This window comes from Hermetia illucens, chromosome 5 (genome assembly GCF_905115235.1).
Source record: "Hermetia illucens chromosome 5, iHerIll2.2.curated.20191125, whole genome shotgun sequence".
In the NCBI taxonomy this organism is placed as follows: domain Eukaryota; kingdom Metazoa; phylum Arthropoda; class Insecta; order Diptera; family Stratiomyidae; genus Hermetia; species Hermetia illucens.
In genome coordinates this window covers 81192442-82345874 of record NC_051853.1, presented here as the reverse complement: position 1 = coordinate 82345874, position 1153433 = coordinate 81192442, and the positions used below count along the sequence as shown (strand labels likewise).

The window sequence follows — 1153433 nt, the reverse complement described above, 5'->3', positions numbered from 1 at the left end:
ATCCGGTATCGGGTTATTCTCAACGATTATCGCAAGACACACTCTTTTGACCTGGGAGTCTGTATAGGACCATCACAATTCTACGGTATTATGCACAAACAAAGATTTCTGATACAGCCTAAAGGATGGTTTCTACGAACAATCACACGACGTTTAGGTCAGGCTTCCTATAGGCGGCATTGTGATGGTGATCGTGACAAGTGATCTGAATGCCAAGGTAAGATCTGACAACACCTTGTCTCGGAAATGTGGTGAGGAGTTTAGCTACCGTAAGGATAATGGTGAGAGGTTTGCGGACTTCTGCAGCTTCCACCGTCTCGTCATTGTTTGCACATGGCTCGAGCACCGAGCCTCTCATAAAATCAGTTAGGTTTTAACTGACTGTATGAACAATTAGATCGACTACTTCGCACTCAGCAACAGATTTAGGAGTTGTGTCCTGGATGAGCATAGCAAGAGAGGCACTGACATTGGCCTCCAAAGGGATAACCATCTAATGGTCGCTTAAATTCGCATGCATGTTGCGTCCGCCCAAGTCCAATAGGGATCGCTTACATGATCTAATGGTTGCTCGATAGTGAGGTAGTTATATTGCCGGTCGGATGGCGGATAAACTTAGTAACCAGTGCAAGAATAGCAACGAACACCGGACTGCCATCAAATATGTTCTGAACGGTTGAAGGATTGAAGGCTCTATTGATCGCTGCGATTGATGGTGGGGTATTGCACTCGAACTTCGATACAGAGCGAAATCCCGAGAAGTTCAGCATAATGATATTGCACTGCCAGGGAAGCGGAAGACGCCGCAGAACGCTACGGTTTCAGAAGTGTATACCACATGACAAAAGAGCTTGTATGTGGCCGCAAATCTTTCGATGGTCCTGTGAAGAACGCTAATGATGGACTTCTCGTCCACGATGACCAGCAGCTGAACACTTCATCACAATTCTTAACCATGTTAAAATCGGTGAGGTTCCTCCTCTTGTGGATGAAATGGTCAGTCACCGTAACATGCGGATGCGGACTGATCCTCCAAGCAGAAGAGAAATCATTTCAGCCACCAATGCACTCAAATGGATTAAAGCTGGTGGGCTTGACGATTTTCCCCCAAAGTTATTTATCGCTGCATCTGCAGTCACTGCAGATTTGCTACTTTCACTCGCATGGAAATCTTGGGAATCCGAAATCTCTAGCAGTGAGTGGAAAAAGGTGATGGTCGTTAAGATTCCATCCGTTTGCCCCACATAGGGATTTATGGCTACCACATAAAACACAGCTTGTGATTGAATGAAATGTTAGTAGCATCAACGGCTGAGGGTCCTCTCTTTTCACCCTGCTTTAGTTTTCACGCAGTAGTGTTATTACTCCTGCTCTGGAATTGGGTCACAATCCAAATATTAAACCCCACTGGAAGAGATGGGAACAAAGTGGAGTATCCGTCGGCCCTAATGGAGTGACGGTTAGTGAGGGGTCAACTATCTATCGTAGGAAAAAACTGTATAGAATTTCAAAACAGTAAACACACCCCTGGATAGAATCGGGGGCAACGGCAACAACCTGGGCGGTTTTATAGTACCCTACCAAGGGCACATACATTGAATATAAGTTGGTCGGGAGAATACACAAAGGCACGGCAGGAGGACTCCACAAAACAAATAATAACAATGATCTGTGGCTCGTCGAGCTTGCTAGCAGTATCTTGGTATGCTTTCCACATCGAGATATGCAGAAACAGACGTGGGCCCATGGAACCTACAACCAAATAAACTGTGCCTTAATTGAAAAACAGGGGATACAAATAGTGGCTATCTAATAAGAGCAAAATTTTGCTGCCGCATAGTGGAATCTGTCAACTATAGGTAAGAAAAGCAACATACGAGAGCTCCAAGTGGACAACTTGAAAAACGGCTTCATAGTAGCCAAATAAGCGCGAATGCTTACAACACACTTCGAAAATGTCTCCCTGAGGGAGGTGGAACAGCATACGCCGAGAGCTGCGGGGCCAGTCTCTTGGTTTCTAGTATGCGGGCTCAGAATACATTTGGACCTTCAGTTTCAAGTAAGACCCTTACCACGACGGGACACCACTGTAGACATTTTTTCCGGAGTACTCATGTAATCAAGACATGGATTCCAATTTAAAAACCAACAAACTAACGATAGATGAAAAATAGATGTTGATGTCAGTCACATCATCAGAGGACGAGTGCTAATATCTAAGCGGGTGGCAGTAGCCGTCGGGGGCTGTAAAGTCTGTGTCAACTATGGCATCGCTATCCTGAAACCAACAAAATTGAATTTCGGGAACGAAACGGCAGACGGACCAGCGGTTTTCGGCTTGAAAACCACCGTTGCCAAACAGTACGAAATCCACCTACCTTCGCTAAAAGGACTAAAGTTAGAACTTCCCTCCAATGTATCTGGGTGTGTTCTGGAACTCAGAGGGACTGAACGTAGAACTGAACATTAAGAAGGCTTGTATAGCCTTCAGCATCTGCGAGAGGACTTTTTTTATATTAATGGAATTTCTGGCCAAGAATGGTTCTTTGAATGTGCACAACCCTGGTTCGGCCCATCCTTTCTGCTCTATTCTATTCGTTCTATTGCTTGATGGCCGAGGTTAAGCAAGATGTACAATAGAACCAAGCTTAATATAATTCAAGGAACCACACGTGCAGCTACTATGGCACTCTGCAGTACTATTTGGCAAATCACCTCAATGCACTCCTACACCTCCTCCCCATGGATATGCACATTAAATGCGCGTTCGCGTGCAGTACTGCCAGACAGTCCGTGTGTGTTTGTACTGAGGGAGAAGCCTCTTACAGCCTCTGAGCACCCAGAACGTTGTGGACTATTGTACTTGATTCCTCCATCTAACGGAATATCTCGGATTCGTTTATGTATCGCAGGATTTCCGTCAGTTGATGTGATGCTACCCGTCGCACCTTGAGCACATTAGCACCAAAGATCTGATGTCTGATGAGTTCATAGGCGGGGCATTCACATAGAAAAGGCTCCGTGGATTCCGCTTCCTCATTACAAGAGTACGCATCCTTGTGTACAATTCCTATTCTGACCATATTACAAACTAGAGAATTATGGCCTGTTAGAGTACCTACAATTCTTCTGCAAGTCTTCCTACTTTTCGGTAGGATAAACTTTGCGGTAAGCATGTTGTTGTGAAAAAGTTTGGTGTGTCTAGCAGCATTTAGCCTCTGCCAACTGCCATTATGGGAAGCTCAGTTTATGAAGATACCGTTAGCCAGTGCTATTGACACTCCAACTACTGGTTCCGGTCTTAGCATGGGGAAGATCGATCCCTCTTTGGCTATGGCATCCGAAATTTCATTTCCCTTTACACCACAATGACCAGGTACCCAGAGTAGTTTCACCATATTGAATCTAGAAATAGAGTTTCTACATTCCCGAACGATTTTCAAGGCGATCAAAGGACTAATCAACGCCCTCAGAGCTGTCTGGCAATCGCTGCAGATTGCGATGTACCTGAGTTTCAGCCACTCGTCAATCACCCAGTTTTTCGCCCCTGTGAATGCCGGTTGCATATTGTCCCAAAATAAAAGCGCGCTTCTCGTTTTTATTCAAGTAGTAGACTCCTGCTCCAGAACCCTCTTCTCTTTTTGAGCAATCGGTGTAGAAGACCTCCGTGTATTCCGCCACACATTCTTCTGGGACTTCCTAGTCTTCTTTACATTTCAGGGTAACTTCGTATCTTCTATCAACAGATGTATGAAGATCCGAGAACCAGAATACGAGTACATTGTAAGAACTGGATTCAGTTCTGTCAGCAACTCTTCCAATGGGCTGTGTCCCCCACCCATATCCGTTATCTCCCCATTTAAATGAATTGGGCTATGAGCTATTCTCATTGCAGCGCTTTGAATATATATATCCAGGGGCTGCAAATTGACTAATGTATTTAGAGCTGCGCCGGATGTCGTGTTTATTGTACCGGTAATACCTAGACACACAGTTCTTTGCAGTGTGGCTAGATTACAGTGAAAACTTTTTTGGTTCACGTTAATCCTCTGAGTCTCCACCTCTAGGAAAAGGTTCGTCTGCACAACTAATAGGCTGTAAGAGCTCGTTTCAACTTTACCTCCATATGTTAGCTTTTTATCTAGAGTGACTCCCATATATTTCACTTTTTCGGACAATTGAAGGGTTATACCTCTTCTCTGTGGGAGGCAGAGACCATCCAGTTTTCTATTTTTTTGTAAATTATACCTCGGCGCAAAACCGGGATGTCTGGAGTTCCTTATTAAGGCAGGCCTAGACCAGATACCGGTTCTTGTGCCGTTGATGATGATGATGAATACCATTGTGCTTTTATTTGGATTAACTGACAGTCCATGCCTAAGGCACCAACTGTCAATAAAATAAACGGCACGATGTATATTTCCACACACAGTCCCGAGATCCCGGCCAACAGCAACCGCAGCTACGTCTTCAGCATAAACTTGAGTGTGACATTGGGCGGAAAATCTTTGTGCTCCCTCCTCTCGAAAAGATGTAAGCTAAAATAATTCTGGTAAGTTTGATCGACACAAAACAAACTGGTTTCCGCTCCGGATCCTTTAAAATTGGCCACGGATCATTTTGGAACAGTCCGCGTAGTTTAGATCTTCGCTTCACCTCCCCATCATCGATTTCAAGGAAGCTTTGCATTGTATGAATAGGAAGTGTATCTTACGGACTCTACCTAGGAGGGGCATTTGGAAGAAAACTAATAACCATTATCAAGGCGACATATGATGCCGCAAACATTACCTGCTGCACCGGTTTAAAATCTATGAGGATTTTGAGGTCCAAAGTGGAGCTGGCCAGAGTTCCATTTTGTCACCGATATTATTTCTTCTTGATGTCGATGGCGTTTTTCGCGTTGCTTTGCCCTGAGGACGTGGAGGCATTCAATGGAAGCCGTTGATTAATTTCTACATATAGGAGCCATGGTTTCTGCTGGCGGTGGCATCGAACTGTTTGTTGCCCGAAGCATCAACAGCGGTAGATCGCGCTTCGTTACCTTGCCTAAAAACTAGAAAACCAGTTATTTCAACACCAAGGTCAAGCTGAGACTGCTCTACGCTAGTGTTCTTTCCGTGTTGCTACATGGGAGTGAACACGGAAAGTACCGCCGTGAATACTTCATAAACACCTGTCTGCATGGTATCATCGGAGTACCCTGACCTGATATTATTACAAACGAATAACTTGGTCGGGGCACAGATTTGGCACTCGTACATGCTGTAATCGGAAGTGGCAGTATATAGGTTAGGTTAAGCAGGGCGATAATTGGATTGTGCACTCTCTAAAGGCCGACGAGCGAGTCTCTCCAAGGATGCTTGGCAGAGAGCAGCAGAGAGAGAATGCAAGGCTCACAGGAAATTTTGGGGGGAATGAAGCGCATTTCAGATACCCGCGAGCGATGGTGCTCGATTTGGATGAGGGCAATTTGTAAATCTCGGGGTGTTCATCCCGTGATGTCGATATCGTCAGCAGAGCCCACTAGTTTGGTGGACTTGAGAGAATAGTCCCTTTAGCGTTTACATTACTTTTTCCAAGAATAGATTAAAAACGGTAAAGGCCTCCTCCCATTTTGACCTGCGCAAGTCAATCCCATAAAAATTTATTTCAAACAAATCACGAGCTATGCGAAGAACTCAACTCAGAGATATTGACTCAAACTACCCAGGTTACAAAAACGATCACAAAGGCGAAGTTCGAACTGTGACCTATTTGAAGGATTTGATTAATCAAGGCAGCCCCAAAAACAAGGAATTCTTTGCCGAACATAAATATAAAAACGTTTAAAAAATACGGTGACATGCAGACAGTCAGGTTTTCAACCAGTGCGCAATCAACACCATATAACGAGGCGAGCAATGAATTACTAATCAAGGCTCTTCCCGCTACCCCCAAGTTACGAGGGTCTGGGCCATAGAACATTCTCATACTCTTGGCCAAAAAAAGGACTGATTCCGTTGGTGGTATTTAGAATGATATCCTTGGCGTGTCTCCAACAAGTACAGAATGCAGAAGTATCTACCCAAATATGTCATGTTAAATATGGGTCCGCATAGTTATCAGATATTCTAAGCAACATGCACTGAACAATCGCAAGTTTCTGACAACCAGATCAATTCTGAAGATAACTAAATATGAAAACGAAAGAAATGAGATCAACAAAACGAAGCAACAATCTTGCGGTTTATTAAGGACATCATAAAGAGCGCCATCAAAATTACAGCTTACAGTTCGCCTAAGAAAAAAGCAAAACGCACCGTCCTCACCTTGTGAAGGCTCCATGGATGCGCCTGGGGCCAGTGATTTTATAGTGATCTGGGACAGGTGTAGATGCGCCATGTCCATACAACAACGAAGCCAAGTCTGCAGCCACAATAAGTACTAATGACGTTGTTGAATGCATTGTGGAAGGTAATTTGCAACCTAAAGAGGAGTCTCCAGCTGAATTTCAATTGGTAAATCAACACCAGACACGGCGGTAAATATGCACATAAAATCGCGTTATGGAGTGAGTCGTGCGGACAATTATGTACTTTAGTTTTCTATTTGGTGTTGGCTGTTGTAAGATTATGGTGGTATATTTGCACACGGTGTCGTGATACTAATGGATAATTAATTGATTTTAAGGCTTCGCAATGTACTTGAAAGTATTCTAAAAAGAAAGCTTCCGTGTACAACATATGTACAAGTATATTTCGCTATGTCTATGCAGAGCCACACAACAGATAACCGTTAATAAAATTCAGCGAGTTTCTAATTTGATATAAATAGTGAACTGAACAGTTAACTTTGCAAAGCCAGGAGAGCTACACGCTTTTCAACTACAGCAACCCTTACGTAATCCGGCATTAAGCGTCAACTTTATGACCGTAGTATCTCTCTATGGTTCATTTCTTTAGTATTGATACAGAATCAAGCGAGTTCCCCTGTTAAGGTAGGTTAGTCCCATTTTTGATTCTAACTAATGTAAAGAGTCACATGGATATGTACTTTCCTTTACATGGCGTCAATAATAATGTAATGAGTTCAAAAGCAATGATAATACCTGATCTCTGCATAGGGTGGTCCAGTGAAACAAACAAATTTGGATGAAGTACAGAAGGCATGCTCATGGCCATCTTTGACTCGCCAAAAGCCAGTGATGATCTCTGTCTATTAAGGTTTTGTGTGAAACAAAACCGTATTAGAATCGATTCAATGTCTGTCTGTTTTTGGCGATGGAAAGTAAAAAGCTTCAAAAGCTACCGCTGGCTAGTGCCACACGTTTATGGGTGACCTTCACAAATTAAAACCATCTCCTTCTCTTTCCACTTTCCCCGCGGGACTCCGATATGTTATTATGGTATCAGAATTTATTCTGCACTCGACTTCTTCCTGCCTAAGCCTCTTATGGATGACTGCCATCACCCTTTCCACTTTCACTATATTATTGGGTGTAAAGTGCTCCTCGGTTGTAGCTTCCAATGCTGCGTTCTGGGCTGCGAATCTCGGCGAATAAAATAAAACGTGTTCTGCGTCCTCTGCAACATTCGCCCACTTTGGGCAAAATGGTGAATTATCATACCCAAATCGATACAGATATGCTCAACAACCTCCGTGACCACTCAAAAACTGGATTAAGTCAAAACGCTGTGGGGCTGTTCGATCCATTTCTGTATATCCCATATGATTATGTGGGTCCAGCGGCCTTTTTCTGACTCGTCCCACTTCTTCCGCCATTCCGTGAAAACTGCTGCCGATGTACAGAACATTCTCTGGTAAAATACACTCTATAGTTAAGTCGTTTTCCTTCTTGGGCCAGAATCTGAATGGGGATCACTCCTGCTACCACGCAGGCAGATATTGTAGTGTGTTCTATGCGCAACATGTTGGGAGTGCACTGACACGATATGTAGCTCCAATCTTTCTGTTATTTGTTGTATTTTTCAGTGCATCCGCCCACACTGGGGCTGCATACAATGGGATCGAACGGACCACCGTCGAAATAAGAAGTCGACGGTTCGGCCTTTATGATCATCAAGGGCGCAACAGCCGGTATCCGGTCCAGGCCTGCCTTAATAAAGAAACTCCAGACATCCCGGTTTTGTGCCGAGGTCCACCAATACGATATCCCTGAAAGCTGTCTAGCGTCCTGACCTATGCCTTGTCTTCTTTTTCTACCACAGATATCGCTCTTATAGACTTTCCGGGTGGGATCATCCTCATCCATACAGATAAAGTAACCCGCCTACCGTAACCTATTGAGCAGGATTTTATTCACAACCTGACGGTCATGGTATCGCTTATAGATTTCGTCATTGTGTAGGCTACGGAATCGTCCATCCTCATGTAGGGGGCCAAAAATTCTTTACAGGATTCTTCTCTCGAACGCGGCCAAGAGTTCCCAATTTATCTTGCGAAGAACCCAAGTCTCCGAGGAATACATGAAGACTGGCAACATCATAGTCTTGTACAGTAAGAGCTTTGACTTTATGGTAAGACGTTTCGAGCGGAACAGTTTTTGTAACCTGAAATAGGCTCTACTAGCTGCCAACAACCGTGCGCGGGTTTCATCGTCGTAGCTGTTATCGGTTGTGATTTTCGACCCTTGATAGGAGAAATTATCAACGAGTTTAACGAGTGCGGTTTCATTCTGTTCGTTGGTTGGTTTGTGGTTCAGTCGTTGCCACCATATATTTTGTCATGTTTTCATTGATGCACTGCACAAGATTTGGCGCCGCCTGCTCGATCTGGATGAAGGTAGTTTGTACAACTCAGACCGTTCTCGATATCGTCAGCGTAGGGCAGTAGTTGGGTGGACTTAAAGAGGATCGTACCCCTCGCATTTACCTCAGCATCACGGATTACTTTCTCGAGGGCCAGGTTAAAGAGGGCACATGATAGAGCATCTCCTTGACCGTTGTTTATGTCGAATGATCTTGAGAATGATCCTGCTGCTTTTATCTGGCCTCGCACATTGGTCAGGGTCAGTCTTATCAATTCCGTCGGGGTACCGAATTCTCTCATGGCCGTGTACAGTTTCAGCCTGGAAAAGATGGTGCAACTGATGTTCATATTCCGCAGTTTTTCCATCGCTTGCCGCAGAGAGAAAATCTGATCTGTTTCTGATTTGTCTTCTGTAAAGTCTCTTTGGTATGGCCAATGATATTGTGGGCATATGGGGCTATCCGGCCTAGCAAGATAGCAGAGCATATCTTATAGATGATACTCAGCAACGTGGTACCTCTATAATTGCTGCACCGTGTGATATCTGCCTTTTTATGTATGGGACAGAAAATGCTTTTTTGCCGGTCGTCAGACATTGATTCGCTGTCCCACACCTTAAGCACAAGCCGATGAGCCACCTCCATATTTAACCAATTAGGCTGTAGTTTCATCGGCTCCAGGCGACTTATGGCTTTTAAATCGATGAATTGCACGGACTTTTTCTTCAGTATTCGGTGGTGATAGTATTGGTCGGTCGTCTTCAGTTGGGGGGACTTCCAACTCGCCGATGTTCTGCTTGTTCAGTAGTTCACCAAAGTACTCAACCCATCGCTCCAATATGCCCATTCTGTCGGAAATTAAATTTCCCTCATTGTCTAGGCAGGATGAACATGTGTGTAAGGCTTCATCCTGCTGACTTGTTGGTGAAACTTTCGCGCCTGATGCGGTTACTCCCTGTACTTTTCGAGTTTCGCTCATTAGTCATGGTCAACCAAGTCAGTTTTATCAATTTCGTCGGGATACCGAATTCTCCCATGGCTGTCTACAGTTTTACTCTGGCTAAGGTATCAAAGGCGGCCTTAAAGTAAATGGAAAAATGATGCAACTGATGTCCATATTCCAACAGTTTTCCATCGCTTGTCGGCTACACTATGCCCATTCTGTAGGAAATCAGATTTCCCTCTGTGTCTCGGCAGGATGAAAATGGAGGTTTATTAGTCTTCGTTCTGCTGACTTGTTGGTAAAACGCCTTCATCTGGTGCGGTTGCTCCCTGCACTTTTCGAGTTCACAGACCTGTTGGTTCTCCCAGGCTTCCTTTTTCTGTCTGTAAAGTCGCTTCTTCGCTCGCCGGAGCTCGCGATAAGTCTCCGCGCCTGCCCGCGTTCTTTGAGAATGCAACATTACTCGGTATGCGGCATTCTTCCGTTCCATTGTTAGCTTACATTGATCGTCAAACCAGCCATTCCGACTCTTTTTGCGGCTGGGGTCAAGTATGTTTGTGGTCGTATTTATAGTAACGTTCTTCAGGTGATTATGAAGATCATTTGTTAATGCTTCATCTCCAGGATCTCTGTTGAATGCGGGGTTTGCGACGTCCCTCTTCCCTCTTATAGGTGTTGTGGAGGGCTGTGTTAACTCTAACCTGATTGTCAGAGGGGGTCCGAGTCTATATTGGACTCCCTATATGTTTTGACATTCATTAAGGCTGAGAGTTGGCGGCGTTCTTTTAACACGTGGGCAATGTGGTTGAAAGTAGTCCCGTCTGGAGAGACCCACGTTTGTTTGTGGACGGCTTTCCGCGCAAACCAGGTACTTCCAACAACCCTTTCGTGTGAATAATCCGCAGTCCGTTATCATTTGTATTTTGATGTAAGCTATGGGATCGAACGTATCGCCTGAATACGAGCTCCGTCCCTACTTGGTTGTTAAAATCCCCAAGTATGATTTTGATATCATATCTGGGACAGGCTTCGAGGGTTTGTTCTATTGCCTCGTAGAAGGTGTCCTTCTTCGACTCTGCAGTCTCCTCTGTAGTGGCGTGAACGTTAATGAGGCTTATATTTCTAAATTTGCCTCGCAAGCGCAGAGTGCATAGCCGTTCGCCTGTTTTCAAAGACGATAGCAGCAGGTTTCATTCTTTGGCTGACTAAGAAACCTACTCCGAGCGCATTTTTAACTGGATGACCATTATAATATATGGTGTTGCGACTCTTCTCCAGGAAACCGGTCCCTGTCCAACGCACCTCCTGTAACCCTGTTACATCAACTCTATATTGGGATAGGGTATCGGCTAGCTGCTCAGCAGCTTTCAATCTGTACAGGGAGCGCACGTTCCATGAGAAAATACGCAAATCGTTATTCCTTTGTCGTTGTCGGATTCGTCGTTGTATTATCCGTCCAGTCCGAGGCTTCTTCTGTGGCTTCGTAAGGTCGGTTTTCCGTGTAGGGTTGCCAGCCCTACCCAACTCGCAACCTGGAGGACAAGTTGGCAAAATTTGTCTCGATTTTAGGCGGAGGAGGCTCGCTTTCATCCTTCTTCGTCATCACTCATCACTAAGTGGAGCTGGAGATAGGGTTTGGTAGTAGAGCTGTTGGTGTTGTTTTAGCAGCCGTTTGCCAGGTTTTATGCTCCATCGTGGGTACCAATCCACGTTTCGCCCTGGGAACTACACTACCCTTTGACCACCGACCTTGCGCCACCTATATTTCATAGCATGCTCGCAATCAGTGCTCCAATGTTATGTGCACACTCCACATATGATTTGAGGTTTAGTCTCTTGTCCATCATTACCCTCAAATGCTTGAGCGCAGGTTAGGAATGAAGGATTTTTGTCCCAGTTTTGATTTTCATGAACGTGCAGTTTCTCCGGTTAGTAATAAATACAATGTCATAGATTGCTTCATTAGCATAAAGCTCGACTTCTTCGAAGGGCGTGTAACAATCGTCACACCAATGTCGTCCCACATCAGTGGGGAAGTCTAGCGTCAGTACTCCGTTATACATAATAATCCTCAAGAGTGGAGCTAGGGTAGACCCTTGTGGAACTCCCCATGTCGTGTGATAGACCTTCATTCCTTCATCTGATTTGCAGCACAGAAGCCTATCGACCATGAAGTCGGCAACGATACACACCAGGTACTTCACCCTGCCTAAGTTTAGGGACTCAAGTATTTTGCCCCATCTTGCGGAATTGAAGGCGTCCTTCACATCGAGTGTGATCACTGCACTCACATATTTGTCCTGATCAAGTTCGGCTTTAGCTGGGTTATCCACCAGGCTAACTCCATCCGTCCTAGAACTCTTCTTTCGAAAACCGAACTGATGTTCAGAGAGACCAGGATACCGAATGCTCTCTTGGCCGTGTACAGTTTGACTCTGGCTATGTTGTTATAGGTGGCTTTAAAATCGATGAAAAGATGGTACAACTGATGGCCATATTCCAAAAGTTTTTCATCGTTTGCCGCAGAGAGAAAGTCTGATCTGTTGCTGATTTGCCTAAAGTGAAACCACTTTGGTTTGGCCAATTATGTTCTGAGGGTATAGCAAGATAGCGGAGAATATCTTATAGATGGTACTTAGCAACGTGATACCTCTATAATTGCTGCACTGCGTGATATCTCCCTTTTTATGTATGAGACAGATAATGCCTCTTTGCTAGTCATCAGGCATCGATTCGCTGTTCCATACTTTGAGCATCAGTTGAGAACCGCTTGGTGTACTTGGTCACCTCCATCCACTACCTTGCTCTGCATTAATGGTGTTAATAACTTCTTCTGGACAATTTTCAATAGTATTCATGACAATAGAGTTTGTAACTATCGGCAATTCTATTTGCCTTTTTTCTAACATTCTGCCACATCCTGAATGCCAGGGTTTTTCCCACTCCTTTGGGGTGTCAATGTTATTTCCTTTGTTTCTATGGCATCCCGTAATACATCCATCAGCTGATACAGGACGGTTTTAATTGACTGTCATGCCCGGGTACCGTGCAGACATGGATGTGGGGGATTGCATATTAGAACGTCAGTTCTAATATAGTTGTTTATGATTTTCTCCACCGTCTTAAGTAGGAACAATGTCAGGCAGATTGGTCTGAAAGATTTAGGGTGAGAAGAATACTTTTTGTTCGCTTTTGGAATAAAGACCACTATTATCTGTCTCCTTGCCTTTGGTGTATATCCCAAGGCTACGCTGCTCCTTATCACTCTTAGGAGAGATCCTAAGATGACTTCTAGGCTTCTCTGGAGTGATGCTGGGAAAATGCCATCTGCTCGGTTGGTTTGAACGGTTTAAAGGCACCTACTGCCTATCTTACTCTAGCTTCCGATCATACCTCTTTCGCTAGTTTCCAATTCACCTTTTTCCTCTTTCTATCCGTTGTTGGGGAGTCAGGCAGACTGGTATTGGCTTTCGTCGTGGAGTAGAATCCCGGCAAATGCGTTGTGAAAAGCAGTTGTATCCTATCCTCCTCATTCTCGCTAAATGTTCCATCTTCCTTTTTCGGACAGGCAGAGGATATTGCCTTGTCTTTGGCTATAGCTTTATATAGTCTGGTTCTGGGGTTTGTTCTATTCCGCGACTGAATTCCCTGAAGTTGTTTCGTTTTGCTTCCCTGATTGCGTTGCTACACCCAGTCAGTGCCTTTTTGTACCAATGGCAGCCCATGGTTTATTTCGCTCGGCTGAAGAGTTCTCGGACCTCCTTTCTCATTCTGGCAAGGCACCTGCTCCACGAGGGTTCGCCGTTAATGACTTGACTATCTTAGCCTCATATACGTTGTGTGTGTGTGTGTGTGTATGGTGGGGGAGAAGCTACAGCTTCTGAGCACTCAGGCCGTGTTGGCCCATTGTACTCGCCTCCCCCGTCTAACGGAATATTCCGGATTCGTTAACGTATCGCAGGATTTCCGTTAGTGGATGTGATGCTACCCGTCGCAATTGGAGGACATCTTCACCAAAGATCCGATGCCTGATGCGTCCATAGGCGCGGCATTCACATAGGAAATGCTCCGTGGATTCCGCTTCCTCATTACAGGAGGGACACGTATCATCTTCGGTAATTCCTATTCTGAACATATGCCCAGCTAGTGAATTATGGCCTGTCAGAATGCCCACAATACACCTGCAGGTCCTCCTGCTTTTCGACAGGATAAACTTTGGGGTACGTATGTTGGGTTCTGGCAGGAAAAGTTTGGTGTGTCGAGCAGCATTTAAGCTCTGCCATCTGTCGTTATGGTAAACTTGTCCCCAGTTTTTGAAAACAGATTTAGCCAATGCTACTGATATCCCAATTGCTGGCTCCGATCCCGGCATAGGAGAGATTGACCCCTCTTTCGCTAAAGCGTCCGAGATTTCATTTCCCTCTATACCACAGTGACCAGGTACCCAGAGTAGTTCCACCGTATTGAATCTAGACATAGAGTTCAAACGGTTTCTGCATTCCTGAACGATTTTCGAGGTGATCAAAGGACTGCTCAATGCCCTCAGTGCAGCTTGACTGTCACTGCAGATTGCGATGCGCCTGCCCTTCAATCGCTCGTCAATCACCCAGTTTGCCACCCTTAGGATCGCATAAACTTCGGCTTGAAAAACCGTTGCATATTGTCCCAAAGGAAAAGCCCGCTTCTCGTTTTTATTCGAGAGGTAGACTCCGGCTCCAGAACCCTCTTCTGTTTTTGAGCCATCGGTGTAGAAGACTTCCGTATATCCCGCCACGCATTCCTCTGGGTACAGAGGACTGGGAAGCCAGTCCTCTGTACGCTTCAGGGTAACTACATATCTTCTATCAAACAGATGTATGGGGACACGAGAATCGGAAGGCATTGTAAGAACTGGATTCAGTCCTCCCAGTAACTCTTCCAATGCTCTGTGCCCCCCACATCCGTTGTTTTCCCATATATCTAATCGAATTAGCCTATGAGCTGCTCTCATTGCAGTGCTTTGAATAAATATATCCAGGGGCTGAAAATTGAGTAGTGCATTCAGAGCTGCGCCGGATGTCGTGCTCATGGCACCAGTGATACCCAGACAAACAGTTCTTTGCAGTGCGTCTAGTTTACGGTGAAAACCTTTTTGTCTCACCTTAACCCACCACACTACGGTTGCATATACGAACATGGGCCTAATGATGGCAACGTATACCAACATTACCACATGAGGCCTGAGTCCCCATGTCGAGGCAAAGGTCCGTCTGCACAGCCCATAAGCTGTGAGAGCTCGTTTCATCTTTACCTCTACATGTTTGTTCCAAAGAAGTTTTTTATCTAGAGTGACCCCCAGATATTTCACTTCTTCGGAGAGTTGAAGGGTAGTACCCCTCATCTCAGGGAGACAAAGTCCATTCAGTTTTCTCCTTTTTGTGAATAAAACCATTGTGGTTTGATTTGGATTAACTGACAAACCATGTCTAAGGCACCAGCTGTCTATCAAATCAACGGCACGCTGTATATTCCTGCACACCGTTCCAAGATCCCGATCAACAGCAAGTACAGCCACGTCATCAGCATAAACTTGAGCGTGTATTGGCAAATTTTGCAGTTCGCATAGCAGTGAGTCGATCAGCATACTCCACAGAAGCGGCGAAAGCACACCTCCTTGGGGGCAGCCCTTCGTCGCTTCTGTAGTCAGGTAGCGATCGACCCCTACCTCAGCGCACAACAATCTTTGCGTTAGCATAGCATGGATCCACCCGTTCTCTCACCCGTTCCCCCGGGTGGTGTACTTCCTGGAGGGTCTGTATTGAGTCCAGTCTGGAGCTCGTGAAAGTACCGTCGGGTTTTCTAAGAGAATCCAACTTGGCCGACTCATCCCTTTTGAGGACTCTGCACAGCACTCTAAAAGTGCGCCGTTCAGAGTTTTCAATTCATCTTCCGGCATCAAAAGAGTCCTTAGTCGCCTAGGGAACTGTACATTATTGCTAAGAAGTTCATTGAACTTTGCCCAATCCGTTTTCCTAGGGTTCCGTCTTTGTACTGCAGACTGTTCGCCCGCAATAGTCAGATTGAATTCTAGATATCGGTGATCTGACAGTGAGACCTCGTCTAGCACTCACTAGTGTGTAATCAACTCTAACAATTTTGGGGTACAGATTGTTAGGTCAATTACTTCGCTTTTTCTCGGTCCCACGAACGTAGGGGCGCACCCTACGTTTGCAGTCATAAGACCAGCTGAAGTGATGAAATCAAATAGCTTCTCTCCTCTTGGATTGCATTTGCTACTGCCCCAACAAATATGTTGAGCAATCGCATCGCAACCTGTTAAGAGTTCTAGACCACTTTATTCTGCATACGCCACCAGATCCCTAAGTTCTTGCTTCGGTGGAGGATACAAAGAATCATAGGGGAAATAAGCGCAGGCAACTATGATGTTTTTCCTCTCGCCATTTATTTGGTATTGTATGATGACCGTAGCTAAGTCCTGGGAACAATATTGTCTCAGCATAGTTGCCTCTAACCGTCTTGACATCAGGAAGCAAGCTCTCGGTCTTATGGATCTTTCGTCGTAGAAGATCCTAGCCCCCTTTACTGATCCAATGCCACAGATTCTGTTAAATCGAACCGACGGTTCTTGCACCAGAAAGATATAGGGAAAATCCTGCAGCTTTGTCATTCTCACTGCCAACAGGTAGGAGGGAGCTTTGGCATGCTGCAGGTTGATTTGACCAATCTTTATGTTTTTGGACATAAACTTAGTCTATTGTCGCTGACAGAAGAGTCTGGTGCGTCCAGTGTGGATCTTACCGGGGTTTCCAGTTTATCCCCACCTTCCGCCGGAGATTCCGCTTCCTTGTGTCCGATTTCTCTGGGCGTTACCGCGCCTAGTGGTACAGCCACGTCCATGTCCTCATTTCCAAGGTGCTTGATCTTCCTTCGCAGTGTTCTCTTCTGCCGTCGGCTTCGGGCCTTTCCAGGTTCACGGTATCCGGACCGCTTGGATCCATTTCCACATACCGGCGTTAAACCAGTAGCGTCCATGTCACCAGCTTCCCGTTCTTCCGCTCTTCCTGGTAAGGATGAAGGAGAAGGTTCTGACAAGCAGAATTCAGCCGTAGTCGGATTTCCAGTTTCTCCCAATTTGAAAGTTTCCGTACTTTCCTTTCTGGCTAACTTCGCCATAGGCACCAAGTGCAAACTTTCCACTGAGTCGGAAAGCATGCCTTCTACAGATTGATCTGTAGGCGAGTATGAATGTGGTGAGGCCTCCAAAATCCGCGCCTCGGCCGCGACATGATTGCTCATGGTCGCGGGTGAATTCGAAGTCTGTGACTTCTTACCACTTGGAGAGTTTAAATCCATCGTTTCCATATTCATATTTTTGGACACCCTTAGTGTAGTAGTAAACTACTACAGGCTCCCCCACCACGACAAGGTGGTGTCCGAGGGGGAGCTCATATACGTTAATACGGCTCTGTTGCGGTCTTCCACCACTGTTTCTAGCTCTATTTCGCTCCTGATGTCACCGCTTACCTGAAGATGTTGTCACTCAGGTGTCTTCTGTAGGAGACCCAGTCCATTCTCTTGGAATTCCTTATTATTCTATTTACTTCCAAGTTACCCCCAATGTCGAATCTCATTATTCTGCGATCCGACATATACAGCTCATCCAACATCCTCCAATTGTTGACTAAGCCGCTCATCAGAGTGTTCCCCAGAGATATGTCTAGTACCTCTTGTCTGGTAATGATCACGGATGTTGGTGTGTTCCTTACATTACGTGTTTCTAACCTATTACTCAGAATTCATTCCAGAAGGTACTCATCATTTTGATTAATATCGCTGCTTCCCCAGACCCCGGTGTGATGTGGGTGCCGTCTCCTTGGAAGAATCCTGATGCCACGATTGCCCCTTGAGTTCTACCCCCGGCTTCTAATGAGACTTAGACAGCTACGAGGTCTCCAGTTAGAAACTCTGAAAGACATATGTATTTTAATTTTCCTTTGAGAATGATGCAGACCCTTGGTTTTTTACAAGAGGGATCCCAAATTACCTGCATGCTTCCTCCTTGCAAACCGCGAATCTGCCCCCGCTACACACAGGGTTTCTGAGCCAGCATTATTCCAATATTATCCTTTGGAAATTGTCCTAGCAATTACTGCAGATGCAGCTTTTGCATGGTGGAGGTTTACCTAGGCTATTCTAGCGGCCATCGACTCCGTTAGCGCTTGGAATTCTTCTCCAATGTATTATTACAGTATTACCTTCCTCCCCCGATATGGCCTTCCTTGCGTTTCGCTGTCCGACTTGAGCTATCGGAGGCTTAGATCGAGGTCGTTTAGCTTTTCCTTTTCTGTGGGCAGAAGATCCATTTCGTGCACAGGTATGCTGCCAAATGTGTAATTGATAAGCCAGTTACGATGTTTAATTAACTCTAGGGATCGGCCGTCTACCCTGATCGTGAGGAGTTTGCTTTTGCCCTCCTCCTTGCTTCTAAGGACTCTCCATAACCACGTGTGGAGATCCATATTTTGAGTGATGACGAGGCGTAGAAGCTGCTCCGTCCATGTGTGCCCCTGGGATATCATTCCTAGCGCGTGTCAACACTCCTGTTCCTTTTCATCCTGGAAATTTAGGGATTATAGTCCTAAGCTAGTCCGCCGTGTCCTTCCTCCCGCAGTCTACCAGTATAAGACCTGATCGAAAGCGCGCGCGCTCCTTATTCCATTCCTCCCACATCTTCTTGATGACGAGGTCCTTAATTATTTCCTGCTCCTCACGAGTGAGTATTTGCTTTGGAAATACTTTGGGCAGTATGGCCAGTCGCATCAGCATAGCTAACGGCGGGTTTGCTGGCTCCTGCATTCAATCCTGATCGCGTCGAGATTTCCCCTCTCTTGGGCTCGGGTTTAGGTTTCTAGGAAGTCTTTCCATCTTGGGTCCCAGAAGGCGGTATTTCGCATCTTATAGCGACTTTAAATTGGCGTCATACACAATTTTCGAAAGTCATTTTCGTCAAGATACATGGCTGTTGCAAAATTAGAAATACGAAACGCGCCTGTGGAAATAATCAAAATTTATGTTTTTGATGGAATTGTAAAATAACAACAAATTGCGGTTTACCGCAAATCAAGATTCCACTTTGATAGTTAAGACCTTGAGGGTTTAACGTGAGCACCTGTCTTGCAACTTAATCCCACGGTCTTCTTAAGACACGGATTGTGACCACAATGAGAGCCCCGCAGAGACAAGCAACAACGGTACCAGTTTATATGATACCAAATGCATGGCTTAGCATTCATACTGGTGGATGCAAGACATACCTAAATCTCTTCCGAACGAAGGAGTACGGCACCCGTGTTGAAACGCAACACCACGCCGAGGTTCGAAGGTCTCTTCTCGCTTGAGCAAAACCACAACCCCCATGAAACTCCCCCTAGGAGGCCTACCGCAAATAACCGAGCTGTACTCACATACAACGGGAGTTCACCCGAAGTATGAGAGTCCTGCAGCTATCCCGGTTCCCATGGTACCAGCATACTACTGGTTAGGTTTCGTGACCAATTTGCCACTTTAGATGAGTCCCCGTGCAGACTCGGGTCTGATTGCCCTGATTAGGCCTTTGGAGCATTCGCCTACTGCCTCACGGCCGGCAAGCCAAAGTGAGTACAGCGTCTCCCGGTGCCACCACTATGGAGGTTCTCCTCGGCCACTTGGTTTTGGTTTGGCCGACAGGGTTGCTGCTCCGTCTTCCTCACCTCCACCTCTGAGCACCTCCACTTTGATAGTGGAAGCTTTGGTTTTGTTCACGCTAATAGAGTTGAAATAGATTAGTGATTTTTGTAGCTGGTGGAATTTGGTTCACATACTATGCGCGGATCTTCAAGTATCTGAAGGACCATCAATACCCTTGTCCATTTCTGAAAGAAGTTTGCCTAAACGTCTTTTCAGTGCTGATAAATTTATGTACTATAAGTGAAACAGTTGTGTTGTAGATATGATTTTCCGCTATAAGATATTATTGAAGTGTAAGTATGTAAAAGTGAAAATATCTTGCAAAACTTACGGTGTTTTTCCGGAACATAGGATCACTTTCCCAGAACTGTCACGTGTCTGTTTGGGTATATAATATTGTGACATAGTTCCTATTTAGATTAGCTTCAGGCAATAAAATGTAAGTTATTAGGTCCAATATATCTATCTAAATTGCAACCCGCAGGGTCAAAATTACCAATCAAGCAACTCATAATTACATTTCCCAATTACCAAATCCATTACTGGAACAGTGCAAGCGTGAATGCCTCAGCTACCCTGCAACATTGTCAGTTATCAGTTCAAAATTGTATTGAAAATTAAAAGACCTCGACATTCGCTCGTAACTCGCATGTGAGGTCTTTATTTATGAAATTTCTTTCTCGGCCTTCCAGCGATTTAGGCGCGACATTGTCACGTATTTCATTATTATGTGTCGTTAAATTTATCGATGTGAGTAAGTGAAAAATATTTATGTCGATAAGACTAATCTATTAAGAATTTTCGACGCAATTCATTTTATTCGGCTCAGATGCAATCGTGTAAGGAAAGCAGGGACATCGGGGATGAAGGTGTGATAAGCGCATAGTGTGAATTTCATTCATGGTTTCATGCAGAAAAAAATACTAAGATCGTTGTCTTATTTATGTAATTCATTACGCACATGAGTATGATTAGGAAAGATATTCTGTAGATGCCATTTAATCAGAGCAACCACCTCGCAGATCGCAGGAAGCCGAAATCACTGGATTGCCTCTGGCACCTATTTTATTAGGCATTCATCGAAGCTCCTTAATTTTATTTCTCAAATAATGGTCCATCAAACATTCCAGTCTAGTAATTATCCAGCATTTTAATGGAGCCATTCAGAAAATATTGCGTCCAAACCATGCGACATTCAAATAAATCAAAGCCACACCGGTTCAGGCAACAAGCTGCCAATCTACATATAAATGTTAACTTCCGACAAGTCCAAATCCAAAGACAGTTTCCATAAAAGGCTCAAATGACACAACCCATCCAAAAGAGTAGCACATCGCGCGCATTTTTCACCTGACAATCCACTGTTCCTGCCCTTTTTGACGGACAAAGTTGTTTCTAAGCACCTAAACTGAGATTGTCAAGGCGGCAAATAAGGACCCCCGCGGTAATTACAGATTCCGGGCACGTGGCTTCCATGCGGCTCGCGTGTATTTTGAAGCATTCAATAAAAAAGTTAGTTATCCGCTAGATTGATGCCTGGAGACGAACTAATCGAATCGCTTCGCGGGGCTCAACGCTGCATTTTTTCATTGAGTGCGTACTTGTCTGGAATTAATTAGGTGAAATGAAACAAGACTTTGAGCCATTAGCGCGGCTACCATACCACAGATGTGAATGGGTTAGAGGTAAAGGGGTATGGCTATGTTTGTAGGGACAAAATAGGCACAACATATGTAGCTCCAAATAAATCCGTGATATTTGTGGGAGGATAAAGTGAGATAGGGGCACAATCGCCCCTAGTTTTCCTTAGTAAGGACAATTACGTTGGAATATGAGTCAATCTGAACGAAGAACAAACTAATGTATCCCCAAATCTTAGAATATATCAAGCTCCTTCAATAAAATAGTTCAATTCTTTTCATAGGACCTCAGAGATTGGAATAGTTGAGAGTCACTTAACAACATCAGAGTGAAAGATCTAGGCGTCATATGATTTGACCGAATCAACTGAATGCACAGAGACACATATTGATCCCTTGATGCGTCTAAAGTCCTGTCCCGAAAATGAGAAACAATCGAGTTCCCCTTTCAACAACAAATTTTCCATAAAGCTTCAATTGAGCTCGGTATGGAGCCATGTTGATGTTGGCCGGACAGATTAAAAGAGAACCTCGCAAACTTCAAGTGTAAGGCACTCTACGAACCCAGTAGCAAGAAGACGCTTAGTAACTGGGAATCCTTGCCTAATTTATAAGGAATCTTCGACCGCATATTATGTCGGATTCACAGGGTATGCTAAGATTTTTCCAGATGATAGCCACCAGGCAGATGAAGTCTTATACACCTCGAAGCTCATTCTGCCGAGAGACAAAGAGGGAAACCTGATTTCCGACAGAATGGGCATATTGGAGCGAAGGGCTGGGTACTTTGATGAACTACTAAACAACCAGAACATTGGCGAGTTGGAGGCCCCCACAACCGAAGACGACGGACAAATACTGCCACCACCAAGTATCGAAAAAATAGTCCGTGCAATTTATCGGCTTAAATATCATAAGTCGCCAGGAGCCGATAGAATTACAGCCGAATTGGTTAAATATGGAGGCGACCAGTTACACCAAGAGGTTCATCAACTTGTGCTCAAGGTATGGGACAGCGAATCAATGCCTGACGACTGGTAAAATGGCATTATCTCTCTCATACATAAAAAAAGAGATGTGAAGCAATTATAGAGGTATCACGTTGCTGAGTACCATCTACTCGTATAAGATATCCTCTGCTATCTTGCTAGGCCGTATAGCCCCATACGTCCAGAACATCATTGGCCCATACCAAAGAGGCTTCACTCCAGGCAAATCAGCAAAAGATTAGATTTTCTCTCTGCGGCAAGCGATGGAAAAACGGTTGGAATATGGATATCAGTTGCACCATCTATTCATCGACTTTAAAGCCGCCTATGATAGCATAGCCAGAGTAAAACTGTACACGGCCATGAGAGAATTCGGTATCCCCACGAAATTGGTAAAATGTGCGAGGCCAGATAAAACCAGCAGGATGACTTTCGAGGCCATTCGACATCAACAACGGTCTACGACAAGGGGATGCCCCATCGCGCGTCCTCTTTAACCTGGCCCTGGAGAAAGTGATCCGTGATGCTGAGGTAAATGCGAGGGGTACGATCCTCTTCAAGTCCACCCAACTACTGGCCTATGCTGACGATATCAACATCATGGGAAGAACCACCCGAGACATACAAACTGCCTTCATTCGGATCGAACAGGCGGCGTACGATCTTTTGCTGCACATCAATGATGGCAAGACAAAATATATGGTGGCATCCTCAACACCAAAAACCAACCAACCAACAACATAAAACCGCACTGGTCAAACGGGAAGAATAAGGATAGGAGACTACAAATTTGAGACCGTTGATAATTTCTCCTATCTAGGGTCGCTTTTACTGTACAAGACAATGGTCTTGCCAGTTCTCATGTATTCCTCGGAGACTTGGGTTTTTAGCAAGAAAAATTGCGAACTCTTGGCCGCGTTCAAGAGAAGAATCCTCTGAAGTCTATAAGGGCAATATCTACCGTAGAAAAAGAAGACGAGAAAGACCATGCCTGAGGTGGGGGATGGCGTCGGTCGGGGCGCCAGACAGCTTTTGGGGATATCGAATTGGTGGACCTCGGCGCAAAACCGGGATGTCTGGAGTTCCTTATTAAGGCAGGCCTAGATCGGATACCGTTTGTTGCGCCGTTGATAATGATGATGATGATGGGCAGCAGACTTCTGCAGGAATGTTTTGAGTTAGCCTAGCCTCTATGGTCTAAAAGTGGCATAGTTCACCCGCGTTTTGTATACATGCAAGACTCTCCTTGATATGCCCATTGCTAATATAAACGCTCCATCCCAGTGCTGATATGAACACATATAAACATTGAAATATCCAATACAAAGGGACATGATTCAAAAGATCAGGAGTTGATAGCATACACAATTTCTGATTTCATGAGAACTGAGAGAGTTTTGAAAAATCGTTTTGATTATATTTTTGCTGATCCAAATGTCAGCATATAACAACCGATAGCAACTACGATGACGAAAACCGAACACGGTTGTTAGCAACTACATAATAGAACCATTTTCGTTCGAATCGTCTCACAATAGGGTTAAAGCTTTATACTATACAAGACAATGTTCCTGCTAATTCTCATGTATTCTTCCGAGACCTGAGCTCTTACTGGCATTACAGTGGAGAATGCTCCGGAGAATTTCTGTCCCCTACAGGAGGGTAGACGATTCCGTAACTTGTTTAACAACAACGATAGCGTAAAGAAATTTTTGTTCAAGGATATGAAGGATATGAAAGAATCTTCCTTCCTCTCTTTCTGATGAACTGGCCAACTGGCCCCTCTGTTGTGAGTTAGAATCCAAATTAATAGAAAACTAGACGACTTACGGTTTCATCCAGGACAGACGCAACTCATCAGGTGCTGCCTCACCTCTGTTCTGTGAGCAACGTGCCATATATTAAATACGAAATAGTCTTCAGTTCGGCAGCTTGTTGTTTAGGTAATTGCTTTTTCACATTTAGATGGTGCAATACATCACCAGGCATAATGCTGTATGTAGGGTTATCCATGAAAACCTTGCATACAAGCATGGGCTGATCACGAGAGCATGTCCGGTTTACCGATATGAGCCGCAAGCAGTACTTGATAGTCCTGCTTGCAGCATGTATTGGGACCGGCAAGTTCTGACTGATCGCCATACTCCACACAACAAGCCTGACGTACTGTTAGTTGACAAGACAGGTCGCTCCGCGTATATTATTGATGTTGCTATTCCCCATAATAGCAACATTGAACGGAAATACGTGGAGAAGAAGGTGAACTATGAGCCATTGGCTCGGGAAATCAAAGAGATTTGGCATCTCGAGCGGGTGGTTGTAGTTCCCATTATATTGTCAGCTACAGGGATTGTACCTAAATCCCTGACGGCTTCCCTTGATGTCCTGGGACTTTCGCAGAGTCTAGTTCAAACCATGCAGAAGTACACCATTCTGCATACGTGCTCGATGTTGCGGGGAGTACCCGACGGATTCTCCCACTGACCTACCACCGGCCACCACCACCAGTGCCCCTTTAGTTTTTAAGTAGGTAGGATCGTCCGAGCCTAAATGCTTGGCACTTAGTGCTAGTATTAGGTAAAATCCGTCATCTGCCGAGATTGTGATAACTCGGAAATAATATCATAATAATCGTTGGTGCAACAATCCATATTGGATCAGTGTGTTAGAGCACTTCATTCAAGACCGTAACGGTACACTACGGTAGTACACTGTAGGAGGCAATGTGGTCAGCATTGCACTCGCCCAAGATTGTTAGCCTGATTTGACTCAGGGGGGATACGGTACGAACATGTGTGATATCTTTCTTCAGTATAAAAGCAAAACCTGTATTACAGGCAAATGCCTACCTTCTATAGGGTGGCAGAAATCTAGGGTTAGTGACCAGGCGCGGCTCGAGGTGTAGGAATACATTGGGATCATCTACCGGGCAGGACTCCAGAGTCGCGGTAACGCTTATGTTCTTTGGATGCTACTAAGCTTGGCACTATTATATTTTTCGCCAGTCTTCGCATCATATTAAGCTTGGTTCTATGGTATTTCTTGCTTAGCGCCTTCCGCCACACACGAGAACCATACGTTGAAAAGGGAGGAACCAACGAACTGTCTTCGGCCAAAGATCGCTACACAAACCGCCAACCGGTCTTCATGGGGTCTCTGAACGGGTTGAAGAACATTGAAGTGAGTTTTAGACTAAAAAAGTAAAAAGTATCCAACTGTATCCAATTCCTTTAGGATTAACTGAGATCTCCTTCGAACGTTGAAGATTTGTCTGCGCTACCCTCACCAAGATTTGCTTGAATAGGCGGCTCGCTTGTCCCCGTCGAACTGTCAACCTGCATCTCCCCAACATTTCTCCTTCTTAGTAACCACCCGTTCAATCGTTCAAGAGATCCTGGGATTCTGAAAGCGCAAGGATTGAACGGGTTTGTCTTTATCAATGGGGATTTTAGGCAATCAGATTTGAGCGATCAGTCTCCTCGGAATCTTTTCGTGTGGAATTACCGTGAGCTAATCTTAGGGATGCACGAACCGAGAAAGTCCCTGGGGAATTGGTCTTCGTAGGCTGTGACTGAATCCACCGCCACTTGGGTAAATTCAAAGCAAGAATTCAAAGAACCGAATAGGTTATAGGTTTGGCGACAGATGTAGCAGTGCATGGTTAATAATGTGTCGGTGGCAGCATTACATACTTTACCATAGATCATGGTAAATTACATGGTATACTTCGTTGTCCCAAGTGTACCTGGCGGGATAGTGATATCGTTTGGGGCAGAAATAAGTTGTTTTCGTACTAGTTCACCAGATCTTAGAGAAGAAACAGTTGGATACCGTCATATAATTTTCCCAATGTTATTGGCTACAAATTGTAAAGGAACTAAATAACTTTTTAAAATTAATTTCAAACTTTCTCCTTCCTCTTTTGTCAATTAAAGCGCACATTGTTTTTAGGTTTTGTGTGAAATAAAGCCTTATTAAAATCGATTCAATATCTGTCCATCGGTTTTTTATAGTGGGTGGAAAGCTTCAAAAACGATCACTGACTTATACCATACGATTATGTGGGACTTTAACTTACTAAAACCACCTCCTTCAACATTCACTCTCCCCACGGGAGTGTGATCCTCTCCCTCTCTCTCTCTTCCTTTTTAACTCATCCTGCGTTGCATACCGTTCCTAAATCGAACTCAACATATTGTCTACTATGTTTTCCTCTGATAGGTGGATATTTTCCACGGCTTTCCGTTCTGTATGATGCGGACTTTGGACAAAAGAAAAATACATGCTCCGCATACTCCACTACGTACTGGCAAATCGGGCAGTTCGGAGAATCATCAGGACCATGTAGGTATCCTCGATAACCATCATGATAGCCTAGAAACTCTATCAAGTCATAGCCCACATTAGCATGCTTTCGTTTAGTCCAGCTTTTGACGTTTGGTATCAACCTATGAGTCCATCGTCCTTCCTTGATCTCGTCCCATCATTTGTGCCAGTCTTAGATCGCTGGAAGGCTACCTTATAAGCGTGCTCCTTTTGTCCCTGATCGCTTCTTCCTACCGTCCTCTGAGCTGTTCGTCTGGCTCGGGGGCAAGCTGATCGAAGGCCACTTCACTATTCCACCAGTAGTTGGGTCTTTTACTGTCTGTCTGTGTGTTTGTCTGTCACATCCGATTTATTCGGACAAGGCTGAACCGACTCTCAGGAAATTTGGTGGGAGAATGTGGTCTGTGTTCCCTTAACATGCATCATGGCATCATTTTAGGATTAAAGAAGGCTATATGCAAAAGGCGGATCTATTTTTTTACCTAATATAGTCATATTAGGTATTAAATGAAAGAGCTCGATTAGCGCTTCTCGGAACTGATCTTATTTTCTATATTGGCTAAAACGCAAGGGAGTGAGGACTCAAAATGTGTGCTCGAAAAAGTGAAAGCGGTCTCGTTTCCAAACCTATTTAAGCCAAAAATCTGGAAAAAATCACATCAGTCCACATATCCAAGTCCCAAAATACATCTCGTTCCAATATCTACTCAAATAAAGTTAATAATGGTATATTGCCATATTTTAGAAATTTACTTAAGCGGGGATAATTTTATTCCAGAAGTACAGAATGTGGTAGCAGTATAGGTGATGATATAGGACATAATTCCAACTTTCAGTTTGAATGCAATCAAATTATTATTAACAAAATTATAGAAGATCAAAGTTTTCCATTTCTTGGGGATTCTGCACTTTTATAAGCAATGATAAAACAAGTCGCGAAACATTGTTAAACATTTCATTTTCCTTTTATTTTTTATTTTCAATTATTTTTTAGAAAGTGATTCAAATAAATTATTTGATGAAAAGTACTGTATTGACAATTGTCAACCCTTCACACTTGGAGTTTAATATTATTAGAAATTGTGAAAAACTTAACTTAAACAGAATCAAAATCGGGAAACCGGAAACTGGACGCTTTTGTGTATTTCTTATATGAAGACATTTGGGTGTGCGTTTGTCCCATTAGTACGTAATATATGAATATATTATGTGAAAATATCCACTTTCAAGTGATATAGACATTCAAAGTCTTGAATTTGCAAATAAGTGACAATTTTGACCTATTATAAGTTTCTTAGTAATAGTGCGATTTCTACGAAACTTGGTAGGATCATGCCCTATGTTATAATCTACATTAGTGAAACTTTCGCGGTACCACAATGAACTTTAGGGGCGTTTATCCACCCAATTACTAACAATTATAATAATATACTATTATTAACTTTATTTGATAAGAGATAAGAGATAAGGTATGGAGGGTATTTCGGAGCCTAGGCACCATATAGTGGCAGCCTCCTGATTTTTTTCAGATTTTTCGGTTGGGTGGTTTCTGAGAATGGGTCCGTTAAAGAAATGATCACTTTCAACTCCCCGCACTCTCCACCTTTCCAACAAATTTCAAAACTGAGACCGGCTTCGGTTCTAAGTGAGACCTTTCATTTAATCCCCCACATTACTATATTTGTTAAAAAAAGTGTACGCCCCCTTTTTGCATATATGGGGACCCCCCTTAAATTCGACGTAGAATTATGTAACTCACTGTATGCGTGAGCGTTTACAGTTCCCACCTTTTCATCAAATTCGGTGTCAATCGCCACAACCGTTTCCGAGAAAAATGCATGTGACAGACAGACGGAGAGACAGTAAACCGATTTTAAGAAGGTTTTGATCTACACCATCCTTAAAAAGGGCTGAGGAGAAGTAGATTCTACAGGAATGGAATTTTAATATTTCACTTGAATGTCAATTATTTTCGTTAATCATGAAGTCAGCATTTTATTTGAATGGCTTTGCAGTTAATTCGCGCGAAATTGCTAAGTTTGAACTGTTATAACTTTGGGGTTAATAGACATGTTTCCGTGGCACGTGTGTACGAAATATTGTCTTCTATGCTGGTGCGAAATTTGGTGGTCCTAGAATGAATTTAAGGGGAGTTTTCAGTAAATTTTTAAAAGTCGGTAATGTATTATAAACTTATTTGAGCAGATATCGGAATGGGATATTTGAGGCCTAGGTTTCATCTAAGCGCACCTTCCTCATTTTTTTCGGATTTTGGGTTGGATAGTTTCCGAAAATAAATCCTATCACACTTTAAGTGTCTACATTTTAACTCCTTCCTCACGCGCTTTGCAATTCACGTCAAAAATGATATCAGATTCAGAAAGTATAATACTAATCGAGACCTTTCATTTGATAGCCCACATGACAACATTTGATGAAAAAGATTTTTACATCCGCCTTTACATCTATGGGGAGCCCCCTTTAAATTGCACGTAAATTTATGTCACTCATCGTGGGATTCATAGTTCCCCTATGTCCACCAAATATCGTTCGGATCGGTTTAGCCGTTTTAGAGAAAAGTATGTGTGACAGACAGTGAATCGACTTTAATAAAGTTTTATTTTACACAAAGCCTTAGAAATGGGCTCGACTATTTCAACAAGGAAGAGAGTCCTGTACTGACCCATCGAAGAATTAAATTGTGGCAGATAGTGGACGAACTGCTGATTGGCAAAGAATAAGTTGGAAGGATTTTGCATGAAAGTTTGCATATGAAAAAAATTAGTACACGCTGGGTACCGCAAATGCTCACATCGTTCGACAAGGACCGAGGATTGTGATTGTTGATGAAGCTTGGATTCGTCAATATGATCCGGAGTCCAAACAGGCGCGGACAGTGTTGTTTCTGCAAGACATCGCGCCCATTCACACCACTCGGGTTGCGAGGGTCACCCTAAAAGCTACGGGATTCATAGAACTTGACCATTCACCCTACAGACTTTTTATTTTTTGGAATTTAAATGAGTACTCTGACCTATATAATCGAAAACTATATAAAAGTAAACTATATAACTCACATTTCCATTTTAAAAACCATTTCACTATCTATACAACGATTTAAAAATAGTATTTTAAAAATAACGCAATGAATAAACTAAAGTACCTAAAACTAGCACATAGCGACAAGTTCATACTGACCGTTAGGAGGGAGTGTTGTCGGTACGCCCTTTTTATTGTGGCCTTTCCATGGACGTGTGTTTATAAAAACTTTTAGTTTTCAACTTTTGTCCGAGTTTTTGCCTTAAATACTCCTACGTTCGCCGACGATTTCGGGATAGAAGTACTATGACAAGTCGACGGAAGCAGTTTCCAAACTGCAAACCACTAGTCCGTCCCTGCTCTCGATTTCAGTGCAGCGGTGCTATGGATGAAACCGACTGTACAGCTACTACCTCCTGGCAGGATGCCAGCAGCTTATCCTCCGATGATCCCTTTTTCCCCTTCGTTGAGTCCATGTCCCACGAATAATCCGGGAAAAATGTTTACCGTGGCTAACCCGGCGACCAGGGTAAGGGTCTTACCTGAGACTAAAAGGTCTTCAAGGAATCAGAATCCGCCTGAGACTAACCTCCCCTTTCGCAGCGCTTTTTATATACTTTTGTGTATGTTTTTTGACCTTGGCTTGGGGTTCTATTAGTATTTTTTCCAGTGCAGATAGGATGATCACTGCGCTGTTATTTCGGCTCTCCCCCTCCAGATCCGCATGCCAACAGTTTCTCATTAGTGGGATTAGCCTACCCTTAGCCCGGGCATAAACAATCTTAGTCTGTACAAAGATGGTATCCAGCAGCCACTGCGAAAAAGGTCGTGTGAAGACTTATCCAATTTGAAGGCCAGAAATTCATTGCTTTGAAGGGCAAGGGGAAGTGTGGTAGCTGTCTAGTGTCTACCTATGATTTCGGTCCCGCTGCTCCATCAACTCTGTCCTGGATGAAACTGCAAATTGTTTATACAACAATATCATTGAAATTCATACATGAACGACTTTCAGGTATAATACTTATAGGTGGCTCGTATAAAAATCATAGAATAGTGCAATTTTATTGATTTCTCTACTTCATTTCCCTAAAAAACTTCAACGGTTCAACAGTTCAATTACAAAACAATTGTCGCCCTTCTGTTAGTTTCAAATATTTTTTTAAACGAAATTTTTGAATAGAAAACATCGAAAGTTTAAAATATTAAAAATTAATTTCTTTTCACCTTTTCATTTAAATAATATTATATAAAAAAATTCCTCTTATTTGAAAGTCAATACATTGTATCTGCACCGAAGTCAGCCACTCTCCGGTATATGTACGTATAGTGTACAGATTTTGATATCAGATCTCAAGTGGAGCTTAATACGGGCCTACGCTTACGGTGCAACCTACTCATTGAGCAATTCTCCATACTCCACCATATTACAAATTCATTAAGACGAACTTACTGCCATAGGTCTGGCTGGGCTGCAATGGAAATTGGGCAGAACCTAAATATTTTCCCATACTTTCCCAGTGTCCATGTACAGTTGTAATTGAGCAACTCACGTTTACGCGGCTAATAGGTCTTGAGTGAAATTTCAGTTGGCCTTCCCATAAGTGGACTCAAGGGTGCACTCGTCCGACGAATGCACTTGCGTTTTGTCTTTCTCCTTAAAACAATCCACTCAGCCGAATGCACTTGCACTTGTAGAAACAGAGAACAAATTGCCCTGCAAAGTGGCAAAGATTAAGATTTGGATATGCATTTAATTCCCAGTTAGTAATTCGTCCGTTTCAAGTGATTTCGTAGTTAATGTGAGTACCTCTTGGGAAAACAGACCCCGGAATGACTTTGTTGAAATGACGTTCCTGTAAAAAGTGAAAGGAACATTGAGGAAGGCGCATCTTTTAGAAATTAGACAGTCATGCAGACTCTGTCAGCCATTATGCAACCGATAATCATTTGCGATCCTATGGAGTCTGTCATAATAATTTTATTGTACTTTCATGACAGAAACCCAAACTATCGAATATTAATTCTCTGTTCACAATAGGTTGAACCGTTGTGTCACATTAACCCATGCTACAAACTAAACTACAAAAGGATATTATGGATATTGTTGCGACTAATAAATTGTTATTCTGATATCTTCACATTTCTGCCTGAATATGTGGTACAGTCGTCACGTCAGGCTCTATGTTAGCTGCTTCATCGCACCGCTTGGTGTTTCCACATTTCTTAATAATCGCACGGCTTCTGGAAGGAATCCTTAACAGTTACATACGTACGTATTTGCAATGAAAACTAGAGGCACGTACTCAATGTCGATTTCCGGTCATCTTTGTGTTCTTCCGCTACTGTCGGGTTATCGCTTTCATAGCATCATGTGTGGAGATAGATAAGATTGAAGCGTAATCTCAAATCGGTTAGAAGAAAAAATAACAATATTCGCGACTTTTCTCGGTCCTAGGTTTTGTCCGGGTGCAGTCAAAAGCTTATCAAATCACCACCTAGTGTATCGAACCATTTTTGCTTTGGTAGGCTGTTGAGTTGCTTCCCACTAACTTCGACGAAAGACCAATCTTGGTGCGAATGCAATTGAAGATGCCTATTTCACAATTTCTCCACTATGGGCGCAATCTAATATTGATCGCGAATGTTCTCATTTTCATCATCATCAACGGCGCAACAACCGGTATTCTGTCTAGGCCTGCCTAAAAAAAGAACTCCAGATATCCCGGTTTTGCGCCGAGGTCCACCAATTCGGTATCCCTAAAAGCTGTCTCAGGCAAGGTCTGCCTCGTCTTCTTTTCCTACCATAGATCTGGCCCTTATAGGCTTTCCGGGCTGGATCATCCTCATCTATACGGATTAAGTGACCCGCCCACCTTAACCTATTGGGCCGGATTTTATCCACAACTTGACGGTTATGGTATTGCTCATAGATTTCGTCGTTATGTAGGCTACGAAATCGTCCATCCTCATGTAGGGGGCCAAAAATTCTTCGGAGGATTCTTCTCTCGAACGCGGCCTAAGAGCCCAAGTTTCCGAGGAATACAAGACGACTGGCAAGATAATTGTCTTATACAGTAAGAGCTTTGACCCTATGGTGAGACGTTTCGAGCGGAACAGTTTTTATAAGCTGAAGTAGGCTCTGTTGGCTGGCAACAACCGTGCGTGAATTTCATCATCGTAACTGTTATCGGTTGTGATTTTCGACCATAGATAGGAGAAATTATCAACGGTCTCAAAGTTGTATTCTCCTATCTTTATTGTTCCCGTTTGACCAGTGCGGTTTGATGTTGTTGGTTGGTTGGTTTTCGATGCTGACGTTGCCACCATATACTTTGTCTACCTTCATTGATGTCCAGTCTAAGACCTCGCGCCGCCTGCTCGATCTGGACGAAGGTAGTTTGTACGTCTCGGGTCGTTGGGTGGACTTAAAAAGGATCGTATTTCTTGCATTTACCTCAGCATCACGGATCACTTTCTCGAGGGCCAGGTTAAAGAGGACGTATGGTAGGGCATCCCCTTGTCATTGACCGTTGTTGATGTCAAATGGTCTTGAGAGTGATCCTGCTGCTTTTATTTAGCCTCGCATATTGGTTAGAGCCAGCCTAGTCAATCTTATCAATTTAGTCGAGATACTGAATTCCCCCATGGCCGTGTACAGTTTTACCCTGGCTAAGCCATCATAAGTGGCTTTAAAGCCGGCGAAGAGATGGTGCAACTGATAGCCATATTCCAGCAGTTTTTTAATCGCTTGCCGCAGAGAGAAAATCTGATCTGGTATGGGCTAATGATGTTCTGGGCGTATGGGGCTATCCGACCTAGCAAGATAGCGGAGAATATCTTATAGATGGTACTCAGCATCGTCCAATCAGCAGCTGCTGTTACATCAGCCCTATATTAGGACAGGGTATCGGTTAGCTGCTCAGCAGCTTCATCTCTGTATGGGAGCACACGTTCCATCGTTATTCCGTTGCCGTTGTCGGGTTCGTCGTTGTGTAATTCGTCCAGTCCGAGGCTCCTGTTGTGGCTTCGTAACAAGTTGTTTTCAGTGTAGGGTTGTCAGCCCTACCCAGCCCCCAACCAGTTGGCACAATTTGTCCCGTTTTTAGGCGCAGGAGACTCGCTTTCATCCTTCTCCGCCTGCAGCTTTTCGAAAAGAAAGAGCTCCCAGCGGTCACCACGTGGAGGTGGGGATAGTCCTCATTTTGGTCGTGAGAAAAGGGTGTTGCGCCCCAAATTCAACGCAATATCTTCGCCGCCATTAGTGCCAGGCAGTGCTTATCCACTTTCAAACGAATTCTTACAGCTTAGCTATGAAATGCTGAGAAAAAGAATTCTGCGTAGAGCACCATGTACGTCGTCCACCCAGTCGCCCTCTATCGTTTTAGGTGTTAGCCGATTACAAAGGCAATGAACGGCGTGTCGCCGTAATGGGGATGAAGATGTTGCGTTGAGCTGGTAGTACAGGGTGCGGCAGCATAACTTCCTTTTTTAAAATGCGCGCCACTCAGTTAGTTGATGTCATAGTGGAGCGCTAGTGGTCTCGTTCAAGAGGGGATACTGTAAAGTTTTGTCCCGACATGGTTCAGTCGCCATCATGCGTTGGAATAGTGAGGAGCGTGCCTTTGCCGTTGAGGTTTACTTTCCAAGCGGATGTTCGGTTATTGCAACACAGCGTGCATTTCGGAATCGCTTTAATTTAGCCCCGTTGGCTCCCGTCCCAGACCGCAAATCAATTGTTACATGGGTCATTACATTCAGACAAACTGCAAGTGCGACAAAACGAAGAACTGGAGTCCCTCGGCCCGTTAGATCACCTGAGAACATTGAAGCAGTGAGAGCGTCAATGTTGCGATCGCCACGGCGTTCTGCGCGCAAACACGCATCTGCCCTTGGACTATCCGATCGTTCTGTGAGAAGAATTCTTCGTGATGATCTTCATTTTCATCCCTATAAAATGGCGATAGTGCAGGAACTTTCAGAACGTGACTTCAATTCTCGGATGAACGCGTGTGAGCTTCTTCTTGATGTCGTTCCCGAGGGTGCTATTGTTTTTTTTAGCGATGAAGCCCATTTTCATTTGTGTGGGTCGGTTAACAAACAAAGCATTCGCTACTGGGTTGACACCAACCCTCGAGAATTGCATCAAAAGCCTTTGCATTCACCCAAAGTCACAGTGTGGTGTGCAATTTCCTCAGCTGGAATTATTGGTCCCTGGTTTTTTGAGGAAAATGAGGTTACAGTGACAGTGAATTCGGACCGGTATGTAAACATGCTACAGAATTTTTTTTTGCCACGGCTAGAAAATTTCGATTTGGGGGACACTTGGTTCCAACAAGACGGTGCAACAGCAAACACTTCAAGAGCATCGATGGCTGTTTTGAGGGAACACTTTCCAGAGCGCCTTATCTCAATTAGAGGCGATTTGGAATGGCCGGCACGCTCTCCCGATCTGTCCCCTTGTGATTTTTTTCTATGGGGTTTTTTGAAATCCCGTGTTTATGTGAACCGTCCAAGAACCCTACAAGATTTGAAGACCAACATCCAAGAAGAAATTGCCATAACATAACACCTGCTATTCTAACAACAACAACGTCGGAGTTGATGGAAAACGCCCAAAAGGCAGACCGAAACAGCCGTAACTTCATACGCTTGATGGCAATTTGAAAGCCTGACGACTGCGTCCGGATCAGCTCTTCGATAGAACAAAATGGCTCAACCGATCTCAACGAGCCAATCGATTTGTGAACGGAATAAAAGATTTATCCTTGAAGAATGACAAGAATGGAGAGTAGCAGCAAAAGCTGCTGATATAATGGCCATACTTTGAACTTGCGCTTCGAATCCCGGAAAAGCCGCTGGACACATCCCAAGAATGCCTCTGATACCACAAGAGTTTATTTGGCAGACGGTCAAATACTTTATTATAGATGTAAAAATGCAATGTAGACAGGACGATGTTTTTCACTTTGTTTCTCCGTGAGAAATCGCAGAGCGGGCATTGCGTCAAAAGTTCATCACTTTTTCAAATCTCAGTTTGATTCAAGAAAATATAAACGATGTTGTGAAAATTAGTGTTCAAAAAGATGTTAACCGAATGAGACGGTAATTTGAAGGTGGGTTTTCCCTGGACTGGCTTTCTTTTCCAATATTTCATTACCAAGAGGATGGTATTCTGCCAATATTATTATATTCTCAATATCAGCTGAACCCAGCATTTATATCAAATTTAGGCGTCAAAATACATTCTGACCTTTTGCAGAGTTAGTTGCGCATCCTCCCACATATCGTTGATGGAGGAGCAGTACCCGCACGCTCTTTCACCTCAACCTTGGCACAGCCCGTGGGTTACGATTTGTTTGCTGCTCCGAGGGCAGATGCTTCCCCCCAAGACTGTAGCCTCTGCAGGTGGCGCCGATTAGGGGCGGCCAGGAGTGCTGTCAGAAGGGGCCTGCTTCGGTTCGTCCATTAAGAACTGGGTCATCAGATTGGCTTCCTTTGAATAAGTGGCGAATATGAGTCTAGACTCAGGTTCTTCATCGATGAGCTTGGGGTAGCCCCTCCAATAGGGGTTGGATCATCACAACCAAGATTTATGGGGGTAAATAAGTTGATTTCGGAGGAGCCCCTTTTTGTCGAGACAAGGCAAGTTGAAACTGGAGTTCGCCTGGTATCCATAGTTTATCGTTCACGGCCACGTCTTAACCACTGTGACCATTCAGTCTTTGGCGCACTAGTCGCACTTTGGTTTTGGATTTTGATTGCCACTTGGCTTCAGGTGCCACCTCTTCTTTGCTCTGAGCTCCCTCCCTCCCCGTGCTACAAGGGGAGGGGTGTACTCTCAGTATTTTATCGGAGTACCGGAGGGGGGCTAGTCCCTGCTACAAACTCAACAGTGTGTTCTTATTGACCGTGTAAGTCAACCATGATACACTATGCCGCGGGAAATTTTGGTTGTCAGTCCAATCTTCCACTTGGAGCCAGACAGAGAATCCCACCAGACACTTCCAATTGGGACACTACACAATTATAATGATCATAGTAAGAGGTAGATTTGCTGGTAATTAACCATCAACCAAACAATATTGAATAGAGAGGAGGTAAAGAGAACTCTCCAATGCTTACAACCAGAGTGGGACTTAACAGGTAAATGAGTAGTTAGGTCGTTTGAGTAGTGTACGTACTAAGGATAGTAAATTTCTCATTTATTTCAAAAACAGAATTGATCAATTGCACAATTCCGAAATTGAGATTTAACTGGGAGTCGGGACAAGCATTCCTGCGGGTTGCGAGATTTCAGAATGGAATGGAAGGTCAGTTCTCTAGTCTTTCTGCGTTTTACCCACTCCTAGCAGGAGAATAGGCGTTATGATAACACCAGATGTAGAGACCTACTGGGGTGCATACTCCTCCATTCAAGGAATACCAAGAGTCGTGACCCACACTGATAGTAAAAAGCAACCCTGTCTGAAAGCAGTAGATCACTTGTAAGGTGGCTTGGTCGAATGAAGATTGCGCGTTGACCAGCACTTGTAGTTTCACTCTCCTGATTGACAGCGGTTATCCAGAAGTAGGGTTCCCGAAACAGTCCTAAAGATTGTGTAGTCTTGTTGGGCCTAACTCTTCATTACAAGCGGCACTGGTTCAAAAAACAAGTTTGTCTTTGTCACTTTGCCTGCTTGGTGGTTTTCCACAATTGTATAGGATGCATTTCGAAGGGTGATCTTTCTATTTCATTTTGCTTAGTTATGAAGGAAATGGAGTAGGTAATTAGATGCTCGCTCCCTGCTTACTCATTTCGTACTTTTTATCTAAACAGATTCAATTTACTTCCTGCTAACGATTGGCAATAGCGAAAGATCTGTCAGCAGATACCGCCTTGTAGCAAAAAGCTTTCTCCATGTGGTCCACGAATAAAAACAAACTGTTCACCTTTGCCCACAATGTAAACACGCAATTTTCACCGGAAATAATTAATGAGAGCAAATTTTCAGAAAATGAAAATTCGGCGAAATGTTTTGTTTGTTTTGTACGGGACGCTGTTTGCAGTATACGCTTCTAAGTACACTTTCTGAATCAACGTTGAAGAATTGGTGCACTTTGGGTCAATCACTTACGACTGACGCACTTCCGATCGATTTGTGACTGTCTCTGTCGATGTTCCCAAAAGAGTTCGCACTGTTGAAATTGGTTAATTTTGGAGGCTTTCAATTTATTTTCGAATTTTATTTCATTTCCAAATTTGTTTACGTACTGGAGGCGGTGGCTACCTGACCCATTTGTACAACGTGACTGATTCATAAACAATGCGCTGACAGGCTGCTGTTCAATCTCACAATTTCTATTCTAGTTAATGGCTGGGATGACTGCGAATTTGTACCAGTTCCTTGCGATTTCCTATATTTACGTACAACTCACATTACCCAAGCGTAATCTACGTAATTCAGTCACCTGCGTTTATTTATCTTTACGCCAATAACAATATGTTCCATTATATTTCCTCCTATCGATATCCCGGCTGCACTCAAATGGCCGACATGTTGCCGAACCCTTGGAATGGGCTTCAGAACCGGAAGTGTCGGGTCATACCCCGCGGATACAAAAACATTGCAGAATCAACAACAGGAAGTATCTACGTCCGCTAATAGTCACTCTCCGCTTTACTTGAATTTGAGAAGATTAAACATAGGACACACGCGTCCACGCCACTTAGCGACAGGTGATCCCCTGAAACGAGAAGATATCCTCAGGGAGATCATAAAAAATTGGTTCTGTCATTTGAGATTTTAGATGAGAGGTACATAGCCAAGGCGAGATTTCTTTTCGAGGCCAAGAACTTTTTCTATGTTTCAGCTAACGAGCTGCACGTAGCGCTTCCTCTCCTCGATGTGTCGAGGGTCTTCGTCAGAAACTAAAAATAGTTCCCACACCAGAACGGAAATTCGTTCCAGTGAAAACTAGCATCCAGAGGCGAGAAATGCGGAGTGACTTATTTCCGAAAAATATGCAAATGCGAAAAAAAGAGATGTGAGACGAGGTGTTAGACTATTGCTCAATATTTATTTAAATTTAGAGGAAGATGATGCAGATGGTGCAGGCAAATATAGATCGGCGATCTGAAGCGTCTGCAGCAATATCTGTTTCATTTTACGTTTTACAAAGTAGCTCATAATTCTCCAGTTGTTTGGCTAAATCTAGATGAGCTTACCTTAACCTCCTTCGTTTCTTACTTTACTTGAGTATATTATTTAGCACATCCATTTTTCACTTTCTTGCTGTTATGGAGTCAATTTCTCATGCCAACTGCAAGTTTTAATCCTTGAGTGAGAGTAGATAATCTGTAGTTGATGTTCACTTTGTTCAGTTTAACCTTTTTGATAAAGTGCAAATAAAAACCACTTTTATAAGATCCTATAGTTTGCATGGCTCCCTTGCCATTCCTTGACTAGCCACAGGGGGCAATCCCAAAGTTGTATGGAATGAATTCCAATCTTGGTAGAGAGAGTACTCAGCACACGCCTTCTCAATACAAAAGATTCCTACTACTTTACCTGTTGGTTGAGATGGAAGTTCAGATACATCCAACATAACAATTTATAAAGTATAAGGAGTGATATGAATTCATTTGGTACTCCTGGAGTTAGAATTGACAACTGGAAGGAGATGGAAGAACTTATTTTGAATATGTCCATTTGATAAAACAACGTCGACGGATTTCTCTTCATCGAGGTTTCTTGTTCCTGGGGAATCAGGAGCCACTCCATCATGTCCTCGAGCTAAAATTATTAGTGGAATATATCTTTACGTTAACTAGAAGAAAACTAGCATATGAAGGTAAATTTTCAGGTATTTGAAAATTTGAGACATTGATAGATTTCTGAACATTTAAGATTCTACAATTTCTATGATACGTACTAGCGAATTCCAGAATTAGCTGGATGAGTTCTTAGATAAGAGTTCTTTCAATAAGGAGAGTCGTGGTTCCACGTCAACCGTCACCAGACGAGTGGTAAGCCTGAAGCTTAATAGAAGCGGACCTATATTGCAACGCCAGCTCTACTACCGAATTGTACACTTACCTTCGCGGCGTGCCCTGCAGATGAGAGAGAGTATTGGCGAGAGTCATGTGCCGAAAATCAGGGACACATCGAACTCACCACCTAAGTTCAACAGTTGAAGGGCCATTCAATTTCAGTAATTAGGTGTTGCGTAACTCCAGCGTACTTTGCCCTTTATATGTACATCAGCTTGCATTTCAGACAGCTTATTTTGGAACCTCCACTTTTTCCCCGTTTTGCTTTAAAGTCTTCCGTGGAGCAAACTTCTTCCAATATCTTCTGCAGTTTCTGTATTATTATTATTATTCTGTTAAGGGAAAGTCGCACCGCGTCCTTGAAGAACTATTGTGCCCCTCCGCTGTGATGATGTACACTTTTGAGCCCTCAGAGAGGCTTATTACGCACTCGTTTAGCTGGACCACCGTTTGCCTTCCGCTGTTTTCGTGGTGAGGAAACAGAATTGCAACAATCTTTCAGGAGGCTCAGGAAGATCACCTGAGGCGATCTTCATAGCCTTTTCAATACCAACCTCTAGGCCCGAGGGTTTATATCGGCATTGTCGTACAACTGTTTGAGGTAGTGTTTTAACCTCCGAACAGCTTCTTTTAAACGAATATGATAGAACCTCCTTATTCGTTGTGCCCTCAGTCGTCGGGTTGCCTATTGGGGAGCAATCGCCTTCTGGGCATGCTAGTATATATACTGCCGTTAGCCATCGGATGATATGGGTGTCAGGGATATGTCGGGCTTGAATGCCGCGGAAGCTTTCGCCGGTCGCTTAATATAAGTATCGTTCTCACTAACTTGCCAAGCGGTTGTACTGATTAAACTGGCGCTCAAGAATTTCAGGTCCACTATAGACGGTATGAGGTCTAGACTTTTGCGAGTACCATGTTTGGCTCTGCGAATGCTTCGAGCAGAATACATTCATTGTCCGAGAACCACATTCAAGAACCCACGCATTAAAATTCCCCGATATGATTTGCGGTGAACGTTCTCTTGCGACCAGGACGGCTGTCTGTACTCGGCAAGTGTAGGACGGGGACTAAGAGCATAGCAGCTATATATGTGGATAACTTTCACTTTTATTGTGATGAATATACCTTCCGGATGCTTCATCGTTTCCTAGAATTGTTTCCCGCAAGTTCACAGCAGTACTTGGCCCGTTTGATCCTTGAGTCAAATGTCACCACCTACCTGCAATGCACTGATGGCCCACACGCCCCTTCCCTTTGCACAGTTAGCAACACAGTCCTCGCTGATATCACTTTCCGCTTCGCATCTCCTGCACTGCTTCGACCTATCGGTTGAATTTGTGCGTGCCTTCAGTCATCGCTTTACTGCCACCTGCTCCCAGAGTCGACATATAACTCAGCCTTTTCGTACTCTTCTTGCTGCTAACAGTTTGAGTGCTGCCTCAACTGGTAGGCTGATGATGGCGGTTTATATTCCACCGTAAGTTTTCTTTAGTATTTTTACCGCTGACTCTTGTAGTCTGATAAACTCAAATTGCTTTTCCAGGACGCAAACTTCTCCCTTCGTGGAGATTTCATCTACATCCTTGCATCGCCGGCCAACTAGCCTTTCCTGTCCTAATGACTTTCCAATTTAGCTCAGGAATTTGTCTGTGGCTATATTCTTCGATTTCTTGAGCTCCAACATAAGGTCTTTTTTCTGGGACCATCTAATGCAGCTGACATTATCTCCCAAATTAGTTCTGGTTCGCCTTCACTCTGCTGTGAATGTCAGGCTATGACCTTTCACTTGGTTTGAAGGTAATGATAATCTCCGGTCTTATCTTTTTCTAATGTTTCGTTTTTCGAGGCGCCACTTTCTCCAGGCTGCCACATCCTTTTCGAGAGATCCACTACCTTTTCCCGGATTGGCGGTTTCGCCTGCAGCTTCAGTCATCCTCCTCAGCTGCCCCACTTTTTTGGGAGTTGACACCTTTGCGTTTGCTGGTCTGTTGATTGGTTCAATCGGTGTCGCAGTCTCTACAGTTTCTCCTCTCCCATGTTTTTTGAACATTACTTCTGTCAGCTGTCTCACTTTTTCGCTCGATGTCTTCATTCCTCTTTCATCTTGGTCCTTGTCATACGCCAACAGGATACCTCTTATCATGGCCCTTATATTCTGGTGAATATTTCGGCGTTCTTTGAAGAGTTCACAAAGTTCTATGATCTTGTTACTCAATGCGATAAAGTCGTCTCCCGATTGGTCGCTGCATCTTATATCGCTCGGATAATTTGCCGTCAAGCTTTCTTCCTTGTTGTGTTCTAGACCCTCTCCAATTTTTATCCGCTAGACACACGCCAATTTTCATCCACAGGTGGGCGTTTTGTTCTCGCCTTTTCGAGAATCAGTAAATAGGGAAAGATGTATCGCTATTTAAAATTTAAATATAGGCCCAGAATGTCCATTTAACAGTATTCTAACTTTCAGGAATTAATTTACGGTCGATATGGAAATCCTACCCGAAATGTTTTGAAAAAGTGTTTGGCTTACCTGGATAATGGAAAGCATTGTGTCACTTTTGCAGCAGGTACGGGGGCGGTCATGGCGGAAGCAACTGTGCTAACTACTAACGACCATTTGACCATTTGATACAACTTATCTATTGAGGTAAGTTTTATTTTTAAGTTTTGACTTTACTAGTCTTCTATACAGGTACGGTTTTGACAATAATCCAAATTGTAGATCCACATTCAGTTTTTTTCGTAACACTCGGAAAGATTTTAACACGATTCATTCAACAATTTATTTTTTTTAATATGGTCGGCTGCTTCATTTGATTCATCTGGTACCATGAAAGAAGCGAAATAAGGATAGATTTGACCACTGCAGAAATTATTGGCCTTTTCTCCCAGAATAATCTCAGAGGATGGTAGTTCATGGTCCAAGCGGCTTTCAGTCTCATGACAAGCTCTGGTCTGCTTTCCCGAGTGCATGAATGAACTTGGAGGATGTCCCGAGTGCTTGCCAGTCAACGCGTAATTATGAATTGGGCAACACTGCCTCCACATACATTTAAATGTAATCGTGTAAATATGTGGACCATTGGTGCACGCCACAACTTTAGCTGAATGGGAGGCGTTGGGCACAAATTTGTTGCAACGTCTAGACATTTCCATGGGTTCACGATTTCCCCATGCTCTTTCCACTTTGGATCGTATACTAGGATCAGTACCAATTTTCATCGAACATTTAGCTTCAATCGAAATTTTTCAAAATAAAATTTTAATCAAGCCAAATTAAACTGATCTCTCCAGGACTCTATTTTAAGGCCAGGGTCCGTTTAATTCTTCAACAATATTTAATTAAAGTCACGATTTGACTTACTTACTTAGAGACTTGTATGTACCCTCCAACTACGTTTCCCCAGTATGTTCTTAATATCTTCATTCATATCTGAGTGTGTGTTCATTCACTTATTCGACTCTCTGTGAGTAGTACTAACCTAAACTAACTATATTTATACAGCATTCCATGGTCAGCACATTCATGATGACCGAGTAAATTGGTAACCCAATCTTGCCCTGTGAGTTGGACTTTTGCAATACATTCAAAGTCTTGTTTCATCATCATCATCATCTTCAACGGCGCAACAACCGGTATCCGGTATAGGTCTGCCTTAATAAGGAACTCCAGACATCCCGGTTAGCTATAAGCTTGTCACTCGGAAAATCGGGGCTCTGCGGAAGCCCTGCATACTGAGCACCAACCAGATGGACCGCATTGTGCGGGCATTGTTCCCCAGACACCCTGTACGGGTTGATGTAAATAGCGCGGAAAGCGTCGTGGATTGCCCCTTTTTCACAATGGGAGAACTCGAAGAAGCGGTTCTCACTATGAAAAACAGGAAGGTACCAGGTCCTGATGGCATCCCGATGGAAGTTTACAAACTGGTGTTCCACCACCGGCCAGAATTGCTGCTGGAAGTGTTCAACGCGTGCTTGAAGGAGGGAATTTTTCTTTGTCACTGGAAAGTGGCTAGACTGGCGTTGATCAGTAAGGGTAAAGGAGACCCGGAGCTCCCGTCTGCATACCGACCGCTGTGTATGCTTGACATGGCCGGAAAAGTGCTCGAGAAGCTCATCAGGGGTAGACTCGCTGAAGCGATTCGTGCTGCCGGGGAGGCAGGCAGTTCGCATTTAGAACAGGGAAATCTACAGTGGATGCTGTTATGGATGTCGTAGATGCGTTTAATCGAGCAGGGGCACACAGCCGCCGATCTCGACGGATAGTGCTCCTCGTAACGCTTGATGTCAGAAATGCCTTCAATTCCGTAAGATGGACAGATATGCTAGGCACACTAGAGAACTCCTTTCACGTGCCAAGCTATCTCTTGCGGATATTGAGGGATTATCTGAAAGACCGCTCCCTGCTCTATGAGACGCTAGAGGGCCAGAGGAGGATGAAAATCGCGTCGGGAGTAGCGCAGGGATCCATCCTAGGGCCGGACCTCTGGAACGCTTCCTACGATAGTCTGCTGAGACTCGATATGCCCGAAGAGTCGCGTCTGGTCGGTTATGCAGACGACGTTGCGGCACTTGTTGCCGGACGCACTGTTGAACAGGCGCAAAGCAGACTTGGCATATTGATGCGACGGGTAAGCGGATGGATGACTGCTCACGGTTTCAACCTTGCGCTGGAAAAAACCGAAGTAGTCATCCTGACCAGAAGGATAATCCCGACCTTGCGTCCCATATCGATCGGCGAGTTGACTATAGAGTCAACACCAGCGATTAAATACCTTGGTTTAATGCTCGACTCGAAGATGAGCTTCTTCGAGCAAATCAAAGCAGCCGCGGACAGGGCTGCAGCAAGAGTCGCGGCCTTGAGTCGGCTAATGGCGAATGTCGGCGGCCCTATATCAACTAGGAGACGTCTCCTCATGGGAACAACGCAGTCCGTCCTTCTCTATGGTGCGGAGGTATGGGCTGACGCCCTTGGCAAGGAGGTGCATCGTAGACGCCTCGCTCAAGTGCAGAGGCGGGGAGCTTTGCGAGTGGCGTCTGCTTATCGCACCGTCTCCGAACCGGCTGTGATGGTGATTGCGGGAGTGATCCTCGTTGCCCTCCTTGCCAAGGAGCGCAAAGCTATCTATCGCCGTAAGGGCGAAAACTTAAGAGAAGTGGTTACCCGTGAAGAACGTCAACGCACCCTTAGCGAGTGGCAACTTTCTTGGCAAAATGAGCCAAGGGGCAGGTGGACTGCGCGGCTCATCGACAAATTAGACCCATGGTTGAACGGAAAGCACGGTGAGATTGATTACTTCCTTACCCAACTTCTAAGTGAACATGGAGGTTTTCAGTCTTACCTGCACAGGGTTGGGAAGGCGCGATCTCCTGATTGTGTGTTCTGCAATAGAGTGGCGGATGACGCTGAATACACCTTTTTCTCTTGCGAGAGATGGGACGGCCTCCGCCAGCAGCTATATGCAGACACAGGGGAGCTCTCTCCAGAGAACATTGTCAGAGAGATGCTGAAGAGCGCTGGCAGCTGGAATCGTATTGCGCATTATGTTCGGGCTCTTCTTACTACGAAGAAGATTGAACTCGACCGGCGGAGGGATCGGACGGTAAGGGGTTCCCTGAACTAACAACAACTACCTTCCTCCCCTCCCCTCCCGTTGGTGACAGGAATTCCCTGACTTGAAGGCTCCCAAATCCGGGAGAGCGGAAGGGCTGGCCCGAAGTAATGTGTCAAACGGTTCCAGGCCAGTTCTCTGATGACAGGGAGGTGTTTAGTTGGTAGTCCGCCAGCGTGCTGTGCGTAAACGCATTCACCTACCCTACTCCCCAAAAAAAAAGAAGACATCCCGGGTTTGCGCCTAGTTCTACCAATTCGATATCCCTAAAAGCTGTCTGGCGTCCTGACCTACGTCATCGCTCCATCTTAGGCAGGGTCTGCCTCGTCTTCTTTTTCTACCATAGATATTGCCCTTATAGACTTTCCGGGTGGGATTATCCTCATCCATACGGATTAAGTGACCCGCCCACCGTAACCTATTGAGCCGGGTTTTATCCACAACCTGACGGTCATGGAATCGCTCATAGATTTCGTCATTGTGTAGGCTACGGAATCGTCCATCCTCATGTAGGGGGGCCAAAAATTCTTCGCGGTCAAGAGTTTGCAATTTTTCTTGCTAAGAAGCCAAGTTTCCGAGGAATACATGAGAACTGGCAAGATCATAGTTCTTATACAGTAAGAGCTTTGACCCTATGGTGAGACGTTTCGAGTGAAACAGTCTTTGTAAGCTGAAATAGGCTCTGTTGGCTGACAACACCCGTGCGCGGATTTCATCATCGTAGCTGTTATCGGTTGTGATTTTCGACCCTAGATAGGAGAAATTACCAACCGTCTCAAAGTTGTATTGTCCTATCTTTATTCTTCCTATTTGACCAGTGCGGTTTGATGTTGTTGGTTGGTTCGTCTTCGGTGCTGACGTTGCCACCATATATTTTGTCTTCCCTTCATTGATATGTAGCCCAAGATCTCACGCCGCCTGCTCGACCTGGATGAAGGCAGTTTGTGCGTCTCGGGTGGTTCTTCCCATGATGTCGATATCGTCAGCATAGACCAGTAGTTGGGTGGATTTAAAGAGGATCGTACCTCTTGTATTTACCTCAGCATCACGGATCACTTCCTCGAGGGCCAGGTTAAAGAGGACGCATGATAGGGCATCCCCTTGTCGTAGACCGTTGTTGATGTCGAATGGTCTTGAGAGAGATCCTGCTGCTTTTATGTGGCCTCGCACATTGGTCAGGGTCAGCCTAGTCAGTCTTATTAATTTCGTCGGGATACCGAATTCTCTCATGCCCGTGTACAGTTTTACCCCGACTATGCTATCATAGGCGACTTTAAAGTCGATGAATAGATGGTGCAACTATTATCCATATTCCAACAGTTTTTCCAGCGTTTGAGGCAGAGAGAAAATCTGATTTGCCTGGAGTGAAGCCTCTTTGGTATGGGCCAATGATGTTCTGGGCGTATGGGGCTATCCGGCCTAGCAAGATAGTGGAGAATCTTATAGATGGTACTCAGCAACGTGATACCTCTATAATTGCTGCACTCTGTGATATCTCCCTTTTTATGTATGAGACAGATAATGCCTCGTTGCATTGATTCGCTATCCCATACCTTGAGCACAAGTTGATGAACCACTTGGTGTAACTGGTCGCCTCCATATTTAACCAATTCGGCTGTAATTCCATCAGCCCCTGGCGACTTATGATTTTTTAGCCAATGAATTGCACGGACTGTTTCTCCTAAACTTGGTGGTGGTAGTATTTGTCCGTCGTCTTCAGTTGGCGGGACCTCCAACTCGCAGATGTTCTGGTTGTTCAGTAGCTCATCAAAGTACTCAACCCATCGCTCCAATATGCCCATTCTGTCGGAAATCAGATTTCCCTCTTTGTCTCGGCAAGATGAGCATCGAGGTGTATAAGGCTTCATCTTGTTGACTTGTTGGTAAAACTTCCGCGCCTGGTGCGGTTGCTCCCTGTACTTTTCGAGTTCACACACTTGTTGGTTCTACCAGGCTTCCTTTTTCCATCTGTGAAGTCGCTTCTCCGCTCGACGGAGTTCGTGATAATTCTCTGCGCGTGCCCGCGTTATTTGAGAATGCAACATTACTCGGTATGCAGCATTCTTCCTTCCCGCTTGCTAGCTTACATTGATCGTCAAACCAGCCGTTCCGACTCTTTTTGCGGCTGGGACCAAGTATGTTCGTGGCCGTATCCATGATAACGTTCTTCAGGTGGTTGTGAAGATCATTTGTTGATGCTTCATCTCCAGGTCCTCTGTTGACTGCGGTTATTGCGGCATCCATTCCGCGCAAACCAGGTACTTCCAACAACTATTTCGTGTGACCCTGCTAACTGTATAATCCGCAGTCCGTTATCATTTGTCTTTTCGTGTGAGCTATGGGAGCCAACGTATCGCCTGAATACAGGCTCCTTCCCTACTTGGCTGTTAAAATCCCCAAGTACGATTTTGATATCATATCTGGGACAGACTTTGAGGGTTCGTTCTACTGCCTCGTAGAAGGTATCCTTCTCCGACTTTGCAATCTCCTCTGTAGGGGCGTGAGCGTTAATGAGGCTTATATTTCTGAACTTGCCTCACAAGCGCAGAGTGCATAGCCGTTCGGTTATGTTTTCAAAGCTGATAACAACAGGTTTTATTTTTGGGCTGACTAAGAAACCTACTCCGAGCACATGGTTTACTGGATGGCCACTATAATATATGGTGTAGCGGCTCTTCTCCAGAAAACCGGCCCATGTCCAACGCATCTCCTGTAACGCTGTTACATCAGCCCTATATTGGGACAGGGTGTCGGCTAGCTGCTTATTAGCTTCATCTCTGTAGAGGGAGCGCACGTTCCATGAGAAAATGCGCAAATCGTTATTCCGTTGTCGTTGCCGGGTTCATCGTTGTGTATTCCGTCCAGTTCGAGGCTCCTGTTGTGGCTTCGTAACAGCCCTACCCAACCCCCAATCTGGGGGACCAGTTGGTACAATTTACCCCGTTTTTAGGCGCGGGAGACTTGCCTTCATCCTTCTCCGTCTGCAGCTTTTCGTTAAGAAAGAGCTCCCAGCGGTCACCACGTGGAGGTGGAGATAGGGTTTCGTAGTAGAGCTGTTGGTGTTGGTTCAGCAGGCATTTCCCAGGTTTTATGCTCCATCGTGGGTACTAATCCACGTTTCGCCCTAGAACCTATACTACCCTTTGACCACTAAAGTCTTCTTTGCTTGTTGTAAGTGCGACTAAGAGATACAAATTTCTCGGTTAGCAACCTGTAAATTTCGATTATCGAAAACGGACGATGATTGGTTTGTGGAAAGCGCACAAACACCTCGACAACAGTAGCGAGGGTTCTCAGAACTCTCGTTTTCTCCACAAGCAGTTGGAATTCGAGCAGTATAATCTGAAAATTGTGGGTCTAAACGAAGAAAGATGGTAGACTCTGGAGAGTACCCCTCTCCCTCTTGCGGCAATGTACTTTTCTACTCTGGAAAGCCGAGCGGTAGCAGACGCGAATCCACTGTGAGGTTGTTTCTGATGGCTATCGCGAGGCGCATTCTCTTGACCTGGTAGTCGGTTTCTGGCCGACGGACTTCTGACTGCCAGATTACGGTCCAGATTTAGGACCATCATAATTGTACAGTGCTATGTACCAAGAGAGACTTTCAATATAGAAGAGAAGGATGCTGGGAGGTTCGTTGTTTTCTGTAACTTACACCGCCTTATTTGTTTGCACATAAGGCAAGCACAGTGCCTGAAAACAGGTCAGCTAACTTTCATTGGACTCACGAGCAATCAGATGGACCACTTGGCCAACAGTAGTAGATCTAGGAGTTGTCTCCTGGATTTGCAAGAGAGGCTCTCGTGGATATCGGCGTCAAAATGCACCGTTGCGTCCGCTAATTCTAGCAGGGTTGGAAAGCTGCGACCCCCCAAGTTGAACATCCACCGCTTATATGATGTTCAACGTAGTTGTATGTGTTTGTGAGGTAGAAGAGAGGCGAAACCTCTGACTACTCAGACCACAGTGGTCTACTATACCCGATCCCGTCGTCTAATGGAATTCGGATTCGTTTATGTATCGCAGGATTTCCGTAAGCAGATGCAATGCATGGAATGGACAGTCACCATAGCATGGCATATTCCCTTCCCTTCTTCTAAACGGAAGAGAAATCATCTCGGCCATCAACGCACTCAAACTGAGTAAAGTCGTTAAGCTCGACTGTCTTCCCGCAGAGTTACTTATCGCTGCACCTGCAGTTACGTCAGATCTGCTACTTCCACTCGTACGGGAATCTTGGGAATTTGAGAAGGGAATGATCGTTAAGGTTCATAAAAAGGGCAACCGTCTGCAGTCTGGCAATTGGAAGGTTACTGTGTTCTCCCTACCGTCGTAAATAAAATAGCTATAATAACCATGGAACGCATTTAAGAGCATCGCGAAAACTTGATCGAAAGACAAGGCAAGCTGGTTTCCATTCTGGATCCTCCCGCATTAACCTCATCAACAGCAATTCTTTCGGTGTGTCCCTCTTATTTTTCTTTATTGTACCAATCATTGCTATTTTTACTAGATAAATAATTGGCTACATCGTGGTGGTTTCGACATTCCTCGACATCGACATCGACATCGCGAGGTTTCGACATTTTCTAATGAAGAAAGAAGCAAGGCATGGGCAGTAATTCCTCTAGGTTCGTGCACAATTTGTTATGAAACCGTTGTTGGAACGTTTGACGTCGACTTTTCGCCACAAAATAAGAGCCGCATTCGCAAGGAACTTACGAACTTGGACTCTCTGCCACCATGTCATTCCCACTATCATTCAGTTGATTCATTTATTTACCCCAAAACAGTTACAGTCGAAAATACGTTAAGATAATTGAAATAAGCTATTCTTGCGTAAGTACCGCTGAAAACTGTTAGGGTAATTTTAACCCGACAGGACAGACAACAGTCTTATTCATTTTGGAAGCAAAAATGGACACCCTAAATACTGTGCATTCTGCAAACTATTTCAGAATGATGTAGAATGTGCTTATTGAGGATATCAGTCATATCATCAGATTTCAATTCATTTGGATAATATTTAATATTAAAAAAATAGATTTGAGGACGCCTGGGGTTATTTTGACTTCAGAGGATAGACAAAAGGTTCAAGCATTTCCTCTTGCGCCGCTAGATGGCGAGCTTGAGGGATTTGCACCCGCTTTTTGTCCCTTATTGATCCTACTTATGGCTCTCTGAGTCATTTTTCTGCCTCGATGGCAGGCTGATAGAAGGGTGGCCAGTTCATTACTCCACCATAGTTTGGTCTTCTACTGCGGAATGAGAATCTCCTAGGCATGGACGCGTCATATACTTCGGTATTTTGTCAATTGGTCGATGGATTCGGTAGGGGTGACAACGTTATTAGGTTGGTTTAACCACACCTTTATGTAGACCAGGCAAAAATATTTTTCGGTTTCGAGCTTGTTGGTACTCTACGTGGGGCTCTACCTATAATTCAAAGAAGATTGCTCGTTGTGCTGCTCGCCAATGCAGGGCTGACAAAGGCGATTGAGGAGGATCGTTTTTTTGGAAAGGTGTTTACATCAGCTTTGTTAACAAAAAACCGAATCCAACTGCGCAAAAACTTCTAACAACTGCGTTTGCATTTGCTCTTCGACTCCTCCAATCGTGTGCCTAGGCTTTGAAGTCACCCTTGGACTCCGTTCTTTTGCGAGAATAGAATTTTCAAGCATTCCGTCCGCATGGCTGCGTGTTTGTCACATCCATTGTTTTAGAAATGGTTGGTTGAAAGATTGAAGCTGAGAATCCTCTAGCATGCAGTAAGTAACATCAGTCTGCGTTGAGTTCAATGGGAGGGTCCCCATACATGCAAAAGGAGGTGTCAATTTTTTTTACCTTGGTTAGTACTTTACAAAGCTGACCTCAATATCGACATTCAATGCATGAGGAAGAAAGCGGGTACTGGAAAGTGACTAGTTCTTAGAATCTTCTGATCCGAAAAATCTGGAAACATCATGAAGCTGCTACTATATGGTGCCTAGACCGCAAAATACCATCCAAATCGATACGAAATAAAGTTACTTATAATCAATGCGTGATTTGCGGTGTTTCTAGGGAACAGGAACGTAACACCGTCTCCGTCGCTAGTAGTGATTATTTTATTAAGCAAATATCGATATTTCAAGAACAACTTGGAACAAATAATCACTACTAGCGACGGAAACGGTGTTACAACTCTGAAGGAATTTCCTCATAAATTTATATTTTCCTTTGCGGAGGGTTGTTTGAAATAATTTGCTTTGCTTCGCTATACAGCTTGCGTAAAGTTTCTACGAGTTTCCTTGTAAATACGCTCGCTTACCTCCTGGTCAGTCCTACTTGCTGTTCCCTGAGTGCTTTCGTGGCATACTGAAATCCCGACCGAAGCTCAGACAATTCACTGCTCCACCAGCAGTATAACATCGATAAGCCGCATGCGGTCACAGTGCGGTGGTACGTTAGACTTTCTCTGAGGGTTTGCCTGGTACAATGATCCAAGCATCGGTGATTGTTTACTGTTTTGCCTAAGCATCCCCCGGGGTTCGATTATTATAGCCACTTGCAATTTCGACTTGTAAATGGTCTGTGACAGTGAGCTTTGGGCGACACGATAGTGATTAAGATTCTTTTAAGTCATCTTCATTCTCGCTTTTTTAACCCTGGCTCTTTTCCTCGTACTTGAGGAGATATGTTCTCTAGCAAGAGAGATGATCCATCCAATACGACTCTTTCCATCGTTCAGGAGTTTACACGCCACTGCCGCTGCAATTGCCGATTCAATTGCTATGCCCAGGCAGTATAGATTTTCGCTTCAGAAATGATTTAATTTGGGTCCCGGCACTAGATGGAAACCTCATACCTTCAAGCGCCGCGGAACTTTTCCATATACATTTTTTACTTGGTTTCGGAAGCCTTGAACTTTGCTCAAGGGCGACTTTATCAGTTCTAGCTCGAGATCCCCTATTTGGTTCCCATCAGGACAGGGTGGCCCGTTTAGCTCGGTTTCACAACAACTTGAATCGGCGGTTAGAACTAGTAGCTGCGATTGCCTACTTTAGCTAGTTTAAGGTAGGATCATAAGTATGCTCCATAAGGGAGTAGCCCATTGCGAAAACCTTAACTACTAAACCTAGGCTATGTCTAGGCCTCAACAAATTTTCCCTCTAGTATTTCGCGATCCTTGTTTCTAACAGACAGGATTTAGTCTACATTCCCCTTTCCTTAGTGGGTGAAACCTCCTTCTGACAAGTTTTCTTCCTTTTATTATTATATTTTGTAAATTTATTGGAAGCTCTTTTTCAGACCTTCGTAGAAATACAAACCTTAATATAGAGCATTGTACTAAAAAGTTTGGTGGAAATGATACTGCTATTAACAAAGTAATAGTATACCAATTGTTTCGATTGCACGTCGGCTCCCTTATAGCATTTTAGGCCTTATTATGCAAGTTGACTCTTCTCCGTAAGCTCTTTTCCGTGTCAGAGTAACATCGATTCCTGGTTCCCCAACTTACGGGATATTTAGAGAGCTCCTTTGATCCACAGGGGTATGAGTGTATGTCTCTCGCTGCCCTGAATATTGAAAGGGATTTTATAACCGCTGGTGGTTTCAAAAGACCTCGTAACTATTTTGGTTAGCGACCCATGTAATCGCGACACCGCGCGATTCGTGAGAGACGCACCAAATCCAGTGCTGGAATTAAGAAAACAACCCAAATGATCACAACTACCACGAGAGAAGCTTTCGCTGAAAACCGCCCCCTCAAGACGCAGAGGAAGGGAAAAACATCATGGTGGAAGTCGGATTTGGCGAAACAGATGAGAACGACAAGGGTGCTTCTCAACTGAACTCTAAAGTCTGATTAAGCCACTGGTGGGGATCGGTACAAAAAAGCTCAAAAGACTCTAAAGAAGAGCTTAAGGTCGGCTAAACGATCGTCATGGAAACACTTTTGCGAAAAGACCAAGTTTCTTGAGGCAGCTTCAAAGCTGAAGCGAATTCTTGTCAGCTGGATTATCTACTTTTACTGAACGAGAGGTACACAAAGCGATGAAGAAACGGCAAACCATTTGCTTGCAGTACATTTTTCAGGCAACATCCAAACTTTCATCTCCAGGCCGACAGGTGCATACAGCCCCCAATCCAAAGTTTGGCCTCTGTCATGCAAAATAGTATTACTGGAACAAGTGAAATGGGCATTTGACTCGTTCCATAGGTGCAAGTCCGCTGGTAGATGTCCGATAGAGAATACGCCTTAGGCGAATTCATGGATATCGAAGGCGCCTTCAATTATGCCTCATTCGTGGCGATCTACAACGCGGCAAGACAACATGGAATCGATTCGATGTAATTAGTTGGGGTCTTAACAGGCTCGAGTGGATCCACATACTGTTCGTACGGAAGTCTATTGAGGCAGGATGTCTTAGAAGTTGTCCATAGGGAGGAGGATGTATACATCCATAATAAACCCCGTTTTGATATATGCGTATTTTCCCTGGTGGCCGAGATTGAACTGTGCTAACAGCAGCAAGCAGCTGGCGCAGATATAAAGGCTGGATTGTCTAAGCGTCACTAGAGCAATGAGTACTACATAGACCGCGATACTTCCTACCCCTCATTAACTTAGAGCCAGAAGGCAGCTCACAACGGATATAGACTCGTTGTCATTGGTGTGGGGAAAGGAGGCCAGTCATACGGTCATGCGTCCATCTAGAAATTCCTTAACAAACATCTGGTTTCTCTGATGACCGCAGATCACATGGTTTCCAGATTCGTCTTTCAAAAGTCATACTCTGTCGTAATCACCAAAAGAGAAGAATGGTCGATAAATGACCACGAGCCTTGTGGGATTGCAGACTTAATAATCTTCACCGACATCGTGGAAGACGGGTCGTAAGCGAGGGTGTTTTCGGGAAATCCGGTTCGAGCCCTCAGAAAAATTACGTCCATATTCTAGGCGGCGGCCATTTCTGCTACAAAATGGCGGGGTCACACCATTCGAATCCTACAGTCGGACTGCATTATCAGCACTAAACAGCAACGGAATATCAGTAGGTTTGGAATTGTCATCAGGTGCTGCCGAAACTTGGCCAACTGAACGAAACAGTCCCGCTGTGGGTGCTCGCCAAGGTTCTTGATCTATAATGGTGGGGTCCGAACCAGCTTTGGTATCCAGCCATGCAGGAACACGGGGTCCTTAGAGAGGCATTTTTGTTGCCCCTTAAGCAGTGGGGCATAAAAACTCGAGTAGCATTTTTAACGGAAATCTGTTCCTTACACTACCACATGGAAAACAAGTCGGGAAACCGGAAGCTGGACGCTTCCGGTATGGGTATGTGTATTTCCTTTATAAAGACATTTGAGTGTGAATTTGTCTCATTAGTACGTAACACGTAATATACGCATATATTTTGTGAGAATATCCACTTTCGGGTGATATTGACATTCAAAATATCTTCAAAGTTATCACTTCTTTCCAAAGAAATGACAACTTTGACTTATTATAACTTTGTTGGATCAAGCTCCATATTATAGCCTATATCACTGCAAAATTTCGTGCTAGGATCAACTTTAGAAGGGGTTTGCAGTCAAGTACTGAAAATTATAGTAAAATACTATTATTAACTTTATTTGAAGGGATATCGGTATGGAGGATATTTTGGAGCCTAGCTACCAAATAGTGGCAGCCTCTTGATTTTTTTTCAGATTTTTCGGTTGGGCAGTTTCTGAAAATGCCTTCGTTGAATGAATGATCACTTTCGAACCCCCGAACTCCCCACCTTTCCAAAAAATGTCAAAACTAATACCAGCTACTAACCGAGAGCTTTCATTTGATACCCCACATGACTAAATTTGGTGAAAAAAAATGTTATCCCCCTTTTGCATGTATGGGGACCTCCCCCTTCAATTCTACGTAACAGGATCTAACTTACTGTATGCATGAGCGTTCACAGTTTCCACCTTTCCATAAAATTTAGTGTCAATCCCTGCTATAGCTTCCGAGAAAAATGCGTGTGACGGACAGACAGACAGACAGACGGTGAGACAGACAGTTGTGTTACAATTTAGACGATGGATCTAAGACTTATACGACAACCTGCGGGGTTCCACAAGGATCAGTCCTCGATCCTTTCCTGTTTATAATAATGTATGACGGAATTTTAAAGTTGCAACTACCTAAAGTGATAATCATTCGCTTCGCAGACGATATCGGAGTATTTATCGTGGCACAAGATATTGACGAGATCGAGGTACTCACAAAAGAGGCAATCTTTGAAATCAGGTCTTGGCCAGAGAAAACTGGTCTGACACTCCCGGAGCATAAAACCGAGGTAGTCTTGATTACCAAGCGAAGGAAGCAAACGTCGACAAAGATCAGGATTGGTGAACACATCATACAGTCGCAGCCAACGCTTAAATACCTAGGAGTCATGGTTGACCAAAAACTGAAATGCAAGTCCCACCATGAAAATTTTATAATCAAGGCTTCCGAAGTGGCTACATTTTTGGCAAGAATATTACCAAATATAGGTGGTCCTAGGCAAAGCCATCGACTGCTGATCTCGAGAGTTATTAGCTCCATCTTGCTATATGCAATTCAAATCTGGGCACCGTCTTTGAAGGTGAAAGCAAATAGAAGAAAAATCGCAGCCCCATACCGATTGAGTGCATTGCCAACATCATGTGCTTGCCGTACAACTTCAGATCAAGCAACTTATGTGATAGCAGGCATGATCCTCATTGAAATCTTGGCGGACGAGGGACGCCTCTATGACCCATCATATGCAATCGCCGAGTCCTATACCTATCGTCGACAATTGGCGCAAAGTGAATCTATTTTAGAGTGGCAAAAAAGGTGGAATGATTCACCTAAAGGCCGCTAGACACACATGATTATTCCAGATGTCTCTCAATGGATCAAACGAAGGCACTGTGAGGTTATTTACCACCTAGCACAATTCTTAAGCGAAACGGACTGTACCGTGCAAACTTCTATCGCTTCGGGGGTGGCTACTCCCCGTATTGCCCGATATGCGTGATGATTCTGGAAGATGCGGAACATGTTGATTTTAATTGCCCGCGGTTCGCCGCACACAGAGTGAAGGCGGAAATTGACGCCGAGGCACGGTTGACACCCGAAAATATCGTGGAAAACATGCTGGCCTCTGAAACATCTTGGAGGACAGTGGGAAAATTAATGAAGGCGATCCACAATCTGCTGAGGAGGAAGGAGTTTCGGAGTTACAAATAACGACAGAATCCGCAGTTCGTAACTGATCCTGCCCCTTGAGGTACCGAAATGGCAGTCCCGCGGGATAAGCGAACGAGAAGGAGGTGGTTTTAGTTAGTGAAAGTCTCGCATAACCGTATGGCAGGAGCCAGCGGTAGGTTTTGACCATTTCCACCTTCCAACGTATAAAATTAAACAAGTTAGGAAACCGGAAGCTGGGCGCTTCAGGTATGAAAGGTTTTGTTCCCTTCTTCTATAAGTATATTTGAGTGTAGAGCTATCCAATTTGTACGTAGTCCGTTATGTATATGCATTTAGCATGTCAGAATTAGTACTTCAGGTTGTACATTTACACGGTAAAGACAACTTTGAGCTACTGCAACTTTGTTACTAATAGTACCATTTTTATCGATGGAGATAATATGCTTCATATTATATTTTATACTACTACCAACGTCCGGATAGCTGAGTGGTTAGAGCACAAGGCTGTCGTACGGAAGGTCACGGTTCAAATCTCACTGATGGCGGTGGAATTTGTATCGTGATTTGACGTCGGACACCAGTCGACTCAGCTGTGAATGAGTACCTGAGTCAAATCAGGGTAATAATCTCGAGCGAGCGCAATGCTGACCACATTGCCTCCTAGTGTACCGTTACGGTCTTGAATGAAGTGCTCTAACACACTTCAAGGCCCTGATCCAACATGGATTGTTGCGCCAACGATTATTATTATTATTATTACTACCAACTTTTATAACTCTGAGATAAACTCAAGGAGGGCTTTACTTAATTTTCCCAAAAATATAATAATATACTATTATTAACTTAATTTGAACAGATATCAATATAGAGAGTATTTTGAGGCCTGGGCACCGTATAGAGGCAGCTTCATGATTTTTTTCAGATTTTTCGGTTGGGTAGTTTCTGAGAATGGGTCCGTTAAAGAAATCATCACTTTGCACCCCTCCCACTCCCCGCTTTTCCAACAAATCTCAAAACCAAGACCGGCTTCGAAAAGTACTAAGCGATACCTTTCATTTCATACCCCACATGACTATATTTGGAGAAAAAAAAATTTTACACCCCCCTTTTACATATATGGGGACCCCCCTAAAATTTAAACGTAGGAGGATATCACTCACTGCATGTCTGGGGGTCCACAGACATGTTCTCACCAAATTTCGTGTCAATCGGTATAGTCGTGTCTGAGAAAAGTGCCTGTGACAGACAGACGGACGGACAGACAGACAGACAGACATTGAACCGATTTTAATAAGGTTTTGTTTGTAAAAAAAATACAGACAGACAGATAGTAAACCAATTTTAATATTTAGTACTTCGGGTTGTAAATTTACACGGTAAGGCAACTTTGAGCTACTGTAACTTTGCTACTAATATTATATATTATATTTTATACTACTACCAACTTCTATAACTCTGGGATAAACTTAAGGGGGGTTTTACTCAATTTTCCCAAAAATACGGCAATATACTATTATTAACTTAATTTGAAAAGATATCGATATGGAGAGTATTTTGAGGCCTGAGCACCATATAGAGGCAGCTTCATGATTTTTTTCAAATTTTTCGGTTGGGTAGTTTCTGAGAATGGCTCCGTTAAAGAAATCATCACTTTCTACCCCTCCCACTCCCTGCCTTTTTAACAAATCACAAAACTAACGGCTTCAAAAAGTAATAATCGAGACCTTTCATTTGATACCCCACATGACTATATTTGGTGAAAAAAAATTGTACACCCCCCTTTGCGGACGATATCGGGGTAACAATAGTGGCAAAACGCTTAGACGAGATCGAAATCTATGCAAATGAAGCGATATGGGAGATCAATTGCTGGTTGAAAAAGTCCGGTCTATCACTTGCTGAACATAAAACGGAACTAGTGCTAACAGCAAAAGAAGGAAAGTAACGACCGTGAAAATTAAAGTTTGTGAAAAAAACAATTTACTCCCAAGAGTCACTTCAATATTTGGGAGTAATGATTGAGAGTCACTTCAATATTTGGGAGTAATGATTGACAAAAGACTCAACTTTAAAAAACACATTGAGTGCGCTGCAACTAAAGCATCTTCCATCGCTGTAACGATCTCGATACTACCGAACTTTGGTGTACCAAGACAAAGTCGACGTCGTCTTATTTCAAGGGTAGTTAACTAGCACGTCGAGAATCCATCGCAAAATGGCAAAAGAGATGGAACGAGACACAAACTGGCCGTTGGACCTACCGTATCATTCCACATATTCGAAGATGGATGGAAAGGAATCAAGGGGAACTAAGCTACGAGCTAACACAGTTTTTAAGTGGACATGGAGGTTATCGGGCTTATCTTTATCGATTTGGACACGGCGAGTCACCATGGTGCCCAAGATGTGGTAACGTGGCTGAGAATGCGGAGCATGTTGTGTTTGAGTGCCCAAGGTTTACAGCACACCGAACTAGGCTGGAGGATTGCAGGCAGGTGCTTAACACCAGGAAATATAGTGGAGTTTATGTTGGAATCAACGGAGGCTTGGAATCAAGTGGTAATTGAGCTGAAAATGATTCATCAACAGCTAAGGCATGAAGAACTGCGAAGAAAGCAAGAAAGGGAGCGAACAATAATGCGCCGCAGTTAAGAACTGATCCAGCCCCACGATGCAATGCTTATAGGGGGGAGAGTGGAAGAAGAAGGAGGTGGTTTTAGTGAATAGAAGTCTCACATAACTGCAGGAGCCAGCAGTAGGTTTTGAACCTTTCCACCTTCCAACGATGAAAAAAAAGACAGACGGACAGACAGACAGACGGACTGCAGGAGTACCACAGGGCTCAGTGTTGGGTCCTCTCCTGTGGAACGTCATGTACAATGGGGTCCTTGTACTTCCCGTGCCAAAGGAGGCCACGATAATCGGTTTCGCAGATGATCTAGCTGTGGTTGTCGTCGCGAAAGAACCTGAAGACGTTGAAATGTACGCTAACGAAACCATTAGCGCCATAAAAGCGTGGCTGGAGATGGTTCAGCTTGACCTTGCGGAGCAAAAGACGGAGGCGGTCTTGATTACCAATCGTAGGAAGAGGAATACGATTAATATTCGCGTTGGTGGTCACGTCATCACTTCGAAGCCGGTTATCAAATACCTAGGGGTGATGATTGACGCTAAAATAAATTTCAAGGGACATCTGGACTATGCCTGTGAGAAAGCGGCAAATACCAGCGTATCATTAGCGCGGATGATGCCTAACATTGGAGGTCCAAGGTACAGTCGCAGATTACTTGTAGCCGGAGTGGTTCGCTCCACACTATTATACGCGGCACCAGTTTGGGAGGAAGCATTAGCGTGTGAGAGTAATCGTAGGAGAGTGAATATGACTTACCGCTTAGTGGCGCTAAGGGTGTGCAGCGCCTTCAAAACAATATCAGGCGAGGCAGCGTGTGTTATTGCGGGAATGATCCTGATAGACATTCTGGCAAGTGAGACACGCTGCCTGTACGAGACAAGGAAAATGAATCCTCTTGAAAAGGATGCAGAATGCCGAAAGGCGGCAAGGCGAGAGTCGCTGGAGAAATGGCAGAAACGGTGGGATGAGTCGCAGAGGGGTCGCTGGACCCACACTTTGATTCCCCGTATTGAAGAGTGGATCCAGCGACGACACGGTGAGATTAACTACCATCTGACGCAATTCCTGTCAGGACATGGCGGTTGCAGGAAGTACCTGCACCAATTCAAGCTGGATGATTCTCCCTTGTGTCCCGAATGTGGTTGCACACCTGAGTACTCGGAGCATGTTATGTTCCACTGTCTACGATTTCTCTCAGAAAGGAGGAGTCTGGAAGACTGCCTGAAAACCACTCTAAGCCCGCAGAACATCGTCGGGGAAATGTTGAAATCGGAGGGAAACTGGTGTGCGGTGAACACCGCCATCAAACGAATACAAGAGGAACTGGGAAGAGCGGAGCGCGCAAGGAGGACGCAAAGAACGGAAGGCGTGGTCGCGTAAAGCCCAGTCCACCCCGCGAAGTAATGCTTTGCGGCGATCCCGCGGGGAAGGAAAAAGGAGAAAGTGGGGGTGGTTTTAGTGGGTGAGAATCCCACACGCTGCTGCAACCTGGCGCGGCAATGTCTTTCTAAGATTTCCACCTCCATCCATAAAAAAAAAAAAAACAGACGGACTGACAGACAGACAGAGAGACATTGAACTGACTTTAAAAATGGAGTAGTGGTCTCGATTATATCCACCCAATGTAAGAAGGAGGAAGAGACGGCCCTGCCGGCTTCACCAGATCTCAGACGAAGGTACCTTGATAAAGTTTTCTTCTCTTGAGAATGTTTTTAAATTTGCGAAAGCCTGTGAACGCTGTAGGAGAGAGTGCATTGAATAGGCGATCCCCGAGGATAGTACAATGAGCCTAATAAGAGCCTGAGTGCTTGAAGCTGCCGCACCTCCCAGTAAACTAAAATAAACTTAAGAAAGGGGTTTTGTCATCTCCATGGAATGGCTAACAAAGAATTTAAAAACGCGGTGTCGGCAGGTGCTTTGCTGGAACTGCAGTTACGTCTTAATGAGTTTGAGCGGCCCAAATTGGCCCCTTTTATGCATTACTGAATAAGCTCAGCCCTTCTGATTGACAATAGTCTATTCGAAAGTTTCTTTGGAGCGTTGAGGTTGCTCCCGTGTTCACTACAAATTCCTTTTCAGTTCCACTATTTAAGCGACTGCAAATCCATTTATTAAAGCCACGTCTCCCGTGGTAATAGGAATCCTCCGATCGGATGGATTCCATTTGGCCAAATAAAAACTATATTAGCCGCTTGTAATATTTGCATAGCCCCTCTTTAGCTTAAGAACCTACAAACATACATATATAATATCTTCTGCACAAATCTTTTTGAAATATTATCCTAAAATTAAATACAAATCTGTTTCTGTTAAAAGCCTTCATTGTAGTAGGCGGACGTAATACATTTCTTGAGACCAGTTTACCAATCGAATATACGCATTTGAGCATATGATACACATACGAGTATAATAAATAGTATACATAAATCTATCCTTTTTAACGCCTTTTCACCTTTTAGTCGCCCTTCAATGAAATCTTTAACAAAACGCCTACCTGAGCTTCTCTAGAATTATTTTGGCTCTAATTGATTGCTGCGCAGGAGTATCATGTACGACCTCATCCAACCGATTGATATCACCAAGAGCAAATAAAGTGCTAATTTATCATTCTAATCTGGTATTATCACGCGATCAGTGTCAAATTCTCAAATAATCTTGTCAACATTAATAATGCCAACAAGCCTTCTCCGTGTCGATCGCCATTCGAATAATTGGATCGTGTTTTCGTTGATGAGACTTCAAACAGCGACACTCTGATAGGGGCCTCGGAAAACTCCATCCGCTCCGTGAAAAATGTAATTTTAGATATTTGTACTTTTGATGCATGCATGATTGGCATAAATTACCCGTCCCTCGTCAAATTTGAGGACCAACATGTGATGATCACTTCAGTGCCATCCCGGAGATGATGCGACATATTTTTTGAACAATTCCGGCCGGACGGATCTCCAGCCCAAGCTCATTGCCTTGCAAAAGGACCTCGTTGCCTGCAGCGCATTGAGTATGCACATTTGAATGTTACAAACCTACATCATGTGTGATGTTCCCGTACGCCTGCGTCACGAATATGGTTGGGAATACTGCGGGTGTGCAGCTCATATGTTACGTATGGACGTATGGACTGTTGGATGGATGGGCTCATATGGAGACGGAGTGATCGACGCACGCTTGGCAGACTATCGTAGGCTGCGCCGAGCATAGAGTACGCGGTTCTTAGCGCACCGCGTCCAAATCCAAATCCACCCTCTCAGTCGCAAACGAACAATCAGTGTTGAGTTGGACGCGGTCCATGTCGTTTTGATATTTCTGCTTGTGAGTGTGCTGGTTCCTTGGTGCGTTCAGTTCGCGTTCGCGAAGATCCACTTATCGTTATCCTCAGCCGCGGCTTCTTTGAGCCCCAGCGGCTTTTGAAGGTCGCCGAAGTACGCCTGTTTTTGAAACTCGTCTGTGAGGATATTCGGTCTCGGCCCTTCTTGGAGTGGGCGGTTTGAACGAGGTGGTGATGATTGTCTCTGAATAATTTGATGATGGGAAGGTGTGAACGTAATTAGTGAATGATGGGCTATTATACCTGAGGATTACCAGTGATTTGCCAGGTGATATATTCTTTCGAGGAGTTTATTTAAATTAGTTTGTTGATTTGGATCCATTGATTTTTTTGAAATTCATTCGGTGTTAGTGCTTCGTGTTTGGACTAGGAAAATATTTGTGTTGTGCTATTCAACCTTGATATTTTACATTCTGAGAAAATAGAAAGTGTTTACTATCTTTTAGTGGAAAAATCGCAGAAAGAATTTTTTTTTGCGTCTGTTGCTCCTCGCTCTCAGTCAAAACAAGGTTTGTATAAGTTTTGATAGTAGGATTGCTTTAGAAGTAGAAATTTATGTGTTTCAAATTCAAGTTAAGAATTTAGAAAATATATATAAAATGGTTTCAGTATTCTAACTTACTATTCTTACTAAATGTTTGAAATAGCTACAAAAGGACCTTTTTTTTGAACTACCATTTTGCTTACAAAGTGAATATGGAACGCTTTGTATATTATATATTCACAGTTTGTAATCCTCCAAATAGGAGCAATAAAAAATCTCAAAATTTCGTTTTTCTTTGCTAAAAAAGTACATAATTTCGAGAGTGGAAAAAAATTAAGTATTTGATTTTTGCAATTTTTACTTGTTCATTTTTAAGGTTTTGTGTAAAAGAATACCTTATTAAAATCGGTTTACTGTCTGGCTGTCTGTCTATCGGTCACACACATTTTTCTCGGAAACGGTTATAGCGATTTACACCAAATTTGGTAGAAAGGTAGGATCACAGTTCCTACGCTCATACATACAGTGAATTATATCTTTTTATGTCGAATTTAATTCATCAAATATGGTCATATAGGATATCAAATGAAAGGTTTCGGTTAGTGCTTTCCAAAGCCGGTCTTAGTTTTGATATTTATTTGAAAGGTGGGGAGTGCGGAGGGTTGAAAGTGATCATTTCTTTAGCGGACCCATTCTCCGAAACTACCCAACCGAAAAATCTGAAAAAAATCAGGAGTCTGCCGCTATATGGTGCCTAGGCTCCGAAATACTTTCCATACCGATATTTGTTCAAACAAAGTTAATAATAGTACATTACTATAATTTTTAATAATTGGCAGGAAAACGCCACTTAAGTTCATCCTAGAAATTTTAGGCTACAGCATAGAGCATAATCCCACCAAATTTGGTAAAAATCGCACTATTACTAACAGAGTTATAATAGGTCAAAACTATCGATTCTGTGCAAATTTAACACTTTGAATGTCAATATCACTGGAAAGTGGATATTTTCACATAATATATGCATATATTTTATTACGTGCTACGTACTAGTGGGACAAATGCATATTCAAATCTCTTTATAAAAGAAATTTACAAAACCTTTCAAACGAAGCGCCTAGCTTCCGGTTTCCCGACTTGTTATTAAATATTTAACAATTTCTTACTCAATGTCATTATTTAGTGGGGTCATCTTTAACTTTGTTAGGTCCTGTTATTCTTCTTCGCACCTACAAAGATATTTATTAAACAAATGCCGAATTTCGGAAATTAATTGTTCCATTCTTCAATGCTTCCTTGAGTTTCAGGAATCAGTTTTTCCAAGACAAACACTGAAGAAGAAAACAGCTAGTCCCCGAAATACGGTTTTTCAATAAATTCCTCTTTACCCAAAAAAAGGAAACCTGTATTTGAAATAATTAGACTGTTTTTGCTTTTCGGTAGAGTCATTTATTTTATTTGCATATACCGATATTTCGTGAACCACTTGTTCCTTTCATGAGGGCTACACGTCCTTGACGTGCTACTGAAAAAGCAGAAACCGTCTATATTTGAGGTATTTCCCATTAAATCATCTAATCATCAGTTAGGAGAAGAATGATGTTTCGATAGATAGGAGAAGAATGATGTTTGAATAGCTCTGGGCATTTTGAACAGGATTAATGTCGGAAGAATTACCCCGTCAACGTTAAATCGAAATATCGTAGGTTCCCAAAACTTGTTTTAGAAATTTCACATGAAAGTAGACGGTATAGTGATCCATCAGTGTGTTTTCAACTGCAGAGTATCTTAAATAATCAAAATGAGGTATTGAAATGTCGTCCACCGACTAATGATGCTGTGAAATATATAATAGTTCCTTCAACTAGATACAAAAGTGAGCCGACTCCGCTTGTGAACGGGACAAGGGCTGAAGCAAAAGAAGAAGAAGAACTAGATACAGAAGTCCAAGTCCACTGGTCGATATGCAAACGTCTCTTCCTTCGAACGCAATAACTTCAAATTTACACTTGCTATTATGGTAAACACCATCTGACTAAAACGGAAATAGGAAATCCTTTAAAATTATGATGCTGGGTGAAAAATAAATGTAAGAAACTATTTATTAAATGTCCTTTACCTTTCCTGATCAACTGCTATAAAGAAAAACTAGTAAACCTTGGCTCTGTCACCCGGCGAATGAAACTGTCAGTAATACATTTTTCCAAAAGTCGGTTATTGGCCCAGAAAAGAGTGGTCCATGTAATAGGAGAAAGGAGTAACATAAGTTATTCCTCAAAATTATACCGACAGTTTTCGGTCGATATATGTAAGCCAACATCTTATAGCCGCTTTGAGTCAGTGACAAGGCAGCGGCTGATGAGTTTGCCTCTGCCCCGATTTTCTGTAACAATAGTAGGTATAGGACAGATAATTGAATAGGAGCCTGGACATGTCTGGTCTTTTATATTTTTGCCACCAGGCTCATATTTGGTTGGAGGGTTTGGATTGTATTTTTGACCCCTCCTCCAGTAAAACGTCGCGGGTACCCATTAAAGGCCGAGGACCTGTTGGATACTTTCACAGACCGCTTAGGCATATTTTTAATTTGGCCATAACAACTTCGTTACCCATTACCAGTTTGCCGTTGTGTTTTGTTAACTCTCATGACCAATCGACGAGAAATCTTATTTTTCTCAAAGGAATGGACCAATTTTTTTGTTTTTGAAAGAGCATTTACAAATAACTTCTGAAGCACCAATGTCTTCTGTGCCAAATGTATCACACTTAAATGTGTAAAAACATATTTATTAAAATTGTACTAAACACAATGTCTTTCAACAATCTGTCCACCAATAATTTGCAAATACATCTGAAAGAATGAATAGATTGACTTTTTTGAGAATATGCAGAATGCATATTCTTACAATGAAAATTGATAGGAAGCCCATTTTTTTTTAAAGAATTCCAGATGCATCCTTATCCATTGGTAAAAGTTGGTATAAAACTTGATAGTGAAATATGGAAAAAACTCTGAAATGGAAATTCAGAAGTCTCAATTTGAAATGGAAAATTATGAAATTGACTTGTGAAAGTCTGAACTTAGTTTGGAAAGTTTGAATTGAAATTAATTTGGAAAATTCTGAATTTGACTTTCAAAACTTATTTACAAGTGAGAAGGAAATGGCAAAGTAAAGAATACTTCCTACAATGATGGTTGTAGGATGAATCCTAACCTTCGAAAGGGTGGCTTGATTTCCGGACGGAAAACTAGCATCTACTTGCTAAACTAAACCCATATTACAAATGCCTGCTATCCTTCTGTCATTCGTCTTCCGACGGTAGTATTTTTTTAAAGAGGTGGAAGTCTTTAAAAGACCAGCTTCTGCGTTAACGTACGTAGAGGGTATGTGATTTTTACTCACTAAAATCCCATCTTGTTAAGCAATATCTGTGATTTTCTCCATCCTGCAGCTTCCTTTATATATCTCGGGTTTACATCTATAGGTGAAAAGCTTTGTGGACTAGATTCGTAACTTTGTCAATTTTTGGACTTAATTATTCTCATGGAACGTACTCGGGGGCTATGCTTAATTGCATGTTGTTTAATAACCTCATTAACCAACTGTATTTGCGCATCCCTGTACAAACCTTGTTTCAAACGTGTGGATGAACGTTGACTACGCTTGTTAACACTTTGTTTGGAAAAAAAAAATTTAAGTTAATTTTGTTGGCACAACCCCAAGTTAGACTGATCAGCATCATAACACTGACCAGCATCAGTGATTATGTAGAAATCAATGACAAAAGGTGTTTTTGTCACATCAGTCAGCTAATATGTAAGCTTATTGCTGGAGCAGAATTTGCACTTTTGTGTTCCCCGTCTTCATGTAATATTCTGCCTCCATACCCCCAGAATCAGTTTTTCGTGTTTCAGCTAAGTCATATCCTAAAATGAAGGGGCTTTCGAGAACCTCGAAGAATCCAGCAAAGTTTTTCGTTTTATATAATACTAGACCGGAGAGGGCAGTATATTCATGAGGTGTTCACATTTTTATTAGTCATGTTGGTTATGTTATGTTGACAAATCGTCGTGTATTTATTTATGGCAGCCATTGTAATAGTAAGTGCGTTAACTGGTAAAATCACAGGCTCTGTGATGGAGACTACCCTATCGGATATGCTATTTGACCATTGATTTCCTCGTTCAACATTTTCACACCTACTAAAGTAATCGATCTCCTGATACAAATTCGTGAAATCTCTTCATCTGTGCTGTTTATCGGAAACAAACCGACTATCACTAACACTGCGTATCAGATGTTCTTCAAAAGCCTCTAATTATAGTCAGAGCACATATCCTATATAACCGCAAGGGGCTACCTCTGATTCCCTTGCTCGTTAATGCCGCAGTCCATGCAGGAACGGCATAAATCAAAGTCAAACGAATGCCTGGCCTACAATGGTAAAGTTTACTTTGTTTTCGAGCAATACACCTAAGCATTTAATTACATACTTCCTTCTTATGGCCTGGCATCCAACTTATCCTTCGGTGTTTTCTAGACTCTTCCGGTTTGTTACTACTGTTAGTTTCGTGATCCACGGGCAGTCCAGTCGGCTTCGGATCGTCCAGATTGCTTCGTTCGTGGTTATACCAATCTAGTCAAAGTACTTGACTCCAAGATTCGCGGCAAGACAACATAGTACATAATGTTTCACAAGAATGACCCAGCATCGACCCTGAAGGATCCCAAGTGAGACACGGTAGTAATTTGCATCTTCATTGCTCTCGTATTTCAAGTCCTTGTTGATGAAGTTGCTGGTTACTATGTTCGTCAGGTAGAGTGGGCGACTTTTGATGGACGATGGCTTCACTTGGGTGAAGACATACAACATGTTCACTATGTAGTGCTCTCTTGACTCCCAGGACCATCTCTCATCTTCAATACAGCGGTTGTCATATCCACCACCATCTTCATTGCATCAACTATGAAGCGAGCATTCGTGAATCCAAACTGCATATTAGACAGAATTCGTTCACTTTCAGCAACCCCTGGCAATCTGTTGACAATTATTCCTTCTAGGATCTTTTCCATCGTATCCAGATGACTTGCCAATGTCATGAATACGACGAGGGATATTCAGATCGATTGTTTTCTTTTGATAACAAAACCGAACCATCGTAGCATTTTTCCATGGTCGGCATCTCAAATTATGTGTGGGCAGCAAGTGACCTTGCTTTGTTCGGAATACCATTAAGTCCCGGCACTTCGTAGTAGTTTAGCAGTGACTGAAATTTATCTGTATATACACGATGGTTTTCTGTCGCAGTCCTCGTTATACGGCCTTCAACTCTTCTTTTCTTGCACAGTTTAAACCGATCATTCTCAATTTTAAGTTTTTGGTCAAGTGTCTATATGCCAGCCATTTGAACAACTATATAATCAATGTGTGGGTGGGTACGACAGACAACTCAGAGATTTTTATTCCTCCTGCTTCCAAAAGCTTCTTCTGCAGGAAGTACAAGTGGCGCATTTTTTGTACGTTTTTCTAAAAAAATTTGTCTTTAAAGATAATGCTTCTCCGATTTTATAATGATTGCGAATTTCCGTGACTGTGTCCTCCTTCATAGTAATCTCATGGTTGTCCTTGCTATCGATGCGATCGCTTAGGAACATCTATATGTCCGTGTAGAGCTTCGCCGATGGTGCTTCTGAACTTATATATGCTTTCCTCTACTAATTTGGAGACCTTTTAATTTCGTTCACCACTTTGCTAATTCACACCAATTTTAGGACAGTTTTGGCGCTGTGCAGTATATTGACATTCTGAAAGTGTCCTATCCTCTAACCAGAAGAACTCGACTATGATGAATTCTTCAAATATTTTCAACGGACTCAAATATTTAGGCCCACTTATTCACCGTGCTTGCCTGAGTTTACGTAGGGCTACATTACTTTTAGCTAAACGAACGTTTACTGATCGGATATTGGAGATAATGAAATGCGAAATCCCAGTTGACTAGTTTCCAGTACGATTAACATCGGGAGATCAATTGCGTTAGTATACCGCATTTAATTGTGGTTTTTGTGTTTGTCAGAAGATATTATACCTCGCTAGTCTAGTCTGGCTTCCTGCTTTCATAGCTGAAACAAACTACTAATGTATGCCCATGCGTTTACCATACTTCATTTCAATTTCGTCTTCTTAGAAGCAACATTTAAAAATAAAAATGATTTTTTGCGAGGTTTCTATTGATTTGGCTTTGATATTATGGTGTAGTACACCGAGGCAAGAAGAGAGGCGGGTTGGCGGAGTTGGTGGATATTTAACAATTGACGTGACAATTAAAATCTCTTTATTTAAACCAACGGTACATTTACATATTTGGGGAATATTGTGTAAAATTTTAAGTAAATATAGCAATAGAAGTAATTATTCCAAAATCAAATTACGGGGTCCCTCATAAGTCGGTGCTGGATCATCTGAAACCAAAAAATTAAAAATAAAAAAATCAAAAATTACTGACGGTTTCGTCCAGGGCAGAGGCAACTCATCAGACGCTGCCTCACCTCTGCCCTGGGAGCAGCGTGACCGAAAGTGCCAATAGGTGGAAAAACGCTCCCTTTTATCATCGCAAAAACACGACAAGGTTGTGAATTTTATAGGACTAAAACGCCAGTTGTTTTAGTCTAAGCTAGACTAAGGCTAAAGCTAGGTAGTTGTTTAGGATATGCGGGATCCTAAGTCCACATCCACTTGATGGTGGACCGGACTAGATGAGGAGCAACTTACTCCCACGTTTTCTAGTCCATGGATCCCTAGTTTGGAGTATAGCACCCCAAGCATTAAAAATCAAAAAATCAAAAATTACTGACGGTTTCGTCCAGGACAGAGGCAACTCATCAGACGCTGCCTCACATCTGCCCTGGGAGCAGCGTGCCGAAAGTGTCCACGTTTCCTTAAATGTAACTATCTACCCCGAAAAACTCTTCCCATCCTTCTGATATTATTTTCGGTTTTCTTTGAATTTTTATAATTATATAATCTTCTTTTGAGTCATCAACAAAATCGTTCCGAAACCAAAACGATCTTTGATGATTTGACGAACCCTTCTATGGCTAACTTCCACCTTATCAATATCAAGCCGACGGTCAACCTCAGTAAAGTCATGAACTGTAATTAGGCGGTTTTCTGTGGGACAGTATCTCTAACGGCAATCATGACTTACGTGGGTCCTAAAAACAGGACCAGCAAACATTTATGTCGAATTAATATACAATCCTTATAGGTGTACTACATTTAACGCAAATTTCCAATACTTCAAAGCCGTGAGTAAGTAAAAGTTTCAATATAATTCGTTGGGCAACGAGTCGGGAAACACCCTTAACCGACCTGGTTCTTGACTCATTCGTAAGAATCATATTTCCGCTAACTGTCCTCTCCCAATAGAAAAAAAGAATTAAACAAGAAGTTACAAACGTTGCAGATAGGGTTAAACTGTAATATACACTTGAATCAACGATGAAGGTTAATAATTTAATTTCGCTCCATAGACTGCCCACGAGATCAGTTCTAGTCATTCTCATCAGTTCGAGAAAACCTTGCTTCTTTTTATAATTCCATGCAGTCCACTTTCGGCAAGATTGAAAAGGTGTAGAATTACGATAGGCTAGACCCAATTTTATACACATGTAGTAAGCAGGCAACGGGCTATTCCCTTCTTTAGACATTTCCACCAAATGAAGCAACTTCATAACCAAAACTGGAACAATAGTCTTAGGACATTCAAAATATTTTTTGACAACACTCACAGGCAATATAAGACAATATTTTCAATGAATACAACAAACAATTTCTCCCCTAATAAGACCGATACAAAAACCACAATCCAATGCGGAATTGTCAATATCTGTATAGAATAACGAATTGCATCAATAAATTTAAATTGATCATGAAGATCAGCAGATGCAAATTCATTCCAATAGTAACACAACATCATTAATTTATCGACTCAGACACATGAGGATTTGGCATACATGCCAGCATACAGTGTAAATGACTGTACAGTTCTCCCGAATCTCATAGATTATTCTCTGCAAATAGTCTAATAATATTTCATTCAGTGATCGTGGGCTGGTTTTAATCACCCCCAACAAATTGTTTGGAAACATTAGCAAGGAAGGAGGATTGTTGATTTTCGTGTGAAACGTGATTTCAGGGGTTCAAATTGCCGAGCTAAGCAACCAGGAAATGCCAGTGCTTGATCAAACATCAGCAAGAATGTTGAAACCAAAATTGAGTTCCACAGGTTCAAAATGTCAAAGCGTGAATGACGTTGACGGGTGTACACAGGGAGATCGTCATTTTGTCTGTCCCGCTTTTGACAGTCAAGTTAAGCATAAGGTGAAGAAATTGGAATTTTTGTTTTTTTGTTATGCACTTCGTGAACACACTCGAAGTGACAGAATTTTCTAATATTTTGCTTATGGACTTCTGCGAATGACATCATTTTCAACCGGATTTTAAGGGGGCTCACCATACGTATAAAGAGCAGGTGTAAAATCTTTCTTTTTCAGCACATATATTGCCGTGACCAAATTTGTGGCGAATTGGATCATATGAACCAAAAAATGTCAATGAATTTAGTTAGATAACAGTAAAAACTAGTGTTTGATCGAAGTATCTCAGAACTCTAGTCTACTAAGCTTCAAAAAGATCGACTCAGTAGTTTTCGAGAAATTTTGACCACCGGTTTTAAACATGTCATTTGTAGAAAAACGCGTTTAAAACTTCAACGTCAGGTCGTTTTCGGAGCGGATCCTTCTCTGAACTTTTAAGGGCGTATTTTCAGAGAGTTATGGGTTATGGGCTTGACCTTTCGGATAACCGACCGAAAACTTCACAGATTCTTACAACCGGTTGACGAACTACGTCGGAGGGACGATTCACGTTCGCAGAAAGGACGTTAGAAGTGTTAAGAGACGTGAGCGTGTGCAATGAGATCCAATTTCATTCATTAGGGACGGTAAACAAAAAATATTTTCGATAAAGGACGCCAGTAACCTACATCTTCATCAGTGACCTCTACACATTGAGAGAGTAAGAGTATGGCATGGCATATTTTGAACCTGTATTATTAGCCGGATATTGAATGATTATTTCCTGCCAGAGGTGGCACCTTGTGACTATCTTTTATGTGGCTACCAGACAGATAGGCAGACAGAACATGTAGTCATAAAGTTTATCCTAGAAACCACTCCGCAAGAAATTTCAAGAATTCCACCACCCATGCCTGAAAGAGCTATGAACAATTTGGCTACCATGGTTTTGGCATCTCGTGCAGCTGATCATTTAAATTTAATACATAGAAATAGTAAATTTCCAATACAGTGAGAAATAAGTGTGTGATAGTCTTATCAAAATACCATACCTGTTTGCCGGATCAAGTTTTCACAACATTCTGAAAGCACCTGTTTCACGAAGAATATACCATTTATTGTAGACCTTCTAAACCTAAAATCAACGCGAACCCGCGGGAACCCAAGGCAACCATATATTCTTCTCTCTTTGTAGGACAAATGTAGCAGTGATATCATTCTATACTTTTTACATAGCAATTAAACACCTCCCCGTTATCAGAGAACTAGCTTGGATTATTTTGACACATTACTTCAGACTGGCCCTTCCGTTTTTCCGGCTTAGGGAGTCTTCAATTCGATTCATCAAAGGGAAGGAAGATGGTAATTCAAAGAGACCGTTGTCATCCAGTCTTTTCACCGGTCGAGCTCAGTCTTCTTCGCAACAACAAGAACCCGAACATAATGTACAAAGCGACTCCATCTACCAGTGCTCCTCAGCATCTCTTTGAACACGTTGCCTCTAGAGAGCTTCCTCGTTCTTCATAAAAATGCTGACGAAACCAATCGAACTTTCGATCAGAGAAAAAGGTGTGATCGGTGTTGTCCATCACTCCATTGCAGAGCACACAGTTAGTAGATCGTACCTTCCCAGTCTTGTGTAGGTAAGACTGAAAATATTCATGTTCCCTTGGAAGTTGGGTAAGGAAATAATCAAGTTTATCATCGTGTCATTTCATCTATCGATCTAAATTCCCAATGACCCCTGCAGTTTATCTGCCTCTTGACTCATTTTGTCAAGAGAGTTGCCACTCGGTTAGTGCGCGTTGCCGTTTTTCGCGGGCAACTGCCTCTCTTAAGTCTTCTTCTTTGCGGCTGCCGATGGTTAGATGGTTTTACTTTCCTTAGCAAGGAAGGCAACAGGGATTATTCCCGCGATCATCATTAGAAACTTCCCGCCTCTGCACTTTGGCAAAGCGCTTGCGACACACCTCCTTGTCAAGGGTATCCGCCCATACGCACCGGAGATCAGAACAAATTGCGTTGCTCCCATAAGAAGATGTTTACTTGTAGATATAGGGCCCCAACATTCGCCATTAGCCGACTAACTCCAGCGACAAGCTTGTTTTCTACTGCTTTGATTTGCTCAAATCATCAGGACAATGATAACTAATCGAAAGCATCGTAACCGAAATTGGTTTGCAGCTGCTGATGCTCAGCTAGTGCATTCGCAAAAACGCCATCAGTGAGAATTATATTTGACGAAAAGCACCTCATTCAGGTCTAAGCTGATCGGAAAAAATTTCGATTACGAACTCCAGTTTTTTAACATAAGGGGATTTCTTGTATTTTAATGTTGATGCCTCATTACCGTAAGGCCATTTTTATTCGTTTTTATTATACAATGGTTGCATTTGTCTTAATGTAGTACTCGTGCTTTTCTTTCTCTCTACCTAATCTTTGCTCAACTCCGATTCAACTTCCAGGCTATTTCCTTCTCTCGATCCGTGATGACCATTTTATATTTAATTTTTAATTTTTTTAATTTTTACGTGAAAATCACTTAGAACACGTTTTATGTCTTTCGTGGGTAGTGAATTGACTGTTCTTTCTCATCTACTATGTTATATGTGATATTTGTAATATAATATATTGTTGCCATTTACCCATCCGTAATTCAGTCATCTACGCCTACGTGCTATCGTCGACAGTTTGCTAAAATATGTTTCAATCCCCTCCAGGGATTCCCGAGAAGTTTGCAGTCCACCTGAACTGCTCTGCGCCAACACTCGACGGCCATCTTGGGATAGTGAATTGTCTACGCCATACAATGAGTGGTCACTTTTTCTAAATGTATAACCTATCTACTGCCACTTCCGCCATATCATCAACAGATTTACAGGTATCTAAGCTCGATAACACGTAACAAGTGTTGACAGAAGCACGCAGTTTTCGAGCATATGAAAGGCTACTCCCATATAGTAGCACTAAAAGCATTTAGCAATCTCAACTTCATGTTCGTGTTCAGAAAAGTTGCATTCTCACATTTTAGACAAACCACCGCAGGCAGGTCTAACGCCGTTAATGCGTCGAGTGGCATAAAATTCTGTGTGGCGCTATTGGCAGAAACAACGTTTCGTAAACATGCAATTTGAAACTGCCTCTAGTTCACTGGGGTTGCCTTTAGTCAGACAGACCAACTAGATATTTAAAATTTGTCCTTATTCAGGTCGTTTGAACTTACTGTCCATAATAAAAGCTATTGTAAATTCTTTGTTTTCTGAAACTTTTTCATTTTGTACCATAACCTCTTAAACGTATTAAAAATCCAAAAGCATAATCATATCATATCATAAGGGTGAAAATCCGGGCACGGGATAAAAATTATGCCAAAACATCGGGCTCGAGGTGGAAATTATGCGACCTACTATTATTCATTTTTCCATGGAGCTCAAGTCCTTGAGAACTTGCCCGGTAAGATTTGAAAGTTGGCCGATATTGACCGCACCAGTTCGCCGAAAGAAGACGAGGTAGACCCTGCCTGAGATGGAGCGATGAGGTAGGCCAGGACGACAGACAGTTTTTAGGGATATCAAATTGGTGGACCTCGGTGCAAACCGGAATATCTAGAGTTCCTTATTGAGGCAGGCCTAGACCAGATACCGATTGTTGCGTCATTGATGATGTTGAAGTTCGCCGGCGCCTACGTGCAGTTCAAGACCAATGCCTGATCAAGACGCGCTTGCATGCTTCTGTGCTAGCCAGCTTCGGCAATGTGAAATGATCCCTTGCACATTTCAGTCGCTTTTGAATAAGCACAAAAAAAAATCGCGAATAGTAGCAAAACTATCGTCCATTGATAAAGTAAAGCGCCACAGAGCCGGACGACTCGGACCTACCTTCAAACGAAGGATGGAGGGTCAGCAATAGATCGGATCCTCATTGCACTCATTTAGTCTTATTTCTCCTGTCAACACCTTTTGTTAGCATTTCGCAGCCGATATAAAACTTTAGTTGAAATAAGCTTCTTCCGGCAATTAACTAGAAATAAAATAATCGATTCTTGCTGATTTTTCCATGAGTCCAGGAAGCTTCCCAAATACACGAATGACGGGCCGTGAGAAGAAAAAATGGAAGAATGGACTACAAAATATATCGAAAATTTACCACGAGCGATATACAAAATAGGTGAAACATAGATTACAACGATCATTTGAATATCAGTTACTTTTCTGCTATGTACTCTCTCCTTAAAGACGCCCGGTACTTCTAATGACCAATTCCGTTAGAATTGAAATTCGAGACAAAATGGTATCCGATATGTAATTCTAGGCGTTGGTTGGCTCTCTTATAGCAATTGCTTGGCAATGTATCTAAGGTGCTTGCAGGTCGCTTTAACAGTTGAAAGTCGCAAACTTCTACTCCCCTTTAAATCCCAACAAATGGTCAAGAATGCTGCTCATGATGAACTTCTGGAACTATGCCGGTATAATTTCTACAATTCAGTGCCGATGATAACTCAAACTGTTTTTACTTCAAATTGTGTATAGAACAAATAAAAAATATATAAGTACAAAATCCAATGGGATCCTCAGTACTGGTGGAACTCTTCAGCGCTCTAACACTGGTCGCACAATGTCTGGTCTCATTCATCTCCGGCCAAAGAAAAAACCAAACCAACCCAACATCTCGAAGGGAGCATTCCCACCCGGGCGCGGGAAAAAACATTAACGAGGACGATTTGTCAGAAAATTTTCCAATCCAATCCATCTAATCCAATATTAGATATTCGAAAATTTCTAACGTCGAACAATTTTGAAAAAATGTGCACCATATCGCACCGTAAAAAGAAGCTTGAAATAGTTAAAAGAAAAATTATATAACGAAATAAATATACAAAAAATGCTCAAATAAAAGAAATCCGTCAAGCCAATCCTCTCGCGATATTCCGCTCAAGTCAGGGATGACTACATGCTTCCTTAGTATTTCCGTTGGTCCGTTGGTCGTTATTCGTTGAGATCACCGCTTTTGCGAAGATCCAAGTGATTTCTACGGTTGATAAAGATTTCCTCAGCCTCTCGAGTCAAGTGTTTTATAAAGCCTCGCCCCTATTGCGGGTTTATAGCATTTAACGAGTCTGAATGCTTATGATCATTCGCTATTTAGTATCCTTGTTCAACAGAAGAGGGTTTAGCAGTTGATCCCTTTCCAAGTGACTTATGTTACACCATCTTGATCCATGCAATCCAAAACTATCTTAATGCCAGTTATTTTTTAAAAAATTTTAACATTAACAGCTACCTTGCTAGCTAGCAACTATCTTAGTTAGATGTTTCAGCGTATGTAATATCCTATAATTTGTCGTCTCATTTATCCACTTCTAGTCTTCCCGCTGTAAAAAGACTTGATATAACACCCTTTGCACATCTATTCTTATCTAGTGCTGAGGCTTTCATCGGTAGACTGTATTCGAACTATTTCCCGGTTGTTACCATTTGAAAACTCCTTCATTTGGCCGCTTGAAGATCCCCTTTAAGTAAAAGTTTGCAGTTTCGAAGTCCAGAGTTACACCTCTTTGAAAGCTACATATTTCTGCTTCATTTATTATGTATTACGTACTATACTTGTATTAAGTTGTTGCATGTGAAATGGCCGATTTGGCAATCAAGTGAAGTTAGTTGCGATTTTGCTGTATCAAACTACCACCAGTTGGTGCTGTTGGTGCCGGATAATGAAGTATAAATACCCCTACTTTTAATCAAGAAGTCATTTCAGTTTTGATCACCATTGTGATAACAGTGAATAAAAAGAAAAAAAGGATGGAAAAGAGCCAAGAACGTATACTTTTTCTATATGAGTTCAAACTCGGTCTTAAAGCAGCGGAGGTGACCAGGAACGTTAACAGCGCATTTGGAGCTGATACGGTAAGCGAAGGAACCACACGGCGCTGGTTCAAAAAATTCCGGTCAGGCAACGTAAACCTTCAAAGTGAGTCACGTGGACATACAGGGCCATCGATTGACAACTACGATCTGCGTTTGCTAGTCGAATCCGACACATGTCAGTCTTTGAGAAACATTGCACAGGAACTGGTCCTACACTATTCGACAGTTTCCCGGCACTTGCAACAACTTGGAAATGTGCTTCGAATGGAAATTTGCAGTTCTTTACTCTCCCGCAACAGAAGCAATCCCTTTTTGCACAGAATAGTGACATGTAATGAAAGGTGGATATTAGGGGGTTGAGGAAAATGTAATGTCGTATTTGTGATCGAATTTTAACGCTTTATTTAACATACTTAGAATTATCCGATTTAAGTCAAAGATGCGCCGTTTTGTTCGCAAACTTGTTGCTATTTAGAAGGCAACTCCATTATCCCCCTCTTATAAAACCAGTTTTCGCAAGCCTCTTTTGAGGCGAACGCTTCGACCACGATCTTTTTTGCTTGAGATTTTCGTACGTAATCCACTTTTGATCACCAGTCACCATCCAATTCAAAAGTGGGTCGAATTCGTTCCGTTTCTGCAATGCATCGCAGGCGTTGATTCGGTCCAAGAGATTTTTTTCCTTCAACTCGTGTAGCACCCAAACATCCAGCTTTTTTTGGAATCCAATCTTCTGCAAATGGTTCCAAACGGTTTTATGGTCCTTACCCAGTTTCTGGCCAATCGAGCGAATGCTCACATGATGATTTCGACGATTGGCCTACCACTACGGGATGTATCTTCGGCATCCACTACACCAGAACGAAGCCGATTGAACCAACGCTGTGCTGTGCGAATCGTTACAGTATCGGGCCCATAAACAAATTTTTTCGACCGCCTTCGTTGCTTTTTTACCTCCCAGGTAGTAAAAATGTAAAATATGGCGAATTCCTTGGTGTACTCCATCTTTGACGCGCTATAACTTGAGTCTGACTCGACTGGCACCTATTTTGATTAATTAAATAAATTTTTGTAAGCTTTAGAGTCGTTTCAAATTTTAGTACCAAATCGGCAATTTCATGTCCAACAACCTATTAGTTTGTTTGCTTTCGCTGGAATGTTTGCGATTCCCCATTCTCGCATTCAGAGTAGGTCTTAAAACTAATTTTCTTATTTCCTCACCCTAAGTCCTTTAAGGGCAAATCCCACAGATTAGAATCGGTCAAACAAAATACATAATCCACTTCACCAGTGCCCAATGCCATCTTGGATAACTATTTTATGATGTCTTAAAAACTTCTTATGAAGATCAGACCGCAGCGTCGCTTAATAGAATAATTGGCGATTGCCTCAAATGGTCCGGGAACCGAGATTTGCCGGTACCGATGCATCTGTGTCCAACATCTCAACAATTTCATGTACATGTGTACATAGCCTCTCCGTGTTCATACATATTCCAGCTATCAATTAATTTTGATTTCGTTTCAAGACGTTTCTATTTATTTTATTAAGGGCGATTTAGTACTAACTGATGTGTAGTAAGTTGACTTACGTATGTCGGACATAAACTCTGATACTATTATGCACATGCTCCACATTGTTGGTAAACGGATTTGAATTATGTTGGGCATATGATCGGAGAATTTTCTGTTGGAAAACATTTCCTTGGAAATGGATTAATAACCCTATGTTATTGGCTTAATATTTATTCAGTTCCAGGAAGAGTCTCCGACGGAGCACATGTAGTTAATATCAGCAACGTCAGATTGGGGCCGTATCAATACCATGCTTGCCAGCAACATCCGCCTCATCGTCCATATTCAGCAGTACCGGACCATCCGTTAACTCGTCCTAATATGATTAAAAATTTAAACTGATTTTTTCTGGAGACGCATTCATATGGTCCCCGGAAGAAGCAGTAAAAATAGCCAATTATGAATTCTGCAAACAACATCCACATCGAACAGTGGAAGCCATCAGTTAAAATTCGGGCGGATTCCGAGAGCATTCTTGGAATTTCTCCAGTCTTTTTATAATCCTCGCCACCGTTTAAAAACATTCCCAACGCTTCCAAGGGACCACATGTTGATTTATTGGTTGGTGTTTTTTCCCTGGGATTGAAGGCAACTAATTCTGCTTACCCATGGATCACTTTAATTAGAAGCTGCCAACAAACACAGAATTAGAGAAAGGACAACATTTTCAAAACGAAACGATTTTTGTCTTTTACAACGGCAGACGTCACAATGGACGCTACCATATGGTCTGAAGATGTTGAGGTTTGTGACGCACCTAGACACTCTAAGATACCCAAAGATGCTCGGACTGGGTTGAAAAGGGTTGTAAAGCGTGCGTTCATTTCTTACCTTTCCATAAAGAAGACACTGAACTATTGGGTGGTCGACGCGTTACGTACCTAATTGACATTTTTCCCAGCGGTAATTTATAAATTATTCAGTGGGATAAAAATGGCTAAAGTAGTCAGATGCCCTCGTGCTAGTAAGCAAGCCAATGGTGCTGAGCAAGCTTCCTAAATAATTAAGTGCGAAATGACGACTGCTTGGCTGGGTGTCTGCTTGGTATGGTTTCGTGTCGAGAGATATTTTTTATTGTTGGTTGCGTATCTTCTCTACTCTATCTTGATCGAAAACCCACAAATCACATAGCGATGAACGTGGAAATACCATTTATTTAAAAGATTGCACAACGTGCTAATAAAATTAAAACAAAAAGGAAATAATTGTACGCAAATCCGATTGTTCCATTTAACAGGATCATTCAGTCAGCAGGCTACCGCCAATTAATCATTTATTTAAATTTACTGGGAAGATTTTTCATCCTTGAAGTTGGTGAAATATTGAGCTTGGTTTTTATTCATAATGAAATCAAGGTGCTCTCAATGAAAATTGGCATCGAAATAATGATATTAAAAACGATTACAAAAACTCCTAATTAGTGAAAATCTATTCCTAGAACGTGTTGAGGTTTTTTGTCGTATATGAAGCGTAGAGAAAAAACTCTAACCCTCATAAAAGAATATTTAGAAAACCGGAAAGACTCTTTTACTAAGAATAAATTGGATTTGTCGACAAGAGATGATCCTAAAGTTGAATTGAAGTAATTATGTGTAGTTGATTTCAATAGGAGTCGTTATCTTCGAAAAAATCCGAACAAGTACGTTGCCTAGCTTTCCCGGAGCTCATCCTATGACCCCTTAATGGAACTTGGATTTCGTAATGCAGAGGAGAAGGATAAAGGTATTCTTCAACTAAGTTCTGAAGAAAAAGTCAATTGAAGACTGGAGCATAAGATCGACTAAACAATTACATAGAGACGTTTTTGCGAAGAGACGAACTCGCTCGAGACAACCTGAATAAAAAAAAGGATCCTGCTTAAAGACGGTAGCCAGCAACTGGGCAGCCTGTGTTTATAGAGTGGGAGGTATTTTGAAAGCGATGAACAAATGATAGGCCATCTACTTCAAATGAATTATTCGGAGAAAATGAAAGACTGCAACTCTGTGTCAGTAATACTACATACCCCTAAATCCAGAAACGGGTCTTTTTAGTTCAATGAACACTTGGCACAGAACAGTAGAGGAGGAAAGTCGTGGAGGGAAATGAAGGGCATTTCGGGTTACCGCGAATGATGGGGCGTAGGTATGGTTGACGCGCTGAATGGCAACCATGTATAAGTCTGATCCTGGCTGACCAATTCGATTATTGTTCCCGTTTGGGACTTAGAAAACTAGTCATTCATTTCCAAGCGTTTTGGTACTAAAATTTGAAACGACTGCAAAGCTTACAAAAATTTATTTATTTAATCAAAATAGGTGCCAGTCGATTCAAAACACTTCTCACAGCGAGATTCAAGAGCATGTATGCCAGTTTCGTAGAAGTCCAACTGTCGGGTGTTGATAAATTCGTCGAGGGCAATTTTGACAGCCTCTTTGTTCCTAAATTGTTTTTCTGGCACAAAATGATCCAAATGTTTAAAAAAGTGGTGGTCGGTTGGCAAAAATTTGGCGGTACTGCAATTCATTCAACTTTTGAATCGTTGTTCTGGATACATTAGGTCGTGCATTGTCGTGAAAGAGTATCACACCATCTCTGTTGACCAATCTCGGCCGTTGCATATTCAATTTTTGGTGCATTTCCTCGAGTTGTGCACAATATTGCTGTGCATTTATCGTTTCTCCAGGTGCCAAAAGGAATAGTGGATAACTCCAGTTCAATAGTCACCATTACCTTCTTCGGATAGAGGCTCGGTTTCGACATATGCTTCTATGGCTCATCAGTATCTAGCATGTGTGCTGATCGGCGACGATTTCCGTATAATGTCCACTTTTCATAACATGTCACTATTCTGTGCAAAAAGGGATTGCTTCTCTTGCAGGAGAGTAAAGAACTGCATTCGAAGCGCCATGTTGTGCTCCGTAAGGGCATGCGCAACCCATTTGTCGAGCTTTTTCACCTTTCCAATTTGTTGCAAGTGCCGGGAACTGTCGAATAGTGTACGCCCAGTTTCTCAAACGCAGCTCGTCGTTATCAATCGATGGTCCTGGATGTCCACGTGGCTCACTTCGATGGTTTACGTCACCTGACCGGAATTTTTTGAACCACCGTCTCGTGGTTCGTTCGCTTACCGTATCAGCTCTAAATGCGCTGTTAATGTTCCTGGTCACCTCCGCTGCTTTATGACCGAGTTTGAGCTCATTCAGAAAAAGTATACGTTCTTGGCTTTTTTCCATCCTTTTTATCCACTGTTATCACAATGATGGTCAAAACTGAAATGACTCCTTGATTAAAAGTAGGGGTATTTATACTTCATTATCCGACACCAACAGCACCAACTGGTGGTGGTTTGATACAGCAAAATCGCAACTAACTTCACTTGATTGCCAAATCGGTCATTTCACAACCTACTAGAAAGCTACTAGTACAAATTCAAAGGCTCGGTTGCGTAAGCAGTAATAACAATAATAGGCAACGCAACCATTCATATTAAATCAGGGCCTTGAAGTGTGTTAGAGCACTTCATTCAAGACCGCAACGGTATATACAGGATTGCAGTACTCTATAGAAGGCATTATTATTCACAGCTAGTATCCGACGTGTAATCACGATACAAATCCCACTGCCACCAGGGAGATTTAAACCACGACCTTCCGTACGATATTAATAGAACAATGAAATGAGATATGACTGAAGGATTTTTTTTTAACACGATTGCGGACTAATCTCAGTTTTGCCACCAAATTAGAGTCTGTTCTGTCACCAGATCATGATTAAAATCGACGAACTAAAAATGGTGCGAGTGCGTGAACTTTTAAATATCTTTGGTATAAGAAAAAAAATAAGAAAACTAGCAGACTGGCTCGCGGAAGTTCTGTCTCTATAATGGTGGAACTAAAGTCCGCTTTTCACGCCAAACCCAAAGTTAGTTTGTTCTGCCGGGTAAAGTTACATTGGTTCACGCAGCTCAATGGAGGAATTTGAACTCACATGCAACAATGTGGAATCGGAGAAAGTGGCATTTTTATTAGCTAGTAAGGTTTCCAACAAAGCACTGTTTCCAAAATACCACCCTTGATCAAATTAGGAGTCGGCTATCTGTATCAATTGTAAAGAAGAGGAGGAGGTGGCGCAATATTTCATATGCTGGTTATCTACTTCCTCAAGCTTAAAGTGAAAATACTTCGGAAAGGTCTCAAAAAAGAAATCTACGCGCTCTCTGCCGTTTCTTCGTGCCCTCGAAAACTTGATTACCGCGGCTCACATTGCTACTTTGCATCTGTATTCAACATTCAAGGCCTAGACCGGATACCGGTTGATGATGATGATTCAACATTCAAATGCAGTTGCTGCTATCTATTTACATGCAAATCTCGTGGGTTGTCAACATCTGTAGAGTTAGGAATTACTTCTATGGTAGCTAAAGATTTCCACGACCCTGCTTGTGGCACCCCATATGGTTCTTGTCAGGAGCAAAATCGGATCACCTTCACAATTCTCATATGATAAACTTACAACGGACAGCAATCTCGATCGCGTAACTGCTTCATTCCAAGTAACTTATTTTTACGGATTTGACTTAACCAAAAATCCTGGCAATGGTGGCAAAGTCAGCACCGAAAACCAACCAACCAACGACATCAAATCGCATTGGTCAAACGAGAAGAATAAAGAAACATAGGAGACTACAACTTTGAGACCATTGATAATTTCTCCTATCTAGGGTCGAAAATCACAACAACAGCTGCGATGAGTAAATCGGCGCACGGTTGTTGTCAGCCAACAGAACCTATTTCAGCATACAAAAACTGTTCCGCTCGAAACGTCTCACCATAAGGTCAAAGCTCTTACTGTACAAGACAATGATCTTGCCAGTCCTTATGTATTCCTCGGAGACTTGGGTTACTAGCAAGAAGAATTGCGAACTCTTGGCCCCGTTCGAAAGAAGAATCCTCCGAAGAATTTTTAGCCCCCTACATGAGGATGGACGATTCCGTAGCCTACACAATGACGAAATCTATGAGCGATACCATGACCGTCCGGTTGTGGATAAAATCCGGCTGAATAGGTTACGGTAGGGGGGCACTTATTCCGTATGGATGAGGATGATCCAGCCCGGAAGTCTATGGTAGAAAAAGAAGACGAGGCAGACCCTGCCTAAGATGGAGCGATGGCGTAGGTAAGGACGCCAGGTAGCTTTTAGGGATATCGAATCTGTGGACCTCAGCGCAAAACCGGGATGTCTGAAGTTCCATATTAAGGCAGGCCTAGACCGGATACCGGTTGTTGCACCGTTGATGATGATGATGAAAATCTTTCTTTCCCGCCGCAAGGTGTTTTCAATAAATTGTAGAAGCGTAATAATTGGCATGTTAATCTTAAAGCAGCCCGTACTAACAGATTCTTTGTTCACAGTCCGCTTATTGTACCAAATGATCGGGGTTTTAAGACCCAAGTCAGTGGCCTTCAATTTGTCCATGTCGGCTCAACAACATCATATCATCTGTATTTAAGGAAACTGCACTGACGATAAAATATTAAACAAAACATCCATTCTGCGTCAAACCCATCTTCCGCCCCTTTGGCTCCCCTTATGATTGTGTTGCCTAACATGTCCCCCGTCAACTCCGTTCCGTTCATGGTATCTTGTTTATATTCCCGCTGCGCTTGCCCCACTCACCTGTATGAAGAATTATTTAACAATGCGTCTCAACTTCCTGCTGCCCGATTCCCTTCTTTCCCTTTCTTCTTCTGCGGCAAGTTTAACCGATATTCTAATTTCCAATTTCTTCCAACAACCCCTCGATATTCTTTTCTTCTGCTCTCTTCTTTTATGAATACTTGCTTTCTTGGGTGAGTTCCTCATTGATAAACTTAACATTTCTATCCGACTTGTTCCCGATGGGCTTCCTAATTTTTTCTTAGGTGACTATAAATAATTCTTCCCTTTCGCTCAGTGAATAGTTTTCAACAAAAGTCTTGAATAAAGCTACTTTCACCATCTTTGGAATCAGAATCTCGCTAACCATATTCTCAAAGTGGAGACCCTACTCTAGCTGTAAACTACTGTCTTATCTAACTCCTCTCCTCTTGTTCCAAAATGTTTAAGAGGTATGTCAACGACTGGTTGGCCGCACACTTCGTCCACCCTATAGCGGAAGAGCAACATGACTTCATTAAAAATCGACCAACTGCTTCAAATCTTGTTAACTACCAATTTCACATCATTTACACCTATTTCTCCAAAGCCTTTAATTCCGTCAACCACAATATAATCCTCTTCAAACTCTCTCTGCCAACTTTCCCTCCTCAATTGTGTCATAAGCTTATATGCTAGCCAGACTCGCCAAATGGGAGTTTCCATTTGGAATTTTCAGCAAAGCTAGACTTAGGTGCTCGCCAATTTTTAATTAATTTTTTGAGATAGCTCATGGTTCACCATAGTCAACACGAAGGATCATTCTGGCCATTCTCAACTCTAGCACTTATTACAAATGGCGCCCAACGTGGGGTCATACAATCGCTAGGTTTCCAGTCAGTATTCTTACAGAAGATAGATTATTCCAGTTTCCAACTCCATATTGGGGTGTCGGATAGAGATACACTAGTTTCCCAGCTTTGCTTCTAGTTAGGTTTCACATGCACTTACTTGACTTCATCCTCTGAATGAATTACATGCCTTTCCCCTACGAATAAAATGTTTCTAAGCCTGATTACTATGGCTCCAAGAAATTTGTCATTAGTTATGTTCGTTTTAAGACTTCTCATCTTGTAGGTTTCTGCCTTCCAGAGTTCTCTGGACCTACGGACCTTGGCAGCTATATACCGAATGATATTGCCATACAAGCTTCTCATGAGTGTCGTACCCTACCTGTATGCTACATAACATCCTGTTTTTTCAAGTAATCTGAAGGTAACAGCATTGACGAAGGGAACAAGTCGCTTAACTATTTCAAATCTGAAGGATTCTTGGATATTCTCTTTTGTTCTTTGGAGTGAAGGGATTGGTGAAACGACATTTTGGTAGAATACGAGGGCAGTTGGTTCTAGCTATGCCTATTTCATCCTCAATGCTGGTTATTGACTCCAAACGAAGAAGATTGGATTCTTCTAATTTGGTATTCTGCTTGATTTGATTATTTATTCGTAGATGTTATGCGAATCAATTCGTCTCTATTTGCAAATGAAAGGCCTCGGGCATCCTCACTTTTCTGCCTGTCTGCTTCCCCTCTAAATCGGTCCAGATTATCCTAAGAGAACAAAATGACAATAACATAGTCATATTATTGGACACAATACGAGTAACTTTGGTGGAAATTTTACCATTATTAACATGAGCATCACAAGGCCTGAAGTTGCCTGAATCGCCAACCTTCCGGTTTTTGATTTGCTTTTCTTTATGGTTCTGTGTTCCGCAACTTTGCCAGTATCTAATGGCTCTTAGGTTTCACTTCAAATTTAATCGGTTATTTTAAGAACTTAATGTCCTCGACAATAACCGCCTTTTTAAATTCAGGAAACCAACCCTTCAAAACGGGCCTTCGCAAGAGAGTGATAAGGAAGGTAAATGTTCGTGCAAGTATTCCTCAATTAGCAATGATTATCAACGATTTTTTTGCGTTCTGTCCTGCTTGTTACTTTGAAACAACCTGAAACTTTGAGCCATGGAAACTTTTCTATATAATTTCTGGGGAAAATCCCTGTATCCGATGGTTAGCCTGATAAAATCTGGCTACAACGTACTTCAGGAATTCAAGCCTTTCACTTTCTGATCTGAACAGTTTTTCTGTTTATTCATTGGCTTTCCTATGATCGAATTTCCAGACATAAACAATATCAAGATTTTTTTCCACATTTCACACCTCTCCAATCATTAAAAGTTTAATGATTAACTTTCAAAACATATTCGCCGGGATTTTTCATGGAAAGTAAACAGTAATTCAATTAAACAATTCATCTTTTTTCTCAACTTGCTTATTGCTGCTGTTTTCCTTCATGCAGGATCTTCAAAAGAAAAACCAAGTCCGCAGCATCTTTTGAACGGAAACCTCAAGAACAATGGCTGCATTCACCACGAAATCGGAACAAAAAGCAAAGTTTTTCTCCGTTCTACACCCGGATTGATCGATTTACGAACAGCTAATTTTAAAATTCAATATGCGAAATGGACGCACTTTTGTGATTCATTTCTATTTATAAGGTCCATCTGCGTACGTACATACATAAGATTGTAGATACCGAGAATTATAACAATTAAAACATTTAATTTACGATCAGCACGAGCAGCAGCAATTTCAATGAATTTTATGTCATATTGCAATAAAAATGAATCTTTTGTTTGTTTTATGAATGGTGAGGTGAAATATTTTTTTATGTAGGTGTTCAGGGGAGAAAATTTCGCAGATATTTCACAGAAGTTTAATCAAAACGGTTTTATGGTTCATTCATTTTTGATTTATAGATGTTCTCAGCATCATTAAGAGAGGAAATTTTCAACAGGAAAATTTGAAGAAAGGCGCCGTCGTACTCCTACATACTTGCAGATCTTTATAGTGGCGCGAGTATCTTAGATACTTTTCTCTCTATTGATCGTATTATCAATTTACTATCCTACAGATGCATATCGATAGCTCCCTTCTAGCTAGTACACATGAGAAACTGTGTAGCACCCAAAACTGCACTTCCTATTTTTGGATGTTTAGGTTGTTACATTTTATAACACCGAAAGTATATCAAATTGCACTTTGTTAGTGCGTTCTTGAGCATTGTTGCTCACACTTTCACTTAACCGAAAACATCACTTTGCCCGAACATTTTAAATACCAACCTACTATCAAATTTCACCGAATATCTGAGGCGTTTTCAAGAAGAAATGCACACATAGTACGAGTGGCATTAAATAATGTCTTCCTTTTGGAAAAATCAACATGGAAATTCCCTGCGGTGGTTTTTCAGAATATAAACAACATAAATTTGGTGTAATTTAAGATCCTTAAAGTTAAGTGGGAACGGACAGGCTGATCGACTTGGCTACACATAGTTTCAAGTAGATCTGAAATTGAAAACAACCTGTGAAATTTTTGTTTAGGCCGGGCGCAATGCAGCTTTAAGAGGATGTAATCGATGGTCGTGATTTTTGATAGTATTTTAGAAGAGTAGTTTGTGTAATCCTTAGTTGCAGTTAGTATTTATGGAAATGAAAACAAAATTCTGTACGATGCATATATTCTGCCTTACTCGAAACGAGTCGAAGGAATCCATCAATACAAGTGCTGTTCTTTGGGCACGATTTGGATCTGAGCCCTTACAGGACTATACAGAGAGAAATCAAACCCCCTTTTCATCAAATTCATAGTACATTTATCCACTTAATGCATTCCAAGATTCATCCAAAAAAGAAAACGTCATAAATTATCTTTCCCCACTTTTTATCTAAAGATAGGAATATCTAATTCAAGCACCTGTGACCAATCGTTCCCTATGTTTAGAGTCAGAAGTGCACAAGTGTAACCAAACACAGAATAAGATTTATAAAATCCAAAGATCACTCCGATAGGCCAACCCCTGACTATATAAAATTTGAATTTTTCTCCTATTCTGGTTCAGCTTTGATCTTGTTTCCGATTCGGATCTGGTACATTTACTTCACTGTTTACCTTACTCATCATGAGTATATCCTCAATCGATTTGAAATGAAAAGAAAATGTTTTCAAGACCGCGGCATACATACAAAAGCATACATTGGCGATCTTCAGATCTTAGACCAGATGAAAATCATTTTAGGTGAAAATAGCATCGAACAGCGAGTGACCTTTCAATTGGAGGAATCAACTTTTCAGACGATGAATAACAAGATGTTTGCCAAATGGAAATGAGTTGCAAATTACCCCTATAACATGTGCCGTTGCGTAAAGAGAACCCCTGGGGAGTTGGATGAAAACGGTCGATAATACATATCTCCTGGGAAGGCGCTTACCGAATATTTTATAGTAATAGCACTTATATTTTAACAAATCTCATAAATAGCATATGCTTCTCTTTATACACTTGGATAAGCACCTAACTTCACCGTTGATCGATTTAGCTTTATTTATCAGATTGGAAAATAAATTTGTAGAACTCTTCTACAAAATTTTAAGAAATTATAACAATTATAACAACAAATTAACCACTGATACATACTTCTTCATTTTTGCGATCTGTGTTGACTTCTTAACCAATTTTTGACGTTATTTCAGGAAAAAATCAAAAAAGTTTGTGGGCTAGCTCCCTTAAAAAGCCTTGAAAAGTCATATTAGCTAAAAGTGGGGCCTTTTTATATAAGCATGGTAAAGATGAGCCTTGATTAATGTCAGCACATATAATAATAATAATAATAATAATCGTTGGCACAACAATCCATATTGGATCAGGGCCTTGAAGTGTGTTAGAGCACTTCATTCAAGACCGAAACGGTGCACTACAGTATACTGTAGGAGGCAAAGTGGTCAGCATTGCGCTCGCCCGAGATTATTACCCTGATACTCAGGTACTCATTTATAGCTGAGTCGACTGGTATCCGACGTCAAATCACGATACAAATCCCACTGCCACCAGTGAGATTTGAACCGCGACCTTGTGCTCTAACCACTCAGCTATCCGGACACATGTCAGCACATATAGCGGGCAAATATAGACTCAGATCTCGTAGGCATTGTACTCCGGGATCTAATCACCGCCTAGAATCCCCTCTGGGTGGTCAAAGGGTAGTATAGGTCGTAGGGCGAAACGTAAACTGGTACCCATGATGAAGCAGAAAACCTAGAAAACGTCTGCTGAACCAACACAAGCAGCTTTATTACCAAACCCTACCGCCACCTCCAAGTGGTCACCGCTGGGAGCTATTTCTTAAAAAAAGCTGCAGACAGAGAAGGTTGAAGGTGAATCTTCCACGCCTAAAAACAGGACAGATTGTACCAACTGGTCTCCCAGCTTGGGCGTTGGGTAGTGCTGACAATCCGACACAGAAAACCACTTGCTACGAAGCCACAAAAGGAGCCTCGAAAAAGACTGATAATACAGTTGCTAACACTACTCTGTTCCAATATAAGGCTGATGTTGCAGGAGATGTGTTGGACATTGACCGGTTTCCTGGAGAAGAGCCACTACTCCATATATTGTAGTGGTTATCCATGACTAAGAAACCTACTCCGAGCAAATAATTTGCTCAGAATAGGTTTCTTAGTCAGTCAAAAAATGAAACCTGCTGTTATCGGCACTCTGCGCTTACGAGGCACATTTAGAAATATAAGCTTCATCAATTTTCACGCCCCTACAGAGGAGACTGCAGAGTCGGAAAACGATATCTTCTATGAGGCAGTAGAACGAACCTTCGAACCCTGTCCTAGGTATAATATCAAAATCATACTTGGAGATTTTAACAGCCAACTAGGGACGAAGCCCGTATTTAGGCGATACGCTGGCTTCTATATCTTGCATCAAAATACAGATGATAACGGAATGCGGATTATTCAATTAGCAGTGTTACACGAAATGGTTGTTGCAAGTACCTGTTTTGCGCGAAAAACAGTCCACAAACATACGTGGGCCTCTCCAGACGCGAATACTTACCACCAAATTGTCCACGTGTTGATAAAACGCCGCCATCTCTCAGCCTTGATGAATGTCAGAACATATAGGGGGCCAATATTCACTCAGATCGCTTTCTCATTGGCATGGTGATCTGGACTCGAATAACAACACCACCTACAATCCCTTCTGCCAATCATGTGAGAGTTAACACTGAAACCATCCACAACACAGCCTCCGCAACACCTATAAGGTCCGCAGTCAACAGATATCCTGGAGATTAATTTTATGCTTACAAATGATCGTCACAATCACCTGAAGAACATTATCATAAATACGGCCACAAACATACTCGCAAAAAAAGTCGGAATGGCTGGTTCGACGATGAATGTAAGCTAGCAAGCGGAACGCAAGAATGCCGCATACCGAGTAATGTTGCATTCTCAAAGAACGCGGGTACGCGCAGAGACTTATCACGAATTCCGGCGAGTGAAAAAGCGACTTCACAGACAGCAAAAGGCAAAAAGCTTGGGAGAACCAACAAGTCTGTGAACTTGAAAAGTACAGGGAACAATCGCAGCAGGCGGAAGTTTTACCAACAAGTCAGCAGGATGAAGCCTTATACACCTCGATGCTCATCCTGCCGAGACAAAGAGGGAGATCTGATTTCCGGCAGAATGGGCATATTGAAGCGATGGGTTCAGTATTTTGTTATTCCGCCAACTAAAGACGACGGACCAATGCTACCACCACCAAGGATGGAAGAAACAGTTTGTACAATTCATCGGCCTCAAAACCATAAGTCGATGGGGCTAATGGAATGACAGCGGAACAGGTTCAATATGGAAACGACCAACTACACCAAGTGGTTCATCAACTGACGCTCAAGGTGTGCGGCAGCAAATCAATGCCTGACGACTAGATCGAGGCATTATCTGCCCAATACATAATATGTGGATATCACACAGTACAGCAATTATAAAGGTATCACGTTGTATCATCTGTGAGATATTGTCTGCTACCTTACTTGGTCGGATAGCCCCATACGTCCCGGACATCATTCGGCCATACCAAAAAGCTGTACACCAGGCAAATCAGAGATTTCGCTACCCCGATCAAATTGATAAAACTGACTAGGCTAAACCTAGCCAATGTGCGAGGTCAGACGAAAGCAGCAGGCCCTGGAAGTGATCCGAAATACTGATGTAAGTGCGAGAGGAAACGTCTGCACCCAAAAATCAAGGAAGCAACATCAACAAATCGCATTGGTTGAATCAGAACAATGAAGTTAGGAGGCTACAACTTTGAGATCGTTGATAATATCCCCTATCTAGGGTCGCAAATTACATTCAGTAACCCTTTGCTGCGTTCGAGAGAAGAATCCTCCGAAAAATTGTTGGTTCCTTACATTAGAATGAACTATTCCATAGCCTAGATGACGACGAAAATTATGAGCAATACCATGATTGGGCATAAAATTCGGCTCAATTGGATACGGTTGCCTGGGGGTGATCAAACCCGATAGTGTATAAGAGTAATATCTATGGTAGAAAAACAAAATTTGGCAGAACCTGCCTGGCGTAAGCCAGGACGCCAGACATCTTTAAGGGACATCTAATTGGTGGACCCCGTAGGTGAGGGGATGGGGAGGACTCGCAGCTCTCTACCCTCTTAGAAACTCGCCGAAAGTAAGGCGCTTCAATAAACGGCTATTTTCATATCATACATATTGGTCATGCAATTATTCCAGATTGCTGCTTTGTCGCTTTTGTCTGATATAAAAGCACCACTGTGGATAGCTTCGTAATATCCACATATGATGGCCACGTCAATTTTATTTTCTAGCACGCTTTGGGAGAACAGGCTCTCGAATGCCTGGCAATGGTTTAGATTCAGCTGTAGAAACTTCATTTACAAAAAGCTGAAACCGTTTTTTAAACGCCGGGCATTTGTAATTGCTTGTAATAAAGTCAGTGTTACTTTCCTGTGTTTGTCTGCATAGCAAACATTTGGTGATTCCAATTGCACTCTTTGGCAATATGTCCTTCTTCCCCGCGTCTTTGGTACAACTTAGATCTATCGCACTCGCTGAAACAATTTCTGGAAATGTGTCCAAATTCCAGGCATTTGAACCAGCTCTTTGGCGATATATATTTTCGCAGTCAAAAGCTGTCCCGCAAATTTCGCCAACAGCAATAGCTTTTTCCCTAGTTCGAATGGAAAGGCTATTGTGGCTGTCTGAGTACCACCATATGCATTCTGTGCCCTTACCACATTTGACTCAAGGATCGATTCTAGCCCAAGCTGAGTCTTTAAGGCCTCCCAGATCTCCGCTTTTGTGGTCATCACATTTAGGTCCTTGCACTCAATCTGCATTGAGTTCTGGCTCACCTTTACCTGTTTAGCCAAGTCTAGAAGAGAACTATCTATCTTCTCCTGCGAAACAATCCCTCCTCTCCCGCTCCTTCTCATTAGGCCTGTTAGTAGCAAGTAGAACAAGCCATACAATTTGTATAGTCAGGCATTCAGTTGGAAGTCATTTATTTACCTCCTTTAACTTGATATTACGTTTGAAAAAAATTTATCTATATTAGTAAAACCATCACACACAGATTCCTCAAACTAGATACAAATTACAATGTGGGAATGATGCTCCAGTAAATCCCGTTCAAGAACCAACCAAGCAATCTGTTTTATTGCTTTCAATTTCTGGAATAGATAAAATATCATAAAATCCACATTGCTAGAATTCCAATGGATTTCATTGCTCCGTAAACGACTATTATCCTTTCAAATTTCACTTTGAAATCTGCATCTAAAAAGCTTTTACGACCCCTCAAACGCGAGCAGCTCAGAGAACAGTGGCTAGACTAGCCAAAGATCGGCTGACCTAAATCTCAAGATGTTCTACCAGCAATCAATATCGTGGTCGGGGACGAGAATTTTTGCATAAGCACAACGACGCCAATTTGCGAAAACAAGGTCAAGAATGATTTCAAGTAGGAATTGATTTATTGAGAAGAAACTAATTTGATGAGACATGAAGTGAATGCAAACAGGCCAGTGGGCACGATCGTTTTTGATAGAGCCAAGTATAATGTGATTGGTTATGTTCACGGGGCGGCTGCACGTTTGTAGACGCAAAAATATATTCAGGAACTCGCGGTATGCATTCTACATTTGACGTCGTCACACAAGCACGTAATTGACTTTTGATTAAGTTCGTTCGTCAATTCAGACACAGTCATTCACATCCATTACTCACGAATCGAAACGCATTGGTGCTTACAAATCTATTCATTCCAATGGTAGAAGTAGACCGTGGGACGCTCAAGGGCACTTACCTGTTTATTTTTAACACTGGGGCACAAACGGTTAGTAACTACTACATGCTATCATTTGGGGCTTTCCCATCCTATTCGAGATTCTTTTAATAAGATCCTACTCAGCAAGCGCAAATTGCACATGGAGTAAGCTGTAATTGCATCTTGACTAATTTCGCGAATTTTTTATAAAAGATGCATCATCCTCCGACGAAACATGCAGTACTTGTCCTCAACCCTAGCAAAGAATATTTGTTCGGGGCCGAAAAAACTTTTTCCGACATCTGAAAGGATATCTCAGACTTGTGTCTAAAAATGGAACTGCTGTGGTGGATGCGGTATTTCCACATTTATGAGATGGGTTAAAGAATAGATGGCGCATGACGCATCTCCAGCCTCATCTTCGATTCCACTGATTCAGACAAATACAGATGCATAAATTAAATTGATGTGAAAAGCTGCAGAGATGGTTCGTTAAAATTTAAAAACATGCTCCCTTACTCCCTTGCTACACCTCACTAATGCCCGTCCAAATCTTTGAATTGAAACCCCCACGGCTATACCTCACTAACTTCCGAAATTGGAAACGTGGGACTTAGCAGCGTTCCCAAGTGTTTTCTTTACATGAATTCCGCTGAGTTCTTCTCTTGATCGGGCGGACTGTCTCTTCAGGTAACGGACGATCCATAATTGTTGGAGTATAAAGTATCTTTCTGTGCAGATGACACTCCAAATTATCTTATCGATCAACACAAGTCTTATGAAGGAGGACTTAATATTCGCTGAAATTAGAGAGAATTTACGATGTGCCAATTAGCCGAATAAAAGTACAGACTCTGGATGGAGGAGGAAACTTGAAAAATGGAATAAGTGTTGACAAACATCTTAATTTGAAAATCTAATGCACGTGGCAGCTATACGGAAAGTCTGCTTGGGATGCGATGAAGTCATCTGGTCTCATTTGTTAGTTTGCATGAGCGAGGGTGGAAGCAATTTTAATAAGTCGAGCGAATCTTAAAGTTTACCCGTTCATATCAGATCTAGAAAATTAAAATTATAAATTTCAATGGTATGAACAAAAGAGCACTTGGCAACGGAAATAGATACAACCTGGCAAGATTTTTGCAGAAATTTTTAAGACAAAAGACCTTATTAACATCGCTTTCTGAAAAAAATTGACAAACATACGTAGAAAGTGAATGCCGATACATATAGAGAAGGGCATGGTTTTATGTGAGTTTTACGTTTTTATGCAAGCGAAAAAGGGATGTTCATTTTTTTGACCAAATGTAGCTGTGTGAAGTATCAAAGGAAAGATTTTCATTAGTGCTTCAAGAAGTTAGTCTTAGATTTGTCATTGGCTGCGAAGTAGGGTGGTAAAGGATTGAATAGTATAAATTTGAAATGAGGCAGGATTAATTTTGTTAAACGACCTAACAGAAAAATCCATCGATTCCTAGTACTACATTTTCGAAATTTACTAGAATCCTCCCACCCGCCAAATCCTACTAAATTGAACACAATTTTGCAGGAGCGTAAACAGCAATATAGGGGTAATAAGGTATAAGTTGTCTCTCCAAGAAACCCAGTAAACGCTACGGTCCACCATTTTGATGCTGCGAACTACTAAGACTGTAGGTACTGTAGGAGGGACAAGGGTAAAAGGACTTAGTCCTCCGGACTCTTCACCGGGTTTCTGCACCGAAAACAAGGACTTCATAGTGGCTCGGCCGATTATCAGAATGACTATTTTATCGGTTCGGACAATGCTCCCGCTATCGAGGGGTCTCCAGTGTTGCAAGTGCCTCCATTTGGAATACACTAGGCCATCCTGGAAGACTGTGTAATTCGGTTACGCCCTGGGTATCCGAGACTTCTCTCGCTCTGACTGCACAAACCATCCTTCATTCGGTGATAAAGAATACCATGTCATAACCCCGCAACGTATCGCAGATCTTACACTCTATCCAGTTTAGGAGTCCCACTCACAAAGTCTGACAGCACTGTACGATAAACTATGACTTTAATATGAGAGCGAGGCGAGGAGTACCTTCATATTGGCGGTAAATAGCATCAGCTCGATTGTGGTTGGATCTCTCTACTCACAACTCTGGTCAAGGGGTCAACTTGAATTATCCCGGTTCTCAGCATAGATACTATCGATTGCGTAAGACTCCCCTGGAATCCTATCCTGATTAGAGCCTTCTTTATGGCTTTAGTAATCATGTTGTTAAATGCTCCTTCTATATTCTGAAAGACAATAACGGTATGTTGCATATAGTATAAAGTAGTATAGAGGGACAGCATCTCCAACGATTTTAAGTAGTTGTGCTCGGATTTTCAATACAAACGAGGTGGACTAATTGACTGCAAGTCCTTTATCCACAATCGGTATGAAGACCTTTCGCGTATCTCCAGGAGTGCAATCTATATCCCCGCTAAATACAATGTCGATAAATCTCTAAAAGCCACGAAACAAACCTTTCTTTCATTTTTGGCATTATGATGACTCGCCTAGGCCCAGGGATTTGTATGTGGAGAAGCTATTTACAGTCTAGCTGATTTTACCCTCGGTGGTTGCCGATTCAATATTTTAAAACGTATTAACCTGCATAACCCCCACCTCCTCGAGGTACGGGGTAGCGAGGAAATTCCTCTGGGCTAGCAGCTTTTAGGCCCCGCCAGGAAACTCCGCTCAGGAGTGCCCCAATATTTTCCTGCAATTTTACGCGATTCAATTGCGGAATAGTTGATATTTTCGATATTCTCTTGATACTTCGACTATGTCCGCTTCCCCTCCTGTAATAGATATTCAAAACCTCCCTGACCCGCTTGACAGGACTTCGTTCACCGGGTGGCATTGTTCTTGAGCTGCATTTTGCTAGGCAAAAGAATTTAATGCTTGAAATGCTTTCTCTACATCTCCGCTTTCTAAAATCCCTGAAGACGCGGTTGTGATCTGAGAGGGTCTCTGATCAGATACTCTTCAGTTCTCTACTCTAAAATTCCATCACCAGTTAATAGGGCGCGAAACTGGGATGTCTGGAATTCCTTATTAAGGCAGGCCTAGACCGGATACCGGTTGTTGCGCCGTTGATGATGAGGATGGAAGTGATGTTGGTGAAAAGAGGCTCACCTTTTGTATTGATGCGATGTGATTGTAAACTTCCGATATTGCAATTCTTCCAAAGGAACTAATCGGTAGGGAGCCAGGTACGCCGAAGAAATTGACACGTTTTCCGCTTCCGCGGAACACAGCTCCAGTTTGACGAACATGACGAATTAGTTAAGACACCGATCTTCATCCCTTCCATCAGCTCTTTAGCAGCGTCGACTGAGTCCAGGTATCTTCCTGTTTCAAGAGCGAAGCCCTCCTTTTAACTTGTTGGGCTGCATTCCCTGTTCGGCTTTGCTGTGCATATGATTCTCCATAATCAAATGCTTTTACAACCTTCCATTTGCCGCTAGCGGAATTAAAATCTGCTAGCGTCAACTGTCAATGACTGTTAGCCAAATCGCTAAAAGGGTTCTCAGCGCGTGCTCCGTCAACCAGTCATTGCACTTGGCTGTCTGCAGAAATCCGAATCATTGCAAACACTGGTTCTCCTGCTCGACCTCAACATGCGACTAGCTACATTTGAAAGCAGTGTTTTTCACCTTCTGCTAGGTTGCAAAGCGCTTACAACTACATTCATCAAAAATTGCCTAGAATTTAGCGTCGTTATTCTGCTCATCGACAACAAATGCATTTCTATTCTTGGCAATCCTGTTCGAAACATTGACAGTCTTATGATACTAGCTTTTAACCTCCTTTGTCCGCTGCCAGCAACTCTTCTTCTTGTCGGTCCTTCTTCCCAGAGGGATCCCGGCGTAGACGGTTTTGGAGCACGACTAGTACTCGCTATGCCCAGTTACATGGCAAGTGTTTCCAGCTGGAAATCGCAAGACACCGACGAGGATCATTATTTGTCATTATCTCAAGCCTGATTATCTTGACGACATGACGGAAATATGGCGATAAAAGCTTGGAGCTTTCAAGTCAGGGTGCATATTTCGGTATACCAGGTATGAAAGGTTTTTGTATTTCGTTTATAAAGACATTTGAGTGCGCATTTGTCCCATGAGTTCGTCGAACGTAATATATGCATGTATTATGTGAGCATATCCACATTCAGTATTGAATTTGCAAAGAAGTGACAAATGTGTTAGCAATACTGCGATTTCTACCAGACTTGGTGGGATTATGCTCTATTTTTCGGTTCAGTAGTTTCTGAGAATGGATCCGTTAAAGCAATGATCATTTCCGATCCCCCGCACTCCCTACCTTTCCAACAAATATCAAAACTAAGACCAGCTTCGGAAAGTACTAATCGAGACCTTTCATTTGATTTCCTACATGACTATATTTGATGAAAAAAAATGTATACCCCCGTTTTGCATGTTTGGGAACCCGCCCTCAAATTCGAAGTAGAATTATGTAACTCACTGTGTATATGAGCGTTCACAGTTCCCACCTTTCCACTAAGTTTGGTATGAAATCCAAACGCCTCCGAGAAAAATGCGTGTGACGGACAGACAGGCAGACATTAAACTGATTTTAACAAGGTTTTATTTTACACAAGGGCTGGAGAGAGAAGGGATTCTTCATGAATGGAATTTTAATATTTCACGCGAATGTCAATTATTCTCGTTAATTATGATATCTGCATCTTAATATATCTGCATCTGCATCTTAATAAGTTTGAACTGCTATAACTTTGACACTAATGAACAGATTTTCATGAAACTTGGCACGGATATGTGCGATACTGTCCTCTATGGCGGTGCGATTTATTACTCCTAGGATAAGTTTAAGGGGGGTTTTCCAGTCTAATTTCTAAAAGATGATAATATACTATTAGTAACTGAGCACTTTACAATCCACGTGAAAACGAATACCAATATAGTACTAATCGAGACCTTTTATTTGAGACTCCACATGACTGTATCCGGTGAAAAAAATGTACACTCCCGATTTTCAACATTAATCTGCTACATCTGGTCCATAAGCCTTCACTTTCTCCAAAAAAGTAATGTATATATATAGTTGTTTCTCCTCCTCGACCGTGGTAAATGCGCTCTTCATTACGGTGAGCGACATAAACCTGACTTTTGCGAATGACTCGGAATATCGTGAAATAACTTTGCACAGTATTCTATACTATATCTGGATAAAATAAATAGCAAAAGATATGTTTTCTTGGACTCGATACATGGTATGACCACCCTAAAGCCAAGAATCTGCGTCCCCACATTCACATGCACCCGAAATTATTTTCTAGCCCGAAGCCAATCCGAAATAAGCCAAAAGAACAGCTAAGTGCAATTGATTCGCAAGTAATACTCGGCGTCGACATCGCCAACGCCTTTACTACTTTGATGAGCGAGGATGTTTGAGGAAACAGTATTAATACGACCATCATTTGGGAATGTGGTTGTAAAATACGTTACCCCGTGATTTCGAGTAATGCCGTGATGCTAGGTAATGCGGTGATGTTAGGTAATGTTGTAAGGGTGTGCAGAAACCAATTATAAAGCCTGTTAGATAGTCAAAAGTCATGGCCATGAGGTCAGTACTTATCCAAGGATCTCTTGCCATTTCGATAGCAAAGAAAATTTCAAAATATCTAGGCTGCTAGCCCACAAATTTCTACCCATTGAAGTCGCCTTTTACGAGAAGCAAGGAATACTTTGAGGGTATTTTTACACTTCATTTCAACCCTGAAGTAACTAGTACAATTTTGAGATGAGTTAAAAGTGCGGACTCCCCGTAGATGCGAAAGAGGCGTGTAAATGTTTTCTCGGAATATACATCTGGTATCAAATAGGGGTGTCCGATTAGAGCTTTCCGAAACTAGCCAAACTTTTAATATCAGTCGCAACGTCGGGTAATTAGTACCTAAAATGTATGCATTGTAAAACGGAATAATTCTCGTTTTTTTGAGCACCTTTCCAATCCATGATGTGATTCTATCAATTTGTGCCTTATGTGATTGAACTTAAGGAGGGATTTTCAAGTAAATTTCTAAAATATAGTAAAATTCTATTATTAAATACATTTGGGAATGGGATATACTTTGAGGCCTAGATTTCGCATAGAGGAGCGTAGTGGCTTTTTCATATTTTCGGGTTAGATATAGGGACGAACAAACAGACGGATAGGCAGAGGGACGGACGAAAATTCGGACCGGTATTATTAGGTTTTTTTCTACACAAATCCTTCAAAAAATATGATTTTGTACACTCAAAATACGAACAGAATACATACCATATGGCTCGATCACTCTTCTGCAAAAAGTTTATAATAAGTGGATGTTTTCATAGAGTTATTACGAGTAATAAATCTGGATATCCACGTACTGGCAAAAAGCGGCAGATACCAGTTGATCTGAAGTGTTCAACGGTGCCACATGCCCTGACTACCAAATAATTTATATTTTCTGTTAAAATTTCAAAGTGCCCGCAAAGTCAAATATCAATGCAGAGAACATCTAGAAACAATTCCAGAGCAAGGTGGAAATATTTTGAGATGTAATATAATAAATTCCGAACGTTCCAAACTCTTGCATTCACACTCAAATTTACGACCTCTCTATCCGAATTAACAAAAAGCTTGGAAGTAATATAAATACGAAAATATTTCCAACTAACAGTCAGTTCCACAAAATTTGGGAAATTTAGAATTCCAGAAATAAGTTATCTGGCCCGTACTAACTAAAAGCCCCGAGTAAATATTTACCATGGAATTCTTGCTAAACTGCTCCCACATGGAGCAATGGTCTCACCGGGGCGCCTAGATATTTCTGCTATTTTTACCCGTGGATGGTCCCACTCCTCCGAAACATCGGAGCAATGCTCGCGTGCTCTTCCCAAGCAATGTCTCTAGCACCTAATTTTCTTTTGTAAACGCGATCTTAACAAAATAGTACATGCCTAAGAACCATCACTTACCTGTTACTTCGTCTTTGATTTTTATCATTTTTATTTTCAGGGAAAATTAGTCTTTTCGGATCGTCAGCTCCTTGCAAAATCAAATGGAAAATATACGAGTACACCTAGGCGAAATGAAAAAATGGAATCGTTTACGAATGATTAGTTTTTTCGTGAAAACATCAGACAGACAACAATAAATAAATCACTCGTGTGTGCTAACAGGACAGTATAAACATTTAAATCTTCTAATTGTAAAAAAGAAAAGTTCGCTGAATTTCAAAACAAGTAAGTGCTGCCAAAGTGCTGAAAATTTGTCAATTTGTTCATTCGGAAAAATGGGGCCCACCTCGAAAACGACGGTTTCAATGGCGATCAGTTGGATTAGTTTACTTCTAGTATTATTTTTAAATTTAAATTTGGCTGTGGCACGGCGGATACCAACGACAACATATGACGATGTCATCCAAATCAGTTTAGGTGAGTAAAACTTTTTCTATTCTTCTTCAAGTGATTTCAAGATTCCTACTACTCACCTTTATGGCGAGTTTTATCTTTAAGTTTTATATTAGAAGATAGACTAATTTAGGTTACAACCCGAAATGGGAGAAATTACAGGTAGATTGAGAGTTTTGCTACTGGGCAGAGCTGGGAATTCCAGCAAACCAACATTTCTGCAATTTTTTATAAACGTTTTATTGTCTATTGTATGTCTGGCACGGGGTTCTTTGATCGTTCAGTACAATGTCCACCGTTATAAAAAAAAACATTTTCACATAGATGGGAAGATAAATTAGATTTCATCAGCAATTTATGTCATCAACAGTTAATAAAACTATTTTTAGTTTTATAGGATTGAGCATAAAATATAGTTCGGGGCGAAAGAAGTCAGAGCTAAGCTTTTCTACTTTATATCTGGGAAAATCCTCAACCTGACTGAAACACGAAAACAATCAAATATTTTATGCAATCAATTTTATAATCGTGAATACGACTCCCCGCCCACCCACAAACATGCAACAGCTAGGAAGCCATTAATAAATTTCTTCCAGCACACAATAAAGATAAAACAAATCATTACGAAATTTCATATTTCCGTCTGCCACACAATAGCCGCTGATGCACTTTTCATATTCGGATAAAAATAGACCTTTCCGTTGCCCCTAAGATGATGCGCTTCCTTGGTGCCACCAAATATTGTATTCCGTCATATTTCATCAGAATAAAACAACTGGAGATAACCATTTGTTTTCATTATCGCCGCAAGATTAATTAAATTTTTCAGATATTTCGCGGACGAATTTTAAAATTTACAGATAATTTCCTCTCTTTCAACCTAAATGCATTTTCGGGAATATATTGTGCAGATAATGTAGTAAAAATGTGCAAGGCGAACATTGTTTACCCAAAAAGATGCATTATCTTATCCTAATAAAATCTTAATTTTAATTTGCACACGCTTTCAAGATTCATTATTATAAATCCAGTACTTCTCCGTGAACAGAAATTTAAATGCAATTCAATTTGTTCAAGAAAACTTCCTCGAAGCAACATTTATGGCCAGAATGATCATTTCCCAAAATGAGTTGTCCTTTGATATCCTAGAAGAAAGATGACGTCAAACTTTTTGAATGTTTCGCAGAATAATAAAATCTAAAAATAATAATCCCCTTTAGCAGTCGCAATAATGTATAGCATGTTCCTAGCACCCCATAATTGATGGCTTTTAAAAAGTCTATTTGTAAATATTTTTCATTTTGATATTTTGAATGGAAAAATAGTCGCCGATTATTGGTATATTGACGCAAGTCATTGAAAATCTGAATGAAATATTTGGCACACAATTTTAGCATTTTCTGGCCCCGACATGTTCAGAAATTGTTGCAAATGCATTTGGGGTTCCGTGGAACTTTAAACACGTGCAATTTACTCGGAAACAGTTGAATTTATTGCTATGCAATTTTTTGAGAATCTTGATATTACAGGGTATTCCAAAAAAAAAAACAAATAATCCCGGAAAACATATCAAATTGACTAAATAGTGAATATTATATCTAGTAGACTAGTATATGTGATACTAGTCACTTTCGTGTGTTACAAACATTGTATGCTTGATACATTAAGTGGCATTAATTGCGGAGATTTCAATTTTGGTCAATTGTAACTTTGTTACTAATAGTACGGCTTCTGCCAAACTTTCCAGTTTTGTGCATTATGCAATGGCAGCCAAAGCACTATGCTAATATTCTAAAATCAAGACAAACTTTACTTTTTCATGCCGAAGAGTGAGTTTTTTTTATTCTTCATATACCGGTATTTCGAGGACCAATTGTCCTCTTGTTCAGTGAGGAAGAGGACAACTGGTCCAGGATTTTGGAAAAAACAACGAAGGCGCGTTCAGCACTGTTAATACATCGCGCGAAATTAAGTTCGTTACCTTCGTCGGGGGAACATCGCTGCCCAGATACATATATAGAAATTGATTAACGACTTGAATGATCTATTCATTAAAGCAATAGGAAGAGATATTCTCCACTATCTTGCTAGGCCGGATAGCCCCATACGCCCAGAACATCATTGGCCCATACCAAAGAGGCTTCACTCCAGGCAAATCAGCAACAGATCAGATTTTCTCTCTGCGGCAGGCGATGGAAAAACTGTTGGAATATGGACAACAGTTGCACCATCTGTTCATCGACTTTAAAGCCGCCTATGATAGCATAACCAGGGTAAAACTGTACACGGCCATGAGGGAATTCGGTATCCCGACGAAATTAATAAGACTGACTAGGCTGACCCTGACCAATGTGCGAGGCCAGATAAAAGCAGCAGGATCACTCTCAAGGCCATTCGACATCAACAACGGTCTACGACAAGGGGATGCGCTATCATGCGTCCTCTTTAACCTGGCCCTCGAGAAGGTGATCCGTGATGCTGAGGTGAATGCAAGAGGTACGATCCTTTTCAAGTCCACCCAACTACTGGCCTATGCTGACGATATCGACATAATGGGAAGAACCACCCGAGACGTTCAAACTGCCTTCATCCAGATCGAGCAGGCGGCGCGAGATCTTGGGCTGCACATCAATGAAGGCAAGACAAAATACATGGTGGCAACGTCAGCACCGAAGACGAATCAACCAACAACATCAAACCGCACTGGTCAAACACAAGCACGAACAAGAATAAGGATGGGGGAATACAACTTTGAGACCGTTGACAATTTCTCCTATCTAGGGTCGAAAATCACAACCGATAACAACTACGATGATGAAATCTGCGCACGGTTGTTGTCAGTCAACAGAGCCTACTTCAGCTTACAAAGACTGTTCCGCTCGAAACGTCTCACCATAGGGTCAAAGCTCTTACTGTACAAGACTATGATCTTGCCAGTCCTTATGTATTCCTCGGAAACTTGGGTTCTTAGCAAGAAAAATTGCGAACTCTTAGCCGCGTTCGAGAGAAGAATCCTCCGAAGAATTTTTGGCCCCCTACATGAGGATGGACGATTCCGTAGCCTACACAATGACGAAATCTATGAGCGATACCATGACCGTCCGGTTGTGGATAAAATCCGGCTCAATAGGTTACGGTGGGCGGGTCACTTAATCCGTATGGATGAAGATGATCCCACCCGGAAAGTCTATAAGGGCAATATCTATGGTAGGAAAAGAAGACGAGGCAGACCCTGCCTAAGATGGAGCGATGGCGTGGGCCAGGACGCCAGACAGCTTTTAGGGATATCGAATTGGTGGACCTCGGCGCAAAACCGGGATGTCTGGAGTTCCTTATTAAGGCAGGCCTAGACCGGATACCGGTTGTTGCGCCGTTGATGATGATGATGAATAGGAAGAGTGTGATGGCCACTCAGACTGGAAACCCTATTTTATTGGCGTTTATTTGTATCTTTCTGCGAATTCAGAGCCATTTGACTAAGGTCCAACAGCTATCAGTGTAATCTAAGTGCTGGAGGAAAGATGCCATAGTGCATTGTATCGCCTCACACTACCAATAATGTGAGGATATAATATCGACAGGAGGCTACCCAGACGGGCTCCGCTTTCGGCTTGAACATTCTTTGAAATTTTACCTCTACTAGTTTCTCTGAAATGCCCCACCAGTTGCACTTCCTGTTTACCCTGTCGAAAGCTTTCCCAAAATTGATGAAGAGCATGTGAAGAGGAGATTTAAACTCCGAATATCGATCCAAAATGATTCAAAGGGCATTTGAACAGAATTCAAATCAGGAGAATCATCATCATCAACGGCGCAACAACCGGTCTAGGCCTGCCTTAATAAGGAACTCCAGACATCCCGGTTTTGCCCCGGGGTCCACCAATTTGATATTCCTAAAAACTGTCTGGTGTCCTGGCCTACGTCATTGCCCCCAACCTATTGAGCTCGATTTAGAATCAGGATTTGGTAAATTTAGAATTTAAACCAGCTCGTCTGCTTCCAATCGAGTCTACGCAGGGTTCTTTAATACATCCCAAATTTATTTTAGCTATTATTTTTGTGACAGCAGGAAAACACGCAAATGCCCATCTAATTATTTTTTTTTTAAATGCTAACAGTCATGCCCATCTTCCACGCACTGAGAAAGATCTCGGATTCCCAGAGTCTACCTTGGTATTCAGATCAGCCAGCGCGATCATAGTGTCACCTTTAGAAAGGCTTTCCTGGACTGTATTCAATTGCTCACAGAGAGAACCTCCTCTGAGCTGAAGGTCTAGGCCGTTGGTGTGTAATAATGCACTATTGAAATATTCTTCATTCTGCGACTTGCAGTTGTTGTAAGCATTAACCCACCACCGGATTAACACTCAACTCCACCAGGTTTTCCACCTAACTACACAATGGCCGGCCTTTAAATATGGAACTCAAGTTGGTGAAAGCGAGTATTCGAGAGCCCCCGATACGTAATCGAGGAGCGTATACACATTCCAAAAACCAATCCGCCCTTAATGACAAACGAGGAATAATATGCGTGAATTCTTTATCCCCACCAGTCACAATCCCACCTGCTCTCTGGGACGCCTGGATGTTAAACGAAAATTTAGATTATAGTGATTCGTCCTTCCTCCTTTTTCAAAGAGTTTAGGGCAATTTTTTAGGGACGATGGATCCGTTTATATGTAGCTCACTGCCTCTATGTGTTTGATATGTGTCTCGGAATATTCATTTCCATGTTTTATAAACATTTTATATATGCTACCTTAGAAGGTGTTAATTCGGAAAGGAGGCATCTGAGATGCTGTAATTTTGTTTGTAATAGTACGATCTCCATCAAATTTTCCAATTCTAGGTGCTCTGGGTATGAAGGTTTTGTGTTCATCTTATTTGAGAAACTTTCTATACACGTTTTTCCATTCGTATATAACTAAAAATTCAAAATGTTCCTTCATATTTTTTTAAAATCCAAAATATATGCACAGTATTATTACAGACATAGCTATTATGCTCACCCTAAACAAACAAACATTGTCTCTTACCGAATACTTTTTTTTTTGTTTTTATGGGTGGTGGTGGAAATCTTAAAAAGACGCTGCTGCGCCAGGTTGCAGCAGTGTGTAGGATCCGCGTCTACCAAAACCACCCTCACTTCTTCGCCCGCGGGATTGGCGTGAAGTATTACTTTGCGAGGAGGGCTCTGACGTAGTTTCTACAGTTTTCTTTCCGATTTCAGCTTCTCCTCGACGAAATTGTGGGGGACCGATAACTGCGTTGAGAACATCGTTTAACTTTCCTCTTTCATTCGCGAATCTCGGACAATGGAACATAACATACTCCGGGTCCTCGGGTGTATTGGCGCATTTGGGATAATCTGGGGACTCATCCAATCCGAAGCAATGTAAGTTCTTCCTGTATCCACCGTGTCACATACGGAACTGCGTTAGGTGGTAATTCAACTCTCCCTGCTTCCACTTGACTAATCTCTCAATGCAAGGAATCAGTGTATGGGTCCAACGGCCTTTCGGAATTAACTCACCGTTGCTACCATCTCCTGTACAGTTCCTTCCTAGTGGCTCTCCGGACGGCAGCAACCACCTCGGCCGGATTCGCCATACTTCTCCTTTGAAGATAATGTGCCTCATTCGGTATGCCGAGCTTACCCTTCGCTGGGTCACTGTGTTATCCAGTGCGCACGCCCAGACAGGAGCGGCGTATAGCAGGATGGATTTCATCACCCCTGCGATAAGCAGCCGTCGACCAAATTTTGGGTCTCTAATACTAGGCATCAACCGCATCTCCCGCCAGATCCAGTTTGCCTTTTTGGAACCAGGCTTTGGTGGCATGAATAGTTTCACTTCCATACAGTTCCACGTCCTGGAAGTGTTTCGCAACTACTACCACTGCCAGATTGGTTGCAAAACCAATCAATCAGCAGTCTGTTATATATCACCCAGTCCAACATCTTTCCCATAGTGCCTAAAAGACGGAAAAGGATATATGAAGAGGGTGCGCGAGATGGGTTTTATGGCTTCGGTAGCAGAACCAATCTCTGCCTTTTCCACTGAGCGAGAAATATTCATTCCGTCACGCACGGTTCAAATATGCTTATGAATCATGCAGACTTGATTTTAGCAGCCAACTTCAGGGCTTTGTTCGGAATCCCATCCAATCCCGCAGCCTTATTATCCCCAGTTCGTCCGCAAATTCCTCGTAGTTCGTCCTCGGTCACCCCGGGGATTCTGAAGTGGTCCTATTACACCGTTGGTTGAGGACGACTTTCTTCCTGTTGGGGGAAAAAATTGTGATTATTTTGAACAAGAGTGTCGGGCACGTCACTTGGGGTGATTTTTGGCACGAATCTTGTTCATTACAACCTTTCTTACCGAATACTGTACATATGCGTAAATATGTAGGTATATTCGGTATCGCTGGTATTAACGCACAAATATATCTATCTGAATTAAAGCCTACCTACATTCACAATGTTGTTCCGTTTCACCTTCTATTCACATGAGTTCACTTTTTTGAGGTATTGACGATTTGATATACGATGATGACTTCATACACGTTCTAGAATACACTAAATTCAAATAAAACAGGTAATTTTCACCTCGTTAATAATAGTTGGATTTCCTTCAAACTTATCAAAATTATGTTATTATTATCCGCTACACCGTTCTGTACTTCTAGGATAAACTTTTTCTGGGTAAATTACCGAACTGTGGTAAAACATTACCATATTATTTACTTTATTTGTGAAGATATCGTAACGGGATGTATTTGCAGGCCTAGATTTCGATTGATAAAACATTGTGTTTTTCAGATTTTTCCGTTAGATAGCGGTGGAGAACGAGACCTGTTTTAATCTCTTATTCTCCTACGTTTCATCCAGTATCAAATAAACCAATTACCAAGTACTAATTGAGCTCTTTCATTTGAATCCCCGCATCGCCATCTTCTGTGATAAAAAAGGTATACCCTTTTTTCGCATGTATGGTGCCCCCTTTGCATCAGCAGAAAATTGCACTACTTACTACATATAAACGGATTCACCGACCACATGTTTTCACGAATTTTATGACCATAGGTTCAGCCGTTTCCGAATAAATCCAGAGTGACAGACAGACAATCAGACATTGAATCGATTTTAAGAAGATTCACAAACCCACAATACTTGAGGCACGGAGCTTCCCCTTTCCGAGTTGTCTTCTTACATGTATTATTTATTATTCTATAATTGACATGCCCGAACGCCGGGACTTCTGACATCCTGGTGGATACATAGCTGGTTTTCGACAACTTGATCGAACCCTGGACATCGAGGCTTTGTAGTCTTAGATGTTTGTTGCATAATCATGCTAACTAATCGTTGATATTTACTTTGAACTCCAGCTTGGTAGCAAACTTTTTTCATCGGCCGATTTTATTTTGTAGATTGAGACTACTTGTTATCAGTAATGTACTAGTGATTCCTGCAGGCACAATCTACTAAGACTTTTCATTCCTTAAGCGATGAAATCTGCGCACGGTTGTTGGTTGCCAACAGTTTTTGTAAGCTGTACAAAAACTATTTCGCCCACATTTCACAATAAGTTCAACGCTCTTACTATACAAGACTATGATCCTGCCAGTTCTTACGTATTCCTCGGTATTGGCCGCGTTCGAGAGAAGAATCCTCCGAAGAATTTTTGGTTCTCCTACACCGCCTGATTGTGGATAGAATCCGGCTCAACAGGTTGTGGTGGGCAGGCCACCTAATCCGTATGAATGAGGATGATCCAGGCCGGAAAGTCCATAAGGGCAATATCTATGGCATGGGGGATACGAACCCATGCGCACAAAGGATTGCTTAAACCTCATCAAAAAGAACCTCCGAATCATAGTGGGAATTCTCACTGGTCATTGTCGGCTGAACTATCACCTAGGGAAGCTAGGGATATCTACGAACACTGCCTGCAGGTTTTGTGAGGCGGAGGACGAAACCTCTATACACGTCCTGGGACAGTGTCCGGCACTTGTGCAAAGTAGATCGAGACATCTGGGAGAACACTTAATACCAGATGCAAAGCTGAAACATCTGGAAGTGGGGAACATACTAAAGTTCCTAACGGTTACAGGCCTGCTTGAGATATTATGATCAATAGGTACACTATAACCAGTAAAAGGGGCACAATAGTTCTTTAAGGAGGCGATGCGACTTTCCCTTAACAGAATAATAATAATATGGTAAAAAAAAGATGAAGCAGACTCAGCCTTTGATGAAGCGATGACGTAGGTCAGGACGCCAGACAGCTTTTAGGAATAACAAATTGGTGGACCTCAGCGTAAAACCGGGGTGTCTGGAGTTTCTTACTAAGGTACGTTTAGACCAGATACTGGTTGTTGCCCCGTTAATGATAATGATGATCAAAGTCAACGCCTCCCTTACAATGTTTTCCATATCTTTTTTAACAGGGAAATAGTTCAAATCTTGGTCTGAGTTTAGCACTTTAGCGGTAGTAGCTAGTATCTTCGTTCTACCCCAAATTTTAGAAGTAGGGCATCAGTCCCTGTCTTCCGGAAAGCAATGACTTTTACAGTTCGTTTAACTGAATCTTACTCTTTTTTTAAAAAACCTAGGGCGTATGTATCATCATCAACGGCGCAACAACCGGTATCCGGTCTAGGCCTGCCTTAATAAGGAACTCCAAACATCCCGGTTTTGCGCTGAGGTCCACCAATTCGATATCCCTAAAAGCTGTCTGACGTCCTGACCGACGTCATTGCCCCCAACCTATTGAGCTCGATTTAGAATCAGGATTTGGTAAATTTAGAATTTAAACCAGCTCGTCTGCTTCCAATCGAGTCTACGCAGGGTTCTTTAATACATCCCAAATTTATTTTAGCTATTATTTTTGTGACAGCAGGAAAACACGCAAATGCCCATCTAATTATTTATTATTAGAAATTGTCAACCGTCTCAAAGTTGTATTCTCCTATCCTTATTCTTCTTCGTGTTTGACCAGTGCGGTTTGATGTTGTTGGTTGGTTGGTTTTCGGTGCTGACGTTGCCACCATATATTTTGTCTTGCCTTCCTTGATTTGCAGCCCAAGATCTCGCGCCGCCTGCTCGATCTGGATGAAGGCAGTTTGTACATCTCGGGTGGTTCTTCCCATGATGTCGATATCGTCAGCATAGGCCAGTAGTTGGGTGGACTTGAAAAGGATCGTACCTCTTGCATTTACCTCAGCATCACGGACCACTTTCTCGAGGGCCAGGTTAAAGAGGACGCATGATGGGGCATCCCCTTGTCGTAGACCGTTGTTGATGTCGAATGGTCTTGAGAGTGATCCTGCTGCTCTTATGTGGCCTCGCACATTGGTCAGGGTCAGCCTAGTCAGTCTTATTAATTTCGTCGGGATACCGAATTCTCTCAAGACCGTGTACAATTTTACCCTGGCTATGCTATCATAGGCGGCTTTAAAGTCGATGAACAGATGGTGCAACTGTTGTCCATATTCCAACAGTTTTTCCATCGCCTGCCGCAGAGAGAAAATCTGATCTGTTGCTGATTTGCCTGGAGTGAAGCCTCTTTGGTATGGGCCAATGATGTTCTGGGCGTATGGGGCTATCCGGCCTAGCAAGATAGTGGAGAATATCTTATAGATGGTACTCAGCAACGTGATACCTCTATATTTGCTGCACTGTGTGATATCTCCCTTTTTATGTATGAGACAGATAATGCCTCGTTGCCAATCGTCAGGCATTGATTCGCTGTCCCATACCTTGAGCACAAGTTGATGAACCACTTGATGTACTGGTCGCCTCCATATTTAACCAGTTCGGTTGTAATTCCATCGGCTCCTGGCGACTTATGATTTTTTAGACGATGAATTGCACGGACTGTTTTTCCTAAACTTGGTGGTCGCAGTATTGTATCTTCAGTTGGCGGGACCTCCAACTCACCGATGTTTTGGTTGTTCAGTAGCTCATCAAAGTACTCAACCCATCGCTCCAATATGCCCATTTTGTCGGAAATCAGATTTCCCTCTTTGTCTCGGCAGGATGAGCATCGAGGTGTATAAGGTTTCATCCTGCTGACTTGTTGGTAAAACTTGCGCGCCTGGTGCGGTTGCTCCCTGTACTTTTCTAGTTCACACACTTGTTGGTTCTCCCAGGCTTCCTTTTTCCGTCTGTGAAGTCGCTTCTCCGCTCGACGGAGTGCGTGATAAGTCTCCACGCGTGCCCGCGTTCTTTGAGAATGCAACATTACTCGGTATGCGGCATTCTTCCGTTCCGTTGCTAGCTTACATTCACCGTCAAACCAGCCGTTCCGCCTCCTTTTGCGGCTGGGACCAAGTGTGTTTGTGGCCGTATCCATGATAACGTTCTTCAGGTGATTGTGAAGATCATTTATTGATGCGTCATCTCCAGGTCCTCTGTTGACTGCGGTTATTGCGGCATCCATTTCCCTCTTATAGGTGTCGCGGAGGGTTGTGTTGTGGATGCCTTCAGTGTTAACTCTCACCTGATTGTGAGAGGGGATTGTTATTCGAGTTCGGAGCACCATGCCAATGAGACAGTGATCCGAGTCTATATTGGCCTCCCTATATGTTCTGACATTCATCAAGGCTGAGAGGTGGCGGCGTTCGATCAACACACGGTCAATTTGGTTGAAAGTGGCCCCGTCTGGAGAGGCCCACGTATGTTTGTGGACCGTTTTCCGCGCAAACCAGATACTTCCAACAACCATTTCGGGTGACCCTGCTAATTGAATAATCCGCAGTCCGTTATCATTTGTTTTTTCGTGTAAGCTATGGGAGCCAACGTATCGCCTGAATACGGGCTCCTTCCCTACTTGGCTGTTAAAATCGTATGTTGTGCCATTGTTGGTTGCACTCATTTCGTGTTACTTCACCGGTTTTTCTTTCTACTTTTTAGGCGGATTATTTAGCTATTCCCCCTCGTAGAAACCTTCCACCATTTCTCGGATTTTTAGGTAGCTTTTTCACCAGCTCTATATTAATTGTATTAAACCCATTACGGCAGCCGCTACTGGGTCACTTTGTATTGCCCCTCCTCTATTTCCCATGATTTCCGACAAAAGGGGACAATATTAAAAAGCTGTTTGAGTTCGAAGACGAATCTCTGCTTCATCGTTGCAGCCTTCATTTTATGTAGGATTTGCCTATATTTAACTAGCACACAATTCCACCTTTTCCTTCAGGAACTTTTTATTTCTGGGGCCTCTTGCGTTTTTGTGACTGGCTTCGTGTTACTGTGCCATTGGGAAAGGATTTTCAGCTATATTCTTCCTGTGAACATTGTCTGCCGCCTTTGCTTGCGATTTCTGTTAACCAGACCCAATCGGAGATCACCTTATCTTTATGCTATTGTTGAAAATGTTAACATTTTTTTTACTGTCTTTGGTTATATTTTTAGTCATTAGCGAAGCCTGAAAGCAGGTGACACTAGGACTCCGCGTCATGTCCTTTCCTTCTTTCTATAACTATCTTCCAAATACATTTCATGTCACAACCTCAACAACGGACGGAGATGGAGTAGGGACCTAAATTCCGCACACTAATCCGAAGGGTATTAATCTGGCCGGTACAGGAGGATCCCGAATGAAAGCCAGCACCTATCTGCATGTTACAGTGGATTGCCATATCATCCACATTGAGATGGAATTTCACTGGATGTTATACAATCTGTAATCGTGCTGAGATGTTTTTATCCATTTCTTAAGCTGCTTATAATCATGGGGCCATCGAAAGGCTTATGACTGCTTGAAAAATGTATCACTTATGACGAGGCGGTGAAAATTGCAAGAAATTCACATCTATCGCCGTTGTTGTTATGATCACCTTCCCATTACATGATTGATCAAGTTGTTGTCGAAGCCGATCTCGGCATTTAGATCACCTATCACAACGCCATCTTTAGGAAGCCTCTCCTGAATTGCATGTAGTAATTTCCGTTGCGTAGAACTGCATAGAGGACATTGGTCTTTCCAGAGTAGAAAGGCGCAATGCCACAATATGGCCTCGCTTGGGCCCAGAAAATCTACTTTATATTGCGAGATTCTCACTCAACTTGGAAAAAGCAAGCATTGCGGAGTCCTTCAATACCTTTGTCAAGGAGTGTAAGCACATACTAGAAACTAATCAAACACAGTTCTCAATAGTCAAAGGCCAAATCTGAAAAGTCAATTCGAGGCATGTTTGACGTTTCGGTAGCAACATTGTTTCGAAATTTTCAGATTGCTTCCCATGACTTTTTATCCACCCTATTGAGTGCACCCTTAAATCCTGTTGATTTGTTTGGTAGTAGCTATTTCAATCAAAAGAAAATATAGAACCGAATGAACCAAAACCGAGACAAAACCCCCGCTATCTATATTCATATACAATCGCGAGAAATTGACCTTATTTTTGTCGTAAATTTTGTGTTTGTCAAACTCGCGTTTAAAATTAGGAAACAGACAATGAAGCAATGTATCTCTGCTCCACTTTCCAAAGTGGACCATCCATTTTATCCTTCCTTTCCACGTTCATAAATATTTTACAAGGTGGCTGGCTTGCCGCAAACATTCTAAACATCTTCAATTACTTTAGTCTGATGCCAATAGTAATTAATAATTCTAAAAAGTTTTAGACGGAACGCCTACGCTCTACTTGTATGACCTTAAAAATAAATCGTAAAACACGAAGACATTTCTAAATTGTGTGCGAATTTATTTTCGCAGACGTTAACTCACGATTGATTTTCAAAATATCTGAAACGTTGAAGAATTTCAGTTCACAGATTTCGAAAACGCTCTTCAATCGCGTTCGACAAGCGTCTTATGCATATTTTTAGAAGCACATAAAAATTTATTATTGTTGCTAAAACTTAATTAGATGCTGTTGTTCGCCAGATGTTAGCTCGTGTGTTTGTACGTGAAAGTCGAAATTTTGCGCTCAATACAGTGTTTTCAATTTACATGCCCCTAAGGACTCTCTCAAATAAATTAGCCCCCGATAAAACTCGTACAGCGTGGAAGATGGATGACTCCCTGGATTTCTGGCCATGTCGTGTCTAGGCTGTAATGAATACTCTGAAAAAATACGTAGAACTTTTCGGAGAGAGCTCGTCCAGTATTTTCACCGGAAAATTGTTGTTTATAAACATGTTCGGATGGAGTGTGAGGTGCTTGCTTACTTTTGGAAGTAAAAATAGATGCTGGCGATGTTGGCCACCACTGTCGGAAAATTTACGACCGGTATCACGGGAAAAACTTATTTCCTTCACAAATTTGCAAGGAAGACAGCTTAGTATGTTGCAACAGGACTCAAATTTCATATGTCACATGTTCGAAGTTTTCAACTGGGGTTGGTGCGAGTACTTAAAACTTCCCTCGTTATTTTCAATTTTCCAACCATGGTCCTGTGCACTTGTTTCATCACTTAAAGACAGCGTCCCATGTTCGAAATAAAAAACGAGTCATAACATAAATCTGATCCCAAAATTGAACCGATGACTTCTTGAAATGCAACACATCTGCCCCACATATGGTAAATGCATGTTTCGCTGGTACGTGGTTTCTCTTTTTGCTGCATTTTACCATATCGACATATCGACGATATGTGGAACTTTTCGAAAAAAATCGTCTTCTTGGACTTTTCTTGTGAGGGTGGTGACTATGTATATGGAGCGGTGTACATACCTCTCATTAAAACAACTGCTCCACAGCGGCTTGATCTGGTATTGGGTCGGTTGATGATGCAAAAGAGTCTTCTAACACTGACGTGGGGGTAATTTTTGTTGATGCATCGCACATTTCCCTTGTTATTTCGGAACCTCTCTAATCAAGAAATGTTGATGATGACAGCACGTTAAAGATATTTCAAAACGCCAAGACAGCCGAGAACGAAGGTGTTCAACTAGATATCGCGACATTTGGAAGTATCTTGAGGAGTGAAGATGTCAACACAACGGGAATGAGGAGGTTCTCAAAGGCAGAAGGGTGACATATGGGGTATGTATTGTTCCTTAGTTGGGATTTGTTTTTAAATGGTGAAGGTCTAGTATTGTTAAAATATGGAGGTTAAGAGCACGCCAGATTGGAGACAAAAAAGAGGGTAAATCTTACAACTCTAAACTTGGTACTATGTAAACAAACATGTGAATGGAAAAAACAAAGAATCGATTCATTTAACCGCATATGGGGATGGGTGTCCCCTTTGACTTAGCATACAGATCGTAACTGCAATTTATAATAGATTGCGGTATTGAACTATGAGTCAATTGTTAGTCGCAGCATATTCTTTTCTTTCACTTTTTCAGTTTTTAACCAAAGGTTTTTGATCTGCCGGCGTTGCCTTTGAGCCCTTAAGAAAAGCAGATTAGAATTAAAATATAATAGGCAGATACTGTGCCCGAACCGAGAACAATGAATTCGGATCATTCAGGTTCCTCCTGAGGCTAACAATCATGCCTGACAAAAAGTGGGAAAAGCTGTGATTCTTCCTGGAACCGAAGTCTTTTTGGGGCTAATTGGTTCCCACTCCGGATTTTCTGTATATTTTCTTTCCTCAGGCACTGATTTTCTCTCTTCAGCTCTGGGGTTATGTTGCTTATCATTCTAAACAATTAAGATTAATTAATTAATTTTTGTGACCTCCATGGAATTCCTCAGAACCTTATCCCGCCTTCTGAGGTTACAAAGTATGCAAACTTTTCCCGAATAAATTTTCCATTAAAATCGTCAGAGTAGTGTCTTTTCATTGCTAGAAATAAATATTTATTAATTTAATTAACCTGCATACGTTAATCTTTTCGCCATTGACTCGTTGTTTTATCTGGTTTATTGCTCTAACACCAGAACAAAGCGTAATCTCTTTATAGACTTTGTGAGTTGTCAGGAGTTTGTATAAATTAACTTTATAACTGGTTCATGATGGTATGCCTTGCAACTTTCCAGTTAAAGGGCGCTAAGTAGGAGATCGGACGGATCAAAGCTAGCTCAACATCTAAGCGAGAAAAGTGGTGGGAAGATTTTATTCATCATGGATGAGCACTTTTCAGCCAATTCCCGTGAAAAGGGGTAACCTTCTATTTACTCTTTTACCATCGATGGTATCAACCCGGAATGTTGGATAGAAGAAATGTTATTAACCTGTCCGTTGTAGAAAATGAGCGAAGCCCCGCGATAAGCAGCTTATTCTACTTTCAAACTTTCGAAAGTTTGAATTCAGCCTTGGCAACTATCAACTGAGATCTCATCCCTTTAACATGTGACCAGGGTCTCAGCTGCTCTTTTGCAATTCTTCTAACCTGCCTCCTTATTACGTTCCTTTCATCCCCAGATCCTTGCGGTATTACCCATTCTGGCTCATCACTGAGCTTCATAAGGACCTCTAACTAAAATCAACCTTCTAGCTAAAGGGCTGCAAGTGGGCGTCGGCATATCATAAATAATGGTCCGTTATTAATGGACATGACAAATTTAACACAAACCTAACCTAAGAATCCTTAACAGCTAACTTAGTCTAAGGTTATAGCTATAAACCCTAGACTAATAAAATCTCATATAGTTTGTAAGTCAAAGTGGCGGAAAGATTGCAAAAACCTCCAATCGCTGCAGTTGATTTGAATGGTTGGGCTTGAATAGCTGGAAGGAAAGGGATGGAATGGGATTTGGGGATAGACAGGCAGGTGGATTGGGAACAACATCGGCTGTTTGGGTTTGGAGGAGTGGGAATGGGAGTAGCAACCAGCGCACAGAACTCTACCTTCCCGGACGAAAAGACGGTTATCACTATTATAGGGAATGAGAGTTTGTGAAAATTGATTCTTGTAGAGGAAATTTTCCTCACTGATCTCAATCCCCAGGCACTCAGTAACTAGTGCGGTGGGATATGACTGATACCGTTCTTTTGACTACATATCTGGGTTTGATAGCATCGATACGTAACGGTCGGGAAAGGTCATAGAGGATCTAATTGGATATGTACTTCGTACAATCATCCGTTTTAAATACGCCAGTACAGAGATTGCGGATTTTCTTTAAGGTCTTTAAGGCGTAGCCTCTCCATAAATGTTTGGGGGAGATATTTGTCCAGAAGAATCCGAAAGTCATCAAAATTCTGGGTAGTGTAGAAGAAAATTTACACGTTTTGTGGATGGGTGGATTTATTGAAGCAAAGGATAATATATACGCCATTTACACGGTTTTGTACCTTATTAACATAAAAGTACCTTATTAACATAAAAGCTGCATTTACGCATGTGCCGAATTCCTGTTTCAGACAGACTACCGGTTGAAACACCCCCTGGGGCCTCCAGGAATCTAACCCGGAATTATTTGACACTTTACCTTAGGCCAGGTCTATTCAGTATAGGAGCAAAACCTCGTCGATTCAGGGAACCTTAACTACCCTGGCATCTCTCCTATCCATCTGTCTCTTTTTCGCCTTAAGAATGGCTTGATTGTAATGTGCCGCTCGGCTCCACATATCTTTGCTCTGCAGCATGGCCTCAATTATAGTGTCAGGTGACCCGAGACATCCTTCCATTGAAAGGTGATGGCGTTGGCGCTCCCACATTCTGCAGAAGAGAAAGGTGCCGCAGGCATCATCCATCACACCCTTGCAATAGATACAGTCGAGTGACCATGATTTCCCGATTGTATGCAGGTAAGATTAAAAATGCCCTTGTCCGTTGAGCAGTTGGATTAGGTAATAGTCAACTCCATCGTGCCTTCGGTTGAATCACGGCCGCATCCCTTTTAATAGATGCGCGGTCCATCTACCTCTCGTTTCTGTCTCTTGAATGCTAACATGCGCAAAGAACACGGGCTCTCTCTTCAGAAAGGACAGCTTCTTTATTTCGCTCGCCTTTCCTGTGCTATATAAGTCTTCGCTAGACAGAATGAACACCGATCGGAATAACTCCCGCTATCACCATTACAGCTGGCTCCGAGACGGTACATTAAGCGGACGCAACTCACAGAGCTCCTCGTCTTTGTACTTGCGATAGGCGCTTGAGGTACACTTAGAGGGCCCATATTTCGGAATCGTACAGGAGAACGGACTGAACCGCGCTCATCAACAAGCTGCTAGATAAGGGACCTACGATATTGGACATAAGCCGACAAATCGCAAACTTTCTAGCCGCAGCCTTGTCTGCGGTGTTGCTAATCTGCTCACCTTCGTCTCTATCATAGTGCCGAGGTATTTCACCGCTGGTTTCCACAAAACCATGGTTTCACCAACCTGAATAGGGAGAACTGTTGGAACCCTCTCCTTGGTCAGTACAACGACTTCGGTTTTCTCCATGGTCAACCATAAATCTACTTACTCGATGCATCACCCGTGCGTGCGGTATTCGGTGCCGCAATATCGTCTGCGTATTCGACCAGATGCGATTCGCCAGGCATCGCCAGTCATAGAAGGCTATCGTATAAAACGTTCTAAAGGTCCGGACCAAGCATAGATCCCTAAGCCGCCCCGATGTTACCTTCGTTCTGCGCTGTCCTTCCCGGGTCTCGTAGAGTAGGGTGCGGTCCTTTAAATAGTCCCTCAACACCCCCAGTAGGTAGCCTGGAGTATGAAAACGATTTTCCAGAGCCACAAAGCATGTTGCACCACCTCACAGAATTAAAGGTGTTTCTTCGCTTAAGCCATCCTCAATGGCATCAATTGTGTTTTGTCCCACTCTAAAGTCGTATTATGTTGGTGAGTAGTCTCCCGCAGCACATATTGCTGGAGAGGTTGGAGGTGATGGTGGCGCCTTGATACACGATTTGTTCAACCTTAGAAATGAAAATTAAATTAATGAGGAGGAACAAGTACTTGGCGTCGGAAGACACTTTCGGCGTCATCCTCAATCTATGTATTACCGCAGAAAACAATCGTTTCACACTTTTGTGAATTGACGATTAGTTTCCTCCTGGTAAAGTAAAGGCTGTCATACGGAAGGTCGCGGTTCAAATCTCACTGGTGGCAGTGGGGTTTGTATCGTGATTTGACGTCGGATACCAGTCGACTCAGCTGTGAATGAGTACCTAAGTCAAATCATGGTAATAATCTCGGTCGAGCGCGCAATGCTGATCACGTTGCTGTACACTGTAGAAGGCCGTTACAGTCTTGAATGAAGGGCTCTAACACATTTCAAGGCGCTGATCCAATATGGATTGTTGCGCCAACGATTATTATTATTATTAAAGTATCGGTAAAGCTCTTCCAAATATGAATCATGCCCGCATACTGTGTTCTTCGTGCATATTTAAGGATCTTGATGGAATTGTGGAACAGGTTTGAGAATGTCTACTGTGGAGAGCAAGAAGAGGGTTCGAAAAAGGACGAATTTTTGTGGCTGGTATAAGGAGAGACAAGCTGCTACTGAAATTTCACATGGTGTTCCCGATCATCTAGAAAGCTAAAGATTAACTTGCTTAAAGGCTAATCGGTATTGCCATACAGCGTCCACTGCAACGAACCGACTTGACTTCAACAACTTCGTGACTAAATGTCTAAATTCTAATCAGGTAGTGCACTTAATATACACGTATTTTTCTAAGGCTTTTACTCTGTTAATCACACGTACTTTCTTCATACTCGCCTCCTTTCACATGCCTCTGCCACGCATAACATGGCTTACTCCCAACCTCTCTATCCGTTCCTGCAACGTTTCTTTTAATTGTAGTATATCCTGCTCCTTTCCCCCCTTCTCTGATATAACAGAAGGTTCCATTCTGGGTGCACTGCTATTTTTATTCTTCATCGACCTCTTCGATTCTCTCCACATGGGCCCTTGTTTGGTTTTTGCTTACCTGCTTTGCTTCTCATATAAACTGTGTGGTCCTTCAATCCAATTTAGATAGGCTCATTAGTTGGTACTCTATAAATGAGTTAGCACTAAATTTTAGCAAACGTCATTTGATTTACTATTCCCTCAAATCCTCACCAACTCTGTTTTCATGTTTATCGTATCGGAGCTACATCCAATACCTCGGTGCTTGAAACTTCTGACGACAAGTTCGACACCAATTGATGCTACCTAGATATGAGCAACTGCAATTCTAGAATATTCAGCTTCATATTGCGTACGTCCTTTGGCTTTCATGTGTCTAAATTTCTTTCCATTTTCCTCGTTCATAGCATTCTTAAGTATTGGCCCGTGATCCGGTTGCCCTAGAGAAAGTTCAACAGAATTTTCTTAGAAGTGCCATTTTTCCCGATCCTTCCTTTCTAAAAAAAGAAACCTCTTCCGTGTGGATTATTCTACCCCGCCGCACCCTCTTAAACTTCCTTATTTAAAACTACGCAGAACCTTCTCCGATATGTACACCATCTTTAAACTTTGATGGATTGCTCCACGTCAAATGACATCATTTAACGCACGACTTCGTATAGCACGCACAATGCCGAAACCCTCCGCGTGCTTTTCGCGGAGCTCAAACTTTCTTCCCACTTCCCAATTCCGAAGCTAATGCATTAGCATTACAGCTTAGTCCGCTCGACTCTTACTTACACTAGTTTTAAGGATGGGCTAAGTTTTCTTCTGTCTCCTTCTTTTAGGGGAACTATCTAACTGGATTTTTGCTGCTTATTGTCCTGAAATAAACAGATAAATATAGTTGGCAGATTACCCTAAGTTTGGGGTGCGGGCGGCGATATTAAAAAATCCACCTTTTAAAGTCATTCCACTCATTTGCCGAAGTCAAGCCTTGTTAGCTGGTGTTCGCTACCAATTTTTGTACACTTTCCGTTGGCTTTATTAAGACTGACTTATCTGGTATTGATTGAAATATCTTCACTTCTCGAGCCCAACTTGAGAGGGTTTAATCAGGCATAATTGAATCAACACCTCCTTTGCATGGTCCGTTTCACATGCAGAAACTATCAATCCACCAAATACCGAACAAAAACGAAAGTGCCCACATTTAATGAAGACACTGAGACCAATCTGAGGGATACATATCTTACGAATTGGATTAAAGAAAATGAGTTCTTAATTTAGTCTTAAAATAAACCTCTCAGACGGTACTTACTATCCATTTTTGTTGCACTTCTTGCGCGAAAAGATAAACGACAAAGAGTTCAAGTGCATGACAAAGTATTAGCCCCAATGTACACAGCTCCACATATCCATCTTACAACCTACTCATGCACTTGGCCTGGAACCTTTTAGAGATGGCGTCGCGTCGCGTGGATAAGGTACTTTTCTTATTTAATGCATTTTAAAGAAAGAATAACAACAGGATGGATAAAAATGACTAATGCAAAGAGATTCTGGAAAGTATGATGTATGTGAATGTGCCGTCTGGCCTTGTGATTTCTTGCACTATTTCTGGATTTTAGTGAGGAACATCTGCTGGTGACTAGCGCAAAAACGGGGGAAGTGCAATTGGCTTAAATTGCTGAAGCATGTATGGTCTGAAACTGTAGAAAATGCCGACGATTGTCGGTATGCGAAAAGATATGCTTGTATACGAGAAGCTGCTATACAATCTCCAGAAGCACTGAACTATTTGCGGCAGACTTTTTACTCAAAACTTGGAAATCAAAACTGCAAGCAGCGTTCAGCTGGCTTTAAGACTGAGAAATCTAGGTCGCTAATTCACCCACTCCCACATAGGACTCACGATATCTGTGAATTAAACCGCTTTTAGGCTTTGATGCTTCACTGGAAATTGTGATAACCCATGCCGCGTTTCAACTGTTTCTACCGCTTTTCACTGAGTTTAGGGGTAGAACATTTTATTCCACATTTAGCGAAATTTGAGTTGCCAAAATCATTTTCGAAATCGATATTTAAACCCAAACGCAGTAAATCATATGAACTCACTTCTAAGAAAATTCTGTTTTTCTATCTAAATGTTTACGCCAACACTCACTTTCCAAGCTGACCAATTCCTTTCCAACAAAAATATATATTACTCGAAAATTCCATGGAAATTACTCACCCCCTTCCCCAACCTGGCAATTGTTATTCTAACATAATTTACAGCTTGAGAATTCCATTCTTCCATGAGATGTTTATTCCATCTGAAACTTTACACATTTCCGAATACCTGCTATTGCTGGGGTTGCATTGATCCTGGAAGAGCTTGCACCATTATTTTAAGTTTATTGTAAACCTGCTGTTAGAGCTGGTGCTGCTGAGAATATTATAATCTCCAGGAAGATGCTTAGATAAACAAAATTCCTGGGAATTAGCATTTCTCATCAGAATATCGTAAAATTTATTATGGTGCAAATCGCATTACGCGTACGAAGTTGAGAGAGAGTGGGGACCTCTTAATCCGTTCAGATTATGATCATCTACAAGTCTGAGATGAGCAGCTTCGGTTTGTGCGAAATATGAGCAAAAAGATGGGGAAAAAATTAAAAATTTGCATGTGGAGGGTGAGGAGAAAATTCAATTTAGAAGCGATTATTTTTTATATAGAAAAAATGAAATTTTATATCCCGGGAAGCTGCAAATTCGAGGTACAATATGTGCATGAATGGTAAGCGAAATGTGTATATCATTCGATTTTTATTATTCCAGCTAAAAGCAGAAAGTGGAAGCGTTTTTGCAAAGATCGAATGTTTCAAATGTTTTCTGAAATTCCAGTGCTTCAACAATCATCTCAACCTCTCTTAACATTCGACACAAATTCCAGTTTTTAATAACAAAAACTTTTGGAGATGAAATCCCTAACACTTCCTCCATCCTACCACCCTGTATCATGTCTACTGACGACTCCAAGAGGGGGTGGAAATTCACATCCACTTATTTGCAATTCGCATTACAGACGCTAGTAATTGAAACCAGATTCAGACTTGTCTGCAGCTTATCCTCCATCTGAGATATGTAAGCTCCGGCCCGGCAACCTACAGAACAAGATAAATGTAAAATGTGAAAGAGCAGTAGTGGGCTTCCGAGCATGCAGAGGGTTTATAGCTTTAGAGTACGAATAATAAAAGTGAGATAAACATGGCTTTACTTAAACATTACTAGATGTTTTATGTCCGTATCATACACAACCTAATGACTAATTAGCTGTTTGTTCCCGTCAGATTATGAGTAATTGACCGTTTGTAATCCGTCCAAGACGCGTCTTTCGCGCACGTCTGTTTTCAGTCGCCTTCTGTCTGTTCGCGGGGATCGAGAACCAGATGATCTTGTCTAAGTGGTCTTTTAAGGCGTCATGCTTTTCCTCTTCTTTTCCGTTCATTCTTTATTCAATTTGCAAATTAACATGATTTTGCAGATTAAACTTAATGGACTCGAAGGCTTGTGAATTAACCAACGATTAAGCCAAAGGCAGATGGACGAAAACAGTGACAACATTGTTTGATATTAATTCAATTAAGTCATTAAAGCAGATTTATGGTCGACCCTCTTATCATTCGGCGGAAAAATTAAGACCACGCTCTTATAAGTTGCATCAACAAAAAATTCCTTAAGACTTCGTTGGCTATTCAAATTTTACAGGCGGAATATTTCTCAGGCGTATGTACATACATATATGCATTTGTGTATCGAATCCCTTGACGATTCCTATGTGTCAAATGAAGCATCCTCAATCTTTTCCTTATCTTTTATCCATTATCGCAAATAAATGACCTAGATATGGGCCTGAACATTCAGTGCTTAATTTTCTAAGGTAAACGTATCTACTGGTGTCGGTATAGAGAAGTGATAGCCAAGGAGAATCAATAAAATACAATGAAATAAAATTAATATCAACGACCTTACTATGTTATACGGTCCGGAAGCAAGTCCAAAGTCTCAGGATACCGGAACGATCGGATAAGATTTACAACGTTATCTTCCAAACCCGACTCATCTAACTACGTCAAACTTCTCGAATCTTTCGCTGCATTCTTATTTTTATTTCCAACTTATTCCCAATTAGGTCAAATTTATTTATTTATTTATTTAGGCAAGTTTTTCATGGCATTTCAGGCTTAACTCTTTACATGGAAAATATTGAAAAAACTAAAAACATTCTACGTCCATCATCAATGTTGGGGATCATGGGTCCCACAATCCTCGCTTTCTCTAACTTGAGCTAGAATTTCAACGACATATATAGCTTACACAATCTTAGCCTAAGCGAAGGCACCGTGCTTGCGTACTCTTGGAAACGTAGAAGTTTCTACAGTCCATGTCATTCGTGCCCATTGGTCAATGTTCTCCTCCCAACCATCTCGATCAATCGATCGCGCCCTCCATTTTCGAAATCCGAGCAGTAATGCGTTGGCTTCGTCAAAAGAATCTGCTCAACACTTCCGGGGTTCTCCTACCGGTCTTCGTCTTTCTGCTCTTTTTGTAAATACCCTTACGTATTCGAATGTGGTCCACATGTTGTACATGGTCAGCCCAAATGCAACTTCCGAAATTTGATTAATTTGGAGACTCCAGGGTCGTCAAATATTTGATACAACTCATGGTTGTATCTAATTCGTCAATAGGTCATCTTCTCGATTAGCTCCTAGTATCCTCCTCAGAACCCTCCTCCCGAAGGCATGGACCAGTTTTTCGGAAGTTTATGTTAAATGAAAGATTTGACTTTGAAGATATTTTCGTATATTCAGAGCTTTGCTTTCCTGTATATACAGCCTTTAAAATCGGTTCTGTTTACTAGCTGAATTCGGCGTGTTATTTGGTCAGCTTCCTTCCATCATTCGTTAGTTGGGCGTCATTTTTAAGGTTTTGTGTAAAATAAAACCTTATTAAAATCGGTTTACTGTCTGTCTGTCCGTCTGCCTGTCAGTCTATCACACGCATTTTTCTCGGAGACGGTTGTAGCGATTGACACCAAAATTGGTGAAAAGGTGGGAACTGTGAAAGTTCACGCATACAGTGAGTTACATAATTCTAGGGAGGCGGTCCCCATACATGCAAAAGAGGGTGCACATTTTTTTTCATCAAAATATAGTCATGTGGGGTATCAAATGAAAGGTCTCGATTATAACTTTTCGAAACCGGTGTTAGTTTTCCCATTTGTTCGAGAGGTGGGGAGTGCGGGGGATCGAAAGTGATCATTTCTTCTACGGATCCATTCTCTGAAGCTAACTAAACCCAAAAATCTGAAAAAAATTAGGATCATACCGATATCTGTTCAAATAAAATAAATAATAGTATATTACTATAATTTTTAGTAATTGGCTGCAACCCCCTCCCTCCCCTCCTCTTAAGCTCATTCTAGCACCACGAAGTTTTACAGTAATGTAAGCTATAACATAGGGTAATATCAAGTTTGGTGAAAATCGCACTATTGCTAACAAAGTTATAATAAGTTAAATTTGTCGCTTTTTCCCAAATTCAAGATTGTGCATGTCAATATAACCCGAAAGTGAATACTCTCACATAATAATATATATGTATATATTACGTGCTACGTACTAATGGGACGAATAAACACTCAAATATCTTTATATAAGAAATTCACAAAACCTTTCATACCTGAAGCATCCAATTTCCGGTATCCGCACATGCCATAATTGCGTCATAATCTTCGCCTTGTTTTCGTTATTTCGATCCATCTGTCAGACTATTATTGACTGCGACATGCACTGTTGTGTGGGGCATTGTCGTTTTGGTAATACTTACCAGTGTTGCTGGAATTTCCAAATTAAGCATTACTTTGTACAGTACGGTTTGGTCAACACGATCATATGCCTATTTGAAATCAACGAATATTTTATGAACGTCGATGTTGAATCCCCAGCATTTTTCTAGCATCTGTTTGACTATAAATAGCTGGTTAATTATCGGTCTATCCAAAAACCTCGCCGTATTTACCAATCGTTTCATCGGCCTATAATCTAACATATTCTTGCCAAGTACAAGTGGTGAGATTCTCACTTTCTTCTTCTTTTGGATAGGACATATCACCCCAACTTATGTCATCATTTTTTGGCATTTGATTGGAGAACCTATTTCTTTCAATTTTGGCGGTTCAACGTTTTCATTACAATAATAATAATAATCGTTGGAACGACAATCTAATGAGATCTGGGCTTTGAAGCGTGACCACTTCATTTAAGACCGTAACGACGCAGTACAGTACATTGGAGGAGGCGACGTGATTAGCACTGCGCTTGCCCGTCATTATTGCTCTGATTTCACTCAGGCACTCATGCAAAACTGAGTCTACTGATATCCGCTACGGCAGCTTAGTGCTCTAACTGCTAAACTATCCGGACACGTTTCTATGCTTGATTATAAACCTTGGAAGTGCTGGTGAGGTTGAGGAGTTTTTTTAAAATAAAACCTTTCGGGTTTTTACCATGTAGTGGTCCAAGTCACAGTTGGTTTGTCGATATAATCTCACGTCAAGGATGCTGAATGCAGCTTTTGGTGATGAGAACGTTGCCCATTTGGTTTAACGTAACGCCCATATTCTGTTTTGAATGGGTTTGTGTAGAAAACATGTCTGAATTTCTGCTATTTGCAAAGTCAATGGTCGCTGTTATTTTATATATCTTGGAGACGACCCCCCAGTCGTTCTTCGATATGTCTTCTCGTTTCTAACCTTGGCGTTTAAATCTGTATGATAACGAATCGATGACCCCCAAATTCAATGTAAAACTTTTCCCCAAATGTGGCAAAATGTGAATACCTAGCCCGAGAATATTGTTGAATGCCTCTTTGTCTTTGACGTAAGTCAAGTTGTCGGCCACTTCCCAAAAGAATATTACAAGACCTGATTGGCCCGACGTAACGGTCACGCCGAGCAGGATACGCTAACGCTCCGTTAGGCTACTGTAATAACGCTACTGTAAAAAGCCTGCAGGTGGTCGTAAACCTTTCGATAGCCATACAAGGTTCGTTGACAGTAGGCTTCTCATACATGATGACACTCAACTGAAGAGGTGACTCTGAATCGTATTATAACCGGCGCAGTTCCTGTAGATGTGTTGGCAAGTCATATAAAATGCAACGGTGTCCCGTTAAGAGCCCTACTAGTGTTTTCACGTCCCATTTCAAAAATATTTTCGCCTGTCGGCGGAAGTTCAGATTTCTCGATTCGGTTGCGTGAATCCTTTTACCCTTTGGAGTAAACTTGATACTGGATGGCCGGACACAAAAGCTGATTCTGGCTTGATGTGTCGTTACTGTTTGGTACAGATATTCGCATGATGTGACCCCGCCATTTTGTCGCAAACATTCTTCTGCTACCACTGAAATTGCATATATCTCCGCCTAAGATATGGAGGCCTTTTTCGGGGTCGGGCCAGTTCCATAATCAGATTTTCAGAGAACAACCATGCACCCGATCAGTCTTCCATGACATACCCGTAATGGGCATGGATTCACTTCCACTCACTCCATTTTGAAATCCACGTAAGACAGATTGGCGACGTACAAAACAGAACTGAGCGTCCGAGTTACGATCCCTGGGAGACGCATCAATCCATTGTCCTGGCGGCTACTGTTTTCCTAAATATAAAGTATTGCAAATTGGAGTAAGCGGAAACCAAAGCAAACCTAAACCTCACCCTTATCACTATTCTGAAGCGGAGGAATATTTTGACTTTTTCAAAAATTTCAATTATTCGATCGTTTCCGGGATTAAGTTCGCCAATTCTCTCATTGACGAATTCAGTCCGAGTGGAATCAAGTGGTTTTTAGGTTTACCAGGTTAGGTTGACAATTTAAATCTTGAAGCTAAATTTGAACCAGCATTATAGTACGGATGATACGTCTACCAATTTGGGATTTCTTCATTTCGAGTGCGGTCGCAATAAATGATCTCACTAATATATCTCAAAATTTGCATCTCTATAACCGCAAAACGGCGTCCATTGTCTTTTGTAAACATCCAGTGCCATAGTTGATTCGAGATGTCAGGAGTTGCCAGTTGTGAAATATCACTTCGTCCAAGCTCACCCATGCGCGGATCAAATTGATAAGGCCACATTGTTCGATAACACCAAGCCAAGTTACTTAAAGTACGCACTTTTACCACCGCTGTTTCTGACACCGATTGGACACAGGAGGCGTCAGTGGCAATGGCTTACCTGCGGGTTAGGTGCAATATAGCTAACTGGCACATGTGTCGGTGACGCCTAGATAGTTTTTTATGTATGCTTCGCCATCCAATGCATCACATAAAAAACACCAACATTATCAAAATAACGCCCAAAACTCCTCACACTCAAGTGATTGAAGAACGCCGAACAAGCGCAATACTTTCCTCCCACCATAAAAATTCAAACAATGCGCCGGGAGGCGAATCTTTTGTATGTAATCTACTTCGATTGTGCTCATCTTTTCGGGGTCAGTCGTTAAAAACCCCCTTCGATTTGAGTCGTAGGTCGAATTTCATGAAGCGATCACCTCAAATATGGACAAGTTGCACTAGCGGCTAAGGAAACATAAGCTTTGACTGGAATTATTTCATTTCACAAGTAATCTCTAGATCGAGGAAGTTAATCTAAAAACGACGATGTTTCTCCATGAATAACAGTTTGGTGTAAATCTGGTTGATACCGCCATACTACTTGACAGTTCTTGATAGAAATGCGCCGTTCAAGGTTGCGCTCAATTATTTCCTGCAATAAGAAAGCTGCCAATCTGGGCGGCAGTTTCAATAGTTTGCCGATCTGAGTTTTTTCTTCCATATTGTGCATGACTATCTTCTCTTATATAATCCACGCTCAGGCCGCCCTATCATTTACATCTGACTAGGCACAGTTAACGTATTCGGCTGGTCTATTAGTTTGGACTGTTGAAAATAGTTCTAATTGTTGCATAAATAACAATAACATTTATCTCATTAGAACAAAATTAATTAATCAAAAATAACAAATAATAATTTCATCTCTTTACTATATCTTTCTCTTCCGAAGTTTGGTAAGAATGATGCAGCGGGTGGCAAAAACAATTTATATAGAATATCTACAATATCGTGTGGGTGAGCATCCAAGCAAGATCAGTTTTTAAAAAAAGGTGCGCCATATCCGCTTCTATAATAGCTACATTTTGATCAAATTTCAATCACAGAAACTGTGTCGTGAAATATTCATACTTCTTAAGCCTCTGCATGAAAAAATACTTAGAACGGACATCAACTTGAAGCATAAGCTAAAGACAAGTCCCAATTGATTGCAATTACTCAAAAAGGGTCAATTTAGGTTAATTAGTTGAATGCAGAATTTGTTAATCGACGTATCCGTAAATCTATAGACGTTCAATTTGTATTTATGGAACTTTTGAGTTCCATGATGTCTTGGAAAGTTAACTGAACGGATATGAGCGTCCGTTGCCAATCCTGATCTCTGGTTGGATATTTACAAAGTTGAAGTTGTTAAATTCACAAAGACAACTTACTCACATTTAATATGAATCTTAACATTCTAGCTGACATGTATCTGCAATTTGTTTTCAAGAAACAACGAATTCCAGTAATCTCAGCAGATAAAATCAAAGACTGCTCAATTCCATGCACGCGTACGATATTTGCAGCCTTCACATGTCACCATGCATTACATCCAGGACCCATATATCACAATCGTCCTTGTGAGAAAAGGTACACTTTCCCACCGTATATCGGTGGAAAATCAGGCATCCAGCTCAGGTATGGATTCTTCAGAATTCAAGAATCAATCAATCGAATTCTCACTGACCCATCCGCCGTGCGCCCCAGAGTGACTTCTTCTTATGCACGTCACACATTAGGCCAGCAGCAGAAGAAGATGAGGGAGGATATGGCTGCTCTGGGCTCTGTTCTGATCCATGCATCACACAAAGACAAAAATAAGTTGCACCATGTTTATCTATCAATCTTCGGAGGCCCATTTCAACAAACCATGTTCACTGTGATGCGTTTAGCATACCAAAACGGAAAAAGATTAAAATTTTGCCGATGATACTACAATGCGGCATGGGTTTGCCGATATTTCTGCCGTCTTACAAGCGAAGTCAATAAACTGCTGCGTGCACTTTATACTTTGAATGTATGGATATAAGATATCGAACGCCGTCTTAAGAAGCCGCTTCTCCGTGGGCAATTAGAAACATGGCTTGTGCAAGAATTGAATGGAAAGATGGAATATTATTACAAATGTGAGCAGCATAACCGCCACATTCGGCCTATTGCGCTCTCAAGATGTACATGGCTTAGAAACGTAAATGTGAAGGCACACAAAGTTAATCTGCATTCAAGAGGTTGCGCCAATGCTTCTCTTCCTGTTGTATGAAGTCACGTGTTAATTGATTTCCGCCTCCGAAGAAATGCTCGAATGCATTATCAGTTCCTGTTCAAGTCATTAAGTCAATTTCTTCTTTCGAGAAGACAATTGTTCAATAGATCTATGACTTTCTCTTCTTGAAGTTCTTTATTTTAAGATACTTATCGTTTGGAATAACAATTGTTTGAAGAAATCAGGGGATATGTGTAGTCTTTCATACAGGTCACAGGGTACAGGGTGCAGCTAGAACACACTTTCTCGATTTGGTTATGTCGTTTTGTATGTGAACTCGCGTTTCTTTTTAATGCTCTTAATTTATACCTTGTATAGCAAATTTAGCTGTTGTGAATATGATTCCATCAACGATTATATAAATAAAAAGGATAATTTTTTATGAAAAAGCAAGGAATTCAACTATTGTTGATAGATAATACATGGAAACCATCTCCACATTATTATCAAATTAGACGAGCTGATCTCTTTTAGTCTTATTTTGTCGCAGAACGAATATGAAAGCGAAATAGCCTCAACTTGATGCTCGTGCTGAAATTACTGCATTTTCAGATTTTGAACAAAACAGCGAACCATACCGATAATTATACAGACAGGAAGAGCGCAATTGCAATGCATTTCAGAGAGAGACTCTATGTTTTGTCAGTCAGAGTCTCGTTATTCACTTCCCCAAATCCAAAACAACTTGGCAAAAGTTAATAACTCGATATCACCAGCATAGTTGTGGTGCCTGTGAAAAGATACTATCGTCCATTAAACTCTTCCACATCCTTCAGCCAAACCAGCATGGAGAACATCATCGATAACGACCTCAGAGGTTCTACCTACTTTTTGCATACACTCTTCTGGCGCTTTCGAATGCATGGTATATGAACTATGATCTGAACGGTCTGAATGTGGTCAGTGCAGGAGAATACGGGGCGGAAACCATCCTATACTTTCCCGGTTAGGCTCTTTATATGTTTATTAACGAGTTTCGGGATTATTTCTGGTATTACCTTTGCAGTACTAAGGAGCACTTAAATTTCTCCTACTCAAGACCAGTGCCTTTCCGCATGACATTCACGATCATCCCCTTCTTCGAGGATTATTGAACAAAAGAGAGCAGTAGCTATACAGCAGTTGTAGGAACAGTTCTGCAGGAAGACCATCAACGCCAGAGGCTCTGCTTCTTTGTGCGTGTTGCTGACAGGAATTTTATAATTTTCGCTAGCAGGAATAGTGTGTATGTGTATTCTACCATGATTCGTCACTTCACCTACGAGATGCGGAACTTCACCGGATTTTACAAAATTAAAAATTTCTTCCTCCTCTTAATATGCTCACCCTCGTGGAAAAAAGCCTACTGATAATATTCTTTATAGGACAAGCTACCGCCACTTCCAGCCTCCTGGGCCACATGGTATACAGTATAAAAATCATTTCGTAGCTCATTGCGTTCACCACCAACCGCAGCAATCATTAAAGCTCACTGCTCCTTAACAATATTAATAATAAAGGAGATCACAATTTATTATTGAGCAGTCCCAAAATTGGCAGGACATGGCGTACCTCGAGATACTTTAGCGTATATAGCATAGCGTATATCCTCCAGGCATATCTTCCTGAGCATGACCACCCGACATTGTCCCACGATATCTATGAGGGTGTAATTACCTTCCTCGCGAGGTACATGTGCCTCATCTATCCGCAGCTTTCGTAGGTCGCAGTTTAGCCTCTGATGACCTTTGAGGATAGGTTTAAACATTGCTCTGCGCAACATATGAATCAAAGCTTATAAGTTGACCCCTGGCCTCAACTGTTCTTCTTCTTACTTGTATCGCGAAGCACTTTCGAATTTTACAGAGGGGATGCGATGCATATAGCTTTCATATTTGCATAGTAGTAGTCAGGCAGATATTATAGCGCTCTTTTGCGGAAAGACCGACAACTTGACTTGCTTAGTGATAAGATTACTTTTGATCGTGGCCCAATGATTATCAATATTATGGAGCAGGCTGCTCAAGTTTCCTGATAGCACGGTAGTAAAGATTTCCCATTTCTAAATGACAGCCGAAAGTAAATAAGCGACCATCAGATGATAATCTCTTTCAAGGGCGGTGTAGTGCCCCCTTTTGCTAGTAATATCTTCCCTTCAAACCGCGCCTTGGCAACACAGCACCCATTGCCACTTCAGGGACTTTTGGAGTTTCTGCAGAAGTTACTCATAGAAGGCCTCCTTCCCTCCTTTATCGAAAGCCTGTCGTACTTTTTGATCTTAACCAGAATGATATCCTATCTGAAAGCGATACCCAGGACAGGAGGACACCTTAAGCATCAACGCGACACCAGATTTGCATCTATTACCGACAAGTTCATTAGATGATTGCTCTCAATTGTTTCACCACTCTCCGCCAAAATCAACATTGTCCAGCTGATATCGTTGTTCATGTTTGATAACAGAAGGTAATCGTTGAGACTTGTATGTCGCTAATTCACAAAATTGCTCTCCTTTGGTCGCTTTTTATAAGTAGAAAATGAAATGCATTCTAATCCCTAAATCAAAAAGGGGCACTATTTCAGTGGCTTCTTGCTTGCTCAATATAATATGACTTTTAGCTTTAACGAGTGAGATTTACCCCACTTAATTCTTTACACTTCTAGATGTTAAACGGACTTTCGGGATGTAATTACTCCCTCTCCCCTTCTATCTCAAAAGGCCTTGGAACCGTCTATAATGGAATATGTTCTGACAAAAATTACTTTGGAAAACTATGCGACATGAGTTGAAAATTTGTAGTAATGGCCATTAGCAAGGACAGTTAAGTCCTGTTGATTTTACGTGAGTACTTGCCTTGTCGGCATAACCCCAAGATCCTCTGCGAACAAGGATTCATTTGGAGACGACAATCAGACCCCCACCATAGATGACACAGCAGTACAGGTTTGTATGGAGTGCGGGCTCAGCATTCACATTAGTGGATTCAGTGTAGACTTTTTAGTACCAAAAACACTAAATTTAGTACATTTTGAAGTTCATCAGTTCCTTCGTACTTTTTCTGATTTTTTTGGAACTTTTTCAATAAAATAAGTACTTTTCAGTATTTTTCATTAAAAACAAAAACAAACTTGATATTTGGCAATATCACGTTTTATGAAGTGACAAAATTGAATTGGTAACTTTGCGTGGCTGTGGTCACTTCGTGAAATAGGGCCAAATTTTCGTCTCAGAAATAAAGTAACGGGGTTGGTGAATGACAGACATCACATCATAAAAGGTACAAAATAAACCACTAAGTTGGACATAAGACATTGAAAGATGTCACCACATGTACAGGCGGACAGGTTCACTTTTAGAACATACGTCAAGTATTGTGGGTAGCGAAGTTTCATGTTTGCGCGGCCAGAAGAAAATCGTTCATCTCTGAAAATGACAGAGTAAACAGTCTGCTTTTGTGAAAGAACGTGTGAAAGACTTTTGGTATTCAGTTCTGTGGTATGCAGTAAAATCTGGACTTTGTAGGTAAGCCAATACGTTGGGGTTTCAAAGCGATCTGAGTGACTAGATTAGTATTTATTGACTAGAACATAAAAAACAAGGATACTCTAATGTGCTGTGTTTCAATTTGCCACAAAACCCCACCTGAAGCATAGACCTATAGTTTTTCTTCCAAAAGTCAACAACTCCAAATACACTTCTTTCTTGGCACAAGAATGGTTATTGTATAATATTTCACACCGACTCTATATTCTGGCAAATCGGTAAACCTTAATCTAATTTGTAGCATTTGCTCAACTCGGCACATCTCCTCCAAATATGATTTCAAGAAGGTATTCTAGGAAGTCCATCAATGCTACAAGCCTGCTCGCAGATTTCTAGCACTTCGGTATACCCAAGGGTAATAAATTATACTAGCGAGAAGCCAAAGTAAATCTTAATTATTTCTATGTTTGAGCCTACAAGGAGCTCCGTCCGTGTAATGGGCACAACCACCATGAAACTCCCACAAGAGGGTCAACCGCAAATAACTGACCCAATTCTTTTGAAATATATACTTTCAGGAGCCGTAATTGTTCCCATGGCACCAAATAACAGGTTTCGCCGCCGGAGCTACCTCAAATGTCCTTTGCAGACTCGGATCTGATCGCTCTCTTAGCATCAAAGCATTCCTGTACTGTAGTGTTCTCCTTGGCCAGTTGACTAGTGTTGACTCAGTCGACAGGTTTGCTGCCCCGTCTGCATCCTCGCCATCTCTGAGCATCAATTAGCAAGATGAAACAAATTATGTAAAATCATAGTTAGGGAACCTGATTACATATACCCTGCAGAATAATTGTGAATATTCAAGTAGTCAGCCAGCATTGTCCAACAAAGATGGAAGAAATTGAATGAAGAGGAATACTCAGAAGATTATGAGAAGGATAGCACAACTAAGAGAAAGGAATAAAAGAGCAGTTATCGTCAAGAATCTTGGAAAAAAATCGGTGTACTATCTAAATGTAGGTATAATCCTTCATAAATTGAACAACCGAAACTTTCACGGGTCAAGGGAATACCCATTAGCAAGTCAAACTTAAAAACGCAGAGAAAGTAATGTAAAAAATGCGGTGGAATTATAAAAAAATATTCCCTAACCCAACCTTCCCGAAGATTAGATCTCTACCCAAAAAATTCATTCCAGTCCAGGAGGAAAACAAGGCAAATAATTGCCATGTGAAATTCACTAAAAAGAAACTGGTAAAATGATTATTATCGTAACGAAGTACGCTTCGATTTGAAAGCAACCACTTTGTGAAGGATAACGAAGACCTCAGCAACTACATCCGGGAAAATAAAAAAGAAGTTTCAAACAAAAAGTTGCTTTAATATAAGGGAACCAGCGATCAGTCTCCTGTTTCCCGGATTGCTTAAAGTTATTTTTCACAATTTATCTATGTAATTTATCCCCTCAATGATGATATGAATATAGAAAAAGTCACTACAACAGCATGCTTGTTGATAGTGGGCTAAAAAGGATACTATGTATATATTAGGAAGAAATCAGTTCCGATATGACAGCCAGCAAAACATTTTTACGACAAATCAATGAATCTGAAAAGCAAGTAGAAGTCCGCAAACCCCAAATGGTACCTACTGCTGGAGGCAAAATTGTTTATAGATTTTCGAGCAGATATGCTAGTGACCTTAAATACGAAAAGACAAAGCCAAAGTCATAAGAAATAAGAGTATAAATCCATTATTTATCATTCTATTGCTGCCCTTCTCGTTCACTAATTTTATCAACACCCTGCCCTCGTAAGAACTACTTGATTCAAATAAATATTTCACACTCGACACGCTGACGTATGGTACGTTGTATGCCTAGTTTATAGTAAATTTCCCAAAGATTTTTCCGCTCATTCATATATTCTTTCACTTGGAACCACATCTTAAATCAGGGAAACTTTATTTATGGAGGGTCCATGAAAGAAGACAATGTAACAATGAAGTCGTCACGCGGGGCAGTAGAATGTGATTGAAGGAAAAGACCCCTCATACGATCCAAATTTATGCCGACGAAATCTGACTTATCAAATTAACGCACGCACTTGATTGAGAGAACCTACATCCATCTACAACAATAAACGGGAGTTCAGTTTTGGAAGTGCTTGAAGAGAAAAGATATAGAAATGCAAAATACTGGTAGACTTTTGATATTTGAGTGGTGGCCAAGTTCTTACTCTAATTTGGTCAACAATACTTTCGAAAACTAAAGCAAGTAAACAACGAGCGAAACAGCATATTAACTTAATGATAATTTGCATGCATCGCACCATAAAATATTTATAATTTTAATGCAAGCGCAATTCAGATATATTTGCATTCCACTCAAAAAGTGATTGATCAATGTAAACACTACATCAATATCTCAAATAATGTTCTCCTTATATTCTTGTATCTTCCAGAAAACAAAGGTGATATAGAGGAAAAAGTAATAATTTACTCAAGAATAGCGCTCAAATGTGAGTTCGATAATCCATTATGGTTCAAAAATGGAGAGAAACTTCCAGTGGAAATTCGACGAAACAAAATGTAAGTAATGAACGCAATGAATTCTAATGTTTCGAATTAACATAAATATATATTCTTATGACGTCCAACCTCTAAGTACATGATCTAAAGGTTTATTTATAGTTCTTCCTAGGCAATTAGCCAATATCGACTACTTTGAGAATCATTAATCATTGATTCACAGAATAAAAATTAATTCTTGATACACCCCAGCCAGTAAATCACGAGCAACTTCTCAGTGGAGCTTTGCCAGACTTCATGATTTACTGGCTCTCGGGCATTGTAGGCAAGAAACTATCCTGAACAAGCCGAAAACTGAAAGTTCGGCGTTTCAGACTTGACTTCTGTATTCTTTAGGTAAGGATCAGGTCCGTTTGGAGAAAATCCCGCCTGGGCAGAAAATTAGACGAAAAAAGCAGGCCAAGGGTAAAAATTGTCCGGACTCCCCCTATTATCTCCTTTTTCCATTGAAATTCATTTTCCGTTCCTTCAGGCCTGCTATAGGCATTTAGATGCAAGATAGTCCCTCCTCCTTGCTGTAGCTCCTGATGTATTATATATGCGTTTAGTTTACTACACTACTCACGTTAATGTAATATCTTCTTGCATCTTCGAGTCGTACTACAACATTGTTAATAACTTTAACGTTTCCACCAAACTTTCCAGCATCTCTCACCATGCTGTGGCCTATTGTGTTACACAGACCACCTTTATCTACCAGAACCATTCTGGGATGAACATAAGGTGGCGGGGGGGTTTCTGTCAATTTACAAGAAAATTTCATAAAGTAAAGTTTTCTAACTATCCCGGCATATCAGACAATTTTGATTTTTTGATTTTTTATGTTGCTATACTCGCCCCTTTGTTTGTTTGGATGTGAGAGCCGCAAAGGTTAGAAGAATTTCGAGCGTCCTGGCAGTTTTTTACTGTCGAAAAAATGGATTAAGAAGTAAAAAATGGAATTAAATGCTCCAGGACACTTACAATATTGAATAAAAATGATGTTTTGAAGTGGAATAAGTATTGCTAAGGTCGAGAAGATGTTAGAGATCAAGGTCGCTCTGGATAATTCAACACATCAACATCTGATGAAAACATTGAAAAAGTGATGAAAGTAATGTTGAAGGGGAGTTTGTGATGATGTCTGCATCTTATTTGGTTCGCGCTAAGCTATTTTACCGAATGTTTTGGGCATGAGACGCCAGCGAAGTTTGCTCCGAAATTACTTAATTTTAACCAGAAGTGCCGTCGTGTGGGCATCGCTCAGGAGTTGCTTAACGACATCAAAAATGATCCTAATTTATTCAAAAGGAGCGTAACCACGGATTTGGACCGCTATCATTTTTCTCTATTCCCAAAGGTGATAGTTTAGTCTGCGATGACGCTCTTCTTGGGGAGGTTTAAATAATGTTTCGAACGCCTGGGCTCGTATCTCCCATGAGCGACCTAAACTGTTTCATTCTTGGTAAGCTCGCCTGGTAGAGTTCCCTTAGCCGTTCCTCGTTTTTGGGCGCAGTATTAACTCTTTTCCTACTTAATTTTATGATTGTCTAAAATTTTTCGGGTGGTTAGTTTCCCAGAAAGGATCCCTGATTAATAACTTTCCATCCAACTTTTCCATCCCCCCTTTTCAATCTCCGCCTATTTTACTGCCAATTTTAAAACTGTGAGTTACATCGCGACGTATTAATTAAAACCTTCCATTTGAGACGTCAAATAACCCTAATCAGTTAAAATCAATGTATTCTCCCTGTTAAATGTATCGGACCTCCTTAAAATTCAACAAAACATGATGCCATTCATCGATTATGTGAGGGTTCACAATTTCAACCTTTTCAATTAATTTCGCATTGAATTGTATGTGAACAACAGACAGATCGTGTAAATTTCAAAAAAATATTGGCAGCTTATGTAAATCTGCCATCGTAGAAGTATGGAATGTGACATAAATGTGATAAAAATGAAGGAATACGAAAGCCATCTCGGAGTACGGATATCTACTCCAACGCAAATCAAAGATTCCAATAAACAAGCCCACGAGGAATTCAGCTGGTTCGTCCAACACTGCCAAAAGAAATATCGTCGGGGAGAACAACATCCACGACTTTATTACCCTGCAAGAGATATCGCCACAATCAAGGTTAAAATAACAAAATCATAAAAGCATGTCAGAGAACCCGCTGATGACCTAACTTTAATCAACAGACTCAAAAGAAAAAAAATATAAATCGTTTACAAAAAAATTGGCTAATATCGTGGTCGGAGAAGCCGACTGTCATTAGGATCCTAATCAAATCAAGAGAGGACCAGGCGCAGACAGAGGAAAATTAAGAAACGGAAGCAACAAACCTTGATAGTAATAGCAAAAGATGTCTCGTCGTAGGCTGACGCAAGATCTAATGCTGAAGAAGCTACAAAGAATGAAAACGAAGATCTGCCAAAGAACAGGCAAAATTTGGAAAGAAAGCCAACGTCTGCGTAAATCATTCACTGGTCGCGATATAATGCAAAGACCTTGACGAGGTCAACACTAGGGTGGAAATTTGTTCAGCTCTCGAGTATCAACTAGAACAAGAGGTGGGACAGGGTAGTGATGTAAAGACCTTAAGGTAACTATACAGTGCAATGCAAACAACAATGGTTACCATCTCTGAAAAGAGAAAAAGAAAAGCAGTCTCTGCAGGTAAAGCTTCCATCGGATGGATGAGTACGAAAAGAAATACCACTAAAAGGACGCTTTAGATAGCTCGCTGTCGGATACATGGCACCACCAACAGATCGAAGCTGTCTAGAAATGTGGACAGGAAAATCATGCCTGCCTTCTATGCAAAGGAGTGAAAGATCGCGATTGCAATCATATAATGGTACTAAATATCCCGACTTCAGGATAACTTTAAATGAGAGTTGTCCAGCTAAACTCAGCTGTTCAGAACTTCATCAGTGAGGAAAATATGAGCGTATATGGAAACATTAAGCTGTCGGCCTGGGGCGTACGACTTTTTCAATTACCTCAAAATTGACAGATGATTCGCACACGAAACATGACAATACCAGAGTATTATAATATAATAGAGAGGCTAGCGAGAGATGACAAACACCACGAGAAGAGAAAGCATATTTCTTGAAGTCCTCTTCTGTCTAAACAACGCTCTGGTGAATGTCGAAAATGTAAACACGCATAGGCGTGGAAAGCTAGGCTCTGTTGCGGATCTTACTTTCGTCATGTCAGCAAAGAGTATATGCTAAGTGATCATTAGTAGATATACATATATCATGATTCATAAGCTACTGAGAGCAAGAAATCGTATCCTGAAGGGACCTGAAACCTGCTGATCATCAAAATCCCTTGTTGAAGATACATTTCTAGACATATTGCTATGGAGTATCGAGTTTACTGGAACTGCTGCAGATAAAACTTCGCTGATGCGTCATCAAATATAAAATTTCGAATGTATACTTCTACTATGCCAAGATCAGAAGCTCAAACTTAACTGCTCCGGAAATACGGAAGTGGAGTAGTTAAGTATGACAACGACTTCTCGTTGCGATGGACCATCACGAAAAGTAAAAAGGGATACTTCAAGCGCATTTATGAAGAGGTAATTCCAATTCTTGGGGAAGTGCGTACAACTCGATTATGTGCAAATTAATAGGGAAAAAGCAACTTCCTAAATTGCTGTGAGATTGACATTGCTCCACCAACAGCGACAAACCACTTTGTTAGGGATAACAATAAGTTCCGAAGACATCCTTCCAGTAGACGAAGACGAAGTTCTGGCCGCATTGAATAGAGTTCGTAGTAGCACAGCTTGGATATTTATCGAATTCGATACAAGGCACTAAAACAAGTAACAAGTAAGGTTTTCCCGCAGACTTAAAAACTTGTGCTAATCCTGCAGCTGCTGCAAGATTCTCGAGCAGATAATTTATAACCGATCATTCCCAATAATTGATGGCGGTGGTTATTTGTCAAATCAACAGTCGATGTCAGCCATCGCTGAAATACCTGGGACTAACTTTCGATTCGCATCTGGGCTTTAACCCACATCTAAAGCTTGGGCAGAACGCAGTAACCATCATTCTAGAATTAACATTAACATTAAATTGGTACCAAGTGTAGGCGTCCTGAAATAGAGCCAATGATTACTACTATCGCGAATTGCCAACTCAGCGCCCCCAACATCATAGAAAATTGTAAACAACCTCAAGCTGCATAACAGCTAAATGCACTCCGAACATGCTGCTCCTGCCAAACAACATTATGTGAGGCAACATGCGCAGGGATACTTTAGCTGAGGAAGCAAACCGTTCGTAGGAGAAATAACAAGCAAACATATGTAAACAAGCTGCATTGCATGGAAAACAAGAAGAATGAGCGGTGGATACACAAGTTCATCCCGGACATAAATAAAAGGACTGCGCGAAATTACGATGTTTGGACTTGTTTTTGTGTCAGGATCGATAAACAAAAACAGCTCTTTCTGTACACGACAATGATCTTGCCAGTCCTCATGTATTCCTAGGATACTTAGGCTCTTAGAAAGAAAAATTACAGCCGCGTTTCAGAGAAAAATCTTCTGAATCTTCTTCATGAGGATGGATTCTTCCGTAGTCTATATAACGTCGAAATCTAGGAGCTTTACCATTACCGTCTGCTAGTGGACAAAATTCAGCTGAATAGGTTGCGGTGGGTGGGTCACTTAATCAGGATGGATCAGGACAATCCAGCCCGGATAGTTTATAAGGGCGATATATATAGTACAAAAAGAAGGCGTGACATAACAGGCCAGGACGCCAGACGACTTTTAAGGATATCAAATTGGTGGAACTCGGTGCAAAACCGGAACGTCTGGAGTTCCTTATTGAGGGGAGCCTAGACGATTGTTGTGCCGTTGATGATGATGTTGATACAGGAAATACCTCAACAAATTTGATCTGAATGAATAACTTTATTCTCTTAGATGCGAAGACAGAGCCGGATATGAGAAACACGATTTCCCAGTCTACTTGGGTCCAGTTTAATAATGGATAATGTGCTAAACTACATACATAGTGGCGTTCGATACTGCATGGACCACCGTAGATGCAGCGGTGAAACAGATGCGTCAGAAACTAAAGAAACTGAAGTTGCATTGAAGCATAGAATAAAAATTACCGCAAATAACACCACGGTCGTTAGTACTACTAGAATAAGCAGTTAACAACTGAACATTCCAACGAGACAATATCAGAATGGTAGTCCCGCGGGGAGGGCGAGATGAACGTAAGGAGGTCCTAGTCAGTAGAGAGAGAGTCCATCAAGTAAACGCCTGAATACAGATGCGTATTCATTAAAAAGGCCAAACAGACAGTAAATAGATTTTAGTAAGGTTTTGTTTTACATAAAACCTTAAAAAGACAAATCCTAAGAAACGTCGAATTAGATCGAACAAAGATCTTCTGGTGTTAATGCTACATTTCCTCAAGTAACTAAGAAAAACAACAGACCTTACGAAAAAGGTGGGGCAAAGGATGATTCCACGTGACTTGGAATTACTCTCAGTTGTCGGAAACAGAAATTTAAATGAAATTAAGGGATAACAGGGACCGTACAGTTTTCACGCCGGATTTTCTAGATAATTTTTACCTTCGATGCGGATTTTCTCTACGTGCGCCACCGATATTGTAAAATGCATAAACTTTTTTCAGAACTATTTCCCTTAACTTCTTTAATTTTGTCAGAGTAGGACGTTTTTAAAATAGGAAATACCGGAAAGATGATCCATGGACATTTGCCGATACTCTTTTTGTGTACGCCTTAAGAGAGATTGACAAATCTGCCTACGTTGCGATGATAGAAAATATTAGAGATGGGAATTTCCGGTTTTGCCAGAAGGCTGATGTGCTGATGTGAACCGACTATGGTATTTTATTAGAACTTTCCGCTCTCATTTGATGTCCACTAATTGTTCTGATGCTAAATTTCGCCGCAACTAATTTGCAGACATGCTTGCCTTCCACGAGAACTATTCTGAGGCATACGACGATTGGGAGCTCATTTTTTAAGTGTCTTCTAAATTATAGGCACAGAAGAGCATTCTGTATTTCAAGCCTCATCTTTCAGAATCTAAAGCTTACCCCAGAAAATAAATGAAGCCATTTCATCCAGTACTTGTGTACCTCGAGGAAAGACGTTCTAGGAAAACCCACATCCGGGGTAAAAATTATTTCAGTGCTCCTAGACTTAACTTTCTTTAAGCCCTCCTCCCCCTTTTTCTTTCTGTCACAACCGGTCTGACGACGGGAAACAATCTGAATACTTTTGATTAGAACTGACAAGTAACGGCAAATGCGCTGGTTCGACGGGTCCTGAAGCAGGACACTAAGCATTATCACTCGGCTCGGGCTACCGAAGCGGAAGGTCGCGATTCAAATCTCACTGTTGGCAGAGGACGATTATTATTAGTATTACCTGTTTTGTTTTCATACTTAAGCTAACAGGCCAACATGTGGCGAGGAACGCTTGTATTATATCAGTACCCTCCAAACAGAGTCGTAGGTAGAGAATCCGACCACGGAGTGAAAATTATCAGCTGCTCCGGCTGAAATTGAATAATCAATTTAATTTTATTATAATTTCTGCATCTCACGCTTCCCTTTCTAAACCCTCACTTCCTTTCTCTCCCCCCCCCCCTTTAATGAGCCTGCCCCTGCCTGTTTTATTTGAATTAATTAAAATATATATGATATTATTATTTAAAATATGAATCTTTGCAAATAATTGTTACAATATTTTATCTTAAAGCGCTAATCTATTCCTTATTCAACCCTGAAAATATCAAAGAATTTCTTTCTAGATGCCAAAACTTAGGCACATATGTGTGTACGAATATGCAATTTCTTCAGGGAATGAGCTACTCACTAACATTAAATACATACATAAACTTTTGATATTCGTTTTTCACCCTTAAATCCACTCCTAAAATATTTCATTTATCCCACAACAAGATTGAACTAAGTACTTGGGTAAATGCTAACGACCCTTCAGCAAATGCTATAAAAATAGACTCCGTCATTTTACGAGTTCCAAGAAGGACTCTGTGAGCAACGGAAAATCAACTCAAGGGCGTATTACTTTTATTAGATTTTCCTGTACTTGGTAAACATTTCGATTTCATATTGGCGTGGAAAGTTAGGGTCTCTTTTTATGTCTAATTGAAAGTTGAGAATGGGTCCTACTACTGATGCCGTTTCTTTGTCATAATCCATCAAAGCCGCACTTTCCTGCTTTTTTGTTTAGCTCGGAGCCACTTTTTAAATTGATTTTTTTTATTTTCAGAATCAAATTCGATAAAATTAAGAAAACCGACGCTGGCATCTACACTTGTCGATCGGAGGACAATAGATCGTCCAATTTAACACTCAGCGTTCTACCAGGCGGTGAAATTAAGAAAAATTTCAACAGCAATATGAAAGTGTTTTCGCAGGTTGCAGAGAACGTAACAGAACAAAATGAACATTTGGATTTGAATAATGATGACAATGCAGATGATTCGGAGGATTACACTGACAAGGAGCAAACTAAGGTAAGCAACAATTTGGAAGCGAATTATGAGCAAAAAATACATTTTCAAGAACTGACCATCATCGCGATATTGTAATTAAATTAGTATTAGCACTGAGCCTTATCTGGTTGACTATCTCTTTTTTCTGCAGACGCCCAAATATTGTAGAATTTTTCAGAAATCCAGCATAAAGTTAAAAAGGGGAGACCCCTCACCCCCCCCCCCCCCCTCCTCTTCAACCCCGATGAAAATTCGTGGCGGTCAAACCTTCCTCTTTTAAAAAGTTATGTCCTTCCAAAGTATTTTTTTATGCCATAATGGGATAGTATCATTTCCAACACGATTGGAATGGTATGCCGAAGAAGAAGGTCCCTCTTTTCTAGCTCCGCTGAAAGAGTGTAACGATCTGCCCCTTAAAAAGTTATGGCTCCTAAAAATGAGGCGCCATAACTTTTCAAAGAGGGGTGAACGCTACCGATTTTCATTAGTATTGAAGATGGGAGCCCCCCCTCTCATCCTCCATAAACTTCTCACCCTCTTCAACGATGGAGTTGAAAATTCAACCTTTACCAAAACGAGGACCACACTTAATCCCTAAGGGTAGAACATTTAAAATAATAAAGATCGAGTCGTCATAGGTGTTTCTGTCCAAGGGAGTTATGTTATGGACTTTGAGCTTTAAAATGAGCTTCCTCCTGACCAACGGAGCTCAAATGATTTTTTTTTTATATTTTGCCCCCAATCCTTTTTGGATTTTGCATGGGACCGGCCTAGAGAGGCAGTGCCAACAGTATTACATTCGTTGTTGTTGGCTTCTTTGAGCGTGTTTGTCCTCATTTTTGGGGGTTGAATTTGAAGAATGAATGGTGTTTTGAAAACTGATGAACAAGTTATCGTAAGCCTTTCTGAACATTTTCTTGCCACCCGTGATGAATTGAATGGTAAATAGATACTGCTGAATGCTCTGAGTGTGCATCGTCTTTCTGAGGAGCTGGCAGGATATTTCTCGACCACTACCGGCCCGTTGCATAAATATTTTAGAATTGCAAATGCAACTTTGCACTTGTCGTGGAGAGTATTGTGAATGGTTGCAGCCATTGGCGGCGTTTTAGGAACTGAACTTGCCTTCCTGATGGTACAACATACTACACGAACAGAGAAAGATCCCACATGCGTCGAATTAGTCGAACTACAACGCTGCAAACTGATGGCATGGCTGAAATGGAGAAGCATAAGGAATTTTTAGATGTTATTAAGCCGAAAAACCAACCAAACAATCCGCGCACAATTATTGCCAGCCAACAGAGCCTATTTCAGCTTACAAAAACTGTTTTGCTCGAAACGTCTCACCACAGGGTTAAAGCTCTTACTGTACAAACCAGCGATCTTGCCAGTCCTTATGTATTCCTCGGAGGCTTGGGTTCTTAGCAAGAAAAATTGCGAACTCTTGGCCGCGTTCGAAAGGAGAATCCTCCCAAGAATTTTTGGCCACCTATATGAGGATGGATGATTCCGTAGCCTACATAACGACGAAATCTATTAGCGATACCATACGATAATATCTATGGTAGAAAAAGAAGACGAAGCAGACCCTGCCTGAGATGGAGCGATGGCGTAGGTCAGAATGCTAGACAGCTTTTAGGAATATCGAATTGGTGGACCTCGGCGCAAAACCGGGATATGTGGAGTTCCTTATTAAAGTAGGCCTAGACCGGATACCGGTTGTTGCACCGTTGATGACGATGATGACTAAGCCGAAGTAGGTGTAATTGCGAGTTTCATTTGGCCATGCATTGGAGGCTCGTCTTCTTCAGAAATTTACAGGGCTCCAACTCCTCATCCAAACTCTGTATCATTATTCTTGTTCCAGTCTAAAACTTTTCATTTATGCTGAATAATTCTTCAATATTCGGTTTACGCCTGGTATTTTATTTCAGTTTCCTCCTGCGCCTAAACGCAGTTACAGTGAAGTGTCCCTTGAGATACACTTGCACATTTCTTCTGGTGAAGTCTCCCTCTCATATCATATATAAAACTTCACGATGGAGCACGTCCTCATCTAGTGGTTCTCTTGGCTTCGGGTTAGATAAGGTGCGCGCATCCAATTTGGAGAAGCGACTTTATTGAGATCGGCTAGAAAGAGGGAAAATGCAAGCAATTACAATAATGAAAATAAAGGAGAAAAATACAGAAAAAATCTTATAATTAAGACGGGGTTGAAGAACAAGAACAAAAGAGCAGCGCAGAATGTTTGGTTCTACACAATGCGCCTGACATTCTGTTAGTTGGAAATAGTAATGTTGAGTACAAATACACGGAGAAAGTGGTGAACCACAATTAACGTTCAGCACACATAATGTCTAATTTTCTTCATCTTCCTCAGCCATTGTCCAGTTCAGAAGCCGCACCGCCGTCTTGATCGCTGGCGTCATTTTGCTCGGTCAAGGACCTGATCTGGATGCAGCCGCGCGACTCCCAAATCACTATCCAGCGTATCAGGCCATCATTATTTCGACCGCCCTTTTAATTGTTTGCCATTGGCTTCGATGTTCAGACCAATCTTGGAAAGTGAGTTGCCATCAGTATAAATTACATATCCACACCATCGAAGACGCCTCTCTTACATTTTTTCCACGATCGACTCAACCCTATATCGATCGCGGATATCCTTATTTCACATGTGATCATGGGAAAATTTTCGTATCCATTATTGGGAGGAACCCTTCATTATTTATCTTTGTCGGCCAACACTATGTACCATGTGCCAGTATCCATAACAAGAACAAAGAGGAGAGGTGCCAGGTCGCTTCCTTGATAGAACAGGAAGCGAGTTTGATATACCAGCCACATTTCGAACTGTACTCTTCGGATCATGGCAAAGCCATTTAAGCTAGCGCACTAGTTAATCTGTCACTAGATGTTCCTGCAGAGCACTCCAGGTGAGTTTTGTGTGGCACGCGATCTAATGTCTTCTCTAGATCTTGAAATGCAATGTAGAGGAGGCAATGTTTCTCATGGTATTTCTCCGTGAGTATCCGCGGAGAGTGTATTGCGCCAATATTTCTGCAGTTTTTGACAAACGTCCTTATGTGGGTTATTTGAAATGTTCATGGTATGGAACAACAATCGTGCTGGACTACCTTTGTTTTTCAAGATTGGAAGGGTGGTGATTTCTTGCCGGTGGTAGTACTATTCATCATCGTCAACGGCGCAACAACTGGTATTCGGTCTAGGCCTGCCTTAGTAAGGAACTTCAAATATCCCGGGTTTGCGCCGAGATCTTCGAATTCAATATCCCTAAAAGCTATCTGGTGTCCTGCCCTACGCCATCGTTCCATCTGGAGCAAGATATGCCACGTCTTCTTTTTTTACCATAGATATCGCCCTTATAAACTCGCATCCCCTTTAGCCAGATTTTATCCATAACCAAACGCCCGGTGGTATCGCTCATAAGAATCGTCCATCCTCCATATAGGAGGCCAACAATTTTTTGGAGAATTCTTCTTTTGGGCCCGACAAAGAATTCCCAATTTTTCTTGCTAAGAACCAAATCTCGGAAGAATACATGGGGACTGTCAAGGTCACTGTGTTGTACAGTAAGAACTTTGATCCTATGGTAAGACGTTTCCAGCACTTGGTGAGCTATCATCTGAAGCAAAGAAGCCTGTCCGCTTTCTCGGAAGACGACGCTCGAAAAAAGACAGCTGAGGATCAACAAAGAAGCGCAACTCCACACAAATTGCCCAAATTGGTCATTCGTTGGCAATATAATTCTTATGCATCGAGTTTAATTGTTCCCAGTTGTCTTCTAGTTCGAACCTGTTGACAAAAACGAAGACATCCTGGGTAGATAGATGTTCTCCTCCAATCGCTTTTCGATGTTTCTGATACACTGCTTGCAAATGATGCGAAATAGGCTGTTTCTGATAGACAAATTGCTTTATCGCTTTTTCTATTGTCACATGTGTAAATCATCCTCCAGGCTCGATAAATCCTCTGAGAAGAGGGCCTTTAGGTCGAAGGAGACCATGATCTCATTTTGCGAGATGGTGCCTAGTTTACTAATATGTTATACCGCTTCTTTGCTATTTCTTACTGTTTGTTTCGAGTTCCTAGAAAGTATATAATTTTACTAATCAACCACTGAAATGTCCTTTGTATAGGAGAATTAGTGGCTACTATGATTTGTCTGAGCTCATTTCCAAGTTTGTGGATTTTTGGTTAGCAGCGGATCTCTTAGAATCCCTGATCCTGTAACTTTTTAGTGTTATTTAATATTTACGACAGACCCTTAAGAAGCGGATGTCTCCACTGATGCTAGATAAATTTTTTCGAAATTTAGGGAATCCACTGAATGAAAGGAACATTATCGGGTTTATGCATTTGTTGGACTTAATTCTTAAGGTATAATTCCAAATTTCGCTGTGTATCCAAAATATTTTGCTTCGTCACTTATCTTTTGTTTCACCACCATTTTATGATTATATTTTACAGGTTGTCGTTTCCGTATCTTTTTATCAGTTTTTAACAACTTCTCTGGAATTTCAAGTCTCCTACCTCCTTATGTTTGTCTTTCGTCCTAATCTACTTTCCGAGAAAAACTTTCCCTTGCCTGGTATTTTCTACTTACTGAATTCGTCCATATATGCTCCGTTTGCTCCATTATTTTTCCCAACTTCACTCAACATAGTGATGTTAGCTATACACTCCTCTTTAATTAATGCTCCATTTGTTCTTCTAGGAGTCGATTGAAGGCTTCAAACCCGTTTTTAGACTTAAGTCAATGGTGAGGACCATCGTGAAACCATCAGGAAGCTACGTCAAAATTATTTGTTCATTCGATGCGCATCCCACGCCCAATGTTACGTGGACCAAAGAAGGAAAGCCCATAACACGCACCATGGGGGAAGTTCACTACAAAAAGTGGTCAGTGCAAATGGAAGATGTCATTCCAGAGGATTCCGGTCTATACAAATGTGAAGTGTGTAACATATACGGATGCGTCGACTACACAACCAAACTGATTATTCAAGGTAAGTAACTTTTCCGAATGCCTAGGCAACTTAGGACATATATATATCAACCCTTCCGTTATCCACATAAATCAATAAATCAAAATAAAATAGACAGGCTCCGATCACGGCCAATCATAGCGGAAGGATATCCAAAAAACCTGACCCTTTTGGTGAATATGACTGGCAGATTTGAATGCAAGGTACTCACGGATTTGGAGCCTTTTATCACCTGGGTCAAACACGATATAAATGGTCGCAATGACAGTAACATAACATCATCCGAGACTGTAATAAGGACCTCAATTGACGAAATACGTAATCACTCAATCCCAGGATATGTAGTGTGCAAGGTACAAACAACATTGGGTTTTTGTATGGGACATAAAGTTCAGCGGGGCAGGTGGCGGGTTGGACACAAAGGCAAAGGACCTTCTTCCTATCTTGTCGCTCAATTATTTTAATTTTTTCTTCTTTAATGCACTTGGTTGTGGCAATTCGAACTTGTAAATCCAACGGACGAAATTTCCTTTTTTTTCAGATCGGGTAAATCACAAGCCGATCATTAAGAAAGAACTTAGGAATCAAACGGTGTTGGAGCATAAAACTGTAGAGTTTGAATGCGATGTTTTATCGGATTTGCATCATTTAATTCTGTGGATTAAAGGGAAATGTGTTAAATGCAATGACGCTCAAAAAATCAATAAGGTGACGGTTGCATGAGTTTGCATGGTTGTGAATAGCCCCTTGCGTGTTGTCTCCACACGCAAGCAATGTAGATTTTCATATTAAATTTATAATTCTAACAAAATTTTTATATTCTACTAATAATTTTTCTCCTCGATTTACAAATATCGTTTACACTAATCCCCTTGGTAATAAATTTTAGACACTGCATGCCTATCTAACTTCATAAATAAAGTAGTTGTTGCTAAAGCACGTATGTAGTTGGATTGTTTCTAGAAAAAGAATGAAGGCTGGATATTCTATTTATTCAAAAATTAACTCTTCCTTTAACTTCACGTAGACTGATCCAGAAATGCCACATATCCTACGATTAGTGAATGTTACGTACGAGGATGAAGGATGGTATACCTGCGTCGCAGCAAATAGTTTGGGAGCATCAACCGCTAGTGCTTATCTTCATGTAACAGACGGTAAGTTCTTGAATTTCCAGCTAGTTCTCCACGAGCCATAGTACAAATTAGGATTTCAGCACGTTAAATCTAAGGAGAATCAGCAATAAAACTTGTCGATGTCAAACTTTACACTGCGCTACGTTTACTTAAAGCTCATTTTTAATCGACGTCTATATTCGAAACCCTTCTCTTCTTTTTAATTTTTGTCACAATATCACATACGTATTATATTTTGCATTGAGTAGAGTAGGTATAACAGACCCCACCAAAGAGCCCAACAATGCTATGTTATGCCGTTTCGATGACACAAACTCTTGCAGGCGTAGAAGACTATGTAAGCCTTCGCAAACTTCGGTTCTATATTTAGTCTCCAATTTGAATTAAAATCCAGGATCACATGCACACATTTTCCATTGGCGGTGGAATTCGTTGTGTTCGTAGTAAATAGCATCAGCTCCTTTTTTTTTGGATTGATTTCGAGTCTGTATCTTGAAGCACACAGGTGCACCTTTCCCAAAGTTTCTTCCATAAGTTCGTATGCATCCTCGACACAAATATCACTAAGCCGTCGGCCCCGCTCCTGTTCAATATTCGTAGAATTTCCTTCATCATCGTTAACCAGAACAATGGGGAGATAGTGTTAACCTGGGGTGTCCATTTACTCATAGCTCTGGTTAATGGGGTAGCTCCTAGATCAGATTGAATTATCCAAGTTCTTAGCATTGGCACCATTCCTTGCATAAGGCACCCATCCAATCCTATCCTGATTAGAGCCTCCTTGATGGCCTTGGCACTTTAGGTGTTAAATGCCCCCTCTATATTTATTCCTGAAGGCAGCTAGTGTTACAACCGTTCAACTGTGCTAATAATTTATATGCTTTCGTTGTTCTGAGAATACTTCAACCAGGACCGCTTATGCCTCTTCAGACAGTGTATGTATGGCTGTGAGTATATATGCTTCTAGCAGATGTCCCTGGTTAGATACCTCAGACGGGGCAAATCTTCGTTCTACCACAGTAGCAATGTGGCGCGGCGGGATTCGCAGCATTCGAAATTTATTTCGAATGTTGCGAATGCGAACAAATAGATGGCGCGGAACTATCCACTTTGTAGAGCTCGCCACGGGAGTGGAAGACTAGCGAGAAAAGTGTGCCATGAGTTAGGGGCAGAAAAGAAACACATGAAGCGAGATAATTCTCTTCTGCCTCTAACGAGCAAATAGTCACTTCACTTTTTCTTCATTCTTTAAATAAATTAATTAATACATAATAATTAATACGGACATTTGGAACTGCGCTTCCAAATGTATGAACCACATCGGACGCGACCCGCTTCAACTATGCGGTGGTCGGCCTGGATGAAGAGTCGATTCTTCTGGTGTCCGATGTAGTGAAGTCGACATCATACACGCAGCTCAAGAGCGAGTTGATCAGGCGCCTGTCAGCAAGCGAGTCGGCAAAATTAGATCGCGAGCACGCTCCCGGTCTGCCACCCGAAAAGGGCGATCAGGTAGCAGGTCGTCAGGACAGTCCACGGACCGAGGGATTTGCTGGTACCACCGCAGATTCAGGGATAAAGCGACAAGATGTACTCTGCCGTGTAGATTCGCGCCTACCGCAAAAAACTACGTCCGCGGGGGTCTTGGCGACGGCCACCCAGAACGCAGCGCCACGTCGCCTAACTATTTTCGACCCCCTCAGCAGGCGCAACTACCTCATCGATACTGGTGCGGAGGTTTTGGTTCTTCCCGTACCTCGGCAACATCAACTTTTCCCACAACCGCTCAAATTTGCGGCAGCAAATTCCTCCCGCATAAACACATACGGGTATAGGCAAGTGGACGTGAGTCTTGGCTTGCGTAGGACGTTTTCGTGGCGTTTCATCCTGGCGGATGTCAGCTTCCCCATACTAGGCGCAGACTTCCTGTGTCACTATGGATTGCTGGTAGACTTGCAAAACAAGTCTCTTATAGATTCCACGACCAACCTTAATTCGTCGGGACAAATGGTATCTCACCCAGACAATAATCTTTCCGTTCTTTTAGAAGACATTACCGACTCTCGTGTTCGGGCACTTCTCCAAAAGTTCAGCCAGATTACTACCAAGTGTAGTCTCTCCAAACCAGTGAAGCACAATGTGCAGCACCACATTATCACTACTGGTTCCCCGATCTTCTCGAAGGTGCGTCCTCTACCATCCCAGAAACTGGCTATTGCACGGAAAGAGTTTGAACAACTCGTTCAACAGGGTATCTGCAGGCCCTCAAACAGCTTTTGGTCTTCCCCACTGCATATGGTCCCTAAGCCAAACGGCGAATGGCGCCCATGTGGGGATTACAGAAGGCTAAATGCACAGACTGTTCCTGACCGATATCCAATTCCACTCATCCACGACTTTGTGTATCATCTCGCGAATTGCCGCATCTTTTCGACCTTGGACTTAACCAAGGCTTATCACCAAATCCCAGTAGCTCCTGAAGACATTCCAAAGACGGCAATATGCACACCCTTTGGACCCTTCGAGTTCACCCGGATGACTTTCGGATTGTGCAATGCGGCGCAAACCTTTCAAAGGTTCATCCACTCGGTCCTGCGAAACCTCGACTTCTGTTTCGTATATTTGGATGATGTTTTGGTCGCTTCTTCCCCTGAGTCTGAGCACTTAGCCCATCTCGAGTGCATTTTTCAACGTCTCCAAAAACAGGTGAGATTCCTCGGCCATTTCATTTCCCCTGAAGGATTGCAGCCCGACCCAGACAAGGTGCAAGCGATAACAAGCTTCCCGCGTCCAAAGACAGTGAGGGAGTTGAGGAGGTTCTTGGGCATGCTAAACTTCTACCGTCGTTTCCTGCCCAAAGCCGCCCATCACCAGTCCATTTTGAACGCGTACTTGTCTGGCCCCAAAACTGAGGACACACGAGAGATCGTGTGGTCTGAAGAGGCTATCCGCGCGTTTGACAAATCCCGTCAACAACTGGCCGACGCTACACTCTTGGCATTCCCTCTGCAAGATGCACCCCTAGCCGTTTTTGTTGATGCCTCTGACATCGCAGTAGGTGCTGCCCTTCACCAAAAGGTGGATCAAGTTTGGCAGCCGTTGAGCTTCTTCTCGAAGCAGTTGAATTCCGCTCAACGGAACTACAGTACCTACGATCGCGAACTGCTCGCCGCGTACTAGAGCATCAAATACTTCCGTTTCTCCCTAGAAGGCAGGCCGTTCACAGTGTTCACGGACCATAAGCCTCTCACGTATGCTTTGAAACAGAAGCCCGACAAAGCATCCCCTCGTCAGCTTCGACATCTGAGCTTTATAAGCCAGTTTACGTCAGATATCCAGCACGTGTCCAGCAAGGACAACATAGTTGCTGACGCTTTGTCTCGTGTCTCCGAGGTTAACATCCCCGCCTCACTCGATTTCTCGGCTATTGCCAAGGCGCAGGAGGATGACGCAGCACTTCAGAGCCTCAAATCCAACCCCAAATACAAATTTCGGGAGTTGCCCATCTTCGGCTCAAACCTCTCTCTCTGCTGCGAAGACTCGAAAAAGGGACCTCGGCCATACATTCCGGCCACCTTTCGCAAGGAAGTGTTCCACGCAGTTCACGACTTGGCGCATCCAGGCATCAGGACAACAAATCGGCTAGTCACCGAGAAATACTTCTGGCCCTCTATGAATAAGGATGTCAATTCCTGGGCCAGAGAGTGCATCGCATGCCAGAAGTGTAAAGTCTCCAGGCATGTAAGGAAAGAAGTGGGCTCATTCCCCCGCACTACCAAGCGGTTCCACACAATACACCTCGACATAGTAGGGCCTTTGCGAGACTCGCACGGTTATAGGTATTGTCTCACAATCACCGACAGGTTTACGCGGTGGCCTGAGGCGATACCTCTGAAAGACATTACGGACTCTGTCGAGAGTGGATACCTCGCTTTGGCGTCCCTGCAGTGGTCATCACTGACCAGGGAATGCAATTTGAGTCCACCCTTTTCTCCGAGTTAGGCAAACTCCTTGGTTTTAAACGCCAGCGGACTACTGCATACCACCCGCAACCCAATGGGATGCTAGAACGTTGGCACCGGACGCTGAAAGCCGCCATTATGGCACGTGACGATCCGTCCTGGTCCCAAGTCTTGCCTCTCGTCCTACTCGGCCTACGTACAACCCGACGAGAGGAATTTGCTGCCAGCCCCGCAGAGCTGGTATACGGGGAGAACCCAAGACTCCCAAGCGATCCGGTCTTCGACAAGAGATCGGGTCTCACAGAGTCGGGGTTGGTGCGTCTGCTGAGAGACAATCTCCGACGCATAAAAGCCACACCACCCACCCGACATTCGTCCACACCTGCCTGTTCGCCCAAGGAACTGGACACGTGCACGCACGTTCTGGTCAGGACGGATGCCGTCCGGAAGCAGCTGCAGCCTCCATATGAAGGCCCGTACCGCGTTCTCGAGCGGGGAGAACATTTCTTCCAGCTCGAGATCGGTGGACACAGGAAGGCGGTCTCTCTGTCCAGGCTGAAACCCGTGTCCGCCCCGAAGTAGCGTCGTGTCCGTTTTGTGGATTGACGGTGAACGAAGTTCCGGGATCAGTTGCCGAAACCCCTAGGTTTCATCTGGGGGCGGAGTGATGTGGCGCGGCGGGATTCGCAGCATTCGAAATTTAGCAAGATAATTCTCTTCTGCCTCTAACGAGCAAATAGTCACTTCACTTTTTGTTCATTCTTTAAATAAATTAATTAATAAAGTCTAATTGTTAAATCTATCGAGTATTGATTGTAAAAAACCTAGTCTATGTTCCGGTGTACCTAAAAATTGTGGTTTGCAAAGAATTGGACTATTAAAGTTAAAGCAATGTCTTTTTGCTGTATTTTGCGGGACACGAAGCTTTAAAGACAACATCAAACACCTTCTCTAGAACCTTGACCTTTAACTTTAGTTCATCTTTCGAACGGATGTCACCATGGAAAGCACCGGTAAGTTTAGTTCTGATAACCTGACAACGATTTTTAGTCGGTCCTTCTGCGGTCTCTGAAAGGGTGAATATCAAGGACCTCCTCCCAATCGTGACAGTTTCCGAAGCTGTGGAACTAAAAGGTTGGTTTAGTTCCGCTATTACACATCGATAGGTTTATGTTAATAACAAAGTCAAAGAGAGACCAACTTTTTTCGTTGGTCTCCAAACTGTTCGAAAGCATGTTCCTCGCATTGGCATCGCAGCGTATCAACATGTTGGTTTTTTCAATGCGATGGTAAACGTCACGATGTTGTAATTCTTGCGGCAATGCTAATCAGTAGTAATTTTTGGCGCGATAATCCAATTAGAACTTGTCCTTGCAATGTGTTAAAGGACTTCATTTAAAGCAGTAACACTCTAGGAGGTCGTCGTTAACACATTTCAACTCTTTGAATATTATTCTGTAATTTGGTCTCCTTTCCCCAATTGTGACTGCCCGGTCATGAAGCTGTACAACGTAAATTTATCCGACTCCTCTGTTTCAAGAAGAGCTTCATATTTGTCGGGCCTTGTTCTTCAACTCCTGCATCAAAGATTTCTCTACAGAAATACTATGGCTGGTACTCATTATTTTTGGGCAAATCACTACAACCTTCTACATCTGCTAGAGGCCGATGATCTGCCAGCGCTGTAGAGAGAAAAACTGGGTCGCTTGAAAATTACGTAGGGGAGAGAAAACTCCGTGACCATTAGGAATACTCCCGTTTCCACGCCCCTCTCATCCGACCGGCGATCCGTATTTTGCCATACAAGAGGACATGCAGACGAAATTTGGAACAATAAGAGCCCTAATTGAAAGGAATGAAGACACAATTGATTCTGGAAGCGAGACACCCCGCTACATTGAAGAGTCTATTGAAGTCTATTGAAACGTTACTGTTGATAAGCTTTGCGATTTTCTTTTTATCAGGTACAAGCTGCTACTGGCAATAATGTTTTCCATTAATCTTTACTTCTAATGTATGAGCAATTACCCCGAATACCGTTTAGGAAGAATTGCCTGACACCCTTGACATCTAACGTTGCAATTAAGTTTCCTGGTTCCTACCTTTGCTTCTGAACTCCCGAGGACTCTCCCCTCTTGAAATAAAGCTTAAACTTCTTCAGGCCATTCTTACTTTGCAGGCTGATCTCCGCTAGTTCTTTCTTTTCCGACTCTGCTAGCGACGACTACTAGATGCACTCGTTCTTTTTTAAGGTTTCGTGTAAAACATAACCTTATTAAAATCGGTTTACTGCCCGTCTACCTGTCTGTCTATCTTTTTTTTTTTTTTTTTTGAGAAGGTGGAAATCTTTGAAATTCATTGGCCACCACCTTCGGGAGAAGAGTAAGTACATCGTTGTACATGATGTTCCACAGTAGTGAGCCCAATACGGGACTGGGTTCCTTCATCGGTGTCATACCAGAGCCTCCTTTTCGCTAAGTAACTATCCATGATAGCAGCGAGATAGGCGGGAATACCAACCTCCGCTAAGGATTTCCGTATTAGATTCCAATTGGCCCAATTGAATGCATTTTTTTACGTCCAGAGTTACTATTACGCTATATTTGCTGGTACTACCCTTTCCGTGAATTGCATCTTCGGCCAAAGCCAGTAACCAATTTAATGGCATCAATGGTTGATCTGGCTTTACGGAACTCATACTGCTAATCTGAAAGGCCTCCTTGACTCTCAACAACCAGTGTCCAGAAGACATATGGGCCTGTATGAGGATGGTTCACCTGGAAGTTTACCAGCGTTAGGCAGAAGTACCAGCTTCTACTGTTTCCATGCCGCTGGAAATATCCCCTCGGGCATGCACAACTCAGCGGGGGTCTGGATTTCACGACAAGCTTAAAGGCCATATTCGGTACTCCGTCCAGGCAGGGTCTTTGTTATTTCCTATTCTACCGTAGATATCCAGTAGCTCATCTCTGGTGACTGGCAGTATTTGTGTAACATTCCGAAGTCGTTAAAATGTTTCCATGCCCTCCTTTTGCTGCGAGAATAACCCCTGGATGATTTTCAGCAAGAGGATAGGACAAGTGATCTGCGGAGATGAATGACCTCTGAATCGTCCCATCACAATTCTATAAGCAATCCCCCACGGGTCTACGTTCGCGTCTGAACAGAACTTCTTAAAGCATTTCCTCTTGCTACGCTGGATGGCGAGCTTGAGGGTTTTGCGGGCTGCTGTATAGGTGCACTCTTTTTGCCTCTGATGAATTCTACCTACCTCCCTCTGGGCTGGCTCGGTGGCAGGCTGATCAACGGCTGGCCAGTTCTCCATTCCACCAGTAGTTTGGTCTTCTACTGGGAAATGAGCACCTCCTAGGTATGGACGCGTCACATGCTTTGACGAGGCATTCGACCACATAGACAACTCTTTCCATAGGGGCGCCTACTTTATTAGGCTGGTCTAACCACACGTCTATGAAGGTCTGCTCATCCAAAGCTTTTGCAAACGAGCCTGAAATCTATCTCGGTTTCGGGCATGATGGTTCTTTGCCTTGTGGCTTCACACATACCTCAAAGAAGATTGCTTGTTGATCGCTGCGGGTGTAGCGTTCACTACCGCACCAGGACATACCACGGGCCAGTGCAGGGCTAACAAAGGTCAGGTCTACAACGGAGCCAGACCCTCTTTCTGAAATCTGTCTGCCTGTCACACGCATTTTTCTCAGAAACGGTTACAGCGATTGACACCAAATTTGGTGGAGTGAGTTACATCATTCTAGGTCGACTTTAAGGGCGGTATAAATTTTTTTTTAGTAAATATATTCATGTGAACCATCAAGTGAAAGGTCTCGGATAGTACTTTCCAAAGCCGCTCTTAGTTTTGACATTTGTTGGAAAGGTGGAGAGTGCGAGGGGTCGAAAATGATCATTTCTTTCACGGACCCATTCTCAGAAACTAACTACTCCAAAACCTATAACTATTATATAATTTTTAACAATTGACTGCAAAACCCCCCTTAATTTCATTCTAGAATCACAAAATATTGCAGCAATGTAGACTGTAACATACAGCATAAACCTACTACGCTTGGGGTGAATCTCACTATTACTAACAAAGTTATAATAAGTCAAAGTTGTCGCTGCTGTGTAAATTCAAGACTTTGAATTTCATTTCGACGGGAAAATAGATATTCTCACATAATATATGCATATATTACGTCTCCCGACTAGTTTTATTTTGTTTTTGCTACCATATCATTTAGTTCTCATGAGCATGGAGTTTGAGGGTACGCCATGCCATAACCGCCAGTAGCAAAGTAAAGTCAGACCTACTAGCTGAGGCGATCAGTATAACTCCAGACTATCCACTATTCACATAACACCCTGGTTTGGAAAAAGTGTTTTTTTTTTGACGCCCTAGTCTGGCTACATGACGTTCCGCTTAAGTAGGGTCACCTCATATAAGATGGAAAATGAGGTACAAAATTGTTTTTTTTAATATGCTCCCGTGTCGTATCATATTAAAGGGTTAGATTATTACTTTACAAACTCGGTTGCAAATAGAAGAGTGTTTCTAAAACGAACCGCTCGTCGGTTGCTCTGGGATAGTCGATTCTTTGAATGGTATAGCTAGCAATGTGTGATCTTTCCACTGCCACTTTCGCCTACCCACCAACCGTTTTACCGGCACCTAGCCCGTAAGCCAAGGTAGTCCTTTGCTTAAGATTTTGTCGGCCCGAAAGAAAACCAAAGACACGACACAAACAAATGTTGATGAAGTCGTTGGGCTTTTGAGTCACAGTAAATGTACAATAAGCAAATGCAAATAAGAGGGCGAGCATCAGTCAGAGTGAGAAGCTTGTTTTTTCAGTCCGCGCTTGAAATCGACGAAATACAGGCGAAGCAATGATCTAAACTTCGCACACTGCTCCATAATGATCAGATGGATGTTTAAGTTTTCTGTACAGGAGATTATAGAGTGAAAACCTTCTGGCAGGCTGGTTCCACTATCTATCAACTACGCTTTCGAACTGTTCTCTGATGTAATCCAGGATTATGTTTACGACAGCAGGAAACACCAAATAATAATAAGTAAACGTAGCATGTCATCAAAAACTGCAGAAACTACCTTCTTTGGAGGAGCAGTCAATATCCGCATGTTAAGGTATCATCCACAAAGGAGTGGAACTGCTCCGGATGCTATATCCTTCCGCTACTTTTACACAGTGAAGCTGGGTCATTTTGGGCCATCAGCAGGGCTCTCTGTTCCTTACTTTGTTCGGTCTGCCTCCGCGATGATGGTCCCCTTCTTGGAACTTCTCCGGATGGTATATCCTTCCGCTACTTTTACACAGTGAAGGAGCTGGGTCATTTTGGGCCATCAGCAGGGCTCTCTGCCCCTTACTTTGTTCGATCTGTCTCCGCGATGATGGTCCCCCTCCCCCCAATATTTTGAAAACACGTTGGTCCTTCAGTGCTGCGTGCGTACCAAAATAAATTACCACTAACGAACAAGGGAACCAACTGATTATTTACATTTCCTTATGTTCATCCATCCGCCTACATGTTCTCGCAGTCAACCAGGTCGTGTGACGTCCATTTTGAAAATTTGCCAACAACTTCATCTGCGCTACAAATAAAAACATTTCCGGTGTCCGGTTTGTCGTCTATACAGTAATGAAGTGTTTCCACTAGTGAACGACCGCAGAATTGCGAAGATAACCCGTGTTGAATTTGAGGGGCCACGCTCTATTCCCCCGCAAGCAGAAACAGTAAACACCTGCAAGCGAAGGTAAACAATCATCAAATGATGGTTCCTTTCGAGACCAATGTCAATGCCTTTCAATTTGCGTATATTCTGAAAACGATATTCTCTATATCTACCGTTGATCGCGATGTGGTCGGTCTCACTAATTTTTGGCAGACTCTGTTCCCGAATAATGTGCCGCCGATGACGGGGCTATATAACCTTCATTCTGACAATGTTGTTATGGTTCCTAACAAAAGGTGTTGTCAGAACCCATTTTGTTGTGCAGATCCCCCATCAGCATCACAATGTTAACTTTATTAAGCCTCTCCTCTGCGTGCAATTTCTTCATAGAAAGTATTCTTTTTCTCAAAGTTGGAAACTCCTCTTCGTACGCAGCACTGCACAAATGTGATGCTCTTCAACCTGGGCTGGAATCTTAGAGTCCATTTCCTGTCAGAATCCGGCATGCAGAGTGCATCCTGCGGTAACAGTCAACAGCAACAGTCAGACAACGGATTCGTACAACAGCGTACAAAAACACACAAGAGCGTCTCCAGTATTCCACTATCTAACTTCGCTTAGGCCCTGAATGTCCATGTATATTGCCGAAATTCTTGCTAAAGTTGAAGAAAGCAAGCATTCTGTAGGGCCTCAGCACTGCACAGTGAGGATCGTGAACATATTCCGGAAACTAATCATGATCCTTTTCTATAGTCAAAAGTTGTGGCCATAAGGTCAGTTCAGCTTAATAGGCTTACATAAGCAGTGAATTCCCCATATCTTAAGAAATCGCTTTCCGATAGTGTGGTGGTGTTTTGGAAGTTGAACTAAATGATCCCTTGTCATTGCAGAAATCATCGTTAACGAAGCACCATCCGTTGCATCACTGCGGAACCAATGGTTCACTGTCGCCACAGCACTAATAATTCTCCTATGCTTCTTCGGCGCAATAATAATGTTCATGTTGCGAAAGTGGAGGCACGACAAACTTATAAAGCACCGAATGGAAACCGTCCACCAGTGGACAAAGAAAGTTGTCATATATAAACCCAGCCCCGAAGGTGGTACCTCCGACGAAATGATTATGCCCATCATTAAAATCAAGAAGCAAAGGACAACCTTACTGCAGAACAGCAATAGCGATCCAGCTCCATTCAATGAATACGAATTCCCGTTGGACTCTACTTGGGAGATACCGCGACATCAGCTCGTTTTAGGCGATACGCTAGGCGAAGGTGCATTTGGACGGGTAGTTATGGCCGAGGCACTCGGTATTGAAGGTCACGGAAAATCCACAATTGTCGCCGTGAAAATGGTGAAGGAGGGCCACACAGACGCCGATATGGCTTGCTTAGTCCGGGAAATGGAAGTCATGAAAATGATCGGCAAGCACAAGAATATAATTAATCTGTTGGGATGCTGCAGCCAGGATGGTCCGTTGTACGTAATTGTGGAATATGCGCCATACGGAAACCTTAAAGACTTTTTGAAAGCAAATAAAATGTGTCAATTACCGGATGATCTTCGATGCGGAGACGAGAAGGATCAGAAGGTGCTAACGCAAAAGGACTTGATTTCTTTTGCGTATCAAGTGGCTAGAGGAATGGAGTATTTGGCATCGAGACGGGTGAGTAGGCCTTTCGGTGCCATTTCGTTAAGTACTCAAACGTAACTAAACCCCTTTTATCACTTCAGTGCATTCATCGCGATTTAGCTGCTAGGAATGTCCTGGTAAGCGACGATTATGTCATGAAGATTGCCGACTTCGGTCTTGCGCGAGATATCCAAGACACGGACTATTACAGAAAGAATACAAATGGTCGACTTCCAATCAAATGGATGGCTCCGGAATCATTACAGGATAAATTTTACGACACAAAAAGCGATGTGTAAGTGTATTACCAAAGTTTGAGCCGTACAAGTGCTAACAAGATGGAAATTTAGGTGGTCTTTTGGTGTGCTGCTATGGGAAATAATGACCTTCGGTGACCAACCCTACCCGAAGGTTACAGCCGAGGAACTGTACGGCTATTTGTTAGAGGGGAACAGGATGGAGAAGCCATACCGATGCTCGTTGAACATGTAAGTTGATATCTTGCGGCGATCCATCGGCAAAACTTTCAACCGCCCTCAATTTCTTTCCAGATATCTGCTCATGCGACAGTGTTGGAATTTCGATGCCGACGCTCGTCCAAGATTCAGTGAAATAGTCGAGAATTTGGATAAAATTCTAACTTCGACGGCAAACGCTAACGAGGAGTATTTAGATTTAAGTGTGCCCTTGTTAGAAACACCGCCCTCCAGTGGCGATGAATCCGATACTGAAACTTTTAGGGAAACATTACTGCGGTACCACTGAATGTGTCCCTGAATGGTTTCCAAATCCACACGCAAGAATTGTTGAAAGGTTCCTTGGAACGCAGATGGGAAAGTACTCAATAAGACTGTCGAGTAGAATAGTCGTGTATTTGCGTGGTGCGTATGAGTGCCGCCACGGCAATTAATTGTTGATTTGAGAATTTGTAAGTTTGTGTATACCCTCCGGGCTCGCCGATGGGGCGTGACCCGGGGGAACAAGCCCAACTACTTAAGGCACTACACGCGAAACTGTACAAAATTTAGACATAAGGTTCATGAATCACCATTACTTTATATGTAGTACGAATATCCTTACTTTGTTACGAATACAATAATCAATACCAAAAACCTTTAACCGTAAGGATCACTCGTTGTGGCCACCGCAGGAAAATTCTTAGCTCAGCTAGTCAAATATGAGTTTCCAAATATACTTTATAAGAGCAAAGAACTTTTTGGTATTCGTAGCTAATCGCAGGGCGGCAACTTTTGGTTATTTTCATCCGACATTTCCATTTTCAGTTTGATTTTTCATGGATATTTGAGAGTGTAATGTACATAGAAGGTTCGTTGTAAGGGAAGCAGCGGCTCACCTAAGGAGAAATTGTTTATTTGCAGTAGTTTTGACAAACTATCATTTATATTTGTAAAAACAAACGGAACAGCATTTTATGTGTATAGACTTTAACATAATATAGCAATAAAGGAACGAATTTTAAGGATATTTGGCAAAATTTTAACAAAGTGGTATCCACGTTTTTGTCACTATGTAAATTTACGCTAATTATTTGATGCAGGAGTGGCTTTTGCAATTCCAGTTGCTTAGGTTGCTTTTAATAAAGTTATTGACGTAAAATTGCTTTGTATTTTTCATAATATTCCTCTTTTTCAGTACCGTACGAAGTCGTTGTAGTTGAAGAGGAAACTTTTACAAATTGGTATGTGTCAGGGTGATTTTTTTTGTTCCCGAGATCAAACCAAGAGCGGAAAAGACTAAATACAGCTCATGATGTCACTCCGAAAGAACTAATGGCAGGATGTAGACTATACCGGCATCGATATTAACATGACTTTAGGAGAACTCCTTGCGGTGGGTGGGTGGCTAGATATCAGTAGCCGAGTAGCCCAATAAGCGCTGTCGTCTGGTGTTTGGATACCTCAGCTGCCAATCCTGCAATCAGAGATCCCTTTGAGATCCTCAACCAATTGTTTTTCTGGTGTCCGCAGCCCGGTTATAGCTAGCCCTAGGCAATCTCAAAGGAAGTGCTTGAGGGTCTCACCCACCGCTCCGCAAGTACGACCATTACAAATTGTGGGGTATGCCGAGTCTGGGGCCATCCTTTTCGTCAAGTTATTATAGTAATAATAATCGTTCGCAACAATCCAATTGATTCGGGGCTTGAAGTGTGTTAGGACACATCATTCCAGCCAACCGCCATACCACAATCATCATCATCATCATCAACGGCGCAACAACCGGTCTAGGCCTGCCTTAATAAGGAACTCCAGACATCCCAGTTTTGCGCCGAGGTCCACCTATTCGATATCCCTAAAAGCTGTCTGGCGTCCTGACCTACGCCATCACTCCATCTCAGGCAGGATCTGCCTCATCTTCTTTTCCTACCATAGATATTGCCCTTATAAACTTTCCGGGCTTGATCATCCTCATCCATACGGATTAAGTGACCCGCCCACCGTAACCTATTGAGCCGGATTTTATCCACAATCCGACGGTCATGGTATCGCTCATAGATTTCGTCGTTATGTAGGCTACGGAATCGTCCATCCTCATGTAGGGGGCCAAAAATTCTTCGGAGGATTCTTCTCTCGAACGCGGCCAAGAGTTCGCAATTCTTCTCATTCTAGTCATAGTTGGGTGGACTTGAAGACGATGTTGCCTCTCGCATTTACATCGGCATCGTGAATCACTTTCTCCAGGACCAAGTTAAAGAGGACGCATGATAGGGCATCCCCTTGTCTTAGATCGTTGTTGATGCCGAATGGTCTTGAGAATGACCCTGCTGTTTTTATCTGGCCTCGCAGATTGGTCAGGGTCAGCCTAGCAGTCTTATTAATTTCGTTGGGATACCGAATTCTCTCATGGCCGTGTACAGTTTTAACCTGGCTATGCTGTCATAGGCGGCTTTAAAGTCGATGAACAGATGGTGCAACTGATGTCCATATTCCAACAGTTTTTCCATCGCTTGCTGCAGAGACAAAATCTGGATCTTTTGCTGACTGATTTGCCTGGAATGAAGTCTGAACAAAATAGCGGAGAATATCTTATAGATGATACTCAGCAACGTGATACCTCTATAATTGCTGCATTCTGTAATATCGCCTTTTTATGTAGGAGACAGATAATGCCTCTTTGCCAGTGGTCAGACATTGATTGGCTCTCCTACACCTTGAGCACAAGCTGATGAACAACTTGTTGTAATTGTTCGCCTCCATATTTAACCAATTCGGCTGTAATTCCATCGGCTTCTGGCGACTTATGATTTTAAGCCGATAAATTGCACGAACTGCTTCTTCTATACTTGGTAGTGGCAGTATTTCTCCGCAGTCTTCAGTTGGTGAGACCTCCAACTCGCCGATGTTCTGGTTGTTCAGTAGCTCATCAAAGTACTCAACCCATCGCTCCAATATGCCCATTCTGTCGGAAATCAGATTTCCCTCTTTGTCTCGGCAGGATCATCCTGCTGAATTGTTGGTAGAACTTGCGCGCCTGGTGCGGTTACTCCCTGTACTTATCGAGTTCACAGACCTGTTGGTTCTCCAAGGCTTCCTTTTTCCGTCTGTGAAGTCGCTTCTTCGCTCGACGGAGTTCGTGATAAGTCTCTGCGCGTGCCCGCGTCCTTTGAGAATGCAACATTACTCGGTATGCAGTATTCTTCCGTTCCGTAGATAGCTTACTTTCATCGTTAAACCAGCCGTTCCGACTCTTTTTGCGGCTGGGACCAAGTATGTTCGTGGCCGTATTTATGATAACGTTCTTCAGGTGATTGTGAAAATCATTTGTTGATGCTTCATCTCCAGGATCTCTGTTGACTGCGGTTATTGCGGCATCCATTTTGCTCTTATAGGTATTGCGGGGGGATATGGTGTGGATGGCTTCAGTGTTAACTCTCACCTGATTGTCAGAGGGGATTCTGGGCGGTGTTGTTATTCGAGCTCGGGGCACCATGCCAACGAGGTAGTGATCCTAGCCTATATTGGTCCCCCCTATATGTTGTGACATTCATCAAGGTGAAGAGGTGGCGGCGTTCAATTAACACATGGTCAATTTGGTTGAAAGTGGTCCCGTCTGGATAGGTCCACCTATGTTTGTGAACCGCTTTCCGCGGAAACTAGGTACTGCCAACAACCATTTCGTGTGACCCTGCTAATTGAATAATCCGCAGTCCGTTATCATTTGTATTTTAATGTAAGCTATGGGAGCAAACGTATCGCCTGAATACGGGCTCTGTCCCTACTTAGCTGTTAAAATCCCCAAGTATGATTTTGATATCATATCTGGGACAGGTTTCGAGGGTTCGTTCTACAACCTCGTAGAAGGTAACCTTCTCCGACTCGGCAGTCTCCTCTGTAGGGGTGTGAACGTTAATGAGGCTTATATTTCTAAATTTGCCTCGCCGCGCAGAGTGCATAGTCATTTGCTTACGTTTTCAAAGCCGATAACAGCAGGTTTCATTTTTTGGCTGATTAAGAAACTTACTCCGAGCACATGGTTTACTGGATGGCCGCCATAATGTATGGTGTAGCGACTCTTCTCCTGAAAACCGGTCCCTGTCCAACGCATCTCCTGTAACGCTGTTACATCAGCCCTATATTGGGACAGGGTATCCGCTAGCTTCTTGGCAGCTCCATCTTTGTACAGGGAGCGCACGTTCCATGAGAAAATGCGGAAATCGTTATTCCTTTGTCGTTGCGGGTTCGTCATTGTGTTATCTGTCCAATCCGAGGCTCTTGATGTGGCTTCGGAACTTCGATTTTCCATGTAGGGCTGTCAGCCCTACCCAACCCCCAAACAGGAGGACCAATTGGTACAATTTGTCCTGTTTTTAGGCGCGGCTTTTCGTTAAAAAAGAGCTCCTAGCGTTCACCACGTGGAGATGGAGATATGGTTTGGTAGTAGAGCTATTGGTGTCGGTGAGCTGTGGCAGCCGTTTCCCAGGTTTTATGGACCATCCTGGGTACCAATCCACGTTTCGCCCTTGGAGCTATACTACCCTTTGACTGCGTTCATAAAATTGTTGAAATTGTCAACTTAAGTGCCTCTAAACTTTAGCACATAACTGAGAATTTCGTACACATAAATTTATTAGAAAATAAGGACAGAAAGTCGCTAAGGTGGTCGTTGAGTTATCCCAAAAATTAAAACAAAAAACCAACAATCTGCTCTGAAGTTGGCTAGTGAGATTCGTGATGAACTGGGAAAGTCGTGCAGTACTGAAACAGTCCGATCTGTGACCATGCCTGAAACGGCCGAGCAGCTCGCAAGAAACTATGTATTTCAACAACAAACACGAAAAGCCGATTTGCCTTGTCCGGGGGCAATTAGATGTTGATTCTATTTGAAAATACCGTAACTTTTGCGGAACAGTCAAAGTATAATATTTTCGGCTCCTATGGGATGTCTTATGACTGGCACAAAGTAAATACCAAGCTGAACAAAAAGAACCTCAAAACAGCGGCGAAGCAGCATGGGAATGCTGTTGTTATGTTATGGTTTGGGCCTGAATGTCCGCAGCCGGAGTAAATAGTCTAGTTTTTATTAGGGGCACAATGAACTAAATGCATTACTTTGGTTTACTAAAAAAATAATTGCAAAGCGCCGAAAAACTGGGTATCCAGAAAGATTTGTGTTTCTACCAAAATAATGATCCGAAGCGCAAGTAATGTCGGTACAGTCTTCTGATATGAACGTCATCGAGAATTTATGGACAATTTTCGACAACAACCTAAGGAAGTATAAGATTTCCTAGCTGACAGAAAGGCAAAAAATTACTCCTAGTTTTACACAAAAGCTGGTTAACTCAGTGCCAAATAGGCTTCAAGCTATTATTAAAGCGAAAGGATATCAAACTAAATAATACTTATTAGCACATATGTATGTTTTATTTAACAATAATTTGAAACTGTATCAAATAAGCTGTGACCTTAAATATTGTACTTGTTTTGGTTTCCACGTTTCCTGTTGTGAAAAAAAAAATTTCCTAATGAAATAATAAGGCTCAGTTCTGTCAGCAACCCTATTTTCTTTATACACCGCCGATATCCCACTCCAGCACCCTACCAACTCCCCCCAAGCTGTCAAAACCAGACAATACGCTAACGACTTGATTTTCTACACCTCTTCCCGAAGCATACAATCCTCCCAAAACCGCACCAATACCACGATGCTAACGCTCAACAAATTCCTCCGTTCCTGGAAACTTCTCCTCAACCCCAGCAAATATGAAGCCATCGTCTTCTGCGGTAGCGCCACTTTTACCTGTAAGATGCTAGCCAGCACCCGCAACCTCCTATTAAAAGCGGAACATCCACCATTCCTTCCGTCCAATTCACTAAATACCTTGGAATAACCCTTAAACCCGTGCCTCAAGTAAATTTCATCCTTTCCAAAACCTTAGCAGGACTAAAAACTCTATAGCCCATCTTCAAGAAAGACTCAGCCATCCTCCCCAAAGTCAAACTTTTCTACTGTAAGCAGTTTCTCAGTCCCCTAATTAGATACGGATTCGTCGCATGGTGCGACGTCTCCTCAGCTGAAATGGAGCGTCTACGGGTGCGTGAAAAGAGGTTCTTCCGCCTGTCCCTTTCCCAGTCCAATCTCCACTCCAACCAAGCCGTCTACGACGAGATAAATTGTTCCCGCATAGACCAGATCCTCCTTACCTCACTAACCAAATTCCTCATTAAATGCTAATCCCACGAAAATGACCTCATCCAGTTTGTCCACGTGCACAGCTATAACACGAGCCTCTCATGCCGCCACCATTCCCTCCCTTAAGATCTCCTAACCACTGCCACTCATAAAAGCAGCTATCGCGATGGTAAGATGATTATATACAACCGCCCAAACGATCGACACCGCCCTGGCCTCGTTTACTCCATCGCCCAATAACACCGCCGTCCCCTATATGTATTTTTCCTCCATTCGTTCATGTATTCTTACAATTCCTTCGTACAAACAACAATATAAGAAGGGTTTTTCCTGATTTTCCCCTCTATAGCATAAGTCCTAAAATATTAAATATTAAAATTACTTTAAATTAGGTATTAAGCCAAATGTTAGTCACTAGGTAAAGTTAAGCTGTTAGAGATAAGTCTAGTATTAAGTTTAGTCATAAATTATGTATAATCAAATTAAAGAAAAATAAATCGAATGTTATCAAAAAATGAATACATATTGATAAGAGAAGTGATTTTGCTCTTCAAAATCCATCTTTTTTGTACATACAGATAGATTTATCGTGCTCAAAAATAGTTGCTTGTTTGATAACTATGGTTTTCAGCTTTATTTAACTAAAATTATGTGTACATATATTCCCAATTCGTCTGTCCGGAATCGTATCTTTTTAAAATTCGGGAAATCCCCGGTGCGTGAATAAGATAACTGAGTCGAAACCTAGAAAGAAATCTTCAGCTGATTAACATTTTGAGAATCATTGGTATTTGACAACCGGCGCTTCAGAGTTTGTTTTGGTGGGAAGGGCCCTAATTGGACAGATCCAAAGCGTTGTAAACTACGACGTCGTTTGCTAGGTAAGTTTCCATCTAGTTGAAATCTTGAGAACGGGGAAATTCCATAAACACTTCAAAACTCCTTGAGCACATGAGACTATTCTCAATCTATCGAGCATTCAGTGTCTCCGCAATGCTACGAGCAAGACTTGAAGCGCAATTAAAGGCTAACACGTCGCCAGGAGCGGAAAACCGTGGAGTCGGGGTCTCTGGCCACTTCTCGCAACCATTCTGGTCCAAGTTTTACGATATAGAGTGCGAACTGAATGATGAGTTGCGTGGCCTAGATGTGAACGTTCCCTACATCTACAATCCCGTGGAATATGCCGGTGACCTGCACTGCGCCTATTTGCGGAAGTACCTCAAGGGACCGAAGGCTCTCATGTTCGTTGGCATGAATCCTGGACCCAATGGGATGGGCCAAAACGGAGTACGCTAAATAAAATTCACCGCAGTTGGTGTGAATTTATTCTGATTATCTTTTCAGGTTCCGTTTGGAAATATAAAAACGGTCAAGGAGCTGATGGGACTGGAGGGATCGGTTCAGCAGCCACTGAAGGTTCACCCTAAACGTCCTGTTACTGGTCTTGGTTGTACCATTGAAGAACCAAGTGGAGAACGTTTTTGGGGTGTTTTGAATAAGCTTTCGGGCGGACTCGACGTGTTTTCTGTGAACTGTTTTATGCACAATTTCTGTCCACTGGCTTTCTTTGATGCTTCCGGGAAGAACATAACTCCCGGCGAATTGAAGGTGAGTAGATCATTCATGTCAACAACGTGGAAAATCCACTATTAGCTATCGCTTTTATGTTATTAGAAGACTTATTCGTCAGTTTTATCGTTTTCGGGTTTACCTACATGTGATTTGCCTCTGCACACAGGCACAGCATCTTGAAATCTTGGCTCCTACTGTAAAAAGAATAAAATTGAAATGGAATCATAAATAATAAATGGCAAGATATGCTACTCGTCATGCTTGAGTGTGTACCAGACACACCTCGCGATAAAACTATAGGACACGACATCAGAAATGAAATGTCTGATCTGGATGCAATCTCGAGGCTTTTAAATCCCCATCCAGCGTATTAAGCCACCGTTGTTTGGGGCGGTCTTTTGGTCGTTTACCATCGATGTCGATGTTCAGACCAATCTTTTCAAGTGAATTCTTGTTAGCGCGGATTACGTGACCATACCAGCGAAAACGCCTCTCTCGCAATTTTTCAATCCCATATTGATCACGGATATCCTCATTTTTGATCTGATCAAAACGTGTCACGCCACTCGTCCAACGCAATATCGTAGTCTCCATTACCGCAAGACGTCGTTCAATGTTTTTTATAGTCTACCAGCATTCAGAACCATAGAGAGCGACAGGACGGGCGACATTGCGGTGAATTTTAGATTTGAGGCGTTCGTTGATACGTCGATCACAAAGAAAACCAGTTGCAGAACGCCACCTCATACAGGTTGCATTAATGCGTGAAACAATTTCATAACGCAGTTGTCCATTGACTGATATCGTTGACCCGATGCAGTGATTGTGCCTGTTTCATGGGGATCGGTAGTCAAAAATTCAGTTTTATTCAGATTCAATCTGAGACCGTGTTGCATGAGGCGATCATTCAATTTCTGGATAAGTAGCTCGGGATCATTTTTGCTACTAGATGCTAGGAAAATATCATCTGCATAATGCAAAGCACGAGTTGTTCTGGCACTAAGAAGATCTAGATCCAGGAATGGAATGTAAAGAGGACGATGGTTCTCACGGTGTTTCTCCATGAGTAACCGCGCAGCGTGTATTGCGTCAGTATTTCCGCAGTTTTTGACAAATCCGGCTTGATTCACGGTTATTTCAACGATTTCGCGAATACGGTTGTCAAGAATGCGTTCAAAAATCTCCATGGTATGGGAAAGTAATGGGATCGGACGGTAATTTGAACATTCTGCTGGACTACTTTTCTTTTTCCATATTGAAACAGTGGTACTTTCGTGCCAGTCAGAGCTCAGATGCGATGTCGTCAGGTCCTATGGCTTTCCCCGATTTCATTCGTTTTATTGCCTTCTCGACTTCAGTTGTTCCAAATGTCGGCAATGATTGCGGAAGTGGAGGATGAGCCAATTTTTCAGTTGAAATCTGCTCGACGGTTGGTAAGCAAAGTGCCGTTCTTGTCATTAACGCAATAGAAGTGTTAGATATCCTGTGTGCGTTTGTTTCGGCTTTGCCAAGTCGGTACAGATCTTAACATTCTTATAAATTTGCCAATTGACCCGCATTTTATTGTCGAGAAACTTGTGATAGAGGCGTTTCTTTTCACGTCGTCATTCCAAAGCCAAGTATCTCGGTTGATGTACCGTTTACTTTGGTGACCCCGAGGGTTGCAGAGGCCGCTTTATGGATCGTATCTTCTTCCACATTCGTAATGGTTGGTAATAGCATAAGTGAGATTATTTCTTCTTTCTTCTCACGACATCGCCGTCATTTAGTGCGCGGCGGGCCAGTGCCTTTCGCACGCTGTTTTATCGGTGGTTTAATTCGCAGGACGTATTTGTTTTGTTCGTACTAATTTACTTACGTCCTGATGCCGTCCATGCGTCAAAAACCCTTGCCCATTTCTCGACAGGATCGGGGCCCATCCTGCTGCATCGACTGAGGTGGACGCCCTAGCATTTTCCGAGGCTCCTTACTCGATTCGATCATCTTGTTTCTAACAACATTGGATGCATTTTCTTGGTCGGCCTGTCGCGGGAGCTGTCACCAAGTGGAATAACTCCAACTACACTTTATTTATCTCTTTCCGTGATCTCAGCATTTAATTTTTGGTTTACTGAGGATAGTACAAAGTACGTTGCCTCAAACCCTCCTTCTTTACCTGGGCTTGGTGCTAGCCTACTATGTTAATAGCATGACGGAGTTATAAAATATAATATGTAAACATAAGAAATTAAAAAATAAGTCGGGAAATCGGAAGCTGGACGCGGCATATATTCTAAGCGGTCCACAAATATACATGGGCCTCTCCAGACGGGACCACTTCCAACCAAATTGACCACGTGTTGATCGAACGCCGCCACCTCTCAGCCTTGATGGATGTCAGAACATATAGAGGGGCCAATATAGACTCGGATCACTATCTCGTTGCCATGGTGCTCCGAGCTCGAATAACAACACCGCCCAGAATCCCCTCTGACAATCAGGTGAGAGTTAATACTGAAGCCATCCACAACACAGCCCTCCGCAACACCTTTAAGAGGAAAATGGATGCCGCAATAACCGCAGTCAATAGAGGACTTGGAGATGAAGCATCAACAAATGACCTTCACAACCACCTGAAGAATGTTATCATTGATACGGCCACAAACATACTTGGCCTCAGCCGCAAAAGTAGTCGGAACGGCTGGTTCGACGCTAGCAACGGAACGGAAGAATGCTGCATATCAAATAATGTTCCATTCTCAAAGAACGCGGGCACGTGCAGAACTTATCACGAATTCCATCGAACGGAAAAACGACTTCACAGACGGAAAAAGGAAGCCTGGGAGAAACAACAGGTCTGTGAACTAGTAAAGTACAGGGAGCAACCGCACCAGGTGCGGAAGTTTTACCAACAAGTCAGCAGGATGAAGCCTTATACACCTCGATGCTCATCCTCCCGAAACAAAGAGGAAAATCTGATTTCCGACAGGATGAGCATATTGGAACGATGGATTTAGTACTTTGATGAGCTACTGAACAACCAGAACATCAGCGAGTTGGAGGTTCCGCCAACTGAAGACGACGGACAAATACTGCCACCACCAAGTATAGGAGAAATAGTCCGTACAATTCATCGGCTTAAAAATCATTAGTCGCCAGGAGCCGATGGAATTATAGCCGAATTAGTTAAATATAGAGGCGACCAGTTACTCCAAGTGGTTCATCAACTTGTGCTCAAGGTATGGGACAGCGAATCAATGCCTGACGATTGGCAACGAGGCATTATCTGCCTCATACATAAAAAGGGAGATATCACACAGTGCAGCAATTATAGAGGTATCACGTTGCTGAGTACCATCTATAAGATATTCTCCGCTATCTTGCTAGGTCGGAAAGCCCAATACGCCCAGAACATCATTGGCCCATACCAAAGAGGCTTCACTCCAGGCAAAACAGCAGATCAGATTTTCTCTTTGCGGCAAGCGATGGAAAAACTAGGGGAATATGGACACCAGTTGCATCACCTATTCATCGACTAAGCCGCCTATGATAGCATAGCCAGGTTAAAACTGTACACGGCCATGAGAGAATTCGGTATCCCAACGAAATTGATAAGACTGACTAGGCTGACCCTGATCAATGTGCGAGGCCAGATAAAAGCAGCAGGATCACTCTCAAGATCATTCGATATCAACAACGGTCTACGACAAGGGAGATGGCCCTCGAGAAAGTGATCCGTGATGCTGAGGTAAATGCAAGAGGTACGGTCCTCTTTAAGTCCACCCAACTACTGGCCTATGCTGATGATATCGACATCATGGGAAGAACGACCCGAGACGTACAAACTGCCTTCATCCAGACCGAGCAGGCGGCAATCGAGGCGAGATCTTGGGCTGCACATCAATGAAGGCAGGACAAAATATATGGTGGCAACTAACTATTTCAGCTTACAAAAACTGTTCCGCTCGAAACGTCTCACCTTAGGGTCAAAGCTCTTACTGTACAAGGCAATGACCTTGCCAGTCCTCATGTATTCCTCGAAAACTTGAGTTCTTAGCAAAAAAAATTGCGAACTCTTTGACGCGTTCGAGAGAAGAATCCTCCGACGAATTTTTGGCCCCCTACATAACGACGAAATCTATGAGCGATACCATGACCGTCAAGTTGTAGATAAAATCCGGCTCAATAAGGTATGGAGGGCGAGTCACTAAATCTGTATGGATGAGGATGCCCGGAAAGTCTATAAGGGCAATATCTATGGTAGAAAAAGAAGACGAGGCACACCCTGCCTGAGATGGAGCGATGCCCTAGTCAGGACGCCAGACAGCTTTTAGGGATATCGAATTGGTGGACCTTGGCGCAAAACCGGGATGTGTGGAGTTCCTTATAAGGCAGGCCTAGACCGGGTACCGGTTGTTACGCCATTGATGATGATGATCTAACTGAAAAATCTGAAAAATGAGTGTTGTATTTAAACGAAATGTGGGCCTCAAAGTACATCCCGTTCCGACATGTGCACAAATAAAGTTAATAAGGGATTATGTTAGATGTACAAAGCACAATCATAAAGGATAGCACAACAAAGCTATCGAAGGTGAAACTTTTATATTTGATGTGAACTTCGAGCATTCGAAAACGTGTACGACATCGTCATAACAGATCAATTCACATCAAAGTGAGCTCATATGAAGACGGGGTCGCAGGGAAACATTTCGTTTTAGTTTTTTAATCATTCAATATCAACATCAATTACTCCACAGGACATATGTATGTTTTTATATTATACAATATTTATATATACAATAAATGAAGCTTTGGGGTAGTGTCTAATTCAGATAGATATATTTGTATATTGAACAAGCGGCATTCAATATACGTTCTTTATATGTACATATGTATACTTTTTAAGTAAATCATTACAGTATTCGGTAATAGGCCGTGTTTATTTGTTTAGCGGGAGCATAATATCTATGTCTGTAACATGTACTTATTTCTTGTACTTTCAAATAAGTATGAAGGAATATTTTGGGTTTTTGGTCATATACGAATCGAAAAAAACGTAAGTTGAACATAAAACATTTACACCCGAAGCGCCAGCTTCCGGTATTCTGACTTGTTTTCTTTTAGTCTCGTTCAATTTCCTACCATGCCACGCTTTATTATATTTCAAATTTTCAGGAAAACTTTTACGTAGTATTATTTACTCCTTGATCCTCTTCCTAAAGTTGTATATGATAGTAATCGAATCAACGAATAATAAAACACGTTAGTGTCCTACAGTTTTCACGCATCAAGTAATTATCGCAGATCAATCACATTTTACAGTGGACCTGAGACATTTTGAACATATTCATATTTAGTTTTTTTTACTTGCTCGATTTTCCCTCAAATCATTGAAATATGTTCTGTCCTATAATTTTGTCAATACTTTCCTATAAATGTTCCAATACTTTCAGGGTGACAAGAAAAATCTAGTGCGCGATATCTGCCTCAAGTACTTCGAGAAGGAACTACAACTCGTGAATCCTTCAATAGTAGTTGCAGTTGGAACGTACGTTGACGATTGTTTCAAAAACTTATCCAAGCAGTATAAAGACATCAGGTTTCTGAAGCTCGCGCACCCAAGTCCACGCAGTTTAAACAACACAAATTGGCCAGAGAAAGCGGAAATATTTTTCAAGGAGAACGATCTCATGAAGTATCTTCGAAACGAGATCTAAAAACTCAAAAACAAAACAAAGTACAAGAACAATATTCAATCTTTTTTCATACATTATAGTTCTTAAGTTTCTGGTTTTTAAGTTATGGATGAGTTTATGAATGAAGCCTTCACGGAGGCTCGCACCGCCCAAAGTATTGGGGAGGTTCCGGTTGGATGTGTTTTTGTTTACAAGAATCAAATAATCGCGCGAGGAGGGAATTATGTGAATGCGACAAAGAATGCAACAAGGCATGCTGAATTCGTCTGCATCGACCAAACTTTGAAATACTGTTCGGAAAATTGTTTAAGTCGACAAAATGTATTTCCTGAAATTTCCGTTTTTGTGACCGTCGAGCCATGTATAATGTGTGCTAGTGCTCTTTGCAATTTAGGTGTTAAGGAAGTGGTTTATGGATGTGCCAATGACCGTTTTGGGGGGAAAACTATCTTGAATGTTACTGAGATTTTGAAGTGCGATATACCCTTCAAGGGAGGGTATAGAGCGGAAGAAGCTATGGACTTACTCAAGGAATTCTACAAGGGTGTAAACCCTGCGGCTCCAGAGCCTAAAATTAAGAAATCTTAACGAATAATATTCATTTACCGGTTGAAGTTTCAATATTGATTTTTTTTTTTTTTATTTTGTCTTTATAAAAGGCCAATCAATAGGAATAAAAGAAGAATTTTCTATATTTTCCCAGAAATATTTTTTATTTAGCATCGGAGTTTCATCATTTCAGGAATTTTTCTACTACAGCTGATAATCTCAAAAAAAAAATATATCTTTACGAAGTTTGCGGGGAATAAATATAGTTTTGCTTTTATTTAAAAGTTGACTTACTAATAATTCGACAACTAATTTTTATTCCGGGCCTACTAGAGACATTGCAGTGTCTTTCCTTACAAACACGTATTCACCTCATCCTATTCCTTTGAAACACGGAACACGGATGAAGTTCATACAGCTGCGCGATGTAGATGAGGAAGTAGTTCGTGCGACCCAGGAAGGCCCATACTTCCGAAACTGGCGGCAAGATGGACGCTATTTCAGTTGCAGCTGTATATGCAGGATCGGAACTTTGTTTTCGATTATTCGCCTATATTTGATTAGACAAATTTAATACACTCTAAAGCGAATGTGCATGCATGTCTACTATTAGATTGGATTGGATTGGATCTACTATTGATTTGTGTGTGGAACCTTCAAAAGAAGCAGCGCAAACCGGTAATAGTACGATTCGTGCCTACTCGTGCAACCGTCAACTCCTAACCGCGTAGAACTATCGTCAGATATTGACTCTGACAACCCCTTGCTCGGACCTGTAATGGGAAAGCACGGTCTTGGTGAACGAATTGATAATGGTGGGCGGTTTATGGATCTCTCCAGCTTCCACCGCCTCGTCATTGGTGGCACATTGTTCGATCACAGAGGTTGCAGTAAGGTCAATTGGTATTAGGTATTATCAGAACGATATATGATTGCACAAAATTTCGTGTGTCGCATCGGGGTAAAATGTGAATTTGAGATCCAAAGCGGAGTCCGCCAAGGTTGTTTCTTATTACCGATATTACTTCTGGTTATCGGACGTCGAGGAGTTCAACGGGCGGTGGCATTTTTCCTCAAAAACCTTGACTACTCTAATAATATCTGTTTGCTCTTTCATAGGACCAAGTGGCTCTGGATTTGGAAAATTAGGCAAGCAGGGTCGGACTAAAGATAAATACATCATGCAGTGAAACCCACTCTCCCAAAATGGCTGACGAATGGGTCGCTTTAAGAGCACTTAGCGCTGAACAGTAGAGGAGGTTTGCGGCCGTCTCAGGAAGTCATCTTCGTTGACCTATCCTACCGGATCTGCCGTTTGACCGTTGGTGTTTCCCTATCCTTATTGGTGATTTCCACATCGTCTCGACCTAATGAATTTTAAGATCAATACTCCTCCTCTCAAGTCCCAGAACATGTCTGGAGGTTTCATCACTCTCGTCACAGATTCTACAGAAAGTGCCGCTAGAAATCTTTAGCTTCCGCAGGTGATAATTTAGTCTGCAGTGACCGGTGAGCATTCCTTCTATGATCCGGAGGCTCTTCTGGGTGTTATTTATTCAAACCTGAACTGTTTCCCCAGTATAGTTCCCTCAGCTGTTCCTCTTCGTTTTTCAGTGCAGTAACCATGAACCTACTTCCGACTCCACAGAATGACTCTTGCTCGTACAGCGGCGTTCCTGCTCCTTTCTTGGCTAGCTCGTCTGCTGACTCATTGCCTTCTAACCCAGTATGGCCTGTAACGCAGAGTATCTCATACCTGTTTAGAATTCACCTGGTAGAACCTGCCTTAATAACCGCTTAGCTGTTGGTTGAAATAATAATATTGAAGGAAGCACAATTATCTATGGCGTATATTTCTGCCAGAAATGCGCTAGTATGCTTACCCGTTGATGGCACTTATTCCTCTATTGGTGGTTCGTAAATGTCAACGCCACGCTCTCCCCGTTTGCCTTGTTACCCGAACGTGTTTCAAATTTCTTATCGAAATGACGCCTCGTTTTCATATTATCCCTTGGTATCAGTAATTCGAAATACCGCCTAGAAAGAATACCAATCTTTTTTCTTTTGATTCAGGCAACTTCTGAAGAATGCTCTCCTTGCCTGCAATTGTATGTGTAAATTGAGAGGAATCAATCCGAGAAGGATATCTAGGGATGCCTTTGGGCATGTCCTTCTTCTTGTATCTCTGTGTGTAATGTGTTATTAAATGCTCCTTCGATATTCAAAATTATTTCTAATTTCTGATAAGGAGCAGTTTCCGTTGACTGCCTTGTCCAGTAAGCCTCTTAACACTGAGTAGGGGATTGTGCATTAGAACGTTAGTTCTCATATAGTTGCCTATGCAATTGGTCCAAAAGATTTAGGCTGAAGAGGATCCTTTTTACCCGCTTTTGGAAAAAAGACCACTTGTGCCCGTCTCCATACCCTTGGTAAATGTCCCACCCACTCTGTGCTTCTTATTACCCTTAGAAGATTCTAAGATGATTTCCCACTGCCCATCTTACTATATTCCGAGCATACCTTTTTTGCTAGTTTCTAGTTCTCCTTTTTCCCTCTTTTGTTCGTTGTAGGGCTGTCAGACGAAATGCCATTGGCTCCTGCCGTGGGGTAAGACCCCGGGAAATGAGTTCTGAAAAGCAGGTGTATTCTGTCCTCCTCATCTTTGGTAAATGTCCCATCTTCCTTCTTCAATCAGATAGAAGATGTAACCTTGTCTTTGGTCGCAGTTTGGATGCTTCTGTGGGGTGTTCTATCCCTTCACAGAATACTCTGAAATAGTTTTGTTGCTATACGTCGTCAGTGCAATTACGGTTTGTTTCGTCCGGTTGAAGAGTTTGCGGACCTCATATATCGCTCTGATAACATTCTTGGTTAGAGCATTTTATATACACACCCTGTTCACACTATCGAAATTTTTTCAAAATCGGTAAAGAGCAGTTGCAGCGTCGATCCACACGCTGCTTCACAATGATTCGGAGGGTGTTAGCGCGGTTGGCACAGGAGGATCCTAAGCGAAAATTAAACTGCTCTCTGAAGATCAAGATTTCGAGATGTTTCTTGATGCGTTCCAAGATGATTTTAGTTGATATATCTCCGGCAAAAAGAAGCACGCATATATTACTTGAAGGTCTTTTTGTGACGTCACGAAATTTCCACATAATTCGCCAAACGTCTAATATTTGTTTCAAAAGTGTCTCCTTTGCATACTGGGAACAAGTTTTTCCTGATTCATTTCATTGATCAAGCTTTTCTTGAAGGTTTTTGGTTTAAAAATTGGTTTGGATCTAGGACTTCCCGGTAATAAACATAACCACACTGCTCCTCAAACTGTTGATTCCAACCCGAATCAATGAAAGTAAATCAGGTGTGGAGCTTATGTGACACCCCTTTGTTTACTATCACATATGGAAGCGCAACAGGAATCTATAGCTGCTTTGGAGGCCGAAATTCGCGAGCTGCAGGCTTCTCTACAGCGTAAGAAGGATGAACTCCATTCCCTCAAACAATCCACGGTAGTAATTCACTGATCATTTGTTGTTGCGCTTCCTTTTCATCAATTTCGTTTATCTCTAGGTCACAGCGGGAAAGCTAACCAACAATGACATCGCGAGGTATAGCCGGCAAATAATCCTTCCACAGGTTACAGTCGCCGGCCAACTCAAGCTAAAAGCGTCTTCCGTCCTGATAGTTGGTGCCGGTGGTCTTGGTTGCCCTGCAGGACTTTACCTGGCAAGCGCCGGAATTGGGGAGCTGGGCATTGTTGACTATGACACGGTCGAAGTGAATAACTTACATCGCCAGGTCCTCCACAGTGAGCTTACACTGAATTTGCCAAAGGCCCAGTCAGCTCGGGCTGCGCTGCAACAAATAAATTCCCAGTTGAAAGTGAGGACCTACGAGGTCCAGTTGAAGAGCGAAAATGCGCTGGAGATCCTTCAACCTTACGATATTGTCCTGGACTGCACTGACAACGTTGCGACGCGGTATTTGCTGAATGATGCATGCGTTCTGCTGAAAAAGCCTTTGGTGTCGGGGAGCGCGTTACAGGTATTTAGCCCTTTCCTGATTGGTAGATTATAGTCAGTGAAAAATGATAACTTTCTTCCAGTTTGAAGGCCAACTGACAATTTATAATTACAACGGAGGCCCCTGTTATCGGTGCATTTTCCCTACGCCGCCTCCTCCAGAAACAGTGACGAATTGTGGCGATGGCGGGGTCCTTGGAGCAGGTAATTCGCATCCAAATTTTTAAATCAGCAATTGGCACCTCTTAAATAGTTACAGGCGTAATTGGCTCCCTACAAGCCTTGGAAGCGGTTAAAGTTCTACTGAAACTCGATGGCACCCTTGCTGGTCGCTTGCTCATTTTTGATGGTACGGCGTCCTCCTTCCGAAACGTAAAGTTGCGGCCGAGAAGAGAAGACTGTGCTGTCTGCTCAGCCAAAGCAACAATCACAAAACTAATTGACTACGAACAATTTTGTGGAATGCGAGCATCAGATAAGGTAATCTAGGAAACGCTTGAGGCGCCTGTTAAAAGTGCGTTGTTAATGCTTTCCGAAATTACAGGACATGGCACTGAAGGTATTGCAATCCGATGAACGTATTTCTGTGGAAGACTTAAAATCTATTCGTGACTCTCGTAAGCCGCACTTGGTGATCGACGTCCGAAACCCGCTCGAATTTGAAATTTGTCATATTGAGGGCTCCGTCAACATTCCTCTGAAGCAGATTATAGAAGATAAAGGTCTTGACGATCTAAAGCAGCGAACAAGTGGCGGAATTCCAGGTAAGACCGTTTTGAACGTATTTTGAAAGTGACTCAATTTCGTAAATTAGTTTTTGTTTTTTGCCGCCGTGGAAACGATTCCCAATTGGCTGTGAAACACCTGAGAAAAAAATTGGAGGGCGTAGCTGAGGCAAAAGACGTTGTCGGGGGCCTGCATGCTTGGCATTACAGAATAGACAATAACTTTCCTATTTACTGACGAAGTGGTTCTTGATTTAAAATAAATAATTTTCTATTGTAGAATTGTGTATTATGTGTAGGTTTCACAAGGGCAATTAGGCAAATTGGTTTCTTTCGCAGTGATTCCCGCAATCGCTTTTTCCAGTGAATAAAAATCAAACACAGATACAGGATGTAGGAATACAACCAGAGCTGGTCCGAAGCATTTAATTGGGGCGATTGCAAAAGTAACACGTCGGTGCAGCTACATGCGACCACACCCATCCATAGCCATTCAACTTGCTCTTTGTTTGTTTGCTCAGTGGCTATCGTAGCGAAGGAAACCGCAAGCGCTAGTGTCCTAAAATGAAATCCAAATTCTACATTAAGAAGTAGCGACGGTAAGTTACGAGGAACGCTGCAAAGCAAACACTTGTTACACGACAGACTCCCTGACCACGTGCAAGTGCAATGCATCTGGTACCACACAAGTACTCTGGCACCGAGTGGATGTGGCTATGGTGGCCAGCAGATGGGCTGAATGGTTTTTTCTGACTATTTGTTTTTATTTTTAATCACTCTAGTGATTGAATTGTGTTTATAAATTCCGAGACATGGTGTGTTTTGCTCTTGTTTTCTTTACAATCAACAAAAACATTGAATTATTTGTCTGCATTTGAGGCTCCTTGCCTTGATGGAAAGAACCTTATAATATTCCATGAGGACACAAATGGTTTTGTGTATTTTTCAGACGAAAATGAAGTGTAAATGTCTCAAGAAAAATAAATTTACCAGCCAATGAAGTAACGTCCACCAATTCGATGTCCCTAAAAGTTGTCCGTCGTCTACGCCATCGTTCCATCTCAAGCAGGGTCTGCTTCGTCTTCTTCTATCATAGACACTGTCCTTATTGACTTTTCGGGCTGGATCATCTTCTTCCATATGGATTATTCCACAACCTGACGGTCATGGTATCGCTTATAGATTTCGTCGTTGTGTAGGCTACGGAATCGCTTCCCGAGTCCGCTAGCTATAAATGTTATGCAGTCACTCATACGGAAATACATGAGAAGCAGGACCCCTTCCTACATAGCTTTTTTGGGTCTAAACAAGGCGTTTGATCGTGTGCCACGATATGTTTTAGGGGAACACCTACACCCAGAGGAACTTGTGCGCGTCCCGAAGAGTAGAATCCGAAGTGTCGCATGTTCATCAGGGAAATGCCATCTTACATTCCTCTTTGTTCTTGTCATTAACAATGCCACATATCCAAGTTGATCTCGAGTAACTTGTCCAAAAATGAAAGCATCTGAGACTGAATCGGTATATGAGAAATATAAAGTTTTTTAGCCATTATAGGAGAATTTAGTCCTTTTCTGGTTTCCTAAAAATCGTTCACAACAGTAGAGAAGAATCCAAAATGATGGGCAGCTAAAAAGACGTGAGTGATGACGAACGGCAAGTAGATTCGGATTAAAGATAAAAATCAATAAAATCAAGCTTCTTAATCATCGCACTTTTTCTATCTGCATCAATAGCATTGGAGGCGTTGATTTGTACATTTAAGAAGAGTCTAGGCCTCCAGGATAGTAATAATAATAATCGTTGGCGCAACAATCCATATTGGATCAAGGCCTTGAAGTGTATTAGAGCACTTCATTCAAGACCGTAACGGTACACCACAGTACACTGTGGCAGGCAATGTGGTCAGCATTGCGCTCGCCCGAGATTATTACCCTGATTTGACTCAGGTACTCATTCACAGCTGAGTCGACTGGTGTCCGACATCCAATCACGATAACAAATTCCTCTGCCCCCAGCGAGATTTGAACCGCGACCTTCCGCTACGACAGCCCAGCGCTCTAACCACTTGAGCCATCCGGACCTCCAGGATAGAGTTCGTCCAATTATCTCGATCCTTCGATCGCGTCCTCCACTTGGAAAATTTCAGCAGCTCAATCACCTTTTGCGCGGCTTGCCTACTGGGCGACATTCTTCGGGTGTGCTTTTGAATACCCGGCCCACGGCAATTTTCGTTGCTACCGCTGCTGTTGGGTCGTAATAGGGCTGCTACAACTCATGGTTGTATCTAATTCGCCAATCAGCTCCATCTTTTATAGGGTTTAAGTATTCGACGCAGAACTTTCCGTTCGAATGTGCCGATTGATTTTCCTAACACCTGCGTCAGTGTCCACGCTTCACACACTTGTAGACTCGAAGCTTATTTTCCTGTGCACCCTTTTACTTTTTATTATCCGTAGAGTTTAGTAGTATGATTTGTTGGCCATCATTATTCGTCGCTGAACTTCGTCCTTTTTATTACCATCCTTCGTTATGTTTACTCCTAGCTACACAAAATTGTCCACGTTTTCAAAATTAAAGTCGTCCATTGTCCGTTTTGTCGTATTGGCGCCTGTCTTCTTGGTTGGGACATGAATTTTGGTTTTTTTTCATTAATTCTTAGGCCGACTTCTTGTGCTGTTTCATTTAGATGTAGGAATATTTCCCGGGTGTCTGGAATTGAATGTGCCATTATGTTTATGTCGTCCGCAGTTCGTTTCGAAGCATTGCGTTAGCACCTTTACATAGCATTCAGTCTTAGCAATCGTCAGGTCGGTCATTCGTAAAAGTTTTTCTGGTAGACGGAACCTGCGCATGAAACGATGTAGTACTTCTCGTTTGTTTCTATCATACGCTTGAAGGAAGTCAATGAAGAACTGATGCACATCGATATTGAACTAATAGCACTTTTCCAGTAGTTGTTTGACCGTAAAAATTTGCTCCATCGTGGACCGTCCTTTTCGAAAGCCCCTTTTGGAATTCATCAATTAATTTGTCTGTATATCGCTCTAATCTAGCTTGAATGATTTTCGTCAGGATTTGGTAGGACGTGCACAATAATGAAATGCCTAAAATTTCCGTTCAATGTTGCTTTAAGGGGGGATAGCAATCAATATACGCGGAGCGACCCGTCTTGTCAACTAACAGTACGTCAGGCTTGTTATCTGCAGTATGGCCATCAGTCAGAACTTGCCGAACCCAATACATGCTGTAACTATAAGTATTGCTTGCGGCTCATATTGGTAAACTGGACATGTTCCCGTGATCAGCCCATGCTTGTATGCAAGGTTTTGATGGATAACCTTACATACCGCATTATGCCTGATGATGTATTGCACCGGTGTTGCCAAAGACAATTCACGTGTTTACCGCGCATTGCCTTCGCCTTCCATTCATCGATCCGCTCTTGGTCAGACTTCACCCCACTCAGAGGAAAGATCGATCCTTCAAGTTAAGTGAAGACAGTCCACAGCCTGCCTTATAGACAGCCACATGCAAGGAACTCGCCTGCTCTATGCTGTAAAAATAAGCGCGCAGCCAGTCGACTTTGCGATGATGTTGTGACGTCACCTAAAAACGGGACAAATTGTACCAACTGGTCCTCCAGGTTGGGGGTTGGGTAGGGCTGACAACCCTACACGGAAAACAACTTGTTACGAAGCCACAACAGGAGCCTCGGATGGAACGGATTTTAAAACGACGGACCCGGCAACGACAAAGGAACAACGATTTGCGCATTTTCTCATGGAACGTGCGCTCCCTGTACAGAGATGAAGCTGATAAGCAGCTAGCCGATACCCTGTCCCAATATAGGGCTGATGTAACAGCGTTGCAAGAGATGCGATGGACAGGGACCGGTTTCCTGGAGAAGAGCCACTACACCATATATTATAGCGGTCATCCAGTAAACCATGTGCTCGGAGTAGGTTTCTTAGTCAGCCAAAAAATGAAACCTGCTGTTATCGGCTTTGAAAGCATAAGCGAACGGCTATGCACTCTGCGCTTGCGAGGCAAGTTTAGAAATATAAGCCTCATAAACGTTCACGCCCCTACAGAGGAGACTGCAGAGTCGGAGAAGGATACCTTCTATGAGGCAGTAGAAAGAACCCTCGAAGCCTGTCCCAGATATGATATCAAAATCATACTTGGGGATTTTAACAGCCAAGTAGGGAAGGAGCCCGTATTCAGGCGATACGTTGGCTCCCATAGCTTACACGAAAAAAGAAATGATAACGGACTGCGAACTATTCAATTAGCAGGGTCACACGAAATGGTTGTTGGAAGTACCTGGTTTGCGCGGAAAGCGGTCCACAAACATACGTGGGCCTCTCCAGACGGGACCACTTTCAACCAAATTGACCACGTGTTGATCGAACGCCGCCACCTCTCAGCCTTGATGAATGTCAGAACATATAGGGGGGCCAATATAGACTCGGATCACTATCTCGTTGGCATGGTGCTCCGAGCTCGAATAACAATACCACCTAGAATCCCCTCTGACAATCAGGTGAGAGTGAACACTGAAGCCATCCACAACACAACCCTCCGTGACACTTATAAGAGGGAAATGGATGCCGCAATAACCGCAGTCAACAGAGGACCTGGAGATGAAGCATCAGCTAATGATCTTCACAACCACCTGAAGAACGTTATCATGGATACGGCCACAAATATACTTGGCCCCAGCCGCAAAAGGAGTCGGAACGGCTGGTTTGACGATGAATGTAAGCTAGCAACGGAACGGAAGAATGCCGCATAGCGAGTAATGTTGCATTCTCAAAGAACGCGGGCACGCGCAGAGACTTATCACGAACTCCGTCGAGCGGAGAAGCGACTTTACAGACGGAAAAAGGAAGCCTGGGAGAACCAACAAGTCTGTGAACTAGAAAAGTACAGGGAGCAACCGCACCAGGCGCGCAAGTTTTACCAACAAGTCAGCAGGATGAAGCCTTATACACCTCGATGCTCATCCTGCCGAGACAAAGAGGGAAATCTGATTTCCGACAGAATGGGCATATTAGAGCGATGGGTTGAGTACTTTGATGAGCTACTGAACAACCAGAACATCGGCGAGTTGAAGGTCCCGCCAACTGAAGACGGCGGACAAATACTGCCACCACCAAGTTTAGGAGAAACAGTCCGTGCAATTCATCGGCTAAAAAATCATAAGTCGCCAGGAGCCGATGGAATTACAGCTGAATTGGTTAAATATGGAGGCGACCAGTTACACCAAGTGGTTCATCAACTTGTGCTCAAGGTATGGAACAGCGAATCAATGCCTGACGAGTGGCAACGAGGCATAATCTGTCTCATACATAAAAAGGGAGATATCACACAGTGCAGCAATTATAGAGGTATCACGTTGCTGAGTACCATCTATAAGATATTCTCCACTATCTTGCTAGGCCGGATAGCCCCATACGCCCAGAACATCATTGGCCCATACCAAAGAGGCTTCACTCCAGGCAAATCAGCAACAGATCAGATTTTCTCTCTGCGGCAGGCGATGGAAAAACTGTTGGAATATGGACAACAGTTGCACCATCTGTTCATCGACTTTAAAGCCGCCTATGATAGCATAGCCAGGGTAAAACTGTACACGGCTATGAGAGAATTCGGTATCCCGACGAAATTAATAAGACTGACTAGGCTGACCCTGACCAATGTGCGAGGCCAGATAAAAGCAGCAGGATCACTCTCAAGACCATTCGACATCAACAACGGTCTACGACAAGGGGATGCCCTATCATGCGTCCTCTTTAACCTGGCCCTCGAGAAAGTGATCCGTGATGCTGAGGTGAATGCAAGAGGTACGATCCTCTTCAAGTCCACCCAACTACTGGCCTATGCTGACGATATCGACATCATGGGAAGAACCACCCGAGACGTACAAACTGCCTTCATCCAGATCGAGCAGGCGGCGCGAGATCTTGGGCCGCACATCAATGAAGGCAAGACAAAATATATGGTGGCAACGTCAGCACCGAAGACGAATCAACCAACAACATCAAACCGCATTGGTCAAACACAAACACGAACAAGAATAAGGATAGGAGAATACAACTTTGAGACCGTTGACAATTTCTCCTATCTAGGGTCGAAAATCACAACCGATAACAACTACGATGATGAAATCCGCGCACGGTTGTTGTCAGCCAACAGAGCCTATTTCAGCTTACAGAGACTGTTCCGCTCGAAACGTCTCATCATAGGGCCAAAGCTCTTACTGTACAAGACAATGATCTTGCCAGTCCTCATGCATTCCTCGGAGACTTGGGTTCTTAGCAAGAAGAATTGCGAACTCTTGGCCGCGTTCGAGAGAAGATTCCTCCGAAGAATTGTTGCCCCCCTACATGAGGATGGACGATTCCGTAGCCTACACAATGACGAAATCTATGAGCGATACCATGGTCGCCCGGTTGTGGATAAAATCCGGCTCAATAGGTTACGGTGGTCGGGTCACTTAATCCGTATGGATGAAGATGATCCCACCCGGAAAGTCTATAAGGGCAATATCTATGGTAGGAAAAGAAGACGAAGCAGACCCTGCCTAAGATGGAGCGATGGCGTGGGCCAGGACGCCAGGCAGCTTTTAGGGTTATCGAATTGGTGGATCTCGGCGCAAAACCTGGATGTCTGGACTTCCTTATTAAGGCAGGCCTAGACCGGATACCAGTTGTTGCGCCGTTGATGATGATGATGTGACGTCACGTCAACCACGCCTCTACCTCCGATGTCACGAGGCAGGTTCATCCGCTCCACGGCAGATTTTGGATGATGCATTCGGAATTTGGACATAGTTGTCCGTATCCGCACCTGGACGTTTTCCAGATCAGTCTTCGTCCACGGCAATATTCCGAATGCATAAGCCAGTGAAAGGATTGCGACTACATTCAACACGCTTATTTTATTCTTCCCGGAGAGATGCGATTTCAGCACCAGCTTTACACGTCGCAGGAATTCGGACAGCAAAGCATCCTTTAGATCACCAACTCGAGCATGGGTCCTTTGCAGAATTCCTAGGTACTTGTAGAAGTTTTTTTCGGTCATAGCTTCGATGTGTCTGGCATGCGGCTCGTGATGACCTTTGCGAATGGCTGAACTTGTCTATGGGTTCTGAGGTATTAGCACCCTCAGATGTACGCACTGATAGGGTGGTATGCCACCCTTCCATGACTGTCGCCAAAAACTTTATTAGTTTCGGATTAATGCGATACATATGTAGGACTTCGATTAGCCTGGTATGCGGGACGTTGTCGAAAGTCTTGGCATAATCGTTATAGTAACTAAAGAGGTTTCTTTGGCCTCTAGTTGCATGTCCTACAACTACCGAGTCGATAATGAGTTGCTCTTTGCAACCTCTTGATCCAACCCGGCAGCCCTTCTGCTCCTCGGGCAGATTGTTGTTGGTCTCGAGATGCGCATTGACCCTTCCACTAATAATGGACGTTATGAATTTGTAGAGGGTTGGTAAGCAAGTAATCGGTCTTGTGTCTGCGGGGTCCAGCACCGTGTCCTTCCTAGGGATAAGGTAGGTAATCCCCGCTGACTCATGACCTTATTTATACTGTGTGCCAACCGATTGTGTACACTGGTAAATTTCTTATATCAGAAATTCTGCACCCGATTCAAACCTGGGGCCCTCCAGTTCTTCGAACTGTTTACGGTTCGTCGAACTTCCTCTTCGGTAACATCCGCATAATTCATGCCAGGCGAATTGGCATGGCGGGTGCCTTTGGCGGTGATCCACTCAGCATGCTTAGCATGCTGGGCGGGTAACCCCCAAAGTCCATCCGCATACTTTTTCGCTTCTGTCACCGAAAACTGTACTGTCTGGAAGATCTGTTGGGACTCGTTGATAAATCTGAAAAAAGCTCCGCTGGTCTGGAATGATTTTCTCCATACCGTTGTAACCGACTGCACATCACAGAAAGTTTCTGCTTTAGTGTGTTCAGAATTTCAACTACGGGTGTCTCACTAGCGATGGCATAGTTCTGGTAAACCATCTGCACTTTCTTTTATACCGGTCTGCTGGCATTGTCAGTGCTGATCTGAATCATCTAGCAATATCCTGCCTTAGTGAGTCCCGTCGACGTTCCAGACGAATTTTAAATGGTGGATCTCTTCGGTCACTCAAACCCATAACACGAAAGCGAATCTTCTTACCGTGCAATTTGATAGCCGCAACTGCACCACAATACACAAGTAATTGTAGTTGCAGCAGCAACATATCAGCACACAGCCGAGATGCAATCTTATCATTGATTTGAGATAGAATTCCCGGAGTTGCTGGAGATACATAGAGCTTGGGACTACTTGGCCTATGCAAAGGATCCATACCTGAGAATTCTATACACGCTTTTTGGAATTCATCTCGAACCTCAACGGAAACCTCAGCTGGACGGTAGAGAAGAGTGCTTCGGCGAGTCCTGAAACTGTTGCCTGCAGTGCGGCGTAGTGTTGTTGATCGCGCCACCTCTGTCCCCATCGACTGTCGGTCACCAGTTTCCTCGATGACCTCAAGTCGAACACGCTCCCTGAAGGTGGCCGGGATTGTGACGCTGCGAGTAATAAAGCGGTACTGGTCTGCGACTCCCTGCACAGTCACGTGCGCGAATCGCGGGAAACGCTTGACGAATCTTTTTGTGCAAAAAGGAGCGGTAAGATGTTGTACCCGCCCACGCCGTTATTTCGTAGTAGGAGCGGATGATGAAGAGTTTCATTTCTTCAGCCCATTTCATTCGCTGCCTACGCGAAACTGCTGAAGTAGTAGCCACAGATTGTGGCGAAACAGTTGCAGCCGGCGGAGCTATGCTCCTGGTCGTGGCGCCTAGACGTGTTGTCGTGACTGGATGTCGGATACCAGTCGACTTAGCTGTGAATGACTGCCTGACTCTAATCAGGGTAATAATCTCGGGCGAATGTAAGGCTGACTACATTGCCTCCTACAGTGTACTGTAGTTTACCGTTAGGGCCGTGAATAAAGTACTCTAACAGACTTCAAAGCCCTGCAATAACTGGAATGTTGCCATCGTCAATTCGTCAATACCACAACAAAATCAGCTCGTATGAATGGGGGTCGCAGGGAAACGTTTCATTTTAGTTTTTTAATCATTTATATATCAATGTCAGTCGTCAGGTAATTTTTCATTTGTCCAAATTTGTAAAATAAGTTTATGGAGGAGATTGTCCAGGCAATTTCCTCTCTGTAATAGTTCAGCTGGAATACCATCGAATGCCGGAGCCTTGTTCAGCTTCTGGTCGCGCAGGACTGCTTTCATCTCTTCAATAGAAGGAGGTTCGACTGTTGTGTGTTGTTTATAATTTCCAGACCCGTCAAAGCTGTACTTCTCACTGGCGCTTCTACTTGGTTGAGCAGCTTCTTAAAGTTTTCCATCAATCTTTTCTTGATATCGTCGGGGTTACTTAGGATGTTTCCTTGGTGATAACAGAGATACAGAGACTTGTCTTCGGCCTACAGCCTCGTACGAAAACTTTCATCGCGCTGTATGTGGCTCGTACATTTTTATTTTTCATGTGGTTGTCAAATTTTAATATTCTGTCATTGTTGTATTTTCGCGTTTTTTTCCTGCACGTCCGGTTTCGAATAAGTCCGCCATAAGTTTCTTGTTTTCCCCTTGTGGGAGGTTCTACGTATTTACAGTAAGTTTCGTTCTTCTTGTAGATTGTATCACGACATTCCTCGTCGAACCAATCATTACGGGCCAAACGCACCCGTTTGGAAACCGATTGTCTTTTCTGCGGATGTTTTTATTCCATCTTTTAGGTTTGACCACGTTTTTTCTACGTCGAGTTCGGCTAGCGATGTTCTATTGAAGCAATTGGATGGCTCTGTAGTGTATGCAGCCTTTATTCGTCTGTCTCTGAAATTATCAACGTCGAATTTCTGAGACCTGCTCGTGTTCGCGTGATATGTATGTTTTCGTTAGTCAACATCGACATTTCGTCCTTACTTGCATGCGGTCAGAATCACAATTGGCCTTACGTAGTGATCTTACATCCGAATTTATTGCAAGTGGTTAAATACAGTATTTTGTCAAGGGATTTGGCTTACTTTCAATTTATATGAGTTTTTGTTTTCATTGATTTTTATATCAAAAATTCAGGTAATTACATTATTTTGATCATAACTCCTTTATTATTTATCCCACGGACTTCTATCAATCACTTTTCAAGCACTTCAAAAGAGCTTTAGATGAATTTCCACTAAAAGTTACGGAATTTGTGTTATTTGAAAAATATTAATTTTTTTAGAGAACGAATTTACGTTTAACGAGTTATAACTCAGTTCACATTGCACCTACGGAAACAATGGAACGATTCATTCTTTTTGTTATTTCTTCTTTTTCTTCAGCCTTTGTCCCGGGGCTATTTAATATGCTTTATTTCAGCCTTATATCATTTCTCCATGACGCATGATGCACGGTTTTCGAGTTATTTGCCAAAAACCGTTGGAAAACATTTTTTGATTAAAAACGACATGTTTGAACATGAATAACTCGAAAACTACAACTTGTACGAAAAATGTTCTCTAAACATTTTTTGCTTAGAATCGATCATTTAATCGATTTTTGTGGTTATTTCGAAAAAGCATTTCTACTCCTTAGAGGGAGGGGGGATCCACATCCCTCTGGGGCGGAGGCGCACATCGACGCAATATAACTTTTGTTTCTTATGCCACCTTCTACTCAAACCCCAAATTTCACGTCAATCGGTCTTGATTGAAAGAATTCGTCCTATTTGTGCTGTGAATTGGTTCACATAATTTACGCATATAGTGAGAAAGTACGCTCTCAGCTCGTCCTGTTGGTACTCTTGCGGTACATGGATAGCATTGTATATATAAAAAGTTTTTGAGTTGTGCATAGAAGTGGTCTTTATCCCATACTTCGCTGGCTTGGATTTGATGTAAACACAGTTCTCATCAATATTAAAAAACTCGCTTGGTTTATAACTTTTTTGATTGTTTCTTATAAAGTTATCCCAAATGTCCCGAATTGGTGCTAGATCGTCTGTGGCGTGCCTTTCTGCACGCGTAGATTTGTCATCGAATCGGAGACGGCAACTGATAAACTCGAATCGACACTGTGACATTGTTGCCTTCCAGAGTGATGATCCCGTCTTGCCCGATCATACTTCATTCATATATAACAAAGTCAATCTGAATGAAGTATGGACGCCCGAGTTTGGATCATCGCTCTGGAAGGCGGGGTTGTCACAGCGTCGATTTTTTGCACACCGTCGAAGTATAGAACGCCCAGAAAAGCCTTTAATTGGTTTAAAGTAACTACCCCAAATGACACATTATTGTTATTATTGTCATTGTAATATCATAGGTAAATAACTCCTAAATTAGAGAGGTGCACGTGCTGAAACGACTGTATAAGTAGCTCTAAGTAAAATAACAATTATATTTGACCTGCGACCCCGAATTCCCGGAGGGTTGATACACCACTTTTTCTTCATTATCCTCCTGATTTTCGCTCTCCGACGATTATAAGTCAGAGAAACGGATTTCGTAAGCCTAACTTACTTAACTTTTATTAGAAATAGGTGGGGATGCTCGCCCTTCTCATAACCCGGACTCGAAAAACCCCGTTTTACAGACGAAGTTAAAAGTAACCTACTTCTGTCTCCTCTTATCTTTAAGATTCTGCCGGTTTCTTCACAACGACACTTTGAATGACAGAATGAAAAAGTCAAGCGACGACGGCTTTACGGTTTCTTACCAGGGCAGAGGCAAATCGTCAGACGTTGCCTCACCTCTGCCCTGGGAGCAGCGTGACCGTGCCTACGAATTATATTGAGCGCAAATCCGCCTTATTGACCAGAGCTTGGCCAGAGCTGAAATATTCGTTTTGAGAATGAAGAGAATGACTTCTCTAGGAAAATTTTTCCTATTTCCCTTAAAGACTTGTCGTCCAATTGCATCACTAATTTTCGCTCACTATTGAGCAATTCACCAAATTTCCTACTCATTACAGAAAACATTAAAGAAATCGTTTTTCATTTTAGTAAGGTTTTGTGTAAAACAAAACTTTACTAAAATCGATTCACTGTCACACAATGATGACGTTATAAATCATGAGAATATTTGACCTTCGAGTGAAACATTAAAATTTCAGTCATGTATCTACTTCTCCTAAGCCCTTTTTTGTACCTGTTGTATTGAACTCCTAATGAGAAGCGTATGAGGTTGACTACTATCAATACATTATCTCCCAGATCAAATTATTTGTGTAAGTCACTCTTTAAAAATAGAGGACCGTTGAAATTCGAATTATGTACACACGGAACCGTCATGCACTCATCGTTTCTCACATAGGAAACCACGAAACCTTTCATACCTGAAACCTTTAGCTTCCGGTTTTCCGATTTATATTAACTGGTTCGCTGAAAATTGCTTATCATATAGGTCGCACAGCAAGTATTGTATAGAAAACGCATTGTAAGCAATCAAAATTGTGTATTTCATTTATCATCATCAACGGCGCAACAACCGGTATCCGGTCTCGATCTACCTTAATAAGGACCTCCAGACACCCCGGTTTTGCGCCGAGGTCCACCAAATCCATATCTTTAAAAGGTGTTTAGTGTCGTGACCTACGCTATTGTACCACCTCATGCAGGGTCTGCCTCGTTTTCTTTTTCTACCATAGATATTGCCCTTATAGACTTTCCGGGCTGGATCATCCTCATCCATACAGAATAGGTGACCAGCGCAACCTATTGAGCCAGATTTTATCCACAACCAGACGGTCATGGTATCGTTCATAGATTACGTCGTTATGTAGGTTACGGAATCGTCCATCCTCTTGTAGGGGGTCAAAGATTCTTCGAAGGATTCTTCTCTAGAACGCAGTTAATATTTCGCAATTTTTCCTGCTAAGAACCCAGGTTTCCGAATAATACGTACCGACTGACAAGATCATAGTCTTGTACAATAAGAGTTTTGATTCTATGGTGAGACGTTTCGATCCAAACAGTTTTTGTAAGCTGAAATAGGCTCTGTTGGCTGCAAGAACCATGCGCGGATTTAATCGTTATAGCTGTTGTGATTTTCTACCCTAGATAGAAGAAATTTTTAACGATCTCAAAATTGTAGTCTCCTATTTTTATTGTTTTCGTTTGACTAGTGCGATTCGACGTTGTTGGTTCTTTGTTCTTTGGGCCTTGCTCTGCAACCATGTACTTCGTCTTGCGTTAATGTGCATGTCTTGAAAGTGATTCTACCTCTTTTTATCTGGCCTTGCAGCCTAGTCAGACTTATCAATTTCGTCGGGATATTAAATTTTCTCATGGCGGTGTATAGTTTTACCCTGACTATGCTATCATAGGCAACCTTGAAGTCGATGAAAACATGGTGCAACTGATGGCTATATTCCAGTAGTTCTTGCCGCAGAGAGAAAATCTGATCTGTTGCTAATTTGCGTGGAGTGAAGAATCTTTGATGTGGGCCAATGACACTCTGGGCTTATGGGGCTATCCGGCCTAGCAAGATAGCGCAGAATATTCTATAGATGGTACTCAGCAATTGCTGCACTGTCCTCCTTTTTATGTATGGGATCGATAATGCCTCGTTGCCAGTCGTCAGACATTGATTCGCTGCTCTACATCTTGAGCATCAGTTGATGAACCGCTTGGTGTAGTTTGTCGCCTGCATATTTAACCAATTCGGCTGTAATTCCATCGACTCCTGGCGACTTATGATTTTTAAGCCGATGAATTGTAGTTACTGTTTCCTCCATGCTTGATGGTATCAGCATTTGTTCGTTGTCTTGGCGGGATCTCCAGCTCTCCAATATTTTGGTTGTTAAGCAGTTCATCAAAATACTCAACCCATCGCTCTAATATGCCCATTCTATAGGAAGTCAGATTTCCCTGCATACGTTCATTCATGAAGGCGGAGAGGTGGTGGTGTTCAATCAGCACGTGGCAATTTGTTTGAAAGTGGTCCCGTCTGGAGAGGCGCACGTATGTTTGTAGACCGCTTTCTGTTCAAACCAAGTACTTCCAAGAACAATTTCTTACGATACTGTTGACTGAATAATTCGCAGTCCGTTATCATTGGTATTCTCATGTAAATTACGGGAGCCGACGTATCGCCTGAATACGGGCTCCGTCCCAACTTGACCGTTAAAATTTCCAAGTATGATTTTGATATTATACTTAGGACAGGCTTTGAGAACCGGGTCAATTGTCTCGTAAAAGGTATCCTTCTGCGACTCTGAAGTTTCCTCTGTAGTCGCCTGAATGGTAATGAGGCTTATATTCCTAAATTTGCCTGGCAAACGCAGAGTGCATAGTAGTTCGCTTATGTTTTCAAAGCTGATAACAGCAGGTTTCATTTTTTGACTGACTAGGGAGTACATGGTTTACTGGATGGCCGCATTTAACATATTTGGTGCAAATTTCTTATAATATCAGAAAAATTCGTAAAATTGGTCGTTTACGCATACGGATTTTACATAGTGTAGGTAAAATTTCAGTTAAAGGTTAAACCAACCAAATCAGAGCTGTTCTTATAGTTATGAAACACACCGTATCATTATACGGGTTGTCTTGCACCGAAATGACTGCAGCTCATTTGCATGCTATTTCGTCCTTATTTCCCTTCACTCACGAGCACATCTAGATTCCATTGAATAAAAACTGTTATCGGCAGTCATAACGCTTTTGTTTACTTCGAGGGGTTCAATTACGCGCCGACTTGGTTTATCTACATTGCGTCGACTTTTAGAATAATATAGTTATCATATACTTTTAAATCAACATTGGCATAAATAAACCCTACAATGGTGCGTTGTTATCTTGAACTTCATTTGTATACAAACATGTCCGTACGTATTTGCTGCTTTCGCGGAATCAGCTCGACCGCCCGGTTTGAAATCAATGCTGGGATATCACCCTAGCAAACTTGAAAGCTTGCTGAAAGCTACCAGCCTCTCGTACAGCAAAAGCAAGAATAATGGGGAAGTCAAGGTATGTACGTTGTCAGATGTGCATGTCAGATGAACCGAAGGAATTGATATAACCGGATGTAAACTATTTATTGTGGTCAGTTGCTGTGCCGGCAAAATGGGAGGGAGGAAAAAGGTGCATCACGAAAATCCGGGGTTCCGTTTTCCGGTAGTTTATTCAGACCATTATGGTGTCAAGTTTTGTGGACTGCAGAGATTACATCCTTTCGATGCGGCCAAGGGTGCAAATATCATGCGGGTAAGAATATAGCAACATTTCATTTTAGATTGTACGCAATATCTGATTTGAGCCCTTTATTTTTTCAGTTGTTGAAAGAGGGTTCCTTCATGGCAGAGGGCCAAACTCACAAGCCTGAAGAGATTAGCGAAACTGATTTACGCAAAGTACACACAGAGCGTTACTTGGACAGTTTGAAGGTGAGTAGGATACCATTCAATGCAGAACTTATAGATTTTAATTGCTTTCAAACTCTTACATTTAAACTATCTACGGTCAAAATTATTTGAATCGATAAAATTCACTTTAACGTAATCTTTCTCGAATCCATATCAGCTAAAGATACAATGCAGCAATCGTTCTTAATTTTTTGGTATAGTGCCAGACAATATACAATATATTTCGACCTTGAACCCGTGAATGTTGTGAAATATTGAACGTTTTTTCGCAGAGTGGCGCCAAGCAAATGTAGAGCATCTACCTAATATCGAATTAATTTCAAAGGAAAATCTACTCGTCAGAGTATCCGTTTTCAGTGACTAAGGCGTCCTGTTTTCTGTTGAAATCATAGTACTGTTCCTTTAATTTTTTTTTCGCTTTTAATGCATGACATGTTTTAACATGAACTAATCTAGCCAATAGGGCGTCTGAATATAATGGTTCCATATATTGTTTCAAGTGAGTTTTTAAGCAGGAATTGTTAACAAGTTGCGAAATTTTGTGAATATTTGTTTTGTGCCCTTACCGCCATTTGCATATCGTCGGAATAATTTGAAAGATGACTAACTCCGTTTCACCAAAATATACAGTGGCGACAAAAAATATAATATTGCAAGTGAAAGTTAAGTCCATAATGAACTATTCTGCCGCGCTTTGTCAAGTACACTACTAATTCAGATGTGTGCGTGTGTGTATGTTTGCGGTGGGAGAGAAGCTATAGCCTCTGAGCACTAGCCCGTGATGTGCCATTGTACTCGACTCCCCTGTCAAACGGAATACCCCGGATTCGTTGAATGTATCGCAGGATTTACGTTAATGGATGTGATGCTACCTATTCTAACTGAATCACACACACGCTTACAGGAGAGACGCATATCATCTTGTGCAATTCCTATTCTGAACATATGTCTAGCGAGTGAATTATGGCCAGTCAGAATGCCTACAATACTCCTGCAAGTCTTCCTACTTTTCTACCAGATAAACTTTGCGGTATGCATGTTAGGTTCTCACAGGCAAAGTTTGGTGTCTCTAGTAGTATTTAGGCTCTGTCGCCTGTCATTATGGAAAGTTTGTTTCCAGTTTATTAAGACATCTTTAGCCAATGCTACTGATACTGCAATTGCTGATTCTGGTTCCGGGATGGCGGAGAAGGAACCCTCTTTTGCTAAGGCTCCCGAGATTTAATTTCCCTCTACACCACAGTGACCAGGTACCCAGAGTAGTTTCACCGTATTGAATCTACAGATAGAGTTCAAACGGTTTCTGCATTCCTGGACGACATGATGAAAGGACCACTCAACGCCCTCAGTGCAGCCTGGCTACCACTGCAGATTGTGATGCGCCTGTCCTTTAATCACTCGTCAAGCACCTCGTTTGCCGCCCTTAGGATCGCATATACTTCAGCTTGAAAAACCGTTGAATATTGTCCCAAAAGAAAAGCTCGTTTTTATTTGAGAAGTATATTCCGACTCCAGAACCTTTAGAACTTTTTTATTTTTGAAGCATAGGGGTAGAAGGCGTCCGTGTATCCCACCTCGCATTCCAATCCCAGTTCTTTTTGCATTTCAGGGTAACTTCATATCTTCTACCAAACAGGTGTATGGGGACCCGAAAATCAGTAGGCGTTGTAAGAACTGGATTCAGTTCTGTCAGTAATTCTTTCCATGCTCTGTGCCCTCGACGTTTATTGTTCTTCATAGATCTAAGGGAATTAGTCTATGAGCTGCTCTCATTGCAATACGTTGAATAAATGTATCCAGCGGCTGCAAATGGGTAATGCATTTAGAGCTGCGCGGAATGTCGTGCTCATGTTTTTTGCAGTGCGGCTAGTTTCCGGTGAAATCTTCTTTGCCTCACCTTAGCCCACTACACTACAGATGCATAAGCAAACATCGGGTTAATGGTACCAACGTATATCCATATTACCACATCAGGCCTGGGTCCCAATGTTGAGGCAAAGGTCCGTCTGCACAGCCCACAGATTGTCAGAGCTCCTTTCAACTTTACCTCTAAATGTTTCTTCCAAAAAAGCTTTTTATCTAGAGTGACTTCCAGATATTTAACTTCTTCCGTGAGTTAAAGGGTTGTACCCCTCATCTCAGGAAAGCAAAGTCTATCCAGTTTTCTATTTTTTGTATTATGATTTTTGTAGTATGTTATGATATGAAAAGTTCATACTAAAAGTTTCAGACACATTTGGTACGTACCAGTAGAAAAGTACTATCCCGAAACGAGCCCGCGTATAGAGTGAATGAATCTCCCATGCTGCTTCGTTCCGAGGCCTCGCACGTCCATCAGTTCTCACCATGAGCTCCCAAGTTGCAGTACATAATATTAACAATAATATTATGGTTTTATTTGAGTTAAATGAAAGTCCATGCCTGAGGCACCAATTGTCAACTAAATCACACGTATATTTCTTATATATCTTATATGTATATGCTACGTCATCAGCATAAGCTTGATCTTGTATTGGCAAATTTTGTAATTTGCATAATAGTGAGTCGATCAGCATCCTCCATAGAATTGACGATAGCACACCTCCTTGGGGCAGCATTTTGGACAGGCGCACAGCCAAGCATCCTTTCAAAGTCCTCGAACACCCCCATCACATACTCATTCTGCAGAGTAGCATACTCTATCTTTGAAAGCAAAGAATGAAGAGCATACTCACAAGACTTTCCACGCTGATTAGCATGTTAGTGTTTATTTAGTGGTGCGCTTTCCCACAAATGTGAAACAGGTACAATCACTGTCAGCGGCAGTGACCTGCCCAAAACTGAGCGATTTAAACACCTCGTGTTAACGCTATCAGCCAAAGAAGAGCTGCGTTATGAAATTGCTTCACGCATTCACGCAACCTGGATAAAGTGGCGTTCCAGAACAGGTGTTCTTTGTGATCGACGTCTCAAATCTAAAATTTACCACAATGTCGTCCGTTCTGTCGCTCTCTATGGTTCTGAGTGTTAGCCAACTATAAAAGATAATGAACGGCGTCTTGCGGCAATGAGGATGCAGATGTTGCGTGACACGTTTCGATCACATCTGGAATGAGGATATCTGCGATCGTTATGGGGTTGCGTCGATTGTGGAAAATTCGTGCTAACGAGAATTCACTTGCCAAAATTGGTCTGAACATCGAAGTCGATGGTAAACGGTGGATGGATACGCTGGATGGGGACTTAAAAGCCTCAAGATTGCACCCAGATCAGGTGTTCGATAGAGCCAAATGGCAAAAGCGATCGCAACGAGCCGGCCCCGCTTGTGAACGGGACAAAGGCTGAAGAAAAAGAAGAAAAATTAATGTGCGGTAAACAACATACTGATTTTTTCGTTTTAATACCTTTCGTTTCGGGGACGTTGAGTTTGTCATATATTGCTATAAAGCAAGTTTCTGCTAAAAATGTAACAAGAATTGCTTTTTTCAACGGATATGGTAATTGGGCAGGTGAAACTACTATTTTGGCGTGAAAGAACATATAATTATTTTCCAACGGGAGGAGTCCATTTTAAGTATTTGGATCGTTGATAATCTGTTTGGCCAAATGGCTCTAAATTAGGGAAGAGAATAAGTAGTCTGACTGAAGATAAACACCAACAAAACTAAGGTTGTCAGTCTTATGGGTCGTCGCATTTTCCCTATTTGCATTAATGGACATAGGAGGAGAGCTGGCATGAAACGATTTCGAACGAAGGATTTGATCGGCTCACAGGAAGCCCCTGGACAATGTGACTAGAATGGATCAGAAGGGTGACAATTCCATTGCTGGTTACACCATACAGCGGAATCTACTAACTGGGGATGTCGCCCCAAGAGCACATGACGCCGAACAGTAGAAGAAGAATGTAACTGCCTTGGGAAGACTTGAACCAACCAAACTTCGTAGTACGACATGATTACATTAGTGGGCCTGGTTGCATTACTGGGCAGAACATTGAAAACATCTTTCTAGGATGCGTCGTTTATCTTTGGTTTCCCGATTTCTTATAGTTTAGTTTTAACAAAAAAAGTAAAATAATAGTATTTTCAGCTATTCTTAAATGTAAGTCCAGTCATCGTTGCGATAAGAACTAGCTGATATGTACACATCGTTATTTGTTTGACAGTATCAATAAGTGTTTTTATCCTTGGACATACATACTTTTCGTTTCCCCGAACATTTCCAGACAGTTGCATCTTTTTTTTGTAAACTTGAGTATTTGAAGCTGATAAGCAGCACTTAAAAAATCGTCTTGAGATAGCGAATGCAGGTGTGTAGTGGAGAAACTCGAGAGTTATTTTACTTATCTTTAAGCTGAGTTATTTTTAATCATTAAGTCCAGGAAGGCATGTGCTCCAGGTTTCCTGGTCTATGCATTGAGGGCTAAGCGGTTATCATTCAATTCTATAACTTGAATTACCCCAGCGGGGTCAATTGAATAAAATTTAATCTATTGAGTTGGGGTTTGCTCTTATAAGCTTATATAAAGTGAGCAATAAGTACCAAATATTTAGGTTCGGACAATTCTACCTAATTAAAATATATAGGGGTTTTAGTGATGGCGGCCGGGGGTATATCAACATTGGGCACGTTTGCAGAATGGTTTGTTTCTCCATGGTTTGAACCAGACAATGTGAGAGTCCGAGGACATCTAGAGATATGCTGTAAAGGATTTAGGTATAAGCTGTAGCTCACTATATTATGGGAACTACAACCACCTTCTCGAGATGTCAAATTTCTTTGATTTCCCGAGCCAGTAGCTCATAGTTTGACGGTGCAATGGTTGAAGGGGTAGAGCGTCAGCCTCCTAATCTCGCTGCTCTGGGTTTGAATCCTAGTCATCATGGATGCCTGTGTTCGCCTCGTGTTTGTCTCGCTGCTGTGCTTGCAGAGCGTTGAGTGTGGTGATAGCGAAACTTGCACAGTCTGACTGCGTGGATGCCCTATACTTCATCAAGGAGTGAACAAGAAACACTAAGTAGCTTATAGTTCACCTTCTTCTTCATGGATTTCCGTTCAATGTTACTATCAGGGGGGATAACAACATCTATAATATACGTGGAGTATAGTCAAGTAACAGAACGTTAGGCTTGTTATGTGCTATATAACAATCACTTTTGCTGGTTCCAATTTATGCTATAAGTAGAACTATCGAATCCGACTCTTATTGGCAAACGGGACATGCTCTCGCAATCGGACCATTCTAGTATGCAACGTTTTGATAGATCGCCTTTCATACAGCCTTATTCCTGTCCGTATATTGCATCCGCGCTGTAACAATGCAGTCCCTAACGCCGAACCACACATTCTGCATTGATCGTTCTTTACCCGCTCTTTATTATGAGCTTTTTATAAGCGCAGATAGCGATCACGCCATCCTGTATGGCACATATAAATTCCTCAGCCTCATCAAAGAGCTCGCCAGCACACAGCACATTCGACAAATGGAGATGAACAAATGGCTTCTGGGTGAAGTGGACAATAAAGGGCTTATAAACACATTCATTGCGCTTATTTTATTCTTCCCTGGGAGATATGATTTCAGCACCAGCTTTACACGTCGGAGGAGTTCGGACAGCAGAGCACCTTGCAGCATTCCTAGGTATTTTTAGAAGTTTGTCTCAGTCGTAGCTTGGATGTGGAGATCACGAATGCTATATCCGGCATGTGAACATGTCTATTATTCGCATCGGACCTTTTAAGATAGTTATCAGTACCAGCATACAACTTGATGCCATGCATCAAGTGTGTCAGTGCGTAGTTAACCCATATGGTTCATTGGCAATCAAGCTTTCCAGGTGTTTTTAGATGCGCTCGAGAATTATTTCAGTTATTATCTTTGCAACAGCTAGAATAACTCAAGACAGTTCTCACTTTTGACGAATGAGTGGAAGTAATAACTGTGCAGACTGTAGGGTTTGCAAAGAACATTTTCGCTTGGAGATTCTCAAAGGGACAAACATAAAAATCATTTTTTTTCACTCACAAGTGGCATTAATCTCTTAAGGCAAAAGTCAGAGATTTATGATTCGTGACCACAGTGAACTGACTGCCTTCAAGGGGGAATTGGAAGCACTTGGTGGTCAGATACACAGTTAGTAATTCTTGATCGTAGGCGCTGTAATTCGGTTGAGTGTGATTCAACTGCTTTGAGAAGAAACCCAACGGTTGCCAGCTTTCAGCTGGACATCTGATGAAGGGCAGTGCCTACTGCTATGCCTGAGACATCGACGAACACGGCTAGGAGTGCATCCTGCTGAGGGAATGCCAAACGTGTAGCGTCTACCAGCTGTTGTTTGGTGGTTTCAGACGCTTCGACGGTTTCTGGAGACTGCACAACCTTCTGCGATTCTCTGGTCTTAAGAGCAGACAGTAAGGCGTTAAGTAAGGCCTGGTACTGAGCGACTTTGGGCGGGAAACGTTTTACCATACCCGAGAAACGACTCAAGGTTTTTGATCGTCTTTGGTCATTATCAAGGAGGCGTTGAAAAATGTACCCGGGATACGCCAAATGCTCGAACTTTTTTGGAAAGGGGATCAGAATGCCATCCAAATAGACGGAACAGAAGTCCAACTTTCGTAGTACAGACTAAATGAATCTCTGCCAGGTTTGCACCGCAATGCACAGGCTAAAAGCCATTCGTGTGAACTCAAAGAATCTCGAAGGTGCATAAATTGCTATCTTTGGAATACCTTCGCGAGTTACGGGGATTTGGTGATAAGCCTTGATGAGATCCAAGGTCGAGAAAACATGACAGTTTGCTAAATAATGCGCAAAACTTTGGATGAGCGCACGGAGGTACCGATCCGAAATCGTCTGAGCATTCACCTAAGAAAGGTTGTGTTGTCTGTGGTCAGCAGCAGCCCATAGTGGCACAGGAAGTCTGCGCTTAATATGGGGATACTGATGTCAGCTAAAATGAAGCGCTACAAAAAAAAAAACTATGCAAGCCAAGACTGATGTCTACTTGCCCGTAGTCGTAAGTTGATATGGGCGTGAAGTTTGCTGCCCCCGCGACACCTCCGCGACCACGGGCGTGCGTGCACCTTATGAACTTTGTCCGTGGTTGCTGCCAAAATCTATAGATAATCGTCGTCGGCACAAGCTAGTATGACTTGCGTGCCCTCCGGCAGTCGTTAAAGCCACAAGAACTTTAGTAGCTCCGGGCAACCGGCGGTTAGGGCGGTAGAAGGTCCCGCGACCTCCTTATTTTCGCGCGACATTCTTTGTTGAACAAATTACTGTGGGACGCTGTAGCGGAGCAAACTCCTAACCCAATAGAAAAGAAGCAACCTTAATGAATATAAATAAAGACCACGAACCCGGTTTGATGAAAACAAAGTAGCGCTGACTCTTGCGGCATATCGTGTTTATTACAATTCAGTTCGTTTGATTTTAAGTAATGCCTATAGGATTATGCAACTAGGTAGGTAGATTCAGTCGTTTTGAACTCGTCCTTCCTGAACTCCTTTAATGATGTTGATGTAATAAACGCTGTGGTCGCCTAACATCACTCCGTCACAATAAAAAGCATCCTTCTTCTTTATATCAGAACTTTTCGTATGTGTGTGTGTGTGCGGATGGCTCAAATTGAAATCTCACTGGTGGCAGAGGAATTTGCTATCGTGACTGGATGTCAGACACCAGTCGACTCAGCTGTGAATGGGTACCTGAGTCAAATCAGGATCAGATCAGATCTCGGGCGAGCACAATGCTGACCACATTGCCTCCTATAGTGTACTGTAATGTATCGTTACGGTCTTGAATGAAGTGCTCCAACATACTTCAAGGCCTTGGTCCAATTGGATTGTTGCGCCTAACGATTATTATTATTTCATTGGTGTGTAGCACTGCACAATTGTAAAGCTCCTTTTCGTGAACCGGAATTTCGCAGTTGAAATTCTGTCAGAAACTGGTTCATGTGCGGCAGCCATCAGATCAGTCGAACAGTCGCTCAGGTGTAGGATGACCTGCCTATATCGCCGGAATTCTCACTAAAGTTGGTAAAAAGCGAGTATTCTGCTGGCCCTCGAATGGTTGTCGAAAAGCGTTTGCGCATCCCAGAAATCAATCGAAAATTGGTTTCGATAGCCAAAAGTTGAACCAGTGAGGTCAATCCATATCAAAGGCACTATGAAGGAAGTTTTGAAATTTGTCTACAAATTTCTATCCCTTTTAGTCCGTGAAACGCGACAAGCAAGGAATACTTTGAATGTATTCTTAAACCTCTGCTCAATAGGTGAAACCTAATAGTTTCTCATTGATGAAAAGTCGACAAATTTCTTATTGTTATGATCATCGAAATCGTCTTTTCACTTCACTTGTTCGTAGATGTTGCGGTAAAGGCCATACAAACATCCAGTTTTCTAATAACCGCTGTCACCTTTCAAACTATGATACTACATATTCTTGAAAATACCATTTTTCCGAATAGGAAGTCTCCATTAATGCATAACGCTGTGGTGCGCCGTTTTAATGCCAAAACTCCTAAGACTATGACTGCTATAATGAGAATTCACGAACGAAAGCAGCTCTCCCTTCCTGCAGCTAGAGATCTCTCTGAGATCATCAACGAATGGTTTACTTGGTTTCCGTAGCCTGACTCTTGCTAGAGCCAAACCGTCCCGACCACCGTTATTTTATATGCATTTTCACGCATTTGGCACAAGAGCTCTTGCGATCAGGTTTTATTATGAGCGGGCCAAATCTTCCTTGACTTGGCATAGGTGCTAAGCTTACGCCACTTGAGGTCCGCGGCTGCTAAGTAGTGTGAGTAGATTCCATCCTTGACAGTCGCCAGTGGGGCACAGATTGTAACCGCCGAAGAACTGCTAAGAGCAGAGCCCCGCCTGAACAGTCCGTCAGTCCGCTAATTACGCTCTATGTTCCTATGACCGGGAACCCAGCGTGCGACTGTTCAGCGCGTTTCTGCACTGCCCCATCAGCCTGGAGGATGTCGCCGCTGAATAAAAGGCCTTAATGGCCGCTTGACTGTCGGTCAGAATGGCTATGCTACGCTTGGGGCTCGTATCAAGCCCCAGCTATCGACAGGCTTCCAGTATCGCCAGTACTTCCGCTTGGAATACACTGGTGAAAGCTTGGGGACCGTATGACTTGGATTCGAGAAAACTGCCACACCGACTCCACACACCATTTTTGATCCGTCGGTGAAGAATATTGTGTTATAACCTTACGGCGGTGGCGGGTGAAGTTCAGATTCCGTGTGATCTAGTCCATGGGGAATGCCCAAATTTGCCGAGCTACTTCGTCTAGGAGGTTACTATGGTCGTAGGGATTCGCTGTCCAGCATCCGGACTCACGTAGTTTGACAGCACTGCATGCTACAACGTATTTAATGTGAAGGTCTAGGGGAGGAAGTGCAGAGCTCCGGTTGCACTTGCACACGCGGTTTCTTGAATCCTGTTAAGCTTCGTTTTATTGTACTTTTTGCTCAAAACCTGCCACCATTAAAAAATACAGTCCTACGTTAGGATAGGACGCACCACAACTATGTACATCTAGATAACCATTCTCGGCCGGAGACTGCAAGTCTCCGACATAAAAGCTATACAAGCTTCTTTAATCCGCAGTTCTATTCTCAATCTCCAAGTTAGCTACGGATCCATGATTACACTAATCTCTTGGTGGTAAATAGTATCAGTTTAGTTTTAGTTGGATTTATGCACAGTCCCCATCTTGCGGCCCACAGGGACACCATCCCCAACTCCGTTCATAATGGAGGGAAATATCGTTGATACTAATATCACTAAGTCGTCGACTTACCTCATCACCTTCACCCCGCTCCTGTCCAATATCCATAAAATTTAGTCCATCACTATTAAACAGAACACCGGAGAGATGGCGCCACCCTGAGGGTGCCTCCGTTCACAGCTCAGGTGACTACTTCCCAGATCAGACTGAATTGTTCTGGTTTCTAGCATGGATATTATCCAATGCGTAAGATACCCCTCCAATCTAATACTGATCAAGGCTTCCTTGATGGCGTTGGTACTAACGTTGTTGAATGCTTCCTTTATATCTAGGGAGGTAGCTAGAGTATAGTGCTTGTATTACAGTGACTGCTCAACCGTGCAAATTACCCACAGGCAGACCTGATCAGTATATAAATATATACGTTCTCTGCCCCCGCGTGCTTCAATTTGACCACGACAAGGTCGCTGGAACTCAGGTTCGGGCACAGGGAAGCATGCAGACTCTTCCTCGCGGTGATACATGCTTTAGGTCTATCCCGATCAGCGTTCCTCACGCTAAGGAATATATTATAATATTTGCTCACGAGACCTTTGATGGTCGCCTCCGATCCAGGGCTTCTGTACCAGTGCGATGTCGATGTCTTCCTCTAGGAGGAAAACAAGCAGATTAGCCGAGCCACATTTCGAGTGTTGAAGATTTATCTGCGTGGTGGGTTCGTCAGTCCCCGTTGAACCGTCGATCCTCATCTTCTCTAACAGTTCGTTGGCGACATTGATTGGATCCAGATCGTCGTTCGTTTTGAGGAACGGGACACTTTTAGCTTTGCTTTCCGACTCCGAACCGCACTTTGTAGGCTTTTTTTCCAACCACTCTCCGTTTATACGGAGCAAGAAAGGTTGGTTGTTCGTCTGGAATTCATCCTCCTTGATAACTGCCCAGTTGTCCATGGGAATCCTGGGGATTCGAAGGCGCAAGAGTTGGAAGAGCTTGTCCTTATCCATGCGGATCTACGGCAACCAGATGTGATCGACCGGTCTCCTGGGAATCTCGTCGTAGGTGCGTTAGGTGTGGTTGACCTTAGCGACGCACGAACCGAGGAAGCTCCTGGAGAATTGGTTCTCACAAGCTATAACGTGAAACCCACGGACCACTTGAGGAATCGAAGCGGATGTCAATGGAATTTTTGTTGCGTGTACGTAAAATCCCAAAAAGAATCCATCCTTATCCGTGGTCGATGTTTTATTGGCAAGGGTATGGTTGATTTTTTATTAATAGATTGCTAGCCTACACATGTCTATCGCGTTAAGTGTTCTCTTACTACATGCAGGAAACACAGGGCATATTCATCTAATGCGTTTGAAATTATGGAATTATCTTTGGCATTATTATGTTTTATTCCTTGTTATCGCAGCATGGGAATATGATCATGTCCCTAAGTGATATATTATACATGATACCCCCATTGTTCATCATTGCCTGATACGTAGAAGAACGGCAATCGCTTCGAATTTATCAGAGCATTATATGCAAGTTAATAGCCGCATAGATAATACCCGCAATAATTTTCGCCGTAGGATTAAGATATTAAGAACGTTGTTCATTCAGTATTCAGTAGTATCTACACATGCGATAACATAGCATCAAAGACGCAGATTTATGAATAAGGCCTGTTTATTTAATCTATTTAAGGAATGCAATTTTCTTGCTTCATTTCAGCTGAAGAATAACTTGTTGTTCAATTTACAATTAACCATAATCCTTACAAAAAATTTTTAAAAATGCTTCTGATTTTTTATTTACAGTGGAGTTTGAATGTCGCCAAAATTGCCGAGATTCCGCCCTTGGCTGCCGTCCCAAATTATTTTGTACAAAGAGGTTACCTGAGGCCAATGCGTTTCCAAACTGCCGGTTCAATCTTGGCCGGAAAATTGGCTTTACAAGAGGGCTGGGCCATCAACCTTGGAGGCGGTTTTCACCACTGCAGTGCCGATGATGGGGGAGGATTCTGTGCGTACGCTGACATCACCCTCCTCATAAATTTAGTCTTGACCGAAGAAAATTCCGTATCGAAAGTGATGATTGTTGATTTGGATGCCCATCAGGGTAATGGTCATGAACGTGATTTTATGGACGATAATCGCGTATTCATAATGGATATGTATAATGCGATGATTTATCCAAAAGATCACAATGCGAAATTGGCAATCAAGTGCGCGGTCGAATTACAGCCGAAAACACCTGATGAGTCCTATCTAAGGAAATTAAGAATGTAAGTCCAACAATTACTTGGAAGATGTTTAAAGGGTGATAAACGTTTCTTTTGGTGACTAGCAATTTGCAAAACTCTCTGGAAAAATTTAATCCAGATTTAATTGTATTTAATGCGGGGACCGATATATTGGCGAATGATCCATTGGGCTTGCTATCGATATCGCCCGAGGTGAGTGTGAGTTGTTTATTTACTTTGTGGGTTAGTTGATTAACGAGTTTGTTTAGATAATTGATTGTCTGATAAAAAGTTCGAGCGCCATTCAGAACTATAAATACTATTATCGATTAGTTCTAATGTTTGCATATTAACCTCACGTTGAACTGTAAATAAATTTGATTTATAGGCTGGGCTGCAATATGTTGTGCATGGTTTAAATTGAAGACGAAGAGTTATCAAGCCTTCGATTTTTTTAAATTTTTTCGTTTGATTGCAGGGAGCTTTTTGTTATTTTAGCTCTTTTTTATTTAATTTTTAGTGGTTAAATAATTAATTTTTCAATTTAATAAGAAACCTCCATTCCTAACAATACTATCTGAAGTTACAGTATTTTGAACCCGTTCCTAATTTCAGGGAGTGATTGAACGTGATGAATACGTCTTTTCAACGGCGGTATCCAAGCACATTCCCATAGTGATGTTGCTGAGCGGCGGGTATTTGAAGGCTTCAGCTAAAGTAATTGCCGACTCCATAATGAACCTGAAGTTAAAGGGACTGCTTCCTGTTAAAATGTGAGCACAAAATGCTGCAACTTACTGACATTGTATTCGAAAAGACTTCCCTACATTTGCAACTTGCGTTACCTGTATTTGTGAATGCCAAACAACGTGTATTAATACGTGGTAGTTGTATGATATATTCACTTATTTACTGTAGTGTCCTGCATTTATATAGAAATTGACTGTATAAGTATATCGACCAAACAAGCCCCGCTGCATGGAGCTTGCGTCGATTGCAATATTTTTTTTACTGAATCTCGTCGCTGTGAATTGAACAAATGGATATTTGAATAAATAAACTATTTTGACTAGGACGTTGTTTGGAGTGTTTTCATCATAGTGTCAAGGCGTTTTCCGTTTCTGTTTAGTCGTCTGTCGAAATTTATTTCAATATTTGTGACAGATGTACATTCGTCCTTTAACTAGGAGCTGGCATTGTTTGATATATAATTCTGATACAAAATGATGAAATTTAAAATTACAACTGAACAAGATATACGCGAGGCTGCGGCTATTGAGAGGAGGCGTCAAAATGAGGAAGAGCGTAAAGCACGAATCTTCAATGCGAAGCAGAGAATTCTTGGGGTTTGTCAATCATTCATAATGAAAACATGAGAAAGATACATTTGATTTTTATGCAGCTCGACTATCCAGCCTTGGAGAGGCAGATTGCAGAGAAAAATAAACAGAAACAAATAGATGCGGAAAAGGAGAGGCGATACCTAGCCGAGGAGGAACGTAGAATGGAATTGATTAAGTGTAAAGAGAACCAATTAGAGGAGGTGAGATCCGATTGTCAATGTAGCAATATTCATCGTTGTTCGACAGAACACAAGATACTGAAACCCTACTAATTTTTACAATTCGTAAATTTAGGATCCCTATTCCCTTAGATCTTAATGTAAAGATGAGCGAGGAGATGTAGTGAAATGAAGATTTTGTTTGGGAATGAGTTGTCCTGAGCCTACCACCCACTTAATGGCGGGCAGTACTTGTTCGAGAAGCAACTTACTCCTTCTGTTAAGTGCACGGACTACTCTTTTCGTGGGGGAGCGCCAAGTACTTTCAAAAAATTATGTATTTAGCTTTGATGGTTTCGATCGCAGGGCAGAGGCGATCTCATCAAACGCTGCCGCTGATATGTAGTGAACTTAGCACTAGAATTTCTTCGTTTTGTTTGAACTTTGAAATCATCATAGTATAAATAGTAAGGAGCTTGACCCTAGGGTGGGACGGTTGGAGCGGAAGCGTTTTTGTAAGCTAAAATAGACTTCCTGCTAAACTTGCCTGCCAACTACCGTGCGCGGATTTTATCGCCATAGCTGTTATCGGTTGTGATTTGCGACCCTAGGTAGGAGAAATTATCAATGATCTCAAAGCTGTAGTATCCTATCTTCATTGTTTTTATTTGACCAGTGCCATTTGATGGAGTTGGTTCTGTTGTTTTTAGTGTTGACGCTGCTACCATATATATTAGCTTGTCTTTACTGATATGCAGCCCAAGGTCTAGCACCGCGTGCTCGATATGGATGAAGGTAGTTTATACATCTCGGACTGTTCGATGTTGTCCGCATAGATTATTAATTGGGTGAACTTAAAGAGGATGGTGTCTCTCACATTTACCTCAGCACCACGGATCACTTTTTTCAGGCCAGGTTAAAGGGGGTGCACGATATTGTATCTCCCTATGTTAGACCGCTTTTGATGGCGAATGGTCTCGAGAGTGATCCAGTTGCTTTTATCTGGCCTCGCGTCAGCCTAGTCAATCTTACCAATTTCATCGGGAGACCGAATGTTTTCATTGCCGTGTACAGTTTTACAGTGGCTATGCTATCATCGGCGACCTTGAAGTCGATGAAAAATGTTGCAGCTGATGTCCATATTCCAACAGTTTTTCCATTGCTTGCCGCAGAGAGAAAATCTGATTTGTCGCTTTGCCTGAAGTGCTTCTTTGGTATGGGTCGATGATGTTCTGGGCGTATGGTGCTACCTGGCCTAGCAAGATAGTTCAGAATATCTTATAGATAGAACTTAGCAACGTGATACCTGTATTATAGCTGCTCTGAGGGATATCCTTTTTTGTATGGGACAGATAATGCCTCGTCGCCAATCGTCAGGCATTGATTCGCTGTCCCACACCTTGAGAATCAGTTGATGAACTGCTTGGTGTAGTTGGTTTATCCGCTTCCGATGTAATTTCATCGACTCCTGGCGACTTGTGGTTTTTAAGCTTATGAATTGCACGGACTGTTTCTTCTATGCTTGGTGGTGGCAGCATTTCCGTCCGTCGTCTTCAGTTGGCGGGACCTTCAAATCTCCGATGTTTTGGTTGTTGAGCAGTTGATCAAAATACTCAACCCATCGCTCCAATATGCCCATTCTGTCGGAAATCAGATTTCCCTCTTTGTCTCGGTAGAATGGGCATCGAGATGTATAAGGCTTCATCCTGCTGACTTGTTGGAAAAACTTGCGCGTCTGGTGCGGTTGCTACCTGTACTGTTTCAAGTTCACAGACCTGTTGGTTCTTCCAGGCTTTTTCTGTCTGTGAAGTAGCTTCTCTGCTCGATGGAGTTCGTGATAAGTTCCCGGTTGTGCCCGCGTTCTTTGAGAATGCAACATTATTCGTTATGCCGCATTCTTGCGTTCCGTTGCTAGCTTACATTCATCGTCGAATTAGCCGTCCCGTTTTTGCGACGGGGCGAAGTGTGCTTGTGGCCGTATCAATGATAGATGGTAGTGAAGATCATCTTCAGGATCTCTGTTGACTGCAGTTATTGAAGCATCAATTCCCCCTTTATAAGTGTTACGGATGGCTTCAGTATTAACTCTTCCTTGATTGCCAGAGGGGATTCTAGGCGATGTTGTTGATTGTGATTCGCGCCTATATATGGCAACCCTATGTGTTCTGACATTAATCAAAGCTGAAAGGTGGCGGCGTTCAATCAGCACGTGGTCAATTTGGTTGAAAGTGGTCCCGTCTAGAGAGGCCTACGCTTGTTTGTGGGCCGCTTTCCGTGCAAAGTAGATACTTGCAACAACCATTTCGCGCGACACTGCTAATTGAATAATCCGTAGTCCGTTATCAATGATATCCTTAAGTAAGCTATGGGAACCAAGGTTTCGTCCGATGGTTCGTTTTACTGCCCCGTAGAAGGTATCCTCCTCCCACTTTGGTAGTCTCATCTGTAGCGGTGTGAATGTTAATGAGCCTTATATATTTCTAAATTTGCCTCGTAAATGGAGAGTGCATAGCCTTTCGCTTATGTTTTCAAAGCCGATAACAGCTAGTTTCCTCTTTTGGCTGACTAAGGAAGCTATGCGGAGCATATGGTTTATTGGATGGCCACTGTAATATGTGATATAGTGGCTCTTCCCCAGGGAAGTAGTCCCTGTTCAGCGTATCCCTGCGCTGTTACGATGGCCTTATATTGGGACAGGGTATTGGTCAGCTGCTGGGTAGCATTCGATCTGTACAGGGAGCGCACGTTCGATGAGAAAAGGCACAAATCTTTAGTCCCTATTCCCCAACCTGGTGGATGAGCTGGTACAGTTTGTCGCGTTTTTGTGCACGGTAGGCTGACCATCCTTCTCCGTTTGCAAGAAAGAACTACTAGCGGTCACCACGTGGAGATGGAGATAGGGTTTGGTGATAGAGCTGTTGGTGTTGATTTAGCAGGCGTTTCCCAGGTTTTATATTTCATTGTGGGTAGCAATCCACATTATACTACCCTTTGACCATCAATCCATTGAATGGATTATGTAAATTGAGAAAGTTGAAAGTTTCCCATGTTGAACTTATCAATCGACAAAATTTGACTGCTGTCTTTTTATGTAGGCGCTTCAATAGTGTGTTCCTTTCTATTCTTCATCTTGCAATTCTTCCTGCCTTCTATATATCATCTCTGTTGCTGTGTGCTGTTGGACTTAAGATTTGACACGTTATAACATAAATTCATATGGTTTGCGTAGCTAGTAAAGACCGCAATTTGAAATATAAGCCAATCGGTTCTAAACATGCTAAGCACCTGATTGAATTGAATGTGAAAAAACTAGAAAGGAAGAACCCTGGACAAATAAATTAGAACATTCGGTATTTTTATAAATGATAGCTGCAACATTACTTTAAATATTTTTCCCTAGAAAAGCATTCCTGTAGCTAATATCCATAATGCCCACATTTATTTTGAACCGCTTGTCGCATCCTACTAGTCCTAGTGAAAATTAACTTCCTGCAGGTATGTTGGGTTATTTTTCCATTCTTCCTGGACGAAGTTCGACAAATCATCCTTATTCGAAAAATTGCCCTGCATTTTGTAGAAATGCAGTTTCTTTGTTGAACACCAATGTGTTATTATCCATCTGTCCATGAGTGTATACAAGTAGTTGCTATAAGCCCCTATGTGGGGTATACCACATCAGTATACTTATGCACCATCGCTGCTTACTGATGCGTTTTATGTAATTCTAGGGCGAGCAATCCGTCAGCCGTCCTGAGATAGTGGGTTCCCTTGCATAATATAGGAGTTTTTTCCGTTTTTCAATATGTTTTCTATTCATTGCAACTTCCGCCTTCCGATCAACGTGTGCACTGGTCCGCGTGCTGTTTTAGGCAAGAGTACCCCGAAAACACGGGGTACATCTTCTTCCTTAGCCTTTGTCCCGTTCAAAAGTGATCGGTGTTACGCTACTGGTGTAATGGAAAACCTTCGTCTCTATTATCGCGGGGCTACGTTCATTGTCACAAGTATCACAGTATCTTGGAAACCCTCAGTGCGGAGGCTACCAAAATGGGAAGGCTTTTTAACCGCGTTCTCTTCTTCTATGCCGCACATTTTGGTACCATACCATCGAGTTCGGTGTAGAACGCAAATATCAATGCGCTTCTTCTGAAGGGCAAATTCCTCCGTCCTTCCAGAGGGTGTCAATATTTAGCGTGCAGACACGTATTTTTTTGCTCGGAGTAATTTACTTACGTGTCGAGAATCGATCGTCAAGAATCGAATGAGAGGAATGCCCTTGTATTCAACAGATAATTTTTTCAATTTTTAAATTTTAATGACATTGAATGGATTTTCTTGGTCGGTAGGTCGCGGGATCTGTCACCCAGATAGATAAAGATTTAGCATAGGGGAATAACTCCAACTGCACATTATTTATTACTTTCTTTGACCACATCATTTTATTTTTTTTTTACGGGGAATAGTAGAAAGTACGTTGCCTCAAACCTTCCTCCTTTATCAAGGCTTGAGACCAGCATGCTATGTAAATAACATGGCAGACATGTGTTGATAAAAGCTTGTAGCTTTCCGGTAACAATGGTGTAAACTTTTCATGTATTACTCCCATATAGCAGTACAGCGAGGACATTGGCGTGGAAGATCTTCAACTTGATATTAACGTTGAGATAGCTGCATTTGCAGATTTTGAACACACCAGCGAAAATGAATTTGGCGCTGTTAATATGTCGGGATGATGGAAGCAACACTTCTTAGATATATGGACTTTGACGTCCTCGGTATTCTCCAAATTAAAACAAACAGAAATGCAATGATCAGTAAGACGGAGAATCTGGGTTTTGTTGGTGTTTATTTTCAATCCGAATGTGTTTGGCTCCTTTTTCAAATCCGGAGTCAATAAGCCAAGGTCCATAACTTGATGAAAAGGCGAAAAATATCATCAGCGTCTTCCAGCCAAAGTAATATGCAGGACGTCGCCGATAACGATTAATGTAAATTGATCAAAAACAATGAACTGATTTAAAATTGGCATTTGTTTCCCTATTGTTCGACAATGTTTTTCTAAATTCGATCCATCGATACTCCCAAAGTACAGAAGAGTGTTCGTGCATACTTCAAGCAAGCAAGCAAGCTGTGAAGAACTGTCACAGTGTCATGTCCCATTCACTATTATGGATCGTTCTCATGAACCTCCTGCCGATGAAACACTTAATTTATTCATTCTCATAAGACACATGTGATCCCTAGGAGCCGTTTAGCTGGCTTCATGAAGGCATCTGCGGAAAGTATGCATTCGATGGAAGGCTTGCATTTAGTGCCTACGGAAGCGGAAGGCTTGACAAAAGAAAACTTCAGTCGCTAAGGAGGGGGACTACAGGCTAAATCCTGCCTGTCACCCTCTCCTCCACTATTACTAGGAGGAGCGGAAGAAAGGGAAACTGGTGATATGGACACTATTGATATAACGCCGGGAAGACGGCCAGCCGACGGTAGAGGAAAGTATTGCCGAAGAAGGGACATGGACGTGGCTGCACAATGTCCAGAGAATTCGGACCTAAAGAAGCGAAAGGTGCGGACAAACTGGTAACCACACTGAGAACCGCACTGGACGCAGCAGACTTTTTGGTCAGCGGTGATGCGGGCAAGAAGCGTAAGACCAATGCATCTGTTGTAGGTGACACTTTGTTGTGCTCCGCGCTAGGGTCTATATCCACGCTTCTGGCGGGGACTGGTGTGGCGGGAGGAGATCAAATCAGCGAGAGAGATCGTGAACGGAACTAGCTTGATGCCAGTTTGTGGAATCGGATCTGAGCTAACTGGACACCGCGAATTAAAGAAGGCATCGAATGGAAAACAAAAGAATGCTATGAATGAAGAAATGAAACCCCTTGTGGATGAGGTCATTTCCAATGCGGCATTTTTAATGCGCTAATTCTCAATCGATTATAATCGACCTAGTTACACACCGACCGTGATATACACTTCTGTTTTCAATTACATATTAGACTAAGCTAGATCGAGAACAAAGAGAAATAAAAATTAATGTAATTTTTCATAATTTAGGCGCTATCCTAGGGGTCAAAATGAGGGACAGGCGTTCGGGGGTCTTTTGCGCATGGGCCTGTGGATCCTCAATATTGCAAGGGTATCCATTTTCGTCATGTGCTTCCTATTATATGGTAGTATCTGTAGTTTTATCGTGACATTGTAAATTTGGTGAGGTTACTGAGCAATTAATATTTAGTTTACTCTTCTGAAAATTACATACACTTCAAGCTGGTTTGATTTCAGTATCTACTTTGATGAGGAGCACATAAAAATAAGGCTCTGGCGATATTTTCCATAACAGTTAAACGACAGAGTTATTTTTTCTCGTGAAGGGTATTCATCATCACTTTAAGGTTTTGTTGAAAATAAAACCTTATTAAAATCGATTCATTGTCTGTCGTACTTTTCTCAGAAACAACTGTACCGATTGACATGAAATTTGGTGTGAAGGTCGGAACTGTAATGAATTAAATTGGTATACTTTGAACTTAAAGGGGGGGGGGCATATATCTAAAAGATTGATGTAACATTTTTTTATCGAATATTGCCATGTGGGGTATCAATTGGACGCCTCGATTAGTACTTTTCAACGCAAATATTAGTTTTAACACTAGCTGCGAAGGAGAGGGGTGTGTTACTCGAAGGAGCCATTCTCAGAAGCTCCCCAACCCAAAAATCTGAAAAAGATCATGGTAGTTAGTTAATGGACTTGGTATCTAGGCTTCAAAATACTCCGTTACTATATCTGCTCAAATAAAGTTGATAACGGTATATTATTATGTTTTGAAAATTTATAGTAAGCTCCCCATTAATTCATCCTGGATGAGCAAAATTTTTCAGTAGGAAGCATCATATTGGAAAGTTTGGGGGAAATCCTATAATTGTTAACAAGGTTATAGTAGGTCAAAGTTGCTCCTTTCACGTCAAATTACTACTCCCCACGAGAGAAAATGTCAGCACCATATTGAATTGAATATTGGGTATATTCAAGGTGCATACACTACGAGTTATGTATAATTGAAACCATCGTGTACCCAAATTTTCTTACACAAAATATCAACAGAACCTTTCATACCTGAAGCGCCGTATTTCCGGTTTTTTGTTATTAGTTGCAGTAATGTTTGCAGGATAGTCACAGATCATATTTTTTGTCACATTCATGTGTATTGGATATAATATTCCAATAGGCCATTATTTCTAGAATAAATCGAAAGATTCTAGCAATTCGATAGTTTTTATTTGTGGACAACCTTAATATTAAACAATATGATTGGGTGTATGAATTAGATTGAAATCGGTTAGTGCCTTTGCTAATGTTTGTGCCTTCGCTGTCTTCCACTTTTCGTTCCACAATGCAGTGCATTACGTTGTCGTCAGTCATTCTAGGTTCGTCTTTTTCCGTCGACATTGATGAACAGTTGAGTGGAAAATTTCACTTATTTTCTGATTACTCTCACCCATTATACGCTTGTTATTAAAGCAGGATATATTGATAACGAAAGTGGGTCTTAGTCTCCACTAACAATAATGTAATTCCATACAATATGAAACAATTTGGAAAAGGAAGGCTGTGCGTTCAGACGTGACTGGTTTTGTCGTTTTCTTATCTAAGAAAGTTTTCCTGTGGTTAGGAAACCAAATGTAGAGTATTTTCAACACATGCAAAGTGCACCTGTGCTAGTCCCTGTATTGACGGCGATAGTTGAGCATTATTTAACAAGTATATGGAAGTTCACAACTCAAATACTTATGAAGGTAAATGATTATTCACAGAGCACAGCTCTTTTCTTGTTTTTGAAATATCTGAATCTACCATATTTTATAACGGACTTTAAAGGGCTGAAAGCAAAAATAAAATAGCCACCTCTGGCAAAGTATAAGTTTGATGATCGGAGCATGACATATTTTTTTAGACCTCCCTTAAACTTTTTTTTATAAATTTTTTAAAACTGAAGAGTAAAGCAAAACAATATAAACCCCTCTCTACTCTCTAAGTACTCACCATTCTCAATAATGCTGAACACTGGTGACCCAACGAAAGCTTATTTTATAGTTAGCTGGTTTGTATTTTACAACTGACAAGGCCGTAGGTAGATACTATATAGCTACAACCTTGCCCCTCAAAGCAATGAAATCAATGCGAGTATGCATGATTTCAAATTGCTCTAACTTTGAGCATGCGTGAAATATAAGAAAAATCGAAAACAGCTGTTTTTGACAAAACGCACGGGGTTCCCAATGAATTGGTGAGATCGGCACCTTTTTGCATGGAAACGTGAAGGCTATCGTTTTCAAGTATTTGATAACCGGTTGGAAGCAATTATGTAATTGTGATATCCTAATGCTGGCATAATTTCGATTTATGCACTTTCCTTCGCCGTGGCCTCCTCTGGATTCGAAGAATTAAATACATCATTCTACATATTCCACAGTAGTGGGCCCAGTATAAAGCCCTTTTACACACCCGTAGGGGTAACATACTGCCGGGTCCATCATTGGTGTCATGCCAAAATCTCCTTTCTGCTAAATAGCTATCGATAATGGCAGCGAGGTAGGTGGAGGCACCAATTGCTGCTGGCGTATTAAACTTCAACTCGCCCAATTGAACGCATTTCTCACGTCCACCATTACCGCCAAACATTCACCACCTATGTCGATTATTCTGCCCTTTCTGACCTTCCAGCAATAGGGATGACCTTTCATCCCATATCTTCTGCGTCGATGAGATCGGGCCCCTGCTGTTCACATTTTGGCCAAGTGTATTTTTAACTACGACAGAAAAGTTATCAGTTTTGCTAAATTTTGTATAGCTCAAGCATGAGATCACCTTATTATTATTATTATTCTGGACGGAAAGGGGGAAAGGGAAAGTCGTACCGCGCCCTTAAAGAGCTACTGGTTATAGTGTACCTATTGATCATAGTATCTCAAGCAGGCCTATAACCATCAGGAACTTTAGTATGTTCCCTACTTCCAGATCTTTCAGGTTTGCATCTGGTATTGAGTGTTCTCCCAGATGCCTCGTCCTACTTTACACAAGTGCCGGACACTGTCCTAGGACGTGTATAGAGGTTTCATCATACTCCTCAGAAAACCTGCAGGCAGTGTCCGTAGATATAGCTTCCCTAGCTGATAGTTCAGCCGACAATGACCAGTGAGATTTCCTACTATGATTCGGAGGTTCTTTTTGGTGAGGTTTAAGCAATCCTTTTTGCACATGGGTTCGTATCCCCCAATAAGCACCCTGGACTGCTCCATCCCTGGTATAGTTCCCATGAGATCACCTTTCTGGGTCCTTCGGATCTTGCTAATATGTCCACTTATATCAATGAATGCCTGACGATTGGCAACGAGGCATTATCTATTTCATACATACAAACGGATATTACGCATCGCAGCAATTATAGAGGTATCATGTTGCTACATACCATCTATGATATCTTCTCTGCTATCTTGCTAGTTCTAGCCCTATACGCCCAGAACATCATCGGCCCATACCAAAACGTTTCAATCCAGGTAAACCAGAAACAGATCAAATTATTTCTCTCCGCCAAGCGATGAAAAAAGGTTCACTCCCGGGACCATTCAATTTCAATAACACTCTAAGACAAGAAGATACCCTATCATGTATCCTTTATAATCTGGAACTGGAAAGAGTGATCCGCGATGGGGATGATAATGCGAGAACCACCATCCCCACCATCCCCCCGGCTACTGACCCATGCTGATGATATGGACATTATGTGGAGAACAAGCAGAGATGTACAGTATATTTTCATTTAGATCGTTCAGGCGGCGCGAGATCTTGGACTGCATAGTAACGAAGGCAAGACTAACAACATGGTGGTGACATCAGCACCAAAACCCAAAGTACTGTTGTGTGCTTGGACTCGTATATATACAAAGAACGTTTTCATAAAAACTAAAGCATGCCTTTTTTTGGTATAACATTTTCTTTACCAGAACTTAACGTACTTTTTGACATTCTCCTCTAGGTTAACTTTGACGGTTGTTTTCCGATATGGGGAAACAACGCAACGCATCGCAATAACAACGACGTTGTACTGTTGTTAGCCAACAGAGCCTATTTCAGCTTACAAAAATTGTTCCGCTAGAAACGTTTCACCAAAGATGATCAATGATCTTGACAGTCCTCATGTATTCCTCAGAGACGTGGGTTCTTAACAAGCAAAATTGGGAACTGTTAGCACGTTCAAGAGAAGAATCCTCTGGAGAATTTTTGGTCTCCTACATGACAATAGGCGATTCCGTAGTCTATGTATATAACGATGAAATTTATGAGCGGTACAATGAGCATCTGGCTGTGGACATAATCCGGCTGAATAGGTTGCGATGGGCGGGTCACTTAATCCGTATGGGTAAAAATGATTCAGTCGGGAAAGTCTGTAAGCCCTATGATAAAAAAAGGGAGACGAGGTAGACCCTGCCTGAGATGAAGCGATGGCATAGGCCAAGATGCCAAACAACTTTTAGGGATATCGAATTGAACCTCGGATCATGATGGTCTTTTAAACAGAGGTAAGCTTTGGCTTGTTTCAACATCTCCGCGTATGACATATTGCCCTTGCTAGAGATAACAATCGGCTCTTGGCGAATTCTCTTTGCTTTGTTCTTTGACTTTTTATTGTTTATGGCCTTGGTCCATCCACCATTTGCGATCCCTTTGGATTTCGCTTTGATTGCCGGCATCAGCTTACCAGCAGCTTTCCGTACTTTTTGTTTCGTTTTTTTTTCGGAACTGCTAGCATGTTGTCTGTTGCGGAATTTTTACTTGAATGTGTAAACCCTGCTCATTCTGGAGTTTTTTAAATAAGGTAGCAGGGAATATATGCAACGTAAATTAAAGTTGGTTGGCTCTCAGACCCTATGAGAAACCATCTCAGCCTATAAGAAATATGGGCCTCAAATTGCCGGTTCTCCTTGTGAATTGGGCTTAACAATACACTTAAAGTCTTCTCGGCTTATAGTAAGAAGCGACTTAAAGGGATAGAAATTTATGGGATAGCAACCTACAAATTTTGAAACTTTATTGCTATCGAAACGTCAACAACGCCTCGCTGCGATCCCTCAAGTTCAACAGCGACTGCTTGTATGACCCAAGAGTCGCTCGAAAATGGGAGAACTATTTTGCGGATCGTGCGGTATATATACTGAGTAACTCGCCTGAGAATATCGATGAGCATTGGGCCGCCATCAAAAATGCTATTTTCTCGGGTGCTACACAGGCGGTCGGTCATGTCGAGAAGAGGCGTGATAAGATCCGACTGACTGCGGAATTGTGGAAGTGGATCGATGAGCGAAAAAATAGCGCATCACGAAGAAGCTTATATCTGGTTGCAAATCTTTCGATGGTCCTGTGAAGGACGTCAATGGTGAACTTCTCATCCATGATGGTGCACAATTGAAGAAGTGGACAGAACACTTCACAATGGTGCTTAACCGTATCACATTCGGTGAGGTTCCCCTTGTGGATGAAATGGCTAGTCCCTAGGCTAGACTGAGAGAGAGAGAGAGAAGTCATTTCGGTCGTCAATGCACTCAAACGGAGTAGTGCCGCTCGGCTTGACGGCCTCTGCTCCTATCTCGTATGGAAATCTTGGGATTCGGAGGCCTTTGCTAGAGAAAGAAGAAGGAGATGATCGTCAAGATTCTAAAGAAGGGTCTCCGTTTCGAGTGTCACAATCGGAGGATTATCTGCTGGGGTAGCTAAAAAACCCAGAGCGCATCAAAGAACATATTGGAACAGAGCAGGCTGGTTTTCGCTCCGGATCCTCCTGCTGTGACCACATTAACACCTTACAGATCATTTTGGAACGGTGCGGAAAATTTAGACCTTCGCTGCACCTGCTCTTCATAGATTTCGAGAAAGCTTTCGATAGCGTGAACAAAGAGTGTATCTGGAGTGCTCTACGTAGGAGGAGCTTTCCAGAGAAACTAATAGCTGTTATCAGAGCGACATATCATGGTGCAAAATGTCACATGCTGCACTGAGGTCAAATCTGGGAGGATTTTTGGGTCTAAAGCGGAGTCCACCAGGATTGTATCCTGTCACCGATATTATTTCTTTTTGTTGTCGGTGAGTTCTTCATGCTGCCTTATCCGGAGGACATGGAGGAATTCAATGGACGATGATATCTTTCCTCAAACACCTCGACTATGCTGATGACACCTGTTTGCTCTCTCTTAAGTTCATGCACCTTGGCCAAATGGCCCTGGATTTGCAAAGAGAGGCAAGTAGAGTTGGACTGAAGATAAACACAACAAAACCAAAGTTCTCTCTCTCTCTACATAGAAGGTTTGCCACGTCTGGAGGCTCTGCAGGCCGTCGTTATTAGTTTCATAACTGAATTTACGACCGTGTCAATTGCGGTGCCACCGCCCCAGGAGTACCCTCCAGCGCGGCACCTGTTCCAAGAGTTTCGATAAACTTCCCGCTGTTCACTTTCGCGACGTTCCCTGCACTGAAAGATCGTCGGGGTGGCGCACACCGAGAGTTTGTGTCCACCACTTCGAAGAGGATGTATTGGTGGTCACATGCTGAGAAGTCTTCCAGAACTCGCCATCCGCCCACCAGCGACACCAGTGATTCCGACGCGAAGGTTACGTCTGGAATGCTTCCCTCACAGCCCGGGCGGCGAAACGTTGGGGTGGATCCGGTCTTTAGAACTACCAGTCCAGTTCTCGCCGCCATTCGCAGGATACGTTTCCTTGTGTGCATTGAAGTCACCCCCGACTAGGATGCGCCCATCTGTGCCTAAGATAGCGTCCTTCAAAGAATCAAGCCCCCGTCGAAAGTCCGGCATGTCTCATTCGGCGTAAGATAGACTAAAAAACGTTATCCCTAAACACCGAATCGAGACAAAGCCGTCCCCTCCAAATGGCAGCGGTACCTGATATGTTAGGGTGCCATGAAATTGGGTCTTTGCTTTGGTACTGCTTACTGATGAGCACTAATTGATTTCTGCAGCGAGCTACGTTAGCAATTCATGAGCGGTTGCAATCCGGTGCATATTGATTTGTAGGATGCGAAACATGTTGACCGTGTCCTAGCTCTTTCCAATTCTGCTCTGAAAACTGGACACCGCCTCGAGCCCGCAGTGTGCGCAGCGTTCTCATCCGGATATTTGCGTTTGATGGCCTCTTCTACCTCGTTTTTTTTTCTGTGAGACAGTCAAGGTCTCGGATTTCCAAAGATCACGTGGGTTCCAGGCTGGACACCAAAGCTTTTTCTCCCAGAAGCCCCTTGACTGTTTCACAAAACGTAACTTTGTTTATTGCCTTCGGGCCTAGTTCGACGAGGACTCCACCACCCTTCGTTTTACGAAAGGAAGACTCTTCTGCTCCATTATCTTCGGGTTTAATCTTGTAACTGATTTCACTGAGGACTTCCGTCTCGTCTTCAGTCGGCTTAATAAGCAAAGCTGGCGGTCTAGTCCTCCTTTGCCTTTCCACCTTTTCTTCTGGTGCTCCGTCCTTCGTGTCCGCCTTAATTTTAGGCAGAGGTTTTTCCGGTGGCGCGACGTGTTGTTGTCTCCTGTTTCTCTTCGCCTTCTTCTTTTGAACCCTGGAGAGTACCTGAGTGAAGTCTCCTTCAGATGTCCCTTCCTCCTTTCGTTTTTTCCTAAGTTCGCTCTGCAATGGGCTGTCAATGATCCGTTTGGTACTCGTAGTATTCTCGTCGGGAAGCGCGATTGTTTCTGCTTCCTGCGGATTTTCTCTTACTTTCCATGTTCGCCTATAATGTCCAGGAGCTCCTCCAGTTCCATTAGCTCTTTTTTCACCCCCTTGCCGACGTTTTTCTGGAGGAATGTCGCAGGTCGCATGCGCTTCACAACTGCCACGCATTTCTTAGTAAGCCTTTCCTCTTCAGCTTGCGCCAGAGTAGTCGACAGCTTTCCCACTCGGATTATATTCGAAACCATTTGCTTAGTATCGGCAGTTTCCAATGTGCTCCTTTCCGCAATTATAGCTTTGCGTGGTATGGTCTGGTCTCCTGTCTCCGTTGCAGGTGCCGCATGACTTTGCGAGTCGTTCTCTTCGTCCGTGCGTCCCGATGTCTTGTCGGGCATTTCAGCTCTTGTTGCGTCCTTCGCTGTTCCCTAAGGCCTAACCTACGATTAGCTGATCCCAGAACTCACGGACGGATCAGCGTTCGCTCGGGGCAACGCGGTCTACTAATACCAGTTCAATGCACACTACCCGAGCAGGGTTCCGGAGGGTCTGCCTCCTGATACACGCCACAACTACCACCGTGGCAGAGCTAGGCTCACATCACCCCATCGACGTTGACAAGGAGTTGTCGACGGCATCGGGGACTCCCAGTGTGTCCCGGTGTGTATCGGCCATTAGCAGTTCGCTCTTCACCGAGAAACATTCTCGAGGCTTCTACCTAGGACGCAGGTATTATGCCAGCTAGGGGGTCAGAACTACCTGCTCCGGCTCAGGGATGCCACTCCTCGTATCGTAAGCGACCCGTTAAGGATCGTTGACGATCCCTGAAGGCAGCAGTGGATGAATGGCAACCATATAAATTACCGCTTTTTCTATGTTAAGGTTCTCTTTTGCAGTAAGTCTAGGCAATTATCTATTTCCTCGGGTTCTTGCGAGATAGATAGATGGACTTAAGTCATTTAATGAGCCGGAAGAAAAGGAGATTAGGAGGTATATTGTTTTAGATAAATTAGCTACTTTTCAAGAATTGGCGGTAGCCCGAAATTGTGGAGAATTGGACCATGAACTAGATATCAGGGCAATATCAGAATTTATTATACAAATTGACTGGAATTAGAAAGGAACCATGTTTAGAATTATACGTGGCCTTTGTAGCTGTAACGAGTGCTGAGAGGCTTGGAAGCTATTGGCGACCAAACCTATCTCCGCATAAAATATTTAAAGACATCAGTCGTTTTAGCCGGTGAAAGTTCTACTTTCTGCCCTGTAGTCATATGACAGTGTCTTTTGGAAGATTTCTACTTCTATATTCATCATTATCAACGGCGCAACAACCGGTATCCGGTATAGGCCTGCCTTAATAAGGAACTCGAGACATCCCGGTTTTGCGTCGAGGTCCACCAATTCGATATCCCTAAAAGCTGTCTGGCGTCCTGACCCACGCCATCGCTCCATCTTAGGCAGGGTCTGCCTCGTCTTCTTTTTCTACCATAGATATTGCCCTTATAGACTTTCCGGGTGGGATCATCCTCATCCATACGGATTAAGTGATCCGCCCACTGTAACCTATCACGTCATGGTATCGCTCATAGATTTCGTCATTGTGTAGGCTACGGAATCGTCCATCCTCATGTAGGGTGCCAACAATTCTTCGGAAGATTCTTCTCTCGAACGCGGCCAAGAGTTCGCAATTTTTCTTGCTAAGAACCCAAGTTTCCGAGGAATATATGAGGACTGGCAAGATCATAGTCTTGTACAGTAAGAGCTTTGACTCTATGGTGAGACGTTTCGAGCGGAACAGTAAGTTGAAATAGGCTCTGTTGGCTGACAACAACCGTGCGCGGATTTCATCATCGTAGCTGTTATCGGTTGTGATTTTCGACCCTAGATAGGAGAAATTGTCAACGGTCTCAAAGTTGTATTCTCCTATCCTTACTCTTCTTCGTGTTTGACCAGTGCGGTTTGATGTTGTTGGTTGATTCCATTTCCACCATTTTGTCTTACCTTCATTGATGTGCAGCCCAAGATCTCGCACCGCCTGCTCAATCTGAATGAAGGTGGTTTGTACGTCTCGGGTGGTTCTTCCCATGATGTCGATATCGTCAGCATAGGCCAGTAGTTGGGTGGACTTGAAGAGGATCGTACCTCTTGCATTTACATCAGCATCACGGATCACTTTCTCGAGGGCCAGGCTAAAGAGGATGCATGATAGCGCATCCCTTTGTCGTAGACCGTTGTTGATGTCGAATGGTCTTGAGAGTGATCCTGCTGCTTTTATCTGGCCTCGCACATTGGTCAGGGTCAGCCTAGTCAGTCTTATTAATTTTGTCGGGATACCGAATTCTCTCATGGCCGTGTACAGTTTTAACCTGGCTATGCTATCATAGGCGGCTTTAAAGTCGATGAACAGATGGTGCAACTGTTGTCCATATTCCAACAGTTTTTCCATCGCTTGCCGCAGAGAGAAAATCTGATCTGTTGCTGATTTGCCTGGAATGAAGCCTCTTTGGTATGGGCCAATGATGTTCTGGGCGTATGGGGCTATCCGGCCTAGCAAGGTAGTGGAGAATATCTTATAGATGGTACTCAGCAATGTGATACCTCTATAATTGTTGCACTGTGTGATATCTCCCTTTTTATGTATGAGACAGATAATGCCTCGTTGCCAATCGTTAGGCATTGATTCGCTGTCCCATACCTTGAGCACAAGTTGATGAACCACTTGGTGTAACTGGTCGCCTCCATATTTAACCAATTCGGCTGTAATTCTATCGGCTCTTGACGACTTATGATTTTTTAGCCGATGAATTGCACGGACTGTTTCTCTTAAACTTGGTGGTGGCAGTATTTGTCCGTCGTCTTCAGTTGGCGGGACCTCCAACTCGCCGATGTTCTGGTTGTTCAGTAGCTCATCAAAGTACTCAACCCATCGCTCTAATATGCCCATTCTGTCGGAAATCAGATTTCCCTCTTTGTCTCGGCAGGATGAGCACTGAGGCGTATAAGGCTTCATCCTGCTGACTTGTTGGTAAAAATTGCGCGCCTGGTGCGGTTGCTCCCTGTACTTTTCTAGTTCACAAACTTGTTGGTTTTCCTAGGCTTCCTTTTTCCGTCTGTGAAGTCACTTCTCCGCTCGACGGAGTTCGTGATAAGTCCCTGCGCGTGCCCGCGTTCTTTGAGAATGAAACATTACTCGGTATGCGGCATTCTTCCGTTCCGTTGCTAGCTTACATTCATCGTCAAACCAGCCGCTCCGACTCCTTTTGCGGCTGGGGCCAAGTATGCTTGTGGCCGTATCCATGATAACGTTCTTCAGGTGATTGTGAAGATCATTTGTTGATGCTTCATCTCCAGGTCCTCTGTTGACTGGGTTTATTGCGGCATCCATTTTCCTCTTATAGGTATCGCGGAGGGTTGTGTTGTGGATGGCTTCAGTATTCACTCTCACCTGATTGTCAGAGGGGATTCTAGGTGGTATTGTTATTCGAGCTCGGAGCACCATGCCAACGAGACAGTGATCCGAGTCTATATTGGGCCTCCTATATGTTCTGACATTCATCAAGGCTGAGAGGTGGCGGCGTTCGATCAGCACGTGGTCAATTTGGTTGAAAGTGGCCCCGTCTGGAGAGGCCCACGTATGTTTGTGGACCGCTTTCCGCGCAAACTAGGTACTTCCAACAACCATTTCGTGTGACCCTGCTAATTGAATAATCCGCAGTCCGTTATCATTTGTTTTTTTCGTGTAAGCTATGGGAGCCAACGTATCGCCTGAATACGGGCTCCTTCCCTATTTGGCTGTTAAAATCCCAAAGTATGATTTTCATATCATATCTTTGACATGCTTCGAGGATTCGTTCTACTGCCTCGTAGAAGGTATCCTTCTCCGACTCTGCAGTCTCCTCTGTAGGGGCGTGAACGTTTCTGAGGCTTATATTTCTAAACTTGCCTCGCAAGCGCAGAGTGCATAGCCGTTCGCTTATGTTTTCAAAGCCGATAAAGCAGGTTTCATTTTTTGAGTGACTAAGAAACCTACTCCGAGCACATGGTTTACTGGATGACCGCTATAATATATGGTGCAGTGGCTCTTCTCCAGGAAACCGGTCCCTGTCCATCGCATCTCTTGTAACGCTGTTATATCAGCCCTATATTGGGGCAGGGTATCAGCTAGCTGCTCAGCAGCATTCGGTCTGTACAGGGAGCGCACGTTGCATGAGAAAATGCGCAAATCGTTGATCCGTTGTCGTTGCCGGGTCCGTCGTTTTAAAGTCCGTCCTGTCTGAGGTTCCTGCTGTGGCTTCGTAACAAGTTGTTTTCCGTGTAGGGCTGTCAGCCCTACCCAACTCCCAACCTGGAGGACCAGTTGGTACAATTTGGCCTGTTTTTAGGCGCGGGAGACTCGCCTTCATCCTTCTCCGTCTGCAGCTTTTCGTTAAGAAAAAGCTCCCAGCGGTCACCACGTGGAGGTGGAGATAGGGTTTGGTAGTAGAGCTGTTTTTGTTGGTTCAGCAGGCCTTTCCCAGGTTTTATGCTCCATCGTGGCTACCAATCCACGTTTCGCCCTGGGACCTATACTACCCTTTGACCCACCCCATTTCCCCATAAAATATTTAAAGACATCAGTCGTTTCAGCGGGTGAAAGTTCTACTTTCTGCCCTGTAGTCATATGACAGTGTCTTTTGGAAGATTTCTACTTCTATATTCACACATATATTTAAATTTCCTTCGTTTCATTACAGGAACGCAAGAAACGGGATGCTGAAATCAACTTCTACCGTGCCAAATTTCAGCGTAGAGAAAACAGGCGCGAGTATGATTTGAACGACCCCTTCGCCTACAGGAACGCTCAGCCGGCTCGGATTGCAGATGATGACCCACGTTTGGGAATTTCCAGTGCACAAATGTAAATTCCAATATAAATGATTTTCTTAAATGTTGAAAAATGTTATATTCCGGAATTTGCAGATTTTCCGGGGAGGATTTATTGAACGAAGAGCGAAGGAAGAATCAAAGGAACCAACAACGTGCTTGGCTTGAGCAACAAGTAATGTTGAAATGGTAGTTTTCTTGGTAAACAATAAATGATAAAACAATTGCCAGATACATGAAAGAAGACAAGCTGAGGAGAATAAGCTGAAAGCCGATAGATTACTGCAAGAGGCCTTAGTGGCAAGGGATCAACGAGCTATAGAATTGGATTCGTCTGAGAGGAATAATCGCAAGAAAATGCAGGAGGCTATCAGGGAGTATAATAGAAACTTGGTATGCTTTTATTATAGCACAGTGAACTCGAAATACTTTGACTTCATTTTCTAACAAATGAGTTTTGGAAAATGAATTCTCGTCTTTTGTATTGTAATGAAGACTACCTTCAAAATCTTTGCATTCCTAAAGGCATTGCAACAGCAACAAAGGAAGGCAGTTGAGAAACAACAGGAGGAGGAAGACAACTTGGCAGAAATCTATAATGTGCTGACGAGTGACATGTTAACTGAGAATCCTGACGTTGCAAACAGTTGTTTGGGACCTGGCAAGAAAGTAGCCTACCTCTATCGCGGTATGACTCCGGAGGAACTTGAGCAGTTCAGGCGGGAGCAGAAAATTCAAGCTGAAGAAAAAGCGGTGGGGATTAGTCTACAGTCAATAATTTAATATTTTGGTTGCTGCTGAGTGTAATTCTTCCGATTTGCAGAAAATGAAAGCAGAAGAAGTTGCTAAAGATGGAAAGTGGGATCAGTTCACAAGGAACATAACTAGGAGCTTGATTCTAAAGGAATTAGAGGTGGATAAAAGGGCCAAGTAAGTACTAATGTTTTTCTTTCACTATTGCTATAAAATTATTGTTTCTTCAGAGCGGAGGTTGCTGAATTGCATAGACAAAACTTTCTGCTGGCTACCGAACAGAAAGCCAGAAAAGAGGAGCTTGAGAAGTTTACTGCAGCTTCTGATGAATTCTACGCGCAGTTTAACAAGTCGACAAGATAAGATAAATTCGATGAACTTTTTCTACTTATATCAGTAAATCATACCTACGTATATACTTATATTTGTAGTCACTTCACTTTCAAGTAGTTGGGTCGGACTATTTTGATATAGCGTTATAATTGCAATAAATCACTTTGTTTTATGGGAAGTGTTTGTTGTATGAGGCATGCGTGAGTTTTGAACCGAACAGATCTCCTAAGCTTTCTATATAAAACATTGAAGTGCGTATAAAAGGATGTTTTCTTGAGTATCTTGGGAGAAAATTCTGCTGCAGCATTCCAAGACAAAATCTTTAAGGGGAGAGATGCCTGTAAACTGCCAAAAACAAGCGAATTCTAATGACTTTTCTTATAGAAATTTTATATTTAAATATTTTAAATATTAGGTATATTGAATGAAATACAGTGGAACCTCTCTAATTTGGAATTTCGCTTTCGCGAGCCCAATTATTCTCCAACATGAACTTTTTGGCCCTTATTGGCAAATTATTCCAATAATTCTTTTGAGTCGAAAATATTTTGTAACTTTTCGGGAGAAATTTCATTTCGATGGTGAAATCGAAGTGTCGACTCCACGGTGTATCACAAATTTTTATATATTGATGTATATATTATAGGTAACTAAAGGCCGAAACACAACAGCGCAATGAGTGCGTGCGTGCCGAATGAGAGAGCTGTCAAATTACACGGACTTGTATGAAGCAATTTCAATCTCATAACATAAAATATAGGAAGATTCATACACCGATGGCATAAACTTGGTGATTGTATGCAATGCCGTGATTTGGTGCGCGAACAATCGACCTACATGCATATTTTATGTTATTAAAATCATTCAATTGATGCCGCTAAGAGTACACTGGCGGTCAAAAGGTAGTATAGGTCCCAGGGCGAAACGTGGATTGGTACCCACGATGGAGCATAAAACCTGGGAAATGCCTGCTGAACCAACACTAACAGCTCTACTACCAAACCCTATCTCCACCTCCACGTGGTGACCGCTGGGAGCTCTTTCTTAACGAAAAGCTGCAGACGGAGAAGGATGAAGGCGAGTCACCCGCGCATAAAAGCGGGACAAAATGTATCAACTAGTCCTCCCGGTTGGGGGTTGGGTAGGGCTGATAACCCTACACGGAAAACAACTTGTTACGAAGCCACAACAGGAGCCTCGGACAGGAGGGACTTTAAAACGACGGACCCGGCAACGAGAACGGATCAACGATTTGCGCATTTTCTCATGCAACGTGCGCTCCCTGTACAGACCGAATGCTGCTGAGCAGCTAGCCGATACCCTGTCCCAATATAAGGCTGATGTAACAGCGTTGCAAGAAATCCGATGGACAGGGACCGGTTTCCTGGAGAAGAGCCGCTACACCATATATTATAGTGGCCATCCAGTAACCCATGTGCTCGGAGTAGGTTTCTTAGTCAGCCAAAAAATGAAACCAGCTGTTGTCAGTTTTGAAAACATAAGCGAAAGGCTATGCACTCTACGTTTGCGAGGCAAGTTTAGAAATGTAAGCTTCATTAACGTTCACGCCCCTACAGAGGAGACTGCAGAGTCGGAGAAGGATACCTTCTACGAGGCAGTTGAGCGGACTCTCGAAGCCTGTCCCGAGTATGATATCAAAATCATACTTGGAGTCAGTCAAGTAGGAACAGAGCTCGTATTCAGGCGATACGTCGGCTCCCATAGCTTACATAGGGACACCAATGATAACGGATTGCACATTATCCAGTTAGCAGTATCGCACGAAATGGTTGTTGGAAGTACCTGGTTTGCGCGGAAAGCGATTAATAAACATACGTGGGCCTCTCCAGACAGGACCACTTTCAACCAAATTGACCACGTACTGATTAAACGCCGCCACCTCTCAGCCTTGATGAATGTCAGAACGTATAGGGGGGGCAATATAGACTCGGACCACTATCTCGTTGTCACGGTTCTCCGATCTCGAATCACGACACCATCTACAATCCCCTCTGACAATCAGGTGAGAGTGAATACTGAAGCCATCCACAACACAGCCCTCCGCGACACCTATAAGAGGGAAATGGATGCCGCAATAACCGCAGCCAACAGAGGTCCTGGAGATGAAGCATGAACAAATGATCTTCACAACCACCTAAAGAATGTTATCATTGATACGGCCACAAAGATACTTGACCCCAGCCGCAAAAAAGTCGGAACGGGTGGTTTGACGATGAATGTAAACTAGCAACGGAACGAAGAATGCTGCATACCGAGTAATGTTACATTCTCAAAGAACGCGGGCACGCGCGGAGACTTATCACGAACTCCGCCGAGCGAAGAAGCGACTTCACAGACGGAAAAAGGAAGCCTAGAAAAGTACAGGGAGCAACCGCACCAGGCGCGGAAGTTTTACCAACAAGTCAGCAGGATGAATCCTTATACACCTCGATGCTCATTCTGCCGAGACAAAGAGGGAAATCTGATTTCCGACAGAATGGGCATATTGGAGCAATGGATTGAGTAATTTGCTGAACTACTGAACAACCAGAACATCGGCGAGTTGGAGGTCCCGCCAACTGAAGACGACGGACCGATACTGCCCCACCAAGTATAGGAGAAACAGTCCGTGCAATTCATCGGCTTAAAAATCATAAGTCGCCAGGAGCCGATGGAATTACAGCCGAATTAGTTAAATATGGAGGCGACCAGTTACACCAAGTGGTTCATCAACTTGTGCTCAAGGTATGGGACAGCGAATCAATGACTGACGATTGGCAACGAGGCATTATCTGTCTCATACATAAAAAGGGAGATATCACACAGTGCAGCAATTGGATATTGTCCTCATTTAATCATACCAAGGAGGCTTCACTCCAGATCAGATTTTCTCTGTGCGGGAAGCGATGGAAAAACTATTGGAATATGGCCATCAGTTGCCATCTATTCGTCGACTTTAAAGTCGCCTATGATAGCGTAGCCAGGGTAAAACTGACCACGGCCATGAGAGAATTCGGTATCCCGACGAAATTGATAAGACTGATTAGGCTGCCCCTGACCAATGTGTGAGGCCAGATAAAAGCAGCGGGATCTCTCTCAAGACCATTCGACATCAACAACGGTCTACGACAAGGGGAGGCGCTATCATGCGTCCTCTTTAACCTGACCCTCGAGAAAGTGATTTATTTATTTATTTATTTTAATTAACGGACAACAAACAGAGAATTCCAATTAATTATTGTCCTCAGGAGGAGGAGAAAGCAAAAAACTTATCCTACGTTTAAAGCTACTTAAAGTAGGGAAGTTAAAAGGACCAAGCTGTTTTGCATTATAATTTCGGCAAAGCCTGGGAATCGGGGAATGAAAATAGACTTCGAGCTCCGCGAAGGGCACGTTGAAAATATCTGCGTTACGTGTGTTATAAGACGCAGGACGGCAGGTGATCTCGTCAGCGGCGGAGCAGTCCATCAGGCCCGAGGAAAGTTTAAAGAATGTGCATAGATCCAGATAGGATCTACGCTGTTGTAGGAAGGGAAGGTTTAGAAAGCGGAGGCGGGAGGGGTAATCCACACGAGGGAAGCTTTTCTTAAAGAAGAGAGAACGGGTGAATTTACGTTGCACATTTTCAAGGGCAAGACAATCACAGTTACGAGTGGGTGACCAGATCACGGAGCAATACTCGAGGGTATTCCTCACAAGGGAATTGAAGAGAGCTAAGGAGGGTTGGATGGAGTCAAAATCAGAGGAGGAGCGAAGAATGAAGCCTGACAATTTTGCTGCTCGATTGATAACATCGAGGCAATGGGTGTCAAAGCGCAGCTTATTGTCGAAAGTGACTCCGAGGTCTTGAGTGGAATTTAAGCAGGATAAGGAATGTCCGTTAAGCGAGTAGGAGAAAGAAGTCGGTGAGGATTTTAGGGAGTAGCACATAGAGTGACACTTTCTGACGTTTAGCGCTAAACCATTAGTCGAGCACCAACGAACCAGAGTGTCCAGGTTATTCTGAAGGGAAACACAGTCCATAGGCGACGATATAGCGGAAAACAGCTTAAGGTCGTCTGCATAGAGCAAACAGGGACAAGTAAGGAGGGGAGGAAGGTCGTTAATAAAAAATAAAAATAGCAAAGGACCCAGAATAGACCCCTGTGGGACGCCAGAAGAGGGGGAGAAGGAGCGGGAAGTACAGCCGTCAAAAGAGACGCGGCAGGATCGGTTGGAAAGGTAAGAGGCAAGCCATAAAACCAGTGGTATGGGAACATAAGTGATAAGTGATAAGTGATGCTGAGGAAAATGCAAGATGTACGGTCCTCTTTAAGTCCACTCAACTACTGGCTTATGTTGACGATATCGATATCATGGGAAGGAGGAGACTACAACTTTGAGACCGTTGATAATTTCTCCTATCTATGGTCGAAAATCACAACCGATAAAAGCTACGATGATGAAATCCGCGCACGGTTATTGGCAGCCAACAGAGCCTATTTCAGCTTACAAAAACTGTTCCGCTCGAAACGTCTCATCATAGGGCCAAAGCTCTTACTGTACAAGACAATGATCTTGCCAGTTCTCATGCATTCCTCGGAGACTTGGGTTCTTAGCAAGAAGAATTGCGAACTCTTGGACGCGCTCGAGAGAAGAATCCTCCGAAGAATTTTTGGCCCCCTACTTGAGGATGGACGATTCCGTAGCCTACATAACGACGAAATCTATGAGCGATACCATGACCGTCTGGTTGTGGCCGGAAAGTCTATAAGGGCAATATCTATGGTAGAAAAAGAAAACGATGCAGACTTTGCCTAAGAGGGAGCGGTGGCGTAGGTGAGGATGCCAGACAGCTTTTAGGGATATCGAATTGATGGACCTCGGCGCAAAACCGCGATGTCCGCAGTTCCTTATTATGGCAGGGCTAGACCAGATACCGATTGTTGCACCGTTGATGATGATGATGAAGAGTACACTTACCCCCGGCTTAAATTCAATTTTTATCTATGGAATCTTTGGAACTAATGTAAGTGACATTTCTAATTGGGGCCTCGGGCCCAGTTTCTGTGCACGATTTTCACTAAGAAACCGGATTTCAGTGTACGGTGTATGGAATCTGTGCATCTACATACATGATCACCATTTTAGTTTTACGGGGTTTAACAACTTTGACTCTTTCTGCAAAAAAAAAAAACCGATTGAGAAAGATTAGCATCCTAATGTTAAATTTCAAAGTTAAAAACAGAAGGTTTGGAAATGCTAGTTTTAGTGGAAGTGTCAAAAAGGAACAGAGCGTGCAAACACCAAACAATTGATAAAGTTGTTTTCAAATTGTTCAGTTTAGTGTAACATTTGCACTCGAACAAGGTACTCAGAGGTGGCCGGGAGGAAGACGGGGTGCCAACCCTGTCGGCCGAAGCAAAACCAAGTGGCCGAGGATAGCCTCCATAGTGGTGGCACCAGGAGACGCTGTATTGCATTGGCTTGCGGCCGTGATGCAGTAAGCGAATGTTCCAAATGCCTAATTAATCTGAGCCTGCACAGGGACCCCTTTGAAGTGGGAGATAGCCCCTGAATTCACATACTTCAGGTGAACTCCTGTTGCATGTGCGTTCAGCTCGGTTGTTTGGGTTGGCCCCCTAGTGGGAGCTTCATGGAGGTTGTGGTTGCGTTCAAGCGAACAGAGACCTTCGCGTCTCAGGTTGGTGTTGCGTATCAACATGGGTTCCGTATTCCTTAGTTCGGTAGAGATTTAGATAGGTCTTGCATCCACCATCATGAATGCTGAGCAATGCACTCGGTATAGACTGGTACCGTCGTAGCTTGCTGCGGCCGGGCTCTGATTGTGGTTACAAAATCAATCCGTGTGTTAAGAAGACCGTGGGTTTAAGTCCATGAGACAGGTATCCACGGAAAACACCGTGACGTAATTGCACTCGGGCAAACAGGTGCTTCAAATTGCTATCCACTTAGCAGTAATGATATTCAATGAAGGATTTTTGTCCACGTTCCAAATCATGGATGTGTTGGGGATTATATCGGGAGATGTTAACTAAATAAATTAAATGAAAAATTCTTTTGTTTTATCTTTAGTGGTTGCTTTGCAATTAATTCTCAAAAATAGACCTAACATTTATGCTTGACGATAGTTAGTTAATTTAGTTTAGTGGGGGCAGCCGTAGTTCCAAGCGCATGGCCTTTTTGTTAGGCCCTGTGTACTATCACCAAAAATTGGCTATTCAATGGCCTCCCGCCTGCGGTGTTTGAAGACTTTTGCGAATTTGAGAACATCTTCCAAAGGTAGAGAATGCTCTGATTCTTCGTTAAGAAAACCTTACCTAAGTATCTTCGCCTGAGATCCGTACAACTGCCTATGAAGTGCAGAGTCGTCTCTACCCTGTCCTCACATTGGCTGTATATAGCCGAGCTGTCAGCTTTCTCATTACCAACCAACGTTCGAGTGCTTTGGCACTCACCAGTGGGCCAAATTTCAACTGCACCTGGCTTGATATGTCGTTGCCCTTTATTAAAATTGCCCGACTGTTGGAATAAATTCGAATGGTGTGAGGCCGCTATTTTTGCCACAAACATTCTTCTACTGTCAATAAAATGGTATATATCTTTGCCTGGGATGTGGTTGATACTTCGATGTTAGCTTGGAGTCAAGATAATAAATACTTCATTGCTGATATCAGCTGGATAGCCATGGGGAGAGTGTCGCTGCTCCACCTAACGCCTCGAGTGAATATAACTAGTCCAGTCTTTCTAGTGTTAACCGTGAGTTCATTATTCATCAATGCGCCTAAGGCGTATTCTTTTTCAGGCATCGCCTTTTCAATTTTCGCCTTTCTGGTAGGCATATTGCCTGCGGTGGAGTGGTCACCTAGGAATGTATATATCACTTATGGACCAGTTATTTTAGTAGAAAGGAAGTTAGACTCATTGGTCGGAAGCTTTTTACGCTCATGTAGGATGGTTTAAGAATAAATATCATACTAGTTAGAATATAAGCGTGCCATTGACGGTATATATTCTTAATATGTAGACCCACGACTAAAAACGGGACAAGCTTTACCAACTGGTCCTCCAGCTAAGGCTAACAACCCTACAAAGAAAACAATTGTCATGAAGCCACAAAAGGAGAGTTCGATTGGAGGAGTACACAACGACGGGGTTGGCAACGATAACGGACAAACGATTTGCGCATTTTGTTATGGAACGTTCGTTGCCTGTATACTCTAGTTGCTAAGTAGCTAGTCGAAACCCTGCCCTAATATAAGAAGCCACCGTATTACAAAAGATGGGCCGAGCAGGGACCGGTTGCCAGAAGAAGCCCCATTACTCCATATATTATAGCGGCCATCCAGTGAACCAAGTACTTGGAGTAGGTCGAAATGACTGGTTCTCGGTTCGACTGTGTCGAGGGGAGAAGCGACTTCATCAACTGACAAGAAGTCTCGGGAAGTTAATAGGTCTGTGAACTCAAAAAGTACAGTAAGCAACCGCATCAGGTGCGAACGTTTACGATGACGAATTATCGACAACGGTTGTTGGTAGCCAGCAGAACCTATTTCAAATTACAAAAACTGTTCGTAGCGTTCTACAACTGGCGTTCTTTGTGATCGACTTATCAACGAACGTCTCAAAGCCAAAGTTTATCGAAGTGTCGTTCTCTATGGATCTGAGTGTTGGTGAAGTGGAATTTTTGATGAGTTCTTCCTATTATTCATTTACTTTTTAGTCAGTCGATGGGGTAACTACTTTCCCGATTTGTGAATTTTTCCTCTCGCTTGCCAGTTCTGAAATAGCTGACCGATTAACCTTCAGATTATCTGCCATTTGCTGTTGACTCCAAGTGTCGTCTTTGCTCAAAATGGGCTGCAGTTCTGGGTCTTCACACTTCTCTACAGCGGTATCCGCAGAAAATAGAATATTCGTTGCCTCCAACTTAAGCAAGAATTTGACTTTCAAAATTCCAGTAATGGAAAACTTTTTTGCTGCGTAAATGACGCAAATCTAATCAATCCGCCTCGATGATCACGAGACGAGCCACCATCAAAAGTGCTCTTATCCCTGGCGTGGGCGGATTTGCCGGCTGACATCGGAAGACCGGGCTGACTGCGGAAATGGAGGCAAACCGATGAACCTTAGGAGCTGAGAGCTGAGGGGGGGGGGGGGGGGATGAGCGACGGGCTCCATTACCATAAATAAGTAGAGAGAGAGAAGTGCAGCGCAGGCTGCGCGGTGATTCCATCATTGCGCCGTTGAGGGAAGCAGAACATCCACCGCTTATATGATGCAGCTGTCGCTCGACAGTGGGGAAGCTATCTTGCTGATTAGATGGCAGATACCATGTGGAACCTGCGTGAGCTTAAATACCGTGTGAAATCGCCAAAAGTTCAACGTTTATTTTGCGTTGGGCGTAGACAGCAATGATTTCACAAGTGTCCTGTGGGGACTGTTAACAGTCGACTCTTTACCCACGATGATAAACGCTGAAAAGGTGGAAGGAAAATTTCGCCACGCTGCTTAACTGTATCGCATCCGGTGAAGTCCCGCCTCTTGTGGATAAAATGGTTAGTCACCGTAACATGCGGATACGGACAGCTCCTCTAAAAAGAAGAGAAATCATCTCGGCCATCAATACACTCAAATGGAGTAGAGAGTAGAGTAGAGAGTAGAGTAGTCTACCTGCATCCATGGCTGATTTTAGAGTTTTTGCAGATCTGCTACTCATGAGATGATCATTAAAATTCCACAGATGAGTATTGAGTGAAACGATTGGAGGGGTATTTGCATGTCCCCTGCTGTGGGACAGATAAAAGTTAAAATAATCCTGGAACGCATCGAGCTAGCTTCCGATTCCGTAATCTATAGAACGACGAAATGTTTGAGCGATACCATGGCCATGTGGTTCTGAATAAAATCTGGCTGAATAGGTTGTGACAGGCGAGGATGATGCAGCTCGGAAAGTCTATAAGGGCAATATTCATGGTGGAAAAAGAAGACGAAATAGAGCGATGGTGTAGGCCAAGACGTCTGACAATTTTTATGGATGTGAAATTTGTGGATCTCGGGGCAAAACCGGGAGGTAGAAGTCTTCAGTGGACTACAAAACCTTTCCTCAAACGTCTCGATTACTCTGATGACATCTGTTTTATCACTCTTCCAGTCGTGAGTCTTAACAAAATATATCTGGAATTGCAAACAGAAGCAAGTAGAGTCGGAATGATAAAGATTATCTTCCTATGAGTGGGCCCTAAAAGCACTTGGCGCAGAATAGTAGAGGAGTGCGGGTGTTTCAGGAAGTCTTGGAAAGAGTTGAACCGCACTCCGGTGGACCTTGTACGATGGCGCGTTAGCGTGTTTGGCGCACTATACACCACCACATTTAGTGGGGAGAGGAAGGACATGACCGTTAAGGTTCCGAATGCGACAATTGGAGGTTGCAGAGCTAATGGTTAAAATGAAATTGAAACGCATCAAAGGACAGCGCGAAAGCTTGGTCGACGCAGACCGGGCTGGTCTCCGCTAATCTCCATTGATTTTTATGGATTTCGAAAAAGGTTAGTGGGAGCAGGAGGGGTACTGTAGAGAAACTAATGGCTATTATTAGAGGCGCATATGACGGTTGAAAACGCCGTGTATCAATCAAGGTAATATTTGAGTGGAGTTTGAAACCTTTTCTTCTTGTCATCGGTGACGTCTTCCATGTTGTTTGGCTGAGGGTCCACCTTCTCCAGCCAGGGTTTAATGGAGGGTATTATATTTCTTTGGTTGCTCTTACAGAGTCATGGATGTATATACCTACGTGGTGCTGTTTTTCGATTGGTGGTACGGAACTTGCTATTGGTCTACAATCAAGTTGAGACTGTTCCCCGTGAGTGTTCTTTCATGGAAAGTGATCGCCACTGCTACTCGAAACCTCCGAAACGTCGTCAACTCACATCTGCTTCATATCAACGGGGCACTCAGGCATTAGAGTTTAACAAATTAAGAACTTCGTCGGCATACCGACATACTTGCCGAAATGTGATTAGTAGGAGGAAGTAGCAATAAATACGTTACAGATTGAGGAAGGCTACATTTCGTTACTATTTGTCAGTGATGCCATCCAATTGAACCCACTATCCCGGGTTGGCTAACGAGTAGGTCGCCCAAGATTTACATGGCGCAGAGCAGTGGAGAAGGCGAGCAAACTTCTCGAAAGACTATGTGAGGAATTGATGCATATTGCCTGGAACTGACCCTCGACAGGAGGATGGACGATTCTATATCCTATATAATGAAGAAATCTAGGAATGCTATTGCGAATTTTTGGTTTGCATGAAATCCTCTTTCAATAGGGTGTGGTGAGCAGACTATCTAAATCGAATGACCATGATCCAGAGCGAAAACTCTCTCTGTGGCAGAAGAAGGAAACGTGACGGACCCTGCTAATATATGAAGCGATGGTCTAGCCCAGGATGTGAGGCAACTTCTAGGGATCTCGAATTAGTGGTTATCGAGGCTAAATCAGGATGCGACCCACTCACAGTTGGATGCCTTTATGGAAGGATTTTCTCACGTTGAAACTTTCTCAATAAAAGATATAGTTACATAATTGTCTACGTATATTTCAGAGCATTATTAATTATTCACATTCATAGTTTTATTGCTTTTACTATATTTATCCTTAATAATGGCAGACTTGTTTATATTACGAATTTCATGAAATGACAATAAGTTAGTCTAAGAAGATGCATTGACAGTCTATTCAGGTATTTCGCCTAGAATACCTTCTTCTGTTAAGTACTTTTATTGGAATTCCGTTATTTGATAGAAGAACTGACTATTCCATGACTATCACTAAATAAAAATAAATTACGAGTACAAATGAGCTGATTGCTCCAGGAAGGATCTGGAGCGGCGTATAAATAGGACCCAGCACCAAGTATTCCCCATAGTGACAAAACTCCTGCTCAGAATTTTGAGTGTCCAGCTTTACGGTTCTGAGCAACGTTGTCCCAATATTTTTCGATTAAAATAGTAAAAAATGTAAATTCTCTAACTTAGGTTTCTAATATTTAAAGTCAGTTCTAATAGTAAAAGAAGCTACGATGACTGCGGAAGGAAGCCCAATCGACTGGAATGCCGTTGTGCTGGTTGTTCCTGGGCTTAGTGCATCGTCTGTTCGGAGATTCCAATTCGCATCGGCCTGTTGTGATCCAGTAGGAGTACTGGGGTGGGCAGTGGTAGACCATGCCCTCCAACTTATTGGTGATCGGGGAGCGTGTGCACTTGATGTACATATCGCTGCAGATCTCTTCAGTGAAGGGTTGGTTTCCTTCGGCGGGACAGAGAAGTCGGGTCGAGCGAACGGTAATCTGTAATGACAGGGAAACATGAGGTGAGGAAAGGGTTCCTTCAAATTGGTAGAAAGAGAATATGTTTTGTTGTTTTAATAACTTACCGTTGCTCTTCGCTCAATGTTATGTATCGAAGATCGTGCGCCAGATACAGGGCATTTGTTATCGGCAGAGGGTGGCAAGCAACTGTTTTTCTCCTCGCTGTAGATGGTATTGTTGGGGCACTGGAAGGTAGCAATTGAGAAGTCCATACTGTCTGGTGGACTGGTACATTGGTAGAAGGTATCACACTTGTTAGGATATCGCTTGAACCCAGTTGGACAGATGAATAGGCTTTGGTGTGGTTCCACTGGAGGACAAGGTTCCTTACCAGATGAAGGAGTTGTTGGAACGGTTGTGGTTTCGGGTTGAGTTGAGGGTTCTGTGGTTGTTTGCGCTGGAGAGTCAGTTGATGTTGGCATAGTAGAGTCGGTTGTAGTTTGCGCCGTGGAATCAGTCGTGGTTTGTGCTGAAGAGCTTGTGGTGGTAGTATATTCAGGAGGCGTTGTTGTCGTTGTATATGAGGCAGTGGTGGTAGGATATGTAGTGGTTGTCTGTTGGTTGGTGGTTGTTTCTTGCTGAGAAGTTGTGGTTTGTTGCGGAACAGTGGTTGTTTCGGTTGGGTAAGTATTTGTAGTTGTGGGAGAATATGTGGTAGTTTCGGTCGCCCCTCCAGTAGTAGTAGTATCAGTCGTTGATCCGGAACATCTATCCACAAGATTTTCGTAGTTGCAAGTTTGCTGAGATTCGTCCCAGCCTGTGCCTTTACCACACATGTATTCGTGGCGGTTGAGCTTACCATTACCGTCGTCAACGCATCGATAGAATATTCTACAATTTGTAGGGTGAGCCATGAATCCTTCCTGCGTACAAGCCGTACCCGCAGGTTGACTGGGTGCTTGCGTTGGCTGGTCAGTGGTGGTTGCACCTCCTGTAGTGGTACTTTCACCCGGTTGAGTGCTTGATGGCACAGTTGTTGTATCTGGTTGACCTGTTGTAGTTGGCGGGATGTTCGTTGTTGATTGCGATTCCTGGGTTGTGCTTTGAGATTGCTGAGGTGTAGTTTGGGGTTGTTGAGTCGTTGTTTCAGGTTGCCATGTTGTTGTCTGCGTTTGTTGAGTTGTTGTTTCTGGTTGTTGAGTTGTCGTTTGTGGTTGCTGAGTTGTCGTTTGTGGTTGTTGAGTCGTCGATTGTGGCTGTTGTGTAGTTGTTTGCGGTTGTTGGGTGGTGGTAATTTGAGATGATTGTGTAGTCGTCTGTGGTTGGGCTTGAGTAATAGGTTGATTTGTTGTGGTTGGATATTCAGTTGTAGTTCCAGTTGGCGCATTAGTAGTTGATCCTGCTGGTGTTGTATTCGCATCAGTGGTTGTTTCTTGTCCAGATATTGGTGTAGTACTTTCCTGTCCAGTTATTGTGGTAGCAGAAGCGCATTTCCCATCACCTAAAGCTGAAGGGTGATTACAACTATTGGCTGTTGGATCCCAAACAGTGCCCGGTGCACACTTGAATTCGTAGCGATCAAAACCTCCCTTGCCGTTATCTACGCAACGATAAAATTTGCCGCAATCATTGTCATCACCCATGAAACCTTCTCTTTCACAATTTCCATGTGATCCTGCTGGTTGTGGGGGAGCGGTGCTTTCAGGCGATATAGTGGTTGTTTCTCCAGGAACATTTGTTTGAGAAACTGTTGTGGTTTGAATGGTAGTTGATGGTGGTTGGGTTTCCGTTTGGGATGGAACATTTGTCGTTGTTGTAATAGGCTCTGTGGAAGTAGGTGGCTGGGAAGTAGTCGGTGCCTGGGTGGTTGAACCTGAACCAGTTGATCCAGGTGGGGTTGTTGTTGCTGGTTGTGTGCCTGTCGTTGGTTGTGTAGTCGTTGCTTGAGACGATGGAGGAGTGGTACCAGTCATAGCACCAGTGGTACCTCCTTGAGATCCGCCAGTTGTGGGTGCTGGTGTAGGAGATCCGCAATTCTTATCATTTACCGCCCAAGGGTAATTGCAACTGAGTGATTCCTGATCCCAAACAGTACCTTCACCGCATTCAAATGGATACCTGTCAAAACCTCCCTTTCCGTTATTCGCACATCGATAAAATCCTCTGCAGTTGCTTTCATGCTTCATAAATCCTTCTCGCTCGCATTTACCATTTGTGCCTGCTGGTTCCTTTGGAACTTGAGTAGACTCGGTCGATGGTGAAGCTGTTGTGGATTCAGGAGATGAAGAGGTTGTGCCTGTTTGTGTACCTTGAGATTGTGTAGTTTGAGCTGTGGTGGTTTGTGAGGTTGTCGTTTGTACTGGAGCAGTTGTAGTTGGAGGTTGGCTTGTAGTTGCAGGTTGGGCTGGGGTGGTTGCAGGTGCTGTAGTTGATGGTTGGGCAGTAGTAGTTGGTTGGGAAGTAGTTGCTGGTTGAGTTGTCGTAGTTGATTGAGGGGGGGTAGTGGAAGCAGCAGTAGTTTGAGAACCATCTGATGGAGGTGATGTTGTAGTGCCTTGCGATTGCTGTTCTACATTGCTATCAGTTGCATTGCCACACTTTGGATCTTGAACAGCGGATGGGTAGTTACAAGTCTGAACCGTATTATCCCAGACTGTACCATCTCCACATGTGAATTGATAACGCTTGAAAGTACCGTCACCAGAGCTAACACAACGGTAGAATATCTTACAATCATTGCTGTCTCCCATGAATCCTTCTTGTTGGCACGACGGGTTAGAACCACTTGAGCTTTGGTTGCTACCTGAGCCTTGGTTACTTCCGGAACTTTGATTGCTTCCTGAACCTTGGTTGCTTCCGGAACTTTGATTGCTTCCTGAACTTTGATTGCTTCCAGAACTTTGATTGCTTCCTGAACCTTGGTTGCTTCCTGAACCTTGATTACTTCCAGAACTTTGATTGCTTCCTGAGCTTTGGTTGCTTCCTGAACCCTGGTTGCTTTCAGAACCTTGATTGCTTCCAGAACTTTGATTGCTTCCTGAGCTTTGGTTGTTTCCTGAACCCTGGTTGCTTTCGGAACCTTGATTGCTTCCAGAACTTTGATTGCTTCCTGAGCTTTGGTTGCTTCCTGAGCTTTGGTTGCTTCCTCCACTCTGGTTGTTGTTTGATCCTTGATTATTATTTGAAGATTGATTGTTTTCAGAGCCTTGATTGCTGCCGGAGCTTTGATTGCTTCCTGAACTTTGATTACTTCCAGAACTTTGATTGCTGCCCGAACTTTGATTGCTACCGGAACTCTGGTTATTGCCTGAACTCTGGTTATTTCCAGAGCTCTGGTTATTGCTAGAACCTTGATTACTACCAGAACTTTGGTTGCTACTCGAACTTTGATTATTGCTTGAACTTTGATTACTGCCGGAACTCTGGTTACTTCCCGAACTTTGGTTGCTCCCAGAACTTTGATTATTTTCTGAGCCTTGATTGTTTCCGGAACTTTGGTTATTGCCTGAATTTTGATTATTGCTTGAACTTTGGTTAGTTCCAGAACTTTGATTATTGCCTGAACTTTGGTTGCTGCTGGAACTTTGATTACTGCTTGAACTTTGATTACCACTCGAACTCTCATTATTTCCTGAACTTTGATTACTTCCAGAGCTTTGGTTGCTTCCCGAACTTTGATTATTTCCGGAACCTTGACTACTTCCTGAACTTTGACTGCTACTGGAGCTCTGGTTGCTTCCCGATGATTGATTATTGCTGGAACTCTGATTGCTTCCTCCGCTTTGATTATTATTTGAACCTTGGCTGTTTTCAGATCCTTGATTGTTGTTGGAACCTTGATTGCTGCTCGAACTTTGGTTATTGCTTGAGCTTTGATTACTACTTGAGCTCTGATTACTTCCTGAGCTCTGATTACTTCCTGAGCTTTGATTACCACCTGAACTTTGATTATTACTAGAGCCTTGATTGCTGCCGGAACTCTGATTGTTTTCAGAACCTTGGTTACTTCCTGAACTCTGATTGCTGCTTGAGCTTTGGTTACTTCCAGAGCTCTGATTGTTGCTGGAACTTTGATTATTACTTGAACTTTGATTGTTGTTGGATCCCTGATTACTTCCAGAGCTTTGATTGTTGTTTGATCCTTGATTGCTACTTGAACTCTGGTTGCTGCTGGAACTCTGGCTGCTGCTTGAACTTTGGTTACTGCCTGTATTCTGACTGCTTCCCGTATTCTGGTTACCGCCTGAATTTTGATTATTCCCAGAGCTTTGGCTGCTGCTGGAGCTCTGATTACTGCTGGAACTCTGACTACTACTAGACGATTGATTATTGCCACTTGAAGTTTGACTTTCTGATGCCGAATTGTTTGCATTTTCCATTCTACATTTTGGATCTTCGACAACTGAAGGATGATTACATGCGAGTCCATTCTGATCCCAAACAGTACCATCTCCGCAAGAAAATTGAACTTTGTTAAAGCCGCCATGATCGTTTTCAACGCATCTATAGAATTTGTTACAATCGTGTTCGTGCGGAAGATATTCTTCTTTTTTGCACTGTTTTCCACTGTCATTAGATGAGCCTTGATTGTTTTCTTGGTTGTTATTGGAAGATTGATTATTGGATCCGCTCGAACTTGAGCTTGAACTATTGGAACTGCTGGAAGAGCTCTGGCTCGAGGAAGTTTGATTAGATGCGCTTTGATTTGATGAGCCTTGATTAGATGAGCCTTGATTGGATGAACCTTGATTGGATGAGCCTTGATTTGATGAACCTTGGTTAGAGGATTCTTGATTAGAAGATCCTTGGTTGGATGAACCTTGGTTAGAGGATTCTTGATTAGAAGATCCTTGGTTGGATGAACCTTGGTTAGAGGATTCTTGATTAGAAGATCCTTGGTTGGATGAACCTTGATTTGATGAACCTTGGTTAGAGGATTCTTGATTAGAAGATCCTTGGTTGGATGAACCTTGGTTGGAAGAACCTTGATTGGAAGAACTCTGATTAGATGAACTTTGATTGGAAGAGCTCTGATTGGATGAACTTTGATTATTTGAACTTTGATTGGATGAACCTTGGTTTCCTTGATTGTTCGATGAATTGCTTTGATTTGAATTAGACGAACCACTTTGATTTTGCTGGTTATTCTGAGACTGATTGTTGGACGATCCGCTTGATTGGTTATTATTTTGATTTGACGAGGAACCATTGTTTGACGACGACTGATTATTAGAAGATGACTGGTTGCTTGAAGATGATTGATTACTAGAAGATGATTGGTTGTTAGAAGATGATTCATTGCCAGATGAGGACTGATTATTCGAAGATGACTGATTATTATTCTGATTATTGTTCTGGTTATTGGAATTCTGGTTGTTTGCATTATTTTGATTGTTATTAGAAGAAGAGCCTTGGTTCTGAGAATTTGAGGATGAACTTGAAGATGAAGATGAGCTTTGATTTGATGAGCTCTGATTGCTGTTCGAGTTGTTTCCGGACTGATTCTGATTCGATGAACCTCCACTCGATTGATTCCCTTGATTTGAGCTAGAACTGCTGGAACTTTGATTGGACGAATTTGATGAATTTTGATTATTGGACGCATTTTGAGAGTTGGACGAGTTGGAATTTGAAGAGTTCTGGTTGTTTGAATTATTCGAGTTGTTTTGATTATTTGCATTTTGGTTTGAGGAAGAGCTTTGGTTGCTCTGATTTGAGCTGTGATTCTGAGAGTTGTTGTTACTACTACTCGAGGAAGTAGTAGAGGAACTGGAATTTGAAGAGGAAGAGCTCGATGATGAGGACTGCTGTGTAGTTGTACTGTTGCTCCATGATGATGAACTATTGCTTGATGACGAATTTGAAAAAGAATTCGATGAATTAGTCACTGTAGCTGATTCCTGATTAGCTTGACGATTCGGATAGGTAGATGCACATCCCTCTACTGCGTAATCATGATTGCACCCTTGAATGGATTCATCGTATGCAGTTCCTTCTCCGCATTCAAACTCGTACTTTGTGAAACCACCTGAACCGCTTGATACACATCTGTAGAAACGTCTGCAATCAACAGGATCTCTCACAAAACCTTCTTGCGTACATGGGTTAACCGAGTGAGTAGAAACAGCTTTGTGCTCAGAGGCGCTCACCATTTGATCTTGATATTGCATATCGTTGAATTCTACATGATCTGTTTGGTAATCGTTATTTATTTCGTTGATATATTCTGCACATGCTGATCGACCGGACTCCAAGGGATGCACGCACCCTTGCAGATCTTCCGAGTATACTGTTTTCTCAGGGCAAGAAAAGGTGTACGCCCTTAGTTTACCGTTACCCTCATCAACACATCGATGAAAAATTGCACAATTTTGTGGATTTGCATGGAAGCCTTCTGATGGGCAATTGAAGCTGCGAGATACGGCCTTGACGACATTTTCTGGAATAGGAAAAAAAATGATGGGTAAGTTTAAGTAAACAGTGGTGTTACTCAGAGGAAAGTGGATTATCTAACGTGAAATCAGTTCAGAAGGAAGCAAATTTTACAAATCGGTTCTAAGTTCTCAAGTGTGTGGGGTCCAGGAACTGGAACAGTGGCAGATGTTGATTTACTTTTTCCTATACGAAAGGAGACATACCAATTCAGAGTGCAACCCTAAATAAAAGAAACGGCGAATAGGAAAAAGGAGAAGTCCGACGAAGAATCTTTTTATTTGTAGAAAGAAATAAACTTTTCCGCGAAACACTGGAATGAATTGCGATTGCAACGTTTTCACGGTTTCATCAATGTTCCGCTTCTGGTGTGAGTATCTTTTTTTGCAGTACGAGGAGGGAGCTGAACGAATGAACGAGAAATTTCAACGAGAAAGTTTCACGGAAATATGCAATCGCGATAAGTATGGATTCACTGACTGCGTAAGGGTATATGTGTCTGTATATCTTGTAATTTCGTAATAAGAAGGAAATACTTATCTGACGGTTGCTTTTTAGTTAAGATGAATGGTTAAGGAAAGTTTTTTAAGTGGCGTTAAGTGTTGCGCAAATTTGAATCTAATTAATTAATTTAAATTTAAATTATTTCTTTTTAGTCAAAGCGGTTGGAATTGGTTTAGAGCTGCATTTAATTCAGTGAACGCGCTGTCCTTATGGAAATGAATTGGGGCGGAAGAAAAGTCATATGAAAGGAAAGCAATATTTGTAGTTTGGGAAAGCTGATATAAAATTTTAAAGATTTTAGGACATACGTATAATATTATTTATCAACTTATGGATAAATTATTTCATCTTCGATAATTTTGATTCTAATGTGCTTTAGAAAAGTGGAATTTGGATGCAGTTGCGTAAAAGAGAAAACAAAATTTCACCCTTTTTCGCTTTGTTCATTTTCCGCATCTATAAGGTACGTTCAGCTACATTACTTTCACTAGGAACTTAGATTCTGAGATTGTGTCCCCGTAGTCGTTAGGTGATAGGTACACAGAATTGGCCTTTAATGGTTTGTGTTAGCAAAAGTCGTGGCATAAACATGGAGTGTTGATGAAAGTCTGGCGGGACGATTCAGAGGCCACCAGATCTCTGCAGATCGTGTGACTTACCGTCTTGTTAGAAATCAACCAAGGATCATTTCTCCGGCAGTTTCTAGCGGTCATGATATTGCTCATAGATTTCATCACTGTGTAGGCTACGGAATCGTCCATCCTCATGTAGGGGGTCAAAAATTCTTCGGAGGATTCTTCTCTCGAACGCGGCCAAGAGTTTGCAATTTTTCTTGCTAAGCACCCAAGTTTCCGAGGAATACATGAGGCAAGATCATAGTCTTGTACAGTAAGAGCTTTAACCCTATGGTAAGACGTTTCGAGCGGAACAGTCTTTGTAAGCTGAAATAGGCTCTGTTAGCTGGCAACAACCGTGCGCGGATTTCATCATCGTAGCTGTTATCGGTTGTGATTTTCGACCCTAGATAGGAGAAATTGTCAACGGCCTCAAAGTTGTATTCTCCTATCCTTATTCTTCCTGTTTGACCGGTGCGGTTCGATGTTGTTGGTTGGTTCGTCTTCGGAGCTGACGTTGCCACCATACATTTTGTCTTGCCTTCATTGATGTGCAGCCGAAGATCTCGCACTAATAGCCACTCGATCTGGATGAAGGCAGTTTGTACGTCTCGGGTGGTTCTAGAAGATGCTGAGTTATAATTTTTAAAGCGATCAGTGTTGTTAAGCCTTCGTTCAAGAGTTCTAGACTGATACTTGTGGGGGAGAAACCAAGCGTCGTAATTCAAATTTGACTTCATCACTTTCAAACCGATCATCATATACTTGCGATTGATGGTAGACGCGAAGCTCAACTGCAAGTATGGCTTTGGCAACAATGATGCCGAACGTAAGGGGACTACGGTATGTTTCTAGGTTATTTGAAATAGGCAGATTTTTTAGCATTGATGAAGGGAACAAGTGGGTGGGTCCCAAGATATTGGTATTTGCAAAATACAAAAAAAACCACTAGCGAATAGTAAAAACAAGTTTTTATTATTTCAAAAAATGTCATCGCTAGAAATATCGCGTAATTACATTAAGTTTCTAGGTTGTTCATAGTCAGGAGAATGAGCTCGAATTTGCTTTATATAGCCTTAGTTTGGGGAAAGGCATGGAATGCGCTTATAAACTGCATTCAGTTTAAAGGCAAAAAGCCCTAAAGCTAGATTTTCCCAGTCCCTACAAAGGTTCAAATTCAGTCTCAGAGGACCCAGAGCACGCATTTTCCTGCACTGTTCAACATTCGTGGAAAAAGGAGAAACCTAGACGAAGCTCTAGGAGAGGTGCTGGTGGCAGAGAATCTTTTGCAGAGCATGGCAGCATTTTAGGAGGGTTGAAATGCCATCAACTCCATGATCGGATCTATCCAGACTAGTTTACTTTGGAAGTAGATGAGACCAGGAAAACGCGGCTATGGACGCTGAACGCCGAGGATACTAACCTAGCTAACTTCGCCCCGAAATGTAATACCTTATGGCAGTTTATTATCATTTCCCTTCCTGTGTGAATGGCAAATCTAGAGCAGAATTTAATTTCTGATGCTATGAAAAACGAAAAATAGGACCCTATGCCAAGGAAAATTATGAACTACTGGACGGTAAGCCAGAAAAACGAGAACATTTCTATAAGCGCATTCACTATGGGAAAAGCAGTTTTATTTTTCGACCAATGAGAAATCAGACACTATGCTAGTTTCTGCGTAAAAAAGCAGTGGATGCAGAATGGAAAGCATTTCTGTAACCCTGTCTGAAGCCGACGACGATTTTGACGGTGTTTCGTAAACATATTTTAGGTTTGTTTTGTTCTTCCAGGCCATGGTATGAACATCTGAAGTGAGAACAATAGCAGAGAAAAGCTTCATGAAGCTCCATATCCATGAATGATATCCTTCGCAATCAAAGTTTGTCTTGTAATCTTAACTTAGTCTTGGATTTTGACCACTTAGTAATCAATTAGCATAAGTAATTAAGGCTTTCTTCATATTTTGCACATATGTCTTGAAATATTTATTGATGGGTATTCCACACTGTGCTTTATTATCGTTCTCCTGTGCTTAATTTCTTTAGAGGTCAAACATTACGGTCCACCCCACGGATTAAAAGGCTCATTCTTCCCACAGCAGCGCCTTTCACTTTTAACACTAGTATCCCCGCTCTAATTAATAACTGAATTGAATAATAAAAGGATTCCATAACGTTGTTATACACCTGAACGTTAAGCTACCTCTTTTTCCGTAAACTGGTGAAAATAACATTTCCGGGGATTTAGAGGTTGTAAAGGCAGCAAATAGCAAGAATCTTTGAATATTTTACCCGAGTGCTACATAAAACCAAAGCGTTTCCTGGACGTTATGTTAATAATAGCAATATCGAAATAGTTTACTGACAAATTTTTTTAACTATAGCGGCTTCTCCTTCTTGTTTGAGGATTGAGGGAGTCCTGAGTTACCATGCGCTTGTGACCAACCAGATCAATTGGGAAGCAACTTATTTCCATTATGGTTGTCCACAGATCCCTATTTTTTTGATAAATAATCAGGTTATTCAAAAAGTTCACTGATGGCTTTGTCTAGGGCAGAGGCAACTTATCAGACGGTGCTTCACCTTTTTCTTTAGCCTTTGTTCTATTTAGAAGTGGCGTCGACTACAACTACAATTTTTCCATTCTCCATATTCGATTTTAATATCATTGCCAAATTCAGATTAAACCTCCTTGGAGATTTGGCCATCGCTTTTAAAATTTTAATCTAGTATCAAGGTTTCATTCTTATACCTTCCCCCGCTAATAAACGTTTCTATTTTTCGCACAGAAACTAAAAAGCCACTATAATTTCTGAAGGGCAGCAAAACCGTTCTTCTCAGCCGATGATATTTTCAATTACAGGTTGTTATTACCAGATCTTGTCCGGATAGCTCAGTGGTTAGAGCACAAGGCTCTTAGGTAATTTGCCGTCGGATACCAGTCAACTCAGCTGTGAATGAGCACCTGAGTCCAATCAGGATAATAATCTCGGGCGAGCGCAATGCTGCCCACATTGCTTCCTACAGTGTACTGTAGTGTACCGTTATGGTCTTGAATGAAATGCTCTAAAACACTTCAAGGCCCTGATCCTATATGGATTGTTGCGCCATTATTATTACCAGATCTCCGAAAAATCGAAAACTGGTAAAGTTTTTTTCGGGAAAGATTTTAAAATGGCAATGGCAAACTGACTTTCTAACACCTAATTAACAATCGGCTCTCGGTTCCGGGACTAATTATATTAAACAAATCTAGGATGCATGGTAGAGGGGTAACATAGGCAACAGCTACCACAGTGAAATTTTCACCTTTTCTATCACCCAAAGGGCAGAGGCTTTTTGGTGCCGTTTACCTGATGGATGTGCGATTCAAATGTAGTTCCTCATCTGGTCCTAGAATTGATGGTATCAACAATGACATGAAACGCAGCTTCAATAATACTGAAATCTCTATGGATGTAGAAATTGGTGGCACCAGACGGAGGATCATTCATATAGTACCTGTGTCCAAAGAACAACGACGTGACTGGAACCCTTAATGCAATGGTCGAGAATTCGGTTCTACTGCTTTAAGGATTTTATATGTTTTCCAAGCAGATGTCATGCTTACGAAAAGGATAATTGAGCTTTTTTCATACATGGGTTCGGAGAAACAGGGAAAAGTTCATTTACTTTGACATCTGGAATGCCTATGAAAAAATTGATCTGAGCCTTTCGAAATGTAGCTTGGATTTCCATGCAGTTCCTGTAGATATTTTGCCCCTTACTTTACAATTTGTACACTGCTAGCCTTCCATGGTAGACGAACTCAAAAGCAATCTTCCGATTTACGGATGTCTTCCTTATCAATCTAATTGGGTTCAGGCTTGAAAGATGTAGCACATCTTGTCAACAGTTTGAATTTGATTAACAAAAAATTCGACACGTTGGCAGGCCCCAGTTGCGATGATGTGCCAGTCTAGCCTGATCTACTCCAACATGCCATCTTTACCATCACGGACGAACCTGTTTCCAATCACCGAAGAATAATTTTGGTTGCAGTCCTCCTGAGCTTTCCCTTTTCTCTATGAGATTAAACCAGGTCAAATAACTACTAGGTCCATAAAAATCCTCACTAAATTGGATTACAAAAGACCTCCAATTCCGCTCGGCGGCAGCAGAATGTAGCAGATTCATGGAGGAGGTTTCCATGTTCTTTACAGGTGGCACTGGTGAGAGTGAAGTCAGTCTGGAAGAAGTTTCGGGATTCAGGTCAATTGTAACGTTTTTCGCCGTACTAAAGATAAATGTTTAAATGTATGTATACTCGAGTTTTGATTTTGACTTTTTCAAATTTATTTTTCGGAAGAGTACAGTATTATACAGAACTTAATGTACCTACTATCCAACTATGAGGGAAAGTATATTGATGTGGTCACTATATAAAGACCCGGAAAAGAGACTAGCTGATTTTAGGTACCACTTCCACTTCCGCCAATTATTCGTTATTAATTTTGAGAAGATTTCTAATGCCAGAAACCACCCCACAATAATCTGTTTTTAGTGAAATAAATTAGAACGATTTAGCATCTGTGAGCAGAATTGGAATGTGGGCCCTCAAGAGATTTATTTCTGATTCCTTCAACTCCACAAAATTTCTTTTGCTCAACCGTGAAACGGAATCGCCAGCGGGAGTCGGTATACGTAACGAATGTCCCCGATTTATATTCTCAAGTTGCCCGTTTAGTTCAACATAAGAAAGTACGATTCCTCATAGACTGGCACCGTTTATTCGTGTTCCAAAATTCAAGGATATAAAAAGACACAGCCCCAGTTTTTTGCATGGGAATATCAACTGTCACATGCAAGAACGTCAACCTCAGGATCAGCGTTGGCCTCCGCGTGATAATTTAAACAATTTTAGCCTACTATTGATTTCTTCCAGATTTTCGGATTCAACAACTTAGCTTACCTGCCAAGGAGAGGGAGTGAAATGCACATATCGACAACAAGGACAGTTACTGAGTGAATCCCGCCTCATGATATTCCCTAGGGTTTCCAGAAATAGTTCGCATGGGTGGAGCCGTTAAAATGGTGTGTTATTGAAGTAAGCATCATATAGTCATTAGGATAAGACCATTAGTTGCCCTAGAATCTAGAAGAATAACTCTGGATAAGCTAAAAATTAAGGAAAAAATATTCGATGTCTGAATCTAGTTACGATTAACGCATTCATCTAACAGTCCTCGGGCTGTACTATTGCATATTGTACTGTTAGTTGCATATAAGGAGAGTATTGAGTTGATATCATGCAGAGATCATCGCTCATTCAGCCGGATTTGCACAGCAAGTTCTCTCTCAAGCGGACCTGATAACAGGGAATAACCAGATCCTTGAAGCTAAAGAAGATATACCATAACTTAACACCACAGCATCATTTGCGATACATGAATTTTTATTCTACAGATTTAGATTACGGAAGGTAGCGCAACATTTTAAAATAATTTAACCAGATCTCGGTGTTCAAAGAAGATATACCCGATTCTACCACTGCAGCATCATTCGGCTCATATGAATTTCCATTTATAACATTCACCGACAAAATATTAACCTAGATCGATGACATTGCTTCATCGTCACTTGCAGAGCACACCAATCATTTAGGAACTCTTTTTCAACCACCGAAATAATGTGGAATGGTGGTGAACCCAAGCAACATATCCATTTTCTGCCATACCTGATCTCAAAGGGGGGAACAAGTTCCTTGCCAGCCAAAGTCAAAGCAATTCAGTCATACCAGCAACCAATTAACGTAAAGCAGTTCAGAGGATTTTTACACAGGTTACATTTTCGAGGTGGTTCGTACGCAGAACAGGAAGGTACAGGCACCACTCAATGACATTCTCCACGGCAAAGCCTGAGGAAATTAATAAATCAATTGGTCTTGCGAATCGCAGCTGTGAAAATGCGGGCCCGGGTTCAAAATTATCTGGAAAACTGAAACCGAGGTGAACCATATAAGGGGCTGAAGTGAAAATTGTGCGAGCCCACATATTATCGTATTTTTCATTAGAATTCCTATTTCATTTCGGGCGCCCGAGAAAACACTGGACTTGGAGTACTCCACTTCCACCCAGGCCTGTGCAATGTGGCATAAGAAATTTGGCATTTTCTGCATTGCATATGACATCACGATGCCCCAGTTTTCAAATAATGGATCAACTATCTGGGAACTATTGGGCCTCTTTTCAAAGAAACTTGGGCCGGAGGCGTACGAAGGAAATTGCTGGTTATATACCTGGCGATTAAATATTGGTTGAAGTAAGGGTGTTTACCATCCTTAGATATAATCGCTAGCTTTCGTCTTGTCTAGTAAAGACTAGGGCTCAGGATGCCAAATTCGTCATCGAGCTTCTATCGGGCAGCTTACCATCGCTATCCACCGTGCATTCAGTTGAGACAACATCGTTGCGAATTAATCCTTGGGTGAATCGATTACAAATGGAAATTCCTAATTGCCGTTTTCAATTTTAGAATTATTTATTCAAATTACCTCCTATTTTTCCAGGGTTTTGGGTAATTTTTTAATTCCGTGGTAAAATAAAATCGGCAGAAAGGAATCAGAAGAGAACAGTAGACGAAGGATTCTTTAATTAGATAACATTTAAACTGCGTTTTTAAGATATTTTCGAATAGATAGAATATGTGATAATCACAAGTGGTATTCCCACGGAAAGCAAATATCGAAGATTTAGAGCTTTGCATTGTCATGGCAAAGGATCACTTCATGGATTGTCAGGCTCAGGGCGACATGCGTCAGTGATAATACTTGGCGAAGGAAATCTATGAAATCTTATCCTTGATATCTAAAACAACGCGATCTGTACTTTTCTAGATGAAACCCAGATTTGGATTTAATGAGAATTGACCTTCAGACTTACTGTGTTCAGCTGTTGCACTTGCGCTTGAACACCCTTTTTGCCACTTTTTTTCACTCAACGGAAACTCTCTTTTTATCCGACCGAGTTTAGCGTTAATCCTCCGCCGATCTCGCCTTCCGAAATCAAGGCCCAAAATTATTTTACACATTTCATTCTTTGCGAAGTACAGAGTAGATATTTATAAGTACTCAGCCTTCTAGACAATTTTTGTAGCTCCTCAAGAAAAGTATCGATATGTACCCTGTCTCATAAGGGGAGTATCTAACTTCCAAATTTGACCAGTTATATAATGTCGTTTCCTATTGAACTGGTGTATTAACATTTCTATGTTGGGAAGTAGGTAAATATAATAGTTGATTAAATTTCTGTGTATAATCGCAGATTGTATATGGTTCGTTGTTCAGAAAAAAATCTGCAAATCTTTCCAGATAATTTTCGAAACTTCTACTAGACGGAAATGTTTCTCAACAATTATTATCAATTATTTGAGAGCATCTTTGACATGAGCAGCTACATTCCTTGTAAACAAGCATGACCAAACCCAATAAAACGTTTATTATTGTATTTCCACACTAAGCTAACCAAACAACAATAATTTGCTTCTGGTGTGCCATACTAATAACCAGCTCGTAAAACAGGCCTTATTCATCTTCATCATGCATCATGTTTCCAGCACCTACATAAGACCAGGAACGTCAAGATATAAAAGCAACAATATTGTTGGCTATGGTCAAGATCACAACATTCACGAAGCGCCAGCGAACGCCGTTTGCAAGCGTTTTAGACCCTCAACTGGAAATGCCTCAAACGAGTTTATGTCTACTTGACGATATATTCTGGAATGTCATTTTGATGAGACTCATGATAAGTTGGATGAGATCCATCTTGCGGTAAGATAAAAATGTGCAATGTGCAGATATGGTGTGTAGTTAATTCCTAACCTACGCAACTGAATGTTCATTTGAGGAGGAGGAAAGCTGGTTAACAGCTCTCTTCACCAGTCCAAAATGTGTTTTTATGTAGGATTAAATTAATTAAAACTGGTAGATTCAAGTGATAATAATAAGTATCAACAATAAAAATTATCAATTAATTGTCAACCTGTAATTAAATGAAAAGAAAAAAGGTTTTGGTAATATTTGCATTCATTTGTATTGCGAAACGAAAGATTTAAGCGAGCAACTTGATTTGATTGAAAGATTCAAAATAGGTACTTTTTGTTTTCGTGGACTCCGTTTAGCAAGATAGTTGGAATTAGCGGTGATTTTATTTAGAATCTAATATGACTGTGTCAAAAGCGTACCTATCAATGCCAATGACCGTTGAATGGCTTGCGCTTTATGCAATTCATATTGTTTTTTTACTCCAAGATTATTCGATATTTTTCCTCTAAATATTTATTGTTGTTTTGGTTAATTTTCATTTTGACTTTCATAAGCAAGTTATCAGGAACTCAAATCGTCAACAAAGAAAACAACTTTAAAAGATTCGAATAATCATTACTAACAACAAACGTATCAGCTTTCAATGATGAAGGCGACTTTTGCATCAATAAAAGTACATTGGCCAAAATGGCATGATTTGGTCCAGAAAACACCTCAAGAATTGGCAGTTCTTTATTAATGGGGCAGGACTCAATACTCACTACTGTTTGATTTTTGCTGATAAAGGTGTCAAAATGATCCATCATCTAGACCATTGCGGCATGCTAGAGCCTGTAGTATTTTCGCGGGCACTTTTATTATGTAGAAAGGCTACTTCATTAAGCTTTCCATCTCCAGGCAAAAGAAACGCAACACATGAATGAATCGGAAAGGTATTCGCCTGATTATGGCAGGGATAGACCTTATAGAATACACAACCCTCAGTGTCGATTGCACCTCTTGGCGAAAGTTTACTGTTACATGTTCTTTATTTGACATTTCACGGAATCGAGTAGTCGTATTAATTTACTGGGATATTGCAAATGGAATGAAATGGGTTTTTATGGTAGTTGGAACTAATATCAGTATTACTTTAGTTAGGATACCTACGTATGACGCGTAGCTGAAAGTGTGGCATGGGGGATTTTCACGCTCTGAAAACTACTCCCATGTTCCCAATCCTGTGCCATGGTTTCCTTCAATAGCTGGTCTTGTATTTTTATTATTGCAGAGATAACTACAAACCAGTTTTATTTTGACCTGAACATCACTCCAATATATTTCCAAACCATTCCTTTCGTCAACAGTGCTACCTTCAGTATTTTATCTTAGCTTTAAATCTAAGGCAATAGAGCTACAGTTGTTTTGGGTCAGCCTACATGCTACTGCATATGGGATAAAACTGAAAATTATTCCATTCAAAGTGGAGGTGCTGCGTATGACACGCTTCGTGCCTTGAGAGTTGGTTCCTTCATCGTGACTCCAGCCGATTGAATATCTAATATAATTTATGAAGCAGTGTTGGCGTTGGCAGGGGATTCATAATATCCGGTCTGTGAGCGATTATATGCTTCAATTTTTGTTACATGCCTTTGTTATGAGGTTGCTTTCCATGTCAATTACGGTCATATGTGACATCGCAGGAGTCGTCAGCTAGATGGCATTATACCAGTGTCCTAGGTAATATCCTTGAGAAAGCCTCTCGATGCGAACCGCTAATGGCCAATACACGTAGGAACACGCTGGGAGTCTTCTGCGCCGTTGACAATTTTTGGCCGACGTTGCTGGGGTGATGCAAGCCTCTGCCAGGCCATTCGAGGCCTGGTCGTGTAGTGTACATTGAACTGGTATTAGTGGATCGCGTTGCTGTGAGTGGGTGCTAATCTGTTTCTAATCTTCGGGTCAACTAAGTGTTGCTCAGACCTCAGGGAACTAGAGCAAAGGCTTTCTCTCCGAGCTGCACCTATTATTGAATATTACGGCCCGCTCCCTTGCACATGATGCAATGGTAGAACTTTCATGGCGAAAAAATACAAAGCTGATGAGACAGAAAGGACCAAGAAAGTTTTGGCTGCGTTCGACCATAGAGCGAAAATGTGGTGCTCGCCGTAACGCACAGCGAAGGAGGCAGGCATGCCTAATATGCCCGACAAGGTATTGGGATGCACACAGCTAAGTAATGAAAAAGACTCGCAAAGTGCTGCAGCACACGGGACAGGGAAAGCAACCCCAGAACTATACAGTGCAGAACAGAAATTCGCGGTAGTTGTGAACCACACGTGGCTGGCAAAGTTATTCTAGAAAAAAAATCAGTAAAGGCGTGAGAAACGAACTGATGGAGATGGAAGAACTCCTGAATCACATTTCCTTTTCGGGGCACACATTTTGAGGTCTCACTCCTCTACGTTTAAGTCAGTGTCAAAAAGAAGGATCAGTTTCGATCCCTGGAATTTGATGCGCAACATGACCAAATTTTGCGGGAAAAATTGTACATCCCCTTTCGCACCTATAGGGAGCCCCTCCCCCTCTGTATGTAAACAGATTCATAGACCACACGCTCTTACCAAATTTCATGACAAGTGGTTCAGTTGTTTCCGAATAAATCGGGTGTGACGGAAAGACAGAAAGGCAAGGTCTACGACTGATGTAGTTAACCTGGTAGCTAATACAGTTAAGGCCGTACTTGACGAGGATAAATGCTCTGCAGTGGTTACACTTGATGTTGGCTATGCCTTCAACTCAGCGAGATGTTGCAAAATACTTGAGTCTCTAATCAACATGTGTGGACCGAAGACCTAGTGCCTACTCTTGCCGACTTCTTAATTGGGAGGCTATCGCGTTGCGAATCATCTGATGTAATGAAGTCATGTCAACGACATGTGGAGTCCCACAAGGATCCATCCCAGGCGCACAATTGTGGATTATGAGCACTGACACTAGACCTTCCTACTGGTGTGGCCTTTGCGGACAACATTGAGGTGACGGTGGTTGCACGCCTTCTTGAAAAAGCCGGGCGTTGTGCGAAATGAAGCAGTCCATGAGATTATCTCCTGGTTTGAGAATGCGGGGCTATTACTTGCAGAACATAAGACAGAGTATTACTTATTACCAACTGGAGAAATAGCACGTCCATGAAAGTCAAATTTGGAACACAAACAATACATTCCAAGCTACTTAGGGGTTATGATTGACCACTGATTGAATTTCAAATCGCATGCGGAGTGTGCGGCAAAGAGGGCATATAGTACCGGAGCACTGATTGCGAGAATGTTCCCAAATATAGATGGTCCAAGGTTGAGCCGTCGACTCCTTATTTCAAGGGTGGTCAGTTTGATCCTATTATATACAGCCTCAGTGTAGGCAGATGCTCTGAATGCCTTGCGTGATAGCAGGAATGATTCCGATTGAGATTCTGGCGAGAGAACAACGTCTTTACGATTGCGTGCATCTCACCGGAGAAAGTCCTGCCCGTCGGCGGCAATTTGCATGAACTGAAACTATCGATGGATGGCAGGAACGAGTTAGAAAAAGGCCGCTGGACCCATAGCGTCATGTGGGATATTCGAAATTGGATAGTGAGACTACATGGTGGAGTAGATTTCGAGTTAATACATCATGTTATAAATGCTTAAAACATCACGCATTATATGATGAAATCGAACGCGAAATGGGCTAAAGTTGAAATAGCAGCCAACCATAAGAAGCTTAGGCAATAAGAATTCAGCTAGAAGAGTGAACGACAGAGGAGCACGAATGTGAACACAAGTGCTGGATAAGCCCTGATTCATCTTGTGATGTAATACCATATGCAGACTCACGGGGAGAGAAGGAGGTGATTTTAGTGGGTAAGAGTCCCATATAACCATCTGGCAGGAGCCTGCGGTAGCTTTTGAAGCTTTCCACTTTTCTTGGACCAAAAAGAAGACAGACAATTCAGTTTGATTTGATGAGTCTAATAACTGAATATAGCCATGTTAAGTATATAATGCGCGTTACTTAAGGGGGGAGGAGCGTGGGGGTTAAAATGTGGTCACATATTCCAATTACCCTTTTTTCAGAAGTAACAATTCGAAACATGAAAGAATTGTAGTGGCGCTACGCCTCAAGGGGGATGCACCTCGAGGCCTAGCGTTAGTTAGTTCTAGAACGATAACATTTTCTACTTGGCCATAATATGGAGTATCTTCCTGGGAATTTTGGTGGAGATCGTACGATTATCAACGAAGCTATAGGAGGTTAATTTATTTTTCATGTGAGTGAGTGCGCCTTAACACTACACGTACACTGTAACGACTTTTGGTCATGCAGAGCAGAGGTGAGACAGCGTCTGATGAGTTGCCTCTGCCTGGACGGAACCGTTATCCGTCTTTATCGTTTTTAAATGCTTGTGAGCTAAGCTCGAGAAAAGGAATGGCTTCTAAAAAAGTGAGAGTAAGTTCAAATGGTCCGGTCTGACATCAAGTGAATGTTTAGGATACCACATTTACCGAACAAAAAAAGTACCCTATTCTGTTTTCTCTGGAGTATATAGAGAAGTTATATAAGGGAAAAATGCTTCCTTTCAGACCTCGATTACTATATGCTCGATCCCTTAGCAGATTTGTTGAAATATACATAAATATGAAACATAAGTCCAGCTTTATAATCATATAATAGACGAACGTACTCTCTATACCCATCTTTTCTGCCATTCAATTCGATAATTTCATTATACGAGCCTTCAATGCATTCAACTTAGAGATACAGTAACTAGTCCAGTCATTTTCATTAAATCCTGACCACACAACACTGCACGTACTGCAGAGCAATCAAAACAAGTTGTTAGACCAGACATTTTTTCCTGCAAGTTTTCTTCTTGGATCATATCAAGAAGATCAATGAGGTGAATAAATGGACGTCGTCGTAGGCTACCTTCTTCCACGTTGCAACACGCGCGTGATGACTACTCGTTTTAATTTTCTGCACATAATGTGGCGAAATGTGTGCTATAAGTGCGTACCTCCTGCTCGCAAGACGTGTTCTGCCTCACTATAGTCTTGTGCTGTCGACAAAGCAGATGCGATTAAGTTGATTACATCAACTAATTCATGTGCAAGAAGTGCATCTAATCAATTACTCCGTCTTCATTGTAATTACACACATGAAGCTATTTGCACCGATCACTTAAAGACCGCAATTAAGATCATTTGTGATGCTATTATGGGACGGAATGGGAGGTTGTAATTGTCCTGAGGATCTAATTTAACAATAGTTTAGGAGGAATATCTTTTGCTCACGTTATATGTAAATGTTCAGGGTAAAATGCAGATTTGTGGACCGTACGGGTATAACCTCCTAGGGCGGATTGAAGGCAATATTTTTGCATCTATTTATGGCCTACTTGCATAAAGTAGGCAGGAGATTTATTATCATGAAAATTGCCAATAATAAACTGAAGGATTTCACCCCAGATACTTTACTGTATCAAAAGCAATTTTTCCACAATTTCAGAATTGATGGAAGGCGACGGGAGATTATTGAGCTAAGTAGACAAGTGGTTGCAGTAAGGTTGAAGGTCTTTATATTGTCCATTAATGCAATTGTATGACATGTATTCTGCACATCTCTTGCAGTGGCTGGTAACAAAGAGTCAACAGTTTCAGTTCTTGTCATCCAATATTGACTGGACTTCATAAAAGAGAAGCTACTTCGAAGTCTTCATGGTGAAGCCATGCTTATTGCATATACATGGATTTATGTGTATGAGTCAATATAACAGTCTTTTCAGTTTATGATTGGGAATACGTTTTGGATTACTTATTCTTTTTAATTATCACATGAATTGTGATCCGTATTGAATTTTTCGTGGATAACTCGACAGGCCAAGTCGGTTCTTGATCTCAAGTGATTTGATGGATTATATTTGACGTGGAAAAGTTTTAATTAGTTATCTATTAACATAAGACGTCTTTTGCACTTTCTACCTAATCTCGTAGATTAAATTGGTCTGTTCTCCCCTTTGTGGAGAGCATCAACTTAGTCCTTTTCGTATTGCTATTTTCAGCAGTAAGATAGGCGGAAAGGCAATCTGGATTCGAACATTGGGTACAAAATCGAGAGGCTGACGCTTATCTAACTCAACTCAATTCTTTGGCTTTATTTTATTTTTTTATGATTTAGAAGATGCGAAAAAGTTGACCTTGTTTTTGCTGAGTAAATTTGAATTTCTTGAGAACGCTACTGTGAGTCCTTATCTTAATTCACATTTCATTCAATGAGTGGAATAAGCTCAAAAATATGGGCTATTGAAATCAGAACGAATAATTAAATAAATTATAATTATAATAATAAATTAAATAAGTTGGAGTATTTAGTTGTTATAATATTTAACAGCTCATCATTTCCAACTATGTTTGAAGTCAAGGTGGTTTTTGTCAAAGTATGTTGAACATTTCTGGAATTTCTGCAGGGGCCGCGAAAAATAAAAAAGCGCACAGACTTCTTGCTCTAGATCTAAAAATACGAAACGTAATAATAGCAAATATAATAGTATTAGAAACTTGTCCAAGCATGGAATGATTGCAAATGATAAAATACGCAGTGAAATTACTTCACATATCGGACCCGGATTTTCTCTCTATGGCCCAGGGCGGTCCACAATTGGCATCTTTTGCGATCAAGAGGTCAACAATCTTCAAAAACATGAAGCGCCACCTCGCGGCAATGGAGACCAAGATGCTGAAGTAAACTAGAGGTAAAGCAAGTTATGATCATCTTCAAAATAAGATAGTGAGACCATTCGCGATTGACATTAAGCCTACCCCGGCTATTAGAAATGCTCTAGGATGAGAGAAACGGTTTCTAAATATACTGAAACACAAAAACACCAAATCCTACGTACACTAAATTAGCATCAAGGAAACTGCAGTGTTGACGTAGAATCAGTTAGAATCTGCGATTTCAAGAGCCGGGGAGGAAATTATCGGACAAGAAATGAACGGTTTCATCACGGGTGCCACGAAGCATTTATAGGGAAAAACACTGCAGATGAGCAGTATCTGGAAATGGTACCGCAGATAAAATCTGCAAAAAGGGAAAACTCATACATATAAATGACGATATCTGTAGATTGAGCAATAGTTTTAAGACACCTAATTTAAGATTCTCTCACAACTTGGCCGAAAGGATTTCAATCAAGGTCAATCCTAATGCGCGATAGAATCTAAAAGGAACCAAAAAGATTAAAAACAAATAGATTTAATGTTTCGAAAAATAACTAAATACTATGGGACAATCAACCCCTCCTTCGCCAGGCACCCTCGAAGAAATCAAGGATGCTGCTAATGATCCTAAATAACAGCTGCTGTGCCATCTTGACATTAGATGTCAAAAATGCGTTCAACTCACACAAATCGCTTTGCGGATGATATAATTATCTGCAATCCATGCATTAAAAGAGCCTTGATAGGCCATTGAATGAAACTTTCAGATTTCTAGGTTGAATACTTTCTAGGAATGGACGTTTGAAATAAGCGACAACTTTCATACCCCTGTATTTCCCTCTTTTACAAAAGAACTCTTATTTCGAAAAGAAACCTTTCATTTGGAATGTGTATACTAGTCAGACTCAGCTTAAAACGATATCATTCACTGTTTGGTGGAAGTTTGCATTTTCAACATTTCTAAAAGGTAAGACAATTAAGTAATGAGGCTGATTTTATTGCCATGCTTGTGGTAAACCTGCAACCTTCAAATTCCCTTCCCCTTCCCCGGCATCCTTCCTCTCTCCATTGATATATTCACCATCACTTTAGCTTATTTAGTTCGCCTGCTGTGTCGTGTTCAGTAGACGTGTGTTGGTGGTGCTTGTCACGAAAATGGAGTAACGAGCAATGCGTCGTGATAAAGTTTTCCACCAAATTGGGCGAAACAGCTTCGGAAACGTACGCTAAAATTGTAAAAGTGCATGGTGATAGTGCTCTTAGTCGTGCCCAGGTGTTTCGATGGCATAAAGAGTTTGAGGAGGGGCGTGGAAGTGTAGAAGACGAGGCGCGAAGTGGGAGACCAGTCGAGTTGCGGACTGACACGAATGCACCGCGCGTGCGCGCCCTAATCCGTGAAGATCGGCATTTAGCAGTTCGAATGTTGGCCTCGGAACTGGGTATGAACCGTGAAACAGTCAGGCAAATTTTAACAGGCGATTCCGGGATGAAAAAGTTTCGCGCGCAGATGGTTCCAATGAACCTTTCTAAGGAGCAAAAGCAGCATCGAATGACCGTCGCAGAAGACTGTTTGGAACAAGTGGAAAACAATCCCACGCTGCTTAATCGAGTTATTATAGGCGATGAGAGCTGGTTTTTCCAATACAACCCGGAAATCGAACGCCAAAGCTCACAATGGTTGCCTTCGCACGCCCCTCGCGATGATAAATACCTTTTTTGATGGACGTGGAATTGTCCACACAGAATTTGTTCCACCGAGGCAAACCGTAAATCAAGTCTACTATCGCCAAGTACTCGAAAGATTGCAAAAACGAGTCAGCAGGGTGCGCCCAGACATCCCTCGTAACTGGATCCTTCATCACGACAACGCGCTGTGCCACACCGCCCTTAGCGTGTCCTAGTATTTAGCCTCTAAAGGGATCGCCGTGTTGCGCCGCCTTATTCGCCTGATATGTCACCCTGTGACTTTTTTTGTTCCCTAGAACAAAATCGGTGGTCAAAGGAACCCATTTTGAGTCAATTACGGACATCCAGGCGGCCGTAACGAGGGTACTCGCGGGCATCCCAGTCGAAGCGTTCTAGAAATGTTACGAAGAGTGGAAAACGCGCTGGAATCGTTGTATAGCTGCCTAAGGGGACTACTTTGGAGGGCATTGCAGAGTAGTAGAATAATTTTCAAATATATGGTTTTTATGGAGTCGGTCTCATTACTTAATTGTCTAACTTCGTACCAAATCTGATATCAATAGACATAATTGCTTGTGAGAAAAAAACACATTAAGTAAGGCCGTGGTCCGCTTTATACACCTAGGTGCCACAATTACGGGAAATACATAATTTCTCCGGATAGTTCAAGTGTTTAGGGCTTTGGGCGTGGTTCAAACCTCACTGGTCGCGAAGGGATTTGTTATTGTGACTGAATGTTGGATACCAGCCGACTCAGCTGTGAAAGAGGACCTGAGTCAAATCAGGGTAATAATCTCGGGTGAGCGCAATGCTGACCACATTGCCTCCTACAGTGCATTGTAATGTACAGTACCAGTCTTGAATGAAGTGCTCTAACACACTTCAAGGCTCTGATACAAAGCATATAATAACATCAAAGCCACGCACCCTTATCGCTGAAATTAGATAGCAAGCCTTGAGGGTCTTTCTTAGTTGCAAAAAGGTATTTTTCAAGGGTTATCATTTGCCTATTAGTTCATCATCATCATAATTGAGAAGTGGTACCTGAATGCAGTTCAACTGGCACAACACTTACAAGAAATTTGAAAGGCCAGCGGGCAGTAAGAAAGCGTTTAACGCCTTCCAGGTCTGCAAATTGCCCTAGATTGACAAGCTTACTTCCACTTCGCATGGAAACATGTTAATTGGACCATGAAGCAACAAGTGGTAGTCTTATTCTCGGACGAACGCAGGATGGGAACACGTGTATATCGAAGACCTTCAAAGCATATCGCCCGTGACGGATTTTGCTTTTATTACAGGGTGAAGTAGCGGCTGCATATCACGTAGACTTAGTACGCAACGTTTTATCGAAGAGGTTTTGCAAGCACATGTAATGCTTTTAACTGAACTTTTCATAGACTTCGAACCGGTTTGTTTTGAGGTTATTGCAGCTGTGAAAACTTTTACGCATGCAGTTCCTAAGTGTCCAAATTTGAGCTTGGTTTTATTCAATGCAGTTTATAGAATGAACTTGATGGACTAAATCAATAAGTGAAGTGAAGTATTTTTTGCAAACGTAGCAATATTTGGCACAATTGAGGAATATAAAATAACTGATAACTGATTTTTGGAAGGTTAGGTTCAATTCATATGTGCAGCCGTAGCTCTAACCATTGAGGCTTCCTTTATTAGGTCCATTGCACTATTATCTAAAATGTCTATTTAAGTGACCTTGTTAATGTAGTCTCTCACAAATGAAGACAATATGCAGATTCCTCGAGAAAGGAGACCTTCACCTCCTTTAGCCTTGATCTTGTTCGGTAGATTCGTCGTGGAAAAAGGCCCAAGGCATTTTCGTCTAAGATCTGAGGAAATCGGGCCGCTGCATATGGAATGCAGGAGTGTCTTTTCTCCACACACTGCCAGAAAACAGCCAATATATATTTTGAAGTGGACGACTTGACGCTAAAAGCCATCTCTGGTCTTACTATTGTCGACTCATATTATTGGAGAAGCGTTTCGTTAATTCGAGTCGCACCGGTACATGGTGCTCCCGATTACCGCTGTGACTCCGCCAGTTTTGTTGCAGGCATGTTTCAGTTGTAAGTGAGATGGCGTATACCTCCCCGGAAATATGGGCGAAGAGCAGGGCTAGTTTTATAGTCGGATTTGCCAAAAACCATCCTGTTGAGCTCGATCCCACTTCCATAATTGACTCGTTGATCAAAATTATTATGCTCATAATCTCAAACGGCCCGTAGAAACCTGCCAAATTTTTTATTTTTAAGTAATTTTGACAGATTTTGTTTTTTAAAAGCAAATTTATTTAAAGCCACCAATTTATCCTCAATGATTTCCTAATGGAATATGACCGCATGATTGTGTGATCTTTAAGTGGGGGTTAAGTTTAGGGCAGTTTTTAGTGCAGGGGATTCCTTGTTGCTGAACTCGAAAGCCTTTCCGAAATCGATGAAGGTCAGGTGAAGCGGGAATCTGAACTCCTTTCAATATTTTACGATGACCCGAAGGGCGTAAGGGGTAAATGTAGCCAGTCCAGGAGGCTATATACTGAATCAGTTTTTACAGGATTTCCAGGATTTACAGATAGGAGGTTTTAAGGAAGAGGTACACAGGGTAAAGAGAGTAATTTTTCAGGAGAGTAAATAAAGATCTATTTTCTGTCAATGGTCTTTATCAAGGAATATTATGCGAAAAGCATTCGGCAAATGTTCCAAGGATGACTTCATGTGTGTTAGGAAGTTTCCGTTTCAAATAAAATCTGACAAGACAGCGGTGGCAGAGTCTACTTATACACTCCTGATGCTTCCATTTCAGATATTAGATCAACATCAATTGCATGAACTGTATTATAAGTATAAAGTCTAGAAATTTGGAAAAAATTGAGTCACGCATACCAAAGTTTCTCTCGTAAACACAGGGTGAAATTCGGGTCTGAGGCGAAAATTAAGCAGATCCATCCTCCCTTCCTGTGATGTTTATGCTTGGGAAGTATCCAGGGTAGAAAGCTTTTATAGTATGTCGGCCATTCGACAATAAGGTCTTGAATTTTCTGACAAATAGAAAACTAATACTCCCTCAGGAAAATACTTACAATTTGAGCCTTTTCTTTTTGGCGTTTGCACTCCAGAAAATCCAATCACTTTCTACAGTATCCCTTTGTATTCGTATCATTCAGTGTAAGCTACATTCCTGTAACTATTTCCTGAACGGTTCCGAGAAACTTTCCGAACAGAAAACATGTTCGAATAGGAGAGAGAACTTACCCATTCATTTTGCTAATTTGTCTCAAACCTAAATCGAATTTATTCAAATTATAGTCCCCCATATAACCCCGAAAAGTCCAAAAATCCTTGTAACATCTAAATCATATCCTCTCATGTGTAAAATTATCAAAGTTCTCATTCCCAAGTAGACTGTCGCCAAATGGACTTCTACTTATTGACTTGCTTCGCATAAGAATAGGAACGAGTTTCCTTTAGCTGCTCGCCGGACCGTCAGAGGGATGCGGGACAGTGAAAATTGGGCGAGGATATCCTAGCAGACTTCCAACGAAACTAAGTTCCATTCTTGCTTTAGAAATTTGATCTCAATGTAGAGTGAAAAGTTTTCGGAACAAGTGAATCTCATTTGCCATAAATTCATCATTTTATGACTTTCAACTTTTAACGAACGATTCCGATGTGAAGGCGGAAAGGGTTTTCCTTGGGTCCATTTTTCAAAGCGATGTAAAACCAATGTTAAGTGGCAGATCATAGCTAGGACATGGAGACGACAAAGAGTTTTCAATGGAGAGAGATGATAATGACATCATACTTGGGTTTTTGGTTGAGTGGAGCCGACAACTATGATATTGGTGAACTATTGGTGATAAGCTACATACATAGTTGTATCAATTTGGAAGTGTTGTGTATCTTCAGAAATTTATTCAAGGACTTGTGTTTAGGAGGCGCGTTGTGTGTAATATCTAAGAGTGGTAGGCATAAATGTTTCTACTTAAAGTGTGTCAGTGGTTCGGTTTTTGGTCTTTTTATTTGCTGCTACCTGAAATAATGTGCAAGGACATGCAGGGTTAGTTTTCATTTTGGTTTGGATTGCAACGGATGAAATTCTATGATTATTGTGCAGGAGTGGGACGACGGTGGTAGCGTATGCTGACAGCTTGGTGATAATGGTGCCAGGGGTGTTTCTCTCCATTATGAGTGAAATATGGAGGCATACCATTTAAGCAAAACGCAACTTATGATATTTATCGCCAAGGGAAGGGTACTGGAATTTTACTTGCTGCGGCTAAATGGATAAAGATTAACACTTTCTTTCAATGTGTGCTTTCATTAGTTTTAGTTATATCCTTCGAGGACGACCCATCTCTCCCCCTCTTTGCTGATGAGTAATGCATTACGATATTGATCAATGTAAAGATAATAGGGGTACTGAGGTAGAAGGAAATATGTCTTTATCTCTATGGTATGGACACTTTGAGAACTGGACCCTTGTGTCCTTGTGTCTTCTTCAACAATTTCATTTGAGAGAAAATCTAGGTACTACAAGTTAGTCACAACGACCCCAAAAATTAGAATGTATGGCTTATCAGACATTATTAAATGACATACCTATATAATATAGTATAACTCAAATCGCTTTTCCCTTTAAAATAAAAGATTGTCGTTTATATAATTTTTTTAAATTTTTAATTGACATAAAAAGAAAAATGGTTCAAGTTATATCTCATAAGACATGGGTTTTTGAAGGGTATCTTAATTTGCAGAATAAGCTTGAGTGCCATCCCTACATACGCGAGGAGGGCGATCAGACCCAAGCCTGAAATGGGACCCATCTGAAGTGGCACTTACCACGAAGCTTCACCGGAGGTTATCTGGTACAATGCGAACAGGGATGGCCTTCTGAGACCATATTCTCCGGGGGATTTGTTCTTGGCTTGGTTATTTCCGGTTGATCTACTTGTGGAAGTTTCATAATGGTTGTACTCCAATCGCGGGTAGAGCTCCTTGTGAAGTCAAACGTGGAGTAACGCCGGAGCTGCACCCCAGAGGGCAGGCAGAGATAGGCCTTGCATCCATTGGAGTAAATGTTGAGCCTGCACTCAGTATAAACCCGTATCGCTATGGTAGTCATGGTGGGGCTCTGATTATGGTCTGCAAATCAATCTGTATCCAAAGAGGACCGTGGGACTATGCCTACACGGCAGGTACTCACGTTAAACCCCCAGGTTACTCATTTGCAGAATAAGCAAATTAAACGCATTAGATTTCGAATTTTTGCTCTTAACTTTGTGCTCAGAAAATTAAATCTTATGGAAGGCATTGCGAAGACACTCTTAATGTTGTTTTAAAAAGGGAAACGGGAAAATTCCACCTCCAATTATTTCATATATCAATTCCCCCATGACATCTTTGAGTTAGGGATGAAATATTTTCTACTGTTGTAAATAGAATGTTATCCATACTTTGAAGGAAGAAATGTTGGGTTACGATTTTTAGCTTTTGCGTACGAATAATAGAAAGCGATCGTGATGGAAGGCAGCATCATGTTCGAGCACGACAAATGAAAAGACAGGTTTGTGGACAGTAACCATATTGGGGAAAGGTTTGCTTCTGCAACTTTCACTACCTCGCTAATTCAGTAAAATCGGTCTAACTCCGATCCTGCCGTAAGGACTCCAATTGATTTTAATTGAACACAGGATGGGCAGTAGATATAGGAGTTGGATTTTGAAGGTGTGCGACAAAAAGGGACTAACGTGGGCATCGAAGCGACCTTTTTGCTCCAGGTCTCAATCAAGGTTTGCCATGTGTGTTTGTGTTCGTCTTTGTCCTCCCCGTTGATGTTTCATTATCACTCGCATGGCATTGACTGCAATGATAATCAAGGTGAATTGCAGCCACTGCTCAGACGTGACGTCATCAGGTGCTGTTGCTTTCCCCGCTTTCATTCGTTTTATTGCTTCTTCGACTTCAATCATGTTGACAGTTACGTCTCAATGGTTTCACGTGGGTGCCTGTCTTGGGGACTTAATCCTACAGGTCCTGCACGCTTGAACATAACCAACAATCCCCATGAAGCTCCCACTAGGGGGCCAACCGCAACAACCGAGCACACATATAATAGGAATTCTCCTGAAGTATGTGAATTCAGGGGCTGTCCAAGTTCCCATGGTATCAGTATACCCCCTCGTGCAGACTCGGGTCAAATCGCCGTAATTAAGCCTTTGAGGTATTCGCCTACTGCATCACGGCCGGAAAACCAATGTGATACAGCGTTTCCGGTGCCACTACTATGGAGGTTTTCGGCGACCACTTGGTTCTGGTTTGGCCGACAGGATTGCTGCCCCGTCCGACCACCAATGGTGCTGACAGGTGGAGTTGATCCAAATGTGGAAGTTGAGGATGAACTCTTCCTTTGAAATTTGCTGAAAATATTCTTGTCATCTATCCATCGCCACACGTATGTCGGTAAGCAAACTACCGTTCTTGTCATTAACTCAACAATAGTGTTCCGTATTACGTGTGTCGGCTTTTAACAAGTCAGTAGAGATCTTCCTCACCACCCCGGGTGATTAATTTATCGTAAAAACAACGATAGTTTTTCTGCTTCCCAGTTGGCATTCTTTCCAAAACTTTCAGACATCCTTCCTTGCTTTGCTGTTTGGAGCTCTGCGAGCTTCAGTAAAGTGATTAATATTTAAGTTCAGGTAAGTACCGAGGCTGCAATGGCATGCGGAAACTTCAAACCCTTTTATATTACATCTGCAACCTTGTAGAATCCTTTCAATTTCGCAGTGTTTCTTCGGATTCTGTAATTACTTTGGGTTTAGTCTCGATCGCCTTCCTAACCTCTCTGAAAATAAACCAACCAATAGATTTCCCTCCTTCTCTGCATGTTTTTTAATAAGATTCTTGGAGGTTGGCATTGCCCTAGTTTTTGAAAAGATGTTTTTAATATCTCTATACGCTAAAGGGAAATTTCAATCTTGGTATGAATTTTAGGCCCCGTTCACTCGTCTGTTACAGATTCTGTGAGATATGTCAGTTACTGGTCCAAGGCGAGCCTTGTGAAACGTTGGTATTACCAATCTACTAGCCTTTGCCAATTCCATGTCCAAATGTCTAAATTCTCAGCAGAAAGTGCAAGTCATCTACAGAAATTTATATAAGGCTTTGACTTTGTCAATCAAACGATATTTTTACTCAAACTTGTCTCACTTAATATTCACACGTCACTCATTGTATGACTCAATTCATATCTTTCAAATCATCCCTGAAACGTTTTTTTGACGGTTGTTAATCCCGAGTTCTTTTCTAGTTCCTCTGTTGCACTATTGCACTAACAGGAACCATCCTGGGTCCACTATTAATATTTTTATTCTTAATCAACCACTTTCTCTCTCTTATGACTTACGCTTGGCTGCATTACGTCGAAGATCTTAATCTCATTTCTTCTGTAGTTCCTTCACAGTCGAAACCTAGACACTCTGGTTCATTGGTGCTCTAGTAATGAGATGGCACTAAACGCCAGCAATTCTACTCAGTGTGCTACTCTCTCAGATCCTCCCCCACTTCGCTCTGCTACTTTCACGGCGGCATCGCATATAATACTTGAGTGCCAACCAATTTGTTGGTGTAACTATCGACTACAGGCAACCTTGAGTATTGCTCCGTGATATGGGCCCTTTCCTGCAATTGTGATTGTCCTTCTTCTGAGAAGGTTAAATGAAATTCTACCGTATCCTTTTGTTTTAAGAAGAACTACCCTTGTGTAGAACATTCTACTGATCTCCACTCTTTCAATCGTCCTTAACTTAAACTATGCAAAATTTTCCTCGATATGTGTACTCCGTTTAAATTCTCTGCCAGTCTAAGGGACTGATCCGCCTCTATGGATATCATCTACCATAAGGCCTCGTATAACACGTAGAAAGAACTTTTCCGCCTGACACCACCTATATTTCTTTCTAAGTACCCTTCGCGGAACTCTAACTTTATTCCCACTCCTGAATCGTTAGACTATGTCGGTGCATTGCAACCAGGTCTGGTAGACTCTTTCTCTTACTGTAGTTTTAAGCTTAGGCTAAGTTTACTACTTTCTCCACTTTTTGAGGCTAATAGTAAGTGACTCTTCGTCAATTTTTTAATGTTGTGCTCCGAGTTCGAAGCGCGGCTACATCTTGGATTGTATTTGTACTTGTGCTTATCTCGGTGCTGTAGGCACTTGCAAAGTATAATATTCAGCAATGTATGGTATAAACAGGAATAGGAAAAAAACCAAGTCTTCAATTTACATTGCGGATGCATCGATTTTGTATACGAATACTTGCGCTTTTTGCTGTCATGTAAATAACCATAAAATCGAAAATTGATTGCCGACGAATCTAGAGTTCAAAGAAAATGTGACGAATACTCGGCATCCTAACATCGTCGCTGCATAAAACTTGCATCCAGTGCGCTCCGATTCATCTTTATCGGAACAATAGTCAAAGTGTCTTGCTGTCAACGTTATGTGTGCTAATCGATTCAACATCGCAACAATCTTAACGCAATCAATGCATAGTCAAGTTAAAGCATATTCCATGTCCGACATTCCTCTGAACGCACAAATCATCCTTTTGAAGGACGGTCTATTCTCCCCATCGTACCTGGCTTCGAGCCCCAGGAAAAAGAGCAAACGAGGCCATTACAGGTTCATTGCGTGCACAGATAACAAATCTGTACTCTTGTTTCGCATTCAGACAAGGATGGATCGGAACTCTTTGCCTCAGTAATTATTATCGCCCTAATATAGAAACTCCCCATTGAGATTAGCAACGAGTTGAAGTTCGAACAGAGAACTCAATGTGGCACTGCAATAAATTTATGTCTTCTTTAATGTTTTTCCATTAGGGATACTGCACTGTAAAAATATTTATTACAATCGATGTTAAGACGGGGCAGCCTCGGAATCCCAGATCTGGTTTCTGCTTCGGGACCATCTTAATGTAAAGTGCATGTAATCGAGTTTAAAGGACAAGCTACAAGTGACTTCTAGAGTCGGTGATACCTAAATCTCCTTGTTGGGCATTCCCACCTAAAAATAGAATAGACCAGAGGAATGGTCAATAAAGATTATTTATATACGCGGAGTTGGCGGTGGAGATAATTTGATTTCTTATAAGATGCTCAAGTCTGGCCGTGAGATGACACTGTTTTTTATAGGCGGATAAAATGACATTAACTTGAAATAAAATTGTTTTTATGTGGTCACCACTTCTAGAGTGATTAATTTCTACTAGTCTACTTGGCTACTTAACGCTACCTGAAACTATCTTGACATAACTTGCTTTTCATTAAAAGATAAATTTTCGTCATCAGATGCCAAAAGAAAGGGAAAAACTTCAAACGCCAACGCAGGAAATTTGAAGTAAATAACCGTTAAACATTTTATTACCCATATTTAAATTCCTTTCCAATGGATAGTAGTACACCATCTAGATACTATACTGGCGATTTTCGACAAATTATCTAAAGTCGTAAATATCTTTTGCTTTTTTTTGAAAGGAAGTGTTATTTTATGATCGTCATGTGGGTACATTTTCGCATAGAACTATTCATAATTTTATGACTCGTAAAAGACTGAAATTTTAAGCTTCGATTTTTAAAGCAAATTTCTTCGTCTGGGGAAAGGCGGCTAAGAAACGGGATTTTCGACTTAATCCGCTGGTCAGTTAGTTTTGCTTCTGGGTTCATTGTAAAGATAAAAACTGTATTTTTCTTCCAATAATAAAATTAAAATCAATAAAATCGATAAAGGGAAGCATATATTGCCGAAATTATTCGCGAGAAAATTCAAATAATATATAGAACTGGAATGTGAAGAGCGTCCCATATTAGTTTCAAAGCAATCGGTACGATAAGAGCCCTTTAGATATTATGGTTGTCATGGTTCCCGATTTCGTATTTTGGGTGTGTGATTAATGTTGCACTGACACGGCTCTATAGGTTGTGATAGGTTCATGATTCACTAAAAACAAAATTCAATTCAAAAGTCGGCATGCTTACCTAGTATTAACTAATGCGTATAATCAGAAAAGCGTAGCTCAACATCACCTGTAGTGCAACGGCAAGAATTTTGATTGGCAACACGGTGCGTAGAGTTCAACTCCGGCCAATGAAGGTTTATCTCTTTTTATTCGACGAATCAACATGACAACGAGTGAGAACAGTTTGCCTTTGAAGCCGATTCGATCGCGGCTGTAGCCTTGAACAGCTTCACATCCAATCTGTCCAAGATGAGTTCGTTGACTTCCGCCAGCCCACATGGAACATCCGGAAAGAAAAGTGAGGAACAACCTGCAAAACGGCACACGGAAACTAGGATTGATAGGTACATTCTAGTGACCAAAAGGAAATGCAGCCTCCCATCGGCGAATGACGAACAAGTCGGAATACCGGAAGCTGGAGGCTTTGGGTGTAAATGTTTTGCATTTTTTGTATTGAGAAATTTTCTTTTTTAGAAATATAAGCCTCAGAAACGTTCACGCCCCTACAGAGGAGACAGGAGAGTTGGAGAAGGATACCTACTACTAGGCAGCTGACCGGAGTTTCGAAACCTGCACCAAGTATGATATCAAAATCATACTTGGAGATTTCAACAGTCAAGTAGGGACGGGGTCCGTATTCAGGCGATACTTCTGATGCCGTAGCAATGATACCGGACTGCGGATTATTCAGTTAGCAGTATCGCACAAAACGGTTGTCGGAAGTACCTGGCTTGCGTGGAAAGCAGTCCACAAAAATACGTGGGCTTCTCCACTTTCAACCAAATTGACCACGTACTGATTGAACGCCGTCACCTCTCAGCCTTGATGGATTGTATTTGTATAGAACATAAAGGGGGCCAATATAGATTCGGATCACTATCTTGTTGGCATGGTGCTCCGAGCTCGAATTACAACACCATCTACAATCCCCTCTGCCAATCAGGTGAGAGTGAATACTGAAGCCATTCACAACATGACACCTATAAGGGGGAAATGAATGCCGCAATAACCACAGCTAACAGATGTCCTGGATATGGAGCACCAACAAATGATCTTCACAACCACTTGAAGAGCGTTATATACGGCCACAAATATACTTGGCCTCAGCCGGAAAAAAAGTCGGAATGGCTGATTTGATGAAGAATGTAAACTAGCAACAGAATGGAAGAATGCCGCATACCGAGTACTGTTGCATTCTTAAAGAACGAGGGCACGCGCAGAGACCTACAAAAGACGCGATTTCATAGACCGAAAAAGGAAGCCTGGAAGAACCTGCCAACTTGAAAAGTACAAGAAGCAACCGCACCAGCCGTGGAAGTTTTACCAACAAGTCAGCAGGATGGAACCTTACACATGGCGATACTCATCCTGCCGAGACAAAGAGGGAAATTTGATTTCCGACAGAATGGACATATTGGAGCGATGCGTTGAGTACTTTGATGAACTACAGAACAACCAGAACATCGGCGAGTTGGAGGTCCCGCCAACGTAAGACGACGGACAAATACTGCCACCACCAAGTATAGAAGAAACAGTCCATGCAATTTATCGGCTTAAAAATCATAAGTCGCCAGGAGCCGATGGAATTACAGCCGAATTGGTTCAATATGGAGGCAACCAATTACTCCAAGTGGTTCATCAAGTTGTGCTCTAGGTGTGGGACAGCTCATCAATGCCTGACGATTGGCAGCGGGGCATTATCTGTCTCATACATAGAAACGGATATATCATACAGTGGAGCAATTAAAGTGGTATCACATTGCTGAGTACCATCTATAAGATATTCTTCTCTATCTCGCTAGGCCAGATAGCCCTATACGCCCAGAATATCATTGGCCCATGCCAAAGATCAGATTTTCTCTCTGCAGCATGCGATGGAGAAACTGTTGGAATCTGGACATCAGTTGCACCATCTTTTCATCGACTTTAAAGCCGCCTATGACAGCATAGCCAGGGTAAGACTGTACACGGCCATGAGAGAATTCGGTATCCCAACGAAATTGATAAGATTGACCAATGTGCGAGGCCAGATAAAAGCAGCAGGATCACTTTCAAGACCATTGAAGATCAACAACGGTCTAAGACAAGGGGATGCCCTACCATGCGTCCTCTTTAACCCAGCCCTGGAGAAAGTGATTTGTGATGCAGACGTAAATACGAGAGGCATCATCCTCTTCAACTCCAGCCAACTATTGGCCTACGCTGGTGATATTGACATTATGGAAAGAACAACCCGAGATGTGCAGTCTATCTTCATCCAGATCGAGCAGGCGGCGCGAGATTTCGGGCTGCACATTAATGAAGGCAAGACAAAGTATGATAGATGGTGACAACGTCAGCGCCAAAAACCGAAGAACGAACAACATCGAATCGCACTGGTCAAACGAAAACAATAAAGATTGGAGACTAAAAGTTTGAGAACGTTGAAAATTTTTCCTATCTAGGGTCGAAAATCACAGTCGATAGCAGCACGGTTGTTGGCTGCCAACAGACCCTATTTCAGCTTATAAAACCCCGTACCAGATCTTAAATTTCTCCTCATTTTTGCTGGTATATTTTATATTAAGCTGCCAGGTGTGTTGATTCCTTACTGAGTAATCTGCATGATTTCAAAGTTCCTGCGCTTTCGTCACCTCACCCTGAGACGCTGCAGTGGCGTACAACCATTCAGACTGAAGCCTCCTCTTTCTTACGCAACCGCCTCGGGAAAAGCTATTATTATTACTGCTAAGCTAGGTGGAAAAGATCACTATAAGCTTGCTTTCTAATATTGTGGAAAATAGTAAGTGCATTGTTTTCTAGTTGATCAGCAAGTTTTGCTCTGAGATAAGATGGATCCATAGTCGGGTGGGATTCATCGGATAACGGTCGAGAAACTGTACTACATATGTCAGTGAATGTAATTCCCAACAAACTGGTGAAAGTTTCGATCGAAAGGGAACCAAATGTGTATATTTATCGGCGTCCTTATAGCTTGCTTGAAAAAGGGAGTATTTGCGAAGCAGTGGAAAATCTTGTGTCATGCATAACCGTCATCACATTGACCAATATTAAACATATTAAGTGCAAAGAGTTTAGAGCGTATTATTTACAATAGGCTGTTCCTAATTGTGCAGAGCGCAGGCGGGTTCTAAATATGGGTTCAGAGTGCCGCAGTTCTCTGTCGACGAAATCTGCATCGAAGGAGCAGCAGAGAGGGAGATATTATACCAAGAATTATTGTGCATAATGCATGCACTGATGTATAAAAAATATTTGAATTTAGCCAGGTTGAATGACATAGTAAGATAATGTATAAGATAAATTCATTGGCACATTTATTCAGAACTCTGATAGAGAGCTATATTACAATACAAATGAGGACATTGAGAGCTACAGCAAAACGTTGGAGTGGCACAGGAGTCAGTCTTAAGGACATTGTTGTCGAATATTATCTATGATGAGTTTTGCCTATAGTTCAACGGGACGGCAACCGTGATGGGATATGCGAAGGACATAGTGATTGTGACTATCGTATAATACAAGGATGTACAGTGAACAACCAAGGAGCTATAATAGTTCCAATTGCGAAAGAATAACTAAAGACCCCTTGTCTTGTGTGTGATTCCAACTAGCGGACCATTGAACAGCATCGGCCTAAAGGACAAACAACTCATCAGAGAATGTTTAATCTAATTAAAGATAAAAGGCTGGCGCTTAGAAACTACCGCTTGGCGGTGAACGGAAAAATAAAAGAACCAAACGCTGCACTATTGCGCACCATGCCAAATATTGTTGGACCAAAATAACAAAGATTAGGGCTAAAGATCAAAAGTAATTACATCGATATTGTTGTTTGGGGCACCTCTCTGAGTGGAAACCAATAGAGAGACCATCCCATGAAAAATTGTTTGAAGGAAAGTTGGGATAATATCCAAAGAGTACAAGCGATTTAAGGGCTACATTGGAAGCGCAGTTTGTGTGGTGGAATTATATTCAAAGTTTCGTCGTATGAAAGGGACCATGAAGCCCCCTTCTTCGACCCCGATGAAAATCCGCGGCAGCCACCTCCCTATAAAGGGTTATGGGGCCTCAAAGTGTTTATATAGCCATGGTAGATCACCATCAATCATTAGATATGTTCAAATGAACAGATTTATGACTTGTCAATGGTATCAAATTTAAAAAGTAGGATTGCCTACATTCTATCACGCCCATAAGGATTATAAAGAAAAGACTCATGGAATATCAAATTAATTCAAAAACAGATCTCAGATAGGTGTTTCCGAAAGTGGAGTTTCTATTGGCTACCTCAATTACCATGGGAAATGTACGAGTATATACGGTCTTTTGATCAACAATTGATTCGTATCGGATCTCAGTTGTCATACACAATCAATTTTCCTCAGCTTACTGCTACCACATTAAGTATATCAATCTCCGTACTGCATAAGTTTAATACGAACCTTAATTCATGGCTCTCAATCATAACAGAAAATAAACGAATGACCACATAAAATTCTTCATCCCGACTCGCATCCACTAAGAGTTGGTTCAACGGTCGTTTAATAGTTTCCATCTAGGTTTATTAACTTATCAGGAACCTACGTGTGAATCATTAGCGGCCAACAAACGTTGGCTGAGTGCAGATACTGCGACTTGCAATGAGTACATTGTATCGGACGAAACCAAACTAGTATCAGTAATTTGCGACGCGCCTTTGAGTGATCCTATCTCACCTGCGTCTAGCGTGACTACTTGCTGAAGGTGTTAACTGATTCCAGTCGCCTCCTGTACATAGACGATAAAGATGATGGCGCATGATAAGGACACCCATCATAAATTATAACCATTGCCGTTTTATCTCCGCCTGGAATATCTTTAAGAGAGTTTTTATCAAGTAGGATGCAGCTAATGAGGAGGAGGCGGATGTAACCTAAGTGGAAGCGCTCGTTATAACGGACTTTCCTATTTAAAAGGCAATTTCGCTTTAGAATGGTCCTCCTAACTGTTCACAAGATACGCACATCTTATTCGTAATTCAGAAAAGAAAGAACGAGCTCCACATAGTCACGTGAATGAACGTAGACTGGATAATATATGCAAATTCCCATTTTTCAGAATGATATGCCAAAAATGTCAATCATAAACAATTTATTTAATTCTTTGGATAACACACGTGCCTATATATGGGTATCTTATACGGCTTGTGTCGAATTTAATATTGGATAAGAAATTTGAAATTTAACGTGGACAGATTTGCAGATATAATATATCAACGTGTTTATGGCGCTCAGAATTTTTTGTGATTTTTGCTTGATTTTGAGATAATTATGTTTGGTAAACTGACACCTAAAATAGGTGACTGATTTGAGGACCACCGAATATGTGAGTTTATTGTGAAGATAGTTTTGTTTATAGAACTTTATTGTAGTTCTGAAAAAGTAAACGTTCGTTGACTTCTCTCTTTTGTTGACCAGAGCGAATTGCTAATTTGATAAAAGTATCTTTGCGTAGCATTTGTGACGTAGATCTCTGGATTTAGCTAATGGAATTCTTTCGACTTAATTATTATGCTTCGGTGTCAATGGAGCAAACTATTTTAAGTTTTAATATGTTTTTCCTTGTTTGGAAATGGACTTGTTACTCCTACGCCTCAGAGTAATTTCCTGAAATAACAGTAATATTGTAACATTTTATAAAAACTAATTGATATTGGGTTTTTCCTTGGGACAGCGAATTAACCAGCTTTACTAAATTCAATATGTTTAGCCTATTGTATTTCTTGTTTGCCCGATTTTGGAAATGAAACATTTTTTAATTGAACTGTTAACTTTCTACATATTTTTCTATGTATATAAAGATACTTCGGGATTTAGGTGCTTCATCAGCCCAGCTTACAATCAATCAATACAAGATTGTTAATAAAACCTACGTTGAGCGTTTGATCAAATGTTTGGGACACCAATGAGACATGGGAGAGGACGAAAATGGAGGAGCTCAGGGAGAAGCCAGGTTATTATATTATAGCGGACAAATGGGATCCATTTGCTATTTGAGACAAAAGGTACTACGAGAACAGGATAAAGAATAAGCTGGAGAATGGACCTTAGAAAACTTAAGACCCATCCTCTACTATAATTTGTGATACAGGTAGGTATATTTACCAAAGAATGCCACACAATTAATTAATAATTAATTAAAAAACGTTTCAAACCCAGTACTTCATAGGATCAAAGGGCTCCCGAGGATTCATAAGTCCAGCAAAGTGATGAGGAAAATCGTTTTCATAGAAATGTCACCAACGTCTCTCAAATAGCCAAATGGTAAGTGAAGAGATCCCTTACAATGAAAAAAATCGTTGACTGAGGCAGTCAAAAATTCATATGAGTTCTTCCGGATTCTTCAGTTGATTGGGGAACTTGAAAAGGACCAGGGCTTGGTCTTCTTTGACGTCAAGGTAATTTTTCCAGGCAACCCATTTAAAGAAGTGAAGTGAGGATTAGCTACATCAATAACAATGGAAAAATAAGTTATAACAATGAAGCTGGTCAGAATGTACAGAGGAAAAAACTACTTCAATCTTCTGGTACGATTTTGGAAACGATATGTGGACGACATATGCGACATTATAGAAAAAGTCGAAGTCAGAAGTACACGCAACTCTCTCAATAGATTATATTCAAATATGCAATTGACCTTGGAGATGGGGAAAGAAGGACAAATATTATTCTTAGGCCAGGCAGCCAGAAACAAAATATTAGACCTGGTGATCTACATTAAAGCGAGTGATTTCCAGCACGTTGGACCACACTTATCACCACAAACTACCCTCTATCAATGACATGATCCATCCATCGGATGCTAACCTATACATTCTGAATGCATAGTGAAAGAGCCTTGAATGTCGTCAGAATGAGTGGGTATATCGTCCAAACCATCTGTAGTTTAATCAAAACACTTACCAAGTATAATCCCAATTAACAGCCCAAAAGGAGAAGAGCTTTGGAATTTAACTAAATCTTTCTTCCATTGAGACAGAAACTAGGAAGCGTGGTTGAGACACTCTTCTGAAATCAACCAAGGATAGAACAAATCCCATTGCAACAAAATATACATCGGATAGACGAGAAGGGAAGTGGAGATACATCTCGAAAAGTAGCTGCTGAAGACAGAGTTGGCGAGAAAAGAAGGATCTATGGACTTCAGACCGAAGGTAGTAGAGCACATCGTCTCGATGAACCATGACATTCCTAAGGAGCACGCAAGAGTAGAGAAAATTGTGAAAGCGAAAATTTACCGAACCCAGAAAAATGTACTTCCCAATAGGGATCAAGGCATAGAATATTCCTGGCTATTCAAATTGACGAAAATATAATAATAACAACAGTTTCATCGGCAAGGCTAGAAATCCGGAGGAAAGGGATTAATTAATGCCATAACCTACAAACATAAACAGGGAGATTTTAGATTTTTTTAATTTGGACCCTAGTATTGAGGAAGACGACAGGTAGTTCCAAAATATGCATACTTATAAAAAATAGAAGTTTTTAGTAAAAAAAAAGCCAAAAGATATCTCGTTTTTGTTTTAATTAATTGAAGATTCCAAAACTAACCTATGAACGAAGCAGCTCTCGAAATAGTTTAATGTGAAACTGACATTCTATGTATGTGCAGCAAATGTATGGTCACCAAGTAACTTTAAGCTATGTGGCTTTGTTTAAAATAGTAGGATATCCACCAAACTTTAGTAAGAGGCAACGGCCAATGTTTGTTTAGAATGAATGTATTTTTTTGGAAAATCTTAGAAAGATACGCCTTCCCCAGCACCGTTCGGATCGTTGAAGCTACAGCGGGCTCCTGTGAGATTCGTACCTACCAAAAACCAATTCGGCCTCTGTAGCTGACTTTACCTTTAGGCACTCGTCCTTCTGCTCTTTCCTACTTTCCTCCTTCCGCCTCCCCTCCTTTATTTTTTCAATTGCGGGGAAAAGCGTAAGCCAGTTTTTACCCTCGACCCCAGCATCTCAATGCTTGGTTCAGGTTTCTCCTCTCCATTTCGTACGTTGGGCAGTGGAATATTACATGCTTTACCTCCTCCGGTAAATCACTGCCTGTAGAACAATTCGGTGAATCATGCAACCCAAAGTGGTGCAGATACTGCATGTAGCAACCACTGTGTCCCATGACGAACTGCGTAATGAGCGGTCTAACCATGTTTCTGCCTGTGCGTTCGCCGATCCTTCGCAGACTCTAACCTTGCCGCAATCCTGTGTTTTGTGTATCCCTGCATAGCTCTTGCATGGTAAAGCATACTCATTTCTTTCGCCAGAATGTCGGCAGGGATCATGCTCGTCACCACCATTATTGCTTAATGTCATGCGGTTCTAAAAGCATTGCAAACGCTCAAAGCCATCAGCAGGTATACTAAATTCACCTGTTTTCGTGTCTGCGAGTTTACAAACGCTTTTTTCCACACAGTTGGCGAGTAAAGCAGAATGAATCTCATCACTTCGACTAGAAGCAACCTACGACAGTGCAAATATTCGTCAGTATTTTTTTTAAATACAGCTTTGGTACCGACTGTGTTTTGGCATGCATACTCTAGATATTTCCTAAAGCTCAGTTTGGCATCAACTATCACTCCCATGGATTTTAATAGCCGTCTTTGACACGACCGTATATCCGCCGACTTACACTTTTACTGCGGTACCCCTGCCGGGACAATGTACTCTTTGGGGACTTCATCCGTCCCCGTCCCGAGTACTTTCTGTGAGGTAATTTTCGAACAAATTCGCTAAAAATCCGCGATCGTTTATGCCAGCCAACGCCTTTTTAATTCTGTTCCAGTTGGCCGAGTTGAATGAACATACTGACATAGCATGTTTTCCTCATCTATCGGGTGATTTGGGTGATTTTTTTCTGTCCTTGCCATATGTCGGGCTTGAAGGTCGCGGAAAACGTGTTCCTCCAAAAGCTTTCGCTATCCAACCGAGCAACTGATCCGGCATTCATCGAGAGCTCTTTTTGGAGATCTATTCGCCCTGTGAGTATAGTCGTCACTGACTTGCCGAGTGACTGCGCCGCTAAAGCGGTGCCCACATTTGACATACGCAGGCATTGCATTAGGGCCCTTCTACTGAAAGGGTGTGAGGTCCCAACATTGCCGAGCACCACTAGGCTCAATGTATTAATTGTATCTTTGATTTGTACACATGCGTACGAATTTTAAAATACGGGGAAGATTTTTTAGCTTACACAAAGTTTCTTACATTAGAAAACTTAAAACCTTGAATACCTGAAGCATCTGGCTCCCGGATTTCTGACTTGTTTAGATTTTTCGACTGGACGGCTTCTAAGAATCGCTCCTTAATTTGTTTTGAACAAAACTTTAAAAAGAATCTTTTATGGTTGAATAGCATAGAAAGCATAGAAGATTACGGTTACTGGTCATAGCTCAAGGCTAGCAAAAGACTTAATGAAACTGGAGTTCTACTGTGATCAACTAGTAAAAATTTTGACAAATAAAATATGGAGACAATAAGAAGACTATGAGGGAGTCCGCTAAGCTGAACAATAACTATAGGATCACCCGGTTCAGCCAGACTACAGTTCGATAAGATGGGCTCTAGGCAAATGGGGACACTTTCTCTTGCCCCATTCAATGCCTCAGAAATACATGGAATGGCCACTTTTCCTTTATTAGCAAAGTTTCTTCCCACCATTTTTCGCCTGTTATCGTCTCTTTTCCTCCGTTTTCGAACTACGGAATATAGCTTCTGAATGCCTTGATACAAAGAAACCTCATCAATAACTCAAATGGAATAGCATTATTTAACTGCTTCCAATCGTGACTTTTTCTAAGCGCGAACATTATCAATGGAAAAGTTTCGTTATATTTCCACGCCTCAATCCCTCCTTGACTGCTTCCTGCTTCCTTGCAATATATTTCTTTTGCTCTCTATGAAATTGAAGGAAATCTTATCTACTATAATAATAATCGTTGGCGCAACAATCCATATTGGATCAGGGCCGTGATGTGTTGGAAGACTTCATTCAAGACCGTAACGGTACACTACAGGATTACAGCACCTTATAGGACGCAATGTGGTCAGTAATGTGCTCGCCTGAGATGATTACCCTAATTTGACTCAGGTACTGATTCACAGCTGAGTCGACTGGTATCCGACATCCAGTCACGATAACCTAGCCCATCGTCACCAGCGAGATTTGAGCCGCGACCTTTCGCTACGACAGCCCAGTGCTCTAACCGCTTGAGCTATCCGGTCACTATACCCCGTTATAAATCCGGGGACGATTTTCAGCCGGTCAACTAGGACACCTTCAATAGAAATCTATGGACATTTCTGAGTTCCAGGATATCGGACTCTTCTGTTGTGTTTATGATAAGAACAGCTACGATGGACAGACAGCGAGCAGATTTTAACGAAAGAATTTGTTCATCCTCCACTTCCACAAGTACTGAATTTGGAGCAATGCCACTTTTTACATAGCAAAGGAGGAATTAAAGCAACAAGACCTCATGACATCGTTACTGAGCCCTGGAAAGCGAAAAGCTTGGATCCAACGCTGTGGTTCAGTGAGTTCTTGAATTTTGGTATGGAGGAGGGAGGAAGACCATCTGATTGGCAAAAAAACGAAATGATCAAATTACTGTCCGATACGGTTGTTGTCGCATACAATGGAGGTTTTTAATAGCGTTCGTGACGTCGTTTAAATAACCATGTGTCACATAAACTCAGCTGGTATACTCTGCAGCAACGCCTGTTGCCCTGTTCAGAACTAGGCGATTTAAATATTTCGGATCAATGCCATGTTAAAATTATTTCACGTATCGAGTCAACTTGGATGAAGTGGCGTTTCACAGTGGTATTCTTTGCAATGGAAGCATCAACGAACATATCAAAGCCAAAATCTACCGTAATGTGGTCCAAGTTGTCGCCTACTGTGGTTCTGAATGCTGGCCGATTTCAAGGCAATGGATAACGGTCGTGGTAATGAAGATAAAGATATTGCGTTGGACTAATGGGAACGCCCGTGATCGATGGTGAAAAATTGCGAAGTAGACGGTTTTGACGGTATGGAGATGTAATTTGTGCTGACGATCGTTTCAGGATTAGTCTGAGCATTGATGTCGCTGGGAAATGTCCAAAAGCGGACTGAAACCACGTTTGCATGGTGCGTAGGTGATGATTTGGGAACCTCTTGACTCCATCCATATCAGGCCTCAGACCGAGGTGGAATCGATCAAGACAAGGCAACCCCTCTTCTAAATAGGTTGTGGTGAAACTCCTCAGGTCTTGCCTGTAACAGTCCAACATCGCAACAGCAACTTGCAGGATTTCTGTTTGCGGATATGATGCTTCTATGTCCTAAATAGTTGACTGCTTGTACCATCTGGATTTCCACTAGAGATAAGGTGGGTACCATGTAGCTGCCCAACTCAAGCTTCCTGACTAGTCGAGTTTCTTGGTGTTCACCGTTTAGCAGGCCATGCGTAATTTAATTCGTCTATGCGCTTTACGAACAACGTTGATTATCTGCCACTTAACAATTTAATTAGTTGGCATGAATGCAAGCAATGTAACGAGCGATGACGCTAAGACCCAATAAATTGCTAATAATACTAGCAAAACTAACATCCAATTTTATAAATACGGCAAAAGGCGTTTTGAGTCACACACATGCAGCACTTATTTATGGTATTTTTCATTCATAATTTAGATGATAAACTTGTACAACAAAATTGCATAATAAACCGATTGCTGGGCGAATAATCATACTCCAAGAACCTTGTTGCAAATATTCTTCCATCGTTACAAACCTCAGGTGCAATAAACAAGATAATTTAATCAACTAAACTGCAAGAGTCATATCTACTCACCTTCACATGATGCAGTCGCCGTCAATAAAGCGATAAAGGCCCATTTCACCGCCCACTGCATTTGCCGTGGGGATAACATCTTGCGGCTTCGGTGGAGTTTTCAGTCCCTTCAGTCTGCAATAAAGTGGAAAAAGACATTTATTAGTTCTCAGGTAACACAGGCTTATGGCGAATACGTAAAGGCAATATGTATTTATTGGAATGTTGCAATGTCATTAGTATTATCGCGAGGCACTCGTGGTAATTGCATTTTGCTCCTTTGCAGATATAAACCGAAAATAGATAGAAGTAGGTTGACGATTTTGGACGGTCCTACGGCGCTTTATGACTTCAGAAGACAAACATTGAGATAATTATAAAGGGGGCGTCTTTCACGTGCCTTTGATCCAGAACGTTGTAGCGGATGAGGCACGCGAATTGTCTCTTATGTTCTATAAAATAATTAGCGCTTCTTCCTTTTTACTCAATTTGATTATGCAAACATTCATGCATAGCACAACGATCTCCAGTCATCCATTCTTAAAGGCCTCGCAAATATTCTTATGAAAGGAGTCCGTATCGATTTCAAGCAATTTTTTTCAAATCCTTTCACCGACGAAATAAAAGAATTTCAAAAATGGAAAAAAAATGTTCCATTCCATGCCTTGTTGGCATTGTTAAGAGGGCTGAAGTTCCATGGAACCTAACAATGACTGGAAGAATTTGTCCTGTGGACCATGAAATGTTAACAAGCTGCAATTATGAGTTGAGGAGATATGTACAAGTGTGTTGGGTTAGTCCTGGTCCATTCATTGCGGGGGTAGTATGAATTCCTTTGCTCTTTGCCTCTCGTACGTTTTATGGGTTCGTTTTCCTGTCGATCTTTTTGTGCCAATTAAATTCAGAATACTGTTGTGACATGGTAATCTGGGAGATAGACGGGTTATATTCTAAATAGGAGTTTTGGGAGCGGACCTTTTTCATGGCGTTTACCATGTGTAGCGTGCACTGCAATGTGAGAGCATTTGCGCAATGATATGTATAAGGACGTCATGACATCAATGGAAGTCACAAGGTTACATTAACATTGAAATGTTGTAGACAAGTTAATTAGGTTAATGGCAACTTGAAAGGTAATAACAACTTGAAAACGTTGTGTCGTTATCATGATTGTGGAGTAATATTCTTACTAAACGGACAATGATGACTAATTAAATATTGCTGATTTTTGCATTGAGTTCCATCTAGTAAATTAAAAGTGACTAGCTGGGTCCAGGGGATGAAATGAAAATTAATGGTCAAGAGCTTGAGTCCCATTTTCCAGAGTCAATATGGTTCGGGTGAAGTGCTGAGAATTCTTCAATGTAAGCTTCATACATAATAAATTTCTTGAGAAATAAGTCAGAAGTTATTGTACACCATACTTGTTGACAGAATTTTTTTGGGGGGGGGGGGGGGGGGGGTGGTTTACTGGATGGCTGATTAAACTTATATCTTTCGGGTGTAAGAGCCCTGGGCTCGATTCAATTGACTTTGATACGAGATGAGCTGAAAAGGCCGTAGGTTAACATAGAAAAAAATTTGTTTTTGCTAAAATTTGATTTTACTCCTCAATATAGTTACTTTCGAGAGCGATACAACGATGATATCGGTTATACAATTTTTCCATACTATTTTTATAGTCCGGTTTGTTTTTAGCCTCAAAATAAGCCTCAATTTCGGCGATCACCTTTGAGAACAGTAAAAGGTCACTAGGAGTCAGATCTGGAGAAAACGGCAGGTGCGGAAGCACACAGCACAAACACTTCAATAACGCTATGTGATAGTCGCTGTTGATGGATTTTTCCTTCTCAAGATAGTCGATGCATATTATGCGCAAAAATTCTTCGGAGGATTCTTCTCTCGAACGTGACCAAAAGTTCGCAATTCTTCTAGCTAAGAACCCAAGTCTCCGAGGAATGCATGAGGACTGGCAAAATCATTGTCTTGTACAGTAAGAGCTTTGACCCTATGATGAGACGTTTCGAGCGGAACAGTTTTTGTAAGCTGAAATAGGCTCTGTTGGCTGCCAACAACCGTGCGCGGATTTCATCATCGTAGCTTTTATCGGTTGTGATTTTCGACCCTAGATAGGAGAAATTATCAACGGTCTCAAAGTTGTAGTCTCCTATCTTTATTCTTCCCAATTCACCAGTGCGGTTTGATGTTGTAGGTTGGTTGGTTTTTGGTGCTGACGTTGCCACCATATATTTTCATTCATTACATTCTCGAGGGCCAGTATAAAGAGGACGCATGATAGGGCATCCCCTTGTTGTAGATAGTTGTTGATGTCGAATGGTCTTGAGAGTGATCCTGCTGCTTTTATCTGGCCTCGCACATTGGTCAGGGTCAGCCTAGTCAGTCTTATCAATTTCGTTGGGATACAGAATTCTCTCATGCCCGTGTACAGTTTTACCCTGGCTATGCTATCATAGTCGGTTTTAAAGTCGATGAAAAGATGGTGCAACTGTTGAAAATCTGATGTGTTGCTGATTTGTCTGGAGTGAAGCCTATTTGGTATGGGCCAATGATATTCTGGGACTATGGGGCTATCCGGCCTAACAAGATAGCGAAGAATACCTTATAGATGGTACTCAGCAACGTGATATCTCTATAATTGCTGCACTGTGTGATATCTCCCTTTTTATATTTTTTATGCCATGTATATCCCAAAATAATGATGCCACAGCCTTGCCAGCCGACTGGTTGCGTCTTTGCAAGCTTTAGAGTCGGTTCACCATGTGCAGCCCACTCAGATGAAGATCTCCTTGATTCTAGTGTAAAATAATATAGCCATGTTTCGTCCATTGTCACATAAGGAAGTATAAAATCGGGTTTTTTTTTATGGTGGAAGAACTTCAAACACTGCTTAGAATCGTCAACTTCTTGTTGTTTTTGGTCGATTTTGATTTTGGTCGCGGCACCAACTTTGAACAGAGCTTCAGCTATCTCGATCAAATTCGTCGAAAATTATTTTGTGGAATTTTTTCTTATGTTTTCGCCAGTAACAACTTTGAGGCGTCCACTGCGTGCATGGTCCTCGGTGCTGATTTCGCCTCGTTTAAACTAAGCTAATCAGTTCTCAACGGCTGATTTTCCTGGATCAAAGTCCGAGTGATGTTTATCAAGCTAAGCCTTGGTATAAACGGTATTTTTTCTCGCCAAAAAGTAAAGCTTCCCTTTTATCTATTTTCTTCAAATTAGCAAAAGTTGGCAAAAACTAACTATGCTGAAACTATTCTATGCTCAGAACCAAGCTACGATAAGGTTGCAATACCAGATTGATGGTGTCATATTATAGTTGACATTGTGCATCTACCTCACGTTTTTCTTTGTCTTCTGCCGCTTCAACAACTAAGAGATTTAGTAACGTATGTGGAATATAGCGCTCTCGAACTCACGCTCCATATATTTATTAGGGAAGTAGCAAATGACATCTATGGGGAGAAGCTACTTGATTTCATCACTTCAGCTGGTTTTATCACTGTGAAGATGGGATGTGCCCCAATGTTAGTTGGATCAAGCAGAGTGGAAGTAATTGATCCAGCAATTTGTACTTCAAAAGTGTTAGAGTTGATTACAAAGTGGGGAGTGCTACTCGAAGTCTCATTGTCACTGTCAGGCGAACTGACTTCAATACAAGGACGGAATCCAAGATAGATAAATTCGGGGGAAAATTCAAGAAAACAGCTGGGCAATAAACTATAGTTTCTTATAGGATTAAAGACGCGGTAGAACTGTAATTGAACATTCGGAATAGTACATTTGTAGAGCGCTTTGAAGAGGTAAAGAACTGTAAAATTCAAGAAATTAAACTAACAACTTTGGAATCGCGCTTTTTGAAGAAATAAGAATGAATGCTGTTTAAACTCCAGTGTAAATATAAGAGACCTATAACAAGTTTTAATGAGATTTCCATCAAGGAACTGCAGAGCGAACGAGAGACCTGAAGACTGTGAAGGGCCCTTAAGAGGGATGAATCTGGCTGGTTGACTACCTTAGAAAACTAGAAATTACTTTCACAAACTTCTCCATAGTTGATTTCGTGCAGGTTTTCTTGGAAGTACTTCGTCCGGGAGAAGAGGTGTTAGTCATTTGGGTTTATTTAGGAATGTAGATTTGATGCAGCTTGTTCACTTTGGGAAGTGGAATTTGAGTCACGTACTCTTAACTGTTTAGAAAAGATTGCATCAGCTTTCTTCTTGCATGACATTTTCCTAAAAATAAGGTCCGGTCCGGTCCAGTTGTTACCTTAATCAGCGTGGGGGATTTTTAATCTTTGGGCTTATTATTACTATATTATTATAATATAGGTATTTTTTTTGCTCCACTTCTACTCAATTATAATGCCTATACATTTTTAGGCAGAGGAAGGCCGAAGATGTAATAGTTTCGAATCATTTATTTATGTTGGCAATATCTATGGCAGAAAAGGAATACGCGGTACACCTTGCCTCAGATGGAGCAGTACCCAGATAGTTTTTAGGGATATCAATCTGGTGGATCTCGGCACAAAACTGCGGAGTTTCTTACTAAGGTAGGCCGATACCAGTTTTTGGGCCGTTGATGATACATATGTCTCTCTTTTGTTTGACAGCTTTGTGGTTTATGTGCATTTGTTTCAAGTGTACAACAATTTAATAAATCACCTTTTTTTAAATTATTTTTAAAGTTTTGTTGAAAACGAAATCTTATTAAATTTGATTCACTGTCGGTCTGTCTGTCTGTCACACGCACTTTTCTCAGAAGCGACTGCACTGATTTACATGAAATTTGGTGAGAGGAGGAATTGTGAATCTGCGCACATATGTTGGATTATATTGCTGCAGAACTTATGGGGGTCCCTATACCTAGAAAGTGGGTGTACAATTTTTTTCATCGAATATTGCCATGTGGGGTAACAAATGAAAGGCCTCGACAAGTACTTTTCAAAGCAAATATCAGTTTTGACATTGGTTATAAAGGCGTGGAGTGCGAGGGCCTGAAAGTGGTCAATTACATGAAGGACCTATTCTCAGAATATACCCAGTCGAAAAATTTGATAAAAATTATAGTGGTCCATGCACTTTGTATCCATGTAAAATTTACCTACTTCGCGTCACATTTCTATTCTTTCATTATCAATTCTCTAATCCAATTGAATATCGGGTGTATTCAATTTCAATTTTCAAATCATTGTTCTTTTCTGAATTTCTTATACATGGTTGAAAGTTACCCCTGAATCAAAGTTACTGGAACCAGTATAAAGTTAGAGAAGAAATAAAAAAATATAATGGTAAGGACAGGCACTTGGAGTCGTGAAATTTGAGATTCATATGTCGCGATGGAAAAGGAAAGATTTCAGCGCATCCCCTCTTCTCTTTACATTGGAATGGAGAGTCAGTATGATTAAGTCAACTAACATGACCAGTTGAAGTCGGCACAAACAATCAAGGAAAGGGGTAACCAGGACACCATGTAAGCATGGGTATGTTGAAGTTGCCGCAAATAAACAGGGGAGGCAGGAGGAGAAGTGACTTTAAAGACTCTAAGTAGAAATGACAGTAGCTGGCGCAGCAAAAATATACACTGGGAGCAACTGGAGGACAGATGAGACAAAAATTAATTTAACGCGATTAAGATATATCTGTTAGTGAATTTCCCTAAGGTTTTTTGATCTCTGGCATAGGAAGAAACATGAAGACCACAGAGATGAATACTTTTTCACTATGCAAGTTCCAGTCCTTCAGGGAACATGATGCCGGGATGCGAATCGGTTCTGATACGTCTTCCCTTTCGCCCACTAATAATATATGTTAACAAATGATGAGAGAAAGCCCACAAATGATGTGAGGAAGCCCAGCCAGAGAGCGCCCTCAAAGTGATCAAGAATTACGAAATTTAACTACTATTGCATTCTGGGCGCAAATACCCCACTCATAGTGAATAGTGGTTCCATACAGGAGATAACTTCGTCTAAGCACAAATAATAATAACAATAATCGTTGGCGCAACAATCCATGTTGGATCAGGGCCTTGAAGTGTGTTAGAGCACTCCATTCAACACCGTAACGGTACACTAGGAGGCAATGTGGTCAGCATTACGCTCGCCCGAGATTATTACCCTGATTTGACTCAGGTACTCATTCACAGCTGAGTCGACTGGTGTCCGACGTCAAATCGCGGTACAAATCCCACTGCCACCAGCGAGATTTGAACCGCGACCTTCCGTACGACAGCCTTGCGCTCTAACCACTCAGCTATCCGGACAAGCACAAATCCCCTCCAATATTAGTTAAGAGTGAAATCAGCAATACACTAATTGGAAAACTTATTAGCTTAATAGGATAAGGTAATTTTTAAAGGGTCAAACTACGCAAGGGCAACATCAAGGAAACAGAAAATGCAGGTTCAAGAGAAAGCTAAATACTGCCAGATGACCAGATGACGGCAAGTAATGGCATGGAAAGTGGCCTGGTGAGATAATTCTTCAGGTTAGAGTTGTGTGGTCGTGTGTTATAGGCAAGCGGATTTGGTGGGAAAAGGACTAAAACAACAGTCTGAGGATCGTCCTCTCTTCTCTGGGAGGTGCCAATATGAGCCCAAACCCAACCTACGCCGAGGGCTGCGTGGCGCCAATTGGGATATTGCTCTTTGGCGGATCCTCAATACATTGGGCATTCAGTTTCAAGTGAGAATTTTACGCTGGTCGCCGGGCTAGTCAGGGTGAACATTTTTCCCGGATTACTTGTGTAACCAAGACATAGTTAAAAAAAACATGAAATGAACGATAAAGGAAGAAAGGATGGTGATGCCAGGCGCATTGTCGGAGGACAAGCTGTTGGCATTCAGCCAGGAGACAGTAACCGTAGAAGGCATTACAGTTGATGCAGTTGTAGCACTTCTGTTCCGAATCCTAGAATAGGAACCCCTGGGAAGGGGCGGTAGATGAACTAGCTTGGAAGCCACTGTCCTCAAATTGCAAGGTTGCAAACAGGGGAGCAGAGTGTGAAGGGGCACGAACAAAAACCTTCAGCGATGTGGCTGGGAAGTACTTACGTGTGGTGCTAGCGAATGGTAATTATGCTGGCGGTAAACTGGCGCATGAAGTGTGAGCCAGTGTTGAGGCGAGGTTGTCAGAGGTGGGCATTGAGCATCCACTGGACGGCAAAGGGAAACATTGGGGATTCATCCCTTGCTTTGATCCGTCAGGTGGTCCGTGGATTCCATGTCGTACCTTGCAAGGATCAATTCTCCAGGAACATTCTCAGTTCGTGTGTCGCTAAGATCAGCGAAGGCTAGAAGAGGTGAAATTTCGAGGTCATCTTGCATGCCCAGATCTCCGGGAGACCGGTCGCTCGCACCTGGTTGCGAAGATCAGCATAGATAAGTGGTTATCAAGGAATAGGAACCCCCGGTGAACAGCCAGCCTTTTCTGCTCTGCATAAATGGGAAGTTTCGAGTGGCATTGGAAAAAGGTATGTTATAGAGTGCGGTTCAGAGTCAGGAACGCAAAGGTGAAAGCATTCTGCTCCGCGAAACCGAACGACGACCTGGATCTAGTCGTCAATGAGCTGATGAAAAGGTTAAAGTCGGATGGGAACTGACAAATCCTCTTTGCAAGTAGACCATGCTGAGGGTAGCTTGGGTAAATCCTTCGCACTCGAAGTGGGTGTGTGCTATCGTTGAAAGGAAACATCTTTTTATTCAGTTTGGATAAAAATCTTCATTTGCTTAAGTAGTAAGTAGAAATAATAATTTTAACTGTAAAAGGAAAGAACTGTGTGTAAGGAAACATTGGTAGCAATCAATGGAATTTATGGAATGAACGGAACGGAAATTCTTGCCGAAGAGATTAATGCTGGCAATGCACAAAGCACAGGTACCATCCTCAACGCAATTATCTGCAAATTACTTAGCAATTCACGTAATTTATATAATGGAGCAGAAGAAAAATGACTTTGCAAATTAACGTGGAGCGATCATTAGCATATCAAATGCAAGAGGCAAGTTTATCGTGGACAAACCGCAACATAAATTGCAACAAACCAGAAACGCACTGCAGCCTCTAAGAGCACCCACCGGTGCAGGTTGGCACCTTTCATGCCGGCATGCCATAAATCCATTCAAACCGAAACGGGTTACTCGTATCTAGTAGGTAAAAAAACCGCTGAAAGTACTCGTTCATGTGGTAGGCAACATCTAGAGGTTGCTCTACGGCCTTGACTTTGACTCGCGCCAACGGCCAAGAAAATCGGAAGGCAAAGACGTTCACGATTAGATAATCCATCCATCCGCTGGCGTTAAGTTAACCCATGCATGACTGCCGGTGACATCAACTGAAACCTGCAGTTGCACGCGTAGGTATCGGAGGTGCTACCTTCCCCTTTGTACCTGCCTAAAGCGCTGCACGTGTAGAACACACTTTTCATAAGCGCAACCATCTGTAACTGTGAACATTTGTTGAATGCGTTTTTCGATGATTTGCATACGCACGATGCAGTGCGTGAGCGATAAAGTGCCATTTCAACGCTGTGTAATTCGCTTGTCGGCACGTCGGCCTAACAGCGGACATGCAACAATTATAGCCTCGCGTGGAGCACTACCGCTTCGTGGTATGACTTTTTATTTTGTGTTCAGCTTTCACTCTTGTTAGCACCTGCTTCCAAGGTGAGTGGTTTGAATGGGCTGAAGCATACACTGCGAGTGCATAGGAGGCAACCTTTCACGTGGTTATGTAAATTGGTTGCGCCTTTTGTGGTCGATGGAATTAATAAGGTGTGAATTATCCATATTTATGTGTACTTTAATCAGATTGCTGCAGCGTGGTTGACACTTTCAATGGCAACCGCTTTCCATTTCAACTACTTCATTTTGAGGCTGCTAAAAGATTCATCATTGTAATGTAATGTGTACAATTTGGACCAAGTTCAATGTCAGCTAAACGTGGTGCAGTAAGTTGTTCAGTATCTTAATGGGGGTACCTGTAAGTAGCAGGTAACCAAGGGTTACCACCAGTTGGCTGATATTGGATGCTGTTAGTAGCGTTTGTTTTACTTCATGGCAGATGATATGGAAGTAAACTGAATAGTAAGATGGAGAAAGAAAGAAATATGGACTTTTTTTGCTTGGTTAGAATTGTGCCGAATTGATTAATATTGTAAGAAAAGATCGGGATCAGGGCACCATCACCATCCGTCTTTTATTCAGCGCATTTGGAAAATTAGTTGCCAATCATATGTCTACGTGGAAAATATGGTTAGTAAGTTGTTGATAGTCTGAAACATGACTTTCTTGCTGGTTATCTCAAAATAAATTCAGAGGTTGGATTTTGAAATCTCTGAAAAGGGAATAGAAAACTTGCAGTGCATATCGTGAGGATTGAGGTTGTCTTGAATCCGTATCTAGTTTATTGAGTTGAAATTAATGTCCATGTTTTTTTTACAGTTGATATATAAGTTGAAAAAAGAACTAGGGTTTTTCCTTATCTTGTAAATATTTTTATTTTTTCCTGCATACGGAGACCACGTGCCTCCTTAGGTACTAGCAGTGAATGACATTTTGCCAATTTTTTTGACAACTTAGTAAGTCAAAAAGGAAGGAAAGAGTTGACTGACGATTTCGTCCAGGGCACAGGCAACTCATCAGACGCTGCCTCACCTCTGCCCTGGGAGCAGCGTGACCGAAAGTAACGACAGATGATAATTGGTCCACTTAAATATAATCGCAAACGCGTATTGGGTACGAATTAAATTCAAGTGAAAACCATCATAAGTCCAGACCTAAACCAGACCGAAATAAATTTTTTGTTGTTTTGTTTTCCGACTTTAAATTTAAATTGTTTTTCTTTTTTTTTAAATAAATTGAAATTCCTCCGTTCGGCGAATACCTATTATCATAATATAGAATATATATACGGTAGAAATTTGGTGGTGATTAGACCAGATTTCACCGCAAAGGCACTTTCAAGTTTGTGTTTTTCATTTCAAAAATTAAATTTAACTTTATTAACATCGTCGTCGATTCCAGGACCATACATTACTCCTTCTGCAGACTCCAAAAAGTCGATTTGATGCTGGCTACAAGCCATTATAACTTCTTTTGTGGCTGCAACTGCAAGCAGTATATACGGCGGTGAAATTTCAAAAGTCGAAGCACAACTACGCTGGAGCAATGAGGTGGTTCGTTATAAATTGCTATAACTTTGGACCTAATGCTATGATTGTTATTAAATTTGGTGTGAATATTCTTGAGATAATGTGCTCTCGGCCATCACAACTGTATATAACCCCATAACAGACGAAATTCCTTTTTTTAATTTTCTTCAAACTAACAAAAGTTGCGTAATTCAAAATGCTCCATCCCACAAACTAATAATCCAACAGCTGTCAAATTTGTCCACCGGTCTTTTGGGCGTTAGGTTTAACTAAAAATTATTTGGATTTAATAGAAGTAACCCTATCTGTGTGTTTTCAGCTTAACTAGTATATGGAGCTTGAGACACCGGACAAGAATCTCAAGCTTCCTGGTTTGCGTTGCAATCCCAGTGAGGACTCTACAGCATCTGAATGATCCATTCAAAAATAAGTTAGCTTACTATAACTGCTTCTATATTCGGCCCAATTAGTTGGTTACTCCCGACCGTAATGAGGCTACGGATTGAAATCCAGCGTTTCGAGATCGGTTGGAAAAGGACTTATCAAAAATATTTATAAAGGGTTATAAATCCACGTTGAAGTGAACCTAGCTCCAAAGATGAAAAAACGTGACGTAACGTAACTGGTGAAGGTTATGCCGCATCTACAGTCATTGGAAAGTCAATGAATGTTCCACCACCAGCAAAGGAAACCTAAGTTCAAACGCATGCACCACTTCCAAGCCCAAAGTGGAGAGTATAGTGCTCCTTACGGAGCTGTATTCGAACGTGCGGAAAAAGCTAAGGATATGTCCCATAAAATTTACGGCGTATATCGATTCTGAAGTGGTTTTGTAAAATTAGCAACAATGGGTTAGCTTAACGCAGCGTCACCGCGGCATAAATTCACTATAGACTTAACTGGGCTGATTGTGCGTGTGTAAACTTTGTAGCTTGCGAATTATGGTTCAAAGAGGCGGCTATGGGTAGTCCAGGCGATGAAACAATGATACACTTAGTAGAAATTAATAAAGAACCTACAAAGTCATTTAGCGGTTTTCAAGTTTGCCTCGGCTGATAAACACCATCGCGATGCCTTCGATAGAGAAGTAAAAATTCAGGTTCCTACTCAGTTTCGCAGCAAAAACAACCCTTCGGGAGCCAGATAGACATGGTACAGAAAGGAGAACCCGTTAGAAAACATCATTGCATGTCAACACTTAACCGATTCCTAGGTGAAGCAACTGAAGTTCTTTGCGTGTTAGGAAGATTAGAGCAGGCAATATTATATTGTTCTAGGGAAGTTACATTTAGTTGTCTGATAAGTAAACACTATGCCTTAAAAGGAAAATTGTGAAATATACGGGTTTTCTTTTCCTTAGCCTAGTTACTCGAGGAATGGTTCAGTTCATTTATAGTAAAAACAAATTGGAAACTTTGGAAATTGGAAATTCTAGCAGTTGAAAAAGCCGAAGCGAATGGCCAAAAGCAACCGATACCTGGCGGGGGCTCACCTCCGCTAAATCTCCAGGTCGAAGGGGTTGTGGTGCAAGCTTGCCGTATGATACTCGAGGAAACTTCTTAAAAGAGTGAAATCGGGGAAAAAATAGGAAAAATATGAGCAGGAGTAGCTTCCACAGGAGTTTGGACTATGGACAGAGCATAGGATTTAGTGAAAGGCAGTATCAATGCCAAGATGTGGGTAGGTAGGCCACAAAGCAAAGATTTGGAACGAAAAGGCTTGTTGCGTTTTCTGCAGGGAATGTGTCAAGACTGGTCAGAGCGTTGCAGATTTTCGACGAGAAATTGATTCTATGGAAGACTCTGTAGTGGACACAGAGAAGTGGATTCTCGTCGAGGTAAATTTTAGTTTAATGTAGATAATCGCTATTGGGAACTGTAGAGCTTTATCGTTCCCGGGAGTAGCAATAATAAAAAGCCTTCTACATATTGGAAGACGAAGGAAATTGCTGAGTTTCGAATATCATTCCGCTGTTTCGCATAGAATTCTAAAGATCTGAAAAACTTGGATCCGTAAGACGGAGTAGAGATAACTTAAATGAAGACTCCGCAAAGCGATAACTTAAATTAAAGCCCGCTGCTGGCAAGAAATTTGGCTCTGCGAAAACCCTGTTCATTTAATGCCGAACAGATGAACCGGATTGTACCAGAATAGCGTGAAAGGGCTCAATGAATTGACTACTTTTCATCATGAACGAGGTGGAAGGGACGTACCTCTTAAAAAAATAAGACAGCACCAGGACTTGGCAGTATCCTGTTAGAAATACACAAATCGAATGTTTGTTGTATTCAACAATTTCTTATGAGAAAGCGTGCTTGCAAAACTTATCAGGAGAAGAATCGCCGAGAGGCTAGCCAGTGTATTACGAGGAGCTGGAGAGCCTCAGGAGGATTAAAATCCCATCGAGGAGAATTCAGTGGTTTATCCTAAGATCTCTTGAACACTTCCTACTAGAGTCTGCAACGAGTTAATATGCTAGAACAAACATACGTGGTTGGATTTGTAGGCGTTGTTGACGGATAAACTGGCGTGTAGATGCGAAGGGTGCATTAAATATGTGCCAAATAGACAATTATGACTTACTTTGGCTCCCTTTATGAGGCTTGTGAGCGTATATCCACGCAAGATTGCAGATGCCGTGTTAGCGAACCTGCACAGTCATCTTTCGTATTTTTTCTGTTTTTTCATTCTCACCTTTCATTTTCATGACAAGCCCTTAGGACAGCGGGAATCAACTATTAGACCTAACAACTCTAAAATCCCGTCCACCGCTATTGCCCAAAGGGCTACTATTGGCTTAGTGTAAAAATTCTACATTGCTGTAACTGCAATCAAACTTTTGCTTTAACTTCAATAATCTTAGGAAATATGCGTTGACTAAGTTGTGGATGAATGTCTGAGTCAAATTAGGGTGATAGTATCGGCCAGGCACAATGCCGATCGTCAAGTTGTTAATCATTGCGAGCGGAGTGCGAAAAGTGCAGTTTAGCTTATGCCTTGACAAAAGGAATTCCACAACTGATCAGGGAAGCAAAAGCTGCTACACGCAGCAATGATTTTGTCATGTATATTACAATACGAAAGAGCTGATTATAAGCCTTTCAATGGCCATGTTGGAGTCATTAACTGTAGGCCAGTGAAGTTCCCCTCCCGTAAATGGTAGGGTAGCCCACCGTAAGATGCGGATGTTGATTGTTAGATCAGGGCTATGAACAGTGAGCACTTCATTCAAGACCGTAACGGTACTAGCCAGCTTTGTGCTGTGGATTGCTCCTCTAAATAAAATCATCCCCACCAGTAATGCGCTCAAGTGAAGCAAAATTGCCAGGCTTGATATTGTTGTAGCAAAATTTGCTGTTTTCGACAAGGATTACCAGATGAATGTGAGTGTTAAGATTTTGTTGTTTTGATAGGGTTGGTTGCGATGGAGTGGACAGCTTTCCTCCTGGATGATCTTAATGAATTTAGAGTAGTGCATTTTTCCACCAACTTTTTTTTAACTCCTCCTCTACTCCTCACTATCTTCTGGCACGCATTAATTTACGAGAATTTGGAACATTGGACCATGAAATTCCCTGATGAGCTGACACTTCGAAGCCTACGCTTGATTCTATCCGAGGCAAGAATGATATATATTAGTCTATATACAGTTCATAGTAGATGTTTCCTGAAATGGTTCCGTTGTTGTCTATTCAGCCCAATGTTCGGATCATCAAACGCGATTAAATTGACATTGTTTTTCTTAATTTGTCGATTCCAAAAACGGTCCCAACCCTGTTTGAAAAAGGAGGAGGGACGAGTCAGTATATGTTGTCTGGAAGGCTGTGTAACATTCAAGCGTCTCAGGCAGTAGGTGGGGTTCTCAATGTTTCCTTTCTTCAATTTCAGCGTAAGTTTTAGCGTAGCAGGCTAGACATTTTGGGATTCAGTGTGACTAGAAGGTGTTACTATGGGGTATGCGGTACTTTGGAAAGATTGTGGGAAGTAAGCGTGAATCCGGTGTCGGATTAATGACAGCGCAAAGGAGTGTATTATCAGAGCGAAACATGATGTCGCGTACTGTTTCGAAGGTAAATTCATTGAAGAGTTTTAGGTCGAAAGCGTTGCTCGTCAGGGTTGCATCGATATTGGAGGCAGGGTGGGGAGCTTCATCATATTACAAATACATGAACTATGCTCATGACATCTGTTTGCTCTCTGGTAGGGTCATTGACCTTGACCGAGTGGTTCTGGATTTGCAAAGAGGAGTAGGTAGAGTCGGACTGAATATAAATACTATTAAATCAATGTTCCCAGTCTGAGGATCATCGGACTCTCCTTATTTGCATTAACGGGGAGTTGTTCACCAATTACGGACAAAGAGTTCAACCTCTTCATCGTAATTGAACGGTTTAACCTTCAAGAGTTCCCTAAAGAAGCAATTTTGTCGACGGTAAGGCGCCCGTCTTCCTATAATAGCTCCGTAACTGCACGGATGTTTTCGCCTGTGATGGTTCGAGGACGCTGATCGTCACTCTGTGATTTTCCACCATTTCTTGAGGGCTTTGTAGACAGTTTCAGTCTCGAATTGCGCCCGTAAACGTATTAATATTTCTTTCTCGTCAAAATCTTTATAATAATCTGTTTCTTAACACACTCATTGCTCTAATATAGAGTGAATAGGTATAATATTAGTAGTGTGGGATGGACGATGGAATCCGTGGAAAAAAATCAGTGCCTTCCGACTCTCTTCTCTCTCTTCAACAACTCTTCATAGCCAAATTCCCGTTTATATTTGGCCGACCCTTCTTTCGACGGTGGTGCCGAACTGGATGTCGCTGGGCGGATTAACATAACCAAAGAAGTACTTCGCCTTCGCTGCCCTGTTTACATTTTGTAAATGCTGTTATCTCAATACCGACATTAAGTCAGTTGGTTCTGTGCTAATGTTGCTGTGACCACCACTTTTACCTAAAAGCTCCAAGTTCTCGTTAACTATTGTCAACATGTCACCGGGGTGTGTGCGTATGTGTGTGTTTGAGGTGGGGAAGAGGTCCATTGTACTCGATTCCCCCGTCTAACGGAATATCCCATAGTAGTTGGAGCACATCAGCACCTAAAATCTGATGTCTGATTCGTCCGTAAGCGGGCCACTCACACAGAAAATGTTCCATAGACTCCGCTTTCTCATTACAGGATGGACACGTATCATCTTGGATAATTCCTATTCTGAATATATGCCTAGCTAGTGAATTATGACCAGCCAGAATGCCCACAATACTTCTGCAAGTTCTCCTGATTTTCGACAGGATAAACTTTGCAGTATGTTTGTTTGGTTCTGACAGGAAGAGTTCGCCATTTCTACCGACACCCCAGTTGCTGGTTCCGGTCCGGGCATGGGGAAAGGTAAAGCCTCTTTTGCTAATGCATCCGAAATTTCATTTCCCTCTACTGCACAATGACCAGGTACCCCGAGTAAATCCACCATATTGAATCTGGAAACAGAATTCAATCGGTTTTTACATTCCTGAACGATTTTTAAACTGATCAAAGTACTACTCAACGCCCTCAATGCAGATTGACTATCGCTACAGATTGCGATGCGTCTGCCCTTCAACCGCTCGTCAATCATCCAGGCTGCAGCCTTTAGGATCGCATACACTTCAGCCTGAAAAACCGTTGTGTATTGTCCCAAGGGAAAAGCCCACTTCTCGTTTTTATTTGTGAGGTAGAATCCGGCTCCAGAACCATTTTCTATCTTTGAGCCATCGGTGTAGAAGACGTCAGTATATCCTGACACGCATTCTTCTGGTTTGTCTGGTGTGATCTACCAAACAGATGTATGGGGAGAGAATCGGAAGGCATCGCGAAAACTAGATTCGGTTCTCCCAATGACTCTTCCAATGCTTTTTTGCACCTCACGTCCATTGTTTTCCCATAGATCTAATTGAATTAGTCTATGAGCCGTTCTCATTGTAGTGCTCTGAATAAACAAATCCAAGGGCTGCAAATTGAGTAATGCATTCAGAGCTACGCCGGATGTGGTGCTTAAGGCACCGGTAATACCCAGACATACAGTTCTTTGTAGTGTGGCTAGTTTACAGCGGAAACTCTTCTGTTTCACTTTAACCCACCACACTACGCATGCATAAGTGAACATCGGCCTAATAATCGCAACATATATCTACATTACTACCTGAGGCTTAAGTCCCCATGTCGAAGCAAAGGTCCGCCTACACAGCCCATAAGCTGTGAGAGCTCGTTTCATCTTTTCCTCTACATGTTTGTTCCAAAGAAGCTTTTTGTCAAGAATAACTCCCAGATGTTTCACTTCTTCGGAGAGTTGAAGGGTTGTACTCCTTATCTCTGGAAGGAAAGTTCATTCAGTTTCCTCCTTTTTGTAAATAATACCATTGTGGTTTTATTTGGATTTACTGAAAGTCCATGCCTGAGACACCAACTGTTGTCAATCAAATCAACGGCGCGTTGTGTATTTCTACACACCATTCCGAGATCTCGACCCACAGCCAGTACAGCCACGTCATCCGCATAAGCTTGAAGGTGTATCGGCAGATACTACAGTTAGCATAGTAGTGAGTTGATCAGCAAACTCCACAGAAGTGGCGATAACACACTTCCTTGAGGGCAACCTTTCGTCGCTTCGGTTGTTAGGTAGCGATCAACACCCACTTCAGCACACAACAATATCTGCGTTAGCATAGCGTAGATCCACTTTATGAGAGTTTCGCTAACACCATGCAATCTGGCGGCATCACAGAGCTTTTGGAAGGAAATACAATCAAGAGCCCCTTCAATGTCCGCGAACACCCCCATCGCGTACTCACCCTTCAGAGTTGCATCCTCTATCTTTGAAACCAAAGAATGAAGAGCAGACTCACAAGGACTTTCCATGTTGGTTTTCATTTAAGGGGTTGTGCGACTTTAGCGCCTTCCCGCGAATGTGACGCTCAACCAATCTCTCCAGACATTTAAGCGAAAATGATGTTAGGCTGATTTGTTTGAAGTTCTTTGTATTAGAATAGTCATCTTTTCCAAGCTTTGGTATGAAGACTACCTTCACCTTCTGCAAAGAGGAAGGCACGTAGCCCAGAGCAAGACATCCTCGAAAAATATTTCTTAGAAGTTTCTCTAAGTGCTCTATACCCTCCGTTAGCATCGCTGGGTAGATGGCATCCATACCAGGTGTTTTGAAATGTTCAAATGATAGTATAGCAGCTCTCGCTTTTTCATTGGTAACTACCGCTCTCGCAGCGTTCCAATTCCCTTTGCAACACCTTCGTGTTGAAGGGTTTACAGAAATTGCCAATTCTCTTCTTCCCACTTCTGAGACCTGTTCTCCCGGGTGGTGTACTTCCAAGAGAGTCTGTATAGATTCACCTCTGGAATTCGTGAAAGTACCATCCGATTTTCTAAGAGAGTCCAACTTGGCCGACTCATCCTTATTAAAGACTCTGTACAACCTGGAAGTCTCCCTTTCACTTTCAAGTTCCTCACAGTATGCTTTAAAATAGTCTTGTTTCGAACGTTTTCCGATCCTCTTATATTCAGGCTGTGAGTTCCGGAAGTTTAGCCAGTTTCCATCTTTGTTGCTTTTGCAAGCACGATTTAGTCTCTGCAGTTCTCGGTTCCACCATGGAACCATTTTACCACTTTGGCCTCGGGAAATAGGACAAGCCTCTTCAAAGCACTCTAAAAGTGTGCTATTCAGAGGTTTCAATTGATCTTCTATCACCAAAGGAGTCCTTAGTCGCCTAGGGAGCTCAACTTTGTCGCCAAGAAGTTCACTGAACTTTGTCCAATCCGTTTTCCTAGGATTTCGTCCTTGTATTACAGGCTGTTCGTCAGTAATAGTTAGACTTAATTCTAAGTAACGGTGATCTGAGAGTGGGACTTCATCTAGTACTCGCCTGTTTCTAATGAATTCTAACAACTTTGAAGTGCAGGTTGTTAGGTCAATTACTTCACTTCTTCTTGACCCACGGTCTCGAGGATCCTTCATCGAAGAACATCCTGGTCCCCTTGACTGATCTAATGTCACAGATTCTGTTAAAATGAACCCATGGCTCTTGAACCAGAAATATATAAGGGCAGTCCTGCAACTTTGCCAGCTTTGTCGCCAGTAGATAGGAAGAAGCTTTGGCATGCTGCAGGTTGATGCCATCGGGGTACTTGAATGGCAAGTGGGTCACCCCACGGACGCATAGGGCAGAACAGTGGAGGAGGAGTGGAATCGTCTCGGGAAGTCCTGAACAGCACTGAAGCTAATTTAGTTAGTTCTTACGAGCTTATCAAATTCGGTCTACAGGTGAGTGCTTTTAAGGGCTCCTTTGCACTGTGTTAGTGAACTTCTCTGGTTATGAATGGATTCACGTACATTAGGTCATTATTTTCTTCTAATTGACATTTAGTTGATTTAAGTTAACATATTCAATTTTAGAGAAAATCTCTTAATAGCTCAGTATTATTTGCTTGTTGAGCATGGATGCTAGTTCTCAGTTTCATCAAAGTTTATGGTATCCAATCTTCCAAGGATTTGCATTTGTTAATATAATTTCTTGAGATAAAAAAAAAGAAAAACTCAATCAATTATTATATTTCTTTAAGAAGAGGAACCCATTATTAATTATTCAAAATTTAATCGATGTATCTACATGCGTAAGTAGGCCCCACTGCTTTATCATACACTTCACAGCATATAACTCATTTTCATTAATATGATTATGATAATTGATCTAATAGTCCGGCCGGATGCACCTTTAATGTGTTACTGATATATTCAATCAATAAATTGCAAACATTCTCATAAATATTTGATTTTTGCGCCATTGGAGGCGTCAAAATCCCCATCCATTCCATTCTAATCATATACCACCTGTTGGGTGAATTTTCTCTTCTCCGTCTTTGAATAAAAAAAATATTTTCAATTTCAAATTCATATTTGGGATGTGAGGAATAATCTGGGAAAAATATGAAATCAAAAAGAGATATAGATGCAGAAATCAAGGTCAGCTTTTTGTGGGATGTTGTGCGAAATTTGATTAACAAAATGAATAGGAATGAAATGACTCAAATGAAATGAAATTTCCCACGGATGTTGAGGGATCTTTTGTTGATTTGCGGCGTTTGTTTCCAGAATGGTTATGGTAGTCTGAGGGGCGTTTGAATTATTATATTGAGACAAATATCTTTTAAGTGGCTTTAAACGGAAGCCGTATTCCAAAAGTGAATTAAAAGCAAACGTATTTAAAGAATTTAAAGAGCTTGTGCATTTTTGAAACGTAATTTAGCTGATGCTTTGTTTGTTTTTGAGTAAGTCTAGAAGCTGATGTACTTTTTGCTTCAATTGAATAGATTTGTTTTTGAAAGAATTAACATCCTCTAAAAATGGAAGATTTCAAAGGTAGTCACCCTAGGGAACAATTATTTGCGGTTTCACCATACAGTGATAACTATGCAAATCTATACAAAGAAAATCCCTAAGCAACTTAACTACTTTCAGTAAGCACTAAACTGCAAAAATTAATCTAAAGTTACACAGCCCTTGACAAATTAATAGCCAGCACACAGTAAAGACACCATTCCGAGAGACAATTAACGACTTCACGGTGATATTTCATCTAATCTTCTTTGTGATATTCAAATTAAGTACATATAAGTCGTTAAAGTGTCGGCGGCAGGTGATGTCATTTGCATAATTGGATTCCAGCTATTATGAATAAATTGAAACATGCAGTGATATCAGGGTTTGCTGTGTGACTTTATTCTTAGGATTAGGTTTTTATGAACACACAAAATAGTTGGTCATTTCATAAATAAGGATTTTGTCTTGTTTGCAGATTATGAATGTGAAGTGATATGGAGGAAAAGACGGGAAAATTATAAGTTATTGTCCATTTTGTTTAGTGCAACTTGAGCAAAAATCCTCTATATGGACTGTAATATTTATATATTGGGTCGTAACAGAAGTAATGTCGTTTCTTATAGCATTTATTATATACTAAACAAGTTCTAACTTTTCTCTTTGATTTTCTTTCAATTTTTGATATTTAAAGCGGTGTATCGAATTTTCGAAACTGGGTATTCTTTGCCCCTAATCGAGATTAAAAAGCAACTAAATCGGTTCCATTTCCATGGTCTATAGTCAATATGAACATTAAGGCGGATTGGCATTGTTTTTAGAAATTTGGGAGCGGTAATTAAGATTTCGAAGTTGTGTTTCGCTCGGCTCAACAAAGAATTTTCGGAGGTTCATTATCATAACTTTGGTTAATGGGAAACGTGCAAAAAATCAGAGTTTGGTTTGGACACTGAACTGAATTGAAAACTGAAGAAAAAGAGGCTGTTGCATTGGCGGATACTCGCGGAAAATAAAACCTTAGGAAAATTTCTTAACGGTGCACAAATGCTGTCACTTAATGAGGCCAAAAAGGTGAAAAATCCCTAATACGAAATGGCACACAGTGGTACTCTTCAAAGCTCTGTACTTATCATACTCTCTGGACCTGGTGCTAAGAGGTGGCGGTGAGGAAGACGGGGCGGCAACCCTGTCGACTGAACCAAAAACAAGTGGCCGAGGGTAACATCCAAAGTGGTGGCACCGGGAGACACTGTATCAATTTGGCTTGCCGGCCGTGATGCAGTAGGCGAATGCTCCAAAGGCCTAATCAGGGCGATCAGACCCGAGTCTGCACGGGGACTCATCTGAAGTGACAATTGGTCACGAAACCTTACCAGGGGTATACTGGTAGCATGAGAAGCGGGATAGCCCTTGGACTCTCATACTTCGGGTGAACTCCCGTTGTATGCGAGTACAGCTCGGTTGTTTGTGGTTGGCCCCCTAGTGGGAGCTTCATGGGGGTTATAGTGATGCTCAAGTGAGAAGAGGCCTTCGGGCCTCGGCATGGTGTTGCGTTTAAACACGGGAGCCGGACTCCTTAGTTCGGTAGAGATTTAGGTAGGTCTTGCCTCCACCAGTATGAATGCTAAATCATGCACTTGGTATAAGCTGTTACCGTTGTTGCTTGTCATAGCAGGGCTCTGATTGTGGTCACAAAATCAATCCGTGTCCTAAGAAGACCGTAGAATTAAGTCTTCCAGACAGGTGCTTACGTGAAACCCCAAGGACTTAATTTTTTGGACCTTGCGCTCAGCGCCTTGTATACTGAGCTGGTTGTGATAAGAATTTGCTTGGTTTTGATAAGCATGGTTCAATAACAGACAGATAATTGACAACCAATGGTTTCGTTCAGGGTAAAAGCAACTTATCAGACGTTACCTCACCTCTGAAAGGGAGCAGCGTAACAGACAGCGATATTAAATGGAAATCGCCCCCTTTTTATACATATAATGGCAAAAACGATGTGGGTGCGAATTATATTCAACTTAAAATCGCGAATAGTTAAATCTCGAGTTAGTCCAAAGTTAAATTCATGTTTGGGATTTGAGGGATCCTAAGTTCACATCTACTTGATTCCGGACCTGACCAAATAGAAAGCAATTTACATACGCTCACGTTTGTTAGCCTACGGACCCCACGTTTCAGGTTTCGCATTCAAGTATTCAAACAGACGAGGAACGGTTTCCTACAGGGCAGAGGCAACTCATCAGACGCTACCTTAGGGATGACACGGTAGAAGAAACTGCGGTCGCCTGTCTTTTTCAAGTTTGGGTATATAGAGACGTACATGGACCAGAAAAGATGGGGAAAGTTTCTCGCCAATTGATATGGTCCGTCATCGATTGCATGGCGGATCTAGGACCCTCGCAATTCCAAAAACAAATAACTCGAAAATACAGTTTTTCAAAAATGCGTTCTGTTACCGATGAATTTCCTTTTCCGTCATATTTTTCATGTTACTCAGGCGGGAGAATGTGGAGAAAAACAATAGACCTAAACCTAGACCACACCACCGTAACACCACCACACCAAATACCTCAACTGATATTCTTGCTTGCCTTCCTCCTCTCATCGATTTTAGACGAATGTATTTATATTAAACGTCAACAATGATTGCTCCGCCCTTTATATCGCAAAGAATTTTATCATATCTGGGTAGTGAAAGAGGTGGATATATACTTCGCTTTGTTTTGTAATATATTAACTGAAACCGGCAAACGTTGTCCTGACAAAAACTGCGGATTTTCTTCGGGTACTGGAAGAAGTGAACCAATCTGATGATGCACTTGCCCTTGCACTTTCAACTCGTTGGGGGGTGCGGTCCCTACGTCTTCGAGGAAGGTTTACTGACCTGATGTGGCTCTTCCCACGATGCCTCACCGGAGGTTATCTGGTACGAGGGGAACCGGGATGGCCCTTTGAGAACATATGCTCGAGAAGAATTCTAAGGGCACGTGTTCTCGGCCAATTTATTTGCGATTGACCCCCTTTTGGGAATTTCATGCTGGTTGTGGTTGCACTGATGTCTCGGGCAAATCTTCTGGTGGGCTCACGCATGAAGTTGTGCTGTACAACTCGGGTTTTTAGTTACAGTAGAGGTGTTAGATAAGCTTCCATCACTGGTATGAATACTGAGCCTGCGCTCAGTATAAACCAGTTTCGCAGTGCTATTCTTGGTAAGGCTCTGATTGTGGTTTCCAAATCAACCTATGTCCGAAGAGGATCCTGGGATTAAGCTTACACACCAAGTATTCACGATAAGTACCCTTCAAATCCTTGCGCTTTGAACGTAGGTAGTGAAGTTACCATATTTTACAATATTCACCGCTTTAAACGATACCATTTAAGAGTATAAATTGTATTTGTGGATGTGCTGTAAAAATTATTTGGATTCCTGAGAAGCTTCAACAATAAAAGTTAGAATTAGCTCTGCCAGCTCAGTCACTGGTGGCAAATTAACTTTTCGTGGAATAACATACACCAGGCATTTATTTCGGAAATTTTAAGTAAACTAATGGACCTTTCTCGAGGCATTTTGTACTCGCAGTTTTTATCACAATTGAATGTTGCTTTATTGGAATCGACTCTAATTCCTGACGTGTTTTACTTTTCGGGTGCTGCAGTACCTCTCAAAGTTGACATTCTTGCAATTCGTACGAGGCACGTTCAGGAAGTAAGTGCACTCAATTCGTGCAGGCTTCAAAGAAATTTAATTGAAAATCAAGTCGAAAATCGGTAGCTAAGCGTTTCAGGTATGAAACGTTTTGTTCACTTTTTATGTATTATAAGAACATTTGGCTACACGACCGTTCGCATTAGGTATTTATATTTTCTGGCTTTAAAATAACATAACGTATGACGGCGCTGATTTCACAGTTGGCGGGAAATTGGATTGATACTTTTCGTAAAAGATGATTCCGGATCAAGAGTTTTCAACTTACCAACCTCGAATTGGTCTCACTTTCAAGAAGACGAGCTAAAGCTGTGAGAATACCAGTACCCTTGTTTTCTCGACTTGTTTCGCAGCTGTAGTTGTTGTTGTAGTAGAAGCTTGTATAAGTTGATCGGTTGCAGCGTTACCTAGCGAAAAATTGCAATCCCTTCCACCCATTGCCATCAGCCCTGGGTTCTTCAACAAGGATTTTCGCCTGCCGGAAAGATTTCGAATTCCTCCATTCGATTGGGTAAATTCTTGCAATTTCACCCTTTAGAGTTGGCTTGACAGTGAATGGCCGGATACCAAAAACTGGTACTGGCCTCACCATTGTGGATTCAAACTCTTGGCCGGTCAGTCTGTTAGCTTGCTCATTACCCTTGGTACCCACATCAGGAATGTTTCGTTTGGTAGGCCAAGTTTTAGCAACACCTGGTGGCAACTCCACACCAATATTGTCGGAACAAAAATTGAAGGCATCTTCGATGTCCATAACATCACATTTTTAGTTTTTGCCGTCCCCTCATTGATTGCTGTCTCAGTGGATTTGCTTTCGTGGTAGGTGTGTTGTCTATAGTGATAGACGTTAGACTGGGAAGCTCTTAGCGTCCGCGTCGATGAATTTCCCTGGCTTATAAATAAATTTTTCCTTCACATCACGCAATAGAAATATAAGAATCTGCTAGGTATGCACGGCATATATTCCGAATATGTAGACTCAGGGCATCCATTCCAAGCTATTAAAGCTCTAGGCTCCGAAATATAATTTTGGATGCTGGCTGGGAAATACACTTCAAGCAATAGTTTGCACTCTGTAAATGTAGATAACTCAGTTTCTGGCTACGTTATTTGACGCGGATCAGCTTCAGCTTTGAGGTTGCCTCAAGAGAGTCAGACTATTCGCAAAAGCATCTTCATGTAGATGGTTTAACCGATCATCTGCTCTTCATTTGAGTTTTCTGTGCCTCTTTACACCAATTCCAGTGAGCGGTTGAATCAGACTTCAGAGCAAGATTGAGGAGTACCCTTGTCGTTCTTCTCTGTTTTGCCAAATCCGAGTTCCACCTTGGTGTTTTGCCTTTCTTTGGCATCTTGAGTGGACAGCTTTCTTCGAAAGCAATCTGGCTTCCGCGGATTCCGAAATAGAAGTGCGAAATGAGAGTGTAATCTTCAACAATAGATTGAGGATTTACAGGTAGGTTCCTATTAGATACTCTAATAGTCTCGATCCTTGTTGCTGTTACTTTTGGTGTGCTGGATAGCTCTGATGAATGTTCAACTGTGAACTCCTTCTGCGTCATAGGGAAAATGTGCAGAGCACCATGGAATCTCCCTACCTCCGTATTGACTTTTATGGTTAGTTTGGCCGCCATTACATAGGTCGTTAAACAAATTACCCTAGAGGTCTTTTGAGGGCACCCTACCTTAAGCGGGATTTATTTCTTCCATTGGCATACAACAGATCAGCTTGCCGGAAGTTTAAGAACCTGGCAAAGTCATCAAAAACTTATGATTTCTTTATGAGGTACAGAGATGCCTTACAGCTTTAAAATGCTACAGATTTATTTGAGAAAAATGGCACCTCTTCTACGCTTCAGATGAAGATGCGGTGGGTTGCATGTCCCCTTTAATGGTTTTAGGAGTGGACACTTATAAGGTGACGGTTCCAAATCCGTAGTAGAGCCCGTTTGTTCCTGAATCTTCTTAACATCTGGTTCGGGAACGTCGATAGTAAGGCAAATCCCCGGTCTATTGGCTCTCTCTCCTGCTTTGCTATCCACCAGCATGGAGGTGGAAGTTTTGAGGTTGCTCTGAACCCAAAGTTGTTCCCAAACTTGTGGAACCCAGAGGAAGCACTTTTTGAAAGACGACAGTTCAGAGACCCTTTTTAGGGTTAGTCCCGCACCCTCCCACACATCGTTGAGGGAGGAGTAGTACTGCCTACTCATTATAATAATAATCATTAGCGCCACAATCGGATTGGGACAGGGTTTTGAACTGTGAAAGAGCAGTTCACTTCATTCAAGACTGTAACGGTACACTACAGGATTACAGTACCCTATAGGAGGGAGAGTGGTCAGCATTACGCTCGTCTCTAACCTAAACTATCATAGTGAACTTAAATCGATGTCAAATAAAACTAAAAAACCTAAATTAGACTGTCAGAGTTTTATTCTGGCTACCAGCCTGTGACGACAAGGATTAGCTAGTGCCACATGTAGGCTGTTGGTACTTTTTTTGCATTCAAGACAATAATCGGACATGGGAAATCTCAACATATAAAGACAATCCTGCCTCTCTTCCTGGAAATAAGTTAAGACTTAGGGGGAAGAACAAAAATAGGAAAATTGAAGGTGCAATTTGTTGGTCAGAACGTCTGACGTCTGTTTGATGAAGTATATCTTATTTTAGAACACACAAATTGTACCATAGTTGTCCGGTTGATTGTTCTTAGAGTAGGGCTATGGGCATGGACGGGCTTGGTAATTTTCAAGCTCTAACCCTCTATATCGTAATACATTGAAATATTTTGTTTTTCGTTTTTTTTTTGTTGCTTAGTGAATTGTTAAGCCCGCCATCCACGTTCGGTCTTTCAGTTACACCGGAAGAGTCCGCAATGCACTCTGTCGCCAGATGAACTGTAAGTGCCATCCACGTACCGACAAGCCGCAACATCATTAGCTCAACTTTAGATGTGGAAGGAAGGATTTGAGATATTTTTGTGTGTTAACATTTATCAAAAATGTTTACCAGTGATAAAGATGCCCATTTTAATTCTTGCTCACAGTCTAAACAATCATGTCTGGCCGGTTGGAATCATTTTCCATTCGGCCACCGGCCCCTTGAAGAGTCTAAACTGATATGCCAGAGCCTCCCATCTACTACGACGCAACTGACAGGCCTAGCTGAACGCGGATGGCTGGCTTTAGATGCATTGTGTCCAGTATGTTGAAAGCATCAGTTGCTGTACTTAATGAGTACAGAAACGCGTTGGTTTTCTTAAAATTGGATGAAGTCTAGCTATTGTTTCCTTGAAGATCTGCAGCTGCAGAGGAAACGTTTCCATAAAAAACACTTGTTGCGCAATGCAAGTGCAACGTACGGTTTATTTATAATAATTTAATTAGCAACGGCCAAGTACCAAGATTGTTCTAATCTTATCTGGGCGTTGTTTAAGTACCTTTTGCAGGAAATTGGGAAGATGGAGTATGATAAACGACCCTGGACTAGCTCACTTTCGGCAGCTAGGGCTTTAAATTATAGTGCTCTCAAGTATGTGTTGACTGGTCTTGCAATTTATTAGTTACAAATATACGGTTTTTAGTCGGCACACCTAAGACCTTTTAGACTGATGTCAAACATATTTTTCTAAAGTGAATTTTGTCAGATCATCAACATTTGATTCTATGTGGCACCGGTTATATCCAACATTTGCTTTAGATGGGGAAATATCATGAGAAATATCACCCTCTCACCATTGCACTTCTTATCTAGAGAAGGCTTTTGGCCGCGCATCACAGAAAGCCATGTGTTAACACCTAACACAAAACCGCTTCCTACTTCTATTGGGGTTTTTGTTATGGGCACTGTCGCACGGGACATCCAACGTCCAGCGCACTATACACTGCTCTATATAGATGATGTTTCCTTAGCGTCTCATATTAACCTTGATCTTGAGTTGAAATGATCGACTCATGTGGTCTGAGACTGGATCAGAATTTTTGATGACCGACCGTGATAGTGACCTACTAAGAACTGAGCGATTTAGTTATCTGGGATCAATGCCATCAATCAACGATTAACAGCGTATTAGCGTAACGTGGATGCAGTGGCGTTCCACAATTGGCATTCTTAGTGATCGATGCATCAAAGATCGCCTCAAATTTTGCTCTCCCGCCATCCAAGGTTATGAGTGCTGGCCTTCTATCAAAGGCAATGAATAGCACCTCGCGGGAGAGAGAACGAATAAATTGCGTTGTACCAGTGGCATAGCGTGGCATGATCACATCCGAAATGAGAGCACCCGCGATCAATATGGAATTGGACCTATCATGATGAGATTGCGAGAGAGGCGTCTTTGGTGGTAGGTAATTCGCCCCAATGGAAACTAATTTTTTTCACATGAGCGTCGAAGTCGATGGGAAACGGCTAAAAGGCCTACCAGAATAAGGATGGCTTGATACGCCGGATGGTGGTTTGAGTACCTCTTCACCTCTTCTGGACTAAGCTTATGACCGAGAAATATTGCACATTCGCTCATGATGAACTGAATCCACTACTAAATGGGACAACGTCTAAAGAAAAGGAAGAAGAGAATTAATTGATTTGTATGGGATAAATCTGATTCTTTAGGCTAGATCTGAATATTCAAATAATTATATTTAAAAATCTTCATCATATGTGAAAACTCTAAATTTCATCTTTAATCTTACCAAATTTGTACGAATTCGTCAAAACCTATTTTTCCGTCATCTAATTTTGGATTTAATTTAATTTAATTCTCAAAAATCCATCCTTTTATTATAATTCCTTCTTTAAATCCCGTTTCTGCCTACAGAGCTTCTCATAATGAAATCTTTGTTCTACGAAAAATAAGGATATGCCAAGCAAATCAAAAGTCTTCGTCGTATACATGCATAAGTACACATGATGTCAGAATTGGATCTTAATTGTAAATTTAAAATTTATTCAGGCATGTAATATAAATTTCCAATTCAGTTATTTTGATTCATGCCATATTTGTGTGCCATGCCTCCCACTTTTGAGAATTTTTTCTCTTATTCGACGAATACCCTCGAGCGAATTAGACTGAAATCCCAATAACGCGCTTTGAGAGCATTTTTCGATGAAATGAAGGACATGTGGGTTTTCATATGCTGATACGAAGCTGGAAATTCTTATGAGCTCTTTAGTGTGCCTCAATATTGGAACAATTCTCCTTTGTAGAAAGTTGTAAGTTCAGGGATTGGGGAGTGTATAGAAAACGAGAAGTCCCGAGGGTAGAACTCTACCCCTGACGCTGCTTTCTTGGGATCGTTAATATCAAAATAATTCGGAAAAATTAGCGTTTCAATTAGAAAACAGGTAACTTGTCACGAAAACGAGGACTCTCTGAACAATTCCCTGCTTGAATTGCTCCCAAGACGTCGCCGGCACGGACACAGGAAAGCATGAATACGTTTCCTTAAATGGTCCGTTAAATGCCATCCACAACACCGTCGATTAACCGCATGCCTGCCACGAGACCACATTATTGCACCTAGTAATCAAGAGCGCTACGATCATTACCTCAACGATAAGCAAATAAAACATCTTAATCAGCTCTTCAAATCGTCTTATGGTCGTGCCAAGCTCAGGAGCTTGGGAGCTCCTGAACTCGGGCCAGCAATTAAGCCTATTCCCTATGCTAATCTAACGTCCGAGCGACAAGGACGAGGACGGGGGAGGAATTCTGGAATACGGAGCAGAATAATTGCCGGCACTTTACAAAAAGCAATTATGTAGGAAAAGCCTCTCCCCGAGGCCGAGCACTATGCAAGGAGCATTAGCAATTTATGTTGATGCCCCGGCCCCAAGTCGTTGATTAAATAATGCCCGGGTAGTTTTGCAAAATGCCATGTAATGCCTTGTAATGATGGTGTTTTGTAAATACGTAGATGTTTGCATGTGTGTGCAGTGTTTCCGGTTCAAGTAATCAATATTTGGTTAAGATGACGAAAGTGAGATGGAATTAATCCCGGCCGGGATAACTCAATTGTGGCTTTAATTCATGAGTTGACCGGCTGGGGAGACCATGGTCAGTCTTTTCTAGGTTCGGTCATGAATTGCTAGTATCCTTTGTTCAGTTTCGCACAAAAACGAGGACTAGTCATTTTGAACGTCAGATATAGGATTTGATTATCAAGGGCAAATGCTATGAGTATACAAGGATAGGAAATAAGGAGCCATCATTAGCTGCTTAATCGGCCTTGATAAAAACGCTCTTGTGCGAATGGCTTTGCCACTTAAATTTAGGATAAAAACAATACTCTTCGATAAATATGGTTACGTGATAGGGAAATTTTTGTCTTTAATGAATATTCACCTAACTGTCTTAATAAGTAGCAATCTAGTCATAAAGAGTTTTTTCCTTTGCCAAAAATAGTAAGCTCAAGCGTAGACCCACTTATTGGGCACCTCTTGCCTTATTCTATCTTCAATTGGGGTTGATTAAGATGGTCGTAATTTGGTGCTATCTAAAGTCCAAAGAAGAGTGCTTTAATATTCCGCCATCATGAATGTAGATATGGTAAACGAAGCCTTTTATAGATGAAATTTTAAGTTTTTGGAAAGGTAAAAGACGTCAGTTCTCTGAATTCGAATCCCAGTCGCCATGGATGTCTGTGTTTGTCCCGCTGCTGTCTTCAGCTTAGAAAATATTGAAATAGAGTCGAATTCTTACGTTATCACTAAAAGGGAATACTCACTTTGTTCAAGGTTATGGACTATAGTTTAGTAACCCCAAGAGTCTTCCTGGTTATTCGTCAAGGACAGTCTGAAGTCCATCTAGGAACGGAAGGGTCATTGTAGGCTGAATAGCTTGCAAACTTTTTCAATAGTAAGTACTGATCATCCAATGCATCGTATTACCCATTGAGGTAGTGATTCCTCTATAAATTTACTAAAAATATTTTTATTGTTTTTTGAGAGTAAGGGTCCCCAGAATGTTCTCTTTCTTTAACTTGAGCGAGAATTCTAGTGCTACAGATTTGGTATTCTGGGATTAAGCGAAATATGATAGTAGGACTTGGAGGAATCCTGCCTTTCCCTTTCACTGTGGCAAAATTGTTCAATACCACAATGGAAAGTCATTGTGATATAGTACCCCCATAACCTGAAAACTGTGTTACGCCCTGATAGAGACTTTTGATACAGAAAAAAAGAAGGTTTCATACGAGAAATTGAAAGTCCAGGAAAGGCTTTTTAAAGATAAAATTATGATCGTAATAGGCACTCTGAGTTCTGATAAGACTGCGCTTGGATTTTTTTTCGGTTTTTGCAGCTTCCAATATTTTTCAATTTGTGCACATTTCCTGAACATAGAGGCTGTCATTATGTCAGTTAGATTTTAACTGACGCGCAGGATTCACCTAATCAGATTAACTGTTTTATGGTTGCTAGTAGACTCAACAAGTCGGGAAACCGGAAGCTGAACGCATATTTGGGTGGACATTTGTCCATTAGAGCGTAGTACGTAATATTATGCATATATTAGGTTGTTGCACATAAAATGGCCCATTTGGCAATCAAGTAAAGTTAGTTGCGATTTTGCTGTATCAAACTACCACCAGTTGATGCTGTTGGTGTCGGATAATGAAGTATAAATACCCCTACTTTTAATCAAGGAGTCATTTCAGTTTTGCCCATTATTGTGATAACAGTGAATAGAAAGGAAAAAGGATGGAAAAGAGCCAAGAACGTATACTTTTTCTGTATGAGTTCAAACTCGGTCATAAAGCAGCGGAGGCAATCAAGAATATTAACCGCGCATTTGGAGCTGATACGTTAAGCGAAGGAACCACAGGGCGGTGGTTCGAAAAATTCCGGTCAGGCAACGTAAAACTTCAAAGTGAGCCACGTGAACTTCCAGGATCATCGACTGATAATGACAAGCTATGTTTGCTAGTCGAATCCGACACACGTCAGTCTGTGAGAAACATTGCAGAGAAACTGGGCCTATACTATTCGACAGTTTGCTGGCACTTGCAACAATTTGGAAAGGTGAAAAAGCTCGACAAATGGGTTCCGCATGCCCTTACGGAGCAAAACATGGCGCTTCGAATGGAAATTTGCAGTTCTTTACTCACCGGCAACAGAAGCGATCCCTTTTTGCACAGAATAGTGACATGTGATGAAAAGTGGATATTATACGACAATCGTCGCCGATCAGCACAATGGCTAGATGCTGATGAGCCACCGAAGCATATGTGGAAACCGAGCCTTCATCTGAAGAAGGTAATGGTAACTGTTTGGTGGTCTACAACTGGAGTTATTCACTGTTCTTTTTTGGAACCTGGAGAAACGATAAATGCACAGAAATACTGTGCCCAACTCGAGGAAATGCACCAAAAATTGAGTATTCAACGGCCGAGATTGGTCAACAGAGATGGTGTGATACTCCTTCACGACAATGCATGACCTCATGTATCCAGAACAACAGTTCAAAAGCTGAACGAATGGCAGTATGAGACGCTGCCTCATCCACCATATTAATCAGACCTTTCGCCAACCCACTACCATTTTTTTAAGCATTTGGATATTTTTTGGCGGAAAACAATTTAGGAATGAAGAGGCTGTCAAAATTGCCTTCGACGAATTTATCAACACCCGACAGTTGGACTTCTACGAAACTGGCATAAATGCTCTTGAATCTCGCTGGGAGAAGGGCACCTAGTTTAATTAAATAAATAAATTTTTGTAAACTTTACAGTCGTTTCAAATTTTAGTACCAAAACAGCCATTTCATTTGCAACAACCTAATATTATGTGAGAATATCCACTTTCGCGTGATATTGACATTCGAACTCTTGAATTTACACAGAAGCGACAACTTTGACCTATTAAAACTTTGTTAATAATTGTGCGATTTGTAGGTTGGTACGATCATGCTGTATATTATAGCCTATATTGCTGCAATTTCGTGATTCTAGAATGATCTTAACGGGGTTCTGCAATCAATTAACAAAAATTATAGTAATATACCATTATTAACTTTATTTGAACAGATATCGGTATGGAGGTTATTTCGGAGCCTAGGCACTATATTGCCAGCTTCCTGATTTTTTTCAGATTTTTGGTTTAGGTGGTTTCTGAGAATGGGTCCGTGAAAGAAATGATGATGACCTTTAATTCGACGGAGAATGATGCAGTTCATCGTATGCGTAAACGTTCACAGTTTCCATCTTTCCACCAAATTTGGCGTCAATCGTTATAACCCTTTCCGAGAAAAATGAATGGGACGGATAAGCCTGCGGCCTGCGAAAAATACAAAAGTCTCTAGCAAGGACTTTGGGACTTTGGAGATAGAAGCAGAAAGGCTTGTGGTAACCGAGCCTTTCAGCAAGCAATGAAGCATCACGAACACGGTTTTGTTATGGTTAAGATCAATAGCCTCTACATTTACAGCTGTTATGCCGCTCCAAGTATGACAATACCAGAGTAGTGCGATATGCTAGTTAGACTCGCGAGAGGCGCCAAAGATCGCAACCCCAAAATTATTGCTGGCGATTTCAACGCTTGGGCAATGGAGTGGAGAAGCCGGAAAACAAATGAAAGGGGAAGAATCCAATTCGAAGATTTCTCCTGTCTAAACGTCACCCTAATCAATATCGGAAGTGTAAACACTTTTAGGCGTGGGGAGCTAGGCTCCGTCGTGGGTCTTATTTTCGTGAGCGATTCTATTGGTGGAATGTCGCAGCCCCGACATTGATCGAATCCCTAACAAGGCGTTGAAACTGGCAATGAGAATGGCATAAAGCATGTTCGCACAGGTATTTACAGACCGCCTAAAAGAAGGGTCCTTCCTCGCAAGATAGAAAATACAAAAGCTAGTACTGATCCCGAAGATAGGTACATCGATAGGTGAAATAACATTCTATAGAGCTTTCTGTCTTCTGAATACAATAGGCAAGGTTCTTGAGCGGGTAATCTATAACCGGCTATATCCAATAATTGATAGCGACGGTTATTTATCAAATAGTCAGTTTGGCTTCGGGAGGCTCGGTCCGAGGTTGATGCTACCAAACTGGTTTTGGAGCTAGCCAGACAAGACTGCGATGAAGGGAAATACTGCACACTGGTGACTCTCGACATCAAAAACGCGTTCAATTCTGCCAGATGGAACTATATTATCGAAACGCTCATCGCTGCACAAACGCCAAAATATTAATTAAATATAATCTTCGACTACTTCCGATAGCGAAAGCTACTCCATGATTCGGACGAAGCGTCGAAGATGTATGTAATAACGGCATGAGTTCCGTAGAGGTTTGACTGGGTCCTCTACTACGGAACTTATTGTATAATGGTGTATCTAACAAGCCGTTGTCATTGGATTCGCAGATGACTTTGGAGTGGTCATAATATCCAATCACTCCGACGAAGTACAGATACATGTGAATGAAACTATATGAACGATCAAGCCTTGACTTAAACACCAGGGGCTGGAGCTAGTCTAACACACGATGGGGTTGGTTCTGTTTACAATACGGCAGAAACAAAAACTATTGAAATTTGCATCGGAACGCATGTTATTAGCTCTCAGCCATCGCTGAAATACTTAGGAGTAACATTCCTCCATTTGTGAATTTTAAAAAAATCCATTTTGGATTGTATTCTTTGAAGTATAATAAGTTCTAAAATTTGAAATCCTCGACTGTTTTTTAGTGAAAAATCGAACCATTAAATTTGATTGTTCGACATTTTGTGAAAAATGCATATGTTTTTAAATCCGATCGATCAAACACTAGCTTTTCCTGTTAGTAAATAAAATCCTTCGACATTTTTTGGTTCACATGATCCAGTTCGCCACAATTTAGGTCAGCACAAAATATAAAAATAAAAATACAATTTTTTGACAGCCGTTTGTAACACAACTCTTAAATATTTTTCAATAATAAAATTACTAAAAATGGTTCAATGTATGTACTATAATGATACGACGATTTTTCAAAAAAGTTTCGAGGTATTTAAAAAAAAAGTTGAACTCCCCCTTAAAATCCTGAAGAAAGACATCTTGGGTGTAATAATTAGAGTTATATTTGCCTCAGGATGTTGATGCAAAAATAGTAGCTCAAATAATCCTGTATCACATCAAACAGACGCTTAACAGTTGAATTACAGGGAGTGGTCTGGTTTCATTGTAGAAAAATGAACGGAACTTAAACCATTCATTGACTTCAAGAAAGGTTTCGACAGCATCACAGAAAGTGTCTTTGGAGTACTCTAGACAGGAGCAGAATTACGGAGAAACTAATATCTTTTATCCGAGTGAAAAAGAACACCATGTCACGTGTTGCATCGAGGTGAAGTTTCGGAGAGATCTGAAGTCCCAGGCAGAGGCTGACAAAGTTATCAGTCGTCGATACAATTTCCTCTAAAATTATAGGTGACGCTCTTTATACTGCCTTAGCTGAAGGACGCAGCGCATTCAATGGACTATGCCATTTTTCCTTGAACACCTTGACAATGAGTTTATTCGAATGGCTTTGAATTTGGATAAGCTACCATGGAGAGCTAGATTAAGTATAAATTCCAGCAGCTCTCAAGGTTAATCACATTCTTTGTGTATTTACGCATCTGCCGACCACGGCACCGAAATTCGTCTTTCCGTCTTAAATCTGCAAATGCAGATACTGATCAGCAAAATTATGTTGAAGTTCCACCATATCAGTATCCCCTTTGTTCTGCTACATGCTATCAGACCACTGAAAGTAACTACCACTTTTGCTCGAAAAGTACTATTGACAGCTGTCTCAATTAGGCCATTACGATATTCTATCTTTGGCGTACATTTGATCTTTCCCGTATCTTGAAATCATTCTCAACTCTCAAATCCTGGAAGGCCTAGGATAGGAACTAAACCATGGAATGGTGTTCAATAATTGGGCCACGTTTTTGGGTGCGATCTCTAGAAGCTCCTTTAACATTTTTCCTTGGATGCGATTACGAATTGGATCCTTTTGCGGTAAATAGGTGAAAGTACATTCCCAAATTTCGTCTGATTCAGACGAGGAAGAAAAACTCCACTTGGAATGTGACAGTGCAAGGATCGTAAAACCTTCTACCTCTTTAATTTTGCATACCTCAGAGTCCACTTCGATAATAGGGTAAGTGTATGATCAACGTATCAACGCGGCAATAATATTAGCTAGTCCTTCCCACAATCAAGTTCAGGAAGGTACATCCTTAAATGAGAAAGTCCATATAGGTTTCGGTAACCCATAATGGAAGGTACAGAATAAAGAATATGTTAGTTGTATGGCTGATCCTGACCTGTAGCCTCCTGTAAATTAAAAAGGTGCAGCAGCCCATCTGAAAAGAAATTAGCACTTATAGCATATGAGCAAGGTCCACCGGAAAAATCGAAAAAGCTTTGGGAAAATTTTGTCGATAATGACAAGTTATCCATACAAGAACTGTCATGGTTGTTCGATTTGTGATGCTTCGCTTTCCTCGTAGAGGACCTCTATGGAAAGGGGAATAGTTTATCATTTATGCGGCTTGTGGTCGTTATCCACTGTCTCCTATGCCTAATCTGGACGTCCTGTGTGCTTTGATTAATAATTACTTGTTATATCGATTATGCCAAGACTTCCAACAGCGTCCCGTATACCTGGCTGATCGATATCCTACATTTGTATCGCACTAACGAATAAAGTTTTTGGCGACAGTCATGGAAGGGTGGCACACCACCTCAACAGAGCATTCATTTGAGAGTGGTAATACCTCAGAGCTCATCCATATAGGGAGAGGCATCTTCCAGGGGTATTTTTGAGTCCCCTTTGATTGTGCATGGCCCTTAACCCCCTTTCATGGCTACTGAATGATGCTAGAGGGCATGGTTTTGCAATAAAGTATGACGTACGTGCTAAGTGCGAATTGACACACTTACTTAGATGACATCAAGTTGTATGCTGGTACTGACGATCACCTTAGAAGCCTGTTGCGAACAGCACATGGACCATTGGTGACCTCCACATCCAAGCTACGACCTAGATAGACTTCTACAAGTACCTAGGAGTTCTGCAAGGAACCTATGCTCGAGTTGGTGATCTGAAGGAGGTGGTGCTGAAATCGTATCTTTTGGAGAAGAATAAAGTAAGCGCATTGAATGCAATTGCTATCCCTTCTTTGGCTTATGCATTTGAAGTATTGCCGGGGATGAAGACCGATCTGGAAAACGTCCAGCGGCGGATACGGACTACTATGTCGAAATTCCGAATGCATCATTCAAACTCTGCTGTGGAGCGGATGAACTTGCCTCGTGACATCGGAGGCAGGGGCGTGGTTGACGTGGCGGCACAACATCACCGCCAAGTCGACTCACTGCACGCTTATTTTTACAGCAAAGAGCCACTCGAACTTATAAAAAGCTTATAATGAAAGAACGGGTGGAGGGCTACCAGTGCAGAATGTGTGGTTCGGCGTTAGAGAAGCCAGTTCTGGCTGCACTGTTATGGCACCGGTGCAATAAACCACCAGACATAATATTGTATGTAAGGTAATCCATCAAAACCTTGTATAAAAGCATGGTTTGATTACGGAAACATTTCATGTTTACTGATATGAGCCGAGAACAGTGCTTGAAAGTTCTGCTTACAACATGTATTTAGACCGGAAAATTCTAACTGATTGGCACATACCACACAAAAAACTTGACGTACTGTTAATTGACAAGACGGGTCGCTCCACGTACATATATTATTGATGTTACTGCTCCCCATAATAGCAACATTAAATGGAAATACGTGAAGAAGAAGGTGAACCATGAACCACTGGCTCGGGAAGTCAAAGAAATTTAGCATCTCGTGCGGGTGCTTGTAGTTCCCATAATATATTATCAGCTACAGGTATTGTACCTAAATCCCTCGTGGCTTCCCTTGATGTCCTGGGACGCTCACACAGTCTGGTTCACACCATGCGGAAATATACGATCCTGCATACGTGCTCGATGTTGCGGGGAGTTCTCGACTGATTCTCCCATTGACCTACAACCGGCCATCAGCAGCAGTGCCCCTTCATAACTTTTAATTTAAGTGGTTAGAATCATTCGAGCCTAAAATGGTATTTACTTCTAGTATTAGGTAAAATCCGGCATCTGCCGAGATTGACAACCCGGGAAAAGAATAATCGTTGGCACAGCAATCAATGTTGGATCAGAGCCTTGAAGTGTGTTAGAGTACTTCATTCAAGACCGTAATGGTGCGCTACAGTACACTGTAGGGGGCAACATTTTCAGCATTACGCTCGCCCGAGATTATTATCCTGAGTTGACTTAGGTATTCATTCACAGTTGAGCCGACAGGTACCCGACACCCAGTCACGATAACAAGTCACTCCATTGCCACTGAGATTTGAACCGCGACCTTCCGCCACGACAGCTCAGCGCTCTAACCACTTGACCCATTTGGACACTGTGTGCTTTGATTAGTGTTTTAAAAACGAATGATTACCAGGTCACCTCTCGGTCGTTTTTCTTTTCATGTTTGATCTAATTCCATGCGATTCCCCAAAAAGAAAACCTAATACACAGATATAATACTTCCTTGCAGAGTTGTGGAATCCCTAGAATTCAATAAAAAGGAGAGCGGGATCGAACATTATCAAATCCCTGTAGCAGTAAAAATCTACCATAGAAACTGTCTATTTCTTTATTTGGTAAAGTAAAGCAACTTCCTCAAGTTCAATGCTTCTAAGGATGGTCCAGAACTGATGAATTTTTTCTCCTTTGTAAGCTAAGTGTAATACAAAACCCATCGTAGACCAGTTAATAAATCATGGAATGTTATTCTGTGAAAGCACATACAAGCACGACTCAGTGACTCTAGGTTCCATATGAATGTGAAAATACGTCATATGATGATTTGCAGAGAGCTGTCCAATGATAAGTTACTCAGGTTTCTTCCTTTTGTTCAGGCAACAAACAGGTTTTATCGCATTCCTTATGTTTGAGTACTGCAACTTCAGAGCCCTTATGTTCTGTTAAGCTTAATAGTGCGGAAACTGAACTATTGATACTTAAATCAGCCACTGGTATTTTTGGTCTCAAAATATGATGACAGCAGTGAGAGTTCTGAGTCCATATCCGTATGACTGCATAAATTGACGGAAACGTTTCTTTATGAATATTTCCTAAACGAAGCGGAGCCAAATGACCGAAATTTGAAATAACGCGTCCACATGAGAGGCACTTCGTTACAAGCTGCGCCATCTCTGCCCTAAGTGTAGTGTGACTGAAAGTGTAAGTCAGGGGCGTCAGTCGGGCAATCGCGTATCAGGAGTTGGAATCCGGGTTAGGTCATGAATATTTGTTTTCGACTTTGTGCTTATTCTCTTTCTGTAGGCTTAGCATTTGCACAACATTAACAGTGAGAATAGCGCAATTGAAACATAGTTTTATCGAAAATGAGTTAGGAAAATAAAGAGTAAGACGAAAATATAGGTTGTGTGGATACCCTAAAAATTACAAAGGAGTAAACAGGAATATACAAAGTGAAGCATTGCCTTTGCGTTGGATTCAGTAGTAGGTCATGCATCTGCAGTCAATTATGGTACGCAGTTTGTTGAAAATGCCATAACCATAGCCATTTTTTCTGCTTGACAAGCGAATATACTATTATTTTACAATGATGACTAAATTCATTTTCACCCTTAATCCAAAGTGGAATCTACCTATATTTTTTTATGTATAACTTTCCGCATAATCCCTCATTCGTTATGTTTTCCTGTTTTCTCCTATATTGAAACTGCAGTAACTGAAGTATCTTTGCAACTCCCAGAGAATTAGTTAACCAAATAATATCGCTTCTCCCCACAATTGCAGTCACTTAACGGAATCCGACAACATTATCCTTTAACTTTTACTAAATCGTCTGGTAAATCCCCACAAGTGTATTTATCCGTACATTTGGAGAGGGTGACTATGGTTTGCTGTCTTCTTTTATTGCACCACGTCAATGGAGTTATTTCGTTGGTGGGCAGGATTGAGAAGGTTTATTTTATTTGTGTTCGCTTAATGATGCGAATGCTAGGATTTTTTTTCTGTGCTCCTTGATTGCCAGTGGATTTACGAAGGTAGGAATGACACGAACATTTGTTTGTTCTGATATTAGACGAACATGTATGCCTAGTTAATTGACAACGACAAATGCATGTACTGAAGTCCATCTTTTCGTTGCTTAATTCTGCAAGAGCTTCAGGGGGCGTATTTGCGAAGTTTTTCTGTTGTTGTTCTTGAAATAAGTCCTTGGGGTTTTAGGCTTTTTAAACTCAACTGAACAAGGTTTATCTGTGACACGTTTTTCACTCTGTAGCTATCAAACTTGCGGTTTGTTTTGGGAGCATGGACATTTTTAAGCATTAGTATCCAGTAATATAATTGTGAATAATTCCGGGGAAGAACTCAAATGAAAAAAATACTTTTTACATTTACATATATATTAATGAAGAATAGCCAATCAGCTTTCTATCTTTTAGGTAAGTCTTAGATATTAGGCAAGAAATAATGAAAGCAGTGGTTTTACTTTTCATGATTTTCACATAGAATATCGCTCGTTATTTAAGACGGCTGTTGCACTTAAGACGGGTGCTCTTTGTTTTACACAAAACCTTATTAAAATCGATTTACTATCTGTGCGTCTGTCTGTCTGCCAGTGTGTCTGGCTGTCCGTCATAATTTTTGTGGGGTATCAAATGAAAAGTCTCGATTAGTCCTTTTCGAAGTCGGTCGTAGTTTTGACATTTGGAGAGGTGGGGAGTGCGGCGGGTCGCAAGTAATTATTTCTTTAACGGACCCATTCTCAGAAACTATTCACACAAAAATCAGAAAGCTGCCACTATATGGTACCTAGGCTCGAAAATACCTTCCACATCGATATCTGATCAAATAAAATTAATAATAGTATATTATTACAACTTTTAGTAACTGATTGCAAAACTCCCATAAGTTTATCTTAGAACCACGAAATTTTGCAGGCTATAACATAGAACATGATCCTACCAAGTTTGGTGGAAAGTTATAATACGTCAAAATTGTAGCTTCTTTGCAAATTCTAGACTATGAATATCAATATCACCCGAAAGTGAATACTCTCACATAATATATGTATATATTACGTGCTACGTATTAATGGGACAAATGTACAATCAAATGTCTTTACATAAGAAATATACCTGAAGCGTCCAGCTTTTGGTTTCCCGAATTGTTTTCTACTCATCGGGAAAGATTTCCGATTTCCAACACTTACCCATGTGTGGAAGCACCGAATGATGTCTGGTCCGGTTTTACACGTACGAGGAGAGGGTTGGAAGCGGTACGTACGAAGATTGCACTCCGGGCTGCCCCGATTTAAATCCATTCCAATCCATCCAATCTAAATGAACTGTTGAACGATTAGTATCATTCGACGTAGAGGCTTTGTTTCCAAGCATCCCGGTAAAGGAGTCGCTTCTTTATCTGAAGGAGTGGCTCCTAAGTAAAAATCGTACATCCTTGACGTGAAATAGACTTGGCGGAATATACATGAAAAATATTTAAGAGGCAAGTTTTACAAAAGAAAACAGAGGGGTGGAGACGAAGAACGTCCATCGCCCTTTTTGGGTGATATATTCCTGGACAAGATTGATAATTGATAGATAACAATTTCACCATTGTCTATGAAGACAAAGGGGAAGAGAAGTCCTAAAAAAGATACATCGGAATCTAAGATTCACAATGGAGAACACTCCTCCATGTTTGACCCGACATCAAATATTGAACCAGTTTCGAAAGTACTAATTGAGACCTTTCATTTGATACCCCACATGGCTACATTCTGTGAAAAAAAATTTGAACCCTCCATTCACATGTCTGGGGAGCCCACCTTAAACTTAACACAAGATGGCGCCACTTACTGCATGTAAAGGGAACACCAGATTACATACTCTCACCAATTTTCGTGACAATCGGTCCAGCCGTTTCCGAATAAATCGGGTGTGGCAGACAGACAGACAGACAGACATACAGACAGACAAACAGATACTGTCCGAGATTTGTGGAAGAAAGGAGGAACCTAGAGGAGACTCAAGGAGAGGTGTTGGTACCAGAAAATCTGGTGCCGAAAATGCTAGCACATCAAGAGAATTGGGATGCGGTCAACTCCATGATCGCATCAATTCAAGATAAATTGCGAAAGGCAGAGGAAAGGAGAAAAACGCGGTCACGTGCGCCGCGTATAGAAGAAATGGGATTAAGCTAGAGTGAGCTGACTCTGCCCCGTGATGTAATACCTTATGGTGGTTCCGCGGGGCAGGGAGGGAGTCGGGGGTGGTTTTAGTGGGTAAAAATCCCACACGCTGGTGTGTCCAGACCAGTGTCTTTTGAAGATTTCCACCTCCTCAAAAAAAAAAAAAAAAACCAGACAGACGGACAGACAGACACCGTCTCGATTCTAATAAGGTTTTGTTTCACACAAAACCTTAAAAAGGGTTCACACACTCTCTGGACATATAAAGTCACATGTCTAGATTGTGAGAAGTGATACATAGGACAAACGAAAAGAAGCGGAAACGGTCGGGGAAAAAAAGAAGAGCACAACGCTGAAATCCATGACAGCGCGGCACATTATTGAGGAGAGACATGCCAAAACATGGGACAACATAGAGGTTATCAAGGAATGGGAGAACAATAGGAAGTTGGACGCACAAGAGAGTCTGGCGATCCTAAAGGAATCAGAAGGGAATAGATTGAACCATGACACGAGCAACGTGCAATTGATGTTCTGAGAGAGGTAGAAAGTGAGACACCGGGCAACATTACTGTCAGGTACTCAGGAAGGCACAACTTGTGCCCGATGTACATAGTTCCCAACAAATAACTTTCTATTCTATTTCGCTGCTGTGAAAATATGCAAGTCAAGGTTAGTGGCTACCAAATATTGGCCCCTTTCTTGGCCGATATCAGCAGCTTTAGGAAACTTCTCCTCAACATCGTGTATTTTCTTAAAGAAAGCATCTTCCTATTTTGTATTGGAAATTACCTTGACTGTGAGGAATCACGCAGTCAGTATTTTGTGTTAATCCGGCTCCTAGGTACCTGCTATCAACGCAGCTAAGCAAAGTCAAAAGTCAGTGTTTCATGCATGTCTTCCCATTCATTGGGCGATTTAGCGATAAAGTTGGTAAGTTCCAATTAGTTAGTTATTGTTGATCGCCCCCTTTGAAACTCAAGCTGCTCCTTTGCAGTGAGATAACCGAAGGAAGATGAAAGGCAGTTTTTGGCATACTTCTTGAGAATGTTAAGCATGGAGCAAAGGAGTGATATTGGCTGATATTAGCAAATGAGGCATCCTATTTTGTAAGGGGATGATATTTGCCTCTTTCCACTTATTGGAAAAGGACCTTCAGATAAAATTTTGTAGAAAATAAACGAAAGTGGAAAGGAAATACGGTATTCACATTATAAAAGATTAAGAAGACCGTCAGCACTACAACAACCATTATAAGCAATATTCATCATCATCAACGGCGCAACAACCGGTATCCGGTCTAGGCCTGCCTTAATAAGGAACTCCAGAGATCCCGGTTTTGCGCCGAGGTCCACCAATTCGATATCCCTAAAAGCTGTCTGGCGTCCTAACCTACGCCATCGCTCCATCTTAGGCAGGGTCTGCCTCGTCTTCTTTTCTTCCATAGATATTGCCCTTATAGACTTTCCGGGCGGGATCATCCTCATCCATACGAATTAAGTGACTCGCCCATCCTAACCTATTGAGCCGGATTTTATCCACAACCGGACGGTCATGGTATCGCTCATAGATTTCGTCATTATGTAGGCTACGGAATCGTCCATCCTCATGTAGGGGACCAAAAATTGTTCGGAGGATTCTTCTCTCGAACGCGGCCAAGAGTTCGCAATTGTTCTTGCTAAGAACCTAAGTCTCCGAGGAATACGTGAGGACTGGCAAGATCATTGTCTTGTACAGTAAGAGCTTTGACCTTATGGTGAGACGTTTTGAGCGGAACAGTTTTTGTAACCTGAAATAGGCTCTGTTGGCTGACAACAACCGTGCGTGGATTTCATCATCGTAGCTGTTATCGGTTGTGGTTGGATAGGAGAAATTGTCAACGGTCTCAAAGTTATATTCTCCTATCCTTATTCTTCCAGTTTGACCAGTGCAGTTTGATGTTGTTAGTTGGTTCGTTTTCGGTGCTTACGTTGCCATCATATATTTTGTCTTGTCTTCATTGATGTGCAGCCCAAGATCTCGCGCGGATGGCTCGATCTGGATGAAGGCAGTTTGTACGTCTCGGGTGGTTCTTCCCATGACGATATCGTCAGCATAGGCCAGTACTTTGGTGCACTTAAAGAGGATCGTAGCTCTTGCATTACCGTTGGAAAATTTGACAATTTTCAAAGAGGCTTCAATAATTAACCGACATATTGTCTGTTCTGAAAGCAATAGGGCCTACTTACTTACGGGCGGTTTATCCCCGAGCAGTGATGCTTCTAATCGATTTTTTTCTCGGGAATAGAAGAAAGGCTGGAGGGATCAAGTCAGGGTAGCGTTGCTATCTTTTAGTGCGGAAGATACTCCAATACGCGGAACACTTTGTGATTAGGCGCGCTGTCATGTTTGTTAGGGCTTCACCATAAAAAACACCATTAACTCTAACAACTCTTTGTGGATGACTTCATGTTGATGTTTGCTTTCCGATTCGTAGTCAAACACCCATGTCTCGTTACCAGCTGCTTCATCCGCCCATTCGCCTTGAAGGCCAGTCCTACGACTTTCAAATCAGATCCTAAATTTCGAATGGGTTTTTTAGTTAAGGTTTTGGTAGGCGAACATGGGGTTTTGAAGTTAGCTTGCTTCTAGTAGTTGTTGGGCAAGCTCAATGAACTAGGAGAACTAGAGTTTCGAAGATCCGAGGGCGATTATTAAGGAAAAATCCCATATCCTTGATATAGTAAAGGGAAATCGGGATGACAATGAAACTTACCCGGAAATGCATGGCAGATAGATGGGGAATTGCTTAAGAGAAGTGGCAATGAGGAGCTTGTTACACTTCTTGGGTATCCTATTTATGATTAGGATGGAGAGTTACCTACAGTTCATAGGATTACTTCCATAAATCTGAACAAAATTTGTAGATAACTTACTTAGTTACTTATAACCCTGGTCCAAAATAATATAGTGGACGAGATGTTGGAGACTGGACAAAAAAGTCGTTTGGGGGCATGTTAACACTGAACTGACTTTAAAATCCCCATGAGAGGGTCGCTGATATAATGACAAAGAATCAGAAAAAGCTATTTTCTTGTCAGTAAGTAATGCAATATCCATGCTCATTGTTGCCCACAATGCGCTATAGGTGGATTTGTTACTAGACATTTTTTTACGTGCAGTCTGCAGGACCGATAGCAGAAGAATTCAATGTAACTAGTAGTGGATTAATTTAACTTGCCGACTTGCTTGATTCATGTTAAGCCGTAAGATGTCCGGGGGAAGATAATGTATTTGTCGAGCGTGACACTTTGGATACAGAATTAATGCTACGAACCATATTTTCTTGAATTTTTGAATTCCTGAAGGATAGTCTGGACAGTAGCAGACAATTCTGTAGAAGAAGCTGTAGAAGAAGTTTTCCTAAAGGGCTGGCTGGGATGACAGCGAGTGTCGCAGCCTGCTGATGTAATAGTTTTTGGGCATGTTTAGATATCACTGGATTAATATTTCAAAAGGAAAGAAGGAAGCAGTATTCGCTACAAAATATCATAAAGGAATCATATGTTCTGTATTAATAAAGTTGCACTGGATTAGAGCTATAGCTCAAAAGTTATCGGTACTTTTAATTTATAATTCTGGATAAAAAGTATGTTCATTCTCGCTGAAAGGGAAGGGTTGTATAAATGTAGTATAGGAAACCGGAAATAGCACTCCCACTTGCTTCAAAAAGGTTCATGCATAAACTTTGATATATGCGTAAATTAAGGAGTTTCTTTTTGCTGCTTTGAATCTGATGAATAGCTTGAGAAAGTTTAATGATTACCTCTCATCCTACTATCACTTCGTTTCTTGACCGATTTCAATGTACCGTTGCATTTTTTGATAAAATTTAAAAACTTTATGAGAAAAAACAGGCGACTTTAACGCAATTAACTAATCATATATGCGAAAAACACCTTTTGCAATCCCATAAAAGTGCCATAAAACTAACCTTTTCGGTAGCCCGAGACTGACTTATGAGTTAAATAAAAGACGATATTGCTCTTCTCCTTCATCTTTATCAGTCATTAATCTTAGGTGGATTTTTGTTTGATATAAGATCAATCACCCGATGCTTGATATGGCTATTACTATAGAGAAGTAAGAGGTGCAATGAATGCATATTTTAGTAGATAAAACATAAATTTTGAAAATGTAAATGACAGAAAGCGCAGAAAATTCTAGGGCAATTAATGAGTTTTTTTCATTGAGGAAACGGACGTCAATAGCTAACGGCAATGGTATAATAACTGTTATTCCACGAAATAGTTTGGGATTAAATTAAGTTCGGGTTGCGCTCCTAGATAGCTTTGTAGGTCCCTCAATGGTTTTACATGGATCCTATGTAGAGTAGTGTGAAAATCTTTCTTATATCGACTGATAAAAGATATTTATATACCATTAGCATTAATGCTTTGCCTAGGCGAAAAAAACCTTCAATTCTAGATGGAAGGTTTCTATGCTCCTAGCAATAAGACTACATAGTTTTTTTGATTCCTAGATTATAATCTGGTCATCTTCGGAGTTTCAAAGATTCTTCGTAAATTGAATGACATGTGAATTAATTGCGCAGGTCAACTATTGCTGGTACTCTTTTGCAGGTCCTGTAAGAGTGTTAGGTAACACGACACGTGTGCTTCTTTTTAGATTAGTTAAAAAAAATAAGGGCAGCATTTTTAGTTATATTTTTTCGATCTCTTGAAATGTATTAAATCTGTTGATACAAAAATCGCATATTAGAAACGGGGATCCTCAACTATAATATACTTAGATATCAAACATTGAAAATCATAATTTGCACTCACTGTCGTATGCAGAAGTAAGTTCACTAATCCTTAAATTTTAACAACCTTATGTCTTACCTGCAATAAAAGAAAAAAAAAAATGAATTAGTAAAAATAAATTACATAAATGAATAAAGAATAACCACTATTAATGGCATCCATTTTAATGATAAATTAATTGATGAAGTACAGAATATGGACCACAGAATTGACACTACCACGTTTAAATTTCATTATCTTCCTGACACGAATTCGGTGATCAGAAGGAAATATTTAATAGAAGGATAGGAGACGAATATGGGGCAATTTATTAAATAAAATTGAGCTCCAATAATAATATTTGTATATAATCTAATTTGGGCAAAAGCATTACTATTGATTTAGTTATCGACGGCCCGCCAAAGTCTGATCAAAAATTGTCCTGACGCAAAAGGAACTACTGTACTCTGGTGGATGCTTGTGAGTATCACAAGTTTTAGAACGTCTCCTTTCCACACATATTTTCTACAAAAGTACTTCTGATCAAATAATCCATCGCTTCGATAACTCACAATGATACACACTCGAGCCAGAACTGATAAAGCTGTAAGTCTGCAATTACATTTTCCTGGTCCTAGGTTCGATTTAACAAAATCTGTGGCATTGGATCAGTTAAGTAAGCTTGTATCTTTTACGATGACAGATCCATAAGGTCGAGAGACTGTGCCCTGATGTTAAAACTGGAACTATGCTAGGAAAATTCCAATCCCAGGACCTAGTTATGGCCATCTTACATTTTGGCGAGAGAAAAGACGGCATAGTTACATTTGTTTACTTGCCTTGTGATTCTTTATGTCCTCTACTGGCATAAAAATATGGAATCTGATAGTGTTTGGAGAATCAAGTGGTCTAGAACTCTAAATAGATTGTGCTGCGAACGTTCAACATCTTGTGTCAGTATCAAATACAATCTTAGATGAGAGAAAGTATTTGATTTTAATATTATCTCTTCATCTGGTCTAATCACTGCGAACATAGAATGCGCTTTAAAAAGAAATGTGGTGATTAAGTATGAACTGGCGGGTACCAAACTAAGTCTCACTACCAGACCACCGACGTCGAATTCAATTTGATTATTGGGGGCGGACGTACTACAATATGCGAACGGATTTCCCGGAAAATGGATTGGACAAAGTTAAATGAATTTTTAGGGAATAAAGTGCAGCTCCTTAGGCGACTTAAGACGTCTTTGGCTATCGAATATCGACTGGGGACTGTGAATCGCACACTTTTAGAGTGCTTTGTAAAGGCTTTTTCCATAACCCAAGGGAGACGCGATTTTCCGAAAATTAGGACATCAATTAAACGACTTCCTCATCGTGTTTGTAGAAGCAATAAGATTGAAAACCTGCAAAACTTTCAGAACTATAAGAGGTTTGTTAGGTGCTTGAAAAAAGACTCTTTGTGAACGTGCTGTGACGAACTGGTAGTGAAAGAGAGAATTCAACGCTATATAGAGTCCTTAAAAGGGAGGAGTCTGCCAAGTTGGACTCTCTTAAAAAACGAATGGAAATTTCACGAACTCCGGAATTGAGTCTGTACATACTCTCTTGGAAGTATACCATCCGGGAGTGGGTGGTTACCAAAGAAAAAGTGACTGATGCCATACTGTCCTCCGATCACTTCAAAGCACCTGGCATGGGAGACATATATCCAACGTTATTAAAGGAGGGTATAGAATTTGGAATTTGAATCTGATGAAATTTTAATCAGGTGGATATATTGCTGTGTGTTGAAGTGGGTATTGATCGTTACCTCGCAACAGACGGCCACTCGAAGGAGGTGTGCAATCGTCAATTTTGTGGAGAATATTGATCAACTCACTATTATGCGAATTGCCAAATTTGCTAATACACGTTCAAGTTTATGCTGGTGACTGCTGGTGACATAGCTGTGCTAGCTGTTGATCGAAATCCCGGAACGCTGCGAAACCACGATGTTGCTGTTTACAAAAAGGAAGGAGATGAATGATATTTTCTTTCCATACAACCTTTCAACTCTCCGAAGAAGTGAAACATCTGGGAATTGTTCTAGCTAAGAAACTTCTTTGAAACAAACGAGGCAAAGATGAATCGAGTTCTCAAAGCCTTTGCTTGGACATGGGGACTTAGGCCTGATGTGATAATGAGAATATACATGTCGATGTTCGCTTGTGCATAACCAGTGTGATGGGTTGAGGTGGTATAAGATCGTTTTCGCTGCAAAAATGGCACTGCAAGGAACTGTGCATCTGGATATTATCTATCCCATGATTACGACATCCCCCGAAGCTCTAGATCCATTGGTCAATTTGCAGCACTGTAATGCAACTTATCGACTAATTCGTAGACCTAATCTATGAATAAAAGCGACGGACGTGGGAGGCATAGAACAATGGAAGTGTTATTAGAGGAACCGAGTCCAGTTTTTGTTATGCGTTCAGTTTCTCGGACTCCCATACGTCCGTTTGGTAGAAGATATGAAGTTATCCTGCAAAGCAGAGAAAACTGGGACGAACCAGGGATTTCTCTTTTCTCTTCAATTCAATACGGTAAGACTACTCTGGATACCTTTCTCGCTGTAGTGTATGTCAAAGGGAAATGCGGATGCCTCGCAAAGGACGGTTAAATCTACCGATGGTACAATCTCCAAAGCCTTTGCCTCTGTAAATCTTACGTTCCTTCTACTTTGGCATTCCCTTGTTATTCATTACCCGATTGCCTTTTCTCCTCTCTAACCGATCCTAGGTCTACTATTTTTACTATTCAATGGCAACCTTCACTTTCTTCTCATGTTCCCTTGCTTGCTTTACTCCGACGACATTAAGTTCTGCGTAGCTTCTTCAGTAGACTGTGTATTTTCACAGTCGAATTTATACATAGTTTAATTTATTCACTCCTGCTTTGTACATGTGTATCCACTCAAAGTCAGCAATTGCCACTCCATGTGTTACTATCTGAAATTCTCTCTGACTCTACTTCCCTGCTCTCTTGTTGGATACATTTCATTCTTCCAAGATCTCGGTGTAATTTTCGATAAAAAGTTCTGCCTCGACAGCTGCCTTAGTGTCACTAATCGTGCTTCTGGCCCCATATTGCATTTCTCTTCTGACTTTGACTTTTTTCAATCCTTCTTAATACTCTTTGGCTCTATCGTTAGAAGATGTTTCGATTATTGCCTCATGCTTCCCGACTTTTTCTTCTTTTTCTTTAGTCTTTGTCCCGTCCACAAGCGGGGTCGGCTCGTCGTGGTCGGTTTCGCCATTTGGCTCTATCGAATGTCTGATCTGGGTGCAATCCCTGTAGGCTTTTAATTTCCCATCCATCGTATCAAGCCACCGTTGTTTAGGCCTTTTGGTCGTTTACCATCGACTTCGATGTTCAGACCAATCTTTGCAAGTGAATTCTCGTCAGCACGAATTGCGTGACCTTACCATCGAAGACGCCTCTCTCGCAATTTTTCCACGTTCGGTGCAACCCCATAACGATCGCGTATATCCACATTTCGGATGTGATCAAAATGTGTCACGCCACTAGTCCAACGTAACATCTTCGTCTCCATTATCGCAAGACGCGGTTCATTGCCTTTTATAGTTGGCCAACACTCAGAACCATAGAGAGCGACAGGACGGACAATATTGCGGTAAATTTTAGATTTGAGACGTTCGTTGATGTGTCGATCACAAAGAACACAAGTTGTGGAACGCCACTTCATCCAGGTTGCGTTAATGCGTGAATCAAATGCATAACGCAGTTCTCCATTGGCTGATTGCAATGACCCGAGGTATTTAAATCGCTCAGTTCTGGGCAGATCATTGCCGCTGACAGTGATTGTGCCTATTTCATGGGGATCGATCGTCAAAAATTCAGTTTTGTTTAGATTCAATCTGAGACCGTGTTACATAAGGCGATCATTCCGTTTTTGGACAGGTTGCTCGAGATCATTTTTGCTATCAGCTGCTAGGAAAACATCATCTGCATAAAGCAGTGTATAGGGCGCTGGACGTTGGATATCTTGTGTGACGATGTCCATAACAAGAACAAAGAGGAGTGATGAGATGGCGCTTCCTTGATGAACACCAACAGAGACACGAAGCGATTTTGATACACCCGCTATTGTATTTCCCCTGAAAAAGTTCAATACAAATCCATTTTTGAAGTGCCCTCTGCAGTGTGCAAACTGTGTTGCTTTTTCTCGATTCAGAGACCATATCAGTATTTTTTTGGTAGGGTAAGTGAATGCGTTCATGCATAGAGTGTTAAATTCTTGCACCGGTCCGCCGTTGATTACCAATGAAACATCTCCCCCAACGGTTGGGGAAAGAAGCATGGGAACTGTAAGTTCAAGGAAAATCGTGCCATCCAGCCTTTCCGGCGGTCAAACTGTATCATCTTCGCAAGAAAGAAGGCCCAAACGTAATGCGCAACATGACTCCATCTATTTGCACTCCTTACCGTCCTTCCGACAATGTCATCTGGAGAGAGTTGTCCAATGTCTGCATATTTCAAAAACCAGAAAAATGTGTAATCGACGCCGTCAACAATGCCATTACAGAATACATAGGCAGGAGATCATCTAATCCCAATTTTGTGTAGATAAGACTGAAAACTTCCGTTGCAACTTAGAACCTGTCCATCTCACCAGGACGCGGTTTCTCAGATAATCCCTCAATATCCATAAGGGATAATCCGGCATGTGCAATGAATTATCTAGTCTGCTTCGCGTGTCCGGAACGTAATAAATTCATTTCTCATATCAAACTTTACGAGGAGCACCAACTATCCAGATTGACAGCTCGTGAGGTGCGGGAGCTTGATGAACCGCATCCACGGCTGGCATGACGGATGGATCTTCCTAATCTAAAACCAAACTATCTTGGTGAGAAGTCCCCGGTAGCATGTATTTTTTGAGCGCTTTCCAACTAGAGGTTGGTCGATATGCAGCCTTTTCCTTTTTCTAAACAGCGCAACAATTGCAACCCTCCAGCCGGAAGGAAAGATTAAGGTTTCATGCTGAAATTCCTAATTCTTCAAGAACATGATTACCAACCTTTATGAGCGGTTCCTATAGAAGTCAGCCTTGAGGTGGCGTTTTGATAAACTCTTTCCTACCTTTTTGACATAGCAACTACTTCGTTGATTTGTGTACGTTGTTCGAGCAGTTCCGTAACTGCTGATACCACATACTGCAACACATTCTGCAATAAACGCAATAAAGATACTTTTGAAGAGCCATGCATGCGGCTGGCAATTTTCGAATATTTTCCGGCCCGCTTGATGCATTAGATATAGATAATATCTTTAGCAATATTCTGCGGCATTTAATTACGCAATGAATCTGGCATTGCTCTTTAAATTCACTCAATACCACACACTTTCCCTAAAGTTCTGAATAGTTTGCACAATCTTTATTCTTTCCGAAAAAATCAAAAAAAAAAACCTATGAACTGCGCATAAATGAAATTGAGGAGATTCCTTCAAGTTATTCGCACTGCTTTAAGATACTTTAAGTTATTTATATTATATGCGGCTAAGTGCTTTCCACGCTACCTCCATCCCTAAGTCCCCGATCCGCTATCCACCCATAAAGTTATGCCGCAAAGGGTTCAAGTTACATTAGGGACACAGCTGCTAGACAGACGATGCTGAAATAGAACTTGTTCCAAACAAGAATTTTAGGTTTCACTCTAGAAAATACTAAATATGCCTGCCAGCCGGCGGCGACATTAATTACGAAAGAAACTTGTGACAATGAGGTTATTTCTTATTTCCAGCGATAAGAGAAAGGAATTGCGTCCATTCTTCAGGTCCTGTTTGTTATAAGCGCGGTGTTAGTTCCTGAAACTTGGGCGGATAGAGTGGCGGAAGGAGAAGGCGGGTTACTTCACGGCTCCTCCGAGAAGGCAGTCATCAATTGTCTACAGTTGAGTTAACTCGATTTAAATCTTGGCTTAGATTAATGGCCGGCCTGTCCGCTTTAGATGTGAAGCGTGAACGTGGTTCTGTCAACACAAGAGAAAACGCCTGAGTATATTTACTTCTTGCCAACGTTCATTCTTATTCCCGCTCCAAAGTACACTTCCTTGCACGTAGTTTACTTTGGTTTGATTTTATGCTGGAGGATACAAGCCAAGGTCAGTTGCTTATTAGCAGGGCGTCTCCTTGACTGACAATACGGATAATTGCAAATACAGGAAGAATTTATCACTACTGAACTGTCGCTTATGATTCCCCTATTACATTAATCAGATAAGGAAATTAGATGCTGCGCGAAAAAGAAATCTGGAAGCTCATTGAATTATAGGTAGGAGTACAGTTCTGATTGTTCGCGTCCGACACGTGGCCAGGAAATTGAATTAAATTTGTCGGAAGGACGTATTCAGCATCCAAACCAACAATTTGAAGAATAGGTTTTGAATTTTATCTTTTTAATCAATGAATATGCTTCCGTGGAGCCCATACCCATGTCGTGACAAGGTAGTGAGAATTCTTCAGTTAGACGACGTCTTTTATCTCGAGATATTATCTAAATAATTAAATAAGACGAGAGACGCTTTTAAATCGAATGGACTACTTATGCTCGAAATTTAAAGGAAATTGTAATGAATAGTTAAGTACTAAAGTAGAATATCGGGCACACCTACAAGGGTGATTGGTGAAACAGAACTGACTGAAAGGTAATCAGCATTTACACAATGGAATCCAAGAAACCAATTAAATTGTGAAGATAATCACGCTCCAATGCAATTCGTCCTTTTAATGCAATATAGTGCATGGGAATATACTACACTCCAGCTCTTCCTTGAACTTGAAACCAAGTGAATTGCAAGATTGTAATGATCCGTATGGAGCTAGGAGATCAAGTCGATCCCTTGAGTGGCCGATAACGACCTAGAGGGCAGAGCTATCCCAAAAAAACTAAACAATTTGGCAAAATTTGACCGTGAAGGTCCGCCCACGAAGATTGCAGCTTTATCAAAGCTCTCGGTCGACACGTTCTTGCACGCCTCTGTGCTAGCCAGGCTCGGGAATGTGGGGGGGTCCTTTGAGCGCTTTGATCCCTCACGCTTCATTACTAAAAATAACGTGTCTTTACCGGTGCGTGGGTCCGCACCGGATTTTAAAATCGATCTCATGTAGGAATTCGCGACGGCCTATCGAATAAAACCAGAACGCGAGCTAAATTGGAAAATAAAAAAAAACGGCTCGACCGCGCGCGTGGAGCCGTTTGTCTCCGGACCCGAGTGCCGCGATCAAGTATTGGAAAATCTACGACGGATCACCTTCCCGATTGCCGTCCCTTCCGCCTCAGATCTTGGACGAGGCGCGGCCGGTGAGGTTCCCACCCTTCCTCGACATCCTCCGGCCAGTTATTCTTTTAGAGGATGTCCCTTCTGTAAGGGGGGGGGGCCCCACGTTGGGCGCCATTTGTAATGATCCGTATGGAGCTAGGAGATCAAGTCGATCCCTTGAGTGGCCGATAACGACCTAGAGGGCAGAGCTATCCCAAAAAAACTAAACAATTTGGCAAAATTTGACCGTGAAGGTCCGCCCACGAAGATTGCAGCTCTATCAAAGCTCTCGGTCGACACGTTCTTGCACGCCTCTGTGCTAGCCCGGCTAGCTCAGTCGGTAGAGCATGAGACTCTTAATCTCAGGGTCGTGGGTTCGTGCCCCACGTTGGGCGCCATTTGTAATGATAATAGTGGAGATAGGAGATCCAGTCGATCCCTTGAGTGGCCGATAACGACCTAGAGGGCAGAGCTATCCCAAAAAAAAACTAAACAATTTGGCAAAATTTGACCGTGAAGGTCCGCCCATGAAGATTGCAGCTCTACCCACGCACCGGTAAAGACACGTTATTTTTAGTAATGAAGCGTGAGGGATCAAAGCGCTCAAAGGACCCCCCCACATTCCCGAGCCTGGCTAGCACAGAGGCGTGCAAGAACGTGTCGACCGAGAGCTTTGATAGAGCTGCAATCTTCATGGGCGGACCTTCACGGTCAAATTTTGCCAAATTGTTTAGTTTTTTTTGGGATAGCTCTGCCCTCTAGGTCGTTATCGGCCACTCAAGGGATCGACTGGATCTCCTATCTCCACTATTATCATTACAAGATATCAAATATAAATAAAAGACCAGTATTTCCAATTGTTGTAATTATCAACTTAAGATAACAAGGAACAGCATACAATCGTTTGACAGCGAATCGATTTCATAAGAGGAAATTTAATGAAGTCCTTGAGTGCTCTAACTCTATCACGGGAAAGCTTTCTGCCATCGGCTTGATTCCTCCTTGCTGCATTTCGGATCCACCAAAAGAAATTAATTAAATTCTGGGAAATTTTTGAAAATATCTCTTCATGTTGGTATTTTCATTATAATTTTAGCTGATCATCTTCAGTTTTGTTTTGAACGAGTATCTTATCCACTTTATGTTTCGATACTTTAATTACAAAATCTTCTGTATCTGGAAATTGAATTCAGTTCCATGGTTGCATGAACTGAATTAGCGATATAAAGAGGAGAAGCTATAAACGTTTATATTTACACTATGTCTCCTCAATAATGTTCGTATATTTTGTTAACTCTCGTTCGAAAAATATTTGGGTATAAGTTCCGGCGTCATACAATACGAAGATATGTCAACTGGTGACATTCGAAGTTAGCATATGTTTTTGAGGAGTTGCCTCAATTTCGACCCAAAGTGGATCTAAGAGCCAGTTGATTTTTTTGCACAATGCAGCGCAACTATATTGTGTTGTGTATACTGTTGTATGCAAATATAACGTCGTAGTGCAGTAATGAATAAGCCTAAGCCTGAAGCCAGGGCAAAATCTCTTTCAGAATAATCTGGATAAAGCAAGGGCACTCTCGTAACCTAGACCCCAAAAACGATTCGAATATACATTTCAAACATGAAGGTCCTGGGCGTTTTACTTGAGTACCTGCCGTGTAAGTATAATCCCTAGGTCGGAACGACAATTACAATGCAGTCTCATCATTCATACTGGTCGATGCGAGGTATATCTAAAAAATCTGCAGTAACTAAGGGGTACGGCGCGCGAGTTGTACAGCGCACCTCTTGTTTGAGCCCAAAAGGAACTCTGCCTGCGATATGGCCACAACCGCAAGCACCATGAAACTACCACAAGGAGGCAACCGCAGATAACAGAGCCTAGAATATGTCCTCCAAGTAGTTGTAACTTCCGGTGAGGTTTCGTGGCAAGAGTCCTGCTCTGTACCGCCATCGCAAAATCAATCAACGGAGGGGATCCGTATGTAGAACATGGAAGAAAGAGTTCCAAATATATGGATCTACCAACTCTTCTGCTTAGATTCCACTCACACCTTATCACACACTTCAACATTCATACAAATTTGGTTGATCGGGTCATTCCAATTGGATCTGGACTAAGAAGAGTGTCAGAGAATTTCATTCAAGACCGTAGCGGTGCACTATATTAGAACATTACCCTATAGGGACCAATGTGGTCAGCATTACGCTCGCCCGTGAGTATTACCCTGATTTAACTCAGGCACTCATTCATAACTGAGTCGACTGGCATTCGACATCCAGTCACGATACAAGTCCCACTGCCTACAGTCTGACAGTCTAGCTTTCTAACCACTGAACAATCTGGACACATACTCCATTAAGCAATATAGGAAGAGCATTAAAACGAAGCAGTCTCAACTTGACTTTGGTGTTGAGATGAAAGCGGATCTAGCGCTGTTAGTGCGATGGGCAACATCCAGTTTGGTGCCACTCTCGGCCGAAACCTCGTTTCCTGCATATGCCGCTCTGCAATTCATACAGTTAGGGAGAGTTCGATGACCCGTCAGAGTGAGAACTTTAGTTTTGTTGATATTTATCTTCAGTTTGACTCGTTTCAAATCCAGAAACATTTGCCCAAGGTCCGATGAGAGGGCAAACGGACCTCATCAGCGTAGCACATGACATTTTGCATCATCATATCTCACTCTGATAATATCTATTAGCTTCTCGGAATGCCCTTCGTCAGTTACACCCCTATTCGCACTATAGAAAGTTTTCTCGAAATCGGTGAAGAGCAGTTGGCGTGAAGATTTGAATTCCGCGCACTGTTCTAAAATGATCCATAGCGTGGATTCGAAACGGAAATCGGTCTAGTCTTTGTCGATCAAACTCTTGAGATGTTCGTAGATGCGTTCCAGGATTATTTTAGCTATTATTTTTGGGACTGCAGGGAACACGCAGATTCCTCTGCAATTGTCACACTCGAAACGATGTATTTCTTCGCAATCTTAATAAACATCCTCTTTTTCAACTCTCTGGGAAAAGTCTCGGATTTACTAAAATTTTCGTACGAGTGGAAGAAATAGATCTGCAGTAACTGCAGGCGATAAGTTATTCTGCGGAACGTCCGTCCAGTAGTATTACAAGGTTTGAGTGCATTGATTGCCGAAATGATTTCTCTTCTGGTTAGGGGAACAATCTTTATCCACATGTTACGGTGGCTAGCCATTTCATCCACAAGAAGAGGTACTTTATGGGACGTCATATGGTTACAAACCGTGGTGGAGTGTTTTTTCCATCTCTTCAGTTGTTCGTTATCGTGTATGAAGACTCGAACCCCAAAGTCCTTCACAGGATAATCAAAAGAATTGTAATTATATTCAAGCTCTTCCGTGATGCGGTATAGGCATGCGTTCTGTGGTATCTTCCGCTTCTCTGACTAGCGCAATAGCAAATCCCCTTGCATCATGATGCACACTACGCTGAACCTCCAGCGATTTCCCTCGTCATCGGAGTTCGAGTGCGCATACCTGCACCAGTCGTAGCGACACACAATGCTCATCGACATTTTCAGGCGGGCGGCAAGATAGCTCTTCCACTATTGAGTGACAGCTGGATCGTACAAATAGTCGATGTTGAACTTCGGGAGTTGCACCTCTCCAACCCTCCGAGAAGTGCCCAGCCACAACACGTAAACGAAGGTCAGCGGCCATCAGATGTTGATCCCCTGTCGAAGCCAATGTCGGTGCCTTTTTAATTAAGCTCTTCCAGGAGACGTTATCCAATCCAACTGACCACATGGAAAGCTCTCCTCGAATAATATGCCATCAATCAGGAGGCGGTAAAAGCCATAGAAATCCTCAAACCATAATCTTTACGTGCTTTCTCATCACATATCCGAGCAAGAAGTTGTTAGAGCCTACCTTGGCATTCACATCATCCATAAGAATAATAATGTCACATTTAGCCTCTCCTGAGCCGCCTGTAATGATTCATGGAAAGCACCCTTCCCCACTATATTGGATGTCTCCGTTGGTTTCGTTTCGGTAGCAGTAAAGTTTCTAAATTTGCAGGTTCCCAACCCACGAATTTCTATCTCTTTTAGTCGCTTTTTATTATAAGAAAGGAAGACTTTATGAGTATTCTTAACCCCAAGTTTATAAGACACCCGAATTCAACAGATGGCACATCTAGTGGGTTGCTCCCTGCAACAAGAAGCAGCGCATTCTTGTAGGCAGTCGCGCTCCACATAAAACAAGCTCACTGACAACGAAAATAAAAGTTTCCTACAGTAGAAGTAGCTCTTCTACAGAGTTATAGCAACCAGACTCACAAAGTTTTGACAACACATGCGGTTAACTGAAGTAATCTAATGCGTCTTTCAAGTCTATGAAGATTTCATGCACGTATTTGTTAGCAGATGCATTAAAGTCTAAACAGTGGACCTGCTAGTTAAGAAGCCGCACTACCTGCCGGACACCAGACGCGACGTGTTCACTCCAGTCGTTGGATCATAGTCCTCTCCAGGGCCTTGACAAGGTTCAGGAGACGTGATGTGGCCTGTATGGCCGAGAATTACTCCTATCATTCTCTGTTAACTTTAGGAGCGCAGGAATTCTGGTAGCTTTCTGGAAACTAAGGAAGTACCCCCGTCGACAGCTTTGAGCACCTCGGCAGTTATCCCATCCTAATCAGGTGATTTTCGGAACTTGAGCTCCTTTCCTTCCTTCCTTCAACTTGATCAGCGCGAGGCACCAAAGGCTCGGATCTCGGAAACAGTTCACCCACAGCATAGGTTCTCTGTTCACCTTAATGTTGGCAATGTTTTAACTTCGTTTCCCTTTACTTACGCGGTAGACCCTTCCACAAGAGTCATGCCAATGCTCACCGAAGAGATACCTCCAATCATTTTCCTTACACTCCCTCATCAACTCCTTGTAAGGGGATATACCTTGCCCGTAACCGAGCCAAAATTGCTGGACATCAACAAGACACACATTGCAGTGCACCCTTTGGAGTCTTTTTCGCAGGCGACTGACTTGCCTCCGGTTACTGCGGAGAGTATTCGTCCATCACGTGACCTGCTTCGGTATCCTCTGTATATCATTGTTCACGGAACACTTCCACTGATTCACCAATTCAAAAGCACACATTCAGAGAATAGAGAGGGCCGGGTAACTCCTCCATCTTCGCAATATATTGCAATCACGCATATTTTAACGAATCGGCGTAAATGAGGGATTAACATTCACACTCCTATTGACCAGAGCGAAATCAATAGAACTGTGGTTACTGACGTTACACTCATCCAACAAGAGCGGACAGACACCTTTGTTGTAACCTTCGCGGACGTAATGTCGATATACCTGCCGCCTGGTTGCCCGTGAAGAACGTCCACGCACCCTTACCGAGTCGCAGCTTTCTTCGCAAAATAAGCCAAGGTGCAGATGGACTGCGCGGCTCGTTGACAAATTAGACCCGTGTTTGAACAGAACGCACGGTGATATTGATTACTTCCTTACCCATCTTCTAAGTGGGCATGGTTTTCAGTCTTACCTGCACAGGATTGGGAAGGCGCGATCTCCTGATTGTGTGTTCTGCAATGGAGTGGCGGACGACGCTGAACACACCTTTTTCTCTTGGGAGAGGTGGCACGGTTTTCGTAAGCAGCTTTATGCAGACACAGAGGAGCTCTCTCCAGACAAGATTGTCAAAGAGATGCTGAAGACCGCTGGCAGCTGGAATCGTATTGCGCATTATGTTCGGGCTCTTCTTATTGCAAAGAAGATTGAACTCGACCAGCGGAGGGATCGGACGGTAAGGGGCTCCTTGAAATAACAACAACTCCCTTCCTCCCCTTCCCTCCCGTTTGTGAAAGGAATTGTCTGACTTTAAGGCTCCCAAAGCCGGGAGAGCGGGAGGGCTAGCCCGAAGTAATATGTCAAACGGTTCCAGGTTAGTTTTCTGATGACAAGGAGGTGTTTAGTTGGTAGTCCACCAGCGTGCTGTTGCGGGAGTCCAACACTCTGTGCGTAAATGTCCTTACCCTACTTCCAAAAAGAAATCATATATGTGGACGATATAAACATCATGATGCGGTCTCTCACATTAGCAAAGGAATTGGTCTACGAATTACCGAAAACAAAACGAAAATTAAAATGACAAAAAATGACGCGCACCAAACAAAATATAACGAGTGCATTTCATCAAATGTAGACAACTATATATACTTAGGTGTATAACTGGCGAAAGATGGAAATCAAGTTGACGAGGTTAAACGACGAATTCAGTTCTCAAACAGAGCCTTCTACTAGGTCCTGCCGAGTTTAAAAGATAGCTGCATATACAGGAAAGCAAAGATCCGAGTATACAAAACGTTAATAAGATCTTTGCTGTGATGTTGCTGTGAAATATTTATCCTAAAACAAACTTCTGAAAAACTGATCAAAGCCTTCGACAGGAGGGTTCTGGGGAGAATAGTAGGAACGAGAGGACGAACAATGACGAACCAGATACACCCATGAGTTGTACCAAATATTCGATGACCCTGAAGTGTCCAAATTAATTTAATTTCGGAAGTTGCAATGGACGGTACGGTTAATGCATGGACGGTACTCGGGTACCTAAAAGGGTATTCAAAGTGGGAGGATAAGAACGAAGACCGGTAGGGAAACCTCGAAACCGCTGGGCAGATTCTATTGACGAAGGAGATCCTTGCTGCTCGGATTTCGAAATTGGAGGACACGAACGATGGGTTGAAATAGTTGGAGGAAGGTAATCCTGAAGGCCAACGCCCGAAATGAGCTGTAGAATCTCGACGACGACGGCAAAAATAGATTATGATATGAGTGTAGACATGGAACGTGCCGTACAATAATTCGAAACTGATACACTTAATACTTTTTAAGAGGACATTGGAGCTTGAAAACGAACTATGTCTAGAGTTAGGTTGCTCGACGAATGTCTGACCTTGGTGCGTGTCATTCACATTTTCTGCTAAGAAGTAACTAGAATATCTTCAGAACGAATCTCCTGTTTACTATTCCGTGTGAATCGATGTGAAAACTCACTCTCTTTGCATATATTTGACGCAGTTATTGCCGTCATCACTTACAATCCAGAAGCAGGCATACTTCTTTACGACCCAACGAATATGACAGCTAAGGTTTGAATTTTTCACCGAGGTGGTGATATGCGACAGAAGCTTCCATAAATCTCGCCCAACTACATGTTCTGAATGCCACCATCCATCGAAAGACCATTAACTACTAGCCTAATTGCAAAACATTTGCAAAATATCTAATTGTAAAAAGATACACGTTCCACGGAACATTGCCACGCCGCATGTAAACGCTAACCGAGTTTAACTTTTGTGGCCATTTGAATATTCACGGATGCTATTTTCATTCCCGCCATCATCCATTAGGTGCTTGGCGCATCAATGGGGCTCCAGCCAATACCCCATGGTCTGCTGGTTCCCCAACAACGATGACATGCTGAAGTGCTGCCCATCTGGCAACTGACGCCGTGGAACCACCCGGGGGGCGGAAGGTCGAACACGAGTTCGGCGGCTAGCAATCCAGTGGCACAAGCGGAAGATGCACGAAAAAGTCAAAACAAAGCGGGCAAAATAGCTCACATTCTAATTCCATGTTAACAAGATTCCACGACATGATGCGGTCGCCAATGAACAGGTTGCAGGCAATGGGCGAAGGCAAACCAAATGATATCAGCAATCTGTAACTGTTCATTGTGTGACTAATATGGTCGCAATTTAGAAGTTGTTTAGGTACCTGTACATATGCATGTACTCGTACGTCCGCGATATTTGGGCTTATCTCCGCGACAATTTGTATTTATATCAGGTTCGACTTTCTGCCAATATTTTGATTTCATGGTTTGTTTTCGCCTACTTACGAGTGATAAAATCCCGAACGCTTGATACTGGGACCATTTGGGAGTGAGAGACTTCTTTTGTGAAAGTTGACATAAAACTGTGACATACTTAGCTCCAACAATAGCGAATTACCTCATAGTCAAGTAGAGAGCCTGATAAAATGAGGGAATCAGTGACGTTGTTCAAGTTTGCTTTCGTGATTCTTCCTAAATGATAAAAATAGTCCTTCGGAAATTGAAGATAAGAACATAATAAATAAAGACAGCAGGAACAGGCCTGACGAGAAGTGAAGAAAAGTGGGCATTCCTCCCGGGCCCGGAGTTTTCTCGACAGCCACGATTGACACTAACAAAATTAGATATACACTCGGCCTCCTCGGCCAGAATTTTGTCTCTACGGTTCGCAGTTAATGGAATCATGCAAAAGGGTATTGATTGGTCTGTTTAGTCGAGAATTTATAGGAATAAAGGACATATCGCCAAGGAATATGACACGGCCCAATCCCGTCTTGTGGAGAGGAAAGAATGGTTTACACAATTGTACGGGCCCTTGAGGAAAAAGCTGGGCTTGGGGTGAAAATTATGCGAAAAACTGGGCCCGGGGCGAAAAAAAAAACAAAATTTTTTTAAAATAATATTTTCATTCTTCGACTGTTTAGGACATCACAAATTTAAAAATACTTAACCTAAGAAACCATAGCAGCTTACTTCATCTAAAGTTATAACTGTGGAATTAAATTAAAAAGATCTGCTTACGTAGCTAAGGTACAGCTAATGCGCTGCACTTGGAGGAAAGATTACAAAAAACCTCCAAACTTTGTAGATCGTTTATTTAAGTGGGGGTTGAGGAGGTGGAGTCTAAGAGTTGGGAATCGTTTGGAAGTGGATCAGGAACAGCCGGAGCCATTTTGTTTGGGATATGTACCTCCATATTGAGAATGAGAATAGCGACCGGTGTAGAGGACTATTCAACCTCCTTTGTCGAACAGTCGATTATCATTGTTATAGGAAATAAGGAGCTGTGGGAACTGGTTCTCATGGGGCAAATATTTTTCGTCGATCTTGATCTACAGACACTCGAAAACTAAGGGAATACCACTATCTGGTCATCACGGCATCGATACGCGGCGTATGGGAGGAAACAGAGAGAATTTGGTTTGATATGTACTTCGTACCATCGTCCTTTTTAAATACCTCGGTACAGATATCATTTTCGGAGTCATCCTCATTCTATTCACGTGGAAGACAACCATTTGACACTTTTGAGGATTCACAGCTACTTTCCCCTTGGCAAAGCATCGGTAAAGCTCCAAATATGACTTCATACAAGGTTGCCCACAGACTATTTCCTTCGTAGATGTGTAAATTATGGTCACCGGCGGTCTTGAATGAAGTGCTCTAACACACTTCAAGGCCTTGATCCAATAGGGATTGTTGCGCCAACGATTATTATTATTATGGTCATCGGCATATTGTAGGATCTTGATAGGACTGCGGTAAGGAGCGGGCTAGGAAGTGTCCACTGTGGAGAGCGAGAAGAGGGTTGTGGAAAGAATGGAACCTTGTGGGATTCCTGCAGGGCTGGTATAGGGCGAAGGGAATTCTTTTTTAGAAAGCTAAAGATTAACTTGCGGAGGTGCGGGTGGAAATTACGGATGCTGTTGAGCTTATAGACTAGTTCTTATTGCCATACAGATTCGACAGCTTTATTTATATCCAGGGAGCAGAATATTGTGGGTGTTTTGCTGTTAGTCCTAAGTAAGATATCGGTTTTGAGAATTAAAAGGGCGTGTTCAGTGGAATGATCAGTTCGGTTGGCGAACTGGAAATTTGGGATAGTATTATTCTTATCACAGTGCTTATCGATGATCAATTTGATGGTTCGCTCAAAAAGTTTGGCAGAAGTTGAAACGACGAAGACAGACCTGCAGTTACCAGGAAGGACAGAATTTTTATGTTTCTTTGGGATAGAAGTGGTTAATGAGACAAACTAGGAAGGGACTGATGGTTGTAGAACATTTTTTGATAATAATGGTTGGAGTTTTATGAAGCCTAGTCAACGTTGTAGTATTAGTTGTAGTAATAGTTGGAGACGTTGCGACCGTTTGGTCGCAACGGGGGTCGTAATGGGGGAGATGAAGTCAGTGAGTCTGGCTGCGAACAGTGGATGCTCGAATAGACTGGATTGGTTGCTTATTTGTAGTATAATGATGTGGATTTAACCAATTGCATAATTGGCGTATAAACTTCGGTTTTGAATCATTGGTCACGCATGTGGAGTGTGGTATGATGGGGGACGTTTGCTTTCTCAAGGGAAGTGTTTTGCGGCAGGATGTCATTGCGACTGACAGACAAAGTTCGTAGGTCTCGTTCTTCAGAAAGGAATACTGCGGAGAATATCCATTTCTAAATAATTTCCGCCATAGGGTTTTCTTGTAATGTATATTTTGAAGGATGTCGTTCGGGAGGGAGATAAGGGTACGGGCTGTCACAAGCTCGTCGCATACTTCCTGAATAGACTCAGTATACTGACAAATCATGCTATCAATGATATCATTTGAGACTCGATTCTCTTGAGGAAATTGGATTTGTTGTTTTTGGGGGGGGGGTTAATGAGTCGCCAGTTAGCGTTGTTGAAATCAGGTGCTATTAAAGGCGGTAGGCGGATGACTCTATCAGGAAGTTGAATATCAAGGATAATGGCATCGCGGTTACTGATGCCAGGTATGGTTTCCAGAAATGGAAACGTATTCGGGTTCGGATTTATGTTGACGTTGCTGCTAATCAGGAGGTGGTCCAGGTATAAGTGGCAGTTCCTTACGTTGTAAGCAGGGAGTGCCGGGGTAAAGTGTGAAATGCTACGTGCAGCAAGCTTTAATGTCAGGCAGCAGGGAAACTGACGATCATTGTTGTTTATATAGGAGTTAAATCAGGAATTAATTCTGGCGCTTAAGTCACCTCCCAAGACTAGGAATGCCTCAACTGGAAGACCTCCAGATTTTCCAGTTAAGCCATATTGGTTCTCACAGAAGGATATAATGTTGGCGAGATCGTTCGGTTCAAAGAGCTGATTGGGATGATATAGGGATACGATGTATACGAAGTTGGACGTGGCAGGGAATTTGTCGGAGACTAGTATTGCAATGCCTGCGGCAGGGTGTGTGATTGATTGGCTAGGATGGAGTCTGTCGGTCCGGAAAAGGTTAAAATTGAGAAATGAGGGCTTATGGCGGTAGTTGAGCCTGGTTTCATACAAAAGAACTATCTGAAGATTGTGTTCACCGAGGAATGACTTATAGACAGGAGCTCGGCTGGCTATAGAATGGATGTTCAGCTCAATGATTCTAACATCCATGTTTAGATGTCAGAAGGTTGATGATTGTGTTGAACATCATCACGAACTGCTGTGGCGAACTGAAGGAGATATGGGGTAAATTGGCTTGGCGAAGCTTGTGGAGTTGAAGGAATTGAGTTTCTGTTGCGTAGCGCTTCAACGAATGAGATGGCCGAGTGGAAAATGGCGTTGAGAGGTTTGTTCGGTTGGATCGTGTTAATCCGGGATGGAGGGGCTTCCTTTGGGCGTTCCTCCTCACCATAATTTTGGCGCAGCGATATTGAAGATGTTAGTTCAGTGCCCCATGGCTGACTCGCTGCCAGTTTTTGCACTGCAGAATGTGTTGTTCATGATCTGTTCAAAGCGGTCAAAGTGCGGTTTATCGCCTGTGAGATTGTCGATCTCGTGAGCCATAGGCTCATTCTACGGCCCTTTCTTCGCTTTCGTTATGACGAAGGGTTCAACGGAAAGCACGCTGGATATGCTGCTTTTCAGATTCTCAGCGATCTCTCGTGCGGAGTAAGTGTGATCAAGGCCACGAATAACCAGGGATGTGGTTTTCTACACGTGGAGAGTATAGGTGAAGAATTTCTCTTGGTGTTTGATGAGAAGGTTTTTGCTGCGTAATCCTCTTTATTGGTGAGGAGAATCTGATGATTAGAACTCGCTGATTTCTTAACCAGGAACTCTTTGGTGACGGAATTTGTAATGGAGCTTTGCGTAGCCTTAAAATCCTCTAGCGGTTCAACGACAACAATCGGAGAAATTTTGGTAATCACCTGTTTCTTCCCAGGCACCTACAGTGGTTCCTGTTGCGGTTTGATTGGCACTGGAGCCTGCTGTTTGTTGGCAGATTTGGTTGGAGTAGTGGCAATGGGCTGCCGATTCAGCCTTCTAAAGACTTACTTGCATCAAGAGCTTCCTCAAGCTTTGTAAAGAGAGGCAGGTTTTGTTTTTCTAGGAGAGGAATCTTCTCATTTACAGATTTGCCATAGCGTGCCGCAGAATCCATGTCTTTAGACGTGATTGATTCCGCCGCTGAGGCATCCTAGTATTCTGACTGCATTTCTTCAGGAGCCATTATTTTTTGACGTTTCTTCGCCGGCACCACTTGGGACGTGCCGGTGAAGCTATTTTTTTAGTCTCTTCGCAACGTTTTCTTCCACGTTGCAACACTTTTTTCCGTACAGCTTTGGTTTTCGAAATTCTACTAGGGGACATTTTTCGTTACATATTTTCGTTGCATCAACAGCAATGCTAGTTTAATTACTTTTTTATTCCCTTGATGTTTATTATGATGGAATTTTGTTTTTCTTTTTTGTTCCGTCCGATCACTTGTTTATACGTGAGAACGGCGGCACACCGTATCCAGTGCACCGCAAATCTTCGTGTACACTGACTCACACACGGTGTAGATTGGTAGAATATTAAGATCTGAAGGTCGCAGTGGGTAGGCCATGTAAAGCGTATGGACAACAGAAACAGGCGCCCACTCAAAATCTAGATGGAAAATAAATTATCACCTGAGAAGCCCGAAAACAGCTGGTAGGAGTTAGTGGAAAACGCAAGTTGCACGCGGACATAGTCTTTGGGTCGAGAAGCGGGGAGACGAACACTTTTGGGGGCCAAGAAAAGAAGGGTAGGCTCGTTAAGATTTCAAGAAAGGGCCTCCGTTTTAAGTGTGACAATCAATAGGATGTCTGCGTGCTCCCTGCCACCGTAAAAATGATAGCTAACGTAATCCTAGGATGCATCAAGGAACAACTCGAAAGCTTGACCGATAGAAAGCAGGCTGGTTTCCGTTGCGGATCCTCCTTAATTGACTATAGAAACACTCTGAGGATCACTTTGGCTCGGTATGCGTAGTTTAGATCTTTACCGATTCCGGAAGTGCGAATAAGGAGTGTTTTTGGTGTGCTCTGTGAAGGACGGGCATTACGAGGAATCTTATAACTATGTCATGTATTGCATCGAGGTCAACTTTCAGAGGAGTTTGAGGTCCAAAGTAGCCTCCTCCAAAATTGTATCTCGTCACCGATATTATTTCTTTTGCGACTTGAATGGGGTACGCTGGCCTGATTTTTGATTAGCAAAGAATTTTGTCAATATAAAGGTAATTTACCTTAGGCTGGTGTAGTCAGAAGGCGGAAGTAGCAATTGATAGGTCACTCATTAAGGAGGGGCTACGCCATGTAGTGTAACTTCTTAAGATGGCTGACGAGCGAGTCGCACCAAGAGAATTTGGCGCAGTGCGCTGGAGGAGAAGTACGGGGATCTTAGGAGGAGGGGTGGATGGCAACTAGATCCATATGTAATGAATAGATCCTCTTCTCACTAATTTTTGTCTCTTTAAGCTTTTGTTTGCAAAATCGGTTCAATATCTGCCTGTTTGCCCGTCTGCCTGTCTGTTTCTTTGCGTCACTGTCTTACGTAATTTTCTGAGAAATGTCTACACAGATTGACATGAAAATTGGTGAGAAGTTGGGAACTGTGAACGTCCATACATGTTGTAAGTTACATCTTTCTGCGTTGTGTTTGGGGGGGGGGGGGGTCCTCATAAATGCACCGAATAAAATTATGTTGGGTATCAAATGAAAGGACTCCATTAGTACTTTTTGACGCCAGTCTTAGTTTTGACATTTGTTGGAAAGGTGGGGAGTGCGAAGAGTCAAAAGTGATGATTTCTTTAACAAACGAAGTCTCAGAAACTTCCCAACCAGAAGATCTGAAAAAAATCACGAAGCTACCTCTACACGATGTCCAGGTCTCAAAATACTCTCCATATAAATATCTACTCACAAAACCTTTCGTACCTGAAGCGTCTAGAGTCCGGTTCCCGACTTGCTTGATTATGCTAGTGTTTTAATTACAATAGCATTTACCATCTTCTAAAATGCGGCGGGACATGATACTGTTCATCTTGAAATTATATTTTAAAGTCGGGAGTCCTTACAATGAACCTGCTGTAGCTTCAACAAACAAATTTACACCCACCTGTGCACTCGTGCGTTCTTTCATCAATAGCTGCAAACTGTTGAACTGAATCGATTTTGATCCTGTGTACTTTTAGGTATGTATCGTTGTGTTCGTATATATAAGGGGCCAATGCAAATGAAAAGATAAACTTAAACCCAAAGAGTTTTCAATATTTATCTAATTGACAGAAAAAAATTATTACCATAAAATACAATGTCAGGGAGCTAATAACTTGTCTAAGGTGTCAACGATTTCCATTGAATCTCAATCATCGCAACTTCTCACCAATTATAATGCTTGATATCGTAGGTATCCATGCGTAAGAATATTTGTGATTATTTCGAAGATGACGAGGAAGTAAAAATTGCTTTTAACTGAAACATTTCACACATCAGCGAGTTACCAATGGCTTGGTGACCTTCAATTACTCCAACAATGTTTGCATACATTACCTCTGAGCTACTCCTTCAATTTAGATACAATAGAACTTAATATTTTTTTTTTAATTTTTCATTTTGTTACGAACATTTGTAGGGAAAAAATGAAAGATTAATTCAGTTGACGTGGTAGTTTTGTTTTTGGAATTATTTCTTTTTTTGGATTATTTACAAAAAATACTGATTCACTGTTCGTAGAGCAACGGATTAATGGCGAAATTTTGCTTCTGTTTTAGTTCACAGTTGAAACTTTGAATATGATGTTGCGGATGTGCTACTTTTATTTAATATTTCGTCGTAACAAGACAAGCATTATACAAAGTAAATAAGAAGATCAGTTCGCTCGAAAGGTCGGTCACTATGCAATTATTGCTGCACGGAAATAAGCAGATTTAAAACATTACTGAGTAGTAAGAGTTCATTCCTTGAATTGGAGAAGTCCCAGAAAAGTGTCCATAACAGGAGGTAAACTTTAGGAACGGTTCGCTTATTCTGCATTTGTTACTATGATTTTCACATAACTTTGGTTTTATTCGGATAGATTGAACTTCGTTCTTTAGTTTCATCGTGTAAATGCTTACCTTTTTGAAGACCAAAACACAAAAGCTTCATTCTGATGATATAATCGGTAGGCTTGTTGAACATCCACTTTATTTTTGATTGTATTTAGAGAATTCACAATCAAATATACTGTTTCAATATAAAGTCATAGGCTGCAGTCCCCTTTTCAGAGGAATAGAAAGCATCAGGAAACCAATCCCCACTAAACCCCTGCCGCCCCGCTTTCTCGTGAATCCACCGAGCATTATTTTCTCAGTGATGATGTTGCCATTATATAGGTTTCAACCGATAACAAAATTTACAAAAAAGAGAACATGTAATCTACCAAAAGTGTCAAAAAGACTTCCTGACACAGCAGGGTAGAGCTGCAATCATCGGATAGTGCGCTCAACAGCAATTTACCACAAACGATAAACAATATCCCTTTTGATGTATTTTTGTAGCCGGGTTGAGAGTTTTTCTAAACCCATGGCATGTTTGTGGTCAAAGGGTAGTATTGGTCCCAGGGCGAAACGTAGATTGGTACCCACGAAACGCATGCTGAACCAACACCAACCATTCTACTACCAAACCCTATCTCCACCTCCACATAGTGGCCGCTAGGAGCCCTTTCTTAACGAAAAACTGTAAACGGAGAAGTAAGAACGCAAATCTCTCATGCCTTACAACGGGACCAATTGTACCGACTGGTCCTCCTGGTTCGAGGTTGGGTAGAGCTGATAACCCTACACGGAAAACAACTTGTTACGAAACCACAAAAGGAGCCTCGGACTGGATTGACAACATAACGACAAACCCGGGAACGACAACTGAATGATGATCTGCGCATTTTTACATGGGACGTGCGCTCCTTGTACATATAAAGAGCTGCCAAGCAGCTTGGTGATACCGTCTCTCAATATAGGGTTGATACAACAGGGTTGTAGGAGATGCGTTCGACAGGGACAGGTTTCCTCTAGAAAAGCGACTAAACCATATATTATAGTGGCCATTCAGTAAGCCATGTGTGCGCAGTAGGACAAAAAAATTAAACCTGCTGTTATCGACTTTGAGAAGACTGCATAGTCGGAGAAGGATACCTTCTATGAAGCAATTGAATGGATCATCGAGACCTGTCTCAAGTATGATATCAACATCATACTTGGGGATTTTAACAGTCAAGTAGGGACGGAGGCCATACTCAGGCGCTAAGTTGGCTCCCACAGCTCATATAAGGATACCAATTATAACGGACTGCGGATTATTCAATTAGTAGTGTCACGCGAAATGATGGTTGGAAGTACTTTCAACCAAATTGACCACGTGTGGATCGAACGCCCACACCTCTCAGCCTTGATGAATACCAAAATGTGTAGGGGAGCCAATATAGACTCGAATCACTATCTCGATGGCATGGTGCTCCGGGTCAAATAACAACACTATCTAGAATACTTTTTGACAATCAGGTGAGAGTTAACACTGAAGCCAGACACAGCACAGCCCTCAGTAACATCTATATGGGGGAAATGGATGTCGCAATAAGCGCATTCAACAGAGATCCTGGAGATGAAGCATCAATGGATGATCTTCACAACCACCTGAAGAACGTTATCATTGATACGGCCACAAACATAGTTGGCTCCAGTCGCTAAATAGTCGGAATGGCTAGTTTGACTGTGAATGTAAGCTAGCAACTGAACTCGGTCTCCGGGGGAGACTTATCATGAACCAATATCCATTGAGCGGAGAAACAACTTGACAGACAGAAAAAAGAAGCTTCGCAGAACAAACACGTCTATGAACTAAGAAAGTGCACGGAACATTCACACCACGCGCAGAAGTTTTATCAACATATCAGCAGGGTGCAGCCTTATACACCTCGATGCTCATCCTGTCAAGACAAAGACAGAATTCTGATTTCCGACAGAATGGGCATATTGAAGCGATGGGTTGAGTACTTTGGTGAGCTATAACCAGAACATCGGCGAGTTGGAAGTCTCGCGAACTGAAGACGACGGACAAATACTGCCACCATCAAGTATAGGAGAAACAGTCTGTGCAATTGATCGGCTTAAAAATCATAAGTCGCCAGGAGCCGATGAAATTACAGCCGAATTGGTTAAATATGGAGGCGACCAGTTACATCAAGTTGTTCATCAACTTGTGCTCAAGGTATGGAACAGCGAATCAATACTTGACGATTGGCAACGAGGCATTATCTGTCTCATACATAAAAAGGGAGATATCACACAGTGCAGCAATTATAGAGGTGTCACGTTGCTGAGTACCATCTATAAGATATTCTCCACTATCTTGCTAGGCCAGATAGCCCCATACGCCCAGAACATCATTGGCCCCTACCAAGGAGGCTTCACTCCAGATCAGATTTTCTCTGTGCGGGAAGCGATGGAAAAACTATTGGAATATGGCCATTAGTTGCACCATCTATTCATCGACTTTAAAGCCGCCTATGATAGCATAGCCAGGGTGAAACTGACCACGGCCATGACAGAATTCGGTATCCCGACGAAATTGATAAGACTAATTAGGCTGCCCCTGACCAATGTGTGAGGCCAGATAAAAGCAGCAGGATCTCTCTCAAGACCAATCAACAATGGTCAAGAACGGTCTACGACAAGGGGATGTCCTATCATGCGTCTTCTTTAACCTGACCCTCGAGAAAGTGATCCGTGGTGCTGAGGTAAATGCAAGAGGTACGATCCTCTTTAAGTCCATCCAACTACTTGCCTATGCTGACGATATCGACATCATGGGAAGAACCACCCGAGACGTAAAAACTGCCTTCATTCAGATCGAGCAGGCGGCGCGAGATTTTGGGCTGCACATCAATGAAGGGAAAACAAAATATATGGTGGTAACCTCAGCACCGAAAACCAGCCAACCAACCGCATCAAATCGCAATGGTCAAACAGGAAGAATAAAAAAAGGAGACTACAACTTTGAGACCGTTGATAATTTCTCCTATCTATGGTCGAAAATCACAACCGGTAACAGCTACGATGATGAAATCCGCGCACGGTTGTTGCCAGCAACAGAGCCTATTTCAGCTTACAAAAACTGTTCCGTTCGAAATGTCTCACCATGGGGTCCAAGCTCTTAGTGTACAAGACAATGATCTTGCCAGTCCTCATATATTCCTCGGAGACTTGGGTTCTTAGCAAGAAAAATAGCGAACTAATGGCCGCGTTCGAGAGAAGAATTTTTGGCCCCTTACATGATAATGGACAGTTCCGTGGCTTATGAGCGATGCCGTGGCCGTCAGTGTGTATATAATATGGCTCAATAAGTTGCGATGTGTAACGTATGGCTGAGGACTATCTAGCCCGGAAAGTCTATAAGGGTAATATTTATGGTAGAAAAAGAAGACGAGGCAGACCCTACCTGAGATGGAACGATGGCATAGGTCAGAACGCTAGACAGCTTTTAGGGATATCGAATTGGCGGACCTGGGCGCAAAACCGGGATGTCCAGAGTTCCTTATTAAGGCAGGCCTACACCGGATATCGCTTGTTGCGTCGTTGATGATGATGATATATTCCTGCATTATCTATGAAAGGTACCTCCAAACAGCACCAAAAATAAAAAAAAGTCAGGAACTGCTGTAATTATGGGTGAAGCTGCGTTTGCAGATTTGAGGAGGATGTAAATCCCATAAAGTCTTAAAGATAAAAGAAAAGAAAGATGAAAATAAAAAAAATGGAATGACTAAATCAAAACTATCCACGGGAACCGGTAAGCTATGGTGAAAAATGCGTACTTAAATCAAAGAACCACTCTCTGAAATTACTCAACCCAAAAATTGGAAAATAAGAAGGTGATGGAAAGATGACTAACTGCTTCGCCCATGACAGAGGCAACTCATCAGATGCTGCCTCACCACTGTTCTGGTAACAGCCTGACCGAAAGTGGCAACAGATGGAAGTCGCTCCTTTTTGAATATCGCAGGCACGCAAAAGAAAATTCGTGATAATATCCAGGTATCTAGTTATACTCTTATTTCCAATTTCTTCCAATGCAATGTATACCGAGATATGGGGCACGCTTTTTGTGCACCAATGGTGCAATAGCTTTTTCAAAAATGCTTCCTCATTGCACGAATTCATTATTTTATGAAGACCTATGAGATGCTATTTTGGCTTTAATGACGTGTTAATAATACTTTGTCTCGAGTGAATCCCAATAGTTCTAATTTCCTACCACCATTTCTCACCCCTTTTTTCTACATCTTTCATGAATAAGTCACGTCTCTACTGACGCAGCCAAACTTTCAAGGTGAATGAATTTAACTTTCGAGACAGTCCCTAAGTATTATGATCTTAGTCAAGAGCTATATAGTTGAGCATAACTGCTCTTGCGGATCTATGTATGTACGGCTGGGTAAGTGCATTCACCGCCGACAAAGTTCAAACTTTCATTGTAGTGCTCGTAAAATTTACAATTCATTTGCTTGCATTTTAACGAGTGAGTGGCTATGACTTGCAAACCACAGAAGTCATATGAGCAACGACTATGTGTATACGTGAAGAGCTAAGAGGTTACTATTAGTGCGGGCGGACTTCCATGACTAACTCCATAGATCCCATTAAAAAGAATTCTGCAAAGAATGTCGGTACATGCTGCAGGGTTGAAGAAGTTGGAAGAAACAAACAACTTCGAAAGCTCGTAAACGCGGAGACTCACATAAACCTCTATTAAAATTCCAATTCCTTGTAACCCACTTCTTGGCTCCATTCCGCAGAGTGAAGACTCTTACAAATTCTATACCAATTCGCGATTCCATTACATCTTATTAAACGCAGCGGCGGATTCTTGTTTACTCCTCCACCGCATCCACAGCGTGTGCAGGTTTATCGCGGGGTCGCGGTTAACAACCGTTCAGCCTTTCTTTTGCATCGTTTTTCCCTAAAACGTCGCAATCGCATTTACAATGCAATTTAATTCCTTATTGTGTTGCACCGTATCCCCAGTACTTTAACCGAACTGCGGGGAGTCCTCCCCGGGTTGGGCATGCATGTATGCAGTTTGCACTCGGTCGTAAAGTTGCAGAGCTTTCTGATCTTCTTTTTTGTGACCCTCATAAAACACAAGTGGCGTTCACTCCACATCATGTACTTTATATAATATTTGGCGTTGGTATCTTCTTTCTCCAAATTGCAGGTGTTGGTACGGAATGGATTTTGCAAATATCTGGCGTGCATGTGCGAGGAGGGTTGCCAAATGGATGAAACCCGAGAAAAGGACTCCTGCCCATCAGCTAATTGACTTGGGTTTAATTTCCTTGGCCACTTTGGGAGCAGGCTCGTAACGATTCATCTGAAATCGATTTTAAAATGGTTCTGTTGAAAATATTCAATAATTTCCTTGAAGTATTCCAAGGAAGCAAAAGTTATGGGAGACAACAAATTGTACAAGACTACGAAAATCTTAATTGAATTACTGCATATTGAGCAAATACAGGCTTTTATGGGTGCATTCATCTCAATTCAGATTTTGAAATATATTTCAAGCTTCAGATGAGATCATCTTTTGTCCTGCAAAAGATAATCTCTGAATAGAGCTCTTCAAATTTTGAAATATTTTGTCATATCATCACCGCGGGACATTGAGAAAAATTTCGTCGTTGCATAAGTTTGGTGGTGACATTAATTTGTGATATCGCTATATGTGTGGCTGTTTAAATTCAATGACCTTTCACCTTGAATCCCCAATTATAAAAGTTTAATTCTTCAAAATTAATTTTGAGGAAAATAGTAAACGGAGCCAGTTCTCGATTAAATTATTTTTTATCGCCTTCGCCATCATCATCAACTGCATAACGATCGGTATTCGGTCTTGGCCTGCCTTAATAAGGAACTCCAGGCATCCCAGTTTTGACCTCAGGTCTACTAATTCGATATCTCTAAAAGTTGTCTGCTTTCCTGGCCTACGCCGCCGATCCATCTGAGGCAGTAGGTTAAGTGACCCGGCCATCGCAACCTATTGAGCCGGATTTTATTTGCCATGGTATCGATCATAGATTTCGTGGTTATATACGCTACGGAATCGTCCATTCTCTTATAGGGAGTCGAAAATTCTTCTGAGAATTCATCTCTCAAATGCGTCCCCAATTTTTCTTGATAAGAACTCAAGCCTCCGATGAATCCTAGGAATACATAAGGACTTGTGTTGAGCTTGTTAGAGCTTTGATCCTATGGAGAGACGTTTCGACCGTGCGCGGATTTCACCATTGTAACTGTTATCGGTTGTGATTTCCGAACTTAGGTAAGAGAAATTATCAACGGTCTCAAAGTTGTAGCCTGCAATCTTGATTTTTCTCATGTGGCCAGTGCGATTTGATGTTGCTGCTTCTTTCCTTTGGTACTGACGATGCCACAATGTACTTCCTCGTACGTTCATATCTCTGAATGAAGGTAAATTGTATATCACGGGCTGTTCTTCCCATAACGTCAATATCGTCAGTATAAGTCAGTAGTTGCATGGACATGAAGAGGATGGTGCCCCTGATGGGCACCTCCCTGTCTTAGATGGTCAATGGTCTCGATAGTGATCCTGTAGCTTTTATCTAGCCTCGCATATAGTCCCTATAAGTAGGGACCAGGCTTGTCAGCATTTTCAATTTGGTTTCTCATGGTCGCATAAAGTTTTATCCCGACAATGGTTTTTCTTTTTTTGTAATTACCTTTACATGGTGTGCAGCCTCTTTTTCAATGAATGAAGTTTCACATCTTTTCTTTATTTTTTCCATTAAATTTTTGGCCAAACATGAATAATAAAGACTTTAAGATCGTTAATAACCTCTCCTATCTAGGGTCGGAAATCACAACCGATAACAGCTACAAAGATGAAATCTGCTCACTGTTTTGGCAGCCAACAAAGCTCTTACTGTACAAGATAACAATCTTGCCAGTTCTCAGTCTAGTCTATTAGGTCAGGACGCCAGAGCTTTTAGAAATATCGAATTGGTGGACCTCCAAAATCGGAATGTGTGGACTTCTTTATTAAGGCAGGCCTAGACCGGATACCGGTTGTTGCTCCGTTGATGATGATGGTGATTAAATTTTTGGCACAGCCATCACATAACTGTCTTCATATTTTTTTGGATGTTTTTCCACATGTTGTGAGCTCTTAATAATTTTCCTTTTAACTTTTTAGCATCATAAGTGCCCAAAACTTTTGCATTGGATTGGCATCCAGAGTTTGAGCCAGCCAATCTAATTTGAAATTTCAATAGTTCTCTTCCCAACGAGTACACAATCTGCTACGATATTTCGGATCGTTACCCTTAGACAAAATCCATCCGACCTAATTCGGTAAACCTCAAGAATACTTTATTGTATAATTTCACTATAAACTTTACATTGAGGCATTTGGTGAATCTATAAAGTATTCCGAATTCTTGATGGGAGAAGCATCCGTAAACGGGAAGCTTTGCTGCTGCAAAATCGTTTCTCATGTTTTTTATCAAAGTGGTCGTAAAATTCGTTTGCTCCAATCTTGGACGACATTTCCTTGTTTCAATTTAGACGGTTTTCAAAGCGAAAGTTCTCTCGTTGACTCTTCTCAAAAGCATTAGATTCTCGAAACCTTCCTTTACTTGATTGTGTTCTTCTTTTTCCACTGTTCTTAAGTTCTTAAAATTGGAGGAGACGATCCCAAGCCCCAATTCCCTGTAACTATAATCTGAATGTGTCCAACACTCACTCTGCATCTGGCTCAGCGGACAATGTGTTCTTTTTGGAGGTTGGCAAAAATGAAGAGGTTTGCCATCAACCTATACCCGTGCGTACACAGGGGGAATTCCCTCCGGTAACAATCGACAAAAGCTGTCGGAGGAGAAAAAGGTTTTAACACCGGCGGACATCGCGACTCGCACTGAGTACAGTGTTGACTAATTTTCATAATTAAGTTTTCCTGTTTTTAAAGACAATTCCAGGGAATGAGCACAGTTGAATCGCTCTAAGCGTCACAAAACAAGAAAGGGCGGCGTCCGACTTATCAATGATGTTTCCCAGGGTGTACGGTCGAGGTTACTCCCCGGAGTTACCGATGACGAAAGTAACAATAATTTCGATTCAAATGCCTGGGGAGACCAATGAGCACATATAAATTCGAAATAAGTGTGACACTCTGGTTCAGCAAAATGAAGATCGAAAAGCTGAAGTCGAACTGCTGACAAAAACGTCACCAGGAAGTCACTGCCATCTATTCTGACAGCAATATACCAGCAGCCCTGATGAAATAACCGAAAGGAGTAACTGACTTTCCTCCATTGCTTGAGCCACGTCAAGAAAGGACTTCTTCACGGGACGGGCCGGCAATTGAATCAAAACAGGCACTCGAAGCGGTGAAAATGTGCCTTGGGGTTGGACTAACAAAAAACCCGTTCAAGTTCGTTTGTCTGGAAAACAACAAAAAGTAACAGGTGATCCTTAAAATGTTAGTACTCCTAGAGGCCAAGTGTCAGTGCGTTTGCTACTTCCACTGTGTACCCCAAAGTCCAAAAAGAAAAAAAAGTCCTCCAATTGCAGCATATAATATTAGTGTCCCGAAGCTACAGAAACCGTTGAAAGACAAAGACCCGAAGGCGACCCTAAAACACACGAGGGGCGATAGAAACTTTATTTTACCGCCCCTACAAGGACCGCTCCATCCCTTATAATTGAACCCATCATTATCCAGGGAATCTGCCAAAGCCCGCAAGGCAACTGAGGAACCTTTAGTCAAGCAATCGGTGACTCAATTGTCACAGACTTTGACCAACCCAAGCGTGGCATATGATCAAGCCTCTAGAAGGTCTCTAGTAAACAGGTAAACATTAATTTTTAAGTAAGTAAAATGCAATCCTTCGGGCAATGTTTTGAAATAAAGCTAGAGTTTGGTAAAAAAACGAAACGTTTAACATTTACGCGTTACAAAGGGTAAATTTCCGTCGCTGTATTTACTACTAAACCGGGAAATCGATGTTCAGCCTCCTATGAGCAGCGGAGTTAGAATTGGCTTATAGTATTCCCTTTTTGTTGTAAAAAGCGATTAAAAAAAGTAAAGATTTATGAATTAGCAACCCCTTAATCCTGAATCTTCATCAAAAATTATGACGTAGCATAGAAAAACGATTGCAGCTGAATAAAATATCACACCTTATTTTCTTCTCTAGCCTTTCTCTCAGTCGATAGTAGATTCAGAAATTTAAATTCCAACTGATTGGATTTCTACAGTTCTAAGTTTTTACAAAGTGCTTTAAATTTATCGCCCCACATGCACGTCTGTCAACTTTTTGTCGATTTTTCTCAAATGTAGTATGTGGTACAGTAGGACTTGAAAAACGCTTTAAATAATGCACCTGCCGCAACATGTTAACTGAGTTGGCAATGTCATCTTCTTCTTTCGCATTTGTTCGGTTCGGTCTGTCTATTTTCAGGTTCTTCGTTTTTTTCGGCTGTGCGCTTGTCGAGCATAACAATCCCTTGTTATTTCGGTCGGCCTTTGACTTCAATGTTTAGGCCAATCCTAGCTAATCTGTTCTGATCAGAACGACTTACATAGCTATACAATCGAAGACGTACCAGAGGCTCGTCGTAAGTAGCACTGGATTATACTGAGTGCAGGGTCGCTATTCATACCTGTAGATGCAGTAAGGAGTACGATCCCCTAACAATAATAAAATAAAGCGCAACTCCACTCGTTTATTGTGCAAGGAGCTCTGCCTGCCATATAATTGTAACCATAACTACCATAGAATTTCCAAGAAAAGGCCAATCAAAGTTAGCCAGGCCGAAAGCATGTCCTCACGAAATTCTATTGGAGCATGCACTCGATTTCCATGATACCGATAACCTTCGATCATAATTCGTGCAAAGAGCCACTTCGGATGAGTTCCTTGCCGACTCTGTTTGGCCTAGAATAACACTTCACTTTTCGGCAAGCATCCTTTTTCGTCGGCTGCGAGTCGAAAGACGAAGTGAACAATGCGGGGCCTGCAAGTCGTGCTGCACCCCACCATGAAATATTCGGGTAACAATGAAAGCGCCAAGACAATTTGTTGCTTCCTCTCACGCTTTGGAACTACAACATGGAACTGTCAACAACCGTGGTGGTTCAAATAAAAGTCGGGAAACGCACAAAATCGCTGATACAGCAGGTACAAGATAAGCCCAGCAAACTATAAGTTCTATGTCGCAAATGGTTCAGAGATCTAGAAGTATAAATAAAAACCGCTTAAGGTCAATCTAGGACTTCGGCGCGTTTTAACTGGAAATTGTGGGTAGCAAATGTATCGGAACCAATAATAGGCGCAGGTTTTATTATCGGTTGATTTGAAAAACAAAAAAATTGTTCGCCCTTTAAATGAAACAGGAATATCGATAATCTGCGGAACCAGTAAATTCCACGACCTGGTAACCTGGCCCTAAAACACAGCCGCAATCAATACAAAGCGGAACTAAGCGATGCAGCATCACATAATTGCACGAGGTCCCTCGGTATATAAACGAACACGCCGATTGGCGCCAGATAAATTGAAAATCTCACAACAAGAGTTCAGGTTCATGCGTTCTTCCAACGCAAGCTACGGAAAAACTTGAAGCGTTTGTTGTAGGGAGCCTCTCGCCATTCACGACCACATCAAATACTTCAGAAATTACCTGCAGGGGAGAAATTTTTCAGTCCAGATGAATCACAAGCTCCTTACGTATGCATTCCAGAAGAAAACAGGAAAAACCACACCGCGACAAATCCGGCAGCTAAGCTTCATCTCGGAGTTCACCAACAATATAAAACATATTCAGGGTGACAAAAACAAAGTGGCTGATGCATTATTGAGGATAAAAACAATCAGCTTGCCTGCCGCAATCGATGCTGAGGAATTTATCAGGGAACAACAAGCGGATCCTGAACTCCAGGTGCTCAAACAAAAAGGTTGCTGATGCTCGAAAGCCTTTCATGCGGTGATTGGAGAATGATAGTACTCAAGATGGTGCGAAGCAGTACTACTCCCGCACTACTGCAGCAGTTTTTTATTCGACTTGGATTTCCTGGTTCGCGTCCCACGCACAGTGGCCACGGATCAGGGGACACAATTTGAGTTCACTTCCTTTCAAGCTGTAACAAAGCAAATGAGCAATGAAAATAGCCACACAACCCCCTATCACCACGCAGTGAACGGAATATTGGAACGCTGGCATCGGTCTTTTAAGGCTTCCATAATGTACCACGAGCAGAACTCAGCGTGGACGGATGTAGTCAAAACAGTTTTGCTTGGATCACGAAATAGTCACAAGGACGAGATCGGAGAATCCAGGGCGGAGATGGGGATAGGATGGGAAAACGCTTAGGCTTCCAAAGGAGTTCATAGCGTCCGAAGATAAACACATTGAGCCAAACGCATTCAGCGGGTAACTTCGAGAAACAATGCCAACACTTCGAACGATGCAAGCAGCACATCATTGTCAACGTAAAGTTTTTTTTAAAGTAAAAGTTGGGAAACCTGCGCTCACATTTTTCTTCTAGTGGACTCGGTCGCAAATCACTAGTACAACCATACTTCGGACCTCACAAAATCCTGAGCAGAATATCCAAGTCGTATATAAAATTGATTTCAGTGGAAACGAAATCAACGTTTTTATGGAACAGCTGCAGACTGCATTCCTCGAGGCTGCAGTATTCGAAGGAAACAACATATTGACATCGTGAAGCCAGTCGACAATCGCACCAACTCAGAGGATTACAAATGACAGGGCGATTCGATGGACTCCAATGGACATACCTCTAAAACATATCGCTCGAACTTATCCACCAGCCGTGGAAGCGAATAAAAGACAGGGCGGACTTCCTCACTGAGGGGAGAATACTGTGGGAACTCAGCTGAACAAATCCAGTTGGCTTCGAACTTTGCCACGAGAGGCAGCAGCATTGGTAAAGAGAGGGATCGAGACGTCAGCCACAACATTGTGTAAACTTCTAGTTTAGTTTTAGCATTCTCAAATGGAATAGCGTGGTTTGTATTTAGAAATCCCTCCTTGTGTCACCATTATGGAGAAAGGCGTACACGTGGCGATGAACCCGTACACTATAGGTTATTTTTAGACCATTGAAGGTCGTAACTAGACTAGCAAATAAAATTGCACTCGTAGAAGGGACTGATGCCAAGTAATTATAAATACACTATTTACAGAGTCCTACAAGATTACGTAAGGACATAAAGCGACTACCACTGGGCACTCGAGCCTGAGTCTGTGCCCGGTAATCGCTCGATTCTATAATGATAAAATATAAAGGAACACGAATTTCGATTTTATAAAATAATTAAGCTAGTGATCAATGCAATGAGAAAACAATCAATTCTGAAAACCATCTAATGTTGTTTCCTCCCTAAGTTCCAAAAGTCATTAGTCACCAAGAGGAAAGCTTTTGCGATGGTGGAAAGTAGGCTGGCTTAAGAAGCAAATAGAGAAGAATCTTTTGTTGAGCTCAGATTTTGAGGACAATTTTGAATATATTTTGAATATCGGATACTCTTATTGGCAACATAGAAACAAAATCTAATATTCTATGTGGTCAAAAAGTCGAAATGCTAGACTATGGTAACTGTTTGTTGTATTTAGGATAGTTCCGCATACGGTCTATCTATCTGAACGTACGTTTCTGTAGAATGAAAGTATGAAGTTTAGATTCAAATTAATATATAAGTACGATGTTACATTTTTAACGATGGTAATGTTTCAAACTTTTCATAGAAAATAATAAACTATGTGAGCCTTCGAGGTCATCATTCAATCACCAATCTCATCTAAACGAAATTACCCATAACATATCTAAAAGGAAGTTATCAGTGCCAATTAGCCCCACGACCACCACAAGGACCTTTACAGATCCACCATACAAATGGTAACACCAGCTCCCATCTGCAGCTCATCGCTCCGGAAAGAGGCTGCGGTATGTGAGAAGATTACACACCTATCCGCACTTTCAACACGCTCTTTCTGTTACTTTTTTCTGGGTCAAAGACAGGACAAAAAGCTTCCGTCACGTGAAGTTATGTGAGAAGTGAGATGTGATATGTCAACGGGGATACGGTTTACTTTTACTGAATCCGAAATTTCATTCACGTAGCAGCATAAAAGCAAAAATTCCGCTGGTAAACAGCAAGAATAACAAGAACAACAATAGCCAGCGAAATATTGAAATTAAGGTCTTCCTTGGGTTGAGCCTCCTCGCGTTCGTGGGCTTCTTCGATGAGATGACAGCGTTCGAAATGAATATGTGTATTTTGCTGAAATGGTTTTTTTGTTGGCTCAGAGCCGACTTCCTTACACATGTACATTTGGAAGTCTTCCTCCTGTTGGGTGCGCGTAGGCGAGAAGGCTCAGCGAGGTTTGTAGGTCGTGCAGACTTTCGGATTGAAATTTATGGACAGGCTGTCGTGCGGCGGAACAAGCGCCGAATTAGCTGTAGGTTGTTCAGTTACCGAGCTGAGCTCTTCATGCAATCTCCACACACCGCATAATTAAGGAGCGCTCCTGTGTAATATAATTCAGGAGCACGGAACGATTTTTAAATTAATTAAAGTCATGCGAAAGTTGGATAGAAAGGATGTTTTAAGGACATTACAGCTCATTAAACTTCTAACAAATTGACTTTGCAGTCATGCCACTGATGTGACGCACTCGTTCGGAGAGGAGGGTTTATTGACCACGACGCTGCAAAGTTCTAATTAAGGATAATTTCATTGTGGATGGTCTTGGGCGAAATATTGCGTTATCATACTGCGAGAAATGTAATTAGGACTAAGTGAAGTGATTGCAATCTGCTTTTTGTAAAGGAACAGTTTTGGGGATGTCAAATGGTTTCTGGAAACGATAAACTTTTGAGAAAACCCTTGTTTCCATGCACGTACGCAACAACGAAAATCCTCAGAAGAGAAAATTCCGTGCATGTTGAGTAGAACTGCAAAATGTGACTTGAAGGTATTTTGACTTTTTTCGGCGACAAAAAGATTTTTGTGTTGAAACGTTGAAAACTTTTCCTATTGTGTAATGGGCGATTTGAGTAAAGGGAGAAAAGTGGTTTCGAGAATTAGAAAGAATGATGATTCGGTTTATTTTAAAAATTTGACACAAGTTTTGTTCAAGGATGTGAGGGAGTTCTCAGTCTGCCTTCTTCCTTTGTTTCAGGGGCCATAGGGCCCCTTTGTTCGGTGTTAGAATTAAAATTTGTATAAAACGTAGACAACTCGTGGTTGGACACTCTTTATTTGCATACTTGGCTCCTTTTTGAAAGTAGTTTTTTAAGAAGGAAAGCAGCTAATGTTTCCTTCCCATTAAATATGATATTTGCTTCGTAGATTGGATTTAGATATCAGTCAACCAAGCTGTGAATGAGCACCTGAGTCAAGTCAGGGTAATAATCACAAACGTTTTAGTAAGAAGAAAACTAAAATAAAAATACTAAATTCCCAGGGCCAGTTGTAACTTCTTGCTACTGAAATGTTAGTAGCGTCTCGAATAGGCACTGACTTCTCGGCTGTGATTTTCGGCTATTGGAAATGGGTTTGGAGTGTGTCCAGGACGAAAACAGTATCAAAACCCGCCAGAATACTCCCTTCTCCAGTTTGAACATTAGAAATTTTGAATCTAAATGAAGTGAGACTCTGAAACGTACTCTTCTCCCTGTTGCGGTACTTTGCTTTTGTATCCTCTAAAACCTTGTGAATACGTTGTTGGACTCTTGCTAACAGCTACCCTTAGGTGCACTTTTCTGACATGGGACCCCCTTTTCCTTTTCTATGCGCAACTACACGGCAATACCTTGTTCGGGCATGTGATGGGACTTATGGTTTTCATCATCATCAACGGCGCAATAACCGGTATCCGGTCTAGGCCTGCCTTAATAAGGAACTCCAGACATCCCGGTTTTGCGCCGAGGTCCACCAATTCGATATCCCTAAAAGCTGTCTGGCATCCTGACCTACGCCATCGCTCCATCTTAGGCAGGGTCTGCCTCGTCTTCTTTTTCTTATGGTTTTGGTGACCCTTAAAACTGAAATATTTGCAGGTTTTTGTAATTTTCACCAACTTATCATCAGCACCACACTTCGAAAGCGTCAGTAGCATTTCGGTTAGTCGGCAATGAATATGTAAAAAAAATTGACCACATCGGGATAAGCATTAGATTCAGGGGCTATATTCTGATTATTTCTAACAAAAGGGATACTAATATTTGCCTCGAAAGGGACCACCATTTATTTTATTTTAAATAAACGTTCCAATAAACGGAGGGAAATCCAATGGTATGTTGCAACACAAGTCCAAGTAAAATTTACAATACAGCCATAATCTTTTCTTTAAAAGAGGCAAAGGATCAAGATGCAAGCAATTGTAATCGCAAAGTAACACAAGAGCTCTTCTCTCGGTACCTTAAAAACACTAAGGGTCAGAAAGTTATAACATGATTTATGGCCCCGTATCTTGGAGGCTATTGAAAAGTCCGTCATGCTGTCGAAAAGCTTGAACTGGATGCACTTGGGAAGCAACTTATTTGCTCTCTTGTGGTCCACGGACTCCTCTTTTTGGTTAAGCACTAAAATTGTCCAAAAAAGTTGACTGACGGTTTCCTCCCGGGCAGAGGCAACTTATCAGATGCTGCCTCATCCCTGCCCTGGGAGCAGTTGATGGAAGGCCATACAATTGGAGTTTTGCTAGCGTAGAGTAGAGAATGGGCAAAGGCTTTGGAGAAGTAAGTATAGATTGTATGAACATCTTTCCACCATTCAGAGACATAACAACAAAATTAGCAAATTAGTGGCGCTTTAATTGAAATCCGGGAGGTCCCTTCACAATAAAGTGTCCAAACGTACCTCTCGAGAATTTGGGAGATTGAGGAAAGATTAATATGGCTTTTTTTGTATGAGGTATGATACGAGCTTTCATTTGTCAGATCGATCAAACTCTGTGAGGCTTACATTTTTTAAAGAAAATATTTATCGGGCCGTCAGGACTACAACTGTCATTAACATTAAAACCCCGATAAGAAATTCGACAATAAAAGGATCTAGAAATGATATTTTAGATGTAGTAGCTATACAAACCTCACCTATTTCGTAAAAGGAGTGCAATGAAGGAGTGGAAGTATAAATTCAAGAAAAATGATCGGGGAGAAGCTTGCATGTAGAAGAATTTATAGAAAAATCGGCGAGTTTTCTAGTAGCAATGGAAGGAGAAAATGAGGAATGTGAAGTGTGGATATGTGACTAGAATGGCCTAAATTCACAACCCTCAAGTGAGTCTTCAATCCTTGCTATGTACTCTCATTGCGCTTTTTAAGGTTTTGTGCAAAGCAAAACCTTATCAAAATCGGTTTACTCTCTGTCTGTCTGTCAGAGACATTTTCCTCGGAGACTGTAGCAGCGATTGACACCAAATTTGGTGAAAAGGTGGAAACTGTGAACGCCTACGCCTGCAGTTACATCCTTTTACGTTGAATTTAAGGGGGGGGGGGTCCCCATACATGCAAAAGGGGGGTTTAAATTGTTTTTTCACCAAATATAGTTACGTGGGGTATCAAATGAAAGGTCTCGATTAGGACTTTTCAAAGTTGGTCTTAGTTTTGACATATGGTGCCTAGGGTCCGAAATACCCTCCATACCGATATCCCTTCAAATAAAGTTAATAATATTACATTACTATATTTTCCAGTAATTGGCTGCAGAATTCCCCTTAGGTTTACCTTAGCATCACGGAGCAGTAATGTAAGCTATAATATAGAGCTTGATCCTACCAGAGCTACGCCGCACAGAGCAGTTGAAGAGAAATGCAAACAAATAGCGCTCTTCCCTACCCAGGAGTTTATTAAAAATTAAAATTATGATAACGCTTAATAGAGTGTGTCCGGATAGCTGAGTGGTTAGAGCAGAAGGCTGTCGTACGGAAGGTCGCGGTTCAAATCTCGCTGGCGGCAGTGGGATTTGTATCGTGATTTGACGTCGAATACCAGTTAACCCAGCTGTGAATGAGTACCTAAGTCAAATCAGGGTAATAATCTCGGGCGAGCGTAATGCTGACCGCATTGCCTCCTACAATGTTCTCTAGTATACCGTTACGGTCTTGAATGAAGTGCTTTAAGGTGCTCAAGGCCCTGATCCAATATGGATTGTTGTGTCAAGGATTGAACTTGCGGAGGTACATCGGAGAATCAATACTGTTCTGAATAGTGCTCTTAAGCTCGCTGTTAAAGCCAGATCCAATGGTTTATCAGTGTATTTGAAGTAAGTATGGTAGAAGCTTTCTGTGTTCGGTAGATGCGACAAAAACTAGTTTTTTTTATCGTAACTATTCATCATCATATCGGGGGAGGGTTCAGTTCAGCCAACTTGGGGTGGATAAAAAGCTCATTAGCTATAGTGGGTGTCCTTAGTCACTTGACTAAGCTACTTGAAAGGTACCCTTCCGAAAGGACACTTTGGTAGGACCCAGTGTGGTTTCTCCCCTGTGGGATAAGGTGTACAATGGGATCTTTGTCCGGTGCATGGTAAAGGAGAGCACGATAATCGGCTTTGCGAATGATCTAGCCGTGGTTTTCGTCGCGAAATAACATATAATATAAAAGCGTGGCTCGATATGGCTCAGCTTAACCTTGCGGAACAAAAGGCTGAAACGGTCTTGATTATCAACAAAAGGAAAAGACGATGAGTGAACTATCATTTCAAAACCAGTTATCAACTACCTAGTGTGATGATTGACGGGAAGATCAATTTCAAGGAACATCTGTTAGAAATCGGAAAGTACGAGCATATCGTTTGTACGGATGTTGGCTAACATTATAGGTACAAGATACAGCTTGCGGCGGGTGTAGTTTGCCTCACACTATTATACGCAGCGACTGACATTAGCGTGTAACAGAAATTAGAGGATGAAAAACATGATCTAGCGCTTAGTGACGCTAAGGTTATACACCGCCTTACGAACAATCTCATGCAAAACAGATGGCTTTCTTACAGGAATGGTCCCGATGGACATTTTGGCAAGTGAAGCATGCTGGCTGTACGGGAACTGAAGAATGAATCTACATGAAAAGAATGCAGAATATAGAAGTGCGGCTGGGCGAAATTTGCTCGAAAAATGACAGCAACGGTGGGATGAATCGCAAAGGGGTAATTGGACCCACACACTGTTTCCATGTATTGTAAAGTGGCTTCAGAAACACTAAGATTAAATAAAATTTGGCCCAGTTTCTGTGAGACCGTGATGGATACAGGTATTTGCATCGATTTAGGTTGCATGATTTTGTTTGCCCTCAATGTAGCTAAAAACCAGAAGACTGGGAGCACGCCCTGTTCTACTGTCCATGACTTTGTTCGGGGAGGAGCCTCGAAGACTATCTGAAAATCAGCATAGCAGCATCAGCATTCATAATTAAAGAATTCAGACCGAGCTTGGGAGAGCGCGCTAGAGGCGCAAAGGGCGTAAGGCTTGGTGGCTTAAAGTGCAGTCAACCGAGTCAAGCAATGCGCCGGGGGGTTTCTTGGAGACGGAACTAGGCGACCCACATACTGCTTGAACCTAGCGCGGCAGTGCATTTCCAAGATTTAAAAAGGAAGATAAACAGACGGAGAGTGAACCGATTTTAATTAAATTTGCTTTCCACAAAACATTGGAAAATTATTTGAATTTCGTCCAGAAAAATCAATCTATTTTCTCCAATAAGGCGAACCAAAAGAAATATGCGCAACTTGTAAAGGTGGAAAGACTACGCAACTATTTGAAATAATAAAAACTTGTTGTTTCTTTTTCGTTCGTGTGAATATTTATTCTTGCAAATACCGAAAAAGAAACAACAAGTTTTTATTATTTTAAATAATTAATCGTTGGAAACACCACATAATTTCACTCAGACTACGCAACTATATTTCTGGATGTGATAATCAAAGTTTAGCACGAAAGACTTATCTATCAAATCGAATAGTTCGCAGTTTTTCTTTGCTCACCATAGGGTTTCAATAGAGTACAAAAGTTTCACGTCTCGGGATTATCATATTTGAACAGGATTCTTTCCTAGTAATGCAGTACGCCCCTTGTGCTCCCTGATTTTCCATTAGATATAGAAACAGCCATCAGCGCAACAACTTCCGCACTGACAATACGACAATGCTGAGCACATCCCTGAATCCAGAGGTCTCAACACAACTAAAGATTCTCCTGAGGAAAATCGAATAAAGGGAATGGGAATTCATATATCCAGGAACACGTCAAAGTGAATAAAGTGCATGTCTTGGCTACTTCGATGAAGCTCTAGATACCAATCTTAAAATCCACGTGGACTGGAAGGTCAACTCTGAAGGAGAGAACGTAATACTACAAATGGGATGAATCAAATATCTTACATCCTGTTAGGTTGTCTCTAATCAGCTAAGGCTTATCAAAAAGGGTTCATCTGATTTTGTGTAAAACAAAATTTTATTTATAGTTAGTATATCTGATACGGTATTTCGCGAGGTATTTATTTCAAAATTCAGTCATAAATAAAAACCTAAAATGATGTTATTGTAACTGGTCAAAGTAAGTAACAATATACATACATATAATACAACATGTAGTAATTTACATTTTTGTGAATCTGCCTGTCAAAATATTGACAAAATCTGAAGTTGAAAAGCGAATAAGAATATTTTTAGAGGTTTCAAATTTTTGATTATTAAAATAAAAAAAAAACATTGTTCTTTAACAAATGAGTTGATGGAAACCAATTAAAAACCTGAATAAAGCCTGATTCGCAACGGTACATCGTTATCCTACATCTTTTATGAAAATTACAATAAACAATCATAATTTGTTGGGTTCATTGGCATATATTTAGCGAGCGCTTACGTAGATTCCTAAAAGCGTAATAAATTATTAATAGAAAACGCTTGGATTCCATGAGTATATTTCCGTCTAGTCCGTATGCGAATTTGCGCCCTAAAAATACGCTCATGAATGGGCATTTACTCCACTAATCTACGTGGACTACACCTGTCTGAGAGCCAGTCCAATACCACATATCGTAACACGAGACTTTATCAACAAAGAATGCTATTAGTGTCACCGTGGACACAATAACTCTCTGCCTAATAGAGTATCATCTTTCAATAGCTCAGATAAAGTTTGTCAACCCAAGCACTGGTCGCGTGTTAGTCCACTTAGTCAGCGATCAGTTATTGAACCTGTGTCAATCTCCTGGGACTTGCAGAGTTGGTTTGATGGCAGCGAGATCGTGGTTGGGAGAACTGACATAACTGGTTCGCATGTCCACCGAAGGGAAGGCCTCAGGCAGTTTTCTTCTGCGGTTTAGGTTACAAAAATAAATGTGAAATTTCATGCTAGAATAAAAGTATTATATATTAAAATACATCTCTCGGAAATGTACTTTAGTTTTATAAGTGTCTCACACATTCTTGGCTGGCATGATCAGTGGAACTGGTATCAAATTTCACCAAACGAATGGAATCGATTGCGGTTTCAGTCATATTTATGGCCTAGGAAGATGCAAGTAACTTGCAAGCCAGAGCAGCTGGATACGTAGTTAAAGTCAATCTCTATGTCCTAGCAGGTTTGCTGCTAATATGACATGCACTACACTTCCATGCATATGCATATTCAGGTATGCTAATTAAGTGATATCAAAAAGCTGAAACATCTAAGCGACCTAACGAAATTCTTAGTAGTCTCCCATTACAGCCTTTTGCGGATGCCATGAATGCATGCCATTGATATCTAGATTCTAATTCAAGTCACTCCTGAATTTATTTCCAGACTGGACAATGTTTGCTATGCCAATAAACTATCACCTGATAGAGAGATTCCGATTGACATGGCATTGTAACCTGGGGGCTCCTTCCAACACATGTTCTCTGCCTCATTGACTTGGAATGGTGTTTAACGAACTGCTAACAAATTCAGTCGTCGGTGTTTTCCCAACTTTATATGTAAATGGTCAATAAACTTTGGGAGGTTGTCTTTCCCTCCAGTGACTAAGAGAGCAAAAATCAAAAGGCCCCAAAAAGTTTTAGATGATTAATGAGTTTTTGCTTTCGTTTTAATGACCATGTCTTTGTGGTGCAGGCAAACTTATTGATATGGTAATTAGGGCTGTTAAATTCCTCCACGATTACTTTAGAGACTGGCAGAAAATATGGCTATGCGTTGCCTGGATATTTATAGGTGAGGGAACTATGAGATTTCAAATCATTGACTTTCTTTCGCAAATTTAGGAGCTTTGATTGAAACGTTGGGAAATATTTTTTTGATCGAAAATTGAATGTTGATATCAACTAATCTCGCTAATCCTATAATGGAAACATCAATTTATTCAAACCAAAATCAAAGAAAGCTTTTCTTTGCAAGAAGAGTTGAACGGATTCGGATGAAATCTGAATATAGAAGAGTGACGCTTTGAGTTCGTTGAAATTACTGTGATCGTCTCTGTCTCAGATCGCGATTATAAATTGGAATCACTATTTTTCTATTTATTCAAATTGAATGCCAATCCTTCGTGAAGAGCCTTATCATTTAATGTTGTCAAAAAATAAATTTTACGTCTTCTATGGAAACTATAAGTTTACATTATTACCGCATTATTGATTCCTTAGCTAGAGACAAACAATGAATTTATAATCAGATCACTGAGGTCTTTTATTGATATTTTATTCAATTTCTTGGAAAAATTCAGATATTTGCATACCTGTAATATTTTCCGTTGTAATACTGACCACTTTATAGGGAGCTGGGCGTTACCTGTAAATGAAAAAATAGATATTAATCTTAGTTAATTAACGGTTCAGTGAAAGATGAGAAATATATTACAAATAAGCACCTTTGCAAACCCTATTCCATAAATAATGAAGACTAGAAGACAATATGTTTGTGTTTAAATTGTTTACGGGAAAGTTACCATACGATAGGGACAGTTTATTCAATCCAGTGCCTTTAGCTTTACGGTAAATTTTATTTATAACTTCCTGCTATTAACCTAAGGGCAATGACATGTACCAGAGGTAAATACCATCCTTTTTACACTGTAAAACATTTCACCTGATGTCGGAGCTGTGGAATTCCAGGGATACCCTTTGACCCGGTGCTCCTGAAGGATCTCAAGTCCCAAATCAATGCATAACGAAAAGAAATAACATCGGTGGCGGAGTCTAACTCTGCACACTCGTTTTGAAATTCAAATGTCTCTGAGGTTCTACCTCGTTTCGGCAACTGACACTTTGGGCCTTCATAGGTATGTTGTTTTGATACTAACTGCTAATGGTTTTAGAATACCGTTCATGCTTAGACTCTTTCAGATACATTTTCAGTTTACGTTGTCCAAACCCTTCTCGAAATCAGTGAAGAGCAGGTAAATTGAAGATCTGAACTCCGCACACCGCCCCAAAATAATGGACATAGTGTTGATGTGGTCAGCGTAAGACAGTTCAGAGCAGAAGCCAAGAAGGCTAAACACAGGAGGAGCAAATCAAGGGTCTAGGGGGCACGGATCCTTGCGCTTCATATACTGGTGTGTCGATGGCGTCTAGATGTGTATTCCTCCATCGTGTGTGGCAAACCATAAACAGCTGCTCTCGCAGCCATGTGCTTGCAACTAACTACATAGTTGCATACCAATGTACCGCACCACATACATGGCATTAATACCAGAGCTAATTCGGAAATTTTTCTCGAGCACGTACCGAAGAAACATGCGCAATGAGTTTTTTCTACCATACAGCTTCAAGAAATGCACCGGGGCACGAATCTCTTGTGCGGAGTCTTATTGGGAGAAGCCATCCTGTGTGCCGATCAAGCTTTCGAGGCGTTCTTGAATGCGTTACAGGACTATTTTCGCTATTCGCTATTCTTTGCGACGGCAATTAAAACCCAAATACCAGGAATTTTGCAGTTAAGACGGATGTACTTCTTATAGATATTAACCGTTACTCCCTTCTTCCACTCCTTGGAGAAGATCTAGGATTCCCAATATATTCGAATGTGGAGAATCAGCAGCTTAGTAGCGACAGTGGGGCTGCCACAAACAGTTGCACAGGGAGATCGTTAAGCGCGGTAGTTTGCTTTGTTTGAGCGCATTAAGGCTGCGATAATTTCCCTTTTATTTGGGAAAGCAGCACATGACAGCATACTGCGGTGAGTAATTATTTTATTTACCGAAAGTGAAATTTCACCGGATGTTGTACACTTGCGAATCGTAATGAAAAGACTACCATTCACATCCCTTATTGAACTTTCGAGCTGTGACTAGATAAGAGTTCCTTTCTGATCCGGTATACAGTTTTCAAATCTTTATTATTTTCGTCAATTATTTTTTTCCTAGCTAGTACAATTGTAAATGTTCCTTTGTCATGACTCATTTCTGAGGTTTATCAAGTTATTGGAGTTCTAGTTTGTCACTCACTTGCAGCAAATAGTATAGCCTTCAAATTTTCATGTTTGTTGATTTGATCCTATTCCGCAGTCAACCAATCCTTATGACACGCATTTTTGCGTCATGGTGGACATATCCACTAGCGTCAGGGATCACTTCGTCCAGAGAAATCAACAAAATCGAATTTCTGTTCAATGAGTACCCGAAGGTAAAATTAACTCCACAGAAGGCGACGCTCTCCAGTGAGCTGCTCTGTGCGAGGTGTAGAAATAAGAACCTTTCAATACGACTCAGTTCCGTGATTATAACCCGCGCGTATCAGCAGACTTGCGATTGGCTGTGGGCTATGGTACCGCCCATCATACCATAGAAGTAGCTATATCATTCTCCGGATCGGAAAGGGCAGGAGCTTGATACGAATAAATTAGTCGGTTAGATAGCATTCCACTTACCAACCTGAAAAGCTGAGACATGGGACTTAAGAGCTGAGAGTAGACCGCCGTTTTTTTTCAAACGGAAAAGGGATAGATTTGTCGTTAAGCCCGCCATTCACGATTCGACAGGCTTGTCAGGCATGCTTGAAGAGTGTTCAGTTCATCCGGCCACCTATTATTCTGAAAACACCATCCATGTACCGGCAAGCTAGGTGGCACCACCTGGCCACGAAAGACGTTGAGATGCAAATTTGAAATATTTTTGTGTTTGATCATTCATAAAAAACGTTTACCAGTGATGGAAATACGCATAAAATTCTTGCTTACTGTCTAAACGGCCGAGGCGGTGACTGCCAGAAGTACGCTTTAATGCACACACGTATCAGTTTGCCTTATATTCTTTTCGGCCGATCGAATGGCCGAGTTAATTTTTAATCAATCACAAGTTCAGTCCAAACTGATAGGCCAGCCGGATCCCAACTACACTCCGGTCGTCGGTCAACTGTGGAATGCTCAGGTGCAACTGACAGGCCGGCCTCATCGTGGATGGCGTGGAGTGGTAATCTCAAAAGCGTTAAATCTACAGAGTGGAAAGTTTATCCTGTTTTTTTTTTCACGCCTTCATAGACAACCGATCAATGAAAACTGAAGGTAGATGAGTTAAATAGATATAGTCAAGCTGCAATTGCAGCAATTAGCCGTCTAATCAAAACCGACGGTCTAAACATATTATTTCCGAAATGTAGAAAGCAAGTTAATATATATCTCCTGACAATGCTAAATTCAAATAATACTATTAAATAACTTTATCTCGAGGGTATTTGAAGCTCTAGCGATAATAGCGAGGGAAGGGGTTGAGCCTACTTTTTGGTTGAAGCACATGCTGATCATAACGGAGGTTGAGATCCTGATGACCTTCTGAGAGGCATATGATAATAATAGTAGTCATTGGCGTGACAATCCAATTAGGTCGTGGCCGCATTGCGCTTGCCGGTGGTTATTACCCTAATTTGGCTCAGGGACTCATTCACACCTGAATCGGTATGGTAAATGGTATCGGACATCCAGTCAATATACAAATCCCTCTGCCACTAGCGGGATAGCCTCGTGCTTTAATCGCTGAGCTATTCGGACAAAGAGGGGCCCATAACCTCCAGGTAATGTATGGTACAGACACTGATGCGCGTCATATACCATATGAAATTCCTCCGAAGTCCAATGAAGTTATATGTTTGATCTACTACTTCTTTTTAAATCTTTATCTTGTTCAGAAGCGGGATCGGCTCGTCTTGATCGGTTACGCCAATTTGTTCCGTCAAAGGCCTGATTTAGATACAGTTGCGAGATTTTCAAACCATCATCAAGACACCGGTGCTTCAGCTGGCTTTCTGGCCGTTTCTCATGTACTTCGATGTTTAGACCCCAGATCGAACACTTCTCTCTCGCACAATCGGTGCAACCCGATATCGATCGCGAATATCCTCATTTCGGACACGGTCATGCCATGTTACGGCACTGGTCCAATATATATTTTGGTCTCTATTATTTCGAGACGGTAAAAGTCTGGTGAATCTATCAACCCAAGTAATAGAAACTGGGAGTACTACATACTATGGAAGCCTGAGAATTTAGAGAAAAAAAATAAACAGGTTATTTAAATCGACACAACTTGAAGGGGTTTCCCATTTTTCTTATGAGAATAGTTAAAGGGTCGACAAGGAAGAGTCAGCCAGGTAAAAGTAGTTGATGTCAACCTATAGTAGAAAACATGTCCACTATTTAATGTGGCAAGCAGAGCTAGAGGTAATGCTACAGAAATCCGGCGGAACATACAGCATTGGTATGGGATGGAAGCGAGTTATGTTGGACCCCTTAGCAAAGCCAGGGTGATTAAAATCCAAAGTTTTTGAGCTAATCAGTCTGATCTTCGTCCTCGTTGAACTGGAAAAGTGGCACATGTAGTACATGGACATGGCTGGTTATCCATGAGACTACGGTCCTAACTCTGGAAATGTTCAGTGATTCAATGATTTCATAGCTCTGCCGACATTCCGGGGCCTGAATTGTTAGGCTGAATTAGAATTGCACGAGGGATAGCCATCTGAGAAGCCAGATACTTGCAAATACGGTTGTCTCTAGAATAGGAGATAGAACGGGAATACCTAGAGTGAATCCGAACGAAGTCATGTGAGCATAACAACACGCTACTGTTTTTCAAGTAGAGAAATATGTGTTAAAATCCAATTCTACTCTGATAGCCAAGCAGCATTAAAAGCTATTACATCACCTAAAACCAGATTTATATTTAGGTTTTAATGCCAGCGAAATCTTAAAACCTTGACAACTGAAAACAAAGTAACTCTAACATTGAAGTTCCTAACAGGACACGAATGCATTGAAGGTAATAAGGGAAGGGATGCACTAGAAAATGAAATATCCCAACCACTATCTGTAGGACAAAACCTACTTGGTGGAGCCCTTGTTTCGCACATCCAAGAAACAATTCTTAAATCTACATTCGGGTTTTCTTTCGCAAGGAATGCCAGAATTTGAAAGCATACTTTCGAAAAAGGGGGAGAAGCACACTTCGTAGAACCTTAATCGTATTTCGTGCAGACATAAAATATAGTGGATACCTCTAAAATTCTCACTCAGTATACGATACCCTTATCGAGGGGTGACTGGACTTTCTAAAAACTATTCAGACTCCGTGTTCAATTGCCAAGAGCGCAGGAAACCATTAGCTGTGAAAATCTTAAGGGACTGGAAAATACAAAAGTAGTCCATCTACGCAAACAGAGCTGACCTTTCCTCTTTCCATCAACTCATATTGGAAGAACATGCTAATTGGTCAGAATGAAAACTTTAGATTTGTAAGGTATTTATCTTCGGCCCTACTCTTTTTACCTCTTCAGCAAAGCTCAATATGATTTAAAGGTCCTCTTTGTGAGGTTTAAAGTATCCTTGCACTACTTAGTTTCATATTCTTTCCCCATGTTCTAATTCTGATAAGTTGGCACAGTATAGTTCCCTCAAACATTCCTCTTCATTCCCTAGTGTAATGTATATAAACCCGTGTCGATCACGCTAATCGCTTTCGCACTATATCGCCTCGTTCCGCTTCTTTCTTTGGAAACTCATCACATTCCCTTTCAGCCCATTATGGTCCGAAACCAAAAGAGTCTAGACCGTATTATGCCAAGAAAATTTATTCAACTTATTAACGCATTCTCATACCAGCTTCGAGTACATTTGATTGAACCTAAGGGCTTTTATAGTTGTCTGGCTGTCGGATAGAATTACAGTATTCTACCCATTGTAGTTCCTATGGAGGTCGAAGAAAGGACACCTATCTATGACCTATATTCTCGACTTCTGAATCGAAGTATGTTTCCATTGAACCAAAGATCCCGTGCGCTCACCCCCTCTGCCGTAAGGTACCCTTCAGTGTATCAGGTAATCAGTTGGTGGTATAATCCCATAGGTCACCGTCACTCTCACTCAGTTTGTCCTGTTGCTTCATGGAGTCTGAAACTTTCGGTTGAAATTTTATCTTATTTATTTATTTTATTTATTTAATTTACAGACAACAAACAGAGAAAATTCCAATTAATTATTGTCCTCAGGAGGAGGAGAAAGCAAAAAACATTCTACGTTTAAAACTACTTAAAATAGGGAAGTTAAAAGGACCAAGTTGTTTTGCATTATAATTTCGGCAAAGTCTGGGAAACGGGGAATGAAAGTAGACTTCGAGCTCTGCGAAGGGCACGTTGAAAATGTCTGCGCTACGTGTGTTATAAGACGCAGGACGGCTAGTGATCTCGTCAGCGGCGGAGCAGTCCATCAGACCCGAGGGAAGTTTAAAGAATGTGCATAGATTCAGATAGGATCTAGGCTGTTATAGGAAGGTTCAGAAAGCGGAGGCGGGAGGGGTAATCCACACGAGGTAAGCTTTTCTTAAAGAAGTAACAGGTGTATTTACGTTGCACATTTTCAAGGGCAAGGCAATCACAGTTACGGGAGGGTGACTAGATCACGGAGCAATACTCGAGGGTATTCCTCACGAGGGAATTGAAGAGAGCTAAGGAGGGTTGGATGGAGTCAAAATCAGAGGAGGAGCGAAGTATAAAGCCTGACAATTTTGCTGCTCGATTGATGACATCGAGGCAATGGGTGTCAAAGCGGAGCTTATTGTCGAAAGTGACTCCGAGGTCTTGAGTGGAATTTAAACAGGATAAGGAATGTCCGTTAAGAGAGTAGGAGAAAGAAGTGGGTGAGGATTTTAGGGAGTAGCACATAGATTGACACTTTCTGACGTTTAGCGCTAAACCATTAGTCGAGCACCACCGAACCGAGTGTCCAGGTTAAACTGAAGGGAAACACAGTCCATAGGCGACGATATAGCGGAAAACAGCTTAAGGTCGTCTGCATAGAGCAAACAGGGACAAGTAAGGAGGGGAGGAAGGTCGTTAATGGAAAATAAAAATAGCAAAGGCCCAGAATAGGCCCCTGTGGGACGCCAGAAGGGGGGGAGAAGGAGCGGGAAGTACAGCCGTCGAAAGAAACGCGGTAGGATAGGTTGGAAAGGTAAGAGACAAGCCATAAAACAAGTGGTATGGGAATGTTTAGGAACGAGAGTTTGGATAGAAGTATCTTGTGATTTACAGTGTCGAAGGCTTTCGCGAAGTCAATGTAAATGGTATGCAGGAGGGAACGTAATAAGGAAGAAGATCAGATAAGTAGTATAGAAAGTATTGAGTGTTTAGTCACACGTAAATAGAGAGAGGAGGGGGACCCAGTTGATTGACGCCAAGGCTGAATTCAGACCTTCGAAGTTCGCCTTACGAAAGTTGAACTTGGTAGGCTTGCGAGCGAGAGGAGAGTGGAGTCGGGATATCTGAACATCGAACTCGAAGACGGAGCATGAAGGGATTGGGAAAGATAACGTACAGGATGGTTAGAGAGGACCAGGTCAAGAGTGCGATCTAAGTGGTTTCTAGAGAGGTTAAACTGGAGGGCGCCACAGGTGTACATGAAAGTGGATAGAGGAAGGGAAGGGTGGGTCCAGTTAATAGGGAGGGAGGGAAGGCCAGGAGTAATGGGAGAGGATGAAAAGAAATGAGGGATACAAACGATTAGGACCTCTGATAATCTGTCGAAGAAATCATCGTACAGAGAAGGCGGGCTTAGGCAGGGAAAATATATACACCATATGATAAAGGGACATACGTTTGGCGGGGGACGCGTATGGTAACAGAATCGTAGGAGGAGGAGGAGGAGGAAAAGATGATTTCGGCACGGAGAGGGGACTTAACAGCTATTAGCGCACCTCCGCCAGTTGTCTTGCCAAGCGCAACGCAGCCAGGTTTCAGAAATGCAGATGACATGATGTTGGAATGCTAAGGCAGACAGTTTGAAATCCGACAGCTTGTTCCTTAGACCCCTTACATTTTGATAAAATAGCGTATAGTTATTGGAATCATTCAAGTTCGGCGCGGCAGGCGGGCGGGCCGGAAATGAAATTTTATGCCGCCGAGAGAGAATATTAATCTTCTTTCGATTGAGGCAACTCTCCACCTTGGTGGCATTCCCGGACATTATAAGGATTGCTTTCCTTGCTTGAATCTATATGTGAAGATGTATAGAGTCAATAACAGAAGGATCAGCCACGTTTACATGGAATAGATGATTTTACTGTACGGTATAGCTAGCTTAGAATGTGGCCCTTTTCTTCTCGAAACAGTTCCCAAATAAGGAATCAGAATTAGGGGTCAGCAAGTCAGTCACTCCGAATCAAGTTGAGTACTTGCCCAGTTAAGGGTGATTATAAACTGATATAATCCTTTCTGTCCCACCTGCATTACTTTCATTCACAAAAACATCAAATATTCCTAATGCCCAACTTTTATTCATCGAAATTTCATCCAGTAGCAACATGGGTGCCCATTATCCCAACTACATAAATCCATTCTATTCTTCCATCACAAATGGCATATATTTTAAAAAGTGAACGAATAACTTCACATTATTTCTGGTTCAGTGAATAGCATTGTCTCGTATTCACACCACTTCACATGAAGTGGATCAACTTGGATTATAATGGGAACTTGTTGAGCTTTTTTCGTCCCGACCTTGGTGGATTTCAATTACAATGGCTACTACATTCGAGCATTTCTAATCACGTCCTTACTTTCGAAGAACACCAATTGAACTTTAGTGACCTATTCAACACCACCATGTAGCCATGCTGAAATTCGTTTCGGTCTCCTTTGTGGTTGACTTTTCTTCCAGAACGTTCATTAGAATCGCTTTTATTGCTGGAATGGCCGGGAGAAATCCTGAATTGATTGTAATTTTGAGGTGATTTGTGGCAATTGTTGAGATGGGATGGAAGAAAAAACTTTGCCCACTCTTTGGCATACTTATGAGGCCATTTTTCTGCTCAATTTTGCAGCCTTTGGAACTGACGGGGCTAATTTTATCCGACGTTTAGCCGCTTGTGGGAATTCACAAATGAAAAAAATCATACTTCTGTAGCTTGAGGAACCTTCAATGTATTTAGTTTTATATTTAAAACCCACAGACAACAGTCCTCGCACATTAAGGCTGTTTCCTCCAAAACCCACCAGAAATAGAATATTTTGAGAAAATTAACAAACCCTCCATCAAATCAAAGGCAATGTGATTAAAATACAAGAAAATGTACAAAACTTATCGCTTTATGTATGCCGTTATTTATCTTTGTTCAATTTCTCTATTTATTTGAAAGTTTTTAATTTTAAGTTTACTTTTTGCACTAAGACTATCTAAAGTTTGCTAAGGTTTTTTCCACATTCAATTGCAGGCCTTGAAGTTCGGCCTCTACTCCGAAATGATACAAGCGCCCATTTTATATGATATATACGTTTTTGATGGATACTTTGAGTTCTTTGTTTCATCTTGATTCCAGCCATTCGCTAGTACAAGTTTTGCGAAAACCTGCAACCATGTACACCGAGTTCATTAGAGAAGATAAAACTCTTGCGTCTCGAATTCCAACCTGCCCTCATTAAAAGGTCTTTCCCCGGTGAAGTTTCACTTTATATGAGCAAGTTACATGCTAGAACTTCTTCCCCCGAGCCGCAGGCATGGAATTCGTAGGTGGAAGTTGCCAAGTAGTCTCCTCTTCTCCATATTAGCAAATTAACGTTTCCGAGTCATTAAATTCAGTTATTTCGCTAAATTCGCTTATGTGACTTGCGCTTAGTTGTTGAATTTTACTGCTCACTTAAAGTTTTTCTGCTCCTAGAGAATGTAATTGTTCTGCAAAGTTCGTCTGCGGAACATAAAAGAACAACTCAGGAAACGTACAAAATTAATAAAACGTCGCAAATGACCATAAATGGCGGAGAAATGGTACGCGTACTTTCCCAGCAAATGTTTAATGGTTGACAAATATTTGATATAAATTTTACTCTCTTCCTGATTTCCGCTACCAAATCAAACCGAGCAGAACACATTTTCTGTAAAAATGAAAATTTCGAATGAGCCCATTACAACGGAGGATCAGTTCTGTGCAGAAGCGAGTTGGACCAGCCAATGTAATAAACAAAGATATGGTCAAGAATTTATGGCTGCTGGAGGAACCTCACCGCGTCTTCAATTTCACGAAACAATGAGCTGACCGCGGAAGGAGTTTCGCAATCGCGAAATGAAGTCCATAGATTGTGCGGCTGTTCATGTGTACTTGGAGGGCCACGGGGATCACTGGGTGTACTGATCAGCAATACACGTACAAATTATGCTTCCACTAAGTACATGCTTTTCGGGGATCCCTCTCCGCGCTAGGCTAACTGGCAAGCAGTGACCTAAACAATCTCATCGAAATTCCTTATTTGCATATTTAGCTTCCAATCGTTTTCATAAATATACTCGTGGCTTGCGAACCATGTATGAATGCAAGTAGACAGAGCAGGGTTGCGATTTTACTGTAATTATGGTTAAGTTTGAATGTTGGGACCTTAGGCTGGGTCCGATACTTTCTTGAATGGAGACTATACAAAAAGGAAAGCTTGGCGAATTTTCAGAGACAGTACATTCGTGCCCTTCGTTACAAGTAACCGCAGCATTGTATTAGTTACTCGCGATTTACGCCAATGCATTGCCAATTATGAATGAATACCATCGTTATTGGCTCCTTTTAGGTTTCAGATTTATCTAACTCACTTATTTGATATAGTAAAAGGAAAAGGTGGTCAAAGGGTAGTATAGGTCCCAGGGAGAAACGTAGATTGGTACCCACGATGGAGCACAAACCTTGGAAATGCCTGCTGCACCACCACCAACAGCTCGACTACCAAACCCTGTCTCCACCTCCACGTAGTAAACGCTGGGAGCTATTTGTTAACGAAAATCTGCAGAAGGAGACGGCGATTCTCCCGCGCCTAAAAGCGGGGCAAATTGTACCAACTGGTCCTCGTCGGCTGACGTGCGCTCCCTGTACAGAGATGACGCTGCTAAGCAGCTAGCCGATACCTTGTCCCAACATAGGCGTTACAGGAGATGCGTTGGACAGGGACCGGTTTCCTGGATAAGAGTTGCTACACCATATATTATAGTGGCCATCAAGTAAACCATGTGCTCGGAGTAGGTTTCTTAGTCAGCCAAAAAATGAAACCTGCTGTTATCGGCTTTGAACACATAAGCGAACGGCTATGCACTTTGCGCTTACGAGGCAAGTTTCGAAATATAAGCCTCATGAACGTTCACGCCCCTACAGAGGAGACTGCAGAGTCGGAGAAGGATACCTTCTACGAGGCAGTAGAACGAACCCTCGTAGCTTGTCCCAGATATGATATCAAAATCATACTTTGGGATTTTAACAGCCAAGTAGGGAAGGAGCCCGTATTCAGGCGATACGTTGGCTCATATTGCTTACACCAAAATTTAAATGATAACGGACTGCGGATTATTCAATTAGCAGGGTCACATGAAATGGTTGTTGGAAGTACCTGGTTTGCGCGGAAAGCGGTCCACAAACATACATGGATCTCTCCAGACAGGACCACTTTCAACCAAATTGACCACGTGTTTACTGAACGCCGCCACCTCTCAGCCTTGATGAATGTGAGAACATATAGGAGGGCCAACATAGACTTGGATCACAATCTCGTTGGCATGGTGCTCCGAACTCGAATAACAACACCACCCAGAATCCACTCCTACAATCAGGTGAGAATTAACACTGAAGCCATCCATAACGTAGTCCTCCGCGACACCTATAATAGGGAAATTGATGCCGCAATAACCGCAGTGAACAGAGGACCTGGAGATGAAGTATCAACAAATAATCTTCACAACCACCTGAAGAATGTTACCATTGATACGGCCACAAACATACTTGGCCCCAGCCGCAAAAGGAGTCGGAACGGCTGTTTTGACGATGAATGTAAACTAGCAACGGAACGGAAGAACGCTGCATACCGAATAATGTTGCATTCTCAAAGGACGCGGGCACGCGCGGAGACTTCACAGACTTGCGGAGAAGCGACTTTGCAGACGGAAAAAGGAAACCTGGGAAACCAACAAATCTGTGACCTCGAAAAGTACAGGGAGCAACCGCACCAGGCACGGAAGTTTTACCAACAAGTCAGCAGGATAAAGACTTATACACTTCGATGCTCATCCTGCCGAGACAAAGAGGGGAATCTGATTTGCGACAGAATGAGCATATTGGAGCAATGTGCTGAGTACTTTTTTTTTACTGAACAACCAGAGCATCGGTGAGTCGGAGGTCCTGCCAACTGAAGACGACGGACAAATACTGCCACCATCAAGTATAGGAGAAACAGTCCATGCAATTCATCGGCTAAAAATCATAAGTTGCCATCCGTGATTCTGATGTAAATGCAAGAGGTACGAACCTCTTTAAGTCCACCCAACTACTGGCCTACGCTGATGATATCGACATCATGCGAAGAACCACCCGAGACGTACAAACTGTCTTCATCCAGATCGAGCAGGCGGCGAATGGCGCGAGATCTTGGGCAGCACATCAATGAAGGCAAGACAAAGTATATGGTAGCAACGTCAGCAACGAAAACCAACCAACCAACAACATCAAACTGCACTGGTCAAACGTGAAGAATAAAGATAGAAGAATACAACTTTGAGACCGTTGATAATTTCTCCTATCTAGGGTCGAAAATCACAACTGATAACAACTACGATGATGAAATCCGCGCACGGTTGTTGTCAGCCAACAGAGCCTATTTCAGCTTACAAAAACTGTTCCGCTCGGAACGTCTCACCATAGGATCAAAGCTCTTACTGTACAAGACAATGATCTTACCAGTCCTCATGTATTCCTCGGAGACTTCTTGGCAAAAAAAATTGCGAACTCTTGGCCGCGTTCCTCCGAAGAATTGTTGGCCCCCTACATGAGGGTGGACGATTCCATAGCCTACATAACGACGAAATCTATGAGCGATTCCATGATCGTCCGGTTGTGGATAACATCCGGCTCAATAGGTTACGGTGGGCGGATCACTTAATCCGTATGGATCAGGATGACCCAGCCCGGAAAATAGAAAAAGAAGACGAGGCAGGCCCTGCCTAAGATGGAGCGATGGCGTAGGTCAGGACGCCAGGCAGCTTTTAGGAATATCGAATTGGTGGACCTCGGCGCAAAACCGGGATGTCTGGAGTTCCTTACTGTGGCAGACCTAGACCGGATACCGGTTGTTGCGCCGTTGATGATGATGAAAGGAAATAAATTATTTTTGAACGAAATTGTAGGTTTTATTTAACATACTAACAATGATCCGCTTTGGAATAAATATACGACGTTTTGTTTGACTACTTTTCGTCATTTTGAAGGTCTCTTTCATAGAAGCTCTCGTACCCATTGGAAAAAGCCGGTCAGTCAATTTTTGCAAGCAACTCCCGAGGGGAATACCAACCATCAACCAACATGAAGAGAAGAACGCCATAATCACTTGGTCACGGATGTATAAAAGCCTATCTACCAAATTTTTGAAGCTTTTGGCTAGTTACTATCGATGTGAGTGGCCTAGTGCCACCTTGAAGCGCAATTGCTTACGCCAGACGGTCTAGTCGTTGACAACACACAATAGATAATTACATATAAATTCCACCAAATACTCAGCAATATCTTCCTTGGCTTGAGTACCATTTCCGGAGGCAAACCGCGATGCGGCTACGACAAAAATGGGTCAATTTTATTGCTTTTCATAATCACGAACGACGCACTAAGTGGTATACGGTATAGGTATACCTTAGCAAGGAACTCCACATTCCGGTTTTGCGCTGAGGTCCACCAATCCGATATCCCTACGCCCTCACCCCATCTGAGGCAAGGACAGCCACGTATTTTTTCTACATATATACTGCCCTTGTAAACTTTCCTGGCTGGATTATCCTCACCCATTCAGAACCTCAACTTATTGAGCCAGATTTTATCCACTGCTAGACGGTCGTGGTATCGCTCGTAAATTTCGTTGTTATATAGGCTTTGGAATTGTCTTGCCTTCCAGACCGTTATATATTTTTCTCATCGGAATTACTGGACTGATATCGGCGAAACAAAAATTGGGCGACTAAACCGAAATTCACTTATGCAAGGGGATAATCCCAGCTAATAGGAAAAACAATGGAAATCTATTTACTGCACCTAACATATTGTTTCCGTTCATCTCTTAATGGGGCGTAACGCATCAACCACGGCTACGTGCCATCGTTTAGGGTTTATTGAGATGCGTTTAACCTTGGACTTACTCGTCGGCCAGTAGAAATTCTGTTACGTATTTCATACAAAGCACATCAGTTCTAGCAATACTAGAACCTTGCAAAGTTAAAGTTATGTTTTCTTCTCATGTCCTAACTCCGGTATGAAACTTATGTAATGAAAATAAACTAGGTTTCGACGAAAGACTACATATCGTTCCTGATCATTATGCCCATGGGTGATAGTTCATAGTACCATTGGAAATATTACCTTCTTACAAATTAAATTATTAGAGACTGGTTAACTCAGCATATAATTCATCGAACCTTTCAAAACCACGTATTGTAATCAACTTCCTGATCAATCCAACCCTCCACCAGTCCTAGTCTCCTTACTAAACGCAATCCTGAAAAATTATTGTACAATCATCATCGCGACAATTTCTATTAAAAGGAATAGAAGGGAGTTACTGGAGGTATTTAGTATGGGATAGAAAGCTGGTGGGAAGATATTACATCATCCACCAAAAACAGACCGGATTAATGGAACAGAGGACCATTGCGTCAAAATATGCCTTGAATCAAAATCCAAGCCTCGTTGTTGTTGTTGTTTTTTGTTTGTCTTTGGGACTCGGCAGGCTAATAGAACTAAATAGGACCTGACACCACCAACGAAGAACATCAACAGGACTGATGGCAGGCACTTAGCCTATGTTGCCAGGAACAATGCATCATTAAGTTTTAGTATATAGAAGGATGAAATCCGGGAAAAAGAGGATGCATTGTAGAATAGAGGGTGGTTGAAGTCCGGAAAACCAAAATTCAGTGTTCCTTCGAGTGAATTGGAAGGTTGTTGCTTCTCCGCAACTCTACTAACTATTGCAGACCATTGCAGCGCCGAAGAGAAACTATCTGTATTTTAGTCTCACTCTAGCCACCTTAAAGAAATAAAAGGACATCAATCATGCAAGGACATCAATCATGCAAGGACCTCTACTCAAAAATATTTTGAAGGTTAAACAACTTATTATACCATCTATATTTAACTTCAAACCAGGCATAATCCTTACACTCAAAGATTACGTGTTCGTTAATTTCTGTAACCACGCAAGTATTACATTTGTCCAAATCTATGTTTCCAAACCTTTTGAGAAAAACCTTTAGTATGTGTAATTGGTCTGAAGACGATTCAGTAATTTTTCTTCGGAAACTAACTTCGTAACTTCCGGTTGAATTATGGGTAGAGCAGCGTGAATGTAATAGAAAAATGGTCCTTTGGCACGTGATATCGCCAAAAAGTCATCCTTTCACTCTCTATAAGAGGATTCTTGAACTGTCTTGAGAACATCTACAGTGGAGGATTCGACCCGTGTATGCGGGGCGCTGCCTGAAGCACAGCGAAAGGTTCAGCCGTCAGAATCGAACTGACATCCGAGGAAAAACGTGAGAGTTGCGTCCAATCTGCACGAACCACCGCACGGAGAGACCCACCACCCATGAAAGCAGCATCGGATGCCAAGGCCAGAAAACTCCTTGATTTGAGGCCCTCCACTGCCCTGCCAAGCCTCAATTATGAAGAAATAGGAAAGTTTGACAGGTGTCTAAGTTGCACGTGCGCATTTTATAGCCGGTCTGGCTAGTGTAAATAGTAGTAAGAGGGGCATTTCATAGATGTGTATATTCCTCAGCAGTAGAAATGAAAATTACGGCTTCAGTGAATATTATCTGGAGAAGAGGGAGAAGGGGTGAAATTTATGCTGGTCCTCTATTCCAATTGTTTCATTGAGCTTTCTATTCCAGGCCACCGAAAAAACTCCGGGCTTAGAGGAATTACCCCTTCCCTTCCCCTTTATCTAGATCTGTTCAGGAGTAGCCGATATTGCCATCCTTTCAGATTCTAGTGTTTACAAAAATTAGCGCCAACTCACGGAGGTATTTAGACCAGTCACTCAACACATGCTAATATTCCAAAATGCATTAATCGCTTGGGTATCTGGAAGGAACGCTGCAAGCATGAGGAAATACCTTCAAAGTTACCAGGCTGGTTTTCGCAATCTCGAGTTCCAAACAAGCAGTTCGATTCTTTGAAAAGAATATGAAAATTCAAAGAATTTCTACCTTTAGACAGCATTCCTGCAGAAAAGGTATCAGCTGCTCACATCAATCAAATCGCAATAGTCATTTCGAAACTAGGCTGTCACCATTCCAATAGAGATTGTACGATTCTAGCTTGTGACACTTTTAGAAAACTAGAAAACCTGCTAACGAAAGAAGTTAACTTACAAACCAGAAGTAGCTATATCAGAATCGTTTGCTATATGTTGAATCTACAAAATATGGCAAGAAAACTCTTCGATTCAAAACTTGTAAGGACAATACCTCAGGTAAAAGCAAGTCTCAGCTAGGTTATTAAGGACAGCGACAGGTTCCTTCCCCAGCCAAGGTAGGAAAATGGTTCTACTTCGTGCTCCACCAAGGTCTCAGTAGCGATAATTCTACCCAATGCGAAAGTTGCAGTGAGCAAGCTATCCTACATTTGACGTGAGAGCAGGGACTGAATTGATTCTGGAAGCGGAAGCGTTTAAGCATGTTAGCAGGAAGAATCATTTGTTGACCCTCGAAACGAAGTGAGGGTGAATGTACTTAGGGAAGGTGCGGCTTAAATCGACAAAGATTAAGGTGGTCTCATCAAACCTATCAACAGTAGACAATCACAACCTTCTCTAGCAATTCTTCGATGCAGATAATCAGCATAACAATGTGGTATAAAAAAAAAATATACGATATATTAGCCAAGGTTCTTTCTTAGGAAGGAAAGGGATCATGAACAGCAGAAACATTCAAAGAGTTTACTACAGTTTAAGATGGAACTTTATTCAAATCCAAGACCTTTTCTAGCATTCTGCAATAATTTCGACCATTTTGAGATCATTTTTTGGTTAAGGATCAGTGGAAGGTGATGGCAGGGCACAGAGCATAGTAAGACCTATATAAAGCACCAATACCATTTGTAAACTCAAGCCAATTGGGATAAGGGAATTTTCAAGATGAAGCCTGACCAACTCATTCTCATTAAGGAACAGAAAACTCTGCCCTGAAAATGCTTGCTGGCTCGTATTAGCGTTGTTCACTGTGGATGCGATGAAAAAGTACGAACCGTGCGATATTATATGACACACCACCAAACTAGCCCGAAAATTGATTTTTCGCAGTGATAAATAAATTCAACAATTAAAAGACAAGTTTCAAACTACCCAGCATTGACGCCGAACACAAACTGTGAGGTAAAAAAATAGTAGAAACGCTTTGAACCCCGTGGTAGCAAAACATACCTCTAGAAAGCAGGTAGAATGAAGAATATCCCTGGATGGTAGCCCCTACTATCGTTGAGAATATTACTTTCGTACCTAGTCACTTATTCTTAAGTGTAAGGTACGTCTGTCATAAGTTAATTAATTGTACATTTAAAAATGTTTTTGTTCATCAGTCAAGAAAATTTCGTATATGGAAACAATATGCCATGATTATAAGCAGGAATCACAGTTATGACATAATGTAGTTTAAATTGATAGGTTTGGTTCAAATAACAGCCTTTTTAGCCTCTGCCCCGATCGGTAGCAGTCTGGGTCCATCTTGATCTAACTCGTCCTTTTTCTCACAAATCTATATCTATCGTATCAAGCAGTCAGCTTCGATCGATTTGTTCAGACAACACATTGTAATTACATACCGGTATGAACAACACCCATAGTAGTTTCTGCAAGTTTCCTCTCTAGAAACACTCCACTGTCATTTGTGTGATTTGTTTACTTCCCTATCTCTTGAATTGGCTAGATTAGGACAGTCTAGAAGATTTTGAGATTTCAAAATGCATCCAGAGACTAGAGATATGTCCCAAAGGCAAAATGACTGACCAATATTCATCCTCTTTTCAGATAGGATTAAGATTCGTGTGACTAAGTTTAATCCAGCTGCAATTTCTAGAGACAGCTGGATTTGCAGTCAGATGCGAACTTTCATCAGCATCTGAGGCTAATAGCGATAGTGGCGATAGTTTTAAGTATTTTAGTATTCGGTGGATTCTATTTATGGTGAATTAGAACCTGAACCAGATATGGTATACATTGTCCCTAATATGAATGATTAAAAGAGGATGAAGGCAGCTCATAGTTTCGTATCCTGACAGAGGCAACTCATAAGACACTGCTTCACCCCTGCCTTGGAAGTAGTGTGACCGAAGAGTAACACTGGTGAAGGGAACAAGTGGTTCCCGAAATATCGGTATTTGCAATGTAAACAAATATTACTAGCGAAAACAAATGGATGAAGTATGATATTATGAGCATTCTTAAAGTAGGTGAAAAAAATTCCAACACTATTTCCAGCGACACTCGCATAGAGAAAATCTAATTTGTAGTTAATTTGACGGAAGTGAAGCCTCTTTGTTATGGACCGGTGATATTTTGGGCGAATGGCGACCATATTGAATGCGATATTTCAAGGAGACCAGCGGCCACTTTCTGCTCCAAATATCAAGTGAAGTTCTCTCCACTATCGAATAGAATTTTTCAGTTTGATAAAATATAATCTAAACGAGTCCTAAGTCCGCATCCACTTGATGTCAGACCGGACCAACTTGTTCTCACTCTTTACGTTCGACGGACTCTTCTTTTTGGGTTTAACATCCGAGGGTCAAAAATTAAACTTGGGGCGGATTTACGTTGAATATAATTTGCACCCTTTTCGTGTTTTGCGAATTATAAATGGGATCGTATAACATCTGCGATCTGTTTCGGTCATGCTGCCCTCAGCGCAGAGGTGAGGCAGCGTCTGATGAGTTAGCTCTGTCTTGGTATGAAACCGTTGCCGTTTTCGTCCCTCTTTTAATCTTATCATTGACCATGTACTTTGATGATTTCAAACTGGAAATTAACTTCCTAGATACTCGCTCGAGGATCGGCAGGCATTTTGAAATACAAAAAAATATAATTTTCTAATTGAATTCATTAACAATGGCAGTAACTTATTAATATTCCTACATCTTCCGCCTTGGAAGTATTTTTTGGCTAAGTTTCAATTGATCGTATATTCTAGAGCTGCCAGATTTCGGGAACGTTCTATTTATGCGTAGGGAAAGGCATAAGGAATTAACCCCACTTGTTGTGTAAAAAATGGTCATTTTCATGATTTCTTCTCAAGAAAACTACGAAAATGTTTTAAGCGTTCATACATACATTGAACAATTTTGAGTAATTTTTTTATTGAAAAATATTTCACAGCTATGTTTCAAATGGCCGTCAAAAAATCTTTTTATAAGTTTCTTCGGTGAGTGTGGCGAGCTTCATCATCATCGAACGATTAAATACTACATTGTTAAGGTTTTGTGTAAAACAAAATTGACTCACTGTCTGTATGTCTGTCTGTCAGTTTCACCTGGTGCTCAGAGGTGGCGGTGAGGAAGACGAGGCGGCAACACTGTCGGCCAAACCAAAACCAATTGGCCGAGGAGAACCTCCATAGTGGTGGCATCGGGAGACGCTGTACTCACTTTGGTTTTCCGGCCGTGAGGGAGTAGCCGAATGCTCCAAAGGCCTAATTAGGGCGATCAGACCCGAGTCTGCACGGGGACTCATTTGAAGTGGTAATTGGCCACGAAACCTTTCGAGGGGTATACTGGTACCATTTGAACCGGGATAGTTCCTGGACTCTCATACTGCGGGTGAACTCCCGTTGTATGTGAGTACAGCTCGGTTATTTGCGGTAGGCCCACTACTGGGAGTTTCATGGGGGTTGTAGTTCTGCTCAAGCGAGAAGAGACTTTCGGGCGTGGTGTTGCGTTTCAACACGGGTGCCGTACTCCTTAGTTCGGTAGAGATTTAGGTAGGTCTTGCATCCACCAGTATGAATGCTAAGCCATGCACTTGGTATAGACTGGTACCGTCGTTGCTTGTCTCAGCGGAGCTCTGATTGTGGTCACAAAATCAATCCGTGTCTTAAGAAGACCGTGGAATTAAGTCGTCAAGACAGGTGCTCACGTTAAACCCTCAAGGACTTAACTGGGGGGATTTCTCCAAATATGTAAAGGGGCATGTCTAATTTTTTTTTCACTGAAGGGGGGTATCAAATAAACGTCTTGATTTACTTTCCGAAACTGATATTGGGTTTGACGTGAATTGGAAAGTGCGGGAACAATGGGTCAAAATGTGCACATTTAAAGTGAGATAGGACTTATTTTCGGGCAATACCCAACCAAAAAATCAGGGTGACGCGCTTTAATCAAATCTGGACCTCAAAATATGTTATATTTCGATATCCGCTCAAAAAACTTACCAATAGTATACATTGGACTTTTAGAAATTGATCAAACACCCGCTTAAGTTCATCCTAGGCGTACTACTGTACCTGAATAGAGGACACTATCGCATACCCATGCCAAGTTTCATGGAAATTCGGTATTATATAATCGATTTCGGGCGAATTTATTGCATCTTAAGCCATACATGACCTTAAGCCATGCTGACGTCACAATTAACGAGAATAATTGACATTCGAGTGAAATATTAAAATTCCATGCACGAAAAATTTGCTCTTTGGATCTGTTGTAGGTTAATTTCTTCACATTTGCTAGTAATATTGAATTCCTAGTGTGAAGCGTATGAGGTTAACTATTATCAACGCACTGCTTTGCAGATCAAATTATTTGTGTAAATGCCTTTTTAAAATAGAGAGCAATGGAATTTTTAAATAAGAGTACGCAGAACTATCGTATATTTATCGTTCCTTGCATAGTGAAACACAAAACCTTTGATACATGAACTGTCTGGCTTCCGGTTTCTAGACTTGTTATGTATTTAATAAGTCTGCCATATTTCAAAAAGATCGGTTCAGCAGTTTTCAAGAATTTTCTTATTTAAAAAAATTCAGTGGAAAAAAAACCGATTTAAATTGTTTAAATTGTTACTAAGAAAGCTGAGAGTCTCTGGAGGATAACATCATTGCTTGGTCCTGCCGCTCCGAGTACACATAACGATAATAAAACTTCGAAAGTTGCAATGGGTAGGCCACGTTTAGCGTATAGATGACATTTTTAAAGGGTATTCGGAAAACGAAGACCGGTTGGAGAACCCTGAAAGCGCTCGAGACATTCTGTTGACGGCATCCTAAAGGCCAAATGGGCTGTAGAGCCTCGACGACGATTAATTGTTGATACCAATTCTCCACACAGTATTATTGATTCATAGAGTCTTATGTGACTTAGTATCGGTAACCTCTCCGGTATAAAACCAGGTTTCCATAATACCAAGTTAGGAAATGATACTTGCCTCTTAATATAGGAGACCAGTTGACTCCATGGTTCAGATCACGGAAACGTGTTTGTAATAATAAGTATTGAAAAGTAAGGGGGTATACGATTCATCATTGTTGTTAAGGTTGATTATGCCTTGTCTTGCTTTATTTTGGAATCCAATTTAGCACTTATATCCTCTAAAAAATCACAATTTTAATTAAGGATCCTTCTTTAAGGTTGCTTTACAAATTTTTCTAGGAAATCAACTAAGCTTCATTGTGATGTTCTTTAGTACACTACTGCATTTTTCATTTCTTTTTTTTGGGACACTATTTGGTTTGAGTTTGGCAAATCCAAAAGTGCATACTAGACTTCGCAAATCTAAGCCAACAATCATTTTCCAGGGCAAGTCCGATTGCTAAACTTAATATAAGAATGGCTGATATTTTTGATTACTCACACACGCCTCTTTCCTCCACAAATCAATTTGCTGATTCGTTTTTTGACCAGAGATACAAGCTCGCCCCAGTGGTATTATTTTATAAAAAAGTATAAACAAAAGGAACAAATTTGGAGAAAATTTCCGTTATTGGATAATATTTTCGTACTGATGAAGTTGGCTCCCGAACCTTTCTTAATTTATTTCTTTTCGTGAATCGCAAATGAATGTCCTTCAAATTCCAATTGTAACTAGGTACATTTTTGGAATATTACCCTTGCTGGACAGGCAGGGTCATTTTACCAGGATTAAGAAAGGTATATAGTACCCATATCAACCAACTAGTTTGATGCTGTTTGATGAAGTCGAGTCATAAGAGAATAAATGTTCAGCTTTCCAAAAAAAAAAGGAAAATCAGGTCGGGTGAGAAAGAGAGATGCGGCAGCGGATATCCTGAAGCTCGGGGTTTTCTCGATTTACCAGAATAATAGACAAAACAGGATAATAGGCAGTCCCGTCTAATTGTAACTCTGGGCCCTTTTCTTCCGCATAAATTCCACTCCGGGTATGGACTTCCCTTTTATAGTCCCGTGTTTCAAAGAGTTTGACATACCGATTTTTTCAAAGAGTTCGACATACCGATTGAGTATGATGTAGCGAATGAGAGGCTACCAAGGCGTCCTTACTTTAAAAATGGATTTCATCAATTATGTAAGTACCGACTTTACAATTTTACGCTATTTTTCTTAATTTTTTACTTTTTCATTGGCAATAAATTAAGAATTTCACTAGAGGAAAATCTCCATTAAAACTACCGCTGAAATTCAGTTGGAATTCTGCAGAAAACTGAATGCTTAATGGGCCTCTGTCTCTCTAATCCACTGCGAAAAGCAATACCTACGAACTTATTTAAATGTATGAATATGGGCTTCGAAACCAGACGGTATTTCTCATTGAATATTCAAAGTGAAACCCATTGATTTATTCATCGCTGTCAAATAATCAAGTAAGCCTACCAGAATATTTCATCAAAGTACGGGTTCGAATAACGCTTCCAATCACATTAGTCACATATAGAAAGCAATGAGTTTAGATTCATCCATAAATTAGGTTGGTCAATTTAGTTCAAAATATAGATAATCTCCAAAAAAAGCACTTCATATTTCGATGATTTTCGCTGAACAAGCAACCCTGCGGACATACCTTCTATATATGTTCATACGAGTATGTTCCCTCTATGCTCCCATCTTGACCAAAACAATCTTGGTACCCCCAATTCCACAGCGATCACTGAATCACTTGAGTACCGTTAAACAGCCCATTATGGTAAACTCTGTATCGATTGAGTATCTGAGCCCGTGGCTTGTCGCGGCCTTGTTGGCGTGCATCCGACCTGGAGTTGGCCCCCATAACATAACGTACTAAATTTACCCAAGAAACGATCGCAATAACATGCGAACAAATCGTAAACAATATTTGGCAATTTTGTTGATTCCAGTGTCTGGGCGTTGAGGTATGACAGGTGTATTGGCGGTTTACCTGTTCATCGATAGCGGATTAAACGTCGTCGTTGGAATCAGTGTGTAAGCTGGACAAAAATTTATGAACGTAGGTTCCTGAGAAAGCAACAGGGGGTCGCGCATCGACTGCAAGTCGGCATCCAGGCTGACTTGGGGATGTGTGTAAATTACTGAATGACGCCTTTTTGTTGATCGAATTTTGGGATATAAATAATTGCAGGAACCTGTCGTCGGTGGTAAATTGGGGAATCAATGACTGGGTCATAAAGTCGGACATAAGTGCAATGGGGTCGTTGGCTTTGTGAAGCTTAAGATCCCTGGCTTCCACTGAGGTTGTTCGTTTTTCCTTATATGCACATAGTTAAGCGTCTTAGTTCTTCCCGTTAAATTACCTTCATTAAATAGGGTAATGAGATGCTGAGTTTGCATTGCAGAAGGAAGGTTAGGTAATTTGGGAGATATTTGGAGTCCGAATGTGTGAATATAAAAACTTAGATGGTAATAAAGTAGCAAAGAGCATTGGTATGACTCTTTTCCAACGCTTCTATATTAATGTGGCTAGTCAAACACAGAAAACAGACGTATGGAATCTTTGTCTGTTGTTTGAAATAAAAGAGATTTCCTAGAAGTGCTTTCTCAGTGATTAAGCATTGTTTCATTCAGTCAAGAGCTACATAATCATATCATACTAAATTCGAACATATGTACCTGCACAGTGCTAACATTAATTTGAGTAGCCTTGATGCCCTGTGCAAAATGAGCATGATGCGATCAAGTTTGCTGTGCACCCACGATTTGACGATAAGCTCCAGTGTTCTTTCTTTGGCTGTACCAAATGCATTGTCACCTACCCTTCCTTTTCAATATCTGACTATTCTTTGTGTTCGGCTTCCTTAACCCTTAACAGTTTGGTAGCTCTTTTTTAATTACTCTCAAATCTTGCGGCCTACCATCAGATAAGGTAAAGCAAAAAAACAATTCAGTGAACTTATCTTGCTAGTAAACTAGCCCCTAGCCGTTTGGTATGCCGTTTTCCAGCTTTTTTCCTAGTAATACCATATGTAACTTTAGTGATTTTCGAAAAGGACCCTTGAATTGTTTTCAGTAGAATGATAAAAATTAAATAAGAAACAACAATCGATATCAGGCATGCTACCACCTCACTGAGAAGCCCAAGGGCTTAGCTGTAATATCCACCGAAAATAATTCATTAGCGAATCAACCACTATGATTTACACTGAAGAGTATATATGTTTTAAATGGTTTTAAGTTTGCGAATAAAATAAGAATAATCTCTTTTCTGTACTATCAAGCACTGCTCACACTTTGGGAAGTATCAGTTAAATTGAATGAGTTGCCGGCAGAAATTTACTAAAATCCTTTAAATAAGGTACGAAGGTATCGGTGACCACTTCAATGATCCCTATTAGCGCCGTGTTCGCCGTTTTGATGTCACAAGACCATGACTAATGTGGGAAAAGGAGCAGATCCCCGAAACGAGCCCGTAGCGTTAACGAAGGATGACAACCAGGAACCGTTTTGAATTGTTTACCTAATCTCCAGGGTGTGGCCCTAGCTAGAGCTGGACAATCGCAAAAGGAGTGCCTGAAGGCTTTTCCGTCCTTTCCATAACTTCGAAAACGTAATTTGCAGAGTACTCTGAGTCTGGCAATAAGGTCGCCTATAGGACAGTGCCCCGTTTAAGTGATTGCAAGGAAATTATGATGATACAGCTGCTCCTGTCATGATGCTAGTTTTTGATTTGTGGTGTCGTTATTATTGATTTTCTAGTAGGCTATATATCTGGCCCTTCTACGGGATTTTGTTTCATTCCCAACTGCAGGTTGCTGAACGGGAGCTTAGCCATTTATCGGGATGTTTATCCTAGGGGTGGAGATTACAATGATGGTTCCTTGGTGTTGGCCCGAGGTCGAGTTCCATTTGATCATAGCGTGAGCAGGTTTGATCCAATCAACACTTTGTTGTTATATCTGGCAAGTTCAACTTTAAAAAATTGGTTTTACTGAAAATAAAATATAGATCTTGGTACGTTTGTTAGATCGCCTTAAACGTGCTTTTAATGGACACTCTGGTAATCGCCGTGGGAGCACTGATTACCAAAATCAAGATAGCGGCATCGTTTGTGGATTTACTTTGCAACCTCCGTTATTGAACCGATTGTTAAGATTTTATTAAGATATATTATTAAATTTCGCACCATCAGGTGCCAATTGCTTGCAAATTTTAACCACGAAAATGAAATACTGATGTTGGTTTTGTATGGCTGGAACCGTCTCTTTTTATATGGTTCTTTGTATTTCTAGGGCACATAAATACGTGTATCGGAACCAATGCCAATAGGCAACAATGTCTTCTTATCTTTGGTAGCAAGAAACAGGCGGAAGAAAGAGGATGGAGCTTTCTGAAGTCCAGCTACGCTGTTCATGGATTTGAATTGGAAAGGGACCAAGAGTCATATTCTGCAGGGACAAGTAAGAGAATCATATTGCGCAAACCTAGCGGGAACGGAATACTCTAAGATACTTCCGGACATATACAACAAACAACCATGCTCCTACATAGATAGTTTAAATTTAACAAAAAAGTGTATCAAAACCATTCTCACAGATTACTATAACTCGATTTATCTTTCCTTAAGCTGCGTTATCTGAGGATACTACCTGTATATTCTGTAGGGAGGTATGTAGAATTTTTAAACAGATTCTAGGGTATTCGCAAGCACTCATGCATCGAAAGAAACTATACCAAGGAGATTATTATATTGCAGTTATAATAGGCAAACTGTAACTAACCAAATGAGGGAAAATATATAGTTGGGGAATAGTGCTATACCTATAGATGGGAACTCACACAGGGGAGATCGGATAAAAAATGATAGTAAAGACGTTTGGAACTCGAGAAGTCGGTAAAGTTCTCATGAACATCTTATCATCCTTTCAGAGATTTTGTGTGAAAATTCTAGGTGGCCACAGTTGTAAACAAAAACCAATGCTGGTAAAACGACTAGTCTTTGAGTTCTAGTAAAAGAGAAAATTAAGATACTGTGTGCTAATTTTGACTAGCGTAACGTTATCTTTTTATTCACCTTTCATTCATAAACCGACGATTGCATTGGTGTACATACCGCAGTGGCCCTTTCCAGTGCATGTCCAAAATTTGGTACCACCAAAACGTATTGTACACTTTCTAGTGTGTGCGTAATCTGCGGTGAGAACCGCCAGTTCTTTGAACCAAAAATTAAAAGGATCTTACAGCCAGAAAATGCAGTAATTGTGGGCGAAACCATACTACCAATTATAGGGATGCGAAGTCAACAAAGCTTTCAAACAGAACACGCTTTTTTTTCAAATATGCGAACAAAGCAAATGAACTCAAACATCATCTGGCTTTGTAACTTTCCAACTTAAACTATTCGTCATGGAATGCAATTCGCTGAAGTAATAAAAACACAAGATCGAAAAGAAACTGTAACTGAATGTTGATAGCCACAACTAGCTTCGATTTTCACTACAATTTCCAATAATATGAAGCAACACAATTAGCACCCTTATCGAGGAGCTAATAAAAAACTCATATTTTGTTGCAGATCCTTTTAAATAAAAATAAATACCATCAGGATTGCACACTTCTTAAAATTGATATTGATTTATTTTTAATATCACAAAATTACTTCGCGAAAAAAAAAAATAAAAGTTCAATGTTCTCGACTACATATTTTAGGATGCACACACTCTAGAAAGAAAGTCGGATCAGCTATTTTGAATAAACGACAGCTTAAACACTATCCACTGGTAGTACCCAGTAAGGGACCTTGCTATGCCTGCAGATGTGGTCAGGAGAACTTACTACATCCTCATTTTTTGGCCCCTGAGACATAAAATAACTCGGGAATAAATCCATCGGTGCTGGAGAATACAATGCGAAGCACATCCACTGGGCTCAAGGTTAGTCTCATCTAAGAGTAAAGAATTGTATGAGGAAAACTTAGGAAGAAAACTTGACTACATGTTAGCAGGTCAGCCTACTTACGACTTTGGAGTCGCAAAAAGAAGACCATGACAATGAACAATGACACAATCTACGAGCTGTCATCGGACCATTCTCCCGTGATCATCACGATATACAAATAGCCAAAGTACATTTCTTCACAAACTGGGCTGACGAACAAATCCTCAAATTGCTGAACATACAGACAGGAAATCAATAACAGTGTGTAGTTAGACATTAGATTGAAGAGCAAATCTGATATTGACGAACTGCTTGTGCGTTTGAACGAAATTATATTTTAAGTCGCCTCTACAGCAACTCCAAAACTTTCAAAAGAGAGCCGATTTCAAAGATGTCTATTCGTCGATAATCCTAAAGCTTTTGCGCAACAAAAGACGAGTACGGAGATAATTACAATTATACAGGTCCCCACGAGCGAAAAACAAACTCAGCGTAACCACAAAACTACTTAAATCGGCGCTGTTCGAAGTCCAAGAATCTGTTATAAACCGATATCTGGGTGGACTGTCTGCTACTATGTGTAATACTACTATTCCTTGTGGCAAGTATCCACAAAAATCAAGAGACCAGACTTCATGGAGTCATGGTTAAGAACTGTCACAGACATTTGGGCAAAATACAATGAGGACAAAGCCGGAGCACTCTCAGCGCATATGGAAAGAGTATTCAAACCAATCGATCAGCAAATGCCAGTTGAACTTTCCAGATGTCAAATTCGCACCAACCAGAGCTACCTGTAAATATCCTCTAAAATTGAACACCAGAAAGACTCCAGGGTATGAGCAGCCAGTAAAAGCTCTCAAATTGCTGTGCTATATCTTCAATACATAATCGGAAATTTCCCGAATTGTTGCAAGATTGCAATCGTAACAAATGATTCCAAAGCCTGGAAAGGATGCCACTCAAATCAAATCATACAGACCGATAAGACTTCTTTCTACAATATCGAAACTTCAGATGCTATTGCCCATCCTAGCAGATAGGAAAGGATAGGAGAGGATATATAGATATAGGAATGAGATAGCTGATCAGCAATTCGGATTTAGGAAACAACACAACACAATAGAACTAGTCCACTGGATTGTATCAGAAATAAGCAATGCTCTCGAAGGAAAGCATTGCAGAGCAGTATTATTTGTGATACAAGCATTTGAAAAGGTTTGGTATGCAGGTCTTATTAATAAAATCGAACGACTACTTCCTTATTGGTTCCACAATTTGTTAATATCGTATACAATGAAACGGAGATTCCAGGTGAAATACAAGGACATTCCCAGTGAATAACATAATATCAGAGCAGAAGTTCCCCTGGGGAATGTACTCGGCCCTGTACTGTACTTTATCCACACAACCAAAGCTACCTTTACCAACGATACCGCAATTTTAAATTTACATGCATCCTCCAAACTAGCTTCTCTACACCTAGTATTGCATCTAAAGGAAATAGAACGAGTCGGGAAACCGGAAACTGGACACTTCAGGTATGAAAGGTTTTGTGTATTCCTTTTATAAATACATTTGGGTGTGCATTTGTTCCATTAGTACATAGCACGTTATATATGCGTATATTATGTGAAAATATCCACTTTCAAATGATATTGATATTCGAAGTCTTAAATTTGCAAGGAAGCTGGAACTTTGACCTATTATAACTTTGTTAATAATATCGAGATTTCTACCAAATTTGGTAGGATCATGTTCTATGTTATAGCCTACATTATTGCAATTTTTGTGGTGCTGGGATGAACTACTACTAAAAATTACAGTAATATACTGTTATTAACTTTATACACCGATATCGTTTTATTATCGGAATGGAGGATATTTCGGAGCCTAGGCACTATATAGTGGCAGCCTCCTGATTTTTTTCAGATTTTTCGTTTGGGTAGTTTCTGAGAATGGGTCCGTTATTGAGATGATCAATATCAACCCCCCGTACTTCCCACCTTTCCAGCAAAAGTCAAAACTAAGACCAGCTTCGGAAAGTACTAATCTTGACCTTTCATTTGATACTCCACACCCCACACTATGGGCTCTTCCAAAGCATCTAACATTCATCTGCTTCAGCGGTCTCAGTTTAAAATTCTGAGATGTATATCCGGCGCTTCTTGGTATTTCCGGAACGTTGATTTCCATAAAGACTAGGAGACCAGGACAATAGTAGAAGAAATTGCTTATTTCGCTTATAAACACTTAGCCAGATTGAAGAGTCATTCCAACACAATGGCTAAAAGAATTTCGTCTCATTGGAAAATCAAACGGCTGAAAAGAGTTAACCCCTTGGACCTCGGAAAGGTGTTTAAATAAGCATCAATTTAAAAAAATGTCGCTCCTTTTTTAAATCATCAATATTGATTAAAACTCTACAAATTTGGGTTTAGATTCATTTAAATTAGGGCAAAAATGTAAAAAAATATATAGTTAATGTCAAAACATAAAACTTCCAGGATTGGCATGGGCTTATGTAAATAATTTACAAGTCTCAAGATTTGAAAAGTATTTGAAGCCTCCAATGTATGGGTGGAATCAAAGAATAAATATCTATAATATTATATCTAAATTAGCTGTTACAAGAGCGTGGGCGCACATTCCGATCAGAGGACATTTAAATCTTAGGCGGTTTTTAATAAATAGTTAACTGGAATGTCTGACTTTTGTTTACCACGAAATGTTTACTGTTTCTAGAAAATATGTAAATTTATCTCTTACTTGTATAGAGTAGATAGTGCTGTGCTAATTTCCTCTCTTAGCTATTTTTCATATATCCAAAAAGACAACTTCTTAGACGTCTATCTATAATAGTTATTGATAAATGGGTGTCTTCCATTTCTCGTTAAACTATGGCGATTGATTTATTTCCACTGGCATAATAGAGCAATAATGAAGTTTAAATGACTAAAAACACGAAATATTGTCAACTTAAAATAACATTCAGATAAATCAACAACCGCTGGGGAGTTTTCTCTATAAATAAATGTGTAGAATAGATCGGCAGAGTTTGTCTGGATTTGTTATTTGTAAATATGTAAAATGTAGAACCCAAATGCAAAATTACCCAACAAGTTCAAATTGTTTACAATTGATTTACATATTCCGAGCGTGTACCGTTAAAACAATATCTCGTCATCGTCATTAGTGTGTCAATTAGTTAACATGTGCCTATGACTCGGTAACTTAATGATAGTAGCCATACGACATATGCACTGAGTACGCAACAAATGACCGTGAATACCTTTGGGGTGACTGTTGGTCAGCAATATCGATTTATCATTCATCCATCTTATTTTATACAAACTTCGTAGCTGCAGCAGCTTTTTAAAGGTGCTTCAAGCTAAATTTGGTAACGATTGGATGCTTGAGTCTCACAAACCGCAAAGGTAGGACATTTTGAGCTAAAATCCACGTAAAATCGACCTTGCCCAAGCCGTAGTGTGAATACGTGCACGTATTGCTACTTATATTATAACAATTATTATTGTCATTAGCATTTGGGATTTAAATAAAACCACCTCGAAATACCTGTGAATAGGAACGGCCGAATTTTCGATTTGGACATTCCTGGCAGTGAACAATAGGACTCATCAGCTTTCAGGTGGGGTGCTATCAAGAGTGCTTTGTTTCTCCACACATTGTACCGCCGCCCAGAAAACAATTAACATGATAGCAATGTGTTATTGAGATCATCGAACAATGAAGAATTCAGATTTGCATGAGGCGGTATTAACCGAGAGAGTGATAAAAATAGCCGGCAGCCATGCGAGACACACGCTAGGAAAGATAAGGACCAAGTCGGTCCAAATCCGAGAAATTTCTTGGACCTCACCTTCAGTTTTTTCCTTTCTAGCATTCTTTAAATGATCACTAATGAATTCCAGAGTCGATTAAGTTGCTCACAATAATCGGAACAACAATTATAAGTTTGAGATTATATGTCTACATAAATTGAAGGTAAGATGATGGGACAAAAAAATCCGCGCTTCCATTGAAGCGATGAATCAGAAACTGTCGATTACTGACTGGGGAGTTACTAAGTACCAGTAACATCATAGGATCGCCTTGAGGGCATTCTTCGTAGCTGGATAAGAAGGCAAAAACGTCTCATGAAATAGCTTCAATCAATTATCCGATATTATGTTGACGTGATATTGACGAAAAGATGACAAGCGTTACACAGTGATTATGCGACACGAATCCTCAGTTTTGATTTGTACAGGTTAAGATATTGAGTTGCTTTTTTAAATCGACAATGTTTTTTTTGATAAGATATTACAAATGCGGCATACATATTAAGAATCTTCGGAATTATGATTACAGTACCGGGGAATCATGTTCATCCAGTAAGGAATAACAAATTCTGCGTTTTTAGTCAAGGAAGGACTAACACTAATTGTCAAGATAACATGACGTTTTGACAGAAAAATTAAGATGATTGCTGACTCAGATGCAGAACTAGCGTACTAAGAATGTTCTATAATAGTACCTTGAAATCTTTTCTGCGAACTACGTCAAAGGGGTCCAAAGATTTGAAACTATTTTGTCCGATTCCGTCAAAAACAACATCTTCGCTCTATCTATTTGCATACTTCATCAGGAAGAGAATGTGCAATCACATACAAATACTTGCGAAATTACACCTTTTGATTAGCGAAAATAATTGTGCTAAAAGCGAAATCGACATGTTCCGCGACGAGATGTAAACGAATCTATAAACTTTGTACTCTAAGTTTCTCGCAGCGAAAAGTATCTAGGCCGAATTATTTAACAATTTGCAAATATTACTGGTAGGTATGTGGGAACATATTTGCTAATTGCATATTCTATTATTAGGAATTAGGTAAAAATGATTTTTCTGGGTTTTTTTTCGTCTGGAATCTAATTGACATCTCCAGGCGGAAAGTCGATTATTTTGGAAAATGGTGACTATTTCGAAAAGAATGGTGTCTTTACTTCTTGCTTAATAATAGTCGTGGTTGCTCCACCCTAATGAATTATTTCTTACAAAAGTTTTAAGAAATTAAAATCAGAAGAAGCAGAATCAGAGTTTTGTTTTGTATTTAATAATAAGTAGCGTAGATTGAACACCTTGGGCGATAAAAAACAGGCATTAATCTGCTTCTCCATTAGCAGTTTTGCTCACCTGAAATTAAGTTTCTGAAAGGTACCTATAATGGATTTGAAATCGCCTAGTAGAGAGATATTGAAGGGAAGCGGTCAATATTCGGATGATAGATGTCAATTAAGGGTAAAAAGTTTTGCTGACGCTTAGAATAGTGAAGAACCATTGAAAAATATTTTATCGAGAAAATATCTTCAGATAAATCACAGGTAATTTATAGGATATTACAATGAGTTCTACTATCCATTAAATCCTGTGTGGAATTGCCAATTGTTTCACCAACTGCGTACCTTTGTGTGATAGGGAAATGTTCGCCTGAGTATGCTTATGCGAAAGCCGGGTAAGTGGGGATAAAACGCTCACCGTGGATAAAAGCTAGATATGGGGCAATGAACCAAATATGGAAGAGGAGAAAACGACGCTCTTTACTCCGTTCATACCCAGCGATCATAAAGTCACAGGGATACTTGCTCGCTGTGGGATGTAGTACTACGAACGATAATAGTGGAATAGAAATAAGATTCACTTCAATTTTTTTTCGGAAGAGTTCGAAGTTTGGAGATCACAGCCGAACACAATGTTGCCTCTCGGCAGTCGAGATTTGTGGCAGGACTCGGCACGAGCACTTTTGGTGCAAAAGGTGAACGTAGAAGGCGGCAAACTGGAAAAGTATTTTTTTCATTGGAAGAACATACAAAAAAGTGTTGTGAGCTGATTAAGGCGTGGTGGAATACTACCAAAATGCGACGCGTTCATAAGTGATAGTACCAATGTATTTTTTGCATTATTTCTTAGAACTCTTAGAAGAAACGTTCAATTACGTTGATTTCGGCACTTCATGAGAGGGGCCTATCAGATTTTTGGTTGGCTCCAAAGCTCACGGATCGTTAAAATCTTCTGGTCGCCTGCAAGCCCTAAGTTATCGTGGAAAGCAGAAAATTTTGAACGCAGTGTTAAATGTTACAAAGGGGTGTCGCAGACCCCGTAGCGAATTCGTACCTAATGTTGGATCAGTGATAGTTTCGAAGACTCTCAAAGAATCATAGAACCTCCGTCATATACGAAAGCTGAAAGCACTGATTGTGATGCCAAAATATTACGAAATTAGGACACGTAAACAAGTTCCAATGTGTAACCTTATTATTTAAATTTACTTTATAATATAGATGATTTTACAAAGTTTGTTGGAAATCGCTCGATTACTAAGGAAGTTGTAGTAGGTCAAATTTGTCGCTTCAGTGCAATTTTTTTCTTTGAATGTTCGTAACAACCAGAAGTGGATATTCCGATATAAAATATGCAAATACCTGGAGCGTTTTCGGCATTCAATAAGTCAGCACTGGAGTTCACCTGTATCGAATTCGAAGGCTTTCTAGAAATTTTGAACCATAATTTGTTACTGTATTTGATGCGGTTTCAGAGGGCTAAACTAATTTTTATGCATGGTAACATGGCAGTTCATACATCGTTGTCTCCAAAACTGACCTTCATATTTTCCTGACTTAGACCTAATATAAAATCTATGGGGTATCATGGTTTAAAACATTTACAATAATTGTCACCATTTTAAAAATATTCAAGATTTGAAAACGGCAACCAAGAACTGTGTTTCTTGCCTGAAAAAGCCAATCAACTAAGTTATCGAGAACGGTTGAAAGGCAATTCAATATTAATAGTAAATGTCATTTTCTGCATTTGAAATTCAGTAAAATTTCAAAAAAATAAGTAGTTTTATCACTTATGAATGATCGAAAAAAGATACAATTTGAAATAAATGAATGTTGCTAGTGGTACGATTAATAAATTAAAACAAAAAATAGGATGAATGCATTATCTATGGAAGTACTTTCAGAAAAAAATGTCAAGGTAATTGGAGACTTTTAAAAGTATTTATAAGAAATATTCGGAAAAAAGTACAATGGTTCTATCATTTATGCACGCACTGTATCCAGATCCTGATGAGGCGCATTAAATTTTTCTAGGGTACTCGAGAGTTAAAACAAGTGACCGGGTGACTTCGTCACTTGACATATGAGTGACAACCCCGCAGGTGAGGTAGGTGATTTAATTAGTAAATGAGCCTGACCAAGCGGGGAAAAAGGAAAAAGCCTCTCCGTTGAGCACAGTTGAGCTGGCGACGAAAGTTGGCAATTTCTCGATTGTGGTCTCAGTACCGGTAATTCACAGCCAAGGGGAGAACATGCAAGGAGGTCAAACGAGGTTAAAGCAGAAAGAAGCAGTAGAATGCAAAAACCTAGACGAGATTGCTTCCTGAAAAGATATCTGTGTTACGCTAAAAGAATAATTTTTTCTTAGCTGAATCGAATAGAATACCATCAAAACTATAAGGGGGTTTAAAGATCGCTGCTTTTTCTTTGTCGGCGGAATCAGCCCAATAATAAATTTATTTATTTATAGCGACACAAGGAGCAGTATCTCTAAAGAAAAGCTTTAGATGCCTCAATTTCGGTCATTTCCCAGGAGTATGCACCAGTCACTATGGTAAATCGAAAAATCATGTGGAGTGCGGAGAAGAGGGCCATCTCGTTAAAGATTTTCCTGGAGATCCTCGATGCAAGGAGAAGAGAGGCTGGCACGTTGTAAGTGACGGAACCTGTCCGCCCTATAGGAAAGAGTTCAATTGGATTGTTAAATAAGGTTGATACAGACGGTTGGTCTGGTTGGGTGACTACCCGATCATTTTTCCCACATTGGAAATAGTGGAGGCGGCAATTGAGGATGTATTGGTGGTAAAAAAATATGATGTTTGGCTGGTCTTCTAGGGTTTTTGACGAAGAAATATTCTTGGTGGCATTAGAAGAAAGTCATGTTCCGTCAGAAATTGTGTTGGGAATGTGGTTTAACTTGGTCAATGTGCAACTGAGGCATGAATCGGTAGAATATGATACGAACCGGAGAGACGCTGCTTACAAAGTTGACGTGAACAAGATACTTAGGCAAAAATCTTTCCAACTGACGTGCTTGCGACTCTTGTTAAAAATGCATCCTTCCCCAACGGGGAGAAACTGCTCATAAGCCAACCCTTTAACAGGACTCCTGCTCGATTTCAGTTGATACCGAAGAAAACAGTAGGAAATTCGTGGATTAATTGAAGATAAGACGGCATTGGAATTAGACGGGATACCAAACAAAGTTCGGTGCTAAGACCAAAACTAAGCGGTTCACAAGTATATCTGAAGCATGGCTATGCAAGGATTGTTTTTGGCCCAGTATAAGAGGCAGATGCGATGGACAGGGACCGGTTTCCTGGAGAAGAGCCACTACACCATATATTATAGCGGTCCTCCAGTAAACCATGTGCTCGGAGTAGGTTTCTTAGTCAGCCAAAAAATGAAACCTGCTGTTATCGGCTTTGAAAGTATAAGCGAACGGCTATGCACTCTGCGCTTGCGAGGCAAGTTTAGAAATATAAGCCTAATAAACGTTCACGCCCCTACAGAGGAGACTGCAGAGTCGGAGAAGGATACCTTCTACGAGGCAGTAGAAAGAACCCTCGAAGCCTGTCACAGATATGATATCAAAATCATACTTGGGGATTTTAACAGCCAAGTAGGGAAGGAGTCCGTATTCAGGCGATACGTTGGCTCCCATAGCTTACACGAAAAAACAAATGATAACGGACTGCGGACTATTCAATTAGCAGGGTCACACGAAATGGTTGTTGGAAGTACCTGGTTTGCGCGGAAAGCGGTCCACAAACATACGTGGGCCTCTCCAGACGGGACCACTTTCAACCAAATTGACCACGTGTTGATCGAACGCCGCGACCTCTCAGCCTGGTTGAATATCAGAACATATAGGGGGGCCAATATAGACTCGGATCACTATCTCGTTGGCATGGTGCTCCGAGCTCGAATAACAATACCACCTAGAATCCCCTCTGACAATCAGGTGAGAGTGAACACTGAAGCCATCCATAACACAACCCTCCGCGACACCTATAAGAGGGAAATGGATGCCGCAATAGCCGCAGTCAATAGAGGACCTGGAGATGAAGCATCAACTAATGATCTTCACAACCACCTGAAGAACGTTATCATGGATACGGCCACAAATATACTTGGCCCCAGCCGCAAAAGGAGTCGGAACGGCTGGTTTGACGATGAGTGTAAGCTAGCAACGGAACGGAAGAATGCCGCATACCGAGTAATGTTGCATTCTCAAAGAACGAGCACGCGCAGAGACTTATCACGAACTCCGTCGAGCGGAGAAGCGACTTCACAGACGGAAAAAGGAAGCCTGGGAGAACCAACAAGTCTGTGAACTAGAAAAGTACAGGGAGCAACCGCACCAGGCGCGCAAGTTTTACCAACAAGTCAGCAGGATGAAGCCTTATACACCTCGATGCTCATCCTGCCGAGACAAAGAGGGAAATCTGATTTCCGACAGAATGGGCATATTAGAGCGATGGGTTGAGTACTTTGATGAGCTACTGAACAACCAGAACATCGGCGAGTTGGAGGTCCCGCCAACTGAAGACGACGGACAAATACCGCCACCACCAAGTTTAGGAGAAACAGTCCGTGCAATTCATCGGCTAAAAAATCATAAGTCGCCAGGAGTCGATGGAATTACAGCCGAATTGGTTAAATATGGAGGCGACCAGTTACACCAAGTGGTTCATCAACTTGTGCTCAAGGTATGGGACAGCGAATCAATGCCTGACGATTGGCAACGAGGCATAATCTGTCTCATACATAAAAAGGGAGATATCACACAGTGCAGCAATTATAGAGGTATCACGTTGCTGAGTACCATCTATAAGATATTCTCCACTATCTTGCTAGGCCGGATAGCCCCATACGCCCAGAACATCATTGGCCCATACCAAAGAGGCTTCACTCCAGGCAAATCAGCAACAGATCAGATTTTCTCTCTGCGGCAGGCGATGGAAAAACTGTTGGAATATGGACAACAGTTGCACCATCTGTTCATCGACTTTAAAGCCGCCTATGATAGCATAGCCAGGGTAAAACTGTACACGGCCATGAGAGAATTCGGTATCCTGACGAAATTAATAAGACTGACTAGGCTGACCCTGACCAATGTGCGAGGCCAGATAAAAGCAGCAGGATCACTCTCAAGACCATTCGACATCAACAACGGTCTACGACAAGGGGATGCGCTATCATGCGTCCTCTTTAACCTGGCCCTCGAGAAAGTGATCCGTGATGCTGAGGTGAATGCAAGAGGTGCGATCCTCTTCAAGTCCACCCAACTACTGGCCTATGCTGACGATATCGACATCATGGGAAGAACGACCCGAGACGTACAAACTGCCTTCATCCAGATCGAGCAGGCGGCGCGAGATCTTGGGCTGCACATCAATGAAGGCAAGACAAAATATATGGTGGCAACGTCAGCACCGAAAACGAATCAACCAACAACATCAAACCGCACTGGTCAAACACAAGCACGAACAAGAATAAGGATAGGGGAATACAACTTTGAGACCGTTGACAATTTCTCCTATCTAGGGTCGAAAATCACAACCGATAACAACTACGATGATGAAATCCTCGCACGGTTGTTGTCAGCCAACAGAGCCTATTTCAGCTTACAAAAACTGTTCCGCTCGAAACGTCTCACCATAGGGTCAAAGCTCTTACTGTACAAGACTATGATCCTGCCAGTCCTCATGTATTCCTCGGAAACTTGGGTTCTTAGCAAGAAAAATTGCGAACTCTTGACCGCGTTCGAGAGAAGAATCCTCCGAAGAATTTTTGGCCCCCTACATGAGGATGGACGATTCCGTAGCCTACACAATGACGAAATCTATGAGCGATACCATGACCGTCCGGTTGTGGATAAAATCCGGCTCAATAGGTTACGGTGGGCGGGTCACTTAATCCGTATGGATGAAGATGATCCCACCCGGAAAGTCTATAAGGGCAATATCTATGGTAGGAAAAGAAGACGAGGCAGACCCTGCCTAAGATGGAGCGATGGCGTGGGCCAGGACGCCAGACAGCTTTTAGGGATATCGAATCGGTGGACCTCGGCGCAAAACCGGGATGTCTGGAGTTCCTTATTAAGGCAGGCCTAGACCGGATACCGGTTGTTGCGCCGTTGATGATGATGATGATAAGAGGCAGAAGTTAGTTCTGTTGCCGAATTTCCAAGAACCATTCAGTGTGCATCGCTCTATCAGTTTTCTAGACCATATAGGGAAGATGTTGGAGAGGCTGACATACGACGTGCTATGTGCTGTTGACGCTAGATACCAGAAATGTCTTTTATTCCACTAAAAAAGTTTGAGTAAAGACCACCCTGGTTGAACTGTTTGTCCTGGGCTACTTACCTAGGGTTAATCGAAAGTTTCCTCTAGGAGAGGCTTCTCTCAGCAAGCTAAAAAAGTACATTGAAATTGTAACAGGTGCTTTCAAATGGTATTCAGAAATGGCTCCAACAAACATATAGAGTACAACACTTGGCGCATTTTCTGGCAGGACACTGTGGTAACAGAAAGAATTTATATTCCTTCCTATGATGAAAGTAACTCACTACATGTGTCATATGTGAAGTTAGATCTAAACGCAATTGTCAGGAGGAAAATTTTTTGTCGTTGTATTATGGAACTCAAAGGCATTTTTTTGATTGCCTTCCTTGATGATAGTCGAACTGTCCATTTCTGGATAAAATAAAAGCTGCAAATCGAATCATGGGCATCAACTGATCCGAATTAAACACCACCCAGATTTGGATCAGACCGACTACTAGTCTTTGAATCCAAAAACCTATTCGTGTCGTGGAAGCATTCGATGTTCTTCGGATTGAATAAGGTACAGAATGACACTGAAACCAAGGTACAATTGACAACTTTTTGGGTTGATTCAAGTTAAGATTGTTCTGCACCTATGCCTCTTTTGTGCTTTTGTATAGGAGTAACCCCGGGGGACCAACTGCTCTAAAATTCCGAGCGTCTAGCAACAGTGGTGGAGAAGAGGGGGGGGGGGGGGGCTATTCGGGCAGGACACAATCTTCTTGTTTGGGCCAAATATCAGAGATATTGTTTCGAAAGTGACAGCAGGAGTTTTTCACATTAAGAACGAGTGCCTACCCCGTTGGTGGCTGCACCGACGAATGAGGACACAGTCAAATTCGTTATTAGGTAAGCGTTTATTAAATGAAGTCTCAGGTAGCGTTTTGTGAGGATAATTATTTCGTTTTCAAATCCAGGCCAAAGACAAGTGCTTAATCATCACCGTATGTTTTAAATTGCCCACGCTGGGCGCTATTTGTGGGGAATGTGATATATCAGTAAATTATGAAAGTTCTCTTGAATTGGTGCATTTGCAATTTGTCGCATGAATTAGGGCGGAAAGCGGTTGCTGCTTTTCAAGTGCTGCGAACGAGTTTGAAAGCGCTCACCCATCTAAGTTGATACCATGGAGTTTGAACTATTTGGTCGCCTTTCATTTCTTTGATTGCAGGAAAGTTGCTGAAAGAATGTCAGTAATATTACAGTAAACCCTCATCTAACACAGGGCAATTAGGAAACAAAATATATCTGAAATAGCTACCGTTTTGGCTATAACAGCAAATACTTCCTAGAACTCTGAAAAGGAAACGCAAACCATAAGCGAGGAAGTGCTCCAACGGTATGGTATTCTACTTAGTATCAAAGCGAAGAACCGAACATTGGCCGAAAATAAACAAAGTGAGAAGCGAATAGAGACAAAGCAATTCAACAATCTCACAGATACCGTCAAGGCAAGCTATGCAACAATTTATACGATCTACTAACTGGGGGTGAGAGGGATTGGCCCTGCCTTCAAACTTTAACTTTCCAAAAGAAAAGCACGAAACTGGCTGACTTTCAGTCGGGAGCTAGAAAACCTCGAATTAGCGAGTGATACCTGCATAATCGATCAAAAGAAAAGAACACTAGAATCCAGTGATTTCAAAAGTATTTTGATAATAACATCCTTTAAATTAGAGAGATAAAATCCGGCTCAACAGGTTGCGGTGGGCGGGTCACTTAATCCGTATGGATGAGGATGATTCAGCCCGGAAAGTCTATAAGGGCAGCATTTATGGTAGAAAAAGAAGACGAGGCAGACCCTGCTTGAGATGGAGCGATGGCGTAGGTCAGGACGCCAGACAGCTTTTAGGGATATCGAATTGCTGTGCCTCGGCGCAAAACCGGAGTGTCTGGAGTTCCTTATTCTGGCAGGCCTAGACCAGATACTGGTTGTTGCATCGTTGGTGATGATTGATAAGTTTAACAATGGCTTCCAAAATACCTGCTTGGAACACGGCTGATGCCTTCATCTTTTTTTCGCAGAAATGCATGTTAAGACACCATCCTCGCAAACCGTCACTGAGGCGAGGGCTGACTTTATTGAACCCTTATTATTAGTTTCAAGGCTTCTTCTGACGATTGGGTATAAACTCTGTAATTCTGCTTATTAAAAGACTCCGCTACGATGACATTTTTTAGTCAGAAAAAGAGGATCGTTTGTTTCTTGTTGCCTGCATAGTCTTTTGATTAGGCTCTTCGTCAGCATATGTTCCGTACGTCTTTTGTAAGCTGCTAGTCTTAAGCCATCCTTGATTATAGGATACGTTGAATTGACCGATATTTTCACTTCATGGGCCCACATGACTGACATTAGCCTAACTGTCAAAATTTCACAGCTATAAAATTTCAATAAATTTAGAACTTTTTTACTGGTGGAGTACTGGGTAGTATTAACCACATGTATTATTTGCAAGTCTTTATCCGCGAGAAGAAGGAGTTTTGCTTGGGTGACGATTTCAATAGAATAATGCCTAATAAAGTCTATGAACAGTATTTACTCTTCTATAAAAAAACGTTCGAATCTTTCCTCTGCAGTCGAAACTCATAAGATTCCGATAAACTTTACCAGTTTCAGCAAGAACTACTATCACAAATCAAAAATTCACTTAGTGGTCAACTATACAACCGCAGGGAGTCAAAGATAGCATTCGATTCCTTTGATATGATGTTATAAGAAAAGTAGGTTTAACGCAGAATATCTCACGGTCATATACAAATTCATAGGAATTGTCCACAGAAAAACAAAATAAAAATAAAAAAAAAATGCTTTAAAATATGAAAGTATCCAGCGTAGACTTAGAAGCACAATCCTCCTGGACCGTAATGTCTCAAAGGACCATCCCAATTCCCATGGTACCAGATATTCTCCATTGAGGCTTCGAGCCAAAATTTATTTGGGATGAACCTGTTTCGGGCCCGCCCTTTTCGAGTATGTGGGGACGATTATATGTTTTTGTATGCTATTGTTTGTTGTTTATTGTCTAAATATTCTGGATAAAACGAATCCTGAGAAAATCTTGGGAATACATGAGTTAGGTCAAATTAAACTTTGATGGTTTTTAGTCAAAGATGGGTGGAACGACGTTTTTGGGGAATATCTACCAGCGTCAGCTCGTACTGTACAAAATATTGTGCGGAGTTGAAGTACCAGCACAATTGATTAGATACTAATTCAAGACTGAAATGAGGCAATCAAATTTGAATTGAATTGAAAAACTGCACTGAAATAGGGTTAAAGGTTTGCCATAATATAATATGTATAACAACATGTTCAAACATATAATTTGTTGTTAAACAAGTTGTTGCTAATGAATGGAGCCAGTTATGTAGCATGGTTAAAAGTCGCCATCAATAATGCACCATAACGAATAAATGAAAAAAAAATCCAAAACAAACAAGTTTAATGCAGAGATCGGGAATTATCTGCTTCCTAAGTTAAAAGGATTTTTGGGCAACACCGATTCGATTTGTTAGCTCTGGTTAACCGCTGCACAAAAAGTGTTAAAATTTTTACAAAGTGTAAGCCGCTATATGGAGGAATCTTGCGGTAAATTGTACCATTTTAAACAAGTTAAACTTTTCATAAAACAATTATAAGATTTCCACCAAACTTGGTGGGATTATGCTCTATGTTATAGCCTAATGTGCTGCTTTTGTGATGCTAGGATGAGCTAAAGGGTGGTTTTGCAGCCAATTAGTAAAAATTATAATAATATGCTATTATTAACTTCATTTAAACAAGCCTAGGCACCACGTAGTGGCAGCCTCTTGATTTTTTTTTCTAAATTTTCAGACCCCCCGCACTCCTCACCTTTCGGAAAGTACTAACGAAAACCTTTCATTTGATACCCCGCATGACTATATTTGATGAAAGAAAATTACACCCCCTTTTACATATATGGGGACTCCGCCTTAAACTCAACTCAGATGGATGTAATTCACTGTATGCGTGAATGTTCATGGTGGCCACCTTTTCGCCAAATTTCGCTATAATCGTCTCCGAGAAAAATGAGTGTGACAGAAAGATGGACAGACAAACAGACAGACTGTATACCGATTTTAATAAGGTTTTGTTTTACACAAAACCTTAATAAAAATGAAGCCCTCAAAAAATATTGAATTCAAAGGAAACATGTGTGAAAAATCTTGATGAAAAATGATGCCATTCTTTCTAGGCTAGAAGCGTTGGTATTTTCTTCGTTCTATTGGAAGCGCCCTTGGTTTTCTTTGAAAGCAAAGCTGATCAAACATAATCGTTTTTACAACGTACTTGACAGCCGATCTAGTTGCACAAAAAATAACATTACTATTCATGTCTCAGCTTGAAACACTTGGGTAGTTTAGGTATGAACGGTGATACAGTTTCATTTCGAGGGAATCCTGTTGACTATCCACAGGATATTTTGTAGTAACAACCGTATCTCACAAGCATCAGCAGATGTTCAGAAATCGTAGACTAAAGTAAAAGGTATACAGTTTAGCAGGATTTTTAAACAACTTCCTAATTCTATTGTTCATATTATCCTTCATTCTCAAGCCCAACCAAATTTAAGGGAACTCCTCAGAATTAAGTCTATTTTTTAAAGCTTAACATATCATTCTATTGCGTCTCGAACAGTATTCTTAAGTGGGATTATCGACAAGTTGAGTCCTTTCGTCTGATACCAGATATCCTTTACCTAGAGAAATATTATTTCTAAGAATAAGCCATCATTTCATGAAAATATGTTGTGCTATTTTCAGGTATATACGACTAAGACAGACAGGTGCAACAAAAAGCATAAAAAAAATGGATTTAGAAAAACCTTAAATACTTAGTTAAAAAGGGATATTTGGTAATATTAGAAGATTTTTTAAAGTGAGTAAAGCCCACTTGATTTGAAGGTTTTACAATCGAATATCGAATATCTTTTTTCAGGAGATAATAATATAACAGTAATTCGCTGAAAACTTTAGGTGAATGAAAGAGGACGAATATAATCAAAAAAAATCAAACTGGAAAGTAACCCTTTTCTCCGATTTCTTGCATTGACAGAAGTTAAATATTTCTTTTGCCAGAATATATAATTGTCTGAAATTTAAAATTAAATTCCGTAAACAAAATTGTTCGACAGACAAAAATATGAAAAATAAATTTTTTGGCTGTCTACTTTTTGTTTCAACACAATTTGCTAAATTTTCCATAAATTTCAATCAATCCTGACTGCTTTATATGGATATTGCGACCGCGATCCAATCCTGACTGCTTTATATGAATATTGCGACCGCGATGCACAGACTTTCCTAATTCAAAATTTATGTTTTTAGTCCTTTTTCAAAAGCAGAACAAATTTGCCTGATTACTTTTCACATTTTCCGGCCCCAAAACCATAAATAAGACTTTCCTCCTGATTCCAGTTGAGTTCATAATTTTTCACGACACTGTGCTATCACCGTAAAAAACTAAACATCTCTTCACCTTTACTATCTGACACCATAAGATAGAATTATTTAATCTTATGGCTAACGTCCTAGTGAAAATTCTTTAAGAGATCACTTCGAGCCATTGTTGTTGTTAGCGAAACCATTCAAATTTATGACATGCAAATTTATTGTAATCTGAATTTATGAAAGTCACGTACCTTTTTAAAATAGTTCACGAAGCACACACTCTTGAAGGAGGATGGCGGTGGTCCACGATCTCTAGTATCTGGAGTAAAGGAGCTCCGTTCGCGGTGGTGCGAATGAGCAGTCGTCACACGTTAGCACTGGAGTAATCACACACGAGTTATTTATCACAAGAACACACTTCAAAAGGGTCACGAACGTGTCAATTGTGGGATGTTTTACACGCAATTTATCAAAAGGAACAGAATACCATCGTATGGCACTGGAATTCTAGTTTAAGATGCACTTGCAATTTCTGCTCATAAATTCTTCCTGAATTTTTAATAAAATTGCACTTTATGCCGAGGGTAAATGCAGGGCTAATTGGCCCGATGTGTCCTTTGTCCTTGGAGGGAGTCCTCGGGGTGATACCTTAAGATGCACTCTGATTGACTTTTTATTGACTACTACATCGCGGCTCTGTCCGGCCAGAAGTATTGCTCAACCGCGGATTGCGCCAGGTTCTTATATACCTTTTTGGCCACCTTAGGCGCTTTGGGCTCGTCTCTCCAGACTTCGCGGGCACCTGAGCCGTTGTTCTGATTATGATAGCTTCTTCTGCTTCGCGAGCTGGAGACCTCAACTTGGTCTTTTCTTCGATCGCTTCTTCGCTATAATTTTAATGTTCTTTCATTATTTGCCGATTCTTTGCAGAAACACTGAGCGGGCGGACGGGTGTGTGCACTTACTCTAGTCGGCTTGAGGGCTGACGTTGACCGCTACGGGGAGGTGCGGGAGCTGCAGATCATCTGTGGATTGTCTTCAATTGGACATGACTTTCTTGAGATAGGTACTTCTGCTTCGGTAGCTTTAATCGCGTCCAAACTAATGAAATGGGTCCCAGCACTTTGGCGTACAACTTGATCTAGGCATGTTATAACCATGTAAGTAAATTTCTGTTCTGTTGAGCTGGTTTCCGAGCGGATCTTCTTGAGAGATCGGCGCAGTCGCGCGTATCTTTAGTTGCATGCAGATGTGATAACAAGTTGCTAAGTATTTAATGGAATTAGCGATAAATTAATGGGATTCACCTGAATGAGATCAGTCGCTGGCGGGTATGCAACTATTGTTTGGTTAGGTGTAAATAACTTGGTCACTGCTCCAAAAATATTTTGGAATTATGGTAATCTGATTGTTGGCCGGCCTTGACACTTTTATGGGTGCTGATCAGAAAACGAATGTAAAATTGGGGGTGATTTAAATATGCAACAACAATATGTTTTTTCGATGCGGATCTAATATCGTTCACGGCTGATTAATTCTAATTTCACCTTGAAATACTTAGAAAATTGACTCTGCTAATTCAATTTATTCAACCTAAATTTTAAAATATTTTCCAGGAAGTATCTAAGCTCATATATTAAACTCCGGCTGTTCAAATTAAACCAATTCTGAATGTAAATAGGAGTGGTACTGAGAAATGAAAAAAATATCGAATCTAGTACAGTTTATAGCTCTAAAATTTAGCAACTAAAATAATTGTATGAAAGGGGTACCATCAAGTGTATGGCAGGCTCAGGACTCTCTCAATTGTCAAACAGAAAAATTGATTTCTGCTTCGGCTTAGGTCTGAACTTATTAGGCGGATTTTTGTTTTATATAATTCGCACTCGTACCATGTTTGCGAATTTATATAAAGTAGCTGATCTTATGAGCTGCCTCTGCCCTGGACGAAAACGCAAGTCGTCCCTTTCAGTGAATTATTCAGCGGCATTAGCACTGCCTGTAGAGAAGTTTCAGCTTACTTTAGACAGAGTTGACTAGGGGTTGGTAAAAAATGCACACAAAAGGGGACAATTTTCCACCGCAGACAAGGAGAAGGTTTTATTGTGCATCGAAATAAAACCTTATTAAAATTGGCTTATTATTTGTCTACCTATTTGTTTGATATACTCCTTTTACTCAAGAAGGGTTAAAGCTATTTTCACGAAATTTGGAGGAAGGATGCAGGTTTTGCGTGGAGTCATCTGTATACAACAACTGGCAGGATTTCCCGTTGAGTTTAATGAAGAAGGGGTTCCTCACACATTCAAAAGGTAGGTGGTATAGTCTTTCTTAAGACTCTATGATCATGGGGGTACAATATGTGAGGATTCAGTTAGTAGCTGTTGGAATTTAAATGTCGGTTGAAAAATGAAGACGCCACATATAAATTAACCTAATTTGATAGGTGTCCGGATAGCTGAGCGGTTAGAGCGCAATGCTATCGTACGGAAGGCCGCGGTTCAAATCTCGCTGGTGGCAGTGGGATTTGTATCGTGGTCGAATACCAGTTGACTCAGCTGTGAATGAGTACCTGAGTCAAATCAGGGTAATAACCTCGGCCGAGCGCACTGCTGACCACATTGCCTCCTATAGTGTACTACTGTAGTGTACCGGTACGGTTTTGAATGAAGTGCTCCAACACACTTCAAGGCCCTAATCCAATTGGATTGTAACGCCAACGATTATTATTTTTGATTTGATAGCTGGTCACAAAGATTAAGCGTTATTAGGAATCATTAGCATTTATAAGGAAGGTAAGATAAAAGTATCGCTTTTTTTAGTTAAAATGAAAATTCTAGTATGAATAAAGAAGTTATAGTAGGTCAAAGTTGTTTGCGTGTGAGTTCAATACAGTTTTTATTAGTGGCTGTGAACATCTAGCTTTCTAGATTCAGTGGTGTGTTTATGTAGGGAATCAGGAAGAGAAAGTAAGTCATTGTCATGATTCCGTGGATTTCGTTCCCTAGTTATAGGATGGACATGTATCATCGTGTAGAATTTGTACTCTGAATATATGTCCACAATCCTTCTGTAGCGAACATGTCTACGTTCGTAACTAGCATCAAGCTAGAGGTACTAGACATAATCCTCGGGAATGCTCTTATGACTGGACTGGTGAAGAATTGGAGGCTGTCAAATGAACCTTCTATGTCAGATTACAAAATAATAATATTCGCTGGGGCCCCTAAATAAGGCACCTGAGCAACAACGTTGTTCATCTACATCAGGAATGAACTGAAAGTGAACGCAGTGATGGAAGACCTCAACAGAACCACCATCGATGCATATGAGGTCAGCTGTTTGCCTAAGACAATCAAGACATTTAAGAATGTACCTTGGTGAGACACGAACTGCGAACAAAGGTCCCAGAAATCTTCAACCGAACGAAACAAATAAGGAGCTGGGCGAGGTACAAAACGTACTGGAAATATACAGCAGTTCTACCAAGTAAGCAAAGCGGGAATTTATGTGAAAGGATTGAGTAAATCACACTAGGATCGACGCTGTACAAAGCTGTAGCCGAAGGTAAAGCGATACCCTCTATCTCGCATTTTTCCAGCATTCCTTGATATGGACCTAGAAACCATCTTGAGATAGAGAGGAGTAAGAGTCAGCATAGTGGTGGGATATATATCAACGGTATAGAAGCGGAAAAAAGTGACTTATATTCCGAAAATGGGGCAAATTGATTCATTCCATCTTAAATTCTTCAGAACAGTGAGACGGTGTTAGACAGCTATATTAGAACCAAAGTTCTAATGCATAATCCCCTACGTCGATGTCGACATGCAGACGCATAACGCGATAGAAACGAAATAGCACTGTGTGCATTTTAGAACTTCGAAGAAGCTTTCAGCAACACCTCGCATGCAGAGATGTGGTTCTGTGTGTGTGGGGAAGACGCAAAGCCTCTGAGCACTCACGCCGTGGTGGCCCATTGTACTCGACTTCCCCGTCTAACGTTTCCGTATCTCAGGATTTACGTTAGTGGATATGATGCTAGCCGCTACAGCTGGAGCACAGCGGTACTAAAAATCTGATGTCTAATACTTAAATAGGCGGAGCTCCGCTTCCTCATTACAGGATAGACACGTATCACCTTGTGCAATTCCTATTCTGAACATATGTGCAGCTAATGAATCATCCTCAGAATGCAAGTCTTCTTGCCTTTCGACAGGATAAACTTTGTGGTATAAGTGTTAGGTTCTGGCGGGGAAAGTTTTGTATGTCTACTAGCATTTCGGCTGCCTGTCATTATAGGAGCTTTGTTACCATTTTGAGAAGGCACCCTTAGCCAATGTTACTGATATTCCAATTGCTGGTTCCGGTCTGGGAGATTGAATCCCCTTTTGCTAACGCATCCGAGATTTGATTTGCCTCTACACCACAGTGTCCATGTACCCAGAAAAGTGGAAAAAAAAAATAGAATAAGCTGGAAAAGGTCTATTCATCTCTACATCTACCTGTTTCTTCCAAAGAAGCTTCTTGCTTAGAATAATTCGCAGATATTCCGTTTCTTCAGAAAGTTGAAGGATTGTACCCCTCATCTCTGGAAGGTAAAGACCATGCACTTTGTAAATAATACTATTATGGCTTTATTTGCATTTACTGGAAGTCCATGCCTGATGTACCGACTATCAATCAAACCAGCGACGCGTTGTGTATTTCTACACACCCTTCCGAGATCTTGACCGTGTTTCATCTGCATAAGCTGGAGCGTGTCTTGACAGATTTTCCAGTTCGCATTGTAGTAAGTCAATCAGCACACTCCACAGAAGCGGCGACAGTAGACCACCTTGGGGAAGCCTTGGGTCGCTTTCTTTGTTAGGTACCGATCAACACGCACTTCAGCACACAGTAATCCCTGTATTAGCTTAGCATAGATACATCTAATTAAAGTTTCACCAACATCATTCTCTTTGACGGCATCATAGAGCTTTTGGAAAAGCGTACAGTTAAACGTCCCTTCAATGTCCACGAACACCCTATCGGATACTCTACTTTTAGAGTTGCGTCTTCTTTCTTTGAAAGCGAAGGGTGAAGAGCAGACTCACATTACTTTTCACATTAGTAAGCATATTGGTTTTCATTTAGTGGGTGCGACCCTAGTCTCTTCTCGTAAATGTGACGCCCAGCCAGTCTCTCAAAACATTCCAGCGAAAATTATGTTAGACTGATTTGTCTGAAGTTCTTTGGATTTGAATAATCTACCTTTACCTTTTTGCCAAAAGATGGGTACGCAGCCCAGAGTAGAACATTTTCGAAAGCTTCTCTATGTTGCTGTGCTCTATTGCCTCCTTTAGCATCGTTGGATAGATGCCATCTATGCCATGTGCTTTGAGGTGTTCAAAGAATAGTGTAGCATCTCTTGCTTTTTCATTGGTAATCTTGGCCCTCACTGTGTTCCGATTCCCCTTTCAATACTTTCGTCTCCTACTATTGTTACCTGTTCTCCCGGATGATATATTTCAAAAAGTCCATATAATGTTTTCTAAGAAAGTCCAACTTGGCTGATTTATCCCTTTCAGGAACTCGTCAATATGTAATCTCTTTTTCGAGTTCCACTTCTTCGCAGTAGGTTTAAAAAGAGTTTTGGTTCGAGCATTTTCCAAGTTTCTGATATTCTGGATGTGAGTTATGGAACTTCTTTATTCTTGTCGCTTTTACAAGCACGATTCAAAAGTCATCTGGTAAAGTTCGTGAGTTTTATCAGATCTCGGTTCCATCGGGTATCAGTATTACCACGTTTGGCTATTGCCAAAGGAATCCTTACTCTCTTATGGAGCTGGACCTCACTCCCAAGATGTGCTTTGAACTTTCTCTAATCCAATTTATATTTGCTACTCCCTCGGCAAATGTGTTGAGCGTTCGAGTCAAAGCCTATTAAGCATTCAACACCATTTCATTCTGATAAGATCTATTTCCACATACTAGTATTAGATCAGTTGCATTCACATCGCCAGCTCTTCCTTCTTTTGGTTCCAATAGGCAAGATTAGCCTTTAGTGTTCCTATTTTGTAACTCAAGTTTCCTTTGCCGTGTTTTAATTTTCCATTTCCTTCAAGATATAAGCAACAATGTCATGGATGGACGGACCGTAGTTGGGTTTTCAGTTCCTTACATTATGGGAGTGCTGTACTCTACTTTCTGGCTGAAGCCGGTGCGTGGTAGAAGTGAAAAGCGTGTCTTTCACAGATTTTTTCGTAGAGTAACATGCACTTAATAGAGCTTCCAAAATCCAAAGTGGCGAGTATATTTGAAGTTTGTGGCACATGGTTACTTAGAGGATCAACACTCTTAGCATAGATACTGGAAAAATTCGACTACATATTCTAGGGGTACTTAGGATCGAGTTTTTAGGTTTTTCATTTCTAAAAGCGTCTTATAGTTCAAACACAATTTTCCTTAGTTCTGGCTTCAGCGGATTTTCCAGAAATTGATTATTTGTTTTATATACTTCTAAAGCAGAATATGTTGGAAATATTCTGCAGGAAAGTTTGGACCGAAATTCCAGAAATTTACCAAGTTACAGCAAATTGAAGAGGACACTCCGTGTGTATGTGCGTAGAAAACGTTTAAATAGAGTTTATCTAAGCTAATTGAATGATACCGTAAAGCTATTTTAAGCCGTTTGGCTCGAAGAAACTCGTTCGGGATCAAATCGTTCAATTGAGTACACGAAATTATACACAACACCGGTTAAATCAACTCTAAACCCTAAACTCTCTGCAAACTTAACGTATGGAAAAAGAATCTAAAGACTTGTATTCGCACTTAAATTCTATGCCAACGCAGGAGATGCGGAGGTGGAGGCCATATAGCGAAGGACTGCGACAAAGTACTATCACGTATGTTCTGTAATAAAGAGCCGACAAAAGACGCTAGCCACATAGCTGGCAGTAATAAATGCTCGGTGTTCAGGAGGGCCTTGTTTACTACGAAATTAACATCAAGGTAATGCAGATAAATGTAAATCACTAAGAGGTGGCTCTCGATCTCCTGGTACAAATTTTACAGCTGCTATGCTAGACCAAGTTGGACAATAGAAGAATTCCTCACAATGGTAGAAAATGTGGCGACAGACACAAACACTAAAGGACCAGAATCTCAAACTGACAGGTCCAAAATTGAAGGATAACCTCTTTGATAAAGATGCGTTTGGCTTGGGGATGAATTCCGCCAGTTTGAACGAAGGATTAGCAGAAACTTGAACAACAGGTAATTCAGTCTGTTGTTACCGTGCACAATGCTGCAATGCTGAGAAGAGTTTCCGGCAGAAGGAGCTCAGCCATGCTATTGATGGAGTGAGACAATAAAGACGCTGAGGGCAAAATGCCTGCAAGCCCGAAGAATCGTCCAACATTCGAGGAGAAGGCTGAACTTCGAAGAGCAGCTCTCATAATTTACACAATTGGCACACTATTAAAAGAAGGCTATCAAACAATGCAGAAACAGAAGCCTTAAAAGCTGCAACGAAGCTCTGCATCCCCTGGGGCATAGCTTATAAGGTAGTGATGTCTAAAATGAAGGGAAAAATATCGACGGAGGGATACACTCTAAAAAATGGAAATAGCAGTGTTTAGTTTTTCTTGCCAAAGCAAGAACCATAAGAAGCAAGTAGGGGGTAAGAAACTTAGGTGTAATACTCGACAATAGACTCAAATTCAAAGTGCATGTAGAGCATGTCAGAAAACAGGGAGCACTGTTGCAGGCAGCACTCTCGCGAATGCTGCAAAATATTGGCGGACCCAGATATATCAGTAGAGTGTTGCGCAGTCTTGTTTTATGTTTAAGGAAACCAGGGTAAGCCTTTTGTGCTCGTACGGACTATATCGCACGACGCGGTGTTAGTTACGGCGGGACTGTTGCCGGAAAACATCTTAGCTGAAAAGACATCATGAATCTACATGTCGAGAACGACAACGCAAGACGTTGCGTAATTGATCAAGAGTGAGCAAAGGGCAAAATTAATGGTCAGATGGAAGACTCGATGTTAGAGTTCAACGAAATGCCGATGGACGCATAAGCTAATTTCGATCATCCCTATGTGGGTTAATCGTCACCACGGAACCTGTAGTTACCAGCAAATGCAGTTCCTATCTGGTCGTGGTGGGTACCGCAAATATCCACACAGATTTGGGCATGACGATTCGTCAGCATGCCAAACCTGCCCTGGCAAGGAAGTAAACGTACAGCATGCAATATTCTAATGCAATCTCTAGGTGGCGTGGAGCACCAACATTCCCCGTAAATGATAGAAATTAGCGCGCAAAAAGAGCTCCGTGTAGCAGTAAGGGAAAGACGAGCGACACCCATATAGGAATGACGGAATAATTGCTAACCGGCCCCGTGAAGTAAAATCCAAAGGCAGTTCGCGGTGTGAGCTACTGAAGGCTGCACGAGTGTGGTTTCGTACGGAAGTGCGGATTTACGTCCAGGAATCATGCACGTCAGCGGTTCCTGCTTAAATCTTTGGAAGATTCCACATTCTGGCTCAGTCGATTGACGTCGGCATACTGACACATTAATAACCACAAGGGCCAAGCGCTAGTTACCTACCTCATACAAAGTTATTTTGAGGGTTTTATGGAAGGCAGAAGCAAATCATCAGACACACCTCTCTTTGGGAGCAACATGACCGAAATTGTCGATAGGTGGTAATCGCTCCATTTATATATAATCACAATCACGACATGAGAGCGAATTATATTCAAGTGAAATCCGTCGGCACCTATCGTCGCTTTTCCTAGGGCAGAGGTGAGGTAGCGCCTGATTAGTTGCTTCTGGCCTGGTTGAAACCGTCAGCCAATTTTTTTGAATAACGTGGGTGTTTAACCCAAAAAGAGGGGTCCATTTACTACAAGAGAGGGAGTAAGATGCTTCCTAAATAATCCGGTCCCTCATCAAGTCGATGTATACTGATGCCTGCCTTAATTCTCAAACGAAAACTTGATTTTCTTCTGCTGTATTTAGTTTTCATACCCTGAGCTACCATTCTACCATACGAAGGACCTTTCGTAGTTATTGAACAAGTGAAAATTGAAAGTTATCCTGAAATGACATTTGTGACTATGCGTAAGAAGGGAGTATATAGAGGCATTATCATGATTATTACCGCAATAACCGGTATCCGGACTAGGCCTACCTTAATAACAAACTCCAGGCATTCCAGCTTTGAGCCGCCTGGGCCCATCAATTCGATATTACTAAATGGTGGTTGGCTTCTGGCGTACCGCATCGTTCCATCTGAGGCAGCCTCTCTCTTTCTTTCTTCCAGACTTCCCGGGTTGGATTATCCTTAGTTATCAGAATTAAGTTACGGCGGTGAGGCAGTTCTAGCTTACCTCTAGAGGGTATTATATACATAATATTAGCATCAAACGAATACATTGCTTTCATCAAGGGCTTTTACTGAAAGTACTCTTCTTCGTAAAATTGTAGACAAATTTCGTAGAATAGGGAAACACTCTTCAGAGTATTGCGAAAATAGAATTTGAGGATATCCCACAAACCCTATTTATCAAATTCGGAAGAGTTCATTCAAATTTAATTAAATGGCTTCCAATTAGAAGGGTTTCGTATTTTTTCAGAAACAAGAGCACACCATTTTTCCCAAATCTGTGACTCAAAATTCCTTTTTAAGTAAACGAGCCTTTTATTGCTGAATCGATTAACAGTTATGGGGAGTTCCATTCCATAAGAGAGCAGCAAGTCGAAGATACATAGGAGTATATCGCCTTAGCCTTTTATCATTTTTACATTAATCATCATTTGATATCTGACGTTAATGTCTTCAATGCCATTGTGGGTTCCAGATAATGCCGATAAAGAGATTTCCCGAAAATCAACAAATAATGAAGTTTTATTCGCTGTTTCGAAATCAGATAATTTACGAGTGCGTACTCATTTCTGCACAAGGCTCATAAATTTCCGATGTGTATGTTTGTGCGACCAAGGGACTCCCAATTTGGGAAGACAAATCATCTGCGCTGAAGCTAATTGTAAGTACCGTTTGCACACACCTTTTGCCCTACATGTATCAAGTATCTTCTGGAATCGGCGTACTTTGGCGTTATTGTGGAGAATTTGCGGGAATGCAGTAACAAGTTTGATGGTATCAGTTTTAATTTTTAATGAGCTCTCTTTGCACCTCTCGCTAATTAGCGATTATGCCCGAGCCCGTCTGTGAAATCGCACGCATGATGTGTATCTCAAAGGAGAGATGCTTTCTGCTTGTTGTGGATACATGTAATTTTGTGTTCTTAGAAGCAAAGATTAATTTATTTTTAATTGATATACTCAGGCAAAAGATTTTATTTCGCTATATTTCTGAATGAAATGTTGCCAGAGCACCAGATCACAAAATAACGAGGAAAATGCCGGTGGGCTCAGATTAAGTTGCAAATAACCTGTGTAGCGTTATAACAATCTTTGTCAGCTTTAAGTCCATGGTGTAAAATTTAGCTCTGAACTTCATGATTAAAAATGTTTTTTTATGAACTATCTGTTAGTGTAGACTCCACAAAATTTATTTAAAAAATAAAGATGCAGTTGGTGAAGTACGGGATCAGTTTTTAATGTCTGTCTCAAAACAGTGTACGCCAATTCCTTTGCTTTTTTTCCACCTCCCGTTTCAACCCTTCAGTCCACCTGCTGAACAGATGCTAATCTGAAGGCGCGAAGTCAGTGGAATATGGAAGTGCTTCAAAACGGCCCATTCAAAGAAGCCTAGGCGTTGGCTATGTGAGGTCTCACATTGTCGTGAAGGAAGGCAGACTCCTATTGTCAGCATTCTCTTTCATTTCCCCCCTTTTCATTTTTTAAGGTTTTATGTAAAACAAATCGGTTTACTGTCTGTCTGTTAAACGCATTTTTCTCGGATACGGTTGTTGCAATTGACACCAAATTTAGTGGAAAGGTGGGAACTGTACATTTTTTTCACTAAATATAATCATGTGAGATATCAAATGAAGGGTCTCGGTTAGTACTTTCTGAAGCTTTTGTTGGAAAAGTGGTAATTAACTCCTCCCCTCTCCCCGGAAAACCCCCCTTTAGATCGCCCTAGGATCACGAAATTTTGCAGCAATGTAGGCTATGAGAGCATGATCCCGCCAGTTCTGGTAGAAATCGCACAACTACTAACAAAGTTATAATAGGTCGAAGTTTTCATTTCTATTCAAATTCAATATCACGCGGAAGTCGATATTCTCACATAACATATGCATATATTACGTGCTAGGTTTTAATGTGACAAATGTCCTCTCAAATGTTTTTATAAAAGAAATACACAAAACCTTTTATACCTAGAGCGTCGGTTTCCGGACTTGTTTAGGATTTCACAGGGTTTCCGCGTTAATATTCAATGGAAATTATGCTTTTTAACCCCAAAATATGGAAGCCATGATTTTTCTGACTGAAATCGAGGTTTTGAAATTTTACGGAGGCTGAAAAAGTGCAGTCACACTCTCATCACCAGTAACGGTCGAATTGAGAAAATCATCGCCTACGAGTTTATATAGCCCTCCTTAAACTCTTTGGAACTCTGCATTCGATTTAACTTGTATTTGTTCAGTTAGCTGTTTTGGGTCCCTTATTGTAAACAGTTTCTTCAATCTGAGGGCTTCTGTTATTGCTTCATGCAGCAAATGTCAAAGTCTGGAGAGAGAGAGAGAACTTCATCCATCTGATTCTCGCGAACCGCATTCTTGATTTTTGATCTCACAATAACACGTCAGATACAATGGATAGTCTGCTGCTCCTTTTGAAAAGGACGTTTTTAAAGTCACGACATTACCTGTAAACATTTGCACAATTTATTATAAAAAGTTTTGACTCCATTAAAAAACTTAACTGCTGTTTTTTCCTTTACAACGAGGTAAGCGGCTGACGGAGCGGATTTCGCAATTGTCGGGTAAATAGATCGACATTTTTTGAATGAGATGCTGGTCTGCCTCAAGAGTTTTCATCATATCAACCTCGAATTGATCTCGTTTTGAAAGGGGGAGCCAGACTATTTGGCAGTGCGCCCGTAAGCGCTTCATCACATTTACTTTCAGAAAGTGGCTTGTATGTTGGCTTTAAATGCCGAAATTTCGACGGTGCCACCAGAAAAAAATATGAAGCACATGTTTATTTAGAAGATACCATACACTTTGCAATTACATATTGTTCTCGAGTAAAGCCTACCAAATAACTACTTCTATGAACCAACTTGTACAGACAGAATCTTGCGACAAAAACAGACATTTTGGAAACCTGATTGACGGTATTTACGATGTGGCAGTGGAAACGAAGCTTGCCGTCGGAAAAGTAATCCCCGAATGGTTTGGTTTGATTCTTTGTCACAACCTCAGTGCTGGATGCCGTACGTCCATATGGGCCTTTGGATCTGCTTATAAGTAAGCAGATTAAAATTGATAGACAAGTAGCTTCCTCCAAACTACAAATTTTTAGTTTTCAATGTAGATATATATTTCGGGAGCAACTTACCCCCTCCATCAGTACAAAGCTACAGCTTGTTGCCGATGGCCAGCTAGGAATTTCATTCCAATAGGCAGTACATCTGTTTGCATATGGCATTTTAAGTTATTGAGAAATTCTTCTGGGAGGTCCGTTTGCAGCTGACCCTGGTGCCACAAAAATATGGTTGAGCACACCAATGATTTCCTTTAGTCTTTTAAACAGATGCCTTTCATATAGCTTGGCTGTAGTAGGAAATGTCTATTAGAGCGACATATAATGTATCGAGGAAAAATCTTCAACCTGCAGCTGGTAACTGACCTTATCAGAACGAGAAGGGGGCGGTTTTAGACGTGTAAGGGTCTCACATAATCCTATGGTATGTAATGACTTTTTTTAGGATAAACTTAAGGGAGGGCGGACGGGTGCCTAGCAAATTTCTAAAAAATTTACTTATTATAAATATATGATAAAATACTATTGTTAACTGAATTTAAACAGATATCAATATGGAAATTATTTTGAGGCCTAAATACCATGTGCGTGGACCATTATATTTCTTTTTAGATATCTGAGTTAGGTAGTTTCTGAAAATGGGTCCTTGTAGTAACTGACCCTTTTCGAACCTTCGCACTCCTCCTGAAAGTACTAACCGAGACCTTTAACTTGATGCATGTATGGGAACCCCCCCTTAAATTCACCGTGGGATTATATTGCTCACTGCATACAAAAGATTCACGTGGGACATTTTAAACAAATTTCGTAAAAATAGGGGCAACCGTTTCTGAGATAATAGGCTTGACAGACAGACAGATAGACAGTAAACCTATTTTAATAAGGTTTGGTTACCTTAAAACCTAACCGTGAAAATAATATCCATGGAAAGGAACAAGCAGAATCTGTTGATCATACACTTCATAATATACGGGTTGGGGACATTCCCCACTTCTAAAAATCATATAAATAGTAAAAGAATCACCAAAATAAACCAAACTAAACTGTGGAAATAACCAAGCAGGCAATTCAAAGAATTGCTTCGTACACTAAAATTTAACAACCTTTGTGGGGATAGGCGTAGTCCCTGTGCACTCAAACCGTAGTAGGCCATTGTAGTGGAGTTTATATATGAGGACGACAAATCCTCACCGCGCATCTACGCGGCGCCCAACTCAAACAAAGAGCAGTTTGCTAATGTAGCATATTAAGTGCATTACGGTGAGGTGGTTGAGGGGGTAGAGCGTCAGCCTCCCAATCTCGCTGCTCCGGGTGCGAATGTTAGTCACCATGAGTGTTTGTATTTGTCTTGTGTTTATCTCGTTGCTGTGAGCCTATGACGTACACAGCATTAAGTATGATGATGAGGAAACTGAAGCATAATCTGACTGTGGACGTTCTATACTCGACCAAGGAATGAACAGGAAACACTAATACTAAATGGATAGGAGTCTCCTTCTACTGTTCAACAAAGACAGAAAAAAGGTCTTTACAGCATGGGTACACTCTGGTACACAAAATATGATGCAAGAAATACCAGCCGAATATATTGTAAACCCTACTGTTTCTAAAACAAAAATGGTTCAAATCTACTATTGGAACACGAGCGATATTATTCGTCACACTCCATGGAGTGGACCTGGACTGGTCTATTACTGGTAGATGATAGTTCCTTCAGCCATTTCTCTTCATTTTTCAGTATTGTAACCATGAATTCTTTTCCGATTCCACAGAAGAGTTCCGGTCCATGTAGAGGTGAGCCTGCTCCTTTCCTGGTGAGTTCGTCCAATGTCTCATTGCCTTTTAAGCCAACATGGCTCGGAACCCAAAAGTATTCAGGCCTTATTGAACGTGCGGAGCGTGTTCAGTATGTTTACGCGTTCCCGTACCAATTTGGAGATAACCTAGTTTGACCTATGTCCCTTGATTGCCGATTGGCTGTCGGCCAGCAATTTTATTGTTGGCATGGCATCCCGGGATACATCCGTCAGCGTAAAAGGCAGTTTCGGTTGACTGTCCTACTTGGTAAGCATGGATGTATAGGAACTAGAACGTTAGTTCTAATGTATAATATTTCTCTATGACCTTCTTTATCATATTTAGTGCTACCGATGTTAACGATGTACTCTGTCCTGGTAAGGGAGCTTGTGGTAATTTACTATTACACTAAGGGTGTCCTAAAACACATGAAGATGACAACAAAGGATTGTATCTCTCCAGGTGGTAAGAAGTCACAGACTTCGATTCCACTGGCGGCCCCCACGGAAAAATCTGTGGAAGATAAGCTCTCCACTTCAGAGGAAAACCTACACCCGGTGTTTACGGCGCAGTCAGCTTAAAAGGATAGTACAGCAACTTCTTTAATGAGAGGATCTGGAATTCTGACTACGGCCGGCCTGTTGGTGACACTGTTGCTTAACTTTTTTAAAATACAGGGGGGAAGGCTCGGCAGAACTATAGCCGCAAAGGAGAAGGGACTACAAGCTTGTCTATCAGAACCTTCTCCTCTACTTGTACCCGAAAAAACGGAAAAAATAAAAGCTGGTAATGTGGACACAACTGAAAACTGAAAACAGATCCATGCAGCCCGGACTTTGTGAGCCTGGGAGGGCTTCTAACCGATGACAATGAAAGGCACTGCGAAAGAGGGCTTGAGAATGAGGACATGGACGTTGTAACACCACCAAGTGTGGCAATATCCAGAGAAATCGGACGCAAAAAAGCGGAACTTTCGGCGACACACATTAAACGCAGCAGACTTTTCAGTTAGCAGTGCTCTTCATATTAGAATGCACTTATGGCTACAAACTTAAGAGTTAGTCAAATCAACCTGCAGCATGCCAAAGCCTTTTTCTATCTACTGGCGGCAAAGCTGGTAAAGTTGCAGGACTGTCCTTATATATTTCTGGTTCAAGAGCCATGGGTTCGTTTTAACGGAATCTGTGGTATTGGATCAGTCAAGGAGACTAGCATCTTCCTCGAGACCGAGGGCCTGCGTTCTGATGTTAAAATTTTTAGAGGCAACCATGCTGGGACAACTCTGTTCCCAGCACGTTGTTGCGGTCAACTTACAATACCAGGTTAATGGTAAGAGTAGAAACGTCATAGTTGCCTCTGCTTGTTGACCGTGTGATTCTTTGTGCCCTCCTCGGACGCAAGAACTAAGGGATCTGGTAGTGTATTCAGAATCAAGTGGCCTTGAACTTTTAATGGGTTGTGATGCAAATGCTCAACATATTTGTTGGGCAATAGCAAACGCAATTCTAGAGGAGAGAAGCTATTTGATTTTATCACTTCAGCTGGTCTGATGACCGCGAATGTAGGGTGGGCCCGGAAGAAGTGAAGCCATTAATCTGTACTTGTTAGAGTTGATTAGAAGCTGGCGAGTTCTAGATGAAGTCTCACTATCAATGGGAAATGGAAATGGATTGGACAAAGTTCAATGAGCTTCTTCGCGACAAAGTTGAGCTCCCTAGGCGATTAAGGACTTCTTTGGCGAGAATTGTCCTTGGCAGACTGGCTAAACTACCGGAACTCACAGGGTGTATATATAATAATAATAATCGTTGGCGCAACAATCCATATTGGATCAGGGCCTTGAAGTGTGTTAGAGCACTTCATTCAGGTACAGTATACTGTAGGAGGCAGTGTGGTCAGCATTGCGCTCGTGTATATATAAGGGGCTCGTAAAACGTTCGAAACGAGATTCTTTTAGAGTATACTGTGAGGAACTGGAAGATGAAACGGAGACTTACAGGCTGTGCAGGTTTCTTAACAAGGATGAGTTTACCAAGCTGGACTCTCTTAGAAAACCAAAGTTGACCAATGAAAGGCGGGAGCTGCTATTCTATCATTTGAACATTTCAAAGCACCTGGCATAGATGGCATCATCTACCCAGTGATGCTAATGGAGGGTGTAGAGCACTTAAGTCAACTTCTAAGAAATATTTTTCAAGGATGTGTTGCTCTGGGCTTCGTGCTTTCCTCTTGGCAGAAGGTGAAGGTAGCCTTCCTACCAAAGCCTGGGAAAGATGACTATTCTAATCCAAAGAACTTCAGGCAAATCAGCCTAACATCGTTTTCGCGAGAAGACGCTAAATGCGCACCCCATAAATGAAAACCAACATGCTTACCAACGTGGAAAGTCCGGTGAGTTTTGGTTTCAAAGATGGAGGATGGAACTCTGAAGGGTGAGTATGCAATGGGGGTGTTCGTGGACATTAAAGTGACGAAAGGTTCCCCTCAAGGAGGTGTACTATGGCCAGTTCTGTGGAGTATGCTGATCTACTCACTACTATACCAAATACGTAATTTGCCAGTACGAGAAGTGGGTTTTTCATTTGCGATAATACACAAGGGCTTTTCAGGCTGAAGTGTAAGCGATCCTAAGGATGGCAACCTGAATGGTTGACCAGCGGTTGAAGGGCAGGCGCATCGCAATCTGTAGCGATAGTCAAGCTGCATTCAGGGTGTTGAGTAGTACTTTGATCACTTCAAAAATCATTCAGGAATGTAGAAACCGATTGAATTCTCTTTCTAAATTCAATACGGTGGATTTAGTCTGGGTACCTGGTCATTGTGGTGTAGAGAGAAATGAAATGTCCAATGCTTTAGCAAAAGAGGCTTCAACTTTCCCCATGCCCGGACCGGAACCAGCAATTATGGTATCAGTAGCGTTGGCTGATGCTGCTATCAAAAGCCGGGAACAAGCTTCCTATAATGTAAGGTGGCAAAGCCTAAATGCTGCTAGACAGACCAAACTTTTCCTGTCAGAACCAAACAAAGATACTGCAAAGTTTATCCAGTCGAAAAGCAGGAAGACTTGCAGAAGTTTTGCGGGCATTCTGACTGGAATTTCTATATTTAATTTCGCTTAGGCCCTTTGTTATCACACAACGAATTTTTTAACTTTTCAACTTCAAAAGCAGAAATTGAAGGAAAAATTCAGTGAAATATGAGCCAACTTCTCCTAAATATTCTGCTAACGAATACATAATTCACAAACTGCCCGAATTTCGCGTATGCCTACACAGTAAATGATTCTTGTTTGGCTTCATCTTAAAAACGAACGAATTCCCAAACGTTAGAAAATTAGGAAAAATTATTAGAACAGGAAGCTGCGCGGTCAACATGTATGTAGGTGTAAATCAGAGATATTTTCCGGTGAAGGTGCATCAATATTCTCTGATTACCGCTCGGGTATGATCTTATTTTTCCCACGAATCGCTACCTCGCTAACTTTTCCCTGGGAAATCTCCACAATTTAGCCCCAATTTATACATATTTAGAGTGAACCCCAGACTAGCACAGTACCGGCGAAGAAAAGAAAATGTAAACATCCTAATTATGTATTCTGCCGGAAGATATGGCCCTGATTCGTGAATTTTCCCTACGTAGAAGTTAAATGGGATGACCTAATAATTCCGCACCTGTTTACCACCACGAAAAGATTTTCGGACTAATTTGCATAAAAATAACCTCTTGGCGACTCTTAGCCATATCTAAGTGAAAAATTCGCAGATACACTGCCGTTAGGCAAATGACGACCTGTCATAAAACTTAAGACAAGCGGAAAACCGCTACAGAAACCACTGAAGAAATTCAGATTGAGTCTGGAATTATGTACGTAGACATGAATCTGAATGGAGCATTTAAGATTGAATGATCGTCTGAGATGATTACTGCTCAGTGAGACGTCAACAAGATTGTGGCCACATGGAACTTGAACTTGAGCAGATTTGAGGTGTACCTATGCCTACGCAAGTGTAAAAATAGTATCTAAACTGCAGCGGTGCATACTATTAACATACATTGCGCACATTAATAACAAGGAGCTATATTTTCGTATGGTTATGGATATTTTAAAATTCCCCTTAATGCGCGTAGTAAAGATTGAGCAAAAATAAAATAATTTTTTTTTACAGCACCGTTTGTGAGGACAAGGATGTAATTTTGATCAAAGTTTACAGCCTATCTACTCAAAACATATCCTAGACTCATTCACGTTGCCATCAAGGTCAGGGTTTGTTCCAGGATCTTTCTTTCAAAAAATGGACCACTTTACAGTAATAACCAAGAGAGTTACAGACGAACATCCCGCATATAAGAAGGCGTTCATTATTAGTGATAAATAGGCCTAATTCAAAGCAGATCTTGCCAGTCGCTCAAAAGCGAAATGTTGTAATAATTTTTCATGGAGAGCGTAATTATGTGAACACCAGTGATTAAGAGACCATGCAAGGAATCATGTCCTTTTTTGGCGCCAGTTTTGAAGGGCAAAAATAAATGGTTTTCGCCCCTACAGGTACCTGTCTGCGGATAGGTGTTCCTGCCACCTCTTTAGTTGTTCATGGTCGTGGATCAAAAGCTTACAGTTAAATTGTTTTGTTAAACTACGGAAAAATGATTGAAATAATTTGCTCCAGCGAAAAAATAGTCTTCTTATCTGCATAAGATCCGCTCCCCCCCCAAGATGCCAAGAAATATCTTTCACAGATAATGTCTCAGGCCACCGTGTGAACCTATCGATGATTGTGAGGCGATATCTGGAAACGTGCAAGTTTTGCGAAAGGCCAATTAAGTAGAGATGGATTGTGGGAAAGCGTTTGCTGGATCGACGGAACACGCCTACCTCTTTCCTCACACGTTTTGTGCACTTGTGGCATGCGATGCACTGTCTGGTCCAAGAAGTAATGTCCTTCTTCATAGACGACCGTGATAACGCGTTCCAAACTACGTTGTTTTTTGCAGATACTTGTTGAATGTCGGATACTGGCTAATAAAATTCAGGTGGCTAAGTTGGCGAAGGAACGCTTAGTTGAGCTTCTATTTTAAAGGAAAGCTCAGTGGATTATGGTTCGTGAATTCTGTGAGCGGCCAGACTCGACCGCTGCCGTACCGGACTCGATACACAGTGAATCCTCGACTTGTAAACAGGGTGCATTTGTTCTCCCCCACCCAACTCTGACCGCAGCAGATTTTTTCGTTCAGTAGCGTGCGGATACACGGTGTATTGTAAAAAAAAATGGCAACCGAATTTTCTGAATATTTTTTTCATGCACGATATGATTACATTAAGCAAATATAACCGTCAGTTTTGGTTTGAGAGCTTTTTTTCTCTTGCGCTATAGGGGGTAATCAATTAATTAGGTTCCACTGTCAACGTGTTAACAGGTTTAACAAGAACCTTCTCGTTTCATAGCGCCGAGTTAGCGAATCTCTGAAAGATTTCTGCCGCATTACACATTCTAAATTTCACCCTACTGAACTCGACGAGTCCGAACTTGTGTATATTTCCATTTTCAGAATGTCTTCAGGAGCTAGAGGGATTTGCTTGATAAGTCAACAAAATGCAGCAGTCCAAGATGAGAGCGCAAAGCCATGGATAAGTGGAATGGAGTATCGGTATGGAATTGTTTGAACATTTAGGCATCTCTAATCGCCATTGGTTTTAGGAACTACGTGAGGTGGTGAAGACCAACAGCTATTTGGAGCTCTGATGTTGATGTGGTTGAGCAAATCATGCTTAAAGAGTTCAGAGAGACTATGCCCGATGGTGACGCTAGAGTATTTTGGAGGAAGTGTGTAAATACGTGGGTCGGCAACGGTTTCATGTCTATCTAGCTGTAGCCATAAGTACGAATTATGGAGGAGGTCCGAGAAACGGGGAGAATCGAGATTTAAGTGCTTGAACGACAAGGGAGTGACACCAGGTCAAGGGGTTATACATTATCAGGTTGTATTTTGGGTTGTACTTGTCCGAGCTCCCGGTAAGTCAAGTTTTTTGAAAAGGTGTTGGAGCTCGCCTTTTCCGCAAAGCTTTGATGATACTAACATGATCAGGCATCTTGTCAGCTCCTGACGACCAATAACCCTGCAATTTCCAGAAGGCGAATTTAGACCGTGATCTAGCCCTACTTATCAAAAAATACGAATTGTTTTCGCCAATTCAAGAACGGTAGCTATAAACATTGCACTCGTCTACAGCAGCTGATCTCGTTTGTCGTATCTCGAGAGACATCGCTAAATACTTTCACCCTGTGGATTTTATCCACGGAGGCGAACTCGCACATGTTAAGCTGAATCCACATAGTTTCCGCTTGCCGCAAAACTCCAAACCTTTACAAATATTTATCTTGATTCTGCGTATCAACTACCGCCATTGTTTGCAAATGCGCTATACTGCCCACAAACGCGTGTGAGCTAGTTACGGTTGCTGCAACCTGATCGACCAACTACTCTTAGTTCACAGACGTGCAATCTGACATCAACCGTAACTAGGTTTCACATCTGTGCCTAGTATTAAGCCTTCTCCACATCTTTTCCGGTTGCCGCAAACTTCAAATCTCAAAAAACGTGCGACATGAGCTGTAACTCGCTTGAACTGTAATGTAAAATGAACATTCCACGTCAGCGAAGCTCTTTCTAAGTCGGCAAGGTTCGTTCACACGACTCCTTCATCCAGCATATTGATGCATCGCAAGTGCTCCGGAAAATGCTCTCTCTCTCGGTGCTCGATCGAATTGGCGGCAAGCGCTAACTAACCTGCAAAACCAAGCATCACTCTATTCACACGTTTGTGTTTACGATGGTTTGTTGAGGTTTAGAAAGTATGTGGTGGTGCCAAATCGCCCACAAGTGCTACACAAGTGCTTCACAAACCAAGCCAAATGACCTATCCACACGTTTGCGTTTGCGACCGTTTGTTAAGGGTTAGCAAACATGTGGATGCGCTTTTAGGATGGCATGTGTGCTCTCCGAACTCTCCTACTTCTCCACTTCGTGCAGCAATTGCATTGGGTACGGTCACCAAGCATTACTTCTGTGAGTAATTGATTTAGCTTGGTCGTTTCACTTACTGACAAGCGTTTAATGCCGCTCGTCCGTTCTGTCCGTGGAGATTCTATGGCGAAACGAAGCAACCCACAAGGACAACTGACACACCGAACAGAAGCCTCTCCCGTCTCTTCTATCGTTTTCTTTCTAATTTTGTCTACTATACAAACTAACTATTATATTTCAATACGTAATGATTGCTGTTGAAATTCCTAGTCCGGGCGTTTTTTTGCAAATTGTCCCCACCGACAGCCGCAGTTGGTGCCGACACACGTCCAAAGACTTCACTTTCCATGTCTATGTCACAAGCACTTTTATGGATAACGAATATATTCATTGACACGAAGTTTAGTGGGAAGGTTGGAACTGCATATGCAGTGCGAAACATAGCTCTTGATTGAATTTTAAGGGGGGAGGATTGTGCCCTCCTCACAAAAAGAGGAGGCCAATTTTTTTTCACAGAATATAGTCATGTGGGATATCAAATGAAAGGTCTCGATTAGCACTTTCCGAAACCGGTAGTTTTGACATTAGTTCTAAGGGGGGAGTATGTTGGGCTGGAAGTGAATCACTTATTTGGCGGAGCTATTCCCAGAGTACCCGATATAGGAATTTTAAAAAAAGAGACAAAGTTGGTGGGGGGAGGGAGCTGCAAATAACCTCCTTACTGATATCTTCTCAACTAAAGTTAATATCGGCACATTTCGACATTGTTTAGAGGTTGAGTGGAAACGCCCTTTAAATTCATCCTAGAATTAGAAATATGTAGTATAGGCTGTCATATAAGACATGATACTATGAGGTTTGATGAAAATCTTACTTTTACTGACAACGTTACAGTAGCTGAATATTGTTTTTTTTTTTGTGTAAATTAACTGCATTCCATATCAATATCGCAGAAGTAGCGTAAGTTGCGAGCTACTTCTACTTAGAAACGGATGTTACAGGGGCTGGAGCGGTTTCCGAAATTTTGTTGTTAGAGATTGACTGCTTGATGTGTGTGCTGGGGGTTTCTGCCTTTAGATGACATTGTATTTCTATTACCGCTGATTAGCCTGCAAAAGTTTTATTTTTCATAATGTTGTTTGATAGTGACCATACAGGATATGATGCAATATGTAGGACATGATGGTCTCTGGAGAAAGTTTGCCGTTAAACGTAGGCAGTGGTACTTTGTCTTTGTTTATTACATTGTAAATGCTGAAAAGGCGTAATTTTGCTGCTCTAGAGATTGTAGATTAAAGAAAAGATATTCATGAATTGATAAATGGAACGAAGAATTAAACCAGACACTGAAACAGGCACTCGACTAAAAATATTGACATAATGAAAATGGCACCATCAGAGAAGTAACAGAGAGGAAATCTTTAGTGATTAACATCATGAGCGGTATTCCCTTACATCTCCCTCCCCCCGCCTGTTCCGAGCTTACTGCCTAATTTTGATAGGTTTGAACGAAGAGTGCTCTGATCAGGAGGCGAACCAGCATAAGTTTTAATACTTCCGCATATAAATGACTACTTCGCGAAATAAGGAAGAAAGATCATTTAAGAAAATTGAAAAGATAGGATATAGCCCCATGGCATCCCCGACAAGCTATGGTAGCATCTTCACCAGCATCTGAAGAATCTTATCATTGACACGGCCACAGACATATTTGGCACCAGTCGCGAAAAGGTGGGAACCGCTGGTTTTACGATGAATGCAACTTAGTAACACAAAGGAAAAATGCTACAATGCATCACCCGAATTGGTTGAATATGAAGGCTGAATTGCAATAAAAAGTTCATCAACTTATGTTCAAGTGTGGGGGACACTGAATTAATGCCTGATGCCCGGAAAATAGGCATTATCTGACCCATATTTAAAAATGGGCTTATTACGTATTGCAGCAATTATACAATTATAAGTTATTCTCCGTTATTCTGGTATTTGGTACCCCGACTAAATTGATAAGACTGAATAAGCTGACCCTGACTAATATGCAAGGTGAGTTAAAAGCAGCGGAAAGATTTTTGATACCATTCCGCATCAACAATAGTCTAAGACAACCTTATGCAACCTTTCCAACCTGGCACTCGAAAAAGTGATCCGTGATGCTGAGGTAAATGGGAGAGGTACCATCTTCTTTAAGTTGATCCAAATACTGGCCTATGCTAACGATATTGACATTATGGGAAGAATCACCAGAGATGAACAAACCGCCTTCATCCAAACTGAGCAGGCGTCAATGGTATGAGATCTTGGGCTACACATTAATGAAGGGAAGACGCTATATATGTGCCAATGTCAGCACCGAAAACCAAAGAAGCAATAACGAGAAATGACACTGGTTAAATGGGAACAATTGGGATAGGAGACTAAAACTTTGAAACCGTTGATAAGTTCTCCTATCTAAGCCCGAAAATCACAATCCATAACAACTACGGCGATGAAATCTGTTGTTATTGTTGGCTGCGAATAGAGCCTATTTCAAATGGTCAAATGTCTTACTGTACAAGCTAATGATCTTGCCAGTCTTCATGTATTCTTCGGAGACTTGGATTCTTAGGGAGAACTGTTCACTGCGCTCAAAAGAAGAATTTGTGGGCCCCTAAAGATTTGTCCCAGGCAAGACAAGTTCAATGCGATATTGGGTATCTGTTTAGTTCTTGGCAAGTTATGAACAATGCAGCTAATCACTTTGCATTAACATATGCGTATGTATATACCTTTATGATTTTGGTACTGAAATTCAGCTTAGTTTTGAAGCTAGATTGTTCTGGTAATGTATAGGGCTTTCCAGCGCAAATAACCACAGATGGACATTGACAGAAATTAAATTTGTACTACTTCGGGATTATTTTTCAAACAGACTCAACTCTTCCAAAATCTAAATTGTTATAGCCCAGCTAAATTAGCTTGCATTCCCCAGACACTTTGAAAAGTTTACTATTTAGAGAAACACTATTAACTCTAATTACCAAAATTTACAGAGAACTCAACCAGGAAGTAGTTACCTGCATTCAATTCGACAGTAATAGAGGTAAGAGACTTGACTTCATTCCTTTCTTCCTAAATTAAAAGTCAGTTCCCTGAAAACGTAAATTCACCCCGTGCTGAATCGTTCCAGAATAAAAACGTAGCTGGATGGGACGAGAACGCTCTTTCCTGCTTCGTGCTCATTTCAAGCTCCAGCGGCATAAAAAGCGAATAACCGCTTAACAACCAAACCTCTTCTGTGTTTTAATATAAACATTTTTTTTAATTTTGTAAAACTTATGAGCACTGAGCTCCGAGTAGATGGTACCAATTTGTTCGCGAATCAAATTTCGAGATTTTATTAATGAGAAGTATCACTTGAGTTTTATGCCGCACTAATTTAATGATTATTTTATGGCTGGTACCTTTCTACCCAGAAGGTTACTTGCTGAACTGTGATGCAAGACGAGATAAAGTCGACACGGTAGCGTACGTACGAGAGTGATATGTGAAAATGTGTTTTGGAATTTAACTCATTCGATTATTACATAGCTTAATGGTGACAATCACTGCTTTGCCAACATTGGGAATTTCTTAGTTAATTGGCTTTCTTTTGCATGTTGAACTTTAATTATGCAATTCCGAGATTCTAGCCCTGTTTTGCTTAACAAGGGTCATGTCCTGTGTCTGACAAAAGGAATACTGACGTGGACATCAAAAGAGAACGTCATCTGATTGTCGCTTACCTTCGCTACCCTGTCGTTACTGCATCTGCTTGCAGAAGAATAGATCGTCGATCACCGCAATCCAATACGAGCCATCTCCGTGATCCGGTAGCCGTTCAATAGTGGGAAAACCTTCTTGCTACCAACCGACATAAACTTTGAACAAGAAGCTCCTAGAGTCTTTGCAGGGGTGTTACCTTCATTAATTTGTTTAGGCTGGCAAACTGAGATATTTCCCGGTAAGTGGGAGAAGACGATGAAAATTCCAAAGAAGAGGACCTATTTTGTAAGTTGCAATTAGAGGAGTATTTGCATGTTTCCTTCTATCGCTCATAGATTTGGTCGTTATGTAGGCTACGGAATCGTCCATCCTCATATAGGCCAAGAATTCCTCGGAGGATTCTTCTCTCGAACGGGGCCAAGAGTTCGCAGTTCGCAGATTTCGGTTAAAAAGGACGCATGATAGGGCATCCCCTCGTCGTGACCGTTGTTGATGTCGAATGGTCTTGAGAGTGATCCTTTTTTTTCCTGCTTTTATCTGGCCCCGCACATTGGTCAGGGTCAGCCTAGTCAGTCTTACCAATTTCGTCGGGATATCGAATTCTCTCATGGCCATGTACAATTTACCCTGGCTATGCTATCATAGGCGGCTTTAAAGTCGAAGAATAGATGATGCAACGTCGATATTCTATCAGTTTTTCCATCGCTTGTCACAGAAAGAAAATCTGATCTGATGCTGGTTTGCCCGGAGTGAAGCCTCTTCGGTATGGACCAATGATGTTCTGGCCGTATGGGGCTATTCAGCCTAGCAAGATAGAGGAGAATATCTTATAGATGGTACTCAGCAACATGATAATTGCTGTACTGTGTGATATCTCCGTTTTTATGTGTGAGACAGATAATGCCTCTTTGCCAGTCGTCAGCCATTGATTCGCTGTCCCATACCTTGAGCACAAGTTGATCAACCACTTGGTGTAACTGGTTACCTCCATATTTAACCAATTCGGCTGTAATTCCATCGGCCCCCGGCCACTTATGATTTTTAACCCGATGAATTGCACGGACTGTTTCTTCTATACTTGGTGGTGGCAGTATTTGTCCGTCGTTTTCAGTTGGCGGGACCTCCAACTCGCCCATGTTCTGGTTGTTCAGTAGCACTCAACCCATCGCTCCAATTTGCCCATTGTATTGGAAATCAGATTTTCCTTTTTGTCTCGGCAGGATGAGCATCGAGGTATATAAGACTCCATCCTGCTGACTTGTTGGTAAAACTTGCGCGCCTGGTGCGGTTGCTCCCTGTACTTTTCTAGTTCACGGACGTGTTGGTTCTCCCAGGCTTCCTTTTTCCGTCTGTGAAGTCGCTTCTCCGCTCGTCGGAGTTCGTGATAAGTCTCCGTGCGTGCCCGCGTTCTTTGAGAATGCAGCATTACTCGGTATGCGGCATTCTTCCGTTCCGTTGCTAGCTTTCATTCATCGTCAAACCAGCGATTCCGACTCTTTTTGCGGCGGGGGCCAAGTATCTTTGTGGCCGTATTTATAATAACGTTCTTCATGTGATTGTGATGATCATTTGTTGATGCTTCACCTCCAGGATCTCTGTTGACTGCGGTTATTGTGGCATCCATTTCCCTCTTATAGTTGTCGTTGAGGGCTGTGTTGTGGAAGGTTTCAGTGTTAACTCTCACCTAATTGTAGGAGGGGTGGTGTTGTTATTCGAGCTCGGAGCACCATGCCAACGAGATAGTGATCCGAATCTATATTGGCCCCCCTATATGCTCTGACATTCTTCATGGTTGAGAGGTGGCGGCGTTCGATCAACACGTGGTCAATTTGGTGGAAAGTGGCCCCTTCTGGAGAGACCCACGTTTGTTTGTGGACCGCTTTCCGCGCAAACCAGGTACTTCCAACAACCATTTCGTGTGGCACTGCTAATTGAATAATCCGCAGTCCGTTATCATTTGTATTTTCATGTAAGCTATGTGAGCCGACCTGTCGCCTGAATACGGGCTCCTTCCCTACTTGGCTGTTAAAATCCCTAAGTATGATTTCGATATCATATTTGGGATAGACTTCGAGGGTTTGGTCCACTGCCTCGTAGAAAGTATCCTTCTTCGACTCTGCAGTCTCCTCTGTAGGGGCGTGAACGTTAATGAGGCTTATATTTCTAAACTTGCCTCGCAAGTGCAGAGTGCATAGCCTTTCGCTTATGTGTTCAAAACCGATAACAGCAGGTTTCATTTTCTGGCAGACTAAGAAACCTACTCCGAGCACATGGTTTACTGGATGGCCACTATAATATATGGTGTAGCGACTCTTCTCTGGGAAACCGGTCCCTGACCATCGCATCTCCTGTAACGCTGTTACATTAGCCCTATATTGGGACAGCTGCTTGGCAATTCCATCTCTGTGCAGGGAGTGCACAGTGCATGAGAAAATGCGCAAATCGTTATTCCTCTGTCGTTGCCGGGTTCGTTGTTATGTGATCCGTCCAGTCCAAGACGACGGTTTTTATTACTGTCTGTATATATATTGCTATAAACCTATATGTGGAGCATAACGTCTCCACTTTACGCACGCGCCATTGTTGTTGGTTCCAGGCTCACCTCCCAATTTTATGAAAAGTTGTCATTTTTTGTTCTATGTCACGTATCTCTAGGGCGACCTACTCCACGGGTATCCTACAGCTAGCTCTTTCTTAAGGTGTCCACTGCCAATTCCGCGTTTTCATCAATCTTTTGTTATGTAAGTAGGCTAGCAAATTTCTATCTGTTATTATCTGGTTAAGAAAGAGTAGTCCTCATAGGTACCTTTATTTTGAAAGCTAGCTATGTTTATTTCCAGGTGTTGTCATTATTTTGGCTATTATATTTAAAATTTCGAGATTGAGCACGTTTAGCAATGAAAGTGATGACATCCATGGATAAACGTGAAGTCCATCATCGAATAAAATAAATATCATAGTTTTGAATGTACTAGTGGATATAGTATTTCTTGGAACGAGAGCTGGGCAATCGCAAAGGAAGTGCTAGAGGTTTTCTCCCTTCTCTTCGTAGCTCCGCCAATGTGATTTGTAGGGTATACCGAGACTGGTGGGATAGTCCTTTGTAGACCAGTTACCCGTGCAGACCACCGTAATCTGCGTATGCATTTCCACGCGTCTGGTTCAAGCGGTCCTGAGATTCGGTATTGGTTCCATTGTACTTTTTGCTCAGCGCCTGCAACCACACAATAGAACCGCGCGTTAGGATGAATTTTTCACTACTCTGTATATCGACGACGTGCTCATGCAGGTGTTGAACACAATGCAGGTCTTCTTAAGCCGTGGTTCTATGTTTTGATTAGACTTCAACATTCCTGACACCAACCTCACTACGTCGCCTGCATACGCCACCATCTCCACCAGTATGCGTAGAATATCGTCCATTACTCTCAATTAGAAAACCGGAAAGATGGTGCCAATCTGGGCCGTACACCTGCTCATAGCTCTGGTCAAGTGGCTACCTCCCAGATCAGGCTGGATTGTACTAGTTCTGAGCATGGATATAATCAAATGCGTGAGATGCCCCTTCAATCAATGGATACTGGTTCAGACTTCTTTGATGGTTCTAACTTTGTTGAATCCAGCACGGCAGCCAGAGTATAATGCTTGTTCTGTAATGGCTGCTCAACTGTGCTAATAACCTCGTGGAGAGCAGTTTCTGTAGATTTGGTTTGAGGTAAGTATTCTGAGATCTTCCGCAGGAAGCAGATGAGTCTGATTGGTAAAAAGTCCTTTGTGGACTCACGGCCGCGTCTGCCTGGTTTCCGTATGAAAACTATCCGCGCGCATCTCCAAGAGTGTGGCACGTATCTCCATGAGATACAGCTTCGGTAAATTTCTACAAAGTACGTCATAACCTTGTTGTTTTTGCAGCATGACTGGCATTATGCCATCTGGGCCAGGAGATTTGTATGCGGAGAAACTATTTATAGCGCAGCCTATTCTGCCCTCTGTAATTATCGGTTTGATAGTCTTCTAGGCGCTAGGGCTACATACCCTCGGGGAAGTGCTTCTGAAGCAGCAGCTACGAAGGTTTCACCAGAAGATTCCGTCTTCTTCTTAAGAAAGAATGGGTTCCTATCTTCCTTGGATAGAAGGTTACTGAGTCTTGTAGGTTCGGTGATGCTTTCACTGTTCTCCTCTTGGCAGTCTAGATGGCCAACTTGTACTTCTGGCAGTACTTGTATGGCTGCCAATATTTTTCCCGGTAATAGAGGCTGAAAACCTCCCTCTTGAGCTGATAGAACTGATAGAATTTTTTTGGTGCGCAGTGACATTGTCCTCTTGCAGTATTTAGCAGGGCGCAAAACTTTCAAGGCCGCTCCGAATGCCTTCTCTAGAGCCACGACCTTTGACTCCAAACTATCTTGTCAATGTTATCAATTTGCGTAATGAAGAGTTTATTCTTGACAACTTGATAAAGCTTCCTGTAGCCAATCCTCCTGAAAGGATAGGAGACCTCTGAGGCAAGATCTATACTGAAAAGTATGCAACTGAGATAAGAGAAACATCTCTGCTCAGACAGGTTTTACTTCTCTACCCTAACAATCCCATTTTCAGTTAGTAGGGTGATATCAAGGAATGGCACACCTCTTCTCTGATTTCCGAGCTACCACAAAGCGTATGCCTTGGATTGGTGTCGAAACTTATTAACAGCTTGCCCTTTTTGCTGTACTGGTGGACGTTGAATGTAGCAGTTCATCTGGTGGAGCTGATGTGAGGAAGCACATTCTCTCGCTCCGGCCTCTTCAATTTGACCAAGTGGATTGGACGAGCTTGTCTTATCATCGTCATCAACGGCGCAACAACCGGTATCCGGTCTAGGCCTGCCTTAATAAGGAACTCCAGACATCCCGGTTTTGCGTCGAGGTCCACCAATTCGATATCCCTAAAAGCTGTCTGGCGTCCTGGCCCACGCCATCGCTCCATCTTAGGCAGGGTCTGCCTCGTCTTCTTTTATTACCATAGATATTGCCCTTATAGACTTTCCCGGTGGGATCGTCTTCATCCATACGGATTAAGTGACCCGCCAACCGTAACCTATTGAGCCGGATTTTATCCACAACCGGACGGTCATGGTATCGCTCATAGATTTCGTCATTGTGTAGGCTACGGAATCGTCCATCCTCATGTCTGCCTCGTCTTCTTTTCCTACCATAGATATTGCCCTTATAGACTTTCCCGGTGGGATCGTCTTCATCCATACGGATTAAGTGACCCGCCCACCGTAACCTATTGAGCCGGATTTTATCCACAACCGGACGGTCATGATATCGCTCATAGATTTCGTCATTGTGTAGGCTACGGAATCGTCCATCCTCATGTAGGGGGCCAAAAATTCTTCGGAGGATTCTTCTCTCGAACGCGGCCAAGAGTTCGCAATTTTTCTTGGTAAGAACCCAAGTTTCCGAGGAATACATGAGGACTGGCAAGATCATAGTCTTGTACAGTAAGAGCTTTGACCCTATGGTGAGACGTTTCGAGCGGAACAGTCTTTGTAAGCTGAAGTAGGCTCTGTTGGCTGACAACAACCGTGCGCGGATTTCATCATCGTAGTTGTTATCGGTTGTGATTTTCGACCCTAGATAGGAGAAATTGTCAACGGTCTCAAAGTTGTATTCCCCTATCCTTATTCTTGTTCGTGCTTGTGTTTGACCAGTGCGGTTTGATGTTATTGGTTGATTCGTCTTCGGTGCTGGCGTTGCCACCATGTATTTTGTCTTGCCTTCATTGATGTGCAGTCCAAGATCTCGCGCCGCCTGCTCGATCTGGATGAAGGCAGTTTGAACGTCTCGGGTGGTTCTTCCCATGATGTCGATATCGTCAGCATAGGCCAGTAGTTGGGTGGACTTGAAGAGGATCGTACCCCTTGCATTCACCTCAGCATCACGGATCACTTTCTCGAGGGCCAGGTTAAAGAGGACGCATGATAGCGCATCCCCTTGTCGTAGACCGTTGTTGATGTCGAATGGTCTTGAGAGTGATCCTGCTGCTTTTATCTCGCCTCGCACATTGGTCAGGGTCAGCCTAGTCAGTCTTATTAATTTCGTCGGGATACCGAATTCTCTCATGGCCGTGTACAGTTTTACCCTGGCTATGCTATCATAGGCGGCTTTAAAGTCGATGAACAGATGGTGCAACTGTTGTCCATATTCCAACAGTTTTTCCATCGCCTGCCGCAGAGAGAAAATCTGATCTGTTGCTGATTTGCCTGGAGTGAAGCCTCTTTGGTATGGGCCAATGATGTTCTGGGCGTATGGGGCTATCCGGCCTAGCAAGATAGTGGAGAATATCTTATAGATGGTACTCAGCAACGTGATACCTCTATAATTGCTGCACTGTGTGATATCTCCCTTTTTATGTATGAGACAGATTATGCCTCGTTGCCAATCGTCAGGCATTGATTCCCTGTCCCATACCTTGAGCACAAGTTGATGAACCACTTGGTGTAACTGGTCGCCTCCATATTTAACTAATTCGGCTGCAATTCCATCGGCTCCTGGCGACTTATGATTTTTTAGCCGATGAATTGCACGGACTCTTTCTCCTAAACTTGGTGGTGGCAGTATTTGTCCGTCGTCTTCAGTTGGCGGGACCTCCAACTCGCCCATGTTCTGGTTGTTCAGTAGCTCATCAAAGTACTCAACCCATCGCTCTAATATGCCCATTCTATCGGAAATCAGATTTCCCTCTTTGTCGCGGCAGGATGAGCATCGAGGTGTATAAGCCTTCATCCTGCTGACTTGTTGGTAAAACTTCCGCGCCTGGTGCGGTTGCTCCCTGTACTTTTCTAGTTCACAGACTTGTTGGTTCTCTCAGGCTTCCTTTTTCCGTCTGTAAAGTCGCTTCTCCGCTCGACGGAGTTCGTGATAAGTCTCTGCGCGTGCCTGCGTTCTTTGAGAATGCAACATTACTCGGTATGCGGCATTCTTCCGTTCCGTTGCTAGCTTACATTCATCGTCAAACCAGCCGTTCCGACTCCTTTCGCGGCTGGGGCCAAGTATATTTGTGGCCGTATCCATGATAACGTTCTTCAGGTGGTTGTGAAGATCATTAGTTGATGCTTCATCTCCAGGTCCTCTGTTGACTTGCGGTTATTGCGGCATCCATTTCCCTCTTATAGGTGTCGCGGAGGGTTGTGTTGTGGATGGCTTCAGTGTTCGCTCTCACCTGATTGTCAGAGGGGATTCTAGGTGGTATTGTTATTCGAGCTCGGAGCACCATGCCAACGAGATAGTGATCCGAGTCTATATTGGCCCTCCTATATGTTCTGACATTCATCAAGGCTGAGAGGTGGCGGCGTTCTATCAACACGTGGTCAATTTGGTTGAAAGTGGTCCCGTCTGGAGAGGCCCACGTATGTTTGTGGACCGCTTTCCGCGCAAACCAGGTACTTCCAACAACCATTTCGTGTGACCCTGCTAATTGAATAGTCCGCAGTCCGTTATCATTTGTTTTTTCGTGTAAGCTAAGGGAGCTGTTAAAATCCCCAAGTATGATTTTGATATCATATCTGGGACAGGCTTCGAGGGTTCTTTCTACTGCCTCGTAGAAGGTATCCTTCTTCGACTCTGCAGTCTCCTCTGTAGGAGCGTGAACGTTTATGAGGCTTATATTTCTAAACTTGCCTCGCAAACGCAGAGTGCATAGCCGTTCGCTTATGTTTTCAAAGCCGATAACAGCAGGTTTCATTTTTTGGCTGACTAAGAAACCTACTCCGAGCACATGGTTTACTGGATGGCCGCTATAATATATGGTGTAGTGGCTCTTCTCTAGGAAACCGGTCCCTGTCCATCGCATCTCTTGCAACGCTGTTACATCAGCCCTATATTGGGACAGGGTATCGGCTAGCTGCTTATCAGCTTCATCTCTGTACAGGGAGCGCACGTTCCATGAGAAAATGCGCAAATCGTTGTTCCTTTGTCGTTGCCGGGTCCGTCTTGTCTTAGCCATGCATGAACCGAGAAAGACCCTGGAGGATTGGTACTCGTGTGGTATAACAAAAACTCATGGACCACCTGAGAAGAACCGTAGCGAAGGATAAATCACGTCTATTCCCTTTTGCAGTCCAGCAGATATTCGATAGCCTGGCCTCATAGCTCCGCCAGCGTCTGGTGATTTCGAGTTTCCCAATTCGTGATTTGTCGGCAGGTCGCTACTGCTTACCTGTTTGCAGATGTTGTTTGCGCTCCGACCCCTCGCACATACTGCTCCGCTTGTTTTGTTGTTCGACCTTGTCTTGTGATCGATGGCCTATGAAGGTGGTTGGCTTCACCTTCTCTTGGTTTGCCACGCGTGCATTAATCTCCCTATTTTTCACAATTTTGCTCCAAAATAAGTATAACCTTCTGGTGCTGACAGCAGGACTCCTGGCCTTCGCTTTTTTAAAGTTTTCTAGTGGCCGACATTCTTGTCAGCAGTTACTTGTGCGCAAACCTCTGTCTCTCTCACTCTCTGGAAACTACTAGTCCTTCTCAGCCCTCGACGTAAGTCTTTTCTAGTGCAGGGAGGGTTATCCCTACTCCCAGTCTGGCTCGAGTGACCACCGTGAGAAGGTCGTGTGAGGACCAGTCCAATTATGCAACCTTAGCCTGAAGCATAATCAAACCAGGCCGCCTAAAGACAAAAATAAAAAGAAGGCAAAAATTCAAACAAATACTTTTAACAATTTTTAGAAATGTACTTCTCTTATTGCAATTAATTATTGCTTTTCCTCAAAATTTTAAAGTTAGTAATGTTCCTCGAAGGAATCTCTTCGTCTTGCAGGCCACTAGTACTGGATCTTTCAGAAATTTGGTATCTAATTTGCCTAGTTTTATGAAGTGAACACATGAGGAATTAACATAATACTCGTATTCAACGAATTCATAGCACGCGCAAGTTATATTGCAAATGTGAAAAACATATCGCTCGGTGTAAATATCATACTCAGATTCCAGCTAAAGCAGAATTTCAGAAAATTCGTGCAACTTCAAAAGCTTATGCAGTCTTTCACAAACTTGCGGTTGATCAGCGATCTCAAAAGGCCGGTAAGAAAGAAAATCTTACGCCGTTGAATCTCTTTGAAAAGATAAATCTGGCCGTTTGTCACGGCTTTACTTATTCAAGTAATTGTTCTCTCAAACAATTATTACACAAATTCGCGGAAATTTGAAGGACCATCAGTGGAGCACGTGAGTCATCCTCTTGATTATAAATTGAGCAAAACATAAGAACCACCTTCGGTCACTGACTTTATCTGAAATTGGAATTTCTATCTCTGGAACGCAACTAACATAAACAGAATCAGCCATACAAGCTTAAGAATTTCCGCTTACGGTTCTGTGTATGAAATATATATCTGACCTGGTATCTTCTGACCAAGGGTATAAATCGAGAAGGAATCCCATAATAACTGCCAAAAGTTCATATTTTAAAATGTTAGCTGCCGGCAATTATAACAGTTTTGGTTGCAATCATCGCGTTGGCTGAACGTATCCAAAATGTTGCAGATATACTTTATAAGCAGATTCTGTTAAACGTTTCCACCTACTGAATGTGATTTAAAGTCTGGTTTAAGTCCATTAAAAAATATTATTGTCCACATATTTCAAAATAAATTGTGTGAAAAGCAGCGTGACGCATGTTGTCGTGCGGGAAATGCAGGTTTTTGCAATTGCAAACGTTTTGTTTCCCAAAATTAGCATCATATCACGATGGCGATCTTTTACACATCTATTGTAAGTGTGAGGTTGCATCAGGAATAAGTGAATTCTCGAATCACCGTAATGAAAATCTGAGATAACTATCTTTCGTATAAACCATTATTTAATACTTTTTTACAACAGAAATCAACATGTATCCTACTTAATCTTGGATTAAGAGGGTATCTGAAGAAGATGAACATTTTTTGAAAGATAACGCAATCCAGTCACTTATTGCCAATTTGACACACCTTTGTCAACCGCTTACAGAGAATATTTCTTCCTATTCATCGCTACTTTTTTCATTGAAATTACAACGAATGGTTGTCAGAAACAATTCATGTGTATACCGTGCGTTGTATTCGACTTCCACTCCTCGGTCTTCTCCTGATCCAATTTCATGTCACTCAGATGACTGAAAGATCAATCCTTCAAGTTAAGTGGAGTCAGCTTGCAACTTGCCTTACAAACAGTCGAATGTAAGGGACTCGCCTGCTCCTTACTGTGAAAATAAACGCAAAACTAGTCGGCTTAATGTTGAGGTTGTGAAGCAATGTCAACCACATCCCTTCCCGGTTCCAAGAGCGGGCTCTCGTTCCACAAATCTATGTTTGGATGCAGTGAATGTGAACAAACATGTCCTGTCATAACTTTTTAGTAAAAGTGGAATTCCCAATAAAGCTTCAACGTCCAACGGTATATAATGTTGAAAACGTCTAAAATGGGTCTATGAAGTTTTTGAAGCAAGGAGATCACCTCTGAATAAAGAATTTCCAAAGAACATGAAAAAGTTCTACTTTACTCTGTTTGGGGTTTAAATTGTCGAACTACCTGAGCTTGTGAAAGACAAGCACCACGCAATTTAGAACATGGTAGGAGCAATCAGTGCGCTATGTAAAAAGCAATATCGGTGACATCCAATCTTACACCTGCCGATGTTCAGACAACCTAAAAATGAGGAAAGCAAGTAGAAATTTTCAACCAAACAACAGGTTACTAATGAACAAAAAGGCCGGCCACTTTCAGAAAAGGGGTACAGCTTAGAAAGTTGGAAATCTATCGGCCAAGGAAGGTATACTAACTGTAGTGACAGCTGCTATCCATCTTAAAGGTCTGTAGGAAATAGCGACATGATCGTGAGGAACCAAAGTTATCGTTCTTATTGGCACTGAAAGGCCCCAGCGAAAGGAAGGCTGCAAAGATTCAGACTTTCTTTTTAGACATATGAAAACTTTGGCGAAAATCTACAGTACCTTAGTGGAGGAGTTCAACGGTAGGACTTACAGAAAGCCTTTGTTGCAGTATCAGGTAGGTGTATGATTTTCAGTAAACCAGTACCATTCGACTAACAACGGAGGCAGTGCACCACCTCGCTGATGTAAGGTAAGTCTTTATTGGATAGTTTGACTGCCAATTTAAACAACAAACTTTTTGAAGAAATGCTTCAAATAGCTCTTGTAGAGAATCTTACGGGGAGTAGTGTTATTGACCGGTTCCGCCTATGCAGAAGGAAGTGGGAAATATATTGAATTGACAAGGAGGGAATGAGGAGAAGTCTTGCATATCAGGCACACTATAAGTGGAAGGTATCTGAAGTGTGAAAATGATATTGATTCAATTCACCTTTAATCATTGTGGAGTTGTTCAAGAATTGCTCTAGCAGACCATTTAGTAGACGGAACTTAATAGGCAAATCTTTATAGAAACCTTGGGAATACTATAACGTGCGGATTATGTGAAAATTATCGAAATCATAAGCTCCGCTATGTTATTTGTTTGTTTGTTGTTAAAATCAAAATGATAGGATTAATAACGCGCCTTGGAGAAATGCTAGGGTGGTCATCTTACTCGACGCGGCTGGTCAACCCCTGGTCCTGTCGAGAAATGAGCAAGGGTTCTTGACGCAAGGACGGCATTAGGAAGTAAGTTAATCGGAACAAAACAAATATGCGTCTGCACGGTAAATATTGGCATCCTGACTGGAAAGATCGAGAAACTCCCAAGAGTCCTTCGGAAAATACGCATTGATATCTGCCCTCTACAAGAAACCCGATGGTCATGTGCTAAAAACTGCGAAGTGACTAGAAACTTCTCTACTTTGGTAGCCCATAAATTCAATAAGGTGTTGGCATTGCCACCTCAGAGGGTTTCCATGATGCCATTAAAAAAGTCAAGCGATTTAATGAGCGGCTGATGAAGCATTATATCAGCTGATCATATTATTCACTTCCTCATTGCCTCTGCACCACAGACAGGTCGATCTGATGTCGGGAAAGATGCCTTCCGTAAGTTTTCGATTCAAAGACCGGTAACGTGCCTGCTGATGACTATATTATTATTGTCGGCTACCTTAATGGTCGTGCGGGTGAAAAGAATGACCATGGGGGATAGGGCTTTGGAGCGCGTAATGATGGTGGTGAGCGTATAGTATATTTTGTGGCGGACCTATGACCTTGTACTTATGAATACACAGTTCATCAAACGATTGTCTCATTTTCTTATATTTTGTAATGGGAGTAGTAAAATACAATTAGAATATATTCCTGTAAGACGCCGACATTTTAACACCCCGGCTGATTGCAAAGCCGTTCCCTATGGGACCATCGCATATCAACATCGACCATTGATTGCCATATTCCGAATAAAGCCACTGATAACTGATTGACAGATCTAATTGCGTGGCGTCATCAACGGTTATTTTGCAATCACAATCTTGACCGACGCCGGATTTTACTTAATACTAGCACTAAGTGCCAAGCATTTAAACTTAGACGATCCTCCCTACTTAAAATAAACGGAGACTCTGGTGGTAGCGGCCGGGGATAGGTTCATCAGAGAATCTGAAAAGAACTCCCCGCAACATCGGACACATTTGCGCAATGGTGTATATTTAATCCAGACTGTGTGAGAGTCATAGGATTTAGGTGCAATTCCTGTAGCTAACAATATTTTAGGATTTGCAATCAACCAGTCAAAATGCAAAATTTCTTTGATTTTCCGATCCAGTGACTAATAGGTCACTTTCTTCTCCACGTATTTCCGTTCAATCTTACTATTATGGAGGATAGCAACATTAATAATACACGTGGAGCGATCCGTCTGTCAACTAACAGTATGTCAGGCTTGTCATGCGGTATATGGCGTCAGTCAGAATTTGACAGTCTCAACATATGCTGTCGAATATTGCCTGCTGTACACATTGGCAAATTGATCATGTTTCCTTGACCAGTCTGGTATGCAAGGTTACACACGGCATTATATCTGCTCGTGTATTGCACCGAAACTATGTATAACAGTACACCCAGAAATGAGATGGTCCAACGTCTCTAACGCCGAATCACACATTCTGCACTGGCTGTTATCCACCCGCTCATTCATTATGAGCCTTATATAAGCGAGATTTGAACATAGTATTTTGTATCTTTGGCTGGCCGTTTTCCAGAAAAGTCTTCATTCACGACAACATTCCGAATATTTGCCAGTTATGAGATCAATCAATCAATTCAGTTATTGTGCTTATTTTACTTCCCCCGAGAGATGTGAGGTCAGCACCAGCTTGACACTTCGCTTGAATTCGGACAGCAGAGCATCCTCAGAATCACTTGTTTCCGTCGCAACTTGGATGTGGGAGGAACGCTGTCAAAAACCTTGGTGTAATCGATATAGCAAATGAAGGTTTTTGTTGTTCGGTGGGAGCGAAGGTGAGCGCGACGCGCTAGAGTTGCCGTGGAAGAAATTCAACATTTTATACGCCGACAAAAGGAGTACCCCCATTATGTTGATGGGGGATTTCAGCATTGCAAGATTATTCTAAATTGTATAACATTCAATGAAGTAGCACTTCACTCCTTCGAGTGATATAGCAAGCCACAGTAACATGAGGATGCGGACTGCTGCATTTTCTGTGTTGTTACTTACACTCATCTGCAATTGCTGAAAATATGAAAACTTCCAAGTGGGAGAAGTCCGTCAGGATCGTATTTTGCCACCGATACTTTTTTTATGGGTAACATTCTGCATACTGCTCTGACTGGAGAACATAAAGGGATTCAATGGACTATATCATCTTCCTCAAACACCGCGACTATGCTGATGACATCTGGTTGCTCTCCCACCGAGTCATGGACTTTATTCAAAAGGTTTTAGAAGCGCAATACCAGCAACCAGGAGCAGGCCCGTTGATGTGGATGACGCTCTATACCCTATATAAAACCGATCAATTATAAACTTCATCAAATTGGTTACTGACTTTGCTAAAAATGGACTGCATGAGAAGGGTAATGACACGAAAATATTGCGCACTGGTTAACCTGGGTGTGCTGCATGCATCAAATTTGACTATAGAAGTAAGGTGGTAAGGCGGCAGAGTTAACACTTTTGTTTGACATACGTGGCGAACCCAACGAGTAGGTTCCTTTCGCAGGTGTTTACAGGATATAATAAATATAATTTATACGGAAATTCTTGACACTCCAGTTGCTGAGGATGCAGGAGTACTTAGCTATCCCGTCGACACTTCATCACATCCTGGATTTATGTATAAAATGGAGATTCTGGAAGAAATATTGGGGACAGTTTGAGAAATAAAATTCTACTCCCTGATAACATACGGGGCAGTGTCCTTTGAGAAACTCTATTTCCGAAAACAAAACCAAATAGAAGGCGAAATGGGAACTGATTTCACTTCTTTTTTACGGAAAATTCTAAACTGAGTCTCAGGAACCTGACTAAAAAGATGGATTTGGTGATAGAATCCCAATATCGGGAATTGAGTTTTTGAGAAACTGTGACAGAATTTGGTTTCTAGTCGCGTGTACCACAAATCAACGAAATTTTTTTTATGAGGGGGAGAAAGTGGAAGATTTTAAATTATCTGTATTTCGTCCTCAAACCTGGTAGCAGAACAGAACTTAAAAAACAGTTTCCACCTATGGAGGAAAACAAACCGGGGACTGGCAAAGGTACAAAAATGCACTGACTGCGTATAGCAACGCGATCAGGAAAGCAAAACGGAACAGCTTCAGGGAGTTATGTGAAGGGATCCAACAGATCACAGAAGCAATCAGGCTTTACAAGGCTGTAGCTGAAGACGGGGCACCGGGGCACTATCCTCTGTCTGTTCGAAGAAGAAAGATGGGACCTTTGCCGAGAATGAGGGGGATAGGGTACACCTGCTTCTCAGAACTCATTTCCCGGGGTCCTACCCCAAGGTAGCAGGCGACAACATTCTGCCTGACACCCCAACAACGGATAAAAGGGGAAGAAAGGAGAACTGGAAACTAGCAAAATGCCCAGAAGCTAGCCTAAGGTGGGCAGTGGGAACTTTGCATTTTCCCAGCACTAATTCAGAAAGGCCTAGGAATCATAGCACTGGGATATATACCAAGAGCATGGAGACCGGCAAAAGGGGTCTTGCGGGAAACGCCCTGGCATTCTGGATGGACAAAATGCAAATAGAATTACCGACAGGTAGAAATTCTATTGACATGAAAACTACTCAAGGGCGGGGGCGGGGCACTATCGCCGCTTATGTGGAATATGGTAGTGGACGAACTCCTGGACGTGTTAACAAATACTGGAATACAAGTCCAGGGTTACGCGGACGACATTGTATTCATCTATAGGGCAAATATGAAGATATCCCATGCGATAGAATCCAAACTGGACTAAGGGTTACTAGTGCCTGGTACAGGAAGGTGGGACTCAATCCAGCCAAAACCACCATAGTACCATACACTAGGAGACGTAAGCTTGAGCAGCCCAGAGCCATAAAGTTGCATGATATGGAGGTTAAACGAGAAACAGAAGTTAAATATTTGGGAATTACGCTAGACCAAAAATTACTCTGGAATGTCGGAAACACTTGTGCATACCACGAAAAAAATGGGGTTGCAGCCTAAAGATACTAGTTTGAATATATACTGCAATAGTAAGGCGAATGATTACCTATGGAGCTGTAATCTGGGCAGAAAGAACCGAACTCAGCACACAAGCCAAGGAACTACACAAGCTTGCGTACGTATCAGTGGGGCAATGAGGACATGCCCAACGGCATCCCTGGAGGTCCTTCTGGGATTAACGCCTCTCCATCTGCACATACAGATTCAGTCAAGGAGGGCACTATTCAGAATGGCCGGAAGTACCAGTGAGGCGGGGAGCTGCCTAAACCGAAGGAAGATTGATATTTGGGGGGGGGGGGGGTATGGGTATGGGGTATGTACACTAGCATATTCCAGGCAGAAATATATGCCATAGACAGATGTGCCTCCTTTAACTACAGGGGGTAAAACACTGCTATTATGAGTGACAGCCAAGTCGCGATCAAGGCACTTAGCTTTAACCAGGTGAACTCTAAACTGGCATAGGAATGCTTTGAGAGACTGAATACGCTCGGCTTGTCCAACAAGGCCTGGATACTCTGGGTTCTAGGCCATGCTGGGTTGGAAGGCAACGAGGCAGCGGATGAACTAACCAAGAAGGGAGCAGGGACGCCTTTACACGGGCCAGAACCCTTCTGCGAAATCGGAAACGGTTTCATGGCTATGACATTAAGGAATGAAGAGGAACGTTTCAGGGAACTATACTGGGCAGGTCTACCAGGGATGGAGCAGTCCAGGGTGCTAACTAGGGGACACGAACCCATGCGCACAAAGGATTGCTTAAACCTCATCAAAAATAACCTTCGAATCATAGTGGGAATTCTCACTGGTCACTGCCGATTAAACTATCACCTTGGGAAGCTAGGGATATCTACGGACACTACCTGCAGGTTTTGTGTGGAGTGTGACGAAACCTCTATACACATCCTGGGACAGTGTCCAGCACTTGTACAAAGTAAGTTGAGGCATCTGGGAGAACACTTAATACCAGATGTAAAGTTGAAAGCTCTGGAAGTAAGGAATATATTAAAGTTCCTGACGATTATAAGCTTGCTTGAGATACTATGATTAATAGGCACACTATAACCAGCGAAAGCAGCACAATAGGTTTTTAAGGACGCGGTGCGACTTTCCCTTAACAGAATAATAATAATGGGGTAAAGATATTTTTCCTCGAATAAAACCGAATAGAAATCAGAGCTCCATTGATATTTAAGTATTGAATCTCCTCTTTTTGTTAGACTGCGGGCTACCAAGTAGAGATTTTTGATGTTATCAGTTGTAGTGCGATGTTCATTTTGATATAGACATGTAACGGCACATTCTTTGTTTGAGTCCACCTAGTCTTAACAATATTTGAATTATGTGCACAAATACTTTCAGCAGAAATAATGCGGATAAGTAGTCAAAGGAATTTATGCAAATGTTTGAACAATTTAAATAATAAGACATTCCGTGCAAGCGAGCTTACGTCCCAGCATCGATTTATTGTCAGTCATGATTGCAACCGTTGGTGGAGGAACTGCTAGATTGCCGCATTTATCAGATACATGAAGCCGTGAGTCAGACAAATGCCCAATGAGCCGAACATTAAACCTGTTTGTCGGTGTTTCACATTAGCCTAGGGCTATCGTCCCCATATGACTATGTTTGTTCAGTGCTACGTGTTTTGTCGCCAATGCTAATTTGGAAGTGTAATCTCACGTGGAATTCTGTGATAGTAACGGTCAACGCCACATCTCGCAACAAGTGCACTTCATCTGATTGCCGACATCTGCCACGGGGTGTGTGACGAACGTCCCCAATTAGGTCATATAATTGAACGGTTGGAGCGTTCACCTCTGGTGATTTCAGGAATCATAGCAACAATTATTCTGGATTGACGAGTCTGTTTGCCTATCGTTTCGGCTAATGAGCGTCGAGGATGCCTTTTTCGCGGATTGTGCAAATGCCAAAAATTTCACTTATTTGTTGTCTGTCTGATGTCGTCGAGGTAATGCACCCCGACTTGATATCGCAGCAGTCTGGGGCTAATGGCATTAGTAAATCACACATTTGAAGTTTTGAAACTGATTTCAAGAATGCCAAGCGTAGGTATACATATATAGTTTAAAAGAAGGCACCATCAGTGAAGTTTAACGAACTCAACGTAAACTTATAAAACATTATGCAGGCCATGGATCATATTTGTGATTATCCTCTCAAAGTGCGACATCATATTTGAAGGTCAGTTTATCACGGGTTCAATGAAAGTAAACTGGTCAAATCGTCTACAGATGGTTGAGTAAATGAAACTATCTTTAAACTACGACTGCCCACAAATGTAGATCTATAATACGTAATTAGCCTACCTAGAAACAAGAAGATTACTCACAAATAATAACGACATGTGGAGTGAAACTGGGACAAAGTAATCACAAACGATAAGCAGTAATTTTTGGAACGTGGCTACTTAATGATTTTTAACTTCCAAAATTAGATGCTGGTCGTAGATCAGCTATTGAACTGTTAAAACTGGGTTCGAAAAATGATAATAGAACTTCGAGAATTGCACTACAGAACCCCTTTGAACTGTTGTGAAGAGTGAAACGACCAACATTTATCCATTTTGCTGAAGCCGTTGACTTGAAGTATCATATGTTCAATTATATAATTGACATTTCCGAGTTGTCACAATCTCAGCAGATACCGCATTTAGGCTCGGACGATCCTACCGACTTAACAGATAAAGAGGCGGCCGGTGGTAGACTAATGGGAAAATCCGTCGAGAACTCCCCGCAAAATTGAGCACGCATTCAAAATGGTGTACTTTGCCATGGTTTGCATCAGACTGTGTGAAAGCCTCAGGACATCAAGGGAAGCTATGAGGGATTTCGGTACAATGCCTCTAGCTGATAATATTGTAGGAACTATACACAACCACTTTTTTAAGATTTCTTTGATTTCACGTTCTTCTCCACGTATTTCCGTTCAATGGTGCTATTATGGAGGATAGTAACATCAATAATATATCGACTTCCATTCATCGATCCGGTCCTGGTCTGATTATATCCCACTCAGGGGATTGATAGATCGATCCTTCAAGTTAAGTGGAGTCAGCCCGCAATTTTCCTTACAACGAGCAGAATATTAGGGCTGCGCCTGCTCTCTGCTGTAAGAATAAACACATAGCGAGTTGACTTGGCGGTAATATTGTGCCGCCACGTCAACCACGGTAACGGTACCTCCGATGTCACAAAGTGGTTCATCCGTTCCACGGCAGAGTTTGGATGATGTACTCCGAATTTGGACACAGTGGTCCATATGCTCCGTTGAACGTTTTCAAGATCGGTTTTCTTCAACGTCAATATTTAGAACCATAAGCTAGTGAAGGGATAGCATATATATTCAATGTGCTTATTTTATGCTTCTACAGAAGATCCGATTTCAGCACCAACTTTATCTGGAAATCATCCACTCGCGCTATGATTCCTTGCAGAATTCCTAGGTACGTGTAGAAGTCTTCCTCGATCAAAGTTTGTATGTGGAGGTCACCAATGCTATCTCTGGCATGTGGCTCGTGATAAATTTTGCGGATGTCTTGGATTCGAATATCACGGCTAAACGAATCTACTATTCGCAACACACTTCTAATATGGTCATCAGTACCAACAAACAGCTTGATGTCATCTAAGTACATCAAGTGTGTCAATTCGCACTTCGCACGTAGACCGTACTTTATTGCGAAAGCATACCCTCTAACATCATTCAGTAAAACCAAAGAGGACTCAATGAATCCCCTTAGTAGATGCCTCTCCGTATATGGATAAGGTCTGAGGTATTGGTAGCCTCAGAGGAATGCACTGATGAGGTGGTATGCTACCTTTCACGACTGCCGCCAAAAACTTGGTTTCGAATCAATTCGGCACAGCTATGGGACATCGATTAGCTAGGTGTGCGAGGCATAATCGATATAACAACTAAATAGATTTTTTTGTCCTCTAGTTTCTTGTCTACAACTACCGAGTCGATAATGAGTTGCTCTTTGCTACCTCTTGGTCAAACTCGGAAATCCTTCTATTCCTCAGACTACTCCGTCCACTAACAATAGGCATTATGAATGTGTTGAGGGTTGGTAAGCAAGTAATCGGTCTTCTGTCTGCGGGGTCCTGCACCGTGTCCTTCTTGCATTCTGAACACGTCTGAAGTGACTTTTGCCACACCGTCGCATCCGATTGCACACGACAGAAAGTTTCTGTTCACACTTATTCTTCACTCGTCTGCTAGTATTGCCACAGTCGATTTCAATCAGCCTAGAAATGTCATGCGTTAATGAGCCACGCCGACGTTCCAGACGAATTTTCCAGTCTATAATCGGAAAAGGCGCTACCAGGGGCGAGGCGGTTGTAGGAGTTTGATTAATTATTTGATGAGCTACCAGAATCTACATTGTCCATTGATCGCGACCTGCACTGAGCTGATCATATAGAATGAATACTTCAAGACGGGCTCCCGACACGAATTTTAAAAGACGCACCTCAGCGAAAGCAATTAGAGGAAAAGCAATAGGAATAATGAGCTCACCTCATCGATTGATGAATGCAGTGAGATTAGATCCGAGACATCGTTTTAAAGATGCACCTCGTTGATGCTAACCAACGTGGATAACAGATTCCTTGTAAGGTTTTTGAATTGAATCCTACCCTTATTAGACTCAAACACGGAGGCCAAGGCTCGATACGAGGTGCATCATTGATACACAGATAAAATTGTAGATAAAGTTTCCGTCATAGGAAAGTATAATATTTTATTTGGAGGAGCAACGTCATCTCGCGTCGGGAGCCCTGAGAAGAGGTACCTAAATATATATGTGGATTCCTTTCGCTTTCGCTCTGATGAATCCATCCTCCAGGGTGTTGCATTATTTCCTAGTAGTTTAATTCCCTGCAAGGTTAGAACACTGCTCTGCCCGTTTGATTTTTTACCTTTCCTTTGCGCAGTAGACAATTTGGGTTAGCTCTACAGTTCTTGCTGGTATGAAGCCACTGTATCTAAACCACCGTTTCAGTGCCACTTTCTCTCTAAGCCGATACAACACCCAACCTGCTTTTACTCTCACCGCTACCTATAGTTTGCGGTGTGTGATTCTCCATAAGTTTTCCATAGCGTTTGTGCCGCTGACTTTTGAGGTCCCGTTTATATTCTTGCAGGCTATGTCATCTCTGACCTGGTAGCTGTTATGTTTGCCCCCTGTGCTAAGTACTTTCTAATTTGGCTGAAAAATTTATCCGCGATTACATCCTTGAGTTTCTTGGCCTTCAATATTATGCAGCCAAAGTCAATGAGTTCTGGTTCAGCCTTCTTCCTACTGGGAATGCCAACATAGGACCCTTCATCTGGTTTGGAGGTGATGATAACCTTCGGTCGTTTCCTCCTCCAATCTTTCTTATTCCTAGGTTTCTCGAGACTTCTATATCCTTTTCGCAGAATCGCGGCTCCGTGAGTTTCGCCGGCATCTTCAGCTGGTCTTTTCACAAGCTTAACTTTTTTGAGGTGTTGGCCTATTTTTTTCTTGATCGTCTGCTGCCCAGTTGATTTGTTTAACCTTTTGCATAGTCTCTCCTCTGTTTCTTCTCTCCCGTGTTTTGATTGGGCGGCAATTGCGCCGTCTGGCTCACTTTTTCGCCCGATACCATCTTTCAACCAGCGCCTTGCCGCCCGCCAACCGAATGCCTCATGGCTGGTGCGATAAAGGTAGCTAACGACTAATCGCTGCATCGTACATCGTTTGGCTGATTAAACGTAGAAGTTCCTTTTTTGCATACCCTTATGTTACGCACTCCTTCCTTGGGGGGAAGGAGGTTTGCCTGCATCGAGTTTCTTTTGAATGGGTGCGCTGTTGGCACCTGTTCTAATATATCCTGTGCATTTGTGGCATAAGATGCCACAGTAACCAAGGTTCCCTTACTGTGGCACTCTGATCATTAAATCACGATTACTATCCAGTGGTGGTGCCTTCCATTCTCACCTATTCCTATGCTCATAAGTATGCCCATACACATATTTTGACTATTTGAATAATAAGAATCAAACTGCAGATCCTTAACTTGGGCAATGAATGCACTCACATTTACAGAGTAGGAAGTATGCCAGAAAGCACAGCTCGGATCGAAACGCGATATGTAACACTCATCCTAGAGACTAGACTTTCGAATCCCAAATAGCGGTTGGTGTTTTGTTGCCAACGGTTACTGCTAAAAGTTTGACATCTGAAGGCAATATTTTTGATGTAGGTTACCTTGGAAGCCGGGGAAGAAATCAAGAGGCAGTCATGACATCAAGATACTTTGGAGGAGGCATTACCCGGTTAGATTGGCTAGAGGGAGGTGCCACTATTCCTTTCCGGCTGCGATGTCAACGTTCACCATGAGGTCTGGGGAAGCAGTGACATTAATCGAAGAGGTGAGCACCTTGTGGAATTTATACTCAGTAACAAGTTAGAAATACATAACATAGGGTACACTCCAACATTCGTGGCCAACACCGGCAAGAACTACCAGACATAACTCTAGGAAAGAAGATGGGCGTCGGATGAGCTTTCTAAATCGGATCATATACTAATCAGATTCGACGTTGACGGTAATTCGGAAGTAGGTAGAATAATAAAGAATTCCAGGAGAACAATAAGGTGAAACACCTCAAACAAGTCGTTACTGACGTATACGAGGGCAGCTATCCGGCTAAGACAGTCAAGTTATCATGGGACTTACCCTGTCGTAATGATAAAGGAGGTGCCAAAACTCGTCAAGAATGAAGAATGTTTTTCAAAAGTCATTTCCCTTGTCCAACCCCATTGTGGAAGGCAATTAAATTCTGCCTGATACCCCAGCAATGGACAAAAATGTAAGAAAGAAGGACTGGAAACCAACGAAAGAAGTATGCTCGGCAGGTAGAATAAGATGGGCAGTGGAAACCCTTAAAACACTGAAATTACCCGGTGTAGACGGCATCTGTCCAGCACTATCACTGAGAGGCCTTGAAATAATCTTAGAATCTCTCCTAAGAGTGGAAAAGGATAGCGTAGCTTTTGGGCATGGATACGGATGAAAGCGAAAGCGGGTAAAAAGGATCTTTTTCACTTCTTTCAGATTAAATTGCATAACATCGTCCGTTCTTAAAACGGCGGAAAAGCTTATTGACAACTATATTGGAATTAACGTTCTGCTGTGTAATCCCCTACATCGATGTCAATACGCTTGCCGAGCAAGACGGTCAACCGAAATTACCCCGTGTCAGCTGACGGAGGTAGTAGGGGATGCCATAGTAATAAAGCAAATAGCACTGTGTGCGCTTTTGGTGCGTTCGATAACACATGGCACATAGAGATATAATATGTCCTAATCCACAAGGAAGTGGGAAACAGCCTGGCCTTCTGGATGAACAGAATGTTAGAGAGTAGGCAAATAGAAGTGCCAACAGGTACAAATTCTATTGTCATGAACACTAACCTTGAGTCCACAAGCTAGGGTAAAATCACCATTAATGTGGAGCTTGGAAATTGATTAACTCATGGGAGAGCTACCAAAAACTGGAATACAAGAACAGGGTTACGCTAATATTATTGTTTTATTCTGTAGGGGCAAAAATGAGGACACCCTGTGTGACAGAATCCAAACCTAACTGCGAATCAATAGTGTCTGGTGTATGAAGGCGGGACTGAGGATTAACCGAGCCAGGGTCAATATAGCGCCATTCGCTAGGAAACGCTTGATCACCTGAGAGCCGTATTACTTGGCATGGAGGTGAAACTAGTAACCGAGGTCAAATATATTGTAATTGCACCAGACTAAAAACTACTATGGAAGACACATGTTGAAAACATATTCCGGAAAGCAATGAAGGCTCTGATGATACCCCGCAAATGCTGTAGTGGATATATTTGCAATAGTAAGCCCAATGATTACTTATGGAGCGGTAATCGGGGCAGACAGAACGGAACTCAACTTCAAAGATTGGCTTCCGTGTATATCACTGGGTCAATGAGAACTTGCCTAACGGTACCTGTACATTTACAGTACTTCTGGGATTAACTGCTCTTCATCTACACATTCAAACGCAGACAGGGAGGGCGATTTTCAGCATATATGGGAGTTCCAATAAAGCGAGAAGCTGCCTAAATTGATATTCATTCTAGACGGCATCTCGAATTACTGATAGCAAGGGAAGACATGACAACGAGGTTTCACTTCGGTAAGAAATGCGAAACATGTTGGAGCAACATGGCAAACTGGCAGAGTGTGGCATTGGCATACGATTTGAACCAGCAACTGATTACATGGAACGCTGACAAATGACTTACGGCAGATAGAGCAGGTGCGGGATCATTGGCTGAAGGAAAACGCACTTTGGGCGAGCACATCAGCATATTTCAGGAGGAAATATGCGCCATAGACAGATGTGTCACTTTCAACCTCGAAGGGAACTATATGGGGCAGAACAGTGCACTTTCTAACCGATAGTCAAGCTGCTATTAGGGCACTTAGGAGGTATCAGTTAAATTCCAAACCGGTATGGAAATGCTTTAACGAACTGAACACGGTCGGTTCATTCAATGAGGTCTGGATACTCTGCTGACCAGGAAAGGAGCACCGACGCCGTTATAAGGGCGTGGTCAGGGTTCATGACCACGACCTTGAAAAATGAAGAGGAACGGCTGAGGGAACTTTACTGGGTGAACTTAATAGAAATGGAACAGTCCAGGATCCGAATGAGGAGATAAGAATTCAAGCGCTGGAAAGATGAAATCTCGACAAGAAGAGCCTCCGAATCATAGTGGGCTAAAATATCACCTGGGGACGCTAGGAAGTGAAGAGTGAAATTGCAAGGGTTCGCGCAGTCGAATGGAAAGATTTGAGTCTTTGCTGACATGCGACAGTTTTTGTGAAAGAATCTGGTAGAGACTCCAATGGACACATTTATTTTCCTTAAGAATGAGAATATGTTTGTGAGACATGACTCTTAAAACGCTCACATGGAGAAAATCGAGGTGATAATCTCGGTTATACTATATATACCCAATATAAGAAAGAGGAGGAGACTGCTCTTAATTTCATATGTAGTTGCCCGGCCTTCTATAGGATTAGACGAAGATACTGAGAAAATACTTTTTTCAATGAAGAATCGGCGCACTCTCCGCTTTAAAAAGAGGATTTCAGATTCGCAAAAACCTGTGACTGCCATAGTCTAACTAGCCCTATGTATCTTATTGAGTACACCCAGATGCCAATCATCCTTAATTACATTTGTGTCCTATAGAACAATAGACTTAGGTATCCGAAGTTACCATGGTGTCTGTATATAATACGGCTTTCCACTAGGTCCCTTCAGAGCAGAAGAGTAAATAATGCATTGTTTTTTATGGAAAAAATGAAATATCATCGGATTACCATGGGAAAATCGGACCTGGCCTAATATTTCGCAAGGTAATCCTTTAATTAATTTCGGGGATTTAAAATGAAATCCATCTAGGTCTATTGTTATTCCACTGCATTTTAATTATAGAATACTTTGTAGAAAACTTCATGATTACAACCGATAAGTTTAATACCGGGAAAATATATTTGCAGCCATGCTTAGCCACCCGCAATAACACTGTGGCTACCCTCTTGGGGAAATCCCCAGCATATTCTCCCTAGAACAACTCATTAATGCAAAATTATTATTTTATGCACATTACAATATTATCTGATGTAATCAGATATCTGGCTTAATAGTGTGTATTCATGAGCTTAACGACGAGAAAGTCCACAAGTTTGAGGTTCGCCGAAACTGATAGCTCGAGTCTTCGGATCCCATTTCTATTCCGCATATGTTACACTCACGTCAGCAGGAACACGTTCCGCGTTTTACTCGCTAATAAATACAAATAACAATAACAATGTGCGCCAAGTATAAAACACCATATGAACATGAATACCAATTTCACTAGATGAAATTCAAAATATGTGATGGAATACGTAGGTAGGTACCGGGCTGGCATTGTCAGGAAGGCAGGCGAATTTCAATTGTGGAGCAACTGTGCGAATTTGTGTCATGTGAAACTGTTAAATTTTTACTATTCCCCCTTAACTGGGTCATACTGATTTCGAATTCGTCAACCGGTGGACGCTTTCGCAGATGGTTCTCGAGAATATTTCTATCAAGTGAAGGTAAACAATATGTTTGATGAATTATGCAGATGACATTGGCCGAAGATGCAGAAGCGCACCTGCAGGGAATACGAAACAGAAGAGGTTGTTGAAAACACATAAATCCGAAATAAATTGGGTTTATGAGATACTTGACCTTCACTGAAGGTCCTTTTGGAAGTTAGGAATGCTGACCCACTCACTCACACTCCTGCTAATCTTCCATACAGATTGTCGGCTTGATAACTTTTGGAACTACATCAACCTTGAGAATAAAGCGTCAGCTAAGGATTACCAATTCTCAACTCTTGTTTCTCCTTAAGTAGCTCTGAAAAACAGAATCACTTAGTCTGGGTTTATTTTAAGACATATCTCATTACGGCTTCCATATCCGCGTGCACAACTGAGGTGCCTTAATTTACTCTAATATGTCACATCCCATCTTTCTGATCATACGTTACCTGCGTGGAATATCTGCACACCTAACTGATGTTGATGGATACATGCCCACGCGTGCATGCGTGCTTCTCTACCTTGAAAGGTTCCTTCGCACATCATGATTGATAGGTGGACTCGAGCTCTTCCGGAACCTTTATTGGCACTCATGTCTGCATTCGAAGTTCGATGAGTATCACCCACCAATTAATATTCTGATTGTGGTTCTTGATGACTTGTGTAGTTTATGTAAGTGCATCGGTTACACGTTCTTTCAATTTTCAACTAGCCCGAGAACCTTTGCAGAATAGTAATTCAATTAGCTCCTGTAGATGTAACGTCTGGCGGCTAGCACTCAGAAAAATTGAGATATTGAAGGCGATTTATACCAATGCGGACATCGGAATATTAAAATTGGAATGATATGTATCTGAGATTATCTGAAAATTATATGGAACTCCTATCTTTAATCTGGTCGGCAGTTTATGTTTTCCTCTAAAGGTTCAGTTCAGAAGATCCTTGGAAACATAAGACACTGGCATATTGAAATGTCTTAAGCGCCGCTTTCTTGTCACTTTTCAAGCCACCCAAGAAAGATGACAACGATTCTATCCAAAATAGAATCGTGGAATACGTAGGTACATGGAAATTTTAAGTAATTGAAATATATACCATATTGTAAGCAAATCAGATCGTTTTGAATTATCCTCTACGTAAAAATAATGACTACAATAATCCTGGAACGCATCAAAGGACATCTCACAAAGTTGATCGCCAGAGAGCAATTGGATTCCGCTCTGGATTTTCTTCCATTGAACAAATCAAAACTCTTTGGATCATTTTAGAACAGTGCCCGGGGTCCAGATCACCGCTCTTCATCAATTACGAAAAAGCCTTTAACAGCGTCAACAGAGTTACTCTATTTAGGAGCGGTATTTCAGAAAAGCCAATAGCTATTTTCAGGGTCAAATATGATGATGTCGAATGTCGCGTGCTTTATTCAATTTGAGGTCCAAAACGAACCCCGATATTCCCATAATCGGTGACTTTCTTCATGTTGCCTTCTCCATAATACGTCGAAGGCTACACCTACCCTTGAACACATTGACTAGACTGATGACATCTGCTTGCTTCTTCACTGAGTCATGAAACTTGGCCAAATGAATTGAGATTTCAAAAAGTTGACAAGTACAGTTGAACTGACATACACCAACAAAACCAAGATTCTCAGTCAACGGCTCATCGCATTCTTATTATTTGCATTAATGGCGAGATTATCGAAAGCGCTGATTGCTTTGTATATCTTAGAAGTCTCACCTTCTCTCTATTAACAGCGCTAAATCCGTTTTCGCTCTCAAAATCTGAAACGCACTTATTTCAAAAGCAGCATCAAGTTGAAACTGCTTCGTGTTAATGTTTTTCCTTCACTATTTATGGAACTAGCACATGGGAAACAACCCCTACTATTACCTGGAACTTCAAGCCTTCGTCAATACTTGTCTGCGACGCTTCATTCGAATACTCTGCCCTGATCCCATTTCCCCCGTAGACGTGTTGATGAGAAGTTGGAAGTGGCAGTAGATAGGCCCCACATTGAGGAAGGGCGACAATATTCTATTAACGATTACGGCATGCAGCGCATATGGTGGAGAATAGCGGAGGAGTGGAGCGAGCGCTCATTTCAGTGACGGTCTCTCCAACATCAACCCATTTCGATATTATTTCGCGGGGTGGGTTCGCCTTTACGCACTTTTGATTCCGCTTCTTCTTGCTTTCTTACCTCAGTAACTCCTTCTTTAGGGGTTAGATATTATCTTCTATTTGTAGTTAAATCTAAAATTTATTTTATTTTATAGTGCATATATATATTTCGGGAGCAACTTAGTAAGTTGCTAATAAAATTGTAGTTTGGAGTAAGCTACTGTTCTATCAACTCCTTCTTTATTTTAACGAAACCGTGAATCAGTTCTCTTCTCGAATTGACCATCTGCGTAACTGTATTGCTTGGTTGGATTCTTCCCATCAATTGCACCTTGAGTACTGAAAAATCACATGCTGTGGATCATCCGGTAGCCAGCGCATCTAGGGGGGTTCAGTGAATCATCCAATCTAAAGCGGTGCAAACACTGCCTAAAGTAACCACAATGTCCCATGAAGAACTGGCTAATGGGTTAGTTGGTTTCCTCATGTTTCCTTCCAAACCGCACTCTAATATTGAGAATGAGCCTATGCGTTTATCCCATCTATGTTGCCAGCGATCATTCGACTGGTCCTCCATACATCTTGCATGGTACAGCACACCCATTTCTTTCGTTGACAGCGATCATGCTCGCCACCGCCAGTACTGCCTCATCTGATGTCGTTCTTAAAGCACTCCAAATCCGCAAAGCCGTCAGCCGGTTAACAGAATTCACTTGCTTCTTTCTCTAAGAGTTGGCTTATATGTAACAACGACAACGAGAAGAGAAATCAACTCATTGTAATGATATTTCACAACAAAGGATCTAGCATTGATCACTGTGGTACCGCCGCTGGGACAGTGTACTCTTTAGAATCCTCATTTGTTTCCGACCAGATAGCCCTCTCTGAGAGATAATTTTCAACCAGATTCGCTGAATACCGGAAAACACCTATGTCAGCCAAAGCCTCTTTAATTCTATTCCATTTGGCAGAGTCGGATGCACTTTTCTAATGTCAATACGGCATAGCAGTCGAGAGAAATCAGATGTACGACCACGCTTATTATACCCATCGTAGAGTGGTTTTTTGGAAGCCAAATTAGCGCTCCGACAGCCCATTTCTGTTTTCGACGATAAGTACATGCCTGTTAAAGATAGCTCTTTCCATCGTCTCCTCCTTATTGTACCCCGCAGGCAGGGGGGCAATATAATGCTGGATCTTCAGGTGAATTATTGGGTTTGGAAAAGATCACAAACTTATGTTTCTTACTGCGCAAGGAATATTAATGGTGACATAATAGAGTGGCAACAAAATTCTTCAGAAGGGACGTGCAGGTCACCTAAGTCAATCTTTCCAGCCTTTTCATTGCCACCCTGGAGGCCCCACTCCAAGAGTTTATATCAGAAAGGTCGCGCAACTGTTTAAACCAGTTTTTTTTTAGTTCTTCGAATGGCTCCTTTAAGGCCGCCACCTAGTTCTCTGTATTTCATCTCTCGACTATATCTACCGGGTTTTTTTGCTGAGCATCTGATAAACCCTCATTGCCGGGAACATGTGACTCGCAAACATACAATTTCGCTTTTCCACCGGTAGTCCAATTGTCTACTCATGAGCAGTGGTGTTTTGGGAATAGTGACATCGTGTTCTCCGTCACTTATTGAGTGATTTGCGCACTTTGTCGCCTGGCCCTACCATCCAGGGATTTCTCGGGTTTGAGCGCCGCAGGAAGCATGTCCCCCTCAAAAGCTTTCTCTGTCCACCCGGGAACACCACCCATCATTTTCCATGAGTATTTTTCCAAGCTCGCTATTGATATCCATGCAGATCGTCTGGTGGTCACTGTGAGTATAGTCCTCATTGACTTGCCGAGCAACTCTATTAACTAAAGCGATGCCCATATATGTCAAGTCCATTATACTTACGCTTCCTTTGAAAGTGTACGAGGTCCCGACAATCGCAAGTCCCTGTCTACCTGTCTCCGCGAATGATTCGAGTAGAACATATGCTTGAACATTCGCTTTTCCTCTGATCCATTCGAGAGTCCACGAATTAAAGTTCCTTGCTATGATTTTCGGCTAGCATCCTGTTACGTCCAGAACCAAGGCTCGTACTCGGCAGGTATAGGGCTGTGTTAAACAAAGCAGCTTTATATGCGAACTCTTTTCACTTTGCCATCTTCCTGATGCTACATTACTTTTTATCCGCAAGCCCATAACGTTGCTGGGCATGCCTAGTCTTTAACCTAAATACCATCTCCGTTACGGCTTACTAATTATGGCCACATTGATGTTTTTCTCGCAGATGGTTTACGAGAATAGGTCCTGCACCGCGTGGCGGTGGTTAGGGTTGATTTATACCAACCTCATCTGCGATTCGCGATGAGTGTATTCCAGGAACCTGCTGCTGCCTGAAATGTGATAATAGTCCACCCACTTCTATCTTTTGCACAGTAAGCATTTGGGTCCACTTCACAGTTTTTACTGATATAGCCTTCCGTTCAGCATCTCCAGAATTGGTTGGACCTGTCATTTGAACTGGTGCATAACTTCCGCATGTGACCGAAGCCAAAGCATCGCTCCCTAAGTTGCACATAATCCAGTCCGTTCTTTCTTTCCTCACAGCCAACAGTTTAACTGCTGCTTCCAGTGCTAGGCTGATGATGGCGGTTTGTGCTCCATCGCTGCAGCAGGAGCTGTAGAGGTTAGAGGTTTTGTTTAAGCAAGTTAATGGGGTGATGGGATAATATCACTTCGATTTGGAAGAAAAGGCCTCATTTGCTTATTAGGAAGACTTGTCATTATCATCCACAACAGGCTTCGTCCCAGTGGTTTTGCATGACGTCCCGCTATGGAGGCCTAACCCTACGGTCTTCTTAAGACAGTTGACCTGTCAGTTTTGAGTGGTCTTGCTCGGCAACGTATTGACATCGATGTAGGGGACACACTTCTTCTTCTTTTTCTTCAGCATTTGTCCCGTTCACAAACGAGGTCGGCTCGTTATGATTGGTTTCGCCATTTGGCTCTATCGAATGCCTGATCTGGGTGCAATCTCGAGGCTTTTAAATTCCCATCCAGCATATCAATCTACCTTTGTTTCGGCCTGCCTTTTGGCCGTTTACCATCGACTTCGATGTTCAGACTAATCTTGGCAAGTGAATTCCCGTTAGCACGAATTGCGTGAAGACGCCTCTCTCTCAATTTTTCCACGATCGGTGCAACCCCATAACGATCGCGGATATCCTCATTTCGGATGTAATCAAAACATGTCTGCTGGTGAATATTTTTCATAAATGCTCTCAAACTAAAGTATCTCAAATTCTCGTCTCAAGGCTTTTCACGTCCATAGTTGAACTAATTATGTTGCGGCTTGCCGGTACGTGGATGGTGCTTTTCGTCCAATTGGAGGGCGGGTGCATTTCGAACTTTTTCGGGGTAACTGACAACTCAAACTGAACGAGGATGGCGGGTTTTATGCCCCAAAGGGTAGATGAAATTGATAAAACCCTGAGGTTGGGTTGCATCTTCAGGATCATCTCGAGAAAAGACCTTTATGATTTTAGCTACGGTTTCGGTGCCCTCGAAAGGCGTTCGATCCACAGACTAACTCGCAATGTCAATTTCTAGAAGCAGACAAGGCAAGAAGGTATTAACTGTAACTTCATTCATTTTCTCAGTTGGTATGGGGACAGTGTAAAGACAGTCTTTGAATCACTGAGGCAAATATGCTAAAAAGGACTCTATAGGTTAAAGTTAGAGAAGCAACGTAGGGAGTTCATCTTTATAGGGATAAATCTGTTTTAATAAATTAGAGGACATAATTGAAAGTGAAATCATCGACAAACATATGTTATTTCATAAAAACAGCTTTAGTTATTTAAGCAAATTTTTAAAGTTTCTACAATATCTTCTGGAATCACAAAAACAGATCTTTATGTTCCGAATCATAGCCTTGTGAAAAAATAAACAACCGTTGAAAGGGGGAATCATTATTTGGCTTGGATTATTATTTCGATATAATTTTCAGTGGTTTGACTCTACATTGATTAAATCGGGTAAGGACCAATTGCCTCTCTATGATCTCTCCCACAATTCGTAGAATTTTCAAAGAGCCCCACAAATTTCTGGATTTTACTCCACTAATTGGATAGGCAATTAGTCAAGAGGGGAACTGCCTGCCTTTGGTAGTGGGTGCTGCTCACTAGCCTATCTGATGGCGGAGACCTCTCAATAAATACCAAAAACAAAGCAATATTGCGGTTGTCAACCCTACTTGTATCTTTTGAAAACTTTTCAGTTCGTTGCTCTCAGAGTTCTATGAAATCGGATCGCTATTACAAAGCAGAATATTTGCGGGAAAATGCAATTCGCTGCGCCATTTAACAAAGTCTCAACATCCTCGAGCATCTCGTCAGATAAAATCAAATTTATTATTTTGAAAAATCAGACCAGAATGAATTCCTCAAATATTGTTAAAATTATGCAAACGATATAGAAACAGCTTGACGAGGGTCCATACCTCCGATTGAAATAGAAATGCATCTAATTCGATTCCTAATTAGGAGTTTGTCAAAATAACAGATACAGATTGACTCCTCATGCTAAACTGCCGTCATTAGTTTTCCAAATTATGTTCTCAAGAATTAATCTTGACGGGGCTGGTGCTGGGAAGTGGCAAGAACACTGGAGATCTCCTCATAGATTGCCAGCACCGGCTCTTTATTTGCAATTTGTCAACAATCTAATGGACCCCGGTCGGTTGTTCGCATGTCATCACTTCTCATTTAAATGTTTCAGCAATTCAATTAATCAATTTGACGGTGGTGTGGGCTGGGAAGCTGGAGCTGCGACTTTTTTCCCCGATGGCTGTGTTGTCTGAACAAGCGGCCCCGGCTTCTGTTGGCAATAACTCAATTAACAGTTAAACAATTCCAGGATGAGTGAAAGAAAGTATACAAAGAATGATTAAATTAATATTTTAGGTTGTCCGAAAATATATTATTCAAATAAATAAACGTTTCGAGGAGTTCGTGGAAACGTACTCGACGCTTGGAGAAATCGGTCAATCGATGCAGAAGTGAGATATGGACGGACTGGCTTTGTTAAGTGGTTGGAGAGGTTCGAAGAAACGTTCTCAAAGATTTTTGATTTGCGATCGAAATGATTCATGGAGTAGGAAGTTTATGTTATAGCACGAAAGCGCCGTTTGCGTCGACATGGTCAATACCAAATGAGAGATTAATTTCTTTTTATAGGCCATTTAGCGGAGTCTATGTTTTCTAATTCGGAAAATATGTTTCCACTATTGGTTATTGGTTGATAAAATCGGCATATCATTTTGGGCTTCAAAGGTTTATAATTATAACTTTGGATAAAATAGTGTTGTTAAGGCAGATTTTTGTCCCTATTGGTGGAGAGACTTTCTTGTGGTGGTATTGGAAAGTTGAACAATAGCGTTTGTTAGTTAGAAATATGAAAGCGTAAAACCATTTGCTAATATCAGTAATTTTCCGTCCTAGTGAATATACCTTTTAATATTTTACTATATTGAAGTTTGATTAAACATTGTACACAGTGTTCCAAATTTCAAGACAATGCAAATTTACGTTTTCATCACATAGAAATTACAGTTGCAGAGGTAATAAGTGAGAAACCCTATTGATATAAGGCCGTGACAAGCGAAGTGACTTTTGTTACCGGATTTCTTCATATTTTCTGACGAAATGAGTTTATTTAATACGGCGCCCAATGTGGGACCTAAGTGGTCTCTTCCTTGTTTTTATTTGGTCCGAAATCTAATGAACTATGCAAATTAAGCAATATACATATCTCCCCAGATAGACTATTGCTAATCACAGGGAGCAGAAATAAGGATCATAATTATAGGGATATCACTTATAATTGATAATCGGTAAATAATAACCGATCTATCTACAAACAATTCCACAAAAGTAATTACCTCCTAGGCTTGAACTTGCCTGCCAGTTTTTTGAAAAACTCTCTACAGTTTTGTGACGTTGCAATCATTGGGTACCGGAATCTTTTCTCCAATGTTCGATTGTGAGCTATAAATCTACTCTGCGATGATCTTTTATAATATTCCATATTCAACTAGAAATAATGAAGAGTTTCCTGAAGTGAGGACCATTTGGTTTAATATATATTAAACCAAATGTTGTTCGATGATTCAAGAAGGTAAGAAATCAACTGCTCAGAATGTAGATATATTATCCTCACCCTAAACAAACGAATACTGTACATATATATGCACGTACTATATATAACGTACCCATATTTCCGATTTACTTCGTGCACAAAGGCATACATATGTACATATATAGTACGCATTTTAAATACGGCTGGTTTAATGTACAAAAATATCTATCTGAAGTAAACACTATTCGCAAACTTCAGTAGCCCGCATATACTAAATACTTATATACACACATGTCTGTTTGGAGTAATTGATATTCATATGCAAATGACTAAAAAACTAAAACAAAATAATGCTTTCCAACCCCATTCATATGAACTTATTTCGTTGTGGTATTGACGAACTGATATGGGATGATGACGTCATACAATCTGTATGACGAAATTCACATGAAATGGCAAAGTTTCACCACCTATAACTTGGTTAATAATAGTTGGATTTTCTTTAAACTTGGTCAAATTGTGCCCTTTGTTATGCCTTTTACCCATAGAATGGACATAAGGGGGTTGCCGGGTAAAAATGTGGAAATATCCTATTATTAACTTTATTATTAACTTTATTTGTGCAGATATCAGAACCGGATGTATTTTGAGGCCTAGATTTCGTAGAGATGCACTACTGTGATTTTTTTTTCAGATTTTCCGGTTGGATAGAACGAGACCTGTTACACTTTTTGATGGCCATACTTTGAGCCCTCACTCCCCTATGTTGCATCAGATATCAAATATGGGACCAGTTTCGAAAAGTACTAATCGAGCCCTTTAATTTGATAGTATATGAGGAGGAAATCGATGTTGCTATTGTCTGCGAGCAATACAAAAGCCTCCATCATGGCGTCTGGGAAACAGACGTAGGTGGAAAGCTGCGGTGTGGGCTTGCGGCAATCGAGCCTTACAGCAAGCAATGAAGCACCGCGAAAACGATTTAGTAAGGGTGAAGATCGATGACCTCTACATATACAGCTGTTATGCCGCTCCAAATATGACAATACCAGAGTATAGCAACATGCTAGATTGGCTGGCGAGAGACGCCAAAAATCGCAACCCCAAAATTATTGCTGCCACTTCAACGCTTGGACAATGGAGTGGGGAAGACAGAAAACAAGTGAAAGGGGAAGAATCCTACTCGAGGTTTTCTCCTGCCTAAACGTCACTCTGGCAAACATCGGAAGCGCAAATACCTTTAGGCGTGGAGAGCTAGGCTCTGTTGTAGATCTTACTTTTGTAAGTAATTCGTTGGTCAAGCATTTATACTGGCATTTTAGCGAAGATTGCACGTATGGCGACCACCAGGCGATATATATTACTATTGAAAAGGAACCCGGAACAATAAATCCTCACCTGAAGAAACCAGAAACAGGTTGGTCAAAGATACATTTTTCGAGTTATTGCAGTGGAACACCGAGTATACTAGAACAGCCATAGAAAAAGCATCGCAGCTGCACCAACAGATATACCGAACATGCGACGCTTCTATGCCAAGACGTGCGTACTTTCGGAAGCGTAACCCTAACTACTGGTGGAACGCTGAAATAGCGAAGTGTCGTACGGAATGCTTGAAGGGCAGAAGGCGGAGCCAACGCCGAAGAAACATGACAATATATGAGACACGGTACCTTGAATATAAACAGGGACGAAAAAAATTGCAATGGGCCGTCACGAAAAGTAACAAGTCGGGAAACCGGAAGCTGGACGCTTCAGGTACGAAAGGTTTTGTGTATTTCTTAGTACGCAGCACGTAATATATCCATATATTATATGAGTGTATCCACTTTCGCGTGATATTGACATTCATAGCCTTCAATTTTCAAAGAACCAACAAATTTGAGGTATTATAACTTTGTTAGTAATAGTGCAATTTTCACCAAACCTGGTAAGAACATGCTCAATATTATAGCCTCTATCACTGCAAAATTTCATGGTACTAGGATGAACTTAAGGGGGGTTTCTAACCAATTACAAAAAATTCTAGTAATATACTATTATTAACTTTATTTAAACAGATATCGGCATGGAAGGTATTTCGGAGCCCAGGCACCATATAGTAGCAGCCTCCTGATTTTTTTCAGATTTTTCGGTTTGGTAGTTTCTGAGAATGGCCCCCTTAAAGAAGTGATCACTTTCAACTCCCCGCGCTCCCGACCCTTCCAACGAATGTCAAAACTAAGATCGGCTTTGAAAAGTACTAATCGAGACCTTTAATTTGATACCCCACATGACTACATTTGATGAAAAAAAATTTTACTCCCCCCTTTTACATGTATGGGGACCCCCCCTTAAATTCGACGTAAAAGAATGTAATTCACTGTATGCGCGAGCGTTCACAGTTCCCACCTTTCTACCAAATTTGGTGTCAATCGCTATAACCGTCTCCGAGAAAAATGCGTGTGACGGACAGACAGACAGACAGACAGACAGACAGACGAGGATACTACCGAACATTGGTGGGCCAAGACAAAGTCGACGTCTTCTGCTCTCCAGGGTAGTCAGCTCCGTGCTACTCTACGCAGCTCCAGTTTGGGCAACTGCTCTGAATAACAAAGTGAACTGCCGAAAATTGGGAATGGCGTATCGGTTAAGTGCACTCCGGGTATGCAGTGCATATCGGGCAACATCAGGAGAAGCGGCATATGTACTAGCAGGGATGCTCCCCATAGACATCTTGGCGAAGGAAAGTCGGCGACTCTACGACAAAACGTATGCAGCTGGAGAGTCTAGCGCATTTCGACGGCAGCTGGCACGGTGGGAATCTATCGAACGGTGGCAACAGCGATGGGACGAGTCCCAAAATGCTCGTTGGACATACCGCATCATTCCGGATATTCGGAGATGGTTTGAACGAAACCATGGGGAATTAAGCCACGAGCTAACACAATTCTTGAGTGGACATGGAGGTTATCGTGCTTATTTACATCGATTTGGTCACGACGAATCACCATGCTGCCCAAGATGTGGTAACGTGGCTGAGAATGCGGAGCATGTCATATTTGATTGCCCCAGGTTCACCGCGCACCGAACAAGAATGGAAGCGGTCGCAGACAGGCGTTTAACACCCGAAAACATTGTGGAGTTTATGCTGGAGTCAACGGATGCCTGGAATCAGGTTGTAAGGGAACTACAAGCTATTCACCAACAGCTTAGGCAGGAAGAACTACGACGAAAACAAGGAAGGGAGAGAACCATAATGAGCCGCAGCTAAAAGCTGATCCAGCCCCGCGATGCAATACTTGATAGGAGTTCCGTGGGGAGAGTGGAATGAGAAGGAGGTGGTTTTAGTGAGTAGAAGTCTCACATAACTGCGTGGCAGGAGCCTGCAGTAGGTTTTGAACCTTTCCACCTTCCAACGCCGAAAAAAAAAAAAAAAAAAAAAAAAAAAGACAGACAGACGGACAGACAGACAGACAGACAGACAGACAGACAGACGGTAAACCGATTTTAATAAGGTTTTGTGTTTACACAAAACCTTAAAAATGATTGCTTCAAGCGACTCTGTGATGAGGCAGACTCAAATCCATGGGGAGGAGCGTACAAGTCCGTCATGTCAGCAATAAAAGGCAAAAGGTCCCCTTCTATTATGTGCCCTAGATTATTGTGGGAGATAGTTTCGACATTGTTCCCCCAACATCCGGAAAGAATCTTCCCAATGATACCATTGACCGGCCAAGACATTCCTCCAGTAACCAAGTCTTTGAAGAAGTGAAAAGGGTCCGGGATGCCGCAGCCCCCGGGATGGATCGAATCCCCAATAAGGCGCTGAAATTGGCAATGAGAATGGCACACAGCATGTTTGCGCGGGTATTTGCAGACTGCCTAAAAGAAGGGTCCTTCCCCGCAGAATGGAAAATACAAAAGCTTGTATTGATCCCGAAGATAGGTAAGCCGATAGGTGAACCAACATCATATAGACCTGTCTGTCTTCTGAATTCAATAGGCAAGAAGTATGCTATGGAACTTAATGTATAATGGCGTTTTACGGCTTCCAGTAGCTTAACAAGTCGTTGTCGTCCGATTCGCAGATGACGTTGGAGTGGTCATAACATCCAATCACCCCGACGAAGTACAGATATATGCGAACGAGACTATACGGACGATCAAGTTCTGGCTTAAAAACCTCGGGCTGGAGCTTGCCGAATACAATACGGAAACAGACAACTGTTGAAATTTGTATCGGGTCGCATGTTTTTAGCTCTCAGCCATCGCTGAAATACCTGGCAGTAATATTCGACTCCAACTCTACCTAAAGCTTACTGGGCGGAAAACGACGACAATCAGCTCAATACAGGCTAGGATGCTTTCAAATGTAGGCGGCCGGAAGCACAGTCGACGATTACTCTTATCGCGAGTCGTCAGCACTGTACTTTTATACGCGGTACCAGTATGACGATGAGGCAAATCGTCTCTACGAAAATCAGGAAGCAAGCCTAAACAAGCAAAGTGAGCGTTTGCGGTCACTGGCTGCATGGCAAACAGCATGGGAAAATGCAGAACACGTTTTCTTCGCCTGCCCGAGATTTAAAAGCTCATGGAGAAAGCTTAAATCAGAGCTAAATACCCGTTTAACAGTGGAAAATCTGATAAGGTACATGGTGCAATCAAATACAACATGGGACGCAGTAGTTGCAATTGTGAAACGGATCCACCAGCAACTAAAATCAGCAGAAGTATAGCGGAGACATAGGAGGGAAGCTATTGCAATTAACGCAACGCAAAGCGGTAGCAGCTCGTTTAGAGTGAACAGCTAAGAACTGAACAGCCCCGCGAAGCAATACCGAAACGGTTGGCCCGCGGGGAGAGTGTGGACAAAATATGAGAGGTTTTAGTCGGTAAGAGTCCGGCATGCGTGTCCTAGATTGTAGATGCGTATCCATGATGGATTTCTCCCAGCCAAAAAAAAAGACAAACGAACAGACAGACAGACGGACAGACAGATATCGAATCGATTTTAATAAGGTTTTGTTTCACACAAAACCTTAAAAATAGTTAATTTCTTCCTAAAATAGAATAGTTATTTATTTGTAAATACGTATTTCGGGTAAACGTTCCGCCTTTCCTCAGTGCCTGATCAACTAAGATATTATGTTGCATTCTGGTCTCCTATTTAAAACTCATGAGAGAGATTGAGGGAAGAAAAGGGGATATGACCGGGACTGTACGCAAGATCTAGAGGGCCTTTCGATTCGAAAAGGCATGGAAATGGGTAACCCTAGGGAAAAAGTTAAACCATTTGATGCAAACTTCGGCGAGAAGGTTAATCCAGATAGAACAGCTATACTTCAAGACATCGTAGTAAATAAATCTTAGCAGGTCTTCAACAAAGACCAAGAAGAACTAACTTTGCGCTCCAACAGCCACGTCTGCAGAAGAAACAGATCGTCATCGACATTGAGCCAGACATTTCATTTCAAGTTAACGAGTTAAAAAAAAACGAAAAAAACCTAAGGAACTACGAATAGCGCAAAGACAAGGAAAGGTCAACCCAAAATAAAAACCGCTATTTTATTTAAAAGTGAATGTTCGAAAAACTTCGAAGGGGAGAATACTTTGATTTGAGGAAAGACTCTTTGTCGGAAAAAGGATTAAAAAAATGCCATCACATAATTCAGAATTCAGCTAAACTTCAAATGCCCAACCTCGTACTGCCACGAATAAAGGGTCTACCTAATAGGACCCATACACTTTCAAACAAATTGCGCAACGTGGTGCAATTGCATTGCCCATACACTTAGTGAAATTTGTTTAGATAAAGATAACTTTTCTCTTCTAAAAATCATCCCTATTCTGTCAACTTGGCCGTCATGCTATAAAACCAACCCCCTCTTTGCGTCAAAACAGGCCACGAGTTTTTATCGAATTTGAAAGAGAGACACCACCTCCTTCTTCCTCCATAAACTTTCCACTCCCTTTGGGAATGGAGTTGAAATTTACATCTTCACCGAAGTTATAATTTAGCCGAAAATATCGCGCAATAAAGCGCAATATGCCCGTACATAACACAACTTGTTGCGGAAAAGTCTCCATGCTGCTGTTTGAAATTCGTCAAACATTTGTGCAACGCATCAAATACGCCCACACTTTGGCATATTATTGCGCAACAGCGTTGCGCAATTTGATAGTGTTTGGGCCCTATAAGGTCCACAAACCTGGCAACGAATTTCGGGATAATTACCCGCCACAAACTCGCTCACACAAAATATCGTCAATTACTTGCTGAGTAGGTTTAAAGAAATAGGGGGACTACCCGCTTGAAAAACAGCAGCAAGAACCTGATGAACGGCTGGTGTCACTCGATGTAAAGATCTGTTTCCAAGCATCCCGGCGAAAGAGGCGCTTCTCTATCTGGAAAAGTGGCTACTAAGTAAAAATCCCACAGCCTTGGCGTGGAAAAGAGAAACAGGGATGCTTATGAAACTTTCGGGGGTATGCATGACGACAGAGAGACCATAAAGGAACCAGAGGGGTGGCAATGGGGGAACCTCCTATCGCCCCTTTTTGAGTGACATATTCATGGACAAGATTGACTATGGATGGGTCAGGGCCTTGAAGTGTATTAAAGCACTTCATTCAAGACCGCATCCGTACACTACAGAATTACAGCACCCTGTAGGAGGCAATGTGGTCAGCATTTCACTCATCATCATCATCATCAATGCGCAACAACCGTTATCCGGTCTAGGCCTGCCTTAATAAGGAACTCCAGACATCCCGGTTTTGCGCCGAGGTCCACCAGTTCGATATCCCTAAAAGCTGTCTGGCGTCCTGACCCACGCCATCGCTCCATCTTAGGCAGGGTCTGCCTGGTGGGATCATCCTCATCCCTACGGTTTAAGTGACCCGCCCACCGTAACCTATTGAGCCGGATTTCATCCACAACCGGACGGTCATGGTATCGCTCATAGATTTCGTCATTGTGTAGGCTACGGAATCGTCCATCCTCATGTAGGGGGCCAAAAATTCTTCGGAGGATTCTTCTCTCGAACGCGGCCAAGAGTTCACAATTTTTCTTGCTAAGAACCCAAGTTTCCGAGGAAAACATGAGGACTGGCAAGATCATAGTCTTGTACAGTAAGAGCTATGGTGAGACGTTTCGAGCGGAACAGTCTTTGTAAACTGAAATAGGCTCTGTTGGCTGACAACAACCGTGCGCGGATTTCATCATCGTAGTTGTTATCGGTTGTGATTTTCGACCCTAGATAGGAGAAATTGTCAACGGTCTCAAAGTTGTATTCTCCTATCCTTATTCTTGTTCGTGTTTGTGTTTGACCAGTGCGGTTTGATGTTGTTGGTTGATTCGTCTTCGGTGCTGACGTTTCCACCATATATTTTGTCTTGCCTTCATTGATGTGCAACCCAAGATCTCGCGCCGCCTGCTCGATCTGGATGAAGGCAGTTTGTACATCTCGGGTGGTTCTTCCCATGATGTCGATATCGTCAGCATAGGCCAGTAGTTGGGTGGACTTGAAGAGGATCGTACCTCTTGCATTTACCTCAGCATCAAGGATCACTTTCTCGAGGGCCAGGTTAAAGAGGACGCATGATAGCGCATCCCCTTGTCGTAGACGGTTGTTGATGTCGAATGGTCTTGAGAGTGATCCTGCTGCTTTTATCTGGACTCGCACATTGGTCAGGGTCAGCCTAGTCAGTCTTATTAATTTCGTCGGGATACCGAATTCTCCCATGGCCGTGTACAGTTTTACCCTGGCTGTGCTATCATAGGCGGCTTTAAAGTCGATGAACAGATGGTGCAACTGTTGTCCATATTCCAACAGTTTTTTGATCGCCTGTCGCAGAGAGAAAATCTGATCTGTTGCTGATTTGCCTGGAGCGAAGCCTCTTTGGTATGGGCCAATGATGTTCTGGGCGTATGGGGCTATCCGGCCTAGCAAGATAGTGGAGCATATCTTATAGATGGTACTCAGCAACGTGATACCTCTATAATTGCTGCACTGTGTGATATTTCCCTTTTTATGTATGAGACAGATAATGCCTCGTTGCCAATCGTCAGGCATTGATTCGCTGTCCCATACCTTGAGCACAAGTTGATGAACCACTTGGTGTAACTGGTCGCCTCCATATTTAACCAATTCGGCTGTAATTCCATCGGCTCCTGGCGCCTTATGATTTTTTAGCCGATGAATTGCACGGACTGTTTCTTCTAAACTTGGTGGTGGTAGTATTTGTCCGTCGTCTTCAGTTGGCGGGACCTCCAACTCGCCGAAGTTCTGGTTGTTCAGTAGCTCATCAAAGTACTCGACCCATCGCTCTAATATGTCCATTCTGTCGGAAATCAGATTTCCCTCTTTGTCTCGGCAGGATGAGCATCGAGGTGTACAAGGTTTCATCCTGCTGACTTGTTGGTAAAACTTCCGCGCCTGGTGCGGTTGCTCCCTGTTCTTTTCTAGTTCACAGACTTGTTGGTTCTCCCAGGCTTCGTTTTTCCGTCTGTGAAGTCGCGTCTCCGCTCGACGGAGTTCGTGATAAGTCCCTGCGCGTGCCCGCGTTCTTTGAGAATGCAACATTACTCGGTATGCGGCATTCTTCCGTTCCGTTGCTAGCTTACATTCATCGTCAAACCAGCCGTTCCGACTCCTTTTGCGGCTGGGACCAAGTATGTTTGTGGCCGTATCCATGATAACGTTCTTCAGGTGATTGTGAAGATCATTTGTTGATGCTTCATCTCCAGGTCCTCTGTTGACTTCTGTTATTGCGGCATCCATTTCCCTCTTATAGGTGTCGCGGAGGGTTGTGTTGTGGATGGCTTCAGTGTTCACTCTCACCTGATTGTCAGAGGGGATTCTAGGTGATATTGTTATTCGAGCTTGGAGCACCATGCCAACGAGATAGTGATCCGAGTCTATATTGGCCCCCCTATATGTTCTGACATTCATCAAGGCTGAGAGGTGGCGGCGTTCGATCAACACGTGGTCAATTTGGTTGAAAGTGGTCCCGTCTGGAGAGGCCCACGTATGTTTGTGGACCCCTTTCCGCGCAAACCAGGTACTTCCAACAACCATTTCGTGTGACCCTGCTAATTGAATAGTCCGCAGTCCGTTATCATTTGTATTTTCGTGTAAGCTATGGGAGCCAACGTATCGCCTGAATACGGGCTCCTTCCCTCCTTGGCTGTTAAAAAGTATGATTTTGATATCATATCTGGGACAGGCTTTGAGGGTTCGTTCTACTGCCTCGTAGAAGGTATCCTTCTCCGACTCTGCAGTCTCCTCTGTAGAGGCGTGAACGTTTATGAGGCTTATATTTCTAAACTTACCTCGGAAGCGCAGAGTGCATAGCCGTTCGCTTATGTTTTCAAAGCCGATAACAGCAGGTTTCATTTTTTGGCTGACTAAGAAACCTACTCCGAGCACATGGTTTACTGGATGACCGCTATAATATATGGTGTAGTGGCTCTTCTCCAGGAAACCGGTCCCTGTCCATCGCATCTCTTGCAACGCTGTTATATCAGCCCTATATTGGGACAGGGTATCGGCTAGCTGCTCGTCAGCTTCATCTCTGTACTGGGAGCGCACGTTCCATGAGAAAATGCGCAAATCGTTATTCCGTGTTCTTTGCCGGGTCCGTCGTTTTAAAATCCGTCCTGTCCGAGGCTTCTGTTGTGGCTTCGTAACAAGTTGTTTTCCGTGTAGGGTTGTCAGCCCTACCCAACCCCCAACCTGGAGGACCAGTTGGTACAATTTGTCTCGTTTTTAGGCGCGAGAGACTCGCCTTCATCCTTCTCCGTCTGCAGCTTTTCGTTAAGAAAGAGCTCCCAGCAGTCACTACGTGGAGGTGGAGATAGGGTTTGGTAGTAGAGCTGTTGGTGTTGGTTCAGCAGGCCTTTCCCAGGTATTATGCTCCATCGTGGGTACCAATCCGCGTTTCACCCTGGGACCTATACTACCCTTTGACCACCACTCACCCGAGATTATTACCCTGATTTGACCCATTCATAGCTGAGTCAGCTGGTATTCGACATCAAATCATGATACAAATTCCACTGCCACCAGTGAGTTTTGCACCGCGACCTTCCGTATGACAGCCTTGTGCTCTAACCACTCAGCTATCCGGACACAGAAGTCCTGAATAAGGAACCGAAAATTGACAATTGAGATAGAGGACAATGGAGAACTCCGGTTTCTTGATTTGAAAGTCTACACGCACGCAGCGAAGAATTCCGGAAAATTCGAACCACTTTCATTCTCATAAAATGGCTCCTTTCCATGCAATAATTCGATTTTTTATCGTACCCCTCAGCGCTTAAGGAATGCAAAGGGGTATATTGTCGACACCGGAGTGAAGAACACACTCTGCGGCTTTGTCGAAACTTATAAAAACAATGAAAGAGGTAGATATTGACATATTGCCATCAAGTAGGATTCACCAGCTCAAAAGCAGGCTAACGTCCTCCAAGGACCACAAATTAAAACACAAATTCAACTGGATATATAAAGTGGCATGTCCAGATTGTGAGAAGTGTTACATAGGACAAACGAAAAGATTGACCTCAATAAGCCGAAAAGAACACGAGAGAGAAGCGGGGACCGCCAGGAGAAGGAAAAGGAGGAGCATAACGTTGAAATTTTTAATAACACGGCACCTCATTGAGGAGAGACATATCACCACATGGGACAACGTAGAGATCATCAAGGGCTGCGGAAACGGTAGAAAGTTGGACCCGCAATAGAGCTTGTCGATCCTAAGGGAACCAGAAGGGAATAGACTCAATCACGACACGGGCAACGTGCAATCGAGAGAGGTGGTAAGTGAGACACCGGGCAACATTAGCGCAGCGGAAGAAGATTGGAAATCAATCAACAAATCGGTCGAAAAATCCTAAACGTTTATCATGAAGAAATCCTTAATCAATAGTCCGGTATTTGCTGAAGACCCACTTGTTCATGTGCTGGAAAATTGCTTAAGTCACGTCTGTCCCGTAACTAAACGAAAATAATCACAGATGGCATGTTTGTGGACCAGTTGCTGAGAATCTGTCCTTAAAATGACTATTTCTTAACCATGCCCGTTTATAATCAATGCCAAAATTAAGCCCTGGTTCGAAAAGTACTAATCGAAACCTTTCATGTGATACCCCGCTTTTTATATTTGGTGAAAAAACATTTGCACCCGCCTCTTGCCTGTATGCTCCCATACGGTTCATCGTGGACCGATGTATGGACTGTATGCATGGGAGTTTAGAGCTCCAAACCTTCTACCGAATTCGATATATTGTTGTAATCGTTTGAAATTATGAGATTTCCTCCAGTATTCAAAGCGGTAAGAGACCTGATCCAAAGGTGCCCCGTACAGGTTCCCCGAACAAGAATGGAGGTCACTGTGGAGAAAACCTACAGATTCTAAGCACTCAGGTCACGTTGGCCCATTGTACTCGCCACCCCCGTAAATTCTGGGGTAACCCGATGACATAGTAATTGTTATTGCAAAACATCCGCGGATGTGGAGCTGTGTTCAGCCAGAGCAAACACTGCTACAAAGAATTGTTTCAAAGATTCAGTTCTTACACTCGCAGGCCGCTTTAAGAGTGTGATGTGGCTTTAGAACCATCTGTGATAAAGAGGGCTGCACGGTAACTGGAATGATTCCGGTCGATAATTTGGGCGATAAGATGATGCTCATCTATCACATGCCGGGTTCTTCCTCCCGTTCACCAAAACGGAAGAATCGTTGAGCATTGCGGGTGGAAAAGATTGATTCCCAATATCAAGGTATCTACGCAGAGAAAGCACGGTTAGGTAAACTATGATCTCGCGCAGTTTTTCATGGCGCATATGGGATACCGTAAATACCTTCACAGACTATCCAGCTACGAGGGTTTTGTTTGTTTGTATGTTTTCTTCCATTGCCCCGAGATTCGCAGAAGAAAGGAAGAGTCTAGGGTAGAGCATGAGCACCAATGTCTACGGGAGAGTACCACCTTCGTAAAAAAAGCAGACATACAGATAGTGACCCAAATTTGATAACGTTTTGTTTTCCAGAAATCGTGGTGAAATTTTTAGCAAGATGCCTGTTGCATCTCAAATACTGAATCGCCCAGAGTGTGGGAAGTAAAAACAGCGAGGGAGACTTTATCAGTTAGAGCCAGCTCCCGAAACTTCTCATTCCCTGCAACAGTCTGTTGAATTGTGATCCCATGTCTAATAGGTCCATTCATCGAACATGACGGCCCAACCCGCTTCTAAAGCATCACCTAATCCAAGTATGCGTCAAATGTGTTAATAAAATATTCCTTTGTGAACATTACTACAAATTAATTTTAAACAATCAAGTTCTCTTCTTTCTTCAAGTTCCTTCCTGTTGCTTGTGGTCAGTACCTTCAAGATACTACAGGTGTTGGGGCTTTATAAACTTCCGCCAAATTTTGTGAATTCAAAGGAATCTCTTTCTCGTTCCACTCTAGGATGCAAAAGGATTTGTACTGTAATATAATAGAAAACTGGCTGACGGAGAGTTCTTTATCAGGAGTAGTGCTTTATGCCTACATATACATATTTGTTTGCTGATTCGTGATTCAGTGTGGCTTTAATGATTTTCTTCACAGAAAATTTGAGTTGAAACGTTCATTGTGAAGAACGACATGCAATGGTGATCTTCAAATACCTGCCTCCTTTGTCCCCGCAATAAAAGTCTTAAGGCCTATCCTTCCCCCAAAAAGCTCCCAAAGGATAGCACTTCCTATATGCGCCAATTTAACTTATACACCAAAATGACCAAGATGTGTATATTATCAATAAATAACTTGCCTCGGTCGCTTGGTCAATGCTAACGTATCAAAGCATTACCTGGCCATCCTGAAAAAATTGGATGATACGTTTGTCCCCATTGCAATTTCGGTTACGAATTTCGCTTCATAATAGGAACAGACGTGCCTTTCCAATCGTATCTTTAACAACTCCATCAGATATTCGTTACTCGCCGCCCCTTCCTCCATTTTCACGTGTATTCCAGTAGTTCATGTCAGGAATTACGATTTACAAAATGTTCATAATTTTTCCTGTCTTCACGTTTATTTATACACATTCATATATACGCGAATGTGCGGGACATTGTGGAAAAATAACGGTGCCTCGGATGTATGACCACTGTTCTACGGCGTTTGCATCACCGGCTATAAGTCACGGAACCCACCTGCGAAAGTAAATCAACGGAGAATACAATGAGGCAGAACAACCTAAAAAGTCCAGTGCAACCACACAAGGCCATTAAGTTCATTTTCTTCCTTTTCTTCCCGGTTGCCTACATTCGGAAGAGCACTCGTGAAAAAGATTGTTCGCCTGGACGACGTCTTATTTCAGGAACCGCCACAGCCTATACGGGAAAGTAGTCTGTTTGGGGCTTCTCTTGCAATTAAAAACGCATCGTTCAAAAGGAACGTGAAGGAGGAATTCACCCATTTTTTACTGCAGCGTTAATTACCGCATTTGTATATTCGGAAGGAAGGAAATGAGATGGCACACTACAGCGAAATATGGAACCAGGACTATAAGAAGCAATAGCAAGAACTTATTTACAAACTAACCACGACGCCGCTCCGCTAAATTGCCACGGAGATGTCCCGTAAAGTGGGTCCAGTCTCTTGATTTTCCGCAATCTCTTTTTTCCTCGTATCCACGCTGGAGCCTCAGAATGGGGCCATTCAACCAAAAAGAGAATAATTGATGGCCGAAGGCAAAGGGTTGTCCTTACGCAGGTCCAGAAACTGGTTCCAAATATTTGGGATTCTCGGCGTGCGTGGCTTTCGGAGCCTTTCGTAGGTCATGAATTATGTAATTTTGATTAATGGGTGAAGGTAACTGTAGATGGAAACCGGGACAGGTAAAGGTAGCATCGGATAATGGATGTGCGGCTCCGAGTCGAAGAAGAAAAGGCTGCTAGGTCAATGGAACAGCAATTTTGACGACCATTATCGGTGACGACATTACTCGCCTAATAAGGCTTTGTTCAGTTTCAGGCAGAATATGTGTGTACACACTTTTCTTGATGGATTTGTTTCCATCTCGAGACAGGTTTTGTCTTATCAAACGAGATTGTGGTAAATAATTGACCAATATTTGTTGGTTACATTCTGTCCGATAATTGATACATGGAGCAATTGACCTCGATTTTCCAGGAAAGGAAACACGAAATTTCTTTGGTGCTGTTCAGAATTTTGTGGAAATTTTTACGAACATTCTCGAATGGGATGCCTTGTTCTTATCTGACATTTTCGACAACAAATTAATTTACCCTTGAATGGAGGCTTTTTGTAGCCTTTGTGATCCGTACAGAGAAGGTGTTGATGCCATTGATTTAAATCAAATAACTGGTTGGTGATTAAGAAAAGCGATTGTAGTTAATGTGGCTCCGGGAGGATATCAAGTCATCACAGGAAAATATGGTGCTTTACCTGAGCATTTAACATTACTGCGCAGAATGGACAAACAAACAAGTTGCAGTGTGGTGTAGAGAAGATGGAGGTTTTTAATTTTATTAATCTCCTGCATGTGCAAATAATCTCTACAGTAAAGCTGTTTTTAATCAAACCGAGGAAGTATGTAAGGGGCTAGTATGGCGTGTTGCGCTTGGCGCGTTTGTATTGACTGAATTCATTCAAAAAATAAACAAACAAATCCAAATTCGCTTTTAAGTCAATAAGGTTCTTATAATTCACCGACGACGTATTTCGGCAGCGACTAGTTGCTTTCTTCAGGGGAACAAACCCAGAAGTATCCTTAGCTAACTATATATTAACTTTTTCTTTTTCTTCAGCCTTTGTCCTGTTCACAAGCGGGGTCGGCTTCGCTATTTGGCTCTATCGAATGCCTGATCTGGGTGCAATCTCGAGGCTTTCAGATCCCCATCCAGCGTATTAAGCCACCGTTGTTTAGGTCTGCCTTTTGGTCGTTTTCCATCGACTTCAATGTTCAGACCAATCTTGGCAAGTGAATTCTCGTTTGCACGAATTGCGTGACCATACCATCGAAGATGCCTCTCTCGCAACTTTTCCACGATCGGTCCAACCCCATAACGATCGCGGATATCCTCATTTCGGATGTGATCTAAATGTGTGACGCCACTAATCCAACGTAGCATCTTCGTCTCCATTACCGCAAGACGCCGTTCGTTGTCTTTTATGGTTGGCCAACACTCAGAACCATAGAGAGCGACTGGACAGACGACATTGCAGTAAATTTTAGATTTGAGACGTTCGTTGATACGTCGATCACAAAGAACACCAGTTGTGAAACGCCACTTCATCCAGGTTGCGTTAATGCGTGAAGCAGTTTCATAACGCAGTTCTCCATTGGCTGATAGCGTTGACCCGAGGTATTTAAATCGCCCAGTTCTGGGCAGATCACTGCCGCTGACGTCGTCATAAATTCGGTTTTGTTTAAATTCAATCTGAGACCGTGTTGCATGAGGCGGTCATTCTATTTTTGAACAAGTTGCTCGAGATCATTTTTGCTATCAAATGCTAGGAAAACATCATCTGCATAAAGCAGTGTGTAGGGCGCTGGACGTTGGATATCCCGTGTGACGGTGTCCATAACAAGGACAAAGAGGAGTGGTGAGTGGGCACTTCCGTGATGAACACCAACAAAGACACGAAGCGGTTTTGATACACCCGCCATACTTCGAACTTTTCGGATCGTGGTAGAGCAATTGAACCCAGCGCACGAATTCTTCTGGCACGAAGTGTTGTCGTAAAGCATACCAGATGAGTTCGTGTGGTACACGGTCAAACGCTTTCTCTAGATCCAGAAAGGCAATGTAAAGAGGGCGATGCTTCTCACGGTGTTTCTCCATGAGTAACCGCGCAGCGTGTATTGCGTCAGTAGTTCCGCAGTTCTTGACAAATCCGGCTTGATTCACGGTTATTTCAACGACTTCGCGAATACGGTTGTCAAGAATGCGTTCAAAGATCTTCATGGTATGGGAAAGTAACCGGACCGGACGGTAATTTGAACATTCTGCTGGATTGCCTTTCTTTTTCCATATTGGAACAGTGGTAATTTCTTGCCAGTCAGATAGTGTTCTTCCTTCCTGAATAACCCGGTTAAAGAATTCACTGAGCCACAGTGTTGGGTCCCAGCTCTTCGCTTTCCAGAGCTCAGATGCGATGTCGTCAGGTCCTGTGGCTTTCCCCGATTTCATTTGTTTTATTGCCTCCTCGACTTCAGTTGCGCTGACTGGTGGAACTGCTCCAAATGTCGGCAATGATTGTGGTAGTGGAGGATGAGCAAATTCAGTTGAAATCTGCTCGAAGTATTCTCGCCATCTATCCGTTGCGGTTCGACGGTTGGTAAGCAAAGTACCGTTCTTGTCATTAACACAACAGAAGTGTTCGATATCCTGTGTGCGTTCATCACGGCTTTTAGCAAGTCGATACAGATGTCTCTCGCCATCCCGAGTGTCCAGTTTATCGTAAAGATTTTTGAAATGGTTCGCTCGGGTGACAGCGACCGCTTTCTTTGCTTCCCGGTTGGCATTCTTATAAATTTGCCAATTAGCAGGCGTTTTATCGTCGAGAAATTTGTGGTAGAGGCGTTTCTTTTCACGGACCTTCATTTCAACATCATCATTCCAAAGTCAAGTGTCTCGGTTGATGTACCGCTTACCCGGCTTGGTGACCTCGAGGGTTGCAGAGGCCGCTTTGAGGATCGTGTCTTTCATTTGGTTCCATGATTCTTCCACATTCGTAATGGTTGGCAATCGTATGAGTGAGACCGTTCCTTCTTTCTTCTCACCAAATCGCCACCATTTAATGCTCGGCGGGCCAGTGCGTTCCTCATGCTGTTTTATCGGTGGCTTAATTCGCAGGACGGCAATCAACGGCCGATGTTGAGGTGCGATGGTCTCGTAGGGAATGACTTTGCAATCAGTGACAGTGGTAAAATGTTGGCGTCTTATGAGAATATAGTCGATTTGCGTTTTACTGTTCCCACTATAAAAAGTGGGAAGATGAGACAATCGTTTGATGAACCATGTATTCATAAGTACCAGGCCATGGGTGTCCGCAAAATCAATTATACGCTCGCCACCCTCATTGCGTGCTCCGAACCCCTTTCCCCCATGGCGCTTGTTACCGTCTGCCTTTTCACCCACATGACCATTAAGGTCGCCGGCAATGATTATATAATCGTCAGCAGGCACGTGACAAGTCTTTTCATCGAGAAGTTGCCAGAAGGTATCTTTCTCGGCATCAGGTCGAACTGTCTGTGGTGCACACGCGGTGAAGAAGTGAATAGTGCGATCAGCTGATATAATGGTGAGCTTCATCAGCCGATCATCAAATCCTTCGACTTCTTTAATGGCATCACGGAAACCCTCTGAAATGGCAATACCAACGCCATATTGAGGGTGTGGGTTACCAAAATAGAGAAGTTTGTAGCCATTTTTACCGCGTTCGCGTTCAATGTAGCAGCTTTTGGCACCAGACCATCGGGTTTCTTGCAGGGCGCAGATATCAATGCGCCTTTTCCGAAGGGCTCTTGCGTGTTCCTCGGTCTTTCCTGTTAGGGTACCAACATTTAGCGTGCAGACACGTATTTGTTTTGTTCGTTGTATGCGTACTAACTTGCTTAGTCCTTTCTCGACAGGACCGGGGCCCCTCCTGCCGCGTCGACTGAGGTGGGCGCCCTAGCATGTCTCAGAGGCTTGTGACTCAATCCGATCATCATGTTTGTAACGACATTGTATGCATTTTCTTGGTCGACCTGTCGCGGGGCCTGTCACCAAGAGAGATCAGGTAGGTTTTAGCATAGTAGAATAACCCCAACTATACTCTATTTATCTCTTTCCCTGATCTCAGCATTTTATTTTTGTTTTACTAAGGATAGTACAGAGTACGTTGCCTCAAACCCTCCTCCTTTACCTGGGCTTGGGACCAGCATACTATGTTAATAGCATGGCGGAGTAAACTATATATTAACTATCATATATTAATCTAATTATCTTAATATAATTATCTTAATGACCCGGCCTTAATCATATTTTAGTTGACATATCCTCCCCTTGTATTCAAGCGGTGCTCCTGAGGCTCTTTTCCGATGAAGAAACTCTTGTAGTGGTCCAATTTGTTGTGTTTGACCTCGTTAAGCACCGTCACCTTCTCCATTTTATGACAAATGTTCCACAATATGCCGTGCAACTGAAAAATTGATGTCTTTTTCTGCCCCGTTTTACGAGTTCAGTTTCAGCTCAGTACTGATCGGATATCCAGTCAAAATAACAAATCCATCTGCCACCAGTGGATTTAAACCGCGGCTTCCCGCTACAACAGCCCAGCGCTCTAACTACTTGAGCCATCTGAACACTATATAAAACAAAATCTTATTAAAATCGATTCAAGGTCTGTCTGTCACACGTACTCACTCAAAAAAGGCTACACCGATTCACACGAAAGATGGGAACTGTCAACGCCCACACATGCAGTAAGTTACATCTTTCTATGTTGAGTTTAAAAGGGAGACCTCATATTTGCAAAAGAGTTTTTTACACCGAATGTTGTCATCTTGGGTACCAAATGAAAGGTCTCGATTAGTACCCGGTGTTTACTTTGATATGTTTTGGAAAGGCCGGGAGTGCGCGGGTTCGAAAGTGATGATTTCGTTGACGGACCCATTCTCAGAAACAACACAACCTATCTTCCTATATCATACAGGGTCCAGGCCTCAAAATACTCTCTGTGTCGATATCTGCTGCTAATAGCAGTATATTGCTATGTTTTTGGAAAATTGACTAGAAACCCTCTTTAAGCCTATTTTAGACTAGAGTAAGATGCATGGTATCCCCAAGTTTGATCAAAATCGTACTATTATTGATGCAGTAGCTCAGAGTTGCTTTTTTCATGTAAATTTACAGCAACCCAAAATAATAAATATCAATCAAGTCTGAGTAGTTCAACTCGTGAACGAACGTGTTAAAAGTTGCTATAAATTTCTCTATTTCGTTAGCCCATATACTCAATTCGGTGTTGGCATTGCCACCACAGAAGGCTTTCGTGACGCCACTAAACACTGGCACTATTGACTTCTTCACCTCGTATACACCAGAAACAAATCGACCTGATGTCGAGAAAGATACCTTCTTTTCTTTGGAATGACGATACCCAAATGAAGGTCCGCGAAAGGAAACGCCTCTACCATATGTTTCTCGACGATAAACTGCTCGCCAATTGGCAAATTATAAGAATGCCAACTGAGAAGCAAAGAATGCGATCGCTGCCGCCCGAGTGGCCCATTACAAAGATCCCTATGATAAACTGGACACTCGAGATGGCGAGAGAGATCTGCATTAACTTGCCAAACGCAGCGACGGATAGGTAGTGATGTTCATCCTCCGCACTCCAACCACTGCCGACATTTGGAGTAGATCCACTTATCAGCGCAAAGCAAATTGGGGAAAACAACAGAACCTGACGCTATCGCATCTGAGCTCTGAAAAACGAAGAGGTGGGACCCAACACTGTGCTCAATGAATTCTTTAATCGGATTTCACAGTTCCAATATGGAAAAAGAAAGGTAATCTAGCAGAATGTTCAAATTACCGTCCGATCCAGTTACTTTACTATACTATCAAGATGTTTGAACGCATTCTTGTAAATGCACACTCAAATGTCTTTATTTAAGAAATACACAAAACCTTTCATACCTGAAGCGTCCAGCTTCCGGTTTCCCGACTTGTTATGGTTTTGTGAAAAACAAAACAAAATCTTAGGAGTAGTTTTTCAGCAGTAGTAGTAGTAGTAGTTCAGCAGAGGACAGTATCGCGCATAATATATATAAGTTTCAGGGTAAAACTTAAACGGCCATGAGAGAACTCGATATCCCAACGAAATTGAAGTGGCTCTCCCACGAAGCCTCACCGGATGTTATCTGGTACCATGGAAACCGGGATGGCCCTCTGAGAGCATATGCTCCAGGAGAATACCTGGAGGATGTGTTCTCAACCCGTTTATTTGCGGTTGGCCCCCTAGTGGGAGTTTCATGGTGGTTGTGCCTACATCGCGGGCAGAGCTCCTCGGAGCTCAAGTGTGGAGTCGCGCTGTACAAGTCGGGCGCCGTACCCCTTAGTTGCGGCAGAGGCGTTAGATAGGCCTCCCGTCAATTGGTATGAATGCTGAGCCTGCACTCAGTATAAACGAGTACTGCTGCGCTAGTCATGGCGGGGCTCTGATTGTGGTCACAAAGTCATTCCATGTCCGAAGACGACCGTGGGATTATGCCTACACTGTATGAGGATGGTTCACCTGAAGGTATACCAGGCTTAGACAGAAGTACCAACTTCTGCCGCTTCCATGCCGCTGGAAATATCCCCTCGGACATGCACGCTCCGAACAACTCAGTGAACATGTTCGGTCTGCATTTTACTGCCAGCTTAAGGGCCTAATTCGGTACTAGGTCCAGGCCTGGTATTTTATTGTCTTCTACTCTACCGCAGATCTCCAGCAGCTCGTCTCTGGTGACTGGCGGAGTTGCCGTTACATTCAGAAGTGGTTGGAATGTGTCGGCACCCTTCTTTTGCTGGGAGAATAACCCTTCGATGATTTTCAGCAAGAGAATAGGACACGTGATCTGCGGAGAGGAATAGCCTCTGAATCGTCCCATCACGATTCTATAAGCACTCACTCCCCCACGGGTTTACGTTCGCTTCTGAGCAAAGCTCCTTAAAACTTCGCTGGATGGCGAGCACCTTATACGCGCGCTCTTTTTGCTCCTGATCGACTCTACCTACTGCCCTTTGAGCTGCTCTCCTGCCTCGGTGGCAGGCTGATCGAAGGCCGGTCAATTCATCATTCCACCAGTAGTTTGGTCTTCTACTGGGGAATGAGCACCACCTAGGCATGGACGCCTCACATGCTTTGGCGATGCATTGAGCCAGATGGACGGCTCTTTCCGTAGAGGCGCCTGCTTGATCAGGTTGATCTAACCACACCTCTTTGAAGGTCTGCTCATCCAAAGCTTTTGCAGACTAGCCTGAAATCTTTGCCGGTTTCGGGCATGATGGGTCTTTGCCCCCAGCCCATCTAATCTGAACTTCTCCGACCACCAACAACTTCTACCCTGCCTCTGCTGGTGCTTGTATTTTGGCCGTTTGAGTACCGCCATAGGCTTTTCGTAAACCCACAACAGACTCCTCGTAAGTTCTTCCAACTTGAATTGCTCCTTAGAGTAGTACAAATTTCTCCTTTCGATGTCACTTCATCGAGATGCTTACATTGTATGTTGATCTCATGTTTTTGGGCACGCACTGTGGCATTCTCCCCAAGTGAATCACTTGAGTGCACTTGAGTGCGAAAGTCATCAGTTTTGTTAAAGCTGGATCTTTTCAGCTCGAAGATGCGGGTAACTTTAGACCATCCATTGTTTTCGTTCGTCTTGGGCTTCGCAACGCTGGTCTCCTTTCCTACATTCGCTGTATGCTTTCTTCCTTCTGAACTCTCGGTGCTGGTTTTGAGAATGCCCTGTCCCCCTTTTTCTTCTCTTAGGCGCCTGCTGATAAATTAGAGGTTCCCCTTTTTTCCACGTACTCGTTTATTTCGCCGTGATTCGACGGTAGTACGGTTAGGCGTCCCTTGGGTCGCTTGTGACACTGTTGGCACAGCGGGGTTCCGTGCATCCTTAGTAGGGGTGTGTACATTTTGGTCCACCAAATATAGTCATGTGGGGTATCAAATGAAAGGTCTCGATTAGTACTTTCCAAAGCCGATCTTAAAAATTTATTAGAAAGGTGGGGAGTGCAGGGGGTTGAAAGTGATCATTTCTTTAACGGGTCCATCCTCAGAAACTACCCAACCGAAAAATCTGAAAAAATCAAGAAGCTATGTGGCGCCTTGGCTCCGAAATATTCTCCATACCGATATCCTTTGAAATAAAGTTAGTAATAATATATTTGCAGTAATATAGACTATAACATAGAGCATTTACCAAGTTTGATGGAAATCCCATTATTATTAATAAACGAAAATTTAAATTATTTTGTAGCCAACCCAATTTTCATTAAGGAGGAAGCATGGGTAATATGTAGCAATTCCACATTTACTGTCAAACCCCTGAAACATCGACTAACATTGAATAATGCTTCTGACTCGTTTTGCCGATAACGTATTTTAACGATGCTTACTTTTTCTGCAGAATTTTCGTTATTACGTGAAAATTTCTCATCCTTCGCCTTCTACTTCTAACTCCAATAAAGAGATGCTATTTCAGCTACCCTATCGGATGTAGAGAACTCAGATCCTCTGCTCCCTGTTTTTTTTTAAAACCACTCAGAACACTATGTGAATGCATTCATAACGGGGCATATGCATATGCATTACTCTCTGGGATTCCCACTTTGCAAAATGTCTATCGGCGCTTACACGATATTCATGCTGGGAACCACCATAAATGCTGGTTGATTTTATCTGCTCAAAAGCTCAAACCCACGTAAATTCGATTTACCAAAATAGAAAACATAAACCAAATAATGTCGAGAACGGTCTAAAATTTAAATCATATGAGGTTCACTCAACTAGCCCAATTCCGCTTATCTGCAAATCATGCAACACCCTCGCTAAATTTCTTCTCATGGGCGCCCAAAAATCTATTCCCAAATTAAGTGTTGAGTCATGTGAGTACGAGCAGCAGGTGACACTGTCCAAGATATTTCCAGAGTACCGTTGCCATCTATGACTGGCTTAAGCTTAAAAGGCAGATTACGCCCCAAGACGAATGATCAAATTCTTGCCAAGCTCAGCCGAAATCCCAGTAGAATTCCAAGCGGAGAAATTGATGGCCTTAAGATAAGGCCCGGCAGCGTCAAGGAAGCGGCCCGAAGTGGAGCACCGGCACTAATGGGTTAACCAATAACGAGGAAAGTGTAACACTGGAACAACATTGTCTTAGGTTAACACCCGAAATTTGGAATTCTGCGTGCGTCCGCGTCTACTGTTTGTACAGGTAAGTTGCAGAAAACAAAAAGTGACGCAACGAGTCTTGGTACAGGTAAATGGGGAGCCTCGGTGGAGCAATGCGCTTTGATGCGAAGTTTCCTCAACCACTTGAGAGGCGCACAGGTATCCAGCGCAAGAACTGATTTACTTTCGGTTGGACAATATATTGTTTTCGGTCTAAGACTGGACATTTTGATGAAATGTTATGTGGCGGAGGAGATGCAAGTGTCCACAGTATCTGGAAGGCGATACATTTGCATATAATTTAGTAAAATTTATGCACCATTGTCAGTCATAGAGAACTCAGTGCGAGGAAGATTTACGGATGGCCACGGGGGTCTATCGGTGAACCGATGAATGGAAAATAATAACATATGCCGTCCATGTTTGTGGCCATGGTTGAATCTCCTCACGTATTATTCTGCCAGAACTAGTTTATGACATTGAAAGTCAAAATTAATAGAGAATAATCGATTGCCCTGCCTTTGTCTATTGTGGCAACGATTCAGCAAACAACTTTGAATTGCTGAAAATGTTTGCACTGGCCCCGAAAGGCTTTCTCTGCAATATGTGGAATATACATACATATTTGATAGCCTGTTTGGGATGCCTATCAAGCATTCTTCAGGCCTTCGGTTATTTGCGTTAAATTACCACAGAATGAGGTTGCTTACCGTTGCCCGTAATTATGCGAAACCAGCAGACAGCATCCCCATTTTGAGATTACTCTGCCAGTGAATGATTCGCCCCAAGTTCCAGGTTAGAGCATTTGCATGTGGTTTCTTGATTTGATTGTAATGCAGCGTAATTTATACGAACCAACAGGGAAACTTATTGGAATTGGAAAGTTGGTAATAGGGCTGATGCTGATCTCCTTCCATGGCAATTTTGCACGAATTTCTTAATGCGATACTAGGCCCACAATGTAACTTTAACACCTGCCGGCTCAGTTCTTGTTTTAATATTTGATTGACCCGAGTCCTGACGCCATCTGGCATCAATACAAACAATGGAAAATAAAACTGTGTATTCCGGGTGTATTTTATTCTCTGAAGGCAGGAACATATTGAAAGTTTATAAAGGGAACCTGAAAAATGAGTACAGATATAACTCAGTACCCTTCGTTTCAAAAATTGAGAGACAAGGTATCGGTAGGTAGCATTGACCGCTCCGAAGAGCCCAATTAGCGCTGTCTTGCTCCGTTTTGATGCCCCTAGCGTTTCTGTCGAATACCAGCTGTGTGTGTGGGTTTGAGGTGGGGGAGAGGGAAAGCACCTAAGCACTCAGACTCTAGTGGTCCATTTTACTAGATTCACTCGTCTAACGGGATACATCGGAATCGTTTATCTATCGCGGGACTTCCGTTAGTGAATGTGATGCTACTTCCTGAGTTCTAGCACATCGGCACCAAAAATCTAATGTCTAATGCGCCGATGGGCGAGGCACTTACATGCAAAATGTTCCGTCGATTTCACTTTCCCATTACAGGATGAACACGTACCGTCTTGAAGAATTCCTATTCTGAACATATGCCCCGCTAGTGCATTATGGCCAGACAGAATGCCCACAATATTTCTGCAAGTCTTTCTGCTTTTCGACAAGATACCTTTGGCGTATGTTTGTTTGATTTTGACAGGAAAGGTTTAGTATTTTTAAAAATATTAAGGCTCTGCCACCTCCCATTATGGGAAGCTAGTTCCCAGTTTTTGATAGCAGCATTAGCTAATGCTGTTGGCACCCCAATTGCTCTTGTGCTAAAGCATTCGAGAGAATTTCCACCGTATTGAATCTGGGAAGAGAGGTCTATCGATTTCTTCCTCCGTAAACGATTTTTGAAGTAATCAAAGGACTTCTCATCATCCCGAATGCAGCTTGACTATCGCTACAGATTTCAATGCCATTCAATAGCTCAGCAATCATCTAGGCTGCCGCCAACTCTTCAGCCTGAAAGATAGTTACATATTGTCTCAAGGAAAAACCCACTTTTTGTTTTTATTCGAGAGGTAGACTCTTGTTCCATCTGTTTTTGAGCCATCGGTGTGCTCTATGCCCCCTTGAGTATTTCTGGATGGATGCCATCTATGCCAAGTGCTTTGAAGAGTTCAAAGGACAGTATGCCAACTCTCACTTTTTCATCGGTAATAACCGCTCTCATAGTGTTTCAATTCTAATTTTGTGTTGAATTGTAAGGGAATCAAAATTCTCCCTCTTCCACTTATGTCACCTGATCTCCTGGACGGTGAACTTCCAAGAGAGTCTATACTGATTAAAGTGTGGAGTTCGTTAAAGTACCATGCAGTTTTCTAAGAGAGCCCAACTTGACTGACTCACCCCTTTTAAGGGCTCTACATAGTCTTGAAGTCTCTCATTCACATTCCACTTCCTCACAGTATGAAGAGTTGAAGATTATTTAATTCTGCATTCTCTATCAGACCCCTTAATTTAATATGTTCAGCATTAAGGCTCTACCATCTGCCATTACGAGAAGATTGTCCCCAGATTTCGATAGGAACATATTAATACTGACACTTCAATTACTGGTTTCGCTCCTAGCATGGGGAAAATTGAATTTTCTTTTGCAAAAGCATCCGAGATTTTATTTTCCTCTGAACCATAGTAGCCAAGTACCCAAAGTGGTTTCACCGCACTGAATCTGGAAATAGAGTTTAGTCTACATCAAGGATTTTTGAAGTGATCAAAGCACTCCTCAACGCCCTTAGTGCAGCTCAACTATTGCAACAGATTGTGATTAAGAACTTATGGTCAGGTGTTTTGAAGTGTTCAAGGGACAGTATAGCGGCTGTTATTTTTTCATTGGTCACCACCACTCTGGCACTGATTCATTTCCCCTTACAACACTTTCGTGTTAAAAGGTTTACAGAAATTGGCAGTTCTCTCGCTTCCAATTTCATCATCTGGATGGTCAGAGAGTCTGTACAGACCCAGCTTTCGAATTTGTGAAAATTCTGTCTGGTTTTCTAGGAGAGTCCTCGATTGATGAACTTTAAGTAACGGTAACTAAAACAACATTAAAGTGAGGATTTTAAGGTTAATTACTACACTTCTTCTTGACCCTACGAACTTAGGGGCATACTCTACTTTCGCAGCCAGATACCTTAGTTCTTGCATCGGTGAAGAATACAGAGAATCATTGGGTAAGGAAGCAGAGGCACACGCCAGTAATCTGTTATTGCACGATAAGTTTTGGGAACAGGAATATCTCAGTATATTAAAAGAGGGACGAAGATGGCTTACGGTTTCGTACCAGGAAAGAGGCAATTCACCTCTCCCCTGGGAGTAGCGTAATCATTGTGGTTGGCAGGTGCTATACGTCTTTTGTTTATAATTCGCAAGACTCGCTTGACCGCAGCTTGACTACTTTTACTTAGGGATTGAAGAGTCCTAAGTCTTAGGACTCCTCAATCCCTTAACAAAAATGTCAGTGTAGTTTCTTCTTACAATTTTGACATCAAGGCGCAGGTTTTCAAGATCTCTCATCGAAGAAAACCCCAGGCCGTTTTGCTGACCCAATGTTCTAGATTTTGTTAAACCGAACCTTTGACTCATGTATCAGATATATTTTAAGGTAGTTTTTCGCAGCACCTTTCATTTCATCGGTTGATATCTTTCCCGTGTTCACGGTGTTTATGCTGCATGAGTCTATTTGCATATACCGGCATTAGACCAGTTGCGTTCATATCACTAACTTTAAAGTACAGGTGGAAAATTGTGGTCTGACAGGCAAGATTTAGCCTGTAGTCCTCCTTTGTGGCTCAGGTGACCTTCTATCGAGTCTTCTTTTCCTTTTTTTTAGAAGAATTACGCAACAGTCACTGACAAACCGGCTATAGTTCCTTGCATTATGGAAGCTACTGTACTGCCCTTTCCGGCTGATCGTGTCGTAGACCTTTCAAATCAGCTTGGAAACCTCTATGACGGAGAGAGACGTCGCAATTGCTTTGCAGATTGTTCGCTTGGGTAGGATCGGAGAAGTAGGGCTGTTACACTTGGTGTGTATATTTCAAGTCCTAATTCCTGGGGGTTTCACTCGATATTGTAAGTCATACCATGTACCATTCTTTGCGGACAAAAGTTTCTGGCTTCCTTTCGCATGTATGGTACTATTTTTCAGACATTGATTAGTGCGCCTTTTTAGCCTTCACGGGGATTTCCCTAAATTTTTATTATTTAAAATTGTTGTGTGACTCCCTAACCGCTCCGCGTTAAATTTTGTATATGACGTGTGAGGGAATGGTCCAAAAGGACTCCATAATACTATCGGTCCTGACTAGCAAAGAAACCTTGAAGCGAGTGTCAACGAAACAATTTAGTGCAGCTGGACAGAGGTGCTGACGGACTTTCAGGGTCGCCTTTCGTCATTTTTTCGGTTTTTCGAGTAGTTCCCGTCTCGTAGTTAACTATCTGCAAACTCAAAATATTTAGGTTTTTCAACTGGACGATATCCGCATTACTCTTCTAGTCGATTTCTCATTTTTCGCGGAACCCTAAAATTACTTTTGTATAGATTGAAGCCACTTTGAGCTTGCAATAAAATAAGACTCGTTGCCGCTTCCATTGCGCTGCTCTAAATAATTCATATTTAATAATGAACTCTTTAATGTCCTATAAAAGTTAAACGAAGACACTCCCAACATGAACTGAAAATGTTATTGCTGAGCATTTGAATCCGCTTGTGTGGTTTCTTTTGTGCGTATGTGAACCTATTCAGCATTGGCATACATACGAGTATTTAGAAAAATGTTAATGTCGTCTGTCGGTCTAGTTTCTATTGCTCGAATTGCCAGATTAGTATCTGTATGCAAACCCATAGACAGATCGCAAACCGCAAACCTCACCATTATCTCTCCCAAAATCATAAGCCATTAAGAACAGTCATACCTGCAAAAGTATATGCATATTATGGAGCGCTCTCCACACGTCGTTTGCGAGGTGCTCCATTTCACTCCACTACTGAGCAATGTTTCCGAAAGGTACCAAGTTGGCATTTAAATTCTAATTCTGCAAGCGGAATTCTGTTATCTCAGCAGCTTTGGCCTTGCATTGTTATTTGCACACTTCAAACACGTAGAAGACCTGCTCGGACATCCAATCCTTTTCCACGTATCAGATCCTCAGTGGGAGAATGATAAAGTTCCGAGGGCGAAATTGAAATAGATACGGAATCGATTACCGCATTTGAATATCTTCATCAAGTAGCCTTGTAAGGTTGCCCGTCCACGGGGGCCATCGGGCTATTGAGCCAACTAATTGCACGTTACGTGGCTTCCCATCTGCAATTTGGAAGTCAAAGAGCTGCCCATTTCTTTCTGCTGGGTAATTATTTGGGCGCCTAAAGACTCTGAAATTAAGATATCGGCGTGATCCCATTCATCGATTGCCGGGGTCGACGGGGTGGAGGAAGCAGAGAAGAGCTTCATTACGTATTCTGTGTAAATTCTATTTCCACTTGAGTTCCGCTGCAGATGCCTGGACATGCTTCCTGCTGGAGAAATGTATCTGCTTTGGGATGGCGTGAACTCAGAGGAATTCAAATTAGTTGATGTAGCACAAGCTTTCGCCGGAGAGATAGCAGGATGTGCAAACGATTGTCAGTGTAATAAAACGTAGGAATCTGCAAAGAAAACACTTTTGGAGGTGATACGAGCGTTTAGATCTATTGCTGGGAAAGTTGCTGGTAATGAGGGAAAGAATTGAAAGGAGCCGAACGCGGAGCAGGGTCGAGAGAAGATAAGCAAATATGTTCCTCAGTAATCATTTCAAAGCGTTAAAAGCTAAATAACTAAATAAATTTCGCTAATTATCGTTAATTCCGGCACAGGTGAATGTATTGTGTTCGCTCCAATCTATTATTTGTGTAAATCTCAAACCTAATCATGTTCTTACGCTAATGTTAGCCATTGTCCAGCCCTTGTGAGTTCCATATCAGGCGTGGTGAGGTGATACATAAATAGTAGTTGAGCTAAGTAAACCCAACGCGCATTGTGGTCCGGGTCATTATACCTTGGGAGCGTGTAATGAGTGTTATTAGCAACAAAACATTGTGTCGACCGTTACGTGGAGACATTCCCAAAAGCCGGCTAAGCTTGTCACCAGATGGGCGCTCACATATGCCAAAAATTTACGTATGTAGAACGGTTGTCGATATTATTGGCCATTCATAAGCGATATGGCTGGAAGCTGGCTTCTCTTGCACACCAAGCTCAACGGACAACCTTGTTTGCAGAAGACCGGCCCGGGCCGGGTTCGCAATCGCGCAAATTTATGAGGTAACCGTGTTACATGAATAACATGCGTTACATGCATAGTATCGATTGTTTGCTGGACAAACACTTATTTCATACACATCACAGGGAAAGGCCATTTCCTGAATGAATGATGTCTAATATATTTTGTAGTTGATTATTTAGAGCTTTCCATGCAGAATATCCATATCGGCCAATGGCCACTGGACACTTTCCATTCGGAATTTAGGGAGAGAATGCGAGTTTAGACGAGGCATTTGTCAATTTCTCGGTATGAACTTCACAGGAAATGGATTTGGTTTATTTCCACTGCTGCTGAACTACATACATAGATGCAATATTGTGAAAATATGGGAATAGAATCATTTATCAGACAATGATGTTTGCCCGGAGGGACATACATTTTTGGGGTCATTGGGGAGGAAATAATACATGAGTATCTCATGAACGTGGCTGCTGCTCAGTGTGGGCTTTGAATTGAATATTTTGAATGAACAATTTTCAGATTAGTTTTAATTAAATTATAGGTTGTGAATATTTTCACCTGACAAGCTCGTGGTTGATGCTGGTTATCATGTGAGCTTATAATTGCAATTGTCAGTTCCATGGATTGACGCGCTTCCAGTTTTGCCTGCCTCTTTTTCTATAGTGATGTAATCGGATTTGAACCTTGATTTTCGAAACCTATTATTGGATTTTTCTAGGGAACTTGTATCGTTTCTTACGTAACGAACTTTTAGTTAGTACATATGTTCAACTGATTTATCAGCTTTATTTTTAAGGTTGTGTGTGAAATAAAACTTTATTAAAAGCGATTCAATGTCGGTCTGCTCGTCTGTCTGTCTGTCATACCCGATATACTCGAAAATGGTTGAACCAATTATCATGAAATTTGGGAGAAAGTGTGGTCTGTGAACCCTTTTACATATGGCAAGTGGCACCATTTTGCATTGAATTTGAAGGGGAGCTTTCCACGGGGTGTAAATTTTCTTTTCATAGAATATGGTCATGTGGGGGAGCAAATGAAAGGAGAGGATTAGTACTTTCCGAAGCTTATTTCTGATATTGGGTGAAACATAGGGGAATAAGGGTGTGCCCCAAAATGGCAAGCGGATTTCGTTCTCAGAACCAACTCTACTTTAAAATACATCCCATTTCAATATCTGTTCAATTAAAGTTAATCATACCATATTACTATAAATTAGAAATTAAGAAGGGATGTTGGAATGAAATCCAACTATTATTATCAAAGTTATTGGCGCTGAAACTTTTGCGTTGCCCTGTATGAGGTGTATGAAATCATTATCATATAAAGTGAAGTGAAGTTATATTAACCGTGGGATCAATGGAGACATTTTAATTTTCCTTTTTTAGGTTTTGTGTAAAACAAAATCTTATTAAAATCGGTTACACGCATTTTTCTCCAAAATGGCTAAAACGATTCGAACAAAATTTGGTGGACAGATGGGAACTATGAAATCGCACGCATACAACAAGTGATATAAATTAAGGTAGAGTTTGAAGGGGGTCTCGCCATACATGCAAAGGGGGATTTACAAAATTTTTTCACCGGATATAGTCATGTGTCATCAAATGAAAGGTTAATACTTTCCGAAATTGATATTAATTTTGGCGCGCGAGGAAGGAGTCAAAATGTACACACTTCAAGTTAGACAGGACTCATTTTCGGAAACTACCAGTCCCGCAAAAAATCAGGAAAGTGCGCTTAGATGAAATCTATTCCTCAAAATATGTCCCATTCCGATATCTGCTCAAATAAGCTTACTAATAGTACTTTTAAATTTAAATTTAGATTTACTGAATCGTTGATCGTGATTTATCGTTCTTCGTTGAGATTAAGGGGGTCCCCATACATGCAAAAGCGGGTGTCAATTTTTTTCCATCGAATATAGTCATGTTGGGTATCTTTAGCACATGTGAGGAAATGGAAAGTGAAAGAGGGACTTCCAGGCTGTGCAGAGTTGGCTAAGTTGGACTCACTTAGAAAACCAGATGGTACTTTCACGAACTACAGAGTTGAGTCGATAGAGACTCTCTTGGATGCACATCATCCGTGAGAACCGGTATCAAAAGTGGGAAGAAAAGAATTGGCCATTTTTGCAAATCTTTCAATAAGAAGAAAGAAGGGGAAAAACGGGGATTGGGATACTGCAAGAGCGGTTGTTACCAATGAAAAGACGAAAACTGCTATACTATCCTTTGAACACTTCAAAGCATCTGAAATGGATGGCATCTATCTAGCGAAGCTAAAGGCGGTTATAGAGCACTTAAAGCAACTTCTAAGAAATATTTTTCAATCATGTCTTGCTTTGGGCTACGTGCCTGCATCTTGGCAGAGGGTTAAGGTTGTCTTTATACCTAAGCTGGGGTAGATGACCATTCAAATCCAGAGAACTTCAGACAAATCAACTTAGCATTATTTTCGCTGAAATATTTAGAGAAACTGGTTGAGCATGACATTCGTGAGAAGCCGCAAGATCGCACCCACGTCGAGAAAACTGGGATGAATCAGACGAATGCGTGTCAATATATGCTAACGTCTTCTACACCGATGGCTCAAAAACAGAACAGAGTTCTGGAGCAGGAGTCTACCTCTCGAATAAAAACGAGTCGTGGGCTTTTCCCTTGGGACAATATGCAACCTTCTTGCACGCTGAAGTATATACGATCCTAAGGGCGCCAACTTGGATGCTTGACGAGAGATTGAAGGCCAGGCGCATCGCAATCTGTAGCGATAGTTAGACTTTGATCACTTCAAAAATCGTTCACAAATGTAGAAATCATTTGAACTTCGTTTCTAGGTTCAATACAATGGAACTTCTCTGGATATCCGGTCATTGTAGTATAGAAGCAAATAACGGATGCTTTAGCAAAAGAAGCATCAATTTCAATTTCACCTGGACCGGAACAAGCAATTAGGTAAGTGGCGTTGGATAATTCTGCGTTCAAAAACTGCAAACGAACTTCCCAAAAGGGCCGGTGGTTGAGCCGTAATGTTGCTAAACACACCAAACTTTTCCTGTCAGTCCGAAACAAACATACGGCAAAGTTTATTCTGTTGAAAAGTAGGAAGACTGGTAGAAGTATTGTGCGCATTCAGACTGGCCATAATTCACTAGCTGGACATATGCTGAAAATAGGAATTCCCCAAGATGATACATGTTCTTTCTGTAATGAGGAAGCGGCGTCCACGGAGCGTTTTCTATGTAAGTGCCCTGCCTATGAACGTATCAGGCATCAGATTTTCGGCGCTGATGTGCTTCAGCTGCAACGGGTAGCATCAAATCCTCAAACGGAAATCCTACGATTCGTAAACGAATCCGGGATATTACGTTAGACGGGGGAATCGAATGCAATGGATCACTAGTGTCTGAGTGCTCAGAGGCTTTGCAACTCCTCCACTTCAAACACATACAGACACAGGGCACCAGGGGTGAAATGGAAAGCTAAGTAATAATGAAAAACAAGGTGCACCTACCCCCAGGTATTTCCCCAGCAAAATACCAGCCATGGCAAATAATCACTAAAAACAAAAAAACAGATGAGCCTAGCAAGCCACTTCTGGCAGCATTTTTAACGCCGGCTTCTAATCGGCACCATTTTGTGAGGCCTGCGAGTAAGTTTTTATTGCCAAACAAAAAACCTACTGCGGAAAAATTGTCTTTTAATGCTTTCGGGGAAATCGACTTCGAGCAATTTTCGTTCCAAAACGGAACCGTTCTTGGGGATAGTGTTCAGAGTCGACTCGTTGAGTTTGTGAAAATATGATGAGGTTTTGTGAGACTTGGCCGACTTATCCTGTAGAGTACTTCAAGTTGCTCTTCATCGAGTTTGTCTCAAGTATAAGAGAAAGCCTCGTCAAATCTCTCAATGAAATTCTCTCTTCAAAAGATTCCTTTCTTGCCAAGGGAGCTGTATTTTATTGTTAATGAGTTCACTGAACTTTGCCCAGTTCTGTTTCCTAGAATTCCGACTTTGTATTACATTCTGTCCACCCGTAATAGTTTAACTAAATTCTAAGTAACGGCGGTGCCAGTATATCATCTACTCTAACATATTTGAAGTTCAGGTTATAAGGTCAATTATGTCTGAAATGATGAGATCAAATAGTTTCTTTTCTTTAAGATTACAACTGCTATTTCCGCAAAAAAATCCAATGCTTGAATACTAGAAGTTTTGTTGGAGCAAACTCAAGGCTCTTGCACCATAAAGATAGAATTGCAGTCCTACGACTGTATCAGCCTCGCCGTGGTACCAGTGAAACAGAAAAGACTTTGACATGGAGTAAGTTAACTTCACCAACCTTGGTAAAGTTAACTTGTATGCACTTTTCCTTCCCTGCATTCATCTTCTATGGAAATTACTAAACCTAGTGATGCAACAACGCCCATACCTTCATTCCCCCAAAATTTCGCATTCTTATGCGGTGCCTTCCTCTGCGGTCTACTGGGAGCATTCTCAGACTCACGGTGTCCGGTGTCAGGTCAATCATATTAATTGTGTCCACGTTACCTTCCTTTCCTTCCACTTTTCCTGGCAGACGCGAAGGAGAAGACACCATTTAGCTTGTTGTCCATCTCCTGGAATATGCTTGTGCACTGCCTTCCTTTTCCGTTTCTAGAAAGATTTGGGCAATAACGCCTCGAACATGAGAGAGGCTGAAGTGCCCAAAGAACTTGCCTACCTTCTTGAATTGGGTAGCGAAGGGGCAAACAAGTGTATAACAACGGAAACTTCAATGCATTGAAGTAATGATGGACCACTTGTTTCAGTATGAAAAAATTCGCTGTGTTATTCCAGTTTGATAGATAGGTCTGTGTCTGACAATATTCAAGTTTGGCGGTCTTTTTGGCCATCTTACACAAATCATTTCCTGATGACAACTATATCTGTCATACACTGGTTTAAAGATTTCAGTCCTTATAATAAATAAAATTATTTTTTTTCTACTGAAAGCCCGGCGTTCGGTAATTATCCTGGACCTAACTATCCTTATTATGAATATTTACACATTTTTTGATGCACATTCTTCTCAAGCACGGAATACTATGTATCATAACTGGCGTACAGTCCAATTAAAACAGGTGCGCTTCTGAGAAGTGTAATGATATCTAGGATGGGATAGGCTTACGTTATAGTATGGATAATGCAACTGCAGAAATTACACTTCCAGGACGTACTTATTGCTTCAAGTGAATTTCATATAAATTGAACCTATAGGTGACACCTTGACCGGAGCAATTAGCAAGCGCTGACTTATTTGTAAATTTGTTGTCCAAAAGTAAACCGTTATACATTCCACATACTGACACTGAGTATGTAACTGAAACTATGCAATGCAAAAACAATTGAAATTCTACAGAACTTTACATGAAGACAGGACAAAACTTTGTTTGCACGCACCACGTTTTGTTTACACGACCATATAAACATATCCCCAGACCAGATGCGGGTGTTCCCAGAATTTGCATCCGTTCTCCACTTGAGAATATTTGAATCTCTGGTTTATTTTCAGGATTTAGATAAGGATTATAGAACTAGTGATATTGTCGTGCTATAATTTCCCAAACTTTGGGAAATGTCTTCCTTATACATGGCCCTATAGGAGCTTAGCGAAAATATCTTGAAACATTCCGGGGTTTGTTGGTATTTGTGCAAGCTTGAGGTTTCTCAAGTAGCTGCTCATGGGGATGATAGTTAACGTTACGGGCTAGTATAGTCATGGCGGAATTAGGATGTAACATGCACTCAACATTTGAAAATCCTTGTTCATGTGAGAAAATGCAAATGCCGGGATACTTAAGTGCTGCATTTTTAAATAGCTTAGAAGATGGTTTTTATTTCGACGTCATCATATAAGTAGCGTAAATTATCGCTGCAGTTACAGTTGAGAACAGTAAAATTTATAAGGAGCCAGTATGAAGGGAAATATCAGAAAGGGTTCTTCGGCGCTATCGGCGCTTTACCCCTTAAGTGGTTGATTAGTTTGTCAGCTGGAGGTAGATATATGTATTTATGAACGAAAGGTTGTGGATGGTAGCTCTAGGTTAAAATATTTTGTTTCTTGCGGAAATAACGAACGGGTGCGTTCGTCATGGCATACCTACCTTTTGTCTGCAATTTTACTGACACTGACTGGGATTATTAGAATTGTGCGTTCAGCCTAAATTTTTTTGTTTCGCCTCAATACTCTTCCATCCTGACTAAAATAAGGTCTGATTAGACGTGTGATACGAGGTATTGGTATTGAAAAGGAGATTCAATCTGCCAATGCGGAAGGAAGATTAGTTTTCTGGAAATAAAGTTTTTCGAAAATGCTTGTGAAATTTGTTATTTTAAATTATAATGCGCGTGGAAATTTCATCATTTATGGTGATGCCAACTAGGACACTACACCTATCATCTTAACTGATTCCTATTCAGAACATATGCCCAGCTAGTGAATTATGGCCTGTCAGAATGCCCTCAATACACCTGCAAGTCCTCCTGCTTTTCGACAGGATAAACTTTGCGGTACGCATGTTCGGTTCTGCCAGGAAAAGTTTGGTGTGTCGCGCAGCATTTATGCTCTGCCACCTGTCACTGTGGGAAGCTTGTTCCTAGTTTTTGAAAAACGACTTAGGCAATGCTACTGATACTCCAATTGCTGGTTCCGGTCCCGCCATATGGGAGATTGACCCCTCTTCCGCTAAAGCATCCGAGATTTCATTTCTCTCTACGCCACAGTGACCGGGTACCCAGAGGAGTTCCAGTCCAACCATCTAGAGTAGAGTTCAAAAGGTTTCTGCATTCCTGAACGATTTTCGAAGTGATTAAAGGACTACTCAGCGCCCTCAATGCAGCTTGGCTGTCACTGCAGATTGCGATGCGCCTGCCCTTGAACCGCTAGTCAATCACCCAGTTTGCCGCCCTTAGGATCGTATAAACTTCAGCTTGAAAAACCCTGGCGTATTGTCCCAAAGGAAATTCCCACTTCTCGTTTTTATTCGGGGAGGTAAACTTCGGCTACAGAACCCTCTTCTGTTTTTGAGCCATTGGTGTAGAAGACTTCCGTATATCCCGCCAAGCATTCCTCTCGGACTTCTCAGTTCTCTCTACGCTCCAGGGTAACTTCATATCTTCTACTAAACAGCTGTATGTGGACACGAGAATCGAAAGCATTGTAAGAACTGGATTCAATCCTCCCAGAGACTCTTCCAATGCTCTGTGCCCTTCACATCCGTTATTTCCCCATATATCTAATCGAACTAGTCTATGAGCTGCTCTCATTGCAGTGCTTTGAATAAATATATCAAATGCCTGCAAACTGAGAAGTGCATTCAAAGCTGTTGTGCTGATGGCACCAGTGATACCCACACAGTTCTTTGCAGTGCGGCTAGTTTACGGTGAAAACCTTGTTGCCTCACCTTAACCCACCAAACTACCGATGCATATACGAACATCGGCCTAATGATGGCCAGCGTTAACATAGCATGGATCCACTTAATTAAAGCATCATCAACACAATGCTCTCTGGCGGCATCACAAAGTTTTTGAAAAGGCGCACAGTCAAAAGCCCCTTCAATGTCGACGAACACATCCATCGCCTACTCACCATTCAAAGTTGCATCCTCTATTTTTATGACTAAAGAATGTAGAGCAGTCTCATAGGAGTTTGCACGCTGGTAAGCATGTTGGTTTTCATTAAGTGGGTGCGACTTAAGTGCGTTTCCAGGAATGTGATGCTCCACCAGTCTCTCCACACTTTTCAGCAAGAATGAAGTCGAACTGATCTGGTTTCGGTATGAAGACTACCTTAACCTTTTGCCAAGAGGAAGGCACGTAGCCCAGAGCAAGATATTCTCGAAAAGTATTCCTTAGAGGTTACTCTAAGTGCTCCATACCCCCCTCCTCGCCAAGTGCTTTGAAATGTACAAAGGACAGTATGGCAGCTCTCACCTTTTCATGAGTAACAACCGCTTTCGCAGTGTTCCAGTTCCCCTTGCAGCACTTGCGTGTTGAAGGGGTTGCAAGAACCGTCAAATCTCTACCTGCCACTTCTCTCATCCGTTCTCCCGGATGGTGTACTTCCACGAGGGTCTGCACTGAATCCAGTCTGGAGCTCGTGAAAGTGGTGTCGAGTTTTCTAAGAGGGTCCAAGTCTCTCTTTCGCTTTCCAGTACGCGCTAAAGGAGTCTCGTTTCGAACACCTAACGAGCCTCTTATATTCACGCTGTGAGCTCCTGAAATTTAACCAGTCTTCCTTCTTATTACTTTTTCAAGCCCCGTTCAGAAGTTGCCTGGTTGATTTCCTGAGTTTTTGCAGTTCCCGGTTCCACCAAAGAACTATTTTACCGCTTTGGCTTCGGGAAATAGGACAAGCCTCTTCATAGCACTCTAAAAGTGTGCAGTTCAGAGTTCTTAATTCATCTTCCGGCACCAAAGGAGTCCTTAGTCGCCTAGGGAAGTGTACTTTATTGCCAAGAAGATCATTGAATTTTGTCCGATCCGTTTTTCTATGGTTGCGTCTTTGTACTGCAGACTGTTCGCCCGCAATAGTCAGATTGGTGGTATCGGTGATCTGACAGTGTGTAATCAACTCTAACAATTTTGAGGTACAGATTGTTAGGTAAATTACTTCGCTCTTTCGCGGTTCCACGAATGTAGGGGCGCACCCTGCGTTTGCAGTCATAAGACGAGCTGAAGTCATGAAATCAAATAGCTTCTCTCCTCTTGGATTGCATTTGCTACTGCCCCAAAAAATACGTTGACCATTCGCATGGCAACCTATTAAGAGCTGGAGACCACTTAATTCTGCATACGCCACCAGATCCTTAAGCTCTTGCGTCGGTGGAGGATACAAAGAATCATAGGGTAAAGAAGCGGAGGCAACTATGATGTTTTTCCTTTCGCCATTTATCTGGTATTTTATGATTACCGTAGCTAAGTTCTGCGAGCAGTATTGTCTCAGCATAGTTGGCCTCTAACCGTCTTGACATCAGGACGCAAGCTCTCGGTCTTATGGATCTTTAGTAAATGACTTTTTCCGCACTTGTAGGAGACTGACCGATGGAGCCCTGAAACTCTTCAGACTTTTATCAAACAGAATTTTTCACACTTCACGAGGCGGAATCGAAAATTGTCCGTTCGCACGACAAGCTCGCTCTTGTGAGATGCCCGGGGAATTTTCGTTGTAACTTTCGGGTGTCGAGGACAGTAAATAGAAAAGTCGAGATCGGAGCGAAAGCAAAGAAAAGGTTGGACTTGTAATGATTTGACTTGATTTACTTTAACTATTTAACTCTTACTTTTTTTGATTATAATATTTTTTTATGATCGCGCTGAAGTGTTCCGTGTCGCGGTTGGGAACAGAAGAGACCGACTTATTTCCATGCGGTCCTTACTGTCCCAACCAACGGCACTTTTTTACCGCTGGCTCTCCACTTCCCCGGTGCGTTCTGAAAACGCGTGAGTGGAGAGTTTCCACGTTCAGCGCCATCTACCCGTCCGTATCCGCAACATCCGAAATAAATTTCGAATGCTGCAGATCCTGCCGCGCCACATCACTCCGCCCCCGACGAAACCTAGGGGGTTTCGGCGACGGATCCCCGAACTTCGTTCGCCGTTAATCCACAAAGCGGACACGACGTTGCTTCGGGGCGCACACGGGTTTCAGCCTGGACAAAGAGACCGCCTTTTTGTGACCACCGATCTCGAGCTGGAAGAAATGTTCTCCCCGCTCGAGAACGCGGTACGGGCCCTCATATGGAGGCTGCAGCGGCTTCCGGACGGCATCCGTCCTGATCAGCACGTGCGTGCATGTGTCCAGTTCCTTGGGCGAACAAGCAGGTATGGACGAGTGTCGAGTGGGTGGTGGCGCTTTGATGCGTCGGAGATTGTCCCTCAGCAGACGCACCAACCCCGACTCCGTGAGACCCGATCTCTTGTCGAAGACCGGATCACTTGGGAGTCTTGGGTTCTCCCCGTAAACCAGCTCCGCGGGGCTGGCAGCAAATTCCTCTCGGCGGGTTGTACGAAGGCCGAGAAGGACGAGAGGCAAGACTTGAGTCCAGGACGGGTCGTCGCGTGCCATAATGGCGGCTTTCAGCGTCCGGTGCCAACGTTCTAGCATCCCATTGGACTGCGGGTGGTATGCAGTAGTCCGCTGGCGTTTAAAACCCAGGAGTTTGCCTAACTCGGAGAAAAGGGTGGACTCAAATTGCATTCCCTGGTCAGTGACGATCACTGCAGGGACGCCAAAGCGAGGTATCCACTCTCGGCAGAGGGCTTCGGCACAAGATTGCGCCGTAATGTCCTTCAGAGGTATTGCCTCAGGCCACCGCGTGAACCTGTCGATGATTGTGAGGCAATACTTGTAACCGTGCGAGTCTCGCAAAGGCCCTATTATGTCGAGGTGTATGGTGTGGAAACGCTTGGTAGTGCGGGGAAATGAGCCCACTTCTTTCCTTACATGCCTGGAGACTTTACACTTATGGCATGCGATGCACTCTCTGGCCCAGGAATTGATATCCTTGTTCATGGAGGGCCAGAAGTATTTTCCGGTGACTAACCGGTTTGTTGTCCTGATGCCGGGGTGCGCCAAGTCGTGAACTGCGTGGAACACTTCCTTGCGAAATGTGGCCGGAATGTATGGCCGAGGTCCCTTTTCCGAGTCTTCGCAGCAGAGCGAGAGGTTTGAGCCGAAGATGGGCAACTCCCGAAATTTGTATTTGGGGTTGGACTTGAGGCTCTGAAGTGCTGCGTCATCCACTTGCGCCTTGGCAATAGCCGAGAAATCGAGTGAGGCGGGGATGTTAACTTCGGAGACACGAGACAAAGCGTCAGCAACAATGTTGTCCTTCCCGGACACGTGCTGGATGTCTGACGTGAACTGGCTTATGAAGCTCAGGTGTCGAAGCTGACGAGGGGACGCTTTGTCGGGCTTCTGTTTCAAAGCGAACGTGAGAGGCTTATGGTCCGTGAACACTGTGAACGGCCTGCCTTCTAGGGAGAAACGGAAGTATTTGATGGACAGGTATGCGGCGAGCAGTTCGCGATCGTAGGTGCTGTAGTTCCGTTGAGCGGGATTCAACTGCTTCGAGAAGAAGCTCAACGGCTGCCAAACTTGGTCCACCTTTTGGTGAAGGGCAGCACCTACTGCGATGTCAGAGGCATCAACAAAAACGGCTAGGGGTGCATCTTGATGAGGAAATGCCAAAAGTGTAGCATCAGCCAGTTGCTGTCTGGATTTATTGAACGCGCAGACAGCCTCTTCAGACCACACAATCTCTCGTGTGTCTTTTGTTTTGGGGCCAGACAAGTACGCGTTCAAAACGGACTGGTGATGGGCGGCCTTGGGCAGGAAACGACGGTAAAAGTTTAGCATGCCCAAGAACCTCCTCAACTCCTTCACTGTTTTTGGACGCGGGAAGCTTGTTATTGCTTGCACCTTGTCTGGGTCGGGCTGTATTCCTTCAGAGGAAATGGAGTGGCCGAGGAATCTCACCTGTTTTTGAAGGAATTTGCACTTCTCAACGTTTAAGACTAAACCGGCCTCAAGGAGACGTTGAAAAATGCACTCGAGATGGGCTAAGTGCTCAGACTCAGTAGAAGAAGCGACCAAAACATCATCCAAATAGACGAAACAGAAATCGAGGTTTCGCAGGACTGAGTGAATGAACCTTTGAAAGGTTTGCGCCGCATTGCACAATCCGAAAGTCATTCGGGTGAACTCGAAGAGTCCAAAGGGTGTGCATATTGCCGTCTTTGGAATGTCTTCAGGAGCTACTGGGATTTGGTGGTATGCCTTGGCTAAGTCCAAGGTCGAAAAGATGCGGCAATTCGCGAGGTGATGCGCAAAGTCGTGGATGAGTGGAATTGGATATCGGTCAGGAACAGTCTGTGCGTTTAGCCTTCTGTAATCCCCACAGGGACGCCATTCGCCATTTGGCTTAGGGACCATATGTAAAGGGGAAGACCAACAGCTGTTTGAGGGCCTGCAGATACCCTGTTGAACAAGTTGTTCAAATTCTTTCCGCGCGATAGCCAGTTTCTGGGGTGGTAGAGGACGCACCTTTGAGAAAATCGGGGAACCAGTAGTATTTATGTGGTGCTGCGCATTGTGCTCCACTGGTTTCTAGAGAGTACACTCGGTAGTTATCTGGCTGAACTTTTGGAGGAGTGTCCGAACACGAGAGTCGGAGATGTCTTCCAAAAGAACGGAAAGGTTATTGTCAGCGTGAGATACCATTTGGCCCGACGAATTTAGTTTGGTTGTGGGATCTATAAGGGACTTATTTTGCAAGTCCACCAGCAACCCATAGTGACACAAGAAGTCTGCGCCTAATATGGGGAAGCTGACATCCGCCAGGATGAAACGCCACGGAAACGTCCTACGCAAGCCAAGACTCACGTCCACTTGCCTGTACCCGTATGTATTGATGCGGGATGAATTTGCTGCCGCCAGTTTGAGGGGTTGTGGATATAGTCGATGATGCTGGGGTACGGGAAGAACCGAAACCTCCGCACCCGTGTCGACGAGGTAGTTGCGCCTGCTGAGGGGGTCGAAAATAGTTAGGCGACGTGGCGCTGCGCTCTGGGTGGCCGTCGCCAAGACCCCCCGCGGACCTAGTTTTTTGTGGTAGGCGCGAATTTGCAAGGTAGCGTACATCTTGTCGCTTTATCTCCGAAGTTACGATGATACCAGCAAATACCCTGGTCCGCAGGCTGTCTTGACGACCTGCTACCCGAACGCCCTTTTCGTGTGGCAGACCGTGAGCGAGCTCGCGGCCTGGCACTCGAACGCTGAGCGTCCAACGTCGCCCGCATCTCGGCCACGCTGGCAGTTGAGGCCGCGATCTCGCGCCGTAAGTCGCTGACCTCGTCCGACGGTGTTTGAACGGCCGCTATGGTTGGGCGAACGTACACCTCCTGTACTTGATCGGCCGTTGCTGCTAGTTCCTCCAAGGAACCGGAGACGCAGGCTAGGATCGCCTGGGTGCCCTCCGGGAGCCGACGCAGCCAGAGCGACTTGATCAGGTCGTCGCCGATCTTGCTCCCACCCAATTGCCTCATTTCACGAAGTAATTGGCTGGGAGTTCGATCACCCAACGTTAAACCCGCCAGCAAGTGGTCTAATTTTGCCGACTCGCTTGCCGACAGGCGCCTGATCAACTCGCTCTTGAGCTGAGCGTACGATGCCGACTTCACTACGTCGGACACCAGAAGTATGGACTCTTCGTCCAGGCCGACCACCGCGTAGTTGAAACGGGTCGCGTCCGATGTGATGCCGGACATTTGGAACTGTGCTTCCAAATGCACGAACCACAGCTCGGGGTTCCGACGCCAAAACGGAGGAACGCGTACGGCGAGGGCGGTCACTTGTGGATCCGATGGGCCTGCCGCGTCTTTATTTTCAAACGACATTTTTCCTACCGAGAAGTACGAGATTGTGATGCAGACGCGGTGAGTTTATACTGAAACGCGGTGAAATTTACACCGACACGGCAGGCCGTACCCACAAATGCACGCACGAAACGAGAAAAAAGAAAACGACGACCGAAGCGGACGCTCTCCAGCGCAGACCAAAAACACCGGGAAAACAGAGAACTTGCGATTTGAAACACCTCAACGCCGTCTCTTGCAGCGGCTTTAATTTTATTGATTTCCTTTTTTTTATATTTACAATATTTAAATTAATTTGTTGTAACAATGTATGCACGAAATCACTTAATTTAGCAAATAGTAGTAAATGTAGTATAGTAGTAAATAGTAATTTAGTAAATGACCTAATTGTCCGCTGTGGTAGCGGTGGCTACGGCGTCTGCAGCGGCTACGACGTCTGCGGTGGCAACGATGGTGGCTATGTCTGAAGAGACGAGGACGACGATGATGATGATGATGAAAGTGTTGGCGGTCAGGTTGTTAGAGATGTCGATGCTGATGATGTAGAATTCTGCTGCTCTAGATACTTCGGCGGCTTCCAACAGTGTAGTTCCTGGGGACGTCCGTTTGCTGCACAATGACGACGGCAATGACGCGGCCACTGACGGCGAGGAGACCGGGCGGTTGTTCAACTTATCCTTTCCGAACGCTGCAGCGCCCAATTGCTCTGAACCTGATCGCGGGCTGGGCACGGACTCGGAACAGCTGCGAGCGACACAGCCACAATTCAAAGCGATAAGCAAAAATGTCTGGCGTTTACAGGAATGCAATGTGGAGATCTCGTCGACACTTTCTTTTTGTTGACGAACGTCGTCAGATTTTTACGCCCTTAATCCGCACACACACATTGGGAACACTTCTGAAGCGCGGATAGTATTTCCTGCAATAATTGTCGGAATCTCGTGGCAATGATGGCTGGTCCGGTGTGTGAAAGGCGTTTGAAAGTTCTATTTCTGCCGTGTTGCTCGGACGAATTTTGTCGTCAATAGAACTTCACCAATGGCGGCGATGGCGGATAATTTGTTACTTGTTCTTTATCGGGGTCACCACTTTAGTAAATGACTTTTTCCGCACTTGTAGGAGACTGACCGATGGAGCCCTGAAACTCTTCAGACTTTTATCAAACAGAATTTTTCACACTTCACGAGGCGGAATCGAAAATTGTCCGTTCGCACGACAAGCTCGCTCTTGTGAGATGCCCGGGGAATTTTCGTTGTAACTTTCGGGTGTCGAGGACAGTAAATAGAAAAGTCGAGATCGGAGCGAAAGCAAAGAAAAGGTTGGACTTGTAATGATTTGACTTGATTTACTTTAACTATTTAACTCTTACTTTTTTTGATTATAATATTTTTTTATGATCGCGCTGAAGTGTTCCGTGTCGCGGTTGGGAACAGAAGAGACCGACTTATTTCCATGCGGTCCTTACTGTCCCAACCAACGGCACTTTTTTACCGCTGGCTCTCCACTTCCCCGGTGCGTTCTGAAAACGCGTGAGTGGAGAGTTTCCACGTTCAGCGCCATCTACCCGTCCGCATCCGCAACATCCGAAATAAATTTCGAATGCTGCAGATCCTGCCGCGCCACAGATCTTTCATCGTAGAAGATCGTAGCTCCTTTTACTGATCCAATGCCAGAAATTCTGTTAAATGGAACCCATGGCTCTTTCACCAGAAAGATGTAGGGAAAATCCTGCGGCTTTGTCATTCTCGCTGCCAACAAGCAGAAGGGAGCTTGGGCATGCTGCAGGTTGATTTGACCAATCTTTATATTTTTCGACATAAACTTAGTCTATTGTGTTATAGAAAACAGTTAGAAGCGTATGCAGCAATCCGTATGTGACGGGGTCTCCCCCACACCGTACCGTCAGAGACTCGATACCCTCGTATTTGATTTCTCTGAGAAAAGCCGCACTTGAATGTACGCTGTTTCCATGTCCTCATCCACGAAAAATCTCGTCTAATCCCGCAGCGCATTCGTCTGTTTTCCACTTAGCACCTTGATTGTTTTGCGGTGTCCGGTTTGCATAGATTCGATCACTCGAACTGGCATCAAGTCAGTTTCGTTCACGTTTACGGCTTCCCTTTCTTCCGCCTGTTCCTTGGAAGGTGTAGGAGAAGTTACTAGCAGGCAGGATTCACTCTGTAGTCCCTTCATCAGTGCGAGCCCCCTATGGGGGTTTCGCCTCTGTATGTACAATCCTCCGCGCGCAGCTCCATTGTGGGAGAGCTCACCGAAGATGCTGCATTTTTCTCTATATTGTGTAAGTCGAAGACCATCATCGTTTTTCGCTCTCAAAATGGAGATGATGCCCTACAGTTTCCTGATATGACTGAATTTCAGTCCATCAAGGAAAAAGTTGGTCCTCTGAGCACATTCAGGCTCTTTTGATCCAGTTCGAATATCAAGTTGAAACCCTCCACGTTTGTAAATTTGTCCTTCCTGACATTCATAAACTTTACCCTTCAGTGTCCAAAGTCCATGCCCGGGCTCTGTTCACCCAGCATGCGGATGATGTCCTCTGCCTTCCTTCGAGGGCCCGGTAGCCAACATCCGACATGTTCAGTCCTGCGTAGATCGGTATCCACAATAGTAAATTTGGGCCGAACGCCGGAACTCAGAGCCGGGATTGCCTGCTGAAGCCACTTTAAGACAACCTCGTAAGTGCACTCCAAATGGAGAAGCCCATCGTGAAAACCTTGATTGTTAAATCGTTACTTCGTTCCAGGCTCCAACATTTTTTCCACAGCCATTCCCGGAGGATGGTAAATTTTCATTCGGACGGCGTATGGATGAGGATAATCCAGCCCAAAAAGAATATAAGGGCAATATCTGTAGTAGAAAAAGAAGATGAGGCAGAACCTGTCTGAGATGGAACGATAGCGTACACCAGAACGCCAGGCAGCTTTTATGGATATCGAATTGGTAGACCTCGGCGCAAAACCGGGATGTTTGGAGTTTCTTATTAGAGGCAGGTCCGTTGATGATGATAACAATTCTACTGGTGGCCATACGCTGGCATTCCATATCCCTAAACGGTCGACTAGTGACCCGCCTCGGGAACACTTCGAGCGCGAAAGTATAGGTGGAATGTATGTAGGGCTCTCGAGAGATCGTAGGGCGAGTGAAAGCGTATTACAGCGAAATGTGAACGACGGCACTTAGACGCAACCATATACGTGAAAGAATGATTCATCTAGAAACGTCGCGGTATAGGATTCGGGAGATAAGCTATAAAAAAAATAAAGGCATTTCCGTGCACCTGGCTTTGCCAACGTATGAGCCTTGGAGTGGAGAAGCCAACTGATCCCAAGACACAAGGGGTCAAATCCTACTTGAAAATTTTGCGGAGCTGGAGATTGTACTAGACGGAGCTGGATGTTTCCCGAGGTAGAGAGTTAGGTGCGACAGTTGATCTGATCTGATACCGCAGCAGTTGTTTGATGAGAGAGATGGTTTGGCGGGTGAGTGAACCCTACAGCCTCAATGAAGGTGAAAGACTAGAATAGCTGGCTGGCCCACTGTAGCTTTTGAGGAGGAGAAATTTCTCCCGGCTTTAGGAGGAAGTAATGACGTAAAGGTAATGGTGCTGGAGAAGGTATGTCAGTTGGGCTAACGTGCAACTGGGGCATGTAGTGTTATAATAATTTCACCAGATTCTTCTATACAAGGTATCAGAGCATTGCTCTCTTTTTGAAATTTGTCAACTTCTTAATCCTTGAAATTCATTGTCACAATCCATTAGACACTTTCAAAAGCAAATAAGCGCAGAACTTTGCCCTTTTTTTAAACGTAACAAAAAACATGCACATGTCCTTTTACAGCATTTTCATTTTATTTCCAAATATTTTCATACACATATACAAGACAATAACGTGATAAGCATTAAATTCATTTATTTCATTTCTTTCTTTCTGGAATTATCACTAAGTTTATCCTTTGCATTTTCATCGTGCATTAAAATGTTACTCCATAATTTCAACGGAAGGATTGGGGACAAATTCTGGACTTAGCCACAATGAGTCGTTCCTTTAATATTATGTTTTATGCCTTAAGTGCTTATTCTGTAGAAACCTCTATGCCTCTACTTTCTCTTCGTGAAATTTTGTGTTGGTGAAAGGATGTTGCGAATTACGTGAAATTAAAAGTCGGTTTGAGTATTGAAAAAGATTCCTTTGTTGTCAAAGCAGTAAAGTTACGTATTTATAATAACATAACTGTGTTTTGCCTGTGATTGAAAAGGGGTTCGAAACAAAGCTGAAGGACAAAAATTGATAGAAAATTGCGACATTGTTTAATTCATATACGGTGGAGGATATTAGTGCCTGGGAAGGAGCAGGTGTATGAGGCTTGCGTGTACTCGAATTGTAGAACTTTATGGAATTAGAAATTTGACAGCCGCGTTCCGCATTTTGTGAGTGCACATGCAAATGTGCAGGCAATATAACGTATGCATTTGTCCAATGGTTCCTGACTATCAAATATTCATGGACTTTCGAAAATTATGGAATTAATGTGATGCCAAGTTTCGAAACTAGAAATATGATCTCAAAGGGTTGCGTTAAATATAAATGCGTAACTGAATGTGGTAAACAAGAAAATGATTTCCTCATGAATCTCATTCTTGCAGGATCAACATTTCCCAACAGACAGGACCCGCTTCCGAGTTCCGTGTCTCTACGGATTCTTAGAACAAATACCTTTCGGCTGCACGAACTTAATGGACTTCTTACTCCGTAAATTTAATTTCCATACCTACACCTACTGATTTATATTATGCTATAATTTACTTTAACGGCATTCGTATAAATGCTATTTTCTATTTCCACTTTTTCCCACTTAACCCTTTCATATTTGCAGTAAAAACTTAATAGTTACCGGTACTCGAATAATTGTTATATCCCTTGGGGAAAATGAAATGAAATTTGATTTTCAGCCAAATAAATACAAATTCTCCTTTAACAAATACATAATTAATAACGGTCCAACTTTGTATTCGACTATCTGGAACTGTGATGGATGAAGTGCTGCACGAAAGTGGAAATTAAACTTGCAACGGTTGCCGCCACCACCAAGTCCGAAGTGTGAGGTGTAAAGTTGGTTGACCGCAGCGAGTGCAGACCTAACCTGGTCGCTCCGGATGAGGTCACTGTGGAGAAAGAGAATAGTCGTTAGTAGAATTGGGGGTGGGTTGATTAACAGAAGTGAAATGGGGGAGTGAAGAAAGCGAAATAGCAAGCCACCAGGTATTTACTTGACGCATTCAAAGGTTTTCAATTTAAGGGTGGAAGACGCCGCTCCTTTGAAAATGAATGAAATGACGATGCCCAACGCTTGCATTTATGTTCAACTAGAATTTGTAGAGGGTAAGGTGCGGATAGGGGCGACTTTGCAATAAACTGGGCTTCTTAATTAAAATAATAGCAAGAAATAATTTGTTTGAACTAAAGACTGCATTTATAAAGTACGAAGGTCTCAGTTGGTAATTTCATGAAACTGTTCTCTCTTTGATCCACCCTAGTGTATTTTTTCTAACTGTATTCTTATTAAAATCAATTTGCTATCTTCCTATCGATTTCCATTTGGTTGTTGGTTTGTCACCCCGCATTTTGCTCTGAAACAATTGCATTTATTAATAGATTCGGTGAATGCCTAGGAACGGTGAACCCTCCCTCATGCGGTCAAGAACATCATTCCACGTTCAGTTTAAAGGACATGGAATCCGAATGTATGGTCTTAGTGAGTACTTTCGGAGCGAGATCTTAATTTTAACATCTGCTCCAAAGCGAGGGAACTTGGGGTTTAGAAAGAGATCCCTTAAATAAGGGTCCATAATCAAAAACCACCAAACCAAAGAAATATTCAAAAACATGATAACGTACAGGACCCTATTCATCATCCCTATCTACTTACCTGTTCCTAGACATTGGTATTGAAATCCTCCAGAATGGCCACTTTTTCCAACCCGAGCGAGAATTCAGGTGGTTGAGTTGCGCGCTCTTAGTCTAAGTGAAATGAGAGGGTGGGTCTTCGGGGAGTACTCCTTTCCCTCTTGCCGCAGTTATTGCACTGTGCTTTCCTCTGCTGTCTGGCATCGCGACCTACGCCATCGCTCCATCTCAGGCAGGGTCTGCCTCGTCTTCTTTTTCTACCATAGATTTTGCCCTCATAGACTTTTCGGGCTGAATCATCCTCATCCATACGGATTAAGTGTCCCGCCCACCGTAACCTGTTGAGCCAGATTTTATCCACAACCGGACGGTCATGGTATCGCTCATAGATTTCGTCGTTATGTAGGCTACGGAATCGTCCATCCTCATGTAGGGGGCCAAAAATTCTTCGGAGGATTCTTCTCTCGAACAGGGCCAAGAGTTCGAAATTTTTTTTGCTAAGAATCCAGGTCTATGAGGAAGGAAAGATCACTGTGTTGTATAATAAGAGCTTTGACCCTAGGTTGAGAAGTTTCGGGCGGAATAGTTTTTGTAAGCTGAAATAGGCTCTGTTCGCAGCCAACAACCGTGCGCGGATTTCGTCATCGTAGCTGTTATCGGTTGTGATTTTCAACCCTAAATAGGAGAAATCATCAACAGTCTCAAAGTTGTAGATTTGACTTGATGTTGTTGGTTGGCTTTTCGTGCTGATGTTGCCAGCATATATTTCATCTTGCCTTCATTAATCTGCAGCCCAAGATCTCACGCCATCTGGTCGATCTGGATGAAGGCAATTTGTACGTATCGGGCTGTTCTTCCCAGGATGCCGATATTGTCAGCATAGCCCAATAGTTGGGTGGAATTAAAGAGGTCGTGCCCCCCACCTCAGCTCAGTATCAGGGATCACTTTCTCGAGACCCAGGTTAAAGAGGACGCGTAATAGGGCTTCTCCTTGTCTTAGGCCGTTATTGCTGTCGAATGGCCTCCAGAGTGATCCTGCTGCTTTTATCTAGCCTCGCATATTGCTCAGAGTCAGCCTAGTCACTGTTATCAATTTCGTCGGGATATCGAATTCTCTCACAGCCGTGTACAGTTTTACCCTGGCTATGCGATAGGCGGCCTTAAAGTCGATGAAAAGATGGTGCAACTGATGTCCATATTCCAACAGTTTTTGCATTGCTTGCCGCGCAAAAATGAAGCTTTTTTTTGTATGGCCTATTGATGTTCTGGGCGTATGGGGCTATCGGATCTAGCAAGAAAGCGGAGAATATCTTATAGAAGGTACTAAGTAACGTGATATCTCAATAATTGCTGCACTTCGTGATATCTCCCTTTTTATGTATGAGACAGATAATGCCTCGTTGCCAATCGTCAGGCATTAATTCGGTGTCCCACATCTTGACCATAAGTTGATGAACCGCTTGGTGCAATAGGTCGCCTCCATATTTAATCAATTCGACTGTAATTCCATCGGCCCCGGCGACTTATGATTTTTAAACCGGTGGATTGCACGGACTACTTCTTCCATACTTGGTGGTGGCAGTATTTGTCCGTTGTCTTCAGAAGGCGGGACCTCCAACTCGCCCATTTTCTAGTTGTTGAGCAGTTCATCAAAATACTCAAGCCATTACTTCAATATGTCCATTCTGCCAAAAATCAGATTCTCCTCTTTCTCTCGGTAGGATGAGCATCGAGGTGTATAAGGCCTCATCCTGCTGACTTCTTGGTGAAATTTCTGCATGTGGTGCGGTTGCTCCCTGTACTTTTCGAGTTCACAGACCTGTTGGTTCCCTCGGTTTCCTTTTTCCGTCTGTTAAGTTATTTGTCTGCTCGCCGGAATTTGAGATAAGTCTCCGCGCGAGCCCGCGCCCATTCAGAATGCAACATTACTTTCCATTGCTAAGTTATATTCATCGACGAAGCACCCGTTCCGACTTTTCTTGCGCCCGGGTCTAAGAATCAATAATAGTGTCCTTCAGGTGGTTATGAAGATCATTTGTTAATGCTTCATCTCCAGGATCTCTGTTGACTGCGGTTATTACGGTATCCATTTCCCCCTTATATGTGTTGCGGAGGTCTGTCCTGTGGATGATTTCACTCTCAACTCTTGCCTGATTGGCAGAGAGTATTCGAGGTGTTAATTTGAGCCCGAAGCACCATGCCAACAATGGTGATCCGAGTCTATATTGGCCCCCCTATATGTTCTGACATTTATCAAGGCAGCGAGATGCACACGTTCAATCAACACACGGTCAATTTTGTTGAAAGTAGTCCCGTCTGGAGAGGCTTACGTTTGTTTGTGGACCGCTTTCCGCGCAAACCAAGTACTTCCAACAACCATTTCATGTTAATTCACTAGTCCGTTATCATTTGTATTTTGAGGTAAGCTATGAAAGCCAACGTATCGCCTGAATACGGGCTTCGTGCTTACTTGACTGTTAAAAACTTTTAAAAGTATGATTTTGATATCATATCTGGGACAGGCTTCGAGATATCCTTCTTCGACTCTGCAATCTCCTCTGTAGGGGTGTGAACGTTAATGAAGGTTATATTTGTAAATTTGCCTCACAAGCGCAGAGTGCATAGCCTTTCGCTTATGTTTTCAAAGCCGATAACAGCATATTGAGGAAGGCTATAGGCCAGCTGCTTGTTAGCTCCATCTCTACCCAGGGAGCGCACGTTCCATGAGAAAATGCGCAAATCGTTATTTCGCTTATGTTGCCAGGTTCGAATTTGTGTTGTGTGTTGTGTGTCCAGTCCGAGGCTCTTTTGTCGTTTGATTTCCGAGCAGGGTTGTTAGCCCTATCCAACCGCCAAGCTGGAGGATCAGTTTTTACAATTTGTCCGGTTTGTAGGCGCGGGAGAGTCGCCTTCATCCTTCTCCTTCTAGAGCTTTTCGTTAAAAAGTAGCTCCCTACGATCACTACTTGGAGGTGGAGATAGGGTTGGGTAGTAGAGCTGTTGGTGTTGGTTCAACAGGCGTTTCTCAGGTTTTATGCTCCATTGTGGGTACCAATCAACGTTTCGCCGTTGGACTTATACTACCTTTGCCCACTCTTTTACATTACAGTTATGTAGTGCTAACCACCAGCAGATATGTCCATCTGAGTGTAATTATGTGGTGTTTCCAACGATAAATTATTTGAAATAATAAAAAAATTGTTTTTTCTTATTCGCTAGTGTTGATATTTTTGTTTTTGCAAATTCCGATATTTCGGGAACCACTTGTTCCCTTCATCAGTGCTAACAAGTCTTGTTAGCACTGATGATAATCGTTGGCGCAACAATCTATATAGGATCAAGGCCTTGAAGTGGGTTAGAGCATTTTCTTCAAGACCGTAACGGTACAGTACAGTATACTGTAGGAGGCAATGTGGTCAGCATTGCGCTCACCGGAGATTATTAACCTGATTTGACTCAGGTGCTCATTCACAGCTGAGTCGACTATCACCAGTGAGATTTGAATCGCGACCTTCCATTCCACGATAACCTTGTGTTCTGACCACTCAGCTATCCGGACAGAGGAAAAGAATACTTTCTACAAGTAATCATATGCAGTTCAAGAGAGGTTTCCTAAATGTGACATTGTGATCGTGTTGGGTGATCTGAATGCAAGGGTGCTCGCCGACTACACCATTCTCTGCCACATGTTGGTGCTGGCAACGGCAAGAGACCATCATCTAATTATCGCTTAACTTCGTTTGTCGGTTGCTCCTGCATCTGATCTTAGACACACAGAGCGTCGGCACCGAAAATCAAAAGCATCCGTTTCCACAGTCAGGCTGTTGTCCATGAGTGGGAAAATGCACTATTGCATAAAAAAATTCTAAACAACCCACTAAAAAATGTTGATGATCACTAGTCCGTATCTTTAAACTCGTTTCCCGTGGCACTATCGCACAGTGTAGGACAGTAACATTCTGCATGGCACTCTAATACTAAACTGAGGTGGTCTTCAAGGTATTTGACTTGGCCAGTAAAAAAGGAAGGAACCGCTACACAGACTAGAATACTTCTGTGGAATCGGAAAAGAGTTTTTAGCTAAGACCATAAGAAATGAAACGAAAGGGATTAGAAAAGTATTTTGTGTGAACTTAACAGGAATAGAACTCTTCAGGGTATTTACAGGGAAATTCTTTAAAACTCACCAAGCTTCGGCCTCAGGGGCCGTCAGCGACCTTTAACGGGTAAGTAATTCTCACCCCCTAGGTGCCAGTAGACCCGCGTCTTAGGTAGTAGCCTCAAGAAAGCTTCTCGGCGAAGAGCGAACCGCGAATGACCGGTACACGTCGGACACGCTGGGAACCGCCGACAGCTCTCCGCCAACGTCGATGGGGTGATATAAGCCTAGTTCTGCAAAGGTAGTAGTTGTGACGTACATCAGGAGCCAGCGCCGTCGAGACTGCTCGGGTAGTGTGCATTGAATCGGTGTTAGTAGACCGCGTTGCCCCGAGCGAGAGCTGATTCGTCCGTGAATCCCGGTATTAGCTAAGCGTAGATCAGGCCTCAGGGAACTGGGGGGTGGCTGTATCCCTGAGGGTACATTCGTTTCTGACTACTGCAGCCCGCATCTTTGCACACGATGCGCTGGTTAATTTTCCACGAAAAATAAACCTAAACCAACGAAAAAAATATCGACGGAATAGCAAGGCAGACGGAAGAGCTGAGTGATTTTGGGTGCAGCACCAAAATGCGTCGTTCACCGCAGCTATCAGCAAAAGAGGCAGCGAGGCCTGGCATACCCGATGTGACAGCGGGACGCCCAAATAACGAGGAAGCCCGACCAAGTGGCGCGACTGACGTTGCGTGGATGCCATTCCAATACCCAGTAGTGCCCCTGTTCTGAAAAAAAGCCCAGCCAGAATCGCTAGTCCCGAGCAAGTGGATTCGGGAACGATCCGAGTGAAACTGCAGTCGACTGCCCTAGCTAGAGCCGAAGAGGAAAGCTTCATCAGGAAATCCGCGGCGGTGGTGAAGCGTATGCGGTCAGCAACATTCCTCTAGAGGAACGCCAGCAAAGCCGTCAAATTCAGCTGATGGAACTGGATGAACTATTTGATCGCATCTTCTTCTACAGGCGAACGTGAAGACCAGCGCAAGACGATTAGAAAGCAAAAACAGCCGCACTCCCTGCTCAGAACGCTGCTTGCGCAGATAGCCCTCTGCAAAGTGAATTAAGGAAAAGCGGAAAGACGACGTGTCTGAACGGGGCTTTATCCAAGTAGTTTCCAGGGACCAAAAAAAAAAGAAGGCGAAGACGGGTAAAAGGAAACAAACTACTACGCTGCTATATACCCGTCTGTTGAAAGAAGACTAGATCGTGGTGGAAGTACCCGAGCAATATGCGAAGAAACCCAGCGGCGGGAAAATCAAAATTGCATGAGTAGTATGCAGGGTACAAATGCGGATAGTCCCCACCAAGCACTACAGGTGTTGGGACTATGGACACAGATCAGCAACTTGCAAGGGAACGGACAGAAAGACAGCTTGCCGGAGATGCGGCCAGGTAAGTCACCAAGCGAAAACATGTAGTGAAAGCGAAAATTACGTTCTTTGCAGGTATCGTGGCGCGTGTGGAGAGAGCGTCGCACGGGCTTAGCACGCTAGGGCGCGATTGGCATGATCCGCATTTTAAAAATTAACATGCACCAGAATTGCTCACCAGTGGCAAGCGCAGTTCGCTGCGGAGGTAAATGCTGAGCTTGTGCTAATCAGCGAGCAATACCGAAACAGGGACTCGATTTCATCGGATCTCGACTTATCGGGCATCGCCGCATGTGGGTTCGGAACGACGTTAGACTTCGTGTTCTTGCCGAAAGCCGAAGGAGTGAGTTTGTCTGGAATCGGTGTTTAGGGATAATGTTCTTTAGTGTTTATCTGACCCCGAATGAAACGATGCCGAACTTTCGATATCGGGTTGATGCTGTGGAGACGGCGCCCACGTTGTGAAGGAAACATTCCTGACATCACTTTCGCGTCGAAATATCAGGCATCATCGGTGCTTGTTATTTTTCTTTGTGAAACTTCTTCAGACCAATTTTGGCGCTTGTGCGCTTGGTCCAGCAAAGTTCGAAGTGTGGCGGATGTATCAAAACCGCTTCATGCCTCTGTCGTTGTTCACCGAAGAAGTGCCCTCTCACCACTTCTCCTTGTTCTAGTTATGGACACTGTCACATGGGACATACAAAGTCCAGTGTCATATACACTGCTTTATGTAGATGTTGACATCCTAGCGTGCAATATAAAAGATGATCTTGAGCAACTTGTCCAAAAATGGAATGATCAACTCATGGAATACGGTCTCAAATGCAATCTGAATAAAACTGAATTTTTGACGACCGATCCCAGTGAAACAGCCACAATCACTGTCAATGGTAGTGTCCTGCCCAGAACTGAGCGATTGCTATCAGCCAATGGAGAACTGCGTTGTGAATTCGCTTCGAGCATTAGCGCAACCTAGATGAGGTGGCGTTCCAAAACTAGTGTTCTTTTTGATCAATGTATCAACGAATATTTCATATCTAAAATTTACCGCAATGTCGTCCGCCCTGTCGCTCTCTATGGTTCTGTGTGTTGGCCGATCGATATGGGGTTGCACCGAAGGTGGAAAAGTTGCGAGAGGGGCGTCTTCGATGCAATGGTCATGTAAAGACCAGCCGAAACAATGGTTTTTCGAAATGCTAGATGGGGATTTGAAAGCCTCACGATTGCATCCAGATCAGGCATTTGATAAAATAAAATAACGAAGCGGATCACGACGAGCTGACTCCGCTTGTGAACCGGACAAAGATTGAAGAAAAAGAAGAAGATTTTGTTATCCACAAAACCTTAGAGGTGATATAAACATATTGTAGCAGACACCCTCTTAATAAATTTGATTATGGTTTCATCCAGATCAGAGACAACGTGTCAGGTCCTGCTTCACCTTTGCCCTTGGACCAACTGTTGTCAAATTTTTTAAAAAAACTCCACATTGACGAAAAGAATTCATTTTTGATATTCTGATGTTTAGCGCCTTTACTGACTTTGACTAGACTATTTACTGCAAATGTACGAGAAAGGTTCATAGTTTTTTTTTGGGAAAGAGCTTCCTCGGTTGGGTCATTCATGTGACCTTGCCTTCTTACATTTTCAATCATATTAAGGATAGATTATAATGTTCGAAAAGTTTGGAATTCCTTTCGCACGTTTTGACATGGCTTACTTGAAATATATAGGCTTGATGGAACGATGATCAACAAACATGAAAGGATCATGGCGCAATATTACAATTTGAAACAGAATCTTTCTAACGCATATTGAACTTATACATATTCTTTCAAATTGAAATTTTCCGGGCTGATAATCAGATAGTATGTGCCGAGGCAACCAATCCCCGAGTTACGTACTTCAAAGTTTACACTCCACTGAGAAGAGCAATTATTCAGCTGAAAAAATCATACATCCACTTCCCAACTAAGATAGGAAAGAATATAATAAAATCAGAAGTGTGCGTGCCCATGCTTCATAAATAGCGGGATAAGATTGTATATAATGGAAACATATCCGTCGTAGAAATCACAACACGAACGTGCTCCTTTCTCTCCAATCGGGCCACAATAGCTCTGAATTCCAGGACAATATTCTCAATTTACTGTTCTGACTCGTATTCAATTTATTACTCTTTATGACTTGTTCCTGACCAGGGTTCGAAGTTCCGTATTCTGTTGCGCAGCTAGAATTATTTATAGATTCAGAATGTAGAAACATTTAGCTGAGCCCAGGACAATTTTTCATTATGGAATTCTTACTTTGAAGAATGCGTTCCTCAGTGTTTTTGCTGAAAGGATGTGGGAGAGCTGTATCCTTCGGGCCCATTGTGTGGATGGGTAGCGAACAATGTGGTAGGAACAGAGGCTCTGTTCACAGGTCTCTGGCAACAGTCCTTTTAGGATGGCCACGTTCTGGAAACATAGGTTTCACATCAAGTGAAATAGAGACATCAGGAACTCACTTCCTGCGTGTATTTGCGATGAGGGTCCTAATCTTTCTTGGGAAAATATCTTACTCATGGAATGTATTCTCTTGCGAGCACTCTCCCCTACCGTATTGTACTTGAATCAAATACCTTACAATTCATTGAGCACCCATTGTTCTGCACTTGAGAGTGGGAATAAAAAAGGGTCTGATTGGGATTTGTAGTGAAGTGATTTGGGAGTTTTTACTTATTCATTCAATCTACCCAGTACTCTAGTATGCTCTCCTACCCAGTGACTCCTGGAGCCTGTATTTATACTTGAATCTCATGTATTGTACACACAACACCCTCACGTGTGTGCTGCAACTTTCACAATGTCTTCCACATTGCTACGGGATCACCCTAATGAAGAACGTGACTTCGTAATTTATTATCCATGACATGTATGATGCCGGTACTCGTGAATAATAGAACCGATCGTTAGCTCCCGTGTATTCTCGAATAGGAGCACATATTGAACGAATAATTTGGATCTAGTCGGCATTTCCTGATTCAGGTTCAACCATTTCTGTACTTTATGACTAAAATTGCATACGTGAGAAGCCTTCCTTAAACAAACACTCTCATTTCAAACTAATATTTGGTTACTTTTTCTGAAAACTCAATGCATGGCAAATTAGGTTTTTCTTTTTCATTTTGGAATTAAATACACGTAAATCAGTTATAATAAATAGAAGACTGGTCCTTTGGGTTGGGTAAAAGGTTGCGTATATTTCTTTTGCAAACATATCTGGGTTCACGGCAATTCTATTCATACGTAGCTCGTAATGTATATGCATTTCGTATGCCACAATATTTCCTATAGTGTGATGTTGACATTCTGTGTCTGGCATTACAGGAAAATTACACGAACGGACAGCTTTACACCGTTGTTAATAATAATCGAATTTCCACAAAACTTTCCAGTATCAGACTTCATATTATTTTTATTTTCTGTTCCTAGGATGACCTTAAGTTTCCAGTCGATTTCCAAATATCAACCAACTTTAATTGGACATAGATCTCTATGGAGGGTATTTTTGACGCCTAGACATCACCTAGACTTTTCGGCTGGACAGTTTCCGGAAATGGGTCCGTGATTCATAATAACACTCACTCTCCCAAACGCCTTTCTTTTCCTTATAATTTTGTATAGTAAAGTATCACTCGAGACCCCTCATTTGATACCCCACATGACTAAATGTATTTTGGGAAGAACATTTTGCATCCCCCTTGCGCGTGTATGGAGATGCTCTTGAAACTGCTCGTCAGATGATGTGATTCACCATATATGCGAGCCTTCATAATTCCAATTTTTTTATTAAATTTCGTGGCAACGACAGGTAGTCAGAGGGGCTGCCAGGCAAACAGACGGACTGCCAGAGTGTGAACTTTAATTGCATTGGTTGCAAGCTGTGAGCTGTCAACAAAAGTTCCAGGGAATATCAGATATCGTTTCCCCTTCTTCTGCTACTCTCATAGTTATGTTCTGCAATCCATGTTCTGCATAACAGTCCTTATTAGGTTTTCTTTTAAGCGCAGAGCGCGAACTTCCAGTAGCTTTTTGTGACTACTGTGGGTGCGACTATTTTCTTCTAAGTTTATAATGGTAATGAAGATTCCTCCTTTGCTCAGGCGATAATCCTTGAATGGTGATGAAATGAGTGCACATGGTCCCTCGTATAGCTTTCGTGTGACCAAAACCTTATATCCGATATAGAGAAGAGCCTTTTTAAGAGTTTTTTTACTTCAGTAACTACTAACATTCTTCAGATTCGTGTTTCTTCATATGATTATTCTTTATCTTTTAATAAGTGGCGCCCTGTGAGTTGGGTCTTAACAATACACTCAAAGTGTTCCCCGCTTGTCGTAACAGGCGTCTAAAAGGGAAAGAAATTTGTGGGCAAGCAACCTGAAAATTTTGAAACTTTATTGTTATCGAAACGCCTGACCTCATGACTATGACCTTTTTCCTACCGAAAACGGAAAACAATTGGTTTCTGAAATGTGCGCATGCTCCTCGACAACGATAGTGAGGGTCCTCCGAATGCTCGCTTTCTCCAACTTAAGCGAGTATTCCAACGATAAGCGAAGTAAGATGGTGGGACTCTGGGGAGTACTTCTCTCCCTCTTTTGTACTCTGGAAGGTCAAGTAGTAGTAGACGCGAGTCCGGTGTCGGGTTGCTTCTGACTCTTGACCTGGGAACCGGTTTCTGACAGACTTCTAACTGCAAGATTTCGCTTCAGATTAAAGAGCGTCACAATTGTATAATACTACACACCAACGAAGACTTCCGATGTAGTAGAGAAGGATGCTTTCTACGAGCAATTAAACACAGTTCAGGGAAAACTTCCGAAAAGTGGCATTCTAATCATGATGGATGATGGAATCATGAGGAACGTGATAAGATCTATCTGACTGCGGAATCAAGGAAGCAGATCGATGAACGGAAGGGATTGAAGGCTCTACTGGCCGCTGTAAGTAATGGCGGGTGTGAAGCGCCCGAACTCCGATGCCGAGCGAACTCCCCAGTACAAAAAGTATTTTCTATTCCGCTGGTCAGGGAAGTGGAAGATGCCCCAGGTCGCAATGATTTCAGAACTGTATATCGCATCACGTAAGAACTTGCATGTGGTCGCAAATCTTTCAATGGTCCTATGAAGAACATTAATGGTGGACCCCTAATCCACAATGATGAACAACTGGAGAGGTGGAAATCACACTTCACCACGAGTCTTACCCATATCACATACGATGAGGTTCCTCTTCTTTTGGATGAAATGGCTCATCACGGTAATATGCGGATACGGACTCTTCTTCGAAGCAGAAGAGGAATCATTTTAGCCACTAATGCGCTCAAACAGAGCTGAGTTTGACGGTCTCCCCGAAAAGTTATTTACTGCTGCACCTACAGCTGCTACAGGTCTGCTGCTTCCATTCGTACGGAAATCTTGGGAACCCGAGACCCCAGACAGTGGAAGAAGGAGACCATCGTTAAAATTTCAAAGAAGGGCATTCGGTCTGAGTGTGACAATTGGAGGGGTATATTCGTGTTTCCTACCGTCGCAAGGATAATAACTAAAATAATCCTGGATGTATCAAAGAAAATCTCGAAAACTTGATCGACAGAGAGCAGGCTGGTTTCCGCTCCGGCTCCACTTGCATTGATCATATCAACGCCCTACGGACCATTTTGGAACAGCCTGCGATTTAGATCTTTGCTACATTTGTTGTTCAACGATTCCGAAAAGGATTTTCGCAGCGTGAACAGAAAGTGTATCTAGAGTGCTCAATTAAGGAGGGGCATTCCAGAGAAACTAATAGTGATTATCAGGGCGACATATGATGGCGCATGAGTTATGTATAACCAGACATCCGGTCCCATTAATTCCTATGATATCGAAATTCTGTTAGATCAGGTAAAACTGCACATGCCGGAAATGCAATCGCAAGCATAATATGCAGGTGTAAAGTGCAGACGTTACCATTGCAACGAATTAGAAATTGATGTAAGTTATTTGAGTAAAACGCGGAGTTTTCTCTTTTTTTTTTATCCGCTCGGCTATCTAACTACAAAACTCGTGTGGCACCGCGGTAAAATCTCAAAGGATTTTAGGTCCGAAGCGGAGACTAAAAACAAACCAAATTGTACCAACTGGTCCTCCAGGTTGGGTGTTGAATAAGGCCCTACCCGGAAAACAACCTCTAACGAACTCACAAAAGTAGCCTCGGACTGGATTGACTATACAGCGACGAACCCGGCAACGAAAACCGAATAACGATTTGGCATTTTCTCATGGAAGCGGCACTCGACAGTACAGAGTTGGAGCTACCAAGTAGCTAGCCGATACCCTACCTCTAACAACGTTGAAGGAGATGCGTTGGACAGGGAGCATTTTCCTGGTGAAGGGTCACTACATTATATATTATAGTAGCCATCCAGTAAACCATGTGCTCGGAGTGTTAGTCAGCCAGAAAATGAAACCTACTGTTATCGGCTTTGAAAATATAAGGGAACGGCTATGCACTCTACGATTGCGAGACAAATTTAGAAATATAAGCCTCATTAGCGTTTACGCCCCCACAGAGGAGACTCCAGAGTCGGAGAAGGATACCTTCTACGAGGCAGTGATCGAACTGTCGAAACCTGTCCCAGGTATGATATCAAAATCATACTTGGGGATTTTAACAGCCAAGTAGATAACGGGATGATAACGGACTACGGATTGTTCAATTAGCAGGGTCATACGAAATGGTTGTTGGAAGTACCTGGTTTACGCGGAAAGCGGTCCACAGAAAAACGTGGGCCTCTCCAAATGGGGCCACTTTCAACCAAATTGAGCACATGTTGATCGAACGCCGCCACTTTTCAGCTTTGATGAATGCCAGAACGTATAGGGGCCAATATAGACTCGGATCACTATCTCGTTGGCATACTGCTCTGAGCTCGAATAACAACACCGGCTAGAGTCCCGTCTGACAACCAGGTGAGAGTTAACACTGAAGCCATCCACAACACAGACCTCCGAAACACCTATAAGGGGAAATGGATGCCGCAATAATTGCAATCAACAGAAATCCTGGAGATGAAGCATCAACAAATGATCTACATAATCACCTGAAGAATGTTATCATAAATACGGACACAAACATACTTGGCCCAGCCGCAAAAGGAGTCGGAAAAGCTGGCTGGGCGATGAATGTAAGCTACCAATGGAACGGAGGGATGCAGCGTACCGAGTAGTGTTGCATTCTCAAAGGAAACGGGCTCGCACAGAGACTTATCACGAACTCCGGCGAGCGGATAAATGACTTCACAGACGGAAAAAGAAAACTTGCGAGAACCAGCAGGTCTCTCAACTCGAAAAGTACAGAGAGCAGGACGAAGCCTTACGCACCTCGATGTTCATCCTGACAAGACAAAGAAGCAAATTTGATTTCTGATAAAATGGTCATATTGGATCGATGTGTTGAGTACTTTGATGAACTGCTGAGTAACCAGAACATCGGCGCGTTGGAGGTGCCGCCAACTGAAGCCAACGAAGAAATACTGCCACCACAAAGTATAGAAGAAACAGTTCGTACAATTCAGCCGCTTAAAAATCATAAGTCGCCAGGAGCCGATGAAATTACAGTCGAATTCGTTAAATATGGAGGCGACCAATTCGACCAAGTGGTTCATCATCTTATGCTCAAGGTGTGGGACAGCGAATCAATGCCGGGCAACAAAGTTTGTCCCATACATAAAAAGGGAGATATCATGTAGTGTAGCAATTATAGAGGTATCATGTTCCTGAGTACCATCTATAAGTCTCCGCTCTCTTGCTAGACGGGATAGCTCCATAGGCCCAGAACATCATTGGCCCATACCAGGCAAATCAGCAAAAGATCAGAATTTCTCTCTGCTGCATGCGATGGAAAAACTATTGAAATATGGACTGACAGATAAAAACAACAGGATCACTTTCGAGATCATTCGACATCAACAACGGTCTAAGAAAAAATGATCCGTGATACTGTGTTAAATGTGAGAGGTACAATCCTCTTTAAGTCCACCCAGCTACTGGCCTATGCCAGGTCGATAGTATCACCTTCATCCAGATCGAGCAGGCGGCGCGAGATCTTGGGCTGCACATCAATTAAAGCAAGACAAAGTATATGGTGGCAACCTGAGCACCAAAAACCAGCCAACCAACAACATCAAACCGCACTGGTCAAACTGAAAGAATAAAGATAGGAGACTACAACTTTGAGATCGTTGATAATTTCTCCTATAGGAAATGACAAGCGATAACAACTACCATGATGAAATCCGCGCACAGTTGTTGTCAGCCAACAGAGCCTATTTCAGTTCCTAGCAAGAAAAATTGCGAACTCTTGGCCGCGTTCGAGAGAAAAATCCTCTGAAGAATTTTTGGCTCCCTACATGAGGATGGACCATTCCGTAGTCTACATAACGACGAAATCCATGAACGATGCCATGACCGTTAGGCTGTGCATTAAATCCGGCTCAATAGGTTACGGTGGGCGGGTCACTTAATCCGTATGAATGAGGTTGATCCAGCCCAAAAAGTCTATAAGGGCAACATCTATGGTAGAAAAACAAGACGAGGCAGATGCTGAGATGGAACGATGACCTAGGCCAGGACGCCAGGCAGCTTTTAGGGACATTGAATTGGTGGACCTCGATGTAAAATCGGGATGTCTGAAGTTCCTTATTAAGGCAGGCCTAGACCAGACACCGGCAGTTGCGCCGTTGATGATGATGATGATCGGTAACGTTTCTCGTGCTGTCTTCCCCGGAGGACGCGCAGAGTTTAATAAACAATGATATATTTCCTCAAACACCTCGATTGCGTTGATGTTTTCTGTTTGCTTTCACACCGGGATATGACAATATCCAAATGGCTCTGGGTTTTGAAAGAGAGGCAAGTAGGCTTGGACTGAAGATGAACACCAACAAAACCAAGGTTTTCAGCCTAGCGGGTTATCACACTCTCCCTACCTCAACTATTGGGCTAAAATCTGGGAATGCAATTATCTCAACAACAAGATCAAGTTGGGAATGTTCTCTGCTAGTGTTCTTTCTGTGTTGCTATTTGGGAGCAACACATGCAAAGTTATTTCCAATGTTCCTCATCGGCTACAAACTTTCGTCAATACCTGTCTGCGTCGCATCATTGGAGTACGCTGGCCTAGCACTATCTCAAACGAAGTCAGTGGCAGTAGATAGGTCACAAATTAAGGAGGGGCGACAATTGAATTTTAGGATCCCAAGATAACCGAAAAGTGCTTCGCCCCAAGTGCACTGGGCGAAGAACAGTAGAGGACGGGTGCCAGCGGCTCGAGAAGTCGCGGGGAGAGCTGAAGGCATTGCAGGTAACCGCGAACGATGATATGATTAACGGGCTAAACCCCACAAAGGGGTCAATGGTAACCATATAAATATTGATCAATACTAGTTGGCTGTCGTACGGAAGGTCGCGGTTCAAATCTCGCTGGTGGCAGTGGGATTTGTGTCATGATTGTACGTCGGATGCCAGTCGACTCAGCTGTGAATAAGTTCCTGAGTCAAACCAGGGTAATGTAATGCCTAGCTCAGCCTTCGCCTCGGTTTTAGAAACTCAGCTAAAGCCCTGAAACAGCCTAATCGGCAAAGAAGTCTTGGATAGACCTTGAAGCATCTGCCAAACTAGGGGTCCGGTGACCAAGAGAGTCGTCCTCAAGTGGATGAGGGCTAAGGATGCTCTCAATTCCAAAAAGAAATTGCTTCCAGAATTTCATAAATTTCGAACTATTGTTGTGATTTGCTAATGTTTACCGCTTTCACCAATTTTCCGTACGATGCCTCTAATTTTTACCATCGTATTTCTAGTTTTATGAGATTTCTTAGTGTAATTAAAAAGTATCGAATCACTCCACACCACATTTGTATCTTTGCTTCCATGTTATTTGTCCAAATCGAAAATCTATGCTCACAATATTCTGGACTCCGCTTTACCACAATATTGGATAGTATGTTCGTAAGTATTTTGTAATTGTACATGAGGAGATTGGAGAAGAAAATTGTGTTTTAAATTCATTCCATTCTGGATTGGGAGGGAACTTGGATCACCAATCCCACTTCACTTCCTACTGAAATTTTCACCTCTTTCTCGATGGCTTTGCTTTTGAAAATACACCACAAACGTGCAAATAACTTGGAAGATTAAAATTAGAATTTCTCATCTTTCGAAGCGACCAAACTTACCTCGAGCTGGAATCGGATCCCGTTGGGGTACCCCCAACTCAATTTCACTGTACTCCTGGTACAAATTCCCAATCTGTGCGGTGCACCTTAGAACTAACCCTCCGTTCACGCTGATACTATTTGAAAGCTGTCCGTAGCCCATGTGGTGATTTCTGAAGTGGGAACTTTGTAATTGGAGCTTGAGACTAATCCTTGTTGCATAAAGTCCTTCCGGCGTGAAAATATTCTGGACATCGGTCGGTTGAATCTGGAAAAAAATAAAAATATAATGAGAACGAATATTTGTATTTGAAAAGAGTGTAAGAATTATTTAGAGCGAAAATACATTTTTAGATCAGATAAGAACGCACCATTTTATTTCTGTGAAAATCTATTTCGACTACACTTTTTAAAAAGGCATGAATAGTTGCCTTGAGAGTGTATCTCGATTTTATTGTATTGTCCACGATTTCTACACATCTGAGCGCTACCAGATGAAAAGAATTGAATACATTCGAATTGGAATGGTTTATTTTTAATGTTTGTTTTTTTTTCCTGCGTAACAAAAAGGAGTCTGCAGACAATTCCATAGAAAATAGACTAAGGATTTTCGCAGCTTTACACAGCCCAGACGTAGTGTATTTGCTCAAAACTTAACTACTGTCTGTTCTATCTGATCGTGCTCAACACATAATTCGGTCACGTTTTCGACCAGGACCAGGGAAAGCATATGCTCCTACTAAGTATACTTTCCGTTTAACTATAAATATCTATTCCTTATGACTTGCAAACTATAACCAGAAATAGTGGACATTGGTGTTAGTGTTCAAAACTTCTATTGACAAGCGGCCTTTAACTGTCAAAGATAAAGATACAGGAATATCTGAGTCGATTAGATAGACCCGTCTTTAGGAACATCGAATTTGCTTCCATATTTGGTGGAATTGTAAATCAGAACAAATTAGTTGTTGTTAATTTATCTGCTGCAGAATAATACTACATTATACAGCTAGATACAGGGTGGTACTAGTTTATCCTTTGGCTATTTATCAGGTTGTAGCTAATCGTCTACCCTTCCGAAATCATAGATAACATGTATGTCACAGCTGTGAAAGGAATTGTGTTTCTTTTCTTAATGCATGTCCTATCCACTATTATTTCTAACCAACCCCGGGGTACTCCGGTGCTTTCAGATTATCCCAATGACTCCATTCCTAATTCACGCCGGAAAGCAGATGGAATAGGAGTCTGGTTCACATGAATTGAAGGGTGTTGAAATGGTCAGATAGAAGGTTCCAGAAGCGAAACTAGTCTGCTCTTTGTCAATTTATATTATACCTCTTCAATAACTCCGTCTTGTCTTTTAGATAGCATACCGCCACCAAACCCAGGTAAACGAGGTGGATTTGAGGTAACATAACTTGTGCTATCTTCAGTAAAACAAAAATAAAATGCTGAAATCAGGGAAAGAACTAAAGTATAGTTGGAGTTATTCGACTATTCTAAATCCTACCTGAACCCTCTTGGTGACAGGTCCCGCCACAGGCCGACCAAGAAAATGCATCCAATGTCGTTAAGAACAAAATGATCGGATTGAGTAACAATGAGTCTCGGAGAAATGCTAGCGCGTCCACTTCAGTTGCGGGGAGGACGGCCCACGGTCCTGTCGAGAAATGGGCAGGCGCCGTCCATGCGTCAAAACGTAAGTAAATTAGTGCTTGCGCTCTGTGATAAACTCGGTGGCATGGTGCCAAAAGATGAAGAACGAATCCGCTAAGAATGGCTATAAGCTTCTCCATTTTCGTAGTCCACGCACTCAACATTGCCATCTCGGAGAGCTCCTGGGATGCCACTAAAGAAGTCGAGCGATTTAATGATGAGCTCTCAATTATATCAGGTAATCGTGCGATTCATTTCTTCACCCCATACGTATCACAGAAGAGAAAGACACCTTCTGGCAGCTACTTGATATCGAGACCGGTAACGTGCCTGCTGATGACTGTATCGCCATTGCGGGCGACCTTACTGGTTATGTGAATGAAAAAGCCTCGGACAGGATGGATCTTACAACGACGAACCCGGCAACGACATCGGATTAACGATTTGGGCATTGTCTCATGCAACGTGCGCTCCCTGTACAGACCGAATGCTGCTGAGCAGCTAGCCCATACCCTGTCCCAATATAAGGCTAATGTAACAGCGTTGCAAGAGATGCGATGGACAGGAACCGTTTTCCTGAAGAAGAGCCGCTACACCATATATTATAGTGGCCATCCAGTAAACCATGTGCTCGGATTAGGTTTCTTAGTCAGCCAAAAAATGAAACCTGCTGTTATCGGCTTTGAAAATATAAGCGAGAAGCTATGCACTCATAAACGTCTACACCCCTACAGAGGACACTGCAGAGTCTTAGAAGGATACCTTCTACGAGGCAGTAGAGCGGACTCTTGAAGCCTGTCCCAAGTATGATATCAAAATCTTACTTGGAGATTTCAACAGTCAAATAGGGAAGGAGCCCGTATTCAGGCGATACGTTGGCTCCGATAGCTTACATAAGGATACCAATGATAAAGGACTGCGCATTATCCAGTTTGCAGTATCGCACGAAATGCTTGTTGGAAGTACCTGCTTTGCACGGAAAGCGGTTCACAAATATACTTGGCCTCTCCAGACGGTACCACTTTCAACCAAATTGACCATGTGCTGATTGAGCGCCGCCACTTGATGAATGTCAGAACATGTAGGGGGGCCAATATAGATTCGGACCACTATCTCGTTGGCATGGTGCTCCGAGCTCGAATTACGACACCACCTACAATCCCCTCTGACAATCAGGTGAGATTGAATACTGCAGCCATCCACAACACAGTCCTCCGCGATACCTATAAGAGAGAAATGGATACCGCAATAACCGCAGTCGACAGAGATTCTGGAGATGAAGCATCAATAAATGATCTTCACAACCACCTGAAGAACGTTATCATGGATACGGCCACAAACATACTTGGCCCCAGCCGCAAAAAAAGGCGCAGCGGGTGGTTTGACGATGAATGTAAGCTAGCTACGAGACGGAAGAATGCCGCATACCGAGTAATGTTGCATTCCCAAAGAACGCGGGCACTCGCGGAGATTACCACGAACTCCATCGAGGGGAGAAGCGACTTCACAGATGGGAAAAGGAAGCCTAGGAGAACCAACAAGTGTGTGAATTAGAGAAGTACAGGGAGGAACGGCACCAGGCGCGGAAGTTTTACCAACAACTCAGCAGGATGAAGCCTTATGCACCTCGATACTTATCCTGCCGAGACAAAGAGGGAAATCTGATTTCCGACAGAATGGGTATATTGGAGCGATGAATTGAGTGCTTTGATGAACTACTGAACAACCAGAACATCGGCGAGTTGGAGGTCCCGCCAACTGAAGACGACGGACAGCCAACAGAGCCTTTTTTAGCTTACAAAAATTGTTCCGCTCGAAAGGTCTCACCAGAGGGCAAAGCTCTTACTGTACAACACAATGATCTTGCCAGTGCTCATGTATTCCTCGGAAAGTTGGGCTCTTAGCAAGAAAAATTGCAAACTCTTGGCCCTATTCGAGAGAAGAATCCTCAGAAGAATTTTTAGCCCCCTACATGAGGATGGACGATTCCGTAACCTACCTAACGACGAAATCTGGGAGTGACAACATGACCATCAAGTTGGGGATAAAATCCGGCTCAATAGCTTATGGTGGGCGGGTCACTTAATCCGTATGGACGAGAATGATCCAGCCCGGAAAGTCTATAAGGGCAATATCTATGGTACGAAAAGAAGACGAGGCAGACCCTGCCTGAGATGGAGCGATGGCGTAGGTCAGGACCTCGGCGCAAAACCGGGATGTCTGGAGTTCCTTATTAAGGCAGGCCTAGACCGGATACCGGTTGCTGCACCATTGATGATGATGATAGGTGAAAAAGCAGACGGTAAGAAGTGCCATGGGGGAAACGGAGTTTAGAGCATTTCCGCACACTCACAACCTGGTACCCATAAATACATGGTTCGTCAAACGATTGTCTTATCTTCCTATATTTTATAGTTGGAATAGTAAAACGCAAATTGACTATATTCTAATAAGACCCCGAAATTTTACCACCGTCACTGACTGCAAAGCTGTTCCCTTCCCTATGAAGCCATCACACCTCAACACCGCCCATTGATTGCGGTCTTGCGAATCAACCCACCGATAAAACAATATGGGGAACTTACTGGCCCGTCGCGCATTAAATGGTGGCAGTTTCGTAAGGAAAAGGAATGCAATTACCAACGAATGTGGTAGAATCCGGGAACCAAGGTAAAGATACGACTCATAAAGAGGCCTATGCAACCCTAAGGCTCACCAAGCTTGGTAAGCGGTTCATCAACCGAGATACTTGGTTTTGGAATGACGATGTTGAAATGAAGGTCTGTGAAAAGAAACGCCTCTACTACAAGTAATAATAATAATAATAATCGTTGGCGCAACAATCCATATTGGATCTAGGCCTTGAAGTGTGTTAGAGCACTTCATTCAAGACCGTAACGGTACACTACAGTATACTGTAGGAGGCAAAGTGGTCAGCATTGCGCTCGCCCGAGATTATTACCCTGATTTGACTCAGGTACTCATTCACAGCTGAGTCGACTGGTATCCGACGTCAAATCACGATACAAATTCTACTGTCACCAGTGAGATTTGAACCGCGACCTTCCGCACGACAGCCTTGTGCTCTAACCACTCAGCTATCCGGACACTACAAGTGTCTAGACAATAAAACGGTGCCCAATTATAAGAAGAAGATTATAAGGATGCCAACCGGGAAGCAAAGAAAACGCTCGCTGTCGCCCGAGCGGTGCATTACAACAATTTTTACGATAAACTGGACACTCGGGATGGCGAGAGAAATTTGTATCGATTTGCCAAAAGCCGAAACGTATGTGCGGATATCAAATACTTTTGTTACGTTAATCATAATAATAGTACTTTGCTTACCAACCGATGAGTCGCGACAGATAGAAGGCGAGAATATTTTTTACCGGAAGCTGCTCTACGCTTGTCAACGAGTGGCGTTATTAGGGTGTCTTCCTGTATGTAGCACGATTTCGAGCGACGCCATGCCGGTCACGCTAGGTGTTCCTCCTCTTGATTAGTAGGTAGTCCAGTGTACCACGGCCTACAGGATTAGAAGGAGCGTATCTTTCCTGTAAGCCGATTTAGTGAGAGCGAAGTTCTTTCGTGGGCTTTCTCCTGACGGGGCATGATAGCTTGAACGAGTTTCTCTCCTCGCGAAACCTTGCCTCTAGTGAGAGTTGTCGAGCAGACTCAGAGGACTGGTTTCATGTCCTCTGTGTCTGTCCAGCGTACTGTGACATCCGTAATCTAGACTACATGGGCGTTCACGTAGAGAACAGTGCCTATGATTTTAATCAGTGCTAGCAGTGATACGGTTTGATGCGCTAATGCATACTCTTCTGACGAAGGAGGGAGTTCCCTAACGCTGCTTCATCTGCAGTATAATGGACGAATGGCCATAGTGGCGTGGTGGACAGATACCAGTCTCGTGCGTTTCATGTTAGTGTTATCTTGTAATGTCCTATATGTTATGTTGTACGCAGAGCAGTATTTGATTGATGGAAAGGTTTCTTTGCGGTTCTCCGCACCAATTAGATTCAACCCGTTGGGGAGTGTCGCCTCTAGGTACTCGAAGAGATCGATTAGACCCGAGTGTGCATCTGAAGCGGCTCTTGCCACGAAACCTTACCAGAGGTTATCTGGTACCATGGAAACCGAGATGGGCCTCTGAGAGCAAATGTTCTAGGAAAATTCTGAGAGGCTGTGCTCTCGGTGCTTTGCGGTTGGTCCCCCTGGGGGAGTTCTATGGTGGTTGTGCCCTTATCGTTGGCAGAGCCACTCAATCGCTGAGTTACACTGTACAATTCGGGAGCCATACCGCTTATTTGCGGCGTAGGTGTTAGATAGGCCTCACATCACAAAATCTTCAAATTACCACGAATCAAGTCGCGCTTGTCAAGAACTATGGAACTACCCACATAATATACGCTCCATCTTTATGCAAACGATGTTTTCCTAGTGTTTCATTGAGGAAGTTGTTCAAAAATGTAGTGATGCCGCATGCAACACCGTCTCAGATTGAACCTAAATAGAACAGAATATTTGATGACCGATCCTAATTGAATAGATACTATCGTTGTAGAAAGTACCGAAAGACCGGGCGAACCAACGGTGGCATGATACGTGGAACGGCGATCTGGAAGCCTCAAGACTGCATCCAAATCAGGCCTTTGACGGAACAAAATGGCACAAGCCGACACCACTTCCGAACGGGCCAAAGGCTGAAGAGGAAGAACCGACATTAGGTACCTCTGCACTGAAAACTGTGGTCTGAGCACCTGGTACGAGCCCAGATGCATGATAAATCTGAAGCTTTGCTAGAAGGTCAACTCCAAAGCCAACTTCAAGGCTACCTTCAACCCAAAATTAGTCTAGACAACGTCGGGATCAACCCCAAGATTAGTATCAGGGTTAGACAGGTAACTAAACCACCAGAGATAGAACCCCTGCAGGATATTTAAGACGCATTTGATTAAAAAGATCTCGATTAGTTCCCAGTTATGTCAAGTTCTTCTTTTTTATTAGTTCCATATTCCAATATATTATAATGTATGCCACTCTCCAGGAGGAATTGAAGAATTTTAATTGTTATTATGAGTATGTCTGCCATAAAGCCTTATGTGAAGTATATCGCGTCAATCATGCCCACACGCTATCGTTACGGATTTCTGACTAATGGACTTGTGACGAGGTAAGTAAATTTCATCAATCTAGTTTAAGTGTTTAAATAAAGATGAGAAGATGGGAAATATGGTTCATAGAAGTCTTCCTTGTTCTCCGACCAAGACAGCATGAATGAAATCATTGGTAATAAAAAAAGGTAGTATCGATGAGAGAACGAACTCCTATCGAGCTCTGCCGTGGACTTCTATTTCCTCCAAAATGTTGCCTCGATGTAGCACGTGTCATTTTGCGTCTCCATATCTGGTTCTTCTAAAACAGCTATTAAGTTCTCAAGAATGTCCCTACTGCGAAAAAGTTTTCAGATACAACCTGCCGGAAGGCTTCTTGAACTTGATAAAGGCCAGGTTGAGCGAACCCCGCAGATTACAACATATTGATGCGAAGGGTACTTAGATGATTAGTGGAAAAGGATTCAGGGCGCATTCAGGAAATCTTTTATTCATTTCAGGATTATTTTGTAACGCCTGCAGCAAATACTCTTCATATTATCGCACCAAAAATGGGTCGGCTTTTTCGAGATCTTCACAATCACCCACTAAGTGAGCTAAGACTATTAGGGGTCTTATAAAGTAACTAAGGTTGGAAAAATATGCAGGTAACAGTATGATGATAATAGTCCAATCATTCAAGCTAAAAATCTGATGCGACCTCCGTATTCCTTCAGTTAAGACAAGCAATTTGGGGGAGGGGGAGGAAAAAAGGATGACATAAGAAACAAAAGTTATATAGCGCCGATGTGCGCTTCCCTTCCGAGGGGGTGTGCTACCCTTCCCGCGGGTGTACATTTTTTTTTCAAATGACTGCAGAAATCAATTAAATGGCCAAGTCTAAGAATATGAAAATTGTTCGTAGAAGTAGTAGTTTTCGAGGTATGATTTTAATAGCAAAAAGAATGAACCTTTTATTTTTTTATAAGTACAATATGGGCTAGATTATAACTCGCCAAATATAAGTTCGTAATTGTTAAACAAAAAAAGAAATATTTTCAGAGTCAAATAACGTTAAACCAGTAGCTTTTTAATGGAAATTAAATAAATGCTTTTTTGAAGTGCTAAAGGGCCGGAGGTATGACAGAAGTTAGTGGGGCAAATAATAAGCGAGCTATGATCAAAATAATGCAATTACCGGAATTTTTATATAAACATCAGAAAAACAAACCCCGGTTTTCTTATACAAATGGAGAGTAAGCCAAATTCCCTGAGAATCTACTGTATTTCAGCGCTCAAAATAAATTCTGAAAGTTTGGATATAGAGTGCGTCGTTTTGGAAAAAGTGTGATTTACCCTAAATATTTTTTTACAGTTTTTTAGAGGAAACTGTTTTTTAAATATAAAAAAAAATAAAAATAGAAAAGAAAGTGAAAAATGTTGCCTTTTTCTAGCTTAAAGATTATGTTAGCAGCTTACCCCACTGACTTGTATGACCTCATTTTAAAGGTCTTTTCATGCACTTCGAAAAAGCTGGTTTTGCGTTGACACGCACATCGCCGCTATATAAATTTTGTTTCTTATGCCACCCTCTACTCCCACCCCCAAATTTCGTGCCAATTTGTCTTGACTGGAAGGACAACTGGACTATTGAATCGACTTTTACGAAAAATTCGCCTATCCAAACATCATCGTGAGAACATCTTCCATCCATCCAGACTGGCTTCTTGAAATCCCACACGGAATGAACAAAATTAAGAAAACACCTTAAGAAAATAATAAGATAATAATGTCTTCTTTTGGGTTTTATGGAGAGCACATGTACGAGTATAGTATGCCCAAATGACTACATTACACACAAAGTAATGCCAAACCAGGTGATACCAGTCATATTCAAAACCCCTATGTATATGCAATTGGAAATGCGGTCGTTTAGTAGATATCCCGACCACTGTTCGGATAAATTCTGGAGCCTACTGTTAACCCATTATTAGTATCGCAATTAACAGTTGATCAGTTGTTAAAAGCGAACCATTCTTTGGTAAAACTTTACTCCTGGATATGGTCTCCAACACGTGTATGGCGTTGAAACCACGTGAACGGGGGTGTATCTGTAGTTTGAAAATGCGTGAAGGAATATTTGAAATGTTTAGCTATGTACAAAAAGAAAAGCGTGATCAAGCGTGAGAATCGTCCTTCTGATATTCGGACTTGTTCTAAGTATTGAACTATGTCTGTGGCTTTCGTATTTTAGATTAGATGAGATTATATTTGTGCGAAAATGGCCAAGGGGAGGTAGAGTTAGGAGGATCATTAAATGATATTTGTTTGCATACAAATTTAGAAAAAGTGTAGCGGAAAGAAAAATGCCAGTACTGAAGTGGTAATGGACATTCCAACGATGCTGGTAAATAGAGTATAGTCCGCATCTTGGAAGAAGAACTAAGGCGGTAACGAAAAGCCTTTATCGCGGAATAAATACAATATTCTTAGATTTTGCAGGCCGATTTATGGGCTAGACTGAAATATCGCAGATAACAACTGTTTCAATATTATTGAATTGACCAAAGTAGAGAGGAACAACTGAGTTATGTAGGATCAACAAGTAAAAGTAATTGTCGAATTCAACAAAAGTACGTTAAGACTTGTGGACAGTACTCTCTTTGGATTCAAAAAGGATCCCATTTTGGTTCAAATGAACGAAGGACAATGTTGATCCCTCTCAAATTTTATATCAATAGTAGTAATCGTTTCTTGAAAAAAAATGCGTATTACAAACAGACAGATAGACAGTGAGCCGACTTTAACAAAGCTTAGCTTTACATAAAACCTCATAAAGCAAGCTGATATAATAGTAATGACCAAAGTAAGGGAAAAGCAGAAGATGTCGCAACTGCACAACCAATACACGACCCGCTAAATGTAACTGCAAAAAACGTAACAAACTAATTTTCTAACGCGTATAAATATAGTTTCAGTAATGACGGGGATAGAGTTATATATCTGTCGCATCATCCTATAAGGTATGAGTCTGCATTCTAAATGGTAAAACTCCAATTTATTAAGTCTTTAAGTCCTTTCGAGTAAGGTCGATAAACCCAAGCATTTCCATTATCTAAGCGATAATAGATAGTAGCGGAATCTTTTTCTCCTTCAGCCTTTGTCACATTAAGAAGCGGGGTTGGCTCGTCTTAATCGGTTGTGCCATTTTCTTCTGTCGAAGGTTCGATCTGGATGCAGTCGCGAGGCTTTCAGAGAGGCCTCTTTTGCAATTTTTCCACGATCAGTGAAACCCCATATCGATCGCGCATACCCTCGCCTCGGATGTGATCATGGTGTGTTACGCCACTAGTCCAACGCAACATCCTTTCCATTATCGCGAGACGACGTTCATTGTTGTTTATAAACGGCCAACATCCAGAACCATAGAGGGGGCAGGGCGGACGATACTGCAGTAAATTTTCGACTTGAAACTTTCGTTGATAGGTGGTCGGTCACAAAGAACAGCAGTTATATGACGCCACGTCATCCAGGTTGCGCTGATGGGTGAAGCAATTTCATAACGTAGTTCTCCATTGGCTGATAGCATTGACCCGATCTATTTAAATCACTCAGTTCTGCACAGATTTCACCCAGTGATAGTGATTGTGCTTGTTTAAGGGTATCGGCCGACAAAAAGATTGTTTTACTCATATTCAATCTGAGAATGTTTTACATGAGCCGATCATTTTATTTTTGGACAAGTTGCTCAAAAATTGACGATTGAAAAATTCACTAAACACAGTGCTGGGTTCGAGCCCTTCGCTCTTCAGAGCTCAGATGCGATGTCGCCAGGTCCTCTTGCTTTCCCCGATTTCATTTGTTTAATTGCTTCCTCGACTTCAGTCGCGTCGATAGGTGGAATTGCTCCAAATATTGACGGTGCTTGCGGAAGTGAAGGATGAACAGATGAAATATCCCGTCAATTTAATTTTTGCTGCTTGTCGATCGGTAAGGAAAGTACCGTTTTTATCATTACCGCAACAGAAGTGTTCGATATCCTGTGTGCATTGATGTCGCCGGTGGTCGCTTTCTTTGCTTCCCGATTAGCATTATCGTAAGTTTGCTAATTGACAATCTTCAAGAAACTTATGGTAGAAGCGTTTGTTTTCACGGACCTTCGTTTTGACATCCTGTAAACACAAAACCTTATTAAAATCGGTTTGCTGTCTGTCTGTCTGTCCGTCACACGCATTTTTCTAGGAGACAGTTACAGCGATTGACATCAAATTTGGTAGAAAGGTGGGAACTGTGAACGCTCACGCATACATCTTTTTGGGTCGAATTTGAGGGAGGTACATACAAAAGGGTGGTGTAAATTTTTTTTCCATCAAATATAGTCATGTGGGGTATCAAATTAAATGTCTCGGTTAATACTTTTCAAAGCCGATTTTAGTTTTGCCATTTGTTGGATGTTGGAAAGATAGGGAGTGCGGGGGGGGGGGGAAAGTCCAACGACGGATACGGGCTACTATGTCCAAATTTCGAATGTATCATCCAAATTTTGACAGCGAATGAACCTCCCGACGTACATCGGAGGCAGGGGCATGGTTGACTTGGCGGCACAACACCACTACCAAGTCGATTCACTGCGCGCTTTTTTCTACAGCAAAGAGCTGGTGAGTCTCTTATATGCGGCTGGTTGTAAGGCAGACTGTGAGCTGACTCCACAGTTTGATTTAAATCATGCAGAAATACGTGGTCGATGTTGCTGGGAGTTCTCAACGGACATCACCGCCAGAGCCCCTTTATCTTTTGAGTAGGAAAGGTCGTCCAAGCCGATTGCGACAACTAGGAAAATAAATAAATGGAGAAAATGTGGTCAGCATTGCTTTCGCCCGTGATTATTACTTTGATTTGACTTAGGTATTCATTCATAGCTGAGCTGACCAATCACGATAGAAATCCCTATCCCACGAGTGAAAGTCGAAACGCAACCTTACTTACATCGGCCTAACACTCTAACCACTGAGCCATCCGGGCATCACTTGGCTTCCCTTAATCGGTCAGTATCGTGTAGTATCCTGTCGGATAATATGAGAATAGAGGTGATGATGTGGCGGTGCAGTGGCTTCCTAGGGTCGTCCATCCTGTTGGGGACCTGGTCGCACGTCCCGCCACGCGACATCGGAGGTCAACACCCCCTAGCGATCTTAAGATACTACCCAACACGACTTGTGACAATAAATAAACAATACTTTTCTTGATGACGTAATGACCTTGTTTAATATGACGTGCCATGTCTAATATCACCCCTTATACGCAAGCGGATTAGAGATACACGCGCTTATGTTTTGCCGTCTCATGTCGGGTCCAACAACAAAACTTTTTTATTTTATTTTCATTTCTGTTAACAATGAACTTTGAGAAGTAACACAACACATGGTTGAATCAGTAGAATTGCCCCTTGCCCCTTTCAAGTGCAATACAATTTAAGTGAGCTCGAAGACTTCAGTATAAATACGTGATCCCAAAAGTTCTTCTGCCTCACACTATTGAAGAGAATATGCCAAGGTTACTCTGTCAAATGAGATTACCTGTGTGTCAGGCTCTATTCTTAACCTCTATTCTTTGCCTCTACGTTACGCTTTCATCATCATATTCTCTACCATCAGGTACTCTCACCATATCACAACCCCTAATTCAAGCGCAAACATCACTCAAATGCCCGAACAATCACATCTCCCAATTCACAATAATAAACAATGCGGCCATAAATCAGTTCGTATCCTGAGAAGCAGGAAATTACTTCTACTTCCTATTTAGGGCCTGTACATGACTGGAAAGCGTGAACAAATACTCTTCGTCCCGATCCCTCCAGAAGGGTTGGATAACTTCGTAGCGAAAAGTGGATACTTGAACATTCGCCAAAAGTGATTTTAGTCATTGCATTTCGAATGGCATCCGAGCTTTTGCCTGATTGCAATTACAGTAATGAGTTTTGGAATGGTGTTAATTACAATAACGGCGGTTTTTTCAACTTTTGTCCTTTCTCCTAAAAGGGTTTGTCTGTTTTATCGTATTTTTTAAGGGAAAATCAGCTGGATTTCTTGGACGATGAAATTCATGTTCTAGCCATCTTTCGGTGCCAACTTGGTGTTGCTCCTTTAACTGATCAGGAACGAATAAATCCAATCCTCGAAGTCCTTGATGCAAATTGATTGCATTAGAAAGAAAATTAATTGAAAGAAATTGAATTAAGGAGATTCGAAAAGTTAAACGAAAGGTACGCAGCGTTTTTGAAATTACCGTGGTATATTCTGAAAAATGCACCTGGCAGTTGTCATCCTGTAGAGTTTTACCCCTCCATGGCGGGTGAAAATGTTCGTTGAGTGCTCTTGGAAATGCAGTTTTGTTGAAATGTCTACACCTAAGCTCCTTCCCTACCTTCCCTCAGGAAAACTGCGAGCCGGGGTAGACTTTTCATTGACTTCTTTGTACAAGAACTGGAAGGCGAATATTATGCTATGACTCTCATTCAATTCGTTGAACTACGATTCAAGAGAGGTAAATGAAATTACCTGCCTTCGCAGCATGTGGATACGAAATGCAGCTCCAAACAAAAATGAAATCATTTGAGCCACGAATACGCTATCCCCAATAGACCTTTTCTGCTTCCCCACCTTGCAAGGTATTTTCTCATAGTATGGAAGAAGGGAGTGTTGGTTTCGCGAAATTTTTAGTGAATTATATCGGTACCTTGACATCGCAGGTTATAACATGCCGAACTAGTTCCAAAACAGGCCCAAGAGCGAAGCTATGGATTGGTTCCCACGATTGAGCACAAGACCTAGAAAGCGCTTGCTTAATCAACACTATCAACATATCTATCAAACGCTATCTACACGTGCTGGTTGCTGGGAGTTCTTTCTTAATAAAATGCAGAAGGGAAGGATGAAAGTGAGTTTCCTGCGCCTAGAAACGTCAAAAACTTTACCAACTGGTCATCTAGGTTGGTGGTTGCCTAAGGCTGACAGTCCTTCATGGTAAAAGACAGGCTACGAACCCAAAGAGGAGGTTTCCAACTCGGCAAAGGAAAATGATTTCCACATTTTCTCGTGGAACGTGTGCTCCCGGTATTGATGGAAAGTTGCTCACTAGCTAGTCAATAATCTGTCCCAATGTAAGCATAATGCAACGGATTGCAAAAAATGCGTTGTATAGTAGCCACCCAGCAAACCACTTGCCCGGAGTAGGTTTCCTAGTTAGTTACAAAAGGAAACCTTCTGGTTTCAGCTTTGAGAGCGAACGGCTATGCACTCTGGAATTCAGGTTCACGCCCCTACAGGGGGAATTGTAATTACAGGAGACGAGTACCATCTATGAGGCCATTAAATGGAAACTTTGAAGCCTGCCCTAAGTCTGATAACAAGTTCATAAGCGGAGATACGTTGGTTCCCATAGATTGAAGATTACTAGTGGCAACGGCAACGAGTTATTCAAGCAATAGTGTCACACCAAATTTTTGAGGGAAGTATCTGGTTTAGAAGATACCAGAAGAATTGACTACATGCTAATCGAACGCCGCCACCTCTCAGTCTTGATGAATGTCAAAGCATGTAGAGGGGCCCATATAGATTCGGCTCACTCTATATTTGGCATGGTGTTTCGGGCTCGAATAACAACACCACCCCGAATCCCCTTTGACAATCAGATAGTGAACGCTGAAACAATTGGTAACAAAAATCCCCCGTAACATCTATAAAAGGAAATGAATTACTAGCAGCAGGATGAATGATGAGAAGCTGCTGATCCTGCCGAAATAAGGAGGACAATCTGATTTTAACACATATGGGCATATTGGACGGCTGGTTTTAGTATTTTGGGTGATAACAAAATATCGACGAGTTGGAGGTTCTGATAACTGAAATGAACGGATAAATGCCGCTAAGCATGAAAGAAGCGGTCCATGCAATTCATCGGCTTAAAAATTAGTCGCCAGTAGCCGATGGAGTTATAACCGAACTGTTTAAATATGGAGGCGACCAACACCAAGCGATTTATCAATTTAGGCTCAAGGTGTGGGAAAGCGAATCAATGCCTAATGATTCTTACTAAGGTGGTATTATCTGTTCAATACATATAAACGGGATATAGAGGTGGTACGTTGCTGCATACCATCTAGAAGATACGACATTCTCCACTATCTTGCTAGGTGGGATAGCTCCATACGACCAAGACATTTTCGGTCCATACCAAGAGGTTTCACTCCAGGCAAATCAGCAACAGATCAGATTTTCTCTCTGCAACAAACGATGGATAAACTGTTGAAATATGACTATCAGTTGACTTCAATTCCGGCCGTGATGCAACATTCACATTGGACATCTCAATACATTTAATAAGACTGACGATTGACTGTGGGCAATATGCACAACACTCCGCATAAGAATTTACCTTAGCAATCGAAAACGGTCTATGATTGATTTCTGAAATGTGCTTCCGTTCCTCGACAACGGCAGCGAGGGTCCTAGGAATGCTTGCTTTCCCTAACTCCGGTGAGAATGTCAAAGATAGAAGGTGAACATTTTGGACCTAAGCAAATTAATATGGTGGGACTCTGGCGAGTAGAAACAGACGCGGAGCCGGTGTCAGGTTGTTTCTGACAGCACATAAGACGTATTCTCCAGTTTCTCCAGACATCGGTCTCGAAAGGGATCATCATCTGATGGTTGCTTACATTCCCTGGAGTGCACTTCCTGTAGAGTTAGTAGCTGCATCCTCCAAGTTCCACATCGACCCTTTATGTGATTCCACTATCGCTCGACCGTGGCAGTGCCATCTTGCTGATCGGACGACAGATACACTCAGTAATCCTTCTATCCTCAGGATAGCATTAGACCGCCATCACAAATGCGAGTGATGGCGGGAGTGAGGGTATCTGCGTGCTCCCTGGCGTTGAAGATCTCGAAATCGTGGTTGAGAGAGAGCAGACTGGTTCCGCCCTTCATGCTCTCGCATTCAGCACATCAACCCGGAGTTTAGATCGTCGCTTCACCTTCAACGATTTCAGGAAAGCTTTCGGCTGCTTTCATGCTCCACGCACAGAAGTAAAAAAGAATTCAAATTCCAAAGTGCAGTCCGCCTGGGTTGCATATCGCCATCGGTGTTATTTCTTCTTGTTACCGGTGATGTTCTCCATGTTGTCCTGTCGGAGGACATGGATGACTTCAATCGACGAGGACATCTTTCCTCAAACACCTCGACTACTCTCTTACTGGGTTATGGACCTTGGTCGAATGTAACCCCCAATGTCATCCAAAGGCTCCAAACCTTCGTTAACACCTGGCTGTGCAATATCATCGGAGTACAATCGCCCGATACTATTCAAACTGCAGAACTTGTTCAGCGCACCAGCCCGGTATCCATATGCGATGTGATCGGAAGGCAAAAGTGGTAGTGGAAAGGTCACACAACCAGGAGAAGCGACGGTTACACTGCTGGCTTTGTCATGCAGTGGAATTCACTTTCCCTAGATAGCCGACGAGTCGGTCGCCCCAAGAGTATTTGGCGCAGAATAGTAGAGGAGGAGTCCAGGCGAAGTCGTGGCTGGAACTGAAGGGCATTTCAGATACCTGGGGAAAGGGCGTGTAGGTGTGGTTAACGCGCTATATGCCACCAAGGGGAGAATGTCAAACATATATACTAGAAAATGGGAGCCGTGATGCTGATGTAAATGCGAGAAGCACCATCCTCTTCAAGTCTAGCCAATTATCGGTCTTTGCTGACAATATTTACATAATGAGAAAAATTGCTCGATATATGCAAACTGACTTTAGCTAAATCGAGCAGGCAGCGCGTGATTTCGGGTAGCCCATTAGTGAAACCAACACGAAATACATGATGGCAACGCTAGTACCAAAACCTAAACTAAAGAAGTAACAACATCAAATAGCACTTATCAACTGAGACAGGAGAATTTCGACACCGTTGATAATTAATCCGCAGCAAGCAGGCCCTATTTCAGCTTACAAAAACTGTTCTGCTCAAAACTTCTCACCATAGTACTTTCCAAGACAATGATTCCGCTAGCACTCATGTATTCCTCAGAGAGCTGGGTTCTTAGCAAGAACAATTCTAAAACCGGAGAATTTTTGGCTTCCTACAGGACGATGGATGATTTCGTAGCCTATATAACGAAGAAATTTCTGACGGCTGTGTGGTTGTGGATAAAATCCGGCTAAATAGGTTGCAGTGGGCGGGTGAGGGAAGATGATTCAGCCCGGAAAGCGGGAATATGTATGGTATGAAAAAGAAGGCGTAGCAGACTCTGTATCAGATGGACTGATGGCATGGGGCGGGGAGGTAGATAGTTGCTAGAGATACTTAATTGGTGGACGTCGGTGAAAAATCGGGACATCTGGAGTTCCTTATTAAGGAAGGTCGAGATTGAACACCGGTTGTTGCCCAATCAATGACGATGAAGATAATTTCGCGGTTCTCGATTTACTATTCAATGCTGGCTTCTTTGGTAGTAGATTGTATCCCCTGTCAACATCTTATAAATTAGGAAAATATAATATCTTAATTGATTTTCCAGATTTAAATATAAATAAGATAAATTTAATAATCAATAGCGCAAAATTCAAATGTTTAACCTAGGGTTTGAAAAGTGTTAGAATATTTCTACCCTTTCGAACGATACGTTAGAATGAAATATGATAACGCTCACTCAATCTTATAATGATGGGACAGACAAATGAGTCGACTGATATCTGACATCCAATTTATTGTAAAAATACCGCTACCTTTCGAGCAATTCCTTACAATTCGGAAATGTAACAAATCGGCAATTGCAAGCTTTCTCTGTTTCTTTTGTAAGAATAAACAACACACTTTAGGCACTTTTTAGTTTGTTTACTTTGACAAAAAAAAACAACTTTATAAAGTTCCCATTATTTCTTTGAAAATCGTCAGAAACTTGTTATTTAAGGTCAGCATAAGTGCAGGGAAACCTATACATAAAATTATGCCTCTACCCTTCCCAAAACCCCATTATATTTGCTATTATTAAAATGCCAGTCAGTCGCGATGGGAATTTCATCAACTAAATTTTGAATGACAGCTTTTATTAAAACTGAAATGTAAAGTCCACGAAGGATATTGAGAAGGAACACTTTTTCCTCGTCAAATAAAATATAAAATGTCGAGTGACTGTCGGGCTGTTTGCCGACCGCAAGAAGGAAAAAAATCCTAAAAGACTAGAAAAATACTGGGCGGAAAAATCAGCTTATCCGAAGCAATATTCTGGATTGGTACGGGGTGGACTTCAAGCAACTTTGCAAAGTGACAGGAACAGTGTGGGAAGGACAATAAGGCAACGCCAGTTTGGTGTAGACTGGTTGACGATAGATGAAAATTCTTTCCAATTTTTTTCCTATTTGATGCAATAATCATTTTACTTGGCATCAGCGGTAAGTGAATTTGGTTCAAAGTAGGGGGGACTAAGATATGATGGCGAAAGTGGTTACCTTGCCGATTTGTTCTAACTGAATAAAGATTAGGCAGGAAACACGGTTCTCTAGAAACGAATATATTTCGTAATAGGCACAGAAATGCATCTCTGTTTATTTTATCTACAGGATAGGAGCATCTGATAAATTTGAAAAAGCTTTCTGGCATATGTGTTTGTATAACTTGGGTTAGGTAGCAACATTTGAATTCAACGGCATTGCCGAGAGTTAGCTCTTGTCTGCGTTGTTTGGAAATTTCTCGGTTATTACCAAATGCTGAAGTAAAAAAAACACAGTTTAAATCAAATCTAACTATGTATTATCCTTAGTAGGAGAAAACAGTCAAAAAAGACTCAAAGAAACAGTCAAAATTCTGTCTTCATGAGTGTTGTAAAGAAAAATTTAGCCAAGCACGAAATGTTAACAAAGGTAAAGCTGCAAAGGTGAGGAGAAGAATAAATCGAGTGGGACTTTTCGACATCGATGAAAAATCCCTGTTAACAGAAATTGCAATCCACCTTTCACAGACGACAACCTATTATCCGCTTTATGGATTTGTGGCTTATCCTGGAAAATTCAAAATGTTGAACCAACAAAAACGCGTTCATCTTTAAGCAAATAATGAAAGGCATCACTCAAAGGGTCCCCGTACAAACAACGTTACAAGCAACATTTTTTCCCCTAATATAGCCGTGTGGGATATTAAATGAAAGTCTCGATTAGTATTTTAAGATATTTTTGACATCAGTTGCAAAGGAGTGAGGGATCAAGTACATATTGGAAGGGAGACAAGAGTCGCCCTTAGAAACTGACCAACCGAAAAATCCGACAAAATCACGAATGCAGAAGCGCAAAGCATGTTATTGGAAGATTCCATGTGCAACTCCCATATAGCAACACAGAAAGAACACTATCACAGAACAGTCTCAACTTGATCTTAGTGTGCAGGATGTGATGCTACCCGGTGCTAACCGTCGCAAATGAAGAACATCGGCACTGAAAACCTGATATCTGATGCGTCCACAGGCGGTACATTCACATAGAAAATGCTCCGTGGATTCCGCTTCCTCATTACAAGAGAGACACGTATCATCTTGACTAATTCATATTCTGAACATATGTCCAGCTAGTAAATTATGACCTGCCAGAATGCCCACAATACTACTGCAAGTTCTCTTTTGTTTCGACAGGATAAACTTTGCGGTAAGCATGTTTGGCTCTGAGAGGAAAAGTTTGGTATGTCTAGCGGTATCTTAATTTTGCACCTGTCTTTATGGGAAATTTGTTCCCAGTTTTTGGAGATAGCCTTAGCCAATGCTACTGATACTCCAATTGCTGGTTCCGGTTCCGGCATGGAGGAGATCGAACCCTCTTTTGCTAAAGCATCCGAGGTTTCATTTTCCTCTACTCCACCGTGACCAGGTACCCAGAGTAGTTCCACCGTGTTGAATCTAGAAATAAAGTTCAAACAGTTTCTGCATTCCTGAACGAGGAAAAGCCCACTTCCCGTTTTTATTAGAGAGGTAAACTTCGGGTCCAGAGTCCTGTTCTATGTTTGAGCCATCGATGTAGAAGACTTCCGTATATCCCGCCACGCATTGTTCTGAGACTTCCCAGTTCTCTCTACGTTTCAGGGTAACTTAATATCTTCTACCAAACAGATGTATGGGACCCGAGAATTGGAAGGTATTGTAAGAACTGGATTCAGTACTCCCAATAACTTTTCCAATGCTCTGCACGCTCCACGTTTATTGTTTCCCCATAAATTGAATCCAATTAGTCTATAAACTGCTCTCATTGCAGTGCTTTGAATAAATTTATGCAGGGGCTGCCAGTTGAGTAATACATTTAGAGCTGTACTGGATGTCATGCTCATGGCACTGGTAATACCCAGACACATAGGTCTTTGCAGTGCGGCTAGTTTACGGTGAAAACCTTTTTGTCTCACTATGGATGTATGCCTAATGATAGCAGTCTATAGTATATCCATAATACCAAATGATGCCTGTTTCCGCATGTCGAGGCAAAGGTCCATTTGCACAGCCCAGTGGGTGGGCAGTGGTAGTTCGTTTCAACTATACCTCAACATGTTTGTCCCAAAGAAGTTTTTATCTAGAGTGACTTCTAGATATTTCACTTCTTCGGAGAGTTGAGAAGTTGTACCCTTCATTTCTGAAAGGTAAAGCCCATCCAATTTGCCATGAATAATACCATTGTGGTTATATTTGGAATAACTGAAAATCAACGCCTGAGGGACCAACTGTCTATCAAATCAACGGCACGCTGTATATTTCTATAATCCGTTCCAAGATCCCGATCAACAGGAAGCACATCCACCTTGTCAACATAACCTTGAGCGTGTATTGGCAGATTTTGCAGTTCGCATAGTAGTGAGTCGATCAGCATACTCCACAGAAGTGGCGATAGCGGACTTCCTTGTGGGCAGGCTTTGGTTGCTTCTGCTGTTAGGTAGCGATCGACACCCACTTCAGTACATGGCAATCTCTGCATTAGCATAGCATTACTTCATTTAATTAATCAATCAATCAATTCAATTTAATCAATACGATGAGCTCTGGCGGCATCACAAAGTTTTTGAAAAATCACACAGTCAAACGCCTCTTCGATGTCCACGAAAACCCCATCGCGTATCTACTCTTCAAGCAGTCTCCCCAAACCTTTCAGCAAGAATAAAGTCAAGCTGATCTGTCTGAAGTTCTTTGCATTAGAATAGTCATCTTTCTAAGGCTTCGGTAAGACTTGCCAAGAGGTAGGCACATAGCCCAAAGCAAGACATGTTAGAAAAATATTTCTTAGTAATCGCTCTAAGTGCTCCATACCTTCCTTGAGCATTGCTGGATAGATGTCATCCATTCCAAGTGCTTTGAAATGTTGAAAGGACAGTATGGTAGCTTACACCTTTTCATGAGTAACAACCGCTTTCGCAGTGTTCCAGCTCGCCTTGCAACACGTGGGTGTTAAAAGGGTTGCAAGAAACGTCAAGCCTCCCCCTACCACTTCTCTCATCTGTTCTCCCGGATGGTGTGCTTCCAGGAGGGTCTGTACTGATTCCAGTCTGCAGTTCTTGAAAGTACCATCGGGTTTTCTAAGAGAGTGCAGCTTGGCCGACTATTCGCTTTTAAGAACTCTGCACAGCCTTGAAGTCTCTCTTTCGCCTTTCAGTTCCTCGTAGAACTTGGAAGATTCTCGTTTCGAACAGTTAACGAGCCTCTTATATTCACGCTGTGAGTTTCACAAGTTTAACCAGTCTTCATTCTTATTACTTTTACAAGCACGGTTTAGAATTCGTCTGGTTGATTTCGTGATTCTGCATACGCTAATCAGGTATTGTATGATGACTGTAACTAAGTCCTGGGAACAGAACTGTCTCAGCATGGTTGCCTCTATCCTTGTTGATGCTGATATCAGGACACAAGCTCCCGGTCTTGTGGATCTTTGATCGTAGAAGATTCTATCCCCCTTTACTGATCCAATGCCAAACATTCTATTAAATCGAGCCCATGACTCTTGCACCAGAAAAATGTAGGGGTAACCCTGCTTTGCCAGCCTTGCTGCCAGTAGGAGGAGGCTTGGAATGCTGCAGGCTAATTTGACAAATCTTTATGTTTTTCGACATAAACTTAGTCTAATGTGTAATGGAAAACTGTTGGAAGCGTTTGCCGCGATCCGCGTGTGACGGGGTTTCCGCCACATCGTGCAGCCAGAGGCTCGATTCCCTCGTGTTTGATTTCGCTGAGAACACAGAATACAGCGTTCCCATGTCCGCATCCATTAAAGGTCTGGTGTCGTCGCGCAGAACATTCTTCTGTGTTCCACTTAACACCTTCGCTAATAGAAAATTAAATTTAAGTACTTAGAATAGCAAATAACCTTTTTGTGTAACAATATACTGACATTTTATTCGGCTGTAATTTTATGCCCAATAGATAACTTTAACCGATTTAACAATGATAGGATTTCCACCAAACTGGCATACATTATCATTTGATGATTCTAGGATGACGGTAAGGGGGTTTTGCAGGAAGCACAACTTCGCCATGCTATTAACACAGCATGATGCTCCCAAGTCCAGATAAAGGAGGAAGCTTTGAGGCAACGTAGTTGGAACTATCCTTCGTAAAACAATATAAAATGTTGAAATCAGGGAAAGAGATAAATAAGGTATAGTTGGAATTATTCCACTATGCCGAATCCTATATGGTCTCTCTTGGTGACTCTTGGTCCCGTAACAGGCTGACTAAAAAAATGCATTCAATATGGTTAGAAACAAAATGATCAGATCAAGTATCAAGCCTCGGAAAAATGCTAGTGCGTTAATCTCAGTCGACGCGGCAGACCGGTCCCGGTTCTGTCGAGAAATGGGCAACGGTTCTTGGCGCACGGAGGGAGTTAAGACGTAAGTAAGTTAGTTCCAGCAATACAAATACGTGTCTGCACGCTAAATGTTGGTACCCTAACTAGAAAGACCGAGGAACTCGCAAGAGCCCTTCGGAAAAGGCGGATTGATATCTGTGCTCTGCAAGAAACCCGATGGACTGGTGCAAAAGTTCTGACTTAGAACATGAACGCGGTAAAAATGGCTATAAAATTCTCTATTTTGGTAGCCCACACACTCAATACGGTGTTGGAATTGCCTTCTCCGAGGGTTTCCGTGATGCCATTACAGAAGTCGCATGATTTGATGACCAGCTGATGAAGCTTACCATTATAGCTGACTTGTCACGTACCTGCTGATGGCTATATCGTCATTGCCAAGGAGGAAAAGGATTCGGAGCGCGTAATGAGAGTGGCGAGCGTATAATTCATTTTTCGGACACCCTGTACTTATCAGTATGTGGTTCATCAAACGATCGTCTCATCTTGCTAAATTTAATAGTGGGGATAGTAAAACGCAAATCGACTACATTACCATAAGACCCCGACATTTTGCCACCGTCGCAAAGCCGTTCCCTATGAGACCATCTCACCTCAGTACATGGCTGATAATTGCCGTCCTGCAAATTAAGCCAACGATAAAACAGCGTGAGGAACGCCCGCATTAAATGGTGGCGATCTCAGGAGAAGATAGAAGAAATGTTCTCACTTAGGCGATTAGCAACCATTATGAATGTAGAAGAATCGTGGAACCAAATTAAAGACACGATCCACAAAGCGGCCTCTGTATCCTCGCAGTCACCAAGCCTGGGAACCGGTGTACTTGGCTCCGCAATGACGATGTCGAAATGAAGGTCCGTGAAAAAAAAACCCCTCTACCAAAACTTTCTCGACGATAAAACGCTCTCCAATTGGCAAATTTATAAGAATGCCAATCAGTAAGCAAAGAAAGCGATCACTGTCACCCGAGAGGTACATTAAAAAAATCTTTACGATAAACTGGACACTCGGGATGGCAAGAGAGGTCTCTACCGACTTGCCAAAAGCCGACACGAACGCACACAGGAAGTCGAACACTTCTATTGCGTAAATGACAATAACGGTACTTTGCTTACCAACGGTCGAGCCACGACGAATAACTGGCGAAAATACTTCGAGCAGATTTCAACGGAAGAATTTACTCATCCTCCACGTCCACAATCATTGTCGACATTTCAAATCGAGCAAGCAATAAAACGAATGAAATCGGGGAAAGTTACACGACCTGACGACATCGCATCTGACCTCTGGAAAGCGAAGAGCTGGGACCCTACATTATGGCTCAGTGAATTCTTTAATCGGGTTATTCCTGAAGGAAAACCACCATCTGACTGGCAAGAAAGTACCACAGTTCCAATATAGAAAAAGAAAGGTAGTCCATGAGGATTTCTAAACGCATTCTTCGTCGAAATAACCCTGAATAAAGCCAGATTTTTCAAGAACAACAGAACCGCTGACGCAACAGACGCTGCGCGGTTACTCATGGAGAGATACTGTGAGAAGCATCGTCTTCTTTACATTGCATTTCGGAATCTGGAGAAAGCGTTTGACGGTACGCCGCATGAAATCATCTGGTATGTTCTACGGTAACACTTAGTGCTAGAAAAACTCGTGCGCTGGGTTCGATTGCTCCATAAGGATCCGAAAAGTAAAGTTCGAAGTCTGGCGCGTGTATTTCTGTTGGTGTTCATCAAGGAAGCGCCCTCTCACCACTCCTCTTCATTCTTGTTATGGGCCGTCATACGATACAACCAACGTTCAGCGCCCTATACACTGCTTTATGCAGATGATGTTTGTCTAGCGTCAAATAGCAAAAATGGTCTCGAGAAACTTGTGCAAAAATGGAATTATTGCCTCATTCAACACGGTCTCCAATTGAATGTAAATAAAACATGAATTTTTGACCACTGATCCCCATGAAACAGGCCTAATCACTGTCAGCGGCAGTGACGCGCCCAAAACTGAGAAATTTAAATATGTCATATCAATATTATCAGTCAATGGAGAATTGCGTTTGAAATTGCTTGATGCATTAACGCAACCTGGATGAAGTGATGTCAACTGGTGTTCTTTGTGATCGACGTAGCAACGAACGTCTCAAATCTAAAATTTACCGCACTGTCGTCTGTCCTGTCAATTTTTATGTTTCTGAGTGTTGGCCGACTATAAAAGACAATGAACGGCGTCTTGCGGTAATGGAGACGAAGATGTTGTGTTGAACTACTGGCGTAACACGTTTTAATCACATCCGAAATGGGATTTATGCGATCGATATGAGGCTGCACCGATAGCGGGAAAATTGCGAGAGAAGCATCTTGGTAATTCACGCTAACGAGAATTCCCCTGCTAAGATTGGCCTGAACATCGAAATCGATGGTAAGCGATCAAAAAGCGGGCCGAAACAAAGGTGGTTTGATGCGCTGGATGGGAATTTGAAAGCCTCGCGGCTTTTAGTAGATCCAAATGGCGAAATCCATCACGAGGAGCCGACCCCGCTTGTAAGCGGGACGAAGGCCGAATAAAAAGAAGATTCGTTAATCAACTAACTGCCTTCGGTTTGGCATGCACTTTTTACAGTTTATTGGATTCTGGCTGGCCTTTGCATTAACGAAATATTTTCGATCATTGGCTGGAGAAGCGTTATCAACAATAATGTGATCCTTTCCGAAATCCAAGATGGAGGCCCTATGTACAATAGTTGCAGATTTTGTGCTTTCCCCTCCCTAATGTGTGCCACAAAATTTACTTCTACATCAATTTCATCGAGTATGAAATAAGATTCTGATGTCATCTTGAAACCAATTCAATTGAAATCAACGCAATGTTTGTCAAAAACCGTCATTTTCGAAAAATTGATAGGAAAACAAGATCATCATCAAATCCATTGTAAGCCAACTGGACACATTAATAGCTCCCAGAGCTAAATTGAATGTTTGTTCACTTATGTCAAGCAACGATACCGAAACGACAACATTAAGCCCGCATTTCGTAATTTTCGAAAACAAATCCATTCTGCAAGTATTCCTGGTCATTACAGTCACCGCTGGACCGGTTTGTAATCATCAATAACAAGTCCATGAACGTATCTCAAGAAAAATTACTGAATCGGATACCCTGCGTCCTGAACGTCACTCGCATTTTCGCCCAATAAACGACTGCTTCGGATGAACGATGTTAGACGTCCTTCGATTTTCATTCCCATAATTGAGTTTTGCCGTCGTCCTGAAGTGTGACTGGCAGATTCTGACACAATTTAAAATTGATCGAATTCTGAGAAAGCTTCAAATTGAATAAAACTAATACCTCCCATGTTGATCCAATTTTAAGGATCCAAAATATTTTGCCGGGGACAGAGGAAGTTCAAAGAATGTCAATTAGGTGATGCTACACGAGCTGGCAGCGAATAATACACCATGAGTAGCCATGAACCATGAGAACAATGAGTGAATTTAGGGGATTACAATGAAAACGAGTGTCCTTTGAGGCGGCAGCTTGTAACGTTGGGTCCGTTGGCAGAATTTGATACAGGAATATTGGTTCAATGGTGAAGTGTATAATGATTCCCATTATTCATGGTGTAATTCTGTTTTGCTCGACGGCGGAATAAATTTCGTGTTCGTTGACAGGACACGCGTAATTACACTTTGAAAATAATTACTAACTGGTAGATCAACAAGCTTTTGCCAGGACTCCATAGTAAAACTGTAAAGCAGGTAATATTCTGGATATGAACTGCATAAATGCATATAAAGTAACGGTTTGACTTTAGAAAGTAGTATCTGATGGTCCATTGAGCTAGGGGTCAGTTAGAATGGTTGTGGTAGACTAGGGTTTATTGAAGCTATGCTGCTCTTTTCCAATCAAGTGACCAAGGTAGATCAGGCACTCATATTTTCTAACCATTTGAAAGGATGAGAAGAGGGAAATATGTGACGGTAATTTCAATAAAGAGAGGTATTTCTGCTTTTATAGAATAGAAATCTTCAGTTAATCTTACCAAAGAACGAAAAAATTATTTGTATTATAAATGTGCGACCCAACGTTGTTTTTTTTATCAATAATAAATTAAAATTGGAGTATGAAAAAATAAATGACAGGAGAGAAACTACCAATTGGTTACGAAAATTCTGGTGTCTGAAAATGTTCTCGCTGTTTGAGCAAGTTCAAGGGAAATGCAACTGGATTGGACAGAAGGAGCACATGTGTCTAAGAAACTTTAAACGTGCATTGCTCTAGGAATCGTTTGTAGTTTACTTTATTGTCGTGTGACTGGTGGTTGTACGCAGTATCCCATTTTGCTGCTACAAACCTTTTTTTATCACTTCAAATTTCCCATTTCCTGTATCCTCGCCGACTTCACACCCTTAAAAATAGTGTTTTACTAAAACCATTTAACATTAGAATCACCACCGTAAATCCTATTTAATAATTATTTTATATTATAACTAAGGCAACATAGAAATATTGGCGTTGCACTATTCGCGTATTGGTATGAAGTGCAGCTTGGGCCTCTGTTCTCGGAGTTCGCTCTGCCATGGTGAATGTTTAGGGAAAGAAAGTACAGCTCCCGCAGCGCTCATGAGCATATCATCTACTTCCTAGCGTGCCTCTTTTGACCAAAAGATGGCTGCGGCACCGATATTTGGATCAGATTAGCGATCCGACAGAAACGGCAATTGTTTTCAGGCTCATTATGGTAATAGCCGCGCCTCATCGACACCCAATTAAACTAGTTCGAGCAAAACAAATACGCTAACTATTGGTACCTTCATTGGAAAAATTTGAGGAACTCGCTAGAGCCCTTCGCAAAAGGCGCATTAATATCTGCGCTATACAAGAAACCCGATGGTCTGGTCTTAAAAGCTACGACGCGAATGGGGCAAAATAGCTCTATTTTGGTAACCCATAAACTTAATAAGGTGTTTGCATTGCTATCTCTGAGGGTTTCCGCGATGCCATTAAAGAAATCGAACGATTTGATGATCGGCTGATGATGTTCGCAATTATATTGATTGATCGCACTATTCACTTCTTTACCACAAAGGCACCACAGGCACGTCAACCTGATGCCAAGCCTTCTAGCAACTTCTCAGTGCAAAAACCTGAGACTTTAGTGGCCATGTGGGTTACAGATGGTGGCCTTTGAAACCCTCGGTACCACCAAGCCTGGTAAGCAGTTTATTTATTGATATACTTGGCTTTAGGATGGTAATGTTCATAAGAAGATCCGTGAAAAGAGAGGTCTCTACCATAAGTTTCTCAATGATAAAACGCCCCCCTATTGGCAAATTTACAAGAACGCAACCGGGAGACGAAGATAAACTGGATACTCGATATAGTAAGAGAGATCTGTATCGGCTAGTCAAAAGCGGAAACTAACACACAAAGGATATCGAGCACTTCTGTTACGTTTATGACAAGAACGGTACTTTGCTTTCCAACCGACGAGCCGCAACGGATAGATGGCGAGAATTTTTTGAGACAATTTTAAGGAACAAATTTGTTCATCCTCTACTTCTACAAGCACTGCCGACATTTGGAATAGTACTTCCTGGTGGTGCTCAGAAGTGTCGGCGAGGAAGATGGGGTGGCAACCCTGTCGGCTGAACCAAGTGGTCGAGGAGAACCTCCATAGTGATGGCACCGGGAGACGCTATATCGCAGTAGGCGAATGCTTCAAAGGCCTAATCAGGGCAATCAGACCCGAGTCTGCACGGGGCTCATCTGAAGTAGAAATTGGTCACGAAATCTTCTCAGGGGTACACTGATACCATACGAACCAGGATAGCCCCTGGACTCACATACTTCAGGAAAATTCCTGTTGTATCTGAATAAACTCGGCTCGTCCAACAAGGTCTGGATACTTTGGATTCCAGGCCATGTTGAAAGGCAACGAGGCAGCGGACGAACTAGCCAAGAAAGGAGCAGGGACGGCTTTACACGGGCCAGAACCCTTCTGTGAAATCGGAAACGGTTGCCCATACGCACAAAGGATTGCTTAAACCTCACCAAAAGGAACCTCCGAATCATAGTTGGAATTCTCATTGGTCATTGTCGGCTGAACTATCACCTAGGGAAGCTAGGGATATCTACGGACACTGCCCGCAGGTTTTTTGAGGAGGATGATGAAACCTCTATTCACGACCTGGGACAGTGTCCAGCAGTTGTGCAAAGTAGGTTGAGGCATCTGGGAGAACACTTAATACCAGATGCAAAGCTAAAAGATCTAGAAGTAGGGAACATACTAAAGTTCCTAACGGTTATAGGCCTGCTTGAGATACTATGATCAATAGGTACACTATAACCAGTAAAAGGGGCACAATAGTTCTTCAAGGATGCGGTGCGACTTTCCCTTAATAGAATAATAATAATAAGGATGGCAGGAGAGTAGGAAGTGGTCAACTCCACATCGCAGGAAACCGCGGTTAAAAATGCCGTGTTGAGAAGAAAAGAGACATTGTTAGAATAACTCCATGCTGTGTTAGATAAGCATTGAGCGATTCCATGATGCAGAGGAGGTCTTTAGCGGCTTGAGTAGGTGACAATAGCACAGACTGAGAACCCAGGTCAGTGTTTGAAGGTTTCCGCCACCTTAAAAAAGGGCAGATAGGCAAGTTACATTAAAAGGTAGAGATACCATAGAATATTGTTTTTAGCCGGAGTAGTGGGATCCATTCGGTCTTACGTGTCAGCTGTGCTTGTAAACTCTCAGAGAAGGAAGCACCTGAATTCAGTTTAATGGTTGATGGCTCTGAAGGTTTTAAACTCTCTTAAACTCACATCCCGTGGGGAAATACTGGCCGTGGGTGTGCTGTATTATGCAAGAATTACGGAAGAACAAACGGCAAGGTCAGAGTCGTGTTATTTCTGGCAGCGCACATTCTTAATATTTGGTTCGAGCAAAAACTTGAAAAGAACAACTACCAAATCACCCTGTTCCTCACAGGAAACAATGCTTGCTGCAGGCAGTGCCCGTAACAACTGCAGTTACCAGAACCAGCAACTTTCCATCTGAAGAAAATTTTCATTGTTAAGGCAACAAATATGTTTTTCCTCTGTCAAATTGAAACGATTGGTTCAAGTTTGAACTTAGCAAGCAACGGGTCTTAAGAATATTGCATAATGCGTAATGATGCACTCTCAAAAAACCCGGGCACGCATAAAGATCTATCAAAAACTCCATTGCGTTGAGTGGGGGAAGCCAGGGAGAACTTGGGGTTAGTAAATCCGAAAAGTACAGGGAGCAACAACACCCGCCGCGGAAATTGGTCTAAGACAGACGAGCAGGCAGCGCGAGGTCTTGTGCTGCACAATAATGAAGGCAAGACGAAATATATGGAGCCATTGAAAACGAAAGAAACCACAACAAATAGTACTGCTTCACTGAGAACCATAAAGATAGGAGAGGACAACTTGGAAATCGTTGGTAATTTGTGACAATAACCACAGTCGCAATCGATAACAATGATGAAATCCGCGCACGGTTGTTTACAATCAACAGAGTCTATTTCAGTTTTCAAAATTGTTCTGCTCAAAATGTCTCATCATAGGATTAGAGCTTTTGCTATGCAAGACAGTGAAATTGACAGTCCTCATATGTTCCTCGGAGACTTGGGATCTTATCAACAAAAACTGCGAATTCTTAGCTGCACTTCGAGGAAAGAATCCACCGAATAACTTCTGGCCCTTACAAGAGGATTCACAATTTCGTAGCCCCTGATTATGGATCAAATCTGGCCCAATATGTTGCGGTGGGCGTGTCACCTGATCTGCATGCGGAAGGACGATTCAGACCGGAGCGATAGCGTAGTCCAGGATGCCAGAAAAGTTTTAGGGATATCGAATTGGAGGACCTTCTCGCAAAATCGGGATATCTGGAGTTCCCTATTAAGGCAGGCTTAGACCAGATACTGGTTGTTGCCGTTGATAATGAATATCTGCACCGCGTTGTGCGTAATGACTTGCCGAATTGCCCTGCATGCAGTGCCAAAATGCGGGGTTCGGAGCATGTGTTGTCTTATTGTCCAAGGTGGACGATGGAGAGAAGGAACCTAAATCAAGCGCTTTGAAAGAGCGTGAGCGGTTATAGTGACAGATTATAGTGTGGTTGAAGAGAATTGATTTATGGTTTTATTGATATTCACAAAAATATAGATCGAGTTGATGAAGGAAGGATCTTTTTGGTGGAGAGAAGGTGAAAGGACGAGAGACACCATTACCTAAATACAAACCCACCCCGCGAATTAATTCTTAAATTGCTTGGGACTTGGGCCTGGGGTGGTTTTTATTGTGTGTAAATCTCTGGCATTCTTACACCTAGCTGTCCGAACAGAAAAGGAGATCAGTCACACCCTGCTTAAATGACATACATATTCTATAGTTGCTACCCCTTCGGTTGGGAGGACTGAATCCAGTTCTTACAATGCCTTCCGATTCTCGTGTCCCCATACATCTGTTTGGTAGAAGATATGTAGTTACCCTGAAGCGTAGAGAGGACTGGGAAGACCCAGAGGAATGCGTGGAGGGATATACGGAAGTCTTCTACACGGATGGCTCAAAAACAGAAGAGGGTTCTGGAGCCGGAGTCTACCTCTCGAATAAAAACGAGAAGTGGGCTTTCCCTTTGGGACAATATGCAACGGTTTTTCAAGCCGAAGTTTATGCGATCCTAAGGGTGGCAAACTGGGTGATTGAGGAGCGGTTGAAGGGCAGGCGCATCGCAATCTGCAGTGACAGTCAAGCTGCACTGAGGGCATTGAGCAGTCCTTTGATCACCTCGAAAATCGTTCAGGAATGCAGAAACCGTTTGAATTCTATGTCTAGATTCAATATGGTGGAACTACTCTGGGTACCTGGTCACTGTGGCATAGAAGGAAATGAAATCTCGGACGCTTTAGCGAAAGAGGGGTCAATCTCCCCTATGCCGGGACCGGAGCCAGCAATTGGGGTATCAGTAGCATTGGCTAAATCTGTTTTCAAAAACTGGGAACAAGTTTCCCATAATGACAGGTGGCAGAGCCTAAATGCTGCTCGACAGACCAAACTTTTCCTGCCAGAACCCAACATACGTACCGCAAAGTTTATCCTGTCGAAAAGCAGGAGGACTTGCAGGTGTATTGTGGGCATTCTGACAGGCCATAATTCACTAGCTGGGCATATGTTCAGAATAGGAATTACCGAAGATGATACGTGTCCCTCCTGTAATGAGGAAGCGGAATCCACGGAGCATTTCCTATGTGAATGCCCCGCCTATGGACGCATCAGGCATCAAATCTTTGGTGCCGATGTTCTCCAATTACGACGGGTAGCATCACATCCACTAACGGAAATCCTACGATACGTTAACGAATCCGGAATATTCCGTTAGACGGGGGACGCGAGTACAATGGGCCAACACGGCCTGAGTGCTCGGAAGCTGTAGCTTCTCCCCACCACACACACACACACACACCCCTTCGGTAATTACAGCGCGTTTCTAGAAATGCTTGTCCATTCTGACTAGTTTGCCGACAAATGGCTAACGTATTTCTTATGTATAATATTTAGACTCCAATCTATATACCGTTTTGTAGACCTTTTTGGCCTCGTTCCTATTTCAAGTCACCTGTGGGCAAATTATAGTTGGAAAATTGAATCAAGACTGGAAGCACATCCAGATTACATAATCAAATTCTAGTTTCTAAATACAAAGAAGTTTTCGATTTCTTGACAAAGCGATGAAGCACTCCGGGTCCATTAGGCGGTGATGTATAATTTCATCGATTGGGATAATGAAGGACATCAACTGGAATCTTGTAAATTAGAGCAAGCAATTTCTCAAAGTCTTGACAACGGTAAATTGCCTTTAATCTAAAGCTCGTTGCTTTCCGAACGACAATAAGAGCCAGTTTGCGTGGCCATGGTTGTAACTAATTAACAATTATTTCGGGTCCCCGGTATAGGAAGTTTTGTTTAGCAGGGAAACCTCCCCATACCCGATTGCGCCCTTGGAAGTGTCTACAAAATATATCATAGGAGGGAAACTTTTCCGGATAAATTTTCCCGTGTCATGTACCGAGTGAAACTGAATTGACTTCTACTACGAAGTCATGATATCATAAATATTTTGATGCCAAGGTTGTAATAGGCTTAGTCAGAAACAAAACTTTGTTTACTGGCGCAATCTTGGTATGTCTCGCCATTGTAGTGCCTTTATGGATGAATTACTACAGTAAGGACACCACTACAGTTTCATAAACAACCTTTAAGCTACTTCACATTTTCAATACAGTACAATAAAATAATTGCGCACTATTGCCAGACTCATCTAAATATATTTGTCTGAAGTTTTTCAAGATTATATTTACTCTCTGTTTCCCCATTTTCTTTCGAGCGTGAAAACACCCAACAAGTACTCCTCAAAAAAGTGCAATGAGTTATCTGATTGAAAGAGTCTACATCACCACCGGCACCAAGAGCTCCAGGCCAAGCGTCCATTGTTGAAAGTTTTCAGCAATCAGTAACACCAACATGGATAGAAATAACGAGGGGTCATTTGATAAAGAGCGAATGCAGTTTTGCTCTTATCCTGTATAGAAGGCAAAACCCGACGTGACTTCTTCTTCTGTGTTGCAATCTAATGAATGCATTACTGTCTCAAAGCGCTTCCCTAACGCCATTACTCGGGTAAAAAGCAGCTCTTACACACGACTGAAGACAAAAGAATTCCCACTAAATATCAAGCACATTACGTAATGCAGACGACATTAATTCCATGACGGTACGTAGCTTCGAGGCTGAGAAAAAAACTATTTTATTTGGAAAAGGAAACTCAAAGACAAACGCCTTCGACCGCTGAAAAAGTGGAGGCAGAAACCTCGTAACTCAAGAGTTGCACGAGAAACAGCACAAGGAAAAAAGTAGAAAGGAGACAACAAGAAAGACTGAATTTATGGCCAGGGGATGTGGGATATGGGTTAAAGCTGTTAAGTGTTACAATGGTCCATTGCACCGAAGATGTACAGCTTCACAGGGAGACGTCAGGACAACGCCAGTGTAATAATATCAGGACAGGACGCCAGGATGTATCGTCGATGCAGAGGCAAGATGCAGGCGAAGCAATTCATCTGCACTCTAAACTTTCGCTCCTAGAACTCTCGACGATTCTGTTGTACACATTCTAGTCTTTGAGTGGAGCCTTGGTCCTGGAGATAGGTTACAGAAGGCGTCAAACATAGTTCTTGTGCCAAGTCTGGAGGGCTCTTAAGGGACACGCTATTTCTCACTGAAAAATAAATTATCGATGGAATCAATGAGGGGCTAGGGACCAAGGAGAAGTTATTTTCCTTGAAAGTTAGAAAGCTGTGCGAGTGATATTGAAATTGAGTTTGTAAACGGAATCAAATATGCTTTTGATTTATGCCTACAGATCGTTGTGGATCCCTGACTTTGGATACAGTTCGAGTTTTCGAATTTCTTAAATGTTTGTATCAAAGCGATACTGACTTTGATTGTATGTAGTTCCGTAGGATAAACTGATTTTTTTAAGGAAACTTTTCATGCATTTCCTCTGCCAGACATATCAACTTGGAGTACAACTCTCAATATGTCTAGTAAGGCTTTGAGGAATAGCTAATTGATGATTCAGAATGGGCGCTAGGTAGAATCGTGCCAGGTTAATCTCGGTCTAATTCGACCTATGTATCTGGAGATTTTAACGAAAAAGCTGTAATGTCGGATGGAGTATTCAAGGTGGGTACTACAAATTTCGATGAGATAGGTCTTTCAAGAATTGATCAAGTAGAAAAATGTTATAAATTGACCATGTAGGTGGGTTAGGTAATACATCGACTGCTTCTGTTCTTCTTGTATTTGAGACGTGTGGAGGCTTATCATGTAAAGAAAGCATTCATCAGTGCCTTCCTTTTTTAAAGGGGAAGTGTCACTCAATTCTAAGTTGATACATATATTTTTGCTTGTATTGCTCCCATCAGCACAGGGAGGGCCGAAATAGCCTCAACTTAATGTTGGTGTCAAGATAGTTACACTTTTAGATTTTGAATAAAACAGCGAAAGCACATTTAGCTCTGTAGAGCAACATTAAGCGTAGAGTCGTCATCAAAAGATGCAATGCTACTTAGGTACACAATTTGCTTGACACCTTTGATTTTCTGCATTAATGTAGAAAGGAAGAGTGTGATAACCTAGATTTTGTTCAATATTATTTTCACTTTGGATTTATTTGTGCTGACGAAGGCTTGGTATTTTTGAATAACATAGGAACGCAGAAGCAACAGTTTCGCCTTGATTTTGATATATACATTTCCAGATTTTGAACAAAGCAGCGAAAGCGGATTAAGTGCCGCTAATGCGTTGAGAGACATCAACTTCGGTGCCACCGTCAGCAGAAACGACGCTTCCTAGATGCACAAACTTATCAACGCCTCTTGCATTAATATCTGCATCGGGAATCACTTTCTTCAGGGCCAGACTGAAGAGGACACATGATAGGGCATCCCCTTGTCTTAAACCGTTGTTAGCATTGAATGGTCTCGAGAGTGATCCTGCTGCTTTTATCTGGCCTCGCACATTGGTCAGGATCAGCCTAACTAGTCTTGTCAATTCCGCCGGGATACCGAATCCTTTCATGGCCGTGTACAGTTTTACCCGGGCTATGCCGTCGTAGGTGGCCTTGAAGTCGATGAAAAGATGGTGCAACTGATGGTCATATTGTTGGAGTTTTCCCATCGCTTAACGCAGAGAAAAAATCTGATCTGCTGGCGATTTGCCCGGAGTGAAGCTTTTTTGACATGAGTCAGTTATGTTCTGAACGTATGAGGATATCCGGCTTAGTAAGGTAGCAGAGAATATTTTATAGATGGTTCTCCACAACGTGATACATCTATCATTTCTGCACTGTGTCATATTTCCCTTTTTATCTATATGGCGGATAATACTTCGTTGTCAATCGTCAGGCATTGATTCGCTTTCCACGCCTTAGGCATCAGTTTATAAACCACTTGGTGTAGTTGGTCGCCTCTATATTTAATCAATTCGGCTCTAATTCCATCGGCTTCTGGCGACTTATGATTGAGAGTGATAAACTCTATAATCCTCAATGCAGCAGTTTGGGGAATTACTTAGTCCACCACCACATGCAATGTTTAAAATATGAGTACACTTACAAGGCTCATCTCAAATCATGCGGCACACACGATAGCTAGAACGATGTCGAACGTAATTCTGTGAACCACATCTGTGATGGACGCGCTTCATTCTTTGGTTTACACATAAAAAATACTGAAAGGGAGGAATCGTTAAGCAGATGGCAATAAAAATGGAAGCTGGCTGAAAAGAATCGATGGTTGTTGATTACCAATATTAATTCCTTCCTGGACATGGTGAATATCATAGATATCTGTATAGGATTAAACTAAAAAGTTTCTCCTAACAGTCACAGCTGCAACAGCGGGAACCACAAGCACATCTTCTTATAAATCCTAGATTCACTGAGGAAAGAGACTGTCTGAGAAATTAAAAAGGACCGTAGCACCGGAAAGCCCAACTGGGTAAATGCTTGGGTGGTAGAAAAAGTAGAATGCTGGAGCGGATACAATATAGGGACAGAATTAGCAAGGAATTGACTGCCATGAATGCAATCGATAGGCGAAGGGGGTAGGTAAAATTATGTTCACTTCTTCACGTAGAACTTTGCGGAGATTCTGCGAGGAAGAGGACAACAGTTAGGGAGTAATAAATAACGCTAATAATCCATGTCCCCCTGTCTTTCATAGATCCTTCTCTAGGAAAAAATGCAGGGAGCAGCCAGCCTAGCCCTTAGAGTCGGATTGAAATAAGGTTTTGTTTTAGACAAAATATGAAAAAGGACGATACGAAATGAATATCGAACCAGAAACACTCTCTAGGATACCATTCCAGGATGTCGTCTTGGCTGATAAGCACAGAAATTCCTGTAAAAGTATCACTTATACCATGATTCCTTAACTATCGAGTGCCATGGGAATGAAATCAGCGAGAAAGATATTCACCTCTCGAATGAATTTCCACAAAGGCTCCTTTGCTACAGAAAAAGCAACTGTATTTTTGACAGGGAAAGTAGGTAAAGTGCTTTTTACACAGGGAACTATTTTACCCCATTCATACAAAGGACCACACTGCGTTTTAATCTCCATTTTCCATCATTAGTCACCAGTGCATCCTTAACCTTATCATTCCTCCCATCCATACCTACTTTAGAATACATCGACAATTTATGTTAGAGGATTTTGTCATCTTTGATCCAGATGTTCATTATCTATAACCAATGAAGTATTATTCGACCGCAAAGTCCAAATTTCAGAATTACAAAAGAGCAAACTTCGGGGCGGAACTTTTTCTAGCAGAAGCTTGATGGATTTTCTATGAGCTATGTTTCACAGTCAGACTCCCAACAGTTCGGCATCAGTCTTTGTCCATTATAAGCATGGCATTAGTCAATCTCACCTTACCATGTAGGTAGATAGGTAGTTATCAGTGGTCACTCCGAAGAGCCCAATCAGCGCTGCTGATGCTACAAACTCTTTAAGGCTGTGACTGTTGTGGGAAGGGCGTGGGAAGCAGAATTCAGTGGCTCAGGTATTCACAGTTAGCTCGTGGCGGTTGCGAAAAATAACAGCTCCCCCACTTCCCAACTAGAGTTTTCTTTGGGGTCCGTAAAGAATTGTTTATTTGTGTGTGCAGTCTGGCTCTAGCTGGCGTTGGGTAATCGCAAAAGAAATGGCCGTGAGTTTTCCTTCTTTCGGCAACTTAGATGATGTGAATTGTAGGATACTACGAATCTGGCGTGATAGTTTCCTTCAGGGCAGTAGTCTAAAAGCTTTCACGATCGAGTCTTGTTTTAGGAAAACAAGATTCTCCTTAGTTTGGTTCAAGTCGTGGGCCTTCCTCATTAAATTCAATTGATATGTAACGTGTGCGCCCACCGAGGGACTATCAGGAGCTGAATCTCCCTGGCCAGTCCATCGGCTCGCTTATTCATTTCTATGGTCCAATGATCGCTAATCCAGAAGAAAGCGTCATTAAGCATACCACTTAGACTGTTCAGCGCGTTTCTACAAAGTCCATCAACCTAAAGAATATCGCCAGTGGGCAAAGAGCCTTAATGGCTTCTTGGCAATATTACGCCTGGACCTCGCATGAAGTTTCGGTCGTCGACATTCTTTCAGTATCATCCGACTCCACAGTTTATCTTTAATCTATCCATCAAGAATATTCTGGCTCAACCTCACAAAATAGAGCCAGTCTTCCCGTTGAAGCGTTTGCGTTTGCGTGTGTCATAGTACGTATTTCCTGTAGAGATTCAGGGAAAGAGGTGAAGGAGGATACCATCCATCGCGTAAGTCACCTTTCCTCTCTCTTATTTTGAATAAAGCCCCCTTGATGGCCCTATAGTAACGTTGTTGAATGCTACCTCTATATCCAGTTAGTTAGTTAAGGCATATTGCTTGAAGTGTAACCGTCACTCTTCGTCCTAATTACCTAATCGATATTTCTGTGCATTTTCTTTGGAGGTAGGCGTGTTAAGATTTCGAGAAGGGCGATCTCTCTATGATCATCCTTAAGTGGATGTCCAGTACGCCCCTAAAAGCCTTTAGAGGGAAATAGGTGAGACTGATTAGGACAACTCGGATAAATCTCTACAAGCAGGGGCAGGATCCTTTCTTCTTGTTTCTGGAGCCGGACTGGCATTATACCGTTTGCACTCGGAGACTTATATAGACTGTTTATAGCTTAGTGGAATCGATACTCCCAAACGACTGGGGGTTCATAAGCTCTAGGCGGGGTTCTGCTGACAGAAGTTTTTCGAAAATATGGGAAACTGACTGTATAACGGGCCTCTATAAAAAATTTAGCAATACGTCACTGATCTATTCAGGTTGGTGTGGATTCAAATCTTCTTAAGACACATAGCTTGGTAACATGACGGGTCTGCAGAGATCAGCAAATGAATCAATGTTTCGATAATTGATGTTGATCCTTTCTGACCCGCAACTTCCGTCTTGATCCTTGCTTATATAAAAGTCTATATTGAAAAAGTCTCGTATGTTACATAGTTACGTACACAAGCTATGCACACGGCGTTATGATAAATTCCTACTCAGGAGCTTGGGCACTCCACGTTCTGGGCCATTCATATTCAACAAGTTCAATTCACATACTATCAGACATAATATTTCTCTACAAAAAATTTACTGCTTTAATTTCCTCCTTCTTTATCACGGGAACGTCGAATTACTCCTGCCTCATTCAAATGCATGCAATAATTTTGAAAATGTGCACAGTGCATTGAAGCTCCGCATAATACCAGCTTGACCTGAAACGAAAACGAAGCAATCAAAGTCATCTTACAATGTGGACCTTTGCAGTTTACTTGCATGAGTGCAATGAATGAATAAGCAGCATTCCTTGGCAAACACGGAAAATGGAGATTACGCGTAAAGTATACTCCTTCGCGGTCCTTCCGTGAATGCAGGCGGAAAGGATAGTACACTCATCCGCTGCAAGCTCTTGCGGATTAGTCCCGGTCCTTGAGTTCTGTTCGAGGACTCTTTTATGTGACTGTATATGTGACTCGTATATCAAGGATATCGTGGGTTACTGCTAACTGAGTTGGTTGCATCGCTTTGTAGTTGTTGCGTGCGGGGAATACGAGTACGTAGAATAAATGTGCACGGATTGGGTTTATGGGGCAGTGTAAATACGGAAATAAGCTAAAATTAAAAACATGAGCTGGGTTGAACGGTGGCATCCCAAATGCCGTTTAATGGCTCCACGCTCGCAAGGCTAGGGCGAAAGTACCACTTTCCATTCAAAGCAGAAGTTTTCTCTCTGATTTCATATGTAAAGTGGTCATGAATGGTCCTGGAATAAATGTTATTATATTGTTCGTTATAACTAGATTGGCGGAGGATTTTGGTAAGCAGCATTGAGACCTGAACCAGTTGATTTGCAGATAGCAATGGTGAAGATGGTCGAGGAAAGTCGATCCTAATTTCGTTTCAAACCATATAATTGACTGTACCCCAGTCCGCGAAATAGTAGGCAAGCTTGGTAGAGTTGGATAAATTGAATTTTGATGGAAAAATTAATTAATCGAGCCCGTTTACAGGGCAATGTATTGTACCCAAATAGTTTTATAAGTAGGGAAATTCCAAAAAGTCACATTTACAGAATTCCATGGTACAGCCTGCTTCCTTCTTGCCAGGCGTAGAAAAACATCAACCGCATAGCGCAATGCGTACAAAGCTCGACCTTCAATGTCCCGCGTGGCGGCAACTATGAAGAGAGTAGAGAGAAATGACAAACGATCGCTTCCCGATGAACATCGGTGGTGAGGCAGAACGGTTTTGATGTATCAGTCACCGCTGTGCATACCCAATATATATGTGTGGCATGCAGTCGAACGCTTCCACTCAATCGAAGAAAGCACTATAGATTTAGTTTTATTTCTCACTGTCGGTGGTTCATCTAAAATCTCATTAAATCCCTCATTGTCCTTTAGGTTACTATCTTCTAAAAAGGTAGATTTAGCCGCAAAAGATTGGCTGGCTTATCTCTTAATAATTATGAAAATCTTCGACTTTCTTTTTGTAAATTATTCTCACCTTAGTAGGAAGAGTTAACTGAGAACTTCTTTCATTCGTTTTCGACTTTTAACGGTTTATCACATAGGTATCAGTAACAAGCGCAAATGCCGTAGATTACCAGAATGGCTCTTCGAAATGGTTAAACACGCGGGCAGAGCCATCCTATAAATAGTGCAACTCGCGCAAGATGACCAACCAAAGTATCGCATTAACGCGCACGTCTCTGTACTAGCCAGGATCGAGGATGTTCATTTCCATTTACGTCATTTGCGAAACTTTAAGTGTCACAAACATGATGCTTTATGATAATATCAGAATCTAAAATAACAACTTAGGAAAATTCGTGGGAAATTCCATCAATGGAGTTGTTGTCTTTCCACAATGTACGACCTGTTCACTATCACTTCGAATGTCTGATCAACGCGTCTACGAATTGTGTTCGTGAAGAGAACCCTGGGTTCATGGGACAAGTAAGTATGACGAAGGCTTCTAGCTCAAAATGACTTCTTTGCTTCGTTTGCCTTCAGTGCGAATTTACTTGCCCTGTCTTCAAATCCACAGCCATGAGCCGGCGGGAGAATAGGCAGATATTAGCGTTACCGAGGTATTTGAGGAAAGACGTCATGGTTCATTGATGCCCTAAACATCGTATGGACAAGGCGGCTTGAAGAACGTTACTGATCTTTTTTTCTTTAGTCTTTATCCCGCTTCCAAGTGAGGGGTCGTTTCGTCATGGTTAGTTGCGCAATTTTGGTCATTTGCCTTGATCTGGATACATTTGCAAGAATATCAACTCCTATCCAACACTTCAAGCCACTGTTGTTTCGGTCGATCTTTTAGTTGCTTACCATCTACTTCGATATTCAGACCAATCTTGGCAAGTAAATTCTCGTTAGCGCCAATTACGTGACCATACTTTCGAAGATACCTCTCTCGCATATCCTTATTTCCGATGTGATCAAAGCGTGTCGCGCCACTTGTCAGATTCAACATCTTCGTCTCCATTACTGCAAAACGCTCTTCATTCTTTTATAGTCAACCAACAGTCAGAGCCATAAGGGGCGACAAGGCAGACGACATTGCGGTAAATTTTAGATTTGAGATGTTAGTTTTAGATTTTAATTTCTTAGCACTGATGAAGGGAACAAGTGGTTCCCGAAATATCGGTATTTGCAAGAATAAATATCTACACCAGCGAAAAAGAAAAAACAAGTTCTTGCTGCTGGAAACACCGCATAATTACACTCAGGTTGAGACGTTCGTTGATACGTCGACAGCAAGGAACACCAGTTGTGAAACTTTATCCAAGTTGCGTGTGTGATTTTATAACGCAGTTCTCCATTGGCAGATAGCATAGACCGGGGATATTTAAATCGCTCAGTTTTTGGCAGATTGCTGCCATTGACGGTGATGGGACCTGTTTCATGGTGATTGGACGTCAAAAATTTAGTTTTACTCACATTCACTTTGAGACCGTGTTGCAAGAGGCGATCATTCCATTTTCATTTTGGGACAAGTTGCTCGAGATCATCTTTGCTATTAGACATAAAGCAGTGTATAGGGCGCTGGACTTTGAATGTCCCGTGTGACAATGTCGATAACAAGAACAAAGAGTGGTGAAATGGCGAGTCCTTGTTGGACACCGACAGAGACACCCACCACATTTCCAACCGTAGTTGCTCGCAGATGTTAAATGCTCGTTTATATAATTCGTAGAACACGGCTTTACGGTTTCTTATAATATAAACGAGCATTTAACATCTACGAGCCGCTACGGTCACGCTGCTCCTAGGGCAGAGGTGAGGCAGCGTCTGACGATTTGCCTCTGCCCTGGTAAGAAACCGTAAAGCCGTCATCGCTTGATATTTCTGTGAAGTTTGGGTGCAAGCCCTAAGCGAGGGGTCCGTGGACCAGGAAAGAGGGAGTAAGTTACTCCCCATTTTGTCCGGTCCACCATTAAGTTGATGCGAACTTAGGATCCCATCATTCTCAAAATACTATGATTCAATGTCGTCAGTTTCTGTTGCTTTTCGAGATTTCTTTCATTTTATAGCTTCCTACACTTCAGTGGTGCTAGAATAGCTCCAAATGTCGGCATTGCTTGCGGAAGCGGAGAATGATCACGATCTTCCGTTGAAATCTGCTCAAAATATTCTCAGTATCTATCCATCGCGACTCGTGGTCAGCAAGCAAAGTACCGTTTCTCCCATTAACGCAACAGAAGTGTTCCTGTTTGGTTGTCGGCTCTTGACAAGTCGATGCAGATCTCTCTCAACAGATACAGATCTCTCCACTTCGGGCTCTTCAAGCCAGCATATATGGAGGTGCCCCTCTAGTATGTGAATTCCTTTACATACCGTACCCATCAATGTAGTTGTCGTTCATTCTCAATGTACGATCTGTTCGCTTCCACTTCGGCGAATAAAAAGAGTTGAAGTTCAAGATGCTGTTAAAGATTTGGGATTGTAACTAGAGAAATGTTGAGATGAAGATGGAGGAGGATGAACCTGAACACGCACCGTATGCATCATGCATCACACCAGTCGCCTGCCTCAATTCGTACAGTGTATTCGACCGGCGAACGTCTGGACTATGACCATTCTTCTTTTTCTTCTTCGCCACTAGGATACCAAGTGAGATCACTTAATGTCGTCTTAGTGGATCGTGTCTACAATACATTGTGTCTTGGTAGTTAGTTTGTGATCGCGCTCCAACATCTATACCAATCAACCAGTTTGTCTTCTTTGTGGAAGCATCGGGCATCTTTAAACAAACAGCGCCCAACGTGGGATGCTGAATGTATATAACTTTATCATTGAGCGAACAATCTTCCTTGCTGCTATTGTTATCAAAGGCACGAAATTTCAAATATAAATTGGCCTCCATTACCACTTCCATTGTCTCGAGACCTCAAATTTCAAAATTTCAACAGTGATTTGCTGCCTGCTTCGATTGTGCCGCGTTGGTGCTCGGGTTTTTATGGATTCCCTGGGACCTCTTCCCGGCATTCAAATCAAATGAACCGGTTGAACCTAATCCTCCCGTTTACGCCTTTTTTATTAGTCCAAATATCGCACGTAGTTATAAGTTCGAGCCCTGCGGGTCATATTCATAAATGTGTCATTCTATCCTGCCTCTTTCGATTTCATCTTTGGACAAAATAAAGCACGTTCTTTGAATGGCATTGGGGCTTGACAGTGGCCTAGATTTCTTTTAGGTGCACCAACGAAAAAAGTGCTAATCAAAGTACTTTATTTGATACTCAACGCAGCCGTACATGGCAAGAACAATCTTATACGCTTATACGCAAGTGCTTGCCAAGGGATATCTGATGCTATTAATGGCATGGAACCAGCCACAAAACTTAAACGGCAAACAGCCGAGGGCGCAGATTGAAATAGGGTAGAAATGGAAGGATCTGAGGCAAGGCAGACCCGGAGCTCCTAGCCAACAAAATCCGGGAGACCTTAAAAGAAATTAAAAGTAAACAAAGTGCTTTAACAAAGATGAGAAAAACCTGGAAAGGGGCAGTATCCCCAAGAGCTTAAGAAGAAAAAGAAACTAACTGATCACAGCGGTTTGATGAGTCAATTGAGAGCAAATATCTCAATAAAATCATTACAAACCAGACCGTTTGAAGCAAACTTACCCAGGATTTTTACATATTCGAAGCCAAAAATGGGTCGCGAGGAGCACATTTGTGGAAGGTACATGGCAAGTAATAATAATATAATAATCGTTGGCGCAACAATCCATATTAGATCAGCGCCTTGGAGTGTGTTAGAGGTCTTCATTCAATACCGTAACGGTACACTACAGAACACTGTAGGAGGCAATGTGGTCAGCATTGCGCTCGCCCGGGATTATTACCCGGATTTGACTCAGGTACTCATTCATAGCTGAGTCGACTGGTATCCGACGTCAAGTCACGATACAAATCCTACTGCCACCAGCGAGATTTGAAGCGCGGCCTTCCGTATGACAACCCAGTGCTCTAACAACTGAGCTATCCGGCAAGTAGCTGCCAAAATTATGATAAATTAGGGTACCAGGAGGAGTCTCCTTTTTGTTTGCTTCAATTAGCTGGAAAATGACCATATGGCCAAATGTTGCAAGATGCAAACGGTGCGGAAAAGAAGGGCACCTAGTAAAAAGTTGTGATAGAGGCCTTCAATGCTTGCTCTGCAAAGAAAGTGGCTTGAGTAAGAAGAAGTAATCGCGGGAAGTAGAAGATCCCGCCTTTTAAATCTGAACCACTGCGACCTGGATCGGGACTATACCAGTTTGCTAACAGACCCGATGTGGATGTTGCACAGCTGGAAGGTACCCATGATTTTGGCTGAGGGCATGCAATAACGACGCCCGTATCCGCAGCGCATACGATCCACTAAATACGAAATTGTGAAGAACGGTTGATTTTTATGCGAGCGGTCCGAGGGTCCGATGCTCTATTATGATCGTGAGGGATTCAATAGGATAGAAACTTTTGAAATAGCTGAGGACTGACGTCACTGGGCGCTACCTGACTGCTGAATATTAACATATGTTTGCTAACGTCGGAAGTACTGCATTTTTATGATAGTTAGAGAGAAGAAGATAATCATAAGAAGAAAACCTGTTGGTGAGTCAGTGCACATTCCGCTGACAGGAATCATCAAAATAAATTGTTTAGGGAAATGCAAAAAGAAAGATTATCTCGATAAACATAACACCATGTTGGAAGAAGTAATGGAGCTTAAAACAGTTTAAAGAAAGAGGAAATAGTATTCGCTCAAACAGCTATGTGAAGTAACTTACATCAACCCGTAGGAAGAAGCATATAATTGAAATCACGGAAGTCACCTCAGATCAAGCCCCCAGTATTATTATGAAGGATATCGGTTCGTCATACTCGCCAAAAAGTGTTCCAATAGTTAGTGGAGTAGTCTGATTGGAAGACCCAAAGTACTTAAAAAGTGATAAATGAGCTGGATTAGATTATTTCTGTTTTCTCACATTGTTTTGTTTGTCCCACCCGGAGAGTCATCCTCACGGGAGGATTTGCAGAAGAGTCTGCGAAACAATAAACTGAAAAGACTCTCTTGCTAGCTTGCGATTAGAAAGATCTTCTATGGTGTAGTGGTAGACCTAGTTGAATCTGAAGTAAATTACTATAAAAATCTGTACTTCATCTCTCACTTTTAAGCGTCATCCGCCGCATCCCAACTATCTCGAATTAGTAGTTTAGGCGTGTGAACCATTAGCCAGAGGTAGCAAGGCATAACCGATTGAAATTGGTGGAGCATAAGAGAGACATACATATATCAGATTGCAGGCAGAAAAAGAAACAAAACCAGAACTTTTCACCGGGACGATCATATGATAGAGTTCAAAATAAACATAATCAACTGTGTTACGTGGTTGACAAAGCAAAGCAAAAAGAATGAATGCAACACTTGCTGGAAAAACATCCAACATTTTGAAACATGAAGCAGCGTTCCCAGTTAATAGGATGATGTCGATCAGCATTCTGGCAGAGGAGATATAAGACGAAAGGATAGGAGGCAAGAACGCGCACCATAACCATGTGTTGGGGACGCTGAGAAGACTCTTATTTTGAATAATGCGATATTCGGCAACAGCTGATACAGTTTTCAACTGGTCAAAGCGGACACTGTCAATACCACCATCATTTTTTGCTTTGAATGTCCAATTCAATATGAAGATCCAGAAAAAGTACTAGAGGCTTCTTCCTTTCCTTCTTCTATTATTCCTATTCAGTTTATATTAGAGCAATGAGTAAGTGGTTCCTAGTTCTATTGTGCAAAGGACTATCATGAAGCTTCAAAAGCGTGAGAATGATGAATTCTTCTTTGCAGGTTCAATTCGGGGCTGAAACTCTCTTATCTGAAGGATGGGATGCACCAATAAGGGCGAAAACGCGATTGTATGCAGGGAAAATGCTTGCCACCATGTTTAGAGATTTTTTTTAGCTAATTTCGGGCGTATTTATCGATCCAAATGACGTTCGAATGACTTCGCTAAACGGAGAAGAATTGAAGCCAAGGCTGTACATGTGTTTCTTGAAGAAACCTAAGGGTTATGGGTTAGGTATAGCAGGTTACTGGACAGTTAAGGTTTTATGGCTAAAAGTCGCATTCAAATGTGTTTTCCTCGAAACCGCATGTGGAAAATCGGCTGCCACCACAGCCCAAAATCTATCCAACGAAATTCTTTGAAATTCTCACGACTTATTCAGAACATATTTCTACGGTCCTCAAACTAGGATAATTGCGATTCATTCAATAGTTTTCTTTTTATTCATTGAAGAAGTCATGAAAAAACACCAAAATTCACAAAAAAAAGTTTAACACGAAACCAACAATTTAGCTTTTAATATTTTTTAACAATCCTAGTTAGCGGACTGTAGTTAAATGTTGAATGTGTCTGTACTTTAAAATTCCTTTTACTTTTTTCTTTAAGATGGCTGCAGCGCCCTCTAGCGTGGCAGTAGAAAAACACCTTTTTTGGAGATGGGTGTATAAATTGTTTTGTATTTCAATAACGAACTATGCGATCGGGCTGGAAAAATTACTATGCACGGTTAAGATATTAATAAATCTATGGTGAAAAATTCGTATTTGTACCTTATTGAGTTGAGTTGAGTCCCAAAAAAAATCTAAAACAAGCCAAAAAAACGGCCTTCACATGAGATGACCCCCTTAAGCATCATTCCATGTGGTATTTACACTTGGTCTGACAGAGAGTATTAATTTAACCTGAAAGAGACAACTTGAACCTACTACAACATGGTTAATAATAGTTGGGTTTCCACCAAACTTTCCAGTATAACGCTCCATATTGAAACCCATCTTATTGCAATTTTACGAATCTAGGATGAAATTAGGGGGTTCGCAATCAATTTTCAAAATATAAGGATATACTATCATTAACCTTATTTGAGAGGATATTTAAGTAATTAACATTACTTATATTTTATTAAAATATTTCAGTGAACATTTATTATTAATGGTTTTACATATTAATCGTCCTAATTCTAGTCAGCGAACTCAACACCAATTCTAGTCAGCGAACTCAACTCCAATTCTATTTTCCAAGTCAAAAAGACTTCAGTGTTCTTTTTTCAATTCCAAACTTAATATTCAAAATCAGTGACATTTCTGAAAAACATAATTACTGCGATCTTCCACTCCCTTGGCGTGCTACGCAAAGTGGATAGATCCGCGCCATCTATTCGCTCGCACTCGCAAGACTTGAGTCCAGGACCGGTCGTCGCGTGCCATAATGGCGGCTTTCAGCGTCCGGTGCCAACGTTCTAGCATTCCATTGGATTGCGGGTGGTATGCAGTAGTCCGCTGGCGTTTAAAACCAAGGAGTTTGCCTAACTCGGAGAAAAGGGTGGATTCAAATTGCATTCCCTGGTCAGTGATGACCACTGCAGGGACGCCAAAGCGAGGTATCCACTCTCGACAGAGGGCTTCAGCACATGATTGCGCCGTAATGTCTTTCAGAGGTATTGCCTCAGGCCACCGCGTGAACCTGTCGATGATTGTGAGGCAATACTTATAACCGTGCGAGTCTCGCAAAGGCCCTATTATGTCGAGGTGTATGGTGTGGAAACGCTTGGTAGTGCGGGGGAATGAGCCCACTTCTTTCCTTACATGCCTGGAGACTTTACACTTTTGGCATGCGATGCACTCTCTGGCCCAGGAATTGATATCCTTGTTCATGGAGGGCCAGAAGTATTTTCCGGTGACTAACCGGTTTGTTGTCCTGATGCCGGGGTGCGCCAAGTCGTGAACTGCGTGGAACACTTCCTTGCGAAATGTGGCCGGAATGTATGGCCGAGGTCGCTTTTCCGAGTCTTCGCAGCAGAGCGAGAGGTTTGAGCCGAAGATGGGCAACTCCCGAAATATGTATTTGGGGTTGGACTTGAGGCTCTGAAGTGCTGCGTCATCCACTTGCGCCTTGGCAATAGCCGAGAAATCGAGTGAGGCGGGGACGTTAACTTCGGAGACACGAGACAAAGCGTCAGCAACAATGTTGTCCTTCCCGGACACGTGCTGGATGTCCGACGTAAACTGGCTTATGAAGCTCAGGTGTCGAAGCTGACGAGGGGACGCTTTGTCGGGCTTCTGTTTCAAAGCGAACGTGAGAGGCTTATGGTCCGTGAACACTGTGAACGGCCTGCCTTCTAGGGAGAAACGGAAGTATTTGATGGACAGGTATGCGGCGAGCAGTTCGCGATCGTAGGTGCTGTAGTTCCGTTGAGCGGGATTCAACTGCTTCGAGAAGAAGCTCAACGGCTGCCAAACTTGGTCCACCTTTTGGTGAAGGGCAGCACCTACTGCGATGTCAGAGGCATCAACAAAAACGGCTAGGGGTGCATCTTGCAGAGGGAATGCCAAGAGTGTAGCGTCAGCCAGTTGTTGACGAGATTTGTCAAACGCGCAGATAGCCTCTTCAGACCACACGATCTCTCGTGTGTCCTTAGTTTTGGGGCCAGACAAGTACGCGTTCAAAATGGACTGGAGATGGGCGGCCTTGGGCAGGAAACGACGGTAGAAGTTCAGCATGCCCAAGAACCTCCTCAACTCCCTCACTGTCTTTGGACGCGGGAAGCTTGTTATCGCTTGCACCTTGTCTGGGTCGGGCTGTATTCCTTCAGGGGAAATGAAATGGCCGAGGAATCTCACCTGTTGTTGAAGGAATTTGCATTTCTCAACGTTTAGGACTAAACCGGCCTCAAGGAGACGTTGAAAAATGCACTCGAGATGGGCTAAGTGCTCAGACTCAGTGGAAGAAGCGACCAAAACATCATCCAAATATACGAAACAGAACTCGAGGTTTCGCAGGACTGAGTGAATGAACCTTTGAAAGGTTTGCGCCGCATTGCACAATCCGAAAGTCATCCGGGTGAACTCGAAGAGTCCAAAGGGTGTGCATATTGCCGTCTTTGGAATGTCTTCAGGAGCTACTGGGATTTGGTGATAAGCCTTGGTTAAGTCCAAGGTCGAAAAGATGCGGCAATTCGCGAGGTGATGCGCAAAGTCGTGGATGAGTGGAATTGGATATCGGTCAGGAACAGTCTGTGCATTTAGCCTTCTGTAATCCCCACATGGGCGCCATTCGCCGTTTGGCTTAGGGACCATATGCAGTGGGGAAGACCAACAGCTGTTTGAGGGCCTGCAGATACCCTGTTGAACGAGTTGTTCAAACTCTTTCCGTGCAATTGCCAGTTTCTGAGATGGTAGAGGACGCACCTTCGAGAAGATCGGGGAACCAGTAGTGATAATGTGGTGCTGCACATTGTGCTTCACTGGTTTGGAGAGACTACAGTTGGTAGTAATCTGGCTGAACTTTTGGAGAAGTGCCCGAACACGAGAGTCGGTAATGTCTTCTAAAAGAACGGAAAGATTATTGCCTGGGTGAGATACCATATGTCCCGACGAATTAAGGTTGGTCGTGGAATCTATAAGAGACTTGTTTTGCAAGTCCACCAGCAATCCATAGTGACACAGGAAGTCTGCGCCTAGTATGGGGAAGCTGACATCCGCCAGGATGAAACGCCACGAAAACGTCCTACGCAAGCCAAGACTCACGTCCACTTGCCTATACCCGTACGTGTTTATGCGGGAGGAATTTGCTGCCGCAAGTTTGAGCGGTTGAGGGAAAAGTTGATGATGCTGGGGTACGGGAAGAACCGAAACCTCCGCACCCGTGTCGACGAGGTAGTTGCGCCTGCTGAGGGGGTCGAAAATAGTTAGGCGACGTGGCGCTGCGTTCTGGGTGGCCGCCGCCAAGACCCCCCGCGGACCTAGTTTTTTGCGGTAGGAGAGAATCTACACGGTAGCGTACATCTTGTCGCTTTATCCCCGAATCTGCGGTGGTACCAGCAAATCCCTGGGTCCGTGGACTGTCTTGACGACCTGCTACCTGATCGCCCTTTTCGGATGGCAGACCGCGAGCGTGCTCGCGATCTGGCGCCCGAACGCTGAGCGTCCAACGTCGCCCGCATCTCGGCCATACTGGCTGTTAAAGCAGCAATCTCGCGCCTCAATTCACCCACCTCATCCGACGGTGGTTGAACGGCCGCCAAGGTTGGGCGTACGTACACCTCCTGGACCTGGTCGGCCGTCGCTGCCAGTTCCTCCAAGGAACCGGAGACGCAAGCGAGGATCGCCTGGGTGCCCTCCGGGAGCCGACGCTGCCAGAGCGACTTGATCAGGTCGTCGCCGATCTTGCTCCCACCCAATTGCCTCATTTCACGAAGCAATTGGCTGGGAGTTCGATCACCCAATGTTAAACCTGCCAGCAAGTGGTCTAATTTTGCCGACTCGCTTGCCGACAGGCGCCTGATCAACTCGCTCTTGAGCTGCACGTACGATGTCGACTTCACCACGTCGGACACCAGAAGTATGGACTCTTCGTCCAGGCCGACCACCGCGTAGTTGAAACGGGTCGCGTCCGATGTGATGCCGGACATTTGGAACTGTGCTTCCAAATGCACGAACCACAGTTCGGGGTTCCGCCGCCAAAACGGAGGAACGCGTACGGCGAGGGCGGTCACTTGCGGGTCCGATGGGCCTGCCGTGTCTTTATTGTCAAAAGACATTTTTCTTACAGAGAAGTACGAGATTGAGATGTAAACGCGGTGAGTTTATACTGAAACGCGGTGAACTTTACACCGACACGGCAGGCCGCACCCACAAATGCACGCACGAAACGAGAAAAAACGAAGCGGACGCTATCCAGCGCAGACCAAAAACACCACCAATGACAATGGAGAACTCGCGATGCTAAACACCTGCACGCCGTCTCTTGCAGCGATTTCAATTTTTTATTACTATTTTTTTTTAACTGAATAAATAAATAAATATTATATATAAATGAATAATAATTTCACTTAAGTATAACTCCTCGACGGCGGCGCTGGTCGAACTTGTCGGCTGTAGCTGCGGCGTTGGCGGTGCTGGGGACGTCCGTTTGTTGCTGTTGTTGATCGTTGTGGCAATGATGACTAGTCCGGTGCGTGAAAGGTGTTGTGCAGGAGGGCGTGCGTACGGGAAGTCGCGTGAAAATCTACTTCTGTTGAGGGTCCGACGTGTGTCGCGCAGTACACTGTGTAGAGAAGGTTTTCTCGCGTTTTTCTTTCTTGCCTCTGCTCCGACTCGGGATGTGGAGATGTGACACGTTTTCGTGATGTTTACAACGGCACTCCACACTCAACTGTAGATGCGAACGCGTGAAAATCGCTTGCGGTACGGTCTACTGATGTTTTGGATGGATTTCTCAGTCTTTGGAAGTTCTATTTCTGCCGTGTTGCTCGGACGAATTTTTGTCGTTAATAGAACTTCACCAATGTCGGCGATGGTGGGCAATTTATCACCTGCTGAGGAGGCGGCGATGGTGGCGGAGCCTTCGGCTCCTGCTGCGATAGCGATGGTTGCGGCGGTGATATTGGTGTCGGCTGCGACGGTAGCGGCTACGGCGGTGACGGCGGCGGCTTCGACCTCTGCGGCGATGGTGGAGTTGAGTGCGGCGGCGAAAGTGGCTGCGGCAGCGATGGCGGCTGCGGCTGCGGAACTCTTACTTATCTCCAAGCGGTTGTTGCGGCTGCCTGCTGGGCGATTGTGCTTGCGCAGACTGCGATTTGTTGATGGGGATGATGATGTGCTTGTACAGTTGGGTGGAATTTTAACGGTCGTTGGCATTGGCTTAAACAAATTCGAGCTGCAATGCAGCTTGCTGCGGAGCACCGCTACTGCTGTTCATTGTCCTTTTTGTTGAGTTTTTCAATTTTGCAGGTTTTGGGAATTCGGGATCTTAGTTGTTGATGCTGTTGGTGCGAGTTCCGGGGTCACCAATTAAGTAATTAACATTACTTATATTTTATTAAAATATTTCAGTGAACATTTATTATTAATGGTTTTACATATTAATCGTCCTAATTCTAGTCAGCGAACTCAACACCAATTCTAGTCAGCGAACTCAACTCCAATTCTATTTTCCAAGTCAAAAAGACTTCAGTGTTCTTTTTTCAATTCCAAACTTAATATTCAAAATCAGTGACATTTCTGAAAAACATAATTACTGCGATCTTCCACTCCCTTGGCGTGCTACGCAAAGTGGATAGATCCGCGCTAGTACTTTTGTTCGTGGATAATTCGAAGCCCATTTGGATAATTCGAAATAGTTCAACTTGGATTTGTTTGTATTTCGTACGAAAAGGATCTCAAAAAATTCGAAAAACTAGACTCTTACCAGATTTTTTGGTTCAAATATTCACTTCCTTTTAAAAAAAATTGAGGGTTGTGCGTTTGTCCTGATGCGATCAGGTTATAGAACTCTAACTTGAGATTCATGCGGTAGAAGGACGGAAAAAGAGTCCGTGAAAATATTAAAGACGAGAATATTTTGAAAGGTGTGAGAATACAGAGGACCGCTTAGCTGTAGAACGCAGACGAGAGTTATGGCGTTCGATAAACCTCATGACAACATAAACTATTCGACGTTCTCTACTTTATATCAAGGGTAAGTGCGATAAGCGTGAAAAACAGACTAAAAAATGTTCATACTTTAGAAAAGTGTAATTACAATAAAGCTAAGAATCCAACATCAACTGGATGCGGACTTGGGACGGTCTCAATCTTCAAACAAGATAAAGTTAAAAATATAAATTATTATGTCGTTAGTGACATTATCTATCACCAGTAATCTGAAAAATTAAAAGAGGGACGAAGACGGCTACGGTTTCGCCAGGGCAATGGCGACTCATCAGACGCCGCCTCACCTCTGCCCTGGGAGCATGGTGACCGAAGCGGCTCGCAGGTGTTGTACGCTCCCTTTTATAAATCGTAAAACAACATTTGGTCTGGTCCGACATAAAATAGATGCGGACTTAGGACTCCTCAATCCCTAAAAAGAAACAGTAATTTGAATTTCGGATAATCCCTCCTTAAAGCAATTGACCCCTTTTGGACCGCCTCACTTCTCCCTTTTACATAGGATATCAAATATAATATTTGTTTCGAAAAGTGTTAATCGAGGCCTTTCATTTGATGCCACACGTGGCTATATTCGGTAAAAAATATGCAATCATCTTTTACCTCCCCTTAAGTTAAACATGAAACAGTATAATTCACTACCTGTGCGGGCGTTCTAATCTTTCTACCAAATTTCGTGACAACAAACGTAATCGTTTCCGAAAAGTGCGTGTGACAGAGAGACAGTGATTTTAATAAGGTTTTGTTTTCATTAAAAATCATTTTGAAAAAATCCCGCTTATGTTTGACTGATCTTTGTACGTACGTAAAATTCCAGTTGTCAAAGGGTAGTATAGGTCACAGGGCGAAACGTGGATTGGTACCCACGATGGAGTATAAAACCTGGGAAATGCCTGCTGAATCAACACCAACAGCTCTACTACCAAACCCTATCTCCACCTCCACGTGGTGATCGCTGGGAGCTCTTTCTTAACGAAAAGGCGCAGACGGAGAAGGAAGAAGGCGAGTCTCCCGCGTCTAAAAACGGGATAAACTGTATCAACTGGTCCACGAGGTTGGGGGTTGGGTAGGGCTGACAACCCCACACGGAAAACCGATGTTACGAAGCCACGAAAGGAGCCCCGGACGGGATGGACTTTACAACCACGAACTCGGCAACGACAACGGATTAACGATTTGCGCATTTTCTCATGGAACGTGCGCTCCCTGTACATAGATAAAGCTGATGAGCAGCTAGCCGATACCCTGTCCCAATATGGGGCTGATATAACAGCGTTACAACAGATGCGATGGACAGGGACAGGTTTCTTGGAGAACAGCCGCTACAATATATCTTATAGTGGCCATCCAGTAAATCATGCGCTCGGATTAGGTTTCTTAGTCAGCCAAAAAATGAAACCTGCTGTTATCGGCTTTGAAAACATAAGCGACCAGCTATGCACTCTGCGCTTGCGAGGCAAGTTTAGTAATATAAGCCTCATTAACATTCACGCCCCTACAGAGGAGACTGCAGAGTCGGAGAAGGATACCTTCTACGAGGCAGTAGAACGAACCTTCGAAGCCTGCCCCAGATATGATATTAAAATCACACTTCGGGATTTTAACAGCCAAGTAGGGAAGGAGCCGTTATTCAGGCGATACGTTGGCTCCCATAGCTTACACGAAAAAACAAATGATAACAGACTCCCGATTATTCAATTAGCAGGATCACACGAAATGGTTGTTGGAAATATCTGGTTTGCGCGGAAAGCGGTCCACAAACATACATAGGCCTCTCCAGACGGGACCACTTTCAACCAAATTGACCACGTCTTGATCGAACGCCGCCACCTCTCAGCCTTGATGAATGTTAGAACATATAGGGGGGTCAATATAGACTCGGATCACTATCTCATTGGCATGATGCTCCGAGCTCGAATAACAATACCACCTAGAATCCCCTCTGACAATCAGGTGAGAGTTAACACTGAAACCATCCACAAGACAGCCCTCCGCGACACCTATAAGAGGGAAATGGATGCCGCAATAACCGCAGTCAACAGAGGACCTGGAGATGAAGCATCAACAAATGATATTCACAACCACCTGAAGAACGTTATCATGGATACGGCCACAAACATACTTGGTCCCAGCCGCAAAAGGAGTCGGAACGGCTGGTTTGACGATAAATGTAAGCTAGCAACGGAACGGAAGAATGTCGCATACCGAGTAATGTTGCACTCCCAAAGAACGTGGGCACGCGCAGAGACTAATCACGACCTCCGTCGAGTGGAGAAGCGACTTCACAGACGGAAAAAGGAGGCCTGAACCAACAAGTCTGTGCACTAGAAAAGTACAGGGAGCAACCGCACCAGGCGCGGAAGTTTTACCAACAAATCAGCAGGATGAAGCCTTATACACCTCGATGCTCATCCTGCCGAGACAAAGAGGGAAATCTGATTTTCGACAGAATGGGATATTGGAGCGATGGGTTGAGTACTTTGATGAGCTACTGAACAACCAGGGCATCGGCGAGTTGGAGGTCCCGCCAACTGAAGACGGCGGACAATTACTGCCGCCAGGAGAATCAGTCCGTGCAATTTATCGGCTAAAAAATCATAAGTCACCAGGTGCCGATGGAATTATAGCCGAATTGGTTAAATATGGACGCGATCTGTTACACCAAGAGGTTCATCAACTTGTGCCCAATGTATGGGACAGCAAATCAATACCTGACGATTGGCAACGAGACATTATCTGTCTAATACGTAAAAAGGGAGATATCACACAGTGCAGCAATTATAGAGGTATCACGTTGCTGAGTACCATCTATAAGATATTCTCCGCTATCTTGGTAGCGCCATACGCCCAGAACATCATTGGCCCATACCAAAGAGGCTTCACTCCAGGCAAATCAGCAACAGATCAGATTTTCTCTCTGTGGCAAGCGATGGAAAAACTGTTGGAATATGCACAACAGTTGCACCATCTGTTCATCGACTTTAAAGCCGCCTATGATAGCATAGCCAAGGTAAAATTGTACACGGCCATGAGAGAATTCGGTGTCCCGACGAAAATGATAAGACTGACTAGGCTGACCCTGACCAATGTGCGAGGCCAGATAAAAGCAGCAGGCTTACTCTCAAGACCATTCGACATCAACGGCGGTCTACGACAAGGGGATGCCCTATCATGCGTCCTCTTTAACCTGGCCCTCGAGAAAGGGTTCCGTGATGCTGAGGTAAATGCAAGAGGTGCGATCCTCTTCAAGTCCACCCAACTACTGGCCTATGTTGGCGATATAGACATCATGGGAAGAACCACCCGAGACGTACAAACTGCCTTCATCCAGATCGAGCAGGCGATAATCGATGCGGGATCTTGGGCTGCACATCAATGAAGGCAAGACAAAATATATGGTGGCAACGTCAGCACCGAAGACGAATCAACCAACAACATCAAACAGATCAAACAGGATGAATAAGGATAGGAGAATATCACAACCGATAACCGCTATGATGGTGAAATCCGCGCACAGTTGTTGTCAGCCAACAGAGCCTATTTCAGCTTACAAAGACTGTTCCGCTCGAAACGTCTCACCATAGGGTCAAAGCTCTTACTGTAGAAGACTATGATCTTGCCAGTCCTAATGCATTCCTCGGAAACTTGGGTTCTTAGCAAGAAAAATTGCGAACTCTTGGCCGCGTTCGAGAGAAGAATCCTCCGAAGAATTTTTGGCCCCCTACATGAGGATGGACGATTCCGTAGCCTATACAATGACGAAATCTATGAGCGATACCATGACCGTCCGGTTGTGAATAAAATCCGGCTCAATAGGTTACGGTGGGCGGGTCACTTAATCCGTATGGATGAGGATGATCCCACCCGGAAAGTCTATAAGGGCAATATCTATGGTAGAAAAAGAAGACGAGGCAGACCCTGCCTAAGATGAAGCGATGGCGTAGGTCAAGACGCCAGACAGCTTTTAGGGATATCGAATTGGTGGACCTCGGCGCAAAACCGGGATGTCGGGAGTTCCTTATTACCGGACCGGATATCGATTGTTGTGCCGTTGATGATGATGATAATGAAAATTCCTGTGGGGAAGATTTGCTACGGACAGGAAGCTACGTGAGCTGATGATAAGGCGCCCATGAGCATCAAAATGCTTATTCCAGTCCGGAAAATGTTGGAGATGCAGTAAGTGGGAGAATAACCTGCATCCAGGCTGAATATTGAAGTAAAGAATCTCTACCAAAAGCAAGAGAGACATAAATATAATATTCTTGCCCTCTGCGTGAGCTCATAGGACCTTAACTCTCTCCCTTTGGATTTTTCTCTCACAATTGATGATATTGTAGTTTAGGCGACCTTAAGTCGGTTTGCTTTGACGGACTAAATCAAATTCGTGGAGAATAATAAGGAGCTCTTTATCTAGTAAATATATGCTTGTTGCGATTGCAATTACGAGTACATGAGTCTGAAAATACTTGGTAGAGAACTGTTTCCAAGGTTCCAACTGACACTTCTTGAACCTCACTCAAGAAGCATACCCTGTGTCGAAAACAACTTATGGTTACTTTAGAAACTTAATTCGTGCGAAAAATAAATGCAAGTGCAATCATTCACGCCATACAACCACTACAGAAACACACCAGACAAACACGATAAAGCTGAATTCATTTAATAAAAGACGAGGAGGTGAGTGACTCTTCCCACAAAAGAAAAGGATCCATAAAAAGTTTGTCTTGGAAGCAACGAAATGATCTAGTAATTATATGTAAAGTGCTTTATTACACACTTTATGGTCTGTGACGACCTGCTTCACGACTCAAGAGCTTTCCCCGCCGCTTCGTTGACGACCCCGTCTAATCCTCCCTCGTCGTGATCCTTTGTGTCCTGCTAGCTAGTGGGACGACGTAATAACTTATGACTATTGTCGCTGCATGGAAAACAAGAACTGTGGAATTGCTCTTATATTTCTCGTCCGTCTTTCTGCAGAAAAAACCGCTTCTCTATGATGTAATTTGCATATTTTAGTTGGGGATTTTCGGCTTAGCCGTGACTGAGTTTATGACTGTGCAACTTGTTTCAGTTTCAGGAAGGCAGCGAGTCGAAAGGGCGTCTGACGTACTTCACAATGAATCTCATTCGCAGGCAGTGGAAAACGGAATTGAATATGGAGAGTGGTGTGACGAAATTCCGAAGCAACCCAACGGGAGGACATTCGCGGGGTAGAGTTAATCCATCTTTGCATATCAAGCGATTGAAATGGAGCAATGAGAATATTTAGTTTTAATTTGCAATCGCAAAGAGAGATTCTTGAAATGAGAGAGGATTCATCAGCAGGACTTGAAAAGGATATCCAATGCATATTTAGCAGGGACGTCGTTTACATTTATTTTCAATGTGACGACAGAGGAAAGAATTTAACATGAGCGAGCTCAAATGAAATCCTACCGATAGCTCTCAACACCGTTAGAAAAAGAGGTTTGACATTTAGGTTCTTACTCGCCTGCATAGTCCTTTTCGAAATATTACAATTCCCGCAGCATCTGGTGTGGTTTGTGGACTTATAAATGAACAAAATTTAGGATATTGCAAATACGAAATGAGAGACGACGTTACTGAAAATATAAAGTCTTTATATCAATGGGGGTTCATTTCAATTACGTTTGACTTTAAAACATACCAAACACGAATTGACAAAATTGTCTTAAAAATATAAAGCATGATAAGCACTATGAATATCAGCTGCTCATAATCCACCTGGAAAGAGAAACGTGGCGAGTAAAAGCAAATATCAGGAATTTCTTAAAACGACGATGAAATCCAACCACTATCCTGAAATAGATTAAATAACTTTTTGAGAATGTCCTTCATGCAGGATAAAGAAAGGCATTTCAGACAAACCAAGTCTACAGTCTCAACCTGGAAAATCACATCAAGACATCCTTCTTCGAGGCCGTAATATAACCTAATTTTAGCGCAACTTCGAAAGACGGGGCCTGCAAACAATACCGCCTCCAGATGTTCTTGTCGTAGGTTTGGTATACCTCGAATGAATCTGATAAGGCGAAATATTTTAGTTATGATGATACTTATGAATTTTCACGAAAAGTGGACGAAGAGGAAGCAGTATTGTTAGGATAATAATTAAGCGTATCATCAAAGGTTATTATATACAGAATTGAGAGTAACTATGACAGCATGTACGAGTACGAATATAACTCCGTTTTAAATTAATCATGTCAAAGAGGAAACCTTTAAGTTGCAGGTGTTTTGTTCACGGGAAGCAATAAATATTAAATCTATTTTTTCATCTTCTTCCTGTTTCTGGGTTATCTGCAAGCAGTAGATATTGTAATTCTCTTTGAAAGTAAATTATATATGTATGTATGTATACATCTGGTTCGTCAAAATGTCTGTTCGGAAAAGGACTTGTTTCGTTATCTCGTCTTTTGAAAATATATTAATAAATTAAACCCCTTATTAGGAGACCGTCATGCGCTTTCCACCGACGTCCGAACTGAATGCGTGTTGCCCATACTCGAGGATCTTATAAGGATGCTCTGGTAGCATCAGTCCATAGCAGAACATTGGTACAGAGTTCAAGCTCCATAGCGATGTAGACCGCTAGTTACGCGTGACGAAATGGCAGAGGCGGCTTCACTTTAAGAACGGCTTCCCGTAGCAGGCGCAACAACTTGGCGTTTATAAGCGTATTTCTCCTGTCGAGGACCAGTTCGCTCGGGTTTGCAGGTTCTCCCCGCACATCAGGTCAGCAGAGCTGACTCTCCACGGACGGCTAAACCTTACGTTCTGCTTGGAAGACCTGCGACAAGGACGGCACGTTGCGCGCCACAATGGCTTCCTTCAGCGTCCGATACCAACGTTTTAGCATACTATTGGAGTACAGATGGTATGCGGTTGTCCTCTGACGTTTGAATCCAAGTAGCTTTCCGACGTCTGAGAAGAGAGTAGATTCGAACTGCATTCCCTAGCCTGTGATATTTACGGTGGGACCACCAAAGCGCGGCAACCACTCTCGACAGATGTGTGCTGTAATGTCCTTTAAGTGTATTACCTCAGGCCCCTGTGAAAACCGATTAATGATCGTAAGGCAATTCTTGTAACCGTGCGTGCCTTACAAAAGGGCCTACAGGGTAGAAATGTATGGTGTAGAACCGCTTTGCTGATTTAAGGAATACACCTACTTCTTTCCTGGCATGCCTAATGGCCTTAAGACTTTTGGCATGCGATACACTCACGTACTTGCTCACCAACGACCAGAACTATTTGCTGGAGACTAACCGGTTCGTTGTCTGAATGCCATGATGCTCAAAATCGTTCACCGAGCGAAACATTTCTTTCCAGAATGCGGCCGGCATTTATAGCCTAGGTTCCTAGGTAGGTTCCTCACAGTAGATAGAGGAAGGTGAACCGAAGAATGGGAACTCCTCAAACTTGTATTTGGACCAGAGTGATTGTTGAAAAATCGACTTCCGTTGGGATGTTTATCTCGAAAACCTGAGACAAAATATCAGCGACAAAGTGTTCTTCACCAAAGACAGGCTGAATATCCGATGTTTACTGGGACGCTTTGCCTTAAGGCAAAAATTAGAAACTTCTGATCCGTCAACGCAGTGAACGGCCTGCCGGGAATATCGGAAGTGCTTTATGCTCAGATCCGCGGCTAATAGCAAGTCTAGACGTTGCGATTCTGTTGAGCAGAATACTACAATTTGGAGATGAAACTTAACGCTTGCCAAATTTGGTTCAGCAGGTGAAGGACAGTACCTGATGCTATGTTTGAGGCATTCTGTTGTAAGGCCTGCATATACTTTGCTTAGTTAATTTGTTGAGCTTCTTGGGCAGTAAAGATCATGCTTAACTTGCAGAGATTCAATATTTTTGAGGGATGTGCGAATACGTTGGTAGGCAACGTCCTCAAAAATGGTGGGCAGAGTGTTGCTCGCGTAGACTGTAATTTTTTGTGACGACCTAAGAGAGGTCGTGAAGACTGTCAGGGATCTATTCTGCATATCCGACAGGTCACTGATGTCAGCTAAAATGAAACTTCACGAAAAAATCCTAAGCAACTTCCCTGTAATCATAATATAAGTTTTAATGGGCGTGGAGTTTGATGCCACTTATTTTAGCTGCTGAGGAAAAAGTTTGCACATTGGCTGAGTTTAAGGACGTGGTGCACAACCGAAAGTCATTGACGATGACTTTAATGATCACAGAATGGGGAAGTTCACTGACGAATGGAAAGTAGCATAGCCATCTGGGAGCCTTTGCGTGCCTAGGCATTATATTGGCTAACAGAGATAAAATTAGTACCTACCAGAAAGAGAGAGGGGAAGCGCGATTCAAATATAAAAGCGACTTTCGTTGATCTTTCATTAGCTCGCCATAGGTCTTGGAAAATCACAATGTACAATGGGCGACGATTCATTTATGGAAATGTACCTTTGGAGGAGACCCTTAATATAATGAAGTGCATTGCGATGGAATATGATTTATCGTTGCCAAGACCATATATAGTCGCTAGAAGAAGGCCCAATTGCTAATAGAATGATGTTTAATTCGACTTGACACCCTACTAAACGAATAACCAAGAGAGCAATAGACAAAACTGACGAGGAGACTAAGAAACGCACCTACAAGGAAATTGGCAAGAAACCCCAAGCTATCTATTCTACACAGCAAAAAGGTAAGTTCCAGATAGCTCTATGCATAAGCCCGGCGGAAAGAGTCTAGACAGTTTTTATTGCTAGATTCAACTATCACGCATTACCGCGAGTCACATGCCCCGACTCCTCGGAAGGACAGGCATGGCGACTCCTCAAGCAGCCTTTAGACGTAAAAGAGATACCTACAGTGAGAGAGGGTGGAAGTCTTAGAAATTTTCTGTTGAATTTAATCCTTTGTGGACTATAGGGCATACACATTGTTCAGGTGTCAATGAGACTGTGCGTCAATTTCATTATCATCACTGTGCAGCGTACTGTGATAAACGTATAGCAGCGAAACAATATAAATATAAACGAAAACCTCCAAGACGGCCGGTAATCAAACTCTAGGTAATGATATCGAAAGGCCCCGTGAGCCGGAGCTAATTGCCAAACATCGAAAGGAGAGATCGACTCATACCAGAATGAAAGCATTAATTTATTACTTCCAAACTGAGTATTAAATACCTTCGAGATAGAAGAAAGACGTTAGATGAGCTGCAGCTTCAACATATTTCCGCTTAGACCAGAATTACTTGGCAAGGATGACGTGTATGTCGAAAGTTAGCGAAGTATCCGTATGTTGTTCAAGCCAGAGTGGTGAATTTCACCCTCTTATGCGAAGTGTCAGTCTAATCAGTTGCACTCCATACTACAAGCAATTCATAAAAAAAATCAGTGCAGTCAATAGGAGGACCGCACTAAGAGTGAGTTGTGATTTCAAGATGACCTCAGACTTCATTTCATGAACACCGACAGAGGCACGAAGCGGCCACCTGCCACACTTCGAACTTTACTTTTTGGATCGTGGTAGAGCTATTTAACCCAGTTCTTGACAAATCTGGCTCGATTCCCAGTTATTTAAACGATTTTGCGAATACGGTTGGCAAGAATGGTCCGTATTACGCTCGCTCCTGATGATTACCCAGACTTGACCCAGGTACTGATACACAGCTGAGTCGACTGGAATCCAACATCCAGTCAAGGGAGGAATCATTGGGCAGATGGCAATAACGATGGAGATAATAGAATAGAGTCTTTGGGACCACAGATTGATTCCCAATATCAGTTTACTTATAAAGAGGCTAAAGGAGGCATGGGGTAATACTGTCAAGGCAAGTTATGCTTCGTCCTGGAAGAACTACTATCCCCTTAACATTGGGTAAGTTGGCAGCATCCGTAGAATTTACGACATACTAGGGCGCACATAAAGTAGGTTGTAGGAAGCAGAAGAGCTCTAGAAGGCGGAGTTGCAAGAGGAATTGATGGAAGAGAAGAGAAATAGTTAGATCTAAATTCGCCCCCGGTGTAATACTTTCCGTTTGCTCTGCGAGGAAAGGTAAAAATCGACAGAGGAACTTAGTCCGTAAGACTCGCACCGTAACATACGGAGATTAGTATCTACGTCTTTCTATTTCCAGAAAAAACATATTTAGAATATGTAAAGCAAAAGGAGAGAATAAACAAGGAGAGATAAATTAAATTTACAAATGGCTCAGGGTCTCCTAATTCCAGCAAATAGCAGGTTCATTTTGGCGATATTTCACATACCCAGAATTTGTCCACATGGCACTTGTCTGCATCGGTGTCTCTGATAAGTCAAAGAGATCCAAGAAATGTGGAAGAGAAACTCACACACTCAACAAGTGCAACCATGAATGTATGCTCTGCAAGGAAAAGCAGGGTATTGACTGTTTGAATGCCGAAATCAGGGAAGGATGCATAATATTTAGGAAATATAATAAACAAATGAAGTTGACAATTACGAAGCGGTGCAATCCAAAACAAATCGGGAAACTGGACCTAGGCGCTTCAGGTATCAAAGGTTTTGTTTACTTCTTCTGTGAGTATATTTGAGTGTAGAACTATCCCATTTGTACGTAGCCCGTTATGTATATGCATTTAGCATGTCTGACTACCCGTATTCACACTCAATTTCCCCAAGAATATGGTAATATACTATTATTAACTTAATTTCAACGGATATCGATATCGAGAGTATTTTGAAGCCTGGGCATCATATAGAAGCAGCTTCATAATTTTTTTCAGATCTTTCAGTTGGGTAGTTTCTGAGAATTTTCCACCCCTCCCACTCCCCGCCTTCTAACAAATCCTAAAAATAAGACTGGCTCGAAAAGTAAAAAAAATGTTACACCCCCCTTTTACATGTATGGGGACCTCCCTTAATCTCAACGTAGGAAAGTATCACTTTCTACATGTCTGGGCGTTCACAGTTCCCAGCTTCTCACCAAATTTCGTGTCAATCCAGAGAAAAATGCATGTGACAGACATCTAGACGGACAGACAGGCAGACAGAGAGCCATTGAACCGGTTTTCATAAGGTTTTGATTTCCAAACATGCATTGCATGATGGGGTTCCCGAAGTGGAGATTCATTGGCGTAAAAATAGCTGACGTTCATTTGAAAAGTCGCTATACTTCTTGTAATGCGACCATGGCCCTTAAGGAGTTTTTGACGTTTGGCAAGCTGCATCTAGCTCTAGTTTTTCGAACTCAAAAGTCAATGCGACTTATTTGATTGTTTGAGTACCACATAACTATATAAGTGTGGAAGATCATCTACTGTGTTAATGAGCGTTATACATCGTCGAGATCCGGATAGCTGAGTGGTTGGAGCAGAAGGCTGTCGTACGGAAGGTCGCAGTTCAAATTTCTGGTGGCAATGGGATTTGTATCATGATTTGACGTGGGATACTAGTCGACTAAGCTGTAAATGAGTATCTGAATCAAATCAGGGTAATAATCTTGGGCGAACGCAATGCTGACCACATTGTCTCCTATAGAGTACTGTAATCCTGTAGTGTACCGGTACGATCTTAAATGAAGCGATTGAACATACTTTAAGGCCCTGATCCAATTGGATTGTTGCGCAACGATTATTATTATAATCGGCGACCAGGTGGCTTATCGCCAGAGCAAAAATACGACATGCGATAGAGGACAGGGCGGAACTATCGGTGGATAGAAGAAGACCAAATTTCGGCAAGGAGCGGAAGTATCAAAAGTAGCTCATATTAGCCAAATATTTTACTCAAAAGCAAACAAGAATCCCTTGGGGTTAGCGTAGAGAATTGTCATGAAAAAGCTGAAGCACTTGTTCGCACCCTTTACTTAATTTATTGAAGATCCCTTCAGTAAAGGGTAAATAAAGTAGCGCTAGATGCCTTCCACCTTACTCTAATGGGGAGGAATTTTCAAACATTTGTAAGAAACACATACATATATAAAAAGACCCGTGATTAAGATCCCATTTCTAATAGAGCTTAAGTTTACTGTTTAGATCAGGTTCGACTAATTAATCAGCGTATTTTCAGCACTTAAGTTTAGATAGATGTCTGATAGACATAGGTTAGTTTTAAAATATGAAATAAACAGGATAAGGCCATAGACTTTTGTCAACGATGTATTTTACAGTATTCAGAAGGATGGCCTGGACACATACGGCACAATGCTCAATTCAGTAATTTTTATGACAAACCATATGCATCGGTCCTTATGAAATTACCAAAATTTTTGTGAGCTTAACACTTACAAATATTCCAGGGCCGTAAATTACAAGAAAGAATTGTTCTAGAGGGAAATATCCCAGACGAGTACAACACAAAAAGGTGGAAAAACTCGATTGACGTGGACAGAAAGTCGCTTTTGAAATTGTCCAACTGTGGAACACGGTAGTTAAACCAAGAAGATTGGAAGGAAAATACCCTGGGGCCCAAGCAACGATTTCATCGAACGAGTCAAGAAAGAATATATACCACATGACTGGTATATCTAGATACTATTCTATTAGCAAACATTACCAGGAAGAATGTAGAGAATAAACCGCGCATCTGCCAAAAAAGGAAATATCTCCTAAATGTTAGACCACCTCATATGGAGCCTGTCTTATGTAGGACTTCTTGCTTGCAACAATTAAGAGGAAGAGAATAAAACTAGAATACGCCGGTAACTATTGAGACGTTACGTCGTATTGTTTACTGTTCACAAGCTGGACGTTAAAACGGGACGAAATTACTCCGCGCCAATTAACTTCGTCGTCAAATTGAATAAATGAGTTGTAGCACTTAACGTGAATACAGAATCAACTCCGCTTCGAGTGGACATACTGAATTGACCAAATAAAAACTTTAATGGTTGAGTTTAGTTGTAGTCCCGAAATGACCCCAACGACTGACAGAAGTCACTAAAAATTGCCGACATCTACAATCTGGCAAGCTTTTATTCACGTTTAGACTGTTTACAGACAAACAGCGTAATCTGCCTAGATATGAATTTCATTTTATTAGCCGTCAATCAGAAATACTTGGCCATAGGTTCCGATCTGCTCAAACCAATGAAACATTCAGGAACATAAAAAATATCAGCATCTCCTGTAACTTTATACGCAAAAACAAATTACAAATCCAGGACAATGGGATGAAACAGAATCCAACCAACTTTGTCGTACTTAATGTTTTTCTTTCCACGTAGGACACAATAATATCAATAGCCTGAGCAGCAGGTTCTTGACATAAAGCATTTCTTGTCAATTATCTCAGCGATTTTTGGAGCAGAAAACTCAAGATGTCTTATGTCTGCCATGTATCGCTCACATGCTGTTTCTTTCTTTTCCTTTCCATTTTCCTACCTAATCCATGACAAATACAAAGGCTATTTACGATTCCTGGAACAGTTGTTAGCGCCATCATAGTTGTCGTCCTTTTTATAAGTGATAAAAGCATGACAGTCAGAACATTTTCCGGCAAATATTACATTACATCCCCCACTCTCGGTTGCTCTCACACCCACTCGAATAGCCGTGACGTGACTATCCTGAAATGTACTTTGATGGAAGCAAAAGAGGTGACAAAACTTTCTTAGTTGGAGCATCCGAAAAAAAAAGAAACCGAAGCACACACACAGCATAAGAAGGAAAAGGGATCAGAACATCAATCTTTGTTATTCCCATCAAGGATTCGAATTCGTGTACTTCCTGCCTCCTGTTGCCTATTTCAAGGAGTGTCCCAACAGGCGTTCCAATTTGATATTCTTCGGAGACTTCCTCCCTTTTATAGATTTACGCTGTTCACTTCGTACGGACACAAAAATCGAACCTTTCTCGTACTTATTGCATTGCCATGAAAGGATATATTTTATAATGCCGGGCGTAAACTTAGAAAGTAATCGGTTGCATACAAATGCGTTAGCTTTTTTGGAGATACATGCTCATACTTACGAGTATACAGGGACGTGAAGATGTATGAATTTATAGTACGTGCGGCGTGGTACATCATGCCTGCGATTATATTTTAAAGTACTACCAGATCGACAGTACGTCAATTATTCAAAGGCACGGAGTGGAGAACACGTTCGGGGATATCAAAGCGTAGCAGCTCCGTGTATTCGAGAAACTACTCAGTAACAATACGCATTTCGATCCATCTCCTGGAAAACATCTGGGATGTCGTCGAATGTTCCGCGTGTGCTATTTTCAGAAAGAAAGGTTCATCGATGCATGCTTTAAGGAGAAATATTTCTAGAAAGTCCTCAGAGAGTTCTTTTCAAGGTTTTATTTTGTTGGAAGTGGTTAATATTTAGATAGAGATCGACTTGGGGACATTTTACTTCTTTTTTAGGCTTTTAAAGATTTTATATAAAAGAAAGCTTGGTATTGGTTTGTAGCTCAAGTAAATAACCGGTGAACAGGAGCTTGCTTAATTGCTAGCCAGCTAAAGGGGTGCATTATGCTCAACTGCGAACAAAAACAGTCTTAAGCGGAATATAAACAAATCACAAACCAGAAACTTTATGTTTCATGTAAGGAAACTTTTATGTATAATATTTTTCTATTTGGGGGTGTAATGGTTCCATTTATACGCAGTAATCAGTGTATATTCGTTAAATACACCAAACTATTGATTGTGATACTAATGTTCAACACGGAATGTCCTAGGCTTCGGGCGTAGCAAAATTATGCAAGGAAGAGTGATCTTATACCATAATTTCGCTATTAGAGTCCCAAAAAACGCTCCAATATCATCTACGCTGCTTCCCTTGGTTCTACAATGGTTTTGTTTTATAAAAAAGGATAAATGAATTTATCGCACGCATAGAGCCCAACATCTCGCTACTAGAATACCACCATCGAAAGGAAGAAAATCCACAATGGAGATATGCAAGATTCCTGTCCAAGTTAAGGAGCGTCAGAATAATACAATGCAATGCAGCAACGGAGACTTCCGATATGGTAGAGAAGGACGCTTTCTATGAGCGATTAGACGCATTTCAGAAGAAACTCACTGTAGGTGACATTATGATCATGATGATGATCTGACCGTAATGAGAATGGTGGCAGATTTATGGATTCCTGTAACTTCCACCGCCTCATCCTTGGAGGCATATTTTTGTAGCACAGAGCCTGCCATAATGTCAGTTGGGTTTGAATTGACCAACACGACATGAAGAATCAGAGTGACGACTTCGCGATCAACAGTAGATTCAGGAGTTGTGTTGTTGATGTCTGTAATCAAGAGGCGCTGACATTGACCTCGAAAGGGATCACCATCTGATGGTCACTTACGTTCGCGTCCACCACTTTTCGCAGGATTGGAGAGCTGCAATCCCCCAAGTTCAACATCGCCCGCTTATATCATCCAGCTACTGTTTGATGGTGGGAGAGCTATCTTACTGATCGGGCGATAGAGACACTCGCCTGAAAATCAAGATGAGTATTGCGCCACACTTGAAAATGCTCATTTCTTGGGTACTACATAGGATTTCCATTAGTGGATGTGGTGCTATCTTTTGCAGTTTTAGCAGATCAAAGCCAAAATTCTGATGATGCGCCCATATACGGGGCACTCATATAGAACATGTTCCATGGATCTCCGCTTCCTCATTACTAGATTGGCAGGTATCATCTTGGAGAATTTCTATTCTGAACATATGCCCAGATAGCGAGTTCCGGCCACCAACTTCAACGTATTGTGTGCAGTAACAAAAGGGAATTTGTTGTTTCGCTAGTCCGGTAAGCAGAAGATACAACGCAATTATTTAAGAAGTGTATACCGCATCACGAAAAAAACTTGTGTGTGGTCATAAATTTTCGGTAGTCCTGTAAAGAGCGTTAACAGTTGACTCCTCATCTACGATGAACTGAAAAGATGGAAGGAACACTTCACCACGGCTCTTATCCAGTGAAATTCCTTACATCCGGTGAAATTCCGTCTTTTGTGGATGAACTAGTTGGTTATCGTAATATACGAAAATAAAGTGCTCCTCCAAATAGAAAAGAAATCAATTCGGCCATCAACGCAGTTTCTGCAGAGCTGCTACTTCTATTTATTTAGAAATCCTTCGAATCAGAGATATTTGACGGAGAATGGAAGAGGGGGATGGTCAAAAGATTCCGCCAATTAAAGGGGTATCTATGTGCTCATTGTCGGTGCGAAGGTAATGACTGAGGGAATATTGGAACGAATCATGGAGGCTTGGTCGATAGAAAGCAAGCTGGTTTCGATTCTGAATCAGACCCTTGAATCAGCACCATGTGGATTATTCTGGAGCAGTGTGCAAATTTCAAATAATGGCGGTGAAAGGGTAGTGTAGGTCACGGCGAAACATGAGTTCATTTCGATGACTCCACCGCTCAGAACATCATTAGCCCACACCGAAGAAGCTTCACTTCCGGCAAATTAGCAACAAATCAGAATTTCTCTGGATGGAAAAACTGTTGGAATATGGCCATCAGTTGCACCACCTTTTTATCGACGCTACCAGACGCCTATGATAGCATAGGCAAGGCAAAACTGTACATGGGCATGAGAGAATTCAGTATCCCGGTAAAATTGATAAGACTGACTAGACTGACCTTTACCATACGCGATACTAGATAAAAAATTAAATTTTGGCCGAGTTCGAGAAATGAATCCTCTGAAGAATTTTTGGTTCCTTACATGAGAAACGACGAAATGTAGCATTAGCGATACCACGGCCTTTTGGTTGTGGATAAAATTCGGTTCAATAGGTAGCGGTAGGAGTTTCACTTAATCCGAATGGGTAAGGATCATCGGGCCTGGAAAGTCTATAAGGGCAATATCTATGGAAAAAAAGAAGACGTGGCAGACCTTGCTTCAAATGGAGGGATGATGTAAGCCAGAAGCCAGGACGCAAAGTTACAGGGAAATCGAATTGGTGGACCTCGGTGCAAAACCGAGGTGTCTGGAGTTTCTTATTAAGGCAGATCTAAACGGGAAACCGGTTATTGCGCCGTTGATGATGATGATGAAAGTACCATGGCCCAACATATCAACGGGAAAATGAGGTAGAATATCAAAACAAAAAGAAGTTTAAAGTTAACCCCAGCAAATTGCGTTCTGTCATTGATACTACTCCTTCTTGTTCTGCTCTTCTTTATGTAGTCTTTTCCGAAGGACGTGCAAGACTTTAATAGACCGTGATATTTTGCCACAAGTACCTCCGCTACTCTGATGACATCTGTCTGCTCTCTCGTATATATAACTTTACCAATGTTTTTTTTAACTATGTTCTTTTATTAGTTAATCTTTCCTTTACAGAAAATTAAGCTCGCATTAATTAAACAAATCTTTAATGCCCATATCCAATGATCGAGGTATGTACGATTGATAGAATAGAATAGAATAGAATGTGATATTTTCATCAGAAATTAATATTCTTGGATCCTCCTTTTAAATATTGGAAGTCATCGAATTTTGAACTTTGGCAATAGATCTAGATCATTTTGTACATCTATTTGCTGGTATAGGCTGCAATCTGATGCAAGACTGTGGGTATCTGAAGATCTCTGTGAAGCTGACTATTTTTCACAAACCAAGGTGCTTCTGTAGTTGTACGCAAAATCTGGGGAAATTTGGAATGATTGGAGGTAGGTTTCCCAACGAAGCGTGAATGTTATATGAGTGCATTTCAACTCGGGTTTGATCTTTCAGGTGGTTAGCCATTCCTTGATCCGATTTAAATGCCGCTGGAGGACGCAGGATGCAAATGTAGATGTGACGATATGACTGCTAGTTGGTATGTCTCATATGTAGATAGGATACCGTAACGGCTCTAGTAGGCTTTTCTGCGGTACACCATAGTTGATGTTGTGTCACGCGTGATATAACCTTTGAATCGAATTCAAAACTGATTGGCCATCTCTTTGGGAAGTAACCAGGCTGAATAACCCTGTTGAATAACTGGCTTAGATACTTGACAGCGATAGGTGGCAAATCTTTGACCATTTTGCCGGTTTTTCTTCTTCGTATTGCAAACCTTAAAGAAGACTCAGTCTGTACCGGTCGCTTCAGCTTTTTGGTTACCCTCCATAGAGAGTAGTCGTTCATCTGATAGGAAGAAACACTGCTCGCAAAGTGTTGGAAGTCACTTTCTGTTTCTGCATTCCTTAACTTCTTGGGGACTATTATGAGCTCCTGCTTCAGTCTCACGCTGTCCCTGCCATTCCCGCCTAAGATTTCGTTTAGTCCTTCTCAGCTGTTGGATACTTGTCGACGATATTTTCCTGAATCCACCACTACTATACAGCTCTCAAGCTACTGCGGCGATGCATTCATTGAATTGCTCGATAGCATTGTGGTTGTTGTGGCCGGTTTTCAGTGGAACTTTGATATGGGCGCTGATGTATTTCTTGTACTTCAACCAGTTTGTCCCCTTGGCTGATGACAGTAATTATAATAGGGAGTGATCGGAAGATAAGTCAAAGTTGGCTGTGGCGCAAATCTGGTCTCGACGAATGTTTTCTGTAACACCAAAGTGGTGCTCTGAGGTGGCGGAGAGGAAGACGGGGCGGTAACCCTGTCGGCTGAACCAAAACCAAGTGGCCCAGGAGAACCTCCACGTGGTGGCAGCGGGAGACGCTGTATCGCACTGGCTTGCCGGCCGTGATGCAGTAGGCGCATCCTCCGAGGCCTAGCAAGAGCGATCAGACCCGAGTCTGCACGGGGACCCATCTGAAGTGGCTTCGGTCACGAAACCTTACTAGGGGTATACTGGTACCATGAGAACCGAGGTAGCCCCTGGACTCTTATACTTCAGAAGAATTCCTGTCGTATCTGAGTACAGCTCGGTTGGTTGCGGTTGGCCCCCTTGTGGGAGTTTCATGGGGGCTGTGGTTGTGCTCAAGCGAGAAGAGACCTTCGGGCCTCGATGTGGTGTTGCGTATCAACACGGGTGCCGTACTCCATAGTGCGATAGAGATTTAGGTGATGCTTGCATCCACCAGTGTGAATGCCAAGCCGTGCACCTGACATAGACTGGTACCATTCTGCTTGTCTAACGGGGCTCTGATTGTGGTCACAAAATCAATCCGTGCCTGAAGAGGGCCGTAGGATTAAGTCTCAAGACAGGTACCTACGTTAAACACCGAGGACTTCACTGTAACACCAAAGTCGATAACATCAGGAATAGCGCAGGCGTACCAATACACCGGCTATTCTGAAGAAATAATATCTACCATGAGCCTTCTCATCTGGATATTTGGTGTGGTAGAATATGTATCCTTGCATCTGGAAGTGGTTGTTTTGTGTAAGATGCGTTTCAGAGACCACCAACATGTCTATTAAAAATCTGTACAGCTCAAGTATGTGTTGACTGGTGTCATTTGAATTCCAATGACAAATTTTCAGCTCGATAATTTGCTACCGATGATTGCTTGCAGAATATCTGATTGGTGTCGCATAATTTCCTGGAACATGCTCTGCATTGATGCAATGAATTGTGTTATAGTTTACCTCCCTCCCTTTTCCAAATGGTTCTGGATTTGTAAAGAGACCCAAACGTATTGGAATACCACTAACAAAACCAAGGGTCCCAGTTTGACTGGTCATTATACTCTTCCTATCTGCATAAACGACCAGAATATCGAAGGTGTCGAATTTGTCTATCTTGACAGTGTCTCTCCGACACTGGGAACAATACATCGTTACTCAAAAGTTACTAGCCTCCATTACCTTCTGTAGCAGGGGATACGCTTTAAAGAAGGCGACGAAGGGTAATATACTTTCCCAGAATGACCTACAAGTGGGACACTACAGAATCAAATGGCGGAGGACAATAGGGGAAGAGTGCAGGCTTCTCGAGAACACCCGGAAGCGATCACGCGTTGCGAACGCACTATGCCCCATTTAGAAGGTATTAACCGCCACATATATAATTTAGCACAAATTTCATGCTCGAATATAAATAAAAAAGGTCACGTTTGAATGGAAAACTATGAGTTGATAATAATTAACAAAATGAGGGAAATTTTATTTTTTTTGCAATTGGACACTAAGCTTTTTCCCTCCGGAACAGTGTAAAATATTTATAAAATCTACGGTTAGAATGCGTTCAAAGGCACTAGATACTTTCCAGGATCAAACTTCCTCCTTTTCTCCGAAAAAATTCAAAAAATTTTATTCACTGTTTGCAATTTATTTCAGAAGGACTCTATCCTTACATGGTGCTTTTCAGTGCCATTATAGATTGGTGAAGCAACCGGGCGATGTTTAAGCTCTCAGAACTGCACTTTTGAGTGCCTCCAACTACAAGCCACAGTTACACGAACAAACTTTCCGGGGCTAATCGAAAATTGTTTCTAAAAGGATTTATTCGAGGTGCAGATGTTTTGCTGTGAACGGGAGAAGATCGATCCGAAGGTTAACCACATTCAGGCGACCACCATCAGGTTTCCTAAAATTTATATAAAAACTTTTTTCCTGAATATTTGGTCGAAATTGCCTTAAGGGATTCATTCCATTTTCCACTCAGGACCTTCTTCGAAAAACACGTTGGGTTCCGAGAGAAGGGCGCAGTGAAAATCATCCGTTACCTATCGTGGAGTAATGGCTGAGACGATGATATTTCTTCCTAACTTCGAAGCTCTCGCCTCTCAGCATGCAGTGGAGACCAAGCTCACAAGCTCCACGATAAGGACGAAATTTATAATCTTAAATGAAAACTTGAGGACGCTCGACCAGGATTCTCTCACACTCGAGCTATTTTCGTATTTTCGTCGTTATCCAATGGATCCTTATATTCAATGAATTGTTGTTTATTTCTCTAAGTGAATCCTGCGGGGATTTAACTTATTCCTTACTTATTTCTTTGGTCAGCTTAGGCGTACGATTTATCACACTTTAGATACACTCCTACGTTACGGGTTGAGCAGGGAAGTAAGATAATTTGGGTGGTCACTGGGCTGATGTGTTTTTCAGCTAAGTTGTGTTTAATGGAGATTAAAGGATAATGAGATAGATATTCCTTTAGCAGATTATTTGCGTAGAAGGGAATAATAAGTCGACCGAAAGCAGCCAATGCTAGAATTATCTGTAACACCGAAATGAGAATCAAATAATCGTCCAGTATCCAATAATCTGGGGCAGACTATTTGTTTTCAAGGTTATACGGTGGTTTCGGAGAATGCGATATGCAAAAGTTTGTCGAAGTTCGGATTGACGACACTTTTGATAACATTTTAATGTCTGTCAATTGTATCGTATTTCTATATCTGTTTGAAGTAACTTCTCCAACCCCACGGGGGGCTACGGACCATACTTCACTGTGAGATTCTCTTGCTTAAAGTTTTCGAGACCAGCTGCCGGGAAACTTTCCCAGGTTAGGGGAACAATACAATAAGTTATCAACAATCTGATAGAAGATGTGCTTGGAATTTATCTACGTTTCTAGCACAAAAGGTCTGTCCGGCAGTGGGTGCGGATATACGTGTGCGTTAGGTTATAATCTCCCTGGTAAGAATGCAAAATTTTTTATTCTGCTGCTGGCCTTCATGAAATATTCAGAAAAAGAAAATTACGTCCTTTACGTGAACGGTTCCCGTGAGCCGCAGAGCTTAGTATGCCCCACAGAAAAACAACACGGGTTTCCTACCTTTTTCACAGCAAGCGAAAACCTGTTACTATAAACTTTACCCACATAATAATATCGTTTCTTTAAAAATCTCATTATAAAGTATTCCACAGGACATTAACTGGATATTAAAAGGGACCGGTGAAGCAGGCAGCTGAAAGCCTGAGAGAAAGTTTCAGAATGATGGAAGAAAGGGATACCAAGGATAATTGTGGCAAAATGTCATTCATAAATTAAACATGAGCTCTCAGCAATAGGATTTGCGAGAGAGGGAATGAAATTTGGTGTAAGGAATTGGTATTTACTGAAGTGACTTCACATTGGGTCAGTTCTAATCCTCATTTTGGAGTGACATATTTGGATCGGTGCTCCCAAGGTAATATATATGACGAACAGAAATAGCAATTCGAAGTGGTTGTCATCAGAAGAACGGACGGATCCTATAATGTGAGAAGTACCGCGGAAGATAATGACGATTTAGCGTAGTAGGCGGACAGTCCCTACAGCGTTTGAATACATAAGCTAACTTATCTTTATCGATCCCTGCTATGTTCATCGATTCATACCAAGACTGCCTCTGTCTGTAAAGTTGATTCCACTGGAATCTAACTAAACCGAAGAAGCTGCCCCTCCTTAGCATATTACCCATATATTAACCCTCCTAGAAAAGGTTACTTTTGAATGCTTACATACTGCGACAGGCTCATTTGTAATTAGAATAATTTGGTGGTCAAAGGGTAGTATAGGTCCCAGGGCGAAACGTGGATTGGTACCCACGATGGAGCATAAAACCTGGGAAATGCCTGCTGAACCAACACCAACAGCTCTAATACCAAACCCCATCTCCACCTCCACGTGGTGACCGCTGGGAGCTCTTTCTTAACGAAAAGCTGCAGACGGAGAAGGATGAAGGCGAGTCTCCCGCGCCTAAAAACGGGACAAATTGTACCAACTGGTCCTCCAGGTTGGGGGTTGGGTAGGGCTGACAACCCTACACGGAAAACAACTTGTTACGAAACCACATGGAACGTGCGCTCCCTGTACAGAGATGAAGCTGATGAGCAGCTAGCCGATACCCTGTCCCACTATAAGGCTGATATAACAGCCTTACAAGAGATGCGATGGACAGGGAGCGGTTTCCTGGAGAAGAGCCACTACATCATATATTATAGCGGTCATTCAGTAAACCATGTGCTGGGAGTAGGTTTCTTAGTCAGCCAAAAAATGAAACCTGCTGTTATCGAATTTGAAAACATAAGCGAACGGCTATGCATTCTGCGCTCGCGAGGCAAGTTTAGAAATATAAGCCTCATACAGAGGAGACTGCAGGGTCGGAGAAGGATTCCTTCTACGAAGCAGTAGAACGAACTCTCGAAGCCTGTGCCAGATATGATATCAAAATCATACTCGGGGATTTTAACAGCCAAGTAGGGAAGAAGCCCGTATTCAGGCGATACGTTGGCTCCCATAGCTTACACGAAAAAACAAATGATATCGGACTGCGGATTATTCAATTAGCAGGGTCACACGAAATGGTTGCTGGAAGTACCTGGTTTGCGCGGAAAGCGGTCCACAAACATACATAGGCCTCTCAAGACGGGACCACTTTCAACCAAATTGACCACGTGTTGATCGAACGCCGCCACCTCTCAGCCTTGATGAATGTCAGAACATATAGGGGGGCCAATATAGACTCGGATCATTATCTCGTCGGCATGGTGCTCCGAGCTCGAATAACAATACCACCTAGAATCCCCTCTGACAATCAGGTGAGAGTGAACACTGAAGCCATCCACAACACAACCCTCCGCGACACCCATAAGAGGGAAATGGATGCCGTAATAACCGCACTGAACAGAGGACCTGGAGATGAAGCATCAACAAATGATCTTCACAATCACCTGAAGAACGTTATCATGGATACGGCCACAAGCATACTTGGCCCCAGCCGCAAAAGAAGTCGGAACAGCTAGTTTGAGGATGAATGTAAGCTAGCTACGGAACGGAAGAATGCCGCATACCGAGTAATGTTGCATTCTCAAAGAACGCGGGGACGTGCAGAGACTTAGCACGGACTCCGTCGAGCGGAGAAGCGACTTCACAGACGGAAAACCAGGCACGGAAGTCTTACCAACAAGTCAGCAGGATGAAGCCTTATACACCTCGATGCTCATCTGCCGAGACAAAGAGGGAAATCTGATTTCCGACAGAATGGGCATATTAGAGCGATGGGTTGAGTACTTTGATGAGCTACTGAACAACCAGAACATCGGCGAGTTGGAGGTCCCGCCAACTGAGGACGACGGACAAATATTGCCACCACCAAGTTCAGGAGAAACAGTCCGTGCAATTCATCGGCTAAAAAATCATAAGTCGCCAGGAGCCGATGGAATTACAGCCGAATTGGTTAAGTACGGAGGCGACCAGTTACACCAAGTGGTTCATCAACTTGTGCTCAAGGTATGGGACAGCCAATCAATGCCTGACGATTGTTAACGAGGCATTATCTGTCTCATACATAAAAAGGGAGATATCGCACAGTGCAGCAATTATAGAGGTATCGCGTTGCTGAGTACCATCTATAAGATATTCTCCACTATCTTGCTAGGCCGGATAGCCCCATACGCCCAGAAGATCATTGGCCCATACCAAAAAGGCTTCACTCCAGGCAAATCAGCAACAGATCAGATTTTCTCTCTGTGACAAGCGATGGAAAAACTGTTGGAATATGGACAAAAGTTGCACCATCTGTTCATCGACTTTAAAGCCGCCGATGATAGCATAGCCAGACGATCATGGGAAGAACCACCCGAGACGTAGAAACTGCCTTCATCCAGATCGAGCAGGCGGCGCGAGATCTTGGGCTGCACATCAATGAAGGCAAGACAAAATATATGGTGGCAACGTCAGCACCGAAGACGAATCAACCAACAACATCAAACCGCACTGGTCAAACACGAAGAAGAATAAGGATAGGAGAATACAACTTTGACACCGTTGACAATTTCTCCTATCTAGGGTCGAAAATCACAACCGATAACAGCTACGATGATGAAATCCGCGCACGGTTGTTGTCAGCCAACAGAACCTATTTCAGTTTACAAAGACTGTTCCGCTCGAAACGTCTCACCATAGGGTTAAAGCTTTTGCTGTACAAGACTATGACTTGCCAGTCCTCATGTATTCCTCGGAAACGGTTCTTAGCAAGAAAAATTGCGAACTCTTGGCCGCGTTCGAGAGAAGAATCCTCCGAAGAATTTTTGGCCCCCTACGTGAGGATGGACGATTCCGTAGCCTATACAATGACGAAATCTATGAGCGATACCATGACCGTCCGGTTGTGGATAAAATCCGGCTCAATAGGTTACGGTGGGCGGGTGACTTAATCCGTATGGATGAGGATGATTCCACCCGGAAAGTCTATAAGGGCAATATCTATGGTAGGAAAAGAAGATGAGGCAGACCCTGCCTAAGACGGAGCGATGGCGTAGGTCAGGACGCCAGACAGCTTTTAGGGATATCGAATTGGTGGACCTCGGCGCAAAACCGGGATGTCTGGAGTTCCTTATTAAGACAGGCCTAGACCAGATACCGGTTGTTGCGCCGTTGATGATGATGATGATGATGATGATGACAGGCTCATTTGTAATTAGAATAATTTCCAAGAAAGACAGACAACGGGCGGTAGAAGCAAGACAACCTAAATATAGGTATAGATGGACGCCTTCGATGTTTTGCCCCTTAATAAAGACAGGAAGACTCCGATAACAAGCCTGACTGAGAACCTCGTTGTTCTTCTTGTTTACCATCAGTTCGAGACCGCTTTCCTCCTACTTCAGTCCATACCCATCTGATCAAGGTCCACGATACGGTGAGGAAGCAAGCAAATGTTATCAGTATATTCAAAGAGAGCGTGTAGAGCATTCCAAAATAATACCTGTTGATGCTTTCGAAAGCTTGCCGGAAATGAAGGAATTATCTTCATGCGGTCGCTACAGAAGGAATCCGACGAAACCAGCCTGTTCAACGTCGATGAAGTTTTCGAGGTATTCCTAAATGTATTTGAGGATGATTTTAGCTAGTGTCATAGTGACAGCACACACCCCGGAATTTCAACCAAATCCCCTTGTTCTACTTATAAGGGGAGATTCCGAAACTTCATAATTGAAGGTTGAGTGAAAGTCGCATTAGGGAGGCCGACGGTCCGTAACACCGTAACCTTGCGAACAGACGCATTTGCGATGCGGAAGCGAAAATAAGTTACTTTCAAACGATGGTCCCTTTCATGATCGATGTTAGCATTTCTTAATCATGCTATCTACGTTCGAATGAGAACTTCTAAATCAGCTGGTGGTGGCGACATGGTGGATATCATAGTTATTTGCTACCAGTCAGTTAAAGCCTTGTGGTGATAAGGTAGTAGTCGTTATTTTTGCGATAATCACGTCCATGGCTCCCCATTGTCTGCCCGTGCAAGCAGTGTTCAGAGCACATCCTGGAATTTTGATCACTCAGGATGAGAATTACATCAGGGATTGAACAGGGATCCATCATAAGACTGGATTTCCTACGATAGTCTGCTAAAGCTGAACATACTCGAAAGGTCATGCTCGGTGGCACATGAGACCAGTAGATGCTTTGCTGGATTGACGCAAAGTACAGTCGGTATACAGTTAAAGAGTAATCAAATGCCCATGATTACAGCCGCGAACTAGAAAGAACGGAGCGACACGCTTCATTGAAAAGAAAATCTCGACCGTGGATCTTATGTGGACCGTCGAGGCGATTAAACAGTCAAAACCTTTGGCTAATAACCTTGAATAAGGGTGCAGTAGGGGTATTTGTCTTAAGTCGACTAATAGCAAACGTTGGAGGTCCCACCGTTAAATTCATTCGACAGCCTTTTGCTCCAACCACTGAGCTATCCGGACACGGACATATGAAGTAAGCGGAGCTAAAATGAATCAAAGATCCCCCAGATTCCCGAGCCTGTCTAGCGCGGAACAATCCAAGGTCGTCTCGAAAGGATGCTTCAGTCAAACTGCACCTAGGTGCTGGCGGACCTGAACAGTTGCCATTTTCCTAAAGTTCTATTTAAAACAAAATCTTATTAAAATCGGTTCTCTACCGAATGTAGTCCTGTAGGGTATCAAATGGAAAGTTTCGATTTGTAGTTTCCAAAACTCCTATACTCATCTCTGACAAGCCAATAATGCATTAACTTTCATTATTACTATCTTTCGGCACTGTTTCCAATAATACATTCGCGCCCTCACCAACGAGGTATTCCCATCTTTTCATGTGTATAGGGCATTGAATCTAGCGCATCTCAACCCTTCCCCGAATTTTGAAACACTATTCATTCAGTGAATCTGAATAAAAGTGCACATCAAAGACACGCCCCTAGTTTGTATAATATGCCATGATTTATCCCAAGAGATGGGTCAGGTTTTTAAATGTAGGTCATTGAAGTTGTTGAAACTTTGTATATTGCATTGGAATCAAACAGATGGAAATTGACTGACAATAGGCACCACCTTTAATTTAATTAAGAAAAATGAAAGAAAAATTTACTAACAAGTTGTTTGTTCAGGAATTTGCCTTACTTAATTAGGAGGTGCAGATAAATAAGATATGAAGAGAGAAAAAGGCATAAAAGAAGGACGACGTTGGGATGTGAGTATGCAGAGAATTTTGACTAATTTGACCATGGTGATAATAAAAGAAGGGCGCAGAGGGAGGCAGGGGAGGAGAGGCAAAATAAAGCAAAAGATTAAAGCTGGCATCAGTAAAGGAAAGCAATGTGTTACTCTATTTTAACTTCTCCACTGAATTTTCGCCCCTCTTCTCTCCACGGTGGAGATCTGGAAGAAGTTCTCCGAGTTGAATTGCAGGCATTTTTTTCTTCGAACTCCACCACCAATTGAGTGTGCTCGCGGTAATTTGTGAAAATTAGTAACTGCACAACAAATCAAAGTTCGAATCAAACTAATTGAAACTAACTAATACGTATTGGCATTTTAAGATGTGCCGAAGATTTTCACGAGATGCATCTAAAATGAATAGAAACGGTTCATGCAAAGTGCCAGTTTTCATATATTCGCAATTACTAAAGAAGAAAAATTTAAGGTGAAATTACAAGTCAGTTCAGGACTATCATCTGATAACCGATGAATTCAAAATGATACTGACGAGGTAAGGTTTGTCAAGACAGGGGTGAAATTTTCTCATTCTGGGCTGCTGTCACCACCAAGAATAGAAACAGTCGGTGGAATTCATCGGCTTAAAAGTTATAAGTCGCCAGGATGGAATTACAGCCGAATTGGTTAAACAAGGAGGCAACCAAATACACCAAGTGGTTCGTCAACTGATGCTGAAGGTGTGGGATACCGGATCATTGTCTGACAACTGGCAACGAGGCATTATCTGTCTCATACATAAAAAGGGAGATATCACGCAGTGCAGCAATTATAGAGGTATAGAGGTTGAGTATCATCTATAAGATATTCTCCGCTTTCTTGCTACGTCGGATAGCCCCATACGTCCAGAACATGATTAGCCTATACCAAAGAGGCAAGCCAGCAACAGATCAGATTTTCTCTCTGCGGCAAGCGATGGAAAAACTGTTGGAATATGGACATCAGTTGCACCATCTTTCCATCGACTTTAAAACCGCCTAGGATAGCATAGCCAGGGTAAAACTGTACACGGCCATGAAAGAATTCGGTATCCCGAGGAAATTGATAAGATTGACTAGGCTGATCATGACCAATATGCGAGGCCAGATAAAAGCAGTCGGATCACTCCTGAGACCATTTAATACACACAGCGGTCTAAGACAAGGAGATACCATGTCATGTGTCCTCTTTAACGTGGCCCCGGAGAAAGTGATTCGCGATGACTGGTCAAACGAAAACAATAAGGAGACTAAAACTTTGAGACCGTTGAAAATTTCTCCTATCTAGGGTCGAAAATCACAACCTATAACATACAGTACTTTAAAGCGATGAGGAAATGACTTAATGTTGAGCAGTCAAAATCATAAGCCAGAGCTGACAGCCATATACAGCTGTCAAGCTAGGGAATGGACCTTAGCATCCAAAATAGTTGCGTGGGAGAATTAAAGGAGCATCCTATTGACCTAGTCTTATTAATAGGGAAAATAAATGCTTTGAGTCTGCAGTATCCGAAAACAATTACGCGTTGGACGAAATTTTTGAAAATGAAAGCGATTTGCATTACGGCAAGAGGCTATAGAATCAACCCGGAGATCAACATTATGGTCAGACAGGAGTCTATTGATGCAAAAGGTCGTAGGAACTGTCCTCACCATTAGCCCCATGTCGCTTTTCATGTATTCTGGAAATGGACACCTTACTATTGGTTCTATAAGCTTTACTCCTAGTAGGTATCGACAAGTTGCGGAGACAGCATGTGGCCGAACGAGCAAAGCTCTGAAGGTTATCCACAGTTGCTGCCTTCGTTACGGACCTACGGTAAACATTAGAAAAGCGTAAGTAGTTATGTTCCCTAGGAACATTAGGTGGGACAACTATAAGCTGCTCCCTTCATAAGGGGTAGAAAGCCACCGGATACAAATATTATGGTACGACTCCAAGTTTTCATGGGAGCATAATATTCAGGAAGAATATTAGAAATCGTACAGACTATTTTGGTGCTCTAGGAGTGCGAAAGATAAGATCTAGGGATTTTTACTAAAACGAGTTCACAGGGCATACACATCCATAATAAAGTCCTTTTTCTAGCATCGTCTCGTGGCTCGGTTGGCTAAGCATTACCAGAGCGATGAAAACTACGCAGTCCAGATGACGTGAAGTTATCTTTAGTCTATTAACTATTTTCAGGTATGGACATGATGGTCTCCGAGTTTTCTAGCTCCGAAGGTAACTCACAATGGCACAATGTTTGAATGCTTTGGAAGAAGCAATCACCAGAATGATAGAGTACAGATCAGCGAAAATTAGACTCTGAAGCGAAATAAACAAAAGCAATGCTCGTTCCTGATGTGACTTAGTCGACAAAGTGAATTAGGACTCGTGGGAACTTGGTAGAAACTTGTCATCGAGAAAATTGACGCTCTATGGAAGCGTTGCTTACTTAATGCTAGATAGATTTACCGCACTGCAGGGGCATTGTCCCATACTTGTTAATCGCAACAGCGTGCAAGGTGCGCAGGGCTGCTGTTTTTCTATTTTTTCTCTCTCTATGAAAAATAAGGAGATGTGAAGATTAACCTACCCACCATCCATCATTGGCCAGAAGCACTGCACGGCGCATCCAACGATTGCTTGAAGGACGGTATTTTTCCTTACTGCAGGAGTATAGCGAGGGTTGCGTTGATCACCAAAGGGAAAAAGATCATGAACTGTCATCTGCACACCGATAACTCTGTACGGAGAGTCCCCAAAAAGCTTGACTTATTCCCAAGGTGGATGAATACTGACATGAAGGCAGTGAATGCAGCTCATCCAGCTGCTGCCGCCGATGACATTCTAGAAACGACTTCAAATTCCTTAAATAGGATAATACACATGATAATGTGATGGAGAAACAGGATCTTGGTGACCGCAATGACAATACTGTGGGATTGTTCGCTTTCTAGAGGTGCCACTGTTTCGTCATTGGCGGGATAATGCTCCAGCACAGAGCCTACAATAAAGCCAGTTGGGTTTTAGCGACTGATTTAAAAGTTGTTTTTTGGATGTGCGAAACAAGAGAAGTGCTAACATTGGTCTCGAGCGAAATCATCATTTGTATATTCTGTTAGCATCTTCCTTCATGGAAGCGAAGCAACAGCGACCAATGTTCAATATGGTTTGTTTTCCGAACCCGGCCTCTGTTCAGCGGTGGGAAAACTATCTTGCAGACCGGACGGCAGACCTTTTGAATAGTTCATCAGAGAATACAGATGAGCATTTGACCGCCATCAAAACTGCTTTTTTTTCGGCGCAAGTAAATTTGTTCACCACATCTCATAGGATTGCCTTAAGATTAGGGTGAATCCTGGGACACGGAGGCAAATCCAGGCGAGCAGGAAACTTACTGCCGCTGCGGGTGGGCTTAATATGGCGTGCTTGAGCTAGGGAAGTGCAGTGTGCCATATCGTCACCGTATACGGCATCTTGAAAGAATTTGTAGGTGGTCGCACGCTTGTCAATGGATGAAATGGCGGATGGCAAACAAAAGTAAAATCATCTCCGTCATTGAGGCACTCATGAAGGCGGAAGTAGCTAGGTTTGGTGGTCTCTCCGCAAATTTGTTCTTCGCAGCTTCTACTATCTTCGCAGAGCTCATCTGTAAATTCTAGCAATCTTATTTGTTTAGTCAAATGGCTCTCGATTTACAAAAAGAGACAAGCATTGTTGGACTGAAAATAAACGCCAAGAAAACCAAGGTTGTCAGTTTGACAGGTCAACGCAGTCTTACTTTCTGCATTAATGGGCAGACCATTAAAGGCGGGTATCAATTTGTATATTTACGTAGCGTGATCTGATCATGGCCCCGTACTTGATGTCGCTAATGCATTAACAGTGCTAGATCCGCCGGTATCTTGTCTAAAATCTGGATATGCAAATATCTTAGGACCAATATCAAATAGAGGTTGGTCTGCACCAATATTCCCTATGCGCTATTTTACGGAAACAGCAAAGTAACCACCATTGCCACTGGCTTTGAATGAAGACTTCAGTGACTTCAAACCGACCCGGTGCCGGTATATGTATTGATTAAAGAACGGAAGCGGGAGTGGATAGGTCATTATTTAAGGAAAGACGGCCACTCCTTTGCTCACTACACCATGAAATCGAATCCACTATCTCAGAGTCGTCGACGAGTGGGTTGCTCTAGAAACGCATGGTGTAGAACAGCAGAGGAGGAGTGCAAGCTGCTCGTGTAGACTTGCGGTGGCGCATAGGCATGGTGGATGCACTATGCTCCATTTAAGGGGCATCGGCCATCAAATATCAAGCTAGTTGATGCAGAGCTGCTATCAGTTGTTCCCGAGCTTGGCCGATTGAACGATGTGGGTGCTAGAACATTCGAACATCGCTGGTGTTGAGGAGGCTTCCAAAATGCTCGTCCGGAATATGGCTCTAGGCAAGAGACAGTGTTCGGGCAGATACTGTCAAGTGGGAATTTCAGCGTAGTGTTCGCCGTGACAAAAAGGAACTTGTTATTGTGCTGGTGTATAAGGTGAACGAATCTACAGAACATAATGATTTCAGAAGTGTATACCTCATCACGAAAAAGCATGCGTGTGGTCGCAAATTTTTCGGTGGTCCTATAAATGACGTTAACGGCCGACTTCTCATCCCCATTGACAAGCAACTGAAGAGGTGAAAAGAAAACTTTACCATGTCTCTTAACTCCTGGGAGGTGCTTCCATCCTGTGGATGAAACGACTAGTCACCGTAATATGCGAATACAGCCTGTTCTGCAAACAGAAGTGAAATCATTTTGGCCATCAATGCATTTAAGCCGAGTAAAGCTGTGCCGAGCTTAGAGAGTAGAAGGGGGGTTGATCGTTAAGATTCCAAAAAGGCCACCCCTTTGCGTGCTTCTTGCTGGCGCAAAAATAACACCTAAAATACTCCTGGAACATATCAAAGAACATCTTGGGAGTTTGATCACCAGATCACCGAATCCTCCTCCTACATTTACCATATCAACATCCTATGGATTATTTTAGAACAGTGCAAAGATTTTAGGTCTCCCCTTCATCGAGCTTTCGATAGCATGAAAAGGGAGCGTATCTGGAGTAGTCTCTATTTTTTTAATAAGCGACACATTATGGGGCAAAATTTCACATGCTGCACTAAGGAAAAATCTCAGAAGAAGAAAAGGGGAGTCAGGGTAGTATCCTATCATCGATATTATTTTTTCTTGTTATCAATGACGTTCTTCGTGCTGCTTTATCCGGATACGTGGAGGAACTCAATGGATTATGATATCTTTTATTAAACACCTCGACTATGCTGATAAAAGCTGTTTGCTCTTTCACCGGATCATTGGCCTTGGCTAAAGTAAATGTTGCCCAACGCATTAATAGTACTATATCTGCTTTATAAAATCTGTAAATGCAGTTATTCCAATACCAAGATCAGGGTCAACCTCACTCTGTGCTAGTATTTTTTCTATGTTGCTATATGAGAGGGTAGGTTACACACTTAAAGAGGGGCGACAATTGCATTGTTGGCTACGCCACGCAGTGGAATGCCATCTCCCAAGATGGCCGACGAATGGATTTCCCCAGGAATACTTGGCCCAGAATAGTAGAAGAAGTGCAGGCGTCTTGGTAAAACCTAGGGGAACTTGAAGCGCATTTCAGTTAATCGCAAACGATGGCCCGCAAGCGTGGTTGACGCGCTATACCTCACCAAGTGAAAATTGACTGATGATGCTAATTAGGATCTCTCTGCTTTTTACAATGTCTTACCCCTGAATGTGATCGGAATAAATAGAGTAACTGCTTGCGCCTAATGCTATGACACCTGAGCCACATACTTTGTGTCTTCTAAGATTTAGAAAGCTATATTTTTATCTGTGATTAATGAATGAAGTTCATTCCAACTATCTTTCGGAAATACTCGGTTGCTCTGTTTGATTCCTGTCAAGAGTTATATTGTTCGCAGTTTTTTCCTGCATTTTTAACAACTCCGAAACTGAAGTTATTGTTGACGGAAAGGTTTCATTTCATTGAAAGCATCGCGCGACTATTGTGCAGTATATTTTCTCGACGAAAATGTTCAGTATTCCTGGCGATTCTCACGTAAACCAATATGTTCAGTAAAAAGAAAAACATAAAAATAAACCTATAACTATGAATTGATTCAACAATGAAAAAGAATCCTTTTATCACTGGAAACAATCTTGGTAAACTCGATGCTAGTATGTACATCATCCAAATAATAGTTTATCCGATGCTAAGAGGGTTTCTATCGCTTATCAAAATATGTGAATTTTTATTTCCCCATTAGTTGGAATTTCATTTCTTTCTCAACCGAAACATTCTGCTCCATCAATCTATTTCGCAAAACCCTCCCCAATATTCAACACCATCACCCACTGCCAAAATCATATTGGATAAATACAGCGTTCAGGTCGAAAACGCTTCAGCATATGTACATAGTGTCCTTCCGGGAAGCAGGAGCCAACTGATGTGTTGAAGAGTGGGGATGGAAGGGAAGTATTTTTCCTGAAACAGACGTGTTCCATTTCGCCCGAAGCGTTGTCGCTAGTGACTGCCTAAATTCTCAGATAAAATTCACCAGAGAACTATAAGTGCCGTCGCTATCAGCTTCTGATCCCCACAACAGTATGTATCTTAGTTCCGGAATAGATGAGAGATGGTAGATAGCACGTAGGAGCTACATGCTTGCTAAATATGTTTTTGGGGTCGAGGAGTTACTTTTTCTCGTCGGGCGGGAGGAGTCTATAAATAATACGCTTAATACAGTGCTGTGACAAATAGTAAATGGAGGATCTAAAAATAGATATGGGAGTTAGTGATGAATATTGGTGTGGTAAAATGTTTGGAATTCACTTGCCTTCCATAATACTTTCCGCTTTCGGAGGATTGAATCCTATCTTTAAATAGATCTGAGGATTCGTACAGCCCAAAGAATTACCATGCAACAATATTCTCCAATAAACCCTAGCCAAAAGAAGGATGTATAATAAAAATAATCGTATTCGCCTTTGAAGCAATGCCGGTTTTCGGACTCTTAAAATAAAAGGGTAACAAATTGAGTAAGTTCAGCAAACATTTTCCCACAAGTTTTTGGGGTGAATAACCACATCAAATCCGAATTAATAAGCAGTTTTTATGGAAATGTGGTACACAGTGATTGTTCAGGGTTCTTCATTGTTTTCAATTCAATTTCGTTACGTCAAACAGTGGATGGAGACATTTTTCAGGATTTGGGTCTTCTTCTGTGAAGCCATTATGATTTTCTGCCCTCAAAACAGAAATGGTGCAAGAGAGCTGAGTCGCATTTCAAGCACCTATGCGTTTCAAAAGAAAAACGCTGTCCATATGCGGAAACATCCCTTTTTTGTATAACAGAATGTTATCACTGCATACCTTAGGTACAACCGGAATCAATCTAAGGCGGATTTAATTTGCATCTCTCAAGTTCCTCGGAAAGCAATCCATATGCTTTGTAAAATTAAAATGAAGCGAAATTACAAATTCCACCCATTCCAAGCTCAAAGGTGTAGTGCGCATCCTAAAATATCGTTTGTAATACTTCGAACGAATTTCATTTCCATTAGTACTCTTTCCTGGGAAGATGATAAGAGCACGACTTCATCCACTCAGGTAAATCCGTCTGAGGATAATTGAAATGATGCGTCCATAGAAACGCCATGGGAAGGTGGAGAAAATGTGGAAACGTAATCATTTAGAAGGACGAAGAGCCCCTCTTTGGGAGAAAGCATTCATGAATACACCTGCCGCAGCTTCCATGACATCCAATTTTCACCAACGTAAAATAATATTGATTGACTCATATCAAAGAGTTTGTGGGAAGTTATTGCTTCACTACGTTGATACGCAATCTGTCCTTCCGATCCTTTCAACAAGTCACAAAGCTGGAGCCGCATCATACGATGCATTTTAAGTCGTTTCCAGATGGCGAATGCAATGTTACTTTTCAATTTTCCTTATTGGCACGCTTCAAAATGCCAGGAGGATTTCAGATTGCAAATGGGATGCAGAAGGATTATTTGCATTCGTTTTATCTTAACAAAAAACGCGATTATAAAACAGGGTTCAATTCCAGCAGAGCTCCTTCGGTGAAAGCGAACTGTTATGGTGAATTCATCATCACATCAGAAGACAAATTGAGTTTTTGCATACCGGGTACAAACTCATTAAAATGAAAATTCAATTCCTTGAACCTTTAAATTCAAGTCTCGCTCAAATTGAGCGACTTTAAGGTGCCTTAGTTGATCATGGATAACAGCATATTCTGAATATGAACATTCTGGGCCGAGCGAAGTGATTCTGGTTAAGGACTATCGCAAATGCGCAGCGCAATGTAGTACGTCGATATAAAAGAGGGTGCTCTATATGATCAACCGCACGCAGTTTAGGAGACTATCCTGATTGTGATCATGATGGATGGTATGAATTCTAAGATGGATTCAAGTAGCTCCTTACTCGCGTATGTAATGGGGAGACATGGGCCTGTAAGAGCAGCAATGAAAAGCGAAAAATACCAACACCATATGCCGCTTTTCCGCTTGCATGTAGCGACTATTCGCAATAGCACAGACTGTTCTCCACCCGAATTCAACCCGCGAATTTCAAAACTCTACGCCTACCAAAACGTCAAGACTACCTCGAAGAGGGACTGCACGGCTTCAATCCTTGGATGTCGAGGACAGACTATGAATAGTTTCCGTAATGTGCACACGCTCCAAAGAATAAGTAAGCGAAGTAAGGTGGTGAGATTCTGGAATGTATTCCTCTCTAGCTTTTGCCTTCCAGTCTAGTTTTAGCAAACGGAAATTCGATATCTGATTGCAAGCTTCCAGTCTAGGTTAATGATAATCATAATTTTCGCAAGTGGAGCTTTTTAAAGGTAACATTGTGGTCGTGATGGGTAGTAATCTGAGTGTCAAAGTGGGCTCTGACAACATGCTGCTCGGACATGTAATGAGATATAAAGGCCCTGGCAACCGTAACGAAAATTGTGAGAGGTTTCTGGATTCTTGTGATTAGTGGCATATCGCTCTAGCGTAGAGTTTGCCATTAGGCCACCTGAGTTTCAACTGACAGATACCGTAGGAGCAATCAAAATAGTTACTTTGCGATCAGCTCGACCTCTCAATTTCAACATCGACCGTTTTTAAGGTCCATTTGTTGCTCGACAGTGGGGGATCTATCGTTGCGTGTAAATATTTCTGGGCATTTAGCCGTCATCCAGAATGTTCTTTCCTTGGATACTACACCTCCAGAGAAGGCGCCACAAAATCTAACTGACCGTGCAATTATGGAAGCACATCGTATCGAAGGATTTGTTGATGCGGATGCAAACTATTCCTCCAAACAGAAGAGAAAACATTTCGGCCATAAATGCATCTCAACGAAGGAAAGCCGCTGAGATTGACTATCTTGCCGTAGAGCTACTCATCACTGCTTTCTGCACATTTACTTCTTGAAGAAGCACATTTGCTCCTTCAAGAAGCAGTTGAAGGGATACCTGGGCGCTTCCTGAAATCGTAAAGATAATAATAACAATAATCGTTGGCGTAACAATCCAATTGGATCAGGACCTTGATGTGTATTAGAGCACTTCATTCAAGACCGTAAAGATAAAATAATGTCAAAATAACTCAAGAACGCATCGAGGAACATGTCGAAAGCTTAATCAACAGAGAGCAGTCGGGTTTCTGCCTCTCTATTGATCACATCAAGACCCTTCACATCATTTTAGAACAGTATGCGGAATTCAGATCTCCGCTTCATCTGGTCTTCATCGTGAACAGGGAGCAGACTGTACTACACAGGAGGGGCATTTTTGAGAAAGTAATCTGTTATCAGAGCTCAAAATGTCATTTGTTGCACCGGGGTAAAATCCCAAAAAGATTTGCAATCCTAAACAGCGCCACCTATATTATTCCTTCTCATTATCGGTGATGTTCTCCATGCTGCCATGTCTGAATGACATCTTTTCCCAAAAACCCCTTGACTATGCTGATAACATCTGTTTGCTCTGGATTTGAAAACAGAAGCCACATTCGGACTGAAGATGAACACCAACAAGATCAAGGTTTTCAGTCTAATCGATCACCGCCTTCTCCCTACTTGCATTAATGGGCGAAAGACGTTGATCAATTTTTATGTCTAGGAAGCTTGTCTCTGCTGAAGATGGTACAGACCTAGATATCGCTCGACGCATTAGCAGCACTAGGTTGCGTTCCCTACTTTGTCTAAAATCTGAAAATGCAGTTATCTCAATACCAACATCTAGTTCAGTTTGTTCTGTGCTGATGTTCTTTGCGTGGTAGTAGGGATAGTAAGTGGAAAGTGATCACCACTGCTTCTCAGAAACTTAAGTCCTTTTTAACAGTTGTCTGTGACGTGTCATTGTCACACTACCGAGATGGAAGAAAACCATAGATGAGGGGTTTTTGGAAAATCTTGCAAGAAACCGAAGCGCATTTCAGCAGATAATGCCGGGCACTCGGGTTTCGCGTGCTGTGTCTTCCCTCCACCAAGAAGCGAATGGCAACCATATACTATACAATGCGTACTTTATCATGCGAGTTTCCCGTAATGGGAATCGTCGTGAATACAATGTGTTGCACTGCGAAAGAGATATTTATTATATTTCATATTCCGTAGCTTAATCTAGTTTATATAATTTGCTTACTTGCGAAAGAGAAACGACATTAGAAGTTATTATTCCACTCCTCACCAGCTGTGTTTGGCAACTCCAAATCTTCAAAATCCAGTCAGTTCTAAAAGGAATGAGGTATACCGTACTCCTTCCATACATATAAAAATTCGGATGGAAGAACAGAAGGCACAGCGTGCGGCAGTGACAAAGTGAAAACCGCCACGGAACATGAGTTATAAGTAGGACCCCTGAAAAAATGCGTGAAAGTTCCGATTTCATTGGCACACTGACCAGCCTCCAAAGCCGTACAAGGTTTACATGAATGAATAAGTATCGTATCAAAAACATCTCATCATCTTCTTTGATGCAAAGGAATTTTAACCAGAGGGAGAGACTGTTACCGGGAAGTTCTTCACCGACGTGTTTTGGCGTTTCAAAAATTGAGTCTGCCGGGTCGGTCCGGAGATCACAGCCGATTAGATCATTCATCACGGCAACGCATAAAGCCACACGTCGCTATTGAGGCTTTGCTTGGCCAGAAATATGATTGAATCGTTATCGTACCTTCGGTGCAATCCTGATGTGTGACCTCCGACTTTTTCTTGTTTTCCCTGATGAAAATGAACATGAAAGGGACGGCGATCTTTTGGAATTACCAAGTTCCAGGGGTTTTGACACACTTTAAAGAATACTAAGTTAGACTAACAAAATGGTCAGTAAATTTGCTGCATTTTTTTAGATCAGTCCCGATATTTTTGGAATGTACCATGTATAGCCAGATACCATAGCATGCGAGTACGAACTGCTCCTCCAAGTAGAACAAAGTCGTCTTATTTCTTGATCTCCCCGTGAAAATGTTCATTGCAGCCCCCATATTTTGTGAGAAGGCCCGATTCCCGCTTATACGGATTCCTGGTAAGCTGAGATCTTTTTTAGGGAATGAAAGAAGAACATAATTTAGATTTCGAAAAGTGACGCCCGCCTTGAATGACAATTTGAGAGTTATTTTTATGCTTCCTGCCACCGAAAGTGTATTAGCTGGGATCATTCTGAAATGCTCCAAAGAACAACTTGACCATTTGATCGAACTGCAGCAGGCTAGATCCAGATCTGAATCCTCTTGCATTGGCCACATCAATACGGTTCGGATCATCTGGAGCAGTTTGCTGAATTTAGATACCAGCTCTTTCTGCCTTTTCAGATTTCGAGATGACCTTCGATAGCGTGAATGGAATCAATACTTTCAGGAATAGGAAGGATTTATGATGGCCGAGCTTCTTCTCTTTTGAGTTTTGTCCGGATCTGCACGGAAAGACTGTAAGTTTCGGTTCTTTAAGTTCAACCATCGGTAAAGTCCTAAAAGGACTCCATACGATCTGAGTAAGCACGAAAACGTAGACGTGGTTTATGCACCTTTCATCGATGTGAACTGGTTGGAAAACTGACACGCAACAACAATTGTGATAGAATGAAATCGACTATTCTGTTAGTTGTTACCAAACAAGTTTAACTACTATTATTTTCGCTACCGTTTGTATAAAATTCAGAGAAGTTTGGATATTTTCCAGGAAGAGAGAAATTACGAGGAAAGGGCCATTACAACCAATCATAGGCCCTTCAAAAAGCATACAAATAAATTCTAAATTTGATGAGACCAAAATATCACCCATGTTTAAGAACAAGGGATTACCTCCGCACACAAAACAGCAAATTTTGTCTTAAAACCTCGAATGACAGGCGTATAAATTTAGTAGTAGGCAGGGAGGGGGATACAAACTGGTAATGACCCCCCGATTTCTGACCCCTAGAAGCCACTTCACATTCATCGCCATCATTGCAAGGAAGGGGAAAACACTATGATAGAACTAAGATTCATAAAAAAACAGAGAAAACCAGCCAAGACTGGAAACAAAGCGATCAGGCTCAAAGCGCTCAGCAAGAAGAGTAGGATCAACTAAGCGATTATCATGGAAACGCTTTTGCGAACAGACAAAGTCGTTCAAAGCAGCTTCGAAGTTAAAGCGAATCATACAGCAGAGCCAAAATCTGGGTCAACTACGTGATGTGTTATGTGAATGTGTGCGAATTTACAGTTAAATACCTCCCTACATTTGACTCATCAAATGTGGTCGCTATGTCAGCAGTTAAAAACAGTTAACAAAATGTGGTCAAACTATATTTCGTTTGTCCGAGTCCGGCCACTCTACTTTGAATACATTTTAGGACTAAGCAATTCAGATAATTTTTAATAAAACTTCCGCTCCAATTAAATCCACCCCACCCACTTTTGATCTACCAGAGAAAATTATGATCTTGCACTACACCCTGGAAAGCTATGTCGCAGAAAAGGTTCATTTTATGTCCAGTTTACCTGTAATGTAATCCTTGGATGTGAAGAAACTGCTCTTGGTAACAAATTCAAAATATTACAATTGTTATTAGGCTTAGCTGTCCAGTTTCTTGATTGTGAATGTACCTAATATAAAGATCAGGTGGAAGTGGATGCAGCATTACGTTAAGGACTCTGCTGGGCAGCACCAAAAAGACTACATACAGTTGATTCGTCTTGTACTGTGTAAGCACCGATTTATTCGGAAACGGCTGAGGCTATTATCACATTTGATGAGAACATGTGGTCTGTCAAACCTCTTTACATATAGCAAGTGGCCAAATTGTCAGTTGAGTTTATGGAGGGAGTGACTCCCCATACAAGGGAAAAGTGTTTTTTCCACAGAATATGATCGTGTGGGGTGTCAAATGGATTGGCTTGGATAGCACTAGTTTCGAAACTTATATTATTTCTGAAATCAGATGAAACATAGAAACAGACCATAGTCATCCAAGTAGACCGAAGTGTGAGCATTCGCTCGATTGGCCAGGAACTGGGTATAGACCATAAAATCGTTTGGAACCATTTGTAGAAGATTGGATTCCAAAAAACGCTGGATGTTTGGGTGCCACACGAGTTGACGCAAAAAAATCTCTTGGGCCGAATCAACGCCTGCGACGCACTGCTGAAATGGAAGTGGTGATGAAAAATGAATCCCGTAGGCCAACTTCAAGTGAAAAAGATCGTGGTCGAAGCGCGGCGACCCGGCCCAAACCATCGTTAAGCCCGGATTGACGGCCAGGAAGGTTTTGCTGTATGTTTGATGGGATTGGAAGGGAATCATTCACTATGAGCTGCTCAACTATGGCCAGACCCCCAATTCTGTCCTCTACTGTGAGCAACTCGACCGTTTGAAGCAGACGATTGACCAGAAGCGGCCAGAATTGGTCAATAGGAATGGTGTCGTGTTCCACCGGGACAACGCTCGGCCTCACACATCTTTCATGACCCGCCAGAAGCTACACTCCTCGTATAGTCCGGACCTGACACCAGGTGATTATCATCTCTTCTGGTCCATGCAAAACGCTCTTGGTGCTACTAAGTTGGCCTCAAAAGAAGTTTGCGAAAACTGGCTGTCTGAGTTTTTTGCAAATAAGGAGGAGGGGTTTTATAAAGGGGATAATGATGTTGCCTTCTAAATGGCAACAAGTTTGTGAACAAAACGGCGCGTATTTGACCTAAATCGGATAATTCTAAGTATGCTAAATAAAGCGTCAAATTTCGATCACAAATACGACATTTCTTTTTCCTCAACCCAATATAATCTGAGAGAGATAAAATATGCTATTGTCAATTACTGAGAGACTGCCCATCTATCACAATTTCCTAAGTTTTAAAAGTAGAAGCCTGGTATGTTAGTCAGATTGATGCTAGTAATAAATTCAAAAGGAGTTTCAGCATGATAGGTTAGTAGTTTTCAATGTGGTGATAAATGGCCAATAATAAATATAGCTTTAGCTCCTTTGGCGGTGCTGATCGATCGTCAGCCTTGTAATTTATGGAGATATATAAGTGATCCTACTGAGTCCAGTTGAACTATGTTTGCTTATTTCCAGTTTACTCCTTTTTTGGAGTACAGGTCATCCAGACAGTGAGACTGTGCTTCAGTTTCATTATCATTACACTTAATGCTGTGCAAGTGTTAAGCACACGGCATGAAGTTCATCTATGATTAGAACTTAAACAGAATACAGTGAAGCTTATTATATGGTCCCCGGCTAAAATACAGGCTCCAGACCTATCCTGATCCTTATAATTTGGGTTCTTCAATATACATACATTGTAAGGGGAAAGGCGGCAAGTCCGCAGCGTTAAATTTGGAGTAGAGTAATTGGGGCTATCCTCATTATTATCTGTTGTAATACCTCGTTAACAGTAGCGTTGGGGGGAAACACTCTAATTTTTTCGCTTCCTATGTTACACAGTATTTTAATACACTTTTCCTTCCGATCGCTATAAATTTATGAAAGAATGGCGCTCTTTTACCCAAATCAATTTCTGTTAATATTTTTCGTCAATTCCATTTCACCATTTCTTCAGATTTTTAGGGAAGCTCTACCCTCTACCCTTAGTCGACTTCCACCAACTCGGCGTGATCTTATAAATAATTACACTTTGATTTTTTTTTAATTTACTGCTCGATTTAACTAGGAACGTAATTTTCATCCCGTGTGTTCATTTTGATGATTACTTTCCCCGTATCGGATACTATCGTTGGTTTCAATACATACGCGTTGCTTCTTGTGCAACTTTCTCCAAATAAGCAGCTTATTATCCAGTGATGTGCCTGACATCACCTACTCTGCTACCAACGTTGTTTGTGGTTAGAAAATAGGCTCCGTATGCGAGTTCCCATGATGGCGAATCCATCCATCTAGTTTAACAACTTGGTAGAAGCCGAAAGTGTATATGGCATTCGGAGCCTACCTACCCAACACCGAACTTCCCCTTGGCCCCGCCGTTTTTTAAGTATGCTGTTCCACCTTGGCTTTTAGAGCTTCTATGATGATGATAAATGGGGCCACATGAGAGGTACTTTTGCCAATAATTTCGGTTGAGGATGCAAGGAGTCCTGAGTCGGCATCCACTTGGCGACGGACCAGACCATTTGGGAAGCAATTTACTTCTTCTCTTGTGGTAGGGTAGAGATGAGGCAGCATCTGATAAGTTGCCTCTTTTCCTCTATCGGCCGAGCTCGAAGATACAAGTTCGAGTTATTTCTCGGTGAGCACAAACCTCATATACTTCTCCTGTGTGAAACTAGGTTGAACTCTAGATACACACCGTGCTTCCCCAATTTCAACTTCTTCCGGACTGGCCGAACACATGTCAAACCTCAGGGCCACAACACCTGCTGTGGAACAGGAGTTCTCATTACTGACAAATTCCCAGCTACGCAAATATATCCACCTCCCAACACCTTCAAATCAATTGAAGCAACCCTCATCTGTTTCGAATCCCAATCAATCACGATCTTTGTCGCCTCCGTCTACTACCCTAAACAATCCATCGACACACGTAATTTCATTCGTATCAAATCACTCTGCGCCCCTCAACCCCGTCCTCTCGGAAATCAGTGGTTCTTAATTATCGGTGGAGAACTCAACGCAAGACACCCGTCCTGGTTCGATGCACGGTCAACGTCATTTCCCTCCATAATGATATCATAAACGGCAGGTCCATCCGCGAAAGACTCGTAACCCTCTACACCAAATATCTCCACAGCCGCCTTTCGAACACAGAACTAAACCCTGATACATACAGGGAGCTCAACAAAACCTGCCAGCATTTAAGCAAATCAGTCCAACAAAGCGCAATTCTACCCCAAATATTCCCCCCACAGAATGTCCTTGCAGACCACTTCCTTCAAGCACACCACTGCGACCTCCACTTACGTGGACCACGTTTTGACAACGAGGTAAGCGGAAAAATCTTCCAACTTCTTCCCTCCCTCACTTCCACATCTCCCAACCTGGCTAAAATCTCTTCAACCAAACAATCGCCGACCCAAGTCAGCGTGAAATTACCTTCCCCATCCACTTTGTTAGTGCAGACTCCATCATGGCGTCTATCCCCTCCTCCAAAAATAAAAAATCGGTTGTGATTGACAAAATCCCCTTCACCGTCGTAAAAAAACGCGCTCCAAGCATTACTCTCATCATGTACTCTATGATCAACCACTGCCTAATCAATGTCTACTTCCCAATAGATTTTAAGAGTGCTCGGATAGTTTCCATCTCATTCCCCCAAAAAGAAACCAGAATCCTCTAAATCTCGATAGCTACAGGCCTATCTCCATCCTATCATTCTCCGCCAAGATTTTCGAGCGAGTCATAAAAGCAATCCCGACTTTCAATTCGCCAACCTACTCAAACACTCGGTTGAGCAGGCACTCCACATGCTTAAATCGGACGTTCTTCTGGGCCTCAACCGGAAGTCGCCTGTCTCCTCGACATAAAGAAGGCTTTTGACTCCGCATGGCAGTACGGACTAATTTATAAGTTTTCCGAAGTCCTCCATTTTCATTCGTACTTCTGCAAGCTAATTCTTAACCTTCTTGACGGGCGGAAATCCCGAGTTCAACTCCAGTAGCACTTTTCTTCTCCCTACTCAAGTCCGGCTGGAGCTCCTCAAGGATCAGTACCCTCCGCTACCCTCTTCTCCCTGTTCACCGCAGACCTACCCAAGCCAACCCCACACACAAACTCAACCCGAATCTTCCAATACGCGGATGACCTCATCCTTTACACCTCCACCAAAAACGTCCCGGCCGGTGAAGCCTGACTAAATTGCTATTTGGACGAGCTTTACCGGTACTTCATCCATTGGAAACTCTCCCTAGACCCACAGAAATGCGGAACTATTGTATTCTGCGGTAAATAAGGATAACGCTGAAAATGAGAAGTGGTATATCAACCCTATCCCTTAAAATTCACAACGCCTCAATCGCAACCGTAAATGAAGTCACCTACCTTGGGGTGACTATTGCACTTCCCACATATCACGAAGTCACTAAGCCGTAAAACTGGTGCCTTCAAATCCCTTTACCTTATCCTGAAACACAATATCCCAACACCTCTGAAGGTGAAGCTGTTTTGCTACAAACAGCTTATCCATCCCATCATTTTGAGCTTCATTTTCTGGTCCGAAAGCTCTCCTACCCAGATCGAACGACTCCGACTCAAAGAGTGCAGAACCCTACTCCACTGCTCCAACACTTACAAAAACGAAGATCGCTCGAAATACATCTCCAAACACATCTTCTACGACACCTGCCAAACATCCCGCATTGACGCCGTCCTAGCCCGTCAGGCCCTCAACTTCCTCACGAAATGTCAAACCCATCATAACTTCCTTATCTCCCAGGCAATGCAAATCGAGATCGCAGAAGAGAATCCTCTATGAACTCATCTGTTCCCTCAAATCCTTTTCATACCCAAAACCTCCTTTTTGCCCCCGACGGTAGAGTAGTCTTCTATACGGGTAAATAAACATCATCCCAATTTTCAAAATCCAGGTGTAAACACAAAACCTTATTAAAATCGGTTTACTGTCTGTCGGTCTGTCCGTCTGTCCGTCTGTCCGTCTGTCTGTCTGTCTTTTTTTTTTTTTTATGGATGGAGGTGGAAATCTTAGAAAGACACTGCCGCGCCAGGTTGCAGCAGCGTGTGGGATTCTCACCCACTAAAACCACCCCCACTTTCTCCTTTTTCCTTCCCCGGGGGACCGCCGCAAAGCATTACTTCGCGGGGTGGACTGCGCTTTACGTGACCACGCCTTCCGTTCTTCGCGTCCTCCTTGCGCGCACCGCTCTTTCCAGTTCCTCTTGTATTCGTTTGATGGCGGTGTTCACCGCACACCAGTTTCCCTCCGATTTCAGTCTGTCTGACCGTCACACGCAGCACCGGAGACAGTTGTAGCGATTGGCACCAAATTTGGTAGAAAGGTGGGAACTGCGAACGCTCACGCATATAGTGAATTACATCCTTTTACGTCGAATTTAAAGGGGGGTCCCCATACATGCAAAGGGGGGGTGTACATTTTTTTTTCTTCAAATATAGTCATGTGGGGTATCAAATTAAAGGTCTCGATTAGTACTTTCAGAAGCCAGTCTTAGTTTTGACATTTGTTGAAAAGATGGGGGGTGCGGAGGGTTGAAAGTGGTCATTTTTTTAACGAACCCATTTTCAGAAACTACCCAACCGAAAAATCTGAAAAAAATCAAGGGGCTGTCACTAGATGGTGCCTAGGCTCCGAAATACCCTCCATACCGACACCTGTTCAAATAAAGCTAATAATAGTACATTACTATAATTTTTAGTAATTGACAGGAAAACCCCCTTTAAGTTCCCCCTAGAATCACAAAATTTTGCAACAATATAGGCTACAGCACTATTACTAACAAAGTAATACTAGGTCAAAACTGTCGCTTCTCTACAAATTCGAGACTATGAATGTCAATATCACTTGAAAGTGGAAATTTTTACATAATATATGCATATTTTACGTGCTACATGCTAATGGGACAAATGCACACTCAACTCTCTTTATAAAGAAATACACAAAACCTTTCATACCTGAAGCCTCTGGCTTCCGGTTTCCCGACTTGTTATCTGTTTGGAACTCATGAGAAAAGATTCGAACATTTCGTCTTAGGTTCCCTCTTTTCTACTCCGAAAAGTTACTGCTATTAGCACTCCTTTTCCTAAAAGTTGTCGCTGGAGTATACTCCACCGCCTTGAAGTATCAACTGGTTATGTTGAAACTTGTCATTTTAGTGCATCTCAAATAACTTATGTAACTAGGTATCAGATAATCCTTGCCCATATAGTCAACTTTGAGCGCAATTGACTCATTGCGGCTTTTTCATAGTTTACTTTGGTTTAAGCAGGCATAGAACTTGCCTTATAGGATATGGATAGTCTGCACGGTAAATTTAAAACAAATTATTAGATCAACAACAGATAGAAAGTAGAAACGCTACTAAATTTTAATTTCACACAAGTTGATTGATAGATGCTTAGGATTGAAATTATCTCATCTAAGTATCTAACACACCCAAAATACAGAGCACATACAAGAATAATTTATAATTCCTGTAATCTGGAATACTTGAAGAAGCAGACATTTTCCTGAAATCTCAACTGTAAGATTACTTTAGAATTTGATTTATGAATTCCTTGTAGTCTCAGTTCCAACACACTTCCTCCATTTAACTGCCATTAAAATTATTAAAGTCCTTTCAAGGCGAACATAATATGGGCTGAAAAGACTGTGGGCTTGCCAATCCTCTCGATGCCGTTGCCGAAAAATATCTTTTTAGTATAAAATGTTCATCACGATTTGAGGAGCAGCCGTTCGAAGGCAAGTTGCCTTGCCTTGCACATTGTATCCACGTCCTTTTTAACAATAGACGTGGATTTTCTATTTGGAATTTTAAAGATACAATGAAATGAGAAGATGGAAGAGGAGTATCAAATCGGCCAAAGAGGAAATCCCTTGCCCATGTTAGAGCGATGGAGGAAACTGAAAATTGAGGAGCAAATGAGGAGCGGCTTCAAAACGTACGAACAACCCTAACACAATATCATGTCTGATTTCTATTTAAAATTTATTTCGCATTCCCCGAAGGATGTGAAATGTAAGATACCACCTTGTGCCGCATTTGCAGGAATCCTAGCAAGCAGAACTGCGACCAGAATATTGTCTTCAGTTTCCATTTTCTTATTCGTATTTTCTCATGCATGAAAGGATTCGTTTAAGAGAGATTTCGAGCTGTAGAAAGTAGGAATTGTGAAAGCTGACGAGGGATGGGCAAGTGTGAAATGAAACAGCAAAAGGATGACACAGTAAAAAACGTTTTAACGAAACAGTGTGAAAAAAATCCACCAGGGAAGTATTCTGCTCAATCTAACTCATATGCACGCACAATGGACTGTTAAATCCCTTCCGAATGGTTAGATAACCACGACAAATTTTGAATTTGGTTGTCCCAAAGGGAATGAGAAGAAGGGATTAAAATCATCAAAATATATGGGGAATATGTAGGGTAGAAGCGTTTGTGGATCTAACGAGTTCATTAATACTTGCTTGCTAAACTTGAGGCATTATAATGTATACAATCTTGTGGAGAATAAAATCTTTTCCAGCCCATTTTTGGGTCTCTTAAGATGCAATGCAAAAAATGTCGACTAGCAACCTGCCAATTTCGAACTTATTCTTCTAACAAGAAGAACCTAACTGAAATGGTGGGACCCCAAGGAGAACCACTGTTCCTCTTGCGGCACTGTGTTTTTGTACCCGCGTATCAAGAATGGAATTGTGAGCTTGCTTCTAACAGAATTTGCAATGTGGGATTCAGGTCCAAGTTAAGGAGCATTAAAATTATATAGTGCCACACATTAACGAAGATTTCTGATATAGCGGAGAAGGCTGCTTTCTACGAACAATTACCCCAGACTAAAACAACTTGGGAAATCGGAAGCTGGACGTTTCAGGCATGAAAGGTTTTGTGTATTCCTTACATATAAATATTGACATAGTTTCTTAGAAAAGTGCGTGTGACAGATAGACAATAAACCAATTTTGATAAGTTTTTGTTTTACACAATAACTCGAAAAGCTTCCTATCGGTTACATTTTTATGGTATGATCTGATTGCTAAAGTGACTTCTGACAGCACCCTACTCAGGTACGTGATGTGGAGGTATATGTAGTCTCCAAGATCGGAGCAGAAATAGTAAAAAGCTCGTAGATTTTCTGCCAGTTTCAATGCCTGTTTATGGAGAAGGGTTTCCAAAGGTCATCACACAGTTGTAATTGACAGTTGTAGTATAACTGCGCATAACAAAAAGACTATCGACATAGGTCATGATAGGGACAGTAATCTACCTTCACTTACGTGCTGCAGCTGAGCCTCCTTGTCTAAACACAGTGCCTCCGCCCCGAATACTGAAAACTTTTTTAAGGTTTCGTGGAGAATCGCACCTCAGCCCTGTTCGTCTGTCCTCCTATCCGTCTGCCTACTCGTCTATCTCTCCATCTGCCACACGATATTTACTCCAAAACGGGTGGAGCTCACGAAAATTGATGAAAATATGTGGGCTGTAAACCGCTACACGTACAATGAGACGCATCATTTTATGTTTAAGGGGATGCGTAAAGGTATAGCAACATTTTTTTCACAGAATAATTTTTTCGGAGAAAAAGACAACTGGGATATCAAATGGAAAGGCTCAATTAGTACTTTTCGAAAATGATTTCTGATATTAAGTGGGCCACAATGCGGTGAAGACTCAAAATATGTGCCCCAAAAAGTGAAATAAGTTTCATTCTCAAATCATATTCACCAAAAAAATTTGGTCTGAAAAAAAAATCACAGTGATGCATCTATACAAAATCTCGGTCTCAAAATACAGTTAAGCATTGTTTCTGCTCAAATAAAGTTCATAATTGCACCGAAACTCCACCTTAGATTCATTCTAAGAATAGAAAACTTGGTATCAGTAGAGGTATTCACAAAGTTATGGAAAGTCAAAGTTTTTTATTCGACCGCCATGAAACAGGCACAATCACTATCAGCGGTAGTCACCTGCCCAGAACTGACCAATTTAAATACCTCGGGTCAATGTCTTCAGCCAATGGAGAACTGCGCTTTACGTATTAACGCAACCTGGATCAAGTGGCGCTCCACAAATGGTGTTCTTTATGATCGACGTATCAACGAACGTCTCAAATCTAAAATTGGCCGCAATATCGTCCGTCTTGTCGCCTACTATGGTTCTGAGTGTTTTCCAACTGTAAAAGACAATGAACGGCGTCTTACGTTAATGCAAACGAAGATGTTGCGTTGGACTAGCGGCGTGACATATTTTGATCACATTCGAAATGAGAATATCCGCGATCGATAAGAGGTTGCACCGATCGTGGAAAAACTGCGAGAGAGGGGTCTTCGATGGTATGCTCACGTAATTCGAGCCAACGAGAATTGACTTGCCAAGATTGGTCTGAACATCGCAGTCAATGGGAAAGAACCAAATGCCGGCCGAAACAATGGTGGCTAGATACGTTAGATGGGGATTTAAAAACCTCAAGATTGCATCCAGATCAGGCATTTGATAGAGCTTAATGGCGAAACCGATCACGACGAGCCGACCCCGCGTGGCTGTCAGGAGCTGGATGTTTCGTTGATTATTTGTAACGGTCCACGGCTTAAGCGCAATGTTTGTCAGGATGCGAAAACATCCTGGTTTTGCGTGAGAGTCTACTAATTCGATATCCCTAGCTGTCTGGCGTCCTAGCCTACGCCATAGCTCCATCAGGGGCAGGGTCTGCCACATCTTTTTCTTCTACCAGAGATATTGTCCTTATAAACTTTCCGGGCTGGATCATTATTATTCATATGTATTAAGTGTCTCGGCCACTACAATCGGATTTTATCCACAACCAACGGTCATGATACTCCTCATAAATTTCGTGGTTATGTAGACTATGGAATTGTCCATCCTCCTGTCACGCTTTTATGTGAATTTGAAGGAGGGGCTCCCCATTTAGCCAAGTATGAATTTATATGAAATCGAGACCTCAAATAACATACACCCGCTTTCAATACCTACTAAAAGAAGTGCGAAGTTTGGCGTTGATAATATAGGGCATAATATTGGAAAGTTTGTTAGAAATCCAAACAGTATCAAAAAAGTTATAGAAAGGCAAACTTTTTTCTCGGGAGATTTTACCAATTCTAAGGCATTATCCATTCAATATACTTATTTTATCCATACTGGTGTGCATACATTGTATATCAGCATTATAATAAGCTGGATAGCGGCAGGAACGAAAAGCCCATATACGCATGTGTACGGAGATTTCTTGGGAATTCATGTTATTACCTTTTTAGTCTTTTAAGTCTTTGTGCAAGGTCGGTTCATTGACTGTCTATGTATCCGTCCGCCATACACCTTTTTCTTAGAAATTGCCCTCTAGTAACTTTGCTACGCGTTCAAGGAAACCCCGAGAATCGGATATTTTTCAAGCCATTGAGAAAATGCAATTGTGGCAATGATTACAAAGCCTATAAATAAGGCTGTTCAAATCAAATCTCCTACCCCGACAAGCGTTCTTCCTATCATATTGAAAGGATTGCACGATGTTCCAAGGTCATTGGAGTTCAAATGTAACTAAGAAACCAGATTTATCCCTAAAAATAGAAATAGCAAACTTCATCCCGACCCCCCTCCATATTTGCGAGCTTGACTAGCACTGAAGCATACAAGCGAGTGTCAGCCGTTTCTTTAGGTTTCTTAGGATAGCTCCGCTTTTTTGGTTAACTTCTGCCAACTAGTTTTTATCCATCGTACAATCCGACAATTCATTAGAAATTGGTGTCAGAAGTGGGAGGTATGGTCACTTCTGCAGGTGGATTTACGAAGGCCAGTCGAGAAAAGACAGCCGAAGACTAAGATAATGATTTATACTTTGCGGTTTTTCACATGAGCCATTGTGACTATCCAAGCCCTGTGGCAGCCGCGTCGATTTTGGTCTTCAGTTGAATTCCAAGTTGCCCTGTAGTATCCCTTATTTTACAGATTGCCGATCACTTCATTTTTCAATTGCCCCGCACAGAGATGACGAGAAGATCTATTTGGTTGCATGCAACATTTTTCCTTTCCCCGTATCTAATATCACCTCATTATTCCTCATCCGAATTCTTTATTCACATCCCGAAAAATTACTGTATTTAAATCTCAGCTTTCATTTTAATTCTCTTTTGAAATTTTTATCGCAAAAGCCCTTAAATTTTGAAATAATGAAAAATTACTATCCACCTTCCCTGTTGTTGTTATCCCTATAAATGCATGGCAAGGCCATATACATGCCCATGCTGTGTGCTACCAAATATTTTGTGTATAGCGCCATATCTCGGGCGAATGTGAAAAATTTAGTTGTGGGAGAATTATTGACGATACGGCGTGGGGTCCAGAAAGATTTTTGTGGACTTGTGATGAAAGAAGCGCTGGGGTTTTTCTTTATTCTTTGGTGTTTTTTAGGCGAGTGAGGAGTTAACGCTGACATGAAGGTGGAAATAGAGGCTAGTGGAAACGATGTTTGTTTTTTGAATTGGTTTGATGGCGCATGGAGGCCGGACTCAATCAGCATGAAAAGTAAGCTTTGAAGCAATCAAAGTGAAATATACAATCAATGTTCAAACGGCATTGAAACAATTTGGGCAGCTCATAATGCTGTCATATTAAAACCTCTTTGAATAAATCACCTCTGATATGCTGGTATAGTCCTGATCTCGTCACGATCAAAAAGGCAACAATCACAACTTTGTTCAAACAAATTTTTGCTAGTTTTCCAATTGCATTAGTTCCTGGTGAAAAACACTTTCGAATAAATAGAATTAAGTTACAAATAATAACATGTTTTTGATTTTGTTTGTTCTGTGAGCTCCCGGCAAGCTAACTATTCAATGCTGTGTCGTATCGATCCGACTTACGATGAATCCCAACAGAAACGGAATGGCAGACTGTTGCCTATTATGCCAACTGATCATCCTCCGGGGAGTCACCAGATGCTATAATTAGGTAGTCATCAGCGTATTGAAAAATTCCAACTTTGCTGGAACATTTTGTGTGAAGGGCGATCGTATAAACGTTGAAGATTACTGGGCTTAGCCCACACACTGTTGGAGAATGCCATTGTTTATCAGGACATGATAGGACTGTATGATTACCTTCCTATTGCCCATGATGTTCCATGTCCATAGGATGATGTCAGAGGGAAGATTCATGTCAACCATGATTCCTACGAGGAGGGACAGGTCCACCCTCTCGTAGGCTTTACTGATAGGCCAATAACATGTTTTTGTGGCTCTTCTCAGTGGCGATATACTTCACACCATAGCAAGTGATTGAGACAAACGGAGGTGACCTGTGACTCCTGTATGCAAAGCTTGCCTCTGGGAGCTGGCGGAGATGCTCAAAAGAAACGACAAGTCTGGATTTAACCATGACATTTGTTAATTTAGAGAAAATGTTGAGGAGGGAGGTCGGTCTAACATTGTTGGGGTCTTTTTGAGATTTGCCTTTCTTAGGGAAAGGGACTAGTTTCACTTCACGTCAATCATCTGGTGTATCCTGGGGTAGCCATACATTATTTAACGCTTCCAAAAGAACTTCTGGTGCCGATTGGTTCAACCACTGGACATAGGTATAGATGATCCTGTCCGTGCCTGGCGTATAGCACCTTTTGTGTCTGTCAAGGACCTCCTGGAACCCTTGCAAGGAAAAGGCTGGGAGGCGAAGGAGATTGCGTGAACCAAAGGGAAGGGTACGAAGCTATTAATTTAGTGCCCTTTTATAACGCACTTAGTGCCATCTCGATCATCGAAGTGCTCCTTTGGAGCCTGAAGGGTTTTGAGCCAGTTGACTTGAGTCAGAAATCTTTAGCAGATTTCAGTTTGAGATATTCATTCTCATGATATGCCAGGATTTCCTCTTGGCCTGCCTCACAGCTCGGAACCAGTTATTTTTTGCCTCCTTAAAGGTTTTGAAGTTTTCCTGATTCGCTATTGTTTTAGAGTTCCTGAAAGTTTGTTGTTTTATCCAGAAAAGAAATTTCAGGTCAGTAGATTACCAGTGCCTCTGAACTGATCCTCTACCGTTCGACTTAAAAGTAGAAAGAGTGGGTTAATTTATGATAATTTTAGCTATTTTTTGATGTTAGGGAGAAGGGTTACGTTTAAGAGTCTGAGATGGCTGCTTGAGATCTACTCCTCCTGAGAGTCTCACTACCAGTTGGTTTCTACTGCCTTTGAAATTGTAATGTCAGGGACAGAGCCTGTGGGATTTAGGCCCGCAAGGGATTTGAAAAAGGTAGGTTTACCATTGTTGAGCAGTTGTTAATGATCTCCTCGAGGAAACGGCCTGTGGCTGAAGTGTAATGTTCACCAGCAGTGTTTGAGCGAGCATTGAAGTTCCCAGTAACAGGGACATTATGCCTGTCAGCAAGGAAGCTGATCAGCATGTTAAACTCCGTTTTAAAAACTTTTCTGTCTGTCGAATGGGGAAAATGTACCAAAACAATCATCGTATTAGGTTTTAGGTTGGATGTTTACGAAAACGGATAGTCTTGCCAAACGCAGTGGCGACTCAACCGTATCCATCATTCCTGGATTTTGCTATGAGATTGTATCCTGACAGACAAGTGAGACGGGAGTGAGGGTTGATTACAAAAGTATCTCACAGGGTGAGGATCCCAATGTTTAAGTTAACAAAAAATTCAGGAGCCCACATTTGCAGCATATCCACGGGCACGCAGGTGTAGCCAAACACAATGTGTTCTGGAAGGTGGGATCCATGAAAGGCTAATTTTACGGTAGTTGAAGGGATAAATTCCTGGGAATTATCAGAATTTCTTCTGTTCTCTCTTGTAACCCAGGTAATTTTGATCTCCCTCAGGATCTCTTTATCAGTGAAAGCTATATGCACTCCTTTTATGATGCCAAATATGTATACATAGTTTTATGGGATAAAATCGTTAACTTTAGTGTTTTGGACAAACAAATTCACGTAATCTGCCTTGTCAAACAGCACTTTCTACGGTAAAGCCTGATTTTTTAAGATATAGTATGCCTTTGATATTATTGTTAATTCGAAAAACTTCAAGCCGTCATTCTATCATATTATTTTCCAGAAAAATTCCATGAACTAGAACAGGAAAGTTTTTCTGCTCGTATCTAGGTCGTAGAGGGTGATTTCGAGTGTACTATTAGCTAGGACCTTGAGAAAATTGCCCTTAAGTATGGGGTGGGCCAATGTGGGATTGGGTTTTTGTGGCTTCCCGTTTGGAGAGATATATCGGTCCCTGATGGATCTACTTTCTTTTTTTGTTAATTTTACTTTTAGGTTTCACGTTGATGAAATCGGTTTCGGGGCGGGGAAATTTACTCCAACCTCGTACATCCGCATGTCCTGTGGTATCCCCCGTGGGGGCCCTTAGTCAAGACAACGTAGAAAAACAAGAAAACACCAGTGCGAAAAACACGCAGGCAGGAGGAAGTCCGAACTCAATGACGATCTGCACGAAATAATTTTGACAATTTTGAGACGAGACGATGATCATTTAATTGTTTCCCGGGGTTATTGCTCAGTCCCCAAAATTCATAGGTTCTGGAATCGCCTCATTGATTGTGAAGTTGTTTAGAACTACTCACAGTTGGAAATGTAGTTCCCCAAAAAAGCAAAGGTTCGTAGCTGGAAAGACACGGGAACTATTATCACAGATAGAGTAATTTGCTGGGGCGCTTACCCCAGCCTCTTCGAAGCCCTATGCATTTAGCAATGAGAAAGAAACTAAACTCCCATTTTTCAGCTTCAGATATCTTCGTTTTGTATTTCAGGATCTGGTGCGGTCCACCATCCATGAAAAGTCCGGATAGCTACCTGGTTAGAGCACAAGGCTGTCGTACGGAAGGCCGCGATTCGAATCTTACTGGTGGCAGTGAGATTAGTATCGTGATTTGAGATCGGATACCAGTTGACTCAGCTGTAAATGAGTACCTGAGTCAAATCAGCGTAATAATCTCGGGCGAACACAATGCTAACCACATTGCTTCCTACAGTATACTGTAGTGTACCGTTACAGTCTTGAATGAAGTGCTCTAACACACTTCAAGGCCATCCAATATGGATTCTTCCGCCAACGATTATATTATTATTAGTGATGTGAAAAGGACTGAAGTGTTCAAAAGAGCCCCTGCCATATTCCTGAGCCTAACTGGCACCAAGGCGTTCAAGCGCATGTCGATGAAAAACTTCATGGCAAATTTCTCCATTTTTTTGAGTTCTTCTTCTTAGTTCGCTTCAGCCAATTTGATTGGGCTTTGTTCATGATGCGCTCCCATAAGTTATTGCAGTATTGAGGGCTTTATCTACAGTAGAAAAAGAAGATGTAACAGGCCCTGTCCCAGATGCAGCAATAGCGTAGACCAGGACGGAGCTTTTAGGGATATCGAATCGATGGAATTCGGCACAAAGGCGCGAAGTCTGGAGTTCCTTATTAAAGCAGGCTTAGACCGGATACCAGTTGTTGTACCGTTGATGATGATCGTAGGAATAGTGCCCTGAGATTGTGAAGTGTTCTTTCTCCTGTAATCGCTATGCCTTTTAAACCAATCCACTATGTAGCTGCCAGCAGGAAACTTATCAGTTCGAAAGTGTTATTGGGTTCCTTATCATATATTTCCAATTTTCGATTTATATTAGGAGATTCATTAATGTAGTCTTTGTACTACTTCCAAACCGGCAACGTACGGAAGAATTCAATATGCATTTCCTTCCAGAGTTAATCTAAATCAAATTTATAGTCTGATGATTTGTGTCCACACTTCACCTCTCTTCCAGACAATTAGCTTACAATCTCTGAAAACTTTCACAATCGAAATTTAAATTGAATTTTCTCCACAAGCTCTTCTATCTCCAGTACAGCATTTTCATAGAATAACCAGACAACTTTGTAAGTTTCGAACTGTATTTAAAGTTGCAGCTCAAAGAAAATTCATCCCTTTGCCGTCGTGGTTCGCTGAGCGAATGTGTTCACCTCAAGCGGTTTCAGTTCACCCCTCGTGCCACAATATCCTTCGCACTTGGTGAAAAACCACGACAACCAGTGCAAGAGCGAACGAACACTATCAGTTCACCCTCAGCTCCTCGAACTATGATCCAACTCTGACAGAGATAATGTTAACAGAATCATTAGACGAATGGATTTTCTCTGAGGGACTTGTTAGACTGAAAGTTAGGCAACTATCCATGCAGGAAGTGAAGTTGTCTTGGGGTCGAATAAATTCCTCAACGGATTGCTAATAGTTCCAAACGCTCAGACTGCTTTGCGAGGAAGCGATGGAGATGGAGGAACGAATCTAAAGGGATGCGGATGGTTGCAGGCAAATGTTTTGAAAAGCAACACCAACAGACCTGCATTGAGCTGCAATCGTCCTTTGGTGGCTATGACTGCACTTTCAAAGAGTATGCGGATAGCCCATTGCCTGGTCCGATTTCAAAAACAAGCGTTTCACTAATGCAAACCGTAAATAGTTCAGTGTTGCGTAAACTTGTTCGCTTCTGAGCCTTTTGCATAATAAACATATCCTGGCAGCAGTTCTACATGGGCAAAGAATTTAACTCTCCTAAAACAACTGTTCGTACCATTGCCGTGAACTAAAGTGGATACACTAAGTACTTTCATTTGTGCTTTATCGGATTTCTAGCTTTAACATTTTTGCCAATCCCGGGCATGCAGTCATGCACGTTTACACAATTTCGATTGGCTTATGTAATGAACAGCAAATATGTCTGAAATATCCACAAACAACTGTGCAACTCGAGTTGGGATCCCTTCAAAGGCTCAACTGTTAGGCGACGGTTTATTATATCAATGAAAACCAATGGAATACATATCTTACATTTTGGAATGACATCCAACCTTTTGACGTGACTGCAGACTTTGGAGGATACGACAATTTCGGGAATTTCGGAATTTGATGTCGGTATAGTAGGTGAAACCAATTTGAAACGAAGACAATCTTTACAAATGTGAAGCGGGGATTGCGGAATCATGACAAAGTAACAGCTTCTTCCTATCCTCCCTAAGAGAAGGCAGTTAGGCATATAGAAGAACGGGAGCGGTGTCGGTTAATTCAATTTTTGAAATATATCCCCATGTAGAATCATGAAAATGCGTCACAGCGAACTAGCTACCGTTAGCTAGGCAGTTAGAAAGGATCGTAGGTCTGAGCTGAAGGCAGGTTCATTTAAAGCAGTCACCCTCAGTAACAGGAATTTTAAAAATATTAACAAAGAAATTTGGGGTAAGCGACCGTTGCTGATGAGACTTCGACTGCTGTCATAACCAGTACCCGAACCCAAAGCATTCACTGTATTGTCGTCATAGAAAGTTAGTTTCTCAACCAATTCTTTGAAATTGCATATGAACAACTCTTAGAGGTTTCCTATTTTGCTGTATTTGTTAATTCTGTAAATACCGAAGCAGTGGAGCGAACAGTTAAGTTACATTTGGGCCAAAGCTTTAGGAACTGGAAGCAGGAAACATTTGGAGGTGATGTTAATTATTACCGAATAACACAGACAAAGTTCCTATCAGTTTGTCAGTGGTTGTTACATTTTTGAAGCTTGTATTTTTACCAAAAGTAATTGTGAAGGTAGAAGTCGAGATGTTCCTCGCTGGTTCTTGAAGAAAATGGGACGGAATTTACAAGCATTTACGAATAAATAACTACAAAGCTATTTTAAAAGTAATTGTGAAAACAGACCATCTAAAAAAATAAGCCATCATCTATGTTAAATGGTAAAAAACCAATGCAAAAAAAGTGACCTTTCGTTGGTGAAAACGGAACTTTTCTAAAAGAGTAAAAGTAATTTACGGGATTAGGTGGGATTATCTAATGTAGAACCACGAGAGACCATAAAAGGACCATGCAGTGTGTCGGAACAGAGAAACCGATTTTTAGTAGGATATAGTGTAGAATATTTAGGCAAAGTGATTTTTTGATATTCGGAGTCATTCGGAAATTACAGTGTTAAATAAGTAAGATGTCATCATCATCATCATCATCAACGGCGCAACAACCGGTATCCGGTCTAGGCCTGGAGGTCTGGAGTTCCTACCTAAAGCTGCCTGGCATCCTGACCTACGCCATCGCTCTATCTTAAGCAGGGTCTGCCTCGTCTTATTTTTCTACCATAGATATTGCCCTTATAGACTTTCCGAGTGGGATCATCCTCATCCATACGGATTAAGTGACCCGTCCACCGTGGGGGCCAAAAATTCTTCGGAGGATTCTTCTCTCGAACGCGGCCAAGAGTTCGCAATTTTTCTTGCTAAGATTCCAAGTTTCCGAGGAATACATGAAGACTGGCAAGATCATAGTCTTGTACAGTGAGAGCTTTGTCCCTATGGTGAGACGTTTCGAGCGGAACAGTCTTTGTAAGCTGAAATAGGCTCTGTTGGCTGACAACAACCGTGCGCGGATTTCATCATCGTAGTTGTTATCGGTTGTGATTTTCGACCCTAGATAGGAGAAATTCTCCTATCCTTATTCTTCTTCGTGTTTGACCAGCGCGGTTTGATGTTGTTGGTTAATTCGTCTTCGGTGCTGTCGTTGCCACCATATATTTTGTCTTGCCTTCATTGATGTGCAGCCCAAGATTTCACGCCGATTACCGCCTGCTCGATCTGGATGAAGGCAGTTTGTACGTCTCAGGTGGTTCTTCCCATGATGTCGATATCGTCAGCATAGGCCAGTAGTTGGGTGGACTTGAAGAGGATCGTACCTCTTGCATTTACCTCAGCATCACGGGGGCCAGGTTAAAGAGGACGCATGATAGGGCATCTCCTTGTCGTAGACCGTTGTTGATGTCGAAAGGTCTTGAGAGTCATCCTGCTGCTTTTATCTGGCCTCGCACATTGGTCAGGGTCAGCCTAGTCAGTCTTATTAATTTCGTCGGGATACCGACTCGCATGGCTGTGTACAGTTTTACCCTGGCTATGCTTTCATAGACGGCTTTAAAGTCGATGAATAGATGGTGCAACTGTTGTCCATATTCCAACAGTTTTTCCATCGCTTGCCGCAGAGAGAAAATCTGATCTGTTGCTGATTTGCCTGGAGTGAAGCCTCTTTGGTATGGGTCAATGATGTTCTGGGCGTATGGGGCTATTTGGCCTAGCAAGATAGTGGAGAATATCTTATAGATGGTACTCAGCAACGTGATACCTCTATAATTGCTGCACTGTGTGATATCTCCCTTTTTATGTATGAGACAGATAATGCCTCGTTGCCAATCGTCAGGCATTGATTCGCTGTCCCATACCGCCTCTGGTACACCTAGGGTTTCTTGCAGTAGCACTATTCCAATGTTATCCTTGGAACCTGCCCTTGCAATTGGTGTTGATGCAGCTTTGGTATCTCTTCTGTACTTGCGATTCACTGTCCCACTTGAGCCCAAGACGATCCAGGTCAAGGTCGTCCAGCTTCTCCACTATACAAACATGCATTTACGACATTTAAATGCTTCCAGGGATCAGTCGTCTGCCCCGATAGTGAGGCGTCTACTTTTGCTATCCTCTTTGCTTCTAAAAAGTTTCCATAACCGTGTTTGGAGATCCATGTTTGAATGATAGAGAAGCGCAGAATCTTCCCGGACTCAATCGCCTGGGCTTTGAGAAGGTAGATCGTCATCACATATGCCCTGATATATCAGCCTCAGCACATGCCGACATATTTTTTTCATGATAGAGGGGTCCTAAGTCCGCAACCACTTGATGTTGGACCGGACCAAATGGGGAGCAACTTACTCCCTCTTTTCTTTGGTCCACGGACCCCTCGTTTAGGGCTTAGCATTCAAACATAAAAAATATCAGGCGAAGACGGTTTTTGCGATTTCTTACCAGGACAGAGGCAAATCGTCAGACGCTGCCTCACCCCTGCCGTGGGAGCAGCGTGACAAAAGCGGATCGCAGATGTTAAATCCTCCTTTATATATAATCAATGTGTGATACGGGGTGTTTCTAGCAAACAGGTTTAAGGAAATTAAAACGTAACGCCGAACGATCGTATATCGATATTTTGGGAACAACTTCATCACTACTAGCGACAGAGACGTGTTACGTTTTAATTTCCTGCCTTATATTATTCGCAGGAAACAATACAACTGCGAATTGTATTATATTTTTTTAAGGATTGAGGGGTCCATAGTCAGTATCCACTGGATGTGGGTTGGGTTGATGGTCTAGTTTGGGAGTCGGTTAGGGCTGGCAACCCTAAACGGAAAAACGACGTTTTACAACCACAGGAAAGATTTCGAACGGGATGGACTTTACAACGACGAACCCGATAACGGCAGCGGAGTAACGATTTGGGAATTTTCTCAACGTGCACAGAGATGGAGCTGCCAAGCAGCTAATCGATATCCCGTCCCAATATAGGGCTGATGTAACAGCGTTGCAAGAGATGCGATGGACAGGCACCGTTTTCCTGGAGAAGAGCCGGTACACTATATATTATAGCGGCCATCCAGTAAATCATCTCCTTAGTGTAGGTTTCTTAGTCAGCCAAAAAATGAAACTCTGCTGTTATCGGCTTTGAAAATATAAGTGAAAGGCTATTCACTCTGCCTTTGCGAGGCAAATTTAGAAATATAACCCTCAGAAACGTTCACACCCCTACAGAGGAGACTGCAGAGTCGGAGAAGGATACTTTCTACGAGGCAGTTGAGCGGAGCCTCGAAGCCTGTCCCAGGTATGATATTAAAATCATACTTGGACATTTTAACAGTCGGGTAGGGAAGGAACCCGTATTCAAGCGATACGCCGGCCCCCATAGCTTACATAAGGATACCAATGATAACGCACTGTGGATTATTCAGTTAGCAATGTCACACAAAATGGTTGTTGGAAGTGCCTAGTTTGTGCGGGAAGCGGTCCACAAACATAGCCTGATAGAACCAACGGGTCTATGCGCTCGAAAAGTACAGGGAGCAACCGCACCAGGCGCCGAAGTTTTAACAACAAGTCAGCAGGATGAAATCTCGATGCTCATCTAGCCGAGACAAAGATGGAAATCTGATTTCGGACAGAATGGGCATATTGGAGCGATGGATTTAGTATTTTGATGAACTGCTCAGCGAACATAATATTGGCGAGTTAGAGGTCCCGCCACCACCAAGCATGGAAGAAACAGTAAGTGCAATTCATCGGCTTAGAAACAATAAGTCGCCAGGAGCCGATGGAATTACAGCTGAATAGGTTAAATATGGTGGCGACAAACTACACCAAGTGCTAAAGGTATGGGACAGGGGGATATTACGCAATGCAGCAACTATAGAGGCATCACATTGCTGAGTTTCACCTATAAGATATTCTCCGCTATCTCTCCGCGGATAGCCCCATACGCCCAGAACATCATCGGCCCATACCAAAGAGGCTTCACTCTGTGGAAAGCGATGGAGAAACTGTTGGAATATGAACATCAGTTGCACCATATTTTCATAGCATAGCCAAGGTAAAACTGTACACGGCTACGAGAGACGTCGATATCCCAACGAAATTAATAAAACTGACTAGACTGACCCAGACCATAGGAGACTACAACTTTGAGAGCGTTGAAAATTTTTCCTATTTGGGGTTGAATCACAACTGATAACAGCTATGACGCGCACGGTTGTTGGCAGGCATTAGGACCTATTTCAGCTAACAAAAACTGTTTCGATGATCTTGTCAATCCTTATATATTCCTCAAAGACTTGGATGCGTAGTAAGAAAAATTGCAAACTCTTGGCCACGTTCGAGAGAAGAATCCTCCGAAAAATTGTTGGCCCCCTACATGAGGATGGACGATTCCGTAGCCTATATAACGACGAAATCTATGGACGATGTTACAACCGTCTGGTTGTGGACAAAATGCGGCTCAATAGGTTGCAGTAGGCGGGCCATCTAATCCGTATGGATGAGAATGATCCAGCCAACAGTCTATAAGGGAAATATATATGACAGGAAAAGAAGACGAAGCAGAAGCTGCCCAAGATAGAGCGATAGCGTAGGTTAGGACGCCAGATAGCTTTTAGGGATATCGAATTGGTGGACTTCGGCGGAAGCTGGGGTGTATGAAGTTCCTTACTAAAGCAGGCCTAGACCAGATATCGGTTGTTGCGCCGTTGATAATGAAGTGTATTTTATTTTAACGCGCGTATACGTCCAACGTATAGCACTGAAGAAGAGAACACGTGGTTTCCAAAATGGCAGTATATGTGTATATAAATAAAATACTAGAAAAAGAAACCACTTTCTCTAGGGAAAGTGTAGTTGGCGCTATTTCACCGTGTTACATCTTACCTTATTTCTCTTAGTAACAGGTCTTGAGGTAGGCTGATCAAGAAAGCCATTTCATAATATCAAGCCTAAAAAAAAATATTATCGCGACCACGTTAGTCGACTCGACGTGTGGGTGCCGACCTTGTTGAGAAATGAGTGAAAGTTCTCGGCGCCAAGACGTAAAAATCTAGCCTCAGACCACGTCAGTAAGATGGAGGAAGCTGCAAAATCCCCGAAAGGAATGCATCAATATTTACGCTTTGTAAGAAATTTAGCAGCGAGGTGAAAAGCGCTGTAGCATATAACATGAACTCAGTAAACCTGGTTATAAACTCCTCAGCTTTAGTAGTTCATATGCAATATCGTGTCGGCATTGCAATTGACGAGACTTTCTGTGACACGGTTCCTAACAAACTCATCTAATATGCATTACGACAACAAATTTTTACATCAGGGTCTGAAGAGCAAAGCTCGAAGTGTCGGAGATATATTGAGACTTCTCTGTGTCTCTGTGGTGTTCATCATGGAAGTGCCGTCTCACCAATCCTCTTTGTTCTTGCCAAGGACACAGTCACGCAGAAAATCCAACGTTCAGTACCGTGCACATTTCTCTATGCAGATTATGTTTTCCTAGGCTGTCTCAAAAAAACTTATCCAAAAGTGGAACTATCACCCGATAGAGCGGTCTGTGACTGAATCTGAAAAAAAGTGGTTGTCGATAATAAACCCCAAAGTACAAGCACTATCACCATCAGTAGAAACAACCAACCCAGAACTCAGCGATTTAAGTCACGCGTAAATGCTATATGCCAATGTTGAATTAGTTGAAGTTCAATTCAATCCCGCAACTAGTGACCTTGTGATTGACGTATTAACAAACGTTGCAAATCTAAACTCAACTGCAATGCCATTCGCCTTGGCGCCTTCCATGGTTTCCAGTATTCGCCGGCTACCAAAACGTCAGACGAAGATGTTGCGTTGAATTTTTGGTGCAATATGTTATCCCAATGTTTGAAAAAAAATTATCCGTGATCGATTTAACCCTATATCGACCTTCCGAATGAAAATTACGGGAGAGGCGTCTTTAATTGTATAATTATCACATTAGCGCTTAACAGAACTCACTAGCTAAGGACAGCCTGAATATCCAAATGCCTCAGGTCGACCTAAAGACTTGATACACTAGATGGTGATTTGAGGGCAACTCGACCCGCCCCGGGCAATGCCTATGACCTATGGGAAAAGCAATATTCACAATGACTTTCTGGTTGTGATGCAGTAGGCTGGTGCTGGTGCGATCACACCCCAGTCTGCGAGTGGAAGCGAAGACTCAACAGGAATTATTTAGTAGCATGGGGACCGGGGAAGACCTCTGAGTTCATGTGTCTCAGGGGAATTCTTGGGCATCGTTGGCCCCCTAGTGAGAGTTTCATGGATACAAATTGTGGACCTTCGCACCTGAAGTGTGGAATTACGCTTGCAACTCGGGTACGGTACTCCTTAGTTCGGTAGAGGTTTAGGCATGTCTAGCAGTCAGCTGTATGAATGCTGAGTTTTGCACCCAATGTATACTGGTACCGCTTCTGCTTGTCACAGCTGGAGATCTGAATACCTGGGGTGGAATTAACCGGTGGGAGCTCAAGTTTAACTGTAACTGTATGGAGAGCAATCTCTTCCCTTTGTTTGCATAAATATTGATGTGCCTCCAGCTTTTTAAGGTTGGCTGCTCAAGTGGAACTGAAATGGAAAAATTCAAAAGTTAATCAAAGTTAAGTTTCACATTTTCTACGCCAGTTTCTGCTATACTAATCATATCCCCCCCCCACGCTATGAAATCTAGGATTTAGAAATTCAAGATGAGGTTGAGGCTGTTGTGCATCTATGTTCTCCCTGTGCCGATATTAGCCTTCAAACTTCCATCGGCATTTATTATTGAGGTGAAATTATGGGGTTCACTAGGCTGATATCATTTCAAGCAAACACTACGACAATGTTCTGGGTAGAATCACACGGATAAATTGATGAAAAACAGAAGTAGTAGAGGATAATGGGCCACGCATTGAAGAAAGGGCGACAATTTTGTTGCTAGCAACCCATACAGTCAAACACGCTATCCCCAGACGCCCTGAAAATACATGGCATCGAATCTTTGGTAAAAATGCAAGCCAATTGACAAAAACTGGTCGCGATGACAGGTAGACATGGCTAACATGCGGCCATATTGGATTGGGAGAATTCAGATGTCTATACCACTCTCTTTCGGCATATCTCCTTTCAATATTATCTTCTTTGATAGCCTGCTGGAGTTACAAGAGGAAATGTCGTTTCTAATTTAGCTAATTAAGCTTCACTAGTTTGAAGGTCTTATATTTGACTTAACTGTATCTTATTAGCCTTTAACAAATCAAAAGATGGAATAAGACTGAGGCCCACTATGATGAAATTCCGTTTTCAGTTTAACCCTGCACAGACCGGGAATATTGTGGCTGTAATTTCTATATGTATATAATCCCAAATCCGCAGTTGTACCATTCAATCAAACAATGAAGGTAAATTGCGAATATCTAATATTACCCTCTAATTAACTGTAAATACAGCAATCCTTGCCTCTGAGGTCAGCAATAGTCAGTATGGATTCCTAATTGATTCAAATGTTGTATATAAATTTCTACTTATGTCAGACCTCTGCCATACATTGAAACATATCACGCTAGCTACATCCTACATAGTTCGTGTCTAACATATAAATTAAGACTTTCGCATGGTCGCATGGCCTTCGTTTTTCGCTTTATCTAATTATCAATCAAGAGACACCCTCCCGAAATTGATTTCGAACTGTAGAAAGCTGCTTTGTATAAAGCCTTCACAGAGGAGTCCACCCGGCTCCTAGCTAAGCAAATATACTAGAAATCACACAGAACTGAGTAGACTATGCGAATGAGATACGTCCGTTGGGCAGATTCACTTTGATTTATGGAAATTGTTGCTTGTTGGGGATTCTAGATTAAGGCTCGTGATTATGGTGAATTTTGGGAATTACTTACTTTCCCCAATCACGTAGGGATTAGTTTCCATTGTTTGCTATAAAGGGAATTGCGAATACTTTAACCCGCTATGTATTATAGATAAGACCATTACACGCTGATTTCACTTTTGATATTTAGTTGGTTTTGCAATAATCTATTAAAGTGCATCTGGAATTTCAGCAATTATTCTTCAAGATCGGCTGAAACAATTTTTAGCTGTTTTCCAATTTGAAAATTTCTGCTGGGTATGAGGCTTTGAATTTCTGTCCGCCTCGGATTTATTTTCGTTCTACCTTCAAAGGAAGACGGGGGTAGGATATGTATATATATATATATTTCTCTCTGAAAAATAAAACTCTAAAAATAATTTGATCAGTGGTTCCAAATTCTTCCCTGAAGTCAAGCGACTACTCCAACAAGTTTACAAAAAACATGTCTTAATATTTTTCAATTCTTGGGGACTATTGCTATTTAATTGCAGGGAGGGGGTGCATTTGGTGGACGTCAGCAGACTGATAATACTCTTCCACCATAAAGCTCAGTATTCAGGAAGCTTTGAACGTTTCTGAAAGTACATTGATTAACACTACACATTCCGACATTACGCCAGTTTTTTTCCATATCTCCTCAAGACACTTCTGGCCCCCATTGAGAGCACCGTTAAGGTTATCTAAAACTTTTGTGCAATAGGTTCATCAGTACGTTTTCTGACAGGTGGCACCATGGCCAAGATGGTTAAGTCATTATCAGTAGTTTTGAGTTTATCGCTCTCACAGTCCCACTGCATTCATCATCATCAATGGCGCAACAACCGGTATCGGTCTAGACCTGCCTTAATAAGGAACTCCCGGTTTTGCGCCGAAGTCGACCAATTCGATATCCCTAAAAGCTGTCTGGCGTCCTGACCTAGGCCATCGCTCCATCTTAGGCAGGGTCTGCCTCGTCTTCTTTTCCTACCATAGATGGGCCATCTTTCATCTTATTGTTGTTTATTTCCCCATTTTCAGGATTTTCATTTACACCTATGCGCCACCGTTGGTGTTTCGCTGGAATGTACTTCAGTTTCTGCCACTGCATGGCGTAGCCAGCAATGCAATTGTCGCCCCTTCTTAATATGTAGTCTGTTTGCTGCCACATCCGGTTCTGATCATATCGCAGGTGTTGGCGCATTAGAGCTTTCGGATGACAGCCTTCATCATTTTCTTTGTGGTACGCCTATATAACGAGGCGTGTCTCGAGGATCATCCAGTTCTGACTCCGTATGGCAACATGGACTCACGTATAAGCTTTCCGAAATCCTCAATTTCCATCCGCACCTCTGTAAGCTAATTCTTAGCTTTTTAGATGGGCGGAAATCCTTAGTCAACATACAGCAGCACCGTTCCTTATCCTATGCTTGCCCCGCCGGCATTCCTCAGGGTTGAGTCCTTTCTGTCCACCTAAACCCGTCCCTAAACCAGTTCCTCACCCGTGCCCTATTCGGATCCTCCAATACGCGGATGACCTAATCCTTTATACCGCCACCAAAGACATCTGTCGCCCAGATAGCTGAGTGGTTAGAGCACAAGGCTGTCGTACGGAAGGTCGTGGTTCAAATCTCGCTGGTGGCAGTGGTATTTGTATCGTGATTTGACGGCGGATACCAGTCGACTCAGCTGTGAATAACTACCTGAGTCAAATCAGGGTAATAATCTCGGGCGAGCACAATGCTGACCACATTGCCTCTTACAGGCTAATGTAATCCTGTAGTGTACCGTTACGGTCTTAAATGAAGTGCACTAACACACTTCAGGGCCCTGATCCAATATGGATTGTTGTGCAAACGATTATCATAAAAGACATCTCCCGCGGTGAAGCGCGTCTGAATGCTTATTTAGACGAACTTTACCATTATTTCACCCGTTGGAAACTCTCCTTATATCCCGACAAATGCGAGACCATTGTCTTCCATGGAAACATGAGAATGACGCCAAAAATGTGGGGTGACATTAGATGTTTGTCACTTACAATCAACAACGATCCCATTCGTATTGTAAAAGAAGTCACTTACCTCGGAGTGAAAATGAATTCACGCCTCCCCCACGTCCCTCATATAACGAAGGCACTAGGCCGTGCAACTGATGCCTTCATGTTCTTGTTTCCTATCCTTAAATACAATATCCCTACTTCAAAAAGGATTAAGCTGTTTTGCTCTAAGTAGCTTACCCGCCCACTCCTCATTTTCGGCTTCATTTTCTGGTCTGATTGCTCCCCATCCCAAATGGAACGACACCGCCTCAACGAGCGCAGAATCTTTCGTCACTGCGCCAACATTTCTAAAAACGAAGACGGCTCCATTTCCAACCAGATCCTCTACGAATCCTGCCAAACTCCACACGTTGATCATTTCCTTGCCCGTCGTGCCCTCAACTTCCTGGTCAAGCGGGGCGTGATATCTTTCGCCATTATATTATTAGTTAGTCTTTAGTTGCACTGGAATAAAGCAACCCCCCACTCCCGCGTAGACCACGCCAGACACACCTTCCTTTTCCGCTGGCGAAAGCTTTCACGAAATCAATAAAGAACAGGTAAAGCGAAGATCTAAACTTCGCGCACTGCTCCAAAATGACCCGTCGGGTATTAATGTGTTCAATTCAGGAGGATCCAGAGCGGAAACTTCCGCCTTTTGTCGATCAAGATGTTGTTCGATGCGCTCCAGGATAATTTTAGCTGATAACAGAATCAAAACTTCGGAATCTTCGGAATCTTAATGGTATCGGTGAAAAGTCTCGAATTCCCAGGATTTCCATACTAGCGTAAGTAGCGGATCTGCAATAACTGAGACAGTGAAGCCCAGCGGTTTCACTCTGTTTGAGTGCATCGATGCCGCTCTGATTTCTTTTCAGCTTCGAGGAACAGTCTGTTTCTGTATGTTACGGTGACTAACCATTTCATCCACAAGAAGCAGAACTACACCGGATGTCATACAAATTAGAATCGTGCTGAAGTGCACTTTCCGCCTCTACTGCTTCTTTTCACCGGGGAAGAGGAGTCGACCGTTAACGTCCTTCATAGGACCATCGAAAGATATGCGACCTCCTGGAAGTTCCTTTGTTTTGTGGTATACACTTCTGAAATCATTGGGTTCTGCGGCATCTTCTACTTAGCTCAGTAGCGCAATAACAAATCCAGCTTTAGGTAGCTTTCAATAGCGCCTTTAACCTCTTCCGCTCATTATTCCCTTCCACGATTCCGCAGCCAGTTAGATCTTATGGTGCTCTTTCGGGATGTGGGAGAAAAATGCATAATCACAATGAAGTTACTCAGTGTATCCGCGGCCGATCAGCAAAATAGCTCGCCCACTATCGAGCGATAGCTGGATCATACATCATACAAGCGGTAGCGGACGAAATACACAAACAAACGTAAGCAACCATAAGATGGTGATCCGCTTTTATACCAATGTCAGCGCATCTTTTTTTTAAATTTACGATTCATTGTAAAGTGGTCAATCTGATTACTTGTACGGTGTCGGTCAGTTAAGATCCAACTAACTCTATGGAAAGCTTTATGCTCGAACAATGTTCACCAATGACGAGGCGGTAAAAGCTAATAAATCCACACACCTACCATCATTATCGTTACGGTCGCCATGGCTGGGTTTCCCCATCACAAGTCTGAGTAAGGTGTAGCTAAAGCCCACCTTTCCATTCAGATCGCCCATCTGGTTGCTGGCACTAAATTTCCATCGGTTAGAGACACCTTTTACAGGCAGCAGGAAAAACTTAGTCTACATAACGACGAAATCTATGAGCGATACCATGACAGTCAGGTTGTGGATAAAATCCGGCTCAATAGATTACGGTGGGCGGGTCACTTAATCCGTATGGATGAGGATGATCCAGCCCGGAAAGTCTATAAGGGCAATATCTATGGTAGAAAAGAAGACGAGGCAGACCCTGCCTAAGATGGCGTAGGTCAAGATGCCAGACAGCTTTTAGGGATATCGAATTGGTGGACCTCGGCGCAAAACCGGGGATGTCTGGAGTTCCTAATTAAGGCAGGCCTAGACCGGATACCGGTTGTTGCACCGTTGATGATGATGAGGGAAAACTTCTGAGTGTATTCTTAAGCCCTGACTAACAGGGAATTTTGTTATCATAACACAATGTTGTGTCACTGATAGCAGAGACAATTTTATAGCCAAATACAAACATCCATGCCGCTGGAATTCAAACTTGGTGCAGGCACTGGAGGGGCTGGCACTCGACTTGCCAATGAAATATGGTACCTAATTTTTCATAACCATCTGGTAGCTAGTATGTTGACGACTATCTAGATTATATCAACCTGACAACGTTTTGTTGTAGCGGCCACCAAGTTGTAACCGAAGAGTATAATCAATCCGGAGTCCCAGTAAACATGGAATACTTTTAGATTTTGAAACACGTTTCAGCGAACTAGAACGATGGCACGTAGGGCCATTGACAACAATATATTGAAACGATGCAAGGAGTTCATGAATGAACAAAATATAACGGAAATCACAAGAGGAAATACCCATTAAAAGATGTATGTATGTACATTAATTTAATCTCTAGCGAGCCTCAACCAATCAAAAGTACCTTAATACGATTTTTTCACTAAAACTGCAGTCATTTTGTCAATCCTACCCGTACAGCATGCTTTGTAGCATAAACTTTGATGTCTGATGTTTTCAGGAGAATGTATATATTTAACATATGTAACTCCATTTAAGACCTAAGCCTCTTTTAAACGGAGGAGAAATGAGTTGCTATTATATAATCTGAAACGTCAAGAAACAAACTTAGGCGAAAGCGGCAAGGGAAACATACACATCATTAATAGTAGACGAGAAAATCAAAAGAAAAAAATTGTGTGATAGAGATATAAAAATTTACATACGTTTGGCCAATGAAAGAAGGGCGCTCACGTTAACGCTGAAAGAGGCCATCAATTAATTGATGATAACTTTCTTATAACCGTATTGCATCCGTGCCTCAATAAAGGCAAGATGAAGTACATGGTGGCAGCGTCAGTATAAGAAACCAAAGAGCCAACAGTATCAAATGGCACTGGTCAAACAATAAACAATAAAGGTAGGAGACTAAAACTTTCAGACCATTGATAATTTTCCCTATCCGTGGTCGAAAATCAGCATCGATAATAGTTATAATGACCGTTATTAGCAGCCAGCCAATAAAGCCTAGAGCTTACAAAAACGGTTTCGTTCGAAACGTCACACCATAGGGTCAAAACTCTAACTGTAAAAGACAATGATCTTGGCAGTCCTCATGTATTCCACAGAGACTTGGGTTCTCAGCAAAAAAATTTGCGAATTATTTTCCGTGTTCGAGAGAGGAATCCTCGGAAGAATTTTTGGCCTCCTACATGATGATGGACGATTCCGTAGCTTTTATAACGATGAAATCTATGCGCCGCACCGTTTGTTCCAGCCCGAAAAGTAGGGGCAATATTTATTGTAGAAAAAGAAGGCGTGCGTAGGACAGGACACCAGACAACTTCAAGGGTATCGAATTGGTGGACCTCGGTCCAAAATCAGTGTGTCTGAAGTTCTTTACTGAGGCAGGACTAGACCGGATACCGGTTGTTTTGCCGTTGATAATGGTGGTTTACATAGCACCACAACATAAGGACATAAAGCGATTACCTTCTGGGTACTCGAGTCTGAGTCTGTAGCCAATAATTCCATAATTCAACGCTCATAAAATCTAGAGGAGCACGAATTTCGCTTGGAAATTTGTACAGTGTATTCTGGGATAGCTAAGTTAATGATCTGTCCAATTGAAAACTTCGATTCTGAAAACCTCCCAATGTGGTTCCTCCCTTTAAATGCATTGATAGCCATATATTGAGGTAAAGGTTCAATATATATCTTGAGAGACGTCTTCAGGTGGGGTGTGTTAGCTACGACATTCTGGTCTGGACTGAATAGTGACATAATAGCACAATGCTTCGCATTAATTCAGGTTTCCGATACAGACGAGAAGCAGGCTTTCTACGGGATACTGAACTCTGGGTAGAAGAAGTTTCCCTAAGGTGGCACTGAGATCGAAATGGATGTTTTGTACACTAAATTGAGCTCTGATAACATCACCCATACCCAGGCATGTAATGGGGAAACACGATATCTGCGGCTATGATAACATAGAGAGGTTTGTGTATTTTTCCAGCTTCCCCCGCTTTGTGATCGGTGGCACATTGGATCAGTTGAAATTCAGTCGACTGACAATCAGCAGTTTTGGAACTATCTCTAGGGTTTGCGAAATAAGAAGCGCACTCAAACTAACGTCGAAAGAGGTCATCACTTGATGATTATTTTATTAAAATCGTATTGCGTTCGCGCCTACCAGCAGGTGGTGAAAATTTCAATCGCCAAGTCCACTCCCCCCTTACATTCGGCAGATTATTAAATTCGCTTTTGAATTGAAATTAAATTTAATATTATCAAAAACCAACATTAATGTTGTTACCTGACTATAGTACTTACGTTACAAGAGCGATATATTTGAATGGAATTAATAGCTCACCTGTAAAGTAGAAAAAAATATATTAATAAAAAGTGCCACAATAGTAGTTAAAAAAATGTTAAGGTAACTCAAATGTCAATTAAACATGACTATTCATCAGACGATGTCTCACGTGTGGGCGGTGAGTAATGAGACTGAATATGTTTGCGTGCTTTACCCTAAAAGTGGGAGGCGATGAGCGCCCAAAGTTTTTTACACATTTTTCTCGGAGACTGTAGCAGCGATTAACACCAAATGTGGCGGAAAGGGGGGAACTGTGAACGCTCAGGCATACCGTAAGTTACATACATGCAAAAGGGGGTGTAATTTTTTTTCACCAAATATAGTCTCAGCTAGTACTTTCCGAAGCTGGTCTTAGTTTTAACATTTGTTGGAAAGGCGGGGAATGATCATTTATTTAACGAGCCCATTCTCAGAAACTGCTTAACTGAAAAATGTGAAAAAAAATCAAGAGGCTGCCACTATATGGTGGCTAGGCCCCGAAATACCTTCCATACCGATATCCCTTAAAATAAAGCTAATAATTGTATATTATTATAGTTTTCAGTAACTGGCTGCAGAGCCCTCCTTAGGTTCATTCAAGCACCGCGAAATTTTGCAACAATGTAGGCTATAATAGATAGCTTGAACCTACCAATGACCTTGATGGATCGCACAATTGCTAATAAAGTTATGATAGTCTTTGGAAATTCAATATTTTGAATATCAATATCACCCGAAAGTGGATACTCTCACATAATATATGCATATATTACGTGCTACGTACTAATGGGATAAATTCACCCTGAAGTGTCTTTATAAAGGAAACACACAAAGCCTTTCATACCTGAAGCGTCCAGCTTCCGGTTTCCCGACTTGTTAATTCTGAAATGCAGCCACCCCCTTCTACTTTGACCCCGGAATTTCAACTTGCGGAACTGCTTGTAGCTTGCAGAATATTTGAGAATTCAGTACAATTCAAAAATAGATGCTATTTTCCTACCATTTTGCTCCACAATCCATAGCTCCATATTCATGGGACAAAATAAATTAATATTTGAGAATAAATACCAGAATATGAGTAGCATTAATGCTGCTACCTTCTTACTCGTAAACTGGTAACCGTAGCAACTCAATGGTTCCACCCTAGCCCTTGGCCAGTATCTGACCTGCCATTAGCGCAATTCTTTTACAGACCAAAATTAACTGTGGAGTACTTTCTTAGAATTCCTATATGGTTCCAGAAGAATGTTTGCAAAAATATGTCTTTACCTTGATATAATTACATTATCATGTATCTCGCTGGTAGGCTTTGTATTAATACAGATGGAAACATAGGAATGGCTACCTTAATCTGTTTTTGAGATTGTTCTTGGCAACAAGCAGAGTATATGTTTCCTTGACCGTATTAATCCAATATTAAGCAAGTCATTTATTTCAAAACATGAATATTTTCGACGTTGAACTTGCCCTGCAATGACATTTCAGATTATAGCATTTCAATACGCTCAAAGATGGAGAACTGGATCAACAACGGGCCAAACATAAGATATCATCCCACTTAAGCTGTTTTAAATAAAGCGATGGCATGATTGCATAAAACTTTCTTAATCAAGCTTTTCTATATCATAAAATCTTAGAAATATCCTGCTAATCCCGCTTTATTAAGTAGAAAGCACTCGATAGCGATAAACGCGAAATTGGAAACAAGTTGCTACATCCGCTACTTTCCGAAGCGTTATGCCATCATAACGGATACGGAACGGAAGGATGCTCTGAAGTTAATCGCCATAAATGAGATCCACTCGAATGGTCCAATGGCTTAAATGTCGTCCCATCCTCCCTGCCATTCTTAATTCTGCCAGGAATGCAGAAAAGTATAAAAAAGTGATGACTTGGCTAACTTCAGTCATTCGTGGACACAAGATTATTATGAAATTAGGAAGCGAAGGAGGAAGGTAATTTCATGGCGGAGAGTTCTATTTGTTTGAATGGAATTCCTTGAGCAGTACGTGCGTTTGACAGTATGCAAACTTTTGCGAAGTCCAGGCAGTGGTGGAGTTCTGCAGGGCGGATTTAATTAAATTTCACTTAGCCACAGTTCTCTCTAATTACTGCAGAGAGTGTGTTACGAACGTATAATGATGTTTGGAATTAGACTTGTGACCATATTGAGGATGAAGTTTAAGCTCGGTGATCCTTGCAGCCCATTTTTTTCTCTGGGTTTGTTCGACGAAGTGTCGTTACTCCTTATTGCATTACGGAGCGCCCATCGACATATTTAGGTAATTGAAAAACTTGCGACTGTCGTATCCTCCGCCGGCGTCACAAGATTTCACCCATTTTCGGAGCAAGCAGAAAGAATTAGGTTAACATTCCCTTATCTCCGACAGGACCCGACGAGCACTTTCCACTCACATTCGCGAAATTACAGATTGAAGCTGTGTAGATACTGAAGGCACTGCTCCACCTACCAGCAACTTCTGCGGTTCACAGGATAATTTGTGTTTTCAAAAGGCCACCGGGCAAAATATTTTCACAGATAATAAAGACAATATTTCTTTGCCAATTACATCCGAACGAAGCTTGAAGTGCAGTCAGCGTCCTCAGGAAGGATGTCAAGAGGCTGGTGGAGACGGGAGGCGAAACAAAGCAAAATAAACACGGGCGAACCTGGAGGAATATTTTATTGGGGCAACACTTCGTGCCGTTATTGTTCTCTGAAAAAGTCAAAACAAGGCTGCTCCCCCTTCGCGAGGAGTCCTTGTCGTCGCTGTCGTCTTACGATTTGCAAAGAATTCATTTTTAACGACGAATGTTCACTACTATCGTTCGCTTCTATTTTTAGGTTTCGTTGGGCTTCGTCGATGGCTTCCGTTTCCCGCGAAATTTTCACATTTTCCACTGGGGCTTTTGTTCAGTCGAAAGTTTTGTGAAATTTTTATTTTATTGCTTCAGAAGCGAAGAACTCTTAGACATTTTAATGAATGTTTTGCCCACTGTTTGCCCTTTACGACTCTTATTGTTGGCTTTTGAAAACAAAAACACACGTGTGGCTCTGCAAACTCTCCGAAAGAATCAGCACAGCTAGCGGTTTGTTTTTTGGTTCCCCAATTTTCTCGAGAATTCAATGAAAGAAAAGGGAAAGTTTATAAATGACCACAGAGAGCAGGAAATTAATTTTCTTTTGGTGAGTTCGACATTTAAAAGGCTTTAGATTCGAGGGTGAGTGGGTCAGCTTGCGTTCCTTTACGGTTGAACTGTAGAACCGGAAAATTGATAAAAATAAAGGTTCGGTAAAATCCCGATTAACTCCAATTGCGAGCAACTAGTAAGTCACTGGAATCATTCGATTTTACCTGTGAAAATGAATTGAATAGAAAAAGATTCATTCCGCACCATTAGGGGTGCTCGAGCAAAAGGGAACCAGTGGAGCCACACATGCAATGCAGCAGATTGTGGGCTGCAAAATTCACAGGATATTTCAATTATCAATCCAGTAAAATAAACCTTCTAAAATCAACAGAGCAAAGATGAAGTGGAAATTATTAAGGATAAAACTGCAAGTGAGATGTAATACGGAAGCGACTAAAAGTTACTGGCATAGTTCAGTTTTTGGAAAAGTTTGAAGTATATCTATCTACCTATTTAGCAGATTTCCGGGCTGGATGATTTCACCTGCTCACCGCAACCGTATCTTATCATCCATCCTGGGATAGCGCTGGGATAGTTAGTTTTCGGACGATGTTTTCTCAAACCTGCCAAAAATTCACAAATATGTTTGCCAAGACCCTAACTTGTTATTGTTTTCCATTGCCCAATACTGTTGGATGTAGTTGCCTTCGCTCCTGATGCTAGCGTTATGACCATGTATTTTGTCTTGCCATCGTTAATTTGCAGACCAAAATCTCTCGTTGGGCGTCGCCTGTTCGATCTGGATGATGGCAGTTTGTCCATGTCTGGCATCTTAGGCCAGGTTTAAGGGAATGCCTGATTGAGCTTGCTTCTGCCTTAGACTACAATTACTGACGATCGGGATATTTTGATCACCGGATTTTTAGCTGGCCTTGATCTTATAAGTTTTGTTGGCATATCGCATTTCTTCATCGGCCTGCAGGATCTTGTCCTGGCATTATAGGCAGCCTTGAAGTCGATAAAAAGGTGGCGCTTGCCACAGGGAGAAAATCTGATATGGTGTGATTTACTTGCACATATGGTGCTTCTCCGATCACTTGATGCAATAAACATTTTCCAAACATAATTTGCGTTTTCCATATTCCACCAGCGCCCTATGAGTTGGAGTTTAGGAATACACTAAAAGTCTTCCTGCTTGTCAGAAAAGACGACTAAAATTGATAGAAACTTGTGGGATAGCAACTTGCAAATTTCGAAAATTTTTTGTTGCCGAAACATCAACAACGCCTTGGATAGCGACTAAACTCACGGCCACGACCTTTAACTACCGAAAACGGACAATGATTGGTTTTCGGAATGGGGGCACGTTCCTTGACAATGGTATCGAGGGTCCCCAGAATGCACACTTTCACCAAATGAACTGAGAATTCCAACGATATAAGCTGGGCCTCACCGTAATAAGATGGTGGGATCTTCTGACAACGTGCTTTTGTCTTCTCGAAAGCCGAATGGCTGCAGATACGAATTCAGGGGCAAGTTGCTCCTGGTGGCTACTGTTAGGTGCTCTTTTGACCAGGCTTGTGACAGACTTCTGACTACAAAACTCCGGTCCAGGTTAAGGAGCATCAAAATTGTACAATGCTATGCACAAACGGAGATTTCCGATATAGTGGAGGATGATGCTCTCTCAAGAAATTGCACGGAATTGCAAGGTGACAAGGTGGGCGTTGACAACACGTTGCTCGGTCACGCGGCCGTATTATGGGGAAAGCCGGTATTTCCGACTGTAACAATAATGTTGCGAGGTTTGCGGATTTGTGCAGCTTCTCCTAATTCGTCATTCGTGGCATATTGTTCGGGCACATAGCCTGCCATAAAGTTAGTTGTATTTCAGCTGACCGGTACCGTACGAAGAATCAGATTGGCCACTTCGCGGTCAGAATATCGATCAGCATTGGGCCTCATCAAAAATGCTCTTTTCTCCGGTGCAACGAAAGTTATCTGCCACGTGCTGTAGGAGTGCGATAAGATCTGCAGGATCGTGAAAGTGGATCGAAAAATAAAAGGGGTGAAGGCTCAATTGACTGCTTCGAGAGATAACGAGAGCCACGTGCTCGAACTCCGATCCAGTGTGAAGTCCACGTGAAAAGTTCAACGCCGTGTGTGCCATTACAAAAGGGAATTTGTTATTGTGCAGGTTAGGGATGCGGAAGATGCCGCTAAACCCAGTGATTTCAGAAGGGTATACCGCGTCACGAAAGATCTTGTATGTGGTTCCAAATCTGTCAATGCTTCTGTGAGAGGCATTAACACTTGTTAGATGAAAGAATCGTTTCACCACGGCTCTCAGCCCTATCAAATATAATTATATTTGATCGCGTGTGTATGAAATTGTAAATCCCGTAGCATGTGGATGCTCGCATAATACTGAATGGTACCAAGGAACATCTCGAACGCTAGATCCAAAGAGAAGTTGTCGCTTTGAATTTTCTTGCATTGACCACATCAACGCCCTGTGGACCAGTTTGGGAACAGTGCGCTAGATTCAGATCTCTTCATCGATTTCAGGAAAACTACCGACAGCGTGAGCGTGTATTTAGAGTGCTCTACACAAGATGGACATTCCCAAGAAACTAATTATTATCATATCGACATATGATGTCGAAACTCAGATGAATTTGAGGTCCAAAGCAGTCACGATTGCATCTTGTCTCCGATGGTCTCGATTACGCTGTATCTGTCTGCTCTCTCGCCGAGTCATGAAGTTCGGAAAAGCCACAAACCTTCTATAACATTTATTTGCGATGTTACATCGGGGTACGCAGCTCTGAAACAATTTCGAGCGGTGAACTCGTCGGCGCACAGGCCAAATATCCAAGGAGGTGTTAACAAGATAACAGAAGTGGCGTTGTGTGAGTCGAACGTTAAGGAAGGGCGACAATTACAGGCAGTGGAATACATGATGCCAAAATGGCCGACCGGTGGGTCTCCCTTTAAATAATGGCGCAGAACAGTGGAGGAGTAGTGAAAGGGTTTTGGGAAGTCCTGGAAGGAGCTGAGGCGCAGTTCATCAAACCGTGACTGGTGCCCTGCGGCATTATACCACGTTAGGTGGTGATTGACAACCAGATATACAGATATGCAATACCAAGCAATGCCATAAATCTGCTATTTAATGCAAATGTTGGTCATCCCAACATTTTACATTCTTATCAGCTTTCCGAAGTCAATTAGCACCAAGAAAGTCGACTTGTTAACTTTGCTGGAATAGCAGCTTCTACCGTGGGAAATGAAATGATCGCTCTCTTTGAATGTACTTATATTTATATATGTATTTATAAATTTATTTTATTTATTTTATTTATTTATGTATTTATAAAATTTACGATAAACAGAATATATCACATCAACAACGAGGAAAAAATAAAACAAATTGCAAACCGGAAGCTCGGCAATTCAGGTAAGAAAGGTTTTCACAGAAGCGACAATTTTGATCTATTATAACTTTGATTCCCACCAAATTTGGTAGCATCATGCTCTGTATTGAAGCCTATATTATTGAAATTTCGTGATTCTAGGATGAACTTAAGGGGGACTTTAGTAGATTCATTTAAACAGATATCGATGTAGGAGGTATTTTGATACCTAAACAACGTACAATGGCAGTTTGCTGATTCTTTTCACATTTTTCTGCAAACGAGAGAAATTATCACGTTCCAGTGTCCTTTTTGCATTAAATGTAAAAAAAAATGAGATTTGTATTAAGTATTAATGGAGACCTTTCAGTTTATACCCGACATGGCTATATTCGGTGAAAAAATGACATTGCCATTACAAATCTAGCCACGTACACTAACACGGTGACGCAAATGAAAGGCAATCACAATGAAAATGTGCATAATGCAACTGCCATCTTGACTGCCCACCGGATATTACCTTTTTTGTTCCGTAAAAATTAAAAGCTTATCTAGGCAGTTCCATCTCCTGTGTATAGTCTTCTTGCCCCGCTTAAAAACTATATCATTTTTGTTGGAATGTGTTTTAGGTCCTCTAGATTCGCGGGAGGTAACCTAGCACGTAATATATGCATATATTATGTGAGAATATCCACTTTCGCGTGATGTTTACATTCAAAGTTTAAATTTGCACAGAAACAGCAACTTTGACCTGTTATAACTTTGTTAGTAATAGTGCGATTTCTTCCAAACCAATTACAGTCCATACTATAGCCTATATTACTGCATTCGTGATTTTAGGATGAACTTAAGGGCAGTTTCGCAGCCAATTACTGAAAATTATGGTAATATACTATTATTAACTTTAGTTGACTAGTTATCGGTATGGAAGGTATTTCGGAGCCTAGGCATCATATAGTTGCAACCTCCTGATGTTTTTCAGATTTTTCGGTTGGACAGTTCCTGAGAATGGCCCGTTAAAGAAATGATCACTTTCAACCCACCGTACCCCACTTTTGTAACAAATGTCAAAACTAATATCAGCTTCAGAAAGTACTAACCGAGACCTTTCATTTGATACCCCTCATGACTATATTTGGTGAAAAAAAATGTACACCCCCCTTTTGCATGTAAGGAGACCTCTCCCCCCCTCTTAAATTCGACGTAGAAGAAAATAAATTTCTGTATGCGCGTGCGTCCACAGTTTCCATCTTTCCACCAAACTTGGCGTTAATCGCTACAGCCATTTCCGAGAAAAATGCGTGTGACGGACAGACCGAAAGACAGACAGACAAACAATAACCCGATTTTAGTAAGGTTTTGTGTTTACACAAAACCTTAAAAAGGAAACTCGAGGTCGTTGGTATAAAGGAAGCAACAGCACAGGTGGAGGGAATCCTAGGTGCAATTCACTACTAGAAGGGATAAATATTCAACTATTAAAGAAAATGCTCCAGGATCGTTAAGAAAGAAGAAAGAAATACCAGCCATGTAATCTGCACCACTTCGCCAAGGTCTTGCTTCAAGTGCTGTTGGAGTGGCCCACTCTTCGGCCATCTTGGGTTAGTATATTCCACTGTATAACGTAGCAACCAAAGCAATTGTCACCCCTCGTTAATGTGTGACCTAGCCACTTTCGTCTTCCGATCACATGGCGTATAGGTGCCCAAGTTCTTCGTTTGTTATAGTGGGATGCCAGCGTACTCCAATGATACGTTACAGACAATTGTTGACGAAGGCTTGGAGCCTTTGAGTGATAGTCACCTTCCATGTGCTGCTCTAGAAACAACACTAGCACAGATAGATTTAGATTTAGGTATGGTGATAACGGCATTTTCAGATTTTAGGCAAGGCAGATCGCTGTTATTGTGTCGAGCAACATAACAAGTTGATGAACACTTTCAATACTACTTCACTATTGCAGGTAGGAAGCATACGATGAACCATCAAACTGAACGTAGAACCTAGGTTTTGTTGGAGCTTGTATTCAGTACAATTCTACCTACCTCTCCTTCTCAATCCAGGGTCATTTGGCCAAGGTCCATGACCCGATGAGGGAGCAAACAGGTGTGGTCAGTGCAGTCTAGATGGTTATGGAAGTATGTCATGGTCCACGTCCTCCGAACAAGGCAGCATGGAGAACGCCACCAGTAACAGGAAGAGATTAAAATCGGCGACAAAATGCAAGCTTGACGGATTCAGCTCTCGGCACTTGACATTTAGCTATGAGATTCACTCCCTGTTCACACTGTCGAAAGCCGAAATCAATGAAAAGCCTGTAGCAAAGATCTAAATTCCGCGCACTATTCGAAAATATTCGGTAAGATGTTGATGTTCTCAATGTAGGAAGATGCGGAGAGGAAAACAGTCTGCTCTCATTCGATCAAGCCTTCAAGGTATTCACGATATATGTTTCGGGATTATTTTATTTATCAACTTTGCGACGGCAGGGAGCATGCAGATACCCCCACCTCCTAATTATTACACCCAAAATGAGTGCCCCTCTTTGAAATCTTTACGATCATCCCCTTCTTCCACTCTCTGAGAAAGGTCTAGGATTTCCAGGATATCTGCTTAAGTTGAAGTAGTAGGCGTTATTTTCATAGCATAATCGCTACGATCACGCCCGAAGCGAGAACTTCCTTAATCGATATGGGGTTGCACTCATCGCGGTAAGGCGAGACGGGCATTTTCGATGATGTTGTCATGTAGCCGCAGCTGACGAAATCTGAGTAGGTAAGATTGCCTTCAACATTAGAATCAACGGGAAACGGCCCAAAGGCCAAACGAAACAACAATGCTTTGATGCGCTAGATGATGATTTGAAAGTCTTTCGGCTCCATCCAAAACAAGCCGAGATGAGTTGCCTCGCGACCGAATGAAACAATTTCTAAAGAAGAACAAGATGTCGAAATAATACGCATTTCGTAGGAGGGTCAAAGTTTTGCACGTGCTTATTGTTAGGTGGCAGAGTCAAATGAAGTATATACGGGAATTGAAATTACATGTCATCGCCTACCAATTAAAATTTTTGCACAGGGTACGTGTATGATTAATATTTATAATCTTAATTTATAATTACGGAGAAAATCCCCACTACTACTACTACCATACAATGTCCGAATAACGTCAATAGCAGATTTAAATAATTCTCGAAGATACTTTTCCAATGGTTGCCCTAAAAGTCAACATTTTCTGAAACTTAGTGAAGGCATATTCAATTCTCTCGAAACAATGATTTATTAATATCAAGCTACAAATTTCAGCACCTGGTCAAAGCATTCATTTTTTCTCCCGTAAGGATGTGTAAGAGTATATAAAGTTCGTGGGCGAAGAATGCAATTAGCCCCCTTAAATCACTTGAACGTAAACTTTTCTTTTCAAAGGAAGCAATCGCCCTTTTCCCTAACATCCATCACAGAACGGAAAAATGAGGGAATTTCATTTATCCGGCAGAAATTTTCAAGAAGTTAAAATATTACGGTACTAATAAAAGATGAAGAACTTCCACTTGCTAGATAAATGCCTGGAAATTTAAAACACTTCCGTGTGCATGAGAGGCAAAGTCCCTCGCATTCATCTTTCAATCACTTTTGATTAACAGGAATAAATCAAAATCGTGCCAACGATATGTCTTTACACGAAAGGGAAATTACACTTTTCGATAAAAAAGGTACATCCGATTGACGGGGAATTTAAGATTAAACGGGAAGGGTTGCCAAGAAATTGGTCTTGGTTTTGCTACTTTGAATCCTTACTACTCCTGAAAGGAGTGCAAAGCTTATTGCATGATATTATTATCTGGATTTCTATTTATCTTGTAAACTGTATCCTTTGTAACGCCATTAGAAAAAAGCGGCGGAACATGTCCAGTTTCAGTTACACACTAGATTACTTTCGCAGGATAGCATCGACAATCCGTGATTTTTAGTAGGTGGTAGGAGTAACCCTTCGCGACAATTAACCTGCTACTGACTTATAATTATTCAATCCTATGAAGTTACTGAACCGAGGAGAGCCCCTGTTCGAAGGCAGTGAGTTCCATTTCGAGATGTGGATGGATTATTTGAATTCCAATATGAGTGCTGACAACATCTCGCTTCCATGATGGAAGGACATGGTTTGGTAACAGTAGTAGGACTGATGAAAGGTTCATTTGCTTCTGTACATCGTTCGAGCACGGAGTTTGGCATAAAGCCGGTTGAGTCTCATCGGACAAGGAACGCGCATCTAATAGATTAGATTTTCGATTGCTACTTGTAGTCCAGCCTAAAATTAATAGGCAACGAGTAGCTTTCTCTAAATTACAATCTTTTGCTTTAAAATCGCATCTAATCAAATCGCCAAATGGCTGGATTTAAAGAAGGAGATCAGCGAAGTCAGACTGAAAATTCATTACTAACAAAACCGAAATGTTCAGCTTAACGAATGAAGATCCACGACGATTTATAGACCAAGTACCCATGAATGTACTAATAAGAAACTTGAAAGGGGTGATGGATTCTTCACATGTAGGGCAACGACTGGTTCGCCTACATGTAAGTGGTGCAAAATAATACAGGAGGTGTCTATGAAATGGTGTGGTTATTATCGTTTATTGTTTTATATTGTAAAGATAGGCAAAGCCCAGGATCTACACGGTTGTCAATTGAACTTAAATTGATGCTTTCATGAGTGGATATCAATAGAAAGCCTGTTTCTTCCATGGTTGTTAGTGGCAACATTTGTCCATCGTCTTTGATTGGCGGGACCACCAACTCGCCGATATTTTGGCTGATGAACAGCTGTTCATCAGAATATTGAACCCATCATTCCAATATGCCTATTCCGTCAGAAACCAGACTTCCCTCTTTATTTCGGTACGATGAGCATCAAGATGTATAAGGCTTCATCCAGCTGACTTGCTGGTAGAACTGCTGTGCCTGGTACAGTTGCTTCCTCATTTCTCGAGTTCGCAGACTTATTGGTTATTGGTGGTTCCAAGTTAATGATAGATCGCCACGCGTGCTGCGTTCTTTAAGAGTGCAGTATTACCCGGTATGCACCATTCTTTCGTTGCGCTGCTAGCTTACATTTATTGTCAAACCGGTCGTTCAAAATTGTTTTGCGAGTTGGGCCTCTTTATGACCATATCAATTGTAACGTTCTTCTAGCGGTTGTGAAGATCGTTTGTCGATTCTTAATCTCCAGGACACCGGTTAGCTGCCGTTAATGCGGCATTCATTCCCCTTTATAGGTGTTACGGAGGGGATTGTTGAGGATGGCTTCAGTATTCATTCTCACCTGATTTTCAGATGGGGTCTTAAGTTGTAATTGGGGCCCGGATCGGTATGCCAAGAAGATTATAATACGAGCTTATATTGGCCCCTATATATTCTGACACTCATCAAGGCTGAGGGTTGGCAGCTTTCAATTAACCCGTGGTCAATTTGGTTGAAAGTGGTCCCATATGATGAGGTCCATGTATGCTTCTGATGTGTTTTCCAGGGGAACTAGGTATTTTCAACAATTATTTACTTGGAGCAGGCTTCAAGGGTCCGCTCGACTGCCTCGTAGAAAGTATCCTCTTTCGACTCTGCGGTTTCCTCTGTAGGGTTGTGAACGTTAATGAAACTTATATTTCGAAACTAGCCTCACAAACGCAGATTGCATAGCCTTTCGTTTATGTTTTCAAAGCCAATAGCAGTAGGTTTCATTTTTTGGCTAACTAGGAAACCTACTCCGAGGACATGGTTCACTAGGTGGCCGTTATATTATATCATGTAAGGGCTCTTCTCTAGGAAGTCGGTCCTTGTCCAGCACATCTCTTGCAACACCTTTAAGAGGAGCACATGTTCCATGGGAGAGTGTGCAAATCATTCGTCCGTTTTTGTTACCGAGTCCGTTGTTGTAAAATCCATCCAGTCCGAGGCTAGCTTCGTTGATTTGTAACTTCGATTTTGCATGTAGTGTTGCCAGCTTTGTACAGTCCCCAATTTGGAGGAAAAGCTGGCAGAATTTGTCCCCGTTTTTAGCTGCGGAAAACTTGTCTTCATTCTTCTCGGTTTCCATTTTTTTCAATAAAAAAGGTAGTTTTGGTGGTAGAACTATTGGTGTATTCCCTGCTTGTCGTAAAAGATAACTAAAAGGCATATAAATTTGTAAGCTAGCAACTTCTAAACTTCCAAGGTTGAAATAGAAAATTATCTACGCTTCATACAGGACGAAATTATCGGATATGACCTGCGTCAATTCTGCAGGGCCACGATTTGGTTTTCTGGAATGTACGTACGCTCGTCAGCGACGATATCAAAGGCCAAGATTCTCGCTATCTGCTACTTAACCCAGAGTTCTAACGTTACAAGCTGGATATTCTTCGATTAAGTGCGGTTACATGATGGAACTTAGGAGGGCACTCCTGTCCCACTTCTAATACTGTTACTAAATTATTGCACACCGGAAAAATAGAAGTAAGCGTCAATACTCTGTCAAACTAATGCTTATTATTATATAAATGCAGTCTAGGATATATATTGCAATCACGAGTGAGACCTGAATGCTGATAACAACTTGGTTGAACATACGATGGGAGGATGCCTTGGTAATCGTAACGGTAAAAGTGACATTTCTGCAAACAGCTCCCGCCACCTAGTTATTGCCGACACACTCATCGATCACAAGGCAGCCAAATGGAGTCAATTTCGATTGATCAGCAACAAGATTTCGATTAATCAGCAAAAAAAATCTAATTAGATCGACCACATTGAATGAAAGATGTGCTGATTTCGGTTTAAAAAGGAATTATCATCTCATGGATAGTTCGGTCTATTCGCAGGGAAGGGGGATGTCCCTAAATTCAGTGCGAGCCGTTTTTCGATCCGGGTGATATCCAGTGGTGGACATATGTGATACACCGATGGTAGGAGTTTGAGCCTGCTTGAGAATATTGATATCAATAGGGCAATCATCACAAGTTCATTCACTTCCGCCACTGAATAAGTTGCCAATTATGTCCAAAAAGGATGTCATAAGAGCTAGCTGAGTATAGAGACGGCGAGGCTAATCAATAAATGAAAGAAAGACTCCATTACCGTGGCATAATACATAAAGTGTAGCATAATGTTCGCTATAGCACCACTCCACCATCGTATTGGCCAGGAAAGAACAATCTTTGGCAAACGACAATGATTTCATTACCTTATTTCGTACCACATTAAAGTTTGCAGGTGATCATGAACCTTTCGATGGTCCTATGAAGGACGCCAAAGATCTCCTAATATAGAATAATGGATAACACTCGGATCGGGATTCAGGGGACATTCTGCTCTTCAGATGACAATTCTATTTTAAACCGTTGTCAGCACCCCTTTCATTGCCCAAGTTAAGAAGAAACTCCTAAATATACTGCTGATCGTAATATAATAATAATCGTTGGCGCAACAATCCATATTGGATCAGGGCCTTGAAGTGTGTTAGAGCACTTCATTCAAGACCGTAACGGTACACTACAGGATACCGTGTAGGAGGCAATGTGATCAGCATTATGCTCGCCCGAGATTGTTACCCTGATTTGACTCAGGTACTCATTCACAGCTCGACTGGTATCCGACGTCAAATCACGATACAAATTCCACTGCCACCAGTGAGATTTTAACCGCGACCTTCCGTACGACAGTCTTGTGCTCTAACCACTCTGCTATCCGGATCGCAATATGGTCAATCTAATCAGATGTACGCTGCTGGTTCACTCACTTTAATGTACACAAGGTGTACCCCGGAGCTGGTAATGTGGTTGTTAGCGGAACTACCCCAATTCTCCGGAGATTAGCATTCTTTGTCTAACGGGCAGCGATTCAGATATGGTATGAAAACGAACATGCTTGGAAGTGCACAGTATGATTTAATGTTTCGAAATTCTTCTCAATTAAGAAATCTTTACAGCTCCTTATCCTTCGATTATGGAATTAACTGGTTTGGAATTATTATGCTCGCGTAAGTAGTTTACCGAAGGCTTGGATACCTTAACATCCTCAAAAGAATATCATTGCGGAGGATGCCGAATCGGTTCTGCAAGTTCTGGCATTGCTTTGCCAGTATTTTCTGTGCTTTTTCCTTTGATAGACTCAGGAATTCTCGTGCATTTGGAGGTCACTATCTGACTCTCTTTAGACTACTCAAGTAGTCTCCGCCAGTCCTTATTTATACCTTAGAGGAAGACTCAATACAGGCCTGATCATTGGGTCCTCGATTACCACAAGCACTTAATATCGGCATATTTTGACCCCCTTAGTATTTCGCTTGGGTAGTTTAAATATGAAGCTGGGCACTGAATCGAGTGTGGTAAGGTGTCAAAAAAATGACAACACTAAACATTTTAACGGCTGAACTTAAGGGGTTTTAGCAGTAATTTTTGAAAATATGATAACATATTATTAGTAACGTTATTTAAGTAGATATCGAAGCGCGGCGTATCTTGAGACCTAGATCCGCATGCTCAGCCAACAATATTTTTCCCCATATGCTGGGTGGTTTTCTTAGAACAGATCCTTCAAACAATTGACCCTTCTCGGACCCCCGTATTCTTCGCCTTTCCAATCAAAGTGCGAAAAGTGCTAAGCGAGGCCTTTAAATTGAAAACTCACATGACTATATTCGATGAAAAAAAATGACACCCCCTTTTGCGTCTAGGGCCCTCCCCCGCTCAAACTCAATGCACTGCTTGCAAGGGGATTCATAGTTTCCACCTGGGAGGTCCAAATGGGTGTGACAGACGGAGCGACTGGCAGACGGTAAGCCGATTTTAATGATGTTTTATTTCCAAGAAAACCTTAAAACCGTTCGAACACGCGCCTGAAGCCGGAAAAATTGTGAATCAATTGCTACAATCGAGGAGGAAATATCTACAACGCATCGCATCCTTATCGCATGTTTCTCCTGCCTCAGCTGTAAATGAGGCGCGAATTTTGGGCTTCCTCCCTTGCCAGGTTTGGCAAATTATCGCTGCTTCTTCAGTCGAGTTGACGTAATCTAATGCAGAAACTAATTTAATACGCATTCCCCATTTCCTATTAACAAAGCATTTTTAAAATTTTTAGTAAAGCAAAACCTTATTAAAATCTCAGAGCGGCTAAACTTAATGGCAGAGAATTAGGTGTAAAGGTGGGAATTCTAAATTTCACATGCAGTAGCATCGTTCTACATTGAGTTTAAGAGGGGATCCCATACCGTCCTCTGTAACCTGGGCCTCGAAGAAGTGATCCGTGATGATAAAGTAAATGCGAGGAGTACGATCCTCTTTAAGTCCATCCAACTACTGGCCTATGCTGACGATATCGACATCATGGGAAGAACAACCCGAGATGTACAAACTGCTTTCGTCCAGATCAAACAGCGGCGCGGGATCCTGTGCTGCATATCAATGAAGGCAAGATAACATATATCGCAACTGATAACAGCTACGACGATAAAATTCGCGCACGGTTGTTGGCAGCCAACAGAGTCTATTTCAGCTTACAAAAACTGTTCCGCTCGAAACGTCTCACCATAGAGTCAAAGCTCTTACTGTACAAAAAAATGATCTTGCCAATCCTCATGTATTCATCGGAGACTTGGGATCTTAGCAAAAAAAATTGTGAACTACTGGCCGCGTTCGAGAGAAGAATCCTCCGAAGAATTTTTAGTCCCCTACATGTAGATGGACGACTCAGTAGCCTACATAACGACAAAATCGATGAACGATAACACGACCATCAGGTTGTGGATAAAATCGGGCTCATTAGGTTGTGGTGGGCGGGTCATTTAATCCGTATGGATGAAGATGACTCAGCCCGGAAAGTCTGTAGTGGCAATATCTATGGTAAAAAAAGAAGACGAGGCAGACCCTGAGATGGAACAATGGCATAGGCCAGGGCGCCAGGCAGCTTTTAGGGATATCGAATTGGCGGACCTCGGCGCAAAACCGCGATGTCGGGAGTTCCTTATTAAGGCAGGCCTAGATCCGATACCGGTTACTGCACCGTCGATGATAATGATCCCCATACATGTAAAAGGAGGTGTTACTTTTTTTACTGAATATAATCATGTGGGTCATCAAATGAAAGACCTTGATTAGCACGTTTGAAGCTGGCCACAGTTCTGACATTTCATGCAAAACGAGGTAGAGCAGGGGTTTAGGGAAGCTGTTCAACGAAAAAAGAACAAAAAGCTGCTACTATACGGTGTCTAGGCTTTTAAATTCCCTTCATACCGATATCTGCTAAAATAATGTTACTAATAGTATGTTACTATAATATATTTTTTAGAAACTGTCTGGAAACTTCGTTAGATTCACCCCAGAATTATAAAGCAATATAGGTTACAATGCAGAATTGATCATTAAATGTTGCGGTACAGACGTTTTGGACTTGAGACGAGAAATTTTCTGGGCTAAAGAGAAGACAATCGTAGTAGGAATTCCATTAACATCCTGAAGAAATGTTCAATTGGCGATAATATACCACTTAATAGAAATTACGTCCTAAATGCGTTTTCGTAAAATTGGTAAAAGTTGAATTTTCAACCGTATCCTCGGAGGGGATCCGATGAAAACTTGTGGCAATCACTTCCTCCTTAAGGAGTTATGGCGCCTTAAAATGGTTTTTTATATCATCATGGTAAAGTTTGAACCCTACCCCGTGAGGGGAGAAGATAGATAATTTTAATTGGGTTAAAGAACTGCAGCGGCCACTCCCCATAAGCCATAGCGCCTCGAACTGAGAACAATTTTTATGTCAAAACGTTAGGAAATCGTGGATCATCAAGGCTTGCATGTTCTCGCAGTTTGTGTGGTGGCAACAATTGTCCTGGAAGACGGAGTTAGTTGGAGTGCTTAGCTGAATGATGCGTGGTACTGTAGTACAGATTTGTTGTGGAGTAAATTTCGGGGAAGCGAAGCTTTTGAAAGAATACTGACATGCAAGTTTGTTTTTCTTTTCTCTTTCATGGGGCCAGTATGCTGTCTGTAATTTCATTTCAATTTTCATTATTTTATCTTATTTTATTGTCACCATATACTAATTTCAATTTAATTGTTTAATTCTATTTTTACTTACTTTTTTTAGTTACTTTTTTATTTTTATTTGCCCAAGTTTCTTCCATTTAAACATGTTGAAAACAAAACCCTTTTAAAATCAGTTAACTGTCTGTCGGTTTATCATATGCACACGAAATTCGGTCCAAAGCTGGAGGTTCACCCATACATGAACTGAAGTACATTGCGGCGCTGAGAACTTAAGGGGGGGGGGGGGAGTGACCATTTATCTAGAAGGTCTCGGGAAATAACGTCTGGAGCAGATATTATTTTTGCCATTGGTTGCAAAAGCGGAGAAGTGCGGGGATCTGAAAAGGGTCAGTCAAAAGCTGCCTAACCCAAAAATTTGAAAAAAAATATGCTACTATACCTTAGTCAAGCCGGGTGAGCATTTATTTAATTCGTAACCCTTATGAGGGACTAAATTTTTAGTTTTTAAATAAAACATTAAATAATTGAAAATGTAGAGTAGCAATTTACTGTACGTAGATGGAATCAAATTTCAACGCAGAGTGTTTTATTTTTCGCACGCCACCTTATCGATAAAAGCTCCTCAAGGAAGGACGTGAATAAAGCAACAGAAATGGGCCATCTTTTACTACCAAACTCCACGAGTGCGAAGGCGGAAAAAGCCAAGAGAAGAATTTTAGAAGCTGTGGAAGGATAACATTAAGAATTAATATAGTATTGAGAGCTTCAGATCTCCGGAAACCTCCTTGGCATTTGCATATCAAGCGGCATCGCACTCGAGGTGTAGTACCTTTTTATTTACTCTCGAGAGGCGAACGACGAAGGGGCCGCGTGTATTCAAGACGACGAAATTGATACTTGAAGCACTGAATTCATTCAATTGTGTCCTTATTTCTACAATATCTGCATATTTATTCAGGCGAAAGCTGACGAAATTGACTTAATGCCAGATTTATCATACCCTGCTTCCGCCGCCTTAAAGAATTTCAGATTTGTCTAAAGGTTCGTTAAAGACAGGTAAATTCATTTTTCGCGAGTACTAGAATTAATGCAAATGTATGTAAATGCGGTTGGGGGTTGAAGGGTTTCGAACGGAGCACGGAAAGTGGGAAATGTTTGTCTGAATTTATATTTGATGAAGGGAAACAATGTCCCCAGCTGGAGTTCCTGTTAAATATTTTGTCGAAGCTGTTACTTTCGCTCATTTGGATTAACACCATAGAATTTTAGGTGAATTCCACGCATTTATGTGACTCGAAGTCCTTTCAGGGTTTATAGAGAGGAATCCGGCGGAGATTTGCCACTTAACTGATTAACTGATTTTGATGCAGCATTCAAATATGAGATAATCAGTAACCGCAATTTATCAAATCTTTTGCTCACTACGCAACTGCGCCCTGTCATCTTCACTAGTTGCAATTTTCAGTTTAATTAGATAAATTTGCAAGAAAATCGCTTATTATATTTTCCTTTCGCCTTCACTCGCAGTCATCGAAGCATTGAATAATTATGCACATCATAAATTCACCCTTCCTCGCTGCCTTCTCCTTGTTATGAGCTAACTATTTTCACTTTAAACGACGACGGACAGCATCCGTTTATTTACGTCATTACTAACTGATGACGAGAGCTATTATTTAAAATTCGTTAGAAAGACAAGAATAGAGCGGAATCGTGAAGGTTGTAGGGAAGCTTGTCCTTAAATCTGTTGTGTTTTAGCAAGGACTTGAGAGCCATTACCCGAAAGTTTCCCTTCGTTCCACTTGAACATCAAAGTTAACTCGACACCAAGACATGATTTAGCGATGAACAGAAAGGACATCCTTAGATTAGACCATAAGGATTTTATGCTGGAGAGCGGTGTTGTCATGTTTGAAAATTAGTCAATTACCATCGTCGTTTTGTTAAATTTCCTTATTTGTCAAGGAGTCATTTATCTAGGTTTGCTTTCTTATGTAGGGAAATTTTCGGAGTCGTTCAAAATCCTTCATAAAATGTTGTTCCTCAGCACTTTTATGATCTAACTTTGATTGAGCAATCTACAAAGAAGGAAGAAGGCTTTTACAAATCGGACAATAAATAAATGTACCTCAATCTCGTATTATATAGTCCAACAAAAGAGATTTTTTGTATTGTTCTGTGATTCCTTAGGAGCAGCATAGAATATCGATGCTGATATTCTGTGTACATGTGAGCCTTATGGTGTAGTAAATTTACGGGAAAAAGGTGAAAAATTTGGAACTACTGAAACTTTGTTAATAATAGTAGGATTTCCACTATTCCACATCGTAATATAATATTATTAACTTTATTTGAGGAGATATCGTCATGGAGCATATTTTGGTTCCTAAACGTCGTATAGAGGCACCACTACATTTTTTTTGGATCTTTCGGTTGGGTAGTTTCTGAGAATAAATAAAAATAAATGACTTCTTTCTGGCCATGAGGACCTACGGAAGTATCACTAGGTGGTCATTACGGCGGTCAAAATAAGAACCGATTAGTGATAACCGAATATTATTCCGGTATATATGAGACCTTGGAGTCCAGTTAAGGCTACGGCTAATGAGTAAGGCTAATATGCTATGACTTAAGAAGGCACCCTGGAGCGCGTAGATAAGTCCTTTTTCGAAGCATCGAAAAACGTGATAGCAGCAGGAAAAATAGGTATTGGATGGGTGATCTGTCAGATATGAAAACATAATCCAGTGCATAAATGCTTTAAGCGCTGGCAGCTTGGCCGCATAGCGAAAACTTGTACAAGTTGGCAAGACAAATTCAATCTGTGCCGCAAATATAGGGAAAAAGGTCATTTTACAAAGAGCTGGAACGGAAAACTCAAAAACAGCAAAATAAGTTCAAATATCAGAATGTGGAAGGCAAACGAAAAAAAACAAGCAGCGATATGGAAGATGTAAAAAAACATCCCGAGAAAGGATTCACAAGTTAGGTATATACATCTACGTATAACTGTTACACAGCATTGAGGCTCACAGTAGAGAAATTGAGGTCACAACTGGAGAAACTATCCTTTGAAGCAAGTGCTTCAATTTTAAAGTAATAGACGGTGCCTTCAACGCCTACTATTGGAGACATTTCCGCACTTGAATATGGTACTTCCGAACTCTGCCTAAGGAGGTACTTCTGGTAGACACATTGTTATCGGCAGGTGCACGAGAAAAGTTTCACATGATGCCTTTATGTCTCTGGCAAAGCGCTACTCTACCAAGCCAAAATTCCAAATTCTGGTGGCGTTCAGAAATAGTACAATGTCGGAAAAAGTGCCTCAAATTAAGGAAAAGCTCCCAGTGCAGAAGAAATCGAGTTGAATTCGCGGAGTAAATACGCGAAGAAAAAATTACAAGTAGCTATCAAGAGGAGCAAAACAGAATGTACACCGAAGTCGACCCTTATACATTGGGTGGCGCATATAGCTCGGTGATGTCATTCCTAAAACACAAACGCTCTCCACTGTGAATACTCTCTTCCCAGGAGATGTGAACTTTAGTAGGGTTCCACAGTGTATATAAAGCCCAACGAGGTCCCTGTAGTGGTAGGTGAGGAAGTTCTAAAGGTAGCAAGAAAACTCGGTGAAAATAAGATCCTAGGGCCGGATTGAATCGTCAATATTGTCCAAGTTTTTAGGGCGTGTTTTAGAGAAGAAAAATTCCCGGAACCATAGAAGCTATAAAACTGATAACCATTTCGAAACCAGATAAATCATTGAGTGATCCCTCCTCATATAGAGTGATACGTATGGTCATTGGTAACAATTTGAACGGCTAATATAATATATTATACAAAAGGACGCTATTGCGGAAAGGAACGAGGCCATTCTGACATGGAATTCGGATTTAATAAGATAAGACTGATTCAGGATGCGCTATAAGGCAAATGTTGCGCAGAGGTAACCTAATATGTAAAAAATGCGTTCAACATTGCAAAATTGAAGAAAATCAGCCCTAACCAAACTCCGAAGTATAACGTACGGGTTGTTGTCAAATTTCCTTTGAGAAGAAGACTGACTGGAACAATGGGCAGAATATATTCCCGACGTCTTACGTGGTGCCACAGGTTGCGTGTTAGGTGTTGACACTCTGCCTTTCTACAAGCGTGAAATAGTTACAAAACGCCTAAACAAGATCTACGCAAATAAAGCGATTTAGGAATTCAATTTCTAGTTGGAAAATTCTGGCCTATCACTTGCTGAACATCAAATATAAGTACATAGTAATCAGCAAGGGAAGAGGAGAAGAAAATTAAAACTGGGAATAAATAATTTACTCACAACCAGCGTCTAAATACTTGGGAGTAATGGTTGACAGACTGATTAATTTCATAAGGCAAATTGACTGTTCAGTGTCTTCCATCGCTGTAACGATCTCCAAAATACTACTGAGAATTGGCGGGCCAAGACAAATCTGAGGATAACTAATTCGGTGCTACTCCACACAGCTCCGATTTGGACAACTGTCCCGGAAAATGAATTAAGTTGTAGAAAACTTATAATGGCCCATCGGCTGAGTGCACTCCGGACATGGAGTGATTATGGAAAATATCCGAAGCAGCAGCATATGTATTAGCAGGAATGTCTCCCATGGACCGGTGAATGCGGGCCCCCGTCTCTACGGCTAAATCTATGCAATCGGGGTGTCTAGCGTATGTCGATGGCAACTGGCATGGGGGGAATCGCAGAATGGCAAAAGAGAAGGGATGAGCCACAAACTGGTCATTGAACATACCGGATCATTCCGGACATTCAAAAGATGGATTGAATGAAGCCATAGGGGGTTTTTAAGAGAACATGGATCGACGTGGCCGCGACGAGTCACCATGCTCTCCCGTAACGTAGCAGTAGCATGTTGTATTTGATTGCCTCAGGATTATCGCGCATCTAACAAAATTGAAGCAGTTACAGGCAGGCACTTACCACCAGAAAATATTGTTGAGTTATTGCTAGAGTCAATAGAGGCTTAAAACCAAGTCGTAAAGAAGCTGGACTGGCATTTCCAGCAGAAAAGATGGAAACGCCGCAAGAAAAATTGCGTTCGTATTAGAAGTGATATTATCACTTACAAACTGGTACAACTCAATTTTAAACAGCACATAAAGCAGCCTCGTGAAAAATATCTACTACCAGTGTGGGCTATCAAGAATGGCGCTGAATGGAGGAAGACCGCGGCATCCATGCAGGCTGCTTATATACAGGACTATGAGTTTGGTTCTGCTGTATGCGAAAGGGAACCTTAGAAAAGAAGAAAATTGTATACTAGAGACAGTTTCACAAAAGTGGATTCCGAAAACTATCATACAAGCCAATCGGCATCTTGGTATTGAAGAAATAAAAGATTTTGTGGGTTGCTTATATAACAATAAAACATATGATATCTTAGCGACGATGACTACTTTATGATGAAGTGATATGTCTACTGGCCTAGCTAAAAAATATTGTTATTATACTTACTCCGGAGGATTGCCTTGGAGATAAACTAAAGGGTCCCTTATACTGATAAATTTTGAGTTCTTTGAGTATTTTACCAATATTTAAGTTATTTAATTTGTGGGCCAACAACCTACAAATTTTGAAACTTTACTGCTACCGAAACTTCAACATCGCTTCAGATAGGGATTGACCTCACAGACACGACCTCTGACTATCGATAACGGGCTGGAATGTACGCATGCTTCCCCACGAACGTCCCCAAAATGTTCGCTTCTTCCAACTCGCACGAGAATTCCTACCATATAAGGTGGACATTATGGGCAAAAGCGAAGTAAAATGGTCGGACTCTGAAAAGAATTCCTCTCCTTTTTACGGCAATGTACTACACTCTGGAAAGTCGAGCGGTAGTAGACTCAAATCTTATGTAGGGTTGTTACTGATGGCTACCGCAGGACATGCTCTCCTGACGTAGGAGCCGATTTCTGACAGACCTAAGGAGCACCGCAATTGTACAATGCTATATACCAACGAAATTTCCAATATAGTGGAGAAGGATGTTTTGTACGAGCAATTAAAAATAAATCGGGGGAAATTTGTTAAAGGTGACGAATGCAAGGTGGGCTTGACAACACTTTTTTCGGACTTGTAATGGGAAAAACACACACAACATACGCGCCACGGTTGGTGGCACATGGCTCGAGCACAGATCCTGCCAGAGGGTTAGTTGGGTTTCAAGTGACCGACACCGTACGAGTAAACAGATTCATCATTTTGCCATCAGCAGAAAATTTAGGAATGTGCGTAAGAGGGGAGCTACTGACATCGGCCCATAAAGGGATCGTCAACTGATGGGCGCTTGGAGACCTGGAACCGCACAACTTCAACATCGACCCGATCGAAATCCCTGCTCAAGGAAGCGGAAGATGCCGCAGATTACAATGATTTCATAAGTGTACAGCACATCACGAAAGAGCCTGCATATAGTTGTAAATCTTTCGATGGTCCTCTATATAATGGGAATGGTCAACTTCTCATCCACGATAATGAGGAACTGAAGACGTGGAAAGAACACCACGGTTCATAACCGTATCACATTCGGTGAAGTCTTTCCTTTTGTAAATTAAAAGGACTGTTCCTCCAAGAAGAAGAGAAATCATTACAGTAGCAGTGCGCAAACACGGAAAAAAGCCTTAAGGTGTGCCGTTTTCACTGAATAATTATTTAATCATGCATTTACATTAACTGCAAATTTTCTAATTCCACCCGTACGGAAATTTTAGAAATTTAGGGCTTTCCTCAAACTGGAAGAAGTGATTAATTAGGAAGACTTCAAAGTATGGCACTTGCTTTAAGTGTGACAATTGGAGAATTCTGGAGCGCATCAAAGAACGCCTTAAAAGGTGGATCGACAGAGAGCAGCAAGGTTTTCGCTCCTACGGGTCTTTTTGGAACAGTAACCGAAATCTCGATCTTTGCTTCACCTGCTCTTCATTGATTTCGAAAAATGTTCCGATGGCGTGAACCGAGAGTGGATCTGGTGTGCTCTACGTAGGAGGGGCATTCCCGAGGAACCAATATCAGAGGGACACATGATTTCGTAGAATTTTACGTTGTGCATCGAAATAGAATATCAGAGGAACTTGAGTTTCTAAGCGTATTTCTTCTTGTTATCGGGAACGTTCTTCATGCTGCCTTGTTAGAAGGACATGGAATGGTTCAGTGGGCAATGACATCTTTATTCAAATACCTTTACTCTGATGATATCGGTTTGCTCTTTCACCAGGTCATGGACCTTGACCGAATGGCTCTGGATTTGGAAAGAGAGGCTAACAGAGTTGGACTGAAGACGAACAACGACTAAACCAAGGTTTTAAGTTTGACTGGTCATCGCATTCTTTTTATCTGCATTAATGGTTAGAGCATTGAAGGCATCAATTAATTTCTATATCTAGGAAGCACGGTTTGTGCTGGTGGTGGCGCAGAAATGGAGATCGCTCGATACATTAACAGCGCTAGATCTGCTTTTGTTGCCTTGTCTATAAACTGAAAACGCAGTTACCTCAATACCAAAATCAAATTAAGGCTGTTCTATGTTAGTGTTCTTTCTGGGTGGAAAGTGACCCCCACTAGCACTCAAAAGTTGTAAGTTTTCGTCAGTGTTGGTCTGCGAAGTATCATCGGATTACGCTGACCTCTTGCTATGTCGAACAAATGTCTTGGTTGATGCGCAGAACCGTTACTCGTGGGCGATGTAATTAGAAGGCGTAAGTAGAAATTGATAGATCATAGATAAACCTATCAAGGGGGCGACCATTGCATTGCTGGCTAAGCCATCCAGTGTAATCCCCTATTCCAATACGACCGACGAGTGGGTTGCCGCAAGAGCACAGCAGAGGGTATTTCGGGAAGTCCTAGAGACAGCTGAAGTGCACTCCAATGGAGTGTGTACAATGGCGATTGGGTGTGGTTGATGCGCTATGACCCACCAGGGAGAGAATAACCTTATATACAAAGCGTTGGTGCTGTGGAAGTCTTTTAAATTTATAAATCGCAAAATCTATAGGAATCGCTCAAGACAGTGGTTGTAGAGATCATACTGGTCTAGGAGTACAGAGGCAATGCGTTAGATAGTCAAGATTCGTTAGTGTAGATTTGATATGTGTAACTTGGAAACTTATTGCAGATATGCATTCAGAGTAAGACCTACTTTGATCCCACGTTGGGCGCCATTTTAAATTGATAAGGGGAAGAAATAATAGCTCTTTCAGCCAAGTGTGGGAGGCGATTACAATTAGAGGGAATCGCAGAGATGTGATTTGGGAGCGAAAACGACTTCTGCTATGTTACGTGTTTCATTCACAAAGAACTTTCCTATCTTGCGTTGCCAGTAGTCACTACAAAACTGCTGTTCACTTTACACTTTAACCAAGAAACCTTTCTTTATTCACCAAATAATTAACTTATTTAGAAGGATCTATCCTATGAGAAGATTGACTATGAAAACATGTTCCCAAATTGATAGCATTGAAGAAGAGGTGAATTATGATGAGTTCCCGAAAAGACCAGAGAGATGGCAACTCCCGCTTCATATGACAGCGAATTGTACGAATGAAAGAACTGAATAAGCTAAATAAGGAGGTTAATCCCAGAAGAATGTCTTCCCAAATCACTCTAAGCAAGTTCACTTGTTCCGATGCTCAGCTTAAATTCCCGCCATCATTTCGGAAAATCCCAAAGTCACCAATTCAAGGAGCACTCATCCAATAGAATGGAACAGAATACAAGAGGCTCACAGCGTGGCTGACTGCTTATTTTCGGGTGATCGTTAATTTCGCGAGGATTATGTAAATAAATTCCCGTTTTGATTCTAATCAACTTAAATGCTCAATTATTTATGTCCTTTGAAGCGATTCAATGGACTCAGCCATTTGAGAGAAGAAAATTCGCTTTTGTAGAGAAATTCAATTTGTTAATGCAGCGACAGGTATGGGTAGACGAAAAACGCGAAATGTGGAGGGCAGTCGCGAGGAGCGAGGATGGACGGAGCTTCCTTGTGATGGATAATGAAATCATATTTGGGATGAGATTAGTCTAGGATGAGAATGTGAGATTTCGTGTCTGTGCAAAAGTACAAGGACGGGAGCTTAAACCTTAACGTAATTCAGTGTTTGATCAAAAGAATTACGAAAATATCATTAAGAAAGAACGAATCCTCGTTAATTTAGCTGTCGTGCCGAGGCGTCTCAGACTACACTTTTATCCGAATTGGATAATCAATTAGGTGAGCGGCAAATTTGTTCAGACGGTAAAATATTTATTTATGGAACCCTAAATACCTGGACCACCCCCAAAAAATATATGCTACTCAAAAGTGAAGCAAACACCCCAAGAGCAATTTGATTTTGTAACGAACCTCGACACGAGAACTTTCAGTTTGCAGCGATATATATAATAAAAGATTCAGAACCGTGAATTTATAAGCTGATTTCGGAGCTGGGGCAAACCAACATATTTCGGAATACACCAGAACTGATTCCCAACTTCTGAACTTATTAAACAAAACGAATACAATCAATAGCGATAACTTGCTATATTTGGCCTCATTATTGTGTGATGTTTATTTTTGTCATACTTTTCAGTTCACAACTTGGGGGTATTAAATGTTGCCAAATGTGGGTAGGAAGAGCGTTTATTATTTTTCATTTGGAGGTAGGTACATCGGAACAGATAGCAAAGCAAATGGTGGTACTATGCCCTTCCCCAGCCAAGTCACCTCATACCAATCACTTTCAACTAAAACCGATATATTTATAAGGCATTCATGGATGCCGATATTTCATAGATACTTTCAAGAGTGGATAATGGATAGGAGGATCAACAAATTACCATCCGATTCGAAAATTGCCAGACCTTTATCATTCAGATCCATCCCCACCGGCTTCATCACCTCATTCGTGATTGCCTCCTTGCAAGACTATTTGGGAATGCTACTTGAGTCCTTGGGAATTCATTTCCTCAAAAAGAAGAACTTTGAAACCCTACAAATTACTAACAGAGGAAGCTATCGCACACAGAGCAGTCAGCAAATGCATACCTATTAAATAGGAAGAAAGATATATTTGAAATTTCATACAAATAACCCGCGCAGTTAGAGTTACTTACCTGTTTTGTGATTGAGTCTAAACCACTAATCGCGGGTTTGTTCTACGTGTAAGGAACACGATGCCACAACCTATGGCGACCCATTAAGCAAACCTGCTTATGCACCGGATAAAATGGACCCATAAAATGGAGCCCTTTTTAAGGTTTTTTGTAAAAAAACCTTATTAAAATCGGTTTACTGTCTGTCTGTCTGTTTTTTTTTTTTTGAGGAGGTGGAAGTCTTTAAAAGACAATGATCTGGACACACCACTGTGTTGGATTTTTACCCACAAAAACCACCCGCGACTCCCTCCCTGCCCCGCGGAATCACCCTAAAGTATTACATCACGGAGCGGAGTCAGCTCATTCTATGATAACTTAATCACCTTTCTTCTACACGCGGCGTACGTGAACGCACTGTTCTTCTCTCCTCTGCCTTTCGCAGTTTATTTTGGATAGATGTGGTCATGCAGTTGAACACATCCCAATGATCTTGTTGTGCTGCCATTTTCGCTACTAGATTTTCTTATATCAGTACCTCTCCTAAAGTCTTCTCTAGATTCCCCCTTTCTTCCACAAATCTCGGACAGTGGAAGAATACATGCTCTGGGTCCTCTGGGAATCCATCGCAATTTGGACAATCGGGTGAGGTCTGCAATTTAAACCTGTGCAGGTATTGGCGATATCCTCCATGTCCCGTGGGAAACTGGGTAAGATTATAATTAATCTTACTGTGTCGTCTCTCCAACCACTCCTTGATGGCAGGAATGGGCCTGTGAGTCCACCGACCCTTTCCCGAGCGTTCGCACCACTCTTGCCATTTATTTATGGATCTCTCCCTATCAGCGTTCTTCGTCGTCCATAAGAGAGAGATAGGCTTCGCATTGTATATATTCTGTCAAGATGTCAATCGGCATCATTCCAGAGATGATGAATGCTGCATCATCTGAGACAGTCCTGAAGGCAGGGCATACCCTCAGGGCTGCCCTCCTGTGGACTGCACTCAGTTTGTTAGTGTCAACTGACATCCACAACGCCTGCTTCCAAGCTGGGGTCGCATAGAGCATGATTGAGGTTACCACCCTGGCTATAAGCAACCTAGAAGTATGCCGTGACCCTCCCACGTTCGGCATCATTCTCGCCAGGGCCATACTAGCAGTGGATGATTTATCGCAAACGCACTGCACGTGTTGCTTATAGCTGAGCTTCCTGTCTATCCATCCCAAATATTTCATGGCCGGCTTGGAAGTGATGATATGATTCCCGATTCTAATACAGACGTAATTTTTCTTCTGGCGATTAGCGATAAGGACCGCTTCTATTTTTTCCTTGGGAAGTGTCAGACCAGAGCTCTCTAGCCAACTTTTAGTAGCATTGATTGCCTCGCTTGAGTATAGCTCAGCATCTTTAAGATGCTGTGCGACATCAACCAGCGCCATGTCGTCAACGTAACCCACCTGTGGTTTCCCTTGGAAGGGGAATATGAAATATATCATCGTACATGGTATTCCACAGTAGTGGGCCCATCAGTGTCCGTCATCAGTGTTGTACCAGAGCCTCCTTTCAGTTAAATAACTATCGACGATAGCAGCGAGATACGCGGGAACATCAACCTTCGCTAGGGATTTCCGTATTAGACTCCAATTGGCCGAATTGAATGCATTTGTCACATCGAGGGTTACTATCACGGAATATTTGCTGTTACTACCCTTTCCGTGATTTGCATCGTCAAACCAGTAACCAATTTGATGGCATCAATGGTTGATCTGGCTTTACGGAATCCATACTGCCGATATGAAAGGCCGCCTTGGCTCCTAACAACCGGGAGTAATCTATTATAGATTATCCGCTCTAACATTTTTCCCACTGTGTCCAAAAGACATATGGTCCTGTATGTGGATGGTTCACCTGGAGGTTACCAGGCTTAAGCAAAGGTACCAACTTCAACCGCTTTCATGCCGCAGGAAATATTCCCTCAGACATGCACGCTTCGAATAACTCAGCGAACAAGTCCCGCCTGGATTTCACCGCAAGCTTAAGGGCCTTATTCGATACTCGGTCCAGGCCTGGCGCTTTGTTGTCTCCTATTCTACCGCAGATCTCCAACACCAACGTCTTTGGTGACGGAATTGCCGTCAGATTCGGAGGTGGCTCGAATGTTTCGGTGGGAATAACCCCTGGATGATTTTCAGTAAGAGGGAGGGGCACGTGATCTGCGGAGACGAACGCCTCTGAATCATCCCACCACGATTCTATAAGCACTCCCCCACGGGTTTACGTCCGCTTCTGAGCGGATCTCCTTAAAGCATTTCCTCTTGCTTCGCTGGATGGCGAGCTTGAGGGCGCACTTTTTCTGCCCCTGATCGATTCTACCCACCGACCTCTGAGTCGCTCTTCTGCCTCGGTGGCAGGCTGATCGAAAGTCGGTCAGTTCATCATTCCACCAGTAGTTGGATCTTCTACTCGGCAATGAACACCTCCTAGGCATGGACGCGTCACATGCTGTGGCGATCCATTGAGCCAGGTGGACGGCTCTTTCCGTAGAGGCGCCTGCTTTATCAGGTTGATCTAACCAGACTTCTATGAAGGTCTGCTCATCCAAAGATTTTGCAGAATAGCCTGAAATATTTTTCGATTTCGGGCATGATAGTTCTATGCCCTGTGGCTCGACGCACGTCTCAAAGAAGATTGCCTGTCCGTCTGCCTGTCTGTCTCGTATCTGTGTCACACGTATTTTTTTGGAGATGGTTGTAGCGATTCACACCAAATTTGGTGGAAAGGTGGGAACATAATTCTACATTGGCTTTAAGAGGGCGTCTCCATAGATGCAAAAGGGGGTGTACAATTTTTTTTTATCAAATATAGTCATGTGGGGTATCAAATAGAAGGTCTCGGTTAGTACTTTTCGTAACTGGCCTTAATAGACATCCGTTGGAAAGGTTCTGAGTGGGGGGGGGGGGGGGGGTCGAAATTGGTCATTTCTTTAGCGGACCCATTTTCAGAAACTAACAAATCGAAAAATCTGAAAAAAATGAACAGGCTGCCACCATATAGCGTCTAGGCTTCGAAATACCATACATACCGATATCTGTTCAAATAAAGTTACTAATACTGCAAAACCCCCTTTAAGTGCTTCCTCCTTCACGAAATTTTGCAATAATATAGGGTATAACAAGAAGCATGGTCTTACCAAGTTTGGCGGAAATTTCACTATTACTAACAAAGTTATAATAGGTCAATGTTGTCGCTTCTTTGCAAATTCAAGATTTTGGATGTCAATATCACCTAAATGTGGATATTCGCACATAACAAATGCATATATTACGTGCTACGTACTAATGGGAAAAATGGACACTCAAATGTCCTTATAAAAGAAATACACAAATCCTTTCATACCTGACGCGTCCAGATTCCGGTTTCTGGACTTGTTATCCGTTACTACGGGGAACTCGCAAGTACAACACAACCCCTTATTGTACCAAAGATTTACCAATCGTTACCCACACACGCGCATGTGACTGAGCGGCGGATTTCAGACTGTTCCACTTTATTACTGCCCTTCATCAGAGCATTCTTCAGGACCACCACCCTGAAGTTACTGCTGAGATTCAGAAGGAATTCCAGGAGCGTGTATTGGAACTTTCGAAGATAGATCTATTGCATGAACCAAGCATTCCTTGGCCCCGTGCATTTCTTGCAACCCTAAGAATTCTACCCCAAACCAATTACGAGATTCCACCTCCACTGTGCTGCTATTATAGTCACTTGCGTATTGCGTTTGCAATATTGGATGGTTCGATCGGTTTTCGGGTTATTTGCCTGAGTGACCGAAGAGGTGCACTACGGAAGATTCTTTTGGTAGGCCCGGCTCTTTGCGACAGGACATTACTAAACTAACTCAAATCAGGCCGCCAACAAACCGGTAGAAAAAAGACAAAATCGATAGGTATAACCAAAACTATCCATCCCAGTGATGCTCCCATAGTTTAAATTCTGGATACGAAGAAAACATCCAGCTGTGGATACAGATTATTGGTCCAAATTCGGTATGCATCACTCAAATTCTACTCTAGAGCGAACGGACCTCGTCACAGTGGGGGGTATTTTTGAAGTTACGGGCTTACATTTACAACAAAGATCAGGCGAGTCCCTTACGACTGTTTCTAAGGCAAATTGCAGGCTGATTCCATTTAAGGGGTTAACCTCATTTGTTGCGCAAAAAATAGATCATTTTTTAAAGAAAACTACGAAACCTTTTTGAACGATCATTATGACATCTTAATCTCTTCCAGTAATTTTTTTGTAATTTCTATTATTACATTAGTTAATGTTATTTGACTCATTGGTCCAAGGAAAATGTACTTTGAGCCAATGGGCAAATACACTAGCATATTCCAGGCGGAAATATACGCCATAGACCTGTGCCTCCTTTAATCTGCAAAGGAGCTAGGGCAAAACATACTCTCACCGATAGCCAAGCAGCGATCAAGGCACTTAGGTCCAACCAGGTGAACTCTAAACTGGTATGGGAATGCCTTGAGAGACTGAATACACTCGGCTTGTCCAACAAGGTCTGGATGCTTTGGATTCCAGGCCATGCTGGGTTGGAAGGCGACTAGGTAGCGGACGAACTAGCTTAGAGGGGAGCAGGGACGCCTTTACACGGGCCAGAACCCTTCTACGGAATCGGAAACGGTTTCATGGCTATGAATCTAAGAAATGAAGAGGAACGGTAGAGGGAACTATATTGGGCGGGCCTACCAGGGATGGAGCAGTCCGGGGTGCTTATTGGGGGATACGAACTTATACGCACAAAGGATTGTTTAAACCTCACCAAAAAGAACCTCCGAATCATAGTGGGAATTCTCACTGGTCATTGTCGGCTGAACTATCACCTAGGGAAGCTAGGGATATCTACGGACACTGCTTGCAGGTTTTGTGAGAAGGATGACGAAACCTCTATACACGTCCTGGGACAGTGTCCGGCACTTGTGCAAATTAGGTCGAGGCATCTGGGAGAACACTTAGTACCAGATGCAAAGCTGAAAGATCTGGAAGTAGGGAACATACTAAAGTTCCTAACGTTTAGGGCCTGCTTGAGATACTATGACCAATAGGTACACTATAACCAGTAAAAGGGGCAAAATAGTTCTTCAAGGACGCTGTGCGATTTTCCCTTAACAGAATAATAATAATGTTATTTGGATCCACTTGACATCTTAAGGATGTATTCTTAGGTGGCGACATTTTAAAAAAAAGCAATAAAAGAATCGTTTTTTGTTTTCACAGTTACAAGTGGGGTTAAGCGCTGAATTTTCAATCATCTGACTATGATATATTCTGTTCAATCTTTACTTAGACGGAGGGATTCAGATGTGTGATGTAGAACGGCGCTCTTATAGAAATTATATTCAGAAGGAGCGGCTAGAGAATGTTCCTCGTGATAGCAATATCGAACATACGCAGAGACAAAGGTGAAATATGAATCAGTATCTTAATGAATCCAAGAGGTTTAGCATGAACAGTTCGCACGCTTGGAATCTACCCTGGAAGGTATAGAGCACTGAGAGCGACTTCTAAGAAACATTTTTCGTTGATGTCTTACTCTAGGGTACGTTCCTTCCTCTTGGCAGAAAGTTAAGATGGTCTTCATTCAAATCCAAAGAACTACAAGAAGGAAGAAGTCAAATATCTGGGATTTATTCTAGACAACAAATTTCTTTGAAACCAACATGTTAGAGGTAAAGATGAAACGAGCTCTCACAGCTTATGGACTGTGTAGGCGACCCTTTTCCTCTACAAGGGGACTTAGGCCTCAGGTAGTGATGTGGATGTATGTTTCCCCCATACTCGCACCGGAACCAGTAACTGAGATGTCAGTAGCATTGGCTAATGCTGCTTTCAAAAACTGGGAGCAAGCTTCTCATAATGACAGGGGGCTGAGCCGGAATGCTACTAAATACACTAAACTTTTCCGGCCAGAACCAAACAAACATACTGCAAAGTTTATCCTGTCGAAGATTTGTAGAAGTATTTTACGCATTCTGACTAGCTATAATTCCGTAGCTGGGCATATGTTCAGAATAGGAATTCTCCAAGGTGATACGTGTCTCTCTTATAATAAGGAAGCGGAATCCACGGAGCATTTTCTTTGTGAGTGCCCCGCCTATGGATGCATCAGACAGATTTTTGGCGCTGATGTGTTGCAACTGCAGTGGATAGCATCACATCTACTAACGGAAATCCTGCGATACGAAAACGAATCCGGGATATTCCGTTGGACGCAGAAATCGAGTACAATGGGCCACTAGAGTCTGAGTGCACAGAGGCTTTGCTTCTCCCCCACCTTAAAAACACAGGTCCTAAATGTCATCCCAAAGAGGAGTCTGCGAGTCATTAAGATGGAAGAAAGTTTATTCTCAATTTGTTCCACTAGATCCGGACTTAGAACTTCCTCAATCCTCAAACAAAATAACCGACAGGTTCATTCACTAGTTGGGAGCTATGTCTTTCAGGGGAAGTCGCCCGAAAAAACTGAATAGTATAATAGCAACTAACAAATTGGTAGTATCTTTTGGGATTACTCGGTTAACGTGAGGAGCAGGATATATTGAGGTATTACGCGAGCACGGCCCAGCAGGCATTGCACTTGTAGATGTCCAACGAAGTGAAAATGTCCCTATGGTAGAGAAAAAAACATCCTTCATATTAATTCAACATAGTTACTTCACTTCCAAGTCCCAGACTACACAGTTGCAAAATGGATACTATCCAGTACATATTTTTTGCAGAATGTTTATAAAATTTTGCATCAAAATCAAAGTTGAATTGTGCAGTGTAGCAAATGGTCATACTTGTTACGATCAGAGAATTGATAACAATAGGGCGGTTCTAGTTCTGCAGTTCAGGAAAAAACGAGCGTGTTTCGTCATCGGTGTAGCCATATTGTTGGACCCGATATGGAATACTGCAGGAAAACAGCAAATTTTAGCACTTCTCCAAATCCAGCGTGCTTTACAACCCGTGCCCAATGGGTAGTTTGCAGTGGGATTAATTGATACAGGCCCAATAGTTCCTGGTTGGCTCAGTGAATAAGAATTAACCCTACCGTGCTACAGTGAGCTGTCACACGGTGGAACACGTAACTCGTAAATTTATATCCAGGTGACTACACCCAAGAAGGGAAAAATTGGAAAGTCAGTATGCAGCCTAATTCAATATCGCCCTACTGTGACCGCAACCAACTAAGGTCCTTGATGAGAAGGCAACGACCAGCAAAAGTACGCCTGAGGTCAGCACATACGCAATACTTCAGCAACGAAGCCAAATAAAAGGGGAGTAGTGGAGATCGCCCACAGGAGGGGAATGCTATTCAGAAATCTAAAATCGAACACGAGAAGAAGAAAAGGGGGGGGGGTCAGGTGGAGTAGGAACCGGAAACTTTGCTACATACCGCGCTAAGGTGAAAAGAACCCGACTGCCGTTCTACGTAAGTCATTTCGGTAGCAAATACTCACTCTTGGGCAGTAGAAAATTATTGAAGACTTTGTCATCAAGCAGATGTAGAAAAGACCTTGTTTTCACTGGCATATACTCTCAGCCAGGTTTTATAATAGCAGACTTGCGTGACGGAGGATACGGTAGAATAGTTTAGGATCGGTAGCAGAAATGGTGACAGCCTTCTTTCTAAAAGTCACAGAAATTGAATTGCTTAATCGTTTAAAATAAAGACCGACCCATGTTTACGGCGAATATTTAGAAGCAAACTGAAGGGCGAAGGCATATATCGATCCCTGGAGGCACCAAAACTCATAAATGCCGCATCAATTACTGATTCGATAGAATCCTGGTACATGTACACAAGGCGAAGCCAAAGGTGTGAGAAGATGCTTAAGAAGATACATCAGTAAGTAATCGTGGAGGTTTCGGTAGCCGAAAAAGGAGAATCGAGTAAAGAAGGGAATTAGTTAGGAGAAATTAGACGATCTAGACTTTGATTTCCCAAGGCCCAAGTTGGATTCAGACAGACAGGTATAGGAAATTATCATGTTGGAGGAAGTAGATAATGCTCCGACTTTTCAAATGGGATGCAAGCATTAAAGGAGCCAATGGTCATCTTAATGCTGACAATTGGCTCCTTTAATGCTTAGAGCCCAGGTAATCCTCCACCGTACGAACTTTGCATCTACAGTAATTACCAGGGCAATTTACAAGGACGATATTAGAATAGTGTTGACTCAACAATCCTAGTTGTGCTGAGGGCAGATTCGTGGTTTGTAAGAAAAACGCATGACCTTCTCATGTGGAAAGCTTAGAACTTGGATCGTTTTTAAATCCGAACTAAAATAGATAGACTTTTCAGAGTTTCTGATTAGAGATTTCGTGGCTCTCTACATTTCATTAAAAGCCGTCTGGTTCAGTAGGACAGGACGGGACAGGACCAATGATTACCTTGGGGGAGGTAAACCGGGAAGGCAGAAGCAGACTTGGCACAACACGCAGACTCCCCTCTGTTTGTATGCTATTTTCGGAATGGCGAAATTAACAGCGAGGCGGAGACGTATCCCGAATTACCGATAACAGGGAATACCGTGATAATGAATTTTAATCTCGCAAAAAATTTGAAACACAATGACATCTACAGTTGAAACCAGGAACTGATTACTTGGAATATTTTTTTTAAAAGTTTTTTTTTAAGAATTGCGGGGTCCTAAATCTGCATCCACTTGATATCGGGCAGGACCAAATGGGGAGCAGCTTACTCCCTATTTTTTTGGTTCACGGACCCCTCGTTTAGGGCTTAGCACCCAAACTGTTTGCTGATGGGCGGCTTAGAGCAGAAGGAACAAAAGGAAAGCTAAGCTGGTCAGAAAAGTTGTGTAAATGCCCCTATACGAACCGGAACCCTTTTTTTGAATCGGGAAGGGATTTATGGCTTTCACACTAATGAATGAAGAGAAACAATTGAGGGCGGTATGTTGAGGGAACTTATCAGGAATGGAACAATCCACGTTGGCCAAGGGGGGATATGAACCAAAGTGCTCGCAGGACCGTTTAAACCTTTAATGCACAATAGTGCTTTCAGGACGCAGCGGAACTTCCCATAATACGATTATTATTAGGGTGAGAAGCTAGTTAAGAATTTTACTCTATATAGAGATATGTACAAACATATCCCAATATATGATTATATAATAATCAAAGTTTTTTCTATAAAAACAGATGGCTAAAAGAGGACTTAGTTATTACTGATCTCAACACAACATACCATAGTAAAACGGGCTAATAGAAGTTCTCCTTAGAAAGTGTATTTTCACCTAATTACTAGAATTTACTAATTTCAGGAATTGGAGGTAAAACATTGCTTTCAATTAGATGGCTACAGGTGACATCATTTGCTGTTTTAAGAGGTGGGCTGTGTGTAAGCAAGACAGAAAGCCTTCTAAATAATTGTCAAGGCAATCAGCCCTAACTGAGCAACTTCCTCTTCATGGAGTTAAATCAGGCATAATAACTCTATTCAATCGGCTGTAGTTTCGTCTACTCCTCAAATTAATTACTGTCGTGAATCGGAAAATGCTTTTATCAAGGCTCAGAGTAAGAAGGTTCTGTTTGATGTCTACATTAGAAATTCAACTTGCAGGAATCCAATCCTAATTGGCAATCAATCCTGACAGTGATTAAAACTATGTGACGCTCTGCTATTTTCCATATTAAACTGCTTCCCTATTCCTAAGTTTGGCAGACGGTTTTTAGTTTGAAAATAGCTCACATATAATACGTAGATATATATGTATCTACAAAATGCGCCTTTGAACTCTATCCGGTTGTGAAATATCGAACTATCAGATCACTTCCTTTTTTCCAGCTGCAATTAAAACGGATTAAAAATATGAACCGGAGTATAAAATGTGATATCCCATTTACTCCACCTCCTGATTTTTTTCCAATAGAAACAAAACGTCCGAAATATGAATTTCCAATTTGCTGGTAGAAAAAACGTGAACCGAACGCAGCCCAGTAGTAATACTCCGTAAAGTCAAAAGGTTCAACCTATATACTTGCCGGTCACACGGTGTCATTTGCAATAAAACATTTTTTTCCAATCCACTTCCCATCGAAAGTGGTACAATTATATAAAGTGAAATGCAGAGCCACATCATTCGGTCACGGATTACCGATCGTTGATGTGGAAAATTGGGCTTTCCACATTACACGGGCGAAATTCAGCTGAAAGCGTGTTATTTTTTTGTGTTTTTCCCGAGCCCAACGCTCCTGAATACCCATCTCAGCATAGCGTAAACACACCCACCCGCATATCAACCTGCAAAACTATACGATATGCGCCCGAATCAAATTCTGTAAAGTTTTCCCGAACAGAATTTTTCATGGATTCGCTGATTCGCATTGAATATTTTATGTAATAGAAAATTTTCATGGCAAATAAAATTTGTTTGACCGATTTAATTTACAGTGCAGGTTTTGGAAACGTTTTGGATAAAGGGTTGGTATCAGTAGTGAGCCGCAGAGGTTACTCTTGTCACGGACTGTGGAGTTTTTCATCAGTGGGGGTTGTTTGTGGAGATACCGTAACAATTTGTGTAATTGCTGGAGTTGTTTCCATTCATCAGTTACAATCGCTAAATCCGCAAGCAATCCATTGCACCTGAATTTATGGATGTCAAGCAGAAAGCATATAATTAGAGCGGCTAACATTCCATTCAATTTCCTATCGCCGTTGGAGGTCTGCTTACTGCTTATTTCTCTGTTCAAACAAAAATATGAAATAAAATGAAAAATTCAGCCTGGTCTTTAATACGACTTTCCACTGTACATAGGTATGCTCAGTATGCTTCATCTTCCCTAACAATATTGTTACGTGGATGCCGAAACTTACTACCTTTGTGTAAAATTTTGAGACTTCCAAAACCCCTTTTACGTCAATCGGCCGGCACGTTGCAGGAGGCAGTAGGTGTCCAGCATATATGAGGGTGCTGAATCGAAAGGTTAAATGAGGTTGATACAACTCAGCCTCAACTATTGCGAGGCACTTCAAGACCTGCTCTAGGGGTGGGTGAAAGACTCATCTAGAACCGCGGGATATGCACATGCGGAAGGCAGGCCATATAAGAAATAATAGCTTTCCCAGGAGCCGGCTTTGTAAGGCTAAACACCAAAAATCAATATCTGCTGCTGTTATACTCCTTCAAGGGCAACAATAGCGGAATATTAGGAAATACTAGAGAGTTTAGTGATGAACGTTTGAGACCAGTACAAAGAAATCGAAGCTCAGCCAACGGTTCAATTGGACGTCATCTCGATTCGCGAGGTTACCGTCGAAGTAGAGTAAGAAATCTATGCACGTATTGGGGATAATAAGGCTCCAAGATACCAGCATATAGGGCAATATCTATGGTAGAAAAAGAAGACGAAGGCAGACCCTGCCTGCCTGAGATGGAGCGATGGAGTAGGTCAGAACGCCAGACAGCTTTTGGGGATATCGAGTTGGTGGACCTCGGCGCAAAACCGGGATGTCTGGAGTTCCTTATTAAGGCAGGCATAGACCGGATACCGGTTGTTGCGCCGTTGATGATGGTGATGAAGATAGAACGTGGATTCTAAACAAAGCCCTGGAATTGGCTCCGAAAATTAGGCCCAGACGTTTCATACGCACAGATGAATCTAACCGCGAGCAATAGAGGAAGGTTCGCCAGAAGGACACATTAGCCATTAAGAACCGGGAACTGAATCTTGCAGTCAGAACCTTCTCCTTCGCCGTAACTTTAAAGAATGGAAAAAAGGGAAGGTGATAACGTGGGTGCTGCTGGTTTAACGCGGGTATGTAAAAATGGAGCCAAGCGGCCGGACAACGTGAACCTCGGAAGTTCCTTGGGAATGATGACATGATCAAATTAGCGAAGCTGGTCTCTCAAATCATGGTAGAAATTCTACCGTCATCCGCAAGATTTGAACTGCGACCTTCCGCATGACAGCCTTGTGGTCTAACCGCTCAGTTATCCGGGCAGATAGATGATCAATTGGCAACTCTAAATCACAGACTTGCAGTGCTATGAAAGAACTTGCCTTCTTTCCCGGGGAAAATGCGAAACCGAGAACTGTGAAAATTCAGGAAATCAACCAGACGACTTCTGAATTGTGCCTGCAAAAGCAATAAAAATGAATACTACAGAAAATTTCCGGATCTCACAGCGTGAATATAAAAGACCTTTTGAGTGTTCGAAAAGACGCTTCTTTAGAGGATCAGAAAGCTAAAAGAGATTCTGACAAATTGGGGTCCCTTAGAAAATCGGATGGTTCATGAACTGCAGGATAGATTCAGTTCAGATTCTTTTTGAAGTACTTTGCCCAGGAGAACAGATGACAGAAGTGGAAAGGGGGAGTTTGGGTTACAGCAAACCCTGTAACATGAAAATGTTATTGAATTGGAATACACTGAGAGCGGCTGTTAAAAATGAAAATATGAGAACTGCCATACTACCTTTTGAATATTCCAAAGCGCGTACCATAGAAGGGTTCCTATTGAAGGATGCTAAACGAAGGTATGTTTCTCGACTTATAACTATTCGAACTGTAAAATCAGCCAATACTCGCGCAGGCTTCTGTTAATGACATCGCTGTGCTTATTTTGCTTCAAACATAGAATAGGGATTTGGAGTCGGACTCTCTCTCGAGTAAAAACAAGAAATAACTTTTTCCCTCGCGATAATATGCAACGATTTTTCAGGCTGAAATGTAAGTATGTAAGGGCACAGCCTGCGTGATTGACTGTCAGCCGCATCGCAATTTGCAGGAATAGTCACGGAGAAGGAATTTTGTTTCTACATTCAATACGCTGGACAGTATTGTGTAGAGGAAAATGATATTTTGGATGCTCTACCAAAAGAGGGTTCAATTTCGCACATGCTCAAACTGGAACCAGCAATTTTAGTGTTAGTAGCACTGGCTAAGGCTGCTATCAAAAGTTATGAAGAAACTTCCCATAACAAGAGGTGGTAAAGCCTAAATGCTCAGGATAGACACATATCACCTGGGGGAATCCCTATTCTGATTTTGTGTTCAGCTAGTGAATTACGTCAGTCAGAAAGTCCACCATACTTCTGCAAGTCTTTCAGCTTTTCGACGGGATAAGTTCTGTAATATGTTTTTTTTTAGGTTCTAACAAGAAAAGTTTGGTGTAGCTAGCAGCATTTAGGTTTTTTTTAACCCAAAAAAAGCCACACAGAGTCGAAATGAGCCCAGATGGAAATACAAACAAGAATGCTACCGGAAGATATTCCTTGAAGCAAATACCAACCCGCTAATGCGGGCCTATTAGTGTATTACAACCAAGTTGTTAAAGGAAGAAGTCCACTGCACTTACTAAATATAATAACATTCCTTTTAGCGCAGCAAGAAGATGATAGAGTTGAGGTGTCCAAAAGGAGCTTTTTTAACACCTGCGAATGTTCACTCAGAGTTAGGATAAATCTCACCAGCGGGTGTGTTGCAAGCGATAACATTTCAAGATTAGCTGGCATTCCGAATGGTATTTTCAAGCCGGTCGTTAAAGACCCAAACACAACAGCGGAGAGACTGCGTACGTGCGGAATGAGAGAACTATCAAATGAAGTTCATTACAAGGGCATGTATGAGGCAATATACAACAAGTCAAATTCGCAATATAGCACGCAATATGGCGGTGCTTTTTGTTTTCGACAGTTAGTGTTGAATGAATTTGTTTTAAGAACTACGGAAGGCGCTATTTGCCTTGCAAGTGCTAATTATTAATGTCACTTGCATTAGTTCCATAGCTTCAACTCATAAAAAATTAATTTAAGCTGGAGGTAGGTGCACTCTTAGTGGCATTTAATTGTATGAATTTCATAATTAAAATATAGAAAGATACATATGCTAATTCTAGGGACTTTATGTGCCATGCCGCGATTTTGTGCGCGACCATCAACTTGCATGCATATTTTATGTTAAGAAAATCATACAATTAAATGCCACTAAGAGTGGACATACCTCCGGCTTAAATTCAATTTTTATGAATGCAACGCAAATAGTGCCTTCTGCAGTTCTCAAAACGAATTCATTCAAATTAATTACGTTCAAAAGTAGCAGCCGGAAACGAAAAGTGCCGCCAAATTGCAAATGGCGTAATCTGTCATCAGAACGAACTTTGCCGACGTGGAGTGAATTTTAATGGTAATAATCGTTGGCGCAACAATCCATATTGGATCAGAGCCTTGAAGTGTGTTAGAGCACTTCATTTAAGACCTCACTGCCACCAGTAAGATTCTAACCGGGAGCTTCCGTATGACAGCCTTGTGCTTTAACCGCTCAGCTATCCGGACACTCCCGAACTTTACCGACCTGAAAACTTCATTGTACATTGAAGCTGCGTACAGTAGAGATTTAGGTAGGTCTTGCATCCACCAGTATGAATGCTAAGCCATGCACTTGGTATAGACTGGTACCGTTGATGCTTATCTCAGCGGGGCTTTGATTGTGGTCACAAAATCAATCCGTGTCCTAAGAAGACCGGATTAAGTCTTCCTGGCAGGTGCTCACGTAAATCCTCAAGGACTTAACCACGGAGCAAGTCATCGGCCCGTGCGTGTGGCCCAAGACAAAGTCTGAGGAAGTTTCTTTCCAATCAGTACGGTCCATCAACAAATTGATTGTCGGACCCAGATCTACCTCAATTGTATAACAAAAATTAAATATTTTACGTGTTGTTTAGAAAGTCAAAGTGGTAGTGGATAATCCATACTTTAAGAAAAGGCGACAAACCCTCTGATAGCTACACCAAACAATTGAGTCCGCTATTCCTGGATTGCCAATAAAACGATCGTCCTAAAAACGAATAAGACAGAAGTTCAGGGGAAAAATGAAACACATTGGCGTAACGATAACAATTAGGGATAAATGCCAAATATATGGTATACATTTACTGCAAGTTTTTATTCATAAATCCTGAAGGGACTCGCCAGAAGAAACCCAGTTTTTTGTTGACGATGGTGAATATTTGCACTAAGTAGTAAACTTTACTTTAAGGATTTTCCCTAAAAAAAAGCTGTACGGTGCTTTAAATTGGATGGCACTTGGAAACAGAAAACATGTTTTTAATTTAAATTCAATAAGTATTAACGTTTGTCTAATAAATATTCAATCGATTAAGCTGCCTCCATCAATTTGTACATTGTTTGACCAGCAACTACTTGCTTTATTTTTGGAAATTTTGAAGGTATAAGTGTGTGTAAGTGACAATAAATGAAACACAGCCACATAGAGCCAGCCAAAAACCTAAATTCTTTAGGAACATGTAGTGAATATATGCTTGTCTCACGAATTTTAAATTGACTACTTTAATAATGCTTTGCAGTCGCCCTAAAATTGCATTTCCACTAATGCAATCCACGTCCCAATTCCTTCCCTGGCGTTGTACAATAATATAACAAAAAACTCGTATGAGGAATAGAAAAATACTTCACAAAGCATATACTTCCCGCTCTCATTTACGTAACGAGCTCTCTACTGCTAAACGCAGTGGTTTCACAATTTAGGAAACTTTCTTCCTCTGCTCACAGCCTTTCCCCAAACTTGTCGGAATTCAAACTTCGCCAACCCTAAATTATACTTCGTACTACAATACTTCAAGCATTGAGCGTATGTATGCTTTTTTCAAGTGTCACAGAGTCCTTGGCACATCTCTAGCGCACATTTGTCCCATTCATTGTACGTAAAGCTCTCATTAAGGCATTAGTGAGAAACACAAAGGAAATTACGACTAATCCTTTATCTAAAACTTATTTCGAAAGCTTAACTCTTCTCGGGAGTTGATGTTGAAAAAATTGTAATGAATGGATCTCAACTCAAGTGTCTTATCCTATCTCAGACTTGCCTTTATCCTGGTGCCTCCGACGTGTTCATGCATGAATACGTAAAGATCTCCCAGGATCAAGTCAGTTCGTTATTGATATCCTGCCTAAAGCAAACATCTCCTTGAATTCTATCATAATGGGAGTCGACGCCTATCCAGTAGACTACTTCTCAGCCATGGATAGGCCTCCTTGTGCTCCCTCTTTCTTTGGAATATAATACGCCACATAAGTCCACGTCAGAAACAGTTGAATATGTTTCCATTTCCATCCAGCATACATCACTGGCATTAATTGTTAATTAACGGAGAATGATGAATTGTTCGGTATCACCTTCGAAATTGTTTTCCCACCTGTGCCTTTTCAACACGAGCCCGGCGATGTGTACGAAGGTGGAAATGTATGTATGTAAAATCGATTGATATCCCTCAGTGGAGGAGGAGAAAAGGTTGACTTTCTACATAATGAGAAATGGGCTCAAACTCTATCCTTCTTAATTCGTCGGTGCATAAGAGGGTAAGATTCGAAAGAACGTTGGATTCTGGTGATAGCATTCGCAACACTAATCTCTCCAGGATCGTGTTACATTTTTGCTGGACGCAAAATTATTTCAATCACAGCATGAATGGTCGTCATGCTGCTGATGTTGCTCCCAATTTTCCCAAAATATATGCATGAAAGGGCCATCCCCAGACCACTTTGTAATATGTTTGCGAGCATCTACTGGAAACAATACAAACATTTCTGCCTGATAATTACAATTTATCCGCTCTTGAAATTCCATTTAGCTTCAATTATGCAGCTTTGCTCTTGAATGTATTTCATTATCCAGTCGGAATCACCAGGATTACGAAGCTGTCAGTTCAAGAGCCCAAGGCGCCTTTTGGATGAGGAGGACTGACTCGCAATATTGTAGCCATCCAGTCAGCAACAATACCACCCTGGAAGAGCCATTGGTTTAGAATTGAATATTAATTGAATTTCTGCATACAAATAAATTCTCCAAGCCTGGAAGCTTATGGACTAGGCTGGATGACGAACATGGCGTATTGCATAATTAAATTGAGGTAAACCCTGATCAGTTGCAATTTATTTACAAATACTGCAAAATGATGGAACCTGGATTATTGATGGACGCTGCTTCGTAGCCGATGATAGAATATCATAATGGTAACTTGTTAAATGTTTAAGTTACGTATCCATGAATGGATGTTTGACAAAGATCGCCAAAGGGGATTTATTACCTGTCCTGAATACATAGATGAGGACCAATTTTTCAGTGATGCTGAAGAATAGTGCATAAGTCATAAGTGAAACGTCTCCACTATATAATGTATAGAGTCAAAGGACAACGAATTCGAACATCATAGAGTCCTGCCTTACTTTATGAATGTTTAAACGCATGCCTGCTTATAAGATTGCAATCAGCTTTCATGTAGTATGCAAAGTGTAAATACAAGACGTTAAAGTCATAACTTTTCATTTAATCGTTATAGTCCTTAATTTAAATAGCAGATAAGGTGGATAGTTTTTCCAAATCTAGGTATTTCTAATTGGAGAGCAAGAAGAAAGCAAAAGGTGTACATAATGTGTAAACATGAAGATAGAGTCTTTTTCTTCAGCCTTTGTCCCGTTCACAAGCGGGTCGGCTCGTCGTGATCGGTTTCGCCATTTGGCTCTATTGAATGCCTGATCTGGGTGCAATCTCGAGGCTTTCAAATCTCCATCTAGCGTATCAAGCCACCGTTGTTTAGGTCTGCCTTTTGGTCGATTACCATCGACTTCGATGTTCAGATCAATCTTGGCAAGTGAATTCTCGTTTGCACGAATTGCGTGACCATACCATCGAAGACGCCTCTCTCGCAACTTTCCACGATCGGTGCAACACCATAACGATCGCGGGTATCCTCATTTCGGATGTGATCAAAACGTGTCACGCCACCAGACCAACGTAGCATCTTCGTCTCCATTACCGCAAGACGTTCATTGTCTTTTATGGTCGGCCAACACTCAGAACCATAGAGAGCGACTGGACGGACGACATTGCGGCAAATTTTAGATTTGAGACGTTCGTTGATAAGTCGATCACAAAGAACACCAGTTGTGGAACGCCACTTCATCCAGGTTGCGTTAATGCGTGAAGCAATTTCATAATGCAGTTCTCCATTGGCCGATAGCGTTGACCCGAGGTATTTAAATCGCTCAGTTCTGGGCAGATCACTGCCGCTGACAGTGATTGTGCCTGTTTCATGGGGATCGGTCGTCAAAAATTCAGTTTTGTTTAAATTCAATCTGAGACCGTGTTGCTCGAGATCATTTTTGCTATCAGATGCTAGGAAAACATCATATGCATAAAGCAGAGTGTAAGGCGCTGGACGTTGGATATCCCGTGTGACGGTGTCCATAACAAGGACAAAGAGGAGTGGTGAGTGGGCGCTTCCTTGACACGAAGCGGTTTTGATACACCCGCCATACTTCGAACTTTTCGGATCGTGGTAGAGCAATTGAACCCAGCGCACGAATTCTTCTGGCACGAAGTGTTGTCGTAAAGCATACCAGATGAGTTCGTGTGGTACACGGTCAACCGCTTTCTCTAGATCCAAAAAGGCAATGTAAAGAGGGCGATGCTTCTCACGGTATTTCTCCATGAGTAACCGCGCAGCGTGTATTGCGTCAGTTCCGCAGTTCTTGACAAATCCGGCTTGATTCACGGTTACTTCAACGATTTCGCGAATACGGTTGTCAAGAATGCGTTCAAAAATCTTCATGCTATGGGAAAGTAACCGGATCGGACGGTAATTTGAACATTCTGCTGGGCTACCTTTCTTTTTCCATATTGGAACAGTGGTACTTTCTTGACAGTCAGATGGTGTTCTTCCTTCCTGAATAACCCAGTTAAAGAATTCACTCAGCCACGGTGTTGGGTCCCAGCTCTTTGCTTTCCAGAGCTCAGATGCGATGTCGTCAGGTCCTGTTGCTTTCCCCCATTTCATTTGTTTTATTGCCTCCTCGACTTCAGTTGCGCTGACTGGTGGAACTGCTCCAAATGTCGGCAATGATTGTGGAAGTGGAGGATGAGCAAATTCTTCAGTTGAAATCTGCTCGAAGTATTCTCGCCATCTATCCGTCGCGGCTCGACGATCAGTAAGCAAAGTACCGTTCTTGTCATTAACACAACAGAAGTGTTCGATATCCTGTGTGCGTTCGTCACGGCTTTGAGCAAGTCGGTACAGATCTCTCTCGCCATCCCAAGTGTCCAGTTTATCGTAAAGATTTTTGAAATGGTTCGCTCGAGTGACAGCGACCGCTTTCTTTGCTTCCCGGTTGGCATTCTTATAAGTTTGCCAATTGGCAGGCGTTTTATTGTCGAGAAATTTGTGGTAGAGGCGTTTCTTTTCACGGACCTTCATTTCAACATCATCATTCCAAAGCCAAGTATCTCGGTTGATGTACCGCTTACCCGGCTTGGTGACCCCGAGGGTTGCAGAGGACGCTTTGTGGATCGTGTCTTTCATTTGGTTCCATGATTCTTCACATTCGTAATGATCGGCAATCGTATGAGTAAGACCGTTTCTTCTTTCTTCTCACCAAATCGCCACCATTTAATGCGCGGTGGGCCAGTGCGTTCCTCACGCTGTTTTATCGGTGGCTTAATTTGCAGGACGGCAATCAACGGCCGATGCTGAGGTACGATGGTCTCATAGGGAATGACTTTGCAATCAGTGACAGTGGTAAAATGTTGGCGTCTTATGAAAATATAGTCGATTTGCGTTTTACTGTTCCCACTATAAAATGTGGGAAGATGAGACAATCGTTTGATGAACCATGTATTCATAAGTACAAGGTCATGGGTGTCCGCAAAATCGATTATACGCTCGCCACCCTCATTGTGCGCTCCGAACCCCTTTCCCTCATGGCACCTTTTCACACACATGACCATTAAGGTCGCCGGCAATGACTATATGATCGTCAGCAGGCACGTGACAAGTCTTTTCATCGAGAAGTTGCCAGAAGGCATCTTTCTCGGCATCAGGTCGACCTGTTTGTGGTGCATACGCGGTGAAGAAGTGAATAGTGCGATCAGCTGATATAATAGTGAGCTTCATCAGCCGATCATCAAATCGTTCGACTTCTTTAATGGCATCACGGAAACCCTCTGAGATGGCAATTCCAACACGATATTGAGTGTGTGGGTTACCAAAATAGAGAAGTTTGTAGCCATTTTTACCACGTTCGCGTTCAATGTCGCAGCTTTTGGCACCAGACCATCGGGTTTCTTGCAGAGCGCAGATATCAATGCGCCTTTTCCGAAGGGCTCTTGCAGGTTCCTCGGTCTTTCCAGTTAGGGTACCAACATTTAGTGTGCAGGCACGTATTTGTTTTGTTCGTTGTGTGCGGACTAACTTGCTTACGTCCTTCGTCGTCCATGCGTCAAGAACCCTTGCCCATTTCTCGACCGGACCGGGGCCCGTCCTGCCGCGTCGACTGAGGTGGACGCCCTAGCATTTCTCCAAGGCTTGTGACTCAATCCGATCATCTTGTTTGTAACGACATTGTATGCATTTTCTTGGTCGACCTGTCGCGGGGCCTGTCACCAAATGAAGATAGAGTAAGAAGCGATAAGGTAGTTAACGCTTCTTACTCTACGCCATATCAGTCAACAAAATAGCTATTTACATTAAAGATCTTATTAAAATTTCTACATAAATGCAATGAAAGTATTTTCAAGCTTAGAGTATCTACCGCCCATTAATAGTTGTCGACTTATTCTACGCCTAAACTTTCAAGAATCAAAACCGGATAGAGTTCATTTTGCATGTACACATATATCGGGCACTAGTTGTGGCATTCTTCAGTATACTTTCAACTACCTACATATGTATATTCGGTCTGACTTACGCTATGATGCACCACTTCAACAATCAATGTAAACCAAGAATGGAAAGAGAGGAAGGAGGAAGGCTAAATCCTGCCCCTCAAAACCCTCTCCACCATTCTTGTCAATAGAAGACAGGCAAGCTGGCGATGTGGATTGGAATGAAAATTGAGCCATGTTGGGAAGACATCATCAACCTGAGAAGGCTTCCAGTCAGTGGCAGAGGTGAAGCTCCTTGGGAATGGAATTTAAACACCATTTTTTAATTTAAACAACTTGCTTTCTTTACTTTCTTTTTTATTCCTTCTAGAAACTTCAATTCCATTGAACTAATTAAGTTTTACTAAATTAAATTAAATGTTAGATCAGATCAGTCAGTCAATCAGATTTCAATGACAAGCCAAATATTATTCTTTCCTTTTTTAAAACGGAAAGACGTCCGTCCTCGTTGATCGCTGTACTGACCACTTAGTCGAAATAAATAATTCACCCCACTTGAAAGTTACAAGTCAACTCGAATATAGCTTCACCACTGCACTTCGCACCAGCTGAAACCGAGCGGTTTCGGCGAGAGAACCCATGGTGGAGCTAATCGGCCGCAGTCCACTGCCGGGCGCCAAAATGTGCGCGATGTTTACGCTTCCTGTTAGCGCCGTCTGCTTTCTGAAAGGAAGGTTTCAGCCTGTGGAATGAAGTCGTCTTGGACTGGCCACTGACGTCCAGACTAAACGTGTGCTCCCCACGCTTGAGGGCCTTATAGGAACCCTCATATGTTAAATGCAGTGGCCTTCGTGAGGCATCAGTCCTTACTAGAACATGTGGGTGTGTGGACCGCTGGCTGCGGCTTCAATCCGGTCTCTCCACACTCAGGGGGACCAGTTAGCTGGCGAGTCGTAGGTTCTCCCAGGACGGTCAGGAAAACCCAGGCGATGCAGAACGAAAGGCAACAACCGCCACTTAGACAGCTTGTCGCGCACCATAATGGCTGCCTTCAGCGGATAGATTCGAACTGCATGCGATGATTACAGCGGAAACACCAAAGCGTGGAATCCACTCTCGATAGAGGGCCTCAGAATATGATTGTGCTCCAATATTCTCGCGAGATACATATAAGGTGATACTTGTAACCGTGGTAGCCTTGTAAAGGGCCTACAATATCCAGGTATATGGTGTGGAAGCACTTTGTTGACTTAGGGAATATATCCAAATCCTTCTTAGCATGCCTAGTGACCTTATACTTTTGGCATGCGACGTACTCTCTGGCTCAAGAATTCATGCCCTTATTCATGGGCGGCCAGAAATATTTACAAGAGGCTAGCCAGACTTGTCCGAATGATAGGGTGTGCAAGATCGACCGAGCGAAACATTTACCTACGGAATGTCGTCGAAATATCTGGCCTAAGTCCGTCCTCAGAGATCTCGCAGTAGATAGAGAAACTTGTATTAGTCATCCTTCAGAGCAAGAGCGATTGCCGAAAAACTAACTGCGGTTGGGATGTTGACGTCGGAGATCCGTAAGAAAGCCTCAGCGATTCTTTATCGACCGATGTTAAAACTTAGCTCTAAACTAGATGAGGTAGGCTAAGTGTCGAAATTGGAAAGAGAAGCTTTATCGGGCTTCCGCCTTAAGGCAAAAGTTAGGGGCTTATGGTCCGTGAACATGGTGAACTCCTGACTTTAAGGGAAAATGGAAGTACTAGATACTCAAATGCTAATATTTGACCATCGCAGACGCTATAATTCCCTTGAGTTCAAGAAGTCAACTGTTTTGAGAATCCAACGGTTGCCCATCACCTGGTGAAGACCAACGACAACTACGATGTTTTGGGCATCAACGAACATCGAACATGGCTAAGGGTACATCCTGTTGCGGGAATGTCAAAAGCGTAGCGGATACCAGCTGCTGCTTGCTGGTTTCAAACTCTTAGACGGTTATTGTAGACTACACAAGCTCCGATTCTTTGGTTTTATGAAGTAAGGCCAGGTGATGAGCGATTTCCGACAAGAAATAAGGTTAGAAGTTTACCATACCCAGGAATCATCTAAGGCCTTTGACCATCCTTGGCAGCGGAAAGTTCGCATTCGTTTGTGTGGATGGGGTTGGGTAGGTGGGGGCGGAAGGGAGGGGGTCGTATGCCCTGACGGTGAAGGAATGGACTATAAATTTCACAAGCTACTAGAGAAATCTGCACTTTTCAACATTAAGGATTGAGCTATTGTCAAGGAGGTGTTTAAAATGCGCTCGAGATGTGCCAAACGTTCGGACTCGGTGGACGAAGCGACAAAATGTCATCCAAGCAGACGAAATGAAACAATCCGCGGGCATGATTGCATCACCTGGTATGGTAATGTCCATAGCACCGGTGAGCTAGGATATGTTCAAACTACCGAGACAGATTTCAATTAAATTGTTCGTTCTTATAGAAATACTAATACCAAAGTGGAGAAAACATGTGCGGAGACAGCAGTCTCATTTCTCACTGATTGCGGTGGGAGTTTCCTCTAACAATGGCAAAATGTCAAAGGGATAATATGCGATCCTCCGATGACCACCGAGCGACACCATGGTTTAATAATAAAAGTTTACGAGAAGGGCTCCCCCATTTACAGTACGCCAATAAGGCTTCCCATGCACATGCACATGCATTCTCAGCTTTTGGTTCTGGCGAGTGGTCACCATTTTGAAAACCAAGCTGAGTAGTGCAGAGCATGTCGGATTTTGCATCTCGCAAACAAAACAGAGGACATCATTCGCATGTCAGGTGAACAGAACCTGAGGAATGATCGCAGTTTATGTTCGGTTTGGACCGAAAAAATATAAATGAGCTCCCCATATGATGCTACATATGAAAAATTAGAAACCATTACATGTAAATGTTTTGTGTGCCACGATGTTCGTGAGATCAAGAAACCTCAATACTTTTAAAATTGAGGAGACTCGTGTTTGATGGATGAAGCTTAACTTTTACCACTGTTAGTTAGAATTTAGCCGCACTATTGCGGCCGAACATACTAAAACCCAATCTTAGGAGCAACTGAGCTATAAAAAGTCAATTTTAAAGTGCTTCGAAAAGGTTTGTCCTATTATTCGAGACGGATGCATTTAACTGTTCTCTTGTTCAATCGGGAAATGAAAAAGTTCAGAACATCAACTAGACGACTTCTGAATCCTGCTTTCCAAAGCTATAAGAGTGACCTCTGATTAAACTTCTGGAGCTTCAAAGAAATTCGAAACAAGACGTCTTTAGAACATGCTGTAAGGAACTGAAAGGGGAAAGGGAGACTTGAAAGGTTGACCAGGCCGGAGCCTCTTAGCAAACGGAATGACATTTTCACAAATTGAAATTGCAACCTCCTCTGAAATTATACCATTCGAGGAGACAGTGGAAAGAAGTGAGGAGAGAATTACTGGTTTTTGTAAATATGGTACTTGAACGAAAAACAAGAGGCTGTAATATTGTATTTTGAGCACTGTAAAGCATCTGGCACAGATCCTATCTATTCAGCGACAAATGGAAGGTGGAGGCTTGAGCATCAAAGAAAAAGCGACCCTGAGTTGCCGTGTGTATACCAGCCACTTGGTATGCTTTACACGGCCGGCAAAGTACTCGAAAAACTCATTGGGAGTAGACTCGGTGGAGCAATACGTGCTGCCGGAGACTTATCCCCAGGAAGTTCGATTTTAAAACAGGGAGATGCAAAGGAGATACTTTCATACAAGTCGTAGATACGGTTCATCTAGCGGAGGTACACAGCAGCCAAGCTCGACGGGGAGCACGCAACGCTTGATTTTTTTTTATATCAAGCGTTACGCTTCTCATTCCGTAAGATAGAAAGACATTCCAGGCGCACTAATCCAGACATTTCACGAGCCCAACTATATCTACCGGATATTCAGGGAGATAACGTCGAGAGTAGTGCAGGGACCCATCCTAGGGCCGGACCTCTGTAACACTTCCTACGATAATCTACTAACATTTGGCATGCCAGAAGAGTCGCGCCGCAATATTGAACAAACGCAAAGCAGGCTTAGCATGGTTTCTGCCTTGCGCACCAAAAAATCGAAGTGGTCAGCCGGACCAAAAGGGAATCCTGACCTTGCATCCTATATCAATCGGCATATCAAAACCAATGGCTAAGTACGTCGGATTGACGCTTCACTCACGGTTGAGTTTTTTCCAGCATCTCAAAAAAGCAACGGACAAAGCTGCTGCTAGAGTTTCGGCCTTAAATGGACTAATGGAAAACATCCAGCAGGGAACGTCTTCTAATAAGTGCAGCACAGTTTATTCTGCTCTTCGGAGCGTGGGTGTGAGCTGATTTTTTCTCAGGAACATAAGACCGTTTACAAGCGCAAGCTAAAAGACTCAAGGGAGATGTTTGCTAGTGAAGAACGGCAACTAAACGAGTGGCAACTCTCTCTGCGAAACGAGATAGTAACCAGATGAACCGCGCGGTTCATTGGCAATCCAAACTCCCAAGCTGGCACGGAATTTTTCAGGGCAGCTCTTTCTAGATAAGATTGTCAGGCAGATGCATTTCGTTCGAGTCCTCCTCGTTGCAAAGAAGATAGAGCTTGACCGATAAAAGAGTCGGATAGCAGAGGGTTCTTTCAACTAGCAATTCCTTTCCTCCTCTCTCCTCTCGTTGGACACAGAAATTCCCTGATTTGTAGGCTCCCCAAAGCGAGAAATTGGTATGTCTAACATGAAGTAATGTAACAAACGGTTCTAGGCTAGTTGTCTGACGATGGAGAGGTATTTGGTTGATAGTCTGTGTTGTACCGCTGCGGGAGGCAAACACTGTCATTCACCTACCCTACTTAAAAATTTATATACATATATATATGTTCAGCGATATTAGTGGAGAGTGCAGAGCACTCTGACCGACCTCTAGGAAATATTTTTCTAAGACGCTTTGCTCTGGCCTACGTGCCTACCTTTTGGCAAGGTGGAAGCCAGAAGGTAATGCTGATTACATTCATCTATCATTCAAAACCGGTTCATGTTTCTGTCGGTGTTCACCAAAGAAGCGCCTTCTCGCCACTCCTGTGTGTCGCCCTCTATGGTTGTGCGTGTTAGCCGACCATAAAAGCTAATGAACGGCACCTAGTGATAACAGAGAATTTAGTGATAATAAAGAGGAAGATGTTACCTTGGACTAATGGTGTAACACGCCTTGAGTAGATCTAAAATGAGAATTTCCGCGATCGGAATGAGGTTGCAGCGATCGTGATCGGGACGTCTGGAGCATAATACTTGGAAAACGCCTGCTGAACCAACACCAAGAGCTCTACTACCAAACCCTATCTCCACCTCCACGTGGTGATCGCTGGGAGTTTTTTTTTAATGAAAAACTGCAGACTCCCGCCCCTTAAAACGGGACCAAATGTACCAACTGGTCCTCCAGGTTGGAGGGTGGGCAGGGCTGACAACCCTACACGGAAAACCGATGTTACCATGCCACGAAAGGAGCTTCGGAAAGGATGGATCTTACAACGACGAACCCGGCAATGACAACGGATTAACGATTTGCGCATTTTCTCATGGAACGTGCGCTCCCTGTACAAACCGCATGCTGCTGAGCAACTAGCCGATACCCTGTCCCAATATAGGGCTGCTGTAACAGCGTTACAAGAGATGCAATGGACAGGGACCGTTTCCTGGAGAAGAGTCGCTACACCATATATTATACCGGCCATGCAGTAAACCATGCGCTCGGAGTAGGTTTCTAAGTCACCCAAAAAATGAAATCTGCTGTTATCGGCTTTGCAAACATAAGCGAAAGGCTATGCCTCATAAACGTTCACGCCCCTACAGAGGAGACTGCAGAGTCGGAGAAGGTTACTTTCTACGAGGCAATTGAGCGGACCCTCGAAGCCTGTCCCAAGTATGATATCAAAATCATACTTGGAGATTGGACCAGTCAAGTAGGGACGGAGCCAGCATTCAGGCGATACGTTGGCTCCCATAGCTTAGATAGCGATACAAATGATAACGGATTGCGCATTATCCAGTTAGCAGCATCACACGAAATGATTGTTGGAAGTACCTGTTTTGCACGGAAAGCGGTTCACAAACATACGTGGGCCTCTTCACACGGGACCACTTTCAACCAAATTGACCACGTGCTGATTGAACACCACCACCTCTCAGCCTTGATGAATGTCACAATATATAGGGGGGCCAATATAGACTCGGATCACTATCTCACTGGCATGGTGTTCCGAGCTCCACCTAGAATCTCCTCTGACAATCAGGTGAGAGTGAACACTGAAGCCATCTACAACACAACCCTCCGCGACACCCATAAGAGGGAAATGGATGCCGCAATAACCGCAATCAACAGAGGTCCTTGAGATGAAGCATCAACAAATGATCTTCACAACCACCTGAAGAACGTTATCATTGATACGGCCACAAAGATACTTGGCCCCAGCCGCGAAAGGAGTCGGAACGGCTGGTTTGACGATGAATGTAAGCTAGCAACGGAACGGAAGAATGCCGCATACCGAGTAATGTTGCATTCTCGAAGAACGCGGGCACGCACGGAGACTTATCACGAACTCCGTCGAGCGGAGAAGCGACTTCACAGACGGAAAAAGGAAGCCTGAAAGAACCAGCAAATCTGTGAAGCCGAAAAGTACAGGGAGCAACCGCACCAGGCGCGCAAGTTTTACCAACAAGCCAGCAGGATGAAGCCTTATACACCTCGATACTCATCCTGCCGAGACAAAGAGGAAAATCTGATTTCCCACAGAACGGGCATATTGGAGCGATGGGTTGAGTACTTTGATGAGCTACTGAACAACCAGAACATCGGCGAGTTGGAGGTCCCGCCAACTGAAGACGACGAACAAATACTGCCACCACCAAGTATAAGAGAAACAGTCCGTACAATTCATCGGCTTAAAAATCATAAGTCGCCAGGAGCCGATGGAATTACAGCCGAATTAGTTAAATATGGAGGCGAACAGTTACACCAAGTTGTTCACCAACTTGTGCTCAAGGAATGGGACAACGAATCAATGCCTGGCAATCGGCAATGAGGCATTATCTGTCTTATACATAAAAAGGGAAATATCACATAGTGCAGCAATTATAGAGGTATCACGTAGTAGTATAAGATATTCTCCGCTATCTTGCTAGGTCCCATTGGCCCATACCAAAGAGGCTTCACTAAAGGCGAATCAGCAACAGATTAGATGTTCTCTCTGCGGCAAGCGATGGAAAAACTGTTGGAATATGGACAACAGTTGCACCATCTATTCATCGACTTTAAAGCCGCCTATGATAGCATAGCCAAGGCAAAACTGTACACGGCCATGAGAGAATTCGGTATCCCAACGAAATTGATAAGACTGACTAGGCTGACCCCGACCAATGTGCGAGGCCAGATAAAAGCGGCAGGATCACTCTCAAGACCATTCGACATCAACAACGGTCTACGACAAGGGGATGCTCCATCATGCGTCCTCTTTAACTTGGCGCTGGAGAAAGTGATCCGTGATGCTGAGGTTAGTGCAAGAGGTACGATCCTTTTTAAGTCCACCCAACTACTGGCCTATGCTGATGATATCGACATCGTGGGAAGAATCACCCGAGACGTACAAACTACCTTCATCCAGATCGAGCAAGAGGCGCGAGATCTTGGGCTGCATATCAATGAAGGCAAAACAAAGTATATGGTGGCAATGTCAGCATCGAAAACCAACCAACCAACATCAAACCGCATTGGTCAAACAGGAAGAATAACGATAGGAGAATACAACTTTGAGACCGTTGACAATTTCTCCTATCTAGGGTCGAAAATCACAACTGATAACAGTTACGATTGAGAAATCAGCGCATGGTTGTTGTCAGCCAACAGAGCCTATTTCAGCTTACAAAAACTGTTCCACTCGAAACGTCTCACCATAGGGTCAAAGCGCTAGGCAATGATCTTGCCAGTCCTCATGTATTTCTCAGAGACATGGGTTCTTAGCAAAAAGAATTGAAAACTCTTGGCCGCATTCGAGAGAAGAATCCTTCGAAACGTTTTTGGCCCCCTACATGATGATGGACGATTCCGTAGCCTATATAACGACGAAATCTGTGAGCAATACCATCACCGTCGGGTTGTGGATAAAATCCGCCTCAATAGGTTAGGGCGGGCGGGTCACTTAATCCGTATGGATGCGGATGATCCCACCCGGAAAGTCTATAAGGGCAATATATATGGTAGAAAAAGAAGACGAGGCAGACCCTGCCTAAGATGGAGCGATGGCGTAGGTCAGGAAGCTAGGGGGATATCGAATTGGTGGAGCTCGGGGCAAAACCGGGATGTCTGAAGTTCCTTATTAAGGCAGGCCTAGACCGGATACCGGTTGTTGCGCTGTTGATGATGATGATGAATGTGGAAAAACTGGCGTTCCCTATTTGGGGTTCGTTTTTTCGAGAGCCTTCTGTGATAAATATGTATAACGTCAGGCGTGTTAAGGGAAATAAATCGCTGACACAGGTAACTTCGGGCAATGATATCGGATTACGAATGTTGTTTATTACTTTTAAAAGTAGACATCTACGTGTTTAAAGCTTTCTATATATGGTTAGAAGCACACATTAAATGTTTATTAAAAGAGCGCAGTTCTTCACAGAATGCGAAGGCAGCTATTAATTGCACATGTACCGCTTTGCACTGGAACATCTTCCGAACTAACTTAGACATGGTAGCAGTTGGACACCGGAGAAACCAGGGCACACGTTATTTAATTGTCCCAAATTCGTTTACTTGATTTCGAGACTAGTAAGATCGGTACAGGAGTCATCAGTAACCATTTTATCCATTCGGATGCTCATATACTCGGAACCCACAAACTTTTATAACCACAAGCTGCAAAGTCAGAGTCAAATTAATTTTCCATCCCCCATGATAGCGTTCCTATGTCTACCAGCTTACTGTACGTTACTACTCAAATATTTCAAGACAGCAAGCATTTCCTAGATAAACAGATCATAAAATAAACCATCTTATTGGTTTTAAGGGAAGAACATTTTTCCCGCAATTCATGCCCAAAGTGTGTAAATTCGAAACCTTTAAGCATTTTTCGAATCAGTAAATTGAATATTACACGAAACAAACGATTACTGCGGAAAGCCCACGCCGACCGCCTTCATGGTTGCAGGCTAACATTGTGGGAGGCAGCACGCTCCTCCGGTTACATATTTTCCTTTCACGACTAAATTCACTTCACTCCCAATAGCGAAATTTTGCGAAGCAATTAGTAGACTAAATTGCTTGTGAAAATCCTTGTCTTTATGTAATTAATAAGCCAGGGTACAAACTGACGAGGCAGCCGGCGAACAATAAGCCCCACACAAACGTATGGGTTCATTTCTTATGACAACGCTGACAACACGAGGGCCGACTTCATAGGGAAATGGAGTGCGGGTTCAGAGTGAAAATTGAAAGGAGTTCAGAACAATGTTGGGAACGCTCAAACATGAATGCAAGGCACAACTCCCGGCGCCTTGGTACTTCTCGTTTATTTCGCCTTTTGCTTTCTTTGCAGGTCGTCATTTTCTTTTTGCCTGGCTTTTATGCGTTCCACTACTGCTGGGGTGGATGCAGGAAGCACAAGTTTCCTTAGAGCAAGTCTTTTAATTCCCAGGAAGTAATGAAAGATAGCAGCAACATCAACGACACAGGCAATTGCTTTTGTGTCTACGTGAATTCCCGGCTCCTGGCTTCCAGCTCCTTCGTAATGGAGTAATGTTTAACTTTGTTAGTTATAATGTAACTCTTTCGCAACTACTTCCATTTCGAATCATTTTATGGGAGACATAAAATTTTATTAGGACCAAATGTTAGACATTTATACTTATGAGTTGGTTCGGAATATTCGGCGAATTCTTTCGGTGGGAAAACAAGCATTTGGACAGTTTTATATTTTAAAATGGATGAGAAGACCAGAAATATTGATGCTGTCACCCATGGTATATCTATATTTTATGTATATTCCAGGAAGTAGAAAATCATGTACATATTTATTACGAAAAATTGAGAGAGCACTTGCGTCCTCTTTCAAGGAAGATGCTAATTTAAAAGCTTAATATTTGACGAAATATGGAAAAGTTGCTAACTCTCCACATACAGGAGTCGTCTTTCTAACGAAATTTCTTTATAATTGGTTATACCATACTACAGCATTCAAATCACAGTAGTACGAAATCCGCCTTCACCATTCTTTTGCCTTCAGAGTATATTTTGAATATTCATCTTTAGATTGAAGCTAATCAACCTTTTACTTAGGATGAAATCAGACAGGATGCTTCAGGGATGAAAGATTTTGTGATCTTCTATCTGAGGAACTTTGGGAGCATAACAATTCTATTTGAATATATTATGCATTATTTTGCTAGGTCCGAGAACGAAAAGAAGCTGGACGGTAAGAAATGTATCTTATATGTAAAACTTCAGCTCTACGGCTGGTCTATTTGTACGTAACTTAAAATTCAAGTGTGTGCTAGTTTTCTAGACCCATTGCTAGGACAAGTTCGTTCACAAAGTACTGTGTCGAGAACAATCAAGATGCATTATCAACTGCCTCCATGTCACGAATTGAGAATCCAATAAATAATGAACAGAAGTTTTAGAAGTTTACAATCCAAATAGTTACAAAAAATTAAAAGGAAAAAGTATCAACTTTATTTATTCTTCTAATCTTACCTACGTTTTAACAAAACCTTATTAAAATTGGTTTACAGACAGACAGTAAATCAATCTGTCTATCAGAGTCTGTCCGTTTGTCTGCATTTTCCTCGGAGACGGTTATAGACACCAAATTTGGTGGAAATGTTGGAACTGTAAACACTCACGCATACAGCGAGTTACATCATTCTACGTCAAATTCAGGGGGAGGGTCCCATACATGCAGAAGAAGGTGTAATTTATTTTCCCCAAATATAGCCACGTGGGGTCAGTCCTAGGGGTTTTACGTGAGCACCTGTCATGTAGACTTAATCCCTCGGTCTTCTTAAGACACTGATTGATTTTGTGACCACAATCAGAGCCCCACCGAAGCAAGTTACTACGGTACCAGTCTATACCGAGTGCATGGCTCAGCATTCATACTAGTGGATGCAAAACCTACCTAAATCTCTACCGAACTAAGGAGTACGCCACCCGCTATTCCGGTTCCCATGGTACCAGAATACCCCTGGTAAGGTTTCGTGTTCCCAATTGCCACTTCAGATGAGTCCCCGTGCAGACTCGGGTCTGATCGCCTTGATTAGGCCTTTGGAGTATTCGCCTACTGCATCACGGCCGGCAAGCCAATGCGACACAGTGTCTCCCGGTGCCATCAGTATGAAGGTTCTCCTCGGCTACTTGGTTTTGGTTCAGCCGACAGGGTTGCCGCCACATCTTCGCTCAGAGGTGGCGAGCACCAGTGATGTGGGGTAACAAATGAAAGATCTCAGCTAGTATTTTTCAAAGCTGGTCTTTTTGGAAAATCTGAGAAAAAAAACAGAAGGCTGCCACTATATGGTGCCTAGGCTTTGAAATACCCTCCATTCCGATATCTGTTCAAATAAAGTTAATAAAATTATATTACTATAATGTTTAGTAATTGACTGAACGAAAAGAATCACGAAATGTTTAAATGTGTATAATATAGAGCATGTTCCTCCCAAGGTTAGTGAAAATCGGATTCTTATTAACAAAGTTATAAATAATAATATGAATAATATCAGTGAATATTCTGACATAACATATGCATATAATAAGTGGTAGGTACTAATAGGACAAATTTCCACTGAAATGCTTTTATAAAAGAAACACACAAAACCTTTCATAGCTTCCAATTCCGATTAGTAACGAAAACTAGTAAAATGAAAATGAAGTGGGGTTGCACTAACCACTTCCAATAAGGCTTAACCTCGGGGATTGAATGGGAACCAGTTTTTCGTTGGCCAATCTCCAAGGTCAATTAAACATAATGCTACGTAGTTAATGCTTTTGGCATTGATTAATAACTTAACTCAAGTGAAGCTCTAGAGAAGTTGTTGATTAATTTACAACTACTCTCGTCCCATAGACAGTACAGTACAGGATATGTAAAACTATTCAAGGACAACATTGTAATGGCGCTGACTCAAGAGCTCTGGCTGTACCAGGGGCAGATAATTTGGGAAATCAGGCTAGCGACTCTTATAAGGGGCAAAAGTGGTGTTTATTGTGAAAGTGATAAAAAAGGGATCCTTTTTACTCTAAATCTTTCAGACTAATTTGCCTAACATCGTTTGCACTCAACGCGGTGGTGAAGGTCATAGACAACTACATTAGAGCTAATATTCTGATGCGTAATCCCCTGCGTCAGTGTAAACACATTCACCGGGGAGGACGGTTAACCGAAACTGCCTTGTATTATCTGACGATCGTATTATGGGATGCCCTAAAAACCAAAAAAAATAGCACTGTGTGCGTTTATAGACATCGAAGGACTGTTCGATAACACATTGCTCAGTGTGCTCAGAAACCCTGATTCGCAAGAAAGAAAGAAACCCTCTGGCTAGCTGAATGGGCGAAATGTTAGACGGTAGGTACAAACTCCATTCTCATGAATACTACTCTAGTTTTCCAATAGGATGGGGTACTATCACCGCTTATGTGTATTGGAGGTCATTCTAGGATTAACTCGTCTCCATCCACACATACAGATGCAAGATGCAGGCAAAGAGTACAATCTTCAAGATGGCTGGAAATGTCGGTGAAGAAGGGAGCTAACTTAATCGAATTAACATTGATATTGTTTCTAGGCGGTATCCCAAATTTCTCATACCAAAGAATAAAATGACAACAAGGTTTCATTTCGATTCGAAGTTTCAAACACGTTGGGGTCTCAGGGCAAACCAGGATAACGTGGCTGTGACATACGGCTTAAACCAGCAACTGATTACCTGGTGTACTGACAAATCTCTGAAAGCAGAGGGTACGAGGCCGGGGTCATTGTCTAAGGAAAACGTGCTTTGAACCAATGGATTAGCACACTAGTATATTCTATATATCCCATAGACAGATGTGTCTCCTTCAAACTCCAAGATGTTATAGGGAGCAGAACATTGCTATTTTGATCGAAAGTCAAGCAGCGATGAAAGCAATTAGATCCAACTGGGTGAGATTTGCGCTCGGCTCGCGTAATAAGGTCTGGATACTCTGGCTTCTAGACTATGTTGAACCAGGGACGCTTCTACACGGGCCGGAACCCTTTTGTGGAATCGGAAGCAGATTCGTGGCTATGACATTAAAAAATGTAGAGAAACGGTTGAGGGAACTATATTGTCCGAACTTACCAGGAATGGAGCAGTCCAGAATGCTTATGGGGGGATATGAACCCAAGCGCTCCAAGGATAGTCATCAAGAAGAGCTTCCGGATTATAGTGTAAATACTCACAGACCGTTGCCGACTGAACTATCAAATGGGGAAACTAGAGATATCTACAAATATTGCCTGCAGGTTCTGTGCGGAAGATGACAAAAACACCCCGTTCTGGGACAGCGTCCGACACTTGTAGTAGATTGAAACATCTGGGGTACGAAATATATTAAAATTCCTGCCTGTTATATTCTTATTTGATACGCTATAATTAACAGGCACAACATAACCAGTAACAAGGGCAATAGTTCTTTTAGGACGCAGTGCTACTTTCCTTAACAGAATAATAATGAAAAACAGTAAGAAAACAAAAAGCAAAAATATTTTTTGTTGATCCCCCATCTAAGTAACCGGTTCCAAGTAGGTTTGTGAAAAGAGATGGGATGAATAGTCTGAATGAAATTATGCGGTGTTTCCAACGATTAATTATCTGAAATAATAAAAACTTTACTTAATCTTGCAAATACCGATATTTCGGGAACCACTTGTTGCCTTCATCAGTGTTAACAAGTTTCCTTGTTAGCACAAGTGGTTCCCGAAATTTCAGTATTTGCAAGATTAAATATTCACACCAACGAAAAAGAAACAAAAAGTTTTTGTTATTTCAGGGATGAATAGCTTCAGTCTGAAAGGGTAGTTAGAAAAATGCGAAAACTTTATGGTGTTGCAAAATACTCACTGAAGAAGGCAGCATCAGCCCTGTCAGTTAGGTATAAAGTGCAAATCGAATCCATAAAGAGAACAAGCAATCTAAGATCTAGGGCGGATAACCGAGGAGAATCGTTTGATTTGGTGACTGGGGCTCCCGTAATGGACAGCAAGGCGTCAAAACCGAGAATCATGGGGCCGTTCGATATCTAAGTGTCAAGAGGATCAGGAGCGTGGCTCCGCCTATTATAGCTACATACCGTGAGAGCACTTCAGTAGGTTCGCGTAAAAAGCGAATGAAGTTATCTGAATAAATGAGCCTCTTTGCAGGGCCAATATTTTGCCGCTTCTTGCATCAAAGATTCGTCGAGCTTTTCCAGTAATACGCGCACGTCGCTGTGCAGCGGGTGTCAAACCAGCGTCGTTGTATTATGTGCAGTATCATAATCATCAGAAAGCTTAATGGATTTGAGATCATAACGGATACAGTGACCAAGCTTCGATGGAGGTAGAAACGCACTGCAGAAACGGCATATTGAAGGACTTCATTGATTAATAAACCAAAGGTCAAAGCTTAGTTTGAAATAGAATTGAACGGACAGGGATCTCAGGAAATGCCAGATTCTCCAATATCGAGTTTCTGTAGGGGACACAATCGAAGATACTAAGAGCGGTAAAAGATACGCCATGGTAAATTAAAAATAAAAACTTGAATATGCCTTCGATATACTCGAGCTCAGAAAATAATATTATATAAATAGATTACTAATCATACTAACGTACTAGCCAAAATCCTTTTAGAACAAGAAAATATCCATGGTTTTGAAAAGGCACGATATTCTGTGAGCTAGATATTGTGCAAATATAGTATATGTATGATTCTAAATCTTACTCCGATCGTTGGCAAGGAGTGATTTCCAGAGCAGAGCCGATTTTGTAGTTTATTATTAGGTCTCTCAGGCATATTGAGAAAGAAAGTACATGGGAAATAGTATATGGAAAAGTAACACAACGTCCACAGTTCGATGAAATAGGCCTTAGTTCTCTCCAGATCGTGGAGAGCAGCCTATACTCCTCCTCTGCAGTCATGCACCATGCGGTTCTCTCTTTGCTCTCGTCGAGCGCTGTTATCCGTTCTCTTATGTCGATCCACAAACACGCATGTCGTGTTCGATGAAAACAACCAAAGTAAAACTAACAGGGTCTGACTTTGTTAAATTGGGTGCTTAGCCCAAAAGATGGATTCAGTGGGCCAAAAAGAGGTAGAAAGTTTCTCTCCAATTGGTCTAGTGCGTCAGGAGTCCCTCAATACTAAAACAGAAAAAAAACCATTTGCTATGTTCATTGCTTAGGAGTAAAAGATTTATTGAAAGAATTGGGGAAGGCCATATCTGATTATAAAAGTTGTTATGGGGTATTGAATTCACTTTTCTATCCATTTAGGCAGCTAAAAATTAGCTTAGAACGTCACAGAAGAAAATGATAGATTTTGCCATACACAGTGAAAGGCTTTCTTGGAGATCCAAGACGCAGACTACGGTTGGTACCCAGAAGAATGTCTGTTTGACAAACAAGTCAATAACAGATTTAGTTATGTGCTCGAAAATTCTAACTGATGAAGATAGGGTTTAGTAATTGATGACAAAGTGCTAGAAGTGGAAAAAGCACATTTTTCGGGTCATTGAAAGGATTTTATTAAGACTAGGAACATTTTTGTTTGGCGATGTCACGATCGACACCGCGTGTTCAAATTTTCAATATTTCTTTTCTAGTTGACAAGTTTATCTGCTGGTTAACTAGTGTTAACCATTTGGCAGAAAGTACTGCAACATCCTTTAAAAAAAATCGAAAGTGAATGAAATTAAATTGAACCTGTTTAAGATTAATTTTGTAACTCAAGCGCAATTACTATAAAAACTAATACTGGTGAATCTTGGATTCTAACAACACGTCCTCAATCCAATTATCTTTTCCCAAATCTCCAAAAAATTGCAAAATTTAGGAATCTTCAGACCAAATCAAATTAAAACGACTCCCATTGTTATATTTGTACGTACTCTGTCCTGTTAAATGAGACGTCACTTTGAAGGCAAATGATTAATGACCAAATTTTCAGATTGAACTCTAAACTCCAACGAAATGTTAAGTATCCATGAGCTGATTCCGAGTAGATAATGTCGTTTCATTAAAAAGTAATTAAACTGCAGAAGAGAACGGGCTGCAGATAAAGTAGCGACCAGTCGTCAGTCATCAACCCACCGCCGCCCGGCTGAAAGAGATAAATCCTTATCTGCTAATTGAAGTCGACGTTTGACTACATTCGACTTCGATGATTGACGGAACTTGTTGCACCATCCTTTTGTAGGTTGTTCAGTGACAACATAAAATGGGGAAACTTTTGGAGATTTCGCTAGTTTACACCGTTTTATAGATTTCTACATGAAATTAAACTCATCGAGTACTGTAAATTGAATTATATCACATAGGGGAAATAGGAACGTGGGGAATACTCTCCCTGGTCTTGTGGTCAAATATTCTAACTAATGTGTCCGGCATATGGTATATACAATGGATTGAAAAAAGGGAATACTAAAGGAGTGCTGCGAAAACTATATTTGCAACTGCAACAAAACACAACTCCAAGACAAGCGAAGCGGCAAAAATTATTACCAGCAGCCTGAAAGCTAAATGGTTCGGGTCCTTTACGGTCCTTAGCAAATCGCTTACGATGCAGTCAGTGGCCACCACGAGTCGCTCGAATAAGTAGTTCTGATCCCCTAGCTGGCATTATACCTGCGCCCTTTGTAGTGGCCTCGAACAAAATTTCCAATGAAGAGCGAATTGTTAATGGTCAATACACGTCTGGACAACCTGGAAGTCCCTGGAACCGTCGACAAACCCGAATTTGGTGGGCTGATGTCCGCAAAGCTCTACCAAGCTGGTAGGTGTGCCATGTATCAGGAACCAACTCCTTCGGGACCTTGGTCGGGTAGTGTATATTGAATTGGTATACATAGACCGCGTAGCCTCGAGGGAGCGCTGATCCATCCCTAGTTCCGGGATCATCCAAGGGTAAGTTAGACCTCAGGGATCTGAGGTAGGAGTTTCATCTCCGAGGGTATACCAAATATTGCGGCACGCTGCCATTGCACACGATGCGCAAGTAATTTTTTTTTACGCAGAAGAAAGTTATAAAACTGAGAAGACAGGAATTGAATAAGATGTTGCTGCGTTTGTGCATTGCACGCAAATGCGCCCCTCGCCGCAGCGCACAGCATAGCGAAGGAGACAGCAAGGGCAGAAATACCAAACGAGACATCGTGATGCGCACAGCCAAATATATCAGACTAGCAAAGTGATGTAACGCCTGGGGTGGGGACGGCAACCGCATTACTATGGAATCCTGCTGATCCAAGAAGGCACAGAGGAGGCATCGCAGGCTTATCAGAAAATGTAAGGCAGTTGTAAACAACAACATACAGCGCCCTCAGAAAACCCTCAGTCTAAATTTAAAACCGTCACTAAAAGTGGGGCACAAGTTCTGCTTTTTAATTCAACGGGAGACAAGATCAAGCCTGAAGACAGTGCTTGCATTCCGAAAACGAGAGGTGGTGGTTCCTCGTCGAATTAGGTTCGAAGACGTGAAGAGGTCAAGGGGCTATTGGTAGAGGAAACTCTGGTTACAAGCTTAGAATCCACATGCTTTCTGGAAATCTGAGATCCAGATTACCTCACAGTAGAATCACAGTAGAAGAGGCCATCAGGCTTGAATATCCAGAGGTAACCAATGTCCGAATTTGTATCACCTCTGCGAATTCTTGGGGACACAAATTCTCTCTGGTGGAATTTGCCAAGCAATATGTGAGGAGACTTCTTAATATGCGGGAAAATAAAAATTGACTGGGTGTATGGAGGATACGAATTCGGGGCATCTTCAAGAAGTGCGTGCTTCAGAGACCGAAACTATAGGCTCACGTTTGCAACTTATCGGGGACCTGGCAAGAGGGCATCTGGCCAGATACAGCCAGATAGGAGATAAATCGACTACCTGCAATGAAGAGAACAGGTGCGTTCTGTAAAGGGATCGTGGCTTAACGTTGATAACATCGAGGGTAGCATAGAGATCCATCCAAGGGGCAGAGCTCTGGAACGCTGCCTACCAAAATCTGCTAAGACATGCCAGAAGAGTCGCTCCTGGTTGGTTATGTAAATGATGTCGCGACACTTTTTGCCAGGCGCACTATTGAAGGCGAAGCATAAGCGGATGGATCACTGCTCATGGTTTCTCTCTCGCGCTGGGAAAAACCGAAGTAGTCATTCTGACTAAAAAACCAATCCTGACCCTGCATCCCATTTCGATCGTCGTTCGATGATCATTACCTTCGGGTTCTCCTGGAAAAAATTGGTGTGAAAAATTTCATAATGAATTGCATTCGGCTAAGAACCTAACAGGCAGACAGAAATCTGGTGTTTGAATTGATAAGATCCAGTTTGGGAAAAACTGATGGCGTTCACAACTAGGATTCAAACCCTAACACATGAGACCTGCAAGGGTCCGCATGAGAATGTCTGGAGAAAAAATATGCACTGTCTTGAGGGAAGAATTCAAGCTGGAGAAACTAGAAGTAGAATCTATTGTGAGTCTCGGAAAGACCTAGAGTTGTAATCAAACAGCCAGGATAGGACCACAAGGAAAAAATATTGTTGTCCCACCGCAATTATCGGCCAACCAGAATATCATCAGGAAGGTTTACTTTCGATGGATTGTCTGGTATCAGAGAAAATAAACTAAAGAGTTGCTTCAAATGCCCGAAGTTCTTGCCGGAGTCCAAATTTCCCATATGATTTTCACCACAGGCGCGACATTTCTTTTTATAGCTCTGGTGTTAAGTCGTCTTCCATTTCAAACCATTTCATAGAATTTAAGCAATCAAATCCCCCAAATCTCTATAATTTCTCAGAACCTTCCTTAGCCTGTGGGGTTACAAGGTTACCAAATTTTTCAGAATAATTTCTTCAGTTTAACTGGAAATATCTAGATGATCCTTCATTTGCTTACGTTAATTTTTCCAACAAAGCAGCCGAATGTGGTACGCTTTGAAATTGGTCCCATACTAAAAGGAAATACTAGACTCTTCATAGCATCTTGTGCTTTGTCGGGAGTTTGCGAAACTGTGACCTGCCAGTCAGAAAGGAGGATATCCTCTGCATGCTTACTTAGTGTACTGTTATGTAGGTTTTTTGCCCTAAATGTATAACTGTTCTCCACCTTTTTACGACAAAGAGAGGATATCGTTTTATTTGTTCCTCTGTATCAAACGTATCCACTCGGGGAAGAAGGAAAGTTCAAGTTATACCCTCTATTGTTGTCACGTCTATTGAACTGGATAATCGAAACGTAGCAAGCCAGTGAACAAGCAGGTTATTTTTGAGTCCCTATGTCTTATTTCCATTGAAAGAGTTCTTTGCTTTGATCGATTAAAAGTTATAATAAAAATCTGCCTTCGCATTTTCATATTTCACTAACTCAGAAATTTTATGTTATCATCGCCAGAGGCATCATCTGCAATAACGTCAAACCTGGGATAACCTTCAGATCTATCCGGTCAACTCGAACCGACAGTCGAATTTAAGTCGAAGACTGACAAGGAAAATACGTTCAGCGAGACGGTCCAGAGCATTCTAGGCACGAAAGCAATGGTCTTTAGCCTAGAACCCATGTACACACCCGAAATAATGGATTCGAACAAAAAAGAAAAGGAGGGAGCGATGAAAAGGGATTTACCAGTATGCTTCAAGGGGCTCATCTGTCAACTCCAGTAATGAAGTAATCCAGATGCCTGATGAATCGCATTTAGTTGGATACCTCTGGAAAAAACTGCAATGATCACCCTGATCAAGGAGAGAGTTCCCACATCACCAAAGACGTGCAACCGTAATTCAATTGAAAGCACGGTGAGTTTGACTATTATCTAACTCAGCCGTTTTGCGCGCTCGGATTTTTCTAGCCTTACCTGTGCATTATCGGGAAATCGCGGTCGCCGGGACGAGGGGGAATGCCAACTGTCTCAGCACACCATAATTCAGGTCATACTGCAGAGCGAGATCACGTCAAATATACTGACAGGAGAGGTGAATAGGAGAGGCGGGAGGATGTCTACTCCATGGCGATCACAACGAAACTGAAACACACTCTCACCCAATGGAAGAAAATGAATACAAAACAACATGGGGAATTCGTCGATGCCCTATCCTTAGAATCTTCTTTCAAGGGAGTCGAACTGACAAAATTGACCCACTTCTATCTTCAGATGGAAAGCCACTTCAAAAATTGACTACAAAACGCTAAATAAGTTTTCTCCGTAGTAATGTAGTTTAGTTAGTAGTAAAAGTAATTTTAGAAGAACTAGTCGTAAAAAGGAAATAATTGGTTCCTTCCAGAACTGCTTTTGCTTTTCAGTTTCGGATTACCAAATAACAAATTACTTCATATTTGAATTATGGTAAAGTTCCTTTCCTAGTTGAATTCCTTTGAATATCAATGTTCTGCACCAAAGTGTTGCATATTATTGTAGAAAATATCCCCGAGTGGCGCTCGTTGAAGCAAATATTTCAATTATTTACTATCTGTCGATTATAAAAAATTAAAAAAGTTTCTCGTTTCCTTTGGTTTTTGTCTAACCCTTCCAACTCTACTATCTTCACCTTATATTATAATATGCAGTTCTTCTAGGAGAAACAATCGATTGTGGCGTGATTCCTCCCCATTGATAATCGATAGAGCCAGCAGAAAAATGTTGATATCTCTTAGGAGAGTCATTTTTCTTCTTCCACCACGTCAGCCAGGGCTGATATCTCTCGAACATTCGCCTTTATGTACGTGAAAATCTAAAGCGAGAAAATATAAGAGACCCAGGGGTTTGTTCGTGCAATGAACGAGTATTTAATTTCTTCCCTCTAAACTTTTCCATTTGACAAATGATCCATGCAACGCGTGCCACCTTTCACTTTTTCCTTCCCAGGCTTCCGCGGCAGTTGACAAGTAGATTTATATGCGCAGTCTTTAGCGCGGTACATCGGAAGCTGTGAGGAAACTTAGGAAGTATCCACCGCGGAGACATCCCGGCAGCACCAGCAAAGTACAAAGAGCAATCCCACTTAGATACCTCCACCTCGCCCCATGGCGTCAACTAATTAAAATTCGATTGCAGTGAAAATTTCACATAGGCCTGGTGTCTTTTCTAACATATGAGACGCTGGCGTATTTCGACGGCGGTGTCGTGTTGATGGATGGCATTCCTTATTTCAACATCTTTGAGTAATTGAGATGGTTGTTAATCGAAGTGGATTAGACAACGTTGAGATTGAATTAACACGAGATCAGGCGAAACGTTGACACAATTTATCACTGGAAGAGGGAGAGGCTGCGTGGAAACTCAGATGCTAATGAGAGGGTATTAGCAACACTTGAAGGGACTTATTAATCCGATGAACCTTAACCTTAATTGGAAGTTTGAAATTAGAGCTTTGTTTAGAAGAGTCAAGACTACGAAGCAATAACGGCGTGGGTTGAGAAAACAGAAGCCTAAATTTACTTGTAATCTCGAAAGAACATTCACCCACATAAAAAGTGGAAGTTATGGAAATATTTCTCCAACCTCCCTCACGTATATTGCGTATTGATATCATATTCATATCGTCGACATAAAAATACACCAATCGGGGAGCGTGTTCTCACTTCCATTTCAGCAGGAAGCTTTTAAGATTTGTTATCTTTCCGTTCCGGCTTTAAATTTCAAATATCAAATCTTTAAAAGGCAAGAAGTCACCACGTGGTAACTGGGAGTAACTTTGGTTCTGAGATAATAATCGGTTCATTCATTTACACTTCAGAATGTTCTACGTACTTCGGCTTCTATGGGGACGAATGAAAGTATTTGCAACACGCCCTAAATGTAATAGAAAACGCCATTCAACGGTTTTTAGTCTACAAAGTTTAAAAGAAATGTTAAGAAGATTTTTTCATTATCAACGACGAGTTGCAGTTCAAAAATATACACAAAATATTCCTTGCTTATTATAAAATGCAATTCGAAAGGATAGATAGGATAGGATGTCAGGTTAAGGACTAATAAAATTGTCTGCACTACGCACCAACGAAGATTTTCGATAAAAAAGAGGAAGATATTTTGGGCAACTACACACAGTTCAGAGGAGGCTTCCTCAAGGTTAGATTGCGACCGTGTTGGGTGATCTGAATGCCGAGGTGAGTTCTGATAACCCGAAGGTGCACTGCGCTGGGTTTTGACTGACTGGGTCCTAACATCTAATTAGATCGACCATAGCGCGACAGGCAGTAGATCTAGAAGTTGTCTTCTTAGTGTACATGATAAAAGAGGTACTGATATTTCCTTCAATCTGATGATCGGCTGAATTTTTGCATTGATATTCAGCAAACACCCACAAACAGAGAAAAAAAATTATCGGAAGACCAGGTAGAAGATGAAGAGTTGGCAGAAGGCTTAAAGTTGTCGGGTATACCTGTATTGTAACCATACGTATTCAGATGTAGCTGGTCTCAAAAACTAGTCCCATTCATGAGAGTTTTTGTTCATTAAACTACGAAAGTATTCTACTAATTCCCAATAATCTTTCGGTTCGTTGGACTGTGAGTAATAAGCACTGGTCTATAGTATTATAATTTCTAAAAATTTACCAATGCTTTTGAACAGTTTACTGAGAAATTTGGCCCCTTGATTAGTTACCAGTTGTTGCAGTTCTATCACCGATCACGATTTGATCCAAATATGCCTTTGCTACCGTCTCAGTTTCTACATTTGGAATTGCGTAGCAGTCTATTAATATAGTTTGATTTCCTGGAAAGTAAAAATGAATTGACTCCCAGCAGTGGTGATCCCTAGTATCTAGATACTTTTTGTCAAAGGTCCCTCTGCTTTATCTCTTATTACCATTGGTATCTTAACAGGCATCTCAACATTACTTGGCACTTGCGATGTTTTTTATGTGCATTTTAATATAGTTCAACAGATTTTCTCCTTACATGCTTTTTCATTTTCATTATCCTTTGGGAAAATCGGGGAGTTCGCACAGCACTCTAATGATTTACTTTGGCTCTCTCAACACTTCGATTTGATACTCTTTTCGATCATTCTCGCTTTCGAGTACCGCAATCAGCTCCAGATATTCTACTTGTCTTCGTTGCTGCTGATCACGGGCTTTCGCTCGTATTACCCTATAATGAGCGCATATACTTAACTGCTCATTTTCTTTTACTTGTGCATGTTTGCCGTCCTCCCCCTCGCTATCCTTATGAAAAGAGATTGGACTCAAAGTGTCCAGATTCCCATTATAGTTTCCAGGTTTATTTTCTATCGTATATGATGAAAGCACAGCAACCTCGTGGTAGGATCCTGTAGGTTGAAAATTCCCTTGAGTAGCTTAAGGTTTACGTATACCGTGAACTTTCTGTCCAGCAAGTGGCATCGGAAGTTCTACACGACCCAGATAATAGCCAACAGTTTCCTCTGGTGAAGCAATTGCATCCCGTTTTGTCCAATTCTCTACTGACGTAGGCTATGAACTGTTCGTTGCTTATGGGTCGTTGGGAAAGAACCGCGCCTACGGCTTCGCTGCTGCTGTCAGTTGGCAAACTGAATAGACTTGGAAAGTCCCAATAACGCATATTAGTTAATATTAATATCGTCCATATGAACTTGATGTTGATTTGTGAATTTCCTTCATAATTAGCTAGTCTAGAAATTACTGAAATTGTTTCTCGGAAATTGTCGGACGCTGGCCTGATTTTTCGCTTCCCTCTGAATGCATGCGATCTAGGTATATCACTTCCTCGCAAGGCAGCTTATATTTTTCCGGTTGTAGTTTTAGATTAATAATCGTTGGCGCAACAATCCATATTGGATCAGGGACTTGATGTGTGTTATTATAGAATACTTCATTCAAGACCGTAACAGTACAATACATTAACACTGTAGGAGGCAATGTGGTCAGCATTGCGCTTGCCCGAGATTATTACCCTGATTTGACTCAGGTACTCATCCACAGCTGAGTCGACTGGTATCCGACGACAAATCACGATACAAATTCCACTGCCACCAGTAAGATTTGAACCGCGATCTTTCGTACGACAGCCTGGTGCTAGCTATCCGGACACTTTAGATTCCTTTCCATAACCTGACAAATATAATAGATTTCAATTTTCTGTTATAGGTCTCAAGATTTCTTACATATATCGCTATGTCATCTAAATAAACAAAAGAATAATCTATGAAATGTTACTAGAGCCCCTTTCAAGTGGAGCGGCACATGTCTAAATTCACAGTGCCCGTAGTTCTGTCAGTGGATCCTTTGTTCTACCAACATTCGTAATTAGCTCTTCCTGTTTGTCTACTACATGGTTACTTTTCTCACTGACATTTTGATATTCCCCACTGTTCTTTGTGGTAACCTTACCATATACACTAGCCAGCACTTCCTTCCGAAGAATTCACTTGCTGATTAGAGTTTCGTGGTAGTTGTGCACCCCTTTGAGTCACCTGCCCCGATTACAAATGCCCTCTTCCTGATTCTAAATGCTATCTTAGTGTTAGCCAGATATTCGATCTCCAATAAGTCCTGGGGAAAAGCTTGTGAACCCGATTTGAATGAGTCGACCCTGTTACCAAACGAGAAAACGATAAACAAGTCGGAATCCGAAAGCTCGGCGCTTCAGAAATGAAAGGTTTTGTTGATCTTTGGTGCGTTTGTGTTTATGTTCATTGGTGCTACTCAATATTGCCTTCTTACATGTTTCAGGTGGTCTTTTCCATATGTCACGAAATTCATCGTCGCCACCTACGCTTGGCTTAGTAAGGAACTCCAAACATCCCGGTTTCGCTCCGAGATCTACCAATTCTTTACCTAGTCACCGATATGGATTAAGTAACCCCTCCACGGCAACCTAATCAGTCGGATTTTATCCACAACTAGACGGTCGTGGTATCGCTCATAAATATTATTGTTATGTAGATCACAGAATTGTAGGGGACAAAAAATCCTTCGATGGCTTTTTGTCTCAAACCCGCCTAAGAGTTCGCCTTTTTTTTTTGTTAAGACCCCAAATCTTCGAAGAATACAGGAGGACTGGCAAGATCATTGTCTTATACAGTAAGAGCTGAAAATATTCTCTGTCGGCAGCCAATATCCATCATAGCTGTTATCGTGTGTGATTTTGGACCCTAGATAGGAGAAATTATCAACGGTCTCAAAGTCGTAGTCTTCTATCTTCATTGTCCTAATTTGACCAGTGCCATTTCCTGGTGTCGGATCTTTGGTTTTTTAGTGGCGACGTTACCACCAAGTACTTCGACTTGCTTTTATTAATGTGCAGCCCAAGATATTTCCGATTGTCGCCTGCTCGATCTGAATAAAGGTAGACTGTATATCTCGGGTTATTATTCTCATGATGCCAACATCGGCAACAGAGATCATAGTTGGATGGACTTGAAGAAGATGGTTCCTCTAGCATTAACATCAGCATCGCAGATCACTTCCAGTGCCTGGTTGACTAGGGAGCATGATAGGGCAAAGCCTTACTTTAGACCGCTGTTGGTTTTGAATGCTTCGATCGTAGGCCTTCCAATAGTACTGTGAGAGATATTAACATTAGGGTCCCCTTCCATTATGATGCGCTACTGAAATATGGAAGGAGCACTCCACCACAATTTTGAATCAGGTGAAGTTCCAATTCATGCGGGTGGTTTGGCAAATCGCCGTAATATGCTTTTCAAAACGAAAGCAAAATATTCCATCAACTCGCTCAAATCGAATAAGGTCGCCTTGCCGATATAACTGTAGAACTTTCCTGTGCAGGTCCTGCAGTCTCTGCTGTGTTACTATTTCCATTAATTCGTAAAACCTGTCAATCTGAAATCTTTTCCAGTAAGTGGACAAGCGGATCATTAAGATTTGGAAGAAGGGCACCCATCTTGAGTTAGCTAAATTTATCCTGGAGCCCATCAAGAAATGCCTCGAAAGCTCGGTCTATAGAGAGCAGTCAAGTTTCTAATCTGGACCCTCCTGTACCTATTAGGAGGAGTAGTATATGAATAGTAAATCATGGCCTCATCTGGTCACTATCGATTTCGCGAAAGCTTTCGATAGTATGAAGGGGTGTGTCTGCAATGATCTACGCGGAGAGGCATTGCTGAGAAATTAATAGGTATCATAAAGGCGATATATGTATGTTGGCGGCAAAATACCACGTGTCGCATCGAAATAAATTTTCAGAGAAATTGAAAATAGAAATCGGAATCCCTTAGGATTAATAATTCGTAGGCATGTCGTGTCAATATAATTCGTAGGCATGTCGTGTTCTACGAATTATATAAAGGAGCATTCAACATCTGCGAGCCGCTACGGTCACGCTGCTCCCAGGACAGAGGTGAGGCAGCGTCTGACGATTTGCCTCTGCCCTGGTAAGAAACCGTAAAGCCGTCGTCGCTTGACTTTTTTTAGGATTTCATCTTTTCAGCGATACTTTTTCTTCTCGTTATCCATTAAATTCTTCGTGCTGTCTTGACTGGAGGGACTGGGGGAATTCAATGGACGATGCCTTTTTTCCTCAAATACCTATGGTGGTTACATCTACTTGCTTGCTTGGCATCTACTGCTACTGCTACATTGTCTCCTATTGCATCTTTACAGTCCAGAAATAATCACACCAAGGCCAAGATTCAAATCGAAACCACCGCACCTGGAAGATGCCTTCTTTGATGGAAGAAAGTTTGGTACGACTAGGAAATCGGAAAATCTACTCGGAAAACTGCATGCGACAAAGGATTAGCTAATAGTACTTGATAGGGTGCAAACCTTGAAGAGATAAGTAGAGTCAAATCTGTCTTGCATGTAAAACCCAGAGGTAGCTCTACGAAAGAAGGAATAGGAATCTGGGATCGGATTTATTAGGTAAAAATCTGTCACGCTATGGCTTTTTAAAAATTTCCATTTCCAGAAAAAAATATCAAAGATCAGGCCGACTTTAATATGGTCTAATATTACACACAAATTTTAAAAGATTTTGAATTGTCAGTCGCAAAATGGACCATTATGCTACAATATGTTGATTATAAGACGAATATCGCAAGAATATTGTTTGTAAATTTCAAGTCGATCGGAACAAAATTGACGTATTTATGACTATTTCTATACCTGTTGGGTTTTCCTACCTCAAGGGCGCTATTGTCGCTATTGGCATGCGTACAGGCCGAGCAGAGGAGGAAGTTGAAAAATAAACAAAAGAAGGCAGGATTCATCGTACACAGAAGCGAAAAGATGCTTTAGACATCATAGATGATTGCAACATCCTTTATGGACCTGACATCGATGATTCAGTGTTAAGTAAGCCGACAGGACTCGCTTATGAACGTTTAATCCGAAATTTTGTAGTGTTGAAAACTTGAAAGCATTTTTTCCACAACTCACGTTTTCAAAGAGGATGCCGCTCATAAATTCAAAACTACTGCATCAATCGTTTTGAAATTTTGAACACTATTTCTACACATAATTTATGAGGTAAAGCTGGAGAGTTTTTTCAAATTTGTAAATATTTTTCATATTAAAATAACAATTTTTTTCGCAAAAAGTCGGGTTTTTTTCCTTCAAAGTGTTCCCAAAAAGTGAAACATTGAAATTTTTAAACAACCTCAGCCCCCACCCCAAAGTTACCTAGGCGAAACGATTATCTGACGATATAAATTCGATTTTTTGATTTCGATGATCCAGCACCGAGCTATGAGGGACACCACAATTCAACTTTTTTCCGAAACGCTCCAGAGAAATTGTTGCCATTGCCGCATTTTTTAATATTTCCCCATGAAAATTTAGCAGGATATTCTTCCATTGTCATACCATAATGTATCATTGGTTTTTAAAAATAGATTGTCACTGTTTCTTTGAATTAACCCTACTCCCCCCTTAAGTAACATGACTCTGGTGATTATGAACGCAGCGGATCACAGGATAAAGGAAGCTAAGATACCTACATACATGGCAGTTTTTACTTTAATGAATTTCTACAAACAACCCACTATCACTATGGATAACATATTTTCCACCATGCTGTCATGCAGGAAAGTAATATAAGGGTTGCTCATCATCTAGGATTTGCAACAACAGAAGAGTTTCTGATGACAAATTACGACAGCCTGGATGCGAGTCCGGGGTAAAGCGTTTCGTTGAAAAATCTTATTGAATATGAAATATACAGACCGCAAAGAACGAAAACAAAGCGAATCTCTCTGAATAGGATCAATCCCCGTAAACTTATCACACAGAATTCTTTTGCAGTACCTTAGTATAAACAATTGAAAGAGGCGCAATTTAATTCTGTTAAAATGTATATTAACTGGGTTGGATATTAAAATTAAAGATCTATCCGCTTCCTGGAAAAAGACAACTTAGATGCGTCAAAATAGGAGGAAGGAAAGGTGCGGGAAAAAGCTAAGGCAAATATCGTCAAGGTTCAGCCGAGAAAATTAGTTAACGAGTTGAACACCTTCATCATTGTAAAAAAACCCCTAATCTCTATAAAAGGAACCAAATCGAAAGATAAACTTCTGGAACCTTGTAAACTGAAGAAGGGGAAAAATGATTTCCAAAATGTCCATATATGGAAAATCGTCTTATCATTTCAAAATGTAGAAGGGTTTTTCAGCCCACTAGAACATGGTAGCGACTTCGCGACTTCGACACGCTTTATTCAGAAATTTTTTGTGAAGAACTAGATAAAGGTACAAATGCGATAATAATATTTTCAGTCCGATAGCATAGTTCATTACTGAAATACAGAGCAACTTATACACCCATCTCCAAAATGGTGTTTTCCTGTTGCCACGCTAGAGGGCAAACTAGGATTATTAAAAAATATTGAAAGCTAAATTTTTGGTGCCTTGTTAAACTTTTTTTTTGTGAATTTTGGCGTTTTTTCAAGGCTTGTTTAATGAATAAAAAACTACTAAATGAATCGCAATTATCCTAGTTTGCGGACCGTAGAAATATGTTCTGAATAAGTCGGGAAAAGAATTTCGTTGGATAGATCTCCCGATTTTTAAAATTTTTCGGTTGGACAGTTTTTGAGAATGGGCCCGTTAAAGAAATGATCACTTTCGACCCCGCTCACCCCCGACTTTTTCATCAAATGTCAAAACTAAGATCAGCTTCGTACTAAAGTACTAGTACTAATCGAGACCTTTCATTTGATACCCCACATGACTATATTTGGTGGAAAAAAAAATTACACCCCCCTTTTGCATGTATCTGGACCCCCCCTTAAATTCAATGTAAATGTAACTTACTATACGCGCGTGCGTTCAGAGTTTCCATCTTTCCACCAAATTTGGTGTTAATGGCTATAGCCATTTCCGAGAAAAATGCGTGTGACGAACAAACAGACAGATAGACAGACAGTAAACCGATTTTAGTGAGGTTTTATGTTTCCACAAAACCTTAAAAAGGACTGGGGGAAGTAGATTCTTTGGAAATGGAATTTTAATACTTCACTCAAATGACAATTATTCTCGTTAACAATGACGTCAGCATCTTATTTGTAAGGCTTAGGATGCGGTAAATTCGCCCGAAATTGATAAGTTTGAATTGCTGTAACTTTGACACTGATAGCCGGATTTCCATGAAACTTGGCATGTATATGCACGATACTGTCTTCTATCCCTGCGCAATGGGGGACGAACTTAAGGGCGGGGGGGGGGGGGTTCAGTCAATTTCTAAAAGGTGGTAATATGCTCTTAGTAAGTTTGGGTAGATATCGGAATGGCCAATCTTCCGAGGTTTAGATTTCACAGAAGTGCTTTACTCAAAACCTTAAAACCTTAAAAAGAGCTGGGAGAAGTAGGTTCCTCATAAATGCGACTTTAATGTTGCACGCGAATGTCAATTATTCTCGTTAATTATGATGTCAGCATTTTATTTGGATGGCTTTAGAAGCAGTAAATTCGCGCGATAGTTTGAACTACTATAACTTTGGCATTAATGATCAAATTTTGATGGAGTTTGACTTCCATATGCAAGATATTGCTCTCTAGCTTTTGCAGGTTGCACTTGGTATTCCTAGGATGAGCTTAAGGACGTTTATCAGTGAATTTCTAAAAGTTGGTAATATGCTATTAGTAAGTTTATTTGAGCAGATATAGATATGGCAGATATTTTGAGACAGTGAATCGATTTTAATATGGTTTTGTTTTACACAATTTCTACACAAAACCTTAAGATGCGGTGCGACTTTCCCTTAACAGAATAATTATGCTACTAGTGGGTCGCCCAAGAAGCACGGGGTACAGAACGGTGAAGGGGGAGTGCAGGTTTTGTAGGAAGTCCTGGTAAAAACTAAAATATACTTCAGCAACCCGTTATATACTTTTGCACGCTTGAATGTTTCCCCTTTTTGGAGGTAAAGTTGAAAATAATATTTTCGAAATCGAAAGATCAACAAATTAGAGAAATGTGGGAACGTATGATGCCTTTTTCACTAGTTGAAATTAACGTAAAGTAAATCACGAAAGCAAAGGGCTAGGTTTTAGGCCCGATTTCCAATAATATGCAAAGAAACAGCTGAATGCCGCTTTGCACACAAAATGTAAAAATTATTACTGGAATTCCACCCATATCATAATAAATGAAAAGTTAAATGCTAACTGTAGTGTTACATACATCTGAATCAACTCGACATACTTTCTCGAAAACAACAAACACATTTGCTCGAATAAAAGTCATTTATAGGAGTATAAAGGGTTTGATTGATTTAACTCCGAATACACATGTGAGAAGAGGCTGCCCACGTCGTACACAACTGGATGAAACCATAAATCCGAAGACTTGTTGTGGTCCGTGATTTTATTATTGTTTAGTCTTCATCACGTGACGCAAAATGACGTAATTGAGCTAAGAGAAAGGAATCTCCCGCTTTAGCGATTCAAAGCATGCCCCCGCATCCATTCCTTGCCAACCCAAGCAGTCATCCCCCCACTCCTCAACAAAAGGCCACTTCCAACTCCGGATTCACCATTTCGGGTACATCAATGAACTGTTTTGTATTTTGCGTTTACATAAATAGATAGATGGTTGCCTTTTATACCCGAACACCCATTCAGTCCCAGTGACAGATCTAAGTATCATTTTTTCTCGTCCACTCTCCTTTCCGCTCAAGGACTTAAATATGCCTGGAATACACTGGAGATGTTGGGATTTTTATATATTTATTTTAAGGCAGCCGTTCGACCATAAATCTTTATCGGAATAGAAAGGAACATCCTGTTTTATTTGTCTCTATTTTACGGGGATGATCCGGCATTGAAGGGTTATCGTTCCGGATAATGATGGATTTTTCATAAAGGAAGAAAAAAAAGTGTTGGACATTTTCCAGGATTTTATTTTTCTGTTTGACTTTTATGTTATGAACGGCATAAATTCGGTTATCAAACATTTTTTCCGTTGCTTTTGAAAATACAAATCCGCAAATTTAGCATTTTTATGGGTTTTTAAGTTTCCTCCTACGGAGGAGGTTTTCTTCCTGATAGAGAAACGACTGGGATGGAAAGTTTATGGAGACGAGTGTGGTAGAGAAAAAGGAAAAGATTTGCAACCGATGGTGTGCCGATAATGTGGCATGTGTTTTTATGGTGTGGACGTAAAATTATAACAATATTATTCCTCTGTGAGATGGTTTTGATTTTCGGGATTCTTTTCTGAATGTTTAATATTTCATTTTATGGGAGCGATTAATGGGATTCCTAAAGCATTTTTATTTCTTGTCACTGCGCCCTAATGCTTTTCAAATCGGAAATCGCTTTGTTCTGAAGAAGATTCTTCTCACTTTTATAGAGGGAGTCGTTTGGCATTTATAGAAAGATTTCATGAAAAGACAGATTAACAAACATTCCCTTACGACCATTTTATTAAAAGCGACAAGCCATTTTTAGTCTTGCAGCTAATATATAATCGCCTGATTTATAACATATTTTATGGCCCAAAATATTCTTCGGAAGATATTGTTGACGTTTTTTTTCAGAAATGTTTTTTTTTAAATCTTAACCGAGGAAAATACTCATGAAAATCCATTCACTCAGTTACCGGAAAACCCCTTTTTATTTGGACTCTGTCTGATCTCCAATACTCAGCGAACAACAGATTTCAATCCACCCCATCAACCGTGGGACCATAAATCCAATCAACGTTTAATGAAATCACTTTCCAAGGATTTTCCCAGATCAACAGTGCCATTAATCTCATCATCACTTCCGCATCCGTTAGAGACCAACAGATTGATTTCAAATTTATCCCCGCAAGTTCTGGTTTTATCGTTGCTCCAAAACTCGCAAAGATAAATGGAAAAACTTTATTTTAACACTCTGAAAACGAACGGCGGAAAGTAACTGAAAAACTTTTCGTGAAACACCCTCCCCGAGGGCCACTTGAATTTATCGCTGCTCAAAAGAGCCAGAGCTACCAGAATGCTTGCATTCTATGGGATTATGGATTGCGGCAGAATGAATCCTTTTCCGAAATTTCGAAATATGCAAAAAGCATACAACTTGTTTCCAAAAATTTGTTTTACCTTAGTTCGTTGTCGGTGGAATTAGGACGTGAGCAAGAATAATGGTTTCCTGAAGGAACGTTAAGTTTTTCAAGAAGTTCCAACCCGCCGACATCTACAATGGTGCACATAAATAAAGCGAGTTACAAATTAGCTCCTGAGAGTTGTTTTGGGTATGTAGCATTTGTAACCACGAGCAAAACCAGCTGTCTGGAATAAGCATTCTGTTGAAATAGATTATATAAATACATGCTGAGGTTTTCTGATGGCCAATAAGATGATGGTTGTAGATGCAGGTACCAAAATATAGAAGTTCGGCTTTTAATACCACAAACAAGTTCCTGGCTAACCTATTGGAAAGTTTTGAAAATGATACTTATGTAAAAGGTGACCAGCTGAATAAGACAGATTTTCTTGTTCGAAATATTTCCGATGTCAAAATTTGGTGCTTGCTTGGTGGACAAATATTAGCTCTGATCATCAAAGAAGTATGCCATGAATGACGCGTTTGCAATGGTCTTGAAAGAGATTTTCACTTATGATGTCTTCATGATTCTACTGCCAGTTGGCTGCGTAAAGGTCAGCTGCTCCGGGGGGACCATTTTTCCATACATTTGGCATCATAATTCTATGTACCGACCCATGCTAGCGTACAATTACATGCACTTCAGCGAAGTTTTTCCTCTCAAGCTATCGAGCGAAATTTATGTAAGTAGTGTTATGAAATCGTAAATGCTCAATGCCCTGACTAGTTAGTATAGAGCGTGGGCACTCGTTACTCGAGCACGTCAAATGTAGCGTAGGCCCAGCTGGTGCCTCGAAAGGAATATAACTACTGCACCATCCTGGGTGATTACTCGATCAGTAGTTTAAGATGGTGAAGGATTAGGGAAGACGGTTTTCAGAAGTGGGGAGGAACGGACCATGAAGGCGATCGATAGAACCCGGGTCCATCTTTGGCAGGAAAATGCTTGGTGCACTGCAAGATTATTTCTGTGGCGTGAGTAAGTCAAAGTAGATCGTTGTGCGAGGTATGTATGTTTCTAATATTAGCAATGAAAAAGGGGGTGCAATTCCAGTTTCTACCATTAGTAATGAAAAATGGGGGTGCAATTCCAAAATGTCGACAAGAATTATCGGCCCTTATTGTGCTGGTTTGAATTATCTGCGGAAAGAACCAAGCAAGTTTTGTACAGCAATTTATTTTGATAGTAGCATTTAGAGGACCACAGAATCACAACGTCAGGAACAGCCTCATAAAGCCACCCGAATTCACATTTCAGAAAACGGACTTACTTCATTCAAGACGAAAGAAGGAATTAATCGAGAGAATTTTTATAGAAGAAGGCGTGTTCCTTAAGTCTAATCGGGCCGTCGCGTCGCTTATTGGGTCCTGATAAGGTTGGTAATCTGATAATACTTGGTAAACGCGTCAACATATTATTTTTCATTGGGTACGTTTTAGCCAAACTCCTCCGGAATGATGAATCGTCTTCTTAAATCCGGCATGCCTTTTCGTTTCAAGCTTCTTTCATGCAAACGACTAAATTCCATATTACTGTCGGTCCAAAGCGTGAAATTGGCCTGCGGATTTTCTAATGTCATTGACACCTATAAAACTAAGATACTAATAGAATTCCCCAATCATGGAATTTAGTATAAATAAAAAGAAATAATTCGGGAAACCGGAAGCAAGAAGGATTTGTGAATTTCTTTTATAGAGGAATTTGGGTATGCATTTGTCCCATTAGCATGTAGCACGTAAAATATGCATATATTATGTGAAAATATCCACTTTCAAGTGATATACATTCAAAGTCTTGAAGTTGCACAGAAGCGAGAGCTTTGACGTAGTATAACTTTGTCAGTAATAGTGCAATTTTCACAAAATCAGGATCATGCTCTATGCTGTAGCTTCCATTGCTGCAAAATTTCGTAATTCTAGGGTGAACTTAAGGGGGGTTTTACTTTCAATTATTAAATATTATAGTAATGTACTATTATTAACTTTATTTGAACAGGACTCAGTATGGAAGGTATTTGGAAACTAAGGCACCATATAGTATCATTCTCTTGATTTTTTTCAGATTTTTCGGTTGGGTAGTTTCTGAGAATGGGTTCCATAAGGAAATGATTACTTTCAACCCCGCACCCCCATCTTTCCAACAAATATCAAAACTAAGACCGGTTTCAAAAAGTACTAAACCCCCCTTTTGCATGTATGGGCACCCCCCCCCCTTAAATTCAACGTAAAATGATATAACTCACTCTATGCGCGAGTGCAGTTCTCACCTTTCTACGAAATTTGGTGTCAATCGCTACAACCGTCTCCCAGAAAAATGTGCGTGACAGACAGACAGATTTTAACGGATTTTAATAAGGTTTTGTCCAAAATGTCAAAACAAAAATAAGTAATTTAGTGACTTTTACACTAGGTATGATGTACTTTGGACCACCTCCTTCTTCTCCATGGAAATAAATTAAGGTGTTCAAAATAACCCTGCGCACCTCCGAGTCTGGCTAGCACAGAAGCGTAGAGTACATAGGTCTTCATTCACTGGTATGAATGCTAAGCCTAGACTCAGAATGCACTAGTATCATTGTGCAAATCACGGTGGGGTCCGACTGTGGACACCAAATCAATCAAGAGAGGACGGTGGGATTGTACCTAGGTGCCAATTACTCACGCTACATCTCTAGGATTTACATGTTCTTGTGATAGCTCTGCCCTAGCGATTGGCCCTAGCCAATTTAGATACACATTCTGGCTTTTACTTATCTGTTCGTTACAGATTCCTATTTTATCTGGTGCTATGGATACTCCTCTTCATCGATTGGTTTAGTTCATACAACTTGAATTTTCCTTAAACTATGTGTTGCGCACTTTTCTCCTTTTTAATTTGCATCGAGAAATAAGAACCTGGTCGCTTCGGGATTCAAAGTTTCGTATTTTTCATAGAAGGAACTGGGCGAATTTTGACTATGCAATAGTTTTCAGGACACTTTTTCCAGACAAGTTTGTTTTGGAGATTATTTTATTAGGAATAGTTCACTTGCGTTTTCACCTACATCCACAAAGAATGATATGCATCTGTTCTGGAATTAACTACAAAAGTTGTTGGTTTTGTGTATTTTATATGTGGATTGTATATATGTATTTTATCCGAAGCACGATTTTTATATCCTAGTAGGTCTTAGAAAACGCAGTTTTAATATGTCTGACTATTCACAGTATAGAGTAAATGCAGACGAGCTTGTGACAACAGACTCAAAGGCCCGGTTGCCTAGTGTCAGTGGATCAGTGAGTAACTACTCACAGTGCGGCAATCAAAGTTATCCTAAACCTACCCCTGATTCATTTGGAGACGAAACGGAACGTATAAAGGCAAGCTACCATTTCCGCGTGGAGATGTCCATTTGAAAATGCATTGGAGAATATCAGGTGGCTCAGTATCTACTAATCAGATAGTCCCCAGATTTGTATTTGAAAAGACATTCTTCGCCGTAACCACCAAAAAGGAAGAATGGTCGACAAATACCGACGAGTCTTTTGCGATTGCAAGCTTCATACTCTTCACCAACAGTTCATGAAAGACAAACAGGACCCAGGGATGATCCAGGAAAAGCCGATTAAAGAACTAGCTGTTTGTTTGCGATAAAAATAGTAGGGGCGCATCATTTCCATTTCGACAGTCATGCAGCGTTAGCAGCACTACTCAGCAAGAGAATACCAAGGAAGTTGGAGTGGAATTGCCATCAGACGCTGCTGAAACTTGACCGACAGAATGTTTTATTCTGTCGGGGGGTGAAGTGGGTGCAAAGGTAAAATTGAATTTCTACAGGCAGGCGAATATTTTTATGAAGGAACCTGGGAGCTTCGAAGTGACATTTTTACTGTCCTTGAAGAAGTGGAACATGAGAACCCTGGCATGGATTTTAAGGGGGCGGTTGTCTCAATTATATGCAGCCAATGTTAGGAGAAGAGTGCGGCCTGCTTAGATCTTAGACGAAGATACACCGTTCACTTCAATGAAGAATCTACACACTCGGCTTTGAATTCGGCAAACGAACCCACGGATTCACGCAATTTTCTTAGTTTAGCACAACTCGCCTCCCTGACCATAAACCTAACCGAAAAAGTCAGCGGGATATGACGGGATTTCAAACTTCATCATAACAAACTTCCCCGCCGTCTTCAGTTGCTACTTGCTACAACAATGGTATAGATAAGAGTTATTTCCCAACCACCTAGAAAATAGCTAAAATTATTGCCATTAGGAAAGAGAGCGTTAGAGGCCTATTATCTTACTTTCTAACTTGGGCAAACTATATCAAAGTGCATAGAGAATCGAGTTGGCCCAGCATTGGAATAACATAATTCCTGACCATCCGTTTGGATTCCGATTCAAACACTCTACCCAGCAGTCTCTAAGCTATTTTCACGATACCGGAGTCCCCGACTAAACGTCAATAACAAACCTATGGTAGCCTGTACTCTTGACTAAGAAAAGGCGTTTGACTTCGCGAGGTAAACGGAGTCAATTATAAATTGCTTGAAAATCAGTTCCCTACTCCGATTATAAAACTGGCTATCAGCTTCTACGAAGATACTCGAAGACATTTCTCTGTCCAAATTTCCAACCTCTTGCCGGTAACATCTGGAGTGCCACAAGCATCGGTTTTTGGTCGAACCATGGTGACATTTCCAGTCTCCTGACTTGATTCAGTTTGCCAATGACATATTAATCTATTCGACGATGAACTATATTATCAGAAATGGGCAATAGAAATAAGTGAGAAAAAGACGCAAGTATGCATCCTTCAGAGAAAATCGAGATACCCTATTTTTAGTTCCATGCACAAGAATGCTAGACGTTAAAGCTTAAAGTCGAAAACACTACAGTGAGCAGTACTTAAAAATTCAACTCGAAGAATTCAAAAAATACAATCCTCACCTTAAGTTTGCTATCAGTAAGGCACGCGATGCACTGAGTAGAATTTACTTCCTTCTTCGTGATAAGGTAGGTAGGCCCCACGTAAATCGCACGTTCATCGGAAGCCATGGAAAAGTGTATGACTGTCGAACGCCTGATAATAACACACTGTACTGGACAGTCTTATAATTGGAAAACCAAAAAGGACGGCCGGAATGCCGAAGAATAGCGACGAGAAAATGTAGAAACACATGGAGAATTTCTTCTCAAACTCTCTTGATTTTTCAAAAAAAAAAACGGAATACCATCCAAATCGAAACACACTCTATTCGGCTTACCAAATAGTAAGCTCTACTGGTTAATCCCAAAATTTTCCCTCCTTCACACTCCATGCCTGGTACTGGGAAATACATAAAAAATAAGCACAAAAAATCGAACATGCTAGTTGTAGATAATAGTTGTTAAATGGTCATGTAAAGTTACGTTAGATTAAGTTAGCGTAAATATAGTAGCAGTTTTAAACCTTCTCGCTTCTTAGGTATAGGATGCAGTTTGGTGAGGTACAGTGCGTCAACCATACATATGCACCATCGTTTGCAGTTACGTGAAATGCCCTTCACGACTTCCCGAGACGCTCGCGCTTCTCCTCTACTATTCTGCGCCAAGTGCTGCTGGGAAGAATCACTCGTCAACTATCTTGTGAAAGTGGATTCCATTGCATTTAGTAGCCCGCAACGCAATTGTCGCCCCTCCTTAAAGTGCCACCTATCCACCGCCACTTCCATTTTTTGTTCACAGTGCGTACGAGTGCCAGGCCTGTGCGCCGATCAAGTTCTTCGTTTAAGATAGTGTCAGGTCAGCGTACTTCAATTATATGACGCAGACAGGTGTTAACGAAGGCTTGGAGCTTTTGAGTAAGAGTGGAGATCACTTCCATGTGCTACTCCTATAATGCAACAGAGAAAGGACATTAACACACTACAGTCCCAACTTAATCTTGGTGTTGAGATAACTGCATTTCCAGATTTAGACAGGGCAGCGAAGGCGGATCAGCGCTGTTAATGTGTCAGTCAACGTCCAATTCGGTGCCACCGTTTGCAAAAACCACACTTCGTAGATATACAGATTGATTGACGATGACTAATGCAGATAGGTAAAGTGCGATGACCCGTCAGACCGGTGTTGGTGTTTATATTCAGTCCAACTCTACTTGCCTCTTTTCAAATCCAGAACCATTTGACCAAGGTAGTCGAGGTGTGAAAAATGTCTTCGTCCATTGAAATCCTCCACGTCTCCGGACAAGGTAGCATGAAGAACGTCACGGATAACAAGACGAAATAATTTCGGTGACAGGATGCAACCCTGACGGGTTCCGCGTTGATGCAGAACGTGACATTTTGCGCCATCATACATATGACGCTTTGATGATAGCTACTAGTTTCTCGTGAATTCTCCTCCTGCATAAAGCACTCCAGATACACTCTCTGTTCACGCTATCGAAAGCTTCCCGAAATCAATGAAGAACAGGTGCATCGAAGATCTAAACTCTGCGCACTATTCCAAAGTGATCCGAAGGGTATTGATGTGGTTAATGCAGGAGGATCCCGAGCAAAAACCAGCCTCTGTCAATCAAGTCTTCAAGATGTTCATTGATACGACGGTAGAGAACACGCAGATACCACGCCAATTGTCAAACTCAAAACAGGTGTCCTTCTTTGGAATCCTAATCATTACCCCTTTCTTCGACTCTGCAGGGGCAGCGATACAAAACTCTGTGGGGAAACCGTCGGGCCCAGCGGCTTTACTTCGCGTGATTGTATTGATCCCCGAAATGATTTCATGTATATTACAATGACTAGCCATTGTAATATTGTGTGATACGGCTAAGAACCATAATGAAGTGTTCTTTCCAGCTCTTCTGTTGCTCGTCATCGTGCATGAAAAGTCGACCGTTGACGTCCCTCCCATGACCAGCAAACGCTTTGCGACCAAATGCAAGCTATTTCGTGATAGCGTATACACTTCATCATTGCGATCTGCGATATTTTCCGCTTCCCTGAGCAGCGCGATAAAAAATTCTCTCTTGTCACGGCGTAAACTACGCTGAACTTCCCGAGATTTCGGTCGCCATCGGAATGCAGTCAGTAGAGTCCTCAACCCCTCTCGTTTATCGGTCCCTTTTCAATGCTTCCGCAGTCAATCAGATCTTATGATGGTACTTCGGGATGTGGCCGACGACCTGTGTAGCACCCGAGAAAAGAGCAAATTTGATGGCAGTCCAAATGTCGTCCATATTTTCAGGCGAGTAACTCAGTATATCTGCCACCCTATCAACAAGTAACGACAGTTCGATGAAGTGAAGTGAAGTTTCAAAATTTGCTGGTTACTACCGTACAAATTTCTGTCCTTTTAATCACTTCTTGCGAGCAGCAGGGAAGACTTTGACTTTGACTGTCCCAACTCACAGGGCTAAGTCTTTTTAAATAAAAAAAAAAAAACAAAAAATGTTAAGATCGATGAAATGAGCACACAAAAAGTAAAACAAACTAAAGAGAAGGTCGGGTTGGTCAAACAAATATAATAGCCGCCTATTTGAGATAAATTAAGGGATTTTTTTGTAATCCTAAACTTAAGATAAGATAAACCTCCATAAAAAAATAGAAACATAACGTAAAGTCCTTAGATGAGAAAAAACAAAACCTTAAATATCTGAAGCGTCCAGCTTCCGGTTCCCCAACTTGTTTTTAGATTTTTTCGATTTGATAGTTTTTGAGAATGGGTTCATGATTGAGGTATCTACTTTTGACAATCTCATTCGCCCCCCAGATGATACTTATCAAGTCTTTCACTTAATATCCCATATATTCGGTGAAAAAAAATTCAGACTACTATTGGGTCCGTAGATTGATGAAACCCGTTTCATACGTGAGTTTCATTTGAATATGGATAACCGTTTCCAAATAAAATGCGTGTGACAAAGAAACGGACAAACAAACAGTAAACCCATTTTAATAAGGTTTCGTTTTACACGGCTTAAGACCTTAAAAAGTAATGAAAATTAGAGATAGAAAACTGTCTTTAGGGAAACTTTTGAAAGAAGTCACTTTAAACTAGTGGTTGTTAAAAAGTTACCATGAATACAAGGAGAAGGACGATGCCTCTTTTTCAAGTGACTTTCATTCTATAATTAAGAGCCAACGGTGTAGAATGTTTTCTGAAAAAAATAGTTAGGTCCTCCTTTGAATGGCTAACTTTATGGATATTTGCATTTTTCGTGCTTAAATTGCAGCCTATACTTCCGCTTCATCTTATTAAAACATCAAATCATCAACAAAATCTATGCAAAGTATCACGGCTACTAGGGCTCCCGACACATAAAATACCAAACAAAAGTTCCCCTTCAATTTTTGTGCAGGAAAAACAGGGAATTCCTCCCGAATGGAAGGCATTCTTCGGCACACTCTTAAAATTTCATGATACAATATAAACATTTCATGACCTTACCAAAATTTTATGAAACTTCTTTTTGTTGGAAGGAAAACACTTCACGTTTGCTACTTAACTTTTTTTATTTGCTCTTCATGCCTGGAATGTTGGCTGCCCCTCTCTCTCGGGACTCCAGTGCCCTTAACTACCTGATAAGGAACACGTCCTATGAAGCTCCTGTTACAAACACAAAATTAGGCAATAAACACACTCGAATGAGTAATAAAAGATGAAATTCAAATTAAATAGGGGAAATTGATGTTCGTGAGCTCAGCAAGTAGCAAATACTCAGGGAAGGACGACTCGAGAGCTGAGCACAAATTAGAAGTGGCTAAATGCTATTTCGACCTATATTAAACCCAATAAATCAGAAAGTCCTCAAATTTTAAGAGAGAAGCTATTAAAATTAATATGCCCTTAAAAACTACGGGGCTTTCCTGGACCAGCTGGAGGCTACAGTAATTAATCGTCGCTCTTCAGAGGTTATCAGACAATGCTATTGCATTTATTGGTCCCCCAAATTGCTCGGGGGTGGTGGCATGGCATATTTTCCAGTGCACTCCACTTTTTCCACTATTTACATAACAATACACTTTTTATTTTCACCACCAGGAAGTCTGCACAATTTTTCAAGCATAATGTGAAAAGTAGGATTAACAAAGTGCCAAGTTTCGAACAATGGGATTCGTTAGCTCCAGCGTAATTGCTTTGTTCTAAGAGGGGAAAACTGGGAAACCAAAACTTGCAACGAAGTGGTAGATTCATACGGGACTGAACTTCATTCACGAATATGTTAAGCTGAAAATATGTGAGCCCCGGCCGGAGAGCACTTCAATTAAAACTTTGCATCCACGAGCACACGCATCCAACGTTTCTTCGCTTGAACTTGCACTCCAGCATGCAACTGCACCTGCATTCGAAAATTAACATTTTAATCATCGAGTCTGCACAGGCACTTTAGGTGTAATGCATTTTTCAGTGAAGTTTCGGCCCGCAATTGCCAGGGTTGATTGTTGCATTACTCCTATAAGTGTTCCGAAAGGGGATGAAAGGCTTAGAACTCATAAGTTCACATTTTATAACGACTTTAAAATAACCATAAGACACCATTATCAACCCGAATGTGCTTTTTGTAACTACTTTGTAGCATCGAGATGGCTCTGTTCGTCTATCGTCTTCCTAATCCTTCCATATCCCACGAACCACTCATCCGGCTCTAATTAATCCAGTCAATTTGCATTCAAATTAAAGTAAATTCATCAACTGCTAAATAGTGTTGGTCCTTTGAAATTTCAACGTTTTCGAAATCCTTTTCACTAATCCCGAATGGTATTTTCGTTTGACCGTTCATCCTCTTGGCAGATAAAGTCCGTTTCATTTCACTTCCATTTCTTCCTGTTAATATTTTATAGTGCCATCTTAACACTTGGTATTGTGCTCATGTTATTGTTGATGGAATGGTCTCTACTATAGTCGTATTGTTGCTGATCTCTTGGTCGAGATACTTTAAAACCGATTCACCAAACAAATCTACTCAGCTCTTCTTCTTGTCGCCTAATGGCGTCTACCAAGCTTTTTGAGTTGTCCATTTTCACTGCTATCTCAACTAGACAACTTGAGGCAGGACGTACTCAACAAATTGTTGGGGTTGCCGAAATGGCAGACAATAGATTGCTCCACCAAACTGTAAGGATATTTTTTGTAGCAATCTTTCGGTGCTTATAAATCACCAGCAATTGTGAGTTTGCTACGAATCAACAAAAAGCAGCTTTATAGTAAGATATGAAACTAACCCTAGAACAAAGCCAGGTCCTTCCATTCAGAACGGGGTAAAATAGTGCAAAATGAATTAGGAGTCATAACCATGGCCATAACGCGCTATTGAGTTCAATATTCACAGAAGAATAGAAGAGGAATCTGAATTCTACTATTCCAACAAATTCAGCACGATAAACATGATTTTTTAGGTCCACGTAAAACGGGGTTCCACTTAATTTTAAAAAAAGTCGTAAGAAATGGCAAAAGACATTGACCTTAAGGTTAAGGAACCTTAGAGAAACAGGTTGAGAGGATTTCCTAGGCCAGTCAAAGTGTAATATAGGTCTCAGGGCGAAACGTGGACTAGAACCGGTGATGGTTCATAAAACATGGGAAACGCCTGCAGAAGCAATTAATTCTGTTACCAAATTTTATCTTCATCTCCACGTGGTGATCGCTGGGAGTTCTTTCTTGATGAAAAACTGCAGACGTAGAAAGACCACCTTAAAACCACCTTAAAACGGGGCAAATTGTAACAACTGGTCCATCAGTTTGGGGGTTGAATAAGAATGACAACTCTACACGGGGAGCCACGATAGGATCCTCGTACAGGATGGATGGCAAAGAAAACGGAATAACGTTGCGCGTTTTCCCATGAAACGTACGATCCCTGTGAAGTTCGAAGCTCACCGATACCCTGTCACAATATAACGGTGATGTAGCATCGTTACAAGAGATGCGCTGCCCAGGGAGTGTTTTTCAGGAAAGGAGTCATTACACCGGCCATACAGTAAACCATGTATTCGGAGTAGTTTTCCTAGTTAGGCAAAAAATTAAACATGCTGCTATTGGCTTTGAAAACGCAAAAGACTATATACTCTGCGTCACGTTCACACCCTACAAAGGAGAAGTGTACCTATATATGCTGCAGTAGAGCAAACTCTCGTAGTCTGTCTCAAGCGTGATATTGAAATCATACTTCGAAATTTCAGCAGCCAAATAGGGACGAAACTCGTACTCACACAATACGCCGGCTTCCACATTAATAATCGTTGGCGCAACAATCGATTTTGGATCAGGGCCTTGAAGTGTGTTAGAGAACTTCATTCAAGACCGTAACGGTGCACTACAGTATACTGTAGGAGGCAATGTGGTCAGCATTGCGCTCGCCCGAGATTATTACCCTGATTTGACTCAGGTACTCATTCACAGCTGAGTCAAAGGGGGACTCGCCGTCAAATCACGCTACAAATCCCACTGCCGGCTTCAACTGGTGACATAAAAACACCAATGATGACGTACTGGTTATTGGAAGTACCTGGTTTGCGTAAAAAGCGGTACTTAAACAAACGTGAGCCTACCCAACCTGGATCGCTTTGAATCGGATCGATTTCGTTTTAATTGAACGCCGGAACTCTCAGACTTAATGAAGGTTACAATATACAAGGGGGCCAATATAGACTCGGGTTACCATCTCGTTGGCATAGTTCTCCGGGCTCGGATTACAGCACTGCCTGGAATCCTCTATGGTAATCAGGTGAGGACAAATTTTGAAGCCATCGACAATAAAGCTCTCCATAACACCTATAAGGGGGAACTGGCGCCGCAGTTAACAAAGTTCTTGGAGATCAACTATCCACAAATGATTTTCACAACCACCTGAAGAACATCGCAAAAAAGTCCGACCGATTGTTCGACAATGAATGTAAGCTAGTAACGAAACGGAACACTCGTAGAGGCCTATTAAGTGAGTCGAATAGAGAAGCCACTTCACAGACAGAAAAAGGAATTCTAGGAGAACCAACAATAGCTACAGCACAAAAACGTTTTACCAATAACTCAGCAGAATGAAACCTTATGCACCTCGATGTTCATCACTTCGATGAATCGCTCAACAACTAAAATGTCGACGAGTTGGAGGTTCCGCCAATTGAAGACAACGCTTTAATACCGCCACCACCAAACATAGAAGAAACAGTCCGTGCAATCCATCGGCTTAAAAACCAGTGGCCAGGGGCCGATAGAATTACAACCGAATTGGTTAAATATGGAGGCGACTAACTACAACTACGGTTCATCAACTGATGCTGATGCTGTACCACATGTACAGCGAATCAATGCTTCTTGCAAAGAGGCAAAACCTGTCCCATACATAAAAAGGGTGATATCATGCAGAGCAGCAATTAAAGTGTTATCACATTACTAATTACCATCTACAAGATATTCTTCCCTATTGTGCGAGCCCAAATGACCACATATGCCCAGAACATAATCTACTCACACCAAAAAGGTTTTGCTCCAAGCAAATCACCAACAGCTCAGATTTCCTCCCCAGCAAGCTATGGAAAAACTGTTGGATTATGGCGTCATTTGCAGTATCTTTTCATCGACCTCAAGATCGCTTATGATAGCATAGGCAAGGTAAACTGTACACACCCATGAGAGAATTCGGTATCCCAACGAAATTGATAAGACTGACTAGGCGGTCCCTGACTGATGCGCGAGGCCAAATAAAAGCAGTAGGATAACCCCTCAAGATCATTCTTACTAATGCAGGGCTGCGGGCGCGGGCGAATACCAGTTCTTGCGCCGTCGACGACGAAGAAGTGGGAAGGGATCACAAACTTCGAATCAATCTAGTAATTAAACCAATGAACCGACGACTGAGGCATGCATACTCAGCAAGTTCGTGTTTCGCGATGGAGATAACTTCAGTGGAAAGCTTGCACTCAGTGTCTACGGCACGGTGGGGAATTGAGGACCAAATTACGGTCCGTCGGTGATACTGTTGCCTATTTCTTCCAGGAGGGAAGAAAGCTTGGCAGAAGAAAACTTCAACCGCAGAGGAGAGGGTACATAGGAACATAATAAATCTTGCTTGTCAATACATTATCTTTCGCCTTCGCCAGGAAAAGAGGAAGAAACTGTTGATATGAACGCAACCGATATAATACCGGAATGTGGAAATGGATCCATGCAGCCCAGACATCGTGAAAATGGGAGGGCTCCCAGCTGACGACAGCAAAGGGTGCTGCGAAAAAAAAGTGTTGCTGTACCACTTAGTTTGATAATATTCAGAGAAATTGGATACAAGGAAGCGAAACCTTTGACGAAAGGAGAGACGGCGTTGCCTCTGCCCTGGACGAGGAAGTGAACACTTTTTCTTCTTCCTTTTTAACTTTTTAAGAAAGTAGTCGCTGAAAGCACCAAACAATCTGCAAGATTCAATAACATTCTGGTCAAGGAAGATAGAAGCCCATCCTTTATTAAAAAGGTGGAAGTCTCTTAGATGGAATCTTCTGACAAAAACCTGGAGCTGCTAGTTCTGATGCACTTTCTGGCTGGGCTACAAACCGCTTCTTGGCATATAAATCTCCAGGACCAGATGACATAATGTCAGTCATAGTACAGAGGCAACAAGAAAGGGTCGAGATTTGCAGGAGCTGTATATGTTTGGGTTACATACTATACTTTTCAAGAATCACCCACGTAGTTTCCATTCCGAAAGCCAGCAGTCACGGATTGAAGGCCTATCTTACGCCTTGAATAATATTCGCACTAATATTTAAGATAATCCATCGTGACTTAGGAGGTGGCCACTTGACCGGAGCTGTGAGCAGACGTATGCCCCAGGGTGGCGAAATCCCTCCAATGCTCTGGTTGATAGTGATGGATGAAATTGTACGCATATTTGATAGGAGTTGGGTGAAAGTGGTGGCGTATGCCGGCGACTTTGTGATATTGGTGCCAGGGATGTTTCTTTCCATTATATGTGAAATCGTGAAAAGGTCGTTGCGAAAAATATGCCTGTGAGCTGCAAAATGCGGACTCGTCATGAGTCCAACCAAAATGGAGGTTATGCTATTCACAAACATTGGTCCTTTCCTCCAATTTACACTTTTTGGGTGTAATCCTGAATGTTAAATTAAGTTAAAAATAGAACATAAAACTTAGAGTTAAGAAGGTTCGCATAGTCTACTATGCCTGCAAGGGGATCTTTGTCAGGAAATGGGGTTTTCGGTCGAAGACGGTTCTCTGCATACACACATACCAACGTATGTTTTTATTGTGCGGTGGTAGGCGCTGCGCAAAAAGTACAATAGACAGGAGTTTAGTAAGATCCAAAACACCGCGTGTGTAGGTGCTATGGAGGCTTTGCGATCCTGCCCGGTAGATACTCCTTCCCCTGGACCTCCACATTAAATAAGCTGTAGCGTACAGTGATGGCAGGTAACGGAGCCCTACGACCATAGTAACATCCTAAAGGAAATCACTCGTAAACTCTCGGAGTTCCCAGTGTACTACGCAACACGCAAGTCAAGCTCCAGAAGAAACTTTGAAGTGGGCTTTTTAACCAGAGTGAAGAGTGGGCGACGTGTCGCAAGACTATGACACATCTCACACTTCACTGACGGATCAAAGATGGTCTGCGCAGTAGTTACTGGAGTTTTCTCGGAAACACACAGCAGAATCCAGTAGTACGACTTCCCAGCATTCCCTAGTGTATTCTAAGCGAAAGTACTGGTGACACTGCAGGCCGAAAACCTCTCAATGGATAGAGCATACTCCGAACCCCAAGCATAACACATTTTATTCTGACCGACAGCCAAGCAACCATTAAGACTTTGTACACAGTGACGGTATTCTCCCGGCTGATGGAGCAGTGCAGGGATACGCTGAACAGTCTGGGTGACACGATAAAAGTCACCCTCCTCTGGGTTCTTGATCAAAGAAATATAGAGAGCTAATAGACTGGCCAGGCGGAGCTCTGCTTTTGGTAGTTCATCGGTGGGGATAGTCAGGGCCCCACTAGTGACTGTTAAGGGTGGAATCTAGTCGCACTACTTAGCTGACTTCAGTTGGCGAAGGCTCGCTATCTGTGCTAAGCCAAAGAAGATTTGGCTCGCTTATAACAAAACTCGACCGTGAGAGATTTTGGGTAAGACGCGTGAAAATGCATATAAGAATACGGCAGTATTCACGGAGCATTGATATATAGGCAACTATGACGCAAGACGCGGGCAAACCTTACAACTTGCCTTGCCGACGCAACGGAGAAGAGGAAAAAACTGTGAGGCACTTCTTTTGGGATTGCCCACTTTTAGCTGGGTTAGCAAACTTATGATTGTTCACATAGTGGTAATTAGAAACTTTTAAAATGTAATATAGCCTACAAGAGTTGACTAACGAGTGAATTAAAAGTGCAGGACGACCATCACGACTGAGTGCCGGAATGAAGGTCGAGGGCTCTCTGATTATCGAGAGGGAAACAGTCTCTACTGTTCGCATTACTAAAGAGATTTCTTTTCCAAAACATACCGCTCCCTTTGAAAGAAAAATGTTGATACTTTTTCTCAATACATCTTCAAAATTCGCAAATAAATATATTCAAAATTTACGGGTTTCTTTTCGACGTTATTTAGTTTAATAGTTCCTAAAATATTATAATGAATTGACAACTCTAAAACTATTATATCTTCTCAAAATCCTTTAATGCCAACATTAAAAACACTAACCCAGTATTTATCTCAAAAACATTTCACATGAGATACAAGTCCCAGAGGATACCTCTAGGTGACACTAAAGAATGGCGAATGTATATATATATGTACTTTTCTAGGCTAGTTGTGCCCTGGCTCATCTATGTGTCCATCGGCCAAGATATCCTCGTATGCTGGTCTATCCATTCCATGGCATTACATTTTTGCACTTTATTCGGTATTACAGGCCAGCCTCTGCAGAAGATCTTGATATACCTGTCACATTATGTATCCGTGAGTGTACTTTAGACTACCCGCTAGGATGTAGGGAATCCTGTGCTCAGTACAGTGGAAATTATGCAATTCTTATGGAGGGCTGCAGGCAGCGTATGGAAGATAAGTTAAGGAAATAGAGACCATTTTAAATGACTTGGTTGGAGGGCAATAAATGACTGTTATGTATTTTGGCACTATTGTGGTCGAGCCAATTGTACTTGGCTGAATTATCTTATGCCCCTGATAAGCGTTTGCCTTACTGTGCCGTATCTTCTGTCCAGAGATATTTCAGGCGTACTTCGTAGATTGTGAACGGTTATTACCTGTATAATATGTACATAAGTAAAGGAACAGACACATTTATCGGAAGCAAAGTCTATTAAACAATGAAGCTTAGATACATTTTCCGGACTTCAAGCAATTATGAAAATTACAATAAATGCTTTCGGAAAGCCACAATCAAAGTAAAATTTTATTTATGACGGCGAAATTAGTAATTCTGATAAATTACTATGATAGTAGGTTTTTGACCCTAGCGCACTAACTAAAAAATATTCAAATCACCACTGAAAGCCGTTATCAACTCAATGATTTACTTTGGAAACTTTAGATATACTCCTTGTAGCGTTCGCGAAACTTTCTTGCTCAAACTGGAAAATAATATCATCGCGATCTTCATTAAAGTTAACAAGCAAAATATTATCCATTCATCCAAACTCCAGAAGTACTTCCCAAACTCGAAGCTTGTCGGTGTGTTCCCTGTTTTAATATGCAAATTGTAACCTCTAACGACGACTCTCCTTTCTCGCGAGAATGTTGCTCACAATGTCTAACACAATTTTCAAGATTTTTTTATATTCGACGTCCCCAAGGCATCACTATAACTTTTTTTCATTTAAAAGCAATCCAAGTATCACGAAAAGCAAAAATTATGTAAAGGAATAATTGAAATTAGACTATTTATCATATTCGTTGGCTTGCGACTTTGAAGGACATGTTTTTTTCCTCATGACGAGATTTCGGAAAATTGGGTAGATCTTATGAGAAAAGTTTTCCTTTTGTTAGACTTTTGGCAATAAAAATGCAAATATTGTTCTTGTCTTCCCTTTGACAGCATGAAATCGTTACGACAGCACATTACGCCTCAATTTTGTTTGTTTTCAAAAATTTATATGCTCCGGCCTAGGCCATAGATGACAAAATAATACGCTCCATGGGATCTCAGTTCTTCTGTTTTTATTTTATTTCAATTCCGACGGAAGGACTCAGAACGAGAAATCTCCAAGAATTTGTATTCTGATACTACTTCCGATTTTAGATGTCCTTATTTAGGTATCGATTTTTTCTGGCTGTCATTGGATAGGATTCAAGTAGTCGATTCATGGTTCGTGAATTTATCCTAATCTAATAGAAATTGGAGTTTATTTCGGATACATTTCATGGCCACTATCTTATTCGATGCAGTGTGGGTGTATATGGCGAATATGAGATAGAATTGTACTTAATTAAAATAATTCATGGTTCTCAATACTTAAAATTCAGGACACAAATACCATCTTAAAAATGGTTAAGCAAACATGTCGTTACAATTTTTGGTATTGGAGAAAAATTCTATAAAAATCCCATGTATCGCAACAAAGTAAAGTAATTTAATATATTATATGTAATAATATAAATTATTCAGAAACCGAAAGCCTAGTGCTTCTGGCATGAAATGTGTTCGGCGGATTTGTTATGTCAGAATATTTGAGTGCATGCTGCCTCCATTTATATATGGCTCGTAGTGTATGTCTATGCATTAAGTATGTCCAAATATTGACTTTAATGTGGTACTGAAAAATTACGCTTGGGAGTGCAGTAATTGCATGAGGAAGAGTTTTATAAGATAGATTACTCCAATCTATTAAAAATTTGTTAATAATTATATGATTTCCACAAAACTTTCCCAAGTTATGCTCCTTACCATAGTGCTGCCCTCGGACACTTCTTTGTCGTGGTGAATTAGCTTCTTATAATCCTCCACTACGCGAAGGGTGTTCAAAACACGAACATCAAAGCTGACATTCACTGTCCAAGTGGTAAGAAGTGATAGAATTCAAATCCACCTGCTGCTTTTAGCAATCAAGTCGCGGTCAGGCGCAAATTTCGGAGTCCTCATTAAATTCATGTTCCCCGACGAGAAGTCTATGGAAGGCACTTCAGCGGAAAACATGCACTTAGGTCTTAGTGCGCAGTTAACTAGAAAGGGGAGTACAGCAATTGCGACTATCGGAGAAGCTGAAAACTGGACTGCACTGTGTCCTAAGTCTTCCAAGAGCATTAATAGGCACGCATGACAGAGAAAAGAAAGAAAAAAAAAAGCATGACTAGCCAAGAAACGGGGACAACGGGCGAAATTCACTAGAAGCCTTCATTAAAACAAACCGGAAGAAAGGAAAGTTGATGAGGGCATGAATGGCCTAATAGCCCAATGTAGAAACATAGAATCCATGCGAACTGGATACCATGAACCTGGGAAGGCTTCCAGCTGACGGCCGCAGAAGACACTGCAAAGGAAGGCGAAGCTCTTTGGGAAAGAGGGCTTGGGTACTGCTGTATCACAAAGTGTCGTAGCATCCAGAGAAATCGAACCAAGGGGGCGGACCACTTAGCGGAAAGTAGTAACCCTAGTGAGGCCCCAGGATGCAGCAAACTCTTTAGTTATCAACGCTTTTACCTCATATATATATTTTTTTTTTTTTTTTTTTTAATGGCTGGAGGTGGAAATCCTAGAAAGACACTGCTGCGCCAGGTTGCAGCACGGGATCAATGTATGGGTCCACCTGTCCCTGTCGGAGTTATCCCACCGTTGTTGCCACTTGCCACACAACCCCCTCCTGATGGCTTTTCGGAAATCCGCATTCACCTCGGCTGGATTTGCCTTCCGTTTTTCGTAGAGCCAGTGTGCCTCGCTCGCTAGAAGATCTATAGGGATCATTCCTGCGATAACACACACTGCCTCCGTCGACGCCGTCCTAAATGCGCTACACACCCTTAGCGCAATTGGCCGGTATGCCGAACATATCTTTCTCCGGTTGACAGCGTGGTTCAACGCTCCCGCCCAGACAGGGGCCGCGTATAGCAGGATCGACCTCACCACTCCCGCGATGAGTAGCCTGCGACTATACTTCGGCCCTCACACGTTAGGCATCATCCTTGCAAGGGATGAGCTGGCGTTTGCTGCCTTCTCTCGCGCATAATCCAAGTGTCCCTTGAAACTCAGCTTGGCATCGATCATCACCCCCAGGTATTTGACAACCGATTTTGAGACGACCTCACGATTACCAACCGTGGTGGTAACCGTGTTGTTCTTCCTACGGTTGGTAATGAGGACCGCCTCCGTCTTTTCGTCCGCCAGGTCCAGCTTGACCATTCGTAACCATGACTTGATGGTATGAATGGCTTCATTTGCATAAAGCTCCACGTCCTCGGGATGCTTTGCAATTGCAACTACCGCCAAGTCGTCCGCAAAACCAATCAGCGTTGTCTCCTCCGGCACGCGAAGGCCAAGCACTCCGTCGTACATTATGTTCCACAGCAGCGGTACCAATACAGAACCTTGAGGCACACCTGCTGTCACAATGTACTCCTTCGGCATGTCGTCCGTCTCGTACCAGAGAAGTCTATCCGAAAAGTAACTCTCGATGAGCCGAGCCAAGTAGCTAGGAACACCCAGTTTGGCCAAAACGCCCTTAATCCAGCCCCAGTTGGCTGAGTTAAAAGCATTTTTGACGTCCAGCGTCACCAGAGCACAGCATTTGCCCATGGCCATCGCATTTCGAACCAATTCCACGACCTTTGCTACTGCATCGACCGTAGAACGGGCTCGCCGAAACCCATATTGCCGCTCTGAAAGACCACCCGCAAGCTCGATGAACGGGAGCAGCCTGTTGAATATCACCCTCTCCAACATCTTCCCCATGGTGTCTAAGAGACAAATAGGGCGATATGAAGAGGGCACGCCGGGTGGTTTTCGAGGCTTCGGTAGCAAGACCAGTTTCTGCCTCTTCCACAGGGCGGGAAACACTCCTTGCGCCATGCACGATTCGAATGCGCTTGCGAACCACCTTGGTCTGGCCTTGATCGCCACCTTCAGAGCCCTGTTCGGAATTCCGTCCAATCCCGGAGCCTTGCTGTCCCCAATACGTCTGCAGATTTCCCAAAGTTCCTCTTCGGTAACATCAGGGATCGAGAAGACGTCCTGCTGAGCTGCCAGTTGGGGTTCTCTTTCGTCCTGCTCCTGCTGCGGGAAAAGAGTTGCAATTATTTGCAACAAGAGCCGTGGGCATGTCACCTGAGGTGATTTTCGCCCGCGGATCTTCTTCATTACAACTTGGTAGGCTGTACCCCACGGATTCGTATTAGCCTCCATGCAGAGCTTCTGGTAGCATGACCGCTTGCTCCTCCGAATGGCCTTCTTAAGGTTGCTTCGCATATCCCTGTATTCCTCCTCACGCTCCTGGTGCTCCGGCCTTCCTCTTGTCCTGTGGGAAAGTCTCCTCGCTCGGAGACAAGAGGATCTCAAGGCAGCGATCTCCGTGTTCCACCAGTAGTTTGGCCTCTTGCCGTGGTGCAAACGTCGTCGTGGCATCGTAGCGTCGCATGCTTCGGTTACACGCTGAGACAGCTGTGTGACCCTTTCCACCGCTGTTCCATCCGGATCATGGGCTCCCTCCAATGCGGCCAGGAATGTCTCCTCGTCGAAAGCTCCGATAGACCAGCCAACCGCCTTAGCCTTTCCACCTCCAGAGCGTCGTTGGCTGCTTCCCCGGTTCCCGATGTGGAGGAAGATGGCCTGGTGGTCACTGTGGATGTAGTGCTCACTCACTTGCCAAGTCATCCCCCTCACCAGTGAAGTGCTAACAAATGTCAGGTCAACGATCGAACCCGACCCTCTTCCTCGAAAGGTGGGCACGCATCCAACGTTGGCCAGCACGATGTCCAGCTCCGCAAATGACTCCAACAGAATTTGACCTCTGGTGTTCGTCGATCGGCTTCCCCACTCCAGGGCCCACGCGTTGAAATCGCCCGCAATGATTTTAGGGCTGCGGTCTCTAGCATCCAACACCAGACTGTCTAACATCTCCTCATATTGTGCTAAGGTTGCACTAGGAGGAGCGTAGCAGCTGTAAATATGGACACCGTTGACCTTCGTCCTTATAAAACCGGCTGCCGGAAGGGGCCATGACTTCCTGAATGGCCTGTCTTCCGCACGCCCAGATTGCCGCGTTGCCAGATGCATCCACCGCCCAAGTCGCACCGCCGTAGTTTCTGTACGGCTCGCAAATAACCGCGACATCGACATTCGACTCTCGAATGGTTTGCGAGAGCAGGTCCTGAGCTGCCTCACAGTGATTGAGATTGATTTGTATCAATCTCATTTTCCTGTGCGGTTCAGCTCCCTCCTATATACCGGACATCTGCTGCTTCTCGCAATATGCCGGCCGTCCACGCCCTCTTTCCCACTACATAACATACACCGTGGATCTCCGGTGCAATCTTTGATGAGGTGGCCCTCTTCCCCACACTTCCTGCAACTCCTCCACCTATCATGCTGGCTAGTGCATGCCGCCGCAAAATGGCCGAAATCGAGGCATCTGAAGCATCTCTTTAGAGAGATTTGTTCCCTGAGCCTGCACACGACCCAACCTACTCTTACCTTGCCCGCGGTAATCAACTTAATAGCTGATTCCGCCGGCAAACTAATAATAGCGGTCTGTGTGCCACCATATGCCTTCTTCATCCTTTTTATGGCACTCTGGTCTATATCGCCAAGGTTGAACTGCTGCTTTAGCGCAGCACAGATGTCCTCCCGTGAGGTGACTTCATCTAGGTCCTTGCACTCAACCACTATCTCCTGTTTCCGAGCTCTTACCTCAGCTTCCTCTCCAAGTACACTTTCCACCTTCCCGCGGAAGTTATCGGCCGACTTGTCGGCGGACTTACTTAACTCCAGCATCAGATCCCCTTTCTGTGTTCGCCTAATACGGCTCACATTATCCCCCAAATCCTTCAATTCCGGGTCTGACTTCACCTTTCGGAGGATGTCGGCATAGGACATATTTCCCTTCTTGGAAATAATTATTATTTCCGGGCGGAGCTTCTTTTTGTCCTTTTGCCTCTTGTTGTCCTTAGTCCATTGTTCGGGCCTCCGGGCGTTGGTTTTTTCCCCTTTTGTAGGTGTTGTGGCTGCAATCGTGAGATTACCGACTTTCGCCGGTACTCTCGCCGGCTCCGCCTTCTATGGTGAAGAGGCTTTTTTCTTCTTCGGGACTTGCTGTGGTCCAAGAGGCTCGCTGGTACCGTCTCTAACCCGTTTTCCTGTCTTCCCGCCTGCTTTATCACGGGGAGGCGTCACCTGCGTTTCCCTGGTGACCTTGCCAACTGACGCTTGGGAATTCTTTTCTTCGAGTGCCCTGATATAAGACAATTTAATGCCTCTTATCAAGGCTCGAATATTTTGGTGGATATTCCGTCTCTCCTTGATGAACTCGCACAGTTCATTTATTCGTTCCCCGAGTGTAACGAACGCCATTCCGGTATGTTCCCGTTTGCTTTCGCGCCTTGCGCCACAAGGAATGATCTCGATTAAGGGACTATTTGTATTTCTTTCAGAGTCCCGCGACGAATCTCGACTGCCAAAAAGAACCATTGTTCTCGGTGGTGATCTCCCAAGCTTCGAACTCCTCCTAAAGGGATCCGGTGTGGACCTAATTTCCACTCCACCATTATCTCTTGTAGCATTAGATGCCACAGTAGCCAAGTTTCCCACTACTGAGGCACTGCGGTCGTTGGATATCGACGGCCGGGAGCCTGCTTGCTCACTCCCAAAAACCGCCGGCACTGGGTTTCCGAAGCCCTGCACCGTAAAAAAACTACTTTTCTCCCCTTCCATATTTGGTTTAATTTCTGGGTGTCCTTCCCATAGCCAATTTTTATCCACGGGTGGGCGTTTACTTCCCACCTACCCGGCCTGCGCATAAGCATGCCCATACACGCACATCTCATATATAAGACACTATTTATATATGTATGTCTAAAAAGATAAACGTTAGTCACATTAACAGTATCCTACAGCCTTTCTCTTTCTACTAGCAGCAATGTCGGCCAAGTTGCAGGACAGAAATTTACCCTTTGGTCCAAAAGTTCGGTTTAATCAAATCTGTAGTATTGGAGCAATGAAGGAAGCTACGATCTCCTACGATGAAAGATTCACAAGGACTGATATCACATTTTTTACAAGAAAGAATTCTGTGCCCAGGATCTAGTCATCTGGCAATACAGGATTAATGGTAATAATTTCGTCAAGGAATGCCGCACTGCGTCCTAAAAGAACTATTGTGCCCCTTTACTTGTTATAGTACACCTATAAACTATAGTATATCGTTTAAACCTATAACCGACAGAAACTTTATTATGCTCCCTACTTCCAAGTGTTTCAACTTAGCCTCTGGTATTAAGTATTCTCCTAGGTGCCTGGACTTACTTTGCACAAGTACCGGACATTGTCCCAGAATATGTGTGGAGGTTTCATCACTCTTCACACAAAAGCTGCAGATAGTGCCCGCATATATCCCTGCCTTCCCCAGGTGGTAGTTTAGCCTGCACTGACCAGTGAATATTCCCACTATGGTCCGGAGGACTTTCTTGATGAGGCTTGAAAAATCTTTCAAGCGCTTGGGTTTGTATCCCTCAATGAGCACTCGCTGCTAGTTTAAGCCATATGTAAATGCAACGCTCTGCCAATTTGTCCTGTTACTCCAAACTTCTCATTGAAGTGAAACCTGTTGTCTTGATATCAGTAATTCGGAATTTTGCCTAGAAAGAATATTAATTTTCCTTCGATTTAAGTAGCTCCCCGTCTGACTGGCGCTCCCGGACATTCGGAAGATCGCCCTCCTTGCCTGCATCTGTATGTGCAGATAAAGAGAACTCAATCCCAGAAGGACATCCAGGGATGTCCTTGGACAAGTTCTAATTGTGCCGCTGAGATGCACGCAAGCCAGTCCTTCAAGTTGTGAGTTCAGTTTTGTCTGCCGAAATCACCCCATAGGTGGTAGTATATATCCATTGCAGCATTTTCGGGGTGCGTTCCCCTTTTTTCCCGACTATAGACTTGCAAGTTGTCAAAGCCCTTGTGACTTTCAGACATATGTTTTGTTTGGTCTAATGCGATTCCCAAATACTTGACGTATGTTACTCGTTTCACCTCCATGCCATGTATCCTAGTGGTTCTCGGGCGATTACTCGAGCTTGCGCTTCCTAATGAGTGGTATTTTATTGTCTTTTGCTGGTCGTGGCCCTGTCTTTTTGCACCAATCACTAGTGATTCGCAGTCCGGTTTGAATTCCGTCACATAGGGTCTCCTCCGGGTTAATGGTAAGAGCAAAAGTGTAACAGCTTTTTGGCAATAGAGTCCTGCTTTCTGCTTACTAAGGACCCCCCCCCCCCCCTTTTCAATCAAATCAATTACTTTGAAGAGGCGTGTTCTATTGCCCAAGGCGAACACTGTAAATCGATTTCCTGATGGACACGGAAACAGCAAAAACAACAACAAAATCAAACAGAGGACTTTTGAAACGCGCTTGTAAAAGTAGTAACAATGAAGACAGGTTAAACCATAGGTCCTAAAGGTGAATATAAGAAACTCTTTCAAGAAAGATGTAGAGACAAATATGAAGCCAGCTTCTACAGCCGATGGGGATTAAGGTCTCATGTTTTAATTAGGCCGATGTTCCCTTAGGCATCCGTAGTGTGAGGAATTAAGCTGAAACGAGAAAGTTTTCGCTGCAAGCCAGACTCACTGCACATAACTTTACGTTCGTATATTACTGGTGCTATTCGTATATTCGGTGCTATTTTGCATGCACTCTTCAATCTGCAGTCTCAGAATATACATGTAGGAAGGAAAATTGGGTTGGATAAGGTAGTAACTCTCCATGTCATCCTGTTCAGCATTCACAGTTTCAATTGGCAGGTTGATGTGCAGCTTGCAAGCATGGAGTTGTACTGTAAAACTCGGCCGCCGGACCCCTTGATTGTAACAACGCCTCACATTCACTGGTATGAATGGTGATCCTGCACTCAGTATAAACTAGCGCTGTGTCAATCACGGCGGAGCTCTACTTATCGCTTCCAAATCAATTAAGAGAATCGACGGATTATGTCATCATAGCAGGTACTCATGGTAAGCCCCCAGGAACTTCATGAACAATGTTCTGCAAAAGGAGAAAATTCGGAGAAAGATAATGAATAATAACATGACAACGCCCAGGCGTGAACGAAGGAAAGGAATATGGGTTTAGCAAGTAAGTTTCAGATATTCGTATGGAAGGAGTCATAGGCGGGTTTTGGACCGCTCCACTTTCTAACGATTTAAAAGAATAAATATAAAACGAATAAACGAACAGATCGTTTTCTTTTCCACAAGGAACTAAAATCATGAAAGACGTTTCATTAAAATTTCGTTAAAATAAAGTAATGGTAAAGGTACTATATCTTCAGATGTAATGTCCCTTGCCTGATCCCATCGATTCTATTATTTTGAAAAGAAAAGGATGTGGTGAATTTAAGACAAAATTTAAAAGGATTTCGTGAATTTTAGGAATTGTGAAACGTTTCGTGCGAACAAAGAAATGACATTAAACATTAGGTCGCAAATCATAAAGGAATGACTATAAAGATTAAAATTGGTACACAGCCATTTATTCGCAGCCCATTCTAAAGTGTTCAGGTGTCAAGATCGACCGGAAGCTAAATTTAAAAGTACATATAGGGTAAACAGCAACCAAGGCATATATGTAATAGGTGGCCATGTATCCTTATTTGATGGGTGGTTATCTCGATCCTACAATATACACGTACCCGGGGTTCGGAATCAACGATCGAAAAATTGCAACACCACTCATCACCGCATTACCAAGCATCACCCCATTACCTAGCAATACCACCTTACCTAGCATCATCTCATTACAAAATTGATGTTGTAATATAGCATCACCTAACATTAGCGCTCTTCGTAGTACAAGTCGCGGACGTAATTGTCGATGTCCACGCCGAGTATGGGGGTGACTTTGAGTTTACTTTGGGTTGACTATGGGCTTACTTTGGGCTGGCCTCCGGCTCACTTTTCGACTGGTTTCGAACTGGCTTTAGATTTGCTGGTTGGTTTCGAGCTGGCTTTTGGACTGTTTTTGGGTTGGCTGTGGGCTTGCTAGGTTGGTTTCGCGCTGACTTCGGACTAGCTTCGAACTGACTTTTGGAATAGTTTCGAGCTAAGGTTGGGGTAGAAAATGATTTCAGGTGTATGCACATATGGAAATGAAGATTTTTGGCTTTTAGTTATGGATTGGCGGTAATTTACGTAATATTTTCTAGTTAAAGCGGCCGAGGCGACTATCGAGTGCAGACATGCTGATAATAACCCAAGGAGAGATAACATCTAAGTAAAGTAATGCTTGTTCCCAAAAATCACGATTCCCTGTGTATATTACCTTATATCCGTATAGGATCTTTTCTTTTCTCTCCTCTTACTTGAAAGGTTGGTTCCTTCTTTAATGATACTTATTTGGTGCAGTCGTATCCTTTACGTTTTGAATGTAATAAATGCATCCAAAATTATTCTAGTAATAAATATAGGTATTTGGTACTATGAGCTGCTGAATGTTAATATTGATGATATAACATCAGATGTACGGTTAATGAAAAGTGATATTCGTGATATTACTTTGTAATGTAACCTTTTTCAAAAAATGATATGTTTTCACATTACCTACTAAGTTACTCCCCTCTAATTCTCATGCAGTTTGGCGCTTAACACTGTATGGCATTCTAACGGCGACAATGAAAAGGTCATTTTAGTGAATAAAAGTTCTACATAGGCTGGTTGATTTTTTTGAACGCTCTCCCTTAACAATCTGTCACACACAATTTTAGAAGAGACGAGGAGGAGGAGAGAGAAGACTGGATTTTTTTAATAAAAAGTAGCTAGATGGGATATCAAATTGAAGGTCAAGATTACCATTTTCCAAAGCAAGTCTTAGTTTTCACATCAGTTGTCTATTGGCGGGAATGGGGGATTAGAGAGAGGTTAGATAAATCTAGGGACCGCCTTCAAAAGAATAGTTAATCATAGTTTATCAATATATTTTGTAACTTTACTGCAATCCCCAAGGAATTACACAGGTTCGCAATAATATCACCTATCATATGGAACATGCTACTGGAAAGTTTGGGGGAAATTCTACCACTATTGACACACTTGTAGGTCAATTTTATCCCAATTTTTGACTCGTATAGAACCTTGTGGAGTATCGATGAACTCCCCGACAAAGACGTAACTGAAAAGTTCAATATTTCTGGTATGAACATTTTCTTGTGAATCTATCAATTTGAAAGGTGGTAAATATGAAGCAGTTAATGGGTAAATTTTTTTGTTACCCCGTCAAGTGAAATGGTAAAGTAAACAAAAAGGAAAGCAAAGAAAATCAAAAGATTTATCACTATAAATTAATCTGTAGCATCAATTCTGTGAATATTAGTCAGTTAAATCTGGTCAAAATGTTGGTTTATAAGGAGAGACAACTGCAAGTAACTCCATTCATTCCAATCGACTACATACAAATACCCCCGATATCATGAGTTCGAAACTAGACCACAAATAAGAGAGATGCTTGACTAATTAGTTTAATTAGCAACCAGTGAATAAAACAATAGTGAATAATAACCTTTCCGATGTCAAATATCGGCGATATTCTCGATAAATTAGTCGAACTGCGAAAACTTTTACGAACTTTTACGAACAAAAAGTTCCACCGACAAGGACAGATTTTTTTAAAGCAATTTGATTACGGAATTTAAGCTAAAGAATAAAAATTACTGTAATTATTGTTTTTACTTACCACAATATTATTCAGCGTGAACTTCAACTCAGTCCTGGGTCTTGAAGGAGGCGAACTGCAATTTGCTCGCAGAACATCACCTGGCTCATAGCGGTCCTGATCAGCCCATAAATATGGCCTCTTTTCAGGATATTCTGTAATTGAAAGTAATAATTTTATGCACTCGTTGATGATGGGAAAGGAAGTAATAAAACACTCTATCATTATCCATCTAATATGGTCCCACTAGAAAGTTGAGCCTGTTAAGTGCAGTCAGTAGTAAATATTTCCGTGCGTCAATTTGTACCAAAATTATTTGAAGGTCTCTATAATTTTGACTATAGAAAAATGAGCTGAAATTACTTCCTTACTAGAAGTAATCTAGTTAGCGCTCCCTGCTAAATGATAAGTAGAAATAATAAATACGTCGTAAGCAAGTAAGTCTTGCCCCGACTTTACAATCAGAGGGAGTAAAGAACTCTTAGAAACAATTCCATTTTTTTGCTTTCTGAGAGTCAGCCGTAATGTTCATCAGAACCAGTCACTTTTCCTGGCTTCATTCTATATATTTCCTCTTAGGCTTCTGTGGCGGATGAGACATTTATTTTTTTGGTATCTCCTCCTTTGCGGTTCAAGCAAGTTAACATTCAATAATTAATGCACCGAACATGCCTGAGTGGATTAATGTGAACTTTTGACTAGTCAGCATGCTTTCTTTCTTCAGCCTTTGTCCCATTCACAAGCGGGGTCGGCTCGTCGTGATTGGCTTCGGCATTTAGTTTTATCAAATGCCTAATCTGAATGCAATCGTGAGGCTTTTAAATCCCCTTCCAGCGTATTAAGCCACCGTCGTTTCGGCCGGCCTTTTGGTCTTTTAACATCGACTTCGATGTTCAGACCAACCTTGGCAAGTGAACTCTCATTAGTGCAAATTACGGGACCATACCATCGAAGACGCCTCTCTCGCAGTTTTTCCCGCGATCGGTGCAACCCCATAACGATCGCGAATATCCTCATTTCGGTTGTGATCAAAATGTGTCACCCCACTAGTCCAACGCAACAGCTTCGTTTCCATTACCGCAAGACGCATTGTCTTTTATAGTCGGCCAACACTCAGACCCATAGAGACCGACAGGAAGGACAACTTTCCGGTAAATTTTAGATTTGAGTCGAACACAAAGAAGACCGGTTGTGAAACGCCACTTCATCCAGGTTACGTTAATGCAATATGAGTGCAAATTATAACCACGGTAAAAATTGCCTCGTTAAACGTTAAACTTTGCCGAAGCCTTATAAACTATGACAATGAAACCTTGCATTTACCTAAAGGAAAGTCATGAGGTCAGCGGCATCTTGTTCAAATATATGCAATCCCAACAAAAACTACCAGAGACCACCAAATTACCATTTTACAGTTACAAACAAGAAGGCCTAAATTCTCAGTCAGCAAACCCAATGATAATGGACCTGAATAACATAACTAACGACAGAAAGGTAATGATGAAGAAAACGAGGAGAAACATAAGACTGGACAGGACTGCGAATGCCACAACTCACCTGCCTGCATCTTTTCTTCGATATAAATAAGTGTTGGATACCTTCATCATACCTACAGAAACTGAGGAGAAACTTACAGCGATATTCCAGAGAATCGGTATTGTCACCGCTCCTGGTATGGATGCCGTTCCTAATAGAGCCCTTAAACTTACTTTCAAGGTCAGACTCGAGCACATTGGAAGCTAGAAAGAATTTTTCTCCTTGGTAGAAGAAACAGAAGGTAACTTTGCTACCGAAGCCCAATAAACAACCAGGAGCCCCATCAACATGTTACCGTTACTTCTCTTTATCGCTGAATGTAGGGATGGCCTATCGGAGCAAGAGTTTGGTTTTCGCGAAGCTTATTCAACGGTCGACAACATAGATGCGGTTTTGAAGCTTGCGATTCGTGTTCTCCAATGAACGCTGAGCTATGGTAACACTGGACCATTCAATTCAAAGCTCATTGGCTAAAACGATTATCTTTAGTTACTATACTAAGCTATCTCCTGGAAAGGACATTGCACCCGAACAAGAGGCCTAAGCAGCACACCGTCACGGCAAGGCTTATCATTAGGTTCCCATCTGTTGGACGTGATGTACAATGTGGTCCTTCTCATTTCCATAAGAGAAGCTACAATAGTCGATCTTGAAGATGATGAAGATATGATTGTTGTCGCGAAATGTCCTGAAGATGTCGGCAAAGATGCCAATGAAACCATCAGCGCCATAAAAGTGTAGCTGGGATGGTCTAATTTGGTTGCCAACCATAAGAAAAGGCATACGATTAGTGTTTACATTGGTGGCCATACCATCACTTTAAAAATGGTTGTCAAATGCCTGGTGGTGATTCCTGTCAGGGAATAGTAGTAATAAGAAGTGCCAATACCGATTCAGGTTGAGAAATTTTCCTGTTTGTCCTGAATATGGTTGCACACACACCCACAAAATGTCATTTTCTACTGTCTGCAATGTTGCCCACGGAGGACTCTCAAAAAATCAGTCTAAACCCAACAAACATCATCAGGATAACTGGGGCGCAATGACCTCAGCTACAAGAACGATTCAAACGATTCAACGGAACTTGATTGCTTAATGCAGTTCTAAATTTTCACATCTAGACATAAAGAGAAAGACAGTAAACCGATTTTAATACATGCGCGATGAATGAGGAGGGAGAGTGTCAGCCTCCGAATCTTGTTGCTCTAGTTTCGAATCCCAGTCGTCATGGGTGTCTATATCCATCCTGTGTTTGTCTCGCTGCTATGAACTTACTACTTACACAATGTGAAGTGTGATAGTAATGAAGCTGAAGCACAGTCTAACTGTGGAGATTCCCTATACTTCACTAAGGAGTGAATAGAAAACACTATCAGCCATCGACCAACTTGGGATAATGGTTTCCATTACACAGCATAACTCGGGGTTATGTTACAGTCACTCCGACTTTCTGATCAAAATGTTCGCGAGTATCATACACTAGTGAACCGACTCATTTGTTATTGCCTTCAGCCAGAGTACTCACTAATAGTGGTAGTCAGTTTTTATGTGTTCCACCCATTTAGTAGCATAGGGAGAACTTACGCGTAGATCAACTTCAACGTAGTGTTGGCATTTAGGGATCGAAGTTGGTGCAGTTAATACGTCGATTAAGATCGAGTTGGTTGCTGTTGGTGTCCGCCGGTAGAATAAACGTTTCCTAGATGTAAAAACTATGCAGCGTCCTTGACAGTTTTCCCATTACTGCGAATGCAAACAGTTCGACTGTGCTTGTTTCCTCCTCTAAATCTAGAATAATTTCTTCGCGGAACATTGCTCGATGAAAGAGCAAGCATATGTCATAAGTGGTTGTCCACCAGCTAAAACGATCCGAAGGGTGTCAACGATAACGAGCGGAGAAAGTATCGACAACAGCATGCACCTTCGGCGGAATTTGCATTTTACTCCAAATTTTTCTAAAAAATTTAAGAATGAGTTGAAGTTGCAACTCCGCAGGGACAACAAGTAACAATTCTTCAGGGAGAAGATCATTAAGGCCAGCGGTTTCACTCCCTTTGAGTGCACTAATAGCAGAGGTATACTGTAATGGTGGCTTGTTACATAATTTATATCAGGTAGAGAACCACACGCTATTACGCAATTTGAAGTAGCAATATATATATACAGGGTTGCCTTTTCGCCTTCGGTGGGGCATATGGCGATTAACTGAAATGTCCCTCAGCACCTACCATAACTTCCCGAAATGCACGCAGTTCTCCTCCACTGTTCTGCGACAAGTGCCTCTGGGGAGACCCACTTGTCGGCCATCTTAATGTGTGGCCTATCCGCTGCCACTTCCGTTTTCCGATCACAATGAGTACGAGCACCAGGCCTTACTTAGTTTACTTTCCTTGTGCTACTCCCATATAGCGATACAGGAGGAACACTAGTACTGAACATTCTCAACTTGATCTTGTTGTTCAAATAACTGCATTTCCCGATTTTAGACAAGGCAGCGAAGGCGGATCTAGCACTATAAATGCGTCGGGACAACCACAAACCACGCTTCCTACATATAAAAATTGATCGTCACCTCCTGAGAAAGGGATGTCATCAGCGTGGTTGTAGATGTTTGAGGAAGGATGTCATAGTCCACGTCCTCCGGACAAGGAAGCATGGAGAACGTCATCGATAACAAGAAGTAATAATAATGGTGACAGGATGCAATTCTGTCGGACCCAAATTTTGACCTCATAACCCTCCAAGATTTTACCTCTGTGCAGCACGTGACATTTTGTGCCATCATATGTCACTCTGATAATGGCTGTTAGTTTCTTCGGAATGCCCCTTCCTCCTAGAGCAGCCCACGCTACCGAAAGCATGTTGACGTGGTCCGGGGGATCCGGAGTGGTAATCCGCCTGTTCTCTTTCGATCAAATTTTTAAGATATTCTTTGATGCGTTCCAATATTATTAGAGACCGTCAACTCCAGCGGATTTAGTCTATTTGAGAACATTGACGGCGTGGAGGAACAGGCCGTATCTGTATATTACGGTGACTAGGCATTTCATCAACAAGAAGAGGAATTTAATCGGATGTGATACTGTTCAAGATCAATCTTAAAGGTGCATCCATTTTCAGCTGAGAAACACGAAAACCATATAGGCGACGTCAACACACCGACACACCAATACAATAACCGCATGGTTCAGGGGCCAGTTAGCTACGCCGTATACCTTTACCGCTGCATTTGATATTCCTGTGTACACTCTTCTTGGTGCAGCCCATGATTTTGCACAGCCTGCTCGATCTGGAAGAAGACAGTTTGTACATCTATGGTCGTTCTTCTAGTGACGTCTATATTCCCAGCATAGGCCAATAGTTGGGTGGATTTTGCATTAACTTTAGCATCGTCGATCACTTTTTCCAGGGCCAGATTAAAGAAGATGCATGCACAACTGATGTTCTTTGTGACTGACGTATCAACGAATGAGGGCATCCCCTTATCTTAGACCGTTGTTGTTGTTAAATGGTCTCGAAAGGTATCCTGCTGCCTTTTTCTGGCCTAGCAGTCAGTCTAGTTAGTCCTATCAATTAAGTCCGGATACCGAATTTTCTCATGGCCGTGTAGAGTTTTACCCTGGCAAATCCATGAAAAAATGGTACAATTAATGGCCATATTCCAACAGTTTTTCCATCGCTGCCGCACAGAGAACATCTGATCTTTTCTGATTTGCCCGGAATCAAGCCTTTTTGGTATGGGCCAATGTTGCTCAGTGGGTGTGGAACTATCCGGTCTGGCAAGACAGCGGAAAATATCGGGTACTCTGCACGTAATACATCTATAATTGCTGAACTGCGTGATAACCCCCTTTTTATATATGAGACGGATAAAGTTCCATCGACAGTCGTTGGGTATTGATTCGTTGTCCAACACCTTGAGCATCAGTTGACGAACCGCCTGCACATTTAACCAGTTCTGCTACAATTCCATCGGCGATGAATTGCACGGACTATCTGTTTCATACTTGTTAGTGGCAACATTTTTCCGTCGGCTTCAATTGGCGAGACCATAAACACGCCGATATTTTAGTTCAGCAGTTCATCAAAATACTCAAACCATCGCGCCAATATGCCCGTTGTGTCGGAAACCAGATTTCCCTGTTAATCTCGACAGAATGACTATCGCAGTATATAAGGCTTCATCCTCCTAACTTGTTGCTAAAAATTCCCGGTACTTTTCAAGTTGACGGACTAGTTGGTTCTCCCAGGCTTCCTTTCTTCGTCACTTCTCCGCGCGACGGAATTCGTGATAAGTCTCTGCCTGCGTTCTTTAAGAAAGCAGCATTCTTTCATTCCATTGATAGCTTATATTCATCATCGAGTCAGTTGTTCCGACTATTTCTGCGGCTAAGCATGTTTGTGGTCGTATTGATAATAATATTCTTCAGGTGATTGTGAAGATCGTTTGTCGAACCTCTGCTGACTATTAACTTTATGACATTATTGTAATGACATCGATTTCCCCCTTATAGGTGTCACAGATGTCTTCGTTGTGCATACCTTCAGTAGTCCCTCTAACTTGATTGTCGGATGGATTTCTAGGTGATATTGTAGTCCGATTCCAGAGCACTATGCCAACGATATAGGCCCTAGTCTATATTGGCCCTTTTATATGTGCTAACATTCATCAAGGCTGGAAGGAAGGTCGCCACGTTCAGTCAACACATTTAAAGCGCACATGGTTGTTTGATGACTGCTTTCCGTGCAAACCAGGTTATTCAACAACCATTTTGTGCGATATCCATCATCATCAATGGCGCAACAACCGGTATCGGGTATAGGCCTGCCTTAATAAAGAACTCCAGACATCCCGGTTTTACATCGAGGTCGACCAATTCGACATCCCTAAAAGCTGTCTGGCGGGCTGGCCTACGCCATCGCTCCATCTTAGGCAGGGTTTGCCTCGTCTTCTTTTTCTACCATACATATTCCCCTTATAGACTTTCCGGGCGGAATTATCCTCATCCATACGGATTAAGTGACCCGCTTAACCTATTGACCCGGATTTTTTCCACTACCGGACGGTCATGGTATCGCTCATAGATTTCGTCGTAATGTGGGCTACGGAATCGTCCATCCTCATGTAGGAGGCCAAAAATTCTTCGGAGGAGGAGCCTCCGAACGCGGCCAAGAGTTCTCAATTCTTCTTGCTAAGAACCCAAGCCTCCGAGGAATATATGAGGACTGACAAGATCATTGTCTTGTACAGTAAGAGCTTTGACCCTATGAAGAGACGTTTCGAGCGATATTGCTAACTAAATATTCTGTTAAGGGAAAGTCGCACCGCTAACTAAATAACCCATAGTTCGTTATCATTGGTATTTTTATGTAGCTTACATAACGCCTGAAAAAGGCCTCCGTTCTGGCTATTAAAGTCTCCATATTGATATCATACTTGGGACAAGCCTTCCTGATTACCTGACTGTAAAACCTACTCCGAGCGCACGGTTTACTGGATAGCCACTATAATATATGGCGTAGTGGCTCTTCTCCAGGAAACAGGTCCTATCAACCTCTTGGTATCGGCTAGTTGTGGGGCAGCATTCGATCTGTACATGCGTAGATCGTTCGTCCTTTTCGTGGCTCCGAAACTTTCAATTTTCCATTTGGGGTTGTCAGCTCTACCCAATCTCCAACCTGGAGAACGGGTTATCCCATTTTTAAGCGTGGAAGATTCGCCATCATCCTTCTACGTCTGCGGTCTTCCATCGAGGAAAAACTCCCCCGCGTGGAAATGGGGATAGAATTTGGTAGTGGAGCTATTGGTTTTTTGGTTTTATGCTCCATGCTGCCGTTTCGTCCTGAGACCTATACTACCCTCTGATTGCCCACTATCTCGGATTGATAAGCGCGAGTATTTTCCAGAGAAATCAATGCTCGAAGTCATCGACTGATTTTTCCAGGGTCGTCTCCTAAACTTTACACATAAACGAAATGATTCACATACTACCATTAGATACGCACGAAATCGCAAGGCTTTATTTTAATTTTAAGGGGATCCGGTCATTTTCATCGAATATAGCAATGTGAGGTATTAATTAAAAAGTATTTCCGATACAGGTCTTCTTTTTGATGTTTGTAATAATGACGGAGGGTAGCGCGAAAGTAGCGCCCATTTCACGAGCACCATCTGGAAAAAATAGTGTTGCCTTAGATAACATATAGGTCCCAAAAGTTCCTCATTGTTATATCAGACTAAATAGAGGATAAATGTTATGTTTTCAGAGGGGGGGGGGGGGGAAGACAAGGGTACGCAGGAGGAAGCGGAAAGTCCCCTAATCCCGTTGAAAACTAATAAAATGTATATCCGACTTTTTTCCAGCGATTAAATAAGACAAGTCAGGAAACCGGAAGCTCAGCGCTTCAGGTATAAAAGGTTTTGTGTATTTCTTTTATAAAGAGATTTGAGTGTGCATTTGTCTCATTAGCATGTAGCACGTAAAATATATTATTATGTAAAAATGTCCACTTTCAAGTAATATTTACTCGTACATTCATAATCTTGAATTTGCAGAGAAGCGACAGTTTGGACCTAGTATAACTTTGTTAGTAATAGTGTAATTTTCACCAAATTTGGCAGGATCGTGCTCTATGTTGTAGCCAACATTGCTGATTCTAAAGTGAACTTAAGGGGGGTTTTTCTGTCAATTACTAAAAAATCTAGTAATGTACTATTATGAACTTTATTTTAACAGGTATCGGTATGGAGGGTATTTCGGAGCCTAGGCACCATATAGTGGCAGCCCCGTGATTTTTTTCAGATTTTTCGGTTAGGTAGTTTTTGAGAATGGGTTCATCAAAGAAATGACCACTTTCAACACCCCGCACTCCCCACCTTTCAACAAAACCTTAAAAAAGATGATTTTTTCAATTCGCGTGTAAGTGGACGTACAGCTCTAAAGAAGGGAATAAGTTACTCCCGAAATATGGGTATATACGAACTTGAAAATACCAGGGAACAGAAAAGTTCGTGCTATTGTTGAAAAATTGCGAAGCTTACCTAGCTCAAAAAGTTAAAGCGCCTCAATTGGGCTATTTTGATTTCATAATAGCTGGGTTTAATTTTCAACCCCATCACTAGCGTTGGTGAGGAGAGTATGGAGTTCTATATTAATATTGCTACGGAATACGTGGACTCGTCGTGAACCCACATATTTTTACATAAGAAATCAATCAAATCGTTCTTACTTTACCTTTCTTACCTTTTGTACTTAGGGCCTGTGAGCTGAAAATGTGCTTCGTTATTAAAGACCACTTTAACGAAATGGAGCAAAGCGATGTGAAATTTCAATCTAAAGTACTCCCAGGTGAGTCTGTGCTTTTTATTACACGCATTAAATTCCCTATCCATTATTCCATACGTATTTCGATTTACGGACAAAAATGTTTACTTGACCTTCGTGAATTTTTTCTTGGTAAGAAATGTACTTAGACATAATAAAAGTCTACTCTCCTTTCGGAAAATTGGCGTCCCTATAATAGCTAACGAAGGAAAATGCACGTTTGGGAATTTTCCAGTATAAATCGAATGTTTTCCAAAAAATGTTCTATAATGGTAGCACTTGCCAACCCTGTATACATATGCATATTAAATTTCCCCATATCCCCAAATAAGCAATCATTTCAAAAGGCCCTTCCGTCGACATTTGTCGAATTCCTGCGAAAAAAACCTTTAAAATCCATTCCTTCAAATGCTCCTGCAGGATTTTTGTCATATTTTATAAATCCCAACATTAACCTTTTTTTTGGACGCCAGAGAGAAATACGAGTCGTAAATGGAATGGAACATTTATCTATGCATGAAAAATTCGCAGGAGCTACTGCTATATCCAAAAATAACACATAGCGATTTATGTATGTTTGAGCAATAAAAGATTAGCTTTTTTAAAGGGATGCTCAGCGCAGACTAAATATTTCATCATGTTTATTTTCCGTCCCTGTAATTTTTCACGTTTTTCTTGGTGAAGGTTTATGGAGACGTTTACCCAAGAATAGGTGGATGAAAACAGGAGGAGATTTTTTACCAACTGCGGTAAGTTGGAAGGACGGTGTCATAATCTGGACTAATCTACTTTATGCCAACTTCAGTGCATTTGGTAGCTTTTGTATTTTTAGAAAACACGTTAAGCTTGTAGAGAACCCCGAAAATAATAATTCCTAAGAAGCAACAAGCAAATACGGTGAAAAGTAAGCTTGCTTGCCCGAGGACTATTCCTAAATGTATATTTACGGAAATGTTTGAAATTCTGAAATTTGTTTCTTTCCTTTGAAAAGATGAGGAAAGACAACCGTTTGTCTGTGACAGTAGGTCTATGGAAATTGTCTCCTGTCTTAATATTTTCGGCGAAAATATTTTTCAAAGAAATCACTTTTACACAAGAATACCTGGAGAATTCTTTAATTGACCAGTACCTTTTTTTCACCCACAGATATTTTTCCCAGCATTATTTAGTTTGAGCGACATTGCCGTAAATAATTCTTTATACTTTCTCATTAATTAATCTTTAATCTTTCTTCTTTTGACCTCATTTTGTAATGAGCGCGTGGTTCTAACCACCATGGACCATGGTCTCAATACGAAATTACACTCAATGTGGAGTCTGAAAACGAAAGACACTAAAGTGCGATTCTTGTAGATTTTGGCTTCAAACTTTTTGAGGCTGCAAAATGGAAATGACATTTTATTTAAGAAAACTTTGTATTTGGCTAGGCTTCTGATGCATTTGGCTCCTCGCTGCGATAATAATTCTAAACAGGCTTGGCTTCTCATACTGTACATGTCATCCCGCCTTTTACAGTTTCTTATCCCTTCCTGTATAGCATTTGTCTTGACGGTTTAGATTTCTATTGGGTTGTTGCACATGAAATGGCTGATTTGGTACTAAAATTTGACACGACTGTAAAGCCTACAAAAATTTATTTAATTAATCAAAACAGGTGCCAGTCGATTCAAGACACTTCCCCCAGCGATGTATGCCAGTTTCGTAGAAGTCCAATTTTCGGGTGTTTATAAACTCGTCGACGGCAATTTTGATGGCTACTTCATTCCTAAATTGTTTTTACGCCAGAAAATGATCCAAATGCTTGAAAAAGTGGTAGTCGGTTGCCGAAGGGTCCGGTGAATATCGTGGATGAGACAGAGTCTCATACTGCAATTCGTTCAATTTTTGAACCGTTGTTCTGGAAACATGAGGTCGTGCATTGTCGTCAATGAGTATCACACCATCTCTGTTGACTAATCTCGACCGTTGAATACTCAATTTTTAGTGCATTTCCTCGAGTTGGGCACAGCATTTCTGTGCATTTATAATTTCTTCAGGTGCCAAAAAAAGAATAGTGGATAACTCCTGCTAAACACCACCAAACAGTCTCCATTACCTTCTTTGGATGGAGGCGCGGTTTCGGCATATGCTTTCGTGGCTCATCAGCATCTAGCCATTGTACTGACCGGCGACGATTGTCGTATAATATCCACTTCTAATCACGTGTCACTATTCTGTGTAAAAAGGGATGGCTTCTGTTGTGGGAGTGTAAAGAACTGTAAATTTTCATTCGAAGCACCATGTTTTGCCCCGTAAGGGCATGCGGAACCCATTTGTCGAGCTTTTCCACCTTTCCAAGTTGTTGCAAGTGGCGGGAAACTGTCGAATAGTGTACGATCCGTTTCACTGCAATGTCTCTCACAGACTGACGTGTGTCGGATTCGACTAGCAAACGCAGCTGGTCGTTGTCAATCGATGGTCCCGGATGTCCACGTGGCTCATTTTGAAGGTTTACGTCGCCTGACCGAAATTTTTCAAACCAGCGCCGTGTGGTTCGTTCGCTTACCGTATCAACTCTAAATGCGCTGTTAATGTTCCTGGTCGCATCCACTGCTTTATGACCGAGTTAGAACTAACACAGAAAAAAATATACGTTCTTGGCTCCTTTTCATCTTTTTCCCCCTTTTATGCACTGTTATCACAACGATGGTCAAAACTGAGTTGACACCTTGATGCCAAATCGGCCATTTCATGTGCAACAGCCTAATAGAAGTCTTTTAGAAGTTTCTGGGAATTCGAGTCTCATATGAGTCTGTTGTCCGAACGTCTGATTTCTTCCTGTCACACGTGAATCAAACTCATCAGTATTGCCGGAAATAAGGAGTTTAATAATGTACTAGTTCATCCACAATGTTACATTCCCATATTGATTTCGAAGGTCAAACAAGAATGAATTACGTTGGTTTCATTGATATTGCTCTTCAATACAAAGTATGTATGCTCTTCCAAGATTCGTTGACAGGCTGCACCATTGACTGTTCCATCAATTAATGAAAGTCCTTCCTCACCAAAAACCGAAAAGCAGCCCCAGATCACCCTGCTCACCGGCTGTTGTTCTATGGTCTGAATAGACTCCCCACTGAATCGCTCACCTGATCTTCTCCAAACATGGTGCATCCCATCCGACCCAAAAATATTAAATTGGAATTCATCGGAGAATATTACAGTTTACCATTGTTTTAAAGTCCAATTTTCGTGGTCCTTTGCCCATAAATAGCGTTGCTTTCGCATGCTTCCATTTAAAAAAGTCTTCTTTGCGGTACGTAGGACATGAAACCAGCCCTCTCTGAGACTCCGACGAACCGTTGATGCATTAATTTCTGTCCCAATGGCACCCTTGAGCTCATTTTCAATGTCTGATGAACTTTTCAACCGGTCCCGCAGACAGAATCTCCGCATTAGTCTGTCTTCGGCTGATGTAGTCTTTCTCGGCCTTCCAGAACCCTGTTTCCGGGCAGATCACCCAGTGGCTCGCATTTTTTCTAAAAAGTCAGCCACAGAGGACTGACAAAAGCCCACAACGACCGATATTTGTCGTGTGCTATATGTTTTATGAAATAAGGTAATTATTTCTCCTCGGTCGATATCACTCATTTTTCGTGTTTTTGCCATTTTTTTTCAATAAACGCACTTCAAAAACTTACCACTGTGAGAAACTACAATCTAACGGTACAAATACAACTACCATCTAACGGTACAAATACTTTCTTCGCATTTGTATTTATCAGTTTTTTTTCGTCTTAGAATTTTATAGTAAATAATAAATAATGGATAAAAACATAGATAAACTATAAAAAAGCATTAGGCGATGACGGCTTTACGGTTTCTTACCAGGGCAGAGGCAAATTGTCAGACGCTGCCTTACCTCTGCTCTGAGAGCAGCGCGACCAAAGCGTTCCTTTATATAATTCGCAGAACACAAAATGACTACGATTTACCGGACCGGCATTAAGTTTATGCGGGCTTAGGACACCGCAATTAAAAAAAAAAACAAAAAAGGATGTAATTTCGCATTATACATTAAACGCGAAACTTTGAAACAATGAATGTGAAAAAGCCTGGAACATTTAACGTATGTTCAAAGCTTGGTTCAGTTGTTAAATATAGTTACTTTCCTCACTTATATTAAGATAAGGATCACTTCAATAAAAAATGATTATAATCAAACAAAAAAAAAGAAAAAAATATGAATGTATATTTATTTGCCCTTTATTCATTTTAGATCCAGTAACAAAATTTTGAATCTGATTAGGCGTGCGAAATAGTTTCTGGGCCGTGAATTAAAATCTGATGTACAGTCGGGCTTACGTAGTTCCATGGATATAATCGTCGTAAGGTAGTATAGGTCCCAGAGCGAAACGTGAATTGGTTCCTACGATCTAGCATAGAACCTGCGAAACGCCTGCTCAACCAACACCAACAGCTCTACTACCAAACCCTATTTCCACCTCCACGTGATGTCCGCTGCAAGCTCTTTCTTATCGAAAAACTGCAGACGGAGAAGGTTGAAGACAAGTATCCCGCGCCTAAAAACCGCACAAATTATACCAATTGATCCTCCAGGTTAGGGGTTGGGTAGGGCTGACAACCCAACACGGAAAACAACTTGTTACGAAGCCACAACAGGAGCCTCGGACTGGACGCATAACACAGTGACGAATCCGGCAACGACAACGGAATAACGATTTGCGCATTTTCTCATGGAACGTGCGCTCCCTGTACAGATATGAAGCTGATGAGCAGCTAGCCCATACCCTGTCCCAATATAGGGCTGATGAAACAGCGTTACTGGAGATGCGATGGACAAGATGCGTTTCCTGGAAAAGAGTCACTACACCATATATTATAGCGGTCATCCAGTAAACCATGTGCTCAGAGTAGTTTTCTTCGTCAGCCAAAAAATTAAACCTGCTGTTATCGGCTTTGAAAACATAAGCGAAAGGCTATGCACTCTGCGCTTGCGAGGCAAATTTAGAAATATGACCCTCAGTAACGTTCGCACCCCTACAGAGGAGACTGAAGAGTCGGAGAAGGATACCTTCTGCGAAGCAGTAGAACGAACCCTCGAAGTCTGTCCCAGATATGATATCAAAATCATATTCGGGGAATTTAAGAGCCAAGTAGGGAGGAACCCCGTGTTCAGGCGATACTTTGGCTCCCATAGCTTAACATACACCAAGATACAAATGATTACGAACTGCCGATTATTCAATTAGCAGTACCACACGAAATGGTTCTTGGAAGTACCTGGTTTGCGCGGAAAGCGGTCCATAAACATACGTGGGCCTCTCCAGACGAGACCACTTTCAACCAAATTGACCACGTGCTGATCGAACGCCGCCACCTCTCAGCCTTGATGAATGCTAGAACATACAGGGGGGCCAATATAGACTCGGACCACTATCTCGTTGGCATGGTGTTCCGAGCTCGAATAAAAACGCCACTCAGAATCCTCTCTGGCAATCAGGTGAGAGTGAATACTGAAACCATCCACAACACAGCCCTCCGCAACACCTACAAGAGGAAAATGAATGCTGCAATAACCGCAGTAAACACAGATCCTGGAGATGAAGCATCAACAAATGATATTCACAATCAACTGAAGAACGTTATCATAAATACAGTCACAAACATACTTGACCCCAGCCGCAAAAGGAGTCCGAGCGGCTGGTTTGACGAAGAATATAAGCTAGCAACTGAACGGAAGAATGCTGCATACCGAGTAATGTTGCATTCTCAAAGAACGCGGGCACGCGCAGAAAAGTCATTACGAACTCCGGCCAGCGGAAAAGCGACTTTACAGACTGAAATAGGAGAACCAACAGGTCTGCGAACTCGAAAAGTACAGGGAGCAACCGCACTAGAGGCGCAAGCTTTACCAACAAGTCATCAGGATGAAGCCTTACACCCCTCGAGGTTCATCCTGTCGAGACAAAGAGGGCAATCTGATTTCCGACAGAATTTGCATTTTAGAGCGATGGCTTGAGTACTTTGATGAACTACTGAATAACCAGAATATCAGCGAGTTGGATGTCCCGTCAACTGAAGACGACGGACAAACACTGCCACCACCAAGTATAGAGAAACAAGTCTGTGCAATTCATCAGCTTAAAAATCATAAGTCGCCAGGAGTCGATGGAATTACAGCCGAATTGGTTAAATATGGAGGCAACCAATTACACCAAGTGGTTCATCAACCACCAGCAGCGAATCATTGCCTGACAACTGGCAAAGAGGCATTATCTCTCTCATACATAAAAAGGGAAATATCACACAGTGCAGCAATCATAGAGGTATCATTTTGCTGAGTACCATCTATAAGATATTCTCCGCTATCCTGCTAGGCCGGATAGCCCCATACGCCCAAAACATCATTGGCCCATACCAAAGACGCTTCACTCCAGGCAAATCAGCAACAGATCAGATTTTCTCTCTGTGGCAAGCGATGGAAAAACTGTAGGAATATGGACAAAAGTTGCACCATCTGTTTATCGACTTTAAAGCCGCCTATGATAGCATAGCCAGGGTAACACTGTACACGGCCATGAGAGAATTCAGTATCCCGACGAAATTAATAAGACTGACTAGGCTGACCCTGACCAATGTGCGAGGCCAGATAAAAGCAGCAGGATCACTCTCAAGACCATTCGACATCAGCAACGGTCTACGTCAAGGGGATGCCCTATCATGCGTCCTCTTTAACCTGGCCCTCGAGAAAGTGATCCGTGATGCTGAGGTAAATGCAAGAGGTACGATCCTCTTCAAGTCCACCCAACTACTGACCTATGCTGATGATATCGACATCACGGGAAGAACCCCCGAGAAGTACAAATTGCCTTCATCCAGATCAAGCAGGCGGCGCGAGATCTAGGGCTGCACATCAATGAAGGCAAGACAAAATATATGGTGGGAACGTCAGCACCGAAGACGAATCAACCAACAACATCAAACCGCACTGGTCAAACAAGAAGAATAAAGATAGGAGAATACAACTTTGAGACCGTTGACAATTTCTCCTATCTAGGGTCGAAAACCACACCCGATAATAGCTACGATGATGAAATCCGCGCACGGTTGTTGTCAGTCAACAGAGCCTATTTCAGCTTACAAAGACTGTTCCGCTCGAAACATCTCACCATAGGGTCAAAGCTCTTACTGTACAAGACTATGATCTTGACAGTCCTCATGTATTCCTTGGAAACTTGGGTTCTTAACACGAAAAATTGCCAAGTCTTAGCCGCGTTCGAGAGAAGAATCCTCCGAAGAATTTTTGGCCCCCTACATGAGGATGGACGATTCCGTAGCCTACACAGTGACGAAATCTATGAGCGATACCATGACCGTCCGGTTGTGGATAAAATCCGGTTCAATAGGTTACGGTGGGCGTATCGCGAGGGCCAGGTTAAAGAGGACGCATGATAGGGCATCCCCTTGTGATAGATCGTTGTTGATGTCGAATGGTCTTGAGAGTGATCCTGCTGCTTTTATCTGGCCTCGCACATTGGTCAGGTTCAGCCTAATCAGTTTTATCAGTTTCGTCGGGATACCGAATTCTCTCATGGGCGTGTACAGTTTTACCCTGCCTATGTTTTCATAGGCGGCTTTAAAGTCGATGAATAGATGGTGCAACTGTTGTCCATATTCCAACAGTTCTGAGCCTGATACCTCTATAATTGCTGCACTCCATTATATCGCCTCCGACCTCAATTAATGTCTCATTGCCAGTCACTGGGCATCGGTTCAGTGTCCCAGATATTGGGCATCAATTGATGAACCGTGTGGTCTAGTTGGTCGCTGCAATATTTAACGAGTTCCGTTAAAATCCCATCAGCTCCTAACTACTTATCTTTTTTAAGTCGATGAATTGCCCGACTGTTTCTTCCATGCTTGGCAGTAGTAGCATTTGTCCGCCGTCTTCAGTTGGAGTAAGCTCCAACTCGCCCATAATTTGGTTGTTAGGCAGTTCATCAAAATACTCAAACCTGTGCCAGAGCCCATATGGTCGGAAATCTGATTTCCTTGTTGTATAAAAGTGTAAATCTTCATCTTGCACAATGATCTATCGAGTGGTGAAGCAAAAATGTTAAATGGTAAGGGATTGGTACTGCCGGAAGCCTTCCTGCCGCTACTTATTGCGCTTGATAATATAGGGAGAACCTATACCTTCCACAAAGGGAAGGCGTTTTTAGATAGCACCTTTGTAAACGGTGTGCTGAAGGAGGAAGTCATCTCGCGAATTAGTGAACACCACACATATAGTAGTCATCAAGCTATACCGTTTACTGTAAAGGAAGGCAGAAGAATTGTTTGCCCGAAGTTCACTGTGATGTTTACGAAAACCTCAATGATGCATGCACTGCACCGGAACAAATTTACAATCTTGTGCTACTAATCCAAATTCCGTGGCACGCCGCGTTAACTATCTATACTGATGAGATCGCAATTGTGCCTGGAAATGTGAAACATTGGTCAGACTGATCATTGAATGGCTAGTTTCATATAGGTTAGTGTTGATGGAATAAAAGACTGAGCCGTTATTAGTCTCCAGTTGCAACTTGTAAGGTTCCTGCGGGATAGCATCTGATAGAGAAGATAGAGCTAGAGAAGCTGTACACCTAGTATCACGGTGTTATGCTGGATTATTGGTTCAATTTCAAAGAAAACTTTACAGAAGCGAAAGAATTGGTAACTAACTAGAATAACACCCAAAATTGAAGGGCTCAATCGACCGAAGAAGCTACTTTGAGCCAGAATACGAGTATAAACATCAATTTGTGATAACTCGATCGTATTCTGAACAACGTCAGCCGGAGCCCGGTTTGCGGGGATAATAGCTATTGCCATTGTGGTTGAAGTGACATAATCATTGTACAATTAGGAGGCACGCGATAACTTCAATCCCATAAAATGAGAGGAAAACAGGAAATCACGAACACGGCAATGATGCACCAAAGGGAAGCAGGGAAGAACACATAGACTGATTCCAAATACTCACCTTTGGATTATGAATAGTTATAGGGATATTGTATGTGAATACCGCCAGAATTACATCGTTTTGGAACTAAAAATTCCCCCTTTTGTCCTGAATACCAAAATGAATATGAAGATCCAGAACGCGTACTGCTTTTCTGTCAACAGAGAATTGGATGTTTCATAGTGGGTTGTGGACGGATACAAGCCCCATACTGTATCAGGTTCACAAGTAAACAGCTAGACAGCAAACCAGCTTTAGCAAGGTTTTGTTTTTCACAAAACCTTAACAACGTGCACAAATTGGCTTTAATAAAAGATACCCTACACTACCACTTTTATAGATTTAAGGACCCTTTCACTTATGGCAAAATTATGTCGTCCAGTAAACCTTGGTATTTCTAGCAGTAATTTACACGGTTGGTGGTCAAAGGGTAGTATAGGTCACAGGGCGAAACGTGGATTGGTACATTAAACCTGGGTGGTGGATTGGGAGCATTAAACCTGGGAAATGCCTGCTGAACCAACACCAACAGCTCTACTACCAAAGCCTATCTCCACCTCCACGTGATGACAGCCAGGAGCTCTTTCTTAACGAGAAGCTGCAGACGGAGGAGGATGAAGGCGAGTCTCCCGCGCCTAAAGACGGGACAAAAAAAACGGGAAACCAACTGGTTCTCCAGGTTGGGGGTTGGGTAGGGCGGACCAACCTACACGGAAAACAACTTGTTACGAAGCCACAACAGGAGTCTCGCACTGGGTGGATTATACAACGACGAACCCGGCAACGACAAATGAAGAACGATTTGCGCATTTTCTCATGGAACGTGAGCCCATAGCCCATACCCTGCCCCAATATAGGGCTGATGAAACAGCGTTACAGGAGATGCGTTGGACAGGGACCGGTTTCCTGGAGAAGACAATATAGACTCGGATCACTATCTCGTTGGCACGGTGCTTCGAGCTCGAATAAAAACACTACCTAGAATCCCCTCTGACAATCAGGTGGGAGTTAACAATGAAACCATCCACAATACAGCCCTCCGCGACACCTATAAGAGGGAAATGGATGCCGCAATAACCGCAGTCAACAGAGGACCTAGAGATGAAGCATCAACAAATGATCTTCACAACCACCTGAAGAACATTATCATTGACACGGCCACAAACATACTTGGCCCCAGCCGCAAAAGGAGTCGGAACGGCTGGTTTGACGATGAATGTAAGCTGGCAACGGAACGGAAGAATGCTGCATACCGAGTAATGTTGCATTTTCAAAGAACGCGGGCACGCGCAGAGACTTATCACGAACTCCGTCGAGCGGAGAAGCGACTTCACAGACGGAAAAAGGAAGCCTGGGAGAACCAACAAGTCTGTGAATTCGAAAAGTACAGGAAGCAACCGCGCGCAAGTTTTACCACCAAATCAGCAGGATGAAGCCTTATACACCTCGATGCTCATCCTGCCCAGACAAAGAGGGAAATTTAATTTCCGACAAAATGGGCAAATTGGAGTAATGGGTTGAGTACTTTGATGAGCTGGTGAACAACCAGAACATTGGCGAGTTGGAGGTCCCGCCAACTAAAGACGACGGAGAAATACTAACTCGCCAGGAGCTGATTGAATTACAGCCTCTATGCGGCAAGCGATGGAAAAACTGTTGGAATATGGACGACAATTGCACTGTCTATCCATCGACTTGAAAGCCGCCTATGATAGCATAGCCAGGGTAAAACTGTACACGGTCATGAGAGAATTCGGTATCCCGACGAAATTAATAAGACTGACTAGGCTGACCCTGACCAATGTGCAAGGCCAGATAAAAGCAGTAGGATCACTCTCAAGACCGTTCGGCATCAACAGCGACCTACGTCAAGGGGATGCCCTATCATGCGTCCTCTTTAGCCTGGCCCTCGAGAAAGTGATCCGTAATGCTGATGTAAATGCAAGATGTACGATCCTCTTCAAGTCCACCCAATTACTGGCCTATGCTGACGATATCGACATCATGGGAAGAACCACCCGCTGGAGCAGGCGACAATTGGCGCTAGATCTTGGGCTGCACATCAATGAAGGCAAGAAAAAATATATGGTGGCAACGTCAACACCGAAAAACAACCAACCAACAACATCAAGCCCCACTGGTCAAACGGGAAGAATAAAGATAGGAGAATACAACTTTGAAACCGTTGACAATTTCTCCTATCTAGGGTCGAAAACCACACCCGATAACAGTTACGATGATGAAATCCGCACACGGTTGTTGTCAGCCAACAGAGCCTATTTCAGCTTACAAAAACTCTTCCGCTCGAAACGTCTCACCATAGGGTCAAAGCTCTTAATGTACAAGACTATGATCTTGCCTGTCCTCATGTATTCCTCGGAAACTTGGGTTCTTAGCAAGAAAAATTGCCAAGTCTTAGCCGCGTTCGAGAGAAGAATCCTCCGAAGAATTTTTGGCCCCCCACATGAGGATGGACGATTCCGTAGCCTGCATATAGATGTAGTATGGATGAGGATGATCCAGCTCGGAAAGTCTACAAGGGCGATATCTAAGGTAGAAAAAGAAGACGAGGCAGACCCTGCCTAAGATGGAGCGATGCCAGACAGCTTTTAGGGATATCGAATTGGTGGACCTCGGCGCAAAACTGGGAGCTCCTTATTAAGGCAGGCCTAGACCGGATACCGGTTGTTGCGTCGTTGATGATGATGATAGACTATTTCACGCATTGGAATCAAACTGGGTCTTGATGGTTCCCATCTGCTTGACAGACGAAATTATATGTGCCAGACAGACAAATAGACAACCGGCAAATATATAGAAAAGGCCCGGTAAGAAAAACTTTAGCAAAATTCGACAATTCGAAACAAAGTGACGTCTGAACGTGACTTCAGATGCTCAAAAAATATGTGAAGGATACGCGAATATTTGTTTTTGACTCTGCAGAAAATAATTACGCCCTCGTTCTGTACCAGATAAATTCTTGAGCTTCACACAAAACTTGCATGAACAATATTTTATCCTTGGTATGTTTTATAATAAGTGAAATATTCAACCCTCTTCCCTCAAATAGCAGCCACTAGACAACAATTTAAATGGTTGTCACTTGTCCCCAAAAACAAATGTACACCACCCACAGCAGTTCTCTGCTCTCTTATATAAACACAAGGACGTCTTTAATTGCCTCAAAACATTAACACCTTACAAGCTGTCAACATCAGAAATGTCAGCACGTATGCATATTGTATACTCATTCAATAAGACACTTCAAGAATTAGCGCGTCGACGCTTCAGGGAGCGAAACGCAAGGGTGTCATTCGTGGAGACATTAGAAGACAAGCACATATGGGTTATGTATGTTGTCTTGGAACTTAAGCATATTCTTTAGTTACGGTCTGGAACAAACCACATGACATTTGACATCGCATTGCAACAGCATTTGTGATTTTTGGTAAATAGAGGGTAAATGGAGCGTCAAGCACACTACAAGGGTGAAAATGCTGTTCAACTGTATCCCTTGAACCCTTGAATCCTTTCTAGACTAGAACTAATAGCGAAGGTGGTTATCAAGTTGATACATACTAGGCTGTGTTCTCAGGAAGCCAAAGTAAAGCGGTGATAAAAACAAGTGAGTATGACTTTAGGGTTGTACGATTGCTGAGTTCCAACCTTAGAATCAGATAGATTGCCAATGAATCAGTCTGACAAACTACCACTTCGACTTTTTCAGGCCTGCGAAATTCTTCGAATAAATTGCTTCACTGCACAAAACAGGCTCATCTTAGTCGAGTCATTATGTCTGTTTATAGCTACCATACACTGTAACCAAAGCTCCATTGAAAATGGCTCCCACAATGGGGGAAGGGTAGTAAGCCACTTGAGAACAAGTATTTAAACGTGTCACTTCCGCAGTCACTCCAAACAATGAAACAGGAAAATGTGTGACGAGGACATAACATTCGTTTCATGTAAATTTCAAATTTCCTGTCCCGACCTTGTCATCGCGTTCATCCTTTAAACGTTTCAAGAGGTCCCCCAAAACATATGTAGTCATGTCGTCTTGACACATTTCTTAAGCAAGTGCGGAATTCCGTACGAGACTAGCATGTCATTCACAGTCTCTGTGTAGGTTCGCATCTTAGTTTCAGCGGATATCGTCAGGAGCAGGTGTTTGTGTACTCCCATTCGCCATCGTTTTCCAAATATGGGATCACCAGGGAAAAAGCCGGCATGCCATTACTCAGCATGAATTTATGACGACACAATGACTTTTTATTGTGGGCGTATTTGTAGAATGGGAAAATGTGGAGAACCAAAACGAAGTGATTAGAAAAAATTATCTTCCAAATGAATGAGGTTTCTGTGCAGAAATCTCGAATTCTGCTACCAAATGTAGCAGAAAGATAGCTGAAGGGAAACACGGAAAATTGATAGCTAAAAGTGTTAACAGATTGGATGTCAGGCCAGTATCCATGAATAATCAGAAGCAGCAGGTGAAAAGGAACGTTCTGGAGGCTAAGGATCAAAGTGGAATATATTCTGATGTCCACTTTTTAATCTAATGACAAATGATTCGGAATAACACAATTCCGCTAGAATGCATTACTTTCCTCCCCTGCCCCTGTCTTCTATATGTTAACAAATTGAGGTGAAGCTGACATCCTGGTCTAGACTAGAAAAACACATCCCCAAGCCTGTGGCAGTTGCAAGTGTGGGAAATAAGTATGACAGTTTCTAATGCATAAATTCAGTATATAAGGTGCACCAAAAAATATCAACTATTTTACTTTTACAGTCCAAGATTTCTGTAGTTTGGCCATGTTCAGTTTCTTGCTTAATTTATTTTACTGATTTAATTGAGTTAAAAAACAATAAGAGATAAAAGTAAGTTTCTAATTACGTGTTGTCCTCAGAAGGAAATAAGAAACTTAACAGAGTCAAAGGGCCGAAACTGCAGGCCAGTATAGTACCGCGGAATCGGAGAGCGAAAGTAATTATCAAGCTCCGCGAATTGGACTGCAAAAATGTCTGCACTACGTAGTATTCGAAAAGGCAGAGCAGTTCATCAGATAATGAAAGAGTTTGGAAAGGGCACACATATTAAAAAAATTAGACATGAAGGATCGCTAGAAGAACGTGACAGTCACAGTAGCAGAAGGAAGACCAAACTCCAAGTATGCAAATTATTCAAGAGGGCTAGATTTACATAAAGTTGGATGAGGATCGCAAGGATAAAACCAGCCATTTTAGAAACGCGGTTGATATGATGACACTTAGGTCATGAAAGTAGGTCAGTGAGAGAGTAGGGAAGGAATGCCGGTAGGGTTTAAACCAGTAGCACATCGCATGGCATTTGCTTAAATTCAGTGTCAGGTTTTTAACGAACACCAATCGATCAGAGTGTCTTGGCGGGACTGCAACAGAGCACAATCCAGCGGAAAAGAAAGAGAGATAAATAACTTAAGGTTCTCTGCGTAAAGCAAGCTCAGCCAGATGAGGATAGAGGAAGGTCAAGAAAATACGATTAATATAGAGCTTTCCGGAACATCAGAAGGAGGAGGAAGAGGAAATCTGCAGGAGAACCATGGGGTGATTGAGGAGTAGAAGTTCAGTAGAGAAAGATTTCAGCGGAGAATATTGTGGTTAACGGAATTAAAGGCTTTAGAAATATCCACGTAAATAGGGTATACCCTCTGTCCTGAATTAAAGCAATTAGCAACGAAGTGGTCAAAGTCCAGAAGGTTTGAAGCAATAGATCGATGTTTCACAAAACCGTACTGCTTTTACGCTAAGAGGTGCGTAGTCAACCAGTCGTTCACGTATCTCTCGAAAATTCTGGAACAATAATAAGGGAAAGAGGAAGGGCGGTGGTCCACAGTTATGGTATGGTATCCGCTTTAAGGACAAGAATGTCAAAAAGAGTTTTATGTAGGAGAAGATGATGAGGAATGCGCATCTTCCAGAGTTTTGTTAAAAATTATATACAGAGGAGGAAGATGGGATAATTTAAGAAACTCATCAAGTCCTGATCCGCCATTGATGTTAAGTCCACCAATGAGGAACACAACCAAAGAAGGAGTTACGAGAGGAAAGCCGCGCGACTCGAAGCAGTCTGCACCTAGGAAGATCCCAGTGGCAGAGGAGGTGAACAGAAGCAAGAATAGAGAACGTCTTTGGGTCATTGTAAAATTTTGCCAGTGCAGTCAGGAGAATTAATGTAGCAATTCCCCTAGCCAGCGTCACTGAAGTCGATGAAGCAATAAAACGGATGAAATTGAAGCAAGCAACAGGGCCTGACGAAATCAGTCAGAAAAATTAGTAGAGCAATTCCCCTAGCCAACGTCACTGAAATCGAGGAAGCAATAAAACTAATGAAATCACATCTGACCTCTGAAAAGCGAAAACCTGGGAACCAATACTGTGGCTATGTAAATTCTTTAGTCGAGGTATTGAGGAAGGTCTCCATTTGATTGGCAAAAGAGTATCTCAGTTCAAATCTCGAAAAAGAAAGCAGGATGTTCACATTACCATCCCATCCGGCTACTGTCCCATACCATGAAGATTTCTAATGCATCCTTGACAACCGTATTCGTGAAGTCGTTCAAATAACCGTAAATCAAATCAGATTTGTCAAGAATTGAGGAACTACCGACGCGATACAGCTGCGCACCGTGATAAACATCGCCCTCTTTACATTGCATTTTTAGATTTAGAGAAAACGTTTGACTGTGTGCCCCATGGACTTATCCAGTATGCTCTACAACAGCACCTAGTACCACAGGAACCCGTGCGCTGGGTTCAATATGGCAGATGTATCAAAACCACTTCGTATCTCCGTCGATGTTCATCAAGGAAGTATCTTCTAATCACTCCTCCTCCTTCTTGTTATCGGCACTGTCACACGAGACGTCCAAGGTCCAGTGCTCTATACTCTGCTTTATGCAGATGATATTTTCCTGGTGCCTCATAGCCAAAATGATCTCGAGCAACTTGTCTAGAAATGGAATGATCACCCCATGCAACACGATCTCAGATTGAATCTGAATAAAACTGAATTTTTGACGACCGATCCCCATGATAGAGGTAGTCAGTGGCCATGACCTGACCGGAACTGAGCGATTTAAATATATCGGGTCAATTCTATCAGCCAAAGGAAAACTGCATTACGAAATTGCTTGCCGCATTAACGCAACGTGGATGAAGTGCGGTACACAACTGGCATTCCTTGTGATCGACGTTTCAACAAACGCCTCAAACCTAAAATTTATCGCAATGTCGTCAGCGTTTTCGCTCTCTATGGGTCTGAGTATCAAATGGCGTGACACGTCTTGATCACATCCGAAATGGGGATATCCATCATCGACTCTCATAAAGTACCGATTATGCTCAAGTGTCGATTTAACAAATGAACGCATAGCTTTGAAATGATCAAGGTCGGTGATATTCTGGAAACCCAGAAACTTTTTCCGCAGCGTTACCACTATCAGTAATAATGGCATGTCGGTAACTGCAGCATTTAAATATGCGGAATCAATGCTCTGGGCTAATGGTGAACTACGTCAGAAATTACCTTACGTATGAGTGCAACCTGACGTGGTTTATGATTGACCCATCATCGAAAGTCTTAAAGCCAAAATCTATCGCAGTGCCATTCGCTCTGTTTTGAAAATTCTAGCCGACTACCAAAAACCAATGAACACAGCCTCGCAGTATTGGAGGTAAAGTAGTTGATTTGGAGTAGCGTAATTCTGGAACACATAAACAATCCCACGAAAGTTTGATTAACAGAGAGCGGATTCTGTTCCGAATCATCCTGTACCGGCTACATGAATACGCTCAAAATTATTCTGGAGTTTAGAACCCCGCTCTATCTTGCTAACAGGAAGTTTACCTGTAGTAGAAACTAACGACTAATATTAGCGTGACATATGCCGTTCTAAAATGTCTTGCATAGTATCTAGGTAACATCTCAAAGGAATTTAAGCCAAAATCGGCGTTCGACAGGGTTGCATTCTATCACAGATAATTTTTTTTGTCGCCATTGGTGACATCCATGCTGCATGCTGCATGACGATGCCATGTTTCCTCAAACACCTCCTGGATAAACTGGATAATGCAAAAAATAATCTCCTCACACATCTGACTTGGCTACGGATGTATATTGCCAATGAGCCGCGCAGTACATTTGCCTCTTGACTCATTTTGCAAAGAGTTGTCACTCATTTAGTATACGCTCCTGTTTTCCCTTGAGTCTTCACTCTTCCGCTTGTATACACCTTTATATTCTTTAACCAGGAGGGCAACGGGGATGACTTCTATAATCACTATCAGCAAGTGTTGGGACAGTGTGACAAGCAAACGCCACCTTGCAAGGACATCAGCCCATACTTCCCCGCCGTAACGGACTTGCATTCATAAGCAAACATCTCCTGTACTACCCACGTGATTAGCCGGTTTAAGGCCGAAACTCTAGCTTCTTCTTTATCCAGAGCCATTTTGATTTTCCTGGCAAAAGTTACTTTCGGGTCGAGCCACAACCCAAGATGATTAACCTTATTCATTATTCTTCCCGGTTTTGACTCTATAATCAACTTGCCGATCGATATTGGATGCTTCGGTTTTTATCTATTGTAGAAGGTGAATTAATTAATTTTTTAGTGTGGTTAGCATATCTATCCGCCTTACAGAATTGAATGTCTTTTTGATATCAGACGTTACGAGGAGCACTACCCACTGAAATCGACGTCTGTGTGCCTTAGCTCGATAAACCAAGCCTTGAGGACCAATCTCCGGCAGTATGTATCGGTTCACTTTCCCGGCCGTGTCAAGTATACACAATGGTCGGTATTCAGACGCTAACTCAGGGTCTCTTTTCATTCAATCGAAGAGCGCAACCCTCAACATCTTCCAAGAGGGGCGAGAAACACCTTGTTTCAAGCAAGCGTTAGATGCGTTCTCTCCGATGGTCAAACACTAGTTTATATACTTCTACTGAGGTTCCGACGCAAAGTTTACATCTGGGGTGCTTCCTTCGCAGCCAGGGTGTCGGGACTTTGCCGTACAGACCAGTATTTAAAACTACGAGCCCTGTTCTGCGATATTCGTTTCCATCTGTACTCTGAATGAACATATCCCAAACGCATTGGCATTGAAGTCACCCGCAACCAGGATCCGTGGCTCCGTGCCGAAAACGGCGTCCAGCAGAGCATTATTCTTCCTGGACCTAAATATCGTCAACTCTAGCGGGAAGCTTAAGTTCGGAATATACCGTAAACCTACAGCAACGCGGAGAACGATACCAGCAACTTCGCACCAGACATTTTCCCAAAAAATGGGTGCCTATAATTGCATGATTCACCGACTGATCACATACCCTCTTTCAGAATACGGTTTCAATAAGGAACGACAGTATATTACTGACACCGCTATTAAGAATGGATATAATCCTCAGACTATTGAGAAATTGATTGGAGGGAAGGTCAAGATCGGCTTTTACCTACGCTAGCAACTCGTGAGCGATTGCACTCCGGTGAATGTTAATTTGTAGGATGCGGATCATTTTTGCCACATACCAGCCCTTTCCCATTTCGCCCTGTAGAATTGATATTGCCTCGAGCACACAGATCCCAGCAGACGCATCGCGATCGCTGCAGAGAACGCAACTCGCCTCGTGCAACTCTTTTTTTTCGCGCCCTACCCAGCCGCATCCATGTCACCCTGCCTTGCTTGCACATCCCCGACAGATTATTGACCTGTGCCCATAATCTAAGCACTGTAACACGCATACGCACCCTACATACTACACAACCAGTTCTGATTTTTCGCTTTTAAGTAGTTTTTTCACCTCCTTTTAAGCCTAAATAATTTGCATCCGAGCGTTGGTTATCTCTGAACATTTCTGTTTGATGATATCTTCCACTGCAACCTTTTCTTTGAGACATCCAATGTTTCAGATTACCAGAGAGCACGTAGGCTCTAAACTAAACTACAACGTCTTTTCTCTCAGTGGCCCGTTCTTTGTTGACTTCGGACCTAATTCGACTCCTCGTTGAATCATCACCATTCGTTTTATGTATAGGGAACGCTTCTGCTCCGCTGTCTCCGATCTCAATGAGAATTTCGGAAATGTCTTGCCTTCCTTTTGATTAAAGATGGCGGTCTAGTCTTCGATCGTTATCACGCCGTTTTCGATGTTCACTTTAGGCAGACGGTTTTCGAACTTTTCGGGGTGTTGTTTCCTCTTGTCATTTTGAGCCTTGAAAATTAATATCGTTGGCGCAACAATTTAATAGAATCAGGGCCTTGGAGTGTATTAGAGCACTTCATTCAAGACCGTAACGGTACACCACCGGATTACAGTACCCCAGGCGATGTGGTTGGCATTGCGTTCGCTCGAGATCATTACTCTGATTTGACTCAAGTACTCATTCACAACTGAGTCGATACAAATCCTACTGCCAACAAACGACTGTGGCTTACTCTCGGAACATGACCACTGCAGGGTATTCACCGATTCACGGAATTTGGCCAAACGGAGAAGAAAGCAATCAAGATTCTCAGTCTAACGGGTCGTCGTACCCTTCCTTTTTACAAGAAAATGCCTCGAACAGTTTAAGTATCTATGGAGCGTTGTCCCTACCAACAGCTGCACCGAATGTCGACAGCGTATTCCGGCCTGATGCAATAACAAATGAAAAACTTCACCGGCCTAAAAGACAAATAACCGTGGCATCGTTACAAAGCGGAAAAGGCAACCGATAAGCCACACATTGAGGAAAGCTGGCAACTCTATCGCGCATGATGCAGTGCAATGAAATCTACTATCCAAGGATGACCCACGAGTGGGTTCCCTTAGACCTATGTATATCGAGGGAGACTGTAAACTTCTCCGCCAGGAATCGGTAACAATCAATAGGATAATAGAAGCCTTATGCCCCACATGGGGGCTTATGACAGTCTTATATCAATTTATAGTGAAATTGTGTTTTCGATTTCGATCATTCTGGCTGGAGCCTGAACATTTGAACAATCTGACATACATTTGGGCTTCTGGCTATGTCCGCTACATAAAAATGGCAAATAGATCATGTCTGATATTACTTTCAATAATAACTACCGCAGTCTGTATATGCTCAGCAAATTGGGTTAGTTTCAGTTCACCTAATTCATATATTTTAGAGATATACTAAAATGTATATACGCCCTGGTTACGTAGAGTTAGTCCGAATTAAATCGAAGGCTCAAGATAAAACTCCAACATTGGTAATCAAATATTCCACCAGGTAGGCCACATTACTACTTCGAGAACCAAACGTATGTTACAGGCCATTTCAGCGTGCAGGACATCAACCTAAATTTGGGTCATCGATAAACCTTACGCCTGCAGAAACTTAACTCTCCCCAAATAACATACAAATAGAAAACTCACCGACAACCTGCAACTGAACTGCTGCCGTAGCCGTCGAAAAATATGGAGCATCAGCTGTCACTTCACATGAGAAATTTCCAGATAGTCCAAATCCAACATTTCGAATAACCACTTGGCTTGCATTCGACTGCGATTTCTGCATGAGTCCATCATCGTTGCGTGCGTAAATCCAGGACGAGAGAGCCAAAAAACATGAAACGGAAAAAGTATCCATTTTAAGATTAGCATCAGAAGGCTTTTAACATGTGGGGATCTACTAGGGGAAGCTAATAAATCATCCACACGAGCCAGTTTACACTTACGTCCACGTTGATGCCAGGAAAGGCAAAAATTTTATTGGCAGGTTCCTCTGAAGGTGAGTATCGATAGAACTCCCTTAAGCCTCGGTAGAATTTTATCGAGTATAAGGGGGCGCTACCCAAATCGTATAGGCAACGTAGGGTGGCGTGCTGACCCTTTCGCACCGCAGGCGGCTCTACAATTAAATTGACTTTAAGAGCACCACCGTTCGCGATTCCTGAAATAAAATGGAGAAATTGGAGGATTTTAAAATTGGGTTGAAATCAAAGAATTATATATGCGAAGTGATTAAAATTTATAATGGCATTACTCCTTGATCCTTTCTAGTACTCTTCGCACATAATGCATTTAAACGAATTTTCGAAAATATTCAGATCGAATCCTTCAAATATTCATTTCTCTTTGGAAGGGACTAGTATCGTTAATTCAGACTTTCGAGAGAATATGTCGCCAAACAAAAGGACACATTTTCTTTCTCAGGGTTTAACAACTTATCCTTTGTCTAGCATTTAATGCCCAATTAAGCGTGGCTGCAGACTCTTCCAGAACAAGGCCCATTAAGTGGCATCTCATCTGTTATTCGCTTTTTCCAAAGAGCAAGACTGCAAAAAGTAAAACGGAGAAAGTTTGCTCATAGGGACGAATACAACGACAATGTTATTTTAGATTGAACAAACGCGTGGCTAAAGTCCTTTGATACTGAAAGCATTTGCTTGTTACTTTTGCTTGAAAATTGGATTGTTTCAGTCACACATTCTCGTGGAGTTACGCTCGGCAAAGAGACGAACAAGGTTAGGGGCCGGCACATGTTTAAAGTACGCCTTAAAAATGTAAGCATCATGTAATGTCTTTGGGTTCCTGCCTGTCCTGTTTTGGAATAACAGGATCTGAATAACATGTCTAATTTGGAGCATCCTCCGGGCGTAGGTGTTCGATTTTCGAGAAATTTTGTCATACGATTCACAAGTTGTGGGTTGGGTGGAGTCTGTGAGTCTGTGAAGACAATTTAATGAACATTGTGTCTTTTGATGGTTTCTGCAAAAGGACGAAGCAATATTCAGCCTATGATATGGCTTTAGATGACTTGTATAAAAAAGGGTCAAAAAGTACCCGCATTTGAAATGAAATTTTTTCCAATATAGTCCCTTTTCAGGACAATACACTCGTATAAACCGCTAACAATTTTTTAACCTCTAAAAATACAACTTATGATATTTCTTGGAGCTCATTTCTGAGATACTACCGGTTCCTCGCTAAGTACGGCCTCATGCTAGGAGAGAGAAAGTAGCCGCAAGGAACTACGTCAGGCAAGTAAAAACCTCCCCAGAGTTCTAGTATCCCGGGTGCAATTTCATCAGTTTTCCAGCTGTTCCGTCGCTGTTTCATCTTAAAAAGAATAATAAGAAACAATATTATGTGAGTGTCCTATGCTCCCCCAACAGCTAGGAAACATACAAGTTTCAGACAGGAGCTACACTTTAATTTTATAAACTGAGTTGAATAGAATTTCAAAACTCCAGAACAACGTGTTGAAGACTTTTGTTTTTTTCAGATGACCTTACTGTTAAAACATGATTTCCACGACGCAATGCTTTTTGGCAATAACTTAATGAGAAAGTACAATGATGGTGGCTTTACCAATATATGGTTGCTATTTACCCGTTGGTGGGGTATAACATATAAACTGTAGCCCGCGGTTACTCGAAATACGCTTCAGTTTCCCCCATGACTTCCCGGAATGATATGTGGTAATATCAGGCCAGCGTACCCCGATCATACGACGCATACATGTGTCAACTTATACGAGGAGTTTAAAGGAGTCACTGCATATACATTGCCCATCCCCGTTATTTAGAATATTTCTTTCTCTGCAAAGAGACTGCGAATGGGGATTTAAAAGCTTGTTCAAAGGTTGCACCCAGAGAAACTTGATCTTATTTTCCATTACATTCTCAGATATCGAAAAATGTTAAGAGAATCAGGTAGCCTCTTTAATTAGAAACAGTAGGTACACCGATATTCGGCGTTGGTAAGAGGTCGACATTATGACTGAGCGGCTGCCTGAAAATATAGGGGTGTATTCTGCACACATATATGTATACGAAGAGGATGGTATTTTCCCAGTACTACTTCAGAAGGTCATAGAAATCATTTTAGGTTTTTTCGTCAGGGTAATAAGGAGCAGCATAGCCTTCGGATATACACCAAGGACATAAAGGCCGACAAAAGTTGTCCTTGTTCCGAAAGGAAGCATTTGCCTCACATTATGACCTAGCATGAAAACCGCAGAAAAGGAATTGGACAACGGCATTATAACTAACATTTTAACGCGTCGACATGCTCACCTTGCAGGATTTTTACATGCCCTACATCAGCCGATCGACGTATTATTCGGTGATCTAAATACCCAAGAAGTAGCCCTGTACGCGCTTTTCGATGTACAGAGTGTTTCGACAACACGTCGCATGCAGAGATACGACATGTACTTAACCAAATGGCCGTCGAAAACAGGCAAATAGAAGTAGCAAGAAGTAACATTTCTGTTGTCATGAATACAGCTCAAAGTTTCCTACAGGGCTACTAACAGAGCTATTGCGGAATATACTAGTCGGTGAATTCCAAGGAGAGCTAACATATGCCGGAATCCAGAAGCACGGTTACGCTGACGTTATTGCATTAATCTGTAGTGGCGAATATGAGGAGAGCCTACGTGAAAGAATCTAATCATCTGCCGAACTGGGCCTCAATCCAACTAAAGGCACCATAGTTTCTAGCTACTTTGAAAAACGTATGTTGAGGACATAAAAGAGGTGGGACAGCTACAAGGGCTTTGATGATTTACAAGTCAATAGCAGGGGAGAAATGGGAACGTATCCCGGAAACACTGCTTTGAGAATATGCTGCGAATTTCCAAAGAAGTAGTGTCGTTAACGCCATTAAACGGGATATTCCTTTCCTCCCTATAAGATCCTTATGCGTCCGTCCCTATGACACCTTTATTGTTTTTATTAGTATTACGAACTAAATTCTTCTCATAGCAGCTTGTGTGCGCTTTCCATGTTCATGCCCAACTTTCAGCGTCGATAATTCAGACCATGATGAAATCCGCGTTGTCAGCCAACAGAGCCTATTTGTGCTTATAAAAACTGTTCCGCTCGAACCGTCTCACCATACGATCAAAGCTCTTACTATACAAGATAATGATTTTGCCAGTCCCCATATATTTCTCGGAGACGAGACGGAGAAATGCGCATATTGTTGAATTTCTTATTGACTTTTTTGTGGACCTGAAGACCTGCGAATCTTGTCTTGAAAAATGTAAGCCTCACATTGTTCTTCCTCTTTCTATTAATTTTAATAAGATTTTAACGGAGGATTTCGTTTCGGACAGGTGATCCTCCTACAGGACAGAGCTGCTTTCAATGAAATCTCGACACCTCTGTGGTGCGTTCAAAATATGTTAGCACTGAATGTAAGCAAACGAAACACGGTGGAGTAAATTGAGAGAACGTGACAGTAACCTACGGCTTAAACCAACAACTGATAATCTACGAATGGGTAAGCACAACAGTGTATTCAAGGCAGAAAAATAAGCCACATATAGGTGTGTCCCCTTCAGCCTCCAAAGGAAAGAAGGGCAGTACAGCTAGTGGACTATGAAGACACTTAGATCCCGCCAGGTGAATTCTAAACTGTCATGGGAATGCTTAAATAAATTGAATATATTGGGCTAGCAGAATAATATCTGGATACTTTGCGCTCCAGACCATATTAGGTTAAAAGGCAATGAGGCAACAGATGAGCTGGCCAAAACAAGAGGAAAACGCTATATAACCCAAAAACTTTTTAATGGAATCGGGAAAGAATTCATGACCATGACGCTAAGGAGTGAAAGGTGACGGTTGAGGAAACTATTCTGGGCGAACTTACCAGGAATGGGACAGTCCAGAGTGCTCATGGAGGATACGAACCCAAGCGTTCGTAGGGCTGTTCAAACCTCACTAAGAAGTACGTTGGGATCATAGTAGGAATGATCACTGGTTATTGGAGATTCTGTGTCGAGAATGATGACACCTACCACATTTGCAAGCTTAAATCCGCTATTTGCTCACAGATGGTGACAGTGAGCGTATCGAGTTGCTGTGAGTACGCCATATATTTCTTTTTAGTTCGACATTTGTCAACAGTTGTCAGTGCATATCATCAGCAATTTCATGCAAAAACATCTTTTTTCTCTTCAATAATCATGTCCAGTTTTGTTCCCGGAAAGAAGCATTTGCGCGAGGCTGTGCTTTATTGCTTCAATTTGAAGAAATCAGCCGCTGAATTGCATAAAATGCTTGTGGAAACCTCCGGCGACAGTGCTCTATCGATTCTATGGTTCCGTCGGCCCAAAGATGGCGATTACGATCTGAGCGACAAGGAGCGTGAAAATCGGCCTGGGGAAGTTAAGCACCACGAATTGGAGGCTCTTTTGGACGAGGATGATACTCAAACGCAGAAAATGCTCGCCAAGCAATTAGGTGTCTCTTAACAACCTGTTTCCATGCATCTACGTGCAGTAGGTAAGGTTCGAAAGATCGGAAAATGGGTGCTGCATGAATTGAACGATACATATACATAAAAAATCTTGCTTACCAGACACAGAAAAGATGTTTTTGAATCGGATTATGACTGGCGACAAAAAATGGATTTATTTTGAGAACCATAAACGAAAAAAATCGTTGGTTGATGCTGGCCAACCAGCGACATCTTCTGCAAGACCAAATCGCTTCGGACGAAAGACGATGCTATGCGTTTGGTGGGACCAGCGGCGTATTGTCTACTATGAATTGTTGGTGCTCAGAGGTGGCGGCGAGGAAGATGGGGCGGTAATCCTATCGGCCAAACCAAAACCAAGTGGCCGAGGAGAACCTCTATAGTGGTGGCACCGGGAGACACTGTAATCACTTTGGTTTGCCGGCCGTGATTCAGTAGGCGAATGCTCGAAAGGCCTAATCAGGGCGATCAGACAAACGAAAAAAATCGTTGGTTGATGCTGGCCAACCAGCGACATCTTCTGCAAGACCAAATCGCTTCGGACGAAAGACGATGCTATGCGTTTGGTGGGACCAGCGGCGTATTGTCTACTATGAATTGTTGGTGCTCAGAGGTGGCGGCGAGGAAGATGGGGCGGTAATCCTATCGGCCAAACCAAAACCAAGTGGCCGAGGAGAACCTCTATAGTGGTGGCACCGGGAGACACTGTAATCACTTTGGTTTGCCGGCCGTGATTCAGTAGGCGAATGCTCGAAAGGCCTAATCAGGGCGATCAGACCCGAGTCTGCACGGGGACTCATCTGAAGTGGCAAATTGGTCACGAAACCTTACCAGGGGTATACTGGTACCATGGGAACCGGCAAAGCCCCTGGACTCACATACTTCGGGTGAACTCCCGTTGTATGTGAGGACAGCTCGGTTATTTGCGGTTGGCCCCCCTAGTGGGAGTTTCATGGTGGTTGTGGTTATGCTCAAGCGAGAAGAGACCTTCGGGCCTCGACGTGGTGTTGCGTATCAACACGGGTGCCGTACTCTTTAGTTCGGTAGAGATTTAGGTAATTCTTGCATCCACCAGTATGAATGCTAAGACATGCACTTGGTATAGACTGGTACCGTTGTTGCTTCTCTCAGCGGGGCTCTGATTGTGGTCACAAAATCAATCCGTGTCTTAAGAGGACCGTAGATGCCTACCATTATCACCAATAACTCATCAAATTGCATCGTGCTCTGGATGAAAACCGGCCGAAACAACAAAGACATGAAAAGCTGATTTTTCTCCACGATAATGCTCCGTCGCATACGTCGAAAAAAGTTCGAAACTACTTAGAAACGCTTAACTGGGAGATACTACCCCACTCCGCTTATTCACCAGACCTTGCCCCATCCACCTATCATCTGTTTTCATCGATGGGCCACTCGCTCGTTGGGCAGCACTCCGATTTTTATGCAAACTTCCGAAAATGGCATGATGGTGTGGTTTGCCTCGAAAGATCAACAATTTTATTGGCATGGTATCCATAAATTAACCGAGAGGTGGAAAAAATGTGTAGATAGCAAGGGCCAGCATTTTGAATAAATTTTCTTTGCTTCCTATAGAAAAACGTGTTTTTCTTGAAAAGAAAACAGCAGATTTAAGCTAGATGCATATTCTCGGACAATGTCCGACACTTTTCCAAAATAGGTTAAGGCAACTCATTCAGTGGAATATTTTTTTTTATGTCAAATTTATCACATAACCCGACAAACATGATTGATACATACTTAGTCGCCACTGAAAGTTTCTCCATAACAAGCGGGAATTAGGCTGGTAGTTTGCGACTGACCGATATCTCTTGAAGAAATTCCGTGTACCCTTTGATTGACATCCTTCAAAGGCTACCCACTTGCGAGAACCGCTATAAGATGCCAAAGATATTTGAATATTTTAGATAGACCTCGTTGTGAATCTTCACTCCTCGATTTCGACATTTCTATAACGGGCTCAAAACTCCAAGAGCCGATATTATCTCCACTTTCCTCGACGTTCATTTTCTGGAACTTTAAATGAATTCACCAAATACTTGTTTGTGATTACGGTATGACTTCAAACTAACGTGAAAGGGGTTGAGGTGATTAAAATAATCCCTATTAGGTACTGGCGGACCCGCACTGCTGTTCACAACTTTTTCTATTTTTAGGTTAGCTTTGCCCGTAGTCGGCCCGGATAGTCATTTTGGCCATCTTCAGCAATACTCATCACAACATCCTCTCACGTTTGATAACAGTCCTCCCCTTTGAAAGAAACTGTTACCTAGAATATGCGGGTGCAATGGAGTAGGGAATTATGTCGCAGCCATCGAAATGTTTTCAGTATCGTCAGTATCTCCGCTTGTAATATACTGGTGAATCCTGATACTACGACTCAGTTACACTGTCTAAACTACGGACCCCAGTAGCATCTGCATTCGCGGATCGACGGTATTTTCTATGCTAACTTGGGTAGAGAACATCAAGAGCTTCAGTAGATCACGATATCTTTCCCAAAATACCCCTGATGACACATTTTTGTTCTCTCATCAAGTTTTCCACTTCAATTTGATTGCTGGATTGAAAATGGAGGGATGGAAACTCGGACTGCAGATACATTTCTTTTCAATGAATACAGAATTCCAGGCGTCCTCTAATTTGTAATTTTGGTACTGTTATTGCGGCCGACGCGATGTTGGCACCCAACCCGATGTAACTTTAAATTGGCCTTTGCTCTTTTCTCCAAATGCAGGTACCTCAATACCAACGACTATTCCAAGTAGAAGTGCTGCTATATGGGACTAGCATGTAGAAAATGACCGCCGCCATTACTTACAAGCTTCTTTACCACCTGTTTCCAACATTGTGGTACTCTAACTCTACTCAAAACATCTGCACAGGAACACTTATGTCTCTCCCAGACGTGAATGGTCGGCTATTGACTATTTCGATTCATATGCATTCAAATACAAGTCCCTATGTCCCGATGTGAATGGCCAACAACCTTTTCTTCTTCTTCGTAGTTGGCAATAGGCAATTGGGTGGAAGTAGTAGTGAATAGGGCACATATAAAGAAAGGGAACACTGCTGCTGACTATACTATGCATGGGAAATGCTTTTACCAGGATTGAGGACAAATGGTCGTCTTAGAGGCATGCACTGTAATGGAGGAGTGCAGATTTGACGAGTAGACCTGCAGTGAGCTCAGGCATTTCTCCATCTCCATCTTTCGGGTAGGGACGAAGTAGGTAAGTGGTGTTAGAACCATGCAGTTAAAGAATTAGTGAATCAGTGTGTTGATGTCACCTAGTGATTCCATTAAGGTCAATTACGATTAATCAGAAATGAATATTTAAGGAAGTTTTGCCTTTGGTTCCTGCTGGGAGGTGTGAAGCCGTAAACAGCTATACAATATTTATTATTATGACAGATGTTGCCACCTACTCGCAGCAACTCACAAAACACTTGGGTACACACCAATGCATTGCATCACATACACGGGAATGCGCAGAATTTTGATCGCGCAACTCCCTTCGCGTTCAAAAATGTGCATGTCATCAATGAATTCAAACAGAATAATGCCACTGAGTTTGACGGAGTTACTATCTTCACTTGTACGATCCTGGCAATCGGAGATATTTGCGTGCTCCCTGCCCTCGTAAGGATAATAGCTAAAATAATCTTAGATGATGTTAGATGATGAGATGTTTCTCGAAAGCTTAATCGACAGAGAGCAGTCTAGTTTCTGCTTTGAATCTACATGCACTGAGCATATCGATTCCATTCAGATAGCTTTGGAAAAGTATGCGAAGTTTAAATCTCCGCTTCATCTACTCCTCATCAATTTCTAGAAAATTTTCAACAGAATCAGCAGGGATAATAATAGCTATTAGCAGCGCGATGTATGATGGCGCAAAATATCATGTTCTACACCGAGGTGAAATCTCAGACGGGAGGTCCGAAATGGAGTCCGCCGGTGTTGCATCCTATCCCCGATATTATCGCTCCTTGCAGTCATTCTTCTTGATATCTAGTCCGAAGGACATGGAAGTTTTCAATGGATTATGATATTTTTTATCACTGTTTGATGGCATCTCCTTGCTCAGTCACCGAGCCATGGAATTTATCCAAAAGACTTTGGATTTGTGAAAGGAGGCAAGCTGAACCGGACTAAAGACAAATATCGATATCACCAAGGGTCTCAGTCTATCGGGTTATCACACTCTTCTTACTTGCATTAATGGGCAGAATATCGAAGGTGTTGATGAATTTACATGTCTTTCTGTCGACGGCATCCCTAACTTTATGTCGCTGCACGCATTGAAGGCACTAGTTCCGACTTCGCTGCTTTGTCTAAAATCTGGAAATGCAGGTATCTCAACATCAAAATCAAGTTCAGACTGCTCTGACCTAATGTGCTTTCTCTATTGCTATATGGAAGCAGCAGATGAAGAGCGACTGACAGTGCACAAACGCTCCAAGCCTTCCTCAATATTTTTCTGCGACGTGTCATCGAGATTCTGGTCTGATAAAATTTCGAATGACAAGCTTCATCAACAGGCGCAGAATGGTGAAGGAGGGATGCAAGCTTCTCGAGAAGTCCTGGGGGCAGCTCAAACACCCTCCTTTAAATCGATGGTCCGTAACTAGCCACTTAGATGTCGAAAACAGTGAAGGAAGTCCGGGACAACTAAGGTTCTTATGCGCTATACATTATACCTATGTTAACATGCACACGCTCTCCATACATGTAAAAGGGGGGTGTAAAATTTTTTTCCATCAAATATAGTCGTGTCGATTAGTACTCCTCGAAGCCGATCTTAGTTTTAAGATTTGCTAAAAAGGCGGGGAGTGTGAGGGGTGCAAAGTGATGATTTCTTTAACGGACCCATTCTCAGAAACTACTTAACCGAAAAATCTGATAAAAATCATGAAGCTGCCTCTATACGGTGCCCAGGCCTCAAAATACTCTCCATATCGATATCGATATTTTCGGGAAAATTGAGTAAAACCCCCCTTAAGTTTATCTCAGAGTTATAAAAGTTGGAAGTAGTAAATATAATATGAAGCATATTATTTCCAAGTTTGATCAAAATCATACTATTAGTAACAAAGTTACAGTAGCTCAAATTTGTCTTTACCGTGTAAATTTACAACCCGCAGTACTAAATTTGATATGCTAAATACATATTCTTAAAAGGCTACACACAAATGGAATAGTTCTACACTCAAATATACTCACACAAGAAGCAAACAAAACCTTTCATGCCTGAAGCGCCCAGCTTCCGGTTTCCCGACTTGTTTTGTATTGAAATGTTAGTATTTGCCTAGATAGCCAATAGTAGCGCGTTAGTGATCTGATCATTTTGTCCGTATGTATGGTGAAGTCCGACTTAATCTACAATAAAAAAATTAAAACGCTTAGACGCGGGTGCAGAGGGTTAATCTAAAAGGACTAATACCAGGGTCACTCTAACAAAGCTTTGATGATTTGCGTGTATACCGCGATGGTACGAGCGATGATTATCTGTGGCGGGGTAATTTGGACGAACAGAAGAAGCCCCAGTGCGGTATAACAGATAAGGAGCTATGCAAGCTCCTCAACGTCAAGACTACCCTCCGTTGGCATCACTGGCAAAATGATAACTTATCCAACAGCATTCTCAAAGGCCCTTCTTCGATTGACTCCTTTCCCTTCCCCTTTCTTCTAATAAAATGCAGATCAAAAGGACAATCTTCGAAATACCCGAGGATATCAGTGTGTCGGAAGTTCAATCGAGAGAACCTCACTGTTCTTTTTAGCCATTCTCTCAAAATGCTGATGATAGTGGGAGATAGTATATATGACAGCGAAATTTCATTTAAATAAACGATTTTAGATAATAACGAGCGAGAAAGTAACTAATAAATAATAAAAAATGGCACGTACTGATTAGTACCTTATAGCGAGAGGAGCAGATACAGGAGTTTTGGCACCAAAAATGTTTCATGCTTTGAGCTAAGCGGAATTATGCTTGAAAGGCAGGTCCTCTTATTTCAGCTGTCAAAAAGACTGTATGAAGCAAACTATTGCACTTCTAGTCGGCAGACAGACTGCCATAAAATCACTCAAATTGTGCTGATACCCCGGTGAGAGGTAGGCAATGAATTAGGTCAGAGAGCAAACAGTCAATGCTTTTCAAGAAAACCTTAGACAGGAAATTGACAGCCGATGACGAATAAAAGACAGCAGTGACTTGTGCTTTTTATAGGACTAGAAGTCACCATTCTTATTTAAATTTAGAAGCTCCGGTGGGCAGTCCATGTAGAGTTTATTCATGACAGAAGAGTTTTCAGCAAGTAATCAAATCCAAGGTGGAAAGTAAACAACCACCTGAATGGACAACCCGCTACGCAGTTTTTGGAGGACGCTCAACAAAAAAGAATGGTGACGAAGGCTTCCAGAGGCCAAGGACCGACATTGGACTGTAAACGCCATAGAAAAATAAGTTCTGGGAAATGGAAAAAGATTTAACAAACACGACACTCATATTGTCGGAGCTCAACAGGAAGAACCGAAGCATTCACAATGTTTTTTAAACGTCTAGAATTAGACGATATCCTACAATTTTTGTCGGTTGTAAGATTGATCAACATAATCTATCTCTATCAAAGGCAAGGTCGTTTTCAAGACGTAGAGAAAATCCTCCTAATTATGACTATTACCAAATAGCCTTCAATGCTTAGGACAAATACATAACACTCTTGTTTCTTCCGCAGACAACCAAAATATCGACCGTTTCTAACGCTTTCTATAACACTGGAAATTTTAAGCAGCGCATTACCAAAAGTCATCCTCCTAAGTACAAGGAGTTTCTACCTCTTCCTGTATTTTTGATGTTTCCTCTCCACGACTTGTAGTTTTACAAATTTAATTAAAACAAGTGAGGATAATCTTCGAAATTACTGTAAATATTTTCCTAATTTAATCTTACAACTTCGGCAAAGTTCACAGTACGCTCCGAAACTACTTCACAAACATCACTTTAAATGATTAAAATTTAATAAGCATCATGTCTTCCTCTCTTTGGGCCAGGAATAATTCCATGTCGAAATTTTCTGAAATCACATCTACTCCCTAATGCGATTTTAATTAAACTCTTCATGGGAATTTGGGAAAACAGAGGAATATAGAGTGAATTGGTAGTAAGTACAGAGGAGCCTCTTAAAAGCCGGCTAGTTGCTTGCAGCATGGTGGGCCAGTCATGTATACGTACGCTAAGTCGCCAGAAAGGATACTTGCAAAAGCTATCTGAACTAGACACTTTTCCAGGGAATAGAAGGTGATGTGGAAATGGAAAACTTTTGGTAGAGTGGCGTTGTTATAACTACAATTATACTTGCAGAATTCAGAAAGAATTATGCGGGTTTGAAGTGGAGTTAGAAGTTTTGAATTGTTTGTTTCCACCGAAAGCATGTAAAACAATTGGAGGATAATGTAATTGAGTTCTTCAAAACTTTTTTATGTTTGGAATTCATTCATTAGCTTCTACACTATCCCTCTTCATATATTACCGAAAAGCGAACAATGTGACTTGGACACGGTTTATAGCGTCCTTATCTCTTCTTTGATAGATGCTCCAGATTTTAACAACCTCTGAAACCTTCAAGCAACTGGAAGGTGTCTCGTATTACCAACGCTTTTCGCCGGCGTAAACGTGATATCCCAAGGAGAAAAAGTCTAATTATATGAGTGAGGAATCGAGAAATGATAGAAAATTAGATCTGATAATTCTAGGGTTACCAGACAATTCCCTGAGTCCAATAAAAGTTCCAATAAACATTTTGGCTTCAAGTCCTTTCGGGATCTCAGTTTCGCTCCCATCTCTGAAACGACTAACATGTAAGTCTCTCCCCAAATAACTTGGTCAAGCGGAGGCAGCAATACTCAAACCCCAATATTAATTCTGTAGAACACCGATTTCACGTTTGAATGAATTTTTACTGGTAACTCGCCTGAGGAAAAGTCTGAAAGCAATTCGCGCCCAATTGAGCAGCTACTTTAGGTCGAAAGGACCATCAGGAACGTGACCAATCAAATATTTATTCGATTTGAGCTTTTCGCTAAAACGAATTTCTCCCTCGGATCCACTTATCTACCTCCCGCCCAACCACCCTAGCAGACAGCTAAGAAGGCCGTTGTCCCATTATCCTGTAAAAACATTATTTGAAATATATATTTATGGAGCGAGGAAATGCGTTTTTGGTACCCTGGCCGAGACCACAGCCATATCCTATCGATTCTGCCACTCGTTTTTTTCCATATTTTTATCACATTTTGATTTCGTAATGACATTTTTATGATAATGTCGGAGATGATGGCAAATAGCTATTGAAAATATGACATTAAGGATAATTTAGGAGCGCATCGGGCTCACATGTGAACGAGAGGTCGGTCGTTCGGTGCCTGACTCCGAAAGCGGAGAGGGAACATATTATGCACGTTCACATTTCATTTGAATCGATTTATTGAGCTGCTGAAATGTTTCAATTTCAATTTCATTTTGACCGTCTGTCTGGGAAAACGATAATGCGATTTAGTCATACCAGCTATTACGGGCGTGCCTGAATGCGGAGCAGAGTTGGCGCGGAGGTGACGGTGACGGCAACAGCTATGGCGTTCATGCAGATTTGCTTTACCACACCATTAAGTTGATTTGTTGGATCATTTTGTCGATGAACATTCGGAAAATGCGCCAAGCACCGACTTGAAATCGATAGTGGCAAAAAGGGAATTTTGGCAAGTGAAATCCTGATGACAAACTCCATTCAATGATAAATCGTCGAATATAAACGTGCATGTTTCAGTGACGCAGTAAGAGGATTTGCTTTTCAATTAAATTTTGAGCAGCGCTGCTTAATCTGGGACAAGCAATCGAGGTCACCGCGAAGTTTAAATACACGCCGTCGCCATTGAGAAATAATTGAATTTGGATGAATTTATCGTCATATCCTTCCAAGGATGCTTACGAAAAGAGGGAATAGGAAGGTAACTCCTTCCTCAAGTAAAACTAAATAACCACTCAACATTTAAGTTTCCAGTCGCGAAGAACAACGAAAACCTTTCTGAACGCCAAACAGCAAGTCGGGATCTCGAAGCAATACGCTTCAGGCATGAAAGGTTTTGTTGTTTCCTATGTGAAAACCTTAAGGTACCTACTTATAAATTTAATTATGTGGCGAACTAAAGAGTAAAAATTAAAAGGAATACCAATTTAGAAATTTCGCAAATCTATTACTACCGTAATGCCGACAGCCCTTCGGATAGGAACTGACTTGGTGGCTATGGCTACGAATTATGCTTATTAAAATTCATTTATGATTGGTTTCCGAAAAGTGCGCACGCTCTTTGACAATGGTGTCAAAGCTCCACAATGTTCGCTTTCTCCAACTTGAAAGAGAATCCCGGAATTAAAAGCTAGACATTCTGAGTCCAAGCGAAGTGGAATGGTGGAACCGGACTCTTAGCACTGTGGTTCCGTACTCTGATTAGTTTAATGGTAGGAGAAAGGAATTCGGTGTCAGATATCCGACCACTGCAGGGACCGCGCTCTCATGACTTGGGAACCGGTTTCTCTCAGCTTAAGTCGAGGTTAAGGAACGCCATATACGTGCAGTGCTACATACCAGCAGAGTTTTCCGATCTAGAGAAGAGGTATTAGCAGATGCACGCAGTTCAGGAAATTCCTTTGAAAGACGTCACGTTCGGCTATAAAAAGAACAGTGAAAAGTTCCTAAATTTCGGCAACTTTAACCGCCTCATCATCGTTCGAGAAACTTACCAGCAAAGAACATCTAGTTAGATGGACTGTATGGCGATCAGTAGTAGAATGGAATTGTCAAAACAAGAGGTGCACTACTGTGTCTGCTGGCCGGGAATCAGAGGGTTAGCCCTCCAAATTCAATATGAGGCATCACCACGAGCCAACTCGAGAATATGTTGAGCACTGGGGCGCTTTTGATAGTGTCATTATCTCAGGCATGAACGGGTTAGCGACGACTTTCCAAAAGAAGGTTACTAGGCCTGACTGGCTACCGTGACTTAGAGGCCAGTGGTTGGAGATAGTGGTCTGAAGCCGCTGTTGATAGTTAAGGTCTGTTACAGCCGGGTTCCGTTGGATACTCGTCGTGTCGTCCTAACACCACTGCCCTCTTTGGACCCGGATTGATTTAAAGACCATAACCATCGTTTTGCCTGCAATGAATGGTGACCTTGAATTCACTAGTGGGAGTGAGAGTCTAATATCTCTGTTGATGGCTACAAGTGGGAGCCAGAGCGACGCTGTGAAGTTATGTTACAATTAAGTCCTGGTAACGTTACATGAGTACTCGCGAAGTCTGCCCAAGGCCAAAGTCCTCCTCGGATACGGATTGATTTGGAGATCAGAATCAGAGTCCCACTGCGACTAGCACGGCAATAACGGTTTATACTTAAGGATGGCTCAGCATTCAGATTGTTGAATGCGCGATCTACCAAGCGCCTCTTCCGCTACGGTGCGGTACGGTATCCGAGTTACACAGCGGAACTCCACCTTTGAGTCCAGAAGAAGGTCTGCCCACAATGTAGATACAACCGCATTTAACCGGGCCCAGAACACTTCCCCAGAAATTCTCCTAAGACATATGACCTGGAAGTGCTATCTCGGTTCACATGGTGACAGACTTCATACAGGAAAGACTTCAGATGAATCCCGTGCTAAGGCTGGTCAGTATTGATCCACAGCATAACGACCTGTACCCCAACTTAAAGGTTCTGGCCAACTTTTATTGTTGACTTAGCTGGGAGGTTTCCTGGCCCGTCTGCCTCCTCTACACCTCTGAGAAGCATTTCTACTACAAAAGTATTTCGTAGTGTACACCGTAACAAAAGAAATTTCAGCCTTTCTCAGGAAAGTAGAAACTTCCACAAATAGCAACGTATATTGCAATACAAAAGAACTTGGAAGTTAACAGTAAGCTTCTTAACTACGTGGATAAGCAGCTGAAAAGGTGGAGGGACCACTTCACCACTATTCTCAACCGGCTAAAGCTCCACCCCTCGTGGATGATATGGCAAGTCACTGTGCCGCACGAATATGGACTACTCCTCCAAACTGAAGCAAAATAATTTTTGATATCAACAAGGGAAATAAAGACGTAGGCCCTGTGCGGGAGTAGAAAACGGAATCCGTGAACTCCCCCATTTTGGCTTGGCTAATGGATGTGATGATAGCTCTGTATTTTGCTTCCTTCTTTTCAATCGCTGAAAACACCGCGGATATAAATTTGCGCAGATACCTCTACCAAGCAAATTACTTCTGGTTGCTCTCTCATCGGCTACTATACTTACGATAAAAGCCAAAAAAATCAACATTACCAATCTATGATAAATCATCATTATTCTTCATATTTGTATTAATGAGCAGAATATCGAAAGTGTAGACCGGTGGCAACGATATTTTTTGACATATTAGCAGTTCGCTGTTTTATCCAAAAAGGGCCAAGAATAATCCCAAGCCCTTTGAAAGAGGAGGAGGGAATGACTATAGTCCGCATGTAACACCCAGGTATCTCTAGGAGTAGGTGAAGTCATCCTAAAAGGTGCATCTTTATTCAATAGAGATTGTGACTTAATTTTAGGGTGTAGATTAAAATTCACACACAGTATTCCCTACTTGTCGCAAGATTCTTCTGAAAGGGACAGAAATCTCACGACTAGTAACCCGCAGATTTCGAATTTTTAATTTGCTATGGGAAGGTTATCCATTCCTCAGATAAGGGCAGACTAACCGGTGACGACCAATAGTCATTATCTTAGGACATGAATTGGTTTTCGAATATACTCCTCAATAACACCAAGGGTATCCAGAAACCCCGCTTGCTCCAACTTAAGTGAGAGTTACAGCACTACAAGCTGAATATTCCGCTTGCCCCTATTTCCTAATTTGGCGCCGGTAAGATCGCCAATAAGTGCCGTGAGCGTAGTTGATGTCATCGAGGAAAGATGAGAGAGAGAGGAGTATGCGAACGTCGCCGATAGTAAGAAGGGATAGTATCGGCAACAGAGAACACAGAATAGAATATAACCATTTCGGATTTGAAATTGGTCTGAAATTCTGCACCGAGTTAGAATGGGACATTTTTCACTACCATATGTCCCTCTGACAATGCCTGTAAGCTTCCACGGAATCGCCCTCTTGCGTAAAGAATTCAGGCCCATGCGGTCGAAAGTCTTCCTGGCAATTCGCTAAAGAGCAGGTGAGTGGAACGCTTCAAAATGATCCTGGCATCCTATATAATGTAAACAGTTCAGAAAATCTAGAACAGACTTCAACCTGCTCACCGTCGATCAAGCTTTCGACCAGTTCTTTAAGGCGTTACAGGATAACATAGCTGTAATTTTTGCGGCAGCAGTGAGCACACATCTACCCCCGTAATTGTTGCGCTAAAAGTGGATTCCTTTTTTTCGAGATATTTACAATAATCGCTTTCCTTCCTTCACTGGGAAAGATATAAAAAAAGTAGAAGAAACGGTCTGCAATGAGAACCGGAGCCGCAATGAAAAGCTCCGCGAGGAGATCTTCAAACCAGTAGCTTTTCCTTGCTCGAGCGCATTATGGTCAAGATAATTTCCTTTCTATTTGGAGAATTAGTCCATAAAGATAATCCATAAAAGGTCAAATTTTACCTCATTTTGTACAATTAGGAGCAATGGTGAAATATTAACTCCACCGGTTAAGCATTTCCTTGACGTAGATGGATCGACGGTTTTCGCCCCTGCGACCAGTTGCAGTTGCATTAGTGAAATTGTTGTTACACGGGACAGCTTTTGCTTCTCTAACTAGCGCTATAAAAAAAATCCCTTCTGTCACGGCGCCCACAACGCTGAACTTCCCGCAATTTGCCGCGGTCTCGTAATACAAGCAAATCATTCACCCCTTCTTCTCGCGACAGGACTTCTGTATGTTCCTTGATCCGCTTTGAAGTCCCTGGAGTCAGCCACATTCGGAGCTCCCTTAGCGCTTAACTAGCAACTCACTTGCGGCTGGGGAAGGAATACTTTGAGAGTGGCTCAACTTTCATCAATATTTTTCAGCGAGCTATTTAGGATGTCTCCCATCTAGCCAGCAGGATGTCGGATTGAGCTAAAAGTCATTGTGTCTTTTACATGTTCTTAGAATTTTTTGGTTGGTAAATGTTTGCCATCTTTCTTTCATCTTGTCGTGATGTAACACGTCTTTCACGATTGAAGAGCTCTGGGAGTTTCTGGTGACGAGAATACTCTTCCAAACTGTTCGTTCAGTTCCTTAAAAAACACTACACCCTTCCGATCACTCCTCACTGACAGCATAACTTCCTTTGATGAAGTTTTTCTTTTGAAGTTGTTTGAAGCGCTATGCGAATTTAGTCAAAATCAATCTCGGGAGGTTGTCCTGACGGAGGAGCAGTTTTAATATCAAAATTCCCAGCGCAGAATTTCTTAACTAATTTTGGCGTTTTTTTGGGACACTGTCGCTGTAAGCTTCATACATTTTAATTTGTGTGGATCCTTTATGGAAGTTAAAAAGGTAAAATACGGTCAAAATGTACAGTTTGGACTTCCAATATCAGCTTGTTTCAAAATCTCTAAAACTCATCGAAATCGCGAAACTTCTTCTAAAGCAAGAAGGTCAAACCGAAAGTGAACCCACTTTCCGCTCCCGTGAGAAGATGCGAACGCCGTATGCAGGCAACCAACAAATAATGATCTCGACCGATCCCGATATCAGCTCTTTGTTGTTTCGAACATCCAGACGACGACCTCTAAATTCACTACTGATTGCAATGTGGTGGATTCATTTGTCGATCAGCAGAAACTCAACTGACCTTACAGCAGGTTCTATAATTGAGCAATATGCCATCATTTACGAGGTGATGCAAGCTATTCAAAGCCACACACCCCTATCTATTCTCGTTATGGTCCCCAAGGCTGTTTCTGTTATAGACTGTTCGAGAAAAGTATTATCAGAACCCACCTTGATATTCACATCATCAGTCATGATCGCAATATCAGCTTTGTGCATAGTTTGACGGCAGCGTGTTACACGGTCCCTCTCCCTCCTTTTCTCTCATCCGGGCTTGAATTCGTCTATGGCCATATATTCTTGTGGATTAGATTACGCGCGTCAATGATGTGAAATCCAGTTTCTCTGGTTGATATGGAAAGACCAACAGAAGCAGGAATTGACAGAGAGGTGGCGACAGTAATTGAGAGGTTCAGCACTTTAAATAGTACGTTATACATAAACATTGCCGCCGCTGTGCAATTTAGGCCTTCGTCAGTTAGGAACTCCAAACATCCCTAGCTCGCGATGAGTTCTACTAATCCGACATTCTCAGTAGATATCTGCGTCCTGGATAACGTCATCGTTCCATCTAAAACAAAGTCTGCCACGTATTCTTTATGTCCCATACGGATGAGATGACCTGCAGCACCGGACCGAAAATTCTTGAGCGGATTCCAGTCTCACACGCGGCTGAGCGTGCAATTTTGGTTGCTAAAAATCCATCGAATTGGTGTGTCTCGGGACAAACCCAGAATGACTGGAGTTCCTTACTAAGGTACATAGGATACCAGTTGTTGCGTCGTTGACAATGAAACACCCATTTTTCCAGGGAATACGTGAGGAGCAGAAGCTTAACCCAACTGAAACTGCTTTTCCCAAAATGAACTGGGCTCTAGCAATCCTGCGCGGATTTGGTCATCATAGCTGTTATCGGTTGTGATTTTGAGCCTAGATAGAACAAATTTCGAACGTCGTTAAAGTTGTACCTAATCCCTGTATTGTTGTCAATTAGATAGTGTTATTGGATGTTATCACTGTTAGTGTTCTGATGATTATCTGCCAGGGATGAGAATTTGATACGAGCTGATGATATGTTGGTCGTTTTGGAACTATACGGTTTAACAATATCTTATAGACGGTACTGAGGAACAAGATATGTACTTCCATAATTGCACTAGGCGATATTTCCTTCTTTACGTATGGAGCAGGTAATGCCTCGTTGACAGTCATAACGCATTGATCATCTGTCCCTAACTTTAAGCATAAATTAGAGAATTACTTAGTGTAGTTGATCGTTTCCATACTTTACCTTCAGTTCCAGACTACTAACAGTGTCTTCGCTACAGTTATCGTAGCATTCATTCCCTCTGTATATGTTACGGAGGACTTTGTTATGGATCCCTTGAGTGTTTATTCTCACCTGATTGTCAGAGTGGATTCGAGATGGTACGTTTAGGGGTTTTCTCCAGTCCATCGTAGAAGCCCTATAGAGCAGACCCTAATTGCCCACTGCGCCAAGGAAAGGAGGGTGTAGTCCATTGGCACATTGCAGGCAACAGGAAATGCCCGAAATTCAGAAGACCCTTCCACGCAATGATGAGTTTCATACAAACCAACGTAAATCACTGCCAGGCGGTACAGGATCTACTCTCACAAACTATTCGCGAGAAAGTTAACGATGTGGCCAGAAATAGTGAGCCATATCAACATATCAGCTGCTATGACGTTAGCCCGTGGCCCCGTGGAATGGGGCAACTGGACAGCGAATGCGAAAGAACGTGTATTGCCTGAAGCATTCGCGGAGGTATACTTGGTGCACGGCCTGGTTAGGAACTCATGCGCTTTCAGAGGGAAGGGTTTGGGGTCTAAAGCGGACGTACAATACATGAGTGCTACTTTAGTGCGAAGAGTTGCTTGGCGATTTTCTGAGGGCTAGACTTATAGTAGACACCGGGCAATCTGTGTGAAGTGGCCTGGATCTGCATGGGGCTCCAAAAACAGCTATCATAGAATGCCAAATTGGTTGCCGAGTTGGGCGGCGAAAGCTTTCGAGAGTGGTATCTGCTGCACTTGGATCTGATATATCCCTGAATGATAAGAGCGTAGAAAAAGTCATCTAAATCATCCAATGGGTGGCATACGCGTCCGATGCTATTATGCCCAGAAGGCGACTGCATCAACAACTAGTGGAACAACGAAATCACAGCTTTGCGAACCACATACTTCCCTTAAAGGAGGCTTTGCGAACCACATACTTCCCTTAAAGGAGGCTTTGCCAACCTCATTGGGTGAATTGTCCAATTCTTCTGAAAAAATTGTTTTCTTTCAGTTTCCTCACCACTAAAACAACGAAAGCCAAATGGTGGTCTAGGTTAACGAGCGCGTGTTATTTCCAGTTACCGACGAAAAGTTGCGGGTAAAATTTGATGCTGCTGGTGAAAATAAGCACGGTAGTGAGCTTGGCAGAGACGCTATGATTCCTGGGAGCTGCTATGGTGTTATGTCCACAGGGCTCTGTACTGGGCCTCTCGCTGTGAAATATCATGTATTCTGCGTTGCTTGTTCTTTCCATCCTAGAGCAGGCTACGGCTATAGGCTTTGTCAATGACTTGACTGTAGTAGTTTGCACCACAGAGACGGTGAGAGTGAGACCTGGCTGGAAAAGACTGGGTTCACCCGAGAGGAAAGAAAACGAAAACGGTTTTAATAACCAGTCGTTGAAAGAAAAATCCGATGCGGGTGACATTGGGAGGACGTATGGCGGTCTTCAAGCTGGCTATCAAGTTCCTGGCGGTGACAATTGAGACCAAGCTGAGCTGAGGATAACCTAAAGTAAGCATACCAAAAGGAATTCAGTGCCATGGCACTTGCAAGATTGCCGCGAATATTGGTGGGCTGAAATACTATCGGAGATTGGTTTTTGCCAGAGTGGTGCGAACTATTCAGCTTTACGCATCATGTGTGGAGGCGGAGGCACTTGCAATCTCTCTCTCTCTCTCTCTCTCTCTTGAACGAGACTTCGAAGGGTTGATGGAAGTAAAAACTCAATATTAGGGTGCGGTTTCAGCGGAAGCGGGAAATTGGTTGTTACAGGCAATATCTGTCCCGATTTGGGCTGGATAATTCGATAAATTGTCCTGTATGGAGAGGCACCCCGAAGAATCTAGAGCATGTGATGTTTCACTGCCCAAGCTTCGCGATGGTGCGTCGACGGATGTGCTGAGATCGAAGAGAAACTGGTTTACGGCTAAATATGGAACGAACTGATCAAAGGAAGAATGCCTAAAGGCAAAGCCACCCTGGGAAATCACACCTACATGGTACTCTCGGATGGCTAGGACTGGAGATGTGGATTTTATTAAGTGCGAATATCACACGCGCCCGCTCTAGTTCAGATACTTGTGCGGCAGAGCTGGAAGAAACGTATCTTTCTAAGATTTTTACACCTCCGTGTACGCATAAACAAGTCGGGAAACTGGAAGCTGGGCACTTCAGGTATGAAAGGTTTTGTTTGCTTCTGCTGCAAGTATATTTAAGTGTAGAACTATCCCATTTGTACGTAGCCCGTTATGTATATGCATTTATCATGTCTGACTACCCACTTTAGTGTGATATTGATATTCATTCGCAGTAAATTTACACGGTAAAGTCAACTTTGAGCTACTGCAACTTTGTTACTAATAGTATGATTTTGATTAAACTATGCTTCATATTATATTTTAACTACTACCAACTTTTATAACTATGGGATACACTTAAGGGGGGTTTTACTCAATTTCCCCAAAAATATGGTAATATACTATTATTAACTTAATTTGAACGGATATCGATATGTAGAGTATTTTGAGGCCTGGGCACCATACAGAGGCAACTTCATTATTTTTTTCAGATTTTTCGGTTGGGTAGTTTCTGAGAATGGGTCCGTTAAAGAAATCATCACTTTCGACCCCTCCCACTCTCCGCCTTTCTAATAAATCTCAAAATTAAGACTGGCTTCGAAAAGTACTGGTCGAGACCTTTCATTTGATACCCCACATTACTATATTCAGTGAAAAAAAATTTACAACCTCCTTTTACATGTATGGGGAACCCCCTTCAATCACAATGTCGAAGGATATCACTCACGCATGCCTGGGGTCCACAGTTCCCCCCTTCTCACCAAAGTTCGTGCTAATCGGTATAGCCGTTTCTGAGAAAAGTGCGTGTGGCAGACAGGCAGACAGACAGACCGGGGCCATACTGGGCCCACTGCTGTGGAACATCATGCAGAACGATGTTTTTAATCTTCCCCTTCCGGAGGAATGCACGATGGTGGGCTACACCGATAATATAGCGCTGGTTGTTGTCGCAAAGCATCTCGGAGATGCTGAGTTATACTCATGTGAAGCGATCAGTGCTGTTAAGGGTTGGCTAGAGAGTTCTGATCTGACACTTGCGGAGGAAAAAACGGAAGCGATCCTCATCACCAAGCGCCGTAAAAGAAATTTTGCCCGTATTCAAATTGGGAATCACATCATCATTTCTAAGCCTGCCATCAAATACTTGGGAGCTATAAGGTACACGTGCAGTAGGTCTATGACAAAGCATCCACTGTAAGTGTGGCTCTGGCAAAAATGACGCCGAACGGGAGAGGGCCACGGCATGCTTCCAGGTTGCTTATAGCTAGGGTAGTGTAGTAACGAACTGAGTTCAGTCTACAGAAGAACAGCCCTAAGGGTGTGCTCGGCATTCAGGATTGTCTCAGATGATGCAGCATTCGTCATTCGGCTTGGAGCCAGTACTTGTTCAGGTTTAAACTAGATACCTCACCCGATTGTCCAAACTTCAATGGAGTCCCAGAGGACCCAGAGCATGTATTCTTCCACTGTTCAAGGTTTGTGGAGGCTAGAAGAGACTCTAGGAGAGGTGCTCGTACCAGAGAATCTGGTGTGAAGAAGGCTAGCATGTCAGGAAGACTGGGATGCGATCAACTGCATGGTCGTATTTATCAAGAGCAAACTGCGAAAGGCAGAGGAGACCAGAAAAGCGCGGTTACGTACGCCGCGTAGATACAAAAGGGGAGCAAGCTAAAATGAGCTGACTCCGTCCCGTGATGTAATACCGTACGGTGGTTGCACGGGGCTTGGGGGGGAGTCGGGGTGGGGTTTTAGTGGGTAAGAATCCCACACGCTGGCGTGTGCAGGCCAGTGTCTTTTAAAATTTCCACCTCCTCAATAAAAAAAGAAAACAAGTCGGAATACCGGAAGCTCGCGCTTCGGGTATAAAGGTTTTGTGTTCATCTTACGTAAGAGACGCACATTTCTCTGTCCGTATATAGCTACAAATCCAACATAATCCTTCATATTTTTCCAAACTACGAGACATACGTACATATTAGAGCCATAGATATCACGCTCACCCTAAACAAACAAACTGCCTATTACCTGCTGTACACATATATGCACATATCTAAATTTATCGTACCCATATTTCCGATTTACGTCTTATATCTATCTGAATTAGGCACTAGCCGCAAAGTTCATTAGCACGCATATATTATATACCTACATATACACATGTCTGGTTGACAAATAACTAAAAAACTAAAACAAAATAATTGTCTGGGACCCAATTCATAAGAATTCATTTCGTTGTGGTATTGACGAACTGATATGTGATGATGACGTCATGCGGGTTGTAGAGTGCACGAAATTCACAAAAAATTGTAAAGTTTCACCCCCAATAACTTTGTTAATAATAGTTGGATTTTCTTCAAACTTGACCAAACTGTGCATTATATTCTTCGTTACACTCATGCCAAATTTTGTATTTCTGGGATGAACATAAGGGGGGGTGCCGGGTAAATTTCTAAAATGTGGAAATATACTATTATTAACTTTATTTGTGCAGATATCGAAACCGGATATATTTTGAGGCCTAGATTTCGTAGAGATGCACCACTGTGATTTTTTCCAGATTTTTCGGTTGGATAGGTTCTGAGAACGAGACCTGTTACACTTTTTGTGGGTCATATTTTCAACCCTTACTCCCCTATGTTGCATCTAATATCAAATATTGAACCAGATTCGAAAAGTACTAATTGAGACCTTTCATTTGATACCCTACTTGGCTACATTCTGTGAAAAAAAAATTTGCACCCTCCATTCACATGTACGGAGAGCCCCCCCTTAAACTTAACGCAAGATGGCGCCACTTACTGCATGTAAAGGGATCACCAGATTACATACTCTCACCAATTTTCGTGACAATCGGTCTAGCCGTTTCCGAATAAATCGGGTGTGACAGACAGACAGACAGACAGACAGACAGACAGACAGACAGACAGACAGACAGACGGACAGACGGACAGACAGACACCGTCACCATTCTAATAAGGTTTTGTTTCACACAAAACCTTAAAAAAAGACAGACAGGCAGACAGACAGACATTAAACTGATTTTAATAAGGTTTTGTTTTGCAAACAAAACCTTAAAAAGGCTAAAAACGTGTGGTATCAAACCTGCTTCATTGGTTTTTCCCAAGTTTCGTGTTTCATGACACCTTCATAATAGCTGCGCAGATGTACTACCCTTCGACCATTAAAAGCTATGCCAAATAGTCCATGGTCTGCAGCTTCCTATCATACATTACAAGCCATGGCCTCCGTGGTTACTATATTATGATGATACATGGACTTGAAAGGCATTTTCTTTCCGAAAATAAAGTCGGCATTATTGCTGATTAATTTTTGATAATTAAAAAAAAAATTAAAGGTTTTTCATTTCATTCGAAAATTTTAACTCTATGGTGAGACATCCCGTATACGCATTCAAGGGCTCTACAAGCAGTTTCGAACGGATTTTCATGGGTTCCAGCTGTACAATTCTATCGGTTGCGCTATGCAATTAAAACGTTTTGTAAATTTCACAAATTTCTGATGAAAAGCGATCCAATTAATGCGAAAAATAATCAAAATCAGTTTACATTGGAATGAGTATGAGCAACATTTTCGTTTATATTTGGTAGTTTTTACATTTTCGATTAATGCTGCTATTGATAATGGTCCCTTCAATTTACATTCATTCAAATTTCCCCTCAATTAATGTTGATGATGTACTTCTCTACCTTTATACAAAGCGGTCTCATCCTTACCGTGTTTTCAACCCTCCCAGGTATCCCGAGGATACCAATGTATTCGTGTGTAATTAATTTTATTGGGACCAAAAATTAAATTATGTGAAATTTTCCTAAGGCCGGATTTAGGAGTTTTAATAAAACCACTCGGAATTGGTTGAATACATTGGTCGATGTGGTTTCCCATATTTCAATTAATATTTAATGAGAGTAAAGCATAAAGTAAATGAGAAATACTACGTCCTCAGTTGGGAATAAATAATTCAATTATTTTTTCTGAATGGTATTAATTTTCTGTAGTTCAATGATGTGATCAATCCGATTATTCGGATTATTCATTAGCTGGGATGATGTGGGTTGATGAAAGCGAACCCGGATGAACCAGTTTTTCTGTACTCTCCCAAATTGCGAACTTAAGGGTCATGAAGTGGAAGTAACACAGTATGCAAATAAATGAACCAATTTTCAAAGAATCTTCACGAATATTGAAAATGAAACAAAATATACATTTGCAATTAGGAATTTTTCCTACTTGATCATCACCATCAATACCACACCTCAATTAAGGTGTTGTTCTTGTCTCGGCCGTTTTGTTAAGATAAATAAAATCCAGATCAACATCCTGCGATAAATGGATCATCTATACTGTATGGGAGAAGATGATCTAGCTCTGAGATCTATCTGAAAAAGAAGCCATGGCATGTAGAGCGGTGGCGTTTACCAGGATATCGAGTAACTGCTAGGGTTGTCGAATTGGTGGACCCCGGCGGGAATCGGGGCTATTTGAAGTTCTTTATCAAGGCAATCGTAGAACAGGGTAGACAACAAGTCAATAAATGAGGATAAAACGCGACTCAAAAGGTCACTTATAATCTTACCAATGCGCACTTAAATACTGTAGTGACCGCGACTTCAGGACGAGAGTGGAAACTCATTCACCTCTTTCTGAATTAATTTGCTGAAGTAATGCATTTCATAATGTGCAATTACCCTAATGTTCGCCGCAGATTGCACATTATTGAATGCATTCGGGCGAATTAATCTTGACAGAGGCGAATGATTTGCCGCATCCGCAGGCGCATGCGCATGTTGCCGCAACATGAACTGAACAGGGTTCAAGGCAACGTAGCGGGAAGTGATGCGGTGCTGGGTTGGGGGCGAGGAGAGAGGTCGAAGGCCTGAAGAGTTTAATTTTTGGCGAGTGGAAAGGAGAGGAAAAATTGAAGCGGGAATCGTTAGGAGGAAGGAATTAAGAAGTGAAAGACAGTGGCAGTCTCAGAAAGAAAAAGAGTGAAAGGATCCCAAACTTGTGACAGATAAAGGAGATTGTCAAATGTGTGCGCTTGGTTGAGTTTTTCCTGGAAAGTTTTTCAAATATCTAGCGAAGAAGCAGCCAATCAAATAAATAGGAAAAACACTCAAATCAGGGAAAATTGAAAAATAAAAGGACATGAACATCGCGAACCCTTTGTCGTCTCCGTTCCAGACAAAACAAACCTCCGATTCGTGGTTTAAATTAATATTGACGGTAGAAAATTATAACATTCGTGCAAATAAATTGTTACAACAGAAAACAGCGAAAGGCGAGGAGGCGGCTGCAATTGACGTAAAATTTTCGAGGAGGCTTGCACGCGACCTACCATTCATCTGGCCGGGTTTGGTAGTATGTTTTCGCATTCCGACCGCGAAAATCCCCGTGCACAGCATTTGCAGAAGTCAACGAACCCAAAGGGGTTTTCATTTTATTATAAAAAATCATCCACCACGCCGAGCTCGGAGCAAATGCAAATGTAAAGTTTTTCAAATTTCTTTTTTCTTGGTTTGGGAGTTCATTGTTTTCCTGAGTTCTTTAATTTAATTTAATTTTGTTTTATGTTTTTATGGTTATTTTTATATATTTGTTTTTTTTTTTGTGAATAAGATTACATTATGAATTCTGAATAATTTTTGAGTGATTTGAGGACTTCCTCCCTTTCTCTTCCTCCTTGTTCCCGCAAAACCTGTATAGGGACATCCTCAGAAAAACAAAATGGTCTGAGGATGTCAAGGAAGGGTGGGAACCTCAGGGGGGTCCCAGGGGCCTCATTCAAGATCTGAGGCAGAAAAAGCAATAATCGGGACTGTGATCCGTCGTGGATCTTCCTCCCCTTGATCGCGGCACTCGGGACCTTCACGGTCAACTTCGCCAACTTTTTAGGTTTCTGGGATAACTCTCCCCTCTAGGTCGTTGTCGGCCACTTAGGATGATCGTCTGATCCTCCTAATGCCATCAAGTTCATTACAATACTTTTACGACTGGATCATTAGCCAAGAGTGCTTTATACTTGCATCATCATGAACGGCGCAACAACCGGTATACGGTCTAGGTCTGCCTTAATAAAGAACTCCAGACATCCCGATTTTGCGCCGAGGTCCACCAAGTCGATATCACTAAAAGCTGTCTGGCGTCCTGGCCGACGCCATCGCTCCATATTAGGCAGGGTCTGCCTCGTCTTCTTTTTCTACCATAGCTATTGCCCTCATAGACTTTCGGGGCTGGATCATCCTCATAATAATAACCATTGGCGCAACAATCCATGTTGGATCAGGGCCTTGAAGTGTTTTAGAGCACTTCATTCAAGACCGTAACGGTACACTAGGAGGCAATGTGGTCAGCATTGCGCTCGACCGAGATTATTACCCTGATTTGACTCAGGTACCCACAGCTGAGTCGACTGGTGTCCGACGTCAAATCACGATACAAATCCCACTGCCACCAGCAAGATTTGAACCGCGACCTTCCGTACGACAGCCTTGCGTTCAAACCTCATCCTCATCCATACGGATTAAGTGACCCGCCCATCGTAACCTATTGAGCCGGATTTTATCCCCAACCTGATGGTCATGGTATCGTTCATAGATTTCGTCGTTATGTAGGCTACGGAATCGTCCAACCTCGTGTAGGGGGCCAAGAATTCTTCGGAGGATTTTTCTCTCGAACGCAACCAAGATTTTACAATTCTTCTAGCTAAGAACCCAAGTCCCCGAGGAATACATACTTTATACTTTACATGCAGTAAAGTATTAAATAGAAAAGGCTTCAGTTTGCACAACGCTGCCAATTGGTCTCCTATCTAAACTGCAGCTCTTCACAGCGAAGCTCAACTTTCAAGCTCACGAACCATTTTCTTTCCTCATATTTGATTGACTGATTTAGTTGACTGTTCAAGTGGTCAATTGAGTGCAAACCACTTTTTTAACCCTGCCCTTTACTAATTAGTTGAGAATCATAATTTTTCTTCTAAATTCTTGAGAACTAAAGTCGAACCTTTTTAGTTTTCAAGAATTCCTTTTCCTTTTATTTATCGAATACTCTCTGACTAGGTATGAGCCTCGAGCTTGCGACATTAGTCACTATAATGTAAGACTGACAACTCACAAAAAATAGACGATTTTGACACCATTTAACTGTATCAATAAAAGTGTTATAATTGCGGTCTACAGTATGATAGATAGTATAGTATAACTTCTATAACTGCATAGATTTTCCAGTATATTTCCAAAACGTAATAACATACTATTTTTAACTTTAGTGTGTAGATGGGTTGTAGTTTGAGGTACTGCGAACTTTTTGGAAAAGTTGCATCATAGAAGCACCTCAAATTTCCGACCGCATGTGCAAATTGGAATGATGGGTTGAGAATTTTGACTAACTGATGAGCACCCAGAATATCAGCGGCTTGGAGATCCATTATCAGAACATGGCGGCCAAATTCGAGGAAACGTTCCGTTGAATTCATCGACGGAATTGGGCTAACTACTGCAAGCGGTTTAAAAACTTCTCTTCAAGACTTGGGATAACAATTCAATGTTTGATCGCTGGCAACAAGAGATAATGCCTTGTTGTCCAACGCATAAAGCAGGAGGTAGCACTCATTGCAGCAATTTGCTAATCCGGATGCTTAACTCTAGAGAAACAGCAACAGATTTTCTTTCAACGGCATCCGGTGGGAAAACCCTTTTCATCGATGTCAAAGCCTCATGATATGATAGAATAGTCAAGGCTAAAGTGTAAACGGCCACGACAAAATTCAGTATACCATCAAATTTAATAAGACTGAGTAGGCTGATAGGGTAGGTATGATATCAAAATCATACTTAGAGATTTCAACAGTCAAGTAGGGATGGAGTCCGTATTCAGGCGATGTATTGGCTCCCATAGCCTATATCAAAATACAATTGATAACGGACTGCGGATTATTCAACAAGCACACGAAATGGTTGTTGGAAGTACCTGGTTTACGCGAAACAAACAAGGGCCTCTCCAGACGGGACCGCCTTCAACCAAATTGGCCACGTATTGATCGCACCCCGCCACCTCTCAGCCGTGATAAATGTCAGAACATATAGGGGCAATATAGACTCGGATAACTATCTCGTTGGCATGGTGCTTCGAGCTGGAATAGCAACACCACCCAAAATCCCCTCTGACAATTAGGTGAGAAGCCATTCAAAACAAAGCCCTCCGCAGCACCTATAAGAGGGAAATGGATGCCGCAATAACCGCAGTCTACAAATGTCCTGGAGATGATGCATCAACAAATGATCTTCACAACCACCTGAAGAACGTTATTATTGATACGGCCACAAATATACTTGGCTCCAGTCGCAAGAAAAGTCGCAATGACTGGTTTGACGATGAATGTAAGCTAGCTACGGAACGGAAAAATGTTACATATCGAGTAATGTTGCATTCTCAAAGAAGGTGGGCATGCGCGGGGACTTATCACGAACTGCGAGGTGCGGAGAAGCAACTTCACAGATGGAAAAAGGAAGCCTGGAAAAACCAACAAAACTGTGAACTAGAAAAGTACAGGGAGCAGCCGCACCAGGCGCGCAAGTTTTCCCATCATGTAAGCAGCATGAAGTCTTATAAACCTCGATGCTCATCCTGCCCAGACAAAGAGGGAAATCTGATTTCCGACGGAATGGACATATTAGAGCGATGAGTTAAGTACTTTGATGAACCACTGAGCAACCAGAACATCGGCGAGTTGGAGGTCCCGCCAACGGAAGACAACGGACAAATACTACCACCACCAAATATAGGAGAAACAGTCCGTGCAATTCATCGGCTAAAAAATCATAAGTCGCCAGGAACCAATGGAATTACAACCGAGTTAGTTAAATATGGAGGCAACCAATTACACCAAGTGGTTCATCAACTTATGCTCAAGGTGTGGGACAGCGAACCAATGCCTGATGACTGGCAAAGAGGCATTATCTGTCTAATATATAAAAAGGGATATATCACACAGTGCAGCAACTACAGAGGTATCACGTTGCTGAGTATTATCTATACGATATTCTCCGCTATCTTGCTAAGTTGGATAGCCCCATACGCCCAGAATATCATTGGCCCATACCAAAGAGGCTTCACTCCAGACAAATCAGAAACAGGTCAGATTTTCTCTCTGCGGGAAGCGATGGAAAAGCTGCTGGAATATGGACATCAGTTGCGCCATCTAGCTACCAACTAAACACCTCCCCATCATCAGAGAACTAGTCTGGAACCGTTTGACACTTTTCTTCGGACTAGCCCGCTCTCTCGGCTTTGGGAGCCTTCAAGTCAGGGAATTCCGGTCACCAACGGGAGAGGAGGGAGGAAGGGAGTTGTTAGTTCAGGGAACCTCTTACCGTCCGATCACTCCGCCGGTCGAGTTCATAATGCACAATACGATTCCAGCTGCCAGCGCTCTTCAGCATCTCTCTGACAATGTTGTCTGAAGAGAGCTCCCCTGTGCCTGCATAAAGCTGCTGACGAAAGCCGTCCCACCTCTCACAAGAAAAAAAATTGAGTTCAGCGCCGTTCGCCACTCCATTGCAGAACACACAATCCAACCCGGTGCAGGTAAGACTGAAAACTCTCGTGCCCACTTAGAAGTTGGGTAAGGAAGTAATCAATCTCACCATGTGTTCTGTTCAACAACGGGTCTAATTTGTCGATAAGCCGCGCAGTCCATCTGCCTCTTGGCTGATTTTGCGTTTTTCACGCGCAACCACCTCTCTTAAGTTTTGGCCCTTACGGCGGTAGATAGCTTTGTGCTGCTTGGCAAGGAGGGCAACGGGGATCACTCCCGCTATCACCATCACAGTCGATTCGGAGACGGTGCGACAAGCATACGCCACTCGCAAAGCTCCCTGCATCTGCACTTGAGCAAGGCGTTTAGGATGCACCTCCTAGAGGAAAACCGACTGCGTTACTCCCATAAGGAGACGTCTCCTAGTTGATGTAGGGCCCCGACATTCACCATTAGCCGACTCAAGGCCGCGACTCCAACTGCAGCCCTGTCCGCAGCCGCTTTGATTTGCTCGAAGAAGCTCATCTTCGAGTCGAACATTAAACCAAGGTATTTAACCATTAGTTTTGACTCTATAGTCAACTCGCCGGTCGATATGGGACGCAGGGTCGGGATTCTCCTTCTGGCCAAGATGACTACTTCGGTTTTTTTCTGTTTTCTGTTCAACAATGCGTCCGGCAATAAGTGCCGCAACGTCGTCTGCATAATCGACCAGGAGCGACTTTTCGGGCATATCGAGTCTCAGCAGACTATCGCAGGAAGCGTTCCAGAGGTGCGGCCCTAGGATGGATCCCTCTGCTACTCCCGAGGTGATTTCCATCTTCCTCTAGCTCTCTAGCATGTCATAGAGCTGGGAGCGGTCTTTCAGATAATCCCTCACTATCCACAATAGATAGCTTGGCACGTGAAATTAGTTTTCTAGTGTGCATTTCTGACATCAAGCGTTATGAGGAGCACTATCCGTCGAGACCGGCGGCTGTGTGCCTCAGCTCGATGAATCGCATCTACGACCTCCATAACAACATCCACCCGAACTGCATTGGGGATAAGTTCCCGGCAGCGTGGATCGCTTCAGCGAATCTACTCCTAGTGAGCTTCTCGAGCACTTTTCCGGCCGTGTCAAGCATACACAGCTGTCGGTATGCAGACGGAAGCTCCGGGTCTCCTTTACCCTTACTGATCAACGCGAGTCTGCGAGTCTGGAACACTAGTTTGTAAACTCCCGTCGGGAACGGGAACGGAAGAACGCCGCATACCGAGTGATGTTGCATTCTCAAAGAACGCGGGCACGAGCAGAAACTTATCACAAACTCCGACCAACGGAGAAGCGACTTCACATACGGAAAAAGGAAGCCTGGGAGAACCAACAAGTCTGTGAACTAGAAAAGTAGAGGGAGCAACCGCACCAGGCGCGCAAGTTTTACCAACAAGTCAGCGGGATGAAGCCTTATACACCTCGATGCTCATCCTGCCGAGACAAAGAGGGAAATCTTATTTCCGACAGAATGGGCATATTAGAGCGATGAGTTGAGTATTTTTATGAGCTACTGAACAACCAGAACATCGGCGAGTTGGAGGTCCCCCCCAACTGAAGACCACGGACAAATACTGCCACCACCAAGTTTAGGAGAAACGGTCCGTCTCGGCTAAAAAATCATAAGTCGCCAGGAACCGATGGAAGTACAACCGAGGTAGTTAAATATGGAAGCGAGGTGGTTCATCAACTTGTGCTCAAGGTATGGGACAGCGAATCAATACCTGATGATTGGCAACGAGGTTATTATCTGTCTCATACATAAAAAGGGAGATATCACACAGTACAGCAATTATAGAGGTATCACGTTGCTGAGTACCATCTATAAGATATTCTTCGCTATCTTGCTAAGCCGGATAGCCCCATACGCCCAGAACATCATTGGCCCTTACCAAAGAGGCTTCACTCCAGGCAAATCAGCAACAGATCAGATTTTCTCTCTGCGGCAAGCGATGGAAAACTGTTGGAATATGGACAACAGTTGCACCATCGGTTCATTGACTTTAAAGCCGCCTATGATAGCATAGCCAGGGTGAAACTGTACACGGCCATGAGAGAATTCGGTATCTGGACGAAATTGATAAGAATGACTAGGCTAACCCTGACAAATGTCCGAGGCCAGAAAAAAGCATCAGTATCGCTCTCAAGACCATTCGACATCAACAATGGTCTAAGACAAGGGGATGCCCTATCATGTGTCCTCTTTATCCTAGCCCCGGAGAAAGTGATCCATGATGCTGAGGTAAATATTATACAAGAGGTACTATTCTCTCATGGGAAGAACGACCCGAGACGTACAAACTGCCTTCATCCAGATCGTGGGCTGCACATCAATGAAGGCAGGACAGCCAAATTTGAGAAACAAGCACAAAGGCTGTTCTTTGTAGATGACCAGAAAACCATCGTAATCCTATTGTAATTATGTAATTAAATCAAGTAAATCTACAAATTTACTCGCAAAAAAAAGACACAAAGATATTGAAAGAAACAAAAAAGCCGAAATCATCGCGGCGAGAAGTGTATCAATCGTTCGTAAATATTTCCAAGAGCCTTCCTATGTCACGGTGTCTATACAAGACGACTATCATATGATGTTCCTCTTCTCCCACTAAATCGTCTTGAACTACTTTTAGAGGAAAACCCGTAAGCATTTTCGTTCCTTACGTTTCTGCATAGTAAATGTCCTGCTTTAATCTTGCACCCTACGGAGAAAACTTAATCTTGTCAACTCGCAAGCAAAAACTTGAACTTGCTTTCAACAAATTAACCTCCACACCGTCGATGCTAAGAATTTAACCTTCCACCCTTGCGCTCGTTCACCTCATCAGATTATTATCATTATTTTAATCATTTTCATGCAAACGAGGTCCCAAGAAAACATAATTTTATTCCCTGGGAAGCCTCTAAATAAAAATGACAAAGTGCCCGAGTCGATTTAATTTTCAGGGTGGAAAAAATATGTTTCACAGCTCCGCAAAATTAACAACGTACGCACTCCAGTTTGAATGTATTTGCATTAATAACAAGATTAAATTTCTTTTACCTAAAAAAAATGGAAGCTTTCAGCAAATTTCGCAGTCGAGATACAAGCGGGGGGTGGAAGGCAAATTCGAGGTCAGAACCATTTAACCACTGGGGTGCGGTCCCGTTTTAACATCAGGTGGTTGGCTACCTGTGTAGGAAAGTACTTTGAAAACAAGAAAAATGTGTTGGAAAAATCTTTTTCATGAACATCATGAACTGTGAACCAGATTTTCAATTCAATGGAAAATTTTATTGCTAGATTTGTGCTTTCGCGAAGAAGGCTCATTACTACTTCTTCATCCATTTCATCAATACCTATGAATTGTTGCCGACTCACAGGCTAAGGGAGCTCTCCAAAAACTCACCAGCATTAAACACAAGTCATTAGCAAGTTACATAGAAAATTTGTTATTTCATTACAGCATAGAAAGCTGGCTCAACCCCTGTGTGAAATCACCAAGGGGAGTGCCCAAAATAATTTCTCATGACGAGTCTGTCCGCTTTCACTTTCCCGCCCATAGGGTTGGTCATAGCACAGCCAACATCACGACATTCGAATATATTTTATATTCCTTATTATCTGCAGGATACAGGGCCAGGACTATTCACTTTTGTCACGCTTTCAGCATGACCCATAAAATACATCCCGCAATTATGAAATTCTTCTCATGATAATAAATTCAGGGCGCAGTAATATCAAATAATATTTTGCAGAAATTCGCGACAAAGTAGAATTTTTCCCTAAATCTTGTTGAGCAAGGCATGTCCCTCGATGGCGGAGAATCCGCCCGAGATGGCACGGGCCAATTAGCTCCAAGTGCACTGAAAAATGTTTTCGATTTTAATACGTGCAAACCTCACGTGCGATTCGCGAGGAGACTTTCTCCCCCATAAAGACCAGAAATTTATTGCGCTAATGTTAAATTTTATTATTGAATTTAGTAACATGGCTCATTTAGCGTTTTTATTGAGGCCATAAATTCTATCTTGTTTTTCGAACATGCTTTTGTCTTCCTCAGGATGAAAAAGTTAGGTGTGCTCCATTCTAGGACAAATAATGGACTAGGGTTGGTTTTGGTAATAAACGTGAGGAAATGGGAACGATTCTTTCCAAGGAAGTTCTCGAAAATATTAGACTGTTAGAAAGGAGGGCTATTTGGGAGTAGCATGAGCAAACACATCCCTGGTATTAACTATTAATTGGGAACATTTTATAAGACCTGCAGACTTCCCAATATAGAGTTTGCACGGAGACAGACTCTATCAACCAGAAAGCCCGTAGAAACCTATCCTGAAGCAGGTCCTCAATTTCTATCGATTCGACTTCATAGTCTGCCACGCTTACATCAATAAATTCTACTCTTCAGCAAATGAAGTATTCGTTGGAGAGTAAATTTCTGCAAAATGAATTACTAAAGATTTATAAGGAACCTATCCCTCCTCCCTACTTCTGGAATCACTTACACGAGAAAACCAATGGAGCATTGCTAGCAATAAAATCTTACAAAAAAATAAATTAAACACTCAAGGAAATTGTTAAAAAGTCTCCCGTTCTGAAGCGAGTGGAAAATATCAGGAAAAACTAGAAAAGAACGACCTTCAGGTACCACAGCAATCCACGTATAAATTGTCCGAAATTTATCTTCGCCAAAAATATATCCTAGCTAGGCCTCGATGTATTTTTCTTCTTAATTGCAGGTTTATGGAGGATCAAGGAAAATTGTAGGGCAAGGTATATGCCCTAATTTGTAGTGGCGAAGGTGTTTTTTCTTGCTAGCGCTGCCGTTGAGGATAGACTTTTCTTTGCTACAATTATAATGAAATATACAGATATTAGCAAATATAAATTGGTTTGGCTTTACTTAATGGGGGCTGAGAGAAGTGAATGCATTTTTCAGGGAAGCAAACGGGCAATAAGTGTGTTTAATGGTATAACGGAGGAATTTGCTGCCTCAAGTAATGAGATTTTTTTCAATTGTAGAACTGCGCTACCGATTTGGACAAGACTCAGTGCGATATTATTACCACCTGATACAGACGTAGTAATGATACATTCTTTAGGTCATATGTATAATATCAGTTTTCCGCTCATCCATTTATGGAGCCAGCGGGGCTATATAATTTCCTTTATTGTTATTTTACCCCTTTTTACTTTGAATGCCCAGATTCTGTGAGTTGGGGTTTAAGAATACACACAAAGTTTTCCTCGGTTGTCGTAAAAGGCGACTAAAAGAGAAAGGAATTTGTGGACTGACAACCCACACCCGGAATAGGCGCACCCTCCTTTAGAACGGCAGCTAAGGTTCTCAGAATGTTCGCTTTCTCCAACTGAAGCGAGAGTCCTAACGAAACTGAACATTCTGAGCCTAAGCGAAGTAAGATGGTGGGGCTTTAGAGAGTACTCCTCTCCCTGCTACGTTGAATTACTACTGTACTCAGGAAAGGCAAGTGATAGCAGATGTGAATCCTGTGCAAGGTTGTTTCTGACAGTCACCGCAGGGCATGCTCTGTTGACCTGGGAGCCGGTTTCTGACAGACTTCTGACTGCAAAATTCCGGACCAGGATAAGGAGTGTGACAATTGTATAAGTGCTAGGTTTTGGATTTTTGCAACTTCCAGCGTGCTGTTCGAGCACAGATCTTGCTGCTAGTTGTACCGGGAATCAGATTGACACTTCGCGATCAGTAATAATAATATATCTCCGGGATCTGGGCAACAAGAGTGATATTGACATCGGTATCAAAACAAAACACATCAAACGCTTACGTTCACTTGCGTATTGCCTCCGTCACTTCACGCAGGGTTGAAGAGCTGCGTCCCCGCAACCTCCAAGTCGACCATTTCCATGATCCAGCTGTTGCTCTACAGTGAGAGAGTCATATTGCTGATCTGATATCAGATACACTTCGTAATCCGCCTGAGAATAAAAATTAGCGTTACGTGGCCATCAAAAATGCAGTTTCCTCGGGTGATACTTAGGGCGCCATTCATGTCCCGCAGGGGCCTCATAACACCTGGGTGACCACGAATTCGTGGAAGCCGGTCAATAAACGGAAAGAGATGCTAGTACTATTGACTACCGCGAGTGATTGTGGGGCGGAACGATACCGAACGAGATCTCAGGAAATTCAACGTAGTCGGTGCCGTGACAAAAGGGAATTTGCTGCTGCGCTCGTCAAAAGTGTATACCGCGTCACGACGTCAGACACCACCTTGTCATGGTGTGGCAGCCCGTAGTAGTTTACTACTACACTAAGGGTGTCCAAAACACATTAAAATGGAAGGAATGGATTGTAACTATCCAATTGGCAAAGAATCGAAGGCTTCGAATCCACTATGCTAAATCCTACCTGATCTCTCTTGGTGACAGGCCCCGCGATAGGCCGACCAAGAAAATGCATATAATGTCGTTAAAAACATGATGCTAGAAATGCTAGGGCGTCCACCCCAGTCGACGCGGCAGGACGGGCCCCGGTCTTGTCGAGAAATGGGCAAGGATTCTTGACGCATGGACGGCGTCAGGACGTAAGCAAGTTAGTCCGCACACAACGAACAAAACAAATACGTGTCTGCACGCTAAATGTTGGTACCCTAACTGGAAAAACGGAGGAACTCGCAAGAGCCCTTCGGAAAAGGTGAATTGATATCTGCCCTCTGCAAGAAACCCGATGGTCTGGTGCCAAAAACTGCGGCAATGAACGCGAACGCGGTAAAAATGGCTATAAACTTCTCTATTTTGGTAGCCCACACACTCAATATGGTGTTGGCATTGCCATCTCAGAGGGTTTCCGTGATGCCACTAAAGAAGTCGAACGATTTGATGATCGGCTGATGAAGCTCACCATTATATCAGCTGCTCGCGCTATTCACTTCTTCACCGCGTACGCACCACAGACAGGTCGACCTGATGCCGAGAAAGATGCCTTCTGGCAACTTCTCGATGAAAAGACTTGTCACGTGCCTGCTGACGACTATATTACTATTGCCGGCGACCTTAATGGTCCAGGTGCCATGGGGGAAAGGGGTTCGGAGCGCGCAATGAGGGTGGCGAGCGTATAATCGATTTTGCGGACACCCATGATCTTCTAATTACTAATACATGGTTCATCAAACGATTGTCTCATCTTCCTACACTTTATAGTGGGAACAGTAGAACGCAAATCGATTATATTCTCATAAGACGCCGACATTTTACCACCGTCACTGATTGCAAAGTCGTTCCTTATGAGAACATCGCACCTCAACATCGACCGTTGATTGCCGTCCTGCGAATTAAGCCAACGATAAAACAGCGTGAGGAACGCCCTGGCTCATGATGCATCAAATGGTGGTGATTTGGTGAGAAGAAAGAAGAAACGATCTCACTCATACGATTGCCGACCATTACGAATGCGGAAGAATCGTAGAACTAAATGAAAGACACGATCCACAAAGCGGCCTCTGCAACCCTCGGGGTCATCAAGCCGGGTAAGCGGTACATCAACCAAGATACTTGACTTTGGAATGATGATGTTGAAATGAATGTCCATGAAAAGAAACGCCTCTACCATAAATTTCTCGACGATAAAACGCCTGCTAATTGGCAAATTTATAAGAATGCCAACCGGGAAGCAAAGAAAGCGGTCGCTGTCACCCGAGCGAACCATTACAAAAATCTTTACGATAAACTGGACACTCGGGATGGCGAGAGAGATCTGTATCGACTTGCTAAAAGCCATAACGAACGTACACATGATATCGAGCACTTCTGTTGCGTTAATGACAAGAACGGTACTTTGCTTACCAACGGTCGAGCCGCAACAGATAGGTGGCGAGAATATTTCGAGCAGATTTCAACTGAAGAATTTGCTCATCCTCCCCATCGTGGGTTGATGCCGGCCCACCAGCGACATCTTCTGCAAGACCAAATCGCTTCGGAAGGAAGACGATGGTATGCGTTTGGTAGAATCAGCGGGGTATTGTCTACAATGAATTGTTGATGCTCAGAGGTGACAGTGAGGAAGACGGGGCGGCAACCCTGTCGTCCAAACCAAAACCAAATGGCCGAGGAGATCCTCCATAGTGGAGGCACCGGGAGACGCTGTAATCACTTTGGTTTGCCGGTCGTGATGCAGTTGACGAATGCTCCAAAGGCCTAATTAGGGCGATCAGACCCGAGTCTGCACGGGGACTCATCTGAAGTGGCAAATTGGTCACGAAACCTTACCAGGGGTATACTGGTACCATGGGAACCGGGATAGCCCCTGCACTCTCATACTTCGGGTGAACTCCCGTTGTATGTGAGGACAGCTCGGTTATTTGCGTTAGGCCCCCTAGTGGGAGTTTCATGGGGGTTGTGGTTATGCTCAAGTGAGAAGAGACCTTCGGGCCTCGGCGTGGTGTTGCGTTTCAACACGGGTGCCGTACTCCTTAGTTCAGTAGAGATTTAGGTAATTCTTGCATCCACCAGTATGAATACTGAGCCATGCACTTGTTATAGACTGGTACTGTTGTTGCTTGTCTCAGCGGGGCTCTGATTGTGGTCACAAAATCAATCCGTGTCTGAAGAGGACCGTAGAATTAAGTCTGCACAACAAGTACCTATGTTAAACACCGAAGGGCTTAACTGTCAGCGCAACTGAAATCGAGGAGGCAATAAAACGAATGAAATCGGGGAAAGCCACAGGACCTGATGACATCGCATCTGAGTTCTGGAAAGCGAAGAGCTGGGACCCAACACTGTGGCTCAGTGAATTCTGTAACCGGGTTATTCGGGAAGGAAGAACATCATCTGACTGGCAAGAAAGTACTACAGTTCTAATATGAAAAAAGAAAGGTAGCCCAGCAGAATGTTCAAATTACCGTCCGATCCGATTACTTTCCCATACCATGAAGATTTTTGAAGGCATTCTTGACAACCGTATTCGTGAGATCGTTGAAATAACCGTGAATCAAGCCGGATTTATCAAAAACTGCGGAACTACTGACACTATACGCGCTGCGCGGTTACTCATGGAGAAACACCATGAAAAGCATCGCCCTCTTTACATTGCATTTCTGTATCTAGAGAAAGCCTTTGCCCGTGTGCCACACGAACTCTGGTATGCTTTACGACAACACTTAGTACCAAAAGAACTCGTGCGTTGGGTTCAATTGCTCTACCACGATCCGAAAAGTAAAGTTCGAAGTATGGCGGGTATATCAAAACCGCTTCGTGTTCATCAAGGAAGCGTCCTCTCGCCACTCCTCTTTGTTCTTGTTATGGATACCGCCACACGAGATATCCAACGTCCAGCGCCCAACACATTGCTTTATGTAGATGATGTTTTCCTAGAATCTGATAGCAAAAATGATCTCGAGCAATTTGTCCAAAAATGGAATGATCGCCTCATGAAACATGGTCTCAGATTGAATCTAAACAAAACTGAATTTTGGACGACCGATCCCCATGATGCAGGCACAATCACTGTCAGCGGCAGTGATCTGCACAGAACTGAGCGATTTAAATATCTCGGGTCAACGCTATCAGTCAATGGAGAACTGCGTTATGAAATAGCTTCACGCATTAACGCAACCTGGATGGAGTGGCGTTCCACAACTGGTGTTCTTTGTGATCGACATATCAACGAACGTCTCAAATCTAAAATTTACCGTAATGTTGTCCGTCCTGCCGCTCTCTATGGTTCTGAGTGTTGGCCAATTATAAAAGACAATGAACGGCGTCTTGCGGTAATGGAGACGAAGATGTTACGTTGGACTAGTGGCGTGAGAAGTTTTGATCACATCCGAAATGAGGATACCCGCGATCGTTATGGGGTTGCACCGATCGTGGAAAGTTGCGAGAGAGGCGTCTTCGATGGTATGGTCACGCAATTCGTGCTAACGAGAATTCACTTGCCAAGATGGGTCTGAACATCGAAGTCAATGGTAAACGACCAAAAGGCAGGCCTAAACAACGGTGGCTTGATACGCTGGATGGGAATTTAAAAGCCTCGAGATTGCATCCAGATCAGGCATTCGATAGAGCTAAATGGCGAAACCGGTCACGACGAGCCGACCCCGCTTATGAACGGGACAAAGGCTGAAGAAAAAGCAGAAGGTCGTAGCCAAGGCAAAAATTTTGGAGGCCTTATCAGATTCATTTTCTCCCACGGAGAAATCTGGGAAAGACACGCTCTCCACTTCAGTGGAAAATCTACATTCAGTGCCTACGGCGCAGGCGGTTCAGAAAAGATAGTATAGTAACTCCTTTAATGGGAGAAACTGGAAACATGACTACGGCCGACCTGTCCATGACACTGCTCCGCAGAACTAAACGTCGGCCGCCTGTCCTGTTAGGAATATCGGTATGTGGAAACAGACCCACGCAGGCCGGACACCATCCACCTGGGACGGCTTCCAGCCAACGACAATGGGAGGTGCTGTGAAATAAGGCGAAGTTCCTTGGCGACAAAATGTTGTTCCTGATCAACTTACAATATCAGGTTAATGGCAAGAGGAAAAATGTCACAGTTTTCTCCGCTTACATACGCTAGGATTCGTTTTGTTCCTCGCCGATGCAAGAGCTAAGGGGTCTGGTAGTATATGTAGAATCAAGTGGTCTTGAATTTTTAATAAGTTGTGATGCGAACGCTCGACATATTTGGTGGGGAAGTAGCAAATGCAATCCTAAAGGAAAGAAGCTTTTTGATTTTATCACTTCAGCTGATCTGATCGCGAACGTAGGGTGCACCCCTACTTTTCTGGGGCCAAGAACAAGTGAAGTAAATTACCTAACAATCTGTACTACAAACTTATTAGCGTTGATTAGAGGCTGGTGAGTGCTCTCAGGTCACAGTCACGAACAGTTTGCAATACAAAGACGGCATCCTAGAATTGCAGCACATGCAGCTCCCTAGGCGACTAAAAGCTACTTTGGCGATAGAAGCTCAATTTGAAATTCTGAATCGCATACTTTTAGAGTGCTTTGATAAGGCTTGTCTTATTTCCCCAAAGCGGTAAAATCGTTTCATGCTAGAACCAGGAAATCAACCAGACAACATCTGAATCGTGGTTATCAATAAGCAATAAAAATGAAAACTGTTTAAACTTCCGCAGCTCATAGCGCATATATAAGAGGTCCATAAAAAGTTCAAAGCGAGACTCCTTTAGAGCATACTGCGAAGAAGTAGAACGAAAAAAGGAGACTTCTAGACTGTGTAGAGTCCTTAAAAAGTCGGCTAAGTCGGACTCTCTTAGAAAATCGGATGGAACTCTGACGGACTCCATAGTTGAGTCTATCCAGACACTTAGAAGTATGCCATACGGGAGAGCAGGTGACAGAAGTGGGAGGGAGAGAATTGGTGATTTAGGCGAAACGTCAGCACGAAAATGTTGGAAGGTGAATTGGCACACTGCGAGAACGGTTGTTACTAATGAAAAGGCGAGAACTTCTATACTATCTTTGGAAAACTTCAAAGCACCTGGCATGGGCATGGATGGCATCAATTGTGCCTGGGAAAGATGACTATTCCAAATCCAAAGAACACCAAGGAAGAAAATGTGAATTATTTGGGAGTTATTCCAGACAGAAGGTCTCTTTGGAACAAACATGTAGAGGTAAAGATGAAATGAGCTTTCATATCGCCAAATCCGTTTTCGCTGCCTTGTCTAGAATTTAAAAATACAGTTGCTTCAACACCAGCATCAAGTTAAGACTCTTCGGTGCTAGTGTTTTTTCTGTGTTGCTATATGGGAGGGGGCTCCACGGTCGTATCGTCGGAGTACGGCGGCGGTCGGCGTATAGGTCTCACAGGCGTACGTGATATGATCGGGAAACGGGAATGACAAGGAGTAAGTCGCATATTAAAAGGGGGGACAATTCCTAGATAATGTGTCAGGGTTTCGCTGGAACCTACACTAACTTGTCTGCATATTTGTTAAAAGACTAGAATAGGTAAATAAGGAAGGCAGATCCTTCATGAAAACTGAAAGCGTATGGGACCCTTTGGGCTTTCTCGATGAGAGTACAAATGGAGACGAGATGTAACCATTCAAGAAGACACGATTTACTCTAAATAAGTTTTTAACCAGGAGAGAACGCTTGGTGGAAATCAATACGATTGGAGTCCCGTGAGAAATAAGGAGTGATCAATAGTATGGAAAACATTGGGGAAGACAATAAAGCACCCTTGGATTGGATGACACACACAATGACAAACTGGGCGACGAAAATGGACTAATGATTTGCATATTTCCTAATGGGATGTGGGTTATGTGCGTTCCCTGTATAGATCGAATACTGTCCAGCCCCTGTTCCAATGTAACAGCGTTACAAGAGATGCACCGGACAGGCACCAGCTTCGTCATACTATATATTATAGCAGCCATCCAGCTTACCATGTGCACGGAGTAGGTTTCTTAGTCAGACAAAAAATGAAACCTGCTATTATCAGCTTTGAAAAGATAACCGAAAGCGAGGTAAATTCAAAAATAGAATCCACATTAAGGCCCACGCGCCAAAAGACGAGACTGCAGAGTTGGAGAAGGATAAATTCTACGATGCAGCAGAACGAAACCTGGAAGCCTGTCCCAGGTATAATATCAAAATCATACTTATAGATTTTAACAGGCATGTAGGGATGAACCCCTTATTCAGGCCGTATGTTGGCTCTCATAGCTTACATAAGGATACCAATGATGACGAGCTGCTGATTGTTCAATTGGCAGTGTGGTAAGAAATGGTTGTTCAAAGTTGTTGGTTTGCGCGGAAAGCGGTCCCCAAACATATATGAGCCTTTCTAGATGGGACCACTTTCAACCAAATTGACCACGTGTTGATCGAACGCTACCACCTCTAAGCATTGACGAATGTCTGAACAAAGAACGCGGGCACGCGCGGATACTTATCATGGACTCTGTCGAGCGGAGAAGTGACTTCATAGATTGAAAAAGGAAGCCTGCGAGAACCAACAGGTCTTTGTACTGGAAAAGTACAAGCAAGATGAAGCCTTGTTCACCTCGATGTTCAACCCGCCGAGACAAAGAGAAAAATCTGATTTCCGACAGAATGAGTATATTGGAGCCATGGGTTGAGTATTTTGATGAACTGCTCAACAACCAAAATATAGATGAATTGAATGTCCCGCTAGCTGAAGGCGAGTGACGAATGCGGCCACCACAGAGTGTATAAGGAACAGTCCGCACAATCCGACGGCTTCAGAATCATAATTTGCCAGTCGCCAGAGTCGATGGAATTACAGCCGAACTGATTAAATATGGAGGCGGTTCATCAACTGATGGTCCGGGTGTGGGGAAGCGAATCGATTCCCAACGACAGGCAATGAGCCATTATTTGTCCCATGTATAAAAAGGAAGATATCACGCAGTGAATTATAGAGATATCACGTTGCTGGGTACCATTTATAAGATATTTCCTATCCCGCCAAGCCGAATAACGGCAAACGATGAAAAAATAGTTAGAATATGTTTATATCTTTCCATCGACTTCAAGACCGCTTATGACAGCATAGTCTGGATAAAACTGAGATAGATCCCGACGAAATTTCTAAGAATGACTAGAATGACCCTGACCAGTGTGCGAGGCCCCATAAAAACAGAAGGGTCATTTGCTGTCCAACCGGATAAATGTAGATGTTTATCTATCAGCGAATAAGTCAATGTCAAATTCTGTGAAAATGCACACTTTAAACGGCTTTGTTTTTATTAATACTGATTACAGGTTTTAATTATATTTATACACAATTATTTCGGAGATAAAGTGAAGTGTGTCCTGTTGGATCGGTTTGGAAAGAACTACGTGCACGTCGCACGGCGGCTGGAGCAGGAGAGACCGGTTCTAGTCCATGCGGTCCCTCCGTCTCCAAACTAGCGGAACTTTTTCACCGCCGCCTCTCCACTCCTATGGCGAGTTCTAAAGTGCGTGGAGACCGCCGGTGCGCCATCTACCCGCTCGTATTCACAACATTCGAAATGAATTTCGAATGCCGCGAATCCTGCTCCGCCACAGTCACTTTCGATACCACTCAACATCAACAACAGTATAAGACAAGGGGAAGCCCTATCATGCGTTCACTGGCCCTGAAAAAATAATTCACAATGCAGATTTTAGTGCAAGAGGCACTATCCCCTTTAAGTCCAACTTACTAACATCATAGGAAGAACAATCCGAAATGTACAAAGTGCTTTCATCCAGATCGAGCAGGCGGCCCGATATTGGGTTGCACATCAATGAAGGCAAGACGAAGTACATGGTGGCAACTTCAAAACCAAAAAACCAAAGAGGCATAAATACCAAATAGTACTGGCAAAAGAATTTTGGCCGCCTAAAAAAGGATGGACGATTCCGTAGCCTACATAACGACGAAATCTATGAGCGCTGTGGACTAAATCCCGCTCATTAGATTGCGATGGAGGACTAATTTAATCCGTATGGAAGAGGATGATCCAGCTGGGAAGTCTACAAAGGCAATATCTATGGAAGAAAAAGAAGAGGAGGCAGACCCTACCCCAAATGTAGCGGCGGCGCAGGCAGGACACCAAACAGCTTTTAGGGATATTGAATTGGTGAACCTCGGCGCAAAACCGGGATATATGGTGCTCCTAATTAAGGTAGGCCAAGACTGGATACCAGCTGTTGCGCCGTTGATGAGTATTGGTTGTATGTACATCGTTTCTTATATTTAGAGGCTTCGCAATAAAGTTGCTGAATTCCAACAAATCGGTCACAGTCAAGCAAGCGTGTTACAACCAATACTGCTCTTTCACAATGGAATTATCGAAACGAGATGAAAGACTTTTACGTATCCTTGACAAATTTTGAAAAACCAGAAAAATATGGATATATGGTTTCCGGTCCTTCTGCATATCCGGGAAAACACCTTCGGACAAGCTCTTATCATGCATTATCATACGATATAATAACGGCGTATTTTTAGGAGGAGAAATTAGGGTAATGAACATCTCATAAGGAGAAGCACTTAAAGATAAAATAGGGGTAATAGAGAGATGCTGCCGAACGACAATTAAAAACCCACCCCCGGTGAATTTACCTGGTAATTCGCGATCGCAACGAAGATTAGAGTAACCAAAACAATTTAGTGAATACATTGACTAAAGGACAAATTAAAAAAAGTATAAAATCCTAACGTGAGAATAAAATGAAAACTAGAGAGTCAAAGATACTAAAATCAATTTTGCTGACATTAAATCAAGTCCAAATTATGCCAAGTGGTCAAAACCAACAAACCGCAAATCAATGAGAGAATATACGTGTTCAGTAAGGAAGCCTTGCTCGGCACTGAACTTTCACTTGACCATAGTATCCATCGCATACTAGAATCACCCCCTAAGAAGAAATATTATTACAACTACTAAAACGATAATATACTGTAATTACAAACAAACCCGATTTCCTACAGTTCTAGCCAAATGCCATTGCCACTTACCGCAAGATACCTCAGGAGGGCTTCTCGTTTTATCGTCTCCTGACTGCACACAACAGCCAGATCACGGACTTACTAGGAAAATAAAGTTTGCAGCACATTTAAAACCTTTAAGTAACTCAATTTCAGCATACAAATATTGGATATCCTGAAATATTTATTTTCGCAGTCATTCCCACTCCCTGCTATGAATATAACCACCAATGTACAAAAACCAGACGCTAGTTCTTGGTAGAAGTTCCTGTACGAAACAGCCACCACGTTACGTGTTCGCCCCTAGCTATCTGGGCGACATGTTGACAGATGAAATCCAAATCAAGAGGACGACATACGTTTAAGTGTTATTTAAATTTCATTTTATTCACGGCAGGATATAAAGGAAGAGGGATGTGTGCAGGGATTCGGATGCAATGGAGCGCAGCATATCGAACGGAGGCTTGAGCTATGTAGAGTGACTTCTAGATAAAAAGCAAGATCCATTCAAATCTCGAATAGAGAAGTCTGAAGAGGAACTTTTCCTGCGGAAACACAGATAGGACACGAACAGTTCTAACCACACGACAAAGCCGGAAATATCTTTTCGTTTTAATCAATTGTTTGACGTTCTTACGTGCATTATTTACACCATGAGAATGCAAGTTCATTGGACTTTCAAGTAACCTAATTGGCTTGAACATTTAGATAAAATCGGGCTCTTGTCTGAAATTGTAGGCTGTGGAGCAGGAAACTTCCTAGATAAATGAAGAGGGTATCAGCCAAACCAGGCAATGTTCGACGTCTTCACATAAAGGACTCATACTATCTACCCTTTGGTTGAAAGCTAAGATAATAATGTGCCACAAATGTAAATCGTTCATGACGTGTGGCAGCCTACGACATGTGCTTGTGTCCACATATTATTTTCGTTTAATGAAATTCAAGATAAAACAAACAACTATTGAAATGTAAGTGTAGATTGCTCAATATGCCTAATAGGCTTGCGTTTAAGATTGCCGAAAAGCAATACCTGGAGGCGTTGAAGTCACCTGCTCTCATTGCGAATTGTGACGGTGTAAATAAAAACTACCCTGACAAGTTTCAAATTTTGCTTTGCATTCCTAACCAAGATAGTAATCGGTCTCTCACAAAATTAGGACACGAACTTCCCATCTCCGTAATAATACCTTGACGCTAGGTGCAAACTATCAATTTATATGCGAATTGAAATCATATGTTAATACCGGTCGATGCTCATCCTTAAAAAAATACTGCGCTGATCCGAAGCTTACGGCTGAAATTGTCTGTTGTGTTTTGGGGTTCTATTCTTCAGAAGAATTTGGAGGTCATATGACTCTGGGTTGGCATAATTTTTTGTGGGAGACAGATCCTTTGAAGCACCCTATTGAACTTTAACTGAAGCAAATTTGGTCATTAAATTAAATTCTAAAATATTTTCACATCTTAATTTTTTTATCGGAAGTATATTCACTTTCTTTCAAATGTTTTTAAGTACGTGTTCACAGTCACTTCTGTGGATCTGGACGAGGAGCTTCTACACCAAAACTAGGTCCTGACAAATTCTTGCGTCATTTTGCTTTGCTGTTTTTAAAGTTTAAGTAGGAATTGGAACATTTGTTCTTTGTCATATTCCAGGGGTTAGCGGTAGAAACCCTAGTCTTAAATTTTTTTTCAAAATCAGATATCTGCATGACTTTGGTATCATCAGGAACGACATAATTTTCGGTAGCATATCAAAAATCAACTAGCTGAAGGAGTACTACTCTGTGGTGTCACCTGGAAATCCTTTTTAAAATGACTTGCAAACCAGGACTACCATATGAAAATTCCAAGGGCAAATACAATCTTCAGCGTGTATTAGTGTTATATGACTACTAAATATCAACAACGGGAGTATACGAAGAGGAAGTAACGCCAAAACACCCAAGCCATATAAGATGCAGCGACTAATCAACGGTAGAAGCGTTAAAAAAAATCTACGGTGGAACACAAAGCGCCATCATCAGCCTAGCAGTCGAGATAAATCAAACTGTTGGCAAAATGGAGAGTAAGAATAGACACTGAAGTGATGCTTGAAATGCCTTAGTTTAAATTACATTGGGAAGGCATGCTCTAGCTCAAATGACAGGTCGAAGCAATGCAGGAGATGGCCATTCAAGAACTATGGAACAGACCCAAATTTCTTACTGTGCAAAGGAAAGTAAGGTGTGGACCATCAGGACATTGCAGGCAGCAGCAAGTACCCGGAACACAGGAGAACTCTTGCAAATCAGGTTGATGTAACTCAACCTCAACCGGGCATCGTAGGATTTACTCTTGCAAACCATTCACGAAAAAACATCGACGTGACTATAATTAGTGAGCCATAAAGAAATCATGGCAGTCGCATTTGGGCCAAGGATCCATCGTGATAAACAGCGGTAAGGGTTTTGCGGAGATCAAACCTTCCAGTAAGTAATGGAATACCCGAAGGATGGATTCATCAGAGTAGAAGTGAAAAGAACGCACATATATATTTGCTATGCTCCAACCAACGCTATGCTTGCCGACCAGGAGCAGATGCTGAGCGCTCTAGTTCTGGACGAAAAAGGACGTTGACCGAAAATCATAGCGAGGGATTTTAAGGAGTGGTGCCTTGAATAGGATCAAGGTATACGAGAAGGCCTGTTCTGCTCGAAGTATTCAAGGAACTGGACGTGTTACTCGCAAATGTTAGGACCCCATACACCTTTAGAAGAAAAATTTTGGAATCTTAAGTGGACATGACATACGCAAGCACTACTGTAGCCAGTAGAGTGGATTGGCAAGTCAGTGAAGACTATACTCACAGCGACTACTGGGCAATGTGCATGGAAATCAAGGTCAGATTGAGTTCAAAAAGAGCTCTCGAAGAATGGAGCGTAGTTTACCCGAAAGAACGCCGGAAATTTTTGACGGAGACACGTTTCCGTGGCGCTGAATCCCAACATCTCCCTGATCAGAGAAAAAATGACACAAATCAATCAATTAGTGAGCAGGCAATCCAACTACTGGTGGGGCTACGAAATTGCAAGTTTCCAAGAAATAAGACTTTACCAAAGGTTTAGAGGAAAGCCTGGTTCCGACAGTCGAGTAGAGAGACACAGAAAACTGCGTGGCCGTTTAAACGGGGCCATTCGGAGGAGCGAAAATAATTGATTCAACCCATTGCCATACCTACATAAACCCTTGAGGTGGGACCTAAAGAGCGGTATTGAAAAGTCTGCGAAGATCGCCTCAGATGGCCTGCCCGCGCTTCCTCAAGGAGATTTTTGCTGAAGTACCAACAATATGTGAAGGTCTACATGGCGGGCGAGAAAACGGACACGATCTTAACATGGGATCAAAGAAAGAAGAACTCCGTGAAAATGGAAGTCGGTGGATATATGGTCGTCTCAAAGCTGGCTATCAAATACGTGGGGCGATGGGTGATGCCAAACTGTCTATTGGGTAAGAGGGTCGAGGAGACTTGATAAAGGAATGGACTGGATAGAATGATATGAAGCTTGTTCAGACTTTGACCGCACGTTCAGTACATGAAGATCCTAGTTAATAATCACCAGGGCAAAATTCAGTCTACAGAGAATTAAACTGAACTAATTTAATGGCGAAGTTAAGTGCTAGATGATGGTTATCAGGAACGATAGTAGAAAGACCAAGTGGACCACTTTTAAAAGGCTAAGAGATAATACGGCCTCGAAAATATTCGCACAAGAGAGCCATTCGTGCCGTGTGAGCTGTGGTGCCGTCTTGTTGGAACTACACATCCTTCCGATCCATTTCTTCAAGTTTGAAAAGGAAAAATCATCGGGATGTAACGGTCAGAAGTAACTTTAATTGCCTTGTCGTTTCCTCAGCCGCTGTGTGGCGCGGACATAATAATGAAGATGCCCAAGAAACTGAGCTAGGGTCTCATTTAACTATGGAACTACCAGAAATAAAACACCGAAAAGTAACACCATATCGATAGTCAAACGGAGAGAAGAATGAGAACCGGTATGGTTCAGTATGCGATTATAGATGATTATAGATGGCAGATAATAAACCGATTTTAATAAAATTTTGCTTTTATAGAAAACCTTAATTACGTTACTTTTTCGTCTACATAGAAAACGAGTTGATACGGACTGCAAAAGACTATCCGATTATTCTAAATAAATTACGTACACTAAGCCTGCTTCAACCTATTTTATATACAATAACTTGACATCATGGCATGTGCTGATGGACATATTTACGTACATAGGTCTAACCACAACAAAAAACTGCTTTTCTTCAAAAACCACCCTTTGTCCTCGGTGTACATTTCTGCAATATGACTCTCACAGGTGGCAGCTCAAAAGTATTTACAGTTGTGTGCACAAAAACAACACGGGGCGGAAAATATATGCATATGAAGTGGTAGCCTGGCGTACACACATACAACGAAGCATAATCATATATGGAAAAAGATTCCATCACAAAACACAGTATATTATATGAATTCTTTGCCCTTTTATTTTCCTCAAAGGATTCCATAAATACTTGTGCTGGGTAAAAAATTCACTGAATCCATTTTCTGGGAATGTCTTTTTTTAGAAAACGATTTTCAAAGCTTTCACATGTTTACAACCTCACTACAGCGTTAGTCCTGTGAGGGTTGAGAAGGCTTAGAAAGTTTCATGCGTGAATTAGTCCCTTTAAGGTTACTTTTAAGAAACAGCAAGCTTTTGTTGATAATAAATTTCAGCGGGTTTTTGAACTTACGTAATTCTAAGCATCAAGAAATACAAGACGAGTTTCTAGAATGAAACGGGGTAAGTAAAGTTAAAATGCATAAAAAGATTTAGATTCTGAATTTTAATGCTTTTCAAGTGACTTATTATACCAGCCACTCCTTTGTCTGTTGCGAAAAGCTGCTCAATCCTCTGCTTACAATAAAAGGCATAAAAAGCTGTAGTTACTCTTCTTTTTTTTAAATAGAATCAGTTGACAGTATTGACCTTAATGACAATTCCTGTAATAAAGATATTTCGGATTGAAAGCCCAAGGAATTCAAGTTTTAATCAGAGTTTCGCCGTGACAGCAGTACTGGTTTATACTGAGTGGAGACTCAGCATTCATACTGCCGCAACTAAGGGATAGGTTTGAGCACACAATAAGTTCAGCCTGCGATGGACACAATCATAACCACCAAGAAACTCCCACAAGGGTCAACAACAAATAGTCAGACCGAAAAAATTTTCCCCCAAAAATTCCCCCGGAAAATATGCCCTCTGAGGGCTAACTCGGTTCCCATGGATAATCTCTGGTGAGGCTTTGTGACAAGAGAAACTTCAAATGAGTGCTGTGCAGCTCGGCTCTGATCACCCTCCTCAAATATGTGAGGACCGCACTCCCCAATCACTAGGCTGTAACCAGCCTGGTGGGGGTAACTGCAATAAAACCTTTCTATGAATCAACTACCACTGTGCGTACAATGCAGTACATAAGACGTTACAAGACAACACTAACACAAATCACCGCCCATCATACTGCAGACGAATTAGCGTCAAGGAATTCCCTCCGCCGCCGAAAGACGCCATGCGCGTCTGCATTAGCGCATTGAAATATATCACCGCTAGCCTGGTACTAGCTAAAATCAAAAATATCGTTTACTGCCTACCCCAGAGGATGTGAAACCAGCCCTCTGAATCTACCCCACACAGAAAAAGAACTCCTAATGGAGACAAGGTTCCGCGAGAAGAGAGACTCATTCAAGATACCATGCCCCGTCATAGCAAACCCATCTCAAGCTCGAAATTCACGATAGAGCTTCCCTGGCAGTTACACTTTTCACGTGCTTACATATGACCCGACCTTTCCCACTACCGTTCCATCTAAGCTGCCACTTAGATGTTACACTCTCATCAAAAAGCCTTATGTTGTTTACGCGATAGCTGGAATCATGCTGATCGCCATTTTGGGTGACCAATTCATCGTTTGATCGGCACGTGAAACATACCGAAAGAAAGAAATCGGGGGCCCACGTATTGATTCCCAACATAAAGGTCTGAAGGCAGAAAAGGCACGAAGCGATACAATTTCACGGGGTATGGCGGATACATCAAATACTATATATGTGTAAGTTTAAACTTACCGGTCCACCTAACATCCCCAACTGTGACAGAATTTCGTAGGATCCGAAGGGTGTCTTCTTCCAATTTCATAAAGCTTGGATAAACCATTCCAAAGGACCGCATGCCACGAAAACTGGAATGCAGTTAACCGCATAGTGGTGTGGATTCCATAAGGAATAGGAGAAGTAGAAAAGGCTATTAAAGCGCGGTGTAGGTGTAGGTGGAGTTGGGAGATAGAGCTTTGTCCAGCCGGCGGGCAATGACATACTTTCTGGTAATTCCGATGGAAAAGAGACTGGAATTAAGGGGCGGTTTTAGTCGGTTCAAATCACACTCGCTGGTAACATGACATATGCACCCGCGGCTTCTGAGATTTCCAACTCGGTGAGCTAGGACTTTTTTTTCAATAAAATCTTCAAAAACACTGCAACTATCAGAGTGCGAAGTATTTTTTTAGGTCGTGATGCATATTTCTTTGATTCAATAATGATAAGACTTCGTAAATTTAAGTTAATGTCCACTAAACTGGGAATGCACACTTGTCTTCAGCTTGGCATCTTACAACTTAATAATATAAAATCATCGACTAAATTTCAAAAATTTCTATTACCAAAATAATCCTAGAACTTTCCAAAAAACTCCTTCTCTAGCAATTGGGGGAAACCCGCATAAAGTGCTTTAAATTTACCACAAAACATATTTTCATTGCAGAGAAGACGAAGTGGTTAAATGCGAGGACAACGAAATCATAATAGTCACTTAGCCCGACCCGTAGGTAATGCATTCACCCCCAAAAGTGCACATTGCGGTAATTAAAACTTCCATTGAAAACAATAACATCCTAGAGTAATCAGTTCAGTACGCTGACTAGGATGCTTGAAAGTTGCCAGACTCCCAACATTTCATCTCTCCTTCCAGTTCTATCTGAAATTCTCGACCACACACAAAATTAAATTAGTCCAGCAACTGTAAACAAACTTGGTATAACCGCAAAGCGAGCAGGCAACGTAGGAACAATCACTTCAGGAATAGGAAGGTAGCGGAGATGGAAAGTGGAAGTTTATTAAAAATTAGCAAGACTTCCTTCGTAATTAATTGCATCCTGAATGTTTTAATTGCAAAATGTGAAAATAAAAGACTGCTCAGGGTGCATATACCTAAGTCAGGTTGATAACTATGTGCCCAACAATTCATTAAAGCCACTGGGTATAATGAAGGGGCAGTAAATGGAATTCGCAGTTCATAGAAAGGATAATTGCTAGCAGAGGCGTAAGCATAATGAAATGTCCAGATCCATTTCCCTCCGTTTCACAACCAGCACTTGAGCAACATTTCACGCTTTCATGGCGATATTCCGACTATAAAATGACATAAAAAACTCAACTTGGTCGATTACAACGCAAATTGGACCGGCTTCCCCGAAGCAACAAACGAAAATATTAAATCAAAACTCCACCTCAGTTGCGACGAAATTCTATTCCCCGTGATCCTTGATGGATCCCAGATCACTGTCTGCTGGTCGCACAGTTCATAAATATTCAATACACAGATTCCTTTGAGTGAAAAAGGATAAACTCGTTTTTAATAAATTAATCTCATATTTTGTACTGGTGGCAGGCGAGACGGCTACGAGAAACTTTTCCTTAGTCCTGATCCGACGAAAACCCTTTCTGCATAACTTTTTCAATCATATTGTAAATAATAAAAAAATCCCAAAAGGAACTTAGACGTACTTCATCTTTATTCTTTCACTTCTTAGTGTGCCTGCAACTTTGGAATTTAATCAAAATCAGGAAAGATCAAAGCGTGTAGTTAGTCCTTTGAATGATGATGATTTGACGGAGATTTTTCCTTTGATTAGATAGTCAGAAATGCTTTTACAAGGAAACTGTTCATAACTTCGATTTCTGCCTTTCTATCAAGGAAAGAATATTGAAGTTTCAAATGTTCTGTTGCGAACCAAAGGATACTACCCTTTCCACTATGAAAGTGACATTTTTAAGTGGAAAAAATGTAGAACCTCCCATGCGGATATCCGGGGCCTTCCACAACATTCTCTATGATTGGATTTACTGAGTGAAATTTCAATACTGTTCAATATTCGATTTTAAAACGTGTCACAGGAATCTCGATTAAAAAGTGTTTCTTTTAGTTACCGTGTCGAATATTTGTTGTGAAACTATGTCAAAACCTTGTATAACAAGAGACTGAAAAAATCATTTGGGATATAGGGTGAACTGAAGCCTTAATAGGACGCTTTCTATCCCTTAATTGAAGGCAGATATCTAACAAGTATAAACATCTAATGCTGATGAAAAATAATTTTTTTTTTCTATTTTTGATTCATTCGGTATCTTTCTTTATCCTCACAACTCACCGAGTTCAAAATGACCAACCTATAAAACTGATCTACAATTGAGTATGAGTACCAAAAGAAATATAGATAAAATGTTGCAGACCTCAAGGAACGTGCACCCCCCGCCAAAACGAAAATTGCTCAGCAGCTAACCGAAAACCCAACACTGGTGGGCGCATTGCACCTCAACCACGCCTACATGACGCCGTACACCGGTCACCGAAATGCAGTTCGACTCACCTCAGGACTTCCCGCAACGCCCGCACTCCCTATGTGCCAAGTGCTCTTGGGGCGATCCACTCTTCGGCCATCTTTGGGTTCCACTGCATCTGGCGCCTGTACGCCCCCAAGTTCTTTGTTTGAAATAGGACGAAGTCAGCGGAGGCTTGGACCTGTACTACTTGCAGACAGCAACGCAGAAAGAACACTAGCACGGAACAGTCTCAACTGGATCTTGATATTGAGATACCTGTCTAAGAGCAAAATGCTTTATCTTTTTATGATATTAAATTATATTTAGCACTTAATTATATACGACATGAAACTAAATTAATATTAACTGCCACAATAGCCAATCTCGAAGACAGAAGACTCTCTATTCTTTTCTTTTTTCGTCCTGTCGTCAAGTCATGGCACTCTGCTATCCACTCCTGTGGCGAGGTCTAAACAGAGTGGAGAGCGCCAGTGGCGTCATCTGTCCGATCGAAATAAATTTCGAATGCCGCAAATCCTGCCGCGCCACACTTGCATCTTCAAACTTTAGACAAGGCAACGAAGGAGGATCTAGTGCTGTTAATGCATCAAGCGACATCCAATTCAATGCCATCGTCGGCAGAAACCACTCTCCCGCGATGCTCCCCTGCCTAGTAATTAATACCGACAGCGAGAGCGCAATGCGCAAACCATGGTTTAATTATTTTGAGTCCAACTCTATTTACCTCTGTTTCGGCTTTGGCTTCACATTCCACCGAGATTTTACCTCGGTACACAAGTGACATTTTACGCAATTATATAGTATGTCGCTCTGACAATAGTTATTAGCTTCTCTGGAATGCCCCTTCGCGTAGAGCAAGCCAAATGTAGAAATCCGCAAACCTCCTAACATTATCGTTACCGTATTTTTAAAGCCAAATTAGTCAAACCTTTTGATAATTTATAGGTAGTGAAGATACGTTAAATCAAACACATCAATTCGTCGAATTTGAAAAAATGCGTTACAATTGCCGAGTGTTATGGTAATGAAGGGTTGAATGCTGACTTAAAATTGCCGTCCATCTAAGGAACTAAGGATAAACTTGCAAAGGCAGGGAGCGGTTTCAGAAAACTTAAAAAATGAATCTGCATTGCCAAGGGAAGGCGAAAGTTTTCTAAGTCTAGGAGACAGGCTATGCTTGGAGTCCTCGGTGGATACCGACAAAAATCGCTCTTTGAAGGACTTAAGTCGATTGAAGAACTGGAAATAGAGAAGCGCACAATTGCAGCTACAGGCCCCCGGAGTTATTATCCTCTCGAAGATCTTGGAGGAGGAAGATTAGATGAAGATAGGCCTACAGTTATTGGGTTTTTTTAGGAATGGAAGAATGGGAATTATGCGAACACTCTTCTAGTAGGAAGGAAACTGGCATTGAGAAGGCCGTAGCCGGTTCAAAGCCCAGTTGTGAAAGAAGGAGGGATATATAGCTTCAGTATGAATGGTTGTACACCACCGCAGCGTCTCGGGTTGTAGGTGAGGAAAGTGCAGGAACTTTACAGTGTTGGAAATTACTCACTGAGAAAGCAATTGCAACACCTGGCAGTTAGGTATAAAATGCAAATCTGACTTGGTGACTGGGTTCGAAACCGCTAATCGTCGGGCGGTTCGACGTCTAGGCGCAACGATGACCAGGAGCATGACTCCGCTTACTGCAGCTATTTTCGCACAATCTGTGGCGATCACTTCAGCAGGTTCGCGTAGACAGCGAACGAAGTGGAGTGCGGATATGAACCCCTTTATCATCGGCTTCTCCATGTCCCCCCTTGTTGCATAAGAGATATGCGCCGGCGACTGTGCAGTATCGCTTCATTACACGTAGCAACACAATCCTGGCCATCATCAGGGAACGTGTTCGACTTGAGGTCATCACGGAAACTGTCGACCAAGAACCGATGAGGGCAAGGACGGGTGCATCAATAGCACCAAGTCGTACTGCGGGCAACAGTTTCAGTATTCGCGGAAGTCCCCGATGAGATTCGGAACAAATTCCAAAAGCGTAGAATTCTGAAAATTGGATCCTTTGTAGTTACGGCTGTCAGATTGCACGGCCAGAAGATTCGCTTTCGTGTTATTGGTTTGAGTGACCGAATAGATCCATCATAGAAAATTCGTCTGAAAAGTCGACGTAGCTCACTAAGGCAGGGCATTGCTAGGTTGACTCGAATAACCTCAAGCAGTGCCAGCAGACGGGTTCAGAATAAAGACACCTACAGTCGAAATTCAGAAACATGCTGCCTATGCCGGTCATGAATTTTACGGATATTACCGAAGAGGAGGTTCAACTAGCCATAACCAGCTCGGATAGCTGGAGTGGTCTTTATCGGGTGCAGAACTTTGTACAAAAAGTTCACCAGTATACATAGTAGTACATGGCATAAATCAAGCCACTGTGGCCTACCTGCCTACCTTTAGTTGCTATACCGATTATGCCAACGCTTTTGACAGTGTCCCGGATAAAAGGCGAATCGATGTCCAACGTCTGTCCCGCACTGATCTCAAACTAAAGCTTATGGCTACAATCAAGAAAAGGTTGGATACCACCTTATCAGTGCATTTATCTAAAGATTGCACACCGCAGGGCCCATTCGCATGCGAAGAGGCTTTTCCAGGGGGACTCATTTAGTCCTCATTGGTTTTGTACGGGACTGAACTCCCTTTCATGACTACTGAATGATGGTAGAGGAGATGGTTTCGCAATAAAGTATCATCTACGAACTAGCTGACACACTTGATGTACTTCATCAAAGTGTATGCTGGTACTGCCGACAACCTTGCAAATAGTAGGCATGTTTAGCTGTAATATTCGAATGGAATTTGGATTAAACAAGTTTCAAAATCAATCATGACCCGCATGCCGGACATAGCATTAGCGACCTCCACATCCTAGCTATGACCGAGATAGACTGCTAAAAGTACCTAGGAACTCTGCAAGGAGTCCATGCTCGAGTTAGTGATCTAAAGGATGTTCTGCTATCTAACTACTAGCCCCGGCCACCACCACCAGCGACGGCTCATCTTTTAAGTAGATAGGAATGCTTGGCATAAGTAAAATCCGGCATCTGCCCGAGGAATAATAATCGTTGGCACAACGGTATCGCTCATAGATTTCGTCATTGTGTAGGCTACGGAATCGTCCATCCTCATGTAGGGGGCCAAAAATTCTTCGGAGGATTCTTCTCTCGAACGCGGCCAAGAGTTCGCAATTTTTCTTGCTAAGAACCCAAGTTTCCGTTGATAGCATTAACTCGAGATATTTAAATCTCTCAGTTCTAGCAATGGCAGTAGCCTGCCCAGAACTGAGCGATTTAAATATCTCGGGTCAATGCAATCAGCCAATGAGAACTGCGTAATAAAATTGGTTCACGCATTAACGTAACCTGGATGAAGTGACATTCCATAACTGTTGGTTCTTTGTGATCGACGTATCAGCGCTCGTCTCAAATCTAAAATTTACCGCAATGTCGACCGTCTACCGCTCTCTATAGTTCTGAGTGTTGCCCGACTATAGAAGACGATGAACGGCGTCTTGCGGTAATGGAGACGAAGATGGTGGCAGGACATGTTTTGATCACGTTCGAAATGAGGATATCCGCGATCGATATGGGGTTACACCGATCGTGGAAAAACTATTAGTGAGGCGTTTTCGATGGTGTGGTCGCGTAATTCACGGTAACGAGAATTCACTTACCAATATTGGCCTGAACATCGAAGTTAATGGTAAGCAACCAAAAAGCCGGCAGAAGCAACAATGGCTTGATACGCTGGATGGGGATTTAAAAGCCTCGCGATTACATCCTGATCAGGCATTTGATAAAATAAAATGGCGAAACCGATCACGACGAGCCGACCCATAACTAAAAATTCCATTACCCTCTACTCATGTAACTTGGCATGTATATGAACGAGTATGTCCTCTATGTCGATTTAGTACACCTAGGCTGAACTTGAGGGAAGTTTTCAGTCAATTTCTAAAAGTTGGTGATATACTATTGTAAGTTTATTTGAACAGATATAGGAATGGGACATCTAAGCTCACTCACACTCGCTGTATGCGTGGGATTTCCTAGTTTTCATCTGTCCACCAAATTTCGTTCGGATCGGTTTAACCGTTTTGGAAAAAAGTGCGTTTAACAGACAGACAGACATATAGTGAATTGATTTTAATAAGGTTTTGTTTTACACAAAACGTTAAAAATGCCTACCTTCATTTGATCCGAATTCAGGAAATCAATTGTGCTGTTGGCTCTTAAATAGACTCGAAAATGTGTATATGCAACGATATAATTAGAGGCATATTCACGGGGAATATGATAGAAACTTTAATGATTTGATAATGATTTGAATGCGGCTGATGAGATATGAACCCATCATTAATTAAAATTACCCGGAAAATGAGGGCTATGCACTTCTGCGAATATTTCCATAAATATTCCTGTGGAAATTCAATCATGATGATATATGCCAAACCAAAACACATGATTAGCACCTTTAGGCAATCCAAGTGCGCGTAATTCAATATCAAACTAACGTTTATATTTACCTACCTAAGAACGTATCGACTGAGGTGGAATATTCATTTATGAAAAACATTTCACGTGAATTATTATACTACGTTTACCAAAATACACTGGAATTTTAGTAATTTAGCTTATCAGTCATTAATATGAAAAAGGTTAAATTGATTTAACCGCCCCGCAATAACGCAAAAGTAACGAAATTGCTCAATGAACCGTGTCGCTTTCTAATGCATATTACACCCTGAGGTTACCATTTTCTTTTTTTTACACTTTATTGGTTTTAATTACAAGAGTAGGTCCGTGGCCAACCTCTCACTTGCATTATTGCAACTCTCAAGCCTTCTCAACTCTTCTCCTCCTGCCATTGCAGTAAGAGTTTCAGGAACAATTGGTGCATGCTGTGGTAGTTTAAAAAACAGTTATTTTACAATATTTTTTAATGGGGGGAGGTGGAAATCTTAAAAAGATGCCACACTTCTCCGCCCATCTCCTTGCGAGACCACCGTGAAGTATTACTTCGCAAGGAGGGCTCTGATTTACACAAGCGCAACTAAGTCACGCGTCTGACTTCCGAGCTCGCCCCAGTTTCATCAGCTTCTCCTGTATCGCAGTTCAGTTTGCTGCGGACCTCAGAGTCTCCTCCACGAAATTATGGAGTCCGATAATTGAGTTGAGGGCTTCGTTTAACCTCCTTCTTTCATACGCGAATTTCGGACAGTGGAACATAACATGCTTCGGGTCCTCGTGTGTAGCGGCACATTCGGAACAGTCTGGAGACTCATCCAATTCGAATCGATGCAAGTACTTCCTGTATCCATCGTATTCCGTGAGGAACTGCGTTAGGTGGTCATTTCATTCTCCGTGCTTGCGTTCGAACCATCTCTCAATACACGGAATCAGTGTACGGGTCCAGCGCTCCTTTTCGAAATTATCCCACCGTTGCTGCCATCTCCTGTACAGCTCCTTCCTAGTGGCTTTTAGAAGCCCGCAGCCACTTCAGCGGGATACACCCTGCTTCTCCGGTAGAGACAGTGTGCCTCATTAGCCAGAAGATCCAAGGCAATTATTCCCACGATGACACACACTGCCTCACCAGATACCGTTCTATACGCCCTGCACGCCCTCAGCGCGATTGGCCGGTATGCTGAACTTACCCTTCTCTGATTCGCTGTGTTATCGAGTGCGCACGCTCAGACAGAAGCCGCGCATAGCAGGATTGATTTTACCACCCCTACGATATTTCACGTCATCCTGGCTAAAGATGTACTAGCCTTTGCTGCGTTTTCATGCACTTAGTACAGATGTGGCCGTTGAAACTCAACTTGGCATCGATCATTGCCCTCAGGTATCTAATAATGGATTTTGAAACGACCTTGTGATTACCAACGCGGATTTTAACAATGTTGTTTTTCTTGCCATTGGTGCCGTCTTATCCTCCGCCAGGTCCAATTTCACCATTTGGAGCTTTCATAGCATGAAAGGTTTCGCTTGCATACAGTTCCACATCCTGGTTGCCCTTCGCAACTACTACCATCACTGCAAGACCAATCAATGGTACCTCCCTTGGCACACGAAGGCCGAGCACTCCGTCATACATTATGTTCCTCAGCAGGGACCCCAGTATAGGGATTTGGATAATACCTATATATATATATATATATATAATATATTCCTTCAAGCCGGATTTGTCAAGAACTGCAGAACTACTGACGCAATACACGCTGCTCGGTTACTCATGGAGAAACACCGTGAACGGGACAAAGGCTGAAAAAAAAGAAGAATATATTCCTTTGGTCCGTCGTCCGTCTGATACTAAAGAAGTCTCTCCGAAAGATAACTCTCGATTATCCGAGCTAACTAACCAGGAGCACCCATTTTAGCCAGGGTGCCCATAATTCAACCTCAGTTGGCTGAGTTAAAGGCATGCCTGACATCCAGCGTTACCACCACGGCCCAGCGGCCGACGCCTCCCGGGCTGGGTCCACGACCGTTGCAATGGCATCAACCTTGCACCGCGCTCTACGAAACCCATACTGCCGCTCCGATAGACCACCCGCTAGCTCGACGAATGGAAGCAGCCTGTTGTATATCACCCCCTCCAACACCTTCACCATAGTGTCTAACATACAGGTAGGGGCGGGTGATTTTTGGGGTTTCGGTAGCAGAACCAACCTCTGCCTCTTCCACTGAGCGGGAAATACTCCTTCAACCATGCATAATTCAAATGCACTTATGAACCATGCGGACCTGATTTTAGAGGCCAACTTCAGGGCTTTGTTCGGAATCCCGTTCAATCCCGGAGCCTTATTGTCCCCAATTCACCCACAGAACTCCAGTAGCTTCTCCTCGGTCACCCCGGGGATTGTGAAGACGTCCTGTTGAACCATTGGATGAGGTCCGGTTTCTTTTTGCTGTGGGAAAAGGATTGCGATTATTTTGAACAAGTGTCGCGGGCACATCACTTGGGGTGATTTTTGTCCACGAATCTTATTCATTACAACCTTGTAAGCAGCGCCCCACGAGTTCGTATTTGCTTCAAGGCACAACTGCTTGTAGCAGTTCTTCTTACTTTCTCGTATAGCCTTCTTAAGGCTACTTCGAAGATCGCGGTATTCTTTCACCGACTGCTGATGTTTTGGCTTCCCTCTGGTCTTTTGGCAAAGCCTCCTCGCTGCATCGTGCTTGCTGCTCTCAACAGGGCGATTTCTTGGTTCCATCAGTAGTTCGGTTTCCTACTGTGATGGAAATTGCTTTGCGGTATTGTGAAGTCGCAAGCCTCAGTTATCCGTTGACATAACTCACTTTTTCCAGTGCCATCCCCTTCCGGTCGAGACCTCCTTCTAAAGCCGCCAGGAATGCCTCTTCCTCGAAAGCTCTACTAGACCACCCAGCGGTGACTGATTTTTCCGCTTCTGATGCTCACTCGACTGTCGCCTCCCCCGTTCCTGATGTCGAGAAAGATAGCCTGATGTTCCCTGTGGGTATAGTGCCCCCTCCCCAACAACACCATCCCTCTCGCCAACGAGGTATTGAGGTAGGTTAGATCGACGATTGAGCCTAGCCCTCTGCCTCGGAAGGTGCGCACGCATCCAACGTTGGCGAGTACGATGCCCAGCTCCGTGGTTTCAAGCAAGATTTGGCCCCTGGTGTTCGTCACTCGATTTCCCCAGTCTAAAACCCCCGCGTTGAAATCGCCGGCAAGGTTTTTGGGGCTGTGGCCTCAAGCCGTCTAGCTTTTCCTCATATTGCGCTAATGTTGCACTAAGAGGAGCACAGCAGCTTTAAAAATGGAGGCCGTTGACTTTCGCCCGTTCAAAGCCGGCTCCCGGGAATGCCATTGTTTCTTGAATGATCGCCCCGTTTCCCGATGAGTCTCTCACCCACGTAGCACGTAATTTCGGGACGGTTCACATATTACCAACACGTCCATATTCGACTCTCAAATGGTTTGCAAGAGCAAGTCTTGAACTGCCTCGGTTGAGGTTGATTTGTATCGACCTCATCTAGTCTTACGAATCAGTTTCCTCCTATATGCCAGGCACCTGCCACGACCTGCAACGTGCCCGTCATCTTCTCCCTTCGCACAACATGCATCGTGGATTTCTAGTGCAGCCTTTGATAAGGTGGCCGTCTTCACCACACTTCCTGCACCTTCGCGACCTATCGTACTCGTTAGTACATGCTGCTGCAAAGAGACCGAAATCGAGACATCTGAAGCATCTCTTCAGAGATATTTGCTCCCTAATAGCGGTCTGTGTACCTCCATATGCCTTCTTCACCCGTTGGATGGCACTGTCTTCTAGGTCGCTAAGGTTGAATTGTTGAATGTTTTTGGCCGATTTATTTGAACAGTGCTAATATTGGCATAACATTGTATTGTCCTATTGTTACGTAGCGAGGTGCCCCAAGTAATGATCTAATTATTTTTGTTTGGATTTGCTGAATTATTGCAAGATTTGACTTTCTGGCTGATCTCCAATCTCATAAGACCAAATCTTCTATTTATAAGCCAATAAAGTTTACTGAATGCAAGTTTGTCTTGGTCCCTTTTCTACTGAATATTCAACTTTCTATCCAGGTGTATTCCTAGATACCTCAATATTTTCACCTGCTTTACTGCTTTATTGTTGATGCTAATTGGTCTGCAATTGTGCTTCCATAGAGTAAATACAATTTGCACTGTTTTACCCTCTGTGTCCAGATAGCTTAGTGGTTAGAGCGCAAGGCTGTGATACGGATGGTCAGCGTTGCAGCGTTGAGTGTCTTTTTGGGAGCTAGGAAATCTATATTTGAGCCAATCTTCTTTGGCTTTTCCTTTCGTTCGAGGGAGTCGCAGAACTGTGCAATTGTAATGCTTATAAATTTTGGTTTAGTTATTGTGCGCTATTGGGGTGGCTAATTCTTCAATTGTCCCTACGAGATAGTCTATCGTGTTGTCTATATCCTCGTTGGTTTTTAATCTACTTTTCAGGCAGAAAGTGTTTTCGAAGCTGTTGCGATATTTGTTTCCATTTGTCGTAATGTTCACTAGAAACTATCCTGCGGATGTGTACTGATGCTGACTCTGATTCATGGGGTGGCGCATACATGTCAGTAACGCTATGATTGAAAGGTAAGCCCCCCCCACCGAGTTAGAGCATGTAAACTATACATGTCCTCCCTGCAATACATGCAAGTTTAGACGAAATACCTGCAAGATCCCACGGCCAGGGCAGCACCAGATATGCTTGTCCAAGTGATGCGGCATGCCTTACAGAAGGAGGATTCCCCGAGCTACAAAAGCTGATACTTATTCCAAAGTCAGGTAAACCATGGGATGACCCCTCCTCATATCAACCGATAGGTTTGATCAATACCATTCGCAAACTATTTGAACGAATAATATACAATAGATTGCTCGCTATTGCAAAAAGGCCTCTCCGACAAACAATTCGGGCTTCATAAGGGCGTTGATCGAAAGATGGACTCAAATAATTGCTGATAACCTGCGGGATGCCACAGGGTTCTGTGTTAGGCGCTTATTGTGGTTAATCATGTACGATAGAGTGTTGACGCTACGCTTTCTTAACGCGATATGGGAGAGCAATTCCTTGTTTAAAGGTTCCAGCCTATCACTTGCTGGACATAATGCGCAGGAGGCGTTAATCAGCAAGAGAAAAAAGGACACAGCGGGGAGAGTTAAAGTTGGCTGGCAAACAATTCACTCCCAACCATCATTTAGATACTTGACAGTAATGATTGACAGAAGGTTCAACTTCCAAAAAAAAATTGATTGTGCTTACATCGCTATAACGATCGCGATGATACTACGAAGCATTGGTGGGGCAAGACAAAGATGCTACTATATACAGCTCCATTTTGGGCAACCGTTCTGGAAAACAAATCAAACTGCGAACAACTGGGAATGGCGTATCGACGAAGTGCACTCCGGATATGGAATGCTTATCGGACATCAGGAGAACCATCGTATGTATTAATAGGGATAATTCCTACAGACATCTTGGTGAATGACAAAATGTATGCAAAATGTATTACCAATGTGCAGGGTCAAATAAAAGCAGGAGACCTTCCATCATCAACAACGGTCTAAGACAAGCGTATGTCTCTTCATCCATTCATTTCTCGATGGCTTGGGTTCATAGCAAAAGAAAACTGCTCCTAGAGGATGATAGTCGAATCCTATATAATGATGAGGCTTATGAGCAACACAGCGACTGTGTAATTATCGTTAAAATCCAGTCCAGTAGACTTCAGTGGGGAAGTCCTTAATCCGCGTGGGTTAGAATGATTGAAGTTTATAGGGACATTACATCTGTGGTAAAAAAAGAAGGCGATCAAAGGGTAGTATAGGTCCCAGGGCGAAACGTGGAATCGTACCCATGATGAAGCATAAGACCTGGGAAACGCATGCTCAACCAACACCAACAGCTCTGCTACCAAACCCTACCTCCACCTCCACGTGGTGATCGCTGGGAGTTCTTTTTTATGAAAAACTGCAGACGGAGAAGGAAGAAGGGCAAAATGCATCAACTGGTCCTCCAAGTTGGGGGTTAGATAGGGCTGACAACCCGGTACGGAAAATCGCTGTAACGAAGCCACGAAAGGAATCTCGAACAGGATGGATTTTATAACGACGAACCCGGCAACGACAACGGATTAACGATTTGAGCGATTTTTTCATCGAACGTGCGCTCCCTGTCCCAATATAAGGCTGATGTAGCAGCGTTGAAAGAGATGCGATGGGCAGGGACCGGTTTCCTGGAGAAGAGTCACTACACCATATATTATAGCGGCCATGCAGTAAACCGTGCGCTCGGAGTAGATTTCTTAGTCCGCCAAAAAAACGAAACCTGCTGTTATCGGCTTACATATGAGCGAAAGGCTATCCACTCTGCGTTTGTGAGGCAAATTGAGAAATATAAGCCTCATAAAGGTTCACGCCCCTACAGAGGAGGCTGCAGAGTCGGAGATGGATACCTTCCACGAGGCAGTTGAGCGGATCCTCGAAGCCTGTCCCAAGTATGATATCAAAATAATACTTGGAGATTATAACAGCCAAGTAGGGACGGAGCCCGTATTCAGGCGATACGTTGGCTCCCATAGCTTGTAAGCGATACCAATGATAACGGACTGCGGATTATTCAGTTAGCAGTATCGCAACAAATGGTTGTTGGAAGTACCTGGTTTGCGCGGAAAGCGTTGCACAAACATCCATGGACCTCTCCAGACGAGACCACATTCAACCAAATTGACCACGTGCTGATTGAACGCCCTCACCTCTCAGTCTTGATGAATGTCAGAACATATAGGGGGGTCAATATAGGTCCGGACGACTATCTCGTTGGCATGGTGCTCCTGCCTCGAATTACGACACCACCTACAATTCCCTCTGACAATCAGGTGAGAGTGAATACTGAAGCCAATCACAACACAGCCCTGCGCGACACCTATAAGAGGAAAAAGGATGCCGCAATAACCGTAGTCAAGAGAGGTCCTGGAGATGAAGCATCCACAAACGATCTTCACAACCACCCGAAGAACGTTATCATTGATACGGGCACAAAGATTCTTGGCCCAGCTACAAAAAAAGTCGGGACGGCTGTATGTAAGCTAGCAATGGAACGGAAAAATGCCGGACACCGAGTAATATTATACTTTCAAAGAACGCGGGCACGCACAGAGACTTATCACGAACTCCGTCGAGCGGAGAAGTGACTTCACAGACGGAAAAAAGGAAGCCTGGGACAACCAACAAGTCTGTGAACTCGATAAGTACAGGGAGCAACCGTACCAGGCGCGGAAGTTTCACCAACAAGTCAGATGAAGCCTTATACACCTCGATGCTCATCCTGTCGAGACAAAGAGGGAAATCTGATTTCTGACAGAATGGGTATATTAGAGCGATGGGTTGAGTTCTTTCATGAGATACTGAACAACCAGAACATCGGCGAGTTGGAGGTCCCACCAACTGAAGACGACGGACAAATACTGCCACCACCAAGTATAGGAGAAAAGGGCCCGTGCAATTCATAGGCTAAAATATCATAATTCGCCAGGGACCGATGGAATTACAGCCGAATTAGTTGAATATGGAGGCGACCAGTTACACCAAGTAGTTCATCAACTGATGCTCAAGGTATGGGACAACGAATCAATGTCTGTCGATTGGCAACGAGGCTCATGCATAAAAAGGGAGAAATCACACAGTGCAGCAATTGTAGAGGTATCACGTTGATGAGTACCATCTATAAGATATTCTCCACTATCTTGCTAGGCCGGATAGCCCCATACGCCCAAAACATCATTGGCCCATACCAAAGAGGCTTCGCTCCAGGCAAATCAGCAACAGATCAGATTTTCTCTATGCGGCATGCGATGGAACAGCTGTTGGAATATGGGCAACAGTTGCACCGCCTATTATAGCATAGCCAGGGTAAAACTGTACACGGCCATGAGAGAATTCGGTATCCCGACAAAACTGATAAGACTGACTAGGCTGATCATGACCAATGTCCGAGGCCAGATGAAAGCAGCAGGATCACCTTCAAGACCAGTCGACATAAAGAACGGTCTACGACAACGGGATGCCCTATCATGCGTCCTCTTTAACCTGGCCCTCGAGAAAGTGATCCGTGATGCTGAGGTAAATGCAAGAGGTACCATCCTCTTTAAGTCCATCCCACTACTGGCCTATATTGACGATATCGACATCATGGAAAGGACCACCCGAAACGTACAAACTGCCTTCATCCAGCTCGAGCAGGCGATAATCGGCGCGAGATCTTGAACTGCACATCAATGAAAGCAAACCGAAGTATATGGTGGCAACGGCAGCACCGAAGACGAACCAACCAACAACATCACACCGCACTGGTCAAACGGGAAGAATAAGGACAGGAGAATACAACTTTGAGATCCTTGATAATTTTTCCTATCTAGGGTCGAAAATCACAACCGATAATAGCTACGATGATGAAATCTGCGCACAGTTGTTGTCAGCCAACAGAGCCTATTTCAGCTTACAAAAACTGTTCCGCTCAAAACGTCTCACCATAGGGTCAAAGCTCTTACTGTACAAGACTATGATCTTGCCAGTCCTCATGTATTCCTCGGAGACTTGGGTTCTTGGCAAGAAGAATTGCGAACTCTTGACCGCGTTCGAGAGAAGAATCCTCCGAAGAATTTTTGGCCCCCTACATGAGGATGAACGATTCCGTAACCTATACAACGACGAAATCTATGAGTGATACCATGACCGTCCGGTTGTGGAATAAATCCGGCTCAACAGATTGCGGTGAGTGGGTGACTTTATCCTTATAGATAAGGATGATCCCACCCGAAAAGTCTATAAGGGCAATATCTATGGTAGAAAAAGAAGACAAGGCAGACCCTGCCTGAAATGGAACGGTGGCGTCGGTCAGGACGTCGGACAGCTTTTAGGGATATCGAATTGGTGGACCTCGGCGCAAAAACGGGATGTCTGGAGTTCCTTATTAAGGCAGGTCTATACCGGGTACCGGTTGTTGCGCCGTTGATGATGAAATGAAAGGACGACCAATGGCGAACCAGATACAACCATGTGTTGTACCAAATATTTGCCGACTCTGAAGTTCGGAAACTGTGTGGACACCACTTTGATATTTAAGAGGGTATTCGAAGAGAGAGCAGAAGGATGAAAATCGGTAGGAAAACCCCAAAAGCGCTTTACAGATTCTATTGAGGAAGACAATGTATCACAGCTCAGATTTCGAAATTGTAGAAGGTGATCGATGGATGGAGATAGTTGGAGGAAGGGCATCCTGAAGACCAAGAATAAAAAGGGCTGCAGAACCTTGATGGCGACGATGAAACTAGGTAAAATTACCACCAACGAAGAAAAAAGTTAGATATAATAAAATATTTAGACACGACTGTTGATAGTTGCCACAAACAACAAGTTCATATATACAAGAAAAAGGAAGGACTAGATGTCAGCTTCAGACAAATAGAATGGCTTATATGCAAGGATCCCTAGTTTTCTGCCAACAATAAGAACAAGGCGACTATAAAATCAATTTGGACGTGCGGCTTTTTGCACACTTCAAGTGTTCGGGTTACAGGCCTCGTCAAATATTTGCTAATGACCTGAGAGGGACCGAAATGTGCAAAAGGATCCCACCGCATTACCGAACGCGTCAGTATTCTTTCTGCTATATGGTTTGCAGCCCTGTCAGTCCTTTTTCCTCAATCTGTTTCTCCGCCATATCATTAGAGTACTCTAGCCAACCGCAATGTCCAACGAGATATTATGTTGGTATACGGGCCAAATGTCTGTAAACGCTTTGTGCTGATGGCCAAAGTAGCAGTGGACAGAACAGTGCAGGGAGAACGTAAACTTATCTAGATGTCCTAGAAGAAGTAAAAATACATTTCCAGAATCGGACCCACGAATCTAATTGGATAATTCAGGCATTTAGAAAGAGTCTACCATATTTTTAAAAAAAAAAACTAGGGGTTGTAAATAGCAAATACCCTTGTTGTTTGTGATTCTTTTCACTGTTTAATAAACAAGTTGTAGATGTAGACGACCAGCAGCAACCATTAAATTTGAATAGCACGTTGTACAAAACGAAGGACTATTCAACCTAAATTCTTCAAAGCCATTAGTTGTAAGCATCGGACTGCCGGTATACCTTATAATCAATTCGGAACGGTTTTAATTAATTAGCGGAATCACATATCTTGCCAAGACATTCGCTGTTTGATTAAGGTGTACATTCGAAATTCGAGACAGTATATGAAGCCCTAAGCGGAACTTCCTTAATGTACCTTAATCACGCGATTTTACGTCTTCTACTACTTCTGAACAAAAACTTGACCCACCATAAAATCCGCTTCCACTGCTGGAAGCGTTATTCGAAGAAGTTACTAAATTTACGATAGGATCGCAGCAAATGTCCATTATATGCACATAAGTCATTATTAGGTGTTAAAGCTGTATCGTCTGAACCCACATCCGCGAAGAAGGATCCAATCTACACACCTGACTCCGCGTCCCTCGTCGTAACATGTCGACACACCATTTCCCCCATTGTTCATATAAATATCCAACGACTATTTACCCCGGCAAAAAGTCACACCCACATATTTCCGGGTAGCGACCGGCATTTTCGGTTTTGCTTTTTTCATGAAAGCGTGGAAATAGTGGCGTCATAAATTTTATTACAACTTTCGAGGTGGTGAGTGCTCTTTTATGCAGCGGATTTAATTTTAATCAAGTAATGTATACTACTGGCTGAAATCCCAGCCCGTGCCCGTCGCCGACATTTGTTCTTCGGGTAAACGGTTCTTTTCTCTTGTACAACCCTTTTAGCGAGGCAAAAACCAGCCCCGAAGAAGGAAGGGTATTTTACATTCATTCTCTTTTGAATACGCTACAAAGCTATTTTACGTGAGTCAGAGACAACAAACCAAAAAATCTCGTCCGGCCCGAGTGCGGCCTTGTGTGCCTTTTATTGTGTTTTATATCCTGCCCAGGGATATTTATGTTCTTTCCGGTATTACACTCGCAGAGTCCCTTTTCGGAGTACATTGTCGAACGAAGTATGTAGATGGGGCTGAAATCACGAAAGTAGGACAATGCAGTGTAAAATCGTAATCCAGAGCTTTCGTGTTGGAATTTCGCAGGATCCTGTCCATCTGGGTATGATGCAATTAGGCCTGCTGTATGAATTGTTAAATGTGAGTGCTTTCATGGGGCTATTTGGAGCAGGCCAGGAATTTTAGCATACGGTATTTCGTGCAACACTCCTAACTGTAGTCCACAAAAAGGGGATCGGCTGGAGGCTCTGGGAAAACTCTCCTCTCCAGACTATTGTTCTTGAAAACTTTCACCAACAGCGAAATGACCCATCACACTCTAACGCTTTCATTCAAAATTTCGTCCCATGTTACCCTAGCCATCCAAGTAGGAACCGATGGAACTGTACCTTCATCCATTTAGGTTTCACTACAGGGTTGGCTGGTACCAAATGCAACAAGTCTATCTGATACCTTCGCTAGTGTTTTATTGAGATGAAATTGTTGTTATTCCCATATTGTATGTATCTCGTATATTACACGCTGGGGGTATAAACAGGTTTTTCATTTCATATTAGATACCAGTTTCCCTGCGAACAATAGCTACTTTATCGTGCTTTTAGTGTCTACATGCTTGATTAGAGCACTACGGCGGTGGAAAGCTAGTCGGTTTATTGAAAGTTTTCGGTTCACAAGTGAATTTGGTTGAGCGTTGAAAATATGGCCTCATTGTCAGGATAATATTATCAAATTTCATCGCACATTTCTATTTGGCAGTGTTTTGTTGATGCGATGATTCCTAATCTGATTACTTTTGAGGCAGGTCTGAGTCTTCGTTGTTCGTTCCGACCGGTAATAAAGACGAAGTTTGAGGATAGTCAAACGATTGTTTCGAGTTGCTTCAACAGGGGGCGATAGAGGAGGAAAGGTCTCTAAAATTAAACTGTCCAATCAATCATTTAGAAAACATCTCAATAAAAATTATACTAACAAATCTAAGAAAAAGAAATACAAAAACATAAGCTACCAAGTGCAAATAAAAAAATAACAAAATAATATAAGAATAAAAGAAAATCTAATACAAGGAAGTTCTCATTCCCTAACTCTGCTTTGTTTAACGAAAGGTGGGTTGATGGCAGTTACAAATGAGTCTGCTGCTCATTCTGCGCTGAGAACACTTACGTAGCTCCTAATAAGAACATGCATGCAGCTGGACTCATACACATCCCTGCGTGGGAACCATCAACATGACCGAAGTCGACGATGTGCATCTAATTCCCCATAGTATCAACAATAGCACAACAACAACAACACGCATATCGAAGCATACACTTCTTTAATAGTGTAAAATATTGGGGGGTAATAAAACTAGAGAAGTGTTTAAAAAGATTTTGGAATTATATTAGGGGGAAAAACACAAAGGCTCATTTTGCTAACTATTTATTTAGGTGCTGAGTTGAGAAAATCTGGATCTGATTTGAAGGGGATGGAAATAGATAAGAACATAGATGTACTTTTCAAGTGAAAACGGGCATGGACCTTTTTTGGACAGCGAAAGACGAACACAACAAACCATCATTTTATGAAATCTTAAATCCTAAAAGGCCAACAATAAGAGAGCTTGCGTGGGTACCCTTTTTTCTAGATAACAGGGGACACATACTGCTATGTCCAGAAAGTAAGACCAGTTTTCAATTTAAATCGCGCGGGTAAACCACACATCAAATTTTTTTTCTAAGTGAGAAGCATTGTGACAGACATCTGTGACAAATATCATGCTAGAGCATTCATAACTTTTGGGTTTACTTTATTTCTGCAATGTCTCATTATATTGAGCAATCAAGTTCTAGTTTTTATCGACGAAATAAAACGTCGGCTGCAGAAAAACTTGCGATGTTACGAAAATCATTCGGGGACGATGCTTTGCCGGAAAGAAATGGTTACAAGTGGTATAAACCCTTTAAAGAAGGTCGTGAAAATATTGAAGAAGAAGTGGGTTCCGGCCTACCACCAACCTCTACCGATGAAAAACGATATCAACAAAATCGAGCTGCTTGTGTTTGTCAATCATCGAATGACTCTTAAAGACTTTACTGATATTGTTGTTGATGAGAGGGGAGAGAGGAGAGTGGAGAGAGGAGAGAGGAGAGAGGAGAGACGAGAAACGAGTGACGAGAGAGGAGAGAGGAGAGATTTCGAACCCCATTCGTTATAGATGAATCTATCCTTTTTGTGTTAGTCTCTCTGCTGTGACACTAAAGCACAGCCTCAATAAAAATGGAGAGAACTGAAGAAGAACAAAGAGACTACATCAATAAAACTCGCGCGATAGTAAAGTTTCTCATTAATACATAAGGCAATCAGTAACTGGTTTTATCTGGGCAAAGTAGGCATTGATATATCATCGCGGCGAGGTCAACCTCAGGCGGGGTCTGCCTCGTCTACTTTTTTCGACCATAGACATTGACCTTATAGACTTTCCGGGCTGGATCATCCTCATCTATACGGATTAAGTGACCCACCCACCGTAACCTAAGGAGCCGGATTTTACCGACAACCAGACGGTCCCGATATCGTTCATAAATTTCATCGGTATAAAGGCTATGGAATCGTCCATCCCCATGTATGGAACATAAAATTCTTCGAAGGTTTCTTTTCTCAAACGCGGAAAAGAATTCGCAATTTTTTTTGCTAAGAACAGGAATACATGAGGACTGGCAAGATCATTATTGTCTTGTATAGTAAGAGCTTTGATCCTATGGTGAGACGTTTCGAGCGGAACAGTTTTTATAAGCTGAAATAGGCTCTGTTGGCTGCCAACAACCGTGCGCAGATTTCATCGTCATAACTGTTATCGGTTGGGATTTTCGACCCTAGATGGCAGAAATATTCAACGATCTCAAAGTTTTAGTCTCATATCTTCTTATTTTCACTTGACCAGTGCGTTTCGATGTCATTCGTTCTTTGGTTTTTGGCACTGGCGTTGCCACCATGTACTTCGTTTCGCCTTTATTACTGTACCCGAGATTTCGCGCCGCCTGCTCGATTTGGATGAAGATAGACTGTACATCTCGGGTTGCTCTTCCCATAACCACAGTAGATCTACTATAGGCAGTACCCACACTAAAATGACCCCACTTGCGAATGTGCTGCAAAAGCTTATCTCTACACATCATATACACACATACACATATTCTGGTACTATGGCGTGCTCACCCATATAGCAAAAAGTTGTTTCACGTATTCACTTATACATAAGCAAAAACTTGCCGATCACACCAATACATTGGCAAGTCCGGGCGGTATGTCAAACACAGCTGATCGGATTTTCGTTACATCTCGCTCATGCTCAAGGGCAAAACAATTTGAAATCGTGCCTACTCGCACTGATTTCCCCCCTTGCGGGGCAAAGGGGAGTGTGGTAGCTGTCTAGTATCTAACTGTGCCCATAACGTCAATATTGTCAGCACAGGTCAGTAGTTGGGTGGACTTGAAGAGCAGTTGCGTTTGCATCGCAAGTCACTTTCTCGAGAGGACTCATGATAGACCATTATCTTAGACCGTTGTTGATGTTGAATGGCCTCGAGAGTGACCCTGCTGCTTTTATCTGGCCACGCACATTGGTTAGAGTCAGCCTAGTCAGTCTTACTAACTTCGTCGAGATACCGAATTCTCTCATAGGCGGCTTTAAAGTCGATGAAAACATGGTGCAACTAACGTCCATATTCCAACAGTTTTTCCATCACTTGCCGCACAGAGGAAATCTGATCTGTTGCTTATTTGCCTGGAGTGGAGCCTATTTGGTATGGACCAATGATGTTCTGAGATAGTCAAATAACGGCCTAGCCAGATGACAAAGAATATCTAATAGATGATACTAATCAACGTGATACCTCTATAAATACTCCACTCCGTTATATCCCCCTTTTTATGTATGGGAAAAATAATGCCTCGTTGCCAGTCGTCAGGCATTGATTCGCTGTCCCACACCTTGAGCCATCAATTGATGAACCACTTGGTGTAATTGGTCGCCTCCATATTTAACCAATTCGACTGTAATTTCATCGGCTCCTGGCAGCTTATGGTTTTTAAGCCGATGGATTGCACGAACTCTTTCTTCCATGTTTGGTGGTGGCAGTATTTATCAGTGTTCAGTTGGCGGGACCTCCAACTCGCCGATGTTCTGTTTGTTCAGTAGTTCATCAAAGTACTCAACCCATCGCTCCAATATGCCCATTCTATCGGAAATCAGATTTCCCTCTTTGTCTCGGCAGGATGAGCATCGAGGTGTATAAACTTGCGCGCCTGGTGCGGTTGCTCCCCGTACTTTTCGAGTTCCGAGACCTGTTGGTTCTCCGAGGCGTCCTTTTTCCCTCTGTAAAGTAGCTTCTCCGTTTTACAGAGTTCTCGGTATGTCTCTGCGCATGATATATACATATGTATAGAATCTAGGCCCTTTATCAATTCATCCATTCAAGAACACGCTTGTTAGCGTGTAGCTCATAATTACTACGATAGAAGGTTGTAATTTATTAAAAAATGCCACACAGTTGGAGATAGCACTGGCCTAAAAAAAAACCGAAATTGAATCAACTGTAACTGACGGCCTGATCAATGATCGTGTAAATTAACCTTTGTTAAAAGTACGCGAACGTACACTTTGTTCACTACCCCGATCAGGCAATCATCTCTTACTGGAAAATCGAAAAGATACAACTGGTCTAAGGACAAAATGGATGACCAAACTTTTATCTATGATTACCATAGTCCCACAGCGCCATCGGTTTCTGGCAATGCAACAACTCTTCCCACTCCCCCTCCATAGTCCAACGCCATGTAGTTCTAGAGCGATCCACTCGCCAATCATCCTGGGTTAGTAGGTTACATTGCATGGCATACCCTGAAAACGGACTTCTTGGCCTTCCTTAATACCGCTTTTCGTTTACAAAGTTTTTCGCTAGTTATCAGCTCAGGCCAGAATACTCGATGACACTATGCAAATATCAACTGCTTACAGCTCACTTCCATATACCGCTCCAACATAATAGTACAGAAATCACGGGTGCGGAATAGCCTCAAGTTGAGGTTAGTACTGAGATAATTGTATCTTCATATGCTATTAATACGTCGAGCATGCAAAAAAACCTTTCTTTAATAGGGAGAGTGCGATGTCCACCCAGATTGAGAACCTTGATTTTATTGGTACATGCATTCAGTTCAACTCTGCTGGTCCCCATTTCCACATCTAGAGCCATTTGAGCAAGGCCCATGTTTCAGTCAATGATTAAGCAGTGTGATCCAGGGGTTTGAGAAAAGATAGCATAAGCCATTGAATTCGTCTACGTCCTCCAAATAAGTTGTTGGGTGGCGGCTTTAGCTTTGGCGTTACGTCCTTGAAGAGACGCAACAGACCGGCAGCGCTGAGTCTCGAACTGGTTCAAGAACAGAGTCGCTGAGGGGCTCTACGAGACTTACAGCAAATTCCTCGCGATTGGCTGTTCGCAAGCCAAGAAGAAGGAGAGGCACCACCTGCGATCAAGAAGGGTCTTCTTGGGCCATGATAGCGTCCAATGCCACCTTTCGAGCATCCCATTGCCGCCAGTTGCCCGGTGGCACTTAAAGTTGAGAAGTTTGCCCAACTCTGAGAAAAGGAAGGACTCAAACTGCATTGCCTGTCGGTGATTATAATTCCCAGCGCACCAAATAGTGGAATCCATTTTCGAGAGAGGCCCTCTGAACAAGAATGCTACCGCGCGAACCTATCGATGATTGTGAGGTAATACCTGAAACAGTGCGAGTCTCGCGAAGGGCCAATGATGTCGAGATGGACTGTGTGGAAACGCTTGGTTGGACGAGGGAACACTCCTACCTTTTTCCTCACTTAATTTGTAGTTTTGTACTTTTGGCTTCAATGTATATGTGGAGTTGGTCCTCAAGCTCTGAGGAACTGCGCCGTCCTTCTGCGCCGCGACGATTGCCGAAAAATCGACGCTAGCGGGGATCTTGACCTCTGCAGCACGCTTACGATACAGACATAATCCTAAAAACAACCCAAGATGTATAAACTTCCTCCGATCAGATCGAAAATATACCTCAGTCTGTTCTTCAATCCGATTATTGAAGAGACCATCATCTGACTGGCGAGAAACACCACTGTTCCAATATGAAGAAAGAAAAGTAATCTAGCGGAATATTCAACCGTTACCGTCTGATTCGGTTGCTGCCCCGAACCGTGAAGATTACTGAATGCATTCTTGACAACCATATTCGGGAAATCATTCAAATCCGGCACGAATTGCGATCCTAATGATGCATTAGGAAATTGCTTCTGAGTGCTGGCCGACTATAAAAAAACAATGAACAGTACTTCGTAGTAACGGAGAGGAAGATGCTGTGTTGGTATAGTGACCCAACATAACATAACATCTGCAAATGAGGATACCCGCGATTGATATAGAGTTGCATCGATCGTGCAAAAATTGAGAGAGGCGGTTTGGATAGCATGGCCACATAATTCACGCTAACGAAAATTCACTTGCCAAGATTAAACTGAATATAGACGCGGATGGGAAACAAACAAAAGGTCGGGAAAACAACAGTGACTTTATACGATGAATAGTGATTTGAAAGCCTCGTGACTACATCCAGTTCAGGCTTTTGACCGAACAAAATGACGCTGCTTCTGAACGGGACAATGGTTAAAGCAGAGGAAGGAATTTCGACAAAGCTGATTAAATTTAACAATCAACTAGGAGATTACAATTTTGAAATCGTTTTTAATAGTCAAATCTGCGAATCGGTGAGCTTATTTCAGTTTAAAAAACTGCTTCACTGGGCACGTTTCAAGATACTATCAAGGCTGCTAATCAACAAGCCACTGCCAGTCAAGCATTCTTTAGACACTAGGATTCTTAGTAAGGAAAGTTACGAGTTCTTAGCCTCCTTCGAGAAGAGAATTTCACGAAGAATTCTTGACCACCCTACGGAATTCTGTAGTCTATGTAACGAACGATGTTGTGATGATATATTAGTTGTGGATAAAGTCAGGCTCAATAGGTTACAATCGGTTGGCCATCATATGGATAATATGATGAAACCCAGGTAATATCTGTGGTGGAAATAGTGCAAGCTCCTGCCGCAGGTGGGGCAACATCGTAGGCCAGAATATTAGGCAGCTGACAGAATTATCAAAATGATGAACGTCAGTGCAAAACTGAAGTTGCAGTTCTTGGCTAAAACGAGCCAAGCCAAACACGGATGATATGTGAATGTATCACCTCAAAAAATACAAAATTTCACTAGCGAAATATCCGAAATTCGTTGGAAATATGGACAAAGGTGACAGCTAGCAACAGCATATATAATACTTTGATTGAAAGAGCTACATGTATATCTCGCATTTCTTCATACGAAAAGATGTAAAAATGACCTAGCTTGATTTTCCCACTCTGATAAAATTTTGACTGCGAGACTCTAATTCAAATTAAAGAGCGTCCCAATTGTATATTCTTATCTACCAAAAGAGATTTCCGATATGAAGGAAAATGATACTTTCTTTAAGAAATTGTAACATATTCGATGAAATTCTACTTCTAATGGATGAGGCCCTGTAACATGCGGATGTGGACTACCCCCAAATGAAAACAAAATCGTTTCATGCCATCTATGTCCATTTATAAGTGTCAAAGACACTCCGAACACCACGATCTCCTTGTGGGGTTGGGACTTGCAGTTCCTGTAGTTTCAGCAGAACTACTACTTCTGGAATATATCAAATCCGGGGAACCCCACTTTTTTTCATGTAGTAGTAGAAGGGAGTGGCCGTTAAGATCCTAAAGACAGGCAGTCACCTTGCGAGCGGTTATTTGGCTGCTCTCCGAATTCCAAAAAAAAAATAAGTATACCTTGAGAGCCTAATGGACTAGCATTTGCATTCTAGAAACACCGCTACCAAATACCTTAAGATCCTTTGAATTATGGATGAATATGAGGAGTAAGGAATTGTTTTTCTTAAATTTTTAAAGGGTCTACGAAGGCATCAAATGGAAGTGAATCCGAAGCACCCTATGTAGGAGAACATTGGGGAGAAATTAACAGATATTATCAAAACGACCTATGCTGCAAAATGTGATATCCTGCTAAGTAAAACTTCATCGGAATTCGAAATTCAAAGCAAAGTGCACCAGAATTATATGGCGTGACCGATTCTTTCTCTTCTCATTATCAATGCCTTCCTCCATTCTGCTTGGATGAAGGGCTTGTAAATTTTCAATGTCAGTCATCTATCCTCTCTTCTGGTAGATATCGAAACCAAGGTTTTTCAGTCTATCGAGGGCGTCGAAGAGTTGGTCAAATTTGACTCTTCTCCTTAACGGCGCTATATCTACACGCGCTTCTTTTGTCTAAAACATTTAGCAATCTCAGCCCCAACATCATATCGTACCTGCTGCACGTCACTGCACTCTCTGCGTTATTACATGCAAGCGGCAGTAAGAAAACTAACGACAATAAATGGTAGTGAATACGTCACACATTTCAAAAACGAAAACTTCATCTCATGGCATTGCATGACATGAAACCCACGAACGGGTCTATCTTAAGCCACGTGGTGCAGTCCAGTGAAAGAAGAATATAAGTTACACGAAAGGCCTAAGGGAGGTAAAACAAATGCCAAATACCGACAACAATAGAACATAAATGCGCTTAAGGCGCTATGTCACCACATAAGCACTTATACCGACCATGGATTGATAATAACAATCTAAAGGGCGTGACCATATGCCACAATAACCCATCTGTTGTGCCCTATGACAGCACCTAGTCCCTCGTGCGCTGGGTTCAATTGCTCTACCCCAATCCTAAAAGTAAAGTTCGAAGTGTAGCAGGTGTATCAAAATCACTTCGTATTTCCGTCGGTGGTCATCAAGGAAGTTGCTATTCACTGTTTTATGTAAATGTTTCCTAGCGTCTAATGTGCGATCGACGTATCAACGAACTTCTCAATTGAAGTAATAAAAACTTGTTGTTTCTTTTACGTTGGTGACCCACACCAACGAAAAAGAAACAAGTTTTTATTACTTCAATTAATTAATCGTTGAAAACACCGCATAATTTCACTCTGAACTTCTCAAATCTAAAATCATCATCTTTATGGTTTTGAGTGCCGGCCAACTGTAAAAGACAATGAACAGCATCTCGCCGCAATGGAGACGAAGATATTGTCTTGGACGATTAGCGTCTGATTCAGCCTTGATCACATCCGAAATAAGGATATCCGCGATCGATATAGGATTGCACCGGTCGTGAAAATTTTACGAGAGAGGCTCCTTCAATGGTATGGTAACGTAATTCGCACTAACGAGAAATCACCTCATCTATACAAGATTAGTCTGAACGTGGAAGTCGATGGTAAGCGACTAAAAGGCCGACCGAAGCAATTGTGACTTGAACGCTGGATATTGATTTGAAAACTTCGCGACTTCATCCAGATAGGACTTTGACAAAACAAAATAGCACAACCGATCACGACCAGCTGACCCCACTCGTGAACGACACAAAGGCTGAAGAAAAAGAATAATGCGGAAGTCCCCAGTATATTCTGCCATGCATTCTCTGCATCTGTTTACAGAATCAGAGGACATTGCAAAAACTGGATTTAGTTCGTCCAATAAATCTTCCAATGGTCTGTGCTCCTCATGTGTATTGTTTCCCATTGCAGTGTTTTGAATATATACGTATATATCTAACGGCTACAAATTGAATAATACATTTAATAATGAACCGGATGTCGTACTCATAGCACCGGCAATACCTAAACACACTTCTGTACAGTGCGCTAGTTAACAATAAAAATTCTTTTGCTTCACCTCACCCCACCACACTATTAACGCATAAGTAAAGGCGGGCGTAATGCTAGCAACGTATATCCACTTTATTACCTGAAGCCAGCACTCCCCTTGCACAGCCCCTTTACCTCTACATGTTGGTTCCGAGGAAGAATATAGTATAGAATAACTCCCAGATATTTGACTGCTAGAGGGAGTTCGGATAGAGGTTGAACCCCTGATCACTTGCAGGCAGAGACCATCCTCCTTTCTGGAAATTATACCATTGTCGGTATTTTTGGATTTACTGAAAGTCCGTGTCTGAGACACCAACTGTCAATCAAATCAACGGCGCGTTGTTTATTTCTACGCATGCTTTCGAGGCTTTTAGCAGTTAACACAGCTCCGCCACCCACGTAAACTTGGGCGTGTATTGGTAGATTTTGCAGTTCGCATAGTGGTGAGTTGATCAATATATTCCATAGAAGAAGCAAAAGTACACCTTCTTGGTAGCACTCAATACCCACTTTAGCCTCTCCAGATATTTCAACGAAAAGAATGTTAAGTTGATTTGTATGAAATTCTTTGAATTGGATAGTCCTCTTTCCCAAGCTTAGCTATAAAGACATCCTCCGTAAATACTTCTTAGAAGTTATCCAAATTGCTCTATACTATCACGTAGCATCACTCGACATATACCATCCATACCAGATGCTTTGAAGTGTTTGAAGAACATTATAGCAGTTCTAGCTTTCTCATTGGTAAAGACCGCTATCGCAATCTTCGAATTTATTTCGTGTTTAAAGGTGTACAGAAACTGTGAATTCTGTCCCTAATACTTCCGTCACCTGTTCTCCCAGATGGTACAATTCCAAGAAAGTTTGTACAAATTCAACTTTGGAGTTCATGAAAGTTCCATCTGGCTTTTCGGAGAGTCTAACTTGCCGCACTAATCCCTTTGAAGGACTGCAGCTTCAGAGTGCCCTTTCGCCTCCACTGTTCCCCACAGTATACTCTAATGGAGTCTCACTTCGAACGTTCTACGAGCTTCTTATATTCACGCTGTGAGTTCCGGAAGTTTAGCCAGTCTTCATTCTTCTTGCCTTTCCAAGCACGATTCAGAAGCCATCTGTTTGATTTCGTGGGTTTTTGCGGTCCTCAATTCCACGATGGAACCTTTTCACCCTTCATAGCACACTTCTAGTATACGATTCAAAGTCTCCAACTGATCGTCTATCATCGAAAGAGTCCCTAATCACCTAGGGAGCTGTACTTTGTTGCCAACAATTTCATTGAACTTTGTCAAAACCGGTTTTTTAGAATGTTACCTTTGTATTACAGTCTATTCGGCTTCATCTAGCACCTGCCAGTCTCCAATCAACTCTAATAACTTCGAAGTCCAGATTGTTAGGTGAATTACATCACTTTTTGTTGACCTAAAAACGTAGGGGCACACCCTATGTTCGCGGCCCATCAGACCAGCTGAAGTGATAAAATCAAATAACTTCTTTCCTCTCGGACTACTTTTACGATTTCTCGAATCAATATTTTGAGAGTTCGCATGAGAACCTATTGTGAGGTCAAGGGCAATTGGCTCGCAGACTCTATCAGACCCCTTAATTCTTGCGTTGGCAGAGAACACAAAGAATCATGGGGTATGTAAGTGGGTAAACTGGGGTTATAAGTTGACCGCAACTAGGTCCTGGGATCAAAATTGTATCAGAATGGTTGCCTTTAAAGATTTTGATATCCGAACGTAGATTCTCAGTCTCAAGAATCTCTCATCAGAGAAGATCCTAGTCCCCTTTACTAATCCAATACCACAGATTTTGTAAAGACGAACCCATGGCTCTTGTACCATAAATATACAGGGGCAACTTTGCCAGCCTTGCAGCTAGTAGATAAGAAGAAGCTTTGGCATGCTGCAGGTTGATTGCCAAATCAAATATTATCATCTGCAAATATAAAGGTTAGTCAAAACCTTTATATTTGCAGATATAAATGTAGTTAATAGAAGCGTCCTTGTCCCCACCCTCCGATGAAAGTTCGGTAGACTAATGCAACATTTCACAGACCACTCACAAGAATATCACAAGTACAAACCACGGAATACCAAACAACCAACAAAGATCGTACCACATTGCTATACGTAGCCCCTATGTTTAGGATCTTCAGTATGTACGCTACGTAATCCTCCCAAAATAGATTCTCCTCAATGAATTTACTTCAGATTCAGGTTGCATTCCGACCGAAGGCAGATCCTCCAGTTCCCATTCAGACGAATTGAAACTCCTTATGGTTAGAATTGCATAAAACTCATTAAATTCGAAATAGTTGGTTTGAAAGACTGAGCCTCGAAACCCTTCACAATCCGCTGGCTTATTGCGACCTCCATAGAAATTCCAAACATAGATCGAAGCAATTTGTTGACTTTTACCTGCAAAAATTCTCTATTTGATTGAGATTGCCGACTACTCTAAATTCATGCATTCTCCATTGCAATTTGCGATTGCACAGTCCTGAAAAGTAGACCCAGCAAGGCGGAATTCCGCCGCAGTACAGCATCTAACCGGCCAAACTGATTTTCAGCCATCAGCGAGCGTTAAGTGCATGTTCAATCTGTACTGGTCGCGCTAGTGCACAGAATTGTGCAAATTTCAAAGGACGCATATACACACAACCCATCGCGAACAGGACCTCAACCTACACGCATTGTTATGGCAATCTATATGGAAATTCATTTCACTCGCTGGCGCTTCACCAATGCATAAATTTCCTGCTTGCGTTGATTGAATATTCACTCGCTTCCTGATTGACTGCCATCGCGGTATCTGATTCAGGGAAATTTTCAATATGAGGTCAGATGAGTTTTTGCTGTATTTTGCGCACTCCTGCATGTTTTCGCTGTTTCCATGCGATGTGCTTCAGGAGAATGACGTTAGAGGAATATCAATCTTCAGTAGGCTCTGTCAATATAACTCTTCCACGGTTGAATTCCAGTCATTTCGGGGGAGTGTTTGCACATTTTTGGTACAGAAAATGTAAATGTAACGAATTGGTAACTTCAAACATTATCGATTCTGCCGTAGTATCAACTCTTCCGAAGAAGTTCAGTGGAAGAGCGCCAGCAACTGATCCTTATTGAACTCGTTAAAACAGCGAATGGTCACTTCGAGGACCATTTAATACCTTCAGGCCACTAAATTCCCACATTGTAGAGTCGATGTGTCGAAATTGATTTAGTTAAGATCCACATTTGACGAAACATCGATATTCCCCGATACCCAACCGACCGTGACGTCTAATGCATTTCAATGTTTTACTGCACATAAATCCCCCATAAAACTTCATATATAGCAAAGAGTGCCATAAAGTCCCAGCGTACATTTCAGGAGCTATTAAAACTACTTCTGTTTATTCATGCTGGACATGTTTACATTCCGGAAGCTTGTAACACGTAGACGACGTAACCACCGGCCAAAGCCATCATGAAAGCTGAAACGAAACGATGGTCCGCCATGCTTCTGCTGCTAATGACTGCACGGCGAGGCTCCCTCGCTGATTCCTCTTTATTGTAGCGGCTGACTTGGCCGCTAAATGCAACATGTAACAGAATGTACGAGGACATTGCATCCACGGACAATGTGATCCAGATGATTGAGATAGGGGTGCTGACGGAAAGGGTGGAGTCAACTTCGCAAAACTTTATCCTTTTGCATTGCTGATTCGATTGGACTTGCTTTCACCCCCCTGGCCTTTCGGGATCATGCCAATTTTAATTAGAAAAGAAAGCAAATTGAGAAAACTTATTGTTTGTTGTGTGAGTGCTAGAAAAACGGAAAAACTTTCGTCATTAGTTTAGAAGTTTTCCAGATTGTTGCAAAGAAGTTTTCAATTGGGGATGAAGGTGACATTTTTTGTTGCGAAAGAATATCCGGTGCCAAGAGATAAAGGTGATGAGATAAAACTAACTAATGAAGAGAACAATCGAAAGAAACTGGGAGTGGAAAGTTTCAAATGAATGAACGCACTCAGTGACTTATACAACTCCTATTCCCGCACTCTTGTTAGAGTTCCGCGAAATCGGGCGGGTGAATAAATTAACAGATATGACGGTCATTAGCAAACTAACCTAATTCGGCGGCAAGGATGTAGAAAGGTTAGTTTAGTAAAAGGGATGATTTTCAGTTTACGTTAAAAGGGGGTTGACTGACTGACTATGAAAGAGGGTGTATCCTTTAAATGCAAGCTTGTGGGGTGTTAATGAAAAAATCTTAAATACCATAGCTATTTGCGCACCGTTTACTTCTCTACAAATTGTTTTGCAGAGAGAGGAGTGCCAAGGCGAACCAGATGACACATTTCACTCAAAGTAATGCTATCATACAAGAACTAAGCCTCAGGGTATATTTGATAAAGTTACTAATAACTTTCTTCTCCTCTTTGGACGACAGATAATAACCTCCTGTCAATGTATCTTAGGAATTCAACTTCGCCCGCAAAAGCATAATGTAAGCAATATAGATGGAAAGTTTGTTACATTAGTCAGTAGTGCGTAACTCCTTTAGAGCATACTGTGAGAAATTGGAAGGCGTAAGGGAGACTTTCGACCTATGCAGAGTCCTTAATAACGATGATTCGGTCAGGCTGAACTTTCTAGGAAAACTCGATAGTACTTTCACGAACTACAGAGTGGAGTCTATACAGACTATCTTGAAAGTACACCCCCCGGGAGAAGAGGTCTTAGAAGTGGGAGGAAGGAAATTGACGATTTCTACAAACTGGTCAGCACAAAGCTGCTGCAAGGCGATAGCTGGCATGAATAACATCTATCTAGCTATGCTAAAGGAGGATATAGAGCACTTAGAGCAACTTCAAAGAAATATTTTTCGAAAATGTTTTGTTCTGGGCTACTTGGCAGAAGGTTAAGGTAGTCTTTATACCTAAGCGGGGGAAAGATGACTATTCAAATGCAAAGAACTTCAGGCAAATCAGCTTAACATCATTTTCGCTGAAATACCTGGAGAGACTGTTTGAGCGTCACATTCGCGGGAAGGAGTTAAGGTCGCATCCGCTAAATGAAAACCAACAGAGTGTGAGCCTGCTTTTCACTTTTTGGTTTCAAAGATAGAGGACGCAATTCTGAAAGGCAAGTACGCGAATGTTCGTAGACATTGAAGGGACGTTTGACTGTGTGCCAAAAAATCTGTCATGCCACTAGAGAGCATTGTGTTGATGAAACTTTAATCTACGCTATGCTAACGCAGAGATTGCTATGTTCTGGGGTGTGTATTGATCGCTATCTAACAACAGAATCGACGACATGCCGCCCTATCGCCACTTCTGTAGGGTAGTTTGATCAATTCAAAACGATGAGAACTGGACAACTTGCCAATACACACGCAAGCTTATGCGGATGAAGTAGTTATGCTAGTTGTTGGTCGAGACCTTGGAACGGTGTGTAGAAATACATAACGTGCCATTGATTTGATTGACATTTGGGGCACTTAGGCATGGACTTTCAGTAAATCCAAATAAAACCGCAATCGTATTATTTGCAGAAACGAAGAAACTGAGTGGTCTTTGACTTCTAGAAGTGGGGTACAACCCTTCAACTCTACGAAAATTTGCAGCCCTTGCATTTGTTTATTCAGAGCAATGCACTGAGAGTAGCTCCTAAAGTAGTCCGATTAGATCTATGGGTGAAAATGGACGTAGGGGCACAGAGCATTGAGAGAGTTATTGGGAGAATTGAATGAGTAATCCTTTGACCACTTCAAAAATTGTTCACGAACGTAGAAATCAATTGAACTCTCTCTCTCTTTCTAGGTTCAATACGGTGCAACTACTCTGAAATCTCGGATGCTTTAACAAAAGAGGGTTAAATTTCCCCCATTCCCAAATCGGAACCAGCAATTGGGGTGTTAGTAGCACGCTGCTATCAAAAACTGGAAACAAGCTTGCCAAAAGGGCAGGTGGCTGAACCTTAATGCCGCTAAACACACCAAACTTTTCCTGCCAGAAACAAACAAACACACTGCAAAGTTTATCCTGTCAAAAAGCCAAGAACACTTGTAGGAGTATTATGGGCATTCAGACTGTCCATAATTCACTAGCTGGGCATATATTCAGGATAGAAATTCTCCACGATTATACGTTTTCATCCTGCAATGAGGAAGCGGAAGTCGCGGAACATTTTTTATGAGAGAGTCCCGCATATGAACGCATTAGACATCAGATTTTTGGTGCTGATATACTATACTACAATTGCAGCTGATAGCATCATCCTGCCATACATAAACTAATCGGAAATATTCCGTTAGACGGGGTAATTGAGTACAATTAACCATGAGGGTCTGAGTGTTCAAAGGCTTTACCTCTCCCCACCTCAAACACAAGCACACACACAGTGCGTAATTAATGTAATTATTTTAAGGGGTTAGGCCTCTGTAGTGGCCTAATAAACGTATTTTCGAATTTAATAGTAAGGAACACAGGCCGTGATCGGCTGCATAGCTAGCAGAAATCATGGAAATGTCTCTTGTATTTTAATATCTACAGCTTCGCTATCTCCACGACTTCCACGCGGTGACCACTGGATGTCTGGCCATCAAACAGAAGACAGAAGAGGGTGAGCTTTCCTTTCTCCTGATAGAGGGTTGTGCAAATCGCTGCCAACGTTTCCTCGAAATAAATCAACGTATCCAGGAACCCAGAATACAGCCTCAGATCAAATGGCAAGAGTTCAGCAACATAAAGCGCACTGCGCGAGCTTCTCTAGGAAGTATCCCGTAACAACATTAGCATCCTCGCGCTCAAGAAACGAAATGACTCCGGAAAGAAGTAAATAATCAGGGACCTTACCCAATATTTACCTGCAGCAAAAAGCGAGGAAGCAGAGAACTCGGTGCCGCCTTTGTCATAAACAACACATTTAGGCAACTGGTAACTGATTTCAAACCGATTAGTTAATGAACCTGCTTAACCTCCTTGAAGATTAAGTTTCTCAAGTACGCTAGCCTTGTGCTTTAACCACTCAACTAGCCGCACATATATATATATATATATATATAGACATGGAGATGCAAAAAGCGGTTATCCTTACAACTTGTGCTATGGTTCGAAGAGTCTTGTCCGGAAACAATCTGACCTAATGGGTTTCAGTCTTGATCCGCACTGTCTTCGATATAAGATCCATGTTTCTGTAGTGTAGAACCACCGCGTCATTGGCTGAAATGTTTGCGACAATCGGGATGTAGTAATACATTTTCGCATGGTCGCACACACTTTGCGTTAAAACGCATCATCGCTGTGATGCGGGCCTTTGGATGTTGCCTTCAGCCCATCCTTAGGTTGGTCGCCCCTCGGTCCGGTTGGGCGGGAAGAGGGTCCGTGGGCATTTTTACTATATATGATATATAATATACAATTACTATTTCTTAAATTACTTCGACTCTTTAAAAGTTTTTCCTTCCTTTCCCTTTCAACTGTTTCGTTGACTCCATCTGTCAAAACTATTATTATTTTTCTATGAAATCATTCCCAACTGACTCATTCCAGGGCGTTTACAATTGAGTAAGTTCGTCACGCAAATTGCTCCACTCCCAGCTGAAACTAGATGCATGACTCATTCGGTTCGGCAGCCGGATTTGAAAATGGACTTGGGCACCACTCTTTCCCGCCTGCGCTTTCCTCCGGAAGAAGAAGCTTTATACAGGCCAAGGAAACTTCCATGCCTCCATGTTTTCGATAGCTAATTGTCATAGCCGTGAAGTCAGTCCATATCCGAGGCGTTGTTGATGTATCTGTCGCAGGAAGATTCCAAAATTTGCAGGTTGCCAGCAAACAAAATTCTACTCCTTTAGGTCTCCTCTTACGACAGGAGGGGATGACTTCGAACGTATTCTTAAGCCCCAATTCACAGGGAAATCTATGTAGAAATGTCTTTCAAGAGTAGCGCCTCAGGCCACCGCATGAACCTATCGATAATTGTAACGCAATATCTGAAATCGTACCAATCGCGTAATGGGCCAAGTACATCCAAATTGACTGTGGAAGCGCTTGGTGGATCAAGAAAGCACGCCAACCACCTTCCACACATGTTTTGTAGTTTTGCACGTCTGACATGCAATCCACTGTCTTTCGCAAGAATTAATGGCTTTGTTCATAGACATAGGCAAATTTCAGTCGTACCTTGGCAGGAGGAGGTTTTAGTAGGTAAAAATCCCGTACTCTAAGGGAGCATGAACCCTGGGGTTAGTCTTTTGAAGATTTCCATCTCTCAAAAACAAAAATAATATGCATATATTATGTGAAAATATCCACTTTCAAGTGATATTGACATTCAAAGTGTTGAATTTGCACAGAAGCGACAGCTTCGACCTATTATAAATTTGTTAGTAATAGTGCGATTTTCACCAAATTTGGTAGGATCATGCTCCATACTATAGCTTACACTGCTCCACAATTGTGCGTGATCCTAGGATAAACTTAAGGGGGTTTTCCTGTCAACTACTAAAAATTATAGCAATGTACTAGTATTAACTTTATTTGAACAGGTGTCGATATGGAGGGTACTTCGGAACCTAGGCACCATATAGTAGCAGCCTCCTGATTTGAATGAATGTCAAAACTAAGCCCAGTTTCGAAAAGCACTAACCGAGGATTTAATTTGATACCACACATGACTATATTTGATGAAAAAAATGTACACCCCCCTTTTGCATATGTGGATACCCCCCCCCCCCCCCTTAAATTCGACGAAAAAGGATGTAGCCCACTAAATGCGTGAGCGTTCACAGCTCCTACATTTCTACCAACACGCTACAACCGTTTCCGAGAAAAATGCGTGTGACAGACAGACAGACAGTAAACCGATTTTACCAAAACTTTAAAAAACCAAAGGAGTTTGCCGCAGTTATACTGTCTACGCTGACGCTAATTAGTGACTTTCGAAAGATATGGAACAACGCAGTTTTAGTTGCAGCCAGTTTGTTGCCACTAGGCAACTTGGTTGATGAACCCATACCAGCCGACGATCATCCAAGACGGTGTGAAAGGAAAGGGAAGAAGGACATCATTAGTCAAATGGTAAACTCGATGGGATAGCTGAATATGTTTTAGTTTCATTGTCATCAAACACAGCGAGAGAACACTAATTGAACACAATCGTCACGAATCATAATTCCAATTCAGGATAACAATATTAAATTTGGTACTCAACTATTTGGACTATCGCACTGCCAAACCGCTACTGAACAAGGAAATATGCATATAATTGACTAAGTATGCATGCATATCATATAACCTATCTAAATATCAGGAATCAATCTAAACAGAAATCGTTACCGTAAACGTTCAGTGATATCCCACTTTGAAAAGCGTAAATGTAAGTCATTCTCTCGGTACTAGTTCACATTTCCCTGCTACGAATCTTTCAATTATTTATAAATCAATTAGCGCGCAACAACATCTCCCCTAAATAAATGAAGTAACAACATAACACCAAACTCACCCCTGTTGAAATAAACGCAGCAATACCGATAACACTCCGAAAGCTGTTTGTGTTTTTAACTTATAATGAACAACACCCGGAGGGGATTGCTTACCGATTGAAAAATATATTCAACGTCGGATATTTTCTATGAACTGAATTCACGAGATGGAACGTGGTCAGAATTCGAATCCTGAGATCATGACTTGACATCAACCGCCATCATAACCCTTCAAGGTAGAGAAATGCATGTACCGAGACCGTAGCCGTAACTCCGACATTCAGTGAACTCCCCTAAATGTTTGTCTGCAAATCGCTTGTTATGGGGATGATTTGAATGGAGCTACCATTTCCAATAAAGGGGGTATGTGTTCAGTAAATATTGAATTAATAGAAAGTTTCAGGGAATATTTTATCTGAAAATGAAAACGGGTCCAGCAAGAATTTAACACTCGATTCTGGATGGATTTCTTTCATGTTCAGTAAGCAGATTTGCCACACTTTATGGAAAAGCTTTTGTTGCAAGATAATGACCGGAACCACTATTACGTATTCCAGGAAAATGGAAACCCCGACTTCAAACCCTCAGATACATTGTTTCTCCTTTTCCGCTAGAATGTGCTTGGTACTAAAGGGAGGCGCACCCCTGCTGGAATTCATTAAATACTGTGCATGAATGGGCTGTCGGCCCATTGACTACCACTGAAATATGATATTCCATTAATTTACACAGGACTAATTTTAATGGATCCCCCGATGATGGTTAATTAAATTGTCATTTAATATTTATTCTGCAATAACAGCGCAATACACGTACTGCCATGCAATGCTGGATTTTCCATTACAATCAATACCCATTTGCATAATTTTTCTTTCCTTGTAATAAAATGGATTAAATGCTTTTATTTGTCGAATGAATATAAATGATTGAATGAATATCAATAAACTCCGTAATATTAACAGTGGACACAGGTGCAATTTTTCGCCGGGCATTCCAACAAAAATATAAAAACAATAACCTTCGGAAAAATATGCATAATTATTATCGTAAATGTCTTATTTGAGATTGGGTAAATCAAAAACTGCATTTTTACCAAATATTTTTGGTGCAATTTTAAAAAAGTAAATGTGCAAGCGTGCACAAGAGATTCAATCCAATCCTAGTGGATTCATGCTTCGGGAAAAAGGCATCCTTTTCTTCCTTGACTGAACGAAGTAACGTAATGAAATAGACAATGACTTTGGTTGCTTTTTCCTAAAACCAAAGAAACCATTGGCGTTATTTCTATAGACGTCCAGCTCTGAGGATGGAAATAAGTGATTCCCGACATATCAATGTTTTCAATTCAAAGTAGTAAACAGACTAGCTAAAGGGAATCGATGCATATGGTCTTACCTACAGCCTACCTAGGTATTTCTGGGTTCAGTCTATCGGGTTGGCGAAAAAGAAATGTCGTATTTGTGATCGAAATTTGACGCTTTATTTAACATACTTAGAATTATCCAATTTAAGTCAAATATGTGCCGTTTTGTTCGCAAACGTGTTGCCATTTAAGAGGCAACTTCATTATCTCCCTCTTATAAAACCCCCCAGTTTTCGCAATCCTCTTTTGAGGCCAACTCAACAGCAAGAGCGTTTTGTATGGACCGGAAAAGATGGTAAACACTTAGTGCATCTCAACCGAGCTCCCGAAGCTTCTGGCGGGTCATCAAAGATTTGTGAGGCCGAGCGTTGTCCTGGTGGAACACAACACCATTCCTATTAATCAATTCTGGCCGCACCTGGTCAATCGCCTGCTTCAAACGGTCGAGTTGCTCACAGTAGAGGACCGAGTTGAGGATCTGGCCAAGTTGAGCAGCTCATAGTGGATAATTCCCTTCTAATCCCACCAAACACACAGCAAAACCTTCCTGGCCGTCAAGTCAGGCTTGGCGATGATTTGGGCCGACTCGTCGCGTTTCGACCACCATCTTTTTCGCTTGAGGTTGTCCTACGTGATCCACTTTTCATCACCAGTCACCATCCGCTTCAAAAATGGGTCGAATTCGTTCCATTTCAGCAGTGCATTGCAGGCGTTAATTCGGTCCAAGAGATTTTTTTCCGTCATCTCGTGTGGCACCCAAACTTGTAGCACAGATTGTCGTCTACAAATCGCCGTATAGTATGACCCGATGCGATAAGTACAACACAAGATATGTATATGTGTCGCCATCTATTGACGAAATACGACATTTCTTTTCCCCCAACCAAATATTTGTGCAACAATTTTTCTTCTTCTAAGCCGATGTAATAAAAATTTTGTCGTCGTATTTTCTATTACAGCTGTGCAATTCTGTTTTGTCATCACCCAAAGTATCAAGCCACAGTTTTTTCGGTAGACCTTCAGTAGTTTATCACCAGTAGCGGAACGCCACTTAATCCAGGTTGCACTAATGCGTGAAGCAATAGGCTAATTCCAAATCCCTAGTCACTAAAAACTGTTGGGCATTATCATAAACCTTTCTCACCATAATACCTCAAAAATTTTCAATTGGATTCACATCGGCCGAAACATATATGCCATAGTTGACTCGCAGCAGTGAACTGCTTCATTGTTCTGCAAAAAATTTTCTGGTTGACTCAAAAACGCTTGAAGTATGATTTTGAATGTTCTTGTAAAACACAAGAAAGCCCATTGGTGACGCCTAATATGACCTAAAACGCGCTATCCAAACAACAGCAAAAGAAGTTGTTGGATATGAATCCCGGTCCCGTTTGATAAAACAAGGCAAGATGAAATATTAAGGCAAAAGGAACGAAAACATTCTGACGAGGAATTAAAGAAAATCAAGGACAATAGTGCGAACAATCACATAAGACAAACCTACGAAGTAGTGAAAAGTCTGAGGTCCCAAACCACACTTTGTAAAAACAAAAATAGGGAAATCCTTCCCGCCCCATTTCAAACAACTCCTCAACTGCTTCCATGCAACTCAATTGGCAGGGCCTACCGAATTATGGTCGGTCCTAATGGCAACATTGAACCGCCAACATTGGAAGAAATAGTGTCGGCCATCAAATGCCCAAAAAAGTAAACAAAGCGTTGAGCGTAGGTTACATCCTCGCCAAGCTCATCAAATCAACCGGTCCATAAACCATGAAAGATACCCAAGATTAAGTTCTCTCTGTGTGGTACCACGAACAGATTCCCCAAAAGTGTTCAAAGTTTATGATATGCCCTATCCACAAAACAGATGACAAACTGTCATGTGAAAATTATAGAAGCATCTCACTATATTGTACACGCTGATAGGACGATTGGTAAATATCAAGAACGCTTGGGACTGGAAGATCGGCAATTGACAAGCTATTTACGGTTAAGCAAATATTAGAAAAATTTTGGGAATTCAACATTCAACATCGACATATATTAAATATTCGTTGACTTAAAGCAGGTATATGGCAGTATCGACCGAAATTTACTGCACAAAGTAATGACTGACTTGGGAATTCCAGCTAAACTAGTAAGCTTTACAAGATTGTTGATGCCCCAGACAACAGCGTAAGTCAGAGCGTTTGAGTCAAATGTCGGATTAAAGCAAGTAGATATCCTGACACCTCTACTGTTCAATCTGACATGGGAGCAGGTTATACGAAAGTTACCTCATCATCATCATCAACGGCGCAACAACCGGTATCCGGTCTAGGCCTGCCTTAATAAGGAACTCCAGACATCCCGGTTTTGCGCTGAGGTCCACCAATTCGATGTCCCTAAAAAGCTGTCTCGCGTCCTGGCCCACGCCATCGCTCCAACTTAGGCAGGGTCTGCCTCGTCTTCTTTTCCTACCATAGATATTGCCCTTATAGACTTTCCGGGTGGGATCATCTTCATCCATACGGATTAAGTGACCCGCCCACCGTAACCTATTGAACCGGATTTTATCCACAACCGGACGGTCATGGTATCGCCCATAGATTTCGTCATTGTGTAGGCTACGGAATCGTCCATCCTCATGTAGGGGGCCAAAAATTCTTCGGAGGATTCTTTTCTCGAACGCGGCCAAGAGTTCGCAATTTTTCTTGCTAAGAACCCAAGTTTCCGAGGAATACATGAGGACTGGCAAGATCATAGTCTTCTACAGTAAGAGCTTTGACCCTATGGTGAGACGTTTCGAGCGGAACAGTCTTTGTAAGCTGAAATAGGCTCTGTTGGCTGATAACAACCGTGCGCGGATTTCATCATCGTAGTTGTTATCGGTTGTGATTTTCGACCCTAGATAGGAGAAATTGTCAACGGTCTCAAAGTTGTATTCCCCTATCCTTATTCTTGTTCGTGTTTGTGTTTGACCAGTGCGGTTTGATGTTGTTGGTTGATTCGTCTTCGGTGCTGACGTTGCCACCATAGATTTTGTCTTGCCTTCATTGATGTGCAGCCCAAGATCTCGCGCCGCCTGCTCGATCTGGATGAAGGCAGTTTGTACGTCTCGGGTGGTTCTTCCCATGATGTCGATATCGTCAGCATAGGCCAGTACTTGGGTGGACTTGAAGAGGATCGTACCTCTTGCATTCACCTCAGCATCACGGATCACTTTCTCGAGGGCCAGGTTAAAGAGGACGCATGATAGCGCATCCCCTTGTCGTAGACCGTTGTTGATGTCGAATGGTCTTGAGAGTGATCCTGCTGCTTTTATCTGGCCTCGCACATTGGTCAGGGTCAGCCTAGTCAGTCTTATTAATTTCGTCGGGATACCGAATTCTCTCATGGCCGTGTACAGTTTTACCCTGGCTGTGCTATCATAGGCGGCTTTAAAGTCGATGAACAGATGGTGCAATTGTTGTCCATATTCCAACAGTTTTTCCATCGCCTGCCGCAGAGAGAAAATCTGATCTGTTGCTGATTTGCCTGGAGTGAAGCCTCTTTGGTATGGGCCAATGATGTTCTGTGCGTATGGGGCTATCCGGCCCAGCAAGATAGTGGAGAATATTTTATAGATGGCACTCAGCAACGTGATACCTCTATAATTGCTGCACCGTGTGATATCTCCCTTTTTATGTATGAGACAGATTATGCCTCTTCGCCAATCGTCAGGCATTGATTCGCTGTCCCATACCTTGAGCACAAGTTGATGAACCACTTGGTGTAACTGGTCGCCTCCATATTTAACCAATTCGGCTGTAATTCCATCGGCTCCTAGCGACTTATGATTTTTTAGCCGATGAATGGCACGGACTGTTTCTCCTAAACTTGGTGGTGGCAGTATTTGTCCGTCGTCTTCAGTTGGCGGGACCTCCAACTCGCCGATGTTCTGGTTGTTCAGTAGCTCATCAAAGTACTCAACCTATCGCTCAAATATGCCCATTCTGTCGGAAATCAGATTTCCCTCTTTGTCTCGGCAGGATGAGCATCGAGGTGTATAAGGCTTCATCCTGCTGACTTGTTGGTAAAACTTCCGCGCCTGGTGCGGTTGCTCCCTGTACTTTTCTAGTTCACAGACTTGTTGGTTCTCCCAGGCTTCCTTTTTCCGTCTGTGAAGTCGCTTTTCCGCTCGACGGAGTTCGTGATAAGTCTCTGCGCGTGCCCGCGTTCTTTGAGAATGCAACATTACTCGGTATGCGGCATTCTTCCGTTCCGTTGCTAGCTTACATTCATCGTCAGACCAGCCGTTCCGACTCCTTTTGCGGCTGGGGCCAAGTATATTTGTGGCCGTATCCATGATAACGTTCTTCAGGTGGTTGTGAAGATCATTAGTTGATGCTTCATCTCCAGGTCCTCTATTGACTACGGTTATTGCGGCATCCATTTCCCTCTTATAGGTGTCGCGGAGGGTTGTGTTGTGGATGGCTTCAGTGTTCACTCTCACCTGATTGTCTGAGGGGATTCTAGGTGGTATTGTTATTCGAGCTCGGAGCACCATGCCAACGAGATAGTGATCCGAGTCTATATTGACCCCCCTATATGTTCTGACATTCATCAAGGCTGAGAGGTGGCGGCGTTCGATCAACACGTGGTCAATTTGGTTGAAAGTGGTCCCGTCTGGAGAGGCCCACGTATGTTTGTGGACCGCTTTCCGCGCAAACCAGGTACTTCCAACAACCATTTCGTGTGACCCTGCTAATTGAATAGTTCGCAGTACGTTATCATTTGTTTTTTCGTGTAAGCTATGGGAGCCAACGTATCGCCTGAATACGGGCTCCTTCCCTACTTGGCTGTTAAAATCCCCAAGTATGATTTTGATATCATATCTGGGACAGGCTTCGAGGGTTCTTTCTACTGCCTCGTAGAAGGTATCCTTCTCCGACTCTGCAGTCTCCTCTGTAGGGGCGTGAACGTTTATGAGGCTTATATTTCTAAACTTGCCTCGCAAGCGCAGAGTGCATAGCCGTTCGCTTATGTTTTCAAAGCCGATAACAGCAGGTTTCATTTTTTGGGTGACTAAGAAACCTACTCCGAGCACATGGTTTACTGGATGACCGCTATAATATATGGTGTAGTGACTCTTCTCCAGGAAACCGGTCCCTGTCCATCGCATCTCTTGCAACGCTGTTACATCAGCCCTATATTGGGACAGGGTATCGGCTAGCTGCTTATCAGCTTCATCTCTGTACAAGGAGCGCACGTTCCATGAGAAAATGCGCAAATCGTTGTTCCTTTGTCGTTGCCGGGTCCGTCGTTTTAAAATCCGTCCTATCCGAGGCTCCTGTTGTGGCTTTGTAACAGGTTGTTTTCCGTGTAGGGTTGTCAGCCCTACCCTACGAAAGTTACCTGTGGACACCAAATGCACGTTGTTCTATAAGTCCTGCTAATTTTTCGCATATGTGGACAAGTTAATCGTCATGGCGCGATATTTGACATCAGCAAAGGAGATTTTTATAAACCTCGACCAAATTGCGAATGAAGTTGGTCTACGAATTAACGAAAATTCTGAGGCAACGAGAAAAGTTATGCTCACCACATAGAAATGTAGACAACCTTATATAATTAAATACACAACTGACGAAAGATGAAATGCAGTTGACAAAATAAAACACCGAATTCAACTCGCTAACAGAGCCTTCTACTTGATCCTGTCGATTTAAAAAGACAGCTTTCATACACAGGAAAGCAAAGCTCCAACTATATAAAACGATAATAGGGCCTGTGCTACGGATGTTAAACATGGATCCAGATACAAATTTACGTAAAACTGGTTTTGGGAACTTGGGGACAATAATAAGAGAGGACGATGACAAATCACATACAATCACGAGTTGCATCAAATATTTAGCTGGCCGCGTACGCATGTGGATGACGATCGGATACCTAAAAGGGTATTCGACGGAAAAACAGAAGGACCAAGACTGGCTAGAAAGCCCCGAAATCTCTGGGCAGATTCTATTGGCGAAGACAACGCATCACTGCTAGGATTTCGAACTAGGAGAACGCGATCGATAGATCGATATGGTTAGAGGAAGGACATCCTGAATGTGAAGCACCGTAAAGCCTCGAGAAAGATTGTCAAGTGCACTTTCAATTTCCGTACGCTATCTTTTCTTTGTAAAAAAAAAGTTTATAACCTTTTTTCAGTTATTCAGCAGATGAAACGAGAGCCGAAACTAAATTTCTCGAAGCACAATTTCAGAGAGGTACATTTCGATAGATATTTTAAAGGTAGCCCGAAATTCAAATTCAGACGGAAGTGGAAGCAAGACAATCCTGCAGACGTCATGATAGATGCTGTGAAGGAGGGGTGTCAAGTTACTGGCTGAGGATTGGTAAGCTCGTCCTGGTTTTTTCAAATCACTTGAAGTGAAAAATCCATAATACACTGTCCCTTCGATCTCTTGTAAATACCAATCACAATAAAACCATCCACCAAATTTGTTCCGAGAGTGGCCAAATGCCATGTCTGGCAATTTTGTTTTTCTGGCACGGAATGCAGTAGTAATCCTATTGGTAATTATAATTAGTAATAGTTATTTAGAAATTTATGGTTACCAGTAACCCCTGAATTGGACATAACGCGCAAACGTTGATGGTTTTCCAAAATGTTTTTCAGCTTTATCAAGCCAATGCTCATCGATTACACATCGTACGCAAATGAAGCTTTCGGGTAACAGTGTGCTATTCTCCCTTAGCAGCACAGAATAATCTCAACTTGATGTTCAGATAACTACATTTACAGATTTTAACAAAAGTGGATTTAGTGCTCTTAATGCGTCGAGCGACATTCAGTTTGGTGTCATCGTCGGCAAAAATGACGCTTCCGAGATATATATATAATAGAAATTGAGGTAGGATTACGATGATTAGTTAGATTAGGAACTTTGATTTTGATGGTATGCGTCTTCAGTCGGACTCTTCTTGATCCTTTTTCCAAATCCAGAGTCATTTTGCAAAAGGCTTCTACTCGGAGAGAGAGCTAATACATGTCATCAGCGTAGTCGAGATGTTTGAGTACAGATATTAAGGTCCATTGAAGACCCCCTCGTCCTCTGGATAAGGCAGCATAAAGAACGTCCTCGATAGGAAAAGTAAATAATATAGGTGGTGGGATGCAATCCTGACGAACTCCGGCTTGAATTCTTCTTATATCTCGGATCATTGAGCGGCTAAAATCCGTTCAAGTGCATTGATGACCAAGATGATTTCACTTCTATTCCGAGGAGTAGTCCGAATCCGCATGTTATAGGGACTATCCATTTTATCCACAAGAGACGGAACTTCACCGGATATAATACGGTTGTGAACCGTGATGAAGTATTCTCCCACCTCTTCAGCTGCACATCATCGCAAATGAGAAAGCGAGCGCAGTAACACTCTCTTCTGGACATATCCGACGACCAGAGCAACGCCCGAAAAAAGCGTTTTTAAGATTTTGTGTAAAACAAAACTTGATTGAAATCGATTTACTGTCTGTCTCTTTGCCCGTTAGTTTGCCTGTCCGTTACATTCATTTTTCTCAGAAACAGCTATACCGATTGGCGTGACATTTGGTGGGGAGCTGGGAACTGTGAAAGCTAACGCATACAGTGAGTTACATCGTTCTACGTGGAAGTTGAAAGGGATGCATCGAGACCCCTTTCAACTTCGACGAAAGCGTATTGTAATTTTTTTACCGAATCTAGTCACGTGTAGTATCAAATGCAAGGTCTCGATTAGAAGAGCTGAAGCTGAAAAATTGTCATTGCTTTCACCAGCCTATTCTTAAAACCTATCCTCCCCAAAAAATCTGAAGAAAATGACTGGCAACTTCGTTATTTGGCTTACCTCGACTACATAATACCTTCTATGTAATGTTATGACATGATATATGTTCAAATAAAGTGAATAATTGTCACTTAATATCATTTTTAGTAATTGGCTGCCTGTGTGGAGTTGCCAAATCTCCCATCAGGCGCGTCCCTTCGTGCGGATAAGGGAATGCTCGGCGAATGTGTCATGGGCATGCACATGCACGCATCCGGAGATGTGCGTGTATGGGCATGCTTATGCGCAGGCCGGGTAGGTGGGAAGTAAACGCCCACCCGTGGATAAAAATTGGCTATGGGAAGGACACCCAGAAATTAAACCAAATATGGAAGAGGAGAAAAGTAGTCTTTTTACGGTGCAGGGCTTCGGAAACCCAGTGCCGGCGGTTTTTGGGAGTGAGCAAGCGGGCTCCCGGCCGTCGATATCCAACGACCGCAGTGCCTCAGTAGTGGGAAACTTGGCTACTGTGGCATCTAATGCTACAAGAGATAATGGTGGAGTGGAAATTAGGTCCACACCGGATCCCTTTAGGAGGAGTTCGAAGCTTGGGAGATCACCACCGAGAACAATGGTTCTTTTTGGTAGTCGAGATTCGTCGCGGGACTCTGAAAGAAATACGAATAGTCCCTTAATCGAGATCATTCCTTGTGGCGCAAGGCGCGAAAGCAAACGGGAACATACCGGAATGGCGTTCGTTACACTCGGGGAAAGAATAAATGAACTGTGCGAGTTCATCAAGGAGAGGCGGAATATCCACCAAAATATTCGAGCCTTGATAAGAGGCATTAAATTGTCTTATATCAGGGTACTCGAAGAAAAGAATTCCCAAGCGTCAGTTGGCAAGGTCACAAGGGAAACGCAGGTGACGCCTCCCAGTGATAAAGCAGGCGGGAAGACAGGAAAACGGGCTAGAGACGGTACCAGCGAGCCTGTTGGACCACAGCAAGTCCCGAAGAAGAAAAAAGCCTCTTCACCAAAGAAGGCGGAGCCGGCGAGAGTACCCGCGAAAGTCGGTAATCTCACGATTGCAGCCACAACACCTACAAAAGTGGAAAAAACCAACGCCCGGAGGCCCGAACAATGGACTAAGGTGAGCAATAAGAGGCAAAGGGACAAAAAGAAGCTCCGCCCGGAAATAATAATTATTTCCAAGAAGGGAAATATGTCCTATGCCGACATCCTCCGAAAGGTGAAGTCAGACCCGCAATTGAAGGATTTGGGGGATAATGTGAGCCGTATTAGGCGAACACAGAAAGGGGATCTGATGCTGGAGTTAAATAAATCCGCCGACAAGTCGGCCGATAACTTCCGCGGGAAGGTGGAAAGTGTACTTGGAGAGGAAGCTGAGGTAAGAGCTCGGAAACAGGAGATAGTGGTTGAGTGCAAGGACCTAGATGAAGTCACCTCACGGGAGGACATCTGTGCTGCGCTAAAGCAGCAGTTCAACCTTGGCGATATAGACCAGAGTGCCATAAAAAGGATGAAGAAGGCATATGGTGGCACACAGACCGCTATTATTGGTTTGCCGGCGGAATCAGCTATTAAGTTGATTACCGCGGGCAAGGTAAGAGTAGGTTGGGTCGTGTGCAGGCTCAGGGAACAAATCTCTCTAAAGAGATGCTTCAGATGCCTCGATTTTGGCCATTTTGCGGCGGCATGCACTAGCCAGCATGATAGGTCGAGGAGTTGCAGGAAGTGTGGGGAAGAGGGCCATCTCATCAAAGATTGCACCCGAGATCCACGGTGTATGTTATGTAGTGGGAAAGAGGGCGTGGACGGCCGGCATATTGCGGGAAGCAGCAGATGTCCGGTATATAGGAGGGAGCTGAACCGCACAGGAAAATGAGATTGATACAAATCAATCTCAATCACTGTGAGGCAGCTCAGGACCTGCTCTCGCAAACCATTCGAGAGTCGAATGTCGATGTCGCGGTTATTTGCGAGCCGTACAGAAACTACGGCGGTGCGACTTGGGCGGTGGATGCGTCTGGTAACGCGGCAATCTGGGCGTGCGGAAGACAGGCCATTCAGGAAGTCATGGCCCCCCCGGCAGCCGGTTTTATAAGGACGAAGGTCAACGGTGTCCATATTTACAGCTGCTACGCTCCTCCTAGTGCAACCTTAGCACAATATGAGGAGATGTTAGACAGTCTGGTGTTGGATGCTAGAGACCGCAGCCCTAAAATCATTGCGGGCGATTTCAACGCGTGGGCCCTGGAGTGGGGAAGCCGATCGACGAACACCAGAGGTCAAATTCTGTTGGAGTCATTTGCGGAGCTGGACATCGTGCTGGCCAACGTTGGATGCGTTCCCACATTGGGAACCGGGGAAGCAGTCAACGACGCTCTGGAGGTGGAAAGGCTAAGGCCGTTGGCTGGTCTATCGGAGCTTTCGACGAGGAGACATTCCTGGCCGCATTGGAGGGAGCCCATGATCCGGATGGAACAGCGGTGGAAAGGGTCACACAGCTGTCTCAGCGTGTAACCGAAGCATGCGACGCTACGATGCCACGACGACGTTTGCACCACGGCAAGAGGCCAAACTACTGGTGGAACACGGAGATCGCTGCCCTGAGATCCTCTTGTCTCCGAGCGAGGAGACTTTCCCACAGGACAAGAGGAAGGCCAGAGCACCAGGAGCGTGAGGAGGAATACAGGGATATGCGAAGCAACCTTAAGAAGGCCATTCGGAGAAGCAAGCGGGAATGCTACCAGAAGCTCTGCGTGGAGGCTAATACGAATCCGTGGGGTACAGCCTACCAAGTTGTAATGAAGAAGATCCGCGGGCGAAAATCACCTTAGGTGACATGCCCACGGCTCTTGTTGCAAATAATTACAACTCTTTTCCCGCAGCAGGAGCAGGACGAAAGAGAACCCCAACTGGCAGCTCAGCAGGACGTCTTCTCGATCCCTGATGTTACCGAAGAGGAACTTTGGGAAATCTGCAGACGTATTGGGGACAGCAAGGCTCCGGGATTGGACGGAATTCCGAACAGGGCTCTGAAGGTGGCGGTCAAGGCCAGACCAAGGTGGTTCGCAAGCACATTCGAATCGTGCATGGCGGAAGGAGTGTTTCCCGCCCAATGGAAGAGGCAGAAACTCGTCTTGCTACCGAAGCCTCGAAAACCACCCGGCGTGCCCTCTTCATATCGCCCTATTTGTCTCTTAGACACCATGGGGAAGATGTTGGAGAGGGTGATATACAACAGGCTGCTCCCGTTCATCGAGCTTGCGGGTGGTCTTTCAGAGCGGCAATATGGGTTTCGGCGAGCCCGTTCTACGGTCGATGCAGTAGCAAAGGTCGTGGAATTGGCTCGAAATGCGATGGCCATGGGCAAATGCTGTGCTCTGGTGACGCTGGACGTCAAAAATGCTTTTAACTCAGCCAACTGGGGCTGGATTAAGGGCGTTTTGGCCAAACTGGGTGTTCCTAGCTACTTGGCTCGGCTCATCGAAAGTTACTTTTCGGATAGACTTCTCTGGTACGAGACGGACGACGGGCCGAAGGAGTACATTGTGACAGCAGGTGTGCCTCAAGGTTCTGTATTGGGACCGCTGCTGTGGAACATAATGTACGACGGAGTGCTTGGCCTTCGCGTGCCGGAGGAGACAACGCTGATTGGTTTTGCGGACGACTTGGCGGTAGTTGCAATTGCAAAGCATCCCGAGGACGTGGAGCTTTATGCAAATGAAGCCATTCATACCATCAAGTCATGGTTACGAATGGTCAAGCTGGACCTGGCCGACGAAAAGACGGAGGCGGTCCTCATTACCAACCGTAGGAAGAACAACACGGTTACCATCCGGGTTGGTAATCGTGAGGTCGTCTCAAAATCGGTTGTCAAATACCTGGGGGTGATGATCGATGCCAAGCTGAGTTTCAAGGGACACTTGGACTATGCGCGAGAAAAGGCAGCATATGCCAGCTCATCCCTTGCAAGGATGATGCCTAACGTGGGAGGGCCGAAGTATAGTCGCAGGCTACTCATCGCGGGAGTGGTGAGGTCGATCCTGCTATACGCGGCCCCTGTCTGGGCGGGAGCGTTGAACCACGCTGTCAACCGGAAGAAGATATGTTCGGCATACCGGCCAATTGCGCTAAGGGTGTGCAGCGCATTGAGGACAGCGTCGACGGAGGCAGTGTGTGTTATCGCAGGAATGATCCCTATAGATCTTCTAGCGAGCGAGGCACACTGGCTCTACGAAAAACGGAAGGCAAATCCAGCCGAAGTGAATGCGGATTTCCGAAAAGCCATCAGGAGAGAGTTGTGTGGCAAGTGGCAACAACGATGGGATAACTCCGACAAGGGCAGGTGGACCCATACATTGATCCCGTGTATCGAGAAATGGGTCAACCGAAAGCACGGAGAATTGAATTACCACCTGACACAATTCCTTACGGGACACGGTGGCTATAGGAAGTACTTGCATCGCTTCGAGTTGGACGAGTCTCCCAACTGTCCTGAATGCGGTGCTACATTCGAGGACCCGGAGCACGTTATGTTCCATTGTCCCAGATTTCTGCAGCAGAAAAGGAGGTTGAACAGCATCTTAGGGGCGGACATCGAGCCCTCCAACCTGGTGGAAGAGATGTTGAAGTCGGAGGAAAACTGGATGGCGGTAAATGAGGCAGTAGCCGTGGTGCAGACAAAACTCCTGGAGTTGGATCGAGCTCGGAAGACGGCGCGACGGAGACGTAACATGGACGAGCTGGTATAGCGAACCAGAGCCTCCCCCGCGAAGTAATACTTCACGGTGGTCCCGCGGGGAGGGGCGGAAGAGTGGGGGTGGTTTTAGTGGGTGTGAATCCCACACACTGCTGCAACCTGGCGCAGCAGCGTCTTTCTAAGATTTCCACCTCCATCCAAAAAAAAAAAAAAAAAAAAAAAAGTAATTGGCTGCAAAACCTCCCTTAAATTCATCCTTGAATGATAAAATTACAATAATATAGGCTATAATATAAAGCATGATGCTACCAGCTTTGGTGGAAATCGTCCTACTACTAACAAAGTTCTAATAGGCGAGAGTTGCGTTTCAGTGCAAATTCTAAGACTTTGAATGTCAGCAGCACGCGAAAGTAAAATAATGTATACATATATATTACGTGCAAGGTACTACCGGGACAAATGTCCACTCAAATGTCTTTATATAAGAAATACACAAAACCTTTCATAAGCTCCAGCTTCTGGTTTTCCGAGGATCCGTTTTAAAGCCGATGTGGGCGTGTCTATTGTTACGCACATGAAACTATTCAATCTGATTGCTCGTACGTTGTCGGTCAGTTCAAACCTAAATAACCTAATGGAAAGCTCTGTGCTCGAACGATGTGCCACAAATAACAAGGAAGTGGAAGGTGCAGAAATTCACAAACCTCCCCCTCCCCCCATTACCACTGCGGCCACCAAGATCATGTTTGAGCTAGGTGTTGTCAGATCCCACTTTGGCATTCAAATCACCCATCGCGTTATGTTACCTTTAGGAAGCATCGCCAGGACTGCATTCAATTCTTCTCAGAAAGCATCTTCTCGTCCTTAATAATTCGTGGATAGTATTATCGTCTCCGTTAGTGCACAGTATTATCGAAATGTCTTTCATTCTGGATCGGAATATCGCAGTCACTATCCGAGAGAAACTGGTTACCTAAGCTGGTTGCTGTAAGCATTAATACCGGAATTTGTAGGACTTTCCAATATACAAGAGCGCAGTGCCGCATGATGGAAAGTCTGCTCTCCAAATTTCCATTATCAAACCTCACTTAACCCGGGAATGGTCGTTACCGGTAAGTCCGCTCTTAACCGAAAATTGGATAATATTTCTGACATATTTTGAAATCTGCATTATGCTAACCCTTAAACATAAATTCGGTAAAATCGATTCAACCTAATTTGTGGAGATATTCAGCGAATAAGTCCTGAAAATCACTTCTTCATATTTTCCAAAACAACCTAAATTTTCTTCTTTGTTTATTATTTATTTATTATGTACGATCAATGGAATTAAAGCTTCAGTGAAAATAGACATTATTTCCACAGATTTTTCTGCTTAAGTATTACTTCCTAACAAACATAAAAAACTTTGTTTAACGATTTATAAGGATGTAATTAACTGAAATGCTTCAAAGGACTCCCACGTTTAAAATCTACTCTACTTAGGCCTAAATTCACAAAGCAAGTTCGTACTATCTTCTTATGCTTTCAAACAGATACAAAATCTAAGTCAATTATTCTGGAAATCCTTCAAAGTTTCCACTGTTAATTAAAGTACAAACAAACAACGAAATTCCAAAGTTTATCAATTTATTTCTCGAATGACTCAGAATCAAACGCTAGAAAAGTCCTTCTGGAAATATTTTTCTGGCGAAAAGGCACATCAAGTGGTTACATTCCCGTCAATACGCAATACGCTGGAGCTGGACATCCATTATTATAGAATTGTATTTATTGTATTGGATTTCAAGTGGAAAATTATTTGATTGCATCCATTCGTAGTGTCTCCATGGTGTTCTCAAATCATTGAAAACTGAGTATGTATTAAGTCCGTTTTATCCTGTTGACGACTCAATGATTAATTTATTTGGATCATACATATTTACACCCCAGAACACGTCAGGAACTGAATTTAGAGATGCTAGAATGCAATCTGAAAAGTATCTAAACTTAAACGGAGACGCTAACGCTCCTGCATGCCTTCACCAGAAATTGGAATTTCATCTTGACAAATTGCATGGGCGTGTTCTTATTATACTCAATGCGAAACTCGGAAGCTAAGGTACTTTTTTCTTTCTAAGAAAAGAATGTATCAAATAGGTAAATGTATTTTTCATGTTGGTGCAGTCTCGCAATTGCCAAAACTTCGGGTATGTCGTCCAAAAATTCCTCGATAATGCACAGATGCGTTAAATGCATAAATATCCACCCACATGGGGAATGCTCAAGATCTACGATGGAAGTTAAAGATCTCGCTCCTGCGATCGGCAACGGGGAGGGTCAAATCACCACAATTAAACTTATCTTAACTTATAGAGTTAAGTATTTTCATATTTAACTCCACGATCCTGATCCCACACGTCCAGCATGCCACCGCAATTGTTAACCGAAGATAGACTTGTACTATATTTCGGAGGCTCACCTTAAAAGGAGGCATAACGTAAACTTCACAACCACCTGAAGAACGTTATCATTGATACGGCCACAAAGATACTTGGCCCCAGCCGCAAAAGGAGTCGGAACGGCTGGTTTAACGATGAATGTAAGCTAGCTACGGAACGGAAGAATGTCGCATACCGAATAATGTTGCCCTCTCAAAGAACGAAGTACGGGCACAAATATATTTGGCCCCAGCCGCAAAGAGAGTCGGAACGGTTGGTTTGATGATGAATGTAAGCTAGCAATGGAACGGAAGAATGCCGCATACCGAGTAATGTTGCATTCCCAAAGGGTGCGGGCGCGTGCAGAGACTTATCACGAACTCCGTCGAGTGGAGAAGCGACTTCACAGACGGAAAAAGGAAGCCTGGGAGAACCAAACTTCCGTGAACTAGAAAAGAAGCAACCGCACTAGGCGCGGAAGTTTTACCAACAAGTTAGAAGGATGAAGCCTTATACACCTCGATGCTCATCCTGCCGAGACAATGAGGGAAATCTGGTTTCCGACAGAATGGGCATATTGGAGCGATGGGTTGAGTACTTTGATGAGCTACTGAACAACCAGAGCATCGGCGAGTTGGAGGTCCCGCCAACTGAAGACAACGGACAAATACTGCCACCAGCAAGTTTAGGAGAAACAGTCCGTGCAATTCATCGACTAAAAAATCATAAGTCGCCAGGAACCGATGGATTTACAGCCGAATTGGTTAAATATGGAGGCGACCATTTACATCAAGTGGTTCATCAACTCGTGCTGAAGGTATGGGACAGCGAATCAATGCCTGACGATTGGCAACAAGGCATTAACTGTCCCATACATAAAAAGAGAGGTATCACACAGTGCAGCAATTATAGATGTATCACGTTACTGGGTACCATCTATAAGATATTCTCCGCTATCTTGCTAGGCCGGATAGCCCCATACGCCCAGAACATCATTGGCCCATACCAAAGAGGCTTCACTCCAGGCAAATCAGTAACAGATCAGATTTTCTCTATGCGGCAAGCGATGGAAAAACTGTTGGAATATGGACACCAGTTGCACCATCTATTCATCGACTTTAAAGCCGCCTATAATAGCATTGCCAGGGTAAAACTGTACACAGCCATGAGAGAATTCGATACCCCAATGAAATTAATAAGACTGACGAGGCTGACCCTGACCAATGTGCAAGGCCAGATAAAAGCAGCAGGATCACTCTCAAGACCATTCGACATCAACTTTAAGTCCACCCAACTACTGGCCTATGCTGACGATATCGACATCATGGGAAGAACCACCCAAGACGTACAAACTGCCTTCATCCAGATCGAGCAGGCGCTAATCGGCGCGAGATCTTTGGCTGCACATCAATGAAGGCAAAACAAAATATATGGTGGCAACGTCAGCACCAAAAACCAACCAACCAACAACATCAAACCACACTGGTCAAACGGGAAGAATAAAGATAGGAGAATACAACTTTGAGATCGTTGACAATTTCTCCTATCTAGGGTCGAAAATCACAACCGATAACAACTACGATGTTGAAATCCGCGCACGGTTGTTGTCAGCCAACAGAGCCTATTTCAGCTTGCAAAAACTGTTTCGCTCGAAACATCTCACCATAGGGTCAAAGCTGTTATCGTACAGGACAATGATCTTGCCAGTCCTCATATATTCCTGGGAGACTTGGGTTCTTAGCGACAAGAATTGCGACCTCTTGGCCGCGTTCGAGAGAAGAATCCTCCGAGAAATTTTTGGCCCCCCACATGAGGATGGATGATTCCGTAACCTACATAACGACGAAATCTATGAGTGATACCAGACCGTCCGGTTAAGGATAAAATCCCGCTCAATAGGTTACGGTGGGCGGGTCACTTAATCCGTACAGATGAGAATGATCCAACACGGAAAGTCTATAAAGACAATATCTATGGTAGAAAAAGGGGACGAGACAAACCCTGCCTAAGATGGAGCAATGGCGTAGGCCAGGATGTCAGACAGCTTTTAGGAATATCGAATTGGTGGACATCGGCGCCAAACCGGGATGTCTATAGTTCCTTATTAAGGCAGGCCTAGACCGGCTACCGGTTGTTGCGCTTTGATGGTGATGATAACGTAAACTTTATCGGGTATAACAATATTCGGAACGATAAAAATTCAGAAGGTGCCCTCCTAGTCCGAAAAAACTATTTTGGGTAGGTCTCCATCGAGAACCTGCAAACTTCTTCCGCTGAAGCGGCAATAGTTAAAACTACCGATGGTAGACGGATCTTAGTAGTCTCTGTCAACATTAAATTCCCGCTTCTGGTGGTGATTTCAACTAGCTCTGCTGGCGGCAAGGTAGTCAATAATGATTAAACTTGCGGAAATGGACCCCCCCTCCTCTTTTTCACTCATCAATATTAAGATGATTTTGCCAGATATACCGACAAACCCCGGTATTTAATCTATGCTGGTTTCGTCAGACAGCAGGAAGTTGTCTCGTCGTCAAATACAAACTAATCGAAAATAACTTCTTAATTCCGATTGTCAAGATCAGCATGGGTAGTTACTTCCAAGATAGGCTTTTCTATGTCATCGTGGGAAAAGAATAATGTTTTCCGGATGTTCCTATTTCAGGGGCCAGCACTGATATTACCCAATATGCCGATGACACCCTGATCCTCACGTCAAACTTCCGCCCCAACATGAATAATAGTTGCTCCCCAGCAAGAAATCGAAATTAACGTTAATATTAATATTATATATTGAGGACTTTCAAAGTAGTTGGAGATCTACAAAGAACCGAGTCTTGAGGCAAAAAGAAACCTATGGGGCTTTGCCTACAAAGTTATTATGAAAAAGGTAAGTAGGCAAAAATTGCTTGAAGTGGCATGTCACAGCTTTTGGTGAAAGTAGTAGTAAACATTTTTCCACAGTAAGGGGAGAACGAACCTCAGGTTCTAATTTAACAGGATGTTTTCCTAACACCTTCAGTTACTGGGCACGAATGAAGGGAAGTTTCCCGTACCTAAAAACGGGATAACTTATATCAATTTGTCCTTTAGCATGAGACTAACAATCCAACTCGGAAAACAATTTGTTACAAGACTACAAACTAAGCCTCGGGCTAGATTACATTCAACGACGAAGCCGGCAACAAAAACTGACTAACGACTTGCACATTTTTTCATGGAACATGCACTCCCTGTAGATAAAAGGAGCCAGCTGATAGCCTGTACCAATATAAGGCAAATGCCAGCCCACCAGAATACAGAGTTAGAGAAGGATACCTTCCACGAGGCAGTAGAGAGAACACCCGAAGCCTGCCACAGGTACAATATAAAAATCATATTTGGGAGGTTTTAAAAACCAAGGAGCAACGGAACCCTTATTCAGGCGATACGTTGGCTCCCAAAGCATTCATAAAAACACCAATGATAACAGACTACGGATTATTCAATAAGCAGTGTCACACGAAATGGTTGTTTGAGGCGCGGAAAGCGCAAACGTGAGCCATTCCAGGTGGGGCCAAATTGATCATGTGTTAATTGAACTCCCCCACCTATCATCCGTAATGACTGTCAGAACATACATATGGGGGGAGGGCAACATAGACTCGGATCATGACCTCATAGGTATGTTGCTACGAGATCGAAAAATAACACCACCTAGAATCCCCTCTGACAGTCAGGTGTGAGTAATACTGAAGCCATTCATAACAAAGTCCGCCATAACACCTACAAAGGGAAATGGATGCCGCCATAACTGCAATCAAGAGAGGTCCTAAAGAGGAAGCATCGATAAATAAGCTTGACAAGCGATATCATTGATATTTTTCCCCAGTCGGAGAAAAGTCAGAACGTCTTTTTCGACGATGAATCTAAGCTAGCGACGGCGAAATGGAAAGATGCTACATACCGGGCCATGCTGCACTCTCAGAGAACGCGGGCACGCGGAGAGACCTACGACAAACATCGTTAAGCGGAGATACGGCTTTACAAACAGGGAAAACTAAAAGTCTATGAACTCAAAGTTAAAGGGGCCAACCGCACCAGGCGCGAAAGTTTTACCAACAAGTGAGCAGGATGAAGTCTTATACACCTCGATGCTCACCCTGCCGAAACAAAGCAGGTAATCTGCTAAACAACCAGAATATCATCAAGTTAGAGGTTCCGCCGATTAAAAACGACCGAAAATTACTGCCACCACCAAGCCGCAGGAAGAAGTAAGAAACAGGCCTAGGCCACAGCATCAAATCGCGCTGGTCAAATGCGAATAAAAATAGGAAAATGTAACTTTAAAACCGGAAATAGACACCGGTTGTCGCCCCGCTGATGTGATGAACTTACAACGGAATGCCGGGCCTTCGCGTTTTAATGGAAGCAAAGGTTATTAATTTTATTGACCACTTTTTGTTGTTTTGTCTAGTTAAGAAACATACTGTTGATATCCGCGTCGGAAACAACAAGACCATCTTGAAACACCACCGTATCATCTTCAACAACATCAAGACAACGTCATGATTGAGGCGTGGTGGTTTGAGAAAAGGAGAACAAATGAAAAAGCTAGTAGGGCGACAACAACCCTAGGAGAATTGCAGGGTCCTAAGTCCGCATCAACTTGATGCCAGACCGGACCAAATAGGGAGCCATTTATTCCCTCTTTTCTGGTCCACGGACCCCTCGTTTAGGGCTTATATGGTGAAGACTGCGTATTCAGGTTGTGCTTTGCGAATTCTATAAAAGGGCACTTAATATCTTCAAGCCGCTTCGGTCACGATGCTCCCAGGGCAGAGATGAGGCAGCGTCTAACGATTTGGCTCTGCCCTGGTAAGAAAGTTTAAAGTTTGGGTGCTAAGCCCTAAACGAGGGGTCCTTGGACCAAAAAAAAGAGGGAATAAGTTGCTCCCCATTTGGTCCGGTCTGGCATCAAGTTGATGCGGACTTGCGGGGTCCTAAGTCTGGAATAAAATTAGAAAAGTAAATTATCACGTGGCAGATTTCTTTACGGGACCCGATGTTTATAGAAGGTATTCGCATCGCTTTTGGACGGATGAACTTCGGAACTGTTCTGAATCGATTGCTACAACGGTGGGTCCAAATACGTCGTGGTAAATGCGTACAGGTTATATGAGAAGTAGTAAACCATGGTAGATGCAACAGTTGCGGCACAGCGAGGTAGATTGCTACCATAGCTGTCCTAAGCCAAACCAGCGCACTTTCCCTCCTTACAAGGTGCTATCAGAGCGACAGATTCAAGCTGCACGGGTAAAACGGCTTCCAACAAAAGATCAACTAGTTTTCGGATGTTAGAAACACCCGCAGAATTGAATGACACGTCATTTACTACCGAGGATTGGAAAACGTTCCTCGTAATTACCATTATCATTTCCCCTCAAATATTAATGCCAAACATTTTCAAAAATACATATCGATGAAAATATTAACATAGCTATATGCCAAAAATGCGTAACAAACCGGGATTATACCGCTCAAATTCTCCATCTAATTTTTCAAATCGTTTTGAGTTCGAATTACTGTACAATCATATCCAACTGCTTTCTTGTGTAATTCATGTTTAAGGGGAGAAATACCTTTAAAAATCTTTTTAAAAAAATCTATTTTTTTGCATATTTCTAATGTATGATATCCTAAGAGGATAATTGCATATAGTTTAGAACGACAGCATTTGCGGTCCTCTGTTTAAGCATTCATAATGTTAAATTCTCATAATATGAAGGATTCAAAAGTATTTGCAGTATTTAGAAGAATTAAAATGGATTTATATTTGAATCAATACTGTATGCGCCCGACATATCAGTAGAGTCAATAGTTTTTATCTTTAAACGCGATTATCTTAAAACTAATTTTTCAAAAACTTCTAGGTAAAATGGTTTCCAAATTTTCAATTTTGCAGTTTTTTTATTACTTTATAGGTATATCCTTCCGTTTAATATGTCAGTAAACGAATAACATTTATTTCTTCTTTTTCGGATCAAAAAAAAAAAAAATTAGGGCTGCAGCACTTTTTGATGTCGCGAGAAACAAGCGTCTGAATTCTACTCTTAACGTCGCCATTTTGTAGGACTTCTCGAGAAAAACTAGTTTTTTTATGAGTTTGAAGTTAGAATAAACTTGTGTTTTTATTTTAAAATGATCTGACTACTTTATCCCCTCTAAAAAAATTCCCGAAAAACGCGTATTTTTCACGCTTCTGAAGGTGTTTCTCCCCTTAAATAAGTTTATGTCTCACCTCAATCAGAATGCAATTAACTACGAGAAACGAAGATAATTTCGAAAAATTTTTATGTCTTGACATTTATATATGTTTGCCCATATATGTATATATGTATACGCGTACATACCTTCGTATCTTTCTTTCCAATTTAGTCCTGAAGATTGAAAAGAAAAAGGACTAATTTGTTAGGAAAGTTCTTCTCATTTAAATTGCGACTTCAATTCGATTTCATTAAGGGAAATTTCCTCCTCACAGTTTTCTTATCAAAAGAAACAAATTATTCCAAAAGGTGGATGACGACCGCACGGGCAACCTATGCGCACATACATTGTCAAGTCTCCTTGACATTAGCATTTCTCCCCGTACTCCCTGTCAGTTGGCACAGAATATTGAGCGTTAATACCTGGCAACCGCTTTAGAACGTGCATGTCTTCCAATCTACGGATATCAATTTTCTGCTCTAAGGCGCTGTAAATTTTCTTATTACACATACGCACGTGTCGGTGGTTCCCCTTTCAAAAGATATTGCGGTGTGAATTGTCGAAATAATTGACTTTAGGCTGAAACGAAAAGATAAATTGGTACCGTTCGCTACAGGTCCTGGCAGGTGAGGTGCAATTTTTGTTTCATCAAAGAGATGAGATTATTATTAGAAATATATGTTACAGTTACCTAGTAACCTTGTGGCGCGGCAGGATCTGCAGCATTCGAAATTTATTTCGGATGTTGCGGATGCGGACGGGTAGATGGCGCTGAACGTGGAAACTCTCCACTCACGCGTTTTCAGAACGCACCGGGGAAGTGGAGAGCCAGCGGTAAAAAAGTGCCGTTGGTTGGGACAGTAAGGACCGCATGGAAATAAGTCGGTCTCTTCTGTTCCCAACCGCGACACGGAACACTTCGTTTGTTCTTGCTTCTTAAATACTAAATATTATTTCCTTGTGGATTATACCAAAAATAGATTATTTGCTTCCCGTGCATTAATTTAATTAAAACAAATAAAGTTTGATAAATACTAAAATATTATCTCCTTGTGGATTATACCGAAAATAGATTATTTGCTTCCCGTGCATTAATTTAATTAAAACAAATAAAATTGGATAATACCAAAGTGGTGACCCCGATAAGGAACTTTCAAACGCCTTTCACACACCGGACCAGCCATCATTGCCACGAGATTCCGACAATCTTTGCAGGAAATACTATCCGCGCTTCAGAAGTGTTCCCAATGGTGTGTGCGAATTAAGGGCGTAAAAATCTGACGACGTTCGTCAACAAAAAGAAAGTGTCGACGAGATCTCCACATTGAATTCCTGTAAACGCCAAACATTTTCGCTTATCGCTTTGAATTGTGGCTGTGTCGCTCGCAGCTGTTCCGAGTCCGTGCCCAGCCCGCGATCAGGTGCAGAGCAATTGGGCGCTGCAGCGTTCGGAAAGGATAAGTTGGACAACCGCCCGGTCTCCTCGCCGTCAGTGGCCGCGTCATTGCCGTCGTCATTGAGCAGCAGAATTCTACATCATCAGCATCGACATCTCTAACAACCGGACCGCCAACACTTTCATCATCATCATCATCGTCGTCCTCGTCTCGTCAGACACAGCCACCAACGTTGCCACCGCAGACGTCGTAGCCGCTGCAGACGCCGTAGCCACCGCTACCACAGCGGACAATTAGGTCATTTACAAAAGTTTATTTATTCATTTACTAAATTACTATTTACTACTATACTACATTTACTACTATTTGCTAAATTAAGTGACTTCGTGCATACATTGTAAATATAAAAAAAAGGAAATTAATAAAATTAAAGCCGCTGCAAGAGACGGCGTGGAAGTGTTTCAAATCGCAAGTTCTCTGTTTTCCCGGTGTTTTTGGTCTGCGCTGGAGAGCGTCCGCTTCGGTTGTCGTTTTCTTTTTTCTCGTTTCGTGCGTGCATTTGTGGGTGCGGCCTGCCGTGTCGGTGTAAATTTCACCGCGTTTCAGTATAAACTCACCGCGTCTGCATCACAATCTCGTACTTCTCGGTAGGAAAATGTCGTTTGACAATAAAGACGCGGCAGGCCCATCGGACCCACAAGTGACCGCCCTCGCCGTACGCGTTCCTCCGTTTTGGCGTCGGAACCCCGAGCTGTGGTTCGTGCATTTGGAAGCACAGTTCCAAATGTCCGGTATCACATCGGACGCGACCCGGTTCAACTACGCGGTGGTCGGCCTGGACGAAGAGTCCATACTTCTGGTGTCTGACGTGGTGAAGTCGGCATCGTACGCTCAGCTCAAGAGCGAGTTGATCAGGCGCCTGTCGGCAAGCGAGTCGGCAAAATTAGACCACTTGCTGGCGGGTTTAACGTTGGGTGATCGAACTCCCAGCCAATTGCTTCGTGAAATGAGGCAATTGGGTGGGAGCAAGATCGGCGACGACCTGATCAAGTCGCTCTGGCTGCGTCGGCTCCCGGAGCGCACCCAGGCGATCCTAGCATGCGTCTCCGGTTCCTTGGAGGAACTAGCAGCAACGGCCGATCAAGTACAGGAGGTGTACGTTCGCCCAACCATAGCGGCCGTTCAACCACCGTCGGATGAGGTCGGCGACTTACGGCGCGAGATCGCGGCCTTAACTGCCAGCGTGGCCGAGATGCGGGCGACGTTGGACGCTCAGCGTTCGAGTGCCAGGCCGCGAGCTCGCTCACGGTCTGCCACACGAAAAGGGCGTTCGGGTAGCAGGTCGTCAAGACAGCCTGCGGACCAGGGTATTTGCTGGTATCATCGTAACTTCGGAGATAAAGCGACAAGATGTACGCTACCTTGCAAATTCGCGCCTACCACAAAAAACTAGGTCCGCGGGGGGTCTTGGCGACGGCCACCCAGAGCGCAGCGCCACGTCGCCTAACTATTTTCGACCCCCTCAGCAGGCGCAACTACCTCGTCGACACGGGTGCGGAGGTTTCGGTTCTTCCCGTACCCCAGCATCATCGACTATATCCACAACCCCTCAAACTGGCGGCAGCAAATTCCTCCCGCATCAATACATACGGGTACAGGCAAGTGGACGTGAGTCTTGGCTTGCGTAGGACGTTTCCGTGGCGTTTCATCCTGGCGGATGTCAGCTTCCCCATATTAGGCGCAGACTTCTTGTGTCACTATGGGTTGCTGGTGGACTTGCAACATAAGTCCCTTATAGACCCCACAACCAAACTAAATTCGTCGGGCCAAATGGTATCTCACGCTGACAATAACCTTTCCGTTCTTTTGGAAGACATCTCCGACTCTCGTGTTCGGACACTCCTCCAAAAGTTCAGCCAGATAACTACCGAATGTAGTCTCTCGAAACCAGTAAAGCACAATGTGCAGCACCACATAAATACTACTGGTTCCCCGATTTTCTCAAAGGTGCGTCCTCTACCACCCCAGAAACTGGCTATCGCGCGGAAAGAATTTGAACAACTTGTTCAACAGGGTATCTGCAGGCCCTCAAACAGCTGTTGGTCTTCCCCTTTACATATGGTCCCTAAGCCAAATGGCGAATGGCGTCCCTGTGGGGATTACAGAAGGCTAAACGCACAGACTGTTCCTGACCGATATCCGATTCCACTCATCCACGACTTTGCGCATCACCTCGCGAATTGCCGCATCTTTTCGACCTTGGACTTAGCCAAGGCATACCACCAAATCCCAGTAGCTCCTGAAGACATTCCAAAGACGGCAATATGCACACCCTTTGGACTCTTCGAGTTCACCCGAATGACTTTCGGATTGTGCAATGCGGCGCAAACCTTTCAAAGGTTCATTCACTCAGTCCTGCGAAACCTCGATTTCTGTTTCGTCTATTTGGATGATGTTTTGGTCGCTTCTTCTACTGAGTCTGAGCACTTAGCCCATCTCGAGTGCATTTTTCAACGTCTCCTTGAGGCCGGTTTAGTCTTAAACGTTGAGAAGTGCAAATTCCTTCAAAAACAGGTGAGATTCCTCGGCCACTCCATTTCCTCTGAAGGAATACAGCCCGACCCAGACAAGGTGCAAGCAATAACAAGCTTCCCGCGTCCAAAAACAGTGAGGGAGTTGAGGAGGTTCTTGGGCATGCTAAACTTTTATCGTCGTTTCCTGCCCAAGGCCGCCCATCACCAGTCCGTTTTGAACGCGTACTTGTCTGGCCCCAAAACAAAAGACACACGAGAGATTGTGTGGTCTGAAGAGGCTGTCTGCGCGTTCAATAAATCCAGACAGCAACTGGCTGATGCTACACTTTTGGCATTTCCTCATCAAGATGCACCCCTAGCCGTTTTTGTTGATGCCTCTGACATCGCAGTAGGTGCTGCCCTTCACCAAAAGGTGGACCAAGTTTGGCAGCCGTTGAGCTTCTTCTCGAAGCAGTTGAATCCCGCTCAACGGAACTACAGCACCTACGATCGCGAACTGCTCGCCGCATACCTGTCCATCAAATACTTCCGTTTCTCCCTAGAAGGCAGGCCGTTCACAGTGTTCACGGACCATAAGCCTCTCACGTTCGCTTTGAAACAGAAGCCCGACAAAGCGTCCCCTCGTCAGCTTCGACACCTGAGCTTCATAAGCCAGTTCACGTCAGACATCCAGCACGTGTCCGGGAAGGACAACATTGTTGCTGACGCTTTGTCTCGTGTCTCCGAAGTCAACATCCCCGCCTCACTCGATTTCTCGGCTATCGCCAAGGCGCAAGTGGATGACGCAGCACTTCAGAGCCTCAAGTCCAACCCCAAATACAAATTTCGGGAGTTGCCCATCTTCGGCTCAAACCTCTCGCTCTGCTGCGAAGACTCGGAAAAGGGACCTCGGCCATACATTCCGGCCACATTTCGCAAGGAAGTGTTCCACGCAGTTCACGACTTGGCGCATCCCGGCATCAGGACAACAAACCGGTTAGTCACCGGAAAATACTTCTGGCCCTCCATGAACAAGGATATCAATTCCTGGGCCAGAGAGTGCATCGCATGCCAGAAGTGTAAAGTCTCCAGGCATGTAAGGAAAGAAGTGGGCTCATTCCCCCGCACTACCAAGCGTTTCCACACAATACACCTCGACATAATAGGGCCTTTGCGAGACTCGCACGGTTACAAGTATTGCCTCACAATCATCGACAGGTTCACGCGGTGGCCTGAGGCAATACCTCTGAAGGACATTACGGCGCAATCTTGTGCCGAAGCCCTCTGCCGAGAGTGGATACCTCGCTTTGGTGTCCCTGCAGTGATCATCACTGACCAGGGAATGCAATTTGAGTCCACCCTTTTCTCCGAGTTAGGCAAACTCCTGGGTTTTAAACGCCAGCGGACTACTGCATACCACCCGCAGTCCAATGGGATGCTAGAACGTTGGCACCGGACGCTGAAAGCCGCCATTATGGCACGCGACGACCCGTCCTGGACTCAAGTCTTGCCTCTCGTCCTTCTCGGCCTTCGTACAACCCGCCGAGAGGAATTTGCTGCCAGCCCCGCGGAGCTGGTTTACGGGGAGAACCCAAGACTCCCAAGCGATCCGGTCTTCGACAAGAGATCGGGTCTTACGGAGTCGGGGTTGGTGCGTCTGCTGAGGGACAATCTCCGTCGCATCAAAGCGCCACCACCCACTCGACACTCGTCCATACCTGCTTGTTCGCCCAAGGAACTGGACACATGCACGCACGTGCTGATCAGGACGGATGCCGTCCGGAAGCCGCTGCAGCCTCCATATGAGGGCCCGTACCGCGTTCTCGAGCGGGGAGAACATTTCTTCCAGCTCGAGATCGGTGGTCACAAAAAGGCGGTCTCTTTGTCCAGGCTGAAACCCGTGTGCGCCCCGAAGCAACGTCGTGTCCGCTTTGTGGATTAACGGCGAACGAAGTTCGGGGATCCGTCGCCGAAACCCCTAGGTTTCGTCTGGGGGCGGAGTGATATGGCGCGGCAGGATCTGCAGCATTCGAAATTTATTTCGGATGTTGCGGATGCGGACGGGTAGATGGCGCTGAACGTGGAAACTCTCCACTCACGCGTTTTCAGAACGCACCGGGGAAGTGGAGAGCCAGCGGTAAAAAAGTGCCGTTGGTTGGGACAGTAAGGACCGCATGGAAATAAGTCGGTCTCTTCTGTTCCCAACCGCGACACGGAACACTTCGTTTGTTCTTGCTTCTTAAATACTAAATATTATTTCCTTGTGGATTATACCAAAAATAGATTATTTGCTTCCCGTGCATTAATTTAATTAAAACAAATAAAGTTTGATAAATACTAAAATATTATCTCCTTGTGGATTATACCGAAAATAGATTATTTGCTTCCCGTGCATTAATTTAATTAAAACAAATAAAATTGGATAATACCAAAACCTTATTTTATGAAATGAAAGCTGCAGATCTAAGTAGAGCTATAAACGTACGCAAATGGAAGAAGCCATTCTATTACTTGCATCACTTGCCCTTATCGAGATATATCATAGTAAATGGATGGTAGGAGGAGCGGGTGAGAATATATTTTGGAAATATAGAAAACTTGGGAATGGAAAACGTGAAATCTTAGCTTGAATATCAACCGCCGCGATTTGATCGTATGCTTTCTGAAGTAGAGAAATACAAAGCAAATATAAAATTATGAGAGTATGTTAGGTATCGAATTTCCAGCGACTGTTTAATAGAACCTTTTCCAGCTATAATATAATATTATATTATCTTAGATGGCGTATGTAAGAGAGACGTAATCAATATTGCTCATCCTGTTCAAGTACTTCATAGGAGCCGTAAAAGCGGTGATAATTTTGAAAGTGGCGAAAGGTGAAAAACGAAGGGTTCATTGGTTTTACCAAATCGCAGCAGTCCATAGGAACCTGTAACAACAATTTCACAAGCAAAGTTTCAGCATCATTTCTTATTCGAGGTCTTTCATAGAGTACTTGTGAGAGAATGGAACATTATGTGAAAAGCATGGAAGTAATGAGGGGGGGGGGGGGGGGGGGGGGGGAATAGCCATTTTATTTTTTTTTTCTAATTTTAATTGATTCCCGAGTACTCGCAGCTTATAAAATACATTCCACAGTTTAAACAATGAAAACACACTTATTACGCTTGGTCTTCCATCTAAATACCAATCACTACCAACAATGCTTAACTTGAGATATCCTTCGAGTTCAAAGTTGGCTGACTTTCTCTACAATTGTTAATGCAATGTTATATTATTCATGCATGTTAACTGTAACTTTCGCACACCTTGAGAAATGCTAGCAATCTACTAAGGAGTATAAAGGGTAAATAGTTTTCAATCCTACAAACGAATTAACAGCATGGCAGGTTGGTCATTATAATATTTTGCAAAAACTCAAGATGTGTGCTTCCTTAATATAGCCCGACAAGAATTAACGTAAGGAAGCTCTTCAGGAAACTGAACAAGAAGATTAGATCCCCTCAACGATAATTCTGGGGAAGCTTTTGTCAAGAGGCTAACTCGCTAAAGGCAACGTTAAAATTAAACTGAATCCCAATTAGAAATTTTACTTGGGAACTGGACAGGTCTAGGTTTACGAAAACTGAAACTGAAACTGAAAGCGATCAGAAAACAACCATTTGTTTAAAAGCCACTTCTCTTACTACATCCAAAACCACACAGTCCTCGAATTTTGCATCCATTGTAGTTGTTTAGGATAGTGAGGAATCCTAAGTCCACATCCATTTGATGTTGGACCGGACCAAACTTGCCTCTGCCCTGGACGAAACCGTTAGTCCCTGTTTTTGAATGCTTGGGTGCCATGCACCAAACAACGCATCCAAGAAACGTGAAAGTAAGTTACTCTCCATTGGGTCCGGTCCAACATCAAGTGGATGTGGATTTAAGATCCCTCACTATCCTAAACAATAATTTAGCTTTAGTCCAGCTTAGGCTCAAACTATTGTCGGTTTCACTTGGATATAATTCGCACCCTTGGTGTGTTTTGCGAATGTATAAAGGAGCGTTTTCCATCTGTTGTCACTTACGGTCACCCTGCTCCCAGGGCAGAGGTGAGGCGGCGTCTGCTAAGTTGCCCTGGACGAAACCGTTAGTCCCTGTTTTTATCCATTGTAGTGTTTCTCGAGTGGAGTAAAGGACAGCTTGTTAAGATGATTTCCACAAACAGTTGTAGCCTTACGGTGAAAATAATGACTAGATTTACTCACTAAGAACATTATGTAGAACAGCTACACGCTAACGGTTTTACCGGAGCTAAACATTCAATTTGCCCAAAATAATCAAATTTTTAGGAGTTCATCGCAAAATTATCGCAAAATTATCGCAAAAACAACACCCCAAACAATATCGGAAGTCCGATAGATTTCTCTGATACTGCAGAAAAACCCAAGTTCAACACCCACGACTTCATACGACGTCTAATGGCCAAAAAGATAAGTAATAAGAGGAATTGCTAACACAAATCCAAAGGCTTGATTCCTTATGCTTAATATCCGTTAAATCGTAAGTTGTATTCGTCCTTTTCAAATATACTTGGGTACTAAGCTCAAAAGAGGGATCTGTGGGGCAAAGAGGGAGAAGCAAATTGCTCGTCTTTTAGTCCGGTCCTACATCAAATGGATGCGAACTTAAGATCCACAATGCCTAAACAAGGGTAGGGCTATATGAATTTATGTTCGATATAATTTGCACTCTGAGTGGTTAGAGCACAAAGTTGTTGAACGGAAGGTCGCGGTTCAAATCTCACTGATAGCAGCGGAATTTGTATCGTGATTGATACCAATCGACTCAACTGTGAATAGGTACCTGAGTCAAATCAAAAGGTTCTGTCGGACAAAGCACAAAGCACATTTCAAGGGTGACATCATGCCTCACGTCTTCAGCTCTTAGCAGTCATCTAATAGACAGTAATACTGGCCTTATTTCTTGTGGTCGAACAAGCAAGGTCCAAGCCCCTACAATACTCATAGAGCAGAAAACAGCCAATTTAAAAAGATCCTGGACGTTTCTAATTTTTGTTAAAAAACCAAGTCCCACATTTGGTCGAACAGGTGATTGAAACGGTCCTTTGTGTGTGTGAATGATGGAGTAACGCAACTGTCAATCTTCTAACAACTATAAGTACTTCCTCAGTAAAACTTCTCTAGCACGTGGCATCGGCCCTACCTCCCTAAGAATTTCAGATGCATGGTCTCCCGTATACGGGGATCAAAACCACAAGAAGGCTAAAGGAACGCCGGCATAAGACATTAAAAAGTACCTTCATGACTTAGTCAAGAAGACCAGTCTGGGATCACCATTTACACACTACTCTCAAAAGCGAAAAGTGGAACGGCACCACCGATGTACTACACCGATACTTCAAAACGTGGGGATTGCACGACTTCTTTACTAAGTCAGACATCGAAATATATAAGCAACCATTTCTAAAAATCCTTAAATCGTCTATAAAAAAATGACAATTGTGGAATTTAACCACCCTACTGGCTAGATTCGCCTACCACGAGATCTAATGACATGCACACACGCTTTCATCCATTCGGGTCTAGAAACGATTTTAAAGCCTCCCTATGGTCGTCCTTTCTCTCACCTGACACCACCAATTGCACAGAATTCACTGGCCATAAAAATTGCCAACTTTCTTTCTTTGATATAATAATAATAATAATAATAATCGTTGGCGCAACAATCCACATTGGATCAAGGCCTTGAAGTGTGTTAGAGCACTTCATTCAAGACCGTAACGGTACACCACAGTATACTGTGGGAGGCAATGTGGTCAGCATTGCGCTCGCCCGAGATTATTACCCTGATTTGACCCAGGTACTCATTCACAGCTGAGTCGACTGGTGTCCGACATCCAATCACGATAACAAATTCCTCTGCCCCCAGCGAGATTTGAACCGCGACCTTCCGCTACGACAGCCCAGCGCTCTAACCACTTGAGCCATCCGGACACTTTGATATAGTAACCATAAAACTGTTTCGAATCAATCAACGTTTTGGGAATGACAACCAAAGAATTATTAGAAATTATACCAGAAAAAAAAAAAACAGAATATAAGTAAGCCCAAATCGATGGAGGTATTGGTGATCCAAGCCTCACTACAGATCCCCCGACCAGCAGAAGAAGTTGATTTCGCCGTGCGGTCACTGAAATCAAACAGAGCGCCGGGCGCGGACGAGATTCCAGCCAAGCTGTTAAAATCTGGTGAAACGGGTCTACTAAATGCGATACACCAACTACTACTAAGAACCTGGAAGGACGAAAAGATCCCAGACGACTGGTACTGGAGCATCATCCGTTCCATTCACAAAAAGGGAGGTAGATTGCGTTACGAAAACTATAGAGGCATTTCACTAGTCTGTTCGTCCTACTACAAATAACTAACGTAAATTCTGGAAAATAGAATGGCAGGTGAGGCTGAGAAAGTAACGTTGATGTGTATCAAATCTTTGTCGATTTCAAGCAGGTGGAGTACTAGAGAACATAATGCAGCAATTTGGTATACCAATTAAAATAGTACGACTGACGAAGATTTCTACGACCAACTCCATGTAACAGGATGTTCTGGATCCTGTCCGACGGACTGGCACCAACGCTCTTCAACCTAGCACTCGAATACGCTATCCGAGCAATGGGTGCCAACACCAGCGGGAGACTCACGAGGTGAAGAGGCGGATACAATTACCGAATAAGACTTTCTCCTCGGTCGTTCCCATAATAAAATCGAAGCATGCGCACAGAAACAGGAAGTTACGCGTATACAAAACCATCATACGAACTGTGCAATGCTATCGGTGCGTAACCTGGACCCTAACCCAAGTCTCCGAAAATTTGCTAAACACATTCAAAACGAAAGTCCGTCGGCGAATTTTCGGAGCTCTTGGCGACCGCGGTGTATCGCGCATCCGTTTCAATTATGAGTTGTCTGAACTCTACGATGCGCTAGAAGCCTCGAAATTCGTTAAACTACAACGCCTTCAGTGGGTCCAACGAATGAGCGACGATCACAGCCTAAAAAGGTTAGAATTCCAGCATGTAATCTACATAACTAGCAGGCTACTAAGCCCGAAAAAAATGTTCAAATCGGGTACATAAATAAATAAAGTATAATTGCAGTTACTCCATTATATTAGATCGTACCACATATTGGTACGCTCATTGGTAAAAAAAGGAATTTTCAAAATCCTTATGAAAGAACTCGAAATAAGGCGTGAAGGCGGCCAAAATGGCAAAAAAAATATCAACTTCTTTACTGTGTGGCATGGTCATTGCTTAGGGTTTTGGAACGATAATACGATGACGGGGTGGTAAAGCTCACTATTATCTCAGCTAACTTCAGAATTGATTCTTTCGTCGCATATCACTATAGACAGGTTAACCCTTCTGGCCACTATTTAATAGAAAGTCTGTAATAGGTCTGCCAACGACGTCATTGAGGGTGATTTTAATAGTCAAATTGCGAAAATGCAGATACCAAGAGTGGGTAACGGTTTTAGCACGGCAATAAAGATGCCAAGCGTATCGTCCAGCTAAGATTCGTGACCTTGTACTGCTTAATACATGGTGTATTAAACATTTATCTGATTATGATTATTAACTTTATCTGAACAGATATCGTAAGGGAGAGTATTTTGAAGCCCTGATACGATGAGCATGGACCACCATATTTTTTCGGATTTTTTGATTGGGTAATTTCCGGGAACGGGACACTGAAGTAATTGACTTCTTTTGGACCCCCGCGCTCTTTCCCTTTGCAACCAGTGTCAAAACTAACATCTGCTTCGAAATGCTCTAAATGAAACCTTTCACTTGCTAACCCACCTGGGAAAAGTAACTCACAAATCGACCATATTCTCATAAGATGCAGCAATTTTCTTACCATTACAACAAAGCCATTACTTACGGGACTATCACACTTCAACTTCGCTCGTTAATTACTCCCAACGTAGCAGCCCACCTTTGAAAAACGGCAGAGGTGCAGTGACCCACCGCGAATCAAATGGTAGCGCTTTTCAGAAAAAAAAGAAACGAAATGATCTCACTTACGTAATTTCTGACCATCAAAAGCTTCGAAGGAGCGTGAAATAAAACCAAAGATGCGGAGATGTTTTGCTTTGAAATATCGGAAGAAAGGTCTGTATCGTAAGTCAGTAAAACGATGACCAATTGGCAAACTGACAAGAACACCGTTCAACTTCTTCATTGCGTCTCGTCGATCAGAGCCGCGATACACAGATGGCCAGAAAGCCTCGAACAAATTTCAGTGGTAGAATTAGATCACCTGATTCTTCCACAAACAAAACTGAACTTTGGAACAATTTAATCTGTCAACGCTATGCAAATTTAAGAGGCAGTCAAACAAATCTGGGATAGTAACAGCAGCTTTGGAAAGCGAAGAGCGAAAACCCAACACCCTGGTTCACTGAGTTCATTCTCCAAGTTATTAAGGAGAACCGAGCCGGATTGAGAAGAAAGCGCAACCGTTCCATAAAAAAAAATTGGCCGAATGTTCAAATAACCGCTTGTTCAAATTACCAAGAATTACCATGAAGCTTGGACTGCGGAACTACTGACGCAACACACCCTGCGAGGTTATTTATGGAGAAACAATGATCACTCTGCATCCCATTTTCCATTAGCTACAAATGATTAGCCTTAGAGCTCATCCTTCAGGAATTCTCCTGGAGCAAATGCTCCTAGATGGACCGGTGATACTTTGTGGTAAAAGCTATTTCAGATTAGTATCATTCCAGACTCGAGTCTGATTGCCCTTCTAGAGTATGGTGGACTTGCCTGGAATAACGAAGCCTTTCCACCAGGCAGAATATGTGTAATTGGTGGCCATCCCCCCCAGTTATTCGTCCATCACTTTCCACATGAGGCAGCGTCGAGGAACTTCCGCCGCGGGAAGATAGTACCCGCATACGCATTAGCGCATCGAAGCGTATGACTGTTAGTAAGGCACTGGTTAAAATAAGGTACCGTTTACTACCTGAGGGACCATGTCGTCTAGATTGTCGATGGTACAGTAAGATAGGCAGGCACAGGGACCATGAAACCAGTTAGAAAACAACCCTTACTAGAAACAAGGTTGCGCGAAAAGAGAAACTCATTCAAACTAGCATGCGCCATCAGAAGAAATCCCATTTCTCGCCCGAAGTTCCCGACAGAACCTCCTCAGTAGACACAATCTTCACGTATTAATATGTGACCCAACATTTCCAACTGTCGTTTCGTTTTATCTGTAGCTCAAATACTCCACACTCGTCTCAACTTGTCTCAACTGCAAGAGGTTCTAACTCCACCATCTGATTCAAACTAACTTTGCACTTTGCATTAAAGTTACCGTTTTCATGAGCCTATGGGCCGTAGCACGCCGAATCAAGAGAGGGAATACCCAGCACTAGCATGGAGTCGGTCAAAACGGTGCGATATACAGGAGAACACTCTAAAAACGTTCTAGGGGTAAAGCAGTTTTCTGCCCTGTAGTCTCCTTACACACTTATACAGCAGAGGGGACCCGTACATAGGACATGAAAGAAAGAGTCCCATATATGGATCTAGTAGCTGTCCTGATTTGACCCCCTTCATACCTCTTCACATAACCCAGCATATACACCAATTTATTTGATCGCGTCCTAAGCTCAAACAGGTGTGGGTATGAATACATAAGTTCCATGATTGTAACTCTCAAGTACATTCTATACGCTCCATTAAGTAAACCAAAGGTGGACGACAAAATTTAGCAACATCGCGACGATTTTTTTTATTAAGATCACGACATCAACTTCAAGAGACCACGCATAAGCGATGCGCATATACTAAGTACTCGACTGCTCGAGCTCAAATCGGCTGTTCCCCTCAACAAGAATGATGAAATCATCCCCATAAGTAACACATTTAACTCCCGATCTAAGCTCACACAACAGTTCCTCCATCATCAGGTTCTACATAAATAAACCTGCGATTGACACCCTCTTTACTGACACCTTGGACAAACGCTCTTCTTCCATGCAAATAGATCTTCCACAAAACTTATTCCTGGTAGTCACACTCATAAAATTTCGAAAACATAAACGCGCCTTTGTAATCTCTAAAGATTTTAAGGATATATTTCCTAATACAATGAACAATAAACCTTTCTACATGCACTAAAGCTCCGTCGGTGGATCTACCAGCTCGAAAATCGTACCGCCTGTTCGATACCAGATGAGATGTTTGCAAGCCCAATTACTATAATCCCTATCATAATCCTCTTTAGAACCTTGCCAAAGTCCGACGACTATTCCTATCCTTCGCTGATGACTTCAGGGGCACAACAACGCTGAAAGTCATCCGGAAAGCAGGGAAATAGCCTCTTAGACTTTGCACATTTCTCCAGTCATCCCATTCCAGCTAGTTAACTTCCGTGACCTGAGCTTCGCCATGCTTTCCTCGATTTTGGCACATTCCAAAGGACCCCCCCCCCCCCCCTCCATTTTTCAGCATGATCAATGAGGAGACACCGAAGAGCCGAACCTCGGAAAAAGTTCATCCTTAATGTTGGATTAACCGCACATTGATGGCGCACCGTTTGGAATCTGTTGCTCAGGCGACGGGTTTCCCCCCCATTAACTGCGAAGAGCACTCAAGAACTCAACTTTCCTATACACTGACAGTACCACAAACCCAAGGAGGGGAGAACGGCCGGCTAACTCCTCCATTCAAGAAACATGTTCCACCCTGTTACAACTACGCTACGAAGCAGGTACTGTCACAATGAACGCCAATCATCTGCCGAGAACTAAGCCAATTAAGTATATTGGATCAATGCAATCAATTGTTTCATGTATCAGTGCAATTTGGATGAAGAAGCGCTCCCCAACTGCGTTGTGATCGATGCATTAACAAACTCGAAAATCCAAAAACTACTGCAAGGACAATAAGCCGCCCCCGCAAGGGAGTATCGCTATATAGCCTTGGTCACCCCTTAACGACGACGGGTACGAGTGCATGCATTTAACAGCTCTCGGCATGTACCCTTCTCCAGTATCCCACGTGGAAGCAATGGACAGAACATCTGGAAAAGTACCATCAATTACCATACTTTCATGCTTGGAAAGCGCCCAGGATATAATTCCGTGCTTTCATGTCACCAGAATTCCAATAAATTCAACTTTTCACCGTATTCATATTTTCGCAAGTATAATGGCGGCAAAGTATTATAATCTAGTTGCCATTACTACTTGCATCTCTGAACCGTTCTACAAATTAACCAGATAATCCCAACAAGTGTCCAAAGTGAGACTAGCCAGACGACATCGTCATTTCCAAGCGCATAAATATTAATTTGCTTCCTTCCATGCACTCTACCCTGATTATCTGCGAATTATTTTATTCAGAAACTAAACAGGACAAGATACTTACCGCAATTGACGACAATCTGTAGCAGCAGCAACACGCAAATAGATCTGCGGATCATCTCATCACCGATGGCCTGCAACCTTCTGCAGTTCTTCAAATCTGCCATCGCGCCCATCCTCGTGACTACCATCTTTGACTTGGAAGCGCGCCTCGTTTCCGCCAAGCACTCCGATAGTAATTAGTGGAACTTAATTAACAAGATATTTGAATATGTGCAAATCATATGAAGATTATGAGCGATGGTGGGTTCTCGTAGTGCATTAATTACGGCCACATTCGTGAATGAGGGTGATGCGGGCACGAGCACGGACGACGTCACAGCCACGGAAAGTGCTTTCGCAGCACATCTCATAATTCATTCTGGAGCTACGTAGCTCCCACGACCGAAAGCCTGTGGAGGGGCCTCCCCCCGATCCGGCATAAGAGGGCACTAATTACGAAACACACACGTGCAAATTACATTCACTGATGCGGTCACACACGTTGGGTCCTTTGCTCGGCAATAATGGCAGCTGGAGCAGCCAGGCTGGTGATGAGGTCGACGACGGGCACTCAGCTGAAATATGTCAATGTGTCAAAACTTGTCTTTTTGCAAGGATTAAAACATGTTAAGTAGTGAATGATTTAAAGGGTATGAATGCTGGAAGAGTACTCGTAATTCTATATATGCGGAGTCCCGACACTCAGGCATGCTTAATGATGGGAGGAACAATTGACTGATTGGAATGGGGAATCCTCCCCCGAGTTTTCAGGTCGGAAAATTGCTTCAAACTTGTACGAGTGTGTTTGGTAAGCAATAAAGCACTATACTAAGCTCAACCCATGACATATGGATTCTGTTTACTCTGCTTAGAAGCTAGCAATAATGTTAACATAACGCGTCTGCAAAACTTTATTGGTTCGAAAAGGAAAACTTAATCTATTAGCTATTAATGCAATTGGAAGCCTAACCAGATTCATGTTCCACCACAGGAAAGTCGATCGAAGACATGTTTTCCACTTCAGTGGAAAATCAAGAGAACTTGTCTACGATCTGTCTTTCGATGACTCTGTTCCTTCCAGAAAACGGGAAAGGAAGGCTCAGCAGAAGGAGAATTCTGCCATAAAGAAGAGGGCACATTAGACTACGTTTATCTCTACAATATAAAATGACCTGCAGCATGCAGCCTTTACATATTTCTGGTAAAAGTAGCATGGGTAGATAGGTGGGTATCAGCGCCCGGTGTGAAAAGCGAAATTAGCGCTGTGGAGCGTTGTTTTGATGCCACAAACTTCTTAGATGATGGTTGCTTTTAATGAAGGGAAGCAAGCAGAGTCCAACTGGCTCAGATCTTCAAAGTCAGCCCGTAGCATTCACGAAAGAAAACATCTCTACCACCTTGCAGTTAGAGATATCTGTCAGGTCCTCAAAGAATGGTGTCACTAGTGTTCGTAGCTATAGCTGAGCAATCGCAAAGGAAGTGCCTGATGGTTTCTCCCTTTTCTGCGCAGCCTCGACAATGCGAATTCTGCATACGGAGTCTGCGGCATGATCCCCTGTAGACCAGTGTCCCGCGCAGACGTGCCTGGTAAAAGATCTCTTGCGATTTGATTTTGTTATAGGCGAGCTAAATCCTCCTTGATTTGGCACAGGTTGTGAGCCTTCGTAGTGCGCCCTTGACGATCACCAGCGGTGCAGACTGCACCCGCCAAAAGTATGGGAAGAGCAAAGCCCCACCTGGCCCGTCCGTCAGCCCGCTCATTGCCCTCAATGTTCATATGACCAGAAACCCAGAACAGGCTGACTTTGAGCGTGCCGCCCAGACTGTTCAGCGCGTTTCTACACTACCTCACCGGTCTTAAGGATGTCGCCACAGAGTACAAGGCCGTAATGGCCACTTCGCTGTCGGTCAGAATGGCTATACTACACTTGAGGCTTGGATCATGCTCCAGCCATCGACAGGCTTCCAATACCGCCAATACTTCTGTTTGGAATTCACTGGCGATACCTGGGAGACCGTGCGACTCGGATACTCGAGAAGTGATGTACTCCAATATTGACAGAATCTGATGGACAAGACTGCAGAGCTCCGGTGGCAACTGCCCACACGGTTCGTTGAATCATATTAAGCCCCATTTTATTGTACCTTTTGTTCAAACCCTGCTCCCACACAATAAAGTCGTACAGCTCTGTACATCCTTGAGCAGAGACCCGGTTGGCACAACCTTTTCTTGCAGCTTCTGAAGCATGACTTGCCATCGGAGATTTATACGTCCAGAAACTGTTTATAGCCCAGATGATCTTATCCTCGGTAATTAACAATTTTATAGTCTTGCACGGTTAGGGCGGCTGCAATTCTCCAAAAAAGCAAGAAACACGGTCCTCCAGCCAGCCAACTGTTACGAAGCCACAACAGGAGCCTCGGATTGGATGGATTTTACAACGACGAACTCGGCAACGAAAAATGAATAGCGATTTGCCCATTTTCTCATGGAACGTGCGCTCCCTGTACAGAAATGGATCTGCCTAACAACTAGCCGGTACCAAGTCCCAATATAAGCCTGATGTAACAACGTTGCAGGAGATGCGTTGGACAGGGACAGGGAGAAAAGTCGTTACACCATATAGCGGCCATCCAGTAAACCATGTGTTCGGAGTAGGTTTCTTAGTCAACCAAAAAATAAAACCTGCTGTTATCGGCTTTGAGAACATAAGCGAATGGCTATGCACTCTGCGCTTGCGAGGCAAGTTTAGAAATATAAGCCTCACGTTCACGCCCCGACAGAGGAGACTGCAGAGTCGGAGAAGGATACCTTCTACGAGGCAGTAGAACGAACCCTTGAAGCCTGTCCCAGATATGATATAAAAACCATACTTGGGGATTTTAACAGTCAAGTAGGGACGGAGCCCGTAGGCGATACGTTGGCTCCCATAGCTTACATCAAAACGCAAATAATAACGGACTAGGGATTATTCAATTAGCAGTGTCACACGAAATGGTTGTTGGAAGTACCTGGTTTATGCGGAAAGCGGTCAACAAGCAATCGTGGGCCTCTACGGACGAAATCAACCAAATTGATCACGTGCTGATCGAACGCCGTCACCTCTCTGATGAATGTCAGAACATATAGGAGGGCCAATATAGACTCGGATCACTATCTCGTTGGCATAATGCTCCGAGCTCGAATAACACCACCCAGAATCCCCTCTAATTGTTGGTGGCTGACGATATCGATATCATGGGAAGAACGACCTGAATCGTACAAACTGCCTTCATCCAGATCGAGCAGGTGCCGCGAGATCTTGGACTGCACATCAATGAAGGCAAGACAAAATATATGGGTAACGTCAGCACCGAAGACGAATCAACCAACAACATCAAACTGCACTGATCAAACACGAAGAGGAATAAGGATAGGAGAATACAACTTTGAGACCGTTGACAATTTCTCCTTTCTAGGGTCGAATATCACAACCGATAACAGTTATGACCATGATATCCGCGCACGGTCGTTGGCATCCAACAGAGCCTATTCCAGTTTACAAAAACTGCTCCGTTCGAAACGTCTTACCATAGGATCAAACCTCTGACTATACAAGACAATGATCATGTCAGTCCTCATGTATTCCTCCCAATTTTGCGAACTATTGGTCGCGTTTGAGAGAAGAATGTTTCGAAAAATTGTTGACCCCCTACATGACCATGGATATTCCGTAGCCTACATAACGACGAAATCTATAAGCGATACCATGATCGTCTTGTTGTGGATAAAATCCGGCTCAATGGGCGGGTGACTTAATCCATATAGATGAGGTGATAGATAGAAAAAGAAGCCAAGGCAGACCCTACCTGAGATGGAGCGATGGCGTAGGTCAGAATGCCAGACAGCTTTCAGGGATATAGAATTGGTGGACCTCGGCGCAAAACTGGGATGGCCGAAGTTCCTTATTAAGGCAGGCCTAGACCGGATACCGGTTGTTGCGTTGTTGATGATGATGATGAAATGGGGCTGAGTTTATTGTAGAAGGTAGAACACCATTTGACTGCCAAAAAAGCAACTATAGAAAAAGAGCGGTATCCCGGCAGAGTGTTCAAATAACCGTCTGATCTGGTTGCTGTTCATACTATACCATGAACACTTTTGAATGCATTTTAATAACCATATTCCCGGCATCGTTCAAGTAACTATGCATCGAGTCGGGTTTGTCAAGAACTGCGAAAATACTGACGGAACACACGCTGCATGGTTACTCGTGAAAAACACCGTGAAAAGCATCACCCTCTTTACATTGCATTCCCAAATGTAGCGCAACGACTGACGTTCTTTATGATCGACGCGTAAACGAACGTCTCAAATCTAAAGTTTACCGCAGTGTCATTTGCCCTGTCGTCTTCTACAATTCCGAATGTTTCCCGAATACAAAAGAAAATGAATGTTGCTTCGCAGTAATTGAGATGAAGATGTTACGTTGGATTAGTGACGCAACACGTGGTACTGCCCTCACTGCAAAGAATTGTATGTCCGAGGTAACTCTAACTGCATTACTCAATTTGAAGCCTTTGGATTTATAAATTCGAAACAATGCAATGAGAGCTACAATACTAATTCGTTTAGATCTATCGGGAAGTAACGAACGAGGGGGAAGAAGCCTCGGAACATTGGAAGAGTTATTGGAGAAACGAAATTTAGTTTTTGCAATACTTTCTAATTTTCGGATCCCCATAAATCCTTTTGGTAGAAGATATGGGGTTAATCTCAAATAGAGAAAAATGTGATACGAAGCCGAAGAATGTGTGGCAGAATATACTAACGTCTCCTACACAAATGCTTCAAGTTAAGTTCATCAAGGAAGCGGTAAGTAACGGCCCGAAACATAAGACCATCAGTTACAGCGCACATAGGTGAAGAAGGCCATTCCATTCAACGTGAAAATCCTCAGCTCTTGCACCATGCAAACCTTCGACCTTTGGAAAAGTTGTAGATTTGGAGACAGAGGTGTTCAGAAAAAGCACAACTCAACCGGAAACACCAATAACAAAGGCAAAGAATGATGGACTGGATGGGGATTGCTGGCCGAAGGAGGCGATACCCACCGCAACTGTTCAATGGATACTCCAGGACCAAGAAATGAGCCCATTCATGAAAGCATAGTAAATGAAAGAGTGTATAAAAAGAGTAATCTGACCAAGGCTTACCAAGAACCGAGCCCTGATCCAGAAGAACTTCTTTTCATTAAGCTTGGAGCTAAAATAGTTGAGCTGTCCAAATTAATCTAAGGCAAGCAGAACGTGCACCAAGGATATCGAGAGAACCACTAGGTGCTTTATAATAGATCAATGGAGAAAGAATAAAGGTGTAAGAAAAAACCGAAACCTGCGGTCCTAACAGTGTCACAAGCGACCCCCGTGACACTTGAATTGACCTCCATCCGAGTGAAGCAGTGCGCGATAAAGAGGAGAAATCGGTAAGAAATCAACAGGCGCCTAAAAGGAAGCAAGTCTAGCAAGCTACAGGTTTGAAAGGTTTTGTGTATTTCTTATATAAAAACATTTGGGTGTGCATTTGTTTCATTAGTACGAAGTACGTAATATAAATCCATATATTATATGAGAATATCCACTCTCGGGTGATGTTGACATTCAAAGTCTTGAATTTGCAATGAAGTGATAACTTTGACCTATTATAACTTTGTTAGTAATAGTGCGATTGCTGCATGCTCTATATTATAGCCTACATATTGGTGCATTTCTTAGTGGTAGGATGAACTTAAGGGGGGTTCTGCAGCCAATTACTGTTTTACACAAATCCTTAAAAAAGCATTCTGATCAGTCTAGCAAACGCAACTAAAAGTTCAGAACGGAGAAAACATGTAGCTCAAGTGTGAACGTCGGTTAGCGAAGTGAAATTCAAGGCAAATAAAATCGGAAGAGAGTCCAAGATCTCGAATAGAAAGATGAAGACGAAAACGAACGTGTTAATTCACCCAGAGGCAACCATTATCTCCAGGAAGAGAAATTTATCATACACGAAGTCAACAAAATCCAAAGGACTCAGAAAGGAGATCTCATGTTTGAGCTGAAAAAATCCTGCATGGGAAGAACTGACGGCTTTCGTAACCAAGCTATGAACTCGCTTGGCGAGAATGTCGCTATGCAAGGCCCTCGATGAAGGAAGAAATCTGCACTACCTTGAAAAAACAATTCAAGAAGAATCCATCGTCTGATGCCAATTCTGCCGGTCACGAGAGACGAGCTGCTAGATAACTCCAGCAGAATAACTGACAGTGAAGTCTCAGTTCAAGACGGCATACCGAGTAAAACCCTAAAGCTTGCCGTAGGTTCGCAGAGTTGTTCGAAGCGTGCATCTCTGAGGGGATATTTCTTACAGGACGCATTTTTTAATATAAATACATTTCAATTCTTCAGTTCACAGTGACTACACCTGGTGGGGAGATGTGGTAGGAACTAGTGCTTGATACATTTAAGAAAAGGTCGCAGATTCTGCGAATACCCCCTCCCACTGAATTTAACGTGAAGTGAAGTCCCCATTAAAATCGAAAGCAGGGTCAACTTGAAAGAGAAGTGGAAATTATGCGAATGATTCTTTGGATCCTCGAAGTACACGGAAAGGCAAACAGATGTCATCAAGCGCTGCTATAGATGCCTTGATCAACAAGCGTCAAAATGCATTGATGCCTCTGATAGGTCAAAGAAGAGCAGAGAAGAGAGGATTATATATTCAGAGAGTGTAAGGCTGACCCTGAATGTATGCTTTGCAAGGAAAAAACGCGTCGACTATCTGCACGTTGTAGACAGTAGCAAGTGCTCGGTTTTTAGGCGAGCCTTGGATGCAGTATAGAAATGAGGTTGATACAAATTAACTTCAACCACTGCGAGACAGCGCAAGAATTACTCTCACATGAGAATGGAGTTGAAGTGGCCAACAACAAGGGGCTACAAATGTAACTGGCAAGGCAATTATATAGGCGTGTGGAAATCAACATCACACCATCCAAGAAGTGGTGGAGTTTCCGGAGTTTGGATTCATCGGGGCGAAATAACTGGTACTTACATATACCCAGCGCGACGAAGGCAAAATACAATACAAATATATGCTAGTTTTGCATGCAAGAAATCAAAACCTCAAAATACTATTGGATGATTTCAACGGGTGGGCTGTGAATTGGGAAAGAAGCCATATTTTACTCGATACTTTCGCGAAGCTAGACTTGGTCCTTGGTCCACTAAAAATGTAGCCACTTTTCGAAGGATTGGCTCCAGGTTCAATAGTTGATTTGAAATATGTAAGTACCAAACTGGCGAGAAAAATGGTCGGGTCTGACAGTAAAACCAATCTGAATCTGAAGAGTTGCACAACCGATATAAAAAGGCGAGGCAAGAGCTGCAAGCAGCCATCTCTGAATATAAAACTGAACACTTCAAGAGATTTTGCAAGGAAGCCGATTCCGACCCGTGAGGAGATGCATACAAGACAGGCATAATATCAATCAAGGCTAAACGCTCACCACCGGTCAACAACTCTGATTTGATGAGGGTTAGTGGTAGTCAGTACACTCTTCCCACAAGTTTTGAGTGAATGGAACCTACGCACTTTCCAGATAGATCTTGATGAAATCCCCAAGGAAACCACTGAAGATGTCTTGGAAGTCACGAAGAAGATTGCCGAAAATAAATCCCCAAGCTTAGACGGCATTCCGAATAAAGCTCTAACAATGGCCGTCACAACAAGGTGGTTCGTAAAAACATTTACTGCGTGTCTCAAAGAAGCGATTTTCCCGGAAAAGTGGAGAAAACAGAAGCTTTTGCTAAACTCGAAACCAAATAGACCTTTGGGTGATCTTTCGTTTTATAGCCTATCAAAGGCATCCACAAACTTTCCCAACGCAGAAAGGGAGATTGGTCTCTTAGATAGGCAGCTCAGATTCCGAAAGGCAAGATCTACTGTCAATGCGATCAGTACGGTAAAGGAAACTATGAAGATAGGCGGAGACCAATAAATCTTGTGCGGTAGTAACTATCGAAATGAAAAATGCCTTCAATACTGCAGAATGGAGCAAATTTATTGCGACTTTAGCCAAATTAGACGCTCCCAAATACCTAGTGCACACTATCATGGAATTTCTCCAGAAGAGGATATTAAGTTACGATTCAGTCGATGGACCTAAGACGTATAGAATAACCTGCGAGGTTATACAAAACCAGTCCTCAGATCTCTTCTGTGGATAATAGTGTATGACGCAATTTTAAGCCCAAAGGACTAATAATCTGGCTTCGCAGACGACATCGGAGTGACTATCGCAGCACAAGATATTGATCAGATCGAGGTACTCACAAACGAGACAATCAGATCTTGGCTAGAAAAAGCTAGCCTGACACTAGCAGAGTATAGTTTCGATCGCCAAGCAAAGGGAACAAAGGTTGATAAAGATTGGGAATGGTGAACATATCATATCTTCGCAGCCAAAGCATAAATACATTGGAGTCGTGGTTGATCAAAGACTATCTCAAGGATTTTCACCACCATCTTGCTTTATGCAGCTCCAGTAAGGGTATCATCATTGATATTAGAAGCATATAGAAAAAAAATCGCATTCCCATATCGATTGAGAGCACTGCGAACGTCGTGCATTTACCGTACAACATCAGACGAAGCAGGTTGTGTGACGGCAGGCACGGCCCCATCGACATCTCGGCGAACGAGTATCGACACCTCCATGACTCATCATAAGCAATCGGCGGATCCTGTACCTATCGTCGGCAATTAGCACAAAGTGTACCTATTTTGGAATGATAAAAAAGATGGGATAATTCACCTAGAGGACACTGGATTCACAAAATTATTCCAGGATGGATCAAACGAAGGTAAACGAAGGCTACGACGTAAATCAATTCATAAGTGGACAAGGAGGGTAATGTGCATACCTTTTTCGCTTCGAGCTTAACGACTGCCCGACATATGAAATCAGGATGCGAAGCATGTTGCTTTTTATTGCCCGAGGTTCGCCACAAACCTAAAAATCGAAAACCGCCTACCTCAACTGCCTTACTGAACAAAGGCCGACTGAAATGTTTTTCGATGCGTTTCTATATACTATTTCGAATAAAACTGAGAAATATCTTCTATAGAAACAGCCAACAGAAGGAAAATTTCAAAAATTTTCTCACAGCTCACAGTACGTAAAGGATTTAATTGTTTGCATAAAATGAATTGAAAGATTCAAACTTGCACCCCTTTCTATAATTGTTTCCATCAACTGTCTCCCAACTCTGTTACGAATACTCTTCCTCGTCCTTTTGTTTATACTCACCCACTTGTTCACGCACTTGCAGTATCAAACGATCCTCGACCTAAACCGTTCGTTTGCCCGAACAAAGCGCTGCACAGCTTCCTTTCGGTTTCCGCTAACATGTGGTGAAGCCGCGGCATATGCAGCCAAATGTTTCCGTTTCGAACGAGACGTCTTTGAGACAATCGACAGAAGATGCAGCGCGTCTACATCAACCACGACCCCGACGACACGACACTCGATTCACAAAAGCGCATAATAAATAAACACGGCAGACGTATGTATCTAGTCCCTATTATTATTCGACAGCACGACTCCTTTTGTTTCTCCAAGAACGTTCGAGGATGATTTAACCGTGTCTATCTTAAGATTTCCCTCGTCTATTTATATTTTAGTACTTTTCGTAGCAAACAAGCCGCGTAATTGCTTGTTTATACTTTACGATTGCCACCATAAACACTTGGGCGGGAGGACCCCGTGAAGACATGCAGTTCAACGGGGCCAAACAAATAATAGTGCACACCGGAATATCAGAAGGGACTTTTGTCTATTTTTGCCATTAATAACCGCCGCTAACTAACACACCATGCCACCCTCTCAGCGCATCGAAATCCGCGTTGAATCCGTTAAATTGCTCAATAAAAATCCTAAACACACGCGGCACGGACACGCATTAGCTCCGGATGTTGCTTTGATCAGCCACTCCAGACATCTCAGATTAATTATTGCCAATAACTCTTCACGATTGCTCGTTCGTCTTTCCAATTTGGAATCTGAAAATAAGAAAGTAAAAAGATTATGGATGAGTAAATTATGATAACAAATGAATTAGGGGCGGAATTGGGGGTTATTTACAATTTCGTTATATTCATGATAAAAGGGATATCTGCTGTGTTTAGAGGGGTTTCTGGGCCTCGAAGGAAAGGAAAAGATACGTCAAATGTATATGCAGATTGCGCCTAATAGATTCCAAGTATCTGAATAAAAGGCTCATCACATGCGCCTTACCCTTTTAAACAGAAGCTGCGGCGTCTAATTAAGAAAGCAAAAATAACCACCCAACATTCTGAAGCGACTTGACAAAACCTACATCAAAGCCCAGAGTCGTCCATGTTAATCAATTATTCTGAATTACTAAAACGTAATTTGCTCTTTGCTGCCCTAGGGTGGAAGCGCTCGTGCGCTAACTCAATAATTATCGGAACTAGGAAGAAACAATAACTGATCGATTGTGTAATAAATTCAGATACATAAATCGTTATCTCCTTCAATTAATTGCATAATGTTATCATCCATGGGTACATCTCCTCCCATATGTATCTAGATACGTCAGGGTAGGACGCATGGATCAACATTTCAAATTTCACTTACACAAGCAAATTACATTAACGTTAAGTTTCTATGTTGCCTCGTTTCCCGTGAAAATGGAATTCTCCAAATGGACATTTCGCAAAGTGCGGATTACTCTAAAAGGTAGATTTCGTTATTACCATATTATTGAGCAATTAACGAAGAAAAGGGACTTTTCACGTTTTACCTTAATTACTTTTATCTGTAGAAGGATTTTAAATGGATTTCCATCCGTTCACTATAAGAGGGGAGCGAGGAAAGTCCAAGAAGGATATGAGAATGACAACAAAAAGGTGTTCCCTTTTCGGGCCAGCCGTTCTACAATAATCACTTTGCTAGTTTAATAAATGTGTCTATCCCAAAATGTTGGGACCAAAACGTGGGCATAAAGTGTATACCATATAACCCTAATTTGCGAGGGAAATCTTTAATTTCTGTTAAATGTCTTGTTGAGATGTTACTCGGGAGTTAAAGTCTGGTTTCTGTTGGGATATTGAGGAGATCAGGCTGGGGATTAATTGGAAAAATTGCAAGTTTCAATTACTTCCCGCGGCCGTAAGTGCTTGAATGAAAGTATGCAACCCTTCAGAAACCACGTTGAGAATCTTTAGATATTTTCCTACATTTTTTGTTTTATGAAATAAAGTTCCATTTTGAAAAGTTTCGGGGGACGAGGCTGGGCCTTTCTTATGCGACATTAATAGTGGGAAGCATTGACATGAATGCCTCAATTAAGCAAGTAAGATATGGATTCCCCAAGTAATTAAAAATTGCAATTATGGTATACTATGCTTTCGCTTCTACATCATCATCATCAACGGCCGGTTGTTGCGCCGGTCTAGGCCTGCCTTAATAAGGAACTCCAGACCTCCCGGTTTTGCACCGAGGTCCACCAATTCGATGTCCCTAAAAGCTGTCTGGCGTCCTGACCTACGCCATCGCTCCATCTCAGGCAGGGTCTGCCTCGTCTTCTTTTTCCACCATAGATGTTGCCCTTATAGACTTTCTGGGCTGGATCATCCTCATCCATCCATCCCAGTAGTTGGGTGGACTTAAAGAGGATCTTACCTCTCGCATTTTCCTCAGCATCACGGATCACTTTCTCAAGGGCCAGGTTAAAGACGACGCATGATAGGGCATCCCCTTGTCGTAGACCGTTGTTAATGTCGAATAGTCTTGAGGGTGATCCTGATGCTTTTATCTGGCCTCGCATATTAGTCAGGGTCAGCCTAGTCAGTCTTACCAATTTAGTCGTGATACAGAATTCTCTCATGACCGTGTACAGTTTTACCCTGGCTATGCTATCATAGGCGGCCTTAAAGTGGATGAATACATGGTGCAACTGATGTCTATATTCTAACAGTTTTTCCCTCGCTTCCCGCAGAGAGAAAATCCAATCAGTTGCTGATTTGCCTGGAATGAAGCCTCTTTGGTATGGGCCACTGTGTTCTGAGCGTAAGGAGCTATTCGGCCTAGCAAGATCCCACACCTTGAGCACAAGATGATGAACCACTTGGTGTAAATGGTCGCCTCCATATTTAACGGCTGTAATTCCATCGGCTCCTGGCGACTTATCTTTTTTTAGCCGTTGAATTGTACGTACTGTCCTTCTATACTTGGTGGTGGCAGTATTTATCCGTAGTCTTAAGTTGGCGGGACCTCTAACTCGCCGATGTTCTGGTTGTTCAGTAATTCATCAAAGTACTCAACCCATCGCTCCAATATGCCCATTCTGTCGGAAATCAGATTTCCCTCTTTGTCTCGGCAGGATGAGCATCGAGGTGCGTAAGGCTTCATCCTGCTGACTTGTTGGTAAAACTTCCGCGCCTGGTGCGGTTGCTCCCTGTACTGTTCGAGTTCACAGATCTGTTGGTTCTCACAGGCTACTCTTTTCCGTCTGTGAAGTCGCTTCTCCTCTCGCCGGAGTTCGTGATAAGTCTCCGCGCGTGCCCGCACCCTTTGGGAATGCAACATTACTCGGTATGCGGCATTCTTCCGTTCCATTGCTAGCTTACATTCATCATCAAACCAACCGTTCCGACTCTCTTTGCGGCTGGGGCCAAGTATATTTGTGGCCGTACTTATGATAACGTTCTTCGGATGATTGTGAAGATCATTTATTGATGCTTCATCTCCAGGATCTCTGTGGACTGCGGTTATTGCGGCATCCATTTCCCTCTTATAGGTCTTGCGGAGGGCTGTGTTGTGAATGGCTTCAATGTTAACTCTCACCTGATGGCTAGAGGAGATTTTGGGTGTTGTTGTTATTCAATCTCGGAGCAGTGATAGTGATCCGAGTCTATATTGGCCCCCCTATATATTCTGACATTCTAACAACCATTTCGTGTGACAATGCTAATTAAATAATCCGCAGTCCGTTATCATTTGTATTTTGGTGTAAGCTATGGGAGCCAACGCCTGAATACGGGCTCCTTCCCTACTTGGCTGTTAAAATCCCCAAGTATGATTTTGATATCATATCTGGGACAGGCTTCTAAGAAACCTACTCCGACGACATGGTTCACTGGATTGCCGCTATACTACTCTTATATATATGACTCTACTCCAGGAAACCGGTCCCTGTCCAACGCATCTCATGTAACGCTGTTACATCAGCCCTATATTGAAACAGGTTGTCGGCTAGCTGCTTGGTAGCTTCATATCTGTACAGGGAGCGCACGTTCCGTGAGAAAATGCGCAAATCGTTATTCCGTCGTCGATGCCGGGTTCGTCTTTCTATTATCCGTCCAATCCGAGGCTCCGTTGTGGCTCCGTAACTTTCGGTTCCCTACCTAACCCCCAACCTGGAGGACCAGTTGGTACAATTTGTGCGGTTTTTAGGCGCCGGAGACTCACCTTCATCCTTCTCCGTCTGCAGCTTTTCGTTAAGAAAGAGCTCCCAGCGGTCACCATGTGGAGGTGGTGATAGGGTTTGGTAATAGAGCGGTTGGTTCAGCAGGCGTTTCCCAAGTTATATGCTCGATCGTGTGTATCAATCCACGTTTCGCCCAGGGACCTATACTACCCTTTGACCACCCGCTTCTTATAAGCCAGATAAAATCATAATTATTTGTGGACTAGGCTCAGTATTGTGTGAAGTTTAGCTCAACCCTGTATTTGTACATATATGGTTGCAATGTACTCTAAACGGAGCATAGCGTGTTAGTCATAGCTACGCGCCATCAATCTCAGTATATTTTCATGTGCTTCAACACCCTTCAGATAGGCATACACTCCTCCTAAACTGTTTTGCCGGAAGTGTTCCCAGAGCAACCCACTCGGAATTCAGAGAAAAAACGTGTTTACGCTCTGTCGAGCAAGCTTTCTAGATGTTCTTTTATGTGTTTCAGTATTACTATTACTATTATCTTTACAACACAAATATCCCAAGAATTGCCGCACTCAAGGCGGATGCCTTTTTCGTAATATTAACGGTCATCCACTCCTTCCACTTCCACTCCAAAAGGTCTCGGATTTCCAGACATTTCCAAATGTGTAGAACTGAAACTGTTTCTTGCATCCCCTGCACAGTTTAAACTCTGCAGGGGATGTAAGAAACAGTTTCGCTAGGAGCGGCGGTATCTGCACTTTATTGTAAGTTATTTTAGATACTTAAAATTTATTAGTTTGATTATTACTTGTGTTTTTAAGACACTTTGATTGTTCATTTCTTTGAGTATTTTCTTATTTACGACTCAGGGATATTATTCCTTAGCACACATGGAGGTTTTTGATGAAATTGTATTTTTCTCTGCTCCCAACAGGTCGTGGTGAGTTGCGCTACTTTGGTGTGTAGCTCGGATGAATCTCCACTGCAGCGCCTCCACGCTACCCCACCCCCACCTGATACTGGGTTTCAGCGACGAAACCCGACTCCTGGTCCGCCAATCGAATCTCACGCGCCGTGCGCCTTTCTTCCCCGAGACCTCAGCCAGGGGGACAAAAGTTTTCCGCCTAGACACGGCGACGTTCTTGGGCCTGCCGTTGACATCAAGGCTAAGGAAGTGCTCCCCTCTGTTCAATACTTCATAGGGGCCCTCATATGGTGGCTGCAAGGACGTCCAGGCCCTTGGGGGTGTTGGCCTTCGTCGAAGATTGACGGGATGGCGGTGTGGTTTTCAAAGTTTTAAAAGTCTTGCAGAGTATTTTGAAGATTGAACCAAAAAGTAATTTGTATTTGGGGTTGTCTCTGAGGCTCTGAAGCATTGCGTCATCCTTCTGTGCCTCGCGTAACAAAGCGTCAGCAACTACATTGTCCTTGCCGGACACATGCTGGCTGTTTGAAGTGAACTGGCTTATGAAGTTCAGGTGCCAAAGTTGACGAGGGAACGTTTTGTTGGGTTTCTGCTTAAACGCGAAGGTAAGAGGCTTGTCGTCCGTGAACACTGTGAACGACCTGCTTTCTAGGGAATATCGGAAGTATTTGATTGCCATGTACGCAGCTAAGAGCTCACGATCGTAGGCGCTACAGTTTTGTTATATATATTTCCTGGAAGAGAAGTTCAATGACTGCCAGATTTGGTTCACCTTTGGTGAAGGGCAGCACCAACTGCGAGGTCTGCAGCAACGACGAATACGGCTAGGGGCGCATCTTGCTGAGAGAATTCCAGAAGTTTAGGATTCATCAGCTGTTGCTTGGTGGTCTCAAACGCCTAAATAGCCTCTGGGAACTACACCATCAGACGGGAATCTTTGGTTTTTGACCTAGACAAGAAGGTGTTGGAGATCGGTTGATGGTGGGCGGCCTTGGGCAAGAAACGGCGATAGAAGTTTAACAAACCCAAGATCCTTCTGAGATCCTGAACAGTTTTTGGAAGCGAGAAGGTCGAAATGGGTTCCACCTTGACTGGGTCCGGATGGATGCCTTCAAGGATAATCAGGTAGCCGAGAAATCTCACCTGCGATTGTAGGAATTTCCACTTTTCAAAGTTAAGTACTAGAATGGCTTGAAGGAGACTTAAAAAAATGCCTTCGAGGTATTCCAAACGATTGGACTCAGGCGAAGACGCGACCAGAACATCATCCAAATCTACGACAGAGAAGTCGAGATTTCCCAGCATAGAGTGGATGAATTTCTGAAAGGTTTGCGCCACGTTGCACAATCCAATTCGATTGAACTCGAAGAATCCGAAAGGTGTGCAAATCGGCGTTTTCGGAATGTCTTCTGGAGCTACAAGAATCTGGTGATATGTCTTGACTGAGTCCAACGTCGAGAGAATACGACAGTTTGGAATAGAGTGCGCTAAATCGTGGATGAGTGAGACGGGGTATCGGTCTGGAATCGTCTGAGCGTGTGGACGTCTGTAGTTGCCATTGGCTTTAGGGACCATGTGAAGCGGCGAAGAACAATAACGGTATGAAGGTCTGCAAATATTGTGCTTCAAACTCTTTCCGAGCAACTGCGAGCTTCTGCGGTGGTAATGGAATAATGGGGAGCCAATAGTGTTGATGTGGTAATGAACATCATGCTTAACGGGCTCACAAAAGCTACCCTCGGTAGTGATATTGCGGTATTTTTGAAGAAATGCGCGAATGCGTGCGTCGGCAACGTCTTCAAAAACGATGCAAAGAGTGCTGGGTGAGCAGGATGAGATTTTTCCTGATGACCTACAGGAAGTTGTGGGGTCAATGAGGGATCTATTATGTATATCCAACAGTAACCCATAGTGGCCTAGAAAGTCTGTGCCTAATATTAGACTGCTGATATCTGCTGCAATAAAACACCGTGGAAACGTTCGTCGAAGTTCTAGACTTACGTCTATTTGCCTGTAGCTATAGGTGTGTATGGTAGAGAAGTTTGCCGCCGCTAACGTGAGTTGTTGCGGAATCAGTTTGTGATGCCGATACCGGGAGAACTGAGAAATCTGTGACTGTATTGACTAAGTAGTGACGCTTGCTCAAAGGATCATATATTGTTAGGCGACGTGGAGCTGCTTTCTGGGTAGCCGGCGCTGGCGCTTCCAAAGAGTTCAGTGTTTTGAAGCCGTGAACGTGCACCGGGTGGTACATTTATTTGCCTTGTCGGCAAACATGCGCAATCAGCAAATTGAGGACTCGTTGAGGTCCCCGACGCGCGAATACCCGATCGCCCATTTGAGTTTGCTTATGCGAACGAGTTCGGGACCTACCTCCCGAACGCAAACCTCCTACTGTTGCCGTCGCTTAGCAACGGTAGCCGCAAGGGTTGCCAGCGTCTGCTGAAGCTCGGAAGTTCAGCCCGTGGCCTCCCGCGACAGTTCACTGACTACGGGGCGCGTATGCACCTCGTGGATTTTGCCAGTGGTGTTCCCTAACACCTCCAAAGATCCGGAGTCCGCACGGGTTCTCTGGGAGTCCCTGCAATCAGAGCGACTTCAGAAGCTCAACCCCGACCTTATACCCGCCTAACTGCTTCATAGCAGTTGGCTCGGAGGGCGGTCGCCTAAGGTGAGCTCCGCTTTGCTGACTCACTTATCGAAAGTCGCTTGATGAGGGTGCCCTTCAATTTTGAGTAGGAGCACTCCTCGAACACGTCGGCGGCGAGCTTAATCGATTCTTCGTGCAAGCCCACAAACGGATGAGTAAATCGCATGACACCAGCAGTGATGCCCGCGAGCGGGAACTACGCCGCCAAAGCAGTGGCGCCCGCACCGCCACTGCGACCACGGCAAATGCGGAGATGCTGGAAGCGCATTGACGACAGAGATGATTCCACTGTTGTTTGGAGAAATAGCTTTTATGGTGACTTGGCCAGTTTATCGCCAGATGTACTTAGTACGGCTGAGAACCGTGATGGCGTGTGTGTATTTGAACCTCTGAGCACTCAGGCCATAGTGACCCATTGTAATTGACTCCCCGTTGAACGAAATATCCCACATATGTTCATGTATCGCAGGATTTCCTTTAGAGGATGAGATGTTACCCACTGTAACGGATTATATCATCACCGATAGGTCCATAGGTGGAAAATTCATAACAGAATAGACACGTTTCATCTTGTACAATATGTCCAGCTAGTGAATTATGGCCAATCAGAATGCCCACAACACTTCTGCAAAGTCTTCCTGATTTCTAACGGGATAAACAGTACGGTGTAGAAGACTTCCATATATTCCGGCACCCATTCTTCTGTGACTCGTCAGTTTTCTTTACGTGTCAGCATAACTTCGTATCTTCTACCAAATAGATAGATGAGGATCCGAGAATCAGAAGGCACTGTAAAAAGTAGATTCAGTTCTCCTAATAGCTATTCCAATGTTCTGTGCTCCTTACGTCTGTTGGTTGAGTTGCTATCATTTCAGGCACACAGTGTTTTAGAGTTAGTTTACAGCGAAAACTCTTTTGTTTCACCTTAACCCACCACACTACGAATGGACAACCGAACATCGGCCTAATGATAACAACATTACTAACCGGGACCCAAGTCCCCATGTCGAGACAAATGTGGGCGTACATAGCCCACAAGCTGTGAGAGTTCGTTTTATCTTTACCTCTACATTCTTATTCCAAAAAAACTTTTTGTCTAGAATAACTCCCACCTATCTTACTTCTTCGGAGAGTGGAAGGGTTGTATTCCCATCTCTGGAAGACAAGGGCCATTCAGTTTCCACCTTTTCGTAAATAATGCCATCGTGGTTTTATTTAGATTTAATGTAAGTCCATGAATCAACGACGCGTTTTATATCCCTATGGCACACACCGTTTCGAGATTTCGACCAACAACTAGCACAGCTACGTGATCCGCATAAACGTGTATTGGTAGATATTTCAGGTTGCATAGTAGTGAGTCGATCAACATACTCTACAGAAGCGGCGATGGCATACCACCTCGGGGGCAACCTTTTGTCGCTTGTTTTTAGGCACCGATCAACACCCACTTCAGTATACAGCAACCTGAGCGTCAGCATAGCAGAGATCCACTTTATTAAAGTTTCATCAACGCAATGCTCTCAGGCACACAATCTAACGCCCCTTCAATATCCACCCCACGCGTACCTACCTTTCAGAGACGCATCCTCTATCTTTGAAACCAAAGAATGAAGAGCAGACTCCCAGAACTTTCAACGTTAGTAAACATGTTGGATGCGACCTTAGCGCCTTCCCACGAATGTAACGCTCAACCAGGTCAGGGTGTAACCAGGTTTCCTTCACACCCTACCGCCAGAGGCTAAAACCTCTCATGTTCGATTTTTTGAGAATTCCGCCACTGTATGTACTATTCTCCGGGCGCAGTTCCATTGTTGGAAAGCACAACGAAGACACTACGATTTGACCTCTTTCATATGAGTGGAAGACAATCACTGCTCTTCTCTAGTAAAATGAAGATGATTCTCCACAGTTGCCTGAGATGATTAAAGTTCAATCTATGCATGAAAAGGTGAAACATCATATCGTGACTATTCCTGAGGACATTCAGAAACTTTTAGTCTAATTCGAACACCAAGTTGAAAATCTCCACGTTTGTAGACTTGTCCTTGCTAGCATTCATTAACTTTACCATTCAGTGCCCGAAGTCAACGCCTGCATTCTGTTCACCCAGCATACGGACAATGTACCCCGCCTTCCTTCGGCCAGGTATCCAACATCCGACAGGTTCTGCTCCGTATTCAGATTTGGGAACTTAATCCAACCGCTAGAACTCAAAGATCATCAGTCATCAGCCTCATCAGTGCACTCCAAGTGGAGGAGCCGATCGCAAAATCCTTAATTATTAAATCATATTTTCGTTTTAGGCTCTAACATTTCTTTTCCACAGGCACTCCCGGAGGATGGTAAATTGCTTCTTTGATATTTAGCCATACTTGAAAAAATTCCCCGGTAACGGAGAACGGGGCTTGCGCATATGCTCTCTTCTTTCCCGTCTGTGTTCACATTCCTATGGAAAGGATCAGCTTTTGCTGAAATCTCTCTCGCTGATTTGATCACCTCCTGGCGCATCGATGCTACTCCTCACGGGAAGCGCGAATATAGACTGTAGTGCGGAGCACAATAAATCGTTGCCCACTAGAGATGTGTGTCTTAAGCTTCTTGCCCGCATTACCGCTGGCAGAAGAATTTGCTACGGCCAGTGCGGGTCTCACCGGCATTATCAACTTGTCCCCACCTGCTGTCGAAAATATCGGTTTTTCGTCCAATTTCTCTAGACATTATCGCACCTGGCGGTGCAGCTAGGTCCATTTCCTCATTCCCAAGGTGCTTCACCTTCTTCCAGTGCCTTCCTCTGCTGCCGGATTGGAGCCTCCCCAGGATCACAGAATTCTGCCCGCTTGGCTCGAATTTCACATACCGGCGTTTAACCAGTAGCATTCACAACACCCGTGTCCGGATAGCTAAGTGGTTAGAGCGCAAGGCTGTCGTACGGAAGGTCGCGGTTCAAATCTCGCTGGCAGCAGTGGGATTTGTATCGTGATTTGACGTCGGATACCAGTCGACTCAGCTCGGCTCAGGCGAGCGTAATGCTGACCACATTGCCTCCTACAGTGTTCTGTAGTGTACCGTTACGGTCTTGATTGAAGTGCTCTAACACACTCCAAGGCGCTGATCCAATATGGATTGTTGTGCCAACGATTATTATTATTATCTTCACAACACCAGCTTCCCTTTTTTCCCCACTTCCGGTTAAGGGTGAAGGAGAAGGTTTTGACACGCAGGATTTGGCCTTGCTGGCTGAAGTTTTCTTTTACCGAGGCACCCTCTTCCGCTTTTGAGTAGATTTAGGCAGCAGTACTGCGTATAGAAGACTTGAAAGTAATCTCGAATTCCCCGCTCATTAAATTATAGACAAATTCAACCGGAACCCATTCCTTAACGGGCGAGCCAAACCAGATCCCCTCTGACCGCGGGATCAAGGCGAATCTAAGAATAAATCGAAGTACTAGCGGTCCCAACTCCTCGGCCAAAAGGGTGGTAAAAAGGGGTCCGGCATCAGCTTAATTTTCATTTACAGTCAAGGTTATCAAAGCCGATGGATGGGTCTTATACAACGACACCAATCCATCCGGTTACGATAGTAAATGGTGCGAACAACTTTGAAGAAAACTCCTCCTAGCTGTGAAGACTGCATCATCGCCAAACATTAAGCTTTGCTTTGAGTCGGTAGGTGTATTCCGTAAGGTATTACCGCTGAGGCTGCCTACGAAACAGGGCTCAAACAATATTACTCCTTCCTCAAATATATGATATAAGTGAGGGGGCGCAACTAGGCCCTATATGAAGGTCCCGACTGTCGACGCATTCAGACATTTTTTGCGGACATAATTTAGTTACAGCGGGTAGTATTATATCTGCTGCGAAAATCATAGATTTCTAGACGAGTCTCCGTTAGGCGAGGATGTCGAGTATAGTGTATCAAAATGAAGCTCCTTTAACTGAATACTATGTAAATATAAACCTAATGGAGACCGAAGCCGCTATTATCGACTTCGTGAATGACGGTCAGCCAAATTGAAGGATTAAGCATTGAAGTCAGTAATGGTTTTCGTTGCCTAGCAATTAAATCAGGAGAAGATTTGGACATCTTGGTGTTATAACCGCCCAAGTTAACAGTTCAATGAATTTAACTCCAGAAAAATAAACTGCGGCTAGACATGGGTTTAATTCCTTGTCAGACGCATGAAGCTTGATTTCCCACATTGGATGCGACTTTTCATTTTCTTATTTATTTGGGCACAAAGGTTAAGTTAACATTTGCACAGAAAATCGGTTTAAAAGGTCAAGATACTTTCTTTTGATCTATAATTATAATCTAGTGAGTTTGAATCAGAGGATTAGAACAAAGACTATAACACAAAAGAGATACCGAGTCCGCAGTGGGCGGAAGAGATAGAAATTCAGTTACTTTTCCTTTGAAATGAAAAGAAATGCTGGAAACAAATCAGCCAACCCTCAGCAAACAGAAATGGATGTTCCCATAGTGACACCACCCCGCCCCCACCTCATCAAGAACAGAAGGTTTTTCCTACCCCCGCGCCTTGTGAAATTAAACATACACTTCACAGTAGCTACCACCTACGTTCTCGGATTTCAGCCAAACCACCCCAAAATCAAATCTACCAGCATTTTACCTGATTAGTCATTTACTTTGACATAAAATTAAATTTACCTTCGTCACTGGGAAAATCTCCAAAAACCAAAGCAACCCAACAGCAGACGCTTGTACAAATCTCACGCCATTAGATCTAGCGTAACGGAAAGTAATTTCCCCCAAAAGATATTCCCGGGGATGTAGCGCGGATGTCATCTGAAGAGCCTGACTATAAGCTCAGCAAAACCGTGTAAACATGCCGCATTTACGATTAATCATCCAAAATATAAACACAAATCAACGCAACTAGAAGCGAGCAAATGTTTAATTAAATTTCCTCGAAACACATTCATAATTATATAATTCTCTAGGAAATGTGATGCTATGTTGTCCCAGTTTACCCCCCACCAGAGCACCCTCTGGGTAAGCTGATTGCAGCCCTGGCGCGACAACGTGCGTTTAAGGACGGGAGGAGGGTCGTCTGACGCTGGGTGTTCCGAATCGGCTTCTGTAAACAACTCGTTAGCTTCTGATTGTAAAGCAGCAAACGAAGCCAGCCAAAAGCATCACAACGAACGCAATTTTCAGTTTTCCATAACTTTATTTTCTCCACGCAAAATTAGAAAGGTGCCGTTATGCAGTGACGACGCCATCAACTATCCTCGCTCCACGTTGAACTCCTGTTCATGGCACTTGTGGAGTTTATGCTTTTTATTCAATTTGCTAGAAAGCTTAATGGATGAAAGTATTTAACTTTATTGAGTTTATTCTGTGGAAAGTTTTGGCAAGATAACGATATTGAAAACAGACAATATGAGCATACATTATGGCATGCCTTTCGTAGTAAATTTCAGCATGCCTGAACTTTTTTGAAATCATCCCCAACCGTTTTCCGGAAGTATTCGGTTTCAAAGCAGAGGATGCTTTGTTCACCTCCACAGACTCAAAAACCACCCTTGGCCGCTACTTATTGTGAAAATATATAAACACTAATGTCAATGCCTGATTAGGTTTCAAGGTGACACCCTCATTTACCCATGGGCCAAACCGGAAAAAAACAATTTGGGGCGCGGCAAGACAGCATGAAATCCCCCGTTAATCAGTTGAAACCCTCACATGCTGAGGCAAGACGTCTTAGGGGTTGCCCAGATGGAGGAGTTCTCTCCTCTCTGTTATGGCTCCTGGACATCTTGATATGACACCTGGAGGACAAAAAGATCTTCATGCAAGCATTTGCGAAGGATCTAGTCATTGTAATTACCGGTTAGCTTACGGTCACAGCCCGTTTGAATTAAACTCTGCATGAAATCTACAGTTGGTGCCTCTATTTATACGCCACCTAGCTTAGCAGGGGTGGAAATCTAGGTATACAAACAGTCAAATATTTAGGAATACATCTCAACTCCAAACTAATGTGGAAGCTCCATATCCAGAAACAATTTTAAAAATCTTGCAGATTACTCTGGTACTATGAGACTAGGATAGGTAAGACCTGGGCACTTTCACCAGAAAGGATTCATTAAATATATACATCCCCATTAAAACCCAATTTGATGTATACATGCACCATCTGCTGGTCGAAACTGAAGCTGCTAAAGCAGATTCTCAGGCGCGGTTGCCTAAGTATTACTGGAGCAAGTAGTACGTTAACCGCGGCCACCACAAAGCTACCCCCATTCCTTTGGGGGTGAAACGGAAAGCAGCCATCGACGCATGTAGACTCGATACCATTAACGTGTAGAAAGGTGGTCAATCATACGGTTATGCGTCCATCCGAAAATTCCATGACAAACATTCGGTAGCACTGATATCACCCATATGGTCAACCTGATTGTTCATACGGTGTCGATTAACTGAAATCCAACTGACCCTCTGGCAATCTCAGTCCTCAAACAATTTGCCACTAATCATGAAACGGTGGAAGCTGAGAAAATCCACGAACTTCCCACCATTATCGTTAACGTCGCCAAGACCATGTTTCCCCTGACATATTCGAGCCATATGTTGTACTATTCTGATCACTCATCACGATCACAATGCCCGCCTTAGGAAACCTCTCCTGAACAGAGTGTAATTACCCGAAGAAAGCATCCTTCTTCACTATATCGGAAGTCTCCATTGCTGTGCAGAACCTTACAAATGCGATGCTCCTTAACCTGGATCGGAATCTTACAGTCAGAAGTCTGCCAGAAATCAAATCTCAGCTATCACAGTATCTCAGCTGTCTTGCAGTAGCTGTCAGACACAACCTGGCGCCGAATCCGCGCCTGCTACCACATGGCTTTTCAGAGTACAAAACTACACTGCTATTAATGTGACAAGAGAGATAGAAGTACTCTATTGAGTCCCACCATCTGACTTCGCTTAGGCCCAGAATGTCCAACTTATATCGTCAGAATTTTCGCTCGAGTTAACCAAAGCGACCACTCTGTGGACCCTCGATACCGTCGTCGAGAAGCATGCGCACATTTCAGAAACCAATCATTGTCCCTTTTCGATAGCCAAAGGTTGTAGTTGTGAGGTAAATCCCTATCGAAGACGTTGTTGACATTTCGATAGTAATAAATTTTGAAAATTTTCTTAAGGGAAGCATGAAAAACTTTGAGTGTAATCTTAGGCCTCAACTCACAGTGTCAGAGGCCAACGTTAATTTAGTGGCACTTTAGGAGGGTTTGATAATTTCACCTTCATGTTTTACTGAAAGAACCTTCATGGACCTCCATGCTCCAATGTTATAATGTTATAAGTAATTTGACATATGTATGATCGAAAATTGGCTAATCCGGATTTCTTGGAACGGAATCCCGCTTAACTCGAGAGTTCCTTCACCCTGTTTCCCTCTAGGCCTTATGATGGATCAGGGCAGTTCTGCTGGTAGTGATATTCACTGCAAGTGGCTGAGTTAATACTTTCAACATCCCCACCAAAAAGGAAAGCTAGAGACAGATTTGTCTCTATGTATGAACTATTGACATCACTTTAGGTCATAGCCAGGAGTGCCAGGAGAAAGTGAACTAACTCCGACAAGTAATCTGGACTAGTCGGCTTTAAAGATTTTAACTTCTTTTAAAAAAGCATTTGTTCTACAAAACTCCCAAAATGGTACTTCCGCGCATGAATACGGCTTCGACAGGAAAAAAGAACGGATTTCCTTCATAAGAACTACTTTGACCAACTTCATTAGCATTTACCTACTGCACCGTAAACCTCAAGAGAGGAGGTTGAAAGTTTGGTTTTAGTCTGAATAGCCATCTAACACCAAAATGTGTCAAGTGAAGTAAACCTTACTCCTACTAATAGTATTCATTATAAAGTTTGCCTGAAAAAGTGTCTCTCCTCCCTATTTTAGGATACTAAAAAAGATAGGCAGGGGCCAAAAAGTAGCATAAGTACCCAAGATGGAGCATAAGACCTGGCAAACGCCTGCTGAACTAACACGAACAGCTCTACTGCCCAACCCTGTCTCCCCCTCCACGTGGTGACTGCTAGAAACTATTCTTAACGAAACGCTGCAGACGGAAAAGGATGAAAGCGAGTCTCCCCCGCCTGAAAACCAGGGGCGGTTTCTTGAAGAAGAGCCACTACACCATAAATTACAGTGGCCATCCAGTAAACCATATGCTCAGAGTAGGTTTCTTAGTCAGCCAAAAAATGAAACCTACTCTTACTGGCTTTGAAAATATAAGCAAACGGCTATACACTCTACTTTAGCGAGGCAAATTTAGAAATATAAGCCTCACTAATGTTCACGCCTCTACAGAGTAGACTGCAGAGCCGGAGAAGAATACCCTCTACGACGTAATAGAATGAACCCTCAAAGCCTGACGCAGATATGATATCAAAATCATACTTTTAACGATTTTAACAGTCAAGTAGGGGCGGAACCCGTATTCAAGCGATACGTTGGCTCCCATAGCCTACATCAAAATACAAATCATACCGGACTGCGGATTATTCAATTAGCAGGGTCACATGAAATGGTTGTAGGAAGTACCTGGTTTGCGCGGAAAGCGGTCCACAAACAAACGTCGGCCTCTTCAGACCACTTTCAACCAAATTGATCACGTGCTGATCGCAGTCAAAAGAGATCTTCACAATCACCTGAAGAACGTTACGTTACAGCCACAAACATAATTGACCCCAGCCGCAAAAGGAGTCGTAACGGGTAGTTTGATGATGAATATAAGGGGGAGGGGGTTGGGTGTGGAGCGGTGACAGCGAATCAATGCCTGACGACTGGCAACAGGGCATTATCTATCCCATGCATAAAAAGGAAAATATCACACAGTGCAACAATTATAGAGGCATCACATATTTATAAGATATTCCCCGCTATCTTGTTAGGTTGGATAGCCCCACACGCTCAGCACATCATTGGCCCATATCAAAGAGGCTTCACTCCAAGCAAATCAGCAGCAGATCAGATTTTCTCTCTGCGGCAAGCGATCGAAAAACTGTTATATAGACATCAGTTGCAAATTCGGTATCCCGACGAAATTATTAAGACTAACTACATTGACCCTGAGGCCAGATAAAAGCAGCAGGATCACTGTCAAGACCATTCGACATCAACAACGATCTAAGACAAGGGGATGCCCTATCATGCGTCCTCTTTACCATGACCCTGAAAAAGAGATCCCTGATGCAAAGGTGAATGCGAGGAGTATGATCCTCCTTAAGTCCACCCAACTACTGGCCTATGCTGATGATATCGACATCAGAACGACCGAGACGTACAAACTGCCTTCATCCAGATCGAGCAAACGGCGCGAGATCTTGGGGTGCACATCAATGAAGGCAAGAAAAGAAATATGGTGGTAACGTCAGCACCAAAAACCAAAGAGCGAAGAACATCAAAGAAGATAGGAGACTACAACTTTGAGACCGTTGATAATTTCTCCTATCTAGGGTCGAAAATCACAACCGATAACAGCTCAATAGGTTGCAGTGAGCGAGTCACTTAATCCGGGCAATAAAGACAATGTCTATGGTCTAGAGAAAGAAGACGAGGCAGACCCTGCCTGAGATGGAGCGATAGCATATGCCAGGACGTCAGGCAGGCCGAATTGGTGGACCTCGGCCCAAAACCGGGATGTCTGGAGTTCCTTATTAAGGCAATACTAAAGCGGATACCGGTTGTTGCCCCATTGATGTTAATAATAGTAATAATCGTTGACGTTGACAGCAATCCAATTGGATCAGGGCCTGAAGTGTATTAGAGCACTTCATTCAAGATCGTAACGGTACACTACAGGATTACAGTACCCTGTAAGAGGCAATGCGGTCAGCATTGCGCTCGCCCGAGATTATTATTGGTATCCGACAAACCCCACTGCCTCCCACCAGTGAGATTTGAACCACGGCCTTCCCTACGACAGCTTTGTGCTCTAAGCACTTAGCTATCCGGATACCGCGCCGTTGATGATGATGAAAAAGGATAGACATTTATTGACTAGCATGTTACAAATCTCGAATCTTATTATGTTTGGGAAATGTCTACCATACCGCGAAGGACGATCTGGAATAACGCGGACTCCTCGACGACGATAACCAAACCTCCAGTTTAACGCTAATTGAGAATCGGTGTCAGGGAAAATGCTGATTGGAAGATGCCGGTCCAGAATGAGGAACACCTCAATGATACACCTGTACCCAGGAGCAGCTGCAGGGAAAAATACAAACTCAGTGCAGTCCAAACAACTTTTCTTGAGATGCAACAGACCGCCAACGTACATTGAATCAAATCAACCACATCGCTGCCAACAATGTCTTTAGGAATTGTCGAATGAATGTACGCAACAAAAAGGCGTTGGCGTAGTTCTTGAAACAGACCATCATTGTATTGCGCCCGCACTTATATGCACGCAAGCAGAGCTTTGACCCCCCGAGTTTCACACAGACTATCTTCGCTGTCAGGGAAACTATCCGAATAAGATATCTTCCGAAGCCTGAGGAAACGTGTCTCCGCAGCAAATAATAACGATTTCAGAACCGTGCAGGGAATCACGAAAGAGCTAACAAGTGGTTGCAAATTTTTTGGTGGTCCTGTCTAGAAAGTTACTGGTCGCCCCGCAATTGTGAGCAAGGAGCATCAAAGATCTTGAAACTTTGATCGACAGGGAGCCGTCCGATTTTCCTTCTGTATCCTAATATACTGACCATAACACCACACTAACCATAGTGGGACCTAGTGAGGGGCTTAACTCTCCACTTCAACTTTACCGATTTGATATGGCATGCAGCATTTTGGAGAAACTAATATTACTACATATGATGGCGGAAAATGTCACGTACTAGGCGGAGATAAAATTTTGGAGGAGCTTGAGGTATCCGCTAGATTTGCATTCTGTCACCTATGTCCTCCATGATGTGTTGGCCGAAGGGCGTAAAGGGTTTAATAGACTATGTTATCTTTCTTTAAATACCTAGACTACGCCGATGGGACGGCATCTCCTGGTAAAATTTCAGAAAAATTTGTAGCCCAAAGTGAAATCCACGAAGGGCGTATGCGGGGTTGACGTTGCCCATATTACCTTTTTGGCCACATGGAGCGACTCAACGGATTAAGCCATTTTTCTTTCAATACCTTGACTAAGCTGATGCATACCATCCGTCTTTCATGAACGATTTTCATCCAGGGCAGAGGCAACTCATCCGACGCTGGTCCGGTAAAACATCAAGTAGATGTGGACTTAGAATCCCTCATATCCCAAAACAAGTCGGGAAACCGGAAGCTGAACGATTCGGGTATGAAAGGTTTAGTACGTAGCACGTGATATATGCATATATTATGTTAGAATATTCACTTTCGCGTGCTACTGACATTCAAAGTATTTAATTTGTATAGAAGCGACAATTTTAACTCATTATAACTTTTTTAGTAATAGTATGATTTCCACCAAGCTTGGCATGGTCAGATTTTATGTTATAGCACATTTCGTGATTCTAGGTGAATTTAAGGAGCGTTTTGCAGTTAATTACAGTAATATAAAGTTGTTATTATTTGAACAGATATTGGTATAGAGGGTCTTTCGGAGCCTAGGCATCATATAGTGGCAGTTTCTTGATGGACCATCACGTCAAGCAACTCTGTGGTGAGGCAGACTACGACCCATGGGGAGGAGCGTACAAGTCGGTTATGTCATCAATAAAAGGCAAAAGGTCCCCTCCTATTATGTACCCTAGATTATTGTGGGAGATAGTTTCGACATTGTTTCGCCAACATCCGTGAACAATTTTCCCAATGATACCAATGAGCGCCGAATACATCCCTCCCGTAACCACAGACGAAGTCTTGGACGGAGCGAAAAGGGTCCGGGATACCGCAGCATCCAGCATTGATCGAATCTTCAACAAGGCGCTGTAACCGGCAATGAAAATCGCACAAAGCATGTTCGTACAGGTATTTACAGACTGTCTAAAAGGAGGGTTCTGAGTTATGTATCTAGAGCTGCGCCAGTAGTCGTGCTCATGGCACCGCTAATATCCAGCTGTACAGTCCTTTGGAGTGAGGCTAGTTGACAGTGAAAACCTTTCAGTTCACCTTAACCCCCCACAGTACGGATCCATAAGTAAACGTTCACCTAATGATAGCAACATACCCGCATTACAAAATGAAGCCTAAGTCCTCATGTCTAAGCAAAAGTCCGCTTGCAAGGCCCATAGGCTCTGAAAGCGGGTTTCATCTACGCTTCAGCTTGTTTTCTCCGAAGAAACTTTAAGAAGCTAAGTCTAAAATGGCTCGCTGATATTCCGGTTCTTCGGAAAATTGAAAGGTTAGGCTGTTCGGCCTAGCAAGATGACACATCAGCAACTTGGCATCTCAATAATTGAATGATATCTTCTTTATTATTTATGCAACTGATATTGCCTCTTTGCCAGTCATAAAACATTAATATGCGATGCCAAACCTTGAGTCTATATTGGCCCCCTTATATTTTGACATTAATCAAACCTGAGAAGTGGCGGCATTCGATTAGTGCGTGGTAAATTTAGTTGAAATGAAATTTGCTACAGCTAAAAAAGACAACTCTTTGTTTGCGGATCTCTTTGCACACAAACCATGCACTTGCAACAACCATTAAGCTCCATTCTAGGTACCAGTCTACCTCCCAGGAGTCGCTTACGATACGGGGAGTGGCCTCCCCGAATTCCCTCAGCATGTATAACTGACGTGACCTACGGGCATTATACCTGCTCCCTACGTAGTAGCCTTGAGAAAATTTCTCAACTAAGAGCGAACTGTTGATAGCCGATACACTTCAGGACACACGGGGAGTTCCTGAAGCTTGAACCCTTGCCGACATCGATAGGATGATGTGAACCTAACTTTGCCAAAGTGCTAGTTACGGCGTGTCCCTTCCGGGCTCAGATCGGGCAATATGCATCGAATCGGTGTTAGTGGGGTTGAGCGCTGATCTGTCTGTAAATTCCGGGATCAGCTAAGCGTAGGTAAGGGCTCAGGGAACTGATGTAGAAGCTTGGTTCCCGAGGATACACCCGCTCCTGACTATTGCTTGCATACGATGTGCTGGTAAAGCTTCCGTAAAGAGCAAAAGTTAAATAAGCTAAGGGGCAGAAGAAAACTCGGAAAATGAAACGGCACCCAGGTCAAAGACAGCAACCCTGGTACCACGCAATACTATTGTTCAGCAGAGAGGCACGGTGGAAATCGCAGGAACTGAGCAGATGACCCTAAGCGAAAGCCGAAGAGGAAAGGTTTATCAAGAAATACACGGCAGTTGTGAGCGCATGCCATCTGGAGCGTTTCACCAGAAACAAAGTCAGCAAACGCGTTGAAAACGGGGGAATGAAACTGGAAGAACTTCTGGATTGTACTTCGTATTACAAGCAATAGAAGATACTCGAAAAGTAAAAGCAACCACGTCATCAGTGAACAGTACTCTCCCCGATATATCAGGTACCGTTGCCATATGGCTTCGGGAGGGCACTCACCTTAGGATTTTTGCTGCGGCTGTGCCCGAATTCGGCTTTTAGGAATAACATGTTTCAATGTCTCTCTAACATGAATGAAACAACACGGGACTTTCGACGCACGCTCGATGCTGTGGAGGTCCTTGCGTTGGGCACGCCGGCGCATACTGGTCTGGAATGACTTCAACCCCCGGGCACTTGAATAGGACATGCCCACCGAGACTTCAGAGGGAAACAAATTCTCGAAATGGTACAAGAGCAGGACACGTAGTTTTAAAGGCGCCCTGCCGATGAGGAAAGCATTCCTTACATAACCTTTGCGTCAGAATCACTGGTATCGCAGGTCGACGTGTGCCGAGTTCTGAAAGACATCTTGGAAAGCAACCATCAATACATTGCCTTCAAAGTGGTGTTGTTTAAACGACCGAAAGGAACCACAACGATAAAGTACCGATCAGCTAAAAAAGGACTCCGCAATGCAATAAACAGAAAAAACTAGTTGCTGGTAGCACCTGATCGACGAGATGAATGGATTCGGATAGAAACTGTTAACCCACTTAAGATCAAGCATATCGACCACTTTGCATATTTGACATGGCCAGGAAAGTGATCGAAAAGCACATCCGAACTAGACTCGTTGAAGCCATACGTACTGCCAAAGACTTGTCCCCACGGCAGTTCGGTTTTAGAGTAAGGAGATCTACAGTAGATGCAGCCATCCAAGCCATGGACGCGGTTTATCGAGGGAATGCATACATCCGCCGAGCTCGATTCATCTTAGGGCTGAAACTCTGGAGCGTTTCATATAATAGTCTGCTAAGACTCGACATACCAGAGGAGTTGTCGAAGGCAACTAGCGGTCTTGGCATATCGATACAACGGATATGCGGACGGATGACTGCTTATAGTTTCAACCTTGCCCTGCCAGGCAGTCATGCTGACTAAACAGAAAATCCGGATTCTGCCACCGTCATCAATCGATGGGTTGAAAATCCAGTCAAAATCAACGGTTGGGTACCTTGAACTAACTCGACTGAAACAAACTAAAGCAGCAGTGGAAGAGGCTGCAACTGGAATTTTGGCCTTAAGTCGGCTAATGGCAAATATGTACTAGAGTTCTACGTCTAGCAAGGGACATCTAATGAGTACGACGGAGGCTGTTCTGCTATACGCACGGAAGTATTGGCTGATGCTCTTGGCAAGGAAGTATATCGTAAGTGCCTTGCACAAATACGGACGCGTCTGCCTACCGCACCGCCTTTGGACCGGCCATGAAAATGATTGCGGGAGGGACTTCCATTGCCATTCTTGCCAAGGAGCGTAGAGTATACAGGCGGAAGAGAGTGGTTGCTCATGAAAAGGGGCAATGTACACTAAATGGGTGGTAGCCATCTTGGCAAAATGAGATGAAAGGAGAATGGACTTCGAAGTTCATCGACAATGTCCTGATCCAGCTCCTAAGTGCGCATGGAAGTTTTTAGTCTTACTTGCGCATGATCTGATTGGGTCTAGCATCTTCCAAATCGGGAGGTTGTCCAAAGGTTTTTGATTGTCAGCATCAGAGTAAAAACGAAAATTGAAAGGTAGATTTACACTTTTAATCAACTATACGAAGCTCTTACACTGCAAACCGGTTTGGAAACAATCACGTTTTATATATACAGCTGATGATATGAATGAATTTAGCGATGCGCTTTCGAGAAAAATGGAATAACCGTCTTCGAAATAGAGAATTTCTGCATGACATGGTGAAATCTATATTAGTGCAGCGACAGTACCAAAAATTACATTTTAACCTAGATATGGAATGGGCCGAAATACAAAGTCGTAATCATGCATGCCGACATCCCTTAGAAGCTTCAAAAATAGCCACTTCCATGGTCAAATCTCAGTCTAAGGAAACATTGGATAAGTTCTTATTTTTTGAAACCAACTTATATACATATTTATGTATACGAATCTATTTGAAATATATTCCTTGAAGATATTTTATTCAGCATCCTTTTGAAACTAAGCAGAAGGAGAACATTTTGTCGAATATAAATTTCGCCCTAATAGAATCAACTGCAAATTTAAATCACCAATTCGAAGTCCCTATTATGTCCACTTTGAAAGACGCATGCATATGTAGATGTGAATGTGTATCCTTGCATGCATTCGAGAAGAATGGTTTTTGCGGTTTCTGGCCAAAAATTTAGACACTAGCATCCAGCCATGAAGATGAAACTTGTGCATTTTAGCTTCCGAGAACAATTGGAATTGTGCAAAAGGATAAAGTGGTCTGGTTTCGAACTCGTCCCGATTGAAATTCAATTGATTTTCGCTTTTGGATAGTCTCCGTGTCTGTTCGCTCTCCTTCAAGATATAATTTCAATCTGTATTCGATGCGGAATGTTGAATCCTTTTATTTATCCAATAACCCTCTTAACGTTATATTCGGCAAACGATAGATTCGCCCAAGCTCGTGTGTATGTTTGCGGGGAGTTTGTGGATCCGAATCATGTGTGTACTGTGTGCCATGTACATCACAGACAGACGAAGCCCGAAATGATTCCCAGAGACGATTTTCAACACATTGTTTGTTTAGGCAAGAATGCCGAGCTCATGTAAACATTGTGAAGTGGCCCATAACCAACTCCCCATATGGTCACATATGGTGCAAAGTATCCTTGCGGATATCTTTATAGGCTGCCAGCCCGACTCTTAAGTACGACATTCAGTGGCATCTTGTTAACACACTTTATTGATTCACGCAAATTTCAAATTTCCTCGCCAATCGCCGCCCACGCTTTGCACGCCTCCTCGACCGAGCTTCCAACATTTTCGCAATGGCACACCCGCCAGAATGGGGTAGTTTCCACTGAATGGAGCACTTCTGTTTATATGAAGTGTAATGCCATCAATCATTTTCGGTTTAATCATTCTTGAAGAGGAAACATTTATTTGATATCCTCATAAAATTGGTGATTCGTATGCGACGAGGCAGCCATTCCAGGCCGTCAATATTTGTGTAAAGTTTTCAATAGACTCGTGCGAATGTAATAAAACGAGGCTAATTTAATTGGTTTATTTACTGTGGATGAAATTTTTGACTCCGTTCAACAGGAGAGTAGGCGGTTTGATCCAGATACAGTTTTATATGGGGAAGTCTGCATGCATGGACGGCTTGGATGCCTCCGTGGTGGACACATCGATATTCTCAGGGGGAAGCATACCTTATTGAGAATGTATCTCATAGCCACAAGTAAAGTCTTCATTAATATGTTTGACCTGCTTCATCAAAGGATTCAACATGTTCAGATTGACACGAAGACACATCAAAACAACTCCATCTATTTCTTCAGATCATATCACCGAGCAATCACTGAAATCACCTCAAATATTTACGAACAAATGTCCGATTCGTTTACAGAAAAAGCACAAATGCCTCCAGGCGCAATGCCTCATCTCTTCTGGAATGGTGCCAGATATTTATAACAAGGAACGGATGGATATGAAAAGAATTATAGCTATTTGTGTCTTCCATTCAGAGCGATTTCAGCCGTGACATTGAGGAATTTTGAGGAGACATAGTGAAAGTATCTCGTCCGCTTTCTAAAATTATTATCGCTGTCATGACAGGGAACTTATAGGGTCTAGGAAACACGATCTTTTCGTTGTTTAGGCAGTTGACTTCGGGGCAATTCATTATGACCTGGAATTCCAAGTGATAGGTATTCCCTCCATGATTGACAAAATATACGAGGCAACGATAACTGGATATGTAATCTCGTTTTTAATGGCTTATCCAATTCATTCATGATTTATGAAGGGACGATTAAGAAGGTGCAAAGAAATTTGTGGATTTTAGCGTCAGTTATTTTGTAATAGAGTGAAAATTAAATATCGTTATATATCACGAAAATTTCCTAATCTTTGGTGTCAGTCTGGCAAAATATTTCAATTAACAGATCGAGAAACCGAAAGCTGGGCGTTTTAGGTATGAACGGTTTCGTATATTTATTATGTACATAAGGACGTTGCGGTAAACTCCACCATTATTTATATAACACACTTGTCCCAAGCCCAGTACTGTCCTCAGTAAACCAAAAACAAAATGCTGAAATCAGGGAAAAAGATAAATATAGTTGGAGCCGGATTTTTCTTGATGACAGGTCCCACGACAGACCGACCAAGAAAACGAATTAAACGTCAAATTCGGAACCCGGACCTGGACGTTTCAGGTATGAAAAGTTTTGTGTATTTCTCATAAAAACATTGTTGAGTGGGTATTTGACATATTTGTAGTCCCCGCAACATCACGCACGTATGCAGAATGATATATTTCTGCATAGTTCGAACCAGAATGTGTGAGAGTCCCAGGACATCAAGGGAAGCCGTGAGGGACTTAGGTACAATATCCGTAGCTGACAATATTATGGAAACTACAATCACCCGCTCGAGACGCCAAATTTTTTTGATTTTTCGAGCCAGTGGCTCATAGTTCACATTCTTCTCCACGTATTTCCGTTCAATTTTGCTATTATGGGGAATAGCAATATCAATAATATACGCGGAGCAATATTCCGAATGTATAAGCCTGTGAAGAGATAGGGAATACTTTCAATGTGCTTATTTTTATTCTTGCAACAGTACCAGCTTTATATCTCGCATCCTTCAGATCACCAACTCGAGCAAGGGTTCCTTGCTGAATTCCGAGGTACTTGTAGAAGTCCGCCTCGGATATGGAGGTCCACAATGCTATGTCCGGCATGCGCCTGGTGGTGACTTTTGCAGATGGCTTGGATTCGACACTTGTCCATCATGGCTGAACATGTCTACTATTCGCAACAGACTTCTAAGGTGATCATCAACAACAGCATACAGCTTGATGTCATCTTAGTATATCAAGTGTGTCAGTTCGCATTTACAAAACCAAAGGGGATTCACTCAATACCCCTGGAAAATGTCTCTCCGTATATGGATAGACTCTGAGGTACAGTGTGCCACCGTTTAATGACCGTTGCCAAAAACTTTATTAACTTACAATCAATGCAATACAGACGTAGGACATCGATTAACCAGGTATCAAAAGCCTGAGCATAATCGATATAGCAAGTAAAGAGGTTTCTTAGGCCTCTAGTTGCTTGTTCTAGAACTACCGAGGCTCTTTGCAACAGCTTGAACCGACTCGGCAGCCCCTCTACTCCTCTGATGAATATTATTTGTCTCGAGGTGCGCCTTAACCCTTCCACTAATACTAAACGTTATGGATTTGTAAAGGGTTGGTTGCTTACCAAAGACGAGTAGTCCGTCTTGTGTCTGAAAAGGTCTTCCGTGTCATTTTTAGGGATAAGGTTGGTAATTCCCTCAGTGAGGAAGAGTGAAAATTTCTCTGCCGACTAATGACCTGATTTATGTCATGTGCCAACCGACTGTCTATACCGGTAAATTTCTTATACCAAAAATTCTGCTCCCGATCCAGACTTGACCCCCTCCAGTTCTTCGAACTGTTTATGGCTTGTCAAACTTCTTCTTCTGTAACATCCGCAAAATTCATACCAGGCATAGTGGCATGGCGGGCACCTTCGGCAGTCATCCAATCAGCACCCCAAAGTCCACCCGAATATTCTTTCGCTTCCGTCACCGAAAACTGTACTGTCTGGATGCTCTGTTGGAATTCTCTGAGTAATCTGAAAGAACTCCGTTGGTTCCTTGCGTATGTTGCATTCTGGACACGGCTGAAGTGACTTTCGCCATACCGTCGTAACCGACTGCATTCAACAGAAAGTTTCTGCTTTAGTGTATACAGAATTGGAACTACGGGTGTTTCACTAGGGACGTCAAAGTTCCTGTAAATCCTCTGCACTTTATTTCTCACCGACGTTCCAGACGAATTTTCCATGGTAAAGCTTTTCGGTCACTCAAACCAATAATGCGAAAGCAAATCTGACCGTGCAATCTGACAGCCGCAACTGCACCACAATACACAAGTGATTGTAGTTGCAACTGCGACATACCAGCACACGGACGAGATGCAACCTCATCATTTATTTGTAATAAGTTGTTGGAGATGCATAGAGCCTGGGAATTCTTGATGTATGCAAGGGAACCATTTCCGAGAATTCTATACCCACTTTTTGGAATTCGTCCCGAACCTCAGCGGCTTTAATGAGTACTGAAAATGTTGCTTGCAGTGCGGCGTGGTGTTGTTGATGCATCCGCCTCTGACCCCATTGACTCTTGGTTACCAGTTTCCGCGAAGACCTCAACTCAAACGTGCTCCGCGATGATGGCCGCGATTGTGTCGCTGCGAGTAATAAAGCGGTACTGGTCTTCGACTCGCTACACAGCGCACACGCGTGCACGGTGCGCAAATTGCGGGAAACGCTAGACGAATCTCTCGTGCAACAAGGGGTGGTAAGATGTTGTACCCGCCCCTACCGTTATTTCGTAGTAGGGGCGTCCACTTCATCCGCTGCCCATGCGAATCTGTCAAAGTGGTCGCCGTAGATTGTGGCGAAGCAGCTGCAGCAAGCGCAGCAATGCTCCTGGTCATCGTGGCACCTAGACGTCGAACCGCCCCACGATTAGCGATTTCGACGCTGTCCATTACGGGAGCCCGACCCAGTCACCAAGCCAAACGACTCCCGCCGCTTATCCGTACCTGATCTAAAACGTATTTTTCTCCTCATCTAATGGATTTGCATTCTATCCCTAACTACCAGATGTAGTAGTAGATAGATAGTAGATGTAGGAGTAGATAGGCTCCTTAGTGCTCCTGCAAAGTTCCTGCACTTTCCTCACTTACCCCCTGAGAACAGCCATTCAAACTGAAGCTATCTATCCCTCCTTCTTACACAAACGGGCTTGGAACCGGCTACGGCGGAATAATTTGAATTTTATTTCATTAATTTTATTTTAACAGATATCAGTATTTTATTTATTTGAACAGATATCAGTATCGAGTGTATTTCGAAACCTAAGCATGATATAGTGGCAGCTTTGTGATTTCTCGGATTTTTTCGGTTAGGTGGGTTCTGAGAATCAGTCTGTGAAAGAGCACTTTCCCCTACCCTTCCCTTTTTCCCGTTTTGAGAACTGATACCTGCTTTGAAAAGTACTAATCAAGATGTTTCATTTAATACCCTACATGACTATATCCAATGGAAAAAAATTTACACCCCCCTTTCGCATGTATGGAGACTCCACCTTGAGTTCCACGTAGAATAATGTTACTCACTATCTGTGTGTCAACGTTTACAGTTCCCATCTTCCTACCAAATTCGGTGTCAATTACTACAACCGTTTCTGAGAAAAGTATTTATGGCAAACAAACAGAAAGCTACAGTAGAAGTAGCAACACAAAAGTCCTCAAAATCCAAACGCCCGATAGGAATTCGGACTAGAGTTTCTAACCTGGTAGTGAAATGAAAAGAAAATATTAGAGGGCCCGCACGGCATAGAGACACTAATAGAGAATCTCCAGAAAAGACTCCAAAGCGCAAGAAGGGTAAAACGCAACAGGTGCAATAGGCAAACTTACCCGATGAAAGTCTACCGAATTATCAAGAGACAAGCGTCAATCTCTCAACTTGGACTAAAGTAGAGAAAAAGGAAGGTCGCAAAAGAAGTCGCGGCCGGATGCCCAGCTTGTAAAATCAACAAGTGCGGATATTTTGCGGAAAGTGAAGACAGGCACTTCCCTCCTGGATCTTACTACATCGGTATAATTTTGTTGGCCGAAAAGGTTTGAAATTTCAAATTTGAGTCCTCAAGCTTCGGTCACGGGCTGGGAGTAGCTTAAGTGTGTGGCTGCCCTGCTCTACTTTGCCGCGCTACAAGGCTGGGGAATTGGCTTCTGGAGAAAAGAAGATGAGGAGAGGAAGAACGAGTGTTGTAAAGTGGTTTGTGAACGCCACGTCGCGGTCCAGGTATGCATTTCTTTTATGTTTTTCGCTTGTCATCCAGGATCAAGCCGTTAGTGGTAGTGGATGAAGGTAATATGAATAAAATATATTATAATATATATAATAAGAAAGACGAGGGCCACTCATCGCGCAGCTGCTAGAATCGGCTCAGAGCTTACCCTTCCCCGTCCATTCCGCGTGTGTGAGTTTTTCGTTATTTAGTCTCCTCCCTTATTAAGCCGTTTGGCAGTTTAGCCCCTTTGAGTATAAAATCTTCGATGGCATGAATCCGTCTCAAGACTTCATGTCTCTATTAGAGTAGTTTACCCCGAATGGCTTTGTTGACCCCTGAGACAAGGTACGTGAGCAAATCGCTGTGTCCTGACAGGGAGATAATATTGGAGAACCAAGAACCACAGCCCTCATCTACCCGAACTGCTAGCATTCGGTTTAGCTCCAGCACATGTCGTCCGGTTCCATATATTATCTCGCGTAGTCGATGTGCACAGCTGATAAATCCGTTAGGAGGGTTTAGTTGGTTGACAGACTTGGGGACTGTGTTAGTGCCAAAGTGATGTCACCACAGTAGATCTACTATAGGCAGTACCCTTACAAAAATGACCCCACTTGCAAATGTGCTTGCAGAAGCTTATCTGTACACATCAGAGACGCTAAACAAGGAAAAGGCATAATCTTCGTCAAATCGTATTGGTAAGAGAGAGATCGGTGAGCTTCTGCTATTCTGGTACTACGGCGTGCTCTCCCATATAGCAAAAAGTTGTTTCACGTATTCACTTATACATAAGCAAAAACTTGCCAATCTCACCAATACATTGGCAAGTCCGGGCGGTATGTCAAACACAGCTGATCGGGCTTTCGGTGCATCTCGCTCATGCTCAAGGGCAAAACAATTTGAAATCGTGTGTACTCGCACTGATTTCCCCCCTTGAGGGGCAAGGGGGAGTGAGGTAGCTGTCTAGTATCTAACTGTGGATGTCACGTTGGACGCTCACTAACAAAGTTGGCACCCAAGGTGGGGTGTTGCGCACGTAACAGACTTGACGCCCAACGTGAAGCCCGAAAAATCGCATTTCCGCTATCCTTTAGGGTTTACACACATCGGGCTTATTAGTATTAGGGACAGAGCTTCTTTCGTTTGCAAATACTCTGATGCCTGAACCACCTAAGGAGAATTTTGTTCACCTGGAGAACTAGATCCTGTAAATTCAAACTTGACGCTCAAAACAGGGCTCTTCAGCGGATTCCAAGGTGCCTGAGTGGAGGATGTAGAAAAAAGTAGAATAGACCTTGTCCATTCACTGATAATAATCGTTGACGCAACAATCCATATTGGATCAGGGCCTTGAAGTGTGTTAGAACACTTCATTCAACGTAACGGTACACTACAGTATACCGTAGGAGGCAATGTGGTCCGCATTGCGCTCGCCTAAGATTATTACCCTGATTTGACAGCTGAGTCGACTGGTATCCGATGTCAAATCACGATACAAATTCCACTGCCACCAGTGAGATTTGAACCGCGACCTTCCGTACGACAGCGTTGTGCTCTAACCACTCAGCTTGCCATTCACTTGCCCGTCCGAAACTCACGTGCTCCACCTTCTAATTGTTTGCCGAAGGGTTAGCTCAATTTATTGACTCAACATATTAAAATTAAAGTTCATTGACACGTTTTTGTTGACTTTGTGGGTGTCTGGTTTGAATCATAGCTTTGAGTTTCAACCAGAATAGTCACAGTTGGGAGGATGGCCTGCATTAGAATAATATTGGCGTTATCGGCTGAGGACTGCCCTGGAATCTGCTTTGCGACGAACTGTCAGAGTGGTTCGGTCAGCCTGCTTCCGATGGAGATATCCAGAGGGTCCTGAGCAGTCGATTTCAGGGAGAGGGCAAACTTTTCGACGAGTATCTCCAGGCCACTCTGGAAAACTAGAATTCCTGGAGAACTAGAATTCCTGGATAGGGAGGAACGATGGTCTCTCTCTCAAACCCATCTTGAGCGGCGTCTCCAGCGATTCGGAATTTCCACGTTCAAGCGAACACGTGAGCTGAACAACAAGCACGCAGAAAGGATATTTACTCCTTGAGCTTAGACCTGCGACGAGAAAATCCCACGATCTCTATAAGAAGATCGAGTCGTCGCTGGACAAGCAGCAGAGGTAAAGGTAAGCTAGGACTGAATGCTGATTGAATGCAAGGAGCTAGATAAGATTACCACAAAAGCGAAGATCTGCGAGGCTAGATTCGATCCTTAAATCCAATGTGATAAGGCTACGTAATACATATGGTGGCCCTGGAGACGGCCACAATAGCCTTGCATTCGAAGCAACGAAAAAGCTATTACTGTTGGTGAAATTCAGGTCGGTTGGGTCAGCTATCGACTGCGAAAACAGATATCGCCGAAAATGTGTTTCAGATCCCTGGAATTTCGAGACATTTCGAGAAACTGTTCAAGCAAGTAAGATAGATCTAAGTTGCGCCAAAGATACGGAGAAGAAAGGTATAAAGAGCGCAATGGTAATCTCAAATGGCTGATTATGCAGAAAAACACAGGAGAGTTACAACGATCATATCACAGGCAGTTAGAGATGTCTGATGTGCAAAAAGGCTATTTCAACTTTTCGTAAATGGAGTTCCTACAGCTGAAGTTAAAGCCTTCCCAGTCTACTCAACTCCCTCAAAGCGTGTGACAGACAGACAGACAAACAGTGAATCGATTTTAATAAAGTTTTATTTTCAACAAATGTCAACCCCAACCAGAACCCGCCCCTCTGTGCTCAAACTAGAACTTTTAGAGCATCAAGCCCGCATGGAAATTCCGACATAGTCACTTTTGGTGTTAGATAGATGAACTTTATCTGTAGATAACGAATCCAGAAAATGCCATCCCCTCGGCCTCGAGTAGGAACTCTAAGGACCCATATGGCAGCGATTCTTGATAAGTCAAGATGATATACAGTTGGGGGTCCGGAACTGTTTGCTGATTTGCACTACGTCGGTTTTGGTTTCCATAGCAAAATACGCTAGCAAATCATGAGTAGTTGCACTGCGATGCATGTTGGTCTATAGAGTGCAGATCCTCTCTCCAATTCCGACCGAAAATCGGACAGCGTCTGGAGCCCGCAGTATATGTAACACTCCCACTAACGCAATACAATTCCTGCAGAAAATGCAGCTCTCCTTTTGGTCAAAAGTATTCGCTTTGTAACCTACCTGGCTGCAACCGTGACATGCTACTCTCCTGCCACGCCCCTACCAGGTTGCAGATATGTCCCCATAATCTAAGCGTCTGTAATACTACTAAGATATTCTTACCTTCCTACTAATAAGAAGTTTCTTTGCACATTGCTGGGAAACTTTTAACACAGCGAGTTTTTAGCCTGGAGGAATCACAGTAGTGTTACTTATTCGAATATTGCTTACCACCATATTCATGTCAGACAATTAGATCTCGGATTTCCACAGAGAACATGGGTTTTAGACTGGAAACCAGAGCCTCATCTCACAGTAGCCTGATGGCTGTCCCACAGAGCGTCAGTATGGAAGGCACGTCAGCTCCACTGTCTTTGAGCTTGATCTTGCTGGCACTCACCAGACCTGACGGTTTCCTTCGTCTCCCCATCTTTTGTTTTAGTGCTCTACAAGTCGAGTCTGAGTGCTCAACTTTAGAAAGACAGTTTTCTAACGATACTACGTGTTGTTTCTTTTTGTCCCCCAGACCCCATGCGCTTCACAACTGCCACGCATTCCCTGGTAAGCCTTTCCTCCTCGGCTTTGGTAAGGAGAGTTGACTGCACTCCCACTTAGCTTATATGCAAGACCATCTGCACAGTTTCAGCGATTTCTTCTGTACTCCTTTCCGGAATAGCAGCACTGTGTAGGAAACCTCCAACCCCTGCCCACATCATTTTGCGAGTCGCAGCAGGCAGCGACGCATGCTGTTCCCAAAAGCAACCAACTCTTTCTCCGTCCCTACTAATTTTCGTTTATATATTTTTTTTGTTTTTGATAGAAATTGTTCCATCACCTCGCAGAAACCGACGCCAAGACTCTAAGGTAGGCTAGTTTTTGAGCAACAAAAAGAATCTATAGAAAAGCCTACATAACGACAAAATCTATAAGCGATACCATGACCGTCTGGTTGTGGATCAAATCCAGCTCAATAGAATACGGTAGGCATAGGGCATAGGGCATATAGGGCAATATCTATGGTAGAACAAGAAGACGAGACACACCCTGCCTGAGATGGAGCGATGGCGTAAGTCAGGACGCCAGACAGCTTTTAGGGATATCGAATTGGTGGACCTCGGCGCAAAACCGGGTGAGGCATGAACAACGATTGATGCCCAGAAGCGGGTACTTAGTTAAGAAGACGATAGGGCCCACAAAAATATGATATTCCGCTAGGAGTTTACCCGACCCCGAACCAGGGTAACGCAATCGTAAGGAAGAATTGTTTACACATCGAGAAGCTTGAATTAAAGATTCAGTTTCAGCAACCCAGGTCACATCATGAATCACAGATGTAGCGGATATTTTGTGATTTTATAAACGACATTGAAAGTTAAGCCAATCTGAAAACTTGTAACTGAACTCTCTTTTTGATACTCCAAGCCATGTTCTAGAAAAACAAGGCGGAATACCGGAAGCCCGACGCTTCATGTGTAAAGGTTTTATGTGAAATTTCCTATGCACATTTTTTTATTTCTACAAAGCCAAAAATTCAAAATATTCCTTGATATATACAACTTCACCGTTCATATGGGTTCATGATGTCAAACACGTCTTAGGTTGTCTATATACAAAAAGATTCAGAGACCACATGTTTCCGAATAAATCGGGTGTGACAGACAGACAGGCAGATGACGGATGCTTATGAACGTGCACATGTGCGCATTAGGAGGTGTACGTGCATGGGCATGTTTATGCGTAGGTCGGGTAAGTGGGAGAAAAACTCGCCCGTGAACAAAAATGGCTATGGGAAGGACATCCAGAACAAGAAACCAATATGCGGGATGAAAGGGGACAACAATTTGCGGCTTTTGGGAGTGAGCAAGCAGAATCCCGGCCATCGATAACCCTCGACTGCAGTGTCTCGGTGGTGGATCAAATAGCCACCGTTGCATCGAATACTACAATTAATGGGAGCAACAGGCATTTAAAAGGTGTGCATCACTCCCGAGAACGCCTGTTCCAAAAGCACTGAAAGATGCTTCACAGATTGGTTATTCATAAGCTCACAGCTGGGTGACTACACTTAGTCGGGAGATGTCGCAAGAACTAATGTTTGACCCATTTCGGCGAAGCTCGACAATCCTGCGATCTAAACCGAAGTCGGGGAAGCTCCAGGAGGGGCAAGTAGGAAGTGCACAGTAGGAAAAAAATAACAAAGTTGTGAATTCATAAAGGATAAACACAATGTGCACCAGACCATCAAAAACATGGTCAGAGCCATTCGTGTACTACAAAATAGTGCCAAGGATGAAAATAGATCTGGAAGAAAGCAAATGTCACTCAGCCAATACAAGTAACAAGTCTTTTGGATCTTCGCAGGGTGCAAAAAGGCAAAGAGGCCTCGCACCGACAAAGGGAAAGGCCAACAAAGTGCCCAAAATCGTGGAAACTGCACCGACGGCTCCAATCGGCCCAAGGGAAGTAAAGCCCCAAAAAGGGGCCAAGGAAGCATAGACCAGCAGAAAGAATGTGCGACACACGAAAGAAAATTATTTCGAAAAAACGTGATATGATATGATAATTGATCCGGAGCTAATAGACCTTGGAGAAAGCCGAATCAGGCGATCCCACAAAGAAGATTTAATGCTGGAGCTAAAGAAGTCTCCGGCCAAAACTGCTGAAAATTTCCTCGGCAAGATACGTACGAGAAGAGGCACAAGTACGGGCTAAAGAGCAGGAGATTGTGATACAATGTAAAGACATTGATGAAATAATGACCACGAGCCCCTGGAAAAACAGCTACGACCACTCGGATTACAAGATTTCGTAATCAGAGGACTTATGGAAGCACGCACACAGCAACTAGATTACCAAGATGATTACCAGCTGAAGCAGCGTTGAAACTACTGGCGGCTGGTAAAGTAAAAATAGGTTTAGTCCTTTCCCGACTCAGGGAGCAAGTGCATCTCAAGAGCTGCAATAGATACCTTGAATTTGGCCACATAGCGATGAAATACTCTACAATAGACTTCTTCCTTTCACAGAATATACGGATGGCCTATGGCAGCAAAAATTTGGATTTCGACAAGCCCACTCAACGATCGACGCCGTAGACATGAGTTTCAAGTTGACTTGAGACGTGATGTCGCCTAATAAATGCTGTGCCGTAGTGACGTTGAATGTCCAAAAAGCACTCAATTCAGTCAGCTGGGAGTGAATAAAGAGCTCAATGGCTAAAACGTCTCTAGTCCCTGTCCCTAGTCACTTGCCTAAGCTCCTCGAAAGTAAGAAGTTGGTAAGATACGGATGAGGGACCCAAATAGTACACCGCTACAGCACAGGGTCCAGTATTGGGTCTTCTTCTTTGGAACGTGATGTACAATGGGATCATTGTCCTCCCGTGCCAAAGGAAGTTCTGATCATCGGCTTCGCAGATGATCTAGCCTTGGCTGTCGTCGCGAAAAAACCTGAAGATGGTGAAGTGAATGCTAACGAAATCATTAGCGCCATAAAAGCGTGGCTGGAGATGGTTCAGCTTGACCTTTCGGAACAAAGCAGGGAGGCGCTTTTGATTACCATCCGTAGAAAAGGTGGTGCCCACATCATCACTTCAAAGCCAGTTATCAAATATCTGGGGGTGATAACTGACATTAAAATCAATTTCAAGGGACACCTGCACTATGCCTGTGAGAAACCGGTAAACACCGTATCGTTAGCACGGATGCTGCCTAACATTAGAAGCCCAGGATGCGGTCACATATTCCTTGGGGCCGGAGCGGTTCACTCTCCTCTACTATATACAGTATCAGTTTAGGAAGAAGCACTAGCGTGTGAGGAAAATCGGAGGAGAGTAAACATGACTTACCCCTTTGTGTCGCTAAGGGTGTGCAACGCCTTCAGAACAATCTCAGACGAAGTAGCGTGCGGGAATGCTCCCGATGGACATTCTAACGCGCACGCTGTCCGTACGAGAAAAGGAGAATGAATCCACCCGAAAAGGGCACACATTACCGATATGCAGCAAGGAGGCGGAAGGTGGGGTAACTCGCAGAGGAAGCATCTGCCCCAATTCAGGTTGGATATTCTCCCTTTTGCTGTGAATGCGGTTGTACACCTGAGGACCCGGTGCATGTCATATTCTACAGTCCACGATTTCGCTCCGTGAGAGGGAGCCTGGTGGACTCTCTGAAAATCAACATAAGCCCTCAGAACATCGTCAAGCAAATGCTGGAGTCATAAGCAAATTGATGCGCGGTGAACTTTGCGATCAAGAGGATTCAAGTGGAACTTGGAAAAGTTCCACGCCTAGGGCTCAACACCAAATTATATCACTCGCTGCATACACATATGTTTCCTGTTCACTTCCTTGTGAAGTACGTGGCATTCGCACTGTTATGAGTCTCAACAGATGTTTAAATATTAGCTTACTATCCACTTTTCACGGCAAAAAAATTACACAAATAACTAATTTTTTGTAATATTTGTTCACACTTTTTGCGAGAAGTCTCCCGAATTAATTTAAACTCTCACTTTTAATAGCCTCCTTGAAGGTAGCAATTCATATAATCTAAGCCTAAATACTACATACTTATCAGATCAGAAAATGAGATGATTTTATGACGAAGCTTTATCCATAAATAAATAACAGAAATTGAGGAAATCCACTTCAATTAAAATTCAAATCTTCGTTTATATTGAGTCCGATAATTAACTTCCTTATTATTTGGCATATTCGTAAATGCAATGAATGGTCCCTTCCGTACAACCAATTCAAAGAACAGCTTCTCAGAACATAAATTGGCTACAAACGTTAATTATTGAGTCGATTTCCAATTTATTCCTATATTGTGGACTTCTGCATCAAGCATTCCAACTTAGCTGCAACAAACCAACAACAAACTTGTTTGCCCAAGGGACAGCAATTACCTCTCTACAGGATACGAACTCCAGGGTGCAGTATCCGAACATCTCATATTGGCTGCACTTAATTGTACTACTTCCTCAAAGAAAGCTAATAACTCGCTATGATTATGATGCATTCCGTTCGTTAAACAGTTCGAATCCTGTCGGAGCGACTGGGACAAGGATTCGTAGTATCAGAACACGGTGGAAATTACACGCCCTGCATTTGTGTGCCTTCTCTACCTCCAAATAGATCAATATGATGTTTGCCTTCCGATGTGATTTGGAGCGAGTCAGCTGTGGCTTGCTCAGGGGGCGCAAGTGCTCCGTGAATTTTCTAACACCAAATAGGAGGAAGAAAATCAAGGACCGATGCTTCCCTAGTGCGCTTTTAACCGCTTTGGAATGCATAGCGAAATATCGTATTTGTGTTATCAGTAAACATCTCAATTTCCGAACCAAACTTCGTTAACTCACATGCGAAGTTTCCTTACATAGTGTGCATACCTAGCTGTTAGTCTAACCGTACACCTTTCAGTCTGCATTGAGTGCCAGCTTCGCAAAGCGAAGTATCATCTCACGGTAATGGCTAGAAAACCAAGAAACTTTCCAGCCAAGACGATTATTGCTAAGCGACAAGCGAGCTAATCCTATTACTTCCTGAATACATTGAGATGCGACGAATGAATGTGCTAATTACCGAGAATCTTGAAAGTTTGGGAACTTGTCAATTCAGCTTAACCAACAATCAAAGTACCAACTTACAATCAGTCCGTAATTCTATTTGAGAAACTTCGAAGTGGCTACCCTGAATTGCGACTGCATCCTTGCTGGATCACGGAAAGTAAACTTACTGAACACGAGTCTGAGCGAGCGTACATAGGCAACGAATGCAGTCAACACGGATTCCATGTGAATTTCAAATACAAACTCTTCAAGGAAATGCAACCAGATAAATGAGACTAAGCAAGTGCATCCTTCGATTATTTTCGCTGCTCGGTTTCCTCACGTGCGCTTGACTGATTGTGCACGTAACAACTAACTACACACATGACTTGCTTCGCTTTGATCAACTGGAATTCCTAGTTTCAATTCACATATGATAAGACCAGAAATCTATTAGCAAAGAAATCCGAAACCTAGAAACTGCTGCAGATACTCGATATAGTTTAGGGTCATGACCCAGGAGATACGTGTGTATGAATGGTTATCCACAAGGAGGTATTAAAGTGCATTTAGCTATTGCAATAAATTCTAGGAAAGACACGAAATGTTTTCCCCGGAGTTTCACCTACCACAAGCAAAAAAGAAAAAGATTGTTTTAGAATGTGCAAGAGTGAACTTTAAGAACGAGTAGATAACCGTAAAATAAGAGCAGATTTTGAACTTCTCATTTGCAAACGATGCTAGCTTACCTATACATATATCCTCCTGCTCGAAGTTGTTCAGTAAGTTGCAGATGTTTTTGATTTTTTGTTTCGCTACAGGAAATTGCGTGCCAACATCTCAAAAACTTCGAAACAATCCCCTTTGCCCTATGACAGGTCTTGAGCAACTTATATGTCAGCCTTATTAGTGAAAAGGATGGTTTTGCATATTATGGTCTTGCCTTGAATCCCTCTCGGAGTTCTTCATCCCAAATTATGTGTAGCAATCATTGGAAGATGATTACCCTTAAGGGAACTTTTTCTTATCCAGCTCCTTTGCTGTTGAGTTTGGTAATTCATTACAATTCAATTCGATATATCCAAACGACAGTACTTTAGTGACACCCTTCGGTCGTGAAGTGTTTCCTAACCCTCATGATTGAACTTAGTTCCTCCATGTAACTCCTTCTTCAACAAATTTACTGCATAAATGTGCCAGGATCTACACTTCAGTCTTTTCAGTTGTTATCTTTGTGTGTATGTTCTGTCCGTAATACAGAGAAAGCACATTTTGTTTCCGACTTGTTGCTTTTCAGTCGGACTTCAGAGTAAACAGATGAGTACAAGAATTCGGCGAATTGTTGTAGGAGAACCATTTAAAAATTAAGAACAAAGAGTTCTATAGGCGACAATGGACCTTATAATGAAGAACCTGCCGAAGAAGAAAGGAGAAGGAGAAAAATTCCCCAATATTCTTGGTCTAAACCACAATTACTCCACTCATAGTGAATTCCTTCGCCACAACGAAGGCGAAGGAAGGAGGCCGTAGAATGAGCATATGGCTAGTAAGTTTTCGCCCCTCTATGTGTGTGTGAATGTTTTGATCTTGTCCCCAGGACCCCGGGGAAGCAACAGTAAAAAAAACTAGATACAGTACACGATGGACTTCTGAAGGGCTAATGACAGGCTGCTGCCTAAGGCATCATCGAGATAGACACTGTAGGACAACCGCTGGGATCATCAACTATCCTTAACGAGTCGTTGAAGGCCAGCGCCAAACGGATCGCAGACAGCCCATTGCAAAGCGAACTGTGAAAAAACGAAAAAAGGAAGGGCATCTAAAACAGACTTCATTCAGGGCTCAAAAAAAGAAGGCAAAGAGGGACAAGAGACAACAACGCGCTTCGTCAACAGAAAAACATCTGCTTAAAAGTAAGGCTGACACGAAGGATGGAGCACTGAAAGAAAAGGTGGGAAGACAAAGAAGGACTAGACCGCCAGCTCTGTTTATTAAACCCACGAAAAAGAAGACCTTTACGGAAGTCCACGGCGAAATCCGTTACAAGATCAAGCCCAAAGATAGCGGAGTAGAAGTTTCTTCCATTCAAAAAACGAAGGGTGGTGGAGTCCTTGAGAAATTAGGCCCAAGACAACCAATGAAGGTGCATTCTGCGAAACAATCTGGGAGAGAAAGTTTTGGTTTCTAGCCTGGAACATGCTCTCTGGAAATCAGAGACCTTGACTGCCTCACAGAAAAAAACGAGGTAGAAGAGGCCATCAAACGCGAATGTCCGGAGGTAGCTAATGTCCGAATTAGTATCACCCCTGCAAGCTCCCGAGGCCAAAAACTCACTATGGTGGAAGTTGTGGAGCATTCCATGAGGAAGCTACTAAATAGCGGGAAAATCAGGATTGGTTGGATAACGTGTAGAATACGAATCCAGGCCGCTCCAACCAAATGTTACAGATGTTTGGATTATAGGCACACGTCTGTAAACTCTCCGAATCATGACAGAAGGCCAACATGCCGCAAATGCGGTCAGGCAGGCCATAGAGTGAACACCTGCAAAGAAAAGGAGTGTTGCATCCTATGCAGGGACCGTGGCGCATCTGATGAGAACTTTGCGCACACTGCGGATTCGGGGTGCTGTCCAGTCTTCAGGGCAGAACTGGAAAGAACTAAGAACCAGTCAACATGATTCGCATCCTACAATATGCACCGGAGTGCAACCGCTCACGAGTTGCAAGTGCAGTTCGTTGCAGAGACCAAAGTTGATTTAGTATTCATCAGTGAGCAGTACTGAAGCGAGGACCCAGTTTCATGGCACCCTAACACATCAGGTACCGCTGCCGTCTAGGGCACGCACGGGACGGCATCCACAGTAGAGTTTTTGCCCAAGACCGAGGGGACGGCTTTGTGTGGATTCGGTGTTTAGAGGTAACGTTTTTCGGTGACTATCTAACGTTGAATGAGACAATGACGGACCTTCGACGCAGTCTTGATGTTCTGGAGGACGCTATCTTGGCACAAAGGCGCGGATCCTGCGATTAATCCTTTCTTACCCTTTAAAATTAATATTTGACTGCTCAACACCCTCTTCCCCGCGAGGTATCAATCATCATCAATCAATCCTCTCAACTCTTGCTAACATTGCCGAGCAAACCATCAAATTGATCATCAATGAACTCTGTGATAGAAACAGTACCCTCTTCATTATTATAACTTATGTTGCTTGATGTTAACCGCAGTATAACCGCAATAGCCAACCTTTTTGTACGGACTAGCCAAGAAGCTAAATAGAATTCTAAATTTCTCCTGGTGCCCCTGTAAGCTTATGTTTCGCTTTCTATGGGAGATTATCCTCTCTTGGAGGTCAGGCCCTAGACATGTGAGATTATCGAATCGGTAATGATAAAATCAGCTAGACTATAAACAACAACTCCCTAAATAAATCTCCGGGCCCCGATCTCCTCCCCTCACACCTCTACATTAAATACTCTGCAGCGTGCAGTTACATCCTAGACCAAGTACCTCGGGAACTCTGGGCATTCCAACGGAGCTAGGAAAGGAATTTTTTCGTCAGTTTTCCAATCACCACAGAGTGGAAAGCCGCTGAGTTTGGCAATCTTACGATTCAGTATTATTGAACAAGGGGCTACAGATAATCCGTGGGGTCTGTGAGGGAGTTTCCTCGAATACGAACAGTGTAGCCAAGTTATACGATCTTCCAGGTTTCGAAAGTGGAGGCCGATGGCAAAGACGATCCGAGCGCCATGCGCAACATAGTCATTTTGGCCATGGGCCAAGCGGCCATTAAAATCTTGTAGTCAGTGATGACATACTCCAGGCTAGACGGCAATGCAAGAAAGCGCTAAAAGTTCTGGCTAGCATAGAATTAACGGCAGACTAGTCGGGCGGGGCTCCTATCTTAACGATTCCTCAGTTGAATGCAGTGTATGTCCCGCTGCGACTGTTAAAGGTGGAATCTATTTGCACTACTTAACAGCTGCTCATTTCAGATAGCGGGGACTTACCACAATGTTGAGAAACAAGGGACAGCACCCAAGAAAGGAATCAAACAATGGGGCCAGGTCCTAAGTAGGCTCACTGCGAAGACTGAATCGCAAGAGCCTTTGAGCGAGACGAGCACAAACACAGGGTTAAACTGATATACCACGATCCGAAGAATAAAACTCGAACCGTGATATCTATATGAAAACCAGTCCGTATGTGTCAGTGTTCATTAAGGAAACACCCTCCCGTCATTCCTCTTCATGCTTGTCACGAACACTCTCAAGCGGAACATCAAATTTCCAGTAGATTATAAACTATACTAAATAAAACAGCTCTCAGCCAAAACTGAACTAAATGGGCCACAATTAGCGTCCATTGCGATCGAAAGATAAAAATTCCCAAACTAAAATTCTTCTGCAGCGTCCCTGACGTGGTTGCCGTTCATGGTTCTAAGTGCTGGCCGGCTGCGGTAGACAGTGAATGCCGACTCGCGGTAATGACAAAAAAATTACATTAGATAAGTAGCCACTTTCCATGCAAACTAGAATCATACCCCGCAAGGTTATGGCAGAATAGACGCTCCAAAATCCTCGAAATTAATATGCGGAGCCGGCGACATTGATTCCATTAGATTTATAACTAGAAGAATTGAGGGACCCTTCCCCGTTCCCGCATGATTTCGCAAAGATTTACCAAACGATGTCAGATAAAGCAGATAGAGCAAGGAGTTCAACATAGTGTGAAAATCATACTTTGAGAGAAGAGCTGAGTGTGTGTTAAGTAAAAAAAATAAAGGTACCCCGATTTGAACCTTCGAAAGATCGCTCAGGGTCCATGGAAAATGGCCTGGAAGGTAAATTCTATTTCCCAGAGACGCTGCAGGCCTTTTTGATAATATATGAATGACAGATTAGGCAGGTACAATAATTCATTCTTAGCTTTTTGATTTTTATTTATGGATAATACTCATTAAATTGCTAAGACATATTATGCTATAACGCAGTACTAACAATGACAGCCCCAAATTTGGTTCAGATACTTTTTTTCGGTAGTTATTTATATCACCTTCATTGCCCATTTGGCAATGCATTACTATATACCGTGTTTCAGCAGCTGGTCATCTGACCAATGAAGTTCATATAAATACTTACCGGAAAGGGAAATCCGCTGCATATAAGGGACTGACACTATATAGCGTTGCGCTGGTGCTGAACAAAAGTGTGGTTAAATTGGTGAGAGTTTTGTACAAAATACGTCCTAATGACGAGATTATGCACACACATGTTTAGTAAGATTGAAATGGGGAAGCAAAGCTTTGTTTGCTCAGTTTTATGGAGCAGTTTTATGTGTTGCGGGGAGGTCTTTCCAGTATTATGTGAGAAGCAGAAGTTTATGTTAATACCGAAAGCTAGTAAACCGACGAGCTACCATTTTATAGTTTCATACATCTTTCATACAGTATTGAAGAAGTGCTGGTGCGGATAATAACCTCCCTGGGTTATTGATAGCTACAAAACCTTTCAGTTTTATAGCTGACATCCGTAACGCGATCACACTGTTGAAACCATAGAATTGATTACCAGCTTAGTTGAAAATAAGTGACTATGCAACCAAAATGGGAGGTCTCTAATGACAATTGATATTTCCAATTATCTAGCTGTCATTGCTGACCGGGTCAAGTTGTGGACTACAAGGTATTGTGGAAACCATGACCATTGGATAGTTTGCAGCCAAGAGTAAATGACAGTATTCAATCGAAGCTTTGCTGATACTTAGTCACCTACATGAGTCAGCTTGACTTTACCACGCTGCGGGGGCTAGTACAAAAACTAAAAGCATAGAAAAGAAAAACAGCAAACAAGCGGGACTTCATAACTAACAAACTGGTCCATCAGAGGGAAGCACATCTCCACCATACTGAGAGCCAGGTAACTACACCCAAAAAGAAAGTAGTTTGGAAGTCAAACAATGGAGCTAGGTCGCACTACGAAGAATACAGTCCTTAATCGGAACATAGGAAGTAACAAGAGTACGCCTGAAGTCAGTATATTCAGGCCTCACTGGCGCGTTCACTAAATGATATCTCTGCTACCTGAAGAAAGTGTTGGAATCAAAAAAGATCCTCGAAAAGGCTTCAGCAGCGGAAGCAAATAAAAGCGGACCAGTGGAGATTCACCACGGGAATGGAATGCTCCCAAGAAACCGAAATTCGAACCCAAGAGGGGGAAAATCCCGGGTAAGCCAGGCGTCAGGCCCACCGCTAGAAAGATGAAAAATTTATCGAGAGTGAGGAGCACTAGGTATATTTGCTTGCCAAACCTCATTTCCCAGGGTCTTACTCGACGGCAGAAGGCAACTTCATTTTGCCTGGCAATTGGAAACTAGCAAAAGAGATATGTTGGGGGACTAGAGTAAGATGAGCAGTGGGAATCTCTAAGCCACTGAAATCATCCTAAGGGTAATAAGGGCAACATAATCTTGAGATATACACCAGGGGCATGGAGGAGAGCAAAATTGGTCTTTATTCCACAGGTAAGCAAGTGAAAAGAATCCTTCCATACAAATTGTATTCAAAACAGTAGAGACGGTCTTAAAAAACAACATTAGAACTGGCTTTCTATGTAATCCCCTACACCGAAGTCAACACGCCTACCGAGCAAGACAAATAATTGGAATTACCCTGGATTAGTTAAAAGGTATATTACACAATGCCAAAGAAACTAAACAAATAGCACTGCATGCGTTTTTGGACATGGATGGAGCGTTCGACAACACATCGCATCCAGAGGTACGAGTTTTTTGGTTGGGCAGGATATTAGCGAGCCGACAAATAGAAGTGCCGATAGGCCCAAACTCTATTTTCGTGAACGCTCCTCAAGATTGTCAGGGTCGGGCACTATCACCGCCAATGCAGTTGATGAAGAGCTAAACAAAGAGAGCTCACAAATACTGGAAAGCAGGTGCGTGATTAACCAGACGATATTGTAGTAATCTGTAGAGGGAAATATGAGGATACCATATGTGAATCCAAACTAGATTAAGAATTACGAGTACCTGAAACAATGGAAGTATATCAAAGGAAGATTGGCATTCTTTCATGGCGGTATCACTGATTACTGACAAAATGGAATAGCAAGAAAATGAGGTTTTATTTCGACATGGAATTTGGAACACGATGGAGTAATATTAAAATTGGGACAGCATAGCTGCAAATTACGGTTTGAACCAGCAACTGATTACCTGATTTATTGATGGGTCTATCACAACAGAGAGAAGGGAGGCAAGGACCATTGATCTAAAGAAAATGTACTTTGAGCCCAAAGTTATGTAAGCATACTAGTAAATTGGAGGCGGAAATGTAGGCCATAGATAAATGGACCTCCATCAGGCTCGAGGTCAAAAAGCAGTATAGGTCCCAGGGCGAAACGTGGATTTGTATCCACGATACAGTATAAAACCTGGGAAAAGCCTGCTGCACCGACACCAACAGTTCCCTATTTCCACCTCCACATGATGACCGCTGGGAGCTCTTTCTTCACGAAAAGCTGCAGACGGAGGAGGATGAAGGCGAGTCTCCCGCGCCTGAAAACGGGACAAACTGTACCAACTGGTCCTCCAAGTTGGGGTTGGGTAGGGCTAACAAATCTACACGGAAAACAACTTGTCACGAAGCCACAACAGCAGCCTCGGACTGGACGGATTAACGTTCGCGCCCCTACAGAGGAGACTGCAGAGTCGGAGAAGGATACCTTCTACTAGGCAGTAGAACGAACCCTCGAAGCCTGTCCCAAATATGATATCAAAATCATACTTGGGGATTTTAACCCGCCCGTATTCAGGCGATACGCTGGCTCTCATAGCCAGCTCCCATCAAAATCAAAATGATAACCAATTAGCAGTGTCACACGAAATGGTTGTTGGAAGTATCTGATTTGCCCACAAACATACATGGGCCTCTCCAGACGGGGCTAATTTCAACCATATTGACCACGTGTCGATCAAACGCCACCATCTCTCAGTCTTGATGAATGTCAGAACATATAATTGGTCCAATATAGACTCGGATCACTATCTCGTTGGCATGTTGCTCCGAGCTCGAATAAAAACACCACCCAGAATCCCCTCTGACAATTAGGTGAGAGTGAACACTGAAGCCATCCACAACACAGCCCTCTGCGACACCTATAAGAGGGAAATGGATTCCGCAATAACCGCAGTCAACAGAGGACCTAGAGATGAAGCATCAACAAATGATCTTCACAACCACCTAAAGAACGTTATCATTGATACAACCACACGCATGCTTGGCACCAGCCGCAAAAGGAGTCGGAACGACTTTACGGTTTGAACGGTTTGACGATGAATGTAAGCTAGCAACGGAACGGCAGAATGCCTCATACCGAGTAATGTTGCATTCTCAAAGAACGCGGGCACGCGCGGGGAATTAGCACGAACTCCGACGAGCAGAGAAGCGACTTCACAGACGGAAAAGGAAGCCTGGGAGAACCAACAAGTCCGTGAACTAGAAAAGTACAGGGAGCAACCGCACCAGGCGCGCAAGTTTTACCAACAAGTAAGCAAGATGAAGCCTTATCCACCTCGATGCTCATCCTGCTAAGACAAAGAGGGAAATTTGATTTCCGACAGAATGGGCATATTGGAGCGATGAGTTGAGCACTTTGATGAGCTATTGAACAACCAGAACATCGGCGAGTTGGAGGTCCCACCAACTGAAGACGACGGACAAATACTGCCACCACCAGCTTTAGGAGAAACCGTCCGTGCAACTCATCGGCTAAAAAAAGATAAGTCGCCAGGAGCCGATGGAATTACAGCCGCATTGGTTAAATATGAAGGCGGTCAGATACACCAAGTGGTTCATCAACTTATGCTCAAGGTATGGGACAGCGAATCACTGCCTGACGACTGGCAAAGAGGCATTATCTGTCTCATACATAAAAAAGGAGATATCACATAGTGCAGCAACTATAGAGGTATCACGTTGCTGAGTACCATCTATAAGATATTCTCCGCTATCTTGCTAGGCCGGATAGCCCCATACGCCCAGAACATCACTTGCCCATACCAAAGGGCTTCACTCCAGGCAAATCAGCAACAGATCAGATTTTCTCTGTGTGGCAAGCGATCGAAAAACTGTTGGAATATGGACACCAGTTGCAGCATCTATTCATCGACTTTAAAGCCGCCTATGACAGCATAGCCAGGGTAAAACTGTACACAGCCATGAGAGAATTCGGTATCCCGACGAAATTGATAAGAATGACTAGGCTGACCCTGACAAATGTCCGAGGCCAGATAAAAGCATCAGGATCACTCTCAAGACCATTCGACATCAACAACGGTCTAAGACAAGGGGATGCCCTATCATGTGTCCTCTTTATCCTAGCCCCGGAGAAAGTGATCCATGATGCTGAGATAAATGCAAGAGGTACTATCCTCTCATGGGAAGAACGACCCGAGACGTACAAACTGCCTTCATCCAGATCAAGCAGGAGGCGCGAGATCGTGGGCTGCACATCAATGAAGGCAGGACAGAATATATGCTGGCGACGTCAGCACCGAAAACCAACCAACCAACAACATCAAACCGCACTGGTCCACCAGGAAGAATAAGGATAGGAGAATACAACTTTGAGACCGTAGACAATTTCTCCTATCTAGGGTCGAAAATCACAACCGATAACAGCAACGATGATGAAATCTGCGCACGGTTGCTGGCAGCCAACAGAGCCTATTTCAGTTTCCAAAAACTGTTCCACTCGAAACGTCTCACCATAAGGTCAAAGCTCTTACTGTACAAGACAATGATCTTGCCAGTCCTCATGTATTCCTAGGAGACATGGGTTCTTAGCAAGAAGAATTGGGAACTCTTGGCCGCATCCGAGAGACGAATCCTCCGAAGAATTTTTAGCCCCCTACATGAGGATGGACGATTCCGTAGCCTTCATAACAACGAAACCTATGAGCAATACCATGATCGTCAGGTTGTGGATAAAATCCGGCTCAATAGGTTACGGTGGGCGGGTCAGTTAATCCGTCTGGATGAGGATTATCCAGCCCGGAAAGTCGCTAAGGGCAATATCTATGGTAGAAAAAGAAGGCGAGGCAGACCCTGCCTAAGATGGAACGATGATGTAGGTCAGGACAGCTTTCAGGGATATCGAATTGGTGGACCTCGGCGCAAAACCGGGATATGTGGAGTTCCTTGTAAAGGCAGGCCTAGACCGGATAACGATTGTTGCGCCGTTGATGATGATGATGATCAGGCTACAAAGAAACTATAGGGAGCAGGCACTTAGGTCCAACCAGATAAACTACTGGGCGGTACTCATGAGAGATTACGAACCCAACCGCGCGAAGGATCGTTTCAACTGCATCAAGAAGTGCCTTAGGATAATAGAAGGAATACTCCCTGCTCATTGCAAGGTCATAGAAAACATCTTAGTCTTGACTGCTTCTAGTGCGAAACTATAAATTTTTGAACACGCTACCCCCAAGAGATTTAAACTGATGCCTTGCAACATTCACGCTTTGGAATCTCTTGTAGAGAACAAACTTAATTGATACTACATATATACAGGTCCAGATACGCCATTGGAACCCTCCAGAGATGACCTTTTTCTCAAGTTAGTGGTTGTCTCTAAGCTCCATTCTCATTCTCAGTGAGACCTCAATTCCAAAGCTGGGGTAGCCTTATTGATGTTACTCTAATGAAATCACTTTGTAATTTCGTCAATTTTGGCTGCATTTGCGGCACATCATATCACCTTCGAGTGCAGGGCGATGCGCGTATCCTACGCCAACGAGCACATAATCAACTTTACATATTCCCAAATAAAATAGCCGAGGGAAATCTTCCTTGGAATTCCGCGCAAGCAAAAATTCAATCCATTATTTGGCCGAAGAGCCCGAACAAGCGGAAGCGGAGCATAATTATGATGATTTTGATAAATTTCATGATACCAGGGCATATCTCATTTGGAGGCTCTTCTCCGGGCTCCGTTCCAACCACATGCCATTATAATTTGAATAAAAATGATTTTAATTTCGCTGGAAAGCAACTCATAAGTGGCAAACTGTCTGTTTGTCTGTTTGTACTCCATCTTTGCACAGTTGCGAATTCCCTCGTTCACTTATTCACTTTTCTCTCAAGTGGATTTTATCATAACATTTTCGTTGGCTTCGCTACTTGTTGGAGATAGTACATGTGTTGGAGGCCGATGTAATCTACTGTATTAGGGAAATGTTGAGCTCCACAAAAAGACAAAAACACCGGGGGATAGAGTGCCGAAAGAATTGCCACCATTAAGATGATATCTTGGAGCCTGCAATGGGCATGATATTCTGTTTTGTTTGTGTAAGTCGCATTTGTTGGGCCTCCATTCCCTTTAGATCCCTCGCCTCGTACTGTAACCGTGTTGCGACGACGACTGATTCCTAACGAGCGTGGATGAGGGATATCCTGCCTTTTTCTTTTGTTGTGGAAATGTTCAAGTTCTTCTGAGAGAATAGCTGTTTGTGGAAGTTTTCCACTTTATTTGTCTTTTATTTTATTTCCTTTCTTGTTCATCTTTAAGACCTCTGTTTAGTGAATAATAACTTCTTTTCAACATGGAAGACATCCTTCGAGGGAAACTTAATGGAAAATAGCAATGTCTCGTGATTCAACATCTTTCACCCATTTCCTTTCGCTTGAACAATACCAAACACCGCTCGGCACATGAAAAGTTTCTGATTTGATTCATGAATTCATGGCGTTGATCTATTGATGCCATACATCCTTTATTTATTGGACTTTTATTACATGACGGATATTTAAAAACAATCTAGGCAACTTGATGAAAGTTTCTTTCTGGGCCATCGCACCAGCATATAAATCAGAGAAAAAAACTAGGAATGGAGCTGTGGGTGTTACCGTCTAGTCGCTATCAAAATGGAACTAAACCGAAACTTTGTAAAGACTGTCTCAAGAAAACTTCACACAAGATTTTCATCTCCTGACGCATTGCTTGAATTTATATGGTAGAAGAAAAGTATTGCGCATGTTCGACTTTCTTCAAACACGTGTATTTAATGCATGGGATAGGGAAACATACACAAGAAAACCATCTTGCCATCATCGTCACACGCGTTAGTTGGCTATCTCTTACCTTCTTTTTCTTCAGCCTTTGTCCCGTTCACAAGCGGGGTCGGCTCGTCGTGATCGGTTTCGCCATTTGGCTCTATCGAATGCCTGATCTGGGTGCAATCTCGAGGCTTTCAAATCCCCATCCACCGTATCAAGCCACCGTTGCTTAGGGCTGCCTTTTGGTCGTTTACCATCGACTTCGATGTTCAGATCAATCTTTGCAAGTGAATTCTCGTTTGCACGAATTGCGTGACCATACCATCGAAGACGCCTCTCTCGCAACTTTTCCACGATCGGTGCAACCCCATAACGATTGCGGATATCCTCATTTCGGATGTGATCTAAACGTGTGACGCTACTAGTCCAACGTAGCATCTTCGTCTCCATTACCGCGAGACGCCGTTCATTGTCTTTTATGGTCGGCCAACACTCAGAACCATAGAGAGCGACGACGACGACATTGCGGTAAATTTTAGATTTGAGACGTTTGTTGATACGTCGATCACAAAGAACACCAGTTGTGGAACGCCACTTCATCCAGGTTGCGTCAATGCGTGAAGCAGTTTCATAACGCAGTTCTCCATTGGCTGAGAGCGTTGACCCAAGGTATTTAAATCGCCCAGTTCTGGGCAGATCACTGCCGCTGACAGTGATTGCGTCTGTTTCATGGGGATCGGTCGTCAAAAATTCAGTTTTGTTTAAATTCAATCTGAGACCGTGTTGCATGAGGCGATCATTCTATTTTTGAACAAGTTGCTCGAGATCATTTTTGCTATCAAATGCTAGGAAAACATCATCTCCATAAAGCAGTGTGTAGGGCGCTGGACGTTGGATATCCCGTGTGACGGTGTCCATAACGAGGACAAAGAGGAGTGGTGAGAGGGCACTTCCCTGATGAACTCCAACAGAGATACGAAGCGGTTTTGATACACCCGCCATACTTCGAACTTTACTTTTCGGATCGTGGTAGAGCAATTGAACCCAGTCTATCTCTTACCTAACCCGCATATATGCAATGACATTCCTTGCCGCTTAGAAACTTGATTTGCTGCTCCTCTATGTAGTCTTCTTACACTGTTCCTTCAGTGTTCCTTCAGATTTCAAAATTATCCGGAACTGGTAGAAAATTAAAGTCGCATAAAATATAGTCGCTGGGCATCAACTCAGATATCAAAGATTTTATAGATTTGTATGTAAGAATATTTGGATTTATGATGGTTGAATTTATGCATATAATGAAGTGTATATTCTTTAAATATGCTCGATATTCAAATCGATGCCATACTGAAATTTGATCTCTTATCTCTTGAGCAGTAATTCAAAGTGAAAGGGCAGCTTCGCGAGTCTATAATTTCATTAATGATGGTAGGATTTCCGAAAACTTTCCAGTATGATGATCCATACTAAAAGCCATATAACTATAAAATTCTATGATCTAGGATGAACGAATAGTCGGCCAACACTAAGAACCTTAGAAGGCGACAGGGCGGATGACATTGGGGTAAGTTTTAGATTTGAGATGTTCGTTGATACGTCGATCATAAGGAACGCGAGTTGTTGCACGCCACTTCATCCGGGTCGCGTTAATGGGTGAGCAATTTCATAACGCAGTTCTCCATTCGCTGATAGCATTCACCCAACATATTTAAATCGCTCAGTTCTGAGCAGGTCAATACATTGACAATGAAACTACCTTTTTTATGGGGATCGGTCCTCAAAAATGGAGTTTTATTCAATCCTCCGTGTTGCATAAGGCGATTATTCCATTTTTTGGACAAGTTGCTCGAGATCATTTTTGCTATAAGACACCAGGAAAACATTATCTGCATAAAGCAGTGTATAGGGCCCTGGACGTTGTCCCTTGTGACAGTGTCCATAACAGGAACAAAGAGGATTGGTCAGAGGACGCTTCCTTGATGAGCACCGACAGAGACACGAAGCGATTTTAATATACCCGCCAAACTTCCAAATTTACTTCTTGGATCATGGTTGCGCAGACCACATTAGTTCATACAGCACACGGTCAAATGCTTTCTCCAACTCTAGAAATGCAAATTAAAGAAGACGATGTTTCACACGATATCTCTCAACAAGTAACCACGCAGCGTGTATTGCGTCAGTAGTTCCGCAGTTCTTAACAAATCCCACTTGATTCACGGTTATTTCAATGATTTCCTGAACACGGTTGTCAAGAATGCGTTGATGGTATGGGACAGCAATCGAATCGGACGATAATTTGAATATTCCGCTGGACCACTCTTCCTTTTCCATACTGGAACTGTGGTACTTTCTTGCCAGTCTGTTCTGTCTTCCTTAATAATCCGATTGAAGAACTCACTGCGCCGCAGAGTTGGGTCCCAGCTCTTCGCTTTCCATAACTCAGATGCGATGTCGTCAGGTCCTGTTGCTTTCCCCAATTTCATTCGTTTTATCGCTTCCTCGGCCTCAGTGGCGCTGACATGGAATGGAATGGAATGGCTCCAAATGTCGACAATGATTGTGGAAGTGGAGGATGAATAAATTTTTCAGTCGAATTTTTTTCCGTGACAGAAGTGCTCGATATTCTGAATGCGTTCGTGTTGGCTTTTGACAAGTCGATACAGATCTCTTTCGCCGTTCTGAGTGTTTACTTTATCTTAATGGTCTTTGTTGATCGCGTTGACTTTCTTCGCTTCCAGGTTAGCATTCTTATAAATTTGCAACTGGCGAGCGTTTTACCGTCGGGAAACTTGTGGTAGAGGGGTTTATTTTCACGGACCTTTGTTGCGACACCGTCATTCCAATGACAGGCATCTCGGTTGATGAGCCGCTTGTTGACCCCGAGGGCTGCATAGGCCGCTTTGTGGCTCGTGTCACATCCGTAATGGTTGGTAATCTCTCAAATAAGATCATTTCTTCTTTCTTCTCACGAAATTGCCACCATTTAATGTGCGTCGAGTCAATGCGTTCCTCACGCTGTTTTATCGGTGGCTTGATTCGCAAGACCGCAATCAACGGTCGATGTTGAGGTGCGATGGTCTCGTAAGGAACGGCTTTGCAGTCAGTAACCGTACTAGAATGTCGACGTCTTATGAGAATATAATCGATTTGCGTTTTACTTTTCCCACTATAAAATGTGGGAAGATAAGACAATCGTTTGATGAACCATGTATTCATAATTACAAGGTCATGGATCAACTACACGCTCGCGACCTTTATTGCGCGCCCCATATCCTTTTCCCGCATGGCACCTGATGCAGTTTGCTTTTTCACTCGCATGACCATTAAGGTCGCCTGCTTACAGGTTTTTGCATCGAGAAGTTGCCAGAAGGCATCTTTCTCGACATCATCTCATGGCCGTGTACAGTTTTACCCTGGCTATGCTATCATAGGCGGCTTTAAAGTCGATGAATAGATGGTGCAACTGTTCTCCATATTCCAACAGTTTTTCCAACGCTTGCCGCAGAGAGAAAATCTGATCTGTTGCTAATTTGCCTGGAGTGAAGCCTCTTTGGTATGGGCCAATGATGTTCTGAGCGTATGGGGCTATTCGGCTGACTACAAGTGTCAGAGGTAAAAATGATAAGATAAGCTTTCGGTGGAACAGTGGAGCGTTCGCTGAAACAGCACTCAAAATTTTGGCCACAGAGAAAGCAAGCATAGATTGGATTAAGGGTCGGATAAGGAACTAGGTGGCACTAAAACGACACATTGACAGTAGGTGCTAAGAATATAGGAGAACCGCCAACGCAAATTGTAGATGAGGTTGATAAAATTAATCATTTCGTCAGAGTAAGAAAATGAATCCACATATATAGCTGCTGTACTCGTTCCACTGGGTATGAGCAGATGCTGAGCGTACTAGTTCTGGACACAATAAGACTTAAAGCAAGGGATTTTAACGCGTGGGCACTCTCTCTGGAACAGATAAGGAATATAGTAATGAAAAGGCTGCAACCTCTTAAAAGAGACTGGTTGTCGTTCTGTTTCCTCACCATCAAAATAGTAGAAGCCACAAATTGTTCCAGCTCAATTATTGCGTAATACCTTCAGTAACCAAGAAGGAGCTGTGACAAACATGTGGTAAAAAAGATAACAACATAGCATCTCCAACAGAGTTTTGATGCTGGCAGTGAAGGCTAGAACCAACCATTACGGTAACACCTTCAAAGTTTCAAACAATATTCAGTGGAAAAGCAAAAGATCCAGCATAGCACCTGATCTATCGGTTGATAAAACGAGGAAAATGGTGGATGGAGTCATCTACAGGATACTGTTTCCCATCGTCAAAAGTGGCAATAGCCTGTCACAAGGCTTCGACCCGATCATCAATGGTGAATGCAATAAGCATGGTGGTGAATCTGGCAAGAAGCGCGTTGGTTTCTGGCGACTGCTATGCGTTTTGGCATTAAATCTCCACAATGCATTCAACTTCCCTAACTGGAACCAATTAAAGAAGCGGGATATTTAGCGTGTCTGGTCGAAAATTACCTCTCAGAGACGATCCTCTGGTATGGGACAGATTGGGGCCCCAAAGAGTGCATTACAGCGGACGTACCACAAGTTCGGTACGTGGACCCAGTGCTGCGGAATGTCATGTATAATAGGGGTCTCAGAAGAGACTATTATTATCGGCTTCGTGGATGATGCGGCTATGCTCTCGACAAGGTCAACACATTCCCTTAGTGTTTTCTCCACTCTTTTGATCGACTCTGGTAGAAGAAGAAGTCAACGCTATCAGTGACTATCGAAGCAAATATGCCGTAAAAAACAGCTTTTAGGTGGTCGAGAAGCTGATGAATGCTAGAATTAGGCAACATGAAATGCTAGTTTCGTTTGATGTGAAAACACTTTTTCCGAGTATACCCGTCAAACAGGCCGTACACAACCTCGAAACATGGCTCAACAAACACCGTGCCTCAACCAAGGAAAAGAGGAAGAATCGCCAATATACAGAGTTCCACAGCATAGTATATAAAATACTAAACATCCCCTTAACCAGATCTAGATATATCAAAGAACTGGCTTATATAAAAGACACCGCGAGAAAGAACGGGTACAGCACCGACAATAACAGGAAACCACGTCGTGGCTAGGCATCAATGGCAAGACAACAGTGAGATCGAGCATTACATATACCTCTTTATGGCCCAGGGTCAATATTGCGCTTAAAGAATTTAAAATAGAGGCTGTCCCAACAAGTAGGCATGCACAACTTAAACTTCCAGGTAATTAGTTATCACGTTAATTAGTCTAATAGGTTGGGGTATATAAGGCTATAGAGTTAAGTGAAATAAATTATTACAAAACCAGCACTGAAGAAGGACACATGTTGTATCCGAAATACGCATCTGCTATCTTTAAATAAATAAAATCTATAGTTAAACTGGAAACTTTTCCTTTTAATAGTAAAACTATTAAAAAGAACTATAGTAAACAAAAGGAACAATTTTTGTAAAACTTACAAATAAATATCGCTATTGTCAAACCACAGGCTACAAGTGTGCCTCCGATAGCATGACAGCTACCACGTGAATTCAAATACAGAAAATGAAAGGTTGCTATACTTGCAAAGCATAAACTTTCGCGGTTTGAATTTCGAGTAGATCATTATTTGACAAAAACAAAAAAGTTTATTTAAATAAAATCTAATGCTGACGATGGTATCAAGATCGGTCAACATCTTTCATATGGTAAATTCCAGGAAATATTGCAATTAAGATTACTAAAGACATCATTATTATACTCGTATTTCTATTAGCTTGATACTTACCAAAAAAAACAGGAGCGAGATGAAGCTATGTTGAAGTCAGCATAACATAAGAACCTAAAATAAATTAAAAAATCAAGTTTAGTCCAGGCGTTTAGGGTAAAAGCGATGAAGTCAAGAATGTCGAAAATCAAACAACTGACAATAGAAGGTTGGGGTATACCAATATGTATATGGAAGGTTACTTTTTATCCGGGAAATTTAAGTTAAATGTGGACGTAAACAGTTCATGCTTATATGATTGCCATTTACCCCTTGGTAGGGTGTAGCGCCCCGACCTCACCTACATTCGCGGTTACCTGAAATGCCCTTCAGCACCTTCAAAAATTCCCGAAACGTTCGCACTCCTCCGCTACTGTGGATGCCACTGTCAGCAGAAACATTACAACCGAAATATACAAATTGATCATTACTAATACGAATAGACAGAGTTCGATGTTCCGTCAGAATGAGAACCTTGGTTTCGATAGCATTTATCTTCAGCCATCTTTCTGCTTACATTTCCATGTGGACTCAATGAAAAACCAACCAGATGTCATAAAAATAATAGAAGCTGTCAAAAAGAGTCATAGTCCTCTACGTCCTCCGGGCAAGGCAGCATGAAGAATCTCATCGATAACGAGAAGAAAAAGCCATGATGCAACCATGGCAGACTCCGTTTTGGACTTCAGATTCCTCTGAGATTTTACTTCGATAAAACACATGGCATTTTGCGCCGTCGAAGATCGCTATGACAGTAACTGTTAACTTCTCTCGAATGCCTGGGTGGAGTACTCCAAATGCACTCCCTGTTCACTCTGTCGAATCCAGGAAGAGCAGGTGAAGCGGAGATGTAAATTCCTCGCACTCTTCAAATATAATCCGCAAGGTATAGTAAATGCAGGAGGATTCAGAACGAATACCAGCCTGCTCTTTCCAGGTATTCCTTGGTGCGTTATAAGATTATTTTAGCTATTTTCTTTGTAACTGCAGAGGCGACGCAGAAACCTCTCGAACTATTGCCCTCAACACGGGTGCCCGTCTTCGGAAATTTAACAATCAGGCCATTTTTCCATTCTCTGAGAAAGGTTTGGAATGCCAGGATTTCTATATAGGTGGAAGTAGCAGATCTGCAGAGGTTACAGGAGCACCGATGGATAGTTCTGCGGAAAGGCCATCAAACTCGGTTTCTTTAATCTGTTTAAATGCCTTGATAGCCGAGATGATTTCTCTTCTGCTGAAAGGAGCAATCTATATCTGCATGTTGCGGTGACTAGCCATTTCATCGATGAGAGGTGGAACTTCAAAGGATGTGATAGAGTTGAGAACTGTCATGAAATTCTTCATCTTCAACTGCTCATTATCGAAAGTGAAGGGCCGATTTTAACATCCCTCACAGGACTATCGAAGAATTTTCAACCACCCAAAGTTCCTTTGGGATGCGGTACTAGGTTCTGAAATCATTGCAATCTGCGATAGTTTCTGCTTTTCTGGTCAATGTTGTAATAAGTTCCCTTTTGTCACAGCTCACGTTACGATTAATCTACCGAGATTTTCGACGGTATCGAATCTCGCCATCGCTCGCAGTGATCAATAGAGGCTTTGATCAGCTCCGAGTAGTCAATGTAAAGAACACTCAAGGTGTCTGTCGCCCAATTAACAATATAGGTCTGCGACTATGGGTATCGAAGTAGGGGTCAGAGCTCTTCAATCATTCGAGAAGCGGCGGATGCAACGCACAAACGAAGGCAAGCGACCATAAGATGATAATCTCTTTCGAGGCCGATATCAGGGCCTCTCTTGTCACGCACATACAGAAGAAACTAACATATCTACTGCTGATCGCAAAGTGGTCAATCAATTTAAACCCAGCCTCCTAGCGAATTTTGTGATCGAATAATGTGCACCAATGTTGAATCTCGCAGTCAGTATCCTGTCCGAAACTGGCTTCCAAATAATGAGGACGCATCACAGACATAAGCGCGGCGATCATCAATTAAACACGAATATCACACTTACTTCCGCCAGCTTTCCACAGCATAATAGTATAATGCCTCAAGAGAGAGAAAATCGAGCCCCACCTTGCTTAACCCCTTGCTGCAATATGTGTGTGTGAAGCCAAGCTTTGTTAAAATCGATTCTGTGTCTATCTGCCCGTTTGTCAATTTAATAAAAAATTTAATAAAAAACTGTAGACAGAGAAGGATGAAGACGAGTTTCCCGCGCCTAAAAACGGGACAAATTGTCCAACTGTTGGGGGTTGGGTAGGGCTGACAACCCTACACAGAAAACCGATGTTACGAAGCCACAGAAGGAGCCTCGGACAGGATGGACTTTACGATTTGCGCATTTTCTCATGGAACGTGCGCTTCCGAAACTCTAGCTAACCGATACCGGACAGGGATCAGTTTCCTAAAGAAGAGCCATTACACCATATATTACAGCGGCCATCCAGTAAACCATGTCCTCGAAGTAGGTGCCACCCAAAAAGTAAAACCTGCTGTTATCGACTTTGCAAATATAAGCGAAAGGCTATGTACTCTGCGTTTGCAAGGCAAATTTAGAAATATAAGCCTCACAAACGTTCAAACCCCCACAGCGTCGGAGAAGGATACCTTCTATGAGGCAATTGAGTGGGCCTGTCCCAAGTATGATATCAAAATCATATTTGGAGATTTCAGCAGTGAAGTACGAACGGATACCGTATTCAGGCGATATGTCGGCTCCCATAGCTAACATAATAATAATAATAATCGTTGACGCAACAATCCATATTGGATCAGGGCCTTGAAGTGTGTTAGAGCACTTCATTCAAGACCGTAACGGTACACTACAGCACACTGTAGGAGGCAATGTGGTCAGCACTGTGCTCGCCCGAGATTATTACCCTGATTTGACTCAGGTACTCATTAACAGCTGAGTCGACTGGTGTCCGACGTCAAATCACGATACAAATCCCACTACCTTCCGTACGACAGCCTTGTGCTCTAACCACTCAGCTATCATTTAGCAGTATCGCACGAAATAGTTGTTGGAAATACCTGGTTTGCACGGAGAGCGGTCCACAGACATACGTGGGTCTCTCTAGATAAGAACACTTTCAACCAAATTGACAACGTGCTGATTAAATGCAGCTACCTCTCAGACTTGATAAATGTCAGAACATATAGGGGGACCAATATAGACTCGGATCACTATCTCGTTGGCATAGTGCTCAGGCCTACGACACCACCTACAATCCCCTCTGACATTCAGGTGAGAGTGAATAGCGAAGTCATTCACAACATAGCCCTCCGTAACACCTAAAATGGGGAACTGGGTGCTGCAATAACCGCAGCTAGCAGATGTTCTGGAGAGGAAGCTTCAGCAAATGACCTTCACAATCACCTGAAGAACGTTATCATGGATACAGCCATAAAGATACTTGGCCCCAGCCGCAAGAAAAGTCAGAATGGCTGGTTCGACGATGAACGTAAGCTAGCAACGGAACGGAAGAATGCTGCATACCAAGTAATGTTGTATTCTCAAAGAACGCGGGCACGCGCAGAGACTCATCACGAACTCCGTCGAGCGAAGAAGCGATTCACACAAGGAAAAAAGAAGCCTGGGAGAACTAACAAGTCTGTGAACTCGAAAAGTTGATATACTTCGATGCTCGTCCTGCCTAGACAAAGAGGAAAATCTGATTTCGGACAGAATGGAAATATTGCAGCGTTGGGTTAAGTATTTTGATGAACTGCTCAGCAACCAAAATATCGGCGAGTTGGAAGTCGCGCCAACTGAAGACGACGGGTAAACGCTGCCACCACCAAGTGTAGAAGAAACAGTCTGTGCAATCCATCGGCTTAGAAATCATAAGTCGCCAGGAGCCGATGGAATTACAGCAGAACTGATTAAATATGAAGGCGACAAACTACATCAAACCAAACCAATGCCTAACGACTGGCAAAGAGGCATTATCTGTCTCATACATCACGTTGCTGAGTACCATCTATCATGTTTCAACGTGACCCTGGAGAAAGTGATTCGCGATGCGGATGTAAACGAGAGAGGCTCCATGCTCTTCAAGTCCACCCAACTACTAGCCTACGCTGACGATTTTTACGTTATGGGAAGAACAACCCGAGATGTACAGTCTACCTTCATCCAGATCGAGCAGACGAAGTACATGGTGGCAACATTAGAGGAGATTGCAACTTTGAGACCATTGAAAGTTTCTTCTATCTAGGGTCGACAATCACAAACGTTAACAGCTATGACGATGAAATCCGCGTACGATTGTTCACTGCCAACAGAGCCTATTTCAGCTTACAAAAATTGTTTCGCTCGAGATGTCGAGACAGACAAAATGTTTGCCCCTACCTGAGGATGGACAATTCCGTAGCCTTCATAACGACAAAATCTATGAGCGATACCATGACCGTCTGGTTGTGGATAAAATCCGGCTCAACAGGTTGTGGTGGGCGGGTCCGCGTGGATAAGGATGATCCAGTCCGCAAAAGTCTATAAAGGCAATATCTATGGTAGTAAAAGAAGACGAGATAGACCCTGCCTCAGACGGAACGATGGCGTAATTGGTGAACCTTGGCGGAAAAGCGGGCTGTCTGGAATTCTTTACTAAGGCAGACCTAGACCAGACACCGGTTGTTGAACTTTCGCGTGATACTGATAGTCAAAGTCTCGAATTTGCACAGAAGCGACAACTTTGACCTATTATAACTTTGTTACTAACAGTGTGATCTCCATCAAACTTAGTAAGATCATATTTTATGTTAACACCTACATTGATGCGGGATTGTAGGATGAACTTAAGGGTGGTTTTCCAGTCAATTACAAAAAATTATAGTAATGAACTATTATTAATTTTGTTCGAGCATATATCGGAATGGACGGTATTTCGGAGCCTGAGCACCATATAGTCGCAACCTCTTGCTTTGTTTCAGATTTTTCGATTGGGTATTTTCCGAGAATGGGTCCGTCAAGGCAATGATCACTTTCCACCCCTCGCACTACCCACCTGTCCAACAAATGTTTCGGAAAATACAAACCAAGACCATTCATTTGATACATATAATTTACACCCCCTTTTGCATGTATGGGGACCCTCCTTTAAGATCGACGTAGAATGATGTAACTTACTGTATGCGTGAGTTCCCTCCTCCCCGCAAAAATGCGTGTTTACATTTGAACTCCGCTTTCGCTTTAGTTGGTCAGGTAGAAGAAAAAAAGCTGTTCAGAAATTTCTTTTTCAAGGTACTCAAAATTTACATTGACTTCTTTCTATGATCAAAGTCTTATTGAAAACCATAACTCTGAATAATAACTCAAGTAGTAAAGTTGCAGTTATTGCCATACAATTGCACATCCCAAGTAACTTCTCGGTCAATGAAACTGCACTAGATAGTTCGCTGCAACGTATTCCTGAATTGATGCATTCGAGACCTCATTAAATGTTGCTGCGAAAACCTCCAGAAAGTATCTAAATTCATTAAGCAACCCAGTGAGTGAAAACTCCCAAATCTAATTCTGTTGGTAACACTACTAACAAGGACACTCTATCGACCTAATTCCACCACGCTTCGTTGATTTTCTCACAACTGCGAATGGACCTCATTTTCTACACACTGATCATATGAATTGTTTCGATTTCAATAGAAAGTTAGTAGTTCCTTCTCGAAAAAAGTTTCCCTCTGAATACCTTATAATAGACCTTGAAAATAACTTTCTCGTCTATTCAGGATCCACTCCTCTTCATTCTCTGGCAACATCGATTCCCATAGCGGCGTCAAGTTTCCTTTACACGTCAGAACTTTGCTAACTTCCGACTTCAGTAAATGAACAACAACGGCAGCGTCAATGGAAGTAAACTTCGGCACGCATCACGCAGCCAACAGGGACGTTGAATATCCTTAATAAGACGACGAATCTCGCTGAGATCTAAGCAAAAGACAAACGTGGTTCTGGCCAAGAACAGAACTCCGTAATTACCACTCGTGATTTATTGTATTAATTATAACGCGGGTGATGCGCCCAAGCAAAAGGAATAATTTTCTGATTCATGGATGGATGGAAGGGTATACACAAGGAAACATTTCTGCGGAAAAGATAATATTCTAGGGAAGCTGCCGAAGCGGACGGAAATTTTCCGGGTATCACAGAGTATGCCTACGTAGCCTAGATACTGATTTAAACTGAGCCCAAAGAAAAAAGTTAAATTACAATTCAAACTTCTTTAATATGGTAATGCTTTTTATGCGTCTTACGTGCCTTTCTCTGGGAAACCGTGATGTAATTTCGATTTTTCCCTGCGTAAGAAACAAGTGAAATGAAAACACGTAGGTTTTCTTTTCCATTTTTTGCTGGCGGAGGCTATAGTAGGTGCGAGTAATCACCGACATCATAATCATATAAAATACATCCCTATGCTTTGGGAGCGTGGTTTGCCTTTTAAGTATTTACGTAGGACTTGTGGAAATGACAATAATTCAGAGAACTCTATTTGAAAGCAAGGAAGCATTCTGTTTGGGAGATTGAATGAAAGTATTCGTACCTCGCGGACTTATCGCACTAATTTCAGCGGTCGGTAATCCCTCAGCTTTCCTTCAGTTTCAGTAAAGCTAGGGGAGAGTAATGCAATTACTGCTGAGGTATAGTAGAAAGGTGTGCATCCATAAATGTATTTCAAAGATAATACCAAATACTTTGGGGCAGAATAATTTGATTTTAGCTTTTTATCCACTTCAAGATTTTCTGATTGGGATGATGGCGAAAGCCTCAATGCTAGTTGCAAGGACAAAAAGTCATGAAGGCGTTTCGAAAAACATGTGGGCTTGGGATTGAAACTAACTTTATTATTTGTTTTTATAACTTTAACTTTTAAAGGTTTTTTGTAAAATATAGCCTTATTAAAATCGGCTTACAGTCTGTCTATGTGTCACTTCTCCCAGAAACGGTTTTACATTTTTTTACCGATTATAGTCAGTCATGAAAGATCTTGATTAGTACTTTTCAATGCAGGTCTCAGTTCTGACATTTAATGCAGAAGGGAGAGACCACGGGCTGAAAAGAGGTCCTGTCGTTCACAGACCCATTCTCAGACTGAAAAATATAAAAAAAATCAAGAAGGTGCCACGATATGGTGCCTAGGCCCCGATACCCTCCATACCGATGTCTGTTCAAATACGGTTGATAATAGTATATTACGATACTTTTCAATAATTTACCGGAAAACCCCCTTCATCAACTTCTTCAACTTCATCCTAGAATCATTAAATTTGACAGTAATATAGGCTACAATATAAGGCATGATTCTACCTAGTTTGGAAGAAATGACAATGCAAAGACTTTGGATATCAGTAGAACGCGAAATTGAATGTACTGAAGATGAACTCAGGGGAAGAGAGGTTGACGTCGATTACTAAAAATGATAGTAACATACTATTACTAACTTCACTTGGGTAGATATTTGTAAGGAAGGTTACTTTGGGGCCTAAACAACGTTTAGTGATAGCTTGGTGATTTTTTTTCCAATTTTTTGGGTTTGGTAGTTTCTGAAAATTGTGCCATGAAAGAAATGATCACTTTGTCACCCACACACTCCCCAACCTTCACAGCTAATGTTGACCCTCCTGCATAATGGAGAGCCTCTCTATAAGAAGAGACTTGAAGTGGTTATAGACAACGAGCATTATCGCTACAGATATAACTGGCAAGGAAGCAATATGGTTTAGAAATCAATCGCTTCAATCGCTCCACCAAGCGCGATGATAACACAAAACAAGGAAATGCTAAATATAATAATGTATCCAGCACCAAGCAAATTTACCAACCCACCGACTCATAGGTAATGAATATTGAAGAAGCTACTGATAAAAGCATCCCATTGAAGAGAAATAAGTCCAAAATAAGGCAGTTCCAACAGGCACACTCCCGGCGTGCAATAGTCACCTCATTTACTCTAGTACACATTAGGAAGAACCGATAGCTGTTAATTTTGAGACTAATCGATATGCCACGTGCTCGTTTAGCAACCTTTTGAATGAACTGACATTGCATCAAAGGACAAACAAAGTACCTCCCAATGCAGATTTGCCTGCTCAGTTTTATGCAAACCCACGGAAATCTTCGTTGTCTTCAAAAAGATAACAAGTCCGAAAACCGGAAGCTTGGCGCTTCAGGTATGAAAGGTTTTGTGTTTCCCTATATAAGGAACATAACACAGTTCTCCATTGGCTGATAGCATTGACTTGAGATATTTAAATCGCTCACTTCTGTTAGCGATGGTGACCTGCCCAGAACTGGGCGATCAGTCAATGGAGAACTACATCATGAAACTGGTTCACGCATTAACTCAACCTGGATTAAGTGGCATTCCACAACTGGTGTTCTTTGTGATCGATGTATCAACGAATATCTCAAATCTAAAATCTACCGCAATGTCGTCCATCCTGTCGCTCTCTATGGTTCTAAGTGTTGGCCGACCATAAAAGACAATAAACGGCATCTTGCTGTAATGGTAAAGATGATGTACTTCCGTTGGACTAGAAACGCGACACTTTTTGATAACATCCGAAATGAAGATATCCGCGATTGATATGGGGTTGCACCGATCGCGGAAAAACTGCGAGAGAGGAGTTTTCGCTAGTATGGTCACGTAATTCGCGCTAACGAAAAGTCGCTGGTATCGATGGTAAGCGACCAGGGATTTAAAAGCCTCCGATTACATCCAGATCAGACATTTGATAAACTAAAATGGCAAAACCGATCACGACGAGCCGACCCTCGTTTGTGAATGGGATAAAGGCTGAAGAAAAAGAACAAGATGTGAGAAACAATGAGTGCATGACAATTCCGTGTCACATAGTTTAAAATGCCATTGCCCTCTAGTTTTTAGGAAGCGATTTAAATAAATCATTTGATGGAAAGCACTGTATTGATAAAAGTCAACCTCAGACGCTTCACACTCGGAGTTTAATATTATTAGCAAATGTGAAGAAGTTAACCTACAACAGACCAATAAGTCGGGAAACCGGAAGCTAGACGCTTCAGGTAGAGAGGTTTTGTGTTTCTCTATGTGACCATAGTTAAAAATTAAGTTGCCCTCTACTTTTTAAAAAGCCATTTACACAAAAACTTTTATCTGTATAGCACTAGATTCATAGATATCAATCTCATACGCTTCACACAAGAAGCCCGGTGTTAATAACAAATGTGAAGAAGACAACCTACAACAGATTCGAAACAAGTCGCGAAACCGAAAGCTGGACGCTTCAGGTACGAAAGGTTTTGTGTATTTCTTAGTACGTAGCACGTAATATATCCATATATTATGTGAGAGTATCCACTTTCGGGTGATATTGACATTCATAGTCTTCAATTTTCAAAGAAGCAACAAATTTGAGGTATTATAACTGTGTTAGTAATAGTACAATTTCCACCAAACTTGGTAAGATCATGCTCTATATTATAGCCTATATCACTGCATGGTACTAGGATGAACTTAAGGGGGGTTTCTAACCAATTACAAAAAATTGTAGTAATATACTATTATTAACTTTATTTAGACAGATATCGGCATGGAAGGTATTTCAGAGCCCAGGCACCATATAGTGGCAGCCCTGATTTTTTTCAGATTTTTCGGTTTGATAGTTTCTGAGAATGGCCCCCTTAAAGAAATGATCACTCTCAACCCCCCGCGCTCCCCACCCTTCCAATGAATGTAAAAACTAAGATCGGCTTTGAAAAGTACTAATCGAGACATTTAATTTGATACCCCACATGACTATATTTGATGAAAAAACATTTTTCACCCCCCTTTTGCATGTATTGGGACCCCCCTTAAATTCGACGTAAAAGGATGTAATTCACTGTATGCGTGAGCGTTCACAGTTCCCACCTTTCTACCAAATTTGGTGTCAATCGCTATAACCGTCTCCGAGAAAAATGCGTGTGACGGACAGCCAGACAGACAGACAGTAAACCGATTTTACACAAAACCTTAAAAAGGCTGGGGAGAAGTGGATTCTTCATGAATGGAATTTTAATATTTCACTCGAATATCAATTATTCGCGATAACTATGATGTCAGCATCTTATTTGTATGGTTTAGTATGCGGTAAATTCGCACAAAGTTGAAGTGCTGTAACGTTAACACTAATAGCCGGATTTGGTAGTCGTTGGATGAATTTAACTTTATTTGAACAGATATCGGAATGGGACATATTTTGAGGTATAGATTTCATCCAAGCGCACTTTCCGGATTTATTTTCGGATTTTTGGGTGGGTAATTTCCGAAAATGAATCCTATTTTGACTCTCACGCACTTTGCAATTTACGTCAAATCTAATATCAAATTCGGAAAGTACTAATTAAGACCTTTCATTTGAAACCTCACATGACTATATTCGATAAAAACAGTTTTACACATCCCCCTTAAATGTATGGTAAGCCCCCCTTTCAACTGCACGTAAATTTATGTCACTCACTGTATGCGTAGGATTACATAGTTCCCATATGTCCACCAAATTTCATTCGAATCGGTTTAGCCGTTTTGAAGAATAGTGTATGTGACAGACAGACAGTGAATCGATTTTAATAAGGTTTTGTTTTACACAAAACCTTAAGAAGGGGTTGGAAAGAAGTAGATTCTTGATGAATGGACTTTTAATATTGCACTCGAATTTCAATTATTCTCGACGTCAGCATCTTATTTGTATGGCTTAGGATACGGTAAATTCGCACTAAATTGATATGTTTGAGCTGCTGTAACTTTGACACTAACCGGATGAATTTAAGGGGGTTTTTAGTCAATTTCTTAAAGTTGGTAATATACTGTTAGTAAGCTTGTTTGAGCAAATATCGGAATGAGATATATTTTGAGGCCTAAATTTCATCTAAGCGCAACTTCCTGGTTTTTTTTCAGATTTTTGAGTTAGGTAGTTTCCGAAAATCAGTCCCATATCACTTTAAGTGTGTACATTTTGACTCCTTACTCGCGCACTTTACATTTCACAAAACTAATATTACTTTCAGAAAGTACTAACCGAAACCTTTAATTTGATACCCAATACGACTATATCCGGTAAACATTTTTTTAAATCCCCCATTTGCATGTATGGGGAGCCCCCTTTAAATTTCACCCCGCTGTATGCGTGGGATTTCATAGTTCCCATCTGTCCACCAAATTTCATTCGGATCGGTTTAGCCGATATTATATTTCCATATAATAATGAAACATTTGAACAATCTGAGTGTAATTATGCAGTATTTCTAGCGATTATTATATACAACAAGACTTGTCAGCGCTGATGAAGGGAACAAGTGGTTCCCGAAATATCGCGAATAGCAAAAACAAGTTTTTATTATTTCAAAATTGAGCAATATTTCCTGAAATTTCTATTGCACTTCAGGAAATAGGCGTTTTGCGGGGTACCAGGTGGACTGAGAAGTTCGTTAGCACACAGATGACGCTACTAGTATAAAATCTGTATGACTTTTTGTTATCCCTAATTTTCAAAACACAAATGTACAAATTAGTTTGTGGGACAGAACATTTTGAGCGAAGCGCCCAAAGAGATTATTATCGACGAAAACATCAAAAAAGTCAACAAAATTATTTTGGATGGGCACAAAGTGAAGTTGATCGAGATAGCTGAGGATCTGTAAATATCAAAGGAATGTGAACAACGAGTTGACGATTCTGAGCAGTGTTTGAAGCTATAATAAAAAACCCGAATTTATTCATCGATATGTGACAAAGGCCGAAATGTGGCTTCATTATTTCACAAGAGAATCAAAGCGATCGTCATCTGCGTGAACTAGACGTGGTGAACCGACTCCAATGCTTGCAAAAACGCGACAGTTGGCTCACAAGGCTATAGCATCAGTATTTTGGGGTGCCCTTCGTATAATATTCATTGACTATCTTGAGAAGGGAAAAACTCTTAAGAGCAACTATTACATAGAATATTGGAGCGCTTGAAGGATGAAATCGATGAGAAACGGCCTCATTCGAAAAAAGGAAAGATCTGTTTCCGCAACTTGCCACAAATCCAAGAAATTTTATAAAAAAAATGTTTTCTATGTTATCCTACGAACTTTTCAGTACACACAGTACAAGATATCTCAGTACAGGTACAGTAGATTTTCAGTTTCAAAAGTAGTAAGTTTCAAAAAAGTGATTTAAAGTTTTGCACACAAAAAAACCAAGCCTGAAGCAAAGCAAGAACTTTAACTAACCAGGACATGTATCATCATACCGCCCGATTTCTAATATAAACACGGTAAACAAAATTGTTAAAAGGATCTACGCTCAACAATCGACGCCGTAGACATGGTTTCGATATGGTTACGATGTCCTCTAATAAGTGCTACACCGTGGTTTGGACATCAAAAATACTTTCAATTCGGCCAGCTAGGAGTGGACAAAAACATGGAAAGAATACCGCAGTGCTCAGTGCTGGGTCCTCTCCTGTGGAACGTGGCGTACAATGGAGTCCTTGTTCTTCCCGCGCCAAAAGGGGTCATGATAATCAGTTGATGATCTAGCCGTAAATACCAGCGTATCGTTAGCACGCATGATGGCTAACTTCCTGCCTAGTGGCGTTAAGAGTGTCCAGCGCCTTCAAAACAATCTCAGGATGTGTATTCCAAGATCCTGAGGGACATTTTGGCAAGTCAAGTAAGCTATCAGTGCGCAAAAAGAATAAATCGACGTGGAAAGGATACAGAATACCGAAAGGGAATAAGGCGGGAGTCGATGAAAAAGTGACAACAACCGTGGGATGACTCGGGGTCGCTGAACCCAGACTTTGATTCTCTGCATTGAAGATTGGGTTCACGACATGGCGAGATTAACTACCACCATCAATTCCTGTCAGAGGACAGTAATTACATGCACCAACTCAGGTTGGATCTTTTGAAAGACTGAAGGCTCCGCTACAAGCGATAGCGAGCGTAACGCGCTCGAACGCCGATACCATATGAAATCAGAAAATGCCGCAGAACGCAATCGTATTAGAAGTGTACACCGCATTATGCAAGAACTTGCATGTGATCGCGAACATTTCGATGGTCCTGTGAGAAACGATAGCTATCGATTGCACATGCACAATGACGAGCAGTTAAAGAGTAAAGAGAAAAACCACGATTCTTAACCGTATCACATTCGGTGGAGTGACGATCCCTGTGGATAAGGTGACTAGTCACCATAGCAGGCGGGTAGGGACTGCTTCCTCTAATAGAAGAGAAATCATCGCAACCATTAACTCGCTAAAAATTATTAGAACCGTTAGGCGTAACGGCCTCCTGCAAAACCATTCATCGCTGCTCCTGCAGTTTGTGTGGATTTGGTACTTCGACAATCACCCGTTCTCAATGTGCCCATTGGATGACATATGCACGCACCCCACTGTGACAAAGATAATAACTAAAATAATCCTAGAATGCATCAAGGAACATCTCGAAAGCTTTACCGGCAGGGAGCAAGCGTTTTTTCTCAGCGTTCTCCTGCATTGACTACATCAACATCCTTTGTATCAACTTGGGACAGTGTGCAAGGTTTAAATCTCCGCTTCTTTCTTTTTTCTTCAGTCTTTGTTCCCGTTCACAAGCAGAGACGCCTCGTCGTGATCGGTTTCGCCATTTGGCTTTATCAAATGCCTGATCTGGATACAATCGCGAGGCTTTTAAATCCCCATCCAGCGTATCAAGCCACCGTTGTTTCGACCTGCCTTGTGGTTGCTTACCATCGACTTTAATATTCAAGTGAATTTTCGTTAGCGCGAATGGCGTAACCATTCCATCGAAAACGATCGCGAATATTCTCAGTTCAGATGTGATCAAAACGTGTCACAACACTAGTCCAACGTAACATCTTCGTCTCCATTACCGCAAGACTCCATTCATTGTTTTCATAGTCGGCCAACACTCAGAATTATAGAGAGCGACAGGACGGACGACATTACGGTAAATATTAAATTGAAAACGTTCGTCGATACGTCGATTACAAAGAACACCAACTGTGGTATGCCACTTCATCCAGGTTGCGTTCATGCGTGAAGCAATTTCATAACGCAGTTCTCCATTGACTGATAGTATTTATTTAAATCGCCCAGTTCTGGGCAGGTCACTGCCGCTGACAGTGATTTTGCCCGTTACATGGGGATCGGTCGTCAAAAATTCAGTTTTGTTTAGATTCAATCTGAGACCGTGTTACATGAAGTGATCATTCCATTTTTGGACAAGTTGCTCGAGATCATTTTTGCTATCAGTTGCTAGGAAAACATCATCTGCATAAAGCAGTGTGTAGGGCGCTGGACGTTGGATATTCCGTGTGACGGTGTCCATAACAAGGATAGAAGAGAGTGGTGAGAGGGCGCTTCTTTGATGAACACCAACAGAGAGACGAAGCGGGTTTGATACACCCGCCATACTTCGAACTTTACTTTTCGGATCGTGGTAGAGCAATTGAGATGAGTTCATGTGGCACACGGTCAAACGCTTTCTCTAGATCCAGAAATGCAATGTAAGGAGCGCAATGCTTCTCACGGTGTTTCTCCATGAGTAACCGCCCAGCGTGTATTGCGTCAGTAGTTTCGCAGTTCTTGACAAATCCGGCTTGATTCACGGTTATTTCAACGATTTCGCGAATACGTTCAAAAATCGTCATGGTATGGGAAAGTAACCGGAACGGACGGCAATTTAAACATTCTGCTGGACTAGCTTTCTTTTTCCATATTGGAACAGTGGTACTTTCTTGCCAATCAGATGGTGTCCTACCTTCCTGAATAACCCGATTAAAGAATTCACTAAGCCACAGCGTTTTATTGCTCCCTCGACTTCAGTTGAGGAACTGCTCCAAATGTCGTCAATGATTGCGAATGTGGAGGATGAGCAAATTCTGCAGTTGAAATGCTCGAAATATCCTCCCAATCTATCCGTACGACGGTTGGTGGGCAAAGTACCGTTCTAAGAGGGCTTTCGACAGCGTCAACAGGAGGTGTATCTGTGGTGCTCAACGCAGGAGGAACGCTCCGGAGAAACTAAAGGCTATTATCAGATCGAGACATGATAGCGCAAAATGCCTCATGCTGCTCCAAGGTAAAATCTTAGAGAAATTTCAAGTGCAGCAGAGCCCGCTAGAGTTACAACTCATTGCTGATATTGCATCTTCTCGTTATCAATGATGTCCTTCATGCTACCTTAACCGAAGTACTCACGTGACTTCAATGAAATATGATATCTTTCCTCAAACACTTAGACTTCGCTGACGACATCTGTTTGCTCTATCAGCGGGTCGAGGACTTTCACCAAATAGCTCTCTAACACAATGTACCTGGAAACTGCTCATAGACACAGCGATGAGCTCTTTAGAGCATGCTGTAGTTTCAGAGAAGATGAAATTCAAACTCATCCAGTGCGTGGGGGTGGCACCTGACCAACACAATAACAAATTCCCTTGTTTCTCATGCTTGTGATACGGTGCACACTAGCCTGCGCTTGAAAAAGTTTACCACTGCACAGGAAGCCTCTTAAAAGCAACAAACCTCCAGCCAGAGAAACCATGTAGTGATAATCGCGCTCGAATTCGGCGCATCTCTAGTTTTACGAGAAAATAACTCTTATGATGGCGATGTGGTCGACTGGATTAGATTTACGTTGCCAGTTGGTATTATAACAGACTCTGTGTTCGAACAATATGCCTTCAATGACGGAGGCTTGGAAACTGTAGAATGTCACAAATCTCTCATCATTTTCATCGCGGTCCCCACCGCCGTGTTTCCCCAACTCATGTGCGAGCAATGATACCATTGTCATTTCTGAATCTAATCTAATGCAGTCTGTTTTAATATTATTTTATTGTCACTTTAATGAAAATGAATTGTGCACAATATTCATGTACTTATTTAAAAACAAAAATATCGTCACCATCATCAAAAGCACAACAATCGGTATACGGTCTAATCCTGCCTTAATATGTAACTTCAGACATCCCGGTTTTGCGCCGAGGTCCACCAATTCGATATCCCTAAAACTGTCTTGTGTATTGGCCTACGCTATCGTTCCATCTCAGGCAGGGTCTTACACGTCTTCTTTTCCTAGCATAGATATTGCCCTTACTAACTCTCCCGGCTGAATCAGCCCAATCCATATGGATTGATTGACCCACTCACCGCAACTTATTGAGCCGGATCCACAACCAGACGGTCATGGTATCGCTCATAGATTTCATCATTGTTTAGGCTACGGATTTGTCCATCCTCATGTGGGGTCCCAAACATTTTTCGGAGGATTCTTCTCCCAGGCGCGGCCAAGAGTTCGCAATTTTTCTTGCTAAGAAGCCAAGTCTCCGACAAATACATGAGGACTGGCAAGATCATTGTCTTTTACAGTAAGAGCTTTGACCCTATGGTGAGACATTTTGAACGGAACAGTTTTTGTGATTTTCGAACCTTAATAGAAGAAGCTATCAACGGTCTCAAAGTTGTTGTCTCCTATCTTTATTATCCTCGTTGGACAAGTGCGATTTGATATTCTTGGTTAGTCATATATTTCGTCTTGTCTTCATTAATGTGGTGTCTAAGATCTCGCGCCGCTGCTCGATCTGGCTGAAGGCAGTTTGCATATCTCGGTTTGTTCTTCCCATGATGTCGATATCATCAGCATAGGTCAGTGGTTGGATGGATGGCAGATGGTGCCTCTCGAATTTACCTCAGAATCACGGACCAATTTTCCAGGGCTAAGCTGAAAAGGGTGCACGACAATGAATCAAAATAGACCGTTGTTGATGTCGAATTGTCCTGGTAAAAGTACCTGGCCTCGCATATTGTTCTGTATCAGCGTAGTCAGTCTTATGAATTTCGTCGGGGTGCCAATTTCTCTCATGGCCGTGTATAGCTTTATTCTGACTATGCTATCATAGGCCTGATGGCCACATTCCAACAGTTTTTCCGTCACTTCCTATTGTTGATTTACCTAGAGTGAAACCTCTTTCGTATGGTCCAATGATGTTCTGAGCGTGTGGGGCTATCCGACCTAGTAAGATAGCGGAGAATATCTTATAGATGGTACTCAGCAACGTGTTACCTCTATAATTACGAAAACGAAAATACACCCTACATATATACGCCTAACTCTCCCAGCAACAAACTCCAAAACATAGCCCGTATGGCGCTGCTCTATCCAACATCAATATCAAGCTGAATCGGATATCCTCTCTCTGCCATGGTGCTCGAAGGCTCCAAGCATTCGTTACCACCTGTCTGTATAATTGAATGTTGAGGACTATATAACTAACTACAAAATTGGCTAAAAGCTGTCCGACCCTGTTTATAAATTAAAATAATCTTTCAGAAAACAGGCATTCAAAACGGTTCGTTTTCGCTAGCAAATCAACGAATCTCTGAAGGTGAATCAATGATAACACTTAGTGTTATCCCCTGAGCAATGCTTATCAAAATCAGCCTAGCCTGATTCGTCTTCCAGCATCAGATCACTCGTCACACAGGAACCTCGTTATTGGATAATTCTATACGTCACCCACATGGATCACAGTTTTCAAACTTCTCCCATACCAAGAGTCAAAATCAATATCATCCACACATTGCATGGATGATTCACAGAAAGGAATGGAACTTATAACTTTCGCGGAACAAATTTCCAAGCAAATTATCCTGTTTACAGCCCTTTGAATGTGCACCAAAGCACCCAATGTATCTATTTGAATTTTTACGCTAATGGAAGCATAATCGAGTCTTAATATGTCAAAGACGCTCCGTAGGATGTAAACAGAACAATCATGGATACAATTCGGTCCTATTCACTGAACAAATTAGCATCAAAAAGATATTTAATCAACCCTCGTTGCCTCCATTTTTTCTCTATCTGAGCCGTTCATGTTGTCATTCGTCAGGGATGTTCTTTGTCAATAACTTTTCGTAAGTTTCAAGCCATAACAACAACAATAAATTGGAGTCAGTGGTTATAAGAAACTTCTAAGGACTTTCCAGGCTACATGATAAGAGAAGGGCAACTGCCTGACTCTATTTAGAGCATTGTTCCCGCCAATGTGTATAACGAATAAGGAGGTATTCTCGTCTTTGAGCTTGGAGCAGTGCCCAACTTTGTGGTCGCATGTTTCGTTGGCATATTGCCTTCAAATTTATGGGAGAATATCCTCGGTTTTTCCAATCCATTTCACACTCGTTTTAAAACCCCCTGCAACAGCACTGTCTTGTCACGGCGCAAAAAAATTCTCACGCTCCCGCATAAACTTTGTGTATTAATGAGAAGCTTCTCCCCAGGTGGAAGAGGTAAAATCAAAGTCAATGCTGCGGCGAACGAATTATAAACCCCAATATTGTAAAATCAGTTCAACCAACCCGTGTGGAAGACTTCTAAGGCGAGTTATTATTAAATCGCGTCCTTGCGATTATAGCATTTAATTGGAATTCACAACTTTGGAGGAAATGACTTGGAAAACTTTCGCGTTGAAGTCCTTAGCACAACCGAGGGACCCGAAAGGACCGACTGATTTCGAAAACCTCAATGAATCAGCAACTTAACCAATATTAAAGTGGAAGAATGTTGCCGCAAAGGAGTAATGGTTCAACCAACCAACTTGAAATTTTCGAATGGATATTCCAGCAGACGTTTTTGCTTCTTTAATTAATTTGCTGATTGAAACGATAAGGAAATATAATTGCAAATCATTATCCACGGAGAAGTGAACTTGTTTGCTTCCAAGTTCTACGGAAATTCCGGAAGTAATTGATTTTCTTTATACTGGTAAAAGAATATCGTAGGGACTTTTCAGCAGTGTGATGACCAAACAAACTCCGCCGAGAGGATTTTAGGCAAGGTATTTAGTACAATCCTCAGTAATAGAAGCAGTGATCAGGGAAAGTGGAAAAAAGTAGAGGTGGACGCCAAGTTTAGTTGGGATAAATTCGCAATACTGCATCCTACCTTATCACACCCCTTTTTCAAGAGGGTCTAACTCAATTGACCTGATCCTCCAAGTAGGGCATTCAGTCCGATGGGCCTACAACCCATCATCTACTAAAAAAATCAAACATCATGTCCAGAAACAGGATGAACAACCTGAGCAGCAAGTACAAGGTCAGGGTTCTAGCAATGCGGAAAACAAATTGGAATCGTTGCGAGGTAACCGGCATGAGGTCTGGCAAAATCTTCAAAAATTATCAGCGAAAAGTAAGTTCGGTGTCGTTTACATCGCCGAAAGCATTGACTGCATACACGGAAGAGTGTGTAGACTTCACATCAAAGCATCGGAGGGAGGGGAAGGGGAGGGTTGTCAGTAGTCATTACTCATGCCCCAATTGAAAAAAGGGATGATTGATGATCAAATACCAAAAGCCAACACCCCATGGACTTGCAACTAGCAGAAATTTAGTTATAAAATCGAGATGCTTTGCAGGTAAGCACATTCACGAAAGCGCATGGGCGTCTCCAGATGCCATTACCTTCAACCAGGTAAACGACGTTCTCATTACCAAAAATGGTCAACCAACATCCATGTCGAAAATGTAAAAAGTGCCTACAAGTGCCGAGTTTCAAAGACCTGCGGAATATAAACCGGAAAATTTGATGTGGGAAAGCCTTAAAACGGTCTAGCTAGAAAATACACGGTAAAACTGGAGGAAAGATTAGGTCCTATGGTCCGGAATCTCACAGGGAAGTCCATACATGACACTTGGTATAACCTAAAACACACTTTCAAAACAACAGCATAAGAAGTAGTTGTATATGAATCCCGGCGAAAAAAAAAATAATTGGTTTGACGATCAATGCCAGGATGCGTTTGACAAGAAAAACGAGCCATACAGACAACATATAAGGCCAAAAGCAAAGGGGGAAAACTACGAAAATTTCCGATAAGTGGTTTATAAAATATTAAGGCAAAAGAATATTTGGGCAACGAATTGAGGAAAGTTGTCGACATCACCTAAGCAACAATACAAGCCAAACGTAAGTGAAGAGCCTTAGGCTTAGATATCAATCCAAAACCATCCTCTATAAAAACAAAAACGCAACTATCATCGGGGATGAAAGTGAATCACGTGAGACATGGGCACCTTGTTTCAAAGGAATCCCCAACCCCTCACACACAAGTCAATAACCAGAACTCACAAAAAATATGACCGAATAAGGCGCCGGGCATTGATGATATCCTTGCTAAACAGATCACGCAAGAGCGAAAAAAGGCATGATAAGTCCTATGCGCAGAAAAGTAACAAATTGACATGTGACAATTACAGAAATATCTCACTTCTTATAGGCCTACTCATAAAATCTTTACAAAAACTCTAGAGAGAAAAATTAGGTTTTCGGACTGGAAGATCCACCACTGATCAACTATTTACGATCATTCTAGGAATTTAACATCGACTTCCATCAAATATTCGTGAACTTCAAGGCATATAACAGTGGCGGTGAAAGGGTAGTATAGGTCCTAGAGCGAAACGTGGATTGGTACCCACGATGCAGCATACAACCTGGGAAATGCCTGCTGAACCAACACCAACAGCTCCACTACCAAACCCTATCTCCACCTCCACGTGGTGATCGCTGGGAGTTCTTTCTTTATGAAAAACTGCAAACGAAGAGGGATGATGGCGCTCCCTCGACGATTGCCTACCTTGTCGTGGTGAGGGAGCTCAGTAAGGAAGATGCTCCAGGAAACGGGAGGTGACACCTGAAGCCAAGCGGTAATTAAAACCCCAAGTCAAGGTGTGACTACCGTGCCGAGGGCTGAATGGTCACAGGGGTTAAGATGTGGCCGTAAACGGTGAACTCTGGGTACCAGGCGACCCCCAGTTTCAACTAGCCTTGTCTCGGCAAAAAGGGGCTCTGCCTAGATCGACTTACTTTCCCCGGAAAAATTGAGGCCATGACAGCCAACTATGAAAAAACAAAAAAACAAAAACATAAACCCTGAGTTCGTCGATGGGGAACCTGAGTCTAGACTCAAATCCATTGCTGGAATTGAGAAGACAACCCAGATGATCACAACTAGCATGAGAGAAGCTTTCGAAGAAAGCTGTCTACTCAAGATGCCGAAGAAGGGTAAAACACCATGGCGGAGCTCGGATTTGACAAAACAGAGGAGAACAACAAGGATGCTCCTTAATCGTACTCTGAAGGGTGAATCAGGCACTAGCTGGAATCGCTATAAAGAGGCACAGAAGGCTATAAAGAAGAGCATAAAATCGGCTAAACGATCATCTTGGAGACGCTTTTGCGAAGAGACCAACTCTCTTGAAGCAACCTCAAAGCTGAAGCGAGTGCTGGTCAAAGAACGTCGCCGGAAACTGGGTTATTTACGTTTACAGAATGGGAAGTATACAGAAAGCGATGAAGAAACGGCAAACCATTTGCTTGAAGTGCACTTCTCAGGAAGCATCCAAAATTTAATCTCGGGGCCCACAGGTGCATTCAGCCTTCAACCAAGAGACTGGAATCTGGCATACAAAGTAATATCACTGGAGCGAGTGAAATGGACATTTAACTCGTTCCATAGATACAAATCTGCAGGTCCGGATGGCATCATCCCTGCGCTAGTAATATAGGGAATGGATGCCCTGGGTCTACACATTCGGAATATATGATATATCCACAATGGTGGGGCCAGAACCAGCTCTTGGAATCCGACCATCTACTGTAAAGTCTACTCTGAAGGATGAAATTGCAAGGATTCACGCAACCGAGTGGAGAAATTTGGACTCTTGCCGGCAAGCGAAAATCCTTGTGAAAGAGCCTGTTTTCCCTCAAGAAGTGGGACATGAAAACCCTAGTAGGGCTTTTGACGGGACACTGCTCCTTAAACTACCATATGGAAAAGATTGAGGTAGTGGTTTCGGCTATGTGCAGCCAACGTGAGGAGGAGGAGGAAATGGCCCTGCACTTTTTATGCAGCTGCCCGGCATCCTCAGATCTCAAACGAAGACACTTTGTAAGGTTTTCTTCAATGAAGAATCTGTACACTCTCTGCCTGTGGAGAATGTTCTCAGATTCGCTAAAGCCTGCGAACACCGTAGGCAGGAAGCCATTGAATAGGCAACTTACGGGGATAGTACAATGCGCATAACAATGGCCTGAGTGCTTGGAGCTGCGGCTCCCCCCAGTTAACTAACCTAACTAAGGGTGATGGCGAGTCTCCAGCGCCTAAAAACAGGACAAAATGTACCAATTGGTCCTCCAGGTTGGGAGTTGGGTAGCGCTGACAACCCTACACGGAAAACCGATATTGCGAAGCCAAGAAAGGAGCATCGGACAGGATGGATCTTACAACGACGAACCCGGCAACGACAACGGATTAACAATTTGCGCATTTTCTCATGGAACGTGCGCTCCAATAGCCGCGGCCGCTAGCCGATAGCCCAGCGTTACAAGAGATGCGATGGACAGGTAAGGATTTCCTGGGGTAGAGCCACTACACCATATATTATAGTCGCCATCCAGTAAACCATGTGCTCGGAGTAGGTTTCTTAGTCAGTCGTTATCCGCTTTAAAAATATAAGCGAAAGGCTACGCACTCTGCGTTTGCGAGGCAAGTTTAGAAATATAAGCCTCATAAACGTTCACGCTCCTACAGAGAAGACTGCAGAGTCGGAGAAGGATGCTTTCTGCGAGGCAGTTGAGCGGACCCTCGAAGCCTGTCCCAAGTATGATATCAAAATTACAATTCGAGATTGCAGCAGTCAAGTAGGGACGGAGCCCGCATTCAGACGATACGTCAGCTCCCATAGCTTACATAGGGACACCAATGATAACGGATTGCGCAAATCCAGTTAGCAATATCACACGAAATGGTTGTTGGAAGCACCTGGTTTACGCGGAAAGCAGTTCACAAACGTACGTGGGCCTCTCCAAACGGGTCCACTTTCAGCCAAATTGACCATGTGCTGATTGAACGCCGCCACCTCTCAGCCTTGATGAATGTCAGAACATATAGGTCAATATAGACTCGGACCACTATCTCGTTGACATGGTGCTCCGAGCTCGAATTACGGCACCACCCAGAATCCCCTCTGACAATCAGGTGAGAGTGAGTACTGAAGCCATCCACAACACAGCCCTCCGCGACGCCTATAAGAGGGAAATGTTTTCCGCAATAACCACAGTCAACAGAGGTCCTGGAGAACAAGCATCCACAAATGATCTTCACAATCACCTGAAGAACGTTATCATAAATACGGCCACAGAGATACTTGGCCCCAGCCGCAAAAAAATTCGGAACGGCTGGTTCGACAATGAATGTAAGCTAGCAACGGAACGGAAGAATGATGCATACCGAGTAATGTTGCATTCTCAAAGAACGCGGACAAGCGCAGAAACTTATCAAGAACTCCGTCGAGCGCAGAAGCGACTTCACAAATGAAAAAGAAAGCCTAGGAGAACCAGCAAGTCTGTGAACCAGAAAAGTACAGGGAGCAACGGCAGCGGGCGCGGAAGTTTTACCAACAAGTCAGCAGGAAGAAAGCTTTATACACCATGATGCTCATCCTGCCGAGACAAAGAGGGCAATCTGATTTCCGACAAAATGGGCATATTGGAGCGATGGGTTGAATACTTTACTGAACTACAGAACAACCAGAACATCGGCGAGTTGGAGGTTCCGCCAACTGAGGACGGCGGACAAATACTGCCACCACCAAGTATTAGAGAAATTCATCGGCTTAAAAGTCATAAGTCGTCAGGAGTCCATGAAATTACAGCCGACTTAGTTAAACATGGAGGCGACCAGTTACAAAAAGTGGTTCATCAGCTTGTGCTCAAGGTATAGGACAGCGAATCAATGCCTGACGATTGCAACGAATCAATGCCTGTCTCATACATAAAGAGGGAGATATCACACAGTGCAGCAATTATAGAGGTATCACGGTGCTGAATACCATCTATAAGACGCCCAGAACATCATTGGCCCATACCAAAGAGGCTTCACTCCACGCAAATCAGCAACAGATCAGATTTTCTCTCCGCGGCAAGCGATGGAAAAACTGTTGGAATATGGACAACAGTTGCACCATCTATTCATCGACTTTAAAGCCGGCAGCCAGCCAGGGTAAAACTGTGAACGGCTATGAGAGAATTCGGTATCCCGATGAAATTGATAAGACTGACTAAGCTGACCCTAACCAATGTGCGAGGCCAGATAAAAGCAGCAGGATCACTCTCAAGACCATTCGCCATTAACAACGGTCTATGACAAGGGGCTGCCCTATCATGCGTCCTCTTTAACCTGGCCCTCGAGAAAGTGTACGATCCTCTTTAAGTCCATCCAACTACTGGCCTATGCTGCCGACATCCTGGGAAGAACCACCCGAAACGTACAAACTGCCTTCATCCAGATCGAGCAGGTGGCGCTAGATCTTGGGTTGCACGTCAATGAAGGCAAGACATGTGCGGGATCTTCGGTTGCACATCAATGAAAGCAAGACAAAGTATATAGTGGCAACGTCAGCAAGAAGACGAACCAACCAACAACATCAAACCGCACTGGTCAAACAGGAAGAATAGGAGGATACAACTTTGAGACCGTTGACAATTTCTCCTATCTAGGGTCGAAAATCACAACCAATAACAGCTTCGATGATGAAATCCGCGCACGGTTTCTGTCCAACAGAGCCTATTTCAGCTTATAACTCTCACCATAGGGTCAAAGCACTTACTATACAAGACTATGATCTTGCCAGTCCTCATGTATTCCTCGAAGATTTAGGTTCTTAGCTAGGAGAATTGCGAACTCTTGGACGCATTCGAGAGAAAAATCCTCCGAAAAATTTATGGCCCCCTACATGAGGATGGACGATTCCGTTGCCTAAATAACGACGAAATCTATGAGTGATACCATGACCGTCCGGTTGTGGATCAAATCCGGCTCAATAGGTTACGGTGGGCGGGTTAGTTAATCCGTATGGATGAGGATGATCTAACCCGAAAAGTCTATAAGGGCAATATCTATGGTAGAAAAAGAAGACCAGGCAGACCCTGCCTAAGATGGCGTAGGTCAGGACGCCAGACGGCTTTTAGGGATATCGAATTGGTGGACCTCGGCGCAAAACCGGGATGTCTGGAGTTCCTTATTAAGGCAGGCCTAGACCGGATACCGGTTGTTGCGCCGTTGATGATGATGATATAACAGTATTGATCGAAATGTGCTGTACAAAGTAATAGTTGACTTGGGAGTACCTTCGAAACTGACAAAGTCAATAAAAGGCTGATAGACGCGTTTGACCCAGACGTCGTCGGTTGAAAACAAAGAGATGGAGTGGCATCTTTACTATTCAATCTGTCGCTGGAGCCCGTTATAAGAAAGTTGCCTGTAGACACAAAAGGCACGCTGCTGTTTTGTCAAATTGTCGCATATGAGCACCGCTGGGCAGATGTTATTGACGAAGATGTAGCATATCACTGCTAGGATTGCAAAATTAAATAATACGATAGATAGGCTGAGATGGTTGGAGGAGGATTATCCTGAAGGGCAAGGTCCGAAATTAGCTGTAGTTCCTCGACGGCACAATGGCGACAATGGTTAAACGCCAACCTCTTGAATCTTGCGTCATGAGTTCGAATACTGGTTGCGGTATATCTTCATCTTTGTGTTTGTTTCGATAATAATAATAATCGTTGGCGCAACAATCCATATTACATCGGGGCCTTGAAGTGTGTTAGAGCACTTCATTCAGGACCGTAACGGTACACTATAGGATAACAGTAACCTATGGGATGCAATGTGGTCAGCATTGCGCTCGACCGAGATTATTGCCCTGATTTGACTCAGGTACTCATTCACAGCTGGGTCAACTAGTATCCGACGTCAGATCACGTCTACAAACATAGTCCAAAGTGCTAAGTACGGAGCGTGAAACATTGGGGAAAATATCGTTTCCATGGATATTGCGCGGATTGTCATGTTTTCATTTGATATTTTTAAGAATGTAAGAATCTAGTGGGATGCTGGCCGTCCCTGAAACTGATATATTGACACTCATAATCATAAATCCAACGTGAGTAGTAAAAACTAAACTTTGCTTTCAATACGAACTGAAGTCAGGCCCCTTAATAGATGCTTATCGTGGGCCGATAAACGCACTAGTGAAGATTTATCTTCAGGGATGAATAAGGGCTGCTTATAGGGTTTTCTTCCTGAAAGTTGCCAATCGATTCGTAACTCGAGACATCTGCATAGTTGATTTTTGACTTCATTTCAAAATTGATGATCGCTAGTGAAGCTTATGCCACGAAATTAAATGCCTAAGATACTTTTTGAGGTGCCGTTCACGCAAATACTATTTACAACAATAAATAATATTATATCACTATAAACCAAGCCTAAAGCTCTGAAAGAGTGATCTCCATTCTACGCTTAAACCTGATGGCCAACCATTTTTCCCGAGTTGTCACAATCTCGGCCGATGCCGCACTTTATCCAACGCTAGTGCTAAGTGCCAAGTCTTAACGCTCGGACGATCCTTCCTACTCAGAATATAGAGGGGCTTTGGTGGTGGTCGTCGTTGGGTGGTAATGGGAAAATCGAGCGAGAACTCCCCGCAACATCGAGTACGATTTTGATGGTTTGGTCCCCTCGAGACGCCAAATTTCCTAGACTTGCCCAGGGGTTCATAGTTCACCTTCTTCTCCACGTATTTCCGCGTAATATTGCAAAATTGGTGAACACATCATGCATTCGCAACCAACACTTAAATGACTAGGAGTCATGATTGACCAGAAATTGAAATTCAAGCCCCTTCTTAAAAATGTAGCAACAAAGGTTTTCGAGGGTCCGGGGTTATCGAATGTAGGTGACGCTAGACAAACCCGCCGGCTCCTTATCTCGTGGGTTGCCAACTCCATCTTGATTTATGTAGCTTGAATCTGAGCATCGGCATTGAAGCTAGAAGCAAATAGGAGAAAAATCGCTGCCACATGCCAATTGAATGCATTGCAAACATCGTGCGCTTAGCGTACAACAGCAGCATGTGTGATAGCAGGCATGGTCCCCATTGACATCTTGACGAACGAGGGTCCACGAGTCTATGACCCACGAATCATATGCATTCGGCGAATCCTATATCTATCGTTGGCAATTAGCTCGAGGTGAAGCTATTTTGGACTGCCAAGAAAGATGGGATGATTCACCTGAAAGAGGCTGGACTAACAGATGTCTTGAAATGGATCAAACGAAGGCATGGTGAAGTTAACTATGACCTAGCTTAATTCCTACGCGGACCGGGAGTATATCGCGCACACTTTTAGCTTTTTTGGGCGTGACGTCAAACACGAAGAAGAATAAGGATAGGAGAATACAACTTTGAGACCGTTAACAATTTCTCCTATCTAGGGTCGAAAATCACAACCGATAACAACTACGATGATGAAATCCGCACACGGTTGTTGTCAGCCAACAGAGCATATTTCAGCTTACAAAGACTGTTCCGCTCGAAACGTCTCACCATAGGGTCAAAGCTCTTACTGTACAAGACTATGATCTTGCCAGTCCTCATGTATTCCTCGGAAACTTGGGTTCTTAGCACGAAAAATTGCGAACTCTTAGCCGCGTTCGAGAGAAGAATCCTCCGAAGAATTGTTGGCCCCCTACACGAGGGTGGACGATTCCGTAGCCTACACAATGACGAAATCTGTGAGCGGTACCATGATCGTCGGGTTGTCGATAAAATCCGGCTCAATAGGTTACGGTGGGCGGGTCACTTAATCCGTATGGATGAGAATGATCCCACCCGGAAAGTCTATAAGGGCAATATCTATGGTAGAAAAAGAAGACGAGGCAGACCCTGTCTAAGATGGAGCGATGGCATAGGTCAGGACGCCAGACAGCTTTTAGGGATATCGAATTGGTGGACCTCGGCGCAAAACCGGGATGTCTGGAGTTCCTTATTAAGGCAGGCCTAGACCAGATACCGGTTGTTGCGCCGTTGATGATGATGATGATGATGATGACGACTCCCCATATTGCCCGAGATACGAAGTGATTCCGGAGGATGTGAAGCATGTTGTTTTAACTGTCCGATATTCGCCGTGCACAGAGCGGGGGTAGAAATTGATGCCGGGGCGAGGTTGTCACCCGAGAATATCGTAGACCAAATGCTAGCCTCTAAAACAGCTTGGATGACGGTGGAAACATCAATGATGGTGTTGCACAATCTGTTGAACAACGCCGATTTTCGAAACAAAGTGGTAAATACATCACCAGCCGCAGTTTGTAACTGATCCTGCTCTGCGACGTAATACAAAAATGGCAGTCCCACGGGGTAAGCGAAAAAGAAGGGGAGGTGGTTTTAGTAGGTAAACTTTTCACATTACCGTAAGGTAGAAACCAGTGGTAAGTTTTGAAACTGTCCAACCTTCCAACTGCAAAAAAAAGACTGACAATAAACCGATTTGAATAAGGTTTTGTTTTGAAAAAAAACTTAAGAATGCTTTAAAGTGATGTGCCTGTAAGTTGAAGTGAAGCTTCCTACGACTCTTTCATATCCTTCCTTCATTATCACGGAGTCATATTGGATAATTATTTCTTAATTCCTCGTTAAAACACTGTAAGAAATGAACACATAGTCTCACAATGATGTAATGCTCAATGCGATCCCTCGTGATCTGTATTTCTTCCTTATTCTCTGTTACTTAGACTGCATCGTTTATTTAAAAAGTGTGATGTTAAAAAAAACGTCGCCTTCCCCAACAAAAATACTATTCAAACTATCCGTAATTAATTGACAACGATTAAGGAAGTCGAAACCCGAATCCCAAAGACGTTCGTTCCCCTTTTTCCTCATCTTGGCACGAAAACTAGAGCGAATCGTGAATGTGTGTAGGCACCTACCCTTCTATCTCCAACGTATCCTGCACAGCTTATACAAATTCCGCCGAAAGTAGACCCATGTTTAATCGTTGACGTGTTTTTTGCGCTACTCTAAGCCTACGAATACGCACAAGTACGTATCCCAAAACAATCCAAATAGCTCCGCTGACAACTCAATTAATTTGGAAAAAGGGACATTGACAAATTGCCTGAAACACACGATTCGTATGTGTCGTAATTGCCATTTTTCATTTTCTAGGAAAACTTTTCAGCAGGAAAAATTCTATAGAGTGTGGCAAACACATAAAACGTCGGGTTCGGTGGATTTATGCAACATCTGGAGTAAATGTCTGGGTTAAAAATCGTTTGAGGAAGGCCTTATCATGGAGATGCCTAGAAAGCTTTAAAATGTGGGTCATTCAGGATTCCAGTAGATCCAGGAAACATATAGTAAAGGGTGCTCTATTGAATTTTCTCCATTCAAACCGATGGTATCTGATACCTGGGAAAAGTGACCCTAATGCACTCCTGTCCTCGAATTAATCACGAGTCCTTTTGCGGTTCATTACGCTTGTACGATAAACTTCACTTAACATTCAAATTCACTTTAATCTGAATTCAAACATGAAACGACATTCAAAAGGATCGAGGAAAGCAGCGACCCCAAAGCCGAGAATTGAAAGGAGATAAGAAACTTCATTGTGACAATATTCTCACGTTATCCTCCACAACGACTGGTAACAAATGCTCCACGAGATACTCAAAGTTGTTACGATAATCTATTGATTTTCACGTCCTTCATGGCGGGAATTGGAGCAAAGAATAGAAAAGCCATTCGACTGATATTGTACATTCGAAGGGGAGCAAATGTCATCAGACGCCAGATACTATCACTTTCCACTCAACGTGGTCCAGGCATTGTAAATCTTTCACTGAAACTTCAAGAAAGTCTTGCAAAGTTCTTTGATGTCACCAGAGCATTTCATTTAAACTTCCATTCATCCCGGGTAGCTGGTTGTAAAGTGTAAATTTACGACGAACTTGTAGAAGCATTACAAGTTATGGAAAGGACGAACTACCAGTTTGAGGCAAGGGATGCTTAATGTCGTAATAATATTTTGTTACTATCACCAAATGTCCTTCGTGGACAAGGAAAATTATCCCCATAAATTATTAGTGCCGAAAATATAGCTGGAATAATTTCATCATATTGTGCTTAGGGGAATAAATTTCAATGACATCCTGGCGATTTGTCAATTAAATTATTGGGTAGGTTATTGATAAGGGTTTGGCAAAGTTTGTAGACTATTTTGTGCGAGGAAAGGGAGATTGCTATTATAAATTCAGAACGGGAATAAACAAAATTGATTCACCGAATATTGGTAGTAAAATTGGAATCCAATTAAGTGACTTCACTTTATATTAGGACTTTCGACGCGCTCAAGAGGCACTGCAGCCTACTAAGATAATTTCAGAGCCCATGCTAAATATAAAGTTCCAATTTCGCATTGTATTAGGCACATCACTTTTGAGGATTCTCAATTTGCAACTGGGCCATATTGAGGCAGCCATAATGGCGGCTAGGATCGCCATACGCATCCTCCCGAAATGAATAGTCTCCACAGAGAATACTGCTAAATAGACCAAGAAAACATGATCTACTTGCCAGGAGTTTATAGAATACCGACGAATGCATTCATTTATAAATCAGAAACGTATGTTTGCACCAAAGTTAGATTATGATTTTTCAAAAAGGCACACACGTCAAGTATTCATGAAGTGCAGTAAGCTGATTTGCGATAACTACAAAGGCAATCGCTACTACTCGTATATCTATGTACATCTTTTGAAGAGCTAACTAAAACGATGGTGCTTATTGTCAGAACATCGAAAGCATCAGTGATTCTACGAAACTTAATAAGATTCTAGCCAAGGAATATAGAAGCCAATCCTTTCTTAAAGAATCGGAGGGCTCCTGAACGGACTATTCAGGTGAGACCCTGCAGTTGCTAGTCCAGATATACTTCCTTGAAGGACTTCGGACATCGGACTTCAGAACCCCTACTTATCCATAAAGCTCGTCATGCTCCAGAGACAGTAAGAAATGGTTAATCCGTGCCTTGTACAGATTTATCAGAGCTATATTCGGCTCAGACATATAGCACACCTCTGGAAATGCAGTCAAGATTTTTATACCGAAATCAGATAAGCGGGGTCATAACTCTACGAAGGACTTTCGGCGAATCTTCTCTTTCTTGTTGAAAATCCTAGTATGCAACCCAGCCACCCACTTAAAGTCATCAATAAATCATTAGCCAGAATAGAATTGAAGAGGTGCCTAATCTAATCTGATCAAAGCTGTGAGTAAAGGAACTCCCCAGCACGGCATCATCTTTCCAATAATATCAGAATAACATTCTCAGGAAGTACCATTGCATCCTAAAAGAACTATTGTACCGTTTTACTGGTTATAGTATACCTATTAACTACAGTATGCCAAAAAAGCTAGTAACCGACGGGAACTTTATTAAGTTACCTTTTTTAAATGTTTCAACCTAATATTAAGTATTCTCCCAACGGCCTCACAGAATCTACACAAGTGTCCTTAGATACCCCTAACTTCCCCAAGTGATTCAGCCAGACCATTGAGTATTCCCACTATGCGGAAAGAGCCCCCGGGGCTCATCTTATAATAATAATAATAATCATTAGCGCAACAGTCCCCTGAAATGTGTTAAAGCACTTCATTCAAAACCGTAACGGTACACTACAGCACACTGTAGGAGACAATGGAGCAGCATGGCACTCGCCCGAGGTTATTATCCTGATTTGCCTTAAGTGCTCATTTACAGCTACGCGATTACAAATCCCTCTGCCACCTGTGAAATTTAAACCGCGACTTTTCGCTGTGACAGCCCAGCGCCCTAACCACTTGGTAAGGTTTAAATAACTTTTCAAGCGCTTGGGTTCGTATCCTCCTTTCCTGGACTATTCCATTCATAGCAAGTTCGCCCATTTCCGACTCCATAGAATGGCTCTAACCAGGCCAGCTTGTCAACTACTTCATTGCCGTCTAATTGAATGTGGCTTCGAACCCACAATATCCAGGCCTTATAGAGCGAGCCGAACATACTCTGCCTGTTAAATTGTTTCCTTTCCAGTGTGGAATTCGTGTGGTAAGACCTGAGTGCTTTAATAGCCGCATGACTGCTGATTAAATTACAATATTGTACTTTCCGCAATTTTTTCAAGGCTAAAAAAGGCACATCTATCTACGGCGTATATTTCGACCTGGAACATGCTATAACGGTTACCCATTAATTCAATGAACGTTTTCCCAGGACTAGTGACCCCGGCGTTTACTTCCTGTGCTGCAAGGGATCCTGGATTTGTCTACCAGGTCAGTTGCTGGTTTAAGCACTATGTCACTGCCATGCTCTCCCAATTTGCCCTGTGACTCCAACGTGTTTCAAACTTCTCATCGAAATGAAATCTAGTTATCATATTATCCCTTGCTATCAGTGATTCGGCATAATATCAATCCTGCTTCTATTTATACAGTCTCACTTGTACTCCCGGATATTCTGAAGATTACCCTGGTTATCTGCGTCTGTATGCGCAAATGGGGAGGAGTTACTCTTAGAAGGACGTCTGGGAATGCCGTTGAGCATGTCCTCATTGTTGCATTGATACATAGGCAAGCCAGTCTTTTAAGTATGTATAACTCCCTGGCTGTTGTCTTGAGTTCAGTACTGTTTACCCAAGATTACCGTCCCATAGGAAATCATTGACCTTGCTAGTGTATATCCAATGTAGCATTTTCAGGGTACATCCCCATTTTCTCCTTGCTATGAACTCATCAGCGCCCTTGTAGCTCTCCGACATATATTTAAACATATGTCTTCCAGAGTAGTTTTACCCATTTAAACTCTTTACCATCTAGTCTAACGGTTCTCAAGTCATCATGCTTGTGCGTCCTAGTGAATACTAGTATATTTACATTTGCTGATTTCATGTGCAGTCCCGCTTTCCTGCACAAGTTATGACAGATTCGTAGGCCAGTTTGAATTTCGTCACATAGGGTATGATCATATTCCCCCGCAAATTAAAATAATATCAGCGTAACCGTGGGCCTGTATTCAAGTGTTTTTTAGCTCTCCTAGGTCTTCGTCATCCACCATACTTCACATCAACGATGGTAATATCCCACCGTGTGGGCAACCTTCAGTAATGTTCATGACAATAGAATTTGCAGCTGTCGGTACTTCCATTCGCCTGCTCTCTAATAATTTGCCCATCCAGAAAGCCAAGGTGTTCCCCACTGCGGATCAGGACGTCTTGTATCTCTAGGTGCGATGTGTTATAAAACCGTGCTTCCAAATCCAAAAAAACGCATAGTGATATTTCTCCTACGCATTCGAACATTAGTTCTAATTTAGTTATCTATGACCCTTTTCATCGTTTAAAGTACCACGTGTCTTATAAAACTTCCCGTTTCGACTTTTTTCTTTTCCGATAAAGGAGAGAGAGTCGTGATTATCTCTAAGGTCACCATTCCATCTGCAAAGATGTCAATCAGCACCGATCCTGAGGGCAGGACAAGTCTTAATCATGGTGAATAAAGTCATGACACGTTTCCTAATTCAAATGCGAATGAAATTTCTCTTCGGGTGCTTTGTGATGAGGAGAGCCTCCGTTTCCTCGCTGGACTGGCACTACTCATCATCCTCGTCAACGGTACAAGAATCAGTATCCGGTCTAGGCCTGCCTTAATAAGAAACTCCAGACATCCCCGTTTTGCGCCGAGGTCCATCAATTCGATATCCCTAAAAGCTGTCTAGTGTCCTGACCTACGCCATCGCTCCATCTCAGGCAGGGTCTGTTTCGTCTTCTTTTCTACCATAGATATTGCCCTCATAGACTTTTCGGGCTGGGTCATCCTCATCCATACGGATTAAGTGACCCGCGCACCGTAACCTATTGAGCCGGATTTTATCCACAACCTGACGGTCATGATATCGCTCATAAATTTCGTCGTTATGTAGGCTAGGGAATCGTCCATCCTCATGTAGGGGACCAAAAGTTCTTCGTAAGATTCTTCTCTCGAACGGAGCCCATAGTTCGCAATTCTTCTTGCTAAGAACCTAAGTTTCCGAGGAATACATGAGAACTGGCAAGATCATTGTCTTGTACAGTAAGAGCTTTGACCCTATGATAAGACGTCTCTAGCGGAACAGTTTTTGTAAGCTGAAATAGGCTCTGTTGGCTGACAACAACCGTGCGCGGATTTCATCGTTGTAGCTGTTATCGGTTGTGATTTTCGACCGTAGATAGGATAAATTATCAACGGTCTCAAAGTTGTAGTCTTCTATCTTTATTCTTCCCGTTTGACCAGTGCGGTTTGATGTTGTTGGTTGGTTGATTTTCGGTGCTCACGTTGCCACCATATATTTTATCTTGCATTCATTGATGTACAGCCCAAGATCTCGCGCCGTCTACTCGATCTGGATGAAGGCAGTTTGTACGTCTCGGGTCGTTCTTCCCATGATGTCGATATATAAGATTAAAGATGATCATACCCCTCGCATTTACCTCAGCATCACGGATCACTTTCTCCAGGGCAAGGCTAAAGGCGATGCATGATAGGGCATCCCCTTGTCGTAGGCCGTTGTTGATGTTGAATGGTCTTGAGAGTGATCCTGCTGTCTTCATCTGGCTCCGCACATTGGTCAGAGCCAGCCGATTCAGTCTTATCAATTTCGTTAGTTTAACCCTGGCTATGATAGGCTTTAAAGTCGATGAATGTTCAACTGACGTCCACATTCCAACAGTTTTTCAATCGCTAGCCGCAGAAGGAAAATCTGATTTGCTGGGCGTTTCTTATAGATGGTACTCAGCAAAGTGATACCTCTATAATTGCTGCACTGTGTGATATCTTCCTTTTTATGTATGAGACAGGTAATGCTTCTTTGCTAATCGTCAGGCATTGATTCGCAGTCCCACACCTTAAGCACAAGTTGATGAACCACTTGGCGCAATTGGTCGCCTCAATATTTAACCAGTTCGGCTTTAATTCCATCGGCTCCTGGCGACTTATGATTTTTAAGCCGATGAGTTATACGGACTGTTTCTTCAGTTGGCGGGATCTCCAACTCACCGATGTTCTGGTTGTTCAGTCATTCATCAAAGTACTGAACCCATCGCTCCAATACGCCCATTCTGTTGGAAATCAGATTTCCCTTTTTGTCTCGGCAGAATGAGCATCGGCTTGTGTAAGGCTTTCATCCTGCTGACTTGTTGGTGAAACTTCCGCGCCTGGTGCGGTTGCTCCCTGTACTTTTCGAGCTCACAAACCTGTTAGTCCTCAACAACGGTAACGATGGTGCTCAGAATTCTCACTTTCTCCAACCTGAGTGGGAATTCCAACGATATAAGTTGGACATTCTGGTCCTGAGCGAAGTGAGATGGTGAGGCTCTGGAGAATTCTCCCTCTTGCGGCAACGTGCTTTTGTACTCTGGAAAGCCAAGTGGTAACAGACGTGAATCCGGACATGTTATTGGGAAACACGGCCTTGACAACCACAACGGTAATGGTGGAACGTTTCGTGGATTTCTAAAACTTGCACTGCCTCGTCATTGGTGGCACATTATTCGAGTACAGAGCCTGCCATAAGTTCGGTTGTGTTTTAACAGACCGACATTGTATCAGCAATCAGATCGACCACTTCGCGATCAGCAATCGATTTAGGAATTATCTCTTGGATGTGCATATTAAGAGAGGCGCTCACATCGGCCTCGAAAGAGATCACCATCTGATGGTCGCTTACGGTCGCAGGGTTTGAAAGCTACGACTGCCTAAATTCAACAATCTATCAGCTCTATGACCCAGTTCTCACTCGATAGTGGGAGAATTATTTTGCTGTGCGCCGTGGCAGTAGAGAGTTTGCTATTGTGCTAGTCAAGCAAGCGGAAGATGCCCCAGATCACAATCATTTCAAAACTGCATACCGCATCACGAAGAAGCGTGCATGTGGTTGCAAATCTTTCGATGATACTCTCAACAACGTTAACGGTCAACTTTTTATCCACGATGATGAACAACTGAAGAGGTGGAAACAACACTTCACCATAGTTCTTAACCGTATCACATCTGGTGATGTTCCTTCTCTTGTGGATGAAGAAGCTAGTCACCGTAACATGCGAATACGAACTGTTCCTCCAAGTAGAGGGCTTCCCAGTCTCCCAGCAGAGTGTACCTGCAGTTAGCGCAGATCCGCCGCTTTCACGTACGGAAATCTTGGAAATTCGAAATCTTTCCTAGAAAGTAGAAGAAGGAGTTTATCGTTAAGATTCCAAAAAAAGCGCACCCGTTTTGAAAGTGAAAATTAAATGTCTGGGTGCTCCCCTGCTGTCGTAAGATAGTTACTAAAATAATCCTGGAAGGCATCAAAGAATATCTCGAAAACTTGATCGAGAGCAGGCTGGCTTCCCCTCCGAATCCTCCTGCATTGACCACATCAGCACCCTACAGACCATTTTGGAACAGTGCAGGGAATTTAGATCTCCGCTGCAGCTGTTTTTAATCAATTTCGAAAAAGCTTTCGAAAGTCTAAAGAGGGAATGTAACTAGAGTGCCCTAAGCAGGAGGGGATTTGGAAAGAGAGGCAAGTAGAGTTGGACTGCAGATAAACACCAACAAAACCAGGGTGCTCAGTCTGTCGGGTCATCGCACTATCCCTACCTGCATTAATAGACAGAGCATCGAACCCATCGATCAATTTGTGCATCTTGGAATCGAGGTTTCTGCCAACGGTGGCACCGAACTCGATGTTTCCCAACACAGCCCTAGATCCACTTTCGCTGCACTGGCTTAAATTTGGAAATACAGTTATTTCAATACCAATGTCAAGTTGATACTGTCCTGTACTAGTGTTCTTTCTGTGTTGCTGCATGGGAATAGCACATGAAAGTGGACTCCACTGTTATCCAGAAGCTCCAAGCTTTCGTCAACACCTGTCTGCATCGTATGATCGGTGTGCGCTGGTCTGACACTATTTCAAACGAAGAACTTGATCGTACGCACTGCCACTGGAAGACGGACGTAACAGTGGATAGGTCACACTTTAAGAAGAGGCGACAATTGTATTGCTAGCTACCTCATTCAGTAGAATACACTCCCCTAAGATAGCTGACGAGTGGATCGCCCCAAGGGCACTGAAGGCAGAACAGTAGAGGATGCGAGCGACTCGGGAAGTCATGGCAGGTGTAAAGGGTATGCCAGGTAACCGCGAACAATGGCACGTAGGTATGGTTGCGCTATACTACACCAGGAAGTCAAGAACAACTATATAGTTTATATGGTTGCCACTCACTTCACACTGGAAAAACGTGCGGGGAAACTTTCACACACAAGATGAACACAAAACCTTTATAACTGACGCGTCTAGCTTCCGATATACCGGCTATTTGTTGTTGTTTTTCCTATACCTTGTATAACCTGGCTATACACCTGTTAAAACTGTGTGTTAGCTTTCCTAGCGGCCCGCCTTGCGCTACAGATAGCTGATGCTGCGTCAAAACTGGTTGTGGAAGGATTGCTCGTGAAAAGTACCGCTGATGCTTGCTTTTGAGTTTGTCTTTGTTCTTGTCGTGGAGTGCAGTTTTGGGAGGCCGAGAAGCGGGTTATACCCTCTCTCAGTTCAACAAAGGAATCTGATACATCTGCAATTTTTTCAACCTCTGACTTAAATCAAATGGTCGCCCCGTAGGATTCCAACGTCTCAACAGAAAGACCCAAACTTTTGCTCTTTCCACTGAACTTTTTTTATCTTCCTCCCAGGCACGGCATTTAGGTGTGATGTTTGTTTCCGGCTTCATACGCGCGTTTTTAGTAGGTTACCACATCCGTCACAGACAATCCGTCAAAATCTCACCATGATGGCTCAACAGGCTTGAAAGTGGTGACATGTTGACTACACAGACAAATTTATGCGTAAAATTGAATTCGCAACGAGTTTCTATTAAATTTTTCAAGAGAAAACGAAGATACCCACGATTTTCATCGATTTCAAAGGTTTTCCGTGTTAGAAATTTTTGCCAGGAAGTGAGACAGTGAAGTGTCTGTATGAAGTTGTGAGCCCGCGGCTTTACGAAAAATTATCCCACGCAACGCAATCGTGGCGAGACCTTCCGGAGCAGCTGGGTACGCGCAATGTCCTAATGTTCGTTTTGGTTTTTCATACTCCGATATGAACTCACGCATCGGTTAGCGGCGTTCTTAGCTACGTTGGCTTTTCCGGTTACTGGCTTGTTTTTGTTAAGAACGTTTTCTGTTCTTTTGATCAAGGGCGATTCTATTCAACTTTAAACCCCTTTTGTTCCGATTTTGTTTTTTTGTAGTGTGCAAATGTTCCACATTATAGAATGAAAGGAGTTAAATTTTTTTAACGGATTCATGATGAAAATTTACGATAAGTTTGAAAGAATTTGAAAATTAACCTTGAATCCTTACACCGAACGCCAACCTTAAATTTCATCCCTTTCAATCAAAGCAATTTGGTTCAACCAAAGTTCCATTTCCACCGGAAAAGTCATACCCGCATTAAAGGTGAACGCACTTTCTCAAAAGAATTTGAGTTAATTGTTCCCAGAACATCATGTTGCTTTCCCATGTGTAAATGGAACGGAGGAATTCTCTATTCATCAGAATAACAACCTTTTCTAATTTCCAAAATTGCGTGAAATTGCATTAGCCCAGATCACAATCATCTCATAAAACATTTGCGGGCGTTGTGAATACACATATAAACCGCATCCACAAAACCTACGGATTTCAAATCTGATAGTCATTTTCGTTGGCATTCATTTCCCATCACCGTAAGCCATGAATAGGAATCCTGTACAAGAATGGCTATAATGCTAATTTCCCCCTCAGAAAACAATCTCGGATAAACTTTCATTCATCGTATACATGGCACCATTAAATTTGAAATATTGAATTGCTCCGCGCCGGGTTCCCCGTCCCTGTGACAGCCAACCATCTACAACGCGCCATTTCATGGAAGCAACCAAGTGAAACTAACGTACGTTATAACACAACATAAAAGGATATATGTAGCGGCAGAGGAATGGCACAACGATGAGAGGAATACCGTTTACACAGCCTCTAAAGTAGTCATCAAAAAGATATCAAGGTAAGCACTGTGTACCTAGTAGCGGGCACCGTCACCCCACGTGGAGCCAGTTCTGAACGATAACCTTTGCAATGACACCGTATTAACGTCATGAACGCGTTATTTGAAAAACTTTACATAACTGCCTACCGAATCGCTTTTCTCATTCTTTTATTCCCACCCCTCCCGGTACAAGCCATTTGGAATATCAATGGTGTGCTTTCACCACCTTTGAGTGATATTTTGAAGGGAAAATAGGAACAAATTAGTCAAATGGATTGGGCGTTTAGGAACCATATTTACATCTTTCAGCAGTTCAAAAGGGAAAACATGAGACGTTGCCTTCATGTTGACTTCGAGGTTCTTTTATCTGCACCTAATGTTGTTAGCTATCAAAGTCGTATGCTTTTGAAATTTTTCACACCGTGGTTTATTGTGGCAATAAAAGGCTACGGTTTTGCACTTGATCTTGTCTTACCTCTTATTTATTGCCACGCTTGTGTCATGTAACTTTAGGACAGACTTGCCTGCGCATACTATCCTTCCTCCCAGTGGATCAATTTACTTCAAAATAAATTCCATATGGCAATAAAGGTGAGCGATTTGGGAGAGAAGACTGGAGATAAGTCCAACCAGGAAAAGGACCTTGGATCATTTATGTGATTTTCTTCCGTTAAAGAAAGAGAGTACCACTGTCTCTAGATATGTATATAAATAACGGTGCACAGAAGATAGAACTTATCAAAATTGTGTGGTCTTTAGTCTGTAAGCCTATTTGAGGGGATTATTTCCCACCGCCGGCATAGCGTTGACGCTGAAGACTTACCGGTAAACCAGCTATTATCGCGGTGCCCTGTAGATATGAAAAGCAGGAATTAAATATGGACCCAATGAAGTAATCAAGTAGCTCTGTGGGAATTCTACAGTTTCTTACTGCTATACATGCTTATGGGATGATTCATTTTACCTTTTCATCCCTAAAGGAGTCGCCGAGTGGAATATACCGGTAATAATTAAAATACTTCCATAAGATATTGAGTTGTCATCTACACCACTTACTTGCATACTTAATAATGATAGGAATTCCACCAAACTTTCCAATATTATGCAGTAGATTAGAATCTACATATATCATGGAAATTTACTGCAGCTGCAGTATATTTACCAAAAATAATATGCTCTTATTAACTGTATTTAATCAGATATTATGGGGATTCGAGTCCGCCTAATAAATTTATTGGCGATATAGTTGTCGAGCTTAGATCGAAGATGGACAGGAAGACCATGTCCTGCGAGACAGTCCAGAACATTCCATGAAAGTAGTGGTTTCCAGCCAGGAACGCATGTGTACCCTTAAAATAAGGGAACTAGGTTGTCTCTTTTGCTAATGTGAGCTTATCACTTGCACAGTGTTAAATGTAATCATATGTAGTAAAACTGAAGAGCAATCTAACTGTGTAGATACACCACAAAGGAGTGAACAGGAAGCACACTAGATTGTCTGAATAACACGGAAGAGGTGAATGGAGCGATAAGAAGCCATTACCCAAATATGAGCAACCTCAAGATGGGAGTTATCCCTGTCAACTCCAGAGAACAAAAATTGACGATCACGTCACTGTCCCTGAGAAAACAGTGAACCAACTTCTTCATTGCGGGAAAACAAAGATTGTGCGGCGAGGACTTGTGAGTTTGCAAGGACTGCGGTCGGCAGAAAGAAGATGTGGCTGATGTTCCCGTTTCCGGGTGATGCCAGGTCTTCAGAAAAGAGTTACAGAAAGCGAAGAACCAAGCACCATAATTCACATGACCTGAGGGGGCAAATGGTGCAAAGAGGAAAACACTTATTGCTCCTCAGCGGGCAGTATCGAGATAGTAGCTCACCATCATGTTATTTGGCCACCATATAGATGAAAAATACGGTTAGCTTGCGAGTGCGTGCCCATAATCGAAGAGATGGCTTTATTTGGAATCGTTGTGCACAAGTGACTTTCTTTAGCAATTACCTCACATCGAACGAATATATGTCCGCTGTTCGGAGTAGGTTTGGCGCTTTGAAGGTCAAAACCTAGACCCCTCGAATGGGGCATGCCTCAACTAGATTCACGAGGCACACCGATTTTGGAGATGGCCACCAGGACAAGACTTATTGTCCTAAATATCAGTAGCACTGCGATATTGCGCCACCCCGATTAAGAGGGTACTGTCCCTGACGTAACCTTTGCTGCGAAGTCATTAGTGTCGGCGGTCCAACGATGGAAGGTGCAGGAAGAGTTCCCGGTCAGTGATCACCAGTACAAACAACTCCTCCAAATGATCTAACGTCCAGCAAACATCTACCGGGTGGAACATTGAGAAAATCGACGTTGTAAAGTTCGACAAAGCTCTCTCAAGAGAGGTAAATGAGCCACAAGACCCAGGTGGGAATAGAAAAACTGCAACTGAATCGCTAGTACATTCGACAATGAGCCTTATCAACGCAGCTTGCAATGCTTCAGCGCCCAAAAAGAGACTCCGCCGCGGTAAATAACCTATGTACTAGTGGGCGGCTGAATTTGCTAGTCTACTAAGGAACTACCCAGCATGCCTAAGGTAACGACGCGATAACCCTTAGATCCGTGGAGTATAAGAGAGCGAAAAATGTGCTCCGCCACGAAATCAACAGATAGAAAGCACACTGCTGGCAGGAACTTATCAACGACGTTAACAGAGAGCATCGATTGCCCTGTTCCATGGAAGCAAATCGTGCAAGCCCTATTTCCTGTCAACCCCATCCGAGCTGACCCTGCCGATGAATGAATGACTACTGAGAAATGCCCACTCTTTACTGCAAAGGAACTATTATAGAAAAAGCGTTCTTATCTTTCTGCTCAGCGCATTCAACGCATGTTTGACGAGTGATTTTTCCTTTTGGAAGATTGCGAGACTTATGCTGATAAACAAGGACAAAGCCGACCCCTAGGCGGCGTCTGCGTCTCGTCCTCTCAGTATATCGGACACAGCGGGGAAGCTGCTTGAGAAGATCATCAAGCCAAAACTGACTGAGGCAACTCTACTCATCAACACAATATGGTTTTAGAAGGGCGCGATCCACAATTGATGCCATTGAGGAAATGATTCAGGTGGCGAAACTGAGTGAGACACACAGTCGCCACTGTCGGCGAGTAGTGTTACTTGTGACGCTTTCAATGCTGCGAGGTGGTGCCACATACTCAACACACTGGAAAATCGTTTCCACTCTTCAGGCTACCTTTTGCGGATATCGAGAGACTATTTAAAGAACCATGCTCTGCTTTATGAGATTCGGGAAGGACAACGTAAAATGAAGATCATATCAGAGGCAACTCAAGAATCTATCCTCGGTCCGGGCATCACATGATATTCTTTTATGAGTCGAGATGGCTGATGAATCATTTCTAGTCGTATCTCAGCGTACACTAGGAATGGTGATGAGGCCAGTTAGTAGATGAATGGCTGAACATGAATTCTTCTTAGCTCTGAAGGAAATTGAGGGATACATAGGTTGTTTTCTAGACGAACGAAAGGGTTTCCACACTTCTCCCTATTCAGGTTGGTGGAGCCACGATCTTATCGAGTCCGGCAATGAAATACCTCCGCATGATTATGGAAATGAAGATAAGCTTCTTCGAGCAGATTCACAATACCGCAGACATGTTGAAATGTTCGCGATTTGCCGGCTGATGTCCAATGTCATGGTCCCTTATTCAGTTGGCACGGTGGAAGTATCGACTAATTTCCTCAGTAAGGACATGTACCGGAAGCGCCCAGCACAAGTACAAACACGAAGGGATTTGTGAGAACTGGGGCAAAGAAAATAAAGAAGCACCCCTTGTGAAGAGAGAGAGCCAATACTTTCTGCGCATGGCAGCAACTTGGGAAAAAGAATCGAGGGGTAGATTAACTGACGTGCGGCCGCGGTTCAGTCGAAACCCCAGTGAGGTTGACTATTACCTTACCCAGCTGCTCAGCGGGCAAACGTATTTTCAGTCTTACACAATCGGGAAATCACTTTTTCTCGGTTGGTGGGTGAAGCCTGACACACCTGCCACGCCTTACAATGAAAGGTGTACCAGAAACCATAATTGTAGCCGAGCTGCAGAACGGGGGACAGGTGGAGCCAGGTGGCACATTACATTCAAGGTATTCTTAAGGCGAAAAATAGAGAGATGGATAGGAGAGATGCCAGGGTAGCTGAGGCTCTCTTAACCACGGGGTTTTGCTCGTACACTGAATAGCCCTGACCTGAAGCAATACTAACAGGTTAGATATTGTCTTCTATTTGTAATCAAGCCTAAAATTGATAGACCAGTAGCTTACTCCAAACTACAAATTTTATTTTACAGTGTAGATATATATTTCAGGAGCAACTTACCCCGTTCATCAGTACAAAGCTACTACTAGTAGCTAGGGTAGGTAGGGTAGCTAGGGTAAGTTGCTCCCGAAATATATATATACACTGTAAAATAAAAATTGTAGTTTGGAGTAAGCTACTGGTCTATCAATTTTCTGAAGCAATACGCCAAACGTTTCAAGGTTAGAGTCCTACACGCACCAAAGGCGTGTTTTACCCAGTAGTGTGTCTGAGGCAGGAGTCCGGCATTTTGTGTATAAATGCATTTTCCCTTCCTACCCAAAAAAACATGGTACCAGTACTTTTAAACCTTAATATTATAATAGAGGATCAACACGATTTTCTACAAATTTTTCCGGTGACTACTTCCAGAAAACGGGTCTTCTTTTAAAGTCTGTACTTTGTGATCCCTGACTCTTCTAAATCGCAACTGACGTTAAAAGTAAAACTTGCCTCGTAAAGTGGTAATTGAGACCCTTGGGTTGATACGCCACAGGACTATATATGCGGAAAAAGAAATTTACATTTACCATCAACACTTGTCATGCCTGGAAAACCTTCCTTGCATGTCCGGAGGTTTATAGTTGTATCCAAATTTCCTTTTCTACAAATGAAGCCGTTTCCGAATAAATTGCGTGTGCCGGCCAGGCAAATAATTGTTCAAACAAACAAACCAACAGGCCAAAAGACATGAAAACGGACTATGGAATATACTAGCTGACATATGGTTGAACAGATAGTCAGATAACCCATTTTATAAATGAATCTTAAAAAACTTCATTATATAACAAAATTGCAAGACGCATCTAGAAAGTCAGTGTAATAGCACTCTCACGGCGGGAAAGGAGGGTTTTTGGCAATGATCGCAACACTTTAACACTCCTCCCCTTCCAAATGACACATATGCGAAACTTATTTGTTAAAGGCTTCTTTATCATGATGGACCTATGAATCTTACAAGCGTATACAAGTGGTGTTCCGAGTATAAAAACCGCCGTACTTCCACGCATGACAACCAGATGTTTACCTTGAATTGTGGCTGAGGAACTTGTAAAAAAGTCGAGAATGTAGTTGGTGACAATTACAGATTGATATTAGATGCAGTTTCTACAATAAGTAAATAAATCTCCAGATGGGGGAAGTCACAGAAACCCTCAGCAGACAGTATCTATTGCGAAATGGGCCCCAAACCAGCTGACAAAACAACCCAAGTTAAATCGAGTGCAGGCTTGCAAAGAGTTTTCCGAGTGCTACGAATTGAAAGGTGGCGAGCTTTTCTACACACTGTTGTTACTGGAGCCGAAACTTAACCCCCCCCCACAAATCAAAACCAGAATTTAAGCCAAAAACAATTCTGGCATCCGTTTTGGACCAAAAAAGCACATAACAGTTCTGTGGCAATCAACATGGGAAGACACTATCAAACAATAAAAAGTTCAAAAAGGTGCCTCAGAATAAAAGGAGGAGCACCAGGCCGCACACGGCTGAGGCAACGATGCGATTTCTGGACTCGGTTGTCAAAACGCCGATTAGAATTTATAATTTCCTTTTTCCGAGGTCAAAAGCCCTACGAAGGGTGGCGCGATGGTCCAGGGAATAGAGCGTCAACCTCTAAATTTCACTGATTTACTTCGAATTCCAGTCGTTATCATCATCATCATCATCAACGGCGCAACAACCGGTATCCGGTCTAGGCCTGCCTTAATAAGGAACTCCAGACATCCCGGTTTTACGCCGAGGTCCACCAATTCGATATCCCTAAAAGCTATCTGGCGTCCTGACCTACGCCATCGCTCCATCTTAGGCAGGGTCTGCCTCGTCTTCTTTTTCTACCATAGATATTGCCCTTATAGACTTTCCGGGTGGGATCATCCTCATCCATACGGATTAAGTGACCCGCCCATCGTAACCTATTGAGCCGGATTTTATCCACAACCGGACGGTCATGGTATCGCTCATAGATTTCGTCATTGTGTAGGCTACGGACAATGCAGTCGTTATGGGTATCTGTATTCGTTTGTTTGTTTATCTCGCTGCCGTGATCTTTTCACTTCCAGATTGCTAAGTGTGATGACCACATAACTGAAGCACAGTCTAAATCCACTAAGAAGTGAAGAGGAAATACCAAAAGCATCAATATTTCAATCTAATCCTCTGGTACAAACCCCGTTTGCTTCACGGATAGTTGGGTTCGGCTTTGTAGTTATCCTTGATTAACGGTTTGATGCAAATAAATGTACAGCGCAATCCAATTGAAATTAAACCAGAAACAAGTCAAAAACCGAAATCTCGGTGCTTCAATTATGAAAGGTTTTGTTGATTTTCTATGTAAGAATATTCAGTTACACGATGATTCCGCTTAAATATAACTCGTAGTGTATATACGTTGAATATACCCGATATTCAATTCGTTGCGGTACTGCCATTTTATCTTGTGGGGAGTAGTAACGACGCGAAAGGTTCAACTTTGATCTACTATAACTAATAGTCGGATGTCCAGCCTACTTTCCAGTATGATGCTCTTATTAAAGTCTATCTTACTGCAAAAATTTAAGAGGGGTTCCCAGTAAATTTTCGAAACATAATAAGACACTATTATTAACTTTATTTCAGCAGATATCATAACGGGGAGTCATTTGAAGCCTAGATACCATATGCATGGACCACTGTGACTTTTTTCAAATTGTGGGGTAGGGTAATTTCAGAGAGCGGGACCTCCGTTTTGCAACCAATGTCAGATCCAATATCTGCTTCGGAAAGTATTCCTCCTCCTTGTCAACGTGTAACAATGTAATTCACCAGGAGCTCACGGGTCCTTCACACCTTCCCATCAAATTTCTGGGAAAATTGTGTGTGAGAGATAGACAGAGAAACGAGCACAGTGAAATGATTTTAATAAGGTTTTATTTTTAACAAATCCATAAAAAAGTGACAATAAAAGAAGCAATTGTGCGGATCTGCAATGCAACCCCCATCAGATCAACAACCGGATAATGCACGCAGATCCAATACCTACAGCCCTACTGTCAAATTCCCCTCTCGCCTCCACTTTGGTAACCCCTGAGCAATACAGAGCAATAGACAAGAGAACGGCGAATTCCCTGCACCTTGAAACAGGAATGAACCTCCAGGTTGACTGTGCAACAGATTGACAGCGAGCTCACAGTACAGTTTTCTTACAACCTAAACTGAGTCTTGGATAGGATTGGAAATACAACGACGGCAGCGGCAACGGAAAAAAGACTACGAATTTGGAACTTGAAAGACGTGGCCCCCCCTGTTCAGAATTGCCGTTCTCAGGAGTACTCATTGAACAGATTAAAAAAGTGTTTTGACGGTCCAGGAAACAAGGTTATTAGGCGGAGGAGAGTTTGACCTAAACTATTTTCAAAAGTGGAAAAAAATTGGAATGCGAGCATGTGGCACAGCTTTTGTTACAAGAACAACGCCCACAACATCATAGACTTCAAACTGAATATTAGTGCGCTTCAAGTTTTACTTATCAATGGAAAACAATGACGAAGTCAGTATATGATTCCCTGACTTCAACGTAAAAATCAAAAAGGTCTATCACAGAAAATACGGAGGCCATAGACTTCATTGCACAACCAACGAGACCGGAAGCAGGGTCATAGATTTTGCTTAATCCCGCCTACTTTTCACATTCAGTGCAAGATCCATAGAGCCTATGGGTCTCAGCAGATGGAACGACATTCAAACAAATTGATTAGGTCCTCATTAAGAAACGAGCTGCACTTACCATCCGTGCTTATACCCCGTCATTATCTTGTCAGAGCAAAACATTCCTACCTGATAAGAAATAATAGAAGTGAAAGTCTCACCCCTGTTATCTGGTTCAATATTGAAAACCTCCAGAGCGAACAAATAGCATAGAAATATTTCGGAGCGTTAGAAGAACAAAACCTGCAGACGGGAAAAGGAGTCAGCAGAAAGACGCAATCAGGATTTCTACAGAGAAAGCTTACGGAGACAAACCTCGGTGCAAAAGGAATCAATGGAATGAAGAATGGCCCCATTCAATCGATAAGAAAAGGAAGGTATATAAATAATATCAGGAGCCACCCACTAAAGCGAAAAGGGACAAATACTTAGAATTAAGACGTACCGGACCGGATTAAAGTAAGACGGTTGGTTGGGCACAACATTATTCAATATCGCTTTGGAATACATAATCCGAAAGATGATAGTGGATGTAAAACTGGCGCAACTGTACAAATCACCCCAGATAGTGGCCTGTTCGAATTTATCCTGACGCGATCCTAGATGAGCACGAAGGTGACCCTGGTGAAGCTTGGTGAAGGAAGCTTGCCTAAAAATAAACGAAGAGAACACCAAAATCATGACATGAATCAAACGGCAAACGCCCATCAGACAACATAACACTCAACCGTTGCAGCTCCAAACAAGTCAAAAGTTTTCTGTGCTTAGGAACAGCTCTTGAAAACGACACCAATGAAATAGACAAAATCAACATCAGCAAAAACGAAACGTTTTACCTGGTAATGCCAAATCTGAAAAATAAAAATATACACAGGAAAATGATGTTCATAATATGTAAAGGTTTTATTCGACCGGTCCTATGTTATGGCAGCCAGACGAGGACCATGAAGCAGGCCACAGTACAAAAAATCCATACTTTTGAACGTCGGGTCCTCAGCAGGATCTTAAGTCCAATGAGGATGGTCGATGAGTGACGAATGTAATTCTTATACAAAGAAGCAAAATTCGCCATCCATAAAAGCTCCAGTTCCATAATAAGATTCGAAAGTGCTTCAGTGAGGAGCACATGCAGGTTAGAAGAATTCCGAAGCGCCCACTCAAAGGCAAAAGTAAAATGTCACTGTCACGGAACAGTTGAGAGGTCTCAATGAACAACGCAAGCAGCAAGCCGCTAAGTTCGTAAAATTGGACATCAAACTGTAGCGCATAGAATTTCTTCTTCAAGAAAGAATCTGTTAAACCAGGAAACCGGAAGCTAGATGCTTGAGGCATAAAAAGTGCTCCCTTATGTGAGGAACTCTAAATGCATGTCAGTTCCACGTGTACAAAGTTTAAAAATACAATTGCGCACTATTTTTTAAAGAGACATTTACGCAAATAATTTGATCTGTGTCCGGATAGCTGAGTGGTTAGAGCACAAGGCTGTCGTACGGAAGGTCGCGGTTCAAATCTCGCTGGCGGCAGTGGGATTTGTATCGTGATTTGACGTCGGATACCAGTCGACTCAGCTGTGAATGAGCACCTGAGTCAAATCAGGGTAATAATCTCGGGCGAGCGCAATGCTGACCACATTGCCTCCTACAATCTACTGTAGTGTACCGTTACGGTCTTGAATGAAGTGATCTAACACACTTCAAGGCCCTGATCCAATATGGATTGTTGTGCCAACGATTATTATTATTAATTTGATCTGGAAAAGACTGTATTGATAATAGTCAACACTAGGAGTTCAACGGTATTACCAAGTGCGAAAAAATTTACCAATGACAGATACAAGAAGGACTGGGGGAAAGTAGCTTCTCCATATATAAAGCTTTAGAATTTCATTGAAGTGTAAATTCTTCTCGTCAATTATGTTGTCAGTATCTTATTTGCATGGCTTAAGATACAGTAAGTATTCGCGCAAATTCATAAGTTTGAACTGCTGTAACTTTGATACTAATAATCGGATTTCCAGGAGACTTTGTTACTGTGTTATACGTGATACCATTCGGTACTCTAAAGATGAATTTAAAGGGGGAGGAGTTGCAGTCAATTTCAAAGTATTAGTAATGTACTGTATGGTATTGAGCAGATGTCGGAAAGGGGACACGTTTTGAAGCCTAGATTTCATATAAGCGTATCGCCCAGGTTTTTTTTCAGGTTTTTGAACCGGTTAGTTTCGGAAAATAAGTCCTGTCTCGCTTTAAGTTAGCACATTTCCACACACCACTCCCCTATCTTGCAATTCAGGGTTGATAAAAATGACGATTTTTAACCTTATTGAAATCGGTGTGTATCTGTCTGTCCGTCTATCTATCTTTCTTTTTGGGGTTGGAAGACGGAAAGGTTGAAAACCTACTGCCATGCAGTTATGTGAGACTTCTACTTTAGTGAGACCACCTCTGCCTCTCTGTCTGTCTGCTTGCCTGTCTGTCTAGCTATGTGTCTGTCCGTCACACGCATTTTCTCGGAGACGGTTGTAGCGATTCACACCAAATTTGGTGGAAAGGTGGGAACTGTGAACGCTCATGCATACAACTCACTGCATATAATTCTAAATCAAATTCATCAAATACAGTCACATAAGGTATCAAATAGAAGGTACTATCCGAGTACTTTCAGCAGCAGGTCTTAGTTTTGCCATTTGTTGGAAAAGTGGCGAGTGCAGGGGGCCGAAAGTGGTCATTTCTTTAACACACCCTTTCTCAGAAACTACTCAACCGAGAAACCCCCCTTGAGTTCATTCTTGCACCATTGCATTGTAGGGTATAACATAGAGCATGATTCTACCAAATTTGGTGGAAATCGCGCTATTACTAATAAAGTTATAATAGGTCAAAGTTGTTGCTTCTTTACAAATTCAATACTGAATGTGAATATTCTCACATAATATATACAAATGCAAACTTAAATGTCTTTATAAAAGGAATACACAAAACATTTCATACCTGAAGCTGACTTGTTTTGTTTTTGATGGATTCTTTTTATTTAAAAAAAAATAAATAAATCATGATTTTTTTATTCATTTATATTTATTGTAAATTTGAACTATATAAACTAAAAATAGTAGATTTTTACTTTATTAACTGTTAACCAGAAAACTTCTCTCGAGGTCAACGTCCTATTCAATGAGCTCACACAGGGCGGAAAGGTTATCAGGAGAAATTTTGAGTCAAATCACCCACACCCACACATATCATTTCCGACAATGGAACTATTCTCGAGGATCTCTATTCTGTCGCGAACGGCCTAAATGGGACGTCGTCCCCACACAGCGAAATAAAGCCCTGCGATCCCTTAAAATTGTCGTTAATGATATTTCGTCGGGTAAATAGGTGAAAAAATTGGAAGCCATGAGGTCCAGATATTTTCAACTGCAACTAATGCTATAAGATTCAGACCTAGTACCAGCAGAGTAGAAAATATTTTAACATCTTCATTGCCTCCAAAAAAATGTAATCCTCAACCATTGTCAACATTGTTGTAAATATTTCGGGTGAGCTCAAGTGACAGTTAGATAAGTAAATAGTAAAAATTATATATGCTATGGACAGCAGCTTTGCTGAGACCAGGTATCAGCCTCAATCATGATTTGACCTGGGAAAGAAATCATTTAATGAAGCTTAGAATGAATGAGAAGGGTTTTTCTACTGTAAAGGAATAGGCAGTCGATTTGTCATTAGATGTGCTGTGTTACTGCTGAATCTGGAGAAGTGCATAGTATTTATTGCAAAGCATCGACATTTCTGGAAAACCTCATGCAGTTGACAATCTAATAGAAATATCAAACGATCTTGTGAAAAATGCAAGACTTACAAGTTTACTTGGGAGTAACAAATCAGCCGTGACAAAAACGCGATTGGACTTGATAATTGATAAGAGAGAAGAAGAATGAGGAAGGTATATTGACCAGGATTTGGATATTAAAGAGATGCGAGTGCAAAATTAAATATCTTCCTAGTAATCTCTTTATTATTATTATTATAGATACCTTCGAACTATATATTTGCCAGAATAGCAAAAAAAATTAAAGATGTAGACAAAAAGATGATGTTGAAGGAATCAGCCTAAGATTTATAGATAACCAATAAGCCAATTGCGATAGCTAAGACTACTGCTAATTTACGCAGATTCGTTTAAACAAGTAACGTTTGCAGAGGAAATAATAAAAATATACCTAAACATTTTTTATTTCTTTGTTTGCTATTGAGGAACCCCAAACCAAGATTTACTTGTGAAAGTACTAGGAGTCATAGTTCCCATTTTCCCATCAAATTTCGATTAACTTGGTGTAGCTATTGTGCAGTATAGCGAGGGATCCTAAGTCCACATCCACCTGATGTTGGATCGGACCAAGTGGAGCAAATGGATGTGGACTCAGATTCCCTCACTATACCAAACAATAATTTAGCTTTAGCCTAGCTTAGGTTCAAACTATTGCCGGTTTCACTTGGATATAATTCGCACCCTTGGCATGTTTCTGCGAATATACAAAGGAGCGTTTTCCATCTGCGTGTTCCAGCACATTCGCAGTGGTTTGAATAAGCGGAAATCGACCGGACTATTAATGTTCGATATATCGAAAGCTTTCGATAAAGTCTGGCACGCAGGGCTCGTAGCCAAACTAAAGAAATTTAAAATTTCTGATTCTATGATAAGACTGATCCAATCCTTTATTGCAGATCGAAGTTTTAGGGTGGCACTGGAGGGGCACCAATCAACGGAAAAAAGAATTGAGGCAGGAGTACCCCAAGGATCGCCGCTTTCCCCGCTGTTATACACAGTATACACGGCGGACATTCCAAGAAAATTTAACCGCTTCACAGGGATCTCCTTATTCGCGGACGACACATGCCTCTTCCACACATCGAAACAGGCACGCCTCATCACTAGCAATCTCCAGAAGGCAACCAACACAATGTTGGAATACTTCAAAAAGTGGAAGATAAAAATAAACCCGGAGAAGACCCAGGCAATCTTCATCACAAGAAAGAGAGAACAGAAACCGGGAAAAATCCAATTCGAAAATCAGCCCATCGATTGGAAACCAACCGCGAAATATTTAGGACTGACTTTCGACAGCAGACTAAATTGGAGAAAACACATAAAGTTGAAAAGAGATGCATGCACAGGTACCCTGAAATCCCTTTACCCTTTAATTAGATCTAAGAAACTAAACATTAAGAATCGTCTTTTAATTTATAAACAATTAATTCGCCCATCTCTGCTATACGGGAGCAGTATTTTCTACCAAACATGTAAGACATATAAAAAGCAACTGCAAATATGTCAGAATATAGCTATAAGAAAAATTTTCAATGTCCCGCATTATATAAGAAACCTAGATATACATAGCGATCTAAGATTAGAAACCATAGATAAGTACATTAAAGATAAAGCCCTGAAATTGTTCCAAAAAATTGATTCACATAAGAATAAAACTTTAAATATCTTAAAAACAGACAAAAAGAAAAAAGAAACTTATCCTAGCTTAAGGGCATTAGTATTATAAGAATGTATAGTATTTTAAGGTAATTAGTATTATAAAGTAATATTGTTAATATTGTTAGTTCAAATAAAATTAGTTAAGTAAAAGTTAGTTAAGAAAAAATTATTATTATTGTAAGTAATTTATAACTAGTATAAGATATAAGTTTTATAACGTTGTTGAAAAAAAAAAAAAAAAAAAAAAAAAAAAGGAACAATAACCAACCAGAGTAAAGATGGACAACAATGTCCACAGCGAAAAGGGGAGCAAAGGTGTCGAACACCAGCTCCAGATTCATCACAGTTCCAAGTCTGCGTGTTCCACTTACTTTCGTATCATATTGGCAGTTCAGTCGCAGCAGCCTGACCAGAACGCACCGTGCACTTCCAAGACTACGTCAGCGAACATCGCAGTCGCGAGTACCGCCGACAACAGCACCACCTTGACGAATCCAGCACCCGCAGCAAGAATAAGAAAGTGCGAATTCCGCCCATCATCCTGTGTGAAGACGAGGCAGCTCTGCCTGCCATTATCTCGGAGTACCTCGAGTCACTCCCGAATAAATATACTCTGAGGAAAAGTGGCGCTAAAACCAAAGTGCTCTTGAACTGACTTGAAGAGTGACTTCAACGAGACAAGAGATTATCTGGCAAGAAAGGGGAAGAGCTTCTTCTCCTACATCCCCAAGAGCTTGAAACCGATGAATATAGTTATCCGGGGCTTGCACAGGTTCCATCCGAGAACCGACGTGATGACTGCCACCGCGCAGGCCGGCTTATCCGAGGCCACAGACGTCAGAGAGTACGCGACAAGACGCTGTCTACGAGAAAATCGTTCGCTCAACCTCTGGCTAATCATGTTCAAACCTTCAACACGCCGAAGCTCGCCCGTGTAAAGACACTCCTTAACATGCTCGTTAAATTGGAGTCTGTTCGAAACAAGGAGGTGACGCGGTCAATTGCAGCATGCCCTATAAGTATGTGAAGTGCGTCACTTCACATGCCGAGGAGGAGGAAGATGTAGACTTTCCACCTCTGCCGCCACCGAAACCAGTGCCAACTCTTCCGCCCATTTTTTTTAAAAAAAAAAAACCGTAGAGAAGTCGCCGGAAAAGGCAAAGCCTTCAGGACAAGAAAGTCCTAAGGCTAAAGAAGCCGAAAAGGGCACGGTACCCGTGATCCTAAGGCAGCCATCAAAATGGCCAGCCATTGAGAAGGAATTGCGGAAAAGGAAAATTAATATCCTTCACGCGAGGAGGATTCACTTGGGAGTGAGAATAACTCCAGAGCAGCCGAGCGACCATCGGAAGATTACTAAATTCTTTAGGGAAAGTGGAATTCAATTCCACACATATCTTCTCCCAGAAGAGAAGAACATAAATATTATAATCCGGGGGCTCGAGGGTATAGCGCCCGAAGATGTAAAGGAAGACCTTGAGGATCAGGGCTTCCATCCCATAGAGTGCTTCTTCATAAAAATGAAGAACGGGCCCTCCAGACTACTGAAGGTGTTAATGCCGAAAAACGAAACCGGCATATACAATGTAAAATCGATCTGCCACCTGATCGTGAAAATCGAGTCCCAAAAGCCGAGGACTTCCCAATCGCAGTGCCATAACTGTCAGCAGTTTGGACACTCTGCGAATAACTGTTTCGCTGACGCACGTTGCGTTAAATGCGAGGGATCGCACCACTTTTCCAAATGCGAGAGGAAGCAGGAGCAGAAGGCAACCTGCACCAACTGCAAAGGAGATCATCCAGCCAGCTACGGCGGATGTCCCAAAAACCCTAAAAACATTAAAAAAACCTTCGCCCAGATGGCGAAATCGAATTCTTCTCCACAGGTATCACAACCAATCAATAAGCCGGCAGGAAAAACTCCAACAGCACCGAAAACTCCCTCTTCCTCAGCGAACCCGAAGCCTGTGCAAATGGATCAAGTGCTGAGCAGCATGCAAGCACAGATACAAAACATGATGGAGTCAATGATGACTAAAATGATCCAAAACCTGTTTAGCTCTCAGATCCCTTTAGGCAACCCAACTAAAATCCACCATGGTAAGCATTAAGCTTAACATTATCACATGGAACGCAAATTCTGTAAAAGGAAAAATGGGAGAATTGAAAGAATTCCTTTACGAGGCAGAAGTAGATATACTACTCATACAGGAAACGTTCCTCAAACCAACAGACCCACTTAAAGTACCCAACTACAACATATATAGAAACGACCGACTTACTGGCCGTGGAGGGGGAACCGCAGTCCTCATTAAGAGAAGCATCGAGCATCACCGCCTGGAAACACCACTCATCACTGGAATGGAAGCTACAGTCATCGAGGCAAGGACAGGACCAGCTGATATAAAAATCATATCAGCCTACCGTCCTCCATCAGCAGATAATTTTTCAGAGGACCTTCAACTGCTACTCAACGGGGACAGACCGACTTTTCTCGCCGGGGATCTGAATGCGCGTCATCGAGACTGGGGAGCAACCCGAAACAACAAAGCGGGGAGAGAACTGCTCGCTTTCCTAAACGGAAACGAAGCAACTATTCACGCACCAGAGGAACCAACACATTATGGACGCAGCACAACCGGCACCATAATCGATGTGGCTATTACAAAGAATTACAGCAACCACATCACAATCAACGTGTTGGACGACCTCTCGTCGGACCACAAACCGGTGTTATTTTCAATATACAACTTATATATTGAAAATCCACCGAAAATGATAAAAACCACCAACTGGGACACCTACCGCCATATTCTAAGACAATACACCACAACCTCAAAACTAGAAACTTCGGAGCAGGTAGAGATAGAGATTGAAAACCTAACCGCCCAAATAACTTCAGCCAAGCAGGAGAGCTCAACGGAGAGAGAAGTAAACGACCAACAATACTTCCGACTCCCAAGAAATATTAAAGATAGAATAAGGGAGAGAAACCGCATCAGAAAAAGAGGAAGAATGACAGGAGATCCCAACCTGAAAAGAGAAGCGAATCGGCTCACTAATGTTATCAGAGATGACATTGACCGATTCAGAAACGAACAGTGGGAATACTTTATCCAAAATCTTGAGCCGGGAAGCAACAACTTCTGGCGGCTCAGCAAATATTTTAAAAGAGGCTCGAGAAGGCAAATGCCTACAATTCATGGCCCCAATGGCCTTGAATTTTATAAAGAGGGAAAGGCCGAAGCGTTCGCGGACTCACTCGAACTACAGTTCAGGGAGAACACCGCATCGGACGACGAATCTGAAGAAGAGTACGAGTCAGAAACAGAGACAGAAGATGACTCAACACAAAGAGAAGACTGGGAACTGCAAACAGATCAGGTGGACGTCCAAACCATCATTCATGGACTAAGCAGCAAAAAAGCCCCAGGATGGGATATGCTTACAAACGAATGCATCAAGAATGCACCGAATAACATCGCCGAATCAATCACTGCAGTAATAAATGCAGTACTCCGTCTCAGAACATATCCAAAAGCATGGAAAAAATCCATCATCATCCTTCTGCCGAAACCGGGAAAGAACCCAACCTTCCCACAGAACTGGAGACCCATCAGCCTGCTTCCAACAATTGGAAAAATTGCAGAAAGGGTAATACGGAGCAGACTGCAGGATCAACTCAACGAGCTCAACATCATCCCAGAGGAACAATACGGATTCCAACGAGATCATTCATGCGAACTTCAACTGGCCAGAGTAGTCCAGCACATTCGCAGTGGTTTGAATAAGCGGAAATCGACCGGACTATTGATGTTCGATATATCGAAAGCTTTCGATAAAGTCTGGCACGCAGGGCTCGTAGCCAAACTAAAGAAATTTAAAATTTCTGATTCTATGATAAGACTGATCCAATCCTTTATTGCAGATCGAAGTTTTAGGGTGGCACTGGAGGGGCACCAATCAACGGAAAAAAGAATTGAGGCAGGAGTACCCCAAGGATCGCCGCTTTCCCCGCTGTTATACACAGTATACACGGCGGACATTCCAAGAAAATTTAACCGCTTCACAGGGATCTCCTTATTCGCGGACGACACATGCCTCTTCCACACATCGAAACAGGCACGCCTCATCACTAGCAATCTCCAGAAGGCAACCAACACAATGTTGGAATACTTCAAAAAGTGGAAGATAAAAATAAACCCGGAGAAGACCCAGGCAATCTTCATCACAAGAAAGAGAGAACAGAAACCGGGAAAAATCCAAATCGAAAATCAGCCCATCGATTGGAAACCAACCGCGAAATATTTAGGACTGACTTTCGACAGCAGACTAAATTGGAGAAAACACATAAAGTTGAAAAGAGACGCATGCACAGGTACCCTGAAATCCCTTTACCCTTTAATTAGATCTAAGAAACTAAACATTAAGAATCGTCTTTTAATTTATAAACAATTAATTCGCCCATCTCTGCTATACGGGAGCAGTATTTTCTACCAAACTTGTAAGACATATAAAAAGCAACTGCAAATATGTCAGAATATAGCTATAAGAAAAATTTTCAATGTCCCGCATTATATAAGAAACCTAGATATACATAGCGATTTAAGATTAGAAACCATAGATAAGTACATTAAAGATAAAGCCCTGAAACTATTCCAAAAAATTGATTCACACAAAAATAAAACTTTAAATAACTTAAAAACAAAAGAACTGAAAAAAGAAACTTATCCTAGCTTAAGGGCATTAGTATTATAAGAATGCATAGTATTAGTAGTATTATAAAATGATATTGTTAATTTTTTCTAGTTAAGATAAAATTAGTTAAGTAAAAGTTAGTTAAGATAAAATCATTGTTAGTATTGTAAGTAATTTATAACTAGTATAAGATATAAGTTTTATAACGTTGTTGAAAAAAAAAAAAAAAAAAAAAAAGAGGAACGATAACCTAACAAGAGAAAAGATGGACAACAATGTCCACAGCGAAAAGGGGAGCAAAGGTGTCACCAGCTCCAGATTCATCACAGTTCCAAGACTTCACATGCGCCAGGCAAATGGCTTAAGATGCAGGAGGAAAAACCCGCCTGCATTTAACTGGTGGTTCAACAGAACATCCGGCTAATTATAGGAAATGTTCCGCCTTCTTAGTTTTCAAGAAAAGCGCAGGAAATCATCAATCATCTAAAATGGCGTCTCCTACGCCCAGGCCACCCACGGCATCCCTTTAAGGAAAAGCCAACAGATGCCTGCCCAGACACCACCCTCAAATGTACATGAGGTCATTAATAGCAAGGCGCAGGAGCTCTTTAAGTGCAGCCTGCCGGAACTCAGTCGCCAACTGAAAACCTTTTTACCAGCCCTGTCCAGTTCCAAGGGCATCTGTGAATAAAGGCTCCAAATGATTCCTTTTGTGGCGTCAATCTGCAAAGATTGAACCATCATTAGCAGTCTACTGACGGCTCCTGAGCGGAAATTAATTACCTGGCCTTACCCTGATAAGTCCAGCAATTCGATTTTAAGGACTTTTAGCCGTAAGAGGTTTCAGTTTTCTTTCCTCTTTTCCTCTTTTTCCCGTAGGTTATATGTTATATGTTTTTTTAATTAGTCTAGTCTGTCATCCTTTTTTTCATTAGTTTAAGGTGTAGCTTTAACGAGCTTCTTTCCTGTCTGTCTTCCTTTAATCACCTTCTGTGTTTTTCACTCTGTTATTTTAAGTTTTACATCATTAAAAAAGTTGTGTTTCTGTAAAAAAAAAATTGTGCTTCTGTTGCCACTTACGGTCACGCTGCTCCCAAGGCAGAGGTGACGCAGCGTCTGATGTGTTGCCTCTGCCCTGGACGAAACCGTTAGTCCCTATTTTTAAGAAAAGTGCGTGTAACACACAGAGAGATAATAAACCGATTTTAATAAAGTTTTGTTTCACACAAAACCTTCAAAACAGACAAACAGGCAGACAGGCGGAGAAACACATATTGAATCGATTTTAATAACGATGAGTTTGATTTTTTGCCGAACGACCATCAAAATTCAATGGAGATCGTCTCAAAGGGGACGGTCGCCAAATTAGTGATGTAAAAGTGCTTAACCATCTTCATTCGATGAGATTTTCCAGCTCCGCCATGTTATTAACATATCATGCTGGTCCCAAGCCCAGATAAAATGGGAGGGTTTGAGACAACGTATAGTGCGAATTCTATCCTCAGCAAAACAAAAATAATATGCTGTGATCAAGAAAAGAGACAAATGAAGTATACTCGGATCGAGCAACAAGCTTGGCTAGGGTGCCAACCTCAGTCGACGCGGCAGGACGGACCCTGGTCCTGTCCAAAAATGTTCAAGAGTTCTTTAAGCATGGACGACGTCAGGACGTAAGTAAGTTAGTCCGACCCTAACTGGAAAGACCGAGGAACTCACAAGAGCCGGAAAATGCGCATTGATATCTGCGCTCTGCAAGAAACCCGATGGTCTGGTGCCAAAAACTGCGACATAGAACTCGAACGCGGTAAAATTGGCTATAACTTCTCTATTTTGATAGCCCACACACTCAATACCATGTTGGGATTGCCATCTTAATCTTAGAGGGTTTCTGTGGTGCCATTAAAGAAGTTGAACGATTGTCCGATCGACTGATGAAGTCCCCATTATATCAGCTGATCGCACTAATCACTTCTTCACCACGTAAGCACCACAGACAGCTCGACCTGATGCCGAGAAAGATGATTTTTGAACGCATTCTTGACAACCATATTCGCGAAATTAAGAACTGTGAAACTACTGACGCGATTTACGCTGCGCGGTTACTTATGGAGAAACACCGTAAGAAGCATCGCCCTCTTTACATTGCATTTCTGGATCTAGAGAATTCGTTTGACGGTATGAAGAACAGAGGAACTCGTTCGCTAGGTTCAATTGTTCTACCATGATCCGAAAAGTAAACTTCGAAGTGTGAAGGGTGCATCAAAACCGTTTGGTGTCTCTATTCGTATTTGTCAAGGCAGCGTCATCTCACTACCCCTCCTTGTTCTTGTTATGGACACCATCACACGCCACATCCAATGTCCAGTACCCTATACACTGCTTCATGAAGATGATACCTTCCTAGCATCTAATAGCAAAACTGATCTCGAGCAACTTGTCCAAAAAATAGAATAATCGCCTCATGCAACACGGTCTCAGATTGGATCTAAGTAAAACTGAATTTTACCACCGATCGCCATGAAACAGACAGCACTGACCGCGGCAGTGACCTGCTCAGAACTAAGCGATTTACATATCTCGTGTCAATACGATTATGAAATTGCTTCGCGCATTAACGCAACCTGGATTGAGTAGGGTTCCACAACTGGTGTTCTTTGTTATCGACGTATAAACGAAGGTCTCACATCTAAAATTTACCGCAATGGCGTCCTTTCTATCGCTCTCTATGGTTCTTGCGGTAATGTAGACGAAGAGATTGCGGTAATGTAGACGAAGAGATTGCGGTGGACTAGTGGCGTAACACGTTTTGTTCACATCCGAAGTAAGGATATCCGCGGTTATAACTTGTATTGTAGCATTCCAGTCCCATACAATTTCTAATAGGGAAGGAAATTTGTGGAGTAGATATTTAGAAAGCGGAATTTGCAGTGTATCATTGCAACCGTTGGTCACCACGTTGTGCGATATCCCTATCTTACGCCGAATGAGACGATGCCGGACTTTTGTCGGAGGCTTGATGCTTTGGAGGACGCTATCTTAAGCATGTATGGGCGGATCCTGGTCGGAGGTGACTTCAATGCTAGGACACTTGAATGGGGCATGCCTCACACAGATTCCAGAGGGAGACGAATTCTGGAAATGGCGGCGAGAACAGGACTGGTAGTTCTAAACACCGGATCCAGCACACTCTCGGTGTGCGCCACCCCAGCGATCTTTCTGTGCATGGAACGTCGTGAAAGTGAACACCGGAAAGTTTGTGGAAACAGGTGGGGCCACGCTGGAGGGTGCTCCTGGGAGCGGTGGCACCGCAACTGACACTGTCGTAATTTCAGTTATGAACCTGATAACGACAGTCTGCGGAGCCTCCATGCCCAGGAAGACATCGAGGCGCCGGAAACCTTCCATGTATTGGTCGACAGTGGAAATCGCAGAACTCCAGAAGGAGTGTCACAGATGGACCGCATTGTAAGGGCACTCTTCCCTGCGCACCCCGTATGAGATGATGACGTCGGCGCGGAGAGCGCAGGGGACTGTCCACTTTTTTCTATAAAAGAGTTGGAACAGGCAGTCCTCTCTATGAAAAACAAGAAGGCGCCAGGACCCCATGGTATTCCAGCAGAGGTATACAAACTGGTATACCGCCACTATGTATGCTTCACACTGCTAGGAAAGTGCTCGAAAAGCTCATTAGAAATAGGCTCGCTGTAGCGATACGCGCTGCCGGAGATTCATCTCCCTGGAAGTTTGGTTTTAGAGCAGGGAGATCCACAATTGATGCTTTCATGCAAGTCGTGGACGCCGTTCGACGAGCAGAGGCACATAACCGCCGAACTCGACGGGTGGAGCTCCTCGTAACACTTGACGTCAGAAACGCCTTTAATTCTGTAAGATGAAAAGACATTCTAGGCACACTAGACAATACTTTCAACGTACCGAACTATCTCTTACGGATATTGAGGGACTATCTGAGGAACCGCCCTCTGCTCGATGAAACTCTAGAGGGTCAAAGGTGGATGGAGGTCACGTCGAGGGTAGCACAGGGATCCATCCTAGGGGCGGAACTCTGGAACGCTACCTATGACAGTCTACTTAAACTCGACATGCCAGAAGAGTTGCGCCTGGTCGGCTATGCAGATGATGTCGCAGCGCTTGTTGCTGGACGCACTGTCGAATAGGCGAAGCAGACTAGGCATATTGATGCGACGGGTAAGCGAATGGATGACTACTCATAGTTTCAACCTTGCACTGGAAAAAACCGCAGTAGTCATCCTGACTAAAAAGAAAATTCCGACCCTCCGTCCCATATCGTTCGGCGAGTCGATCATCGAGTTAAAATCAACGGTTGACTCTTGACTCAAAGATGAGCTTTTCTGAGCAAATCAAAGCAGCAGCGAGCAAGGCTGGAGCTGGAGTTTCGGCGTTAAGTAGGCTAGTGGCAAACATTGGGGGTCCTACGGGCGGGCAACGCACTCTAGACGAGTGGCAGCTGTCGTGGCAAAATGAAACTAGAGGCAGATGGACTGCGCGGCTCATCGGCAACTTAGGTGCGTGGCTGAATCGGAAGCATGGTGAGACTGACTATTTCCTTACTCAATTTTTAAGTGCGTGGATGGACATTTTCAGTCTTACCTGCACAAGATTGGAAAGGGGTGTTCTCCGGATTATGTGTTTTGGAATGGAGTTGTGGACGATGCCCACCACACTTTTTTTTCTTCTGGAAGGTGGGATGGGGTTCATCAGCAGCTCTATTTAAACACAAGGGATCTCTCTCCAGACAACATTGTCGAAGAGATGCTGAGGACTGCTGATGTGCTGCCCATTACGTTCGGGCCCTTCTCGTTGCTAAAAATATAGAACTCGACCGGTGGAGGAGCCGGATGGCTCCTTGAACTGACAGTTCCCTTCCTCCTCTCTCCTCCCGTTGGTGAAAGGAATTCCCTGATTTGAAGGCTCCGCAAGGCGGGAGAGTTCGGGGACTTGCCCGAAGTAATGTGACAAACGGTTCCAGGCTAACTGTCTGACGATGGGGAGATTTTTAGTTGGTAGTCCGACGACGTACCGAATCAGGAGTCCAACACTGTGTGCGTAAATGCATTCACCTACCCTACCCCAAAAAAAAACCCTCTAGCAAAACTATTCTAGCCAAGGATTGATCAACAGGATACAAAACGAAATACAAAAAAGCAAAGCTTGTATTCTGCACTAAAATCATTAATTTCGAAAAATACAGACTTTCAATAAATTGAGAATAACTTTTCACATCAATCTCCCTGATATTGTCTTTTCGTCCCTCTTTCATTATCTATACCTGATATAACCTCTAGAGCAGCGCGGGAGAGACGACCAAATCGCCATCTAAGGGTGATATCAAAGTGGAACTAGCATTAGTGATGATTGATGACTTTCACTTGCACTATTCGCTATCAAATCGTGCAAAGAGCTAGAGCAGAAACATTTTTCATTCGCTTTTTTGGTCCCTCAGAAGACCATTCACAGGTGGCGACAGTTTCTATCCATTCTAAACGAAAACTTTAATGGTTACCGAAATACTCGCCCAAGAAACTTTTGAAATGGAAAATTAATAAAGTTGCATGCCCAAAAAACGAGAAAGAGGAAAATAAATTTTTAATCACAATTTTCAATGTTTACATTCCACGTTTTTCCAAAAGAATTTGAAATGAAAACAAATAAAAAATTAAGTTGTAGCGCAGTTGAGTGTTGAGGTACGAAGCTAGCACTCACTAAACAAATTCGCAAATTATTCAGGAGGCTCGACGTGGAAAGAAAGTGAAAGAAAGTGTTGAATTGAATTCTGCATATGTTTTTATTTGAGTTTGTGTATTCAAGACGAGTTTCTTTGAATTTTTATTTGCATGGCTATGGTTGTCCCTTGCCAGGATTTCGATCGATATTTGTACGTATAATACACGTACGTACCCTGTGCTGCGGCGGTGCTAGCTAAAAATTCCGCAAAAAGGGAAGCATCAAACAAAACCGCTATAATTTGGTTATCCTTCACGTCAAAAATAAGTAATTAAAAATGTGGGATGTAGGAAGGAAGTTTTTCTAGGAAACCCACAAATATTGTATTATTCGAAGAAGATAAATAAAATTCCTACACTCTATCCACCTCGATCAAGTCGTCTGACCTTTGACATTTGTGTAATAATTTATAAAATTTTGGTGAAATTGAGAAAGCATTTAAAAACAAGTTAATGGGAGCAAAGAAATTAATCTGAAATTCTAATCGAAATGGAATTGTAAACGCCAGTATTTCCTTGCATGAAATGATGGCCTTGGAATCCACCCAAGTCTAATTCAGCTTGATATTTACTTCATATTTTCCTAAATGCGGAATTCTAGGAATGCATTTACTTTTAATCGAGGTAAAACGAATATTGCTCAACATATGCTGAGAGTCATCTTTGCAAATGTTAAAATGTTTTTTGATACAAAGTTTAGTTTTAAACCCCACCCCAAAATGGAGTGGAAAGGATATGTACAAAGAAACTACAATCCCATGTTCTTCAAAAAAATTGCAGCGGTCACCGTGCCTTAGAAACTTACCGCAATACAAAAGGGGCATTTCTTCTTAGTAAAATTTAATTGTCAACTCCACCCTGAGAAGACGACGGTGAAAATGATATGCCCTAATAAAAAAGGCGTTCTACTCTACTCGTTCTCCCGTTATAAACTTAGTCATAAAACCTCTGGCGGCATGTCCCCTATAGGTCATTGTGGCGCCCAAACCGTCATAAATCCATTACGTATTGACTTAGTGCAGGTAATGAGCCTTCGCCATTTGAAGTCAGCGACTGTGAAGTAGTGTGAGTAGATTCCACCTTTCACAGTTGAAAGCGGGACGCCAACCTCGCCCACCAAAAAACACTCAAGAATGGAGCCCCGCTTTGCCAGTCCATCGGCTCGCTCGTTCCTTTCTATACGAGCGGCAACTCAGAGGGATGTGATTTTGAGCATGCCACCCAGACGTTCAGCGTGTCCCTGCACTGTCTCACCAGCCTGGAGACATACATTACGCTTGAAGGCCCGAATCATATCTCAGTTATCGAGGAGCCTCCAGTTTCGCTAGTTACTTCGCTTGTAATCCACTGTCGGATCCTGGAAGAACCCAAGATTCGGCTAGACATCCGAGAATACTCCGATAGTGATTCCGCAGGTCATCTTTGATTCATCGGAACGCTATGTCATAACTTCTCAACATATCATCGGTCTTCCCCTCTGCCCTCGTTGAAAAGCCCACGGCAAATATCAACTTAAAGCACGGCTTGTGTGCGACGAAGCCCGTGGTATTTCGTCTAGAGGGTTATTATGGCCGTAGAACTTCGCTGCTCAACACCTGCACTCAAGGAGCCTGACATAACTGGATGATACAGCGTATTTAATATAAGGATCCAGGATTATTGAATACATTTAGAGCATCCGTCGGGCAGGATTGCAGAGCCTCGGTAGCACTTACACATGTGATTCTTTGAACCCATTAATTCTAGCTCATTCCAGTCAAGAAACAGTGGACTCTGCAATCAGTGGTGACAATATCATCAACAAACTGCTAAAATTCCAGAATCCATAAGGACAACTTTTTTTCTTCCTATAAGCTTGCAGTGAAAAAAAAATATTAACGTTTTGTTTCATACCACCCAACTGACTCACAAATCGCGCCTCAAAAAGTGACGTCGTGGGGCAAAATTACATAGGTAAGTGACTCCGGTTGCCTGTAACAGACAGACAATTCCAGTTCCAAATATCTGACAGAAAAATGCCTGTAACTCTGTCAGACAAATGTCTGCCTAAACCCCAAAAAGAGCCTATTTTCACCTTTGTCCTCTCATCTTATACGTTTCTTACATTGGCAAATCAACTTTTACTATATCGAGGCGGCCTGCCTGATAGCATAATAATAATAATAATCGTTGGCCCAACAATCCATATTGGATCAGAGCCTTGAAGTGTGTTAGGTACACTACAGTACACTGTAAGAGGGAATGTGGTCAGCATTGCGAGATTATGAGTCGACTGGTATCCGACGTCAAATCACGATACAAATACCACTGCCATCAGTGAGTCTTGAACGGCGCAGTCAGTGTAAAACTATACACAGCCATAACAGAATTCAGTATGCCAACGAAACTGATAAGGCTGACTAGGCTGACCCTGACTAACGTCAAGAGAATCACTCTCGAGGGCATTCAACATCAACAACGGTCGAAGACAAGGGGATGCCCTGTCATGCGTTCTCTTTAACCTAGCCCTGGAGAAATTGATCCGTGATACAGATGCTAAAGCAAGAGACGCCATACTCTTCAAATCCACCCAACTACTAGCCTATGCTGATGATATTGACATTATGGGAAGAACAATCCGAGACAACCTTCATCCAGATCGAGCAGGCGACGCAAGATCTTGGGTTGCAAATTAACAACGACAAGACGAAGTACATGCTAGTAACGTCAGCACCAAAAATCCCACAGCATCAAATCACACTGGTCAAATGAGAACTGACTGAGACTACAACTTTGAGACCGTTGATCTCTCGAAAATCACAACCAATAACAGCTAAGACGGTAAAATCCGCGTACGGGTGTTGGCAGCCAAGGGAGCCTATTTCAGCTTACAAAAACTTATAACGAAGACATCTATGGACGATACCACGACTGTCTCATCCACCCCGGGAAGTCTATAAGGGCAATATCTATATTATAACAAGGCGGTAAACCAGAAGCTTGACGCTTCAGATATGAAAGGTTTTATGTATTCCTTATATAAATTGCAATCCGTACCAAGCACCTAATGTACTATGTCATAATATTCACTTTCACGTGGTATTGACATCCAAAGTCTTAGAATTGACAAGTTTCACTCATTATACCATTATAAATAACAGTGCGATTTCCATAAAACTTGGTAGGACGATGCTTTACATTATAACCTATATTGCTGCATGATAAACTTTAGGGGAGTTTTGCACCCAATTACTAAAAATTATAGCAATATACTATTATTAACTTTATTTGAAAAGACATCGTGGTGGAGGATATTTCGGAGCCTAGGCACCGAATAATCGCAGTTTCGGGAGTTTTTCCAGTTTTTTTCGGGGGTGTAGGCTCTGAGTATGGGCCCTTGAAAGAATTTACCACAGCCCCCATCCTTCACACCAGAACTAAGGCGAGGTTTGAAAACTAATAATCGAGACCTTCCATTTGATACCCAACATGACTATCTTCGGAGAAAAAAAATTTACACCAGCCTTTTGTATGTATGGAGACCACCCTGCCACATAGAACGATGCCACTCACTGTGGCATGTGCATTCACTGTTACATGTGCGTTCACATTTTCCACCTTCCACACCAAATTTGGTGTGTTTCTGAGAAAAATGCGTGTGACAGACAGACCGACAGACATTACCTTTCGGAACGAATCCTTTGGTACGATACCGATGAGGGATCAAAGCAGTACACCTTCTCAACAGGGGCTACCACAGGGCTCAGTGTTGGGTCATCATCTGTGGAGTGTGATGTATAATGTGGTCCTTGTCCTTTCCATGCCAATGATGATCATCTAGCAGTGGTTGTTGTCGCGAAACAACCTGAAGACGTTGAAGTTTGCCACACGGAAACGGAAAAATTGACGCCATAAAAGCGTCACTGAAGATGGTTCCGCTTGATCTTGCGGAACAGAAGACGGAAGCGGTCTTGATTGCTAACCGTAGGAGAAGGAATATGGTTAATATTCGTGTTGGTGGCCGCATGATCACTTTGAAGCCAGTTATCAAACACCTGGGGTTGATCACTTTCAAGGGACACCAGGACTACGCCTGTGACAAACCGGCAAATACCTATGTATCGTTAGTGCGGATGATGCCTAACATTGGAACCCCAAGATACAGCCACAAATTACTTGTGACCGGAGTGGTTCGCTCTACAGCATTTTACGTGGCATCAGTTTGGGAGGAAGCATTAACGAGTGAGAGTAATCGAAGAAGGGTAAACTTGGGTTAGCCCTTAGCGGCGCTAAGGATGAGGAGCGCCTTCAAAAAAATCTCAGGCGAGGCATCGTGTGTTATTGCGGACATTCTGGCAAGGGATTCACGATGTCTGTACGAGAAAAGGAGAATGAATCCATCTGAAGAATACCGAAAGTCGGCAAGGCGAAAGTCGCTGGAAAAGCGGCAGCAACGGTGGGATAATTCGCAGAAGGGTCGCTAGATCCACACTTTGATAATATCTGATGCAATTCCTGTCAGGCATGGTGATTACAGGAAGTATCTGCACCAATTCAGGTTGGATGATTCTCCCTTTTGTCCTGAATGTGGTTGCACATCTGATGATGTGTGTTATGTTATGTTCCACTGACCACGATTATACTCAGAGGGGAGAAGCCTAAAAGATTCTCTGAATGTCAGCATAAGCCTGCAGAACATCATCGGAACCTGAAGTCTGAAGTCGGAGGGAACTGGTGTACGGTGAACTCTGCAATGAAAAGGATACAAGCGGAACCTATGAAATGGGAGCGCGCAAGGAGGACGCAAAGATCGGCAGATTTGATCGCTTTAAGCGCAGTCCTCCTCGCGAAGTAGTGCTTTGCGGTGGTTCCGCGAATGTCAATTATTATCATTAATTATGACGTCAGCATCTTATTTTGCATGGCACTAAAAGCCGGTGGCATGCGTATGCACGATATTGTTCTGTATGCTGGTGCAAAATTAAGTACTCCTAGGATGAGCTTAAAGGGGGTTTTCAGTCTAGATGGCTAGATTTCATATAAGCATATATAGGGAGTCCCCTTTAAAATCCATCTAAATTTATGTCACCGTATGCGTGGGATTTCATAGGGCCCATATGTCCACCAAATTTTCGTTTGAATCACTTTAGCCGTTTTGGCGAAAAGTGCATATAACAGACTAACTGACACACTTTAATAAGTTTTTGTATTACACAAAACCTTAAAAAGAAGACGAGGCAAACTCTGCTTCAACATCCCAGAGAGGCCAGGGATATCAAAGATAACCTCGATGCAAAATCGAGATATCTGGACTTCCTTACTAAGCCAGACCTAGACCAGACCTCGCTTTTTGAGTCGATATGACGATGAGTATTTCCTCAAACATCCACGAGTGACAGTTAGATTTTTATTTAAAAGAAAGATATACTTCCTAAGATTCCTAGCACCACATTCTCATCTTGATCGATTGAACCATATTCATCATCATCAAAGACGCAGCAACCGATATTCGGTTTAAGCCTGCCTTAGTAAGAAACTCTCTACACCCCGGTTTTGCGCCGAGGTCCACAAATTCGATATCCATAAAAGCTATCTGGTGTACTGACTGTGCCAGGGTCTGCCTCATCTTCTTTTTCTACAACAGATATTTCCCTTATAGATTTTCCGGGCTGGATCATGCTCATCCATACGGATTAAGTGACCCGCCTACCCCAATCTGTTGAGCCGGATTTTATCCAGAACCAGACAATTGTGTTAACGCTCATAGATTTCGTCGTTATGTAGGCTACGGAATCGTTCATTGTGCACCATTTTCCTCGTTCAAAAGTCTGATCTACATGGAGTCACCAGGCTTTAGAATCACCTTCCAGCGTATGAAGCCATGCTGTTTCGGCCATTTGTTTCTCATCGACTTTGATGTTCAAACCAATCTTGCAAGTGAATTCTCGAAAGCGCGACCTACCACATCTTCGTTAAAAATAGAAGGATTTCCAGCATTATGACTTATTTGTATTACCATTTACATTTTTTTAAAAAACAAGAGGTTGACTGATAGTTTCGTCCCTGGACCACAACAGAGGAAGTAAGTTGCTTCCCAAGTGGTCCGGTACGTCATCAAGTTAATGCGAACTTAGGACTCCTTGCATCCTCAACAAAAATTCACTTCACTTGAGTTTAGTTTAGGTCTGAACATACGATGGATTTCACTTCAATGTAATTCGTACTCATACCGTGTTTACGATTATATATAAATGGAGCCATTACCACCTGTCGCCACTCTCGATCACGCTGCTGCCAGGGCAGAGGTGAGGTAACGTCTGAGAAATTGCCTCTGCTCTGGACAAAGCCGTCAGTCAACCTTTCGATTTTTAAAAAAAAATTAGGTGTTTAACTCAAAACGAGGGGTCTATAATATAGTAATATATACATTGGGATCCCAATATTTCATATCCCGGTCATATATATTTCTGGTTATTTATTTCAAATATGCCGGGCCCCAGAGAAAACCCCTACAAATGGTATAAAAACAATGTATTCGGACCCCAAAGCCATATTATTTCTATGTTCGAAGTCACTCAAAGGGTCTTATAGTTCGAATTTCTAATCTGAGAACCTCGTTAATTCGTACTGCCTTCAATAGGAAGAGAGAGAACAGTGGGAGATGCGAGATAAATGTTTTGTAGAATCTCCCGTAATTACTGCAGAGAAGAAGAGGAATTTTAGGAATCTTATAGTCTCGGTTTCGTTACCATGTCACAATGCCACCGAATAAAATAACTTCTCTCTAAACAGAAGTATCCTAGCAATTGCAGCCGTCGTACCAAACCGTCAGTCCCTTGCCCATACGAATAATAGGGATTCTACCTTGCTGTCGCAAGGGAAAATCACGTCTCGAATTCCCTAAGTGTCAGAAAAATTTGTATCATGCCTGGATTCAGATACCAGAAAAATCAGCTGTGAATAAGTACTCAAGCCAAATTAAGGTAATAATCACGGGTGCCCGGAATGGTGACCACATTAGCTCCTAGTACGATCTTGAATGAAGTGCTCTGACAGGCTTCAAGGTCAAGATCCTAATTGGATGCCATTATTATTTTTATTTGAGCACGTATCAGAATGGGATGTTTTTTGCCATTTGTTATATGAGCGTTATCGTTATTTTTTCCAGATTTTTTGATTCGATAGTTTCTATGAAGGAGGCCTGTTACGATGTCTGCTACATAGATTTTTTATCCTAACTCCCTTATCCTCCGGTTGATATTGAAAGTTAATTTTAAAAAGTACTAATTGGCCCTTTGTATTTAATACCCCACATGCCCATATTCTGTATTGTATACGTCACTTTCATTCATTTCAGTTGAGCCGTTTTCGAGGGAATCAGTTATGACAAACAGACATTAGATATTTTGATTTACCGAAAATCTTAAGCACATGAAGCTAGCTAGCTGAGAGTAGTTCCAAAAAAATTCGTAAATCTGACCAATGTAGGTATTTTGCAGATATATTGGGTTGGGGAAAAGAAATGTCGTATTTTGTCAATAGATGGCGACAATTAAACATATCTTGTGTTGTACTTATCGCATCGGATCATACTATACGGCGATTTGAAGACGACAATTTGTGCTACAAGTGTCTTTTTGACAGTGTTATGATCATACGTTTCAGTCTCAAGTTATACCACGTCAAATATAGAGTCCACCAAACAAGAAATGCCTTCTAAATGGCAACAAGTTTACGAACAAAATGGGGCATATTTGACTTAAATCGGATAATTCTGAGTATGTTAAATAAAGCGTCAAATTTGGATCAAAAATACGACATTTATTTTTCCCCAACTCAATATATTCATCACGAATTATTGTCCAATCTAGCTTTGGCGCCTCAAAAACCCAATGGATTTTTCTCCATAGTAAATACCTTTTTAAAATGTTGTCGACAAACTCTTGAACTTCATATTGAGTGAAATGTGCCCTTCACATAAAACTAAAGGGAGAATAATCTCCCTAAGAATTTTCATTTTGCTTTTAGGACCAACTTTCATCGTAGCGAAAAATCCCAAATAATGTCCCTACAAATAGTTGTTTAAAGTCCATAATATTGGCAATTTTACAGCCAGCTCCCATATAAAACTGCAAAAACAGATTTTCATATTAAATATTTAAGGACTAATTAATTTTCATCGACCCTTTTATGTTAATTAGCGACCACATTGTTATCAGCAATTGCAATTGAATCATCTTAAATCCCCCAAACTTTCTTTTTTGGGCATAATTTGGTTACAATAAAAAACAAATTCATTAAATTATCTGAGAGATTTGTACGACTGTTGTTAATAAAGTGGTATTCGCATCTTAATGTACATACGTAAATTGAGATTGCCCCTATCACGAAATAATTAGCTCCTCTTTGATTTCCAGAAATAAATTTTCTGTTGAATGACATTAATAGAAAATAATGAAGACAGTAAAATTTTTGAAGAAATTGAAGGTCCATAATCTCATCAGCGTATTCGTCTCAACAATTCTCTGACAAAGAATATGGGCGCAGCTATGTATGTGCATATCTAGGATACCTACAAAAACCAACACCAGAACGTATCCATTAAAACCATAATCTGTGAAAAGCACGCCCCATAATATGTAACAAGTAACCCTAATCTACATTAGATACATATTTCAGATACTTGACATCAACATCTCATTCCGCCACCATAAATCACTCGAGAGTGCGCTTGACCTCTACAAGTGATATTACACGCTCGCACTCGAGTACTTACACTCTACGTAGTGAATAAATTGGAAAGAAGATGAAAGCGGATTCAAGTGGAACTCACATGTTTTCGATTTAAATCCTTGGCATGCAGTTATCAGGCTCGATGAACTATCGACATCAGCCACGCTAACGATCGTCCTAATTCAGCGTTAATCCCAGCGGAGTCGTATTGGGGTCCCCTCGAAAGTATTTACGCCACTGTAAAGACTCACTTTCAACAATCCACTTGTTAGGGAATTTCCTTGGATACCGTAACACAACTCTTCAAATTCCTCCGCGGTTCCAACAATGGATACTATCACTGCACTTGTAGCACGAGACCTATCTCAATTCAGCTGGCGACCGGGGAAAATTCTAATGTTGACTGGCACAAACCACATTGGAAGCATGAAATTAACATTAATGAACCTTTTTGCACAATAAAGCTCTGTCACTCACTGCACCCTCTGGCCCACTGCTGTGGGAAAATCATGCAAACGTGAATGCTCAGATCACACAGTGAAAAACCCGAATTGCATGCAACACGAGAAATCCAGAAAACACACCCGAAATGAAGGCCGCGAAACGCGCTACATCACTACCGGCGTTCGCAACGCATCTATTCGAACTGCTGCAATCGCTGTGCCACTTGAGATTCCCAAGTCCCGATTAATCGCATCCCGAAAATTTCCCCCATCTAGATATGATTTGGCTCCAGATCCAGATAGTATGCCCGTTCCGATTGCCGGCGTTTCAAATTAGGCGTGGGGAAAATGGGAAATTCGGAAAAGTTGAAATGATAGCGTATCGGGGTTGCTGTTCAGATTGGGAGAAACTTTATTTCAAAAGGATATCATCCTTTCACGTAGTTAAAATTGAATATCTTACTCAATCTCTCAATCCCTCATGATGGAAGTATCCGCTCCATGATGTAACGCATAAGGACATATGATTCGAAGTATATCTATCCAATTTCATTGTAATTATTAGAAGAAGATTTAGTTGGCTTACGCCAATTGGAAAAATATTTTTCAAAACAAAATTTCATTCACAAATAAAACACAGTCACATTCTAAAACTAATTAACCCAACAGAAACTTTAACAGTTCCCTTCACTATAAGGCATAACGCTAAGATCCGGAGGCACCTGCTCGATTCTCGATCATGGAGGCGCAAAGATCCCTACTAGCGTAAATATATAACGGGTCACTTTTAACCAGTAACAATTATTATAACCAAGGGTCCAATTCCAGGACGGGGTTTTGACAGATAGCCAAACATACCTCTGTGTTACTTAAGGGTAGCGGATGTTCCGGGGAGGATCGGTTGCGTAAAACGGGTTTCCAGAACATGTGAGTGATTTGATTTGATGAAAATCTTCCGCCGGATCGGGCTTCCTTAAGAAGAAACGCCCTCCCAGCTACAATTGATCCATTGTTGGAGGACTACTTCAATCGTGAAGTCAAATGCATCATAGGAAATAGCCAAGAAATCCGTCGAATGCCGATTGAGGAAATAGCGTTGCCTGTTCCAATGCTTTTTTGGGAGTCTCAAAAGTTGCGGTAGATTCGCAGTTCCAGCTTATTAGTGAAATTCCTTTGATTCTACCGTTAAGAATCTCGTTTAGTGATGCCTACGCTGCTGAGTATGAACCACCTATAAACATTTAACATGGTTAGGTACGTATTATTGGTCGCTCCGAGCAGGCCAATTTGCGCTGTGGTGCGTCATTTTGATGCCACAAACTCCTAAGATCGTGACTGCTGTTATAAGAGCGAGGAGGCAGAGTCCAGCCGGCTCAGATCTTCAGAGCATTCTCGAAGGAAAGTAGCTCTCCCACCCTGCAGCTACCTTTACCCTGTTCCCGTAGCCTGACTCTAGCTAAAGCTGAGCAATCGCAGAGGAATTGTCCGAGGGTTACCCCTCTTCTCCGCAGTTTCGTCAATGCAAATTGTAGGGTATTCCGAGCCTGGTGGCATGATCCTCTACGGGCCAGCACAAAAGCTCTCGTGATCGGGTGTTGTATTAAATGGGCCGAATCCTCCTTGACTTCGCACAGGTGGTGAGCGCATTAACGTAATCTGACGGTACTACACGCTACAACGTATTGAATGTGGAGGTCTAGGAGGAGTACATTGAAAGCATCTGCGGGCAGGACTGCAGAACCCCAGTAGCAACTGCACACGCGATTCTTTGAATCCTATTAAGCATAATTCTATTGAACTTTTTGCTCAAAGCCTGTCACCATACAATGTCTACAGCCCAGCCGATCACATCCTATGTTATAACCGATTTGATAGTTTCACATGGCTAGGATGGCTGGCTCCAAGGTTTCACCAGCAGATTTCGTCCAGGAGCGTTCCGACTTTTTAGGAAAGGATAGTCTACTATGTTTCTTGGACAGAACCTTACTGGGCCTCGCGGATTCGTTGGTGCTTTCGATGTTCTCATAATACTCCAACGAAGGCCGTCTCCTGGCGGTTTTGATAGTCGATTTGTACTTTTTCAGGCAATCCTTGTATATGCTACTAATATTTATGACTGTAGCAGATGTTGAAGATTTGATTTCATTCCACAACAGCTCTATTTAGCGGGTCACGAAACATTAAAGGCGGTATCGAACGCCTGTTCCAGAACCCCGACGTTTGACTCCAGTTGGTCTGTTGTGTCAATGTTGTTTATTTGCGCACCGGAAGAGTTTGAAGAGCTCTGCGGCGAGATCCAGACAGAAAAGTATCCAACTATGATCTGAGAAGGAGCTCTGGGCAGACACTCTCCAGTTCTCCACCGTAAGAATCCCATTATCTGTTAGTAGGGTGATATCAAGGACCTCCTCACAACCGTCTCTGAACTGGGGAAGCGGAAGATTGGTGTACAGCCCTCCTTACGCACCGATAGATTTCTATTAATAATAAATTCTCTCTCGTTGATTTCCGAGCTACTCCAAACGTATGCCTTGCTTTGGCGTTGCAGCCTATCAACAGGTAGGTCTCCTCAAATGTTGTAGTTCTTTTGGTGGAGCTGATCGGTCGTGAGACATATAAACCGAAGAAACATATACATTCTCTGCTCCCGCTGCTTCAGTTTGACCACGACTAGGTCGCTGGAACTTAGGTTCGGACATAGAAAAGCGTGCTGACTCTTCCTCGCGAGGATACAAGCGGTGGAATAAATTATAATATTTACTTTGGAGCCCTTTGATGGTCCGTCGCCTTCAACCCGAGGCTCCTGTATTAATGCGATGGCGGTGTCTTCCTCTAGGAGGAAGACAAGCAGATTAGTCGAGGTGCACTTCGAGTACTGCAGATTTATCTGCGTTACCCTCAGCACGATCTGCTTACGTAGAGGGTTCATCAGTCCCCGTCTGACTGCCGATCTTCATCTTCTCCAAAAGCTCGTTGGCGGCGTCGATTTTATCCAGGTCGTCGTCCGGTTTTCCATAGCGGAACACTGCCTGGAGGCACTTTCCGTTCATACGGAGCAGAACAGTTGCCTGTTTGTCTGGGGTTCCTCCTCCTTGATAACTGCCCAGTCGTCCATGGGAATCCTGGGGATTGGACGAGCTTGTCCTTATCCAGGGCAACCAGATGCGAGGGACCGGCATCCTGCGAATCTTATAGTAGGGAATGACTTTGACTTTATGACTTTCCAGGCCTCGCTGAAAAGCTTCGCAGTTGGTGGCTAGACATCTGGCTCTTGCTGCCTACTTTCCTCCAGAAGTTGCTTAGCTTGTAATTTTGTTCGACCTCGTCTGGAGATCCAAATGCAATCGATCTTCAAACGAGGTCGCCTTCTGCTCTTCCGCCTGGCGTTTGCTATTGTATTCCCCAACAATTGCTTGGTATTTAGCGAGATTATTTTCATTCCGCTCGTCGATAGTACCGGCCTCCTTACATTGGCTCTTGAGCAGGACGCCAGTGGACTTTTTAGCCGCTTTCCGGTGACCGATGTTCTTGTCGGTCTTTACTTTTGACGAATCCCCCGGGGGTTTCGGGTTAGGATTATTATGTTTGGAACTCGCTACACCAACCTTGATGGCAGAGAATTCCAGGCTGGAAACCATAAGGCCGTCTGCCCCCTCGCTCCGGGCGGTTGCTGCAGTTGGTATACTACTATACTGTATACTGCTCTCGAAGGCTACTATCTCGTGGCTGGATGCAGCAGCTCGTCTTCCGATAATGCGCATTGCTCTTCTCCCCGCCTCTCTTTTTCTGGTCAGTTTGTTTTTTTTTTTTGATAATTGAGTCCATGTCTTGGTCCCACGAGTAGTCCGGGAAGAATATCCACCCCGGCTAGCCCCGCCACCAGGGTAAGTGTCTTATTTGAAGCTGAAGCTGCTTAAGGTATTCAGAGTTCGCTTACTAAGGACCAAGCTCCCCATTGACCACCAGCCCTCGACGCCTGCAGTTCCACCTTGACTTGGGGTCCTATTAGCACCATCTCCAGTGCAGAGAGGACGATCGCCGAACTGTTGCTTCGGCTCATCCCCCCGCCAGAACCACTTGCCCCTAGCACATGGCCAGCAGGCAAGCAAATCCTCGTCAGTTGGATAAGCCTACTCCCAGTCCGGCTCAACAGACTCTTAACCTATCTGAAGACGGTTACCAGTGGCCACCGCGAGGAGGTCGTGTGAGGACTTCCCGAACGGTGCAACTTTAATCTGGAGCATAATTAGGCCAGACCGCCAGAAAAGAAAACATACCCAAGAATCTTCCAAGCTGCTTCCCGTTTGCTAGTTCCTGTTATAAGTGGATGGTGTTCCCTCCTTTGGGGTCAAGCATCCTAAACTAACCTCCTGCAGACCAAAAATGCATTTACTTGGATTCACCACCATTCTATATTGTGTCAACCTTTGGAACAGATTTCTAAGTAGTGGGCGAACTGTTCAAATGAAGATGACGCAACTAATATCACTAATTAATCGCTGTAATGTTTTGCACTGCAGTCCGTACCCCGGATGTCATAAACAGAAACTCGTAAGAGCTAAGCGGTAAAATAGTGGCGGCTTTCTGGTTAAATGCTTCTAGCAGGGATATTGTTGACAAGACATTTTTCCCGTAGAGCGCTTGGGTCAAATCAGTTTCGGCCGTTGAGTCCACTCCACTCGTTACTTTTCTGAGCCACCTTGTAGAAAGCTGTAGTCCACGGACTATTTCATGGACGCGCATATCGCAGCTGAATCACGGTATTGTGTTCTTTTCTCTCGATGTTCAGTATGCCAAGAGTTAATCGTCTGGGTTTTTTATATCAACTGGTCCTGACGTTATGACTGTATAATGCTTAATTCAGCTGCACAGCAGTTTTCCGTCTCCGTCCAGGCGAGTTATTTCCGGAAATTCCTAACAGCATAATGCTTGTCCTGATGACAAGTATTGTATATTCTGCTACCTTCGCTTAATAGATAAACTGAGTTGTTGAATTTAGGAGACAATTGGGCTAAAATATCTGGCAGAAGTCCAAAGAATGCCATGAAGTCTGCTCTGTGTAAGGATTTAGAACCACTCACTAGTTTAAATCTCCAAAGAAAATCCCATCAAACTCCGAGGCTGAGTGCAAGGTTTGAATGCAAGTAAGCACATATATCAGGGCTTGTTCCTATGAAAAACTGTGGTTTCATATTTTTGTCAAACACAAACAGGAAGCATGAAGCGAATGGAATCGAGCACCACTTTAATCGACCCCCGACGACGTTTACTAAAATCCAAATACAATGGTCCATGTATTTAGTGACTACGACATTTAATGTTTAGTGGCACCACATGTACCCTGGGACAAAGACTGTGAACGCTTACATCTGGAGGATTTCATGGAGTGAGTCTCCTGTTTAACCGCATATAGATCCACTGCTAACTCCAGGAGTTGGGTTGGTGGACTAGCTGCATTAAGTGCGTTTCTCCTGCATAAGGCGTGAAACTATGTCTGATGCTACTTCCGTAATCCTTGGCGGAAGTGCAGCGTAGTCCCTTTTCAGGATGGAAGTGCTCTTCGACACTTGTACTAGTTGCCAGAGTTGTCGTTGGCTCGGCAGCATACATCCAATTTAACATGATTCTCTTGTTCCGCTTTCAAGAGGATTTTATGGTTAGTGCTTCTAGATTGTTTAACCAGGAAGTTATTGGTTACGAACTTTTTCATTGAACTTTGGATGACCCTAAAATTCTTATTTTTATGGCAATAACTGATGGAATGATAAACATTTAAATTTTTAAATAAAGTCGGTCAGTCTGGCTAGATTGATGGTAAATTGAGTGAAATGCAGTTGTCATTATGCTGTGAATCGAGATACCATTTCCGAATTGTACGTATCTTTAAATACATGCAACAAAAATCGTCGTGTCGTGTTATTTATACTGAACACATCAGTCACTTCATCAGTCAATTTCTGATGGGTTGACTTATAGCAAACTAAAATACTGATCCTGTAAGATCAACCTATGAAAAACGATGGATAAATGGAAATGAGAAAGGCTTTAGGGATCATTTCTGTACAGAAAATGAAATAGACGGAAGAATATTGAATGATAAAAATAATCCACGAGTCAGCATCATGGACGAACCTAGCAGTGTTTGTCATTTAAAAGCTACAGCAGAGGAAGCGAAGACTTTAGAGCAAGCAGAGAGAATTAATTGTGAGTAACTAAATCAGAGGCAATCTAGAAAGCTAGGAACTATTAAATACCATGATAGAAGCTTTAGCAAGTGAATAGTTAGTTAGAAGCCTTCAAAAACAAGTCGGAATGAAGTACGTATATTGAATACCGCTGGTTTTATGTACAAATATATCTATCTGAATTAGGCGCTACCCCAAAGCTTCATTTACATATATCATACATACCATATAAAACATACAGATATCTGTCTGGAGTAATTCATATTGATATATAAATGATTAAAAATCTAAAACGAAATATTTGTTTTGAGAGTTGTGGAGTCCTAAGTACGCATCAACTTAATACCGGACCGTAAAGCCGTCATCGCCTGACATTTTTTTAAAGTTTGGGTGCTAAGCCCTAAACGAGGAGTCCGTGGACCAAAAAAAAGGGAGTAAGTTACTCTCCATTTGGTCCGGTCCGGCGTTAAGTTGATGCAGACTTAGGACCCCACAATTCTCAAAAAAAAATATTTTGAGCTCTGGCCAAGCTCTGGTCAATAAGGCGAATTTGCGCTCAATATAATTCGTAGTCATGTTCTGTTCTGCGAATTATACAAAGAAGCACATAATATCTGCGAGTCGCTTCGGTCAAGCTGTGAGGGCGCGTGAGGCAGCGTCTGACGACTTGCCTCTGCCTTGGTAAGAAACCGTAAATCCGAAGGATTTTCTTCAAACTTCCTAAAGTTATGACTTATTTTACCCTTATGCAAGCGGCAAATTTTATAGTGCAAGCATGAACTTAAGGGGGTTTCCGGCTAAATTAGGATAGGTTTTGAGAACGAGACCTGTTACACTTTCTGGGGGTCACATTTTGAGCCCTCACTTTCCTACGCCCCACCCGATATCAAATACGGGACGAGTTTCGAAAAGTACTAATTCATTTTGTGAAAAAAAATGTGCACCCTCCATTCGCATGTATTTTCGTGACAGTCGGTCTGGCCATTTCCGAATAAATTGGGTGTGACAGACGGACAGACAGAATCGATTCTAATAAGGTTTTGTTTCACACAAATGGCACGAATGTCGAAAAGAAGATTTGATATCAAAATAACTTTTTCACAAAATATTCGAGCACGCTTATCGAATCTTCAGCAAGGTCCGCTTTTAAAATCAGTATCGAGTGATAAATACGCCTCGAATGTAACTGAATATTATATAATTAATTGTGAATAAAAAAATATCCACCAAATTTCGTTTCCTTCAATCAATTTAGCTGTTTTCGAGGAAAGTGACAGTGAACCGATTTCACACAAAACTTTAACAAGTCTGGAAACCGGAAGCTAGACGCTTTAGGTATGGAAGGTTTTACTTGTTTCTTATGTAAGTGCATTTGAGTGCAGAACTATCCCATTTATACGTAGTCCGTAATGTATATGTATAATTATTGATATTGAGTATTTTGAGTTCCAGTAAATTTAAACGGAAAAGACAACTTTGAACTACTATAGCTTTATTAGTAATAGTACGGTTTTGATTGTTCTACAAACAAAACGTTAAAAAAAGAGATCAAGCCGTGATCTCAGCGCTATATGTTGAAACCCTTTGTGGATTTGTTAGTAAAATTATGTTGGTGCAATACGGTGTCCCCAATTTCGAAGTACAGTAACTTTGTTACTAATAGTGCGATTTCCGCCAAAGTTTCTAGTCGTGTGCTCTTTGTTATAGCCTACATTTATACAATTTAAGGAGATTTTCTAGATAATTCATAAAATGTGGTAATGTTCTATAATGCGTCCTCTTTAACCTGGCCCTCGAGAAAGTGATCCGTGATGCTGAGGTAAATGCAAGAGCTACGATCCTCTTTAAGTCCATCCAACTACGGGCCTATGCTGATATCGATATCCTGGGTAGAACCACCCGAGACGTATAAACTGCCTTCATCCAGATCGAGCAGGCGGGGCGTGATCTTGAGCTGCACATCAATGAAAGCAAGACAAAATATATGGTGGCAACGTCAGCACCGAAGACGAACCAACCAACAACATCAAACCGCACTGGTCAGACAGAAAGAATAAGGATAGGAGAATACAACTTTGAGACCGTTGATAATTTCTCCTATCTAGAGTCGAAAATCACAACCGATGACAGCTACGGTGATGAAACGTCTCACCATAGGGTCAAAGCTCTTACTGTACAAGACAATGATATTGCCAGTTCTCATGTATTCCTCGGAGACTTGGGTTCTTAGCAAAAAGAATTGCTAACTCTTGGCCGCGTTATATTTTTTCAGGTCTGTTTGACACTTCACAATCAGATTTTTTTTTTCAAATCGAAACTCGCATTTGTTGGAGGTTTTTTGCAAGCCAATTAAGGCAAAACTCAAAATTTCATACAAGCAACTAACTAACAAGATAACACAAAACAGCAGATTTTTCATATAAATTTTATTACCACTAAAAAGTGAGCAAAAACTCACACCACGTTTTTCCGGATACCTTTACAGGTTACTCGGCCATTTACTATCCGATTTGGTTGATTTGCATTTAAACTTAACAAAGCACTATTGTATAATTATAAATGGTCACAAACTTCTTTTGAAACGTTGAAGGCTTTTATTTTAAAACTACGTTTTTCAAAACTTTTTCTTTTTTTTCTCAAGAACTATAGGATAGCTTTTATAGATAGATTGTTTATCAAAATGATAGTAATACTCGTCATTATGGCCTGAACTATATATATATAGTTGCCTTTCACCTCTTGGTGGGGTATAGCGCGTCAACCACACCTACGTCACCTACGGTCCAGGAAATGCGTTTCAGCTCCCACGACTTCCCAAGTAGCTCGCACTTCTGCACTAATGTTCTGCGCCAAGTGCTCTTGGAACGACCCACTCGTCGGGCATCCTGAGAGAGTGGATTCACTTGCATGGTATAGCACGCAATGTAATTGTCGTCCTCCTTAATGTTTGACTGACACTGCCATTTCCGTCGCATACCAGTGTCAGACCTGTGCGCCGATCAAGTTGTTCGTTTGAGATAGTGTCAGGTCAGCGTACTCCGATGATATGACGCAAAAAGGTATTGACGAAAGCTTGAAGCTTTTGAGTAATAGCGGAGTTCACTTTTCATACGCTACTCCCATATAGCAACACAAAAAGAAGACTAGCACAGAACAATCTCAACTTGATCTTAGTGTTGAGATAACTGCATTTTCAAATTTTAGACAGGGCATCGAAAGCGTATCTAGCGCTGTTAATACATCAGATAACATGTAGTCCGGTACGGTGCATGGCCCGGTGGAGAGAGCAAAACAAATTTTATCAGCGTAGTCGAGGTGTTTGAGGGAAGATGTCATCGTTCATTGAATTCCTCCACGTCCTCCGGACAAAGCAAGATGAAGGACGTCACCGATAACAGGAAAAAATAAAATCGGTGAGAAGATGAAACCCTGACAGACTCCGCTTTCTACCTGAAAATCCTCCGAGATTTAAACTCGACGCGGCACGTGATATTTTGCACCATCATATGTCGCTTTGATAATACCTATTAGTTTCTCCGAAATGCCCTTTCTACGTAGAGCGCTCCCTTTCAAGTTATCGAAAGCTTTCTCGAAATCAATAAAGAACAGGTGCAGCGAAAGTCTAACTTCCGCGCACTGTTCCAAAATGATCCGTAGGGCTTTGATGTTGTCGATACAGGAGGATCCGGAGCGCAAATCCGTCTGCTCTCTGTCGATCAAGCTTCCGAGATGATTTTTGACGCGTTTCAGAATTATTTTAGCTATTATCTCCAATCGTCACAGTCTGTTATGGAATCTAAACGATCAACTCCCTTCTTCCACTTTCTGAGAAACATTTTGGATACCCAAAATTTACGTATGTGTCCGGATAGCTGAGTGGTTAGAGCGCAAGGCTGTCGTACGGAAGGTCGCGGTTCAAATCTCACTGGTGGCAGTGGGATTTGTATCCTGATTTGACGTCGGACACCAGTCGACTGAGCTGTGAATGAGTACCTGAGTCAAATCAGGGTAATAATCTCGGGCGAGCGCAATGCTGACCACATTGCCTCCTAGTGTACCGTTACGGTCTTGAATGAAGTTCTCTAACACACTTCAAGGCCCTGATCCAACATGGATTGTTGCGCCAACGATTATTATTATAAAATTTACGTACGAGTGGAGGCAGCAGATCTACAGTAACTGCAGATGCAACGATAAATAACTCTGCGGGGAGACCGTCAAACCCAGTGGCCTCACTCCGTTTGAGTGTATTGATGACCGAAATGATTTCTGTTCTTGGAGGAACAGTCTGTATCCACATATTACAGTGACTAGCCACTTCATCCACAAGAGGAGGAACCTCGCCGGATGTAATACGGTTAAGGACCCTGTGAAATATTTTTTCCACCTCTTTAGTAGTTCATAATCGTGAATGAGAAGCTGACGATTGAAGTCCTTCACAGGACCGTCGAAGGATTTGCGGCCACATAAAAGCTCTTTCCCGGTATACAGTTCTGAAATCATTGCGATCTGCGGCATCTTCCGCTTCCCTGACCAGTGCACCAGCAAAGTCTCTTTTGTCACGGCGTACGCTGTACTTCTCGGGATTTCGCCCGATGCCGGAGTTCGAGCGCGTCACGCTCGCCATCACTCGCGGGGGTCAGTAGAGCCTTCAACCCCTTCCGTTCATCGATCTGCTTCCACGACTCTGCGGTCACCCAGATTTTCGGGGCATGGCCGGCGACCTGTGGGGCACCCGAAAAAAAGCGTTTTTGATGGCGACCCAATGCTCATCGACATTCTCACGCGCTTTACTCAGTAGATCTGCCGTTCGATCAGCAAGATGGCTCTCCTTCTTTCGCGCGACAGTTGGGTCATAGAGCGGTCGATGTTGAACTGTGGAACATAGGATACTCACGAAGTGGTACCGCTTTCTCTCTGCTTTTGTTGCCATATTTCATGATGCATCAGACACACTGACACACTGTGCTGTTTATTGGGACAAGCACAAAGTCAAATATAAATTTTATATCGATGACGTAATCAGGACTAGAACTCGGGATACGAAATCAAGAGGCTGACCGTCAACTCAGCCATCGCACTATCTCATATGTATTTCTATTGAATGTTGCAATTGGTGTTTCTAGTGGAATTTAGGGAGAAGTAACGGCAACTCCACACCCCCTACACAATTCGGAAATCCTCATCTGATAACAATTCGGAGTTGCGTGGAAAATTTCCCAATTTCTCCAACTTTCTCCATGCAAGATAACAGCGAAAAACACGTGGACGCACACGAAAAACCCAAACAAAAACTTGGGATTTTCATCTAAATCGGGGGAAATCCGCTGTGCGGATGCGTGAGATTTATTTTCAAAAGCGCGCGATGTGAACGATGAAAGCATTCAAAATATGCATACTATTTGCTCGAGGGATGATGTTTCATTAGAGAGAATTATATGATTATGATACAGAAGTTTACAGGAGTTAATCCATGGAGTTGTGAGAAGCAATGGCTAAGCAAATACTTGCCTTAGAATCCGAAGTTATTATTAGAAAGGGAGACATTTCGTAGAATGTTATCTGTTTACCTGTGATAAGAGGAGCATTGAACAGATAATGCACTCGGAGAAAGGATTTGTATTAAAGTTCATTTTATAATGAAATTTGAGATAAATATAATGAAAATTTTGTTTTTCAAAGATAATATAGAAAATTTCTAGTGTGGTAGACATAAGAGCTGCATATTTCAATATAGCTCAGGTACAACAGAAGCTTTGTGTACTCTTGATGACAAGTTGCGTGAGATTAGTAATACTGGGGGTAATTTCTTAATCAATTTCACCTGAATTGATTTTTGTTAAACGAGTAAGAGCTTTTAAAACGTCGATTTTTAGTGGCAAACTTTATCTGGAAATACTACTCAGTTCAAATTGTAAACATCACCCAGTGGTATCTCTTAACTAATTGTTATTCAACAAATAGTGAAAATGGTACAATATAATAACTCACCTCAAAGAAAATGCACTTAAATCGTGCTTTTTCTGAAGCTACTAGTAAAAAAAATTCCGAAGGTTCTGACAGTGAAAATCCATGGCATGATTGCAATGCTTTGTCACCCTTTCATGATATATGACCTACCTACTGCCATTTCCTAGAAGTTCTTTGTTTGAAATTGTGTCGAGCCAAAATATTGCGGTGAGACGTCTGAGGCAGGCGACATATGGCATAACCAGATTGAAAAGCCAGAGAGCCAGAAAGAGATTCCATCACCTAGTCCGGGCCCATAAAAGACGACACTGATAACAAGAACAACATTCATCGGTGGCAACACACAACTCTCCCAGATTCTGCTTCGCATTTCAAACCCCTCAGAGATTTTACCGTGATGCAGCAGGTAACAATTTGCGTGATCATAAGTCGCTCTGATATTAGCCATTAGTTCCTCCAGAATGCCCCTCCTGCGTAAGGCATTCAATATTCCATTTGAATACCTTGATGCCAGTGATAATTTCGCTTCTTTTTGCAGCAGCGGTTCTTATCCACATAACACCATCTCCAATAAGGGGAACTTATACAAATAGGGTGAGGGGATCGTTGTTATTTAAGGTAGCTTCTGCTTCCCTCATCAACTAATAGGGGAATTTTTTGTGATGATACCCAGTAAGTAGTACAGTAAGTTGAACTTTTCGTACTTTTCCACCTCCGCAGGCAGCTAACAACAAAGCTTTCAGCTCCTTAAATTCATCGATCGGGCTCCACATTTCCATAGTCATCCAGGCTTTGTAACGTCCTTTTGAGAACCTGAGACAAAGGCACTTTTGATGGCGGCTATTCTCTAGACGGCCAGTATTGATTTTGGTGGGCCAACGCTCTGCCCCCTACGAACGCAGCAGTGACATGCAGGCGAAAATAAGCGATCATCAGATGGTGAATACTTAGACCCCAACTCACAGAAGTTTGATCAACACCTTATTAGGTTAGTTAAATTTTGGGCTATCTGTCTCTTTTCTAAGGAAGTGGAAAAGTTTAATAGACTTGGTCACTCCGTGTTTGCCTATTTACTGACTGTTTCTTGAGCGTTCTCAACGCTGTTACCATCTATTTATAGATACCTCCCTTTCGGCTTTTCTCGTCGGCAATAGAGGAAAAGTGGAGTTCATGTTATATATGTATGTTCATCATTCCCGAAGTGAAGAATGCCACATTATCTGAAATGGCCCTAAAACACAGTTCGTGTCAGTTAACGAAGACTTGCCAAGACGTTATCTAAATTGGAATTACAATACACTACCCCACCCTAGATATATAGAAAATCTACAGTAACCCCGCGACAAATGTTCACGGAACTTCCGCGTAACAGTGGTGGTTACATGCCCTCCTATTATAATAATAATCGTTGGTGCAATAATCCGATTGAATCAGGACCTTGAAGTGTGTTAAAGTACTTCATTCCAGGTCGCAACAGTACACTACACGATTACACTACCCTATAGGAGATTAATCCGAACAACTTCAGACAGATCAGCTTGACTGCATTCTTACTGAAAAGTTTGGAGAGGCTAGTGGAGCGTCAGATTCATGGAAACGCACTTAGGTCGCACCCACTTAATGAAAACTAACATGCTCACCAGCGTAGAAAGTCCTGTGAGTCTGCTCTTCATTCTTTGGTTACAAAGATAGAAGATCCAACTTTGAATGGTGAGTACACGATGGAGGTATTCGTGGACATTAAAGGGGCTTTTGAAGGGGCTTGCACCGCCAGAGAGCATGATGGCCTTTCAGCTAATCCAAATAAAGCCACAATGGTATTATTCACTAAAAGAAGAAAACTGGATGAGCTTTGCCTCCCTAATATTTATTAAAAGCACTGCAATGAGAGGAGCTCATAAACTAATTTGATTAGATATATGGGGAAGCAACAGATGTGGGGGCACAGAGCATTATAAGAGTTACTAAGAGTACTGAATCTAGTTTTTTCAATGCCTTCCGATTCTCGTGTCCCCATACATCGATTTGGTAGAAGATATGAATTTTCGCTGAAGCGTAGAGAGGACTGGGAAATCCCAGAGGAATGCGTGGCGGGATATACGGAAGTCTTCTTCTTCTTCCGATGGCTCAAAAACAGAACAGGGTACGGAGCCGGAGTCTACGTCTCGAATAAAAACGAGAAGTGTGCTTTTCCTTTGGGACAATATGCAGCGATTTTTCAAGCCGAAGTTTATGGGATCCTAAGGGCGGCAAACTGGATGATTGACGAGAGGTTGAAAGGCAGGCGCATCGCAGACTGCAGTGGTAGCCAAGCTGCATTGAGGGCGTTGAGATAGTCCTTTGATCACCTTGAAAATCGTTTGAATTCTATCTCTAAATTCAATACGATGCCAGAACCGAACATGCGTAACGCAAAGTTTAACCTGTCGGAAAGCAGGAGAACTTAGTATTATTGTAGGCATAATTCACTAGCTGGGCATATGTTCAGAATAGGAATTACTCAAAATGATACGTGTCCCACCTGTAATGAGGAAGCGGAATCCAAGATGCATTTCTTCTTTGGTGCCTATGTTCTCCACTGGCGACAGGTAGCATCACATCCACTAACGGAAATCCTGTGATACGTTAACGAATCAGAATATTACGTTAGATGGGGTGGCGAGTACAATGGACCAACACGGCCTGAAGACTCAGAAGCTGTAGCTTCTCCCCCACCACACACACACACACACACACACACACCCTATAGGAGGCAATGCGGTCGTCCGAGATTATTACCCTGATTTGAATCAGGTACTCATTCACAATTGAGTCGACTGGTATCCGATCTAATCACTAGACTCTCATATAGCAACACAGAAGGAACATTAGCACAGAACAGCCTCAACTTCATCTTGGTGCTAAGTTAACTCCTTTTCCAGATTTTAGATAAAGGCGGCGAATCGATCGCTGCTCAGGGATGAAGCGATATCTAGTTCAGGGCCGTCGGCGACAGAAACCACGCCTCCCAGGTATACAAATTGATGAACATCTTGGATGCTCTACCCATTAACACAAATATGGAGAGTACGATGACCCGTCAGAGTAAGAATCTTAATTTTGTTGGTCTTTGTCTTCACTCCAATTATGCTTGTCTGTCTATGAGAAAACAAACAGATGTCAACGGCGAGCTCCTTTTATTACTTTCTAAGGAATGCCTTTTGAAAGAAAAACAGATAAAGGTCAAAACTCGTCGCGTTGTTCCAAAATGGTGGTGCTCGTAAGTAGCGAGGAAGCGGAGGGGGCAACAACCCTGTCGCATATCAACTAACAGCAGCCCGGCATAAGGGTGTTGAAACTGCCGACGTGCTAGATTAACACACTATTGAGCTATACAACTATAAATCAAGCTTTGGTAGGAACATGCTGGCCGAATAGCGTAATTAAAATCTGGGGGATTTCCAGTGGAAGCTGCTCTTATGTTCACACAAGGTGTACATACTGTTTCTAGGAGGATTTGTTCCTTCCATTGAACGTAATGAAAGTTAGTTTTGACAAGCCTTGGATATTGCAAGTGTGTAACCACCAATACACGTGCGGTATTCAAGCATGCTACAACGGTAATTGGAGGGCGGGTCATCGGTTCACCGATGGATGGCATAAGCTGCTGGAGCTTGGAGTCCGTTCCGAACCCAACAAATCCCTAAAGGAATTGGACGGACGATTGCACCGGCTTAAGAGGAGTCTATAGCGAACGCATGCCTCGGGGTTGAGCAGTGGTCCAGGCATGCTTCGTATGTGCTTAACGGTGGAGTTGGACTCGAGGTGGTTGTGGTGTTAAAAAAGTCAACCTGCGCCCTCGGTGAGAGTCTCGTAAGAGCGCGTCTTTCGAGAAATCTCGGATTGCCAGGATTTCCATGTAAGTAGGAGTAGCAGATCTGCAGAAAGTGCGAAAGAGCGATGCATAGTTTTACGAGGATACCCTGAAGCCAAGGAGCTTCAACCGTTTAAGTGTATCGATGGCCGGGATGATCTATCTTCTGTTTGGAGCAGCGCCATCACTCCCTGCGATCAACACAGCCTTTAATCCCTTCCGTTCATCGATCCGCTTTCAGGATTCCGCAGTCAGCCAGATCTTCAGGTGCCCCTTCGGGATTTGGTCAAGAAGAGACCCGAAGAAAGAACATTTCTAACGGCTTCCAAATGCTTATCAATATTCTCAGGTGAGTTTGTACCTTCCGTCCAATCAGTAAGATCATTTTTTCACTGTGGAGCGACAACTTTATCATATAAGCGATCAGTGTTGATCTTGAGGGAACGCAGTTCTACAGCCCTGCGAAAAGTGGCGGGCACAACACACAAGCTAAGGTAAATGACCATCAGATAGTGATCCCTTTCAAGGCTGATGTCAGTGAATCACTTGTTACTCACATCTAAAAGACAATCCCTAAATCTACCGCTGATTGCGAAGTGCTCGATCTGATTGCTCGTACGGTGTCGGTTAATTGAAACGCAGCTCACTTTATAGCACACTCTGCGTTTGAACAATGTAGCACAAATGACGAGGCGGCGGAAACTGTCAAAATGTACAAAATCTATCCCCAAGATAGTGCTTGCCTATCACATGACCAAGCAAGGTGTTGGAACTCAGATCAAGCAGTGGAATCACAACGTCATCTTTAGGAAGTCTCTACTGAACTGCGTGTAATTACTCATAAAAATCATTTTACTCTACTATATCGAAATATTCATCAAAATATAATTGCCGTGATAAGAAGCACCACGTTGGCGTACGGCGAGGCCCAGGACGAACGAGAAGTAAAGGCATTCAGCGAGAAAGTAAGCCAGCCAACACAAGTGACACCCACTCAAAACTCGGAAGAGGAGAAACCGGGAAAAAGGTTGCGCGAGCAGATCAACAGAGCGACAAACACCTAAGAGAAAAAAGAACTCAACTTCCAAAAAAGTGAAACAGGTAAGGAAGACGGTTGAAGCGGCCGACGAAACTAACGTTACCGCAATTCCCGAGGGACCCCGAGCCATAGCCATCATCTCCGAGCGAGGCGAAGGGTCATACGCTGACATTATTAGGAAGGCAGACTCAGAACTGACCAATCTGAGAGATAATGTTAGTCGCATTAATGGTTCCAGATTGGAAATCATATGTTAGAGCTCAAGAAATCCAAAACCTTGAACAAATTCTCCAGTCAACTCTGAAAGTCCTAAGGACAGGAAGCCGCAATCAGGGCTAGCAGACTAGCGATTTCTTCAGTCTACACGGATTTAGATGAGATCACCACAAACAAGGAGGTTCGCAAGGCCACGGAAAAAGGGTTCGACCCAATTGAAATTCAAAAGTCAGCAGCAAAAGCGCTATGGAAAGCAATTAGTGAGGGATATCAACATTTGGGTCAAGGACGAAACGGGCCAAACAGCGATATGTGCTTGCGGAGAACAAAGCTTCCAGGAAATAATGGAGCAACCGGAGGCAGGCTTCATGAGAGCGAAGGTGAATGGAGTTCCCATATACAGCTATTATGCTCCACCTAGCGCTATACTTGACAAGTATAATGAAATACTGAGCATACTGGTTTTAGATGCAAGAGGACATTGGCGAAAATCATAACAGGTGTTTTTAATGCGTGGGCTCTTCAATGGGGAATCCGGACAACGAATGTGAGAGGACATGTTCTGCAGATCACCCAGTGGGTGATGGAAGTGTGCGATGCTGCTATGCCCAGGAGGAGGAGCGATCTCCCCAGTAGGCAATGCAACTACTGGATAATAATGAAAAAGTTACAAAGATCACCTCAATCCCACCGCGCCTCTGAAAAATATTGTTGTCACTCGGTTCCCTCACCACCAAAACAGCGAAAGGCAAACGGTGGTCGAGGTGAACGAGTGGGCGATACATCCAAATGTCGACGAAGAGCTGCGGGAAATGTGTGGTAGCATCAGCAACAATAAGGTCTCATATCTTCGACAAGACCTTGGACGGTTCAATAAAGAAAGGAATATTTCCTGCTCAGTGAAAAAAACAGAAGTTGGTGCTGCTTCCTAAACACAATAAACCATTTGGAAATCCATACATCCGGGGAAGATCATGGAGAGAGCCACCTACAACAGACTATTACCCATCGTTGAAAGCAGCAAAGGCCTGTCGCAGCTCAAGTGTGCGCTTCGAAGCGCCCACTCTACGGTGGATGCAATAAGCACGGTATTGACCTCGACAAAAGACGCATTGAATTCTGGTGGCTACTATGCACTGGATGTCAAAGCATATTCAAATTGGGGTCGAAATGAAAACGCATTGACATGGGTGTTCCTGGATATTTTGCAAGTCTGATCGGGAATTTTCTCTCAAAGAGAACTCTCTGGTACGGGACGGATGGAGGTCCCAAATTATAAATCGTCGCAGCGAGGTAGAACAGGGCTCGATAATGGGTCCTTTACTGTAGAATGTCATGTAGCTTGGAGTGCTTGTGTTTCTCGTCTTAAAGTAGACTACGAATCTAGGCTTTGTAGACAACCTGGCTGTAGTTGTTGCAACAAAGCACCCAAAAGATGTGGATGTTTACGCGATGGAGACCGTGACAGTAGTAAAGACCTGGCAATACGTACAGAGGGGGACACAGAACGCAGGAATACGGCAAAATCAGAGTTGCATGATATCTGGCCAGATGAGACGGGTCTTCGAAGTCCGTGGACGCACAGACTTATTTCCAACATTAAGGTATCGCTTGAGCGAAAAACACAAAGAAACCAATGACTACATTACTTAGTAACTCACGGGACACTTTGGTTATTACAGTCGGCATCTCCACTGTTTTGGTCTGGATAATTCGCAGAATTGTCCTGAATGCGACGGTAAACTGGAGGTTGTAGAGCAAATGATATTTCACTGCTCAAAGTTCGCGATGGAGAGAAAGAATCAGATTTAAGTACTATGAAGTAGCGTGAGCCCGAAGAGTATAGCTGCGTGAATACTGAGGTCGAAGGAGAACTGGCTTCCGGTTTCCTCCGTTATTATAAAATACGAAAACAGCTCATGAAGAAAGTAAAGAGGAGGAAAGTATATGAAGTAATGTCTAAATGGTGATCCCACGGGATTGACGCGAGAGAGACCGGGGACTTTAGCGGGTGCAAATCCCGCACGCGCTGGCTTTAAATTTGAGGTTCGTGCGACGGAACCAGAGCGGACGTGTCTTTCCAAAATTTTGCACATTGCACTCCAAAGTAGAAAGGGTAGTTTACCAACCCCAATAGAAAAAGTAAACATAGTCTTCGTACTCACAAGTGGGTATGGGAAGGATATTCAAATTTGGGAAGATGATATGATAGACAGCTACTTTCATCCACAGCCAGTTTACTGCCCAACAAAGTATTCATCATAAACCACCTAAACTGAAGAAAGAATCCAATTCCTTCTAATTTTTCCAACCAACTAAACTACTTCCGGAATAAGCTGCACATTCAACAGGATAAAGTTGCTCATGCACAAAAACGCGCCATGCTTGCATTCAAAAGCAAAAACTGCACATTTCAAAGTTTTGCCCTAAACATGTGAAAAGCAAGTGATAGAAGAATTCCGTTGGGAACACGGCAAGGAAAAATTGTTCCTCCAACTACAATCCAGGTTATTTATACCAGCATGCACAAGTACGAGTATTCGGTAATTCTGCAGAGTTTAGCTTCCAGCATTCGAAAAACTTTATTTCCATTTTTTTCTGCTACCTATCGTCGTGATCCTTGTGCACCCCCAGTTCAAGTTTCTGGTTCCAAACTTAAACCGTGAAATAAACTTAGTCAACATAAAAGCTTCGATGAAGAGTTACCAACTTGGGATTTGTATTCATTGATCAATTGCCAATAGGATAACCAAAAAAGTTTGATATTGAACGCAGTTATTCATGGTATGAAATGAAAAGACCCAGTTATTACTTTCGTACTGGTCCCTTTTTGATACAGAAATAGGGGCTCGATACCTTTGAACGACTCAGTATACAGAAATTCCATATTCATGTAGCTACCAGCTTTCAAATGCATGTACCCCAGCGGAAATTTTTGTGAGGAACTGGATAAAGATTCAAATACGAATTTTTCACCATATATTTACCAATATCTTGATCATGCGTAATAATTTTTCAAGCCCGATAGTATAGTTCAGTATTGAAATACCGAGTCATTTATACACCCATCTCCAAAAAAAAGGTGTTTTTATGCTGTCACGCTAGAGGGCGCTGCGATCATCTTAAACAAAAAAAGTAAACGGTATTTTAACGTGCAGATTTAACTACACTCCGCAAACTAGGATTATTGAAAAATATTAAAAGCCTAATTTTTGATGCCGTACTAAACTTTTTTTTGTGAATTTTGGTTTTTTTAAGGTTCTTTTAATGAATAAAAAAAAACTACTAACTAAACTACTACTACTAACTGAATGAATCGCAATTATCCTAGTTTGCGGACCGTACAAATATGTGCTGAATAAGCCGTGAAAATTTCAAAAAATTTCGTTGGATATCTGAAATAATAAAAAACTTGTTTCTTTTTCGTTGGTGTAGATATTTATTCTTGAAAATACCGATATTTCGGAAACCACTTGTTCCCTTCATCAGTGCTAACAAGTCTGCTCATCAGTAGGCTTATTAGTTGTATTTATACTAGTCTAAATCTATACTATATACTATACTATTATAATTATGGCTAAATTAGAATTTGAAAAAAAAATTTCTTCAGTGCCAGAAAAAATATCAATCAAGAAGCCAAAAGCAACAACCAAGACCGACATCATTAATTCCAAGAAGATTATTTATAAAACCTTTCAATATTTACAGCGGACCAAAATCGTATCTTCGCTTAATTTAATACTGACACCCAATAATATCTAAGCATGCAGTAGACTCCCGCGAATATGACAACTTTGATCGGCTAAAACCTTGTTGGTTATAGTGGTATTTAAACGAAACTTTCCAGTATTAGGCGTGATGCCATTATACTACTGCAAAATTTGGTACTCCCAGGATGAATTTCAGGGGGATTTTCCGGTCAGCATCGAAAATTTGGTAATATACTATTATTATTTAATTATTTGAGCAGATTTTTTATGGATTAGATTTCATATAGGTACATCATCACGAATTTTCTTGCATTTTGAGGTCTGGTAGTTATCGAAAACGATTCCTGTTTTACATTAAGTTTGTACTTTTTATCCCCATACTCCCCTAATTTGTCACCGATTCATGCGGACGTCCTCACTGAAACAATTCATTCATACCCCCTCCCTCCATCCTTCATATCTTTGGCATCTTCTTTTAGCGAATGAAATTAAGTTTTGGATTTCAATGACGCTGGGATCTTAAAATATTTTAAATTCAGGTAAGTTGGATTTAGAGAACTTTAACTAAATTTAATGTACCCTATCAGTTACCTTTCTCAAAGACGCCCCTGGGTCAATGCGAACTATTAGCCGAAAGCAATTGCGTAGAAGATGGCGTTAACAATCTGATAACCCTGCAGAAGTCTTCTGGCAAGATACAAAAAATCTCAGAATCAACCGAATCGTATAATGTTTCCCCGTCTGAAGTTCGCTAGTGATAGAAAGTTATGAAGAGACTTTCAAATTGCCTACGTTAGACCCCATAATATTGAGGTCAGGGCTAGATTAAATCAAAATAAATGACACAACAGCTACGCTTCAAACGAGACTACACCATAGATTGATTTAGGCCAAAATCTTCGTCGCAAGTAATACTTCACATTGGTCCCACCCGGAATCAAACGAAAGAAGAGTGGGAATGATTTTAGTGGGTATGAACCTCTGCCGTAAGCTGATACGCTAGTATTTTCCTATGATTTCCACCTCCAGCCATTAAAAAGTTCTCTGGCCTTGTTGCGCTATTATGTTAACAAGCAGAGAAAAATGATATAGCGATTCACACTGAACCATTCTAAATAACCTGCGGGACTTAACAGTCGAGATCAAGGTTTTGGAAGTACCTCAATTGTTAATGACAATACTGAGTTGCACCTCCGTTCCATAATTCAAAACGCCTTTATTCTCTTTTAATTCAAGGTTTTTCTGAAGAGCAAGATATAATGACATGTTGTGAGGGGAGGGGAGAACTCTAAAAGTCCGCAAGCAGAAACTGAAACTCCATCGAAATATTCCGTCGAAACGCGCTTGCTTACCTATGCTAACCAGGTTCGGGAATATTGGGGGGCTTTGGACACTTCATTCCTTCAAGTGTCATTCTACAAAAACTCACGTATCCTTAACCAATACGAGCCTGAAAGTCAACGAACATAGGGATTCGCGCGAATCTACCGAAAAATCAACACGCGTCAAGTCAACCGCACGCGTAGAGGAAGTGCCACGATGGATCGCACCCAGAATTGATCCTTCCTCTGCCTCAAATGTATAATGAGGCGGGGATTAGAGGGGTGGAGGTGAAAAGGAAACCATCAAATCGAAAAGTTTATGTTCTCTTCATTTCAGTATAACAGATGCATAATCAAGAAGAAATAAGAAAAAATAAAATAAAAAAGAAACAAAAAAAGAAGCAGGAACCTTATGATTTTGCAGACTAAAAAAATTATCACCACACCTGGCAATGAGGTATAAAATGCAAATCCACAAACGGCGAGAGTTGTCTGATTTGGTGACTAGTTCGGGCTCCCGTAATAGAGAGCACGGTGTTGAAACCCGCCACGATAGTCAAGAGCATGGCCTGCATGCAACTGTTCCGCTACAATCGATAGCGACAAATTGAGCAGGTTCGCATAGACAGCAGATGAAGTGGCCTGAGGAAATGAGCCTCTTTATCATCCCCTCTTGCTATGAAATAACAACGGCGGAGATGGGTGCAACATCTCACCGCCCGCAAATGACTGCGCAGCGGGTCGTAAACTAGCACCACTTTATTATTCGCAGCGACATCAGGGGATGGGTTCGACTTGAGGTCATCGCGGAAATTGGTGACCAAGAGTTCATGGCGCCAGAGGCAGCGAGATCAATAACACCACGCCGCACTGCAGGCAACAGTTTCAGTACTCGCCGAAGTACTCTTCTTCATCGCCCAGCTGAAGTCTCCGCTGAGGTTTGGGACGAGTTCCAAAGAGCGTGTATAGAACTTTCAGGAAAGCATTGTTGCATAGACGAGATATTCCCAGGCTCTATACATTTTCAGTAACTCTGAAAATTTTGTCTCAAATAAATAATGAGATTGCATCTCGACTGTGTGCTAATATGTAGTTACTGCAGCTTCAACTACTTGTGTATTGTGATGCCGTTGCGGCTGTAGATATCAAAGAAACCGCTTTAGTTGCTATATCAATTGGGACAATGCTTTCGACAGCGTCCCGCACATCTGGCTAATCGACGTCCTACGTGTATATCCGAATGATCCCAAACTAATAAAATTTTTACCAACAGTCATAGAAAGGAGGCATATCACCTTGTCAGTGCCAACACCTCAGAGCCCATGCGCATGCGGAGAGGCATTTTCCCATGGGACTCAGTAAGTCCTCATGGTTCTGTATAGGATTGAACCCTTTTTCATGGTAACTGAATGATGCTATAGGGCATGGTTTCGCAATAAAATATTTCCTGCGTGCTAAGTGCGAACTAACACACTTTATGTACTTAGCTGACATTAACCTTGGAAGTCCATTAGGAATAGTAAAAATGTTAAGCCACGATATTCGGATAAAATTTGGATTCGCCAATTGTCCAATCCAAGCCATCCGTAAAGGTCATCACGAGCCGCATGCCAAATATAGTATTGGTGACCTCAAAATCCCAGCTATGACCGAGACAGACATCAGATATCTGCAGATGTCAAGAAATTCTGCAGGGAACCTATCTCAAGTTGGTGATCTGAAGAATGCTCTCCTTCCGAATTTCTGCGACGTGTGAAGCTGGTTTTGAAATCGCATCTCTTGGGGAAGAATGAAACAACCATACTACATGTATTTGCTATTCCTTCACTGGCGTGACATTGGAGGCAACGACGTTTTTGACATTGCGGCACAACATCACAGCCAAGTCGACTTATTACGCCCTTATTTTTACAGCAAAGAGCAAGTTAGTCCTTCACATGCGGCCTTTTGTAAGGCATATTGCGGGCTGACTCTATTTAACTTCAAGACTCGATCTTTCGATTCTTTGAATGGGGAGAAGTCGGACCACAACCGGGTCGATTAATGGAAATCGAAGACAATGCACGACAAATACATGAATTGTTACTGGTAGCTATTTTTCGATTTGCAATTTATCGAACAGATGGCTGTGTACTAGGGACTCTTTGGGGAGACAGAGGGATTTATGTGTGGAATTCAGGACGGCGTGGTTGCCATCCGAACTTAGAAAAAGCTCATAATGAAACAACGACCAGGTCAGACTGTGCGATTCAGCGTTAGTATAGTCTAGTATAGCGTATACTATCTCCATTTCTGGCTGGTACGAACAGGCATAATACTGTATGTAAGGCATACGAGCGTGGGACCGGCGAGTTGTAACTGATCACAACATACCGCACAATAAGCCTGATGTGTTGTTAGTTGACAAGACGGATCCCTCCACGCAAATTATTAATGTTGCTATCCCCCATAATAGCAACATTGAATGGAAATACGCAAAGAAGAAGATGAACTATCAACCACTGACTCCGGCAATTAAAGAATTTTGCATCTTGATAGGGTGTTTGTAGTGCCCATACTATTGTTAGCAGAAGGTATTGTACCTAAATCCCCAAACGACTTCCCTAAATATTCTGGGACTCTGACACAGTCTGGTTAAAATCACGCAGAAATATACTATTCTACAAACATGTTTTATGTTGCGTAAAGTTCTCGACGTATTCTCCCATTAGCCTACCAGCAGCCACCCTATATATATTTAACAAGGTGGCTTCACCGGAGCCTAAATACGTGGCATTTAGTCCTGCTATTAAGTAAAACCCGCGGCTGCTAGGATTATGACAACTCTCTTAAACTGTTAGACTCCCCGACGGAGGACACGGCGAAAGATCAAAAACTGCAATTGCAAGGGCAATTTCCAAGAACGACGTTGACTTAAGAACCCTTGTCGTTTCAGATACCTGATTCGTGGTCTGCAAGAAGGGAGTATGTGAGATTCCTCTTGCAATTTTCAAGTGCATTTTAAAATATATATGACTTTTAGAGTTCCTCACTGGAGATATCGTGACTGTCCAAGTTTTATTGGAAGCCGACAGAAGAACTCGAGAGGCAGTCGCAGCATGGGGCTAAATCCCAGGAAGCAACACCCTGATCCCACCGGAATTAGTTGTTGGATTGGTGAAGTTCTGCGAGAAGAAAACGCTATCACTTGTGCTCGGTTACGAAGCCAACCCCCATCATGACATCTGAGGATGTAGCAACAGTTAAGGAAGAAGTGAAGACATTCTTGAATTTATTCTTTATATAATGTAAAGAACACGCCAACATTCGTGACTAGCATCAGGCAAGAGGAACTAGGCACAATTCTAGGGAATGCTCGGATGGACGGGCTGGTCAAGAATTGGAGGGTGTCAGCTGAACACTCTATGTCATATAATAATCAGAGGGCAACTTTGTAGTGGAAAGAACATTAAGGAATTCCAGGAGGACAGGTTGGCACTTCTATATTAGGCGCCTGCACAATACTAGCGCTCATCTAGAGGTAAGTGATTATATCAGGAACGAACTGGAACTGGAAACAATGATGAAAAAGCTCAATAAAGTCGTCATTGATATATATGAGGCCAGCTGTCCGGAATAAGTCGGGAATATACCAAGGTACAGAAACGCACTGACAATGTATAGTAACGCGTTCAGGAAAGCAAAACAAACCAGCTTCAAGAAATTCTGTGAAGATATAAAACAAACGACAGAAGCATTGAGACTATAGAAATTTGTAGCCAAAGATAGGACAACATCTTCTGTCTGAAGAAGGAAGATGAGACATTTACCGAGAATGGGAAGGATTGAAGATACATCTCCTTCTCAACATTCATTCCCTGCCCTACAGCGAAATAACATGCAACAACATTCCACCTGACGCCCCAATAACAAACAAAACGACAATGAAGGAAAATTAAAAGATAGTGAAAGAGGCATTTTCGAAAGCTAGAGAAGGATGGGGCCTGGATGCCTTTCAACCCCAGAAATCATCAGGAGTCGATAGCATTTTCCTAGCACCACTTTAGAGAGGTCTAGAAATCATATGGGGTTCTCTTCCAAGAAAGGTAAGGAACACCAGTGTCTTCCATAAGGAAAACAAAGGATGGCAGAGTCCTGGTTTCATTAGGCCCTAACACAACTATAAGAATACTTTCTGTGAGGCATTCAAGTGGCTACTGGGAGAGAAGCGTTTTGTGTCTAGTCTAAAACCTATGTGCTCTCTAAAAATCCGATATCTTGACTGCCTCGCAGAAACGGTAAAAATGCAGGACATCAATCGTAAATGTCCGGAGGTAACCAATGCCCAAATAGGTATCACTTCTATGAATTCTCAAGGCTCGCTGTAAAGGAGGCCGCCGAACAATATGCGAGAAACTCCCTTAACACCAGCGAAATCAAAATAGGATGGTAGTATGCAGGGTACGGATACGGATAATAAATGTGACAGGTAGATAGACTATGGACACACTTCTGTAAATTGCCATAGACCCGACAGGGGGACAGTATGCCCTAAATGCGGTCAGACAAATCACCAAGCGAAGCATGCGCCACAAAGGCAGAGTACAGATTAGCTAAAAGGAGAATCCGCAGCGCGATAAATAAAAGCATAGCATACGGGTGGCAGAACTTAGCCAACAAAGTAAGCGGGGATCCATAGGGACTCAATTGTAAACTGGTCACCCAGAAAATTAAAGCTCTCTGCAAACCCTGCTTTCTTAGTCCCGACCAGATGGTCCACATTGTATGTATAATTTCCTAGATATTCAGTACGGATTAATAGCAACAGCATGGAAAGCCTCGAGCACCGCTTTTCACCATGAAAGAGTTTAAAGAGGCGGTTCTCACTATGATAAATAAGAAGGCGCCAAATTCTGATGGTATCCCGACGGAAGTATATAAACTGATATTCTGACAACGGCCAGACTTGCTGCTCGGGACGTTCAATGTTTGCCTGAAAGAGGGCATTTTTCCTCGCCCTTGGAAGATAGTGAGGTTTGCGCTGATCAGCAAAGGGAAAGGAGACCGTGAGTTACCGTCTGCATACCAACAGCTGCGTTTATGATTTGGGCTGCCGGGGACCCAAGGCAGTTCAAGTTCAAAGCAGGCAAACGAACGGTGGACGCTGTTGTGTAGATGGTGGATGCCATTCATCGGGCTGCAGCCGCCAGTCTCGACTGATAGTGCTCCTCATAACGATTGATGTCAAGAATGTCTATAGTTCCGTAAGATAGACAGATATATTAGGCACATTATAAAACTCATTTCACGTGTGGATATTGAGGGATTATATGAGAGACCGCTCCCTGCTCTATTAGATGCTAGAGAGCACGAAGAGAATGGAGATAATGTCGGTAGTAGCACAGGGATCCATTCTAGGGCTGGGCGTCTAGAACACTTCTTACGATAGTCTGCTAAGACGCGACATGCCAGACACGTCCCGCTTGATCAGTTATACAGATGACGCTGCGGCACTTGTTGCCAGAGGCGCTGTTGAAAAGGCGCAAAACAGACTTGCCATATTGATACGAGCACAAAACTAAAGTTGTCATCTTGGTTTAATGCTCCACTCGAGCAAATCAAAGCAGGACCGGACAAGACCGCAGCTGGAATCTCGGCCCTGACTGGGTTAGTGGCGAATGCAGTCTGTTCCACTCTTGGGGGCGGAGATATGGATCGATGCTCTTGGCATTACAGCATTACGGAGAGCATTACATGTGGCATCTGCCTATCGCACTGTCTCAAAAGCGGCCGCGATAGTGATCAAAGAAGTGATTTCCGTTGCCCTCCTTGCTAAGGAACGGAAAGCTATTTACAGCCGCAAAAGCGAAGACTTAAGCGACGTGATTGCCTGTGAAGAACAACTTTCTTAGCAGAATGAGTCAAGAAACAGGCGGACTGCGGAGCTCATCGGTGATTTAGATCCGTGGCTGAATCGAAGCATGGTAAGATTAATTAATGTCTTACTCAACTTCTAAGGTTTTTAGTCTTACCTGCACAAAATTGGGAAGACAACTTCTAGTCATTGTGTGGTCTGCTATACAGTGGCGGGCGACGCAGATCACACCCTTTTAAAGTTTTATGTGAAGCAAAACTTTATTAAAATCGATTCAATGTCTGTTTGTCCATCAGTCTGTCTGTCACACCCCCCGTTGGGGAGTTCCGACCCCACGTACGCGAGGAGGGCGATCAGACCCGAGTCTGCAAGGGACTCATCTGAAGTGGCTCTGCCACGAATCCTCACCGGAGGTTATCTGGTACCATGGGAACCGGGATGGCCCTCTGAAAGCACACGCTTCAGGAGAATTCCTGGAGGATGTGTTCTCGGCCCGATTATTTGCGGTTGGCCCCCTAGTGGGAGTTTCATGGTGGTTGTGGTTATGCCTACATCGCGGGCAGAGCTCCTCGGAGCTCGAGCGTGGAGTTGCGCTGTATAACTCGGGTGCCGTACTCCTTGATTGCGGCATAGGTGTTAGATAGGCCTCGCATCCACTGGTATGAATGCTGAGCCTGCACTCAGTATAAACCAGGACCGCTGTGCTTGCGTGGCGGGGCTCTGATTGTGGTCCCAAAATCAATCCGTGTCCGAAGAGGACCGTGGGATTAAACCCCCAGGACTTTCATGTCTGTCACAGCCGATTCATTCGGAAACGGCTATACAGATTTTCACGAAATTTGATGAGAACATGTGGTCCCTTTACATACAGCAAGTGGCGCCATGATCATGTAGGGTATCAAATGAAGATCAGATTCTGTCTAGGAAACAATTAAACCCTCATACCAATTCTGGCACAAAAGTAGAGAAGCACACCTAGAAACGTTGAGTTTAACCTCCTATAGTCGTTTCTACCTGCGTTAGGATGAATAAAGAGTGAATTTTTATGTCAGTAAGAGCTGCGTTAATCCGACCCCGTAGGATCGCAAACGAATACTTGAACAGAGCTGCAAGACAGTATTCTAAATGTAACTCGGAAAGCTCTGATTGTGCACGAATCCTCTCTATTCACTAGGAACCGATGGACTATCCTGCCCGGTAACACTGCGCTTCCATATTTCCAAATCGCAGACGATGTGAAAACTTTGCAAAAGTTAAAGAAACTTTGAGAAACTCGCGAGGTGGTAATGTATTTTTACGAATGCTTTGCCACATCTTTTATACGCGGTGTCCTTGCACTACATTCTACTCCAACTCCCCATTTACAAAGTTCGTTACATGGCAAGGTGGAAGTGAATGCCAGCACACACAGCAGAAAAAACGCAACATGAACTAATTTTTAATCAACGCTACGTGATGACATGCTGACTTTTATTTACAGCTGTAAATTGTGATAACAGCGAGTTGCCTTGATTCTGCCTCTATAACGAGCGATGTCCTTGCTCTTTCTTCAGTCCTTTCATGCTGAAAGAGAATTTGTGAAATTGAAAAGAACGATGAATTACACATACATGTAGGTACCTGGGTGTTCTCAAGTGTGTGTACGGGAAGTTGTGCTTAATTAATCCAGAGTCACTCTTAATTATTGAGTGTTCAGTCATGCAGGGGCAGAGCGCTAACTCGGCGTATACCAGCCGGAGCAGGCAGATCCTGCCAAGTTGACGAACTGCAAACTGCAGCTCAGTCATACACACTAAATATTAATTTTGTATGATTGCAGGAACCTTAGTCATGCTTTCTTGGAAATTTTGAAAAATTGGCAAAAAGTATCTTTCATCTTTTCCAACCTTTCAACGTATAATTCTACGTAAATTTTATTCGAAATTCATGAAAGGAGTCGGTACAGTACACATAGAATAACTATTATATTTCCAGAAACTAAGAATGGGTGAAATGCTGACATTTTAAGATTTTAGTGCGTTGGAGCCTTCTGATTTCCAACCATTAATTAGCAGATTCAAATATCAACTTTCGGTAATATATGGACCCGAAATATGCTGTCCCCATTAATACTAATATATCTAGATGGTCTTAATAAATACTCAGTGAATTATAGTACCCCTTGCTGAACAATTTAGCCAGGCCAGACCAGTACTTTCCTGAAATAAAAGAATAATATTTTCATCCTGGACCGAGATTTGCTCTCTGCAGCCTTACGTGTAACGTTTGTAAAACAGAATGAACATTATATGCACAATAGTAGGATTCGCACCAAACTTTTCTGATTTCGTAGTTTGTTAACATGCTTTATATATTTATTTATTTAAGGACAATAAACAGAGATAAAACAATTAGATATTGCCCTCAAAAGGAGGAGAAAGAAAGAAAGCTGAGCCTACGCTTAAAACTATAGTACGAGCAAGAGTCTAGCGGCCGAAGCTGTCATACGTTATAGCGCTGGCACAGCCTTGGAATCACGAAGTAGAAGTTAAGTTCGAGCGTATGGTAAGTAATGTCAGTAGGGAGGAAGAGCAATAAAGAGAGAAGAGTCGGGTGGGATAGTCCACAAGGCAAAAGTTAATTGTAAAGAACTTTTTCTACAGTAACACAATTGCAGTTGCTGGAAGAGGGCGAGATTGCGGAGCACGACTCAGGAATACTGCGAATGAAGGATTTGAAAACTATTTAGGAGGGTTGAACCTAGTCAAAGTCAGAGGAGGTACGCAATATGTATGAAGCCAGGAAGTCTGGAAGCGCGAGTGCTGGCATCTAGGTACTGTCTGTCGAAGCAGAGCTTATCACGTAAAATTACGCCGAGGCGCCGCCAAGAGAGTAAGTAAATGAGAGAAGATTTGAGAAAGCGGCACGTTTAATTTAGTTTATTTACAGAGCACCAACAAACCATCAACCATCGGAGAATCAAAGTTCAACTAAAGGGACACACAATCTATTGGAGAAGCTACATATGAAAGGAGCGTAAAGTCTTCGGCGCAAAACAAAAATAGCACTGTGATGTAAGAGGAAGGTCCTTGGTGAGGAATCAAAATAGTAGTGGGCCCAGAACGGAAGTTTGTGGTACACCAGAAAGTAAAAAATAGGAACGGGACATCACAAGAAACGCGGCAAGAATGGTTAGAAGACCTGAACGATAGAGAAGTGTTAATAGAGCCGAATTTGAACGAAAGTACCGTATGGATGAGAGAGTGCAAGGTTTTGGAAAAATCCGTGTAAATGACGTGCACTGTTTCTCACGAATTTAGACATTTGGCCCAGAGATCTATGAAGTCTATGGTAGTTTGGTAGCAGTGGACCGATGTTTCACAGAATTGTGCTGCCCTTTTGCCTAGTTGCCGGCATATTTCTCAAGGGTTTTGAACAGGAAGAGAGGAGAAAATAAGACAATAAGTCTAGGCGAATATATGTCGATATAATACTTCGGTGGAACTTCAATATTTTTGGACGGACCTTTACCGTCAATTTCCTCAACTGTTTAGATCTTTGGGGTAGCTTTCCCCTCTTGGTCGTCTTCGGTCACTCAGGACTAGACTGAAGAAGGGATACGAGAGAGAGAGAGTCAAATAGGGCCCGGCTGCACCCAGGAAGAGAGGAAGGAGGACAGGAGATATGCACCTGGGAAATGTAGTTACAAAGTAACTCAAAGATTCACTAACAGTCCCCACATGCCAATGCCGCCTCGCCATTAGCCAAATACTCCTTCCTGGACTTAGTATTCAATGACTTTACTGATGTCCGCAGAACTTTAAAGTCAGTAATATCAACATGACTTCCAGAAGACTTTTTTCCTTGTAGCATGTTTCGGACGGGGCTTCTATGGATCTTAGAAACAAACCAGAAACAGTAAGAGCGCAGGGATCTGACTGAGAAGGGACGTAACAAGGAAGTAGATTAGATAGATTGTCTAAAAGTAGCCGTGTCCGGATAGCTGAGTGGTTAGAGCACAAGGCTGTCGTACGGAAGGTCGCTATTCAAATCTCGCTGGTGGCAGTGGGATTTGTATCGTGATTTGACGTCGGATACCAGTCGACTCAGCTGTGAATGAGTACCTGAGTCAAATCAGGGTAATAATCTCGGGCGAGCGCAATGCTGACCACATTGCCTCCTACAGTATACTGTAGTGCACCGTTACGATCTTGAATGAAGTGCTCTAACACACTTCAAAGCCCTGATCCAACATGGATTGTTGCGCAAACGATTATTATTATTAAAAGTAGGCGAAGACTCAGCCATATGTGTAAGGAATGAGAATGAAATCCCAGTTGTCAGGACTGAATTCAGACTTTAGAAGCTCATCTCTGAAAAGTGGAACTTAGTAGACTTGGGTCCAATATTGGTTTTGATGCAAGGCATTAGCACATCGAATTCAAAAACAGGATGACGTGCAGCATCAGGAGCATCTGTAAATTAGGAAAAAAAATATACCGACAAGATTAAGAGTGCAGCGTAACTGATTTCAGATGTGGTTGACCTCATGACCGGCATAGGTACGTGAGGGACGCATAAGGGAAGAAAAGGGTGACAGGAATTATTAGGAAGTAAAATAGAGCCGGGAACGTTAACTCAGGTAAAAAAGGGGGAGTAAAGTTACCACAAACATTGAAAGGAAGAGAGGAAAAAATGGCAGTTAAGAAATCCAATAATTTCTCGTATAGGAGGAAATATACAGAGGAAAAAAACAAATAGACACGCATGTGGTAATACAATCGTAAAGGAAAGAGGAGGAGGAAAAATGGTCCGGCGCGGAAAAGAGACTTTCCAGCGATTAAAACGCCACCGAATGTGGCCTTACGCAAATCCCCACGACTAACATTACGAAAGACCTAATATCCTTCGAGGAGAGGCAGAATCCAAAATCTTATTGCCCAGCTACGTTTCAAAAATGCAGAGGATGTAGTACTGATAAGTCAGTCACTGAAGCGCAACAGATTAACTCTTAAGTCTTTCATATAATAGGCGAGCAGCACGGAAATTCTCTTGTGATTTATTTCGCTGGCAAAGTTTCATGAAAACCGTCTACTGCTAAAAGAAAGGTTTGGCGACGGCGTGGAGGCCATGAGGATATGTTACCTTGAAGGGAGCTATTACGCAGCCGACGGTTAGGGTGATCTGTGGTACTACGCAGCACTACCATCGTCCCGTGAATGTATAAATGATATATGTAGATATATATTAATGAAATATGGATCAGTTATCAGTTGAATTGATACCAGACAGCACTTTAAGTCTCACTAGAGCTATGTGACTTAGGTGTGATGCCATTATTAATATCATATTTGAGTGTTTTCCTCAGATGAGTATTGATCCACAATGATCCATTATGTTGTGACCATATTTCGATGGAATACGAGGAAGCTTTATCTGCAAGCGTTCCAGTTACAGATTCAGCCGATAGCTGTAAATGAAGAATTGCACTTGTCCCTGCAGTATCTGAGAAATTCTTAAACATTCCAAGTTTCGCTGAGTCTACAGATGAGGAAGAGATGGCTCCAGGGAAGTAAAAGGCGGTAAAAAAAAGACTATAGCTCTTGACAATGGCGGTATAGGTCCGCCCGGCAGAGAAACTAATCGTTATATGCTGAGCGCTTTACATGGGGTTAACTTTACTTGTGACTTTAAAAAAAAATCGATTTTTGTAGCATTTAAAGTATAACTATCTGAGAATGCGTTATGAAAATTTTAAGTAGATCCAAATTAAAATTGACACAGATATGATCATTGAAAGAGAAGAATCCGTACCATGAACGACCTGCAGTTGAAAATTTAAACGCTTTTTTCTACAGTTAACATGTTTGAAACCGGTGGCCAAAATCACTCGGAAACTACTAAACCGATCTTTTTGAAACTTGATAGGCTTCTTCAATACATAAAAATAAATGGGGTAAGGAGTTGCGTGTGTTTTGTTGTTTTTTACAAGAACGTTACATTCAGTCTGTTGGATACAATGCAAAAAGAATCAACGAAAGAAGATAAAATAAAACCCTCGCTGAGGGCAAATAATAAAAGAAACTCTCTCTAACTCCGAAGATTGTGGATAGGATTTGAGTAGCTTCGGACAATTGAAGCTTTATTCAAGCTTTATATTTCGAGTCACTGTTTTGGCAAATTTTGAATGTTTGACAAACACCCAATTTCTCTGCGATGGCATGCAGATTTTTTAAAAACACCGATGTACACATTCACGTTCATAGTCTCCTCCACGAATGCCACAGTTTCCACGCCACCCTACCATAGCACTTCCCTAGGGAATTCAACAAAGTAAAGCGATTTGGGGTTGCTCAGAACTATCTTTTTGAAGATCAAATGTTTTGGGATGATATACTCTTTGTCGACGCATCTAAATTTTATGTATTCTCCCGCAATGGAAAGTAATAGCGTAGAGAAACTGTATGCGACTGAAAACCATAGTAAAATGAGAATGGCGCCTTAATTTGAGCAACCCTTTTATGACCTCCATACTCCACCGTTTCGCAATCCGCTTCAAAACTAAGACTTGATTTGGAAAGTACCAAAGTACCGAGACCTTTCATTTGATACCCCATATATTCGAAGAAAAAAAATTTGACACCCCTCTTTTGCATATGCATTTGAAGACTCCCCTCCCCCCGGCTTAAACTCCACATAGAATGATGTAACTCACTGCATATGTGGGCGTTCACAGTTCCTACCTTTTACCTAATTTGGTGTCAATCGAAGCAACCTTTTTTGAGAAACGTGCATGTGACAGACTACCAGACAGGCAGACAGATAGACAGGCGGACAGACAGAAACGCCAGGAACGCGTCCCCTCGTGCGGATTAGGGAATTCCCGATAGTCTACGAATATGCACTTGTACGCATTTGGCATGTCTATGAGCAGGTCGGGTAGGTGGGGGCTAAACGCCCACTCAAGGACAAAATGGCTATGGGAAGGAGACCCTGAACAGAAAACCTAAAGTCGTTGGTATGTGAAGACTGTTTAGCAGTAACTGCGTCCCAGGACCATACGCACGCACCAGTTACTGACACAAGCTGATACAGTAACCGCCTATATCGCCTTATAAGCGGACTTTCCACACGCACGTGCCGGTGGGACGCCCATGTTCCTCCCCATATGGGCGGCACGGCGACCCGAGTAGGGTTGTGACAGGTCGGGTTGAGGTGAACGTTTCCTGCGAGTTTCGGAATCCAACACACCATTTTGTTGCAATCCCGAAACGGGTGAACCGCAGTTTTATGGAGGTATCACGCCCTAAACTAGGAAAAACACCTGAATTAGTCCAGCTAACTCAGGTGATGTGCATAGGGAACTATTACTGAAAACCTACGAGCAGTTCAAAGAAGGGAAAGGACGACTGACTGAATAGGACCTCCTATGGAGCACAGGGGTAGCAGGAAGTGAAAAGCGGACGACTGGCACGGCTGTGGTCCGTGAACGCCAGCCTATGCCTGAATTTGGGGCAAATACCCGAACAAAAATATGGATGAAGGAAACAAAATACCATTAATATTGAAGGACAAAGAGGAGGCCATTCTTGTTGATTATAGGGTCATCGAAGTAGATACTGCAACAAGTGATAAGGAGGAGGTAACGAACGTGGACCCTTTTAAGCGTACTATTTATTTAGATAAATCTCAACCATTGTGAGGCCGCACACTATCTTTTGAGCCAGTCAGTCCAAGAGTTCGATATGGACATGGCGATTATTAGCGAACATACAGAGGAAAAGATAACGCGGTATGGGCCACCGACAAAAGTGGAAAGTGCGCAATTTGGACGACAAAACGATACCTTTTCGAAGAAATAGTCGCAACACCTGATAATGGGTTCGTAAGAGCTAAAACTAAGCTCATTTCTATAGTTGCCACGATCCGCCAAGTGCAACAAGCGTGAAATATAAGCGAATGTTACATGAACTGCCGTTAGACGCAAGTGTATGATCCCCTATTATCATCGCGGGAAACTTCAACGCATGTTCTACCTATACCTTCCGGAAAGGGAGGATAAGTTCATTGGTAGATATTACCTTCGTAAACAGTGCATCGATGAGGGACATTACCTGGCGAGTTAGTGAACACTACACGCATAACGGCCATCAAGCTATACTGTTTAGTATAGTGGGGAACAGGAGAACGCAGCATTCGAAACACATAAAGTCATGCCCAGTTTTATTGCGAAAAATAGTGATCCCTCTACTCCCACAGCAAAGGAAATGCACTATTGCGGTCGAAAGAGGGCATCCCACAAAGGATATCCCGAGTATAACAGAGGATGAGCTGACCATATCCTGCAAAAAGGTAGGAGCTAAAAAAGCACCCAGGCTAGACGGAATACCGAAGGTAGCTTTGAACGCTGCGATAAAAGCAAGACCGGAGTGGTTCATTTATACTTTTAATACCTGCTTGGAAGACGGCACCTTCCCGAACCACCTTTTGTTTGCTGGACAGTATGGGAAAGTTTCTGAAGCGCATTATAGGGCTGCTCCCAATTGTAGAGGAAGCAGAAGGCGTGTCCACATAGCAATACGGTTTCGCGCCGGTAGTCAATCTGGCAAAGGAAGCAATTGCAGGTATAAGATGGCAGGGTGGTACCAAAAAATAACGTACCATTATCACCCTCGACGTCAGCAATACTTTCAACACAGCGCAATGCCAGCATATAAAAAGATCCTTAAGAGGGTCATCCCGTGTCAAGGCCGTTTCTTTTTCGTTTTTTTTTAGAAATTTTTTGGTGAAGAATTGGATAAATGTGCAAATATGAATTTTTCACCACATATTGTATCTATTAATATCGTGAGCATGCGCAGTAATTTTTCTAGCCCGATAGCATAGTTCATCATGGGAATGCAGAGCAACTTATACACCCATCCCCAAAAAAAAGTTTTTACTGCTGCCACGCTAGATGGCGCTGTGATCATCTTAAAGAAAAATGTAAACAGTATTTTAACGTGCGGACTTAACTACACTCCACAAACAAGGAGACAAATTTTTGGTGCCTTATTAAACTGTTTTTTCAAGGCTTTTTTAATGAATAAAAAAAACTACCCAATGAATCGCAATTAGCCTAGTTTGCAGGCCGTAGAAATATGATCTGAATAAGTCGTGAAAATTTCAAAAAATTTCATTGGATAGATTTTGGGTTATGATGTGGCAGCAGATTTTCACCTTGCAGTTTCGAAAAAAAACGCATTTAACAAACGCATTTAATGCGATTTTTAACCACAAAATCTTAACTGACCATTAATCTGCTATACCTAGTCCATAAACCTTAGATTTCTTGAAGAAACACATGTAAAGGCTTCGCTTCAGTTCTTATGATTTTAGCGAAGTCATTCGACGACATGAACCAGACATGTGACGTTTTACCTGTTTAGCAATGTAATTTCCGAACGACTCCGAATATCAACAAACCACTTTGCCCTATATCTAGACACAATTGATGCCAAAAACCCTCTTAAACTAGCTGAATGTATCCACGTAAGTACATTTAGCTAATTATCAAAAATTATTTCGTAGATAGGAAACTCCTCTATGACACCGACGTAGGCCCAGTTGAATATCGGATAACCGGCGGAATGGCTCAAAGATCAGTGCAGGGCCTACTGCTCTGAAACGTGATGTATGACCATGTGCTGCACATCAAACTCCCGCGCCAAGGTACCCTTATCGGCCACGCAGACGATATCACAGTTGTTGCAGTAGACAAACACCTGGAGGATATTATTCAGAGCATGTGAAACATCGGTTAGGCTGATCAGGTTGGTACCACATAGATTGAATTTGGCGGAGCAAAACACTGAGGCTATACTGATCAGCAGTCGTAAACCGAAAGAAATTCTACGGTTTCGTATGGGACAGCATGTTATAGAGTCCAAACCTTTCATCAAATACCTCGGCATTATGCTGGATCGTCAATTGACCTTTAAGGAACACTTGAGCTACGCGGTCGAGAAAGCAACGAAAGTTATAGCTGCGTTAACTGGCGTGATGTCCATTGTTGGGGGACCCAAACCACCGAGGAGGCTGTTGCCAGCCAGAGTATGTTCCTCCATTTTACTGTATAAAGCACCCGTTTGGACAAAGATCCTTAATAGCGTATAGGAGAAAATTATCTTCTCCTGAGTGCGCATTCCAAACAACATCAGACGAGGCAACTTTCGTAGTCGCGGGAATTGTGTCCATTGATATTTGTTGGCTGAAGAGATGCGAACACTATACGATTGGAGACAGCGCGCACAATCAGGGTGTGACAGAACCTTTGTGATAATTCTCGCATAGGGAGATGTCCACTATCAGTTGACCCAATTTCCAATTGGACATGGTGGATACCGCAGGTATTTACATTGTTTTGGACATGACGATTCTTCCTTCTGCCCTGAATGTATAAACGAATACGAGGACCCGCAGAACATACCCTCCGTAAGTGCGAAATTTGCAAATGAGGGGAAACAGCTTCAACTTCTCTTGACAAGACCCTAACAAGTCGAAACGATCGTTCCGCAAATGTTCATTCCCAAGAAGTGTGGAATGCAGTTAGTGGCACCATAAGCTGTATCCAGGAAAAGCATCGAAGGTTAAGACGCTTACAAAAAAGGGGCAGGTAGGAAACAATTCTCACCGTAGGAGCAAGCCGATAGGGCTTTAACCCACCTCACGATGTAATGTCTCTAGATAGTTCCGTGGGGCATAGCGGACGAGGAAAGGTGGTTTTAGTAGGTTAAAATCCCACACTGTGGCTTTCGATGCTTTCCACCTCCATAAACGAAAAAAACAGACAGATGGACAGACAGATCCTATGAGGACTTGCCAGATCTTCCATCAAACTCGACCCTCCGTGCGGATAAGGGAATGCTCGGTGGATGCATATGAATATGTACTTGTACGCCTTCGGAGGGCTGCGTGCATGGATATGATTATGCCGCAAGTTGGGTAAGTGGGCGAAATACGTCCACCCGCCAAGTAGGGATTCGGAACCCCAGGAGCATAGGGTGATGAGCTCTACACTGTTCTACGCAGCGCCATACTGCATGCAATACTCAAAAAATTAGCACAGGTTATAGAAAGCCCACCTTAAGGGTGTGTTGTGGATATAGAACCATGTCAGACGAAGCGCCGAAAAGATTTCGGTAGACATTTTGGCTGATGGAATGAGGCGCATCTATGATGGACCCAATTCTTCCTCTGGTCGGCATGTGGAAAACACCGACAGAAAGGAATGGTTAAGCAGGTAACAACAACGGTGGAAACGGGCGGAAAAGGGTCAATGGAGCCAGCGAAAGGAGAGACTAGAATCATATCTACCCCGCAACGAAATACTTTTCGGTGTTTCCGCGAGGAAGAGGGCAGGATTTTAGTGAGTAAAAATCCCACAAGTTGGCACATGAGTAGTAGTGTCTTTGGAAGATGTTCGCCCCCGGACAAAAAGACAGACAGACAGTATACCGAATTTAACAAGGTTTTGTTTTCAACTAACGAACGACCGAATCAAGTAAATCCGAACAATATCAAAAAGTATCCGGAAACGTCGCGTCACAAATACAATGCACATGAAAAAATTTCCTGACTTGCTTCCAAAAAAACAAATGAAAAAAAAATAAATTCTTGCGGATTTGGACTTGAAACTTTGAGGGATTATTTCTGAGACTATATGCTATCGCACAGACGCTGCAATAATAAAGCCAATGATTACCTATGGGACGGTAATTTGAGCAGATAGAACAGAACAGGAAATTACACGCTTCAAAGAACTTGTCTGTATCAGTGGGAAATTCCTAGAGGGTCTGCACATACATATGCAGGTAAAGAGAGCGATCTTTATAATGTCCGATAGTACCAGGGATGTGGGGAGCTGCCTAATCAATGGAAAATTGATATTTTTTCTAGGCGACATTCCGAATTACTGATACCAAATGATAACATGGATGCCACAACAGGAGCCTCGGACTGGAAGGATTTTACGACGACGAACCCGGCAACGAAAACGGAATAACGATTTGCACATTTTCTCATGGGACATGCGCTCCGTGTACAAAGATGCAGCCGTTACCTGTCCCAATATAGGGCTAATGTAACAGCGTTGCAGGAGATGCGTGGGCAGGGACCGGTTTCCTGCAGAGGAGTCGCTACACCATATTTTATAGCGACCATCCAGTAAACCAGAGTAGGTTCCTTAGTCAGCCCAAAAATAGGCTTTGAAAACATAAGCAAACGGCTATGCTCTGCGCTCATTAACGATCACGCCCATTCTAGGAGGCAGTAGAACAAACCCTCGAAGCCTGTCCCAGATATGATATGAAAATGATACTTGGGGATTTTAACAGCCAAGTAGGGACGGAGCCTGTATTTAGGTGATACTTTAGCCATAGCTTACATCAAAATGCAAATGATAACGGACTGCGGATCATTCAATTAGCATTGTCACACGAAATGAATGTTGGAAGTACCTGGTTTGCGCGGAAAGCGGTCCACAAACAAACGTGGGCCTCTCCAGACGGGACTACTTTCAACCAAATTGACCACGTGTTGATCGAACGCCGCCACCTCCCAGCCTTGATGAAAGTCAGGACATATAGGGGGGCCAATATAGACTCTCACTCACTATCTCGTTTGCATGGTGCTCCGAGCTCGAATAACAACACCACCCAGAATCCCCTCTAACAATCAGGTGAAAGTTAACACTGAAGCCATCCACTACATCCGCAACACCTATAAGAGGGAAATGGATGTCGCAATAACCGCAGTCAACAGAGATCCTGGAGATGGAGCATCAACAAATGATCTTCACAATCACCTGGAGAACGTTATCACAAATACGGCCAAAAATATAGTTGGCCCCAGCCACAAAAAGAGTCGGAACGGCTGGTTTGACGATGAATGTAAGCTAGCAATGGAACGAGAGAATGCTGCATACCGAGTAATGTTGCATTCTCAAAGAACGCGACCACGCGCGGACAATTATCACGAATTCCGGCGAGCGGAGAAGCGGCTTCGCAGACGGAAAAAGGAAGCCTGGGAGAACCAACAAGTCTGTGGAGTAGAAAACTACATGGAGCAACCACACCAGCCGCGCAAGTTTTACCAACAAGTCAGGAGGATGAAGTCTTATACACCTCGATGCTCATCCTGCCGAGACAAAAGAGGGAAATCTGATTTCCGACAGAATGTGCATTTTAGAGCGATGGGTTGAGTACTTTGATGAACTACTGAACAACTAGAACATCGGCAAGTTGGAGGTCCCGCCAACTGAAGAAGAAACAGTCCGTGCAATTTCTCGGCTTAAAAATCATAAGTCGCCAGGAGTCGAAGGAATTACAGCCGAATTGGTTAAATATGGAGGCGACCAATTACACCAAGTGGTTCATCAACTTATGCTCAATATGTGTGGCAGCGAATCAATGCCTGACGACTGGCAAAGGGGCATTATCTGTCTCATACATAAAAAGGGAGATATCACACGGTGCAGCAATTATAGAGGTATCACGTTGCTGAGTACCATCTATAAGATATTCTCCGCTATCTTGCCAGACCGGATAGCCCCATACGCCCAGAACATCATTGGCCCATACCAAAGAAGCTTCACTCCAGGCAAATCATTCTCTTTGTGGCAAGCGATGGAAAAACTGTTGGAATATGGACATCAGTTACACCATCTTTTCATCGACTTTAAAGTCGCCAAATGATAGCATGGCCATGGGAGAATTCAGTATTCCGTCGAAATTAATAAGACTGACTAGGCTGACCCTGACCAGTGTAGGAGGCCAGATAAAAGTAGCAAATCACTCTCGAGACGATTCAACATCAACAGTCTAAGACAAGGGGATGCCCTATCATGCGTCCTCTTCAATCTGGTCCTGGAGAAAGTGATTCGTGACGCTGAGGTAAATGCGAAGAGTACAATCCTCTTTAAGTCCACCCAACTACTGGCCTATGCTGACGATATTAACATCATGGGAAGAACCACCCGAGACGTACAAGCTGCCTTCATTCAGATCGAGCAGGCGGCGCGAGATGAAGCCAAGACAAAATATATGGTGGCAACGTCAGCACGGAAGACGAATCAACCAACAACATCAAACCGCACTGGTCAAACAGGAAGAATAAGGATAGGAGAATACAACTTTGAGACCGTTGATAATTTCTCCTATCTAGGGTCGAAAATCACAATCGATAACAGCTACGATGATGAAATCCGCGCACTGTTGTTGTCAGCCAACAGAGTCTATTTCAGCTTACAAAGACTGTTCCGCTCGAAACGTCTCACCATAGGGTCAAAGCTCTTACTCTACAGGACAATGATCTTGCCAGTCCTCATGTATTCCTCGGAAATTTGGGTTCTTAGCAAGAAAAATTGCGAACTCTTGGCCGCGTTCGAGAGAAGAATCCTCCGAAGAATTTTTGGCCCCCTACATTAGGATGGACGATTCCGTAGCCTACATAACGACGAAATCTATAAGCGATACCATGACCGTTAGGTTGTGGATAAAATCCGGCTCAATAGGTTACGGTGGGCGGGTCACTGAATCCGTATGAATGAGGTAGAAAAAGAAGACGAGGCAGACCCTGCCTAAGATGGAACGATGGCGTAGGTCAGGACGCCAGACAGCTTTTAGGGATATCGAATTGGTGGGCCTCGGCGCAAAACCGAGATGTCTGGAGCTCCTTATTAAGGCAGGATTAGACCGTATACCGGTTGTTGCGCCGTTGATGATAATGATGATTGTTCTAGATTTGCAGAGGGAAGAAAGAGTCCAGAGAGAAGTTACATTTGTTAAAAACTTGTGTGTATCAGTGGGACAATGGGGACATGCACAACGGCATCCCTAGAGGGTCTGCTCATACAGATGCAGGCAAAGAGGGCGATCTTTATAATGTCCGAGAATACCAGTGACGCGGGGAGTTGCCTAAATCAAAGGAACTTTGATATTTTTTTAGGCGGCATCCCAAATTATTGATACCAAGGGATAACATTACGACGTTTCATGTCAATAACAAGTTTGAAACACGTTGGAACAACAGTTCAAACTTCAGAACAGGGAGCAGGCGCGAGGCATAGCTAGGATGTCAATCAAAAACCAAAACCAACTTTTTGTTTGAACCGCAAATCTTGAGATGACCCAGGCGGATTCCGGAAAACTATCAGGAGAAAAGGCGAAGTAATTTGCGAGCCTCTTACCAGATCAACCCACATAAACGTAGGCAGACATGCAATAACTGCCAGTCGTAATCGGAGTTCCGAGCTGCTTGAAAATACACCAAATCTAGTCCCCGGCGGGGACTGATTGCTTCCCCTCTCCAGGACTCGGGACAGAAATGTGAGATAATAAAAGGAACTGATGAGTTTTAGAAGCATTTTTTTGTTTTCGTGTGCATAAAAAAATATGGAGCAAATTTGTTAACCTGCTAAATGATGCCGTCGAAAAACAAATGAAGTGTGCACCTTCCTTTGTCAATTAACGTGGCTGATCTACAACGTGTGCTCTCAAAAGTAACGCTACGAACAATAATTCAAGCCGAAGGCATTCGTACCAGTCAAAGGCGACATTTTATTTCCACTCCACCAAGAATTTTATTAAAACTAAGATTACTGTAATCTATAAAACAGAACAAAACGTAAATTCAAACAACGTTTACAGCTACGGAGAGAAACTTAGAATACAAAAGGATTAGGCGGATCACGCGACGTCCCGTTGAGCGGCGGTTCCTTACCTCCTCTCGTCGTCATTTATTACAGCATCTGAAAGAAAGGCGGCGCTTGTGAGAAACCAACCCAATTTTGAGGGAAACCAAACTTACTTTTCCCGTCGCAGGCTACAATCTTCACTTTGTCGACTTTGGCGAATTCGTGGACCTCGCGGAACTCGACGTCGTTGAGCATCAGCGTCCAGACGTTATCACAAAATCGGTATGTGTTCAGTTTGTTCGCCTTGAACGTCACGCGGGCCTTCACGCGCTGCGACAGCGCCGAATTGATGCACTTGTCGAACTGCAGGAGGACTTTGAAGGCGAGTTGCGGCGTGATCTGCCCGTACTGAAATAGCCAAAAGCGGATATGAAAGTTAACAGATAAGTTCTTGCGGCGTTGAAGGAGCAACAAGTGTTGAGTGTCTGCTACCGCCATGGCAGGAAACTTGGTCAAACGCACCTGAATTAACTCATCAAGGCTTTCCTGGAGGGTGTTTCCGAGGGTGGTGTTTCGGTATAACTGATACGACATTTTGAAGGGTCCAGATAGAACGAGAACTGAATGAAACTCGGCGAAGTACAAAACGAAAATGCAGGAGTCGGTTCTGGAGCAAATCGATAAACACCGTTTGACAGCTAAGTTCTAAGACGTGACGTTGGTTGCAAGTGGTTTTCGATAGCCATACAGTGACATCTAGCTATTAGGATGTACAGTTTAGCGTAGACAATTTCTGATGGTACAGAAAAAGTCAAAAGTGTAGTTCTGACTATTGTTCTATGATTTGACTTCAGATTTGCAGTGAAATGACGTAGCAATCTCGAGAAATAATAAACTGTGGTAAGTAAAAAATTAAAAATTAATTCTTAATTATTAACTTCCCTTCGCACGTTAAAAAAAGGGAATTAGTAAGAAATAAGTCAGAATCGGTCGAATGAATTGTGGGTTTTCTCTGGGGTTTAACAGAATTATATTAATTGTATAATTTACATAATTGCAATTGTATTATTATTATTATTCTGTTAAGGGAAATTCGCACCGCGTCCTTGAAGAACTATTGTGTCCCTTTTACTGGTTATAGTGTACCTATTGATCATAGTATCGCAAGCAAGCCTATAACCGTCAGGAACTTGAGTATGTTGCCCACTTCCAGATCTTTCAGCCTTGCATCTGGTATTAAGCGTTCTCCCAGATGCCTCGACCTACTTTGCACAAGTGCCGGACACTGTCCCAGGACGTGTATAGAGGTTTCGTCATACTCCTCACAAAAATTGCAGGCAGTGTTCGTAGATATCCCTAGCTTCCCTAGGTGATAGTTCAGCCGACAATGACCAGTGAGAATTCCCGCTACGATTCGGAGGTTCTTTTTGGTAAGGTTTGAGCAATCCTTTGTTCGCTTGGGCTCGTATCCCTCAATAAGCACCGTGGACTACTCCATCCCTGGTAGGCCCGCCCAATATAGTTCCCTCAACCGTTTCTCTTCATTTCTTAGATTCATAACCATAAAACCGTTTCCGATTCCACAGAAGGTTTCTGGCCCGTGTAAAGGCGTCCCTGCTCCCTCCTTGGCTAGTTCGTTCGCTGCCTCGTTGCCTTCCAACCCAGCATGGCCTGGAACCCAAGTAACCAGACCTTGTTGGACGAGCCGAGTGTATTCAGTCTCTCAAGGCATTCCCATACCAGTTTAGAGTTCACCTGGTTGGACCTAAGTGCTTTGATCACTGCTTGGCTATCGGTGAGAATAGCTATGTTCTGCCCCCTGTAGTTCCCTTGCAGATTAAAGGAGGCACATTTGTCTATGGCGTATATTTTCACCTGGAATATGCTAGTGTACCTGCCCATTGGCTCTAAGTACATTTTCCTTGCACCAATCCGCCAGTGTACCAAGTAATCAGTTGCTGGTTTAAACCGTATGTCGCAGCCACGCTCTCCCACTTTGCCTTGTTACTCCAAAGTGTTTCAAACTTCTTAGCGAAGTGAAACCTCGTTGTCATGTTATCCCTTGGTATCAGTAATTCGGGATACCGCCTAGGAAGAATATCCATCTTCCTTCGATTTAGGCAGCTCCCCGCCTCACTCATACTACCGGCCATCCTGAATATTGATCTCCTTGCCTGCATCTGTATGTGCAGATGAAGAGGAGTTAATCCCAGAATGACCTCCATGTCCTCATTGCCCCACTGATACACACGCAAGCCATCGTTTGGAGCTTATGTAATTCCCTGGCTTGTGTGCTGAGTTCGGTTCTTTCTGCCCAGATTACCGCTCTATAGGTAATCATTGGCCTTACTATTGCAGTATATATCCAAGGTAGTATCTTCGGGCTGCAACCCAACTTTTTTCCTGCTATGGATCTGCAAGTCATCAGAGCCCTCGTGGCTTTCCGACAAGTGTTTCCGACATGTGTCTTCGAGAGTAATTTTTGGTCTAGCATAATTCCCAAATTTTTTACCTCTGTTTCTCGTTTCACTTCCATATTAACATTAGATGGCTCTCAGGTGATCAAGTTTACGCCTCCTAGTGAATGGTACTATGGCGGTTTTGGCTGGGTTGATCCGCAGTCCCACCTTCCTGCACCAGGCACTAGTAACCCTTAGTCCAGTTTGGATTCTATCACATAGGGTATCTTCATATTTGACCCTACAGATTAAAACAATGTCGTCCGCGTATCCCTGGACTTGTATTCCAGTATTTGTTAACACGTCCAGGAGTTCATCCACTACCGTACTCCACATCGGCAGCGATAATACCCCACCCTGTACGCTTTAGAACATTAGTTCTGATATAGTTGTCTATGACCTTCTCCACCGTTTTGAGTACGAACAATGTTAGGCAAATTGGTCTGAAAGATTTAGGGTGAAAAGGGTCCTTTTTACCCGCTTTCGGAATAAAGACCACTTTTGCCCGTCTCCATGCCCTTGGTATGTATCCCAGTGCTATGCTCCCTCTTACCACCCTCAGAAGAGACTCTAAGATAATTCCTAGGCCCCTCTGGATAAGTGCTGGGAAAATGCCATCTACTCCGGGAGATTTCAGTGGTTTAAAAGTTCCCACTGCCCATCTTAGCCTAGCTTCTGAGCATACCTCTTTTGCTAGTTTTCAGCTCTCCTTCCTTCCCCTTTTGTTCGTTGTTGGGGTGTCAGGCAGACTGTTGTCGGGAAATGAGTTCTGAGAAGCAGGTGTACCCTGTGCTCCTCATTCTCGGTAAATGTCCCATCTTCCTTTTTCAAGCAGACAGAGGATATTCCCTCGTCTTTGGCTACAGCCTTGTACAGCCTGGTTGCTTCTGTAATCTGTTCGATCCCTTCACAGAATTTCCTGAAGCTGTTCCGTTCCGCTTCCCTGATCGCGTTGCTATACGCAGTCAGTGCATTTTTATACCTCTGCCAGTCCCCGGTTTAAGAGTTTTCGTGCCTCTGTTCTCATTCTGGCTAGGTTCTTGTCCCACCATGGTACATCCCTGGATGACTTGACTGTCTTAGCCGGACAGCTGGCCTCATATGCGTCAATGACGATTGTGTTGAGGTTTTCCACCACCGTTTCTAATTCCAGTTCGCTCCTGATGTCACCGCCCCTTTGAAGGTGGGCAATGTTGTTGCTCAAGTGCGTTGCGTAGGATTCCCAATCCGTTCTCCTGGGATTCCTTATTATTCTTCCTATTTCGGAGTTACCCTCAATTTCGAATCTGATTATCCTGCGATCAAACATCCGACATCCTCTAATTCCTGACCATTCCGTTCATTTGGGTATTTCCTAGAGTTATATCTAGTACTGTCTGGTGCTGGTCACAAATGTTGGAGTGTTCCCTACGTTGTATATTTCTAACTTATTGCTAAGAAGAAATTCAAGAAGGTACTCACCTCTACGATTGATGTCGCTGCTTATCCAGACTTCGTGGTGGACGTTGGCATTGCAGCCGAGAAGAAGTGATAACACCCTCTCCTCGCAATACTTCGTCAGTTTTGCGACTTGCTCCGGTGGAGCCCGGATTTCGTTTCCTGGGAAGTATCCCGATGCCACAACTGCCTCTCGAGTGCTCCTCCCGGCTTCCAATGAGACTTGGATAGCCACAAGGTCCCGGTTAAGAACTCTGAAAGACATATGTATTGCAATTGCATAATGGGCTCCTATTTTCCCCTTATGACAACGACCCTACTACAATAATACCAACAACAATAAAACAAAAAAGATTTTTGGTTTATTTGATCGAAAAATTGAACATAGTTGAAAAATTAGAATAATTTAATAATTATAATTATGGTGCGGACGGAAAGAACGTTTCTTATTAATATTTCATAAATTGCTACAGTGTGTGTATAGGATTGATGATTCGGAGCCTGTGTTAATTATAGTGTAACTAAGTGGCTCAAGGATACCAAAGCGTCTCGGAAGCATGCGTAGCGACGAAATAATAATAATATCCGCCGGAGTCGGTCCCACGCCTGGTTGTGAAAGGAGGGAGGATTGCTTCTGCCTGAATCGCTGAATTCCACCGTGGTGACTCAGGGAGTAGGCGACGAAAGTGCAGGAAGATTGCAGCCTTGCAGATAACATACTGGGGAACCTACCACAAGACATGGCAGTTAGGTATAAAATGCAAACCTAAAACTGGGGAGAGGGAAGAATTTAAGATCCGGTACGACTAACCGGATAACCGGGAGTCGTCTGACATGTTGACTGGATCGAACTTCCGTAATGGACAGCACTTCGTAGAAACCTCTAATTGTGGGGCGTTTCGAGATCTGGGCATCACGATGACCAGGATAACGGCTCCGCCTGCTGTACAAGTTTCACCACAATCTGTGGCGGCCACGTCAGCAGGATCGTGTCGGCAGCGGATGAAGTGAATTGAGGAGATAAACACCTTTATCATCCACTCTTGCTACGAAATAACGGCGGGGTAGATACATCTTACCGCCCCTTGAATATATATGTGTGTGTGTGTGTGTGGTGGGGAGAAGCTACAGCTTCTGAGCACTCAGGCCGTGTTGGCTCATTGCACTCGCGTCCCCCGTCTAACGGAATATTCCGGATTCGTTAACGTATCGTAGGATTTCCGTTAGTGGATGTGATGCTACCCGTCGTAATTGGAGAACATCGGCACCAAAGATTTGATGCCTGATGCGTCCATAGGCGGGGCATTCACATAGGAAATGCTCCGTGGATTCCGCTTCCTCATTACAGGAGGGACACGTATCATCTTCGGTAATTCCTATTCTGAACATATGCCCAGCTAGTGAATTATGGCCTGTCAGAATGCCCACAATACACCTGCAAGTCCTCCTGCTTTTCGACAGGATAAACTTTGCGGTACGTATGTTGGGTTCTGGCAGAAAAAGTTTGGTGTGTCGAGCAGCATTTAGGCTCTGCCACCTGTCATTATGGGAAACTTGTTCCCAGTTTTTGAAAACAGATTTAGCCAATGCTACTGATACCCAATTGCTGGCTCCGGTCCCGGCATAGGGGAGATTGACCCCTCTTTCGCTAAAGCGTCCGAGATTTCATTTCCTTCTATGCCACAGTGACCAGGTACCCAGAGTAGTTCCACCGTATTGAATCTAGACATAGAATTCAAACGGTTTCTGCATTCCTGAACGATTTTCGAGGTGATCAAAGGACTGCTCAATGCCCTCAGTGCAGCTTGACTGTCACTGCAGATTGCGATGCGCCTGCCCTTCAACCGCTCGTCAATCACCCAGTTTGCCACCCTTAGGATCGCATAAACTTCGGCTTGAAAAACCGTTGCATATTGTCCCAAAGGAAAAGACCACTTCTCGTTTTTATTCGAGAGGTAGACTCCGGCTCCAGAACCCTCTTCTGTTTTTGAGCCATCCGTGTAGAAGACTTCCGTATATCCCTCCACGCATTCCTCTGGGTCTTCCCAGTCCTCTCTACGCTTCAGGGTAACTACATATCTTCTACCAAACAGATGTATGGGGACACGAGAATCGGAAGGCATTGTAAGAACTGGATTCAGTCCTCCCAGTAACTCTTCCAATGTTCTGTGCCCCCCACATCCGTTGTTTTCCCATAGATCTAATCGAATTAGCCTATGAGCTGCTCTCATTGCAGTGCTTTGAATAAATATATCCAGGGGCTTCAAATTGAGTAGTGCATTCAGAGCTGCGCCGGATGTCGTGCTCATGGCACCAGTGATACCCAGACAAACAGTTCTTTGCAGTGCAGCTAGTTTACGGTGAAAACCTTTTTGTCTCACTTTAACCCACCACACTACGGATGCATATACGAACATCGGCCTAATGATGGCAACGTATATCCACATTACCACATGAGGCCTGAGTCCCCATGTCGAGGCAAAGGTCCGTCCGCACAGCCCATAAGCTGTGAGAGCTAGTTTCATCTTTACCTCTACATGTTTGTTCCAAAGAAGTTTTTTATCTAGAGTAACCCCCAGGTATTTCACTTCTTCGGAGAGTTGAAGGGTAGTACCCCTCATCTTAGGGAGGCAAAGTCCATCCAGTTTTCTCCTTTTTGTGAATAAAACCATTGTGATTTTATTTGGATTAACTGACAAACCATGTCTAAGGCACCAGCTGTCTATCAAATCAACGGCACGCTGTATATCCCTACACACCGTTCCAAGATCCCGATCAACAGCAAGTACAGCCACGTCATCAGCATAAGCTTGAGCGTGTATTGGCAAATTTTGCAGTTCGCATAGCAGTGAGTCGATCAGCATACTCCACAGAAGCGGCGAAAGCACACCTCCTTGGGGGCAGCCCTTCGTTGCCTCCGTAGTCAGGTAGCGATCGACCCCTACCTCAGCGCACAGCAATCTTTGCGTTAGCATAGCATGGATCCACTTAATTAAAGCATCATCAACACCATGCGCTCTGGCGGCATCACAAAGTTTTTGAAAAGGCGCACAGTCAAAAGCCCCTTCAATGTTCACAAACACCCCCATCGCGTACTCACCATTCAAAGTTGCATCCTCTATCTTTGTGACCAAAGAATGAAGAGCAGACTCACAGGACTTTCCACGTTGGTAAGCATGTTGGTTTTCACTAAGTGGGTATGATCTAAGTGCCTTTCCACGAATGTGACGCTCCACCAGTCTCTCCAAACCTTTCAGCAAGAATGAAGTCAAGCTGATCTGTCTGAAGTTCTATGGATTAGAATAGTCATCTTTCCCAGGTTTCGGTATGAAAACTACTTTAACCTGTTGCCAAGAAGAAGGCACGTAGCCCAGAGCAAGACATCCTCGAAAAATATTTGTTAGAGGTCGCTCTAAATGCTCCATACCCTCCTTTAGCATTGCCGGATAGATGCCATCCATGCCAGGTGCTTTGAAATGTTCAAAGGACAGTATCGCAGCTCTCACCTTTTCAAGGGTAACAACCGCTTTCGCAGTGTTCCAGTTCCTCTTGCAACACTTGCGTGTTGAAGGGGTTGCAAGAACCGTCAACTCTCCCCCTACCACTTCTCTCACCCGTTCCCCCGGGTGGTGTACTTCCAGGCGGGTCTGTACTGAGTCCAGTCTGGAGTTCGTGAAAGTACCGTCGGAGGAGGAAGCGGAATCCACGGAGCATTTCCTATGTGAATGCCCCGCCTATGGACGCATCAGGCATCAAATCTTTGGTGCCGATGTTCTCCAATTACGACGGGTAGCATCACATCCACTAACGGAAATCCTGCGATACGTTAACGAGTCCGGAATATTCCGTTAGACGGGGGACGCGAGTACAATGGGCCAACACGGCCTGAGTGCTCAGAAGCTGTAGCTTCTCCCCACCACACACACACACACACACACAAGTACCGTCGGGTTTTCTAAGAGAATCCAACTTGGCCGACTCATCCCTTTTGAGGACTCTGCACAGCCTTGAAGTCTCCCTTTCGCCTTCCAGTTCCTCACAGTACGCTCTAAAGGAGTCTCGTTTCGAGCACCTCACGAGCCTCTTATATTCACGTTGTGAGTTCCTGAAATTTAACCAGTCTTCGTTCTTGTTACTTTTGCAAGCACGATTTAGAAGTCGCCTGGTTGATTTCCTGAGTTTTTGCAGTTCTCGGTTCCACCAAGGAACTGTTTTACCGCTTTGGGCTCGGGAAATAGAACAAGCCTCTTCATAACACTCTAAAAGTGTGTAGTTCAGAGTTTTCAATTCATCTTCCAGCATCAAAGGAGTCCTTAGTCGCCTAGGGAACTGTACTTTATTGCCAAGAAGTTCATTGAACTTTGCCCAATCCGTTTTCCTAGGGTTCCGTCTTTGTACTGCAGACTGTTCGCCCGCAATAGTCAGATTGAATTCTAGATATCGGTGATCTGACAGTGAGACCTCGTCTAGCACTCGCCAGTGTGTAATCAACTCTAACAATTTTGGGGTACAGATTGTTAGGTCAATTACTTCGCTTCTTCTCGGTCCCACGAACGTAGGGGCGCACCCCACGTTTGCAGTCATAAGACCAGCTGAAGTGATGAAATCAAATAGCTTCTCTCCTCTTGGATTGCATTTGCTACTGCCCCAACAAATATGTTGAGCATTCGCATCGCAACCTATTAAGAGTTCGAGACCACTTGATTCTGCATACGCCACCAGATCCCTAAGTTCTTGCGTCGGTGGAGGATACAAAGAATCATAGGGTAAATAAGCGGAGGCAACTATGATGTTTTTCCTCTCGCCATTTATCTGGTATTGTATGATGAGCGTAGCTAAGTCCTGGGAACAATATTGTCTCAGCATAGTTGCCTCTAACCGTCTTGACATCAGGACGCAAGCTCTCGGTCTTATGGATCTTTCGTCGTAGAAGATCCTAGCTCCCTTTACTGATCCAATACCACAGATTCTGTTAAATCGAACCCACGGTTCTTGCACCAGAAAAATATAGGGGAAATCCTGTAGCGTTGTCATTCTCGCTGCCAACAGGTAGGAGGGAGCTTTGGCATGCTGCAGGTTGATTTGACCAATCTTTATGTTTTTCGACATAAACTTAGTCTATTGTCTTATGGAAAACAGTTAGAAGCGTATGCGGCAGTCGGCATATGACGGGGTTTCCCCCACACCGTACCGCCAGAGACTCGATCCCCTCGTGATTGATTTCTCTGAGAAAAGCCGTACTTGGGAGTACCGCAATTCCCATGTTCTCATCCACGAAAGATCTCACCTCATCCCGCAGAGCATTCGTCTGTTTTCTACTTAGCACCTTGGTTTGCGGTGTCCGGGTTGCATAGATTCGATCACTCGAACTGGCATCAAGTCAGTTTCGTTCACGTCTCTGGCTTCCCTTCCTTCCGCCTGTTCCTTGGAAGGTGTAGGAGAAGTTACTAGCAGGTAGGATTCACTCTGTAGTCCCTTCCCCAGTGCGAGCCCCCATACGGGGGTTCCGCCCCTGTATGCACTATCCTCCGCGCACGTCTCCATTGTGGGAGAGCGCACCGAAGATGCTGCAATTTGCTCTATGTTGTGTAAGTCGAAGACCATCATTGTTCTTCGCTCTCAAAATGGAGATGATGCCCTACAGTCTCCTGATATGACTGAATTTCAGTCTATATAGGAAAAAGTGGAGCACCATATGGTGACTTCCCCTGAGCACATTCAGACTCTGTTGGTCCAGTTCGAATACCAAGTTGAAGCCCTCCACGTTTGTAGATTGGTCCTTCCTGGCATTCATGAACTTTACCCTCCAGTGTCCAAAGTCCAGCAAGCGGATGATGTCCTCTGCCTTCCTTCGAGGGCCCGGTAGCCAACATCCGACATGTTCTGTCCTGCGTAGCTCAGTGTTCACAATAGTGAACTTGGGCCGACCGCCGGAACTCAAAGTTGGGATTACCTGCTGAAGCCACTTTAAGGCAGCCTCGTCAGCGCACTCCAAATGTAGAAGCCCATCACGAAAACCTTGATCGTTAAATCGTGGCTTCGTTCCAGACTCCATCATTTTCTTCCACAGGCATTCCTGGAGGATGGTAAATTGTCCCTCTGACATTTTGCCATCCTTGGAGGAAACTCCCACGGCAGCAGTCAGAACAGAGGCCGCAGCTTGCGCATACGTCCTCTTCCTTCCCGCCTTCGTGTTCGTATTCCTGTGGGAGGGACCAGCTTCATTGAGATCTCTCTCGCTGATTTGATCACCTCCCGGCACACCGGTCCTAATCCCCGCGAGACGCGTGGATGTAAGCCCTGGTGCGGAGCACAATAAAGCGTCGGCCACAGCAGATGTGTTGGTCTTACGCTTGTATATAGTACCGCTTCATTTCTCGCAGCGACACAATCCCCACCATCACCTGGGAGCGTGTTCGACTTTAGATCGCGAAAGCTAGTCACCAGGAGTCGATGGAAGAAGCACTACTCAGTTTCGGGACGAATTCCGAAGATCATGTATAGAATTTTCAGAAATAGATCCTTCGTATAGACTAGGTATTTCCAGGCTGCGTGCTTATATATCGCTGCTGCAACTACAATCACTTGTATATTCTAGTTCAGTTACAGCTGCCAGATTGTATGTTCAGAAGATTCGCTTCCGTATTATTGGTTTGAGTGACCGAAGAGATCCCCCATGGAAAATTCGTCTGGTACGTCAGCGAGACTTACTAAGGCAGGGCATTGCTAAGCTGATTCAAATCACTCCAGACAGCAATGACAGCAGGCGGGCGAAAAATAAAATGCAGATCGTTTACTGGAATTATGCCACCCCCAGTGAGATACGCGTAGTTGAAATTCTGGACACACTGAAGCAGAAACTTTCCCCTATATGCAGTCGGTTGCGACAATATGCGAAAGTCACTCCAGCCATGTCCAAAATGCTACGTACTCGAGAAATCAGCGGAGCTTTTCCATATTACTTAACAATCCCAACAGAGCGCCCAGACAGTGCAGTTTTCCGTAAAGGAAGTTAAAGAATATTGGGGTGGACTTTGGGGGTTACACACCCCACACCCCATGCCACTCTGACGAACCATAAACAGCTTGAAGAACGGACGGGCCCAGGTCTGAATCGGGTTTCAGAAATTCTGATACAAAAAGTTCACCAGTATGGTGGGTTGGCACACAGCAGGTCATTAGTCCGCCGGAGGAATTGCCACCCTTCCTCATTGCGGGAATTACCTACCTTATCCCTAAGAAGGACATGGTGCAGTACCGTCCGCGGGGTCCGATTACTTGCTTACCAATCCTTCATTCATTCATTCATTCATTATTAGTGGAAGGTGTAATCAAGGACACTAACACTCTGACCGAGGATCAGATCAGATAACATCTGTATGCAGATACTGACGACCACCTTAGAAGTCTGTTGCGAATAGTAGACATGTTCAGCCGTGATATTCGAATGAAATTTAGATTAGACATCATTACGATTAACATGCCGAACATAGCATCGGTGATCTCCACAAGCTATGACTGAGACAGACTTCTACAAGTATCTATCTAGAAACCCTGCAAAGAACCCATGTTCGACCTGGTGATCGGAAATATGCTCTACTATCCGAATTCCTGAAACATCTAAAGCTGATACTGAAATCCTATCTTTGGGGGAAGAATAAAAATAAGCGAATTGAATTTAATCGCTATCCCTCCACTGGCGTATGCATTCGGTATATTGCTGTGGACAAAATCCGATCTAGAAAGTGTCCAGCATCGGATACGGATTACTATTTACAAATTGCGAATGCATCATTCAAACTCTGTGGTGGAGCAGATGAACCTGCCTCGTGACATCGGAAATAGGGGCGCGATTGACGTGACGGCACAACATCATCGCTACGCGCTTATTTTTACAGCAAAGAGCAGCCGAGTCCCTTACATGCAGGTGTTTGTAAAGCAGACTGTGGGTTGACTCCACTTAACTTGAAGGATCGCTCTTCCAATCCTCTGTGTGGGGTGAAGTCAGACCAAGGGGCGAGTCGATGAATGCAAGTCGAAAGCAATGCACGGTAAACACGTGAATTGTCTTTGCCGTCTGTCGATTTGGATTTGTCGAACAGATGGCTGTGTGTTGGGGAGCTCTTTATGTGTGTTATTCAGGACGGCGTGGTTGCTACCAGAGCTTATAAAAAGCTCATAATGAAAGAGCGGGTGGAGAACGATCAGTGCATTATGTGTGTTTCAGCACTGTAAACATTCGACCTCTTAGTTCAAACTGATCACTATACACCATACAACAAGCCTGACGTGCTGTTAATTGACAAGACGGGTCGCTCCGCTTATATTATTGATACTATCCTCTATAATAATAACATTGAAAGCTAGAATACATTACCACCAAAAATCCATAGGAGAAGAAAACAGAAAATATTTCGTGGCTCCCACTTCCTCATTATAGGATGGACACGTACCATCTTGGAGAACCCTTATTCTGAACATATGACGTCATGCAAGTCTTCCTGCTTTTCGACAAGATAAACAATATATTTGTTTGATTCTGACAGGAGCCTTAATACTGCTAAATACTCCAAGTATTCCTCCAAGTATTTAGCAGTTATTATGAGAAGTTTGTTTCCAGGTTTTGATAGCGGCATTAGCCCATATACTGGTTCCGCTCCGGACAAGAGCAAAAATGATCCCTCTTTTGTCAAGGCATCCGAAAATTCATTTCCCTCTACACCACAATGACTGGATATCCAAAATAGTTCAACCGGAATCAATCTAGAAAAACGAGTTCAATCGGGTTCTACATTCCTGACCAATTTTTGATCAAATGACTGCTCAACGTCCTCAATGCAGCTTGACTATCGGTAGAAATTGCGATGCGCCTATCCTTCAAGCGCTTGTCAATCACCCAGGTTGTCGCCCTTGGGATCGCATACACTTCAGTCTGAAAAGCGGCTGCATATTGTCCAAAGGAAAGCCCACTTCTCGTTTTTACTCGAGAGGTAGCCTCCTGCTCCGGAACTCTGTTCTATTTTTGAACCTACCTATATCCCGCTATGCATTCTTGTGGGACTTCCCAATTTGGAATAACTTTATATCTTCTGCCAATCGGATGCATGGAGACCCGGGAACCAGAAGGCATTGAAAATCTAAATTCAGTACTGACAATAACTCTTTTAATGTTCTGTGTCCCTCACTTCCTTTGTTTCCCCACAAATCTAAGTGAGTTAGTCTATGAGCTGCTCTCATTACAGTACTTTGAGAGGCAGAGCCAGAGACACACAATTCTTTGCAGTGCAGCTAGCTTACAGTAAAAGCTTTCTTGCCTCAGCTTAATCGACCACAGTACGGATACATAAGCGAAGATCGGCCCAATAATAGCAACGTATATCCACAGAACTACCTGAGGCCTAACTTCCCATGTCGAGGCAAAGGTCCGCCAGCACAGCCCATAAGCTGTGAACGCTGGTTTCTTCTTTACATCTACATGTTGTTCCAAAGAAGCTTCATACCTAGAATAACTCCCAAATATTTTACTTCTTTGGAGAGTTAAAGGTTTGCATCCGTCATCTCTGGAAAGCAAAAACCATTCAGTTTCCCCCTTTCTGTAAATAATACTATTTATTTGGATTTATTGAACCTCCACGCCTGAGGCAACAACTGTAAATGTTGTATATTTCTACACACCGCTCCGTCCAACAACTATCACAGATTTTGTAGCTTGCATAGTAGTGAATCAATTCACATACTCAACAGAAGTGGCGATAGCACACTTCCTTGCGGGCAGCCTTCATCGCTTCAGCCCACAGCAATCTCTGCGTCAGCATAGCATGGATCCATTTGATGAAATTTTCATCGATATAAGAAAGCTTTTAGAAAGGCGCAGATTCAAAAGCCGCTTACTCGTCTTTCAGAACTACGTCCTCTATCTTTAGAAGCAAAATGTCACATTATCGAACTACATAAATTCTCTGATAGGTTTGAAATCGAAAGCGAAGTTTACCAGGGTTGCATCTTGTCACCGATAGTTTTTCATCTCATTATTCTGCCTTGTAAGAGGAACGTGGAGGAGTTTAATGGACTACGGCACCTTTTCGCTAACAGACTAGGCTGATGATACCTGCTTGTTTTTCCACCGAATCATAGATCTGAGCCAAATGGCTTCGAATTTGGATAAAGAGGAAAACAGAGTAGGACTGTAAATAAATACCAACAAAACCAATGTTTGAAAGGTCTGCTTACACTTCCTATTTGCAGAGAGGAAGAGATATAGGTCTTAACAGGCGTATGGGTGAAAAGTTCACGGAAGTGTTAAAGACAGAAGAATTGGTAGCAATTCCATTGCAGGTTATGCCATGCAATCATCATCATCAACGGCGCAACAACCGGTACCCGGTTTAGCTCTGCCTTAGTAAGAAACTTCAGACATCCCGGTTTTACACCTAGGTCCACCAAACCGATATTCCTGAAAGCTGCTTGAAGTCCTTACCTACGCCATCGCTCCATCTGAGGAAGGGTTTGCCACGTCTTACCTTGCCCTTATAGATTTTTTGGGCTGGATTATCCTGAACCATACCGATTAAATGACTCGTCTACCGCAACATATTGAGCCGGATTTTATCCACAACCAGACGGTCGTGGTCTCGCTAATAAATTTCCTCTTTATAGAGGCTACGGAATCGTCCATCCTCTCGTAGGGATTCTTGTCCCGAACCCATCTAAGAGTTCGCAATTTTTCTTGCTAAGAACCCGAGTCTTCGCGGAATATAGCATTATACAGTAAAGCGTTAAACCATTGGGGATACGTTTCGAACGAAGCGAATTTCTACGTCACATCTTTTATAGGTTGTGATTTTCGCCCCTAGGTAAGAAAAATTATCAACGGTTGTAGGCTCCTATTTTTATTGCGCTCATTTAACCAGTGCGATTTAATATTGTCGCTTCTTTGTCCTTCGGTGCTGACGTTGCCACCATGTACTTCATCTCGCCTTCATTAATGTGCAGCTCAAGATATCGCGCCGCCTGCTCGATCTGGTTGAAGATAAATTGTACATCTCAGGCCGTTCTTCCCATAATGTCAATATCGTCAACATAGGCCAGTAATTGGGTGGACTTGAAGAGGATGGTGCCCTTCTTTTTACATCAGAATCGCCGATCATTTTTTCCAGAGCCAGGTTACAAAGGATGCATGATAGTGAATCGCCTTGTCTTCGACCTATGTTGATGCTGAATGGTCTCAAGAGTGAGCCTGCTGGTTTTATCTGGCCTCCCACATTGGCCAGGATTAGCCTAGTCAGTTTTACCAATTTCATCGGGATACCGAATTCTCTCATGGCTGTATAATGGCTATGATATCATAGGAGACCTTGAAGTCGATGAAAAGTTGGTGCAACTGAAAGCCATATTTCAACAGTTACTCCATCGCTTTCCACAGAAAGAAAATCTGATCTGTTGCTGATTTGCCTGCAGTGATGTCCGTTTAGTATGGAGCGATGATGTCCTGTGCATATGGGGCTATCCAGTCTAGCGTGATAGCGGAGAATATCTTATAGATGATAGTCAACAACGTGATATCTCTTTAATTGCTGCACTGCGTGATATCCTTCTTTTATGTATTGGACAGATAATGCATCGTCGCCAACGTCAGGCATTGATCCGCTGTCCCACATAATCAGCATAAGTTGATGAACCGCTTGACATAGTTGGTCCCCTCCATATTTAACCAGTTCGTCTGTAATTTCATCGGCTCCTATCGACTGATGATTTTTAAGGGGGTCATCCCGTGTAAAGGCCGTTTTTTTGCCTTTTTTGAAAAATTATTTTGGAGGACTGGATAAAGATAGAAACGTGATTTTTTCACCATATGTTTATTGATATCTCTAGTGTATGTGATAAATTTTTCAGTTTGATATCATAGCTAGTTTTTGAAATACGTCAATTTATTCACCCATCTCCACAAAAAGGTGTTTTTCTGCTGCCGCGCTGGAGGGCGCTGTGTTCATCTGAAGAAAAAAAACTAAAACTAAACTAGACAATATTCTACGGTCCGCAAACTAGGATAATTAGAAAATATTAAAAGGTAAATTTTTGGTGGGCTTTTAAACTTATTTTTTTGGATTTTGGCGTTTTTTTATGGCTTTTTTTATGAATAAAAAAAAACTACCCGTCCGATTGCAATTATCCTAGTTTGCGGACCGTAGAAATATGTATTAAAGAAGTCGTGAAAATTTCAAAGAATTTGGTTGGATAGATTTTGAGCTATGGTGGCAGCCGATTTTCAAGATGCAGTTTCGAGAAAAACGCATTTGAAAATTTAAATGTCATTATCAACAGTAAAATTTTAGCTCACCATTAATCTGTTATACCTGGTCCATAGAGAGCACCCTCCGTATCTTCAAAAAAGTCTGGTAAGGCTAATTGTTGCTCTCTGGTGTCAATTGTGGCTCTTTTAGCGAGGTCAGTCGATCGTCGTTCGGACCGCCAAATTCGCGCTTCATTTAGGCGGTCGGCATAAACCTGTCATATGTGACCAACTTGACATCCCATTGTCACTAGGATTTTGAGAATACCATTGAATCCTTCATTGAAAATAATTACAGCCAGAAAAGTGACTATTTATACATACTTGGCCCCAGAATGAAGGTGTTTAGGAGCGAAAATCCAGATCAATACATTTAACGACTCATTGTTATCCTGGGTCTCTGCTCCTAAACATCTGTTCAAGAGATCATCTCGTGACAAATCTTCGTAGATTGATTGGATGACTGTTTGGGGCCTTCTGGTGGTGGAAACTATCCAGTTCTCCTTTAGCTTTGTGCCATTTGCACCAACTGTTCTCGCTTGCTGGACAATTTTGATGCTGCAGATTTTCGTCTGTAGAACATTTATGGAAGAAAGTTGCCCAAATTTCTTGCTTCATTGCTTCTATCGAATTGGCGTGTCGACGAATAGCTAGCCCAAAAAATGTAGTGAGGTCGGTAATAACCTTATCAGTAAGCTTTCCAGCCCCTTTTCCACCAATGCCTTTGTGATACTTCTTTGCATTTCTAAGCCGCGTTCCCATTCTTTTCTCGACATGTCCTAGGCATTCCTTTGACTACTACGTATATTTTCCTTTTTATTCCAAACAGCAAATAAGTTTAGACAATTGATTGGTTTTCCATCTTTTTATATTTATACCTGTGTTCGAATTTATAAGGCTCAGGTAAAAAACTAACAAATAGAAAAAGATTCGACGCTCTTTCCCATCGAGTACTCTAGCCGCTGCTGCAAACTCCTTACCTGTTTAACACTATAATTTCTGAATTACTCGGAATATCGGAAAATCCCTTTGCCCATATATTCTCCACTATATATAGATACAATTCAGGCAAAAAAAATCGATTTCTCCAACCCGACACACGGGATGACCCCCTTAAGCCGATGGATTGCACAGAATGTCTCTTCCAAGCTTGGTAGTGGCACGGTTAGAAAAAAACGGTAATGGAAAAGGTGAGCTAGCTATTTCAGTGCGTAATTAATCCATGTGAGGTTACAACCCCACGTTGGCGTTTTTAACATAGTAGTCAATCAAGTGGCTTGTGCAATCAGAAAATTTTCATGTTAAAATCGTTTTGTCTACGAACAAGTAAACTTTGCCAAAAGACAAGGAAGAAACTGGAACACCGGCAGTTTGGATAAGAACACCAAGATACGTAGGCAAAAACTACCTCAAATTTCGTGTCTTTTTTACGATTTTGATAGGAAGGAATTCCAAACCAAACCCTGCTGAAATTAGACCCGAGTGATTCAAAAGCAAATTTGAATCATGCACAACGGAGAAACCGTTTTCCACCTAGTAAAAGGAAAACCACTTCACGTGCATTGGGTCACTATATACCATGGGGTATTTGGCCTTGGCATGCGGGATGAAAAACGTTTGTTGTTTTTGCAGACGAGTTGAAGGTGAGTGTGACATACAATTACTTCGAAGACGACATCAGATCATTGGAAAATATTGTCCAAATAGGTAGTAACGATTATTGATAAGCTGAAGCTCAAAGAGCATTTAGACTGTGCGCGAGAGAAGGCAGTGAAGATTAGTTCACTTCTAGTAAAGAAGTCCCATACAGGAGGGACGGAAAAAGTATATCAACCGTGGCTGACCGCAACGGTGGTAAAATCAATCAATGGTCCCTATCTGTGCAGAAATAATCCCAAAGAATGTAAACCGGAGAAGGATAAGTTCGGCATACTGACAAAGTGCACTGAGAATATGCAACCCAATCATCGCGCGGACAATCCCTACATCTCCTAGCGAACGAGGAGCACTATCTTCATGTGAGAAGAAAAACGGAGCCACTCGAAGTAATTGCCGACTTCTGAAGAGTGACTATAAAGAAATTCAACAGGAGGTAGCAACGATAGGGAATTTCCAAGGAAGGTAACTGCGCTTGAATGACGCTTTTAACATACTTATATATCCGGAAGATGCTATGGTCAGAGACAAAATGGAGGCGATAAATATGACAATAGAAACCTCTGAAACCGGATCGACCCCGGAAAGCGCGATTGACGTGCGGCATGAGGGATATTATAAAATGAAACAGCAACGTTATAACAACCTACTTTGGCCCTTGGCGTTGAAGCTTGTTTCAGACCTTCATTTCAAAACCATAACCATTTTATTCCTAACGTATCATAGGAAGTAACGTGGTGAAGCATTGCGACTACAGGGACAACTACAAGGACAGAATTTGAAATTGATGTGCGAAATTTATGTTGAACAGACCCCACAATAATTGGCTTGATAGTGGGACTCCGCAATGATCTTTCATACGTTCTTTGTTTATCTCCCATAAGCTGCACTTAAAGAATTCCTTCAATTCTCACCATCACAGCACTCTTTCAGGACTCTTCTTGCAATGTATCTAGAGAAAGTCGGCACAAATGGCACTCAGTTTTGAAATATCTTCTAAATGGACGAAACCGAATTTCTTAATGACTCCCTCTTATCTGCCATATACTAATATTTCTCGTGTTTTCCGCCCAATCCAGCAATTACTGTGTGAATCATTCTTACTTCCCGTGGCATTATGACTGCCGTAAATGCATTGTTATAGCACGTACGACACAATTGATGGTTCCTTATAGCGTTCAAGTATACATCGTTCCACTCACGGTCTTTTCGTTTACTTTGGACTTTGATAACGCCTCCATTCGACAAATTAAGAACTCGCACTGTTTGCCGGCAGCGAATTTCTCATCATGTGAGGTGATCACATGTCGGTTATTTGTTCAGAATTTTCGAAATGAAAAGAATTGTTGACTATTTTTAAGCCTAAGCAAGTTCGAGTACTTTTCAAGATATCCGCGATTTGCTCTGATTCAGGTGGAAAATTACTCCACCCATTCCTGACTAATTGAGTCTGAGGGGCAAATCAAGGTCTTTAGAACTTTTGCATAGTCATAAGTGGTTTCAAACTTTTTACAACAGTTATCTGAAGCCAAGGTGTAAAGAGCCTTAAAAATTGACAATAAGATAATTTACATGACTTGGGAGTATTGTGAGCAACGGAATTAATTAAAAATCCATGCATCACTTCAGTGTCTTTGAAGTTTTGACCCGAAAGCTGTACTCTTTTACTGATCGGGCAGATGAACCAAAGCCGATCGAATTATTACTAGATAAATCGTCGAAAGTCCTTAAATGATTATATCACACATCACACAACAACAGCACCCTTCTCGTTTTTCGGACCACCTGAAAATTTAACCCACAGTTTTGAGGGTTTATTGAAAATAAAACCGTATTAAAATCGGTTCACTGGCTGTCTGCCAGCGTATGGGATTTTTACCCACTCCCCCGGCGGAATCAGCGCACTCTAACTTTGCCATCTTTCTTCTCTACGCACCGCACTTTTTTCTTTTCTTCTGCCTTTTGCAATTAGCTCTGGATAGATGCGATCATGGAGTTGATCACATCCCAATCCTCCTCACGTGCTACCATTCCCCGAATTAGATTTTCTGGTACCAGTACCAGTCTTAGGGACCCCTCTAGGTTCTTCCTTTCTTCCACAAATCTTGGACAGTGGAAGAATACGTGCTCTGGGTCCTCTGAGGCGCAGTTTGGCCCGGTGAGGTATCCAGTTTAACCCTGTACAGGTACTAGCGATATCCTCCGTGCCCCATAGGGAACTGAGTAAGATTATAGTCAATTTCACCGTTCCTGTGTATTCGCCGATCATCTCCCTAGCGTTCCTGACGCTCTTGCCATCTATTGAGAGATCTCGGCGTGCTTTGTCTGTGTCAAGGGACATACAGGCTTCGGATTGTAAATGTTCGTCATCCCATCTGCCAAGATGTCAATATACATCATTCCCAAAATGACAAACGCTGCATTATCTGAGACAATCCTAAAGGCAGAGCACACCTGCAAAAAGACGGTAGAATGCACTCAGTTTACAAATATTAACTTAGATCTGCAATGCCTTTCCCCTAACTGGGGCTGCATAGAGCAAAATCGAGATCACCACCCTAGCTATGAGCAACGTAGAAATGTGCCGTCGCCCTCCCACGTTCGACATCACTCTTGCCAGGTGACATACTGGTAGCGGATGCTTATCGCAAGCATACAGCGCGTGTTGCTTATAACTGAGCTTCCCGTCTATCATTACTGCCAAGTATTTGATGATAGATTTGAAAGTGATTATATGATTCCCAATTTGAGTAGGTGCACAATTTCTTTTACGACGCTTGGTGATGAGGAATACTTCCGCTTTTTCCTCCGGAAACATCAGACCAGAACTGTTCGCTTCGCATAAGTATAACTCAGGGTTTTCGAGATGCCTTGCGACTACGACCAGCGCTATGTCTTCGGCGCTTGTGGCTATCTCCGGATCCGAAAGATTAAGAACATCGTTGTTTTACATGATATTCCACAGTTGTGGGCCCAGTACAGAGCCCTGTGGGACACTGACGGTGATAACGTACTTATAGAATCCATCATACTTGAGTCTCCGCTCTTCTAAGTAGCTGTTGACGATGGCTACGGGATTGGCGGGAATGAAAATCTTCGCTAGGGACTTCCATACTAGGTTCCAATTGGCCGAATGCATTTCTCACATCCAGGGTCACTACCACGCGATATTTGCTGCCCTTTCCATGAATTGCATCTTCGGCCAAGCCAGTCATCGATAGCGATATATAGCTAATTTGTCTTGACCGAACCCATACTCTCAATCTGAAATGCCTGCTTGCTGGTCAACAACTAGCAGCCATCTATTGTATATAACCGGTTCTATCATATTCCCCACAGCGTCGATAAGACATATGGGTCTGTAGAAGGATGGCTCGCCTAAAGGTTAAGCAGCACCTATTCTTTCGCTTCCATGTTGCAGGAAATACCTCTTCGGACATATAAGCAAACATGTCCGGATTGGATTTCACAGCAAGCTTGAAAACCTTATTCGGTACCCCATTCAGAACTGGAATTTTTCTGTCGCCAATTCGACCGCAGATTTCCAGTAACTCCTCCCTGCTGACTGATGGAATCGCCATCACATGCTGGGGGAATAACCCCTGGATCATTTCCAACAAGAGGGTAGGGCACGTGATCTGCGTAGATGAAGGTCTTTTGAACTGTCCCATTATAATTCTATAGGCGCTACCCCACGAGTTTACCGTCAAGCAAAGCTCCTTACAGCATTCCCTCTTGCTCCGATAGATGGACAGCTTTATAGGCGTTCTTTTTTCGATCCTACCTACCGCCTTCTGAGCAGTCTGCCTGACCTGGTGGCAGGCTGATCCAAAGCGGGGAACGTACATCTCTTAGGCGTTAAATTCACCGGCAACCTATGGATTTCATCCTCTAGCGTTGAGAACAAGACTGTCAATAATTTGCTCGTATCCAGACAGTATAAGACTTGGTGGAGCGTAGCAGCTGTACATATATACACCACCTATTTTCACCCACATATAGCCACTGGCTGCCTGACTCGAAGTACATTTTATGGGTTGTCATGCACAAGCCCATATCGCCGCTTCACCAGTCAAAGCTGGGACCCATACGCCACCATGGCGATTGCTATACTTTTCACTTAAAATAACGATTTCTACCTTAGATTCATAGGTGGTCTGCTCAAGTAAATCTTGAGCGACCCTGCAACGATTGAGGTTGATTCCAGCGATATGCTAGCTATCCCCTCCTTCCTTTACTTCGCACAACAGGAATTTATGGTCCCTATTGCACACTCTGGCAATATAGCCTTTCTCCAATGTCATCAATGTGGATAGTTCATGCCTTCGCGAAGTGCCAAAACATGAGGCTCTTTAGTAAGTTCTGTTCTCTTAAACGGCAGACTACCCATCCAATCCGAGCTTTTCCAGCCACCTACAATATCTGCGCAGCCTCCACTGGTAATGTGGCTGTACCGACATAAGGTTGGTATCGTTGAAGCTTTTGGTTGCCCTGTGTCAATGAAACGAAACGATTATTTTTTGGTTATTATATTTATTTGCAACTATCGATATTTCGGGACCCAGCTGCAAGCACTAAGAAAGGAAGCAACTGGCTCCCGAAATATCGATGTCTGCAAAAAAATACAATAGGATTGTCGCTAGTCAAAAAACAATATTTTCTTTTCACCACCATAAGCTTTTCGTAAGCTCACAAAGGAATCCTCCGCAAAATCCTCCAACTTGATTTATCCCTTTAATGCAACGCAGATTTCTCCTTTCGATGTCACTTCATCAAGATCCTTATACTGTATGTAGATCTCATGTTTTTGGGCACGCACTACAGCATTCTTCATGCTGGACCTTCCAGCTCGAACATGAAATCTTCTTTTTGAGTACTTCATATTCTGTTGACATTTCCGCTCAGATTTCTTAAGTCCGTATGAGCTTTGACTTTCTTGAGTATCTCTGCGTACAAAATATTTTCCTTGATGGAAATAACAATCGCCTCTGGTCGCTTTTCTTTCTGATTTTTTGCTTTGCGTTGGGTTCTTTTAGGCTAGTCAACGTTCCCACTTTGATCATAAACTTTCCCCCTTCTGAACTTTTAGTTGCGCTTTTTGGAACTGCTTGTATGCCCTTTTTCTCTTAGGGGGCTGTTCCCCGCAAGATACCGCTTTTTTGCCGGTACTCTTTTACTTGATAGTAATTCAATGGCAGTATGATTAGGTGTCACTTGGGTGGCCTGTGACACTGGCATCTCCTTGGAATTCCTTTCCTCCTCCTGCGATCTATTATGGCGTGGCGCACGTTGTGCACCACGGACAGCTCAATTGTTCTTGTTGATGAAGGGTACTTCCTCCGAATAAAGACTCTTCTCTCTATGAGTCCCGATGTGGTTACTCCTTTTATATACCCCTTCATCTTTGACATGTATTGACTTTCCTTGCACTTTGTTCTTTCATGGTCTGTGGCCTTGTATGAGATATCAAAGTTGACGTGCTTCTTTTAAATGGGTCCATTTCTTGGTCCTGGTGTACCCGCTGCTGGGTCGCCCCTCTTGAACAAATACGGTGAATGTTGTTTCCGTTTTTGTCTTCCAGCGATTTGCTTTCAGCACATCTGTCTTTGATTTAGTTACTGGTGTTCTTGGTAAAATCTAAATCTAAATTACTTGTAGCATTAGATACCACGGTGGCCAAGGTGTTCACCATCGAGGCCCTGCGGTCGAGGGATATCGACGACAAGGAGTCTCTTGTTAATTCCCAAAAGCCTCCGATACTGAAGTTCCGAACCCCAGCCTTGTAAGTTTAGTCCTTCTCTCGTATTCAGGTTATGCCAAGGCACGAGCAAAGGCTCTTGCAGCAAGGACGGCGTCAAGATTGAAGAAAGTTAGTCCAAACCATGGGAGCCATCTGCTGCGCCATATTAAGTGTAATGATAACGAAACTGAAACATAATCGCTTTGCAAGTAAATGCCGAGAGAGCTATCTTTTAAGAACCCTTCAATATAAAGACTTGTGACATGCTTGTCGAGGACTTCAATGGTGATGCTCACAAAAAGGCTGATGCCAGTTAATACTATGAGATCTGAGTGTAATTATGCGGTGTTTCCAGCGATTAATTATTTGAAATAATAAAAAACTTGTTTTTTCTTATTCGCTGGTGTTGATTTTTTATTTTTGCAAATAATGCTAACAAGTCTTGTTAGCACTGATGAAGGGAACAAGTGGTTCCCGAAATATCGGTATTTGCAAAAATAAAACATCAATACCAGCGAATAAGAAAAAGGAAGTTTCTTTCTTATTTCAAACCGTAACTTGTTTACCGGTCAATAGGTCACCATAGATAACGGGGAACCTGTCAACACTATAGATGGCGGTTGTCCCCAAACCGGCTTACCCAAAACGAAGTCTTTTCAGGATATCGGATCATTACTGTCAATTAGTTATGGAGTACGCTATACAATTACTTCACACGTAGGCCACCTCGCGGTTGTGGAAACGAAAATTTTGTAGTTAATCAGTAGTACAACGGGACATCTAAATCAATGGAAAACACCTCAGAGGTAATTGGCGAATTGACTTCGCTCGGAATAAGCTTAGAACCGAGAGAAATAGTAATCCTTCACTTCAATATAATTCACAGTCATGTCGTGTGATTTTTCCGTTGGATAGGTTCTGAGAACGAGACCTGTTTCACTGTTTGAGGCACATACTTTGAGCTCTCGCTCCCCTACTAATCAAGCCCTCGCCTGATACCCAACAAATTTACACCCCTTCAAACTTCAACACAAAACGTCGCTCGCTGAATGCAAAAGGACATATAGACCAAATGTTCTCGCCAAATTTCGTGACAATCGGTTCAGTCGTTTCGGTAAATCACGTATGAAAGACAGACAGAGAGATGGACAAACAGATATTAAATCGATTTTAATAGGGTTTTGTGTGAAACAAAAAGGAGAATTATTCTTATTCCCCGACCCAAGTCAATATCTTGTATTTGCTGCCTTGAACTGATTCATCCCAACTTGAGAGTATAATGAACATCCCTCCTTTCTCAAAAGTAAAGTCGAAGAAAAGATGGTGCAACTGATGGCTATATTCCAGTAGTTTTTCCATCGCTTCCGCAGGGAGAAAATCTGATCTGTTGCTGATTTGCTCGGAGTGCATCTTTGATATGAGCCAATGATAGCGGAGAAGATCCTATAGATGGTACTCAGCAACGTGATGCCTCTATAATTGCTGCACTGCGTGATATCTCCCTTTTCATGTATGGGACACATAATGCCCTGTTGCACAGTCGAAAGGCGTTCATTCGCTGTCCCACACCTTGAACATCAGTTGATGATCCGCTTGGTGTAGTTGGTCGATGAATCATACAGACTGTTTCTTCCATGCTTGGTGGTGGAAGCATTTTCCTGTCGTCTTCAGTTGACGGGACCTCCAACTCGCCGATATTTTGGTTGTTAAGCAGCTCATCAAAATAGTCAACCCATCGCTCCAACATGACCATTCTGTCGGGAATTAGATTTTTCTCTTTGTCTCGGCAGAGTGAGCATTGACATGTATAAGGACTCATCCTGCTAACTTGTTGATCGAGATTCAACTAAAAACAATTATTGCAAAGCTTACAATGATAGTCAAGAGAAAACGAGGCAGAAACGAGGACAAGGGACAACTCCCAATTTCTAAGCATCTAGAAATTCTTGAAACAAACTCGTCTGTAGTATGTTATTCAGTAATCTGAATAAGTAAATTTCAATAACAATTTAACAATAGAATCAGATAGAAATCAAGTAATCAAAACGTATGCAGAGGTACCCATGAAAGAAAGACTAATTATATAAAGTAGAAATGATGTAAAAATAGATACACTCAATACTGGACAATATACTACTTGTGAAACTCGACCTACACATCCTCGCATTCTGACAGCACCTGGACTTGAATTAATTATAAAACATTAAATTTAGCCTTTTGAACCATAATAAAGATATTTTAGTACCAGCAGTCGAAAACCCGATTTAGTGCAAATTCATACTCGTCGATTCCAAATATTAGTCATACCAATATCCAATTCGAGTTATCATTGGAGAAATTAATATAAAACAAACATGCTTTGAAAATAAATGGAAAGCAATATCAATTTAACAATAGCATTCAGTATAAAAAGGAATTTAAATTGGAAAGACATTGTGTTATCAATAACAATAATAGATTCATGAAAAATATGGTATCTGATAGCAATAAAATTGGTGATAATACCATAATTTTTAAAAAGATTAAAAGCAAAATATGACTGACCTATTGTGACGACAGCAAAATAGATTTAACCGGAAACTATCTAATAATAGCAAAAAATTGTTCAATTCAGATAGATAATTTAGCATTTAACAGCAATGTAGCCTGTTCTTTCATTCCGTCGAAAAAGATCAAAGTTGTTCAAAATAGTTTGGAAAAAATTCTACTAACATATCCAGATCATAAAATAAAATAAAATAAATGATATTTTGCTGATTCAACCATCGGTATCATCATACTTATAATCGTAGCTTCATTGATACTTGCTACAGTTTCAACAAATAAGAAATTTTTCAATAAAAAATGTTCGATTGTAGATAAAATTCCCAAACTCATTGTTCGTTTTCACATTAATTGCTTTCGTATTTATCTTATTATTAATTAAATGAACCTGCAACTGTTCCTAGATCCGAATTACTATGAGAAAGCAGATCAATTCAAGTAACCATAAATCGATCCCAATGATGAGCCAGCAAATCGTGGTATTGTAAGTCGTTTTAAAGTAGAGCGTATGCCAGTCATTATGTTAGTGTGAGATAGTAATTATATCAATAAAGATACTTTTTATAACGTAAATTCATCATTTATGTTGGTCACAAAATTTTGTAGAGTTATAAGAGATACAAAAAATAAATTTTGATCTCTAAAATATAGAAAATACTAATCTTAACTTCATTTGAGACAAATTCGGAATAAATAGGGACTAATTCAATTCTCAAACAAAAGTAGTCTCTCATGATGATGTCTCGCTAAGTATTATAATTTGGGTCCACATAAACTTTGTGCGATATGTGCTTTTCAGCCCTAATATCTTCATCATCATCATCAACGGCGCAACAACCGGTATCCGGTCTAGGCCTGCCTTAATAAGGCACTCCAGACATCCAATTCGATATCCCTAACAGCTGTCTGGCGTCCTGACCTACGCCATCGCTCCATCTTAGGCAGGGTCTGCTTCGTCTTCTTTTTCTACCACAGATATTGCCCTTATAGAATTTCCGGGAGGGATCATCCTCATCCATACGGATTAAGTGACTCGCCCACCGTAACCTATTGAGTCGGGTTTTATCCACAACCGGACGGTCATGATATCGCTCATAGATTTCGTCATTGTGTAGGCTACGGAATCGTCCATCCTCATGTAGGGGATCAAAAATTCCTCGGAGGATTCTTCTCTCGAACGCGGCAGAGTTCGCAATTCTTCTTGTTAAGAACCCAAGTCTCCGAGAAATACATGAGGACTGGCAAGATCATTGATACAGTAAGAGCTTTGACCCTATGGTGAGATGTTTCGGACGGAGCAGTTTTTATAAGCTGAAATAGGCTCTGTTGGCTGACAACAACGGTGCGTGGATTTCATCATCGTAGCTGTTATCGGTGGTGATTTTTGATCCTAGATAGGAGAAATTGTCAATGGTCTCGAAGTTGTATTCTCCTATCCTTATTCTTCGTGTTTGACCAGTGCGGTTTGATGTTGTTGGTGGATTCGTCTTCGGTGCTGACGTTGCCACCATATATTTTGTCTTGCCTTCATTGATGTGCAGCCCAAGATCTCGCGCCTATCGCCGCCTGCTCGATCTAGATGAAGGCAGTTTGTATGTCTCGGGTGGTTCTTCCCATGATGTCGATATAGTCAGCATAGGCCAGTAGTTCGGTGGACTTAAAGAAGATCGTACCTCTTGCATTTACCTCAGCATCACGGATCACTTTCTCGAGGGCCAGGTTAAAGAGAACGCATGATAGGGCATCCCCTTGTCGTAGACCGTTGTTGATGTCGAATGGTCTTGAGGGTGATCCTGCTGCTTTTAGCTGGCCTCGCACATTGGTCATGGTCAGCCTAATCAATCTTATTAATTTCGTCGGGATACCGGATTCTCTCATGGCGGTGTACAGTTTTACCTTGGCTATGCTATCATAGGCGGCTTTAATGTCGATGAATAGATGGTGCAACTGTTGTCCATATTCCAACAGTTTTTCCATCGCTTACCGCAGAGAGAAAATTTGATGTGTTGCTGATTTGCCTGAAATGAAGGCTTTATCCTGCTGACTTGTTGGTAAAACTTCCGCGCCTGGTGCGGTTGCTCCCTGTACTTTTCTAGTTCACAGACTTGTTGGTTTTCTCAGGCTTCCTTTTTCCGTCTGTGAAGTCGCTTCTCCGCTCGACGGAGTTCGTGATAAGTCTCTGTGCATGCCCGTGTTCTTTGAGAATGCAACATTACTTGGTATGCGGCATTCTTCCGTTCCGTTGCTAGCTTACATTCATCGTCAAATCAGCCGTTCTGACTCTTTTTGCGGCTGGGGCCAACTAAGTTTGTGGCCATATTTATGATAACGTTCCTCAGGTGATTGTGAAGATCATTTGTTGATGCTCCATCTCCAGGATCTTTGTTGACTGCAGTTATTGGGGCATCCATTTCCCTCTTATAGGTGTTGCGGAGGGCTGTGTTATGGATGGCTTCAGTGTTAACTCTCATCTGATTGTCAGAAGGGATTCTAGTTGGTGTTGTTATTCGAGCTCGGAGCACCATGCCAACGAGATAGTGATCCGAGTCTATATTGGCCCCCCTATATGTTCTGACATTCATCAAGGCTGAGAGGTGGCGGCGTTAGATCAACACGTGGTCAATTTGTTTGAAAGTGGTCCCTTCTGGAGAGGCCCACGTATGTTTGTGGGCCGCTTTCCGCACAAACCAGGTACTTCCAACAACCATTTCGTGTGACGCTGCTAATTCAATAATCCGCAGTCCGTTATCATTTGTATTTTGGTGTAAGCTATGGGAGCCAACGTATCGCCTGGATACGGGTTCCTTCCCTACTTGGCTGTTAAAATCCCCAAGTATGATTTTGATATCATATCTGGGACAGACTTCGAGGGTTCGTTCTACTGGCTAGTAGAAGGTATCCTTCTCCGACTCTGCAGTCTCCTCTGTAGGGGGGAGAACGTTAATGAGGCTTATATTTCTAAACTTGCCTCGCAAGCGCAGAGTGCATAGCCGTTCGCTTATGTTTTCAAAACCGATAACAGCAGGTTTCATTTTTTGGCTGACTAAGAAACCTACTCTGAGCACATGGTTTACTGGATGACCGCTATAATATATGGTGTAGCGGCTCTTCTCCAGGAAACCGGTCCCTGTCCATCACATCTCTTGTAACGCTGTTATATCAGCCCTATATTGGGACAGGGTATCGGCTAGCTGCTCATCAGCTTCATCTCTGTACAGGGAGCGCATGTTCCATGAGAAAATGCGCAAATCATTAATACGTTGTCGTTGCCGGGTTCGTCGTTGTAAGATCCATCCTGTCCGAGGCTCCTTTCGTGGCTTCGTAACATCGGTTTTCCGTGTAGGGTTGTCAGCCCTACCCAACCCCCAACCTGGAGGACCAGTTGGTACAAATTGTCCCGTTTTTAGGCGCGGAAGACTCGCCTTTATCCTTCTCCGTCTGCATCTTTTCGTTAGGAAAGAGCTCCCAGCGGGCACCACGTGGAGGTGGAGATAGGGTTTGGTAGTAGAGCTGGTGGTGTTGGTTCAGCAGGCATTTCCCGGGTTTTATGCTTCATCGTGGGTACCAATCCACGTTTCGCCCTGAGACCTATACTACCTTTTGACCACTAATAATATCTTGCTTTGATAAAGGGGATTTTCAGGTCCTGATTGTTAAAAATTTCGCCGAAATTAAGCTTTTTTTTACACCAAAAATAAAGCCATTGTTTTTGACAATAAATCTTCTGTCCATAAGCTAGGATTCCTGGGATCTATGAACATTCACATTCAGAGTACCTATGTTTTTTCATGAAACCAAATTGGTGAAGTGAAGTGATTTCTATCGTGTCGAAGTAGTGGTGGAGGCTTATAACACAAGCTTTATAGGAATCTCCCGAAATTGAGCCTCAGATCAGATTGGAAATACAACGGAAATTATGACAACAGAAAAAAGATTAAGAATTTTGAATCTAGAACGTACACCCCCTGTTCAGAACTGTCACTCTTCGAGCACTCATTGAACCGATGAAAATGCACAAGGTGATCCAGAAAACGGAATTATTAGGCAGGGGAAGGGGAAAAATTTGGAACGTGAGAATACGAAATCACGGAAAGAATTGGTGAGCTATTTTTGTCAGCGTTTGGCTTATGGAGTATATACTCCAACGGAAGGCAAGGACGATTCAGTAAAAAGCGAATGCTATAGTTGTCTAGAGTCAGTGTTGACTACATGAAAATCTACATGACTCATTTGGAAATGGTTGGATAGTTGTTGGTAAAGTAAAGCGTGGGCAAACTGTCAAACCTGTCAAATTTTCGTAAAAAAACTGACTCTCGCATGGCTGAATTTTTGCATAGATATCCAGCAAAGACGCACAAATACAGGACAAATATTGTCACAAGGCTAGGTGGAAGATAAACAGCTGTTAAAACGCTTAAAGTTGCAATTGACATTTGACAATTCGCATTTATATCCCTCACATACACAGTGTATTTTAAAATTACTGGACAAACAGTATGCCAGCAAACTTTTCTTTTCCATTCATTAACCTTTTAATTACCACAGGTATTTTTATTTCTGTAAAACAGCGCGGTCTTTACACCACTAAAATCATAATAACTCAAAAACTAGCTATAGGCATGAAATAAACTTTGAATCGCAGGCAGGAATTGACTCCCTTGTTTAAAAATAGTAGCTTCCTAAGTGCAAAATACGGTGTTTTTCTTCCCCAAAATTTTGTGGTTAAACCCTATTTTCCTCGAATTTTAACATTCACAATGTACTAATTTTCTTACAAAAAATTAATGTACGTTTCATCTTGGAAAAATTTTGTTATCGTCATATTTTCCTAAGTGCTCAATTTGTGGTAGTTATGATAGGTTAAATGGGAACCGACTGCTTCTTCTTTTTCTTTAGCCTTTGCCCGGTTCACATGCGGGATCGGTTCGTCGTGATTTGTTGTCCCATTTTTAAGGTTTTGTGTAAACACAAAACCTTATTAAAATCGGTTTACTGTCTGTCTGTCTGTCTGTCTGTCTGTCTGTCTGTCCGTCTGTCTGTCTGTCTGTCTTTTTTTTTTTTTTTTTTTTTTGAGGAGGTGGAAATCTTCAAAAGACACTGGTCTGGACACACCAGCGTGTGGGATTTTTACCCACTAAAACCACCCCCGACTCCCTCCCTGCCCCGCGGAACCACCATAAGGTATTACATCACGGGGCGGAGTCAGCTCACTCTAGCTTAATCCCATTTCTTCTATACGCGGCGCACGTGACCGCGTTTTTCTCCTTTCCTCTGCCTTTCGCAATTTACCTTGAATTGATGCGATCATGGAGTTGACCGCATCCCAATTCTCTTGATGTGCTAGCATTTTCGGCACCAGATTTTCTGGTACCAGCACCTCTCCTAGAGTCTCCTCTAGGTTCCTCCTTTCTTCCACAAATCTCGGACAGTGGAAGAATACATGCTCTGGGTCCTCTGGGACTCCATCGCAATTTGGACAGTCGGGTGAGGTCTCCAATTTAAACCTGTGAAGGTATTGGAGATATCCTCCATGTCCCGTGAGAAACTGGGTGAGATTATAATTAACCTCACCGTGTCGTCTCTCCAACCACTCCTTGATGGCAGGAATGAGCCTGTGAGTCCACCGACCCTTTCCCGAGCGTTCCCACCGCTCTTGCCATCTATTTATGGATCTCTCCCTCTCAGCCTTCTTCGTCTGCAATAAGGGAGAGATTGGCTTCGCATGGTATATATTCGCCATCTCATCTGCCAAGATGTCAATGGGCATCATTCCAGAGATGACGAATGCTGCATCATCTGAGACAGTCCTGAAGGCAGAGCATACCCTCAGAGCTGTCCTCCTGTAGACTGCATTCAGTTTGCTAGTATTAACTGACATCCGCAACGCCTCGCTCCAAACTGGGGTCGCATAGAGCATGATTGAGGTCACCACCCTGGCTATAAGCAACCTAGAGATATGCCGTGGCCCTCCCACGTTCGGCATCATCCTGGCCAGGGCCATACTGTCTGTCTGTCTGTCTGTCTGTCTGTCTGTCTGTCTGTCCGTCACACGCATTTTTCTCGGAGACGGTTATAGCGATTGACACCAAATTTGGTAGAAAGGTGGGAACTGTGAACGCTCACGCATACAGTGAATTACATCCTCTTACGTCGAATTTAAGGGGGGGTCCCCATACATGCAAAAGGGGGGTGTAAAATTTTTTTTCATCAAATATAGTCATGTGGGGTATCAAATTAAAGGTCTCGATTAGTACTTTTCAAAGCCGATCTTAGTTTTGACATTTGTTGGAAGAGTGGGGAGCGCGGGGGGTTGAAAGTGATCACTTCTTTAAGGGGGCCATTCTCAGAAACTGCCAAACCGAAAAATCTGAAAAAAATCAGGAGGCTGCCACTATATGGTGCCTGGGCTCCGAAATACCTTCCATGCCGATATCTGTTTAAATAAAGTTAATAATAGTATATTACTACATTTTTTTGTAATTGGTTAGAAACCCCCCTTAAGTTCATCCTAGTACCATGAAATTTTGCAGTGATATAGGCTATAATATAGAGCATGATCTCACCAAGTTTGGTAGAAATCGCACTATTACTAACAAAGTTATAATACCTCAAATTTGTTGCTTCTTTGAAAATTGAAGACTATGAATGTCAATATCACCCGAAAGTGGATACTCTCACATAATATATGGATATATTACGTGCTACGTACTAAGAAATACACAAAACCTTTCGTACCTGAAGCGTCCAGCTTCCGGTTTCCCGACTTGTTTTTTTCTATCAAAGACCTGATCTGGATGCAGTTGCGAGGCTCAAATCCCCATCCGGCGTATGACGCCACTGTTTTTTCGGCTGGCATTTTAGTCGCCTAGCAAATAACTCGATGTTCAGAAAAATCTTGGCAAGTGAATTCTCGTTAGGGTGAATCACGTAACAAAACTATCGAAGACGCCTCTCCCGCAATTTTTTCACAATCAGCGCATTCCAATATTGACCGCGGATATTCTCATTTCGTATGTGATCAAAGCGTGGCACGTCACTAATCCAATGCATTATTTTCGTCTCCATTACCGTGACAACCCATTCATTGTCTTTTATAGTCGGCCAATACTCAAAACCATAGACGGCGACAGGGCGAACGATACTGCGGTAAATTTTAGATTTGGGATGTTCGTTGATACGTCGATCACATAGAACTCCAGCGGTGGAACGCCACTTCATCCAGGTTGCGCTAATGCGTAGAGCAATTTCATAACACAGTTCTCCATTGGCTAATAGCATTGACGGAGATATTCAAATCGTTCGGTTCTAGATAGGTTATAGCCACTGACAATGATACTACCTATTTCATGTGGATCGGTCGATAAAAATTCTACATTATTCAGAATCAATCTGAGGCCATGTTGCATGACAGTGTGCATAACAAGAACAAAGAGGAGTTATCGGAGAGAACTTTCTTGGTGAACTCCGAAAGAGACACGAAACGGTTTTGATATGCCCGCCAAACTTCGCACTTTAATTTTTGAATCGTGGTAGAGCAATTTAACCCAGTGCACGAGTTCTTCTGGAACTAGGTATTGACGTAGAGGATACCACATAAGTTCACGTAGCATACGGTCAAACGCCTTCTCCAGATCGAGAAATGCAATCTAAAGAGGGCGATGTTTGCCACGGTGTTTCACTATGAGTAACCGCGCGGCGTTTATTTGAACGATGTCGTGAATACGGTTGCCAAGAATTCGTTAACAAATCTTCATGGTATCGAACAGCAACCAGATTGGGCGATAATTTGAACATTCTGTTAGACTACCTTCTTTTTCCAGTCCAGTCTAGTCAGATGGTGTTCGACCTTCTCCAATAACCCGATTGAGGGATTCACTAAGCCACAGTGTTGGAAAACAACTCTTCACTTTTCAGAGTTCAGATGACATGTTATTACCTCTTGTTTCTTTCCCCGATTTCATTTGTCTTACTGCTTCCTCGACTTTAGTGGCGTTGACAGATGGAATTGCTCCAAATGAAGGATGAACAAATTCTTCCGTTGAAATCTTGCTGACTTTTTTTGTTTTTTGTTTTACATGATTTTGTACCGAAATACTTTTGTTAAAATAATTATGCCCGATGTTAACATAACTTTCCCCCAAACCTTTATAACGCTAAAAAGGAACTTATTATTGATAGAAACAGAAATATTAGCGCAAATGAATGATAAAAAAAATGGCGGAATTGTCAGATTGAGATTGCAGGACCGTGCAGATAATGTGGTGAGGTTAACATTCATAGTACTTGGATTGTTGGCACTAACGATGGGAACCATCTCATCAAAGTCGATTTTCAAGTACTTGGGGGTGGCAAACCATTGGCAGTAAATTTCAGGGTATATCTAAATTACGTCAAAGGCCAAGGATGCCGATCGTAGTGGTGTACTCCATCTTTTGTTATACGGTCCCGGTGTAGGTGGAAATACTAAAATGAAAAAATAATCTAATTTTTAGTGACCCTTTAGGTATGCCCCACTTTCAGGGTAATCTCAAATTAGGGAGCGTGTTTTATTGCAAGGAAAAGAGAATAAATATCGAAAAGCGACAATAGTGGCAACAACGATGAGATCATTCGCGAAAAGACTATTGAGCGCACATATGGGGATGAGGACACATGATGATTACAGAAAGTATTGATACCGAGTGAAGTTGAATGATTTTGATACTGGAAGAATCTCTGCAGGTTGCCATAACTCCGCAAAACGGGCAAGAAACAGAGGCCGTGCATCCTTCGCGAAGTCATGTTTCTCGACACTTCATTTAACAAATCTGCCGCTTTTATTTTCCAACCAGGCACTTCTTAAAATATTATATCTGGGATATATGACCACTCCTATTAAATGCTCAAGCACCTTCCTGCTTGTTCAGACCTCACAGGCCTCGCTGGAATAAATTTATACATAAAATTGGAAAATAAAACCATATTTATTCACGCAATCTTTTATATCACATAATGCCGCTGAACTAAATAGTTAAAACAAATCAATGATGCTGCATTCAAATATTAGGATAGTATTATTGTACTTGCAACCACTGTGTAGTCATAAAACTAAGCCCGGGACCTCATACACACTTACTAACATTTCATTTAGCCTCAAAAGAGCTAAAATCCAGTGATGCATAATGAGTTAATTATTTGAAATGATTCTATTAGCTTCGCTGATTCCGACTTGCTCCACATTATTTAAATAGATTGAATTAATCCACACCGAAATAACGTGGAATTTAGTGAAGGGGCGATGGTTTCGTTGTGGGTATTGTTAAATACATTTAACGGCATTCAGCTGACCGCCAGTGTTTTGTAGTGTTAAGTAATTCAATTGTGTAATTCAATTTCAGCAAATTTGATTTTATTCAAATTTAAATGCCGGTACGAATTATTTGTTTTCGGTCTTTGGTAGCTGAATTCCTTGCAAAGCAAAAGGGAATCAGGGCTTATGGTACTATCTTTTGCAATGCTTTCCGAAACAATACTTTCATTTCCGAAATTTTGCAGTATAATTGAGAATAATGATCTTCCTTTGCGAGGGTTGACTAGAGTTGGTTTTTAACTTTCCACTTCAAAGTTTCATATGAATACAATCGCCATTTGCGGCGAGCTTCATTCGCCAAAATGCCGATAATGGTACCCTCCCTCCATAGTATGTGAGGTTATCATCCTTAGTAGTGCGTAGCGTAGTGTAGTGAGGCTATCATTCATAGACACCATGGGAACCATCGCATCAAAGCTTCAAGGTGGACTGCAGTTCCATTCGCCATTCATGCCGAGCTTCATTCGTCAAAATGTCTTTTGGGATGATTCCTAGAATTGCCAACACGTATGATGTTTCCCCGCATTTGTCCGGTAAGCACTGCATGACCAAAGTGCACTTAGCCGATAATCCATTTTTAAGGTTTTGTGTAAAACAAAACCTGATTAAAATCAGTTTACTGTCTGTCTTTTTTGCCGATCTTCAAAAGCCATCGCTGGCTCCTGCCACACGTGGGACTGTTACTCACTAAAACCACCTCCTTCTTCCGCTTTTTCCGCGGGACTCCCATATGGTATTACGTCGCTGAACTGGGTCAGAATTTATCCTGCGCTCGTGTTAACATTTGCGTCGCTCTCTCGCTCATTCTTCTGACTGACTTCTTCCTGCCTAAGCTTCTTATCGATGACTTATCGATCGCCTTTTCGACTTCGGTCCATATCTCCTTTAATTTCACCATATATTCCATTCTATTTTCGGATGTAAAATGCTCCCGGGTTGTAGCTTCCAATGCAGCCCTTTGGGCCGATTCTCCGGTGATGTACGCTCGGTCGTTAAGTTGTTGTCCTTCTTTCGACAGAATCTCAGTCGGGTTGATTTCTGCTATCACGTAAGCTGCTTCATTAGATATCGTTCTGTAAGCGCAACATGTTCGGAATGTACTTATGCGATACGCACCTTCAATCTTTCTCTTACTTGTTGTATTTTTTTAGTGCACCTGCCTACACTGGGGCAACATATAGTAAAATCGAGCTGGCCACCGTCGAAATAAGGAGTCATCTGCACGGCTTTCGGCCACCTATCTTTGGTAGAATTCTCGCAATCAGCGCTC

At 42.5% G+C, this 1153433-nt stretch overlaps 9 protein-coding genes, 1 long non-coding RNA gene and 1 other non-coding gene across 15 annotated transcripts; 7 read left to right on the top strand and 4 right to left on the bottom strand.

Moving 5' to 3' along the window:
* The first annotated feature begins 62076 nt into the window (after positions 1-62076).
* LOC119657492 (fibroblast growth factor receptor homolog 1-like) lies at positions 62077-162603 on the top strand. 3 transcript variants are annotated; one of them, XM_038064416.1, is made up of 11 exons: positions 62077-62486; positions 100401-100819; positions 135890-136016; positions 143314-143560; positions 148281-148572; positions 148666-148904; positions 149579-149708; positions 160244-161019; positions 161088-161281; positions 161337-161474; positions 161538-162603. In XM_038064416.1, the coding sequence occupies exons 2-11, from the start codon at positions 100678-100680 to the stop codon at positions 161749-161751; spliced, it is 2499 nt and encodes an 832-aa protein (XP_037920344.1). In that variant the 5' UTR covers positions 62077-62486; positions 100401-100677; the 3' UTR covers positions 161752-162603. The 3 variants fall into 3 exon arrangements, with proteins under 3 accessions (XP_037920344.1, XP_037920343.1, XP_037920345.1); XM_038064415.1 differs by having other exon boundaries at positions 62077-62727; XM_038064417.1 differs by lacking the exon at positions 148666-148904 and adding an exon at positions 149093-149259 and having other exon boundaries at positions 62078-62727.
* A 5836-nt stretch (positions 162604-168439) lies between these two features.
* LOC119657921 (single-strand selective monofunctional uracil DNA glycosylase) lies at positions 168440-174960 on the top strand. The gene is made up of 3 exons (XM_038065108.1): positions 168440-168927; positions 168985-169248; positions 174648-174960. Exons 1-3 carry the CDS (start codon positions 168589-168591, stop codon positions 174909-174911), a joined length of 867 nt encoding a protein of 288 aa, XP_037921036.1. The 5' UTR covers positions 168440-168588; the 3' UTR covers positions 174912-174960.
* Positions 174958-175588, top strand: LOC119657922 (tRNA-specific adenosine deaminase 2). Its single transcript, XM_038065109.1, has one exon. The coding sequence runs from the start codon at positions 174996-174998 to the stop codon at positions 175476-175478; it is 483 nt and encodes a 160-aa protein (XP_037921037.1). The 5' UTR covers positions 174958-174995; the 3' UTR covers positions 175479-175588.
* A 3204-nt stretch (positions 175589-178792) lies between these two features.
* Positions 178793-180468, top strand: LOC119656902 (adenylyltransferase and sulfurtransferase MOCS3). Its single transcript, XM_038063586.1, has 6 exons — positions 178793-178951; positions 179013-179486; positions 179548-179668; positions 179718-179944; positions 180009-180228; positions 180279-180468. The coding sequence occupies exons 1-6, from the start codon at positions 178844-178846 to the stop codon at positions 180425-180427; spliced, it is 1299 nt and encodes a 432-aa protein (XP_037919514.1). The 5' UTR covers positions 178793-178843; the 3' UTR covers positions 180428-180468.
* Positions 180469-195205: 14737 nt separating this feature from the next.
* Positions 195206-208661, top strand: LOC119657999 (histone deacetylase 11-like). The gene is made up of 5 exons (XM_038065219.1): positions 195206-195468; positions 195537-195647; positions 207165-207631; positions 207694-207802; positions 208205-208661. Exons 1-5 carry the CDS (start codon positions 195328-195330, stop codon positions 208364-208366), a joined length of 990 nt encoding a protein of 329 aa, XP_037921147.1. The 5' UTR covers positions 195206-195327; the 3' UTR covers positions 208367-208661.
* Positions 208662-208777: 116 nt separating this feature from the next.
* On the top strand, positions 208778-228938 carry LOC119657998 (RIB43A-like with coiled-coils protein 2). The gene is made up of 8 exons (XM_038065217.1): positions 208778-208935; positions 208992-209132; positions 227564-227727; positions 227790-227868; positions 227925-228086; positions 228219-228446; positions 228517-228623; positions 228677-228938. The coding sequence occupies exons 1-8, from the start codon at positions 208813-208815 to the stop codon at positions 228807-228809; spliced, it is 1137 nt and encodes a 378-aa protein (XP_037921145.1). The 5' UTR covers positions 208778-208812; the 3' UTR covers positions 228810-228938.
* A 10418-nt stretch (positions 228939-239356) lies between these two features.
* Positions 239357-420916, bottom strand: LOC119657069 (serine-rich adhesin for platelets). 3 transcript variants are annotated; one of them, XM_038063825.1, is made up of 5 exons: positions 420444-420916; positions 285788-285901; positions 243450-246527; positions 240214-243233; positions 239357-240127 (listed from the first exon to the last, which is right to left on the bottom strand). In XM_038063825.1, exons 2-5 carry the CDS (start codon positions 285864-285866, stop codon positions 239840-239842), a joined length of 6465 nt encoding a protein of 2154 aa, XP_037919753.1. In that variant the 5' UTR covers positions 285867-285901; positions 420444-420916; the 3' UTR covers positions 239357-239839. The 3 variants fall into 3 exon arrangements, with proteins under 3 accessions (XP_037919753.1, XP_037919752.1, XP_037919751.1); XM_038063824.1 differs by having other exon boundaries at positions 240214-244832; positions 244998-246527; XM_038063823.1 differs by having other exon boundaries at positions 240214-246527.
* On the top strand, positions 339693-339765 carry Trnak-cuu. The gene has a single exon. It is a non-coding gene; the product is annotated as a tRNA-Lys (tRNA).
* Positions 420917-525743: 104827 nt separating the features above from the next.
* On the bottom strand, positions 525744-945185 carry LOC119658244. Its single transcript, XM_038065521.1, has 7 exons — positions 944932-945185; positions 935625-936177; positions 807287-807501; positions 806985-807120; positions 777707-777840; positions 543605-543851; positions 525744-527076 (listed from the first exon to the last, which is right to left on the bottom strand). The coding sequence occupies exons 2-7, from the start codon at positions 935749-935751 to the stop codon at positions 526928-526930; spliced, it is 1008 nt and encodes a 335-aa protein (XP_037921449.1). The 5' UTR covers positions 935752-936177; positions 944932-945185; the 3' UTR covers positions 525744-526927.
* A 283-nt stretch (positions 945186-945468) lies between these two features.
* Positions 945469-1073062, bottom strand: LOC119658245. The gene is made up of 3 exons (XR_005250204.1): positions 1072546-1073062; positions 1000746-1000799; positions 945469-945683 (listed from the first exon to the last, which is right to left on the bottom strand). It is a non-coding gene; the product is annotated as an uncharacterized LOC119658245 (long non-coding RNA).
* Positions 1073063-1116592: 43530 nt separating this feature from the next.
* Positions 1116593-1117401, bottom strand: LOC119657311 (transcription initiation factor IIA subunit 2). The gene is made up of 3 exons (XM_038064170.1): positions 1117212-1117401; positions 1116863-1117097; positions 1116593-1116803 (listed from the first exon to the last, which is right to left on the bottom strand). Exons 1-3 carry the CDS (start codon positions 1117281-1117283, stop codon positions 1116772-1116774), a joined length of 339 nt encoding a protein of 112 aa, XP_037920098.1. The 5' UTR covers positions 1117284-1117401; the 3' UTR covers positions 1116593-1116771.
* Between the last annotated feature and the right edge of the window lie 36032 nt (positions 1117402-1153433).

Bases quoted from the DNA above. Each gene is read 5' to 3' on its own strand.
- LOC119657492 (XM_038064416.1), top strand. From the start codon at position 100,678: ATGGGGCCCACCTCGAAAACGACGGTTTCAATGGCGATCAGTTGGATT. The intron at 100,820-135,889 runs GTGAGTAAAACT...TGTATCTTCCAG, and splicing joins TGTCATCCAAATCAGTTTAG to AAAACAAAGGTGATATAGAG. The intron at 148,905-149,578 runs GTACAAACAACA...AACTTCACGTAG, and splicing joins CAGGATATGTAGTGTGCAAG to ACTGATCCAGAAATGCCACA.
- LOC119657921 (XM_038065108.1), top strand. From the start codon at position 168,589: ATGAGACTATTCTCAATCTATCGAGCATTCAGTGTCTCCGCAATGCTA. The intron at 168,928-168,984 runs GTACGCTAAATA...TTATCTTTTCAG, and splicing joins ATGGGATGGGCCAAAACGGA to GTTCCGTTTGGAAATATAAA. The intron at 169,249-174,647 runs GTGAGTAGATCA...CAATACTTTCAG, and splicing joins TAACTCCCGGCGAATTGAAG to GGTGACAAGAAAAATCTAGT.
- LOC119657922 (XM_038065109.1), top strand. From the start codon at position 174,996: ATGGATGAGTTTATGAATGAAGCCTTCACGGAGGCTCGCACCGCCCAA.
- LOC119656902 (XM_038063586.1), top strand. From the start codon at position 178,844: ATGGAAGCGCAACAGGAATCTATAGCTGCTTTGGAGGCCGAAATTCGC. The intron at 178,952-179,012 runs GTAGTAATTCAC...GTTTATCTCTAG, and splicing joins ATTCCCTCAAACAATCCACG to GTCACAGCGGGAAAGCTAAC. The intron at 180,229-180,278 runs GTAAGACCGTTT...TTCGTAAATTAG, and splicing joins AACAAGTGGCGGAATTCCAG to TTTTTGTTTTTTGCCGCCGT.
- LOC119657999 (XM_038065219.1), top strand. From the start codon at position 195,328: ATGGGAGGGAGGAAAAAGGTGCATCACGAAAATCCGGGGTTCCGTTTT. The intron at 195,648-207,164 runs GTGAGTAGGATA...TTTTATTTACAG, and splicing joins GTTACTTGGACAGTTTGAAG to TGGAGTTTGAATGTCGCCAA. The intron at 207,632-207,693 runs GTAAGTCCAACA...TTTGGTGACTAG, and splicing joins TATCTAAGGAAATTAAGAAT to CAATTTGCAAAACTCTCTGG.
- LOC119657998 (XM_038065217.1), top strand. From the start codon at position 208,813: ATGATGAAATTTAAAATTACAACTGAACAAGATATACGCGAGGCTGCG. The intron at 209,133-227,563 runs GTGAGATCCGAT...GTTTCATTACAG, and splicing joins AAGAGAACCAATTAGAGGAG to GAACGCAAGAAACGGGATGC. The intron at 228,447-228,516 runs GTGGGGATTAGT...TCCGATTTGCAG, and splicing joins TTCAAGCTGAAGAAAAAGCG to AAAATGAAAGCAGAAGAAGT.
- LOC119657069 (XM_038063823.1), bottom strand. From the start codon at position 285,866: ATGTTATCCCCACGGCAAATGCAGTGGGCGGTGAAATGGGCCTTTATC. The intron at 246,528-285,787 runs GTGAGTAGATAT...TTCCTATTCCAG, and splicing joins GGCGACTGCATCATGTGAAG to AAAATGTCGTCAAGGCCGTA. The intron at 240,128-240,213 runs GTAAGTTATTAA...CTGTCATTACAG, and splicing joins ACATTGAGCGAAGAGCAACG to ATTACCGTTCGCTCGACCCG.
- LOC119658244 (XM_038065521.1), bottom strand. From the start codon at position 935,751: ATGGTAGTCACGAGGATGGGCGCGATGGCAGATTTGAAGAACTGCAGA. The intron at 777,841-806,984 runs GTGAGTTTTCTA...TTTCAATTACAG, and splicing joins AGTTCAGTTGCAGGTTGTCG to AATATCCTGAAAAGAGGCCA. The intron at 527,077-543,604 runs GTAAGTTTGGTC...CTTTCTCCACAG, and splicing joins GGATCCGATTCCAGCTCGAG to TGACCTCATCCGGAGCGACC.
- LOC119657311 (XM_038064170.1), bottom strand. From the start codon at position 1,117,283: ATGTCGTATCAGTTATACCGAAACACCACCCTCGGAAACACCCTCCAG. The intron at 1,117,098-1,117,211 runs GTGCGTTTGACC...TGGCTATTTCAG, and splicing joins GCCTTGATGAGTTAATTCAG to TACGGGCAGATCACGCCGCA. The intron at 1,116,804-1,116,862 runs GTAAGTTTGGTT...CCTTTCTTTCAG, and splicing joins TGTAGCCTGCGACGGGAAAA to ATGCTGTAATAAATGACGAC.